General features: G+C 46.5%; 356 protein-coding genes across 356 annotated transcripts; 193 read left to right on the top strand and 163 right to left on the bottom strand.

Annotated features, from left to right (window-relative positions):
* Positions 1-67920: 67920 nt before the first annotated feature.
* On the top strand, positions 67921-68421 carry N7509_001085 (uncharacterized protein; the record flags this gene model as incomplete). Its single annotated transcript, XM_056625722.1, has 1 exon — positions 67921-68421. One exon carries the CDS (start codon positions 67921-67923, stop codon positions 68419-68421), a length of 501 nt encoding a protein of 166 aa, XP_056494304.1.
* A 2-nt stretch (positions 68422-68423) lies between these two features.
* N7509_001086 (uncharacterized protein) lies at positions 68424-68675 on the top strand (the record flags this gene model as incomplete). Its single annotated transcript, XM_056625723.1, has 1 exon — positions 68424-68675. One exon carries the CDS (start codon positions 68424-68426, stop codon positions 68673-68675), a length of 252 nt encoding a protein of 83 aa, XP_056494305.1.
* A 386-nt stretch (positions 68676-69061) lies between these two features.
* On the bottom strand, positions 69062-70638 carry N7509_001087 (uncharacterized protein; the record flags this gene model as incomplete). The annotated part of the gene is made up of 4 exons (XM_056625724.1): positions 69062-69326; positions 69533-70004; positions 70061-70309; positions 70410-70638. Coding segments are annotated over 4 exons (1215 nt in total), but the record flags the coding sequence as incomplete, so codon positions are not given.
* A 318-nt stretch (positions 70639-70956) lies between these two features.
* Positions 70957-72030, top strand: N7509_001088 (transcriptional regulator family: Centromere protein B DNA-binding region; the record flags this gene model as incomplete). Its single annotated transcript, XM_056625725.1, has 2 exons — positions 70957-71222; positions 71802-72030. 2 exons carry the CDS (start codon positions 70957-70959, stop codon positions 72028-72030), a joined length of 495 nt encoding a protein of 164 aa, XP_056494307.1.
* A 965-nt stretch (positions 72031-72995) lies between these two features.
* On the top strand, positions 72996-74293 carry N7509_001089 (Zn(II)2Cys6 transcription factor; the record flags this gene model as incomplete). Its single annotated transcript, XM_056625726.1, is given in 4 exon segments — positions 72996-73070; positions 73169-73272; positions 73330-73613; positions 73629-74293. 4 exon segments carry the CDS (start codon positions 72996-72998, stop codon positions 74291-74293), a joined length of 1128 nt encoding a protein of 375 aa, XP_056494308.1.
* Positions 74294-79525: 5232 nt separating this feature from the next.
* On the bottom strand, positions 79526-79803 carry N7509_001090 (uncharacterized protein; the record flags this gene model as incomplete). Its single annotated transcript, XM_056625727.1, is given in 2 exon segments — positions 79526-79765; positions 79780-79803. 2 exon segments carry the CDS (start codon positions 79801-79803, stop codon positions 79526-79528), a joined length of 264 nt encoding a protein of 87 aa, XP_056494309.1.
* A 3628-nt stretch (positions 79804-83431) lies between these two features.
* On the top strand, positions 83432-84532 carry N7509_001091 (SWIRM domain-containing protein; the record flags this gene model as incomplete). Its single annotated transcript, XM_056625728.1, has 1 exon — positions 83432-84532. One exon carries the CDS (start codon positions 83432-83434, stop codon positions 84530-84532), a length of 1101 nt encoding a protein of 366 aa, XP_056494310.1.
* A 1196-nt stretch (positions 84533-85728) lies between these two features.
* Positions 85729-87394, top strand: N7509_001092 (CDC50/LEM3 family protein; the record flags this gene model as incomplete). Its single annotated transcript, XM_056625729.1, has 6 exons — positions 85729-85828; positions 85941-85977; positions 86053-86149; positions 86276-87013; positions 87063-87226; positions 87301-87394. The coding sequence occupies 6 exons, from the start codon at positions 85729-85731 to the stop codon at positions 87392-87394; spliced, it is 1230 nt and encodes a 409-aa protein (XP_056494311.1).
* A 719-nt stretch (positions 87395-88113) lies between these two features.
* N7509_001093 (zinc metalloprotease) lies at positions 88114-89207 on the top strand (the record flags this gene model as incomplete). Its single annotated transcript, XM_056625730.1, has 3 exons — positions 88114-88140; positions 88212-88409; positions 88539-89207. 3 exons carry the CDS (start codon positions 88114-88116, stop codon positions 89205-89207), a joined length of 894 nt encoding a protein of 297 aa, XP_056494312.1.
* A 471-nt stretch (positions 89208-89678) lies between these two features.
* spt16 (chromatin-remodeling protein SPT16) lies at positions 89679-93062 on the bottom strand (the record flags this gene model as incomplete). The annotated part of the gene is made up of 6 exons (XM_056625731.1): positions 89679-90170; positions 90239-90837; positions 90900-92472; positions 92526-92647; positions 92710-92794; positions 92880-93062. The coding sequence occupies 6 exons, from the start codon at positions 93060-93062 to the stop codon at positions 89679-89681; spliced, it is 3054 nt and encodes a 1017-aa protein (XP_056494313.1).
* Positions 93063-93934: 872 nt separating this feature from the next.
* On the bottom strand, positions 93935-95049 carry rps1 (40S ribosomal protein eS1; the record flags this gene model as incomplete). Its single annotated transcript, XM_056625732.1, has 5 exons — positions 93935-94078; positions 94156-94657; positions 94760-94785; positions 94851-94935; positions 95036-95049. The coding sequence occupies 5 exons, from the start codon at positions 95047-95049 to the stop codon at positions 93935-93937; spliced, it is 771 nt and encodes a 256-aa protein (XP_056494314.1).
* Positions 95050-95709: 660 nt separating this feature from the next.
* N7509_001096 (transcription elongation factor 1 family protein) lies at positions 95710-96246 on the top strand (the record flags this gene model as incomplete). The annotated part of the gene is made up of 4 exons (XM_056625733.1): positions 95710-95712; positions 95772-95813; positions 95879-96017; positions 96086-96246. The coding sequence occupies 4 exons, from the start codon at positions 95710-95712 to the stop codon at positions 96244-96246; spliced, it is 345 nt and encodes a 114-aa protein (XP_056494315.1).
* A 396-nt stretch (positions 96247-96642) lies between these two features.
* N7509_001097 (uracil phosphoribosyltransferase) lies at positions 96643-97570 on the bottom strand (the record flags this gene model as incomplete). The annotated part of the gene is made up of 4 exons (XM_056625734.1): positions 96643-96694; positions 96755-96926; positions 96989-97347; positions 97416-97570. 4 exons carry the CDS (start codon positions 97568-97570, stop codon positions 96643-96645), a joined length of 738 nt encoding a protein of 245 aa, XP_056494316.1.
* A 586-nt stretch (positions 97571-98156) lies between these two features.
* N7509_001098 (WAPL family protein) lies at positions 98157-100783 on the top strand (the record flags this gene model as incomplete). The annotated part of the gene is made up of 3 exons (XM_056625735.1): positions 98157-100220; positions 100267-100452; positions 100508-100783. 3 exons carry the CDS (start codon positions 98157-98159, stop codon positions 100781-100783), a joined length of 2526 nt encoding a protein of 841 aa, XP_056494317.1.
* Positions 100784-101344: 561 nt separating this feature from the next.
* Positions 101345-102234, top strand: rhbA (Rheb family small GTPase rhbA; the record flags this gene model as incomplete). Its single annotated transcript, XM_056625736.1, has 4 exons — positions 101345-101399; positions 101580-101719; positions 101804-101932; positions 101995-102234. 4 exons carry the CDS (start codon positions 101345-101347, stop codon positions 102232-102234), a joined length of 564 nt encoding a protein of 187 aa, XP_056494318.1.
* A 663-nt stretch (positions 102235-102897) lies between these two features.
* Positions 102898-104598, top strand: N7509_001100 (serine--tRNA ligase SES1; the record flags this gene model as incomplete). Its single annotated transcript, XM_056625737.1, has 5 exons — positions 102898-103030; positions 103096-103166; positions 103238-103399; positions 103485-103906; positions 103965-104598. The coding sequence occupies 5 exons, from the start codon at positions 102898-102900 to the stop codon at positions 104596-104598; spliced, it is 1422 nt and encodes a 473-aa protein (XP_056494319.1).
* Positions 104599-105292: 694 nt separating this feature from the next.
* N7509_001101 (D-3-phosphoglycerate dehydrogenase) lies at positions 105293-106968 on the top strand (the record flags this gene model as incomplete). The annotated part of the gene is made up of 4 exons (XM_056625738.1): positions 105293-105588; positions 105696-106695; positions 106772-106853; positions 106940-106968. 4 exons carry the CDS (start codon positions 105293-105295, stop codon positions 106966-106968), a joined length of 1407 nt encoding a protein of 468 aa, XP_056494320.1.
* Positions 106969-108115: 1147 nt separating this feature from the next.
* Positions 108116-109501, bottom strand: N7509_001102 (putative MFS monosaccharide transporter; the record flags this gene model as incomplete). The annotated part of the gene is made up of 2 exons (XM_056625739.1): positions 108116-108543; positions 108622-109501. The coding sequence occupies 2 exons, from the start codon at positions 109499-109501 to the stop codon at positions 108116-108118; spliced, it is 1308 nt and encodes a 435-aa protein (XP_056494321.1).
* A 771-nt stretch (positions 109502-110272) lies between these two features.
* Positions 110273-113099, bottom strand: N7509_001103 (putative mitochondrial carrier protein; the record flags this gene model as incomplete). Its single annotated transcript, XM_056625740.1, has 4 exons — positions 110273-110766; positions 111728-112434; positions 112523-112862; positions 112973-113099. 4 exons carry the CDS (start codon positions 113097-113099, stop codon positions 110273-110275), a joined length of 1668 nt encoding a protein of 555 aa, XP_056494322.1.
* A 906-nt stretch (positions 113100-114005) lies between these two features.
* On the top strand, positions 114006-114840 carry N7509_001104 (nucleoside triphosphates FAP7; the record flags this gene model as incomplete). The annotated part of the gene is made up of 3 exons (XM_056625741.1): positions 114006-114188; positions 114367-114515; positions 114633-114840. 3 exons carry the CDS (start codon positions 114006-114008, stop codon positions 114838-114840), a joined length of 540 nt encoding a protein of 179 aa, XP_056494323.1.
* A 219-nt stretch (positions 114841-115059) lies between these two features.
* N7509_001105 (non-canonical purine NTP pyrophosphatase) lies at positions 115060-116393 on the bottom strand (the record flags this gene model as incomplete). The annotated part of the gene is made up of 7 exons (XM_056625742.1): positions 115060-115128; positions 115204-115265; positions 115351-115387; positions 115476-115620; positions 115719-115792; positions 115890-116208; positions 116344-116393. 7 exons carry the CDS (start codon positions 116391-116393, stop codon positions 115060-115062), a joined length of 756 nt encoding a protein of 251 aa, XP_056494324.1.
* Positions 116394-116466: 73 nt separating this feature from the next.
* Positions 116467-121575, bottom strand: N7509_001106 (type V myosin; the record flags this gene model as incomplete). Its single annotated transcript, XM_056625743.1, has 7 exons — positions 116467-116570; positions 116630-116844; positions 116900-116973; positions 117033-120900; positions 120966-121155; positions 121209-121341; positions 121441-121575. The coding sequence occupies 7 exons, from the start codon at positions 121573-121575 to the stop codon at positions 116467-116469; spliced, it is 4719 nt and encodes a 1572-aa protein (XP_056494325.1).
* A 799-nt stretch (positions 121576-122374) lies between these two features.
* nap1 (histone chaperone NAP1) lies at positions 122375-123961 on the bottom strand (the record flags this gene model as incomplete). Its single annotated transcript, XM_056625744.1, has 6 exons — positions 122375-122425; positions 122503-122709; positions 122753-122889; positions 122955-123677; positions 123753-123832; positions 123915-123961. The coding sequence occupies 6 exons, from the start codon at positions 123959-123961 to the stop codon at positions 122375-122377; spliced, it is 1245 nt and encodes a 414-aa protein (XP_056494326.1).
* Positions 123962-125135: 1174 nt separating this feature from the next.
* N7509_001108 (uncharacterized protein) lies at positions 125136-129971 on the top strand (the record flags this gene model as incomplete). Its single annotated transcript, XM_056625745.1, has 17 exons — positions 125136-125227; positions 125279-125318; positions 125384-125914; positions 125977-126318; positions 126371-126505; positions 126555-126621; positions 126678-126809; positions 126863-127779; positions 127833-128319; positions 128372-128454; positions 128507-128641; positions 128701-128933; positions 128986-129109; positions 129173-129218; positions 129272-129422; positions 129477-129625; positions 129676-129971. The coding sequence occupies 17 exons, from the start codon at positions 125136-125138 to the stop codon at positions 129969-129971; spliced, it is 3960 nt and encodes a 1319-aa protein (XP_056494327.1).
* A 295-nt stretch (positions 129972-130266) lies between these two features.
* On the bottom strand, positions 130267-130488 carry N7509_001109 (uncharacterized protein; the record flags this gene model as incomplete). Its single annotated transcript, XM_056625746.1, has 2 exons — positions 130267-130332; positions 130393-130488. The coding sequence occupies 2 exons, from the start codon at positions 130486-130488 to the stop codon at positions 130267-130269; spliced, it is 162 nt and encodes a 53-aa protein (XP_056494328.1).
* A 687-nt stretch (positions 130489-131175) lies between these two features.
* N7509_001110 (CDC2/CDK family serine/threonine-protein kinase) lies at positions 131176-133129 on the top strand (the record flags this gene model as incomplete). The annotated part of the gene is made up of 8 exons (XM_056625747.1): positions 131176-131285; positions 131337-131418; positions 131481-131577; positions 131638-131792; positions 131845-131872; positions 131926-132139; positions 132188-132382; positions 132442-133129. The coding sequence occupies 8 exons, from the start codon at positions 131176-131178 to the stop codon at positions 133127-133129; spliced, it is 1569 nt and encodes a 522-aa protein (XP_056494329.1).
* A 185-nt stretch (positions 133130-133314) lies between these two features.
* Positions 133315-133956, bottom strand: N7509_001111 (uncharacterized protein; the record flags this gene model as incomplete). Its single annotated transcript, XM_056625748.1, has 1 exon — positions 133315-133956. One exon carries the CDS (start codon positions 133954-133956, stop codon positions 133315-133317), a length of 642 nt encoding a protein of 213 aa, XP_056494330.1.
* Positions 133957-134645: 689 nt separating this feature from the next.
* N7509_001112 (alpha/beta-hydrolase) lies at positions 134646-135833 on the top strand (the record flags this gene model as incomplete). The annotated part of the gene is made up of 1 exon (XM_056625749.1): positions 134646-135833. The coding sequence occupies one exon, from the start codon at positions 134646-134648 to the stop codon at positions 135831-135833; it is 1188 nt and encodes a 395-aa protein (XP_056494331.1).
* A 573-nt stretch (positions 135834-136406) lies between these two features.
* Positions 136407-139811, top strand: N7509_001113 (uncharacterized protein; the record flags this gene model as incomplete). Its single annotated transcript, XM_056625750.1, is given in 3 exon segments — positions 136407-136524; positions 136761-138805; positions 138819-139811. The coding sequence occupies 3 exon segments, from the start codon at positions 136407-136409 to the stop codon at positions 139809-139811; spliced, it is 3156 nt and encodes a 1051-aa protein (XP_056494332.1).
* A 484-nt stretch (positions 139812-140295) lies between these two features.
* Positions 140296-141947, bottom strand: N7509_001114 (C78 family peptidase; the record flags this gene model as incomplete). The annotated part of the gene is made up of 5 exons (XM_056625751.1): positions 140296-140504; positions 140583-140737; positions 140792-140823; positions 140894-141349; positions 141438-141947. 5 exons carry the CDS (start codon positions 141945-141947, stop codon positions 140296-140298), a joined length of 1362 nt encoding a protein of 453 aa, XP_056494333.1.
* Positions 141948-143187: 1240 nt separating this feature from the next.
* N7509_001115 (aspartate kinase) lies at positions 143188-145106 on the top strand (the record flags this gene model as incomplete). The annotated part of the gene is made up of 5 exons (XM_056625752.1): positions 143188-143309; positions 143417-143497; positions 143645-143991; positions 144042-144890; positions 145009-145106. The coding sequence occupies 5 exons, from the start codon at positions 143188-143190 to the stop codon at positions 145104-145106; spliced, it is 1497 nt and encodes a 498-aa protein (XP_056494334.1).
* Positions 145107-147250: 2144 nt separating this feature from the next.
* Positions 147251-149369, top strand: N7509_001116 (forkhead box transcription factor; the record flags this gene model as incomplete). Its single annotated transcript, XM_056625753.1, has 2 exons — positions 147251-148306; positions 148362-149369. The coding sequence occupies 2 exons, from the start codon at positions 147251-147253 to the stop codon at positions 149367-149369; spliced, it is 2064 nt and encodes a 687-aa protein (XP_056494335.1).
* Positions 149370-150661: 1292 nt separating this feature from the next.
* Positions 150662-151488, bottom strand: N7509_001117 (BUD31 family protein; the record flags this gene model as incomplete). Its single annotated transcript, XM_056625754.1, has 3 exons — positions 150662-150805; positions 150921-151051; positions 151317-151488. 3 exons carry the CDS (start codon positions 151486-151488, stop codon positions 150662-150664), a joined length of 447 nt encoding a protein of 148 aa, XP_056494336.1.
* A 374-nt stretch (positions 151489-151862) lies between these two features.
* Positions 151863-152242, top strand: N7509_001118 (Tim10/DDP family zinc finger protein; the record flags this gene model as incomplete). Its single annotated transcript, XM_056625755.1, has 2 exons — positions 151863-151968; positions 152079-152242. The coding sequence occupies 2 exons, from the start codon at positions 151863-151865 to the stop codon at positions 152240-152242; spliced, it is 270 nt and encodes an 89-aa protein (XP_056494337.1).
* Positions 152243-153055: 813 nt separating this feature from the next.
* N7509_001119 (60S ribosomal protein uL23) lies at positions 153056-154057 on the bottom strand (the record flags this gene model as incomplete). The annotated part of the gene is made up of 4 exons (XM_056625756.1): positions 153056-153143; positions 153239-153525; positions 153638-153675; positions 154036-154057. 4 exons carry the CDS (start codon positions 154055-154057, stop codon positions 153056-153058), a joined length of 435 nt encoding a protein of 144 aa, XP_056494338.1.
* Positions 154058-154423: 366 nt separating this feature from the next.
* On the top strand, positions 154424-155302 carry N7509_001120 (25S rRNA (adenine2142-N1)-methyltransferase; the record flags this gene model as incomplete). The annotated part of the gene is made up of 1 exon (XM_056625757.1): positions 154424-155302. The coding sequence occupies one exon, from the start codon at positions 154424-154426 to the stop codon at positions 155300-155302; it is 879 nt and encodes a 292-aa protein (XP_056494339.1).
* Positions 155303-155393: 91 nt separating this feature from the next.
* Positions 155394-157558, bottom strand: N7509_001121 (putative transporter; the record flags this gene model as incomplete). Its single annotated transcript, XM_056625758.1, has 6 exons — positions 155394-155757; positions 155839-156005; positions 156071-156168; positions 156227-156355; positions 156414-157381; positions 157440-157558. The coding sequence occupies 6 exons, from the start codon at positions 157556-157558 to the stop codon at positions 155394-155396; spliced, it is 1845 nt and encodes a 614-aa protein (XP_056494340.1).
* A 998-nt stretch (positions 157559-158556) lies between these two features.
* N7509_001122 (translation termination factor eRF1) lies at positions 158557-160202 on the top strand (the record flags this gene model as incomplete). The annotated part of the gene is made up of 5 exons (XM_056625759.1): positions 158557-158686; positions 158783-158832; positions 158928-159299; positions 159376-160132; positions 160198-160202. The coding sequence occupies 5 exons, from the start codon at positions 158557-158559 to the stop codon at positions 160200-160202; spliced, it is 1314 nt and encodes a 437-aa protein (XP_056494341.1).
* A 1008-nt stretch (positions 160203-161210) lies between these two features.
* On the bottom strand, positions 161211-161914 carry N7509_001123 (uncharacterized protein; the record flags this gene model as incomplete). Its single annotated transcript, XM_056625760.1, has 2 exons — positions 161211-161777; positions 161885-161914. 2 exons carry the CDS (start codon positions 161912-161914, stop codon positions 161211-161213), a joined length of 597 nt encoding a protein of 198 aa, XP_056494342.1.
* A 320-nt stretch (positions 161915-162234) lies between these two features.
* Positions 162235-163376, bottom strand: N7509_001124 (prephenate dehydratase PHA2; the record flags this gene model as incomplete). The annotated part of the gene is made up of 2 exons (XM_056625761.1): positions 162235-163146; positions 163317-163376. The coding sequence occupies 2 exons, from the start codon at positions 163374-163376 to the stop codon at positions 162235-162237; spliced, it is 972 nt and encodes a 323-aa protein (XP_056494343.1).
* A 283-nt stretch (positions 163377-163659) lies between these two features.
* N7509_001125 (uncharacterized protein) lies at positions 163660-164919 on the top strand (the record flags this gene model as incomplete). Its single annotated transcript, XM_056625762.1, has 3 exons — positions 163660-164422; positions 164540-164666; positions 164718-164919. The coding sequence occupies 3 exons, from the start codon at positions 163660-163662 to the stop codon at positions 164917-164919; spliced, it is 1092 nt and encodes a 363-aa protein (XP_056494344.1).
* Positions 164920-165527: 608 nt separating this feature from the next.
* On the top strand, positions 165528-169012 carry N7509_001126 (rRNA pseudouridine synthase; the record flags this gene model as incomplete). The annotated part of the gene is made up of 8 exons (XM_056625763.1): positions 165528-165562; positions 165631-165809; positions 165871-165968; positions 166494-166925; positions 167287-167464; positions 167539-167695; positions 167797-168428; positions 168486-169012. The coding sequence occupies 8 exons, from the start codon at positions 165528-165530 to the stop codon at positions 169010-169012; spliced, it is 2238 nt and encodes a 745-aa protein (XP_056494345.1).
* A 3310-nt stretch (positions 169013-172322) lies between these two features.
* Positions 172323-173359, bottom strand: N7509_001127 (NmrA/HSCARG family protein; the record flags this gene model as incomplete). Its single annotated transcript, XM_056625764.1, has 3 exons — positions 172323-172651; positions 172712-173123; positions 173186-173359. The coding sequence occupies 3 exons, from the start codon at positions 173357-173359 to the stop codon at positions 172323-172325; spliced, it is 915 nt and encodes a 304-aa protein (XP_056494346.1).
* An 834-nt stretch (positions 173360-174193) lies between these two features.
* Positions 174194-176343, bottom strand: N7509_001128 (uncharacterized protein; the record flags this gene model as incomplete). The annotated part of the gene is made up of 2 exons (XM_056625765.1): positions 174194-175753; positions 175795-176343. 2 exons carry the CDS (start codon positions 176341-176343, stop codon positions 174194-174196), a joined length of 2109 nt encoding a protein of 702 aa, XP_056494347.1.
* A 337-nt stretch (positions 176344-176680) lies between these two features.
* N7509_001129 (uncharacterized protein) lies at positions 176681-177517 on the top strand (the record flags this gene model as incomplete). Its single annotated transcript, XM_056625766.1, has 3 exons — positions 176681-177116; positions 177164-177372; positions 177428-177517. 3 exons carry the CDS (start codon positions 176681-176683, stop codon positions 177515-177517), a joined length of 735 nt encoding a protein of 244 aa, XP_056494348.1.
* Positions 177518-178441: 924 nt separating this feature from the next.
* On the top strand, positions 178442-179350 carry N7509_001130 (uncharacterized protein; the record flags this gene model as incomplete). Its single annotated transcript, XM_056625767.1, has 1 exon — positions 178442-179350. One exon carries the CDS (start codon positions 178442-178444, stop codon positions 179348-179350), a length of 909 nt encoding a protein of 302 aa, XP_056494349.1.
* A 344-nt stretch (positions 179351-179694) lies between these two features.
* Positions 179695-180020, bottom strand: N7509_001131 (acetyltransferase; the record flags this gene model as incomplete). The annotated part of the gene is made up of 2 exons (XM_056625768.1): positions 179695-179808; positions 179892-180020. The coding sequence occupies 2 exons, from the start codon at positions 180018-180020 to the stop codon at positions 179695-179697; spliced, it is 243 nt and encodes an 80-aa protein (XP_056494350.1).
* Positions 180021-180719: 699 nt separating this feature from the next.
* Positions 180720-183161, top strand: N7509_001132 (uncharacterized protein; the record flags this gene model as incomplete). Its single annotated transcript, XM_056625769.1, has 4 exons — positions 180720-180916; positions 180941-182422; positions 182475-182695; positions 182761-183161. 4 exons carry the CDS (start codon positions 180720-180722, stop codon positions 183159-183161), a joined length of 2301 nt encoding a protein of 766 aa, XP_056494351.1.
* Positions 183162-183651: 490 nt separating this feature from the next.
* On the top strand, positions 183652-185371 carry N7509_001133 (cytochrome P450; the record flags this gene model as incomplete). Its single annotated transcript, XM_056625770.1, has 3 exons — positions 183652-183900; positions 183948-185141; positions 185354-185371. The coding sequence occupies 3 exons, from the start codon at positions 183652-183654 to the stop codon at positions 185369-185371; spliced, it is 1461 nt and encodes a 486-aa protein (XP_056494352.1).
* Positions 185372-186319: 948 nt separating this feature from the next.
* N7509_001134 (flavin-containing monooxygenase) lies at positions 186320-187887 on the bottom strand (the record flags this gene model as incomplete). The annotated part of the gene is made up of 5 exons (XM_056625771.1): positions 186320-186473; positions 186525-186978; positions 187156-187191; positions 187244-187645; positions 187701-187887. 5 exons carry the CDS (start codon positions 187885-187887, stop codon positions 186320-186322), a joined length of 1233 nt encoding a protein of 410 aa, XP_056494353.1.
* Positions 187888-188309: 422 nt separating this feature from the next.
* Positions 188310-189113, top strand: N7509_001135 (sterol desaturase family protein; the record flags this gene model as incomplete). The annotated part of the gene is made up of 1 exon (XM_056625772.1): positions 188310-189113. The coding sequence occupies one exon, from the start codon at positions 188310-188312 to the stop codon at positions 189111-189113; it is 804 nt and encodes a 267-aa protein (XP_056494354.1).
* Positions 189114-189620: 507 nt separating this feature from the next.
* On the bottom strand, positions 189621-190720 carry N7509_001136 (amidohydrolase family protein; the record flags this gene model as incomplete). Its single annotated transcript, XM_056625773.1, has 2 exons — positions 189621-190459; positions 190606-190720. 2 exons carry the CDS (start codon positions 190718-190720, stop codon positions 189621-189623), a joined length of 954 nt encoding a protein of 317 aa, XP_056494355.1.
* A 494-nt stretch (positions 190721-191214) lies between these two features.
* Positions 191215-191544, bottom strand: N7509_001137 (uncharacterized protein; the record flags this gene model as incomplete). Its single annotated transcript, XM_056625774.1, has 1 exon — positions 191215-191544. One exon carries the CDS (start codon positions 191542-191544, stop codon positions 191215-191217), a length of 330 nt encoding a protein of 109 aa, XP_056494356.1.
* Positions 191545-192949: 1405 nt separating this feature from the next.
* On the top strand, positions 192950-194231 carry N7509_001138 (short chain dehydrogenase/reductase family protein; the record flags this gene model as incomplete). The annotated part of the gene is made up of 5 exons (XM_056625775.1): positions 192950-193328; positions 193397-193501; positions 193552-193790; positions 193842-194069; positions 194109-194231. 5 exons carry the CDS (start codon positions 192950-192952, stop codon positions 194229-194231), a joined length of 1074 nt encoding a protein of 357 aa, XP_056494357.1.
* A 320-nt stretch (positions 194232-194551) lies between these two features.
* N7509_001139 (uncharacterized protein) lies at positions 194552-195202 on the bottom strand (the record flags this gene model as incomplete). The annotated part of the gene is made up of 1 exon (XM_056625776.1): positions 194552-195202. The coding sequence occupies one exon, from the start codon at positions 195200-195202 to the stop codon at positions 194552-194554; it is 651 nt and encodes a 216-aa protein (XP_056494358.1).
* A 2287-nt stretch (positions 195203-197489) lies between these two features.
* On the bottom strand, positions 197490-198257 carry N7509_001140 (uncharacterized protein; the record flags this gene model as incomplete). The annotated part of the gene is made up of 2 exons (XM_056625777.1): positions 197490-197549; positions 197607-198257. 2 exons carry the CDS (start codon positions 198255-198257, stop codon positions 197490-197492), a joined length of 711 nt encoding a protein of 236 aa, XP_056494359.1.
* A 2173-nt stretch (positions 198258-200430) lies between these two features.
* Positions 200431-201544, top strand: N7509_001141 (MARVEL domain-containing protein; the record flags this gene model as incomplete). Its single annotated transcript, XM_056625778.1, has 5 exons — positions 200431-200451; positions 200669-200929; positions 200997-201097; positions 201186-201317; positions 201391-201544. 5 exons carry the CDS (start codon positions 200431-200433, stop codon positions 201542-201544), a joined length of 669 nt encoding a protein of 222 aa, XP_056494360.1.
* A 471-nt stretch (positions 201545-202015) lies between these two features.
* N7509_001142 (uncharacterized protein) lies at positions 202016-204696 on the bottom strand (the record flags this gene model as incomplete). Its single annotated transcript, XM_056625779.1, has 5 exons — positions 202016-203032; positions 203096-203242; positions 203290-204054; positions 204237-204371; positions 204427-204696. The coding sequence occupies 5 exons, from the start codon at positions 204694-204696 to the stop codon at positions 202016-202018; spliced, it is 2334 nt and encodes a 777-aa protein (XP_056494361.1).
* A 2522-nt stretch (positions 204697-207218) lies between these two features.
* On the bottom strand, positions 207219-210401 carry N7509_001143 (uncharacterized protein; the record flags this gene model as incomplete). Its single annotated transcript, XM_056625780.1, has 1 exon — positions 207219-210401. The coding sequence occupies one exon, from the start codon at positions 210399-210401 to the stop codon at positions 207219-207221; it is 3183 nt and encodes a 1060-aa protein (XP_056494362.1).
* A 707-nt stretch (positions 210402-211108) lies between these two features.
* N7509_001144 (uncharacterized protein) lies at positions 211109-211951 on the top strand (the record flags this gene model as incomplete). Its single annotated transcript, XM_056625781.1, has 1 exon — positions 211109-211951. The coding sequence occupies one exon, from the start codon at positions 211109-211111 to the stop codon at positions 211949-211951; it is 843 nt and encodes a 280-aa protein (XP_056494363.1).
* Positions 211952-213427: 1476 nt separating this feature from the next.
* N7509_001145 (uncharacterized protein) lies at positions 213428-214486 on the bottom strand (the record flags this gene model as incomplete). Its single annotated transcript, XM_056625782.1, has 1 exon — positions 213428-214486. One exon carries the CDS (start codon positions 214484-214486, stop codon positions 213428-213430), a length of 1059 nt encoding a protein of 352 aa, XP_056494364.1.
* Positions 214487-217857: 3371 nt separating this feature from the next.
* egl2 (putative endoglucanase) lies at positions 217858-219300 on the bottom strand (the record flags this gene model as incomplete). The annotated part of the gene is made up of 5 exons (XM_056625783.1): positions 217858-218636; positions 218687-218784; positions 218839-218903; positions 218951-219162; positions 219213-219300. 5 exons carry the CDS (start codon positions 219298-219300, stop codon positions 217858-217860), a joined length of 1242 nt encoding a protein of 413 aa, XP_056494365.1.
* A 1820-nt stretch (positions 219301-221120) lies between these two features.
* On the bottom strand, positions 221121-221679 carry N7509_001147 (uncharacterized protein; the record flags this gene model as incomplete). The annotated part of the gene is made up of 2 exons (XM_056625784.1): positions 221121-221650; positions 221673-221679. The coding sequence occupies 2 exons, from the start codon at positions 221677-221679 to the stop codon at positions 221121-221123; spliced, it is 537 nt and encodes a 178-aa protein (XP_056494366.1).
* Positions 221680-223911: 2232 nt separating this feature from the next.
* On the top strand, positions 223912-224802 carry N7509_001148 (uncharacterized protein; the record flags this gene model as incomplete). Its single annotated transcript, XM_056625785.1, has 1 exon — positions 223912-224802. The coding sequence occupies one exon, from the start codon at positions 223912-223914 to the stop codon at positions 224800-224802; it is 891 nt and encodes a 296-aa protein (XP_056494367.1).
* A 1130-nt stretch (positions 224803-225932) lies between these two features.
* Positions 225933-227542, top strand: N7509_001149 (class I SAM-dependent methyltransferase; the record flags this gene model as incomplete). Its single annotated transcript, XM_056625786.1, has 11 exons — positions 225933-225962; positions 226020-226078; positions 226133-226189; positions 226253-226282; positions 226333-226374; positions 226428-226500; positions 226554-226594; positions 226651-226676; positions 226734-226920; positions 226974-227402; positions 227458-227542. 11 exons carry the CDS (start codon positions 225933-225935, stop codon positions 227540-227542), a joined length of 1059 nt encoding a protein of 352 aa, XP_056494368.1.
* Positions 227543-229078: 1536 nt separating this feature from the next.
* On the top strand, positions 229079-230996 carry N7509_001150 (carbohydrate binding domain-containing protein; the record flags this gene model as incomplete). The annotated part of the gene is made up of 3 exons (XM_056625787.1): positions 229079-229085; positions 229136-229340; positions 229394-230996. The coding sequence occupies 3 exons, from the start codon at positions 229079-229081 to the stop codon at positions 230994-230996; spliced, it is 1815 nt and encodes a 604-aa protein (XP_056494369.1).
* A 3403-nt stretch (positions 230997-234399) lies between these two features.
* On the bottom strand, positions 234400-235747 carry N7509_001151 (E1 ubiquitin-activating protein AOS1; the record flags this gene model as incomplete). Its single annotated transcript, XM_056625788.1, has 4 exons — positions 234400-235290; positions 235351-235543; positions 235603-235660; positions 235711-235747. 4 exons carry the CDS (start codon positions 235745-235747, stop codon positions 234400-234402), a joined length of 1179 nt encoding a protein of 392 aa, XP_056494370.1.
* A 309-nt stretch (positions 235748-236056) lies between these two features.
* N7509_001152 (uncharacterized protein) lies at positions 236057-238139 on the top strand (the record flags this gene model as incomplete). Its single annotated transcript, XM_056625789.1, has 5 exons — positions 236057-236059; positions 236130-237172; positions 237234-237414; positions 237492-237937; positions 238016-238139. The coding sequence occupies 5 exons, from the start codon at positions 236057-236059 to the stop codon at positions 238137-238139; spliced, it is 1797 nt and encodes a 598-aa protein (XP_056494371.1).
* Positions 238140-239434: 1295 nt separating this feature from the next.
* On the bottom strand, positions 239435-244107 carry N7509_001153 (ABC transporter ATP-binding protein; the record flags this gene model as incomplete). The annotated part of the gene is made up of 12 exons (XM_056625790.1): positions 239435-239461; positions 239514-240486; positions 240540-241069; positions 241120-241292; positions 241343-241919; positions 241978-242584; positions 242639-243054; positions 243292-243346; positions 243406-243521; positions 243575-243655; positions 243703-243911; positions 244059-244107. 12 exons carry the CDS (start codon positions 244105-244107, stop codon positions 239435-239437), a joined length of 3813 nt encoding a protein of 1270 aa, XP_056494372.1.
* A 263-nt stretch (positions 244108-244370) lies between these two features.
* Positions 244371-247225, top strand: N7509_001154 (uncharacterized protein; the record flags this gene model as incomplete). Its single annotated transcript, XM_056625791.1, has 2 exons — positions 244371-245418; positions 245463-247225. The coding sequence occupies 2 exons, from the start codon at positions 244371-244373 to the stop codon at positions 247223-247225; spliced, it is 2811 nt and encodes a 936-aa protein (XP_056494373.1).
* A 94-nt stretch (positions 247226-247319) lies between these two features.
* Positions 247320-256983, top strand: N7509_001155 (uncharacterized protein; the record flags this gene model as incomplete). The annotated part of the gene is made up of 6 exons (XM_056625792.1): positions 247320-247796; positions 247841-248444; positions 248549-249340; positions 249420-250192; positions 250258-250773; positions 250822-256983. 6 exons carry the CDS (start codon positions 247320-247322, stop codon positions 256981-256983), a joined length of 9324 nt encoding a protein of 3107 aa, XP_056494374.1.
* Positions 256984-257636: 653 nt separating this feature from the next.
* On the bottom strand, positions 257637-259422 carry N7509_001156 (Ytp1 family protein; the record flags this gene model as incomplete). Its single annotated transcript, XM_056625793.1, has 6 exons — positions 257637-257920; positions 257989-258118; positions 258182-258326; positions 258419-259023; positions 259119-259196; positions 259312-259422. The coding sequence occupies 6 exons, from the start codon at positions 259420-259422 to the stop codon at positions 257637-257639; spliced, it is 1353 nt and encodes a 450-aa protein (XP_056494375.1).
* Positions 259423-259864: 442 nt separating this feature from the next.
* N7509_001157 (SWI5/SAE3 family protein) lies at positions 259865-260366 on the top strand (the record flags this gene model as incomplete). The annotated part of the gene is made up of 3 exons (XM_056625794.1): positions 259865-259951; positions 260013-260098; positions 260207-260366. The coding sequence occupies 3 exons, from the start codon at positions 259865-259867 to the stop codon at positions 260364-260366; spliced, it is 333 nt and encodes a 110-aa protein (XP_056494376.1).
* A 973-nt stretch (positions 260367-261339) lies between these two features.
* On the top strand, positions 261340-262677 carry N7509_001158 (uncharacterized protein; the record flags this gene model as incomplete). The annotated part of the gene is made up of 3 exons (XM_056625795.1): positions 261340-261586; positions 261652-261837; positions 261983-262677. 3 exons carry the CDS (start codon positions 261340-261342, stop codon positions 262675-262677), a joined length of 1128 nt encoding a protein of 375 aa, XP_056494377.1.
* Positions 262678-263233: 556 nt separating this feature from the next.
* On the bottom strand, positions 263234-267368 carry mdr1 (ABC multidrug transporter Mdr1; the record flags this gene model as incomplete). Its single annotated transcript, XM_056625796.1, has 2 exons — positions 263234-263591; positions 263653-267368. 2 exons carry the CDS (start codon positions 267366-267368, stop codon positions 263234-263236), a joined length of 4074 nt encoding a protein of 1357 aa, XP_056494378.1.
* A 1801-nt stretch (positions 267369-269169) lies between these two features.
* Positions 269170-269788, top strand: N7509_001160 (60S ribosomal protein eL39; the record flags this gene model as incomplete). Its single annotated transcript, XM_056625797.1, has 3 exons — positions 269170-269175; positions 269310-269410; positions 269740-269788. 3 exons carry the CDS (start codon positions 269170-269172, stop codon positions 269786-269788), a joined length of 156 nt encoding a protein of 51 aa, XP_056494379.1.
* A 1420-nt stretch (positions 269789-271208) lies between these two features.
* Positions 271209-273261, bottom strand: smp3 (glycosylphosphatidylinositol-alpha 1,2 mannosyltransferase smp3; the record flags this gene model as incomplete). Its single annotated transcript, XM_056625798.1, has 5 exons — positions 271209-271679; positions 271723-272230; positions 272293-272420; positions 272530-272912; positions 273147-273261. The coding sequence occupies 5 exons, from the start codon at positions 273259-273261 to the stop codon at positions 271209-271211; spliced, it is 1605 nt and encodes a 534-aa protein (XP_056494380.1).
* A 479-nt stretch (positions 273262-273740) lies between these two features.
* On the bottom strand, positions 273741-274498 carry N7509_001162 (uncharacterized protein; the record flags this gene model as incomplete). Its single annotated transcript, XM_056625799.1, has 3 exons — positions 273741-274027; positions 274106-274259; positions 274430-274498. The coding sequence occupies 3 exons, from the start codon at positions 274496-274498 to the stop codon at positions 273741-273743; spliced, it is 510 nt and encodes a 169-aa protein (XP_056494381.1).
* A 692-nt stretch (positions 274499-275190) lies between these two features.
* Positions 275191-275993, top strand: skpA (SCF ubiquitin ligase subunit skpA; the record flags this gene model as incomplete). Its single annotated transcript, XM_056625800.1, has 3 exons — positions 275191-275245; positions 275302-275419; positions 275528-275993. 3 exons carry the CDS (start codon positions 275191-275193, stop codon positions 275991-275993), a joined length of 639 nt encoding a protein of 212 aa, XP_056494382.1.
* Positions 275994-277726: 1733 nt separating this feature from the next.
* Positions 277727-279403, bottom strand: N7509_001164 (putative UV excision repair protein (RadW); the record flags this gene model as incomplete). Its single annotated transcript, XM_056625801.1, has 7 exons — positions 277727-277843; positions 277918-278394; positions 278474-278836; positions 278906-278985; positions 279092-279167; positions 279275-279322; positions 279386-279403. 7 exons carry the CDS (start codon positions 279401-279403, stop codon positions 277727-277729), a joined length of 1179 nt encoding a protein of 392 aa, XP_056494383.1.
* Positions 279404-279996: 593 nt separating this feature from the next.
* N7509_001165 (uncharacterized protein) lies at positions 279997-280416 on the top strand (the record flags this gene model as incomplete). The annotated part of the gene is made up of 2 exons (XM_056625802.1): positions 279997-280096; positions 280232-280416. 2 exons carry the CDS (start codon positions 279997-279999, stop codon positions 280414-280416), a joined length of 285 nt encoding a protein of 94 aa, XP_056494384.1.
* A 539-nt stretch (positions 280417-280955) lies between these two features.
* N7509_001166 (uncharacterized protein) lies at positions 280956-282251 on the top strand (the record flags this gene model as incomplete). Its single annotated transcript, XM_056625803.1, has 1 exon — positions 280956-282251. One exon carries the CDS (start codon positions 280956-280958, stop codon positions 282249-282251), a length of 1296 nt encoding a protein of 431 aa, XP_056494385.1.
* A 1702-nt stretch (positions 282252-283953) lies between these two features.
* N7509_001167 (uncharacterized protein) lies at positions 283954-284971 on the top strand (the record flags this gene model as incomplete). The annotated part of the gene is made up of 2 exons (XM_056625804.1): positions 283954-283984; positions 284046-284971. 2 exons carry the CDS (start codon positions 283954-283956, stop codon positions 284969-284971), a joined length of 957 nt encoding a protein of 318 aa, XP_056494386.1.
* Positions 284972-285004: 33 nt separating this feature from the next.
* On the top strand, positions 285005-286858 carry N7509_001168 (uncharacterized protein; the record flags this gene model as incomplete). Its single annotated transcript, XM_056625805.1, has 2 exons — positions 285005-285634; positions 285707-286858. 2 exons carry the CDS (start codon positions 285005-285007, stop codon positions 286856-286858), a joined length of 1782 nt encoding a protein of 593 aa, XP_056494387.1.
* A 660-nt stretch (positions 286859-287518) lies between these two features.
* On the top strand, positions 287519-287790 carry N7509_001169 (uncharacterized protein; the record flags this gene model as incomplete). The annotated part of the gene is made up of 2 exons (XM_056625806.1): positions 287519-287618; positions 287657-287790. 2 exons carry the CDS (start codon positions 287519-287521, stop codon positions 287788-287790), a joined length of 234 nt encoding a protein of 77 aa, XP_056494388.1.
* A 105-nt stretch (positions 287791-287895) lies between these two features.
* Positions 287896-289178, top strand: N7509_001170 (translation initiation factor 6; the record flags this gene model as incomplete). The annotated part of the gene is made up of 4 exons (XM_056625807.1): positions 287896-287930; positions 288124-288195; positions 288464-288739; positions 288818-289178. The coding sequence occupies 4 exons, from the start codon at positions 287896-287898 to the stop codon at positions 289176-289178; spliced, it is 744 nt and encodes a 247-aa protein (XP_056494389.1).
* A 1152-nt stretch (positions 289179-290330) lies between these two features.
* N7509_001171 (uncharacterized protein) lies at positions 290331-290642 on the bottom strand (the record flags this gene model as incomplete). The annotated part of the gene is made up of 1 exon (XM_056625808.1): positions 290331-290642. The coding sequence occupies one exon, from the start codon at positions 290640-290642 to the stop codon at positions 290331-290333; it is 312 nt and encodes a 103-aa protein (XP_056494390.1).
* A 1192-nt stretch (positions 290643-291834) lies between these two features.
* Positions 291835-292173, bottom strand: N7509_001172 (uncharacterized protein; the record flags this gene model as incomplete). The annotated part of the gene is made up of 1 exon (XM_056625809.1): positions 291835-292173. One exon carries the CDS (start codon positions 292171-292173, stop codon positions 291835-291837), a length of 339 nt encoding a protein of 112 aa, XP_056494391.1.
* Positions 292174-293903: 1730 nt separating this feature from the next.
* udpA (UDP-N-acetylglucosamine 1-carboxyvinyltransferase family protein) lies at positions 293904-295190 on the bottom strand (the record flags this gene model as incomplete). Its single annotated transcript, XM_056625810.1, has 1 exon — positions 293904-295190. One exon carries the CDS (start codon positions 295188-295190, stop codon positions 293904-293906), a length of 1287 nt encoding a protein of 428 aa, XP_056494392.1.
* Positions 295191-295636: 446 nt separating this feature from the next.
* N7509_001174 (putative UDP-N-acetylmuramate dehydrogenase) lies at positions 295637-296671 on the top strand (the record flags this gene model as incomplete). Its single annotated transcript, XM_056625811.1, has 1 exon — positions 295637-296671. One exon carries the CDS (start codon positions 295637-295639, stop codon positions 296669-296671), a length of 1035 nt encoding a protein of 344 aa, XP_056494393.1.
* A 235-nt stretch (positions 296672-296906) lies between these two features.
* Positions 296907-299367, top strand: N7509_001175 (UDP-N-acetylmuramate--L-alanine ligase; the record flags this gene model as incomplete). Its single annotated transcript, XM_056625812.1, has 2 exons — positions 296907-298287; positions 299240-299367. The coding sequence occupies 2 exons, from the start codon at positions 296907-296909 to the stop codon at positions 299365-299367; spliced, it is 1509 nt and encodes a 502-aa protein (XP_056494394.1).
* A 1583-nt stretch (positions 299368-300950) lies between these two features.
* N7509_001176 (uncharacterized protein) lies at positions 300951-305688 on the top strand (the record flags this gene model as incomplete). Its single annotated transcript, XM_056625813.1, has 5 exons — positions 300951-301069; positions 301288-301349; positions 301402-301524; positions 301579-303441; positions 304190-305688. The coding sequence occupies 5 exons, from the start codon at positions 300951-300953 to the stop codon at positions 305686-305688; spliced, it is 3666 nt and encodes a 1221-aa protein (XP_056494395.1).
* Positions 305689-306940: 1252 nt separating this feature from the next.
* Positions 306941-310127, bottom strand: set2 (SET and WW domain protein; the record flags this gene model as incomplete). The annotated part of the gene is made up of 3 exons (XM_056625814.1): positions 306941-307639; positions 307744-309494; positions 309644-310127. 3 exons carry the CDS (start codon positions 310125-310127, stop codon positions 306941-306943), a joined length of 2934 nt encoding a protein of 977 aa, XP_056494396.1.
* Positions 310128-312007: 1880 nt separating this feature from the next.
* Positions 312008-313617, top strand: N7509_001178 (putative AT DNA binding protein; the record flags this gene model as incomplete). The annotated part of the gene is made up of 3 exons (XM_056625815.1): positions 312008-312049; positions 312133-312247; positions 312308-313617. The coding sequence occupies 3 exons, from the start codon at positions 312008-312010 to the stop codon at positions 313615-313617; spliced, it is 1467 nt and encodes a 488-aa protein (XP_056494397.1).
* Positions 313618-317375: 3758 nt separating this feature from the next.
* Positions 317376-320112, bottom strand: N7509_001179 (serine/threonine-protein kinase; the record flags this gene model as incomplete). Its single annotated transcript, XM_056625816.1, has 6 exons — positions 317376-318572; positions 318622-318759; positions 318815-319609; positions 319677-319826; positions 319877-319946; positions 320021-320112. 6 exons carry the CDS (start codon positions 320110-320112, stop codon positions 317376-317378), a joined length of 2442 nt encoding a protein of 813 aa, XP_056494398.1.
* A 366-nt stretch (positions 320113-320478) lies between these two features.
* Positions 320479-321222, top strand: N7509_001180 (TRAPP subunit BET5; the record flags this gene model as incomplete). The annotated part of the gene is made up of 5 exons (XM_056625817.1): positions 320479-320515; positions 320568-320784; positions 320830-320975; positions 321051-321139; positions 321202-321222. The coding sequence occupies 5 exons, from the start codon at positions 320479-320481 to the stop codon at positions 321220-321222; spliced, it is 510 nt and encodes a 169-aa protein (XP_056494399.1).
* Positions 321223-321445: 223 nt separating this feature from the next.
* N7509_001181 (uncharacterized protein) lies at positions 321446-321700 on the bottom strand (the record flags this gene model as incomplete). Its single annotated transcript, XM_056625818.1, has 1 exon — positions 321446-321700. The coding sequence occupies one exon, from the start codon at positions 321698-321700 to the stop codon at positions 321446-321448; it is 255 nt and encodes an 84-aa protein (XP_056494400.1).
* Positions 321701-327166: 5466 nt separating this feature from the next.
* Positions 327167-328865, top strand: N7509_001182 (serine/threonine protein kinase SAT4; the record flags this gene model as incomplete). The annotated part of the gene is made up of 3 exons (XM_056625819.1): positions 327167-327614; positions 327652-328670; positions 328734-328865. 3 exons carry the CDS (start codon positions 327167-327169, stop codon positions 328863-328865), a joined length of 1599 nt encoding a protein of 532 aa, XP_056494401.1.
* A 3483-nt stretch (positions 328866-332348) lies between these two features.
* Positions 332349-333690, top strand: N7509_001183 (amphiphysin-like protein RVS161; the record flags this gene model as incomplete). The annotated part of the gene is made up of 6 exons (XM_056625820.1): positions 332349-332361; positions 332555-332605; positions 332703-332748; positions 332863-332936; positions 332994-333141; positions 333237-333690. 6 exons carry the CDS (start codon positions 332349-332351, stop codon positions 333688-333690), a joined length of 786 nt encoding a protein of 261 aa, XP_056494402.1.
* Positions 333691-334128: 438 nt separating this feature from the next.
* Positions 334129-335022, bottom strand: N7509_001184 (aminoacyl-tRNA hydrolase; the record flags this gene model as incomplete). The annotated part of the gene is made up of 1 exon (XM_056625821.1): positions 334129-335022. One exon carries the CDS (start codon positions 335020-335022, stop codon positions 334129-334131), a length of 894 nt encoding a protein of 297 aa, XP_056494403.1.
* Positions 335023-336630: 1608 nt separating this feature from the next.
* Positions 336631-337815, top strand: N7509_001185 (class I SAM-dependent methyltransferase; the record flags this gene model as incomplete). The annotated part of the gene is made up of 1 exon (XM_056625822.1): positions 336631-337815. The coding sequence occupies one exon, from the start codon at positions 336631-336633 to the stop codon at positions 337813-337815; it is 1185 nt and encodes a 394-aa protein (XP_056494404.1).
* Positions 337816-338240: 425 nt separating this feature from the next.
* On the bottom strand, positions 338241-339527 carry N7509_001186 (rRNA-binding ribosome biosynthesis protein RPF1; the record flags this gene model as incomplete). Its single annotated transcript, XM_056625823.1, has 1 exon — positions 338241-339527. One exon carries the CDS (start codon positions 339525-339527, stop codon positions 338241-338243), a length of 1287 nt encoding a protein of 428 aa, XP_056494405.1.
* A 281-nt stretch (positions 339528-339808) lies between these two features.
* Positions 339809-346808, top strand: N7509_001187 (glycine--tRNA ligase; the record flags this gene model as incomplete). Its single annotated transcript, XM_056625824.1, has 4 exons — positions 339809-341539; positions 341605-341979; positions 344842-346077; positions 346119-346808. The coding sequence occupies 4 exons, from the start codon at positions 339809-339811 to the stop codon at positions 346806-346808; spliced, it is 4032 nt and encodes a 1343-aa protein (XP_056494406.1).
* A 2001-nt stretch (positions 346809-348809) lies between these two features.
* N7509_001188 (uncharacterized protein) lies at positions 348810-349572 on the top strand (the record flags this gene model as incomplete). The annotated part of the gene is made up of 2 exons (XM_056625825.1): positions 348810-348813; positions 349007-349572. 2 exons carry the CDS (start codon positions 348810-348812, stop codon positions 349570-349572), a joined length of 570 nt encoding a protein of 189 aa, XP_056494407.1.
* A 981-nt stretch (positions 349573-350553) lies between these two features.
* N7509_001189 (uncharacterized protein) lies at positions 350554-352913 on the bottom strand (the record flags this gene model as incomplete). Its single annotated transcript, XM_056625826.1, has 3 exons — positions 350554-351648; positions 352091-352707; positions 352769-352913. The coding sequence occupies 3 exons, from the start codon at positions 352911-352913 to the stop codon at positions 350554-350556; spliced, it is 1857 nt and encodes a 618-aa protein (XP_056494408.1).
* A 1937-nt stretch (positions 352914-354850) lies between these two features.
* Positions 354851-357477, bottom strand: N7509_001190 (serine/threonine protein kinase CLA4; the record flags this gene model as incomplete). Its single annotated transcript, XM_056625827.1, has 3 exons — positions 354851-356208; positions 356255-357393; positions 357455-357477. 3 exons carry the CDS (start codon positions 357475-357477, stop codon positions 354851-354853), a joined length of 2520 nt encoding a protein of 839 aa, XP_056494409.1.
* A 611-nt stretch (positions 357478-358088) lies between these two features.
* Positions 358089-359545, bottom strand: N7509_001191 (NADH kinase POS5; the record flags this gene model as incomplete). Its single annotated transcript, XM_056625828.1, has 3 exons — positions 358089-359166; positions 359241-359352; positions 359413-359545. 3 exons carry the CDS (start codon positions 359543-359545, stop codon positions 358089-358091), a joined length of 1323 nt encoding a protein of 440 aa, XP_056494410.1.
* A 339-nt stretch (positions 359546-359884) lies between these two features.
* On the bottom strand, positions 359885-360166 carry N7509_001192 (uncharacterized protein; the record flags this gene model as incomplete). The annotated part of the gene is made up of 1 exon (XM_056625829.1): positions 359885-360166. The coding sequence occupies one exon, from the start codon at positions 360164-360166 to the stop codon at positions 359885-359887; it is 282 nt and encodes a 93-aa protein (XP_056494411.1).
* A 1-nt stretch (position 360167) lies between these two features.
* Positions 360168-361489, top strand: N7509_001193 (lysophospholipid acyltransferase family protein; the record flags this gene model as incomplete). Its single annotated transcript, XM_056625830.1, has 2 exons — positions 360168-361036; positions 361111-361489. 2 exons carry the CDS (start codon positions 360168-360170, stop codon positions 361487-361489), a joined length of 1248 nt encoding a protein of 415 aa, XP_056494412.1.
* A 2453-nt stretch (positions 361490-363942) lies between these two features.
* Positions 363943-365154, bottom strand: N7509_001194 (uncharacterized protein; the record flags this gene model as incomplete). The annotated part of the gene is made up of 5 exons (XM_056625831.1): positions 363943-364102; positions 364169-364289; positions 364357-364533; positions 364643-365038; positions 365094-365154. 5 exons carry the CDS (start codon positions 365152-365154, stop codon positions 363943-363945), a joined length of 915 nt encoding a protein of 304 aa, XP_056494413.1.
* Positions 365155-365684: 530 nt separating this feature from the next.
* Positions 365685-367241, bottom strand: N7509_001195 (uncharacterized protein; the record flags this gene model as incomplete). Its single annotated transcript, XM_056625832.1, has 1 exon — positions 365685-367241. One exon carries the CDS (start codon positions 367239-367241, stop codon positions 365685-365687), a length of 1557 nt encoding a protein of 518 aa, XP_056494414.1.
* Positions 367242-369399: 2158 nt separating this feature from the next.
* Positions 369400-370188, top strand: N7509_001196 (uncharacterized protein; the record flags this gene model as incomplete). The annotated part of the gene is made up of 1 exon (XM_056625833.1): positions 369400-370188. The coding sequence occupies one exon, from the start codon at positions 369400-369402 to the stop codon at positions 370186-370188; it is 789 nt and encodes a 262-aa protein (XP_056494415.1).
* Positions 370189-370635: 447 nt separating this feature from the next.
* On the top strand, positions 370636-374326 carry N7509_001197 (putative RNA polymerase II transcription elongation factor (Ctr9); the record flags this gene model as incomplete). Its single annotated transcript, XM_056625834.1, has 3 exons — positions 370636-371490; positions 371562-373230; positions 373278-374326. The coding sequence occupies 3 exons, from the start codon at positions 370636-370638 to the stop codon at positions 374324-374326; spliced, it is 3573 nt and encodes a 1190-aa protein (XP_056494416.1).
* A 4041-nt stretch (positions 374327-378367) lies between these two features.
* N7509_001198 (uncharacterized protein) lies at positions 378368-379510 on the top strand (the record flags this gene model as incomplete). Its single annotated transcript, XM_056625835.1, has 1 exon — positions 378368-379510. One exon carries the CDS (start codon positions 378368-378370, stop codon positions 379508-379510), a length of 1143 nt encoding a protein of 380 aa, XP_056494417.1.
* A 4634-nt stretch (positions 379511-384144) lies between these two features.
* On the top strand, positions 384145-386638 carry N7509_001199 (uncharacterized protein; the record flags this gene model as incomplete). Its single annotated transcript, XM_056625836.1, is given in 4 exon segments — positions 384145-384610; positions 384782-385052; positions 385100-386162; positions 386180-386638. The coding sequence occupies 4 exon segments, from the start codon at positions 384145-384147 to the stop codon at positions 386636-386638; spliced, it is 2259 nt and encodes a 752-aa protein (XP_056494418.1).
* A 736-nt stretch (positions 386639-387374) lies between these two features.
* N7509_001200 (uncharacterized protein) lies at positions 387375-388760 on the bottom strand (the record flags this gene model as incomplete). The annotated part of the gene is made up of 3 exons (XM_056625837.1): positions 387375-387657; positions 387780-388142; positions 388213-388760. 3 exons carry the CDS (start codon positions 388758-388760, stop codon positions 387375-387377), a joined length of 1194 nt encoding a protein of 397 aa, XP_056494419.1.
* Positions 388761-389840: 1080 nt separating this feature from the next.
* N7509_001201 (uncharacterized protein) lies at positions 389841-390449 on the top strand (the record flags this gene model as incomplete). Its single annotated transcript, XM_056625838.1, has 1 exon — positions 389841-390449. The coding sequence occupies one exon, from the start codon at positions 389841-389843 to the stop codon at positions 390447-390449; it is 609 nt and encodes a 202-aa protein (XP_056494420.1).
* Positions 390450-390709: 260 nt separating this feature from the next.
* N7509_001202 (MARVEL domain-containing protein) lies at positions 390710-391450 on the bottom strand (the record flags this gene model as incomplete). Its single annotated transcript, XM_056625839.1, has 1 exon — positions 390710-391450. The coding sequence occupies one exon, from the start codon at positions 391448-391450 to the stop codon at positions 390710-390712; it is 741 nt and encodes a 246-aa protein (XP_056494421.1).
* A 452-nt stretch (positions 391451-391902) lies between these two features.
* On the bottom strand, positions 391903-393679 carry N7509_001203 (flavin-containing monooxygenase; the record flags this gene model as incomplete). Its single annotated transcript, XM_056625840.1, has 4 exons — positions 391903-392910; positions 392966-393136; positions 393208-393365; positions 393427-393679. The coding sequence occupies 4 exons, from the start codon at positions 393677-393679 to the stop codon at positions 391903-391905; spliced, it is 1590 nt and encodes a 529-aa protein (XP_056494422.1).
* An 872-nt stretch (positions 393680-394551) lies between these two features.
* Positions 394552-395928, top strand: N7509_001204 (epoxide hydrolase family protein; the record flags this gene model as incomplete). The annotated part of the gene is made up of 4 exons (XM_056625841.1): positions 394552-394788; positions 394848-395173; positions 395197-395707; positions 395770-395928. 4 exons carry the CDS (start codon positions 394552-394554, stop codon positions 395926-395928), a joined length of 1233 nt encoding a protein of 410 aa, XP_056494423.1.
* A 2952-nt stretch (positions 395929-398880) lies between these two features.
* Positions 398881-399201, bottom strand: N7509_001205 (uncharacterized protein; the record flags this gene model as incomplete). Its single annotated transcript, XM_056625842.1, has 1 exon — positions 398881-399201. The coding sequence occupies one exon, from the start codon at positions 399199-399201 to the stop codon at positions 398881-398883; it is 321 nt and encodes a 106-aa protein (XP_056494424.1).
* Positions 399202-400012: 811 nt separating this feature from the next.
* Positions 400013-401845, bottom strand: N7509_001206 (uncharacterized protein; the record flags this gene model as incomplete). Its single annotated transcript, XM_056625843.1, has 6 exons — positions 400013-400285; positions 400366-400698; positions 400757-401020; positions 401106-401361; positions 401423-401597; positions 401767-401845. The coding sequence occupies 6 exons, from the start codon at positions 401843-401845 to the stop codon at positions 400013-400015; spliced, it is 1380 nt and encodes a 459-aa protein (XP_056494425.1).
* A 544-nt stretch (positions 401846-402389) lies between these two features.
* Positions 402390-404305, bottom strand: N7509_001207 (MID1 family protein; the record flags this gene model as incomplete). The annotated part of the gene is made up of 2 exons (XM_056625844.1): positions 402390-403060; positions 403123-404305. 2 exons carry the CDS (start codon positions 404303-404305, stop codon positions 402390-402392), a joined length of 1854 nt encoding a protein of 617 aa, XP_056494426.1.
* Positions 404306-405086: 781 nt separating this feature from the next.
* On the bottom strand, positions 405087-405719 carry N7509_001208 (uncharacterized protein; the record flags this gene model as incomplete). Its single annotated transcript, XM_056625845.1, has 2 exons — positions 405087-405358; positions 405437-405719. 2 exons carry the CDS (start codon positions 405717-405719, stop codon positions 405087-405089), a joined length of 555 nt encoding a protein of 184 aa, XP_056494427.1.
* Positions 405720-407574: 1855 nt separating this feature from the next.
* Positions 407575-409569, top strand: N7509_001209 (pantothenate transporter; the record flags this gene model as incomplete). The annotated part of the gene is made up of 6 exons (XM_056625846.1): positions 407575-408036; positions 408096-408176; positions 408224-408467; positions 408662-408890; positions 408949-409173; positions 409236-409569. 6 exons carry the CDS (start codon positions 407575-407577, stop codon positions 409567-409569), a joined length of 1575 nt encoding a protein of 524 aa, XP_056494428.1.
* Positions 409570-410929: 1360 nt separating this feature from the next.
* Positions 410930-411676, bottom strand: N7509_001210 (putative NlpC/P60-like cell-wall peptidase; the record flags this gene model as incomplete). The annotated part of the gene is made up of 1 exon (XM_056625847.1): positions 410930-411676. The coding sequence occupies one exon, from the start codon at positions 411674-411676 to the stop codon at positions 410930-410932; it is 747 nt and encodes a 248-aa protein (XP_056494429.1).
* Positions 411677-413014: 1338 nt separating this feature from the next.
* On the bottom strand, positions 413015-413806 carry N7509_001211 (uncharacterized protein; the record flags this gene model as incomplete). Its single annotated transcript, XM_056625848.1, has 3 exons — positions 413015-413174; positions 413225-413507; positions 413566-413806. 3 exons carry the CDS (start codon positions 413804-413806, stop codon positions 413015-413017), a joined length of 684 nt encoding a protein of 227 aa, XP_056494430.1.
* Positions 413807-414134: 328 nt separating this feature from the next.
* Positions 414135-414356, bottom strand: N7509_001212 (uncharacterized protein; the record flags this gene model as incomplete). Its single annotated transcript, XM_056625849.1, is given in 2 exon segments — positions 414135-414259; positions 414275-414356. The coding sequence occupies 2 exon segments, from the start codon at positions 414354-414356 to the stop codon at positions 414135-414137; spliced, it is 207 nt and encodes a 68-aa protein (XP_056494431.1).
* An 835-nt stretch (positions 414357-415191) lies between these two features.
* Positions 415192-416232, top strand: N7509_001213 (uncharacterized protein; the record flags this gene model as incomplete). Its single annotated transcript, XM_056625850.1, has 1 exon — positions 415192-416232. The coding sequence occupies one exon, from the start codon at positions 415192-415194 to the stop codon at positions 416230-416232; it is 1041 nt and encodes a 346-aa protein (XP_056494432.1).
* A 115-nt stretch (positions 416233-416347) lies between these two features.
* On the bottom strand, positions 416348-417288 carry N7509_001214 (SDR family NAD(P)-dependent oxidoreductase; the record flags this gene model as incomplete). The annotated part of the gene is made up of 3 exons (XM_056625851.1): positions 416348-416608; positions 416673-416923; positions 416991-417288. The coding sequence occupies 3 exons, from the start codon at positions 417286-417288 to the stop codon at positions 416348-416350; spliced, it is 810 nt and encodes a 269-aa protein (XP_056494433.1).
* Positions 417289-417998: 710 nt separating this feature from the next.
* N7509_001215 (glutathione S-transferase family protein) lies at positions 417999-418679 on the top strand (the record flags this gene model as incomplete). Its single annotated transcript, XM_056625852.1, has 1 exon — positions 417999-418679. The coding sequence occupies one exon, from the start codon at positions 417999-418001 to the stop codon at positions 418677-418679; it is 681 nt and encodes a 226-aa protein (XP_056494434.1).
* A 434-nt stretch (positions 418680-419113) lies between these two features.
* N7509_001216 (M20 family metallopeptidase) lies at positions 419114-420523 on the bottom strand (the record flags this gene model as incomplete). Its single annotated transcript, XM_056625853.1, has 1 exon — positions 419114-420523. One exon carries the CDS (start codon positions 420521-420523, stop codon positions 419114-419116), a length of 1410 nt encoding a protein of 469 aa, XP_056494435.1.
* A 556-nt stretch (positions 420524-421079) lies between these two features.
* On the bottom strand, positions 421080-423071 carry N7509_001217 (magnesium transporter CorA family protein; the record flags this gene model as incomplete). Its single annotated transcript, XM_056625854.1, has 1 exon — positions 421080-423071. The coding sequence occupies one exon, from the start codon at positions 423069-423071 to the stop codon at positions 421080-421082; it is 1992 nt and encodes a 663-aa protein (XP_056494436.1).
* A 1490-nt stretch (positions 423072-424561) lies between these two features.
* N7509_001218 (homoserine kinase) lies at positions 424562-425806 on the top strand (the record flags this gene model as incomplete). The annotated part of the gene is made up of 3 exons (XM_056625855.1): positions 424562-424982; positions 425095-425393; positions 425462-425806. 3 exons carry the CDS (start codon positions 424562-424564, stop codon positions 425804-425806), a joined length of 1065 nt encoding a protein of 354 aa, XP_056494437.1.
* An 811-nt stretch (positions 425807-426617) lies between these two features.
* On the top strand, positions 426618-427186 carry N7509_001219 (signal peptidase complex subunit 1; the record flags this gene model as incomplete). The annotated part of the gene is made up of 3 exons (XM_056625856.1): positions 426618-426665; positions 426764-426823; positions 426974-427186. The coding sequence occupies 3 exons, from the start codon at positions 426618-426620 to the stop codon at positions 427184-427186; spliced, it is 321 nt and encodes a 106-aa protein (XP_056494438.1).
* A 595-nt stretch (positions 427187-427781) lies between these two features.
* Positions 427782-428361, bottom strand: N7509_001220 (SCF ubiquitin ligase complex subunit HRT1; the record flags this gene model as incomplete). The annotated part of the gene is made up of 4 exons (XM_056625857.1): positions 427782-427880; positions 427947-428017; positions 428116-428194; positions 428260-428361. The coding sequence occupies 4 exons, from the start codon at positions 428359-428361 to the stop codon at positions 427782-427784; spliced, it is 351 nt and encodes a 116-aa protein (XP_056494439.1).
* Positions 428362-429059: 698 nt separating this feature from the next.
* Positions 429060-430496, top strand: N7509_001221 (uncharacterized protein; the record flags this gene model as incomplete). The annotated part of the gene is made up of 1 exon (XM_056625858.1): positions 429060-430496. One exon carries the CDS (start codon positions 429060-429062, stop codon positions 430494-430496), a length of 1437 nt encoding a protein of 478 aa, XP_056494440.1.
* Positions 430497-430986: 490 nt separating this feature from the next.
* On the bottom strand, positions 430987-431383 carry N7509_001222 (uncharacterized protein; the record flags this gene model as incomplete). Its single annotated transcript, XM_056625859.1, has 2 exons — positions 430987-431200; positions 431265-431383. 2 exons carry the CDS (start codon positions 431381-431383, stop codon positions 430987-430989), a joined length of 333 nt encoding a protein of 110 aa, XP_056494441.1.
* A 2030-nt stretch (positions 431384-433413) lies between these two features.
* Positions 433414-435154, top strand: N7509_001223 (SMI1/KNR4 family protein; the record flags this gene model as incomplete). The annotated part of the gene is made up of 2 exons (XM_056625860.1): positions 433414-433424; positions 433540-435154. 2 exons carry the CDS (start codon positions 433414-433416, stop codon positions 435152-435154), a joined length of 1626 nt encoding a protein of 541 aa, XP_056494442.1.
* A 2590-nt stretch (positions 435155-437744) lies between these two features.
* N7509_001224 (ankyrin repeat domain-containing protein) lies at positions 437745-441174 on the bottom strand (the record flags this gene model as incomplete). The annotated part of the gene is made up of 5 exons (XM_056625861.1): positions 437745-439164; positions 439219-439614; positions 439691-440063; positions 440157-440575; positions 440630-441174. 5 exons carry the CDS (start codon positions 441172-441174, stop codon positions 437745-437747), a joined length of 3153 nt encoding a protein of 1050 aa, XP_056494443.1.
* Positions 441175-443398: 2224 nt separating this feature from the next.
* On the bottom strand, positions 443399-443734 carry N7509_001225 (uncharacterized protein; the record flags this gene model as incomplete). The annotated part of the gene is made up of 1 exon (XM_056625862.1): positions 443399-443734. One exon carries the CDS (start codon positions 443732-443734, stop codon positions 443399-443401), a length of 336 nt encoding a protein of 111 aa, XP_056494444.1.
* A 1280-nt stretch (positions 443735-445014) lies between these two features.
* N7509_001226 (uncharacterized protein) lies at positions 445015-445363 on the bottom strand (the record flags this gene model as incomplete). The annotated part of the gene is made up of 2 exons (XM_056625863.1): positions 445015-445192; positions 445233-445363. The coding sequence occupies 2 exons, from the start codon at positions 445361-445363 to the stop codon at positions 445015-445017; spliced, it is 309 nt and encodes a 102-aa protein (XP_056494445.1).
* A 1403-nt stretch (positions 445364-446766) lies between these two features.
* Positions 446767-447447, bottom strand: N7509_001227 (thioredoxin domain-containing protein; the record flags this gene model as incomplete). Its single annotated transcript, XM_056625864.1, has 1 exon — positions 446767-447447. The coding sequence occupies one exon, from the start codon at positions 447445-447447 to the stop codon at positions 446767-446769; it is 681 nt and encodes a 226-aa protein (XP_056494446.1).
* A 656-nt stretch (positions 447448-448103) lies between these two features.
* On the top strand, positions 448104-449422 carry gmtA (GDP-mannose transporter; the record flags this gene model as incomplete). Its single annotated transcript, XM_056625865.1, has 4 exons — positions 448104-448346; positions 448403-448490; positions 448553-448924; positions 448980-449422. 4 exons carry the CDS (start codon positions 448104-448106, stop codon positions 449420-449422), a joined length of 1146 nt encoding a protein of 381 aa, XP_056494447.1.
* Positions 449423-450573: 1151 nt separating this feature from the next.
* N7509_001229 (25S rRNA (uracil2634-N3)-methyltransferase) lies at positions 450574-452197 on the top strand (the record flags this gene model as incomplete). The annotated part of the gene is made up of 2 exons (XM_056625866.1): positions 450574-450847; positions 451095-452197. The coding sequence occupies 2 exons, from the start codon at positions 450574-450576 to the stop codon at positions 452195-452197; spliced, it is 1377 nt and encodes a 458-aa protein (XP_056494448.1).
* A 167-nt stretch (positions 452198-452364) lies between these two features.
* Positions 452365-453765, bottom strand: N7509_001230 (FYV10 family protein; the record flags this gene model as incomplete). Its single annotated transcript, XM_056625867.1, has 3 exons — positions 452365-452796; positions 452850-453644; positions 453712-453765. The coding sequence occupies 3 exons, from the start codon at positions 453763-453765 to the stop codon at positions 452365-452367; spliced, it is 1281 nt and encodes a 426-aa protein (XP_056494449.1).
* An 854-nt stretch (positions 453766-454619) lies between these two features.
* On the top strand, positions 454620-455731 carry N7509_001231 (uncharacterized protein; the record flags this gene model as incomplete). Its single annotated transcript, XM_056625868.1, has 4 exons — positions 454620-454656; positions 454719-454885; positions 454917-455155; positions 455254-455731. 4 exons carry the CDS (start codon positions 454620-454622, stop codon positions 455729-455731), a joined length of 921 nt encoding a protein of 306 aa, XP_056494450.1.
* A 3102-nt stretch (positions 455732-458833) lies between these two features.
* On the top strand, positions 458834-459247 carry N7509_001232 (uncharacterized protein; the record flags this gene model as incomplete). The annotated part of the gene is made up of 1 exon (XM_056625869.1): positions 458834-459247. One exon carries the CDS (start codon positions 458834-458836, stop codon positions 459245-459247), a length of 414 nt encoding a protein of 137 aa, XP_056494451.1.
* Positions 459248-459702: 455 nt separating this feature from the next.
* On the top strand, positions 459703-461905 carry N7509_001233 (ATP-binding protein; the record flags this gene model as incomplete). The annotated part of the gene is made up of 3 exons (XM_056625870.1): positions 459703-460773; positions 460824-461007; positions 461067-461905. 3 exons carry the CDS (start codon positions 459703-459705, stop codon positions 461903-461905), a joined length of 2094 nt encoding a protein of 697 aa, XP_056494452.1.
* Positions 461906-462082: 177 nt separating this feature from the next.
* N7509_001234 (uncharacterized protein) lies at positions 462083-462881 on the bottom strand (the record flags this gene model as incomplete). The annotated part of the gene is made up of 2 exons (XM_056625871.1): positions 462083-462802; positions 462825-462881. 2 exons carry the CDS (start codon positions 462879-462881, stop codon positions 462083-462085), a joined length of 777 nt encoding a protein of 258 aa, XP_056494453.1.
* A 939-nt stretch (positions 462882-463820) lies between these two features.
* N7509_001235 (cytochrome P450) lies at positions 463821-465606 on the bottom strand (the record flags this gene model as incomplete). The annotated part of the gene is made up of 4 exons (XM_056625872.1): positions 463821-464812; positions 464879-465131; positions 465223-465395; positions 465474-465606. The coding sequence occupies 4 exons, from the start codon at positions 465604-465606 to the stop codon at positions 463821-463823; spliced, it is 1551 nt and encodes a 516-aa protein (XP_056494454.1).
* A 968-nt stretch (positions 465607-466574) lies between these two features.
* On the top strand, positions 466575-469490 carry N7509_001236 (ankyrin repeat domain-containing protein; the record flags this gene model as incomplete). The annotated part of the gene is made up of 1 exon (XM_056625873.1): positions 466575-469490. One exon carries the CDS (start codon positions 466575-466577, stop codon positions 469488-469490), a length of 2916 nt encoding a protein of 971 aa, XP_056494455.1.
* A 1121-nt stretch (positions 469491-470611) lies between these two features.
* On the bottom strand, positions 470612-472478 carry N7509_001237 (uncharacterized protein; the record flags this gene model as incomplete). Its single annotated transcript, XM_056625874.1, has 8 exons — positions 470612-470631; positions 470694-470867; positions 470925-471007; positions 471062-471348; positions 471568-471836; positions 471896-472004; positions 472066-472248; positions 472305-472478. The coding sequence occupies 8 exons, from the start codon at positions 472476-472478 to the stop codon at positions 470612-470614; spliced, it is 1299 nt and encodes a 432-aa protein (XP_056494456.1).
* Positions 472479-472896: 418 nt separating this feature from the next.
* On the top strand, positions 472897-473805 carry N7509_001238 (uncharacterized protein; the record flags this gene model as incomplete). The annotated part of the gene is made up of 1 exon (XM_056625875.1): positions 472897-473805. The coding sequence occupies one exon, from the start codon at positions 472897-472899 to the stop codon at positions 473803-473805; it is 909 nt and encodes a 302-aa protein (XP_056494457.1).
* Positions 473806-474619: 814 nt separating this feature from the next.
* Positions 474620-476098, top strand: N7509_001239 (fungal specific transcription factor domain-containing protein; the record flags this gene model as incomplete). Its single annotated transcript, XM_056625876.1, has 1 exon — positions 474620-476098. The coding sequence occupies one exon, from the start codon at positions 474620-474622 to the stop codon at positions 476096-476098; it is 1479 nt and encodes a 492-aa protein (XP_056494458.1).
* Positions 476099-476290: 192 nt separating this feature from the next.
* N7509_001240 (uncharacterized protein) lies at positions 476291-476665 on the top strand (the record flags this gene model as incomplete). Its single annotated transcript, XM_056625877.1, has 1 exon — positions 476291-476665. One exon carries the CDS (start codon positions 476291-476293, stop codon positions 476663-476665), a length of 375 nt encoding a protein of 124 aa, XP_056494459.1.
* Positions 476666-477140: 475 nt separating this feature from the next.
* N7509_001241 (DUF4387 domain-containing protein) lies at positions 477141-478382 on the top strand (the record flags this gene model as incomplete). Its single annotated transcript, XM_056625878.1, has 1 exon — positions 477141-478382. One exon carries the CDS (start codon positions 477141-477143, stop codon positions 478380-478382), a length of 1242 nt encoding a protein of 413 aa, XP_056494460.1.
* Positions 478383-478556: 174 nt separating this feature from the next.
* On the bottom strand, positions 478557-479195 carry N7509_001242 (uncharacterized protein; the record flags this gene model as incomplete). Its single annotated transcript, XM_056625879.1, has 1 exon — positions 478557-479195. One exon carries the CDS (start codon positions 479193-479195, stop codon positions 478557-478559), a length of 639 nt encoding a protein of 212 aa, XP_056494461.1.
* Positions 479196-479894: 699 nt separating this feature from the next.
* On the bottom strand, positions 479895-480277 carry N7509_001243 (CVNH domain-containing protein; the record flags this gene model as incomplete). Its single annotated transcript, XM_056625880.1, has 2 exons — positions 479895-480086; positions 480140-480277. 2 exons carry the CDS (start codon positions 480275-480277, stop codon positions 479895-479897), a joined length of 330 nt encoding a protein of 109 aa, XP_056494462.1.
* Positions 480278-481757: 1480 nt separating this feature from the next.
* On the bottom strand, positions 481758-484600 carry N7509_001244 (uncharacterized protein; the record flags this gene model as incomplete). The annotated part of the gene is given in 6 exon segments (XM_056625881.1): positions 481758-482080; positions 482157-482472; positions 482490-482568; positions 482690-483668; positions 483727-483987; positions 484042-484600. Coding segments are annotated over 6 exon segments (2517 nt in total), but the record flags the coding sequence as incomplete, so codon positions are not given.
* Positions 484601-485058: 458 nt separating this feature from the next.
* Positions 485059-486157, bottom strand: N7509_001245 (polysaccharide deacetylase family protein; the record flags this gene model as incomplete). Its single annotated transcript, XM_056625882.1, has 4 exons — positions 485059-485182; positions 485235-485639; positions 485700-485976; positions 486052-486157. 4 exons carry the CDS (start codon positions 486155-486157, stop codon positions 485059-485061), a joined length of 912 nt encoding a protein of 303 aa, XP_056494464.1.
* Positions 486158-489650: 3493 nt separating this feature from the next.
* Positions 489651-490457, bottom strand: N7509_001246 (Pfs NACHT and ankyrin domain protein; the record flags this gene model as incomplete). Its single annotated transcript, XM_056625883.1, has 4 exons — positions 489651-489735; positions 489876-489949; positions 490128-490293; positions 490324-490457. Coding segments are annotated over 4 exons (459 nt in total), but the record flags the coding sequence as incomplete, so codon positions are not given.
* Positions 490458-493974: 3517 nt separating this feature from the next.
* On the top strand, positions 493975-495095 carry N7509_001247 (uncharacterized protein; the record flags this gene model as incomplete). Its single annotated transcript, XM_056625884.1, has 2 exons — positions 493975-494663; positions 494720-495095. 2 exons carry the CDS (start codon positions 493975-493977, stop codon positions 495093-495095), a joined length of 1065 nt encoding a protein of 354 aa, XP_056494466.1.
* Positions 495096-495674: 579 nt separating this feature from the next.
* N7509_001248 (uncharacterized protein) lies at positions 495675-496456 on the bottom strand (the record flags this gene model as incomplete). The annotated part of the gene is made up of 3 exons (XM_056625885.1): positions 495675-496067; positions 496126-496224; positions 496301-496456. The coding sequence occupies 3 exons, from the start codon at positions 496454-496456 to the stop codon at positions 495675-495677; spliced, it is 648 nt and encodes a 215-aa protein (XP_056494467.1).
* A 1525-nt stretch (positions 496457-497981) lies between these two features.
* Positions 497982-499163, bottom strand: N7509_001249 (uncharacterized protein; the record flags this gene model as incomplete). The annotated part of the gene is made up of 1 exon (XM_056625886.1): positions 497982-499163. One exon carries the CDS (start codon positions 499161-499163, stop codon positions 497982-497984), a length of 1182 nt encoding a protein of 393 aa, XP_056494468.1.
* A 783-nt stretch (positions 499164-499946) lies between these two features.
* Positions 499947-501403, top strand: N7509_001250 (uncharacterized protein; the record flags this gene model as incomplete). The annotated part of the gene is made up of 3 exons (XM_056625887.1): positions 499947-500150; positions 500218-500254; positions 500316-501403. The coding sequence occupies 3 exons, from the start codon at positions 499947-499949 to the stop codon at positions 501401-501403; spliced, it is 1329 nt and encodes a 442-aa protein (XP_056494469.1).
* A 2229-nt stretch (positions 501404-503632) lies between these two features.
* On the top strand, positions 503633-504953 carry N7509_001251 (uncharacterized protein; the record flags this gene model as incomplete). The annotated part of the gene is made up of 4 exons (XM_056625888.1): positions 503633-503836; positions 503894-503998; positions 504050-504426; positions 504476-504953. The coding sequence occupies 4 exons, from the start codon at positions 503633-503635 to the stop codon at positions 504951-504953; spliced, it is 1164 nt and encodes a 387-aa protein (XP_056494470.1).
* A 152-nt stretch (positions 504954-505105) lies between these two features.
* Positions 505106-508241, bottom strand: N7509_001252 (glycoside hydrolase family 115 protein; the record flags this gene model as incomplete). The annotated part of the gene is made up of 6 exons (XM_056625889.1): positions 505106-506088; positions 506141-506756; positions 506852-506917; positions 506968-507317; positions 507355-507731; positions 507802-508241. 6 exons carry the CDS (start codon positions 508239-508241, stop codon positions 505106-505108), a joined length of 2832 nt encoding a protein of 943 aa, XP_056494471.1.
* Positions 508242-508793: 552 nt separating this feature from the next.
* On the top strand, positions 508794-510556 carry N7509_001253 (uncharacterized protein; the record flags this gene model as incomplete). Its single annotated transcript, XM_056625890.1, has 6 exons — positions 508794-509093; positions 509155-509208; positions 509257-509480; positions 509535-509785; positions 509888-510270; positions 510326-510556. 6 exons carry the CDS (start codon positions 508794-508796, stop codon positions 510554-510556), a joined length of 1443 nt encoding a protein of 480 aa, XP_056494472.1.
* Positions 510557-512412: 1856 nt separating this feature from the next.
* Positions 512413-512964, bottom strand: N7509_001254 (uncharacterized protein; the record flags this gene model as incomplete). The annotated part of the gene is made up of 2 exons (XM_056625891.1): positions 512413-512653; positions 512750-512964. 2 exons carry the CDS (start codon positions 512962-512964, stop codon positions 512413-512415), a joined length of 456 nt encoding a protein of 151 aa, XP_056494473.1.
* Positions 512965-513843: 879 nt separating this feature from the next.
* On the bottom strand, positions 513844-514554 carry N7509_001255 (GNAT family N-acetyltransferase; the record flags this gene model as incomplete). The annotated part of the gene is made up of 1 exon (XM_056625892.1): positions 513844-514554. The coding sequence occupies one exon, from the start codon at positions 514552-514554 to the stop codon at positions 513844-513846; it is 711 nt and encodes a 236-aa protein (XP_056494474.1).
* A 319-nt stretch (positions 514555-514873) lies between these two features.
* Positions 514874-517044, bottom strand: N7509_001256 (GMC family oxidoreductase; the record flags this gene model as incomplete). The annotated part of the gene is made up of 3 exons (XM_056625893.1): positions 514874-516413; positions 516480-516917; positions 516989-517044. 3 exons carry the CDS (start codon positions 517042-517044, stop codon positions 514874-514876), a joined length of 2034 nt encoding a protein of 677 aa, XP_056494475.1.
* A 1253-nt stretch (positions 517045-518297) lies between these two features.
* Positions 518298-519997, bottom strand: N7509_001257 (CFEM domain-containing protein; the record flags this gene model as incomplete). The annotated part of the gene is made up of 8 exons (XM_056625894.1): positions 518298-518602; positions 518657-518724; positions 518780-519162; positions 519214-519281; positions 519338-519374; positions 519440-519624; positions 519672-519807; positions 519872-519997. The coding sequence occupies 8 exons, from the start codon at positions 519995-519997 to the stop codon at positions 518298-518300; spliced, it is 1308 nt and encodes a 435-aa protein (XP_056494476.1).
* Positions 519998-521440: 1443 nt separating this feature from the next.
* Positions 521441-523111, top strand: N7509_001258 (peroxidase family protein; the record flags this gene model as incomplete). The annotated part of the gene is made up of 7 exons (XM_056625895.1): positions 521441-521639; positions 521693-521811; positions 521867-521897; positions 521956-522105; positions 522164-522484; positions 522548-522722; positions 522781-523111. 7 exons carry the CDS (start codon positions 521441-521443, stop codon positions 523109-523111), a joined length of 1326 nt encoding a protein of 441 aa, XP_056494477.1.
* Positions 523112-524012: 901 nt separating this feature from the next.
* N7509_001259 (Amidase) lies at positions 524013-525720 on the bottom strand (the record flags this gene model as incomplete). Its single annotated transcript, XM_056625896.1, has 3 exons — positions 524013-524468; positions 524535-525532; positions 525588-525720. 3 exons carry the CDS (start codon positions 525718-525720, stop codon positions 524013-524015), a joined length of 1587 nt encoding a protein of 528 aa, XP_056494478.1.
* Positions 525721-526308: 588 nt separating this feature from the next.
* On the bottom strand, positions 526309-527971 carry N7509_001260 (uncharacterized protein; the record flags this gene model as incomplete). The annotated part of the gene is given in 6 exon segments (XM_056625897.1): positions 526309-526640; positions 526714-526829; positions 526884-526973; positions 527028-527521; positions 527581-527801; positions 527812-527971. The coding sequence occupies 6 exon segments, from the start codon at positions 527969-527971 to the stop codon at positions 526309-526311; spliced, it is 1413 nt and encodes a 470-aa protein (XP_056494479.1).
* Positions 527972-528345: 374 nt separating this feature from the next.
* Positions 528346-528750, top strand: N7509_001261 (uncharacterized protein; the record flags this gene model as incomplete). Its single annotated transcript, XM_056625898.1, has 2 exons — positions 528346-528618; positions 528670-528750. 2 exons carry the CDS (start codon positions 528346-528348, stop codon positions 528748-528750), a joined length of 354 nt encoding a protein of 117 aa, XP_056494480.1.
* A 349-nt stretch (positions 528751-529099) lies between these two features.
* On the bottom strand, positions 529100-530781 carry N7509_001262 (cytochrome P450; the record flags this gene model as incomplete). Its single annotated transcript, XM_056625899.1, has 4 exons — positions 529100-529154; positions 529294-529559; positions 529635-530088; positions 530195-530781. 4 exons carry the CDS (start codon positions 530779-530781, stop codon positions 529100-529102), a joined length of 1362 nt encoding a protein of 453 aa, XP_056494481.1.
* Positions 530782-532236: 1455 nt separating this feature from the next.
* Positions 532237-532815, bottom strand: N7509_001263 (cupin domain-containing protein; the record flags this gene model as incomplete). The annotated part of the gene is made up of 1 exon (XM_056625900.1): positions 532237-532815. The coding sequence occupies one exon, from the start codon at positions 532813-532815 to the stop codon at positions 532237-532239; it is 579 nt and encodes a 192-aa protein (XP_056494482.1).
* Positions 532816-533393: 578 nt separating this feature from the next.
* On the bottom strand, positions 533394-535162 carry N7509_001264 (CocE/NonD family hydrolase; the record flags this gene model as incomplete). The annotated part of the gene is made up of 2 exons (XM_056625901.1): positions 533394-534494; positions 534557-535162. The coding sequence occupies 2 exons, from the start codon at positions 535160-535162 to the stop codon at positions 533394-533396; spliced, it is 1707 nt and encodes a 568-aa protein (XP_056494483.1).
* A 355-nt stretch (positions 535163-535517) lies between these two features.
* N7509_001265 (putative salicylate hydroxylase) lies at positions 535518-537863 on the top strand (the record flags this gene model as incomplete). Its single annotated transcript, XM_056625902.1, has 5 exons — positions 535518-535625; positions 535721-535846; positions 535904-535978; positions 536033-536870; positions 536920-537863. 5 exons carry the CDS (start codon positions 535518-535520, stop codon positions 537861-537863), a joined length of 2091 nt encoding a protein of 696 aa, XP_056494484.1.
* Positions 537864-538879: 1016 nt separating this feature from the next.
* ddiA (putative DNA damage-inducible v-SNARE binding protein Ddi1) lies at positions 538880-541097 on the top strand (the record flags this gene model as incomplete). Its single annotated transcript, XM_056625903.1, is given in 4 exon segments — positions 538880-538914; positions 539569-540203; positions 540374-540525; positions 540537-541097. The coding sequence occupies 4 exon segments, from the start codon at positions 538880-538882 to the stop codon at positions 541095-541097; spliced, it is 1383 nt and encodes a 460-aa protein (XP_056494485.1).
* A 378-nt stretch (positions 541098-541475) lies between these two features.
* N7509_001267 (EXPERA domain-containing protein) lies at positions 541476-542197 on the bottom strand (the record flags this gene model as incomplete). The annotated part of the gene is made up of 2 exons (XM_056625904.1): positions 541476-541570; positions 541663-542197. The coding sequence occupies 2 exons, from the start codon at positions 542195-542197 to the stop codon at positions 541476-541478; spliced, it is 630 nt and encodes a 209-aa protein (XP_056494486.1).
* A 1749-nt stretch (positions 542198-543946) lies between these two features.
* On the top strand, positions 543947-545148 carry N7509_001268 (TauD/TfdA dioxygenase family protein; the record flags this gene model as incomplete). The annotated part of the gene is made up of 2 exons (XM_056625905.1): positions 543947-544967; positions 545033-545148. 2 exons carry the CDS (start codon positions 543947-543949, stop codon positions 545146-545148), a joined length of 1137 nt encoding a protein of 378 aa, XP_056494487.1.
* A 673-nt stretch (positions 545149-545821) lies between these two features.
* N7509_001269 (uncharacterized protein) lies at positions 545822-546205 on the top strand (the record flags this gene model as incomplete). Its single annotated transcript, XM_056625906.1, has 1 exon — positions 545822-546205. The coding sequence occupies one exon, from the start codon at positions 545822-545824 to the stop codon at positions 546203-546205; it is 384 nt and encodes a 127-aa protein (XP_056494488.1).
* Positions 546206-551077: 4872 nt separating this feature from the next.
* Positions 551078-551652, top strand: N7509_001270 (uncharacterized protein; the record flags this gene model as incomplete). The annotated part of the gene is made up of 2 exons (XM_056625907.1): positions 551078-551131; positions 551251-551652. The coding sequence occupies 2 exons, from the start codon at positions 551078-551080 to the stop codon at positions 551650-551652; spliced, it is 456 nt and encodes a 151-aa protein (XP_056494489.1).
* Positions 551653-551819: 167 nt separating this feature from the next.
* On the bottom strand, positions 551820-552708 carry N7509_001271 (uncharacterized protein; the record flags this gene model as incomplete). The annotated part of the gene is made up of 4 exons (XM_056625908.1): positions 551820-552119; positions 552188-552366; positions 552427-552541; positions 552604-552708. 4 exons carry the CDS (start codon positions 552706-552708, stop codon positions 551820-551822), a joined length of 699 nt encoding a protein of 232 aa, XP_056494490.1.
* Positions 552709-552962: 254 nt separating this feature from the next.
* On the top strand, positions 552963-553787 carry N7509_001272 (5-formyltetrahydrofolate cyclo-ligase; the record flags this gene model as incomplete). The annotated part of the gene is made up of 3 exons (XM_056625909.1): positions 552963-553050; positions 553125-553553; positions 553672-553787. 3 exons carry the CDS (start codon positions 552963-552965, stop codon positions 553785-553787), a joined length of 633 nt encoding a protein of 210 aa, XP_056494491.1.
* Positions 553788-553841: 54 nt separating this feature from the next.
* On the bottom strand, positions 553842-554283 carry N7509_001273 (small nuclear ribonucleoprotein E; the record flags this gene model as incomplete). Its single annotated transcript, XM_056625910.1, has 3 exons — positions 553842-553891; positions 553990-554080; positions 554161-554283. The coding sequence occupies 3 exons, from the start codon at positions 554281-554283 to the stop codon at positions 553842-553844; spliced, it is 264 nt and encodes an 87-aa protein (XP_056494492.1).
* Positions 554284-554664: 381 nt separating this feature from the next.
* On the top strand, positions 554665-557862 carry N7509_001274 (mRNA transport regulator MTR10; the record flags this gene model as incomplete). The annotated part of the gene is made up of 5 exons (XM_056625911.1): positions 554665-554790; positions 554865-554957; positions 555053-557123; positions 557181-557711; positions 557774-557862. 5 exons carry the CDS (start codon positions 554665-554667, stop codon positions 557860-557862), a joined length of 2910 nt encoding a protein of 969 aa, XP_056494493.1.
* Positions 557863-559185: 1323 nt separating this feature from the next.
* N7509_001275 (uncharacterized protein) lies at positions 559186-559780 on the bottom strand (the record flags this gene model as incomplete). The annotated part of the gene is made up of 2 exons (XM_056625912.1): positions 559186-559296; positions 559367-559780. 2 exons carry the CDS (start codon positions 559778-559780, stop codon positions 559186-559188), a joined length of 525 nt encoding a protein of 174 aa, XP_056494494.1.
* Positions 559781-561025: 1245 nt separating this feature from the next.
* Positions 561026-563514, top strand: N7509_001276 (putative C2H2 finger domain protein; the record flags this gene model as incomplete). Its single annotated transcript, XM_056625913.1, has 2 exons — positions 561026-561191; positions 561257-563514. The coding sequence occupies 2 exons, from the start codon at positions 561026-561028 to the stop codon at positions 563512-563514; spliced, it is 2424 nt and encodes an 807-aa protein (XP_056494495.1).
* A 473-nt stretch (positions 563515-563987) lies between these two features.
* Positions 563988-564665, top strand: N7509_001277 (uncharacterized protein; the record flags this gene model as incomplete). Its single annotated transcript, XM_056625914.1, has 3 exons — positions 563988-564159; positions 564259-564399; positions 564547-564665. 3 exons carry the CDS (start codon positions 563988-563990, stop codon positions 564663-564665), a joined length of 432 nt encoding a protein of 143 aa, XP_056494496.1.
* A 467-nt stretch (positions 564666-565132) lies between these two features.
* N7509_001278 (uncharacterized protein) lies at positions 565133-565684 on the bottom strand (the record flags this gene model as incomplete). Its single annotated transcript, XM_056625915.1, has 1 exon — positions 565133-565684. The coding sequence occupies one exon, from the start codon at positions 565682-565684 to the stop codon at positions 565133-565135; it is 552 nt and encodes a 183-aa protein (XP_056494497.1).
* Positions 565685-566327: 643 nt separating this feature from the next.
* Positions 566328-567927, bottom strand: N7509_001279 (CFEM domain-containing protein; the record flags this gene model as incomplete). Its single annotated transcript, XM_056625916.1, has 8 exons — positions 566328-566650; positions 566713-566780; positions 566839-567221; positions 567275-567342; positions 567402-567438; positions 567489-567661; positions 567725-567860; positions 567913-567927. The coding sequence occupies 8 exons, from the start codon at positions 567925-567927 to the stop codon at positions 566328-566330; spliced, it is 1203 nt and encodes a 400-aa protein (XP_056494498.1).
* Positions 567928-569140: 1213 nt separating this feature from the next.
* N7509_001280 (cytochrome P450) lies at positions 569141-571085 on the top strand (the record flags this gene model as incomplete). Its single annotated transcript, XM_056625917.1, has 8 exons — positions 569141-569372; positions 569428-569519; positions 569596-569629; positions 569692-569890; positions 569941-570327; positions 570385-570796; positions 570849-570884; positions 570939-571085. The coding sequence occupies 8 exons, from the start codon at positions 569141-569143 to the stop codon at positions 571083-571085; spliced, it is 1539 nt and encodes a 512-aa protein (XP_056494499.1).
* Positions 571086-572548: 1463 nt separating this feature from the next.
* N7509_001281 (uncharacterized protein) lies at positions 572549-572986 on the top strand (the record flags this gene model as incomplete). The annotated part of the gene is made up of 1 exon (XM_056625918.1): positions 572549-572986. The coding sequence occupies one exon, from the start codon at positions 572549-572551 to the stop codon at positions 572984-572986; it is 438 nt and encodes a 145-aa protein (XP_056494500.1).
* A 1630-nt stretch (positions 572987-574616) lies between these two features.
* Positions 574617-574955, top strand: N7509_001282 (uncharacterized protein; the record flags this gene model as incomplete). Its single annotated transcript, XM_056625919.1, has 1 exon — positions 574617-574955. One exon carries the CDS (start codon positions 574617-574619, stop codon positions 574953-574955), a length of 339 nt encoding a protein of 112 aa, XP_056494501.1.
* Positions 574956-575338: 383 nt separating this feature from the next.
* Positions 575339-576514, bottom strand: N7509_001283 (nuclear transport factor 2 family protein; the record flags this gene model as incomplete). The annotated part of the gene is made up of 1 exon (XM_056625920.1): positions 575339-576514. One exon carries the CDS (start codon positions 576512-576514, stop codon positions 575339-575341), a length of 1176 nt encoding a protein of 391 aa, XP_056494502.1.
* Positions 576515-577140: 626 nt separating this feature from the next.
* N7509_001284 (amino acid transporter) lies at positions 577141-579434 on the bottom strand (the record flags this gene model as incomplete). Its single annotated transcript, XM_056625921.1, has 9 exons — positions 577141-577450; positions 577512-577767; positions 577835-578146; positions 578210-578303; positions 578359-578621; positions 578675-578770; positions 578828-578999; positions 579061-579128; positions 579182-579434. 9 exons carry the CDS (start codon positions 579432-579434, stop codon positions 577141-577143), a joined length of 1824 nt encoding a protein of 607 aa, XP_056494503.1.
* A 1538-nt stretch (positions 579435-580972) lies between these two features.
* On the bottom strand, positions 580973-582912 carry N7509_001285 (allantoate permease family MFS transporter; the record flags this gene model as incomplete). Its single annotated transcript, XM_056625922.1, has 7 exons — positions 580973-581024; positions 581098-581278; positions 581336-581684; positions 581769-582188; positions 582254-582459; positions 582518-582613; positions 582669-582912. The coding sequence occupies 7 exons, from the start codon at positions 582910-582912 to the stop codon at positions 580973-580975; spliced, it is 1548 nt and encodes a 515-aa protein (XP_056494504.1).
* A 1374-nt stretch (positions 582913-584286) lies between these two features.
* N7509_001286 (uncharacterized protein) lies at positions 584287-586347 on the bottom strand (the record flags this gene model as incomplete). The annotated part of the gene is made up of 8 exons (XM_056625923.1): positions 584287-584505; positions 584552-584851; positions 584900-585541; positions 585593-585692; positions 585741-585806; positions 585858-585975; positions 586090-586246; positions 586300-586347. The coding sequence occupies 8 exons, from the start codon at positions 586345-586347 to the stop codon at positions 584287-584289; spliced, it is 1650 nt and encodes a 549-aa protein (XP_056494505.1).
* A 253-nt stretch (positions 586348-586600) lies between these two features.
* Positions 586601-588628, top strand: N7509_001287 (uncharacterized protein; the record flags this gene model as incomplete). The annotated part of the gene is made up of 9 exons (XM_056625924.1): positions 586601-586852; positions 586910-586954; positions 587019-587306; positions 587360-587753; positions 587819-587930; positions 587988-588296; positions 588352-588430; positions 588483-588503; positions 588551-588628. The coding sequence occupies 9 exons, from the start codon at positions 586601-586603 to the stop codon at positions 588626-588628; spliced, it is 1578 nt and encodes a 525-aa protein (XP_056494506.1).
* A 224-nt stretch (positions 588629-588852) lies between these two features.
* On the bottom strand, positions 588853-591748 carry N7509_001288 (ankyrin repeat domain-containing protein; the record flags this gene model as incomplete). Its single annotated transcript, XM_056625925.1, has 6 exons — positions 588853-589379; positions 589527-590285; positions 590338-590605; positions 590707-591126; positions 591176-591257; positions 591321-591748. The coding sequence occupies 6 exons, from the start codon at positions 591746-591748 to the stop codon at positions 588853-588855; spliced, it is 2484 nt and encodes an 827-aa protein (XP_056494507.1).
* A 530-nt stretch (positions 591749-592278) lies between these two features.
* N7509_001289 (M3 family metallopeptidase) lies at positions 592279-594520 on the bottom strand (the record flags this gene model as incomplete). Its single annotated transcript, XM_056625926.1, has 3 exons — positions 592279-592471; positions 592558-593150; positions 593198-594520. 3 exons carry the CDS (start codon positions 594518-594520, stop codon positions 592279-592281), a joined length of 2109 nt encoding a protein of 702 aa, XP_056494508.1.
* Positions 594521-595067: 547 nt separating this feature from the next.
* On the bottom strand, positions 595068-596509 carry N7509_001290 (stearoyl-CoA 9-desaturase sdeA; the record flags this gene model as incomplete). Its single annotated transcript, XM_056625927.1, has 2 exons — positions 595068-596197; positions 596272-596509. The coding sequence occupies 2 exons, from the start codon at positions 596507-596509 to the stop codon at positions 595068-595070; spliced, it is 1368 nt and encodes a 455-aa protein (XP_056494509.1).
* A 1932-nt stretch (positions 596510-598441) lies between these two features.
* Positions 598442-599866, top strand: N7509_001291 (uncharacterized protein; the record flags this gene model as incomplete). The annotated part of the gene is made up of 1 exon (XM_056625928.1): positions 598442-599866. One exon carries the CDS (start codon positions 598442-598444, stop codon positions 599864-599866), a length of 1425 nt encoding a protein of 474 aa, XP_056494510.1.
* A 1998-nt stretch (positions 599867-601864) lies between these two features.
* On the top strand, positions 601865-602695 carry N7509_001292 (uncharacterized protein; the record flags this gene model as incomplete). Its single annotated transcript, XM_056625929.1, has 1 exon — positions 601865-602695. One exon carries the CDS (start codon positions 601865-601867, stop codon positions 602693-602695), a length of 831 nt encoding a protein of 276 aa, XP_056494511.1.
* Positions 602696-602960: 265 nt separating this feature from the next.
* Positions 602961-604065, bottom strand: N7509_001293 (uncharacterized protein; the record flags this gene model as incomplete). The annotated part of the gene is made up of 3 exons (XM_056625930.1): positions 602961-603289; positions 603355-603893; positions 603950-604065. 3 exons carry the CDS (start codon positions 604063-604065, stop codon positions 602961-602963), a joined length of 984 nt encoding a protein of 327 aa, XP_056494512.1.
* A 483-nt stretch (positions 604066-604548) lies between these two features.
* N7509_001294 (uncharacterized protein) lies at positions 604549-606356 on the bottom strand (the record flags this gene model as incomplete). The annotated part of the gene is made up of 7 exons (XM_056625931.1): positions 604549-604672; positions 604732-605193; positions 605249-605615; positions 605667-605784; positions 605842-605970; positions 606016-606055; positions 606127-606356. 7 exons carry the CDS (start codon positions 606354-606356, stop codon positions 604549-604551), a joined length of 1470 nt encoding a protein of 489 aa, XP_056494513.1.
* A 730-nt stretch (positions 606357-607086) lies between these two features.
* N7509_001295 (alkyl/aryl-sulfatase) lies at positions 607087-608673 on the top strand (the record flags this gene model as incomplete). Its single annotated transcript, XM_056625932.1, has 1 exon — positions 607087-608673. The coding sequence occupies one exon, from the start codon at positions 607087-607089 to the stop codon at positions 608671-608673; it is 1587 nt and encodes a 528-aa protein (XP_056494514.1).
* A 1209-nt stretch (positions 608674-609882) lies between these two features.
* N7509_001296 (fungal specific transcription factor domain-containing protein) lies at positions 609883-611259 on the top strand (the record flags this gene model as incomplete). The annotated part of the gene is made up of 3 exons (XM_056625933.1): positions 609883-610326; positions 610374-610580; positions 610687-611259. The coding sequence occupies 3 exons, from the start codon at positions 609883-609885 to the stop codon at positions 611257-611259; spliced, it is 1224 nt and encodes a 407-aa protein (XP_056494515.1).
* A 615-nt stretch (positions 611260-611874) lies between these two features.
* N7509_001297 (uncharacterized protein) lies at positions 611875-613152 on the top strand (the record flags this gene model as incomplete). The annotated part of the gene is made up of 1 exon (XM_056625934.1): positions 611875-613152. One exon carries the CDS (start codon positions 611875-611877, stop codon positions 613150-613152), a length of 1278 nt encoding a protein of 425 aa, XP_056494516.1.
* Positions 613153-614925: 1773 nt separating this feature from the next.
* On the top strand, positions 614926-615888 carry N7509_001298 (uncharacterized protein; the record flags this gene model as incomplete). Its single annotated transcript, XM_056625935.1, has 3 exons — positions 614926-615110; positions 615209-615418; positions 615480-615888. The coding sequence occupies 3 exons, from the start codon at positions 614926-614928 to the stop codon at positions 615886-615888; spliced, it is 804 nt and encodes a 267-aa protein (XP_056494517.1).
* A 744-nt stretch (positions 615889-616632) lies between these two features.
* On the top strand, positions 616633-617031 carry N7509_001299 (uncharacterized protein; the record flags this gene model as incomplete). Its single annotated transcript, XM_056625936.1, has 1 exon — positions 616633-617031. One exon carries the CDS (start codon positions 616633-616635, stop codon positions 617029-617031), a length of 399 nt encoding a protein of 132 aa, XP_056494518.1.
* A 1824-nt stretch (positions 617032-618855) lies between these two features.
* On the top strand, positions 618856-620794 carry N7509_001300 (nucleobase:cation symporter-2 family protein; the record flags this gene model as incomplete). The annotated part of the gene is made up of 4 exons (XM_056625937.1): positions 618856-618947; positions 619022-619188; positions 619262-619441; positions 619503-620794. The coding sequence occupies 4 exons, from the start codon at positions 618856-618858 to the stop codon at positions 620792-620794; spliced, it is 1731 nt and encodes a 576-aa protein (XP_056494519.1).
* Positions 620795-620941: 147 nt separating this feature from the next.
* N7509_001301 (uncharacterized protein) lies at positions 620942-621470 on the bottom strand (the record flags this gene model as incomplete). The annotated part of the gene is made up of 2 exons (XM_056625938.1): positions 620942-621246; positions 621371-621470. 2 exons carry the CDS (start codon positions 621468-621470, stop codon positions 620942-620944), a joined length of 405 nt encoding a protein of 134 aa, XP_056494520.1.
* Positions 621471-622236: 766 nt separating this feature from the next.
* Positions 622237-624823, bottom strand: N7509_001302 (pyridoxal phosphate-dependent transferase; the record flags this gene model as incomplete). The annotated part of the gene is made up of 6 exons (XM_056625939.1): positions 622237-622415; positions 622478-622717; positions 622778-622808; positions 623430-623476; positions 623540-623645; positions 623711-624823. 6 exons carry the CDS (start codon positions 624821-624823, stop codon positions 622237-622239), a joined length of 1716 nt encoding a protein of 571 aa, XP_056494521.1.
* Positions 624824-627339: 2516 nt separating this feature from the next.
* On the bottom strand, positions 627340-628665 carry N7509_001303 (MOSC domain protein; the record flags this gene model as incomplete). The annotated part of the gene is made up of 1 exon (XM_056625940.1): positions 627340-628665. The coding sequence occupies one exon, from the start codon at positions 628663-628665 to the stop codon at positions 627340-627342; it is 1326 nt and encodes a 441-aa protein (XP_056494522.1).
* Positions 628666-629101: 436 nt separating this feature from the next.
* Positions 629102-630342, top strand: N7509_001304 (uncharacterized protein; the record flags this gene model as incomplete). Its single annotated transcript, XM_056625941.1, has 4 exons — positions 629102-629202; positions 629291-629343; positions 629405-629997; positions 630064-630342. The coding sequence occupies 4 exons, from the start codon at positions 629102-629104 to the stop codon at positions 630340-630342; spliced, it is 1026 nt and encodes a 341-aa protein (XP_056494523.1).
* A 128-nt stretch (positions 630343-630470) lies between these two features.
* N7509_001305 (uncharacterized protein) lies at positions 630471-631478 on the bottom strand (the record flags this gene model as incomplete). Its single annotated transcript, XM_056625942.1, has 1 exon — positions 630471-631478. One exon carries the CDS (start codon positions 631476-631478, stop codon positions 630471-630473), a length of 1008 nt encoding a protein of 335 aa, XP_056494524.1.
* A 914-nt stretch (positions 631479-632392) lies between these two features.
* Positions 632393-633509, bottom strand: pre8 (proteasome core particle subunit alpha 2; the record flags this gene model as incomplete). Its single annotated transcript, XM_056625943.1, has 3 exons — positions 632393-632522; positions 632574-633159; positions 633218-633509. 3 exons carry the CDS (start codon positions 633507-633509, stop codon positions 632393-632395), a joined length of 1008 nt encoding a protein of 335 aa, XP_056494525.1.
* Positions 633510-634153: 644 nt separating this feature from the next.
* Positions 634154-636727, top strand: N7509_001307 (E3 ubiquitin-protein ligase MARCH; the record flags this gene model as incomplete). The annotated part of the gene is made up of 5 exons (XM_056625944.1): positions 634154-634897; positions 634955-635071; positions 635797-636157; positions 636201-636426; positions 636538-636727. The coding sequence occupies 5 exons, from the start codon at positions 634154-634156 to the stop codon at positions 636725-636727; spliced, it is 1638 nt and encodes a 545-aa protein (XP_056494526.1).
* A 1184-nt stretch (positions 636728-637911) lies between these two features.
* Positions 637912-638199, top strand: N7509_001308 (uncharacterized protein; the record flags this gene model as incomplete). Its single annotated transcript, XM_056625945.1, has 1 exon — positions 637912-638199. The coding sequence occupies one exon, from the start codon at positions 637912-637914 to the stop codon at positions 638197-638199; it is 288 nt and encodes a 95-aa protein (XP_056494527.1).
* Positions 638200-638653: 454 nt separating this feature from the next.
* N7509_001309 (uncharacterized protein) lies at positions 638654-639173 on the top strand (the record flags this gene model as incomplete). Its single annotated transcript, XM_056625946.1, has 2 exons — positions 638654-638673; positions 638753-639173. The coding sequence occupies 2 exons, from the start codon at positions 638654-638656 to the stop codon at positions 639171-639173; spliced, it is 441 nt and encodes a 146-aa protein (XP_056494528.1).
* Positions 639174-639513: 340 nt separating this feature from the next.
* N7509_001310 (ATP binding/alanine-tRNA ligase) lies at positions 639514-640332 on the bottom strand (the record flags this gene model as incomplete). The annotated part of the gene is made up of 1 exon (XM_056625947.1): positions 639514-640332. One exon carries the CDS (start codon positions 640330-640332, stop codon positions 639514-639516), a length of 819 nt encoding a protein of 272 aa, XP_056494529.1.
* Positions 640333-641745: 1413 nt separating this feature from the next.
* Positions 641746-642195, top strand: N7509_001311 (nuclear transport factor 2 family protein; the record flags this gene model as incomplete). The annotated part of the gene is made up of 1 exon (XM_056625948.1): positions 641746-642195. The coding sequence occupies one exon, from the start codon at positions 641746-641748 to the stop codon at positions 642193-642195; it is 450 nt and encodes a 149-aa protein (XP_056494530.1).
* A 1444-nt stretch (positions 642196-643639) lies between these two features.
* On the top strand, positions 643640-644229 carry N7509_001312 (uncharacterized protein; the record flags this gene model as incomplete). Its single annotated transcript, XM_056625949.1, has 3 exons — positions 643640-643828; positions 643902-643986; positions 644048-644229. The coding sequence occupies 3 exons, from the start codon at positions 643640-643642 to the stop codon at positions 644227-644229; spliced, it is 456 nt and encodes a 151-aa protein (XP_056494531.1).
* A 668-nt stretch (positions 644230-644897) lies between these two features.
* N7509_001313 (SDR family oxidoreductase) lies at positions 644898-646312 on the top strand (the record flags this gene model as incomplete). Its single annotated transcript, XM_056625950.1, has 4 exons — positions 644898-645195; positions 645249-645376; positions 645435-645611; positions 645662-646312. 4 exons carry the CDS (start codon positions 644898-644900, stop codon positions 646310-646312), a joined length of 1254 nt encoding a protein of 417 aa, XP_056494532.1.
* A 117-nt stretch (positions 646313-646429) lies between these two features.
* N7509_001314 (Major facilitator superfamily domain general substrate transporter) lies at positions 646430-648495 on the bottom strand (the record flags this gene model as incomplete). The annotated part of the gene is made up of 5 exons (XM_056625951.1): positions 646430-647095; positions 647166-647213; positions 647263-647490; positions 647520-648019; positions 648090-648495. The coding sequence occupies 5 exons, from the start codon at positions 648493-648495 to the stop codon at positions 646430-646432; spliced, it is 1848 nt and encodes a 615-aa protein (XP_056494533.1).
* Positions 648496-651435: 2940 nt separating this feature from the next.
* On the top strand, positions 651436-651826 carry N7509_001315 (uncharacterized protein; the record flags this gene model as incomplete). The annotated part of the gene is made up of 2 exons (XM_056625952.1): positions 651436-651648; positions 651761-651826. The coding sequence occupies 2 exons, from the start codon at positions 651436-651438 to the stop codon at positions 651824-651826; spliced, it is 279 nt and encodes a 92-aa protein (XP_056494534.1).
* Positions 651827-653688: 1862 nt separating this feature from the next.
* On the top strand, positions 653689-654306 carry N7509_001316 (uncharacterized protein; the record flags this gene model as incomplete). The annotated part of the gene is made up of 1 exon (XM_056625953.1): positions 653689-654306. The coding sequence occupies one exon, from the start codon at positions 653689-653691 to the stop codon at positions 654304-654306; it is 618 nt and encodes a 205-aa protein (XP_056494535.1).
* Positions 654307-656598: 2292 nt separating this feature from the next.
* Positions 656599-657159, top strand: N7509_001317 (uncharacterized protein; the record flags this gene model as incomplete). The annotated part of the gene is made up of 1 exon (XM_056625954.1): positions 656599-657159. One exon carries the CDS (start codon positions 656599-656601, stop codon positions 657157-657159), a length of 561 nt encoding a protein of 186 aa, XP_056494536.1.
* Positions 657160-657402: 243 nt separating this feature from the next.
* On the top strand, positions 657403-658224 carry N7509_001318 (uncharacterized protein; the record flags this gene model as incomplete). The annotated part of the gene is made up of 1 exon (XM_056625955.1): positions 657403-658224. One exon carries the CDS (start codon positions 657403-657405, stop codon positions 658222-658224), a length of 822 nt encoding a protein of 273 aa, XP_056494537.1.
* Positions 658225-659174: 950 nt separating this feature from the next.
* N7509_001319 (MDR family MFS transporter) lies at positions 659175-660884 on the top strand (the record flags this gene model as incomplete). The annotated part of the gene is made up of 2 exons (XM_056625956.1): positions 659175-659498; positions 659553-660884. The coding sequence occupies 2 exons, from the start codon at positions 659175-659177 to the stop codon at positions 660882-660884; spliced, it is 1656 nt and encodes a 551-aa protein (XP_056494538.1).
* Positions 660885-661199: 315 nt separating this feature from the next.
* N7509_001320 (uncharacterized protein) lies at positions 661200-661622 on the bottom strand (the record flags this gene model as incomplete). Its single annotated transcript, XM_056625957.1, has 1 exon — positions 661200-661622. One exon carries the CDS (start codon positions 661620-661622, stop codon positions 661200-661202), a length of 423 nt encoding a protein of 140 aa, XP_056494539.1.
* A 1787-nt stretch (positions 661623-663409) lies between these two features.
* On the top strand, positions 663410-663933 carry N7509_001321 (uncharacterized protein; the record flags this gene model as incomplete). The annotated part of the gene is made up of 3 exons (XM_056625958.1): positions 663410-663429; positions 663484-663700; positions 663799-663933. 3 exons carry the CDS (start codon positions 663410-663412, stop codon positions 663931-663933), a joined length of 372 nt encoding a protein of 123 aa, XP_056494540.1.
* A 3129-nt stretch (positions 663934-667062) lies between these two features.
* Positions 667063-668540, top strand: N7509_001322 (DUF3716 domain-containing protein; the record flags this gene model as incomplete). Its single annotated transcript, XM_056625959.1, has 2 exons — positions 667063-667070; positions 667142-668540. 2 exons carry the CDS (start codon positions 667063-667065, stop codon positions 668538-668540), a joined length of 1407 nt encoding a protein of 468 aa, XP_056494541.1.
* Positions 668541-671691: 3151 nt separating this feature from the next.
* On the top strand, positions 671692-672742 carry N7509_001323 (ferritin-like domain-containing protein; the record flags this gene model as incomplete). Its single annotated transcript, XM_056625960.1, has 4 exons — positions 671692-671779; positions 671838-672023; positions 672073-672162; positions 672213-672742. The coding sequence occupies 4 exons, from the start codon at positions 671692-671694 to the stop codon at positions 672740-672742; spliced, it is 894 nt and encodes a 297-aa protein (XP_056494542.1).
* A 972-nt stretch (positions 672743-673714) lies between these two features.
* On the bottom strand, positions 673715-674016 carry N7509_001324 (uncharacterized protein; the record flags this gene model as incomplete). The annotated part of the gene is given in 2 exon segments (XM_056625961.1): positions 673715-673975; positions 673987-674016. The coding sequence occupies 2 exon segments, from the start codon at positions 674014-674016 to the stop codon at positions 673715-673717; spliced, it is 291 nt and encodes a 96-aa protein (XP_056494543.1).
* A 1033-nt stretch (positions 674017-675049) lies between these two features.
* Positions 675050-676598, bottom strand: N7509_001325 (alpha/beta hydrolase family protein; the record flags this gene model as incomplete). Its single annotated transcript, XM_056625962.1, has 7 exons — positions 675050-675128; positions 675185-675258; positions 675319-675451; positions 675505-676113; positions 676168-676298; positions 676365-676439; positions 676497-676598. The coding sequence occupies 7 exons, from the start codon at positions 676596-676598 to the stop codon at positions 675050-675052; spliced, it is 1203 nt and encodes a 400-aa protein (XP_056494544.1).
* Positions 676599-677316: 718 nt separating this feature from the next.
* On the top strand, positions 677317-678543 carry N7509_001326 (NmrA/HSCARG family protein; the record flags this gene model as incomplete). The annotated part of the gene is made up of 5 exons (XM_056625963.1): positions 677317-677490; positions 677554-677691; positions 677775-677826; positions 677891-678402; positions 678472-678543. The coding sequence occupies 5 exons, from the start codon at positions 677317-677319 to the stop codon at positions 678541-678543; spliced, it is 948 nt and encodes a 315-aa protein (XP_056494545.1).
* Positions 678544-679451: 908 nt separating this feature from the next.
* N7509_001327 (uncharacterized protein) lies at positions 679452-680267 on the top strand (the record flags this gene model as incomplete). The annotated part of the gene is made up of 1 exon (XM_056625964.1): positions 679452-680267. The coding sequence occupies one exon, from the start codon at positions 679452-679454 to the stop codon at positions 680265-680267; it is 816 nt and encodes a 271-aa protein (XP_056494546.1).
* Positions 680268-680742: 475 nt separating this feature from the next.
* On the top strand, positions 680743-681824 carry N7509_001328 (amidohydrolase family protein; the record flags this gene model as incomplete). The annotated part of the gene is made up of 2 exons (XM_056625965.1): positions 680743-681044; positions 681110-681824. The coding sequence occupies 2 exons, from the start codon at positions 680743-680745 to the stop codon at positions 681822-681824; spliced, it is 1017 nt and encodes a 338-aa protein (XP_056494547.1).
* Positions 681825-682022: 198 nt separating this feature from the next.
* On the bottom strand, positions 682023-682781 carry N7509_001329 (uncharacterized protein; the record flags this gene model as incomplete). The annotated part of the gene is made up of 1 exon (XM_056625966.1): positions 682023-682781. The coding sequence occupies one exon, from the start codon at positions 682779-682781 to the stop codon at positions 682023-682025; it is 759 nt and encodes a 252-aa protein (XP_056494548.1).
* Positions 682782-685061: 2280 nt separating this feature from the next.
* N7509_001330 (uncharacterized protein) lies at positions 685062-685457 on the top strand (the record flags this gene model as incomplete). Its single annotated transcript, XM_056625967.1, has 1 exon — positions 685062-685457. The coding sequence occupies one exon, from the start codon at positions 685062-685064 to the stop codon at positions 685455-685457; it is 396 nt and encodes a 131-aa protein (XP_056494549.1).
* Positions 685458-686395: 938 nt separating this feature from the next.
* On the top strand, positions 686396-687331 carry N7509_001331 (MIP transporter; the record flags this gene model as incomplete). Its single annotated transcript, XM_056625968.1, has 1 exon — positions 686396-687331. The coding sequence occupies one exon, from the start codon at positions 686396-686398 to the stop codon at positions 687329-687331; it is 936 nt and encodes a 311-aa protein (XP_056494550.1).
* Positions 687332-688000: 669 nt separating this feature from the next.
* On the top strand, positions 688001-688257 carry N7509_001332 (uncharacterized protein; the record flags this gene model as incomplete). The annotated part of the gene is made up of 2 exons (XM_056625969.1): positions 688001-688090; positions 688153-688257. 2 exons carry the CDS (start codon positions 688001-688003, stop codon positions 688255-688257), a joined length of 195 nt encoding a protein of 64 aa, XP_056494551.1.
* A 1047-nt stretch (positions 688258-689304) lies between these two features.
* On the bottom strand, positions 689305-689541 carry N7509_001333 (uncharacterized protein; the record flags this gene model as incomplete). Its single annotated transcript, XM_056625970.1, has 1 exon — positions 689305-689541. The coding sequence occupies one exon, from the start codon at positions 689539-689541 to the stop codon at positions 689305-689307; it is 237 nt and encodes a 78-aa protein (XP_056494552.1).
* A 755-nt stretch (positions 689542-690296) lies between these two features.
* N7509_001334 (uncharacterized protein) lies at positions 690297-691002 on the top strand (the record flags this gene model as incomplete). The annotated part of the gene is made up of 4 exons (XM_056625971.1): positions 690297-690305; positions 690378-690456; positions 690514-690682; positions 690759-691002. 4 exons carry the CDS (start codon positions 690297-690299, stop codon positions 691000-691002), a joined length of 501 nt encoding a protein of 166 aa, XP_056494553.1.
* A 3007-nt stretch (positions 691003-694009) lies between these two features.
* Positions 694010-694496, top strand: N7509_001335 (uncharacterized protein; the record flags this gene model as incomplete). The annotated part of the gene is made up of 2 exons (XM_056625972.1): positions 694010-694288; positions 694335-694496. 2 exons carry the CDS (start codon positions 694010-694012, stop codon positions 694494-694496), a joined length of 441 nt encoding a protein of 146 aa, XP_056494554.1.
* A 1153-nt stretch (positions 694497-695649) lies between these two features.
* On the top strand, positions 695650-696382 carry N7509_001336 (uncharacterized protein; the record flags this gene model as incomplete). Its single annotated transcript, XM_056625973.1, has 3 exons — positions 695650-695730; positions 695805-695883; positions 695946-696382. 3 exons carry the CDS (start codon positions 695650-695652, stop codon positions 696380-696382), a joined length of 597 nt encoding a protein of 198 aa, XP_056494555.1.
* A 782-nt stretch (positions 696383-697164) lies between these two features.
* N7509_001337 (uncharacterized protein) lies at positions 697165-697839 on the top strand (the record flags this gene model as incomplete). Its single annotated transcript, XM_056625974.1, has 1 exon — positions 697165-697839. The coding sequence occupies one exon, from the start codon at positions 697165-697167 to the stop codon at positions 697837-697839; it is 675 nt and encodes a 224-aa protein (XP_056494556.1).
* An 867-nt stretch (positions 697840-698706) lies between these two features.
* Positions 698707-699452, top strand: N7509_001338 (uncharacterized protein; the record flags this gene model as incomplete). Its single annotated transcript, XM_056625975.1, has 3 exons — positions 698707-698796; positions 698849-698921; positions 698971-699452. The coding sequence occupies 3 exons, from the start codon at positions 698707-698709 to the stop codon at positions 699450-699452; spliced, it is 645 nt and encodes a 214-aa protein (XP_056494557.1).
* Positions 699453-703336: 3884 nt separating this feature from the next.
* Positions 703337-703936, top strand: N7509_001339 (uncharacterized protein; the record flags this gene model as incomplete). Its single annotated transcript, XM_056625976.1, has 2 exons — positions 703337-703427; positions 703599-703936. The coding sequence occupies 2 exons, from the start codon at positions 703337-703339 to the stop codon at positions 703934-703936; spliced, it is 429 nt and encodes a 142-aa protein (XP_056494558.1).
* A 1902-nt stretch (positions 703937-705838) lies between these two features.
* N7509_001340 (uncharacterized protein) lies at positions 705839-706417 on the top strand (the record flags this gene model as incomplete). Its single annotated transcript, XM_056625977.1, has 1 exon — positions 705839-706417. One exon carries the CDS (start codon positions 705839-705841, stop codon positions 706415-706417), a length of 579 nt encoding a protein of 192 aa, XP_056494559.1.
* Positions 706418-706686: 269 nt separating this feature from the next.
* N7509_001341 (uncharacterized protein) lies at positions 706687-706938 on the top strand (the record flags this gene model as incomplete). Its single annotated transcript, XM_056625978.1, has 1 exon — positions 706687-706938. The coding sequence occupies one exon, from the start codon at positions 706687-706689 to the stop codon at positions 706936-706938; it is 252 nt and encodes an 83-aa protein (XP_056494560.1).
* A 909-nt stretch (positions 706939-707847) lies between these two features.
* Positions 707848-711031, top strand: N7509_001342 (uncharacterized protein; the record flags this gene model as incomplete). Its single annotated transcript, XM_056625979.1, has 2 exons — positions 707848-708015; positions 708083-711031. 2 exons carry the CDS (start codon positions 707848-707850, stop codon positions 711029-711031), a joined length of 3117 nt encoding a protein of 1038 aa, XP_056494561.1.
* Positions 711032-712631: 1600 nt separating this feature from the next.
* N7509_001343 (uncharacterized protein) lies at positions 712632-715256 on the bottom strand (the record flags this gene model as incomplete). Its single annotated transcript, XM_056625980.1, has 3 exons — positions 712632-714903; positions 714962-715112; positions 715181-715256. The coding sequence occupies 3 exons, from the start codon at positions 715254-715256 to the stop codon at positions 712632-712634; spliced, it is 2499 nt and encodes an 832-aa protein (XP_056494562.1).
* Positions 715257-716371: 1115 nt separating this feature from the next.
* Positions 716372-716658, bottom strand: N7509_001344 (uncharacterized protein; the record flags this gene model as incomplete). Its single annotated transcript, XM_056625981.1, has 2 exons — positions 716372-716486; positions 716558-716658. The coding sequence occupies 2 exons, from the start codon at positions 716656-716658 to the stop codon at positions 716372-716374; spliced, it is 216 nt and encodes a 71-aa protein (XP_056494563.1).
* Positions 716659-717577: 919 nt separating this feature from the next.
* Positions 717578-718118, bottom strand: N7509_001345 (uncharacterized protein; the record flags this gene model as incomplete). Its single annotated transcript, XM_056625982.1, has 3 exons — positions 717578-717603; positions 717661-717720; positions 717782-718118. The coding sequence occupies 3 exons, from the start codon at positions 718116-718118 to the stop codon at positions 717578-717580; spliced, it is 423 nt and encodes a 140-aa protein (XP_056494564.1).
* Positions 718119-718620: 502 nt separating this feature from the next.
* N7509_001346 (uncharacterized protein) lies at positions 718621-719041 on the top strand (the record flags this gene model as incomplete). The annotated part of the gene is made up of 2 exons (XM_056625983.1): positions 718621-718674; positions 718748-719041. 2 exons carry the CDS (start codon positions 718621-718623, stop codon positions 719039-719041), a joined length of 348 nt encoding a protein of 115 aa, XP_056494565.1.
* A 2596-nt stretch (positions 719042-721637) lies between these two features.
* N7509_001347 (uncharacterized protein) lies at positions 721638-721835 on the bottom strand (the record flags this gene model as incomplete). The annotated part of the gene is made up of 1 exon (XM_056625984.1): positions 721638-721835. One exon carries the CDS (start codon positions 721833-721835, stop codon positions 721638-721640), a length of 198 nt encoding a protein of 65 aa, XP_056494566.1.
* A 1561-nt stretch (positions 721836-723396) lies between these two features.
* Positions 723397-724546, top strand: N7509_001348 (uncharacterized protein; the record flags this gene model as incomplete). Its single annotated transcript, XM_056625985.1, has 4 exons — positions 723397-723433; positions 723508-723769; positions 723856-724293; positions 724354-724546. 4 exons carry the CDS (start codon positions 723397-723399, stop codon positions 724544-724546), a joined length of 930 nt encoding a protein of 309 aa, XP_056494567.1.
* A 760-nt stretch (positions 724547-725306) lies between these two features.
* N7509_001349 (bifunctional nucleoside/nucleotide kinase/histidine phosphatase family protein) lies at positions 725307-726941 on the top strand (the record flags this gene model as incomplete). Its single annotated transcript, XM_056625986.1, has 3 exons — positions 725307-725451; positions 725524-726116; positions 726189-726941. The coding sequence occupies 3 exons, from the start codon at positions 725307-725309 to the stop codon at positions 726939-726941; spliced, it is 1491 nt and encodes a 496-aa protein (XP_056494568.1).
* Positions 726942-727182: 241 nt separating this feature from the next.
* N7509_001350 (uncharacterized protein) lies at positions 727183-727599 on the top strand (the record flags this gene model as incomplete). The annotated part of the gene is made up of 1 exon (XM_056625987.1): positions 727183-727599. The coding sequence occupies one exon, from the start codon at positions 727183-727185 to the stop codon at positions 727597-727599; it is 417 nt and encodes a 138-aa protein (XP_056494569.1).
* Positions 727600-727907: 308 nt separating this feature from the next.
* On the top strand, positions 727908-730358 carry N7509_001351 (uncharacterized protein; the record flags this gene model as incomplete). The annotated part of the gene is made up of 5 exons (XM_056625988.1): positions 727908-728861; positions 728918-729195; positions 729269-729688; positions 729754-730188; positions 730247-730358. The coding sequence occupies 5 exons, from the start codon at positions 727908-727910 to the stop codon at positions 730356-730358; spliced, it is 2199 nt and encodes a 732-aa protein (XP_056494570.1).
* Positions 730359-730425: 67 nt separating this feature from the next.
* Positions 730426-730698, bottom strand: N7509_001352 (uncharacterized protein; the record flags this gene model as incomplete). The annotated part of the gene is made up of 1 exon (XM_056625989.1): positions 730426-730698. One exon carries the CDS (start codon positions 730696-730698, stop codon positions 730426-730428), a length of 273 nt encoding a protein of 90 aa, XP_056494571.1.
* A 289-nt stretch (positions 730699-730987) lies between these two features.
* N7509_001353 (uncharacterized protein) lies at positions 730988-733514 on the top strand (the record flags this gene model as incomplete). Its single annotated transcript, XM_056625990.1, is given in 3 exon segments — positions 730988-732248; positions 732314-733443; positions 733458-733514. The coding sequence occupies 3 exon segments, from the start codon at positions 730988-730990 to the stop codon at positions 733512-733514; spliced, it is 2448 nt and encodes an 815-aa protein (XP_056494572.1).
* A 1486-nt stretch (positions 733515-735000) lies between these two features.
* N7509_001354 (uncharacterized protein) lies at positions 735001-736121 on the top strand (the record flags this gene model as incomplete). The annotated part of the gene is made up of 3 exons (XM_056625991.1): positions 735001-735043; positions 735229-735420; positions 735541-736121. The coding sequence occupies 3 exons, from the start codon at positions 735001-735003 to the stop codon at positions 736119-736121; spliced, it is 816 nt and encodes a 271-aa protein (XP_056494573.1).
* A 3824-nt stretch (positions 736122-739945) lies between these two features.
* On the top strand, positions 739946-742481 carry N7509_001355 (uncharacterized protein; the record flags this gene model as incomplete). The annotated part of the gene is made up of 2 exons (XM_056625992.1): positions 739946-741334; positions 741381-742481. The coding sequence occupies 2 exons, from the start codon at positions 739946-739948 to the stop codon at positions 742479-742481; spliced, it is 2490 nt and encodes an 829-aa protein (XP_056494574.1).
* Positions 742482-742843: 362 nt separating this feature from the next.
* N7509_001356 (uncharacterized protein) lies at positions 742844-743580 on the bottom strand (the record flags this gene model as incomplete). The annotated part of the gene is made up of 2 exons (XM_056625993.1): positions 742844-743378; positions 743525-743580. 2 exons carry the CDS (start codon positions 743578-743580, stop codon positions 742844-742846), a joined length of 591 nt encoding a protein of 196 aa, XP_056494575.1.
* A 2577-nt stretch (positions 743581-746157) lies between these two features.
* On the top strand, positions 746158-746856 carry N7509_001357 (uncharacterized protein; the record flags this gene model as incomplete). The annotated part of the gene is made up of 2 exons (XM_056625994.1): positions 746158-746373; positions 746413-746856. The coding sequence occupies 2 exons, from the start codon at positions 746158-746160 to the stop codon at positions 746854-746856; spliced, it is 660 nt and encodes a 219-aa protein (XP_056494576.1).
* A 294-nt stretch (positions 746857-747150) lies between these two features.
* Positions 747151-748089, bottom strand: N7509_001358 (alternative oxidase; the record flags this gene model as incomplete). The annotated part of the gene is made up of 3 exons (XM_056625995.1): positions 747151-747631; positions 747680-747973; positions 748031-748089. The coding sequence occupies 3 exons, from the start codon at positions 748087-748089 to the stop codon at positions 747151-747153; spliced, it is 834 nt and encodes a 277-aa protein (XP_056494577.1).
* A 2402-nt stretch (positions 748090-750491) lies between these two features.
* On the top strand, positions 750492-751372 carry N7509_001359 (uncharacterized protein; the record flags this gene model as incomplete). Its single annotated transcript, XM_056625996.1, has 2 exons — positions 750492-750857; positions 750923-751372. The coding sequence occupies 2 exons, from the start codon at positions 750492-750494 to the stop codon at positions 751370-751372; spliced, it is 816 nt and encodes a 271-aa protein (XP_056494578.1).
* Positions 751373-752340: 968 nt separating this feature from the next.
* On the top strand, positions 752341-753868 carry N7509_001360 (putative MFS sugar transporter; the record flags this gene model as incomplete). Its single annotated transcript, XM_056625997.1, has 2 exons — positions 752341-753202; positions 753255-753868. The coding sequence occupies 2 exons, from the start codon at positions 752341-752343 to the stop codon at positions 753866-753868; spliced, it is 1476 nt and encodes a 491-aa protein (XP_056494579.1).
* A 1587-nt stretch (positions 753869-755455) lies between these two features.
* Positions 755456-757104, top strand: N7509_001361 (Zn(II)2Cys6 transcription factor domain-containing protein; the record flags this gene model as incomplete). Its single annotated transcript, XM_056625998.1, has 4 exons — positions 755456-755512; positions 755564-756058; positions 756124-756258; positions 756358-757104. 4 exons carry the CDS (start codon positions 755456-755458, stop codon positions 757102-757104), a joined length of 1434 nt encoding a protein of 477 aa, XP_056494580.1.
* A 222-nt stretch (positions 757105-757326) lies between these two features.
* N7509_001362 (MDR family MFS transporter) lies at positions 757327-759132 on the bottom strand (the record flags this gene model as incomplete). Its single annotated transcript, XM_056625999.1, has 4 exons — positions 757327-757971; positions 758023-758433; positions 758529-758894; positions 758950-759132. The coding sequence occupies 4 exons, from the start codon at positions 759130-759132 to the stop codon at positions 757327-757329; spliced, it is 1605 nt and encodes a 534-aa protein (XP_056494581.1).
* A 5124-nt stretch (positions 759133-764256) lies between these two features.
* On the top strand, positions 764257-765988 carry N7509_001363 (uncharacterized protein; the record flags this gene model as incomplete). Its single annotated transcript, XM_056626000.1, has 4 exons — positions 764257-765457; positions 765583-765631; positions 765684-765736; positions 765813-765988. 4 exons carry the CDS (start codon positions 764257-764259, stop codon positions 765986-765988), a joined length of 1479 nt encoding a protein of 492 aa, XP_056494582.1.
* Positions 765989-766604: 616 nt separating this feature from the next.
* N7509_001364 (sugar porter family MFS transporter) lies at positions 766605-768430 on the bottom strand (the record flags this gene model as incomplete). The annotated part of the gene is made up of 6 exons (XM_056626001.1): positions 766605-766997; positions 767047-767337; positions 767388-768101; positions 768166-768241; positions 768294-768345; positions 768406-768430. The coding sequence occupies 6 exons, from the start codon at positions 768428-768430 to the stop codon at positions 766605-766607; spliced, it is 1551 nt and encodes a 516-aa protein (XP_056494583.1).
* A 3482-nt stretch (positions 768431-771912) lies between these two features.
* Positions 771913-774557, top strand: N7509_001365 (beta-glucosidase; the record flags this gene model as incomplete). The annotated part of the gene is made up of 7 exons (XM_056626002.1): positions 771913-772036; positions 772106-772299; positions 772352-772404; positions 772458-772680; positions 772733-772982; positions 773036-773198; positions 773264-774557. The coding sequence occupies 7 exons, from the start codon at positions 771913-771915 to the stop codon at positions 774555-774557; spliced, it is 2301 nt and encodes a 766-aa protein (XP_056494584.1).
* Positions 774558-775007: 450 nt separating this feature from the next.
* On the bottom strand, positions 775008-777251 carry N7509_001366 (uncharacterized protein; the record flags this gene model as incomplete). The annotated part of the gene is made up of 4 exons (XM_056626003.1): positions 775008-776259; positions 776300-776356; positions 776413-776786; positions 776886-777251. The coding sequence occupies 4 exons, from the start codon at positions 777249-777251 to the stop codon at positions 775008-775010; spliced, it is 2049 nt and encodes a 682-aa protein (XP_056494585.1).
* A 1183-nt stretch (positions 777252-778434) lies between these two features.
* Positions 778435-780084, bottom strand: N7509_001367 (uncharacterized protein; the record flags this gene model as incomplete). Its single annotated transcript, XM_056626004.1, has 4 exons — positions 778435-778782; positions 778867-779226; positions 779285-779655; positions 779790-780084. The coding sequence occupies 4 exons, from the start codon at positions 780082-780084 to the stop codon at positions 778435-778437; spliced, it is 1374 nt and encodes a 457-aa protein (XP_056494586.1).
* Positions 780085-780834: 750 nt separating this feature from the next.
* N7509_001368 (glycoside hydrolase family 43 protein) lies at positions 780835-782570 on the top strand (the record flags this gene model as incomplete). The annotated part of the gene is made up of 4 exons (XM_056626005.1): positions 780835-781245; positions 781299-781755; positions 781807-781980; positions 782038-782570. Coding segments are annotated over 4 exons (1575 nt in total), but the record flags the coding sequence as incomplete, so codon positions are not given.
* Positions 782571-783151: 581 nt separating this feature from the next.
* Positions 783152-784056, top strand: N7509_001369 (DUF3425 domain-containing protein; the record flags this gene model as incomplete). The annotated part of the gene is made up of 2 exons (XM_056626006.1): positions 783152-783281; positions 783344-784056. 2 exons carry the CDS (start codon positions 783152-783154, stop codon positions 784054-784056), a joined length of 843 nt encoding a protein of 280 aa, XP_056494588.1.
* A 458-nt stretch (positions 784057-784514) lies between these two features.
* On the top strand, positions 784515-785904 carry N7509_001370 (SDR family oxidoreductase; the record flags this gene model as incomplete). The annotated part of the gene is made up of 2 exons (XM_056626007.1): positions 784515-785521; positions 785580-785904. The coding sequence occupies 2 exons, from the start codon at positions 784515-784517 to the stop codon at positions 785902-785904; spliced, it is 1332 nt and encodes a 443-aa protein (XP_056494589.1).
* A 96-nt stretch (positions 785905-786000) lies between these two features.
* On the bottom strand, positions 786001-787783 carry N7509_001371 (fungal specific transcription factor domain-containing protein; the record flags this gene model as incomplete). Its single annotated transcript, XM_056626008.1, has 2 exons — positions 786001-787596; positions 787778-787783. 2 exons carry the CDS (start codon positions 787781-787783, stop codon positions 786001-786003), a joined length of 1602 nt encoding a protein of 533 aa, XP_056494590.1.
* A 605-nt stretch (positions 787784-788388) lies between these two features.
* Positions 788389-789374, top strand: N7509_001372 (uncharacterized protein; the record flags this gene model as incomplete). Its single annotated transcript, XM_056626009.1, has 2 exons — positions 788389-788700; positions 788727-789374. The coding sequence occupies 2 exons, from the start codon at positions 788389-788391 to the stop codon at positions 789372-789374; spliced, it is 960 nt and encodes a 319-aa protein (XP_056494591.1).
* Positions 789375-789740: 366 nt separating this feature from the next.
* Positions 789741-791154, bottom strand: N7509_001373 (Ras-GEF domain-containing protein; the record flags this gene model as incomplete). The annotated part of the gene is made up of 3 exons (XM_056626010.1): positions 789741-789973; positions 790037-790253; positions 790312-791154. 3 exons carry the CDS (start codon positions 791152-791154, stop codon positions 789741-789743), a joined length of 1293 nt encoding a protein of 430 aa, XP_056494592.1.
* Positions 791155-791826: 672 nt separating this feature from the next.
* On the bottom strand, positions 791827-793876 carry N7509_001374 (Major facilitator superfamily domain general substrate transporter; the record flags this gene model as incomplete). The annotated part of the gene is made up of 4 exons (XM_056626011.1): positions 791827-792758; positions 792840-793182; positions 793239-793509; positions 793593-793876. The coding sequence occupies 4 exons, from the start codon at positions 793874-793876 to the stop codon at positions 791827-791829; spliced, it is 1830 nt and encodes a 609-aa protein (XP_056494593.1).
* A 2649-nt stretch (positions 793877-796525) lies between these two features.
* N7509_001375 (cutinase) lies at positions 796526-797215 on the bottom strand (the record flags this gene model as incomplete). The annotated part of the gene is made up of 3 exons (XM_056626012.1): positions 796526-796558; positions 796593-796672; positions 796765-797215. 3 exons carry the CDS (start codon positions 797213-797215, stop codon positions 796526-796528), a joined length of 564 nt encoding a protein of 187 aa, XP_056494594.1.
* Positions 797216-798108: 893 nt separating this feature from the next.
* Positions 798109-799937, bottom strand: N7509_001376 (uncharacterized protein; the record flags this gene model as incomplete). Its single annotated transcript, XM_056626013.1, has 2 exons — positions 798109-799067; positions 799139-799937. 2 exons carry the CDS (start codon positions 799935-799937, stop codon positions 798109-798111), a joined length of 1758 nt encoding a protein of 585 aa, XP_056494595.1.
* A 1430-nt stretch (positions 799938-801367) lies between these two features.
* Positions 801368-801765, top strand: N7509_001377 (uncharacterized protein; the record flags this gene model as incomplete). Its single annotated transcript, XM_056626014.1, has 2 exons — positions 801368-801554; positions 801626-801765. The coding sequence occupies 2 exons, from the start codon at positions 801368-801370 to the stop codon at positions 801763-801765; spliced, it is 327 nt and encodes a 108-aa protein (XP_056494596.1).
* A 497-nt stretch (positions 801766-802262) lies between these two features.
* N7509_001378 (uncharacterized protein) lies at positions 802263-802630 on the bottom strand (the record flags this gene model as incomplete). The annotated part of the gene is made up of 3 exons (XM_056626015.1): positions 802263-802323; positions 802404-802489; positions 802562-802630. The coding sequence occupies 3 exons, from the start codon at positions 802628-802630 to the stop codon at positions 802263-802265; spliced, it is 216 nt and encodes a 71-aa protein (XP_056494597.1).
* An 853-nt stretch (positions 802631-803483) lies between these two features.
* On the bottom strand, positions 803484-808172 carry N7509_001379 (putative C6 and C2H2 transcription factor RegA-like; the record flags this gene model as incomplete). The annotated part of the gene is made up of 7 exons (XM_056626016.1): positions 803484-803665; positions 803798-804558; positions 804632-805052; positions 805508-806418; positions 806477-806736; positions 806785-807940; positions 808006-808172. The coding sequence occupies 7 exons, from the start codon at positions 808170-808172 to the stop codon at positions 803484-803486; spliced, it is 3858 nt and encodes a 1285-aa protein (XP_056494598.1).
* Positions 808173-808745: 573 nt separating this feature from the next.
* N7509_001380 (DODA-type extradiol aromatic ring-opening family dioxygenase) lies at positions 808746-809742 on the top strand (the record flags this gene model as incomplete). The annotated part of the gene is made up of 3 exons (XM_056626017.1): positions 808746-808749; positions 808818-808951; positions 809020-809742. The coding sequence occupies 3 exons, from the start codon at positions 808746-808748 to the stop codon at positions 809740-809742; spliced, it is 861 nt and encodes a 286-aa protein (XP_056494599.1).
* Positions 809743-810196: 454 nt separating this feature from the next.
* N7509_001381 (RFX family transcription factor) lies at positions 810197-812898 on the bottom strand (the record flags this gene model as incomplete). The annotated part of the gene is made up of 2 exons (XM_056626018.1): positions 810197-810490; positions 810544-812898. The coding sequence occupies 2 exons, from the start codon at positions 812896-812898 to the stop codon at positions 810197-810199; spliced, it is 2649 nt and encodes an 882-aa protein (XP_056494600.1).
* A 1414-nt stretch (positions 812899-814312) lies between these two features.
* pldA (uncharacterized protein) lies at positions 814313-817270 on the top strand (the record flags this gene model as incomplete). The annotated part of the gene is made up of 5 exons (XM_056626019.1): positions 814313-814373; positions 814496-815049; positions 815123-816466; positions 816538-817083; positions 817256-817270. 5 exons carry the CDS (start codon positions 814313-814315, stop codon positions 817268-817270), a joined length of 2520 nt encoding a protein of 839 aa, XP_056494601.1.
* A 1908-nt stretch (positions 817271-819178) lies between these two features.
* Positions 819179-819522, top strand: N7509_001383 (uncharacterized protein; the record flags this gene model as incomplete). The annotated part of the gene is made up of 2 exons (XM_056626020.1): positions 819179-819301; positions 819391-819522. The coding sequence occupies 2 exons, from the start codon at positions 819179-819181 to the stop codon at positions 819520-819522; spliced, it is 255 nt and encodes an 84-aa protein (XP_056494602.1).
* Positions 819523-822743: 3221 nt separating this feature from the next.
* N7509_001384 (ribose phosphate diphosphokinase subunit PRS1) lies at positions 822744-824480 on the bottom strand (the record flags this gene model as incomplete). The annotated part of the gene is made up of 4 exons (XM_056626021.1): positions 822744-822774; positions 822827-823863; positions 824031-824151; positions 824212-824480. The coding sequence occupies 4 exons, from the start codon at positions 824478-824480 to the stop codon at positions 822744-822746; spliced, it is 1458 nt and encodes a 485-aa protein (XP_056494603.1).
* Positions 824481-824875: 395 nt separating this feature from the next.
* N7509_001385 (bifunctional precorrin-2 dehydrogenase/sirohydrochlorin ferrochelatase MET8) lies at positions 824876-825657 on the top strand (the record flags this gene model as incomplete). The annotated part of the gene is made up of 3 exons (XM_056626022.1): positions 824876-824899; positions 824935-824967; positions 825028-825657. 3 exons carry the CDS (start codon positions 824876-824878, stop codon positions 825655-825657), a joined length of 687 nt encoding a protein of 228 aa, XP_056494604.1.
* Positions 825658-826029: 372 nt separating this feature from the next.
* Positions 826030-832306, bottom strand: N7509_001386 (Arf family guanine nucleotide exchange factor SEC7; the record flags this gene model as incomplete). Its single annotated transcript, XM_056626023.1, has 5 exons — positions 826030-826360; positions 826438-827717; positions 827774-827835; positions 827910-830024; positions 830095-832306. 5 exons carry the CDS (start codon positions 832304-832306, stop codon positions 826030-826032), a joined length of 6000 nt encoding a protein of 1999 aa, XP_056494605.1.
* A 460-nt stretch (positions 832307-832766) lies between these two features.
* On the top strand, positions 832767-834462 carry N7509_001387 (putative pyruvate dehydrogenase complex, dihydrolipoamide acetyltransferase component; the record flags this gene model as incomplete). The annotated part of the gene is made up of 4 exons (XM_056626024.1): positions 832767-832870; positions 832936-832985; positions 833088-833311; positions 833401-834462. The coding sequence occupies 4 exons, from the start codon at positions 832767-832769 to the stop codon at positions 834460-834462; spliced, it is 1440 nt and encodes a 479-aa protein (XP_056494606.1).
* Positions 834463-835584: 1122 nt separating this feature from the next.
* On the bottom strand, positions 835585-837125 carry N7509_001388 (DUF1593 domain-containing protein; the record flags this gene model as incomplete). Its single annotated transcript, XM_056626025.1, has 2 exons — positions 835585-836261; positions 836312-837125. The coding sequence occupies 2 exons, from the start codon at positions 837123-837125 to the stop codon at positions 835585-835587; spliced, it is 1491 nt and encodes a 496-aa protein (XP_056494607.1).
* Positions 837126-837386: 261 nt separating this feature from the next.
* Positions 837387-837959, top strand: N7509_001389 (Mpv17/PMP22 family protein; the record flags this gene model as incomplete). The annotated part of the gene is made up of 1 exon (XM_056626026.1): positions 837387-837959. One exon carries the CDS (start codon positions 837387-837389, stop codon positions 837957-837959), a length of 573 nt encoding a protein of 190 aa, XP_056494608.1.
* Positions 837960-838314: 355 nt separating this feature from the next.
* Positions 838315-839988, top strand: N7509_001390 (high-affinity glucose transporter; the record flags this gene model as incomplete). The annotated part of the gene is made up of 2 exons (XM_056626027.1): positions 838315-838780; positions 838835-839988. The coding sequence occupies 2 exons, from the start codon at positions 838315-838317 to the stop codon at positions 839986-839988; spliced, it is 1620 nt and encodes a 539-aa protein (XP_056494609.1).
* Positions 839989-840110: 122 nt separating this feature from the next.
* Positions 840111-841667, bottom strand: N7509_001391 (uncharacterized protein; the record flags this gene model as incomplete). The annotated part of the gene is made up of 6 exons (XM_056626028.1): positions 840111-840572; positions 840641-840849; positions 840931-841072; positions 841140-841239; positions 841303-841430; positions 841488-841667. The coding sequence occupies 6 exons, from the start codon at positions 841665-841667 to the stop codon at positions 840111-840113; spliced, it is 1221 nt and encodes a 406-aa protein (XP_056494610.1).
* Positions 841668-841927: 260 nt separating this feature from the next.
* N7509_001392 (uncharacterized protein) lies at positions 841928-842234 on the top strand (the record flags this gene model as incomplete). The annotated part of the gene is made up of 2 exons (XM_056626029.1): positions 841928-842062; positions 842112-842234. The coding sequence occupies 2 exons, from the start codon at positions 841928-841930 to the stop codon at positions 842232-842234; spliced, it is 258 nt and encodes an 85-aa protein (XP_056494611.1).
* Positions 842235-843176: 942 nt separating this feature from the next.
* Positions 843177-844766, top strand: N7509_001393 (putative FAD-dependent oxygenase; the record flags this gene model as incomplete). The annotated part of the gene is made up of 2 exons (XM_056626030.1): positions 843177-843380; positions 843522-844766. The coding sequence occupies 2 exons, from the start codon at positions 843177-843179 to the stop codon at positions 844764-844766; spliced, it is 1449 nt and encodes a 482-aa protein (XP_056494612.1).
* Positions 844767-845768: 1002 nt separating this feature from the next.
* Positions 845769-847685, bottom strand: N7509_001394 (putative MFS peptide transporter; the record flags this gene model as incomplete). The annotated part of the gene is made up of 2 exons (XM_056626031.1): positions 845769-847591; positions 847682-847685. 2 exons carry the CDS (start codon positions 847683-847685, stop codon positions 845769-845771), a joined length of 1827 nt encoding a protein of 608 aa, XP_056494613.1.
* Positions 847686-848792: 1107 nt separating this feature from the next.
* N7509_001395 (uncharacterized protein) lies at positions 848793-849716 on the bottom strand (the record flags this gene model as incomplete). Its single annotated transcript, XM_056626032.1, has 1 exon — positions 848793-849716. One exon carries the CDS (start codon positions 849714-849716, stop codon positions 848793-848795), a length of 924 nt encoding a protein of 307 aa, XP_056494614.1.
* A 1060-nt stretch (positions 849717-850776) lies between these two features.
* Positions 850777-851522, top strand: N7509_001396 (uncharacterized protein; the record flags this gene model as incomplete). The annotated part of the gene is made up of 4 exons (XM_056626033.1): positions 850777-850827; positions 850922-850923; positions 850981-851394; positions 851489-851522. 4 exons carry the CDS (start codon positions 850777-850779, stop codon positions 851520-851522), a joined length of 501 nt encoding a protein of 166 aa, XP_056494615.1.
* Positions 851523-852038: 516 nt separating this feature from the next.
* On the top strand, positions 852039-852961 carry N7509_001397 (golgi SNAP receptor complex member 2 family protein; the record flags this gene model as incomplete). Its single annotated transcript, XM_056626034.1, has 4 exons — positions 852039-852041; positions 852102-852201; positions 852261-852442; positions 852533-852961. 4 exons carry the CDS (start codon positions 852039-852041, stop codon positions 852959-852961), a joined length of 714 nt encoding a protein of 237 aa, XP_056494616.1.
* Positions 852962-853358: 397 nt separating this feature from the next.
* On the top strand, positions 853359-854583 carry N7509_001398 (malate dehydrogenase; the record flags this gene model as incomplete). Its single annotated transcript, XM_056626035.1, has 4 exons — positions 853359-853424; positions 853480-853597; positions 853674-853918; positions 853990-854583. The coding sequence occupies 4 exons, from the start codon at positions 853359-853361 to the stop codon at positions 854581-854583; spliced, it is 1023 nt and encodes a 340-aa protein (XP_056494617.1).
* Positions 854584-855201: 618 nt separating this feature from the next.
* On the bottom strand, positions 855202-858147 carry N7509_001399 (ATP-binding protein; the record flags this gene model as incomplete). Its single annotated transcript, XM_056626036.1, has 3 exons — positions 855202-855360; positions 855444-857374; positions 857448-858147. The coding sequence occupies 3 exons, from the start codon at positions 858145-858147 to the stop codon at positions 855202-855204; spliced, it is 2790 nt and encodes a 929-aa protein (XP_056494618.1).
* A 1538-nt stretch (positions 858148-859685) lies between these two features.
* On the top strand, positions 859686-861292 carry N7509_001400 (MFS transporter; the record flags this gene model as incomplete). Its single annotated transcript, XM_056626037.1, has 3 exons — positions 859686-859931; positions 860030-860308; positions 860408-861292. The coding sequence occupies 3 exons, from the start codon at positions 859686-859688 to the stop codon at positions 861290-861292; spliced, it is 1410 nt and encodes a 469-aa protein (XP_056494619.1).
* Positions 861293-862786: 1494 nt separating this feature from the next.
* On the top strand, positions 862787-863341 carry N7509_001401 (uncharacterized protein; the record flags this gene model as incomplete). Its single annotated transcript, XM_056626038.1, has 2 exons — positions 862787-862920; positions 862981-863341. 2 exons carry the CDS (start codon positions 862787-862789, stop codon positions 863339-863341), a joined length of 495 nt encoding a protein of 164 aa, XP_056494620.1.
* A 2327-nt stretch (positions 863342-865668) lies between these two features.
* On the top strand, positions 865669-866271 carry N7509_001402 (uncharacterized protein; the record flags this gene model as incomplete). The annotated part of the gene is made up of 1 exon (XM_056626039.1): positions 865669-866271. One exon carries the CDS (start codon positions 865669-865671, stop codon positions 866269-866271), a length of 603 nt encoding a protein of 200 aa, XP_056494621.1.
* A 2032-nt stretch (positions 866272-868303) lies between these two features.
* N7509_001403 (uncharacterized protein) lies at positions 868304-868495 on the bottom strand (the record flags this gene model as incomplete). The annotated part of the gene is made up of 1 exon (XM_056626040.1): positions 868304-868495. The coding sequence occupies one exon, from the start codon at positions 868493-868495 to the stop codon at positions 868304-868306; it is 192 nt and encodes a 63-aa protein (XP_056494622.1).
* Positions 868496-869143: 648 nt separating this feature from the next.
* N7509_001404 (uncharacterized protein) lies at positions 869144-869620 on the bottom strand (the record flags this gene model as incomplete). The annotated part of the gene is made up of 1 exon (XM_056626041.1): positions 869144-869620. The coding sequence occupies one exon, from the start codon at positions 869618-869620 to the stop codon at positions 869144-869146; it is 477 nt and encodes a 158-aa protein (XP_056494623.1).
* A 1466-nt stretch (positions 869621-871086) lies between these two features.
* N7509_001405 (fungal specific transcription factor domain-containing protein) lies at positions 871087-872963 on the bottom strand (the record flags this gene model as incomplete). Its single annotated transcript, XM_056626042.1, has 3 exons — positions 871087-871783; positions 872070-872327; positions 872566-872963. 3 exons carry the CDS (start codon positions 872961-872963, stop codon positions 871087-871089), a joined length of 1353 nt encoding a protein of 450 aa, XP_056494624.1.
* A 1125-nt stretch (positions 872964-874088) lies between these two features.
* On the top strand, positions 874089-875074 carry N7509_001406 (uncharacterized protein; the record flags this gene model as incomplete). Its single annotated transcript, XM_056626043.1, has 3 exons — positions 874089-874393; positions 874504-874872; positions 874930-875074. The coding sequence occupies 3 exons, from the start codon at positions 874089-874091 to the stop codon at positions 875072-875074; spliced, it is 819 nt and encodes a 272-aa protein (XP_056494625.1).
* A 962-nt stretch (positions 875075-876036) lies between these two features.
* N7509_001407 (dihydrodipicolinate synthase family protein) lies at positions 876037-876984 on the top strand (the record flags this gene model as incomplete). Its single annotated transcript, XM_056626044.1, has 1 exon — positions 876037-876984. One exon carries the CDS (start codon positions 876037-876039, stop codon positions 876982-876984), a length of 948 nt encoding a protein of 315 aa, XP_056494626.1.
* A 260-nt stretch (positions 876985-877244) lies between these two features.
* On the bottom strand, positions 877245-878988 carry N7509_001408 (uncharacterized protein; the record flags this gene model as incomplete). The annotated part of the gene is made up of 4 exons (XM_056626045.1): positions 877245-877858; positions 877916-878352; positions 878411-878588; positions 878658-878988. The coding sequence occupies 4 exons, from the start codon at positions 878986-878988 to the stop codon at positions 877245-877247; spliced, it is 1560 nt and encodes a 519-aa protein (XP_056494627.1).
* Positions 878989-879763: 775 nt separating this feature from the next.
* Positions 879764-880978, top strand: N7509_001409 (glucarate dehydratase family protein; the record flags this gene model as incomplete). Its single annotated transcript, XM_056626046.1, has 1 exon — positions 879764-880978. The coding sequence occupies one exon, from the start codon at positions 879764-879766 to the stop codon at positions 880976-880978; it is 1215 nt and encodes a 404-aa protein (XP_056494628.1).
* A 514-nt stretch (positions 880979-881492) lies between these two features.
* N7509_001410 (CoA-acylating methylmalonate-semialdehyde dehydrogenase) lies at positions 881493-883121 on the top strand (the record flags this gene model as incomplete). The annotated part of the gene is made up of 2 exons (XM_056626047.1): positions 881493-882018; positions 882067-883121. 2 exons carry the CDS (start codon positions 881493-881495, stop codon positions 883119-883121), a joined length of 1581 nt encoding a protein of 526 aa, XP_056494629.1.
* Positions 883122-883941: 820 nt separating this feature from the next.
* Positions 883942-885414, bottom strand: N7509_001411 (URC4/urg3 family protein; the record flags this gene model as incomplete). The annotated part of the gene is made up of 3 exons (XM_056626048.1): positions 883942-884815; positions 884861-885207; positions 885262-885414. The coding sequence occupies 3 exons, from the start codon at positions 885412-885414 to the stop codon at positions 883942-883944; spliced, it is 1374 nt and encodes a 457-aa protein (XP_056494630.1).
* Positions 885415-886213: 799 nt separating this feature from the next.
* N7509_001412 (Aldehyde dehydrogenase C-terminal) lies at positions 886214-887871 on the top strand (the record flags this gene model as incomplete). The annotated part of the gene is made up of 3 exons (XM_056626049.1): positions 886214-886272; positions 886324-886365; positions 886422-887871. 3 exons carry the CDS (start codon positions 886214-886216, stop codon positions 887869-887871), a joined length of 1551 nt encoding a protein of 516 aa, XP_056494631.1.
* A 320-nt stretch (positions 887872-888191) lies between these two features.
* Positions 888192-889578, bottom strand: N7509_001413 (metallophosphoesterase family protein; the record flags this gene model as incomplete). The annotated part of the gene is given in 5 exon segments (XM_056626050.1): positions 888192-888546; positions 888601-888881; positions 888935-889119; positions 889130-889390; positions 889446-889578. 5 exon segments carry the CDS (start codon positions 889576-889578, stop codon positions 888192-888194), a joined length of 1215 nt encoding a protein of 404 aa, XP_056494632.1.
* A 1121-nt stretch (positions 889579-890699) lies between these two features.
* Positions 890700-892777, bottom strand: N7509_001414 (sodium:neurotransmitter symporter family protein; the record flags this gene model as incomplete). Its single annotated transcript, XM_056626051.1, has 2 exons — positions 890700-891104; positions 891155-892777. The coding sequence occupies 2 exons, from the start codon at positions 892775-892777 to the stop codon at positions 890700-890702; spliced, it is 2028 nt and encodes a 675-aa protein (XP_056494633.1).
* A 697-nt stretch (positions 892778-893474) lies between these two features.
* Positions 893475-893853, bottom strand: N7509_001415 (Homocysteine/cysteine synthase; the record flags this gene model as incomplete). Its single annotated transcript, XM_056626052.1, has 2 exons — positions 893475-893789; positions 893830-893853. 2 exons carry the CDS (start codon positions 893851-893853, stop codon positions 893475-893477), a joined length of 339 nt encoding a protein of 112 aa, XP_056494634.1.
* A 1157-nt stretch (positions 893854-895010) lies between these two features.
* Positions 895011-895940, top strand: N7509_001416 (putative L-cystine transporter; the record flags this gene model as incomplete). Its single annotated transcript, XM_056626053.1, has 2 exons — positions 895011-895521; positions 895590-895940. Exons 1-2 carry the CDS (start codon positions 895054-895056, stop codon positions 895938-895940), a joined length of 819 nt encoding a protein of 272 aa, XP_056494635.1. The 5' UTR covers positions 895011-895053.
* Positions 895941-898012: 2072 nt separating this feature from the next.
* N7509_001417 (adenosine deaminase family protein) lies at positions 898013-899200 on the top strand (the record flags this gene model as incomplete). The annotated part of the gene is made up of 2 exons (XM_056626054.1): positions 898013-898501; positions 898559-899200. 2 exons carry the CDS (start codon positions 898013-898015, stop codon positions 899198-899200), a joined length of 1131 nt encoding a protein of 376 aa, XP_056494636.1.
* Positions 899201-899406: 206 nt separating this feature from the next.
* N7509_001418 (uncharacterized protein) lies at positions 899407-900968 on the bottom strand (the record flags this gene model as incomplete). The annotated part of the gene is made up of 4 exons (XM_056626055.1): positions 899407-900040; positions 900093-900208; positions 900256-900542; positions 900593-900968. 4 exons carry the CDS (start codon positions 900966-900968, stop codon positions 899407-899409), a joined length of 1413 nt encoding a protein of 470 aa, XP_056494637.1.
* A 1229-nt stretch (positions 900969-902197) lies between these two features.
* Positions 902198-903866, top strand: N7509_001419 (ophD encodes a permease for phthalate transporter; the record flags this gene model as incomplete). Its single annotated transcript, XM_056626056.1, has 6 exons — positions 902198-902323; positions 902600-902941; positions 903082-903155; positions 903250-903457; positions 903515-903646; positions 903699-903866. Coding segments are annotated over 6 exons (1050 nt in total), but the record flags the coding sequence as incomplete, so codon positions are not given.
* Positions 903867-906186: 2320 nt separating this feature from the next.
* Positions 906187-907523, bottom strand: N7509_001420 (uncharacterized protein; the record flags this gene model as incomplete). The annotated part of the gene is made up of 5 exons (XM_056626057.1): positions 906187-906447; positions 906557-906800; positions 906975-907090; positions 907140-907399; positions 907466-907523. 5 exons carry the CDS (start codon positions 907521-907523, stop codon positions 906187-906189), a joined length of 939 nt encoding a protein of 312 aa, XP_056494639.1.
* A 799-nt stretch (positions 907524-908322) lies between these two features.
* Positions 908323-908967, bottom strand: N7509_001421 (peroxiredoxin-like family protein; the record flags this gene model as incomplete). Its single annotated transcript, XM_056626058.1, has 1 exon — positions 908323-908967. The coding sequence occupies one exon, from the start codon at positions 908965-908967 to the stop codon at positions 908323-908325; it is 645 nt and encodes a 214-aa protein (XP_056494640.1).
* An 869-nt stretch (positions 908968-909836) lies between these two features.
* Positions 909837-911051, top strand: N7509_001422 (CAZyme family GH35; the record flags this gene model as incomplete). The annotated part of the gene is made up of 4 exons (XM_056626059.1): positions 909837-909878; positions 909960-910490; positions 910574-910915; positions 910977-911051. 4 exons carry the CDS (start codon positions 909837-909839, stop codon positions 911049-911051), a joined length of 990 nt encoding a protein of 329 aa, XP_056494641.1.
* Positions 911052-914170: 3119 nt separating this feature from the next.
* Positions 914171-915969, top strand: N7509_001423 (uncharacterized protein; the record flags this gene model as incomplete). The annotated part of the gene is made up of 3 exons (XM_056626060.1): positions 914171-914275; positions 914333-914824; positions 914875-915969. The coding sequence occupies 3 exons, from the start codon at positions 914171-914173 to the stop codon at positions 915967-915969; spliced, it is 1692 nt and encodes a 563-aa protein (XP_056494642.1).
* Positions 915970-918293: 2324 nt separating this feature from the next.
* Positions 918294-920218, bottom strand: N7509_001424 (uncharacterized protein; the record flags this gene model as incomplete). Its single annotated transcript, XM_056626061.1, has 8 exons — positions 918294-918424; positions 918481-918883; positions 918936-919150; positions 919200-919447; positions 919503-919587; positions 919641-919822; positions 919877-919881; positions 919943-920218. The coding sequence occupies 8 exons, from the start codon at positions 920216-920218 to the stop codon at positions 918294-918296; spliced, it is 1545 nt and encodes a 514-aa protein (XP_056494643.1).
* A 1015-nt stretch (positions 920219-921233) lies between these two features.
* On the top strand, positions 921234-921965 carry N7509_001425 (uncharacterized protein; the record flags this gene model as incomplete). The annotated part of the gene is made up of 1 exon (XM_056626062.1): positions 921234-921965. The coding sequence occupies one exon, from the start codon at positions 921234-921236 to the stop codon at positions 921963-921965; it is 732 nt and encodes a 243-aa protein (XP_056494644.1).
* Positions 921966-922021: 56 nt separating this feature from the next.
* Positions 922022-922360, bottom strand: N7509_001426 (uncharacterized protein; the record flags this gene model as incomplete). Its single annotated transcript, XM_056626063.1, has 1 exon — positions 922022-922360. One exon carries the CDS (start codon positions 922358-922360, stop codon positions 922022-922024), a length of 339 nt encoding a protein of 112 aa, XP_056494645.1.
* A 2845-nt stretch (positions 922361-925205) lies between these two features.
* N7509_001427 (uncharacterized protein) lies at positions 925206-925976 on the top strand (the record flags this gene model as incomplete). Its single annotated transcript, XM_056626064.1, has 4 exons — positions 925206-925223; positions 925292-925457; positions 925545-925822; positions 925848-925976. 4 exons carry the CDS (start codon positions 925206-925208, stop codon positions 925974-925976), a joined length of 591 nt encoding a protein of 196 aa, XP_056494646.1.
* An 869-nt stretch (positions 925977-926845) lies between these two features.
* On the bottom strand, positions 926846-929623 carry N7509_001428 (uncharacterized protein; the record flags this gene model as incomplete). The annotated part of the gene is made up of 1 exon (XM_056626065.1): positions 926846-929623. One exon carries the CDS (start codon positions 929621-929623, stop codon positions 926846-926848), a length of 2778 nt encoding a protein of 925 aa, XP_056494647.1.
* An 814-nt stretch (positions 929624-930437) lies between these two features.
* N7509_001429 (Zn(II)2Cys6 transcription factor) lies at positions 930438-933194 on the top strand (the record flags this gene model as incomplete). Its single annotated transcript, XM_056626066.1, has 4 exons — positions 930438-930582; positions 930664-930771; positions 930843-931408; positions 931491-933194. 4 exons carry the CDS (start codon positions 930438-930440, stop codon positions 933192-933194), a joined length of 2523 nt encoding a protein of 840 aa, XP_056494648.1.
* A 134-nt stretch (positions 933195-933328) lies between these two features.
* On the bottom strand, positions 933329-934720 carry N7509_001430 (uncharacterized protein; the record flags this gene model as incomplete). The annotated part of the gene is made up of 1 exon (XM_056626067.1): positions 933329-934720. The coding sequence occupies one exon, from the start codon at positions 934718-934720 to the stop codon at positions 933329-933331; it is 1392 nt and encodes a 463-aa protein (XP_056494649.1).
* An 826-nt stretch (positions 934721-935546) lies between these two features.
* N7509_001431 (uncharacterized protein) lies at positions 935547-937517 on the top strand (the record flags this gene model as incomplete). The annotated part of the gene is made up of 4 exons (XM_056626068.1): positions 935547-935769; positions 935911-936679; positions 936738-937110; positions 937230-937517. 4 exons carry the CDS (start codon positions 935547-935549, stop codon positions 937515-937517), a joined length of 1653 nt encoding a protein of 550 aa, XP_056494650.1.
* Positions 937518-937844: 327 nt separating this feature from the next.
* On the top strand, positions 937845-940095 carry N7509_001432 (DUF2264 domain-containing protein; the record flags this gene model as incomplete). The annotated part of the gene is made up of 3 exons (XM_056626069.1): positions 937845-937898; positions 937957-938629; positions 938750-940095. 3 exons carry the CDS (start codon positions 937845-937847, stop codon positions 940093-940095), a joined length of 2073 nt encoding a protein of 690 aa, XP_056494651.1.
* A 1600-nt stretch (positions 940096-941695) lies between these two features.
* N7509_001433 (protein deglycase HchA) lies at positions 941696-942577 on the top strand (the record flags this gene model as incomplete). Its single annotated transcript, XM_056626070.1, has 1 exon — positions 941696-942577. The coding sequence occupies one exon, from the start codon at positions 941696-941698 to the stop codon at positions 942575-942577; it is 882 nt and encodes a 293-aa protein (XP_056494652.1).
* A 4157-nt stretch (positions 942578-946734) lies between these two features.
* N7509_001434 (ankyrin repeat domain-containing protein) lies at positions 946735-947832 on the top strand (the record flags this gene model as incomplete). The annotated part of the gene is made up of 1 exon (XM_056626071.1): positions 946735-947832. The coding sequence occupies one exon, from the start codon at positions 946735-946737 to the stop codon at positions 947830-947832; it is 1098 nt and encodes a 365-aa protein (XP_056494653.1).
* A 2045-nt stretch (positions 947833-949877) lies between these two features.
* Positions 949878-951458, bottom strand: N7509_001435 (fatty acyl-CoA reductase; the record flags this gene model as incomplete). Its single annotated transcript, XM_056626072.1, has 1 exon — positions 949878-951458. The coding sequence occupies one exon, from the start codon at positions 951456-951458 to the stop codon at positions 949878-949880; it is 1581 nt and encodes a 526-aa protein (XP_056494654.1).
* A 482-nt stretch (positions 951459-951940) lies between these two features.
* On the bottom strand, positions 951941-953055 carry N7509_001436 (sulfotransferase family protein; the record flags this gene model as incomplete). The annotated part of the gene is made up of 4 exons (XM_056626073.1): positions 951941-952463; positions 952529-952632; positions 952686-952861; positions 952929-953055. 4 exons carry the CDS (start codon positions 953053-953055, stop codon positions 951941-951943), a joined length of 930 nt encoding a protein of 309 aa, XP_056494655.1.
* Positions 953056-954749: 1694 nt separating this feature from the next.
* On the top strand, positions 954750-955803 carry N7509_001437 (sulfotransferase family protein; the record flags this gene model as incomplete). The annotated part of the gene is made up of 4 exons (XM_056626074.1): positions 954750-954869; positions 954922-955119; positions 955194-955297; positions 955350-955803. The coding sequence occupies 4 exons, from the start codon at positions 954750-954752 to the stop codon at positions 955801-955803; spliced, it is 876 nt and encodes a 291-aa protein (XP_056494656.1).
* Positions 955804-956672: 869 nt separating this feature from the next.
* Positions 956673-958373, top strand: N7509_001438 (uncharacterized protein; the record flags this gene model as incomplete). The annotated part of the gene is made up of 3 exons (XM_056626075.1): positions 956673-956807; positions 956872-957692; positions 957755-958373. The coding sequence occupies 3 exons, from the start codon at positions 956673-956675 to the stop codon at positions 958371-958373; spliced, it is 1575 nt and encodes a 524-aa protein (XP_056494657.1).
* An 879-nt stretch (positions 958374-959252) lies between these two features.
* On the top strand, positions 959253-960622 carry N7509_001439 (TauD/TfdA family dioxygenase; the record flags this gene model as incomplete). Its single annotated transcript, XM_056626076.1, has 5 exons — positions 959253-959401; positions 959476-959489; positions 959569-960046; positions 960104-960409; positions 960463-960622. 5 exons carry the CDS (start codon positions 959253-959255, stop codon positions 960620-960622), a joined length of 1107 nt encoding a protein of 368 aa, XP_056494658.1.
* Positions 960623-960974: 352 nt separating this feature from the next.
* On the bottom strand, positions 960975-962565 carry N7509_001440 (cytochrome P450; the record flags this gene model as incomplete). The annotated part of the gene is made up of 2 exons (XM_056626077.1): positions 960975-961393; positions 961446-962565. 2 exons carry the CDS (start codon positions 962563-962565, stop codon positions 960975-960977), a joined length of 1539 nt encoding a protein of 512 aa, XP_056494659.1.
* Between the last annotated feature and the right edge of the window lie 15850 nt (positions 962566-978415).

A 978415-nucleotide genomic window follows, 5' to 3' on the forward strand; every position in this document is an offset into this window, starting at 1 on the left:
TTTAATATTTATATATTATCTATATTTAATTATGTTATCTAGGAATATTATACTAGATTCTCTCTTAAAGGTATACCTAATATTTAACTACTATAGAATAATTATCCTAAACACTTCTTTTACTATTAAGTACTAGTTAATATACTCTATAAAAGAAAGACTAATAAAGTTTATCTAGTAATAGAATAATTCAACAACACAGCAAAAGTCCTAGAAGCGTTAATTCCTAGGTATATATAAAGAAGAAGCTCTAGAAGAGAATATTCCTAGGCTTAATAAGTAAAAGAATTATCTGTAGATTATATTATTAATTTAATGATAAATACTAGGATAGATATAGATTCTCTCTAGGAAGAACTATGATAGTAAACCCTACTGAATATAATTATACAGTAAGAAGAGCGTATAGAATAGCTAGAGATAGTATTAGTAAAGGCTATAAAGAAGAATGTATAAGAGAAGCTTAAAGATCTAGAGAAGAGATCTAATCCTTTAGCTAAAAACTATTCTTCTCTGTACTACTAATCTAGGCTAAGCCTTCTTAATAACCCTAAGTAAGACTTCTAGATCTACTACTATTAATAGGAAGTATAAATAACTAGCTAATATAGTAAATTATAATAGAGAATAAGCTAGTAGTTAATAATAATACTATTAGTTCTAAAACTAACTAGTTTATCTGTATATTTTTATAACTAGAGAAACTAATATAGAAGAACACTAGTATATATATAAAATACTACTAAGATACTAAACCCTAGAGAACCTATTAGAGTACTTAGAAGATATCTATAGTAATCTAAATACTAAAGTAAGAGCTACTTATTACCTATATTAGCTAAGATAGCCAGAAGAAACCTTATTCTTATAGTTCCTATTATAATCAGAGAAGAAGTTTACTAATATAGATACCCTATAATAGCTAGATAAAGTAAAGTAATAGATCTTATTAGAGGTATTATATAAGAATATAAGTAATTCGCTAATAAATTATAGTATTTCTACTACCTTTATAGACCTAATTAGCTATCTGTATAAAATTAGTACTAATATAGATATCCTAAATATAAATAAGCTATAATCTTACTAAACTATTAGAGTAAGTAATACTAATAAATAGACAAAACTCTAATAATCTCTGCTAGCTAAACTAATATATATATAAACTACTAATAGAATAGTACTAAAAGATAACTAAAAGAGCCTAATAGACTAATAGACTAATAAGGATAAAATCTAGGATTATTAGTAGAATAGAAAATACTACTAATATAGAAGAGCTAGTTACTATATTGCTAAATATCCTTATCTTCTTACTTTCTAGATAGAAGACTATTCTATTACTATAGGGTTAATAACGAAAGAAAATTATTCTACTACTAGATTAGAGAGAAAGCTAGAGTAAAATATCTATATAAAGAATGTAAAGCTAGTTATTAAAAAAATAATACTAGTAGTAATAAATATATATCTACTAGTAATAGTAAGTTAGAAAAAAAAATAGCTTCTATTCTTAGCTATAAGCAGAAGTAAAAGAGAGTTAAGAAATCAGATAAGAGTAAAGAACTACTGTTTATAGTTAATATTATAGTTAATAGAACTTAGTTTATAGAGATAATGATTAACTATAGCTGTCTTAGCTATATAATAATAAATATTATACTTATTAAGTCTCTTAATCTTCTATATATTAAGATATATATATAATAGCTAGATAGTGTTGTAGTAAATTTAAATTATCTATATTATCTACTTTAATATAGATATCTATAGATATTAGTAGAGTACTATATTTATATATATTATTAAGGATCAGATAGATAATATTATCCTAGGCCTACTTTAGATTAAGGATATAGATAGAATATATTTACCTAGAAAAGAGTATATAGATATCTATATAAAGCCTTATAGAAAGATACAATATTAGAATTAAAGAGATTACTTAATTAGACCTATAGATAAAAAGATATTAGAAGTAAAGTAACTATTAGTAAAAGATATTTAATATCTATTTAATAGGATTATAATACCAGATAGACTAGAAATTAGGAAGATTATATTAAATAATATTAAGAAGACTATCTTTTAGCTAAAAAGATTACTGTTAAAAAGAGACTCTCTTATTAGTATTAGAAGTAGCTTAATATTTTTAGCTAGTAACTAGTAAATATACTACTATCTTATTAACTAGAAATCAACTATAAGATACTGTTAAAATAAGATTAAAATAATATTAAGTAATTATTCCTATATAGACCTCTCTATAGTATAAATAAAGAGAAGCTACTCTATCTATAAAAGATACTAACCAAACTACTAGCAGTCACACACCGACCCAATTGACCGCCCGCTAATTAGGTCACCTATGATTAAACGATCTTTTATAATTAAACAATCCTTTTTGTATTTTATCGCTATTTTCTACTACTACTATAAAGGCCTAGGGTATCTAGGACCTACTATATATACCTTCTCGCCACTAGTAGTAATATATAAAGCCTTTTTTTTGGTCGGAACAGGTATATCCGGGGCCTCTGGGGCCTCCGAGCTCTCTGTATTTTTATTATCCTTTACAACAGTCTTCTCTTGCTTAGCAATATTATTAGTAATATAGTGTATAGCGTTGTATATTGTTAATAGGCTATATTTGCTAATCTATTGCCTTGATTTATGTATAATTTTAGAAGGTTTTAGTAATTAGGTTTGCAACGTATTATCTATAATACTAATAAGGTCTACCTCACCAATACAGGCCCTAGTATATTAATTAATTATAGTACAAAGCTTTAGTAAAATTACCTCTTTTTCAGTATCTAGAAGTTTATTAATTTTATCCGTTGATTAGCTTACTAAAAAACTATTTCGGAGAGATAATATAGGTAAATCTGAGCTAATTTGTACAGTAGGATCTATACTATTAAATATCTAAAGATTATAGTTATTATAACTAAGCTCTTCTATTACTAGCTTAATAACTAGCTCTAACTTACATAGAATAAGGCTATATATAGTAAATATATTATAAATAGTATATAGTACTATTGTTTCCTAGCGAATAGTCTTGATCTCTTAAAAAAAGAAGCTACTATTATATATATCTCTACCCTAGCTTACAACTAACTGTATTATTTTTAGCCTTAAAGTATTGCTTTAATATACAAAAGAGGCTTCTATTGAGTAGCTGAATTAGATTAGTAGTATAGAATAGGAAAACATAAGGAACAATATTATTAATCCTATATATTTCTAAGAATTCCTATATAAGATATAAATTATAGCTATTAAAAAATAATAATCTTCTGCTAGTTATATATAACTATATATACTGAATAAAGAAGTATAGCTAATCTATAGCTATTTTATTATTAGAAAAGCCTATAGGTAATATAGCAACCTGTAAAGCCTTTAGGAGAGTATTATTATTAATATACTAACGTTTAAAATAGTATTTACCTTTTGTAACAAAATATAGCAGTATTAACTAACTATCTGCTATAATATACTTAATTCTAGTTAAATACTACTATACTCCTTAGATACTAGAGATTAACGTTCTTTATACTTAGCAAGTACTTTTAAGGCCTTCCGTAGCCTAGAAGAAATCTAGTTTTATTAAGATTATAGATATACAAGGCTAGTATAGCAGTAATAAGAACCTTAATTTAATCAAAAAATACTTGTATAATACTAGTATTAAGGCTATTAAATCGATCACAACCTATTAGCTTCTGTTTAATCTAGAAAAAGTTATAATGTAATCCACGGCCGAGCTGCGCACACGGTCGGCCTGCGCACCCACCCCTATAATAAACTTTTTAACTAAAATATATCAACATAAACGCATTAATTCATCCTAAACTAGGGTTTTCTATATTGGTTAATCTTATATCCAGATACTCTATATCTACTGTAGGTAGGAGGAGCCCTTCTAGCTAGTTGAATTAGCTGCTAAGGTAGATTAATCTGTTTATATAATACTACCTTATTAGCTTCTACCGGCTGAATTAGCTGCTGAGCTAGCTGTAGGCCCTCTTTAATTGATATACCCTCCTTATAAGTAATCTGCCTAGTTGATTAAGTACGCTTTTAACGTTTCTTTTTATTCGCTACGTATAGATTAGAGTTCTCCTTTACTAGTAGTACAGTGTTATATAGCGCTATACAGTGGCCCTTAATAATCTGATTAAGTATAATCTTTAATTATATAGGTAGGCTGTATAATTACTGCTTTAATAGCTCTTTAAGTATAGAAGCTTACTTTTCTAGCTAAATCGCTGTTCTAGCTGTTTTTAGTATAGATTAGCTAGATCTACTAACGTAGTTCCCGGCCGATCTGGACACCCGGCCGTCCTGGACACCTACCCCCATGATAAAATATTAAAATAGGATATCGCAACCAAAACATATTAATTAATCCTAAACTAGCGATTTTTTATATTGATTAATCTTATATCTAATCTTCCCGTATCTACTATATATAGGCAGGGCCCTCTTACGTAGCTGATCCTGCTAAGTAGGTAAATTATCCTATATATACGATACTACCTTATTAGCTTCTATAGGCTTAATTAGCTGCTAAGCTAGATATAGGCCCTCTTCAACCGATAGACTCCCTTTGTAAGTAATCTGTCTAGTTAATTAAGTATACTTTTAACGTTTCTTTTTATTTACTATATATAGATCAGAGTTCTCCTTTACTAGTAGTACAGTATTATATAGCACTATACAGTAGCCCTTAATAATCTGATTAAGCATAATTTTAATAGTATAGGTAGGCTGTATAATCACTGCTTCAATAGCTTTTTAAGTATAGAAGCTTACTTTTCTAGCTAAATTACTGTTCTAGGCGTTTTTAGTATAAATTAGCTAGATCTACTGTTTAGTCTGCTGCTAGGTAGTATAGGTATTCAGATAGAGATATTAAGCATAGAAAGTACTCTTTCTGTATTAACTAGTACTATACTAGAAGCTATAAAGCTACTTTATACAATATTTAGCTAGAAAGCTTCTAGCCTTATATCAGGATAATCTGCTAGAAAAATTAAGCTTATTAATATAATTATAGTTAGTTTAGGCTAAATTACTTACAAATCAACCGTATATACGCTTTAAAACAGTAAAATACCCAATATTAAGCGGTTATAGTAGATATAATAAATACAAAGGTATACAGAGTAGTATAATATTATTCTCAGTATATATTTAATCAAACTAAGGCGTTAGATAGCTACTATATCCGTTAAGGATTAATAGCTAAAATTATCCTTGTATACGTAAAGTTGTATATAGAATAAATAGCTTTTATAACTAGCGTAAACTGATTTTATTAGTAGTCTAACCGTTATTCGATACCTTAATCTGCTAATCCTTAGGTAGATTTATTTTAAACTAACCAGCAATATAAATCTGGCCCTTAAATATAATATACAGTAGAAGTAAATACCTATCAGTATATATTATCTTAATTACAGTAACCTATTTATAATTTCCCGGTTATAATAGTAATACCCAACTATAGTAATTAGCTTATATAATAATCTTCTGTGCTGATATAAGGCCTATTATAAATCCGGTCTTATTGAAGTTATAGATATCCTCCGGTTAGATACTGTTCTCCTTAATTATATATTATACTATTAAAAACTACTCTAGTATTACTTTAGGATCCTTGTTAAGTATACGCTAGTAATTATATCGTCTAGAAAAATATAACCGAAGCTCTTTACGTCTTTAAACAAATAAAGATAGATAGTTTTTACTAATAGTTAATAAAAGAGTATTACTACATACAGCTAGTAGAATATTGACTATATTACATACAGTAGAGGGCCTAGGAGCTGCTCTATACATATCTATAGAGATAATCTATTCAGTAAGTAAATCCTCTTTGTTTTAGGTTAATTTATAGCCTAATAGACGTTTATCAACGTATAGCAGTTAACCGTAGGTATACATATATAGTATAGAGAGAGAAACTTAGTAGAGCTTTACAGCTGTACAAAGGGATTTAATACGGCTATCTTTAATATCGGAAAGAGCCAATAAGATCTTTCCCTTCTAATTTGCTAATTTCCGCAAGGATTCAGTACAAATTAGTAGCATAGTAGATAGTTAAATTAGGTAGGGTAGTAAGAAGTAGCAGTTTTAGATAGGGTGTCCAGGACAGCCGGGTGTCCAGATCAGCCAGGAACTACGTTATTTAGTCTGCTGCTTAGTAGTATAGGTATTCGGATAGAGATATTAAGCTTAGAAAGCACCCTTTCTGTATTAAATAGTACTATACTAGAAGCTATAAAGCTGTTTTATATAATATTTAGCTAGAAAGCTTCTAATTGTACACAAGGATAATCTACTAGAAAATCAAGCTTATCAATATAATTATAGCTAGTTCGGGCAAAGATAGAATTTAAAAGCTTAGATAGTTAGTAATTTTTTTTAAAGAATAACTTTAATAATTTAATTAATAAATAGTTAATTAAAAAGTTATTTTATTAATAGATAATTTCTTAGCTTATAAAGCTATAGTATATTCTATTAATAAAAGTTCTTAGCTATTATAAAATACTTTAATTATTTAGCTTTCTCTAAATTTAATAAGTTAATATTAGTTATTAGATTAAGGGATTATTTAGACTTAGAAAGCCTATTAGAAATAAAAATAGATTTAATTTATAGTATCTGAATTTAATTAAGGCTAAGATCTTATTAAATTAATAAATATTCTTAAAGTATTATAATAAATAATATAAACTTAGAAACTTAATATTTTAGCTTAATTTATTAGTAATTACTCTAAAAAAGTATTATATAATAATAGTTCTAATTAAGATTTAAATAATTAGCTAATTGTTAATAAAATCTTATCTAATCTTTTAATATTAAGACTCTAAATAGTTAATCTTATAAATACTAAGTACTTTCTTAATCCTAAGGATAAAATAGTCTAAGATAGAATTAAGATCTTAGATAATATAGTACTTAGTTAATTTAAGGAAGAGATAGATAATAATAATATAGCTTTATTATCTAATATACTGTTAGTATTAATAAATAATATTATTAAGGTATTAGAGATACTATATCTATATAAAGAGCAGTAGGAAGAAGGCTTAGTATAGATAATATCTAATCTATATAGATATAAAAGAGTAATATAGGCTAGGAAGTTAAATATATAAAAGCAGAGTAATATTAGGTTCTTTTTTAAATAAAATTTAGTATATAAACTAAAAATATATATTTAAAATACTATAAAGTAACACCTCCTTAGTACGATATAAATTAGCTATACACAGGGTATTATACTAAACAGGTTTTACAGTAGTGGTTAATTAGGTTAGTGTATAACTGCTATAGTATTAGATTAGATAAATTCTATAAATATTTTTAATACTTTCTAAGATAATAATACTATTTAGTAGCTTTATAATATACCTTATTGAATATAGAATTAGGATATATAGATAGCTTTATTTATAGAGTTAATATCTTAATAATTATCTAGATTATCTATAGAAATATTAAAAGTTTAATATTAAGCTATAGTATAGTAGTCTAAAAAAAGTCCTAAATATACTATTTATTTTTACTTATCTTTACTAATATCTTATTATTAGTCTTAGTCTAGTTATAGTATATAGAAAAAAATAAAAAATAAAATTTTAATATTAATAAGAATATAGAGATAATAATAGTCTAATTAATATTCTATATTATTAGTCTATTCTTATTTAACTATATAGTTAGTAAGGATTATAAGATTAATTATAGACTAGTATAGACCATAGTCTAGTATATAGAGAGAGAGTAAGGAAAATAAGGAGAATAAAGAGAATAGAAATAGAGTATAAATAATAGAAATATATTATTTTTATTCTTTAATATCTTAGCATATATTCTTATCTTTATCTCTACTTATATCTGTTCTACTATCTTTATTATCTTCTACTTACTTACTAACTATTTTTAGCCCTGGATTATAACTACTAGCTTATTTATTATCTTCAGTATATAGTTATTATTATTATTGTTGTTTTTATTTACACTACTATGAGGCTTAAAGCCTAATTCAGTAGCAGAATCTATAGTGTAGTAGAGCAGATACTACCTGATAATTATATATATAAAGTTCTTATTTCTAACACCCTCTATTCTCTTTATTATCTACTACTAACTATGGTTATCTATAAAACTAAATAAACCTTATTACTTACTTATTACCACTAATAAGCAGTAGATAATAGAAATAAAGACTTTCTATTTTAGAACTAATTACCCTCTATCCTAAACAGCTATAGTTTTAGTGAAGAACCCCCCTATAGCTAAGGCCAACTAGTGCTAAAGTAACTAGCTATACTAGCTAGTGATACTAATATATATAGAGAGATATACTACTAAAAGCTTATACTACTAATCTAGATTACTATAGCTATAGAGATTATATCGATTATTAGTAGAGCTCTAAATTAGCTAAGAAGCTAGATTTTTAGTATAAAGATTACTACTTTAGTAAATATCTATAGATATATAAGCCAGTAGGTCTAGTGACAATTAGTATAGCTATGTAGAATAGTAAAGGAGAGCTTAGTAAACTAAAAGTACTATAGTAGGATATAGTATATATAGTTTACTAACTCTTACTATAAAGATAGTAGATAGAATCCTAATTAGGGTTCTTCTCTAAGATCTTCTACTAATAGTAGAGGATAGAGAGGTATACTATTAGTATAATCTTTCTAGACTATACCTAGATAAGTACTATACTATCCATATACTTAGGAAAAGTATATAGATTAAAGATTCTCTTTATAGATTTAGGAAATACTTCTCTAGTTAGTATATTATAGTCTCTAGATTGCTATACAGCTATCTACTTCTCTAGAGAAAGCTCTTAGAGATAGATATACTAGAGACATATAGTTATAGAGATAGCTATTTAATTATAAGTAAAGATAATTAGGTAATTCTTAGAGAAGAAAAAATTATACCTATAATAGTTAGCTATAATCTTTAGTGTAAGAAAGATCCTATATATTTTAGATATATAGATAATATATTTAGTAAGAATACTAAGATACTTAGCCTAAGTTAACTACTAAAGATCTAATAGTATCTCTTAACTATAGTAGCTTTATTAAAGATAATTTAAATAAATAGTAGCTTTTACTACAGATAAACTATAAAGAGCTAGATCTATTTAAAATAATAATTTTTTATTATTAAAGTCTAGGTTAGTAGTCATATAATATTCTGAATACTATAGAGGAGAGATAATACTGTAAAACCTGTTTAGTATGATACCCTGTATATTAAACACTATATATACCGCTAACTAATAAATAGTATAATCAATAATATTTCTAAGATTAGGGTTTATAATCTAGAGATTGAAGTATACTACTATATATGATTTAAGATAAAGTTATATAGGTCTATATTAATAGTAGATACTAAAGATTATATATATAAAAGAAAGTAGTATATAGTAAGTATACTAAGCCTATTAGATATTTCTAGGATTATGTTAGTAAGATTTTAAATTATTGGTTTTTATCTCTTAAAAAATTAATTTAGTACTTCTAATAATTTGCATAGAATAAGTAAGATCTTATATTATTTCTAGTCTAGTTTATATGATAAAAATAAAATATTTTTAAAAGTATTTTTTAAAATTATCTAATAAGTAAAAACTTAAATTAGTATTTGTCTTTTTAAAAATTATTATAATGTCTCTAATAATTCTAGTACAGTAAATAGAGCCTAAAATAATTTATGAATTAGGTATATAATAAAATTATAATATTTTTAAAATATTTCAAATTAACTAATATAGTATAAATTTCCACTTTTAATATTTTAGGATTATATAACTAAGACCTTAGTAGTATAACTAATATTTCATTTTATAAGATTATTATTTAGTATTATTATTATTAATTTAATTTATACTACTATTAGGCTTAAGGCCTAATTTAGTAATAAAATCTATAGGGTAGTTAGATAATATCCTAAAATTATATACATAAAGTTTATATTTTGAAACGCTCTATTCTCTTTATTATCTACTAACTATAGTATTAATTAAAATAAACCTTATTAGTTATCTATTATCACTAATAAGTAATAGATAATAGGTTAAATAAAGACATTCTACTCTAGAACTAATTATCCTCTATATAGTAGTGGCCTGTACAGTCCCTTTCTCTGCTTTTGTGTAGAGGATAGACCACACCATGAAACAAATAAAACTGTAATACAAAATAATTATAATTCCACCTAGTTTATTAATTCTACTGGCTACTAATATACCTAAATTTGATAAAAACCACGAATCCTATATAATCAAGGCTTTAAGGTTTTTATACCAGTAAAAAACAGAACATGGTATATCCTGTATATAAATTTGATGTCTCTTATTAGGTACTTTATAGTTATTTTAAATTATGTTAAAAGGTACCTATATACTGTAGGCCTTCTAATAAGAGGCTTACAGAGCCTTAGGAGTATATACTAAGTAGCTAGGTTAACTATATACAGTATATTAATATACTATTAGCGCCTACTATTATTAAATACTTTGCTAATAATATACTAGTATATACTAAAAAAAAATAGTCCTTAGTAAAATATAGGTATATTACTTTATTTAAACTCTAGTAGCTAATAGACAACTTATGCTAGTAATATAAAAGGCTAAGGATAATAAGTATATGAGTACTGAGGATTATAGCGCCCTAGAGCAGTTCTACAATAATCTTAAAAGAACTATAGAGAATCTTCTACTATACTAGATATATGATTTTTATAAATATAGCTTTTGATCTAGTAAGAAGAAGAACTAAACTATTATTATTAGTATAGATTATTGTTCTAATCTGTCTAAGACAGAGTATTCAGAGACTATTATAGTAGTTAAATATATTACTGGTAATAGCTGGTTATTATCTCTATTCTATATTTTTAAAGAATCTACTTTCTAAGAGGATTAGTATAATAAGAGCAATAATCTACCCTAGGAGACCTAAACTAAGATGTCTACTAATAGCTATATTAATAATAATCTAGTACTAGAATAGCTTAAATATTTTTAGATATAAACTATATAATTAGATTGTTATAAACTAGAGAAAAAGTAACTATTATTATCTAATAGTTATAGCTCCTATTAAATAACTAAGTTTATATAAGAATATATTAACTATAGCATTATACTATTTAGTTTTATACCTTATTTAATATATAGTTGTTAACTATTAGATAATAAGCCTTTTCTTATTCTTAAGTAGTATTTTAAGAAGGTTAATACTAAGATTATCTTTTAGGAAGATAGGCCTATAGACAAATCAGAGTTCCTATATATTATTCCTAATATCTATTATAAAGCCTAAGATAGTCTTTAGGTTATTAAAGTACTTAGAAGATAAGCAACGTCTGGAAAAGAGCTAATAGTATCTGTATACACTATATATAGAATACTACTGTCTAATACTCTATCTTCTTCTAAAATTAGTTCCTTGTCTTCTCAAAGATATAGAAAGACGCTTTATAACTAAAGAAAGCTCTATAACTTACCTAGAGTTTTGTTAACGTACTGGTATAATATAAATAATATACTATACTATATAGAGGCTTAAGCTATATATAGTAAATTAGCTAATAGAGGGCTGCTAAATAGACTATAGCTAAAGTAGTAAATATATATATTCTATTATAATAAAAAAGTAAGTACTAAATTAAGCCTCTAATATAATCGGCCACTAAGCTATACAGGCCACCGAGCTGAGTACCGACCAAAAACAGATCTATAAATTAGTATTTAATTTATTTAACTACCTACTATACTACTAATGTATACCTAAAGCTCTAGAAATTTAACAGAGTAAGAGAGTAGGATCTTACTAACTATCTAGACTATTAAGAAAAAAGAAATTAGTACTATTTATAAAGCAGTATATTATTTTAGCGTACCTAAGTTAACTCTCTATATATATCTCTATAGTAGAATAGCTTAAAGTAAAATCTGTACTAATTATAATAAATTAACAGAAATTAAAGAGAAATCTCTTTAAAAATATATTTTTTTATTTAATAATTATAGAGTAGTACCCTAGCTCTCTACTATACAAAAAATAGCTAATCTTTTACATATAATATAGAACTACTTTAGTTTAAATAGTTAGTAAGAAATAGATCTTAAAATTTTATAAAAAGATACTTAGAGCTTCTAATCTAATTCTTAAGATACTATAATTATAAGTATATAAAGTATAAAGATCTAAAAACTATTAGTAAATAGTTTAATCTTATTTAAAAATTATCCTTTAATATAGTATTAATTCTAATAATATATATAACTTTAATAAGACTAGTTTTATAATAGGATTAATAGTAACTATAAAGATTATTATAAGAACTAAATACTATAGTTAGTAATTACTTTTACAATCTAGAGTTTATAAGTAGATAACTATAATTAAATATATAAATACTTCTAATTAGGCCTTATCTCTATATATAATTTTTAAAGATAAAGTCTTTATTAAATCTTATTTTAATAATCTTTTAGATAATTAGTAGCTTAAAATAAGTCTAAATAGCTAGATTTCTAATAAAATTAGACTTTAATAGCTTAAAAAACCTTTTTTTAAGCTACTAATTATCTAAAAGATTATTAAAATAAGATTTAATAAAGACTTTATCTTTAAAAATTATATTATTCTAATTTATATATCTATATATTTATTATATTTCTTATACTCTTTTAATATTAGCTATTTTATAGTATTAAAATACTTATATAGTTAGATAGTTAAAATAAAGATATAGAATAGAATAAATTATATTAATAAAATTAATTTTCTTAAAGCTTATTCTTCTATCTAAATTAAGGCTTTTAAATTAGAGACTATTTAAAATAGCTTTAGAATAGCTAGTTTAATACTTTTTTTATTAGATTAAGTACTTATAAATCTTAATATTTATCTTTAAACCCTAATATCTCTAGTAAGCTAGAGTAATAAATTAAACTATAATTTTACTCTAAAGATCTCTTTTACTAAGAAATAACTATATTAGTAAGCTTTATTTATTAAAGCTTTACTTTATATAGGATCTTAATATCTACTAAGCCTATTAGATTATATAATAAATTAGCTTATTAAAGACTACTAGCTTATATTATAAAGTACTATAATTTTAGTAAAGAAAAATAGTAAATTATATACTACTAATAAGAAGTAGAAGCAAAAGCAGACTTAATTAATAAGATAGATAACCTATAAAGAAGATCTCTTAGCTTAAGAGATTTATAATCTATATATAGAGCTATTTAAGATCTAAGTAGCCTATATTAATAGCTATTATAAATAGATTTTAGAGGGGTTATAACTATATATATAGGGCTAGTAAGAATATAGAATATATAGAAAGCTAGGGTATAGAAGAGAGATATATCTAGATAGATCTAATTAAGTAGTTTTACTAATTTAATAGTATTTTAGTAAGATAAGTATATTTAAATTATAAAGATAGGGGCTAGGTATATAGCTCGGTGGCTGATTACGTTATACTTTTTCTAAGTTTTTTAGTTAAATATTATTATAATAATATTAGAGTCTTAAGTAAGTTTTCTAAATACTAGTCTCTAGAGCTCTTAACAGTAAGTAATATTTACTTAGTAAGCTAGCTTACTATAATTAAAATAAGTATTTAGAAAAGTTTTAGTAGATAGATTAGATAAATTAGTTCTACTAATAGATATATAATTTAGATTATTATTATATTAAAAAAGGAAAAGATAAGGTTTACTACTAAAATAGCGAGAATTTAGATATAAGGTAGAGTTATTTTAATTTAAATTAGTTCTAAGACTATAAGGATCCTTTAAGAATAGATTTTTAGAACTTTTCTAATTTTATTTTTTACTATTAGACTAGTTTAGAAATGAGTTATTAAGTTATAGATATTTTAAGCTTAGATTTAAATTATTATTAAATATATTATATTTTTATACTTTTACTTTATTAAATTTCTGTTTACTTTATACTTTATCTATCTATTCTGCTTAAGTAGTAGATATTTTCTTTATATTTTATTAGATATATAGAGTTAACTACTACTATAGCTTTAAATATATAATAGTAAGCTTATTTATCGTAGAATATCTAAGATAGATAATACTCTAGATCTATAAGATAATAGTAAAAAATTATTAGCTTTTTATTAATTTATTAGTAAGAGTACTTTATCTTATTAAGAACTTCTTTAGTAAAGATTTTTTTATTATATATTAGATAAAGAATCTATTTCTTAAAGTACTTCTAGCTACTAAGATATTTATTATTATTATCCTTAAGATATCTCTCTTCTATAGTCTAATTATTTTTATAATTAAAATTAAGATACTTAACTTCTATAAGAATCTTTATCTTATTATCCTTATAAAACTTAGAATTACCTTAGAAAATATAACTAAGTTAAGAGAGCTAATTTTCTTATTTTTAGATAGTAAATATAATTTTAAACTTATTAACCTTAAAACTCTCTACTTTCTTATATTTCTTAGCTTTAGTTTATCTATAATTTATAGATAGACTATCTAACAAATTTTCTATATAAATTCTAGAGACTTAAGTAGTAAGCTTCTTAAGATATATATAAACTACTAAAAATTCTCTGAAGTATTTAATCTTATATATCTTCTTAAGACCTTCTCTATTAAATAGCTAGAGAAGAAGATATAGTAGATTTAGAATAAGTACTATTATAAGAGAATATAGGGATTTAATATATAGAGAATACTATCTTTAATCCTTAGATAGTTAATAAAGAAGAATTAGAATTATAATAATAGTTACTAAGTTATTAGACTAGAGATCTATAGCTAGATAAGAATATTAGATATTAGGGATTAGATTAGATAGTTAATATATAGACTAATTCTTAAAGAGATTAAAAATTCTAAATATTTATAGGATCTTAAATATACTAGGGTTTAGATAGAAATCAATATGTAGATAACTTAAAGGAGATTTAGCCTTAGATTAATATTGAATGCCTAAGATATTATATACTCTGAATCCTGCGACAAGATATAATAGTTATACTACTATAAACAAAGAACTATCTCTATCTCTTAAACTCCTATAGAGTAAACTTCCTTATCTATTTATACTAGATAGTATACTAGTAAGACAGGGTTAAATTACCTATATAACTTACTTTGACCTAGATATATATAGTTATAAGCAGAAGAAAATATTTATATATTTAATCTCTAACCAGACAGATAACCTTATTCTAGGAAAACTATAGAAAATAGATATAAAGCAGAAAAACTTAGTAAATTAAGAGTACATTAATATCTTTATAAAGAATTAGAACTAGAACTTAATACTAAAACTAAAGAAATCTAATAATTAGCCTAAAACAGATAAAATACTTATATCTATAAGAGGTAAGTATATAGAAATTTGTATAGGTCTATAAAGATACTATAGCTTACCCTTATCTATAAATTAGTAAGGCTTTAATGTTTAATATTAAAAAAGTACTTTAACCTAAAGAGCTAGTAGACCTAAAGATGAAACTTCCTTAATAGTATTAGCTATAGCTAGGTATATTTAGCTAATAATTAGTAAATATATAATCTCTAAACTATTTTAGAATTAACTACTAAATATAACTAAAACAGATAATAATAATAATAATAAGGTTCTCCTACTATATAGACTATTATACAGTATAAAGCAGAAGAAATTACTTATCCTATAGAAAACCCTTACTAAGTTACTAGACAAAAACTTTATTTATATTAGTTAATTCTCTACTACTTTACTAATACTTCTAGCCTATAAGCTAGATAGTAGAATATAGTTCTATATTAACCACTATAGTTTAATAGAAGCCTCTGTATTATTCTAGTAGTATATTAATTATATACTTTATAAATTTCTAGATAACTTTATTTCTATATATATTAATAATAGACTTTAAACAGCAATTAGTTAAAGATCTTAATTATATTATATAGGCTAATAAAGATCTCTATATTAATCCAAAGAAGATTAAAGTAATAAAGTTATAGAAAATACTAAAAATACTAAAAGAAGTCTAAAGTTTCTTAAAATTTGCTAATTTTTATAGACCATTTATACCTTAATTTACAGACTATATAATACTATTATCTAGATTAATAAAAAGAATAAAGTATTTAAATAGGATAATAATTATTAATAAGGCTTTAAGAAAGTAAAAGATCTCTTTATCTCTATACTAATTCTAGTATACTACTAGAAAGAAAATAAAATATTAGTAGAAATAGATATATCAAAATAGATAACTAGTATAGTATTATCTTAAGTATAAGATAATAGAATACTAGCTCTGTATATATACTTATCTTAAAAAATATTTTAGTAGAGATAAATTATAAGATCTATAATAAAGAGCTACTTACTATTATATAAGTACTAAAGAAATAAAGACTAGAACTTAAGATAGTTTTCTAATTTATTATTATTATAGACTATAAGAATCTATAATACTTTAATAGTTTAAGATAGTTATTGAAATAGTAAATATAGTAAATATATACTAATAGAGTTTAATTTTAAACTATAGTATTAACTTAGAAAGTAAGCTATAAGACTAGATATATTATCTAGAAGAGAATAAGATATATCTTAAGATAATAGTAATAAATATATCTTATACTAGTTTCATACTATATTTAGTAGTATTATAGTATATACTAGAAGAAGAACTACTAATAAGTTAGAACTAGAACTAGACCCTAAAGGTTTAGACTTTAAAATATTAGTATAAATATTAAAGATTATAAGATATAATAACTCTAGAATAATACCTCAAGGTCTAATAATATATATTAAGCTTTCTATATAGCTGTATTTAAGGAGTATTATTAATTATCTTCTAGAATAGATATAAAATTAAGTCTAACAGAATATAAACTAGATAAATAATAGTTACCATAATTTAGAGACTATTTATAGGTTCTAAATATAAAATCTCTATAAACTAAGATCCTACAATAAATATATAATATATATATTATAGAGTATCCTAGTTAAGAAACTACCTATTTAGTACTATTCTAGAGATAGTTCTAGTCTAGTATAGTAGTAGATATAAGATATTTTCTATAGAATTATAGTATTTATAGATAAAGTACTATCTAGTAAGAAATAAAGTATAGTTTACTAAAATCTCTACTAATTCTATAATAAATCTAGGCTAAATTATTAATAGGTGGACGAAAAGTATAATCTTAATTAGTATAAAGTTAATTACTACTAATAAACTCACTAATATATTTATAGTATATATAAAAATATACTATAGTCTACTAAAAGCTATTATAAGTAACTAAGAGATCTAATTTATAAGTAAATTCCAGAGTATTATCTATAAAAGACTATAGAGATAATTAATTATCTACTACTTTCTATCTATAATCTAATAAGTCTACTAAAGAGTAAACTAGAAGATTAGACCGATCTTAAGAGTATTTAACTATTTCTCTTAAGAGAACTAGATAAAGCTACTTCTAATAGCACTTATTTATAGAGAAGAGAATAAGGTCTTGCTTAACCTATAAAATATAAAGTCTGTATATCTATATAAGAAACTAGATTAGCTTTATATATAGTATATAGTAGTAGAGATCTCTATCTTATATACTGTATAACTAAATATTCTAATAGGTATTTACCTAATATTCTAGATAGAACTAATCTATTGTATATTAACGAACCTACTTCTATTATAATTTATAGATAATTTATCACTATCTCTACTGATTATTGATAGTAAACTAGAGTATTAGGTTACTAAGATTCTAGCTGTATATATAAAAAGAGTTAGATAGAGCTTAAGAAGAGAGGTTCTAGTTTATTAGACTAGATATACAGAGTATATATGGAAACTATTATTATTAATTAGACAGTATATAGTATTAGATATATTTAAAGAGTAGCACAGTAATATTTTAGCTATAAATTAACTACTTCTATCTAAGAAAACAGTATGAATTAGATATCTATATATCTCATCTGAGGAGAGGAGTACTATAGCAGATCAGGTCCTGATATTTAGCCTAGGCTTAGTGTGTACAATATAATCTATTAGTTTACTAGGATATTTACTATAGATCACCTCTTTTCCTTGATTTAGATAAACAGTATACAGACACTGCTTAATTAAATCAATTTGGCTGTAGCCCTTTACATTATTAGTAATATACTTATAAAATTATTAATAATTATTCTTAATTACTTAAAATATTCTTATTTTTTAGTTTTACGAAGATATTTACTAAAGTATTATATTAGCTATTTATTAAAGATTAACTAAGTATTAATTAGTATCTTGAACTCTAATTTATATATTATTAGGTTTCTTGATTAATATACTATAAGTATATATATTTAATTCTAAGGAAATAAATAGCTCTAATTTTATAGCTAAATTAGTTATATTAGTTATAGATAGTATAATAATAATACTAATAATAATATATACTACAGTAGTGATAATAATAATAGCTTTATTTATTATTATTATAGTATTTTATTATTTAGATATATCTATCTTATATAGAAATATTAAATAACTCTATATAGTTCTTAACTATATTATTAGAAAAATATTGTAAAGCTTAAAAGATTATAGAAGATAATAGATAAAATAGTCTATAGACTATATAGTTTTTAGATTTATTTTAGAAGAATATAATAATAATGATAATAATATAATAGATAATAGATCTATAGAATTAGTAGTAGTATAAAGTACAGAGATAGTTTTTATACTATTTAAATTATATTTATTTAATATCTTTCATTCTTTTTAATTTTAATTTTATTCTTAAAGAAGATACATATTATCTTACTAAGATTTCTATATTTGAAAAATATCTTTAGAGTAATCTAGAGAACTAGTATATATATTAAACTAAGAGTTATACTAACTAAGTATTAATTATATATATATCTATTCAATAAATCCTATAAAAGGTTATACTATAATATAGTATGTCTAATTAATAGAGAAAGAGAATTTTAATTAATTAGAGATCTTTTATATTATCTATTTTGTTTTAGTAAGTATATGAGCTTTTAAGATCTTTTAGTAAAGTATATATAAGAGAAAGTTTAATAATAATTTATATCTATTTATTATATATAGCTCTTAATCTTAATTAGTTTAATACTAGATTAATAGAGAAAAGCCTACTATTAATAGTATAGTACTCTCTCTAAAATAGCTATAAAAGGTGTATTTGGTTTAAGATATACTTCTATATAAGATTTAAGAAGTATAAGGATTATTCTATTAACTAAGGTAGATATATATAGCTATATACTAGGCCTTAGCTAATAGTACAGTAGCTAAAAAATATCTAAAAGGTAGTTTTAGGATTATAAGAGTCTAGCCTACTTTATCTATACCTAAGAATATTCTATATATAAAGAATATCTTATCTATATAGTTATAAAATATGATAATAGGCCCTAGCTATACCATTCTAGTCTAATAGGCTTATAGTAGCCTTATCTTTAGTAATGTCTCTAATAATCTAGATTAGAGTTTCTATACTTTAGAGAACTTTTCTAATCTTTCTATAGTCTAATCTACGTTTAAGCTCTTTGAGCTAGCTTAGCCTACTTACTGTATGCTCTCTAGGGCTAGGGTAATAGTTATTTATAGAAGAAGTATATATATATTACTAATAGTAATGCTAAAGAGAATCTTTATACTATTATTAATAATAGTATCTAATCTATAAATTTAGTAGAGTGCTACTACTATTCTTATATAGATTATTAATATCTTTCTTTTCTTAACTTCTCTATAGAAATCTATTATTTTAGCTACTCTTAGTAAAATAAATACTTAATACTATGACTAGAGTATCTATATAGATAGTAAATTAGAGGATAAGCTTAGTATAGAGCTTTCTCTATCTTCTCTACTATCTACATCTACTACTTACTAAAATATTTTAAATGAGACCTTAACTATTAATATTAGATCTTCTCTAGGTTCTATAGTCTAATATAAATAAATTATATAATACTATAATAATATTTTCTTCAGTAAGAAAGAGATATAAGATTTAGAGATTTTAGCTATTTAAGAGCTAATTATATATAATATAAAAATCTCTATATATTCTTTAGTATTTCATAGAGGCTCTATCTTAGAAGATAATAAGAGTAATTTATTAAGAAAAAAAAAGAAAGTAGAAATTAGAGCTTATATCTATAGTAAGATTACAGTAGTAGATAGAGATTTAGTATATAATATAGCTATAATCTATTCACTAATTAGATAGATATAGATATATAGATAGACTTTCTGAGTAAAATACTATAGGATAATTAGTACTAAGAATAAATAAATATATATATATATATATATATATATTATTATTATTATTATTATTATTATTATTATTATTTATACTACTATTAGGCTTAAGGCCTAGTTTAGTAGCAGAATCTATAGGATAGTAGAGCACATACTATCTAATAATTATATATATAAAGTTCTTATTTTGAAAATTCTCTATTCTCTTTGTTATCTACTACTAACTATAGTCTTCCGTATATATATTTAAATGAATCTTGTTACTTATATATTACTACTAATAAGTAGTGATAATAGATTAAATAAAGACTTTCTACTCTAGAACTAATTACCCTCTATATATAGCCTAAATAACTATAGTTTTAGTAAAGAATTCTTTATAAATAAAGCTAATTAGTACTAAAGCAAGGTATACTTAGTAATACCAATATATATATAAGAGAAGAAACAGACTATAATACTAGAACCTTAAACTGCTAATATAGATTATTAGTAGAGCTCTAAATTAGCTAAAAACTAGATATTTAATATAACAGTTATTATCTTAGTAAATATCCTAAAATATAAACTAATAGATCTAATTATAGTAGTAATTCTCTGAAATAATAAAGTAAAGTTTAATAAACTAGAAATACTATAATAAAATATAGTATAGTATTTATGTATTTTCACTATAAAAATAATAAATAAGATTCTAACTAAAACCTTTCTCTAGAGTCTTTTTTTATTAATAATAGAGCGTAGGGAGATATATTATTAGTATAATTATAGATTATATCTAGATAAATACTATATTATCTATATGCTTAAGAAGTATGTTACGCGTTGCTAACTGGTCGCGGTTAGTGGTTAGACAGTTGGTAAACGTACCTTATTCTTATCGAGTAGAACTGTAAATTGCTGAAAGACGGCTAGAATCGGCGTTGTTTAAGCACCACTCGGAATCCTTAAGTATTGACTCGCAATCGTACCGTTGCTGTACTAAGCCTTACACAGACTCGGATCCTATTGAGTAACTTCGAAGGATATGCCAGGTAGAGCGGTAAGTAGGTCAGTCCGAAGAGCTCCCCTACTTGTAGTATATTTATCATAAGAGATAAAACTGAATAAAGAATAATCCGAAGATCATACTGTAGTAACTTAGATTGATTGATCGCGAAGAACTAAATACATATGCGTAACGAGCGTCCTATATATCCTAGTCCTCTATAGTATGGTATATCAGAGGGTCTATCTAGTGGTATACTAGATCGTACCCTTCTAACTACCCGTTGGTATACCCTCTAGTATGCCCAGTGGTCACGTAATGTCTTTACCAAGTACTTACACTTTTGGCGTAATATAGGTGATGGTAGAAAGAACGCTTGTCGAGGCGTTTTTGCCTGAGTACTCTCAGCCCGTAGTTCTAGGGATGCTTTGAGTACCTATTCCCGTGCACATAACTTCTGGAGATAATGCATACCCCTTCGGTTTGGTTCGCTCTCGATGGCCTATCAGTAAGTTGCGGCCCCTCATATCGCAAGGTCCGTAACAATATAGATTAAAGATTCTCTTTATAGACTTTAGAAAGATTTCATAGACTAGTATTCTATATTCTCTAAAGTACTATCTAGCTATTTATATCTCTCTTTAGAGTAAGCTTTTAGAGATATATTTAAAATAGAGCTTTAAGGATTTCAATAATTAAAATACTAGTTTGTTTATTATTATAGAATTTTAGACATTTAAAAATCTAATAAATATAAATAATAATACTATAGTAGATTAGATAGTTAATAAGATTTATAATACTATAGATAAAGTATTATTTAGAGATATAGTAGAAATATATAGTTATAAAAATAATAATAACTATAGTAGTTAGCTATAAGCTTTAGTATAGGATAAATTCTATATAGTTTAGATATATAGATAATATGTTTAGTAAAAGTACTAAGATAATCAGTCTAGATACTAACTAATATTATTTTCGTAGTATTTACTCTAGTAGTAGAGCTACTATTATTAGTATATACTATAGTTATATTTAGTCTAACATAATTATTAAGAATTTATTAATGTTTCTTAACTATAGTAGCTTTATTAAAGATAATTTAGATAAATAATAGCTCTTACTATAGAGAAACTATATGAAACCAGATCTATTTAAGATAGTAATAAAGACTATTATTAAATTCTAACTTAGTAGTTATATATTATTCTAAATACTACAGAGAAAAGATAAATATTGAAGCTTATATATATAGAAAGATTATAGTGGTAGATAAGAGTTTAGTATATAGCTATAATCTATTCTTCAATTAGATAAATACAGATATATAGATAAATTTTCTTAATATAAGATAATTAGTACTAAAGATATATAGAGAAATATTTGTAGAACTAGAAGAAATATAGTCTAAAAATCTTAATAATTTAGTATAGAGTTTAGTATTAGATAAACTATAGAATAATAATTATACTATTCTTATTAGTCTTATACTTAGTAGTATTCTTAGCATACTATACTAAATATTTAGCATAGTAATTCTATATATTAGACTAATAATTAAGTAAATTATGGCTAGTAGAATTATATTATACTTATAGTGATAGATAATCTAAGTCTTATTTAATAAATAATTATTAAGATAAATACTAAAATATTTAACTATATGCTAAAGCATTATCTTAATAATACTATAGTATAGATAGATATAATTATCTACTTTAGTAGATATATATTATAGCCACTATATATAAAGAAAGCTATATTCATCTAGAATAAACTAAAAACTATAGCAAAATAATCATAGATCTCTTTATATAGTAATTTAAAATACTAAAAATTATAAAAATAGAGTTACCCTAGACTAAAATAAAGATATTATTAATATAGCTAGCTAATTATTATTATTTAGATATATCTTAACTTTGTTCTATAATGAGTAAAATATTTAATTAAAGATTATTAATTAAATTAGTATTATAGAATAGACAGAGAATTAGAGAAAAAGAAAAACTCTACAGAATATTAAAGCTTTTTATATTAGATTTTTCTATAGTAGTAGTTTAGTAAATTAATTAATAGGAAAGCTTATAATATAGCTAATAATTAATTTAGAAATATAGTATTTATAAAGATAGTAGAGAAACTATTAGCATATAATATTATTAAATATGCTAAAGATATTTCTTATTAGACTAATAATAATCTTATAGTTTTTATATTATTTCTTATATATTAACTTAGTAAATAGATATAGAGTATAATTATAAAAATAGCTAATATAGCTACTGATATAGATACATAGTAGTAGATTATAAATCTTGATTAGATAATTAAGATAAATAATAATTACTAATTTTAGAGCTTTACTAAGAGTAAAGAGAAGCTAAATAGGCTAATGCATCTTAGAAATAGTATAGTTAGGTTTCTTTAATTTCTAGAGTACTACTATAAAGAAATCATAGAAATACTAAAAAATAATAGCTAATAAAGATATATTTATTAATAAAAATAATAAGGTAAATAAAGACTAAAGATAGATAGATTATATATTTAAGAATAATATTAGATATATTATCTAGTCTAAGAATATTAAATAATAAGTTCTCTTTAATAAATACCTTATTAATAATTACTATAGGAATACTGATAGAAATAGAGTAGAGAGATTATTATTATTATTAGTATTTTTTTAATACTACTATTAGACTTAAGGCCTAATTTAGTAGTAAAATCTATAGAGTAGTAGAGATATTATCTAGTAATTATATATATAAGGTTTTTGTTTCTAAAACCCTCTATTCTGTTTATTATCTACTACTAACTATAGTCTTTAACTAAAATAAACCTTATTACTTACTTATTACTATTAATAAATAATAGATAATGGATCAAATAAAAGCTTTCTACTCCAAAACTAATTATCCTCTATATATAGCTTAAATAACTATACTTATAGTAAAGAATCTTATATAATCAAAGCTAACTAGTACTAAAGTAATATATAAGTAACTAGCCATACTAGTTAGTAATGCTAATATATATATATATAAAGATAGAAGCGAACTATAATACTAAAAGCTTACACTACTACTCTAGACTACCATAGCTAGAGTAACTATATAGATTATTCATAAAGCTCTAAATTAGCTAAGAAACTAGATCTTTAGTATAAAGATTATTTTTTTAGTAAATATCTTTAGGTATATAAGCTTGTAGACCTAGTTATAATAATAATTATCTAAAATAATAAAGTAAAGCTTAGTAAATTAAGAATATTATAATAAAATATAGTATACTATTTATTTATTTTTGATATAGAAATAATAGATAGAGTTCTAATTATAATCTTTCTCTAAAGTCTCTTTTTTACTAATTGTAAGGAATAGAAAAGTTTATTATTAGTATAATATTTTTAGGTTATATTTAGATAAGTACTATCCTATCTATATACTTCTTAAGTATATATAGATTAAAGATTTTCTTTATAAACTATAAGAAAATTTCTAGACTAATATCTTATAATCTTTAGAGTACTATATAGCTATTTATTTATCTAGAATAAGTTTGTAAATATATATTTAGTATAAGACTATAAAAATCTTAATATTAGATTATTAATGTTAGCTATATACTTTATTATGATATTAATCTATTTATTACTATAGATCTTTAGATATTTAAGAATTTAGTAGATATAAATTATAAAGGGCTGTAGTGACAACTTTTCAATCACGGCTAGGCCTATATGCTGTTTACAATAATCTTAAAGAAGAGTTATCTATATAGGCTTCTACCTTGGTTTCCTACAGGGACAAGGTCATATGCCACCACGTGATATCCTATTGGGCCTGGGCCTATTACATAAATAATAATAATAATATAGTAGATTAGATAATTAATAAGATTAGTAATATTATAGATAAAGTATTATCTAAAGATATAGTAGAGATATATAGTTATAAAGGTAATTATTAAGTTATTAATAAAGATAAGTAGATATTTCTTATAGAAAGAAAAATAGTAATTATAGTAGTTAGCTATAAGCTTTAGTATAAGATAGATAGATTCTATATAGTTTAAATATATAAATAATATATTTAGTAAGAATACTAAGATAATTCACCTAAGTACTAATTAATATTACTATAGTAATTCTAATTCTAATAATAGAGCTATAATTATTAATATATACTATAGCTGTATTTAGTCTAAAATAATTATATATCTAGAAGTATTCTTTAACTATAGTAGCTTTATTGGATATGATTTAGACAAATAGTAGCTTTTACTATAGAAAGACTATAAAGAGTTAAATCTATTTAAGATTATAGTAAAGATTATTATTAAATTCTAGCTTAGTAGTTATATACTATTCTAAATACTATAGAAAAAAGATAACAATAATAATCTATTAAAGAAATAGATATTAGAGCTTATATCTATAGTAAGAGTATAGTAGTAAATAAGAATCTAATATATAGCTATAATCTATTTCGTAATTAGATAGAGATAAATATATAGATTGACTTTCTTAATAAAGTACTATAGAATAATTAGTATTAGAAATATATACAGAAATATCTCTAGAATTATAAAGAATATGTTTTAGAAGATTTTAATAATCTAGTATATAGTTTAGTATTAGATAGACTATAGAATAATAATTATACTATTCTTACTAATCTTTTACTTAGTAAAGCTATTAGTATGTTATATTAAATACTCTTTAATAATCTAGAATAGTACAACTATAGTCTATATATACTATAGATATAGTATAGTAATCTTCTATACTATACTAATAATTAAATAGAGTATAGCTACTAGAGCTATATTATACTTATAGTAGTAGATAATCTAGATCTAACTTTATAGATAATTATTAAAATAAATATTAAGATATTTTACTATATTCTAGAATTTCACTTTAATAATATTAGAGTATAGATAGATAGTTATTTACTTTAGTAAATATATAGTAAATTTGCTATATATAGAGAAGACTATATTTATCTAGAGTAAATTAAAAACTATAGTAGGTAGTTCAATACTTATAAATCTCTTTATATAGTAGTTTACAATATTAATAATTATAAAAATAGAGTTACTCTAGACCAGAATAAAAATATTATTAATAAAGCTAATTATTATTATCTAAATATATCTAAATTTTATTCTACGATAACTAGAATAAATAAATAAATAAAGATTATTAATTAAATTAGTATTATAGAATAGATAGAGAATTAGAAAAAAAAGAAAAACTCTATAGAATATTATTGATACTTATTAATTATTACTATAGAAATACTAATAGAAATAGAGTAAAAAAAGACTATAAAGTCTATAGAGAATATATAGAGATTAGAGAATACAGAGAGAATAAGAATATCTAAAATATTAGTATTAGAATAGAGAAAAATAGCTTTAATAATTATAATAGTATATTTATAGGTATTAGGTACTAAAATAAGAATAAAGAAAAATCTATAGTTTGCCTTATAGATCTAATAGACTAGCTTCTAAAAGTTATTAAGATTAGTAGTAGTAGTTTTAGTATACTTCTACTATAATATTTTTATAGTTTTACTAAAATAGTCTAACTTATATTAGAGAATCTAATAAATCTTAAGATAATTAGAGTAATAAGTATAGATATATTACTTAGCTTAGTATATATATATATATATAAATAATAATAATAATATAGTCTAGCTTTAAATACTAAATAAAATTTTTAGTAGAGATATAACTATGAATAACTAATAGTAGAAAGATAATAATAATATCTACTAAAGATAAAGATAAATATTAATAATAATAATTACTGAAAATATCTTGTTCTAGCTTTTCTTATTAGTCTACTTCTACTAATAAATAGTTTTCTAAGATACTTAGTATTCTAAACTTAGAAAGTATTTAGTAGTCTATATTTTAGGATTATCATTTCTATATAAGATAACTTATATACTAGCCTACTAATAATATAGATTCTTAGATAAAATAAATAATACTTTGAATTAGATAATTTATTATCTATTTATTAAAGATAATTATTCCTTACTTTATTAAAAGCTTTAGACTATAATTCTTTAATATATTAATAATAATGTTAGTATTATTATTATAGTAGTTAGTATACTAAATCTTTAACTACTATAGATAATAAAGATTAAAATTACTAAAGATAGATAAAGTAGATATAGTATAGATAATTAGCTTTTAGATAACTAAAATCTCTAGATCTTATACTTCTTTTTTTTACTAAAGAGATATATCATTATAATATTATATACTTTATTTATATTAGACTATAGAATTTAGAAAATATCTAATATTAATACTTAGAGTCTAATTTAAGATACTTTAGAGAATAATATATATAGATAGTTAGATAGTAGATAAAGTAAAGATAGCTCTATACTAAAATTATTCTTTAATTTACTATCTATATAGATACTCTAATTATAGTATTAGATATTGTCTTTACTAAGAATAATTAGAGTAATAAATTTCTAGAGATTAAGAAAGAAAAAATAGTAGTAGTGTATATAAGAATAATAATAATAATCTAGTACTAAATTAATAGATTACATACTACTAGTAATAATAATATAAAGATTCTCTTTAATAATATATATACTTTCTCTATAAATAACTATTACTATAGTTCTAAAGAGTATAGAAATAGAAGTAGTTAACTAAGGTTATATAGTAGATAAACTAGATTAGCTTAAGGAATTCAGAGATAGATTAAACTATAGAAAAGTTAGAAAGTTCTCTAGAGCATAGATACTCTAATCTAGACTATTAGAAATACTACTAAAGATAGATCTACTATAGATCTATTAGACTAGAATAGGATATAGCTAGGGTTTATTATAGTTTTCTTTATATATAGGATATTCTTAGTTATAGATAAAATAGTTTAGATTATTCTTTTTCTATAATTAATATATAGATAATTACTAGAGTTAGAGTACTATATATAGTATATATAGAGAGGATAATAATAAAAATAATAAGTAATCCAGTTAGTAAAAATATAATTATTAAACTTATTTACTAAAATAACTATTTTAGACTAGTTTTTTTTCTATTTTTTAGTATAAACTAGCTATCTAATATAGATTATAGTAGATAAAATAAGAATATACTTTATAAGTTTAGTATAAAAGATATAGATATTCTTCTTTAGATTAAATATAGATAAAACCCTATACATAATTATTATATAGAATTGCTTTTAGAGATATGTATTTTATCTAAAGATTTAGTGCTAATTAGTAGTTTTTCTAATCTAGACTATCTTAAAAAGATAATCTATATTAATTAGCTAATTAATCTAGAACTAAATATTATTATTTAATAGTATTTAGACTATAAAGATAAATAGAGCTCTATTAATATTATTATTAATATTACTATTTTTATCTTTAATAATAAAAAAATCTTAGTATAAATAGTTTAGTTAGTATATTTAATAACTTTAGCCTTATTATTAGAGTATTGGAGAATATTTAGTATAATAAACCTAGTTATCTACACTACTAAAGGTTTTTCTAAAATATAAAAATAATAATACTAAAGCTTATAGTACTACTGTAAAACCTATTTAGTACAATACCCTTATACACAGCTAATTTATATTGTACTAAGGAGGTGTTACTTTATAGTATTTTAAATATATATTTTTAGTTTATATACTAAATTTTATTTAAAAAAAGACCTAATATTACTCTGCTTTTATATATTTAACTTTCTAGCCTATATTACCTTCTTATACCTATATAGATTAGATATTATCTATACTAAGCCTTCTTTCTGCTGCTCTTTATAGATATAGTATCTCTAATATCTTAATAGTATTATTTATTAATACTAATAGTATATTAGGTAATAAAGCTATATTATTATTATCTACCTCTTCCTTAAATTAACTAAGTACTATATTATCTAAGATCTTAATTCTATCTTAGACTATTTTATTCTTAGGATTAAGAAAGTACTTAGTATTTATAAGATTAACTATTTAGAGTCTTAATATTAAGAGATTAGATAAGATTTTATTAATAATTAGCTAATTATTTAAATCTTAATCAGAACTATTATTATATAATACTTTTTTAAAGTAATTACTAATAGATTAAGCTAAAATATTAAGTTTCTAAGTTTATATTACCTATTATAATACTTTAAGAATATTTATTAATTTAATAGGATCTTAGCCTTAATTAAATTTAGATACTATAAATTAAATCTATTTTTGTTTCTAATAGGCTTTCTAAGTCTAAATAATCCCTTTATCTAATAGCTAATATTAACTTATTAAATTTAGAGAAAGCTAAATAATTAAAGTATTTTATAATAGCTAAGAACTTTTATTAATAGAATATACTATAGCTTTATAAGCTAAGAAATTATCTATTAATAAAATAACTTTTTAATTAACTATTTATTAATTAAATTATTAAAGTTATTCTTTAAAAAAAATTACTAACTATCTAAGCTTTTAAATTCTATCTTTATTAAAGATTTAAGTTCTTAATATTAATTTTTATATAGATAAAAGTATAAGTCTTTTTTGCTATTCTAATAAACTAAGAATAGAGTTTTTTAGAGCTATCTATATTATAATAAAATAGAGCTAAAATTCTTACCTTTTATTATCCTTATCTAGGTAAAGATTTTATAGTAAGACTTTAATTAGAAACTTATTTCTAATAAAGAGCAGTTTGATTATAGTTAAAAATATCTTTTATATTATAAGTCTTTAAAAAATACTAAATTAGAATTATAGCTTCTACTATAGTTTCTAAAGTACTTCTAAGTTTACTAAATAATCAATAATCCTAAATATTTTCTTAGTTTTAAAAGATAGATAACTATCTATTACTAAAGATTAGAATTAGTTAATTAGTATATATTAGAAGCTTAGTCTAATAATCTTAAGCTTTTTCTTAGATAACTTTTTAAAATATTAGAATATTATCTTTAATAAGAGTAATCTAATAAATTAATACTACTTTAAGATTAGGCTACTTTATAGTACGTTACTGTTTTATATTAATAGTATAGTTAGAAGAATTAGTATCTAGATATTTATATTTTAATAATAGAATAGTAGATAAAGTAGATTATATAAGATAATAGTTATATTTCTTATTAAACTAATAAGCTAGTTATTATTATATAGCAGAGGGAAATTATTGATATTACTCTCTAAGAGTAGTCTTTTAGTAGTTTAAAATTACTTAATAAGGTATTCTAATTAGTTATATTAATTTATTATAGGCTTAGTAATATATTTAATAGTATAATATAGATAGAAGAGAAAAAAGAAGGCTATAATATACTATTTTATTAAGGTTTAGCAATATTTATATAGTAGATTTAATATTTAGCTGAAAATTTATCACACTAAGGGGGATATTGTACTAAGCCTATATCATACTAAAAAGGTTTTACAGTAATAGAATAACTTCTTTAACTAGATCTTAGGTATTATAGGATAATATTTATAATATTAATAGATAATAAAGAAGCTAAATAATTAGCTGAAAATCCTGAATTCTATAAGAGATCGAAGAATATTGATATAATATATTATTTTACTAGGAATACTATACAAAATAACCAAATAAAACTAGTACTAATACCCTCAGAAGATAATATTGCTAATATACTTACTAAAAATATAATAAAAAAATATATTTAAAAGTTATATACTAAAAATAATAACTAGTATTTAAAGCTAAACCTTATATATATATATATATATATATATATATAAAATTTAAGGGAGGATATAAAAATTATCCTATAATACCTAAGATCTAGATAAGGATATAACTAAGATAAGTTTACCTATTTGAGGATAAATTTACCTATTTAAGACAAATAATCCTAGGTCCCTAAAACTGCTTAGGATTATTAAAAGAAGACCTAAGGTCTCTGAAAAACTACCCTAGGTTTAGATAGTAAAAATAATAAGGTTCTATTATAAGAATATTATTAGATATATATAGGGCCTCCTTATCTCTTATAATCTAATATAATATAATGATTAGAATCCTCTATAATTAAGCAAAAAAGTCCTTAATCTTATTGATTACTTAGTAATTAACTATCTATAATAATTCCTTCTTTATCTATATTCCCCTAAGCCTAGTAAGACCTTATTAGTCTTATATAAAGAAAATCTGATAAATAATTAAATCTGATTCTCTAAGAGTCCTATAGGTATACCTATTCTATTTATACCTAAAAAGAATAGAGGAATATATCTCTATATTAATTATTAAGAGTTAAATAAAGTCTTTATTAAAAACTAATATTCTTTTTCCTTATCTTAGAGATTCTTAACTATCTTTCTGGAGCTAGATTTCTTAGTAAAATAGATATATAGGATATATACTATTAGATTTATATTTAAACAGAAGAAAGATAGAAGATAGCTTTCTGTATAAGATATAGTTATTTTAAATATATAGTTATACTCTTTAGCCTTACTAATATACTAGTAATATTTTATAGGTATTTAGGATAATTACTATTAGCTAGTTGTTATACGTACTAACTAGTCACAGTAAGTAGTTAGACCTCAGGTTAATAACTTACCAGCTGTTCTCTGTATTGTTAATTATATAGGATATCTATCACTTAGGATCTATAAGTATCAACTTATAATTATACTGTTACTGTACTAAGCCTTATACAGACTTAGATTCTGTTAAGTAACTTAAAGGATATACTAGGTAGTATACCGAATAGATTAGTCTAAAGAGCTTCCCTATCTATAGTATATTTACTATAAGAGATAAAACTAAATAAAGAATAATCTAAAGATATACTGTAGTAACTTAGATTAATTAATTATAAAGAACTAAATATATATATATAGGGAGTATCCTATATATATCCTAGTCCTTTATAGTATAGTATATTAGAGAGTATATCTAGCAGTATACTAGATTATACTGTTCTGTCTATCTGTTAGTATATCCTCTAGTATACCTAGTAATTACATACTTATCGTACAGTCTTTCTGTTCCTGTGTTAAATACTATTATACAAATCTCTATAGTTCTATTATTAATCTAAAAACTATAGTACTTTATATAATAGTCTAGTCCTTATAATACTTTCTGTTACGTATTATAATTTATCGTATAGATTACGCTGTTATAGGGTAGTATAATCTGTAGGAATTAACTAAATATAGAATGTTGCTTTTTGTACAGTAGTTAGGTTACTTATAGCTCTTCTACTTAACTAACCTAGTTATTCTATATTATATAGCTCTGGTAGGAAGGGTATAACTTCTTATAATATTTTATATATAATCTGCAGGCGGTTATAGTGATTATAGAATAGTTAGCTCTCAATAGCCTATTTATAGATTACAGCCCCTTATGTTGCAGGGTCTGTAATATTATCTCCCCCTCTTCTTAGTTCTCGTCCTTAAGAATCCCTTATAACTGCTTACCCTTCTTAGGTAAGTATTAGTCCCTCTGATTTTTAATTTTCTCTATTATAGTTTATTATACCTAAACCTGCTATTTAAAAGCCGAAATATAATGAGTATACTAATAATAATTATCTTACCCTTAGAATTAAACAGTCTGGTTACCCTACGTTATTCTCTTATAATTATTACCTTATCTATAGTAAGTACTGTATTATAAGTCCTTATATAAACAGTAAGAAGTATTCTATCTATACCTGTTAAGGCTAGGTATATAAATAAAGCTTCTATACTAATAAGGAGTAGGATAACATATAATAAGAGAAGTAAAAGATCTTAGCAGACCTTACTAAGGCCTAAAAATTATTTCTTTAATATTCCTAAAAAATAAATAAGGTAATAGTAAAGATCCTTTATCTATAAAAATATTAATAATTTCTTAAAGATTATAGTAGTCAGATATTAGATTATAACTCTTTAGTATTAGATTATCTTAATAAGGATAATCCTCTGTCTCTTACTAAACTCTCTAAGTTTAATTATTTAGCTAAATAGTAAAAGATTCGTTAGTTAGCTGCTATATTAGACTTAAGTCTGATAAGGATAGTAGCGTTAATAGATTAGATACTAGATACTTTCTAGGCTGTTCCGGACGTCTCTTCCCTAGATGGTATTTTTAGCTAGCCTTCTAGTAGAACTGTTAAACTAGCTAGCAGTAGTCTATTAGGTTCTCAGTAGGCTTCTATATATTTTCTAAGGTATTATATCTCTTCTACTTTACTAGGTAGTAAGATTTCCTATTAATATACTTTATATCTAGAACGTTTTTAACTTTATATTTATTTTTGGTTTCTTTCTCTATTTCTATATTTATAGTAAGTTTAGTATTTTTTAGTATAGTTTTAAATAATAAAATATAAAATATTATATATATATATATATATTATATTATCTAATAGCTTTAAGTAATAATTAATTAGTCCTGTTTTTTTTTCTATTTTAAATAGTCCTAGTTTTAAGTAGTTAAGTTTTAAGCTTAGTTGCTTAGTTTTAATATTCTAATATAGAAGGTATACCTTCTTTCTTTTTTTAAAGTCTAGTCCCTTCTAGTAGCCCTGGTTATAGTAGTGTTTTATCTGTAGATTAAAAAACTTAATATCTCTAGCTAACTAGAGATATAGTTATTTAAGTTCTAAGGCTAGAAGTTATAATACTTCTATGTCTGTCTATCTTCTGATAGTTTCTCTGATAATTAAGGGATTATATCTATAGTTTATAAAGAATAGAGTTTCTTTTGTTATTATATATATAGTATTATTATATATAAATTATACTAATAGTAACAGTCCTACCTAGTTATCTTGCTAGTAGTTTATATAGTATCTTTGGTATTATTCTAATATCTAGTTTATTTACTCTATCTGGCTATTTATTTATAGATAATAGGTAGTAGAGAGTCTATACTTAATACCTACTAAGTCTGTAAATAATTACTATATTTTACTTATAAAGAGCTTATCTCTGTCTAATATTATCTTCTAAGGTATTCTATAATTTATAAATATATATCTAAACAACAGAAATACTATAGTATTAGTGTTGATTATTTCTATTATTAGTATTATATAGAAATACTTTATTAGTTAATCTATAACTACTATAATTATATTATATCTGTCTAACTTAGGTAGTTTAGTAATAAAATTAATTATAATCTATTTCTATAGTTATATTAGTATTTCTAAGTTTTATAATTTACTGTATAGGATATACTGTAATAGCTTATTCTGCTAACAGATATTATATTACTTAATATATTTTCTAACCTTTCTGTATATACTTAGGATATAGTAGTTCCTTAATAGGTACTCTACTGTTTTCTTAACCCCTATATATCTATACGTAAGGTTGTTATAGTTTTATTATATTACTTTATTCTAAAGCTATTATAGGACATAGATTAATCTATAAATATAGATTAATCTGTTATTATTTTTATTATAGTCCCTATCTATCTCCTTTCCTATAATAGGGTTATTAATAAGACTTTCTTTTAGTCTTCTAATCTAATTATTATCTTAGATTTTACTAGTAGTAGCTAGAATCTAGTAATTATATATAAGGTAGCTGTCTTTACTTATTTTAAGTATAGCTAGAACAGCTTCCTTAACCCCTATTATATAGTTAGATCTTCTGCTAAGTATATCTGCCTAGCTATTAGCTATACCTAGGTAATATTTAATCCTATAATTATATCTTACTAAGGTTTCTACCTATTTTACTTACTGTCTTATTAATTCTTTAGTACTAGTAAAGAATATAAGGTTCTTATAGTCTAACTTTATAAGAAATTAGTAACTTACTCCTTCTAGGTATACTCTCTAGATCTTAAGTACTAATACTATAGCTAGTAATTCCTTATTATAGATATTATAGTTAATTTCTGTAGGTATTATTTTCCTAGACTAGAATATAACTAGTTAGGGTTTTCTACTATTCTCTAGTTAGGTAAGTTATACTCTAAATATATAATCTGATATATCAGTTTCTACTGTATATAGTTTAGTTAGATCTGCTAGTATAAGTATTATTTACTTAATGAATAACTTCTTAAGGGTATTAAATAAGTTTTCTGATTAGTTATTCTAGATCTACTTTTAGTCTTTCTTTATTAGTTTATAAAGGTTAACTATAACTTTTCAAAACCTATTAATTAAATATTAGTAGTAGTTATATAGCCCTAGGAACTATTAAACTTCCTTTATATTTTTAGACATTAGCTAATCTAGAATACTCCTAATTTTATCTTCTTATATACTAAATCCTTTATTACTGATTATATATCCTAGAAAATCTGTTTCCTTAATATAAAATTTATACTTCTTAAGTTTAAGTATAACTTTAGCTTTTCTAAGCTTCTGTAATACTTTCTTATTATACTAAACATAATCTTCTATAGTTTTAAAAAAAACTAAAATATTGTTAAGGTATACTATTATAAAGATATTAAGATATTCTTCTAATATACTAAAGATAAAATATTAAAATACTATAGGTATATTTATAAGTCTAAACAGTATAACTATATACTTATAATATCTATACTTTATTCTAAATACTATTTTCTACTTATTACCTTCCTTATTCTGAAGATAGTTATATATATTAGTAATATAATATTTAGTAAAGTAAATACTTTTCTAAATATAATTCTGTATTTCTTAGATAAGAGATAATAAATATCGGTCTTTAATAATAATCTTATTTAGATACTAATAGTCTATATAAAGTTAAAGACTTTTATCCTTCTTATTTATAAAAATAATTAGATATCCGGCTAATAATAATAATAATTTCTAGATATATTTCTTCTTAAGGTTTTCTTTAATGTATTCCTTTAAGGGTTCTGATTCTAATAGTAAGAGTATATAGATTAGTTTAAAGATTAGCTCCTTACCTTCCTTAATCCTAATCTTATAGTTGAACAGACTATACTCTAGAAGAATACTATCCTCTAGTACCTTAAATATATCCTAGTACTCCTAGTATTCTATAGATATCTGTATTTCTTTCTCTATTATATAGAGGGCTTATTATAATTTGTAGTATATTATAATATATTCTTTTAGTTTGTTGTCTGATATTTCTAGTCCTTATTCTATAGTTATAAGAATACTAATATCTATAATTCTTCCTAATACTCTATCTCTAGGCTATTTACTCTGTTTAGGGTTAACCTTATATAGGCTATCATAGGTATCTACTGTCCTAGGGCTAGGCTCTTTAATACTTAATAGTTCTCTTCCTATCTATATATCTTTTATTTATATATAATCATAATAGTTAAAATAGATTTTGTCTTTTCGCTAATTAATCCTTAGGCTATACTAGTATAACTAAGGAATACTAGGCACTATATTATATCCTCTTAGTTCTGTAATATTAAAGTATATAGATTCTAGGTAGTTACCGATAATTATATTGATTTCTTTAGTATAGTATATAATTCCTTTATTTAGCTTTTCTCTGTTAAGTCTAATAAGAAGAGTAGTAAATCTTTTCTTAATAGTCGGTACTCTTCTGCTTAAGATGTAGTCTGAGTCTATAAAGTTCTCTGCAGCTCCTGAGTTAATTATAATCTGTATACTAATTTTGTTTCCTCTATAAAAGATTCTAAGGTTATAATTAGGGTACTATATATATCTGATACAGACGTAATCTTCCCTGTAATACAGATATATTCCTTCTGTGCTAGTAACATACGGTACCGGTTTGTCGTTATCTGATTTATTAAAGAGGATCCTTTAAGGGTCTCTAGAGGCTATACTATCTGTTTTATAGACCTATTATAGTTCTTGTTTCTCTTGATAACTTATTTAGTAGCCCTCTGGTAGGGTTTCTGGGATTTCCTATATTTCTCCTCTAGCTAGGTTTATCTATAGCTGTAGATATTCCTCAACTGTCTTAGGAATTTTGTTATATTTTAGGGACTCTTAAGGCATTTCTGGGACTTCTATTGTTGGTCCCTGAGAGTCAATAGGTTCCTACGTATACTGGGTCTATCCTTGGCTCTCTACTGTATCTAGGTTAATCTGTAGATACTGTTCCTGTCTGTTGTACTCTTCGAGCTGGGAGTCGACTAAAGTGGGTTTAATTATACTTTTTCTGATTCGCTTTTTTTCGGGTAGGTCCGTTGCCCGTAGCATCGTTCTCGGGTGCCCTTTCTTGAGCAACCCCTTCTGAGAGGGTCGTCTTAGGTTGCCTACCCTCCTGGGTGGCGCAAAGTCGCTGTATCTGTTCCTTGGTCGTGCGTAGTTGCTACGGTTTCTTGTTGTCTCTCTTGCTGCGGCAATCTTTCGCTATATGGCCCGGTTTGCTATAGTTAAAGCAGAGTTAGTTGTCCTTGTGATGTTTCTGTTCTTCTATTAGTAGCCTTGCTGTGTTAAGCTCTATAGGTTAAGGTCTATAGGGATCGCTGTACGACTCCCTAGGCCTCGGTTGGTTTTCTTGTTGTCCTCTGTAGCGACGGAACCCCTGGCCTTGTGGTCCTTGACTAGACCTCTGACGTACTTTGTATCGCTGAAGCTTTCGTTTGTAGAGTCGGTTGTTAAACTTAACCATAATTTTGATTATTTTGCTTAACTTAGTAGGCTAATTAATCTGTATAAGTTCGTCCTTAATATCTTCCTTCAGACTATGTTCGAACAACCAGATATAGGTATTATTGTTGTAGTTAAGGTACGAGATAATCTGTTAGAATTTAGCAGTATAAATACTAGCTAAACTAGTTTATCTGATTCGTTTGAGGTGTCTTTCGGCAGTACATTGTATATTAATATCTCTAAATGTCTATTTAAGTTTCTTCTTAAATACCCTGTAGGAGGTAAAGATTTCTTTAGTGTTAGAACCTTAGTTACTTTGCTGTTTCTCGTTAAACTTACGAATATAGGGTTTAAACTAGTTAAATACCTGCCTACGCAGATAAGTTAATATATACAGGACTTTATCGGCTTCTCTAGTATAATAGATAATGTAAAGTTATATATCTATCTGTGTAAGGAATCCTTATAGCTTGGTTTACTTACCGCTAAAGAAGTCGGATTTTAGTAGTTTAACTATCGTAGGTCGAACCTGCTTAGTGGCTAGTTGCTTCTACAACTGGCTGATTATATCTATAAGCTGCTGGTTGGTCAGGGCGTTAGAAGAACTAGATCTTCTAACGTATAATATGCTGTTACTTAGTGCTATAATAACTGGTCTTTATAGTTTTGATTAATAGGATAATTAATATATTATATATACTGACTAGTTACTGTAAGTAGTTAGACCTTAGATTAATAACTTACTAGCTATTCTCTGTATTGTTAATTATATAGGATATCTATTACTTAGGATCCTTAAGTATTGACTTATAATCATACTGTTGCTATACTAAGCCTTATACAGACTTAGATTCTGTTAAGTAACTTAAAGGATACGTTAGGTAGTATACTAAATAGGTTAGTCTAAAGAGCTTCCCTATCTGTAGTATATTTATTATAAGAGATAAAACTAAATAAAGAATAATCTAAAGGTATACTGTAGTAACTTAGACTAATTAATTATAAAGAACTAAATATATATATATAGGGAGCGTCCTATATATATCCTAGTCCTTTATAGTATACTATATCAGAGGGTATATCTGATAGTATACTAGATTATACTGTTCTGTCTACCTATTAGTATACTCTCTAGTATACCTAGTAATTACGTACTTATTGTACGGTCTTCCTATTCCTATATTAAATACTATCGTACGAACCTCTATAGTTCTGTTAGTTAATCTAAAAACTATAGCGCTTTATACAATAGTCTAGTCCTTATAATACTTTCTGTTATATATTATACTGTTATAGGGTAGTATAATCTATAGGAATTAACTAAATATAGAATATTACTTTTTGTACGGTAGTTAGGTTACTTATAGCTCTTCTACTTAACTAATCTAGTTATTCTGTATTATATAGCTCTGGTAAAAAGGCTATAACTTCTTATAATATTTTATATATAATCTACAGACGGTTATAGTAATTATAGAATAGTTAGCTCTTAATAGCCTATTTATAGGTTGTAGCCCCTTATATTATAGGGTCTGTAATACTAGTACTACCCTTACCTTATTTAATAAGGTAAGATTTATATACTCTATTAGGCTATTAGGCTTCTTTATATAAGTAGGACTAGTATTATATAATACTATATTTTTTTATTATATATTTTTTTAGTTTATTAATATATCCTTTACTATTATTATCAGTATATAATTATTTTATATTTATACTAATTTAATTTTTTATTAAGGCTTTTATTCTTTTTAAAGCTATTATAGCTTAGCTTTTATTTTTTAATAATATAGTAAATAGATAACAGGTTTGCTTGTCTAGAAACATTATATAATATATATAGTTATTATATATTTTTAGTATTATAGGACTATCTATATTACTGTATATTCTTTCTTCTCTTTAATAGAGAGTAGTATTACTAGATCTTTTATTTAAATATCTTTTTACCTTAGATTTTAGGTATATATTATAGTTTTTAAGTAATACTACTAATAGTGATAGGTAAGTATTTAAGATATACTATAATACTAATTCTATAATCTCTGTCTACTAGGGTTAGCTAAAGATAAGGCTTAAGTCTTATCTTAGGTAATTTATTTATATACTTAACTATCTTTTAATAGATAATATTAACTATACTTCCTATATTAATTAAAGCTTTAATAATCTAGTTACTAATAACTGCTGTTGTATATATAAACCCTTATATATATTTCTAGTATAACTTTATAGAGGCCTTAATAATCTATATAGTTTAGAAATTAACTAAAGAACTAATAAGTAGAGAAACTAAAGTATTATAATTAGAATCTAATAATATAAAATAGGAATAAGCTCTCTTCTATAATTCCTAAACCTAGGTATTAATATATTAAGATAGATCTATAGTAGTAGTATTAATAGATACTTAGTTAATAACCTTAGTAAGCTTCTAACTTATAGTATCTATACTAATATCTTTTCTAATACTAGCTTAAATATAAGAAGTAGTACTAAGAAGTTTACTAATAGAGATTATAATACTAGTTTTCTAAACCTTCTGTAGTATTAGATTAGTAATTATAGACCTTTTCTTAGCTATAGCAGAATCCTATAGATCTCTAACCTAATATAGAATATTATTTAAAGATAGGTTTCCTACCAGAAAACCTTATAGTATTTATTCCTAAGAAGGTCTCTAGGTATTATCTAGTATAAGTATTAGTTTATCCTTATTAGCTTTCTTAATATACAGCTAAAAACAGCCTTACTAAGTATTTCTAGTATATATATATTTAGATATATACTATTTTCCCTTTCTTATATAACTATCCTAGATCTATTCTCTAATAATATTAACTAGATCTATCTAATATTTCTCTCTATATTCTTCCTTATCCTCTAATAGCTTTTTCTATACAGGCTTAGATCTAAGAAGAGATATAGTAATATATTAAACTAAAGCAGAATAATAGTTATAGCTAGAGATACTGTTAAGAGATATACCTAGGAACTATACTAGTACAGAGGGTATTAATTAGATATAATTACTTATAGATTTACTATAGGTTTTAGTTTACCTATATAGTATATTATTTAGAAATTAAGTTCTTTCTTAGAATATCTATTTACAGTCTTAGTTCTAGGTCCGGATTTACCTTAGTTCCTAGAGTTATTTAACTAGTTATCTTATTCTAGTAGATTATTCTCTTTACCTTAAAGTCCTAGATAGTATTATATTAATTAGAGATACTATTATATAGATCCCTATATATCTAGTATTCCCTAGGAGAACTAACCCCTATACTATTCGATAGTATCCCTCTGTTTTATTTATAGAAAGAATTATTCTGATAATCTGTTTAAGTATCTAGTTTTAATATAAGAACTTCTAACTTCTAAGCTATATTATTAATTACTTTCGATATATAGTCCTTCTGTTAATTATTAAGTATTATAATAGAGATAGCTTAAGTAACCAGAATATAAGAGGCTAAAGAACGCAGAGGTATAGCAGATAATTACTTTTTATTTTGTAAAGTATTTCTAGTATTCTTCTTTTTTATCTTCTGATAGATCTTAGCTTTAATATATAGGTTTATCTAAACCTATTTATATACCTTATTATAAGAGATCTTATTATAATAAGAACGTACCTTTATAGTATAATACTTTAGGATTCTAGCTTACTATTTCTCTAGAAGACCTTTAATTAATATATTAGCTTACTTACTACTACTTATATAACTGAGCTAGAATACCTCTATAGAGACCTTATAAAACTCGCTAAGATAGCGCCTAATCTTATTATTTAATAATTAATCTTCCTTAGTAAGCTTATTAAGATATTATTTATTATATCTTAACTGCTTATTGTCCTAGTTATAATATTAGTCTAGAAAGTCCTTACAGAATATTTTCTAATCTTATATTTTCTATAAAACCTATCCTTTAACCTAGATATACAGAGGTTTTTTATAGTACTAAGGAAGCAGATCTATAATTACCTTATAACAGATAAGACTACAGTAATAATAGGTATTCTCTAGCTTTCTTAGAAAATCAGATATATTAGTTTTGTTAAAAGTAAGGGCTTTCTAAGATCCTAGGACTAGTATTATACTATATATTATTTAATATATTAGCTAAGGAGGCAGAACTGTATAATACTAAGTAGACAGTATAGGGTCTTATAACAACATTATTAGTATAGAAGGGGGTAGAGAAGGTAGTCTTACAGCGGTTATAGAACTTATAGAACAGAAGAATTCCCTAATTATTAATCTAGAAGCTTCAGGAAGCAGTTTACAAAACTAAGTAAACTATTCTATAGCAGTAATAGGTATAGCTATATCGCTAGAAAGTTTATTATTATTTCTGCCGTTATTAATAGCTATAGTTTTAGAAGATTATTTTCCTATAGAAAAATAAGATACTAGAGAATAAGAATAATAAATAGATATAGTATCAGAGAATAAATTAGCCTAATAAGATAATTTCTAGGTAGAAACAGAAACAGATAAAGATATAGATAAAGAAGAGAATACTAAACAGGGAATAGAAGACTCTGTACTCCTTAGTAATAATAATACTGACGATGTAGTTAATAATAAATACTGTTCTGACTATAATCCTTTTTCTAATAAATAATATAACGTAAATAATAATAGAATATTATATAGTACCAAATACCAGATATAGCTAATACTAGAATATCTCTAAGCTGCTATCTTATATAATTTACTCAGTATATTATCTGTAAAAATCCTTCTAGTACTGTAGTATCTTCTGTATACTAATCAGTAAGTATTAATTATAAAAACTATCTATATTCTATAGATAGTAGTATTTCTATAGAACTTTCAGCCGATATTTTGAATATTTAATAGGCTAATCCTACCTAGGATCAGCCGCTCTTTACCCTTTATAATATATTCGAAACCTATTATATTCTCTTAGGGTTAAATATAGTACCTACTTCTTATAATATTATTATTCTTACTTTTAGCTACCCTTTTGTTAATTAAACCTTTCTAGAGACGCTATATATAAGATAGGAATACTTATAGGCTATCTGCGTTAGCAGACAGATTAATTATAAAGAGATAATACTACTATACTTACAGAGTATAAGGAGATAATAGCTAAGTATAACCCTATTCAGAATTAACAGAATAAATAACAGAAATAAATAACAGAACCTTTTATAAGCAGTATACTGATACTACAACCTTAGTAACCTCAGTAGAATATTTTTATAAGGAGGAACCTATATATTGAATTAATAATCTAGAACAAACGCTACTTATTCTCCTGAAATAAAGCAGGGGCCTTGTTGCTAAGGTTTCTGTTATATAACCCTAGGGCACCAATATTGAGAGCAGAAATCCCTATTACAATAATTAGTAATATAGGAATTATATATTCTTTAAATAATACTAGTCTATAACTATTTACTCTCTAGGATCTATATTAGCTATTAAAAGTATAATAACTCTTATTTATCTAGATAATACTTAGAGAGACTTATTTTTATACTTATTTTAATCTTAATACTATATTTACTATTCTTTACTGCTATTAAATAGGCTTAGTAAATACTATTAGCTAGCCTTACTTTTTCCTACTTATTCTATAGCTTTATTTATTAAAAAGTAGTACTAAGACAGAGAGATTAGGGTCTGTCTTATTAACCTTATATATATAGTTATATTAAACTAATATCTTTTTAAATAAGGTATAAAATTAATTTAATAGTCTTTTATCTATAATATTCTAGAGATAGGTTCTGTTCTCTTCTAGATAATATATCTAGTAGTACTATAAGCTTATCTAGCTAGTAGTAGAGGGTAAAATCAAATTCTGTTATTAGTTCTATCTATTATATCTATTATTTACTAAGATATTATACTTTATTAAAGTATTATAGGTTCTTATAGTCTATTATAAAAGTAAATTAAGGAACTATCTTTAGTTCTAGATACTACTTATATAGTACTTAGATAAAAGTAAATAATTCCTTATTATATATTTTATAGTTTACTTTAGCTAGTAATAACTTTTATAATATATAGGTATAGAAGGCTAATCTTCTGTCTTATTAATATTATAAGAGTACTATACCTATTGTTATAGAACAAAACAAACTCTGTAGATTATAGGAAACTAGCGTAGATATAACAGAAGAATTATAGCTAACTAACTTAGCTTAGGAAATAGGGATCACTATTATATAATAATCTTATATTATATAACCCTGAGGGATATAGGATTATAATTATTAGGGACTTAACGTTATATAATTACTAGGATAATATAATAAGTAGACATCGCTATAACCTATTTTAGGTTAAATATATTAACCTAAAACCTAACCTAACCCAAAACCTAGTAGGTTATAGATAGGTAACCTATTTCGACCTATTTTAACCTATTTTAGTATAATTCTTTTATAATTTTTTATAATTTTTATATACTGTATTTAAATACTAGTTCTATATCTTTTTTTTCTAGAAGGATTTAGATCTTAATATTTTATATATAGCTTTATTTAGTATAAGACTGGAAAGGTCTTACTAGGCTTAGGGGAATATAGATAAGAAGGAATTATTATAGATAGTTGATTACTGAGTAATCAATAAGATTAAGGACTTAGTTGCTTGATTGTAGAGGATTCTGATTGTTCTGTATATTTATCTAGGGGGGAGAAGGCCCTATATATAATCCTTAACGGTATAATTAAGCCCCGACAGTATAATTAAGCCCCGACGGTATAATTAGGCCCCGGTAGAGTAATTAAGCCCCGGCGGTATAATTAGGCTCTGACGGTATAATTAAGCCCCGACTAGTATACCGAAGATCCGGTGGTTTTTAGGGTTATTAGCCTTTAACTAGATCTTAGTTATATTCTTAACTAGATCCTAGTTGATCTGTAACTAGATCTTAGTTAATCTTTAACTAGATCTTAGATATTATAGGATAATATTCATATATAGCCTAAAAACAGATCTGATATAGACCGTATTTAAAATCTTAGTATATTTATCCTGTTTATACTAAAATAGGGACCTACTGGGTCCCTATGTAGGTTTTAGGTTAAGGGCCTCAACCTAAAACCTATTAATAGGTTATAGAACTAGATCTAAAACCTATTTTGGGCTAGGTTAGGTTAGGTTAGTTTATGGTTGATATAGGTTCTGGCAATGTCTAATCTCTACTTTCTTTTCTTACTATTTTATTATTCTTTATCTCTTTTTTATTAATTTAAATGTATTTCTATATACCCTTAAGTTTACTAAGTTATTTTAAGCTTATAAAATAGTTACTATAATCTAGTAACTATATAAATAGCTAGTAATTTAACTAAAGGATAGTTAAATAGTAAGGCAGAGAGAGAATCTAAGTTTTAATTCCTTACTTTATTTCTTAAGAAATCTATAGTCCTTTAATCCTTAAAACCTTTAAAAGCCCTTACTTACAGTATCTCCTTAAAGAAACTAGAAGAACTTAATTTCTTTAACTAATATAACTAATTACCCTTATTTTCTTTCTTCCTCTTCTTTCTCTAAAATACTATATAAACCTTTCTTTATTCTTAGTTTTGTTATAGGATTCTGAGTATATAATACCTTAGATACTTAACACTGATCTAAAGCTAAATCCTCTTTAAGTTATCTGTATATTAAGGCCTATCTGAACCCTAATATATTTAAGATCCTATAAGTATTTAGGATTCTTAATCTCTTTAAGAATTAGTCTGTATATTAACTATCTAATCTAATCTCTACTATCTAATATCCTTATCTAGTTATAGATCTCTAGCCTAATAACTTAGTAACTATTATAATTCTAATTCTTCTTTATTAACTATCTAAAGATTAAAGATAGTACCCTCTATATATTAAAACCCTATATTCTCTTATAATAGTACTTATTCTAAACCTACTATATCTCTAGCTATTTAATAGCCTAAAATTAAATTAATCCTAGATTAACCTAGAACCTTTATTAGATCTAAACTAGACTAGATATCTATCTATAAGACTACTAAATATATTATTAATATATTATTATTCTCTTCTCTATACAGAATATAGATCTAAGGAATTATAAGTAAACCTATAACTAAAAATATTATAGAACTTAATTAAGAGTCTTAAGAAAAAGAAGTATAAAATTAAGTATCTTAAGAATTTATAGTAGTTTATATATATTTTAAGAAACTTACTGCTTAAGTCTCTAAAATTTATATAGAAGACTTTTTAAATAGTTTACCTATAAATTATAGATAAATTAAAGCTAAGAAATATAAGAAATTAGAGAATTTTAAGATTAATAAGTTTAAAAGATTATTTAGTATTTTAAAGTAAGAGAATTAGCTCTTCTAACTTAGTTATATTTTTTAAGATAATTCTAGGGTTTATAAGGATAAAGAGATAAAAATTCTTATAGAAGTTAAGTATCTTAATTCTAATTATAAAAATAATTAGACTATAGAAAAAAAATATCTTAAGAATAATAATAATAAATATCTTAGTAACTAAAAGTATTTTAAAGAATAGACTCTTACTCTAATATATAATAAAAATATCTTTACTAAAGAAGTTAGTAATAAGATAAAGTACTATTACTAATAAATTAATAAAGAACTAAAGACTTTCTACTATTACCTTATAGATCTAGAGTACTATCTACCCTAGGTATCCTAAGATAAATAAGCTTACTATTATATATTAAAGCTATAGTAGTAGCTAACTCTATATATCTAATAATATATAAAGAATATATCTACTACTTATATAGAATAGATAGAAGAAGTATAGAGTATATAGAAATTTAATAAAGTAAAGATATAAAAGTTTAATCTATTTAATAATAATTTAAATTTAAGCTTAAAATATCTATAATTTAATAACTTATTTCTAAACTAGTCTAATAGTAAAGAATAAGATTAAAAAGGCTCTAAGTATTTATACTTAAGAAGCTTTTATAGTCCTAGATTAAATCTAAATTAAAATAACTTTAACTTAAATCTTTCTTATTTTAGAAATAGATCTTATCTATTTTCTTCTTAAAATAAAGATAATCTAATTATACTTCTGTTACTAGAACTAGTCTATCTAGCTTCTTTAATAAAATATTCTCTAATTCTTATTTTAATTATAATAAGCTAGATTACTAGATAAGTAAATATTATTTACTACTAAAAGCTCTAAAAGCTAGGATCTAAAAAATCTGCTTAAGATTCTAGTACTATTATAATAATACTTAGTTAAGAAGCTTAGAAAAAGTACTAGAGTTAAACTAACTTCTATAAGTTCTAACTTCTAGTCTTAAGTAGGAATAGTTATCTATCTCTATATTCTAATTTATATCTAAAATAATATTAAAATATATATATATATTAATATCTGTATAGAGATAGATCTTATTAGCTATAAATTTATCTAGAAATATTACTTTAATTAAGTAAAGTATAATACTCTTCTTTTAGAAGTAGTTAACTAATAAGATACCTCTATCTATAGTATATAGATTATTCTAATTATTATATATAACTTCTAAGGAACTAAATAAGAGTTCTTATATTCTTATATTATAGTTAATAGAGATCTCTGTCTATCTAGATCCTCTGTACTTTTATTAAATATAACTATTTAGAAAATATAATTTATATTAATCCTATAGTAAAAATAGTAGTAGTTTAAATATAAAAAAAATAATAGAGTAGTTAGAACCTTATTAGTTTATAAAAGTATATAAAAACTAAGTTTATATATTTATAGTTATTAAAATACCTAAAGAAATCTAGCTTTTTCTAGAAGAAGAAGAGAAATTAGCTATAAAGTAAAATTAAATTCTCCCTATTTTATTAGTATTTTAGAATATATTTAAGGTATAAAACTTTAAGATTATACTGCTATAGAAAGAAACTAATTATTTAATTAATCTTAAAGAAGATATATTACCTCTATATAGTCTAATCTATCTTCTTTTATAAGTAGAATTTATAGAGTTATAGAAGTATTTTAATAAAAATCTAGAGAATAGTTAAATCTAACTCTCTAAGAGTTCTATAGGTATATCTATTCTATTTATATCTAAGAAAGATAGAGAACTATATCTCTATATTAATTATTAAAGATTAAATAAAGTTTTTATTAAAAACTAATACTTTTTATCCCTTATCTTAGAGATTCTTAACTATCTTTCTAGGACTAGATTTCTTAGTAAAATAGAGATATAAGATATATACTATTAGATTTATATATAAGAAGAAGAAAAATAGAAGATAGCTTTCTGTATAAGATATAACTATTTTAAATATATAGTTATACTCTTTAGCCTTACTAATATATCTATAATATTTTAAAGTTATATCTATAATATACTCTATAGCCTCTTTAATACTATTTATATTATATATCTTAATAATATTCTTATCTTTTTAAAGATATATAAAGAGTATATAAAATATCTAAGTCTTATACTTAAAAGACTATAGAAGATATAACTATTTATTAAAGTATTAAAATATAGTTTCTATAAATTATAAGTTAAATTTCTTAGCTTTATTATTAGTTAAAATAATATCTTAATAGATCTAGAATAAGTTAGAGCTATTTAAGAATAAAAATAATTAATATTCTATAGAGATATTTAGATTTTTTTTAGATTCTATAACTTCTATTAAAGATTTATTAAAAATTACTTATTAATTATATTACTGTTTATAGAATTCCTTAAAGAAAGTAAGGATAGAAAAAAACTAAAAAATATTAAACTAAATAATAGAGAATTAAAGATATTTTAAAATCTTCTCTATACTTTCTTAACTATATTTCTTCTTTATTATTTTAATATAAAGAGATCTATTTAACTTAAAACTAATATATTAGATTTTAGGATAACTAGAATTCTCTTATAACTAGATAACAAAAAAATATAATACTCTATTATATTCTAGTCTAAGAAGTTTTTATCTATAGAATAAAATTATATAATACTAGATTAAGAGCTATTTATAATTATTTATTTCTTTAAATACTATTATTAATATTTTAAAGAGAGTTAGTACTAAATTAAAGTTCTAACTAATTATTATAATTTAAAGCTCTTTATAAACTAACTAAAGATTAATAGAAAATAGATATATAGTATTTCTTCTTTATCTCTTTTAATTTTATAATATATTACTACTTAGATATAATAAATTCTGTAGATAAATTATCTTATATTCTAAAAGAAGAAAAAGCTTTATCTATAGAAGAGATATTAGAGCTAATTTATAAAAGAATTATAGCTAAATTATTTATAAAGTTATAGTAGTTTACTATTAGTATAAGACTATCTAAAGAAAAAAGTAGAGAAAAGTAGAGATTAATAAATATAACTATATTAGCCTATAGAAGTCTATTACTATTTCTCTCTCTAACTATAAGTAGCTTATTTAGTAATCTAGAGTTAGAACTAAACTAGAACTAAAGTAATACTACTATCTCTATAGATTAGAAAGATTTAGAAGAAACTATAGATAAGTCTAGTAAAGCTAATTATTTAGATCTAAAGAATAATAAAGAAGTTTTCCTAAGTTAGAGCTATAATATAACTAAGTTTCTTCTAAGTTAGGGCTATAATATAATATATTATAAGGTTTTAAGTTATTCTTAATTTATATCTCTATAAATAAAGATCTACTTATAGATAAATTTCTAAGAAAACTAAAAAGATTAATTAAGAAGCTCTAAGAAAATAATAAAATAGTCTAAGAAAGAACTAATATAATTATTATAGATAATTTAAAAGAAAAATACTAAAGTATTAACTCTAAAGAACTATTATATTATATAAAATAACTCTATATTCTTATTAAAAAAAAATTAAGAAAAAAACTAATTAAACTTTACTATAATAAATAACTTATAGAATATTTTAGAAAAATCTATATAGAGAAGCTTTTAAAAAGAAAATTCTATTAGAAAAAGTTAGTAAAAGATATTTAAAAATATATTAAAATATATCTAATATACTAAAGAGTTAAAGTACTAAGATATTAACTTTATAGTAAACTCTAATCTCTTCTAATTCTTTAGAGACTATTTATAGAGCTAAGTATAGACTTTATAATAAGACTTCTAATTAGAATCTTTTAAAAAAAGAATATAATATAATTCTAGTAATTATCTATTAACTTATAAAATTCTCTTAATTTCTCTCTATATTAATAATAATATCTATAGAAAACCTTACTAAGCTCTTCTTTAATTAAATTAAACTAAAATATAGAAATCTAGAAGAGATTATTTCTAATTAAAGTCCTATCTTTATAAGTAAATTCTAATTATAACTCTACTACTATTTAAAGATTAAACTATAATTCTCTATAGTATTCTATCCTTAAACTAATAGCTAGATAGAAAGACTTAACTAAGTTTTAGAGAACTATATTAGGTATTTTATTAATAGAGAGTAATTAAATTAGATATAATTCCTTAAAATAGCTTAATTTATATATAATAATACTATTAATATATCTACTAATAAAATTCTCTTCTATATACTACTAGGATATAATTCTAACTTCTAAGTCTAAGCTCTAGAGAAAGTACTTAAGAAAGAAGCCCTAAGTACTAAAGAATAGGTAATTTATCTTTAAAATATTTATAAAAAAACTTTAAGAAGGCTTTAAATTATATAGAAAATATAATAGAAGTTATAAAATAAAAATTATAAACTAAAAGACTTGAAGATTAGAACTTCTATATCTCTTTTAATAAAGAATCTCTACTTTAAGACTAAAGAAAAGAAATTATCTCTCTAATAAATTAGATCTTTTTATATCCTTATAAAGATTAGTATACAGATATATTATATTATATTATCTAAGAAGTACTTAAGATTATATAATATTTTCTCTATCTCTCTTCTTACGCTATAGAATAGCTAAAATAAAGATAATTTATAGATACTAATACCTAAACTTAAGTATAAAGAGAAATAGAAAGTTAAAGAGATTTAAGATAAAAGAATCTTTAATAAAATTTTATACTATTATATTAAATAGACTAGCTAACTATTAGAATATAACTAATAGAAATCTATAGATTATTTAAAGAATATATAAGGTATAATAAATTTATTTAGAAGAAAAAAAAATAAAGAAAACTATATTATAAAGATAATAAAACCTCTAGAATACTACTAGAAAATACTATTAATTTAATAATAAATTATCTTATATACTATACTAATTATAAAAAGAAAGATAATAAAGAAAATATCTATAGGTCTAAGATTAATACTAGATAAGGCTATTTAAACCTTAGAAAGAGGAGAGATAAACCTAGAAGCTTACTAAGGTAAACTATATATATCTGTTAGAGCTTAAATATTAGTAGTAATTTAAACTATAGCTAGAGTTAAAGTAGCTTCTCTACTTCTCTATCTAGAGTAATATCTTATAGATAACTAGCTATAACCCTCTAGAAGAAAGATTAAATACTGTCTCTACTAAAGGCTAAAATCTATATTACTAATCTATAAGTATAGAAGATTATTAGAATAGTAAGAGGATAGAGCAGAAGATAAATTAGCTTTAGTATTTAGCTTTTTCTGTTATCTATTAACAAACTTAATATAACTTAATAAGGTCTAGTTTATATTTTTAGTATAAAAATAGAGCTTATACTTAGAGAGATAAATAGAGATTATTATATAGTAGAAAACTAGAAGATAATATAACCCTAATATAGCTATAGCTATACTTATAATACTCTAGATAGAAATAACAGCCCTAGGAACAGAAGTAGTAGTACTACTAGCTTTAACCTTATATATAGTTAAAGATAAGTCAGAGCTAGTATAAATTACTATAGATTCTATAAGGTATCTAAGCAGAGTTAGTATTAAATCAGACTTAAATTAAATCAGAAGAGATATAAATAAGACTTACTGTTATCCTTATATAGAGCACAGAAAACAGAATTAGTATAATTCTAGTTATACTAAATTTTAGAAACCTTATCCTTAGAAGAATAAAGGGCTGTCTCTACTATATACTTTATATAAGTAGTAAAGAAAGGATATATAAAGAGAGTATAAAGATAATAAGAGTTATTACTAGGTCTATTATCTCCTAGCGGCCTATTATTACTATTATCTCTATTACCTCTGTTATCTCTATTATCTCTATTATCTCTATTATCTCTATTATCTCTATTATCTCTATTATCTCTATTATCTCTATTATCTCTATTATCTCTATTATCTCTATTATCTCTATTATCTCTATTATCTCTATTATCTCTATTATCTCTATTATCTCTAATAGAAGCAGAAGCAGTATAATCCTTACTTTTTATATAATCTCTATCTTAATAAGCAGTATCCTTAGTACCTCTAGAAGGATCTATAACTATAATTAGAGTACCTATAGTACTAGTAGCAGTAGCAGTAGCTAATATAGCAAAAAGATAATAAATTAAGGATAAGAAAGAATAGATTACAGAAAATAAAGATAAGGGAAAAGTAAGGATTAAAAGAGCTACAGAAGAAAGCTTTTATTATAGAGGTAATAAAGAGAGTATATTACTTTATTTATATCTATATATAAATATACCTAAATTAGGATAAGCCTAGAAGCCTTTAACTAAGGTAATACTACTAAGTTTAGATTATTTAATCTAATTCTTATCTTTATTAATAGCCAGGCTGGTTATTACTCAGAGAAAAGGATAAATTATTATAGGATTCTGAGTATATAATACCTCAGATACTTAACGCTAATCTGAAGCTAAATTCTCTTTAAGTTATCTATATATTAAGGCCTATCTAAACCCTAGTATATTTAAGATCCTATAAGTATTTAGGATTCTTAATCTCTTTAAGAATCAGTCTGTATATTAACTATCTAATCTAATCTCTACTATCTAATATCCTTGTCTAGTTATAGGTCTCTAGCCTAATAACTTAGTAACTATTATAAGTTTAGATATAAGAGTACTATAAATATAACTAAAACTAAACTAGGTAGACTTATTTATACTACTTAAGCTATTATTAGAATAAAAGAACTAATACCTTAGGGTCTGATAATTAATAGAGAAAAGATCTATACTATTAATAGTATACTTAGACATCGCCATAACCCATTTTGGGTTGAACATGCCGACCCAAAACCCAACCCACTGGGTTTTGGGTTATAGTAGCTAGAACCCAACCCAACCCAAAACCCAGTGGGTTATAAATGGGTAACCCATTTCGACCCATTTGGACCCATTTTGGCATAATTTTTACATAATTTTTCATAATTTTTATGTTGTGTATTCAAATACTAATATTATATCTTTTTATATCTTTTTTTCTAGAAGGATTTAGATCTTAATATTTTATATATAGCTTTATATAATACTAATTATTTTATATTTAAAATATAGGATCTAAATATTAAGTATTAAAAAAGTTATTAAAAAAGTAAGACTTTTCGTAAAGATATATATATAATCTAGTAGGGTATACCACTATCTTTACTATAGAACTCTGTAATTTAATTTATTTTTTAATATACTTTTTTTAACCCTTATAACCTGTAATATATATATATTCAATATGAAATAATAATAATATTAAATAAAAAACCAAAAGTACCTATATATAAGGCCTAAAAACAGCTCTGATACATACAGTATTTGAAGGCTTGGCATATTTGTCCTGTTTACACCAAAATGGGGACCCACTGGGTCCCCATGTGGGTTTTGGGTTAAGGGCCTCAACCCAAAACCCATCACTGGGTTATAGAATTGGACCCAAAACCCATTTTGGGCTGGGTTGGGTTGGGTTGGGTCATGGTTGACATGGGTTCTGGCGATGTCTAAGTATACTTAATACCCTAAAGGCCTTAAGCCTAGAAGATAAATATAAACTAGCTCTAAATTATTATAGTAAACTATTTAAGATCTATAAGATAGTTAGAGAAGGTATCTATAGGTTATTTAACTACATTAGTTCTAAGTAGACATCGCCAGAACCCATGTCAACCATAACCCAACCCAACCCAACCCAGCCCAAAATGGGTTTTGGGTCTAATTCTATAACCTATTGATGGGTTTTAGGTTGAGACCCTTAACCTAAAACCCACATGGGGACCCAGTGGGTCCCTATTTTGGTGTAAACAGGATAAATATGCTAAGCTTTTAAATACAGTCTGTATAAGGTCTGTTTTTAGGCCTTATATATAGATACTTTTGGTTTTTTATTTAATAATATTATTATTCTATATTGAATATATATATATTACAGGTTAAAAGGGTTAAAAAAAGTATATTAAAAAATAAAATAAATTACAGAGTTCTATAGTAAAGATAGTGGTATACCCTACTAGATTATATATATATCTTTACAAAAAGTCTTACTTTTTTAATAACTTTTTTAATACTTAATATTTAGATTTAAAATTTTGAATATAAAATAATTAATATTATATAAAGCTATATATAAAATATTAAGATCTAAATCCTTCTAGAAAAAAAGATATAAAAAGATATAATATTAGTATTTGAATACACTACATAAAAATTATGTAAAAATTATGCCAAAATGGGTCCAAATAGGTCTAAATGGGTTACCTATTTATAACCCACTGGGTTTTGGGTTGGGTTAGGTTCTAGCTACTATAACCCAAAACCTAGTGGGTTGGGTTTTGGATCGGCATGTTCAACCCAAAATGGGTTATGGCGATGTCTAGTTCTAAGGAACTTTAGAAAGGATACTATAAGGACTAAACTAAGTTTTAACTATACTAGGAATATATTATTAAGCTATTATAGCAGAAGAAAAAGAATATAAGAATAATTAAAGAATACTGTTAGTATACTATATAAAGATAGGATAGCAGTAACTAAGATAGTTAAAATACTACAGAGTTCTTCTAATAGGTAAATAACTATATATTTTCGAAAAAGATTAGTAAGCTACTAAATGCTAAGTTAACCTATAGCAATATTAAACTATCTATTAATAACTATATTATTAAGTATTATATCTTTATAAAAGAGAGCAGAGACCTTAGGTTAAAATATATAGAACTAAGCAACCTAACCTGTATATTTAATTAGCTAATTCTGTTACTAATTATATAGAATCTCCTAGACTGTATAGGTCTGTAACTAGACTAAGATAGGATTATATATCTAAAAGGTTCTGAATATATATATATATATATAAGAAGAAGATAAAAAGCTCTTAATATAAGATAGCTTAACAAAAATTAGTTAAGCATAATAAAGAAGACTTAACAAATCTAGTTAAGGATCTGCTTAATAAAAATAGTTAAGCTTAATAAACTTAGCAAGGTTTATTAAAGTCCTTAACTATTGTTAAACAAGGCCTATATTCTAAGCTTCTGGAGTTCTGCCACAGGCCTATCTAGGCCTAGTCTATTTGGCTATACTGCCTATTAATAATATTCTGCCAGAGGCTTAATTAGGCCTAGTCTGGCCTAGCTTACCGCTTAGCCAGAGCAATATAAAAAGGGCCTCTACCCCCGGCAAACCTATCTTCTACAATATCTTCTTTTGATCTCTTTAATCTGACCTTTCGATTACTAAGCCTAAGGGTATACCTCTAATACTATTTCCTCTTTTGGCAATCACTGAAGCTATTCAAACATCCCCTAATGCTTGTTGTAGGACTTCACTGTCTTATAAAGGTAAAGAAGTTAATATTCTCTAAATTAAGCTATAAGCTAAAACCCTTTCTTCTTCTCCTAAGAAGAGTACTACCCTACTAGAAACCGATATTATATCTATATCTAAAGATTATAATATAGAAGAAGAAGATAGTATTTCTAGTAAGGAACTACCTATAGAGAACTAAATAGACCTAGATTAAAGCTTAGATATTTAGGATAGCCTTTCTAATCTAGAAATATCTCTACTAGCTTCTTTACTAGCTTCCCTATTATCCTTAGCTAAACTAGTTACAGATAAAAGTAATAATAAGGTTATTCTGCCTACTTTAGAATATATAAAATATAGATATTTACTATAATAATTAATATTAGATAGGGTACTTAAGGATAAGATCTTCTCTAAGTAAAAGGAGAGTTTAATAGCTCTCTAGGCTCTAGAAAGGTAACTTACTTAATCTAGAGGTATTAATACTAAGAATCTCTGTACTAAATATACTAAGACCTTAGTAGACACTCTATAAATATTAAGTATATCTAAGAACTATTAGTAATTAGTTACTTATATACTGCTATTATACTAGTATATTAGTAAATAGGACTAATTTATAAAGGATTACCCTAAATAGTTTTATTTCTAGCAGAAAAATAATCTTAGCTTCTATTAATTTTAACTAGAATAATATCCTCTACTTATTATAGACTCTATAGCTTATACTGAATAGCTATCTATAGAAACCTTACTTAATAGGATCTATATAGATACTTCTCTAGATATTTACTCTGCAGAGGATATATATAATAACAGCAGTATAATACTAACAGACCTTTTCTTATAGCTTAGTAAAGACCTTAATAGTAAATATTCTGATAGCTTATAGCCCTTAATCTATTAGAAATTTAGAATATACTACTACTACCTCAGCCCTATAACTAAGAAACTTAGCTAGCTTAGGGGGATATAGTATTCTAATATTTAATAGCTAATCTACCAAGACCTATTCTACTATATATCCTATATCTTCTTTTAACGTAACTATATATAGTAGTGGTGTGCCGTCCCCCTCTCCGCCTTCCGCGTAGAGGGTGGACCACAGCTACACACAAATAACAGTCAAATACAAAAAAATTGTAATTCTATCTATTTTGCAGGCTTACCGGCCACAAATATACCTTAAAATACTGAAAACCACGAATCCCGTATAATTAAGGCCTGCAAAGCCGCTTATTCTGTTAAAAAGCCAAATTTATTGTGTATTACACATGATTTTGATGTCTCCTATACGGTACTCTATGGCCGTATTAAAAAGGGTAGAATATTGCTTTCTAACCGTAAGCCTAATAATATAGCGCTTATAAAGGCTTAGGAGTAAGTATTAGAGGGCTAGATTAACTATATATAGGCTATTCTTATACTACTTACTCTTGCAATAGTAGAAGTATATATAAATACTCTAATTACCTACGCTTTAAAGCCTTAATTACTAGTTAGCAAAATATAGGTATATTGCTTTATACGACGGTTATTACCTAAGAGAAAACTTACCCCAGTATCTAAAAAAGCTAAGGATAATAAGCGTATTGCTGCTGAGGATACTAGAGCTCTTAAGCTATAGTATAACAACCTTATAAGAGTTACTAAAAACCTTCTATTATACTTAGTATATAACTTTGATAAATATAGCTTTTAACCTAGCAAGGGGTTACTTTCTAAGAGAATTAGTTCAACGAAAGTTATTAATTACTAGAGGGTACTATTACTGGTATATCTCCTAATAGCTAGATTAATGACGATCTAGTAATTCAATAGTTATATTATTTTTATAAAAAGACCTCTATATCTAATCAGTTATAAGAGGGTAAAAAGTAATTACTATTATTTAATAGCTATAGTTCTTATTAAACAGCTAAATTTATACAACAATACCTTGATTATAATATTATACTATTTAGGTTTTTAGCTTATTTAATACATATTTATTAACTACTAGATAGAAAGCCTTTTCTAGCCCTTAAACAGTATTTTAAAAAGGAGAATAATCTATTATCCTTTTAGGGATATTATCCTGCAGATAAATCAGAATTTCTACATATTATTACTAATATCCGCTGTAATACTTAGAGAAGCCCTCGAATCATTAAAGATAACTTCAAGGAGTGTAGTATATCTCTAATAGATAGTAGTATAATTATTAAGGCCCTAGAGAAGTAAATACCTAAGATAAATAACCTTAAGATACCTACATACGCTATATATAGGGAAAATACGCTACTACCAGAGTTCCTCTCTTCCTCTACTATTGAAGCATCACCTCCTAAAAGCATAGAAAACGTTAAAAAAATTTCGCAAAATATACTAATATCCCAGGGATTCAACTAAAGCACTAGCATAATCTGAACTGAATATTTTATTATACTAAGATTAACGCTAAGAGTATTATTATTGCTACTAAAACTGTGACTAAAATAGCTATTATACATACGCTATTACAACGCAAAAAAAGCAAGCGGTAGGTTAAGCTATTATTACAGGATAGTATACTCAGTGTTAAGGACGCTAATTACAGTATTGCTGTAAATAGGGTGAAAAGAGAGAAGACTGCCAAAACGAAATTTCGCAATGCCTACAAAAAGCAGTATAGTAGATCGCTACCTGCTTCTCCTCTGCAGGTAAATTTGCCTATAAGTAATGCAGAATTGTTAAATTTACCAGATAGTGCCCTTTTTACTACAGATCCTACGCTATTGTGTTGATAAATAGATAGAATTATAATTTTTTTGTATTTGACTGTTATTTGTGTGTGGCTGTGGTCCACCCTCTACACAGAAGGCGGAGAGGGGGACGGTACGCCACTACTAGTACTTAATTTCCTATCCCTACTATACTAAGAGTACCTAACCTAGAGAGAATCCTGTATTTTAGTATTTAGATATTAATATCTATAACTATCTTAATACTAGTAGAGAAGGAAACTTACTGTAGGGATCTATCTCTCTTACTAAAGAAGATAAGAGAAATTATACAGAGCTACTAAAGGGTATATATAAGATAGGGTACCTAAAGTCCTAGTAGACTAATATTCAGAAGTAGGGTAATATTCCAGGCAGTTTTATAGCCGGTATTAGAAGATCTATATAGATACCTACAGATAAAGAGAAGTATAGGATCTAATAGACGAAATAAATCTATAATATTAGTAACATTTGTCTTTCTCTTTCCTTACTTCTCTATAGTTTAACCGGTCCTGCTACAATAGTACACTATACCTACCTGCCCTGGTATACTACTATCTAGGATAACTATAAGATATTAGACTGTACAGAAGCTAATACCTAGTTATAAGATATTAGACTATACAGAAGCTAATTCCTAGTAAGAGCTGGCTAATATATATTATATAATAATACTGATATTAAAGATACTCTCTGGTTATCCTTCCTTATTAGACATCGCCCAGAACCCATTTCACAACCCATTTCTTGGCATGCCAAGGAATTTATAACCCATTCAAAACCCATTTTGTATAAAAATTACATAAAATTAGCATAAATTAGCCTAATTAGGAAAGTCTTGGCATTTTTATGCAAAAAACAGGTCAAAATGGGTTCAAATGGGTTCTTGGCATGGGTTTTGGGTTGAAGGTTCCAACCCAAAATGGGTTATGGCGATGTCTATTCCTTATGATATAGTACTATTTCTTTTCCTTTTACTGTAGGGGTATAATTCTGGACTATCTACTATAAAATCCTAAACTACCTATTTAGACAGTAACGATAGTACAAATATTACCCTATAATATCTAAGATCTAGTTAAAGATATAACTAAGATCTAGTTAAAGGCCTAATAACCCTAAAAAACACCGGATCTTCGGTAAACTAGATAACCGACCGGATCTTCGGTATACTAGATAACCGGCCGGATCTTCGGTATACTAGGTAGCCGGCCGGATAGCTAGATATCCGGTATAATAATTAATATCTTATTATCTAGATATTCTAAGATTAAATAGGGCCTTCTCCCCCTGATAATTATAAGACTGCAAAGGTCTTACTAGGCTTAGGGGAATATAGATAAAGGAGGAATTATTATAGATAGTTGATTACTAAGTAATCAATAAGATTAAGGACTTAGTTGCTTGATTATAGAGGATTCTGATTGATGTGTATTATTATTTCTAAAGGAAAGAAGGCCCTATTTAACCTTAGAATAGTTATACCGGATAGCTAGTATTCCAGCTATCCGGCCGGTTATCTAGCTATCTGGCCGGTTATCTAGTATACCGAATATCCGGTCAGATACTAAGTATACCGAAGATCTGGCCGGCTACCTAGTATACCGAAGATCCGGTGTTTTTTAGGGTTACTAAGCCTTTTAACTAAATCTTAGTTATATCTTTAACTAGATCTTAGTTATATCTGTATAATATTCATATCCCCCCTTAATCTATATATATATATATATATAAGGATTAGCTTTAAATATTAGTTATTATTTTTAGTATATAGCTTTCAAATATATTTTTGATTATATTTTTAGTATATAGCTTTCAAATATATTTTTGATTATATTTTTAGTAAGTATATCAGCAATATTATCTTTTGAGGGTATCGGTACTAGCTTTATTTAGTTATTTTATATAGCGTTCCTAGTAAAATAATATATTATATTAATATACTTTAATCTCTTATAGAATTCAGGATTTTCAGCTAATTTTTTAGCTCCTTCGTTGTCTATTAATATTATTAGTATAGTATTAGTATAACCTAAATTTAGATACTCATTTATATATATAAGTATATTATTCAGATATATTGCTTCTTTTATAGCTTCTTTTAATACTATATATTCAGCTTCGCAGCTTAATAAAGCTACTGTTTTTTAAAGCTAACTATTCTAGGATATAGGATTAGTTAGGCCTAGATCACTACCTAGGCTAAATATATAGCCAGTAGTAGATCTTCTATTATTAATATTATTTGCCTAGTCACTGTCACAATAACCTTTAATATATAGGTTATTACCTAAGCAGTTATATATTAGACCTTTATTATTATATTTTAGTATATAACACCATATATAGTGTATAGCCTTAAAATATTCTTTACTAGGATTTAACATAAACCTAGCACAATATAATACAGGAAAGGCTATATCAGGTCTTATTTTTAGGGCTAAATATAGCAGAGAGCCTATTTCTTTTTGATATTCTTTTATATCAGTATTACTAGCAGTAGTAGTATTTTTTATTAATTTTATTCCTGGTTCTCCAGGTATATCTTTTAGTTTATATATATTATTGTTATATATGTTAAATTTAGATAATAATTTATTAATATATTTTGTTTGATATATATATAGCTTTTTAGCCTTATAATCAATATATATATTATTACCTAAAAATATAGTAATTTGACCTATTTTATCTAATTCAATAGATTTATTTATATTGTTTTTTAAGGCTTTTATATAGGATAGGTCTTTATGCAATACTAGTATATCATCAATGTAATATATTAGTATATAATTATCCTTTTTATTTATATATATTCCTTTATTATATAGAAATACCTCAAAATCTAGTAATTCCAGTACTAATTTTAGGTATTGATACTATAGTCTAGGGGATTATTTTAACCCGTATAATACTTTATTAAGTTTTGCACATTTATTATTATATTTAGGATTATTATATAATCCTATTGGTAATATAGTATATATATCAGCATCTATATTAGCATAGCAGAAAGCGTTTTTAACGTCATATTGCCATATATATAGGCCTTTATTAACAGCTATTAGTAATAGCATATACTATAATTCTGTTCGGCATATTGTTGAAAAGGTTTCTAGGAAATCTATTCCTAATCTTTAATTAAAACCTTGTATAACCCATCTAGCTTTATATCTAATAGTATTATCACTATTAGTAATATAACTAGTATTATTAGCTGTTCTGTTTATAGTAGGTTTCATCTTAAAAACCTATCGGCCATTTATAGGGGTTATATTATTAGGTATATCAACAATATCCCAGGTCTTTTAGCTAACTAGGGCATTATTTTCAGCTATATAGGCCTTTTGCTAATATAGGCTATCAGGGCCTTCTAGGGCCTGTTTTAGTATATTAGGCTCCTTTATAGTAGTTGTAGTTAAAACAAAGTTTAATACACTACTATATATAGGCCTATATATAGCTTCTACTGCTGTATCAGACAGAGTATAGAGTATATTATTATTGTTATTATTATAGTATATATTATTTTTTATTGGTATTTGAACCTTAATTTTATGAGAGGGATCCTCTGCTATTTTTATATATTCTGTTGCTCTTGTATTCATCTTATATATTAAAGGTTTAGGGTTTAGGGTTTTCAGGGTAACCCTTTTATTATTGTTTAGATATATATTAGTTATATTATCCTTAATACTATTAAAATTATAGTATTGATTTTCTAGGATTATAATATCTCTTAATATTATTATAGTCCTTTTATTAGGTATATAAAGCTTATAGTGGCCATAATCAGTATAGCCTACTAATATAGCTTTTTCCTGCCTAGGTTCTAGCTTAGTTATTTGCTTATTAATAGTATAATAAGCAGTAGAACCCTATATTTTTAATTAATTATATATATCGATAGAGGGTTTTGTTTTATTATATAACTTATAGGGTATTTTAAACCCTAGAGCACTATATAGTATTCTATTATATAAATAGGTAGCTGCTAATAAGGCTTTACCCTATAGGTATTTAGGACAATTACTATTAGCCAGCATTGCCCTTATCTTATTTAATAAGGTAAGATTTATACACTCTATTAGGCCATTAGGCTCCTTTATATAAGCAGGACTAGTATTATGTATAATACCATATTTATTTGTTATATTTTTAATTAGTTTATTAATATATTCTTTACTATTATCAGTAAATAGTTGTTTTATATTTATACTAATTTGATTTTTTATTAAGGCTTTTATCCTTTTTAAAGCTGTTATTACTTAGTTTTTATTTTTTAATAATATAGTAAATAGATAGCGGGTTTGCTTATCTAGAAACGTTATATAATATATATAGTTATTATATGTTTTTAGTGTTATAGGACTACCTATATCACTATATAGTCTTTCTCCTCTTCTATAGAGTATAGTATTATTAGACCTTTTATTTATATATCTTTTTGCCTTAGATCTTAGGTATATATCACAGTTTTTAGCTATTTTATATAAGTATTTATCTGATATTTTTATATTTATAATATTACTTAGTATATATTTAAGAGCTTTAGGACCAATATAGCCTAATCTTCTATACCAGTTATTTATCTCTATATCTTTATTTTCTAGATATAGTAGCTTATTTTGATATTTTATATTATGTATCTTATTAGGATATAGTATATTAGTATTGGTTTTATATAGGGTATCTTTATATCCTTTTATTGTTGGTTTTTTATTATTATATATATATACACTATTTTCTTTAAAAATAGATATACCTTTTAGTCTATTAGTACTTAGTATATTAATACCTAATTCAGGTATATATAGCACATTATGCATTATATATATATAGTTTAGATTAGTCTGTATAATAACAGTTCCTTTATATTTTATTGGTATTTTTAGTACTTTTCCCCAGTTTACTGATTTATTTACTGCTTATTTATAACAAAAATAATTTAAATTTATAATAACAGAGACAGTAGCAGCAGTATCAATAACAAAATTACAAATAGGTCTAATCTAATAGGGCAGTTTGCCTAGATAACCTTTATTATTTATAAGTATATTTTTGTTATTTTTAGTATTAGGGGTATTATTAACACTTACATCATTATCAAGATCTAATAGAAGATTATCAATCTCCATATCGATATCCTAAATAGGTATAGTGTTAAAATTATCTGAATCAGACAGAATAGTATTAACAACAGCAACTTAATCGTTATTTTGTAGGTTTTTGTTTTTATTATTTTTATTGTTTTTGTTGTTTATATTGTTTGTAGTGTTTGTATCGTTTATATTAATTAATTTCCACCAATCTGGACGCTTATTAGGGTATAGGAAATAACAATCATTAACATTATAATTAGTTTTATAACAATTTTTGCAGAATTTGCCTTTATAAGGCTGTTTTTTCTATGGTTTTTTGGTGATTTTGTTTGTATTGTTTTTATTAAAAGAAGGAATTATTAATACTATTAATAGTATTATCTTCTTTACTACGTAATTTATCAATAAGTGATTTTATCAGTAAATCAATAGTATATACCTTAGGATCATTACGCAGAGATTACGTAATATTTTATATAAATCCTGAATAATCTTCGTCTAGACTATTCAAAATCTAGGCAATAACTACCTAATTAGGCAGTATAATCTCTTTAGATTTTAGGTCACTAATAAGCAGTTTTACCTTATTAAGGTATTACTCTATAGTGTCAAAATCTCCCAGAGTAGTATTAAAAAATTCTTTTAATACTAGGAATTCAGTAGTAAAACCCTTAGGATTAAATAATTCCTTTAGGGTATTCCAGGCCTGAATAGCACTAGTTTCATCCTTTATATATAATAAAGGATTATCGTCACACAATAGCTTAATAATAGCTAGTACCTTCCTGTTTTTTACAGGAGTTATAGTGGTTTTATCAGATATTGTTCCATTTAGGTCTAGGGTATCGAACCCTAAATCCTCTTTGACCAATAGAGCGTAGGCCCTAATTAACCATATAGTATAATTTTCGATACCTGAGAGCTTAGGCACCTTAATTTTTTAAAGATTTGCCATAGTATATAATATATATATATATATATATATATAGATATATATATATATCAATAGGTTTTGTATATTTTTTTTTGAGGTTTGTTAAGATTTCGGCCGAAATACAGGGGTATCTCAGATTTAATATTTTTAGACTTCAAAAGTTCCCAAATAGGAGATAAATAAAAAAGAGGGCAAAAAGTATATATAAAAAGGTGGTATAGCCAGATATAGATAATCCGGGCTCATAACCTATAAGACTGCAAAGGTCTTACTAGGCTTAGGGAATATAGATAAAGGAGGAATTATTATAGATAGTTGATTACTGAGTAATCAATAAGATTAAGGACTTAGTTGCTTGATTATAGAGGATTCTGATTAATGTATATTATTATTTCTAAAGGAAAGAAGGCCCTATTTAACCTTAGAATAGTTATACCGGATAGCTAGTATTCCAGCTATCCGGCCGGTTATCTAGCTATCCGGCCGGTTATCTAGTATACCGAATATCCGGTCGGATACTAAGTATACCGAAGATCTGGCCGGCTACCTAGTATACCGAAGATCCGGTGTTTTTTAGGGTTACTAAGCCTTTTAACTAAATCTTAGTTATATCTTTAACTAGATCTTAGTTATATGTTTAACTAGATCCTAGTTATATCTTTAACTGGATCTTAGTTATATCTGTATAATATTCATAATAATAATATACACACATATAACAATCAGAATCCTCAATAATCAAGCAACTAAGTCCTTAATCTTATTGATTACTCAGTAATCAACTATCTATAATAATTCCTTCTCTATCTATCTTCCCCTAAGCCTAGTAAGACCTTATTAGTCTTATAGATAGGATAGCCCTTCTGTATATACAGAATTAGATAAGCTTTTTAGAAAAGATCTAAAGGCGGTAAAGAACTTAATTAACAACTAGAGAACAGAGATCTGGTATAAATACCTATACTGCTTTAAGATAATAAAGTATCTTAAGAAACAGAAGTTTAGAAAGAATTCTTTCTTTAATTAAATTAATAAAGGGATACATATTAACTTATCTAAATATAGACTACTGCTAGAAGGGTCTATAACCACTATAGCTAAGAACTTAATACTATCTAGTATTTAGTAAACTACTCTAGAAGTAGAGGTAGGCTTATCCTATAGGGGCTAGGTACCTATTAATTAGCAATAGGGTCTAGAGAGCTTAACAGAGAAGCATTCAGAGTATAGTTATCCTATCTTACTAGTTTTATTTTAGTATTTTTATTTTATTTTATTTTATAATTAACTAAGGGACAGTTAATTTTTCAGGGAGAGTAGTATATAATAGGGATTTCTGCTCTTAATATTGGTACCCTAGGGTTATATAACAGAAACCTTAGCAATAAGGCCCCTACTTTATTTCAGAAGAATAAGTAGCGTTTGTTCTAGATTATTAATTTAATATATAGGTTCTCCTGTATAAAAATATTCTACTAAGGTTACTAAGATTATAGTATCGGTATACTACTTATAGAAGGTTCAGTTATTTATTCTATTGTTTATTCTGTTAATTCTTAATAGGGTTATACCTATTATCTCCTTACCCTCTATAAGTATAGTAGTATTGTCTCTTCGTAATCAACCTGTCTGCTAACGCAGACAGCCTATAAGCATTCCTATCTTATATTATCTAGAATAAGATACTATATATATAATACTATCTTAGAGATTCTTCTGGCCTGGAGTAGTAAAGAATATATACTATTTATAGAAGGACTATAGTCTAATAAGATACAAAGTATAGTTTACTAAAACTACTCCTAATTCTATAATAAATCTAGGCTAAATTATCTATAGATTTTATTATAGAGCTACCCCTAGTAAAGAAGGATAGCTCTATAAACATACTAATTATTACTAATTAACTTATAAAGAGTATAATATTAATTAGTATAAAGAGGTTATATTATAAGATATAGCAGATATATTTCTAATATACTTCTATATATATTATAGTTTACTAAGGATAATTATTAGTAACTAGAGGTTATAGTTTATAAGTAGATTCTAATAAACAATATATATAAAGCTAGTAATTTAGTACTAATTATCTACTATCTTCTACCTATAATCTAATAGAGTAATAGAATAAGTAAATTAAGAAGTAGAAAGGATTATAAGGATCTTTACTATCTATATATAGAATAACTAGAAGAGGCTATTACTAATAATTATAGTAGCTATTAATAATTAGAATCCCTTATTAATAAGACTATTCTCTTTCTTCTTTACTTATAGATATTATATTATCCCTCTTAGTATAGATAATAATAATATAATATAAACAGATAAGGTAACTCTACTTACTACTACAGATAAATTATTTATAAAATGAATATAAGAAGCTACTGACTAGGTATGATCTATAATTATAGTTATCTAAGAGATATAATAAGAGTAAGTAAACTAATCTTAATATACTGCCCTGACTTACTATTAGGCATTGCCAGAACCTATTTCACAACCTATTTCTTAGCATGCCAAGGAATTTATAACCTATTCAAAACCTATTTTGTATAAATATTATATTTTATCTTTCTTATTAGAAAGATAAAAATAAGAAAAATAATAATTAAAAAAATTATAAGAAAAAGCTTTATCTTAAAAGATATTAAAAAGATTATATTACTTGATTTATATTTATATCTAAATATACCAAAAATAAAATAGGCTAAAAGTTCTTAATTAAGATAATACTACTAAATTTAGATTATTTATTCTAATAGTAGTCTTTGTAATAGCTAAGTTAACTATCTCTAGAAAAAAAAGGATAAATTATCATAGAATTTAAGTATATAGTACTCTAGACTTCTAAGGTTAATTTGAGATAAATTTCTTTTAAAATATCTGTATATTAAGGCCTATCTAACCCCTAGTATATTTAAGATCCTATAAATATTCAAAATTCTTAATCTCTTTAAGAATTAGTCTGTATATTAACTATCTAATCTGATCTCTACTGTCAAATATCCTTATCTAGTTATAGGTCTCTAGCCTAATAACTTAGTAACTATTATAGTCTTATACTAATTATATAACCTAAATGATGACTAGCGGCCTATCTAGATTATAAAATAGGGTAGGGCCTTTTTTGGTAAATATGGTAATAAGCTATTAGTGGTGGAACGTATATATGTATCTCAGGAGAGTATATATATATATATATCAGTTACCCCACATCAGTGCTATATAACTAATGATATAATGTAAGTCCAGGGGTCCTAGGGCATCCTATAAGATGTAGCATCCTTCCCCTCAAGTGCTTAGGTAGAAGCAATATTTGGACCCAGAACATTCTACTCTTCCATATATCCTTGGTCCCGAGGTCTAATCCCCGACCTTCTACATATTAAGTTTTTCACCCAAAGAACAGCCCTATTGAGAACGACTCTTCTACTTGATTCATCTATCATTCCAGGCCTGTCTTAACAAAAGGCAATTTATTTTCATAACCCTCGCGCCTGTGGTTTCCCCGTTGGCTTTCATTATGGCATCAATAGCAGAACGTGCTCAGGAGATTTGGCCTGATCTTCCCAAAACTCCCATTACGCTGGGCGATTCCACTCGGGAGCTTTACAACCGGGCTATCAATGAACCAACATCCCTGACTGATGAAGAACGAAGAATTATCACCCGCCGCTCGACAGGCCCTGAAGAAGACCAGCTATGTCGAGATGCCTGCGGAATGACGTTCTCGGAATTGGCCAGAAAATGTATCGACCAGAAAGACAATGTTCAATACCAGGAAGCGGAAATACTCTTGACAGGACCCGCTCCTTTGCAGACTGCACATGGACTAAACTTCTCAGCACGCCTAGGTGAGGTCGACCGCGAACTATGGAGAAATGCATATAACGCTGCTTGGAGTGAAGATATGAAAACTGCCCGAGCATTGGCTCGGAAATTACGAAACCAGTCAAAGCCGATTACTCTGCAGCAAGAAAATCCTACAATTCTGACGATTGGAGGAACATTGCATACGCGATGAAAATGCCATGGCAAGAATACGTGATCAGTGACCCCGCAAATACAGTATTTGGATTTGTTTTCTTTGTCCCGAATGCCATCGGAAGCGAATGGCCACTATTCAAAGAGCAGATCGAAACCGCTACTCGCCATGGCTTGAACTGTTATCTCCCACCAACTAGAAAAGAAGATCTCCCCAAATTCACCCTTCATTGGATAGAGGACGATGCCGCAGATACGGAGAGCACTTTCGTCTCTAAAAGAGGGAACGGATAACTTCCAAAAGGTCTGCGCACGGACTGCTTTCTATATGTTGACGAAGAGTCACTGCGGTCGCATAGCCTGGAAAGACCATTCATTTGGCAAGGGGAACCAGAAAACGCTATTAGTAAAGAGTTAAGACCTCTTAAGGTAGATATCAAGCACATTGTGCCGTTGCTTTTCGCCCGCCTCGCACAAAGAGATCTGCCGGAAGAGCAGAGACGCAAACCCTACCGAAAACCATCTGATTTTGCAACGCTTCATCAGATCGCTCAGTACAAGGATCCTACAAACCAAAGGATAGATGGAATCTGGCCTGCACCCGCTAGAATTATGTGATTATTCAAAACGATTGTACATTTGTCTCCAATGACAAGGTTCAAGTCATTCGTCAGATAACATTATTTCCCAATGCAAACGTAGTAGTTCGGCCACAATCCACTGCAGTCGTTGCCCACAGCAGGGTTATAAGCGTAAAACTGATCCAGTGTTATGCCATTGCTAGTCGCTATATCATAGCACCCATCACCCGACTTGACTAGGTAAAAGTCCTTACATACAGAGGTGATAGAGAGATAGGAGTGAAACAGAAACAAAGAATAAAGAGGATGATGGTCTTTATGCCAGGTGATCGAAGAGGAGATTATATAACAGTAAATTAGGGTGCTAAACCCAAAGGGTTATAGTAATTCATTGGTCCGTCGTTTACATGAATAACATTGAGGGAATACCTCAAGGTTAAACAAGTAGGCATTGGCAATACAAGAGCAAGTTAACATAACTGACAAGCTTTAGAGGGAGTCTAGCACGAAAGATACACATTGCAAAAAACATTCACACGTGCGAGCCAGCATGGAGATCAATGTGCAGACGTTTGGCCAGTCCCAGACTCCATCTCTCCGAATCGGACAGTACAATATTGGTTCTCAACAGAGTAAACACGCAATAAAACTGCAAATTTGCCGCCCTTCAGAAGCGAATTTACCTCGCTTGGATGATTGAGATGGAATATCATTATGACAATCAACATAAGCCCGGCGTCGAAAAAATAGAGATAGAACTCATTAGTCATAAGCTCCTCAGTTGGGCCCTGGATATATTCTATAACGTGATAGATGCAACGAATTAAGACAATGCCACCTGCAGACAACACGGTGTATACGTGCTTCTTCCATGGCATGCTGGTAGACTGGGCTGTGGGACACTTGCGTAGGCGGACTGAGAAGGCAACCACACTGACAAGGAAAAAGCCAAAGAATAATATCTGCAAACCGAGGCCTATCTCGACAATGGCTTTACCAAGATTGGCACTACTTGCGCTTTGCTTTGCAAGAATAGATCCGCCTAATTATGGTGCAATTAGCTATGTAGCTGTCACAAAGGATCGAGGGTTTCAATACCAACGGCTTGGAATATGAATGAGAGCACATCTCCTCCGACAAAAATCTTTGTGAGATGCTTTTTCTTAATGATTGAATGCGCCTCTCCATCGACGAGTAATATAATGCGCGCAAGCTCCATATAGATCGAGGCGGCGAACAAGGCAGGTGCAAGAAGTATACCCATTGACTGAACAACAAAAACGGGGAATGACCAATCCGGTGTTTGACGAGAGTTAATTGTTCGGGCTGCGAATCCAAAAATTTCGACTAAAATAAATGTAAGCCAACTCTGTTCGTAGAGCTCTCGGGTTTTGAAAGGGGCAGTATCCAGTAAACTGGCAGTGTCAGATCGGATGGATTAACTCACATACACCCCCAATGATAAAGGGTATAAAGTATCGTGTCTTGGTTCGAACTGATTGATAGACATGAAAAAGAGTGGTGACAACAAACAGGAGTGTAAAAATGGCCGCGGCCGGGACGGATGGGTCATAGTGATAATACTGTTTTTGTGCCATACTGACACTGGGAAGAGAAAAGAGCTTGTAAAGGATATGGAGAAAATGTGTTGAAGAAATAATACTCTCAAAACATCTCTGGAGCCGGTATTTATAAGATAAGATGATGGATTATTCACTATATGCCCCTTTGGACACTCAGCGTATTCAGTATGTTCGCGTACTCATGCTTCAGCATCCTCGTTCACTAGACCCTTCCTGGAGTAGTGCGCGTACACCTTTCCTTTCTAGGAATAGAATGTTCCACTTCTTCCGTAGTTGTGGCAGATCGACCTTTCAGGGGAGCCCACCCATACCGCCTACGCGATATGGGTGGGCCACGGCCATGTGTAAATAACGGCCATGTGTAAACTTTTTCACAAATCTACTATTTTACGATATTTACCCTCTACCACGATGCCTAAATCCTCTAAAACTGATGAATCTCGCGTTTCCGAGGCCTGCAAAGCGGCCAATGCCCTCAAAAAGCCGAATATATCGCGCATTGCACGCGATTTCGGCGTTCCCTATCAAACCCTCTATCGACGCATCCGTAAGGGTAGAACGTTGATTTCAGGTCGAAAACCTACCAATATAGCCCTGACAGATAAACAGGAACAGGCCTTAGTAGGCTGGGTTCTGTTTATAGAGAGCGTAAATATACCTATTGCGCCTGCTATCTTGTAAGATGCAGCAAATACTATCTTTTTGCGTGCACAAAAGGATACAAAACCACTAAGCAAAATATAGGTATATCGCTTTATAAAACGTCATAAGAACCTTAAACCTATATCCCAAAAGCTAAAGGATGATAAGCATATCTCTGCTGAAGATGCTGGAGCTCTTGAGCAGTGGTATAACAGCCTAGCAAGGGTTACTAGGAACGTTCCTCCGCGCTTAGTATATAACTTTGATGAAATTAGCTTTCAACCTAGGAGGGGAAAGGCACAAACCATCATTAGTAGTACAGAGCGGCGTTCTAATATTGCTGAGACAGAGCATTCTGAGACTATAACAGCACTTAAATGTATTGCCGCTGATGGCTGGTCAATGGCTCCATTTTACATCTTTAAGGGCTAGGTTCCTTAGGAAGATTAGTATTATAGCAGTAAGGGTCTTCCAGAGGATACTATTACTGCTGTATCAACAAATAGCTAGATTAATGATAATCTAGCCCTTCAATGGCTTTATTACTTCTATAAAGTAACTGCGAATCGCTATAAAAAAGGCAAAAAGCAGATACTTCTATTTGATAGCTATAGATCTCATAAGACACATAAATTCATACAAACTACCCTTGATTATAACATTATACCCTTCTGCTTTTATGCTCATTCAACATATATTTGTCAACCGCTAGATAGAAAGCCATTTTTAGCACTGAAGCAGTATTTTAAGAAACAAAATAACTTGTATACCTTCTGGTCTGGTAAGGTTGCAAAGAAATCTGAATTTTTGCGTATCATCTCTAAGGTTCGGGCTACTGCATAGAAAAGCCCTCGCATTATTCATGATTCATTTAAAGATTATGGAATATTACCTACAAATAGTAATACAATAGTTAAGGACCTTGCGAACTAATTACCTAAGGTAGATAATCTAAATATAAGCAATTACGCTCTATATGGTGATACAACACCGCCACCTGGTATCGCTTCGTCTTCATCTGTACACAGTTCACCTCCTCCAACAATCAAAAGACAACAATTAAATCATGCAAAATACATAATACCTACTGCTACACCAAAGCAGCAACGCAATTTAGACCGGGTGTTACAACATACTCAGATTATGGCTGAGAGTGCTGATACCCTACGCGATACAATTACAAAGATAACAGCCGCACGCACGCCATTACAACGCAAATATAGCAAGCGACAGGTTAAACCTCTATCTCAAACTAGTATACTATCCATAAAGGACGCCAATCGCAGTATTGCTGAAAAGAAGGCCAAAAGAGAGAAGACCGCTGCTACAAAGCTCCGCAATCAATATAAGAAGAAATGGGGCCATTCGCCGCCACCGGAGCCTACATTGCCAGATTTATCTTCAAATGACGTGGAATTGGCAAATATACCGGATAGCGAGCTTTTTTGTATAGTTTCAAAGCCATTGCGTTGATAGATAGTGTGAATAGTTGCAAAATTTACACATGGCCGTTATTTACACATGGCCGTGGCCCACCCATATCGCGTAGGCGGTATGGGTGGGCTCCCCTGAAAGGTCGATCCGCCACAACTACTCTTGGCAGTCTGGCTAGTAATAGACTCCACTGGATTGTAGTCTAAGCCACACCGCCAAGACAATCCCTTCAATAATAGAAGGAGGCAGACACTCAATCTTAAATTTTCTGATCCCCAGACCAGTGAGAGGAGCAAAGTAAACTGCTAGTGCAATGGTCTATCTCGAAAAATTTTAATTCCTAATCATATCATATCCACTCGTTGAGAGCTAAAATGTCGAGCGGTGGGCGAAGAGCACATAAGAAGTCCCGCCATGGATGTGGCCAATGCAAGAAGAGAAGAATAAAGGTATGGGTGCTAGCAATGTGTTTTCTGTGCCTGGCATGCATAGACTCCGATTGACGATCCAGTAATGATTGACAGGAGTGCTACTGGTTATATTTTAGTGCGACGAGCGACCACCCCGTTGCAGCAATTGCAACAAGCGGCGAGTTGAATGTGATTATGAGCTACTAGGATACCCACTGGCCGTACCTGCAGCAAGCAAACTGTTCGTTACCTAATTGGCTAAATAAGACAACATCTCTGGCTAATGAACTGAGCACAGGCAGCGGGATAAACAAGTATCGTTGGATGGAAACTGCAGCAAGGATAATGGATCCTTAATCGTCTCGCCGTCTCTGTCGGATATGACTCTCAATCTCCGACACCTGGAACTGATGCATCACTATGTCACAAAGACCTCACTCACTCTCATCAATGTCGATGAAGATGGGGGTATGTGGCAGGAGGGCGTTCCCAACATGGCCATCTCTAACGACTTTCTGATGCATTCTATTCTGGCTTTATCTGCGCTTCACATCGTCCATCTCCGTGGCTTGGATGAATACGGTTGAAAGTATCTAGCTACCGCTCGATCTCATCATGCTCAAGCTTTTAGCTGCTTACACTCTGGAATAACAGAAATCACTCGGTCCAACTGTACGGCGGCTGTTGCATTTTCTGCCCTGCTTTTGATATTTTCTTGTGGTCTGGCACAGATTTCTCACGCGTTGCATCACTGTGATAATATTGATAGCCTCTTGACTGTCTTGGTTGCCTTTCGCAGTCACTCCAGGCTTTTTAATCCAGTGCAGCAGTGGATTGGCGGGAAACTCACAGGCGACTTCAATGCGCGTGGGGGTGATGTTCGCGTGGATCTCTACGAGGAATCCATTATAGAACCATTCCGCATGCTTGATCTGACCAACAAAGCCTCCGCTGACAACGAAGAAGATAAGGCCATATATCATCAAGCCATCCTGAGCCTCCAGGAATCTGCCCAGAGTGTGTCTGTATACCCCAGACTCCTGTGGCCTATTACGGTCTCCCCAGAGTTCATCGCTCTACTGCAAAAGAAACTGCAAAAGAAACGTCCAATGGCCTTGGTCATCTTGGCTTACGGGTGCGTGCTTGCCAAGTACGCACCCCTACCGCTGGTTTATGCACAACTGGGCTGCAAACGTTACGAATTCTATCGCGAAGCTGATCGATCCGGAGTGGATGTCAGCGCTAAGATGGCCGCTCGATGAGGTTGGCCTCATCTAAAAGAATGGCACCCCTGGCGACGAGTCCACTTTATCGAGAAAAATAACTAGTCACTAAAATCCAAGGAATCATACTTATTCCTTGACTTCCATAAGATGTAGCTAAGTACTAATTTTATTGTATTGACCTAGCCCCTTTATTATAATACTATCTTGCGAAAGAGTTTCGACTGGTTAAATGCTTATGGGAATTACACCTGCTGTCCACTATACTGCCCTGCGGGTGATTACCCTGGAGTATTGTGATAGTTGTGCCTATAATTTTAGGACGGGGCAGCAACACTTAATCAATGTTCATCCCTTTCTCGGGGGAATACATATGCCCTCAAGTGTTGAGAATCCCATACAACTCTCTCTTGTATCATAACTATTGCCATGGTTTCCTCCTATTTCTCCTCGGCTTTATTACATGTTCAATACTACACGATACTCGTTTGTCCCAAGCTCTCATATTAAATCTTCTTTCTATGTACTGTAGCTTGTCGGGAAACCTTTTAAAATAATATTGCACCATGCAAAATAAATTTGCTGAAAACACTTTTTATGACAGACGGAAATGCAAAATAATAATCCAAAACCTCGAACACAACGATGCACGCATAACATTGACACGCAAATCATCAGGGCTCTGCTATGCGCATGCCAAAGCCTCCTTATAAGTCTGCCCATCAATGTTCGTAAGAGCAGAGTAGTATCGGCCCCATTCTCACGTAAAACCCTAATTGCGTTAACCTCACATATGCAAAGGCGTCTCCCGAAGGCACAGATTTTAGGCGTTTATTGGCACGCCCTTGTCTAGCTGAATGAAAATGCCATCTACCCACCCTCTAGCGATAGCTAGATACAGACACGAGATAACATCCACCATCAAGGTGTTGGGATCAGCTCCACTTGCTGGAAGTATTTCCAGCTTGTTTGCTCCTATGAGCCATGTGGTAAATGTATTGGATATGCCTCTGGGTAACAACAGTCCAATACGGGAACATCCAGTAATGCTCCGTGGTCAAGTAGCACATACAGCAAGTCGATATATGTGCCATCCAAACATTTGTGTGTGAGTGTCCAATTTTGAGATAAAGTCAGCGACGGGGAGTCAAGATCTATCTTCAATGCAAAACTCACCGAATAGAGATTTCTCCCATTCACATCTGCGCCTGCTTCGAGCAATATCTTGGCCAATTTATGATTGTTTTTCTCTCAAGATTCCTGTAGAATGGTTTGGCCAGCACTATTCCGGGCATTGGGATTGGCGTGATACTGCCGTAGAGGCTTAACAATTTCGATATGGTCTCCGAAACAGCCCTGTGCATCGGAAAACGACCCATCCTTACCATCGGATGCCCCCAAGGCCCTCGCCCTGGAATTTGCTTAAACTGTATTGATAAATATTGACATTGGCCCCATGGCTGAGTAGAAATTTCGTCATCTGGAGATTGCCGAGCTCAGCCGTGATCGAGAGAGCAGTGCGCCCAGTCTGAGGATCTTGGATATTGACATCGACACTACCCAAAATAATCTCGACTGAAGCTTAATCATCATTACTCATTGACCCTAAAAGAAATCTGGCATATAGGGGATCCTTCACTTTTGCACGCCGCGGGGGCAAAGGCATTGTGCTTAGTTCAGGATGTGTGTTACGGGATAGCCTGGATATTGAAGAAATGCTGATCCGACATTTTCATCGAACCTTGAGGTCTGGTTTACTCAATTGATAAGCCGGTCCTTGCTTATGAAAGAGTGTATTTTGAATGTCAGAAGTCTTTATACTGTTAAAAAGCTGTCCTGAATTTTGAGGGAGAGGTCAACTCATACAACATCAGGGCTGCCATAGCATCCGAGAAGATCCCTTTAGTTGTTTGGAAGTGCGCCAACAAGGTATAAACCTCCTTTTTCATAAAATCCCACTTCGCAAGTCTCAGCTGGAAGTGCCTTGGAGGCTCTGGCTATCCGCAGCTTCTCCGAGCACTGGCAAAGAAACTCCAGAGTCTTGCAACTTCTTCTGGATTTTCTCACGAACTTATTTGCGACTCGTCATGGGAAGCAAGAATGTTTCTAAAAGCTCATCAATACCAGTGTATCGTTCCATAAGAAAGTGGACATCTGCTGATTTCAAAGGAGCTTGAAGTTCTATCACAAGCGACTGAAACATGCTGATATCACAGTCAAGAATCATAATCTCTCGGTGGTGCATCCCTCATCGCTGTGAAATGGCCATGAAGTACCAACTAAACCTCCAAGGAAGCTTCTGCGATTGCAATAACGGCGGAAACCGTCCCCAGAACTCCAGCCACGCCAGACATTATGCGTAGTCCTCGGCTTCGGGATGTTGATGGTATTAGTAGGATATATCCGCTTTCGCACCTTTGGATAGTTAGCTAGATCAAATGAGATCTAGCGAGTGGGCGCGAAGATGACACAGCTGGGCTCAGTCAAAATACGTAGCTGAGGGGATGGATCGTCATGGGAAATCTTCAGCCTCAGGGTCCCGGGCCCAAGTCTGACGAGTCATGTGAGCGCGCTAATGTACAAAAGTGGCCGACTAGCATGAGCAGCAATGATCCTGGGAAATGTATATATCGGGTTCAATTTCGGAGAATTAGGACAGTATATACTGCGTACAGATGTTAAAGTCTATGTCATAGTTCTTGCTCCCTCTTCTTCCTTCTCTAAGCCTATTACTTTCGTTGTATGCAGCTACACATTGCCTGCTTTGTATTCTTTGTATCTTGATCTTCGTCGTACCCGAGCTCCTCACAGTCTACCTACTCGCTATTTATCAATTTTCAACCAGTAACATTATGCTAGAATATATTTAAATGTATTTTTGCCCCAGGATTGAATTCGCAAGAGCTAGGGGAAGAGGCTAGGCCAATTATCCTTGAACCTGAGGCAGTGACTCTGGACCAGTCTTCGCAATTAAATCCGCGATGGTGTAGTTGGATGTCACGTTTGGCTGTAATATAAACATATAACCGAAAGGTCACCATCGATTCCAATTGTGGGACATGCATTTCAAATCCTCAGCTGACGATGTTTTTTGCTTCTTATTTTGATGCCTTAGGCACCAACCTCTCGAGAGTGCCTGAATCAATATACTATGTACCCATGTGTCTTTGCGTTAACTAGCCCAGTGCCTCAGCCCGGTCATCCTTACTATACGGTGTCTCTATGGCCTGGCCCTTGCAGTCCCAGTATGAGAGGGCTAATCGCGGCTATCCACGGCTCCGCTCCGCCGTGCGTCAGCGTATGAGGCAATCAAGACGAATTCTAGTTTATTTTTCCAATTCCAGGTGGCCAAGTTTCACATTTTGCCTGTGAGGATTTTGTGTGGGTGGGGATTAATTGAAATGCATTGAGTATTCCTTGGAAGGTTCAGCAATTGTGATGGTATGTATAAATGTGGAGTGCCTGGCGTTTCGAGCGGGTTGATGTCATCGGGCCCACTGATCAAGTCATTTCTGTAGTACAGCGCGTACTCGTATGTACGTACTACATATATACCGGAAAATTTCTGGCAATGCTTGGTGTTCTGTTTCCATTCTAGTGCTCACCCCCTCGCCGCTTTTACTCTCTGTGTAGAATTAAGTACGCCCCCAACCGGCCTGAGCTGATCAGTGATCATTATATAATCAAACTGGCCACTCACTAAGTCTGATTGAAGTACCCTGATTTGCTCAGTGAGTCTGCCCTAAGCACTATAATCTGATTACTAACCCTAACGTACTTAGTTAATCATAGGTTGCTTACTAAGTTTTCTAACTCAGATAGCCGGAGTAAGTAGGCTTACCAAAACATAATATACTTAGGCTTCAAATTCATCTCAATCTATCAAACACCTAAAGTCATCGTATTTAACTATAATATATTTCTTTAAGCTTCGTGACCGCAGTGCTGGGCAACTATAGTAAGGCTTAAAAGACATGCCAAGCGACGACCGGACAGCATTTTCTAGATAATTATTAAACTAGTATGCTTAGCATTATATAAGATTAAAATCTTAGCGGATCTCTTCATTCGTATATATTCCTCATAAATCAGCGTTAATTTAATCCTAAGATAACTAATAGTTTTATATTTTCTAGAAGATATTCAAAGCTATTAACTTATTACGGCCCTATAAATCTGTCTAACATCAATATTTCTCATAATTTATTCTCAGTGTCGCATATAAATTAAGTTATTTAAACTGCAGATAATCAAGGCACCACGAAGCCATCGCCTGACAAGCTACAGACTGACTTCCAAGACAGCTAACAGGCAGGCCTAGGTCTTTAAGAAATTTCAGAGATACCCATAGATTTAGTAGACCCATAAATTAGCTTGATCAAGGGTACAAGCTTCAATAAGCTCCCCACAACTTTAAGGTCCAAGTTAACTTTTAAACTAAAATCAGAGAATAATTTCTGCTATAGCATACTTTAAGTGCATACTTTACAGGCGAAAGACCTTCTTTTACTTCAGATAAAATAGTATATATTGGATAGCATGATTCCAAAATGCTTTCTGTCTCTTAATTCCGGATTGAATTGATGTTCTCCTCCTTCCTCAAGAATGTGATCGGGAAAGGAGAGTAAGCGTATAACAAGGAAGAAAGAATGGTTAATACATAGAGCAAATTCGTACTGAGCGACCGTCGCCCGTCTTTGTGGCTTCGTATGAAGGTGGTCATCCTGCTGGGCAACACTCACCCGGCCGAGACTGGCCGAATATGAAATAACGTCCCATATGGCTGAGAAGAGCTGGATTTTGGGCTTTTATTTTATCCATAAAACGCCGCACAGAGGAACCCCCGTAATATATGACGAAAAGAATTGCTCTGAATAATACTTCGAAATCAAACTTCCTTCAAACTTGAAGACATCGATACACATACCCCCATGGTGATTTCCGTTTATTGCTAATAAAAAGACCATCAGTCTTTGTGCTTTCGGTGGGCTCAATAAAAAAAAGAGAGACACCTGGGCCACCACACTCGGACCTTTTTGTATGGCCTCGCCGGGTTTTCTTGTCTTCCCCTTATTTTTCTCCAAGCATCACCAAACGCCTTCGTTTTGCCTCTTCCAGAAGATACAGCTGCAGTTGATACTCCTCATCACCTCCGCCGGCAGTTCCACGCTTGAGATGCGAGAAATCCTTCATATTTTGGTTCCCGAGCGTGTCAAGTCTTTGAATTTCAGTTTCACTATATCCCACCTGGCGGAGCTTTGCGCAGTTATATCACTGTTGACTTTCAAGAAGGGTGAGCATATTGTAGATGGCAACGTCATCCCAGCCCAACGCGTAGAGCTTGTCTTGCATAGTCTTCTGAGAAGCACTCAGGTTGGAAAGGTATTTGGCGATAACTTCTGCGGGTGTTACTTTCGCTTCTGTGCTAGCATCAGCTTCGGTAGCATTTTCGAGCTCTTCTTCAAACACGAATTTGAGGCTCTTCCCAGTATCGTCAAGTATCCAGATTCCCTCGGGGGTGGAACTGATTCGGTTTGTTCAGTAGTCATGATGGAAAATTGTATTGCGAGGGGACGGGAGTGGATAGTGAAAGGTGAGAGATAGTGATAGGTTAAAGAGGGTGATGAGGCGAGAACTTGCATGCAGGATGGGATGACTCAGCACACACTCCCAAGATTGTACAATGGAACTGTTGAGATCAACCCCTGGGCTTTGTTATAACTTATAAGTTTTGGTCTAAGAGAGAATCCCTGTTTGTGCTCTGTTGCACAGGAGAGACTCGAAACTCAACTCTCTATATGTCAGAATGTGCACATTTAAGGTTTGCGGCTCCAAAGGTTTGCGGCCCCACAAATTTTGGAGGCCTTTTCCATGGGTAGCAGTTACAGTAATAGTACTATTTTAGCTTTGTTGCTATTCTTTTACTGCTGTGGGTGATACAATGCCCTACCTACACTCTTAAATTGTGGACAATAGGTACCCTCACGCGCTGCGGGTATGTCGCAATCGACTTATGAATAGTTTCTTTTAGTTACTTCATAAATACTAGTAGTAACCATATCTTATCTATGACTTATATTATCAAAATATTGATAGCTGCTGGTAATAAATCCAAGTGGATTTCAAGTTGAATTTCTGTGTAGTTGAATAGCCACAAAGAGCAGCATATGACTCCGACCTAGCTACAGACACCATTTCGATCCCTATCAGAAGAGTTACAGTAATTTCCAGTTCGAGTACACTATAATTTGTTTGCTAAGCTATTTTTCAATCACAGGGTTAGCTTACTCACTCAATGGTTATGTGCACATTTTCCCCAATGCATCTGTCCGCCGATACAAAAATTACATCTTTGGGTATGTCCCTCCGAACAGTAATACTTAAGATGATTATCACTTTGCTTTTCAACCTCCAGGCTAGGAAATATCAGAAAGAGCAGGTAGAATTACGCCTTCATAAACAGTTCCTACTCCATTTGGCTGATCTGCGGTTTGCCTGTCCTGCAAATCATAAATGGAGTGTTTCTCAACGGACAACTCCTGGGATAGAGCGGCCTCAAGAGCACGGCGACATCGTAGAACATCTAATGCAATTATCAGAAATCTCTTGTTCTCTCATCTATTACAAAAATTCCAGCTGGAAGAATTACCAGGCTCTGCCTGAGGAAGGCCGGTGACGAATAGAGCACAAATTGAAAGAACATTTACTGTAGCTTGTGGAATCCGCATTTTGCTAAGTAATATTCAAACAACTTTAGATCTGAAATTTCCACTGGAGTTACCTAGGTGACTTGATAAGTCAAAAATGAGCTATTCAGAATCCTCTCTGCTGAACAATGGAATCGGGCCATCTTTTATAGACTAATCTCGGAAGCCACTTCACCTTGTCCGTCAGGGACCCAATATTCTTCTATTGCCTCGCTAGTTTATCGTTTGAAATGTGTTACAATGATCGGGATGCCGAGGTGTTTGTGATTTGTCACTGTGTAATGTCTGCCGTGACACATTTCTAGATGCTGCAGTAAGACTTGGAGGGGCGCAACCTTCAGATGTTTTGTAGTCTTGGTATCCGTTCTCTGGGTCGGCTGTAAAGCTAGGCAGAAGTCAGCCTTTCTTTCAATTAAGTTTCGGTAGTTTCAACCTACTCAAGCCAAAGATCAAGAGCTTCTTTGTGCAATTCTTTAGCTCCTAGAGGCTTCTTGTCCTTGTTTCGAACTTCGTCTTGTTCTTTGAAAACTCCGGGGGAAGATAACCATTCTTCTGCTGTTGGAGACGACGCCTTTCTTTGGCTATATTATCATGTCTAGCGGGAAAGGCCTGTCGGCCTATATTCAGATATCTGACTGGCTTGGGTTCTAACTGTTGAATTTTTTGTAGTGATTAGTTTTTGGTATAGATAATCTGGGGTGAAATGTAGAGTTCATAGGATGATGAAGAGGAAGCAAAGCTAACCTTTATATTCAACAGATTCCAAACCTGACGTCAGGCATAATAGATAAATTACTGGCTTTAGCCACGTTATCTATAAGAATAAAAAGATAAAGCAAACAAAAGAAATTCGTACAGCCCTATTTCTGGTACAGTGGGCAAAGAAGTTGTTTTTTTAAAACGGGGATATTTAGCTTACAGACATTAGTACACTAGTTATCACAGAATAGATAGCCTATTAGGCCATACTAATTTTAAAATAGCTAGAGCTATACTAGGGAACAAACGCTAATTAGATATAGATTATCAAGGGGTATATAGTCTCGAATGATCACTGAGCGATCAGTGTGCCTTAGTCATGTCTCACATGACTCGGTTGATTCGATCACTGAGCCTGAGCCCGAGCCCGTGCTGACATCTGCTCACTGAGCCTGAGCCTGAGCGCCCTCGTAAAAGCGGCGGCAGCCGAGAAAGGAAAGCCCCACTTGGCAGACAAAATCCAGTGTACTCATATATAGACACACATACCGTGCACATACTCGTACACAGTATTGAGACACATGAGTGATTTGATTCGTAAGTGGGTCTGGAGCAGAGTGGTCCAGAGTTGTTTCACATGAACTGATACGGTCGGAGAAAGTGTGCAGGAGCGGTCTCCTACTCTGGACTCTGATACAGGAATTGGCCTTGTCAGGATGATCAAGCCAGGGGTCATCTGAAAGGTGCAACGGATGCGATAGGATGATTTGGAGTGAGACGAGTGAGATTGGGCCCCAATGGCGCAGTTAGCCTCGGGAGCCGTGCACATCAGCTTGGCGGTTAGATAAGGAGTAACTAACTATACCACGTATACCACGTAGTATACCGCTACGTCATACTTAGTTACTATAGTAGTATAGAATAACTAGATACTGTTATACTACATAGCATACCTATACCAGTATCATCTCTCTCTCTCTCTCTCTCATCTAGATCTGCTCTACTCTGTAACATCCCATCAATTGATCATGCTCTCATGATCTATGATCTCAGACCACGATCGCCCCGATCACGCTACCCTCCCTGGAATACTTGGCCATTATTGGTGGGACTCCGCCTCTCGGGATCGCCTGGATAGACCGAAAGAGGCTTAGTGGAACACCCGGGCATCCACTCACGAACGAATGAGCGACGTGCCCGCATGAATGTTGTCATGTGGTTGTACTGTGTAGAAGGGTGAGTCTTATAACTTGATACAATATTACTGGTACCATGACTCTGACACGATTGACTCATCCTTAAATAGGCGCCAGTCTGTCAGCCCATTCTAGATTCCCCTCCCTTTTCCCTTTCCTCTCTTCTTCGTTCTCTCTCTCGGCTTTGACTCACTAACCCCGTCGCCACTGCCTGACAAATCCCCTGCCGCCCTCTTCCACTCTTCCACTCTTCCACTCTACTGCGCTGCCTATTCCATTGACTTCCTTTCATCTTTTAACCCCATCAATTCCCTTTTTCCCTCCCCTTCCCCCTCTCTCCCTCTTCCATCATCCCCCCCAATTCTTGCAACTCTTGCAATTCCTGCAATTATTGCACTTCTCCCATGTCCCAGATCCCAATTCTACCCAATTACCCAATTACCCAATTATTCCCCACATACACCCCCACCACCATCCTGGAAATGACCTTTGGGTCGCAATATCCAGGCAAACACCCAACAATGATGCATCGTCTACCAGTATCGAGCCTAATGTCTCCCCCCGAGTCAAAGCCAATGGAGACATTTCACTCTTCTTCCCCATCGCTCGATATTAAATTACCTCCCATCTCAGCTGATCGCAAGCGCACACAGTCCGAGATGGATCTCCCTTCGCCACCCGTCACGCCTTATACTGCCACCAAGAAGCGTGCCCGATCGCATACCGCCGATCAAATCGATCGTGATGTTGCTTCTGCTCGCGATCCTCTTCTCTTCCCTCCTCGTCATGACTCGGTCACAGGCGTGGAAGAGCAGGATCAGGAACAGGAACAGCCCCTCTTCGGTCCCATTGCACCCCCTGCAGCGGCTGCCTTGGTGGATCAACATATCATCTCGCATATGGCCAGGTTTGAGAACAAGAGGAATAAACCCACCAGAGAAGAATATCTCCTCGCTCTATCATGTGTCCCGGTCGTCTCAACTCACTACAATCGTAACCCGGCCGCCTGGGCCCGCGAGGAACGAGAGACGCTGGAACGCCAGTTGGTCTTGATGAATCGCACTCGCCCAGCCGACCTGGATGCCCGATTGAAGAAGATTGCCCCCGCTCCCGCGAAGAATCACAGATCGGATAAGCATCATCAAGTCGGGGGTGGTCTCACCCCAGCTCAACGGGCGCCCCGAACTCGAGTGCGCCGTACTCCCAAATCTACCCCCAAGCAGCAAGCCCTGGATTCATTTGACTTCCATTCTTCCCCTCTGCCAGCCAATGCCAAGCCACGTGCATCCATCGGTACCAACCGGGATGACACGGATTTCAATGCCCTGCAGGACTTCTCGCCTCCCATGGAGATCCTGGCGGGCAATACGAAAGCGCTCAAGGCTGACTGGAAGGGGCAAATGCTGGATTTGAGCAATGACCCGGACCGACATCTGCTCAGTCCCGCCGAGCTCAATCTAGCCTCCACCCTGAGATTGTCTTGTGCCACATACCTGTGTAGCAAGCGTCGCATCTTCGAGGCTCGTGTCCGCGCCTTGAGAGTAGGCAAGGAGTTTCGCAAAACAGATGCCCAGCAGGCCTGCAAAATTGACGTCAATAAAGCCAGCAAGTTATGGACCGCCTATGATCGGGTTGGTTGGTTCCGACCGGATCTTTTCCGTGAATATTTGAGATAGAGAACATCTCCATTCACATCGCCGAGGGATTTTGCAAATGACTGGCCTAGAGTGCCATCCTACCATCCCTCTCCCCCTCTCACCTCCCCCGTCGCTTGATGTATCGCGACACTTCCACCTTCCCACTCCCCTCCCCTTTCTCCGTCTCCGGATTCACCGCAAGAGATTTGGCATCTCGCCGACCAAAGAGTCCAACCCGGACCAGACCAGACAGACCATGGATGTTTCCAGATCCAGTAAACTGACCGTCCTTGCCTCTCGGACCGAACGATTATTAATTGTCATTGACTCCAGCCCTGATCTACTATTTACTTCTCCTCCCTCTGTGGAGTACTATCTTCCCATCCTCAACTATGGGAAGACAGGTTTATTCGCCTCGGATCACTTTGGGGTTTCGTCGCTCGATTCTCATTCTTTTTTCTCTCTCCTCCCCTCTCAACCTTTTTATCTTTTTATTCCTTTTTTTCGGCTACCATTTTGCCAATGATGCATTACGACACATTCCTTTTTTTTTGCTCATTCCCCCACTCGCCCCATGCTTGCTCGCATGCGTTGCGTTACGTTGCTCTGCTCTTGCCTTGCCTTGCTGCATGAATCTCCCCTTGGATATTGGATATTGGCTCAGGCGTTCTTGGATTTGTTGTGCCCACGCACATGTTTTGTTTTATCTTTGTATCCCCCATCTAGAATGGCCGGCTTGGGACAACCTGCGGTGTTTACGTGACTTTTTCTTACATTGATTGGTTCTTGCACGCCCTTTTGAAAGGGATTTTCTTTGGCACCAGTACTCGGGATGATATGATACCCTGACCAGATACGATTCGTTTGTTTGCAATGACATTATACATACATTAAGCAACCGCTCCAGTAGTTCAACAGTACAGTAATCCGACTAGTCAATATCACAACAACCACTTGTCATAACTACTAGTAGTTAATTCTACTCTATTCTAATTCCAATGAGGCTGTGTTCTAAAAATAAGCCTACGTCATCTAGTAGTACACTCTGTCTGTTGTAGGCTGTGGGGGCAACCCGATGTTTTGATTGGTCAAGCAACGTATCTCTCGTCCGCCCCGGCCGCCTTTTTCCTTGTCCTTTCGTACGTTCCGTTCCGCCTTCAAGTTCCCCATCGCCATCGCCAACGCCAACGCCATCGACATCGCATCGCATCGCTCCCACGCGTAACACCGTCGCCATGTCGCAGGAAGATGTGACTCGGCCCGAGTCGGTCGATGAAAATGAGCGCACCCGCGCTGCCGAAGCAGACAAGAAGCCCAAGTCCCGCAGACCAGCCAGTGCGCATCCACCCTGTCCCCCCATCCGCCTCCCTCCGCACCGTCGAGTGTTTTTTTGGAGCGAAATGATTCTCTCATGACTATTGTTGGATAAGACTGACAGACGCGTTAGATACTGCTTTCCGACAGCAGCGATTGAAGGCCTGGCAGTAAGCCCGTCACTTCCGGCTTATCCTGGATATCCTTCTTGGAAGAACCCCTGGATGTACTGACCCTCGATCTAGGCCGATCCTGACACCCAAAAGTGTTTTACCGTTATTCTTCATTGTCGGCGTTCTCTTCGCGCCCATCGGTGGTGTTCTGATCTGGGCCAGTTCCCAGGTATGCTATCCTATCCGACCCTCCCTCCCCAAAGCCCCATTTCGCCGCGCGCGCGTCACTCAACATCGTTCCCCGCCTCCTCCCGTTTCACCGCGCGTGTCGCTGACGTTTTATACCAAATCGTAGGTCCAAGAGCTCGTACTCGACTACACCGACTGCGGAGCCCAAGCACCCTCAACCTGGCAAAGTATCCCACACCAGGTATCCTACACCTTCAAAGCGAAGCCAAACACAACACCATCATGGAAAAAATCCGTCTCAAAAGAAAACGGCACAACAACCTGCTCGCTGATGTTCGAAATTCCCGAATCAATGGGCCCGCCCGTCTTCATGTACTACCGTCTCACAAACTTCTACCAAAACCACCGACGCTACGTGCAATCGCTCTCCCTGGACCAATTAAAGGGCACAGCTGTATCCAACTCCACCATCAAGAGCAGCACCTGTTCCCCGCTAGCCATTGACGACAAGACCCAGAAAGCAATTTACCCGTGTGGATTAATTGCAAACTCGATGTTCAACGATAGTATCTCGGAACCGAAGCTCCTCTCCGGAGACCAGTCTTCGACTGGTACTTATAATATGACGAAGAAGGGAATCGCTTGGTCGAGTGATAAGGAGTTATACAAGCAGACCAAATACAGCCAGTATGATGTCGTTGCGCCGCCGAATTGGGCCGATAAAAATTATGAGAAGGATGGTATTCCGAATTTACATGAGGATGAGGATTTCATGGTTTGGATGAGGACGGCGGGTTTACCTTCTTTTAGCAAGATGTCGCGCAGGAATGATGATACTGCTATGGAGAAGGGAACTTATCAGTTGGATATTACAGATCGTATGTTTGAAATGGAATGGTTGGGAGTAGGGTTCCTACTGAGTGATAATTTGCTAACGATAATGATGATTCTAGAATTCAATGTCACCGAGTACTCCGGCACGAAAGGCGATTCTTCTCTCGACGCGCACTGTTATGGGTGGGAAGAATCCTTTCATGGGAATTGCTTACGTTGTTGTGGGAGGAGTTTGTGTGCTTCTGGGGGCTTTGTTCACCATTGCTTATTTGGTTCGGCCTAGGTATGAATACCCCGAAGAAGAAGGAGACGACTTGACTCGACTCGACCCTCGTGCTAATTATATTGTCTCCATAGGAAACTGGGTGATCACACCTACTTAACCTGGGATACAACCAATCAACCCAGCACAGCAACGACCACCGGACGAGATGACCGAGGTGCACCCTAGACAATAAAAAAAAGCAGGATCGGACCGACCCAAACCAACAGACTAATCCGCAAAAAATCTTCCAAAAAAAAAAAAAGCAGAAGTCTTCTCATTTTCTATATCTTCTCTCTTGGCTCCCTCCCTGAGGTTTCCTCTTCCTCACCAGTATGCAAGCAAATGCAATTGGATCACTGTGAATAAATTAAGTGGACCATTCCCGTCCCGGATCGGATCAGGTGTTTATGTTTATTTCTACGTTTTAACAAGGAGTTTGCCTTTTCTATCTACATCTACTGTATCTATCCAACCAATCCAACATTGTCAAAACAACAAGCATTCTCCCCTTCCCCAAATGACCTCATCAAGACTGTCAAGGAATTCCCCAATTCGTCAATGATAGACACGTTCCCACCATCAACTCTTCTATTTCCCGCATCCCCCCTTGCCTACAGCATGCATTCCACACTGATGACGCCGCATTCCCCGGCCAAGCTCATGGCATCCATCGGAGCAGCCAGCTTTCTCGCTAGCCTGGCCTATCCTGGCACTAGCACCGTCGCAAGGTCCGGGTCATGGTCATATAGAGAATGCGTAGGGATGTCCGACTCGACCTCCATCTATTCTTCCGTGTGTGAGGGGGAAAAAATAATACCGACAACAACCCCGGGAAAAACGAAAGGATCACGACAACTTGAAGTTCACGATCCCGACCACGACAGGAGCCATCCAACACCAACAAAATGGTCCGACACTCATTTGCTCCCGTGGTTCTTCTCCTCACAGCCCTGAACCTACTCTTCCTGCAAACGCACAGCACCCCCCCCTAGCCACGCATCAGAAACGCGGTATCTGCGGCACCGAGCATCCTGATCCAGCCTTTCTAGACGCAGTGCATAATGTCCGAGTTGACGAGTCGAATTCAAACGCCACGGACTCTGAAGCTCGGGGTGGGCCTATTGAGATTGAGACTTGGTTTCATATTGTCAGTAGTAAGGCTGAGGCGGGTCAGGTTTCTGATGATATGATTAATAGTCAGGTTAGTTGGTTACTTTTGCTCTTGCTTTGCTCTCCTCCTTTTACCCTACCTGCTAGGGCTCGAGCAAGGGAGGACGAGGGTCGAAGAATTATGCAGCCAGTCAGTCAGTACTAACAAAGCCAAACCCAGCTCTCAATCCTCCAATCCTCATACCAAGACGCCGGCATCAGATACCGTCTCGCAGGAATAACCCGACACGTAAATGACGCCTGGGCCCACGACACCGACGACATCGGCATGAAAACCGCCCTACGAAAAGGGACCTACAAAACACTCAACGTATATTTCCAAACAAACCTCGAAGCCGCACCAGGCCAATCCGGCCGCACCACCTCATCATCATCCAGAGCCCAATCCGCCTCAGACGATCTCTCCGCCAGCGTCCTAGGCTTCTGCACCCTCCCCGACCCAAGCATAAAATCCAACAGCCCGCGAAGCGCCTACGTCAAAGACGGCTGCAACGTCCTAGCAAAAACAATGCCAGGTGGAGATCTGGACCTATACAATCGGGGCGGAACAGCGATTCATGAAATTGGACACTGGAATGGGCTTTTACATACGTTTCAGGGCGAGAGTTGTGATGAGTCGAATCCGGGGGATTATATTGATGATACGCCTCAGCAGTCTTCGCCTACGGGGGGGTGTCCGGCTAGAAGGGATAGTTGTCCTGATCTTCCTGGGGAGGATTTGGTTCATGATTTTATGGATTATTCTAGTGATGTTTGTTATGAGAGTTTTACGGGGGGTCAGGTTAGGAGGATGAGGAATATGTGGATCAATATGAGGGCGGGGAAATGAGGATGAGTGCTTGATATATTGGAACTCAAGTAAAGTGAAGTGATACTCGATACTCGATTGGGTAGAGGGTACTATACTCTACTCTACTTATGGAGCTGAGTGAGTTTCCTCCCTCGGTTGGTTTTTTTTTCTCTTTCTTTCTTGTTATAGAGTTAGGGCTGGGGTTATTATCTACATCTGCATCTACATTCTTACATTATGTGCTCAAGTGGCATATTTATAGTTCATTTTAAATCAAATCAAATCAAATCAGATAAATTCATAGAAAACACTCCTGGTTTTTTCCAAAAAAAAAAATACATAACTTGGTTAAAACCAAGTAAAGAAAGAAGCTTTCCCTTCCCTTCCTCTGCTTTCTGTCCTCCTGCAAAGGAATCAAGCCATCCAAAACAGTAAAGGAAAATGGACAGGTGTGTGTGAGAGAGAAACAACGAAATTGAATTAACCACCCCATTGCCATGAAGTACTACTTTACCGCTTGCGCTTCTTACCAGCACCCTCATCTTCCATAACAGTCTCCTTATCCGCACGCTTAGCCTTCTTCTCAAGTTCATCCCAGTCCTCGCCAGATTCCTCGCCGCTGAGCTCTTCCTCATCTTCACTAGCATCAGCGCTAGCATCATCATCATACCCCTCGCTATCCTCCTCGGAACTCGATTCACCCATCTCATCCTCGGACAATTCAAAGGCGGATTCTTCTTCGTCACCCGAGCCCTCGGAATCGGACTCAGCGGCCAAGAATGACCAACCTCCATCGGCGAAGAAACCGTATGGGTCGCTGACGACGGTCTTCATGATGGTCGACCAGTTCAGGTTCAGTGGTCCCTCGGTGTATGCGATGTCGACGGAGTCGAGCCAGTCCTTGACACCTTCCAGGGCTTCGACGGGGATGGTATTGATGTGCACTGGTGGGCGGTGGAAGTCCTTGAAGACAAAGACCATGTCGAAGTTTTTGAGACCGAACTAGAGAAAGAAAAATGTTAGCAAGAGTTTATAGTGAAATAGCGGGGGAAAGAAATCTGGAAACATACCTGCACACGCTCGAGATGGGCAATCTCAATCTCATTGAGAGTGATGACCATGAAAGGAGGCTCAGTGAGCTGAACAAGAGTATCCGTAGTAGGCTGAATAAGAACATTGGAGCGATTGGGCACACCAGTGAAACCAATTTCACGGAACGGAATATCAACATCAACGCCCTCATCCTTGCCGGAATCCGAGACCTTCTCAGTAAAGGCCTTGAACTCGCGGTTCAGGGCGGCCCTTCGGCGTCTCTCTTCCTGCTCAGCTTCGAATTCCTCCTCATCGCCGTAGCGGTTCTTGCGGCGGCGATTACCCGTCTCATCGAACTGCATCTCGGTAGCTTCGCGGTAGAACTGAACATCGCGCGTCTTTCGCTTTCCAATCATGATGGGTGTTTTGAGGTGCACGTGGATCACGACGATTAGTTCATGGTCACACGGCTGGAAGAAAAGATGCTTGATATTGCTGAAGAGCACATCGACATGCTCGTTGCGGAAAGGTGAGAGGTAGCGGAGACCGTTTTGGTGGATCTCGACTTCGCCGGGAACACGCTTTCCGTCCAGCGGGGGACGGAGGAAGACGTCGGGCAGCTTGACGGGACGGCGGTCTAGAAAGATAGGTTAGTAATTTGTGATATTGCGTGTGATTTTAAATATGAATGAAACTTACTTCTGATTTCAACAAGCTTGTCTTGCTCAACCACGTCCTCCATCTCTTTCTTTTCCTGCTCCCGTCGCAGAGCATTCTTTCGAAGCTCGGTGATGTCCTGTGCAACTTGCGCCATGCGATCATTGTGCTTGGACCGCAATGTTAGGTTGCGGACGAAATGGGCCGATGGATCTTCAAAAGGCTGGTCATCCTTTCGGCCAACACCTTGACCCGGCGAGAGGAAGTTGATACGCAAATAGGCGTATTCGCCCTCGTCACTCTTGCTAGCGTTCTTGATGGTGTTGATGTGGAACGGCACTGGTCTTCCCATAATTGGCACAATGACAGTCGAGGCTTTGTGGTCGACATAAATTGTGAGGTCCTTGACCTTAGCAGGCAGCTGGTTGTCACGCTTGTAAGACTCGAAGCGCTTGAACTTCTTCTGCGCCACACCATTGTCATCCCCGGTGGTGCCTGTAAATCGATCAAGACCCTCCTTGGTCTTCTTGGAAGCCAACTCTTTTTGATGCTCACGACGGCGGGCTTCGGCACCCTCGTTGCTCTGAGTGGGACGTTCGGCACGGAGCTTCGTGCGGGTGACGTTTCGGCTATTCAGGGTACTTGACTTTGGCTCCTTCTCCTTCTTGGGCTGCTCCGGCTCCTCTTCGTCTCCAAAGTAGAAGGAGACAGAGTCCATATCGACGCCGGCATCCTTGGTGAAAATGTGGGGGCCACTCTCTCCTACTCGGACTGTGTCGGTAATGACCATAGAGTAGGTTCCTTTGCCCTTAGATTCATCCTTCAGATCTGTGAACCCGATGCTGATACAGAGTGTCATTCCGTTCTTGAGAGGGCGGTTGTTCTTAGCGTTGAGAACCATGTTCGAGTCGCGCAACTCAATACCGATTCCGGAACCAACATTCTTTGTCAAGTGGTTCTCGAGCTCAGGCTTCTTTGACTTGACTAGGCTGAGCGCCTTGTTGTACAGATCCTTGGCCACAACCCCGTCACGGATCTCCTTCATCACAGCCTCGTGAACATTGAGCAGCAATGAGTAGTTTGCTTCTTGGGCCTTGCTCGGATCCACCAAATAGGTACGCCCGATGAGCGAGTTATAGGTTTTATAACGAATTCCGAAACTGGAAAGAATAATTCCAGGCTTGAGGTTGTTGCCATCGGATGTCGCTGTCAGCTTCAAGTCGTAGGAACCACCACTCTGGACCACAGGTCCATAAGCCCAGTCGATCTGCTCAGCATCGAACTCGGCCGGTAGACGCGCAAGCTTATTGAAGAACTTCGCATCGTCGATTTTCCCATCCACCTTTGCGGCAATAGCCTTGTGTGTCATTTGCTTTTCCTCATCGAGGAGACGAGACATTTCATCGACGAAGTACTCCGACATCAGTCCACTGCAGGCCCTGGAAGCATTGCGGATGGAAACCAGCTCTTCGGGGTCCTTGATGGCGAAGGCGGATGAAAGTGCGGGGGTGATATCGACTTCCTCCACATCCTTCTGGACATCCTTGAAAGCGTTTTTCCATTCATCGGCGAAGGGTCCGGTAGTCGTATCTTTCGGAAGAGTGCCTACTTTTTTCTGTTTCGGGTATTAGTAAAGATACACCTTCCAACTTTGGGCAAATGACATACTCCTGCTTCTTTGATGACACTCAGACACTTCTCGAATGCCTTTGTCTTTGTCTCAGGTTCCTTAGTAGTCACCAAGAGCTCGACGGGAATCTTGCCACCCTTCAACGGCTCCAAAAGCTCGGCTATATTCCCACCGCGTTAGTATCAATATTTTGGGAGGAAGAGCGAAATTGGCAGGGCGCACCTTTCTTTGCGGTAGTGACAACGTGTACGGCCTCGGTGGTGAAGACAAAGAGGGTAGCTGGAAATTCGTATCCGAGGAGCCAGAACTTTATTAACAAAGATAGTACGTTAGCAGGAAGAACATCAAGAGCGCCGGCCCACCAGAGAGGAGTGGATGAATAAATGACATACGTGCATAGCGTTGTTCTTCTGAAATGAGCTCTCATTCGAGTTGGTCTTTCCCATAAGTATGACGATTGAGTCGGCACCACCGAACAGGGTGTTTCCAGACCGCTTGTCAGCCTTCCATGACGCATAGAAGTTGGACAAGTGGTTGAAGAAAGTCTTCTTGTCAATCGCAACCTTGTCGGCCATGTTGGCGATCTGGTGCAAGGCAAAGCTTGCGGGAAGCTGCGAGGCTTGCGCGGTGGGTGAGGCGAGAGGCTAATCGGAGATTAGGATGGCATGCGATGGAGGATTCGGTTGCCGATGGGGGAGGAGGAGTGAGATGAGAGATGGGGGAGGTGAAAGGGAGAAGGTTGGATTTAGCCTGAGGAACGCGAAAAGCGCGTTTTTGGCGGAGTTGGACCCAGCAGCCCCCCGTGCTCAGTTTTGCCTCTTTGGGACTAGCGCAGCTCTCTGGTTCGCACGCTGTGCTCGACACTGACGTAGGTACACTGTGTGTATGTACTTGAGGCTGAGTGATGAAATTGTTTTTATTTTTTATTTTTTATTTTTGAGAACGAAACATCAACTATCCTTTGCACCTGATATATAAGATCGCCAGTGTTGAAGGTACTTTGGTGTTGCCCTAGTCCAGGAAGAGCAGGAAGAGCACACACATATATCAGGGCGCACCATATGTACTAGCTATGCTAAGCCATGTGGTTTACAATCATGTACCTGGGCAGACATATGTAATTCACTTTGTAGATAGCAGAGTGGACGGATGGTACTATGTGGATTGTCGTTCGAATTACAAAAATATGGATGGTTCCAAGCCATTGCTGGCTACACTACCGAGACTGACCACATGAGCGAGACTACGATGGCAGTGCAGATTTATCTTATGACGTTGATCCCGCCTAGAGAACCAGGTAAACTACCCCAGTTCCAGCCTGATGTAAAATGTGCCATACATGTCGTGAACTTTTTTGTTTTCCTAGTATCCTGAGAAGACAATAAATGCCATGATTGACCTAACTGACATCACGTAAAGAAACACCACCCCAATTGTGTCTCGCCATTTAAACGGTCTCCAGAACAGTCTCCTTGAACTCCCGCTCGACCTTCTGGCCCTTGTCATCAGTGGCCGACTCGCCGTGGAGGGACAGGAGGGCGCCCAGGTCGAACTTGGGCTGCTTGAGCAGCTTAACCTTGCGAATGTGGACCTGAAAGAAAGAAACAGAAAAATTAGTCGGCTGAACGGGACTGAAAAAACAAAACTTCCACCAGAGATAGAACATACATTCTGCAGGGGGTAGATGCCCTGGGTGGACTTCTCGATCTCACGGCCAATAACCTCGGGGATGAGCTTGTGGGTGAGCTGGGACAGGGTGCAGCTGGTGGCCTCGCGCTGGATGATCTCGGTCATCTTCTTGCGGATGGCCCGGATTTGAGAAGAGCGAGCGTAGGTGGTCTTCTTAATCTGGTTGGGGCGACGCTTGGTGAAGGCAATGGCGAACAGACGGATGAGGTAGTCGTCAGTGGTCTTCACGGTGACGTTGGCCTCGATGAGAGACTGCCACTTGCGGACGAGGGAGCGCAGCTTGTCGGTGGTGAAGTCCAGACCGTGGAAGTTGGTCAGGCAGTTCTTGCCCTGGATCTCGTCGACGCGGAGCTTGACCTTGCGGAAGGAGTGGTCCTCATCGTTCTGCAGGTCGGCGAGGGAGACCTCGAAGATACGGCCCTTGAGGGAGTCGTTGGCGTTCTTCAGACCGCTGGTGCGGTTGACAAGGGTCTTGCCGACACTTTGGTTTTCGTTAGCATCTGTTGTTCGTTGTAACGGATCGATTGTTCGATAGTCATCGATAGTCCAGGGAGAAGAAAAAAAATAGGGAGGGGTGTCCTACTCGCGGGTCTGGAAGGTGGAGGGGGCCTGGGTGAAATTGTTAGCATTTCCAAATTCGATTCGCAAGCGATTGAGAAATGCAGGGAACTCACCTTGACGGAGTACTCGTCCTTGCGGGTGAAGGGGTCGACAGTGCGCTTCTTGATACCCTTCTTACCCTTGCTAAGGCGCTTGTTCCTAAAGACCAGTGGGTTAGTCGATCAATTCGAGATGGCGACGAAGACGTGAAGACGAGGATAGGGCCAGCAGGGGGGATCGAAAGAGGTGGGCGACGTACTTTCCAACAGCCATTGCGAATCGGTCTATCTGTGTGTTAGTTGAAAGACAGACAAAGGTATCGCTCCACGGCGCTCAAAGGTTTCGAGATTCACGCTGCACGGCTAGGGAGGGTTTCCAATTTCCAACCCACAGAAAACTCGCTAAGCGAGGCCCTACTGCTGAGGTCAGCGGCACGTGACACACACTCGCAAATTTACCGTTCGGGAGGAGAACCAATCAGAGTGGGTTATTTTATGGGCGACTGGAGTATCACTGATATCACCGTCAATTTTGCTTTGCCTGAAGGTGCTGGGTTTTATTTTTGGAGTGCGGTGGTGTCTTTTAGCAAGCAGAGGGAGTTTCTATATGTAAATGAACTTATCTATATGGTAACCATCCTATATCTTCAGTTGAAAATTACAATACTATTTAAATAAATTGGTGATTGACTGATTTATTCTGTACAAGTATATACTTCTCAATCATAAAATTCCAATTCCATTGCCACAAGTACGAGTACTTACGACTTTTGGATCCTCCTGGCCACCTTAGTGCCTGAGTCTGAGTCTTGGCTGGACAACGGGGACGGCGCGGAAGAATGGATCTCCGATATCTCGTACTCCGCACCGGCGGCGCCAACCCCTCACAACTCCCAACTCTCCATCGCAAACACTCACTTTGTCATCCTAGAGCATGGTATGTCGCATGTCGCCGAGTCCATTCTACGCAGCTCATCCTAACTATCTCTCCTACAGGGAAAGCGCAAGTCGTCCAGTAAACCCCAAGGGCCGCGAAAGGTGCGACACAACCTCTACCCGTATCCGTTCCACTTTCCCCATCCATCCCAGCTAACAGAGACCAGCGGGAACCTCTTGCCACCACATTCGCTTGTCTCTTCTGCAACCATGAAAACTCGGTCGTTGTCAAGCTAGATAAGAAGCTGGGTCTTGGCGATCTATCCTGCAAAGTTTGCGGGCAGAAGTTCCAGACCGGCATCAACTGTAGGTGGAAATTGGAAATTGGAAGGGAATTCCCCAGCGACTATGCGCATTGACTCACAATCTGCTAGATCTATCCGCCGGAGTCGACGTTTATTCCGACTGGGTCGACGCGTGCGATGCCGTGGCCAAGGAAAGCGCCAACCAATACGATGGCGCTACGAGCTCGCAGCTGGCAAGCAGCAAACAGGGTGCGCCGGCACTAGCGGAGGCCGACGAAGACGAATACTGATCATATCGAGATATCATTTAAAAAGGGAGGGAGGGGGCGAATGGCGCATGGTTCTGGTACCGATTCGAGGAATGTTATTTCCGGCGCATCCATCAATTCGTTTCGATCTCAATCACTTTTGTCCACGGACGCGCTCTGCTTTCGAAACTGAAACGCAATCAACATTTTCTTTTTTTATCAACAATATATTGTACGGATTTACGTTTGGATTTGGACATCGGCAATTAAGTAATTTCTTGGAAGTAGTTGGAATTGAAGTGAAGGTGAACATCGTCAACGATGTTCCAAGCTATATGCTTGTGGTACCCATATATACTATATTTAGGCCTGAAGAGCCGGGCAGCGTATGCGTCAAGCCTCAACTTACAATGTCATTTCTGGATGAGAAGTTTGGCTCTACAGCGTGTAATAACGGTCACCGAAATCGCCAAGTCCAGGGACGATGTATCTGTGAGTTTCGTTAGTATCGTTAGATCTATAAAATAATTGGGTATGGCGGCGTGTATACTTCTTCTCATCCAGCCCTTGGTCAATGAACGCGGTGACGACCCTCAGCTTAGGAAATCGTTCCGCAAATTCAGCAACGCCAGAGGGGCTAGCAATCAAATTCAAGAACAGAATGCGATGCTCAGGAACTCCCCTCTCCTTCAGCACTTCCACCGCCAAGGTCGCGGATCCACCTTTGTATAGTGTCAGTAGGGCGGTCAGAAGGAAAGAGAGAGACCATTCAAATTGAACCTACCAGTGGCAAACATAGGGTCAAGGAGAAGAACCCATCGGTCAGCAATATCTTCAGGAAGCTTGTCATAGAAAAGCTTGGGCATGCATGTCTCCTCATCTCTTTGGATCAAGATCTTGCCGATCCGAACTGACCGGCAGCAGTCCCTCAGTCCTTGTTCCATGGCTTCTCCAGCTCTCATGATGGACACTCCGCAAATCTTTCCTTCGAACTTGACACCGAGGTAGTCCCGTCCAACTGGAGTTTGGATCGATTGCTCGACTACGGGCAGGTGGTTCAAGCCTTCTTCCACCAAGAGGCGAATAATGCGGTTGGAGTAGAAGATGAAGTCCGCACGGGCGGTACGCCCATCTCGGATCATACTATTGATTTTGTTAGAGATAGAGCATTCCAAGGAGATATTTTTGTCTTTTTAGAAAGGTATTCTCACGTCAAAAGAGCAATCAACTGAGGTGTTTGCGGGAGCACGTGGACATTATCGTAGGAAACCTCTTTAGAGACGGTTGCGGTGGGCTTCTCGCCATCAGGACGATAGACGGGACCAACACCCTGGGCAGGAGAAGGGACCTGTGCTTTGCTAGCCATGATGTTGAGTGAGTTGAGGTCTGTGAAAAGAAGTCAAAGAGCTATCACCCCGCCAGGTGAAATAGAAGAAGACCCTAAGGTAGCTGAAAGCGGGGAGGGTTTTTTCTCTTATCGCGTATCTCGTGGACCGAGTGACCTTCCCGTCGGACTCCGCACTTGCCCAATGCTTCTGCTCCTGCGCCTGCGCCTGCCGTCGCATTCGCATTCGACTCTTCTCCAACACCCGCATCCACGGGGGCTGCACTACCAGACAACTTTGATGCTTGCTCTTTCTCTCTTTGAACTCGGATCTCCCATCGAATCCTCTTCACCAGACAATTGAGTCTTCCGCGACGGGATCTCTCGAGTCCGAATTGCACAATAAATCCCGCACGGTCCCTCGACACTCCCCCCTCCCCATCTCCATCTACGCTTGAAACGAAATCGGCATGTCTGTGGCGCACACGATAGCTCTTCAAGCTCCTCTGATCGATCTTTCCGATCTGTGAATCTGCGAATCCTTTCAAAACCCCAATTGTTTTCTCGCGCCTCCCTTTGGGGCGCATGAAATGCGCCGTGTTTAGAGGTTTATTCTTGAAACGCGACAATGGATCCGTCGCGTCCCCGAAACCGCAAGCAGGTAACCTACGGCTCTTCGTCGAGACGGTCGATATCGAAGAATATATCTGGGCATGAATCAGCCCCGAGTCCAGCTCCCACAAGGAGAACTCTAGCCTCTCGTTCTTCTAAGACCGGGATATCCGGCAATGAGGATGCGAATGCGAATGCGAATGCCGACAAACGACCAAGAACCCCTGGGAAGACCAAAGCAGTCGCAGCCGCAGGATCGCAAAAGGCTACGGATGATCATGTTTACGATATTCCATCTTCTGACGACGAAAATGTCAATCTAATCCTACAGCGGAAGCGACGACGGGGTGGTCCGAAAGGCAGCATCAGCACACTCCAAATCTCGGATTTAATAGCCAGCGAAGACGATAAGCAAAATGGGGACAGCATGCTGGGTTCAAAAATAATGCAGAATCATACTCAAACTACTCCAGCCCGGGCGAGGGTAACCCTGCAAGATCGAAAAAGGGTCCAGGGACAGAAGCGGGACATTGAAACCCAGCAACCGAGTCCTAAAAAGCCCAAGACTCCGACTCGCTCGACGTTTGGCAGAAGCTCAAGACCTCAGAAATATGTCTCATCATCAGAAGACGAGTTACAGCAACCGGTGCCACAACCGGTGCCAGCCAAGGACAGTCCACAAAAAAAGGAGCCCGAACTTGAACCCAGTGCCAAGTCGCTCTCGCCTATATCTTCGCCCATATCTTCGCGACCACAAAAATACACACATACGACGATTGGAAACACAACACCGGGAAGGAGGAGGTTAGTCGATGCATTGGGAACAAGAGAAAGATCAATCGACCGGACATCATCGAATGGGTTTACCGACAGCCAACTATCTTCCCCCGTGGCCTCCCAAAGCCCAATTAGACCCAGGGACACTGGCGCTGAATCACTCAGCAATAGTCAACGTGAGCTTCTTGCACCAGAGCCCACCACCGCACCGTCCCCGCATTTCCTAGGTGGGAAAGTTACGTATGCTCGACAGCGTTCTTTCCTGGACGACCTCAATTTATCCGGCGATATCTCCGCTGGCATAGAAGGAGACGATCTGTTCAGCCCCAAAGGGTTGACCGAGGCTCTTCCCCGTGCTCGTCTATACGAAATAGAGGATGCCACGAATGATGACGGGGCTGTTCGAAGCATTCATGAGCTCAGGCAAGCCGGAGGAAATGCTCGCTACCGGAGTGCCATCGAGTCGATTTTTGAAGACATTGAAGATGCGCAGATCTCCGTATCAGGCCGATGCGGTGCGTTGGCTCAGATATGCGGCAAATTGCTAGACCCCAAACAGGCACGGCAATTTGCCGAGTGTGGATTTGACAAGAGAATTGTGGATTGTTTGTCCAGAGATTTGGATTTGGTCTCTGCTACACTTGCATTCTCTGCATTTGGTCTGAGTTCCGCTGGTCGATCTCTGCCATATATCATTGCAACCGCTGCGTGGCCAAAATTGTTGGAAACAGCGCCCATTCTCCTTTCCGTGCAGAAGGATGTTTCCGTCGTGGCATGCGCCCGAGAGAATAATTTGTCCAAAGTGACTCAAGGGATTGTACAAGACATTGCACCGAAAATTCAGTCGAAATTGTTTGCTGATGTCGACGACTCCGAATTTTCACCTCGTCTTTTGGCCCTCTTCTGCCTCAGAGTGACCATTTCCGCATTTCAAGAGAAGGGCGAAAGCCCATCAGGTCTTTCTACAGGCCTATTGAGACAATTGGTTGATATTTTGTTGTCTGAATGCTCTCATGGGAGCAAACAACCTATAGGAAAAGGAAGATCGCAGGTACTTGTTTTGGGGCTAGTTCTCCTAGAAACACATACGACTTCGAGCAGTCTTCTCCAGGACGAGTACTGCGATGCCTTGAAGTCACTTCCCGCGCTTCACAGCCTGCTACAGGTGCCAGGTGACTCGGATGAGGTCGGCCAGGAGCTTCAGAACCTCTACATCCGGGTGATTTTGAATGTGACGAATAGCAGCGCGGATCTGTGCGATCACTATGCAACATCGCCTATGATCGAAGCGCTGGCTGAAATCGTGATGTCCAAATTTAATGACCCTAGATGCGGACACTCTTTCCCAGTCAGAGGGAATCAGTTCCCTGGACACGGTGATTTTGACGCTGGGCGCTCTCATCAATTTGACCGAACAGAGTGAAAAGTCTCGCGCTATGTTCCTCAATACGTCTCGAGAATCTGCAGCTGAATCTGAATCAATTCTCGATCAACTCGTCCACCTGTTTCTAGAACATGTGGAATCAACTGCACAGGTATGTGGACTCCCTCTCTTTCTGACCCGGAGAACCCTATCTAACCAAATTCCAGGCCGATTCCGTTCCAGAAGTCCACCATAATGTAGCAGTGGGTTACCTTGCCGTTCTCCTTCTCTCTCTCTGTTTAGATCGTGGAGTGCGGCTTCAAGTCAAAGAAATCTTACAACCCAAGGATCTTTCAGTGGTGATGTCGACGGTGGACGAGTTCATGCAGTATCACCAAAAGATCGAGCAGGAGCTGCACCCCATGCAGAACGGCAACGAGACAGGTGGATTCCTCGGGCGGCTCCAAGACCTTGTTGGCCAAATACAGTTTATTGAGGGGTAATCATGCATGCGATGTTGCATGGTACCCCGGATGTAACTTTGTACATTTTTGTGTTTTGGTGGTTTTGGTTTTGGTATTATGGTAGTGGGACCCCCGGATTTTGCGGAGGCGGATGGGGATGGCGTTGGGGCAGGATCTTTTTTTTTTGTTTTCTTTTTGAATTTCCAATGATTGATACCCTTTGTGATGCATACCTATGTTCAATTACGGAAGAATGATATTTGAATTTACCAGTAAAGCCTAAGTTACCCTAAGATACCCCCTAGTATAAGGAGTACATCTCCGATACTTGGAATGTACATCTGTACTCTACTCTACATACAGTGCTCGTAACCAGGGCTGGACCCGATCGATCGATCGAAACTGTTTGCAGCGTTTGCACCCCATCCAAGCTCATGCTTTCCCAATCATTTGGAACTTTGCCACCCGTGAGCAACGCTGTTTCCACCTCCTCCAGCGACTTGTTCTTCCAGTCTTCAATTCATCGACTTCTTTGCCTCGTATTATCCCCGCCCATATCATCGCCCCTTTGTTCCCGCACCCGCAAAACCAACCGTCAAGATGCCAGCTGCGCCGAAACAGAGGAAGATCGCAATTGTCGGCAGTCGTTCCGTCGGTATGAACTCCCTTCGTCCAGAGTTACCAACCCTTTATTTTACTCTGCTTTGCTTTGCTCTACCCCCATTGGCGTGGTGCGGTGAGGTGAGGTGTGGTGTTGTGGCTTGGAGTGTTGTGTTGTGTTGTGTTATGTTGTATTGCCTGATCTGACATACTGACATTATTCGGCTCGGTGTAGGCAAATCCTCCCTCACAGTCCGTTTCGTGGAGCACCACTTCGTCGAAAGCTACTACCCCACAATTGAGAACACATTCAGCCGAATCATCAAATACAATGGGCAGGATTATGCGACTGAGATCGTCGATACCGCTGGACAGGTATGTCCTTACCCTTACTTCCCCTCCCGTGGGGCCCCTGCGTCGGTCTCGTCGCTGACCCATTATGATTATCGTTACGTGCAGGATGAGTATAGCATCCTGAACTCGAAGCATTTCATTGGTATTCATGGGTATATTATTGTGTACTCTGTTACTTCGCGGCAGTCATTTGAGATGGTGAAGACTATTCGGGATAAGATTTTGAATCATTTGGTGAGTTACCAGTGGGATGCTCCAGACAGCCAATGAATGTCGCTGACGATGACGATTTCCAGGGAGCGGACGAAGTACCCCTAGTGGTCGTTGGTAACAAGAGTGATCTGAAGACAGAGCTACGACAAGTTTCTCTCGAAGAGGGTCGCCAATTAGCAGAGGAGGTTAACTGTGCTTTCACTGAAGCCAGTGCTTTCCTTGATTTCAATGTTTCCAAGGCCTTTGAGCTGATGATTGGGGAGATTGAGAAGTCTCAGAATCCTGGGCAGCCGGCCGGTAACAACAAGTGTGCTGTGATGTGAGAGGTGCTGCCGCAATCGCTTGACATTATTACTTTTTTTCCGGTACGTTGCATTTGCTAATTCAGGGGAGATTGGATTCGATCCTGTCCCAGATAATCACAGTTTTGTCAGTGAGAATATTCCGTACTAATATACCTCTGGCATCTAGGAACTGTGTCGGTGAATGTATCGAATGCTCCGCTCCGCTCCGCTCCACTCCACTGAACTCCCGAGATCGAGTCGGGTAGCATCGCTCGCACTTTTCTACTTATTGCTCTCTTTTATTCGCTTCTTCTACTCTTCTTCTTCTCCTTCTTCTCTTCTTTTTTCTTGGCTTGATGGAACATTGGGATCGGTTGCATGAATCATGAGGTTGTTTTTGTCTGGCTAGGGATTCTGTATTTGGTACCGCAGCGTGCATAGAATAATGAAATAGGCCAAATGGCCCCTTCAATGGTCACCAACCCCTTTTCCTTTTTAGACGAACCTATCTTTGTTTCAAATGTGAAACCACGTCGCTAGTACGAGTTCTGTTAGTACTAGTACTGGTTGTATTGCTTTACTTCCCCGGCGGCTTAAGTAATGCCCCGCCGCGCACTTTTCCATTTTACCCCTCCACAACTGGACGTCTCCGGCCTTGACTCACCAGATCAGTTTTTGCACACGAGAAATTTGGTATTCGCCATGCTCGACCTTAACGATTTCATTACCGAGCGCGGTGGCGATCCTAAGAAGATCAAGGAGAGCCAGCGCCGACGTGGTGCGCCTGAGGAGGTAGTTGACGAAGTCATTGCGCTGTACGAGGAGGCTCGCAAGGGTATGCCATAACCCATGCACACTTCATTGACACCTATAACGAGGGTCAAGTCTAACATCAGACAGTTCGCTATGGAGTCACCCAAATCGGATCCCAAATGAACGCCCTTCTTAAGCAGATTGGCATGAAGAAGAAGGTAGACCCGCCCAACCTGTATATACCTCTCGTGCCACATCTGCAGCATACTCACCCATATCGCCCGAATAGAACAAGGAGGATGCCAGCGAATTGATTGCCGAGAAGACCACTCTGGATAAGAGTAAGAAGGAGGCTGAGGACAAGGCTATCGCCGTTGAGAACGAGCGCGACCGCAAGATCCGCACTATCGGAAACTACGTCCACGATTCCGTTCCCGTTAGCCAGACTGAGGTAAGAAATTCTTACCCTTGCAGATTTGCAGATTGTAAAAACATTGAGAACGGCCACGGCTAACCTAACCGCCGGCACACTCTAGGACGACAACCCAATCGTCAAGACCTGGAAGCCCGAAGACGCAGCCATGGACCGACCCGACTGCCTCTCCCACCACGAAGTCCTAACCCGTCTGGACGGCTACGACCCCGAGCGCGGCGTGAAGATCGTCGGACACCGTGGATACTGTCTGACCGGCTACGGACTCTTCCTGAACCTGGCCCTGGTCAACTATGGACTGGAGTTCCTGTTCAACAAGGGCTACACGCCCAACCAACCCCCGCAGTTCATGCTCAAGGATCTCATGGCCAAGACTGCCCAGCTGGAGCAGTTCGATGAGGAATTGTACAAGGTCACCGAGGGTGAGGATAGCTCTACGGATAAGTATCTCATTGCTACCTCCGAGCAACCGCTTTCTGCTCTGCACGACGGCGAGTGGTTGCAGGAGAAGGATCTGCCTATCAAGTAGGTTTCTCCATTCCAGCTCGAATGAGTGAATGATACTAACAGTTCCTCCCTTCAGGTACGCTGGTTACAGCACATGCTACCGCAAGGAAGCCGGTGCCCACGGCAAGGACGCATGGGGTATCTTCCGCGTCCACCAGTTCGAGAAGATCGAACAATTCGTCCTGACCAAGCCGGAAGACTCATGGAAGGCCTTCGACGACATGATGAACACCTCCGAGGAATTCTACAAGACCCTAGGTCTCCCATACCAAGTTGTCTCAATCGTCTCCGGCGCCCTGAACAACGCCGCGTCCAAGAAGTACGATCTGGAAGCGTGGTTCCCCTTCCAAAAGGAATACAAGGAGCTCGTCTCCTGCTCCAACTGCCTTGACTACCAGTCCCGAGCCCTGGAGATCCGATTCGGACAGAAGAAGGCTACGGATCTGAAGAAGACCTACGTGCACGCGCTGAACGCTACCCTGTGCGCCACTGAGCGTACTCTTTGCTGTGTTCTGGAGAACTACCAGAGGGAAGATGGTATTGAGGTTCCTGAGGTTCTGCGCAAGTATATTCCCGGACAGCCGGAGTTCTTGCCTTACACTAAGGAGTTGCCTAAGGATACTACCTCTGCGCGTGTTAAGGCTAAGCAGCAAGCGAAGGCTGGGGCTGCTGATGAGGCGGCTAAGAAGATGAAGGATCTTCAGGTTTAGAGAGGGGAGGAGAGGATTGCTTTGCTTCTTAAGTTTAAACCATACAATCAAAACGAGCGAACTGTTAAATACCATATAATGCGGAGCTAGGCAGCCGTAAAACAGTGAATTTCTGCGACAGTCCTAGATATCTACTATTCCATAACTATAACTATAGCTATAGCTATAACTATAATCATAACCATAACTATACTATACTATACTATAAGTATAGCAATGCTCTCCGCCGATCTCGCCCCACTCCGGCTTGCCGAGTTTTGGCGGTGAAGCATTGGCGTGCAAATTCCGACGGAACTTTTGGCAGAAAAAAAGCAAAAAAGCAAAAGCCGAAAAAAAAAGAAGTGCCCCGCGATGCCCCTCTCTATTTTACCCAAAGGTACTCGTGAGTCACACTGGTAGTTATAGAAGTGACTCAGTGGAAGGGTAAGCAAAAGGATAAATAGTGTGGAAAGGGAATAAAAAGTAACAAATACTCGTTAATTAAATTAAACCAAAAGTCAATTGACTCAAAGCCCGCTTGCGTGCTTTTTTTTTCTCTAATATTTTCTCTCGCCGATTCCGGAGATCTGACAGTTTGGGCTTATCTAATTCAACTGTGATTCATACAAGCACTTTGGAAGAGAAGAACATCACATCATTCTCTCCCCTCCTCTCTCCTCCCCCAATTCACCCTCAAGGTTTACACACACACACAATGACCTCCGCTCAAGACATTCGTCCTCGCCAGGACGAACTGGCCGCTCAGGCTCAGTACTTCTCGACCTCCCCCAATGCTTCCTTCCACTCCCCCTCCAGCCACGGCTCAGCACTCACCCGGACAATTCCCCTGCCCAATGCGAAGCACCTGAAGCCATTCGCCACTGAGGATATCAAGGTCCTCCTTCTGGAGAATGTCAACCAGACTGGCCGTGACATCCTGTCACAACAGGGATACCAGGTTGAATTCCTCAAGTCTTCGCTGCCTGAGGATCAGCTGATTGAGAAGATCCGGTATGTCCCATACTCATGCAATGCTTCCAGCGCATGCTGGAAGGGAGAGATTGAGACAGAGAGACCTCCCCAATGCAATCCAAATACACATACTAATCCAACTCCAGCGACGTCCACGTCATCGGCATCCGCTCCAAAACCAAGCTCTCCGCCCGCGTCCTCAAAGAAGCCAAAAACCTCATCGTAATCGGCTGCTTCTGCATCGGCACCAACCAAGTCGACCTCCAATACGCCGCCGACCACGGCATCGCAGTCTTCAACTCCCCCTTCAGCAACTCCCGCAGTGTCGCCGAACTAGTCATTGCCGAGATCATCGTCCTAGCCCGCCAACTCGGTGACCGCTCCAACGAAATGCACGCAGGAACCTGGAACAAAGTCAGCAACGGCTGCTGGGAGATTCGCGGCAAGACGCTCGGAATTATCGGATACGGACACATTGGCGCCCAACTTTCCGTTCTGGCAGAGTCAATGGGTCTATCCGTTATCTTCTACGATGTCGTTAACCTGATGGCGCTGGGTAGTGCCCGACAAGTCGATAGCATGGAAGCATTCCTTTCCGAAGCGGATTTCGTCTCCTGCCATGTCCCCGAACTCCCCGAAACAAAGGGCATGATTGGAGCCAAACAATTCGAACAAATGAAGAAGGGCTCTTATCTCATCAACGCCAGCCGTGGAACCGTCGTCGATATCCCGGCTCTCATTGACGCCATGCGCAGTGGAAAAATCGCCGGTGCCGCTCTCGACGTTTACCCCAACGAACCCGCCGGAAATGGCGATTACTTCAACAGCGAGCTTAACAGCTGGGGCGCTGATCTGCGCTCGTTGAAGAATCTCATTCTTTCCCCCCACATTGGCGGTTCTACTGAGGAGGCGCAGAGTGCTATTGGCGTTGAGGTCGCGCAGGCTCTTACTCGTTATGTTAATGAGGGTACGACTCTTGGTGCGGTCAATTTGCCTGAGGTTGCGCTTCGTTCTTTGACGATGGATGAGCCGGATCATGCGCGTGTTATCTATATTCATCAGAATATTCCTGGTGTGCTGCGTAAGGTCAATGAGATTATTGGCGATCACAATGTTGATAAGCAGATGACTGATAGCAGAGGTGATGTGAGTATACAAACTTCCCCGAACCGAGCGATCTCCCTCCCCGAAGAAATTCTCTAACGCAAATAAACTACCATAGGTCGCCTACCTGATGGCTGATATCAGCAACGTCAACACAACCCAAATTAAGGACCTATACACCAGCCTGGAGAGCCTTCCTTGTAAGTCGCCTAGCCTGGCCTGGGGCACCTCCGTTCTGTTCTATTCTTTCGAGCCTCAAAAAACACAAACTAACCATCACAAACAGCCCGCATCCAAACCCGCATCTTGTACTAGATATTTTTTGTCCGAGCAGCAATGCTCAACTTTTCTCTTTGTTCATGCTTTGTTCATGCTCTGCTGTAATCAACTACACTACAAACGTTGGAAACAAATCCCATTGATATGAAAATATTGAATGGTGGTTTTTCCATTTTCACGAAGTCCCGCATAGGATAGGATCACTTTCAACGAGGTCCTGGAATCAAAATCAAAATCAAAATCAAAAATGAAAAGCATATATTCTAAAAGTTAAGGAAGTGAAGATCCAAAAGAGTCATGTGAATTGGTTTAAGTAAAGTAAAGTAAAGTGCATTCTATATTATTCTATTTTTCGCGGAAGTGGAAGTAGAAGAGAAATAAACGCCAGTGTATGCCCGAGTATAGTATATATAGTCATTACTATACCGGTTACAGTGACGATTGTTGAAAATGGATCAAGTTCTTTATATATTCCAGAAGTCCGAGTCATAGTATGCAAAATATTCCACTTTGAAGCCCTCAAACCTATTCATCTGAAAAACTTGAACATCTAAGTCCCACTGCATCCATAGATAATTTGAAATAACAAATAAACCAACCAACCTTCCACACTGTATATCTAGATAGAAAATTCAACTTCGACCTGGAACCATGACCTTGAAGTATACAGCTCAACAGAAACCAGTATAAACAAACAGGAAGGGGAAAAGAAAACACCGCATCTCAGGACAGATAGGAGAGAATGGATAGGTAGATAGACAGAGAACCACAGAAGAAGAATAGAAATAGGATAGAATAAAATAGAATAAAATAAAGTACAATGCCAAGAAGAGTTGAACAATTGGATATACAGCGTTCGCAAGATAAAAATCATACAGATGAAGAATCAAACAAAAACTTCAAGTTGAATGCACCACTCCATTCTATTCCATTCCTTCCAAGGAGGAAAAAGGAAATAAACGGAACGGAACGGGCAGCCAATGCAAAATAAGAGAAGCCGAAAGCAGAGCAGAGTAGATAGGAATGGTGTGGGTATGGATCCAAGATGAGCAGGAAGATCCTAGGTATCAGATATGACGGGAAGTAAAAGAAGAAAAGAAAGAACAGCAATGTTCGTTCAATGGTTCGTCCAGGTCCACGCTCACAATAATGTCAATGTCCATGTCCATGTCCATGTCCATGTTCATCGATCATCCCCATCCTCCCCCTGCCCCAATTGTCTATACTGACTCTGACTAGCACTACTCCCACCCCTTAGACCTCTTAACCATCTTCGAAATCCAACCACCAAACCCTTCCCCCGACCCAAGCCCGGTGATGAACCAGCCTTGTTATTATTAAGCCCGGCCCCGGACCCAGACCCAGATCCAGACCCAGGCCCATCAAATGACGGAGGATCAATATCAAGACCAGGAATCGCACTCTCAGCGCCAAATTGGCCATACGGTCTTCGAATATCGAGAGATGGGACGGGCGATCCGGCGCTTGCGCCTAGAAGTGAGCCTCGCTCGCCTTCTGTTGCGGGAGTTGGCATTGCGGTTGTTGCGTCGCCGAATAGGACGTCCATGTCTTCTAGGCGGACGCCGCTTGTTTCGGGGTATAAGAAGTACACTTTTCGTCAGAGTTAGCAACAGAAAAAGCAAAAGCAAAGCGAAAGCCGGTTTGCGGTTATGGGAAGGGGGTTCCTACCGAGAACGAAACTGCAAGCGCAGAAAAATGCATGAACTAAATAGAGACGCCATTTAATAGCGCCCTGAAGAACGGGGGTGACTTCTCCAACAAGCCAGTTAAAAGCCCAATTACTGGCCGTACTCAGACTAGCTCCCTTAGCACGAATGCTGAGGGGCAGAATCTCCGGAGGGTAAAGCCAGGGAATTGGGCCCCATGAAGCGCCAAAGGCAGCATTGTAGATCATGACGAATATGACAGTCAGAACAGGCGTGGCGTCAATATTGAGGAAGATGAAGTATGAGATGCTGGAGAGTGAGATGACCATTGCCACTGCGCCGCAGAGTAGAATAGGTCGGCGACCCCAATTGTCGACTAGGTACCATGGTGGGATTGTGGAAAGGAGATAGGTAATGCCGTTGATGCCGGTCATTAGGATTGCTGAACGGCCAGTCCAGCCAGCGGACTCGAAGACAAGCGGGGCGTAGTAGGATATCACGTTTATTCCGTTCAATTGGGCCATTGCTTGTGCGGACATGGCGATTAAGACTCGTTTCCAGTAGCGGCGGAACATGTCGGCGTAGGAGCGCTCGCCTTCTTGTCGTTGGATTAGGACGTTCATTTTGATTTCTCGGTATTCTTGGCGTGCTTTGTCGTTGTGGATGTCTCCTTCGCCGTATAGGTTTGCAATTACTACCATGCCTTCCTCGTCGTGATCGAAATCTAAGAGCCATCTGGAGGGAATCAGCAAGGAAAACGAAACGCGGTTGGTTGGATGAGAGTTGGGCAGTTCCGATAACTCCAACATACCGAGGGGATTCGCAAATAACCAAGCTTCCAAAACCAAGCAGTGCGCCCATAACGCACTGAACAAGAAGCGGGATACGCCAGGAATAATCATTCTCGATAAAACTACAACCGTAGTCCACCCAAACACTAGTCGCATATCCGGCAATGTTTCCCGTGAATTCAATGCAGGCCAATTGGCCACGATTATGCGGGGGCTAAACGAACACGACGAAGTCAGTATACAAGCACAAGCACCGCCACGATGGGATAGAATGAAATGGATTCTCTCCATACCGAAATCTCAGACTGGTAGACCGGCACGATAGTCGACAGGGCACCAACGCCCAAACCAGCGATAATTCTCCCCACCATCATCATAGCCATACTCGTCGCAGCAGTTTGAATGGCACCACCGACAAAGAACACCATCGAGCCGTACAAGATGGTTCTCCTCCGGCCGATCAAATCCCCAACGCGCCCCACTAACAGGGAAGATATAAACGCTCCGATCTCGAGGATGGCGACTGCGGTTCCGATGGTGGCTGGGGAGGGCTGATCGAAGTAATCTCGGAAGTGCTTCCTCTGCATTACATTACAGTTAGTATTCGACATATACGGAAGGGTCGGGTCGCGTTGGAGTAGGGTAGGCCCGGGGTTTGCGCGTAGGGAGGGGACAAAATACGGACGTGATGATTCCACTCATAACACCTTGATCATAGCCGAATAGACTGCGGGGGTAGTCAGCACTGGTGAGCACAAGAGCAGGTGAATGCGGATCAGTGGTACATACAAGACGCCAAGGGATACGAAGACACTGGTGAAGTAGCTACAAGCTGGTCAGTTTATCCAACACCGCGACCGAGACGAGACCGAGGTCGAACACTCACAGTAACGGCTTCCCGACCAGGCCATGGATTGAGGCAGCTCGCCCGTTGCGGGGAGACATGATGGCGGCGAGAACCCGTTCAATACGGGAGATGCGTCGGGGTGGGGGATTCGGAATGGGGATCTTTTCAAGGTTGAAGTGGGAGTGGGAGGCGGAGGTTGAGTGGGGATGTTGTTGATCGTCGTCAAGCTGTGAATGTGAGGGAAAGTGGACCCGTTTCGGTTGGTTCCGACCACGATGACCCCAAACCAAAAGCTCACGATCCACGGACTTGCGAGGATCTAGCGGATCCTCGTGAGCCAGTTGCTCGGCGAGATCGCCGGTATCTGACCAGACGGAGAGATCGGATGATGAGCGACGACTGCCTTTTTCACTGGCGGTTTCTTCTAAGGCGGTAATGGAGGGGGAATTGGGGAGAGAGCGGAGGGGAATGGCGGGGATATTGGAGAAGGAATGTTGGCGGTATTGCAGGGCTAAACCCTCGGATGATCCTGAGAATCTCTGAATCCAAATCTGATCCGTTCCTCCTAAGCCGATCTCACCGAGGCAGGGGACAGAAACCCAAAAAGGTTGCCTTGCCACGACCTCCCTCTCTGGGGTAAGCTCAAGTTCCAACTAGGGAGCGCCACGCAGGCGGCAGGGTCACCACAAGGGAAAGGGGGCCCTAGAGAGAGTCACACAGCACGATCGACGTGGTATGACGGAGTGGAGTTCTGGTTGGATGTGATGACAGGGCTAAAGTGGATGGTGGTCAGGTGGACATGGACGAGCGGAGGTTGGGGTTGAGGTTGACAAATAGGGGGGCGATGAGTTGGAGGACCAAGATGAGAGGTGGGTGTGTAATGTACAGAGAAAGGATGTATTTAACAAGGTCCAGGTATATACGAGGAGAAGAAGGAGATGAAGAAGATGAAGGAGGAAAGAAGTTGAGGTTGAATTCAAGAGGCAGCCGCAGGGGGAAATACGGGGGGGGGCCACAGTTAGCCACTGCCCACTGTCAGATCCGGCGATCCACAAGGGGAATTGTGGGGAGATCCACTTGACAGCTAGAACAGTAGTGGTAGGACAGTAGTAGACTGGAGAATGTATTCTGTATTCTGAACCGGCGATATTATCTTTACTTCATAGAACGGGTGGTGCAATACTATACTACTCCATCTGCTACTCTGCCACATAACCAACTAATCCATTCCAAATATCTATAGGGTATCTTCAATGCAAACCACCAGGTCCAAAGTACTGTACAAATCCTCTATCCAAACAATACATAGCAAACACCCCCCCGCTAATTCAAGAGAATATCATACCCATCACTCCGAATATGCACCGCATCATCCAAACTCGCATACCGCCTCCTAACCAATTCAAAAATAATCAACCCAGCACTCGTACTAGGAACCTGCCGAATCGCCGTCGAAAAAAACCCCCGGAAAAGCCACCTCCGCCATCCACCCGCACGTGCAGCCTTCCGCGCACACCGTTTATACGTCTCCTGGTACGCGTGGTAATAGAGCCGCATCATCTGCCGCCTCGACGGGTCCAGACTAGCCTGATGATCCAAATACTCCAATCGGCCCAGATGCAGGTCCTGAATTACCCCGAGCGGGTGCTGAATGACCTGCTGTGCGACTGACGCCGTCACGCCGGCTAGTAAGAGGAATCCCGGTTCCAGTGCGTAGTGCGGTTTGATCACGGGGACACCCCGGTCACTGGCAGATCGGGATTCGGAATCGGAAAAGGGGATCCTTTCGATGTGTTCCGGGTGTAGGGCTCCGTAGTACCATGTTACGAATGAGTAGTAGGATTGTGACTTGACGTATTCGAATGTGGAAAAGAACACGGCGTAACCGAATGAGTCTCGTAAGAATGAGAGGCTCCATCCAGCGAATATTCCTCCGAGTCCGATTTGCTTGAGCTTGTGGTGGCCGTAGTGCCACATGCTTCGGTATTGGCCTTCTAGGAGGTCACTGGTTTGCATCCGGACTTGGAGGGCGTCTAGAGGTGCGGCGACGATCGATTGGATGGTGCCGGCTGTGAATCCGGCGGCGAAGGTTGAGGAGGGAGGGGCTGGAGGCCAAACGCGTTTGGCGCCTTGTCGGACAGGTTCGTGAAGGGATCCTAGGACTTGGAGATAGGATGTGTATAGGACGGCACCGACACTATTGACTCGGGCAAAGTGTTAGAATTTGCTGCCGGAAGAAACAAAAAGGAATACTACTATTTCCTGCTGTAAGATTTTGTACTCACCCTGCATTCGCCATCAAAGGAGGCAAAACTTGATTGGGAATAAACTGCCATCCATACGTTTTGACCGCATGAATCAACAACCCAGGTGTCGTCGTATGAATCGACCATTTACCATCCGCAACCCGCGGATTCACAGCCCGTGCAAGCGCCATATAATCCACTCTCGCCCGAAAGAAAGCCTTAATCGGAGCTCGGAAGTAAAAGGCGACAAACTGGGCGCTGAGGGCACGAACACCAGCCGCGGAGGCACCAGTAGCGGCATCATTGCGCGGTTTTCGTGGTTGTTTGCGAGGTATTGAGATCAAGTCATCTCCGAGGATGGGGAATAGTTCTGCTGGCCCTATACAGAGAGAGATAAAATCGAATTAGTGACCATATTATGTTTTTTGAGCATATAAAGCCGTGCCGACGTGGAGCGGAGAGGAGGGCGGAGATCAAGCTGAGCGGAACTTACTCTGCGTTTCCCGTCGATGGTGGTAGTGCTGGGATCAGAGTCGACAGCTTTACTAGTATCCTGCCATGAGCCCGTGCTGTGCGAGTCCGCAACTTGGGAGTTCTGCCCGTGCGGAAGGACCATTTGCTTCCTCGTCGAGAGACGGACTCGAAAAGCGAAGCCGAAGTCCCGACCCGATCGGGATTATATACGGTCACGTGGACTGGACAGCCTGACATGCATCAAGGCTATATAGAAACTATTTAGCTTGGGATATACTATAACATGAAAGGAATCAGGTTACGTACTTTTGATTCCTAGATATATAATAAGAGCTATATGTAGGATAAGTAAGTTAAGGTACAATAATTGTACTTAGGAATTTAGGCTATATAAGCACTTCTAGGATATACTCAGACCCTGAATCTGAGCTCTAGAATAGTCTAATCTTGATTCTGATTGGCTCTGTGGCTTAGGGGTAAAGCGTCTGCCTCCTAAAAGAAATTACCTGCTTGGGAAATTATTGGCAAGCAGAAGATCGGGCGTTCGATCCGCCCCAGAGTCGCTTTTGTTAAGTTGTTTTTTTTTCTTGATCTTTCACGGATCATTTTGAAAATGCCGTGGTTGACGGGATTCCGCCTTGGAATTGGGACCATCAAAACTGACCGCCCTGGGACTCGCGAAATCAAAATCCTATTGCATAAACATACAAAATCCCCTCGAGTTACTTATGGTGTAGATTTTTTTTTAAAATGTACAGGCAACATTTGAATAATGAATTATGCACTTTCAGTAACTTTAAGATGACTCCCCCCCCTTCGATCTCCATTCTAAGTCCATACTGCCACTTTACCTATAGTCGTACCTTACAGTCCTAGACCTTACATTAAGGCTTTGGCGTAGTCGATAAGATAACCAGGACAAACCTTAATCCGAGATAATATTTCGTCGCATCCGGGGAACATTAAACACCAAGCAAATACTCATTACCTTTTCTTTTCTTTCGATTTATTTTTTCTTTCGCCCCCACAGCAAACACACAATCGCAATATGCGCACCACCCCAAATGTCATCGTTACCGGCACCCCGGGCGTCGGCAAAACCGTTCACTGCGAGCAATTAGCGCAGGATATCGGCTTGAAGCACCTATCCGTCAACCAGGTTGCTAAGGAGCGCGATTGCTACGAGTCATATGATGAGGAGCGTAAGAGTTGGGTTGTTGATGAGGATAAGGTATGGCTTTTTGTCCCTTTCTCCCTTTGGCCATGGCCATGGTCAAGGTAGTCGTGTTGCGGCTTTTTTTTTCTTTGCTTTCTTCACCCCCACTTTGGTGGTGGCGGGGTTGCGATTCCTGTGAACGATTATAAAAGATTGAGGAAGGCAGTGGGCTAATGGTTATTTTCGGGAATAGCTACTCGATGCTATTGAAGATGAGGTGCTTCAGGGTGGTTACTTGATTGATTGGCACGCTTGCGACATGTTTCCCAAGTCCTGGATTGATCTTGTTGTTGTTATCCGCTGTCCCGATACAACTGTGCTCTATGATCGTCTTTCTTCTCGGTAATAATCCCCGTTCCTTTCCTTTCCTTTCCCTATCCTTCCATTGTTCTTTGTGCGCTGCGCTGCGTACGATCAGCATGTATGACGCAGCTTAGGCTAACCAACTTTCATTTACAGAGGCTACCACGAAGAAAAACTACAAGAGAACCTAGACGCCGAGATCTTTGGCGTTCTCCTCGAAGAAGCGCGTGAATCCTACGATGAAGAGATCGTGGTGGAACTGAATAGTGAGAAGGATGGCGATGTCGAGAGCAATTGCAGCCGTATCTCGGATTGGGTCGATTCTTGGAAGAAACAACATGCCGAGGGAGAGGAGGCGGAGTAATTGGGAGTTGAATGTGAATGCTACTGCATACATACATACACAATCGGTGCTTTGTATGGTGGAGTTTTAGTCCTTGGATTTTGATTTGGATCTTGTTTCTTCGTCTTCGTCTATGATCATCTTGATTTCGCTTTGGTCTTTCGATTGGTCTTTCTATATACCCATACCAATATCATACCAAATGCCCATACTCATACTCATCATAATCATGCTGTTCCCTTACTGCTGGCCCTCTGCCAACCACTTCTGGAACTTAACCAGAGCCTTGTACCGGTGCGAGATCTTGTTCTGCTTATGTTTTAGCATAACTTGTCTCGGAAGATTGGGGGGCCACCTTCAAGTTTTCTCTCTTTCTTCACTTACCTTGGCTTCCTTGTCCATCTCCGCATATGTCTGACCTTCATATTCGAAAATTGGGTCCCAGCCTTAAACTTTCGTTAGTAATACTAGATTTAAGAAAGACTAACATGCATCCATGCATTGAGGATGGGGAATGGGGGATGGACTCACCAAAGTTAGTCGGGCCACGAGGACGAACGATTTTGCCCTGTTTATACCGTTAGAACTTTGAAATCAAAATGACCCAAGAGGAATAGTCATAGTCATAGTCATAGTCATCTCATCTCAATACTCACAACAGTCCGACCTTGGAAAATAATAGGTTCCTCTCCAGGTCCGCGGCAGAAAGCAAAGGTGCAGACAGCCTCAGCACCACGGTCCTCAAAGCCATCGAGCATTTTGTTCAAACCTTCATGACCAAGGGATTCCATGAAAGATTTACTTTGCAGAACGGAAATATTAGTATCTAGTAACTCAACTCAACTCGAAGGTACAACAGCAAGAGCAAGAGCAAGACATAAACAACGAAATTAACTCACATATAAGGACCCGGCAAGCCCTTAAGAGCATGGAATTCCAAAGCAGTATCCTCAGTCAACGCAGGCCCATTGATCTAGACCAAAAGGAAACATGAGTCTAGTTTCTTTTCCTTTTCTTTTTCTTTCCCCAAATATAGATATTCAGGGCCAGGCAGGACAGGGGGTAATTACCGCTTCAGCAGCGCGCTTCGCCTTTTCTTTAGCGATTTCCTCGATCGTGCCTTGGATCTCAGGAACGTCCACTTCTTGGTTATCGACTTCGATCACGCTGCCGAGGATAGCGCGGACCTCGGTCAGCTTGTTCTTGTTGCCGGTGATGAAGTTGACCTTTGTTAGAGTCATGATGGGCTGTTGTGTTGAATGTGAAGGAAAGAGTAGGGTAGGGTTTGAGTTTGAGTTGCGGCGGGATGGGATGCTCCCCACTCCACTCCCACTCCGCCGCTTGATTTTGGCTCCCCCGCGACGTGGACACCGCTTGCCGGCTGCGCTACTACAATTTTAACCAAATCAAATACGAAATTTCAGTTTCAATTTCACAGAGAAAAGGTAGGAAAGAGAAAAAAAATCATAATTCGCATAAAAGGCGGAATCATATGCATCTCTATGTATCAATTGAAAATCAAACCGGTCCTGGTCCACCCCGGGTAAGGTCCTGGGTGTAGATAGTAAGGTCATGGTGAGATGTTCACAGGTCGTAATCCGTAGCTCACAAAGGAAAATCCAAATCCAACTCTAATGTACAACTAAATCACTCCTCCAACACCCCGTTCTCTATCTCCAGTTTCTCCTGTTGCGCCATAGCTTGGGCCGAGACAATCTCGGCCAATCGCTTCAATCGCGGGGTTTGGAGCCCTGTGTTAAAAATCGAGTCAGTAATCAGTTCGCAGTTGCGGGTGTTTGGGTCAACATACAGGATGGTGTGTAAGTCTCCAGAGCCGTGATGACTCTGGGCTCGGCGATCTCGTAAGGACCGCTATCCTCCATATCGACCGGAGTCAAGAGGAGCACATCACTCTTCTCTGTGACGCGGGAGGCGACGGCCTTCATGATCTCGCCGTTGATGGGCTGTTCGTAGTCTGCGACGAGGTACTGGTTCAGGAGCTTCTGGATTTGGTTGGGCGACAGCCTAGAAGATATTGTCAGTGCGATGCTCAAGATGGGGCGCGGTGGGGTATGCTTACATCCAGCAGATATCTTGAATGATCTCAATATCATTCAAGGTAGCTTTCTTCAGCTGAAGAAGCTTCGTTGCTTGCTGTTAGAATGGTTAGCATATGATTCTCGAACGTTATGAAGGTAGGGGGAGTGTCCTACCATCAAGTGCTCTAGCTGCAGCGTTCCCAAGGGCATGTCATGGCTCTTGCACCACTCCTCAATTCGGGTGATGTTGTAGTTGATTTGCAAGCCACGCTTCCATGACAAGAAGTTGCGGCGCATGAGTAAGTCGTTAAATGCGGTCACGCCAACCAGACGCAATAGCTCGGTCATGGTCTGTGTGACGATAGTGTCCTCCAGGTAAAACGCCTTCATCGCCCGGTAGACACCATTCAGCAGGCTGAGGAGGTTGTCCATGCTGTAGGCGGGGTTGCTGTTGGAGGGAAGCAATTTTCCAAGGAAACGGTTCGTTTCGCTCGTCACAAAGCCAGGGAGGGACTGCGACTCAATGATGGCCGGAACAATCATCTTGTACAGCTTCTTCTTCAACACCTTCATCCAGGTGTGATAGATGTTGAACTCCAAGCTCTCCAGATCGTGCTTAACGATCTCCAGCAGACGATCGTACTCATAGTTGTCGGTCTTCTGGGCTTCATACCAATCCTCGGCCAAGAAGACGAAAGACAGCATCTCGTGAACGTTCGAGAGCCAGAAGGCGCCGGGGTTGACCGCATCCTCTCCTTCGTGTTGCATGACCTCCTGTTGGATGGACTGCATCACATTGGCTAAGAAGCGCTCGGATTCCTTGACGAACCCGTTGTTCCACATCTCCGAGGTAACGAGGTTGATCAAGTAGGCAGGGAAGAGAACCTCCTTCTCTGTCGGGGGCGGGTTTGAGCTTGGGAGAGGGATCTTGAGGTTGCGGATCAAGCCCATTGCAACCTCCTCGTTGAGGTCTTCCTCCTCGGACAACAAGTTCTCGAGCTCTACCTCGACCGAGTCCAGACCAGGCGAGGTGGCGGCGGCATTGCGAGCAGCACCAGGACCGGTGACAGCCATCGAGACAGGTCGCGGGTTGTAAGCTCCACTGAACCGGTCCGAACCAACCTTCTCCGCGCCAGCGCTCCGCCTCTGCGGCTTGGGCTTCTTCGATGATACAAGGTTGATCAAACCGGCGGCAGGAGGAGGGACAGCAGTGCCATGTGCCGCATCGCCGTTGACGCCATTGACAGGCATCGTTCGCTTGGCAACATCCAACTCCTCTTCGAGCTGGGAAACACGGACACGGAGACCAGTTTTCTCCTCCTCGTGTTCCGCATTGACTAGCTTGAGGCTGTCCAGCTGCTCCTCAGCTGCGCGAAGGGCGGTGCTGGTTTTCTCCCACTCCACTTCGAGGCGCTTGATGTTGTCCAGGTTCTCGGCGTGGGTGGTCTGCAACTTAGCGATTTCCGTTTCCAACCGAACAATGTTGTGATCAGCCTGGTTCTTCTCTGACAGGAGGGTCTTCTTGTCAGCCTCGCCTGATTTACTTGCTGATCGGAATTCATTCAATTGCTTATCACGGATCTGTAGCTTCGAGACCAGCGAGTCATTTTGTGCGCTCAACAAGTCTTTCTGCTCCTTCAGGTCTGTGTTGCTTGAAAGCAACTTTCTGACTTGTTCACCCAGGTTGACGGTGATCAGCTTGAGATCGCGTGTATCTTCACGCATCTTCTTGTAATCCTTTCTGGCCTGTTTACCTCGCCAAAGGGACTGGGCAACAACAACCTTCTGGCGGTACTCTCGCCACGCCCGCAATTGGCGCCAAGAGCGGAAAGAACGCTGGATCACCTTAGCAGCATTGCCATTGATGGAGTCCATGATGTTGCGACGGCAGAGGAAACCCTTTGCAACAGCTTCGAACATGATAAAGTTCTTCCGGACCTGGTTGTACCATTTGCGGTCCTTGGAACCACGCCAGACCCTCTGGATATCGGTCGCAGCCTTGGTCCGGCGGATCTCCTGGGCCCGCTGTCTTGCGAGGAACCCACGAACCAAAGCCTGGGTGTAAAGGATCGATTCGCGAGCTTCGAGGTAGCGGCGGCGGTAGTACTTGCATCGCAGGTTCTTTTGGATCATAATCGCACACTCATTCAGTCGGGATGTGCGCAGGTTCTCCAGGAACGCCAGCATACCAGCTCGGAAGAAAATCTTGGTCAAACCCAACTGGTACTTGTCGTCCTTCTTGGAAGTGGCATCGCCCAGAGCCTTCTGCAAGATAGCATGGCACATGTCGCGGATCTCCGACGTCCATTGGGACGAATGGCAAAGCATGTAGTAGCGGATCGCGAACTCTTCATACGTCCAGCGAGTAGGGTAGCCAGCAGTACTAATTCTGACTGTTTCCAAAACACCACATGCTCTCAACTGACTCAAGACCATCGGGCCCTCGAACTTCCAGGCCTCCTTGGCCTCGTTGGGCTTGATACAGCGGATGTAGTGTACCTCGGTGGAGTTGATGGTACCCATGAGTTCAATCAAGGATGACTTGAAAATTCCTCCAAGTGTGGGTTTGCGGTTGACAGCAACGCCGATACGGCGGCCAGGGGCGGCTGCGACAGGTTTGGAGGGAGTAGAAGACGAGTCCTTCTCCCGAACCGAGGTAGCTGTCTCAATGATTTCCTTGATGAAATCATTCGCGGAGTTACGCAACACTGCCATGTGCTCATCCGGGACGGTATCACGGTTCTTCTCCAGGAAACCGTCGGATTCATAGGTCACGTCAACTGCATAATGGCAGACGGTGAACGCAGATTTACCAAATCGAGGCTTCTTGTAGAACTTCTCCTTGTCGGCTGCAAAGTTGTGGTGTAGCTTCGTGACAAACTGTTCATCAGATCCCATGGGAAGGCGGGATTCCTCGTCCAAAAGAGCCAAGATTCCAAGCTTGCCCTCGATCAAATTGATACAGGGTTGGTTGTCGGAGAAGTCAATAAAAGTCCAATCAATTTCTTCCCGAACATATTCCTCCTGTTCAAGTTTGAACACGTGCTGGTTAAACTCCTGCTGGAGCTTCTCGTTTGCATAGTTGATGCAGAACTGTTCGAACGAATTCTTGGCGAAGTGCTCAAAACCGTAGATATCCAAAACACCAATGAACGTCACCACCTTGTTGATAACCTCTTCAGTTGCGAGACCGCGGTTGATCTTGTCCACCAGCCAATCGAAGAGGCTCGAGTAGATGAACTTGGCAACGGAGTCTCTAACCACGATTGCCTGTTGCTGGGTAAGGTTGGAGGTAATCTTCTCACCACGGGTGATAAGTTGCTTCTTGACAATCCATTTCGCGAACTCATTGACATCAATGCCCAGCATTTCACAAGCTCGGACGAGAGAAGGCTCTGAAGCAGACAACTGAGAGTCGGTACGGGTCGCAGTGATCTTCACGTTACCTAGGTGCAAAAGGGCTGCCAGCACACGGAAGATCTCAGTTTGGTTCTCAGTCGGAACACCAATTGTGGCCAGGGATTTCCTAGTCGCATCAAACTCGGCCTTGTCATCGACACCGTCGATGATGGGAGTGCCACCCTGGTTGAGGTATTCGAACTCTTCCACGGGCAAGAGACCCAGCTCCTGCCTCTCCTCATCGGATGCACCAGCCACAAGCTGATAGAAAATGTGGTAGTTGCGCTCCTTCAGAGGCTGGAATACCAGTCTCGATCTCTCCAACAGGTAGGTTCTAATCTTCGCACCAATGATGTTCGTCTTATCATCAAACATAATCTCGATGTATTTACCGAATCGGGAGGAGTTGTCGTTACGGGTCGTCTTAGCGTTACCGAAGGCTTCCATGACCGGGTTGGTGGCCAGGATTTGCTCTTCTGTCGCACTGATCGCACCAGCTGAGCTGGAGCTGTATTTGCCAGGCTTCTCGGCAGACTCGCGAGTCGCAAAGTAACGCATGATGTATTTGGCGCTCACAGTTTTACCAGCACCGGATTCACCAGAGACCACGATCGTTTGGTTCTTTCCATCCCGGAGCATGTCCCTGCACAGTCACATGTAAGCCTAAGTAGTTCCAGTAGAAAGATTTCGAGGGTGGTGGTTCCTTACGCGAAAGCTTCTTCGGCGATTGCGAACAGATGGGGTGCCTGCGAGGCACGTTGCTTCCCGGCATAAACCTGCACCATTTGCGGTACATACAACGAATCCACTCTGGCGAATGGGTTCGTCGCAATCAGGACAATACCACTGTATGTGTAAATCTCCTTCTGTGCGTATCGGAGCTTGATGGCCTGGAGGACTGCGGGGGTGTCAGTTGGTGGTCCAAAGGCAACATTTTCCGACGAAACAAACCGGCTGGCTCATTCAGATGCGACAAGTTTGTAAGATCCTCGCTCGCTTCGAGCATCGCAGGATTCATGAGCGGGGGAAGGTTTGGATTGTTGTCGACCTGGAGTTCGGCCTGTGTTGTGTCCACTGTTTTCGTCTACTCCGTAACAAAAGACCAGTCAGCTCAATGTTCAACAACGCTCATGGTCAACGTCAAGAGCAGGGAAAAACCACTCTCGCGATGTTGATAACGCACCTCTCCGTTCTCCAGCTCGAAAATCAGCTGCACTTTATCTCCATCCACAAGTTTATCCTTGACCTCTGAGGCCAGCCAGCCCTCCGTGGGGTCAGGCTGCCAGGCCCTCGTTCCGACCTCGTAGATATGCGCCATGGCTTCCACGTCGAGTGGTGTTGGTGTCGGATGCAATCAAAACAAAAAGAGAGGGTGGAAGGTGGTGGGAGGTGGTTGGGGAAGATGCGAATAAGTCTAAAGTGAATTGGGGTGGGTATTGTATCGGGGAAACCGGGGGCGACCAAAAAGGGTAAATCAATCACGGAGAAGTCCAAAGACAAGGAGTCTCACGGGAACCCCTCATCGGCTCATTGTCCGATTAAATGAAATGAAACAAGGAAAAGAAGTAGACGTTAAGGTGATGGGGAGAGATGTAAAAATCACCCTTGACAGCTGGCCATTTAGCGAGTGGAAGCCCCTGAAGGGAGCTTCGGGACTAACTGGGGGTTGCCGCGCCACACCCCCACAGTGTCACCGCCTTAGACTAAACGCATGTACGGAGTACATGTGTATACATGGAGTACATAGAGTACACAGGTACGGAGTATGTGTATACACATGTACACTCCTTATACAAGTCTATTTGTATGCATAATATATGTAATTATTATCAGATAGTTCTACCGTGTTCATTCGAGATTCTAGAGCCCTACCGCGTTCTATCACCTGGCCAACCTGGTAGCTGCAGGTGGATTACTCACTGATTATGCCGATTGATTGAGAGATATTAGGTAGACAGGGAACAGATCACGCAGTGCAAGGGAGAAAAAGGCATCAGTGGGGAGAAAAAAAAGGAAACATAGCAATAACATCAATCACGAAGTCCATGAAGCATTCAGCATCAGTATCAGCATCAGCATCGAGCATCGCCGCGGGGCTGCTTTTCTTTTTGTCATTTCTAGTTTTGCTTGCACTCGGCCGCCTCCTTCTTGGGCTTGGAAGTGCCATCCTAGATATCAAACGTTAGCGGTGATCTCAAGAAGCGTCTGCTCGCCAGTCACCAGTCACCAGTCCAGTAATACATACCTCGTCATCTGAGTCGTCCTCCACGGAAGCGGATCCACGCTCGTCCTCATCATCTTCATCATCTTCATCATCATCCTCATCCTCATCATCCTCGTCATCGAACTCCTCGGGGTCCATGTCCTCGCCCAGCTCCTCGAATTGAAGAGCCTCTCCGGTGAACCAGTCAATGGCGCGGGGGATCAGCTTCTCCTTAATGTCCTCGCCCAGCTGGTAGTCCAGCTCGAGGCGCTCTTCGATGTCGCTGGCGGACGGACGCATCATCGTCCTCGTCGGTGGGGGGTTGAGGTGGGGAAAAGAAGTTGAAGAAAGATTCGGTGGGCACGCTGATCTTGACAACGCGGGTCTGCTTGGTGTCTGTGAGGTGGGGGAAATGGGTTAGCTTCAGTTCTGGAACATAGAAGAAGAGTTCCACCAGTCATATCAGGCAGAAGAAAGCACAAAGTTCAACATACTCTTGTTACGCTGCTTCTTGCTCTCAAGGCGGAGAGTCAGGTCCTTCTCCTCCTTCCAGTCAATCTTAGAGCCCTCGGCGTGGTCATAAATGAAGTCACCACCGTATCCGCTCTCATCCTTGTAGTAGTAGGTCTTGGTGATGGTCTTGTTGGTGAAGAACTCGTTCTCGGCGAACTCGAAGATCAAACGGAATCCGGGGCAGTCGAGGTACTCCATGCGAATGTCGGTGAGTTGCTTGAGAGCCTCCTCATCGCGGTCGGTGATCATCTCGGCGAGTGAGACCTGGTTCTTCATGGCAGACAACCAGAACTCGGGGATACCAGCAGCGGGGGACTCGGACTCATCCTCCTGCTCCTTCTTCTCGGTGTCCTTGGTCTCATCTTCCTCGTCCTCCTCCTCATCTTCCTTGCCCTCCTCGACTTCCTTCTCGGTAGGCTCGGCGCTACCGTTGATGATTGTGGAACGGCGCTCGTACAGGGGGGTGAACTTGGCGAAATACTTCTTCTCGAGCTCGAGGACCTCCTCTTGGAACTGAGCCTCAAGCTTAGAGTGCTCCTTTTGGATACCCTTCAGACCAGCGACACGGCGGCGGACAACAGGGGGGAGAGATTCGATGTAACCAGATGAACGGCCAACGAGTTGGCCCAGCTTACCCTGGATCATGGAGACCAGAGCTGGGTTACGGGCAAACAGGGACGCGGCAGCCGCGGTGTCCAGGGTCTCTGTAGAGACTAGCGGTCAGAACAACGACGCGGGGGTGAGCGGGGGAGGGGGTATATGTGAAGATAAACACTCACCTTCCTTGATGCTGGACACGCCGGGCTGTTGAGCGTGAGAGGAGATGGGGGCATTGTTAGCCGGTGTGTTTTGCGGGGTCCTATTTTTTTTTCTTCGGGTCAGTGTTTTCCTGAGATGATAAGCGGGTCGGAGGGGAAGGGTGTGATAAAGAAAATCCTTACGGTGCGACCGGGAAGTCCGCCTTCTTATTCCTGATGGGTTCAGACATAGTGAACGATGGTGAAGGGGAGGGGGAATGAGAGAGGGGGAGGAGAGAAAAGGGGAAAGGGGGGGGAGGTGGATGAGAGGGGAAGAGTTTGATACGCCCTTATGAGTCTGGAAGGGCAAAAGAGATCCTAATGTGGTGGGAATCCCCTTAGCGCCGGTGCCCGGAGGGGGCTTGGCGGGAACGCCTGGTTGAGTGCAAAACTCCTCCCAACAAGATTTACCATACACTATTTTACCCTTGACCTTACCCCCTCTTTTGATTATCAAGTCATTTACTTTTGATGACCACTTTCCTATTGACAAATAAATTCTAATCAATCTATATGTACCTTCATTTTTTAATTATGCTCGAGGCTACACGCCAACGCCACCCGGTCGTAGGCTAGCAGAGGGTCTGGTTCCATCGATTTGCACCAGTGGCCAAAATACTCGTCACCACGTTAAATTTAGAAACACCCGTCTAGAGAAGGTAGTATTCTTTGCATAGTCAGTTCAAAGTAGAATACGTAGGGAAATTGCTTAGGATATCTTGAGTCTTGATTGGATCGGGGTATAGATCCAATCGTTTTTAGCAGATGGAGACACTAAGCTATTTTAGAATATTGAGGACCTACATAGTAGAGGGTAGATCGTACGAAGATTGAATATATATATCTACCGTACGGTACCGTGACCCGTACTAGTACCAACTACCTAGGTACTATGAGGATGCGGAGGCAGCGAGTATTACTAAAATTGAGCAATCAACTATATACAATATGATTTAGAACAGTCTCGAAATTAGCACCAATAGCATCTAGTCACTACTCAATGATTACTACTTCTGATACCCCCAATCCTTGGCAGATCGATCGGCGTGTCTGACATCCTCCGCCTAGTTTCACCAGTCGGGGAGGGCCCTTCAGGCATGGGAAATCTGCCACTATCTCCACGTGACCGGCTATCAAGTGAGGTCGCCGATCGCCCCTCGCGACAAGTTCAGCGCTCCGCGGTAAGACTCCTCCCTATATTGCTTCTTCGCTATACTGGGTATCATGAGTTCAATGGAGGCTTCCTGTACCTAGTAATCACCTCCGCTCAACCCACTGTCAGGCCCTTGACCACCCCCGCCCGGTGGATCAAATCTTCCACCTCAAATTGAAGATCTGGGATCGAACCCCAGACCCTTCTTCACTATGGGCAGTCGACCGGATTTCCCCCCGGATCTCGGTCCCATGGATCTTTCCATGCGACGATCGAGTCTCCGGCGTGACTCGCTGCGCAGCAGGTATCTCATCCGCTCAGCTCCATTCTATAACCCTCACTAATCAACTCATAGCGTGAGTGTGATATCGGATGTGGAGATGGCTCGGAACGAGGTACGTTTAAGCTGTGGCCCCTAGCAATTGTTGAGCTCCATTGACCCGCGATTACGATGAAATAGGTGTTCGATGGTCCCATTTCGGAGAGCATCCCGTCTAGTGTCGTCTCTTTTATGCACCGTCGAAACCGCGCCGACTCGAACGTGAGCTTCACATATTTCCAGGACGAGGAAGATTTTGCCGAATGGTCCAACGAAGATGCAATCGACGAGGGTAGCGATATCGAAGAATCATCCATGCATGGTGTTGAAGAGCCCGATCTCGAGTCTCACCGAGGATCTTTCGTTTCCAAGAGATTGTCTCGGGACTCGGCTGAGCACCCGCTCCTGTCGCGTATCCTATCCGCGAGCTCATATGGTCGAGACCGACGCTCGGGCAGCAGACTTAACCAAAAAGTATATATCACATCGGAAGACTTGACAGCAGTCTTCGCGGGATTCTCCACCAGCAAGGCTGGCTTCGCTCTCTACATCGCTTTGTGTATACTGACTGGTGGTCTTGCGTACTTGTTGTTGCGCTGGTTCCCACGATGGCGGGTCAGGATGATTGGAAAGGCTACTCCCTTGGCAAAATGCGAGTGGATTGCAATTGAAGTACGGCATTATCAACACCTACCCTTTCATCGTCCGAGTTCACATCGACTGACATACAACAGGATCAATGGAACCAATTTACCGTTCATAGTATAGACAGCGAATCCTACGGACGTCCGCTATCCACGGTCTTCATGAATAACTCGGGCCTTGTTTACGATGAAGACCTTGACCCTACGATTGGGTCCCTGCGCTACGTGGATTATAGATATCTTCGATTCTTCTATCATCCTATCGAAGACAAATTCTCCTTGATCAATGGCTGGAAAGATCACTCCTGGACTAGTGCGAAGGCTATGCGAGGTGGCCTTGATGCGGATGAGCGTGACAGCAGGGAACAGATCTTTGGAAAGAACAACATCAATATCCAGCAGAAGAATATTCCACAGCTACTGATGGACGAGGTGAGCAGAATCCACCTCCAGAACCGGCGGGGATGCCTACTGACATCTATAGGCGTTTCATCCGTTCTATATGTTCCAGGTGGCTAGTCTACTCCTTTGGTCGATGGACGAGTACTACTATTATGCTGTCTGTATTTTCCTCATTTCCGTGTTCAGTATTGCAACTACTGTGTTGGAGACGAGATCGGTAAGTTTCAGCCTTCTCAGGTTTTGAACAGGATTTTAATCGTCTCCAGACCATGAAGCGACTAAGAGAGATATCTCTTTTTGAATGCGACCTTCGCGTGTTAAGAAACGGATTTTGTAAGTTACTCATCTGCCAGGCATTTTGCTATTAGCATATTTACTGACCCCCACAGGGCGCTCGGTGTCTTCCCAGGATCTCGTCCCCGGCGACGTCTTTGAATTTTCCGATCCTTCTCTCAGCTTGGTCCCGTGTGATTGCATTCTGCTATCCGGAGACACCATTGTGAACGAGAGCATGTTGACTGGTCTGTACACATATTGCGAATTATCTTCAAACAATATACTGATGCAGAGATAGGCGAATCCGTCCCCGTGTCCAAGGTCCCATTCACCGACGAAGCTCTCGGGTATCTGGACCTCAGCGCCCCCTCCGTGGACCCCCATATCGCCAAACACTTCCTTTTCAGCGGTACGAAAATTATCAGAGCCAGACGGCCGCAGAACGTGGACGATGATGAGGCCGTTGCGCTGGCTGTCGTTGCAAGGACTGGATTTGCGACTACAAAGGGCGCATTGGTTCGCTCGATGCTTTTCCCTAAGCCAGATGGCTTCAAGTTCTACCGCGATTCTTTCCGTTACATTGCCGTCATGGGGATCGTCGCCCTGGTCGGTTTCATTGCCTCGTTCATCAACTTTATCCGGCTCGGTCTTGCCTGGCACCTTATCGTTGTCCGAGCACTCGATCTGATTACTATCGTCGTCCCACCAGCTTTACCAGCGACTCTTACTATTGGCACGAATTTTGCACTCTCACGGCTGAAGAAGCAGAACATCTTTTGTATTAGTCCCCAGAAAGTCAACGTGGGCGGAAAGCTAGACATTGTCTGTTTTGACAAAACCGGAACCCTCACCGAAGACGGCTTGGATGTTCTGGGTGGAAGAATAGTCTGCGGCAGTCACAAATTCTCCGAGCTACTTTCCGAAACAACTGCTGGTGTTTTTCTCACCTCATCGTCTGAAAACTCAGAATATGATCTTGAGAAGCAGCAAAAGATGATTTACACCATGGCGACCTGCCATTCTCTAAGAGTTGTGGACGACGAACTGCTTGGTGACCCACTTGATGTCAAGATGTTCCAGTTTACTGGTTGGTCATACGAAGAGGGTGGCAGTAGCTCTTCAGAGCAGACCGGTGCCCATTTTGACACCATTAGCCCTTCTGTTGCGCGGCCGCCTTCGACCCACGTGGGCCAAATCCAGCCTCATGGACCGAATGTAAGTTCCCTATCAGATCAAGTCTGAGCTTTCATTAATTTATCCCATTGCAGATTCCCGTCGAGCTTGGAGTTCTGCGCAATTTCGAGTTCGCCTCTCATCTTCGCCGTGCCAGTGTTGTCGTTCGACAATTCGGAGATAACGGCGCGAATTTCTTTGTGAAGGGTGCCCCAGAGAGCATCCGGGACATATGTGTGCCCGAGTCTCTCCCATCCGATTACGATGAACTTTTGAACCATTACACCCACAAAGGTTATCGTGTTATTGCCTGCGCCACTAAATACGAGCGCAAACTGAGCTGGATGAAGGTTCAAAAGTTGTCTCGGGCTGATGTTGAGAGTAACCTTGAGTTTGTTGGATTCATTATTTTCGAGAATAAGCTTAAGCCTACGACTGCTCAAGTTATCTCGGAGTTGAACCAGGCTGGCATTCGCAATGCCATGTGCACGGGCGACAATATTCTAACTGCTATCAGCGTGGCCCGGGAGTGTAAGATGATCGGTGCGAATGAACAGTGTTTCATTCCGCATCTAATTGAAGGTGAGCTTTTGGAACTTGGACCATACCGAATTGTACTAATGGAAGTTGACAGATCCTGGCCTTGGTGACAAAACATCTGTAATCTGGGAGAGTGTCGACGACCCGGATGCTAGATTGGATCCTAGAACACTTTTGGTAGGATTTTCTTCTTTTGTTTTATAAAATGCCACTGCTAACCGATTACAAGCCTTTGGAAAATTCAAATTCAAATGATGTATCTATCCCCGGAAATGGGCTCCAACAACGCAAATATTGCCTCGCTGTGACTGGTGACGTATTCCGGTGGATGATCGATTACGGAAATGAAGATACACTGAGGAGGGTAAGTTTGGACTCTCGCGCCTTGCAGTATTACTTGCTAATTGTAAAACTTGTCTTTAGATCTTGGTCAGCGGGAAGGTTTTCGCTCGAATGTCGCCCGACGAGAAGCATGAACTTGTTGAAAAGCTCCAGTCAATTGACTACTGCTGTGGTTTCTGTGGAGATGGTGCCAATGACTGTGGTGCTTTGAAGGCCGCGGACGTGGGTATCTCGCTTTCGGACGCAGAAGCATCCGTTGCCGCCCCTTTTACTAGCCGGCAATTCGATATTTCCTGCGTGCCAAAGTTGATTCGGTATGTGAAAAACTTTCCAACGACTCGAAGACTAAACTAACCTTTTCAATAGGGAGGGCCGAGCTGCTCTGGTGACGAGCTTCTGTTGTTTCAAGTTCATGAGTCTTTATTCGGCTATTCAATTCTCATCCGTCAGCTTCCTTTATACCTCTGGTTCGAATCTTGGTGATTTCCAGGTATGTTGAGAATTGATACGACACTACATGACCAGGCAAAAAAAAGCTAACCAAATCATACAGTTTTTGTTTATTGATCTGGCTCTCATTATGCCGATAGCGATCTTTAGTAAGTGACACGGCGCCTCGCAAATCGGAATCATATTTACTAACTTCATCCAGTGGGCTGGACTGGGCCTTATCCAACTCTCTCACGGAAGAGACCGACTGCTGATCTGGTGTCACGAAAGGTCTTGACGCCTTTGCTTGGACAAATTTCCCTTGTGGTGTTGGCCCAGCTCATCGTCTTTGCAACCGTCCAGAGACAATCCTGGTATGTTAACCTCTCTTCACGGGTAATTAAGCGCGATTACTAACTATTGTATAGGTATCTACCTCCTCAGCTAGACTTGGAGAAAAGCAACATTGTGAATTCACAGAACACATCACTGTTCTTGTTTTCGTGTTTCCAGTACATTCTCACTAGCATTGTCATGAGTGTTGGCCCACCATTCCGCCAATCAATGACGATGAATGGTAAGCAAAACTCCCTCCCACCGAAGGAATACCTCGCTGACCTTTCATAGCCCCATACTTATGCACGATTATTATCGACGTTCTGATTGGCTGCTACATGCTCTTCCGCCCATCTGAGTGGGTAGCCGACGTGATGCAGCTGACCTATATGTCGGATGGATTCAGAGGCTGGTTGGTGGTCCTGGCACTCAGTATGTTCTTGATGGCTTGGTCCGCGGAGAGTATTGTCTTCCCTCGACTTGCCCGCATGCTCGGCCATATCCGCGCACGGGTGCAACCCGGCTTCCACAAGAAGCGCCGCCAGTACAAAGTCCTCCTGGAGGAGATGCGACTGTACAATCTCTAGATATACATGACAGCCTTGTATCTATTTAGATCTAAAATAGACCTCTGTTACAAAAAACCAAGAATATAGAAGAAGTTTTTCTGTTTTGCGCTCTGATACGATCGCATTGTTCATCTAGAAATGGTATAATACATTTCAACTTCCCTGCCCCGCTAATGGCGAGGGATTTCTCTCAAACGATAAAAAAACAAGTGGTATGGAGCACTCCGGCGACTCCGCGGTTGATTGGGGCTCAATTGCGTTGGGGCCGTCGGTCAAATTTCAGGGTCGGGCACACAGTCTTGATGAGAGTCGTCTAGTGGTCCCAAGGGTGCTTCCAGCCCATGAGGACAGCGCCGTCCTTCTTCGCGCGGTACATCAGCTAGAAAAGCGAGATCGGGTTAGCATATTTCTGAGTCGGAGAAGGAACAGTGAGTCGTACGAAGAACCACATGCTGGCGCCCAATGCCGTGGCAGTGAATCGATACAGCGGTCGGACCGGGTGGATGTGAATGGGGTGGGAGGATTTGCCAGCCATGACTGAGTTCAATTGTGTTTAGCGAGACCGTGTCGAACATTCAAGGGGTTGAATCGAGTAGCACTCACTGTCGGTGGCGATGATTGCTTCACGAGAGGCAGATGCTGTCGTCGGAATCGGAGGAGGACGGCGGGTTGAAGTTCAGAGGTTCGACCACGTGACCGGTGACGGCACGCCGCTTTTTCGAGGTTGCGGCCCTTGCCAGTCGCACGCTAACTCGAGGGCGTCTTGGGCGTTTTTCACTGCTTTCTCTTTGTATCAAAGATAATAGCACCCGTGTTTGATTTCCATTCACTACGAGAGTTCCCAGCCCCCCTTCAAAGCGGCCCTTGAGTGGTCTCCGCCTAGCTGAGCTCTCTCATAACCATAGGACGGCAATCGGCGATGCGAAATCCCGCCGCATGCTGTACTTCTTTCCCTCTTCAAGTTCCTCTTGACCCGTCACTCTTACTTTGATACTTGCTTCCTTCCTAAATATCTCGACCTCAACACTTGAGTCTCACGCGGAAGCTGAGACCGAATTCCTCCGACGCAAACCGCCGCCCTCCTTACCTTTCGCGTATCGGATACCTTTGAATGTCCATCGATAACACTCGAAGAAGGGAATACTCGGACTGAACTCCTACACCAAGCAACGAGCCGTGATACCCTACCCTCGACATTACAGAGGTGGACAGAGCCGACAAAATGGCCGCCAGATCGCTGGAGAGGGACAGCAATGGCCAGCCGCGATTCCCTGGTTGTGGCAGCATCCGTGACTTCGAATTCCTCGGCAAGCTTGGAGAAGGAACCTTTGGGTAGGTATCTGCGGTCATTTTGACTTCACATTAGCTTACCGATTTGTTCAGTGAGGTTTACAAAGCGCGAGCTAAGAAGGACAATTCGCTCGTTGCGCTCAAGAAGATCCTCATGCATCATGAGAAGGAAGGCGTGAGTTTCCATTCATCTGAACATTCGGTTCAAAGGCTAACCACTTCCACTCCCGTTTCAAGTTTCCCATCACTGCAATTCGAGAGATCAAGCTGCTGAAAGCTCTATCCCACAAGAATATCCTGCAACTCAATGAAATGGCTGTTGAACGGAGCAAAGGTGAGCATCATTAGATGCGTGCGTTATGGCTTGACCGAAGCTTTTTTGACACAATTTTAGGCGAGGGACGCAAAAAGCCTAGCATGTACATGGTTATGCCGTACATGGAGCACGATCTCTCTGGACTTTTGGAGAACCCAGCTGTTCAGTTCACGGAGCCCCAGATCAAATGCTACCTGATGCAGCTGCTTGAGGGTCTACGCTATCTGCACGCGGTATGATTTCCCGGCCTATACTCTGGAATATCAATGTCTGACTTCCTTGTAGAACAACATCCTGCACCGAGATATGAAAGGTGTGTAACTATCCAAATTGACATCCGCGGCTTGGCTAATATGACATGAATAGCTGCCAACCTACTCATTAGCAATGGGGGTATACTTCAAATAGCCGATTTTGGATTGGCTCGGCCATACGACGAGCCCCCTCCGCAACCTGGAAAGGGCGGCGGGGAGGCGAAGAGAGAATACACCGCACTAGTCGTCACAAGATGGTACCGACCCCCAGAACTGCTGCTTTCGCTGCGGCGGTACACAACCGCCATCGACCTGTGGGGAGTTGGGTAAGCAATTTTTCTCCATTCTGTATATTCTGTTGCTGATAAGAATAGCTGTGTCTTCGGTGAAATGTTCAAAGGAAAGCCGATCCTTTCTGGAAGCAGCGATCTCAACCAAGCCCAGCTGATTTTCAGCATGGTGGGAACTCCCAATGATGAGAACATGCCCGGCTGGCGCGACCTACCGGGCTGCGAGGGCGTGAAAAACTTCGGCAACAAACGCGGAAACCTCGCTGAGTCCTTCAAGGAGTATGCTGATGGTCCCTTTTCACTTCTAGTGAGTATATTTGATGGCTAACATCTATTAGACTCAACCCCGTTGCCATTTCGCTACTTGGCGAACTTCTCAAGCTCGACTGGAGAAAAAGAATCAACGCCATCGACGCTCTCAAACATCCTTACTTTACTACACCCCCTCTACCCTTACACCCCGGCGAAATCCCTACATTCGCCGACTCACACGAACTCGACCGCAAAAAGTTCAGAGAACAACGTGCCCCAGGGCCTCCAGCACCACCCGTTGGCTCTGCCGATCCCTCCTCCAATGGAGGTTGGGCCAGCTCTGGCTCTCGACCAAATTCACAGAACCCCCGGATCCCGGGTGCAGCCCGAGGAAGGCCCAATGGGCCCGGAGGAGGACCGGGCCAATACCGACGCGGCCCATTCCCACCCTCACAAAGAACGAACGGCCTTCCACCGCGCCCTCCCACTTCCTCCAATCGACCATATGAAGGAGGTGGACGGGAGGACCAGCGGCGGGACCGGGACCGGGACCGATTCAATAACCAAGGGCAAGGAGATCGTCCCGGGCAAGATACCCAACCAGTAATCTCGACTCCTATGTACCAAGCTATGGAAATCCCGCGGATCGTCCGCGAGATGGTAGCGAATATGGCGGCAATCGGCGTGATTATCGCCGAGAGCCGCCACGGCGGAGAAGTAGAAGTCCCAATTTTCGGGACTCGAGTCGATGATAGGCCGAGAGGCCAAATATGATGCTGGGCATGGTGCCCATAACGATGTACTTCTACGTAACCCTAGCAGGTCTTGGTCTTCCTATGTAGCGAAAATAATACCTGAAACTTTTAGAATTCGGATTTACTAGATAAAGTAGCACTTGCTATTCTACCACCATGAAAGAATAGCAAATAATTCTTGAATATCCCATAAAACCCCCCCTATCAAACCCCATTTCTCGCAATGTTCAAGCCGTTGACTGGCCCATTGAACTGAAACCCTTTGCCCGTATTGTTATTCTGTGACCCGCTTCCAGTGTTCACATGCATAGAACCCGACCCAGAATTGTGGAATTTATGAGAGACCCCAGGCAACGAGGAAGGTATCATATTGACCTGTCGCAATGCTTCCCCCAATTCTTCAATTTGCGAGCTAATCGCGTTGTCTTTCGCAAAGAGTGGACTCATTGCCAGTTCAATCGCATTTTGAAGGATATCTCTCATCACAATCTCCAATCCGATGCCTTGCGCAACTCTTGGATACTGCTGCACCGCATCGGAGCTTTCAATGACACCCTGGAAGATATCGTCCAGTCTCGTCACTTTCTTATTGCACTGTACTAAAATCCTACCAACTTCATGGGTAGATTGTTCATCCTGTGCAGACCATGTTTTAACGTGGCTTTTACAGGATGTAAGAACTGCTTGGACTAGTGGTATATGAACGGCTGTATTGCTGAAGACAGGAGGGAGATTTTTGGTGGGATTTTCATGAGTCTCTTCGGTCTTTGAAAGGGTGTGTATTGCATCACTGAGGGAGTTTCTTATTTGAGTGCGGTTGGGTGAAGGCATGGCTTCGGCAAGCATAATGGTAGTAGTATGATCTGCGGGATAGCTCCGGTAGAGAGGTTCAATTTGTAATGAAAAGTAGCTGAGTGTACCTTTTCAAAATATAGCACAGGAAAGTAAGACACCAGTCCGATGCGTAAGTCCTGGATGCACGGGGATTTTGTAGGTTCCTACCTAGCAGGATATTTGCTTTAATTAGCATACTTGAGCGAGATTTAGACGCCGATCTAAAATTACCAGCATTTCAGAAACACCCAGGCAAAACCAAGACCAAGACCCCCTGTCGTCAAAAGTACTATTATCTCGATTATCCCCACTTCAATTCAAGCCAATGAACCCCCTCTTTCTCTCTGTCCAGAAATGCCAGAATTTATCGTACCACCCCCACGACAGCTGTATTCTCAGGCCTGGATATAAATATAGCCTGACGATGATATATGAGACTTGAATTAAGTTGCATACTGTTTGAGTCGGTGTGATTTTGACGCTGGAAGAAAACGTACTGCTACTGCGATTTCGCCCCCAACCCAAGTTGAACTTAGCGCTGTGATTCAATTGCATATTTTGAAACGCATACTCCATAAATGTGCAGGCTATGAGCGTCGTTGGTTGAACGAAGTTCGTCTTGGGAGACTAAGATTCCCGCCTTCAGATACTTGTTGAGCTGAAATCCCGCCAACTTGATCTGACATGTCACGATTTATATGATGCAGAGATTTAAGTCTTTTACGAAGCAGATAAACCGACGCTCTACGACAGATACGGTCGAAAATTGCGAGATTTTACCTGATTCGTCAATGCAACCAGGAACCACCACGGTAATAGCGCAAGACAAACCATCTGAATCATCATTCCCAGATGGGGTTGAAATTTTATACAATGCTCCCCAGGCGGAACTTGATATTTGCTTTCTTCATGGATTGACTGGAGACCGGCGGAAGACATGGACGCCTCATGGACAGGAGGAGCCTTGGCCGAAAACATTGCTGCCGGCCTTTATCAGCAAAGCCCGAATTTTAACGTACGGGTATGACGCTTATGCATTGCGAAAATCTGTCGCTTCAAATAACCGAGTAATCGACCATGCTACGAACCTTTTGCATGACCTGACGACTGATAGGGCGTCTTGCAATGCCTCATCAAGACCTATAATATTCGTGGCTCATAGCCTCGGCGGCCTGGTGTGCAAGAAGGCACTTCTTCTATCTCGAAATAATCCTGAATCCCATCTCCAAGAGATTTTTGATTCCACAAAGGGCGTCATTTTTATGGGCACGCCCCATGATGGGTCTCGGATGGCTAATTGGACGAAGATACCCGCTGCAGCTCTGGGATTTGTGAAGTCTAGTAACAAATCATTGCTTGATGTTCTGGAAACCAAGAATCAACTTCTTGAATCTCTCCAGATTGAATTTCTGGAGATGGTACGGAATTTGCAAGGAAGCGGTCGAAGCTTTGAAGTGACTTGTTTTTTCGAAGAGCTTCCTTTGTCTACATTTGGAAAGGTAGTACCCAAAGAGTCGGCAGTTCTGTATGGATATAATTCAATCAGTATTCATGCAAACCACAGTGAAATGGTGAAATTTGAATCATCTGAAGCAACTGGGTTCAAAAGATTGCTGGGGGAGCTTCAGAGATGGAGCTCGCAACTGAGGTATGGTGCTAAAAAGTTTTATCGTCCGTCAGCATGCTTTCTAATTATCAAATGCAGTACTACGAATCTGTCTCCCTCTTCAAACTCTTCGTCTTTGCCGGAAGAAGATATATCCAAATTCACGTTTCGAAATTCTGGAGAAGGAACAATGAACGTTAACTCAGGCCCTGGTACTCAGAATAGTAACAGTGGTGCTGGGTATCAGTTTAACGGCACGGTTAACGGTCTTTCGCTATCCTAGCTAGGTTGCCTTTTAGAAACAACCAGATTTTGAATTTGACTATATAATCACTACCACTTTTTTGGATTCTTACCTGTAGCGCTGCAATCATCGATGCCTTCGACCAAACCTCTTTATCGCCGGTTAGTTATGCAAATCATGCAAATCATCCAAGTCATTAAATAGTTTGAATAGGCCTTCCTAATGGTTAAGTTTCATATTTTTTATTGATATCTAGAGTACGGAATAGCAGAATCAAATTAGGATCGGCAAGGCTAAAACAGGAGGGGGTGGTAAAAACTAGTAGTATGTACATCGTTTGCTAAAGTGGGGGGGGAGTTATGTACCAAGAATACTTCCATTACAAATGAGGCGCTAACTGTAACACCCTAGTAGGATGGATTCATGTACATATTATAGTCAACTCCACCCATTCCTCGTATCTCTGGTAGTCTCACTCGCCCTGGACTGAAATACTTTCACCCCGCGTCGTCGCAACTTCATTCACTGTCCACCCCACATTCAAATTCCACTTCATCAGTGATGGTACCTTGAATTAAACAAAAGGGTAGACAGTGCGTACTTCGAAACAAAATGAGTCAACTCGAAAGCCATCTTCTTGCCTCCAATGAAGGTCAAGGGTCACTATTCGCCAATACTGGCCCTGGTTCTCAGAACAACAACACTGGTGGCGGAACACAGCATAATACCGGTATATTACTACATTGGAGCATTAAATAGAATGGGATTATTAACAAAAGACAGTCAATCAATATTTCCTCCAACTTCAGCAAAGGGAAGGTGGGATTCCCTTGAGCAGATCGTAAACTGCAAGAAATCCTCATCGTTTTAATTAAGTGCTAACTTGTTATAGGCTTGGATGAATTGGACTTCAGTATGCGCCGCCTTGGTCGTGATTTTGCAGATTGGTTCTCATCAGATTTATAGGGATCCTCAACTCACTGACCTTCGATGGAATGAGGAGTCGACACGCAAACATCAGAAGAAGACATAAAAACACATGCCAGTGGGTACTGGGTTTGGAGAAATACCGATCATGGATGGCAAGTACTTCCGGTCTGCTATGGATCAAGGGAAAGCCAGGCACTGGGAAATCTACCTTGATGGTCTTTCTGCATGAGCAGTTAAGCTATTCACGTTCAGAGAGTCATGTCATTCACCTCAACTTTTTCTTCTATGCCAGGGGCAAATATTTACAACACACGCAGCTTGGAATGCTCAGATCATTGCTTTACCAAATCTTTAATCGTGATGAGAGCATACGCAAAACTGTTCGCGAGTTCTACAAACAGAATGTTGGGCTTGATGTTGGACCTGGACATGAATGGGAATTGTCCCAATCACAATTGGAAGAAGCATTCCAGAAAGCTGTTCTTGCTTCGGCTTCCGTAAATCAGGTGGTCATTTTTGTCGATGCGTTGGACGAAGCTGGAGCCACATCGGCTCTGGGGCTGGCAACTTACTTCCATGAACTGAATGCAAGTGCGGAGAAAGAAAATCTCAAGCTCAAAATTTGCATCTCATGCCGGCACTATCCAGTTCCGAGCTCTCGGCCTGCTGTGGAGATCACAGTCGAAAATCATAATCACGGAGATATCACCAATTACTTGCAAGACCATCTATCTACGAGCCCGGCCATTCGTGGTCAGCAGCTGGCAGATAAATTGATCGAACAAGCCGGAAACATGTTCCAATGGGCCTGCGTCATTTTGCCATTTGTTCAGCAAAAGCTTGCAGAGGGAGACTCGCCTGAAGTCGTTTTCAACTGGCTGAAAGAAGTTCCAACCCCGCGAGAAGATATGAATGACACTTATCAATACATTTTGGACCATGTTATAACGGACTGGAATTGGGCTCAATCCTTTCTACTTTTTCAGTGGGTGTATCTAGCCGAAAGACCTCTGACTCTGCTCGAAATTCGGTACGCCCTGACAGTTTCTAACGCACGGGCGACACATGCCAAAAAGGGATACAATGGCTTGGAATATGCCCTCGAAGCAGAGAATTTTGGCTCGAAAATCAAAGCTCTTTCTGGTGGCCTAGCTGAACTTGTATCCGTTGAAGACAACCGACAGATTATACAAGTCATTCATCAATCTGTCAACGACTTTTTGTGTGAAAAGGGACTGCCTTGGTTGGCTGCTCGTGTCAGAGGTAGACCCTTATTGGCCACCGGTGATGAGATTATTCTTGAATGCCAGGCAACACTCTATCGATCATGCTTGGACTATCTCACCATTGAGCTGTTAAAAGGATTGGAAGTACGCGAGTTTGAAGACGACAGGGCAGAACAACTGTGGATTGAAGAAGAGAAAGAGGAAGTCCTTCAAGGCCGACCATTTATCCACTACGCAGTCACCTATCTTTTCGTCCATGCTGGAAAAGCCCAGAGTTTGCGTACCAACAATCTAGAGGATGACCTGCGAGAGCTCGAACGCATATTTGACCTATGGTTCAGGATTTATTACACGATTGATACTTCCAGATGCCCCCCAAAGAATTCAAAGCTCGTTCACATAGCGGCCGCCGTCAACATGAACGATATAATAGAAGTTCTTCTCACTTCAAAGACAGAAAATGACGCAGAGACGGATTCTAATGGTAGCACTCTCATGCATATCGCAGCTCAATACGGCCATATGGAACTGGCAAGATCATTGCGATCGAGAGGCTTCAGCTGCATGGTAAAGAACAAGCGCGATGAGACACCACTGCTTTTGGCCATACAGTATGACAATTTGGAGATCGCTCGATGGCTTTTGGACGAAATAAAGGATTCGAAAGCAGCCAGCGAGATTGACATTGCATTACAAGAAGCCTCTTTTAAGCGTCAGCGGGACATGGTCTGGCTACTCAAAGCTACTGGTGCCAACGTCAATTTTCAGGGAGGTAAATATGGCTCTGCTCTCCAGGCTGCTGCATCTTCAGGGAGCGCCAATATTGTGAAGATCTTATTACTGGCTAAAGCCAACGTCAATGCAAAAGGGGGGCAAATTCAACACAGCTCTCCAGGCAGCTGCATTTTGCGCGGGCCCTGACGTTGTCAAAATTCTTCTGGATGCTGGTGCCAAGGTTGACTTATGTGGAGGGAAATACGGAACTGCGCTACAGGCGGCTGCACGGAATCGAGAGATTGAGAGCGTTAAGCTCCTATTACACTTTGGCGCCGATGTAAACCAACGGGGTGGTAAATATGAGACCGCTCTACAAGCCGCCGCAGCTTCGGGGAGTGACATTATTGTTAAGTGCTTAATAAACGCTCACGCCGACGTCAATTTAAAGGGAGGCAAATATGGGTCAGCTCTCCAGGCTGCCGCAGTTTGGGGGAACGTTGAAGTTTTGAGAATACTGCTGGAAGCTGATGCCGATGTTCATTCAGGTGGAAAGGATGAAGCCCCGGCTCTTCAAAATGCTGCGTCGATGGGCGATCTTGATTTGGTGAAGCTCCTACTGGAATTTGGCGCTGATGTCAACCAAAGAGGGGGGAAACACGAAACCGCTTTACAGGCTGTGGCATACGATGGTAACATCGCTGTTTTGAAGTGTCTCATAGAGGCCAAAGCTAATGTCAGGCTGAAAGGGGGCAAATATGGAACTGCTCTCCAGGCTGCCGCCTGTCGCGGGAATGCTGAATGTGTGACGATGATACTAAACGCTGATGAGATCGTCAATGTCAATGCCCATGGAGGTATGCATGGCAGTGCGTTACATGCCGCCGTTATGTGTGGGAGTTCTGATACCGCGAAGATCCTCATCGAGGCTGGAGCCAATGTTCATGCAAATGTTGGTCTTAAGACCACTCCGCTGGAAATTGCCTGTTTTAATAGAAGACCTGATATGATGCGAATCCTATTGGAAGCCGATTCTAATGTCAAAACAAATAGAGAGAGATATTCTCTAGCTCTCCATCTTGCTTTGGAGAAAGGGTTTGAAGAAGAGGCAAGGATATTGAAAAATGCTGGTGTATCTAGGTTCTAGGGACTGGAAACTTTAAACAATCATATAGTTTAGGTACAAATATTCAAAAATGACTTATTACAGTTGGCCAATTGTCCTAAGAGTATGTAGGAACCGGGTGGAGTCGCCCGAGAAGCGCAACTTCAATATTACTAGTATGATTACTAGTTACTGGATAGGAAGCAGGTCTGTCATATGGCATTGATAATTGTCTAGCAGCGTCGTAATGCAGGTCGCTATGTAAAATGATTTGGGATATGTAGATAAAGTAAGTAGATGAACCCTACCGCTTATGTGCTAGAACTCGCAATTATCATAGGGCCTCTAGCTTGCGCTATCCCCTAGATTGATGACTATGCAGAATGCATCCTGGCGAGATCTCGATGCAAATGAAGATCTGTTTTAATTTGCCGTAGGTTGAGGAGTAGGTAACCTATCGCGAACTCGATTAGCAACAGCCCTACCCCGTAGGTCAAAAAGGACAGATAAATATAAAGATAAACACTTACTTAAGAAGTTCAAAAATCTTATACTTCTGCAAATACCGAGTCTCCCTCCGATAAGCCTTCAACAACCGGGCAGGATGATCTGATTTCGCAGACGTCCCGATAAGCCGGCTCATTGCAGGCGATGTTTTGAACATAGGATCGAAGACGAGTAGATTGGCGGTGTTATCATCGCGAAGCTCGAATCCGATGATTGTCATTGAATGGCCTGGTCACCGTCGTATTAATTTAGTCTCGGACTCCGAGGAGAGCGGGTAGGTTAAGCGGGGAGGAGACATTCACTTACCTTGGTGCTGGAAGTATATTGGAGGTAGATCGGTCATGAAGACCTTCTTCTCATCGTCTAGGGAGCAATTTGATCGGAAGTAGGATGCAACATCTTGGTATAAGGCCATGTGTGCGCGCATATTGCTTGATTCGCTTAGACTGCTTGCGTCGCAGCTAAAGGGGAGGTTAGTCGTTGATCTGTCTTTTATTCATGGGGTCAAAACTTACGGGATACCAAGACTCATAAACAGTGCTTGTGCCTAAACACCACAGCATTAGCATTAGCATATTTCTGCCATTTAAGAAAAATAGCGTGTCCCCATTACTAACCTCCGGCGTCCCAATAAACTTCCTCGTCCCCTTAATACCTCCCGTCTCAGTCCGTCCCGAACTATTAAACCCCCAATCCCACGCGCGCTCAATCAGATCCTGCAATTCCAAAATCGAAGGCACACCGTCCGGGAAATTCTCATGACCAAGACTCTTCGACTTGGTAATATAAGAAACAAGCATTTGAATATTGCGGTATCCGCAAAATCCGCCTTCGCGCGTCATCTTGCACACATGTCGGACTTTGGGACTGCAGAGAAAGACGCGCTGGGAGGACTTATCTTGTTCGCAGAGTTTTGCTATGACGGGGACGAGGTTTTCGGTTTCGTTTTCGACGCTCGTGTGGCGGGATAGTTTGCCGTCGGTTGTGATTCGGGTTTGCTTTGAGGTGCGGCTGCCTTTTTCTAGCATTTTCTTGAGCCATGTGGGCATTTTTTTTTTCATGGGCGTGTGGGCCTAGTTCTGAGCGCTGGATTAATTGTTAATAAGACTATTATTGAAGAGAGAGAGAGAGAAAGGGTATATGGATGGTATAGTTACTTACCCCCAGCCGCTTAGCACCATCCGAACCCAATTTGCCGACGGGACTGCGACTTCGTCCTTGTGCTGGTTTCGAAGTGTTCGAGCGAGTAAAGTCTCGATCGGCGCCTCTTTTACTGCCTTTCTGGCTCACATGGAAGTCCCGGGAGTCGTTCAGATCTGACGATATATCGGGCTCGCTGGACAGTTCTGTATTAAAGGGACTCTGGACTGGCCCGGAGTCGTCCAGCGCAAGGCCTTCTGCGATATGTAAATCGAGATGGGTTGCCAGTTCGGCAGTTGTGATGGTCTCACCACATCCATGTGGACAGTCGACATATTTTTCCGTAGAATCTTCGTCCACCGGGAATGGAGACGGGGATGGGCTGGTGGTTTCGAATGCGGGTGTTTCGAAAGTGTGTGGTGGCGGGGCACCTCCTTCTGGGTGGCAGTATTCGATGTGCTGCTCCACGAAGGTCGCATCTTGGTCTGAGAAGGGGCAGAATGGACATGATGGGGTGATGTGATCGGCCATGGTGACTGGTTCTTAGGGTGTGCTGGGAGATTGGGCAGGAGAGATGAGATGGGGTGGCTTTATCTCCAAGCCACGTGCGAGATGATCCCGGGATACTACCAGAGCATAGAGCCAGTTGGCACCTTATTAGATGTATGCATACAGCAGGTCCTAGTCTCTTGGTGGTTTGGTTTCTCGAAATCTCAAAATATAGCGGTGCCTGGCGCAGACGTGGTTGCGGGTGAGACCCACTTAGAGGCAAGAATAGCCTCGCCTGATCTATAAGGTTGGTCTTACTTACAACTCAACCCCAATCAATCCCCATAGCTCTAGCAAAAGTGGCTATAACGAAAATTGGCAAATTTGGGTGAGATTATTGAAAATAGCTATTGAAAATATCCCTTTCCACGCCATATTCAATAATGCTAGCTGCAGCTAATGCTAGCAGTAATAATGATAGACAAGTACAACTGTCGGTACAATGGACTACTTGAGCCATGCTTATTCTGGTCAAAGCGCATGTTTCATTCCTTACTCGGACTGAATATCACATGCAAACCTGGGGTTAATCTACGATCCCATTGCTCCAGTAAGATACATTATATATCGAATTTGTCATCCAATCCCAAGTCGATAAGACAGCCTAGAACTACCCTACCTTACCCCGACCCTAAACTAACGATCGGGAATGAAGAGACTAAAATATAAGAAATTGAGCATATTCAAAACTATTGTATATTAAGAATCACCTTTGAGTTGGCTTGTTAAATCGCTCATATATACTAGCTGTATACTAGTATACTAGTACTATCGGGCATGAACGGAGGCGGCGCGATGCCTAATCCGGCGAGGAATGTATAGATCCATGGATGCGGAAGTGGCAACAGCCTGTAACTAATACAAATAAATATAGGTAGATGATAGTATATACTATATACACATGTATATATTCTATAGAAATAAATGTAAGTAAATAGATATAAACAATAAATCTATACAATACTGTATACACATAGTACTCTGCCTCTGCGTCATCGCGGGGCCAAGATGGCGTGATTGGCGGGGCATCTCCGACATCGCGTTCCTGGAGGGGAAGGCGGAAAAACTCAATTGACTGACTCACCTGAAAAATTATTCGGGTTCGGCCTGCTAATTCAAGGGCCGCTTGACTGGCCCACTCCTCCGCTTTCGCTGTCTTTCCTTTGCTTTTGCTCTTGCTCCTCTTCAATCATTTCGTTTCGCATTTCGTGGTTTTGTGGTTATGGCTTCCTTTCAAGCAGATCAGCCGGCTCCCGCCGCCTTGCATAGCAATTGGGTCGTTCAAAAGTTTGGCGGTACCAGTGTTGGCAAGTTCGCTTTGAATATTATCCAGCAGGTTGTCGAGTATGTTGATGTCCCTCGTTCCTGAATGACATGGCCATGGCCATGTCATGACTCGACCCCGTCATTCTCGCCAACATTCATACTAATATCTGATCCCCCGACTACAGACCCAGTCTCATCGACAACCGTGTTGCTGTCGTCTGCTCAGCCCGAAGCAGCTCTACCAAAGCCGAAGGCACCACAAACCGGTGAGTCATGGCTCTCTTGAAGCATGCCCCAAATCGAAACACCACCCCGACCCCTACACCCCTACGATATACGAACCCCTCTCAGAAGTCCCTTCAAAACCACTCGCAATCACCGACCAGACCCATTCTAACCTTCCCCACTCACAGGTTACTGCGGGCAGCCCGGGATGCGGAGAACTCCCACTCACGGCAATATGAAGTACTAGTCGAAGCCGTCCGCCTAGAACACACCGCAGTGGCCCAAGAACAGTTGAAATCAGTGGATCTAAAAGAGCAAGTGGTATCCGATATCAACGGCGAATGCGAACGAGTCCTCAAAGTCCTCGAAGCCGCCCAAACCCTCGGCGAAATCAGCGCACGATGCGTGGACAAAGTCATCAGCACAGGCGAGAAACTAAGCTGCCGCCTAATGGCCGCATTCTTGCAAGATCGCGGCGTCGATTCACAATACGTCGATCTATCCGACATAATCGACTTCCCCATCGGCGCCCACGGTCAGACCAGACATTTTATAATTCCCTCGCCGCAGCGCTGGGGAAAAAAGTCGCCGAGTGCGGTCACCGAGTCCCCGTCATCACTGGTTACTTCGGTACTATCCCGGGCGGACTTTTGGACCAGGTTGGACGGGGTTATACGGATTTATGCGCTGCGCTTGTGGCTGTTGGAACGCATGCCAAGGAACTTCAGGTTTGGAAGGAGGTTGATGGTATTTTCACGGCTGATCCGAGGAAAGTGCCCACGGCCCGACTTTTGCCTGCGATCACACCTTCCGAAGCGGCTGAGTTGACTTTCTACGGATCAGAAGTCATTCACCCATTTACCATGGAGCAGGTGATTCGTGCCCGGATCCCGATTCGCATTAAGAACGTCATGAACCCGCGAAACAAGGGGACGATTATTTTCCCCGATTCCCCGGCCGAACTGGTGCGTACACCTGGCCATGACCCGCGATTGTTCCGCACGCGCAGTCCGAGTCTGGCGCAGAAGCCGAAGCGGCCTACTGCCGTCACGATCAAGCATAAGATCTTGGTTATCAATGTTCACTCGAATAAGCGATCGCTATCGCATGGCTTTTTTGCTGGGATATTTTCCGTATTGGATAAGTGGCGTCTGTCAATTGATTTGATTTCGACGAGTGAGGTCCACGTGTCGATGGCATTGCACTCCGAGGCACCTCTGCTGAATGGTAATGGAAGGGATGAATACCAGGTTATTGATGATGATCTGAAGGGGGCCTTGAATGATCTGGGCAAATATGGAACGGTCGATATTATTCCTGAAATGGCCATTCTGAGTTTAGTCGGCAAGCAGATGAAGAATATGATCGGTGTGGCGGGGCGGATGTTCACTACTCTGGGCGAGAACAACGTGAACATTGAGATGATTTCGCAAGGTGAGTTTGATTGAGTCTGACTGAGTCGATGGTGGATCCCAACGTTGCCCCTCACGTTACCTTCATCCTTACCCCTGAATTGTCAAAGACTGACCTCTTTTTTCTTTCCCCCCTGCAGGTGCGAGTGAAATCAACATCTCCTGCGTCATCGAAGAGCGCGACGCCGACCGCGCTCTCAATATCATCCATACCAGCATGTTCACCTTCTTGGACTAGATGTCCATGGCGGGTGGGTTAACGAGTCATTGTCGTTTGAGATATCCCATGGGCCGGTTCAGCTTGTGCTTTTGCCATTTGTTTTTATTTTTAGAGAAAAGTTGGCGTGCATCTTCCTCGGAGGAGGCTCTCTGCCTTTCCCGTCTCCCCTCTCTCCGTTTCTCGGTAAAAAAAAGAAAGAGAGAGCAAGAGAGAAGAGAGAACAGAGACATCCGTGAGGTCATTCAGCATCGTGTTCTTTTCTTCTTTGCGATGCATGGATGTGGCGTTTTGTGGTTTCCTGCAGATAGAATTTCGGAAGATCCCTGTTTCATGATGAAGGGGGTGAGCTAAAGCCAGCCCTTTCTAATGGTATGGTTTAATGGAGGGGAATATAAGCTATACGCTGTATATTGGATATGAATGAATTATTTATTAGAAGTTTCCAATGATTGCATTTAATGACCGTGACTGTAAGGAAGGTTCTGCGTAGTGTTACGTGCATTAACCAAAGCAGGTACCAATGTACGCAATGCAGAATAAATGTAGGTACCAAAGGTACTTTGAATATGTACTCGTATAGGTACTTGGTACTTAGTCACATATGTAGTCGTGCTACTTACCCCAGCTAACTACGATTTACATGGATTAGGGTTAACTTTCAGCTACTGCAGTACACGCACGAAAGTGAACCCTCGAGGGCCCCGTCCCGTCCCATTGACTACGACTACTGACATCGAGACAGACAGTATGTACTGTATGATCTGAGTCAAGGGTCCTGCAGAAAGGAGATCCTCCGTCGATCATGGCCAATGGCTGGAGAGAGCAAGGGATGATCCGACGCGACGGCTGTCTCAGAGTTACATCCGCATTCCTGACGTGTACCAATAGGGAGGCGGGGACAGGGGAGGAAGGGGAATTAATTATTTAATTATTCAATTATAGAAAGAGGGAAGGGAAGCCAAGAGAATGGCATGATATTGGGTGAGGATGTACGGAGTAGGGTTAGGAGTAGTACTAGCCGATAGGTTGTGGAGGGTAGGGGGATCTCGTGGAGTCGAGTTGGGGCTGGACCGCTGGGAGATCGGATAGTCGTGCTAGTCGCAGATAACCTCGGATCCTCACACAAAGTATCTAGTACGCTACTGTGGGATATGATCTCAGGGTGGAGCAGATACTAGCAGCAGCATAGTGTATACTCGTACTAGCACATACTTTGTGTTGGTCCGATCCGCACATGCCAAGCAAGGAGCAATCCCTTCATACACCATGGAAACAGAGGTATTGTCATATAGTACAGTGTAATCTGGTATATAAGTGCCAAGACCCATACTAAATCGCGTGACGCGTCCGCGTGCATACCATACCATACCCGTATTGTCTCACGCTGGTACACCGTCATGGCCCTCACATCTTCTCTCCATCTACATGTAAAGTAAATGTAAAGTAAACCGGGTATACTCTGCTGTACTTCGTACTCCTACACTATCATCTCACCTCACTCCTCCTCCCCCCACCTCCCCCCCTCCCCGTCTTGAACTCTCATCTTGCGCGTTCAAAGGGATCTTAAGGAAAAAAGAGGGAAAGTACAGAAGACAAAAGGGACGCGACTTCCAGGCCTCCTTCACAATCTGCTTTGTGCTCTGCTGCCTTCCCTCCGCTACCCAATTCCCCTCTTCTTCCCCCAACGCACTTCACTTTCCACCCACTTCCATCTCGCTCTACTCGGCTTCTCTTACGAAGACCTCGAAAATAGAACAAATTGCATCCGTCTGAACAGAATTTCGGGGATTTCCCTTACTTTACAACATCTTCGCTCGTGGTGATTTCCACAAAAAATCGAGTTCTCCATCTTCATCCGCCGCTGATTCGACTGGCCCATATTGGACGTATCACCCGGTCCTAGCGCCTTTTGGCCCAACGCTTGCAATCACGACTAGTCTTGCTGCATGACGGCCTGAGGTTGCTGACTATCACATCCGTTCTGTCTCATCATTGGCTCGACGCGAATTCTCTTCACCTTCAATCACCCGTTGGACTCGGCGTTGCTGAACCCGCCTGCGCACGCCTTCCCCCATCACGCCGGCAATTGTTGATTTCGACGCGTCATATGGTCCCTATTGGTGACTGCTGACGATTCCGCATCGTTTCCTACCCTTTGGATTATGGGATCGACGCGTCCAGCGCTCGGCGCGCACAATTCCCCGGCGCTGGCCCCATCTGCACAGGAACCCATCAAATCGCAGCCCCGACTCCAACCCTCACCGCTACCACTGCAACCCATTGAAAACCCATTCCATCCGTCTGGCCCGCACAGGCCATCGCCGACAAAAGGCTTTCCTGTCCACGGCGCGCATCCGGGACGCAAACTCGGTTTTGTTCCCATCTCCGCTCCCGCTCCTCCCATGTTCACCACCGACTCCCCGGCCAAGAAACCGCCTTTCCCCATATACGCCCAGTCCTCTATGCCGCCGCAGTCGGCTCTCTTCACTACCTTTTCCAGTGTCAATCCCGAATCATCAAAGGAGAACGTACGCCCGGAAGATTCTCTCAATGGCAGCTTTGCCGACTTCCCTGAACCGTCCTATGATTCCAAGCTTCCCATGAAGCGCACACTGATGGACGCTGCCCCGCTCAAGGAACGCTCAGTCAAAAAGCAAAAGCGCGAAGACGCGCCGCTTCATCACCTCCCGGAACCTCATGAGATGCCGCCTATCGAGGACGACGGCACGAAGCCGCCGTACAGTTATGCGACTCTGATCGGCATGTCGATTCTGCGCGCGCCCAACCGCCGTCTAACTCTGGCCCAGATCTATAAATGGATTTCCGATACGTTTTCTTACTACAAGCACAGCGATCCGGGCTGGCAGAATAGCATTCGGCACAACCTCAGTCTGAACAAGGCATTCATCAAACAAGAACGACCGAAGGATGATCCGGGCAAGGGCAATTACTGGGTCATTGAGCCAGGGATGGAATTGCAATTCCTCAAGGACAAGCAAGTTCGTCGTGCCACGATGTCCAGCTTGCCCCTCCCCGCAGTACCCCAGAGAGATCTCGCCCCTCAACCCCAGAGTGCAAGTACGACGACGTGGATGGTACCACCACCTCCCGCGCGACAACTTCCACCACCACCAAAAGCCTCGCACAACGACGATCTTTCTTCTGATGCCACCTTGCCTGCGTCCGATCCCGCCTTGCAGGAGGATGCAAGTGACGAGGTTATTCATGCACCTCCACACCACACCGCCCCCCTGCGTTCATCCCCCCCCACAGGCCATTCGATCCTCTCCTCCCATCGCTCCTCCTCGGTTCTCTCGTCAAGGCACTCCTCCCACGCCAACTCATCAACCTGGCCCTACTCCTGCTCAACGTCCTCGCAAGCGCAAGTCCATCACCATGAACGACAGTGGCTACTTCTCCTCCCTTGAATCCTCGGCCATGCGTCCCAACAAGGCTGGCCACATCCTTACCTCTGATCTTGACATCGAGCCGCCTCGTATCAAGCGTGGTCGCGCGGAAGAAGAGATTGCTCGAATTCGCAGCTCGTCGCATGATGTTAGTCCTGGACAACCTCCTGCCCGGAAGGATGCCAGCGCCATCGTTGGATCTTCACCTCTGCGTGGAGGATACGTCAGCATGCTCCCTCCGCCATTAACACCCATAATCAAATTCAAGAAACCGGCGAAGCCCCCACCGTCGGTCTCTCCTAATACCAACCTTCGCAACCACCGACGCAAAATTCAGCAAATGGTCAACTCCCCGATTAAGCATCTGGGTCTTGCTGAAGATGACCTCCCTTGGAGCCCGGCCTTCAACCTCCATGACGAGAGCTATACTCCACATGACCACTTCCACACTACCTTTGATGTCTTCGCCGACGCCCACACACTGCATGTTTCCCCAGCTGCCTGTGGCTCACCGGAGAAACGCTCCGTCAAGCGACAGCGTACCGATAATAGCAATGCATTAACCGATATCACCTCGGTGAATGTCAACACCCGACTCGGCATGCCTCCCCTTGCGCGATCTAAATCAGCTATCTTCCCGGAATCACCTTCAAAGCTCCCGGAGACTGGACGACTGGGCGAAACAAGCCAAGACGACTTCTTCTCCTTCCACCTCTTTGACGAGAGCAATAACAGTCCCGATGAAGTTGACGGCGTCGATTTACTTCAGGGGTTTCAAAAAATCGGAGGTACTACAAAGGACGATTCGCTTAAACCGAAGGCTTTGTATTCGCGACCTCACCTCACTAGTCGCAGCAACACCTCCTTGTTCTGAGAAAAAGAAAATTCGTCTGTTCCGATTTGTTTTGCATTGATCATATCATGTTCTGTGTTGGACCCATGGGAACATGGGAAGGACATAACATACGCTGATACACGCTGATACTCCGCTCCGCTTTTTGACTTGACATGACATGACTTCGTCCTTTTTCCCCACACTGCACTGGCGCTATTCGAGATATTCTACTCCCCCACGGCTGTTCTTGTTCTTGTTCTTGTTTTTTTACTTCCTGCGATTGCCACACAAACACCCGCTTTTCTGCTTTTTTTTTCTTCTCTATTCCTGCGTTGGGTTTTGCGTTTGCGTTGAGGAGTTGGAATTGGATTGTCACCAGGTTTCTTTTTCGATTGGGCGGTACACATTCTTTTTATTTGGGAGTTCTTGGGAGCGTTGCACTGCAGTGCAGAGCACCGCGCCACACCGCGATTCGCTAGGGTGGTTCTGCATTCTCTCCGGTTTTTATCTCTCTATTTCCCCGCGCCGAGCCCGGGATGGCCTAGCCTGGCCTGGTCTGGTTACGACCTTAATGACGATGCTTAAGATGTACATGAGCAAAGCGATGCTTTCATGATTTGGGTTTGGGTTTGGTTGGGTTGGATTGTCATGGATTTATCTTTTTTTATCTTTTTTATTCTTTTTACTGGTATGGGTGCTATGGTTTGTTTTAGTTAGGGACTCGGATTGACTGGATGGGATGGAATGGGATGGATACATGGAGGCGCTATTGATTATGTAGCAATTTGAATTCATATGATGATTATTGAGTCTCTTTATTTCCAAGTGGATTGTCGTATTTGAGCTTGATTTAACTTGTAAATTTACTAGTACTTTGGATGTGGATCTGGGAGTCTTGTAGGCTCGGATATATACATGCTACTACTAGTAGTACTCATAGTACTTCTGTACCGAGCGCAATACTACTGGTACTAAGCGATGTGACTGACATGACTGCCAACCTTAAAAAGTTGTAGGGCTCTTCGTTGAAGGATTAGACTGGATGTACTATTGCTACTCCTAGTAGACCTCAGCGACACAACTCTTAAATGTAAAGGGTATCTTTCATATCTGATTAACCATCCAACCAAAGCCCCGAATACTAACAACTTGAATGAAAACAACATCGAATCGAATCGAACCCATGATAAACATCACATAACATAACTAGATGCAAGCAAAGCAACCCAAAACGCCCAAAGTCCATTCCAGTCCAGTGTATGATTTGTTTTTCTCCAGTAGGGCCGTGTAGTGCAAGCAGCCCATAAGAACCGAGTAGAGTAAGGTACTACCTAATCACTACTAGCACAACCACGACACCCACAGCTAACACACTGAATAGACTGATCTTCTTTCAATTGAGCCTTTGGTACGCGGCAGATGCAGGTTGCGTTGAAATTTGTTTCCTTTGATTGGACGCAGCGGAGGCAGCAGAGCTGAATTAAACAGAAAAGATTGAGTTAGCAATGAACCGAAACGAACGGGAACTGGAGGAACGGGACAAAAATAAGGTAGTATATGGATATTTCAAAGCAAAGGGATCAAACATACCTTTTCGTAACCCTGTTTCTTCCACTTTGCGATTAGATTCGCGTCGGCGTAGTTATTCTTTAACAACCAGTCGTAGAGTTGTTTGGAGATGGCTTCTTTTTCGTAGTATAGGTCATAGATATATCGGGAGCCTGGATGAGGAGGGAGTTATTGTTAGACATAGAATAGAATTAAATTAGGAATAGGATGGGCTGGAATGGAATGGGGTATTTGGAGTGGGGTGTATTCTCCAAAGACTGGGAGCTTGGGGACACCCTTCAGGCTGGGACAGAGGGGGGAGGAAAGGGAGCAAAGCAGAGTATGTGTGTGAAGGGCTCTCAAGGTAGGTGTATGTGCATGTCTCTGTATGTAGGCAGACTGGACTCGAGGCAACTCAAGGTTCGGGGCGATACATACGCTGATGACTGATCTGAAAAATAGGCCAGAGAACCTCATATTTCTTCTTTCCCTCGTGTGACGCGTTCTCTGCATCTTTCATCTTATTGCTGAACTCCAGTAGGGTATCTTCCAAGTCGTCGAAGCCAGCGGGTGGCGGTTTGCGATTGCGGGAGGTACGGATGGGAGGCATGACTGCGGCTGTGTTGGGTGGGTGGGATCGATTCTTTCGATGGGGCGCAAATAGCACTCTTATAAGCCTAAGCCTAAGCCTGTGCCTCAAACGAAAGACGAGGCGGTGGGAGAAAGAGCGAAGGACGAGGGGCAGATGATAGATATCAGAGACAGACAAGGTCGGGTAGGATAGCTGACTTTAATTTCTCGGAGATTCGCCCGCATCATTCTGCCACCTTCTACCGCCTACGATTTTGCGGGCGAAGCTTCGGTGCGGTCACAGCTGCAACTGCAACTGCAACTTGATTTAAACCACCAATTGAACATACCAACCTATCTCCATCTCTTTTTATCTCTCCCATTTACGCTCCGTTTCCCGCATATTATTTCAAAATGGATCCCCAGACTCAGATGGATATCTCCAACCTCAGCGAGGCCGACAAGAAGGATCTGAGCCAGATCCTGCAGAACGAGTCGCAGAAGACTACCATCCAGCAGTGTGAGTTGGCATAGGCATTCCTCTAGCTTGTCGCAAGATCGAGTCGTGTTGCCTCGAGAGAGAGAAAAGAGAGAAGAGTTCCGTCGCTAATTATTTACGTCTCTGTTTAGCCGTCCACCAACTCAGCGACATCTGCTTTAAGAAGTGCATTGCCGGCCGCCCTATTACCGACGGCGCTCTGTCTCGGAGCGAGGAGTCCTGCGCTGAGAACTGTGTTCAGCGATGGATGGATACTCAGACTTCTATCATTACCAAGTTGCAGAGCATGCGATAGATTGTCGATTTCCCTTTGCTGGATGTGATGTGATGTGATGTGATGTGGTTTAATTATGGATTGGATGATGCGGAATTGGATATGATGGGGCTTGATTTGAGCTTTCCGTCTGGTTCTTGTCTTCGGTCCCGACTTTGGAAAGAGGTTACTTGGTCAACACTATCACTGGGACCTTGAGGGTATAAATCTCGAGTTCCTTGGTGTTGGTGTTGGTGACTCTGACTCCTGGTCTGGACCGTCGCGTTTTGGAGTCTGGGGATGAGATGAGACTCTTCGACTTTATGTCGCTTGTATACTAGAGATAAATGAATGATCTCCCTTGTATAAATGCTTTGCTTTTAACTTTACTATTGTCTTCGACTCTTCTGTACATATGCGTAGAAATATGTAGATTCGGAGAAACCGGGGATCTTTGGGTGCTAATAAACGTATAGTGATACTCGGAATGGCTGGATCCTCTCGTGGACATTGATTATTGTGGCTAAGGCACTGAGATATTGATATGCGGTATGACACAGACAACCTATGCCTATGTCTCTGAGATGGCAGATATAACCACTGGCAGATCTGCCAGAGACACCAAGGGTAAGTAATAATACGGGAACAGTATAACAACTTGAAGCTACGGCCACATCTACAATCACATTTACGACGGATTTGATTCATTTGAATCGTGTCAAGAAATGTATCTTTTTTAGTCATTCAGCCCTTGATGCCGCTGAAACAGCCAAGGAAACTGGCTGGTATTGAGAATCACCCGCGGTGGAAAACAACTTTCGCCCAAACCCTAAGAAATCCATCTCCTTTCCTTTTTTAGACGATGGCCAGCTTGGTGGCGGCGATGTCGAGAGCATCGACATCGGGGGTCAAGCGGGCGAAAGCCTTCTTGGAGCCGTCGGGGCTGGAGAGAGATGAGATGTTAGCAATACGTTCTCTTATGTTATGGTTGTGGCGGGCGGAATTTCCGACCCCGTGTGTGAGTGGGGGGGCACATACCGGACCAGGGTGTTGACCTTGACGGTGTCAACGTCGTACAGCTTCTTAATAGCAGCCTTGATCTGGCGCTTGTTGGACTTGACATCGACGATGAAGACCAGGGTGTTGTTCTCCTCGATCTTCTTCATGGCGCTCTCAGTGTTGAGAGGGTACAGAATGATCTTCTGAGCGTCGAGCTGGGGCTGACGGGGGATGGAGACGCGGGGGTACTTGGGAGACCGCGAGAGCTGCAGGGTCTTGGGGCGGTGGAAGGTGGTCGAGGTGCGAACCTTGCGGGACTTGTGAAGCTGTTGGTTGGTGGTTAGTATTTTTTTTTCTTCTTGCTGGAGAAAGATCCCGGATTCGCCGATTTTGCGGGCAAGTCGGTAAATCGGGCCTTTTGGGGGAGATGGAACGTACGGAAGATCCCTTAACGACCGCCTTGGCGGCAGCGTTGGCTATAAGAATGCATGTTAGTATTCGTGTGGTCTGGATATGTGATGTGATTGATTTCTCCAAGGAAGAAATTGCGAATCATGCGATGTCAAAATGTGCCCTAGGATCCGGAAAAAAAAAAAGAAAGTGTCGAGACGTTGTAAATTTCGTTTGTATCGCTGATATTCGTTGAGAGCGAGTCGGTGCCAGTCTGCTGTTGTCGCTTTGATCGTTCTGTGCGGTGTTCGTTCTTCAAAGTGTGGAATTTTGAGATCCAACAATTTCAATTTCGATTTCCTCCTTTCCACCCAGAGCACATTTTCGCACAATTCGCAATTCAAAGGGAACAGTGTATAGAGTATTCGATTGCAAGCCAAACGTACCTGTCTTGCTGGTAGGGGCCATGGCTGTCGTCGTCCGCTTGTCGTGATGATTGTCGCTGTGTCGATTGTCGAACAATTTGGCGTGACTTCGCTAAGCGAAAAACCCTAGCACTGTGTGGGTCAGGTGATCTGTGGCTAAACCCGCCTTAGTCAGCTGTCATGGCTGACTCAGCACTTTATTGCGGCTGTTTTTTTTTGATGCCGCATCTAGCGGCCTGGAAATTGTCAAGATTGGGATTTATTTGTTTCGCCTTTGTTCGGGCTTGATTTATTTGCAGTAATTATTTTGCTGCGGCAACGACTTTCACCAACTCCAAGTCATGCTGATCCGCTTGATCCGCTGAACACAATTCTATCTACTTCCCGAAGTCTTGACTCTTAAGACATAATGGCTCCCAGCAAGCGATCCAAGAAACTGGGCTCGTTGTCAAGCACTCGACCTCCTACAATCAAATCACAACATGCGGCATTATCATCCAAAGCCACGAGAACTTTAATTCGATCTCACCACCAGCTCCTGAAAGCACGAGCCCAAGCCGAACGTTCAGGCGATGAAGCCCGCATAAGCAGCATCGACGCTCAAATCCAAGCTAACGGAGGTCTGGAAAGCTACCAGACCGCCAGCAAAATCGGCCAATCTCTCGAACGAGGCGGTGATTCCAGCAAACTTCTCCTAGATTGGATAAAGCCGCAACTAAACGAGTGGAATACAAGCCTCCCCAAACTCCGCGTTCTGGAAGTCGGGGCGTTGAGTACGAAGAATGTTATTTCTAGAACGCCTTCGTTGGAAGTTTCGCGCATTGATTTGAATTCTCAAGAGCCTGGTATTCTTAAACAGGATTTTATGGAGAGGCCTTTACCACCCGCCGATACTGATGGGAACGGGAACGGGGATGGGGAGCGCTTTCATTTGATTAGTTTATCATTGGTGCTAAACTATGTTCCGGACGCGACAGGACGTGGTGAAATGCTCAAGCGCTGCGTGAAGTTTCTGACTTCGAATTGTCCTATCTCGCTTCCGCCTACTCTCTTCCTTGTTCTGCCTGTCGCTTGCGTTGACAATTCACGTTATGTGACTGAAAAGCGCCTTCTCGAGATCCTGTCTAGTTTGGGATTCGAGCTCGCGCAGAGCAAGCGGACTTCCAAATTGATTTATCAGTTATGGAATCATACAGGTGCAAAGACACCGACGAAGTCCTTCAAGAAGGAAATGCTCAACCCTGGCCACACTCGGAACAACTTCTCTATTATTCTGAAAAAGGGATGAGATGAGAGAAAACGGCTTTATATTTCATCACCGAGAAGAAGAAGAAGAAGAAGAAGCATGAAAAAGCAAAGCGCCGGGGCGGGCCACTAGCCTAATTGCCAGAAATCAACTCGCGCGGCAAGAATGCCCAAACTGTCCCAACAGCCGCCAAAATCGTGGATGTGATCAACAAAAACCAATCGAAAATTCGCTCACGCCGACTGATCTCCTTACCGAAGATCTTCAAATAAAATGCAAGTGGGAATATGATGCAAATGGTAAAGCACAAGAACGATCCCAGGAACGCCATGATTCTGTCAAAGGACGGGAAAATAATGGACAACACGACAATAAGAGCGACGGTGAAAATGCGAACTGCAATCCGGAGGAATTTCTGGTCATTTTCTCCGGATTGTCCATGCCCTGGGACTTTCACGCCGCAGAGAACTTCAAAGGTTGCTACCAAAGGCCGAGCACTGGTGTCGTACTGTTAGCGGGGTGGTGTTTTCTGGGTGGTGTTTTCAAATTCAACTTCCGGATTGTCATGGTCAACTCACTTTAATGGCACTTTGGTGAGCGGAATAATGGCAATGAATATTATTATACAGATGGATACGGCTTTCGGGTACTCATCCAAGCCGAGGATGTTGGCGGTGACTTCGTCGTGGACACTATCTCCAAACATCAGCCATCCAATGATGGCCATGGAGCAGTCAAGGGAGAACTGGTTTTCCATTAGTCATGTGGTTCAAGTTTGAATGTGTATGCATCGATCTGTGTTATTCTTACTGTAAAGATATAAGTGGCCCACAGGCTCTTTCCATACTTTCGTGGATGGCGCATGTCACGGTAGATATTGGGAAAGACACCATGCCCACCCCAGGGAGCTAGAGAATAATTAGTCACTGGAAACTTGAAGCAGACCGACAGACCTTTGCAACATACACATAATTAGACCAAAGCTCAGAGGCAAAGTGGCCCAGTTCTCGGGGAAGAGAGTTGTTTTGGCGGGCTGGCGGAGGGAACCCGGAGAATCGGGTTTGATCAAACCATCAACGCAGATGAGGAGTACGACTAGGTAAATCTGGTTAGTTTTGAAAGCCTAGCTTGGATGGGTATCATTGCCACTCACTTGATGTGCAAGAAATGATGCCCAAAATGCTGGTCACACTGAGAAACCGCAGCGGCAGAAAGTTAAGTGGGATCAGAACAATACCACAAACAATCTTCCATTCCAGAATACTGAGACCAGGAATCAAGGCATACAAACTGTCCGCAAAAAGCACAGCTAAAGCAACACACGCGCCCAGTAATTCCAAACAGAAAAGAAAGCTAGTGAGCAAACGAGCCTGTTGACCAAAACTGATATACGCCAGATCCGCATACGTGACAAGAGTACGATCGACATCGAGACACTTGGCCAGAATCTTAGCCGTATAAGAGGTAGTCAGGGCAGAGTACACCAGAAAGAGTAGTCCCAGTAACCAGCCAGCTTGCTTCATCGCCAAGGGAAGACTCAGCAGCCCGATACCAATCAACACATTGACCGAGTTGAAAATCGTCTGAGGTACAGTCGACTGCCCGATCACGATATCCTCCTGCGTCCCATCATCGTGCTGAACATGCTTCAGAAGTAAAGGTTCCCGGTCCGGATCTCCCAGCCCATCACCGACCTGCTGCTCCTGGTGGAATTTTATTGCATTTCGTCGCGCGGACTCGCTCACCCGGGAAGAAATCGTGCCGTAAGAGGTAGCGAAGCTTCGGTCCAGAGAAGAAGCTAGGAGTCCCGCGCTGGGAACCCCTCTGTTCTGTCTGCCGGAATCATCGTCGTGGTCATTAGCGTCGTCAGAGTCTTCAGAGAGAAGAGGGCGCTCTATATCGGAATTCCGACCAATGGATGGGAAAGAGCTCCGGGGTGTATAGCCATAGTCATAATCCTGACCCGTCGCAATGGCAATATCATCGTCTGATTCTGCGTCGACGAAGGACGAGCGTCGTGGTAGTACCTCTGGGAAACAGGCGGCTCGCTGCCAAGAGCGGGCGAAATTGTCGATGCTGTTCGGGCCGCCGGCCTGGCGAATCCGTGAGAAGGAGGATGATCTGGATTTATCGTCAGGAGTCAAGACTTTTCATTTCATTTGCTCTAGCGGTGACTCACCTTCGTCGGCCCCAAGTTTCAGCCTCGGTTAGGGTGTCTCGATTGAGGTTACCGTAGTCGTAGGAGCTGGGGATCCTCAGTGGGCCGAAGGTAGCCTCGTCGTCGTTCCTGGCAGCCATTTGGTTTTTGCTAGACTACCCAGGAGACTGGCGGGTTCCGACTGAGGGGGGAGATAGGCGCCCTTTTATATGAGAAGCAGGGAGCGAAAAAGAGGAGAGGAGAGATAAGAGATGGAGACTAAGGTGAGTGGCACGGGGACAGAAGGGAAGCTTCCCTTGAAGTGCCCTGCTAGTCAACCTTGGGAAGTGTGGGGTGATAAGTTTGATAGCGTCAAAGGTTGCTGATAAGCGGCCAGACACGGGCACATTACTCATAGCTACACTGTGGAGGTTATTAACATGGTGAACTTAGGTTATTCTACTAGTATACTAGAAGTATGAATATGAAGATGTATACACATTTAGTGCACATCATCCACTGTGTCTAAATCCACTTTCAGGTACCTTAAGGTACAATAGGGTACCACTTTTCCATATCCTCGGCCCTATAAGACGACATCGGAGATTCGCCGCCCGAGAGAAAAAGAAAAAAAAGTAGTAAAATAAGAAAAATCAGAAAAAAACCAGACCCAACCAGGCTGAAACTGGGCTGCACTGCACGTCAATTCAAGCCGCAGTTGAGTGTAGCCACCGACGAATCTGCACGAGGTGGCGGGTATAAGTATAGGTACTTAGAGTTGTACTGTAAATTGCATACTTAAGGAAGTACCAGTACCACCACCCACCACCCCATCCACTGCTTACCTCAGCCCACTCACCCCTCGAACCCCACGGTGCCTGAGGATTTTTGCTGTCGGACTCTACGTCAGAAAAGGTGTAAAGGTATGTCTACTCCCCCCCTATCTCCCTTCCTTTACTCTCTGATACTCTTTGAGTGTTCCTATCCTCCTCCTTATATTCATCGACCAAGTCACTAATACCTTTGTTTCCTCTCCGCCCAGGTGTTAACCAAAAACCCAATCTTTGTCCGTTGTGGGTTTCTCGTTTTGTCGGGCGTTCACAGGAAAAGCCATTGATACTCGTTCGATCGATTGCGGATCACCTGCGCTTCGCCCAAGATGAGCTCCCAGCAGCAACAGCAGCAGGGAGAGGCGGAGAAGAACATTGAGATCTGGAAGGTCAAGAAGCTGATCAAGCGTCTTGAATCCGCTCGTGGTAATGGAACTTCCATGATTTCTCTCATTATCCGTACGTCCACCTCGCATACCCCTCCACACTCGACTCGCTCTTTTTTTTTAAATTGAAATATATCTTTACTCTCGGCACTGGCTAATTCAAATACAGCCCCCAAGTCTCAGGTCTCTCAAGCGGCACGAATGTTGGCTGAAGAATATGTACGTTGCCCCGCCATTCAGTCTTTCCTTTCATCTCCCCCTCTCCCTCTCCTCCCTCCAGGTTTCTCAGCGCTAATATATATGTGACACCATAGGGTACTGCTTCCAACATCAAGTCTCGTGTCAACCGTCTTTCCGTTCTGTCGGCCATTACCTCCACCCAGCAACGTCTCAAGTTGTACAACAAGGTTCCCCCCAATGGACTGGTCGTGTACTGTGGTGAAATTATCACCTCCGAGGGAAAGGAGCGCAAGATTAACATCGATTTCGAGCCCTTCAAGCCCATCAACACCTCCCTCTACCTTTGTGACAACAAGTTCCACACCGAGGCCCTGAGCGAGTTGCTTGAGTCCGACCAGAAATTCGGTTTCATCATCATGGACGGTAACGGTGCGCTATTCGGTACTCTGAGTGGAAACACCCGTGAGATTCTCCAGCGTCTGCAAGTCGATCTGCCCAAGAAGCACGTAAGTACCAACAATCGGCGTGACATGCGTCTTTTCCCACCCCACCCTACCCCATGCTCACTGTTTCTGCCTACAGGGCCGTGGTGGTCAATCCGCGCTGCGTTTCGCCCGTCTCCGTGAGGAAAAGCGTCACAACTATGTCCGCAAGATCGCCGAGTTGGCTGTTCAGAACTATATCACCAACGACAAGGTCAACGTCGCCGGTATCGTCCTGGCCGGTTCCGCCGATTTCAAGAACGACCTCAACCAGTCCGATCTGTTCGACGGACGTCTGGCAGCCAAGGTCATCAAGGTTGTCGATGTGTCATACGGTGGTGAGAACGGTTTCAACCAGGCCATCGAACTGGCCGCCGAGACCCTCAGCAACGTCAAGTTCATCCAGGAGAAGAAGCTGATTGGCGCCTACTTCGAGCAAATCAGTCAGGACACTGGCAAGGTCTGCTATGGTGTTGAAGATACCCTCAAGGCTATGGAGCTGGGTGCGGCTGAGATTCTCATCGTTTTCGAGAATCTGGACATTACCCGCTGGGTGCTGAAGGATGCCGCCGGTACAGAGACCGTTCTCCACACCAGCAAGCAGCAGGAGGAGAACCGCGAGCTTTTCCAGGACAAGGAGACTGGTCTGGAGATGGAGGTCGTGGACTCGAGCTCTTTCCTCGAGTGGCTGGCCGAGAACTACAAGGAATTCGGTGCCAACCTGGAGTTCGTTTCGGATCGATCCAGTGAAGGTAACCAGTTCGTGAAGGGCTTCGGTGGTATCGGTGCCATGCTCCGATACAAGGTCAACTTTGAACAGCTTGCTGATTATAGCGATGACGACGAGTTCTACGACGGTACGTTTTGAACAAACCAACTCCGGACATCCATCCGTTTGCTGACCACTCCATCCACCCCACAGATTGACGGTTTAGCAACCTCGCAGAGAGCGAGGATGAACGGCCAGAAGCTCCCGCGGCAAGCCTTCTGACGGCTCGCCGCGTCGGACATAAAGGCGGCTCCGAGAATGGAACCCAGGAATCCGTAAAGGAATCCATCGACAGGCCCGTTCCAAACTCTGGCATGCTGCTCAGAGGTGTGTTTTCCCCTCTTTCCTCCCTTTCTTTCTTCTCCCCTTCTGTCTTGAGCTATTCCTAACTGTTCCCAACAGGGTCATCCAAGCTCTAAGATATACGCACACTGAGTCTACCTCAGTGTCGAATGAACATGGAGGTGTAGTTTGCGAATTAAAAAGGTTGGATGCGATTCTCTGCAACATTTATGTCCACCCCTCCCACGACCTTTTCCACCCACTTGCCTTATTGAGCGAATCACCGCACGCAAAACTCATATCTTCGTGAGTTTTGCGTTTTGCGTGTTATTGCCCATACGAAAAATAGAGAAAAATGGGGCACGGGTGGTGGAAGTGGGAACTGGCTGTTTCTTTTTCCTTTTGCTCTCGGTCTCGGTCTCGATTTAGGGGCTTCACTTTTTTTTTCTTTGTCTCGTCTTTTGCATGTAAAGTGTGAAAAGAAAAGTAATAAGAAAATCTTTCTCCCAGATTGGACCATTGGCTTTTTTATGATTTTTCTTTTTGTTATGCGGATCGGATCGGAATTTCCATGCTTTATTTTGTGACCTTGTTCTCTTGTTATGGATTTTTCTGGGACTATTTGGACAGGGCTAGATTTGCTCTATCTATCTTCTTTCTTGGATTCTATAGCTCGGGACAGGAATTAAATTCAGCCTTTTTTTCATCTATGTTTTTACTAAATATGTATGCTCTTTGTAGTGAGTGGGTCTTGGACAACTGTAGCCAACTTGAACCTGGGACATTGGTTGGAACTTGAGCTTGATATGACATTACCCACGGGCTTCGTACGGGATTCTCTGAGTGCAACATAGTATGTCGATTATTCCGAGTCCTTCGAGAGACTACTCAGCAGGCATCCTACCATCCAAAATATCCACCATCTCTCTCAAAAATTCCAAAGTAACAGCAGTTTCATTCCCCTTCTCCAGTAAATACTCCGAACTTGAAGGCCCAGCCAACCACTCCACACTTCCCACATCAGGAGAAGCAACAATTCTCCAAGCGAGTAAGTAACCAGCAACATACCACGCGACCGCCTCTTGTTTATTAACAAATATAGGAGCGTGGTAGTCATTGCATCTTCTATCCCAGTATTGGTGAAAGCAATCGACCCAGTCGAGATACCGCTCCTTGACAGACTGGGGAAGGGACTTGGAGTCGGAGACAAACATCTCATCGGCGTCTAGGTAGGAAACTTCTTCTTCTTCTGTGATGTCTTCGTAGTTGCGCCAGAGGAAGTCTGTTCCGTGGTCGCATTCTATTCGGTAGTGTCTGGGTCGGGTGGTGGGTGGAAGTGAATTTAGGGTGGAAGGGGTGCTTATTTCGACTGAGTTACTGGTATCGTTTTCGGGATCATTTGTTATTTTTATTTTTAGGTCGAATATTGTTTCGATTTCTGGGGAGGTGCACTGGCAGCTTTGGTCGGGGTTTGTGTTGCTTAAGGTAGGTGTGCTTTGTTGAGGTTTATATTAGAGGATTTTATGTATTGTTGGGATTGGGGCTGGGAGATGAATACAGCCAGTGGCATTAGGATGTCGGAGGTCATGGCTGGATTGTGGTTTGGAGAGTAGGGAGGGAGAGAGGGGATTTACTGAAATTTTATACCAAACATGACATCTTATTGGGTTGACTCGCTTTCATAGTGACTCGCTTGCAAGATGGGCGTTTGATGCAGGGCTGGCTGACAGACGAGTGACTTTCGATGTAAGAAACACCTAGGTGAAAAGAGAGGACAGGGTGATATTCATACGACGAACAGAGAGTCAACTGGTATATAATAGTATCCACGGCCCATGCAAAAATTAGGTGAATTTAGGTATCGAAATATATGAACGAGTAACGAGTATAAATATAGACCACACCAAGCTAGATAATGCTCACGCCCAACTGATCTTTCCAAGTCCCCAAATCTCTACATGACTCAGTAACACCTCTGAGATCATTCAAAGCGTTCAACACAGCATCATTGTTCTCAGCACACGGTGTCCGACTACACTCGACAAAGAAAATATACTGCCAGGCCCGTTTCAAACTAGGTCTTGTGTTGATACTAGTCAGATTCAAGCCATGGGCCTTGAAAATGAGCAGTGCATTTGCCAGAGCTCCTGGTGAAGAGTGGTCGATCGAGAAGGAAACGAGAGTCTTGTGCGTAGCTTCGTGATGAAGCTGCGCATCTCCTCCATTAGGGACATTGGGCTGTTCAAATTCCAGCCCCGCCGTCCGGTCTGCGAGGATATTCCTTAGAATGAGGAAGCGGGTCGTATTATCCGCGCGATCTTCGATATTTTCTTCTAAAGCATCGACGCCGTGATACTCAGCCGCGAATCGACTCGCGATAGCACCGCCGCGCTCGTCGGTCCCGGGTTCCTCCTTGGACACGATCTCCGCTCCTTTAGATGTTGACGACACATCCTGTCGCTCGACTCCCTTGAAATATTTCGCGAGGAATTTGTCACATTGACCCCAGGCTTGCGGGTGTGTGTATAGCTTTGTGATTTTCCCATCGTAGCTCGGGAGTCCACCCGGATATGAGCCCTTGTGGACCAACAAGCAGTGGTGTACGGTTAAGTAGTATTCGCCGCATACTTTGACATCTTTATACAGGTCTGATCGGTCGGCGAGGAGGTCTAGGGTTTGTACGACGGAGCCATTGGTGGAGTTTTCGCAGGGGATCACGGCGTAATCGGCTTCTTGTTGTTGTACTGCGGCGAAGGCATCGGCGAAGCAAACGTGGGGGTGTAACTCGGCTGATGTTTTAGCAAAGGATTCGGCGGCAGCCTAGTCAGTATCAGTGTTAGCGTAGGGTTCACATAAGCATAGGCATAAGCATAAGCCAGCTATATGAGGATTATCAATAGATTGGCAATTGACTGGGGGGTGCAGCGCTAATATGCACATGTACTGGCGATGCGGGGGTGGGAAGGAGGAAAAGGGCAAAAAGAGCATACCTGATGAGAGAAAGAGGCCAGTGGGCCCAAAAAGGCCACCTTTAACTTTTGCAACGACATATTTGTGGAAGAAAAGAATCTGGAGAAGAATCGAGGAGGGATCTTGCACATAAACATGAATGCTTGCGTTGTCCGAGCGGTGTGGGTAACCTTTCATCCTTTCCTTTCCTTCAGTTTACTCATCTCATCTCATCTCTCATCTTCAATTCGCCCGCATTGAAACCTGAGGAACAAGGCCAATCAGAACTTCCGAGAAAGCTTAAAGCTAGGGCCATGCGCGTCATTTCTTTGCCTGTCGGAGTCTGCGGAATCAATTGACCCTCAATTTTCTGTTTTAATTCCGATGGGGTTGACTTTCTGGCGACCCTTGCTCGGGCGAGGTCCAGCATCAGCATTATCATTAGCACTGGCATCAGCACCAGCATACACACGTCGAGCTGCATACTCGACTACTCCACTCGCAGTCAGACTGCACGATGAGCTCACAACGCGAAAGCTCCCACTAACCTACGACTACCTACACCCTCAACCCTCCCATCTTCTCAACCTCACCCTCGCCGACCTACTAGCGCAATCGCAATCGCGATCAGATCCAAGCGAAACACAGACTCATGCACAGACAGTCCCAGTTCCGGTCCTCCCTTCAATCCAACGCCCCTCGCCGCTCCCGATCGCCCACCACTTGATCTATTTCCCGCCCCAGGTATCCCTGTCACAATTACTTCCCGACGGCACCGATATCCTCCATACCCCTGGCAATCCATTTAACCGACGGCTCTGGGCAGGTGGTAATATCCGATTTCCGCGGCCAGACCCCCTTCTCGACGGGAGTCGGGCTGTTTGTATCGAATCGATCCGCAATGTGACCGTCAAGGGACGCGAGGGGGAGGAGAAGGTGATTGTCACTATTGAACGACGGGTGGGCACAGTACCCGAGGACGAAGAGGAGGCGGAGAGTTGGCGGCGCATTTGGTCGGAAGATGAGACTTTGCCTGGGGAGTCGAGTCTTATTGAGAATCGAGATTTGATCTTTATGCGGGTTAAGAGTGCGGATGAGATTCGGGCGGACCGGGAGTCGTTTGGGAGGCCTGGTCGGATTGTCAAATGTGAGTTTTAATTAGTACATACATGAACGCCTCCATACCACTCCACTTCTCGGGAAATGGCAGATCTAGATCTGAGGCCAGGGGGAAAGAAATGAAATGACCCTAACGGAACTACAGCGCCATCTAATGCAACATTCCGCCATTCAATTCTCCCGACGAAAGCCCTCCTCTTCCGATTCTCGGCACTAACATTCAACGCGCACTCGATACATCTCGACAAGGACTATACGCAGAATCAAGAAGGGTATCGGAATTGTTTAGTGCATGGCCCGTTGACTCTAACCCTATTGCTCAGCGTGCTGCAGCGCCAACTTAAACAAGTTAACCTCCAAGTCAGCGATTTCGAATACAAGAATCTGGCGCCTCTTTTTGTAGAGGAAGAGTTGACTGTCTGTGGTAAGCCTAAGAATGAGAATGGGGCTTGGGATGTTTGGATTGAGGGTCCTGATGGTGGGTTGGCTGTGAGGGGGACGGCGAGGACGTGTGGGATAGCATGAGCTTAGGCTGTGGCTTGCTTGTGCTGAATGATGAATGATGAATGAATGAATGATTATTTTGAGTAGTAGCAAGTTGTACATATGCATTTATTGACAAATATGATCCAGAGTATTGTCGAAGGTTCTCTTTAACTTGAAGTTCTTGGGTTGGCCTTCTGCTGTTATACTACTACTAGCACTATATATAACTATCCATGGATCTACTACTCAGTAGGTACTATACTCTTTGTCTAGATCGATGGATAAATACTGCACACCATAGACAGCTAGACTAAATATACTAGTATACCTAGATACTAGTAGTTCTATTGCAAACTCTCCTTTCCCTACTTTATAACACTAGACAGTATGATACTGCCAGTATAAATACCACTGCCAGTCTACTCGCCCGCCAAGCTGCTAAGAGCCGCGTCTTGGCGGGGGCCGGAACCGGAAAAACTCGTACCGGGGGCGCACGGTACTTATTTTCCGCTCGCTTCTTTCAAGCTCTTCCCTTCCTTCCTTTCTTTTTCACCCCCATTCTTCCTGCTTCACTGCTTCGAATGTAATGACATGATTTGAACCCCTTCTAACCTTCCAGCTTCTCTTTCACTCACCTCTCATTCGAGATGGATGCTTTCTGGGCGGCACCTCCGGTGTCTCGGTATGTGGCATTGCCTTTGCTCATCCGCTCGATCCCGCAAAGACTTACGTGTCTTTTTCATCTTCCAGAACGCTCACGGCCTTGACTCTCGTTCAATCGGTTCTGGTCCATGGCCGCCTTCTCAGTGGATATTATGTTATCTTTCTGCCAAGGCTGCTGTGGAAGCTACCTCCCCAGATCTGGCGTCTAGTCTCACCGTTCATGCTAACCGGCGGCAATATCGCGTTCATCTTTGATCTCTATTTCAGTATGGTGCCTCGGTATCGCATTGGTGTCAATTGGCCCAACTGCTAACCCGGCCGACACAGTGTACTATTATGGCAGTTCTCTGGAAACCGCGTCGCCTCGATTTACCCAGCCAGAAGATTTCTTCACCTATCTGGTCTTTGTAGCCTCTGTGATCTTGGTAAGTGACTCGCTTGAACCGGGATTTATCTCGAGAGAGTCTTGTTTTCGTTTTCTGTTTTATTGCTTGCCTTTCCTTTTCATTCAAACACCTCGCATTATCTGCCCGCCCAGCCAAAAACTAGCTGAAGCGGTTCCTGGAAGCGAGGAAGATTACCCCTGCATCCCGTGCAGTACCGCATTCGCAAAATAAAAATGGTACTGCATGCGGTGTGGGATTGGTGGGACTACCTCGAGATAGCCGTCGTGATCCTATAAGTTCATGCCGGTTTTTTGGTGCCCTACATTCTACATATTCATCTATCTATTATTCATTCCCAATAACAATCATTCTATTCTTCTTCCAATCTCCCACCGCGGTAGCCCTTTGCAATGCAATTTCTATAACAGCATGCTGACCTTTCCCAGCTCACTTCAGGCTGTCTCCTCGGCAATGTGCTCTTCACTTCCGGTAAGCTTTTACACCTCTTGCAGCTCTCAAGCTGCCAGTTCTGGCCCTCTCGAAGCTCTCGAATACTAAGACCAGGATGCCTTAGCCCTCATCATGGCGATGGTCTACACCTACTCGCAGGATAACCGCGGCCGGAGAGCCACCTTCATCATCATTCCAATGCCTGTCGAGTATCTGCCCTTCGCGATGCTTGCGTTCACTTTGGTTATGCATGGCCTGCCCGCAGCATTAGCTGAGGGCATGGGTATTATCGCCGCTCACCTTTACGACTTCATCACGCGCCTCTATCCCACCTTCGGAGGTGGCCGTAACTGGATCAAACCCCCTGGCTTTGTGCGTCGATACTTCCGCGGTGTCACCTCAAACCCTACTGTTCGCCCGTATGGGACTGCTTTCCGTCAGCCTGCATCGCAGCCTGAGCCGTCGGCGGACGCGTCGTCGTCTTCGTCCTCTGGTGGTGGATGGGCCTGGCGTTCCAGCGGACCCCGGATGCTTGGAGCAGTCGGGGTGCTGGACGACGACTTGGCTGAAGTTGAGAGACGTGAGGGGATATGATTGCAGGGGAATGCGTGAAAGTGAATCAATTGCATGAATTGCATGAATTGCATTAATAGCATGTACTACACCCGTACTATCCCATAGGTGGCGAAGTCGCACCAATCCCTGTAAATTAGCTAGCACACAAAGTGCATCAACAATCAACAATATGCTTAAGCTAAGGGCAGTATATCAGATGTAATTATATAATTATAGTAAAAATCCGCAGTAATTAGTATACACTAGTGTATACAGTATGCTGGACGCTGTGTAAAGACTCTGCTTCTGATACCACGTGACCTACGGACGCTAACCCAATCTGGCGTTGGAGCTGGCGCACCGCAAAATTTGGTTTCTTCCCGAACAATTTTTTGGCCTCCAACGACAACCAACAACCACGATGGCCGCCGTCAATAACCAAGAGATGGACTACGCCATCAAGCCCGAGGCGGTTACGCCGACCGTCTCCACAGAAGATTGGCCTCTTCTGCTCAAGAATTACGAGAAGTGTGCGTCTTTTTCTTCTTTTCCGGGGTTCTTCTTGCCTTCGCGGGAGCCCATGGCTAATCTTTTCTCTGCGCAGTGCTCGTTCGCACCGGTCACTTCACCCCGATCCCTGCTGGTGCCTCCCCTCTTAAGCGTGATCTTAAGTCCTACATCAGCTCCGGTGTTATCAACCTGGACAAGCCCTCCAACCCCTCCAGTCACGAAGTCGTGGCTTGGATGAAGCGGATCCTCAGGTAAAATCCAACCTCCACACCCGAGTCTCCCCAACCCCAACCCCCAGAAGACTCGATATCAATTGTATTCAGCCGATTCTGACTCGCCTATTACCCTTTAGATCCGAGAAGACTGGTCACTCCGGTACCCTTGACCCCAAGGTCACTGGCTGTCTGATCGTCTGCATTGACCGTGCCACCCGTCTCGTTAAGTCCCAGCAGGGTGCCGGTAAGGAGTACGTTGCTGTCGTTCGCTTCCACGACAAGATTCCCGGTGGCGAGGCTCAGTTCCGCCGCGCTCTGGAGACCCTCACCGGTGCTCTCTTCCAGCGTCCTCCCCTGATCTCGGCCGTTAAGCGTCAGCTCCGTATCCGTACCGTCCACGAGAGCAACCTCTACGAGTTTGACAATGACCGCCACCTCGGTGTCTTCTGGGTCAGCTGTGAGGCTGGTACCTACATCCGTACCCTCTGTGTCCACCTGGGTCTTCTGCTCGGTGTTGGCGCTCACATGCAGGAGCTGCGTCGTGTTCGCTCCGGTGCCATGAACGAGGAGAGCGGTATGGTTACTCTGCACGATGTCATGGATGCCCAGTGGGTTTATGACAACCAGCGTGACGAGTCTTACCTCCGCCGCGTCATCAAGCCCCTGGAGTCTCTGCTCACCAGCTACAAGCGTATTGTCGTCAAGGACAGCGCTGTCAACGCTATCACCTACGGTGCTAAGCTGATGATTCCTGGTCTTCTCCGCCACGGTTCGTTACGTTCAATCTTTGCTTTCAAATGAACCCAATGCTAATTATTCTTCACAGAGGCCGGTATCGAGGTTGGTGAGGAGGTCGTCCTCATGACCACCAAGGGTGAGGCCATCGCCATTGGTATCTCCCAGATGTCCACCGTCGAGCTCACCACCTGCGACCACGGTGTCGTCGCCAAGGTCAAGCGCTGCATCATGGAGCGCGACCTGTACCCCCGCCGCTGGGGTCTGGGCCCCGTCGCCCTTGAGAAGAAGAAGCTCAAGTCCGCCGGCAAGCTGGACAAGTTCGGCCGTGCCAACGAGGAGACCCCCTCCAAGTGGAAGTCCGACTACAAGGACTACAACGCTCCCCTTGAGGACGGCGAGCAGCCCGTCGCTCACATTCCCGACACTCCCAAGGTCGAGGAGTCCAAGGCCGAGGAGTCTTCCCCTGCCGCTGACGACAGCGACAAGAAGAAGCGCAAGCACGACGGCGAGACTGCCGAGGAGAAGGCCGAGCGCAAGAAGAAGAAGAAGGAGAAGAAGGAGAAGAAGGAGCGCCGGAAGTCCAAGCAGGCCGAGGACAGCTCTGACAGCGAATAGAGAAGGCCAGGAAAGAGTGGACCTCACCCACGGCTGTGGTCTGTTTCCTGTACCATATTTTGATTTTTATCCGGAGTCTTTGGGTCAAAAGGGATTCTGTCGGTTTGAAGATTTTTCTTTACTTAGTTGTTGCTCGAATCAATGTGTTCTGTATACTCGAACTGTTCTTTTTTGGTCTTCTAAAGTTCTGGTCTGCTCAGCCAAAAGGCAATTGGAACTCGGCTTCTTCGTATACTAACAACTGCCGAGGGGATTCAACCTAAGAACTCACCAGTTACTCGTTATTCAACGCTAGTCATGAATAGTCAGCCTCTCGATTCTGTTGCCCGGACCAAAGACGTACAAATGTAGCTTGCCGCAGATGTCATTCCAAGAAGATCAAATGCAATGCACAGCGCGGGGCCCAATGTGCGGGATGCATATCGACCAATACGGACTGCGTGCGCACAGAATCACAGCGAGGGCGGTACTGATCCATCTGAAAATGACCATTAGATATAACTGGTAATATAAGGCTAATTTTCACACCATTAGGTACGTACGAAAGGGACCTCGGGCACGAAAAGCGAAGCCGGTGCATCCCTCTTAATCGAGGTTCAGTCTTGGTTATATGATCCTGTGAGACGGATAGTAGAATCCTCTTCCAATGGCACATATCAATCGACTATAAATGATTAAATAATAATCAATAATTGACTTGATAATACGGTAACTTTACGCGAGCTGCTCAGAACCATATTCGAAGTTACTAGAGCGTTATAAATGAATTATGATAAAGTACCTTGAACCGCCATCCTGCCCTTGAATTTGTGCGTTCAAGGGTTATTTGGCTTTAGTATATGCCAAAACGACATTCATAAACATGTAATTTGGTTTGATTTAGCTAATCTGAAATATTGAGTATGACCTTCCTTGCCTTTCTCTCTTCAAATACTTCGGGCCCCTTAGCAACGTCATCTATAGGAAACTCGTGCGATATATAGCTTTGCATCTTCTCTTGATTGGCTGTCAAGCATTGCAAAGAATCTTCGAACACTGTACGTGTTGGCACGCGTCCAAAATTGACACTGTGACATGTAATGGAGTTAGAACAAAAGAAAGGACTAGTAGGCACTGGTAAAACACCAACGTAATGTTGTTTTGATAGCATTCTAGGGCTGTGAAGGGCAGCTCACCTTGATGGAAGCCCACGGATGACAATATCCCACATGGTCGCAGTAAATCAAAGGCAGAACGCAATGCCGCTTTGTTTCCCACAACCTCGACAACTGCATCTACGCCTCGATTGTCGGTTTCCTACAATACTCGGGCTTTTGCATCGTCTCGTCCGAGAATAATCGGAATAACACCAAAAGTTGCGGCCTCCACCAAGCGGTCTTCAATACTATCGATTGCAAATACTTTCTTGATTCCCTCCGATCGAGCTGCCGCAATAGCGCAAATTCCCACCGGTCCGCAACCGAGAATGATAATAGTTGACTCCTGGAGTCTTTGAGTGGCATTGACATGGATCAAAGGATGACGATACCCCTCAATTTCTCTTTGCTCGACTGGGGGAAACTTGTGAGTTTAGAAGTTTACTGTGTCCGAAGCCCCTCAATAACTCGAAGGGCTCCATAATACCCCGTGGGAAATATATCGCACATCATGATTAGGAGACGACGATCTAGGTTAGCTGGAACATGTTGTAGGGTATCATCGGCGAAGGGGACGCGGACGTACTCGGCTTGACCTCCGTCGAGTAGTTGAGTACCAAAAGCCATGCCATTAATGCAACGGTTTGTTAGACCTTGACGACAAAACCAACATTTTAAACTTTTGAATACTTAGCGCTGATGATGCTAAATCGATTTTTCTGCATGCTTACCAGACTGCGGAGAAGAAAGACACAATCTCATCTCCCTGGTGAAACAGGGTGACTTCACTACCAGTCTCTTGGACAACGCCCACGAATTCGTGGCCCTTCATCGCCATTTATATCAGCATTTCTGCTCTCTGGAGCAGAAGAAACTAGTAGCTACCTGAAACGGAATAGACTGGCCAATTTATTCCATCTCAGGTAGCTACTAGTCGCTCAAGCCGGTGCGAGTCACGGAGGCACATACCATGATATGCCCAGTTTCAGTTTGTTGACGCCCTCGGTACATGTGAAGTTCGCTGAATGCCTATTAGCTACTAATGCCGTTGGACATGCTTGAAATTTTATACCTTCCACATATACCTGCCATTCTGACTCGAACTATGGCATCTGTAGCATCTTTGATTTGAGGCTTGGGCTTTTGTTCAACACCAATGTTGAACGGCCCGCGAAAAACAACGGCTTTCATAGACATGATTCAGAACGTAATAACCAATATGTTTTCAATCAAAACAATTTAATTTCTATACACTGCTCATGGTATCTCAAGCAATTTATAAGAATAGTGGTACCATTCGGCCTCTTCTCGAAGAGCTATGTTCCCGACGGGGCTGAATGCCAAGACACCGAGACACCGAGACGCCTTGGAGGTGTTGGTTCATGGGTCCCGACTATATAAATCCTGTTTTATTATTATTATTCTAGCTTGAGAAGCCTGATATTACTAGAATTACGACTAGTGCATTTATTTTCCCTATACAAAAAACTTAGCCTTGACTCTGAAAATTCCCCAACAAGGCTCAAGCCGCATCAATTAGACGACAAAATGGGTAAAGAGGAAGTATTTGGACCTGTATCAGTTGTCAAAACCTTCGACTCGGAAGAAAAGGTCATTGAATTGGCGAATGATACGGAATATGGGCAGCGATTTTCATACGGGACATCAATCGTGCCATGAGAGTCTCTGCAAAAATTGATTCGGGCGTCGTCGGTATAAATTGCGTCAGCATGGTATGCTATTCTCGTGGCAAATTTATGTTACCATCTCTAATAAGCACCAGATGAACATACAAGCTCCGTTCGGGGGTAAGAAGCAATCCGGAATCGGAAGAGAATTTGGGGAATATGTGAGTATTCCAGGCACTTAAACCTGTAAGGATCATGGGATACTAATCAATTTTTATCAGGCATTACGAGCATTTACTGAACCGAAGACTATTTTGATAAAGTGAGTTGTTTAATTTCTGAGATCGAAACACCCTAACATTTCCCAGCATGAGCACCTAAGATAATTCTATCCCCTAGGTAGGTGCTGAAACGTTTGTCAATTTTCGATTATTGGTAATGGACAAAGCATACTTGAGTGTGGAACATGGTTCATTGTGATGGAAGGGATAGAATTTCATCCAACGCTCTTGTTCAGACGTAATCCTCCATAGATGCGTGAATTACTTATTTCCAGACAGAAACATTCTTCTTAACAAATTCCTCCCAGGTAGTAGGCTTAGAATCAACGAGCTTCAGGGTAGGTTCAAGCGACTCGCCAAGATAGTAGCCAGGGTCCTCCACAAAGAGCTGATTCTCGAGGAACTCGGTAGCAACAGCGGTAGGCAAAGATGCCTTGTACTGCTCAGAGCTAATCTGGATAAAAACAGCCTTCTTGCCCGAAACCTTAGAAAATGTGTCCACAATCTCTTGAGGAGTGTAGTAGTCGGCAGCAGCTAGAACCTGCTTGTTCTTTAGCTGGTCTGCGTGCTTCAGCGCAACCTTCACAAAAAGACCTATAGTGACATTTAGCAGATTATTCTAACGATTTATGGCCATAATCGAGCATGTCTTACCAGTATCCTGGACAGCATCAAAGAGAGGAAACTTAGCCTCGTTACCAACAGGATAGAACAGCTGGTACGATCCATCCTCAGCACGCTTAAGCATCTGAATGAAGTTGCTCATATAGTATCCAGGGAGCACAAAACTGCAACCAACACCAGAAGCCCGAATGTACTTCTCAATATTGGCCTTGCTGTCAAAATGAGGCACATGGGATAGACGTCCCTTAGTCTGCTCTGTCACATTGTGGAGTGAAGAGAAGATAAGGTGGGAGACATCTAGAGCCTTAGAAACATCTGCAACATTCTTGCCCTGTGAGAATTCGATATCGGCATTCATAGTCTCCCAGTAGTTAGTGACCAGGAAGACAGTGTGGGATCCCTCAAGGGCAGCAGTCAGGGATTCAACAGAGTCCAGATCCGCCTAGTATACAGACCCGTTAGTTTATAGATTAATTTTCAATCGGTTAAATAATTCAATCTTACCGTAACAACCTCAACACCCTTCTTAGCGAGATCCTGAGCGGACTTTTTGGTGGTGTCGCGAGTAATACCGCGGATCTTGAATTCCTTAGAGAGCTCAGAATCGCTGAGGATGGCCTCAATGACGGAACCGCCCTGGTTGCCGGTAGCACCAAAGACAGTGATCAATTTGGACATGGTGGATATTTTTGATGGTAGGTGAGAAAGCAAGACAGATACTATGATAATCTTCGAAGAAGGGACAAAAGTGATATGAATAATGGGAGATAGTAACCAACAATAGATGAATCTTTTATAATACTGTTTGACATGGACAGAAAGGCAAATACGAGCTTGGGAAGCTATGGTGGAATTCAATGAATAAGCTTCGGGGTCATAGTGTAAGCGCTAAGACCGATCCGCCGTCGATTTCGTCACCCTGTCTGGTGATCGGGATTCAATGGTCGACCGAAGCCACATCCATTGCAAAGACACCGGCAGTGACTGATTAATTTCGGGCTGTAGCTGTGCAGCCCAGTGACCCACTGGCGTAACGGTCTATTAGTTGAATTTCGATCGGAGTAGTCATGATGTATCATGAATGTCATGAAAACTAGCCACCGAAGCCCGAGCCCCGAGCCGAGCCCCGAGCGGTGGGGATAATATTTCGGCTCATGTTTGGCTCCGTTCTGGAAATACTTAACACAAAAAGTACTACTACGGCGTTCCATAAGCGCAAGATGGTCGGTCGTTGTATTTGTACTCGTATAGCGGTATTTTGCAGTGGCATCGCAAGCCCAAGGCCTTGTTGACCGGCCTGGTCTCCGCCTACATAGTGGACTAGTAGCTACCTGAGATGGAATAAACTGGCCAATCTATTCCACCTCAGGTAGCTACTAGTTCGCCATTTCAAACCTTTGCAACACCAATCCTAATTATAGTTATACAACTACTGACCACCCTGCGCTTATGGAGCGCCGTATAACTAGCAGTGCCTGATAATTTAGAACTTATATTCACAGCCATAACTAACTATAGCCCCATAGTATTGACTACGTCCATAAAGATATCAAGGGATCCTAAATCTCCCTGGAATTCTTCCACAGAATTGGTCATATCCGGGGCCCTATCACCCATATCAGCTAAATTCAAGTTGTTTGGAATTGGCATAGGCTGCTGGGATCGAATTCTAGCAGCCCGATTCCGGAGACGTTCCAACGGTCGCATCATCAACCCAAGTCGATTGCCCATTGGTCCAGCCCATCGTTCATAAATCCGATCGACGGCCACCCATGCACGATCTGATAAAGGGGCGATCGGGCGCACGCATAGCTCTGACAGAAGAAATGCAAATGCCTGCCACTGTACATATCCCTGGAACAGCCAGGACCATTTCGTGGTATTTTCGTGGGCTTCAAGTAGCCAACCAAATTCAAGTACCTCGATCGCGGTGAGGATAAGGAGATCACATCTTTCGGGGAACAGATCTGGTTGGAATCCTTCGGCGCTCATCAGCGAGAAGTGCGACACAAGCCAGGAGCGTGCCAGAGCAACTCGGGCAATGGTCGCGGTTACCCAGTGAATCGCGATTTCAAGGTCACAGAATTTGAGGTATCGCTCGTCAAGGGTGGCCCGGGTCTTTTCTATTGCCTGGAGGCGGTTCTGAAATAACACGTTATGTCCATCATTATCAGCCCCGAGGCTGTTGAGTTGCATCAATTTACGATGCAATATGAGGATTTCACATCTGACCAAGGTCAATGACATATCTGTAAATCCAGTTCGTTCCGGTGGAGCCTCAACCATGTCAGGCGACAAATCATCATCATTGATATTCAATGGCAAAAGAGTATCGTAATCTCCTTCCCGGATCTGAGGGCTCGTGGCCTGAGAGTCGGATGATCGGACATCCAATAGGTATATATACCACCACAATCGTCGCCGCATCTCTGTTTCGAATGGACCTAGCCCGAAATGACTACTATCCCGATGCAGCCCCAGGCCCAGGGCAAGACGAGTTACCACAGCGATCATGGTCCAGACAAAGTGGGAATCCTGAGGACCACAGGCACAGCTCAAAAAAAGAACTGCTGCTTGTAACACAATTAACTTGCGGGTATGAAGGAATCCTGCCCGCACCAACGCCTGCTCGACTGCGAACCGGTATCGTTTGGTCAAGGTAGTGTGGTCTGTCCCTAGCTGTGCAAGACATAATTCTGGTGACATGCTGTAGATCGCAGCTAGATAGATTGCAAATACCAATGCCTCAGACCCCTTATCAAAATTCTTCGGATTTGTAGTCGCTGTTTGGAGCATCTCTTTCAACATAGGCTTATGTATGATCAGAATTATGGGTGCCACATTCTCTTCGAAGGTGTTGAAAAGAAGATGGCTGATAATTGGCGATGGATGAAAATTGTTGAGTGAATGAGCCACAGAATGGTAACCAAATATGAAGGGACTCGATATCTCAGACTGTGCTGCTGTGGGCATTGGTGTCGAGGAATCTTCCTCGGATAATGTCTGTGATTCCGGCGAAGCAAAAAGATCTCGAACTTCTTTAATCTTCAACCACAGCCTCAGTACTTTTTTCTATACTCTAAATGGCGATGATATGAAGGGGTAAAATATACCTGATCTGCAAGTTCCGTCAAAACTTGATGATTCACATAGCGGCTCGTTCCACTATTTCGATCCACAACAAGGCGTCCAAATTGATCCTCCAGTGTACTGGAAGTCGCCTTGGGTGAGACAGACCCTTTGCTCATCGCAATTCCATCGCTCTCAGCCTCTCTCTGCTGCTCAATTACCCCATCGCCCGGGCTATGCTTGGCTAGCCGTATGCGGCTGCCCTGCAGGCTGTCATCATTGTCCCGCCCTAGTGGGAAACCCGGAGAGGCCTCTTCAGCAGCATTTTTGCTACCGAGATTTTTGATTTGAGCTTCAAGATGGCTCAATCTGGAAACCAATTCATCCTCGTTCGACGGTCTTTTGGTTATTTTCCGAGGCTTACGGCCAGGCGGTGGATACGAGCACTCGACGCCTAAACGCACACAATTATCGCAAGGCCAGGACTTGCTACACCGTACCTTTCTGCGGTTGCAATCGTGGCAGCTCCGTTGGAGTAATGTAGATCCTCCACGTGGAAAATGTTTATTTGTACTGACCGAATCTTGAGCCATGCTGTGACGGAAGTTGAGGAATCCGAATGAGGGCAGAATTGTGCCTAATAGTCGCCTGAGGGGTATCAAATCGATGCCTTGAGCCTAAGGCTGACACAATGCATTTGTTTTTACAGTCACTTGAGTGACAACATAACATTAAGGATTATTGATAGTTATTATTTCGAATGATGGTGTTGAATCTGTAGATATAATTAGAGACAAGCAAGCGATTGGGAATGTGTCAAATAAGTAGTGATGACGTCATGTCACAGTAGAAAAATGATAAAAGGTCGACTTGTTTCCCCTGGCGGCAACAGCAATAGCAATTTTTTCTTTTTTCCCTTTTCACTTCAAAATGCCCAAGCCGATAGCAATCATCGCCGGTGTAGGGCCCGGAACAGGCAGCGCTGTTGCGCGGCGCTTTGCCCAATCTTACCCTGTTATTTTACTTGCTCGATCGCAAGGGTCCCTTGATCCGTTGATCAAAGAAATCACACAGAATGGAGGATCAGCTACAGGGTTTCCCACTGATGTGACAAGCGAGTCCTCGATGGAATCAACAATCGATCAAATCAAGGCCAAGTTCGGAAGTGATATCACAGTCGCCGCGGCAATCTACAATGTTGCCAGCAAGTTCCTAATGAAACCATTCTTGGATCAATCCCCGGATGAGTTCTTTGGGAGCCTGGAGCCTTCGAACAGGGGTGCATTCAATTTTGCCCATTCCACGCTCCCCTTGATGTTAAAGGGGGAGGGTAAGGGCCAGTACCCGCCCACGCTTATTTTTACTGGTATGAAGTCTTTGATTTAACAAGACATTTTGAACTAATGGTAGTAGGTGCCACGGCTGCACTCAAAGGTGGCTCAGGTCTTTCGGCATTTGCCATGAGCAAGTTTGGAACTCGCGCCTTGTCTCAATCTCTTGCGCGTGAATTTGGTCCCAAGGGGGTTCATGTTTCCCATGCCATCATCGACGGAATCATCAACACGGAAAAGACTAAAGGCTATGGCCAGGGTATCCCGGATTCTAAAATTGATCCCGAAGGAGTAAGTCAATGTAGATTCTCCATATGTCGTGAGTTGCTCTAACAATCAATAACAGATTGCGGAATCTTACTGGTTTTTGCACACCCAGCCTAGGAGTGCATTTACCCAGGAGATTGACCTCAGACCCTATGTAGAGAAGTGGTGAGGAAATGTTTGGGAAGTTCCTGAGCTTGATATATCTTGTGGTATATGGGATTTTTGAAATCAGTAGTACTGAATCATCTAAAATCTCATACATGAGCTTACAGTGGCGCCGCAAAAGTTTCCAACCCCTATTGCCGACTATTAATTATTTGCCGCCTTCTGATAGCAGACTAGTACTACCTAAGATGGAATATATTGGCTTATCTATTCCTTTTTACGTAGCTACTACTAGTTCACTATAGGAAGGCGAAGACTAGGAAGGTCAACCAAGGATTGGAAACTTTTACGGCGGCACTGTAGATATCCCAAAGGTATTTTTACACATATATCTCAGAGTTTCTAATAATTCTCCAAATATCCATCACCTTGATCATACCAAAAATATCGGCCTGGGAGTTGTTTTAACAAGCTGTTCGTTGAAAGTGTCAATAAAATTCTACGTTTTGGTGCAATTTGTTATCGGTAAGCAAATTTTAGAGCTAATAATCCGGAGGCCTCAAGTTAGAGAGCGGCATAGATTTTCGCTATTCACCCTCGTACAAAGATATATAAAAACCATAGGTAACTAAAGACATAATCAAAATTATTCAACGCTATTCGTACATAACACAAAAGGGCCAGTTATATTAATTTGGCAACTAGATTTTCGTGGAAAAAAGGGGGCTCGCCAACCCTTGCGAAGGGGGCAAATTATCTCGGGGTTCCGGGAGCGAGTTCAACCCCGAAATGACAAATTTGAAAAATCGACAATGCAGTGGATGATCAGTCATCCCAGAAGCCTTTTTTCTTTTCAACCAGCCGTGTCAAGTAATTCAGAATATATTTGAATCGGGAGTTTTCGATAAAATTTCAAATTTACACGAACGACGTTCTACTATTATCCTAGCATCCCTTTGTCACCCCACCATCGTCAGATACCCCACCAATGGCTTCAAAGTTCGTCGCTGTGGCTGGTGCCACAGGTGGCTTGGGTCAGCTAGTTGCAATGGAGCTAGTGAAGCGTGGCATGCCAGTCAAGGCCATCGTACGTCCTAACACTGACCCATTGCGCACCGAGAAGCTTCGCAATTCCGGCGTCACCATCGCCCCTGTCGGCCTCGATGCGATACCAGCCCTCACTGGCGAATTGTCCGGAGCGATTTGTGTTGTCTCCACCCTCCAAGGATTAGGAGATGTTATTCATACTGCCCAGGGAAAGCTCCTCGAAGCTTCCATGGCCGCCAAAGTGCCTCGATTCATTCCGTCAGATTTCTCGCTGGATTTCACCAAGACAAAGATCGGATCTAATCGCAACTTGGATCTGCGTCGCGAATTCCACAATGAATTGAAAAAGTCTGGCATCGCATGGACTAGTATCCTCAATGGTGGCTTTATGGATCTCCTGGTCGGTAACTCTCCTATGGTCAATCATAAGACCCACAAGGTTGCATATATCGGCTCGACAACGCAACCCCTCGATTTCACCACCATGGTCGACACAGCTGCGTATACAGCAGAAGTGGCTATTGATCCAAACCCCACACCCAATTTTCTTCGCATCGCCAGTCATACTGTCAATGTGAAAGATATCGCTCAAGCACAGAGCAATGTTGAGGGTGTGACATACAATCAATCGTGGATGGGCACAGTGGGCTCAACGGAGCTCATGATCCGCGTTATGAGGTTATTTGGTGGCGAGAATGATGTTTTCCCAGCCTGGCAGGGTATGCAGTATATGGTGAATATGTTCTCTGGTGCTGGAAAGCTTGACCCACTGGACAACAACAGATACCCTGATCTGACCTGGACTAAGGTCGAAGATTTCTTCCGGGAGCATAAGAATAAAAAATATTGAATACCGTTTGGTCTTGAAATCTGTTTATTGGCGAGGACTCACAAGCAGGCTAGGATATCTTCAGAATTTTGCTATTGTAATTAATATCCTGTTTCAATAGACTTTTATATTATTGATATATCTTGTATTCAAGTTCCAATATATGATTTCACTCCAATACATGCGAGCGGTATTTTCTGTGGTCTGAGACCGAAAACTAGCCACTGAAACATGTAGGAGCCGAAGTTGCCTGAGAAACGCAACTCCGACCATCGATCACCGATTCAAGAGAAACCGAGCGGTCGGAGGAGCAAATTATTGCCCACTGGCACCTACGGACTGCCATAATCGGCCATATCGCGCAATCAAATATCTGACTTCTCATTTGCGTTATCATCTGGGCTTGGGTTCATTGCTGACTCGATTCGTCTAATCACCGTAGCAGGATTCCCGGCAACAAAATGAAAAGCAGGGACATCCTAGCAAGCAACTTTGATCAGATCATCCACCGAGTCAGAGTTAATATGTAACTTACCTTTGAGACCACCTAACAAGCACCTACGGGACTCCCTCGTCCAACTCGCACACCACCCAGAATTGAGACACCAGCTCCAATCCAAACGTCATCCTCAATATAAATTTCCTTGCCCGCTTCTGGTCCCTTAAGCCCACGACGCTTCGCCGGATCCATGGGATGAATTGCACCATAAAGGCTGACATTGGGCCAAAAAAGAGCATTTTCACCAATAGTGATGAGGCATGTGTCCAAAACGAGGAGATTGAAATTAAGGAAGCTTCCTTTTCCCACTTTGCCGCCGTAAAAGTTTCTAATCCTTTGTTGACCTTCCTTGTCTTCGCCTTCCTATGGTGAACTAGTAGTAGCTACGTAAGAAGGAATAGATAAGCCAATATATTCCATCTTAGGTAGTACTAGTCTGCTATCAGAAGGCGGCAAATAATTAATAGTCGGCAATAGGGGTTGGAAACTTTTGCGGCGCCACTGTAAGCTCATGTATGAGATTTTAGATGATTCAGTACTACTGATTTCAAAAATCCCATATACCACAAGATATATCAAGCTCAGGAACTTCCCAAACATTTCCTCACCACTTCTCTACATAGGGTCTGAGGTCAATCTCCTGGGTAAATGCACTCCTAGGCTGGGTGTGCAAAATCCTCTAATGCAGTAGATGTCGGCTATAACTAGTGACTGTTATGTTGTCGGGATCGTCCCGACGGCCGGAAACATCCCGGATCCTACTGGCCGAGCCACATAAACATACCCGGAATGATATCCGTACCCAAGAAGGGCTAAATCTGGGATGCACCCGATATATTGCGATCATATCGGCCGTCTTTTCCGATATTACTCACCCTGCAGAAAGGTACGATGCAACAGGAACATTCCACACGGAGAGTTGTAGGAGCTCGTCGTCGCAAAATCGCCTTGGCTTGTGAACCTTGCCGTGAGCGCAAGTCTCGCTGCGACGGCGGCAAACCGGTATGTGCATCTTGTGACCGTCGGGGCTTTCCGATCGGTCGTTGTGTGTACAAAGCGGAAAATGCGCGGTCAGCAAGTAGCGATGAGTGAGCACCCCTTTGCGAAATCAGCCCAGGAGCTAATGATATCGGGATCAGATACATTCAGACTCTACACCAACGAATTCGCGAGCTGGAGGGAAACCCGGGCACGCAGGTATCAGTGCCTACCGCGGAATGCTCGAATAAACCGAGAAATATACCCGACTCCGAAAAAAATCCCGATCCCGATACCAGTGGCGGGGCCTTAGGACTGGGTGTCGCCCAAACAAGAATTGATGAAGCCCAGGTCTCGCCGGACTATCAGCAGATATCGTTGGACGCGAAAGATAAGGGAGAAGATACCAACACAGCCCATTCATCTTGTCCCTTTGAGTCCCCTAGCAATGTTACTGCGATGGGGGCCATGACAGGGGTTGATGATAACGAATATTTTCCAAATCAAAGTGCAGAGTACTTTGGAAGCTCGTCAACCGCCTCTTTGATGTCGCTTTTATCCCGAAACCATGAAAAACAGAGCCGCCATGCATGGGTATCACGGAGACAGGGTCCGCTTAACCCAACTTTGAATGGCCAAGACTTGAATCAAAGCTCCCTATCTGCCATGCAGCTGGAGGATTTGCTGCTTCCTCCCCGGGCACTGGCAGATCACTTACTAGTTTGTTTTTGGGATAGGGTTTATTGCCTTTATCCCTTTTTTGATCGCCGCAGCTTTCAAGATGCATATGAAAATCTTTGGATATCTCGCAACCATGGTGCTCATGAGCTCTCAAGTTTAAATATTGGGCTTGGGGATCGCGTCAACTCAGGATCAAAATCAGTTGTCTTTAGCTGCGCACTCAATGCGATCTTTGCCCTTGGCTGTCATTTTTCTGACATCCCCATTGAACAACGAGAGGCCGTCGCGCATCAATTTTTCCTTCGAGCCAAGCACCACATTGGTTTGGATATGATTGATATCCAATCAATTGGCGTAGTTCAGGCATTGTTGATTGTTGCATTGTTCTTGCAAAGTACAGGCTATCCCCACCGCTGTTGGAGTTCAATTGGAATGGCATGCCGTCTGGCGCTGGGCTTCGGGCTACATGAACCGCATATGTGGGAAGCCAAACATCCGTTGGAGCAGGAGATCCAGAGGAGGACCTGGTATGGCTGTGTAATGATGGACATGACCGTCAGTATGACATATGGGCGTCCTAGCATGACGACGCATATTACGAGTATTCCACTACCGGGGATATTCGACCTCGAATCCAGGAGGGAGACAGACGGACCAACACTCATAACCTTTTACAATTCCACAATTAGGCTTTACTCTATTCTCGATATTATTCTCTCCGATGTCTATAATGCTTGGAGGGGACGATCCAGTGAAACCACCGACAAGATAAAACAGGAAGGAGGGCTCGATATGATTATCAGGATCGAAGACAGATTACGTTCTTATAAGTCTAGCCTTCCAGACTGCCTAAACTGGAATCAACTTCCTGGGTCGACGGTACCATCTTCGCATCAGTCAATTATTGATCGACAGCGAAATGTACTTCACGCACGGTAGGCTCCCGTCATTCAATATTTATTCTCTTGCTCTCTGACCCTTAATTAGGTTTCTGTATCTCCACGTCCTGCTTTATCGGCCCATGCTCACCCATATGTGTTTTGGAGAACAATCAAATGAATCATCTAGTTATCTGTCAAGCTCAGTACACTCATTTGTGTCAGTCAAATGTGGGAACGAATGTATTCGGGCAGCTATTGATCTCGTTTCCCTCGTCTATGAGACCCATAAAATTCTCGAAACAGACACATGGTGGTATAATGGCTTTTGTTAGTCTTGGACACTGCATTTACGCAAGCTATATGTCCTGGTGCTAATACTAACCCGGAAATAGATACCTCTACCGCAGCAATGGTTTTGATCATGTCTCATACCTGTCGTGATCCTCACCATTTAGACATTGAAAAAACCACTATCGAAATTGCCTGGAAAAAGTCCGAGCGCATATTAAAGTACATGGCTTCATTTAGTATATCGGCTCAAAACACGCTTACTTGCCTCCAGGGCATACGAAATCGGGTTCTCAGAAAGTCGAATTCCGATCCAGGCCTGAGTCAAAACAACGACAAGGCTCCCCAGGACTCCTCCATAGAACTGGAACAACAAAATACAGGCCTGCTTGAAATTACGAGTGGAATCTTGAACAGCGATGACGGGACTCTATTAGAGGATTGGGGATTTCTTGGGCCTTTTGATCTTAGTGATTTTCAGGACTGGTTTCCACAGGTGGCATAAGGGGCGCCTTGCTAGAAAGTTTGCAACACTGTAATATTTATTTGCATCATAAAAAATCGGGAAACTACTTAACCGGGTTGAAAAATGGCTTCCTCTGTTCTATATCGCGAAGTGGGATTTCTTGTGTGTACGGCCTCAGGCACCAAGGCCGCCGTGTCGTCCTTATCGCTCTAGGTAGCTTCACTCTTTTTTTCTACCACCATTTCATCCCTTCACCAGCTCTAATTATGATCGATTGACGAGAATATCGCTTTATCCCGTAAGAGGCAGGAATTTTCATCTCCGGAGCATCCTTGTCGCTATTCTACATCGGCACCATTCCTGCATGATTTACGTGGTGTCCGGGATGTATCCGATGCGGAGAGCAGGGCGTCAAATGCCGCCGGGCGGAATTATCGAGGGTCCGCATCAAATCGGGATGTGTCCGGGTACAAAATGCAGTCTATTAAACTAACTGACTCAAAGTGAGAGAGTCAATCTATCCGCCACAATGCTTTCGGCCATATACGCTAGGATTGAATACTATGTCGCCTATTATCCTGGGACAGCACTACTGTTGACCATTGCTGTCTGCATATCAACTACATTCTTTGTTATCAGCGAAATATTCGTGCCAGTGGGCAAACGACGACCACCACCAGGGAAAGAATGGCGCTTGCCCCCAGGCCCAAAAGGAATCCCCATATTTGGAAGCCTGCTGGATCTCAGATCAGCGCGCGATGATCCCGACTTCAAGATGGTAAGTGCTGCAGTTCTATTTTGAGAAATTTTACTGACCCATTTTAGCATCAAGACCTCGCCCGCTACGGTGAGATGACTACGTTACATCTGGGATCTAAGACTTGGATTCTTCTCAACAGTCAGCGCGTCGTGAGTGAGATTATTGCCAAGCGAGGCTCTTTAACAAATGGCCGCTCGCCAATGCCAATTGCAAGTGGGATAGTCAGTCGCCATAGTCGATCATTGTTACTTCCACCTGACGGCTGGACTGAGAAGCGTCGTGTCATGCACTCCTTGCTCAGCGGCACTGCCCTGAAACAATACGCTGCCTGGCAAGAACTTGAGAGTACTCAGCTTCTGGCTGAATATCTGTTCCAACCTGAATCGTGGTATCGACATCACTATCGCTACGCGAATTCGGTGATCCATCGTATTGCGCTTGGTGAGCGATTGGTCAAAACAGGTAAAGAGCTTGCGGATCTTCAAGACGTGGTGACCCAGTTTGTCGGTAGCATCGGATCCAGCTTGATTGACTGGTTTCCAAAGCTAGACGCTCTTCCGAAATCTCTTCAATTATGGCGCGGATACTGGGAGAAGTTCGATCAGTGGAATAATGGGGTATATCGTTCATGGTGGGAGCCAGTTCGTAAGCAAATCGACGCAGGTATTGCACCACCGTCTTTCGTCCGGGATGTCCTTCTCCACGAAGAAACAAAGTTCACTGGTAATGATGAAGAGGCCATGTATGTGGCGATGCAGCTTATCGAGGCTGGTAGTGATACCACACGCGAGGCGTTGAACATTTTTGTGATGGCCGGTCTCTGCCACCCAAAGGTTTTTCAAAAAGCGCGTCAAGAGGTTGACAGTATTTGTGCGGCTGAAGGGGGCGCTTTAAGGCTTCCGATAATGACGGATATGGAGCAAATGCCCTATATTTGTGCACTGATCAAAGAAGTCCTGCGGTGGAGGCCAATTTTTCCCTTTACCCCGGATCATGTTCTTACGTCAGATATGGAATTTGAGGGTTATCACTTCCCAGCTGGCGTGGGATTCGTCATAAACGGTATCCCAGTCTGTAATGAATGTGAAGATCCGGGCAAGTTTAAGCCAGAAAGGTGGCTCGATGGGCACGAGACCGACATAGCACACGGACTGTGGCAGTTTGGAGGAGGGCGGCGTATTTGTGTTGGGTATCGTCTCGCGCAGAGAGGTCTTTTCCTTAATGTTGCCCGGCTGGTCATGTGCTTTGATTATGCACCGGTAAGCTCTCTATTCACGTCATGGTGTATCAGAAGCAACTGACAAGCGAGGCTGGTCCATATAATTCCCACCGTCTCAATCACCACCGCACCGATGAGCCATTCCCTGTCAAAGCTACTGTGAGAAGTGACGAGCACTCGAAGCTCATACGGGAAGAAGCAAGTCGGGAAGGAGTTTTAGAGTTAGCAAAGTCGCATAACTGAGGCTAACAGCTGTGGAATATGGTCTGAATCCGAGCCACACATCTTTTTGTCTCTTCGAAAAGGGTGAAATTCTTATAGTTATGTCGTTTCATAGTATGAAATTTCTTGCCGAGAAAAAGACACCTTGGAAATTTCTAGTCTGGAGCCGTAAGCCTCTGACGGCAATAGTAATAAGCCCATTCAACCTTCAAGTTCTTGCCAGGGGCCGTTATATCTTCGCACCATCCATCGACCAAGGGCTGATAAATATCAGTGTAAGAAGTATTCATGTCTTGAAGCGTTATCAACTAGGATGTGAGTTGACGGGCATACCTATAATCTAAACTGCCGACGCCCTGTACTGTTAGGTTTTATTACAACTTTGGAGAATACCACTATCTTATGGAGTCTTGGAATAATAGGCATTGCTAGCCAGAACTAGGACATTCAAGATTTCCTGTTTCAAGAACGATTATCTAAAATTTTCGTTTTTAAACAGATGCCGCCTGACAATACCTGAAAGAACGCCTGTTCAGTAGCTATCATTTAAACAAAATATTTATGAGAATTCTCAGTATCTTTGTAGCTTACAGGCTCATAGGTAGCCACATTTTAGATCTCCCTCACTGTCGCCATCGAAAGCAAAAACAATTGCTTATAGATTAGTCCACCGGGCTAGCTTGGCCAGAAGAAGAGACAAGACATGCGGGCTATGCGAATGAGCTATAATGGCAGCCCCAATAGCTAAAAAAGATATAATCAAGGTCCTACCAGCCCTAGGAGAAGCTGGCTTTTGAATTGGCTTCAGAAGTCAGTGAAAGCCTGGCTCTTCCAATGGGTAGGACTTACTTTGAATATCCAATCCGACCATACGGGGAAAAGACTGCGAAACCAATAATGGGCCTGACTCCAGGGATATGCCATTGCATTCCACTTTTTCTCGTTCAAATACCACTTCTACAAGTTAGCAGCAAGTCATTTCCCGGATTTGAGGCATCATACAGAAGCACACCCTGCATTCCAGACCATGTGGAGAAGGGCTTCTTGAACACGATGGACATACGCGTCTTCAGCTTCCTGCTTCAAATTTATCGAGGCTGCCTTGCCATCTAGAACAGGCTTCAGCACTCGAAGCGCATAGTTCACGGAACTAGCTCGGTTAGTAAATTTTGCCAGTAGATGTGTATTCATCGGGACATACTTTTCGGCTGCCATTAACGCAGATGTATGACCGGTTGCCGCATTTGGTCCTAGTAGCAGGAAGAAATTTGGAAAGCCACTCATAGCTGAACAATTATATGCCCCCGGACCATCATATCTGGCCCAGTGATCCGAAATGGTTCCCTCAAGACCGTGAATCTCTGTGTATGGTAGAAACTTGTTCGTCTGAAATCCTGTGGCAAGGACGATGACATCAGCCGGGTAAAATTTATCTGTCGTTCGAATGCCATCAGGTGTAATCTCGGTTATCTTCGTTTCTTCTAGAAACAATTTCTCATTGTGAAGTGATTCTAGATATCCACCATTAAAAATGCGACGCTTGCATCCCACATCAAAGTCGGGAATCAGCGTATCATGGTACTTGGCTGGAGCGGTCTCTCGCATATATTTTTCAACCTTTTGCCGGCGTTTGAGACGCAATTCAGCTGCTGCTTCTGTCATGGGAAATAGACGAAGGTCTCTTTCCGCGATTAGAAAAATATGTAAACGATGGAGTCGCATCGTGAGTGGGACATGACGGAAGATCCACTGTAAGATTCGGGGGTATGTGAAATTGGGGGCTGGAAATACCCAATGCTTGCTACGGACCAGCTGTGTTAAGCTTTTCGTACGATTCACGATAGCAGGCACAATCTGGGCAGCGGTACCTGTATACTATTAGTGTTTCTAGCACCAATAAAAAGAGCCAGGGATGCTTACATCCGTTTCCAATCACAATCACATTCTTGCCATCCAAATCAACGTTATGGTCCCATCTTGCAGAGTGAAATATACATCCTTTGAATGTTTCCGATCCAGGAATATCGCAGGGTTTTGGCTCCACTAGTTGACCTGTAGCTGCAAAAAGTATCTGGCACTCATGATGGGTCACCTCGCCGGTAACCACATTGCGAAGCTTCATCGTCCACCTGGAAATGTCCTCACACCAAAAGCATTCTTCCACCTCCGTGTTAAACGTCATTCTACCACGTAAGCCATAGTCTTCCACTACCTCATCATGGTAGGATTTGATCTCTTTGTACGAAGGCATGAGCTTGGTCCAACGGGAACTCAAAGCAAACGAGAAACTGTAAAGAGCACTAGGAACGTCGCAAGCACATCCTGAAGGGATCCGTTAGTCGTAATACACCTATGGCTAGAATCAAGCACGACTTACCAGGGTATGAACTGATATGCCAAGTTCCTCCGCAATCGGCATGACGTTCGAAAAAATGAATATCATCCATATCGTACCATCTCTTGAGCGTTGCCCCCAGAGCTATTGCACTGAGGCCAGTGCCGATACAGGCAATCTGGCTGTACGATGCGGAAACATAATTGTGAGTAAAGGCTTGAGGAGACATAGTCGGAATCAAGGGGTGGATCGAAAATTTTTCCATCAACATCTTTCCATTATATAGTTACTAAATGGAGCATTGCGGTTCTAGATTATACTTGCGGGGTAATAACTCGTGAGGTCAGAGGTTTGAAAGCGGGTCGATCTTATTGTATCCGGGACCGTTCCGGCAACGCTCGTGATGAATCTACTAGTAATCGTATGAGTATCGGAACCGTGCCGATGCCGCTGATTTTCATCCTATCTTCAAGTTAGTTGTCTGAGGACATCCGTTTCGGAATTCTTCTTCTCTAAACTTTGATATGTTTTTGAATGTTGCCAGCGTGCCCAACCTCAAGTTGCAAGAATGTTTTTCAGTTTCCAAACTCGAGATATCGCTCAAGATCAAAAATTCACATATATTTTACTTTTACTTCTTCTATCGACAAAATGGAATATATCGCAGAGACTGAAAAGCTGTGGGGATCTATTTGTGCTCGTTACAAGCCTGGCCATATCGAGATTGCCGGCGTAATTTCAAGTCAAATCATCGGCCTCATTATTCCAGCAACCGTTTACGTGCTTCTTGATGTATTTCTCCCGAGTTTCTCTCGGATGCATAAAATTCAAAGCGAACGTCGGCAACCTACATGGCCCCAGATTTGGCATTGCATGCAAGTATCAATGTTCAATCAACTATGGATCATCGGGCTACATGCTCTCGCTATTTATTGGATTGGCTTTGATCACAGCTTCATCTGGATGGACCCTCGCCTTCCATCTTTGAAGACATTGATAATAGACTTCCTTTTTGGGATGGCTGCAAGTGAGGTTATGTTTTACTACGTACATCGTGCCTTGCATCATCCTAGCATATACGTTTATATCCATAAGATGCACCACAAGTACACGGCACCAATCAGCTTTGCCGCGGAATATGCACATCCCATTGAACATTTTATCGCCAACGTTCTTCTTATTGTTCTGCCTTTGACTCTGAAGGGGACTCACTTTTTGTCGCTTATGGCCTTTTCTGTCTTCGAGTTTTACCAAGCTGCGGCCGACCATAGTGGCTACGATTTCTTCAAGCTACCGTCCGCATCAATCTATGATCTTCACCATGAGAAGTTTCGCGTCAACTACAGCACATTGGAAATTATGGATCGGATCCATGGCACCGATATTGTGGTTTGGGATCGTTCGAGTCAACAGGATGTCAGGAAGTTCAAAAACAAGGGCCAGAAAGAGGAATGAAATAGAAACACGATAGAAACACGATTTACCGGGCTTATGATAAAGTTATACATGCATTGGACAATGAATCTACCGGCTTGGTGGCAATTGTACGGCGGGCTCCGGAAAACACATCTTCAAAATGTTTATATACAGTGCAATATCTAATTCCTAGAGCTGGAAAGTTGACGTGCTGAACTTCTTCGAAACAATCTATTGGTACAACCCCAAGTGATATTAACTGATTCCGAAAAGTGAGGCAAAAAGTTCTGAATTGTCTATTTTTCATTTGTTTGAGAGTGAAGAGTGCTAGCGGGGCGATGGAGTAATCCCAAGTTTGTTTTCTTAGTTACAGAAAGGTTCCTGCTGTAGCGGACCTCATTATTTTAATTAGTCAGTAGTTACTGTGTACAAAGCCTTGATCCAAAATTTATCATGGGCTGTCTATTCAAGATGTAGCCAATTGCTTCACTTTGTATCTGCATCAAATAGCTAGTATATGGCTAGATGAAAAGCCTCATTAGGCGATTACAAAGTGGAGTCTCTCCTGCTTGCTAGCTGTGGGAACAGCTTGAGTGCATTCCCAAAATTGATCTTCTTCCTCAATTCCTCATCCATCTCATACGACTCAAGTTCCTCGAGAAATGCTGGGTAGGCAGGAATTGGGGCATATGGAAAGTCGCTCCCGTACAAAATGTGGTCGTGCGGAACCATCTTCAAGAGCATGTCCAAAACCTGCGGCGACGAGCTTAGAGCCAAGTCAAAGTGGAAACTGCGGAATGACTCCATTGCTTTTTCATAAGTTGTTCCCATACGATGCGATACCGCAAAGTCCGGTGCGCGTTTCATGGGCGTTGTCACGCGCGATATCAAATACGGTAGGGCTCCGCCTGCGTGTGACAATATGACTTTGCAGTTGGGAAACTTGAGGCGCGTGCCGTTGGTAATCATATCCATCGCTGTGCGGGTCGTTTCATGAGGATAGTCAATGGATGGCTGTGGCAACTTTGGGTTGACGGGCTTTGTATCGACCGGGTGGGTGGGATGAATGAACACGACGCAACTTCGCTTGTTGAGTTCGGCCCAGATGGGCTCCACGTCAGGATGGCCAAGATAGGTGTTAGAGGAGCCGTAGCGAGTAAACAGCGTTACCCCATCGGCATGAAGATAATCTAGGCCATGTGCAATCTCTTTGAGGGCATCTTCGGTGTCGAGGATATTGGGCAAGGATAAAAAGAAGGCAAAGCGTTCAGGCTCACGGTGCCGTAGATCAGCAGCATATTCATTCAATGCTCTTGCCAGTTCGGCTCGTTTGTGGCGGTCTGGAACAATACAGGCGCCCGGGGCCGAACAGAAAGCACAGCTGTCTGCACTCCAACATGTTTCATCAATAATCTGGAAGCCAAGGGGCTCCAACTGGGAGTCGGCCAGCCACTCGGGTCACCTCCTTGCTCCTCGACAGCTTTTATGGATTTAATGGGGAATCAAGATTCGAGGATTGTCAGGAACTTACCCTTGGCATAAAAGTCTGGCACAAAATGATGATGAGTGTCAATCTTGTTTACTGGAGGTTTATGACTCCAGCCGGTCGCCTTCTCTCGGAGCCAGTCAAGAGTATGTTCTGCCATTGTGCTGAATATACCAAACTTGCGAAAATAGAGAATGAGGAGAAATACGATGGGGACCGAAAAGACGACAAACATCGCAATGAGCACTTTCAAAGCCAGCTTGCCAACACTCCAGGCTTTTAATACCTGAGGATAAATGCCGATTATCCGAGAGGCTTCTAGGAAAGCAGTGCGTAATGCAGGCGGAGGGCCCGGTACGGAACCATCCCGGTGCAGTGTCCACAATCCCCACAGAAGCCTAGTTACCCCACACTAACATTGTTGGCAACAAGCCTTGTGCATGATTGGATTTACATAATTGGTATGCAGTGTTATTGAATGGCCGCGACCACTCCTGCCGGAAGAAATAAAAATCTCCTTCGTTACGGGTTATACGGTGAGGGCTTCAACTACGCACTGATCCTTGAGGAGTTTCAATTAGAGAGTAGGTTGGCAGATAAAAAAACATCTCAACTTTCATGAACCTATCAGTAAACTTGGAAATATATAGCAGATCATTCTTCAAAACATGATATGATGAAATCTGTGATAGCCTCCGTAGTTTCACTTGGACGCCTCCCAGCCGCAAAGCCCATCAATGGCCCATCGTGGGTCTCATTGGCCATATGAACTGTCACACCTCTCTCACTTGTCCTTTTCAGCATTTCACCCAAGTGTTGTATATGATCGCTGAAAACTTCTTCATTGCCTCCGGTTATGATAATACGCTCGACAGCCGCAAAGCCCTTCCACCAGGTCTCCGGTACATCCAAGGACATTCCCCACGCATTCCCGGAAGAAATCTCCTCTTGCCAGGGGAGTGTTCCACGAGATAGTTTCCCCATTTTGAAACATTCTTCTGGCTCAGAACATCGGCACTGAACCATCTCGAATAGGAGGGGGTCTTGAAGTTGAAAGAGGTCAAAGGAGATACAAGGAAACACCCTCTTATTGCACCCTGCAAATCAATCACAGTCTCTTTCATAAGGTCAGAGGGACGATGACGATGTAGATGCGCCATGAGACTTAGAGATAGGTGACCTCCTGCAGAATCACCTCCGAAAACAATCTGAGAGTCACCTTAATGAGAAATAGTCGACTAGTTTTGATTTTGAAGGGCAGCAAAACCCTACCTTGGATGGCGCATATCCTGAGTTTAGGAGATACCTAAGTGCGAAAATTCCCTGTGACATCTGCCTTGGATACGGGTTGGCAGGAATTAAATCTGAAAATTTAGCATCTTCCCCCTTTTTTTCTTCGTTTTGAATCACCGTACGAACCATATTCGAGAATACACACACTGAGTTCAATTCCATTGCTAGATGCCTCTTTTTTTATATGTGCCATCCAGTCCAGATGTCCCTTTGAAAGAGGCATCACATATCCGCCACCTATAAGGTCAGTGAGTCTCAGGCAAGACATGATCCGACATCGTACCGTGAAAAAAAAGCACGACATTGCTTGCACATTTTGGACCAACCCACAGCAATCGAGTTGAATTGTCAGCCACTAAAACATCAACTGCGGGAATGGCACCGTGAGATAAGATCCATGCATTATACGTGTCGATAGTGGATGGTAAAATGGCCTGTAGCTGTTGAGGGGAGTATTGGTCATGAGAGCCCCAGCAAATCCATTCCAGATGGATGCTCCCAGTGGTAAGTTTTTCAGCCAGGCCCGGACAGCGGCCCCTAAAATCCGGGACACTGCGCAAGGTAAAGTTCGAAATAAAAAGGTGATCAAGAATTGCAGCTTTGTAGAGACTGGTATTCTGCGCGACATTTTCCCACACTTCATGAAATATAGGATTTGATTAAATCCGGCTTGTCTGGGGAATAGGACTCTCTTCAAGGGGTTCTGGAAAGGGAAAATTGGGTGTCTGGACGGCAGTTATTCCGGATTACGAATAAGTGAAGTGCCGTGGTCGGGTGAATGCTAAGAGAATGCCTTTATAATATGTAGTATCACCCATTCGGCATGTGCTTCCGTGTACCTTGACTCAGCTGTAGCTGTCATTGAGGAAACCCCCTCGGTCTATACTAGCCGGATCCCTCCCGGCATCTCTTCGGAACGGTCGCGCGGCCATATTATTGGACGATATCGAGGCACGCCTACTTTTTCTCTCCATAGGCCTAAATTATGGATTCTTATTTTTGTGTATTTATACATGAATCAAACAGTAAAGGGTAATTCCCTCCCGCTTGCCTATACCCCCTCTTTTGATCTTATCTCCCAGCCCTAACCAAGACCATGAGCAACTCAAGTATTTTCCCCCGTGAGGGTCTTTACATCGACCCGATTATAGGGGGCCTACGAAAAACTCTCCTTCATCCGGTGGTAACGTCGATATTTCTCTATCTAGTGCAGACAGGCAGATTGAGCACCCTTATTCCATACGAAAGGCTGGTTCAATTGACTGCAGCGGCCAGCATCACCCTTTGGCTCAATGAATGGTTGAACGTCAAAAGTCGGAATAACTGGGTGATAGATGATACATGGGACTGGAAGAAGGAGGTGGTGGTGGTGACTGGCGGAAGCGGTGGAATTGGTGCGGGAATTTCTCAACGTCTTGCTGCTCTGGGGGCAAAGGTGATCGTGTTGGATATAATCCCTTTGACATTTGAGCCCGGTATTTAGATGACCCTGATTTCAGGAAAAGACATATGTAATTTAAGACTAACTAAAGCGGTCTTGAAGGAACAAAACGCATCATGTACCGCAAGTGTGATCTGAGTGACGAAATGGAAATTGCGAATGTTTGCAAAGAGATTAGAACGGAGGTGGGACATCCAACTGTCTTAGGTCAGTGAAAGCAAAATGACGCCCAAGTTCCGCGAGCTGAATAGTGATAGTGAATAATGCTGGCTTGTCACGCGGTCGAACTGTCGTCGAGGGGACGTATAGCGACAACATCATCACGCTGAAGACCAACTTACTAGCGCCATTTTTACTCTCGAAGGAATTTCTCCCGAACATGATTCAACGAAACCACGGACACGTTGTCAATATAGCTTCTATGAGCGCATATATACCACCTCCGGGGATTGCTGACTATGCGGCATCAAAAGCAGGGTTGATCGCGTTTCACGAGGTATGGCTCAAATCCCCCCTTTTTCAGTGTTCCTACATACTGAGTATGCAGTGCCTGGCCCAAGAGCTACAAGTGCTGAATGCACCAAAAGTTCGAACTTCTCTTGCAGTGCTGAGCTTCACAAAAACGCCGTTATTTAAGGGAGAGACGAATCAGTCCCGATTCCTGATGCCTCTTTTGCACGTTGAAACTGTAGTCGACGCCATCGTTGAAGCACTTGACAGTGGTCTAGGCAAAACTATTTTCCTTCCAGGCATATTTAGATTTTTTGCAGGCTTGGTGAGTTACTATATTCTCTAACAGAATATTCGTTAACAGAGCGTTCAGCGAGGAGCCCCAGATTGGTTCCAGAATTTGATCCGCGGAGGCACCAGGTCCCTGAATGTGGAGTTCAAAGGTCGACAGAAAATTGATCCAAATTCTGGAAGACTTGTTGGTTAAGAGCGTTCCGTTTCATATGTCATACCGTGCCCAGGTGTCAAAAAATGGTCCAATGCTTTTCCACAATATCATTACACAGAGCTTAAATGAATGGCAAGAGAAAAGGGAGCTCGATGTTTGCATAAATACTCGACTAAGCCACTACTTTCTCCGCATCGGCTTCCCCGCCTATTCAATATTCAGCTTCAAATGAAATTTGGACCCTAAACAGTGTCGTATATATAGGGAAAATGTGACGTCGGTGGACCGGGAATATTGTTATAAATAAAAGTGGTTGTCCACTCGTGAACATTGTAAGAATATAGTACAGCAATCTTGGCTTACAAACTCCGGGTTTTAATGCTCCAAGTCCTACTTTTAAAGCTCATTTTCGTCTTAATCCCCAAGCGCTGCCTTGACCATTTGTTCAAATTAAGCATGGTCTTCCGGGCTTCTTCGATCTCTTCTTCTCTGCGGGCCAATTCCCGCATAAGGTCCAAGCTTCTGGCTCGTTCCTCATCGAGGCTTGCAATTAGCATTTTCGAAGTTTCGGCCTCGTCATTCCAGGCATCTTGCAGTTGACTGATACGTAGATTCACCTGCTCGAGTTGCTTAGTGAGAATGTCGTTGTCCATGTTGGCTTCTATTAACCGACGGATAAGTAGTTGAATCCAATCCTCTTTGTCCTGTACATTTTTCTGCAAGGATTCTATCAGGGCGTCAAGGTTTTCTTGCGTCAGAGGTTTCTCGTCATTTCCAGGGTAGAATTTGCGGATTTCATCGACAGTTTTCTTGATATGGGCCAATGTCCTGTTTGTTGGCATGAACGGAAAGATTTTCTTTATCCATTCGGATAATACTGGGTTCACAGCGGCGAAACTAAGGGGGGGGCCGAGATGCCAGCCGAGTTCTGATGATTTGTCGCTTGTGGGTTGTATTGTAGGAGGTGTGGTAAGGTTTGTATACCATTCTGTCGAGTTCGAGCTGGCCATTTTGCCGCCCTTTTTGGCGGTAAATAACTCGTAGTATGGATTCTTTGTGCGGATCTCTGCTTGATTCTTGGGATTAAAAGATAGAAAATACTACAACTGTTAATTTTTTTTTCTACAATAGTGATTTCTTGGCGCGACGTCCAACGGTGCCCTTGGATTGGAAAGAGCTCCTTGTGCCAACCCCCTCTATAAGCACGGATCGCCACGCGACAGTGAACGGCAATGAAAACCCATTAAATTGAATAGAAATTCAAAGGAAATTACTTAATACGCGAAATATCGCACAAGTTATCCCGCCCATATTCTGGAGGTAGGGATCTGGCGATAGAGTAGGAAAGAGCGAAGTTATTCAGACATGGAAGGCGGGGCGCGTCTACATTTATACCAGGGCGCCAAGCCTCAGCATGCTCTTCTTTTCAGCATAACTCACATATTCATTTATTTTGAGCATCTCATTGGTGGTACCCGGTTATGAGATCAATTGTGCAGGCTGAATTCTGCCCCGACCCGCTTTTGGTCATTAAAATTGAAACTTTCCCTCTCGGTCACATCAATTACGATTTATTATGTAGGTATGTCACCACTACTTAAACTCGCTCCAGATATATCAATAGACCTTTATCTCCATCATATTTCTACAATCCTGACTTAAATCCCCATTTCCAAGGCTCCCGTCTGTCTGGCTGCACTCTCCGTTCTAGTGTTCAATTTCTCAGTATCGAACCTTTAAACAACAAAATATAGGCCTTGAAGCGGCGCTCTATCTCCTGGGTATCACAGCAAAATAATGATATCGTTTATCGGAAGTTTCTTCTCAAAAAGAAAAAAAAGCTCAATTCTTGATCTCCCCCCGGAGTTGATGCTAATCATTTTAGACTACCTCTCGGTTATCCAACAGGCTTGCCTGACTCTAAGCTGCAAAAAATTCTATCATCAATTTGAATATGTTCTAAAATCTCCTGATTTCCGATATCCTTATTCTGATGGCCTGGATTCCACTACTGATTACTTCACCCGGAAGCAACTTCTTATGAGGCTAGAGTCCAACGGCTGGACAGGGTGCAATTGGAAATACTGTGTTGCATGTATCAAACTACACCCACGGAGTGAATTCGAGCTCGAGGACTACGCCGAATGGCCGACTGGTAGACCACGCAAGGAACACTGCAAATGGCCAGGTATTATTGTACTCTGTCCATGCGTGAGGTTTACCCCGAAAAGAATAACACAACTCTTTCACGAACTGCGGGATTCAGGCTACTCGAACGGAATAAGCCCAGAAATTACAAAGCATCTCCCAAACTGGCACCGCTGTGAATACTTTAGTAGCTTATCGGACGAGCTAGTATATTCACTGGTGATATCAGTTTCTCTTGAGGAGAGCGGCGCTCTTGTGTTTCATTTCGAATACTCTGTCTCTTTCAAATGGCCCTACCTTGGCAAAAGAAGAATTATGCTTTGCCCCCACAGAGATGCCCTTCAACACTTAGGTGTACATATTCGTTCACTGCCTCAATTCTCATGCTGCGATACATGCGGCATAAAGCTTTCGATAAGCTTGTCAGAAGATTCGGGGAAATATCTGATTCAATACACAAGAAAGTTTGACAAATACCAGTATCAGATTCACGAAAGCTACTCTATGGACAAATTTTCAGACTATAGATGGGAAAGGTATCGTATAAGCCCCTACCAATCATGAAGAGCACGGACTCAAAAATATGCTAGATGGCCCGGGAGGCTATATCGATGGGAAAGATATTCAAATGTTTGACGTATTAGCTTTCCATTTATGCTCGCTAAAATCGAACACTTCGCTAAAAGTCGGGACCAGGTATGTTTGTCTATTAGCTAATACTAATATTCATGGCACTGGAATGCTTCATGGAAAGAAGTATCAATCGGGTCACCTCAATTATCCAGCACCTGACTGCTCGCTCGGATCTACTCAAAGCTGTCAGAGAACATTGTGTTGTTCAGATGTTTTACGTTAACTTGGCGTTGTGCCCACACTGCCTAGATAGTATCTTCGCTAATGTGAAAAGGTTACCGGTTCCAAAAATAAATCCCAAAATATAGGCACGTACTAGTTAATACCTAGGTATATTATGCTACCTGGATATTTACTCTTCAAAGGTGCCACCCCGCCCTCTCCACTTGATACTTTGATACCCGTACCAGTGTTCAGTTACTAAGATGCCCATGAGCGCAATTCGATATCCCTTCCTACCTTGCCCTCAGCATAATCCGCATGCAGTCATGGTCACGAATATCTATCTTAAGCTTACTAGATTACCCAACCTGTTTTAAACACCCAATCTGATAAGATCACAGCAATGGCAGCAGCCTGTTTCAATAGTGAGCTCATAGAAGTATGCAAATGGTCATGTGTATTTAGCCTTACCATTGACATGTCCGCCCCGGAAGTCACGGTGACCTCGAGAATAGGTTTATACCTGCGCCATCGAGAGTTCATAAAAGGTAAAATCTCGTTGCGCTGTATACTTTCCCGCACTACCGCCACCTTCCTATCTCCGTCCACAACATCATACAGTGCTAGGATGGTGCCATGTCTCTCGATATTCAACTCAACTCGTCTCTCTTCTTGTCCTTTCGCGTCCACGGCAGCTTGATTCTCGAACGATAGACTGAAGTCATCGAACCCCTGGGTAAAGGACCATTTTGGAGCAGCTCTCGCTATACTCGCATGATCGCTTCCGGGCAATGTAATGAACCAGGAATGCGTAAAAAGAGCTTTTCGGTGAAGTTCAAACAGGGGGAGCCCTGAAGAGTCACGAAATTCTCGACAAGCGCGATTGCCATACTTCCTGCCACTCACGGTGAACTTCACAGAACCGTCTTCATCGTCAATAATCTTGAATGAAACGGCTGACTGGGCGTCGCCTTGTGGTTTAAGAACCAGACGTGTTTCTGAGGTCGCGATATATTCTTTTCGGAAGGCAATCTGGCGATGCGGGGGCCGAAAAGCTTTGCGGGGGCGTTCCGGAGGTGGATTTGACAGTGGCTTCCTGGATTGCAGGTGAGAAGTGAACATTTTCTCGGAATTTGTATTTCTGGACGGTGGTCAAACTAGGGGAAGAATATATCGATATTGGTAGACAGCTCCCAGTAGTGTAACTATTGCGCGTCGCTTCATACGGTGGCGTTCTCGCGAGGAAAATGTGACACTGACCCCGGTGACCTTGTAGCATCATTGTGGGGGGCTTTAGCCGCGTGTTGTGTCGGGATTTGCATGGTATAACGTATACGGCAGGGATAGTCCAGTATCGGATTGGTAACGGATAGCCCTGTATGCGACGATCGCAACGACCGATTTTTATTTCAGAGCAAAGACCTAAACCGTTTAGTTCTCTGTCTCTACAATATAATCTTGATTTTATTGTATATACGCAGATTTTTAAATTTTATGGGAAACAAAAAGTCGTGTTTGAGGTGCTGTGCCCGATCGTCATTTGGCCCCTCAACTCATACTTTGCGGGCCACTGGGGGCGGGGCCAAGCTTAGTTTCTAAAATGAACGAAAGCTGAGTTGTATGAAGTCACCGGTTTTCTTTAGACAGCATCTCAATTATTACGAAGTAGTTTATGCTAATTTTCCATCTTTGATATCTTCATCTCGGACATCACATCTTGCACGCGGTCACAGATCTCCGGGTATTGCCATTTGGGAAGTCTCCAAAAGAAGAAGAAAAACACCCATCCAAAACCAAACATCTTGTTCCATGATTGACCCGTCCGTAGTTTTGTAGAGCCCTGCTGGTCCATCTTACTTCCCATTGCGCGTTGCGATCGTGAAGCCACCATCTCCAGAGCCCCTACTGCAAAGTTCAGACAAAACCACAATATTTCTCTGTACCAACTTGATCACCGAGCTGCCACAACACAACGCTATGCAAAATACCAGAAAAAGGGAATATAATAAGAATGTCAAGTATTTTGTCACCATGCGAACCAGGACGCAAGTCAAAGACCCTTTGCGAGAGAAAGGTGCCGTAGTTGGTATATGATCGAATTACAATTTGGTGCCAGAACTGACTCCAAAAGCGGCGGATACTCCAGCAGTTACTAGGAGAGCCAAAAGTTTCCGAGAATCTTCATTCTGTTCTTTGAGACCAGATGATCAAGATCGGACCAGGCGGTTGTAATGGCGATAGGATGCAAATCGTACAAAGGCGTTGCTGAGCTGGCCGTTAATGTTGTTAAGCTGCGCGTCTTGAAACAGCGGTCAAAGGCAGCAAAAATTATGAGCTAGGGATGATATGAACTTGAGGTTCAATTTGAAAGGCCTGTTCGCTAAATTTTGACTTTCGTTGTAAGCGCTTTGTTGAGTTTGTTGAGTTGTGGTGCCACTGCTGCCTCAGGCATTCAGGCAACCGTGGGGTGGCCTTTGGAGTTAGCTTCGCTCTCGCCTCCTCTCATCCGATCACCACCTATTATCGTGTCACTCTCCCATCCGTATCCATTTCCCTCTGGCGCCTTTTGTTCAAGAGCGGAACGCGATGATCAGCCCAAACTAGTGTACATGTTTCCGACTCTCCCGGTGAAACAACCGGTTGGTCGGAATCGCCTTTGCGACTTACCCGTACCAATGGAATCCGTGATTGAAAGGTGAGGTCAACGCTGTCCACGGAGCCAATCGCATATCGTAGCCATGTTCGAAAGTTGAAATAGTCATAAGAGCTAAGAGACGAAATGCACGTCAGTGAATCACCATGATTATGCTCATTGGTCTTATTGGTCGCGACGGTACCTTGGTACCTTGGTAACCAAATCCGCTAATAGATGTTTGGGTCGTGCAGATGATCAATCATGCGTTTACATTGGGTCGACGAGAGTCTAGCCAGGGCATAAGGTACAGTTGACGTTATCAATCAAATATGTGGACCTCTCCAAGAATGCTCCAGTTTTATAGTTATACGATACTTAGACATATAGCATCACGAATACTAGTCAGTTCTCCATGGTACTTGGTAATTCTACTCTTTAACGACTAAGAATTTGCAGCATCTTAGGACACTCAAAATCGGCTCAGTGATAATATTGTTTGGAGGGTCTGGTGAATTGCGTGGGTTTTAGTGATGCATCCCTTCCTCCCGTTTTAATCTGTATTACAGCGACTCTGTTCTAACGGGCTACGAAGATTATCTTTTTTCCGAATGATAGCCTCTGGCTTGCAAATTAAATTCAAAGTCGATTTTGAGGAGAATTATGTTTCTTTTCTTGCGCTCTGTAAGCTATCAAACCTATTTTAGATTTTAGTTAGCCAAAAACAAATCACCCAATATTTCCATTTACGGAAGCGATCGATCAGCCGACCTGCTATAACACTACGCCACATTGAGCTTGATCAACACAGATTGCACGAGAATTTCGGCTATCGGCGGCCTATCACCTGATAGCTGAAAAATTAGCAACAGTTCTACTATCTTGTCTCTCGGTTATATAGCTTCGCGGTAGCGTCATTGACTTCAAAGTCCTCATTTCGCAGCGTATATTGTCTAAGGCAATTGCTTGCTCGCAAAAACTAATCGTCCCAACTACGAAATTCAACACTCTCAATTATGGGGAATCACGCAGACGTTATTCGACCGTTTCTCTTTTTGGCGTTCGCCTGCTCCTATGGATCAGTGCAGTAATCACCTTGGGCCTTACTGCATGGGTTGCCGATCACCTGAAGGGCTACCGGGTCATTTTCACCCTTGTTATTGTGAGCATTTGAGCTTTTTTCGATATTTGCAATTGCTCGCATCCCTAGTACTAACTTGTTCGCGTAGTCGGTGCTCACTGCGGTTTTCTACATTCCATCTCTCTTCACCGCATTGATGCATCGCAACCGTGGTTATATGCTTCCATTGGACATAATCTTCTATGCCCTGTAAGTCAAATCATTCTCATTTATATCTTCAAAATTGCTGGAATAAGTTATTACCCTATTGAAGTACGCGAAGCTAATTCTCACATAGATGGCTATCAGCATTCATCTTCGTTGCGCAAACTGATGGCTCTGCGAATGGGGTCACATGCCACTACTATAGTTGGGACAGTGGTGCCTGCAGGAGAAGGAATTCTATTGAAGCGTTCACTTTCCTGTCATTGTGAGTTGACACGCTAAAATCAGCCTCCTTTCCCTTTCTATATGTGAGCACACATTCTAATTTCTTCTCAAAGCTTTTGGACGCTCTGTGCCTTGTGCTTGGAAATCGCCAATATTTATCTCGATGAGCCAGCAGTTACTACCCATCCCGAGAAGACCAACTTAACGGCTCATGGTGCCAACAATGGAACTGCTGCAGCAACGAATGGTGCGCACTCTCAAGTTTGATGGCAGCCGTTCCCGTCGCCTTTACGCGGGCTTTTGGGGCTATATGGCCGAGGAGTTAGTTCTTAGTTTGAAGTAGGAGTTCTGGTTTCGTGATTTTTCTTGCTTATTAGGTTCTACGTTGGAAAGGCTAATAGTATTGTTTGCTCTTCAGTGTTCTGCACAATATTTCCTTTCTAGTTTATGCTCTACCAGAATGTCATATCAACCAGATAGTTCCGATAGCTTCGATTGAACGTTTCCTCGCCTTATTAGGAGCACACTTCAGATATCCCGTTACCAGCTAAAATCTAGTCCTTATTTTCGCTATCTCTATTATATCTATTTGGAACATGTACCACATCTTGAAAAAAAAGGAAATGGTTACGCTGGAGATTTCAAAGACAGCGATGATCCATCCCATCATGAGATTTTTCATGTCTTCTCCTCACCCATCCAAACCCGAATCTTTTGCAAGGGTGTGGATTTGTAAGATTATATCTCCTTCAAAAATCCCACTTCAATCACCTTGTCCGTAGGCACCTGAAGATTAGCCATCTTATTTCGTGTATTATCCCTGATCCACAAGAACAAGTACAGCAATGTCTTCCTAACATATGAAGCTTCAGTTTTGATCTTCATCTCCTCCTTACCTATTATGTATAGAACTTTGTGTGCACACGCTTCCTCCAATCTGGCTAACTGATGATTCAATTGTTTACTACCATTTTCGCCATCGTCCGTCGCGGGGATGTTATCGGAGCGGTTCTCTGATGGGCGACCGTTGGAGCTCTCATTTGTGGCTGCCTCGATAGGCAATGACGGAGTCGGCTGTTGTTCAAGTTGTGACACCTCCGCTGTTGATAAATATCTCCGAATTTGATCAACAATGATGCTTGAAAGGTTGGGTGCAATGATCACGTCATTGTATCCATATCGAACAACAAGCCGATAGCAATTTGGGATAGAAAGACGAGAAACTGAATGTCGGCTCTCAGGGGCCACCGAAGGCATCTCAAGGGGTCGCAAGTGAAAGAATACAGTTACCTCCGGAATTGACGTAAGCTTGAGAACGAACTGGCTGAATACTATCGGGGTAGTCTCGCCAGCCTTATCAAAAAATATTCCAAGGCCGCGGCTTGAATTGATGGGAGTGTTGCCATATTGGTTACTGAGTCGCATCTGACCGTCCGATTCAGTTGTAACGAAGTGTGACGTAGGGAAGCGGTCCTCGGATTCAGCAAACCATTGCTGCTCTTTACCATATCGCCACAAAAGAAAGAGCATAGCAAGTAATGAGCTGAGCACGATAGTAAACCAGGCGCCTGAGGGGACTTTGGTGAGTGCTGAAGATAGATAGGTGCCATCCAAACATGCTATTATAAGCCACGGGAGAAAAACGAGATAGGGGCTAATTCGCCACACGAACATAGCTGCTAGAGAAACCATGCACGTGTCAAAGAACGTCACGAACATGACACAGACACCATATGCATTTCCCAGCGACGTCGTCTGCCGGGAGAGTGAGAATTTGAATATTATATGCATAGTGGGATGTCCAGTTCTGTAACTTACGTTATTATAGATTGATGCCACCAGGATCGTACCAATCATCAGCAGCCAGTTCGCGATTGGAACATAAAGTTGGCCATGGAAAGTGCGAGAAGTGTGGACGACTTTGATCTGAGGGAAGTACGAGAGTTTCATCACCTGTGCGAGCAGCTACTGGCACTATTAGATCATATCTCGCAGAATTATCCTTGACTTACTTGAAAGGTTGCCGTTATGATGGCTTGCGAGGCAACAATGGCAGCAAGAATTGCAATCACCAGGGACGGGTAGATTGTGCCGGGTGGCGCGGCATTGAAAAAAGGGTTCGAGTATGCATCAGGGTGGACACTGATATATGCTGCTTGCCCGATATATGCCAACAAAATGCATGGGAACGTGTAGCATAGCCAGCTTATCTGGATGGCCCTTCTGCTAAAAGCTCCAAGATCTGCGAACAGGGCCTCCACCCCAGTAAATGCTAGGAGAACACCGCCAAGCATTCTCCATCCCTTCTCACCACGACGGGCTAAGAAATCAAACGCAAGAGCGGGGTTGAACGCTTGAAAAACGCTTGCATCGTACCGGACGATGTTGTAGATCCCAAAAACCGCATTAAAACCGAGCCAGATAATGATGATTGGCGAGAATGCATAGGAAATCTTTGTTATTCCGAGCGGCTGAATGGAAAATAACAAAACCAGGATAGCATCAGTGACGCCAATCACGGTGCCTTTGGAGATATTAGGCTGTACGACTTTAATCCCTTGAACGGCTCCCAATACTGACTGTGCTGGGGTAAGCAGACCGTCAGAAAGAACCATGGTCACTGCCAATACCCCTATAACCTTCAATAGCCCTTTCGCAAATTTGCTAGTTTCGATACGATGTCGTACTCTTTGGCCGGCACGTTCAAGGTCGCCTGATAAGTATCGTTTCATCCGGACTAGTGAGGCCTCTCTCGGATCGCGGTGGGTGATATTCATCTAAAAGTAAGTCAGTTGCCATCCCTGATTATACGAGCCCCCAAAGGTGTACTTGCATAACGACTGAGAAGAGCGTACGTGCTGAATGTACCCCCTTCACCATCATTATCTGCGCGAAGGATAACCAGCACGTATTTCACCGTCACCATAATAAATAGGGTCCAGATAATTATCGACAGTACGCCCACGAGGTCCTGCCTTGATGGTGCCGAACTGAACGTTGATGAGTAGACATAGAGCGGACTTGTTCCGATGTCACCGTAGATGACGCCAATCGATTGATAAGACAGCCACAGAAGTACTCTGCCTTTGAAAATCTATTGAATGTGAGCTAGAATGTACCAAAATTTCCCTTTCCAGGGGTCTGCACACCTGCTTCTCTTTGAAGTCACCAGCTTGTTGCAATCTGGGGTTCTCGTCTGCTTCCTCTGGCACGGTCGATCTGCCACCAATCCGTTCAGGTAGCGTCGGTCGGGAACGAATATTGTATATGTTATCATCATTTTCGGCCACGTCGGATCGCGCGACAGACCGCGTGCGGGACATTGTAACCCCAGTAGCCGCGTTTCCGTCGTCTTGAGCCGTAGTCCGCCCCAATCCATCGCCCTGAGACACAGAATCTGCGATCCGAATTGTCGTCATATTGTCGCGAGAGGCCAACAGGAAGGGTGATGATTACACAAGGAGAAAGCCCCGATGGCTCTGGAAAATAATAGCGGAATGACGTATTATTAGTCTCCTCCATAACAGACGCACCATTTCTCGAGCTTAGCAGAATGAAGTCCTGACGTTGACAAACCGTGGTTGACAAAACTTTATAGTGACACCGTTCCTTAAATACCATTTCGGGAACTGTGAGAGGGTGAGCCAATGAACCCCCCGCACTCATCATGAACCGTCATTATAAGCGATCCCTATGATACCGAAAGCCCACGAATGAGCGTTTAAGCGGCGGGTACTGTTGTCAATGATATGCGAGGTGACCACCTGTGGCTGATCAGAACACCGTTATGGGCTTCGGTAGCGATCTAGCCCAGCGCCACAAAACCCTGGTCACAGAAAGAACGAAGTGACATGAAGCAAGTGAAAGCACACAAGCGCAATACCAGCCCCTTATTGTATGGCTCGAATGAGAGGGACCATCACCCTCCTATATTGGACAACTCATCAACACTGGCAGCCAACAATACAGACAGATCATTTGCTTTGATTAGTAGGGCGGCTTTCTGAAGCTTCGGTATATGGCATAAAGTGGTACATTGGTGTTGCAAAAGTTTAAAACAACCTGTTGACCGCCCTGATCTCTTCTTGCCAAGGGAAACAAGAAGCTACCTAAAATGGAATGGACTGGCCAATTTATTCCATTTCAGTAGCTACTAGTCTGCCGTTAGAAGGCGGTTGATAATGGTGGGCAATAAGAGGTTTCAAACTTTTGCAACGCCACTGTATCTACAAGCCCAATTTCAACCTTTCCGATAGGCTGGTTTTAGTAATAATAGCATCTACGAATATAATCGTGAGGATGCTCAGATACAGAGACCAAGATACGACGTAGCGATCAGGCAAATGTAGTAGTAGCGATTTGACGAAAACAATAGCTTGAGGAAGAAGGAAGCTGAGACGGAAGCTAGATACAAGTGTAGGCCACAACAACTCTAGGTCATTACAATAGTACAACAGTCCTGGTCCCCCAGCTCCGGGTTTCGTATGCCAAACTGTGTCTTAGAAACTCTCGCCTGCAGCTCCGAGTGCCGCTCTATAAGTACGAATCGCGACACAACAGAAAACGGTAATATAAACTCATTGAATTGAATAGAAATAAAAAATTAATGTTTCTATCAATCGAAAACCTAGGGGAGAAAAAACCAAAACCAAAACGTACAACAGCTTTTGTATGTCGGTGGTCACCTAGCGCCCACGATTTCATCCTAGGCGGCTCGCCGCTCTATCAGGCGCCTGTCCAGCAATTCATCTGGAGACCCAAAAGTGATTTGCAAAAGTCGCATTTGGGAGCCTCATCAGGAAAAAATTTAGCAGGGCGGTCAAGTGCACAAAGCGATAAGATGAAACTTTTCCCCTCTTTTCACAAGGTCATTACTTCGTCTAGCCACGTCTTTGGTTGACTCCACCATGAAGTCTATACAAAGCGATCATGTCTTAATCAATCTTGACGATAACAAGATAATAAGCCGCCAAGAATCATCACAAACAGAAACCGACTATAGAGTTGCAACCGTAGACAGCCCCATGTAACTAGTAGAGAGGAGTGGTCTCCCTACTACAATAGGAATTAGAAGGCACTGATTCTTGTTTAGAGGAACACTTCCTGTATGTGATTATATCTCTGCCCATTCTTTTCTCACGCAGGTCTTATTTTTTTGTGACTCAATTCCAGGTTCCTTATCGATGTACCTAGGCGAACCCCATACCCTATCGTGACACCAACCTGTCTACCAGCGCTTTGTACTTCCCTTCGCATTATGGCAGATCGCAATATCCCTAATATTCTTGACTTCTATGAGGTTGCCTGGACTGCTGTTCTTTCTATCGAGTGGGCCGCGGCAGATGAGATGCTTGTGGGCGAAATTACGGTACTAACTAAATATGCTACACGTCAAGCTGACGGGAGTCTCTGTACATGGAGCCGTATTTGGAAGCTCTGGATATTCGTAGGCGAGAGACCTTTATTCCCGATTCCATTGGCTCGTGAATATTGAGTAGTCTTTGCTTGAGTCTGAAAGAGATGCGAAAAGGTGGAAACTTGACAAGCTGATAGATGTACTGTCAATATTGTACTGGTGAGAGGTAATAGGAGATTTTTGCCGTGCCTGAACGGCAGATATGTAGACTCGAGCTCAAAGTACAGTTCTAGGATTTAGAAAACTCAATTCATCGAAATGTAGAATTTAGGTTCGGGGCAGGAGAAAACTACCTATTTGACCGTAATGTGAACATGTTCGGATACCGGTGGAGCTTTTCATAGAACTGCTAGCAACAAGATACAAGTCAAGGGGGAGGAAAAGTCCGTGTAGGGATCAATCGCATGGTTGTAATTGAAACGTGACCTAGTTCGTATGCACCTGAAGAGGATTTGGCATTTTCATTTCCCGGCCGTCCACTCCCGCCGTGTGCTAGGTGATGCTTTAAGTGCTCATAATATATTCTCAAGCACCATAATGGACGTACTGTGCCCAGTATAACGGCCGTTTTCGGTAGTCAACACTCGTCGAAACGGCCAAGACTGCTTTATGGAGTGCCATCGCGACAGTTCTGTCAGTGTACTCCAGAGCACCATTTCGATAAAGCTCAGTATAAAACGACCTCGCAACCTCAACACACACATTGTCATCAGATGGCCATAAAGTCCCAATGACGTGTCTGAAACCGGCAACCTGGAAACCACTCACAACATGCAGGGCCTCATCCATTAAACGTTCTGCCTTGCTCTCTGCTGTTGAACACGCAGAGAGATATGCAATCTCTCCACATGTAGAATGATTTTCGCAGAGTCTCAGAACACTAAGTACATCCTGCATTGGATTTGCAGTGGCAGTCTGCAGTATAAGGCCACTCTGAGAGGGATCAATTGGGTCTGAGATTCCGTGGCAGGCAAAATGGGCAATGTTACACCCCCGAATCCGGCGTATCACGCTTGCGGAGTCTGGTTGGTCGAGAACATCTAGTTGAATAGAATCACTCAGTGCTTCTAGAACAGCGAACTTTTCGGCCTTTACCCCAGGTAGGTTATTGGCACCTGGTGTGGTGGCCATGGTAACCATAAGTAGCTTTGAAGTGTCTTTTCTTGATGGGATAGAGATAGAAATCTGTTCTCTAGCATGTAGTAGTGCTTTTATTGAAAGTGTGTAAGAAGATAGAACGCGATTAAACGTTCTTTCAGTCGTCGGTTCATTGCAGGTTTCACATGCAGCATGAAAGGGGAAAGAGCTGGCAAGTCCGGTTCCAATCCACCAGACCCTTGGGAGATTTTCTGGGGATGGGTGAGAAAATTGGCTGATCTCACTCAAGACAGGCTTTACGCAATGATGCCAGAGCCAGGACAAAAAGCCGCAGTATGCTTTGTTCTTGAGCGCTGTTTCCCTCCGTGAAGAAGCTATCGTTAGGTTCTGATTGATCCATCCTTGTGCTTGGACTGTGCTGAATGTAGGAAGAGGAACTAATGAAATTCCAGAGGAACAGATAATGATAGCATCACTTCGTAACTCGGTAACATTTACCATGACTATGTTATCCTCATCAGCGGCATTTTGAATTTGCTCCGCAGTGGGGCCTTGTTGAAAGGAGATGTACCCTGGAAGGTGTCGTATCTCCTGTATGCATTTTTGGAGCTCCTCGATAGCTTTTGGTCGTCTTGTGGAGATAGGTTCATGCGTCTGCTTGGTTGTGGGGCTCTCAAGAGGAGTATTTACCTCAAGTTGGAGACTTTCGTATTGTGCACATAATGCGGGATGGACATCTTTAAGCTTAGCCGTGTCGCTCCGGTCATTCATAAGAAGGCTTAGAACAACACCACGTCCACTTTCTAACAATCGCAGGGCTTCAGAAAGAGGCTGCCCAATTTGAAGAGCAAGAGAGCAAGCTTGTGTTGCGATGCCAGAAAAATGAGAGGCAATATATTGTCGATCCTGAAAAGACAAAATGCTGTGGTGGGCGAGCTTTAGCAGTTCGATAGCTTCCACAGTTAGTGTATAGCCGGTAGAGTAATCCCCTTGCTTAATTAGAAGTTGAAGAGCTAAAGTTGCAGCGGTGATGCGTTCTAACGGGGGCGACGGTGCAGCCTCAAACGCTTGGTATGATACTTGGATTGCCTCCTCGAGATTTTCTATCTGCCCTGTCTGGTTATATCGATTTGCAAGCTTGAGCCCGAGGTTATATAACAGCGTCGCACGTTGAGGATGATTTTCAGGGGTGCTCTGGACTGCCTTGCGAGATAGATGGATCGCCTCTTTGAGGTTCTCTTTCTGTGATGTTTCCTCGAATCGCTTTTCAAGTATATTTGCAAGGTTATTCAACCACCGGCCATGGTCAGGGTGGTCATCAGGAGTTGCTTGAACTGCCTGTCTAGATAACTGGATAGCCTCTTCAAGGTCCTCTATCTGTCCTCTTTGTTTGAATCGAGATTCTAGTCTGCTTCCAAGATTATTTAATAGCCCTGCAAGAGTGAGATGACCATGAATAGCGGTCTTGCGAAACATGCGGATCGCCCTGCGATATAACTGGATAGCCTCTTCAAGGTCATCCACCTGAGCTGTTCGATCGTAACGAAGTCCAAGCTGGTTTCCAAGGCCATTTAAGATTATCACAAGGTTGACATGGTCTTCAGAGATAATCTCGACAGCCTGACGAGACAGTAGAATCGCCTCTTCAAGGTCGTCTAGCTGTCCCTTTTGTATATAGCGACTTTCTAGGCTGTTTCCAAGGCCATTGAATAACACCGCAAGATTTTGATAGTCATTGGTTGTGGTCTTGGTGATCTCAATTGCCTGACGGTAGAGTAGAATCGCCTCTTCTAGGTCTTCTAACCGTCCTACCCGTTTGTATCGACATCCGAGCTGGTGACTAAGGCTGTTCAAGAATTTCGCCAGAATAAGGTCTCTATGAAGTGTGGCGCTCACAGCCTGGCGAGACACCTGAATGGCCTCCTCAATGTCATCCATCCGTCCTGCTCGTTCATATCGACTAGTGAGCTTAGTCCCGAGGTTATGTAAGAGCTCTGGAAGCCGAGGATGATCATAAGTGGTTTGAATCACTTGGCGAGATAGCTGAATCGCTTCTTCAAGGTCTTCTGCCTGTCCTCTTTGTTCATATCGGTGTTCGAGCTTATTCCCAAGGCTATATAATAGCCATTCTGTCCCGGGGTGATCGGTAGGCGTGGCCTGAATCACCTGACGAGACACTCGAATCGCCTCTTCAAGGTCTTCTATCTGTCCTGTCTGATCATATCGAATTTCAAGCATGCTTTTAAGCCCACTTAAGAGCCATTTGAGATTAAGGTAGTTGCCAGAGGGGGTATTGGTCGCCTGCTGATAGACCTGGATTGCCTCTCCAAGGTCTTCTGCCTGTCCTCTCTGTTCATATAGGCGTCTGAGCTTATCCCCCAGGCTATTCAATAGCCATTTCATCTCGGGGTGGTTGTTAGGCGCGACCTGAATGGCCTGGCGAGACATTTGAATGGCCTCTTCAAGATCGTTCACCTGTCCTATTCGCTCATATCGACGTTCGAGATCGTTTCCGAGATTGTTTAACCACCCTATAAGTTGGGGGTCGTCTTTGGGAGTGGCTTGTACTGCTCGACGAGACACCTGTATCGCTTCTTCTAAGTCGGCCATCTGTATCTGTTCGTCCGTGTTGTCTTTGGAGCTTGGCTCGGAGATGGGTGCTCTCTGGAGTGTGGAATTATCGAGATTTATGTTTTGAGAAAAGGCTTGGAACTTGGAATGACTCTATTACAGCATAAATTTATCAGCCGCATAAAAATTCTGGCCTGAAGATGCAAAATTAGGATGATCATCGAGACCAGGTCGCTTCTCTAAGGTCGTTGGTACTTTTGTCGGCTTACTGGGTGCTCCCTGCGGTAGATTTAATCACATAAGCAGCTATCCCTCTACTATCCCTCTAGGCTTCCAATCAAAAGACACCACGTTATTTTACCCCTCTCAAATTATCTCTGCGCATATGAAACCAGTCAATGCGATAGACGGCAAATTTCCCATCGTCTGTCATCAGGATGTCCATTTAGCGTATGATTAACACCTATAAGTCTATTCGCAACTAATGACTTGGGAGAAAACTTATCATTATCATTGTCTTCATGATTTCTTGAGAGTAAATGTGTTACAGTATCTAATATTAATCCGCCCTAATTACCGAAGCTGAGAAAGTACCCGAGATCAGCCGCAAGGCCCATAGCGCGTTCGGTCCCTTGTAGACTAAACCCGATTCTGCCTTGTCGTAGCTATCTCCTCACATTCCATCTTGTGCCACGTAATTGCTTTCATCCTGTCCACTCCCCTCTCAGTATTTGATTTCCTTCAGAATGCGTGAGAGCGTTCTTCTCTCGGACTTCTTTCTACCACCATCCGCTATTAAGCTAGGACGTTTCGTCACCAATATCGATGAGCCTCAGCGAGATTACTACGATCCGAGACCAGGTCAATATTTCAACACTATCGAGAAAGTTGCAACCCAGTACGACGGCGTTGACTCTCTAAGAGCTCAACGTAATTTTGGCTCTGACCTTACCACGTTCTTCTCCTCCTCTGTGTCAAAGCGTACAAATGCTTCGATTCATATTACCACCAAGCAAATAAAGACATATTACTTGGACAACAATAACCAGTGGTTCCGGGATGCCGTGAAGTCGCAAGATGTCCAGAAGTGGATGGATCGTACTAGTGATGAGGGAGAGAACATATATCTTGTGGTTGGCTACCACACCGCATTGGATGCTAGAATCACCGAGCAATCACGGGAACAGAAGACTTTAGATGGAAAATTGGCTATCCCACTTTCGACTGCATTGGCAGTATCAGGAGTTGTTATGCCAATTGTTGGACCAGCCGATCCTGGACTAGCTGGCTCGAAGGGTTTCACAGAAGACTTGCAACGTCAATTTGTGGCTCAAGGCGAGCAAATCATCGCGGTCCAATATCGCAAGGTTTGTTTTCGATTTTTCTGCAGCAAACACGCTGACACAGCAACGCTATCTAAAGAGGCGAGATGGGAGAGATACGACCGCCCTCGGTACCTTCAGAGTGACATAGAAGACATGGTGGAGGTTACACTGGATGATGAACTGTCGCTGGAAAGTGACCATGACATGCACATAGCCGGATCGGAGGAAATTATCTTTTCGAACATTGGTGTTGACTCAGGATAGGGTTCACGGTCTTCTGATAATTTTTTTTTCAAATGCTATAGATTTTTTCCCAGCGTATGCAGTACGAATGGCAGTGGAGTATAAAAGGCTCCAACTTACCACGATATTGGGGACTTGCATCGTATTTGATTTCAAAACTCGTGACGTGCTTGGTTTCTCGGAATTCATTAACCGGAGACGCGAACATAAAAAGATTATTTTATTTTTTCGTATTTTCGTATTTTCGTATCATGTAATGCAGAAGAATTCAGTCGTTTATTTGCTCCCCCCCCCTCTTAACCCAAGTCTCTTAACAAGAAACGGTTCTCGACCATTATCTCCCAGGCAAAAAACCGACTATTAGCCAGACATACATCGAGGAAGCCAAATAGCAATCTATTTAAATGATACTATGCTGTGTCCAGGATCACAATGCTAGATGTAATCAACAATGAATTAGATATTCTCGTCGAAGTTAGGAAGCTCTTCGCAGCAATTGTAAGTGATTACGAAGTTCTGAATATTGGTGACGGAATACGTGATCAGTGGTGGATCAACATCTTAGGCCCACGATTGAAGGTCACCCTATGCATCCCTCCCGCAGTAGTTAGTCGCTGGTACAGAGTCTGTATTGCAGGACACTGGTTCAAGGGTTGTCAATTCTCAGCTTGTCGTATTAGGTTCTGTGCCTATTTCGCCGTAAGGATTTGAACTGCGTCGCTCAAGAGAACGTTCCCGATAACGGATCAGACAGTGGTGATGGCCACAAAGTATCGCATCATCAGCAAACCAGGTTATTTGAAGAACCCAAGAGAGCATTAATGTACGTGAAGGGTGAGGCGGTGTTACATGGCAGGAGGCACGAAGCGTGGCAGGTTTAGCCGAGTGGCCACGCCTTCCATGGGGGTTCAGGGGTGTTCGGGTGAAGGGCTGAAGGGCTGAAGGGACTGAAGTGGTAGGGCGGCAAGGGCACTAAACGAACCCAACGAAGAGAAACCAAAAATTATACAAAAAAGCCAAAACATACAACAGATATTGTACGTTGATGGTCACCTAGCGCCCACGAGTGTTCGACCTAGGTGGCTCGCCGCCCTAGCGGGCGCGCCTTCAGCCACTCAGGTGAAGGGCCGGAACTGACATGCAAAAGTCGCATTTGTAGATTCCTGCAGTGAAAGATTCAACGAGGAGCTAGAGCGCAGATGAGCGATAAAATGAAAGGCCTTCGCACTTGTTCACCGAGTCATCTTCAATTAGCTGCTGCTTTTGACCCCTCACTCGGTCGCTTCTTCACTGATCTCCACCATGGGGAACAAAAAAAGCGATTATCTCTTGATCGATCTTGACAACATTAACAACAGGGTAATAGCCTGTGCAGTACTACCGCGAACAGAAAGGGACTATAAGGAGGCATTGAATCTATCTGATAGGTGAGACAATTCCGATAAAGGTGTTCGATTGTATGAACTACATTACCTTTCCCGAAGCGTTTCTCGAAGTTCAATCTAATTTTACATCGTTTCTCTTGCTATTTTTCCTGCGTCTTCGTCGAACACGCCGCCTGCTTCCCGGCAGTGAAAGATTGTCGCCAACATCAGGTTTATGTTCGCTAACCGGCGAGTCTAACTCAGAGTCGGAGCTTTCATCGCTCTCTGAAATGTGTTGTGGGAGACAGCCCAGAACACGTGGCTCTTCCTGTCTAGGCATCTCACGCAATCCAGCCCAGCTCATAAAAATGTCTATGCTGGACGGAGTAGGGGGTTCCCAGTTTCCAATGCCATCAAGGAACCTCTCCTGTTCAGGCGGAAGGTTGAGCCACACTAACTCTTTATTCCCGTATGTTTTCCCTTCCACAATAAAGTCACCGACTTTCTCCGGGAATTTCAGAAACTCTGGAAGTACTGTGGGCTGATGGACAGGTATGATGACATGAAACTTCACAGATCGAAGCTTTTCGCCATTTCTTCTGGCTTCTCTTTCCTCTCGGGTTAATTCAGCTCTCGTGGCTAACAGGAAGATAAAGAGTGCATCGAGTTGATTTGTATATCCAACAAAACGGGGATCGAGGGGCCGTTCCCTTATAGATTTGCAAAATCTAGGCGTCCAAAAAGTGTCAGGGTGGTAGACAAAAAACCAATGACTTTTTCCGTCATCGAACTGCTTGTCGAGGCCTTCCCTGATAAAATCATAAATGTACTTTGGAACAACCTCCATCGCATTCAGTGTTGTTAAAACCCTTAATTCCTCGCTGATACCTTTGATGCGGTCCCCGATGAGGTTCATAGCTTCAATTCCTTGGTATACAGCCACGATAGCAATGCCAATGCCAGCTGTGGAAGCAATCATGCTGAACTTGGTGGCAAAAACAATGTTGTCGCAAACCGAATTCCCCATTATCTCCATTTTAGGGACATAACGGTTGATTGAGTCGGCCGTAAGACTAGCCTTCTGAGCAATGCCCATAAGTGTCTTGACAACTCTTGTGTCTAAGGCATACTCAGTGGCCCCGGACATCATACCGCTTTTCATTCTAGCAAAAAGCCCCTTATTCTTGGCCATGATTGAGACAGGTAATCGAGAGCACGGAATCAAATATATTTTTATTGAATGTAGCCCCGAATTCAGGTCAAAGACCAGTACAAGAATAGAGATGAAAAGCCCGGATGGGAATCTTGCGAGGCTTTTCAAACTGTTCTTTTAAGGAACACAAAAAAGAACTCTCGATTCGATTTCTGTTTTTTAGTGCGAGAAAGCTGCGAGGGAGAGAACTAACAGCATGACAATCCTTGAGGTATTAGTTCCCTTAAATATTTGTCAATCAGCACCATGTTGGAGGTAATTGGAGACAGTTCGCCAAGACATTCGGTCCCCCGCCGTACCCGATTCGCCCTGCATGGCTATAGGTAGATATGCATGGAACTTTAGCGTGGACCAATCAAGATTACATTTGAATTTTTAACAGAGCTGAGGCGTCGCCTCATAATTGATTGGACCTCGTGAAGCCTGGTTAATCCCATGACCTACCCAAAAGCGCTCACCGGTGCCTGTTACTGCTTGCCTGGACTTAGTGATAGGTGGGTGGTCGTCACGCACAGATAGGAAAACCACGTCAGTATGTGAAAATGAACAGTACCGACCTGGATGCCTCTATTATGAGCTTCTCTTAAGTTCCTAGCTTTTCTTGTCCCTTTTGAGCTTTTGAGATTTCACAAAAGGGGTCCAATTACTTGGAACTAGTCCAAGCTGGCTGTGGATTCATCTTCTCTCAAAACACCAAGTCCCAATTCCGCCCAGTCTCTCAGGTATGGTGGTGTATGCTCAATAAACATGCGGATTAAATGAGTAACGGAATGGAGATATGATCATGGTCCTAACATGTCTATGCCACAGGAAACCGGCTCCTTTCAAAGCACGACCCCAGAAGAAAGTTTTGAGATGTCAAACACACTTGTGCGGACCCATTTCCCACATTCAAACATAAGCAGCACGTCATCCTGTGATCCTCTGGAAACAAGGGACAGATTTTGCCCTTTCATTCCTTCGGCAGAACAATGGGGATCACTCAAGGAAGCTATACGTCGTATATACATTCACAATAATAGAAATAAGAATGATATGAGGAGTATCATGAGGCTAGTTTATCACTTTGAGCCAACGTCAGTCACGCTCTCTACATGGAGCACACGATGGCTAACATTCAAACTTGAAAAGACTGAAAGGCTACAACTCCAAATTACATCGTTGGAAACTTTTCAAGAATTCGAAAGATTCCCAAGATAAGTCAGAAGAATCGAGCAAAAGTACGCCACAGCGTCAAAGACACGACGTGAAAGCAGCAGAGAGAGTCTTCTATGCTCTCATCGATCACTCGATCCCAAATAACCCCGCGTCAGTGCGCAATCCGGAAATCTTTCAACGACAAGAATCGGTATTGTTCTCGGTGTATGATTATATCCTTGAAGCTTTCAATAAGGGTGGATACAAACCTAGCCTTCTTCATGATACAGAGGACACATCCTTTAGAACTTGGCAAAATCTCAGTGACAAGGCGTATGAAATGAGTGTTGCACTGAGAAAATCATCCATAGATGAGGCGGCTGAAGCTTTCGATTGGATTCTTCGCAATCTTGAGCCAATGGCAAAGTCCAACCATCCATCCATGATGATCAAGTTCTGGCGAGTCTGTTACTATCTTAAAGAAGTCGGAGGAATGATAAATAACTACGGTCATCTATACAACTTCATAGGATGGCTTCATGCACTTGCCGAAGCCGAACGTCCATCCAATACGTCAATAGTTCGACTTCTAGGGGCTCTGAAATGTATGGACGGAGACGCGCTATGGTATACATTGCGAATAGGCTACTTGAGATCAATTCATTGTTTTCAAACGGTCTTGAAATCGAGAAATGATCCGAGTGTCTTGTCAATGTGGGCAAATTACTCTAAACATTGGTGTGAAAGACCCGAGAAGTGTGATGCTATAATCGTCGAGTTTCAAAAAGCTCTTGCAGAGGCAGAATCACAGATACCGCCGAATGTCGAGCGTGAAATATTTGTACTGCACGGTTTTGCCTATTTCACATTTTATATCACTCAAGACCACTTCCTCAGCATGCCCCTATTGACAAGACTGCTGAATAAGACCACTCGATTCATACAGGAAAAAGAAGTGCTGACATGGCAATTCGAGACACAAGCTTTCTGCTTCGCTTCTAAGTCGATTGCGATACTGTTGAAAACAGACGCATCGGAATTGGCAGCAACGTACATGATGCGAGCAGTAGCAATGATGAGAAACGGTGACAGGGAATGTCGGGCTCGTGCCTGGGTATTGAATGATGAACTGATTAATTGGAACGCCGAAATGAATCCTATATAGAATGTTGGAGTCAAATCCCAACAGGAAGAGATGATGTGTTTCTACCCGAGTGTGTGCTATGAGCTGTATGGGATTTATATCTAATAGCTATCTAGGTGGTAATTGCGATTTTGTAAGTAAACACCTTCTCTGGTGCTCTTTTCTGTTATCTCGAGGCCACTATCTGTATTTTTTAGGAATATAATATGAGTTGAACCCCGGGTATCCTTGATAGCAAACACTGTTATTTTTGTCAGATGCTCTATGAATTGCGCGAGACTCTATATGGTACTCGCTACCACATATTATTATTTTTCAGTGTCGGCAAACCAGTGAGTACAACACATCTCCAAAAGAGAGCGAAAATGATTAAAACAGGGCCGCAGTGGTGGTGTTGGGAAGGGTGTAACGAACTGGTGTTGTTACCATTTGTGGATGCCTTGCGCCTGCGGCATCCACTTAGGCATCCACTGCCTACATGTACTTAGTTCCATCTCAGCTTCCTCCTTCTTCTTCTTCTTCTCCTCAAGCTATTATTTTCTTTCATTGCTTCGTATACTACGCTGTACGTTGATCTGTGAGCATCTGAGCATCCTCACAAAGGGCTAAGCTGACTGAAGGGTATTTTTGCCAACGAATCAAAAAATAGATAAATAAAGAAAAAATGGATGGACACGGACATACAACAGCAGGGATTCGCATGTGGTCACCCACCATACTACTAACCTGCCGGCGTGTGGCTTAAGTACGGCTGAGCGGACGGGAAGCCCTGTTCTCCACACCCTATGGTCGTATGTACCAGAAATCCCCTAATAGGGGGATAAATAGTACATTTGATCGATAATAAGCTATATTTACTGCCAAACTGATGGATGTGGAAGACAGTGTAAGAGAAGATGATCCATTCAGATGTCCCTCATGGGGAATATCTCCCACCTGGGAAAGATTCATCTATCCCATAAAAACAAAGCTTAGGATTAACAACTATGCTTCTACTTAGTATCTTTATTCATGTTCAATTTTCACGCACATGATTTGAAATCCTCGTTATATTCATGATACTTCTTGCTTAAAGACACTGTGAATAGTACGCATTTTGTACCTGGCAGGTATACGGGCTGGCACATGCCGTGGCCCCCGTCCAGCCAACGCCACCACACTGCGCCCAGTGAGAAACCGTTGCAGTAGCAGTAGATCCTGTGCTAGTGGTGGACTTGGTGGTGGATTTAGTGGTGGTGGTTGCAGTAGTGGTCGACGACGACGTAGAGCGTGTGGTAGTGGTAGAAGTGGTTGTAGAGCCGCCCGAACTGCCTGAGTTGGAGGGAAAGTAGGCAGACAAGAGGTTAAGGTAGTATGTATAAGCAGTTCCCGAGGGCGGCTCCATGGAGAAGATATAGGTACTCCACCATGGCCCTGCGGCCCACCATGATGCCCCTAGCCAGACGTCACTGTTCTCTTGCATGTAGCTCAGCATTCCGGTCACGGCACTCTGACAGACTGAGTTGGCACCACCGGCAAATTCGCCCAAGAATCCAAGTTTTCCATTGCTTTGCAGCCATTCTGTCGCCGACTGAACACGCTCCTGGCCAATTGTCGTGCTGACGCATGTGTCAGATGTGCCAGAACCGTCCGAGTCGAGATACTGGTGCATCTCGTAGACGATTTTGTTCTGGGGGTCCGTCAAGTTGACCAGGTTGCTATTAACTGATGTCCACGTCCAGGCACCACTCCACGAATTTCCTTCCACGAAAATATACTGCGAGGTGGCTCCGGCAGCACGGATGGCGTTAATGGCTGCCTGATTGAGATTCAGAACTACTGTTTGATCCTCCGTGTTGAATTCGTTGTCTGAAGATATTAGTAAGAGGAAGAAAACAAGTCCAATTGTGAAGGCTTACTCGTGTCAAAGATGACCTTGTCATTCGATGCAAACTCCGTTGCCACTGTAGTCCAAAACGCAGCAAAGTCACTCGTTGAGGTGATAATGTTGCCATAGCTAGTTCACCAGTAAGTAAAGGTTCAGGTAGAGAAGCGATGAATGCCAACTGACTATCGCCCGTAATTGTGTGGGTCAACAATAGCATACGCGCCGGTAGAGGTGATAAACTCCACCGTCTGGAAATAGATAAGTATAGATTGCATTGTAGAGAAGGACAACTTACACTCTTCAGGCCTTGCAGGTAAATCTCATTCGGAGTTGAGGTCAACGTATTGGGAACCAATCTCTCCATCAAGAATGGCACCCGAAAAATATTCATACCCGCATTGCGTAGGGTTTGAATAGCCGAAGTGTCCGGCCAAGTGTAGTCAGTTCCCAATACACCCGGAATATTCTGATTGCCAAACTCCGCGCAAGACTCGCTCGCGCCAAACCCTACGGAAAATGATCAGCTTTGCCTCGGTCTTGGTAGGTCCTATACATACAAACAAAGGACGATGCTCGCTTGGAGTTGCCTTGGGGCACTGCCAGAGCCAGGGCAGCGCTTGCTAAGAGGAACAGAGTGTATCTCATGCTTTTGAATGTCGAATTTTGATGTCTGGTAGCTCGGAAGTTATTGAACTCCATGAAGAGATTGTCCCAAGGCAATTTATATGCAGTGAAGAACCCATAATTCCGGGGCTATCGGCAATGGCCTTTTCCTCCGCGGTAATGCAGCCGCATCGCTCCTTTCCCCCAGGGGAAAGGCCTTCAACATCCGCGGTACTGCAGAGGATCTTATCCAGAACAAGGTTTCTGGATCGCCCACCTGGTCTGGTTAACTCATCGTGAAGAAGCCTCCGGGAATTAAGACCCCGTACTAAGACAGAATAGGCCGTGCAGATTGGCAATGGCTAGATTCGACACGGCATTGAGCACGGCATAGGAAGATCTGTCTAACGCTTGACATCGGAGATGAGTAGGCAAGTTAGGTCTTTCGAGCGGATTAGAAAAGAAGTTCAGATGTTGACGACGGGTAATATGGAGAGATTTCCGGACCAAAACAGGCAATCTGGCTTCAGTGGAAAGCTTATCATCGAGCTTGTCGAGAATCCCATTATTTAGTTTGTTGCAAGATGAGCGGGGCGCCAGTGTCACATCACTCCCCCCTATTCATGCGGGGAAGCCAGGTCAAAGCCAGGAGCGATCAGCATCTTGATCCGGCAAAATACCGGAACTTGTACGGTCTCGAAGGATTTGATTGTAGACCTCGGTAGATCTTTGATTATAAAAGAACTTGGGGGAGTTGAGTATTACCGCAGTTATGTTCGTCACATTTCTGCAAGATGCAGGGGAGCAACGCCAGGCGGAGGGCGCTCCGACTAGGCAAGCCCTAGTGCCTTTCCAATTTGTTTGTTTCCTGGGCATTCCAAGCACCCCGACCTAGAACGCAACCTGATTGAAAGTTGAAACGAAGAAACGGTGTTCATAGGGTTGCTTTCGGTATCGTCAGGCTGATTGCCGAATTCTGATTTGTCAGTCCAAAACAAGAGAGCAAGCACACCAAACGAACAAGCAAACACCCATTTATCGGTCTTTATCCTGTTCCTGCTCTCTAGCAGGACACGATCTCACCGGCGGCGTACTACCAAGACCTGATTTTCCTCGCCTTCTCTGGCCAGGACGGAGTGACGGTAGAAATTCCATGCACAGCTACCAGGTCCGGATTTCGAGGAATGAAAAGAAGATCCGAGTGCGAACCACGCCCGCGCATTGGAGCTGAAGGCAAGCGACAAGGAAATTATCCCAATAGACAGAAAAAAAAAATACAAAGAGGCAAAAACAACAAAAACATACAACAGCAGGGATTCGCATGTGGTCACCCACCATACTACTAACCTGCCGGCGTGTGGCTTAAGTACGGCTGAGCGGACGGGAAGCCCTGTTCTCCACACCCTATGGTCGTATGTATCAGATTGGCCACAATAAAGGCACATATAGTACATTTTATCAAGAATAGACTATATTTACTGCTGAACACCAAGATAACGAGGGCAATAATCAGGCTTTGAATTACATCATAGAACATTTGGGATAAAGATTTGCAATCTATTGTGTAGAAGACATGGTGGAACCGAAGGTCTTTTCTGTGGCGCGTCCTGTCTTGAGTAAATTCTCATCAAAATGCTAAAATGGCTCTGTCCTTCATTCATGCTTTCCAAATAATGTCAAGTTGATTCCATCCGCGCAAGGCATAAACAATGGTAAGGACCTAGCTCGTTACAAAGCACAGGGAAAGAAAGAACGAGAGCAAGCGGGCACGCAAGACAGGAATATTCAGATAGATTCCCAGGCAGAAGTCAAGATGACAAGGCAACAGATACGAGCTCTGTTAGACCCTCGTTCTCCTCTTTCTATAGCCGATACTTCATCATATCTCCATCTGAAACCCGTGTAATAATCGACCACTGGTTGAACGCTCTCTCGATCTCGCGCAGGGTCTCGGCGTCGAGCGAAGAAGCGAGGTCACCCACCATTCGTTGAATCCAATGTGTGAGACGAACACAGTAAATGATCCGGAAAGAGTGAATTCGGGCATCGGTAGGTATCCTTTCCAATTCGGACTTGTAGGGGCGTGATAATCGCTTCATGTGTTCAGCGTCGAAGGGGGAATTAGTATCGTCCACGCCATGACCCATCCGCTGTGTCATACGGTAACAGGTAATGACCCGGGGGGCGTTTAATAGGACACTTGGTGGTAAGTTGCGCATCTCCGATTCGTATGTTTTCAACGTTTCCTTGATCGGTTCGGCGGACATGCTCGATGGAGGAGCATTGGTGGGAGGTTCTGATATAATTAGCGCCTTTTTCACGTGCGTTCCACCTGGGAATTCCGAGCCCTCGCCTGAGATATCTGGTTTTCCCCCTTCTTGCTTGCAGCAAGCTGTGATGGTAGAGCGACTTACCTGCCATGTTAACTGTAGTAGTACCGAGGATAGAACAAATTTCGTTCCTGGTGTACGTGTTGATGGGAAGGTCGGGCGGTATGACACGGGTGGAAATGGAAGGAAAAGAGACAAACAAACAAAAAGGTACGGGCAGTTGTTGACCAGTTGCGGGTGAATGTCTGAAGGAAGGTGCCTGGGCAGGTGGCCTTGAGAACCGCATCCAGGGCAGGATAAATAACCTTAAGCTTGGAAGCGTTTGCTACTAGTATTTGCTAGAATGGTGCTATAATTTGCCTACCATCCATTTTCTATACAATTCAAGTTTCTTGCATTCCTGGCTATTTTACTCTTTTCTTGAGCCAGTGTCCGTTTCATACTATTATAATACCCTCATCTTCCATACGTTCCGGTATCCCTCCTGTAAGGAGGGATATATACATTCATTTCAACACGCTCTATCAAGAGCTTCTTTGTTCTTAAGCACATGCAATTATCTCTCTATATTATTATATACTATTCGTATATAGTGAATTTTATACTACTGCGGTTCTAGGCATGTTCCGAGTCCAACGCGTCTTCTGACCCACGCAGCTTCAAGCTTCCTACAAACATTCACCCTTCTCGCCATCCGATATTCCAGCTCCTTCGCCTGCAAGCGTCTTCATATTCAATTTCATGCTCATACTATTTGTCTTGAGGGTCATCACGCCTTTTTTCCATCTTCCTCCGGGGCCGCTTCTACCAATATCATCACTTTCCCCGTTTACCACCCCCTAGCAATTAGCAATTGGCCTGTTGTGTCGGCCGCCTTATCTGGAGTGTTCGGTATCTATATGCTATTGTTAACTTCATTTTGGGGGATTTATCCCTTGAATATCTCCAGGGCTATCATCTATTTGCCTGAACATTGTGAAACGCTTGATGCCGAAGCCGATATCGCCGCTGAAACCTTCAAATCCACGAGTAACCCTGACTTATGCATAAATTATGCATAAAGCGGCTCCAATATTACAATATTCTCCTTCAACTTAATCAAAATGTCCTCGCCTTCTGACAGAATTCGAGTTAATCCAGTTGACTTTCTGATTCCAGACCTTTTCTACTCAGATAGCTTTCTGCATTGAGCTTCAGGTTTACTTTCTTGTAGAGTTCCTCTTATGCAAACAGTCATCTATTCAACCTCATTCCCGAGCCATGTGTTCGTCCGAACTCCTCCTCGCCTTCTACCGATCGCGGATGAGGATATTCTATTTCCTGTGGGGGCATCAGCAGAGCCGCTGCCGGTCAGACCAGCTCCAAATGAAAAGTTGGAAGGACGCCCCACCTCGAAATACGGCCCCCACGTATCTTTGCGCATAATGTTGTATTGGGGTGTACAAGCTATTCCCAATATAGTAACTCAGAAATAGTTACAGTGGCGTTGCAAAGGTTTGAAACCCCATATTGCTCACCATGATTTACCGCCTACTAATGGGAAACTAGTAGCTACCTGAGATGGAATAGATAGGCCAATATATTCCATCTCAGGTAGCTACTAGTCCGCGACTAGAAGGCGGAGACAAGAACGGTCAACATGGGGTTTCAAACTTTTGCAACGCCACTGTAATGCTCGGCGCGTCTTGGGTGTGATTAAAAAACACGCTAAAAGCTTGGAACCTCCAATGTCACTGGTGACTAAGGGTACTTTTCTACAGCCAGTAGTTAATACTTGTGAGTCACAGGCGAGCCGCATATCCAAGCGAGGTGAATTCTTTAACAACACCATAGTAAACCTTCAAACTCGATAGTAGTTTCATACCGGGAAGTCCTAGTGATGACTGATATATTGAGGTGCAACTTGGAAAATATCGAGTTTACTAGTAGTATTCTATTTTTAAAGGGTTCGGTTCGGCTCGCTTGGATGTTCGCCGATATTCGCCAGGGCTGACTCCACAAATTAGAATTCTAGTAATATGTACTAGTATTGAACGGAAATTCAGGGCAAAATTCCAACACAAAATACCTAACGCGATTCAGTCAAAAACTGCGGACGCAGAGTTTTAGTTAATACTAGTACTGTTCCAAGATTAGACCCGTGGACTGTATTTTTTTTCTGGCAACGGGATTGTTGCCCATTTCTACCTAAGGGTGTAACTACTAGTATTATGCAGGACTAGTCTTCGTACTAGTGACCACTCCTGTTTAAATATGAATACGAAGTACTCCCCCCAGTTTTAGACCCTTGTGCACGTTTATTTCCTTACCTACGCTCGTTACCATGAAGATCACTCCTTTCTGGGCCTCGATCGCCCTATCAGCCCTACCGGTGGCTCTAGCAGCTACTGAATTCACAGCGACAACTGCTACGTCCACTACTACGTCTACTACCTCCGCGGCGGCAAGCTGTACAGCTTCCCTCATCACGGAGCTCTGTGACTATCCCTCACCTATCTTTGCCGTCGCCTCGAGCGGCAGGCCCCACTGCTGGGACTATTGTAATGCCCACCCTCCTTGCGACTTTGTTATCTTCAGGGCCGGGAACCCTTACCTAGGCACCGGTACCTGCTGGTTGTACCCGGGACAAACCTTCGATGAGAGCAAAGGTACTACGGATTGCTCCGTCCTATCCGTCTACGACAAGCCCGAGTGTCCTACCCCAACTACCACCACTGCTGGTGCATGCGCCGCCACCGAGACCCCCACTGCTGTTGCCTCGGTCTGCGGGTACCCAACCCCTGATGACAACTGCTTTTACACTTGCTCTGCTAGCTTGGGTGCAGTGGACTGCTTGAGTCAGTGTGTCGAGGCCGATTCTTGCAACTATGTCGTCTTTAATCCGCATAACGAAGACAATTCGCAGTATGCCTCGGGCAGTTGCTGGATGTACCCCAACGGCACATACAACGCTGCGGATGCGACCAAGTGCAGCGGCGATGCTGAGCAGTATGTGTATAAGAACCCGTGCCCCAAGCCGTCACCGTCTCTCTATTCAACATCTGGATTGAACAAACTCGCTAGTAGCCTTGTAATCCCAGGCAATACTACGAGCGCAACTACTAGTGCCGTTGCCGCCGCAACAACCACCAGCAAGAACTCTGCAGCTACCGGCCTCTCGCTCTCTGGCCCATTGGCTATCGGCGTGGCTTTGTTGATTGGACAGGCCCTTTAATGATATCCTTATACGGATTGGTTTTTCATTCAATGGAACAGTCTATGGGAAGCGATGTATTTTATTTTAATGGAATTTGTATGAATTCGACCTTGGTTATCTCTCGCCATTGTAGAGGAACTCTCAGGTTTCGTGGCGATCCCTTTCTATAAACACGTTGCTTCATAAACCTCTATACATTCCTCCAATCATGTTTATCTAGAATAAACAACTGTGGGGTGTGGAGAACAGGGCTTCCTGCTCGCTCAGCCATACTTAAGCCACAGCCTAGACTAAGTTACTTAGTTTTGATATTTCATTAGGGGAGGTACTCGTACAATTCCTCCCCCTTCTTAGGTGCCATGAGACAAAGGAGCGGTGTACAAGTTGATGCATTTACCCTGATCCTATGATCCTTTGGGACTTCAGCCTCAAACTGGCTACGTTTTCTATACGATCCCCATGTGGTGAGTGGCAATAGTGACTTTGCTTGAATGCCCCTTTATTCTTAAAGTCTTTTCGAGAATCAGTCCCTGTTACGAACCTACGATTTATAGTATTGATTCAATCAAGCCTCTTTCCTCTACTCCATATCATTCAATGTTCTTGCCTACTAATTAGCAGGTTTAGACTATTCTCAGTCTTATGGGTGATTCTTTTGAGGTTCTGGTGCCTCAGGCATCCAAGATCGCCTTCCCGGTGCTGCTTCGCGCTCTCTCCCTCCCTCTCCTCTTACATTTTTCCATTTTTATACACTCGCATATTATCGCCAGTTTCATGGCTCTGAGGTTATGTCTTCTCGACTCGGACTCGTAATTGACTCGACCCTTTTTTTATCTGGTGCGGGGGGACGGCACGGCCCAGAAGTGGGTACCAAGACTCCATCCCTGCAGACGTTGACAGCTCAGCCGTAGTGCGCTGCGGGTGAACAGCTTGGCCAGTCAATCAGCTGCCCGCTCCAGCCGTGCTCAGCCGTGCTCAGTGACCGCCAAGAGCACTACGAACTGCAGCTGCAGGTGAATTCCACGAGGGCTGTCAATTCTTCTTCCCCCTCACTCAGCATTCCTCAAGGGCCTCATCACTGCAGCGCCTTCCCTGTCATATCCCTGTCTCTTACTTGCTAACACGCTGCTTTCGCGTGGCTAGCAATAATGGCGAACATAAACGAGACCATTGTGCCTGTAAGTTGCTATGCACCCCACGGGGAGCGACTCTTGTTTTAACCCCATGGCCCACAGGACCCGAACTTGTATGAGTATGAAGCGGCCGGCTCGTACGATATCGATGACTGGCAGTCGTAGGTTCCGCAACATATTCTGGAGCTATATCGTTTTTAATGTGATAAACGCAGCGAGACTACCTCTATCGGCTCATCCATGTATCGGGGGCTGGAGGAGAATGGTCGGAAGTCAGTACCGCTCAGTAACTATGGGGCATACGCATAGGCGCAAACCACGCTAACAGGGTGCAGATATCAAACGCTGAAAGCGACCGAATCCTTGTAGGTAATCACGCTGGATATCGCGGATGAATTAGTACTGACATAAATAGTACGCCTTCGGATGAAAAGCAATTTGAGTCTTATGAAGCCGGGTATGTTTGAATCTTTGTCGCAGTAGATATCACATACTCATGGCTTCTAATAGCCATATCACGGCCCTTGTCATGGAGGCCGACCGTGAAAATCCGCTGTTTCGGGCTCCCATAAAGAACCCAAAGGTATGTTTGATGCCAAATCCGTGAGGGCTGGAAGTTTTATTAACATTGTTCAGCACATTCTGGATATTGGAACTGGTCGAGGCTCTTGGGCAGTGTAAGAGACCCTTTTTGCCCTCCGAGTTCGCCAGCCCACTCTAATTTTTTTATCAGCGATGTGGCCGATACGTTTCCCGATGGTGAGCTATCAACCATCCTGCCAATACATTGTGCTATGGCATAACTGACTAAAACAGCGACCGTCCGTGGTGTGGACCTTTTCCCACCTCCAATCGAGTGGCTGCCTCCGAACTGTATTCTAGAGGTCGACGATGTGTTGCAGGGCTGGACCTGGCAGGAACCCTTTGATCTAGTTCATCTCCGAATTCTCGAAGGCTCGTTCACCCCAGAGGAGCAGAAGAGGCTCTACGCGGAGATCTATAAGTTTGTTGCACGCTTTGTATCTGGTCATTTTTCCAGTGCTGACTATCGCACAGGAATATCCGCCCTGGAGGTTGGATCGAACAACTTGAATTAACTCCCCATTTCGTCTCGGACGACGGTAGTCTTCCTCCTGACAACATCCTCGCCGATTGGGGACAAACGCTTATAAATGCTGGTAACAAATCTGGCCGACCATTCAATCTTTTCGACACATGCCAAGACCACATCAAGGAAGCCGGATTTGTCGACCGGGAGATCTACCTCGCTAAGTGGCCTCTGGGTCCTTGGCCGCGAGATAAGCGGCTCAAGGAGGCCGGCACTGTCAACCACGAGCACTGGTCGATTGGAATGGAAGGCTACGGAATGTTTCTATTCACGAAGTTTGGAGACCCAGTCCCGTGGTCGAAGGAGGAGGTGCAGGTCTACACTGCCAAGTTGAGAAATGAGCTTAAAAACCCTCGTTTCCATATCTATCACGAAGCGTATGTGGTTCAATTATATTTTCTGGCTCGCATCCATTTGCTAACTGTTGCACAGTAAACGAGTCTGGGCTCGCAAGCCCTTCCCCGAAGAAGAGGCTGCAGCCGCGGCAGCGGTCAAGAAAGAGCCGAAGAGCCCGTAATTGAAGCGGGATAATGTCTATTATGCTCAATATCCTGGTATTTCACGGGAACGGGTAGGTTTTGAAGCGGAGAAAGTGTTCATATGCATGTTTGATATTTCCATCGCTCTATATCTACTATGCCGTGGACTCCGTATAGCAATTTTCGGCTTACTATGCAATCAAGGGTACAGTAATTTGAAGCTATGCTCTATGTTTAAATTTGGCGTATAAATTCTTTCTAGTTTAGCCAACCAGAATTATCGTAGCATCTTATATGAAAGTAGCATGGTCCGAAATATCTTGGACCGAGATAGAGCTAATCCCTGGTTGTCATGCAACTCGGAAAGGAGGCTGAGGCGCAAGCCCAGCCGAAACTCTCTCGTAACTTCAATTCCTCCGGACCCTCATTTCAATTATCACTATAACAGATCACACCGCTTATAATAGCAACAATAACGCTACTGCTCTCTTTGAGCCACTCTCGGGGGTTTATCGGATTATCCCCATGCAGCAGTTGAGTACCTAGGGTCACGGCTAGAATTGAGGATGATCGATTTCAAGATCTCGACTTGGCTTGCTTGGATATTTTGATGGAAAAAATAGGATCTTATGGACCAGGCGGTTCGGAATGAGCCGCGGCATGACAAGAATTCCTAGATACAGCATTCGTGCCATCTGCGCGTAGACATAACGTATTCGACATCTGCATATATTATGGTTACTTCGCGTACGACTAGGACATGTCTTGGCGAAGCTGGAATTTACTAGTAGTATCCTCGGATGCGGCTCCAAGACCGGGGATTATTTTAGCCAGCGTAAAATCCGAGGATTTTCCGAAAGACCACAAACACCTCTCAGACCAAGGGCATGGACTTGAGTCAGTCCACATCACTATACTAGTTCTTTGATAGCCTCAGCTACTCTTCCAGACAAATATTTCGACATGATCTCTCTCGTCCTCAGTTCGGAACACTATTATCGCCCCTCATTTGCCCGGTGATGTCCGGGGCAAATCCTTTTGTGTATGTACTTCGCCCGAAGCCCCGCAGCCGTTCAGGAACGCTCGTGCTAGCGCTGCACTTTGGACGAACTATCGATTTGCGGCTTAAAGCCCAGGGTCCGGGACCCTATCTAATTTGACTAATTTAGCCGTAATCTTTAAGCGAAGATCGATTTGCTTATGCGAGTGGACGGAACTCGCGGGGTGGCCATTCTTAGTTGTTCTTGGCCAAGAGTGGTAGCGCCGCTGACGATCTGCTGGAGGTAATTTTGGCCGACAGGTGGATCCCTAATCTTAAAGTCTCAGCCTCCATTTCGCGAACACCATACGATGGTAGCTACGAGAGATAGTATGAACATTTTATAAATTGCCGTAATGCTCTTCTGGGCTTCGAGGAAGTTTTTCGGTTGTGTGCTACTGTCGTTCTTTATTCCAGTTGTTACTGGGTCCACTCTTTCTACACCAACTTGACTCCGTACACTCATTCTATCGGACTTCATCGATCTTTCACTCTTTAAATTTACTTCAACTCACTTAATCATCTCATAATTCTAATGCAGTGTCAGTTGAACGATAACATTTGATTCTCATATGTACTAACTATACCTCAGTCAAACAGTTGATATGGCAGGCTGCCCTGCCTCTGCTGCTTGCCAGCTCGGCAACAGCCGAGAAAGATGTTACTTGCACTACCAATGAGGTTAATCTGATTCAAAATCCCTCTTTTGAATCAGGTAGCCTTTCCGGATGGAAATTAGTTGAGGATAACATGCATTTGGCCACTGGCCACAAGGCTGCTCATGGTGATTGCCATCTGTAAGACACTCTCTCACGGACGTATGAACATTTCTAATCGCGAAAAACTATAGTGAGCGGTCATCAAAGTCCAATGAACCTCTTTCTGGGGTTTATCAAGAGGTTTCAGGGTTGGTGAAGGGATCTACCTACACTGTCTCGGCTCAATGGCGAATCCAGAAACCGGTTGCTAATGGAAAGGCCGCTTGTGACCTTGCCTTCTATATGGTTGGTGGCAGATCGACATCCTACCTCGGAGGCTACGAAAACTTGCGGGCAACACCTGAAAACACTGCTTGGAAAACCGTCTCGGCGGAGTTTACCGCTAAGAGTACCAGTGAAACCCTATATGTTTACTTGTTTTGCCCAGTGGTGAAGCGTCACCAGGCAAAGGCCGATTTGGATAATATCAAACTACTGAGTGGAGAGAAGACAACCACATGCGTTACTGCGGTCACTTCACCAACATCTGCACCCGCGGTTTCCGTCCCAGCCCTGCCTTCAATTGACTCATCCTCGAGCAACCCAGTTATCCCTTCTCAAATTGCTTCCGTTCAGCCTTCTTCTGCGCCAATCACTGACTCCGGATCAATCACTTCCTCTCATCCCGCAAGCTCCATCTCTCACTCGAGCATTCCAACTTCGTCTTCTCTCACCCGAGTGACCATCTCCTCGCGCCCGCCTCCTTCTTCGCTCCCTCCTCCCTCTTCGCGCCCTACGCTTCGCCCCATTACATCAAGCTCCGTCCCGGTTGTCTCGTCGTCAGTTACTATTCCACATGAGACTGCCCCTACAACTGGCACACCAACCGGTCCATCCAATATCCCAACCTCCCTTCCTAGCAGCGTTCCTACGACGGGCTCTGGCAACGAAGGCTCTGGAAACGGAGGCTCTGGCAACGAAGGTTCTGGTAACGGAGGCTCTGGCAACGAAGGTTCTGGTAACGGAGGCTCTGGCAATGGAGGTTCTGGCAGCGAAGGCTCCGGCAACGAAGGCTCTGGCAACGAAGGCTCTGGCAACGGAGGCTCTGGCAACGGGGGCTCTGGCAATGAAGGTTCCGGTAATGGATCTGGGAATAACGGAGGCTCTGGCTCTGTCGGAGTGACTACTTCAGCACCCACAGCTCCCCAGCTCACAACTTCCACTGTTTTCACCACTCGTACTTCTACAATCACCGCCTGCGCTGCCACTGTGACCAACTGCCCTGCTCGAAGCACCTATGTGACCACTGAAACTATCCTCGTCTCGACCACCATCTGCCCCGTTGAAGCCAGTACTACCACCAACCCTGGCGGAGCTATCATCACCGGATCCCCTGCTGCTCCTGGAAATTCTGGTGGCCATCACTACACTACAGAGACTATTCTGTCCACTCGCACCATAACCGTGACCGCTTGCCCGTCCACCGTCACAAACTGCCCTGCCCGTGATAAGACTACCTCCATCGCTACCGAGACTGTCGTTGCTGGAACCACCGTGTACGAAGTTACCCCTACTGCTACCGGAGTGAGTGCAGGCCAAAACCCTGCTCCAGGTCAGGACAGCAATGGAAATGCTCCCGGGCCCAAGGTGACCGATATCGCAACTGCGAACCCTAATATTCCCCCTGTGTATGTCACCAGCACTAGAGTTGTGACCGTCCTGGCGTGCCCTGTCAAGAAAGATACCCTAGCTTAGATTAGAGATTAGCTCCTGTTTCCTTGGAGACTTTTCAATGTTGACTACACTTTCCGTTATGATCTTACGAATCTTTCTTTCTGTCGCATATTTAGAAGCATTCGGCTTCATTCTTGGGATAGACTGTCAAAAAAAAGAACGGGTTCTAAAAATTCTGCTATTTTCAATATTCGGATGACAGTTTCTTCTATGCTTGAGGCTAGAGTACCAATCCCTCGGCGAATATTATTTTTTTCGGTATACTTAGGTGGAATTCAAGTTGTACTAGTAATTGTTTTCAGCGTTCCAATGGAAATTTCTCTAGAACATAAGGCAATTTAGATCGCGTAGTTTTCAATAATAGATTACAATTATGTACCGATGATTCTCTGACAATAATTGCCACAGACGATATTTTTTCGGCGAGTCGGGAAAGACGTAAACTTGAAGGTTTTTATCCGACTGGGCGGGTCGGGTGTGGAATGTGTTCAAGTTGCTACTATATTCTTCACATCCAGCCATAGCGAAAACCTTAAACGAGCATCTTTGGCATTTTATACCTAGGTACTAATGCTCATTTTTTAGTCAGTGGAAGATAATTGAAATCTATGCCAGTGGATGACAGCATCATTCTCGCAAAGTTTTTGTTCATGATCTTCGAACTAAGCTTACCTAGCTAGTAGATTCCAATCGGATACCTTACCTCTAATAATATATATCACAGCCTGATCAGAGCATAATTTATTCAGAATAAATCACACTAAATACACAAGGCCTGGAGGGCTTAATCTTATATTGGGAAGAACTAGCACAATATCAATTACTTCCATACTGTAGTTATCAAATTAGGGCATACAACCGCATGAAGAAGAACCATGGTCAGAATCTTGACATAGTTCGTAAGGATGATAAGTTCAGGCCTCTAGTGCGCTATATTAGCTCTTCATTCCATGAATTGCCTCTATGGTCTAGTTGGCTATGACGTGGGTCTCATATCTTGTCATATGACGATTCTGGTAACAGAATTGCAATCCCGAGGTCTCCAGTTCGATCCTGGATGGGGGCATTCTCTTTTTGTTCTTGCTTTTGTTCTTGCTTTTGCTTTTGCTCTTGGTATAGATATCGATTGGAGCCGCCATAAAGCCATGATATACCGCTTGCCCTATGGGAAGTGCTGCCACCCAGCTTACTTGATCAATTGAACATGGCACTTACGCTAAGGTTCATGAATCACAACTTCTTTTTCCTTTTCTTTAAGCAAATTTTTCTTCTTACTCGAATTTTTTCCCCCAAATAAAACAAGCTATGCTAATTGAAACTGTCTGACTATAGAAGTAGCTTACTGGGAGATAAGGGTAAACCTTGGTTTGGTTGTTCGCTCTTCCAGGGTTGGCCATGCTTGCCTGGAAGAGGGTTTGCAATGGTTGCTTTTGCTTCCATTTTACTCTCAAAATCTGCCTTCCAATCATGATGGCAAAAACTTCAAGACTCTTCATCAACAAGCTCGCGTAGCTCAGTTGGTAGAGCGCGGCACTAGTAATGCCGAGGTCTTCAGTTCAAATCTGGACGTGAGCATTGTCTTTTTACACTTTCATGCTCCGAATTAGCTCGATTTTTGCTGCTTGGCGTATCTTGTATCCTCAAGGTCTTGCTGCATAAATATTGGAATTCTAGCTAGCGGCCATTAAATATTGGATTAAGAATACCTTCAGAATGTCAGGATTTCTGTTTTTACCCGTTCAGCTTTCCAACAATTAATACATGACTTTCCCATTACCCTCTCGCCCTAAATGAGTAATTTGCTGTCAGTTCAACGGCCGCTCAGCATTGAAATATGCTGTTCTGGTAAGTACCTTTAGTGCTACATCGTAATCCCTTGCCCTTGAGAAATTGCGATGTGTTCTGATTCGCTGTCATGTCCATGTCCATGTTCACTTTGTCACGGTCCGGTGGCAGACATGCAGAAAACATACGTCATCCATTCATGAAAGAGATATCCATGGCATCTATGGATTCCTCACCAGCCTTGGAATTTGATTGCCTAACAAGCCATGAGACACTCTATAAAAGACCAGGAAACCTTATATATCTTGTGGCCACAGAAAAGCGAAAGTACGATCTGAAACATCATGGTCCCAAGCCTATAAAATTAAAGTACTGGAGACGAACTGCATTATGTTGTGAATTCTATCCAGGTAGGTACCATATCGTCTACTCACGTACGCTTATTTCCTTCTGCGCTCCTTTCCTACAGCTCCTTTCCGAAGTACAGGAGATGATATTTAGTTACCTCTATCAAGAGGAGCAAATTGCTCTTACCAAATCGTCACGGAATCTTCATGCAATTGTAGAGCCATTGCTGTATCGAGATATTGGGTTTGGCTGGCGCCAACCACCCCTCTAACGCCTTCTGCAGCTAACTCGCACCATTAATGACCGTCCTGAGCTCACACACCAGGCCAAAGGCTTCAAAGTAGCTTGCAATGTCCCAATACTTGCTTAGGATCTTCAACTAGCTCATGGGCAAGATGGGCAAGATGGGCTCAGCTTTGCTCATCATTTTGAACATCCTTCCTTCCACCCTCAGCAACCTCGAGAGGGCCTCCGTCTTATTCGCGATTTTCCAAACCCCGAATACCTACACTGGTCATCTCACGGACAAGATCATTCCTTTCCTGCCGAGCACGATCCGATCCCTGCGTGCCTCCGCTAGCTATCGTACGGACAAGATCATCCATACCTTTCAAATACGGACCGCACTATTGGGAAGCGCCAGGTTTAAAAAGCTCCAGTATGTATACTGATTTTCATGAGCCTATTCAGAGGCTTTTAAGCAATACACTCCTGAGCGGGCCGAACCACTTCCGCCAAGTTCGTGGCCTAACTATCAACTGTATAATTCAAACCGAAACTAGGAACATCGGGAACCTCCTCAAGGAGATGATGTTCCTAAGAAGATCTTCATCTCGTTTCGGCATCTGATGGAAAAGGAGGATGGCCCAACAAAGAGGACATCATCACGGCACTGAGTGCCATAAAATCCACCCTTTGCAAATTCGACTTTGAATTTTCTTACTCTACATCAGAGTCTACTTTTTTTCTTCGTATGGGGACATGGGACCGAGCGATCATGATATTCCCCGCCGGTTTCTTCCAAAGCTTTGCTCTGAATGCCATACATATTAGTATTGGAGGCAACGCATCATCCAACATGGTCTCCCACATTCTCCAATACCTAAGGCATCCCATAGCCTATTACTTCCTAACTATCCGTGAACGAACCGTAGTTGTAGCCTCTTTACCGAAATGCATTCTTACTATCGTACAAGCATAAGACTTCCTCCTGTCTATGAGAAGCCTAACATAATGAAATTCGTCTAAGTCATTTCTAGATACCACATAACACCCATACAAAGTGATACTCCTATGAAATGGTCGTTGGTGGCGCAGGATCCACAGGAACAGCGTTGCTCACTGGCGGCACAGCAGCAAGCGACTGCATTCCCAACTCTGCAGGGAAGAAAGGATGAAGCGGGTAAATGGGGCCCTGGGATTTCTCTCCGTCAAAGAGCAGCATATTCTGAAGTGGCTGTTCTCTCGCCGACAGAACATTGATTACATCCTGCGCGAGCGAGCCGCCCAGGAACGCAGCCACGGGACTCAACTCGCAGCCCAGATTCTGGAGGAATGCGCGGAGGAAGGTCGAGTCTAGCGTGTTCAGATCTAATTTGAGTTCCTGGTGGACTTCTCGAGAGAGCTTTGTGAATAACTCTAGGTCTGCGTGCTGGAATGTTGGGCGACGGCCGCCGGAGAGCTTCTCGAATTCCCACAGAGCGCGGAGACAGCTGAGCAGAGGGGTGACTTGCTTGCGACGGCGAGGTAGGCGGGTAAAATCATCCGGTAGAGGGGATGTGTTGGCGAGGAGGAGTGGAGAGTAAGTCTCGCGCTTGGTGACGAGTTCGATAGTCTTGTCACCTTCTTTCTTGGTGGTGACCTTGACAATACTCCGAGTCGGCGTTTCCTGCTGTTGTGAAGGAACATTCGATTTGGCGCGCTCGATGACGAAATCGTGAGAGATTAAGTCGGCAAAAACGTAGCCGTAGAACCCATGTAGACCTGCTGCGTAGAAAGGGCGATTGGCCAGACGGCAAGCGGCGTTGATATTGTTGTTGGTTGCAAAGTCTAGCTCTGTCGCAATTGTCACATCAAACTGGGCGAAGAAATCGGGTTGTTTTGTTCGAACGTCATCGGTATCGATGTGCAGCTTCACGCGGGGATTCATGCGGTGGATTTGAGGACCGGCGATCTCGGCTCGCTGGAATGTAATTAGTATAGGGTAACGAGCGAACTGATGTATTCAATAAAAGAGCCGCACTTTTTTCCCCTCTGCTAGAATTCTCGGGTCCTTATGCGCTTCCTCCAGGAAGAATTGCGCATCCAGATCTGTTTCCGTGACAGGTTCATGGTCGAGAATGGTCAGAGAGCCGATGCCAGCAAGGACGAGGTTCTTGGCTACTTCGTTGGCTAGGGCTTTCACAGTAATCAGGAGAATATTTGCCGATCGGATCCTTTGTTCCTCGTATTAGTCTCACCCCCAGTTGTCACTGTATGGAAAAGGGAGGGTTACTTTTCCTGTGCCTGGACACCCCACAGGCGAATCTGTCGATCATAGAGCGCGATCTCGTCTAGCAGAGTCAGAGGATGGATTGTAAAAAGTAAGTACATTGGCACATACCAGCACTTATCTGCTGTCCGTTCTCCGTTTCAGCCATTGTGAGTTGGTAAATGAGCGAGTGAAGGGGGTGAAAGGTGAATTGAAGAAGGAAAGAAGCTCAAGCTCTCCCCACGATGATATAATGTCATCACGTGCACCCCCGATAACTAAACAGCAGGCAAGCACCGCATCTTCTCAACTGCCACCAACTTGAATCCTTGAATTTCCCTGCTGGCCCGTATGGGCTGCTGCCTTCTATTTGATTCCATGCCTTCTTGAAATTAGAGTGAAATACACCTGAGATTAGCCTCAGGTCTTATTTCTTATTCCCCCGTCCACGCTGTCCCCCGCCCAGTCAACCTCCAGGATGGTATGTTTCCACCGATACTCGGCCCAACGCTCCATATGCCCCGAGCAGCCAGTGGCTCATCGTTGAATAGTCAGGGAATTACGACTACCCACCTGCCTCTTCTCGCCGCTCATCTCGCCCCAGTGGTCCCGAACCGCCTATCCCCGAATCCCTCCCTCAACGTGTCCAACGAATCATCGACGCTCTCAGTGAGCGTAACGACGAACCAGAACTAGACTCGGACCAGAACAACTCGCATGGTGTCTTCCGAACTAGTCTGCATCAGATTCTCGATGATCTCGCTCCCGATCTTATTGCCCAGAGCATACATGAGGGTTTAGAGACCCCGCGCGAAAGTCATTCCACTCCACCACCCCGGCCTTCACGAGATAGTCTGCTCTACCTCCGAAATTTGATACACTCAGAGAGTAACAACTCGAATCCTGGCGATACCGATCGTGCATTGCAAACACTGAATCAGGAGATTGAAGAACATCGGCTCGATACAGTCCGCCAACTCACCCACGCCGAACAATCCCGGGCCACAGTCCAGCAACAGCTTCAGCAGTTAACATCAGACGTGACAAGCCCTTCTCGCAGACATACGCCCGGTAGAGGAATTTTGGATCGACTCCGCCCCGAGCGACCACCGTCAACTTTGAGTCCCGCTTCGTTAACCCAGGAACCCCGCTCAACGAACAGACTGATTAGACGCCGCTCGTTCAGGTCTGATTTCAGAGGGATTGATCCGAGCAATCTCACAGCACCAGTTCCTACACCGTCCCTCATGCCGCAGCCCGCGCACACAAACCGTGATGGCCGTGATGGCCGGGCGAGGTTGAAGCGACGAAAGTTGGACACCGACGACAACCGTGAGGGAATGAGGGGCTTTAACTACGGACAGTATGGCCAAGTAGTTCCCGGGGCACTGAAGATGGAACTTGCCAGTTGTGATGGGGGCATTTATGACCCGGACGGCGACTGTTCATTCCCGGAGAATATTCTCCGGAACGACAGTTCGGTCTACTGTACCAAGTCCGACCGCTGCAACCTGGTTCTACGACATCAAGGCGAGGCTCCCTTCTGCCTGAAGAAGCTTGTCATTAAAGCTCCTCGAAATGGATATGATTCCCCGTATGTTTTCGCAGAGCACGGATACCCGCCCTATGATGACTTCACCGCTGACACCATCTAGTATCCAAGAAGGCATGGTTTTCGTCTCGATGACATCGGACGAACTACTCGCCCGCACTGCCCAATACCAAATCCAATATTCAAGCGTCCACCGCCGCCAACGCCGCCGACGAATGCGTGCCTTGCCCTCCCAAGAGTACCTCAATTCGTTCCGCACACCCTTGCAATCTCTAGAACGCACCGTCCTAACGGGGCCTAATGCTCTCCCACCTCAAACAACGAAACACCAGAACCTCAAACCTCAATCCCACATTCCGAGTTTCGCATAACAACAGACTACCACGAGAACTCCGAAGACAGCGTCTTCCACGACCAAGATGACTCCAACGAGGACATCGCCGAACTACAACGACTGGAAAATGAAGAAGACCCCCTCTGCTCCGACACCGACGAGAGCGTCAGTGAAGACGACGACGAAGAAGAGGAAGAAGAGAGAACCGGCCTGACCGATAACAACCGCCGCCTCCGCGAACTATCGCGCCGCGCCGGCTTCATGCGACGAGGCTGGTCCGGGTCCGAACCGCGACGCCAAGGCCAACCTAGCCTCATCGACCCGATCCCGCCCCCGCCCGTTGGATCTGGATCTGCATCGGGATCTGGGCCTGGGCCTAGCGGGGCAGGCGGGGCCGAAGTAATGAAGCCTCATGCGCGATTCTTTATCGAGAGGGAGAAGAGTATGGTTAGCATCAAGTTTGATCCTCCTCCGTATGTGATTCGTCCAGTCCCCTCCCAGCGAAAGGCATGGCAGAACATCTAACTAACCTGTTCTGTATCAATACGTAGGTCCGGCCGCTTCATCCTAATCAAACTCTGGAGTCCACGCAACGCCGACAACATCGATATCCAAAGTATCATAGCGCACGGGTACGCTGGACCACGATTCTTTCCCAGCGGCGGGTTCCGCTAAGCTAAGCTAGGCCCAAGGCCAGGGCCAGGGCCAGGTTCTGGTTCCAAGGACTTGAACTTGAACTATTTTGCTCTTTACTATTTTCTCCTTGCTCTCTGCTTTTTCTTCTCTTGCTATTTGTTACCGTAAACGAATGGCCTGTTACCTTGCTCACCTCGGAGGTACTTGGCACTAGTTTATGACGGAATGTTACGACAGGAATGAAATCATGATCTGGAAAGGGGAATTGAATTAAGTTTCAAGGTTAATTCGGGAGTGCTGGTCTGTTCCTAATTTCAAGTTTTTCTTTGGTTTAGTTGGCGTTTACCTTTTTTGCCCTTGCCTAGAGGGAGGTAGAGCTCCTGGCAGTTTCGGCTAGGCGTTTGAGTTGATTAAAGTACTAATAGGTACCTACTAGGTAACTATTGATATACCCTCAATGTTGATCGGATTGATTGAAGTTGAAGAAGTTGAACCTTAAGAGGGCACAGCTAGTAGTATACTAGTAAGCTGCATACTTGGACTCGTTCACCTGGGCATTCGTAAAAAAGGTGACGGTAACACTGGCTCCTCGGGAATCGATCGCTCCCTGACTCGGAGCACTCTGAGTCACGGTTCTCTGTTTCACGCCCTTGTTGGATATCCTGGTCACTGAGCATCTCCCAATGAATCCTCACACTTCAAGGAATCAATCAACACCGATTCCATTGGGCATGACGAGTATTAGTCAATGCGCAAATCCTCGGATTGAAACTAATCCTGAAGCATGAGTAGTGCGTATGAAGGTGGAAGGACAACACCAGCAGTACAGGGAATCCAACATGAGTCTGGTGGGGCAAGTACAGCGTACTTTAGCGTCAACTAATATAGCGCAGGTTTTGGATGGTATTTGGGTGGCCCCGAAAACCCCAACCCATACAAAATGAATGGTATTAGTCGTATCCCAACCAGCCCCATGGGATAGGGTGCATCTATTTTCGTAGAAAGTCAAGATTGGTTGTTAAGACAATAAATCACAACTTGCGGGGAGAAGCCCCCTTTAATTCCCATACGCATCAAATGAATTATGGTATATGAACGCGATAAATGTGCCCACCCGGTGCGATTCCATCCTGGATCCATTTTGCAAGAATCACACCGGTCACATCGTACGGTGTCTCTTTCCCATTTTCTTCTTCATTGGACCTGGTCCTCTTACGTGCTCCCTTAAACTATCTCGGAAGATGAATGCTTTGATACTGCATATATAACTTGAACTCAGGCTAGGGCCTTCACCATGCTCCTGATCCATTCACCGTTTCGTACACTCACCTTACCTATTGGTCCAACGCCTGTGCTTGACACTGAAACCAAAGTTAGCCTTAACTGAAATCCACTGGGAACAGACCCACCTACCATTTCCCAATATGCTCCCCGATTTTGCAATAGCTCAGTATGAGTGCCTTTCTCCACAACCTTTGTGCCTTGACCGGCAGTCTCCTGGCCGAAAACAAAGATCGTATCTGCTTTTTGGATCGTCGCCAGTCTATGTGCCACGGCAATAATGGTCATATCTCGTTTGGCTGCCAGTCTTTCCATAGCCTCCCGGATGAGACTCTCAGATTGAGAGTCGAGACTAGATGTCGCCTCATCTAAAAGAAGAACACGTGGCTTAGAGATCAATGCTCGTGCGATGCAAATGCGTTGCTTCTGGCCTCCACTCAGTGCGGCTTGCGCGTTGACTCCGAGTTGCGTGGAGTAGCCTTCAGGGAGAGAAGTGATAAAGTCGTCGATCTCCGCATCTTGACAGGCCTGTACCATTTGGGACTCGGTGTTCTCATTCGTGTCGGCTAGACCGAGAAGAAGATTATCACGGATGCTGCCGTCGAATAGCTTGGGCTCCTGGCTGACGAGGGAGAGGACATTCCGGTAGGATGATAACTCGATGGAATGAATGTCGCGACCACCCAAGAGTACAGTCCCTTGCGTGGCATCGTAGAACCTTTCAATGAGAGAGATGATTGTCGATTTACCACAGCCGGATGGCCCGACAAAGGCAACAAATTGACCGCTTCGAATGTTCAGGTTTAGCCCAGTAAATGTGGGAACATCCCGAGAGGGATATTGAAATGAGACATCTTTGAATTGGATGTCTGCCCGCACTTTCTCTCGTATGGATGGTAGAGGTACAGCATGGCTGGATTGCACACAGCCGTTCGATTCAGACTTAAGGCTGAGAATTCGGTTTCCTGACGCTGTCGCTTGCGCGATATTTGGTCCAAAACTGAGAAATTGCCCTGCAGACTGACCTCCTTGAATGATGGCAACGTAGACGACGAAAAATGTCACCACATTGTATTCACGTGATGCAAGCAGTTGGCCACCGTACCTATGATTTTATGAGCCGGTTTCCGAAATTGAGATGGGATAAATGCGTCATACCAGAATGTGAGTGCCATGGAGCATAATTCGAAGCTATCGGCAAATGCAAACATCAGGGTCGCGTACCAAGCCTTTCGCATAGCCCGGCGTCTCTGCGTGGTGACCTGTTCGGAATATCTTTTGAGGATGAAATCCTCAATTGTCAGGGATGTCACAGTCCGGAACGCCCGAATAGCCTCGCTGGCAAACCGAGAACTCTCTGCATATACTTCTGCATTGATGGCCTCGAACTTCATCTCATAACGAATTCTTGCAAAGGCCCCTAGGAACATAAAAGGGGTACCGGCACAAAAGGCGACAGCCGCCAGCTTCGGACCAAACGAAAAAGAGATGGCAATACACCCTATCACACTGAATATAGAAACAAGGGGGAAAGCGCCACTAATGCCGAAGAGCTCCTGGAGCTGCTTAGGATCCGTAGATAGTCGGGATATTAGCGCCCCCGATGTGTTTTCATCCCGATCGAACCATGCCACCCGCTGGGCCATCATGTTGAGGAAGTACTCTTTGCGATAGGTGGATGCGACATTCTATGACTTTGTTAGCCGGGATTCGACTGCCTGGGGGTTACAGGACGTACGACGGAGATCGTGTTTGAGCCAACTCCTATGGTGAAGTAAAACGCTGCCATGGCCAGCGCAAGTATAAAGAACATGAGCGCCCAAAAATTTGCAGCATTCACCAGTTTCTGTCCCGAAAACTGAAATGTTTGAACAAGCTGTGCAAAGAGCCAACTTTGCAACGCGAAACCAGCTATCTTCGGATTAGCAACAGAGTCACTGACCGCAACTGGGGGATCTTACAAGCTGCACCAAGTACGCCCACGAGGGTCAAGAGGTACAATGGCCATTGAACGCGCTGTTGTTTGAGAATTCGCAGAAACCCATTTGAGGAGCCCTTATCTTGGCTCTGAAATTCATTATTGGACCTGCTACTATCATCGCTGCGGATGATAGTATCACTTGGATTGCCATCTGCTACCTGAGGCAGCTGCATGTCCTCTTCCTCATCAACCACGGACTCGGAGATTGTTTGGGACATCAGCTTCTGGGCATTCACAAGGCTCTGATACACTCCCCCTTTGGCTAACAGGTCTAGGTGAGATCCAGCTTCCACATTCAGTCCGTCTTTCATGACGATAATATGATCCGCCCGTCTGACAGTTGACAAGCGATGTGCAATAATAATTGTCGTTTGGTCTTTCGAAACACGGTCAAGCGCAGCCTGAACAATCCTCTCTCCATGAACATCAATTGAACTGGTCGCTTCATCGAGGATCAATATAGGAGGTCGTCGGACAACGCTACGAGCAATTGCTATACGCTGACGTTGTCCGCCACTCAACGTGATTCCTCCTTCACCGACCAATGTTGAATATCCCTTCAAAAACTGTCAGTATGCAACACCAATGTGTCATGGTGAAATTCCCGTTACGTACCAGAGGCAAATATTGAATGAAGTCATCTGCAAATGATTCTTTACAAGCCGTGGTGACAAGATCGACTTTTACCGCCTCTGACTCATTTTCCCGTTGGGAATCAAGCAAGCCAAAGGCGACGTTGTTGAAAATAGTATCGTTAAAGAGAACGGGTTCTTGCTGCACCAGGCCGATTTGGGATCTCCACCACTTGAGGTCTAAATCATTGATATTACTGCCGCCTACCCTGATCTCACCTTCAACAGCCTGTGCGTCTGTATGCGATGAATCAGACAGCTCATACCATCGCTCAATTAAGCCCACGATGGTACTTTTTCCCGAGCCCGAAGGTCCCACCAACGCAGTCGTTTTGCCTCGCTGGAAACAAGCATGGAAGTCTCGCAGTACCTTTGTATTTGGACGTGTTGGATAAGCAAAGGTAACCCCGTCGAAGGTGATATCCGTTCTGCTGGACACGTCTGGGTCTCTCAGTCCAGTTTGAACAGGCTTCTGGGAGTCAATGATGTCAAAGAACGGGCGGGACGCGCTGATGGCCTTGCCGATAATGATTATAGGAGATGCGATGCTTCCCAGAATAGTGACCACTAGGAGAACAGAAAAGAAAACCCTAGACCCGGTCAGATATATGATGATAAACAAGGGTCACGGCAGTTTCACACACGTGATAACGACGTTAATGCTTCCAATATGACCCTCACGGTACAGTTTTAGGCCAAACCAGAAGGCTAGGCCAAAGCTGACGTACATAGCGAAGAAGAGAAGACCCAGGTGAATGCCTGTAACTACAGACATGCGTGATCCCCTTCTCCTTGCTTCGTCAATCCATGCCGAATGCTTTGCGATTAAAGGGGCTTCTGCATTGAGTGAAAGCACTGTGCGGATAGAGGCAAAGACATCTGCTGCAATGGAAGCATGCTTCTGGTCAGCTTGGTCAACCCCATATTGTGCCTTTACAATGAAGGGAATAGTGAGGCTGAAGCCGAGTACCACGAATAGAATGGCGGAGCTAACGACCAAGGTGAGTGCCCAAGAATATCGGAACGCAATTGCATACGCTGATACCAGTAAGGCGAGAGACTGAAACAATAAAGCCAATTTATCAGACACACTATGCTGGATTTGATTGGATAAGGAAGTGATTGCGTGAGTGACTGAGCCCGAAGACACTTCATCCAATCTGCTGATGGGGAGAGAGAAAAGAGCCTGTAAATACTGCAGACGCAGAGCTGCGGAAGCCTGGAGACTAATAAGCCGGAAACAGACCTGTTATCTAGTGAGTATAATGTAGTATCTATGGGATATTTGAAAAAATACCATCGAAACGTAAGTCAGAGCAAACTTCCCAATGAAGAGATATACAATATAGAGGCTTCATGATGTCAGTTCAAGTTAATAGAGCCGCGAATATTGCCAGATAGCCCGACTAACCTGTTACGGTTAACACTTGCTTTGAATGTCTCCTCATTAAGGCTAGATCCCGGTGTGAAATATTGATTGAAATTGCCGACTTGATTGCCAAAGACGATGTTCATTAAGGGCAATGCCTTGAGAGTCAGCTAAAGTTCCTTCAATGAACCTTCACTCAGACTTCACATACCACTCCAGAGCCCATGGCACAGACGAGGCCAAGAACAATGGCCACAATGCCTCCATTTCGGGCACCGTAGGAAAGGATCCTCTAATTGGAGTCAGCATGAGCATCGCGAAGAGATACAGGAAATATACCAGGTAATTTCCGAGAGACGGGCCCTTATCGGGTTCTGCCTTTTCTGCTTCAACGTCGGCCTGGCCTGTCTCTATGGCTTCTGCTGGGTCAGTGTTTTCTGAGTGCTTCTCGTCTAACTCGGACCTGGGGAAGAAGACTCCATGATTGACACATGTGTATTCCCAGAAGATAACCTGAGTGAGGTATGAGAAGATGTCGGGCGATACGTCTTATTATTAAGGTGTCTCCTAGCGAATTACTTGCTATTACTGGATGATTTATGCATAAAAGGACTTCGGACTCAGTGTCTGACAACCGGGATTCTCTGATATCATGACTTGCCCGCTTGTAGGTGCCGATCCACATCTACCCGTACCAGCCGACGGTGAATGTAACCCTAACTCAGATCTGTCCAGATTAAACATTCGATGCAAAACATAACATTACGAGATGATGCCAACAATACACGTACTTTTGCTATGTTACATTGTTCTAGACCCTCTACCAATATGAGCGTGCAGCAGAATATCTATACCCAGGTAGTGGAGCATGGCTCATCAAAACCAAGTTATAAAAACAATGTGGCTTTCACATTGGTTTTCATTATTTTACACAATTTCCATGCACACAAGCGTCCAGCCATCTTTAATTTTCTGTGCCGTCCTAATAACCAATTCTTGACTGCAGCATGGGTGTCAGCGATGTAGAACCACAACTCGTTGTGGCAAACAAATCGCTTCCAATTTTTGCATCAAATGAAAATGGAAGGCCCATCAACATGGACTTCATGGAAAGAGACAATAGCTGGTCCACAAGCCACTACATGGATGACAAAGAACTTCTTCAAGAAATCGCGGAACAATCCCATTTCTCGCTAGATGACCTAGAAGATGTCTATCCCTGCACAGCTCTCCAGGAGGGAATGATGGCTATCACCAAAAAAGACCCAATGGCCTACACTGTTGAATACGAGTACCGCATGCCGTCGGAGATTGATACTTTACGCCTTCACGACGCGTGGGACTGCATCTACCAGGCCAATCCTATTTTGCGCACACGAATCATTCCCACCCGCCAGCAAGGGTGTGTGCAGGCAGTTGTCCGTGGTAGAATACCCTGGGAGGATCAAAAGCCTGGATCTTTTGATGCTATGAGTTGTGAATGGCGAACTGGAGCACCGTTGGTGAAATTCACCTTACTATCAGACGCCGATAATCACCAACACACTTTGACGATCCTAATTCACCACGCGCTCTGTGATGACTGGTCAATGGCGCTACTGTTGCAACAGGTGAATTCAGCATATCACGGGAAGGAAATCGTTTTTCACCCATTCAGGCCTTTGATTGACTATATCTCACAATCTCGACGTGAGGCAGAAGTCTTTTGGACTGCGGAATTCGAGGACGCGCATCAGTCGTCCATGAAAGGATTTCCAACACGGCCCGCAGCCGGATATGAGCCCCGGCCTACCGAATCACGGCAACACCGTCTGTCCAGTTGCACAGACAAAGGACAGAGGTTCACAATTAACTCAAAAGTGCGTTTGGCCTGGGCAATCCTACAATCACATTACACGGGATCCCCAGATAATGTTTTCGGGGCAATCGACGCTGGCAGAGGAACACAGGTTCAAGACATTGAGACCTTGAGCGGGCCAGCTTTGAACTGTCTTCCGGTCCGTGTCATATTGAACCCAGGCGAACGAATAGTCGACGCACTACATAAGGTTCAGAGTAAGTGGGCCGCAACAATCCCTGTCCAGCATATTGGATTGCAGAATCTCTCTCGCTTGGGACAAGGCCCGCGGCTGCATGTCAATTTCAGACGTTATTGGCCGTTGAGCCACGTGACAGACAGAGTATTCCAAGCCTCTTCGCCAACGGTCGAGAACTACAAAAAACATATGATACATACTCTCTTATCTTGCGATGCCGGCCATCTGCCGAGTCCATGTGTATCGAAGCATCCTTCGACCCGGCTGTCATCACCCCAAGTCAGACAGAACGCCTGTTGCAGCAATTTGCACATATCTACCAACAAGTAGAGAGCAGCCCGGCCATGACTCTCCGGGACATCAACACAATCAGTCTCCAGGACAAGTTTGACTTATGCCGTTGGAATCTACCAGTACCGTTGGCTGCATCACGGAGTGTGCTTCACCTAATACATGATCGTGTCTACCACAGCCCCCAGGATACAGCTGTTTGCAGCTGGGATGGGGAATTCACATATAAAGCACTCGACGACCTCTCTTCCGCTCTAGCGAAGCGGCTGTTCTCGCTAGGGATTAGGTCTGGTCATTTTGTGCCATTGTGCCTGGAAAAGTCGAAATGGATGACGGTGAGCATGTTGGCTGTCATGAAGGCAGGGGCTGCTTTTGCGTTGCTGGATCCGGCGTACCCAGTCCAACGCCTTCAAGAGATATATCGCCAGCTTCAAGCTAGTCTTATCATTATCTCGCCCGTAAATGAGCCGATTGTTTCCGAATTCACAGGAAGCCGTTTGATTATTGATGGCACGAGAATGGAGCCGTGGATGAGTGACACTAACGATGTTCTCCCTGAAGCCTTCATTGCTACTCCCCAAGATGCCATCTACGCCACCTTCACGTCAGGATCAACCGGCACACCAAAAGGAGTAGTCGTCACCCACGATGGATTTGCCTCGAGCGCTTTGGCTCATGGCGAACTGTATGGCCTCACTCCACAGTCGCGAGTCCTTCAATTTGCATCACCGGCATTCGATTCTTGCATTATCGAGCACCTCACTACATTGATCATGGGTGGCTGCGTGTGTATTCCCACCACGGCCGACTGCCAAAGCTCACTTGGGGACGCTGTAAGCCGATTTGATGTCAATGTTGCATGCCTGACACCAACTGTGACTCGGATTATATCACCGGAGTCTCTCTGTTGCCTCGAAACTCTGGTATTTGTTGGGGAGGCAGTCTTAGCTAGTGATGTGGCGCGCTGGGAGCCGTACGTCAATGTGCGCAACGCTTATGGGCCAGCAGAGTGTTCCGCGGTCTTCAGTGTTCAGCCCCACCTGCAAGTACATGACCCTTCCAATATTGGATTTCCCACGGGTGCTATCGGCTGGGTTGTCCATTCCGAAGATGATCAAGTTCTGATGCCAGTGGGATGCATCGGGGAATTGCTGATCGAAGGCCCAACGGTGGGACCGGGATACAGCCTAACCCCCGCAAGAACAGCAGCCGCCTTTGTTAATGCACCTTCCTGGCGTCGACAGTTCGGGATCTCAGGTGGAAAGGTGTATAAGAGCGGGGATTTGGTTCAGCATACAGGCGATGGCTCTTTCCGTTACATAGGGCGCAAGGACACGCAGGCCAAACTCCGGGGGCAACGGCTGGAAATGGCTGATATTGAGCATCATCTGCGCAATTCATTTCCTCCCTCCACTGATGTTGTGGCAGAGATATTGAGACCACAGGATATTTTGGTGGCCTTCATCCGCACCGATGAGCCCTTATCCACCGCTTGTGCTGAAAATGGACACGACATCTTCCTCCCCCCCCAGTGATCAATTCCGAATGGAATGCTTTGCCGCGCAGAATGAGCTAGCCAGTACCCTCCCGGCATTTATGATTCCAAGTCTGTTTTTGCCAGTCTCCCAGATGCCAGTGACTACTTCTGGAAAGACAAATCGTCGCGAACTGCAGAAATGCGCGGCTCTTCTATCTTGGGAAGACCTCCAAAGTTACCGTGGCAGCCCGTCGCAGTCTAGACGTTCTTCGAGCTCTCAGGAAGAGATTCTTCAACGGATATGGGCCCAAGCACTTAACCGTTCACCCGAGGAAATGGAGGTGACGGAAAGTTTCTTCCGATTGGGAGGAGATTCGGTCAGTGCCATGCAAGTGGCCGCCACCTGCAAATCTGCGGGTTTTATGGTGACCGTCAGAGATATATTTCGCTATCCAAGCATTGCGGAGTTAGCCGACAAGATGGGAACATCTAGCAATAGTTCTTACCTGTCTGCTTTGGCCGATGAGGATCCGATCGACACTTGGTTCAGCTTGTCCCCAATTCAACAGCTCTTTGTTCAGCATACACCCGAGGGACATAACAAGTTCACCCAGCAGTTCCTGTTAAAGGTTTCTAAACACCAACCAGAATCCAGGGTCTACCAGTCCATCAGGGGTACTGTCGACCGACATTCAATGCTGCGGGCATCATTTCGGCGGTTGCCGAATGGGCAGTGGAGCAAGCGATCCGCCCTAAAGGTACGGACAGCTTTTATTTCCGTACGCACTCTGTTCCCTCGATAGGGACTCATGGGCTCCGGGATATTCTCTCAGGAAGTCAACGAGCGTTAGATATTAAGCAAGGAACTGTGTTGGCCATTGATCTCATCACAACGCCGCATCAGCAGCTTCTGTCAATGATGGCCCACCATATGGTCATTGATCTGGTGTCCTGGCGAGTGATTTTGCAAGACCTAGATGAGCTGTTATCGACGGGAACGATCTCTGGGTTGAAATCGTTGTCGTTTCAGACTTGGTGTCTTTTGCAGCATGAGTACAGTCGTGAGGTTCTGGATCCCCGAAAATCTCTTCCAAGAGAGATCCCACCCCCAGCACAAAGCTACTGGGGAGGAGACGACTTGCTCAGTCACAATACGTGGGGGGGGAGGCACTACACGAAGCCATCTGCCTACCAGAGAATATTACGAGCGCAATTCTTGGTGCTTGTAATGATGCATTTCGCACGCAACCGGTCGAACTCATCCATACCTCTCTCGTGTATGCATTTTCGCAGACATTTAAAGATAGGCCCACGCCGACAATATTCAGTGAAGGTCATGGGCGAGAGCCGTGGGACCCTCAAATCGATGTTTCACGTACAGTGGGCTGGTTTACCACTTTGGCCCCTGTTTTTGTGAATGCAAAGAAGGACCAAGGAATTGCAGATCTACTCCAACGCCTCAAGGAGCGTCGCCGCTCTGTTCCTAGTAACGGCTGGGAGTACTTTACTTCGCGGTACCTTCACGAGGACGGGCCACGACATTTTAAGAACCACGAGCAGATGGAAATTATTCTCAATTACACAGGGCGGTTCCAACAGCTTGAAGGATCACAGGCACTCTTGAAACTGGCGACTCTCCCCGACCATGACCTTATTCCTGTTCCTCCAGATTTGCCACGCTTTGCTCTGATCGATGTGTCGGCAACCGTCATGGATAAATGCCTTCATATCTCATTCTGGTACAATCGACGCATGAAGCATCAAGAGAAATTACGCCAGTGGGTTCTGGGGTTCCAGAAGGCATTGGAATCCCTGCCCACAATTTTGAGACAGCACCAGCAGTTTACGATGTCTGATTTCCCTTTGTTACCAGTGACCACAGATGACCAGTTACAAAGTCTGGTGAGCCAGATAGCGGGCAAGTGTCGGTTTTCTCCGTCGGAAATTGAAGAAATTTATCCCTGCTCGCCCGTCCAAACTGGCATGTGGCTCAGTCAGATCAAAAACCCTGATATGTACTGGTCAAGCATGGAATGGTCGCTCCATCCAACGTGCGCCCCTATCGATCTAAATAAGGTGCGAGACGCATGGCAGCGGGTAGTCGATCGCTACACCATTCTGCGGACTACCTTTACAACTGGCCCGGGGACCAGAACTACCCCGTTCAAGTTGTGTTGCAATCAGTCGTCGCAGATGTGAAGACTATTTCTTCTGATGGAAGCATACACGCAAACCATAATCCTTTGACTCAGCAACACGACAGAAAGCAGCCATCTCATTGGCTTATCCTCAGGCCTCAGCCAGGGGAGAAGTTGTCTGTGAACTCAACATCCACCATATGCTCATAGATGGCTACACTCGCCGCCTGTTGATTTCAGACTTCCAGAAGGCCTACGATGGACAGCTTCAGACTGATCCAAGAGTTCAATACAGATCTTTCATCGCGTACTGTCAAGAGCAAGACGGGAAGGCATCGCAGGAGTACTGGAATCGGTATCTTGAGGATGTCAAACCATGCATCTTCCCTTCTTTGGTGTCAGCTGTTGATCAGCAATCTACTTTACTCTCAGTTCCATTAAACTTTGATTATGGTGATCGTATTCAATCAGTCTGCAATGGCCTTGGAATCACTGTTTTCAATCTCCTGCAGGTGGCGTGGGGCCTGGTCCTTCGTGCATACACCGGTTCGGATTGTGTCTGCTTTGCCTACCTGACGGCTGGTCGGGAGATTCCTCTTCAAGGTGCACAATGTATTGCTGGTCCTCTAATCAACCTTTTGGTGTGTCGCCTCTCCTTGAGCGATGAAGATGGAGTTGAGTCAGCTTTACGGAACAACCAGAGCTCCTACGCAAGTAGTCTGGATAACCAGATCTGCAGTTTGGTTGACGTGATACATTCCTTGAACCTATCAGGACAGGCATTGTTCAACACAGCCATGTCTCTGCAAAAGGCCAGTACAAATTGGGATCAAAATGGTAGCTCTGGGTCTCGACTGGAGTATCGTGGAGGACATGACGTAACCGAGGTATGCTCGAAACTGGCCAGGCCAGTTCATATAATATCGTTCAACTGAAGGCTAAAATTCGATAGTTTGACTTGACTGTTAATCTCTCGGTCAATGAGAAAAGTGTCATATCTGGTGATCTTACCTTCTGGTCACATGCACTATCGGAGGTGCAGGCAGAGCTAATTGGAGATGCATTCCAGCGTGTTATAGCGCAGTTACTCGATCCCAACATCATTTACCTGGGTCAATTGGATCTGGTCGGAGCCAAAAACTACCAATGCATGATGAATTTGAAGGGAAATATCCCAGAGGTGGGGACATCCTGCATTCATGATGTGATCCATGAACGGAGTTTGATCAATCCAGCTGCATCCGCTATCTGTGCTTGGGACGGCAGCTTCAACTACGGTGAGCTGGATTGTATATCATCAGAGATAGCCAGCCACCTCCAAGAGCAGGGTATAAGGCCAGAAATATTCGTGCCAGTGTGCAGTGAAAAGTCTCGCTGGGTTGTTGCCGCTGCACTTGCAGTTCTTAAGGCGGGTGGGGCTTTCATCCTCCTAGATCCGTCACATCCCCTTGAACGATTGCAAGATATGGTGCGTGGGGAATTTCAGTGTCCCTTAGTGTTAACTTCATCTCGCCAGAGACCGGTAGCAAAACATCTTGCCCATAAAGTCATTGTGCTTGATGGCGAGGAACAGGAAGTGTGGAAGCTCCATCAGGGTCAGGGCTTACATCTGAAGAAAGTGTCGCCCAACACACCGGCATATGCAACCTTCACATCGGGGTCTACTGGGAAGCCAAAAGCAAATATAATTGAGCATCAGTCATTCATGTCCGCACAAAAAGCCCACCATAAGATGCTAAATCTTGCGGAGGGCTCACGGGTGCTTCAGTTTGCTTCTCACGCCTTCGACGCAAGCATAGTCGAGATCCTCACCACGCTCATTGTCGGCGGATGTGTTTGTATTCCGCAGGACATTGACCGCCAGCAGAGACTAGCTGGATTTATTCAGGAATATCAAGTTGACTGGGCACTGTTGACACCGTCTGTGTCGCGAATGCTGGATCCTAAGGATGTCACATCTTTGAGAACCTTGGTTTTGGGTGGAGAGGGTATGAACAAAGAGGATGTGCGCCGATGGTCTTCGCAGTTGCAACTTATGAATGCCTATGGTCCATCGGAATGCTCGGTTATTGCCACGGTTCAATCTTCCCTTGAGGCACTCTATACAGATCCTGCAGATATTGGAATGCCGGCAGGAGGCGCCACTTGGGCGGTTTCCCCCCAAAATTCGGCCCAATTGACTGCCATTGGGGCTGTGGGAGAACTACTCATCGAGGGTCCCATTGTCGGTAGGGGGTACGCAAATCGGCCTGAGCAGACAAATGCTTCATTTATTGATGCACCCGCTTGGCTACAATCTTTCCGCTCTGGGCGACCTGGAAGGCTTTACCTAACGGGAGATCTCGTAAGGCTCCTGCCCAATGGATCAACTCGGTATATTGGAAGAAAGGACCGTCAAGTCAAAGTGAACGGGCAACGGATCGAACTAGCCGAGGTGGAACATCATGTCCAGCAATCCTTTTCAGGGAGCCCCGAGGTACTGGCCGAGGTGATCGCCCCAGAGCAATGTCAAACGACATATCTGGTAGCTGCAGTGAACATTTCGAACTCGTATCTTTCGACGGAATTTGACAGTGCGGTCGCAGATTCAAGGAAAATTCTGCAATCGGATATCCCTTCTTTCCTCATACCTGCAGCGTTCTTTCCTCTGCACAGGGTTCCGAGGATGCTAAGTGGTAAGGTGGATCGGCCCAAACTGCGTCAAGAGATGTCGCATGCAATGGAGAAACAATTAGAAGGAGTAACCCAAGCTACGGATCGTGTGTCCCAGGATGATTTAAGCCCGATTGAACACCAACTGCGGTGTCTCTGGTCAAAAGTACTTCGGCGTCCAGCAGAGACAATTGGCCCAGATGATCATTTCTTCCGCTTGGGCGGCGATTCGATTGCCGTTATGCGGTTAGCATCAAGCGGCGGACCAGTCGGGCTAGAAATAGCAGTTTCCAACATTTTCAAGCATCCTCGGCTGCGTGATCTTGCGCGTGTAGTTGCTTGTCACTCCTGTTGTGGATCCAGGTCCGCGGCAGATGCTGTGGCAGACGACATCGCTGCATTCAGCCTACTTCAGCCTCAGCAACGTTCCGAAGCCCAAGCTCAAGCATCTCTTCAATGCGGTATATTGCTGGATCAAATTGAAGACATCTATCCATGTACTCCCTTGCAGGCTGCCTTGGCTTCCGTCACAGAAGGACGCTCTGGTGCATACGTCGCATTCCACCGCTATCTACTACCTCCCAGCATTGATCTGGATCGGCTGCATCACGCCTTGGATAGGGTCCTGAAAACACACGCAATTCTACGCACCAGACTTATCTACACGAATGATCTTGGTTGTCTTCAGGTTGTCCTAAAAAGTGATGCGGTCGACTTCCCGCAAAACTCGTGCGATAACGCAATGGGTTTTGGAACAGCCTTGGCCCAGTTCAAGGTTTTCCCAGTGCAAGCGTCAGGTTCTGACATCAAAGAATATCATTTGATGTTAACAATGCATCATGCGGTGTATGACGCGTGGTCACTTGCACGGCTAGCGGAGGCTATAGATGAGGCCTATAGTGACCCTGCGTGTGAATTGCAGAAGCCGCCGCCTTTCCAGCTCTTCGTAAAACACGTTATCTCCCAATCCGAGATAGCACCCCAACGCTGGAATGCAGAGTTCCATGAGATATCTGTGGTACCGTTCCCCTCGTTGCCCTCTCCAACTTACCGGCCGCATGCGTTGGCCCACTCCCATTGTGAAGTACCCACTGGTCCTTTTTCCGAGCACTCTGTCACCAGGACCACGGCTACCTGGCTCGCCTGGGCTCTTGTTCAATCTCAGTACCAGAGCTCCGAGGATGTTGTATTTGGTATTGTCTCATCGGGACGTCGAGCACCAATACGAGGCATCGAAAACATGACTGGCCCGACAATTGCCACTTTACCTCTGAGAGTAACCCTTGACGGTAATAAAACGGTTACCGAGCTGCTGGAGAGCCTGCAGCAATGGTCTGTGGACATAACCGCGGTAGAGCAATTGGGTTTGCACCAAATCGCTAAGCTCAATCCGGAAACCGCTGAATGCTGCAGGTTTCAGACTTTGCTCATGGTAACGGGCCGAGAGGCAGAGGATGGATATCTGGAGAAAGGACTGATGCAACCTATTGAGACAACTTCGGGTCTCGGGGCATTCAGCTCCTACGCTTTACAGTTGACGTGCATCCTAAAGGCTGATAGTGTGATCATTGATGCCTCCTACGACGAGAATGTAGTTTCTGAATGGCATCTGAAAAACATCCTCGACCAATTCAGCCATACCCTCCAACAAGTCTACCAGAAGCCACGTTCTATGATTAGCAACATTCCCACGTTGAGTCCGTGTGCCATCGATCACCTGCGAAAGTGGGCATTACCCAATTGTCCCCCTAGTCCAAACACTGTCAGGGCGATGATAGAAAAGCATTCTGCGAGCCAGCCCCTAGCCCAGGCAGTTTGCTCCTGGGATGGGAACTTCTGTTACGATGAGATGCTTTACCTGGCCCGTAAGGTTGGTTCCTTGCTTGTTACCAATGGTATTGGATCAGAGTCCTTTGTCCCTATATACATGGAACGGTCCCGGTGGACTGTCATCGCTATGCTCGGTGTTCTCCACGCGCAGGCAGCATTTGTCCTTCTTGACACTGCCCATCCCGTGAATAGGATTCGGGATATTTGCAATGAATTTCAACCTTCGCTTATACTGAGTGCGGGGAACAATATGTCCACTGCTCAGTCACTAGCTCCCACGGTCATTTCAGTTGGAGAGGACGCTCTCCAATATCAGATGACAACACCGGACCTACCCAATATGCAAAACCCCTATCAAGCCCTATATGCTATCTTTACCTCAGGATCCACCGGAAAACCGAAAGGTGTGGTTGTTGAGAATGGGGCTTTCGTTACCATGTCGAATCGGTACGCCGAGCACTTGCGGATGAATACTACTTCTCGGGTCCTTCAGTTTTCATCCTATGCCTTTGATGTGAGCATGTTCGAAATGCTTGGTACTTTAATTATTGGAGGCTGTATCTGCATTTTATCCGGCTCTGAACGAAAGGAAGGTCCGACTGAGGCCGTGGTTAGAATGCAGCCATCTCATGCCATCTTCACACCGTCCCTTCTCCGAGTACTGGCCCCAGCCGATCTACCATCGGTTCATACTATCAGCCTTATTGGAGAGCCAGTCAATGCCAGCGATATACAGCAATGGTCAAATCAAGTACGCCTACTGAATAGCTACGGCCCCGCCGAATGCACTGTATTCTTCACTATTCAGACTGGCGTTGATGTGAGTTCCCCAGCCAACATCGGATTCCCAATTGCAGGAAATGCATGGCTTGTAAATCCGCGGGATCCTCATCTGCCAGTACCAATCGGTGCTGTAGGTGAGATTCTGCTGCAAGGATCTCTAGTCGGCCGAGGTTATCTTAACAATCCTGACCGAACGGCATCCGCGTTCCTTTCCTGCCCAAGCTGGCTCCAAGAGTTCTCAACGGGTGACCACAAGAGGGTATACCGCACAGGTGATTTGGCTCGGTATGAAGCCGATGGATCGTTGGTATTCATAGGTCGAAGGGACTCTCAGGTCAAACTGCGGGGCCAGCGGTTAGAGCTCGGCGATGTTGAGGAGAATATCCGCCATCATTGCCCTGGATTTTGGAAGAACGTTGTCACTGAAATCATCACACCAGCTGGACCGGGTCAGGTAGCATGTCTAATTGCGTTTGTTGTACCCAACAACCCTGACAATACCGAGGAACCATATTCTTCTTCCATGGATGTGCCGCTTCAACTGAACATAGCAATTCCACCTAACCATGCCGGTCATATTACTGATGCCAACATCCGGCTATGTGCTGCTATTCCGGACTACATGGTTCCATCTGCCTTTATCCCTCTTCGCCAAATGCCCGAGACCGTTGGTGGAAAGCTCGATCGACATCGACTCCGAGATGCTGGCGCCACAATGACATGGCAGCAGATCAAAAAGTTTGCTCCTAACACAACTCTGGTGAAGCAGCCCATGTCGTCTGACCTAGAGCGGATGATTCAAGACGTCTGGGCAGAGACTCTGACCATTGCACATGCCGAGATCGGGGCTGAAGACAGCTTCTTTCGACTAGGCGGAGATTCGATCTCTGCTCTCAAGGCCACTTCGCGAGCCGAGGCCAATGGCATTAAGCATACCGTTGGGGAGTTGTTCCGTTGGGAAACCATCCGACAAATGGCCCGTCAGTTGGCTACCAAGGCTGGTATATCATCTACCGTGTCGAAATCGCCTGTAAAGCCTCCGTTCTCACTCATCCATCCTGGTGAACATACTTCCATTGTTTCCTCATTCTTCGCCGAGGAGCACCCCTTCAGTGCGGACAACATCACCGATATTCTGCCTACTCTACCATACCAGGAGTTTTATATCCAACACTCGTCTCCCGTTGAATATGCGTACTTATTTCCAGTTGCTGTGGACTTCGATCGTCTTTGTCGCGCTTGCTATCAGGTTGTTTCCTGCTATAGCATACTGCGGACGGTATTTGTTAATCTGGATGATCGCATCTTCCAGGTGATTTTGCAAAGCCTAGAGCCCAGCTTTGAATTTGCAGAAGAAGAGGATCCCGAAGCATACATGACACACCTCTCCCGCCAGCGACCGACCCCAACCACCCAACTACTTTTCAGTCCAGTCCGTTTCAAGGTCATTACTAGTACCGTTCGGCGAGAATTTGTTTTTCTTATCAGTTTGTCTCACGCCCAATACGACCAGTCCTGTATTTCCATTCTCTGGCAGGCCATTGCCGCAGCCTACGCGGGACAAGAGGTCCCCAAGGCTACAGACTTTGCCAATGTGGTTCATCACCGCATCGGGCAACATCATACAGATGCCTTCACCTTCTGGAAGGAGTACTTGCACGACGCTTCTCCGGCCGCACTCGCCCCATTTGGCGTTCCCAAACCCTCACTTCCACCCGTCGAGCTAAAACACCCACCAACGGCAATGCGAGGTATTGACCGGCCCTATCTTCAACCAGAAGCTACCATGTCGACACTAGTCAAGTCGGCCCTGGCATGGGTAATCGCTCACGACTACACCAGCCAATTAGATCTTGTCTTCGGCCAGGTCGTCCATGGGCGTGGTGGCTTGCCTCCGGGAATCGGCAACATCTTCGGTCCTTGTATCAATACACTCCCAGTCAGGATTAAAATTGACACCTCATCGACGGTGGCGCAGTTTATGCGATATGTACAAACACAACAGATGGCTGTTTTTCAACACGACTCGATAACACTTCAAACTATTGCAAAACATTCCACTAGTTGGCCAGAAGACGTCCGATTCGGTCTTCGCGTCCATCACGAGAGTCCGCAGCCTAACAGTTCCTGGGAGCTTGGTGGAGTTGCTTCTTTGGCCAACGCCGGTTGGGGCAACGCGAAGACCATCCCAGGACAGATGGATGTGGTCTCCATGGAGCGGGACTCGGGCCTCGATTTGATCGTGACCGGGGCGGGGGATGTCCTGGGACAGCTGTTCATTGACCAATTGGCAGACAGCCTGACGGAGATGATCCAATTGTTCTCAAAATATCCAAATGCCCCTTTGACAAGTTTGAGGGATGGGGAAGCAATGCCCCAATCCTATCGCCAACCTACTCCTGTGTATAATTGATGATGTAACTTAGCGTGCTTGATATGTATTTGATATCACTATGTAATAAGGGACGGCTAAAATAGTATATTCTCTTAAGTAAAGATGTGCTATGTAGATGCGAGCTTAATCAACAATTTTGCTCACAAGCTCGGAGCCCATCTCTCCTAAATCGTCTAAAAGGCGTCGGAGGCGAGTGTCTTCTACCAAAGTTCTTATCCCGCATGAGGCAAAGTGAATTACCATGCTCCTAAGAGAGTTCCGTTCATCCGTATGTTGACTGTTACCTAGCGGACAGAAGGTTATTATATTATAGTATTGTAGTATAATATTTTCAAGTTCCCTTCTCTGCTCTGAGGTCTTCGTACTACTAGTACTAGTATGATGTCTATCGTGGCGCTCTAATAGATTCGAAAAATATGAAAATCTTCAAGTTTAGAAGTATATATGTTCACAAATTATTCAACAGCCCCAACGCCTAGAAAATGATGTAGTAATAGTAGCAGTAGTAGTATGGTAAGACGATCAATCAACCCACTCATGCCCCGCCCACACACGCCCATCAACTCACTCGCCACAAATTGTAGACGGAGAATAATAAAGACGGAGACAGCGACAGCGATAGATGAGAAAGGTGTCAAAGTCCCAAAAAAGTATTAAAAGCCAACCCCATTTTAACGTTCCTCCTTATCAACATCAACCTGATCATGTTTTCTCTTCGGAGCCACAGAAGAAGTCGGCTCATCCTCCTCATCACTAATAAGACCTTGCAACTCGAACCCCTCCGCGTCCTGGATACGCTGGGCTTCGGAGTTTGATCGTGCGCGGCCGTTCGTGTAGCCCCCGTTTGCGGTTGTGTATTTGCCGCGGCTCTGTGCTTCTGCTTCTTCGGGGTCGATGGCGTCTTCTTCTGTGGGCCAGGTGTGGACGGCGTAGATGTGGAGGAGGACGTTGACGACTGGGTTGGTTAGTTCATTGTACACATAGCAATACTATGGGCGAGGGTATGGGCAAGGGCAAACGTACAGAGGAATAGGATGAATGCGATGCTGTACAGAATCAGAATGTAGGAGACGTGAGTAATGCCCGCGTCGCTGAGGAGTTTCATTTGTTCCTCCGTGGCGCCGAGGAAGAGGAATCCGGAGGCGTAGAGCAGCTGTCGTCAGGTTAGATGAATCATTCGCACGATAACAGTTGGGCTGGGGAAAAGGGTACATACGAATGGAGTCAGGTATTGGAAGCTATTCGGCTCAGTACCGTTCATGCTCACAGCGCTCTGATCTCGCAAGACAAACGAGATCTCAATAATGCGGGTCAAACCAGCCGCCATGAGTGTATAGCCGAAAATAGAGTGGATCATGGTACTGATCATAAGAGACTGGGATGCGCCGACATAGCATAACCCGTCATGAGAATGACAATAGCCGGGATGAGATTGCGCTTAGGTCGACCGTACCGATTGCGACTAAGCCACATACCCAACAGACCCGCGCACCACCAAACAATTCCCATAGTGGTGTGCTGAAGATCGTTATGACCCCACTCCTCGCCCCAGCGATGCTCGGTGAAAGTATTAACGCAACCCCATGCCGCGATGATGAGCGAGTCGAAGAATTCTTGACTCCGACCTGTGCGGCGTAGCCAGAACTGGCCCACGAGAAGTAGGATCGTTAGACAGATTCCGTATCCAATGAATGCGCTGCCCATAATGAAGTGCGCTAGACATTGTCCCATATGGTCATCTTGGCAGAAGCCCAGCGCCGCAATACCGCCGAAGAGCATCTGGGCCCAGGAAATCACGGGCATGATCTTGCCCAGGATTCCGTGGGCTAAGACGAAGATCCAGCGGATGCGGGCTTGGCCGGCTTTCACGAGGTGGAGTTTTAGATAGACGCCTAGCACGACTTGCGCGACTAGGATTAGCATGAGCCAGTTTGCGAAGGAGGCGTGGGCGTTTTTTCCGAATTGGCGGCCGTGGTGCGCGTGGCCGAGGAAGTAGGCTAGGACGGCGATTATGGTTCCGACGATTTGGACGGGGACGTGCCAGCGGGAGCGAACGATCTGAGACAGCGGAGACGATTGGGTTAGTTGGATGGATCTGGAGGAGGGAGGTGGGCTGTTGCAAGCTGGAAGAAAAAGAAAAGGCAATAACATACACCCAGGACCATACCCAAGGGGAAGATAATGCCGAAAGCAAAGCCCATAAGAATCATATGAACCCATAGCGTGGAGTCCTAGAGAGGAAAAGGGTTGAGTGATTAGCATGGTTCGCGAGAAGTGTAGTGACTTAGGTGGTCTACCTCCTGCTTTGTAGAGCACAAGGCAGATAGATAGATGGTATGATCATACAATGGGCTCGAGCGAGATGGCCTCGCCATCGGGGACAGCCTCATGGCCGCCGTGGGCCAGGGCAGTCGCCGCGAATAAGACGACGAGGGACGTCGACCGAAGGAACGACATGATGTGGTGGAGGAGAAGGGGGTGAGTGAGTTGGAGAGTCCAACGTTGAAGTCGAGGGGGGGAAAAGCGGAAAGCGTGGGAGGGTCGCCCCAATCCGGAGGACCCGATTACGCGGAGGTCCACACGGTCAGTAGGAGTATAAACATACATAGTAGATTAGGGGTAAGGGGTTTTGATTAACTAAAATGAAGTATTCTCTGATTTTCTACCTTTTCTCCAATATTTACTCCTGATTTCTCCTATAACTACGGAGTATTTGCATAACAATTCTCCTAATTCTCCTTACGATCCACTTGGCAGACGCGGCCAGGCACGGCTGATTCAGCGGCGTGTCTGATTGGCCAGCCATGCCATGCACATACAAACAGTACAATACAATAGTATGTATACACTTCACTCTCTCTCTCTCTCACTTCACTCACCCTACTACTATGCCCCCAACATGGACCCGAAAGACACAGACATCGAGATGAAACTAACCACTCCAAGTCCAGAGGTGGCTCACGCCCACAAACAATCAGCCAAAATAGTAAGTCAAACCAAGCAGCACAGCACCAGCACCAGCACCAGCAATTACTAACAACCAACAGACCACCCTTCAGAAATCAGTCACAACCCTCCAATCTCAGATCGATTCAATTCAATCCGATCTAAACGAGATCATCCCAAAACTACAGTCCGTCTCTCTCCCCAATCCGTCAACCTACCAGCATACCAGATCCCATTGGCACCACATACATGCATGCATATATGAGCTGCCAATACTGACACTGAATCTCTACAGCAACGAGCCAGACAAAACAGTCAAGCAACACATTCACCTCCTACATTCTTACAATGAGATTAAGGACGTGGCGCAGGGATTGATGGGATTACTGGCCGAGAGTCGGGGGGAGAGAATTGGAGACGTGAGTAGGAGTTTTGGGATGTTGGACAAGGATTGATTCTTTACTCATGTGACTCAATGCATTTCGAGTAATGGTCAATGGTCAACGTGTGAGAGGTTCAGGTGTCAAGCGTTATATTATCTATGCGTGTGGATTGCGAATCTCTTTTTTACTGGAGTTTAAGGCTATGGTGTTATGGGTTTGATTTTATGGGGGAATGGGGGAATCGGGGAATCCGAGTGCAGGCATTCTAATTATTTAATATACTTTATCTCTACACCAGCTTTCTGATCAAGGTCACAGTCATAGCTATGGCGCTCTATAGATAGCCGCAGCCTGTGCATCAGGCCTGGTGGGGCAGTTATGCGGGCAGAAAAAGGGACCGCCTTTGAGGCTGTACAACACACCCATAATAACTTCAACTAGGAGTTTCTGCCTACATCGCCTCCTCTCTGCTCACCTCTCCAATCAGCACTATCCTTAGCTTTGCCTTCATTATGAACAAAGATAGTCTAAGGATAAATAGGCCAATTCAGGTTTTAAGCAGCTATACCCGTGGGTCACTATATACTTTTCGCCAAATACCTGAATCCAGAACCATGGGTGGCGCACGAACCATGGATATCTAGGCCGGGGAAAGGTAGTCACATGCGACATTCTGAATTCAGGTCATCTATTTGCTGGGTCTGGAATAATGTCGTCCCAATATGGTATTGAGCTTCGCGGAGACTTTGAAGCCACCCGCTCACCTCTCATGCTAGCATGTATTAGGACGACGTCATGAGAGAGGAAGATTGGATAGAATCAGCAAATTCCTAGTACTATTCCCTGTTTTATTATTCTGCATGACCGCACACATGTCGTCACTATAGTTACTACTGGTAGTAAGAGTGGAGATATTGCTTAGAATCATTAGTATGCAATTAGTGTGAGATCTACTATAAAACAGCTTGATTTATCCACCCCCGACTGACATACTAATTCACTACGATTAGCATCTCAAAACTACTGATCCAAACTTAAATCTACAATGTCGAACTTCGTTCACAAAGTCAAGGACGCCATAACTGACCACGACAAACCCGTAACTCGCAGTCAGACTCAGACGTCCGACGAACGCACCCACAACGCAGGAAACCCTTTCACATCCAACTACAACAATCGCCAGAACGCTCCCGCTCCCAGGATGGACAACCCTGTTAATACAGGCCCGGGTCGTAACGTTAACCGCCCGGATGATGGTACTGGTAGTCTTGCTCCCAATCTCAAGAGCCAGGGTACGTGTTCACAGACTTCGATTATATCACTTCGTTATCATATACTCAACCCATGGAATAAGCAGACAATGAGTACACAAACTATCCAACGAGTACCACAACAGAGAGCCAGCCCAGTTCCTACAATCGCAACCCTTCCTCCTCGATGCCTGGAGATACTTCCTCGAGTGCTAGTTCCGCCGACATAAACGCCGGTCCTCACAGCTCGAAGACTGCCAATAAACTGGACCCGCGCGTTGATAGTGATTTAGGTATGTTATTTTGATCCTCTCTCTGCCTACACATCACCTTGCTCTAGGACTTGTAGTAGCTGTGGACTTTTATATGAAGCAGCATAGCAAGTACGAAAGCAAAGCATTGAAACAACCCAGCTAACTCAAGTTACAACCACCCCAGACCACCGTGCTAATCCCAATCAAGCCCCAATCGGCACCCAGAGACCCACCGGCAACATGGGCAACATGCCAGCTCAACAGCAGCAAGGTTTTAACCAGGGCCGGGGCATGAATCAGGGCAACATGCCAGCTCAGCAGCAACAACAACAGCAACCTCTTACCCAAGGCCTGGGCCAAGGCCAAGGCATGGACAGCCATTCCTCAACCGAAGACAATTACAACAAATCCACCCAGGAACATCGTTCCCAGCAGCAGCCCGGCTTCGATCCCAACCTTGGCCAGCAGATGGGTGACCAAGAAGAAAACTTCAGCACCTCAACCCAGGAAAATAAGTCCCATAAAGCTACTAGCCATGTCGCTCCCTGCACAACAACAGCCGCGGGAGGGGCCGGTGCTGGCGACCCGATGGCTCAGAACTTGAACACTGCCAATACCGCTCAGCCTCTCGACAATTCCGGTTTTGGCGGTAATGCTGCAGCTGGTGGTAGTAGTAATATGAACATGGGCATGGGTGCGGGCATGGGTGCGCAGCAGGATCTTCAAGGAAAAGGACCAGCACAAGGATATGGACAGGGGCATGGACAAGGACAAGGACAAGGAGAGTATACGACTCCGCGCCAGAAGTATAATGCCGATGCCGATCGTCCGGTTCAGCAGCAGCAACATATGGCTCGGGATCAGCGTGGTGGGTATTAGTTTAGTTTAGTTTAGTTAGGTTCCAATTGGGTAATAGTAGGATTCCAAGGTTCCGTGTAACTAAATTGTCAACTTTCGTGATTTGTTGTTTGGGTATTGTTGATATTGCTATTGGCAAAGTTTCTGCTTTCTTTTTGCAACACTAGTACTCGTAACAGTATGAATGAATTATGGTTTCTGTTTAAAATGTATTTTCAATGCCTACTAGTACCAATATTGATCATGATGTTTTGAAATGATATTAAAATTAATTCGATATTTTCGACGCCGCCAGCTCCGTGCAGATCTATGAGAGGAGGACCCAGCTATCGTAGAGATGGGATAAGTGAGGAATGAGGGGTGAGAGGGTGTAATTAAGTACAAAGAGATGGAGATATGTAAAATGAAACAGATAACAAGAAATGAAAGGGGGCTGAGAGTCGGAGTCAGTCAAGTCTGGGTAAAGTAGCCCAATCAGACGAAACCAAAAGAGTCTCACAGAGCGCAAGAAGGGAATCAAAAGCGAAGCGAAAGCAACTCGGAAAGGAATTAGGAATTAGAAATCTTCTCAACAACCTCAATGAGTCTTCCCCAAACTCTGAAGATTAACCAACTCATAATACCTCCCCTTATTCCTCAACAATTCTGAATGCGTTCCACTCTCAACAATACGTCCCTGATCAAAGACATAAATAATATCCGCCTTCTGAATCGTACTAAGTCGATGCGCAACCGCAATCGTCGTCCGACCCTTCGCCGCCGCATCCAGCGCAGCCTGAACGACCTTCTCGGACTCGGAGTCCAGTGCTGAGGTCGCTTCGTCCAGCAGGAGAATTTTCGGGTTTCGGAGGAGTGCGCGGGCGATTGCTACGCGTTGCTTTTGACCTCCTGATAACATTCCGCCTTTGCTTCCGACTATTGTTGCGAAGCCGTCACTGAGGGGGTTGGTTAGATATTGCACTGCGCAGCGAGAGGATTTTGGGGGGGGGGACTCACGGAAGAGACATGATAAAGTCATAAATATTCGCATCCTTGCAAGCCTTAATGAGTAATTCCTCCTCAACATCATCAGCCTCAATACCAAGGAGAATGTTATCCTTGATAGAGCCCTGATAAAGCGTCGGTTCCTGCGAAACAAGCGCCAAATGTTCCCGGTAAGAATTAACATTAAGATCAGCGATGTTCTTTCCATCAACGAAAATGCCTCCGGAGAGCGCATCGTAGAATCGTTCCAATAGCGCAATAGTCGTACTCTTTCCACAACCACTTGGTCCAACAAGAGCAATATATTGACCAGGCGAAACAGTCAAATTCAGTCCCCGCAACACAGGTTGTTCCGGCCGAGTCGGGTATCTGAAATGAACATCGCGGAATTCAATCGTTCCATCGCATTTCGAAAGTGTCTCGCCTTCTTCGGACCATGTATCAATAACAGGTCTCCGGTCGAAGAGTTTTCGAAACTCGTACGCCGCATTCTTCGCTTTACCCATATCAGGCGAGAAACTGAATACCGTTCCAGCAGACTGAGCGCCGAAAAGAATTTCGCTGAAACAGACGAAGAATTGGAATGTTGTGTATTGGCCCTTCCCCAGCAATGAGCCGCCGTACCAGAAGCCCAGCGCGACACAGAAGAAGACCAATGCCTGGGAAGCGGCGTAGAGAAGGGAAGACTTGAAGATGGAAATTAGACTAGCGCGGCCCTGGGCGTCGAGTTGACCGTGGTAAATGGACCATACGTCCGATTCGCGCGTTAGCGATGCGACGGTTCGGATGGCGGATGTGGCTTCACAGGCGTAGCTGGCTGAACCTTCGTATGCTGTTTTTGAGCGTTGCTGGAATGCGGCCAACATGTAGAAGCGGTAGAAACCGCAGGCTAGTAGGACGGGGACGACGGAGATACAGACTAGGGCTAGTTTCCAGCCGAAGGAGAGGGAGATGACGATTGCGGCGATGAGGGTTGTGGAGGTCATTAGGATCGTTCCGAGAGTCGTTCCGCTGATACCGGATAGGTGTTTCGTTTCGGTTGAGAGGAAGGAAGTCAAGGCGCCGGTGGAATTCTCTTCTTTGTCAAAGAAATTGATGTCTTGGCGGAGCATGATGCGGAAGGCCTTTGAGCGGGCTTTGCAGATGAGGCGCTCGGAGCAGTATGCGAAGGCGACGCCGTGGATGGATAGAGTGATGAATTGCGCGATGCCGACGACGAAGAACATTAGAGACCAGAAGTTTGCTTCCTTGCGTAGTTCGGCGTATTCGCTTGGGCCCTTGGAAAGAGCGGTGATGGCTTTGGCGTAGAGGAAGGCTTGGGTTGGTTGACCGCCGCCACCGAGGATGGAGAAGAAAAGGCCGACGACGAGGAATTTCCATTCGGCTCTGTTGAAGGAGGCGATGAATTTGATCAAGGTCCACAGTGAGTATTTTCCTACACCCTCGGTGCCGGTTTTGGCGAGGACCATGCTGGATACGGATTTGCGGGTGTCGGCGCGTTGGATGGAGTTTTCGTTGGTGAGGGTTTTCGTCGGTTGCACTTCGTCCTTTGTCTTGCCGCTGGATGATGCGCTGGCGTAGGACTTGATGCGGGCGATTTCTTGTTTCTCGTAGGGTTCGTCAGAGTCTTCGTCTTCCTCCGCGTCGGCCAGTGCGTCGGCTTCTTTCTCTTCGTTGATGCGTTGCGCCTCGACGAGCTTGAAGTATGGGCCATCCAATTCCAGGAGGTCGTCGTGAGTTCCCTGCTCGACGATGGATCCATTGACGAAGACAACAATGTTATGCGCGGTCTTGATGGTAGACAAGCGGTGGGCAATGACGATGGTGGTGCGGCCTTCAGCAGCGCGGTCAAGAGCTGCTTGAACTACACCTTCAGACTTGGTATCCAGGGCGGAAGTCGCCTCGTCCAGCAGCAGGATCTTCGGGTCGGAAACAACAGCACGGGCAATAGCAATACGCTGTTTCTGACCACCAGAGAGCAAGAAACCGCGTTGACCAACATTAGTCTCATATCCCTCGGGCAGAGCCATGACGAAGTCGTGGGCATTAGCCATCTTCGCAGCATCTTCAATAAGGTTCTGAATCTTTTCCTCGGATTCATTCTCGAAACGAGTTCCAATGAGACCATGGCGAATGTTCTCGTAGATAGTCGTACCAAAGAGAATAGGCTCTTGGCTGACCAGCGAGATCTGCTGACGCAACCAACGCAAATTCAATTCTTGAATATCATGGCCGTCAAGATAGACATTACCGCCAACGGGGAGGTAGAAGCGCTCCACAAGGCCGACAATGGTACTCTTTCCCGAACCAGAGGGACCGACCAGCGCAGTGGTCTTACCGGCGGGGATCTTCAGAGAAACATCTTGCATGACAGTCACCTCAGGGCGGGAGGGGTAGATGTGCTTAACGTGGCGGAACTCAATATCACCATCGACGTGATCGAGAGTCGTTCCCTCATCGCTTGTAGGATCCAGAGGCGAGGTACGGTCAATAGTACCGAAGATCTTCGTCGCAGCCGCGACACCATTAGTGAAAGCTTGAGCGTTGGGAGCGACATTGCCCAAACTGAAAGAACCAATCAAGATGGCCATCAGAATAGTAAGAACCTGGCCGACATTCACGTCACCGGCAACGAGATAGCGCGATCCCATCCAGAAACCGAGACCGTAGTTGAGGAACATGATACCGAACATGGCGCCGACCATGACGCCAAGCGCCATTTGCAGGCGCGTACCCCAGCGTTCCGCAACGCGCAGGTGCACCTCGTACTGCTTGGCCAGTTTATCCTGAGTACCAAAAGCCGTCGCGTTGCGAATTGAACTGATGACTTCTTCCGCGACGGTACCGCCAGCACCGTAGCTTTCCAGCGAGAGTTTGCTATACTTGACGATGAAACGGGATCCTCCACCCATAACCATCACCAAGGCGATGATAGTCGAGGTACAGATACCCGCGAGACGAGCATATTTGATATAAGCCACGATAAAGGCCGTGACAAAGGTCGCGAGAGCGGTTAGGGTGAGGCCGACCTTTTCAGAGACACCGTCCTGGATGAGATTGGTATCAGCCGTGATGCGAGTAGTGACCTCGCCAGCGCCAAGCTTATCAAAGTAAGCGATATTCTGGCGCAAGATGGCCTCGAGGTAGTGTTCGCGGATTTTCTGGGTGATGTGTTCGCCGGTATAGATGAAACCGATAGTGCTGATGTAAACGGTGACGAACTCGGCGATACCGAGGTATACGAAATAAAGGACGTTCTTGGTGAGTTCGTGATAGAATTCATCATAAGTGTAATTGCCGATGCCGTTGTTGGCCAGACTAATCTGCTGGAAAGCAGTAGCCAATGCGCCGAAGAGGATGGTGAAGAGAGGCATGGCGGCACCGGCGACAATGGCGCAGAGACCGCTGACGAGTAGGATCAGTAGATCGTTGCGCGATGCATATCGGTACAGACCAAACCAGGAGACCGTCACTGGAGGCGCATGGAGTTGTAATTTGAGGATTTCTTGCTCATGTGGTGGGAGGTGGGCGAAGAGCGCATCCTCGTCATCTGCGGGGGCGGCAGAATCCTTGGAGCCATTTGAACCGTTTTTGGAGCCATTCTTTGAGGTGGAGGTGGTCGAAGCAGCATCTTCAAGTGGTTGTTTCTCCAAGTTGGTCGAGTCTGGTGGAATGACTTGACTGGGGACCTTTTCGACGGCGGCCACGCCCTCCTCTGGTTGTTGCATGGCAGCAACTAGTTATTTGCGAGGCCCACTATTTTTTTTCTCTGGTGGAGCTAGTAGCTAGTCCATTCAGGAGCCGAACACGAGGTTGGCAGGGCACGTTGGCAAGATGGTGGTGCAGGTTAGAGCGCAGTTGGAACAGATTGGCGCAGGGGTGTGTAAGGGGTCAGGGAATTCTGTGTGTCGGATTGATAGTAGACGGTGGTAGGTTGAAAAGAAGTTGAAGTTGGAGTGTGGCGCAAGGGAGAGAGTAGATATAAATGGAAGAAGAGAAGGAGCAGGAAGACTGAAAGAATGGAAGAAGAATGGGAGGGACTCGTAAATGGGCACGAGCTCGGGCTAGCAGAATATATAAAGATAAAGGATAGCAAAGAGTCTAGATTTTGCGTATTCAAAAGAAATGGGGGAATAACTCGTACGGAGTGCTAACTAGTGGTGGGTCCTCGGTGGGCCGGAGAGGCCACTCTCCGGTTTTGCATAATAATATTAGATTATTCCTTGTGTCTACACTAGGCTATTTGTAGGACTAGGATAAGGATATGTACCAGGGTTAGAATATGATTATAAGCGAATGGCATAGAACCCTCCTGTAAACTTGAACTGATAATATATTCCGTATACCCCGTAACATTTTATTGTGCCCGCAATATTACTACACTGTACGACCGTCTATCTCCTCCGCACAGTCCGACCGAATTTTCGTCCTGATCCGAGAATGAGAACTGCTTCATTCTTGGTCCTGCCTCTCGGGCCCACGCGTCCGCGCACCCGCGCGTCCGTGGAGTCATCTCAAGTCGCTGGGAGCCGCTGGAACTCGCCTCTTTCGGTATCCAGCGATGCCTGAATGCGGCTAGCAGGTCCGCGTTACTAGGACCATATAAGTATTATGTGGCCTGGAGTACCCCATATATCTAAGGCAGTCATATAAGAGACGTCGCTGTGTGTGTATAATGCTATCGCCTAGCTGTGTGCCAATGCTCAAGCCTAACCCTAACTCGGACCACCACCGTTTTATGTACGAATTAGGTATGCTTTGCTTTGCACTGCATCTACGGACCCGGAGTTCGGAGTCTGCACGAAATGTAGATATGCGAATACGCAGATCCTGCTGTTCCCAGGCAAACAGCTGTCCAAGACTTCCCCTTCCAATGAACCCACCTGACACAGCCGGCACAGATCGCTTTGATCTGGTTGTGATTGGTGGATCGAGCTGGTGGATCGCAGTGCTTGCCGAATGGAACATCAGAGATTCACCCCGTTGTCGTTTAGGATCGGGGATCGGGGGTCGGTGACTCAATCTCCGTCATCTGTCGTATCTGACTCGTGTTCGCGTTGACATTGACTCGGATCGGATTCCATCAGGTTTTGCCTCCCATGCTTGCATTCAGAAGGATTCAACCTGCATTGAGTCCGACTCCGACTCCGTCCTCGTAGCCTGTAGTATGCGGTGAAGGATCAGTTGCTTACAGTCTCCGTTGTGGGTGGCCTGAAGGCTAATCTACTCATCCTGGGTCAGATAGGAGTCATTTCCACCGGATAGATTGTGTTCCGGTCTCGCATTGTGAAGCATGTACGATATGTACATATGGAGGCTCCTCACGGTCACGGTCATTGTCACGTGGCAAGTACATACTGCCTCCCACCACCGCCCAGACCACATCCTGCTTACATCATCCACATGACATAACCAACAAGTCACCTGACGCACAAGCGAAGGGCTTGGCCAAGCCCTGCCGCACACAAATCATCCGCACTCGAGGAATCTTGCCCAACTCATCCAGCTCATCGCGTTCAAGCCTTCAAGATGCCGGTCAGTAAAACCACCCAGCTATACGACATGTCCTACCTGAACCCTTGATCTTTTCCTTCTCGCCACCGTCCCTTCGCCATCGCCTCGAATTTTTGACCGATCGATAACTAACCCTTTCTTTTTCGCACCAATAGAGCCACAAGACCTTCCGCACCAAGCAAAAGCTTGCTAAGGCTCAGCGCCAGAACCGCCCCATCCCTCAGTGGATTCGCCTGCGCACTGGCAACACCATCAGGTACGCGCGATCCTGTTTATTCGCTCAGCTCAGCTTCAGTTTTCGTTTCGTTCGAGTTCCGTTCCCGTTCCAAGTTCAAATGTCCCGGTGTCGAAAAACATACGACTATTCAGCGAGGAGGAAAGAAGAGAAAAAGAAGGAATACCGATCCCCGAATCATCGACAACAACTCTCCATTATCGCCTCCCACCATTTCGCCATAACAAACCCGCCATGACATGACCGAACAGAACGGAACGGACCAGAACAGAACAGACGAAATTGAAGCAAAGCAGAGCAGACATGAATATCCACACACCACCCCCAAGTCAAAACTAACAAAGTACCAGATACAACGCCAAGCGCCGTCACTGGCGTAAGTCCTGCCTGAACGTTTAAGTTCGGGTTACGACTTGGACCGGAGTGGATATACCCGACCACGCCTCAATCACGACACCGATACGATGCCCTGTACTCGATAACTTGTTTTGTTTTTCGAATTCGAGAATTCGACGTGTCGGCCCCTCAACCGCCATCAACTAAATTACACACTTGGATTGCGATAGTCTCGAACTACGTCCATGTGCAATTATCGGGTTCAATATTTTACAATGACAACCATGACCCAATCCGATACGACAATTGAAAGCGTCGCAGCAGTGCGGTGATGCTCACACCCCCCTGATGTTGATGTTGATGGATGGTTTCGGGTACCCGGCCGTCCGGTGAAATGGTTCCGGCGGGCGGGTTTTTTCTTATTACAAAAATGATGGAATCAATTGATGTCTCACTTTCTTGATGGCTTTGAATCTCTTTCGTACCGTATTGAACTGATTTGAACTGAGCTTCATAATCATTCTGCTCTACTTCATAATCATTCTGCTCTACTGCGTAGTTCCAACTTGAAGCTTCAGGGACTCGGATATTTAGATAGCCCCGGAGCTGCCTCGGTGCCAGTGCCTGTCAGTATCTAGAAGTAACTTGAAGGTGGATGGATTGGATCCGATCTTTTAGGTACTATGCTAGCCTGCTTGTCAAATGGTAGTACACTGGGCATACCCCGGGACCGGGTGAAGTGTAGTGGTAGACCGCATTTCCCCCCCCCCCCCTTGTATTCAAGTTCAAGTTCCAAATTGCCCAGGTGAACTTCAAGTTGAAATGGTCCGACTCCCGAGGTCGTAGGCATGAAGATCCATCTCTATTAATACGGCCCCGAAGGTCATATCGAATCTAGGCCGTGGCGGTAGTCGCGGGCGGATAGTATATATCGGTCATGGTCACGGACCGATACGCGTGAGCATTCTTAGCCGGTTCACCTGAACAGGTCATGCTTCTGGTCACTGGCACCGACAAACTACTACCTAGGTAGTACTAACTTGAAAATTAGAGTTATCATTTAGTGACTGAATCCAAGTTCATAACCCGATATATAATTATTTACACGCTGATCAAGTTTTCGCGTTCGGCCCACTCTACTACGGAGTAGCAAGATATATACAAAAACAAGAACCTAACTCAAACCTTACCCTCAACCTCAATAAAAGAGAAAATATTTCCAAGATCCACTGGCATCATCACCCAGAGCGGACCGGTAAATTGAATTAAATTACATCAGATGAGCCCTTGCAAGGAAAACCTGAAGGAACCGAATTAAAACAAGAATGTATGTATGTAATGCGATGGGATATCTTTCCAGTCCAGCCCAGCCACTCCATCCAGGAAGACAAGACAAGACAAGATCCGAGAATGTGCGAAAATGCAAGGCAAGGCAAGGCAAGGCAAGGCAAGGCAAGGCAAGGCAAGCAGAAAGAAAAGAATTTTATTTACACCTCCTTCTAACAGACCAAACACCCAACCCCCTCCTCCCAACAATCCTCGCAAGCGTATCTTTAACCCCGTCCTCACCGAAATCCATATCGTCAAGATTAAGGTGTTGACGGTATGACCAGAGGCGGTAGAGTTGGAGATTCGCGGCCCGTTCGGTTTCGGTCGAGTCTGGGATGTAGCTGTCGAGGAATGTGGCTGATATAGGCGCAACCAGATAAACCGGGGAAGAAGATCCACACGATGGGACTGATGAGTCGAGACGGGTTATCATTTCGGACCCTGGGATGCCCATTAAGTCGAATGTTGAGATTGAGATTGTTTTGTTTAGCGCTGTATCTGCGCTTGCGTATGAGCTTGCATCCGCATTTGCATGTATTTCTTCTTCCTCCGCGCCCAGAAGCCACAGCGGCGGGGAGTAAGTTTTCCACCAAAAGACCGTAGCATCGGGCGCAGATTTAATACCCTGCGCAGCGGTGTTAGTGTTTATGATATCGCGCATAGCTAACTGGGCCGGAACGATTCCGCCTTGGTGGTAAACACCCATTAGAAAGCCCATGGCTGCGTTGAAGATAATCCATGTTGCGAGGGAATAGGCGGTTGCGGTGCATGCGCACGCAGCTTAGGAGTAAAGGTACGCAGGGGAGGAGGAAGCGTGGCTCTTGGTGAGGGAAGATTGAGAGGATGAATGTTGCGCTGACGGCTGAGAGAGCGCGGGCGTTTCGCATTGCGAAGGGGACGATTGGTCGGCTGAAGAGGGAGAGGATCATGACTATGTATGCTGGGCCAAGGAGCTGGGTTAAGTTTGCGAGGAAGTGTTGGTGGTGTGGGTGGAGGCCATGGATTGCGAGGTTGCTCTTGTCGGTGTTGTAGAGGATGTTGTTTAGTGGTGTTATTATGGGGTCGCGGATGATGGAGAGGATGGATGCGGTGGGTCGGTAGAAGCTTGTGTCTATGTAGATTGCTGTCAAGGAGAAGAGGAGTCCGAAGCCGATAATTGCTGCTAGTGATGCGGGCCTGGGTGGTGTTAGAGTGGGATGGTGGGGGGTGGTGAGATGGATTTGGCGTGGAATACTGACTTGCGTTGGAAGTATGGCAGTAATTGGAGACCTGGGAATAGGAGGAAAGCTGGGAAAGTGATACGGTTGAAGACACCGACCACCGCGATGAAGGAGAAGACGGCGTAGGAGAAGTAGGAGGAGCGTTGCTGGAGTTGGTCAGTACGTATAACACGGCGCGGCCCAGCGCAGCCAAGCGCAACCCATCGCGCAGAGTAGCAACACTGGGATAGAATGTAGAGAGCAGACGGCACGAACCTTATTCTCGACGATGCGCCGAATCAGAACCAGCCCCCAGGCTACCAACAGAGTCTCGAGGGAGTTGGAGAAGGTGTGCGTCTGATATGTCCAGGTGACATATGATGAGGCAACCAGCACGACCGTCGCGCGCCGGTGACGCGGCGAAGGTACCAACTCATAGATCGCCCAGTCTTCCAGCACAAAACTGAGCAGGAACATTCCGGCGCGCAGCGCATAATAGACCAACTGTGGCGGAGGGCTCCCCGATCCGATCTCCGAGTAGAACCATTTGAGTAGGCTCATGGGCACCTCGTAAATGGGCCATAGCGGGAAGACGCTGCGGATGGGGAGGGAACTGGTGAATTCCCATGGTAACTGCGAGGGATATGCTAGGACGCGGCCTATAGAGGTGGAGCTGGGAGTTAGCGCGTTGCTTGAATCACATTGTGGTGGTTTGGTGTGTGGTGATGCGATTGCGATGGGATGCGCAGTGACGAAATGGGATGCGACGCGATGCGACCGCCGTGACAAGTAATCCTGCGCCTTTGCGCGTGTCGATTGGTGCGTTCAACGCGTCGCAGCGATGATTACATCAGGGGAAGGCGATGGTGGGGGGAGAGGGGGTGGAATCATACCTGCAAAGACCTCTGGACCCTGGAAATGCTCATGGGGTGGATGTAGCTTGGCGACAGGGCGAAGTAAACACGGATGAGCAGTAAGAGCAGGTAGGTTCGTCTCCACATGATTCATATGGACATGTCGAAGGGGAGTGAAATGGAGGAAGAGAAGGAGAAAGAGACGGGAGGAGATCAAGGTGAAAGGGAAAAGTAGTGAAAAGTGAGAAGGGAAAAGTTGACAAGTTGAAAATGTTGGACAAGGGGGGAAGTGGGAAGTGGATGTGGATGATATCAGCCGCACTTGATAGTTTACACCTCCCCCGTCCACTCCCTACTAGTAGTAGACCAGTAGTAGACCAGTATAAACCAGTATAAACCTGTAGGGACCAGTAGGAACCAGTAGCATACTCTAAGGTACTCTAATTATCAGTACAAATAATATAATTGTGACGGGGTACCTCGAGATAAAAATTAGCAATGTAGCTATTAGTATTTTGATTTAACCCAACGCATAAAGCCGTGAAGTTTCTCTGAACACGCAAAGGAGTAAGTTTTTTCCTAACGCTCAAAGGGGTGAAGTTCCTCCTAACGCGCAAAGCTGTGAAGCTCATCCTAACACTCAGGGTCGTCAGGTTCCTCCAGGCGCCGTGTCTCGATGGTCTTCATTCCTCCCCGCCATAGACGATCATAGAGATCATGTATATCCCGACAATCTGTCTCGTAGACATCATCAACCGTCATAACCCAGAGATAGAATTTATTTCCAGCTTGAAAGACTTGTGTCAATCCATCAATATGCTCCAAGATCGGTTTTCCTGGACCAAGACCATAAGTAGATGTGAGGTCTGGACCGATTCCAGTATCACCCCAGTCGATATGAATATCACGATCTGTCCATCCTGGAGGATTGTTGAAATTCTAAGATAATATTAGTATCAGGGACATGGGTTTTTTGGTAGATCTGGGGATCATCTAACTGTAGTGGTACTGGAACTTTTGGCGGGAGCTTCGGTGGGAGATATGGTGGGAGATTTGGCGAGGACTTTGGCAGGGGACTTTGCGGGGGGACTTTGCGAGTGACTTCTCGAGTGAGTCATTCATCGAACCCATTTTGTTCAGAGGGGCCAGGGACTAAGAAGATTTGAGTAAGATGGCCTTGGAGGATTCAATAATCTGCAATCCTCACTCGTGGGGTAAGACAAGGAGTGGTGTTAGTGATGTTAGTGATGTTAGTGGTGTTGGTGATGTTAGTGATGTTAGTGATGACTGGTGTAGGTTTGAGGAGCTACGTGATAAAACACGCTGAACACTTGGGAAAATAGAAAAATGTCTGAGATGAGAAGGGTGTTGAGTAGGGATTGAAGAGTCATTCTGATGCTGCGAGTATGAGTACATATAGGTCACGTGTGATTGGGTATAGCAGCCATAGTTTACTCTCAAGTAGTAGAGCTGTATATTCTACGAACTTTCAGCATTACTTATCTGATAAACGGTAGATTTGATTATTCTGTCATGAATATCAGTATAATGACATAGTAATAATCATTATAGTCATACCCTGAAACATAAATTGCTGTGTTCTAAGTAAAGTATTAGTAGTAACTACTACCACCCAGTACTAACTATGCCGTTCAAGTCACACCTTTAGAATAAAATGGAATCTTCCTAAGGTTCTATTCTTTGAATCTTTGTATCTTTGTAGAGTAACTCGAATATCGAATACCTGGACAAAGACTTCCGCCTAAAACAGCCTAACAGTTACCTAGTTCCAGTCACAGCCTGGTCCAACCGTGGGGGCCGCCCCTCAAAGAAGCCGCGGAGGACTAAAACAAAAGGCGCCCCTCCGTTTTCAACCTCCGACTTCCTCTTCCTCTTCTCTCTCTCTCAACTGCTCATCAACTCACCCAGCCTCAAACACCCCAAAGTCAGTTTCGCCCTCATATCTGCAGCTACCAGCGACCACCTACATCTCCCACCTATCACCATTCCGCAAATCTAACTCTCACTCCAGACGTCACTGAAACCCATCTCTCCGCCACACTCCACCATCACCACTTTCACAATGGCCACCCCCCAAATCACCCTCACCAGCTCCGATGGTGTCGATGTCACCGTCGGTACGTACAAAATCCCATCTCCCATTGATCGCGCCACCAACTAACCCCCTCTACAGAGCGCACCGTCGCTGAGCGATCCGTCCTGATCAAGAACATGCTCGAGGATCTCGGTGACTCCGGCGAGGCCATCCCCATTCCCAACGTAAGTTACTTACATGCCATCCAAAAGCTCCTGTCAACTCCGCGAAACAAAACTGGCACAGACCAAAGCACAACACAGCGCCCCAGCGCATATGAGACACGGTCGCAGAGCTAAGCTAACACCAATACCCCACCCCGCAGGTCAACGAGGCCGTCCTCCGCAAGGTCATCGAGTGGTGCGAGCACCACAAGAACGACCCCCCCCACCGCCGGTGACGAGGACGACAACCGCCGCAAGACCAGCGATATCGAAGAATGGGACCAGAAGTTCATGCAGGTTGACCAGGAGATGCTTTTCGAGATCATTCTGGTGAGTAACTCGGACGCTTGTTTGGTTGCTACCGCTACCGCGCCCGCGGCGAAAGTGAAAGCGAAAGCGAAAATCAACCCAACCCAACCATTCACTAACCATTTTTCTTCTTCTTCTCTTCAGGCTGCCAATTACCTCGATATCAAGGCTCTGCTGGACGTCGGCTGCAAGACTGTCGCTAATATGATCAAGGGCAAGTCTCCCGAGGAAATCCGCAAGACTTTCAACATTCAGAACGATTTCACTCCTGAGGAGGAGGATCAGATTCGCCGCGAGAACGAGTGGGCCGAGGAGTGAGTTTGACTTTTCCCTTTCTTTCATCCAGCACACGCTGTGAACCCTGCTAACGTCTCTTTCTCCCTCTTACAGCCGCTAAATCTTCCAAAACATTACGTTATGACCCTCATGTTTCGCTCAAATATCTTGGATCGAATCCCCGCCTCTTCCGGATTGGGCGCTAGCTAGGCCTGTGCTGGGCTGAGCTGGGCTACACTGTGCTATGCCATGCTGTATTATGCCGTGCTGTGGCCCGGTATGTGCGCCCTCTTTGTCTCAACGGAGTTCGGTTTCGGTTAGCGGTCGTTCTTTTCTTCTTCTTTTTCTTTAATTTCTTTTCATTCTTTGTTTTCCTTTGCTTGACTCCCTGCCAGATCGATGACTGGTCGGTCGTGGAAATCTGAAATAAATCTCTTGCTCTGTCTCCTCTTCTTCCCCCTTCCAACCCTCCCATCCCATCCCTTCTGCCGTGTGCTGTTTCTGGCTGTGGCTGTGCTATGCGTGCTATGCTTTACTGTACGTGTACAATATAGTAGATCATGATGGCTAGCTACTCATTTCTCCAATCATTGATAGATTCTTCCTTCCTTCTAGTTTAAGTTCTAGGTTTAGTTCCTCGACTCGGACATTCCTGATGTAAACTACAATGTCTATAGGTCCACTCGTAGCCACAGTCTCAGCCCTCCAGGACGAAACTCAAAACTAGCTCCGTCACGGTCTTCTTTGTTATAATCCTCTTGGCCTTTCTTTGTCAGTTTCAAGCAAGTTTGCTCGAGTCCCGGCGCTGGACCCCTGCATCGTTTTAAACAGTTCCATGGTTATCCAGTCCCAGTCTTTCTTGCTGGTCGCAGTACGTGCGAAAATATTAGTATCTAATATATGCTGCCCAGATTGAGGACTCGGTATAGGATCTGATAAAGGTTTGCGATAGTCGCAGTCGCGAGGCAGTCGCAGTTGCTAGTTAAATGCAGTTAGCTTCAGGCGGTCACTACTACTAGTATAGTTACTATTTTTAGGCCTATAATGAGGTCCAGTCCAACTTGAAGGGGGCTCTGGATACCATACTGAGGATCTTAAGCATAGGACAAACATATCATGATAAGAATCTGAATAACTACCCTACTGCTGCTGCTACTCCGTGTCCTACTAATGGTGGTAGTAGCCCGAGCACGATACAGCATGTGTACCTTGACTAACACCATCTAATCTAATCTAATCCATGGAGGAATTCATTCTGCGAAAACGTCCCATTTTGCCCATTAGAGGTTAAATACATGAAAGTCGTTTCTGGATCGGATCTGTTTCCTCACTGGTCTAGTCCAGATCAGATCAGATCGAATCAAATTCAGACCAGCCTAAACTAGACCAGACCAGACCAGACTAGACAAGATACAAGTCCAAGCCTAGCTAGCAAATGGATTCGAGTCGAGTCGAGTCGAGTCGAATCTATTCGATCCTCGGGCGAACCAAATAGAATAGAGGGGGATGAAGGGAAGGGAAAAGGAAAGGAAAAGAGGAAGGAAATGAGATTGGATAGAATAGGATAGGATAGGAGGATAGGAGGGAGGAGCGGAGCTCTGCCAAATATGGAAAATCAACAGGCATGCTTGGTATTCATCAGAACGTAAAAAGAGCAAAGGAAATGAGACGAGAGGTTGGAAGGAGAATCACGGGGTTCGATTCGATTCGGTGCGGTGCGGTGCGATGTGGTGCGGAACGATACGATACGATGCGACTCGATTTCGCTCAATCGCTTATTCTTCGTCCTCGTCGGGTTGGTCGAAGAGGAAGTTCGCTGCCAACTCTTCGTTCTTGTCACAGGCGAAGTAAGCCTGGATGACGGAGTCGCGGGGGAAACCGAGACGGCAGAGCTAGAATGGGCGGTCAGGTTAGTACATATAAACAGCGACAGAGCATTCTCTATCTCTCTTCCGACTCGACTTACCCTCTCAATGGCATCCCTCTCCTCCTCCGTAACGGAGATGGCTTGTGTACCCGGCGGCAGGGCCGCATCCTCCTCATCTCCCTCCTCACTCAATAGCTGGAGAAACTGTTCGGAGTTCTGACCAATGATCTGGGCAATCTGAGGGTTTCCGGCCGCAACTTGCTGCAGGATGGGCTCGAGCATGTGCGGCTGCTGCTGCACGAGTTGGCGCAGTTGCTGGAAATGGGGGTTTTGACGGAGGAAATCCAGGTTTGCAAGGGACTCGCCACCAGCTTGGCCTCCGGACCGAGCACCACCACGACCACTGCCATCGCCAGCCTGAGCCGCAGCCTCGAACATGTTGAAACCCTCGTCGCCACCCAGAGCGGCGGCGGCAGCAGCGTCTTCGGCAGAGGGGGCAGGGGCTGGAGCGGCGCTCTCCTCTTGTTGCTCTTGTTGACGTTGCTGTTGTTCCTGTTGGACTTCCTGGGGGATGCCCTAGAAAGAGAACGTTCGTATTAGCGGTTGTGTGAAAAGTGGGAGGTCAACGCTGCCGCAACTTGCTTGCAAGACTCACGTTCAAAAGATAATCGACAGCACGGTCAGGGTTGAAGAATGCGGCCCGCATGGCCCGATCGATATCGCTTCTGGCAAATCCCATTGCCTCCATTTGAGTGACGGCACCCTCGGCCGCAGAGCCCATAGTCAACGCGGAGGGATCATTGAAGGCGGGGCCACCCTGAGCACCGGCACCGGCACCGGCACCGGCACCAGCACCAGCACCAGCGCCGGCTGGCGAGGGAGTCGCAGGAACAGCAGGAGTCGAGCTAGCAGGTGCAGGAGCAGCGGGGGCGGGCGCAGCAGGGGTAGCAACGGGAGCTCTGGGAGCAGGAGTGGCGGGTGCCTGGGAGGCAGCGGAGGAGGCAGCGGGCTTGGGACCCTGTGGACAAAGACGAATTAGACCTGGAAGTAACGGGGCGAAGCTTGGGATAACTGAGAATCATCATACCTTTGAAGGCAAGCACACTAGGAAATCCTTCTCTTGGATGCTATACGATTCGACGGTCTTGTCATCCTGGAGGATCTTGCCTACAAGGTTGTCAGCTCCGGACTCATCAACAGCTCTACGTTGAAAGAGCTTTGCATCAATAGCCTGCCACGTAGACAGACGATGAACCATTTCGAAACGACATACCCGAATAAATAACCTTCATCCGCTCTGCTTCATATTCGCCTTTTTCTTGAGCGATCTTCTGCTTGACTTCGCGGACCTAGAAATATGGTCAGCACGGAGCTGGGATGAGCTGTGAGATTACAGCTGAAGACTGCACGGGTGCAATAGGCGAATCTCGTTGGCAAAAGGTATGGAAATACATACGGTCTCAGAGGGCTCGACCTCGATCACGAACTTCTCCTGCTTCAGGTCCTGTATGGAGGGGCAAGGTCAGCATGGGCAGATTAGATGGGGGAGGCAGAAAGAAAGACGGACCTTGAAGGTGAGCTTCATCTTGTCGGGAACTGGAGGGATGATGGAGGGAAAGGGGGAGAGTAGGAGAGGAAATATAGAGAAGAGGGCAGTTCCCGAAAAGTCAAGGTCAAGAGGGGCGCTGGAGAGTGACGACGATGGAGAAGCAGCCGAGATGCCTCAGGCGAGGAACTCACCGCCCACACAGGCACAGCAGAAGGGTTGACTACCACTTATATTAGAACATATTTGATAGCTGGCATCAATTCAGAGATTCATCTTTATTTAGACTGCAATTTTATAAATTATCTTCTTTCTTTGACATGCACGTTACCTGACTGACCTTTGCAGGTGTGGATATTGAGCCTCCAAGGTTACTTCTACTCTACTCCCTCCTACTCCTACTTCCATGAGGCGATCGTGCATATAATCCCTTACCGGATACCCCAGAACAAAAAAGACTTGATTGGCCAGCTCAGGCCACACAGGGTACTCCCTTGATCCTGGCAGGTACTTCGTATTCGGTCTGTGGATCCACGCAGGTCCTCGACAAAGTACGAGTACTCCGGGAGTGCACATATTACTCCGTACTCAGTACTCGGTATACTCGGTACTCTCCACCAGGACTTACCTGCATGAACCGTCGGGCCCGAGAAGAAGAAATAATCAATGCCAACAATCCAATTGACAAATACAAGTGGATCGGAGACCCCTCTGCAAGTGATGTCTCCAATGGTACGGATTACTCCGTAGATCCAGGTAGATCCACCGCATCTCCGCCTGGGGATAGTTGATACTCTCGCTGTTCATTCTTGTTGATACACCAGAGCCATCTGATGTGGAAATTAAAGAGATATAGACAAATCTCAGCTGAGCCCTACTACATCCCTGTTCCTGTCCCGAACCTACACCTACACTGGCAGATCCTGTTCCTTGCGGCACTGCAGATTCGACATATCACATCCGCATCGGATCGATCGCCACGCGATCCCGACAACCAGGAAGGCCAGATCAGTGGCTCGCTCAGTCCTCACAATGATCTGTCAATTAAATAGTTTCCTGACTAGCGGTCTGATGGACAGCGCTATGAGAGCCGGCGCTGGCCTGGGCTCAACTTCCCCGGTGCCAGAGTAGTTCTCCCCCGGTCCACCGCTGGAATCAGCAATTGATTGATCCGTGAATTCCATACGCATTGTTCGATCCAACCAATCTGACTTGACAATTGCAACTCACGGGTCTCCGGCTCTGCGGAATCTTCATCCAGCCGTCCCGTCCCTCCGCACTCTAACCAGCATGCCGGGTTGATGGGTCACTTTGATCTCTCATGTAAATTCGACATGTTGCTTGACCTGCATGGTCCGATATGCTTTGCGAGCTACGACCCGTCCCGTTGCACGCGAGAATTCTTTTTTAAATATGAAGCATTCCCCGGGGACTCTGCGTGGACTCGACACCCGCCTGGACACTTTCCTTCACCTGGGGGTTGTATCAGATTGGATCAGATCAAGTCATTCTTTACTTTTGATCTGATCATTCTTTCATTTCATCCTCTTCTATATCGTGACTTTGACCACATTCTTTTCTGTAGCCCATAATGTCTGCAATTCTGCAATATACCTTGGCAGGGGTATCTCTCCTCGCCGCCATGATTGTCACCATCCTCCACGGCCTCGCCTCTGCAGCCTTGCAGTCCGTACCCCACGCCCCAGCCGCAGGGCTTGCACCAGTTGCCCTGGGGGCCCTCACCTGTGCGGCATTAATCGGACTGAACGTGATATTACACAAAGACGTCCGAAGCGGCCAACAATGGCCAAAGTGGAAACAATTCGTCTTCTACTTCACCGGTGCATACCTCCTCATCGCCGCGGCGTCCATCACTGGCACAATGGCCAGAGACCAGCTTCGATCAACAGCAAATCAACAAGGGCTCTTCATCGCTCGCTCAGTCTTCTGGTCTTTCTCCGTCTTCACGCAGGGTCTATACTACGGCTACCTGATTGTGGCCCTAGTCCAAAAGAACCAAACAACTTCCACATGGCCACACCCATACTCCCAAGATATGAAGCTGGAGACATTCCCAGATAGCCCAGCCACCCTCACACCCCCGAGCCGAATCTGTGATCCAGAAGAATTCAAATTCGACACTCGTCGCTCCTCGCTACGAAAGTATCCTCGACGTTCGCACCGGTTCTCGGGAGGAACCCTCTGCCTACAGAAGTCGTTGACCAACACAACCACCACCACCTCGGATACAAATACATACAAAGACAACACAAGCACAAATAAAGAAACCCGCCCCAACTCCTTCGAAACAACCTCATCAATCTCAACAATCACCCCGCAAACACCAACAGAACCACCAACCCCAACCCTCCAACAAGACACACGCCCCCTCCTCCGCACCAGCATCCGGAGCATGCCCAGTCTACGACGTGAACAACACATCCACGCATCACTAAATAGTCTCGTCCGCCCTGCTCCTGCTCCTGCCCCAGTCTCAGTCTCACCAATGTCCCCATCATCATCAACAACATACCTCCACCCAGACTCACCACACACACCCAACTTCCCAACCGGCTCCTTTCCGGGCGAGTCAAACATCCACCCCCTCTTCCGAAGCAATAGTCCCTCGCCCTCACCGACGCCGGGACTCGGGACATCAGTCAAAGCATCGCCGTCTGCAGGCCAGACGATAACGAAGCAGACATTGACGAGGATGCGCTCTGCGCGGTCTTTGCGTGAGCGGGAGAGGATTCCGTCGCCTTTGCCTTCGCCGACGGGGTCGTCGTATTCGTTGGCGTTGTCGTTGTCGCCGGAGGAGGAGAGAGGAGGAGAGGGTTTTGGCTTTTATGGCGGGGAGGAGTGGGAGTGGGAGTGGGAGTGGAAGTAGGAGGGGTCGGGGACGGGATGAATTGAATGAATCGCCTTATGAGAAATAGTTTTAGTTATACTTTTGTGGATCTTTATATTTGTTTTGTTTTGTTGTGCTTGGTTTGATTTATGTTGATATGGATGCTGGGTTTGTATAAATGGGATGGATGATGTGATGGATGGACTGGGTTAATTGGTGTTAATATTGATATTGGTGTTGGTGTTGGTGTTGGTATTTGTGTTCTGGCGAGTGTAATTATGAATGATTATGACTGAATTGCATTAATATTGCCATCCTTGTATATATCCTCGGAGTCCTGGTTACTATTTTAATTGTTGTTTTAAGGGGATTCAGGGATCCTAGTACGAAGACTGATGTACCCTGTCCCTGGTCTACTAGATACTTCCATACTGTATTGTACATAGCCTCGTATTACTAGTATAATAGCCGATCATTATGACTTGACCAGTGTAATATGCGTGGACTGGTAATTGAACTACAGGGATCGGATAATATTCTATTTAATATAGAATATTTGAATATAATAGAATATTATTCTACAATTCCCTGCTGTGCTGCTCTATCTACAGTACTCTCTGCTTTGCTTATACTCCTGGCTCCACCTTGGCAGAATCGCAGCCGCGCGCCAGGTGTCCTGATCCGCGTTCGGCGAGGAAATCTCAAGCGGTGGATAGCTGGGGTATTATGTCGGGAGTGAGTATTCGAGTAATCCTAGGATAGATGTACTCATTTATTTTATTATCTTAATTATATCTCCATCACCCTACTCTACTGTATAGTGTTAACTGTTACTACTGTTAACACTCTCCGGAGGCTGGGCCGAGCCGCGCGGAAAAACGGCAATCCCTTCCTTTACACTTTCACTTTCACTCTCATCTTTTACGACCAGAACAGGACTCTCTCTATTCTACTCTCCCCTCCCTATACGGAGTAATCCTCCTTTAATTCCTCTTCTCTACTCCACTCCACCCACTCCCCTCTACTCTCCTCTCCTCCTTTATTTAATTCCCCATGTTCAGTCCCCCAATCCTGCTTCAGTAGATCCTTCTGCCCCTGGTAAGTTCGCGTTCTTCTTCTCTCTTCTTCTCCGCTCTATTCTACGCTCTGCCCTACTCTACTTCCTAAGGTTGTCCTCTCTTGTTAATTTACCCTGTTTTCCCCTGCTATTCTTTTTCATCTGTTCTCTCTGCCCACTCTCTCCCTCTGTGCCCGCGTGTCTTGAATCGCTTCATCGTATTCCTCCTACTCACCTAATCTACCCTGAAGCCTCTGGTCTTTTTATCCCCATCCCCATCCCATTCCTCTGCTCTGCTCTGCTACTTCTATTCCATTGCTTTTTTCCATTTCCATTCCATCTTCCTCATCTCTCTTCATCATTCTTCATTACCCCAAGGTTCTACCTTATCTTCACCCCCATCACCCATCATCGCATTCTCTTCTCTCCTCTTCCACTCTCCTTCGCCTATTTTACTCTTTATTTCCCATCTCATCCCACCCCATCCGTTTTCATCCGTCCCCCTTGGTACAATCGGGGCCGCCACAGCCTTTCTCCCTTCAATGCGGTACTTTGTGTTTTGACTTCAAAAGTCTGACGCTACTCCGCTACTCCCTGCTCCACTCCGTCCTTCTTTTGCTTCCGCCCTTACTGACTCCACCAGGGACGATGGTGGGAAGAAGAAAAAATCGTGTCACCGCGCGCATGGTCGCTCCCACCCCGACCCGTGGTCGCGGTATGTATAATCGATTCCATTAATCGCTGATTTAACTCGACAATTACTAAACTTTGCCCAGGTGGTCGAGGTAGTCGCGGTGGCCGCGCTAGAGGAGGCCGATGGGCAAATCACTGGGCTACCAGAACTGCCCCGGCGCGTGCAGCGCGCGCATCGTCGCCAGTAAATGACATTGACGATGAACATCATCTTGACAGCGATAGCGAGTTGGAAGACCCTCCTCGTTCGCGCATCGTCACTCTAAAGGTTGCCCCGCATCTCTTACGGTCTACCATAGATGGTCCTGGTCATGGCAGCCAAAGTCAAGAGGATCATCACCTCGAGCCATCCACCGCCCAATCGAGTACTCCTACCGGTTCGCAATCGCAGAACCCGGAGACTCCCTTGCGGCGGCGCTCCAAACGCGCACTCGCTGTCCCCGAATCATCTCGGACAACGAGACAATCAGCGCGCCAATCAGCTCCGGGTCGTCAATCGTCGCGACTCAAACCCGGCGAGTCATCATATGAGCACGAAACGCCTAGTAAAGCAGGCGAATCAGAGCCTAGCGAGCACGATGATGAAGATGATTTTGGCGACGACGCCTCGCCTCAAAAGGAGGAGTATGATGAGGACTTTAAACCGCAGCAACGTATCAAACTTCAAGTCTCTAACCCTACGGCGGAACATCTGCAACATCTGCATGATGCTGCATCTACCCGGCCATCGCCGGCAATCGCGGAGCGGGAAACACGCCTCGCGACGACAAAATTACAGGATAACGAATTGAATCTGCGTCCCGACTCGGCATATTCAACGTCCGCACCGACGTATTCGCAAGAAGCCGATAGCCCCAAGCAGGAGCTGCAGTCACAGTCGCTGCCCCAATCACGCGGCATGTCATCGCCCGGCCCTCGCGCAAGCGCAAATCAACCGAGACGAAAGATGAAAGCGCAGACGTCGAGTCCCGCGCCGTCTCGGAACCAGCAACCAAGAAACCGAAACTAGAAGACGACGAACAGCCAGCCGACGCCCTAGCAAATGGAACAGAGCTCGACTCTCAGCACGCCACCTCTTCACCCGACGAAGCCGCGGACCAAGATCCAGCCCCCGTCCCAGCTGCGCCCATTCGAGGGGGCCGGGGGACGCGGGGGTCGTGGAAGTCGCGGTGGTTATCGGGGCCGAGGCCGAGGCCGGGGTCGAGGACGCGGTAGTCGCGGCGGCGCAATAGGACCCATTCGATCGTCGACCGTTGTACGAGCTCGCGGACGTGGACGCGGTCGTGCGCGTGCATCTGCCGCAGCGAAGGGCCGCGGCGGCAAACGAATCGAAGACGAGATTTGGGATAGTGATAGTCGGCGACGTTCGCCTTCGCCAATCCCCGCGACGAAACCTATTAAGGATCGGCAGGAGGAACTGGCGCTCCTCTTTAAGAAAGTGGGACAGGCGCAGCAGGTTGCTCTTAGTGTTCTGGCTGATCATTCTATGGCTAAGATTGCCAGGGAGAAAAATGCTCATAAGGAGTGTCCCGAGTTTGGGCAGGTTCAGCGGGATTTGGCGGAGTATGAGCGTAAGGCTTTGACGAGGTTTCGAGATGATTATGATTTAAAGGTTGAGGCGGAGAATAAGGTTTATGCTGGGGAGGTTCATCTTATTGAGACGAGGGCGAATGTGGGTTTTCCTTTTCCCCTTTTCTGGGGATTTCTTTTGAAGGCAAGAATGGTATGCTGATCGTCATTATAGGAACAACTCGAGAATATCCAAGATGAAATGTTCCATGCTGCTCGAGGCAAATATATGGAATTGGTCCTGGGCCGTCGAGCCGCCGAGGACGATGAACATACCGAGGTAAGGAATCCACAAATAGCTACCCATCACATCTATCTACTCAACACAATCTCTAACTCATCACAGACCGACGGATCTGACCCCGACGCCGAGGAACCACACTACCTCTTCCGAATTGGAAAAGCCGGCACCCGCGAAGTCGAGCGCGGCTTCTTCGCCGAAGCCGTCCGAGAACCAGACGGCGCAGCCGCCTACGACCGCGGCCGCCGAACATGGGATGACTTTGTGCAAAAAGTCCGACTAGGCGAAGACTTGAATCCGCAAATGCAAGCCCTCGACTCGATCACAGACCCAACAGTCCAAGACCACGTCACGCGAACACTGACAAACCTCCTCCAAGCGGCACAAGTCGTCGCAGAAGGAGGAGGCCTCGACGGTGTCGCCGACTGGCCGCCAAAAGCCTTATCTATGCTTGCGGACACCGCGCTCTCGGAGCCAATTCCACCACACCTACCCCGAATGGATCCAAACATGTCACCGGCTAGCCGACATCTCATCCCAACATCTGGTGTCCCGCCTCCTCCAACTCTGGGTCACGGCCACACCCACGGTCCTGGTCCTGGTCAAGGACAAGGGCAGGGTCAAGGTCAAGGTCATCCCCACGGCCACCCCCATACCCACACCCACGGACCAACAGATCCACGCTCCTTCATCCTCCCCCGTCCAACACCAACACAACAACCGCGCCGTATCCTCCCCGCACGAGGCCAATTAGGTCTACCAGATCCATTCTCAATGAATGGTCCTCCTCAACTCCCCCCCCCCACCAGGCTCGAATTTCCAGCGTTTACCCCCGCTCCCGAATTACTTTCCCGGCCCTGGACCTGCGCCGGGATCAGCTCTGGGACCCGGGGGACCGGGAGGGCCAGGACAGGGACCAGGACCAGGACCAGGACCGGGACAGGGACCGGGGCAGCCTCCAGGACCGGGGATGTATTTCCCTTCGCCTCACCATTCTCCGCATGGAGCTCCGCCGCCACAGCCACCACGTCGCTACTAGGGACGTGTAGTGGCGTGAGGCGGGCGAGTGAAAAAGAAGGAAAATAATAACAAAACAAAACAAAAGTGTATCATCATAATCATACCATCACCATCATCACCATCACCTCCGTATGCTACGATATGCAGCTACCCTGATGTGTGGCCGTGGCAGTGGCACCGTGTGGTAGTGGCAGTGGCACCGGCAGCGGATGTACCATCAACATCAACATCAACATCAACGATTCGAAATCCCCGTGTACTTTATCCTTTGTCTTTGAGCGTGGCGTTTTACTTAACCCTATCTTACTTACCTTACTCCTTTTTTCTCCTCCTATTCCCCGAGGATCCTTGATTCTGTTCTGTTTTCTGATTTTGCTTTACATGACCACCCCCCCTATTCTATTTCTTGGACTTATTTCTTTTGTTTGGTCGAATAAAATCCAAATTCAATTCAATTCAAATTAAATTAAATGCAAATTTACTTGTCAATTTACTACCTCCCTTCCCCCGGTCTGTATCTGGATGCACATAGTACTAATTCTACTACTCCCGCTGCTGTCCACAAGCTAGCACAGCCTTCAAGTCACAGCCAGTCATACCTACACCTAGACTAGACTAGGCATACATACAGCTACTTACTAGTAATTCGCCCCTGCGCCACACACTAGTCATTGCCTTGCACTAGTTAATCCGTATTGCATTGCCCGAGTATGAATCACCGTCAACATGAGACAGGATGACTCAACACCCGCTGGTGCTAGTGCTGGTACCGGTACATACCCACACACCAAAACACTGCCCAAAATGTACCAAAATGTATGCATTAGTAAGTACCAGTACAAACCAATACCCGTACACCAACAGTAACCCCACCAAGCGGACCCGCCAAGAAAATGCGATTGCAGCTTTGCACTTTTTCACCTTTCGGTTTCTGTCTTCATAACGGAGCTGGTATCTCGCTTTACGTTTGCTTTGATCACTTCCTAAACTTCGCTTAGACAAGAAAGCCTTTTCTTTTTGTCTTTCGCATTTTCGCATTTTTTTGCCCGCCCTCCACCATTCTCACTCCGAATACCCCCGCAGATCCTTCACTACCACCCCTCATGGCTGTGCGCGCGCAATTCGAGAACTCCAACGAGTAAGATACCCACGCCGGCGGAAATGAAAGAGAAGGAGAAATCCAAGGCAGCTAGGCCAGGATGTCCAGTCCAGTCCAGTCCAGTCGTAGTGCTTGACTAGACTAGACTGAACAGGACTTGGTTCACACTTAGAGGTTACGAGACCAAATCAGACCAGAACATCGTGCTAATACTTTCTTTCTTTCTCCGCAGGGTTGGTGTTTTCGCCCGTCTGACGAACTCCTACGCTATCGTTGCTGTCGGTGCTTCGGAGAACTTTTACAGGTGCGTTTGTGTTGATATTGCTTGGATTGATGGGCGGGGTTGGGCGAAGTTGGCGGACTGGCTTGCACTCGACTGCACTGCATTGAACCCAAGACCCGGCCGGTAATGGGTAAGGGCGGGGTGGGATATGATGGATGGATGCAATACAATCCCAGTCGAACCAGACCGACCAACTCACCCGGTCCCAACTCAGCCCAACCCATTCCAATCAGAGCAAAGCAAAGCAGCAGAAAAGCAAAGCGAAACGCAAACTAACCACCTTCTCCAGTGTCTTCGAATCCGAACTCCAGGACGTAATCCCCATCTGCCACGCCACGATCGCAGGAACCCGAATCGTCGGCCGTTTAACCGTCGGAAACAAGAACGGTCTCCTCGTGCCCACAACCACCACAGACCAGGAACTGCAGCACCTCCGCAACACGCTTCCGGACGCTGTAAAAATCCAACGGATAGAAGAGCGTCTTTCTGCTCTTGGAAACGTCATTTGCTGTAATGATCATGTTGCCATTGTTCATCCGGATTTGGAGAGGGAGACTGAGGAGATGTAGGCCGCCCACTTCCCCCCAAAATACCCTTTTTCCCTTGAAGTGAAGTGTTGTCTAACTGTTTGCTTTTCGTGCAGCATCGCCGACGTCCTAGGCGTAGAAGTATTCCGCCAAACAGTCGCCGACAACGTCCTTACAGGCTCATACATGGCCCTCTCCAACCAAGGTGGAATCGTTCATCCGAAGACCTCTATCCGGGACCAAGATGAATTGTCCAGTCTCTTGCAGGTTCCCCTTGTCGCTGGTAGTGTGAATCGTGGCTCGCCAGTTGTTGGTGCGGGTATGGTTGTTAATGATTGGCTCGCTATTACGGGTCTTGATACTACGGCTACTGAATTGAGTGTTATTGAGTCTGTTTTCCGTCTCGGTGAGATGGCGCCTGGTGGTGCTGGTGCGGCCGGTCCTAATAAGGAGAGTATTGTTGAGAGTTTCTACTAAGCGGAGCTTTGCTTTGCTTGGTGGGATCTTTCCTGCTCTTGCCTGTTTCTTCACTCCTTTCGAGAGGCCCATGCCAAGATTGGCTTGGTCGGATGAAGGGGTGTGAAATGAGGTGATATAGGACGAGATTCTGGTTTTAGGCGATAAAATGGGGTCTGTGGTTTTTGATGATATTGGTATTGTTCTTTTTTTATTCACGATGGTGTGCATTTCTTGTTGTGGTTGGAAGTTGTCCTGTCGCAATTATGATTTATGACCGTGATCTGATGATTGTGCTCTGCTGTGCTTTATCTTTCGTATTGATGTTGTAGTTGTAGTTGTAGACGTAGGCGTAGATGGGACGCAGCGAGTGGGTGAAATGGGGAGAGATGCTATGCAGATGCAGCTGTACTACCTATGCAGATTCGCTGGAGATGCAGTCGCAACGTGACCCTATGCCAGTAGCAGATCTGGTTAAAATGCCCAGGCCCATGGTGCTGGGTTGTTGGAGTAGTGGTTCGGGAGTCTGCTAGTATACTTGGCCAAAGTTTAATCTAGTAACTACTAGTAGTTAGGACTTGCTTTGTGTATGCGGTCCGGACTACGAGTTCCGTTGCTAGTATCTCTAAATCAATGCATCCAAGAAAAGATTCATTAAATTAGCTCTGAAATGACCCCGAAATGCTGCTATTACCATATCAAACATGAAACTATTTATCCCCCAAGAAACCGTAACCATTTCCTCTGTACTATCTAGTGCGTATACTTCTAGGTACCATATTGTGCGCCCTGTACGCCACATGCCCGCTCTACGCAACATCATGCATACATAATCCCATTATCACACCCGAAGGAGAGAATAACACGAGTCGAAGAGTTACCCTGTTGCTCAACTCTTCTCCTTCTATTCCCGATGAACAGATCGCAGATGCTGTTTCAGATTATCCTTGCGGTTGAAAGTCCAATGGCACTTGTCGCAAGGGAAGGAACGCGGAGCAACATGTATGCTATTGTAATGGCGTTTTAGAGTTGCCTTGTTGGAGAATGGTTTGCGATGCTCGCAGGTTGGCCATGGGCATAGCAAGGGGGACTCGGAGGAGGTTTCACTTTGTAGATAGATGTGCATTAGTATGCGATTGGATTTACTATATTCTTGGTGTGGGAATATGCTGTTTACCTCAGGCTCCTGTTGCTCGGATATTTGCTACCACCATTGAATTTATAGAAATTGTCTGGATTGTTTTCTTCAACGACCGTCGGCAAGCTCAAGGTTGGAGGTGCGTTGCCCGGGTTCAAAGGTGTATCATCAGCTGGACCGTCTCGAGAAAGAAAGTCAAGTAAATGATCGGCGGTAAAAGCCTCCAGACCCTCGAATAAAGGGTCTAGCTCAGCAAATTCTGATATGCTGTCGGTGTTGGAAGCCATTCTATTGCTTGCTACCATGAAGGGTTCCTGAATTTGTCCCTGGATGCTTGCGAGATTCATGTTGTAGGAATGCCAAGACATGATGATAGTTGTATAGAGTCTCGGGGATCAGATAGATAACAATATGAAAGGATATTCTGCAAATAGAGATATAAAACTCGAAGTGAATTGGTAGCATGTAAAGTAAGAAAGAACAAACAATTTATGAAGCCTAGGGTCCAACAACCTCTCAACCCCTCTCAACCCCTTTCAGCCCTGAATGAAGAGTCTCTACTGTGTGTGTATGAAGATGCGCCATTTGTGCGTGACTCTGTGAGTTCTACGCACGAATGCCGCAACTACAGGTCTCTGACCGCTCGGTCATTAGTTAGGTCATGTTTAGAGGCCTGAGGCTCTCAGTCCTTATTCAGCCCCGCACACCCCATGTATTAGCTCGAGCTTCCACATAGCTTCACGAATACACCGATCACCCATTTCACCTTGTCCTTCTAGTCATGAGGTCACATACTATTTTGGGTGAAACTCGGGGGACACTAAGCCCTTTTAGTCGAGGTCTATCAGCGCGCACGCCGATTCGACCACCCCCCGCCGTGGTCTATACCTTCTGACAGAAGCTCACAACCATGGAAATGGTGATGTATGCGAGATGGATATAAATATATGAGAGAAAGGCAGCAAGGAAGGAACCGATTTAGGATGCCTAGGGCATCTATGGCTTAACTCCTTCTCCTCGCCAAGGCTTGTCTCGATCTGCTAAAACACATTTTTGGTGTGAACCTGTTTTGTTCATTCAAGCCCCTATGCAGCATACTCCAAATTTAACCATTTACCATACATAGAATTGATCCCCAAAGACCCAATTCCCTTGTTCTCGCCGCGCGTGAACCCACTATGCCAACCGCTGAAATCCCTCGGAGTCCTTGACGATGGTCAAGAAACCTCTAGCGTCAGACCAGATATCGAATTCTCAGATTTTCTTCCAATGAATATCGGATCTTAAGTGCTGATTTAGGTTGTCCTTTCGATTGAATAACATGGTACATCCACTATGAGGACATTTGAAAGACCGTGGAGCAAGATGCTGAGTATTGATATGGCGTTTCAAAACTCCCTTTCTGGAGAATGGTCCGGGACGTTTGCAGCTCGGCCAGCGGCATATAAAAGGAGACTCGGAAGGTATCGTTCTATGATGTTTATATTATGTATTAGTATATGATGGGCTATATTTATCATCGGCGTAGAAGTTTCCTGTTTACCTATCCTTGTTCTTTTTTTGATGATCGCCACGACTATTGAATGCTTGGCGATTGACTGAAGACTTTTCTCCAAGATCTGTTTGAAAGTTTTGAGGTGTGTTGCTCGAGCTAGAAGTAGTAGTAACGGGTGGCCAGTATCGACAGAGAAAGTCGAAGGTCTGCCAGTAGGCGGAGGTGAAGGGCCTCGGGTCCTCGAACAAAAGGCCCAACGCTGCACATTCCGAGTCGGATATGCCATTGATGTTTTGGGCCCTTCTGTTGCTTGGCTCCTCGAAGGTTCCTCGATTTTGTTCATGGGCGCTCAAAGGGTTCGTGTTGTCAAGATGCCAAGACATGGTACTTGTATGGAGTCTCGCGAGGATCGGATAAATATCAATATGAATAGCCCTGAATGTCCTATATCGAGAGAAAGAGGAAAACCTGAAGTAAATCCACGTTGTAATCGAACAGAGACGGAAAAGACAGAGAATTTATAGAAAGTCCAGGGCTCTAACTCACTCATTAAAACTTTCATGTTCCCGTATGTTGAAATTGATCACAATACTACTGCTACGGTCTGAGCCGCACTAGTCGGGGCCGCACTAGTCGTGAACATGGCTGAAATATCATCATTTTACACATCTAGAGTGATACGGTACTTCTGCGAGTCCGCATTAATATAGCCAATGAAGGCTGGGCATGGATTCAGGCGTGGTTTAGCCACCTCGCGTCCGTCCAATCCGCGTGCCGGTCGCTTCTGCGCGACCTGTCGAATTGACCGCTTCGCGTTTTGGTGACCTCTCCTTTCCTGTCGAAACGGCAAAACAACCACAAAATAACCGCTAAAATGCGTGACTAGGCTAAAATTACAGTTCAATACTGTGAAGCTAGTATATTTGATTGTGTGTAGTATCCTCCTCTTCGCCAATCCACGTGCCGCCCATCCTGCACGGCCGCCGATCCCACTGTGCTTCTCTGGCACTTCTCTGACACTTTCTTGACACTTTCTTGACACTTTCTTGACACTTTCTTGACACTTTCTTGACACTTTCTTGACACTTTCTTGACACTTTCTTGACACTTTCTTGACACTTTCTTGACACTTCCCCTTCTGTACTTAGAATACTCCTCCTATTTTGCGAACTATATGTAATTTGTCTTTTCCCACTGCTGCCACATTTAAGGTATTGTTAGTTATTAGTTCCTCAATATGTATAACAAATTTACTCAATAAATCTGCGAGCCTTTGCCCATCATGTGTAATGAAGACTCAAATATACATAAAAAGCCAGCGAGCAGACATGATACCTACACATAGCCAGTTCTTGGTACCCAAGGTTTTACTGTATCATACGACTAGGAATAACGTAATTTTGCTTCGCAGGACCCCAGGTGCCAGAAAATGGCACTAGTATTTGATGATCTATCATGGATTGGGATTTCACCCCCGATACGTTTGCTTCCAGGATCCTTTCAGCATTGAAAATACAGCTCTGCCTATCGGTTTGCCCGCCGTATTTGCAAGGGCCAGCCAATGAATGTCCTCATCCATGACGATACCTTGTTACTACTAGGAGCGAAGATTCGTCCCCATTACATTGTGCTCCTGGGTAAAATAGTTGCTTGGCGCTTACTCTGCTGCCTTGCGTGTGTTATGTGCCTCTTTGTTAAAAGGAGATTCCCCTCTCATATTGTGACCCCCTCTCATATTGTGACCCCCTCTCATATTGTGACCCCCTCTCATATTGTGACCCCCTCTCATATTGTGACCTCCTCTCACATTGTGATGCCCTCCCTTTTTGTGATCCTTCTCCTCTTCCCGGCCCCAACCCCTATATTTACACAGATAGACCTCCTGTAGAGTTGTGGGGGCCCTACAGTATCCGAGTCTCTCTCGAAATGTTTCATCTTCAATCATCCCACTTCTCCCATATGCTCCATCTAATAACCCCCCCCCCCCCCAACGCTTCTGCATTCCGTCCTAATTTCAAGTTTGCTATTGATCCAGACCACTGAGCATTGAGCTCAGTCAGCCCTACCCATGTGACTTAGTGGCTCCCGTAAAATAGCGGAAGGAAACATTCATTCATATTTCAATCTTCTTTGTTGAATCAAGTCCATGGACCCGGGTGATCTTTACCCCTACATTTTGCAACTTCCTTTCCATATCATGATACCCGCGATCGATGTATTCCACACCCCTGATAAAGGAAGTTCCTCTCGCAGCAATAGCGGCAACAACGAGACTAGCAGTCGCCCTCAAGTCAGAGCCAGAGACATCTGCACCAGACAGACTCGGTATGCCAGAAATTGTGGCAATCTGCCCACAGATTTCGATATTTGCACCCATGGCTCGGAGGCCTACGGCCTGACTGAACCGGTTCTCATAAACCGCCTCGGTAATTTCACTAATACCTTGTGCCAGGGAGAGTAGAACCATCATTTGCGGCTGCAGGTCTGTTGGAAAGCCGGGATATGGCCCAGTTTGGATGTCGGTGGGTGATGGCTTCTTGGTCTTGCATACAGTCACTGAATTTCCGGAGACATCGATGATAGCGCCAACAGCCCGAAGTTTCGTGATGAGTGCCGTATGATATTCAGTTTGACAGCCATGAACGGTAAGTGAATTCCCGGATATTGCTCCAAGGATCAAGAAGGTTCCTGCCTCGATCCGGTCTTCCATAACTTTGTACTGGTATGGAGATAGCGGGCGGCCATGGCCGAAAATAATGAGATGATCGCTCCCAGCCCCTTGGATCTGCGCACCCATCTTTATGAGACACAGGATCAAGTCGACGATGTCCGGTTCACGGGCTGCATTGTGTATGTGCGTGGTACCATGTGCCAAACAAGCTGCCATTATCAAGTTCATTGTCCCGGTTACGGACGGAGTCTGCAAATGTAAAGAAGTACCATGGAGCTGAGTGGCATGTGCTTCGAGATAGTCGTTGGTCAATTTGACACGAGCCCCTAAAGCTTCGAGTCCTCTAACGTGTTCCTCAATTGGGCGGTCACCAATCGTGCAACCCCCCGGTAGGCTCAACTTGGCATATCCATATCGTGCAACAAGAGGGCCTAGCAGCAGAATGGACGCTCGCAAACGGCCTGCCAGGCGATCCGGTACATGAAGAGATATTAATCTTGTCGTATCAATATGGAGATTTCCATCAAGACGTTTGATGCTCGCACCAAGATACTGGAGATTTCGAGCCATATTGTGGATATCAGATACCGGTGGAACTCCCTGCAAGGTACTATTTCCGCACGCGAGCACTGTCGCTGCCATCAGCGCTAGTCCGGCGTTCTTTGAGCCCGAGACGTGGATATCTCCAGCGACATCGTAGCCGCCCTGAATGACAATAGCGCCCGTCATTGCATGAAGCAGGGGTATGATCTGATTTCGACTGGAGTGTATCTTGGGTATGGATAGTGAAACAGCCCCTTTGGATGATATGACACCCTGATCTTGGCCTGATTTTGCCTGATACCTTAGATATCAATCTTCATATTGTTCCGTTCAGTTCACCCGTTTCCTTCCTCGAACCCTAGCGGTGTGCCGCTGGTTGTACGATACTACCCTAGATGCGGTGTAGCTTCATGGAGCCAAGATCTGTACTTCTGCCGTATCGACCAATCGCCGTACAGTCTGCGTCGTTGAAATCTCGACTATGTACTACATAAGGCAACAAGTGGGTCGATGGAGCGATGATCGCCAGATGCATCGAATTCCCCTCGATCGATTGTGCGTTCGCCAAAATTAAATCGCGTGGGGCAGCAGCTGCCCGCGACTGTCAAGCAAAATTGATCTTGCTGCACATCATGTCGCTTCTCTGTTGGGAAGAAGATGTAAATCTGCGGCAGTACAACACTTTCAATGTTGACTCAATTGCTCGTTATCTTGTACGGATCCGCAGTACAAACGACCTAAAAGATCTCCTGGCTTCACCCCAGTTCCGTGACCTTCGATATTTGGTGATCGGTGGTGGCAGTAATATTCTGTTTGCCGAAGCGACCTTTGACGGTGTCATACTGAAAAACGAGATTTACGGCATTGAAGTCGTATCCGAAAGTGAAAATAACGCAGTCCTCAGAGTTGGCGGGGGAGTGGAATGGATGTCACTGGTGACATATTGCATCGATCATGACCTCAGCGGGTTGGAGAATTTATCTTTGATACCTGGCACGGTCGGCGCAGCTCCAATACAGAACATTGGTGCTTATGGAGCTGAGATCAGCGATGTGACGTTAAGCGTGGAGGTGTGCAACCTGGAGACCGGTGAAATAAGAACCATGTCGAAAGATGAATGCGCCTTGAAATATCGCGACAGCATCTTCAAACATGCCTTGAAAAACGTTTTCATCTCTTCGGTCACCATCAGGGTATCGAAAGCACAGTTCCACTGTTTAAACACACAGTATTCCTCTGTTCAGGATGTTCTACAGCAACAAGGTGTTACGACACCCACGATACGATCGGTTAGTGGGGCAATCTGCCTGCTCCGTAGACGCAAACTGCCTGATCCAAAAATATTGGGGAATGCGGGAAGTTTCTTCAAGAATGCAACTTGTGATGCGTCGCTCTGCAAGACCACCATGAAGGCCCACCCAAAAATACCATTATTTCCTGGTCCAGATGGCTTCTATATTATACCGGCAGCATGGTTGATCGAGGATTGTGGCTGGAAAGGAAGGCAAATAGGGAAGGCAGGGGTCTCTGCTACCCATGCTCTAGTACTCGTGAACTATGGAGGAGCACAAGGCCGAGAGATATTGCTCCTGGCGGATTCAATTATAAAGGATGTTCAGACTAAATTAGGGTTTCAGTTGATTCCTGAAGTAAACATTATCAGATAGATACATATATCCACCATGAAAATCAGTTCGAATTGCGTAAGTTTTCATCAAATACTCCGTAGTCAGGTTCCACCCAAGCGTGAACTGACCAGTTGGCGATTCGATTGGCGAGAGATGTCGCAGAAGCGAGGTGCAGTCCACCTGGGCAACTGCGGGGCGATGTCCAACATCTCATCATCGCGATCTCTTTTCTCCCAACGCCACCCTGTTGTATACCTGGAGAAAAGAAGGCAAAATGAACTTCTTAAGCCTCAAAGAAAGGTTACTGAATGACCGGACACCTTCGATGCCCGGCTTCCCTCCCTCCATTGGTCTTATTCACTTTGTCTGTATCGGTGGGCATGGAATGTCAGGAATCGCTTTGATTCTCCACCAGCTGGGATACCAAGTGCAAGGTAGCGATATCAAAGAAAGTGATAACACACGAAGGCTCCGGGCTGCTGGTGTGACTGTGTTTATTGGCCATGACACCGCCTATGTGCGCTCTGCTAAACTGGTAGTTTCGTCAGGGCAAGCCTTGGCGATTAAATGGCGAACCAAAGAAAATATTGAGGTCGAAGCCGCCAGGGCAAATGCAATCCCAGTCATACACCGAGCCAAGATGCTGGCTGAAATCATGCGGAATAAGAAGGCAATTGCTATCGGAGGTAGTCATGGCAAAAGCACCACCACAAGCATGCTGGCGGCAATTATGCGGGCTGCTGATCTGGATCCCACGGTAATAACTGGCGCTACTATGAGTCTGTATGACAGCAACGCCTACCTTGGAACAGGGGAGTGGATAGTAGTTGAAGCGGACGAAAGTGATGGGTCTTTCCTGGAATTGCCTCATCTGGTGACGGTTGTGACGAACATTGACAGTGACCATATCAACTTTTGGAAGGAAGAAAGACACACCCGGGAGGCATTTTCCAAATTTGTTGATAATATGCCCTTTTTTGGACTTGGGGTTCTTTGTATCGACGACCCAGGCGTCAAACAAATCATGTCTTCGGTGCAGGATCAAAATATAGTGACGTACGGGCTATCCGAAGAGGCAGATGTCCGTGCAGAGGACCCTATATACTCACTCGATGGCTGTTCTTTCGTTATCTCCGTTCGTGACCGACAAAGAGAGTGCCGTACGACAATCGGCCGCATCACTGTGAATGCCCTTGGAGTGGCGAATGTTCAGAATGCACTCGCAGCGCTTGCAATTGGCATCGAGATTGGTATCGAAGTACCGATATTGAGTCAAGCACTGAGTACGTTTCCCGGTCTGCAGCAGCGGTTTGAGCGTATCGGGGTTATCAATGGAATCACCATCATCAATGACCATGCTGCTCATACTGCCGAAATTCGAGCAACATTGAATATGGCAAAGCAGGCCGGTGCCAAGAGGATTATTGCCGTTCATCAGTCGTGCAGCCGGGCTTCTATGGCAGAAGATTGGGTCACTGATGGGTACCCCAGTGCCTTTGAGGGCACATCACATATCATCATCGGTCGAGCCGAAGGGGTGGAGGAGATCCAGGCTGCACAGGGTCAGGATACCCTGGTTCAGTCGCTTCGCAACTTTGGGCACTCAGAAGTAACTTCAATGGATGACTCAACCCAGTTGCCTAACCTAGTGTCTCGTGTCGCGGAAGAAGGTGATTTCGTGGTTTGCATGGGTTATTTAGGGTCAGATGGGTGGTCAAGAAGTCTGATAGGGGAGATGAGAAAGCTGAAATCTGCCTGAGGTAGAATGATACAGTAGTTCTCAAAATTGGCTAGACCAACACGCACCCAATCACTCTGTTCTGGCCCCACCGCCAACTTATTGAGCAGGTTAGATTAAATTAAGGACAACGTGAAATGGCAGAGCGCTGGTTGATGAAGTCGGATTACCTAGGGGCAAAGTAGTCAAATAGCTACTTTAAAAGGTTGCTTTTTGGTCTCTTTAGGATTTGTGTTTATTCATCGGTAGTAAAATCATTTCTAAGATTCAGCCGGTCAGCGCTTGGGGTTGAGTTAGTCCGAAATTGTGACAAGCACTCGTGATTTAATCAAACTGATCTTGATTGTCCAACTTTCGCAGTTTATTTGACTGTAACATGAGTTTTTAGATGACATTCAGACCATTCATGGTGCTCGGCGGATGTGGTTTCATTTATATCAAGATTAACTTAACTAATTTGAACCACTAATCAGGACTCTACAGTATCGTTAATCTATTTACTCTATCTCGTTTCATTATTTGAGAAAAAAAAAGAACACAAGCCAGATCGTATGGTACTACTTCAGTTAGTTCATCTATCTCCTTTCAGAACCTCCTTCCATATGATCTACTAGCGGGCTATTGCGAAAGAAAGCCACTCCCAAAAAGCACAATTTCAAATCACCGTACCTAAATTCGATTCCAAAACATCCGATTCCCTTGTTCCCACCGCGTGCTATATACCAGTCATGCCAATCGCTGAAGTCCCTAAGAGTCCTTTAGCATGGCCAAGAGAACTCCAACGCCAGATAGCTAAAAACCCTGCTCAAATTTTCTTCCAGTGGGCATTGGATCGCAAGTGCTGATCTAGGTTGTCCTTTCGATTAAAGAACATGGTACATTCACTGTGAGGGCATTGGAAGGAACGTGGAGCGACATGTTGGGTATAGATGTGTCGCTTGAGACTTTTCATGAGGGAGAAGGGGCCGGGACGTTTGCAACTTGGCCAATTGCATAGCAATGGATGGGCATTTGTGCTGTAGTGGGTCATGGTTAGTATGTAATTTGTCAAATCTTCGAAATAAGGACGTGGTACTTACCTAACGTCACTCGAGCTATCTTGATTGCGGCTGGGTCCCCCGTAGTTGTGTATTTGGCTCTTCTGACTCGTACTTTGCAAATCCAAGGCTGTATTTTCCTGAGATGAGGAGGTAGAAAGAGTATTGTGACCAGTGTAATAATGGGAAGGAAGACTGAGTTCCTGGCTGGGAAGAAAGAACGACAGATCTCCAAAAATAGCATCTAGTTCATTGTATTCTGGAGCACTGTTGAGATTGTGGCTCATTTCAATTTCCTCGGCCCCAGATAGATCTTGGGATTGCTCTTGAAGACTAGAGTCTGCATTGTGCCAGTGCCAGTCCATAGTATAAAATCTGACTTGGAAAACAGTAGATAAACGTAGTCTGGCAATGGTATATAGAAATCTGAAAAGGAATTCGCAAGATGTTGGAGTGCACGAGAAATATTACTTATAATCTACAGAAGGGGGCAGGGTGAACTCACTAAATCGTGCAACTGACGAAATAGGCAATGCGAGCAGGCTGTCGAAAAATCATATCTGCCAGTTATCTGCATTAAATAAGCAATTAACGAGGAAAGGAATCCATGTTTATCGTTTCCAACACTTAGATGGGTATTTCGGTGCCTATTCTGGATATGGAAAATTGAGAATACGAATCATTTGGGCCCATTATTTCTAGACCTGCAAAAAATGTCCTGGGCCAATAATTGGAGAGAAAAATAAAGTACGTGTTCTCCTTGCGATTGAGCGTAGCTCACAGGAATGTATTCCAGTTTGTGTCGCGACAACTCTCGTGACAGTTTGCCTTGGCGTCTTTGGCCCCGCCTAAAACCATTATCAACCAATTGGAGGAAGTATGGCCACGTACTTTTTCTCTCGCCTGTTAAAAAAAGCCAAGGGTCAGAAAAAACCGGGGGTTTAACCCCCGGTCTGAAACCAACCCCCGGTTAGAAAAGGACTCCCAGTTAGAAAATGACTGGCAGTTAGAAAGAACCCGGGATAACTGACCTCAATCCAACCAAAAAATCATCAACCAATCAGCCGGGGATATTTTGCTCATAAGTTTTAGTTAAGTGCCTTCTGTCTTTTTGCGACAGCTTCATCAAATATTAATTCATATGATGAAAGGGAATTTCTTCCAGGTTCAACATAACGTCTTGTTTTATTTTCAATGGCTGCATCACTTATTTGCCCACCCAAGGCCGTAGTGAATCGAGCACGACTTTCTCCTTAGGGTTCCTTTTCCGCCAAGCACGTCCTGCAGACATCCCTGAAGTAATCTAGAGCTGCTATTGGGAGAAAACCATTTGCGGCACCCAGGCTCCGACAAAAGTTCTCAAACTCAGCCGCAATCACACCGACAGATCATGCGTGCGCAAATGAGATACATATAATTTCCATCATTTCCATCATTTCCATCATTTCCATCATTTCCATTCGCATGGTCCCCTTTCACATGCAGTTCTATCTATAGCGCGATCCAAAAACGACCTCTCGTTCTGATTAACCCGTGACCGACCATGAAGAACGAACGCTGGGAGGCCTATAAGCCTGAAATCAAGCGTCTGTATATAACAGAGGGAAAATCCAAGGAAAAGGTCATGAAAACCATGGAATTAACCCATGGATTCGTCGCTTCGTATGTCAAGTTGATCTTCAATAAATTCTGGATACCATTTTTTCTAACTCAAGATATAGAAAGTGGCAATACCAAGAGCAATTCCAAAAATGGAGATTTAAGAAAAATTACGGCGGAAAAAGGACCTGGATATATTATAGAGAAAGGTGCAAAAGAAGAAAAATTGAAAAGAAACCGGTCCCCGATCTGCTCATCAATAAAGTGCTCCAATCGCCTAGGAGCATTCAAATTGGGCTCCGCCGGAATGCATACGAGTCAAAGATACAAAGCCTCCAGTTAGGTAAATTTTTTGGAACCTTGAAAGAAATTGAATTTCTAATTATCTGAGACAGCATCTCTACCCTCGACACCCGAGGGAGTCATTGTATGCTCTCCTGCACCGCCTTGTGATCTGGGGCTTCAGTGGCCTGAAGACCTTCCTTGGTTCTCATTTTTACGCCAACTCTCGATTCTTGGTAAGAGTTCTGATCTTGTTGGGTGCTTTGATCTAACTGATATTGAATGGTAAGATGTCAAATTTGACTCAACGCCCTCTATTCAAAAGAGTTGGACACTCGGATCTATTGGATATGAAAGTGATCCATTTCGCACATCAATCCCTTTTGATTTGAGCTTAGCACTCGACCCTCTTCAAGGTCACGTTTATCGGGCCGTTGCGCCGTTGAGAACTATCATGCCAGTTGAAGAGCGTGAAGGACAGCACGAAGCCACGGCACAATCTCTACAGACCGCTTCCCCTTTCTCCGAACTTCCTGTTGCTCTCTATATGTTCTCGAACAACATACAACTTATCAGCTATTCCGACGAAAGATTTCCCCTCCCATTTCACACAAGACGGAGCGAGTTCCGGGTTCTGCGCGATATTCTGCAAGAATGCAAACTCGACGACGCAAAGAACATGAGAAATCTTCTCGCTTTCAAAGACCTGACAGCTGAAGTCATTGCTCACAAAATCTTCAGAGCCTCGATAGAGATACGTGACAAAGAGATGGTACGGATTATGCTAGAAGCCGGGATGTGTCCAAATACACCACTTCTCATTGACAACTTCCGTGGCACCGCCCTGCAGTATGTTTCTGGAATTTTTCCTCCCGAGACTGCATGTGATCTGGCCAACATATTGCTTTCACATGGGGCATCTACTGAGCCCATGAATGCTGAAGAAACACCCCTTACAAGAGCCATCGAATATAACAACACCGCATTATTTAAGCTGTTGGTCGCCCACGGAGCAATCCCTTCCTCACAGGCTCTTCGTATGGCGGCCAGCCGCAAAAGTTGGGTGAAAATCATTATTGATTATTTCGAGATGCTTTATAATGCTGGATTCGATCTTAGCAGCACCACTGTCGATGGGAAAACACTTCTTGGTATCTCGAAAGATGTCGTGCTCACCAAATGGCTTATTGACCACGGCTGTGATGTGAATGCCCCACAAATCTGCGAGTTACAAAACGACTCTTACGATTGGGTCAATCATATTACCAGTCCACTAGGAATTGCTGCAGCTGATGGAAAATTGGCGATTATGCAGGTCTTGTTGAAAGCTGGCGCAAATATCGATCTACCTCTTGGTCTGAGCGGATCTGTCTCTCCGTTGGTTCTGGCGGTGTACAGCAGCGATATAAAATCGACACAGTTTCTCCTTGATGCCGGGGCAGACGTAATATCTGCCGATCAGTTCAAAATGCTTCATGAAACCGTGAGAAAGACTCTTATACAAAGAGCCTGGCATAGACAAGACCTGTGTCTGGCTCTCCTACTCTCGGGTGCGTACGCTAGCCGTGGTGAAAGACTGAGTATACTTGATTTGCCCATGATTGAAGCAGTCAAAGCCAGTGATTCAGATATGGCCTCCTACCTGATTTCTCTTGGGGCACCAGTCAATCCCATTGTCATGGGATCTTCATTGAGTGCTATCGCATTGGCAATAATGAATGGAGCCATTGGGGTAATCTCGTTGTTGAAAGATTCAGGCGTCTCGATCAGTGACCTATTTGTACCTTCAGTAGGCGGTATCCGGACCGCTGAGTACTTGAAATCTGCAGGGTGGCTTCCCGAGATCTTGCGATTGAACGGGGCTCGAATTCTGGCCACAGCCATAGGTAGACACGACGAAACTCTCGCTTCATTCCTTATTGGACAAGGAGTTGGCCATGATGATTCTAATTCTATGGTGCCAACTCTCGATTTACCAGAGAAAGAGTTAAGGCCTATTGAATCTGCAATATACGAAGATGATATTTCACTGGCACAATTGCTCATTTCCCATGGCTCTCACGTCAACGAATCGGACATCAACATGATTGTTTCGAAAGCCGTGCAGAAAGATAGCAAATCTCCCTTTATGGATTTGCTAAGCATACTAGAAGGTCACCGATATGCTGTACCCACAGCTTTTGGGATCACTATACTGTCCGGCAATCATTATGTCTTTGATCGTCTTCTGGAACTTGGGTTTTCTTCACAAGGGCAGCCCACAGTACTCTTTGACTTAATGACAAGGCTGGTAATATCTCCCCGATTGGGAAGTTGGATCGCGAGGCACAGGGGCGTTCCATGGTGGAAGCAGAGAACCCCAATTTTTGGTGATGGTGTGAAACTGTTAAACCTTAATTCAGTGCTTGAGATAGCGGTTCTGAAAGGCAATCGTGACTTTCTGCTGGCCTTGCTAAAATTGAACTTATGGACACCTCAACAGAAGGGCCATGCATTATTGAAAAGCCTACAACCCATCAGAAAGGATATTTTCCTGGACATACTAGCTTCTGGAGCAGATGTCAATCAAACAATCCAGAGTTGCATGTACATGATCAAAACAAGAAGTATTCCGACCTGTCTACAGCGATTGTCTCAAGACCTCTGGTACAACCCCTGCTGCCAAAAGTGTCCGTCTCTCAATGCACTCGTGATGGCAATGTTTGGAGGCGATATCGAGGTTTCAATGCACCTCATTGACCTTGGGTGCAACGTTAATGCGGACCTTGGCGAGGGGGCATCACCATTATTATTTTCGACTTTTTGTGGAAACTCAGAGTTTACAAAACTTCTCTTACGAAGTGGCGCGATTGAGGCTCCTCTGGGGGGTGGCTCCGCTCTATTACATGCTGTCAGATCTAGAGACAAAGAGCTCGTGGAGCTTTTTTTTGGATCCTGAAACGCTGAGGAAAGTGGCCCCTCTTTACATCGGGCGACGTGGAGAACGAGTGCTGCTTGAAGCAATTAAGTCAAATGACCTGAAGCTTGTGAAAATGATTCTCGGAGCAGAAATTGGACTACATCATCGGCCTAGCCCAGATGAAGTTTTTTTACCTGATGATGCCCTCTCCCTGGCGGTCAATGAAAGTTCCTGTGAAATCATCTCCGAGCTTTTAACGATAACTGGTGCAGATGTCAATAGGCGATCAAATCAGTATGGAAGAGCCCTGCCAGTTGCCATTAGAAAAAAGAAGCATTCCCTCATTAAATTGCTAATTGAAAACGGTGCAAATGTCAATATTGAATCAGAACTGAACGAGAGGGCTTTGCAAGTTGCTGTCGATCAGAATGACTTTTTTCTCGTGAAGACTCTGGTCGAAAAAGGTGCAGATATCAATGCGCAATCAAACTTTCACGAGACGGTCCTACATCGCGCTCTTCTTCGTGAATATTCCTCGATTGCAGAATTATTGATTGAAAATGGTGCAGATGCCAACATACAATCGGACTTTTATGGGACAGCCTTCCATATTGCTGCTAATTTACGAAATTATTCTGTTGCAACGATTCTGATTGATAAGGGTGCAAATGTGAACATGCGATTCGATTCCGGTGGTGGGGTCTTGCATATGGCCGTTAAGGAGGAAGACCATCGGCTCGTAAAGTTTTTGATTGAGAACGGCGCAGATGTCAACTTGCAATCAGATTATGGCGAAACGGTCTTGCAGACTGCTGCTACCCAAATGGACTACCTTCTTGTGGAACTCTTGATTGAAAGTGGCGCGGATGTTGATATTCAATCAGATCGTGATGGAACACTCTTGCAGGATGCCATTCATCGACAAGATTATCACCTTGCAAAAATCTTGATCGAAGGCGGTGCATATCTCCATGATCCTCCTAATCCAGAATTTGGAAATTCACCTTTACAAATGGCTTCCGAACAAGGACACACTGATTTAGTGAGCCTCCTCCTTCAGAAAGGGGCTGATCCCAACCAAAGCCCTTTATATGATTCCGGGGCAACGGCATTGCAATTCGCCGCAATCAAGGGGTTCTCCGAAATTGTGCACAAGTTGATTGAGGCTGGAGCAGCTGTTGACGCACCGGGGTCTATACTCTATGGAAGAACGGCAATTGAAGGGGCAGCAGAATGGGGTCAAATCAACATATTGTATTTTCTTATCAAGCAGGGTTCATCTCCTACTGGCCCAAATCGACGGCAGTACCTCAGAGCTGTGAACCTGGCTGAGAAACAGGGACACTATCCCATAGTGAGATTCCTGAAAGACTGGATCAGATGGACGGACTCTGATGAGCGCAACTATGTATTGGAAGTTTTTGACGAGGAGGAAGCGAGGCTCATAGAGTACGACGAGGATGATGAAGATGAAGATTATGAAGGTTATGAAGGTCTCTAGGGAGAGAAATTGAGATTCAGACAAATTTATTGGAAAATTTAAAGTCGCGGGTGTGTCTTGATCAAAGTCTGTCTTGAATCTGGAAACTTCGAGTTTGTCGTCTGGGACAGCCATAGCATACATTATGCTTGCTTCTCTGATGAGGATAACCGAAGTTTCCGAACCATCCAATATAGTATATGCATTACTCCGGCCAAATTTGCGAGTAAGAAAGATTTGGAATTGGAGGCGGAGTTATTCAATGAGTGGAATGAAACTACCCATTGGCCTCATTGTAATATTCATCAATACGGTCCTCCTATCACGAACGGCGAAGTTGACACCTTGGAGAGAAAAGACCCACTGGAGAAGCCAATTCTTTTAAATCGTCTCCTGCAGCTTGCTTGAGTGAAGGCTTAGTAGAATGAGCAGTTCGCGGCGCTCTCTGCTTCAAAAAGGAAGTAGTGCGCTTGACTTCACTCTGAGCTAGCTTGTAATGTTTCGGCATCAGTAAAATCAGATCAAATCCACGATATCAAAGAATAGCAATCAAGATTTACTATTTACTGCACGACAAAACCCAGAAAGGCCCCCGATCCCCGAGTCCCTAATACAAGTCCACTATAAACCGCAATAAGCGAAGAAGCCAACCCCCATCACAAAAAAGCAACAATCCCAACAAAAAAGCAATTATAAAGATGACCCCAAAAACATCCCATTAAGAGAAACAAAGATTTGAAAAAGAAAAAAGAAAAGGATCCAACTCCATATTGACTATGATTGGGGTATTGCCAAATACATCCTGAAACTGAAACTAAACTGCAAAAAAGGGGCGTGATGATGGTGATAAGAAAGACAAAAAAAGAATTGAATATCGCCTCGCTGGCCCTGGCCCTGGTCCCCATCCAGGTCCGTCCCACCTTCACGCATCACCACCGCTATTCTTTTTTTTTCAAAAAACTGCCAGAAAAACTTGAAGTCAAGGGGAAGAAAATGCACTTAACACCCACTCCATGCCGAATCCACTCGAATCGTCCTCTCCGCTTTGCTTCGCGCCGCGTTGCATTGCACTGTATAGCATAGAATTGCGGAATCAACCAGTCAGTCCTCCTTATCCATCTTTCCACCGAAGTAAATCACCCATTTACTCAATTCGATGACATGGTAAGAGGGAGGAAAGATAAATAGAATAAATAAACCCCAAATTAAAAAGAAGAAAGGGAAAAAAGAATTCCAGAGAAAAGATAATAATGAGAAAATGAAAGTGGCAGTGCTATATCCCCTGCACCTGAACACCATTTTGTTGCTGCTGTTGCTGAACACCCTCCATCTCAACGGGATATTCATCAGGAGACTTCGAATGCTCGTCCTTAGGCGGTGGGGGCGGAGGTGGAGGTGGAGCGGATTCATCATCCTCGTCATCAAGTTTTGGCGTCTCATCGCCAAGATCGGCATCGGCGTCAGCATCAGCATCAGGGGGCGGAGGAGGGGGCGGCGGGGGTGTAGATTTCTGTCGTTTGGAAGGAGAAGCTGAGCCAGCATCTGCCGACGAACCATTGAGTAAATTCTCGGCATCGATTTCCTCGGGACGTTTGCGCTTCAGTGAGGCTGAGGCTGAGGCCGAGGCGTCGTCGTCCATTGGTGAGGTCGATGTTGTACCATCACCATCACCACCTGCTTCGTCGTCGGAGAGCTTGGTGACGTCCTCGTCTGCGTCTGCGGGTGTGGAATCTGCTTCTGTTTCTTTGTGTTGGATGGGGAGTGTTGTTGTTGTTGTTGATGCTGTTGTGTTGGCGGCGCTGGAGCTGCTGGATTTGGACCGTCGTTCCATGCGCTCTTTGTGTTTTTTGTAGGCTTTGTCGAAGTAGTCTTTGCAGAAGCTTTTGACTTTTTGTTGGTGCTTGTCACTGATTTTTGTGGGGTCGGTTACGCGGTTGGCTTTATAGTCGCTATTCACGAGTTTGGTGGCCGTCTAGAAGATTTGTTAGCTGTTATACAGGGTAGATATTCCAGGCCCCAAGCAAGCAGCTCTGGTACTAGCATTGGGGTCTTTTGGGTCTTGAGGGAAGAGCATACCTCTTTAGCAAAGCGTTTGAGATCGTCCTTTGGGATCTTATTTTTGTATTTATCGACGAATGGCTTGATGTGGGGGAATAGCTGAGAGAGTTGGTTAGCCATGGCCGGGGATGTTGGGGTGATTAGACGTACTGTGTTCTCGTATAGCTTTTTCTGCTTCTCTATAGAAAGCTTCCTCCATCCTTTATCCTCTCGCTTCTTCTCTTGATGGTCAGATGCCGGTTGCGGGGTGTCGGGGGTATCAATCTTGTGCTCGGAGGTTGGGGTCTTTTCTTGCGAATTGACAATCCCGTCGATAATGCTTTGCAAAGCCAAGTTCTTCTTCTGTGCTGTTGGTGCAGCAGGAGTCGCAGGAGCCGTCGGCTTCTGCCATGTAGGTTTGCCATCAGCTGTATAGTAGTAGAAGCGACCTGACTCGTCCTCTGCCTGGAACCATCCGTCTGGGAGCTGACGGTCCGGGAGCTGGCGCCGACGATTCGGTCGAGGCCGCTGGTTCTGTTGGTGTTGAATTCTCTCTCGTCGTGGTTGAGTCGGGCGTTGTCGGGCCTCGTATGAGGGTGAGGGTGATCGTGTGACAGAGCGTTGACGCTGCTCGCGACCGGATTCCCGGCGCTCGAATTGATTCACTGCTTTCTTGGCTTGCTCGTCCCGCTTCATACGCGGAATGCGGTAGCCTACCTTCAAGTCTGCCCAATCGGCCAATAAGACGATGGCTTTCTGCTCGACACGTTCGTCGCCGCAAGTGGTGAGAGGCTGTATATTCGTTTCGATCTTGGAGTCAATGATTTTGTTGCGAGTCATTCGTGGGAACTTGTCCAGGATGTCCAGGATTTGCAGCACGACATTGTGATCCTCTTTCCATTGCGCGAGTTGGGAGTTCAGAATCTGGTAACCATGCATCTTGACAACCCTGTTGGACACCCTCTCGTCCTCGCAACGCTGGATGCGGCCCAAAAGTTTGACGGCAATCCATTTCTCCTGGCATTGCATGAGAGCCGCCATGACCTTGGTGACGCCATCCTCCTGAAGGGACTTGGGTTGCACGCTGTCCACATACTCCTCGTCGTTCTCTTCGGTCTTCTTCTTCTTGGGCCTCCGGGCAACCACGGTATCCCAAGCGTCCTCCTCATCGATACCGAGGGCCTCAATTGTCGCATTCGAGAGCTTGGTGGCTTGTTCGGTCTGGGTACGGCCACCGATAAACCCGGTACAGTTCGGCTCGGCACAGTAGCAAGGCTGGGGATCGGCTCCATATCGATCGACGTTGTAGTTGAAGACCAACTCTTCGCCTGCTTCCACAACTCGCTCGGCAAAAATTCCCATTCGCAGTTTCTCACCCACCACCCACTTGTCGACATAGCAGTTGGGGTTACAAGAGTGGTTGCAGAACCGACCAAGGTTGCCACGTTTCGTTGCGTCCACGAATTCGCCCTTGTTGAGGGACATGAAGTAGAAATGTTTGATGCCCTCTTCATCATATTGTCTCATGCGGCGCCGGAATTGGGCCTCGCCCACGACTTCGCCGACATACTCGAAGATCAACTGGTGCGGTTCGAGTTTTGTCTCGGCGCGTAACCCGAAGCCCTTCTTTTCTGTCTTGATGACCGAGACCTGCGCATATTCTTTGTTCTGGAATCGTTGATTGCGGCAGTCGGCGCCACAGCCGCAGTCGCCCACGCATTCGATTTTGGTTGCTCGGTTGATGCAGTCGGAGTCGTCGCCACAGGCTTGATTCTGGCCGTGTTTCGCATCTGAGAAGAGAGTAATAAGTATGACGATCAACAGAACGTTGGAGATTGTACAGGGAGGTCCAACGGAGATCCAAGTCACATTCAACTCGGCAGAAGGGTTCAAAGTCCGTCGGATTCCTCTCACTTGCAGGTGCAGGGATCAAACTTACCCCGCTCCTCGGAGCAGTCACACTCCATTGCGTGTTCCGTGTAGCCCATGTATTTATTCGCGTACCAGCAGGCCTGGATCTGCTCGAAAGTCGCGAGGGCATCTTGAGTGCTGTCGGGTAAGTGATCGAAGAGCTGCGGTGGGCGCGACACAACCTTTTGCGAGGAGCTACGCGACAGCTTGGGAGGCTGGCCGGGCTCCTGTTTGAGGAGGATGTCGCCGCCGACCGTCTCCTCGTCGGAGGGGCTGGCCTTCATTTTCGGGTGTGCTTCTGGATTGAATTGATCGGAGGTTGCGGAGGTGAAGGCAGCAGGAGAGGCAGAGGCAGAAGCCGAAGCAGGAACCTTCATGTCGCCAGACGGCTCAAGTTTGACATTCATCGCATCTGGGGCGGAATTGGCGTTGCCATTCGCGGAGGGCGTGGAGATTGCCATCGCGTCGGGGGAGATGGACTTGCCATTTCTCAGGCCGTTGGGGGAGTCCATGATCTGTGCCTGGTCATGAGATTCGGACCCTTGGGCAGTCGTCACGACCTAGACGCGAAGTGATGGGAGATAGGGAGATTAATTTGATCCATCGAGGATTATCTCGCGCTCACCGCCTGCGGCGAGGAGGCAGCGGAGATGCACGATGAAGTAGAAAGTCGAGGCTAGGGGAGCTACCTCGGTGATAATTGAGAAATGGGTTGTTGGGAGTTGTTAGTTATAGTTTGCAATATTTTCTGCGGCATTGGTCTTGCAGATATGCTGTTGTAGATGTTGTAGGGTGTTGATGTTGCGAGATCTTCTAGTAGTCGGGGCAGCGAGATCGGAGATTGTCACGTGCAAGTATACGCTGGCAACAGTGATGCAGTATAACAAAAGCTGGTAGTAGTTATGGGTGGTTATTGGTAAGGTTGTTGGTAACTTGAATTAGCCAGTAGCTAGTAATTATTCATTAAGTCTATGTTTGTAGTAGTATACACATTGTAAATACAGTAGTAGTATTAGTATCGAGTATAGCACCGACACCACTAGCATGACCTGATACCTCGGCCTCGGAATGCACCCTCGCCCAATCATTTTATACAGCAATGTGCAAAGCATAATGACAATACAGCGAATCAGCGGCAGACTCCAACTTTTGCTCGTCACCAATCGATCTGATGTGCAGTTCAATGATTTGCATTTACCGTATTAGCGTGGGATATTTACTATCCATGGCTTGGATCCAGTACTCAGGTACCTACTCTATTCAAGGTTCTTGTTATACTATGTAGTACTCTGGGGGTTTCTATCAATTAATACTATAGGCGGAAGAAACCTATGATCTCATGGGATCTCAGGTAAAATGGAACTTACCACCTCCACTAGTGTAAGCCTGCCCGGGTTGAAGGTAAGTACCACTGGAAGTACCACTGGCGCCAACATGTACATTTATGTACATCATGCATGTATCCTTTTGACTTTGAGTGTAATTAAATATTCAAACTTGGAAGCACCTGGGCACCTGCTACCAACCATAAAGACTAACCGTTTCCTTTGTCCTCCTTTGTGCTCAGCTACTTGATACTACCACTTACACTTCCTCTACTTACCGCTAATATAGCGCGCACTAGTCACTTTAGTACCGCCAGGACAACGACAAAAAGTACATTCCCAAGTACCCAGACTCGTGTTTCACCCCGGCGGGGCAAACCATTAGTGGGTCAGTTTAAACCGCGATTTGAGAATTGGGCCCAACCATTCCTACCGGTGGGCTCCGCTTTTCACGCTGGCATCCTGCTGCAGACAGCATTGCAGTAGTGTCCTGTTTGCCCCTCTAGGTTTGGAGCTTTTGTTCTGGAAGATGAAACCCTTCTGCTTGCCCCCCTTTTCCCTTCTAAAGTCTCCTAGCCACTCCTTTTCCTGCAGCTGCCCTGTCCTGTGCGATTCCGAACCAATCCTTTCCTCGGCGGACTCTTTGCCTGCGTTCTTTTTCTGTTCTTGTCGACTTTTCTGTGGCTATCGTTTCTTCTTCACTTTCGTCCCTCGCTTGGTTCCGTTCTGATCTGCTTGCTCTGCACCGCACTGCTTTTCTGATCTGGCTCTGCTCTACTCAACTGAGCAGTGCATTCCATTGTGTTTCATTTCTCTTCTTCACTCTCGTTCGCTCATTCTTCTTAGCCTTTTATCACTGCTTGTCGCGTGGAAATGACTTAATTCCCGCCGTCTATTTTTTTTTTCTATTTTTCTATTTCTCATTTCTTGTTTCATTTCTTCCAAGGTTTCCTTTTTATGTCCGGATCTTTCCCTCGCTTTTCGCATTTGCGCATTGGCTTTCTTCTTCGCCGCTCTCGATTCATCACGTACCGGAGGCTGTTTGTTTTTCGTTCCCATGGTTGGATATGTCGAATCAACCCGAGAGGCCCTGGTCGGAGGACGAGAAGGTATTTTATTCCAGAGCACTGAGGCACAGGCTCTCTTAGACGGACTGTATACTCCGAGAATCTTGTAGCTAATACTTTCTCAGTATGCTCTACTCTCCGAGATTCTCAAGAAAGCCGGCATCCCATCCAGCTATCTCGTCCGCATTATCAATGAGTATCGCATCGAACCCAATTGGAATGATATTCCCCTCCCACATGGTAACAACCACTCAATTGCGCCAATCTTGGAATATGTCCACCATTGCTCACTTTAATCAGGTCGCTCGCTTAATTCCTGCAAAATGGCCCTATTCAATATGACCCAGCCTCATGCGCCCGGAGGTCCAGGAACAGGCTCGGGTCCAGCACCGAACCCATCGCCACTGGCATCAACATCAGCACCGGCCTCAGTATCAGCATCAACATCAGGATCAACCATTGGTGCAGCTTCAGTACCACCACCAGCCCCAACACCACCAATGAGCACCGCAACACCTCGCCCACTGTTACCTCACCAACCACCCCTCCACGACCCCCGCAAACGCCCTCTTGACTCTCATTCTCACTCACATTCTCACCCGCACCACTCCCACTCCCACCACCCAAAACCCCCACAGCCAACACCACGCTTAATCCAACCAAAACCACCCGCCAGCAACGCCTCCTACAGCAGCGAAAGTCCCGCCCCGCTCTCCCCACGCTGGTCAGCCATCGGACCAGGCGGCGAACCCCCGCGCAAACGCGGCCGCCCCAGCAAAGCAGAAACCGAACGCCGTCGCGCCGCCGCCCAAGCCCGCGGCGAAACGTACCCTCCCCCACGTCGCCCAATCAGTCGCGCCAGACCCGTCGATATCCATTTCAGTATCCCGCCTTCACCAACAAGTCCCGGCACCTCGGCTTTCCCTTCAGCTTCGGCTCCAGCTCCAGCTCCAGCTCCTGTGCCTGGGTCATCGTCCGCTGTCTCTGTTGCTATGGGCGGATATGGCCATACGCCATCATCCGCCCCACCACCGGGTCTAATGCCCGCCTCTGTACCCTACGATATGCAAGTATCGCGCGCAAGATCGGGCGTAGGAATGGGTGTTGGTGTTGGCGGTGGTGTTGGATCTAGCGTTGGTGTTGGTGTAGGTGTGGGGATAGGAGGCTCTTTATCCAGCCCCGTTCCCATCCATGGTTCACTTTCGGGTTCGACTTCTTCAGGTTCCGGCCCGCATGACCCGCGCCCTAACCGCGCTATGAGTTTACGCGAGTTACCCCGACCTTTGGAGATGACTTCCACTCATAATGCATTACCTTCGCCTCATGCTTTGCAACTTGGACCGCCGGATTCGTTTCGGCCGCGATTGAATAGTGCTGGGGAGAGGATGTTTGGGCCTGGACATGCTTTGTCGAGTCCTGGGCCTGGGTCTATTTCTGGGGGTCCTTCGGATCGCTTTTCGCCGGATAGAAGGGGGTCTGGTGCGAGTGTGAGTGTTAGTACTCCTGTTGCTGGGTTGAGAGATCGTGAGATTGGTTCTGGGTCTGGTCCTGGATCTGGTGCGGGCTATTCGGATTTGAGGAATAGTTCGACACCTGGTGAGCCGCGGTAATGGACCGATGGGTGGTAGTATTCATTCACTTGGTGGTGATAATGGTCGTCTTTTGCTGGGAGAGAATGATTACGACTCATGAACTAGACCGCTTCGCTTGATCTTCGTCTTCGTCTGCGCTTCCGTCTTTGTCTGAACCCAATTGGTTCATGTTCATGCGCTAACGCCAAAACAACAACGACATATACAGTTCGGCTTTTACATTTACTTCGTTCAGCATGCAACGCTTTTCTTTGACCCGTTCGGTCTGATTTTACTGACCTCACGCCTGTCTGCCTTTCAATGGTTGCTCTGCTCTGATTTGTTTGCTTTGCGCTGCAATGCGACACCTTTTCCTCGATTATGGCTACGACTCAGATATGAATGCACGTCTGCATCAGTCTACATTAGCTCTGTTTTACGGAGCTCATTCTATGAATGTTTTTCTATCATTCATATATTCTCGACTTCAACTTCGACTTCCGAGTTACCCCTCTTTGTCTTATTATTTCAGTCATTTCCAGCTGAGCTACTCGCCTCGCCAACACACGGGTTTCCTTCTTCAAATATTTCTTGAGAATTCTGCTTACTGATTTGGACATCCGTCCCACTCATCACCCAGCGTGACGCGATATGACACGCACTCATGAAACCGGCCCTTTACATTACCAATTTCAACTTCAATTACCGTCCACGCGGCCCACGACTGAACCGAACCGATCTGATCTGATCTGATCTCAACTGCACTTCTGGTTTCCTGTACATTTAATAAACACCTTTTCTTTCCCTTCTTTCCATTCTTCGATCCCTCATCTTATCTTCCTTCTTTCAATCCTTCCATACCTGCCAATGGCAAAGAAATGGTTCGGCAACGCTTCATGACTTGACTTGATTTATCTATTCACTTTTCGCTTGTCTGCTTTTACAAATCCTCTATCTTTCTGTTTCTGTCTTTGTTTTCCTGGATTCAATTCTTCCCAACTTACCAGCTACCCACTCACTCAACTTCGGACTTTACCTCGAATATCCCCAGTTTATTCAAGTCCTACGAGTCACGACTACATCCCACCGCGGGAAATTATTGATGCTGGCTATTGCCTTTTTTTACTCTTTACTCTCTCTTTTTATTTTTGCCTCGTTGTTGCTATGATATGTACGATTAGGATTTAATTTAATGTACAGAGTTTACAACGCTATCACACATGACAGAGTCGGAGGACTACTACTAGTTGTAGGACACAGACACAGCGCATCGTTAACTACTAGTAGTCGTATCTGGCACTAGTTAGTATTTTGCGTACTACTAGTAAGACATGAAGGTTCGCCGGGATAACTTCGGGGATTGGATAATCAGTGGCAACAATTACCGATAGATCGACAGGATCCTCTCGTATTCTACGGCACATCGATCCCGACATGCCGCCCGTCCACGGGTAATATCATCCAACTTGAACCTTGGAAGGATCAAATTTTCGAAGATCCTTCCGGAACCTTTCCGAATCACCCAAACACAGCAACTAACTCTATCGCCATAAACTCTTGTCCCCACTATACTGACTTCCCTCCCGGTATAGGAGCGCGGGAACGGGTCGCAGAGTGAGACTAGGCTGAGTATCTCACTCCGATCTTAGTCTAGATTGGGTAACTAGTCGCATTGATTAATTACTACGAGTACGAGGGTACGGAGTAGTAGTTACTGCTAGTGCTTCATGACTCGTGTTCCCCGGGCCAGCCGCAGGGTCCGCGCGCGTGATTTACTTGAAGTTGAATCCCAAATATAAGCAAGACAGGCTCAAACGCTGGTAGGACTCAAATACGAGTTTGGACTAATTAGCCTGAAACTGGGATTGTAGCCCCTAGTCTATAAATATCATGATAATATTCTTATTTGACACTGTTGCTAGTCGCTAGCTACTAACTACTAGCTTAACAAAGGTACCTTTGCCATTTACTCCAGGTACTCGAAGGACTACTATTAGTATTACTAGGAAGCGGACAAGTCCGTAACTACTAGTTATCTAGTACTAGGAATGTCTAGCTTAGCCCTAGCCAAAACCCAATTCCAATCCCAATTCCAATGCCAATTCCAATGCCAATTCCTCCGCTCCATCTTTCTGTTTGGAAAGACGTCATAATTGCCTAGCTTAAATATGAAAGCACACACAATGAATGCGAGTTATTAAAACCCAGCGTACTATAGTAGAACTCGCCTTTCCTTCTCCTACCAAGGCCTTTTTCCTCTCCAACTATCTCCTACTAGGAGAATTGATGTTTTCAAAACGTGAAAAGGACTATTTTGGAACAGTTACAAAGGTGAAACTGTTCTCACTGCTGAATTTCAACTAATATACTCGCCTCCATTTTCTCTCGCCTCCCACCATATTGACAGTGTTTCCTGTGAAGATCACGCAGCCTCCTGTGAACCTTTTCCTGTTTGAGGAATGCAGAAAAACGGCTACGCAAATTTACAGATGGACCACAAAATACCTCCCACTGCCGAAAGCCTTTGCGCGCGGGTCATTCCACAATTTTGCTTCTTTTTCTTTCTTAGGGATACTGGTTATACCTACCCTCTTGTAGGGTATTCTCTCCTTATTATTCCCATCAATTTGAGCTTTCGCTCAAGAATCATTAAACGGGGACGACTTCGCCGTATCCCTCCTTAGACATTTCGTAACTCTGCTCTACTATCTTCGCCAGTTGATATTCTCCCACCGGGCTAGACAGATGAGATGGTGAAGCAGGGTAGGGTATAGAGGTTGCAAGATGGCATGAACAATAAACTTGAATGAACATATTGTCACCTAAATTCGTCGGATGACCCTTTTTACTTTTTATTAGCCCAATAGAGAGTTCTTCAATACTAGTATCATCTTCTCTCACTCCCGACACTTGATACCTAGCGATACGAAACTCCTAATACATTACCGACTCAAATTGAGCCACAGAAACACGTCTGATTTGATGATACAAACTTGAATTGAACCTGGCTTTAAGCAAGGTATGCCCAGGATCTTCACTACTGGTATGTACATGTACTATTTGTATGGCTTACCCGGATTGAATACTACTAGTAGTAGTAGATGCCCACTGGCCCTTCGGCCATTGCAAGAACCACAGTGAGAATGAAGTATACAGCTTACTAGGAGTGACACCTACTGCTACCGTATACTACTACCAATACCCGTAAATCACAAAGCCACTAATCTATTCTTCTAGAGATAACCCGCACTATTCAAACTTGAATGAACCCTTGCCAGCACTTATATACGGTAAAGCTTAATCCAAAGCGGAGAAAAGCTTGGCATTTGAATCTTTGGTTCGGCGGGGACCTGGCTTGAGAACGGATATTGTTTAGTATCCAATAGGATGGTTCGCCTTTAGATTTGCCAGTTAGACTATAACCTAGGCTAGACTAAGCCCTGAGGACACCATGACTCGGATCGGACCTAAGGTAGTCTGCCCAAATAAGTACTCTTTGAGAAAACTTTCGGTATCAGAAGCGGTAAATAAAATTTGATATGGACAATGAAATGAAAAGATAAATGTAAGGCGACTCGAAGGCAAGGTATATGAACTTGAAAAGGAAATGGAAATGGAAATGGAAAGTAGGACACGACGTTTGGCGATGCGATGCGCTGCACTGCACTGCAATGCACGAACGGGTATGCATAGTAGTAACTACCATCCCCTCCCCTCCCCCTCCCCCTCCTCCCTCGCCTCTTCATCGCATCCAGGGTATGTATGTAAAACAATTCTGGAATCTCAGCCCAACTAAATCACTCTCCAGATTTATCCCGCGCCCTATTAAGAAGCCGCCTCAACTTAACCGAGGAGTCACCCGCCGGTGCATCTGTGTGAGTACCCATTGCCTCGAGGGCCGAGGGTTCAGGCTCGGGTATAGAAGCAGACGAATACGGATGCGATCCTCTTCTTTCCTGCTGGGCCTGGACCTGATTGTGCTCCGAAGTCTGCCTCTGCTCTTCACGCCCAGCTTGTTCTTTCTGCTGCTGAATCTGATTGCGAAGCATACTCACCGCAGCGCCGAATGCCGTCGACGGCCCGCGACTGGGCGAGCTGAATTTCTGCCCGACTTGTAGATTTAGGGTTTTGTCTTTCACGAACTTCATCACTTCGTCTTTACCTTCCACGCGGCGTGTTAGGTAGACCTTTGGGCCGGGAATTGCACCTTCATCGGTACCAGTGTCAGTTCCGTTACCGGCGCCAGCGCCAGCGCTGGTTTGGGTGGTTTCTGATCGGATGCGCTCTAGTTCTTTGCCATATGCCGTTTCGTAGATGTCGAAGTCTGCTGCGCCGGGGGATTCGCTGACGATTACAGGGTCGTCGACAGTTGGTAGGTCCATGTCTTCTGTGCTGTCGGGTTCTGCAAATATCGGGACTGGATCGCTGACGGGGAACTGTTCTTCTTGCGATGTGCCGGTGTATGTTGACGGCCCAATGGATAAATATGACCAGTTTTCTTCCAATGGGTCTCGGGCGTGTCCTCTTGTCCCCTCGATGCTGCGCTTTGTGGTTGCTGAGCTGGCTCTAGAGAGTGGAAGTTTTGGAGATTCAGATCGTTCATCCGCTCTCCCTGATCGACCGCTGCGTATAGAGCCAGAATCTCTCCGCTCCGGTTCGAAGACCCCGCTGGGCAGGCGACTACTCGCAGGACTGTGCTCTGGTCGGGAAGACATGCTAGCTGAGTCGCTGGCCCCGGGTCTGGGGCCGAAGTGATCTCGGCGCAAAGCAGACATGGGAGATCTGCCCAAGAATCTTCGGACGCCTGCGTTCAAGCCATGACTGCCGTGACCGTGCCCTTGGCCAAGTCCAACTTCTGGGAAGTCTTCACTCTCGTCCATTTCCATGGGCGGGGCAACGAATTGAGCATCGCCACCTAGAATACTTTGCATGGCTGGCCCTGCTGCTCCCTTGGCTGGGTCGACAAGCCGCTTGAAATTCTTGACTGCTTTCATCTGCCTGGAATTAGCGTCTGCTTGGAAAATTCCCTTCGCTTGTACTCACCACTGTCATAAGGCGGCCAAAGTTTCCTGTAATAGCCATGTTCATCTCCTCTTCGGTTGGGGGCTCGATCATCTGAGCAGTGTTTTCCTCCTTCGAGAGAAGAGGATTGGTCCCATTCAAGGTGACCCAGGGATGTGTCTGTACTCAACAAGTCGTGAGCATTTGCAATTATTCCAATTCTGGGGCTACTCACCCGTAAATCCCTCATTCTGATGCGTTTTGCGGGATCTTTCTGTAAGAGTCGAGCCATCAAATCCTTGAACTGCTCATCTTGTTCATCCTCACATACCACCTCGTCACTGCGAATACTCTCATACAGCTCGAAGATACTCTGCTGTTCAAATGGCAGGCGTCCATACCGAAGACAGTACAAAGTGACTCCCATGGACCAGATATCCGCTGCCTTGCCCGAGACATCGCCGTGTTTCACTACACACAGCTCTGGCGGGAGAAAGGCAGGTGATCCAGCAGACTTAGCCGTGAACATATCCGACTCCTTGGCAAACATTTCCGACACGCCGAAATCGACCACCTTGAGTACATCATCGCTAGTCACCAAGCAGTTATCGGGTTTGATATCTCGATGCACGATACCCTGCGCATGAAGATATTCAATACCCAGCATTAGATCGCGGAACCAACAGCGGCAATGCTCGTCATCGTACGGGTCAGCTCGCTCTTCCAACCCCACTTTCATGACGACGCCCTTCTTACACATTTCCATGACCATGTATAGCGAGTCCTCGGTCGGATCATCCAGCACCTCGATCAGCGAGACCAAGTTATTATGATTCAATTTCTTCATGATGGCAATCTCTTCCTTGATCAGGTAGAGCGGGTTCTTTGCATTCTCATTATCGTCCTCGGACGGATGACGATGGAGCGGCGAGTTAAATCCAGTGCCCGGGCGACGAGGTCCTCGAGGCCGTCGCAGAAGATGCGATTGTGCTCGTTTCCGCAGTCGAGACTTTGAAAATTCTTTCACGGCCTAGTGATAATTGTTAGATTTTACCCCATTCAGGTCATGTCCATTTCCGTGGGAAGTGAACTCGCACATATTCATTGCCAAATTGGTCCGCGGCGAGGTGAACAGCTCCGAAGGACCCCCGACCAATCTCTTGTCTGATTATATACTGATTGATACGATGCTCGGCGGTACCATCGTCCTGACTGGTGGTATATTCGGAGCGGGCGTCCAGTGTTTCCTAGCCGTATGGTCAGTCGGGATTCATGACGAACGGCAGAGGAATGCTACCTTCACCGGACGCCTTGCTCGGGGATTCCGTTGTCGATGTCGCTGAGGATTATCGAAGGAGCCAAATGAGCTGAAGGGTTGGGATAGTATGCGTCAGCCATGTCCATATCAATGGCATATGCCAAATAAAAGAGATAGTCTTACGCGACAGCGGGCCGCGGAAGGCCTGTACTCTCTAAAGAGTCGATCGAGGTGTTCTTTGAAACATCGGAGCGATTCTCGAGTGAGTCTTCCATTGGATGGGAGAGTCCCTTTGGGAATGCTGAATGGTGTGGGGTAGAGAGGGGAGGGGGAAAGAAGAAGGAGTGGGGGAGATCACCACACAGCGCAGCTGGGGCTGTCAGCCTTACGAGAAAAAAGAAATAGCTTCTTTTTTCCCCTTGCACGGACGATCCAATCTGCGCGCTGTCAGTTGCAGTTAGTTTCACAATTCACGTCTTTAGGCAGCGTTATTCTGGATTTAAGGTCCCTGCCTTTTTGGGGTGAGCGTTTATCGTTATCGCTCTCACCGCCTTCAGCTCCTGAATCAACAACATCGGGCTTCCCTGGTCGTTTCCCCAGGCGAGCCTCCTCTCTCACTACCACACCACCCCACTACCACAATGCCTGTTTATTCTTTTTACATCTTTGACCGCCATGGTATGTCGACCCTGTAATCTACTATTCCACCGTCTCCACTGACCCAATCTAGCGGAGTGCATCTACAAGCGTCGCTGGCTTCCTCGCCCAACCTCCATCGTGGGGAAATCCTCACGCGCCACGGACGCCCAAGCGGGTCCATCAGGACTAGGACAGACCGTCAATGCGAGTGACGATGATGCGAAATTAGTATTTGGCACAGTCTTCTCCTTGAGGAATATGGTGCGCAAATTGGGGGGTGAAGAGGACAAGTACGACTCAACTCGGTGGTCAGCAGGCCAAACATACCTTGACAATAAACTGACCGGTTCTAGCTTCGTGTCCTACTCCACTAGCCAGTATAAGCTTCACTACTACGAGACGCCGACAAATATCAAATTCGTCATGTTGACCGACTTGAAGAGTCCCAGCATGCGCATCGCCCTGCAACAGATCTATATCAACTTATTCGTGGAATACGGTATGTCCACGGTCGCATATTATAGCTTGCCTTTGCCTTTGCTCTGCTTCATCTCTAACATCATCACTTGTCTAGTTGTGAAAAATCCCCTCTCACCGATCGAACACCCGGGCGGCGTCGGCGTCAACAATGAGCTCTTCGAAGAGTCATTGGAACAGTTCGTGGTATGTGTTTTCTTCTAGTGCTGGCTCGCCCCTTTTTGTTGACTTGTTTTCTGATGTGGCAGCAGACTCGCGTTCTTGCGTGATACAACGATGTAACAAAGCAACCGAGCAAAAACCATATCCATCACTCAGCATTACAAATGCCCAGGCCCTTCCTACACCAGACCCACCATAGCTAGCCCAGATCGAACCGACTAGTACACCGCAACCCCAGCCCCAACCCCCCGACCAGTGGCGCCGGGGTACATGTATTTCGGCGCCTCCGGCCCCAGGACCCTCGATACCGCCTTTTCAACCGGCCGCCACTCACCGGTACCGGCGTCCCACGTGGCGTGAATGTTGGCTTGAGCTGGGGCGGTTTGATAAGCCGGCGCGAACCAATTCGGCAGTCTGCAGATTTCGCATGAATATCACTGCGGACCTCCAGACAAGGACCGGTCTTGGCAATGCGTTTTTGAGCGGGCGAAGTCGGATCAGGAGGATGGCGAACGAATTGACGCGGTTCTTGGGTGGCTGGCTATACTTGATACTGTGGAGATATCCCAGCGTACTGGCTGGCATTGTGTGGGTTTACTTATCAGCGGCCCGTCGGGTAGCCAGCGGCATGCAGTGTTTATCCCGAGGTCACGTCGATCTATTCATCTACCCCGTGCTCGCGGCCGTGCCCGTGCCCATGCCCGTGGGTAGTTATGATATCCCACATTGTCGAAAGAGCAGATGCTGGGTAACTTATATCTGGTACTAGCTAGTACAGTTCGAATTGCAAATCCGGGTACCACTGGCGTATAACCGAGTCTACATTATGTACATGCTCAATTGACTACAGTAGTTCCAAGGTTACACTTACACTTACCCTGACTCGACTCGTCTCCCTTACCTCGTAATGAACCTGCGTCAGCCAATCCATACCGATCACACGTTATACGCACAACCTGCAGAATGACCAATCACACCTGCAAGGCCGAACTTGAATCTTCAGATAAGGCGGGTTCATGCAGCAGGGCTGAACTCGGGAAGATGTTTGCTTTTTTGGCGGCACATGAGGTCTGCAACACCAATCTTCAGGTTGGTACTGTATAAGAAGTTCGCGGGTGCTCGAGATGTAATCAAAATCACACTCCAGGTTATGGTAGATATTAATAATAGTACGGGCTATGTTCTTTTGCTTCAGTCATCCTGAAGCTTAATCTGAGACGGTCAGCAGTTGGGGCTGTTCACCTACCCCATTAGGCATATGTCAATTTAGTAAGTCGAGTTAAGTACATGGTATGACTCGGAATAGAGTGCGGACTACCATCAAGCAAGGGCTCCTCTAACTGCAAGCTCTATTTCTAATACGAAATGGAAGCCCCTGCCTAGCGGGAGTCATTTCAAATCTTCACCCGCCTCTCAGCCCTAAGCATAGGGTGGGCATCAGCATCAGCCTCAGCCTCAACCTCAGCCTCGCAGCCTCGAATTAAATACTATGCAATACAATGCAAAAACGCAGCCTTGTACAAGACTCGAATTTCTGTAAAGCCCTAACATACTCATACATACAATACAGTCTCCAAAACAAAACATTTCAAGTTACCTCGCCATCGGTTCTCCGTGCAGTAGATTATCCATCCTATGGCCCTAACAAATCCCGCACACCCACAATCGTCAACAAAATGATTGTATAACATAACAGATATTGACAGCAGATCCTCAGCAAAAGCAAAAAAAAATATCTGCATATCTGACGTGTTGGCTGAAACTAAAGAAACTTGAAAGAAAAAAACAAGAGACACGAAGGCGACTTCAAGGTAAACTGATCGGATCCGAGTCCGCCACCCAAGCTCTCCACCGTGGATTCAATCCACGGTCGAAGCAAGAGCTGTGATTGATGAGCGCCAGGCACATTCTGGTCCGAGCTTCTGCACGCCGAGCTCAGCTCTTGGCAGTGCCAGTGCCACTGCTTATCTCGAGCTGGTGGCTCCATCTGTGTGACCTTGAGTTGAGGTTGTACTGTACCTCTACTAGAGCCAAGAGGATTTACGGATTTAGGTACATGAACAAAGGGCTGTTGGAGGTCTGCTCACTTCGAGGTCGTACTTCATACTCGTATACAAAGTAGATTCTTGAGTTGAGTATATGTCAACGTACTGTACCAAGAGAGAAAGAGAGTGTCTACTATCTAGTCTCCTACCAACCACAACAAGTAGGAACAATACTCCGTACAGTAGATCTACAGTAATCAGAAGATCAAATCCACCACACACTCACGCCAGACAGACAGTACTAGTTACCCCGTACCAGTACATGCAGTTTAGCTTCAGCTCGGACCAGCCTTACTTGAGCCCTCGTCTCGTGCATCCCACGCCACACCATACCACACCATGCCACGCCCTCTCACATCCCAGTCCCAGTCCCATTCCTACAAGTATTCCCGTGGAGACTCTAATCCGATGCAACCAAACAGCAAGTCCAAACTGGCGGTCAGCACAACTCTTCAGCCAAGGAAGCTTTTACTGATCTGCCGCCTGCGCGTGTCACCCGCGCTTGTGGGGCAGGAAGGAGAGGGAAGAGGAGAAGAGGGGAGAGCTTGAAGTTTAGGGGAGGGGTAGTTGCATATGATTATGCATCCAAGCTGTACGCTGCGCTGCACAGCTCAAGCTCCGGGCTAAAGTACTCCGTTGCCAAGAAGGAAGTTTTGGAGGCCATTGGGATCGGCATTAGTGTTGGCATGTAGATGCACAGTATGAGATTGTGATGGCGATGGTGATGGAGGTGAGGGTGGGTAATGGTTTGCCCGCATGAATCCAACATCGACATGTGGCACTCCCGCTTAATATTTGCGGAGTCGGGGGTGTCTAGAAGTGTTGTGATTGGTTCGATGAAAATGCCTCGTAGTGAGGTAGCCCCATACAGTACAGTGTACATTGTACGAGTGTACGAGTAGCCGGCGGGGAGCTGTAGTCGGTGGGATATTTGATTCCGATTAACCTTAGCGTTGGAACAAAGATAACCTTTAGGTGTATGAGTAGGGTTTTTTTGCAGTTGGTTTTGGTTTTGGTTTTGGTGGTAAGTTGAAGCCACACTATGAGTTTGTACGTACCTACTGTATTATAGTATTTCGATTTCGATTTCGATTTTCTAAGAGGTTGTTCTTGCTCTTGCTTCAAGTTTCTTTGCAATTTTACCGTCAGTTATTCATGGTATGGTACTATATAACCTATCTCCAATATACTACAGTATAATATTCCTTCTCTCCATCCCAACAGCGTTGTAAGTACAATGATTATTACGAGTAGTTCAAGTTACTCCGTACTAGGCACTGTACAGTACTATCGCATACACATGTCTCCCACGTCCCGATCAAACCGAGGTCAAACATCAAGCCAATGTTAGCCACACACGGCACCAGCACACTAGGGGCTGTGCTCGTCCCAAAAAGCAATAAGATTTGACGGATTTAACTTCTCGCTAGAATTCCGATATTCGCAATCTGAGTCGCAATCCGGGGTAGATCCCTTTTGGCATGGTCTGCCTAAGAGTAAGCATCTCATCTCCTATAGGGACGGAGCAGAGCGGGATCCGGGATGTGGGCGATATGGGACTGGCACTCAGCCTGCCAGCCCACAGTCCTCGAAGTAGGGTAAGTAAGTAATTGACTACATACTACTTGCCGAATGGGATTTTTTTTACGTCTCTCCTGTAAGTTAAGAAATAATACTCTGTCCGATGAGATGGGATTTATCGCGAGCTCATACTAATACTCATACTCAACTCATAGTAATACACTACGAGACCTAGCATGGCCCCACCGAGTATACCCGTAGTGTGTGCATTAGCCTGTGTCTAGCATCTAACTCTCCTCCGCACCGTAGTCCCAGTCCTACCTACTGTAGTCCGGTCCGGTCCTAGCTAGTCTCTTCTAAGTAGTTGGCCTCGTAGTCGTACAGTTTACAAAGAAAGACGGTGAGCTGTCGCGAATCATAAAGAAAGCGCAAAGAGGAGGGGGGTAGACATCTGCCGCTCGTGATGAACTGATAGGCCATAATTTATTCGCTCAGGCTTGATGCTGGAGGTCTGAGCTGAGCTGAGTCTGGAGATTCGCATTGTCATTGTCATTCTCCCTTCTGTCCGACGTTGAGTCGTGTGCTGTGTGCTGCTCTGTTCGCCAGAGAAATGCCAGTGGACGTCATCTCGAGTAGCTAGCTCGGATGACCCCATCGCACAGAGACCCCACGCCGGACCGGACTCCACGACCACCCAATGGGGTGATGTGCATGGTTGACTCCGTTCGATCGGCCGGCAGTGGTGAGAGGGAGTTGTGGAGGAGAGGGTAGGGAGGGGAGTGAGAGGACAGTGGGAGTGGACAATCCCGGGAAGTTAAGGCGATACGAAGGGCAACCGGATGGCGAGGGTAGGGCAAGCCAAAACTCAGTACGATCCAGGAGACACTGGATAGTATATGATAATTAATATGCTACTACCCAGGTATAAAGTACAGTACTCTAGCTACTCGTACTCTGGTGAAGATAATCTTCAGTAGATTACTACCGCACATAGTAACTACTGTGTGGAGCGGAGAGTTCCGCGATTTCCAACAATTAGTGAGGGGCATCGAGGGGCATCCCTCGGATGGTCCTCCCAACTCTTTCCCTTTACTGAACAAAGTAATGAGGCACGGTTAGCGGGGCCCGCGGGCCACGCACTGTCCCACGGGGAGGGACCATCGGGAGAAACCAGGAGTCCAGGACTGGTACCAGGACCAAGATGGGATACCCCTCAGGCGCCACAAGAGACCATCGCGTCGGCTCTCGGTCTGCGGGGCACACCGAATCAGAAGGGAAGTGAGCACAGCCTCGAGGGTGGCGGGAGTATATTCTTACCCATTCCCGTGAGAGAACGAGAAAAAGGCGAGTGCAGATAGCAGGATAGCTAATGGTGAGAATCGACGTCAGAGAGAGAAAAGCAGACCGGCTACGTGTCCCCGGACGTCATTGATCGTCCTGTAATTTCGGCGGGCGAATTGCTTGATTGTCGCGGACTCGGAAGAGGGAAGATCCAGCGCCGGATGAGATCCAGTTCAGGTCAGTTTAGGTCCAGTTCAGTGCCAGTTCCAGGGCTCCAACAGGCCTCCAATAAATCTCTCACTCCACTGGTATTGTACAGTATGGTATGGCCTGATCGGACAGGGAGTATACTATAGATAGTATTACTCTAAGGTATACTATTGTCTATGATAAAGTATAAACTACAGTATATATTAGGGTACTATTTAGGGTAAATATCGACTAGTCAGCATGAGAATGCCCTAGAAGGATTACTTTCATTACTTTCATTACTTTCCATTCAAGGATTTGCACTGCCGTCAATGTAACTGAATGCAAAGGGTATGTAAGCATACTGTACCGTAATACCAGTGTATTATTCCTTACAAATACGCACATTTTTTGCAGTAACCCTCTCCCCCCCAAAAGGCAAACCAAATCTAGTGTCTTCTCTGCCTGCTCCTTAATAATACATCCGTAATTATTCCCGTCAGTGTAGCGTAAGCCCCCAAGTGCTGCTGCTGTGGTATTTTGTCCCCTCGACATCGCCAATTTTACCCTCAACTTTTTCCTCTTCTCTCTTCTTTTCTCCCTTATTTATATTGTCCATTCCCCATTCCGGCGCGCTCCGTCTACTTGCTTCTCGTCATTTCTGTTCTTTTTTTTTGGAGCAACGTCTCTACCGTTCCAGCACCCTCGTCTTCTCCTAGCCTTTCGTCAGCAAGTCGTCTTTGTTGCCTGAGGCCATCCATCCACCACTTTTTTTTTCCCGCGCCACCTTTTCTCCTCCGAATTCTCAATCCTCCTCACCATATACGCTGTGTGAAGTCCTTGCAAGTTCTGTAGCTATTCAGCTTCTTGCGAGCTTTTCGCTCCTCGTCTCCCATTTTTACCCCGGGGGCGACGTGTGGTCTTTTGAACTTTCTCCTCTACTCTGCACTGCACTGACTGCACTGCACCCTCTCCTCCCCCCACACTTCCACCACATCTCTCCAATCTACCGCACATGACTCCGCTTTCGCCCTCACCTGCTCCGTCCGCACTCTCCTCCGCCGCAAACTCTCAACACTCGCATGACCCTCGGGATGGAGACCCTTCGGTAACACGCGCCCTCGCGGGCATGAACCTGTCCGCGCCGAACGGGGAGCTTCTCCCTGGAACGGCCTCCCCAGTGCCTCAACGGCCAAAGGTCGCCAATATGGCCACGCGCATTTCTCGAATGTTCATTCCTGGTTCAAAGCAAAACCCGATCAAAGAACACGATATCCACCGTGATTTATCCGACAGTAGCTTGGAGAGCGTCCAAGCCAATGCACACCCGCATATGCACCCCAACCAGACCAACGGCAAAGACAAGCCCTCCTCCACCAAAGAGAAATCTACTTCAAAGCCCTCCTCAAGAGCAAACTCCAGACCTCCTTCTCGAACTCCCTCCCGTCAAGCTTCATTAAAAAGTGAGCCGATCGACGGCCCTAAGAAGAAGCCCGGCAGTCACAAAGAAGCAAAAGATGGAGTCCCCCCCGCACAAGCGCTTCGAGGTTCTCCCTGAAGGCACTGGCACTCACTCCCACCATCTCCGCAGTGCCAGACGACAGGAGAAACTGACCGACCTCCTCCGGGACATGCTAGGCGGCGGTAGGAAAAAGGGCGACGACCAGGTCGACGAGACACAACTCTCTCTCATGTCAACCTGGATCGACCAGTTCAAGAATGAGCGTGACAAGCTCGCCCTCGACAAGAAGGGCGGTCCCAACGCCACCGCAACCTTGGTCGACAAATACGGCAAATGCCAGGAAATTGTCGGCCGCGGCGCCTTCGGCATCGTCCGAATCTCCCACAAAATCGACCCCGCAGATTCCAAATGCGAACAACTCTACGCCGTAAAAGAATTCCGACGCAGACCGCAAGAAACCGCAAAAAAGTACCAGAAACGCCTAACCTCCGAGTTCTGCATCTCCTCCTCCCTCCGCCACCCAAACGTCATCCACACTCTCGACCTCCTCCAAGACGCAAAGGGCGACTACTGCGAAGTAATGGAATACTGCGCCGGCGGCGATCTCTACACCCTCGTTCTCGCAGCGGGTAAACTCGAAGTCGCAGAAGCGGACTGTTTCTTCAAACAGCTCATGCGTGGCGTTGAATACATGCACGAGATGGGCGTTGCACACCGCGACCTCAAACCCGAGAATCTCCTCCTCACAACGCACGGCGCGCTGAAGATCACTGACTTTGGCAACGGCGAGTGCTTCCGCATGGCGTGGGAGAAAGAAGCGCACATGACGGCGGGTCTGTGTGGGTCAGCCCCTTACATTGCGCCGGAGGAATATACAGAGAAGGAATTTGATCCTCGGGCTGTGGATTTGTGGGCGACGGGCGTGATCTACATGGCTATGCGGACGGGCCGACATTTGTGGCGCGTCGCGAGGAAGGATGAGGATGAGTTTTATCAGAGGTATTTGCAAGGGCGAAAGCATGAGGATGGTTATGCGCCTATTGAGACGTTGCATCGGGTAAGTTGTGGTCCACCGCCATCAGTGTCAACGTCACAAGCAAATACTAACTCGTCTCACCAGGCCCGCTGTCGCAACGTGATATACTCAATCTTAGATCCTAACGCCTCCCGCCGAATCAATGCATCGCAAGTCCTCAAGTCTGAGTGGGTGCGACAAATCAAATTGTGCAAGGCTGGCGAGGAAGGATTATGATAAAAGCTGTAACGCGGGTTGTGGTCGTGGTTGTGGTCGTGTGATTTGCCAAGCAGGCCTTGAAGTGAAAGTGAAAGTGTCAGTATTGGTGTCGATGTCGATGTTCCCAGTACCCATCACACCCTGTCCCTGTCTACATATCTTATTGGCTTCATTCGGTCTGCCTCTGTCTATTCGGTTTTCATTCCACTTCACTCCACTCCACTCCCAGCAACACGGCATTGGTTTAGGCGGGAGGGCCATTTTGTATTGAATCAAATTCTCTCCCTTATACACAATCGGGCGGCTTTACCCCTGTTCTAGACACCGTTCAGGAGGCGCACTTGTTTTCAAGTTGTTCAAGTTTCCTTTTTTTTACGCTCAACATTCCATTCTTCTATTTATTCTCTCTCCCTCCGAGTTCAGAGTTCAACAGTCTCTCTCCTCTATTGTTTGAATGCAAGCGATGTCGAGGTTCATGTCTTTCAAGCTTTTTTTTTGGCCCTGCGTGTTTGGTTTGGTCGTTTACTCTTGTTTTTGTTTTTGTTTTTATGGTTTGTTCGGCGCCATTGTCATTGTTATTGTCATATCCATATCCATATCCTTTTTATGCCCGTCACTAGGGTACCCTAGTTTCGACGCCAACGTCATGTGTCACGTCAATGCAACGAAGAGTCATGCCTTCGCTTTTGTCCTGGCGCGGTGGTGCTATACATTCTCTTCTCTGCTCTGCTATCCGCTCTCTACTGGACGCATTTGCATTTGCATTTACATTCCTCACCCCGCCCTTACCTTACTTACCCGACACTACCGTTCCCCACCCCACCCATTCCATTCCGTTATACCTACTTACAACGACACGAGACGGCGGCACCACGGATGGCTATGGCTATGGCTGCGGATTTCTTTTGTATTTTTATGCGGGAGCGTGGGTGTAGGAGTTTGTTTTCTTTCCCTGCTCTTTCTTGCCTTTCATCTTCATCTGCACCAGCTACTCTCATTCATCACCCTTCCTTCTATGCCTCGGTATATATTTGTACATAGTTACTTACGACTGACGAATTCAATATGGTTTACTTCATTGCCAAAATGAAAATAACTTGAAAATAAATGGTTCTGTTCCAGTTGGAAGTTGTATACTACTACTAGCACACTCGCTGCCAAGAACATTACAAGTATTTCGCAAACCATCCAACTAGTAGTAATACTACTAGTAGTATGTAATCCAACAAATACCCCTCTCTCTCTCAACGTTGATTTCAAATCCACTCGAGTCCGAGTCCAACAGCCACCTCGGTCAGACTGGGCACCAGCCCGATGACATCAGCCACTGCCACTAACTAATCCACGTCCACATCCACATCCGCCCCCGATCCGATGTCATTATGGATTGCGCCGGGTCAGGCTGGCCCCCAACTGCTCCGAATCTCCTCCGCTTACGTTTAGCTTTAAGGCGCTGCAAGGTGATGTGATGTCGATCAACTAACTGGACTGGGCGCCCTTGGATCTTTTGCGTTCGGGGGTTTGTGGCTGAGTTGGGGCTAAAGCGTTCGTGTTTACTCGTGTTAGTTTCGGGGTTCGTGCAGTCTCCAGGAGGGTCGATGACGATGGATGGATGCCGGTGGACTGAGCGAGCTGTCACCGGGCTTGCAAGGGTAGCTTTGGAAGATCTGTAGATCTGAGTTTGGGGGGATAATCAAAACAAAAACAAACTCGGCGTACCGGGTTGTGTACTTGATGATGGTCTGGAATTATCAAGACAAATTCATTTTATGCGTGTCGGAATCCTGCTGGATATTGAATAGGGTCATCATTGAACTTGATTGAAGTTCCACTCTTTACGTTTTACTCTCCACAATAGACGGATACGGATATACCTACAGGGAAAGGGGAATTAATGAGTCAGTTCAAATTCAAGTTACTCGTAGTTACATAGTACGCCGTAACTATTAGTTAATAAGTACTCCGTAATCCACCTTGGCTAACTGTTCTTCTCCACTGTGAACTTACTTGGAGATGAGAGACTCGGAGACCTTCCTTATGGGCTCTGTATTTGCGCCGGTTCAAGTTTACTACAAGGGATAGTTATCTACTATACATACTAGCATCTGCATTTGCATCTGCGCCTGTACCGGTATCTATCCGTATGTGCGATCTGTAAGTTAATCTACCCCATACCTGCAGTACCTCAGCTATACGCCAACTATGCCATGTACTACTATTACTGCACCACCTCGGTAACTCTTAGTATACTAGTAGAATAAACTAAACCTATCCCCTACTTCCACTCAGTATCCTATCGGTAACTCGAAGTATTCTAATTTCTATGTATTCCATTCACCTGCAGCACCGGCATGGACTAAAAGCCTTGGCACATACCATCAAACACAGAAAAGTCATTAGGCACCTGCATTCCATTCCATTCCACTCCAGCCTCGGCGGAGGGGCTGACACCAACGGATCGGATCCACGATCTGATTGGACATACGCGACATTCTATTGGGCGCACATGGCCTGCCCTATGCCCTATCGCTACTGTCCCCATTTTTTCTATTCCTGATTTTTGGTAAAGGGTCTGCTGCTGCACTGCGCTGCAGTGACTGCACTGTTCTGCGTGGAGTATAGAGTATCCGAGCCGGGCGGAACGGTTCTGCACAAGTTCCGATCCCGAGTTTGCCGGCCGAGTCTAGTTTGGTTTAGTGGTGTTGTCTACCGATACTAGGTATAGTATAGTATAGTATGGTATACTAGTAGTATACTCTCCGCGCTTCACCCTATCTAGGGCAATGCAGTGTACGCAGTGCAGTGCAGTGTGAAGCAGCCCAGCCCAGCCCGGCCCAGCCTAGTCCAGTCCAGTCCATACCAGAAGTGAATCCACCAGCCACAATTCGGATGCCTAGGAGCGGAGTCGAGTGTCATTACCCGTAGGAGTACAGGAAATAAAAGTGCAAAAATGTCAAATGTAAAAATGTCAACTTGCAAAATGTAACACTGATAGTCTTGCCAGAATTGAATTACCATTACTAGTACGCAGAGTACATATCTTGCCCCTTTTTTGCAATACCAAGTATACAGAGTACAGAGTACAGAGTATACAGTATACAGTATACACTTGATACACCCTTCATGTATTATATCTAAATTTTCAGACTCACTCCATTAAATACGACCTCACTGACTCCAATCCAGTCCAATCGTCCAATACAATCTCACTGAGTCGTGTAAAATCTTCTCTTATAACAATGCAACCAGAAGTGACGTAGCCGCATCCGGAAATCGTAAAAGTGGCTGAGTCATCACTGCACCGCCACAGCCAAGCGTTAAGGCTGACTTGGCTGCGGCGGAGAGAAGTGAGAAGTGGCTACTGCCTTGCTTTGCTCTGTTCTACTCTACTCGTGCATACACGACCACAACCACACCCAGAGTCGATCCCATTGAAGACTCAATACCCCCTACTATACACAGCACACATCCCCCGAGACTGCATCGAAATAACCCGCCATAATGTCGTGGGCTGGTAAGTCCCTCTTTCTCCGGTTTCCTTTCCTTTCCTTTCCGCCTTTTGCTGCCTGAGCCCATTGCGGGCGCGGACCGAGACAGGTCGTGCAGACCGAGCTCGTGGCGTGGTCCGAGGAAACAAACGGCGCGCGATCTGATGCGGCACGATGCGATGCGATGCGATGCGATACAATGCTGATATACGCTTTTAGGCTTTAAGAAAAATGTCGGCCGCGCTACGACGCAGGTTATGATGAAGACTGGTGAGTTCCGGAATGTTACCCCGCAACTCCGGCTTGGTGGCTTGATGACTGGCTTGGGTTGAGGAATATATGTATATGCTAATCTTTCTGCGGGTAGGTCATGTTGAAAAGACAAGTGATCGCGATTATGAAATTGAAGAACGGTGCGCTTAATCCTGGTTGCTGCTGGCGGTGCCGCTGCTGCTGCTGCTGCTGCTGCCGCCGACACCGATACTGCAGATCTTGCGGACATGTCGAGGCTGATTGAATCGATGCAGACGATACCGGACTATGGAGGCTGCGGCCAATCGACTACAGAAAGAGGCAAAGGGATACCTGGATTCGCTACGAGGTAGGTATTTGGTTAAGTTGGTTTGAACACAGGCCGAGTTGACAGTTTTTTCTACAGCTATGACGGCGTCACAGATGCGCATTGCCGAGACGATTGATGCTTTTTACGGTGATGCGGGCACTAAGGATGGCGTTAGCCGAAGCTATAAGCAAGCGGTAGAGGATTTGGATGCGGAAACGATCAAGGCTTTGGATGGTCCATACCGGTAGGACTACCCTGCCCTGCACAACAGAATTGGAATGGACCAGACGGACCAGACCACACGCCAGTGAGCATACAACTAAACTAACACAACTACAGGGCAACCGTCTTAGACCCCATCTCCCGTTTCTGCGCCTACTTCCCCGACGTAAACGAATGCATCAAAAAGCGCAACCACAAACTTCTCGACTACGACGCCATGCGCGCCAAAGTCAAGCGCCTCGTCGAGAAACCCGACAAGGACGCGACAAAACTTCCTCGCACAGAGCGCGAAGCCGAAATCGCAAAGCAAGCATACGAACAACTCAACGAGCAACTCTTCAACGAACTGCCCCAACTCATCGATCTGCGCGTGCCATATCTGGATCCCAGTTTCGAGGCCCTGGTCAAGATTCAGCTGCGCTTTTGCGCAGAGGCGTATTCGCGTATGGCGCAGGTTCAGCAGTATCTTGATGCTGAGACGAGAGATCAGTATGCGCGTGGTGATTTGGATAATCGTGTTGAGGAGGTGTTGCAGGAGATTCGCGATTTGAGTATTGCGGGGACAGTCTAGTGTGGGTGCGCGACTTGCAGATGGCATGGATGGCATGGCCTGGTCTGGCATTGGCTGGGCTTATTTTCTTTTCTTCTTTTTCATTATTTCTAATTCTTCGCGCTGATTCCTCTGCTGTTTCGTTTCTGCATTCATGAAGACTACATGACTTTGTTTCTGGTTTCTTGGTTCATATCCCACAGCTTGTACACGATCGGGACTTGGCTCTTTCTCTCTGCCACGCTCAAAAGGAGTTCATTCATTCAGATGGGGTATCAATCAATCAACGAGCCTATCGTACAGCAATCACCATCACCCAGTCTAAAGTGGTAGTGGTGTCAAGCCTGAATCTATAATATGCCAATATACAATCCTACTACCAGTACCATACCACGCCCACTTCCTAAAAAGAAGCAATAGCATAGCTTGTAGTAGCATCTTCTCCTCTAGCCATCCATCTCACCCCTCAAAAACAGTCTCCTCCTCCAAAACACCAACAACATGCCCAGCCGCCTTCTTAACAGCCTCCATCTCCCTACCATCCATCTCCGTCAAAACATAATCCGCAACAGCATTCTTCCCCCGACTCTCCGGCCTCCCAATACCGACGCCAACCCTCAGAATCGACAAATCTCGCCGAGCACCACCTTTCCCCTTCCCGTTGCTGCCACCAGCAACCCCACTCTTAGAAGGATATAACCCCTTCCCCCTCAAACTCTCACAAACACTAATCAACCCCCGATGACCCCGTAGACTCGACGCCTCAGGTCCGCCGCGCTTCACGCGGATTTTGCCGAGTGGTTGTTCGAGTTCGTCGTGGAGGATTACCAGTGTAGCGGGCATGCCTCCACCAACGCCAGCAGAAGTAGGAGTGGTAGTATCTCCACCCAAAGGCAAAGCAACCCCAGACGAAGAAATCCACTGCGAACCCTGGCCTTGGCTTTTGCCCTGGTCAATTTTCTCAAACCACCTCTGCAACTGACGAACGAGTTTTGGACCAGATTCGTTCATGAATGACGGGCTGTACCATGTTGTGTATGAGGTGAAGGGGAGAGGAGCGGGCGTGGTGTTTAGGAGGGGTGTTAGGGCGTCGAGGAGGATGTGGCCTGCGCTATGGCGGGTTGTGCGGTAGGGTTTTTGGTTGCCTATTGAGGCTATGAAGAGGGCTCGGCGGGGGTTGGCCATGGTAATTGTAATGGGTACGGTTGTGATTGTGGTTGCGGTTTTGTCTGTTGGTGTGTTGGGGCTGGTGTGTGGCTCTGCTTCTGGTTTCTGTGGTTGTGGCAGAGATTGCGCTGGCGCTGGCGGTTGCGCTTCGGGGTGGGTTTTCGTTGGCGGTTGTTCTTTGGTCATTAATGAGCCTAGTGGTGGGTTGTAGTTTCTGGAATGGTCGCAGGCGCAGGCTTCGGCGCAATGTATGTTGATGTCAAGTGAATGTGAATGTTAATGCAAGGGAAATAATGCATCGGAGTCGGAGTTTGGATCAGGAACGGGAGATCGCCTCGTGACGGCCACTCGGAGTTACCGTTCATCATTGCCTATTTGGGATCGGGAACCGTTGTGTCGGGTCGGGATTAGTCATGCATTCAGGAGTGAACAGTTCAGAGTAGAGTATAGGGATGATAGAGTATAAGGGGTAGTAGTGGATATACTATAGAGAGTATATATGTGGTGTATTCCTCGGGATTGGTTTTAGTCTAAGAATATATAGTATGTACGGAGTACTCCGTACACTAGCATGGCATGACAGCCCGGTAGAGTGGGTAGATCCCGAAATGAATAATGCCTGCCATCGAACAAAGTACGTCCGGTCCCGGGCTGCTGGATGGTGGATGCCAGTGCGCTGTATGGGTTTGTGTATTAGTAGTACATACTCTGTAGTACTATCTGGTATATGCATGTTACTAGTACTAGTATACTTAGGCATACATGTAGCAGGGGAGTAATAGTCTATACACTGCCAGTTCATGGATAGTACTACTCCCTACTATAGTTTAATCTTCTACAAGGATACTATTACTAGTAGTATTATACTCTAGCACCTATCCTCCTATAACTAACACTATACTTTACTACTCCGTACTAGATACTATACTCTTGTACACGCCCCACCTGCCCAAGCTCTCGGACCCTCAGCCATGTCAACCCCCTGCTCCACCCCGGTTCTCCCATCCTGCCGGGTTCAACTTATATTCTCTATCATCCTGACTGTCGGGTTTCTTGCTTTTTTACTAACTAAGGTATTCCATCTTTTGCCTCTCGCTTCCTTGTTTGCCTCCGAGTCTCTGCTTTTTCCTATTTGATCTATCCTGCCAGTGCCACTTCCTTAGGGTTTACTTCGCCAGACCTGTTCTTCTCCCTCCCTCGGGTCCCACTCTTTTCCCGTCAAAAACTTTGCTTGCGCTCGGTTGCTTCATCTCACCTGAGCTGATCGGCTCCTTTTTCTCCTCATTTCTCCTCAATTGACCCGCCGCTCTCCCATACCCACTCTAAAACCTGCCATTTCAAAAGCCCAAAAAAAGCCCTGAGACCCGCGTAACCTGGTCTAGTCTAGTCTATCATCTACTAATCTCACCCTACCCGTTCAAGTTCAAGTTCTCGTTTACACTTATTTCTCTCCCACGTGTAACGAAGCGCCATCCCCTCCGAGTCCTCTCAAGCTCCGAGTTATTTTTCAACTTTTTGATTCGATTCTGGTCCTTGCGACTACTACCACTGCGACTGTGACTACTCCCACACATCGTCATGTCATGGAAGACACATATATCCAGCCAGCGGACCCCCGCGACTGCTCCGGACCAGAGGAAAGCTCCGACGGCGAAGCTTCAATGTGAGATAACCCCGCGCATACCATTATATCAACGAAGCCCGGGTGTAGAAACAAAAAAAGAAAAAACACCCCACTAACCCTGGAATTTATCACTCTACAGAAAATCCACCCGCTCCTGCTCCTCCTGTAACATGCTCGAACCCGTCCACGAAAATGGCCGCCGCTACTGCGACTCAACCTACTTCATGCCAAACGACGAAACAGAACTAACAAGACTAAACATCCTACATCAAATCTACCTAATCCTACTAGACGGACACCTAACAACCGCACCCTTCCGGAGCAATCCGCAATCATCGCCGCGAATTTTAGACATCGGCACCGGGCCAGGAGACTGGGCGATCGAAATGAGTGCTGAATTTCCCAATGCGGAAATTATCGCGTCGGATATTGGGATCTTTGATTCGGGATTGGGACAGCTTGAGCTGCCGAATGTGGACTTTCAACTTGCAGATGCGCAGTCTGAGTGGACGTACCATGAACCGTTTGATTTGGTGCATATGCGTGGTCTTTCGGGGGCTTTTGCGGATTGGGGTCGCATTTATCAGCAGGCTTTTGCGCATTTGAAGCCGGGGGGTTTTATTGAGGTTGCGGATGCGGATCCGGCGGGTGATACTATTTGTTTCTGTCGGGAGTCTGGCAATGGGGATGAGGTTGAGGTTGAGGTTGAGGGTATGCGGGATCTAGATTTGGACTCGGATGAGGACGACGACGACGACGACGATTCGGACTCAGAACCAGAACCAGAACCAGAACACGAGTCAAAGTCAGAATCACAGCCAACCCCAACCCCAACCCAAACAAACCTCCAAAAATACACCACCGCCCTCCGAACCGCCGCAAAAGAAGCAGGATACCCCCGAGACCTAGAACACCTCCGCAAAACAGCCCTCACAGCAGCGGGATTCGTCGACATCAAGGTCATAGAAAGAAATATCCCAATCGGTCTATGGCCAGCCGACATCGGCGAGAAAACGCTCGGCAAAATGACCCTAATCGCGCTGTTGGAAGGTCTGGAAGCGTACGCTTTACGACCGCTGACGGGGTCTGGGAAATGGAGTCTGGATGAGGCGCGGGCGCTTTGTGAATTGGTTAAGGAGGAGGTTCTTGCTGCTGAGGGGTTGAGGGTTAAAGTTAGAGTTGTGACGGGGAGGAAACCTGTTTCGTTTGCGCAGAAGAGGAAGGATGTTCTTGCGAGGGCTAGGGCCAGGGCGAGGTTTTTTAGGGAGAAGGGGACTGTGCCCGGGGATGGGGATGGGGATGGGGAGGGTGTCGATTGGGATTTTGGGGAGAAGGATCATCATGATCCATCGTGATTTGTGAGGTGAGGTGAAGTGTGGTGAGCTGGAGAACAGACATGGGTGGTGTTTTTGGCTTCATTTTTTGGTTCTTGTCTTGTATTATATGCATGCAGCTGGGTGCTTTGCCTGGCTGTCGAGCGTTTTGAAAAGCTGATATCCCATTTCTTTTATTTAATGCATTTGCACTGTGCATATTGAAGTTCATATTCCTACTAGATTGCTAACAGCGGGGAAAGAAGTTCAATACTTCTCTCCAGGCATTGCTGTTGGTAGTTGTAACTCGGATGGATAAGATATTCTCTACGGCAAGGCTCGAACTTGTAGACATGTCTATATTCATCAATAGGTAAGTACTAGTAATATGTGGATCCGATAATACATGTAACAGCTTTTAAGACTCCCAACCCCATGCAAGCAAAATGAAAAGAGAAAGAGAAAAACTAAAGCTGGAACTTGGTCCTCGACTTCTCCATTCCTCCCTTCCACTCCCACTCTTGGCCACTCGCCCGCTGAATCCCCTTATCAACACGGCGCAACTTCAACGTAAACCGCGGGCCCAGCTCTTGCAAACCCGTGCGAATCCCCTCCGCACCCTCCATCTCCTTGCCATTCGCATCAACAACCGCCTTCTCTGTATCCCGCTTCTCACGGAAGACATAACGATGCCGACGAACAAAGATGTAATCACGCTGATTGTGCAGCGTAACAACTTGCCGTCCCTCAAACTCCGGCTGCGGCGGGAACAGCTTCTTGAATAGATGCGCCGTGAGCATACCCAGCGGCGTACGGAAGTTGTTCAAAATGAGCTCGGGCCAGTGGTCCGTCGCCCGTCCGTGTCCCGGTAGCCTCTTGCCCTCAATCCAGTTGCTGATTGTGAAGTGGAAAGTCGGGCCGACGGGAAGGTGCACCATGGTCAAGCCACTGGGCTTCTTCTGGTCCTCGTTCAGCACGAGCAGGGTAGTGAAGTTTCGGTTCGAGGCGAACTTGGAGATCTCGCGGATAGAAAACTTATGCGAGTGTCGGTGCTCCGCACGGCGGATGTACACACTGTTCGGGAACAGGTCTGTCAAGATATCGGCCTGGTCGTGAAGTGTTGAGTGCAGACCGGTTGTGATGAGCACCTTGGGTGGCTTGTCCGACTCTGGCGAGAAGAGCGAGGGGAACTTTTCAGCCAGGGCTTCGGGCGCCAGGCTCAGGTTTGTACTGCGAGTTGATTGTGAAGGGCTGGTGGCTCGTTCCGTGGCTGTAGGGAGGGAGGAGTTTTTGCGTCCACGGCCGGAGTCTTCGTCTTCGTCGTCTTTTTCCTCGTCCTCTTCGTCGCTGGACGCCATCATACTGTCAATTGACTCGTTGTCGGATTCTGCTTCGTCACTATCGTCCTCGCCTTCTTCTAAGGGCCGGTTGAGCTCGTCGTCTTCTTCCTTCTTAGCCCTCTTGATGCGCTCCACGTCGACACTCCAGCCGAGTCCAGTTTCCTCGGTATCATTGTCGGGCTCGTCCCAGACTCGCTTTCGGTCAAGTGTCAAAGGAATATTGCGACGTAGACGTTCGTCCTTCAACTTGGGGTTCTTGGCTTCTTCCTTCTTGAATCCGTATCGGCGCTTGAGACCTTGCTCTGTCTTCTCTCTCTTCCGCTTGATGTGAAGGAATTTGCGACGCAATTTGTTGGCAGGCTTTTGATCATCTGTAGCCCCTGGTGGGGGTCTTCCCATGCCTTTGACACCCATTGTGGTGATTGCAATTGTAAATCGCAGAATGTAAATCGCAAAAGTGAGGTTCACTGCTGAGCGCGCGGCGAGAAATAAAAAAAATGGCGGAGCAACGTTAATCCGGATCGCAAGGCCAGTGTTGATCACCCGTGCGTTTTCAAGGGGAAATCTCGAGGTTGAAAAGGCGGAAGAACTATTTAAAAGCCTAAAACCAATCGGTCCACGTCCGTTTCATCTCTTGTATTAACCATTGACCCCTAGCTGCGTGCTGGTTTGTCGTGGTGTATGCGCCGGGGCTGATGAGTCAATTCCTCCCACGAATTCTCCCCCGCTCTCGTTCCCTTCAAGTTCTCACTCCCCCACTACCTTCAAGTTCCTCCTTCAGGCAATTCACCTGCTCGTCCGCCCTCCAGAAGAAAGCGAAAGCCCACCGGAACCCCAAGATGGCCACCGTCAGCACCAAGACCGGCCAGGAGGTCGACCGCCTCACCCTCGACTCCATGCTCCGTCGTCGCATGTTCTACACTCCCTCCTTCGAAATTTATGGTGGTGTCTCTGGTCTCTATGACTATGGCCCTCCCGGAACCGCCTTGATCGCCAACATGACCGACGTGTGGCGCAAGCACTTCGTGCTCGAGGAGGATATGCTCGAGGTCGATTGCACCATGCTCACCCCGCATGAGATTCTCAAGACCAGTGGCCATGTCGACAAGTTCGCCGATTGGATGTGCAAGGACCCCAAGACTGGCGAGATCTTCCGTGCCGATCACTTGGTGGAGGAGGTGCTGGAGAACCGCCTGAAGGGTGACAAGGAGGCCCGTGGCCATAAGGTCGAGGTCGACGCTGAGAAGGAGGCTAAGAAGAAGAAGAAGTCCAAGGCTGCCCAGGCTGTCAAGCTGGACGATGCTCTCGTCAAGGAGTACGAGGAGACTCTGGCTCAGATTGATAACTTCGATGGTCCTGATCTGGAGAACATTATTAAGAAGTACAACATTCGCAACCCCGCTACCGATGGCGAGGTCCAGCCCCCCGTCGCCTTCAACCTCATGTTCCAGACCTCTATCGGTCCCAGCAGCAACATGCCCGGCTACCTTCGTCCTGAGACTGCCCAGGGTCAGTTCCTGAACTTCCAGAAGCTGCTCGAATACAACCAGCAGGCTATGCCCTTCGCCTCGGCCTCGATTGGAAAGTCCTTCCGTAACGAGATCTCTCCCCGCGCTGGTCTGCTGCGTGTGCGTGAGTTCCTCATGGCTGAGATTGAGCACTACGTCGACCCTGAGGGTGGTAAGAAGCACCCCCGCTTCGTCGAGGTCAAGGACGTTGAGATGTCCCTGCTGGACCGCAACGTCCAGTTGTCTGGTAGCACCAAGACCACCACGATGACCATCGGCCAGGCCGTCGAGACCGGCCTCGTCGACAACGAGACTCTGGGTTACTTCCTGGCCCGTATCCAGCTTTTCCTGACCAAGATTGGTGTTGACCTGACCAAGCTGCGTTTCCGTCAGCACATGGCCAACGAGATGGCTCACTACGCCGCTGACTGCTGGGACGCTGAGCTTCAGACCAGCTACGGCTGGATTGAGTGTGTCGGCTGTGCTGACCGCAGCGCCTACGATTTGACTGTGCACAAGAACAAGACCGGTGCCCCGCTTGTGGTGCGCGAGACTCGCCCCGAACCCCTCCGCATTGAGGAGTACCAGATCGACCTTGAGAAGAAGAAGTTCGGTCCCCGCTTCAAGAAGGATGCCAAGACTGTCGAGAATGCTGTCGAGGCTCTGTCCCAGGACCTGCGCGAGAAGCTGTCTCTGGATCTGGAGAAGGAGGGCAAGATCGAGATCGATGTCGAGGGCGTTGGCTCCGGCAAGGTCGAGCTCGATAAGGAGTTGATCAAGATTGAGAAGCGTACCCGCGTTGAGAATGTCCGCGAGTACACTCCCAATGTTATCGAGCCCTCTTTCGGTATTGGCCGTATCATGTACAGCATGATCGAGCACGTCTACTGGTCCCGTGCTGGTGACGAGGCACGTGGTGTATGTTTCCCTTTCTCTCTCATATCCTCACTTCCTTTGTTTATCTGATTCTAACTATCTACTAGGTCCTTTCCTTCCCTCCCGCTATCGCCCCCACCAAGGTCCTACTGGTCCCCCTCTCGACCAACCCCGCCTTCAAGCCTCTGACCCTGAGCCTGACCACCAAGCTGCGCCGTCTCGGTGTCTCCACCCGCGTGGATGACTCTTCCGCCAGCATTGGCAAGCGTTACGCTCGTAACGATGAGTTGGGTACCCCCTTCGGTATCACCGTTGACTTCCAGTCTGTCAAGGACAATACCTTTACCCTGCGCGACCGTGACTCCACCAAGCAGGTCCGTGCCAGCGAGGACGATATCCTCCAGGCCATCAAGTCTCTCACTGATGGCGAGGAGTCCTGGGATGATATTGCCAAGCGTCTTCCTGAGTTCACTGGTCAGGAGGTTGAGTAGATTTATGAGTGGCATGGCGATGGAGAGAGTGAGCAGTGATGGGCATAGTCTTGTTGGGAATTTCTCATAGACTATTTGCGACTGTCTATTCAAAATAAAATATACACCCTTTTTTTTTCTGTTCAATGTTTCCCTTGGCCCTATGAACTTCATCGTTTGCGCCTGTTGTAGTACATTGCTGGACCTGTGGATTACTACTAGATCCGGTTGGTTTTCCTCTGTAACTATCTGCTAGAATAACCAACAGTCCTGATATGGTATTTGACTTAGGATTAAGCAATTACTTTACTGCCTTATTAGCAAGCTCTGGCTAAAAGAAAGATGTTTATTTGCCGGCAATAATTATCTTGTTGTCTAAATTTTGTATAAGTATAGTTTAGTACCAAAGTAGGCTAGCCCTTTGAATTTATCTGGTTGTCGGTAGTAATATTTGAAGAGCTCTGCACGCTTGAAGATTCTAGAAGTAGTTCTCGCTCCTCCAAAGCATCGGCACTGTGTACCTTTTCCGACGAGGGGCCAGAAAGCCAGAGTCCTGTAATCGCTGCAACTGCAGTCGTGACTCCCAGCACTAAAGTTGTAGCTCCCCAGCCATATTGGTGGTTAATAAGACCTCCAAGCATTGGTCCTAACGTAAATCCCAAAGTTTGGGCCATATGCTGAAGACTGCAAGCTCGACCAATAGCACCGCTTTCGCCAAATGCTCCTGGCGTCGAGGCTTCCAGTTCAAAGATTGCATTTTGCATTTCGGCCATCACGGCAGGGCAGACCGCGTTGAGAGAAATACCGACCAAAAGCAGCAAGATTATAAAGATAGCTTGATGCTCTGCGTATTGGATTTCACAAGGCGCAGACAGGCTAAGCATGGAGCTGCCAAGCCAAATCCAAGAAATACATTCATTCGTGCGCCAAATCGATCGGAAAGATAGCCTTGTCAGAGTACACAACTGTTAGTTCTGAATAATCGATACACGGAATGACTGGGAAAAAATTCCTGAAAAGGTACTCCAAGCAGGTTTTTGACAACTCAACCGAGCCTATTTCTGCCGGACTGTTTCCCATTCAGAAGATATTCGCGTCTGGATCAGGTCGCTCCGATCTCTACATTGATGACCCTACTTTTAATCTTTGTCTGGATCCCGAGAAGACCATTATTGATCCGTTCGATGTTATTGGGACAACATATGGGCTATTAATGGGTGAACACATGAGGCGTCTATGTCTTCAAGAAGGATTTAGGTAGATTTGAATTGGTACATTTTGTGTCGAACATTGCCTGTCATCTTATTCCGGTTTTCAATGCTTACATACATTCGTCATATACCATCTGGTGCAAGTGCTGAGTGAAATAAATTGGCCTCTTTCTTGAATCCCTCAAAAGATTTACTATATGTGTCTCATTCAGTTCAAAAAAAGCTCGTTTCTCAAACTCTCAACTTAGTGCAATATTCATGTCATGTCATAAACATCGAAGTCCATGTGTTATTGACGAGTACGATGACGTCTGCTCAATAAGTTACCCGCAATACGACATCCTTGGAACTTGCCATGTTTCGAGCTGTACTTGAATCTTTCGTGTTCGTTGATTCCAGTTTTTTGAAACGCATTACACCGCATCGTGTATGTACTCGTTGCCAAAACACATATTCTTGTGACTGATATTATGCAGAACTCGCAGATGTTCCTGCGCAGTATGATGCAGTTCGTGTAACACGGTCCTGCAGCCGTGCAGCTCATTGAAAAATTTTTCTTTCAAAATGAAATTCTATTGGTTATTTCTCACAAACTTTACGTAAAGTATTTGGTTAAGCTGCTTCGCAATATCCTTTCAATCTTGTTTCTCAGCGCATTGAGCTGAGCTGCAAGATCAGTTGACATGGGCCCGGCTGGATGCATCGATTTGAGCATATTTCTGATTCCTCCTGCAGTTCACTCACCTCGTTCCAGCTTGCATGAATCAGCTACGTGTCCTTGAAACTACTAGTTTATTATAAACCGGTAGTGGCCAGATGTCGTTTCTAGCGTAACTTCCTAGGTTCAATTGCAGTCGTCTGTCTGAATGATGGGTAGACTCAATTCGGCAGCAGGCCTCCTGGGTCACTGAAAAGGGGGTGTCCAAATCTATCTACATAATTGTTTATCGTTGTGGATTTCCTTCCTCGTTGCACAATAGCTTTCTATCTTAATTTCACATATAGTGGATTGCTCTGGCCAAGTAGGCCCCGCCCTGGCTGGCTCTCCGGTGTCCGGTATCCTGATTGACTGATTCTCTCAACGTTAACAGAGTATCATTTTCGTGTCTTTCCTTGGTTCATGGACTTACTTCCTGATGTAATCCTAGACGGACTTGGACTGGAATTCGCAGAATTCGACAAGGTCAGCCATATACAATATACAATCTGATCATCAATATTTCTTTGAATGATTTCAGTGGTATTTTTAGTATAATGCAACCTTGGAATTACTATATAATATATCAAATTCCAAGGTTTATATAGTACTGTAAACACTGCCAGTGCTAAGCGTGCGGCCCGCAGTTTACCTCCGCGGTATTACCCAATCCGGCCGCGCCAAGAATCCGGGGCAACTCGCCAGCTTCCGCCTCGGTTTCAAACTGTCCTCTTCCTCTCAGCGAGAGATACAACCTAACCAACATGGCGCCCAACATCTACGCCGCGAAAATCACACTCTCGTGTCCTCTCTTCGCCGCCGATTTCGACCCGCGCGACAATGGTCGTCTGTTTGTCGGCGGCGGGGGCGGCGAAGGTCGCAGCGGCGTCGGGAACAAGATCGTAAGTGGCGCGTTCTAGCTGAGCCTTGGCTATTCAATATTCTGACTCCAAGTCTTTGATATAGTCCCTCCTTGACACGTCGCGTCGATATGAGATCACCGAAGCCGTCGAACTAAACTTGTCGCGCGACGAAGACTCCGTGACGTCGCTGGCTGCGGCGCCGCAGAATGACGATGACGACCACTCCCTTATTGCCCTGGCTGGTATCAACAGCTCCCTCGCAGAGCAGAAGAAGAATAACAACCAGCATATGCGTGCATTCCGGTTCAAGGCACCACGGAAGGTACAGACAGACCAGGCCGTGACCAGCGCGGGCGCGGGCGGCCAGCAAACGATCGAGGGTAGCAAAGAGAAGGAGGAGAAGAAGAAGGTGGAAGTGATTCCTGGGTCATCAGAAGCAGTTTCTCGTGCGTCTATCTTCCGCACCAAGGGGCCTGGCTCAGATGATGCATACCAGCGTATCATGAGGCTGTCGCCGTGGAAGAAGCAGCCCGAGGGCGAGGACACAGACAAGAAGAGCAAAGACACCCGCATAGGAGCTATTGCAACTGGCATGGCCTCATCTGGCGAGATTGTTTTCTTCCGCGCGACTGGTTCTCCCAGCGAATCCGATGTGATTGGCCGTATTCGCCTTGGCTCCAACGAGGAAGCTGAGGATGTGGATTTCGCAGACCTCGAGCTTGACCCAGAGCAGAAGGATGCTCGGGGGAAATATCGCATGGCATACACCAACGGCGTGGACGTGATGGTTGGAGAGATCTCATCTTCCACCCGCTCCAACGCTGCCCCCAATGTCCGCAGTATCTACACAATTCCTCTGCCCAGCAGCGGTGCCAAAGCCATGCGGCCCAAGATCCGCTCATTACGCTTCATCTCGACAAACACAATCCTGCTCCTCCAAAATGCCCCCGACCGTGGCGGAAGCGAGCTGGTCCTCATCAGCGTCCCTAAAGACAAGAACCACATCTCAGCCGTCCTCCGCCGACGCAAACTGCCCCGAAGCGTGAAGATCGGCCTAGGCCTCGACGTCTGCCCACTCGGCACAAACCCAGTCGGCCAACAACAAACCATCGTCGCAGCCAGCGGAAGTGACAACTCAATCAACATCTGGACTCTAGAAAACGGCCCAAAGAGAGGATGGTCCCGATTCAGACCCTACACAACCCTCACCGAAGTCCACCCCTTCTCAATGACAAAACTCGTCTTCTCAACCTTCACCCCACCCGCACACCCCATAACGCCAGAAGTCCTCCCCCAAAGAGTCAAACTTGCCTCAATAAGCATGGGAAATACAGTCGTCGTTCACACACTACCCCTCTCCCCTTTCCCCCCATCCTCCAGAACAGCCCGCTACGTCCTCGTTCTCCCGGCCCCGCCGAATTCTGGGAACTCATGTATTTCACGACAATGTGTCTGATCTCTTTCCTCGCGATTATGACTGCTTTGTACGCCTACGCGGAGATTCGCGGCGGTGTTCCGCCTTTCCTTGGCTCGACGGAGTGGTTACCTGTATCATGGCAAAACTCCTTTGCAAACGAATACGTCCTCCCACCATTCGAGCAGCGCTCGTTTTTGGATAATTTCTTCATTTCTGATCCAAATGCCAATACAAAGGCGAAAACTCCCATCCCAACAGCACAAACCACACCTGAAGAAGAAACTCAACTCGAACACGAATTATCCAGTCTAAAAGATATCCTCGACCGAGTACACTCATCCGGCGCCGCACCAGCTGACATCGAATCTATCTCCTCGCACGAAGTCTCCGTCATCGTCCGCTGTACCGAGCACAATGATGCCGAGACGAGTATTCTCGTTGAAACGGCTTCATCCACGCATGCGGAGAAGGTTTCTAAGATGGAGGAGTTGCGCGCTTGGAAGGAATTGAGTGAGTCTGATCGGGATCTTTGGAAGAAGAAACTTACGGATGCGGGGAGGTGGACGGCGCATCAGGGGGAGAGTGTGTTGAAGGGTGTTTTGTTTGGGGAGGTTTGTGGTGGGGTTGGACGGGTTGCTAGGGATAGTTTATAGTTGAGCTAAAGTGGGTTGGATTGAGTTGTTAGGCCTTGGAAGGTTGATGTTTGATTTTTTTTTTTCTATATATGATTATGTATTTATTGATTTATTGAGGGCATACTACTGCAACTGCAGCAAAGAACTTGAAATAAATGAACAAGAAATTGGCTGAAATTAAGAATCTTGGAAGAACCTAAATCTTGGGAATTTCTCTAAGCTTTAGGATTTCTCCGAGGTAATCATGCACATCCAACTTGAAGCTTCCGCCCGCGATCCCGCGATCCCAGTGATACAAATGACCTAGGCCAACACAAGTAATGTATCAAAGAAATGTTAGAAAGTATAATCGAAATATACAAGGAATGTATCAAATTTAATTAATAATAATAGTAGGACTCAAAGAGGCCTATTGCAAACCATGGAAGATCAGAGAGCGCCATGCTTAGGGCAAGACATCCCTACTACATTCGAATATACTGTAGTCAAGTAACCAAATACTCTACCGATAATTTTTTTTCTGGGTATATATGTAAGGGAATATAAAATACTGCTTTACAAGAAAAGAAATGATGCCTCCGAATTTTTTTGGTTCGAAAAATAATCAAATTGGGGGTCTCCCCTCCGCGTGTGTTGAACCGACAACTTAGAGCGGCTCGTACTTTTTTTTGCGGCACTCTGAGCAGAGATCCGTATGTATTATGTTTTAGCCAAGCAATAAAATACATAGATTAAAATATAATCATGCCACGATCAAGAAGAAAAACCCCCTACAAAAGTCAATATAAGAATTCCGTTAAAAATGAGTTTGACACAATTCGGGAGGGTGAAAATCAGCCTCCCCGGACTTCCAGGCCAAGACGGAAAAAGAGCGCAAGACTAGAATACTGCAAAAAATGAGTTTGAGATACTCTGCTGGAGAATCAACCTCCCAGGCCAAGAAAAAATTAAGACAGAAGAAGAATACGGCAAAAAATGAGTGTTGAGACACTCCGCGGGGGGGTCGAACCCCCAACCTTCCGATGCTCTTGATCTTGGCCGAGGCCTTGAATTAAAAGTCGGACGCTCTAGCCTAGAGGGGCGGAAAGGAGGCGAAGGATGAGCCCAAGAACAGCGAAAGGGAGATGGGAGAGATAATTACCAATTGAGCTAGCGGAGTTGCATTCCACTCGGCCACAAGGCCTTGGTTGGAGAATGGCTGGCAGAACGGAACCATATCCCAAGAAAATTTATGCTGTTCTCGCTTTGCTCAGCCACTCATGGCCCTTGGGAGCTCTCTCCGCCTGCGGGAACGCTAATTTTTTGTTGTTCTGCTACCCGTTCAAAATTCCATCTACTTATCCGACTTCCCTTCCCGTCTTTGGCTTCTACATCTATATTAATTTTTTGGCGGGCAAAACTTCTCAACAAATCTAACTTGCAGGCCAATTCCATGCCTGTAGCTTATTATCTTATACGTTCAATAATCAGAGCGTATGGACTCGTACTTGTGTAGTAGAATACTCAATCTGTGGACATGCGCGCCCCGAACATCTTAGTCTTACTTTCTAACTTTCATTAAGGTATACTATACCAATTGGCTAATTTATTTTGATATGATCTTAGTCTTGTGTATTCTTCACGGGTTCTGAGCAGGTAGAGTAAGGTTTTGATGCCGTGAGGCTGGTTCAACTTGTAAAGTTGCTAGCCCTTCTGAGTTTCAAATTATATATATATGTAATACTTGTATTAACTGGCAGTATACTAGTATACATCTTTGAACCTAAACACAGTCCTGTGCAACCTGGTAGTACTAGTGATTGAACATACCCGTGGCAGATAATTATTCCTGCATATGCATCCAGGCTGAGGTCGTATCTCTTGCAAATCTCAAATCTGGCGTATGTAGTACTGGATTCTTGAGCCTGAAGATCCTGGCCATCCCCACCCCGAGCCCTGGAGATTAATCTGGGTATTTTGAGTCACTCATTTCTAAGCTATTTATCTTGATATCTAATTTTGTACTATCCTGCACTAGGTATGGGTATTTCCAGGAGCCCTTTCTGTGACCGCTCTTTTGATAATCTCAAGGTTGTCCCGAGTTCTATTTGAGTATTGGCAATAGTGAGGTCATACCTACTACCCTCTGACAACCCTCCTAGCAGAAGAATATCAGTACTAGTATTGCCTCTGATAGCTCTGATAACTCCTATCATTCTCTTAATCCAAAAACCAAGACTCTCATATCCTTCAACTTTATTCGACCCAATCACACAAGCGCCCACGCCTCAGAAGCACCTTTATCCAATACCCTCCGAATCAACATGACAGAAGAACAAGAATTCAAATCGACAAGGCAACCGACAGCCAAACCATTCGCAAAATCCTAGAAGCAGAATCAAAAAGCTACTTCGAAGACCTCGAAGAACAAGATATCTTCACTTTCAAATACTGCAACGGAAAAGCAACAGAGACCCAACAGGGCACACTCAAAGACACAGCCGAAGAAGTCTGGAACTCACTAAGACTACTCTGCGAGACGAATATCGAGGACCTTGACGTCCCTTATTTGGATACCAAGGAAAAACAGGAGATGCTGAAAACGGCTATGCGGGAAAGAGAGATCAATGTGGAATCTTTGGTGGGGTTTATTAGACTTGCTTGGCCGAAATATCTTGATTATAAGAAGAAATTTGAGAGGCAGGTTCAGCGGAAGGAGAGAAAGCGTCAGGAGCGTTTGAAGGAGGGAGAGAAGGAAAAGACTGCTTCGACTGCCTCGACTACTCAGGCTCTCGCGGTTTAGGATGGCCAGAGGGCGATTTGTGGGGAAGATGTAGGCGTGCTTAATCTATGTACTATGTCTAGTAAAGTCTTCTGCCAATTTTTCAGATCGACAACCTCAGATTGTGGCTTTCGATTTCTCTACTTGAAAGTCTTTGACATGCTTGTTCACAAACCTACTAGCATAACATTAGAGAAGAAAGTAATGTTTCGACTCACTAATGTGGAATAATATACCGCGTTTTTTATTATATTCTCCACATAGCCAAACAACTTGAAATATATGAATATAAACCGCGATCAAACACGACCGCCACGCACCTCGGAGGGCGCGCGGCCAAATTCCCTGCCTCCGCATACAGCACCTCCACCACCACCCCTTGTATCCGAGTCGCTTTGCGACCACTAGTACTGATTTTCCCCAGTCCTGATTACACAATTACCTCAAGGCATTTTGTAAGTCATACAAGGATGCTTAACTTGTGGCGTCTATGTAATGAGCCTACTCCGAGAGATTATTTACTTGAATGTAGCAGAACTCGCCTACGCCAGTGCCTAAATGTATAAGAAGATATGGATAGAGAAGCGAACGGTATCGATTGATTCTTAAAGGTACATTAGAAGAGGATACGCTAATTGCGGCCTGGTTTCCTGGGAAATGGAAAATCGGGAGGGGAGGTCACTGTAGACACATCCGAACTGGTAGGCATCCGTGCTGTCGAGAACATCGTGCCGCGCAGTAGCATTTCAGAGACTGGTGAAAACTGCTGGAAATAGAGAGATAGATGAAAGGTTGTTTGAGATTGTGTGGGTTGAGGTTAGGCCTCTGCTACACAGAGGCCCGTCGGAGGCCCGTCGGAAGCGGACAAAAGCAGCAGGAAATAGAGCGAAATGCCAACGATCAGTTGAGATTGTATGGGTTGACTTCTGGTAGATCCTGATTGGCATAGCTCTCGGAGTTGACAGGGGCGGTGGAATTCAACGAGCGGGTATCAGAAAAATCTCAAACGGAGTTTTCGAAGTCTTCAAGAAGCCTTTTCAAGTCTTTCGCACGCTCATAAATGGGTCGATGCAACTCAAAAACCACTTCATAGGCGGAAGGAATTCTCACCAAAAGTTTTCTCACGTCAATTCCTTCATTCTCGAAGTTTGTACACATATCGGTCAAGTTCGACTGACCAATATGGGGAATCTTGTCCACAGGATTGAGATATTGGTCCTTTTTGCCACAGCCATCTGGCTTTTGGCATGTTCTGCGAGGGATACAATATCGGGCAGGTTTACCCCTGGTGAAACGAGGAGTTGTATCCTCTTGGATGTGTCCGCATCCTTTGCACTTGACCTTGACAATGGGAGCAAGACCCTCGAGCTCTTCCGCTCCAGAACGGTAGAATACCTCATTGCGAGGCTTTCTGCCTCGGAAGTCTGGAGGGTTCTCTAAGTCTTTCTTCACGGCCCTTATACTGGGCTGGGTATCGTCCAACGGGGCAAGCTGAACCCTTCCTCGGCAGTGCGGAAGGCCACAGCCTCGACCCTCAAGTGTTCTGACGACATAATGTTTAGGAGACTTCCGAGCAAATTGCGGGAAGGCATCATCAAGGACAACAGAGTGACAGACAGAGTATTTGCGCTCCATTATCTGGCCGCATAGACCGGGTTGTATCAGGGCATCGACAGCGCCAGAGCGCCTCTGACTGTAAACATGACCGACCTTGACCTCCTCAGAGCTTCTAAGACCGCAAACTCGATGAACATATAGCGCTCCAACTGCCAGGGCCAAGTCTCCTAGGGCGCAATAGTCATAGGAACCAAAAGGGAGATTTTCTTCCCACCCATGCAGAAGCCGAAAGGCCTTCTCCAAGCCATCTCGATCTTTGATGGGTGATCTGGCTATCTTTAAGCCACCTTGGGCTTGAAGCCAGGTCATCACTTCCGGAGCGGGCTCGTCCCATTCAGCGGATGTGGTTTCGTCCAGCCACTCCACGCCATCACTCTCGGCCGAGGAATTGGCCGAGGTCGCCTCTTGAGCGTTTTTCAAGATCAAGGTCCAGCTTTCGATCAGCTGGCGCACTCTCGCCGAGTGATCGTACTGGCTGACCTGTGATGCCGGTTGTTAGTGACAAGCCATAGGGGAATAATCTATTCAGTCCTCTTGCCTGATCAGTTTCATCAAAGTGAGACGCGTCTGTAGCCTCCTTTTTCTCTAAGCACTTTGCCATCATAGTCCTATGAGCCTCCTCAAAATACTGGCTTTGTGTGGGTTTCGCTCGAGCACGTTTCTTCTCAGCAGCTTGCATTTCCACCAGAGGGTCTTCCAGAATGCCCTGAAGGTACTTTCGAAACTGCTTTTTTTCTTCCACTTTCTCCTTAGTACGCTTACCCTGCTCAGGAAAAGCCTCTTCTAGCTGCTTTCGGGCCTGACGAGAAAGCGATCTGGCCAGTTGATGTTGGGCCCTAGAGATACGAGGATAGACCCCTTCAGGATAATGACCGGCAGCATGTGAGCATTCCTAAAAGCGCTCTGGGATGGTTAAACCAACGATCTTGGCTGCAACTTCTAGAGAGCGATCTTGTTCAACCGTCCAGTTCTTTGCAACCCAAGGTCTGTGACAGAAGAACTGTGGATGCCGCAGCTTTATGACGAGGCGTTTGACCTTGTTATCGTTCATCTCAAGGTACAGCTGCACCTTGTCATAACGACCCCACAGGGGGAAGCGAACCAACCGGTAATTTCTTTCCATGACTCTCCAGACCTCGACTCCCCAGCAAAGCTCGATAACAGCCGCCATGTTGTCGCGCAGTACCTTGACAAAGTCTTCATGGGGCTTCCGGACCTCTTCTGTCCAGAAGTCAAGAAGGTTTTGCGAGGTATCGCGGCGAAAGATACAGTCAAACACGAGAGAATTCACAGAAGAAAACCCACATTGGTGCATCAGGTGAATCGTGGGGCTAGCCGGGTTGTCCATTACCTGGAGGTACGGATCGGGGACAAAGAAGGTCGGGTTTAACAACTGACAAGCAAGGTCTGAACCTAGTGATCCACTTGGAAGAACGAGAAATTCAGCGGATCGGTCCACTCCCAGTCTCGCCCAAGCATCGACTTCTTCTTGCTCGAATTCTTTGAAAGCCTCGTCAAGATTCCAAGTCTGCGGGTAACCTGGTGACTGTGGTAAGCGATGGTTCCTTCGGAGAAGCTTCAAGGATCTAGATGGACTTACTGCTTTTGGACTGCCATGCGGACTCAAGCTCGCGGATCAGTGGCATGTAGGTCTTGAAGACCACATCTTCCTTCAGAGGAGGGTCCTCAAGGTCAAGACCACCGAAGAAGTGAAACAGGGACGCGTTCCCGGTTGACAGCGACATCTTGCCAGACGAGGGCGAGGGCAAGTGCGAGGGAGCAAGACTCTGGAATGCGGTGCTGGGAGCTTCCAGGAAATGGTCAGGACTGTCAAAACCTGATAGTTTTAGTTGCAGGTCAGAGGAGGTCAGCGGGGGTTGGACAATAAAACTTACTACTCGCTCTGGCGAGATAGGCTGATATGGACCAAGGTACAAAGGTAGGGTTGGGATGCGAAGGTTAAGAAGAGCAGGGTCAAGATGATAAGGGTCAAGCAAGATGCGAAGGCTGGAGAAAGAATCGAGCCAAGTGTATCGCTTGGACAAGATGGAAACCGAATACGCGTGTAGTATTAGTGGTATTCGACAAAAGAGGGCGATGAGTATGGGTAAGGGTATGGGTATGGGAATGGGAGAAGGTGGTGGAGGAAGAAGAAGAGGAAAGACGAAAGACGAAAGAAGAAAGAGAAACAACGACAGTTTTATGCAGGTGGGTGCCTGGGAAGGAGCAGTGAATGAAGACCTCGAGGAAGGAGCGTTTGCTGTCTGATCCGATTCGGACTTGACGGGTATACACTGGTAGCTGCCTACTAGTAGGTGCTAGTATGGGACGACACATTAACTATACATCATCATGGTAGGCAATACTCGTAGTCAAACCGTGATCATATCATATTGAATTAAACTATAGTAGCCTACTAGTACTAGTACTAGACACAGGCATATAAAAACACAGAAGACTACCTAGAAATCGACTCAGAATCCCATACTTCAACTTCATCTTCAATTTTATAGACAATAGAAAAAAGCCCTCAATTCAACTGCTAGCTTTTGGTGCAACATATAGATTCATGGGATAGAATAGTATGGGATGATAGGTGCCATATAGTCAACGTAATCGTAAGAATCCATTGGACAAAAAAGCAAACAATGCAATAAAGACAAGAACACAACCAGGCATCGCAATGACGGAAGGAAAAGGAAAAGGAATAGGAACATGAAAATTACCATATATGGACGAGTCTTTGTGCATGTCTTGAGTCTGTGGGAACAATTTCCGAGTCCACTTCCCTTTTAAGTTCGAGGCATTGAGCCGACATCGAGTCTTCTCTCCATATCAACACCCGAGCTAGTCATGCCCACTTGCTAGACAGACTCCAGGGGTTGAAGAGAACTTGAACCCTGTATGTCGACACTGGTAAGTATAGTATAAATTTGGATGAGACTTGCATCCATCCGCTCCGCTCCGGTCCATAGGACTTGGACTCAAACTTTTGATGAAATCAACTTGCAATTTGAAGTTCGAAGTTGATTGATAAATTTGCATCGCACAGTCAACAAGCATTCAGCATTCAGCATTCAGTAGATAAGATTGATTGAAATTGAATTTTGATTCTGACATTGACATTGATATCGACTGGATTCTTTTGATTGGATTCGGGATAGGTAAGGTAAGGTAAAACCGTAACGTAAAACGGGACTTTGACTTTCAAATTCAAATTCATGTTCATGCTCATGATTATGGACCATAGCCCTTATGCAGGATTTGGATTCGGGCTCGGGTTCGGGATTCGTTCGTGAGGGGAAAGAGAAGAAAATAAAAATAAAATAGCATAAAGCAAAACACGAACAGACAGGACAGGACAGGCAGACAAGGCAAGATAAGGTGAAGCAGGCAAAGCAGACAGAGCGAAGCAAAGCAAGAAAGCAAAAATCTCTACCGGAGGCGCGTCAAATAAAAAAAACCCATATGTGTGCGTCGTTTGGGGCGGCCAGAATGTTCAGCTCCAATTTTGAATGGAATGGCGATGGCGATGACGATTGGAAAGAGGCTAAGTTCAAGTTCAGAGGATGGAAGAAGTGGGTGGTATGGTGTGGTATTTGGCTGAGGGAAACGGGGAAGAAGAAAAGAATCGCAGTCGCGGTAACGAGCACGACCACGATCCTGAAATCGGACGAATTAATTACTGGCCATTGGCCTTCTTCCACCTAAGAAGTTCAGCCAGACTGGCAAGGCTGCAACCAGTCTGCAAGAATTCGTGGGCGAGTAGTTCATCCGCAGTAGCACGGCTGCGAACATCAACACACAGACAAACGCTCAGGAAAGCCTTGAGCTCCTTGCTGAGTTTCTCCGGCTTCTTCAGACGAGGGGTTCCGTTTGTTGCGATTAGGTAGAGTGCCTTCAGAGGCTCTTCGTTCAGGTAAGGCGGTTCAGACTCGATCATCTCAATAGCCATGATACCCAGAGACCAGCAGTCGACCTTGGGGCCGTACTCCTTTTGCTTGACGACCTCTGGCGCCATCCAGTATGGTGTTCCGACCATTGTAGCGCGCTTGCTCTTGGATTCGGTGAGTTTAGCGCAGAATCCGAAGTCGGTGATTTTGACGTGGCCGACTCGGTCGAGGAGGACGTTGTCACTCTTGATGTCTCGGTGGATGATGTTCTGGCTGTGCAGGTGGGCCAGCCCCTTGCAAGTCTCAGAGCAGATGGTGGCGATTTGATGCTCGGAAATCACTTGGTTATTGTCGATTACGTCTGTCAATGCTCCACCTTCCATAAATTCCATCACTACCCAGAGCTCGTTGCTCGATTCTTGCAGGAATGAGTCTAGGAAGTTGACAATGTTGGCGTGTTGGCTGTCCTTCATGACGATGATCTCGTTCACGATCAGCTCCTTGCGCGGCTGGCTGCGTAGATCCATCTGCTTGATAGCGACTTGGCAGCGTGGGCCGTACTGTCTGTACAGCTCGTGAGCCACAGGTGATGGCGCATTCTCCTTAACCCGCGCCACGTAGACTGACCCGGAGGCACCCTGGCCAATCTTGCGCTGCTTGCTGTACGATTCGTTGGGGTTGTCCTTGGATACAACGGCTCGCAATCGATCCATCACTTCATTCTCTGTCATTGCCGACATGCGCACCTCCTTTTGTCGCGGCTCTGGCTTCTTAGAAAGAGCAGCCTCTGCTTGACGAACACCATCAGGAACGGCTTGTTTGTTAGAAGTCTGCTTGTTGGCAATGTTCAGCGGCTTCACGGCCTGGACTGGAGCGGGAAGACGAGTAGGAGGGGGCCCCTGAGCTTGCTGGCCCTTGCTACCACCGTTCTGAGGACGGTTGGCGGCCTGAGACCGAGGATCATTGGCGGGATAACGATTAGGCGAGCCCTGGTCTTCGCTGCGGGAGCCACCGGGTGTGCGGGGTGCACCTTGTCCATAGGGGCTCTGCGATGGAGGAGGAGGGGCGGGACGCTGTGCGGTGAGTTGGCGAGGATCTTGTCCTGGAGCTCGAGCACCAGCGCCAGGGGCCTGGGGGGGCAGGACGACTGGGCTGGTAGCGGCTGTTCATGGGGGAGGGCTCTCCACCATAACCTCCAAGCTCTTGCTTGGCCATTGGAGTCCGCGACTGGGGCAGGGAAGAGTTGTATGCTTCGTCATCCTTGCGGCGTTGTTCTTCCTCCACACGGCGACGCTCCTGGTCGGCCATCTCCTTCATACGCTCCAATTGTTGCTGCTGCTCCATAGCACGGTCTCCACCTTGTGATTGTCCAGGTGACGATGTGTTTGAGCGCATGGAGCTGTCCATTGAAGTTTTAGATTGACCGCTGTCGAGACGTTGCAGCGGGCCTGGTGGTGGAGGTCGAGGAGGAGCAATGGAACTGCCTACGTTGTTGCTGCCGAGGGGCTTAGGCTGTGAGCTAGTTGGTGCATTCATACCACCGTAGTACTGAGGGTTCTGTTCGCGCATCTTGATATCGGAGTAGAACTCGAGAACCTCGATGACCGCCTGGGGGTTCTTCTTGTAGTCCTCCTTGGTAATGGCCGAGGCCGTGAGAAGTTTCTCCCACTCTGGCGGTAATCCTACGAAGGCGCCGGTTTGCGGATCAAAGCCGACATGGACGCGGTGACTGAAGTTCGTTGGGTTACTCACACCACCCATTCCAGGGCAGCGCTCGTAGATTTTGTCGATCCACTCATAGATCTCATCATCGGATCTCACCTCGCAGGTGATGGTCTTGGTCGCAACATCTCGAGTGATCATTGCCGTCTTGGAGTTCGCATCCTTGGGGTTGGCCAGGCGGGTGATTTCAAAGGCCATTTTGGTATCTTCGGAACGAGAAACGGCGGTGACGGTGGTCAAGGGGAAGTTGGTGACAATCTTGCCGGACTCATTTTTCATAAATTCGATGCGAGATTCGCGCAAGATCAAGTACCGCTGGTTCCAGGTGGCTAAGAACTTGTCCTCCTTACACCGCACGAATCCCTCTTTGACGATTGCGACCCCACCCTGGCCTCCGGTCTGGCTCCGGGTCAAAGATGGGGTGCTGGTGTTGGGAAAGAGCGAAAGGTTGCCGGCGCTGGGGGTACTGGGCGAATTGAGGGACATTTGGTTGAAGGAGGTGGCCACATTGTTATTGGCGTTATTGGTGGGGAGAGTCAATTTTGGGCGATCAGTAGGGGGGCGGGGAGCCGGCCCCGGATTCATGAACTGATCCGGCGAGTACATGGGACTAAAGAGGTGAAAGAGGTGAGTATGAGGGGAATCTGCAGGGTGTGGGAGGCAGCACTCACTTTCCATTCTGATAGGAAGCCATTTTGGCGAGAGATATAGTCGTAAGGACAAGAAGCGAAGGGTGCGCCGAGACCTCCTGAGGCCCCTCGAGGCTAGACTAAACTGGGTCCGGTCAGTGTTTGTTCCAGGGATGGGATGGGGCCAAAGAGCAGCATACAGGGGAAATACCTAGGGTATCAAGAGCGGACCTCGCACTGCGAGGATAGCTCGAATGAAAAAAGCAACGCGATCGGGGAGGGTTGGGAGGATAACAAAAGATAGTGGGGGGGGAGGGAGAAAGGGAAGGGAAAGGGGTGATCAAGCAAAGTCAAGGGAAGCGGACCGCCAAGGCGTTCCGAGGGTCGAGCCAGGAACTGAACTTAGAGTAATTTACAGAAAACAAGGTGGGGCTGGGGTAGTAGAGTAGTAGAGTAGTGTATATTAATTGGAGTTATTGGAGTTGTGGATTACTATTTTATTTATTGTGGTGGTGATTATGGTGGTTATGACTATTGTACAGGTGCCTATTCACATAGACAGACAGGATGGTATACACTATGGTATACACTATGGTATACACAGTGTATACACTGTTGACTGTTGACCAGGGACTGTGGACTGTGGACTGTGGACTGTGGACTGTTGACCACTGAATTACTCCCCAAATGGATAGTTAAACTTCAACAACCCATTCAACCCTCCAACCCATCCCTCGTGCGCCTCCCCGCCCATACTTCTCCGCATCACACTCGGCACACCACCCTGCCATTCATTCTTACCATGCCTCATCTCCTCATTCCAAACTCGCACCTCCATACCAACCGCCATCCCTTGTCCAAGATTCACCCCATCAAGACTAACTTCCAACTCGCGCCCGCGATTCTTCTCACTCAACCGCAGCGTGATAGGCGTACTCAACGGTAAGACCAGGGGTCGAAAACTGAGACTGCGCGCACAGATCGGAGTCAAGAGGATCGACGGAACCAAGGGGTGCACAATACTGCCCCCACTACTGAGACTGTATGCTGTACTTCCGGTCGGGGTCGAGATGATAATTCCATCCACCACCGCCTCTGTTAGAAAGCGCCCGCCGACGAAAATGTCTACCACGGCTAGATGGGGTTCTTTGCCTCGGTGGATGAGTAGCTCGTTCATTACGTAGACCCCTTCGCCTTGGTCGGATTTGCCTCGGATGGGCGTGGTTTCTTCGCCGTCGCCGGTGAATAGGCCGACTTTGAGCCGGTTGCGCATTAGGATTGGTGCGCCCCGGGTACAGCCCATTGATTTTCCTCGGACGGAGGACCAGCCTGTTGGACCCATGTCTGATGATGAGCTGGGCGCCCCTGGTGTGGTTGTGGTTGTGGCTGTGGCTGCGGGGGGTTGGGGCTCTTCGAGAACTGGAGTACGGTCTCCTGCGCCAGCTCCGGACATGTAGACTTCTCGGAAGGCGCGCTTGAATTCGGAGAATTTCCATTCACTTAGGAAGCCGAGGGTGCCCATGCTGAAGGAGAGGACTGGGGGTACATTCGAGCAAGTAGCAAAGAGTGATGATGCGTGTAGGATGGTGCCATCTCCGCCGAGTGTGACGGTCAGGTCGACCTTGTCATGGAATGCTGTTGGTTTCTCGTCCAGCGAGGCGGAATAGACGGGGTAGGAGAGGGTTGAGTGGACTTCGGCGGCTGTTCTTGACTCGAGGACGACGGAGACGGAGGGATATGTTGAGGTGATGTGACTGGGGGGGAGGGAGTTAGCTGGAGCTGTAGAGGCTGTGTGTGTGTGTGTGTGTGTGTGTGTGTGTGAGCGTACTTGGCAAATTCGACCAGCGAGTCAGTCACTTCTGGCGCGCAGTTCTTGCGGACCAGCAGAATGTTTCGCGGAGCTGCTGGCCATTGGAGAGAAAGCAGTTCGCCCTGAGATTCTACCAGGAGTCAGCCTCGTCTTTGGGCAGCATCACCTATACCACAACCACCTGGCCTACCTTGGTATTTGGGAATCAGCCGCTGTGATAGGGAGGCAACATCGCGAATCTCGTGACGTGTTGCAGAGGAGGAGAAAGGTCGCAGGGTGAGGAATCGGCTGGGTTGGCCGGGGATGCGACGGAGGGAGTGCATGGTGGAGAGGAAGAGAAAGAGGACGAGAGGACGAGATGACCTCGGTCATGTGTCGCAGACTATACTTGTCACATCCATAAGCCTTGACAGCGACAGTGACAGCAAGCAGTAGCGAAAGTATGAGTATGAGTATGAGTAAGTGTAGGTTGAGGCTGTACGTAAATAACTAAAATCAGCCCCACTGCTCCAATTAATTAGCACTGCTGGTCAACTATTCCGCAAGTATTGCTCAGGTTAAGTTTGGCTGCGAACGGTTCACGAGACCACCCCCGCGTTCTTTGTTGGCTTCCTTCCTTAACTTCACCCTCTCACTCACTCCTCCCTTTATCATTATTATCATTACCTCCCACTATTTGAGCAGTCGTGAAGCTGTGGAGCTCCCCCAGCGAAGCTCTCATCAGCCGAGGCCGCACTTGTCGATCTCCCCATCCGCCGCATCCCGCGCACCTTCACTTTCACCTTCACCTTCACCTTGACCTCTTCTTCCCAGTACTGGTACTTGCTAGTGCTAGCTGGCCCTTCTTCATAGTCACTCTTCCTAAAAGACCACCCTCCAGCTTCCAACAGCTTGATCCCTCCTCCAAACCTACCCGGGGCCATTCCCCTCCCTCCACCATCCATCATGGATTCCGAGGTCCGCCAACGCAAGCCCACCGCCACATCCCCCACAGAACAAGACATCACCGAACTTCAAAAACACTCCAGCAAACCCGCCTCCGACCCACGCCTCAAACATGGCATCTCCATGCAAATCATCCGCTCCCTCCTACTGGCAGCCTGGTTCGAATGCTGCATCTTCGCCATCTTCGCAACCCAACTCATCGGCTGCCCACTATACATCCTCAACAAAGATTACTACTACACCTACATGGCCTACACAAAGCAATGTTTCGGACTAGCAATCACAGCCCTAACACAATGGGCCGCACCAACACTCTTCCGCGTCAGCGGCGACAAAAGCGTAAGAGGTCAACTCCACCTCTCAGATGACGGCCTACTACGCACTCAATTCCCAGAACGACTGGTCATGATCGCCAACCACCAGGTCTACACTGACTGGATATATTTGTGGTGGTTTGCCTATACGAATTCAATGCATGGGCGTTTATTTATTATCCTTAAGGAGTCACTCAAGTATATCCCCGTCGTGGGACAGGGAATGATGTTCTACGGATTCATCTTTATGGCGAGGAAATGGGTATCCGATAAACCGAGATTGGAGTATCGATTGCAGAAGTTGAAGTCTAAACATCAGGGTTCGCAGTCTGGTCAGCCGAATTTTGATCCGATGTGGTTGCTTATTTTTCCTGAGGGGACGAATCTTTCGAATAATACTAAGCGGAAGAGTGATGAGTTTGGCGCTAAGCAGGGTTATCCGTCCTTTAAGCATCAGATTTTGCCTAGGTCTACGGGCTTGTTCTTTTGTTTGCAGCAGTTGAAGGGGACGGTGGATTGGGTTTATGATAGTACTATTGCTTATGAAGGACCGCCGTATGTTGATCCCCTTCCTCTTTTCCTTTTTTCCTCACTGGAAAAAGGGTAAACTGATGCTAACTCCTTTACAGAAATGGAAGCTATCCCGATAAATACTTCACCCTCCGCTCAACATATCTCCAAGGAAGACCGCCAACCTCAGTGAACGTTCACTGGCGACGATTCGCCGTAGCAGACATCCCCCTCGAAGATCAGAAAGAGTTCGACGCTTGGCTCCGAGCACGATGGGCTGAGAAGGATGCGTTGATGGATCAGTATTTCGAGACTGGGAGATTTCCATCCGAGCTGGCTGGTACGATTGAGGCTAAGAATCCTACCGTCGAGCAGAAGGTGGCTCTTGAGGCTGGATTTGTAGAGTCTCATGTTCGCTTGCATCACTGGGTTGAACTTGGTTTGATCTTTATGGTGCTTGTTGGGGCGGCGTTGCTTTGTCGGGTTGTTCTTGGGTGAGTGGAACAGAGCAGTGCAGTGCGGTTTGGTTTGGTTTAGGGAATGGGTGGATTATTGATTATGGTTATTGAGCGTTGATGTTTGTTCTGGTTTGGATGGATGGATGGGATGAGATATGACGACAAGACCTAGAAATACTTTCATTAGATATGGCAATGCCATCACAGTGAATATAAATATGAATATAAACATCGACCAAGGTATCAAAGTTGATTATTGAGTATTACCCTGCCTTGTATTCCTCTCAGTACTATCCTCATTCATTTGTCTGTCCATATCCCCTCGAGTCTCTGAGTCCGAATGTCTCTCCCCATCCTGATGGCTCTCCGTATCCTTCCCCATAACTTTATCACCCGGCTTACTACTAGTAGTACTAGCCTCCGATTCAACCGGCGGCTGCTCACTCCCTCCCTCCAATTCCAGCCTCAATCTCTCATCTCCTTGCAACTCCGGCGCATGGCCCCGAGACTGCAATTCCGACGGCATCGGAGCCTGGCCAACCTTCGGATCCAACTCGGACGGTTCAGATCCAGAAAGCTCTTGAGATCAATCAGCGTCCTTATCCGAACTGATTTCAGAATTCTGGGTCCCATCTCTCCTCCTTCTCCTCAGGAAATAAAACAATCCCACCAACACAACGAACACAACCCCCAAACTAACACCAACCCCAATACCCGCCTTTACCCCTGTACTTAACCTCGATCCAGATTGATCACTAGAAGATGTCCGAGTCGTCGGTACAGCAACAGCAGTGCCAGCCAAAGGAGCAGTATTATACCCGCCCACGTAGGGATAAGCTATTACGGTCCGGTAAGACATGGTCCCGGTTTTAGCGGTTGTCGTCTGATGACTTCCGTTTGTAGTGACGGTCCATGAATCATTTTCCTTATATGCCCATGTGAAATCGTCGTATATGTTCACGCTTGATATACATGTTCCCCAAATTCCAGGTCTGGGGTCATTGTCTTGATTTAAGAGTTTGCCGTATCCACTGTATGCATGGAAATGAAATGAGCATGAAATCAGACAGAGAAAATGCTAGAGAAGATGAATCGGGCAGCTCATCTGGGACAGCAGTACGTATGAGTAGACGAACTCGAAAGAACTTCCGTCCTAGCTTCAGTCCAATTACCCGGACACCTGAAAGGTCCGAGATAATGCTGAGTTTTCGCATTGCTAGATGATGCGTATTGGGTAAATTCTGGCGGTAGACATTTCTCGCCTCCCTTTATTGATTCGCTCCATTCGGGCATGAATGCGGTTCGTACGAAGGATCTTGTTTTTTTGGCCGCCATGAAGAGCGTCGAACATTCTGGTGGTTCGATCCAGAGTGTTGTGAAGGGGTGGAAGGAGGTTGTTGAGTCTTTGTATGTGAATGGGGGGGATTGTTGGGATAGGTGCTGCGGTCATGATGATTTAATAACAACCCGAAGAGGTTGTTTGAACGGGAGTCTGGAGATATTCGTGTAGGGCTGTGAACTGAGTGCTAGTACGGAGTATGGTAGGATCTAATGGGAATCGTAGACTGATGTACGAGAACAAAGGGTGCCGGATCTTCTGCGGGCAAATCTGTCTGTGATCGGGGGTTCTTGGCAATTTCTTCATCTGGTTCACATTTTAAATGTTATTGCATTTTTACATAGCTGAAAATGTACATTTATTCCAGGTTTCAGCTCTGTGTGGTGGGCTGGAGTAGAGACTAACACCTTGGCAGGCGTCCCGTTCTGTTACATACTGTGGGGTTTGATGTGATTTGCACTCAGATCTCTCCCGGGAAATTATAGCGGTAGGGCAGTGACAAGCCAATTATAGATACTTATACATGTATGGATTCGATCGGACTCAGATCTATTTACCCTGTGGCTTGTTGTGATGTCATGCGGCTTCGTCTTCGAATTGGTCCCGCATATGGAAATGGCATTTAAACTCGTCTTTATTGCTCATCTAGGTAGAGATTTGATGTTGTTTTCCCCTCGCCACACCGTCGGAGAAAGCTGCGATGAAGGCCTATCTAAAAGGAAGAAAGAAATACTACTGTCATCGTGAGCAATGCACCACAGCTCATCCAAGGTATTGAAAATGCCAGGCGAGCCGCGCTCTCTGGAGTTGAGCTCTCTGTTGCGTCAGCGTTGGCGGAGCTCGTTGTTTCAGAACCCTGACTGGGCGAGTCTGATATGACGGTCTCACCGCTGGAGATAGCGTTCCCTGCACCTTCTGTGCTGGAAGGGGTGGCAGTCATCGTACTAGTTCCCTGGTTCGTCCCCTTATTCTCTTGTGGAAAGTCGTAGCCCAAACAGGAATTGGTATTTTCCCAGTCACTCGAATAATTTGACTGCGTCTCCCACAATAAGTAAAGCGTATCGTTGCAGGGAAGTCTTGGTGAATATGACAACCCGACTGATCCCAAATCTTTCATATCAGGTAGGTAAATACTGAATTGTGTTGCTCGTCAGCTAGGCAATCCCAGGATTCGGGACATGGCTCACAAACCTGCGTAGTTTTCCCCAGACGTAAAAATGTTGGGCTGTCTGTATAGTGGAGTAGAAAGCGAGGGGTGTGTCTGTATTCAGCGTCGTGCGTGCTGTAGTATTGCCCAGAGAGCCAAGGCTTAGACTAGACAATTTTTAGAATGAGACATTATCGACGGCTTGTCGGTATGGAACCCGGAAGATAACTTACCTTGATAAGCCGCCGTAGGCCTCAAATGACCCATTCAGCGTGTGGAGCTTTGGAGCGTTGAAATCAAGCGTGTCATTTGTGCTTTCGATATTGATCCGCAGGCCCTGCCTGGGAGAGTACACTGACGGTTGTCGGACTATGTATCCTACGACTTCCAGCTTGGGCACAGATACACTGAGAATTCATACATATCAGCAGGAATTTCATCTTCGGGGAGAAGATGCCAGACCTTTTTACCGTCCCTGCAACTTCGAAGTAGTCCGTTTTCTCGAGCAATGGTAGGTCGACGTCAATGTAGGGGAATGTTCTGTCAGGCCCATAGATGGAACAATCCTGGGAAGCGCAAAATTGAGTACCCAAAGTGACTGTTTTCAATGAGTCAAATTTTGTACTATGGCATGTATGAGAAGAAGTTCGAGTTAAAATAGGAATCCAAGGGGCTGGGCATCGTGTTATACCTTGTCCAACTCCCACGAATTGAAACATCATTAGCTTCGGCCAAAGAACTCAAGTCAATTGACCCATTAGCCGACATTTGTACGAGCTCGATATCACCCGTGCTTTCGAGCTTCGGTAAGTTAACATCGCCAATAAGACCGAGCAGGTGTATATGATCGATCTCGTTGAGATCGCGCAGCTCGAATAGGCCCAACCCTGCTGTACCATTCTCGACCGTGGAAATGTTTCCGTGAAAGTTAGTCACTTCGTTCAAGACGAAATCACCCTCATAGTCGGATTCAATAACTATGTGTCCGTTCAATGTAGTGCATCCCTCGAACGAATCTAGTTGCTCAGAATTGTGAACGTGAAGGGTTGTCGCGATGTCCTCATTCACGCTGGTGTCCGTTTTGCATTCCTTCGTCTCGGCACCTAGTTGAACTCAGTGGTTGCTTTTACAATCAATCAGTGAAGCAAAGAAGTATACCAAGACATGATGAGGACAAGCCTAGGGCGACTGCAAAACCAGCAACCGAATTCCTCATCATGTTTGCCGATCGTTAATGTCAAAAAATGAGAAGGTGAACGAGAAATCAAAATCAAGCCATTTGACGAATATCCCGAGGGGTCATTCTTCTTGGCGAGCTATAGTCATGCTCGGACCCTGTTCTCGAGATTATCCAATGCTGGCCCTGGGGGGCCTTTTCCAGAACAAATATGGGGCCGGAGTTCCCATTCGCCTAGTTTACGAGCTAGTTTCAGGTTCGCAGCCACCGTTCTCTTGGCTCTCGGCCGGAAGCATGCGGGCGGACAAGTTCAATTTGAGGCGAAAGAGCCTAGTTGTTATTCGAACCTGCAAAGAGCATAGATTCGTGGTGGATACCTCTATGCCCAGCTCGCTTAGAGGGTACAACATAATCCCCGTGGGGCAAGGACAAGTTACTTAATGTCACTGTCGAGCCCATTCCCAGGTCCCCCATATATTCAAGTTCTTATAACCTGAAAATTATTCTTCCAGCAACACATAAATGACATTAGAACTTAAATCCAATATTTGGATATTTTGTGCTGCTATGGATCATGGTCCTTCTCGAATAACCAAATCTATTTCCTGGCCGAGTCTCTCCAATTCCTTGATTCGTGGAGGTTTCGCGAAGAATTCGTTGATCAGGTTTGACGGAATGGTAGATTCTTCGGCAACGGAAGCGCCTGGCTGTAGAGGTTCTGTGAGTTTGTGCCAAGGTCCATCTATACCATAAGGCTTGCTCCAAAAAGTTACTGAATATTTTGTAGGCTGCTCCGGGTCTTCTGGTGACGGTGACGCTTGGTTTGAGACAGAAACTTGAAAGTGATGAATTCGTAGGTGCTCATGAGGAAGTATATTCTCCTGAGGGCCTCCATCGGGTAATTCAAGTTGGTTACTACTATTAGTACCTGCCTCCTCTATCTCCATAATGCGGGAGAAGATAATGAAATACTTCTCTGCATCTAGAAGCCACTCGCGACCGCATATTCTTCTAAATAAGTCGAGGCCCCAGCGACGAAGACGCGGCCATCGGCATTTCCAAGACAATGTATGGAGGCAGTATATAATAGCGAAATCCAAACTCAACGGCCTGAAGTTATTTCCAGGGCAGAAGCGATCTCGATCTGTGATGAGATTTTCGATAAGGGACAACGCTTCTTCAAAGTCTGCTCGTCCAGCATCCCATGCGCACTCGCTGTCAGCGAGATAGTTACGGACTCCGAAGCTGAGATCAAATTTGATGAGTCGTACGGCATTGATCGAAGGCCTCTGCCTTTTAACCCATGAAGAACCACGTCGAAGGGCTAAATCATCAAAATTTGCGTCCCATTGAGCGAAGGTTTTCTCAACGCTTTTTATGATCAGGGAGGCTTTTTCGTTATACTGGGGTCCCAGCGGACAATATTTGTCAAGCTTGTCGAAGCGCAAATTCGTCTGGGTGATCAAGTCCACCAGACCAACTCTAGCCTGTTGGACTGTATCAAATCGATCTCCTAGCGTGAGATCACCATGCACGTTGACAGGATTCATAAGAAGCCTAAGATTCTTGGCAGTGTCCCTATCCAGCACAATGGTGCGAAGTGATAAGAGAATCGGTCCGATTTCTGTCTCCATGAAGTGCGACCCAATCGATGTATCGTCTCGTCCCGATGATTGGTTCTGAGACTTCTTGTTTTCCATCCAGGATTGAAAGATTTGAATCCCGCTTGTGATATGAGACCTTGACATTGCCGCATTGCCACGTAAGTATTCCAGACATGCGAATAAAATACTGATCATAGCAACCAAAGAAACCGCATTCGGTTCTTTCATCGTTTTTTGTACAATTCCACGGATTGCTTTATTGTATAGCTGGATAGGGGAAGTTGAGCCAAGACTTTGCCCCTCCACTGGATTCAGGGTCTTCCCCTCATGGACGATGGCAATGGCAGCAAGGGTCTGACGGATGGCGGGTTCTTCAAGGCTAGCGTGGAGAACACTACTTTGAAAGAACGCGCCATCAAAAAATCCCGCTAACTGCGGTGCTGTCCTATGGAAAAAGTATTCCAAGGCTCGGGGTTCGATAGGCGAGTCGACTCGAGCTGCGGGCACCAGGGTCCGAGGCGTCATCACAATAGGCGTTTGTGGCTGGTATCCCTGGCATAAGCGACCGGAAAGTGAGCATCTGTTTTGTTCATGATTAATTCAACGCGGATCCCCTCGAAATTCGAATTGAGAATGTACCTAGCACACGCTGGTTTCCCTTCGTCGCATTTAACTCGTCGAGCCCTACACTGAATGAGTAATCCTTCTAGTTATGACACCTCGCGGTCGGTGCGGCGCGCTATAAACCTGGACTGACTTGCAGGTGATGCAACCTGTGCGCACTTTGCTACCACAGTTGCGCTTCACTTTGGAGACTGGTCGGTCTTGAGTTCGAGCCATTTGGGCCATTTGAGCTATTCAAGGGAGCCAGTCGGCATGAATATTCTAACAGAGTCATGCCACTAATAGGGGACGCGAGGTGAGTCGAGACCTTGAATTCCATTTGATGATTAAGAGGCGACTTGGCGAGTTGAAGGCGATTGGCTCAATTTGTGTTTGGTCTGTCGCATGCGGCCTTATGCTTTAAATAGGAATCCGCCCCGGCACTCTCCTCTGGGTTTAAACAAAGAATCGCTCACAGTGCCAGCATCCGGTCAGTTTCAGAGTAGGGAAAACTATCTGGCCCTTCAAATATTTGAAGCTTCCTGAGAGATTTGCCGGTTTACTGCGCTCGGTGCTGATTCCTTCTCTCCTTATTTGTACCCCGCGAAACGATACGAGAAATCGCCCGGCGTACCGCCGTGCAAGCCAAGCCAGCCTGAGTCAAGGATCTTATAAAGCGGGGGAGACCTTTGGCAGAAAAATTTCTTGCTAGCTATAGAATGATCTCAATTTTGCGCACCGCCTCCCGAGGTCTCTCTAGATACATATAATGTGCTTGGGAAAACTATTTATCCCAGCTGCTTTTAAATACGGGAAGCGATCCCGCGTCTAAAACTTGAACCCAGGTTGAGTTATATATGTGTGTCCATTGATTGGATCCCATACTATTTTAGCACGTAAAGTGGCGTTGTAAAAGTTGTGATCTACCGTTAGCAAAAGTACTAGTACTGTTTAACTCGAGTAGGTAGATGCCCAGGTGATTAGGTAAAAAAAAGCGATAACATATTCGCCAAGCGGAGACTGCTAGTATATAACCTATTAGGTACTAATAGAAGGGTTAGTGTATACAATTAGCATTGTGTATCGGTAATCTTCGGTGGTTTACAAAGCTTTTCCTTCTACGCAATAGGCAGGCGTGAATAGCAGTGTTCATCTACTAGTATCATGAATCATTATTCTATTCTATGCAAACTGAGCTCAGCTGCCTCGGAAATACCAAAAACTAGTACACTTCCACAAGACATGCTGCAAACAACCCAAGCACCAAATTACCCATAAAGAACAACCCCCCCACCCCCCTCCAAGCGTTCGGCAACCGAACTTATATCCATGCCATCCATAACCATCGTATCATCGGGACATACCTCCAAGTTAGGGTCCGGATAGGTCCGCCATGTAGAAATATACTCCAGCCTCGGAAACAAATTTAGCGCGATCAAGAACGACTGTGAGTAGACGATAGACCATTCGGGGCTTCTCTTGTGTTGGCTCGAAGGCCTGTGTGGGTAATTGAGGGCTCCACGAACTGCTCGAGCATCACGCGGTGACCCAGATGGTCATTGTAGGCGTGTACCTGTTGCCAGGAACTTTCGGGCATGGTGAGTTGGCGTTTGGAGTATCTCATTTGGACATGTGTGGGTATGAGGTGGCTGATTACGCGCTAGTGGTGGCTGACTGCCGTAGTAGTGGCCTGCCCTACTACTGTATCGGTGCTATGGCGATCTTGATCCTATAGCTACTACTATTTTAATATCAAGTCTGGCCCTGCCTCCCCAGTAACTTTAACTATAGAGTCTTTTATTCAATGATTAAATGATTATATAATACTTGTTTCACCGATTTGAAAATACCCGTTCTTCTGGTAGGTAACCTTGGAATCAAACAGCATTGATTGTCTCGGATCTGAATTCCGCAAGAGAAACATGGAAAGATCAAACCTGGATGCCGCATAATATTGAAATTTAAACCCTACTACTATATGAGATGGCAAAGTTGACATCCATAGGCACTGCCAGTCTTGGAATTATCTTGATACTTGACATCCACATCCATCCCCCTTGCTAATCAGGTGCTATTCAAAATGTCCAATTTACCTCAAAATGAGTCCGATGACTCTGATTTAGAGGGACTACCTCCATCCGTGAGACATTATGTCTATGAAGGACCAGATCAATTTTCTCGAATCTTTAGACTTGAAAATGATCGTTGCCTACGTTCAATGCCCAACGCGTTTGGAACTCGCATCAACCCCGATACGGCAACTGGGAGCCTACGTACCAAAGTAGAGGCAGAAACGGAGATCAACGAGTACTTTGTTCTTTCGATTGATCCAGGCACCTTCAAACGGGTTTTCATCAGTGACAGACTGGATATTCCTCACATTTCATCATCCGAATTCTGCGCACGGACAAGCCGTTTGGTGATCAAGATGCCGAACCCGGTACATAACCAAGTCGGAATCCGCCTTCATGATGCCATTAAGTTGGCTCTTGTACCTATGAGGCTTGACAATATGGTCTTTGACTGGGGAACTGTGAATCTTGACGTGGGCAATGACCGCAACAAACAAGCCGACTTCGGGTGGGGACCCCGGAGACGCCCTCCTAGGACTCCCAAGAGACCAACGGTAGTGCTTGAGGTCGGTCTCTCTGAGAGCCACCAGAGGCTCTTCCATGACATGGAGACTTGGCTGAACCCCCACAAGGGGAATGTCAGGATGGCACTCTCCATCAAAGCAGTGAGAAACCGACCCAAGTTCACGATCGAGAAATGGGTCTGGGACGCGACGAACCGCATACCCAGCAAAGTTCAGGGTATCGTCCTGGAGAGAAACGAGACTGGTCAAATAACCAGTCGCGGGGGGAACTGATGATCCCTTTCAGGGTCATATTCCTGAGAGAGCCTGAACATTCTCGGGAAAAGGACATCATCATCGACACCAGTGAACTGCAAGCCATTGCGGAAATCGCATGGGACATACAGTTCGAAGATGAAGATGGAGACTAGCCGGACAGACTACATCATCCTCCACACCGCCTGCCACCCTAGCCACAGCAACTACACCAGCCACACATCCAATTCTCAAATCGAACAGCACCGCGACCTCCGCCTCCGCCTCCCCGAGTCACTTTCGCGTCTTCCTCGACCTTGCGGTTTCTCCACCGTATCTGGTGCAAGCTCATCTCTATCACGGACTTTTGATGGAATAGCTCGATCATGAGTTGAAGCTGTTAACGATTCCTCATCAAGTCGCATCCCGACCTTTCACTTTACCTCCCTCTCTTTATCTCTCCCCCCCCCAGGCGCAGTCGCAACAATGGCGTCTCTCGAAAACGGCCATGCCAATGGCTTAAACGGCGATTCTATACCATCTACAAGCTCCCTACCTAACCTACGTTTCTCCGATATCCCCGATGCCATCGATATTCCCGCCTCCAGTTTCGACAGCGAAGTCGAAGTTAGTCTCCTCGACCTCCCCGAAGACCCAACCGAGCTCTGCACCCTCCTGGAAAACGAACGGGCGGCCAAGAATTTCTGGGTCATCATTGCATTGGCCTACGCCAAGCGAAAGCAGATCGACCATGCCATCGACATCCTGAACAAGGGTCTGGCCTCCGTCGCCCACGGCGCTACCAAAGAGAAACTAGGCCTTCTGGGCTGGATCTGCTGGCTGCTCATGCTGAAGAGTCGTCAGGCTCCTCGTGTCGCGCCAGAGGGAGAGCTTTACTCAGAAGCCAAAACCAAGGACCACTACCTGCAGCTGGCAACTTCCACTCTGAACGAGGCATCGCGTCTGAACCCTGCGTACCCTCCTCTCTTCCTAGCCCGCGGTGTCTTGTGTCTTCTCCGTGCCTCCTTATACCCTCCGCGTGCGGTTCGACCCGGTGCCATCGATACATCCGAGCGGGTCGAAGCCCTGCGGCAGGCGTTGAAATGCTTCGACGAGTCCTCCAAGGCCTTTGGCGGTCGTAACATTATGGCTATCCTAGGCCGTGCCCGCGCACTATACATGCTGGGAAGATACGCAGAGGCTCTTGAAGGCTATCAAAAGGTCCTGATGAAGGTACCTAATCTGACAGACCCTGATCCTCGTATCGGTCTGGGATGCTGTCTTTGGCAGCTGGGTTTCAAGGACCAAGCGAAGGTGGCATGGGAACGATCACTGGCTCTGGTAAGCTAGAACGCTGGCACTTGTCCCCCATTTCTTTGAAAAATATTGACTGACCGCGCATCACGCTATAGAACCCCGAGTCCAAGGTCGCGAACATCCTCCTCGCCGTTTACTACCTTTACGACAGCTCCCGCCGCTCTACTACCGACCCCATGTTCGGCTCCTTGTACAAAATGGCCATGACCCAATACACACAGAAGGCTTTCAAGCTGGATAAAGAATATCCCATGACCTGCGCCTCATTCGGAAGTTACTTCCTCCTCCGCAAACAATACCCGACCGTTGAGACACTCGCCCGCAAGGCGATCGAAAAGACGGATGTCATGCCCATTGCTAGTGACGGATGGTATCTGCTTGGCCGAAAGGCACACTATGAGGGCGATGGGGCACGCGCCACGGAGTACTACAACAAATCCGACCAGGCTCGTGGTGGTGGTGAAAAGGGCTTCTTGCCTGCTAAATTCGGTGCTGTGCAAATATCCGTCTCGAACAAGGACTTTGACGGTGCCAAGTTCCGCCTGGAGAAGATTGTCCAACAATCAAAGAACGCTGAGGCTATGATTCTGCTCGCGGCGCTGCACGCGGAAGATGTCTTTGCCTCACTAAAGGCCGGTCTCAAGGATGATAAGTCGAATGAGACGAAACGTGCTATCCATTTGCTGGAGTCTGTGCGCTCGATGTGGAAGGATGAGAAGCAAAAGCTGACTCCAGATGAATCTGTCCTGGTTTATCTGGCTCGTCTGTACGAGTCCACTTCTCCGGAAAAGTGCATGCAGTGCCTAGCCCAACTAGAGGAGCTGCAGATTTCTGGTATCCCCGAGAGTTCTCGGCCTGATATTGACGATCCGGAGGATCTGAAGGCTGCCCTCCGCGAGAGTCTTCCTCCGCAGCTGCTTAACAATATGGGTTGCTTCCTCTATCAAAACGAGAAGATTGCTTTGGCGCGTGGTATGTTCCAATCCGCACTCAATGCTTGCGTACACTCGCAAGAGAGAAAAGATGGTTCCGACAATGATGCCCTCGTCACAACTATCAGCTACAATCTTGGCCGCACATATGAGGCAGCAGACATGTGGGACGAAGCTAAGAAGGTCTACGATGGACTCCTCGAACGACACAGCGACTACACCGAAGCTAGTGCACGTTTGACCTATATCGCCCTCCGCCAAAGCCCAACCGAGGAAGGACCCAAGAAGATGTCCAAGCTCTACGAAGCCGACTCCTCAAATCTGGAAGTCCGATCCCTCTTCGGGTGGTATCTCAGCAAGTCCAAGAAGCGCGTGTCCAACCTGGCCGAGGACTCGGAACAGCGCCATCACAAGCACACCCTACAATACTACGACAAGCACGACCGCTACGCTCTAACCGGCATGGGCAACGTCCACCTCCTCGCTGCCCGCGATATGCGCCGCGACACCGAAGCCGACAAAGAAAAGCGCCGCAAGGTCTACCAGCGCGCAGTAGAGTTCTTCGACAAGGCCTTACAGCTTGATCCCAAGAACGCATATGCCGCACAGGGAATCGCCATTGCCCTAGTCGACGATAAGAAGAACTACAGCGCCGCCGTGTCATTCTTCTCCAAGATCCGAGACACACTCAAGGATCCGAGCGTCTACCTAAACCTGGGCCACGTCTATGCCGAACTGCGCCAATACTCGCGCTCAATCGAACACTACGAAGCAGCCCTCGCCAAGGACCGCGCCCGCGACGTGCAAATCCTAGCCTGTCTAGCCGAGTCTGGTGGCTTAAGGGCAAGCAAGAGATGAACCTCGTTGCAATGAAAACAGCCCTGGACTACGCCCTCCGCGCCCGGGATGTCTCTCCCGACCAACTCCACCTCCAATTCAACGTAGCCTTTGTGCAAAACCAAATCGCCTCCCTGGCATACAGTTTGCAACCCACGCAAAAGACGCTCCAAGATGTGCAGGAAGCTGCCGACGGATTGAAGGAAGCAATTGAGACCTTTGAGAAGATCTCGAAGGAGAAGAATCCTCCTTACCCAGCCCAAGCACTCGAGCAACGTGCAAATATGGGTCGCACGATTAGCAAGCAGCTTGACCGCGCGATGCAGAGCCAGAAGGAGTACGAGGAGAAGAATGCGGCGAAATTACAACAAGCGCGCGACGCGCGTGAAGCAGCTCAGGCGAAGCGTGAAGAGGAATTGCGCAAGGCTCAAGAAATTGAGATCGAGCGGAAGAGGAAAATTGCTGAGGAGCGCGCGCAGATGGCTGAGGAGACGCAGCGCAGCGCGGCGAGACGGGCGGAGGCTGATCGTGCGCGTGAAGAGGCGGAGCTTACGGATGGATCGCAGGGCGAGAGAGTCAAGAGGAAGAAGAAGACTGCGGCTAAGCGGAAGAAGAAGGGTGGCGATGACTTTATTGCTGATGATGAAGAGGGTCTTGGTGGTGGTGAGGATCAGGATCGCAGTGGTGCGGAGGGTGAGAGTGAGGGTGAAGCTGCGCCTAAGAAACGTCGTCGTCTTGAGCGGAGGTCTGGGGGTAAGGTTGCTGCTTCCAAGGCTTCTAGCAAGTACAAGAGTGATGAGCGGGTTGTTGACTCGGATGATTCGGATGAGGAGGCTGGTGGTGAGGCTGCGCCGGGTACACCTGGTGATGAGGATAAGGAAGATCTTTTCGGCGATGATGAGCAAATACAGGAGGATGTTGCGCCTCGTCGTCGGGGTAAAGCGCGTCATATTGCTGATGATGACGATGAGGATGAGGATGAGGAAGAAGGTCAACAGGCTCCTGCTAAAGCGATCGAGGACAATGATGACGATGACCTCTTCGGGGATGAGGAGAAGACTCAGACTCAGGATACGGAGATGCAGGACTGAGTTGAGTTGCGTTAAGTTGTCATTTGCCATATTACCTCCCACCTTTACTTCTTTTCTTCTTGTTCGTTCGGCGTCTGGGACATAGGCTTAGATTTTGCAATTGTTGCGGAAGCAGATTGTTTTTCAAAAAAATTAGTATTTCTAAGTTTCAAGTTCCCTTTGAATCCATTTGTGTAATTAGCCTTCTATAGTCATCAATTAAGTTTTCCTGTTTATCTGGATATACGAAATGTTTCGTCAGTGTGTTGTCCATTGGAAGGTATACTTGAAATCTCATATCTTCGGCGTGCTATTGCTAACTAGGGCTATGATACAAGTTAAGGTTGTCTGTGAAATAGTAGTTATATCTCACAACCTTCATATTAAAATCAGTACTAGTAGGGCTGCCAGTCATATGATCATTGCTAATCAAATTCCATCTGCAAGCAAATAGAACCCTGGTCTTTCATAGAACCATACGCATGTCCTTTGCTTTAGAAACCCCATGAGCCGATCGGTCATCTATCCAATTTTGCTAGTCAAGATCACATTCAGATCAACTGAACCCTCGATCTGACAAAAGTACCAAATCCTCCTCGCCGAAACAACCGCCCCCCTTCCCCCGGCCCGCGGCACGCAAAATAGATTAATAGCCCCTGGCCCCCAGGCTTCCACCCGTGCCATGCAAGTTGGTCCCGGACCCCAACTCACAAGACAAATTCGCCACGGGATATATGTATACTTAGGAAATGTACGGAGTAGATGGTACACTATCCCCATTTGTAAAAGATACCTCTCATACTCGTACCTTGGTAACAAAAGCCATCAGATACTAGCGTAAGCGCGGGATAAGTTATAAACCCGCAACACTCCGCGTTCCAGTATCGCGAGATCTGTCGGATCTGACCTCCAAGCCCTGAATGTTAATCTAAACAGACAGGAAGAGTGATATCGCCGAGGTATTTTCTAAAATTAACCGTGACACTCATACCCACCTGCCGAGGAAATGACATGACATGTCATGGCATGAGCTAACTACGAGTAGTTACTAGTAGTTGGCCCCAGTGCGGCGAGATCAGACCTCTTTTCCATAGTTAGCTTAGGTATAGCCATACCACAATAACGAGGGTCTAGAATCAATCTTCAATCTAATTAATTTCCGACCTGCACCACATCACACAATACTATAGTTACCACATCGCTTGTTCTCGCTCCGCCTTGCCTCGCACAAGACAATGAAGCTAAAAAAGAAAAAAAAAAATATCCGACACATGCATATTAGAGCCCGTTTATTTCACTCTGCTTTTTGTTTATTCTCCTATAGGCTATGTTCCTTTCCTCGCAACCCCATCCAAATCTCCACTCTAACTTGAACCACCTGCATTCGCCCCGCCCCCTCCTTGTCTAAGTAAAGTAAGCAGGCGAGGGGTAAAATTTCCATTGAGACTGAGTCACGATAAATTAGTAGTGGTACATGCGGATGTTCTGACCGAGAATGAATACTTGGCTGGATACACGTATGGTATCTGAATCTGCATCTGCATCTGCACCTGCGTCTGCCCCGATCGGCCCTAACGCTATGTACGATCCGTCCCGAGCTGAGCTGACCTTACATGGGGGCCTTGCATCTGCACGAGCGGGAAACCATGCAGCAACGGGCAGTTGGGGGCTGTATTTGCGGTAATTGGGGTATTTTACTGTTAGTTACTGTTGGTTATGTTTGAAATGGTAAGCGGTCACTCTACAGCGTGAGAATTCTTTTGTGCGATTATTTTTGGTGTGCGCATGCTGACCGATTCCTGACAAATGGTACATGTAAATTGATTGATTAATTCGCTTATTAGTACTAGTAGTTCAAGTTAGTATATAGCGCAAGTCTTCGAGAAAACCACCTGAGCGCAACATAAGCACTACTAAGTAAATTGTAGTTGGCTTCTCCTTATGCATACCTAGGTAGCAATTGATACTATATGCCGTCTTTATATGAGTAGCAGATACAAACTATATAGTACTTGGCTTGCCATAGAAGGAAAATAACATCAGGTAGAGGTATGAAGTTTGAGCGAGTCCTAATTAGGACCTAAAACTACTAGTATCAGGCTTGAAAATAGCTTCCCATTGGAGACTACTATGATTCGTAAAATCCAATAATGAATTCAGATTCAAATCTACAGACCGCCTCTGATTCTTGGTGTATTTCTTATTCCTTATTTCATTTTCGCTGTGTTGTTGCTGCATGTCCTATCCAAGAATGTGATGTGAATGTCTCACGTATGCACACCCACCACCAGCGAATCCCGAAGCAAGGAAGACTGAACACAGAGAAGAAAACCACTGTATCGAATGCTGAAAATAATTCCGCCTCTTGTACGTATAAGAAAAACAAACCATAGGCATGTTCCAGTATCAATGTTCCTGCCTCCTTCGTTACGTTACGTAGGGCTGAGTGAGGATGGATGATCGCCGCACGCGGAAAGAGTCCAAAGATCGTCACTCCAACAACCCAACACAGGCCAGACAAACGGGCCTTCGGTGAATGAGCACTTGATCTCAAGACTCGATGACATGATCCTGCAGAACTTAAGGAAAATGGCCGAATAAGAAAAATCTTCAAGCTTTGTTGAATATGTCCGAAGATGGGAGAGATCTACATTTAACAAGCTTTTCCGTCCAAGGAACCGCTGAAGACTTAAGCTGCCCTGTATGCGCTTGTGGGGCATTGAAAACATCGCATAGTGTAACCTCATTGATTTTTCACGCAGCTGGCGGATCGCTTCCAATTTTATTCAAGTTGAGATTGTTGGCGTTCACTTGGCGTGGTTGAGGCTTGGCCAGGTGGCGTTGAACTGAGGTTATCAAAATGGGGATTTATACTCCGTACTTTGCGCCTAGGAAGGAGAACAAGATAGAATATAGCCATCTTCACCACCAACTACTCCATGACAATACTTGACTCCCCAAATAACCCCCTATCACCCTCTGTTCCGAGTCTGCTCAGATTGATGGATGTTTCTAAAGCTACAACAATGGTATCCTAATCATAGTATTGTATCTTCTATAACTCCATGCAAAAGCCAGTGGCAACTGCACTGTAGTATACTCTAATTAGAACGGCATCGATTGAAATTTTCTGCCAATTATATTAGGCATAAGTCCCACCCTAAAAGCTGGCCGGTATAAGACCGCCGATCGGAACAAATTCAGTCAACGTCCCATCAGCATCCCGAGTCATACTCACTCAGGGCTGAAGTGAATGAATAAAAGATGATATCACCGACGGGATACGTCGTCAAACTACGACCCTGACCCCTGCCCATTATTGTTGCATATCATCAACAAACCCACACGCTCTTCCATGGACACTCGCTACTTTACTCTACAAACGCCTATAAACCGTTGAAACAGCTGGGCCGGCCAGGTTAGGTCTCCACACAATCTATTGATGTCCGGTTGCATCCCTGCGGCTCTAACCTTATCTATCATGTCATCGACCTAGAATGAAGCATCGCTCCGGAATACTTTTCCTGTGGGGCTAGATGCAGCTGGAGTCTCCATCTCTCTTCGTCTGGCGCGCGAGACTAAACATAGGGCTAGAGTTCAGTCAGGCCCGGAATAGGCGGATATGCCTTTCATTCGCTTTTCAATTCATTTGCTCCAATGACGTGCTGTGCTGGTGGAGCACATTAACGCTTCGATCATATCATGGCATAGCATAGCATGGTAGGATGGAAACGGAACCTACAACGTGAAAATGAGTAGGTGGCTGATGGAATGGACTTTGCTCGTTGGTACTTAAGGGCCTGACCCAAGGCCCTGGGGTACCTTTTCCTTTCTTGCTCTCTTTTCATCCAGGTCTGAACCTCCATCCTGTAAGTAAATAATTGCAATACTGGCTGCCATTGTGAGAAATCGTGCACTTCAATAAACGCACTTGCAGTCTTCCTCTCAGTTCTTCCACCATCGCCCAAGGCAGAAACCAGACGCAAAGGCAACAGTAGCATTGGAAAAAAGAACAAAGGCTAATCCTTACCAGTCTCGACTCCCCGCAAATCCACCCTCACAATGCGTTACGCATACACATTCCCTGCGGTTTTCGCGGCCGCAGTCATTGCCGCTCCTCTCGAGAACGCCAAGCGCAGCGATGACTTCAGTGATCTGATTGGTGATGTTGGAATTGGGGCTATTCTTGGTGGTAATGGCGATGCTACTGGTGTCAAGAACGCCAAGCGCGATGACGAGGCCCTGATTGGTCTGCTTGACGACGATGATTATGAAAACTACGAAGATGACGATCTGCTTGATAATCTTCTGAAGCGCGACGACGAGAGCCTGATTGGCAACGATGGATACGATAAGCATTTGCTTGACGTCAGTAATGTTGGTGTCCTGAAGCGCGACGACGAGGACCTGGTTGGTGGCGGTAGTGTTGCTGGTATCCTTAAACGCTCTGAGGACGGCCTCGCCGGTGATGTCGGTGTCGCTGCTGTTGCTGCCGGCGATGGTTCTGCTACTGGCGTGCAGAACGCTAAGCGCGATGATGAGCTTCTGGTTGGCCTCGTCGGCGGTGGCGGTACCAGTGGGGGTGGCAGTCTATTGAAGCGCGACGACAAGAGTCTGATTGGTGGTAATGGTGAAAGCAACGACTACAACAATAACCACCTGGCTGATGTTGGTGTTCTCGGCGTCCTAAAACGCTCTGATAGAGAATTCATTGGTAGCGATGGATACCACGATGATGGCGACCTGGCTGACCTTCTTGATGCCGGACTCGCAGAGCGCTCTGAGGAGGGCATTATTGGTGACGTTGGCGTTGGAGCCGTCGCTGGTGGTGATGGTGATGCCACTGGTGTCAAGAACGCTAAGCGTGAAGATGGGATTCTCTCGACTGATCTGGCCGGCGTCGTCAACATCCTGAAGCCTCGTTCTGAGGAGGGCCTTGCCGGTGATGTCGGTGTCGCGGCTGTTCTTGCTGGTGACGGTTCCGCTACTGGCCTGAAGAAGGATAAGCGTCAACTTGATGGAAGTATCCTTGGAGGTGTCGGCCTTGACCTTCGCGAAGGTGGTGATGATTCCACCGATGGCGCCAATATCAATGAAAAGCGCTCTGAAGACATTGGTGTTGATGGCTTGAATCTGGTCCCTGGTGGGGTGGCTGATTACGTCCAGAGCGGTACGCCTATTCTTGGTATTGCCAATCCTCGTTAAGATTGTGATGATAAAAGCCCTGGAGTTGGTTGGTTGTGTACATCTCAGGGAGATTTGTTATTCGGGGAGTTTGCCATGAATTTCTGGAGTCAAGTATTCTACCAGGATATGCGCCCCGAAATGCAGTGTGACGGGTTGAAAGGGAGTTCTTCTATTTCTCCCCCTTTTTCTCTCTGCTTTCTTATGTTTGATGCTTGGGCTCAATAGTTAATGTAATACGATAATCATAATTGATGGGGATTTCCCGTATAACTAAACTACCCACCGTCATCGTACGTGCCCAGGTGCTTACCATCTTACAAAGTAATTAAATACTGGACTGTATCTGAATAATGCCATACATGGTTCTATCCAGGGGTACAGCACGGAGCACAGCAAGAAAAATAAATTAATAGTTCACGAGATGAGCGTCCGATCTGCTCTGTATGTATACTCCGTACTTTACTTTACTCCCACATGACCGATTCCGACCCAACCATCGGTGTAGATCTCCCACCAGACCGGGTATGGGGAGCAGACTAGTCACTCATAGCAATGGGACCATTGTCGCTCCAGCTCCAGCGATTTTCAACTAGCGGCACTATGGCGGCCACCGCGGAACTCGGCCAGTCCTATTTTAGTGGGTTGCTCGTTGCCCGTTATTATTGCCCGTAATTATTGTCCGTCATTAATGCCCGCAATTATTGCCCGTTATTATTGCCTGTTGCCCTGTAAACTCCTTTTTCTCTTTACCACTGCGTATGTATGGCACCGTTTCCCTTTCCCTGATGCATAATGCACACAAGAGTGGATTTGTCGGATAAAAAAAGAATGGAGAAAAAAGACGCGCAGTTCGCGCATCGATAATTAAGCCCTAAGCTTCTTGACACAGGCTACCTGTGCGGAAAGGGGGATAGTTAGCTGTCAGTGTACGAGTACGGAGTAATTTAGCCTAGTCCACAGTTCCAGTCCCAGTCCCAGTCCCATTTCCAGTCCCACTGGGCCCAACGGTTCTAGGGTTGCACTCGTCACGCTGACAGTTGCCATTGAAGTGAACACCGAGCCTAAGACAACCTCGGGAGGCGTTACCGCGTACAGTAATCCGGAACTATCGTGTGTATGGACGGAGTAGTAGCAAAAAACAAAAAAAACAATGACGCCAGAATCCGAGCACGGAAGAAACGCCAAAAACAAACCATCATATCCGTAGGGATCAAAGCTCTGGGGCTCAGCAGATTACGCTGGTGCGATCGATGGGGCACATTGTGTGTCTGGGCCAGTGTTCTGAGGGCGATCGCAACCAGATGCGTGTGTAGGAATTGGAGAATGGTTCGGTTCGGTTGCGAGAGGGAGTGGTTCGAGCGGGTTTGGTAAATTAATTGAGACGGCGGTTGTGGGCGCGCGCCCGCGAGAGAGAGGGAGATTGAGTTCCCTTCCCTTCAGGGCTTTCCTCCTTCTGCTCCGCGTTGTAATTGGGAAATGGAGCTACGATTGTAATCTCCTGGTTGGATTGAATCCGATCCAACCTAATTTGATTCAATTCAATGGCTTGGATGGAGCTTGGATTGGAGCAGAAAGCCGCTTCGGCTTGGCGAACGGGGCGTAACTGCTAGAACCAACATCTCTTTCTGCGTTATGTTTGGTAGGCTAGGATCCCTAGACTAGATATGATATTCTTACTCCGTGCAGGGGGCGGAACGGAACAAGCTATCGAAGGAACATGGATTCATGCGTATTGCTCCCGCATGGGCCGTTTCGGTTCGCATTGGGGGCTGGATGGGATACTGCCCCTGATTATCAGGTACCAAACTGCGAAAAGATGCGCCGACGGGGAGGACTTCCCCCTGGGGGGCTGAAGGGGATTTACATATTTCCCCCTCCCTGATGGTTGAGATGGCTGTATCCATGGCTGTGGCTGTGGTTAACCCTGGGAATTCATTGCATTAAGGATGCGGAATCCGTCCGGGGCGGGCCATCATGCTTTGAGCGGCTGGCTGGATGGCTGCAACTTTGACTTGGCCCCCATGGGGGAGGGAGATTGGTTATTCCCGATAAAAGATAGGAGGGGCAATTTTTCCGAATCCTTTAGCTCAGTGGTTGCATCATCACAAGGAAGCTGCAGAATATATGGAGTTATACGGAGTACTCGTATACGCGATTCGAGTTCGAGTCAGGGAGCCCGGGGCTGGAAACTGGAGACTGGAGACTAGAGAGGTGAGGCTGGCAACTCACGACTCACTGCTTGCCTGCAGAGCAATCCACGGGCTGGCACCGACGGCATGTGGGCAAGACACGGCCGAGCATTTCTGGACCAGCCATGACGATGTGTAGTGGAGTTGTTACGGAGTTTCTCAAAAAAGTTCAGGTCTTTTGCGATCCAGAACTGCGATCGGCCAGTGTCCACTCCGGTTCACGCTTGCGGACTGGAGGATAGATCGTCAGGAGTCCACATTTTGAAGATTACGGTGGATATCGGAGTGATACCAAACGGGTGCGGGATTCATGTGAGGGGGCCCCCTCCGGGCTCCGGAGGGGCGGTTGGTTTGGGTTGGGCAGAGATGGGATGGGAAAGGATGTTGATCCCTCGTGTGTGTGTGTGCGCCAATCCTGGGAACCATGGTGTTTGTGCTATTTTTTCCCTTTCCTTTTGTGCTGATACAAAGGTGATAGAGTTTCCGATGAGACGCTGGCGTCTTCCGGCATGCATTGAGTTTGAAGATTTTCCTGTGATTTTTCTTTTTTCTTTCCATTGGAGTTCTTCGCCCTTGTTTTTGAAACTTAGCTGCAACTTACAGACGGATCCACCGCGGCTTTTCTGCTTCCTGCTGCAGGTCTTGCCTTGATGTTGGCCCGGCTGGTTCTGCATTTGCGGTGCTGTGGTGCGCTGCACTGTGGTGTTCTCGGGTGTCTGCCGTAGGGCTCCCCACTGTATCTTACTGATTAGATACCGAAGCTGGCAAGTAAAATCCATGGCCGCCCCCCCAACACCTCCAATAACACCTCCAATAACTCCCCAATAACCCCCAAGCCTTCCGGGAGGGGCGTCAAGTGAGGGGTCGTGCCCTAAACTCAAGGATGCACGATAGAGACGGGAGAGAGTGGCCCGGGGACCATGGAACAAGAACCCCAGCAGCAGGGGTAAAAAAAACACCAACCAGACCCAACCAAACCAAAATATGGGTAACCCCTGTTCCCTGTTCCTGCGAGCAAGAGCGAGACTCGTTCACGCAAACCTCCGTTACGGTGGATTCCGGTGGATGATTCCGGATGGTTCAACCGGAAGAAACTGGAGCAGGATGATCCGTACGGGGGAGCACAGGAAGACACGGCCGACTCCGCGCGAATCGAATCAGAAAAGGTTGGAGTTTTAATGGGCTTTGGACTTAGTGGTAGGGATCAACCAAAAAAAAGCGTCAAATTTGGCATGAGATACGGGTAGTATGTACTCCATATTGCCCTAGCAAAAGCCCGTCAGATCAAAATTAATACCTAGGCTCTATCTGATAGAGCCCAGGAACTGCCGAGCACATGTCCCATCGGATGGCTTAGTCTAACAGTCGCCTAGTCGATTAATTACAGTGCGATCCGCTCCACAAGATCGCAAAGCCCTACGCACCATTCCCAGAGTGGGAGGGGGTAAAATTGATTAATACCGACGAAAACCGTTGGAAGCCCGAGGCTGCGCTAGCGACGCGGGGAAATTCAAAATCGCATGCCTCAGGAGTTTTCCATCCTCGGGCGAATCGGGGAGATGCGAGGCGTGAGACCTGCACCTGCGCCTGCGCCTGCATGCGCATTCCATCCCTCGGAAGTATACGTGAGGGCGATGTGATGCGATGCGATGCGATGATGCGGTGTGACAGGGTGATATACAATCATGGAGAAGCAGAATAATGCAGATAACCATAATAAAATAGGTGAATGTTGCGAACCATGAACCATAAAGAGTAATGGAGACAGGAATTAAGAAATAAAAATATTAAAATAAAAACAAAAATAAAATAAAATAGATCCAATGGAGTTGAGGGTATGATACAGTACGGGCATGCTGATACCTTCCTGGAACAGTTAGGTCGGCTCCAACACGTTCAGAGCGCACTAGGACAATCCTTGGTTTCGGCTCCGTGTTGCTGGGACGAAGAGCAAATAATAGACAGCGTACTCGGGACAATAAGTGGACTTGAGGATAGATGCATACTACGAGTAGAATTGATAGATCTATGAAGATACTTCTATGTGGGAATCACCATCATAAACTTGAAGACAACACAAATAGCAAACAACAAATAGCAAACAATCAGTATTGATTGCGTAAATACCGAGCCCGAATCCCTAAAATAAACCAATCCATGGCTAAACATCTGTGCAACACCCCTGAGAGTCCACCGGTAATACGCGACCCGCAATGCATCTGCCATACACCACCAATACCATACATCCACCTACTTCAGTAGTACTAGTTCCAAGGTTACTAGTACCTACTGTATCCTCTTCTATTCTACTCCGTACTCTTCTAAATATGTCCTCACCCTCTAACATCTAACATCCAACCTCTAACCATCGTTTCGCGCTTATTCCCTTCCCCCCGACTACCATGAAACATCCCCAATCGCTATAGCTTCTTGCCTCATTATTTGGGGCGTTTCCGCTTCAAAATGTTTCCCCAAGCCTCGCCGGCTTGGGACGACGACGGTCACAGTGATCCTCCGTCAACTCGCTCCTCCAACGACCCTCCAGAGCATATGGCTCACGCCCGTTCTCGTTCTACGGCTCACACCCATTCTCCAAAGCGTTTATCAGTCTTCAGCGGCCGCTCCAGAAGCAACACTACCACCTCTACCTCTTCGCGTCTGTCCCCCGGTTCTTCCATGACTTCGGTCGATAGCTCTGTGCCCTCCCAGGACGAGCGTACTTCTTCTTCTCTGGGCATGCGCGAGAAGCCAGACCGCTCTTCTCGTTCATTTCTCGCTCGTGGGAGCCGCATTCTCCGCCGTCAAGGCAGTAAGATCAATATCGTCGCCACGCTGGACGAGGAAGACGAGATGGATAAGTCTCGAGGAGATGGAAATGGCAATGGAAATGGTGGTATGTTTGGCCGCCGCGCCAGACACCAGGAGAATCGTAAGTTTCTTGATGCTCAGCAATGATATTGACAACAACTTCCCTCGTGGCCCCTGGTTGGATGGTCCGTGACCCGTGACCCGGTGACTCGTGACTTGTTCACCTCGTGGCGGGAATGTTAATGTTTATGCAACCTCATCTCACCTCACCACTTACTAACTTGGACTCCAGAGGACCGCCTGAAAAGCATCATTTCCGACCCCTTCGATTTTCATCATCTCACCCATACCAGTCCCGCACAATTCCAATCCATCGACCAGACCCGCGAAAATGATCTCGTCACCGAATTCTCCGTCATTCGTGCCTCCCAGCGACCCGAGGCCGCCCTGAAAGGCATTCGCGCCGATGACATCAACTTCCAAAATCTTTCCGCCGATGATCTGCCATTGCGGGCATTTGGGACCGCAACCACCGTGGATGAGCCTATACCGAGCCCCCCCAGGTTCGCCTGTAGCCGGGGGTTCGAGCCCCAAGGGTCATGCTCGACAGGGATCTCGTGCCCACGAGAACTTCTCGCGCCCTGTGTCGAGATATCCTCGTTCTTGTCCCACTACCCCGCCGCCTCCAATGGCCCCCGAGGTTCCCGCTCGAGGGGGAGCCTGCGCCTCGGGCAATTGATGAGATCCTGGGACTGTCTTCGCAAAAGACATACCCTGAGTATATCGAATCGAACTCGGGGACGCAGCTCCGCTTCAGCCCTGACCCGGCTGAAACCATGACGATGCGAACCGGTACCTCCTCTATGAGCAGCCACAGCCATTACGATCTGGAAGATGTGCCAGAGGAAGAGGAAGCTACTCGCATGTGGGACAGCCCCCCAGCGAGCATTGGATATGGTCGTTCTCGTTCGACCTCTCAAGTTAGCCCGGGTACTATCGTGGAGCCCTCTGGTGTTCCCGTTCCCAAGGGACCTCCCAATGGCCTGTCTATCTTCGTGGCTGAAGAGCTCTCCAGGAAATTCTCCGAAGCGTTGGGCTCGCCAACCCTGCCACAGAACATGCCTAATACCTCGCCCAAGGAGGAAGCCGAATTTGACGCAACACCTCCGTCAGCTCACAGCGGTGTGCGCCAGTTTGCCTCCGAGGATGAGCTATACGATTCGTGGGATGCAGACATCGACTACTGCTACGAGCATGCGGCCGAGTCCACTTCCAACTTCGACTGGTCCCGCACTTCTCTGGATGAACAGCGACCCCAGATTGGAATTGCCTGTAGCGACGAGAGCTGGGGTCTTTCTGCGCCCAAGCCGCGACACCTGCAGCCCAGTCCGCTAAGCACCTCGACCCTCCCCACACCAGACCTGGACCCCAGTCCAGCTCACTCGGCAGTAGCTCACTCGGCAGCCACGCCATCTACCACAGATTACGAACGGGATTTTGTAGTGCGCAGCGCGGGGGACTACTTCCAACCTGTCAGTTCGTCGATCCTGCCATCTGCACTGGGCAAGCAGATCAACCAGGACACGCTGTACGAGGAGTATCTCACCACTGATGCCGAATCCGACCGGCATTACCCCTTCGTTGCGCAAGGCATGATGGCCGAGAACAATCCGGTCTCCCCCCGCAGCAGCTTTCCCCTATCAGCAAGTGTAACTCGCAAGAAAGCTTGATGCTCTCGCGCGCCGCTTCCATCGTCCGCAAACACCGCTCCTCTGTCTCAACGACGAGCGTCCCCGAGCTGATTTACAGCCTCTCCAACAGCCGTGAGCTTATGCCAACGGACCGTCTGACAGCCGCTGAGGCCCTGGCTGCAGGGTCAATCAGTCGCCCGCCTTCTTCCTCTCAACACCGCCAGACCAAGAGTCTCGAGACATCCTTCATGTTCCAGGGTGGTGGTAGCAGCACCAGCCTAGTCAGTGCAGACTCAGCCACCACCCCCTCTACTCTCATCCATGACCGCGCCAAGTCTGTCTCTGAAGTAGACCCGCATCACAAGGCTGAACCGCCTCTTCCTCCTCTCCCACCCATGAACCCTAACCGGAAGAAGTCCCGGAACCCTTCTTACTCTCTTTTCCCCACCGCTGCATAAGCGTCTCTCTACACACACCATGCCCATTTACTCACCCACTCACCCTGACACCCTTTTAACATCTGGTTTCGATATAAACCACCATCTCCTTGTCTGCAATATCTCTCTCACTGTCTCAATTTCCTCACCTGTTTCGTTTCAGGGAAGACGAAATATGTTTTGCATATGGGATCTTCTGGTGTCTTTCGCTCGGATAGAATTTCTTTTTTCTTGTTATCTCACCCTGTTACTGTTTTGTCATTTTCGATATGAGTTACGACCTGTTTCTTTTACCCCCACCTCTCTGTCTTCACTGTGTCTCCAGATGTTTATCTCTGTCTTTTATGTTTGCGTTTCTCTTTATTTGTTGGATCGGATCGGATCGGCCTGGCCTCTTTTGACATGTTCAATCGTTTCTCAATGCATTTCTCAGCGATTGGGTTGGTGTCTGGAGGGAACTATGGAAAATGAAAAAGTATAGGAATGGAATGTCGCTTGGATTGAATGGGTTCCGGTGGTTGCGTGGGTTTAAATCTAGTCTGGTTGGGACTGGATCGGATCGGATCGGACTGGTTTGAATCATTAGGAATCATTCGCTATATACTTTTTTTTTCTTGAACTCGTTTCTCTTTCTTTCAATGTAGATGTTATTTATTCGTTCTGCGTTGTGCTCCGCAAATATTCTCTGTATTTCAAGTCTGCGAGCATGCGAGTCTATCGACATAATATCATGATTTATCACCCTCCATGCTGATGTCTAAACTTGAATCTTCAGGTTCTTAATATCTTTCTCCAACCAACCCCTCCACCCCTCATCGTCCAGAATAAACCTAACCCGCGCCTCAAGCCACTCCGTATTTCCCCAAAATCCCCAAGACGCCTGGAATCGGCACCAGTCCACCAAAGCAGTCTCCCAATGCCGCACAAACAAATCCCAATCGTAAAACCCCGGGTCTTGTTCTTTGTCCCGCAACAACGACGCACGATATCGCTCTAGCAGGAACTTTTCCCAGCACACATATCCAAAGAATCCGGCAGATCTTGATAGTACCCGGACCGTGACCGTGACACTGGGTCTCCTCCACCCAAAAGCATATCCACCGGCACCGAACAAGTAAACAACTTCGCAAGATCACAAACACCAAGCCCAAGACCCACATACTGAAAATCGAAGAAGGCAACATCGTCACCAGACTCCGATGTGAAAAGATTCTCGGACTTCACGTCCCCGTGGATAAGTGACTCCATTGCCCGGCCTTGGGGTGTTAGACACAAAGCTGCTAACTCGGCCGTCGATGATGAGCTTGAGCCTGGTGATTTCGAAAAAGGTTCACAGAATGCCCCCGACCATTCAGAGGAATCGTCCTCGACCAGGGAAGCATATTCCGTCCGCCTTGTTGCAAGATAAGTGTACCCACCATTAAGCCATACATTCCCATTGGCATTTTCCTTTTCATTTTCCCCTTTCTGCACTGCCTTGGCTCGTCGAGCATACTCCTCCAATGGCGGAAGAATATAGCCATCTCTTTTATCCCCACCATCATCTCCACCCACAGACCGAAGTCCAAGCCCCCAAGACCGCGCATGAAAATAACCCAACCACTCCAACGACCCAAAAACCTGAGCCGAAGAAAGAACGCTCCTCTTTCTCCCCGGAAACGGGGTACGTGCTCCGTAAATCAGCCATGAGAATCGCCATACAGCCAGTAAGTTGATCAGGCTCCGAGCCCGACGTCGAGGCAAGACACTTCGCAACGCCTAACCCGTCCAGACCAGGAACGATATGGCGATAAAAGTACTGCTCGACTTCGTAACTGAACATTTTGCGCAGATGGCCTTCGTCGGCCTGTCCTGCAGTGGTAGAGCTTTTCGGTGGCGAGATAAGTTTGAGAATTAATTGAAATGTGTCTCCTGCCTTTGCTTTCGTGAATCCATTTCGCTTGCGATTTGAATTCGAATCCGAGCCGTAGCACAGTTCGTGTAAATGCGTTGCTGCCTCTTCACTGCCTGCTCGCGCGGTCACGGAGCATATCTGTCCGTATCCAGCCCAGAGTCTCTGGATTGTTTTGCAGGATATCAGTGAGCTGTCGTGTTGGGATAGAAGAATGCTGGCGACCCGGGCCGGGTCGGTGTGGGTTGTCATTCTCGTATACTGCGATTGTGATTGTTTGTGGTGGTGGGTTTTTTCTTTCTTTTCTTTAAACTGGATATCTTGTGTCGTGCGCGGAGAGAAGTCAATTCTCTATGCGTGATTCTTATAGTCGTTTTCTCTGCTTTTGATGTTTGTCCCGCGATGCCGAGGGTCACACGAGGATTGGATATATGATGAGGGATGCTGGGTGGGTCTGATGTGATAAAATGTGATGCTTCATACTGAGGAGGGAATCACGTGACAGTGGCTATGTTGGTGGAAAGTTGAAGAAGTTGGTGATTTGCGGGATTGATGAATGTGGATACCTAGGTATGGACTTGGATGTGGAAGGTTTAAGAGATGGGAGGAATAGGGTTCCTATCAAGATTTCTCCTGTGCCTCCAAGGTTTGGGGTAAATTATCATGAGGGGATGTCGACGAGTGCAGCTTTACGTATATGAATCTTCGAGTTTGGCCTCCAAATTGGTTACATCTACTAGGAGTATGATTCAACATGGGGTACAACTTCAATTTTATCTGTGGTAATGGTGAATGTGCCTGCCTTGATGGCTACTCACCTTTCTCGACTTTGTTGCTTGTGCATTGTTGTTGGCAATCCTGACTGGTGTCTTGATCCAAGTCTCCAAGCTACCACCCCCTGTGTTCTAAAAAAAATTGATTAATCTAGCCAAAAATATACTTTCTCTAAAGTTCTTTGCAAATTAAGCGCGAAAGTCTATCTATACAGAAATAACGAGATACTTGGTACGACGAGATGGTGTCGTCTGATGGGGCGGAAAAAGATAAAGTGGAACTCGGGGAGAACAGGAACGCCACCCGATCTCTTAACCGGCCCGACATCAATTTGAAAATGACTTGAATATTTCGCATCTACGCTCTCAAAATAATGCCTAGTGGTATGCCGGTTTCCAGGCCACTATAAAGAAGCACTGGTGGGGTTTCGATACATTGGTGGTCACCAACGGCAAAAGTTATACCCCGCTCATAGAATGCCGTCCTATTGCTTGGTGGCAATTCAGTCAAAACAATCAATCATTTGACCAGTCTTCGAACGATAACACTCAAGCCAGAATGAGTGGTGATAAATATCCTGTTGAAGGACAGAAACTGTCCCCTTCAAAGAGGGACATCCAACTATCTGCCGGCAGCAAGGCCGCTCCCGAGAAAGACGCAGTCGCTCGGGATGAATCAAATGCCAGAGAAGAACCAAATGCCACCGAAACATTGGCATCATCTTCTGGTACATCTTTGATCGATGCATTGTGGTCTCCATTTGGTTCGTTACTGAAAGGCACACCAGACCGGAACAAGAATCAAGAGTCTGGTTCTGACCAGGCATCGGATCAAGATGGGCAATTCCCAGAACAAAGTCAGAGCCCGGAAGCAACGCTTGGTGAGAATTTTGAAGGAGATACCATGGCAAAAAGTGCAGCCAGAACTGGCAACAAAAATGCGACAAAAACAGTTCCAGCTACAACCCCCACGGAGGAAAAGACAGCCCCACCGGAGGCATACTATGCGGCAAACGAAGTGCCGCTGTTCAAGAAACTCCAAAAGAAGCGATTATCAGGGACCCGCACAAAACAACTCCTCCGTGCTGCGTCGCGCGCTCATGACGATCCCCCCCCCGCCGGAGCTGGGAACATGCTGTGGAAGCTCCTGCGATCCGTGCGTGAATGATCTATGGAAAGAAGAGAGAGACGTCTGGAGAGAAAGGTGGGGCGATAGAGCAGTGGAGGGTGACGGGAAGAGGAAAGAACTAGAATGGTGATCTATTTCCACGCTTATAGAACTGATTTATGTGTTGGATTCAAGTTGGTTGTGGCGAGGATACCTTTAGAAATACATTGTACATAGCATGCAGCCAAAATAGAGCTGTCACATTGAATCATGATTGCGAACGGGCATAAACCGAAACCTGAAGAATCATCTTTTGCTTCTCACATCTTCACCGGACCCCGCTTTTCCCCCATGTCCAGCGAAACCTCAAACAACTTTGAATCTTTCTTGTCATCGTGACTCTCAGAAATCGTTCTCAAACCTTTCTTTTCATCCCGTGCATTCGAGACATCCGAAATTTTAATCTGGCTATCCTTTTCCCTCTTCTCTGAAACTGTTATTCCCGTTTCGATGTCTTCCTCGCGCAGTCTCTGGAGAGCTTGCTCCTGTTCCTGTTCATCCTTATCCGTTCGCCGCGTAACCTTGCGCGTCCGAATACACCACGCAACACCGAGAACAGTCGTCAAAAGCCACAAAAGCATATTGATCAAACCAATCCAAACCGCCGCACGCATTCGAGTAATTGATTGAGTAGCCTCGACGTATGGCTGCTGGATATCCGAGTCATGACGAATGTAAATATTGCCAAAGACACCCACTTGCGCCATCCAAAGAACGAACAACACGGTATCCCAAGTTACCCATGCAACATGGACAACCATGAAAAAGCAGTGCACGGCGCAAGTAATAGCAGAGAGAGCCACAACAAATTCGGCGTAAATCCATTCAGTTTGGCCATGTAAATGGTGTTTGCTTGCATGGGTCAGATCCACACCGTATAAAGCTGCGATGACGATGGCGAAGACGAATTGGAGGGTTCGTAAGGTGGCGCGACTGATTACACCGAAGGGGCCTCTGCGATGCCAGTATTGTTCGATTGCTTGGTATTTCCTATTGGCCATGATAGCGGCGAGGAGGGGTAGATGGAGGAATTTGGGAGCGGGCAGCAGAGTGGGAAACGGCCCTTTGATCGAAGACTGGAGTCGAGCTTATATTTAAGTGTTAGCTGTCGAAAGCCAAATATTTAAACATAGAATTTCGTTTTTAAGAATAGAAACAATGCCGGAGTTCCCCCGTTGAGGATCCATGTTTCTTGCTACGATTACGATGGAATTTCCCTTTTAGGGAATTTTTGGCGTATTCGTACCCAGGAAGTGAGTAGACGACCAATGAGCATGCCAGCCCCGTTAAAGGATCGGCATTTGTCGATGGACAACCATCCTCTGGTTCAACTTGAGAAAAAATCACTTGTGAATTGTCAATGTTCATGATTGAGCTGCACTAAAGGACAAAAATCTGTCTGCTGACCGACATGGCAGTCATCGTCTCACAACATGCCATGTCCCGCTTTATCTCAAAAAAAGCTTTCCAGTTGCGTAGAAATCCCTTCTGAAAACCGTAACCAAGTATCATAGCTGAGCTTGCCCCCATCCTGGGCAGCCATAGAGATATACCCTGTAAAGCCAACAGCAACGAGGCAGCCTAGGGCGAGATACCTCTTCGCTGATCTCTTCTCGCTTTTGCGTAAAGTGAAATCAGACCACCGCGGGAAAATAGTGCGGAGCCAATATTTGTACATTGGATCAGGATAGATGAAGGTATTCTTCTTGGTCACCGGGTCCATCCACCAGCTTTGGCAACCACTGTTAAAGACCAGGTGCTGCAGTTTCTCATGAACCCAGGAGAGGTCGCGCCTCTGTGCTTCAGACTTGACCATAATTGAGTCAGTGTTGCCTTTGAGTACAGGGCGCAACAATCGACAGGAGTAATTGATTTGACATTCAGAATGGAATATCACAGAATGCTGCCCGGTCGCGGTGTTGGGTCCATAGAGAATGAAAAAGTTAGGAAAGTCGGACACAACAGTTCCCTTGTAGGCCTCAGCTCCCCCCAACGCGTCCCACACATCGTGAAGGTCCTTACCATCGATACCTCTAATTTTCATGGGAAACAGCCATTTCTGCGTTTGAAACCCAGTGGCGTAGATAATCGCATCTGCTGGGATCCTTTCTGCCTCTCTGGTTTCCACATAGTCTGGGCCAATTTTGACAATAGCACCCTTGGTGAGCAGCATCTGTGGAGAATGCAGGCATTTCAGGTAGGTAGCAGTGTTGACTCGGCGTTTGCAACCAGGCTCGTAGTCCGGCTTGAGAATTTCTCGGTATTTAGCCGGTGCTTCCTCGTCGATGTATGAATAGGTAGCCTCCCTTATCTTTTGTCGCATAGCTGCACCATTGCTGTCCATGTAGAAGGAAAAGAAAGTGCTTTCAAGCTGCCAGGCCAAAATGAAGCGGTAAAGACGCGCGGCTAGCGGCAGGTACTTCAATGTGAACTTGAACGCTTCAGAGTATGTGGGATTTCCCTGTTTCATATTGGTTAGGAAAACGAAGGTAATCAACTCATCGAATATGACTTACTCGCTTTGTCCACCAGTGAGAGCTCCGAACATGTTGCGTCACTCTGCCTTTGGGCCCAACTGACTTCACAAGCTCGGGAACAAACTGCGTAGCTGACGCACCATTGCCCACGACAGTGATTTTCTTCCCGTTGGGTTTGAAGTTGTCATCCCACTCTGCGCTGTGGAACATCTCCCTCGGAAAGAATCGGCGCCCTCAATCGGGGGAATGGCTGGGCGATCTAAGGTTCCAATTGCACTAACGACAACAGGAGCCGTGCGCTTGAAGGTCTCGCCAGAGTTTGTGTTCTCAAAAGTTACGATCCACAGAGAGCGGGAGGCGTCCCATGTCATGTCAGTACATCTAGCATTGAAGCGACAGTGCGGCAGAATGTTGAATCTCTCAGCGACAGAAAAGAAATCTGATACCATGTTAGCGATATTTTTGATCTAGGTGTTCTCGGCGGTCGGGATTGTACTCACAAGCATGGAGCTCATCTCTACCCGGATACATGGTAGTCCAGTCATGCTTCAACGCAAAGCTGTAAGAGTAGAAGTGGCTCGGGATATCACACGCACAAGCGGGATAACGATTGTGCCACCAAGTCCCGCCGACATTGTCTGACTTTTCATAGATAGTGAAGTTACTGTGTCCTAGAAGGCGTTTCAGCTGCACTGCCATTCCAAGACCAGAAATGCCCCCTCCGATGATGATAACTTCTTTCGATCGATCCATAATACCGGATTTGGATATAACTTAAGCTCAAGAATAATTTCAATGAATAGTTGAATTGTTAGTATGCTCTCGCAGTTTTGTGAGCAAGATAAACGAGAGGTTTAAGTATTCTTCATATGTATGAAGTGAATACAGTACAGTGCGCTTAAACCTTCCACTTTCTCTCTATTCTAGTTTGTCTCCTCTCCCTTCGACTCCCCAATGTGGGGACCCCCGGATTGATTGTTTTCTCTGCTAAATAAACCAAATGACTTTGGCTCACATTCTGCGTTAGTTTACGGAGTAGATTTGCGCTCAATCTTGAATGTGGCGAAATTATGGACCCACATTGTCAATTAAGGTACGGCGCTTGCGCTTGCACTTGCACCACAACAGACTCACTGGCAGCCGACCCGCTTGTAAATTTGAAGTCATTCGAATTGATTCCTCATATAACAACCTTGGAAAGGACTCGGAGGCAGGGGTTATGAAAATCATGGAGATGCGATTGTTATAGGGCCCACCTCTAATCCGTCCCGAGGTCACATATATATTTAATTGTTGCTAAAACTATGGTTTCGAAAGTTTCAGATTGCCCTCACTTCTCTAAGACCTAATATACGACTGTGCAAGCGCAAGCGCCGCTGGAGAAAGCCACATGTGGATATAAAATAGTTCCGAATTCAATAAAAGAGGCAGGTATAGGGGGGAAATGACGACAAAGGATCAACCCATAGCCTGCGCCTAGAAGGGAATTGATTCAAAAGAGCTGGCCGACCATGTTGAAGCCAGCTATTGATTCAATCTTCTCTTTACTCAAAAGTCCTCAACACTTAAACGCCCTAGCTGCTCTGAAGTGTGACCCTTCGAACTTCTCCTCTTTCCTCTTCAGCATGGTACTCAAGTCGCCCATTCCACTGGACCAATTGAAATTCAATGTCCCCGTGCGCTATAAGCTGCACGTAGACCGAAAGCTACTGGATATCACGAGGAAGAAACTGGCGTTGTCGCGTTACCCCGAAGAGCAGTCGGACTTTGGCGAAAACAACTGGGCTCAAGGCGCTAATGTATCCCGCGTGAAACAGCTTGCGGAGCACTGGCAAAACAAGTACGACTGGGAGACACAGGAGGTAATAAGTAACCCGAACGGATATAAAATTTGTTCTGAAGCTAAAACGTGATTTGCCAGAATTTGCTCAACGATGCCTTTAATCACTTCATTGTGAAGCTTGATGTCCCTGGATATGGCTCCTTGGTGCTCCACTACACTCATACACGGGCACATAATGACAAAGGAATCCCCCTCTTATTTTCGCATGGCTGGCCAGGGTCATTCGTGGAGGCAATGCGGATCGTTGAGCCATTGAGCAAACCGAAAAATGCCGAAGATCAGGCGTTTCATGTTGTAGCCCCCTCAATTCCCGGGTTCGGCTTCTCCCCGGCACCAGTGAAGTCCGGCGTTGGACCGAATGTAGTCGCTCGCGCCTACAAGATCCTTATGACGGAGGTTTTAGGGTATCAAAAATTTGTTACTCAAGGGGGAGATTTTGGATCATTCATTACTCGTTCTATGGCTATCCAGTATCCGGAGGCAGTCAGAGCTCAGCATTTGAATATGTTCCTGTACCCCCACCAACCATTATCTCGGCACCTGTCGCATATTTACGCTGGTGCTTTTCTGCGTTCACATATTCGGCCTTCGAACATAAAGCCCTTCAGGTGCGAAGAAATTTCGAGCATGATCAAAGTGGTTACCTTGAACAACAAAAGACGAGGCCCCAGACTCTGGGCTTTGCTTTGGGTGATTCGCCGGTCGGTTTGCTGGCCTGGTTCGTGGAGAAGATCCATGACTGGGCCGATGTGCATGATGCATTTAGTGACGATGATATTATCACATTAGTCATGATGCACTGGATTCAGGGAGCGACTCCTGCTCTACGATTCTATAGAGAGGCGTTTGGCCGCGACATGCGCGAAGCTGAGAAGACGTTCGAGTCGTATGTTTCTGCTCCGACAGGCGTTAGCATGTATGCGAAGGAGCAGCTACATGTAAGAAAACAGTCCCTTTGTCTTTTTTTTCCTGGACAATTTTTTTTAAATTATTTCTGCAGTGCCCACGCGACTGGGCTAATCAGGTCGCCAATATCCAGTTTTGGCGTGAATATGAGAAGGGTGGTCACTTCTCATCCTTGGAGCGGCCAGATATTTTCGTGAAAGATGTTCGTGGTTTCTTTTCGTCCCAAACTGTTCTCAAGACATTGGCTTCCTAGCTCGGTGGCTGCTTAGTACAGGATTTACAGAAAACGAATGCCATTATCCTGGCAACTGCCCGAGATATGGATTTCAAATCTTGGGTAGAGATATCTCGGAAGGGGGAAGATCTTTGCCCATATTTGAAAAATTTGCATTCTGCATGAGTCAAATTATAATGATGAATTTGGTATCAATTCAATTTGACAGAAGTTTAGATGTTAGAACCATGAAAATGGTGATGCTTGTAAATGACTAGAGATATCTGAGCAAGGCAACAGGGAACACGATATTTGATGCCTCAGGGATAAAAGCCTCAACATGGTTTATCTGGTCAGTTAGTGCTGATAGCAGTTCTATCATTGAACACACTCTTACTGCGAGTCAAAAGGACATCTACAACAGAACCTCACGCTAAGACGTGAGGGCGGCACTGACTAATCGCGAGAAGCGCTTCCACTTTCCTAATCCGTACATGCGGGTTCCCCTCCGTGATTCTTCATCTTCCATTGACTCCTACCCTTCACCATCCGCAAGACCTCTTTTGACAATTAGTCCACGAAAAATATTGGATAATGCTATTTTTTCGCGGTGATGGCGATATCGTGGAAGCAAAAAGTCACTCTGTTCGAACGAGAACTAGATCCGGATGGTGAGGCCTATCCCTGCGAATTTATGATCAAGATATTGACATGGCTTCATAGTCTTCAGTGCCGTGGCCGGCGTCGAAAGTGTAAGCGTTTCTTGTTTTTCCTGATCATGCAGAGCGTAGCTGATGCATACTAGGCGATGGAAGGCACCCGCGATGCCGTGGCTGTGAAGTACGAGGCCTGACCTGTCTCTGGGGTCTCAAGGCCTCATTCCACCCGTCACGTAACACTAGTTTATCACACCGTGAAGCCAGTGTATTAAGCGGTGTTGAAGAAGGCAGAAGGCGAAGATCAAGCCTGGGCAGGCATCATCAGTTCATAGATGAGACGAAAGAGGTTGTTAATGAATATCGGACAGCTAGGCGTTGCTTAGACGGCCTCGAGCTTACAGACGAAGAGGGACACTCATCTCCCCATTTCTATCACTCATCCCCACCACTAGATACAGGAGACATAAGCATCGCGGACATATTCACCCAGTATAATCAGCGGGTTTCCGATGTTCCAGCAGACCTTCGGAGAACAGGCCATATCTCTCCCATTCTCGAGCCTCAACTTTCCAATCTAGCCTCGACATTCGCAGCTTCGGCGAGACAACCTAATGACCATCCGTTCTTAATTTCCCGAACCAACTCAAACTATCAAACTCCGCAGCCGGTGCCAGAACTTCCAGTCACCGCAAGGGAAAAAATACGACTTATCTCTGCCTATCTGCGAGGTACCGGTACATGGTGCGAGACAACAGATTCTCAGAAGCATTTTACGGTGAAAAGCGTGCATGAAATGATGAAATCACCGCCATTCGCCGCTGCTGCCATATCGCTCGCCTCGCGTCAACTGGATTATCTCCAGGGACAGTCAAGGCCCGTGACATTGGAGCTGTACCAATATACCATCCAGTATCTCCTCTGCCACAACCCTACACAAGCTGACGCTTGTATTTTGGCTACGTGCACCCTTCTTTGCGTATACGAAATGATGGCATCGCCAGTCGAAGAGTGGAGGCGGCACTTAAGAGGCTGCGCAGGGTTTCTTCGGAATAAAAAGTGGAATGGGTCAAGTGATGGTATTGTGAAGGCGAGCTTTTGGGCCTTCGCTCGAATTGGTGAGTGAAATTTCTACGAGTTTCTGGCGCCATTTAACGTTTGGTTTGTCACAGACACATGGGCTGCATTTAATAGTGGCAAAGCTACGTTGATACCGACTGAGTCCTGGGTAAACGACGATTGCATTACTTCAGTTTATGCAAAGGGAGATCTGGATGACTATTGCAATCTAGCAATTTTGATATTTGCAAAAATTGTGAATATTCTTTCTGCTGCCCAGGAGCTTAAGGGAGGGGCAAGAGCCGCTTCCTTGAACGCTTCTCTTTGTTCCCTCTGGGAAGAAATGCAAGAGTGGCGCCAGTTCCGACCAAGAGAAGTTTATCCGCTACTGAGAGATACTAATCCCTCGAAACCTTTCCCAGAAGTCTTGTACTCACAATCTTCTCCCAGTAAGCCTCAATTCTATTCGTGGCCATTCGCATCTAACCTTGTCATTTTAGACTGCGGGAATACATTTTATCACGCCGGCTGCATGCTGCTGCTGCAGGATGGCCTCGTCAAGTATGGGTCAAACTTCGAATACTCTTCAACTATGGGAGAGGACATTGTATGTTGAAACTGAATGTTCCGGCCTTCAATTTTCTTTTGATCTGACAAGCTCCTAGGGTGACGCAATTTGGCACGCCCGAGAATTGATCGGTATTTCTATTTCAAATCATTCCCAGTGAGTTGAAAAAGACTCCCCCCTGTCTATAATCTGAAACGACGGCCAAGCTAATATTTTGCGATGAAGTGCCAACTGGGTAAATCAACTTCAACCCTTATTCATCGCCGGAACAGTATTCGGAAATCCCTCAAATTTAGCCATTCGGAGATGTGAAACGTCTGTATCTCCGGATGGTGAGCCTCTTGATATAGAGAGTCTTGATTCCGATACATTTTGCACTGAAAAGATCGTACTATTGAGGCATCTTGCCAAAATTGAGAGTGAAACAGGGTGGAAAACGTCAGATCGGGCTGCTGAGTTAAGATTACTATGGGGCTTTGCATAATTCAAAGGTTGGCAGGCAGCTCGCGCACTTGATATGTACATAGTAGACCCCTCCACTTTGTTCAGTCATTTCAGGGCACTATCGCCCACTTGTGGACATCAATGATCCATTTTTAGCCACTCGCTCTGTTCTCATGACATCTCGGCACATTCGTCACGACCGCGTCGATAGTCACTCTCACCCCCAAAACCAAGCGCTTCAGTGCGTTTGAAGTAGGGCTCAAGTTAACCATCGTCGTCCTCGGAATCATCGTCCTCATAGAGTCCCTTAGGGCTCAGATCCCAAATAACCGCTATCATCCACGCAAGCCATGCAGGCGGCGGTGGCCATTTCCGCAAATACTCAATACGCTGTGACTCATCGAGGCTTCCTTTTTCTTCCCCCAACCAGTTGAAGAAAAATTCGAAATAGTCTTCGCCAGCACCCATACGCCAGCATATGCTGTATGGATCGGTGTCCTGGAACATGAAATAAGGAGGCGGAACTGCTCCATGTTGAGCGACCAGCTCCGCAATTTTATCCTCAGCGCGTGTCAAGTTGCCCATTATATATGCAACTATAATATATTTATCCGGGCGAGGGCCAAAGTAGAGATGCGATGATATAGCAGTTAGCTTTCTGATTCAACCGAATTTGGGTGACACGCGCTGCGGCACGTTGTGATTCTGAAATGGGCGAAATCAAGAGTTGCGCACATGAGACTGCAACAAGCAGACAGATCAGAAGTGTGGGGGAGACGGCGAATAGGAGCAATTCTTGGGAGTTAGACCATTCTAATAGCGTTCATATCAGCAAAAACTCTGACAGTGGGAGAGATAACAAAGGTTCGCGGTCAACTCACGCGAGGTAGCAAAACCCTTCACTCGTATCTGACCGGAATCCAGCCAAGCACCAATGGGAGAGGCTTGGCGGGGCAATGTAGTGTATGTCACTCGCTATGTTTTTGGCAGTCTCGGTGTTAACATCCCTGAATTATCGTCATTAGACGGTCTATGCTTTTGTATTTCGTTCTATCTTGAATACAAGTAAAATCCAAAGGCGACTCCTGCTGGTTTAGGATCGTTTCCAAGGTTCAAAAATTGTGCAATACGAGTCGTAAGAAAGTCTGCAAAGTATCAATTTCACGATTGAATTATATAAAGCATAATGTTAGCATCTATTATCAAGCATGCTACTGGCTACTAGTGTAGAAGAATGAATCTGAGGAATAAGATGGTGGAGACCTCCTCACAGCTCCCAGTTCCCGATCATTTTGATTAACAGGATAGTACTATAGTATATATTGTGATCCATGGATATCCCATTAAATACCAGACTGGTTGCTAGTACTCCTCCAAATCTCTGCATTGGTAGACATCAGTAGACATAACGGAAATGCAAGAGCTCCTTATCGGTCTTGTCCAAAAGAGCCGCATTTAAGTCCTCAATAGAATCACCAATATTCCCTTGATCCAAGCGATCACGGCGCCTATTTTCCCAGATAAGATAGAATCGCAGACCGATGGGAATACAAAATGTGATTCCGAAGCATATCAGCATTGCCAGAAAGCCTGAGGGGTATGAAGGAGCCTCGTCATCGAAGAATAAATGCGGGCCGATGATATTACCAGTGCAATATCCGATAAAGATCTAGTACTTGTATATCGTATTAGTGTATCTGAATCCGAGTCTCTTGATAGGAATTTTACAGAAGGGGGGATTATGCATACCATTGCATTCACGGTCGTCTTCTTGGTGAAGCCACCAATATTTCCCGTGGACATGGCTAGGGTCAGAGGAAAGTTCACAGAATAGGCATTTGCAAGACAATATCCGAAGAACCGAGCCCAGACATTATTAGGAGATATTTGTCGAGCCATTGCGGCTCCGACGATTGAAAGGCCCGCATTCCAGACCATCCACCATGTTCGGCTATTCTCGAACCAGGAACATCCTGCAGTGGAGAGGTAAACGAGGAGACCTTGGATCACGTATGTTATGATCTGAACAAGTAATGTGTTCAGGGTACTGAAGCCGAATCCTTCGATGATGATGGAGCCAAACTATTAATCTCATTATTAGTCCCCTGGAATGGCATGTACGTTCATCTCGACCTCTCACATTCGACACTCCGCCATTCGGAATAGAGCATGTTAGTTGAATAAGCACAAGAGCCCAGCACTTCAAATCCAGAAGAGCTTCTATAAATTGTTGAAGCTTGAACTCATTGCTTTTTATACCGGTCATATTCTCCTGGACTCGTCGGATGGCCTTGTACCTGTCTTCTTCGCTGAGAAAACGGGCATTTGTTGGGGTATCTGGAAGCCAGTAGAAAAGCACAAAAGACCAGACAATCGTGATTGCCCCAAAGATGAGAAAGACGGCCTAGCACAACCAGTCAGAGGAATGCCAATTTTCAAAAGAAAGTGCGAGTTCACAGGCCTGTCCCAATCGAACTATGCCTTCTTACCTTCCATGGAGCAATGCTTTCCACATGACCGATGCCGTACGCCAGAAGCCCACCAAAAATTCCAGCAATGGTGATCCCCTGAAACCAGATACCATGGCGAAACGGCTGTTCAGATCTCTTATACCACATAGAAACGACAATTCCCAGACCAGGCGCAATAGCAGCTTCAGTCGCACCCAAGAAGAATCGAACAGCAATGAGGCCCTTGTCATTGAATGCCGTCGCCATAAGCATTAGCACGACACCCCAGACAATACTAAGAAACATATCAGCAAATTGCTACCAAAGTAGAAAAGACAGATCAGTTTCGAGCTCACATGGACGTAGAAATCATCTTGCCAACAGGGAAGTGAACTAATAGCAGAGCGGCAACATATGATGCAGCCAGATAGCCAAAATAGTAAATGCTGCTCGCCCAGGAATAGTCCTCGCCCTGGAGATTGAGTTCATCCTGTAAGCCTAGAATAGCCGTGAAACTCATGGCGGATTTGTCTAGAAATTGAAACATATAAGATACAGCCATTATTGGCATAAGACTGCAGTGGACCTGTGGTCAGCGCTGGCCGTTGTAACAAGATACAAGCATGGTATTTTGATATGGCCTACTAGAGATCGATTCGACGTAAAAGTCTTTTGTCCTCTTCTGGAGTAAGAGGGATACCGACATCCCGCTGGGCAGGATCCTTGATGGGTTCGTCCTCAGTTTGTCCCTGGAGCTCAATAGAATGCTTATTGGCCATGATGAATGAATCTCTGGAATCAGCGAAGCCCAATAAGTTTAAATGGCGGCACCGGCACTAGGTTTGGGCTCAGCGTAGAATTTAGAAATCACCCAACGTGAGAGGCAATTTTGTCAACAAGTCAGACCAGAGGGTTAAAAAATTTAACCCAGTAAGCTTCACCTTTATACCCTTTTCCCCGCAATCAAGCACTTGACAAGACACGAGGGTAGCGTTACATGCCAAGCACCTAGCCTACAGTGCATATCCTATAGGAAGCTGGACGCCTTGTCAAAACGAACTGCCAAGTCCTTAGCAATGCCAATTCTACTTGCCAGGACCATGATAAAGATAAGGTAATGCTTGGCGCATAAAAGATCCGAGGACAATGGGAGTCATGCTAAAATCTTCAATTCGCTGCGCGAGGAGCTAATATGGATATGTATCAGAAAAAAAAAGAAGACAACTTGAAGAGTCCCAAATCCATGCATGACGTTCGAGGACTGATGGAGTTAATGCAGATCATGAAAAATCGGTCGTAAACTGTACAACTATGCGCTTCAAACTACCACAAAGCCCACCAAATTCCCCACATCGCAGTAAGCATATATATGCTACCCCAGACTCCAGCCCTTGAAGCCACACTCAGGTAATATGCGGCGCCCAGGTAGCTGCAAGTAACAAGACCGCTCGAATCGCGATATCCATAGGACTCATTCATATACTTTCCCTCCGGACACGCGAATCCCAGAGCCGCGGGACAATTTCGCACGAGATCATGGCAGATGTCCTGGCATGGAAGAACCTCTTTGTAAGGCCCAGGCTTGATCTTCTCGTCGATCAATGCATTGCGTGAGTTATTAGTTGCCTTGGACTTCCGGTAAGGGCTATCGGCTGGTAATGAAGTGCCATTGATGAAGGCTTGTCCAGCATTGCGAACCTTCAGGTATGAAGCGTCGTTGCTGAAGTCTTCGCACCGCGGGATAGTAACGCTACAAAGCCACTGTTTGTAGGACTTGGCGCATTTCTCACAATCCGTGGCCATGGAGAACATGGAATCCTGTGAGGTATTGCACTGAACCTGCTGAAGAGATTTTTCGAAGTTTCCCCAGTATTTGAAGGCGTAGTCGTCGTAGATATCTCTCAAGGCACTGACGTTCATGCTTGGACGAGATGGCACGGCGTAGGCGACCTCATCACAGAAGCTGAGGTTGAATAAGACGGCACAATTGTCATCTAAGTAGGTTAGTTTGACTATGAGGAAAAACAAAACCGCAGATATTGCGTGGGATACGAACCTATCTTGGTCGTGAAATTCATAGCGGTGTAAACCTGACCTCCGCCGCCGACGACTCCTGTGCCTGAATCGGTACCATTGCCATCCATAGCTAGGATTCCGTAGTAGGTAGAATTAGAAGAGAGGCCGTCGAGGTAGAATTGTTCCTTGGGAAAGTTTCCAAGACCCCGGTGTGTCATGCCAACCTCGGTCGAGTTGCTGATGCGGCCGACTTGTGAGAGGTCATTCAATGCACAGTATGAACTTTCCAACCCGACCAGTGCGGTATTATTAATGCTGTGGGCAAATAGGATAAACGGTGGCTTGATGTTCATCCACTGTTGATAATTCGTACTGCTTTTATTGGACTCTGTTAAATTGTTTGTCACTAGCAGTGCGGTAGACTGATCGGCATCGACGAAGAGTAGATTATTGTCCGCTTGAACCGAATGGAATAATTCGTCAACCGAGGCTGCGAGCTGGTAGGAGTACTTTCCAGACCATTTCGATGAGTTGGCTGCTGACACCGCAAGGTAGACGTCACTTTCTGTGTATAAGGTTGTATTAAGATAACCCCCGACCGCTGAGATGGGACCATCAGAATTATTTTTTCCCGGACCCGGCTCTGTCAGAGTGTCTGAAAGTGAGTACCAGAGCTGCAGCTGGGGGAATGATCCAGGGTCGGTTGTCCCATTTGACTCGGGTTTGCCGCACGTCGTGAGAGACAGGAAAATTGGATTTGTGTCACGCTTCCGAAGCTCTTGATGCTCTAGAATAGGGAATTCCTCGTAGCCTCGGGAGTTGATAAACGCGGGCAATCCTTTGCCCTTGTAGGATGATTTCATATTAACCACCGTCTTCGTGATGTAATAGTACTGAATCTCTCCAACCGATATCTCGACATTTTGGAGTTCATTGTTGCCCAGGGCTTTGGCATTGCTCGGGTATTTGCGTCTGAACAAGTCCAACTCCCCACTCTCAGCGGCATTGTCAAGAACCTCGAGTCCGTTGAAAGAACCCAATGCGCCCGGGAAGCCAGTTCCGTCGTCGATGGCTTGTTCGCCTAGGTTTGGCTGTGTCACCACCTCGGGGCCATGACTCTGAATGTCTGCGGCATTGGCGAGAGATGCACTAGAAAATGCAACAAGAAACACAGTGATTGTTGCAGTCAGACAGTGCTGCAAGAGTGTGGATTGGGGTCGCATGGAAGATCGGTATGGGCGGTCGCGACAAGGGTCATGGGGATGGGATCGGAGATGGTCGAAAGCGAGGATCAAGGACGGACAGTGGTATAACACACCAGCTGGAGACCTTTTCCTGAAGGGAGCAGAACCATCGACGGCATGTAGGCAGAGAGTTGTAGGGAGGTTAGAGGTGGAGGTGGAGATGAGAGGTGAGAGGTGGCTATCGCGGAAATTCAGCCTTATCAAATGTTGCTGCCTTGCTGCCTTGGCGGGACTCGTTGGCCTCTCCCACCTGCAACAACATAAACAACGCAAATAAAAAGATTTTGCCATAGAAAAAAGAAAAGGAAGCTGAGTGACGAGGCACAGATTCTCTAGTTGGAGGTTCTGAAAAAATATGAAGAAGAAAGATGAAGCGAAGAGATAAACCCCAATTGGGCGTCTCTTGGTATCCCGTAGATGGTTTCAGTCACCACTATTTATTTGATATATTGCATTATTTAGTAGGTGGCTTAGGTATACGATACTTTGGATTTAATAATGATGGTAGTATTCAAGTGGCTAGCAGTAGTAATAAAGTTTTATATATAATCCGGCTTGTTCCAAGGTTTATAACATGAATGCAAACCTTGGAAGAAGGCGACTAGGTAAGCTAGAGCCTAATACTAACACACACACACATGAGATCCTTGAGTCATGGCCCGAGAGGCAACAGGGCAACAAGGAAATACAGGTACATTCTGATAATAACTTCCCATGCACCCAAAGAGTAATATTTATTCGCTCTTCATTTAGTGGTGGGCTAGTACCCACCCTGGCCGATTGGTTCTTGATATGCGTCGCATTCATAGAATGTTGGATCCGACATTGCACTCCAGGATTCTTTTCCGTCATCAATAGCAGCGCCATTCACATAATCATCCATAGACCAGGACACGTGGTTTCCGAACTTATTATTGAAAAAGATCTCGTGGGAGGGGCCGGTCTCTTCGCTCGGCCAGATGTCGTAATACAGGTGGGCATTGCTATCCTCGCAGCCTGTGATGGCAATTCCCTTGTCACGTATTCCCTTGACTGACACGATTGATTCCCATATATTAGCGTCCTGCTGTGTGAGAACAAAAATAAAAAGACACTACAATATGAACTTACCAGTGGGCTCGCAGACGTTGGTTTCAGTGTTATATTTGGCCACTGTGGCCTTGCCACTGCAGTCAAACACATTGGTGATTGTCATGATGCACTTTTCAGAATCGGTATCGGCTCGCAATTTGATATGGCCAACATCCATTTCATTTTGTGCTGGCCAATTGGTAGGTTCAGCCGGCCCTGTATAGGTTGGGGATGTAGCTGTTGAAGATTTGCTTGGTACAGCGGCTCCTTCAACAGCTACAGCTGCAAGTAAAGGAAAAAACGAAATCTGTTGAAAATGCATAATGAGAAAGACTGTAACCTTGGAAGACAGGTTTGTGGAAACAAGCCAATGCCAGAATCCAGGGATATGACTCTCTTTTATAGTCAGAGAATGGTATCTAATTTTAATCATACAACAGATTTACCTACAGCCATGACCCATTATGGAGTCTGCCTGGGGGCTACGTAAGTAGATTCTTCAAACCCCCAAGGGTCGGCCCCGTCGATTGGGGCGGCCCCTGATTCGCAGCCACCTTCCCCCTTTGATCCGTTTATACAAGGTCTACAGTTAGCTGAGAACAATTTTGATATGTTAAGACGTACCTAGGTACATAATCATTTGCATAGAGTATTTTAGGGTATTTTGAAATTTGGATATACTACTCATGATACTGACATAATGATATAAAACCATTTGGCCCCTAAAATGTTTCTAAAAAAGGGTCCATTGTCGTGTGACAGCCCTCCAGGACTGGTAAATCGAGGTGGGGCCAAAAAAGCTTGGATCGTCATTCGCAGATGTATACCTTGTTAGGTAAAGCGCACATAGTACAGATGCATTCAATTTCTCCACATTACATACTTGTGCAAGCTCTGATAATACCTACTTTTGTTGAATAATTTATGTTTCTATTCATAAATGATCCCATAAGGTCATCTACGGGCGAGCGGTCACCTCCGCCCGAAATCGCGTTCCTCAAAGGATATAACCCTTCGACAAACTCTCAGTGGTGGTATATGTACCTGTGAAGGTATGGGGGTGATTCCCTCTTCCAATATGTGTAGAGGCCAAATGATTAACAGGCCCAAAAAAGAAAAAGATATCGTGGATGAAGACGTGGACACTTTGTAAAAAATAAGCGTTTGTCAACTTTAGGGACGGATGTGCCCAGACTAGATGAACCTGGCATCTTCATCACTACTAGTACCACCAGGTGAACGTAATGAGCGAGTTCTACTGTTTACATAATAGGGGGTACAGGCTCTTGCCTTGGTAGGCTGATTGTGATCTAGTTACCGTTCCGAGAATTTTCTAGGTCCTGTCCCACTAAGAGGTCCCGGATCTTCCTCCAGGGCTAACTTACCTTTAAATAAAAAATATTTGACGATATTCCTCTCTATCCACTCTGCATTGTGGTAACATTGAGCTTCATCTATTTCAATATCGTTGTGTGATTTCAGTAAGCAATATACTTATGATAGGTATTACCAGGTGGTGTCGGGTTGAAAATACCATGTTAGGAGCTGTATACTTCAGGGAAAGTAGGTAGGCTAAATGTAGGCCCCAGTGGAAGGAGGGGATGATAGTTGTACCACAAGTTACTAAAGATATGCCTCCGGTCGGAACGAACCAGCCATCCATGGATGTCTCTGAAGATATATATCTACCGCAGGAAAATGGCGTGCTCTTTCACCATTCATTCGCGTCTATGCACCATTGAGGAAATGCCGGGATGCACTCAACCCATCAAATAGCACGGTATCTTCCTATCTTTTAGTACGACCATTTATCCAAGTTTGATTCTTAATTTTAAGGTCTCGTTGAAAGACCGGACAAAATCACGCTTAGTCGCAAAATTCCAATCCCAACTGTCGACTATCCGCTTGAAAACAACGAATTAAAAAAAAGAAACTAACGATGAGGCGGATACTTTTTACCGGCAAAAAGATAAGAAAATGAGGGGTAGAATGCTAAGTCTCATAGATGAACGCCGGTCCACCACGCTAAAGAATGCTCCGTCCTTGCGCAATCAACATCGGCTATAACAAATAGTCGAGCAATAAGCGGCATGGGGCTATAAAGAAACCTGCTAACCCACCAAGGAATCACAATTTCGACTGGAAATTCTCAAGCTTTCTAAGTGAAATTCGTTGCTATGGCTTCTGACAATATCGAGAAGGAGTCGTCGCCCAGGGTGGTTGGTCTCATCAGCAAACACTCTCACACCTTGGAGAATGAGCACCCCTTTCCCTCGAATAATAATATACACTACGTCAGTCGCAAAGAAGATGGTTCCCTTAAGGAATATGACGAGGATATTATTCCTGGGTATGACGCCAATCTCATGCGTGCGCGGGCAAGTCTCAGTAGTGTCGAAGAGAAAAGGCTACTCCGCAGGATCGATTGGCATTTGATTCCACTTTTGGCTATTATTTATATGCTTAAAAGTGTAGACTTTACCAATGTATGTGAATCGGACCTTATTGGTAATCTTTTACTAACCCGGCTGGGACAGGTCTCTTATGCACGCACAATGGACAAAGGCACTCCTTATAACATCTTAACAGAACTCAAAATGACCTCGGACCAATACAATCTTGTCACAACTATGTACTATGTCTGTGACTTTGCACCAATAAGATAATATGCCCCATTTTTAACCATTCCTTTCTTTAGATACCCTATATCCTTGCAGAGGCACCTTCCAATCTTCTCATCAAAGGTGTAAGGCCATCGGTCTGGCAAGCTAGAATCATGGTGCGTAAGAATCCTGAGGCTCAAAACTCATCAGCTCATGAGAACAGATCTCCTGGGGAATAGTTTTGTGTTGTCATGCAGCTGTGACAAACAGACAAGGTCTATACGCTGTTCGGTTTTTTCTCGGACTCTTCGAAGCGGGGCTTTGGCCAGGAATACTAGTACAACTGTGCTACTGGTATCGCCCTGACGAAATTGCTCCTCGAATCGTTCTGGTCACCATCCTTGGAAATTTCAGCTCCGTTATAAGCGGCCTCCTTGCATTTGCTTTCAACGGTGTTGTTGCCGGTGGTTTGTCAGGATGGAAATGGTATGTTTTAAACCTATGCAAAAGAGAGAGATCAATCGCTAAAAGAGAGAGTGTTAAGGTTAATCCTGACCGAGGGAATATTCACGGTTTTGCTGGGAGCTTTTGTGTATTTCTTCTTGCCAGATTGTAAGGTATTCTTTTCAACCCTCAAACTCCCCAGCTGACTCTCAATCAGTTCCATCTACGTCTTCTTGGCTCTCCGAGAAAGAACAAGCATTTATACAAGCTCGCCTCCCAAGCAACTCACCCCGAGCTGCTGAGAAAAATTTCGACCTGGGAGAATTGATCAAGACTTTGAAAAATAAACGAATTTGGCTTTTCTTACTTTGCTGGGCCTTTTTTACAGTTGGCACTACTGGTCTCACCTTTTACCAGCCAACGGTGATTGCTCAACTTGGCTTCACGTGAGTTCAAACGATACTTATTATGCATCTTACTAACTAGCTGCTAACGCAATCTAAGATCAATCGGCCAAGCACAGCTGTTAAATATTCCATCGGCCATATTTGCAGTAATTCTTACCGTAGCGTTTGGTATCTTTGCAGATTCTGGTCGCATTCCTCAGCCGGCAATACCGTTGGCCTTTATGATTGTCATTGAGGCATGCTACGGCGTGCTTTATGCATACCCCAATAATGGGGGTGTTTATGCAGCTACAATTATAGCCGGAGGATTTTCCACTGCATGGTGAGACATCTCCAGATCTGAAAGTCGACTCGAATTGCCGTGTACTAAAATTAAATAAATAGGTATACAATGATGTGGCCCTGGCGAGTTCAATCAACCGAGGGGGCAACAGGATCTGCTTTTGCAATCGCATTTGCAAATAGCTACGGCCAGATTGGTGGCGCAGTAGGATCGCAACTATTCAATTCGAGATATGCCCCGCGATATACCACCTCCTTTGGAATTGCGATGGGTTTTGTCGGCATGGCGATCATTATGAATATCATTACTTGGGGCTATACATGGAGAATAGACGTGGATACGCGGAAGTTGAAGAGAGTGAGGCTCGCGGCGGCAAAGCAGAACCAAGCGGTTTTGGATGATGTCGATATCCATGCCGGGCAGAAAAGACAGTAAAAGAAGCAAGATCTTGATAATGGGAGTTGAAGGCAAGTTGCACTAATCCCAGCTATGGAGCAGTTTGAAGTGGTTTATTTGATACTTTGACGAGTTAAGTGTTAAAATACGGAGTAGAGTTGTCCTTTTATCTCAGGTGTCTACGGGTCTGATTGAAATTGAAGGTAAATATATGCTTTCTTCTAACCCCCCTTTCCATTGCGTTTATGTTTCCCCCCTCTTTTCTTGAAATTTTCAATCTTTGATCTTTGTTTTCTGCCTTTTCTTCCGTTTCCCTCAATTTCCTGCGGTTTTTCAACATGCGTGAGATGAGAAGGGGTTGGTGATGGCGGCTTGACCCCCAACCATCGGCTCCAACCGGGATTGTCACATCCATGAAGATTCAGACTCGCCTCCTCAACATCCGATTTAGCTTTGATCAAAAGGTTGTATCGTTCCTTGTAACCTGTTCCCGTGCTGGTTTAGGGTAGTCAGCCAAGCTGCAGGCTACATCAATAAAGCCTGATTGATTTTCTGAAGTCGAGAAGAATTCGTAATCCTAATTATCTGACACACAGACTCAAACTAGTGGCCTTTGCTATCACAGCTAAACTTAATTCGAGGCTGCAACAGCCAACAGGCGACTGGAATTTTGGCTCTAGCGTTGTATAATATCTTTCACGCCCGCATTCGATTTTCTTGCTGCCGGAACTGGAGCCTCTGCATAGTATGATAAATGTAAGCGCAATATGATTTAATATAATTTATATAATTTGCCGAGAGACACGAACATAGTGGAATATGTGTAAGATCAAAAGACTATCTTGGTTCAAAGGAACTATTTATAGCGGTGTTGACTGACTAAGCCTGTGCGACGTGAGGTGATGACGAAAGGAGCTGGGGATGATAGGTTTAGATTGATATGACAAAGGATGGAGGCTAATATAGGCTAGTTAACTGGAGCTGCCTAAGGTATCACAAACTCAACATGAGGTTCTGAGCTTACTGTTCCAAAGTTCATTGTCAAACCAAATCGTCCTAGTATTATGGATTCATAACAAGCCATACCGCGTAGTTGAATTAGAGAAAAAGACCCCTGAGATTGCTCAGCCGATCACAACACCTTTAAGTAATCATCTGATTTTATTGGACTATGTTCAGTACTAACTAAATAGCCAGTACACCAATTCCTCATCCTGACCAAACACGCTCTAGTTCACCATAGTACCTGACAGGCACTATATATAGTAGGTAGGAATTCGCCCCCGGCGTCTGAAGATACTACGGTTATCTCCGCCCAGGCGTGGACCACCACAGCCATCACAAGTACTATACATGTACAAAATAGCGGTTCCTTCCCTTCTCGACCACAAGCACCAACTTATTCCTTAACCTTATTGTAGCGGTAAGGCTTGGCCGTGTAACTGCCAACCTTCCAACCAACAGGGCGCTTGTACGCGACACAGCCGTAGGTACCGCGGCACTCAAGCGTATTGTACTCCTTCTTGGAACTGTCGGCCCATGACTTAAACAGAGTGACGTGGCCAGCAGCACCACCAGTACCGGAGCCAAGGGTGCCAACAAAATCACCAGGTTGGATGTCGTCCCAAGAGATAGCTTTCGCAATCTCCGGGAGACTGACAGTGCTGAGGCCTGGAGAAGAAGCATGGAGAGCCATACTAACAAAGCCCGAGCAGTCCGTGCGGTATTTGCGGCCATCAGGGTCCGGGTAATAGGCGCTCATAGAATATGGGACGTGGCGTGAGACCCAGTATTCACCGCGAGAGAGGATCTCTTTGCGGCTGATCTCGCCCTGATAGGATGAGCTGCCATCGCCAGAGCTGCCGCCGCCACAATCCTTCTCTACCATGCTATCCGAGCCAGTCTTCACATAGAAGTCGGAAACATAGCAGCCGTCAGAGGTCTTGTCCCAGATGGAGTTGCCTTGAATGTTTTCACCATAAGTCTGGCAGCTGATCTTGACATCGACACCCTTGTCGTATGTAGTGACAACAGCATCATTTGTCGAGGCACCTTTGCGACAATTCACATCGTCGGTAGTGATCTTGTATGCGTTGGCCATAGAGAAAGCCGCGGCTAGGGCCAGAGCCAAGTTGTTGAGCTGCATAATGGCGCACAGAGTCAATTATGTAAATTCTGCGTATTGGTGCTTCTTCGGTGGGAGTTGTTGTGTTTTGAGACCGTATTTCCTTTTGATTATCATAGGAGATGGTGGAGTTTTGACTGGATTGAAGCTTGTAACTAGAATATTGTGAATCAAGCAGGAATTGGATACTTACTTATACTTTGACTGATGTGCAAATCCTCACCACATGCTCATCGCCGAGGCAAATTTGTCTAAAATTAGTGCTAGCAACGATATTTACGAACGCCGAGAATTTGTTTTCACGCTAAAGAAGGTGCTGTGGACGATGGGAAAGAACGCATTTGAGTTGATTTCCCCATAATTTGAAAATTTATCCACGAAAAGCTCGTAATTAGACTTTCTCGATCTCGTTTTCTCATGATACGAGGAAGATGCTGAATATCGATCCTACCCTGGGGCCAAACCGCTTGAGTGAAATAATCGGAGTAAAGACGATGTGAGGTTCAAAAACTCCGGATACGCTGCTAAAAATAGTCCCGTTTCTATACGAGCCACATGGATGATCGGCAGGGTCTAATCAAAATCCGAGATTGCTTGGCAGGAGCACGAAAGATCGAAAAGCCACTGCAATCTTGAGAAATGAAACAAACATGATGTAATAAGTATTTGTCGGTGCCGCTAATAAAATTAATGTTTCTTCACTCGAGCTTCGCGCTAGACGAGTTGCATCGGCGATCGGCGGAGCTATACCACAAAAAGTGGCAACCCGCGAAGAAAATATGTCGGATGGAAGCTGTCCGGCGCAAGTTCGATTTCCGGAAGATCTGCTGTTCCTGAAAAATACTCTACTCCGTCTTTGCCCATGTAATGGCTAGCGGAACGCAGGGAACCGTCAGAATTCTACCAGCACCGATACTATCCTACTGCCCAGGTGTAGCATTTTTGAGAATAAAGCTCGTCGCTTGAAAAACATTCGTATAAAATCAGCCTTATACGTAAACTATCGCAAAAAGTCAGGTGAGGCTAATTCAAGTTGTTTTCTGAGCGATATTATAGTATATCCATCTCGTAACAATATCAAACGCCGCATAGTGCCTCAACGCGAACACATTGGGAGTTCCTCCTAACACCCAGTAAATCTCGTCCGTTTTGCATGGTCTTTCGATTGCAACGATCATGCATGTACGGCTAGAAATGTCTCCGGGGTAGGGTCTGAGACAATTAGAATTGTGCTCCAAGGTTGTGATATAAAGAAGGATGTCCTGTTGAACATAAATCACTGTTCCCCCAACGGCCACACTGAAAAAAGGAGATATATCCCAATCCCTAGCAAATACATAGCAAATGGACATTGGACCCCTAAAATTTCTTATACCCGACATCCTTAACGAATGTCTGATGCCAAGGACCCTGTGATATTACTTCAGAAAGCTGAAAATAAAATTTGGCGTGGGCATCTCCGCTAATTCCTCGGCCAACATTTGAGCCGTCGGCCTTTCTTTCATCTGCGTAGTAGAATCTATAATACTTTAGAACTTTTGCCCCTTCACGTAGATTATGTTAGCTTACTGATACCCCCGACCAACATAAGCTTCTGCTGCGACTTGGATAAAGTGAGCAGAGGCAGATTTTCCAACCCCCAGACTGAGGAATGGGGCAATGGCTGTAGTATTTAAGACGTTTCCGGTGTATATGAAAGTTTTCGATGCAGACTCCGGAAGTTGTTCAAATCCCGAAGCTGCATACTTCGCAGCTGCCAGGGCACTCGTTGTATTGATGACAAGGTCCCGATTGAAGTCGCTGACAGATATCGAAAGCGGATCTTCGGCATCAGTTATAGTCAAGGCAGCAGCTAAAATGGTATACTAGTGAGTTCCGTTCGACAGTTCAAGCCTCCAAAAAAGTCTCACCATTGTAAACAACAACGCTTGGAATACCGAGCGCTGCTTCGACCTTTGAGAAAATTTCAGGCACAGAGTCCGGATCCGACAAATCCGCTGCGATGTTGATTTGATTTTCATTATCTTGTCCAGTCACATTTCGAGACACAAGTGCAGTCTTGTAGCCATTGGTAGAGAATTCGTCAGCTACATGCTGCCCAACATTGGGCCCAGCACCAAGGATTAAAATAACTGGAGATACGTTTGACATGTTGGTCGTAATATAACGATTGAGTCTTCTGATTCTATTTCAAGGAGTGTGAAGCGTATCATACTATTTATCTTTATGCTAGTTACGCTGATTTATAATAAAAATGTCATCTGACAAATTCCCGGGGCGAACGGGGCCCGAAAGCGTAATAGGATTAGCTGGGGTAAGCACTAGAACATATGACTAATAACGCCTGCATATTCATCATCCATCACGACTTATTTTGCACTGGGAGGGGATTCTATAATATCCATGCGGTCTTAACGTAATTTATTGGGTGAGTGCGATCAATGCCTAGGCATAGAGTATATAAGAAGAGTATTGGCGGTCAAACTAGCTGCAGCACGGATCTTGCCATCAGAATCTTTGAAGCTGCAACGATCTGCATTCCAACCAATCTTTCGATCACACGAATAACCCAGCCATGGGAATTATCCTTGACAGTCGCACAAACTTCTCAGGGAGGACAATCTAGCTCAGCGAGGTACCTTATTATTGCGCCTTGCTCCTCAGTTAAATCGGCAAAATGACAGATGATGTAAAACGTCATCCAGTTTCACAACATTCGTCTTGTCGTATGAGGGCTAATACTGCATGTACTCTGCATCTCCTGTGGCCTGAAAAATGAGCCCGGGTTCATTCTCTCGCGCAACAAGGAGTGACGAATGGAGTGGCTCTTCTTGACACTGAACATCCTGCGCCAGAGACAGAATAAGTCTAGGAATTATCAGATGCAGTCCATTTCTGTGTGTCCTTTCTACGGCTGGAGGTGTATACATTGATCTCGCACACCTCCTGAAGCAAATAGTCGTTATTGGAGTCGTCGAATTTTCACGATCGCCAAATACAACGCCTGTTCAAAGAAGGGGCTCAATATTTTCGTGGAGATAAACCTGGCCTTCTCCTTTTCGTCCTTGCTTATTGCGGGGGTCTGAGCGGAGCCGCATGACACCAATTAGGGAAATACGTGCGAGGCCAACGCAAGACTCAGTGAACGTGTCTACATATAATCATGCTATATGCAAAAGGAAGCCTTGCAGCTTCATCCGTTCCAAGGTTATATTTATACTTATTTAGTCACACCTATTACCCCGGTTGAGATAGATGAGGCTGAATCCACTGACCGGCCCCTTGGAAACTAGCCGCAGCCGTCATAGTGCGCCAGGCAACCCAGTCTCCAAATTAACAGAGCATCCATGCTTATTAGGAGTTGCAGGCTGCTGCAGACTGGAAACACGGCAAAATCCAATGAAGGCACTCTCATTAGATGCCTTGTTCAAAGTGGTTATTGTTTCAGGATACACCGCCAAATCTGAATCATATAAAAGCCTCCCAAGTGACAGTCAAGCCTCATAGCTCACGGTGTCATATTTGTTTCACTAGAGATGTCCCCGACTTTAATCGATCTGCCATCTGAGATCCTTATCCTCATTATACAATATGTTCTACAAGATCCTCCGCTTCCGCCTGTAGAGCCATGCGAGACCAACCGAATCGTCTTCAAAGACATGAGAGGACAGGCATGGCAAGGCGGCTGTGGAAAGGTCTTCCACGAACAACGTTTTTTGCATGCGCTTTCCGGTCGCCTACCCTTGCTTTTGACGAATCGTCAACTTTCCATTATGACAAAGTGGGTCTGGGGGCGATTTGATAAGGACCACGTCCTAGACATCGCTCTTCGCGACGATCTAGACCTTTTCCCGACCTGGGTATGCATCCCGGCTAAAACAAATCGAATCAAGGTTCTAGCGGTAGACATTCGTCTAATGGGGCATGTCATTTCTCCAGACAAGGCCAGGAGACAGACCAGGGACGACGGATCGAGGGGATTTCATTGGAGCTTTTACAGACTTCTAGAAAGGTTCTTGTGTTATGGTGCTGCTGGTGAAATGAGAGATGCTGAGACTCAAGAGGACGACACAAGCCTTACATCTACTACTTCTTTATCGGAAACATACCCTGAGCCGACTTACGAGGATCGCGATGTCACTGTACAAACACTCGTCATCGATGTTACATCTGCGGCTACAGGGTTTCAATTCCCACCGGATGACCCTGACAATATATGGAACTTGCGGTGGTTTCATCAACATAGGGGCGAGATTTACGATGGACTGGATGGCTACGCAACACGACCTGAGTGGGTGGCAGGAACGCTTGCCAGGAAGCTTTCCCAGCTTCTTTCAATGACCTACCACACGGCTCAACATGGACAAATTATGTATGAAAGGGTCGGAAAAATTCATCTTCTTGTCAATGGTAAAGTGAGGTGGGAGTTCAATCTTTCAAAGAAGCTTCGTGAGTTGCACTTTGAAAATCCTAATGATACATTTGGGAATCTAGACACCCGTGATAGGATTGACTTTTTCCAACGGTGGAAGGAGGATACACTTCAACGACGACAGGATCTAGGACTTTCAGATTAGTTGAAGGAGGTACCAAACTGAGGAAGAATCAAATAATAAATCAGAAATAAAGGAAGGAAAGAAGCGTCACTAAATGCACAAAATTAAAGGTGGGCGCTCCAGCTTAGACCCCAAACTACATAGTCCCGGTAATTCCGCCGCTAACTGAAATAAACTGTGCAGTGATCCACCGGCTCTTTTCTGATACTAGCAGAAGCGTAGCATCGGCCAAGTCCTCCACTGACCCAAGGCGATTCGCAGCGCGCGTCTGTTCATACATAGCAAGCTGAAGCGCAGTTGGAGACCCATCGTCGGCCACCAGATACGATTTTGACATATCTGTTGGAATCGGCCCGGGTGCGAGTGTATTGACGGTGATCCCATGGCTCTTCCCAAGCTTTTCGGTATTTGTCAGATAATTGTCGAGCGTGGATGATAGGAAAGCACGAAAGAAAGCTTACCTCGCCAGCCCAAAAAGTTGTCAGAGCGTCCATTGCAGCTTTAGCCGCACCGTACACAGGAGGTGGGACCAAAAGTTTCGAAGCGATGGAGCCGATGTTCACGATGCGGCCGCCTGGAGGCATTCGACCTACACCAACAACAGCTTGTGTCATGTAAATCACGCCGAAGACGTTGACGGCGAATTCATATTCGAGCTGCTCTTTTTCGACGTCCAAGAGGGGTGTGTTTTGTGCAGCCGCTGCGTTGTTGACTGGAATAAATAGTTGATCAGTCTCGTCCAAATTCATGAAAAGAATATCACGCCGCCCATAACATACCCAGAATATCGATGTGATCGACGCCGAGTGCTTTCAGGATTTGCTCAACCATGGCCTTCGCAGAATCGTAATTTTCCACTCCTCCTTGCACGACGGTTGTCTTGGTGCCAAACTCTTCATTGATGTCAAGCGCTACCTTCTCAGCCCGCGCCTTTGAGCTTTCTGACACATAGTGAATTGCCACAGACGCCCCGTTCCTGGCCAAAGCTCTGGCAATGGCGGCACCGATGCCAGTCTCCCTGCCAGAACCTGTAACCAAGGCAGTCTTTCCTGCAAGTGAGAGTGTATCGGCCGGCATATTGAGAAAATTGGTAAATAAACCTATTGAAGCAAATGTTCACACAACTACTAGCACTAGTTTTGAGCTCAGAGTCGGACTGGCAAGAACCTTAGCTATGTTTCATAAAGATATAAACCTTGGAATATGACAGAGTTCACCTAGGCATATATATACCTGCTACTGGTAAAATTTATTTTTGATACAATAAAACAGGCGCTATTATAAATCATCAAGTTATGAAAGCTTGGAAAACAAAACTGTCCTATCTTTTAGCATTGAGGCCCCCGCTCCTGTTGATTATGAATGTCGCGCCCGGGCTCGATTGTCGCCGAATCCCGCATTGATGACCAACGACCAATGATGTGATACGTGCAAATCCTATTCCCCGCCCTGAGTTTATTTCTGTTTGCATCGTAGTTTGTGCTGTTTGAGTTGACTACTAAGGACCAATCAACGTTCCTTGTGAGGTCCAGTTGGTCTAACTGCATAGTAGTCCATTGTTTGTGTTGATAACCAAGTTCTAATCAACGCTGATAGAAATCAGAAGAGAATCAGCTCTTAAGATTACCAAGCTTTCGGTCTTCGCGGGTGCCGAAATGGATAATTAATGTTCTGATGTTTCCTACATTGGAGTATACCGTAGCATTTAAGCAGACCAAGCCTCGATGCCTGTAGTCTCTATATCGAACATTCTTTCTCCCGATCCATCAAGCATTCACATAATCGCCATGTCTCTCAAACCCCTCACTCTCTGGACCCTTCGGGGTCACGCTGGCACGCCTAACCCCTGGAAGGTTCTCATGATCCTGGAAGAGCTCCAGGTTCCCTACGAGCCTAAGCTGGTCGATACCACCGACCTAAAGAAGGAACCCTACGAATCTATCAATCCCAACGGTCGTGTTCCTGCCCTCGAAGACCCTAATAGCGGAATTACCATCTGGGAATCCGGTGCCATCCTTGAGTATCTAGTGGACACATACGACAAGCAACATACCATCAGTTTCACTGCCGGTTCAAAGGAGTACTACGAAAGCAAGCAGTGGCTACACTACCAGGTATCCGGCCAAGGACCATACTTCGGGCAGGCCACCTGGTTTACAATATACCACCCTGAGAAGGTACCCAGTGCAGTCGATCGCTATGTTAACGAGATCCGTCGTGTTTTGGGCGTGCTCAACCGATCGCTTCAGAACAAGGAGTACCTCGTTGGTGGAAAGTATAGCTATGTCGATGCTGCTTTTGTGCCGTGGTTTGAGGTGGCTGCGCTCTTCTGGTCGAGCGAAATGGATCTCGAGAAGAGTTTCCCACATGTTAATTCCTGGTTGAATCGTGTTAAGGCTCGCCCGGCTATTGCCAAGACCATTGAGGATAACTTGAAGGCGAAGGTTGCGGCTGCGGAAGGGAAATAATGCAATGTGTTATGTAATCTATGTAAAGAAGCAATATATTGCTAAATGACAGGGGTACTCCTGAAAATTGCCCAATATAAACTAATAGGATTGTGTCTCGGTGTTGTAGCTGAAGAAGTACTTCAAGAGTATAAGTAGCCGCACCAGTTTAGGGACATACTGTTTGTGAATTTCCTGTTTGATTCTTTTCTGTGATGTATTTTGGAACAGGTCGCATTTAGAAATGATGGTTTGTACTAGGAGAGAGCCCATGCTAAGGTATAATTTAAATCTGCCACGATCCAGGCCAACCTTGCAATTAACCACTCCGCTTTGAAAGATGATAATTGACATCAACCAAAGCTCCAAATCATTCCTCACAACATAAATAAACTCACCCAGTAACTAAGAGACCCGAATCCACCCGCCACCAATTCAAGTTCTCAACATTGAAATCACCGTGCCAAAGCCGCAGAAATGAGCCTCTTAAACCCCCGAACCGCCTCTTCAATCTCACCAACCGTAATCGCCTCATCCTCCGAATGAGCAACATGAATACTCCCCGGCCCATACAAATACCGACGAACCTTATGCCCCCCTTCCCCTTCTCCAATCTTCAAAGAAAAAGCATCAGTCCCATAATTAACAGTAATAACTTCAAAACCATCAACATCCGTATCAAAAAACTGCGGCAATGATCCCCCTTCAAAACTAAGCTCGATACCAGCACCAGCGTCATCTGAGCCATCCCCATTACCATAAGCCTTCAGCTGAGCGTTACCCGTCGCCTTCCCCTCCTCAACAGCCCTCTCAATAATCCCCCTCGTATCCTCCACCGAGCCCGCCGCAAGACGAATCTTAACGCCCGCCTCCGCAAACGCAGGAACAACATTCCCCGCAACACCACCAGTAAAAACGCCAATATTAAGCGTTGATTTGCCCAACTCGTCACTCCGTAATAATCCCCCTTCTTCCGGGGCCCGATCTTCAAGGCCATCCAATACGGACAGCACGGGCAGAAGTGAAGATATCGCACTCCTTCCAAGCCATGGATATCCCGAATGCGCGGCTTTTCCGGTAGCTGTGAGTTTGAATCCGAATGTGCCTTTGTGGCCGGATACGAGGTTTAAATCTGTTGGTTCGCCGAATATTATTGTTTTGAAAATTGGGGGCGTTGGGTTGAGGTCTGAGGATGAGAAGAACTTCATTCCTGCGCCGGTGTTTTCTTCGCCGACTGTTAATAAGAGGCCTAGTGAACCGGGGGCGGAGGTGGTGGGGTTCTGATTCTCCTTCAGAGTTTCGAGCAAGGCGAAGATTATTGCTGCGACGCTGGCTTTTGCGTCGACTGTGCCGCGGCCTGCGATTTGGAGGTCGGTTCTGTTGAATTTAAATGGGGATGTGGTTGTTGTCGGTGCGTGCAGGGAGTATGGGATATAAGGCGGTACAGTGTCGATATGACTAGTCAATAGAATATCGACGTGTCGTATTTCACCGGTGTAGGCGTATATATTGAATCGTTCATCTTGGCCTTCTGTGCCTGGAGAGACGATTTGTTTCTCCGTGGTGAAGTTGTGCGCAGAGAGGAAGTCTAGTATGAAGTCGCCGACTGATTTCTCGTTGTCGCTTATCGAGGGGATTTGGACGATGGATCGGTGGAAAGAGAGGAGTGGGGAGGATGAGATTATTGAGTTTAGATGCTCGTGTTCTTCGGTGGATGATTCATGTTCAAGTCTAAGGTCCTGGGGGGAAACTTGAACATCATGATGGTCTCCGAGTCCGAGTCCTGCTTGTATGGGCTGTTGGAGAGCTGATGACTGGACGGAGATACTGAGGATTGTGGGTATGAAGAGATATGATGTTCTCATGGTTGTCTAGACTTTTGAATTGGATTGTTGGTCAGGAAGATGGTATCTCAGGCAGGTGGTTGAAATTGTTGATAGTGCTTAAATGTGAAATAGCAGGGGGTCGGAGGTGAGGGGAAACGATCTGATCATCCCTCCCCGCAATGGCGTATACTCGATAGCGAAGGGTGCGAGGTAGGTCATCTCACATACCCAAGGGCTCAGATATAAACGAGACTATTCTTTGGACCAACTACTATAATTCCAAGAAGAAATTTGATGTGAGAGATTGTATTTCAAGTATACAAATGCTGCGCTACACTAAGCAAAACATAATAGCAACTCTCAAAAGACCAAACCCAACCACTAGCAAGGTACCATATATCAACACTCGCCCGAAGCAAAGAAAAAAAAATTCACAGAAGAATCGAAAGCCGAAAGGCAAAGTGGAGCTAAGCCAAACCAGTAGCGCAACAACGACCAGCGCAAGCACTAGCCAGCAAATAACAAAACAAAGAGACAAGAAAGGAAAGACAGCAAAGTGCAAACAGAAGCCAGCACAAAAGTCTGGGGACACCAATCAAACCAGTTTCTGCCACCTCGCCAAAGCAATACTAACAACAACAATAACTCCCATTACACCCAGGATACCAAAGAACCATTCCAACCCCTGATGGTGCATACCGGGGACTTCGACATTCATACCAAAGAGACCGCAAATCAAATTCATCGGAACAAGAATCGTCGCGATGAGAGTAACCTTGCTCAGAACCTTATTGACATGGTTACCAAGCACCAGATTCGTAACGTTAAGTTGAGCAAGGTAATTCGTATGCGAACGACTGAGCATCTTCTCAAAATGACTCAAGTTGGACATCATGGTAACCACGTGATCTTGAATATCACCCAGGTAAAGACCGATATCGCCACGCGGAGTGACGGAGTACTGCTCATTACAGCGCTTCGAGAATCCGCGGATAACGTCTGCTTTGCCGCCGAGCAGACGCATGAGTGACATGACCTTTTTGCGTAGACCGCCGATGCGCGGGAGGAAGGATTCGAAGTCGTCGACTCGGGCGATGAAAACGTGGTCTTCAATTGCTTCGGATTCAAGCTCGACGTCTCGAATTACCGGGCCGAAACTATCGACTATGTCGTCGATCATGGCGTAACAGATCCAGTCGCTTGATAGTGAGACGTAATCGCGGAGTTTTCCGATACGTTTGCGCACGTTTGAGGCGTGCGGGTTATCGACGAAGGAGAATGTTAATACACCGTCGCGGAAAACAACCATGTAGTAATTGACCGGCTCCATGAATTCCTCGCTGGTCTTGTCCATTTGGTAGAAGGTGCGGAAACAGACGAAGTAGTACTGCTTAAAGAGCTCGACCTTCTCACGGGCTTCCTGGGTCAAAATATCCTCGGTCGTCAAAGGGTGAATTGAGAAAGCACGAGAGATGGCTCCAAGCTCCTCCTCCGTGGGGTTGACTACGTCAAGCCACCACACACCTCCGTCGGGACCGAGCTGGAAAAGGTCCCGGAAGGTATCGCCTGGGAACACCAGATCTCCCAGTTCGGCGGCATGCACTGTACTCTGAGACTCGGATGAGAAGAATCCGAAGCGAGTGGGCTCGTTGATATTGGGCAGCGTTTCCACCAGTTCCTGCTCGTCTAGCACGGTGCTGATGCGCTTGAGCGCATTTTCGTCAACCTCGCAGGTGTCGGATGAATCGGTCGAGTCCGACTTCTGGAATTCCTCCACGCTGGCTCCCTTGGCACCTTGTCGGAGATCGTAGAAGATACGAGGCTTCTTGCTCTGCGAGCTCAGGCTGTGCTTGCGGCGATTGCCGGCGGCAGCTTTGCTCTTTTGGTTCAAAGCCACGAACTCCTCGAGTTCTTCGTAGTCGATCACGGGGATACGGCCGGGTTCGTCGTATGTGTGCACGGCGACATCGTCGCTGGAATCAAGTGGCACGTCACCAAGTTGAGGTCGAATGGCACTGGCATTGCTGAACGTAGGACGCCGCGGATGGGTACCACCTGAGACGGTCCGCTGCAGCATAGCCTCCAGGTCAGGCGGACCATGGCTGTCCAAGGTGTTTGCACGTTCACGACGGCGTGGATCGGCAAAGGCCTCCACAGAGTTGGGCGGGGAGGAAGACCGGGCGGACACGGACGAAGCTCGGGAAACATTGGCGAGATCCTTCTGAGTGCAGCTTATGCGACGGGGGGTGTGGAAATTGGCATTGGGGTCTACCGAGAAACGGCGGCCCATGCCGGCCATTTCATTGACGGTTCGCTCATCGTCGACGATGGCTTGTTCGAAGTCTCGGAAGACGGGGCCCGCGTCTCGGAGGGCATCTTGCGCTTGAAGGAAATCGGATCGGCCAGGGGTCATGGTCTCTCCCTTTGGGCCGAGATTGGCGGTATCCTGCCGAGTCAACGGTGGCTCCATCGGGGCCTCGATACGGGGGGTATCCATTTGGTGGTGGCGGTGATCATCGAGCTCCGGAACCGGGGTGCTGTACCGGGTGAGGTACAGCTCCTTTTCGGAATGGGGAGTGTCAGACATTTTGAAAGGGGGGAGAGGTTAGGATCGATTAAGCCGATTAAGCCGATTAAACCGATTTAGACCGATTAGAAAGCGCCAGACTAGCTGGAAGCAGACTTTTTTTTGTTTGGTTGTTTGGAGTTTTGATTTTGGAGTTGTCCCGCGGGAAATTTCTGGTGTAGAAGAAATGATATGGTCAAATGCTTACTGGCAGCAGCACGACATCTGCAGACGCAAGCCGGCAAAAGAGGGACGATTATGGTCGACGGCCCTCCATCCACGTATCAGACCCTTCACGAGGGTCTGAAGTTACCGACACACGTCTGGCTGCCACAGTTTTTGGGAGTGGGAGTAGGCACAGTTAGGGGGGTCTGGTGTCGCCCCCGCAGAAGACCCGGAACTTTGGGCCTGCAAGAGGGTTGGGGAGAGAGGACTGAGAGTAGCGAAGTCCCGCCAACTTGAATAGATGAGATGGAGGGGAGCGCGGTTGCTCCAGGGCTGCTGAGTTGGAGACCGAGGCGAGCTAGTCGCAGAGAGAAAAGGCCCGCAGAATCTTCACGGAGAAGAGTAGCAGGGAGATCTCGTAGGTTGGGAGAGGGGGGATTGTTACAGACAAGAATCACCACGGGGAATATCGTGGGGCAAAGTGTTTGTGTAAGAAGAAAGGAGGAAAATAAAGGAAGAGAAAAAGCGGCGGGTCCAGAAAGAGAAGAGAGGACGTTGTGGCGAGATGCGAAGTGGAAGACAGAAAAGGGACTAGCGTGTGATGCTTGCGGGTCCCGCACTTTTCCACTTTAATTTGATGATACAAGCAGTTAAGGGTTGAGGAGTAGTAAGGATACGAGTAAAATAAAGAATAGGTAATCAAGAGTAAAGCAATAAAGTAGAATATAATATAAGAAAATTAAATTGAATGCACTACGCAGATACTCTCCGGTATGTCCGCATATACTACAATGTATGTAGTATGCTGAGTATAAAAGTCTGCCGGCGTTCACCGGTCAAAGTTAAACTTACCTCAGGCATCAGCCATGAGGCATTTATTACCGAGTCGCGTCGGCAATTTTAGTTTTCAACAGGGACATGCTAGTCTGATTCTAATGCACTTCCTCTAATTTGTCGTTGACAGCGGCGGCAGCTCTCATGACCATGGCTATGACATCTGCCATACATCTGCCCTAAGGGCTAGTGACATGCATGTACAGACAGATCCCAGCCAAACTCAAAAAAAAATTTAAAAAAAATTAAAATTAAAATAATACTAATATTAATATTACCCAGGCTGGACTTAGGTATTAGAATGGAATAGATCAGATGTAATCCACTAGATCCAATCCAATACTCGTACCTCCACTATTCCCCGGTGTCGGAAGGAATTTTTTGGTGTGCGCCAAGATCTCCGAGATCCTCCCGCATCGAGTCATCCCACCTCAAGTTTCAAGTTGTGTCCTTCTCTGACTACTAGTACTTGGTAAGTTGGCAGTTGGTCCTCTCCTCTAGCCCAATCCACCATGTCATCCTTCGCCATTCGAGTCCCTTGCTCCTCCGCCAACATTGGCCCCGGCTTCGATGTCATCGGCCTGGCCCTCTCCCTCCATCTCGAACTGCGCGTCACCATTGATGACTCCAAACCCTCCTCCGAGTTGCCATTGAACTGCGCCATCACCTACGAGGACCAAAGCAAGAGCACCGAGTCCATCTCTCTTGACCCCGAGGTCAACCTCATCACCCGCGTCGCCCTCTATGTTCTGCGATGCCACAACCAGCGCGCCTTCCCTGTCGAGACCAAGGTTCACATCGTCAACCCCATCCCACTGAGTCGCGGTCTGGGATCGTCCGGTACGGCGGTTGTCGCCGGTGTCATGCTGGGCAATGAGGTCGGCAAGCTGGGTTTAAGCAAGGATCGTTTGCTAGACTACTGTTTGATGATTGGTACGTGATACGTCTGCCCCTCGTCCCCGCGGCGAACCTAAGCCGTCATGAAATTGCTCGAATATACCCACCCAATTGACCCCGTCTTGCATCAAACTAACGCATTCTGCAGAGCGACACCCCGATAACGTGGCCGCTTCGTTGTTCGGAGGTTTTGTGGGTACCTATCTGAACGAACTGAAGCCCGAGGATGTTGCCCGGAAAGAGATTCCTCTCAGTGAGGTCCTACCTTCTCCCGCCGGCGGCATCGACACTGGCATGAAGCCCCCCGAGCCCCCCCTGGGAATCGGTCACTACAGAAAGTTCGACTGGGCCCCCGAAATCAAGGCCATTGCCATTATTCCGGACTTTGTCGTGCCCACCGCCGATGCGCGTAACGTTCTCCCTCAGCAGTACAGCCGAGCCGATGTGGTATGCCAACCCCCCTCTCTCTTTCCCACATCCCACATATGACACCTACTCACCCTATACTCTGGCAGGTCTTCAACCTTCAACGCGCGGCCCTACTCCCCGCCGCCCTGGGAACATCCCCACCAGACCCTGAAATGATTTTCCTCGCCATGCAGGATAAAGTCCACCAGCCCTACCGCAAAGGCTTGATCCCCGGTCTGACCGAGGTTCTCCAATCAATGACACCCGCTACCCAGCCCGGTCTGCTGGGTATCTGTTTGTCTGGCGCTGGTCCAACCATCCTCGCCCTTGCGACGGATCGCTTCACCGAGATCGCTGACCGCATTATCGCACGGTTCGCTACCAACAATATTACCTGCCAATGGAAGCTGCTTGAGCCTGCGCAGGAGGGAACTACCGTGACCCCGGTTTAAGTCTGCATTTTGCTTTACATTTTCCTTGTTTGCTGCATTGCATTGCACTGCGCTGCGCTGCGCTACAACTGCGTCATTCTCGCCTCCCTCTTCCTCGTTTTCTCACGACTACTTCGAACGCCCGGGTGGACTGGACTGGACGGACCCCATGACGGGCACAACCTCTTAAGCGCACCAATCTCTTTCTCCCGGCCTGGTTTTTGTTCAGGATAGACTCGCATAGGGACTGTCATTGGATCCGGTTTCGTTCCGGCTTTCTTTGTTAGGAGGCCCGTGTCGGGGTTTTCTTCACCGCTGCTTTTTTCCTCCTACGGTACGTGGATGCACTGCAGTATGCATGCAGCTGAGACACGGGAGGTATAAATAATTTTGGGTCCGGGACTTGAAACGAACCCGGACTTGGAAGTAGTGCTCCATGTGGGAAGCACTTAGCATTGCATTGTGGTATTGGGAACTGTGGAGGGGAGGGAGTATAAAATAGTTAGAATATAGATGAATCATGAGCCATTACGTATACACTTACGTCTATCTTAAGATTTAGTATTAGCATAGTATTGGTATTAGTATGTGCAATATCAGTAAATCTGCACTCGACTTAATTATATCCTCAACCTAGTATGAACTAAATCACCGAAGTGGTCGTGGTGGTGGCAGTCCTCTACTCTACCAACTTGAGGGCGGAAGAAACAGGCAAATGACAACATTACGATAAGCTCTCCGCCCTTGCGATCCGCTCCGCCTCCAGTCCGCTAGGCCCAGCCTCGAACAGCTTGACGATCAACAAATCCAATCCAATCCAATCCCAAACACCATGGACGAAATCCTAGCCCCTCTACAAGATGCCTTTGAAGGCCAGATCGTGCGTTTCCAGCTCCGCTCACCCCGCCCAGCTCACCTCAACCGCCAACTTGATCAGCGGCGTCGCATCGCATCGCATCGCTAACTAACAAACAATAGGACTTCCACGGTCAACGTCTAGCAGAAATTCTTAGCACGGCTCTACTGGTTATTTTCGGAGTATGTTACCTCGTGACCTTTCACGGCCCTACCCTGACTATTCATTACTTCGCTTCCTTCGCCGCACTGCATTGCACGATTCCCTTCATCCCGTTCTATAATACTTGTCTGATAGCACCACGTACTAACTCGAATACTCGCCCCTCCTAGGCTATCAGCTTCATCGTCGGCTATATCTACAAAGACATCCACCTAACGCTATGGATCGGACTAGGCGGTACGATTTTCACGGGCTTCGTCGTTATCCCCGCTTGGCCTTGGTTTAATCGGAATCCAGAGAAGTGGTTGGCTTCCGGTGGGAGTGGGATTGGGAATTTGAAGGGTGGGCCGAGCGTTTTGGTTGATGGGGTTAAGGTTCATTGAGGGGGTATCATAGGATTGGGAATGAATGGACGGATGGTAGGGAGGGAGGGAGGGGGGGATATTGGATTGCATTATGTTGGAGAGTCCTATTCTGCCCTGGCCTGCTGTCTCAAGGGAGGAATATGGATGTGGATTGTTTTTACCTACACTGCACTGCACTACGGCATACAGCATACTACACTCTAAGGAGTAATGTTACTTTTCAAGAATTCATTTCTATCGGGCTTGCATTATCTCGTTGAATGTGAATGTCTCGCCTCGTAACTGAACTGAAGTAAAGTGAAGTCGGGACCCAAGTTAAGTCCCAGAACGCCTGTAAATCATATCCTTTGTCTCGTTGGACGGGGTGTAGCGATTGCACGTACTTGTGAATGGCCGGTCATCACCATAATGTAGGTAGGGTAGCGTAGGGTAGCGTAGGGTGGGTGGGTAGGTAAGAAGCAAAGCAAATAGGCAGCAGTCCAACCCGACAGCTAGCTAGCAGTCCTAGAAGCTCTAGAAGGAAAAGCCGAGCTTGATCCAAGCAGACCAGACTCGGCTGCTCGAGTGCCCTCCCCCCCCCTCGTCTCGAAAATAAGCCGCAGCGTCCAGCGCTTTACCGTCCGTATTTCTGGAACTCCCAGTCCCGGTTATCCAGTGGACAGACTTGGCGGGTCTTTAGCCATCTCGAGATACAGTGGAAGTGGAATGCGTGCTGCGATGGATGGGATTGTTAGATTAGAGCTGGTCTAGCAAGTGTTGAAGGGAGCATGGTACTCACATTGCAGATACCCCAGGCTACGGTGCACTCTTCTGTTGTTGATGAGCCTTGGTTGGCTTGGCATTCGATACCTGTTGCCGAGTTAGTTGTGGTTGGAAGAGGAGATAGAGATAGCTTCAGCTTCAGCTCAAGCTGAGCTCAAGCTCAAGCTGAGACCGGGTGCACGTACACAAGTCCATAATGTGGTTTCGGCAGATGGCGCAGTTGTCGACGACGATGTCCCAGGCCCAAAGAGCGACGGCATTCCACTGGGATGATGTTAGTCTCTGGATCTGCTCTGGCTCCTGCTGTGGCTCCTCGCGGGGAAGCTCACCTTCTTAACCTCGAACTTCTTCTTATCATTGTCAGAGCCCTTGGCAACGGCCTTGCCCTTGGAGGAGCTTGCGGCAGAATCCTTCATCTCCACGTCCGCCATGGTATCGGGTTTGTGATTTGGAGGTGTATCGGGTCGGGGGTGGTGTTCGTGGGAGTTGAGATTGAGGTTGAGGCTGAGGCTGAGGATGGGAATGGGCAGAGGTTCAGATTGGGTGGAGGACCCTCGGGGAGACTAGACAACCTTAGGAGGACAAGAGTGAGGGTAACGACGGCTGCCTGATGGGTAACCTTGGAGGCAGACAAGAGAGTACTGAGTGAATGTAATGTAATGTTTGTACTTGCTCCCCCACTTGTTAACCAGTCATTGCCTGCTTTGCTGGTGGCGGCCTTTCTTAGTCATTTCCCTCCCCGCCAAAGGGCTCCGTCACCTTCCTAAGACTCTCTCCTCTCCTCCTCCCTTCCACCTATCCCTCACCACCTCACTTCACTTCACTCCAACCCTTTATTCTCCCTCCCCATGTCTCGCCTTTCTTAATTCTCGCCCTTTAGAAGGCATTCTCTTTGTGCGCGTTCGTTTCGCAGTTCTCCACTTCGTGCATACTCGTACCCGCTTGTTTCTCGCCGTTTCCGGTGTTAGAATCTCTAATATTGTCGACAGCTGCTGAGCAGTGAATCTTGGACTGGTTTCCTTGATTTCTTGATCTGATCTCCTTGACTTGTCGCTTAAGCGCTGAATTTCTCTCTTCCTTTTCCTTCCCCTGTTCTATCGGCTGCCTATTTTTTAAGCCACCCGTCGCCATGTCGACCCAATCTCCTCACCCTCCTACGCCCAAGGGCCCTCGCAACGGCAATCCCAATCACCACAATAACAACAACACCAACCGAAGATCTTCCAAGAAAAATACAAACCCAAACACAAATACCACTCCCCATGCTCAGAAGGTTGCCATGTTAAACACTCCGCCCTCATCGCCTCCACGGAATATCAGCCCGGGTGTCGCGACCGATTCCTCGGCCAACATGCACTCCAAGAAGAAGCAGCCGCCGCGCTCCGTGAAGAAGATGCCCAACGGCAATCGCGCTTCACCTGCGCCCAATGGTGGGAATGGCCATCAACGTCAGGCATCTCAGGCAAGCAATACCCCCGCTAAAGATGCCGCCTACGCTGGCCCAACCTTCCACGCATCCCCCGCCCCGTCGGCTCTCCCCATGCCGAGCTTCTTTTCCAAATCCTATCCCGAATCTGAACTCCCAACCACCCTTGAGACCGATAGCGAAGAGAACGAGCCAGTCTCGGAGACCACTCCTTCGAAACCCCGCGCCGCTCGCCCCCAGCCGCAACAGCAATCGCAACCCCAGACTCAGTCACAGCCTGCGGCCCAGCACAAACCTTCGCCCATCGATTTCCTCTTTGAAGCTGCCAAACGAGCACGGAATCCCGACTCAAATTCACTCACTAGCCCGGAGGCGGCGGCCGCCCGCCTGCGTTCCCCGCAGACTGACTCCAAAGCTCTCCACGGCAACAGCAACAACGGTGGCGGCATTTTCGCCTTTGAAATGGGATCACCCGAGCGTTCGCAAATTGGCCCATCATTTGCCCCGTCCTACCAAGACCGAATGAATGCACTGCGCGCATCCAGTTCCCCCTCCCATACGCAGTCACAACCCTCATTGAACACCATGGAAGATCAACGCCGGCTCAAGACTGAGGAACTGAAACACCTGTTGCTCAACCCGAGACCACAGAAGCCACCATCGTCGGTCTCTCCTCCACACGAGAGACAGAGTCCCGGGCCCCGACCCCACACCACCGCCAATGTTCCTCATTACGCAACACCGATGCGAACCACCTCCGGCCCTCCATCCACCATGTCTCACGGCCCGTCGCAACCCCCACCGATGCCAGGCAACTACTCCTACGGACACCATCTGAATGGCTCCCAGCCAAACATCCGCAACACGAACTCGCCGCTTCGCCGTGAGCTTCCGCATAACTCAGCCGGCTCCTCGCCAGCTCCGTATGGGCATCACTACAATGCGCCGGCCCCACAGCGCGCAAACTACGTCTCGCCTCAGCCGCAGTACACCAATGCCGCATTCCCCATGCCTACACATTCACCTTCGCCTACCAAGTCCCTGGAGACGAAGCAGATGGAGGATGATCTCCGCCGTGTGTTGAAGATCGGTGGGCCTGGGATACCATCCGGTGGGATGCAGAGTCCTTTTGCGGCTTAAGTCGATCGCATCGTTCAATTTAAAGGGGAATGCGTTTTTTTTTCCTCCCCAGGAGCTAGGTCGCAATGGAACTCAACGTCCAATTTCGTCTCCCCATGCTTTTTTTTGCGTGGCGGCTTATGCTTGTGTTATCTATCTACCCCCGCTATCTACCGTTCTCTATCTGTGTTTGATCTTCGTATTACATGATTTTCTCTCCTTTCTGCTTTCGTTTCGCTTTCCATTTCCTTGCACCGTCTTCCTTCCTACCTATCTCTCATCGCCTCTTCACACACCTTAACCATACAATGATCAACGATCAACTTCTCCCGCGGCCCGCCCGCTTTCCTTCCATGTCTTATTATCCTTCACGATCGTCTTCGCGTTTTCAGCTGGTCTCGAGCACGCCCGGACTGGGTCCGAGTTCTGTTTTGTGACTTAGGTCTATCACGATGCCCGTCCTGCTTTCTAACTCCCCCTTTGTCTTCTCTTTTCTTTCTCATGAATTGAATCACCCGTTTATTGTTGTTACGTTCTCTATGAGGGTACTTGGTTTGGTGTTTCGCGATACCGGCAGGATTTCACTTCGGTTCGGTACATTGATGCGGTCTCTATCATGCGCTCTGTTGGGCGCTCTGCTGGTTTCAGGTCGTTCTTTTTGCATCGTTTGGAGTCGGTATGGTTCAGTCTTTCGGTCGGTTCGGTCGGTTCGGTTCGGTTCGGTTCTGGATTGGATTGGATTGGATTGGATGGGACTGGATTTGATTTGATATGATGATTTCCACGTACCTTTTGTGTCTGGTAGTTGGTTGTGATCGGGTCGGTTCAGTGATGGTTGTGGCCGTGGCTTTTATGTCATTTTCACTACCCTCGCTGGTTTCTGTCAAGGCTTCGTTCTTTTGTTTCATTCTGCTTCTGCTACGCTGGTGGAGTGACCTGGTTACTCGTCCATTCATTCTGATTATTTGTTGCGTCCTTCATCGGTTGAGTCGTATAGGGAAGGGAGACGAATGCTTTGCTCCGTTTTTCTTTCTATGTGCGCTCTGCTCGGATTCTCTCTCTCTCCTTCTCTCTTTTCCTACTAGTACTGGGCTTTGCCCGCAATACACTCTTTCACCTCGTCCGATAGGTATTATTGTGGCTCTACTACGAGTAGTACCAGTCGCATTTAGCTCACTTGTACCCCACCTATATATGTGTCTAGTAGTAGTGGAATTTAGGTGCTTTTAGACGGGACCTGCCAGTCGATCGTATTAGTACAGTAGTCAAATTCCAACCACCCAGGTCACGGTGCCTGAACTTGAAGCAACGAGGTTCCAGTTTCAGTTTCCCGGTGTGTCTTGATGGGACGGGTATATCCCAGGAGCAAGATCCATCGATAATGCCGTTGGAACCTAAAACCCACCACTAGTTAGTACGAGTAGTACATTTCCAACGTTTGCTAGTATTATTGTGAGCTATATCACTATACTCAATCCAATCTACGGATGGTTTATGTTCTAGGGGTTCTATTCAAGTTTCTATACCAGTAAGTATTAGCACTGCTATTAGCGACCGGCCATGCCTGGTATGGATACCATAGTAGAACCTTTAGTATGTAAGTATGCCAAGTACATCGAAGAGCCAGCCACACCGTTCGAATTCAAACTTTGTTTAACTGGGGCCCTGGAGGTGCACTAGCACTAGCCACTCCTCGTAGCCACTCAACGGTCGTCGGGCTCGAATGAAATGCGAAATCAGAAGTTAGATGGAGACACTGGGCTGGCTTGCCGATCTTAATTACACTTAGGCTAGTCAGGGTCTTGAGTATACATGTACCAGAGGAGAGGAGGGTATAAGCGAGTAGTAGTCTACTCTGTCTTCACAGATAACTATCGTATATAATAGCTTGTACTATGATAGTACGAGTACTCCATGAATGTATAGGAGTGGAGTGGAGTGTACCTGGAGTACACAACTACCGTGTGTAACTCCCAGTACACCCACCGGATGCAAGTGTGGACATGCATGGACTGGCAGTACGTAGCACCACCCCTTAATCTGGTCCGACGCCACTTGCATTCTCCACTTTTTGTCGCCTGGCCCTGGACTGGCCTTGCCCTTTTGCTAATTTTATCTCTTCAATCGGAGAAATCAATGGAACTTGAATGGAAACTGGGAACTTGGTCTGTTCCTTGAAGTTTGAGTTTCTCCTGGGATTTCCCGGTGGAATCGAGTCAAGCTTTTGTCCCTGTTTCCATTTTCCCAGTGTGTGTGGTTTATTGTCCCCTCTCCTACTTCGTACCGTACCTCAATGCCGACCGACACCCCGGAGATCCGATCCTCGTCGATCTTGTCTCGGTCTTGATGAAGTTTAATTCGGCAGAGTAGGCAGGACGCCACGGGCTGGTGGCTGAGGGCGGAGGTCTGCGGTCTGAGGTCATGACAGGCTGTCTTTGAGGGAGGATTGAGTGGCTGCTGGCTGCTGGCCGCTGGCTGGCTGCTCTTTGGCTGCATTGGGCTGTTGTGTAAACAGGTACCATGCGATGCGTCGAGTATGGCTGGCTGGCTCCGGAGTTCCCCCACCACAATTATAGAATCAAGAAAGTGAGAGCACGAGTATTCTCACTGTCTGTACTCTGTCGATAGTAGATAGACACCGGTATGCATACCGTCATGATCTGCATGCCCAAGCTGGATGCGGCCAGGGGGGGGGATGTAGTCACCAAATCACGGGGAAGTCTCCCAGTACTGGAGTGCCTGCTAGTAGTGTATGCTGTGACTGCGCAAAAAATATGCTCGGGCTCCTTCCTTTTGCTCTCCACTCCTCCTCACCCTCGACATCACTCTACTTCTACTTCTACTACTACCCTCACTTCTTACACTCACTCTCCTCCTACTCTTCACTTCGCCCTGTCATGATCCCTGCTCCCGCTGTTTAATTCTTTCTTCCGACACCATGGCGAATGCGTACGTCTCCCCGTCCCCGTCCCCGTCCTGTCCCTATCCCCCTCCGGCCACCATCACCACCACCTCATCTTCAGGATTCCCTCGCCTCCTATCCTCTGTCTAACATGTCTCTCAGTTTCGGTACGGCATGGCGCTCCTTTTGGCATACCATGACCTCCTATGACCGTCATGCCTCCCACGATTCCCCCTACCGCACTGGCCGACACGTCCCCCTCAGTCAAAGTCGCCATGAACCTCTCACATCCATTGCCACCAGCGCGCTCGAGTCTCGTCCCGACCTGTCGAGCCCGTACGATGATGATTCCTCCAAGGGAATCACAACCGTCCAAGCCAACGAACTAGACGGTTCCCCGACCGACGTAGACTCCCCAGCCCGCCCTTACTCCCCCGGCATGAGGTCATTCACATCGCAACAACGGAGATCAAACGACCAGGATGGCCCCGGCGAGATTCAAATGCAGAGTTTCCACGACGGTGCCCCTCCGCCTCCGCCCGTCGCTCACTCCTGGAGGAAGATCGAGCGCTGGCTCGAGCACAATTATGAAGAATTGCTGGATCAACTTGGCGAGGGATGCACCCAGAACGACATTAACGAATTAGAACACGAGCTGGACTGCTCCCTACCATTGGAAGTGCGTGAGTCTCTCATGCTTCACGATGGTCAAGAGCGCCCCGGTCTGCCCACGGGTCTCCTGTTCAGCTGCATGCTTCTGGATTGCGAGGAGATCGTGCAAGAGCGCACCAACTGGAAGACCGTCAACGAGGAATATCTCAGCTCAGCCCAAGTCCACAATGCCCCCATCTCGAGCTCCGCCGCCGGTCCCTCCTCCGCAGCCCAACAGCCGCCAACAATGTGGCGAAACGACCTCCTCGATCGCCAAGACTCACAACCCCCCGGCGCCGTGCAAAAGGCCTACGCCCACCCAGCCTGGATCCCCCTGGCCCGCGACTGGGGCGGCAACCACCTCGCCATCGACCTGGCGCCCGGACCTGCCGGAAAATGGGGCCAGGTCATCATTTTCGGCCGCGACTACGACTGTAAATATGTGGTCGCTCGATCCTGGGCTGCCTTCCTGGCCGTTTTCGCCGATGACCTCTGCAGCGGGAAGACGATTGTGGACGAGGAGACCAACGAGTTGAAATTGAAGGAATTCAAATCCCAAAACGTCGAACCCCCATACCTGGAGATCTTGCGCTGGAGGACCGATCAGAAGTACGGCCGTCGTCAACCGCGCCGCCGCGGTGGTCCAAATGGTCCCAACGGTCTCGGCGTAAATGCATCAGGAAAGGGCTCATCTTCCAAGGATTCACCATACGGTAGCCCGACACGCGCTGAAGAACGTGGTCGTTCCCCGCACCGTTTCCCGAACCGTGGCCCTGCGCAAAGTCCTAAGACCCCATTCGGCGTGTCGAGCCCGTTAGCCCGTGTTACAGAGACGGAGGAATCTTCTAGCCCTATCGCTACATCCGGCCCGACGATCTCAGAGGATCCTAAGGAAAATGGAAAGGACAAGCAAACACAGCAGCAAACGGAGGATTTGATGGAGGTGGCTACGCCGCAAATTTCCAATAAGGAGAATGAGGGATTCCCTGTCCCGGGCAAGGCGGCTGAGTCGAGCGCTAAGTCAGAGGGCGAGAAGGTGGAAAAGGAGGGCGAGAATGGTGAGGCTAGTTCATCGAGTGTTGCTGATTCGGAAGTTCTGGGGGAAATGAAGAATGTGGCTATTTAAAATGATCAGAAAGGAACAAAATGAAAACGTTCTCTTCTCTGCCACTTTTTTCTTCCCCAGCTCTTCCCCAGCTCTTCATCTCGAGATATCATGCACACTCAGACTCGGACCCTGCTCCCCTTTTCCCATCTTCTCTCTCTTCCTCTTCCCTCCACCTTCTCATATTCTATTCACCCCCTAGGACACTAAGGCGTCAATGACGATTTGGATCTATGTGACACTGTTCTTTCTTCTTCTTGCCTCTGCTTCAAGTTCCCTCTTCATCCCATTCCGTTCCCGTGTATAGAATTTTCCATTTCCATTTCCATTTTCATTTCCTGCTCCTACCCGTCCTCTTCGGCCTCTTGTCCTGTCCTGGTTTTGTGTTGTGTGACTAGCCTGGCATTGGCATTTGTTGTAACTCTAGGGAGCTCTTGTTTTCATCTTTTCGCTCCAAGTTTTTGACTGTTGTTGTCTTTGTGTTTTGGTTTGTGCTGGCTGGTTCGCTTACGGTCTACTTACTCTGTCTTCATCCCTGACTAGTCTCGTCTTGTCTGGTCCCGTCTCTGTTGCACACATTATTTGCCTGTAATTCTATCATGATGCAGTTTTAGTTTCGAGGTCTTCCTTTTATATTGGAGATTCAATTCATTCTGGTTTGGTGTGTTTTGGTTCTCATTAGGTTTTGGTGCTGGTTTATATTTTTGGTACGGTTTTATAGATTTGAAGGTTGTCTGGGCTGGGAGTTGGCCCCTTGAGGGGGTGTTTTAAGGGTAATGTAGTAGGCTTCTTATGGCTGGTGGTGAAGAAAGATCGGCGCGTGGCATCCATCCCATGCTAGATTTTGTTTATCTATATCCACTGGAATAGATTTCATAGATGTGATACTGGTAGCCTTGAAATAATTTCAGTCGATATAGATATATGACCTCTGCTGGATTGAATATAAGACTGTACTGGCCTGACAGCTGCCAGGTGTACTGCAACCACATGACGAGGCTGGGTGTTTTGGGTTTGGGGCTGGAAACGTGACATCAATGAGGATATTATATTCAAGTTCTAAAGATGACTGAAAGATACCTTGCCACCCGCCAGTAAGTCTAGAATACATGGCAATATAGTCGTCCCGACTACAGGTAGCTCTACGTAGGGGATTTCCTATGACGGGTGAGGCTTTCCCCTTTGAACTGCCACCTCTTAGTGCGGACGCTCAGACTCAGGCTCACTAAGTCTCAGTCCGGGCTCAGAGTCTGTAAGCTGTGTAAGTAAATCACGTAACAGGCGTTCAGAGTCAGTGATCGCTCACTGACTCACTCAGTAACTCTGACTAAAGGATCACTGCTTGCTCAGAGACCCTCTGAAGCTATCTATTGAGCACCCAGGCCAAGCTAAGGCTATACTAAAATAGGTACTCACACCATATTGCTTTTGGTATAGTAATTTTGGGTCTTTGTTTAGGGTGTGCTGGTAGTCCTAGCGTCTCGAGAGACACATACGAAGCTTATCATAATGTTTAATATTATTTGATGGCCAATTAACACTAACAGTAAGTAAAGGGTTTATTCATTATACAGTAACAAGAATATTAGCTATTTCTCCTATAGTAGCAGGCCAAGGCACGGCTCCACAAAAATTCATAGAGAAGATCCATTCAACAAGCGAATCCTCTTCGAGGTCAGTTAATTTACACAAATTTTGCGCATATATCGATGCATGCTGTTATCCCATTCACGTGAGTAGCTAGGGCTGTATAGGGTATTACATATAGCTTTGCTGCTGCATGAGTAGATTTGACGCGGCCATTTTTAATATCATTAAGGGCTAATAAGATCTTGCCTCCTTGATTGGCCGATTTCTGCCGAGATCCAGAGCGAACTGGCGGCATGGTAGGTGGTTGAAGTAGGTAGGTAGGTAGGAAGGTGCGATTTTGGATGGGGTGTACAGCTCGCGTGTGTACAGCCCGCTTGTGAATTACGTTAATGCCAGGCCGACTTTGATCAATAGCGTATTACCATGGCCCTCACCAAATACCGTCATGGAAGTCCTTTTTACCGCCAAAAAAAGCTTCTCAGCCTTCTCCTATCGGCCCTGGTTCATATGATTTATAGTACTATTGGCAGAGAGTCTGTATAGCCCCATAATGGTCCCAAGATGGAACACAAGAAATACTTCTTATTTGTGAACTCTCCAAAAGGTGTCTCTCTGCACGGTATGATTTTTCTGTAGTAGCGTCTTGTCTGGGGCTACACATGTCCGTATCCATTCTCAACGGGTGCCCATGATCGCGTAGATTTCACAGGGGAATAACCTACGATCTGTGCGTTTCGTTTCCCCACTACACTAAGTCGAAGGGGAATTCGCGGCCGTCCCAACCACGGTTGATGATTGCATAAGAGGAGCGCAATAGCGATAACCGCCTGAATTATGCATCTTGGCCAGTTATTTCTCGGTAATTGCATGATATCCCGATACAAACCGCTGCTCAGACTCAGCATTTTTCACCCATGGTTGTTACTTCGGGTAGCCACGCCCAGAATGTGCAAAAGCAAAAAGTGTGATGGTGCCTAAAGCTAAGTAATAGCGGCACACCGTGTGGAGGTCAGAGAACGAATTATTGAGTTTTATTAAAAGGCTCTGAGTCTATGGGACGATATTTCTCCACCGGGCTTGAAGTATTAGAGGGGGACTGCTTTGAAAACGATATCTCAGCGCCTCTTCTTTGGAGAATTTTGACAATCTCTTGATGGCCTCTCTGAGAGGCGATCTGGAGAGCGTTACCGTAGCGGCCACCCTGCGCGTTAACATCTGCTCCCTTATCCAAGAGCAGTTTGACAATCTGTTGATGGCCTTCTAATGAGGCCGCTTGGAGAGCGTTGCCGTAGTGACCGCCCGGCGCGTTGACGTCTGCTCCCTTGTCCAAGAGTAGTTTGACAGTCTCTTGACAGCCTTTTTCTAGAGCGGCATACAGAACATTGCCATAGCGACCACTGTGCGCGTTGATGTCCACACCTGTATCCAGAAGTAATATGATTATTTCTTGATAGCCTCTCTCTAAGGCGGCATACAGAGCGTTGCCGTAGTGGCCGCTCGGAGCGTTGACGTCGGCTCCCTTATCCAAGAGCAGTTTGACAATCTCTTGATGCCCTTCTAACGAGGCAGCCTGGAGAGCGTTGCCGAACTCACCACCCTGTGCGTTGACATCCGCTCCCTTGTCCAAGAGTAGTTCGGCGATCTCTTGATGCCCTTCTAACGAGGCAGCCTGGAGAGCGTTGCCGTAACGGCCGCCCTGTGCATTAACATCCGCTCCCTTACAAATAAGAACTCGTGTAGGCACTACGAGCCCACTCATGCAAGCATAGTAAAGCCTTGAACCCCTCGGAGGGCCAGGCTCATTGTCCCAACTCCTATCAGCCTGATATAAACGAGCCCATCGCTGGAATGTCGCTTCCTTTTCGAGGAAGCTGACTATCTCTCGTACTATTTCTTCAGAAGCAGGGGCTAAGGCAGCAAACCCTGTCCAGATTTCCGCGGCATATCTCGCCATCGGAAAATCCCGTTTTACCTCTCTGTAGGTACTATTGATCTCTGCGAGGTAGATTAAGCATGTCCTCACGATAGAAATACTAGCAGTCCTGATCCTGAAATGATCTTCCCCGAGAAGGAACTCTTTCACGGAAAAGTGGGCAAGATGTAGCTCTTTATCGGTGGCGTGAACGACTATCAAACCGGGACAGTAATCCAAAATATCAGTCTCGCAAAACAACCGCCGCTTGATATTAAACCCTTGCGACTCGTTTTCAATCTGCGTCGCTATAACCTCTTTAGCCTCGGCTACCTTGAGAGGTCGCTTGGAATGTACTAGGAATTGTAGGAGGCGTATCGCGTCACTTTCTAGCTCAGTAGGTATGCTTTTAACCATGCGCTCGTAGGTCTCATTAAGATTCCGAGGCAAAGATTCGAGAGCCTCCTCTATAGCTGCCTCGTGACGACACCGACCCAGACTATCCAGTTGACAGGACGCCCATCTAAACCTAATAAGGCGTTAGCAACATATTAGTGCTTCGATCTAAGTATTGATATCTCACATCCCGTCGGCCCCGTCGCCAACCTTTCTCCGGATCTCTTCGAGGAGATTTGGGGATAATGCTTTCTCTGTAAAATCACGTCGTTGGAAAAGTTGTGTTGTAACCCACAATTGGATGTCGGAGTTAATAGCCTGCTTATCAAGTGATAGGCAATTCTCCTCCCCTATTAAAAAGGGAATATGGCGTATAAACTCAGATTCGGGTCGACTGGTAAAAAGTAGCTGGACATGAATCAACTCTGGCCTAGATACTATATCTTTGATCCACTCGAGAACATCACCCCTTGTTTTCGATTCATCCAATGCGTCTAGAATGACACAAACCTTCCTCTGGGCTACGAGCATCTTGAAAACAATAGCCCAGAGCCCCCCTCGTCGTAGGTTGGTCATTACCATTCTGGTGTGCTTGAATTAAAGTATCAAGGTGAACTATAGAGTCAGCCCCACCTAGGTAAAGTTGGAAAGCAAGCGACCGTAGCATGCCATCTAAGGTCTGCTTTGTTATGTCGCTAAAGTCAAAGAAGAAGCTAAGGATAAGACCGTCGTTTTCCTTCACGAGATGATCAAGCACATTCGCACTAAGAACCGTCTTTCCACATCCTGCGAGCCCGTGCAGCCATAACTGTCGACGTGACCCCGAGTGCCACGACTGGAAGACGGAGTTTTTGAAGAGCCACGTGCCTGTCCCCTCGTGGCGCAGTGTTCTCGCCCGGTTGGCGTTTGTAGACGGATCAGGGGGACAAAGCCAGCGCTTGATCTTATCACTGTGAAGGACAGATCTGATGGAATCGGTAGTAGCCTTTGTGGCAACTGTCGTTTGCTGCACGCTATCGACCTGTTCTTGCACTGCTCGCAGTCAGGAAATATTCCAAGTTATAGTGATACCTGCTGGTACTTGCGAAACCGGCAGCTGGTATAGTCAGGAAGGTAGCTACTAACCGTTTTCTAATACGGCCTTCTCGGCATCAACAACGCTTGGCTGCACACATCCCAAAAGTTCCTTTGCATATGCAGCGGCAACGGTTGCAGCGTATTCTTGCCAGGAATCTTCTTCTTCCAAGTCCGCATAGTCACAAATTCCTCGGATAACAATACAGGGGAAGTCATTCATGAGCCCAGCTGCCTCCATCTCTAAGCATAGCAAGTGACCACCAAAGACCTTATCGAGAGAGTCTCGCGACTTGGCATCCTTGACCACTTTATTTCCGGACGCGATCAGGCCATGGTGCACCCTGACTTCTCTTCGGGTCCTTGTCACTTCTGTCTTCTCTGGTAAATACCCACTCTCCTTATTTACAGGACTAGTAGCCCACAGACCAAGAAGATATGCGACAATTATGATGATCGCCTGCCAGAACCTAGATAGGAAGTGGACTTCGCTCAGAGTCCGATGCACCCTCTCGGATACTAACAATGGGTCTTCCAAGCACTCACACCTGGTATATTTCGGCACCAGTCGCGGAAATTTCCTTTCCACATCATCGAGGTACTCATTTATCTTCGATCCGTACATCTCATACTTACTTTTCAGCAGATTCGATGCATTGATTAGTGCGTTCGGAGGTCTGTTTAGTGAGCCCGTATGGACAAAACGCCCACCCTCTTCCAGCTTCCCCATATCCCATTGTACCACCCCGTGATAGTCGGCAATAGGTTGGCTGACAACCACATCACCTAGACTGACCTTCGACGGAATTCCGCCGCCAACTCCTACCAGAAGCCCAAACCTTATCGATTGGAACGTATTTATCATCGAGGTCGCGACGGTCGCGGCAGTGTGGGTTCCCATATTAGGGAGGCAGGCTATGACGACGTTGTGGCCGCATATTGAGCCAAGGGCATATGTATTATGGTCATTGTGAGGGATCGGAAGAGCTTCGTGCTCTTCATCTAGCATGACTCTGGCTGCGGTTTGTTTTTTTCGGAAGGGCGCACACCCACCCGATGGTATAGGCATCGTGTCGGAGTCGTTTTTGGCATGGCGATGTTTGGGGTCTAGTTTTGTTTTGTGCTAGTATGGATTGCTCTGGCTGAGATAGGAGGGTCTCAGCCATATCGGATGAAAAATAACTCGACTACGCAGACTGTTCAGACGCGCAAGATTGTACTCAATATGTCAGTCAAGCACTCTCTCTTCCTGCATACCCAGAGGTCTTGGTCGATCTGGTCCAGAAGGAAGGTGTCACAAAGTGGATAGTTAATGGGTTAGGCAGACGTCAAGGAGTAGCTGTTTCTTGATGTGGTTCGTGACGAGACCCTCAGCTGGATTACAACGAGCTGAAAGAGGCGCATGTCCTCAGCCTCATAATCATGTGACTCCAGCGCACTAAGCCAGAAATTATCGGTGTCTCTCAACTCACCCACACCGCTCTTATGGTACAGTGAGTCTGCTCATCTTGTTTCTATGCAGTGTGGGGCTAGTGACATTCCCAGGAACATGTCGACCCAGTCCCACCAGTCAGATCGGTTAAAGGGATATTTATCAAATTGTATTTTGTTTTGTATTTTGCCATAGTTAATAGTGTAATTTTGGAACCCTAAGAAATACCGCTAAGAAATATGCCAAAAAACCATAAAATGAATGTAATTTGGGGGCCAAGTAGGTATTTGGGGCATGCCCATTGCACAGGTCTAGTAGGAGATGCGTGTTTATTCGCGAACCAAGAAACTAAATAGATTCAGATGCAGTAAGGTGCACTGGTAGGAGATAGGTTTCGATTTAGTCTATATGGGGAGGGGTAGTATTGACCTAATTAATATATCTTGTTCGGAGGAGAAAATAAGATATGCCCTCAACATAATTGTGAGGCTTGTTATATGCTCTTGCTTCTTGGGATCTGTGACTAGTAGAGGAGCAGGGGAAAGATGTCAAGGTAGTAATCAAATTTCAAGCTCCTGGGAGCAGCAAAGCGTCATGGCCCTATTGCCTGCTCATTGGTCACTGCAAGAAATCTTGCCCTGTCTCCGATCGGAAGAGTTGAAGGATTATTTTTCCTACGAATTATCTTCAGTTACGAGGAGGCTATTGTATTACTACTTACTACTTACTTGTTGACTGATTCGAACACCTGTAGATCTAATTGGAAGTTGTAGAAAATTGGCTCTCTATACTCTCTGGCCTTTGACCTCCGTAAGGAGTAGCATACTAAGACAAACTAGACGAATTGTTCCCAGGAGCTTGCAGACTTCAGCCATTCTAATAGGACTCACATATCGCACTAGCAAGCCTGTAACCTTAGCCCTAGAGGAGCACGGATACTCTTCCAAGATTACTACCTTAAATATAATACACCCTGACATAGAGTATTATCTTCTCCTAAGGTCTACCTATTAAGCGTGACCTACTAACCTTCAGAGCAAATAAGGTCAGGTCTTTGATGAAACTGAAAATCTTGGATCTTTCGTCACACTGGCCCATGAATATAAATTAGATATGAAGCTCTCAGGAAAAACGACAGACCTACCCGGGTCAGCCCTGAGAATAGACTTTCTAATGCGTTCACCGCATCAAGAGATGTCCCCATCCACCCAAGAACCTCCAGCCAATTCAAAGAATGTGTGAAGAGAAACCGCACTACCACATCGTTCTCGTGAAAGATCGCGCCAGATTCCGCAAGATGTGTCACTCAGTACAAACATGCATATTCAATTTCCGGAAGAAACGCATCTCTGTCTCGAGGATACTTTGCGCCGCGAGGCCGAAATTTTGAGTCGTCAGATTTGGGAATATCTCTCTTCAAAACCTTTTGAAGAAGAATTAAACAGCTTTTCAATGCATTCTCGCGGGCCTCTCTTTGATCCACATGGAATCTCTCATCTATGCATTCGCATGCATGTCCGTTTCTCTCATCCTCACACCTGCATTGCACCTTGCTCAGCATGAAGTCCCTGAAAGTGTGATGGTAGATATGGATCTTGTTGATACAGCCATTTGTATCATCTGGAATGCTCGAAATCGATCCCAAGTTGCTTAGTATGTCATGTTCGTCAAATTCTGTCTTATTGGTGATCAGTCTATAGAACGACTGGGGAGGAAGTTGGTCAAATAGCACTACCAGGCTGCCGAGATAATGTCGACGTATCAACTTGGTTCCTTCTCTCAAACGTTTCTGTGTATTGCTTTTGAAATCATGTTGAATGATGCTTTCCCCGATGATAATATCACCAAGGTGAATGTCTGCCTAGTCGGAATTCGTTGGAGTCACCCCACAGATCCCCAAGAGCAACACAAGATTCGCTCCAGGAAAGTTGGTGCGAAAGGTAGACACTACACTTGCGGCCTTTACCTTACCCATCCCCGGCATGTGGGCAAGGACAACTTTGTGCTTCCCGATCAGACCCAGAGTATATGAGTTCCAGTCAATCGGGAGTTGACTGCGTCGAGGTTCTTCTTCGTCTCCCTGGCTTTCTTCCAAGATCTCGTCAAATACCCCCCGAGCTGCCTGCGCCTCTAAGGGGAGCGCGGTAATAATCCCCACAGCGACATCCAAAAACTCATGTTGCTGTTGGCTTGACATGATTCGGAGGACAGCCAAGTGTATTTTGTATAGTCTATTGTTTGGGGAAGTGTAAGATATTGATGGCCCCGGGAGGAATCATGTCGATATGCCTACTCACCGGGGTACTGTGTTGCCCAGGTGATGAGGCTCATGCCTGGATGTGCGACTGGACGCCCGATCTCGATGTTCTTGCATACGGCCGAGATACCGCCACCTTACCAACCTCATTCTTTCCCCTCTCGCTATTTTGACGCTTATTGGTCCAGCGCATTTCTTGGCTCTGCAGCCAGGCACTATCCTTGTCACTATAAACATATTGGATTTGCTGAAGTAGGGTGTGTATGCACGATGGATACGAATCGCACATTTGAAACCTGCAGCACATTGCCTTTCATCACAGTTTAGGTCAAAAACACGCTTGCCTTACATGTAATTGTCTGGACATAACTAACCGCCCGAAACTCCGGCCAAATGCCCGTTTGCGTGTGTGCCTCAGGCCAGAGCGGGCTTTTGGTAACTATATCACCGTGTTTGCACAGGTTGGAGCACTTAGCTTCTTCAGAATTCTCACCTTTCACTATTGTATTTTGCTCTTGTAGGCAATAAATACACGTTCGCAAAAGGTTGCTCAGATACGAGTTCTATATTGTCCTGCCAACCAGACTTGCGGAATCTATCAAGCCAGTTTGCGCTCAAGAGTTTTGAAGAAACCTTTAGTCCATTCGGCTCGGATAGTTTGATGTGGTTTACGAATAGCGACTTGCTCGTATAATCAGTGACGTGAAGAACATATGGGGAGGCAACTTCCCGTAGAAGAAAATGACGAAAATACTCGTCATCAAGTTACATAGTCTTAGTGCATTTATAATTGGCGATGCGGGAAATATTCGAGTCACAACTACCGAACGCTCCGGTCGTACCTTCCATCTTTATAGTGGCCATTCAAGCTGATGCGCTTGCCTTTCACGGTCGTTCTTAAGAGAAAGGGCCTCCAGCCCCCCTGCTTCCTCTACAAATTCCCCTCTACATCAACACCAAGTATCCGCCATGGCTTTATTCTGCGTGTGAACATCGATCTATGAACTTCAGCCAAGCTGAGACCATATATCTCATTGTCAATTTTTACTCATGCAGGGGCAGGGAACTCGCCTCGAGGGTTCGTGGCAAAACAGCCAGCCCTAGAAGGGCTATCCAGAAATCCTCAATCCATGAAGTGGCCGAATATTCGAGCCAGCCTGAAACCATACGCAGAGACAGAATTCAGAGAATCCACTCCCAAAGGCCGAAATTTGATCCTTTTAGTTTCGCAAATCCAGCCTGTGGATATCATCTCGGATTTCCACTTTGGAGATGATGGCATTTCCTGAATCAGGAAAGCCCTGAGACATGGGTGGACTGATATAGATCTGCCGGATACAGGGGAAAGCATCCTCGAACTTAACATTGTGGGGCTGAAATGCATCAAAGAGGAAAGAACTGTTGCGGAAAATTTACAACCCGGTCTATTCCTACTCACCTACGGAGTGGCCATCGGCTCACAAATGTCATGTCAAGCTCATCGACCTTAGTCTGAATATTGCAAGACGAGAACTCGTAAAGGGGTGCCAGCAGATGTACAACGAGTTGAACGTAAGCAGAAACATTCATTTGGATGTTGGTTGCAATCTAACCCTGAACATTCCCAGCGAGCGATTTTCAAATTCCGTGAAGCTTGATCCAATTCATCGGGAGAGTTGAAGTTTATCGGACGAAATGTCCACTTTTTGAAGAATCCACTTCCGGGTCGGGGAATGCCGCAACGATCCTCATGATGGTAGACATCAAGAGCCGTAAAGACTGGAAAACCAACAAGAGACTCGATCGCCAAAATTCCGACTGACTTTTCTCTACCTATGGTCGCAGTTGAGATTGTCAAAGACAGAATCAATTTGCTCCAACGAGAAATTAGAGGCAGCAATCTGCTGGCATACGCCAGCATCGGTGAGATCTCGTGCCTCAAGCGGATCGGCCCAATTCACTCCGTCAAAGACGCAAGGTCGGCCAAACGAACCTCCAAAATGCTTATCCAACCAGAGACTCTTCCGCAACACAGGATCTGGAAGTCATGAGTCGCGAACTACTCAACGAACCACTCAACGGACCACCGGAGAACAAGAAGATTGTGCTCGATATTGGACGCCGAAAACCCCAAGTTTTCTCAATCTTTCATTTCCTTTGTGAGCCCACTGGTTCCTCGGGAGCTTATTCGTGCAATGGCAAATCATTCTCAGAGTTCATTTGAGCATGGATATATTTGTGGACACATGGATTACTCGAGTTAAGGCCAATAGACATGACGCAAACGAGCCACATTTTGACTCTGGCCCGCCTATACCGATTGGCATCCAGGACCCGGCTCTCGATACACGAAGACGAAGACTTGAAGCATCCGAGAACTTGGCCACAAGCCTGGATCTTCTACAGCAACACTATCCTAGGCCTTGGGCCTCAGTTCCAACATGCATTAAAGGTGTATGCTGACGATAGACAAACCCAGTACTTCCCCGGTGATCATGGACTACTCGGACGCGATGACTACCGTTGTGTCGTTACTGTCTAGATGAGTTAAATGAAAGGACAAGGCATGGCAGTCTATGAGGTGTTAAACGTTTCACACCCGTTGGGTTGATCTTTTTTCTTCTGGCTGTCAGCATGTACAGTTATTGTGGTACATCAAGTTTTCCGGTTATGCGATCTCTGGCATTTTCCAGGTCCTCGTTGCCGTCAAACAGAACATGCAGACAATCATGTCATGTCTTTTCACGCAGGATGCCTCGGGCTACTGTCTTCTTGCCGCGGTGGTTGAGTCTGTCCATTTTCATCTCATCATAAAATACACACTGTGGTATCATAAAGAAGTCCTCCCCAATCCTAGGTTTCAATCACCAGCCATGTATACCCTTGTCTATTTACCCTCTCATGAGCCTTTTTGACTGTTGGCCCATCATATCCCATGGTATATCATTTTCATGTACATGTCAGGCAGATCCACCGCCAATTAGACCAGTCCCTTATTCCCAATCATCATCGTCGTCATCCCCACGAATAATCCCACTGCGAATAGTCTTGTTCTTCTTCACTCTAGGCCCCCTCCTAACCTCCTCCCCTTCACTCCCACTCTCCTCATCCTCATCATTATCATCATCCGAGAACTTCGCCTGAAGAAGAACATCCTTGCCCAACAAGCGTTTCTCAAGAACCTTCACGCTAAAGCTCTCCCCAGCATCATTCCCCCGAGCACCAAGGCCTTCAAACCCAACAACACGCGTAACACCAACCCCATCCTTAAACCCAATCACACAAGGCAATACGCGAATTCCCAATTTCTCCGTCAAAAACGGCGTGCTCCGCACATCAACCCGCGCAAAGGAGACCTCATAGTGTCGCGCCGCAAGCTCCGATAACCGCTTATCCATTACCATGCACCGCGCGAAATCGTCGTGGGCAAAGTGCACGATACACCGCGTGCTGCGCGTTGTGAAGTCCAGTACGGCTTGGTCGCCTGAGATGGAGGGGTAGGTGGTTGTGGTGTTGGCTGTTGCGGCGTTCTTGGCGTCGCGGTTGGTCTTTTTCGAGGCGTATTCGGCATTTAGTTGTTGGATGCGGTGGTCACGGTAGCTTGTGTCTTCTTCGTGTTCCAGTGCGGCGAAGAGGGCTTCGTCGTCCGACTCGGTTGTAGCGTGGGCGGACATTTTGAGTGTGCCCTTGAGGGGTGGGGTTGAGGGTATGAGGGGTTTTGTGGATATAGGTGGGCTGTCGATTACTCAATTGGAGTCATTGATGGTAGGGGGACTCCTTGAATTGAGTTGTGGTGAAAGTGGGGGGTAGTTGTAGTGGTGATGTTGGTGAAAGTGGGCTGGATACTGTCTGCGGTGCGGCGTATACTCGAGCTCGGGTCACCGTTTATCACGGGGTGATTTCCCGTTTGGACAATATTCGGCAATTGATGTGGGGATAAAGTAGGTAATTGGATAATTCTGAGTCTATTCAACACTTAAACTGTTTTTAATCTTTTTTTCCATAATAATCAAACTAGTTATACCAGTATCCAAGTGTACTGGAGTAAATTAAAATTAGAATGTAATTTCATGTAATTATAGGGCTGACTCAGCCCCCTATCTGCTGACATAATCTCCAAAAGTTCCTCTCGCGGCGTTTCTCTTGCGCGTCGTGAACTTCGATACTTCCAGCCTGTCCAGTTTGTTCCAACTTTCCACTGTCGCTCGCTTTGTCTGCGCACGTCGACGTCTTCTCTCGACTCTCGACTCTCGACTCTTGACTTCCGGTCTTCGGTTTCCGACTTCTCATCCCTCCCTTCCCGTTCACTCGCCCACCCGAACCCTCCGCCATGGCTGACGATAAGAAGACCGACGACTACACTGTCGAGATGGACAAGCTTGACAAGGGAAACAAGGAGTTCGAGGCGGCTCCGTCGCCTCTGCCCCGTGTTTCCCATCCCAGTCCGGTCGCAGGCCACCCTGCCTTGCCTGTTCTGGCCTACTGTGGTGCCTCCATTCTGATGACCGTCATGAACAAGTATGTCTTGTCGGGTCTGGACTTCAACCTCAACTTCCTTCTGCTCATGGTTCAGGTACGTTTGTTGTCAAAGAAGGCCCGTCGGCGATTACTCAATACTAACATACCCAGTCGCTTGTCTGCATTACTGCCATCCAAACATGCAAGTCCATGGGTCTCATCACCTATCGTGACTTCAACACCGATGAGGCGAAGAAGTGTAAGCCCCCTCTGATCCACCAAGGGTTGCCGTTTGTATCTAACATATTATTCTCTTGTTAGGGTTCCCCATCACTCTTCTTTTGATCGGCATGATCTACACCGGCTCCAAGGCCCTCCAGTTCCTCTCCATCCCCGTTTACACCATCTTCAAGAACCTGACCATCATCCTGATTGCTTATGGCGAGGTCCTTTGGTTCGGTGGTTCGGTTACTGCGTTGACTCTCTTCTCCTTCGGCCTGATGGTGTTCAGCTCCCTCATCGCCGCCTGGGCTGATATCAAGCACGCCGTTGAGAGCAGCGGCGACACCTCCAGCGCTGTCTCCACCCTCAATGCCGGTTATCTGTGGATGTTGATCAACTGCCTGTGCACCTCGTCCTATGTTCTGGGCATGCGCAAGCGTATTAAGCTTACCAACTTCAAGGACTTTGACAGTATGTCCCCTACTTGTTCCTTTTTCTTCGCCCCCAACCCACTAACCCATCTTAGCCATGTTCTACAACAACCTGCTTTCTATCCCCGTCCTGCTCGTCGCCACCCTCCTCCTCGAGGACTGGTCGTCTGCCAACCTGGCCCGCAACTTCCCCGAGGCCAACCGTAACGGTATTATGGTCGCCATGATCCTGTCCGGTGCCTCTACTGTCTTCATTTCCTACGCCTCCGCCTGGTGCGTGCGCGTTACCTCGTCCACCACCTACTCCATGGTCGGCGCTCTGAACAAGCTCCCTATTGCTCTGTCTGGTCTCATTTTCTTCGACGCCCCATGCACTTTCCCCAGTGTCTCCGCCATCTGCGTCGGCTTTGTTTCCGGTATCGTCTATGCCGTGGCCAAGATCAAGCAGAACGCCAAGCCCAAGATTGGTATTCTCCCCACCTCCAACCCTCTGGTCAGCGCCAGTAGCCAGAGCATGCGCGACTCCCTGCGCTCCTAAAATACTCCACCTTGATCTCAATTCTTAAAAAGGCGGGAAAGAAACTTAGCCAACCTTCCCCTCCAACCCTACCCCCTTCCAATCTGGTTTTACCCATTGGAAAGGCAGGGCAAACCAATCCCCTTCATCTGTCATGATGCGACGCGGGGGAGCATTTATTGCATTTGTATGACTCACGTTTCATTGCAGCCCGTCGATGCACTCTGCAATTCGATACTGTATCCTTTTTTCCGTTGTCTCTTTCTCTTTCCGGTGTTGGTGGCTTCTACTTTCTTGTCTTCCTTCATCTGGGGAAAGGGTTCTCCATCTTGGTTTGCAGTATGATATAGTAATTTTTCTACCTCTGTTCTCTTTTTTCTCTTCCTCTTCCCCCTCATGCGGGCATAGCCTGGTTTTCCCCCTCTCATGTTCGATGTATATAGGTCTGCTTGGAGTAAAGCAATAGAGTGTGCTTTTGAGATATGTTCATGTCTTTAATTCATAGGCATCTAATATAAGGTTTTGTGTTTTAACTTGAGGTTTTCCTTGTGTCCTGCAAGTTTTTGGCTATCTTCAACTTGAAGTTTGTAGAGAGAGCTGGTCAACTGGGTAGTTGTAAATAGATTTACTCGACCCTTCTATAGAGGTCTTCGCTAATTCCACAACCCCCCCCCCCCCCCCTCTTTACCATATATTAGTAGTGCTATCACTTTTTCGATTCTATCCATTATGTTCCTTTGGATTAATTGATCTTGTACATATAATTTCCAAGTTAGTTCTTGGTGGTTTCCGCTTGCGGAACCGATTGGACCGGATTTGTCTCCGCTGAGGCTGATCTATCAACGGTGATATTCGCAGTAAAACCATTCTACCACAGATTCTCTCTTCAATCATGAGTGTTCTGGAAATATTCTACAGCAGATTCCTGTTAATAAATCCAAGAAATCAAACCTGTATACCAATTCCTTAGTGTTTCACTCTGCCAGCCAATCGGTGTAGCTATCGATAGACAACCACTTTTCCCGTCCGGAACTTTGATTGGCCGACATTATTTTCAACCTCAACCTCAACTCTCACAATACTCAGCCTAACACCCACCAACAACCAAATCTATACATCAAATACGCTATACTACATATAAAACCACAACCGCCGTCAAGACAAACATCGCCATGCCCCGCAAGAAGCAGAAGGGCCCTCCTCCTCGTGCCAATCGTCCTGGTGGCCCTAAACAGGGTCAAGCTCAGGGCCAGGGCGCTGGAGCAGGAAAAGGAAAAGGCGCGCCCGCATCTGTCCAGCAGAAGGGTGGAAAACAGAATTCTGCTCCAGGGCCTGGGGCTGGAAATGGAGGTGGAAGTGGACCGCAGAAGTTGCAGGGCTCGCAGCAGAATCAGAGGCCCATTGTGCCGTTTTTAAGGGGAGATCGGATTTTGTTGATTGGTGAGGGTACGTGATTGCTTTTCTTTTTGTTGGCTTTTCTTTGGACTTGGGAGCTTCTTTTCCGCGTTTATGGTTTGGCTTTTTGTTTGAATTTGCTTGGTTGGTTTGGAAAATCTCAATTCTTTCCATTGGATACTGAGTAAATGTCGATCGAATTCTCCAAGGGCCTTTTGTATTTGATTAGAAATGGCACTCACCTTGGCAGGAAAAGGGGAAACAAAAAAAGTCATCTCATACTAATTATCAACTACAGGTGATTTCTCATTCGCCCGATCTCTGGCAAAGCAATACAAATGTCGCAAACTCTGCGCAACATGCTACGATTCCAAGGAAACACTCTACACCAAATACCCACAAGCGGATTCACATATCCAAGAAATCCTCTCATCATCAAAATCCACGTCCACTGAAACAGAGGACAAAGAGAAGCAAGAGGGAGCAGGAGAATCATCGCATCAACCCTCCTCCCACCCCGGTCCAAAGGTCCTCTTCTCCATAGACGCGCGCAAACTCGGCACCCAAGGCGGCGGAGGCAAAGAGATAAAAACAGGTTTCACCCGCCGCGAGCGCAAAACACCCGCCTGGAAACTCCACCAGCAACAACATCAGCAGCAGCAGAAGGAAGAGCAGCAAGAAGCTGCACGACAAGATGCTCAGAATGGCGGTCAAGCATATGCTGCTAGGATGAAGATGCAACCGCACCCGAGTACTCCGACGACGCCGGTAGCAAATAGCGGGCCTTGGGATGTGATTTGTTTCAATTTTCCGCATGTGGGTGGTTTGTCGACGGATGTTAATCGGCAAGTTAGAGCGAATCAGGAAATGCTTGTTTCGTTTTTTAAGGCTTGTGTTCCTCTTTTATCGACGGCGCCGGAACAGGCTGGTTCGGATGATGAGTGGGAGTCTGGCGATGAGGAGGATGATGAGGAGTTTTCTGATGATGATGATGATGAGAACGATGCTGGCGAGGGTGCAGGTGCAGGTGCAGGTGCAGATGTCCAGACTACCGGCAAAACAACCCGGACAGGACCAGGTCAAATTCTCGTCTCGCTTTTTGAAGCCGAGCCGTATACGCTTTGGAATATTAAGGATCTGGCGCGGCATGCGGGGTTGCAGGTTGTCACTAGTTTCCGATTTCCTTGGTCTTCGTATGAGGGTTATTCGCATGCGCGGACTTTAGGGGAGGTTGAGGGGAAAGATGGCCAGCGAGGTGGATGGCGTGGGGAGGATCGGAACGCGAGGATGTATGTTTTTGAAGTGAAGAAGGAGGTTCCTAAGGGTGGGAAGAAGAAGAAGGAAACTACCAAGGGCGGAAAGACGAAGAGGCCGAGAGATGACTCGAGTGATAGCGAGTAATTGGGTTTAAACCCTAGCGCTGGAGTGGTTTTATCTTCTGCATATTTATCAGTGGTTTTGAGAGAAGCAGCTAGTAGATATCAAGAATAAGTAGTATTGATATTGAAATGTTCGGATCCCGCCCGAATGAGATTGATTGAGTTTGCATTCGTTATACCCCTGTCCCTTCACAATATATACACTTTCTTCATGTCGCTTTCTAGGAAAACCTCGCCCGTTGTTGGATCCTTCACTTTCCCGTCTTCGACAGAGCCTACCTGTCTGCTGATATCCAGCAAACGAGACTTGCTGTACACTCGGCCGTTCGGCAACACGATCGAGTCACCTTCAACGTAACTCTTGGAATGATGCGCGTATGGCATCTTACGTGCAAGGTCGTTCAACTCTGTCGAGCATATTGGGCAAACGGAGGTAGCTGTGGATGCTGAGTTGGAGCTCGATGAGGCGTAGGCAGAGTGGCAAAGAGGTGTCTTCAACGCAGACAGTCCGGCGGATAAAGCAATATGCAACAATGGCTGTGATGGCAAGGAAAGCAGTTCATGGTGAGTCTTTATGAAGAGGTCAGACAGATACTTCCAACGGTCTGTTGAAAACAGGGTCTGCTAAACGTTAGTCCTTGTATGCCCCCGATTCTTCGGAACAAATGACAGACCTTATACGGCTCTGCTCGGGTATCTGGGGTGATAACAAGCATTCCTGCTGCTCGCATAATTTCTTTATTCTGTGTCTCTTGGTTTGTGATCAAATATCTTTTTGCATGAGCAATGGCCTCGATTTTCTTTGTTTGATCACGCGACCGGACCAGCTCGATGTATTGCTGCAGGCGCAGTTCGAATTCCAGATTATGCTGCACCAAACCAATCAGTATGCCCGGGCCAATCTCCTTAAGTGTGGTGGTTTTCCATACCTGACTCTTCTTCAGCGCGGCTTTGTTCTCACCGCACCACTGTAGCGCCTCTTTGGTCTCCCCTTGGCGTAGACACTCGACAATCCGCTGGCACTGTGTAAAAACACCCAAATCGACTAGATCTTCAATATCCCGCTCTTGCGCTAATTGCTTCGCACTCTCCGAATATCCCGACCGCAGCATATGATCCACGAGTAACCGATCTAGTCTTACCCGAGACCACTGATCATACTTGACATCCGCCAAGCTCGGAATCTTATGCAGGGCCTCTAGATGCTGAATACGCTTGCGCGATTGGTTCTGTATCCTCTTTTCTTCTTCCTGTAAGCTCTGCATTTTCCGTTTCAGGCCCTGCATGCGGGAGAGCATCGCATCGAGGGCGGCAAGTGTCTGGTCCGGCGTTTGGGTGTTGGATAGGGAGGCGTTGGCCGCTTCTTTAAGGGCTGGGATGACATATTCTTTCTCTCGTTCGACGGATCTTTGAACGGACTTGAAGTTTCTTCGTGCTAGGTCGTTGGGGAGGCGGAGGAGTGGTTGGTCCTATTCAGAGAGTGTAGTTAGCTTCCGATTCCGGTTTCGGCGCTCTTTTCGAAATGCTGCCACCCACCAAGATGATATGACTCTCTGGATTGAGCTTGATGGAAGTTAGCTCTGCTGCCATGCTGGTTCTGGGCGAGACTGCCTCTGTATCTGCCTTGTATGGTGTTCTTGATTCAAGTGAGGAGAAGTTGCGGTGATGACGGAGGGAATGCGGAGAGTGGAGATCGGAGCACGGAGCACCTCTTGGGTCACGAGATCGTCATGCAATCAGCAGCTAATGAGGTGATGGAAATGCAGAACGCGTGGAAAATAATTACTGTTTACTAAGAAGCATTATAACCGTAGATTAAATATTTTGTAATTTATTTCGTTGGCTTCTGTCACTGCCCAGGTGGCTTATGGAAATAACCCTGTAGATAACTACGGAGAATATGCTACAAGGTATAAAATAGCAGTATAACTAAGTATAACTACTAATAAAGGGCCTATATAATATAAGACTACACTGCTTACAGAAGCAGATAATCAGACTTCCCCTTCTCTCCTTCTATCCCTGGCTGTCCTCTCTATACTCCTACTATTCCCCAGTAGCCTAGACCTAGTTCACCGACAGCTCCCCTCGTGGGCCCCAGCGGGCTCTAGGCCGTGCTTTCTTTTGACATCAGCCCTGTGAAAATGATCAGCAATTTTCAAACAGGCCGACCCTCAACATCAAATCCGAGTTTGTGTTTATTTGCACCTCCGAGTCTTATATCAACCACACTGCTGCTTCTACGTGAGTTCCCGACGCGTTGCTGAGTCAGGCTGACGAATCATAAGCGAGCCGATGAGGGCCAACTCACCGGGACGCGTAGAACAGGCCCCTATCTTCTCGTTTCTTCTTTGCTAGATTGACCACTACCTTACGGATATTTTCTTCATAAAGCAGAGTGCAGTCGATTGGGTTGGAGGGTATCTATTATATCCGTCAGAAACATGGGACACGACGTGCCTCCAGCCGGCGGTTTGAAAGGTATGGACACACGAAAATTGCACCGAAACTTCGCAATATCGTTTCCTTATACCGCTTGTTAGTTTGGACCACTCTTATCACAAATACTGCGTATTTGTCTGGTCTTTTGACCCTAGACTATTCTCTCAAGAAAGTTGGCTCAAAGTATCCACTCGTCGTGCTTTATACGGACTCATTTCCTGCGGATGGACATAAAGCTCTTGACGCAAGAGGAATACTGAAACGACATGTACCTTATCTTCTCTCCAACATCTACAAAGGATTACGCAAACGATGTCCGCTTCTACGACTGCTGGAGCAAGCTTACGCCATTTTCACTCATTGAATATGATCGCATTGTCCAGCTTGATAGTGATATGCTGGTCCTGCAAAATATGGATGAGCTGATGGAGATTCCTTTGGATGGAGCAGATATGAAGGGAATGGGTGATCGTGTGTTTGCTGCTAGCCACGCATGTGTCTGCAATCCGCTTCATAAGCCTCATTATCCTACTGATTGGTAAGCCTGGTGATGGTGGTGCTGGTATTTATTGAATCATAAATACCTTTCTATTCCTGAATTATTTGTGGAGATGCTAATTCGATATTTGGGGACAGGGTTCCGGCCAATTGTGCCTACACTACTCAGCATGACAGCCCAGATATTGCGCAAACAGCTGGACCTTCAGCTACCGCAGGCCTAGGAATACCAAATGGTGGCCTCCAGGTGGTGAACCCTTCACAGGCAATTTATGACAAAATTGTTGAACAGCTTGCGTCTGAGTCTGCAACATCCGGATATGATTTCGCTGACCAGTCACTTCTTGGTGATATTTTCTATGGCCGATGGGTTGCGCTGCCGTATATATACAACGCGCTTAAGACACTACGCTGGAAAGGAGTTCATGATTCTATATGGCGCGACAATAGTGTGAAAAACGTGCATTATATATTAAGCCCGAAGCCGTGGGATGAATGGGCTAACGGGCAGATACATGAGGGAGAGAGCCAAGATCCTTCCCATGCTTGGTGGATATCATTGAATTCGGAGAGATTAGCAGAGGAAGAACAGGGAGGTCTTGCGGATGGCTTTTGAGCTACTAGTAATTTCACAAACTCCAAATCTTCGCTTTACTGTGCCTCGTATAGCTTGGTGGGAGTCTAATAAGGCCTCGAGATCAGAGGTCTTGCGCTGCCATTCCACCACAGGAGCTGGGAGCTTTTGAATGGTATTACAGCTAGTAGATACATTTATACTCTTATCCCGACCGGTATTGGGACCAGTAGCTCGAGCATGAGGGGGAGGCATCGTATACCTTTCTTGGGGAGTGGCATTCAGATATACCGGTGGGGTGGTAAAGTCAAGAAGAATAATTAGACCACACGCTCGTCCGATGTGAAAAGTTATGCCGGGGAGGGGAAATTGGCTGGCTTTGCCTCGAGGTGATGTTTGTGTTTCCACTCAAACTGTTGAGCCTGGGCCTGGCTCGCTGGTGTGCTGTCTGTATTAGGATTTGTCTCTGTCGGTTTCGGAGGATATCTCGTATTTGATCATCGGTATATGACTGTGACTGAGGTCCAAGCTTTTGGCGAGCCAAGTGGATATCCTGGGCGGTGATAGGTCGCATGGGTGGAAATGCCTGGGGCTGCAATGCGTGTGAGTGCGATGATGGCGTTGACGGACTGGGTTGCGACTGCCCACTAGACATGCGACTAGTACCGGCAGAAATGGATACGTTACTCCGGCCATAAGCGAATTGAGCGCTAGATCTCGGGGGTCGCCTTTTAGGGTCGTCAGGGAAGAATTGAGCAGCCATATCTTGTGGCATTGGGCCGCCGTTCAGATTCATAGTCCCAGGAGATTCGCGACCGGGAGGTTGGAAATCGGCAAGGATGGTATTAGTACTAGTAGATATAGCTCGGGGAGCAGATATCGTGTTCCGCTCTTGGGGAGTGCCTGATTGAGGCTGAGGTATGTGTAAATGCGGTGGCGTAAATTTATCCCGTGGACTGAGGTCGGGTCCTATTCGCGCTGTTATCGTGCTTTGGCGTGTTTGACTGTTCATTTGACCGAGTTCATGTTGCATCCGGTTATACTTTCTCTCATGTCTCTCATGCTCAAGTATTAGAGCCACCAGCCTTCGTCGCGTCTGTGTAGCTTCGCAAGACCGGTCTTCCGATATCGTTTTTGAAGTCCTTGTGGCGGGCTGAGGCTTTTTGACCTTGTCACGCAAAGCGCGAAATGATCTTTTGGGCGTAGCCATCTTGTAATTCTGCGATCAAAAGGCATGGCATTGTCTCAATAGTCTGACCAAATGAAGTAGTAGCCGGGTTGGAAGGGACAGACCGTCGCTGCTTAGCTATTCACAACCCGATGATCGTGTGACCAAGAAGGTGTGGTAGGGGAGGTAGGCACACCGACTTGATGATAGTTGAGCGCGTAATGGAGAAGTAGGAAGCGAAGTAGTCTCAGATCCGGAAATTCCTACCCAGCCGCCTTCTGGATCGTTGATATTGTGAGGTAGTCGGTGGGTGACGTTTGTGTGAAGGGACGATTGGCTGCAACTTGGGCATTCGGCCCCTGCGAGTCAAGTGCTGGGCAGAAGGTACAAGAGATCACGTTAGTCAATAAGCGACTGGCGGTGTGGTCTCTCCTCATTTTAGATGCCCAATGGAGAACGCTATTGAAGCGCCCGGGTTGCCGAGCACCCCGCTCGAGGCTCAGCGCAAATCAATTTCAGAAAATGACTCTCCAAACGTTTGCTGATGCTCGCAAGCCTTTCGGCACGTCTGTACAATGTCTTTTACTTCTCACCATTATTGTGTCGCAGTCCTGTGTGCGCTTCGCGTTGAGCTTCTTGCAGTACGAGCTCTATTTGACGAAGAGCACCAACCGTTGAAAACTGCCAAAGAAGATACAAACCATTATTCACTGGGACGAATGGGTGGGAAGTTTGTCGTGGCGACATGTCTTCCATCCGGGGAGTATGGCACTAATGCAGCAAGTGCGATAATGCTCAATCTACAACGAAGCTTTCCACGAGTCGAATACTGTTTGTTAGTGGGAATTGGCGGAGGCGTGCCCTCCCCCACAAACGACGTTCGCCTCGGTGATGTCGTTGTTAGCCATCCGGATGGTGCCGTTCCAGCTGTTGTGCAATACGACATGGGGAAGATGCTGGAAAATGAGGTGTTCAACATTACAGGAATACTCCGATCACCACCCCGACTGCTTATGACCGCAATCGCCAGTCTTCGATCACGACCAAACGAAGAAGCCAACTCACTTCAATATTATATAGAGAAAATTGGAAGAGGAAGGCCTGCGTATCAATTCCCAGGTCGAAACAAGGACATCCTATTTGCGACAAATGCCCCCCACCAGACAGCTGACGATGACTGCCGTTCTTGTCATGGTGATATTGTCAACAGACCCGACCGCCCTTCGGATGAACCAAAGATTTTCTATGGACCAATTGGATCCGGAAATAAACTTATCAAAAGCGCCAGATATAGAGACTACTTACGGGAAACGCATAAGATCATGTGCTTTGAGATGGAAGCAGCTGGTGTGATGAACTTGGTTCCATGCTTAGTGATACGAGGTATTTGTGACTATGCAGACTCCCATAAGAACAAGGTCTGGCAGGAATATGCAGCAGCAACAGCGGCAGCTTATGCGATGCTCTTACTTTGCACAACGAGAAACTACAAGGAAGCGAATGGCAGCCCCTTCATGTCGTTTGAGGCCAGGCCGATTTATGAAAACGAGAACAGGCTGGAAGATCTCACCAGACCTACCGAAGAAGGGGCGCCTAGCCGTTCTACTCAAGCAGCTCACATTGATGAGAGTCCAGAACTATGCCACAGTATCTACGGTCGTATTCCCAAGCGTTCTCCTGCAGCCTCTTGCAGGAGGTTCGATCTTGAATATCATCCTGACCAAACCCTGCAGAAGGTCTCTTCATTCGCAAAACGAGATCCATCATGGAATCCATGGCCAAAAGATAAATATTCTCTCCGACTGTTCGACAGCATCAGCGGCTGGATCACTGATCCAAACTGTAAATTGCTTACGGTTGGAGGAGCACTCGCTCGCTCGATTTCGGAGCTTCCCACACCCGCAAATTTCGCCTGTCATGTAATACAGTTTCTGAGAAGCCAGACGGTGTCTCCAATCATCTGGCTATTTTCCAGCATGGATGACAGGCATAATCCCGAAAGAGCCTTCATGAGTCTTATTTCACAGGCTCTAGATCTGTACAGCGATATACCCAGAGAAGAATTGTCTATTAATGAAACGCAGCGAGAAGAAGCAACCGAAGAGCAACTTTGTATGATCTTTGCTCGCATTTTACCTTTCCTTCATGGATGCTTTATTGTGATCGAGATGAAAGATGCAGCCCTAGCAGGACGTCTAGAAGATGTCTTCCATCGAACTTTCGAAAATCCCGGCGCGAACTTCAAAGCAATGATAGTTAGTTACAATATGCGCCAGAAGGACTACCGTCATGAGAAAGTACGGCATGCCATTATGCCGGCAATAAAGCTGCGAGGTTCACAGCCTAACTGGGATGGCCGTTGGAACTCATTAAAAGCACAATTTACCTAGGGAAACGGACTTCAGGACTTCCCGTATATTCAGCTTAAGACAACGACAGCGTTCAACCATGCGGTCAAAGTCGAAATACTATCAAAATCTTGATATTTGATGAGTCTAGATGCCCGCGTTCTTTCATCATTTTTTGAAACAATTTGTCCCGCCCATCCTATATCTATTGAACCCAATTTAATCTATCGATCGAAAGCTGCGTACCGATTAAACTCTATCAGTATAGGACTACATCTTGACTTTGCAGATCACGCTTGTCATAGCCCAAAGGCGCGTGGGAGAAGGTGCGTGGGAGAAGAATATTATTGGCTGCCTCGCACACCCCCTGCATGCGACGATAGCCCCCACCAGCCCAGCTTCGCTCCAAATCTCGAATCTTGTTCTTCGTTCTTCCTCTAGACACAACAGCCACAAAGTAACTCTAGATTACCACCTAACCCCTTTTGCCATATAAAATGATAGCTTCGAGGAAGCGCAAAGAGCTGTCCGCCGACGACTGCGACAAAGACAACTCGCGCAACTGGAACGCTAAAAAACAAGCCCCATCATTCCCCGCTCTACCTTTCCAGACGTGCACAATCTACCGCGTCCACTGCGAAGGATTAGGCGAGCACGAAAACCATGAGAATGTGTCATATTTCGAAGACCAACCTCGACTGTTTACTGGGGACAGCAAAGCAAGCGCTCTCCGCGGCAGGGAAAGAATTGCCGATCTCTCAGACTTCGTCGAATCCCGTTCGGAAATCGGTCTTATCCTGTATCGGGACTACTCCTGCGAAAGCTATCATAAATTGATAGAGCCCTATTTTCGAGCGCTCGAGAAACCAGATGTTGTCAGCAGGTCCATGCGACCTTACTTTTATCGACTGGACGAGGATGGGATTGCTGGACACTCTGATGAAGAAGCAATGCTTGTTGTGTCGGAAGAAATCAAAGCTGCGCTTATGAAACTGACGGGTCTTGACTATGACACCATTTCTGATCTCGAAGACGCGACAGAAATGCGAGAGTTGGTCACGCAGATTTATCACCATCGTGGCATTCGCGAGGGTTCTCACTTTGCAGAGAGATTGGGGGAGCATCTAGAATTTGCTATTGGTTTAGTCAGTTTTATGCAAGAGACCTTTTCCGACGAATATGAAGAGGCCGATGCTCTCTTCGATGCGGGAATGGTGAACGAGTTCCATCTCCCTAAGCTACTCGGACCCGATACTGTTCTCGTCACCCAAGAACAGGGTCATTATCATGCTTATACCTTAGAGAATTTTCAAGCACTCAATAAGAGAGTGTTATGTTGGGCATGGAAGTTCAACGGTAGATTCTGGAAATACCGAAGTACCATCTATGTCAAGTGGCCAAGTACGCTGCGCGAGATTGCCATATCCGAGTTATCGATTTACCCCATTAGGTATGCAACGCCAAATATCCAGGACCTTCTCAAACAGAGAGGATGTCAGTTATGGTCAGTGCGTCATGGCAAATACGTTTCCTATTCTCCTAACGGGACACCGAGTGGTATACAGAGTGTAAGCACCAGAGGCTAATTACAACTATATCCACTAATTTGTTTTTCCAGATACAGCCGCGATACATGGTAGATATGGCTACTTACCGTGAGCTGCATGATGACAAGGATTCAACCGATGATCGGGAGTACCTGTCGGAGGAACTGATGGAAAGCGAGAATCCCCCAGGGGGAGATTTTCTTCTGCTCCTACCTGCGAGCGTCCATGGCTTTGGATTCCAGGACAAAAAGTGGAGTAAGAATTCCACTGGAATTAAACGATGAAAGGATATCCAATGCTAATTTTGGGAATAGGACTTCTATCTGTTTCCCAAATCAGACCCATCAAATGGAATGAACAAGCATTCGAGCACTTAGTGCTTAATATGACGAAGAAAAAGCTGATACGTGCTCTTGTCAAGAAGCATGATTCTACAAATGAATCAAAAGACGTCATTGAGGGGAAAGGAAACGGCCTGATATTTCTCTTACATGGTGGCCCTGGTACTGGAAAGACACTTACGGCAGAGTCTGTGGCAGAGGTTACACATCGCCCTCTTTATCGAGTAACCTGCGGAGACGTGGGTACAAATGCAGAAGATGTCGAAGAATACCTTGAGTCTGTACTCCACTTAGGCAAAATATGGCGATGCGTCGTACTTCTCGACGAAGCGGATGTATTCCTGGAGGAGCGCACACATCAGGATCTGCAGAGAAATGCACTGGTTTCGGTTTTTCTGCGTGTGATAGAGTATTACGATGGAGTTTTGGTTCTGACATCGAATCGAATTGGAACTTTCGATGAGGCCTTCAAGTCGCGCGTACAGTTGATCGTTCATTATCCCAGGCTTGGAAAAGAGGAAAGGCGACGTGTTTGGCTCAAATTTATTACTAACCTACGTGATCATACGGTCAATGCGAACGTGGACGAACTGAAAGAATTCACCGGGGAGCTGAGTAACCATGAACTGAATGGGCGAGAAATCAGAAATGCAGTCCAAACGGCAACTCTTCTAGCTGAAGACGAAGAGGAGCAGCTCCAATATGAACATTTAAAAAAGGTCATAGCGGTTTCGGAGGAGTTCAAGCAGTATTTACGAGATAGATTTGGCCATGACGATGAGGAGCTTGTGCAACATCGCGGAACTCGATAAGGAATTTTGAGAATATGAATGAGGAGCCTAGGATGTCGTTCCTTGTTGATAATTACTTCTGATCGAACTTTTGATGATCCATTGTTGGTAGAGCTTATTATATCGTCGTCTAAGAGTGCTATCTTCCATGCTTGACATCAGGTCTCCACCGCGTTTGCTCTTTGCATGTTGTTGGCCTTAATCTTGGGGTGCCTGTTGGGATGGACCTTTCATGACTCCCTGGCCTTGATTTTGTCTGTTAGGGTCCTTTGCTTGAACACTGATAATCTGGGCAAAGTGCAGCCTCTGAAGTGTTAAAAGATGGTTTGGGTTAATTCCAGTCGAGGCTTGTGAGTTTGATGAAACCCATTGCTTTAGCTGGCCCCAGGTTGTGATGTTCTTCGGAACCTTCGAATTATTGGTGAGAAGGGACTGTGGGAAAGTCGCCTGATCCATTTGTGTAGTTTGCTCTGGGGTCATCTCGATGAAATTGTTTTGTTGCTGCTGCATCTGAATTCTAGCCATCTCACCGTGTTGAGCCCGTTGTATGTGCCATGGGACCTGCAGGTGACCAGGTTGGCTCGCTTGCTGTTGAAAATTACCGGCCCTTTGACCAGAGTCGTTTTCATGCTGTATATTGCCAGCTAGAGCCGCACGACGAGTTAGTTTCTCCTGGAGAATCGTGCGCTGTTTTTCGTTATGCGTCTTTCTTTGAGCGAATTTGGCCCGAGGTCTTTCGACTTTCTTCTCGTGTTTTCGTTTTTCAACTCGAAGGGCGATGAGTTTGCGACTTGCATGAGTTTTCTCACACGAAATGTCGTCCGAAATTGTCTTCTTCAAGTTTGTAAGAAGCGGCGGTTTTTTTTCGTCGCGGCGCGCGAGAAAAATTGTCTGTCTTGACGTATCCGCGGAGGTATCCTAAGACAGATACCAAACAGACCTTAGCCAATCTTCGACAGACCTTAGCTTTCTCGATTAGATACGAGGTACAAACCATTATATGTATGTTTCACCGTTCGGAGTATGACGACTATGGTTCGACAGAAGCGCGACAGTGGTAATGGGCTTTCGCGGGCGACGCGGCTCTGCGAGGCCTCAGGTTGAGTGACTATAGCTTTGGCACTAGTATGAGCTACAGGCTCTTGGTTCAGATAGCTGACAGTGACGAATGCTCTAATTTGGAGCTTCATATAGAAAAGCAAACTTACTGTGCGGATGAGGCGTCGTTGGATCTGGGTCCCTTTGGGTGGTACCCCGCAGTATGTTTGCATACCTCCTCGAGGACTTCGCACCTGGCAATGTGTGGATACTGGATAGATGGTACGAGCCAAGTCTAACCTGCCAAGGCAGATAGGTGCAAGATGAGACTGGAATGCCGTCAAATGTCTGTTGGCGGAAGCCAGATGCTTATAGATTAGTCGTGGGAATGTGACGAGAGCCCGCGAAAGTGACAGTCATCAGATTCCCCTGAGAAGTTTAGGCATATGTCAACATGATACTAGATAGCGGTGTGATAACGCAGGTAGCGCTGGCAATTTTGTGCCGGCAAAACCTGGTAATTAGCTAATCCCTGTACACTAAAACCTACCAATGGAAAATCTATATCTGCAAGGCAATCTTACAAAAAGTCGGGATCTCTAGAGTCTCGAAAGTGAGAGAGTATTGAAGGATGGGTGAGAGGTACGCAGTCCCCGCAGCAGGTTGTACGAGACTCGAGCGTGCGCACGTCAAGTTCAATCACTTAGCTTTAGAGAAGCGGGGTTGAACGGCCCTGGTTCGGAGCCAGAGGGCCCACAACCCGAGAATGGAATTATAAGGAAGAGGCGCAAAGAATAACAGGGTAGGTAATATTCCGAGAGACAGAAGTAGGGAAAAAGGTCAGGGCCATAGGGGCCTGAGGCTACACAGAAATCGTATAAATGTGAACTCGAATAACTCATGTTCGACGGGATAGCTTCACTTCGATGCCAGTTTGTCGCACGAAAAAGCTATTGTGGGTCGACCATTCCTTAGTTGGATCGACAAAACTTATATCATAGCGCGAAATAAGGGTAGCGAGAACCTTATACACCTCAACAAGACCCAGGTGCTTGCCGATACAGATACGGCTACCGCCTCCAAATGCTAAGTCCGTATTGTTCATGAGGCGAAGGCGTTGCTGGAATTCTTCTTCAGTCTCCAGTTTCTCGTCGCGAAGCCATCGCTCAGGGCGGAATATCTCAGCATCCTCGCCAAATACTGACTCATTACGCCCGATAACGTAAGGATTGATTCCAACCACGCAACCGGCCGGCACATGGCGTCCATCGGGGAGATTAAGACCTCCATTTGGTACATATCGTTCAAGAATCATGGCAACGCCGGGATGGCACCTCAATGCCTCACGGACAACAGCATTCAAGTATGGAAAGTTTCTGGAATCCTTGTAGGATGTCGCCGAAGATGGCGAATTAGAATCGTGGACAGGAATTTCCTCTCGGAGGCGCTGCCAGACACCTGGTTGTTTTAACGAGTAGTATAACGCCGCATTAAGGGTGATAGCCGTGGTGTCCGCTCCAGCAATCATAATGACCATTAACCAAGAGATAATCAGCGTATCATCAACAACGTCTGGGAAGTTGCCCTTTGCCTCAATAAACTTGTCTAGGAAGTCCGGCTTCTCTGTGTCATGATAGCTGGAATCACTGCCCTGGAGACGGTCCACCAGATGTTGGATCGAGATATTGGTGATGGTACCGAAAGAGGGTGGCCCAAGCTTATAAATTGGGTTTTTGTCAAGTAGATGATCAAGTATTGGCATCTGTCCGACTAGGGTGAAATAATCCATAGCAATATTAGCCGTACCGAGCGTGCCGTCAAAGTCGTAGCCTTTTTCTAGGTATCCGATCGGTTGACTAAATGTAGCTTGGCCAACGACGTCCCAAGTATCTGCAGGCGTTTAGTTTCAACAAACCGTGACCTAATCATATAATTAGATATTCCGAGGCGACTCACAGTAAGTAATCCATTCTCCAAGGTCACATATTTGAGAAGAATTTGGTCCATCCACAAACTTTTCGTCTAGGCGTTGGCAAAAGTACTGAATTATGTTGTCGATGTGAGGTTCAAGCGTGAGAATTCCATTCAGAGAGAAGTACTTGGAGACGGGTCGTTTTTGTGCCGAATGGACTTCTGGCTTGCACTCGCTGAATAGATTGTAGATAATCTTGCCATTATTCACTGCACTGCTACCGTGGTAAAACTCCGTCTAGAAGGAGCGAAACATTAGCTCTCTCTCTCTCTCTCATAAAGGACATTTAGAGTAACTGATCCGCAAAAGTAAGATGTTAGGTACTTACCTTGAGATAATTCTCCTTGGTGTTGTAAATGGTCTTGACCAACCCAGGAATATCCAAGTCTATGATGTTGGGCGCTATCCGCACCACAGGACCGTACTTTTTATGTAACTTCTGGATCACCAAATGATAGTTTCCCCGCCGGACATGATACATTCGCCATAGGTTGGTCCATCCTAGAGGAATTCAGGTGTCAGATATAAATACGAATGGCTTCAAGAGATATTTATTCAAGCAAGTCCAGACTAGCTTACCGGCAAGAAATGGGCCAGGAAACTGGCGAAGGGGGGATAAAAGGTAAGGTACCAAATACCACAGGGGTAGAATCGCCAGAGAAAAATATACAAGGCCTGTTTGAATCTGTCCTGTGAAACTGAGATGTAACATTCTTGTGAGATTTCAAGCTTGTCGTCGTGGATCATTCAAACAGTTATTGGTGAATTTTTGATTTACTAGAATAGCAGCAACTGAATGCCAGCTATTACCTAGGTATATGTAGGCGCCTTCGGCGGGGTCGAAATTCGTACATGGCTGGGAAATTCTGCTGTCGCTTACGGCGTTGTCGATCTGGTCCCAAGTTTTACCTTAGATGCATCTCAAGTTACACAAGCTACCAAACCTCGAGATGTGGCTGCCCCTTCTGCCTTCTGCATGGCCTAGATTTGTCACGGACCCCAGTATTTTAGGGGGCAACGGTTACCCGGGCCAATGATGGGGAGTGTAAAAGGAGTGTAAGCGAGGCGACGGGGCCAGGAAGAACGATGTGGTTCCCCCGCGAGGGTACCCACCAGTTGACACCTGACATGTCGACTGCATGGGCCTTGATCGTCGGAATTCTCGTGCCCATCACGACCACTGTCACTGTCACACAAAGTCAAGTCCAATGAGGTCAGTAGGACCCTTACTGAGCAGTTACACCCTCCGCTAAAGTTCTTTCTACACGCTATCACTCCCCAATACGCATGCTCAGTAGTCGAACATGTAACTAGCAGTGTGATGACGCAACTCGTACTAGCAATGCCAGTGGGCAGTCTGTACTGGCAACACCTGGTAATTACTACTAGGTGATCCCTGCCATTTTCCAATATATATATCCAGTCAAACTCGTAAATAGTGTTTGAGTTGGTGAAGGTTTGGAATTCTGAATACGAGCACGTACCCAAGTAGTAAGATGGGACCTCCTCTGTAAGCTGCAAGGGCCCGGCCCGGTGCTTAGACTGCAACCGTGAGCGCATGTCCCCGCTTCTAGCTCAGCTTCCCCAGCACGGCCCTTGGAATTCATTTAATCTGAATCAAAGACCCATATTTATTGACTATAGACTGGATCCCCGCGCTTTGGAAGGATCGTCGGAAGAATGAACTTTGGAGACCACAATGCAGCGTTACAAGTTGGAGTCAACTACGGATCCATTACGACAGCCCACGCGCCCAAAAGCTTGAACAACGCTGACGATCGCTCTCATCGCGAAAGGGCGCTTGACTCCCTGAGATTCGAGCAGATTGATGCGCGAAAAAAAGATATAAAAAAGGCTAGTAAAGAAACTTGTACATGGCTTCTAGGTCACCAGGGCTATGAAGCGTGGCTTGACCCGGAGAAACTCTCTGAACACCATGGGATTTTATGGATCAGTGGGAAGCCCGGTGCCGGGAAGTCCACTATCATGAAATTCGCATACTTGGATATGAAAGACCGATTCAAAACCAGTCAGGAGAGAACTGTCATCGCTTCCTTCTTCTTCAACGCACGCGGTGAAGACCTGGAGAAATCAGTCTGTGGACTATATCGATCCCTGCTCATTCAAATACTGCAAGGGTTTCCGGATATTCGGAAGGTCCTAGATAATGAAGAGCTTATTTCTCCATCCCGAGATCGCGATATTGGCTGTCCTCCTCTCAACGCGCTGAAGGAATTACTCTCTAGCGCTATGTCTTTTCTTGGTCAACGCTCATTAACCTGTTTCATTGACGCACTGGACGAGTGTGATGAAAGTGATATAGTTGAAATGGTTGAACATTTCGAAGATCTGGCAGAGCAAGCCTACCACCAAAATAGCACATTTCGAATTTGCTATTCAAGTCGCCATTACCCTCACATCAACATCGGCCATGGTATACGATTTACACTAGAGCACCAAATGGGCCATATCAGGGACTTAGAGGTGTATGTGTCAGACCGGTTGAAAATCGGCAATAGTGAACTCTGTCGTGAACTCAAGCAGAAGCTCCTGGAAAAGGCTGATGGTGTCTTTTTATGGGTTGTACTAGTTGTCGAGATTCTGAATAAAGAATGCCGACGTGGTGGGTTTAATCTGAGAAGGAGACTTGAAGAAATGCCGACCAACCTGAGTCACCTGTTCAAAGATATCCTACTTCGGGACACTGAAAATCCGGAAGAGCTCCTGCTTTGTATTCTATGGATTCTTTACTCAAAGCGCCCTTTACGCCCCAATGAGTTCTATCATGCTTTATGGTCCGGCTTGGCCATGAGAAAGCATGATTTGGTTGATGAAAAGCTTCCTGATATACTGTCACGAGCTTCGACTCTCGCGGAAAACACTTCTATGTCTTCCGAGGAGCTTGACAAAGTTTCTATATATGTTACAAGTTCATCGAAAGGTCTGGCTGAGGTTTCATCCACCCATAGGCTAACGCCTGCTAGCCCTCGTACCCCAATTGGACACTCCCGATTCAGCCCGGGGCGAAACGACGTCAGAGTCCAGTTCATTCACGAGTCTGTTCGAGACTATCTTCTCAAAGATAAAGGACTCGAGGATTTGTGGCCTAGCGTGATTTTAGGAGAGGAGGGCAGAGCCCATGATATGCTCAAAAAGTGCTGCAGATTTTACATGGACCACGTGGAAGGCACTGAAGATCGCAGTGAGATCGAATTACTGCGAAGCTTTGGACCAGGCAACCTGCGCGGCCAGTTCCCTTTGCCTTCGCCCAAGCTTGCCAGTCGAAAGGACAGAGAAACAATGACTTTCACAGAGAGGTACGCATTTCTAGACTATGCGACTGATTACATCCTGTTTCACGCGGAGGCCGCAGCACCATCGGTTCCTCAAGATGACTTTTTATCTCTTTTCCCTTTATCTTACTGGATAAGAGTAAGAAGTTTCTACCAGACTAGATCTGTTTTGCAAAGGACTCAGCCTACCTATCCATTGGATACTCTCTTCCATGTTTTTGCCAGGAATGGACTTCCAAATCTCACCCGAACTAGGCGCAAAAGAGATCAAAATGTTCATGTTCTAGGGGGCGACCAAAATAATACTTACCCATTTTTCGTGGCCTTGGCGTATGGCTACAAAGACACGGCAGTTGCTCTTCTGAATCTTCCTGACTGTATATATAAAGGGGCGGATATTCTAGAGGGATTTTCACACGGTCAGGCATACCGGGACGAGAGACCATTCAAGGACAGAACACCTCTTTCATGGGCCGCCGAAGTAGGTAGATTGGAGATCGTCAAGCTTCTGCTTGTGGAAAACTCAATACCTGTCAATCCAGCCAAGAAAGGACAGAAATCAGCACTCGCACGGGCAGTCGAAAATGGCCACAAGAACGTGTCAGCACTTCTCCTAGAGAACGGCGCAAATGTCAAACATTCGGAGCCACTCTTAAAGGCCATTGAGATCGGCCGCGAGGATATTGTGAGTCTTCTTCTAGAAAGCGGAGCAGACATTAACCGTTGGGATCCACTCTCAAGGGCTTCTGAGCTCGGCCACGAGGGTATTGTGAGGCTTCTTCTGAAGAAAGGAGTAGATGTTCACCACGGATCCCCAGTAAAGAGCGCTGTTCGAGGGGGCCACGCGGCTATTGTCAAGCTTCTCCTTGAAAACAACGCAGATGCCAACAAGTCATCCCCTCTAGAATGTGCTTGCCAGCTCGGTCTTGCGACCATCGTGGGCCTTTTGATCGAAAATGGAGCCAATGTCAATAATGTAGCTCCTCTACGAATTGCTTCTAGAAGAGGTCACCATGCGATCATGAGGATTCTTATTCAGAAGGGCGCAGATGTTAATCAAGGAGGCCTATTGGCAGATGCTTCTAAAATAGGCTGCAAGACTACCGTCGAGATTCTTCTTAGCAATGGAGCTAATGTCAACGCTCAAGATGAACAAGGCAATACGGCACTACACCAAGCAGCTTATAGACACGACCATGCTCTCGCGAAGCTTTTAGTTGCACATGGGGCAAACTTTGATCAGGAAGATAGGTCTGGTACAACACCGCATGACGTGATGTACTTGACTACCCGGCGTGATTAATTTGAACCTCGATTCAATGGAGTCTGAGACTGATAGTAGTTGAGTTTCAATGTTGAGAGCAATCATAAAAGCTTCCGAGTAGTTAATATTCAGACTCAACGAACAAATACTATATAACCGGCTAAATATTCTGGAGCCTCTAATCCTGCGCCCCGTCATAAACCTTGGAAATCTTTAAAATGTGTACTAGACTGGACCTCGGGGGTTGTCTTAATCCAGCAGGGCGGTCTCTGCGTCAGCTAATTGTTCTGAAAGACCTTCACCCGGTTCTCGGGCTCACTGTGTTCTATTGCACTCTCACCATCCTCGCCGATAGGACTGGACATGGAGTATTCTTGATTGAATGTACTATATAGTCCCCTCATCAGGGATGTTTTGTACATACGACCATAGGGTGTGGAGAACAGGGCTTCCCGTCCGCTCAGCCGTACTTAAGCCACACGCCGGCAGGTTAGTAGTATGGTGGGTGACCACATGCGAATCCCTGCTGTTGTATGTTTTGTTTTTGTTTATCTAATCATTTTCAAATAGCTACTGCTAATATTTTTAAGCATAGAAATATGCTATAGTGCTTGATAAATGAGCCAGGTTTTACGGTCGGACCTAATCGGGTTTTGCCACAGTCTTCTAATAGTACTAGTATTGGTTTTGATCCGCTTCAAGTTCGTGTTGGTTCATCTAGTATTGATGGTACATACAACTCGAGACAGCCAGGGCATTAATGCATGTTGAGAAATGCCAAATTTGTTCCTGTCGGCATTCTCTCTAGCGCTGCCAGTGGAGGCTTTTAATGTCTTGCCGCCCGGTAGCCAGGTGCAACTACCTAGCTAGGTTCTATCTAGTATCAACTTGACCTCCAGCCCTCTCAGGCTGGGTTAAGTTTGGGAACGTCTACCCACCTAGGTAGGTACTGTCAGGAGCCCGAGGATGTTCACCTCCAGAGGTGGCAGGTGAAAAATTTCACTACTGCAGACGGATTACTGTTTACTATCCATTCAAGGTTTAGTCGAAGTAGAATGAACTATTTTCGCATTTGAGGTCTTTTATAATCTTTCCCCTGTCGGCAGTGACCCAGTCACCAAATTGGAACCCGAGGATCATACTGCGGTTTTGACTTTTAACTATGTTGTATAAAAGAAATCTGTGGGTAAGAGCTCAGCAAATCGGCCTATCAAGAGTAAAAGTCGATGCCATTGGACTTACCCGGATGCTTGTCACCCAGCTCTTCTAGGCCCTTTTGTCGCTGAGAGCAAGCGTACTCCTCAAACTGCTCGGAAGCCTTCGTTTTATTCGCGGCGCCGAAATACCATCGTAGACCCAACGAAAGCACAAGGGAAATGCAAGACAGTCCAAGGGCGGACGCATTTCCTTTCCGGTCTGTTGATAGGGGGGATTTCAGCTCGAATCATTGAAGAACTGCAAAGATTTACTTACAGTATGGCGGGTCGCTGTAGGCCTGTGTTCCGCAGATCGCGAAGATTTGGGAGAATATGTTGGTGAAGGCTAGTGAAGATCCCCTATTCAATCTTGAATTAGCAGTAATTGTTTATTCCGGCTCGATATAAGTTTACCTTCGTGTATAGCCGATAAAGCTCATGGCCGCCCAGGAAAGTTGGAGAACCACACTCGGGTATACTGAGAAGGCAACAAGGCAGGTTGCCCCAAATCTGGCTTTATCATTCTCTAACCCGAGGAGTAATGAGTAGCCCACAATCGCTCCGCAGGTTGATGCTGCCATTGTTAGACCTCGAGCGTTCGTTCGGTCAGCTACCTTGGCCCAGAACAATACGCCGACACAAGCGCAGGCGTATACTATGACCGAAAACAGTTGAGTATTCATCGAGGTGTATCCAAAGCCCTAGGGAATTGTGAGATATTAATACAACCTTGGTAGAAGATCGGACCAGGGCACCTGAATAATTGCGGGAAGAAAGTTGGAAATCGACCCGACGCAGAAATGGCCACAGCAAGCAATGCCGAGCAAGAGCCAGAAATGTAGACTGAGTAGCACCAATGGAACCTTTCTTATTTCAAGTCTCGCCTCAGAGGTGTTATGCGCGCGACGGCTGCGTCTTACTACCAAGGCTTTTTCCTCTGCCGTAAAGCCGAATCGTAGGGTTTCGGGGCTGTTGGGAAGTAGAAATAACACGAAGAATGCCGCCACGCAAGGCATAAGTCCTTCGATTAGAAATATCCAGCGCCAAGCTCTCCAGCCACGAGTTCCATCCATATCCTTGTCGATGCCGTAGGCTATCAAGCCGTTGAAAGCACCCGCCAGCGTGCTCATGGAATAGAAGATAGCTCCACGCGTGGCAAGCTCGTCATATTGATACCAGAATGACAGATCTAAATATTGGAAGGATCAGTACGCTGGTTGCCACGATAGTAATGTATGAGGAACCGACAGAATACTCCTCCCTGGACGAATGCTTCAGCTGCTCCGATAAGAAAGCGCAAGGCAAAGAGCTCGCCTTTGTTTTGGATGGCGACTGTAGACGCAGTGATTGCACCCCACTGATTTCAATGGTAATTAGACAATGATGTTAGTCGTGCGAGAGAAGATTTGTACTCTTACGATGATCATGGCTCCTGAAAATTGTCTCGCCGACCCAATCTGCTTGATCAATAGCGTGCCCGGCAGCTGAAAAACGATATAGGCCACGAGTAGTACAGTTGCCGCATTCGAATAGTCTCGAGGAGAGAGTTTCAATTCATCTGAGAGACCTGCAACTTTGGCGTTGGCGAGATCTGATCTTCCCTGCAATTTGCGACCGGATCAGTATACAGTAGTGTATAAAACCATGACATGCGTACCATTTGCGCGAAGAAGTAAACAATCGATATAATAGGTAGAATAAAAAGGTCCAGTTTCCATTTCACTCTAGAAAGTAGCCTCGGGGATATGCCGTCATCGGATTGTAGCTCATCGTGAGAAAACGCGACTTGGATCTCGTCGGCATTTTTGGCGTCGGTGCTGTTCGCTGGCATCCTGCGCTAAATTTTTTTTCCTTCTTCGTGAAGCTATGTTCTTTCAATGGTGTGGTTGGAATTGCGTGTCGGAATTTCCATACTTATAAGAAGCGATAGTGGATTCGAAGTACATTTTGTGGACTCAGATGCCTGGTAACTAGCAGCGCCCAAGTCTGGGGTAAAGACCCACAATACACAAGCGAAAGTCGGCAAAGGAAGCGAAGAGAAACCGATTCGTCAAACATGAACTCTGCCTCGGCAGATCGACGCTTGTTTGAAGATTCGCACCGGAGTTAGCGCGTGGGCATAATTTCGGCAAGCGAAGCGAACTCCGCTTCATCACCCCGAAAGTACATATTCCGCCAAACCTCTACTGACGATCGTGGCAGTGCCCCTGAATTAAAACCTTCAAAGTGGCCTAAGTATTTATGCCAAAATGGATAGACCATTGTCGACAACCGATGTCCCGAAGAAATTCCTTAAGGCCTGTTTGATGGTGGGTCATGTTCCGCTGAGAGCCTTGGCCTGCGATCCACGCGTTTCCTACGCGCTTTACATACCTCCGACCCGATACGATGCCGATCCCAGCCCGACCAAGCTCCCCTTGCTCGTCTGGGTTCATGGTACAGGCAGAAAATGGAACACGCTTTACGAAGATGAAATGGTGTCTTTTGCCGATCGGATGCCCTGTGCGATCCTCACCCCGCTGTTTCCTGCTGGTCTTGATGGTCCGAATGATTTGGATTCGTACAAAATGTTGCACTCATCCTCGCTTCGGTCCGATCAGGCACTACTGGAGATCCTTGATGAAGTTGCAGCTCGCTGGCCCGGGATTCGAACAGACAGAACTTTCGTTATGGGTTTCTCTGGTGGTGGCCAATTCGCCCACAGATTTCTTTACCTCTACCCTGAACGCCTAGCTGGTCTCAGCGTGGGAGCACCGGGGAGAGTAACCGCGTTGAATCTTTCGAAGAATTGGCCAGAAGGTGTAGCCAACACGAAGAAATTGTTCAATTTAGACGTGGCTCCTGACAACATTCGCAAAGTCCCGATTCAGTTGGTGGTTGGCTCGGAAGACAATAAGGTCCACGGGGGCGAAGCATTCTGGAGTTGGTTAGAGAACTTTCGAAAGGAAGAAATAGAGAAGCAACCGGAGACCGCACGGCTATCTCGTATGGAGAATGGGCGGTTGCAAATTTTGGAAGAGCTTCATAAATCATGGAAAACTTATGGAATCGATAGCCAACTGGACATAGTTCCAGGCATCGCACATGAAGCAGTCAAGGCGCGTCCTTATATGTTACGTTTTATTGAGCCATTGATGCAAGCCGAGATTAGAAAATAAACTATAAAATGTGGAAAGTTGCAAAAATTGCAAAATATACCATGTAAGAACTTGAACTACAGTCTATGTAAAAAGTGTAGAGAAACGTGGTTGCCGTCGCCGTCGTCGTCGTCGCCGGTGCCAAGACCGGCCCACCATCGTCGTTTGGTGATCCGCATTCCTCTCTCTTCAACAATCACCCGCCAGCTACACAGCAACCCAAGCCTCTGATCTGGAGCTCCAAGAGCCACCCGTATAACAATGAGCGTGAGTACCCGAGCACAAGGTAGAGGGAATGCGCCCTCTAAGCGTACGTCGATGGCGTGTACGGCGTGTCGGCAAGTCAAGGTGCGCTTTCCATGGCCCCACACTGGTTGGATACAACAAGCTTACCTTCACTGTGCCTAGCTGAGGTGCGATGCCATGCATTGCTTTCCGGCGCCTTGTACGAGATGTACGAAGCAGAAAATCAATTGCAAGTTTGATCCTAAGTTCAAACGGCAGCCTGTTCGGGGGTAGAAATTACCGATCTTTTTTGTGTCTACATTTCGCTGATCATCCCATGGCAGGTCACTAGAGAAGGTTTCGAAGGAAAACGAGAGGCTGCGAAGTCTGGTGAATGATGCGGAAACAACACCTTCCCATTCACCTACAGATGTGGCCTTGGCGGCAGGTTCTACAGATAATGAGACCTCAAAGATTCAACGGGAAGCCTCGGTCATCGAAAAAATGAACTTGCAGTTACCCACAACGAGGGAAATCGAAGGTGTTCGCCTTGACGAAGGTACAATCCTGTCACTCTTTGAGCAGTAAGTTCCGGCTCCTGAATGACAATATGTCCATGATATGGAACATTGACGCTTTCCTAAGTTTCGCCGCTCACTATCTGCATCATCTGCCCATTCTCGACCTCACAGAGTCGATTGACTCAATATGGAGTGACAATCGGCTTCTATTTTGGACAATTGTCATAACATCAGCAAGCAAGCACCCCCGATATTCGAGCTACTTTGGACCCCTTCAGGTACCAGTCAAACACCTCCTCTCGGAATATTTAGTCAGTTCTATCCGCTGTATATATACAGTCCAGGCTCTGTTGATTTTATGTCTTTGGCCGTTCCCGGTCGCCAAGCAGCAGGATGACCCAAGCTGGGAGTACATTGGATTGGCTATTGCTGCCAATTTGAAACTGACATCCGTTGATTCCCAAACAAACTGGCCCGGTTCAAATCACTTGTTGATCGTCGAGAGCGTGCGACAAAAGACCTGGCTGGGTTGTTTTGCAGTGAGCACCGAGTACGCTTCCCACACTCGATTGCATTTTGCCGATCACATGCTGATCATCCTTAGACTTTCTGCAGCTCTTGCTCTACAACCTCCGATGGGAATGGTTTCGCAGAGTATGCCCAAAATTAGGCATGCAGTTCAATCTAGCTTGCCCAACGAGTTCTTAACCCTTCTAGATATCCAGGAATTTACGACCAGGGCAGCCACACTCCTTAACAATCCGTCCGCAACCTCAGCCCAAAGATCTTTAATCGAGCTACTGGAAAGGGATCTAGCTTCAATAGAAGCTCGCATGCCAGATCAAATCCACTCAAAGATTAAGCTCGGATGTCTCGCGGCTCGCCTTCGTTTATATTCTCTACCTCTACTATCCCAAATGTCATTGGATGGGCAAAACCGGAAGACCAGCAGCATATCAAAGGCCATCTGGCATATGGGGTTCCACACGGCAATCGAAATCGCGAACATTTTTGGCCACTCATCGAATGCAAGTGCAAATATGTCGGCAAGTTCTACAGAACCAATCGACGTGTTCTTTCCAAAGTATTACTTCCAAATATTGATCATGGCCGGCATGTATTTGATTAACGTTCTGGCTATTGATAAAGAAATGTCTGCGGAAGACAAAAGTTTAGCACGGAATCACATCAAGAAGGTCTACGAAACACTTGTGAGCTGGTCGCGGGAACCCAGAGATGAAGCGGGACGCGTTGCGAGAGTGATTGACCTGCTCTCTCGCCACGTTCAAGGATCCGATTTGTCGTCGGAGATACAGCCAACCGCCAATGCAACGCCTCCGACAAGCATGATCACCAGTGGAATGTGGATGGCGGGTCGGTTACGCAGCAAGCTTTTCTCTCCCTTCTCGCAAGCTACAGAAGCCTGGGCACCCGAGCTGTCGGAGTTTCCGACTGACCTTGAACCAAACTTGTTTGAGGATGATCTAATAGAATGGAATACGTGGCTAGGAAATCTGGATAGCATACTCGCAGACCCCGCAGCAATGTCGGATTTCGGAGCTGATTAGCTGCCCCAAGAGCGAATTCGGCTGATGGAGCGAATTTCGCTTACCGGGCCGAAGTTTCGGCTACATTTTTCCCAGCAGCATTTCTATAAGTATGAATCATGCACGAGGGAACAAAAAGCGAAAAATAGCGAACGACTAACTCACCAAGAAACTAGTTTCGAAATTTACCGCGCATTCGACGTTCGCGACCGCATGTCCTTGAATCTCGACCAGATGGCAATACGTGAGCCACTATGCCACATTGTCACACCCATCGGCATGCTGGGTTACGGCTTCAGCACCTCAGATCTGGAGAATGGTCTTGAGATAGCTTTGCGATCTGGCTCCCCGACCGCGATTATTCTCGATTCTGGTTCAACTGATTCAGGTCCTGCAAAGTTGGCCTTAGGTTCAATGACCTGCCCACGATCAGTCTACCAACGAGACTTGCGGCAGCTGATTTGCGCCGTCAAGAAATACCGTGTTCCGCTGCTTATAAGCTCTGCAGGTGGAGATGGGAGTGATGCGCATGTCAAGGAGTTTCTTGATATTATCCGGGAGATTCTGGATGCGCCCGATCAAGGGTGAGAACTATTCTATCTGCTCTCGAGTATGGAAGGGAATCCGTGCTTCACGCTTTTGCTTCATCTACCTAACTTCTCGATTTCTAAAGGGTTGCTAGATCTTTGAAAACACTCGCAATCTACAGCGGAGCTCGGCATGAACTACTACTCGAAAAGCTGGCAGCCGGAAAAATCACTGGGTGCGGGAAATGTGTCCCTAAATTAACCGAACAAGACATCATGCAATCGCCCTGCATTGTCGGACAGATTGGACCCGAGCCATTCGTGCAAGCCATGAAAGCCCACCCTGACTTCGACATCCTCATCGCGGGAAGAGCATATGACCCGAGCCCCTACGTCGCATTCTGCGCCTTCAATGCACTCCGTGAGTCGACCGGCGATTTGTATAGTCTGAACCCAATAGTACTTGGTGGATTTACACATATGGGAAAGCTCATGGAATGTGGGGGAGCATGCGCTACCCAAAAAGTGCGAGCTCAATGGTCACTGTGTACGCTGATGGGTCCTTTGACATTCGACCGCTGGCCGCAGAATCGCGATGTACCCCTACCAGTGTGGCAGCGCATGCTCTGTACGAGAAGTCTAGACCTGATATATTGCATGGACCTGGGGGATATCTTGATCTCAACACCGCCACGTACACATCGCTTTCTGATGGTATCAGTGTGCGAACTTTCGGCTCCGAATTTGTTTGGTCCAAGAGCCAAGGCCTTCCCTATACAATCAAATTCGAAGCGGCGAGGGTGGTTGGTTACCGAGGAATTTTCATGGGTTCTTTCTGTGACCCCATTCTCATCCGGCAGTTACCCTCGCTACTTGACCGTGCAAAGGCCTACGTCAAACAGAAGCATGCGCATACTCGGGAAAAGTGGGAGGTTGATTTCCACGTGTACGGTTTTGATCTCGACGGGAACGAAAGGACCTCAACAGGAGATGTTTTTATTGTCGGAGAGGCACTTGCTGAGACCCAAGCTCTAGCAAATAGCGTTACATCATCCGCCCGTGTCGCTTGTGTCCATGCACCGTACGAAGGGCAGAAAGCAAACAGCGGAAATTTCGGCATGGGAATAGGTGGGAAGCTGGAGGTCGAGATGGGAGCTTGCGCCGAGTTCTCGATATATCACTTGGTAGAGATGGAGGAAGGGGAGGAAGGGGAGGAAGAGGCGACAACGGTCGGTCAGGACGCCGCTGGCCAGCGAGGGCAGAGCAATGCATTGAAGCGCCTCACACGATGGGAAATGCTTCTTTTAGGTACTGGTCCCCGAATTGATCGTCAAAAGTCTCTCCACCCAGCGAGCGACGACGCTTGTGGTGCGAATCATATTCATCCTACTACTACCGATTCTTCAAATCCCAAGCCACTCGTGCCGATGGCAGGTACATTTAGTCTCGGAGAGATCGCCAAAGTAGTTCGCTCCAAGAACGCCGGACCGTTCGAAATTACCCTAGACGTTATGTTCGATAATGCGGCAGTCTATGAGCAGATTAAAGAGACCGGGGTCCTCACACCAGCGAAGATCGCAGAGCTCTACGATATCTCTGTTGATAGCATTGTGTGGTGTGGCTTTTTTGATCAAGCGCTTGCATTCAAAGCGACCATTCCCAGAAGCAGAAATGGGAAGCCGAATGCTTCAGGGGGATTCATGGAGAATGACGTCCATGGGTCTCAGAACCATCTGCCTTTGTTTAACCTCGCCATTAATCTACGTAGGCAAGCCTAAGTTAATCTTCTTTCTGTCGACTTTGATCCTAATGCGTTTGCTTTGTTCTCGACCATGTAAGTAGCAATTCAGATTAGAAGACCGAGTGAATTGCTTTTAGCGCGGCATTTATTGGACTAGTGGGCAATTGACTAATGAAATACACACATCAGTTCATAGACCTGGTAAAGTACATCATGTACGTCGACTCCCACCCAAAAATCCCATTTCTTCATCCACTTGAGGGCCTTTCCCATTCGTCTTGTTGGTGGCTGGTCCCTCACCTTGATCATCTTCTGCATCCGTCGCGTTGGTGTTGACGGCAGGTTTGATCCCAGAAGCAAACGTATCCGGTTGGTTGCCTTCAATTAGTTGCTCGGCAGAAGCATATCTCTGAAAAGTCTCTTCTAGTAAAGGACCGATTCCGTTCTCGGGGACGCGGCTTTTATCATATCTCAACAATACTGATGTATCTTGGATGAAGTCCAGAACTTTGGAAATTTCCATCATGCCTCCCCTAAGCCGCTGTGGTAGGCCTCTCCCCTTGAGAAGGGCCAGAAGTCCAGCGCACGACGTGTTGATAGCTCCAAGGACTGTTATTGCCACCATGTGGTCAGCAGCCGAGGGTCCCAGTGCTGTAATGACTGCGCCAATAATCACTTGCACCATTGTGAGGAGATTGAAAGCAAAGGCGCTAATCCTATATTGCAGTTTCAGATGCTTTTTTTCTTGGACCAGCTTTTTTCGTAAGTTGGATGTCGCGGCCATGTATGCTTGGTAGACATGCTGGTCTTCCTCGGAGGTTTGTGATGAAGACTGATGAGGCTCAGACATGGCACCTATCAGGAGTCAGATTTTGGTCTTGAAAACAAGAGAACTTAGGAATAATTTGTAGGTATCTGCGCGAGTCCTCCCCGCCCATCGTTTCCAAGGCTTTTATCCTCGGTGGTATGGGAAGCACCCGGTAAGGTTCGGCCCATACCTTGGGACATCCTGAAATGGAACCGGTCTCTGCGCTTTTGTTGTTCTAGACTTGCCCAAACTACATAGGCAATTAAGCTTACATGTACCGGACTCTCTGGGTAGATCCTGAAGTCTTAAGTATTGCCTGAATAGCGGAGCTGGTGAATGAGCCGTTTCTGAACTGTACATTCGAGTATTCCTTTCCTTACAAAAATTTCAGTGACATGTGTCGCTTTCCCCAGTAAGATCTTTCGCCTTGGTCCGCTAGACTACTAGTGTGGAAAGAAATTCACATGAAATTTTCAGTGTGACTAACACTTCGTTTAGAAATTGAATCAATACTGATTCACATTATTATTGTACTTGCTTGGAGGGCAGTAGATTATTAAGTCAATTTTCACTATCGAACCTGCAATAAATGAAGCAAAATCGAAACTTTTTCAATAGACTGAAGAATAAAATTGGAACTAGTTTGATATTGATCTCGTATGCTTGTGCCCATAAACCTCGAAATCAAGGTCTGCGTATTGTTAGTTGTCCAGGTAGAAGGGAAAATATTTGAAAAGGCACTCACCGATACTGTAGATTGCCCCCAGAGTTATAGATATGCTCGGCTAGATTCACATCTCTCGCAGCATAATCATTCCCGAAATCTCCACGAAGCTGAGCGCGTAGCACAGGCACACTCTGCTGGCCTTCAATACCAAAACGCACATCCAATGCTCTCTCGGTAAAATCATGCCCACCCCATTTGAAAAAGCCCTGGTGTTGTGTTAGTATTAGATCTTATATGTGGGCTCATGAAAAGCGCCTACATGTTCGTCTCCAAGGACATCATCCAAACGTATTTCGCTTCTTCTGTAGGCCCATGGGTCCTGATTGAATCTGCATTCGCCATATAGGTAGGTATCCGCACCATCAGAGCGAATGCCAAGATTTTGTGTTCCGTTCATGTTGAAGGGTCCGTGACTTGAAATGGGTTATTGTAAAAGTTGAAAGGTCAAGGTATTGGATAAAAGTGAGTTGGAATGAATATTTGGTGGCCTTCTTCGATGAATATACCCGGACTTTATACCTTAATTGATGGCAGAGTTCCAACTTTGAATTCCGAGTCACTTTCTAATCTTTACTGGTAGTGATTCAACACTCAACCTTAATTTTGGACATATGGAACGCTTTTGGCCGTTCTCGCACTTTCATACATACCAGCTAAGATAATAACAAGGGTTAACTTGTGTATTTGATTTGAGCCGGCCAAATCTGAAGTCAGGGCCTGGTAGTCTAGAACTTCTCTGGATCGATCGAGTTGCAGGCTGCCGGGTATGTGCCACAAATCACCTGGGCACCCATTCAATTTTTCAAATCTTCCAACCCAAATGATGGCGTGAACTTCTAGACAAATCAATCTAGACATCTAGGTGCCGCCTTCGATTTATGTGATAGTGTTCCCGAGTCTCGGCCAGCCCCGAGCCATACATTCCTCTTTAGGATGAACCACTCATGAAGTCACGGGTCAGCAGACACTACATGGCGCAGGGTGTTATCCGTTTGCATCGGGTCTAATCAGGAATGCCAAGAAATTACGACTGGCGCAAAAGACTGTCGAATGAGTTCTTATGTCTTGATGATGCGAGTGGCTAGCTAGTTTTGTTTTGGTCTGTGCTGATGTCATGAGTCCGGGAATCCGGAAAGACAGTTCGTATACATTGTCTCGGTCGTGCTTTTGGCAAGCAGCTCCGGGCTGAATTGAGCCATGATAATTATGGGGGAAGTTGGGATAGACATTGAAAGAAAATATCAAAAATAATTGCAGAGGGCAGTGAGCGGAATGCTACCGACAGCGCCGGAACCGAAACGAAAAGATGGGTTAGGAACCGAAGCAACCTTAATATCGCTTCTGATGGAAATGGGGTATTTTAAAACGTTGTACATCTCTTGGGAGGTTTGGAGATATTTTAATATACTGGGAAAGCCGAGTACTGGGCAAGATTTATTATCGCTCAATTGACTTATTACCGTTTGACCATATCTGACGGGCAAGCCGCGCAGTGCATCATACCATGGTAACTTGAAGACAATTCAATTTTGAACTCGAGAATAAAATATCCATTATTTAAAAATACTCGAATGTATGTGTGTCTAACACTCGAAAATATGCGTTTTAGGCCTTCGATTTACCATTACTTAGCTGTGATGGATGTCTTGTTCAAAATACTACCAACCTGCAGGGCTTTCTCCATGTCTTCCCCACCCGACTCCAAAATACGGGATTAGGCTGAACAAGTACTCTACAGGCATATTTAAAATACTCGTACATCAAATTCAAAGACTAAAGAAGTTGAGGAAGTATATCAGCAGGATCCTTCGAAAGTACTTGAATATCTTCAGCACTTCTTAGCCTAAGTAGGCAGGAGATAGTTGATCAATTGCCCTTCAATAGTTGGATGCCTGAGAAGAATGGTTTATGATAGCCCACTCAATAGACATTTCAGGCATCCTGATTGCAAAGCCCTCCGATGGCCCTTCGTTAAGCTTAGCTGCCATAATCCCGGCGTACAATGATAAGCTCTGGCCAAGGATATTTATAAAATGCCACTGGGTATTGTTTTGAAAGAAACGAGACCAAATCGCAAGAACCCCTAGCCCTAACTCCCCAGGGCCGCTGTGTCGCGTTATTGGTGATTCTTCGAAATCTATTGAGTCATATGCTTCCTCAACTACCAGTGATGTCCAGCGTAGGACACGTATTTCCTTCGCTAAAATAGGTAATTTGAATAGTGTCACAAGTTTACGTCACGAGTAGTATGAGTGAGCACTGGAAATGGAACTTACCATTTAGATTGGGCTCTCTAGTGACCGCCAGTTGGAATAGCCACTTGCTGAGTAGTACCAAGCACTCAAAGCTTGACAACGCGTGGCGAACGCTCCAGAAAAATGCTTGGCTCCGAGCTACGTAGTCCAGACCCAGGCGAACTGGAATGCTGAAAGAATGTATAGCGTATATAAGCGCAGGGATGATACTTCCGCTGTTTCTCAGGGTGGGGATCTGCCTAGTGCCTCGGCGATAATAGATGGATCTCGTGTTTCCAGCTGTCTGAAAGGACCCAGATTCAAGTTGAGACGCGAGTAAGCTAAGCAAAGCATCGAGCTCGATGTGAATGGCACCGGGCCATTTTCGTTGGCGGGATCAATATTGGACTCCGGGGCTTGTTGCCACATTGTGGTCCAAGAGCGTAAAGCGTGCCTATGATGATATGTTAGAGGGTCTTGCAGTTAGTTGAGAAATTCTGAAAAGTGAACTCCTCAAGAGATACAATCACTAAGAAAGCTTTGGGAGAAAAAAGCCACGAGGGGAAGTCACTTACTCGAGCCTGTTTGACTCGACCTCCGGAAATTCCGTGCAGTCATCACCAATATCTAGTCCTAATTCACGAATAATGTGGATGCGTTGAATCAAGCCATGGAGAAGATAATAGTTTCCTAATGGAGAGGGCACGGGGCTGAGAACTGGTGCAGAAGCCGAATCCTGCAACAAACGAGACAAAGCATCTTGGTAGAAAAGCTGATCCGTACCAGCGATTTCGTAGGCTTCCAACCAGTCCTTCGCATTCAAAGCATTCCACAATCTCGTCTGGCATGGTAAACGCAGTTTGACCTCATGATTTCGAATGGGAGGATAATTGTTGTAAGCAATGCTATACATGTCAACAAACGAAAAGGCGGCCAATTTGGTTCGCCGAATGGATTCATTCTTCACCCAACGCAGCCAGTCCGTGTGGTCAGTGATCGAAGGTTGGTTGATTTCTTGTAGACCCGATCGCCGTAGAATTCCTACCAGCAGGCTCCGAAGGTGCAACGCTTCTTTGAGCATCGTAGTGTCTTGCCAAGTCCCAACACCCATTAGGATGAGCAGGCAGCGTATGACATTCAACTCATCATCCACGCTGATCACGTCGCTAGGTGCATCAGTGGAACCTTTTCCGATCGACGAAAAGGCCCCAGCCACATCATGCAAATGATGTTTCTGTGACATAATAGCTTTGGCAGCTGTGAAGAACTTCCTTGAATTTTGATGCTCAAACCGATATTGTGCCCCTGCAGACATTATGGCCAAAACTAACTCCAGAGGATGATCGGCGAGTCGAAATGTCGGCAAGTGGATGAACAGTAAGTGAGAATGAAATCCTTCGAAGAACGCAGCCAGATACCGGGACAACGTGTGCCTGGAGGGAATTATAAAGCCGGGTGTGATGGCCCGGTGTTCCTCCAGCGAGCCTTGGATTTGTTCGCGTTGAGCCTCATCTACCCAGAGAAATCCGTCCTGCTCATGGAATTGGCGGGAAGCTGGAAATTTTGACAGGTGAGCTACAACTGTGTGTATGGTAAAAAAGGAGGAACATACCCATGTCCTGATATGAGTGGAGGCTTTGCTCCTTTTTCGGGACACTCGGAAGCCAGTGTTGAAAAGGAGAATCGTCGCCCTCCTTCAAATTTGTTTCGAGGTTTGTCACCAGATCGCTGTTATTTCTTTCGCCCGAGGTTAAGTCACTGGCGATTTCCATGCTAGATGAGCTCCACTCTCCGGGAAATCCTAAAAGCCACAAAAAGTTGGCAAATTCATCGAAAGGATAAAATTCCTCCCGGGACGGGTCTGATATTTCATCTGGCGAGAGTTAGATATTGACCTATTGCAGACAGGTCCCTATCGCTAACTGACGTAGAGCATGGATTTCAGATTGCAGATCATTGTCATTTGTTCTGCCCCGGAGAGGGCTATTTTCAGTTTCCGGGGTGATTAATGTTGAGATTGGCGTGTGGCCGAATATTTGGCGTGGTGAAATGGCGTCTACAGCAGGAGCTTCTATGTCATTGATTTCTTGTGAGGCCTGTAAATGGGAAGGCGAGTAGAATACGAAAATATCTCGTGTTCCGGTAGCATTGCGTCGGATAGACGAAGAATTAGGGCCGAGCGATCGCTGTGCGATTTCAAAATCTTCTAGCAAAGGTGGGCTTGGATGGTGCAGTTTGACATGGCGTGAGAGCAGATCACGGCGGGTGAAGCTTGAGCCGCAGTCACAGCCGTACGGTTTTTCTTGCGTATCTAGTTCCAACGTCAGGTCCTGAGTGAGTAATAGCGCCTGTGGCCGGTCAAGAGGGAGCAGCCTTACGAGTGCGTCGATGGCGATCAAGATGCTCCTTTCTTCTGAACGAACGGCCACACTGTTCGCAGCAGTTCGCTTTCCTTCGTGGCGGCATAGCTTACACACCCTCCACCTCTCCAATCACACATGAAAAAAGATATTCCAAGCCAAGGCGTGACAACCAAATTCAGCCCCTGGGGGGGTTGTGTGGTGGGATGTGATGTAGGCTGTAGAGGAGTTGGAGGCGAAAGAGTTGGAGGCATATTGCCGAAAGCAGAAGCTATACAGTGGTCAATGAGTCAGCTAGATCCGGTCTGCTTCCCCAGTTACCCCACAGATGACTATCCGGTGGATTCTGGGCTCTTTTTTATACCAATCTGCCATGCAGCCTATTTTGATCTTGATTTGGCGGGTAAAATTGCCGCTCGGCTACATGCCACGTCTAAATGCTCACCTAGACATGTGGCGTTTTCGGGCTTGTATATCCGGCTACGATAAACCACAAAAAACATCGCAAAAACTTCCTAGAATGCTGTAAAAGAATCAAATAGGTAGCGCGTACATCGTATGCATATTGAAAACTTGGATATCTACTATTTGGCGGTTCTAGGAAGAGCCGCCCCCGGAGGAGGACGATTTTTAGCCTTGAAGTCATCACAAATTTCCTCCATCGTCACAAACTCAACTCCGTCGTGGGATTTGAAATAATCGATCAGCCTTGGGAATTATTAGTCTCCATAGTCTGGCTAAGAAGGGGGGTGGAATTCACCTCTCGTGCATGAGAATAACCTGAGGCCGGCCTGAAACATCAGGGTGGATAGAGATCGGGAAAATAAATTCATCATATTCCCGGTAGAAATAATCAAACTGGTCGCGCCAGAGGTCCTCAACGTCGCGTGGGTTCACGAACCCGTGGCTATTGGCCGCTGCCTTGATAAACATCATGGGGGGAAGATCATCCAGGTACCAATTGCCCGGAATCTCCACTAATCCAGTGGTTTGGCCCATGACCATTGGCTTCATCCACTCCTCGGCATTTTTGGAATAGTCGATTTTTGTCCATGAGTCTCCAGTGCGGAGATAGTATGCTTGGCAATCATGGTGGCTCAAGCTATGGTCATATTCAATATTGTGATCGAGCAGAAGTTGGGCGCCTTCCGTGCTTGTTTCCCACCTAATTGAGGCCGAGTCAGTTTACGGATTTCTTGCCCGGGATTGGAGGGGAAATATGTACCATGGTGCGACACTTCCGCGTGGCGGTTTGCCCGCAAAGTTTGTGATAAGCTTGTAAGTCTTTTTCAGAACGTCTCGCTGTTGTTCAATGGTCATGTCTGCTGGGTTCTCGTGCGTATAACCATGTAAACCGATCTCATGACCGGCGTCTCGCACTGCGGCCATCTCCTCGGGGAACGACTCGAGTGTATGCCCGGGAATGAACCAAGTCGATTTGATGTCGTATTTGGCAAATAATTTGAGCATTCTTTCTGTTCCTATAGTGGCAGCCCACACTCCTAGACAGAAGAAAAAAGGACAGGTAAGAAATCACCCTCTTTGTGAATGCTTGGGGGGGATTATCAAGTTCTTACCTCGACTGATATCGTTGGCGGAATCTTCCCCGCCATAGGAACCGAGCCAGCCGGCGACTGCATCAACGTCGACGCCGTAGCTGATCAGAACGCGCTTTTTACCCATTCTGCGTGATGAAACCAAAGATCCCGAGCTGAGAATAGAGAGAAGAAAAAATAAGTCTTCTGTGTGCTAAAAAGGAGGAATAAGGCGAACCAGATGCAACCTTTAAGTAGAGGAGAATCACATCCACCCGGCGGTAATGGAGATGCTGTGATAAGATACTCCAATTTTGGTTCTCAGAGATGAGGCGAGGACCAACTATCAGCAGCTAGAGAGAGCCACGCACGTTCCCTTCCTTTTTCCTGGGGTACACCAATGGCCCCGCTTTGTTGGGGTAGTTACCTTCTTCGGTCCTCTCCAAGTCGGGTGTCTTATCGGAGAGATCGGTAAATTCACCCTGAAATCAACACATCGATTTGATACAGACATAATAGCTTTAAGAAGGTGACTTGCGTCCTATCTACGGCCGGTTAGGATTTCAAATATACCATAGCGCCTTAAGGAAACGCGCCCGTATTTTATTCTCTTCAAATTGTACTATATAGTCCCCTAATTAGCGACGTCTTGTACATACGACCATAGGGTGTGGAGAACAGGGCTTCCCGTCCGCTCAGCCGTACTTAAGCCACACGCCGGCAGGTTAGTAGTATGGTGGGTGACCACATGCGAATCCCTGCTGTTGTATGTCCGTGTTAACCAATTTTTTTGATTCGTTGGGTTTAGTGCTCTTGCCGCTTTACCCTTCAGGCTCTTCAGTCCTTCACCTGAACCCCCTGAAGACCCCTGTACGTATGACGTGGACCCTCGGTTAAACCTGCCGTGTATTTTGTCACCACTCATACCCCTGCCATGTTGCCTTCCTCCGGTCTACACCTGACAGTTGGACTAGCCGTGACTCACTGCTCACCTATACTGCTCCGCGGTGTGGGTGAGCAGTAAGTCGCGGCTAGATACATTATTGTTTATTACCATCACGACTGCATGGTCCGGGTTTGGCTACCTTATATCGAAATACGCAGTGAAGCTCTATTGAGCAACAGATGAATAGGTAGTAAATAATGTGGTCGTTCTTCCTCACTCCTTTCCTACTTCCGCTCAGTCTTATGGATTAATACGTTCTGCAAACGCCAGAATCGATATGTTATGTTGCATCTCTACTCCAATTAAAGATAGGATTTGAAATATCTGATCCCAGATCATTGTCAAGGTCCCCTCTTCTTCCTCTATACATTCCTGTTAGATTAGTAGTCATTTTGTGGCAACAGTGTATTCTGACGAAATCTGTTATGGCTTAGTATTAGGCGTTGTAGACATTATTCTGAGGGCTTAGTTTGCCTGTAGGTTAATATAAAGCAACTAGGGTTTCCTATTTCAGCGAATTTACAGAAGTAGCTAATGTATGAGAATGCTTAAGCCCTAGCACCTGTCAATACTCTACTAGGTAAGTCTGCAGTAAATTGTGAGCATTGGGATTTCGATCTGACCGACAAATCTCTGAGTGGAAGGAAAATTGGCCAGAATAGTCCCGGCCCAACTCGAGTCTTTCAGTCTCTATCAACTGCACCTAGAAGTCCTCAGGCTCCTTCCACCAGTCTTGGTTAATATATTAAAGCACAAAAATACTGATAAGACGCTCTGAAGGGACCTAAGATGGACATTGCGCCAGGATAATGGTTATCAACTCTGATTTATCAAACTAGAATACTAATTTACTGATAGAATCAATTTTTCTGTCAGTATATAAGAGTCACAGGTAAGAAGTGAAGGATATTCATAGACAAGTTATAGGTGATGTTTTCTTCTATATCCATGGAGGATTCCCATATAATTTAATTAAATAGAATCTGCGACCCAAATCTAGTAGTGTTTACAGAATTTCATGAATATAATAAGCTAAACATAAAGTAATGAGAGTGATAAACTCTGCAGATAACAATATGATGGTAAATGGACAGTATTATAAAGGCCAGTATCTGAATTATTTGAGTTTGATCATGTAACGATATAGGCTACTAGACTACATACTAGATCTGATTAAAAGAGGTTACGACAGCTTATTTATTGATGGTAATAGCGTAGGAGTTTACCTCTACCGAGCTTGGGCCCTTTCGTCTGTTCTTCCTTCGCTCTAGACTCAGAATCTCGTATTGAATGCACATTATTCTTTATGACTTGGCCACTATGATTAGAGATCAGAAGATTCAGATTTCATAATCTGAAGTCTCTTTACTGGATTTCCCGCATTTTCTGGAGTGTAGAGCAGGATCGCTTTAAAGACGATGTAATGGTGCCCCTTTGTTGAAGGAGTTTAATAATCTCTGAATAGCCTTTAAGTAAGGCAGCTTAGAGAGCAGTGCCATACTTGCCACTCTGCGTATTGATGTCTGCTCCTTAATCTAAGAGTAGTCTGACAATCTCTAGATAGCCTCTGAATAAGGCAGCTTAGAGAGTATTACTATATCGGCCGCCCTATGCATTGACATCTGCTCCGTAATCTAAGAGTAGTCTAATAATCTCTTAGTAGCCTTTAAGTAAGGCAGCTTAGAGAGCAGTACTATACTCGCCACCCTGCGTATTAATATCTGCTCCGTAATCTAAAAGTAGTTTAAAAATCTCTAGATAGCCTCTGAATAAGGTAACCTAGAGAGAATTTTTATAGAAACTACCCTGTACATTAATGTCTGTACCCTGATCTAAGAGTAGTTTAACAATCTCTTAATAGCCTCTGTAAGAGGTAGTCTGAAGGGTATTACTATAGCTACTGTCCTATACATTAATGTCTGCTCCCTGATCTAAGAGTAGTTTGATAATTTCTTAATAGCTATTTAATAAGACGGCCTAGAGAGCATTGCTAAGCTGGCCACCCTATACATTAATGTCTGCTCCCTAATCTAAGAGTAGTCTAATAATCTCTTAATAGCCTTTAAGTAAGGCAGCTTAGAGAGTATTGCTAAACTCACTGCCCTATATATTAATGTCTGCTCCCTTACTAATAAGATCTTGTATAGACGCTATAAGTCTAATAAAGTAAGTATAATAGAGCTTGGATCTGCGTAGAGGACTAGGATTATAGTCCTAGATCCTATCAGGCTGATATAAACGAGCCTACTGTTGAAATTTCTTTTCTAGGAATATAACTGTTATTAGGGCTATATTTTTAAATTCCTGAGCTAATACAGTATAGTCTGTCTATAGCTCCGCTGTATATCTTACTATTAGAAAATCGTCCTTAATCCTATTGTTGTTATAGTTGATATCTGTAAGATAAGTACAGTACGTCTTTATAATAGAAGTACTAGTCGTAATTTCGAAATAATCTTAACTTAGTAGGTACTCTTTAACAGAAAAGTAGGTAAGATATAGCTCTTTATCAGAAGTATTAATAAATATTATTAAGCCTAGACAGTAATCTAAAACATCGGTTTTACAGAACAGTCGATATTTAATATCAAACCCTTATAACTTCTTTTTAATCTGCGTTACTATTACATCTTTAGCCTTAGCTAGCTTAAGAGATCTTCTTAAGTATATAAGGAACTATAAGAGGCATATTACGTTATTCTTTTCCTCCGCCGGTATACTTACAATTATACGCTGGTATATCTCGTTTAGATCTAGCAGTAACAATATAAGGGCCTTCTCTATAGCTACTTTATAACGATATTATACTAGGCTGTTTAGTTAACAAAAAGTCTATCTAAACCTAAGCAAAGCATTAGTAATCTACCTATATATTGATAAAAGAAGTAATATCTTACATCCTATCTGCTACGTCCCTAACTTTACTTTAGATCCCTTTAAGAAGATCTTAAGATTAGGACTTCTCTGTAAATTTACACCGTTAAGTAAGTTATACTATAACCTAAGATCAGATATTAGAGTTGACTGTCTGCTTATCAAAAGGCAGGTAATTTTGCTCTTCTATTAGAGAGGGAATACGTTACTAAAACTTAGACTTAGGTCGACTGGTATAAAGCAGCTGTATATAGACTAGCTCTAGCCTAGATGCTAGGTCCTCGATCTACAGAAGGACCTTGTTCCTTGTCGTTGATTTATCTAATACGTCTAGGATAATAAATACCTTCTTCTGGGCTATGAGTATCTTAAAAACAGTATCTGATAGCTCCTTTATTATACATTGATTAATGCTATTCTGGTATACTTTAAACAAAGAATTAAGGTAAAAGGTAGAGCTAATTCTACCTTAATAAAGTTAGAAAGTAAGTAACCGTAGTATATAATCTAATGTCTGCTTTCTGGTATCGCTAAAGTTAAAGAAGAAGCTAAGAATAAGGGTATTATTTTTATTCGTAAGGTAATCAAGTATAGCTACACTAAGAACGGTTTTACTATATCTAGTAAGCCTATAGAGCTATATATATTAATATAATCCTGAGTACTATAATTAGAAGACAGAATTTTTCAAAAGCTATATACCTGTCCCTTTATAGCGAAGTTTCCTTATATAGTTAGTGTTTATAGATAGATCTAGGGGACTAAGCCAGCGTCTGATCTTATTAGTTTGTTGGTCAGTCCTAATAGAATTAGTTGTAGCTTTTATCGCTGCTGCTGTCTGCTGTACGCTATTAATCTATTCTTAAACTATTTATAGTTGGGATATATACTAATTATATATTGTAAGATGGGAATGCTCGTAGGCAGTCTGCGTTGGCAGACGGGTCGATTGCGAAGAAACAACACCACCACACTCGCAGAGTGCAAGGAGACGATAGGCAAGCGTAACGCTATAGAGAATCAACAGAACGAACACCAGAGCGAATAACAGAACCTTTTATAAGCAGTATACCGATACCGCAACCTCAGCAGCCTTAGTAGAACATTTTATAATAGAAGGGGGAACATGCATGTTGAATTAATAATCTAGAAGGAAACTATTTATCCTCCTTGAACTAAACAGCAGCCTTGTTGCTAAGGCCCTAATTATATAACTCTGAGATACTGATATTGAGAGCAGGAATCCCTACTATATACTACCCTCCCTAGAAGATTAGCCGTCCCTTGGCCAAAGCAAAGAAATAAAGTATTAAGCCTATAAGCTTATAAGGTTGTTAGGCTACAAGGTATCTAGGCTATAAGGTATCCTTTTTCTGCAGGGAACCGATCCCCTATCCTACTAATCAACAGATAAAATAATTAAGATAATAAAACCCGAAATAGACCCTTATAGCCGTTATATAGTTATATCTTAGGGTAGCCGATATATCTCCTTTACAAAGTATAAAATACCAGGCTAAGTATAATATCGAGATTATAATATATTACTATCGGGAACTAATTAAATAGCAGAAACTAAAGGAACAGAGAGAGAAGATATTAAAGATAATTATCTCTCTAAAGATAATATAGCCTTAGCTTCTTTCTTCTCTATCTTTCTATATATATTAACCTCGATATATAGGTTTGTCTAGATCTGCTTATATACCTTATTATAAGAGATTTTATTGTAGCAAGAACGTACCCTCTTAGCGTAATGCTTTAGAATCTTTACTTACTATTTCTTAAGAAGATCTTTAATCAACAGATCGGCTTATTTACTATTACTTAAATAACTAAGCAGAAATACCTCTGTAGAGACCTTATAAAATTCGCTAAGATAGCGCCTAATCTTATTATTTAACGATTAATCTTCCTTAGTAAGTTTGTTAAGGTACTGCTTATTATATCTTAATTATTCGTTATCCTAGTTATAGTAATAATCTAGGGAGTCCTTATAAAACGTTTACTAATCTCTTTCTTTCTAGGCCTTATAACTTTTAACCTATCTGTATATAGCTTATAAGTAATACTATAGAAGTAGATCTATAATAATTATATAATAAATAATTTTACTTCGCTAGTATATATCCTCTAGCTTTTCCTCTAGCTTCTTTAGAAATTCGGATATATTAGCCTTATTAAAGGTAGGAGTATCTAGTATATTAGGTATAGGTATTAGACTTATTATAGGTATCGGTATTAGCAGTAGAGAAGAAGAGTAAGATATTATATACTGTAGCGTATATAGGGGTTGCGGTAGATATTTATTTTAAAGTAGAGACTTAGATATTAGTTTTATATACTACGGTAGTTTATCCTAAGTAATACTAGATCTAGAAGAAGGTAATAGAAGTAGTAGTTTATATTTATTAATATTAGACAGTATAGGATCTTATAACAGTATTATCGGCAGAGCGTAATGGTTACTAAGTTGTCAGGCTAGAGACCTATAACTAGGCAAGGATATTGGATAGTAGAGATGAGATTAGACAGTTAATATACAGACTAATTCTTAAAGAGATTAAGAATCCTGAATACTTATAGAATCTTAAATATATTAGGGTTTAGGTAGGCCCCGATACATAGGTAACTTAAAGAGAATTTGGCTTTAGATCGGCGTTGAGTGTCGGAGGTGTTGTATACTCAGAATCCCGTGACAGGATAATATAGGGTTATGACGGTACTGATACTACCCCGATCCATATTCGAATCGGAATAGATCTCCGGACTCTTTGTTATATTAAACAGGCAATTGCCACTCGATTCTTTGAAGGTTCTTCAAGAATCAGTTTCATTGTCTACTATGTATTACAGCTTTCAATCTCTATCAATCACCTGGTCAACTGGTCTCTAGCCAGCTCCTTAGTACCATTACATTTTTTCTGGTAAATAATAGTAGTAGGAATAACTAGTAGTAGATAGAAGTATCGACGAATTATTATAGGCTGGACAAGATTCCTAAGATTAGGTCGGTATATAAACTTCTGTAAGTTGTTGAGAAGGTTGATTAATCTGGATCTTATGTTTTTCTCCTGTAGTTATCTATTAGATATTAGTAACTCGATTCTGCTGATTAAGAATTTTAAATTTTAATTAATTCTATATTTCCTCTGCCGAGAAATTTTACTCGTTCTTTTTACTGTATTATCGGCCTTGCAAACAACTAGCGGTGGTAGACTATATATTAGGTATATTTCCGAGACCGGAGTCTAAATTTCGTGAGAACTTTGTCTATTTTAAGGCCGCTTTTACTTTTTCTTGTTTGTCATGTTAAATTTGTTAGAGAAGTGGACGAAGTGCTCCACAGACTAGTTAGATTACGCCCTCCGACTGGGCTGACGAGATGCTGAAATACCCACTTGCTTTTAGCCTCTTCATGTCGACCGAGGCAACTACACTGGCTACTAATAGCACTCCGCATCGATTTAGCTAGCAATATATGAATTGAACTTGAATACGAAAATGACAATAGTCAGTCTCGTGTATCAAGAACCATCAAAGATGATCCAGAATACTGATTTAGATAAGGAAGGTGCATTTTTTCCCAATTTTAATATAAGTAAAAGACTATATTTCAGTACTTGTCACATCTCCTCTGATACAGCCTCATTGTATGAGTCCGCGGCACCGGTCAGTCCTTATGATTGTAACTCATGCTTCTCGCAGATTCGAGATACTCAAGAATATCCTATCAAGCTGAGATGTTAGGTCCTTGAATATGAGATAAAACCACCAATACCCTTTCCCACTGATTCACATAGTGTTATTACTCAGTATTCGAAGTTAAAGCTGGTCAAAGCACTTTCCATAGGCGGTGGCTCAGCCCTGGAGTAATAATTTGCATAAAATTTCCGTAAATTACGGGGTTTCGCGTCCACGGACAGCATACATATAATTTATACTAGCGTATGTTGAGCCCCACCAAGACACTAAAATAGCGTACAAAACAGGTATTGAACTAGTATTGCCCAGGTGTAATTTACAAATATTCTTGAAATATGGATGACTATAAAGACCCTTGCATCCCCGCAGTCACGCCTTTCAAGAGATTGAGAGACGGAATTTTTTAACCGAATCTCAACACAAGTCAATTTACCTCGATTATGTCAAAAACACTGGAAGAGTTCGCTCAATTAGAGCCCCTCTGGGACAAAGCAATCCAATCCCCATCGGAAATCTCGCTAGAGGAAAAACACCGGATGATGGAATGGCCGCCCCTAGAGGAGATGCAAACCAACGCCAATAAATTCCTGGGAATCTCGCTTGAAGATTTGCTGCAAAAGGCCGTGTCACATGCTGAATCCCTGACATACCCGGAGTGTCGTCTCGTTCGTGATCAGTTCCGTATTAAGAAAATGAGTGCAATGGGTGACGAATGGAATCGGTCCCAATGGTCGCGAAAGCGTCCTGATCTCTTTGCCAAACGAAAACAAGCCCAGGAGGCTATTTTGACAGCAGATGAGCTCCAGGCGGTTCAAGCTGTGGATGAGATATTTTACCGAAAACAAAGTGAGGAATTCGAGGCAAGAGAAGCAGAGCGACAGAAAAAGCCACCACAAAATATGCCGCAAGAGTGGGTCAAAAAGATCATCGATCGAGAAGGCGATAAGAGCTGGGGTTGTGTTTTCTATCATCAGAAGTCAATTGCTGGATGGGATGAGTTTATGGAAATTTTTAACGCCGTCCTTGAGATGCCTCATTTTATCCCAGGATATGAGGAGATACACGATCACAAATTCGCTCAATTTCTTCCATTTGAGACAGAAGAGAGTAAACTCACCCTTTTGCAGCAGTAAGTGTCGATATTATCTACTATGAAATTGTGAGCATTATTAATATAAGGCTTAGGGACTTTCGGAATCGCCGTGAGAGAGATGACCTAAAGCCCGGTGTTCTCAAAAACGTCCTGTTTTTGATAACAGATGAGGCACGACTATCTTGTGGTACAGCTGGGGAATGCTCGGAGATTTTCTGGGGATATTTATTGGCAATTGATCCCGACTGGCCCCTGTCGGAGGTTGATGAAGATGGTTACGAGGGCCGACTCAAAATCCACATAAACTTCATTTTCTACCGGTTCTACGAGTTCATGTCTATGGGTTTTTCGCTCAAGGATCTCTGGCTGGATTTTCAATATGTCAAGTCTAACAACTTGTATCCGGGTGTTGACATGAACTCTTGGGGCCTTACACATCTTGATAAGCCTAAATGGCCATTCAATTGATGACTTGCGGTATGGGTATGGGTCTGAAGGTGTGTACATAATACAATATCTCGGCATGAGATTGATTTTCTACGGCCACGTATATCATTTCCTTTCTTCCCAAGTAGTAGACTACACGTTATTTAATGAAATTCCTTGAATGCCCATTGCACTCATTTGCCTTAAGTTTTCGCATATAGCCCGAGACCTTCAGCTTAGAACCTTTACTTCAAAGTGCCTTTCGTAGCCATACGAGGTTTGATTACATGTGTCACAATGGGTAGCCTTCTTATCTTGTAAAGTGCATCTGACCATTAGTGAAGAATGTTTCGATTCCATGCCTATCGGCATCGATGCGGTACTCGTAATTCAGAGCATTGTCTTCAACTTTCTAGTATGTATTATCTCGTAAAATAATTCGCACATTGTGACGCAAGGGCAAGTTATCTTTGGTGCAATTTGAACCGATACTACTAGTACATCATTGATAATGGCATTTCAAACAAGACCCTCTCAAGTACAGTGAGCTGAGAAATCGAGCTCAGCATACCGCAAATCTGATGTCCCTTCCGTCCAGATGTCAGCCCAAAAGCGAAAGAACTAGGATCCGGTACCGCCCATATAAATAAAGGCCGAGGCATCGAAAACAGCTCTTATTCTTACTTGCTCCCTGAGCTGTTCGAGCTGAGTAATGTAGGTTGTTGCTATATTGTGTGCATTTGAGCCCGAGGCAGCTGCATTCTGCACCTGTCGCCATGTGACCAACAGCTCATCAATACGCGTATTAACCCAAGTTGAGACCCATTGAGCCATACGTGACATGAAATTCTGCATGAAGTTTCTCCACAGCCTAGGGGCGTTGAAGTCTCTTTGTCCGTACACTTTGTTGACGGCCGTTTGGAATATACCGAATTCGTACTGAACGCCACCATGTGTGGTAAGAAGGTGGCGATTAACAAACTCAGCGTTCAAGTACTCGAACACAGAAATAACCTTGATTTGAGGTTTTTGGTTAGCAAATAAACACATAAAGTCATGAGACTCGACATACCATTCGTAATTCATTGATTGCAATGTCTCCCATGTCCTCATCCGGGAGTCTAAGGGATCTCCAAACATCATCCCCAATAGGTTGAGATCCAGCGAAGAGCTAGCATAAGTTAGGAATGATCTTTTCCATAAAACGGCAGGAAGAAAAATTGAACTGATCGATAGATATAACATACCCTTCCTTTCATCGAATTCAAATGAGTTTCCGTGTTAACTAATGGCATGGGGTTGACCGTTGAGCCAAGCTTGTTGAAGATTGAAGATCCGACTAATAGGCGTTCCACTGGTAGGTACTGAAGGTTGACCACCGGCCCATTTTGAATAGTCCTCATTGAGCAGTTGTGCAATACTCCATGGCATAAGTTTGTTCGTAGTTTTATATTCCGGCAAGCCATGTAAAGCCGGGAGAGTTCCCGTAACCATAAACTCAATTGATCGAGGAATCAATTCCCCTATTCTTAAAGAGGTAAAGTAATAGAGTAGTATTACAGTACTTAGCTAGACCTAGGATTAATCTACAGGATAGCGATAATATTTAAGTAAATCTTAATACTAGAGTTATATTATTACTATTATCAGATTATTTAGGGAAAATAAATTCTTTTTTATCTCTGCGGTAGACAGGTAAGGCCTTAAGTTGCTACTTATATACTGCTATAGAGTTAGTTAAAATCTGCCTTTCGGTTTAAGGTAGTTCAGACCTCTTTAAGTATAGCAGAATACTCTGTAGTAAAGATAAATTCTCTGAATTTCTGTATTCCTGCCTAGAAGTCTTAACAGAACCTCTGCAGCGTCTCTAAAGTAGGCTTCTCTTTGATATAACTGTATTTGTTTAGGGCTATCTAGAGTAAGAACCCTTAACTTATTTGAAGGTTCGGCGGATTTTAAGATATTAGGTATAACTTAATAAAACTAGATCGTTAGCTAGAAACAGAGCCGCTAAGGAACAGATACCTTATATATTAAATAGATTTAAGGTCTCCTTGTAGTCTCTTTCTGTTTGCAGTAGTACCGTACGGGCTATCTTCTTGCTGTTGATACTGTTAAGATCGATTAAGAGATACTTATTCTTTTTGTTCCTTATAGTAGAGAGTAGCAAAGAGTCGACTGAGTAAGGGATTAATAGCGGCAGCTAGGTAAAGAGATAAAGAGGGCCTAGTGAAGAGGAGCGAAAACCGTTCATTTTATCTCCCGTCTGCACTCTAGTACCTTGTTAAATCTTTCCCTGCTGGAATTTATAAAGGCGACTTTTGTATGTCAGTTCCGGCCCTTCAGGTGAAGGGCTGAAGGGGCGCCCCGCTAGAGCGGCGGGCCGCCTAGGACAAAATCGTGGGCGCTAGGTAACCACCGACATACAATATCTGTTGTATGTTTTCTTTTCCTCTTTTTTTGTCTGAACGAGCCTTTTGTGCTTACACAAAATACATGTTACTGTACTGGTTTCCTCGATTTAGCTAATGTAAGGGCTTGTGTCATCCCACTCACTCCGCTACCCAGCATACTATCTGCTGGTGCCAATATCATTCAATATTCGTTGTCTGTAAAGTGAAAAATGCAGACTGGGTATTACCATGACTCTATTAGCATATCTTGAGCCAGAATACTCTTCAATAGATAGGTACAGAAACCAGCAATTTCAGCGTGCGACACCGAATCTTGTGAAAAGAGGATCATTAAGCAGCCGATCTAAACAGCTCTCTTCAACGCCCACTAGAATCTCTATACCACCGTCTGGTAAAACAGGGAAGATAACCTGGAGTCCATTGATGCAACCAACATGAGGTGTCCTGATGGCGTCAATTGATCCCAATATGGGTCCCCAGATCAGGTCATATATTTTGAAATTGATCCAAGAGGTCAAAATGCAATTATTCCAGGGACATCCAAAAATGCAGTCGGAACCAGCCTATCGACATCCTCAACTTTCTCCACAAGACTCACCATATCATCGCTAAACTGATCATCTGCCCGAAGAACAGCTTTGCGGATCTGTACCGCAAGATCGGCAATATTCGGAGTGCTCAGCATGTTACGAATAGGTGCCGACACTGCGACATACTCAAGGAAGCATCCCAGTGTCTCTGGATGTATTTGGGGACTTGTTCGCAGTCTTCCATCAATGGCAATATTGAATAGAGAGACAGGGTCTCCTTCCAGAGATTCCAATGGTGACTGTACCGCCATCACAGTGCGCCAGAGTAGCGCGGAAAGAGCATCATTGGTAGATATCCATTTTTGGTCCGATGGCTCAGTGGCATTGCTTGGAGAGGCCTCTGCCTTAAGAGCTTCCAATGATTCCGGGGAGAAATAGAAAACCTGGCCCCGATGATTCGGTGACACCATTTTAGGTGGCGCTCCAGGTGGCGTGAATGGGAGAAGAGTCCATTCTGGATGATCTTCAATATCTCCCTTGTTGCGACCCGAAGATTTCATCACTGATTCTCGATCTTTGCAGATAGCATCCGCAAGCTCGACAGGTTGAGGTATATCAAGTCCCTGGGCACGACGGCATTCCTCTGCCCAAACCTTAGTCCAGGTATGAAAGGACGTGCCATCGCCTGCCATATGCAAAATGCACCACGAAAGTATCAAGCCCCCTTGAATGAAGTTGGCCTGAATCAAAGATATGGGGAGATGTTCCCCAGGTGAAGGCCACACAGATCTTGGGCAAAATATATCGGCATCGAAAGAAGCGACGGGAAAAGACTTCGACTTCAATTCCGCATACGTAGGCTGATAAGAGCTGCGTAAATCCTTGACAACTATGCGTGTGCCGCTACCCTTTTGCATTAACTGGAATTTCATTACTCCTTTCTGCGTTGTATCGGTATCTGGAACGGCCTCGCAAGCAACTTCTGGTATTCTCTGGGAAAGAGCGTCATATCCGACCTGAAGGACTCTTGCAACTTCATCGACGTCGTAGTTGGCTTCTAGATGGAAAGGAAAAACATAACGCAGGTAACCTTTGGGTCCAATCCGCTCCAGTTGAGTCAGCTGGAAGACTTCCCGTGTATCATAAATGGTTTCGATGGAACCCATATTGATTGAATTGATTTGTTGCAATGGAGTAGGGAGAGAGTGGAATTGAAATAGAATTGAGCAGTTCTCTGGCCCCAGGACTTCCAGGGGGACTTCAGCCATTATCTGGTCTTCGGGTTGTCAGCCCCACGGTGGAGCCCTATTCTCGGGATTTGGCTATTATGGTACAAATATTATAGTAATAATCTTTCGGCAATAGTACTACGAGTACGGAGTACGAGTACATCTTGTACCATTTCTCCAATTATTTATGCAGCAGATTCTAGCCATACTAGGTTTATTCTCCGGTACGGAGTAATTTCAAAGGGATTCTTGAATTGGCTTCTAGCAAGACACGAAAGGAAGCGCTAATTATGTCTCCAAGAAGATCGCTGCGTTACCTTTGGGGCTATTTTTCGGCCATAGAAGTTAATGGCGGCCCTCGGTAGTCAACCGTTGTGTCAGGGCGCCCCTGGCGGCTTGGCGTGCATTAGTTCGCTTCCTTTGTGGTGGGGCAATCAGGATCTTCATGTCTTTATGGCCCATTCAAAAGTGATCGTTTCGAACTTGCATGATCCTTCACAGCATTCGGCACGCAGCATGTTAGTTTGCGGATTTTGGCCACGAGTGGGCTGGCCCGCTTACCCCCTTATCTGACGGCTGTCAAAAAAATGTAATTAAGATCGGCCTGAACTCCGGCGAGCACTTTTATTTTAAACTAGAGTTAACGACATGGCTTTCCGCTAAAACTCTTATTGACTTCATCGTATACCCTTTTGCGCTTGCGGGCAAGCCGATATTGTGATGGCAGTCGACCCAGCAATTCTTGCCGTTTTCGGGCCGGTCCCCGCGGGCGTTGACCTTACGGAAAGTCATGTTTCCGTAAACAATGGAGCTGTCATTGCAATGCTCTGTTTATCTGCGGTCGCTGTTATTCTACGCTTTGTAGCTCGGGTGACCCTTCGGAATGCACTCATGGCTGATGACTGGGCAATCATAGTAGCGCTGGTGAGTTATCTCTTCAACCTTTTCTAGCGTATTTGTTCACTGCGAATTGACCTTGGAATTTCAAAAGGCCTGCATAGGTGCTACGACTGGTCTAAGTGTCGCAGGTAAGAGAACGATTTCTTTCAACTTCATTCCTTATTCTTTGATTAAAACTTTTGAATCTAGGGAGCGGTACCGGTTCTGGACGACATATCTGGGCCGTCAGCTTGGAGGAACTCATGCAATTATACAAAGTAAGCTTAGCCATCTGCCATCGATGGAGATTTTCCTGTGAAAGTGTTGATTTTAATGTTACCATCGACCTGATTCAGCTACTTTTCTCGTATACCTTCCTCTACGCCTCCTCGTGCACTTGGACCAGGATATCCATCCTCTTTTTCTACAGACGTATCTTTTCACCCCTGGAGATTTACTTAAAAATGGCATTGGCAGTTGCTGGATTTCTCACAATTTCATATCCAATTGTCATTTGGGTCACTATGAGCACGGCCTGTAAGCCTGTCTCCCATTTCTGGACACAGTTCAGTGGCACGGAGGGGAAATGTATCGACGTGAACAAATTTTTCCTTGCCCTGGGGATTATCAATATGATAAATGATATTATCATTCTGGTAATTCCATTTCCGCGAATCATCCAACTGCAAATGAGTACAAGGAAGAAGATTGCCATTTGTGCAATTATGGCTGTTGGGATCTTGTTAGTTCCATTCCTCGTTTCCTGTCTGTGCCTTCGAAATACGAAGCTAACAAATTCTCAAAGCGCCTGTGTTGCCAGTATAGTGCGGATTTACTATCTCCATGTGTTTTCAAACTCTATTGATGTCACTTGGCTTATGGGTCCCGTATTCATCTGGTCTACAATCGAGCCATCAGTTGCAATGGTTTGTGCTTGCCTGCCTCATCTTGCTCCACTCGCTCGGCTTGCTCGACAAACGATATTCACCAGCCTTCATTCGCACAAATCAAAGACTGGAGACTCGGGGAGGCCACCCCACTCTCTCGCCAGATCAGGCCAAGAACCTCAAAGGAAGATCATTTTTGGCAGCAGCGGAGTGAAATTTGACTATGGACTGGCTCAAATGAAGAGAGATGCTAATGACGATGAAATTGGGCTCACTAATTATGTGACCTCTAACCCTAATCATACCAAGAATTCCTCTGTTGAATCTGTTTTGGAGGACTATCATCGTGACCATACAATCACAGTCCAGTCTAGTTTTGCCCAGGCAACAACGTCAAGACCACCTTCTTGAAGGAGGCATTCGTCTCGAGGTCAATGACTAGTACGCAGAAAAATCTTTTAATTTTATCGCCTTTGCCTTTTTACTAGGCAATACTCCCTGTAAAAATCATAAAATCCATATCATGATGTTGAGTCCAGCTCTGTACTATCGAGTCATTCAGGGATATATACCCCGGTATTCAATCTCCACCTGTGGGCACCTACGCAGGGCTTGGAAAAAATGGATGTCATTTTTTTTTTTTATCTTTTGCATTCAAATACTTCATGATGGGACTTTATAAGCTGCACTAGTACTAGTATAAGATCCTCAAACTTGAAAACTTGAAGGATACCTAGGCATTTTCAAGTTCTTGGAAGGACTGTAACACCCCGGAACAGACTCTACTTCCAAGGTTCCTGTTTGGGTTTAGCGCTCTTTCTCCGGGCCGCAGCCTCGCAGCCTACGTACTCGTATCTGCGAGACCTCACCACCCATTTTCCAAGGCTCATTTCTTCCCCACACTTAGTATCGCGCACTCAATGCACTTATTCTTGACAAATAGTCCTCTATTACAAGGACCAGAGTATAAATTATCTTTTTTTTTTTTTTTTTTTTTTTTTCATATTTTCATCCGACGGGTGTTAACAGGCGTTGATACCTCGGCATTAATACCTCAGGCATCAAGCTGTCATCTTTTGGCTGGATTTGTTGCCTTAGCACCCAGGCATTAATTAGGCATTCATCTAACTATATCTAGTTGCCGTGTGATCTTGTCTCGTCTCACCTTTCTCATGGAGTTTCTCGACCAGCTTCAGACCACATTTATTACTCAATTTGGGGGCATTCATACATTGATCAGCTCACTCTAAGGCCACCTCGACATGGTTCGTCAGGACCAGCAAGTGCAAGCCAAACCACTCAAACCGTACGCTCAACCTCTCGTTCTATCTCAACCTCGAGGCATTTTTGGGCCCGAAACTATCGACTCCAGGCCCTGAAAAGCTCACTGGCATAAGTGTGAGGTTCAACTCATGGAATGCTGCCATGCGTATTAAACTTGCCATCGAGAGGCACTGGTATTGGGGATATATACTAGTAATCCCGAGAAACCAAGAGTGTACTATACTACTGGGATTCGGAGATTTTATCTGAAAAGTTATCCTCGTAATCAATGAAGGGTATGTACACAGTGAGGCGGTGCAAGCGTGCGTCATGTTGAAGGTCTCTGGCCCATCAGTGGGTCGTCCACTGGCAGCCAAAGAACTGTGTGGATTTGCCAAGGTTCAAGTTATAGTATGTACTCGTCATTAACTGATCCGTGTGCAGAAACAATGGGGATCACCTCCGTAACACCGACATAATTAATTTATTGGGTTGATAGTACGACCAGTTCATGAGTGATCCGAGCGGGTCCATATGCCTATCGGAACATTTGATAGTTATATTCACGCTGCGAAAGGGATTCGCATTCCGAACAAGATCCAAAGGAAGGTATGAGTGAGTAATGAACCAGATCCTGATAAATTTGCGATTTATCAAATTCTTGTCCATTAACTCAATTTTATCGATTTCTCGTTGTTCTGCTGTTCTTTCTTTCTGTTTCAAATGGCGGCAAAAAGACGAGCCTTCATGATGTGATTCTTCTCAATATTCATTTTCCATTTCTAGCCTAGCGGAATATGATGTTTCTTCACAGGTCATATACAGAAATTAATTGCTACTATGTGACATAATCCTCTGCAGATCGCAAAGCCAAAGCTAACCGTACTAGGAATGTGGCCGGGCCCCCGAAATCCACAACGACCCGCCCAGCAGAAATCTGACAAAGGAAACAACGACCTGGAACAGCGAGAGCCTAAATTTGGAATATAATCATGATGTCCGATAGCTTACTCCTTGAATCCTTCCCGATGACGCCCCCTCATCTTGTCAACTTCATGGCCCCCGTGCTGTCGATGTAGCCAATGAAAAAGGAAAAATGTATCCTTTTCGCCCCGGCCCCCAACCTCCAGCAACACGGCTGTAACTGTTTCGCCCCGTGCCATGGATTACTTGCAGAAAATGGGGCTGCAGGATCGCTTTATGATTAAAACGGTGTAGGATTGCGATGATTTCGGCCGTCCCGGGGCCCAAGAACTGAGGCAGACTTTCTGTGTCGCTTGCACGATCCTTCGGCCTTGGGCCATATATTATCGATTGCCCGAACCAAAATCTATCTTTCTGACACCCCGGAAAGGGAAGTGGCCATACAGACCTGGCATGAAAGACCTAACTGTTGAGGATGTCCTAGGCCCGCCGCCGGTCGGCATGGACCTATCCGAGGACCGAGCTCCCAAAGATAATGCAGTTGTTATTGCTCTCTGTGTGTTCGCGGTGGTCAGTGTAGCTCTGAGGTTCATTGCCAGATTAAGGGGACCCAGGCCTCGACCTGAGCTGGATGACTGGTTGATTGCGGTTGCTCTTGTTAGTCCTTTTTCTCCCGACCATGAACTGATTAGCTGACTGAACTCTCTAAAACAGATTCCCCTAATGACTCTTCTCGCTGCATCAGTTCTTGCATCAAAATGGGGAATGGGAAAACACATCTGGGCGGCAAGTATGCAAAAAATAGTGGAAATGAAAAGAGTAGGATATACCTCCGAACAACTCATACCTATACTGACCTGTTCCACGTAGCTCTTATTTGCTTGGATATTCGTTTATATTTTCGAACTCTTCATTATCAAAACCTCGATCTTGATGTTTTACCGACGAATATTTGGAATGAACTGGATGATCTGGACATGTCTCATTCTTTCGGTACTCTGGCTTCTTGGAAGTATGATCGCACTCCTCGTTTGCCCAGACCCGATCCCTTATTTCTGGAACGAGTCCGTTGATCCTACTGCTGGAAGGTTTCGATACAACTTCCATAATTACTATATCGGGAATGCAGCAGGCAATGTAGCCAGCGACGTGCTGATCCTACTCGTCCCATTCCCAATCGTCTGGCGACTGAAGATGCGGGTCACCCAGAAGATAATGGTATCCAGCGTTCTTCTACTGGGTATCTTGTAAGTTTGGAGCCAAGCCTTGTCGAGAGATAACTGCTAATATCTACAGTGTCTGTGTAGCCAGCGCGGTGCGCCTGCACTTTGTCATGTATCTCAACTCACCGGATCTTACCTGGGCTATGAGCGACGTGTACGTCTGGTCTGACGTGGAGCCTTGTCTTGGTATAATCTGCGCCAGCCTCCCGGCCGTGCAGCCGCTTGTTCGATCGGTGATGAAAATGGAAAGTTTGCTTTGCTTGCGCCAACGATTCCATGCCGGCAAGCCACAGTCTCATAGCCGGATGAGCAGTAGCCACAGGCTCCAGAAGCGAAGCAGCAATAGCAGCAACACAAGCAGTCACCTAACCCATTTGGATAGTTGCGACGGGAAAGGAGAGCTGAGCTTCCGCCCGGACGATGACGAGGCCAGGCTGACAACTGTCGTCACTCATATTGAATCCGAGCCCAAGGAAAGGGCGAACTTGGAGGAGCTGTTAGGTCCAGGTTTCATTCGAGTGCGACATGATGTCGAGATTAGTGTGGCCTAGTATCGAAACCGAATTGATTGAATAGCTATTTGCATGCTGTGGGTGTTTTATCCATTGAATCTTAATCAAGTACGACTTTGGAGATTGAAAAACCCCCGCCTGGTTCCACGAGCTGCCCCTTGAGATGCTTCTGAATCTAAGGGTTTCGCACCCTAGAGGTTTTCATGCTGCAATTCAATTAGGAAACTGGGCGGTGGCCCTAAATAACTTTCCCGGACTCCCCCAAGATCCAGGACGACTTTCTCCAAAAGAAGGTTTGGGTGATTAAGCCGCAGGCGAAGGACGTGGTCCCCAGTCTCCAGATTACGAATATTGTGGTTCCTTCGCCAGACACAATCCATGACAGAGTCTAGCCAGCCCTCAGCCGGTAGTTTATTTGGTACACGGGAATCCGAGAGAAGATAATGTGATGTAGTTTGTTGATCGTCGATGGCAATATCGTAAGACATTCGGTGTGCTGGGTCGATCTCAAGAGTCAAGTTGAAATAAAGGGTAATGGTGACTTGCGTGGAATGCGAAAAGGTATAAATAGGATATTCAAGGAATGGAATATTTCCGCTTATCGAATTTGAATTGCAAATTGTGACAGCTCCATCATTTGATCGGCCAAGCTCTGGGTGATGCTGGTATGGGTCCTTGGTTCCCAGCCCCGCAGCAGGAATGGAGATGCAGCCATCTGATTCGACGAAGCCAGAGAAGCATTCTGGGACCCGCCGACCGTAGATGGGAAGATGAACATGTTCAAAGTCACCTTCTTTAGAGGAAACGCTGATCAGGACCTCCTCATCAAACTCGGTCGGTACTTTCTCCCAATCAATTGCAATTGTGATGCGTGAATCGTCCCCATTGGGGTGAATATCTCCATCACTCCGTGAAAGATGAATCCAAGAGTGCGGCACTGAGCAGCTCCAGTGAATTGTTTTCGTGCCCCGAGTGAATATGTCGAACCACCTTTTTGTGGGTCCATATCGGCTCATCGAGGAGAGAGTTAGACCCGGGACAAGATCGCGTCGGCTAGGGTGCGTACGTTCGCTTTCCTCGTTGATTCGCCCAGGTCGAACACCTTCGTGCCCCTCCACAGCTACTCCCATCTGACCAACAATGATGTTGCTATTTTGACCACGCTGGACGTAGGCTAAACCGAAGATAGCATCCCTGAGATGGAGCGTGCCAAGTGTCGCCGTAACCCATGTGCGCTTGGCACATCATATGATTCCATTTTCCATCCAGAAGGGAATGGAATTCTTGGGATAGCTTGAAATCTGCATCAAAAAGATCCAGGGCTTGTCGCAAAAGTTTGTTGGCTGTGTTGCGTCGTTGGCGGGCGTGAAGCTGGTTACGGGCTTGGACAACACGAAGCTGGGTGAATATGAAGCTGGATTTGACAGGATGAACCACGAGCTCCCAAATTGCTGCCTTTTGTTCTGCTGAAGCGGTCTCGTAAAGACGCTCCGAGGCTAAAGCTAGCGCTTGCCATCGTACCACAATGTTGTCAGCTTCATTATAGTGAAGCAAAGAGAATGTTTCTGGGTCGATGTGCTCGTGTTTGCGGAGGCGAACAAGACGATCGTACTCGTGCCAAATAGGGACAATGGCCTTGCTCAAACCTCCATCGAAGCAATCTGTAGCAAAATTGTCTAAGAATTGAGGGATATTTTCGCGACACACGGAGTTGATGTTCCAAGCCATCGACATTGCGAATGTCAGCGGCACTTCGATCGGCTTTATGTCGCCGATGTTGAACACCCATATTTTTCGAGCATTGCGATGATGAGCCTGGTTAAGTTGATGATATATTTTCCCCTGTTATACAGGTCGTCAGCAAATGCTAACTACTAGTTTGTGGTAAGTGCCCAAGGGGTTCCCCAACACGGTCACGGTGCCTCAAATAAACATACCAGTGAGTTTGAATTAATCCACTTATAGCTTCGAGGCGCACCAACGTACTCAAAATGATAATATATCTGTTTTAAATGTAAGCAAAGTCCATGGGGCTCAAGAAATTATTACTTACACCTGCACCCCCAGCTCTTGACTTCTCGGATCCAGAAGGAAGACGGCGTAGAGTCCCAAAGTTGTCGTCGGCGAACAAGAGTGTCACATCATCAGGGACCACGAATTCACCCGCTTGATATAAGTCTTGGACTTCTTTGTATAAAGCGAGTACCTGAGGAACAGCATCTTCCCTGCCATGTACCTCCTTGAATAGTGCTCGCTGCTGTTCGAGCACATCTCGGACCACGGCACCAGGGTCTTTTGTAACCATGCCCTTATCGTATTCCCCTCGAATTCCCATTGTGAAATATGATTCCAGACCCTTTGCGCGTGTAACACCTTTGCGAAAAAAACCCGATGATTTCCTCCCTGTGAGTTGTCCAATTCCACGTCCCATCCGAATGACCCTCTTCGAACCACTCTGTTGTAGCTCGCTGCATCGGCTCGTGATGGGAAGTTGAGACACATATGCCATATTCGTCTGCAAGGTGCTGATTTTTTGGATCATCGAGAAAGAAGACTGCTCCTGGATTTGGGTACCCAGGCCACATGGCGGGCCACATGAAGTTCGCCTTTAGCCGAAGCAGCAGCTCGTAGACATTCTTGTAGAAATCCGAGTTGTACTCTCCGAATTTTTCCAATACCCATGCAGTCAGCGCTGGAGCCTCATCATTGATAAATATGCCACGGTATTGAATGCTTGGCTCGCCGTGGGTGGTTTGAATAGGAAGGGCGAAGATCTCGCGGTGAAACTTCGGGGGAACATCTGCCCACCAATACCATCTTTATCGATATTCGCAGTTAGCAATTGTTGATGGATTGTGAAGTGTGATATTTCTTCTTCATAACTCACGGGGAAACCCCGATTTGGCTTGATAGTGTGTATGCGCCAAAAATGGCACCTCGCTTGTCGCTTCCAGCAATCACCAGTGACCTTTCACAACCAGGAAAGGGGTTCTCGACGACTGCGGTGGTGAAGGACTCCCATTTCCCACGAATTGAACCGTTATTTATTCTTCCCGACCGTTCGAGCTCCTTGAGAATCCAACATGAATCAATCGAGCCGATAATAATCGCGTTTGAGCCTGTCAGCTCCAGAAAGCCGGCCTGGCCCTCGTCCACGACTTGAAAGGGATTGGCATCGCCCTTGGTGACTCGACCGAAGTCCTCAGCGAGCGCCCGAGCTGCATGGTGGACTCCCTTGAAATCATTGGAGCTTGTGATTATTGTCGCTCCAACGAGGCCAAAAAGCTCAGACGAGCTGTCAAAAGTGACCAACTGTTCCTCAAACATAATAACTATGATGTCAACAAGCGACAAGCACCAGCTGGTGATGATGGCTGGTGATTCTGCTTCTGCTCACCAGGACCCCGCGTATCCCCGCGCAAACACCATTATTCCGAGCGGCCGACTAGCTAATCCTCCCGCTGCGGCTAGCAGGAGCTAGGCGTGGGATGATGCGTCTCTCGGTTCTTGCTCGCCCGAGCAGACCCCATAGTGGATCCAAACCCCGGGATCTCGCGGCCATATCGTTTGCCGGTCCATCAATCAGCGGTCCTCTAGTGTTGCCGATGTCGCCCAATAGCCTTCCCTTGCCTGATTTCCTACTCGCTAAACCGGCCATATGGTCTCAAAACACCGACGCTATACCCGGTACATATCGCTGGGCGTGGGGGTGAATCCCCATGGGGGATGGAATGATGAAGTCCCGAGCCACGGAGATTGCCGATCCATCCCCGCATTCCCAGGAAGCCAAACTGCATATTTTCTGGGGGAATATAGGGGCTTGTCGCTCTCCCCTTTGACGAAGTCTCCACGAGAAGATTTTTGGTTCATCCTGTTACCATGCCGGACAAAATAAATAACCAGGAAATCGAAAATGCCGCGGGTGTCGGCATCCATGATGAAGCGCCCGACAAGAACCTCACGAACTACAACTTGGTCGATAGGGAGGTTGCCAAGTACGCCACCGATGGAGCTATCGAGATTGACGAAGCCACAAATAAGCGCCTGAAGAAAATGATCGATAAGCGGATTTTAGTGGTGATGATGATTACATACCTGATCCAAACGATCGATAAGGGGGCACTCGCCTTTGCGTCGATTATGGGAATCAAAGAAGACGCACATTTACAGGGGAATCAGGTTGGTTCATCAAAAATTAGACCAAGGTAATTATTGCAACCGAGTGGCTGACAGTCAGCAGTATCAATGGTTGACGACCATCGTCTACCTGGCGATCCTCTGTGTCGAGTTTCCGGTAAGCCTGCCAATATGAATACGATGGCCAAATACTTATGGAAATTAGGAAAACTGGATCATCCAGCGGGTACCAATTGCCAAATGGCTGTCCTTGAATATTTTCTTGTGGGGTATATGTATCGCGTTGATCTCAGCCATGCGGAGTTTCACTGGCCTAATCATCTTGCGTGCTTTCATGGGTGCCTTTGAAGCAGCATGCCAGCCAACATTTGTGATTTTAAGTTCCACATGGTACAAGCGTGAAGAGCAAGGTAGCGTCATTAACCTCTGGTATGTGAAATATTCTAGTGGAAATCTGAAGTACCCGATCGCTGATAATCTTAGGTTCATGATGAACGGAATCCAGAACATCATTGGTGGTCTTTTAGCCTTTGCATTTTCCTTTGTCCCCTCGAACTCGCCAGTGAAGTCATGGGAGGGTCTTTTTATGACTTATGGAATTATTACAGTTATTTGGGCGACTTTTGTCTTTTTCTGGATGCCCGATTCCCCCATGCGCGCCAAATGTTGGTCGGAAGAGGATAAACAATTGATGGTTGAGCGAGTACGACAGAATCAGACCGGTCTCCAGAACCGTATTTTCCGAAAAGGAACAAGTTTGGGATGCACTTAAAGACCCTCAGCGTATGTAATCTACCAAACTTCTCTTTTGACAGAACTGTGCTAACTATATTTAGTTTATGCTTTCGCTGTTATTCAAATGGTCACTGCCATGCCCAGTGGGGGCATTGGAGCCTACGTCAATATTATCATCAACTCGTTCGGATTTAGTACCTGGGAGAGCCAGCTTCTGACTATGGTCGTCGGTGCTGTTGTCGCAATTGCCATGATTACATCGGCATATCTTGATCGCCGCTTCGGAAACACGATCATCATCATGATATTCTCTGTGATACCGTCGATTATTGGTGTGTCCATTCTGATCGGGGTTCCATTTTCACCTGATAAACGAGTTGGCATGCTCATCGCATACTGGCTCTTCTACTCGTTCTTTGCTGTATCCTCCCTTTCTTTGGCCCTTCTTTCTCGAAATGTGGCCGGTCAGACCAAGAAGTCTTTCGTCATTGCTTCGAACTTTGTCTTCTGGGCGGCGGGGAAACTCAATTGGACCACAGGTCTTCCGTGACAAAGATGCCCCGCGGTATTACCTTGCGTTCTCTATTCTCCTAGGATGCTTTGGAGTTATGATAATCACCCTATGCCTATTGCGAGTCTGGTACTCTATGCAGAATCGGAAGCGCGATGCTAAGATTGCCTCTGGGGAGGTGGTTCCCGACATTACCTTTACGCATGGATTTGAGGATATCACCGATCGGGAAAACCCGCACTTCAGATACTCTTACTAAATCCCAACGCTCTATTTGATTTTCTAGATTCAACAATAAGCAGCGTTTAGAATGGAATATATTGGACCTGGGTATTGAAAAGAAAAATCCAATAAATAGCTATTTGTACCACATCAACCCAGAAAGCGACAATATCCGCTTTTTGTTTTTCTGTGTTCCCTACTACCTAAGGCTGTTATCGTCATGCCCTTGCAAGTTCGAAAACAATTTGGTTATTAATAGCTACTAGTTATTATTACGAGCTCTTCTGGCGCCCAGCCGGAGGTAATGTCAACCTTGGACTCGGAAGTTCTCAGGGGCCGCGACCACGATTGACTCCAAGGCTACTAGTGCGACACAAATACCAGCAATATAAAAAAGCCCAATTATGCGACGGATGGCGGAGACTTTCATTGAATACTTCAAACTTCCTGACCCAATTCCACCGGGAACTATATTCATCGTCTTATGTGAGTTGTCACAGTGTTTGGAAGTCTATCTGCGAATGGGGCTTTTTGGAAATATTATTTGCCGACGTTAAGGGGAATTTGAAGACAAAATTCACGCTGAAGCATATGGCATTCGGGATATTGTTTGCGACGGTGACGCCCAAGCGCCAGAAAATAGTCTTCACAGACAAACTCACAATTTGGCATGGTTTATATTTTTAATCCGAGCAGCTGGCTCCGTAGTAGCCGCTTGGCATCGTACATGCATGCTGATTTTGCTTACACTTTGAAAGTCAGCGTAGGTTGAACTTCTTTCCTCACTTAAGTAGCGATCTTACAAAGTGCGGTGGCAAACACCGCTGAACTTGCCAATGTCCACCACTAAAAGAATAACATGCCTGCGTTCGAGTCAAACAATGCTGAAAATAGACCGAGTGGTTAGACCGTGCTGTTTCCACATAACCAAAATTTGTATGTCAGTTACGGTTTCCCTCATACCCCGTGATAGATCTTTTGACCACTAGCAATTTCCTCTGGCTCTATGATTGTTTCTATTGGAGAAGCATTGAGAGTGACCAGAAAAAGATGAAATGTGACCCAGGTGGCAAACTTCATGGTCTAGTTGGGATACTCTGTAACGTAAATATTTTCGATATCACAGCATAGAAAGACCCAATGCTTGGAGAAGTATATTGCCACCCGTGAACTGAGGTCAATTCAGCATTTATATTTTAGCGTTGATTCTATGTGGGTATGAGTCTGGAGAGCTCGTGATAGAAACCTGGAGAATGTAGCCTTCAAACCGAATTTTTGTGAAATATCTCCTAACGGGGACTTTAAAGCCCCGGGCCTTTTGCTCCCGAGCAAGCGGAAACATCGAGAAGGTTCTTATCTGTTGAATTTCCCGTGGAACCAGGAAAAGTCATATTCTTTTTGATTTATGCCTCAAGAACGGTCTCACATGCTTTCTCATATCATAGATCATTCCAGTGCGGTAGATTGGAGCTCATTTCCGCTGCCTGCGCGAGTTCCCGGGGTGGGTTGCGATAAATGCGATAAATAAAAAGACTTTGAGTCACGTTTTACCTCTGACTGGTTCATAACTAAACGGAACCCTCTATGTAAGATAGTAGTCCAATCAATCAATGCCTTGTTAAGGAAGTAAAATGGGGGAAAATAACTGAATATCATCGTGGCGCTGAGAAAAGGAAATCCTTACATCGCAAATAATACCGATTATAAAGAATGTAGATTCTATGATGGAGACATGGTATCTTGCATTGTTGGCCACCGGCGAGCAAAATATTGACATGAAATTCATAGGTACTTACGTCTAGTGAGAAGCAAATTCTAATAGAGGCCCAAAGAATAGTCGTATAAATAATGATTGAGAACACGTAATTTGCTCACAGGTCAGTAATTGGATATCTAAGCAAGAACGATAGGAAGGTCATAGACTCCGGCCCACTTGCACACCTTCGACGGGTATTCGGCTCCGGTATTCTCGCATTTCCACTTGTCACCGTTGATCTCGCCGGGAGCGAATGCCTTGGAGTTGACAACAGAGACATTCAACTTAATATCCTCAATGTCGTAAAGAGACGGGAAGTTGACTTGGTAGTTAGGGTTCGAGCAATTAAACTTGTAATCTCCAGACATGCCGCCAGACCTACAGGAACATTAGTATCCGAGTTTATGTTGGAAAGAATCATCCCTGCGGGCAAGATAGTAATTTGGAACAGGTAGACTAAAGCTGCCAACATACCAGGCAGAAGAGCAAGATGTGTCCACATTGTTGTTTGGATCATTCAAATCAAAATTGACGATGCGATACGCTGGTAGTGATTGGTCGTAAAGGCTTGCAGTCAGTTTAGTGAGCTGGAAGGCCTTCAGGTCGCGCTCAATGTTGGACTCGGAGGGAGCAGCAATGGCGGCGCCATTAAGAGCGAGAAAGGTGGCAGTGATGCTTGAGGTCTTCATTTCGGGCTTTTTTGGTGACTGAGACAGAATATTAGAGAGTTTCGTGGAGATTGCTTTCGTAGATATGGATATAAATTGTCTTTGAAAGGTTGGTGGATTGAAGTAATTATTCGGTCACGTATCCATGTCCCTTTTATATCCCAAAACCTTGGAACATGTCTATTCTCATCTGAGACTCTAACACATGATTACTACTACTTTGCAATGGCCCAGCTAGAGGTCATAAAGCCAAGAAGACCTTGTCACCTGTAATTCCATGGTGCCGAAATGAACAAGCCAATAGTTGTCAAGGAAAGATAGCTGACTTGAGACAAACTGCGAAAGCTTGGCCGGTCGCCTTACGGAATCACTGGATAGCTCTGTAAATAAATTCAATATGATTGGTGGGTATTTTGAGGATAATCCTAGATCGTCGATCTATCACTGTCTATTTCAAATTCAAGGTCTGAGTCGAGTCCATAATGGTTGGGCCGTTTACGAGGTGTTTCACATTTCTCTCAGGCGTCCAGCTGTACACTTCCTGGCCTGATTCTTAGGCCCTCCCATGGCAGCCTGAATAATCCTCCTTATTCCTCTTCTTTATTCATTTCGCCCGCCTGGTTCAAGCAAGAGGTATTCACATACTAATCTGCTTCGTAGGTTTCATCGTCCTTTCCATACTGACATCAAAGTTCCAGCCAACAACAACTCATCCACTCTTAGACCGATGGAGGGAAGGGATCGGATTCGCTAACCCTGCTATCCCTTGCTTCTTTACATTCTTTTGGGCGATACATGCTCGGCACCTCGGCGTCCCGATAAATGAGGCCATGTACTTGGGTCCTGAGACCTTCATTATCTCGGCGGAGTTCGAGTTGAATTGGTTTTTGTGAACTGAAATTATTTTACAATTAATTCCCACTCGATCTCACTCGGCTCTTTCCAATAGTCCGTCCCACTGTGCACAAACCCAAGCTTTTGCAAAAGTTTGGCACTGCGCTCGTTGTCTCGCTCTGTTTCGGCAATGAATCTCTTCACGCCCCTCTTTTCAATAGCCCAGTGCATGATTGCCTCGGCGGCTTCTTTCGCTAGTCCACCTCCCCAAAACTTGGGGGAAACACCATACCGGATTTCCACCATTTCCTGCCATGGTGGGAGGGCCGGGTCTCCTGCCTCTCGAGGCGGAAGGGATGTGGTTGACGCGTCGCGAATACCGGCGTAGCCAACCCACTCAATTCTACCAAGGTTCTCGAAATTTGAGCCAGCAAGAATATCGAAGTTTTCTTTGTCAATTATCGAAATTCGAGATGGGTTTTGATCGGATTGAACTGTCTCACGCAAGCCCACCGCAAAGTCGCCAATTGCATATCTCCGCCAAGACCGACCGATATCGCGCGTCTCAATTACGCCGCGTGTTTCATCATCGGTCCAATTTCTTACGGGAAAGTGAGTCCCAAATCCCATTTCACAAAAGCTTGCATCTGCGTGTAGTGCGGCATAAAGTTGGCGGTAAGGTTTTAGTGACACCGCAATCGGCGTGGGTAATATGATTAGCCTGGGCGTCGTAATGGCGAAGGGCTGAATAACATCATTTGAGTTTGGAGAAGCCATTTCAGGAATATTGCTGTATGTGTTTTTTTCTTCCTTTGGCTAGCAAAAGGGTAGGATGGCGTAGATTTTAAGGAAGACGTGATGAGATTGGCTCCAGAAATCTCAGGCGGTCGGGGTCCATAAGCGGATTAGTGCAAATTTTCCATGGGGAGCTCTTCCACCTGGAAGGGTGTGTGACGTTATAAAATATTTCAAGTTTTGCGCAGCATTTTACTATTGAGCCCTAGTCCATGAAGGTATAGTTTGCAAAGATTATGTGGAGAAAAAATATATTATGACAAGAATATAAACTTGAAGAAAAGAAAGCTAAATTGCAATCTTATGAAGCATCGGCGATGATCACCTCGGCTGCCTTTTCACTGATCATGTAAATCGGGAGAGCAACATAGTAACCCGGAATTTTGGGGAAGACAGAGGCATCGACAACGCGCAGGCCATCAACTCCTCGGACACGGAAATCGGAATCAAGCACAGCCTGGGAGTCTCCATCTTCTCCGATCGCAGCAGTGCAGCAGGCATGATGCCCCCAGGCCTCTCGCCGGATAAAGTCCTTCATATCAGCCTCAGAAGTGACATTAGGGCCGGGCCAGACTTCATCGAATCCGCCATCGAGAGGAATTAAGTCATCGAAGATTGTGCGGGAAAACTCCATGGCTTCGTAGACTGCTTGTACATCCTTTTCATCGGCGTCATTAGCGGTCACGCCCGTATCAAATGAGTTGAAATTAATGATAGGCATGTCACGAGGATCAGTCGATCTGAGTTCGACTGTGCCGGCATTATTGCGGCTGCGAGCTTTAAGGGTAATCCAGGTCCAATGCTGAGCATCTTTCAGACCTTCGTAAGAGTAGTTTGGGTAATAACCCGGGAAGTTCACGGGAGCTCCCGAGACCAAAAGATCAGGTTCATCGTCGGCGACAGAAGATTTGCGGATGATGGCAATGGCAATCCCGTTGGTGGTATATGTTCCTTTGAATAGAGGGTCGTTTTCCCACTGTTCCAGACAAGGGTCCGGCATGGTATACATGAATGTGCACTTAGAAGTAAGAACAAAATCGGTGGGCGACTTTCCAACGACGCCAGTCTCGTATCTGTCCTGCATGTTGGAGCCAACACCGGGGAGGTCCACAAGTGTTTTGATGCCGAATTTCGATAATTCTGCCCGTGGGCCAATACCACTCAGCTTCAACAACTGTGGGGTATTGAAAGAGCCAGCGGAGAGAATGACTTCGCGTTTGGCAATGACGGTACCTGGCTTGCCATTGGAACCAGTCGGAGAGGCGCGAGGGTCTGCACGGTAAAGACTTTGTCCAAGAAGATAATCGACACCGACTGCTCGCGGCTTGGCCCCATCGGTGTCAAATCGGACATTGGTAACCAATGTATTTAACTGAATGTCAAGATGATATTTGCGGGAGCCATCATCATTAACAGCATTGACGGTTGTCATCAAAAATTCCCGTGGGCCTGTTCGCTTGTACTCAGGGACGTCAACAGCCAGAGGAACTTGATAAGGGCCTGTGTCATAGTCACGGGTTGGGGAGGGGTTGTTCAGGTCGCGAAGCAGGACACCGGCAAGTCCAGTAACCGTGGTAATCAGCTTGCCCAGCAAGGACTGACCGGCAGCAGTCGCGCCAGCGAGAATTAGAGAAAGAAGTTTCTGATCTTCAATCACAAGTCGCAAATCAGTAAGACTTGTTGTGAGCCATCCGTCAAATCCGTGTCCCACCAGGCTGCTCGGGAGATATCGGTTACGCTCGAGTCTTGTGAAGTATTGTCGCATATTTGATGCAGACCAAGAGTCGTTGCCGGTGAGAGTTGCCAGTTGCTCCCAGTCATTTTCATACGGATAAATTGTTCTAGAAAATCTCAATTAGTATCAAGTATGTCGTGACCGTTACTATCAGATTAATTTCAAGACTTACATCATCGCATTATGAGCAGCGCAGCCGCCCAGAGTGCCAGCTCGAGGGTACAAGATTCCCAGGGGGTCTGATCCCGTGGGCGGATTAGGACCGACATGAAGATCCCCGGAGGGAGTTCTATAAGTCATTTTGGAGTCTTCCTCCTGGCGTGTCAAATTCGAATAGTGATTGACAAAGTAGTCCCACCTCATCGGTTCATATTCTGTTGACTGGAGCTGCAAAGCAGGGACCATTTGCCTGGTGGCGTTTCCTTGATCATCCCCTGCATCCAGAAGAAGAACCTTAAATCCGGCAATGGCTAATCTTGCTGCAAGAGGACCGCCGCCCGGGCCCGATCCAACGACAACATAGTCATATTCAGAGGTGGCTCCGTCACCCGCCGTTTGGTTTGTTGATCGTCTCTGGCTGTCATGATATTGGTGGTTCGGCCTATGAGTACTATTCTTGTGTATTAGCCCTGCTTTCCGATACAATGGTAGTCGAATTGAGTTTCTCATCAAAGAACATACGAGGCCTGGACAGCCGACAGGGCTGATAAGAGCCCTAAGGCTAGAGAGAGACGCATGGCCGGCAACAAAGAAAGAAAAAAAGAAAATGGCAAAAGGTATGACGAAAATGAAGTAAAGAATGAATCGCAGTGAGAGGCAAAATGGAAATGGCAGGGGAATTAGGCTTATATTACTTTATTTTAAAGCCGTGACACTTCTCCCACGGGGGTTTCAACGGTTTTCCCACATCCTTCGGTATTTGCAGTATTGATCGGCATTCTAATTATGCTTGACATTATCTCCTCAATGTCTAATGATCCAGGAGAGAGGATGGCTCCGTAAGGTACTGCAAAAGAGTCTTAGTGTCTCTACAACCGGCCAACTGGGCTCAAATTCCCGGCTCTATCGCACTGACCTATGGAGCAGTTTTGCAAGCGTCGGGAGAATAGACGACAAGTTACGGAATACAGGCGACGAAACTCCGGGCCGTCATGTCAATTGTCATTTAGGGGGCTTCAATTGGGATAGAAATCCCCATTGTCACGAGCATGCCATGATGATTTGACTACACTAAGGCCATTTGACATCCGTTTAACGCTGATCACTCAGGTTCTGGCGCCACTAAATTAACAGTGGGCCTAGCTTGTCCATATTATACATACTTTCCACGTTGTTGATCAAGCTCCTTTTAAGGACGTTGTTGAAAAGTCGGGTCTCCTCCTTTAGGTATAGCTGTTGAATATTAGTGCCATGGAGGCCCTTGTGCTTTGGAAGGATTTTCTGAGTTGAGACAGGTGGATACGGAGGGTGGGGCATTTGGCCGGTTGTTTACCACGTTCATCCCCAGCCAAGAGGCCCTTGCCATGCAAAGTGGTGGATACCTAAGCCGTGGGCTGAGACGGGACCCGTATTCCGGTGCGTTGAGGCCCATTGGGTTACTATATTCAGTCGGGGCAAGAAAGTACCTTTCCGAGCCAGGGGACGCGGGTGCGACTAATCCTTTTCGCCTGGCCCCTCCCTTTCTAGAAGACCTACCACTAAATATGGGATGTTTTATTTCTTTTTCTTTCCAAAGTAAAAGGGAATCAAAAATTTTTATTTTTCATAGTATTTTGTCATTGCCGATTTGACATGACCCAGAGAGTCCTTTCATGATTTGTTTGAGAAAAGAAATGGTATATCAATAAGTGGGATTACCACCAATATTGACTGAAATGGCGGACTTGAGAATATAGACAAGTTGAAAGAGATTAAAAGAAAGGGGATGCAATATTGAAGCATAAACATGCTCATTTTCGTCCGAAAGAACATAAAGTATGCTCGCCAATAATCAGACATGACGATCTAGATGTAGATTAGCTTGACTGGAATTTTCCATATCATCCAGTGGGTAGAAGTTTCGAGAGTCACTTTTGCTTTGGACATGAAAACTGTTCTGAACATGAATTGAATTTTCAAACCGAGAACCGTTTCCTCGAGAATGAGAATTCATGCCGTATGACTTGGTGTGTTCAGTATCTCCGAAAAGCTTCGGAGAAACACGCCGCAGTAAAGAGCGAATTGCGGGGAGACAGGCACAAATGACACCAACATCGCATTCAATCGTGCTCCAATAACCGATAGCCACATAATCCCCTGTTCCTCATCAGTATATGTTTGAAAATTGGGAGGATAAATTCCGATACTTACAAGTTAGGTTCTCGGTCGAGGCAAAATGAATGAGGGAGTTGAGGCGAAGGATGCTGACGAGTGTAACGCTGGGATTGAGATTTAGCATTTGCATGAGAGATTGATGGGCTCAGAATCACGTACAAGATACCAAGGCTAAACATGCACATAACAAAAACCTTTTTTCGCAAGGAAAGGTTAAGGTTCCAGAGTTGCCGCAGCGGCAGAACCATGACAATCACATCGAAAAGCATGTTGATTGCCGCCGCCGCCCAGCCCTGTGCATTGATATGGTTGCACTTGTAATCACCTTCGCCGTCCCAGTGAAGCCATGCGCCAGGTAGTGGGCTGCACTGAAATACTGAAATCAACACAAAGGCAATCAAGTAACAGACATTAAGTCCAATGACAACATAGGTCACATTCCTGAATTGCCGTTCAGGAAAAATGCGAAGATAAAAGCAACAGATCGAGATTTTCGTCAGGGGTAATATGCTGAGATAGATCAACTCATCCCAGAAATAAAGCTGTACTTGATCAGAACAACTCTGACTTTAAATATAGCCTGGAAAACTCACGTAAAGAATGTGGGTGATATTATCAAAAGGGAGTGTCCACATATCCCTGCCAAGGCCAGTGTCTGCCACTTTAGAAAGGTTAGCAAACAAATCATCACGACAAGTGAATAAACCAAAATCTTACAAACAGCTGAAAGTGCCGAGAGTGGGATGACGAGCGCCTGGAGATAGTAAGCCAAGATGTCGCATAAATATAAACACTAATGGTAGTGGAGTTAAGGCGCACCATTGTTAGAGCCATAGTCCAGTCATCCCAGCCAAAGGTACCACCACAGCATCTCAAACGGGCAACCATGCGAAGTATAAAAGCAACAAGAGCAATGATGCCACCTGCGACTCCAGCATAAGAAACAACTTTCGTTCGATCTCGTATGGGAGCGTCGCATGCCATGGTAGTGACATTTTTGGTAGCTTAAACATCAGCATCTTTGTCTTAAAATGACCAGTTAATTACTCACTCAAGGATTGCCGAATGGTGCAGCTAGCGACGACACAACTTTCTAGAGCCTCGGTGTATTTAACGTCCGTACACAGACATTTTTGATCGGTAGGTGCACATGAGGCTTCAGATAAAGAAGATTTCATGCACAGCAGCTTTTAAATGTCAGCTCCTCAAGTAACAACAGGGCTCAAGATCGTAAAGATGAATCCTTCTTACCGCACACGGTGGTAGACTGGCCATCAACTGCGCCGCGCTGGACGCGCTGGATGCGCTGGACGCGCTGGCAATCACAGTGACGGGCAGGATAGCCACAGCCAGGAGAATACCACCTAGAAAACGCATTTTAATGCTGAGGAGATAATATTCATTTGTGAAACAAGGCTGATGCGGAAAGCACGGCTTTGAAAAGGTAAGAACACTGAGGAAAGGAGACTAATCTTGCCTACGGTCACCCCTTAGTCAGAACAGGGGGTCTACGGAGTACTGAAGAAAACATTTATTCAGAGTCTTTACTAGTTCAAAAATTATGGCAAAATAGCCTGCAGCGATTTTCAACTGGAGATTAGTTCTCCGATCTTGCAGGCTAGGCGCATTCGAGCCATCTGCACGGGATTTCTTAGTGGTTTATCTCTGTCGATCGTTTCAAATTGCAGCAGAAATTATGGACTCGCAGTCTACAGCTGCGAGTCTAGGTGTTCAAATGGACGCACAGACAGCCTCACCGATGTCAACAAGTTACTAGGCTAAAATTCCGCTCGGTAGTTGGTTCATGAATCAATTACGATCTGCACTTCACAGATTGTATTCTTTCTGGTCCCTGTTCAGTTTCATGTGCCATGGAGTTTGCGGACATGTGCCGCTCCCAAATTACAAAAGAGGCAAAACATAAACCTAGTCGCGGCTCCACGAGTAAGCCAAAACTTTAATGAGCCGCGATCTGCACTCGGGATTTTTGACATTGCACTCCACTTTGAAAAAGGTACTTCCCGGGATACGAGACCCCCTACTCCGTACTGCGTAGTCGATCCCACCAAGCGCCACCAAGCTGGAACAAACCCAATAATTATACCAAGGCCGTTGGGCTCGAACCTTGAATCTCCGCTTACTTCTCCACAGACTGGGGTTTCAGATACCCTCCTTCCTCTCCGAGGCATGATCGCTTTGACAATGGCTCTTGTACCTTCTCTTCTCCAAAGGTCGAAAAGAGAGGATGATCAGCGCTGTCATACCGTTGATGTGCCGGCAAGGGTACCCTAGGGTAGTCCCGGAGTTCCCCCGGCTGGATCTAACTGTCAAAAAAAGGGGCTCATTATCCAGATTGGCAGGGGAGACAATTCACCTACAAGAATGAATTTAATTTTTATATCTTGCATCGCAATTGCCGTTTGACTCTTGCAGCCCTGGAGCACGATCCCCGCGAGGAAATTTCTTTAGCGCGAGATTTGATATTTTTCAGCCTAGAGAAGCAATTTGTTGCCGGCGTTGAGTGGGGCACCTTTTTACGCGAAATACCTGTAACGCGTGTGCATTATCTATTCCCATATGGATTGCTGGGGATTATGCATAATTTGGCCATGTGTTGGTTAGCATGTGGAAGAACATGTTCTTGAAGTCCATTCAGGGGTCGGCAATTAATAACCCGATGTTTAATTTACAGCCGGGCAAACTGTGATTTCGTATCTAAGCGGCTATTCCGCATTTTCTGGAATAATCCCCTATCACAACCTTTTCGCCGCAACCCCTTCTTAGTTGTGTTGAGAAACTGAGCAAGTGGGTATATTCATCATGAGGATTTTTACTCCTGGGCAGTTGCTTTGGCAATCATCACTCATTGCTGCTGTGTCCGGTTTTCCGGACCTTCATGGTGGTTCTGCCTCTCATCAAGGACTGCATAAGAAGTGTCCTTTTGCGGACATTCCGGAAAATGCAGCAATCAAACATGACAAGAGGTTCTTGTTCGATTCCATGAAGTCTCCCATCGACAGTAAGTGTGAGAAAAACCGGCAGCACGATCATACTTATAACTTGTGAAATTAGTTACTGGTGACCATGAGTTTCAACCGCCTAACTTTGAGAACGGCGACCAGCGTGGGCCATGCCCCGGGCTAAATGCGCTTGCAAACCATGCCTACATCCCTAGAAGTGGAGTAGTTTCAGTAAGTTTGATCCTTCTCAGCTGAGTGGGTTCATCCTTTGCTAAGTGCATTGAAGTTCGGAAATGTGATCACGGCAATCAATGAAGGTAAATGCGAAACCTTATGCGCGTGATAATTCAGCTGAAACTGACCTCAAATTGACAGTGTACGGCATGGGTGTTGATCTAGCTACTATTCTCGCGATCATGGGCACCGTTTGGACTGGAGACCCACTATCGCTGGATCCTAGCTTTTCAATTGGCGGTCGCGATACTGGAGTCAACAATTTGCTAAACAATCTTGGGGGCCTTCTCGGTATGCGTTGATTGAAATGGGACCTCTTGACAATGAAGCTTACCAAAATTATCTCTAGGTGATCCTCAAGGCTTGATTGGCTCTCACAACTTCATCGAAGCCGACTCCTCTAATACACGAGATGATCTTTATGTCACCGGCAACAGCCATACCCTCAATATGGACAAGTTTATGACCTGGTACAACATGTCTACAGACGGTACCTTCGACATGGATCTCATGGGGGAGCGTGCAAAGAATCGCTTCCATGAGACAATCCAGACAAACCCAAACTTTTACTACGGTCCCGTTACAGGACTTATTGCCCGGAACGCAGGTTACCTCTTCTCAGCCCGAATGTTCCGCAATCATTCCCGTGAAAATCCAGAAGGAGTTCTGAGTAAGTACATTCTTTCCGAGTTTGACCGTTCGGTGTCTTTGAAAGCTTCTAACTGTGCTCTAGCCAAGAGTCATGTCCGGAACTTCTATGCGATCTATGGCGAGGAGGGCAATTTTACATACCGTGAGGGGTGGGAGCGGATTCCTGAGAACTGGTACAAAACACCTATTGATTATGGTCTTGTTCAACTCAACCTGGACACAATCGCATGGATCGCCAAATACCCCGAACTTGGAAGGTAAAACACCCACTGAAGGCTTTTTATCCAGGCCGAAACTAATTTTGGCATTTTACAGCATTGGCGGCAATTTGGGCAAGGTCAACAGCTTTGCTGGTGTTGATCTTTCAGATTTGACTGGTGGTGTATTCAACCTGGCTAATCTCTTAGAGGGCAACAACTTGCTGTGCTTCGTTTTTGAAGTGTTGAAGTTTGCTAGCCCAAATGCACTGTCTGGGCTGTACAAGACGCTGGCAGAACCACTGGAGTTTGTCACCAATGTAGTTGCTGAGCCGTTGCTAAACTTGACATGCCCAGCATTCAAGGATCTTCAGATGGGTGGTAAGCCACTCTGGGAAGCACTTAAAGATGATTTTCCAGGTGCCATGAAGGGCGATGGCGCTTTCTAAGTATGGTATTATTGCTTTCGGGTACCTCCAGCTGCGAATAAAACATGTGAAACATTTCGCTTACAACCTGCCATATAGTACTATTTACAAATGAGTTTCTTTTACAAAAAAATACATAATACATATAATGGTTCAAGTTCTGAACTCTCCTTGATAGCCACCTCGGGAAATACAGCCCTGGAGATAAAGTGCTGTCAGGTTACTATTAAGATATCCATCTTCATGAATTCTAGTCGCAACAAGGTTACTCACACTAGTAGTATAGATATGAGGGGAGCTGCGACTATAATTCACAAGGGCCCGCCACAATGAGATTATGCTGGTGAGGCCCAAAAGGGCCCGGGTATAATAGACACCTGCCAGTGGACATCTCATAGCGGATCACTGGAGGAAGATGGAACCTTGGAACTTGAAAGACTCTTCCACGATATAGAACTTGAAAGCGATTCGGAGCTGATTCAAGTTGTAGGTAACTTGAAGCAGGATCTAGTACCTAGGTAGTAGTAGGTAGTAGTAGCTATTAGGATGAGTGTCGTGAATAAATATATTTGTGATGAAGCCCTTCGGCCCCGAGGCCTTGGTAGAGGCCAGTTAGTAGCCGGCGAAACAGTATACTGCTGACAGTGAAAGCGACGCGTCAAAGCGCGCAAAACCCAGTGTAGGCGTAGATCTGAACATTCAGATGAAAAAGGAGGATTAATAACCGAGAATGAATGGCATGGACGAGTAGTAATGTTCAAGTGTGATGTCGCACACTCCGAGCCTTAGACATTCAGGCATCAAGGCCGCCGTATCATCCATCCAGCTTCACTCTAGGGTCTTCTCTCCTCCGAGTCACATGTCACCATATTTTCATCCTTTTCATCCATCCATCATCCACTAGGCAAATCATTCTCCCAGTTCAAGGTCCCCTCATTTGAATCTCTATTTTCGACATCACTAAATCGTCCTCGACGGATTGTTCCCATGCGTATGCGGCTCGCAAGATCGTCAATTCATCGTGCCACTTGCCCACAATTTGCATGCTAGCTGGCAACATAATTTTCGGATCCTCCTGCGAAGGGACAAATCCTATTGGCACTGCAAGTGCTGGATGCCCCGTAGCATTGAAGGCACATGTGTTGTCTATCAATCCCTGTGCCGCTCCAAGTTGAGCAATTGGTGCTGCGTCTGGACTAGGCAGTTGGCTTGCGCATGATAGGGTGGTGGGCATCACTATCACATCAACAGAAGAGAATGCCTCGTCATATTTGTCCTTCAGCTTGCGCAATATGTTGACAGTCTTTGGATAAACGGTTGAGTGATGTTTCCAGGCAAACTCGCCACTGAGAAGACCCTCTTTACACATCACACTCATCTGAATGAATTTTAGTGATGACCGACTAAAACGGATTCGGCATTACTCTCCAGATGCAGAACTTACTTTGCTCACGGCTTCAGGTGTATAAGGGAGGCCTTTCTTTTCAAAGAGGTCCGTCAACATCACCTGTCGTCGACCTGTTGCCTGGCCCATCATTCCCATATGATTTCCCATCTTGCTGAGTATACTATACAATTTTTGCGCATCCGAGTGCAGAGGGATGCTAATATCCTGTACCTTAGCTCCTGATTTCTCAAAGGTATTAACAGCATCTCTGAACTTCGACAAAACATCCGGATTTATCTTGTTCGGCATGCCTTCTTTCAACACCCCGATTCGCAGGCCTTGGAGAGCAAAATCCCCCTGTTTCAGCAAATTTGAATAACGAGGAACGTCTCCTGGAGGCTGAATTCCAGGCCCCGACCGATCATCCAAACCATCTGCCCCAGCAATAGCTTCCAACAAGAGCGCAGTATCGAAAACCGTATTTGCGATCGGCCCAGCATAATCCAAGCTAGCATCATTGCTCGCGATACCAGTATACGGCACTAGCCCTGTTGTCGGCTTAAATCCATACAGTCCTGTCAACGCAGCTGGAATCCGTATACTACCGCCTTGATCGCATCCAATGCCCAAGTCTGCTGCGCCGCTTGCCACAATGGCTGCTGTGCCTGAACTGCTGCCACCGACTGAATATCCCCGCGCATATGGATTGTGCACTGGCCCTGTCGCAGCGGTCGCGCTGACTGCCCCACGCGATAAATTCTCACACACGGCTTTGCCAGTGATTACCCCGCCAGCATCGATGATGCGCGATACGACGGTTGCGTCGGTATGTGGGACCCAGTCGCGAAATGTGTCTGTGCCGAGTAAACATGGCACGCCCGCGACGCAGATATTATCTTTCAAACAGACTGTTTTTCCATTTAAAATTTGAGAAGTTGGAGAATCGGATGAAAGCTCGAATCGCCAGGCCCATGCTCCCAGAGGGTTGTCTTCTTGTTTTGGGAAGTGGATATTCTGCCGGGGATTCTTGGTCGTGTCGGGTTCAGGCTGGTAGTCTGATGAGTTAACTGTCAGTCAAATGCGAGAATGCGGAGGAGACTTCGGTCTGACCTTCCATCGCTTCGATAGATTCTATTGTTTCCTCTGTGCGTAGCAGAAAAGCTTCATAGTCTGCTATCTCATCCTCGGGAATATCCATGGATAGCTTTTGTGCTAGCGAGAGCATTTCTGCCTGGGTCGCCATGATTAGAGCTGAAGGGTGGCCCTTTGGTATATTTCAAATTATCTCAGGACTTTTCTTGCTTGAATTTCGTGCTCCGTTGCTTCTTTTATACAGGATCTTCGTGGAGATTCGGTACCGGCCGATAGTTAAGTGGGAACCGTGGAATTGTTTTTGGTTATATACCCCCGCACCAATCTGCGAATTCGGCTGGGGCAACGATGCTCCGAGTCGGCTCAGATGTTGACTCGCCGATGACTCCAACTTTGGGGTAAGGCGGGGTCTGCGGGAATCAAATTACCAAGCTTACTCGCGCAAATTACCGATACAAAAAACATAATGACAGAAGCCTACCTATTTAGGTCATAGAACAGATAATACTAGCGAATCAAATGAAAAGATAAAATTGAACAAAGCTGTTGAAGGTAGTAGCCATCGAAACAAGAACCGAAGCTATCTACCAAAGGACTAGTACAACCGACGAAACAAGAAATGTGAGATAACCCAGCGGTATGCAGAAAAATTCATAAATTTGGAATAATACAAACCTACTAATGCAAACTAAATCCCTAAAAACAGCAAGATCAGAGAGAACAGTCAAAAATTGGCAGCTCATCCCCTCGTCCGCACATAAACCCAAGTATAATATCCCAAAGTCCCAACCACACCAATGAGCGACATGAATGTGAGCGATACTCCAGTAATGATACCCTGCTCAAAATAGCCAATCTTGAAACCGGCCCTTTGCTTCGTCGAAGGAAGTGGGGAAATAGCTTCGCGCCAAAGGGCATCTGATTTGAGCGTGGCATTGTTTTCTAGAATCGTTCTGGTGGTGTATGCGCTGACTGGAGCGTTTATTAGTTGTGGGCGTGGTTTTTGGAAGGAGGTCGGTGAATAGCGTGTTTGGGGACTGTAGGGTGTGCCGCGTGGGAGGGCAGGGCCGACTTAAATTGTTTGTCAGTATGATATTTCTTCTAGCATTTGGAGGGAGATTGTTGGAGGGGCTATGAAACGCACTTAGCATGTGGCTGGGAACGTGATTGACCCAAGAGATATCAGCATCAATAAATTGTGTAAGATATTTTGCTGAAGCTGGGGCTGCGAAGGCATAGGTTGCTGCGAGCGTTTCTGATCTGTTTCGTGTTAGTATAGTTTTCGATCTGCTTTCTTTCAAGGTAGAAACATACGCATTGATGTCGATGGCATCATCGAGACTGGTCACAGGGTGCACCAGTAAAACTTTCTCACCGACCTTCTTCTTGAGCAAGGGTGATTTCCTGGTTGGTCAGCTTTTTAGATATTTCTATCCCAGTACCACATTTATCTCTTACCGATCTTGAACCTCAACCACGCCCCAATTACTACCAGACACAAGAATCCGTGCAGTGCGCTCTTTGTGAATAGAGTCTAAGAGCCCCGATCGTCGCGGTGGTGATTGCTGCTGTCTAGCCTCGCCGTTTTCACCTGCAAGGTAGCGGGAGGCATGTTGGATGACAGCCTCGACGAATGGCTTCATGGCAAACTCGTTCACAAGAACCACATCCGGAGCGTACGCCGAACGTCCACCGAATGCAAACCGCGCAGCCACCAATGCTTCGGCAGCTTCGTTGATTTTGGCAGTGCGGTCAACAACAGCCACCGTTCTGGATAATGCGGGGGAAATCATCCCATTCGGCGCATCGGATGGGATCTGTGCAACAAGCAAGGCTTTGTTCACGAATGACGAATCCGGTCTCTGCGAGACAATTGTAAAGGTGTCGTGATCAAGCGCATCTGGAAGGAGCTTTCGTAAAAGACCAGGAAGAGTCATTGTAGTTTGCGGTAACTTTTAAAGTAAGTATTCAGCCCATTAAGATAGTATTGATGTCGATCTGGTCAACTCACCTCCAGTACGATACAATTTCCGGCCGCCAGCGCGGCTGTCAAAGCCGAAATCACCGAATAAAAAAGTGTATGCGTCGTCGGGGTGATGTACACAATACCCACTCCACGGGAGGCATCGGCGCTATCCTTTCCATTCTTGATGCGATATTCAGCTTCAAGATCCTTGCTCAGACTGAGTGAGACATAATGCGCCCGCAGCTCTTGCAAGGCCAGGACGACCTCTGCGCGCACCTCCTGGCGCGTATGACCCGAGTCTCAGGCGAATAGCATCTTGGATCTCAGCGATATTTTCAACCAATGTAGATTGTAGACGATGGAACTGTGATTGACGATACCGCGTGTTTGCTGCGCGGCCGTCGATGTTGCCGGCGACGATGCGCGGAAGGTCCATGTTGGAATAAGCTGGAAATGCAAAGTAGAACAGAATGGAAAATTAAAACGAGGAAGAAAAAAAGAAAAGGGATTTCAATAAAGAGAGAAACTGAAGCTAAAGAAGAGGATCCAATTTACCCCGATACTTTAGCTCCGCCCGCAGCCATCGCCTCGGAGCTCTCATCCTCATCCAACTTCCATTCGGGATGTGGGGGGAGAAAGGGGGCGCGTGGGGGGATTACGCTACAATCAGCTTTAATGATCTGTCAGCGGAGACAATAGTTACCCCGGGGTGCGACGGATAATAATTTTACATCAGGTCTTCTCTAGGAGACCCCTACTTTCGCAAGTTCATCCGTTCTCACAATACCTTCTGCTTTGAGTCTATTCATCATGTCGACGACAACCACCACCACAACCACTGCAAGCACGCTCGCCGTCTTGGCCGATTATGAAGTGCATCATAGCGGATCTCACCAGCCTGACCAACAAACCGAGACAGTAATTTCCTCTCAACCGGCCGACTGGCCAACAGATCACCGTCGCGTCCCTGCATATCGTCCTGTGCAACCGAATCTGAGCTATACCGAACGTCCAGCGGGAAACGGCCACCCTGCGGAATATGCTTTCATTCAAATCATGCTCCACGGCGTCTGGCTGAATGCGGTAAGCAATGTTCTTGTCCGAAGTCAGAGGTTTACATTCTGATTGAGATAGTCTGTCGCGCGACTCTGGCGCTTTACTGGGGGGAGAATGAACGATAAAATATTCCATTACGATGTGGGGCGGGAGTGGTAGACAGCCAACAAGCGGGGTGCTACTTGTTGAATGGAGTTCAATTTATTATTTGTTTTGTCTCGGGTTACATGCGAAGTCATCTGTATCTTTCAAGTTTTCTTATTCCTTATTTTTTTATATTATTTCAGCCTTTTTTACAATATCATTTCAATGGATTCATTTCGTCTACAGTATTTCCGAAAAACGGTGTCACCACCTGCACTCTTTCATCTTACCAAGAAACACTTAACTACTCCTGGATGTCGCCGTATCAGTCTCATTGGTTTTGGTGGTGTATCGTAAATTACCGGGTTATTAGAATAGCGGGGAGTCTGTTATAACCTGTCAGATCTAGGAGATGTTGGTCTAATTACGCTGGTGAAGAGTCTAAGGCATTCTCCCAACGGATAAACCCCTTTGATTCACTTGTGATGAATTAGCAACTGAGGCTGTACGATGTGCCATGAGTGGCTATCAGCAGCTCATATATTTCCTTCTCTCTTCTTTAATATACATAGCAACGGCATTTTCTCCCACAAAAGAAAAGACCGTTGCTTCTCCCACCCTTTGCTCTCTGTACAAAGCTCAATGTCAAAGTTCCACAGCATGCGCGCCAGAATCATACGCATCTCAGCATTTGCCAGGTTTCGCCCGATGCAGTTGCGAGGGCCAATCGAGAACGGCTGAAGTACGTCGCGGTTGTCGTTGTAAAAGGGCGACGAGGCATCTTCTTTGGCGAGCGGTAACCAGCGCTCTGGGAGAAATTCTTCGGGGCGGTGGAAGTTGAGGGGGGAACGGTACGCAGCGGATTGGTGAACAGATACTTTTGTCTGGTTTTATGGAACACGTCAGGTTAGTGTTCGATTCTTCTTGTTTCTTCATGAACAAAGTAGCGGGAAGCATACTCCAGGAGGGATCTTGTATCCTGAGATATTAATTGAATCTGGGGGTATTGTTATGCGTTCGAGTCCCCCCGGCGCGGGCGGGTAAATTCGCAGGGCCTCATTTAGGCAGGCAAGCATGTATGGTAGCTGAGAGGTCGTCTGAAAGGTTATGTCTGAATCGGACGTTATGGAGGAGCGCACCTCGTCGGAGACCTTGCGAAGGGCGTCGGGCGTTCGCAGCAGCCAGTAGGTGACCCCCGACAGCAGGGTGGCGGTGGTTTCACTGCCGGCGATGATCAAGATATTGGCGTTAGCTTCCATCTCTTTGTCGGTGAGCTCCTTTTCTTTGTCGCCACGATAGCGCAACATGCTGTCCATGAAGTCGACGGGGCCGCGATGGAGGGTGCTTCGGAGGCGCTTCCGGACGGTAAGATTGCTATATTCGATCTGTCGCTCGCGGTTCTCCATAAGTGACCTTGGGACAAGGAAGAGTGATAGCGCATGAAAAAGGAGAGAGGAAGGCATCGCGCAGCTTGACAAAAGCCATGCCTCGGACTGCCTGGAAGATGGTTGCCACCCACGGGTGGTATTCAAGCGAGTCCAGCCCTCCAAATGGTTCCCCGAAGGCGAGGTCTCCGATAAGGTCAAATGTAGTCAGGTTGTACCACTTGACTATGTTGACTACCGGATTGGGCGATGCAGCGATCTCCTCCAACCGCTGGATCAGCTTATCCACGTAGCCGCGGAGAATTGGCTCCTGGACCTGCAAGCCCTTGGCAGAGAAGGCGTGCGACAGGGCTCGGCGGAAGCGGCTGTGGTCAGCATTGTTGGCGCTGATGATGTCTGACGGATTACTTGTTGAGTGGAGAACTTTAGGGAGTTGCCGCTCGCCGTGACCATGTGTGTAGATGTCCCTCCATGCTTGAGCAGTGATGAAGGAGACTTCCTCAGGACCAAATCGGACAGCCTCGCCGTATTTATTGTGGAAAGATCGAAGGTCAATATCCAGCCGTCCTCTAACCAGGGAGACATAGCGAAAGATGGGAAAAGCAATCCACAGATTGGGTCCAGGTAGATCGCGAAGTGGGTGAAAGTACAATCTCCGAGTGAGCGACAGGCAGGGCCAGAGGAGACAGAAGACTACTGATATCGCGAGCACATAGAACATGGCGATGGTGGCCTCGAGTTTGGGCTGTCGGGTTTTGAGCGAGCAAGACACAAGACCCGCTGGACAGGGTAGAGTATCGAATTTAAATAACAACAGGCGAGACCCCCAGTTTAGGGTCGCTAAATCGGCAAGTTTTACGATCGGATCCGCGGCAAAAAGGTATTCTCTTTTTACCATCGGCTCCGCTGCGTCAGTTCTAGGCCTGTCATGTGCTAAAATCAGAGGTCCAGCATTCGGAGAGAATATGTCGGCATTCGATCGGTGCCACGCCCTATGGCATCGGTGCGCCAGGCTCGTGGCTATTATACCCGCTATTAACAAACTGTTTTAGTACAAGGTCTATTTCACCAGTATATGGCGTTTTAATTAATATTATCCTTATTTGGTTGCGATTATATATACTAGTATTTTAAATGGATGGCTAGATGTGGAATAGTTATACGATTTCCAAGTGTGCATAGCACGTTGAATAGACACGTTGTGTAGTATAAAACGCGCAACGCATTTTACCAGAAAGGCCACCCCGTCACTATCGCCACAATAATGCCCTTGCGGTTGGTGAATCGCCAAACTCATGGTCTATATAATCTCTGCTATATGCACGATCCCATAGAAGTGCTGATTTCGAAAGCCGAAACTGGGATCCAATTCCCACCAGCCTGGTACATCACAAATGCAGCCACAAGTCGAGAAGGCACCGAAGCAGCCATTATGTCGCTATTTCGTTGAGAGGCCGAAATCAGATAGTATGTTCCCAAAGCAAAGGAAGTTAGACTGTGAAATTGGTGCTATTAGGAATAAAATACTAATACGACCTAATTTAGAGACATACCCAATACACCGAACCACGCTGTTGGGAGCTCCTCTGAGCGAAGAGTCTGGAAGATTTGCTACGGAGGGATAGAGGATGGTGTAGAAAGCATTCCCTAACAGGAAAACACCTTGGGCAGCGAACACCGCTCTTGAAGCACCACCCCTACGCAGACCGATGTTGCTTAGAGTCATGGTTCTAACTATTATTTCCAGTGACAATGAAATTGATATGGGGACCTTCTTATCCGCGATTCATCACGCTGATGCCCTTCGGTTCCGATGCGTGGCGGCTCCGGCGCTTGGCTCTGGATGGTCGGATCCGCAGCTGGAAGTGTTTAGATCGTGCACATCTCTGCAGAATGTTTGAGCACGAATACGTATTTACCGTACATTCATGAATCATGTGGTATGTAATTTGGCTTTGTACGGAAATGTAACCACAAAAAAGCGGAAAATTGATATCCCGACTGTTATACTAATAAGGGCTGAGAAACAATTCAAGAGTGTAGGTGGTGACACTATTTTTCGGAAATACTGTATGAGAAAAAATACAAACATAGTATTTAGTCCCTCTATTTGAGAGAAGCAATAACCTTAGGATAATCCAGATGCCACTCCTCGACAGCAAAATCCAAACTTAAATCAAGTACTAGCCCTAACACCAATACCATCAACAACCTCCCCAAGGTCCAACCCACCAATCTTCATCGGCTGCGCCGGCGAAAGAACATACAACATCCTCCCCCACTGAGGAACTCTCTCCCCATCAACAACGATATCAGGCGTAACATTTCTCCAAGCATGATTAGTGCCCCTCTGCACAGCAACATCACCACGCTTAAGCAGTCTCGTCTCGCCAGAATCCAGCACAAGCTCAACCTCCCCCTCCAACACGACGCCATAGTCTAACGAGACGGTCCGGTGCATCGGGCTCAGGGCTCCGGGCGGCATGTCCACGATTCGACACACGTTGCCGGTGGAAATTGTAATTCCCGGAGGAGTTGTTAGGTAGGTGTTGTATTCGCTGATGTCGGTGTTTTTGTCTAGTTGGGCGGGGAAGTGGGAGGATGTGTAGGCTAGACTGAAGTCTGCGCCGTCGGCGATTGATTGTACTGGCATTTTTTCTGAGAGGTCTTTTGAGAAGATTGCTTTGCCGGTTTCATCGTGGGTTGTGATGAAGCGGTTTAGTGGGCGGACGTTTTTGGGGGTGCGGTTTGTCATGGTGTCGGTGGATTCAAGTTCAAGTTGTGGCTCAGGTGCTTTGGTGTAAGCGAGGGTCAGGCTTGATGGTATTAAAAGTGGTGATAACTTCAATGCCCAGGTGATGAGAGGGTTTACATCTCTACTCGTTGTACATCTATATCCTTGACCCCTCATCTCGGGACCACTTTCGACCACATCGGGTACTATGGAGTCATGGGTGTCGGAGATAGGAAGCCCGGATCTTCAAACCTCGGAGTTATCATGCAGGGTCGCATAATTATGGAGCACCGCGCCGAGCTTTGTGGGGTCGAGCCGAGTGGACAAGGGTGACTTTTACGCGTTTGCTTTCTACCAGTCCCAGTAGCAGGGGTAGGGGTAGTTTTCGTGGTACGGAGTACAACTTGCCAAACTCAAGTTCAAGTTCAACTTTTTTTTATAGACAGTACCACTTTTATTAAATCTGAAAACCGGCCAAAGCGATAGAATACGATAGACTAGCACAATCTTAAACAAAAAATACCAAAATCCGTTGAATCTATGAACTCGTTTCTATAGCTAACATCTCCCCTAGGGTACATCTCCCCCCCCCCCTCCCCTCACGAAATAATAGGAAGAGTAACATGATTCTCCCCAATCCCAAAATGAACATGATTCATCCCATCAAACCGCTCAACCGACCGATCAACCACGGAATTATGCAAAAAGATACCCGACCCCTGCGTATCACCACTAGAAACCTCCAAAACAATCCGTCCCCCTTTCTCAACAACAACATTCGTAGGCCAAACCTCCACATCAACCGGATAAACCTCGCCCGGCAAAACAGGCAAAACATCACTAGAACAATAATCGCGGTGTGGCAAATATTCCCGATGGCGGGCATGTTTCTCATTCACCCTCCTCATACTCACGCGTAACCAACCCTTGCAAAGAGGTACGGGGTCACCAGCTGTGCCGGTATAAAAGACTTCCTTTCCAGCTGGTGAAATGTGGCGCAGTGTCACGAAGAGATCTAGATCTTGCGGTGTGGTGGAGCCGGGGTTTGCACTCATTGATACGTTAAGGTGTGTGACGATGTGGCCTGTGATTTCAGTTTCTTTTTCGAAAGGTGCGGTCTTGAATTGGATGAGAGAGGGATTCTCGATCGTGCCCAGAGCCGCGTAGGAGATTTTGGTGCTCTTTTTCTCGATTGATGCGTGGGTGCTCAGCTCGTTGGTTGATGTTAGGTAGAATTTCGTATACTGGGTTCTCGCAATTGGCCACTCGTGCTCGATGCGTCGGGGGAATGTCTTCTCTGCTTCTGCGTTGTTGAATCCTACATCCCCTTTGCGGAGGAGGATGTCGACTTTGGGTGCTTTGCCTGTTGACCAGCCGGCGCGGTCGTCGTCTTTCAAGAATGCGTCGAGGAAACTGCGTTGGATCTCGACTTCTTCTGAGTAGTAGAAGGGGAGATCGTGGCGGCCGGCGATGAAGCGGAGGTATTTTAGTTCCGAGCCTGCTTGTGTCCATCCTTCGACGTTACCGCGGAGGTGGAGGAGGATTCCGCCCCAATTTGCGACTGATAGAAGCGGGACTTGGATATCCGACATGCTATACTCCTTAGAGGCATAGTACAGATCGTCGCGGAATTTGTTCTCCGCGTTATCGATCGTCTGGTCTTGACGGTTTTGAATGAGTTCTTCTTCAGACAGATCGCCCTCGATTGTATCGGGGCCCCAGTTTCGCGCTGCTCGGCGGGGAGTCCGTACTGGTTACTCACGACCTGGCGATCCCACCAGAACTTGATGAATGAGTTGGCCAGGATTCCACCGTGTCGGCATCGATCGCGGTAATAGTCCGACATGCCTTCCCAGGGAATGATACAAGAGAGTCCTTTCGGTTGTCGCGCTGCAACACGCCATTGGCTACCGGCGTAGTAACTGATTCCCAGTAGACCGACCTTTCCAGAAGACCAAGGCTGCTCGGCAGCCCATTCCACCACGTCAAAGAAGGCTTCGCTCGTGCCTCGGGACATGGTGTCGAGCTTGCCGACCGACTGTCCGGTACCACGCTCATCGGCACGCACGACTGCATAGCCCTGGCTGGTCCAGTACTTTGGGTCGGGGGTTTCCCAGGACGAATGCTCGGAGCGTTGCTCGGGGTTGACCTCGCTGTAGCTCTGGGGGTGGAAGTCCTTGTAAGGGATATCCTTTCCATAAGGTCCATATGTTACTAGGACGGGGACCTTTTCTGAGCCCTTGGGACGGTAGACATTAACGCGGACGAGGCCTGATTCGTCTTTCAGGGAAATTGAAACATTCTGCTCGTAGATGTAGGGCAAGGACGATTCGTCGCGGGTGGTGATATCTTTGATTTCGTTCGGCATTTTGTGTACCTATTGAATTTGAAAAATTAAGCAAATAGGAGAAGAGATGAATTGATCGAGAAAAATATCCTGTCTCATATACAAAAAAAAAGATGAACTTATGGACATACGTACCTGCTCGCCCCCGCTCGGGGACGTCTGCGACTCCCCGCATGTGGAGCCGAAATGGCATCCGAAGCATCTCCAGACATTATAGCGACCGCGAACCCGAAGGATAGAGAGGGGGGAGAGGGGCACGCGGAACGACGGAAAAGTAGAAGAGGTCAAGGGTGAAATATTCATGCATAAATAATCTTTTTTCTCCTCCGGTGTGGGCAAGCGTCAAATTCCTCCCACCTAGTACGAGTAGATCGAAATGGCCGAACGAACCGAAAACTCTGGACTGCGCGTGCTAATTGTCGGTGCTGGCATCGGTGGGTTGACAGCGGCGGTTGCGCTGCGACAGCAAGGACATAATGTCGAGGTTTGTTGTTTTAATTTCTTACAGATGCCAGTGGTTGCCATTGGTGCAGGTGCAATAAGTATATGTAGCTACGCGATACTGATTGCATATCTCAGATCTTCGAGCGTTCCCGCTTTGCCAATGAAATTGGTGCTGCGATTCACCTTTGCCCGAACGCCAATGGTGTTCTCCTTCGACTGGGCATTGATGCTTTAAAATTCGGCGGAGTAGAGACTGAGCTGGTAAGCCAAGTCATCCTTGCTGGAAGAAGGGACCCCACGTTGACCACTGGTATATAGCTTCGTGAATATACCCCAGCTGGCGAGGCGGTCCACATCACAAATGTGAAACAGCAAGCGGGTTTCTGGAGACACGTAGGTCCATCAATTATTTATTCCTTCGCTCAGATCTAAACTGACGCTGTGCAGAGCTGGCTTCTAGTTCATCGCGCACAATTCCATGAAGGCCTTAAAGCAGCAGCCCAGGCCCCAGGCCCAGGCAATCCAGCTATCCTACACACCGCAAGCAAAGTCATTGATGTTGACCCACACAAAGCAACAGTCACCCTTGAAAATGGCGAGGTGCACACGGGAGACGTGGTCATCGGAGCAGATGGTGTACACTCACTCACAAGAACCAAGCTGACCCAGGCAAAGGGCATTAAGCCGGCTAGCTCGGGCAAGAATGCGTTCCGGTTCTTGATGACTCGTCAGCAGGCGCTTGATGACCCCGAGACAAACAGTATTGCACGAGACATGGGCGCAGTTGACATGTGGGATGGAGCGGATCGACGTGTTGTCATTTATCCATGTGCGAACAACGAGCTGCTCAACTTTGTCTGTATTCACCCAGACTCCTTGACGGCGATTGAGACCGGCGGTGATGAGTATAATCAGCAGATTAGTAAGAAAGCTCTTCTGGAGGTGTACAAGGATTTCAGCCCACAAGTTCTGCGTTTGTTGGAGAAGGCGGATCCAGCTACGCTGAAGTTGTGGCCACTGCTGGATATGCCCACCTTACCTGAGTGGGTGGAAGATCGATTGGCCGGCATAGGTGATGCGGTTCATCCTTTCTTGCCATATCGTGCATCAGGCGGTGCGATGGCCATTGAAGATGCGGTGTCGCTGAGTGTGATGTTGCCTCGTGGTATCGCGGCTGCCGATGTGCCCGAAAGACTGAAGGTTTACCAAAAAGCTCGCCACGAACGTGTGACCACCATCCAAGAAATGACGCGCCAGTCGGTCAATTTGTTACCCGTCGATAAAAGTAAGTATTCCATCATTTCCCATCTAGATGATATCTGCTGACTCAATAGCCATCGTGATGGTCGGCTACATTAACGGGCATGACGAATTTGATCATTCCGCCCAGGTCTTGCGCAAGTATCTCTGGTCTAAGAACCCACATATGTATTGGCGCCAGCCAATCGTCTTTGGCCCCATGCCTGGCCCTCGACAGGACTGGTATGGCAATGACCGCGCGACTAAATCCTTGGAGGCAACCTTCCAGACAGCCTCGATCAAATTCAAGACCAGTCGCACGCTTCTACAAAATCTCTTCCCGAATGACCGGTACAGCTTCATCACGCCCAGCACAGTTGCACGTGCGAGTTTCTCGCAGACTACACTGAATGGCATGGACTGGCTGGGTGGTGGTGGATACCGACACATCGGACTGTATATTCATGGTGTGCAGTACAAGAAGGAGAATGGCGAGGTGCTCAAGGGGACGTATATGCCTATTCTATTCGAGAGTCTGGCAGATCCCATCGTGTCGGGTCGTGAGGAGCTCGGCATGCCGAAGCTATACACAGCGATTGATATCCACGAGCGGAATAGCTCCTATCGTCTGCAAACCAGCTGGCAGGGTGCTGTTTGGGGCCACTTCGAGCTTGAGGATCTGCAAGACCAGGATACGGGTGCGGACAAAGGTACGATTGGAGGGGAAGACGATGACGGGATCTTGGTATATCGGTATATGCCTAAGGTTGGCCGAGACACCAAGGGTGAGGCGGCAGAGGAATATCCAGTCTTTGTTCCGCATGCGCAGGAGTCCAAAGTCGTGCCATCCAAGGTCACCCGGGTGCGCCGGAGCAAGAGCGCCAAGGTGAACATCGATGGGCTAAATTGGGATGCACTGCCCACGCTGCACCATGTTGTGTCTCGACTTGCGGAGATCCCTATCGATGAGGTGATTGAAGCGAAAATCACCGAGGGGTTGGGGGTGCCGGATGTGTCGAGCGCACAGCGCATTGAGTAGTTTTGTTGTAGCAGTGCATAATTCACTATGATAGAAGATGTATTTCACTTATTCCGATGGGACATGCCTCGCGTTAATGCCATTGTTAGTGTTAGTGTCAGCGTTAGTGTTAGCATTCAATAAGACCATCCATCCCTGCGTGATGGTATGTCAAAATGCTTGGTTCTCGTCCTTTTGTAAGCTATAACTCTTGGCATAGCCGTTTCTTCTGACGCTTCTCCTCAATAGGGTCAACTAGTGCTTTCCGAAAACGAGGTCATGGCTACATTGGGTGAACTGCAGCACAACCATGTTGGCATTTCAGCAGGTGGATGCTTTCGGTCTACGCCAGCAAAGCAGTTGAATAAGCGGAGTACTTGAGTCCGACCTAGGTGTGGGCATCGACGTCCGCATGAGGCAGCAGGGATGGACTGTAGGGACTCGCTCGACTCGCATGTGAATAACAATCTCATGTGCCGTACGAGTCTCCAGTAATAGCCTCCGTCTGAGTGTATGATGAGATTGGTTTGTCCAGGAAAATTCAGCCGCATCCCCCCGCATGTAGTCGGCGATGGGCCGATGATCGAGGGGTATCTCAGCCACGCAGCCACGCCGCCACGCAGTCATCCCGCCACGAGGGACCGTTGTGAGGCTGTCGACGCATCTCGTCGATCCGTGCGGGAAAGGCCGTAGATGATCCGATCCACACGGTCAGCATTGAGCGATGAATGGGCCCATTCAAGAGGGGGGCAGTGGTGTGTAGGCTCAGTGCGGGGTGTTATTGCCAGCTATCAGTGGTCACCCCTCCCGATAGTCCTCGTTGATCATCTGTGCTGCGGAGCTGTTGCGAGTGCAAGCGAGTACGGAGTACATATCAAGTGGGTATCAAGTAAACTAGTTAGTATCCAAGAAACCGGTTGAAGTGGCCAGCCAGGCATAGGCAGCAAGTCAGACAATCCTGAGCTCTATTCAGAGTGGGGAATTGGATTCTCCTGTGGCGTATGAAAGTTGTTCATTGTGTGTGTGCACTCGTACAAATGACCGAGGGGGTCATCTTGGTGGTTGCACTAGTGTGATAAGCCGGCGAACCTTGGTGAAACCGGAGGATCCACGGCTGCCTTGGGGGCTGCAGGTGAGTCTAGAACTAGTAATCTCGGGATAGTAGTGTAGGTAGTGTAGGGTAGTGGTTGGTGCTAGTGTAGGAACGAGGTGGGTAGGAGAGATGGAAAAGAGAAGAAGAAGAGGAAGAGGAAGTCATATGTTGAGTTGTTGTTGACGGAAGTCACGAAGTGGAGGAAGTAGGAAGTAGGAAGTAGGAAGTAGGAAGTAGGAAGTAGGAAGTAAGGAAGGTGCGGGTGGCAGTTTGGGGTTGGGGTTATCCGCACCTTCCTTGCTTGGGGTCTTCCTTCTTCCATCGCCTTCACTTTGTTACTCTCGTCGCTCTTTCTTATTAAGCACACATCTTCCTCGCATCCTCTCATCCTCTCATCCTCCCTCCTACACTTACCCTCCTTGATATATCTCCCCCCACCCCCCTCCCCCCCTCTCCCTCCTTCTTCCCCTCGGTTGATCTCTTCCCCTCCATTCCACCACTCCTCCCCGCACCGAGAGGGATACCAACAATACACACCATGTACGTCCCCGAGCCTCATAGCTACCAGCTATCAGCTATGAGCTACCAGCTACCACCTTCCACTCCATTCACAGCTTGCTAACCTCTACCCAGGCGGATCACCGTAAGCGTTATCCGCCCTGAGCAGGCCGACTCCGACATCATCACCCTGGAAGTCGGAGGTGACATGTCCATCGAGCTTCTCAAAGCCATCGTCGAAAGCGAAACCGCCATTCCCCCCGAAGCTCAACAACTCGTCTATAACAACCAGCTCCTTCAAAGCCCCTCGCAAACCCTCGACTCCATCGGCATCGGCGAGGGCGATATGCTCGGCGTCCACGTCACCCTCCGCGGCGCAGGTCCCAGTGCGGGTCGCCCTTCTCAGCCTCCCACAGCTCCCTCCGCCGGTCCCGGTTCCTCCATGGCCCCGCGCCAGGCACCACCGCGACCCGGCATGCCTGACCCGGAGACCATCCGACTCCATATCCTCGGTGACCCACGTGTGCGCGAAGCGGTCCGAAGACAGAACCCAGACCTCGCCGCCGCCGCAGATAACGCGGCGCGTTTCCGGGAGGTCCTTCTCTCGCAGCAGCAAAATGAGGCTCGACAAGAGGCAGAGAAAGAGGCGAGGATTGCAATGTTGAACTCAGATCCATTCAATCCAGAAAATCAGCGAGAGATTGAGGAAATTATTCGCCAGAACGCTGTGACGGAGAACTTGCATAATGCCATGGAGCACCACCCAGAATGTATGTCATCCAATCTCTATCTAACCCTCAAACTCCCCTCCCCCGACCCTTATTGCGTTATCTACCTCTGCACTACGACCCACGGGATATCCCGGGATCGGCAAGATCCAAGATTATGCCGTGCTATGCCATGCCGCCACGCGATGCAAAAGCTAACAAAACAACTGCAGCATTCGGCCGTGTCACAATGCTCTACATCCCCGTCGAAGTCAACGGCCACCGTCTCAACGCATTCGTCGACTCCGGCGCCCAGGTCACAATCATGTCCCCGAATGCGCAGTCGCTTGCAACATCATGCGCCTCGTCGACCGCCGCTACGGCGGTATCGCCAAGGGCGTAGGAACCGCCCCGATCCTGGGCCGAGTACACTCGGCTCAGATCAAGATCGGGGAGATGTTCCTGCCATGCTCCTTCACCGTCATGGAGGGTAAGCAGATCGACTTGTTACTTGGATTGGACATGTTGCGCCGCCACCAAGCCTGTATCGATCTCCAGCGTGGCGCCCTTATCATCCAAGACCAGGCCGTCCCGTTCCTCGGCGAGGGCGATATCCCCAAGCACCTCACGGAAGAATTCGAAGACGAACCGACGGTCAAGGGTTCCGATGGCGCAGAAGTCGGCGCTCGCACGGGTGCGGTGACCCATCAGGCGGGTCGTGAGGGTGGAGGCGCTTCTGCGTCTGCGTCTGCATCTGCATCTACGTCTACGCCTGCACCTGCAGCTGCGTCATCATCTGCTCCTGCGCCACGGATCAATATCCGGCCTGCGGCATCACGCTGGCCGGCAGACTCGATTGCGAAGATTACCGAGTTGGGATTCACGCGGGAGGAGGCTATGCGTGCGCTGGACGCCGCAAATGGGGACTTAGATGGCGCCATTGGATTTCTAATCTGATGTGATGCAGCGCAGCGCAGCGTTGCGTCTCGGATCGGATCTAATTCTTATCTCTAGTCCGATTCTCATGGTATAATATGTTACCCCTGAGGTATAGATCAGGCTTGAGCTAGGCAGACTGGGCTGAGCTGAGCTGGACTCGGCTCGGCTGGACTAGGCATTGCTTTTATTGGCGTGGGTGGATGAATTGTGATTTAGCGGGATTTCATTGGCCATTGCACGCAACGTGTACGATAGGTGTGTGTCTAGGGTATCTAACCGATTCATATTTGCTTCTATGCGTTTCCTGGCGTGGCTTTTTGTGGAATGGATGTAGCTGTAGAGGTACGTAGTGGTACATTATTAGATTAGATGAGATATCAATTGTGAGATATCCCATCACTCCCGCTTAAGCTGTGTCTGGGCTTTAGCCTTGGAGTTAGGCATTAGTTGAGCCCGTAACCGAAGAATCGAATCAATGGCCATATACGCGCCTATTTGACCCGGCGCCGGTTAGCAATAATCCAATCCAATCTCGAGACAGTGCAATGTGCTGCAGTGTGGTGTGGTGTGAGCTTCAACATACCCAATGCCACATAGGGCCCATAGAGAGCCGTAATATTCTGTTTCTCGACCGTACTCCTATCCTCCCACGCCCAGACTTCAACGAGACAAGTAAGCGAGGTGATAAATGCCTGGACACCGAATATGAGGATGTGGACTGGGATGAGGGGGTGTTCTGTCGCAGATGAGATATGGTTAGCGAACTCTGAAGACTTGGTTTGGTTTGGCAATGCTTCAATGCTTGGAAGCTTCGCCGAGCCTCGCTGCGCTGCGCTCAGCTCAGCTCGACTACACTCACCCTTCAACAACCCCCACACAGCCCACAAACTAGCCGGGACATGGTACAACACCTCCATCCAGATAAATGCGCTGAACCATGCTGGTGTCGGGGATTCGAAGAATTTGTCGCGGTAGGTGTTTACGTAGAAGGTTCGTAGGGTTGTTGAGAGGGAGGTTACGGCCCAGGTTGGTTGGAGTGGGGCGGTGTCGATTAGGTAGATTATTGGGAGGTGAGTTGTGAAAAATATTAGGTATGCGATGTCTGTTTTGCGGAGCATTGTGGTGGTAGTGGTGGTGTGTGGTGTGGTGGGGGAATGGTGTTGGAGTTGGAGTGAGTGAGTGAGATGTGAACTTTTGCGAATGTTAGTGGGGAGCGGTCAGGTGGGCGGGGCGGCGATCGGTGGTATGTTTGCTTTTTCGAATCGATAGCTTATTTTAGTGGATCGATAGTACTACCTGGACAGAGGAGGAGGAGGAGGAGGAGTAGGAGTACAGAGTATGAGTACTCCGTATACTACGGAGTAGTTAGTATCTACATACTCACAGTACATAGTATGCATACGTAGTATAGTAATTAGTATACTAGTAGTATGCCTCTATGTACCGGGATACCCATTTTGGGGAACCAGCGGAGAACGGGCCGGACCTTGGCCAGAACCACGGTTGGTCTCTACAACAGCTACACACTTTGGGTATACTTCAACACTTCAACTACCTCCTAGGGTACCCACTGGCAGTATGGATATCATTGAGTACCTTGGGGATAACCTATACACCCACGGAGAGGTATTCCATACACACCTCGCATCCTAATCCCCCAATTACATCATACGACGCACTCCTATCGGCTCCCTCTGCAACCGAGTTCGTACAACGCAGCATCGAGGATCAGGGCAGACCGCATCTTTGACGTCGCTCCAATGATGATCTCTCCACAATCTGGCATTGGCAGAGCCCTGCCGTGGGCACTTTAGGAACAAACTTCCCGGGTCCATCCCGGCTTCGTCCCGACTCCATCGTATCCACTTCAGGAGAGACCGTTTCTTCCTCTTCCTCTTCCCTCGTCTTCTTTTCTTGGCTCCGCGTACCAGCACAAGGGTTAGTCTAGGAACTAGGAACTCGGTCCGATTCGTTGGCCCACTCTTCGATCACGGCAGATAATGCAATTACCATTCCACCCGCCTTATGCCCGCATGTCTCTTCCCAGTTCATTCGGAATCCATGCGCGGGATTCCGCTCGCCTACAATAGAGCGGTGTGTGTCGCAACCCTTGTGGCAACCCACTATCGAGCCTATAGAGTGTATCCAAGGGGGTGCCCCAGGGTGGAGGGGGACAAAAAAAACACTATCACCGCCACCAATCGCCAATCACTCTTCACGCCCTTCTTCCCCCTCCCCCCTCTTACCCCTGAAATTGGGCAAATTTGCGATGCGGGATGTGGTCAATTGGGTGGAAATTAGCGCATCGGCCGGGAAGAATGGATCATGTACTCGTTCGTACTCCGTAAACTACAAATGAATTGCCCACCGATGATGCAGCTCCTGTCCACAATTCGACTCCTTCACTCCACTCCACCGGACAACGGACAACGGAACACGCCGGGATGTCAGTGGTGTTAATCGCCTTGATCTGATTTTTAGAGCACGTTTTTTTTTGGGAGGGGCCACCCCCGCTGACCGCTCCTCTCCGACCGAACGCCCCCTAGTGGTCCCAATGCTCCCAATGCTCCACCCCTGTCCAGAAGGTATCTATCCTCTTCGTCGGTGACCACTCGGAGATGAAAGGGCACGAGCTAGTGTTTGAAGGATGCAGCTAGAACCTTGGAGCTTCGATATCGGGCCTTGTCCTTACGCTATCTGACGCGATCTCCATTAGCTTGTCCCTCTACTCTATATAAGACGAACTGGTGTCGGATCAGATAACTTTCGTCTCCATCTTTTTTTTTTGCTTTTTCTACTCCACTACAGCTATACACCACAGCTTGCATGCCCTTAGCCGCAACCTTGGTTGGAACGAAATAGCAAAAATGCCCTCCTCAACAGCCCCCCTCATCCGTGCCTCCAACAAAGCAAATGCACACAAACCTGAAATCCCAATCAGTTACGACATTAACATCCCCTACGTCGACGTCGAAAAACAATCCAAAATCAAAACCCCATACCCTCAATACCTCCCCACCTGGGATCCAATCTGGTTCGACCCCCTCCCACCATTCGAATACAACGACCCAGCCCTGCGTGCAGCAAAACACAAACCAAACCTCCTCCCTGCAAGCAACACAGGCATAAAATTAAACCATATCCAACCAAACATCGGCACAGTCGTCGAAGGAATCCAACTAAACTCCCTATCCGACAAAGCAAAAGATGAACTCGCCCTCCTCATCTCAGAGCGCAAAGTCCTCGCCTTCCCAGACCAGGATTTAATCGATGACGGTCCGGACGCTCAGGAATCTTTCATGCGCTACTTCGGTAAACCGAACTACCAGCCCGTTTCGGGGACTATTCGCAATCACCCTGCTTTTCATGTCATTCATCGCGATGGAAACCGCGAGGAAATCGCTCGCTTCCTTGAAGCTCGCACTACGACAACACTCTGGCATCAGGATGTTAGTTACGAGATTCAGCCTCCCGGTTATGTGATGCTGGGTCTTCTTCAGGGACCAGATGTTGGCGGTGACACTGTCTTCAGCGCAACGGATATGGCGTATAAACGACTCAGTCCGACATTGAGGGGTTTTCTGGATACGTTGAAGGCAGTGCATTCTTCTGCGAAAATGATTAATCATACGAAATTAACTGGTGGTCTTGTGCGGAAGGATGCCGTTGATAGTGTTCATCCGCTTGTTAGGGTTCACCCTGTTACTGGGGAGAAGTGTTTGTTCCTGAATCAGGAATTTATTACGAAGATTCCTGGTCTTAAGGAGCCCGAGACGAAGTGGATGTTGGATTTCCTTATGAATCATATTATTACCGGTCATGATTTTCAGGCTAGGGTTAGATGGCAGCCGAGGACTATTGTTATGTTTGATAATCGGTCGACGACTCGTGAGTTTTTCCCCCCTTCCCGGTTTCTTGGTTGTATCTGTGTACTGACTTTGCTGCCTTTCCAGATTCCGCTATTGTGGATTACTTGGATGATGAGTACGGTGCCAAGGCGCGTCATATCTTCCGCCTTATTGCGCTGGGCGAGAAGCCGATTCCGGTTTATGACGAGTTTGACGAGTGAAGGATCTGAAAAGTGTTCCAATTCTTCTGGGTCTGCGTTATTTCAAGTTGATAGACGGGTTTTTCTTTGGTGTCTGGGTTAGAATGCGTGCTATATAGTTTCGGTTATACTTAATTTATTCCAAGGTTCCCTCTCTCTCCATCCTTCAAAATATCCACATCATTTTTATCAGATGGCCCACTTCAGCCAAGCTGCTGCATTCAATTTCTGAAATCCTTGGCTTGGCAACAAGTGGATTCAATTGATACCTGGGAATTTGGACTTTGATTCGCGTCGGTTTGCTTTAATCAGGAATGATCGGCGTGAGAACTTGGGCTGAACTTGCGACTTTCCAAGAAGAATAGGATCTATGCCGGTGTTCCGCACGGCGTGCTATTACTACTACTAGTAGTACTATGATGCCCAGGTGTCCAAGGTATTCTGTACCTATTAGCATGGATGGTACTAGTATCCATCTCGACTGCATCTATTACTACTATTTCGTATCTAGTCTCTAGAAACTTGAACTGCATCGTACTACTACTCTAGCACTCGTAGCCTACAACAAACTAAACTTGAAGAAACTCGAACTCAAACTGAATGGATATACACTGTCATATTACCATGTGAAAATCTTTTTAAGCTCTAAGCTGACAACTTGAAAGCCCAGGGAAAAGCAAAAGGGTGAATCGCAATGCCTATTACCATCCAACAACGCCCGGCCCGGGCACTAGAATACAAACATATCATGCACAACGGGACCACCAACAACCAAACCATACATAAAAAAAGAAAGGCAGTATCGTCAAAAATCCATTTCCTACAACCGTCTCAGTCCAGTCAGTCCAGTCCAGTCCAGTCCAGCGCAGACCAGTTCAGTCCAGTTCAGTCTATCACCACCTGTGATGGGACAAGCAAGACAAACCCACCGCATGGCATCGGCTTCGGCTTCGGCATCGGCTCGCTTCTCATCACCCAACCCAGCGTGCAATCCCTCCAGCACAAAACCCCTGCATCACTAGCGTGGGGGGCCAAGCCATATGGACACAAACACCAGACCAAGGCGACTCAAAATTGAAAGTCAAAGTGCAAGTAATCTGCAAGCTTAGACCGGCACCTAGGCAACCCACTAGACCAATCTAGGCTAGCCCTAAGCCAAAAGATCCGAAATGGCCGCCCGTAACTTCTCACATAACTCCCGAACCTCGGCAGCATTATGAGGAGACTGTTGCATGAGCAATAAAGTTTCCGAAACACGTTCAGCCGCAGCCTCGGATCCAAACACCATTCCGCCCAATTGGGCACTATCGTTAAACCATCCTTGCAACAGGTACACCAAATCGGCCGCGATGTATCGGCGATTAGCGCCTTGGAAGGGCGCTTCGTCTGTGTAGTACATTGCTTCTAGCACGGCGTAGAGGGATTCGAATGCTACGCCTAGATCGAGGAACAGGTCGATTACCCAGTGTGTGCTGGGTGAGTTGGCAAATGAGGTGGATGTGGATGTGGAGGAAGAAGAAGTGGCGCCGCGTTGGTGTTCGAGAGAGTAGCGTTCTAGAATTGGGAGTAGTTCGCGGACTGGGAAGACAGTTTCGGACATTCGGAGACGGGAGCCTAGACTGCGGATTTTTTCAATTATCGCTTCGTAGGGCTGCGGTGAGCCTGCTTGTTGGGTGCTGGCGTGGAGGTCTTGGATTAGGTGTTGCCAGGTGGCTTTGATGTCGGCTGCGTTGCGGTAGTCCGCTAGGTAGAAGATCTGCAGGCAGATGTCATAGTAACTAGCGGAGTCGGCGTATTGGTTGAAGAGCTAGTTTAATGGGGCGGATGGTTAGTGACTGAACTACCGAGACAAAGACACGCACGAGCGGGTGGGTGTGTTGCTTACCGTACTAATATCCATCACCGGGCCGTCCACGTCCTTAAGGACTTCCGCTTTACGATCGCCCGCAATCCGAGTGTCATCCTTTAGTCTTTGCAAAAGATCGTCTTGAATATTGGCCACGTCAATTAGGTTTCCGATCTCCTGCAGCAGACGCTGTCGAGACTGGCGTCCGACATCGGGGGTAAAGGTTGATGCATTAGCTCGGGCGCGGCCGAGGTACTCGATCCGCTTGCTCAATGGCAAATTGAACGCACTCTGAGCCAATTGGAATTGAACCTTGGCTGCCTCGAAGAACCGTTGTGACTGGGCGTAGTAGCGCCACAATAGATCAGCATGGGCGATGTCGTCAGTAGACTTGCGCTCGAGATATGTCACCACGAACGCAGATTGGGTCTGCAGCAAACGGTCGCTCCAGCCCTGTTCTAAATACCAGTCGTACAGGCTGGTCAAGAAGACTTCGTCTTGAGAGCCAGAAATCACGCCATAAGCCTCGTTCTTCCGCTTGGCGATCTGGGTTAGTTGGCCGTCGATGAAGCCGGGATCATTGGCGGTGAGCGTGTCAACGGCTACCATCACCTTCGACACGAGGTCGTAACATTGCTTGCGGAAGTAGAAGTGCTCCTGCGGGGGTCCTGTGGGGATGTGAGCGGGTGTACGCCGAAGGCTCTGGGGGGCATAGGCACCTGTGCGGGACGGCCGTCCATGATCCAAGAGAGCGCGAGGTTGGCTTTATCGGAGACACCGGCGACGTTGAGACATAGTTGGATTGCACCTGTTTGCGTTAGAGTTAGCATTAACATGGCCACACCAATGATCTTGGATGCCGAATGTAAGCTCACCAGCAAAGAATTCATTATTGATATAGATATCGACGGCCGAAACCAAATAGTCCATGGGAAGGTTTTCGGCCACCTCCAGGAAAAGCTTGAGACTCTCATTCAAGAGGTTCCGGCCCAAGTCCGAGTTGGCTCCAGCTTCTGACGCACGCTTGAGCAGCTCTTGCGCCTTGAAAATCACCACGTCCTCGGTGCTGCAGAAGCTGCCACAGCGACGTCGAAGCGCATCTGCAATGGTCTCAACGTTGGAACCCTTGGCGATGTTGCGGTTCACAATGCCCTTGACCAGCTCCTTGGCGATCTCGTGACCCTTGCCGGTGCTGAACAGCTCCTCGAAGGTGAGTTTCAGAAATCGATCCTTCGACTCGGCCGGAAGTGTGGCAACGATCTCGTCAACGTGCTCATCGAAAAGAACTTGGACAAAGGAAAGGCCTTCTATAGTGTGTGAGACCAGCTGCACAAGCGAGTGAACGGCACGATGCTCGGCCTGCAGCTCAACCACCGCGGCCTTGGACTCTGCCCGAGCAAGTGCATCAGGCCCGCTAAGACCCTCAATGAAGCTGCGGTTGACCTTGAAGAATTCCTGCAGCGATGAGAGGCTTTGCTGGACAGTCTGAAGCTTGGCATTTGGCACAGAGGCGGAGACTGTGGCAGCGCCGTTCGAAGCTTTGCCAACCGTTGCAATCTCCTTCTTCCATATCGACCGGAGGAGACGCGAGATGTAGAGAGCGATACCCTGGTGGCGGGGCGAAGGTGTCACGTCATCGATAGTGAGAGCAGTGTTGTCGCTAATATCCTGGTTGGGTGTGGGCTTGCCACCGAATCCGACAAAGATCTTGCGGGCAAATTCCAGCACGTCCGGATCACTGATTGTCGTCAAACGCTGGTCGGATGAAATCTCCATACCCTGTCCACAGGCAACTGCTAGAGCCGTCGCAAGAGTCTCCGCTCGACCGAATCCGAGACTGAATTGCTTCAGAACCTCGTCCAAACCGTCATGGCTGAGGCTGCCGCTACGTGCGAGCGAGGCAAAGATATCCACCGGGCGTCGTCGGCGGATGACATAAATTCCAGTATTCGTTAAGATCGCAACCTCGGCAGCAGGGTAGTCAAACTGGACGGCCATCTCATTACCGAATCCACCGGCTGTAGCTGGAAGAGGCGCCGAGCAAAGTCCAATATCCTCAGCCCTGCCACCGAGACTCATCCAGATAGCCGACTCGGGTGCTTGAGCTGCAGTCGAGCTCTCGTGAGGCCGGGCGAGTCGGCCAGAATCGGGAGAGGAGATAAACAATGTGTCCTCCTTTTGTGTAGCATCCTTGCAGGTGAAGCAGAAGAAATAACCGGGGGGGAATCTCGTCGCCATGCGAGTGGGTGTGAGCGATTGAATTGCTCCACGAGTAGCGGGGGTCTGGATTCGGTTACCATTGGCATCTCTAGAAATCGTCGTTATATCCACTGGCGGGGTCTTGATATGCTGCGCCTGCATGCTGGTCGGGGCATTGGTTCCAGTTGGTTCATTCCAGGAGTACGCACTAGTGGCACTGAGGAAAATGCGGTACCCAGTAGCCGTAGTCGCAACCAAATGATATCGAGACGCCTCCGCTGCAGGGACCGGGCTGATAGCGACGATCTTCACCTTCTGATTCAGGGTTTCGTGGGATGCGATTGTATGTCCGATATTGGCGTAAATATCAGACGCTTTCTTAGTGATAGCCAGCTTCAAGGTACCATCGGATTTCATGTGAAGCACGCGAATTGTCGATTCCGAAGAGAGTGTGTACAGCAATTTCCGGCCTTCATCCACAACCATCTGCTCCATGTGCTCGTGAGAAACGATTTGCGCTAGGTTGGACAAGCTTGCCGATGGAGCGAAAGCCGATAATCGGGAGACTGTGCGGTTGACCTTTGCGCAGCGACTCTGGAACCAGCGCTCCTCTTGTTGGTAGGTGAGTTCGTACACGTGGTTGTCGGAGGTGCCTCCAAAGAAAATACGACCATCCGAGTCCGACGAAGTGATAACGTTGACATCCATGCCGCGAATGGAGACTGCCATCTTCGTCTCGAAGAGGGAAACCGTAGATGCTCCGCTTGGTGTCTTCTCACAGCTCATACCCAGCAAAATCATCTCAGCAGTCGTGGATACCACCAGCAGGTGAGTAACTCCTGGTAAGAAAACTCCCGGACGCGGTTTAACCAGCTTGACCGCATTGATGCTGTTCGGTTGTTCCTCAAAGCCTACCAGGGAAGGGTTCGGGTGTGTGAAATCCCAAAGGTAGAGCGCGTGGTCGATAGCCACCCACGCGTGGTTGATCTCGGCGAACAGCCCCATGCTTGTCGAGACCTGGGCGCGATTGTATTGATCGAAGATCATATCGGGGATGTTGTATGTTTTTACTTTCTGGAAGGGGGCCCATGATTGGGTGACAGGGATATCATAATCGGACGAGAATCCCTCTGTTTCACGTTAGCTGGGATACATTGGAGGGCAGAGAAAAGGTCCCACTTACGCGACAGATAGCTGTCCAAGTCAGGATACCGAGCTTCTTGGGCCAATGTATTGTTGATCGTGTGCGCCCCGCGCTCTTCAACGGTCAAGGCCCGATTGGATATCTGGGTGACGGCCGGAGCCATCCTGGGCAACGGGATCTGAGTCTGGGCCTGGGCCTGGGCCTGAGCATAGGCAGGGCCCTGGGCAGGAACCGGTCGAGATTGCGGAGCAGTAGGTACATTTTGAGTCGGAGCTGGAGTCTGCAGGAAAGCTCCAGGAAGGGGTCTCTGGGGTGTCCCCGGAGGGAGGTTCATTCGCAGGTTCGGATACGACATGATACAGCTAGAGAGCTGAGCAGGGAGGAGGGAGAGCTCCCCGCTAATGGTAGGAAGAGAAAAGAGGAAGCTTCCTAAGGAAAGAATCAAAGCTTCCTCCAGTTCGGATGGTGAGGTGGAAGGTGTTGGTGGAGGAGGTGGAGGAGTGAAGGAGGATTGCGGCGGAGGGTGAGGCAGTTGCAGTTGCAGTTCTGCAGTCTTTTGCGAAAAGCGCGAATCAACAATTGGAGGTGCACGGACCACCCGAGGATGTTCCGCCTTCACCTTCATTTAATTCAGCAGTTACATTTACATTTACATTTACATTTACTCCCTACACAAACACAATTGTTAGTCATTAGTGATTGGTGCACCTATAACAATGTCTTTTTACCTTGCTCGTCTATCTGCGCAACCCCTGCGCTCCATGCGCTTTGTGCGCTGGAACTCCACGGCCAGTCCGGCCACTCCGCCGCTGATGGTTACCCTGCGAACGGATCTGAAGACTGCCATGCGAGCCAAGGACACTTCCAGGTGAGACTTCCTTGTATATCTGTGTTGAGAGAAAAGGACTTTTCTAATTCATCACTTCTCGTCCAGACTCAATGTCCTCCGCGCCGTCATCTCCGAATACAACAACAGCCAAAAGACCTCTTCCCGATCCAAACAGACATCCAATTACTCTCACTCCTTCAAAAACGCGCCAACGCATCCAAAGAAGCCGCTCAAGAATTCGCCGCAGCTGAGAGACCCGATCTGAAGGAGAAGGAGGACGCGCAGGTCGCTGTTCTGGAGGAGTATGCCAGCCAGGTTGAGACCTTGTCCGCGGAGGAAATGCAAGCCATTGTGACCAAGGAAATTGCTGCCATTAAGGAAGCTGGAACCAAGTTGAACAAAGGATTGATCCTGAAGGCTCTCTTTGCACCCAATGGTCCTCTGGATGGCAAGCCTGTCAACCGCAATGAAGTTGCCAAGCTGGTCAATGAGGCCGTTTCCGCTTAAGATTTGAACTGGGTGGATTGGATTGCGATGTACAATAGTGTACCATAGTGTACCATAGTCTTATTATTAAATAGATATCCCCTCTCAATACTACGTTTGTGTGGCTAGTTTAATCAGAAAAATGCGATTAATGCTGGATATTATGAATATTCAAGTTAAATAGATGCTCAAGAGAAGAAGAAAGCGGCACCACCAAGCGAGGTCGCCAACACGCCAAACCACCACCAGCGATCCGGATTAATCAATTCCTCCTTGATCACGAGGTGAAGATCGGGGCTGGATAGATCTCGCTTCTTGCTCTTACTCTTTTCCTTGCTATCTGCTGTCGGCATGGGGTTGAGGGTGTTGGTGGGCAGCATCTTCGGAGGTCGATATGCCAGGAACATAGGATGCACGATAGTGCCAGTAGACCGGATCAGGTCGAGTCGAGGGACTTGATGATACGCATCGAGAGAGACGGAGAAGGACTGTGTTTTGTGAAATGTGTTAGTAGGATTATTCTCTCTACTGGATTGGTAATGGTGTTTCAAATTACCTTGAATGATTCGGTGTTGTTGTATCGAGTATAGCTCGCGGTGTTTTTCACGCAGGGCTCGGAGAGTAACTGTCGACCATCGCTGGCAATCGGATGGAGTATCATGGAACCATCGGCTGAAACAGAATAGCTTCCATGTTGGAATTGCATGATGCCTGAGGGACAGGATGGATCGGTGGCTGGGAGTGTTCAAGTTAGCAGTGAAGTAGATAGCAGTGTATATACTACTCAGTACTCACGATTCGCGACGGCGCGGTAGAAAGCCTGTTCATAGTGACCTTTGCCGTCAAAAGAGTAGGAAATGCCGGTCAAATTAGGCTCGAGAAATTTGTCGTTAATCGGATCGTAGAAGCCCTGTGTTGTGTCAGGAGTGCTTTTTGCTTTGTGCTTGACTGTTGTGGTTGTAAATGTCATACCGGACCAGTAATGACTTGCTTCGATTTGGTTGTCCACGTCCCCACCAAATCCTCCGCATTCAACGCCGCCGCCGTACAAACTAGAAGCGCCCACAGGAAAATCATTGTCGTTATCTCGTCCGTTTGATTCACGAAGAAGAGAAGAGACACATTTCACTGGGAGTATCCATCATCCATCCCTTCTTCACGGGATCAACAAGGACCAAGGGCAAGGGACACACTCCAGCATACCACACCCTAGGGTAGTCCCACTCTTATCAATTATCGAGAGGAATCTGCCCTAAACCAGAGAGAGTAATCTCCTCCCCCTCCCTTCCCTTTCCCGCGGCAATTGGATCATACAGTACATCATCTGGAACATGGCTCTCCAAACAGCAAAGCGGGATCTGCGCAAGCGCATGCGCGGGGTCTTTGAGAATCTCTCATCGGCTTCCATTATCCAGCAATGTGAGTCTTTTCGCTCGGGGGCGTGGCAGTTAGAGTCATATCATATTTCTGGACTCACTCACACTTCGTCACAGCCGTCTCCGCCACAACCAGGTTTCTATCCCTGGCCGAGTATCAAAATGCAAAGAGTATAGCCGTTTATCTGTCCATGCCGGCCGGTGAACTATCAACCCGCAATATCGTTCAAGATGCTTTACAAAACGGGAAGAACGTATACATCCCATACATCCACAAAGTCGACCAACTGTCGATCATGGATATGCTAGCTCTAAACTCCATGGCTGAATTTGAATCTCTCCAGCCCGACAAATGGGGTATTCCCTCACTACAGTCTACACAAGTACCCGGTCGCCGCAATTGTTTCGAGGCCACCGGATTAGATCTCATTGTCATGCCGGGTATGGCCTTTGATCACGGATTCCGTCGATTGGGTCATGGGAAAGGGTATTATGATCATTTTCTAACACGGTATTCTAAATGGAGCAACAAGATGCCATTCCTCGGTAAGAGATGACCCTCCAAACAACTCAATGCCATGACGAACCCCCGACTTTTTGTGTCCCCCGCGAAAGAAGAAGTGAAGCTTAAAACTTGAGAAACTGATAACTGAAACTCCGCTAGTTGCCCTGTCTCTCCAGGAGCAGTTGCTCGCCGAGGATATTCCCGTCGTGGATCATGACTGGTTGATCGATGCGGTCGTGGTGGGTGATGGGCGGTATCTGGACCGCAGGTCGTAATCAAGCAAGTGGTACGGATACTCGTAAGGGAAGTGAGGTGCTGGGTTGATGGTATCAAACGGCCTGGATCAGCGACACGTTGTCACCCTTGAGCAGGATTTGGCCTGGAAGTGGAAAATATTAGCATGATTCAATTAATTATTGCAGTAGCAGTAGCAGTTAAAGCTGTAATCTGCAATCTGCGAACTGATGGTGTGCATACCAAGCGGCCTCCGCTTCTCCTCCTCCGTCTTTGTAGCCTGGCGCACCTCGACCGCCTCGTCGATGACGAGGTTCATAAACTCATCGAAACCCTAGATAATGCGCATTAGTCATGGTGCTCAATGCAGATACTTGGAAGCTCCTTCTTATCACCAGGTCCAGGTGCACATACCCGAATCTTGCCCTCAATGCGGAAGGCCAACTGCTCATACAGCCAGATTGAAACTGTGTTGCGCTTCTGGAGGAGACTGAAAATAAAATGGATAGGCGCCAAAAGCGTCTTGCGGGGGGGCATGATTGCGAGTGAAGAGAGAAATGAACGCAGTCAAGTCAAGTCGCAGTCGCGTAGGCAAGTCCGACTTGAGAGGGCGACACCGTAAAACTCAGGGCACGTGATTGTTTTCACAGTGTAGCACTTGATTGGCTGTGATGCCTCGCCGCCTTGGGTGTTTATGCCTGGATTTCCAGGCCCTCAGGCATCAAGGTTACACATCACGGGCACCACCAAACATCCCACCTTCCTCTCTCTCTTTGCGATTTGATTCTCCTTCGACCACCCTTTCACCTCTCCCTTCTTTTCTTTTTTTTCTAAGGTCTGGGCTTACAATTATCACTGACTGTCTGATATACGCCCACGCCCCTCCTTTTCCTCCCTCCTCCCCCCCTTCCCTCCATCATGGCCGACAAGGAAAGTGGGCAGGCATTTGCCCCGGTCCTAGCGGCCGTCGCGACTATGCAAGGGAATGTGCCTAGGTCCGAGAAGACCCAAGCCCACGAATTCCTAGAGAAGTTCCAGAAATCGGTATGTCCAATCTCAAAGTCAATCATTCAACCATCATATCTTCCCCCCTCAATGCTAACCTTAACGCGTCGCAGATCGAGGCCTGGCAAACAACCCACTCTCTATTACAGTCGCCCGATGTTCCCGTCGAAGCTAAGTTGTTCGCCGCAACGACATTGAAAGGAAAGGTGAGACAAGTGAACGGAAGAAAAGAACCGGGGACAAAAACTATGACATTGTCGATAAAGACCCTAGCTATGCGCGGGGCTAACTCAGAACCTAGATCGTCTTTGACCTCGACCAACTTCCCCCCGATGCCGTCGTTGCCCTCCGAGATTCCGTCCTCAACCTACTGGTGGCTTTTGCTTCCGGCCCACGCCCAATTCAGACTCAGCTATGTGTATGTTTGGCAAGCTTGGCGATCCAGATGCTCGCATGGAAGGATGTCCTGGCAACTGTGGGCGCAGCATTGGGCAACAGTGCGGGGGACTGTGTGTTGGAGTTTTTGAAGATTCTGCCGGAAGAAGTGACCGAGGGTCGCAAGATCAATCTCAGCGAGGATGATCTCATTCAAAGGACTAAGGAATTACTGGAAGATAATGCCGAACAGGTGATGCAGTTGTTGATCGGGTATTCCCAGTCTTCGCCAACGGCCGCCACAAACCCGCGTCTGCTCGATTGCATCACTTCATGGCTGCGCGAGATCCCTGCTTCCCAGGTTGTCGAGTCGCCTCTCATGGATGTCATTTTGAAAGCATTGGATAATGACGTGTCTTTCGATGCTGGCGTCGACTGCATGTGCACTCTCTACCGTGACACCCGCGATGTCAACGAATCGCTTCCCGTAATTCAGGCCCTGTACCCCCGCCTCATGGCCCTGCGACCGAAGATTGCTGAGAATGCCGAGGCGGAGGATCTCGAGGCGTTCAAGGGTATCACGAGGATGTTTGCTGAGGCTGGTGAAGCTTGGGCGGTTCTTATTGCGCGCCTTCCGGGCGAGTTCCGCGGCTTGGTCGAGGCGGTTCTGGAGTGCGCTGCGCGTGATTGGGAGCGCGATGCTATTTCTTTGACCTTTATCTTTTGGTATGAGTTGAAGCAGTACATCACGCTTGAGCGTTATCCCGAAGCCAGAGTCAGCCTACAAGATATCTTCTCCCAGCTGGTGGACATCATGGTGAAGCATCTCGAGTTCCCCAAGCCAGAGGATGATGAAACCGATCTATTTGCCGGTGATCGTGAGCAAGAAGAAAAGTTCCGCCAGTTCCGTCATCAAATGGGGGATGTTCTGAAGGACTGCTGTGCCGTCGTTGGCGTGCCCGACTGCCTGGGCAAGATCTACCAGCTCATTCAAGAATGGGTGGCCAATTATGCTTCGCAAGCCAGCGACAACCACGTTCCTCATTGGCAGGCGCTGGAAGCACCACTTTTTGGCCTGCGGGCTATGGGCCGTATGGTGGATCCCGAGGAAAACACCGTGTTGGGCCAGCTGGTTCCCTTGATCGTGCAGATTCCCAACCAGGAGAAGATCCGATTCCAGGCTATCATGGCCCTTGCTCGTTACACCGAGTGGACAGCATTGCACCCCGAGACCCTTGAGGCTCAGCTCAACTACGTTATATCCGGATTCAACCACACTTCGCCCGAGGTCATCCAGGCCTCGGCACTGGCATTCAAGTTCCTGGGCACAGATTGCCAAAAGCTTCTTGGTGGCCACATCAACCAGCTCCACACATTCTTCGAGTCGGTGCTGGACAAGCTCAAGCCTACCAGTCAAGAAGAGGTTACCGAGGGCGTCGCTGCCGTCGTCTCCGTCCAGCCTCGCGAGAAGATCTATGAGTCGTTCAAGATGTTCTGTGACCCAATTATGGCTCGGATCATGAACCTTGCCAACAATGCACAGGATGAAGAAGGCCAACGTGCGGTTGCGGATCACTTGCAGCTGATCACTATCTTTGTGCAGGTGGTGACGCCAATCTGTGCCCCCGGTGAGGAGAACCCTGCCGTGAAGTACTGCGGCGAAATCCTCCCCATCATGACTACGATCGTTATGAACTTTACCTCCTCTACCCCTATTTTGGAACGCGTTTGCCGATGCTGGCGCTACATGGTTATCTCTTACCGCACCGCCATGATTCCGCTATTGCCTACTCTTGCCCAAAGTATCGCCGGTGGCTTTGAGGCGTCTCGCGAGGGATGCTTCTTGTGGGCCACCGATGCCGTGGTGCGCGAGTTCTCTGATGGTGCCGAGTTTGTAGACCCAGCAACAAGCAATGCTGTCTACCAGTTCTACGAGCAACAAGCGGTTGCCTTCCTCCGAATTATGAACGACCTGCCACCAGAGAATCTTCCTGACGGTAAGCTTACCCCCCATGTCTCTTCCTGATAGACATAAGCTAACCTATCCCCGCTAGTTATTGAGGATTTCTTCCGACTGTCCTCCGACGCCGTCCGCTACTACCCCAAAATGTATATTGGCTCAAGTCTTGCCGTGCCCACCTTCTCCGCGGCTCTCAGTGCCCTCACTCTCCAGCAGACGGACCCTCTTATCGCCACACTTCACTATTACCGGGACCTCTTCGGCTTCGCCTTTGAGAAGCCAATGGTTTCTGGATTCACCAGCCCCGAGGGTGAACCCTACCAAACTCCACCAGAGGTTATGGAGGCCGTCAAAAATCTCGTTCTCTCCCACGGCGAGCTGCTCTCTCAGCGCGTTCTGACAGGCATGATGTTCACATTCCCTGGCGACTGTTTCCCCGATGCGTCAGGCATCATGATGACCATGTTCCAACTCCTCCCTCAAGAGACAGGTGCCTGGTTACAGACTACACTGCAGATGTTGCCACCTGGTTCCATGAAGGGAGGTGAAGCCGAGCGCCTGCTTAAGAGTATCGCCGATAAAGTGCAATCTGGCGAGACCCGCAAGATCCGCGTTCTCCTTCAGGGTGAGTTTCTTTGTCCCTCGCTCACGTATAGGAAGGATATATGTTTAACTAACATTCTTTAGACTTCACCAACTCCTACCGCCGCCGCAATGTTGCACCCCGTGACGGACTGGGCCGTCTCGAGGCAACCCGCTTCCGATTCAGCGGATGAGGATGAACCCTCTGTATATTTTTCTTCTCTTCTTCCTTTCTCCTCCTTTGTGTTTTAGGGAGTCGTTTCGCCTCGTCGCATCCCGTCACGTCTCGTCTTGTCTCGTCTCGCCCGGGGACAAAACCAAAAAAAGGAACCCACCCCCCCTTCCTCCGAGCATTTGCACATCAGGTGTTATGTTATTCCCACTTTCCTCTTTCTCTAACGCGCCATGTATGTATGATGGCAACGAATTCCGGTGGTCTAGTGATGATGATTTATGATCCGACGCCGACGCGCAGTACCCAGCCGGCTGTTGGCTGCCAGTGAGATCGATTGGATTGGATTGGTCATGACTGGATTGGGTCCGGTCTGATCTGACCTGATCTGATCGGGTTTCATCAAGCTCGGGACTAGTCTGGTCTGGTCTGGTCTGGCTCGGCGCGACTTCCCAGGTGCGGGATATCTCGAGAATCGAATCCAATCCCTATTATTGTCTAGTCACGCACTACGCACCGTGATGATAGGTAGAGAATATTATGACGTGAATCGTCAATGTTTATGTGAATATTTCTGTGGGCTTGTTTGACTGCCTTCATAATACTAGTAGGCAATTTAAACCGGTGAATGTATCTGGTAGATCCAAGTTGGCCACGGCTTGACGTGGCTGAAGGTTTGATATACAGTTGTCCAGGTCATTCCCCCGCTCTAACAAAAACTACTACACTTAACATCCAATATCGAAATCACGCTTCGTAAATCGTCCAAGTATACCAAATACCATCTATACAAAACCAAGAATTCCAACTGGCATATATACAACCCCTCCACCTCAAACAAAGACAAACGCACTCCTCTTCTGGATACTCAAATCCCTCAAAAAACAGGCATAATCACACGGTCCTGATAATCAATATTCCCCTCCAAACTCTCAATCCTCTCCCCACACGTCCCAAAAACCCGATCCCAAATCCTAGTCTGTTTCCCATAATTCATACTCTTCCTCCACCCCTTCCGATGATGCAAATCATGATCCTCAATAACAAGATCCATCCCAAACCACCTCAAAACCTCCGCACAAGGATTCGGAACCGTAGCATGAATCCGTAGCCCGCTATGTCCCGCAACTTCCGCAAACAGTACATATAATTGACAAACATGCCATTCGTAGAAGCCCATCGGGAAGCGTAGGCCGTATTTCATTGTTAGCCAGGCTAGTAGTGGGATGCCCGCGATGTCGAAGAATTCTTGGATCGAGTCGGCGTAGATGGTTAAGAGGGGGGTTTGGATGTTTGGTTAGATGGTGCGTTCGGTGGTATTTCCATAATGGTGAGATGTCGTGCATTAGTCGGTGATACCAGTAGAACCAGAAGTCGACTGCAATGCTGTATAGTGATATTTCGAAGAAAAGTCGGACTGGATGTTGAAGGAGTGATAGGAGGGGATTTGAAAGATCTTCCGTGCCCGTATTGTTATATGTGAGCCAAGTCGTAAAAACGGGTCTCAGGAACCCGGCCAAAAATACTGATAAGAGCGTTTTGCCAACCCCCACGTCTGGAACCCCATCACGGGCGTGTTTATCACCATCAAGATACCCGTATTGATGCCCCAATTCGCGCATCGAGCGTAATTGGCGGAATGCGAAGAATCGAGATGCTTGGTAGTAGAATATAAATGCTATTATTGGGTGGAACGGGGTATTGGTGAAGTGTAGCCAGAGTTGGTGTATGGCTAGTGGGATGCTGGCGTGGATTAGGATCCAGCGGTGTGATTGCCAGTCTGGGAGATGGGGGAGTTTGTCGGTTTTTGCGTGGACGGGGATCGGGCGGGTTAGGTCTTCGTGGAAGACGTTGGCGTGGTTGAGGATTTTGTGGGGGATGCCCCATTGGGTTTTGTCTGTTCGCCAGGTTGATTTCATTGAGTCTTTTGGGTTGCTCATTTTGGCGGTTGTGGTGGGTTGGTACCCTGTGGCCAGCCTGGATGTATACTAGTAGTATAGTGGAAGGCAAAGGCACTAGCCCGTGGGGTAGAGGTAGAGGGGTCATCTTTATACTAAGTATTAACTAAACTCTGTTCTGAATATGAAAATTGGGGTCTGGCACGCTGACGTGGGTCAGAGAGACCTCGGTTCATGTGTATGGGAGTGGCTCGTTTTTGAGGTTCTTCAGGCTGATGGTCGACAGGGCTGACAGTGATCCTATTGGTCATTCGCAGAGGTTACTGTTTATGAATTAGACCGAGATCTCAATTTGGGGATGATCTACTCTGTTCATGCCGAATCTGCGGATCGTTGAGCATGCAAGTAACCTTAAGTGGGCAGTAGATCTGACATTAGAGGTCAGCAATGATAGTAGTAGCATCCTAATCCCCAGGTGGACTTTATATAGACATTTTAAGTACCAGTTACTGGGTCGCTAGGAGTCTATCGATACTCGTACAAGTATTCCTGCAAATGTCAGCTCTTCTTATAGTAAAGATCGACGTTGCAGCCCTTATTTGCCTGATTATTCAGGTGTCTACATGCACTGCTAAGGTTGTGACTGGCAGATGCCAGATGTGTTGAATATGGGTAGGTATTTACTCGTAGAAAAGATGAAATCTAAGTTTAGTATTATTTAGATAGTTTCTAGTATTGAAGTCTTGATCTTTCAAGTTGGCCGTATCAGTAATTTGCAGTATTATACTAGTATAATCTTGGAAGTGCCCATGGTCTTACTATATATATCTAGGTATGCGCTGTCCAGTGCTATCCTCGTATCACTGACAGCCACTGGCACTGGCATACGCCTGCCAGTGGGCAACTTGTATACACTGAGATCATTATTAGTAGTGTCTTAAATAATCCCAATAGTAACTGAATATACTAAATACCACAATACTACTAGTATCCCCTATTCCCCATCTAATAATAATACCAAGCATACTACTGTCTCCCCAGACTCGGCAACCCCACCTGCGCGTCTCCGCACTCCCCGGAGAACTTTGTTCCTCGCGCTCACACCTCACTCCTCCACCTCCATTTCACCTTCACCTTCACATCCAGCACTCACGTCTCAACTTCCAAGGCAGTTAGTGCTGGTCAGAAAATATATACAGGGATCCACTGTCGGCTGTCTTCCACTCTCCCGACTCTACTCTCCTCCCATCACTGTCCTGATCACCGGGCATCCGGCTATGGCACCCAATGGTGCTGTCCACAGTTAACCCAGACCTCATGGAGGACGATCAACCCTCCAAGCGGCGCCGTCGCAGCCGTCGCGCCCCCTCAGATCGCAAGTTTGAGTGCACTCATGAAGGCTGTGGCAAGAGTTACTCGCGCGCCGAACATCTCTACCGGCACCAGCTCAACCGTACGTTCGCAAAGCTCCCTCCTCTCCGCCTCCGCCTCTCCCCTCTTCACTGCTGACCATCCCAGACACACCCAAGCAGATCTTCCGCTGCGATTTCCCCAACTGCTATCGCTCTTTCGTCCGACAAGACCTCTGCGTTCGTCATCGCGAGCGCCACACCACCCGCGGCTCCCAACTGCAAAAGCGCGACTCCTTCGCCGATTCCCACGATGAGCCTTCCAAAGCCCTCATCTCGACCTCCTCCCCCTCCTCCCCCTCAATGACCCCCGCAGATTACTCTTTCATGACCGAGCCACCCACCACAACCTCCAAATCCCCGCCAACATCCACCTCCTACCCGCTCTCCACGGGCATCGATACAACCGGCATCCCGGTCTCGGGATACACAGATTTCCCCGGCGTCATCAGCCAGCCAGACACAATGCTCGAATTTGAGTCCATGTCAAACTCATACCCGATCTTCGGCGGCGAGACCTACAACCGCTCACCTTTCGCCATGGCAGATGACTTCGCAGCGTGGCTATTCAGTGAACCAATGGCGCCGCTCGGCTACGGCATGATGCCCTTCGTTCAAAACCAGCACCAAAACCAATTCTACGTCAACGAACCCAACTACAATAATTTCTGCACCGTCATCCCACAGCATCCAATGAGCGTGACGTCGATTTTAGACTCCAATTCATTACCCGCCATCATCTCCGAGGAAAAACGGCAGGAATTACTCCACCTCATGGCAACCCGCTTCAACGAAGCAGCCTACTCCGCCGACACAAAGCGCAAAGACGCCCTAATGGACGGTGACCTCAACAGCGACCGACACGTCCTCAGCCTACGAATGATGCAAGCCTACATCGGATCATACTGGTACCACTTCCACGCGCAAATGCCAATCCTGCACCAGCCAACCTTCGCCGCGGACCGTACGCCCAATTTACTCTTACTAGTGGTTATGGCGATCGGGGCTGCGTCGTTAGATAAGAACCACGGCCAAGCGACGACAGAAACGGCGGCTGAATTGGCAAGTTTCATCGCGTGGCATTTACGATGGGAAATATTTATGGATGCGGATTTCCGTCCTCCCGCGAGACTTTGGGTCTTTCAAGCCCTTCTTTTATTGGAGGTTTTTGAAAAGACGTTCTCGACGCGCGCTCTTCATGAACGTGCGCATATTCACCATGATACTACGCTTACGCTTATGAGACGTGGTAGTTCGCTTATCGGTCGTGCTTCGTTTGATTCGCCAGATACGAAGGAGGAAGATGAATCGTGGGCTCATTGGATTAAAGCCGAGGCCACGCGACGAGTGGCTTTTGCTGCATTTGTCCTCGACTCAACCCATGCGACTATGTTCGGACATTCGGCTAAAATGGTTGCGCATGAGTTGAGACTTCCACTTCCTTGTGACGAGGCACTTTGGGCCGCGACTAGTGCTGCGGAGGTCGCTAGGGTTCAATCTAGTTTACAGTCTCATGGTGTGAGGCCGGTTATGTTTCTTGATGGACTTAAGCGGACGTTGAATGGTCAACCTGTGCGGACGAATTCGTTCGGCCGGATTATTCTCATGGCTGGACTTTTGAGTGTGAGCTGGCATTTGAATCAGAGAGATTTACAGGTTAGTTCGCTAGGCGTCGGACAGACACTCGGTGGCCGAGACAAATGGCGAACATCACTTCTACGAGCCTTTGATAATTGGCGTCGGGATTTCGACGAGGCGCTTGGTCCGTCGACTTCGACTGAATCCGAGACTCGGGATGTGTTGCATGGTCTTGCGCATATGGGGTCTCATGTGGATATTGTTGATCTTCAGATCTTTGCCGGCGCGGGTCGATTAATGGGTCGATCTATTACGGCGCGCGATTATAGCACTGCTCGTGAGAAGACGGAGCGTTGGGCTACGAAGGCTTCAGCCCGTGATGCTACCTTTTACGCATTGAAGTTCCTACACGCTTGTTTCTCGGTGTCGAGTCCCGATCCCGCGCTACGGTCGGCGGAGTATAATGCTCGGGACGATTATTTACTTAATCGGCCGTGGGTGATGTATTTTGCTGCGTTGGTGGTGTGGACGTATGGGTTTGCGTTGGATGGGCCATTACGTCCGCCGCCGGTGTTGGTGACTCCGCTTGATTGTCGGGATGATATGCAGACTTTCTTGGCGAGGTTTGGGTCTGTTCGAGAACCGAATGATTTGGAGGGGATGGAGGGGAGGAATCGGTGTTTGGGACTGTTGATGATTCTGCGGGATTCGTTTTCGAGGCCGCGGTGGGAATTGCTGGGGGAGGCGGCGGCGCTGCTGGACAGCTGCATTGCGAAGTTGAGGTCTTAGTATATATGAATGAGTATAGTAATTAAATAAGTACCCTAGTTTTACTGTGATTATCTATAGATTATCTATAGTATCCCATCTACGCTAGTCTGGCTGGCTGTGGGCTGCATTGTATACGCTAGTTGTTGCCCGCGCAACGGGCGATCGTCTTCCTCTCGCCCAAATCCACCATCCACACCACTCTCATCCTCACTCATTCACCCCAATCCCCCATTCCAATCTCCAATTCGACAGCAGCTTACCTTACTCCCGAATTTACCGTTACATTCATCCCATCATGGTGAGTGCCAGTGTTGACGCATTGCCTCTTCGGCTGACTTTCCCCGCCCCCAACACCAACTGAACCAGTTAACCTTCATCCCTGGATTGCCCTTCCTTTGCCCCTCGCACCACAACACAACACAACCTTCACCTCTACTCCTACCCTCAACTCTACTCTACTCACACACACACACACACACCTGCATCACATCATGGCTAACAGAAACGAGGCCTCCACAAACTACAAAGAGGCTTTCTCCCTCTTCGACCGCCGCGGTACCGGTCTCGTCGCTAAGGACCTCCTCGGTGACCTCCTGCGCGCTTGCGGCCAGAATCCCACTAAGGCTGAGATTGGCGATTTGGAAGAATCTATCGGTGGTGACTGTACGTTTTGCTCTATCAGCACTGCCCTGCCCTGCCCTGCAATGCAACGCGAACGAGACGGCGAACGGAACCATTACTAACGTGTTATTCTACTCACAGTCGACTTCGACTCCTTCCTGAAAGTCCTCAACCGACCCGGCGGCTTCCGTGATCCCGGCGAACCGGAGGAATACTGTGAGGGTTTCAAGGTGTTTGATAAGGAGTTGACTGGTGAGATTGGTCAGGGACAGTTGAAATATAGTGAGTTACACGTGTCTGAAAGCGGGCTGCGCTGCGCTGCACTGCGCTTCGCTGTTATGGGGATGCAGAAGCAAAGCACCGCGAAGCAAAGCAAATCAAAGCAGTCTATGAAGAATCTCTAAACTAACACCTATTTCTTCCCCCCAGTCCTGACAAACCTCGGCGAACCCCTCACCGAAGCGGAATTCGAGGAACTGGCCAAGGCTACGAATATGGGCGAGAAGGTCCAGTATGAGGATCTTGTTAAGACTATTCTGGCTAACTAGGCTGGCTGGCTGCACTAGCCTAGCCTAGTCATGCGAGTTTTACCGTCTGATCTGATCGATACCCTGACTTTGCCTTGCGCCGCGCCGCGCCGCGCCGTGCTGCACTCCGCCTCGCCTCGCCTCGCTCCGCTCCGCTCCGCTGCGCTGCACTCTTCTCTTCTCTGTGCCTACGCTTTTACCACACCACATTGTTTCCCTTTACTGTTCCTTTACTATTTCCCTTTCACGAGTTACGCATGGATATGGATTGTTTTCTTTTTGGGCGTCTCTCTGATCATGAACATTTTCGATCTGCCCCGGTTGTTTTGATCTGGTCTTGTCTTATCCTGTATTGATAAATGCCAATGCGCTGTGATGCGATGCGATTCGAATAAGATCGGATTTTTATTACTAGATTCTCGGGTATATCTACCTATATCCTGTATCCCGAGCCATACTCGTAGTACCCTAGGTATAGCCATGTATATCTACTCCCCCCAAACCCTCCACTCCATCTCCCCAACACCCCCACTCTTCTCCCCCATCTCCCCCGTCTCAACAACAGCTCCAGGCAAAATATAAACAGCCGGCGGCCTCTCCTCCTCCGCGTTCTCCGCTTCACCTTCACCTTCGTCTCCTTCAATCTCCACCTTCGCCTTGCTGGCTGTATCCCGGCCCCAATGCACTTTATCAAGATAATACCCCACAACAACCCGACACCGTCCACATCGTAATAGGATACGTTTCTCAATTCCGTCTTCGCGGCGTATTAGTGTTGCGCGGCGGTCGGGGATTGTTGTTGAGAGGAGGACGGTTGTGTGTTTCGTTGTTGTGGAGGGATCGGTTTCTTGGGGGACGTCTTGGGAGAGTTTTGATTCTAGGGGCAGGATTATGGCTTTGTCTTTGCTTTCGCCTGTTCGGCGGGGGAGGGTGTTTAGGGTGCGTGTTGTTGCTAGTAAGAGGTGGTTGCAGAAGCGGCAGTGTTGGGTGAGGATTTTGTGGCGGGGGATGTCGGTGGTGGTGGTGGGTGAGTCGGACATTGTGGTGGGTAGATTGGATTTAGAGGTAGGGCGAGTGATATGGGATGGAAGGGAATATATTCCAGGTTTGAGAGGGTTCAATGTCGAGCTCGTTGGTGGTGTTGGAGCTTGTTGAGGTTGAGATTGAGGTTTGAGCTTCGAGCTTTGCGCTTGGGTGTGGTGTTGCGCTGTGGAGGCGGAGGCGGAGTGGTGAGGATGGGATGGGCCGAGCCTGGGGATTCAGGTTTATTCGTCTGTGGTATTGCGCAGGAGCCGAATAGCGTCCTGCTTGTTGCAAGTGAGGAATTGGGGTGGAGGTGAGTTAAAGATTTGGTGATTGGTGGGGAGTTTAGGGTTGAGAGCGGTGACTCCGAGTCTTTTTACATTTTACATGCGATATCATTTCGTCTACTACAGGTATTCTTTTCTTCAAGGATCCATATGTGATATTCCTAGGAAATTACAAAACTTACATCGCTCAAAGAGAGACTAGTCATTTCTACACATACAATGTCCACTTCTTATGAAGAATCATCCGATCAAAGACCCATGGTATCTCCGGCCAACCTGATGCGTCAAAAATCATTCTGTACTCATGGGTCTCTACTAGTAAATAGCAATTATTCCATTTATTTTCTTCATTCATATTAAAGCCCAATTGATATTAAATCGCAGAGCTCCGCTCATTCTTTTTCAAGTATGTGTCAACATTCACCAGCTCCACCAAATCGGAATCTTGACGAGATAGAGGCTCCTGACTAGAGGATGCCTTGATATTCCCCCCAATTGAGAGAATTTTGGGGCAGGTAGGACGCTGTAGCCCCTGATTTCCATCAGAGATTTCTGATTCGACCTGATGCGAGTTTTGAATGCCAAAACAGGTATAGAGGAAGCGATTAAACAACCGGCGAATTGCCGGCATGCTGACACAGATAACTGCTGTGTAGCTTTCGATGAGTGACCAATATGCAACTGGTACATAATCATCTGTGGCCATACATCAGCAAGTTTGATCATCTTAATCTCCAGCCTTGAAGGATATCTCATACAGGTTGCATTGGTTGTATGGGCAAATGTCACCACTGACTTGAGGCGAATGATGCTTACAATGGTGATGCTGAAATTGTCCAAATTTTGTCAGTAGTCAATTCGCCCAGCTGGTAAAGTTGACTCACAAAAATCCCGTGCAAAACATAAGCATGACTAAAAGCTTCTTCATTGGCCTAAGGTTCAGCTTCATGATCTCATGGAGAGGTAAGGCCATGACTGTCACATCGAGAACGATATTGATCACTGCGCACGCAATCCCAAAGCTATTGAAATCGAGACAATTACCCGTGGTCTCACCTGTCCAGGAGGTCCAAATGTAAGACACAGGTAAACAGTTGAAACAAACTCCGAAGAAAAAGGCGAAGAGAAAAGCGACCACTATTCCCATCACGATGTATATCGCATTTCGAAGGCCGAAATTCGGGAAAATATTGAGATAGAGATTGAGGAAGGCCATCTTGATAGAGGTAATGGCGCCAACATAGAGCATCTCGACAATCCAATTGTACTAGAGATAATTGTGAGTTTTCGTAAGAAGTGTTAGATGCTACGTGGACGGACCTTCAGGATAAGGGTAATATTTGAGAAAGATATTGTCCAGATATCTCGTCCGTAACCGGCATCAATCACTTGATTCGAAAAATTAGTACCTGGAAGTAATGTTCATCGACAACTGCGGAATACTCACTGAAAAATTCCAGTATACCCATCCCACAACTAAAAAGCTACGAGAGTCAACAGAAGCCATCATGATTGCTTGCGGATAAGTTCTTACTAGTCCAAATATCACAAAAATGTCTTCTAGACCAAAATGTTTGCGGAACTCTAGACTTCGAATAATGGTTGCAACAATTGCTAACCCCCCAAACACCGAATTTGTGATGGTGATGACATTGGCCTTGTTGCGGATTGGGCTATGGCACATGGTACTCGTAGTGTTTGCCGTAGCTTAGTTGATAGATCAGCAAAGTTGATCATGTTTTCCCGGTCCTAAAATGAGTGGTATCATACTTAGACTATCCTTGACGGTGCAGGTCATTTGCACACAAGCTGTCAAATTGGCTTGCAGCGAGGCATCTGCGCAGATACAAGTGGTATTGGTCAAAGTGCAGAGCGAATCTTCGATTCCAATAGCCATGCACTCTAGCTAAAGTAGAATATTAGCACAATTCAAAGCCAGGGACTAGAATTAATCTCACTGCGCAGGATGGCATATCTGATGCTTTAGCTATTGCTGCCCAAAGCAGCACGATGGGAACAATTGTCCCCTTTCTGTGGCATCGCATGTTTATTGTCGCTAGATGTAAGTAGTCATCGCCGTAAGGAAGAGAAGAGAAATCTGCCCACTACTGGTACATATTCGTGCGGGCAACACCCATGGATCCACGGACGACGCCAGGATCACGTACTAATCAATCATGCATTTTGGTCTTTTGGCCCCATCTTAGCCTGACAGGGATATGTCCGCCCTAATATTGTTGTCTCGGTCATTCTTTGCGCCTTGGATGAACCTTCAAGCTATGTACTCGACCAAAACACTCATACATATCGATTATACGATTTGGATTTCACAAGACTGTTCCTTATCAAGTTTTGGGCGTATGAAGCGTGCCATTTTTGCCGTTTATTTCCATGAAATTTCGCAAGACTCGCCACTCAAGACACTAGCCCCCACTAAGTAGGGGCCGACTCAGCCAAGCGTTCCTGGCCTCTCAGTAAAAGCGAACCGGCTAAATTAATGCAGAAGAACCATGTAGCCCAGCCTAAATGGTGTGTTTCAGGGGTCAGACTTAACCTGTCATGGCGTTTTATCTTGATACTAGTACTCCGTACCCGGGGGGGGGATAGCTGAGTCTATATGTGGCCCCCGTCCCACTACAGGGCACCCATACCGGAAGCACACGTACACAGCCTCAAACTTTGTTCGCACATCGATCCTTAGCCACGAGGTTTTCTTCCCAGAAACGGCAATAAATGGCTATTTCCAATTGGGTATCAAAAATAGGCAGCGATCTGTATATGGTGTCAGTATAAGAGATAAAAGGACAAGAGAGGTCAACAGGCATCACGCTCAAGATCTGGTTGCAGAGAGTGTGGTAATGTGGCACTACGTGTAAAAGGGCAATGTTGGGATACTCTAATTAATTCTGGTTACTGAAATATTACAGCGGATAGCCAATAACAACGCGCTATTACGTATACACTAGTAATCGCGCTAATTGTGCTTCCTGGGGCCGGATGAGGGGATAACGATACTCGCTTGGATACAAAGGATGATCCAATTCAATCAGAGCCAATAGATTACTACGAATGCGCACATCGAGTGTGGGCCCACTTATAAAAGATACTCGTACTCGGGTCAAACCTGACATGGGTTGAAAACTCTCTGTCCTCCAGTCTATTATCTACCAGTTGTTCGGATTCACGATGGGAAATTTCGAAATATTCGACTGGAAACTAACATTCTACGACCTGCTGTATGGCCTCGGCCTTTTGCTTGTTACCTATTGGACTGGATGGATTGTTTATACGCGGGTGTTCCACCCACTCGCCCGATTTCCAGGTCCATTCTGGGCCTCTGTGTCACGAGCCTGGATCGTGCGCTCCATGATTCGCGGCAATCCCCACGAAACCCAAAGGTTGCTGCATGCACGGTATGGTACGATATTATCTACCTAATTCAAGCTTGTGCTCTTTTAAGCGTTGTTTACCAGGCCATGTTGTGCGAATTGCCCCAAATGAGCTTTCGATAAGCGACCCCGAGGCCATCAAAATCATTTATGGGGTGAATTCAGGCTTTATAAAGGTCAGCGAATAAGAAGAGAAAAGAGGAGAAAAGAAATGCCGTTGGATTCAAGAAAGGAAACTGACTTTTTCGGTAGAGCGATTTCTATCTGGCTTTTCGCGCACCCTATAGTGAGATATTTCTTCAGGAGTATGAGAATTGTTGACCAGAACTAAGATAACTTGCTCAATAGCCCGATATCCAGATCATTTTACATCAACAGATGAAAAAGTCCATGCTCAGCGGCGCCGCATCGTGAATGGTGTGTATACTATGCAGAGCATTCTTCAGTCAGAGCCCTACGTCAATAAATGCACGGAAGTTTTACTACAGCAACTTGAAGATGTTGTAGACGCCAAAGCTTCCATTGACCTGCTCGAGTGGACACGAATGTTAGAAATACTATTAAGTTTATTATTATCGATATCTAACAGCAGAGTAGGTACGCTTACGATGTTATTGGCGAGCTTTACTTTAGCAAAATGTTCGGTCTAATGAAAGCAAGAGGCGACCATCTTGGGATAATGAAGTCCACTGATACAATGATCCCCGCCATGGCAATCTCAGCTGTCATGCCATCATACCTCCGATCCTTTTTCATGTTTGTTGGGGTGTTATTTGCCGAGACCCGCAAGGCCCTGTCTGCCTTGAATGACCTAGCGACCGCAGCGGACTCTGCTGTTCAGAGTCATGTTCAAGCCTCGAGCTCTGATGACAGTGTGATTCGCCGTACTGACATTATATCGAAAGTATTTAACATTCATCGAGATCAAGGTGAGAAGGTTGATTTCCAGATCGATGATGTGAAGCTTGAGGCCTTCGGAGGATAGTGAGTTTGATTTATACCCGGAGCAAGAATCGAGAATTGGAACTAAAAGCTTTTTAGTTTTGCTGGGAGCGATACAACAGCAATTCACCTGTCCACGACTTTATACTATATCTTGAAGAACCCGGGAGTCTACGCAGCCCTCAACAACGAGATTGCTCAGGCCACACAGCGTGGCGAATTGAGCTTTCCGCATATATCGTACCACGAAGCGAGCAAACTGCCTTATTTGAGCGCGTGTATTAAGGAGGGCGCTCGTTTCCATCCTAGTGTGGCACTTACAATGCCTCGAAAAGTACCATCAAATGGTCGCAGTATTTCGGGGCAGTGGATTCCTGGCGGAGTCCGTGTGGGAATTAATCCGACTGTCGTGCAACTTGACAAAACAGTCTTTGGAGACGATGCGGAGGAATACAACCCGGATCGATGGCTGAAGCCAGATGCTGATAAGATGAATAAATACATTCTCCAGGTAAGTTAGTCCAACTAAAGCTTAAAGCGTGTGTTGACCGTCTTGGTTACAGTTTGGAGCTGGGTCAAGAATGTGCATGGGAAAGAATGTAAGTGCAATTACTCTGCCATAAAGTCAAGGCTCCATGTTGACCGTTGATCAGATATCGCTGTGCGAACTTTATAAGGTCATCCCAGAGCTGCTTCGTTCGTACCGCCTTGAATTATCAAGCCCAGAGAAGGATCTAGAGACCAGCGGGTTTTGGTTCTACAAGCCAGAGCCCATGTACATCCGCGTCTATCGAAAGTAGTGAAGATGGCATGTTAAATCGTCTGGGAAAACCAACTGACCACTCTGACTTAGGGGGGCCAATTTCTTACACTCATCGGCTCGTGATTCTCAATTGTTGATCCCAATTTTATTTATGATCCGCACGCACATGTGGAACCATGTTATAGCACGTCCCTACAGTCATGACTGCATCTCTTCACTTTTGTGAGAAGCTCAATAAGCTATATGCTCAGCCGCCAGGGAAGCATCCTTATTAGGCAAATAGTATGGACAGTCTTGGGTACCCATTTGGAATCTCCACCATGGGAGATAATCTCAAATTCGTAGAATTTACTAATAGCAAGGCCTCTTGTAATAGTAATAAGTAATGTTCTTTCACGTCAGCTAAATTTCATCCCCTACGCTTGTCATTTAAGATAAGTTATTTTATGTGTTGTACTAGAACTATAGAATAATGGCGATTTGAGATCAAGATCAAGCTAGTAAATAGATCAATGTATATACTAGATACTGGAACCTTTAGAAGAATGGGTTGCGATTAAAGGTCCCGACGTCATCAAGTTGACTCTAACAAAAAGGAATGATGAAGAGACTTCTATACGCTCAGACACTTAGCTCCAGTGCGATTTACCCCCTTCCCCTATTTACACAGCCGACCAAAGTCCCTGAAGCTATTATGCCTCTATAGAGAACTACAACGGCACTGGAGCATAACTATTACGTCCTCCGTGCTTTGTGCAGAGTTCTGCTGGCGGAATTTTTCACGCGTAGGCTCAATATTGCGTCTACCCGGCTTGGAAAGTCCTACAGTCTTACCGGCATATTACTTCGAGCAAAACTTCCGATCGACGGTCGGGATTGTTGATAATCACGCTACCTAACCATATTCAGTCAATGGTCGCCGGCCTTTACTAGTGTTGTAGCAATTTATCCCAAGGTTGCTTTCACCCCAGGGCTGATGTTTAATTTTCTTGTTTCGAGCTTGTATAATATTTAGTTCAATGCCCCGTGGCGCTTCCTGATCCTAACCGAGCAGTTAGAAACAGAGACAGAACTTGAAACTTTTTAACAATACTTATTGTTGGTACTGATAATGAGAAAGCCGAGAGCAATAACCTTATAATAAGCGGCAATTCCGGCCGCAATTTCCTTATCTCGGAACGACGCTTGGGATTTCCGAGTAGGGCGTGCAAAGGGGTCTTTGCTTAGATCTCGCGTGGCTTATGTCCCACCCCCGATAAGCTCCCCCGCAAGTGCCCCCAACTTGGAGGCCCTCATCCCCGGAACACGCCGTCAGCTCGCTTCCCCGCACAGACGCCACACGTTGCATCGCTTGCCCAAGCGCTGGAAATCGCCAGGCCATAGAACGTAAGATTTCTCTTAGCTTGCTCATCATTCTGCTAGGTTAGTGGTGCTAATGTCTTCACAAACGACTAGTGCGAGCTTCTTGCCGGCAGGCAGGACCGGTCATGCTTGTGTGCAATGCCGACAGAGGTGCGTGTCCTTAATGCAGGAACAGCTTTATCGTTCGCTCATATCTTCCATAGGAAGCAAAAATGTGGAGGCTTCACCTATGGAATCAAGTGTCGACCATGCACCACTCGCAAAGTCAAATGTAGCTTCGATGAAGAGGTCAAGGACCCACGACACTACCCATATCTCCGTCTACGATCGTCTAAGTCACCCCCTATTCGACGAGAAGGAACCTTTGCGCGGAATGAGACTGAAGATACCGGCATGATGGCCCGGACATCGTTGTCCCTGAGCCCCCTGCAAAGTGACCCCATATCCACATCATTACCAACGGCGGTTGTCAATGAGACGGCTTCCTCAAATGATGACGGTCTGCTGCAACAAGTGGAAATGTTGAAATCACGGCAAGTGTTCCTTGTGACGATCTTCGATCATATTGCTAATTGATATTCTAGTCTCGCTGAGCTAGAGAAACGCTTTACTAATACCCAACACGACCGTTCTGACAGCATGAACACCCCGCGGTCTCTTGCTGCCGCATCACTTCGAAGGCCCTCGGAACCTTCTCAACCACAAGGATTTTATCGGTCGCCTCCTTCAAATTACATCAACGTGGGATCTTTCTCAAATTCGGATACCCACAGCTTGTGTAGTCCGCAAGCTCCCGCTACCACCGATGGACCCTTGAAAACTCTCAATAACTTCCAAGAGGAAGAAACTGTTGAGGTCGAAACGCATGATCCTATCACGAGATCGAACATAACGGAAGGAGAGGCATATGTATTGCTGAGACTGCAGGTATCCCAATCATTCTGGCTACAAAGAATGAGGCTTACCGTGACAGTTATTTCTCGAGCTGTCATCCAAATGCGCCATTCCTCGATATCGGCTTCGATTCGGATGTTGAAAGACTACGTTCTGACAGTACGCTGCTTTTCCTTACCATACTATCCATCGGCGCGCGCTTCTGGAGTGCCTCGTCTAAGTATTAAGTTTTCCACGGCGAGTATAAGCTTTGACTAATGCAGTGCAGGTCCGCATGCTGGTTACATCCCCGATATGCCGACATAGTTCGACTTCTTGATGCGGAGCTGATGCGAGTCACATTGCGACCCCGACCGGATGATCAGAAACTAGAGACCGTTCAAGCACTTCTACTCTGCGCACACTGGATGCCATTCGATGTCTCCGACACGGGGAAACGATTCAGATCTAGGTTTTCCGAAATGGGTGCATGGCAATGTCTGGGGTTAGCCATTAGATGGGCCACGTCTCTTGCCCTGGAGCGAAGCTGCTATTTGAGCTTTCAGCAACCACAGACCGCAACCCGGTTAGACGTACGGCGCTTTCGGACAATGTTATATCTTGTCGAGAGTGATCATTAGTAAGGAACTCGGCAGATGAATTTTGTACTTTGCTAATTTCTCTCTAGTCTCGCATTATCTGCCCGAAGACCATCCTACCTCAATCCCACTCCGCTGAAAGAAGTGCTCGAGAATTTCCTCCGTGCCGAATTTGTCCAGACCACAGACATCCGGCTAGCATCGCTATTCAAAGTAGCCTGTGGTGCCCACTCCACTGGGTGCCGACCATCGACCATCGAAAGTGTTGAGGCGTTTGACAAAGATGTGGAATTAATCGAGCGACAATTCCTGTCGAGCCTAGGGAACAGATCAATAGACGCTCTCAGTCAACATTTTCCGTTCACCTCGCTTCGATGGTATCGGCTTTCATACGTTTGTGCATTCCTTGACGCTACCGATATAACTCAACGAACAGGGGAAGCCTTGACTTGGGCAATTGATTGGGCTAGTCAGATTCTATTTCACCTCTCAAGACCCCGATATACGAGGGCTGATAGTGGCACACCGGAAAATATTCAGCTGGAGCCTGATTCGAGTGTCATTGACGTGATGTCTTTTGCGATTGATCATTATTTCGTGGTAATTGCCTACGCCTCCTTCGTGCTGGTCAACAGTTGGCTTAGTAACTTGATGGACTGTGAGTGACTCCCTAAATGCGAACGGTAAAGAATAATGACTGATAGACCTACGCAGTCAACCTCCGACCACATATCATGCGAACGGATGGTGCTCTTAGCGAAACAGCTTCGACATCTCTCCTCTTCCGCCTTGTTGATGTCGCAGCTCGTACCCTGGAAGCGGCCAGTCCTTCCGAAGGCCATCTGGCCCGCCGATATGTCCCTCTGCTTCGGGGAATGGCGGGTATAATCTCCTCCAGCGAAACGCAGATCCACAGTTCCAATTGTGATAATATGAGCATGGCGACGGGCACCCTGGATCCATCCGAACAATTGCAAAGCAATTTGGGAGGAGACTTGTGGGAAATGTGGCAACAAGCGGGGCTAGAACCAGTTATCTGGCCGGGGCCCCTGGATGGTGTTTACAACGCATGATAATGGGAATGTACGAATAGTTTGAACCTTCTGTATAGCATATCGGCGGTGCTGGCCGCCAGATTCTTCCATATAGGGCAAATAGATATCGGTGTGGGGACTATGGAATGCGGGGAAGCGGTCATAGTCCGATATCTCCGAGTCGTATCGGGGAAGCCGATGGGCTATCACTGGGGCCCACGAGGTGTTTGGCTCGGTTCCTAAAAACACGGCCACTGGAGAATAGAATACAGAGACGAAGATAAGGAGCCTGCTCAAAGGCGAATACGTCATCACAGAATTGAGAGGAGGTCAATGAATATCTGGCCTATCTATACATAGGTAACCATCTAAATCGAGGACAATAACCCTGGCAATAAAAATTTGGTACATAGTACAACCTCTTACTTTCTTCCAGCCTCAACCATCTCACCAAGCTTGAGCTGCGTCAGAATTGAGAGCTCATCATACACGTTCCACTCATCAACGATCTTTCCGTTGCGATAGTGATAATGAGTCATGCCCATGACCTGCAAACGCCGTCCAGTAGGCTTTCCGAGCTCACTAAGGATACCGAATCCCAGATGGTGACCCTCCATTATCCAACGTACGGCAACCTTGACGCCTCCCTCTTCGCACGGGGTGGATAAAATATGCTGAGGCATATAGGCCGCATCGGGGATAGAGCCAACAAGGCCAAGGTGCTGGTGCAAGACAGCCGCAGGACCGTACAGCTCACTCATCTTGGGGCCGTGATACTGCGTATTTGGAGCATAGACCTTCTCGATACGTCCAAACATGCGGCAGTTGAATACATCATGTAACCACTCCAAAGTCTCCTTTTCAATCTCATTGTTGGCGATCGAAGTGTCGCATTTTGTTTCCGGAGGCTGCTGTCCAAGGATACGGCGATTCTCGCCAATATCGATGTTCTCGAGACCCTTGTCGAAGAGGGCCTTCGCAGCGTCATATGCGAAAGTGTGCGGGTCGAGTCCGAGTTGCTTGATGATTGCCATGTTATCGGCCACAACCCACTCGCGGTAGATCTTGTTGCGATAAATCATGCAGTCTGCAATGGTGCGCGAGACAAATGTCTTGCCGGTTGCGGGGCCAAAGTGACCGTACTGAGTGTGTCGACCGGCTCCAGTGACCAGGTGGGAGGTGTAGAATCCTTCCTTGTCGTCGCCATTCCAGAGGACTTGTGTTGCCATGCCGCGGCGCTCGGGCAGGGAGACTAGTCGTTGAATGGTATCGCGAACGACGGACTCGCGATCATAAACTGTGCCCATCGTTCCATACAGCACGCAGTTGTGAGTATAGTGAGTGTAGATAAGACCGATATCTCGCTCGTCCCAAATGCGATGCGTGCAACGGACGATGTAGTCGACGATATCGGTGTAGATGTCGTCGAAGCCTTCCATGGAATGGGCGCGTGCTCGCTTGGTGGGTGCAAGATCGGGATAGTCATGACGCTCTACTTGGAGAGCGGAAGAGGTTTCCTTGGATTGCTTGGATTGAGAATCTTGATGGAAGCCATTGTTAAGGGCAGACTCGCCCTCTGCGATGGTGGATGGAGCCATGGTGATAGTATAGAGTCGTGTTGGATGTGAGGGAGATCGTATTTTGGAAGCAAGATCCGGTGCCTCTTTATGATCATCAAGACGAAACGAGGCATTTTGCGAATGTGGGGTAAATATTGATCGTCTGATAGTGTAGGGCGTGTTTATTCAATGCAACTCTGGTACATCGGGTTCGCCGTCGGTGATATCGGCGACGCCCGGGAAACCCGAAGGCTTGAGCGCGTCGCACTAGTCTTTGATCAGAATGTCTACCTATGTGTTAGATTGAAGGATGACATACCGATCATTATTTGTGAACTTTTATCGGGCAAAAGCTATGGCCCGAAAAATTAAATCATGCCCTCAGGGCCGGGCATAATAACTACCCAGTAGCAACTATTAACTATGGATTCCTTGTTTGGACATCGATTTAAAAAAGATATAACCTTTCGAATCTGAAACCCCATAGTGGATTATGTATCAGTAGCAGATCCCAGACAATGCAAAGGTACAAATTTTGAATCCGAATTCGTATTAATGTGATTGAAAACTGCATAATCTCGTTCGAACATGAGTTATATGAAGCCGTTTCATACTGAGATCATTCCTTGCCGAGTCGTTCCTTACCAAATTATTTCCGCAGTATACTACACATGAGAAGTATCCCTGGTGTTAAGAGAGTCATTCTTTGTGCCATATGCGAACGAGGCACTATCATCTGAGGATGTCTCGGCACTCTTGAACTGAACTTGAATCTCCTCTTCTATAGGCGCAACAGCACGGCCAGCTGCATCATGCGTAGCATCCCATTCGGCAAGTTTCTCGTTGGGAACCTTTCTGAGCTGATTGCTTTGAGCTCCATCATCCAAATGGATGAGTTCCTGTCGCAATTTGTAGCCCTGCCATTTCGGAAGTAAGAAGGCCCACAACCAGTAATAAGCGCCACATGCAAGAAGACTATATTGTCTTATTAGCAAAGAAGATCTCAATAGTTCGCGCCAAATTTTTGTCGATTGACTTACATTCCGATGCCGACCACGGCATATGTTGCATACCAAAAGCTGACATCTCCAGCATACTGACCTCCCGACGGGGATACCAGGGCATGACTAGAAGGTATAACTGAACGAGAATATTGAAAAATATAACAATATTCCAGGCTTTGAACTCGGGCTCAGGAAGATTTGCCTTCTTTCGGCGCCAGCGCACAACGTAGATACCAAGAGCCATTGCCAGGTTAAAGACAGCATCGGGAATGGTGCGTAAATCATTGACTAGTATAAAGTTAGTTTTGTCCGGGCGCATGATTGGGTTTGAAGACGTATTGCAGCCAAAACATACCGAATGTGAAAGCGTCTCCAGCAGGGACTGCTAGAATCATCAGTGCAGTCAAAGACCAAATGACAGCATATGGGCCTAGGGTAGTGCCGAAGGGCTTAGTTGAAACCCAAAACCAAGTCCAAGGTAGAACGCCCTGCCGGCCACATTCTCTCAGCCGCCGAGAGAGGCCAATTATCACAGCGATCATATTGCCGAATGAGGCCAGGGCGATGAGGAAGTTGAGGCCACGAACTGCGCCACTATCACCAAACACCTTTGAAAAGAACAAGCTAGCAGTCGTCAAATCAGAGTTTTCTAGCTCTTCCTTCGGGACTAATAAACCAATTTTCGATTAGTGACACGAGCTAAGTGAAGAAAGGACAGCCTAGCACTTACCAGCAGCAAAGAATGCGATATTTGCAAACATGTACAGAACATAAACTGTTGTAAGAGCAGCCGTTGCGTATCTCTTGAGAGACCTGACGGGATTCTTTTAATCATGTTAGCTCTTACTAAAAAGTCTCAAGACCTCCTAGTGATCATACCTTGACTTCATTTGCAACATTGAAGGCATTGTTGTACCCACCATATGAAAAGATGATTCGATACAAGGCGGTGGTAAAGCCATACGCTGTAGCTGTAGAGCTCCCTGAAAACGGATCTTGAAAATTTGCTGTTGGGTTCTCAACCCTGGTATTTCCTCCCAAGACAACAAAACCGGTGACGATGATGAAGAGGATGGTGCAAATTTTGACAATTCCGACCGCATTCGAGAACCAGTAGGCGTATTTTGTGTTGAAAACCAGTGCTAATCCATGTTAGTACGCGGGTCAGCGAATTTAAAGAATGAGAGAAACACACTCAAGGTAGCAAGGCTGTAGCAGGCTAATGCCGTGCCTTTGATCTGCCAATTAGTGCCGGTGTGTCCGGAAATGGCGATTAGATACTTGGCCATTACTATTAGAATTACTAATTAGTGACAGGACTCAGGCCGGTAAAAACAGATCGTCTTACCTGTGGCATTGGCACTTCCGAATGAAAGGATGACACTTTGGACCGCAAAGGTAGTCGGGAAGAGCCATCTTGGTATTGGGTACGCTTGTTCCAGGAATACAACTTCCGACCCGGATCGACTAGGAAAGTACGCTGTAAATTCGAGATAGACGGCCCCCAAGGTCAAGCAGAGCTAGTAAAAGAAACGGAATCTTCTTAGTCGGCGCTCCTTTCGGTTGATGTATGAAACGTACCAGATAACCCAAAGTCCACCAAATCAGACTGACACCGATTGAGCCTGTTCCGGACAGGATCGATGATGCTGGGTCATGTTAGTCGACATGGGGGCAGATGGAATGTTTGTGTCACACGAACGTGTTGAATAGATACCAGCGCCAATCATCATTGTGATATTCAGCAATGTGATTGTCACTGGGCCGACAGAGTACCCCAGCGGTGACTGGCTTTCGATTGGAGCACCAGAAGCGTCTTGATATGTGGGCGGCGCATTGTTGCCTCCTCTTTCGCTGATATACTGGCCTGCAGTGGTTGAGACATGCTCAACTTGCCCTCCAGTCACATTTCCATCCCCCGATGGCCGTTTACTAAAAGGTTGTCGCCAGGCCATCGCAGTTAAGGATCATGAGACCGTGCAAAGTAGCGTAGTCCAGTCAAGCCGAGGCTATGTGTGACTAGCAATTGGCAAAGACGGAGGGATTAGGCAAATTGGAATCTTCCAAGGCTCCAAGGCTGGAAGAGTTGTCAGTCCCACTAGTAAATAGAATCAAAGATGGTCGCACCATAACCTGGGAACTAAGGTTGTATATCACTTTGCAGGCACCGAAGAGATTATATTGCCGACTTGCCGCATGTCCATTTATGCATTCCTTCCGATCGTAGTTCAATCGCGTTTTTCTAATTTGATTCGTTTTCTTGGCATTATTACATATTTATCATCTCATTCAGTACATACGCCTTGCCCAAATTTAAAACGGAGGTTTTCTAACGAACAACCATTCCATCATTGGAGGGGCTGATGGTACAACCACGACATTGGAATGAGCGGGACCGATTGGCCAGGCTCATAATCAAAGTCACGTAGGGAGTAACTACGGATAAATAGGAAATAGGTTCTGTCGTCTAGAGCTGTGTCTAAAAATCGCGCTGAGAGAAAAGCCGTTGTGAAGTTCTTTCGCTACAAATGTGGAGGCGATGGCGCAATGCTGGATTGCTCATTGCTAAGTCAGGTTCTTGAGAGGGCACAATGATTTTTAAACACGTCCACCCCGACAAGACTTTCTACCCGAGCTAGATCCTGTGATTGTATTGCCTTGAATGATATGTGTTATACTATTGGTGCATATGAGCTACAGATGTGCGTAAAACCAAGAAGGGGAAGATAAAAGCTGCTCTGCATTTGAAACTTGTGACAAAGGTACATGCGCCAAGTGGGCTAGGCGTCAAAAATGTCATTTGTAGCAATAATGGTGTATTATTGGTGATAACTTGCGCTCACCCTTCTGCGGAGGATTTTGGACTCTTTTATTATGCCAGTGGTCGCTCGGAAATGCCCAGACGACGATTAAACTTTATAAAGCGAAACAGTTCGCCGATCTGATTCTCTTGGACCTTGAGATCTAATGTGAACCAGGTTTCCATTTTTCAAAATCCTACATTCCTTATCCCGGGAAGGAATTCCCCTCCTTACATAGGTAAAACAATAGCAACAGCTACCTGATTAAGGCCCATTTGGCTCTCCGAAATATCCGACCATGAGGAGAAAATGTCTCGTGTGATTTATGCCATCAGCAAGTGTGATGAGTGACGGGTCGGGGTGGGAGAGCATCGAATCAGTCTACCAAGTATCCGTTGGTGTAGTCTTCTGCTAGGTGATGATTTGAACATGTAGTATTGAATAAAAATCCGGCTGGTTCGCGGTAATATCACGTCATTTCCAGCTGCTGGACTTTTACCTCAATAGGGGTTGATGGTACGTAAGAACTTGAACCTTGGCGTAGTTTCAGACATCGTTTCAAGAAATGGACATGGTATATACACAAGTGGTTCCACTGAATCGAAGAGATATCGCACAAAGCCCTTTCAACGTGGCAGAGTATTGGGGCAATAGAGTCTAGCTCATTGCTTAGAGTGTTGGGAGTTGATGGTTTACAACGTGTAGACGAAATCGTGATTTTCAATATCAGTAAGATCGAGGAATCTGTAGAATTGAATTAGTGCTCCGAAGAGGGTAACTTGAAAAAGCACTGGACGATGGAAACTCATGGACTTACTCCTGATTCTCCAGTCTCACATAGCCGGGCGCGGATCTGATGTTAGCCTTGCGGCGGTTCTCCCTCTGATACCACCACCAGATAAATAGCAAAAGAAACAGACAAACACCCCAGCATGCGATGATGGTAATCTCTGCCGAAACGTAGCGGGGGGCATCCTGGGGTCGGAACGTGAGCGGGCCTGCCAAGGTTAGAATAAACGCCACGAACTTGGAATCACAAGAAAATGTGAGCATACCGATGATATTGCCGACGCAGTAGCCAATGAGATATAGCGCCGCGACTGTGGTCTTCTTGGTATAGCCAGCGACATTGGATGAGATCAATGACAACAGGGCTACGAAAGAAGTAGGGAAGGCCTGTGTAAGATAGTATCCGACCAGACGACCAACATTATTCTCAATCGGAAGAGCAACAATAAGAATGATTCCCAAGGTCGCGGTGAAAAGGCCACCAAGACTAGTAAGAATTCGCTGGCCAGTCTTATCGCCAATGTAACCGTTCAGGAGCAGTGCCACAATTTCCACTGCACCAGCAGGTGTTCCATAGAGCAAACTCTCTACTTTGGTATACCCGAAGCTTGTGATCTAAGAAGAAAGAGCTAATTGTTAGTCATACCGGAAGAAATCGAAGATCAAGCACAGGACATGCTGGTGATACAGAAGACATACCAGTTGGCTAAAAAAGTTAGTAATTCCGCCATTCGGAATATCCGCAATCAGGGCGAAAAAGAAGAAAGCCCAGGTCATGGGGTCCAAAAGAGCCTCTTTAACCTGATACCACTTGAAGTGTTTGTTACCAATACCTTGTTGGTTGATTCGCACACGGGCAACCGCCAGAATACGATCCTCCTTTGACAACCAACGTGCATTGAGCTGACTGTCTGGAACGATCCAGAGGAACAGTAAGCCCAGGGAGATGGTAAGACATCCGGTAAACAAGAAAACAATTTTCCAAGGTTCGATCGAGGTGCCATGCTTTGCGGCTCCAACAGCGATTCCGTAGGCGACAAGACCTCCCAAAATTTGACCCCAGCCGTTGAAGCTGTACCATAGGTTCACTCGCCTGCCCTGCTCATTGCGGGTATACCACTGTGATGCTTTAGTACTGAGAAGTTCCCGGTTTAATAGCAGGTAGGTATAAAGGGGTTATGTACCTGAGATGTCAAAAGCGCAAATCCTGGTGTCACTGCTGCTTCAAATACACCTAGGAAGAAACGAATGGCAACGGCGCCAGGGAAGTTTTTCGTGGCGGCAAAGCAGCTGAGAATGGCTCCCCATATCACGATGCAAGAGCCAGAATATTTTCCAAGTGGTAAGCGTTGCAGCAACCGACTCGTAGGATACTCCCATGCAAGATATCCTGACCTTATATCAGCAAAGGCAAGTCACCACAGGTATTCGAACTGGGGAATTCTCACCAAAATAGAATAGACTGCCGAGCCAGGAGTACTGATCTCCAACTAGTCCTAGGTCCTCCTTTATACCCATGATGCTGGCATATGACAAAGTGGTTTCTGTTCACCACATTAGCTGTGGAGATCATATGCACGGGCCAACTGCGTCACTCACTATCGAGGAAATTCATCCCGTAGACACAGCACATCACAGGCATGATGTGCCAGTCAATTTTTCGTAATAAACGACGGTTTGTTGCCTCATCAAGCTCAATTGCTTCGCCTTGCATGTGTTCAAAGACCTTCATGGCCTCATCCGCATCATTGGCATGTTTGACGAGCGTAGGGTCAACATTCTTCATGGATAGCTCGATGTCCATACCAGTGGAATCGGCTCGAGTATCGTCTTCCCTCGCCATATTGAAGTTGCACAGCAAGTTCAAGTTGCTTTAGGAAAGGAAAGTTGAACTTAAAGGGAGAGGATTGAATTCTTGCTGGGAAAATATCATGGAAAATAATTGGAAGGGGTCCAGATATATTACCCCAGATCTCGGGTGTGTGCAAGGATTAACATCAAGCTAACTCAAGCCTGAGGGGGGGTTGCGCGAAAAGGACATGCGGTGAAACTAACTCAGAACCTCGGATGAGGGGGCAAATCTCATACCATATCATATCGCGGGGTGGTCCACTAGCATCACAAGATCGCTGGTGGAGCCGTGCTTCATTGGATGTACCGTAGGTCCATGTTAGTTTGCTCGTAGGATCGAGCCGATGGGGCATCGTTTGCAGCGTAAACTCGATATGATATCCAATTAAAAGCAAGATTTTCCATGGAAAAAGATTAGAACGTTTGATCGGGAATTGTGTGGCCAATTCGAGGACTGGGATAATTTAGGCTCGGTCGCATGGTGGTTATCAAATTGTCATGGAGTCGGCGACCACGGGTCAATTAGGCTTGTTTCCCCGCCACATCTACCGAGGGCCCCCACCCTGCTCATCTTAACCTGAAAATCCCCCTTTTCTATGAGTCATATAATCATCTAATTCGATCTTATCGCAGTGATTGATACGTTCACTTTATCAATTGAGAAACCAGACCCTGGGACTCTTGACTGGACGAGATATCGTTATGAAATGAACAGATAAGGCTTAATGCCAATATTCTTGTGCGAAGCTTCTCCGGAATGTTTCCGAAGGACTAGGTTTTGATTGGTACGAAATACCGAGAGGCTGATTTTGGGAACTGAGTGTCCTGGGGTTCCCGAGGCATAACTATATTTGCTCCAATAAGCAACTGTTCGTCCCAAACAGACGTGGAAGGAATGCGGGGAAGGGGGCTTTCGTTGGCTTGCCAAGATACTAGTTGAGCATCTCCACAGCTTGGCTTCGGCTTACTCTACTTCAGGGCTGACAGCCGCGGTGTAAATCACACCAGGTCAAAACTAGCTTCCCACGTAACTTTGGATTCACCGCGGGAAACTTCGTTGCGGGATGAGATCCACCAGGGTACATCTTTGCCTGAAATCGATGAATGCTTTAAATGAAAACCAAGGATTCGATATTCTAATATTCGTTCTTTATTTTGGCTAAACCTGTCGTATTGAACTCGATTGTAAAGTACCCTGCGAATGAGAAAGTTGCAGTAATATAGCGATAATGAATTTACCACCTGGGCAATATTCCAGTATATCAAACTTATCCGGCACAGACAAAGTCCAAAATGGAAGATTAACTACTCCGTAGTGGATCAAATGTTCCGTCTGGTCAGCTAGTACATCTGTCTGTTCCTCATTTCAATAGGGAGGAAACACATCAGGAACGATGAGAGCCAAATCCCCCCCCGCTCCAAGCCAAAGAACACCAGACCTTCCCTCGGCGATGTACTTCTGACCAGCAAACGGAGCAACGATTCCGGCAACCCGACCAAGACAAGACAGCATGCCACTCGCACTAGCCCGATACGAGGTGTCGAACATTTCTGGCGCCGAGGCGTAAAGTACGGCATTGAAATACTTTGATTGGTTAGCCTGCAGACGGGATGATGCGGTGGGAACTTACACTTTGCATGATGTACTCTAACGCGTTTAGACCGACGTAACCAGGGGTGTCTTTGACCTGAGTGTACATTGCCATTGAGACACCTTGAAGGGCAGCAGATATCACAAGCGACCATTTGCGACCGATAAGGGGGAGTTGAACGGAAAACAAGGCTAGGACGGCTCCGATCACACCGGGAAGGTAAATGTAGACATATTCCCGGTATGTTTCAGTCACATTGCTCGCACCGCTGTCGACATTATTGTTTAGCAAAACAATTGGAAGAAAGTAGCCGGCCAAGTTGAAGGACCAATAATTTCCCTGCTAGACGTTAGAAAATGAAATAATTTTTCAGGAAGGATAACCGACCATGTAGGCAAGTGCGAGAAGGATGAAAGTGAAACACTCAAGCTTCTTCATGAACAACCCGCGAAGGAACCCGAGGCTCTTGACCATGCCCATAACAACACCCTTTGCATCGTTGGAAGTGGTTTGTTCATTCGAATCTATGCCTGTCTCGCGGTCAATCCGCATGAAGTCATCCACTGTCAATGTGGGCCTCGGGGCCCCATTAAATTTGGCAATCTTGTCAAGCACATCGATAGCGTCCTGCTCGCGACCTTTGCCGACGAGAAACTTTGGCGATTCGTAAAATCTGAAGAAGAGAAATCGCGCGCCAAATAGAGCGAATGTCATAGCCCCGATCACGATCACCTCGTATCTCCAACCCATATTGCTAGAGACAGTGCAACATGCCTCGCCGGGGCTGACAGCATTGCACGCGGGAAGACCCACGTCGCATCGATATTTCGCAGCGGTACCATAGGCTATAGCGGACGCCACAACCACTCCGATCGGTTGCCACATTCCAAGTAAGAAAACCAGATATCGGCGATTCTGCGGGAGAAATTCAAGGGCAATTGTCGCGTCGATAGGGATGTTACCACCGAGGCCGATGCAGCAGAGAAAGTAGATACCGCAGATAGCGCCGTAGTTAAACTTGCTTGCAGCCTGAAGGGGTGAGAAAGGGATGATTCATTGAGTTTGAGAGAAATGACATACCAAAAGCATTCCAAAAACAGATGTAATGAGACATGAAAGGTTGAACGCCCATTTGCGACCGATGATATCGGTGATGATTCCAAATCCGAGAGCGCCGATTCTATGCCCTGTCAACTGAATTGTACACATTCTGGAGAGGATTACTTACGCTAGACCAACATTGGAACAAGTGAATATGAGACCTTGCTGTCCAGCTGGAACACCCATCTCTTGACTGCAAGTGGATGTGAGTGATAGTGTTTTTCAGAGAAGCAATCCAACCTACAAAATTGCAGTAGCCAGCAACCCAACACCCTGCGCCCAGGCCAAGTCGACAAAATAGCCAAATCCACAGAGGAACCAAATACATTTTTGGTATTTTCCGAAGCCGAACTTGTCAATCTCTCTGATTTTGTCAGCATGTTTCGGACTCTATCGTAAGGCATCATTGTGATGACTGACGCGTTGATCAAGGCAGCCTTTCGTTCAAAAAGGAGTGAGTTCCTGAACAGCAGTACCTGTTATCACATCGCCCATGTAGACATTATTACTCTCTGGAGGCCCGTTTTCCTTATCGGAATGGTTGTCCTGCTCAAGGGTGTTTTTCTCTGAAACATGATCTGAAGTAGACATGATGAAGATGGATGCTTTTTTCCAGAAGTCTGGACACAGCAGCTGTCAAATATTGTCAGATATCTCAATTTCAACTCAATTATCTCATTTCCTACTATAAAGAGGGTATCAGTGTCTACTGAGGGGGTCGCGGGGCCCCTCATCGCGACCGATGAGACCTTTCGGCAAACCCTATCTTCATCGGCTTCGCCGAAATTATCGCGTGGCCATTCAGTTAGATCTGCTGTGGAGCCATGGCGTTAACAGCGGTAATGGCGGGATCAAAACGCGTTCGAGTGCTTGATAGATGCAGGAACAATATTGCTTTGTTGTTTGATCTTACTTTTTACTTGGTCAGCGTCGCCACTTCCTTCATCGTGAGACGACCACAAAGAGTATCGCCCCAATTGCAGCGACATGACGAAAACACCGCAATACCAAGAGGCACCACTTTGGGAGAGTATTGCTCGTGATAAAAAAGCGAGTCGCGATGCGAAAATCCCGCTAGGTTGGAAATTGAAACCAGATCAAGTTCCGGACGACCAGCTCAATGTCACCAATGTTCCCTACGAGTGTGGAATTTTGACACCCAAAGAGCTGGAGATCACGAACTCGAGTGCTAGAAGTCTTATTGACAGGATTCTGAGTCGCGAGTATACAGCATATGAGGTTCGTCCCGAACAAAAGTGACATTTGTCCATTCGAACAAACGCTGATTCACCAAAGGTTACACTTGCCTTCTGCAAACGCGCCGCGATCGCGCAACAACTTGTATGATCATTTACCAAATATTTTAGCTTCCCTGTGGAATGGATTTGAACCTAATAACAAGCAGGTAAACTGCCTCTCGGAAATTTTCTTCGAGAACGCGCTCGAGGCAGCCAAGTCCCTGGATGCAGAATATGAAGAATCGGGAATCGCACGCGGTCCACTTCACGGACTCCCCATCTCGCTCAAGGATTGTTTTCAAGTCGAAGGAACAGATGCAGCGATCGGTTATACTGCGCTGGTGAATCATTTAACCTCAAAAGAAGATGAATCAGAAATCACGAAGATAATGCGACAAAGTGGGGCCATCCTCTTTTGCAAGACAAATGTGCCAACTGCGCTGATGTCTGGAGAGGTGAGTTGTGTCGAAAGTTGAAAGGAGATGCCGACAGAGAACTGACATACCAGACATTCAATGCAATCTACGGCTACACCTCGAACCCCTACAATCGCAACCTTTCTAGCGGAGGCTCATCCGGCGGCGAAAGCGCTTTATTGGCACTTCGCGGGTCTCCTTTGGGCATTGGAACTGACGTGGGAGGATCTGTTCGCATACCGGCTTCTTTCTGTGGTCTTTACTCCCTAAAACCATCCTTCGGTCGATTTCCAACGTCTGGAATCCGAGATAGTCTCAACGGCCAAGAAGCGGTGCGCAACGCAGTTGGACCTATGGGACATTCCTTGGAAGACATTGAGATGTGGTGCAAGACAGTGGTAAATAGTCAGCCGCATCTACATGCAGATCCGGATTGCTTGCCTATTCCGTGGCGACAACCTGAGATACCCAAGAGGCTTTGTTTTGGTGAGTTCATCATGCTTGAAAGACGTCCGGCAAGAAAAGCCAATAATTAAATTCTGACCTTCCAGGGCTTCTATTCGATGATGGTATTGTGAAGCCACTGCCTCCCGTTACAAGGGCATTACTAAGGGCAAAGACGGCCCTAGAAGCTGCCGGACATGCAGTCATTGAATTTCACATGTGAGGCTCCATAGTTGTGGCACGACAAAAGCCAATTCAGTAGCTGACATCAATCAGTGACGAGCCACTGTTTCTGGATTCTCTCAAGTTTGCTCTTTACCGCTCAGCTGCTGCAAATAGTTTGCATGGAGTCTTGGAAAAGACAGGAGAGCCATGGCCGCAAGGCTATGAAATTCTTGGAAATATGGCTAATGATGAAACTTACCCGAAGGCAACTGTTTCTGACCTGTGGAAAGCACAGGCCAAGAGGACTGAATATTCGAAACAGATATTGCAAAAATGGGCAGCCACAAAGAATTCAACCGAGACAGAGAGAGAGATTGATGCGCTAATTATGCCATGCTCACCGTGGCCAGCATCTTCAAGGTATCAAACACAGAATGTTCAGCCCTTTTGCAGGATATATGACTAACAACCACAGACATGGATTCATATATGATAACTATACCAGCCTCTGGAATGTTCTTGATTACTGCGCAACTACCGTACCGGTAACCCACGTATGTTTGGAAAGTGATAGAGCCTCGAGCTTGAAATCTCGGAACAAACTAGAAGGCGATGTCTGGCAAGATTGTATGTTTTCCTAATATCTTGAGTTTGCCTAAAGCTCACAAATGCAGATACACCAGAAGACATGGCTACCTGCCCAGTTTCCATTCAGGTGGTTGGGCAGCGGCTGCACGAGGAATATTTACTAGGAGTTACCAAGTCATTGCAACTTTGCTTAGAAATATCAAATACAAAATAGTCCTCCATATTAAAGGAATCATTTATCGATGATATTAAAGCGGAACTGTAAGAAATTATACTTTTCTCCATCTGCGGTACAACTTAAAGTATTATTAAAAGAACACATAGGGTAAACATGATTCTACGATCTTGTCCTGATTTCCAGATTTTAGGACGGAGATCGGTGGCCGTATCAAGAGCTGTCAGAGTCGTCCTCGACCACCCTTACTTGGTCACAAATATATTGCACAACGAGGGGTATCTCAACATCATCCATCTCCAGAGAAACACCAAGCTTCCCCACTTCTTCGTGATGCCCTGGATCGAAAGGGTCGCGGTGTGAAATGAATCTTATCATCCGTTCATACCAAACCCCCTGCAGGAAATCCATCAAAGGAAGCCCGTAGGCATCAAACTTAGATTCAAATTCCGCCACAAGGCCCTCCAAGCATTCTGCTTGCTCCTTTTGCTCCTCCATGATATCAAAAAGCTCACATTCCTCTCTGGCACGTAGCCAGGGATCTAAATAGCCGAGCTCGGTGCAGCAGCTATGGCTCAGCCCTAGTCCGTCAAATGTAAGACTCCTGATAATTGAGCGGCAGGCCTGGGAACTTGACTGATTGTATTCGATGAGGACCTGAAGAAAATTGCGAAAGGCCGCCGCCTCGCGAGTGATATCTTTGGTTCGCCCATAGTAAAGATCAATTTCAAGGCGGATAGCTACGGACAATGTAGTACATCCACCAACAGAACACGGACAGGAACAGGCATCCTTGAGTGATGTGGATAATAGATGATCCGCGATTTGGTGGAAAGGGGTTGGATCAAAATGGTCACCGTCACAAAATCTAAAAAATATTCGCCTACCCATCTCCGAAGATAGTAGATGAGTCACTGTCGTATTTGATCTAGGAAGCCTTTCGAACGGATTCGCGCCTTTGGAAATAAGCCAGTCAATCACTTCTGGCTTGCCACCATGAGAGCAGTAGAGCTCTAGTGGCGTACAGCCTCGTGGAGGTCGTTGAGTTACATCGGTAAATCCAAGCTCATATGCTTTCTTCAAGATATCCAACGGCGCTGTCAGAACATGAAGACATTCGCCCTCAACCGCCCTCAGGGAATGGCCCACATCAATTCCCTTCCTCATCAAGGCAGCGCAAATTCGATAAGCCTGCGCGTCGGGAAGACCAGTTTCTCCTTTCCTGATATCGGAGAGCTCAGAGGGATGGAATCGTGCGTTCGCTATCTCCAATAGACTACTCCGCCGTTTGGCAAGTTCGTGCAGAAAGACAACTTTCAGTTTATCCGATCCAGTCATGAAAGTGTCACTGGCCGAAAAGGTGTATCCCGCTTCGAGTAAAATTTTGCATGGGTCGATATATTTGTCAATTTCGTGATCTTCATCGGTGATCCCATTGAATCCGCAATAGTACTGTATAGGTAATTTTGTGTTTGATCCTTCTTCCAGCAGCAGTCTTACTCCCGCTGGCCAACCCATTGCCGACTGAAGCAAAGAAACTCCGTGGATATCGTTGTCTGGCAATCCTATTTTTGATTTGATGATTTTTCGCAAATCTTCATATGACTCTCGAAGGACTGCTATATATGCAGCTGGAAGGTCGATGCCTACGGTATGAGTTAGCAGGATGCTGGGGGAATAGCCTGATTAGCTTCATACAATCCTCATCCCTTCGTAGAATCTCTTGCATGTTTCTTTTTGCGGTCCATGAATCCGGGGGCCGGTTTATTGGACCCTCCATTTCTATGATATGCCGGGTGAACATGAACTCCTCTTCGGTCCAAAGATATGCGTTACATAAAGCTCGAGACAGTGAAAGGGGACTGTCATATTCAAGGGTAGCGCCGCAGCTGAGCATGTATTTGATGAATTTACAGACAGCCGGGAAGTTCTCACGATAAAAGATAAAACCAAAACAAAGTGGGGCCTTATATATGTAGTTGTAAGTGCTGTATTTCTTGTCGGGGAGCCCTGGAGGGAGGGGTTGCCTACATATATCAGGGGAAGAGTAATAGTATATGATCTCACTATGTCAGTAGGGGCAGCATTCCCTGCCGAAAAGGCATATTGAGATTGCTGGATGAAATATTCAATGCGTCTCCAAACGTTCACTCTAGGTTCTCCGTTCGGTGAAAACCTGGATCCAAACATCGTGCCTGACCAGCTCTTGTCCTCAACAACAGCGGAAACTTTCAGCGATGGAGCTATTGAAAATGCACCGGATCCAGAAGAAAGAGAGAAAGTCCCAGTAACAAGGAACCCCAGCCAAGTACTGCGATATGTATAGCGCTTTTTCACTTGTTTGGCATGAAGCTTCCGCTGGGCCGGAGGAAGTGGTCCTAGCCAACTCTGGTCGCTAAGCTGATCACAAAATTGTTTGACTCGGGAAGGTGGTTGTTGGAGGACACTTTGAAGAGATGAGTTTGTGAGGGCAAGCTGGAGCGTTTTCTAGAAGCGAGTCAGCAGACAACTCTTGTTGGAGAATCAACACCCGTACCATTTCCTCTAGGAGTTGATCTTGTTTAACATCGAAGCTATCCTGCTTCAACTCAAATCTGTGTATATTTCGCGCCGTAGAGCTTTTTCCCCACCGCTTAGTTCAGAATCATATCAAAGTAGGCAAGGAAGTGATGCGAGCTTACATGGTCAATGCCGTCCGTAGAGTCGCCTGCATACCATCCAGGCAATCCCCGATTTCGAAGAGCGCTTCTTTTTTCAACGGATAGATGACCCTTTTCAAAGTAGATCTAGCCTTGTTCTGTAAACTCTCGGTTACAACAGGCTTGTATTGTTCGATCTTCGTACGCAGCTTCTCCACGTTCGCCTTAAGACCAAACGCCTGGGCCTCGAGGTCATCTGCAAAATCAGGTGAATTATCCCTCGTCTCTTCGATCAGTTCGCGTAATTGTTTCAGCGATGAGCGAATATTCGCAGCTTTGCTGGCAAGATTTTGAATGTCATCGTTTTGACCCCGCACGGCTTGAGTATAGCTGACAATTTTACTGCAAACCTGCAGACCGAGAGAAATGACCCCGACAGCGCTGCCGGCGACTGAGAAGGGGTCGGACATTGCGTAAATATTTGTGTGTCAAGCACTGTAAGGAGAGAAGATAGCAAAGAGAGTCTGTGGGAAGGCAGGGGCTCGGGAGCTCTGAAGCTCAACCTTGAGGAGGCTGTGCATGGGGCTGAAATGCATGCGTTGGCATAGGCAGACCTCAGATTCAAAAGCAAACGCAGCTACATATGTTCAAGAATTCGTCGTTTGGCTTTCTTGATTGGTCGCCCCATCCTTGTACAGTAGTAGTTTGTCCTGCTAAGCGCCCAGTAGGCACACCATATTCCCGGGCACTTGCCAAGGTTCAAATTGGATGAAGCCTTGGAGAACATCAATTTTAGCGCTTGAAAGTCGGTCTTGGATGTTTATAGATATCTGGCCGCAACGGAAGACGCAAAGATTTCCTAACGAACGACTATTTTTTACTAGTATGTACCATGAACCAAGAACTACACAATGCAATGGATTGAAATATCTATACTAATCTAACCCAGCAACAAGGAAAGACATCGCCAGGCAAAGCATGTAGTCAGTATAATGCTGCACTAAGCAAGACCAAGCTCCTTATAGAAAGCAGTAGTCTCAGGCTCACGACCCAAGAACTGCGTCAGGGTGGTCATTTCATCCTGCGAACCGCCCTTCTCAAGGACTTGGTATCTGTACCGACGGCCGGCGGCCTTGTTCATCGGATCATCTTTGAAAATAGTGTAGAACATGTCTGTTGAGTAGACTTGGGAACTGTTTGAGTAGAGTATGGTGGTTAGTAACTTTGAAATTATTTTGTTTTATTTGTTGAGAGGAACCCGGGGAACTGGGGAACTTACCTCAGATAACCGTAGTAACCGGCATCATAACCACCAATCAAATGGCCAAATGTAGCTTCGCCGTGACCCCACTCGTCACCAGCGCCCAGAGCCTCAGGACCATCCATTTGGGTGATTTCCTTGCGGAGGCGGTTATATGTTGCTGAAACGGGGAGGGCCTCGATAGCGGCATGGCTGGCTGGTTCATGGACGCTCATGTCGAAAATTCCAAAGTGCAGTTGACGAAGGTTGAAAAGCGCGTCGTTGACGTGCTTGGTACGGATGAGGTTGTTAATGACTTCATCCGGGATCTGAGCAGCCGGGGCCGGGGCCGAAGCGTCCTTTCCTGCGCGGCCTTGGGCCTCTTGCCAGCCCTTAAGGTAATCTGGTGAAAGGGTTGCGTAGTGGGTGCTCAAGGCGCGGAGTTGGGATGGTGTCCAGCACCAGTTCTCTAGCATTTGTGATGGGGCTTCGACGAAGTCGCGGACTGTGTTTGTGCCGTGGAAGCGGGAGTAGATTGTCTTTGAGACGAGGTCGTGGATTCCGTGGCCCAGTTCGTGGAAGAGGGTTACTACTTCGTCGTGTTTTAGGAGGGAGGGTTTCTTGGGTGTAGGCTTGGTGAAGTTGCAGACTAGGGCTGTGGCGGGGAAGCGGCGGTTACCGCTGGCGTCGATGAAGCCGGGTTGCAGGTTGAAGTTGGCGGCGTGGCCGTACTTGCCTTCGCGGGGAAGAGGTCTAGGTAGAGATATCCGACGAATCCACTGCCTTCGCCTTCGTCGTTCCAAACGCTGAAGACTTGGACATCCTCGTGCCAGACGATGTCATCTCCTTTGCCCGTGGGTGCAAGAGCTGCGCGGTCCTCGCCGACAATCTCGACGAACTCAAGCCCGAAGAGCTCCTCGAAGATCTTCAGCATGCCCTGTATGGTGGTTTGCAGAGGGAAGTACTCGGCAATAAGCTGCTGGTCCAACGAGAAGTCGCGCTCCAGCATCAATCGGTCGTAGAAGCGGTGGTCCCAGAGGTAATATTGTCCATCAGACTTAGGGTCCAGGCTCTTCTTCAGTTCCATGAGTGTGTTGATCTCGGACTTTCCACCGGCTGTCAGGCGGGAGCGCAGGTCACCAAGGAACTTGTTGACTGTCTCGGGTGTCTTGGCCATCTTGTCTTCAATACGGAAGGCGGCGTGGCTGGGGTAGCCGAGCAGACGGGCAGCCTCGTCGCGGAGAACAATAGCTTCGCGGAACAGAGGCACGTTCTGGTTACACTTGTTCTCATTTGCAACCATCACCTGCTTACGGATCTCGGAGTTCTTGGCGTACTTCATGGTAGGGAAGAGATCGGGGTACTTGAAAGTGAGCCAGACCTTGCCCTCGTTCTCGCCTTCGCCCTTCTTAAGCCCGGAGAGGACATCTTCGGGAACACCATCCAATTGCTCGAGGGTGAACCAGATACCGCCATTCTCCTCGTTCAGGTTCTTCTGGAACTCGATGCTCAATTGACTGAGGCGTTTCTTGATCTCCTTAAATCGGGCACGCTCAGGACCGTCGGGAAGACCCAGACCGTTGCGAATGAAGTCTTTGTGTTCTTTCTCGAGAAGACGGCGGGACTCGGGCTCCAAAGGCTCGTTCTTGTTCAGCGCTTCGGCGACGAGCTTGAAAATGTCCTCGCGCATGGCGGATTCGATGAAGAACTCATCCATGAGCTCCTCGGCCTTAGATGAGGCGTCCCGCAACTTCTGGTCCACTGATACGGCTTGGTAGAAGCCTAAGATGTGTGCTTCCAATGCCATGACGTTCTCATCTTGGGACAGAGGGCCAAGGACGTTGGCGAAGGTGGCATTAGTAGCTTGAACGGAGCCGACGACCTGGTCCTGGACGCCGCGAGAGGTCTTGATGATGCGCTCTGCGTCGGCAACAACAGATTGAGGGGTAGCTGTGAAGGTGGGCGGGGCCTGCGGTGGACGCCGAAGGTGAGCGGGGGCCATGGTGGAGGTGGTCAGGTATCGGGGATAGCTATAGTTGTTTATTCGGAGGTGGCCCAGCACTGATGAGAGGCGGGTGGGGAGACGGAGGAAGGGCGCCACGATGACGGCGACGAGGAGGATAAGAAGGTGGTGGCGAGCGGTGAAGGCAATGATGGCGGGGATGGATGAAGAAGTGTGAGTGGCTGTGAGAGATATGCAAGATGGAGAATGGAGGAGGTCCAACCAACGTGAGACGAAGCCGATGGAAGGCGATGCGGGTCAGGTGATGCCCCGCATGTTGCACGAGCACAGCAGAACAGCAGAGCAGCATGGATATCCATGTATCTATGGATTACCGAGACTAGGGGAACTACAGAGTATGTATGGTCTACGATAGTGAAGATTGCATGATAAATAATGGTCGTTTCTAGTTCATGGCAAATTATCTATGTGAGAGCGCTTTTCGAAAAAGACAGACAAAAATAATCAAGGAAAAATAACTCCGTGAAACACCGTCCAGCCACTCGGATGCAAAGCAAAATAAATCATCGACATAATAAGCACACACTCAAGCGGCATCCGCAGTGGAGACGGGCTCGGGGATCTTGGTAACCTGGGCACCAGCCCGGATGATACGCTGTCCACTCTCATCACGAACGTACTCGGTGTTCTCCTTGTGAGAACGCTTCCAGATCTCAACTTCACAGCCACCGCGGATCACACCCACACGCATGGTAGAGAGTAGGTTGTGGGCGGCGTTGGAGTGGTAGTAGATACCACCGTTGAACATGGCGGTGGCATCCTTGCCAATACCGGAGTTGATCATGGCCTTGCCACCGGGGTGATCCTTGATGAAGTCGGTCACGTCATGGACAACACCAGCGATGGCAACCAAGCCACGGCCGTTCTTGGCTTGCTCGACATAGTCGTCCCACTCCAGGACGGGAAGCTGCTCGAGAGGGGTACCCCAGTCCAGCTTGGAGCGCTTCTGGTCGATCTTCTTCTGGAGCTGCTGGATACGGCCCTTCTCGATCTCGTTGGCACGGAACTGCTTGAGGTCGTAGGCGAGGCCGAGCTGCTTCCAGGACCAGATGGTCCACTTGGTGGGGTCATACTGGTGCCACTCGATGGCGTTGCGGTAGTCGGAGGGGAACTCGTGGTGGAAGTTGTGGTATCCCTCACCCAGGGTAACCAGGGCAGTGATAACATGGTCACGGGGAGAGTTGCGGTCGTCGAAGGGCTGGTCACCGAGCCAGTGAGCGAGAGAGTTGACGCAGAAGGTAGCCTGTTGGACGAAGAAGATGCGAAGGATACCGGCGTAGACGAAACCACCGAGCCAGTCACCCCAGCCGAGACCGGCCACGAGCATGGGGAAGAGAAGTCCCATGCCGAAGACGACCTTGAGGTAGTGACGGTGCTGCCAAATAACGACGGGGTCCTCATTCAGATCAGAGATATCGGTACGGCCAATGCGCTTGGGGTTCTGCTTCATGACCATCCAGCCGAGGTGAGAGTACCAGAAACCCTTGCGAACGGAGTAAGGGTCCTTCTCGGTGTCGGTGTAACGGTGGTGAGCACGGTGGCCACGAGCCCACCAGCGAATGGAGCCCTCAACGGCACCGCCGCCGACCAGGGCGAGCCAGATGCGAAGGGGGAGAGTGGCGGAGTAGGAGCAGTGAGCCCAGAGACGGTGATATCCTGTGGAATATAAGTTAGTATTAAATCCTTCCATGATGGATGAGCTAGCTAGCTCAATGTGAATCATTGCTTACCTGCTGTGATACCCAGACCGGTGAAGAAGTAGTACACGACGGCCCAGACGGCAGTCTTCAGGTACAGGGGAGTCCAGAAAGCCTGGACACAGCCCATGGCAGGAATACCAAGAATGAGGTAGACATTGAGCCAGTTGACATGCTTGTACCAGTTGTTGCGAGTCAACGGAGTATCGGCGATGTGCACCTTCTTGGTGTCAGGAGCCCGAGGGCGAGAGGACTCAGCCTTGGTCGACATGATGTCTCTGTGATTCACTTTTCTCTTTCCCTCAGTGATGAAGAAGAAAGATGGAAAGGACGGGAGGGAAAAAAGAGAAGTATGAGAAGGGAGTGGCGTGGGCCAGGGCCGGGCGATGGCTTTTTTTATATGGGGGGCCCACTTAGGACCAACGTTGGGGGGAGAGGAAGGGTTTGATCGCCAACGGATTATGGGGAAGCTTGGTGCAGGACGAATCAACACAAATGCAAAGGGAGAAAAAGGGAGAAACAGGAATCACAAGATCCCTCGGCAGAGAAACGGAAGAAGTCGAGCGGCCGATCAAGAAAGAAAACGAAGGAGAAGAAAAGGAAAAAGGGCAATGGACGAATGAGCGTGAGTGTTGCAGCGTGTCTGGCCGGTTCCTGAGGTGGCGTGCCTTCCTTTCTCGTTGAGGCGCCCCAACACTTTTCGCTTAGTCACTATCATACCACATCACCACAACATAGCATAACACATTGCAGCGTGGACAGTATTGACATGGTGCCATGTACATCATGACATGGACCAATTGTAGGATTGGATTAATATCCGCCCAACATTTCTACACTTTACAGAGTATAGAGTACACCCTAATGCTGAAGCTGCTCTGAGGTGGTCCTGCATGAACTGCACGTGACTGGCATTGCGGCTTATCATTCTTATCATGGCTCCGCAAACGGATGGGATGGGACCAAGGGATACATCCAGTACTCTAGATGTGAATACAGAAGAGATATGTTTTCTCAGATATTGACTATGTACTCTGTCTACCCTCTACTCCATGTTCTACACACCCAACTTAGTTCTTCCACCGTCGGCCACTTCCCGCTATGTCCCATCCCTTCTCACTTCCGCCCCTGGGTCACAGCCCTATGGTGGCAAACAAGACGAAAATACCAAACTCAACATCCCTAACCCTTCCGATCGGGGTGATTCCCAGCGTCATGATGGACAGTGTAGCAAAGGCCATGACCTGAATGCTTCAATGAATGAGGTCATCTCAAAATCATCAGCCATCCCCATGCTGATCGCATGTGCAAGAGACACCCCATCCACAAGATTGTAGTTACTCAAGACGAAGTAGGACTAGTTCACTGGAAATGTTGGGGTTCGGCCGCGGGTCTGCCGAGGCTGATCTAGGCCTAGTCACGTGTGTGCAAGTCACGTTGTGGGTCACGTTCTCCCCAGTCACGTTGTTTGTGATCACGTGATGTTTATGCCAAGAGCTGCGATAAGCTGCTGAGGTAAGCCGGGAGGTGGGGCGAACCACCGAACCGACCAAGATCAACTCTCTATTGACTTCGCCAGTATACACCCCATCACCCCACACCGATCTCTGCCCCATCTGTACAACATGGTCTTGACTCTATCCTTCTGGACCATGTTGTTGCTCAGTTAACAAATCACCTTCTCTCCGGATCGCTCCCGACATTTCCGGTTACTTCACTCTCACTGCTGTGGCTCCCTCACACCGCTTCGGTGCGGAGAAAGTAGCCGCCTTCAGTTTTCAGCCTCTTGCTAGCTAGAGAGACCTATCAACCATATCGGCTATCCCGAAATTCAATCAGGGCTCATATTGTCACATTGTCAACCTCTTGGAGACCCAGCTACTGGAGTCGTCAAATATCTGCATCCCGGAATCATTCTGCTCTTATTTACTCGCATATCTTCCAGCGTTTCGATTTCCAAGCGTTAATTGACTGGTCTCGTTCCTCGCATCTCATCTCAGCAACCGCATCTTCCTGGTTATTCTACATCCCTGCATTCTTGCGTATCTTATCGTCTTGCTTTTTTTGTTATGGCCGTGATTGCATCCACGACCTCTGCCGTCCGAAGATATATACTCCATGGTCCGACCAAATCCTCCATCGCAAGTAAAATCACAAACCTGAAGGCTCCAGATAGTCTCGATATCCCCTGGGAATGACAATCATGTCCTCCCAGAGGCCCGCGGATATATTCCGCACCCTCCCAGTGGAGCTCATGATCGAAATTCTGCAGTATATCGATGATTTCTATAGCGTCGTGAGCCTGACCAAAGCCTCACCACACGCCGAATCTGTATGCGCGACATACGCCCTCCCAATCCTAAATCGCCTCACGAAGTGGCACTCTCTTTTCCACTGCCCATACAGCTACCGCAGTCAATGCGTCCCAATGCCTATTCGTGGAATATTCCGCTGCCTCGCTCTCATGCTGAGTGAACCACCATCCAATATCGAATCTGTGAAGCGCCATTTTCAATACACGCAAGACTGCCCCTGGAGCGTGGTCCCAATTCCACTCTGCCCGAAGAGAGCTGCCAAAGTAGCATTTGAACTTATTCGCATCGCTGGTCGTATTCAGCGTCTTGCATGCATGTGTCTTCTCACCATGGTCGGCAGCCTGCACTGTGCAGTTTCCAGTTCCAAACTTCTCGGTCCGGATCGTGCGACACAATTTATCCCCTTCAGCTGGGTCGAAGAATACAGAGTCTATCAAGCACTCTGGAATCTGCAGCTTTATTCCACATACCTCCATTATACGCAGGAGAAATGGGGCTGGTCAACTCAGGAGGCTCAGGCGTTGAGTATTGAGATCCCTTGGCAGTTCAAATCAAAGGGTCAGTTGGATGAAGAGATTCCCTCCGTGACGACTGTTCTCATCCAGTTGGGCCTTATACCGAAACGAATAGCCCACCTGCCCTTATTCGACTTTGATGATATGGAGGAAACATTGGACCACGGTGGATATCCGTCATCATGTGCATGGTCACCACCGCCTGTCTCCGAACTAGAATATTTTCTGGGTGGATATGACTTCTGGGGCCAAAGCGTCGAGCAAGCTCTAATACGAGTATCAAAATCTGCAATCCGATGGGAATTTATGACCGACCGTTCTCCGATGCCCAATCGCCTGTTACACCCGGCGGTAACTTTCCGGATGGATGGACCCGAGCGACCTCTATTCCAAGGAATGGGCCTATTCATCTGGGACGAATGGCGTATGTGCGCAGTTGGTCTTATTTGCCCTCGTCCCTCCCAAAGGGAATCGGGCCTTCCGCGTGGACCGGATGGAAAACCGATTGATCTAACGCCGTTTTTGGAAGACTTCTATTCATGGAACGAAAAGGTCATTTACGAACGCTGGTGGTCTTTGCTAGGGCAGTATCCGGATTTGTTGGATTTTGTCCCGCGAGACTCTTCAAAAGATCATTCATTTCCTTGCAAGAATTGGATGTCTAATCGAGAGCAGCGGCTCGCTGCTAGTCCCAGCGAAAGTCGAGGTTTGATCCCTTTATTTATCACTCGATTGGCAGAGTCATCGGGCTATGAAGATGAGACCTACGACTCGGACGACAACTTTCATGACATCTAGACGCGCCCTTCTGGAAATAGTTATTTAATCCATCATCGGTATGAGATTGGCTTGTCGTTTAGTTGTTCAAGTTGATATTGGAAAGCCTCTAAAGTTAGTAGACTGCGTCACCGTAGGCTTCACACGCTGTACTACCGAGGTAGCTCTCACCGGATTGCCTTCAAGGTCGGTATTTATTAGCTGCTCCAGTCTATACTAAGGCTGGTATTCCAGTAAATTCATAAGAACTAGTAGCTACCAGAAGCAAATGCAGTACCCAAGGGAGCCCTGGAGTGAATGCCGGTACCATGAGCTGGTGCCAACAAAGGAGAAGCAACGCGCAATTCCACAACTGTGAGACATCGTATAATGACCTCAAGCCTAGACCGCCGCCATGCCACTGACGCTTTTCATGAGGAATTTAATTAATTCAATTGTTTACTATAATTCCTTTGATACAGTGGTTGCCTAATTTATTCTTAGCTACAGGTCCACATTGGCGTTTCTCTAAGGCGTCACAACAAAGCTCCAAGTTCTATATACTCATAATATCAAGTGACCTTTCGGCTGCCTGCATGCCCAATAGCCTCAATTCGACCATTTCATTGTCCTCAACTCCCTTTCTTTACTCATATCTATCGGTCTGCCCTTTGTCCAGCTGTCCTCGTCGATGACCCCCAAAGTGAGATATCAAAAAGAATGTCCAGTGGACTCGTCGTTTTGTTTAACAACGAAACTTCGTGATTAATTCTTCGAATAGGTCTCATTGTCTGTTTGAGATGCTTTGTTCTCAATGATTAAGGATACAGCTTCTCGGGGGCCGTCGAAAAAACTATAAAAGAACGGCGTTTCCCTCTATAAACTCGGAACCAGCACCCACTTATTATCATATCAACGAGCAGTAGAACCCACCCATTTGTTATTATATACTACTAGTAGTACTGCTATTTATCTATAAATTGGCCACTATGTCGTCTTCACGTCACACGATCGCGGCTCAGCCTCTCATCCACGACCTCGAGGAGTCTATCCTGGACCTCTGCGTCGATAGGATACGACCCAGCTTTCTAGCAGCTGGGTACGGAATCGACCCATTTGCCCACCGTAACACGCATTCCGTGTTATACTTACTAACCGCAGATGGAAACTCAATAGAGCTGAACATGGGCTCCCCTTCCGCGCTTACCGACATGGGAAGGCTGGTGATCCGTCATCGAAACTTTAGAAGGCATCGCTATTGCTATAAGTATTGGAACCTGGTTCCCCGGCCAGGTCTGACTGTTCGTGATATTATTTGGTTTATTCAAGAAGAACGACGACATATTTACCAGTTTCATCCCAGCGGTCTTGGTTGCCGACACTGGGTGCGAACGGTGATTAGCGACCTTCGAGAACATGGCTTTTTTTATATGACCCAGACTCGCTGTCTGCGCAGATTTATGAATGATATGGGGTACTCATATCCTCATGGGCTGTCTCGGAAGAGATCCCCTATTGCCAGAGGGAGGTTTCTGTAAAAGGAGGACTCGGATTTATGGGAGGAGATGTTAGACTTTTAGGCAGGCACCTAGTCTTGGATCTCGGTTGGGGCTGTGAGGAAGTTTTATTATTTAGTCTCTGCTCCTAGAATATACGTCATTTGGAATCACAGTACCTTTTGCTACGAATACGTGGTTTCTCCTGGTTTCTAGTAGAGACAGCTTTCGTCCAAGTATCAATTCATCACGAACCTGACGTAATATAGAAACATATGCCGCTTGATGCACATACTAGTAGCTACTGAGTACGAGATCAAAAACTAAAGTTTGTAGACTGTTTTAGTAGCGAAGACCTTGAATGAAATTAGGGTTTGCCAATTGGTGACTCGGCCCTGAAGAAGTCGATTCAGTAGTCAGCTATCTCAATGTCATCTTGACGTATCGACTAACATTCAAGGTCGTCTAATTTATCTTGTGTAAATCACTACGTCTTGCAAACAGCATGTTACTTGTATGGTGAAGTTATCCTACGATTTTTAAAATGCCAAACAGCCTCATTCCAACCCATCTCTTGTGTCTGCCTGGGGATAGAACACCTGAAGAGGATCTTTTGGAGAAAAAGGGAGATATCCAGTTGATTCAAAGGTACAGATGGAATCTTCACCACAATGGCAAAAGTACTTGGAACACAGACCGGGTCGATTTGGCAGGACTCCTTAAGGTAGAGCTTGCATTACGGGAGAACGATCAGCGTCACGTGGCGCTCACGGGAAAGCTCGATGCGAGAAGGCGATACGAGATTAATGTAAAACTAAAGTTTGCTGAGGAAATTACTGAGGTGCAATCAATCGAATCAGAGATCAAAAAGCTTATAAGGGATTATTGGGACTTAGAACGACGTTGGTGGCAGATTAGATCTTCGTTCCCCAGGACTCCACTAAGCAGAGGTGTGGACTTATGGCGATCAAATCCTATGTGGTATTTGCACCAGGACCTCCGGGAAGACTGTGCCGGCCGAGGTGGATGCTGCGAGCAAGATTGTGGATGCTGTCCCAAGCGTAGAGAAAGACCCGGACGAAATCTGGCTGCCGGCCACTGCACTGTTGAATGTTCTTGTTGCGAGAAAGTACGAGGGTTTGAGCTTGATGCAGAGCAGAAGAGGATGTATCGAAAGGCTTTCGGTCTTGGAAGCGATTGGATTACAAAATCGGCTTACGCGACAAAGATGATCCAGGTTTCGACTTTAGGACTAACAGCTGGAGATGCAGTTGTCGACCCATTTGACAAGATTTCAGACGTTACTGATGATCGGGCCCACCTCCCTCTTCCATGCTGGAGAATGTTGGGGCATATTGGGCTTAATCCTGTATGATATAACTTGCCATATCTGAGATGGCTCGTTTCGTTCGCTTTCCCTCTTTCCATTCACTAGTTTCGTGTTTGCTCCTCTTCGTCGCTTAACTTCGAACATAAACCAAGTGATGCTACCTTTGCGCTAGAAAAGTTTGGATACGAGTTTAGTAATTGAGTGACGGAAATGTCCCTCCATGTGTTGATTAGTGCCAGAATTCGTGTCCTTCATTCAGATGCCATCGAACAGTCCTCACTAGACCTTCATCGAAGTATGTTCTCTGCTTTCACCCAAGTGCTTCTAGCTTAGAACCATCGGCCCAGTACATACTGTCATTGTATGGGCGATCCTCAAGATGTTCAACCCAAGATGACAGTTGATCTGTTGTATTTTGACTGGCAAAATGTCGGTAGATCTTCTCTGCTACCTGCATAACTTGTAAATGAGTGCTGGAAGAGATATTATACGTCTCGTCGTCGGAGCCCTTGTGGAATATCGTATCCAGCGCCTCCGCCACATCAGGTGCAAAAATAAACGCGCGAGCATTCCGGCCATCACCTTGTATTGGCATTTTGCTGCCCTTTTCTTGTAGGATGATAAACTTCGGAATCAGCTCTTTAGACCAGTAGATCATTTTAGTCAGCTATCATTATTACCGTAACGTGACGGAACTAGCATACTTTCAGGGTATTGATAGGGCCCGAAAACATTGTTGCATCTTGTGACAATAATTGGCATCTGAAAAGATTTGCGATAACTGTGAATGATCATCTCTGCCGCCGCTTTGGTCGCGGCATATGGATTGGTGGGTTTCAGAGGGTGCTCCTCCATGAATGGAAATAAGGTAGTGTCATTGGGGCCATAGACCTCATCGGTGGAGACGTACACAAACCTTTGAATTGAACCATATTTACGGCATGTCTCAAGCAGGCAATGCGTGCCGAGAATATTGATCGCCGTGAAAGCGAGCGGATCATTGAAGGAGTGATCGACACGGGACTCCGCAGCTAAATGAATGATCGCGTCGACATGGTAATCGTTCAGAACACTCTCAACATGCTGTCGGTCGCAAATGTCTCCTTTGATGAAATGGAAATTCGGCAGATGCTCAATCGCAGAGAAATTCTTCAAAGAGGAGCAATATTCCAGATTGTCAAGGCAAATAATCTCATATGCGTTCCTGTAAGTCTTGAGCATGTGCCGAATAAACCACCCACCACTATTAACGATCAGGTTGTCTCAAATTCCAATGCCAAGCGAAGTAATTATTCTCACATAAAGCCTGCCCCTCCTGTTACCAATATAGTTTTAATTGCAGCCTTGACGTTATTGGCATTATAGATGCCATGGTCCTGGTCACTAGTATGGCCGTTTTCAGCAGATTGGGGCATTGCGGGACTGATATCAAGATGAAAAACACTCTCCGATACAAAATAGCGATATGTCTGCTTCGTGCCAATTTTGGACTTTGTAGAATCATATTAAGACCACTCTCCAAATTACGAGCCATGCTGGTTCAGCTAGGACTAAAAACCCCCCCGTGTGAAACTCTCACAATACCTGTTCGTTATTGAATCGATTAGTTGGTCGGCATGGGATCTTACCCTTGAAAGCGCACAAAACCCTCATCTATATGATAAGTATTGAGAAAAAGACGTATAGGACGCAAAGGAAATGGATGTGTAGGACAATTATCAAGCCCTAAAGTGGTCATTTTCGCAGATTTCTAGTAGCAGATCTCGTAACGTCACGCGTTTATACGGCAGTCTATTCCAGCCTATTGATCCCCCATCCCCAGTAGTATGGCTATTAGCACTTCTAAGGTTCCTGACCTGGATAGCTTGCACTAGAATTTCTTTGATATTATTGGCTATCTAAAGCATGTAGTGAAAGCCATCTAGCCCCTCGATGATAATCTCCCCACGAGCAGCCCGGTTGTTCGCCTTGTGGAAGCGGATCATCATTGCAACCGAAATTCCTATAGTCAATGCACAGCACCTATCGAGGAAGATTGTCAGCGAAAATGCGACACAAATGAAAGAAGAAAAGAAACGCACACTAGACAGGCATAAAAGCCTGGCATATAGAGAGGTGCGTCTTGAGAGCGGAAAATCAGCGATCCTGCGATACCGCCGACGCCTCCCGCTCCTATGATGCTGGCACTACAGAATGTCTGCTTCCATTTTCCACGGATGTTATTGGTCTGCCACGTAATTATAGCGGGCAGATTTGATTGCGTTCCTCCCGCTATTAGAAAAATCCCAAAATATTGAACCCAGGGGCTTTTCACCCAAGCTAGAACGCAGATTCCCACTGCAGCCTGAAAGCCGTTGTAGATTATTATCAGACCTCGCAACTTGGTTTTGCCGCCAAGCCATGCCTGGAAACACATTTGAAGACATGCGAATATGTAGGGTGGGGTGTTCAAGGCTTGAGACTCAATGAGACTGAACCCCAATTGTCCCTGTAGGATGATTGGCATAAAGAATGAAATTGCATATATCACTGTACTCATGCATCTTGAATGTATGTTAGCAGTATAAAATCTGGCGTTGAAGGTGACCAGCTTCTTACAGATAGCTGAGCTCAAAGCCCCAAATGTTGATATCCAGAGCGGGCCTGAGAAACTTTCTGAACTCAAACGAGTCATCCTCGTAGCTATCATTTCGCTGATGGCCAATACTTTCGATCACAATGTGCGCCTCTCTCTCTGTGAGAAACCTCCACGCATCTTGGCCATCCGCGGGCATATTCACTAATAATGTGAATCCTATAAAAGAGATAGCACAAGTTAACAAACCTTCCATGATCAATATCCATCGCCACGCGTTGAGCCCCTCAATGCCTTTCATTTGTGAGAATGCGCATGCAAGTAGCCCCGAGAAGGCAGCGCCGAGTAAGCTGATAGTATAGAATGAGGAATATCTTGTCTGAATATCGGCTAGAAAATTCGATTAGTATCTAGCCACAGAAGCGCAAAAGAGTGTTTTACCTCGGGTATACCACTGGGAAATTGTATAGACAGCACCAGGAAACAGCCCTGCCTCAAATGCACCGAGGAGCAACCGAAGAGCGACCATCACTCGCCAGTCTTGAACAAAACCAAAGCACTAACTCGGAGGTCAATAACGCTTTAATTGCATACATTTGGAGCGGTGCGTAGATACCATCATAACTATACCCCATAGAAGGGTAATCGTTGGAAGAAAGATACGTGGTCCGAATTTGCGCACGACAATCGTCGCAGGCATTTGAAAAATGACATAGGTAATAAAAAAGACGAGAAGAATAAGAGACTATACTGTCAGTGCTGCATATCTTAGCTATATCAGCGTACTCACATAGCGCTCGCCCTTGCTCAAATCTAGATCCTTGGACATGCTTCAATGAAACGCTGAATTAGAGTCGAGATATGAAGACATTTGAGTATGCAGCACAGGGTAATTTCTTACCCGGAGATTGCAGCATTTCCCATATTAGCCCTATCCAAGAAGCTGGCGGCCATCATGAGACCAAGAGGAAAGACAATACGGAAATCGATCTTGCGTATTATCTTTCGTCGTTCGACACGAGAGTAACCTTCAACGCTGCCAACTTCTTCTGGGTCGTTGGAAGAGCCTTCCATCCCAACAAATTTCGTGTCGTCATATTTGGTTGTAGAACAAGTCTCAGAGCGAGCCATGCTAGAAGAAAGATTTCGGGTTCGTTTTGTAAGAATGTCTTTCTCGGAATAACCAAGTTTCGCGAGGGCAACCAAGCTGGATGTTTATAACAAGAACGAGGATGTCTTGGATAATGGAAGAATGATGAATGGCATAATTTGAATATCCAATCACATTTCATACCGTCTGCTGGTCAAACTTCGGTAGGAAACTGTCTGGGGAAGGTTCGGTACACGATGCGGGGTACCGAAGGCTCGGCAATGCCGAAAGGCCTTGGACCGAACCATGAGCCGAACCCTGAATCCTGTACCTAGTCCAGTATTCTCGGTTCAAAAGGCATATGAGATCCGCCCCTACATATTCTAGTGAAATATATAGGTTAACCTTCATGCTCCAAGATTGAAGGCATTTTCAGAGCATTTGCGTTTCAGGTTACTCGATATCCAATCATATTCGATCACCCCTCCTTGCCAGAATGGCCCCTGCCGACAATAAAAATTCCGCTTCTTTTTCGGACAGAGAAGACTTTGAAAATGCCTCCGAGGATTCATTGATTCTCTGAAGCCTTGCACTATCCGCGCTGGGGACGGAAATGTCGTATGGGATAATGACCAATATTCATTCCTCGAGGACAAGTGCCCTGGGACGGTCAATCCAAGTCTCTGGCGACAGGCTCAGCTTTGCTACAAACAGGGGCTCTTCGAGGTTGCTCGAGGCATCTATCAAGTCAGGGGCTTTGATCTTTCAAACATGACCGTGGTAGAGGGCCAGCAAGGAGTCATTGTGATCGACCCCCTCATCTCGGCTGAATGTGCCGCAGCAGCTCTAGCATTATATCGGCAACATCGTGGAAACCGAAAGGTCACTGGCCTCATCTATTCACATTCACATGTGGATCATTTTGGGGGTGCAGCGGGTGTGCTTCCATCTTACGGCCTCGCCAACGAATCGTCTACTACTGAGCCCGTATCCATTCCAATCCTTGCCCCCGAGCACTTCATGGATGAGGCCATCAGCGAAAACATATTCGCGGGACCAGCAATGCGTCGGCGTGCAGCATTTATGTTCGGCAATCGCCTGGTTAAGGGTTCCCAAGGCCAGGTTAGCTCCGGGCTCGGCCTGACCAGTTCCAGTGGCACCACTGGGCTTATCCCGCCAAATGTGGATATCAAACTAACAGGCGAAGAGCATGTTTTGGATGGAGTGAGAATCATCTTTCAAATGGTTCCGGGCACAGAGGCACCGGCAGAGATCAATCTCTATTTCCCAGAACAACGGGCCCTCTGTATCTCAGAATGCGCTACTCATTGTATGCACAATATAGGCACCCTCAGGGGTGCTCAAGTACGGGATGCAAAGGCGTGGTCTAAATACCTCGATGAATCATTGGCACTTTTTGGAAATAAGTCCGATGTTTTGTTCGCTAGCCATCACTGGCCAACCTGGGGCCAGGAGAAGCTCATACAGCTCATATCGGAGCAGCGTGATCTATACGCCTACCTCCATGACCAGACATGCCGGATGATGAATCTTGGGCTCACAGGATCCCAAATTGCAGAAAGGCTACAATTGCCTACGTCCCTTCAGAAGGCCTGGCATATCAAAGGCTATTATGGCTCCCTTAGCCACAATGTGAAAGCCATATATCAGCGGTACATGACCTGGTTCGACGGCAATGCTGCTCATCTATGGCAGCATCCACCAGAAAATGAAGCAAAGCGATATGTTGACTGTATGGGGGGCGTGGAAAGTGTTGTTGGAAAGGCCCTAGCGTATCGTGACGACGGCGATCTCCGCTTTGCGGCTACTTTACTTGACCACGCGCTTTTTACGGAGCCTACGCCCGCGGTAAGAGAAGCATCGGCCTCGGTATTCGAGAGGCTAGGCTACGGGGCAGAGAATGCCATATGGCGCAATTTCTATCTTACCCGCGCTCAAGACATCCGCAACAAGGTCGAATTCCATATTTCGAAACCCGCAGAAGTGCAACCAATAAATCCATTCCTCTCCGTGGCTGACTGGCTGGATTGTATCTCTATTCAATTGGATGGGAGTCGGGTAAATGGCGAGAACATCACGATTGACATCCTGATGCCTGATGAGAAATGTCGCTGGACATTGTCCTTGAGCAATGGCGCTTTAACTTATCGGGAAAAGCCAATTGAACAGGATTCTCAGCAACCAGCAGATTTAATCCTAAATTTGACTAAAGGCCAGCTAGCTGAGGTCCTTCAGGGTGATCTTCAGGTGATTGAACAAGCCGAGGGGGACCTGAGCGTCTTATCCAAACTTCTAGGGTTCCTGTCCATTGTGATCAGAGGACGACCAATGTTATAGAAGGATATGGATCATTTGGTGCTCATCTGGTCAATTATACGAGCAGGGAAATCGATCATCATAGATTTTAGGTCACCTTGGACAATTGGAAAATCAGTTTTAAATAGGTCTCTCCTTCAGAACCGCTATCTTATAGTTGGACTGATGTGAATGATAATATTCAATGCGCCTTAGGTCTCCAATTTCCAGGAATGCTCTCTACAGTTAGATACCTCGCGGATTTCGTATTGTATCTGAAACATACTGTCTCTAGTTATCTATCGTAAATTCTCTCTTGTACCCCAAAACTTCCTATTTCGCCCATTTAATGCTTGTTCTAGTTAGTGCATACGTGGTGCTTGCTGTTGTTGCTGCTTGTTCACTATATTCTACTGGTCTGCTTGCCAGATTGACATCGTGCTGTTCCCATTTTAGCAGATAGATTCACCATGTAAACCATGATCTAGTTAATTCCCCAACCGTCTTGACCGAATTAGATTCCGCAAAATCGATTGTGGTGGGGTAATTCATATTCGCCAAGACATACACTTTACGTAACCCATCGTTTCCCCACAGTTTGCTCGCATGCCCCCTGCCAACATATGCCAACAACTTGCATGACCTGCAGATAGTTACATATGGCAGATTTATATTTCTCTAGCTGATCGCATCATGCCCTCTTCGAATGGTCCAAGTAAAAGGGCCCGCGAAAGGGCAAAAATTGTCTGTCTCCACTGTCACGCACGGAAGGAATGTCTCCCACACCTCCTGGCATGTGGCGAAACTAACAGCCTGACAGGTACGATGTGATCTCCAAGAACAAGAAGGTGATGCTTGCAGCCATTGCAAAAGACGTGGCCAAGAATGCAAGTAAGAGCTTGTGGCCATGATACCATTGGCAATATGTGTTGAAGCTCAATTCTTTCTAGGCAGCACGGTAGTTGGGATGGTCGAATGACACGTTCCCGGACTTTGCAATCACAGACAGCAAGCCCTATCACAGTAGCGTCATATTCCAATGACGGTTCCACTGAATCTTTATACCCTGGCCAGTCTAGTCAGACTCAAGATAGCCATCATCAAACGATCCGACAGCAGCCCGACCAGCCAGGCTATATAGGAGAGCAATCTCTGATGTCTTCTTCTTCATCGGTTTCTGTACCGGCAATGTTGGATTCGGGTTCCTTTTCGCAACACATCCATGGTGAGATACTTAAAATCACCAACGCGATGTCTCTCCCATCTCAGTCAAAATTCCAGGTCTTCACAGAAACATATTTTATGCATCTTTACCACATGGCACCTGTCATTGATCGGGCAGATTTGGCTGTAGAACAACCATCTGATTTACTGATATTGGCAATTTCTTTAATCGGATCCCAGCTGCGATACCCTAGGGACCAACCCCCAACACTTTTGAGCGAGTCGTATTACCTCAAGATCAAGACTCTCCTTTATGCAAAACACGAACACGATAAACTTGCTATTCTGAAAACGCTTTGCATCTTATGCTTCTGGGTTATAACACCACCTGTAGTGGTGAGCCTTGATTCCTCCTACCACTGGCTCGGCGTAGCCGTCCGACTTGCATATCAAATGGGTCTTCATCGAGAATCGAGTTATCTAAAATTATCCAACCCGGGAGCCGCCCGGCGATTGGTGTGGTTCATTTTCGTAAGTTCCGTTTCAACAATAACGAAATCTTCTAACTTGACTTTTAGTGCGCAGACAAACTGCAGGCGGCGGCATTTGGACGTCCTATCTTCATATCATCTCAGAGCATAAACTTGCGCCCGTTAGAGCTTGAAGATTTTGAATCTCCAGATGCTAAAGCGGAGACGTTTATCCAATTCACGAACCTAAATAAACTCCTCGAGAAGATTGTGGAGTTTCAGGACCGCAGGCCGAGGCATCTCATGAACAAGTGCGTACCATCCATTCCAGAGGCCTTAGGATATAATATGCCAAATGAACTATGTGTTCCCCCGGTTTAGCGTTACGATTGCAATCTGCTAATTGAAAGAACATAAGCAGGGATTATGGATTCTCAACTCTTTGAAACAATGGGTTGCGACCCTTCCAAGTAACTTGAACCTTCACAATGATTCTGGTCGCAGAGAATATTGTCGAGGTATCGCAGAATTACATATCCACTACTTCACTTGCATCATCCTATTCATTCATTTATACGGACATGTCATTAACCCATCCATGATGACCGATACATCTCTAGTTGCATCATCGTGTATGGCGCGTTTGTACGATGAAATTGATGACCATGATGAGATTAACTACCTCACGCCAGTCCATAATTGGTCTCTGATGGTGGGGTGTATCCCGCAAATTCACAGACTCGGAGACATTGGATTACTTTCCGAAGAACATGACTTGTGCAATACGGAGCTAGAGATCTTCGTCACTGCACTTAGATGCATGCGTCTGAAATGGCCACCTGCAAATAACATATTATCGACTCTCGACCGCCTCCGGACATCTAAATTTCATCCAATGCTACCCGAGGATCAATCAAAAGTCGCCCGGCCGCTGGTGGTTCTGGAGGGCTTGTTCCCTTTCCCAAGGACATGTGTCCCAGAATGGAAATGGTGAATCTGGATTCAGTCGAACAAAGCGATGAAGATCAAGGCGGGATGATGCCTATAGTTGATGGATCTATGGACTGGATATTCGACGAATTCAATCTTGATTATTTGGATATTCCATTTCTCGGCTGAATGTCATGGTTAAACGATGCGCGAGTGATCAAAGTGCCCTTTTTACAACATCTTCGCATTTAGAATGGCACCGGGGGGAACACGATGTAAATCACACCAAAAACAATTACAATTACAAGAATCTATCAGTTATTAGTAAGTGAAAAAAATAGCCAACCAACCGTATCGAACTTCGGTCCAGTGGGGCGGTCAATTAGTTAGTCAATATGTGACTGCTATGTAAGATTAATTTGACATTGTTTCACCTTTTGTGTTTGGGGGCTAAATCAACCTCCGTCAACCTGGGCCAATCAATCGCCCACAAGCACCAGGACGATTGAATGCACAATTATCGATCGACAGTGCTGACTGTTTTGGCCCCATTTCGTCAGTCAATACGCCGATCGTTGCCCTTTCATGAGCCCATCAATCTCTCGCAGTAAATTGCTCACGAAAATCCTTGCTGACCAGAACCCAATCCACATCGGCAAATACCAAGAAAATCACTAATATGAATTCGCAAAGCATTTCCAACAAGAACGATTTGCGCTTAGATATTGCGGCCCCATCAAGCTGGCAATACAGTCCCGGCGACACAATCATCGGGAACGTCGTGCGACAATCGCCCCTCGTGTCTCCAGAGGCCACAGTCAAGATATGGCTAACGGGGATAATGAGAGTTAGAATCTTGCGCGATCTCGGCACCGGAACCAACGACCGCTGGGGAGAAAAAGACGCCTATGTTGATAAATGGACTCTGATTAACCCGACGGAACAAGTCATTTTCAATGGACCTCTGCATCATCCTGAAAATACTGAAGAGCCGGTCGCCTGGTCCTTTTCCGCATCCATTCCCAGCAAACCCAAAGCATGTATTACACAAGGCCATCTGCCCCAGGCGACCTTCCTCCCTTTTGATAAGGACCATGAGGCGTTTCATGTCTTGCCCGGATCGCTACGTACAACATGTGATGGCTACTCATCAAAGTCAGAGGCCCTGGTTGAATATAGGCTTCATGCTGTGCTGAATTATGAGCGGGGTGGCTCTAGACGGGTCGAGTATGCGACCGTGCCCATCACACTAAGACATGCCCCAGGGACCATCGACCAGAAACGAAGCTCGAATGGAGGTCTTTCATCCCCTACAAAAGTGCAAAATCATCGCCTGATACCGGGTATGGAGGACACGGAGTTGTCATTTCGACAGAAGACTAGGAAACTATTTGGGTCATCGAAGGCCCCCCAGTTTTGGTTTGAAATTGTTATGAAATCGCCGCCAGTCGTCCAATTCGACAACCCAGCACCATTGCCGATCATCTTGAGTATGGAAACTCTCAAGGGGGAGGGCCGAACAAGCAGCAGCATTGAAGAAATCCCACAGCGGATCCAGATAAATTATGTTAAGATTCGGATCCAGAGTTGGACGACAGTTATTGCTTCGGGAAATCTCACCAGCAGAGCTCATACAGACCGGCAAAGCTTTGACGTGGACTTTCACTCCGAAGATCTGTTTAAGAGCCTTGAAAGTCCTTTGGTGATTTATTCCTCCGGGAAAGCAAATGAGCCTATCGATATTGGGAATATGTTTCAGCTCGTTCTACGGAGGGACGGTCTGTATACAAATGGAAAGAGATGCTCATGGACGCTCACGCCCACTCTTTTCCCCGATCTTCTTACTTTTGCTATCAAACACACCCACCAGGTTGAGTATAGGATCAACCTCACAGTTGCGGGAGAGACACTTGAGGTGAAAGTGTTTGCACCGTTGAAGATTATAGAAGCTGCTTAAAGTCAATGTACTAATGTACTTTCTATTTTTCATCATGATAGCGTCGCGTTAGCAGCATGAACAATGCCTTTGTTTAGATGATTGATATAATCAAAACAACTTGAATTTCCACTGATGTCTCATTCCCCATACAATGACAATGACGATGCGTTTAGCGGTAGAAAAACCGGCTCAGTTTTTATATTACACCCACTGCTACCATTCGGACTTTAACTTGCTAGGTGGTAACGATGTGGCTGCAGTGCTCCAAATAGGCATCAAGCGATATTGTGGGTCTCTTCACGTCGTGATGCAACCCTGCCGGGGTTCCTAGTTTCATGCGACTCTATGGGGCCAAGGAGGCTTAGTAGTGAAGAAGCAGCGATGTGATGGGGCAAAAAGTGCTTGACAGTTGATATGAGGATAGTTTGAGAGGGCGTGCCTGAAATTCATGATATGATTGGGTGAGTCCAAAAGTGTCAGATTAGGCGAAAGGATCAAATGGTGCGACATGGCGTTTGCGGCTGGAGGCTTATTTACATACATCGTCATAGAAAGTGCGGACCAAATTTGAAAGGATCGCCCGTGTAGGGTGGTCAATCAAGAACTCATCGTCCATTTTCCTGCCTCGTGGCTCGGAGATTTGAGGCAAAAGAACAATAGTAACACCCCAGTCCAAGATGCAGCGCAATCAACTTAAGCAGATGCATGATGGTTTACAAATGTTCGCACTGTTAAAATATGGAAGGACGCCTGCTTTCAGATTAGAACCATCCCTTGCAGATCGACGAGTTCAATTCAAAGCCAACAAGGCTTTGGCAAATTCGGAAAGGATAATTTACGATCGGCTGCAGTTCGAGTAGGATCAGGTCAGATTGACTCCGTGTGATCCTATGGCCCCCTACTGAATCAATGCCGACACCTATTCATCTGATATCAAGTTGAAGCGGTTCAATGGTACATTTCAGTAGTGGATCTCATGGAGAGTAAAATCAACTGCAATGGCGTATTTTTACCTGGGCATTTATTTCGCCCGAGGCGTTATTGCGGGACCAGGGGCTCCTGTTATATTTGGAGTGAAAGAAAGATACAAATACATCTGGAGCTATCATGGCTTGTCTATTGTGCACGTGTTGATGTTAAGGTTCAAGGGGAGATCAAACGACTAATAATACCATAGATCTGGACACACGCATTCGTTGAAGGATCAGATGGCGTTCGAAATTCAGGGGCCGACATATGAAGAAAGCCTTGCCATAGCTTTGATCACCATATTCCTGGGCAGATGAAGAAAGGGACCGTATTGGTATTTCCAAGCTATCTTACCTTGGTAATCATTTGCACTAAAAATCCCGAATAGGCATGCAGTTCTATGACCTAGAGCTTGAGGCTCAACATCTGAGAAAGAGAACGAAGGTCATTCAACCGTAGGAACATGACCGGATAACTTATGAATAATGCTTTTTTGGACTTCAAAATGCTCTATGTGATCTCTTCAAGATGTAGAATGATCACGGCACTTTTCTTCGCTGGGTTAGAATGTGCGGTATTGGAAACACGGGTGTTTATTATTCGGTCTCGAATGCTGCTTACTGGGGGCCAAAAAAGATCAGCTTCCTTCCTGGAAGGGGCTAAATGTTGCATATCAAATCTCGAACGAAGAGGATCGCCCTTCACAAGCCACTTTAGTTCCTCGTAGCCTTGCGATGTAAAACTAGTATAAATAACGAGTTCGCACACACAGAATGCACATCAATAACTAGATTCTCCTTATTCCAGGCCATTTCAATCAACATGGCTCTCATCGGACGAGAATTCCTCGTTGGTAGGACTTTAAGCAGCGTCATTTCTAGTACGGCAACTCCGACGGTGACAACTGCCCCGGCAATTACTGCATGCAGTCTCGTTAACCAAGACGCCACTACGTTCAATGACCCGCTGGGGTCAGTGGTATCTCTCTCATCAACTATCGCCTGCGCGTAAGTTCGAGGCCCACGAGCGTGCTCAGAAACACGATTTCCTTTCTTTCTTTTTTTTTTCAGACCAAGATAGCCTCTGACACTTTTTATGTTGACAGCTGCAATGACGATTGGACGGCCGGCGTGGGAACCACTGTCGGAGACGATAAAAGCATTACATACACATGCCAAGTGGGAACCTCTACCACCATTGCGGTCAGCACCGCAGCACCCAGTGCCTCGCCAATTCCCTCACAATGTGCAAATGGTGCCAATCCTGATGAGTCCTGTTTCAATGCATTGGACCTCCCTGACTTTATCATGAACTGGTAAGCACCCGGGTGAATGAGAATATAACTAAACACAGATAGATTGCTAATCAGATCTCAGGTGGAAAGACAACGAAGCCAACTGTGGGAATTACGATGGATTCGCCGATTGCTGGTACGCGAAGATGACGCCGTACTCGCCATCTAAATGCGATCAGCTGAACACCGACCCTGCCTGCACTCAGCCATTATGGAAGGACTTCACGGGCTTCAATGATGTACAGAACTTCTACGTGACATGGTGTATCTGGAACACTCAGGGATTCTTCCTTGACATGTACAATGCCGTCGGCAACGCGGCTCAGCCAGTTTCTAATGCCATCGGAAGCATTGTCAGTCACTTCCTTGCGTGGATTAAGGCTCTAATAGTAGGCCACGGACTGATTATAAGCAGGTTACAGCCCTTGACCCTCCAAACGACTCTACCAGCCCATGGGAATATGTTTTCATGGCACTCACATTCGGATTGAGCTTGTACGTTTCCCTTTTTATACTCCTCAGAATCGACGTTAACTATCAGTCATCGCTTCAGGTATTCTGAAGGCAGTGTTCTTGTGAAGGCATTTTTACGATCTGTTCCTCAAACTTCTACTGTGCTTCATAATACCCTGTTCCCTGCGGGTGACGTTAGTGGAGATGTCACTGCGTGGGCAGATGTCGCGGACGAACTCGGCAAGTTCACAACCAAATGGCAGAAATCGATCGGAACCGGTCTTCCACTAGTTCAGAATAATATTTCTGTTTTCATTCCCATGTGAGTTAAAATGCCTACTTGTGATCTTCAATATATGCTCTGGGCATATGATCGGGCTAAACATCTCGCTGACAATCGGCCCATTGGCATTGATTTAGGCTTCAAAATACGCCCTTGTCTGGCATTCGCCCATCCCTCGATGATCTAACTTCCACTATCCAGCAGTCAGTTGGTGGTTATGTTGCATCTGCTTGCTTGAATGAGTTGAATTGGGTTGTGACCCGCGCTGAAAAGATCGATGTCCGCAGCCTCCAGAACGCCGGCAATTTACAATGTCAGTTTCAACCATGATATCGCATGGGACAATGCCAAGTGGCTTGACCAATGTGTATATAAGAATCATTTACTAACCTTTGTAACAGGGGATACCGGCTGCGATTCCGATTATGATGGAAACGGTATTTGTGACAGCTATTTCTACGACGGAACAGATACATACAGTATTACGGACCCCCAAAACATGGCAACCGACCAGGATAAAATCATGCAGAAACTTATCGGTGGTGAAAGCCCTCTCACGACCGGAAAAATTCTATTTACTTCGGGGTTGCAATGCACGCAGACCTGCGGCTCAAATGGTGGTTGTGCTCCATCCCTGGATTCAAATGACCCTTCTTCCGCCAGCTGCATCAGCACTGCTCGTGTCTGTACCTGGACTTGGGATGAGTACGGACCTTTCCAACCAGGCTGCGCCAACTTGCCAAGTGGTGATGCCGTCCTGCCTCGCTTTGGCGTGGATCCATGTGTGGGCCACGACGAGAGCACCTCTGTACCTTGGTCCTACCTCGGGGGCGGTATCGTGGACAACAACGCCCCTGGGTGGTGGGCAGACCAAGTTGTCTGCCACACGAAATATTGAGCGACTCTTTGATTTCCTTCACACGATACGCGTTCTGTGATTTCGCGGGGTGGTGATGACTGCATCACATTTGTCCTTCGTCTCTCCGGTGATTGCGATCCACATGTCTCACTATGAACTTTGATCTTATGCTTTTTTTTTCATTTGTGGGGCTCTAGCATAAGGAGCCTCATGGTTAATTTGTTTATATAATTAGACGGATTCTTTCCCTTCGTTTATAAAGAATCGATTCGTTTCAATGTTGGCTTGGCCTTCGTTCCAGTGGATGTGGCCGATTGGCCTTTTCGAAGATTTCCCTGACCATACACGTCCGCTGGCATTACCCACTCAATTTAGTAGTAGGGGCCTTGAGATGCATTATAGAGGTTCTTGAAATAGTACTTCTATTTTGGATATTTCATGACCCACAGAGAGCATGAAACATTGGAACGCGGGGAATTGCCAACGCTACTAGTATTTTTTAAAATTTCGAAAACCAGCGGAGCCCTCTGACGCTGATTGATTAGTATATATTCCTTTCTCAGCACCATCTATTAATAGTCACAGTCCAACTTGGGATCTTTACCGGTCGCATGACTATTACTAGTAGTAGTCGGATCTTTGTAAAACTTCGCGTTATTCTCAATGGCAACGTAGAATGATCTAGATTATTCTGCATCATCCTTGTCCCAACCCGCTTCCCAACTTGAAATTCAATTCAATTCTTTTATTCCGAATCTTGCAATCTCATGCTACGTTCTCTATAATACTGCGATCCGTGACACGGAACAAAAACGATTGCTGATGCACCTCTGGATGCTCACAGTTTCGAACTTCAAGAAGGAAGAATTAGGCGAGAGAGACTATTAGCAGGATTGAATTAAATCACTCACTTTAAGAGTCGATATCCTTGTGATTTCGTATCTCAGGCCCTCTCAAAGGACCTTCGCAAGACGAAGACGAGCATCTCCAGGGCCGCAATGACACTCCGCCCAGAGAAAGATGATAAGCCATCGGCGCCTTCCACTGCTTCACGGGGGCCTCCGCCTCTATATAAGCGATCCCCTCGTTTGAAAGATAACCCCCAGATATGCACGATAGCCGATATCAAATGAACCTTGGGAATCTAATCGATCCGCGTGGCGGTAAATGCGGGACCCCCGGTGGAAATCGGGATTATCTGGGGACGAGCGAACCAGAATTGATCTTATTATTTCGAAGGCGTGTTCTGGCCCACTAGTTTGAATAAGCCCCCTGATCCGTATGGTCAATTAGGTGTTGAAATCATGTGTTATGCCATGTGGCGTCTATGTATAAAGTACGGAGTACATGCGACGGGTAGGACATTCCTTATCTTGCCCACTCGGAATCTGAAATGGCACTAAAATCCTTTAGGTTATTTCTCCATCTTATAATTGGCTGTCAGTTAGGCCCGCCGCCCCGCGCAGATAAGCTGGAGGCTACCAATGCGCTTCGAGCAGCGCTTCGAGCAGAGCTCCGTGAGCAGGAGTCAGCGCGATTCAACAGGGGCATATCCCAGCATTCCCATGGACAAACGGAACAAACATGTCCGGTTATGCGATGCTCTTGCTAATAGCAATTTCGCCCCCGGTGCTGCACCGATCGAGTAATGTGATCTTATCACGCCGAGAACGCCCTTCTCCACATTCCTGCTTTAGACTTTGCCAGGTCGGGTGAACTTTCGTTTATTTTTTTCCCTCTCTTTCTTTCGGACTTCGCTTCGCTTCGCGACTTCCTAGGATTGTTCGTCTTCATATATAGCGAGGGCAAATCCGCCTGCTCTGGTTTGGATCCAGATCAAGAACTCCCTCACTTCATTACAAGATGGATGGACCTGACCAGATCGGACCTGATCGCTCGCCGAAACGGACTGTCGCCGATAAGGCAAGACGTCTCGTGAAGACTTTTACCACGAGGTAGCTATACCCTCAAAACTGGCAGTGACCTTCTGGTTTAGCCGTGAGCTCTGCTAATGATACGTTTCGCATAGAGAGGGCCTCCTCGGCGATTATGACTATGCCTACCTTTTTACCCCGCGAATTCCCTTTACCAAGCAAGTGCGCAAATCGGCCCCATTTTTCGGCCTCGACGATCGCGTGCCGGTGGTACTAGCCTTCATTCTGGGGTTACAACATGCGCTTGCAATGTTGGCTGGTGGTGAGTTATGCTCAGTGGCGTCGAATTGACCTTGGCCCAAGCAAATAAGGCGAACAAAGCTGATTGTCGGTAGTTATTTCGCCCCCGATTATGTTGGGCGGCTCAAGTGGCGTTAATTTCGGAGACGACCTGTACCAATACCTCGTATCAACTTCGTTGGTTGTCTCGGGCCTTCTGTCTGCAGTGCAGATGACTCGCTTCCACGTTTATGGGACAAAATACTACATCGGCACGGGCCTGCTGTCGGTCGTCGGTACGACTCCAAGCGCCGCAATCGAGACTAAATGTGCATAAAAAAGGCTAATCATGTATAGGAACCTCCTTCTCCACTATTACCGTCGCTCAGGGCGCCTTTAAGCAAATGTATGCTTCTGGATACTGTCCCACCGACGCGGATGGCAACAAACTGGCATGTCCTCAAGGCTACGGAGCTCTCCTCGGCACGTCTTGCCTTTGTGCGCTACTCGAGATTGGCCTCTCTTTCATGAGCAGTCGGATTCTCGCTAAGGTATTCCCTCCGCTGGTTACTGGGCCTACAGTCCTGTTGATCGGTGCCTCGCTCATCAAATCTGCCATGCAAGATTGGGGCGGTGGCGCGGGGTGTGGCCCTTCACCACGGGCCATGTGTCCCAGTGCTGATGCACCTCATGCGCTGATGTGGGGAAGTCCTGAGTTTATCGGACTGGGCTTCCTGGTCTTCGCTACGATCATCATTTGTGAGCGCTTTGGCCCACCCATCCTCAAGAGTTGCTCTGTTGTCGTCGGTCTGCTGGTCGGATCAATTGTGGCAGCTGCTTGCAATTACTTCGAGGACTCGGGAATTACCGCTGCGCCCATTGTATCTTTCGCATGGGTACACACATTCCCACTTACCATATACCCACCTCTCATCCTGCCGCTTCTCGCGCTGTATATTGTCATCATGATGGAGTCCATTGGTGATATCACGGCGACTTGCGATGTCTCGCGTCTTGAGGTGGAGGGTGCTACATTTGACTCTCGTATCCAGGGTGGTGTTCTGGGAAACGGAATAACATGTTTACTGGCTGGTCTGATGACAATCAGTCCCATGTCTGTCTTTGCCCAGAACAATGGTGTCATCGCTCTTACAAAGTGCGCGAACCGAACTGCTGGGTTCTGCTGTTGCTTCTTCCTGGTTGTTATGGGAGTCTTCTCTAAGTTCGCTGCTGCGCTGGTCTCGATCCCGAAGGCTGTTCTTGGTGGAATGACTGCGTTCTTGTTCAGTTCCGTCGCCATCTCGGGTATTAGAATCATTTCAACCATTGACTTCACCCGTCGCAATCGATTCATCATCACTGCCAGCTTCTCCCTGGGAATGGGAATCACGCTTGTCCCTGAATGGTGGACTTACTTCTTCTCCTACGAAGGCGATAACCATGCTCTGGAGGGTCTCCTTAACGCCGTCAACCTAGTCATGGAAAATGGATTTGCCGTCACTGCTATTCTGGGTGTTATTCTTAATTTGATTATCCCGGAGGAGCCGGATGATCATGACGCTGAGGTTATCACCGCTAACGAGTCTGAACATGCCCAGGTTGAGCCTGGGCCTTCGCATGGCACTACAAAGACGGAGAGTGGCCTCTAATTTGATACTCATGTTACTTTACTGCTGAATGATCCGGATCATTCAATGCACTTATAATTCAACGCGACGATGCGCTCATTTGATCTACTATTTCTACATTATTTCCATCCCTGCTTCTCTGCTTCATTGATAGTCATTGGAAACATCCTAGTTCGTATCCTCAACGGCCTCTTCCAGGGTTGAAACAAAATCACGCTTGTCGCTCGAGCTACATCGGGCGTAACGGTTGTCACATAGGATGCAGCAACGCTTGGTGGGCCACTGTGGAGCACCAGCAGTATCACCACGCTTGACGGTTCCAAACAAAGCTTCTTGCTCGGTCTCGACAGCTTCGCGCTTTCCGTTCTCACTGGCGCCACATCGGGCATAGGGGTTGTCGCAATTAATGCAGCAGCGCTTGGCGGTCTTGAATAGAGCTTCGTACTCAGTTTCAACGGCTTGACGCTTCTCGACTGATGTAGAGCCGCATCGATTATTGTTGTCACAGAGGATGCAGCATCTCTTGGTTGCAATCTAAACAATGAAAAGAGATTAGCATGGATTGCTCGCTTAGCCTAGGCCACATATCTTGAATACAAACCTCATTCGTGAAGTTCACAGATGAAGACACCACAGGGCTAGCGGTGCTGGATAATGCGAAGACCGAGCAGAGGATTGCGATGGCAGAGAAATGCATAATAAATCGGGTCTGGGATGTCAGGTAAGGTTCGGAACAGGATGATGATTCCGTATTTATGGATGCGTCTTGATCAGGTTATATCCTCGACAGCAATATCAAAAGCACATTCTACTGGATCCACCTGTTTCAAAGATTGACAACTGCCAAGACGTTCTATCACACAGACATTTCCCGGTATGGAAAGGGTCCCGCTGTCACGCAGATTCCAGCCAAGATTCCGAGGATTAGTTGGTGAAATTCGCTCCTGAAAAATGCATGTTTGAAATTGGGTCAGCTGCAATGTCGTTTTTAGTACAACGGAAATCTCAAACATGAACGAGTCAATGTGATCAAGTGTCATCGGAATTCGGCTCACCGATTATCAATCAGATAAAGGAAATTGTCTACCTAAAGATCGGCGTCAGTCTCCACTCCATAACCCGTTAAGAGTTCTTAGTGCTTTTCCTCCGAGACATCTTTGTCATTGTCGTACACAATTAGCGGCAAGACCGCTGCGGAGCTTTCATATATGTTTTCTTCAAGATCCCGACATTCTGGACCTCGCTTTGTTTGGACACTTGTGACGATCCACACGGCGGAATAAACCGGATATCAACAGACGCGGAATCAGGCCACCCCTCAACTTCATGTTGCAACAGAGCCGGGAGAATTCATGATAAGCCACAATATTTGAGGATCTGAGTTGAGATTTGTTTCATATTAGCACACATTGTACATCGAGCGGATATTCGACACCTCTTCGTCATATAGTGCCCTGCCTCAGTTATTCTAGCTTTAAGAACGGATCCTCCAGTAGTTGACGAGCAGTCGCTCGTTCTTCTGGATCCCAGGTGAGCATCTTCTTCGCAAATGCTATTAGTTTATTTCTATCCTTTTCGTCCACCAAAGGTAACGTGTCCTCGATCCTCCGATCTGGAATTAGGTCTTCGTGAAGGAATTTCCCTATCACAAAGAGGTTAGTCAAGGCAGAATATGTCAAGGTTAGGGGGAATACCAGTAGATACCATTTACATCAAAGAATGGACCTCCAAACATCTCAAATGCGTTCTCAGATAGCTCACCACCATTCAATCTGATCTTATATGGCCACTGATACATAAGTGCCGAATGCGATTCCTCGATGAACTCGGGTGAAGGCATCCCGAGCAAGGCAATCATTTCTGCTAAATGTGCTTTTGCGGTAGGTTTACCCTCCGAATCCTGAGCTTGTTGGAAAAGCTCTGTTCCTGAGCCATATCCCAAATCTGGCCAAAGTTAGAAAATCGAGTGCCTCTCGCCAGAGTCTGCGTTGTATATGAGCGTACCAAAGTTCCCAGATTCCAGATTTCCGCGTTCCTATTCCAAGGGAATCCAAGCGTGACTTCGGGTGCACGGTATTGATTTGGTTGGATTAGGAAGAAAGATACCTCGTCCCGTCTCTCCGTGGAGTTGCATAGCCGAGCCAAAATCCACGATCCGAGGTATCATGCCCCTCCATGAATCTTTCAGCGGTCCATAAGCATTGCTGCGGTAGAATACATGTTTTCCATTGGCGTCTATTTTGTATTTCGCTGGCTCACTGATATGCCGGTTCATAAATTCGGCGAGCACTGATTCGTCTTCGAAAGGCATTAATATATTCTCTAAAAAGAATGACTGGGGTTATCGTCTCCAGTGTTGTTTTTGGCTCTTTCATCTGAAAGGAGTTTAAAACGGTTTGTTCGTTTGGAAAGTCATGATCAATTGTTCAAAATAATCCCGCCCTATCTATGACTAACTTTGGAAGTCAGGGTATCAACAAGTTGAAATAAACAACCCCCCCCCCCCAAATAGCACGATCTGAATGAACAGTATAGCCTCTAGATGAATGAAAAACTTTATGCAAGAAACCTCCATTTGGATCCAATTCAACAATCCGATTCCCTTCACATTCGAAGTCAGTATATCTCCAAACCCGATTTAAGAAACCGTTCGAACCACATCATCGATCGCCATTGCAACATAACGAACATTAGTCTCGTTCACTAAATCAGTGTCAGCAAAGCCATCCTAGAGAGCCGTATTTGGAGTATTAGATGAACACTTACAACCAGAAATAGAAATCCGCCCAGACTTGAGCATATAAACATGATGCCGTTCCCGGATAGCAAAAACCTGAGTCTCCGATAGCCCAACATATGTAAACATGCCAATCTAAACACATCAGCCACAGTCCCTCAAATCAAACGAGCATAGAGTTAACCTTGGAAGATACTCACCTGTTTAACAACATGCCCCCAATCCCCGGGCGTTCCCAAAGCAACCAACTCCTCAAACAAAGCCTTCCTCATGGACAGAATTCTCGTACTCATCGTATCCAAATCCTCAACCCACCTCGCACGGAGCTCCTTATTCCCCAACACCCTCCGCACAATCTCAGCCCCACCCCTCGGAGCCATAGAATACTCCCCGCGAACGAGATGGCACAGCATCGCGAGAATGTCATCCGAAACGCCCTGAGCAGCAGATGATGAAGAAACAACATGCAAAGCACCAACCCTCTGCCCATAAAGGCCAAAGTTCTTCGAAAAGCTCTGCGCGACAACGAACTCAATACCACCCTCTTCGAAAAATCGTCGTATCGCCCATCCATCTTTACCGACGTTTCCGGACGCAAAGCCCTGATACGCCAGATCGAAGAATGGAATTAGGCCCTTTTCCTTGCAGACATCCAGAATACCCTCCCATTGTTCGCGACTTGGGTCTGCACCGGTAGGGTTGTGCGCACAGGCGTGTAGGACTAGGATGTCGTTTTTGGAACTGGAGGTGCGAAGCGTTTGGAGTGTTTCTTCGTAGTTGAATTCTCCTGTACTGCTGTTGTAGTATGGATATTCTTTTCTAGGAACACCGGCTAGGTCCCAGATCGTGTGGTGATTTGCCCATGTTGGTGCCGGGATCCAGACATTTCCTGGAGAGATATTTCGGGTGAGGAATTCCGCGCCGAGTCGGTTTGCCCCTGTTCCTGAGACGGTTTGGATTGATGTTACCCTGTCCAGGCCACTCTGCGTTGTATCAGCGCAGGGCTGTACAGAGTTAAAGTCAAAGACCAGATCCGCTGCTAATCGGAGGAATTCTCGATCTCCTTGTATGCTCAGGTATTCATGTCGACTGATATCTTGCGCGTTGTAGATTGCCTTTTCGGCATCCTCAACGACGCGCAGAGGCCATGGGTCGCCTTTGTTTGTGCGGTAGACGCCGATTCCCAGGTTTACTTTTTTCGGGTAGGTGTCTTTGATGTAGGAGGCGTTTACGGCGAATGGTTCGTCCGTTGGGATTTGGGGGAGGTTGGTGAAGTGGGAGGGTGATTGGGGTGGTTCGGAAATTGAGCCCATCTTGATTGACCAGATGGACGGTGGTTGGGTGGTGAAGTGAGACGTGATGAGGTATTTTCCAAAAAATTGATTTGATTTTTTCTTTTACTTTTGTCGGATTTTCTATCTGAGAAAAAATCTCCTGCCGGCCTTTTTTATAGATGACGGCTACTTAGAAATACCCGGTCGCAGCCGTGGTCAGCCGTGGAGTGCCGCGCAATCAAGGAGGAAGGCCTTGCGTTGACTTTCCCATACATTAGCCACAACCCTAGCTCAGGCCACATCATTGAGAGCGTCATAGAAGCCTAAATCCTCCCTCCGATAAGGAATCATTGAAAGGCTTGAGAAATCTTGGTCATAATATAGATCGTTTCGCAGGCTGACTCGTGAGTGGTCCCCGTGGGCCAGCAAGATGTTCTTGACACGATTATCAGCAGGGATGAAGTGTCCCTAATTTCAGAACATTGCATTCTGAATAGCTTTCATTTCGGTGTAACTCTTGGATTGTCATTGAGGTGTATCGGGCTGGATCGTCTCCTCGAGCGGCTGCTGGATCTTCACGGCAATGGTGTTCGGACTAATGTGCAAACCAGGAATGTCGGTAGATACGACAAATCCAAATTCTGGCGACAGAACGTGGCGAGTTGCTTCATGGGCAGAAGCGGCAACTTAAAGGTCAACTTGAATTGATTCAATACCAGAATAATGAGAGTTTCAATCCATCCTCGGTGTTCACGGATGCAAATCAGACACTTGAGCTCTGAATTGTTCGTTCCGTCTAAATTTGCCAACCACCAGGTTTCCATTTATCCATATGTCTGCCGCGATTCGACTTCCACTTCGTACCCTCTTAGTCACCGAGTCATTATACTTAGTTCGAGGGTCTCAGATAACAGAGTCGCACACATCTCGGACAAGCCTTCCTGTTAGTCCAAACTCACTCCAAGTCGTATCGAGATCAGTCTTGTCGTTAAGCCGAACTTGATGAGTGATTCCAGTTTGTTAGAGAACTTCCCAATCGACCGTTGCGTGTGACAGACGGTTCGAATAAATCGATGGGTTTGATCTTCCAGCATACTGACTTAAAATCTAGACACGCTCGAGCGAGCTACAACTCAGCGGGTTCCATGTTTCGCGGAATGGATGAATCAATGGTTGAAAGAAAGATAAGTGGGTTGAGAGACATGGTGAAGTAGCCTGCGGCTAGATTCATTAAGCTGTTGACAGACGCCATGGTCAAGGAGACGCGTTTCTTCATTTTCATAGAGCCTCCAAGGCTCTGCGAATAACTATAATGGGCCTTCCGTTCTAGGGGACTCTGCTTGTGCTTGCTGAATCTTTGCGGCTTCTGTGAAGTTGGAAGAATCCGTTTTTTTGAGCAATATTTGCACCTATAGGGCGAGTTAGCCTATTTCCTATGTACCCGACAGAATTGGATCCCACCTTAACTCGTTCGTAGCATTACTTGGCAGATGTCAAGTAGTAGCATGTCGGAAGGCTCGCAGCTCGGGCAGGCGAATAGTGCAGTCCCAAATCGACATAATTCGGGAATTTCCCTGTGCATGAAGACGTGTCCAACCCGGCGTAGGTATGACGTCTATATCACCCATTCCGGACCGGATGTATGCGAGATGGGGATGGACATAGAAATGAGAGACGGCGCTGATAGTGAGTATACCAGCGAGGACGGGACGGAGAGTAAATACGGAACTTGTCCGCGAGAAGCTGGACGAAGCTGTCGCCCATTCACGCCCACAATATACGGATCCTACTGGCAAGGACAGTGGAGGAATTGTTTGGCGATCGATCACCATGGATAGTTGTGATTGTGTAAAGTTCAAGTTCAAGTCCGCAGAGAGTTTAAGGTATAAATAAATAAATAAATCATGGAATGTAAACAAACCCGGTTCTCCACTTGTGGGATGCACCTTCCCCAGAGTCAGTCTTTTTTGCGTTGGAAAGAGCAGGAGAGCAGGAAGGAGCCATGCACACGTCAACTCATCGTCACCTGGGCAGTGCTTGCTACCTTCCTCTGCGACAATTAGATACTGATACTACTAGTACTTGTAGTACATGCACCGAGTGGTGGGAGCGGACTGGATGATGTATGGTGATTATGGAGGGTGATGATTGGGGGAAAAGCCCTGAGAGGAATAGCTACTACTTAATACTACTTCTAATAGTATCAAAGGACAAATGCAACATGAAAGCTACAAAGCCGTAAAGCAGCATGGGCTGACAAAGCCGCAGCAGACCTGAGGCCCTACCTTAGGGCCTCAGTAGCACTCTTTGGGTGGTGTTTTGGTGTTTGGGTCCCTCGGCGATAGTCCCGCCTGAATTGCGTAGATGCAGGCCGCCAGCGAGCACTTCTCAACTTTTCCTAGCTAGTAATTAGCTCTTCATGGATACACGCGCTCGTCAATATGTAGTACGACACCAGCAATTCAAGTTATCTTAAGTTGAGACATTGATATCATAATTGTGATAGTACAAGTTTGATCGAAATAGCGGAGAAATTCTATAATACATTTTGACTTTTATACACCTTCCATCGGACCTCCACACACCCCCTCACACCCCCTCAACCTTCTCCCGGGAGCCAACATCTTAATATACCGATGAGCCCCCGTCTCCAAAACACCCACCTCATCACCAACTCTAATCACAAACTCCGGCAACGCTGGAACAAGCTGCATACCAAGACAAGCATTCGTTCGATCACCATCATCAATCCTCCGATAACCCTTAAGCGTCTTATCCGGCTCAACCGAATGCCTCAATCCAGTATCCGGATCAACATTCGGCAATCGACACCGCACAGTCCGACAAGCAGCATGAATTTCCACGCCCGCGATATCGAGTCTTTTCCAATGATCTTCGGCAAAAGCCTCAGGACCCTGAATAATGATATTAGCGCGGAAGCGCGAGATGCTTAGATTTGGGATTGCGTAGGCGCATCGTCTCGCGACGTCGTGGTGACTGGACATGTTTAGTAAATGGATTGGGTAGGCGTCTGCAAAGGCGGTGGTTGGTTGGAAACCTATTTCTTCGGCTCGGGGTGCGTTGCGGTAGATTTGGCGGGTGTGCGTTGTGCTTGAGCGGAAGAGGGTTAGTGGACTGGTTGCTGGTTCGAAGCCGAGGTATTTGTGTAATGTTGCCGGGAGATGGATGCCGTAGTCGTGGGCTAGTGGTTTATCTTTCCAGATTTTGACAGGTGTTAGGGGGTAGTTCATGCCGCTGCTACTGTCCTCTGGTGGGTGGAGGGGCACGCGGAATGTACGTCGGGTAGAGAGAACTCCGGTAGACATTGCGATTCTCATGAATAGACCGGCTGGACCTGCCAGTGCGATGCGTGGGTAAGAGATGAGCATCACACCTTGCGATTTCACCTCTGGAAGGGAGGGATCGTAGTCTGGCGCCGAGGGGCATGGAATCCAGATCTCCGGATGAATGAGAGCCATTCGTTGGAAGCCCGCGTTTCGGAGAGTGCGGGTGTTCCATCCCTCAGGGCCATTTTCAGCGAGAACGAATTGGCGGTCGAATTTGAGGCCGGTTGGTACGACATCGGATTGGGAGAGTTCGATGCCTCCGCATGATTTGAGCGGATAGGTGAAAAGGGCTTTCACGCGCCAGGAGGGTTGGCCGCCCTCTCTCTGGGTCCTTGGGACTCCCTGGCTGTATTTGGGGTCGAATTCATCGTGGAGATTGCTCTCGCCTTCTGCTAGGCCGAGTCGGCGACATCCTCGAGGGGGACTCGGCCGAGGGCGTAGCAGTAGCCACAGTGGGAGGGAGCAGAGCAGGAGGAGCAGCGGTGAAAGGAGAGTGAGGGAGAGTGAATTGTCCTCCATGACTTCCCCCGACATCTCCTCGATCAGATCAAATCAGATCAGATTACAGGAAAGAGTCCATCTGATGTAAAAAGCTCGGACTTGGTCAGGGCGATCTCTGCAAGGCTCGCGGACCCACAACGCCCTTTTTTCCCCGACAACCGCCTTGTGGAAGTGTGGGACTGGACAGGAACAGGACAGGAACAGGAACAGGAACAGGAAGGAGAATCCATGAATTGAATATGCGAAAGAGACCGGACGGTTGATGTTGATGTTTGAAGATGAGTCTCAATCAGGACTTTCTCGGCTTGGACCAAGACACACGTGAGTTCCTTCCTCACACCTCCTCTTCCACTCCATCAACACTTCCACTCACATCCCACAGAACCAGTCGTCTCCATCTCTGCATTGCAGTCTCTCAATGCATCAGCAACAACTGCTTCCCCGATTTCTACCGGATTAACACGTCTCGATGAGGCTTTGGCCCTGGATGACTCGAATTGCGGGGGGGATCCTGCGCGGCAAAGTCACCGAGATATTTGGCCCACCAGGCGCGGGCAAGACTTCTCTCGCGTGAGTATTTCATCGCAATGAACAAACCCATTCAATTCCATCCTATTACATTTCAATCCACCTCAATGAATTGAACTAACATCCCCAGACTAAATGTAGCATCTCACGCCCTCCGCGACGGCGGCAAAGTCGTCTGGATCGGTACATTTCCATCCATCAGAACAACACTGATACTGATACTAATACTCACATCGCATAACAGACACGGGCCCACCCCTGCCCACCCCCCGTCTAACCTCAATCCCAGAAGAAGATCTACAAAAGATAATCTACTTCCGAGCCCCAACACTCCCCCATCTCCTCGCCCTACTAATGCGACCCCCAACCAACTTCCCACCAGAAGGAACAACCCTCATCGTGATAGACTCGGTCTCCTCACATTTCCCAGTTTATTTCCCCAACGCAGCAGACCTAAAAGAACAACTGTCAACGGGCAAATTATCCGATAAAGCCCAGCTGCAGTGGTTGCTGAATCGGAAATGGAACGTTGCTAGTGATCTCGCGACGCATTTATTCCGCCTCGCAACGTCAAGGCATACCAGCAGCAATGCCAATGCCAATGCCAACGGCATAGCTATCCTTGCCATTAATCAGGCACATACGAAAATTAAGAATCAGCCTCGTGCAACTCTTCACCCGATTCTTTCCGGCGGTGCGTGGGAACCGACCATCCATACGAGATTGGTGGTTTATCGCGATTTACCGGATGCCAGGTTCGTGGAGATTACCAAGAAGGCTGGGAGGACTTTGACGGTTCGGGTTCCGGAGATGATTGTTTCTTTTTCGGTTGGTGAGGTATGTGCAGTGCGAGTGAGTGAGGCTGTCTTTTTGCGTTTTCTTACTGACATCGTTATGTGCCAGGGTGGAGTGGATGAGATTGGTCCTGAAGAGGAGGTCCTGCGACAATCGCAATCGCCTATTCTTCCTCGGGTTGAGATTGATACGCCAAGTCGGAAGCGGAAGGCTGAAGATGAGATTGCTGATAGTCAGGATGAGGATTCTGAGGCGGAGTTTCAGTGGGATGAGTTGTTGGATGAGGGGGAGGGGGAGGGGGAAGCTGAGCATAAGGACCAGGGCCAGGTGCAAGACCAGGTGCAAGACCAGGTGCAAGAGGATGAAGATACTGCCTCCCAAGCATGATCATGAGCAGAAACACATTACTACTCGATACGAGCCACGCAGCTGAACCTTCAAGATATACTAGTCATTCCATATATTTTGTTTCTGATAACTCATCTCATGGCACACTATGATGATGTCGTCCCGACTCAGCAAACCCTTTCCCTTCCCCCAACAACCCTCGCAAGATCCGGCGCAGCAAGAAAGTCCTTCGCCTCAGACACACACTGCGCTTCACCATCCACCTGCCTCTCGCCCCCAACACCACCACCAGAGCCATTCTCATTCTCATGCTCATGCTCAGTCTGCCTCGTAAACGAACAAAGCGGGAAAGTATCCGCAATAGCAATTGAAACCGGATGTCTAGACCCCTGAATCAAATCAACCAATTTCCCCAAAACAGCAAATTCCAGCTTCAACTTAAGCGAGTAAATAAACCCCTTCAGCGTGATCTGCACCGCGTACAAATTCGCATACTCAAGACTAAGCAGTAACAAATCCATCGCCATAATTGCACAATTTATCCCGATGAGTTGGTACATAATTGACCGACTATCCGGACGAGTTGCCGCGTCTGCACCGAGACGAAGTAATTTCACCGTTTCAATCACGTACAGTGTTGATAGGAGACCCTCTTGCATTGTGAAGCCGGTTAATTGGACTTTCTCCATTATATTGTACCCGTTTACCCAGGACATTTTGTCGACGTGGACTATATTTGCGCCATAGGTTAGGACGGTCGTGGGCACGTGGAGGAGGAAGAAATTCGCCACGATGAGCCACCATATTCGTCGGAGGAGTCTCTCGTCACGGAGGACGAGATGAAGGCGTGAATATAGAACCACAGATTGTCCGGTTACCATTGTCCACCAGCCGATTGTGAGGACGGTGACGGAGAGGACTGAGTCGGCGCGGGTGAAGAATTTCATGAGAAATCCGATTGAGTAGGGGACTACGCCTAGTGTGCCGGATATGAGAAGGGACCAGAAGTAGAGACCGCGCCAGCGTCGGAAGGTTGACGGGACGAGGACGACTAGTTCGGCGATGTTGTACCAGGATAGGCCGATGAAGGTTACTAGGGTCATTTGGAGCATGTCGCCTTCTGAGGCTAGGGCGCCGGATATTCCGTTCATGAGGTTTTTCGCTGTGTCGGTCATGATTGTGGTGATGGGAGTCTGGGTGTGTGGTGTGGTTTGGGGTAGCTCGTTGAGCTGGTCATCCCGTTTGGTAGAGGTACATTGCTTGTGAGATGTGGTAGTGATGTGATGGTATGATGGGAGGAGGAATAGATGAAGAAGAACAAATCAAGTGAAAGTGAAAGGGCGAGGGGTGAAGAGGGCAGTAGAAAAAGAAAAGAGCGGCGCAGTGGTGGAAGAGAGAGAGAGTTGTAGTACAGACTGGCCGCCAGCAAGAAAGATGCAACGCAACGAAACGCGGCAGGCCAGCGCAAGGCTTGCCTTGCAATCGAGTCACGGTCTAAGCACTGCGATCACGTTCATTAGGACTGAACTGGACCGGGCTGGGCTTGTTTGCTCGGTTCGCTGTGTGTTCAATTTCTTCTTCGCCCTCATTGGTATGCATTGGGGCCAAAACCCGGGGTAGCGTGTAGATCCGACGCCATTTTAATAGCGCGGGAGTGGTACCATTGGACCAAAATAGCGCGAACTCCAAGGGGGACGAGGTGAAACAGGAAAGTCCCAGCCGAGATGTCTAGCGTTAAGACTAGGCTTGGTGAACCAGGGAGTCGGGTTGGTGAGAAGGATGAGTAGGATGAGGTGGGTGAGGTGGTGCAGCGACAAGATGAAAGATAAAGGGAGGTGGTGAAGGTGAAGGTGAAAGGAAGTGGCAGAAGCAGCTGAGCGTGGAAGTAACACGCTGCCACCCGCGGTGGTCAGCCATACAATGAAGTGTGCTGTGAAGTGGTGCAGTGCAATACTAGTAAAAGGGGTGTTTGAGACGTCGTTTGGTTTCAAGTTGTCTATTTGACTACGGTAAAGTAAGTTTGGTGCTGGGTCTGAGTACTCCGTACACCGTTGGGTTGCAGTAGGTCATTCGGTCTAGTCATCTTGTCCTAGTCTTCTCTCATAGATTGGTCAGGTAGTCCTCGATTTGCTCCTTGGTCAACTTTCGGAACCTCGGGGCCTGCGAATCCTCCACTCCTTCGTAGCCCAGCAAGTGATCTGCCGGTGGGCCAACAATACCTAGAAACTGTTAGTACTCTGTTTCTCGCATCCCAATTGCATCCCACTCACCAATCTCTATTGTGTCCCCATTCATCTCTCCCCTCAATGGTCTCCTTAAGCGTCAAAAGCGCAATATGGATCGCATCTTCCAGCTCCAGACCCTCCGTGTAGCGCTTCTCCAAGAAGGTCTTGGCACTGGTCGCGTGTTTGCCAATGGCAGTCGCCTTCCACGGGTAATAGCTGCCGCTAGGATCAACCTGGTACAGACTCGGGCCGCCCTTCAAGATACCGCCCGTCTTGCCAGAAGGCTTCTCCTTGTCGTCGGACTCAACTTCAGGCTCGACGCCCTCGTCCCAGCCCGCAACGAGCAGACTGACTCCGTACGGCCGCACACCTCCGGACTGGGTAGCCTCCTGCACGACTCGCGCCACGTCCTGCACCAGTATACGTGTGGGCGGGTACTCGTTGTACACCCGCTTGTAACCTGTGTGCGAGACCTTGCGCGCCTTGTCGACGAGAACCCGGTAGTCGGGGCCCATGCCGGCGTACACCATCCCGATGTCTGGGGTGATCAGGGAGATCTTGGAGAGGGAAGGCGGGTCGATGAGGGGGGAGGAGGATTTCTTTTCGGTGGCGAGGACGATGCCGTTGGTTGCTGGGTAAGTTGGTTAGTGGGTGATGGGGGCGAGGGAGTGGTGTAGATAGATAGATACCTTTGATGCCCAGGGCGGTGACACCCTGGTTAACGGCGTTCAAGGCATATTCTGGTGAGGTTCCAAGGTTAGCGATGGCGATCTCCTGGCGAGAGGTTCGGGATGACAATGGAGATAGATGGGTTGGGTGTCGGTGGTCGGTGGTTGGGAGCTGTCTTACCGATTTGCACCAGCTTTCCGCTGTTGATGGGTTAGCGGGCGGAGACAGGAATGGATGGAGGGGGGTGGGGATGGTGCAAGGGCCGTACCTGGGGGAAAAGGTTGTCAGGGAGAATGAATATCGGTCCGCCATGATGTGCAATTGAAGTCAAGACAATACCAGGGAGAGGAGGGAAGAGGGAGATGGGGGGAGAAGGGAGCTGTAGGCGTAGGCAGAACGGGTGACGTTAGCTCGCGGAGCTCAGAGCAGTCAGGTAACGTGACCAGTATCTACGAGTATAGCATGTGCGTACTATTACAATTAGTACACTCTACAGTATTCTGATTCAGGGGTTATTAGTATGTCAGATTGATTCGTTTTTTTGGGAATAGATGGGTTTTAACATATTCTGAAAGCCGGGTTTGAATTATTGGAACTTTCAAGAATGGATCCAACTGGTGCGAAATGGATATATAAACGGAAGCTACTCTAGTTAAATGCCCGGTAGTGTAAATTTTGTCAGCAGTTATGTTTACTTCCACCTCATCTAACACCTCATTCATGCTACTAATTACTCAAATATACCAACAATTAATTCAGATCAAACAGAAAAATACTAGTATTTTGTTTTTGTAAACACTTTTATTGTTCGTTCATCCATTCATGCTGGAGCTCATCCACCCCACGTGACTAGGCGGTCAAGGTCGGCTGTCCACTTGTCTTTTCTTTCTTCTCACTTCTTCCTCTTCCTCTCTTTGTCTCCAGGGCTAACATTCTCACTATGCTCGCTGCCCTCCATGCAGTCCAGCTATGAGTCGGAGAAGCCGGATGCTGCTGGTCAGCATCACCCACAGCACCACCCTCAACCAGAGCCAGAGCCGAAGCCAGAGCCAGAGCCAGAGCACCAACAGAGCTATCCTCCCCGCGTCTGCCGCATCTGCCTAGAGACTGTTTTGCCAACCTTGCAACCGTCCGAGTTTTTACAAAAGCCTCGCGTCGTATATCTCTCCGAGGACCCGGAACTAGGTCGCCTGCTCCGCCCATGCAAATGCAAAGGCTCCTCGCGTTATGTCCACGAGGGCTGTCTGCAAACATGGCGTCACGCTGACCCCCGGTATGGTCGTCGCAATTTCTGGCAGTGTCCCACCTGCGGCTTTCAGTACCGCTTGGAACGATTGACCTGGGCTCGATGGATCAGTAGTACAAGCACGCAGATCTTCCTGACCATAACCATCTTGTTTTTGACCGTTTTCATCCTTGGTTTTGTTGCTGACCCCATCATTGATTTCTACCTCGGCCCCCTGGATGATATTCCCCTGGACGTTGACATTGACTTTGACGACGAGAATGCCTCATGGCTGGAACATATCGTCAAAGGGATGGCCTCTTTGGGTCTACTCTCATTCATTCGGGTCGCTTTCACCATGTCGCCTTGGTGGGGTGCCCGCAGCATTGCCGGCGGTCGTTCTACCAATGGTCGAGATCGGGTGCGCTCGTTGAACTGGCTTTTCGTTGTGATGGGAATCGTCAGCTTCTTATGGGTATGCAGTGATGCTTGCTAGCTCTGCCCTGGAGTCATTCTTGCTAACATTTTGCAGGCTGTCTACAAAGGTGTTCGATCATGGACCAAGCGGTCTCTTGAACGCGCCGGCGAACGTGTCATGGATGTGCCTCTCCCCGATGACGAGGAAGAAGAACCTGGCCCAATGCCCAATGTAAAATCCGATCCAAATCCAAACCCAGGACCAGAACCAGAACGAGAACCAGAATCTCAACCTCCTCCCTCGCCATTCCACGCCGCAATGGCGCATGAGGCTACTGCCACCTCTTCATTTGTATCAGATCGCACTACTTTAAGTTGCCGTGCTCCTTTTCAATGACACGTCGATTAGTCACTGTGCGAAGATCGACCCTGATCTTCTTAACTCGTGATGCTGTCTGAGAAACAGTGGGTTGACGCCGGGGACGTCTTGTTCCTTGTCGACCCCTGTTTTATACACCAGACTGACATCGCGGGGAAGGCGGGCCCCATTCCTCGATTCATCAGCTACGTTGGGCCTTAATCGGCTTTTAATATTTTTTATATTCTTCACGCAGCTGAGATGTGTTGGACTGGCACATATCTATTATCCACTATTACAATTTAGCATGTTCACCCCTGCGGTGCTTTCCAATTCATTAAATTTATACTCCTATTTTATCCACTTCTTCTCTTCTCCTTTGTTTTCCCCCAGCAAAACTCTCCGCACAATTTTCTTCTTTCCACCCTTTCCAGTTCTTTTCTCTTGGTTTCTTGATCCCACATCTTGACTCTAAACCTTAATCGAGGTGGCCGATCCTCTGCCGTTATCTCTCTTTGCCCTGACCGAGAGTAGCTAAGCTTTGACTCGGACAGCGACTCATCGACCGAGTGGCCCAGCCTGTCTGCTACTACCCCTAGCCAGAGGTCCACCTGGACCCCGACGCAAGCGCCAGCAGCGATGGCCTGGTACTAGCGAGCAGCAGCATCGCCAACCTTCCCCGCGGGCCATTCCGGACTGCCGCTCAAGCGAAGGAGCCCTTCCCTATTTTCAAGGAGGAAGACATCGAGGCTCATACCGCGATGGAACAATCGTTGCAGGCAGCTTTTGCGGCGGCTGCCCGAGCAGAAACTCGACGAAGCATCGTGGAGCTGGTCATTCAGGCTCCGGCTGTCCTGGATGATACTAAGGGCGAGATCCTGAATGCTATGGAAGGCCTGTCAACCCCTCCATCTCACTCACCAAACCCGGAAGTGCTTCATGGCGCTGGCAAATTTGGTCGTTTGTCTCGACTACGCTTTTTTCCCCCTCCCCCCCGATAGAGCCGTGACCATCGAGCTGGACGCCGTTGAGATCATATACGTTATGCTCCCGTACATGGAGAGAATGGCGATCCGAGTTCAAGATCTGGTCGAAGCAACAGACTGGGTCGGTGCAATCCACGCCACTATTGTCGAGGTCGCAGAGATGGACACCGTCCTCGCGTCCATTGACCAAGAGGAGCCGTTCGACCTCATGAAATACCAGATGATGGCGAACGTTGTAGAGAAGTATGTTCCTCACTTCCCAACATCCCCCTGTCAGTAATCCTGAGTTATTCATTAATCCGTAACTGCAACCCTGGCAAACCGCGCCGTGCCAAACAATACCTCATCGCCAAGTACAGAGTTGTTCGACGTGTTCATCTTGGAGCCATTCTCTCACGCTGAGAAGCTCGCCAGACCCGGTATGACTAGGGAAGTTCGTGCACTCGTCTTCGACCACGTCGATTCCATCCGGAAAACGATGCAGGGCACCAAATTCACCTACGCCCTCTACCATGAGAAGCTGGTGACTCTCAAGGAAATGTAGTACTTCCCCTCTATCGATATGCCGACTGGCATGGAACTCGATATTGAAGTTGAGTTCGCCCAGTTCTGTGACCGGCCCCGAGTGCCCAGCCAGGTATAGGCATGCTGGCAAGATCGAAATGGTAGGGCGTGGAATCTTCTGGAAGAGAGTGGATGGGCCAGCGATCGACAATACCGATGTGGAGTTCAAGCACTTTGAGGACTGGATCTGAGTACCCAGGAATTCTGCTGGCTGAGTTCACGGAGATCTTTGACGTCTGGACTCACGAGCCACCCATTTTGGGCAGAGGACGCTTCGATAGCTGGGTGCGCCTCCCATGTGGATTTCAACATGCTCATCGTGCTTCTTTGGGCGAGTCTCTTATACCCCACGCAGGAATTCTGTCATTTCTTTATCAGGAGCAACGCCTGGACACGACAAAAGATCAAGGGAGACCCTGCGATCCCTCCTACGTCGACTTTGACTCCTTTCAACACAGCTTTGGTTCTCAAGCGTGCTGCAGGCGCATACTTGCCAGGCCCTATACTGTTGCCGCTTGTGCTATATCTGTCATCTTCCAGGTGTCAGAGTACTACCAAGACTTGAAGATGTTGCTTTTTACCCAGCAACCTTCTCTACGCTTTGCTATCTTACACCTTTCTCGGTTTTTATATTCCCTGATTTCGTCATTGAATATTACCTTCGAAATGATCATTCGTGACAACTTTCAGAGCAGCCACGAGTGCTGAAACGCGCCGAAACATCCTCGAGCTAGTGATTCAGTCACCGACGGCCCTGGATGTTGCCAAAGACGAGATAAAGTAGCATATTTCTAATATTCACTAAATATTAATCAGTTTCCAAGATTGGCATGTCGACCCCTATAATGCCTTCCATTTGACTTAATTTATATTTCTTCCTTTTTTTGTCTTCTCTACTTTAGTCTCGTTTGCTATTTTCATAATGCCTTCTCCACGCGCTATCTTATTCCTTCTTGCTTGTTTTACTTTCTCTCCTTTCTATCTTCACGCTTTTCTCCTACCCTCACACGTCAAGTTTTTACCTTTATGATTTTCTCCTACCTTCATGTTCTTCTAACTTGACACTTTTCTGCTACCTTTACGCTTTTCTACCTACCTGCTTTGATGCTATCCTACTACCGTTTTATCTAAATTGCTGAACACCAGCAGCCTTCGCTTCATGCGATGATCCGGGAGCAACTTACGCTCAACCCAGAGAGCGAGCCTGCGAGCCCTCGTTCCTCAATGCAAAGCAACTACCCACGCATGTCTGCAGTCAGCTTCTACCTCCCCGATGTCCACACCGCTCCAAATTCGAGCAATACGAGCATCGGTCGTGATGATATCATCCCAGTGACCAGCAACAGCCCAAACTCAAGCAATACAAGTATTGGAAGCGATGACCTTATCCTAGCGGCCAGAAACAGCAACGTCGCGCGCAGTCCAACCCGCAAATTAGCCGAAGAGAAATAACCATTCCCGGACTTCGATCAGGAAGATAGGAGCAACGCCCATACCGTTCGAGAGCGAGCATACCAGGAGGCGTTCTCAGCTTTAGCACGTGCACAAATTCGCGAGAAGGACGTCGAGCCGGCTATTCAGGGTACCACTCGTTCTAAGTGCCGGCAAGAAAGAGGCAGTGAACAGCATGAAGTTTCTTCTCGCAAACCCTGAAGTAATGCCGTCGATTCGGAAGCGTCCTTACATTGATCAACATGATTATTGAACTGAGTAACGTCTTCTTTCCCATAATGGAAGCCCGGAGAACCCAGTTCTTGCGAAGCGGATCATGGAAGCTGTGCATGTATATCTCCACAAGATCGGGAACTGCCTCCAAAACCCGGTCGAAGTTACTGACCAGGTAAACCACGTGCTTGCCGCTATCGTCAAGCAGGAGGGCGGGTGCGGTGTAGAGGGATACGTCGCAATGTGCAATCTCACCAGAAGGTATGGTCTATACTCATTACTCTCCCTTCCTCACTTTCTCCTATCCGTGACCCGTGGTCCATTTGCTAATCCCTCCCAGTCAACTCCCCAAGCCGGTTCCTGACGAACAGTGCCTACTGGGTGGTCTCAGCGAGCTATCTGAAATCTGGATCCATGAGCCATTCCTCCAGGCAGAGAACGCTCTAGAAGCGGGCTTGGAAAGCTGGGTTCTTGCCCATGTCTCCGTTCAGATGGATAGCCTTCGGGACACCCTGAGAAGAACGAGCCTCGTCTACGGTATCTACCACCAGAAGCTCATTTACTTGAAAAATGTACTTCCCGTTCGCGGCCATGCCGAAAAGACTCGATGTGGACGCCAATATCGAATTAAATTATCCCGACGCCTGACTTTGAGGGGTGATGGTTCCGGGGAAAATCCGAAAATCCCAAAAGGGTGGGTAGATGAGGCTGACGATGCCGCAATATTTCGATTTACGCAGATACCCCTCGATTTATCTTAGTTTCTTTCACTTTCGCAATTTCTTGTGGTCAGTATCTTGGCGTAGATATCTTTGGTTAAGCCGTTTCTGATACTTTCAAGAACTCATGATTTACAAAAGAGATACCCTTTGATACGATTTGAATTCACGTCACTACTAAGACTCATTGAAATCAGTAGCTTGCTACAACTATCCTCGGCTGAGTTCTTTTTCATGGGTTCCCTTGCATACTAGTATGTAGCATGCAGACTTAAATAAGATATTCAAGATACCTTGCTTTCTAATCTACGGCACAATGGAGCCCAGTCGCGACATCCTTTAAATTCTATACTTTGTTTAATCAAGAATACCTCAAAACAGACTATTCTACTGTATAAGACACCCTGCTTGTCCCCTTGGAACGCGATATTTTCTTCACCACAATTTTACCCACTTGGCTGCAATCCCGAACATGCGTTCCACCACAGGGATAGCTTCCCAGACCTTCCATCTCAACAACTCTACCCATAACCTCCCCCTCCGGCAACTCGAACGCTTCGGTAACACCGTAGCACTTCTCTCGCAAATCTTCCATCGACCACCAGTGAATCTTGACCGGGCTGGCCGATCGGACAAACTCGTCCGTCTTTGCTTGAATGGCATCTTTATGCTTTCCCTCAATTGTTCCTTCGAACACGACACTGGCAGAGTCGGGGTAATGTGACGCTTTCGACTCCTTCAGCGGAGGCAGAATGCCATCCCGGCACAGGGCATGGATAGCCAGACTCATTACATGACCTGCAGTATGAAGGCGAGAGTGCAGGTTGCGAATTTCAGAATCGACGCTCTGTTGAACTTCCTTGCCCGCAACAAACCCGGTGGCCCCGGGAGGAATGAAACGGCCTAGGTGGAGGATTTGACTACCCTGTGCTGGCTGACGAACTGACTTGACTTCGAAAACAGAACCTTCCTTCGTAGCTGCATCGGACTTCATGGTTCCGATATCTGCGGGCTGGCCACCGCCTTGAACGTAGAAGATGGTGGAATCTGTGATAACGGCATGCTCTATTTCAGAAGAGTCTTTCGCAAGAGCCTGGTCCGGTTCCTGGAGTTCTGGCAATGGGACAATTGAAAGAATCTTGGAGTGATGAATAAGCTTTTCTCCATCATGTTGATAGATGAGTTTTGTTGGTTCAGCCATCTAATGTTTGGTCAGATATGGGTATGAAAATGTCGGAGAGGGGAAGGATAACTGGAAAATTGTCGACGTACTGTGCTCGGGATGCGGTGACCTTTCCCGAGATTCCGCTGATGACTGTATAATGCTTGAGAGAAGTCGAATTGGAGCCGTGATCGTCAAATGTGCAATTGAGGGACTCGGTGCATTTTATTTTTGAGATAGAGGTTGGAAATCCTAATCTTAAATTGTGGGCATGGCAAGGCTATGTACCTCCGAGTCGTGGTCCGAGCTTTAGGCTAAAGTAATGCGCCCTTTGCTTGACATTTACTATATAACCCCACTGGAGGCTCGCCCGGGCGTTTAAATTCTGATATTTGTGGAAAGAAAATGCGAGAATGTGTTACAAATCGACCAAAGAAAAGAGCTGTTTATTTAACAATTTCAAACAATTTTGCAAGCTATGTAATCGAGAGAATCTCAAGGTAAAAAAAGGTAAAAAAATATGAAGAGATGATTTCGGAAATAGCATTCCCGCTCTATTCCCGCTGTCCTGTCGTACTCTAAAATACGCCAAGACCAGATGATACTCTCGAGGAGAAATAGAGTATACAATAACAGCTCCAATTTCTAATCATAAAAGAATTACCATTTGAGATACTTTTGGAATTCCGCCTTCATTTTGGCTCACTATATACATTGGCGAATTTCCCAATCGATTTCTCTTGTTGGGAATTTGTACACCTTGATCCTTTGCCTTGAAACTACTGGTGATGCGCCTTTAGCACACTAATGCTCTCAAACAACAGAAAAAAAGGAAAGTTTGTAAAAGAAGTTCAAGTCAAATTGACTTGCGTAACTGAAATTCAAAATAGAAGTGAGCATTGACCAACTTGAATGAGGAGGCAGAAAGTACCCGACTAATAACAGTAACATTTTAGAAATGAGGGAAACCAGTTCTGTTAATCTTGGGATCCAATATCGCTTTTTGATTGTGCAGGGAAGTCGGCATACATATACAGTTAACGGCTAATTAAGCCTAACAGTCTTGACACTCGTAGTGTGCCAAGACAGACTAATATGAATATAGCTAGCCCTCGGAAGAACATTCGTTTGTATCATCAGCCGTCTGTTACCTACCTTACCAAACGGTCGCCGGCCTGAAATCGAGTAACTTCTGTATGCTCGGACACTTTGGGTTCGGGCCCGGGTGAATTTATAAGCTTTCTGACGCAAACATACACCGTAGAGTTCGCGGATGCCGAAGAGCGAGGGTGTCGCCGAATTGATAATTCAGTTATCTGTGTTTTAGAGACGACTTGATATTTTATTTTAATCAAGAATCTCCGTTACATGGCTCGTTGACTGCATCATCTACAAATTCAATACACTGCAACAAATTCTATTCATTACCAGTATCTCTTTCCAAGAATTACCATGGCATCCAATGGCAAATACACGCCCCGGCAAATCCTAAATGCGTTCTACTCAGCAGAGCGTGAATACATGTCATCCACGCCAGATACACGTGACTTCACCGGCATCGCAGCCACCCTAGCCCCCGAATTCCGATTGGAGCAAACGCCCGCTCTACCATATGCCGGCCTCTACATCGGACCAGATGGAATGCAAGATTGGGCCCGCCGCATGGCCGATCATTTCGAAGTAGTCGATGTGCAAAATCTAGAAATCTTCGAGAACCCTGGATCGGACCGGATCGTGGTACTGTCAAACGTACATTTTAAAGTGCGGGAGACTGGCGAGGAACTAGATTTTCCGTTCTGCCAGGCTGTTACTGTTGACCTCGAGCGTGGTGTTATGGTTGAAATGAGGCCGTTCTACTGGGATGTTGCGGCTGTAAACAAGGCCCTTGGGCATACTGAGTGAGGGTGTTCTCGCGAAGATGTTTGCAGGCTGATATCATTGAACGGACAAGACACGGAGATTTGTTTGAGAGACAAGCCAGTCAAAGCACCAAACGCGGGATTATGAATGGGACATTTCGAGAGCAATGTATGATGGTTACCATTTTATAAAGCATCACGGAAGACTCAAGCTTAGGGCTCATCACGTTTAAGCGTAAAGTCACAGGGATGTGTCTTTCATAGAGAAAGGAAAAACATATGATGCGCAAAGATAGGAATTTGCTCCATCTCTCAAACAAGCTGCATGGAATTCAACCAAAAGTTTGAAGACAGAGGAAATGAAATGAGTCTTTGAGAAATGTTCCTGTGATGCTATAATGTCTCTCTGTTCCGGTGGCCTCTGAGTGTCTTCGTGCTTCTATGCTTTCTTGTCTTGTAGCCTTGGGCTGTCCGTTCTGCTATCTCAGATGGGCTCCGTGGCTGTATGTCTATCATCGAATATAATCGTTATGTCTCTGACATGAGCCTCTGGCATCAGTCTTAGCTCCTTCATTGCTTTAGCAATAATCCAAGTTTCACTACACCCCATAGGGAATACACCCCATAGGGCTCATACTGGAATAGTTTGTTGGTGTGGCACTGATCCCACGGCGATATTCCTGTCCTCATTAGGCTTTGAAAGACAGCCGGCTTTTAGAATCAGTCTTCTCAGCCGCAGGAATATTCGATCAGGTGTCGAGATGAGTTCATGACGGTGGGTACTATACGAACTAAAGCTATGCAGGGTGACCTCATGACTGACATCTGACTCTTGGCATGGATTACTCGATCAGGGGAATTTGTCCCACAACTATGAGAATACAATTTTATTGGAGCCTTCCGGCGGAAAGAGAGAGCTAAGGGTCCGGCGGGGTACTGGTACATCATTCTTCATCACCTTCAAGCGCGGTACCTATGCATCAATGTCTTGGATGGCACTGTGAGCCAAGTCCGGAGCGGGGAAACCGGCTGAACCCTCTATCCTGAACTGATGAATTCCTTGATTATGGCAGATTATCCACACCGCTGAAGTCATGCTTACCACATACGGAGAACCATCAACAAAGGCTCCCGCAGTTATTCAGAAATTGGTGTGATTGTGGGGTGAATGTAACGCTACCCGATGCGATCGATGCTTTTGATGCGGAGAACCTGCAGTGGCGTTAATGCGTATGTCTCACCTACCACTCGAGTTGATTGGCCGCGGGACGGAGCTCTAGGCGGTGGCCTGACAATTCAAGACAGAATAGGTGCCATGTCTTAGATCAAAGGCCTCGTATATGTACTCCATTAGCATGGACTGAATAATTGGTAATAGTTGTGGCCCGAGCATGAGAACTATTTGAAGACCGCCCAACCCTCTCTTTTTGGGAGGGAACCAGATAATTTAAACCTTCTATTGCAAAGCGAAAAGCAAAATATCAACTATGAAGACCTCTTTAATCGCACTAGGTGCCCTCCTTGGGCTTGCCTCGGCTCAGAATGCTGTTGTAAACAACCACTGTGCTACCACGGTATACATTCAGTCATTCCCTTACGATGGCAGCGCCCCCGGTCCTCTTACCACCGTCGCCAAGGGTGGAACCTTCTCCGAGAAGTTTAGAAAGTCTGGCTCGGTACGTTATTCGGCTCTTTTTTCTCGATAACATACTTCATATATGGTAAACTGACTGGAAATGAAATGTATAGACGGTCAAGATCGCCAAAACAAAGACACTAACTAGCCCCCTCTTCTTTGGCTATTCGTTCTCATCCAACCCGGACTATGCCTACTGTGAGTAAACCAAATGTATCTGCCAGCAAGGAATATTTTGTTAACTGTGTCGTCGCTAAAGATGAATTGAGCACGGAATGGGGTAATCCCTTCGCCGCGAATCCTAACTCGCTTAGCCCCGGAGACGGCTGTGAGCTCTTCGACTGTGCAGCTAATGATCCCGGCTGCTACAGTACCCCTGCTCATAAGAAGGTCTATGGGTGCCCCCAGCCCGTCACTCTGACTGCGGACTTGTGCCAGTAGAATGTCGCCTTTGCCTGCCAGTGGGCATCAATTTCAAGTTGGAATGTCCACGGGTGGAAGGGCAATGATGTATATATTTTCTTTTTCTTGACATTATTTCGACTTGTCGTTGTTTGTCTCAAGGATAGCTACTTTGAAAACGACACAGAAATTTCAAGGTTTTTGGCAGAGTTACCAGTAATCAAAGAAGTCTTTTGAAAATATGATCTAGATATTGTACGTTGTTGCCTAGTTCTGTGCCTCAGTAATTGCATGTTATGATCCATGCAGCCCTCCTATTACTGGATCGTTACGAATTTGCCAAGGTGCATGAATGGTGGGCGATTGAAGCCTTCGAAAATTCAGTCTACTTCAGAATTGGCTTCAACAAACATTAGTGAAATATGCATAAATTATGCATAATGCATATATTATGCTTACAATATAAATATTTTGACTTCAACTGCTATTTGGTTCTCGATATTCACTGGCAGTTGACCCACCTCCCGGCTTAATCTGGAGACCGAGTGGATTCCTAAGTGAATGGCTCATGATGAGTCATGACGTGTTACCTGTCTTAATTCGTTCAATTATGTTGTGTATTTAACATTTGGCATTGCTTATAAACTACATCAACTACTCCTTTTTGTTGATTGACTATATCCATCACATCCTAGGACACCGCGAAAATGACTGAACAGTCGAACCACGCCATTGTCTATGGTGCGTCGGGATTAGTGGGTTGGTCTATAGTAGACCAACTTTTGAAGCAGTATCCCGAATCTGGTACATTTTCCAAGATCACAGCGATCACAAACCGACCGCTCGATATATCGAGATCATACTGGCCCGAGACCGATGCGACAGGTCCAAAATTGGAACTCGTGTCAGGTGTTGATCTACGCCACGCCGATGGACCGACATTTGCCGAGTCACTGAAAGACAAATTGGAAGACATTGCAAGTGTTACGCATGTGTACTATTTAGGTCAGTCCTCCTCCATGAAGCTCACTTGCCGTGCATTGACTCACAGATGTTAGTGTTCACGGCAATCGCCGATGACATTGAAGAGGTCGATACCAATCTACGCATGATGCGAAATGTCATCCACGCCCATGAAAGATTCAGTCCAAACCTTCGGTTTGTGGCCTTCCCGGGCGGAACACGGGTATGAATGCAGAAATTGACGGCCAATTCCTTTTTCATTTGCTGATTTGGCTCTCCAGGGATATGGAATTTATGTGCCCGGTGGGACGTTCACCCCGCCTCTTCAAGAAGACATGGTTTCAAACCTTCCACCCGATTATGCCGCGACAGTTGTGTACCCGGCATACAGAAAACTTCTCAATGAAGCTAGTGAAGGAAAAAGCTGGACATGGTGCGAAGTTTGCCCAGATGCAATTGTATGTGTCCTCCAAGCCAACTCCCCGACACCGCTAACTCACTCCTGAAGATCGGATTTACCCCCAACGGGTCTCAATTCAGCCTAGCACTGCACTGGGCGCAGTATCTCTCTCTGTACGCTTTTAATCATGGCAAGGGCCCAAATGCACCATCAGCTCAAGATGCCATCGTGAAGATCCCTTTCCCTGGCAATGCTGCGGGCGCGAATTCCCTTTTCACGCCTGCCTCCAGCCAAACAATCGCGCGATTTTTGGTTTATGCTTCATTGAACCCGGACACATGTGGACAGGGTAATCTCTTCAATATTGCCGATCATCAGAAGCCATGCACGTATGGCGAGCTTTGGCCGAAACTCGCGGAATGGTTTGGACTAGAAGGTGTCGGACCTGCCGATGAATCGGAATCGAACTTGAATACTCTCAAGGTCGGCGAGCTTCCTGATTCAACCGCCTCGCTTCCGCCCGGAGAATACATCTCAAGCCACAAGGAAATATTCTTGCGACACGGTTGCGAGAATGCGGTGACCGCTGGAGTGGGAGCCGGTCACCGCCAGCTGGACAGCGTGGGTTACTGGCTGACCTTCGATCGACAAATGAGTCTGGAGAAGATTCGAAAGACTGGCTTCGAAGGGGACAAGGACCCCGTTGGTGCCTGGATTGAGAGTTTTGAGATGTTCCGGAAAGCTGGATTGATTCTCTAATTTGAAAAAAATAAAGATTTCCATTTCGTTGAAGCATCGCATTGATATCTACATTTCCGCTAATTCAATAGTTGTAGTTCTTCGATATGTAGTAGAGCGCAGCAAACAATTCCTCCATCATGCATTATATCCCACATCCTGTGTTGGTGCAGCATCCTCCCGCTCATATAGAATCTCCGGGCGCACATCCTTTCGAAGCAAATACCTTTTAAAAAAGTAACGAATCTGACGGAGTCCATACTGTGCATGGAAACGCGTCGGTACACTAAACACTTGATCCAGCTCTTCCAGTGTCTTGTTCTTAGTTTCCGGCATGAAGAGCAGAACGAGCCACCATCCGACGATGCACCACCCGGCATACCATGCGAACCCACCCTGAGCCGTGAAGGCATTTCGCAAGGATGGCCAGGTCACTCCCAATACAAAGTTGAAGAACCATGTTGTCGCGGTCGCGAGAGCCATTCCGTATGATCGCACGTACAGTGGGTAAGCCTCCGCGGAATATGTGAAAGGGACTGGGCCCTCTCCGGGGGAGTATACAACACCAAAGAGGTATGTGCCCAGGGCGATGCAGCCTGTCCGAGCAGCGTGACTGGTTTCTGGTATCCAAAAACTGAAACCGGTGAAGAACATTGCTAGTGCCATGAGAGGGAACGTTGTGAGTAGGAGATTTCGTCGACCGAAAGTGTCGATTGTGTAGACAGCTGGTATAGCGAAGAGCCAGTTAATCACACCCCATCCGAAAGATGCTGCAAGCGCGGCAGCAGGGGAGAAATTTGCTTCCTAAATGCTGTTAGTTGCCAATTTTGCCCAATATTGCAGACCACATATTTGCGACCGGAAGGGTGCTCACCAAAAATATCTCAGATGAGTAGTATGCGATAACATTGACACCGCAAAACTGGAAAGTTAGTATGCGGATTCAGTTCATGAGAGAGAGGAGCTTTTACCTGTTGCATGAACATGACGATTTCGGATGCCAGCATAGCCCTACGATTTCGTGGAACAGTGATGAGCTCCAACAGTTTATGTTGTCCAAGCTTCATACTGTTCTCGGCTTCCAGCAGGGTATGCATGTAGTACAAATCACGAGCCGCTTGAATCCTATGGTGACGCAGGGTACATATCGACTCATACGCGCGGTAGTATTGCTTTTTGCTCATATACCAACGCGGGGACTCGGGCAAGCGAAGACGAAACAGCACACGACCAGTGCCGGGAACATTGCTGAGGCCATCATGAGACGCCAGTTCATTCCCACTATGCCGACGGGGTCCGCGACCTTGTAGAATATTAGATCCGCGGCATATCCGAGCATAATACCGAACGCTGTCCACATCTGCCACTGCATCACCAATGCACCACGGATGGCGGGAGGCGCAGTCTCTGCAGCATAGATCGGAACTGTCGCCGACTTTGGGCCTATACCGAAGCCAAGTGCAAAGCGGGCGACAAACATGGACCACCAAGTATTCACGAATCCTTGCCAGAGACACGCTATCGCGCTGAAGCAACATGTGATGAATATTGTACCCCGTCGACCGAACCAGTGGTTGAATGGAACTGTGAGCCAGCATCCAACGAATGCGCAGCAAAGGTAAGGTGCGGCATTGACCAAACCCACCAACCATGTGTCTCTCCGAGCTTCTGTGGCGATACCGAACTGGTGTTTATACCAGATTTGTGCTCCGTTGACGACCGTTTCGTCTATAGACACCGTGAATTAGCAAATAGCTCTGGAGATCATCATTGGTCTCGAGAAAGAAATAGAGCTTACCCATTCCCTGAACAGCTGCAGAAAGCGAGCAGAGGGCAATAACAGCATACATCTTCCATGGTTGCGACCACCGATGTGTGAACTCATGTCGCAAAACATCCTTTTCTTGCGGTGTCAGCCCGGCGACATTTTCAAATCGTTCGGGCGATTGAGCGAGTACAGCGCCCAGCTCAAAGGCCCTGATATCGGTCTCATCGCCCATCTCGTGCATCATCGCAAAAGCACGACCCTGCTTGCGGAGCTCCGAATGACTGTATCCAGCAAGGGGATTCGAGAGCTTAGCGTTAAGATTGCGTCGCGCGCGCTCGGCTGCTGTGCCGAGGGTCCGCTGGGGCACGAACTTCTCGCGGGGCGTTTCGTCGATATTCTCATCTTGCTCGACCATACCGCCGCCTTGCTTGAACATGATGACAGACCGCGGTGGGATTCAAGAGAGCGGTATAGAGTGAACATGGACCCGGAGGATATACGCAGACGTCAAAGGAAGATGTGAAGGAACGAACAGTGGGAGACCGTCTGACTGCCTTGGCATATTGGGGAGGTGCCATAGTCATGGTGGGTCGAGATTGTCAAAGAAGTGGGCATTTCGGGCATGATGCTTGGGTGGCCGGGTTTAAACTGGGGCCAAATTCGAGGTTCAGGGTGATTGGCAGACTAGTGGTCGCGGGGCGAAAAGACCGGGATGCATAACTGAATAAGAGGTCACTGAATGATCGACTGTTCGTATTGCTGGATGGGGCGAGGGATGATGGGCTGGCAGTGCAGGATGATGCGTCGGATATGTAAGACGCAGGGCGCAAAGAGAAAATGCTGACCGACTTGGCCGAATGCTAGTAAAGTAGGTGCATTTTCTTACACATTGTGATGGATATCATCAAGATAAATGTGGAGTCCGGGGTCCTGTGGGGTAGCATTTACTCGACGGAGTTAATGTGAAATGGAACTAGTCAACGTTAGCTGGCGTGAAAAGTCTTGCGTGAGGAAAGATCTAACCGGAGAGATACTGATTGTAGAAATGAGTTACCTGAGCCAAGACCGTGAGATGGGGGCTAAAGTAAGATTTGTGTTGAGTAAATGAAGGAGTTAGCAACAGCGCGTGATGATCTTCGTTCTTCAGGGCTGCTTTAATGCCGCCATGCTATGCGCTATCCTCGCGAAATGAATTCTAACTTGAACTGTATCTATTCTTCCTTTGCGATCGGGGGCAAAGAAATTTCTCATTCGTACTGATTTCTTGGCTGGAGGTGGATATGCTTACTCCGTACTCCGGGGCTGTTAGCAAATAAACTCGGAAAGCACGTAACGAGTTATCGGCCGTCTATTAGCTAGTGCGTCTAAATGAACGGTTCGATGCCATGACGGACTCAGTCATTCCTAGCAAAATTTGGGAGTAGAATTGAGGGAATGAATCTAGCGAGCTGCTTCAAACTTTAATCAAGAGCAGCCGGGATTGTGGAACTACCGGACAACTCTGACCGACCCGGCGATGAACATGGGAATGTTTAAGAGATGCTGCGGGGATGGATTGCCCATTTCTATTATGCTGCGCCGACCATAAAATGCTGGCCGGATTGATTTGACACCATCATTAGTAATAAAACCCCAGAATCATGATACTGTTGATTGACGCACCATGGCTAGATAACTGGGAGAGGGAAAGGGCCTTAACTAACGGGGATGCGACTTTTGATGCCTCAGGCACTAAAGGCTCAACAAGAACCAAAGCTCCATACTTCAGCGAAGGTTTTTCATTATTTACAGATCCTTCAAAATTGACCTAGATCACCGGGGAACTATGGATGAAATTTTTGAGTGCATGTTGCCGTTCTAAAGATGACCTCGAGAGATGCAGGAATGATGGGAGATTATCACCAAGCGCAGTAGAAACTAAAGGAATTGGACGAGATGAAGAATTTCATCGGGACAGATGCCTTTGGCTGGGTTTAAAATGGAGATTAGCTTGAACGACAGATGACTGTCATCCAGAGCATTAGGTATGATTTGATGGACCCTTTAAACATTCCAAGGTTCAAGCACTGAGATGGAAGAGACTGCGATCGTTTCTCAGTTTGCTTTCGATCCCAGTGATCATTTAGAACCTGAAACGATATTAAAACTTTTTTAATTTCAGACAAAGAAGGCAACTCCGAACTTTGGAAATCGAAGATGTCCGGATGTGGTATTTCTGGTTTTGTTGGGGATGTGAAGCATGTTAATTCTGAACGCCACCCGCGTACCGTCCAAGGTTGGCACCAGACCTTGTTTTATTTTGATCAATCCGAAATCTACTAGAAGAAAAGTCTTGTGGTGGGCTAGAAATATCATTTTTCTTCCAACATACTGAATTAATGAATTTATAGAGCCCCCCCCAAATTGACACAATCAGACCTCCTGAGCTTGAACGACTTCCCACGGATCGTAGAGCGTTAATATTCGGTACAGGAGGCATTGTGATCATTGAGGAAAGGGGTTCGGAACGCACGGGGTATACGGGAATGACTTGATTAGCTTCCGCACATTGATTTCTAGCATCTTAAGCCTCAGTCAACCTTATTAGTCCAACCGTCATTGATAAAATCAAAGTCAACCCCTATAGGATGGGTACGATCCGATGGCGGAATTCCTACCGGGGCGAAAGGCTGCTGTTAGTATATCCAGCCAATTGCTGGGGACTTGCGCCCGGGCGGAGGCCAACCAAACTCAAAATACATGTCCATCTTCAACTCTAAGTAGTCTCAAACGCCCAAAGTTAATTCAATAAACTTGACTTTTATTGTTTACACAAGTATTTGAGGACCAGAGAATGATAATAAACACTCAAGCTCAATGGCAAAGATCAGAGTCCAGAGACCGTGCACAAATTCGGCCAATTTGGGCCCGCCAAACCGAAGTGTGGTTGATCCACCCCACCTCTCACGCGGACATTCTAAAGATGAAATTGAGTTTCAAATCAACGGCATCTGCCTAAGAATTGAATTGTGAAGGCAGGAACTCCGCGGAGAGTTCTAGGTCTACTCGCGGCTGTGCCCGCCGATCTAGATCTATTGAAATCCAGGAAGCCGTTTGCAGGAATGGCGGTTTTTCCTTCAAGGGTCAACCACGTCATTCTGTGAGACCACAACTCAACCTTGTTGGGTTTAGAAGTCCAGAGCAAGAAAGGTTCAGATGGGATTATTTTTCAAATGGACTCGATGCTATTTTCTGTCTTGGAATGAGTATTTAAACCAATTGTATATCCACCCAAGACCAAGAACAGAAATACACTCTGTTGGCTATTACACTTCTGGTTAGCCGAGACCTCCAGTTACTATCATATATCTCTTGAGATTTTATTTCCCGAACGACCATGAGGCTATACTTCACTTCATTGACTGCATTGGCCGTTCTTGTCACTGCTGCTGTTGCTAAAAGCACCACTTGTGAGAACGACGAGATTGTTGTTTGTAAAGGCAATGGCAACGCTGGTCTTTTGTCCTTGGGAAACATTGCCCCGGGACTCCTCGGCGATAATTGCTCAAGCGGACCTGTTTACTGCTGCTCCCAGGATGATGTTGAACAGGTAAATTGCCAGTGAAATCATATATCTCGAGATACTGATGAGAACTCTACAGATTGGTTTGATCAACCTCAATCTCAACGTGCAGTGCAGTCTCAATAGACTTCTTTAAAAGGTCCAACCAATTACTGCAAGTTTTATCATGCCGATTACTTTGGAAAGATCCGACTCCACTCCTTGAACCTTTGTTCTTAATTAATCTCTAAAATAATATTATTCACTGCGAGTGAACAGCCCAAAATAATTGATCCCAATGGATAGTACACTACTTGTGAAGGGCTGTAGCGACAACTGTTCAATTGGGGCTAGGCCTGCATGCTGTTTACAATAATCTTAAAGAAGAGTATCTATGTGAGCCTCTACCTGGTTTTCCTGCAGGAAAAGGTCACGTGACACGACGTGATATCTCCACGGGCCTGGGCCCGTTACACTACTAGTAGCAGACGCTGGCCATTAGCTGCGCCAAATGCGCGTGGTATTCACCGGTGGGCGTCGCCCATGTATAAATGCGGGCCGGTAGGATGGACTTATTCAGAAGGAACGTTGGATACAGAAGGAGCAAAATGACACCCATGGTGGGGGGGGTTAAATGGGTCACACACGTATAAAGAGCCGTCAGGTAAAAAAAGCTCAAAGAAATTCGCTCGGGTAGAGGGAACTACCTTGACCGTACCGGAGGGCAGCCTCGCGGTCGGCAGGGCAGATCAGGTGCCCAATAAGCCAGTGGAAGGAATTTCGCGGGCCTTTGTAACAGAAGATAATGTCTGGTGGGACTTGAGAGAAAGAAGAGACCAGACGGCTTCCAAGAAATTTAATTCACAAACATCATTGAGCAACCTGTGCTAATCCTTCCAAATTCCGAGGGTCTAGATCCGAGATTTGATACCTTGCGCTGACTGTCAGGCTTTCCAGAGCTTGAATGGTACGTGGTTCCAACTTCCAAGGACAGTTTCGAATATATTAAATTTTACGAACGATAAACAAAGATTCCTTGAGAGACTAGACGCATTTTCTTACGGCATCACATCACCTCGTCGCTAGAAAAAATATTAGCATTTTCCATCTGGTTATCTGGAGAGCTGGAGAGGATTTTGAACAATAAGTGAGCAAATCCAAGTGAAGTTGAGTCGGACGGATAACAGTTCTTTCTGCCGATACATGGCCCTAAGCATCCAGCAGAATTACAAGATCAAAACCGTATTGTATTGACCAGGGATGATAACACGCATTACCGTACAGAACACTGGTGTAAATGGGCACGTATTTTGTGGAGAAACTGGATCGCGAGGCAAACATCGCGGCTATCACATCACACGGCTAGCGGCCTCTTGGCATTAAGGCACAGTGACCCCTTACCACTACTCCGTACGGAGTACTCCATAACACAATCACAGATTCGTGGTGGCTGGTCAGCCTTGCCCTAAAATCTGCGAGTTAATCACACCGTAGATCCCAGTTTTCCAACTCTGAATACACCAACGTGACTGGACGACTTTTAGCTTCAGAGTCGAAACGGTCTATGTATGCGCCTATCTCTTGGCCACCGCTTGCTCAGAATCTCGATTTGACCCTCCTTCTAAAGCTTGCTTGCATCGAATATGATTTTTTGATGTTTTTCTTTTGGTAAAGAAGGCCCATTGTCGCTGCTATCTCCCCAATTGATTATATCTTAAACTTAACTTTGGATGCGGCTAGTTCGGGCAAATTGTAACAGGAAGATGGGAATTCGGGTTGAGAAAAAGAATGGAGGCTAGTCGCGATAGGAATTTCAGTTATTTGCGTGCCGCGAAGTACGAGAAGCCTGTAATTAATGTGGCTTATCGCATTCGTACGTTCCTGGGGGAAATCGTACGTGTCTATCCGTCGTTTCAATGATGACCTCAAAGTGAACAGGGATTACAAAATATTATTTGTTTTGTTTAGGGGGTCAATTTTTTGTCCTTAAATTTCCCTAGGGGCACGGCTCGACATAGTTGTTCACCAGGTCAAATACCTTTTCTTTGTTCAAGATTGCTCTCCGTCGTTCCCAATACAACTATCCTAATGGATTCACACTGCAGTCGAGAACCAAAAGTCGAAACGGAAATCGAATCTGCTGGAACGAACACCGCAGCCCAATCCTGGACACCAGAATGCCATCCAACCATGTATCATCAATCTGACTGGGACCTGGTGACACGCCCAAAAGTCACATCTCTTCAAGACATCGAGGACGAGTTTGCCAAAATCATGAAATGGTCGATAAGTCAGCTTAATGTCGTGGAAGCTAACAAAAGCTTTCTTCTTCACAACCCCGAACAGAATACCTTTGGAAGTATGATCAACACGTCTATCGGTAATTCCACTGGAAAGCCAAATGGCCCTACTGCGGTCAGTCAGGGCGGCAGCAATACTTCGCGTCCTCCGAATTGGATAGAAACCATCCTGGCGTTCAAGGCAGGTGTATTCAAGAAACTGCCGGATAGAAAGCTGCCCAGCTACTACGAGGGGAAAATGTATCCCTACAAAGTCACGATTACAAGGGCCGAGTATAATGCGATCGAAACAGTGCAAAACTGCGAGTTCCCCAGTCGGGATGACTGGGAAAGAGAGATCAAGGAAACCCAGGCGAGGCTCGACGATATCGTCAGATACCGAACACGATGTGAGACAGATTTGTGAATCTTCGTTACAAGAAAGGTGCTGACCACGAAAGACCTCTGTCACTTTTTTGATCTTGAGCACGCAATGTTGCAGAGATTAGAATGCATGAAGTCTCTGTGCCGCCGAGAAATTGGTGAGCTGGAAGGCAAACAAAATGCAGACCCTATCGTCATCGACGATGTTCTTTGTGAGTCTCCTGCTCCAGATAGCTCCAAAACAAATAACTCAACAAACAGAACGGCGGCTCATTGAGTTCTAGCAATCAAGGATTCATGCGATGAGGAGGATTCAGCAGATGAACAAGACAACCGCACCTCACATTCTCAACAACTTTCCCTGGAAAATGAACTATCAGATTTCTCGATCTCAGATTTGACAAAAGGTTTGTAGGCGGCCCATATGCTGGATTCCAGTATCCCAGCTACAACCGAAGCTTATTTAAAATACCAGTTATGAGATCGAGTATTCTCAAGGATGAGGTGAACAGTGTCCATGTTTCGCAGCCTTCAACGTCCAAAGTTGACAGAACACCCGCCAAGTCGATCAAAGTAAGATTCGGTGGGAAACGGTCAGAGAGAGAGCGCAAGGAAGGATTTAGGTTCATTGATTATTACAGACGAAAAGGATGGTCATTTGCGCAAATTGTCCCTGAGTATGAAAAAAAGTTCAACTATCGCCGTGGGTATCAGACTTTGGCTAAGTGGTGGGACGAAGAGAAGGACATCCAAGCAGGAACTTCGCGCCCAGGGTACGTTGTTCTTAAGATTTCGCCATTGCGGATGAGCGAGATTCTACAGTGGACCTCACCTACCTGATCGAATTGGTAACTGCAACATGGAGTCACTAGTATAGTATGTATATAAGTGCTCTGACGGATAATGGATGGCTGGTCTTGTTTGGGCAGAACGTTCCCAAAAGTGTTCCACTTGATTAATAATCTATTAGAAGGCCACTCAATGAAGTATGATATGCATAGGAGTGTACTACATAAGAACCCAAAATATAATAACTGGCCCTGTGGGTAGAATGGGGGGTCTACAGGCGTAGGACACGACATGTGCGTACTAGTACGGCCTTTACCAGCGGAAACTTTGGAAAGGATGCCTTTGTCCTTCAAAATAATAGCAGTGCCATGCTGGCAAGGGATCGCCTGGGATGCCGGGCTCTATCGTGGGGTCCATGGCCAGAATACTGACGTCTTATTTATTTTGCTCTAGCGATAAAGTTTCTGAGCGTGTATGAAATAGTAGACGCATGAAGATATTGATGGGCAGTTGTTGATAGATGGATGGTGGTCAGAATGATAGAGCAGAAGGCAAGGCAGCCGGCGACTACGAGTATTGCTTAGTCGTGCGGGCCTCAGCGATAATGGTGTAAATTCCCAACTAGATTGAGGCTCGGGTGTAAGACTGCCCGGGTGGGTTGGGAAGTTAGTCTCAGGTGCCAATATCACAGTGGAACCATAAAAAGTCCCTTTGGCTCCCGCATGACCTGGTGGAAAAACTAAGTTGAAGGCAACTATGGGATACTGGTTGTTGGTTAACTAGTGATGGACAGATAGAATGTGATATATCCATCTACCTTCGTAATATCATCTAGAGTATCACCTTGGTGATCAAGTGGGCTAGCTGATCCCTGTGTACTCGTATGTACTTTTGCCCTGGGCGTTGGATACATCATTCTTCTCCCCATGGCCAACAAACATTCCGACTTTTGATCCCTGCTAGTACCTCTTGGCGACCAGGCTCAGTCATTTTGGACCGCAATACGGGGCAGGAGGAGATTTCCTCGGGTCTAGAATTTTCCTCCGGTGAGCCTCGTGACGTGTTCGTAGGATTATTGGCCCCCGGTCAGCGCCACTGCAAAATTAGCGCCGGCAACGCGCCGGCCCGCGTATTTACATGGCAAGCCACGAGGCAAACCATACGGGTAAAGACAATACGAATGGATTCAGATGATGGACAGATAGCAAAACATGACATACCGTACTAATTTCCCTGCTCGCATCGTATTTTGTTCCCCTGATTCCTCTAGGGTATATGCAGGATAATAGGAGACCCTGGTCATTGCATACTAGCTTCTCTGATTGGCCAGTCTTGAGAAAGAGGTAAAGAAAAGGTGAAAGAAAAACGAGGTTGATTACCTGAGTGTAATTCAGAGTCATCATATGCAATTTACAGGGACTCTCCCGGCCCCCAGGTCATAGTCTATTCCCTAGTGACTTCAAAGCGACCTGGCAGTCTCGTTATAGTTCTGCTTCTCCTCTCGTCCACCCAACACCTGAGGAGGGTACTCCCAAACGTTCGACCCATGGATTTTGAAAGCGACGAAGATGCGGCTCCAAGGCCATTTATCGGCCCTTTCGGGGGTCAGCAAGACTGGGTGACTAGAGGCGAACTCCTAGAACAACCCAAGGATATATGGAACCAACCCGACTTACTCCTTGATTTCGCGAACAAGTTTCACGACCACATTCGTTCCAAGAAATGCTTTTCTCTCCTGGATCACAGTCGACAAACAGACATCATGGTGACAAACGATATTCTAAGCCGCTATACAACAAAGGCCGCGCCTACAGTTATCTCAGTTAAGGAGCAGACACAGGGTAACTCTCCGCCAGATTGGTCGCGAGCCCTGAGAGCATTTCAGAATAGCCGCTTGCATGCAAATGTCAATGATGACACTTCCTGTCATTACAGAGGCTTTCTCGGACCGTTCGAGGTGGGGATCTTCGAAAATGAGGTTAGAGCCTTCCGACTATTTTCGAACAAGCGATTGCCATCTGGGGATGATTGGCTTTTTGAGCAGCAATGTCGAAGAGCTACGAAAGTAGATATCGACGCTGCTCTACTTCATGCTACCGAAGGTTAGAACTTCCCGCCCCGGAGTTTGATTGTCTCAAGCGACTGACCCCCTAGCACCCGGCAGAATTCAGGAAGTTAGGGTACAGTGTAAAGCTTCTGAAAGAGCTATCATTACAAGCTGAGGAAGGCATGACTGCGTTTGAAGATGAGCGGGGTCGGAGTATTCACTTGGGCAAGGTTGAGGAAGAGAGCCAGGATATGATCATACTTCAGGCATCGCAAGCCGCCGAGGTCCTGGATGAGGGAAACCATGGTCAGTAGTAACCCACCACTGGTGAAATATTACGAAATACCAGTGTCTGCGGATTTGATTATGTATCGGTATAGCTTACGAATTTTCAAAGACACCCCAAGTATCTTGAACGATTCAATCGTACCCGAGAAAGCGATGCAGGACTTCATTGAACATTCTGAGGGAGATGCGATGTTGATAAGCGATGATGATTCGTATCAGGGGGGTACCATAGATGAGCCTGAGAACATTCTGGCGTCGGCAAGCAGTGTCGGACTGTCCGAGAATAGTGCTCTTCGAGAATCTTCGGACTTTATGATCTGGATAAGTGACGATGGGTCACAGCACGAAGATAATTCACCAGAGGATCAGATTGATCCTATCAAACAGGAGGATACCCCCTTCCTAAATGCTCAATCAACAGAAGCTTCAATCGAGCCTTTGACCGTTCCATTGACAAGTATAGACGAGACGACAGCCAGCCATACGCAGTCCCGCAGCCCTACTGGTAATCGCGTCGATCAAGTTGGCTTATTTGTTTGTTGTGAATTTATGGCAAGACATCGCCAAGGATTCGGTGGCGAAGAGGGCAGCTTGTACAGGAAAGGCAAGGCTTATGACAAAATGAAAAGACGCCCACAGGAGCGTCTACATGCGTTTAAATTTGTCGAGCGGCTTCTGTTACAGGGAGTCCAATTCGAAAGTATGGAAGAAGTGTATCATACGCGATTTGGGAAGCACCGCACTGCTAGGTCACTGAAGAGATACCAGACTGACCAGCGCAGTAGACTAAAAACAAAGGGTCTTCTGGTACGGAAAACTGTCTCATTCCCACTTTGAAATAAATCACAAGGAGACGGTATTGATCTAACTCGACAACTGCAGGAAGCTACAGTAAGGAATGTCTGGTCAATGGGCCATCCTACTCCCTGCCTCGGACCAGCAGGGGGAGCCTCTACTGGACCTACAAGCCCCTTTGCCCTCGAAAAGAACAACATCCTCTATGAGACTGAGTACGAGAAGCACTGCACGGGGATATCAACCATCCGAGTCCGGGTTACCGCCGATACCAGCATGGAACAATCAAAATTCGGTAGCAGTAGCGGATACAGAGCTCCCTGGAACCGGGTAGCAATGCGAAACAATGGGGCGTACAGATTACTAGTAACAGCATTGTGATCTGTAATTTATCTTGGCGGCTTGTGGCAAGGCGGTTATGGCATTTCTGGGTTCAGTTGAAAGTAATAAGAAATGATGGAGAATGTTATCAATGACGCTTTATCATACATCCTTTCTGGATTTAGCCATTGGTTTTCGAACTTAGTGGCTGGTGGCAGTGTAAATTTTCGCGATCCTGAATCTCCTGCGATCGTACCTCCAAGGACCACAACCTATCGTAGGATCCGATAAAAAAACCTGATACTGTCAAAAATACCACGGATGACTCGCATATTGCCTGAGACCTGAGGCCCCGACATTATCGGGTTGCGAGTTAAGATAGACCTAGCTGTGAATTCAATTACACTCTTGATTCGTAGTTGATGGCATCGGGATATATAGTAATATTGGAAATATTCCATCCCAATACATTATTACAGCGAGACGACAGTTTATTATGCTTCGCGAGCAATCATGAGTCATGGTGATTGTTATCTGGCGCTAATCCCAAAGCGGGTTCTTTTTTAGTATAGATCACCTAGGGTACTCCGTTTGAGTATATATACTACTAGATTCATTTCGCCATTTTCATCTTGCGAGTTTAATCCTATTGTCATCGAAAAGAACAAAATATGACCGAGAAAAGTCCAATCGTGGACGTACAGGCCCCAGAGGCGACCAGTGTGTCGACTGGCGACAGCGACAGCCACTCTCAAGCAGACGATGCGAACAAGTATGAGTTGACTGGAATTCCCCTAATTGTGGTCATCGCCGGACTTGGTCTTTCGATATTTCTCCTCTCACTGGACTCCTCCATCATCGCCACGGCTATTCCCATGATCACTTCCCAATTCAACAGCACCAGTGATATCGGCTGGTATGGAAGTGCATACTCCTTCGCGATGTGCGCTTGCCAACCTATCGCAGGTAAACTATTTGCGAGCTTCGCAATGAAGGTGAGATTTTCAGGAGCTTCCGGTAGGAGAGAAAATCCTCATTGACAAATTTAGGGCATGTTCCTCGGATGTCTTGCCGTCTTCGAGCTCGGTTCATTGCTATGCGCCCTTGCTGTTAATAGTCCCATGCTCATCGTTGGACGCGCAATTGCTGGAGTGGGAGCGGCAGGATGCTTCACGGGGGCATTTTGTATTGTCGCTGTTTCAATCCCGCTGGTAAAGCGGCCATTCTATATTGGGGTTCTTCAATCGACATTTGGCATCGCCACCATCATTGGACCAATCTTAGGCGGTGCGTTCACAGAGCATGTAACATGGCGATGGTGTTTTTGGATCAACCTCCCGATCGGCGCTGTTACAATTGTTGCATTGGTCTTCTTTTTCAGACCACCTCCGCGCGACATGACGAACTCCGCGTCCGTTCGGGACCGACTGGAAAACATGGACTGGCTGGGCGCTTTTCTCTTCGCCCCAGCCACGATCATGATATTTTTGGCTCTCCAATGGGGAGGCACCGAGCACGCTTGGAAGAGTGCTACCATCATTGGTCTCTTCGTTGGAGGCGCAGGCGTTGGATTCATCTTCGCTCTCTGGCAAATGCGACGGGGTGACAATGCCATGATCCCACCTCGTCTGATCACGGAGCGAACCATGTTCTTCTCTTGCCTTGGCGAATTCTTCGCCATGGGTGCCGTGTATACCTCAATCTACTACCTCCCAGAATGGTTCCAGGTGATCAAAAACGCCTCACCCACAAAATCCGGACTCATGTACCTCCCCTTGGCGCTGTCAGATGTCCTCTCCGCAACATTGACAGGCGCTTCACTCAAGTATCTGGGATACCCAAATCCCTACATGCTCCTCGGAACAGCTCTGATGAGCATAGCAACTGGGCTTTTCTCTACCTTCTCCGAAAACACCCCACACCAGCAGTGGATCCCATTCCAAGTCCTCCAAGGTCTCGGTGTCGGAATGACACTCTCAATGCCCTATGTTGCGACACAAACAGTTCTCAAGCCTGAGGATATTCCTGTCGGCACCTCGTTGCTCCAATGCTTTCAGTTCTTTGGGGCTTCCGTGAACCTCGCTATCGCGGAGGCTATTTTCGAGAACAAACTTGTCTCACGGCTTGATAGTTGGGGATTTGAAGGGCACGAGATAGAGAATATTCTCAGTGCCGGCTCGGCAGATGCGAGGCGCGTGGTTTCTGCGGCGCATCTCCCAGGCGTGTTAGATGCGTACAACTATGCGATCACCAGCACGTTTTACCTGGCGACCAGTGTTGCCGCTGTTGCGTTTCTCCTTTCACTTGGGATTCGATGGAGGAGTGTCAAGCCAAAGCCCCAGGCTGCTTCTGATGCGGAGGCTGGATCATCGCCTCAGTAGGATTGAGTTGGTGCTGATTGGTTAGAGTAAAAAAAAATCGAGGAAGAAGGATTCTGCAATGCGAGCTGTGAAGGTTTGGAGGTTTTGAAGGCTATGATGCTTGGTAGCGGGAAATAAAATGTGAAGTTTCCGGAATTGTCATGCATTGCTAGCGAATTTTTGATACCAAATATGAAAGCCTTTCTCATCGTACACTGATGTTTGGATCTTTGTGTCCTTGAAGGAGGTACCGGCTCATCGGGCGTGATATCCCTTGTTCCGCTTGTTGCTTCGCCGAAAACTCAACGGGCTATTTCGGTCTGCCAAAAGGAACACTTAACGTTTTGCTGCAGCTTTGTCGGTTTTCCGAATCCATTTTTTGGCTTTGCGCTCGTAGCCAGATGCACGAAGAGTTCGGAGAAAAGCTCTGTCGGGGATGGATTTGCCGCTCTCAAGGCGCATATCGTTGTAGGACATAAAGGGGTCACGCTGAATACACTGCAGAATAGCGCGCATGTCTATTGCTGATAATTTCGGAGACCTGCACTCCTGTAAGGCTGCCTGATCGACCCCTCGAGGGCTTTGCATCTTAATGGTGTATCGGACGGTTGATTCTGAAATTCCATGGCGGCGAGCAATAACAGTGGGTGACCGCCCTCCCATGTACTCGCCGAAAATTAGACGACGCAGATAAGGAATTAACTCCTTACGACGTGTGACCCTGCCATTTGATGATTGTGATGGCGTTGATGGTGGCATTGTCGCGTAGTTGAAAAGGGGGGATTCCGAGGTGCGCGTAGCAGCGATGTAAAGACCCGCAAATACGTCAGCGCAGGAACTGTAACTGAGCCACCAGACGGCTGGACAAGGCGTGGTCCAATTTGTTTGGGACTTCGGGGGCTGCTTTTTTCCGGGTTATTCCACACATATCTTTGCAATCATCTCTTTCATATCCCAAACAAACTGGCCATGGCGACGTGAGTGGCCGGTTTGAGGCGTGCACCTGAGCCCTCCACATGGGCCGGACTCCTCCTTCCAGGGAGCTAGCTTGAGCTGATGGGTTCAGATTCATCGTCGCATATGCCCACCATCGTCGCCGAGTGATTGCATGCCCTCGAGGCACAGGCACGTACAGCACTGCAGGCTTGGGAATTTGTTGAGGGCGGCAGGAGCAGGAGAGCGCCGACGGGGCTTATTTCGAAACGGACCTTCAAGTATATCGATGTAGCAAGGCCGGGCTGGCTTCTTCTAATCTCACTACATACTATCTACTATCCCATTAAACTTTAAAAGAGAAAAATAAGTGTTGTTCGAGTGAGTTTCATTTCGCTATCGGACTTGTCGATACTATATATCGTTCCCGGCGGGAAGCTGCATGACAGGATGAGAAGGAATGCAAAATCCGGAAGGGGAAAACGCTTTTGTCATCACCTGGCAACCCGTGATTTCAACTATGTCGACCTATTTCTGTTGTTGGGTCTCGAGTCTTTCATCTCTTGTGAGATCTAAAGACCGGCTACCCGAGGTCCTCCCCCTAGGACCAAGCCAATCGCTATTCAGCAACGTTCGCTCAATATGCAACTCCGGAGCGCCGGCCGGCTCAACAATAGGGATTTTCGACGATCACGCCGCCCGTGCTCTTGAAGTCTGTTTTCGCTTCGTCTCTTGTTCCTTTGCAATTGGCTGGGGCGGGTGCAATCTTGGTCGATTCCTCGTGGAGGCTGACTTTGGCATCAGAAGGGGGTTTTAGGTAATTGAAATGAAGGATGGAGGTGTCAATGCACATCCCGGGGCCAACTTTTGGGGCTGCTTTGATTGGTAGATCTATGCACGGAAGACCTTTCCTTGCCCAATCTTCGTGTGTCTTGTTTCCTTGTTGTTCAAAGGAGGACCCGGGGCGCCTCGGGAATTGGGAAGTGGCACTGGCGGTTATTACCGTCGATTCGCGTGATTTTCAATAGAAACAATTGAAACAAGAGACACCGGGGGCACTTTCAATGGAGAGTCGTAGGCCTATTCCTTCGATTAGTATATCTTTCAGATGGATGGTTGAGAATGGAAATGTACACCAAATCATGAGGCCGCTGGCGCCAATAGGGTTTCGATAGTTGCATTACGCAATGAAATGATTTGGTTCCAGGCATGCGTATTGGAGTAGGATGTTAGAGTAGGATGTTAGGGTAGGATGTTAGAGAGTTTGAGGAGATTGAAAAGTGAGAAGTGAAGTGAATGTCAACATGGGATCCCGTGACACCGTTTGTTGTTGTTGTTGTCGAGGAAGGCACCACTCACTGGTATTGGAGATACAGAAAATACACTGTATCCCGGTGGAACATCGCACAGAACAGGTATTCTGGATACCGTTTTCCATTCCATCAGCCATAAATTCACTACTTTCTCCTCCCCTCCGCTTCTCTCTTCCTTCTCTCTTCCCATAAAATTTCTACCCACGATGCCGGTGGGATCAATCGCAGTGTACCGAAAAAACCGAATGTTTCAACACGGCTCGAAGTGGCTGTTCAGGTCAGGGCTATCTCAGTGCCCCAATGACAAGGGAAGACTTAAAGTGAGTTATATCGTCTCTCTAGCATGGGAAATCACTCATCATATCCATTTAAAGTGATATCCACTCTTTCGGGATTACTCGCGACAAGAGACACCTGAGGGAACAATCGGCTGCAGAGCAAGTTTTGACAGGCTTGGGTCCCGAGGAGGTGCTTTCTACCAGCATATGGGGCCCTGGTCGAGGTTTCGAGATTTGCTATGAATCCCTCCTCTTGGTTGGGCAGCCTCGAATTAAGAGTACCACAGTTCACCGAATTCAAACACAGAAAATCGTAAGTTTGATGGTCCTTTTTCAAGAAAACTCACTGACCGTGTCTATTTACAGTGATACTATCAAATTGCGAAAGACACTTGAGACTTCGAGACAAAGTCCTTGGAATCCAAGAAGAACATCAAGCAGGAGGCCCAGCGAGATCTCCGAGACAAAAAGACCAAGGCAGAGAGGAGGCAACTCAGCCCTTTCAAAATTGTTTTATGTGATCGCCCCTACGTCTTCCATAGGTGAAAAGGACCTTGAATGATACGGGAATGATTCTAATAATTAATTTTCCATGTTTTCCCCCCTCCACTATCGAGCTAACTGTTTATGGATCTTCTGCGGATCAATGCAAAGGCCAGACCTCCTATGGCACTACGATTAATATATCTCGTTGCTGTATGGTATCGATGTAAATGTAATACTTGATATACTGGTCGCTTGTGTGTGGTCTCAATACCGAACGCGTATTCCAAGTACCCCACCTTCCCAACCCACGGCCCTCAAACTCATCCGAGTCTTCTCTCGCTCCATTCTTCTCCCAATCCTCTCATCTCATGATCACCGTACTTGTGATAAGATCATATCGGTCCAGTCTTCGAATTAGTCCTACACAGTGGACATACGACTCCGAACACGATCAACAACAGACCAAAGGAGAGGATGCCATCATTCGTTCGCAAAATGCTGGAGGAAAGGCAAGGCAGGTCGGCAAGACCACTCTACTCGAGGCTCACATTTTGATGGAGAATATGCAGCTCTTCTTGCGGGACTTTTGATGGAACTTTGCGATTTGCTTTTAATCTCGAAAGCACAGATTGGGGCAGAATGGTGAGGAAACCCACGCCGAGATGAAGGTAGGTCAATTCCGCAAGATTGGAGCTTTCGTCGAGGCTAATTCGTTTCTCCTAAGTCTGAGTGTCTGGGACCTTACGTCAAATCAAGATTATCCGTTCTGTGACCCAACTTCGGCACCGAGTGGGCCAAGCATGTCCATCACGACAATTTTTAACCAAATTCAACCATGTTTTCACGTACGCCATTGAGGTCTATTAGTACCAATAGGGGATATAGCCATAAAATATCTCCATATTCCAGAGGTCAGATCTGTAGTTTACCAAAGATTGGCACGGCACACGCTAGAATTGCCATCTATTGAATGTTTCAACATCAGCTGTTCAGTATGCCCTACAACAAGAAGCTACACGAATTGAAGGTAATACACTGTTACGACCTGGCCGACCGCCTATATTTCAGAAACTGATAGAGTTTCTATTTTCGACATCATTGCGTGATCCCTTTGTTGGTTATGATAATATTTACGCTCAAAGTAGATTCAATGTTTGCAACAAAACTTCTTCATCGAATGCTGTTGAAAATAAAAACTCTATTATTTTCTGATAATATAGGTGGTTGGCCAGATCGTGACAGTGTGTTGCCTTCAATTCGTGTAGCTTCTTGTTGTAGGGTATACTAAACGGTTGATGTTGAATAACCAGAACTCTAATCTCCCGGGTACATTACACTGGGCACGATATCGCAAAACTACCGGAAAATCCAGTCCACATTCACGAATTTTCGGCAGGGCTCACCCTATTTGGATCGAGATGGCACTCACAGAATACTTCATGAATCTACTGATATTACTCTCTAGTACATACGACCATAGGGTGTGGAGAACAGGGCTTCCCGTCCGCTCAGCCGTACTTAAGCCACACGCCGGCAGGTTAGTAGTATGGTGGGTGACCACATGCGAATCCCTGCTGTTGTATGTTTTTGTTTTCATTCGTTGGGGTTTTGGTTGCTCCCTTGCTATCCAATCTCTTCAGGCCTTTTACCCGAACCCCTGAAACACTCGAGGTCGTTACCCCGTCCTCTCGAGGAAAATTACAATGAGACTTGGTACAGTCTTGCGGCTTCAACTCGTTCTCGAACGACACATTGTGGCGGATGATCGTGGAGGACCGACACCCATTACCTATCGAAATAGGTTGAGTACCCATTTGAAGGTTCATTTCTGGCATTGACCTCTATTTTCTGAGGATGAAGGCGTTCCGGGAGTTGATGAATAGTCGACTTGGCTTCGATCTGGCATTGTGAATATTGGTGTTGATGCAGGTGGCCTTCGAAGACCTTTGCTGTGTTCGCTTTCAGTCCTCGAAAGGCGCATTGCGAGGGGATGGGGGTGCCACTTCCTGCGGTGGCATGGTGGAGTAAACCGCAGCTGGATGTAAGTCGGGTCTACTTCCGGGGATTTATGCCCACATTTTAACAATTCGAGAATAAGTCACCATCCAAGTCCAATGAACAGATTACCCGCGAGCGATGGCACCGAACTTTCCTTTCCAACCCAGAACGCCTTGCCGACTCCCCTTGCGGCACAGCTGAGGAGCCTGCCCATATACTCGAGGCGCTGATTTGCACCCCCAGCTTGGTCGAATCGCCAAGAACAATGGCAAGAGCAAAGAAAATCCCATGACACAAACCACGAGTCGATCCTCGGATCCCATAGCGCATAGCCCAGAACTTCCCGATTCATATTCGCCTACGTGATAATTTGTGATCGAACAACCACTTCCATTGCGCGGCGGCGAGAGAAACTGCGCAGCCCTTATTTTAGCCCATGCTCCCAAGCTCCCGCATGCACCGAATCACCGTTGTCATTCTATATGAGCCGTGGTACAATCCATTAGGCTAAGGCAATTATGCAATCGCACAGGCTTCAGACTGAAATCGGTGTAGGCCCACAACATAGAGATACTTGTCGATATGCTCCAGTTATCTGCTCGTCGTTTCCGGATTTTAAAGCTCAATGATACAGTTCATCCGAATTACATTCCTTCTGTTGATGTGCGTGTTTTGATCATCATGATCCTTCACCATGGATCCCATCTATTGAAAGCTCAGGCTGAAGGCTGAAGGCTGCCATTCTCATCTGTCTATATTATAAGCTATTGTTGTATTTCTAGTAGGTGGCATGCTAGTCAACAACCTGTCAAAACAAATAGGGAAGCCGCGAACTGCAGTGAATGGCAACTGTTGGCGGGTATATCTGCCACTCTCACTTCCATCTCGACCGTCTTCATCTTAACAACTCGCAGCTTCCACTACTTCCATCTTGGCCTACTCCAGACGTCAACTACCTCTGGAATATCACTTTTCATAGACCTTTTGCCTCGTCCTTCAGGGCACCTTGGAGTGAGGGGATTCTACAACTGCCATAATCGAGAGCTTCACCTACAACGAAAGGATCTTTTTCGTCACGTCTCTGCCAACCCGAGCAGCGTCAACTCTGCTTGGGAACAAGCAATTTCTCTATTGATTCCGTCCGGAACTCGTTATTTGAGGACTGTTTGTTGATAGATCAACGCCCGCACCATGGGAGAGTAAGATCCTCTCATCTCCTTCTCCTTCCCACTCATGCCATCCTGAGCGCGGTTACTGACAATTTTCACAGCCTTGAACCAGATCTTCCATTTCCGATCCCGATCATTATCTCAGACGAGGGCGTTTATCCTCCATCTGACGATGGCTGGGCTCGCCTGGTGGAACGCCTGCCATGGCAAATTGCAAGAGCCGAGGGTTCAATCGCGAGCAACCTCCTTCGGTATCTCAACCCTTTGCCTGTTCTCCGAGAGCTAGTCTGGAGAAACTACCAGGATACCGATCCCAGACGCATGTACGATGGTTTTGGCCGCTCCATCCGGAGTATTGAGGCTGCCCGGATGCAGATATCGGGGGTTCTGGCAGATAATCCATGTGGCAGTTGTGCACGGGGAAATGGGATGTTTAGTCGATGTGTGGTGATTGTTGGATGCAACGGATTGAAACATTGCGCGAACTGTCATCTCAGTGGGCACTCGCGTCACTGCGTTTTCCCAAAGCTAGGAGTCGACCCTGGGGGAAGATCTAGCTCGAACTCACCCCCGTCGGCGAATCGAGCAGGCCCCAGCCCGCCTCTGAATACTTCTCATCCTATGACACCTTCACCAAGGAATCGGGTCGCTTTACATCCCCTGCCAGCTAGGCCTAGCCTTAGCCCACTACTACAAGGGTCTCGGGGAAGCAGCAATTCTTCTTCGAATTCGTCTAGCCCTGGCCCTAGCCCACTCGTACCATCGCCTCGGCCAAGCGTCAATTTCTCGTGGAACTCTTCTAGGTCTACCCCTAGCCCACTCGTGCCAGTGCCTCGCGCTAGTGTCAACTCCTCGCGGAGCTCTTCTACGTCTAGCTCTTGCCCACTCGTACCAGTCCCTCGGGCAAGCGTCAATTCCTCGTCGAATTCTTCTAGCCATTACCCTCGAGCTGGTTCCTCAGTATCGGGCAGATATCGTCCCCGATGCGCACCTACTGATCGTGGTTCCAAACACGGTAGTCCTGACGAGGCCCATGTCAGCGACTCTGCTGGTATTCAAGATAATATGCGAGGGCAGGGCTCTCTACCTCCTCGCCCTCCTTCCTCGACAACAGCGGCTAACACTACGGCGCAAAGGATGAGCCCATCCCTCCCTCCCCGACCTGTCCAGCATGGCTCGCCTCTGGGCAATGAGGAAAATTTGAGCGATAATCGAAGCAATGATGATGTTCCTCGACCTCCACCTCACGGCCTTCAATCGAACCAAAATGTCGAAAGGCACCGACCTCCATTTCCATACTCTCATCTCACTCCCCTTTCGGAAATGCAGCGGCGCGTAACTCAGGTTGAAACCCGACTTCATGGAATGGGCTCAGCACATATCAATCTGCACGAAGGAGTGGACATTCCACTGCTGAATGAAAGGATGGCATTGAACCAGGAACTTGCCCTCCTTAGGACCCTTTTGCGTCAGCGGTCGCAAGGTCAACAGCGCAGTTGAGTCTACTCGATTAGGCAGGTTGAAGGCCTGTACATGTCCCTTGGCCATCAGCCGGTTTCGGCTTTCTGGCATCACCAAGCTGCCTACGAGGAGGATGATTTCGGGCTTTATTCTTCTTGTCGTTGAAACGACCCATTTCGGGTTATCTTGATGCGGTGGAGCTGAAAGGGCGGCCCTTCTGCAAGATCGTACAATCTACAAACAAGTAGTAGTTTCAATGTTGAATTCAATTCCAATTCTTTAGTGAGACTTCCTAGTACAATCTATGACCCCATTGAGGAAGTCATTATGGAAAAGTTTTTCTCCAGTGGTCTTCTTTCTATGGGTAATCATGATCGCCACTCATTTAGTACTAGTATGATGGGTCCATTTGATGCAGGACTATATACACTTGAACGCTACAATTGTAACTAGTACATTTATATATACTTACAACGAGAAGCAAAATCAAAAAATAATCGGAATAATGATATTGATCCGTCCAAATCGTCCCGTTTTGAGTACAATACTATTGACTTGAGCCTGGGGCAGGGACGGCCATCGCAAATCCTACCTGAGTAACTTCCACAACCTCCACCACCCACAACTTTCCAGTCAATTCCCAGTTGGTGAGAAGTCACCTTACAAACGTAAGATCCTTTCCCTACGCATGGCACCTTCGCAATATGTTTAGTGGGGTCACTGACGATATCAATAGTCCCTACACTGATGGATTTCTTCTGATCCCGCCAATAATTTGGGGACAGGGAGTTCATCTCCCCCGGCCCTCGACGGCTGGGCCCGACTAGTAGCCCGCCTGCCATGGCCCAGAGCAACAGATAGGCACTCGAACGTCTATCCGATGCAGCTCGCTAATCTTCTTGTTGTTCGCGAGCTGGTCTGGAAAAATAACCCGGATGGTATTACTCCTGACACCATGTTCCAAAGAATTGGACAATCCATCCGGGCAATAGAAAGTGTTCAGATGCTGATCTCAGGTGCTATTGTCGTCAACCCTTGAATTGAATGCGCAGATGACCGTGGAGCATACAGCCAATGCGTGGTGATCATTGGTTACAACGGAATTAGCCAGTGTGCAGGCTGCCACCTTAGCGGCCAGCGATGCAATTCCGAGATCCTCGCACCCGCTCTACTGTATGCGCCCACTTTTCGCGAATACACTCAGGTCCACTTTGAGAATGAGTTATCCCGTTTCGAAGAGGATTTTGTTGACCAGGGCTTTCAACTTGCCTCACGACCAGACATGGAACAACGGGCAACGCAGGTCCAAAGCCTGCCTGAAGTCTTTCGGCCTGTTTCGGGCTATGGCTTGGACATAGATAAAGTATTTGTATTTGCATAACAGTACAGGAAAACATGAATAAGGAAAAACCCATGCCAAGGGAGATAAATAAGAACAGCAGACATTGTACAGTGATATTTTAAATCAGATTTACCTCGATACTCTCTTTGCTTATCTTATGGTGCCTTACTTCTCCCTATCGTGCTAGGATTACATTACCCTATGTAGCCTTGATGAGTTATGAATAACTACTGTTAGTAGTACGTATACGCTTCTCCTCTTCCTGTAAGTGCCGTGTTGCTTCTTGGTCTGTCTCCAAAATCAGCCTATCTGTAATTGTTTACTCGATGAACGAGGCCTGATTAGCTGCATCCGCGCATTATACTGTATTGCGTTTCATCATTCTATGAGTTACTGTTAGATACTGTAAATTACGGGGGGTTCTTCTTAATTGACTCTATCTGTGCTATCTGAATACATTAAGTCTGAATGATTCACTTCTGCTCACATGCACTCTCAGTGACACCCGGCGTAGAGTACCGCAATAAAGAGAATCAACGCGATTAAGAATAGGAATAAAGTGATGCTTCACTATATAATCGCCGTTTCCGCCTTTATTTGGTAGGTTGATTCGCGGTTCACAACTCTACGCTATCTGAATTAAAACTTGTTCTTCAGTTACGAGCCTCCCTTTCAGATTCCCTTTCCAAGAGGTTGTCGCGATTTTTTTCTCCTTGAAAAATTTCACCCGTTAGCATTCTTCACGTAGCAATTGTTCGTGCTCTTTTGAAGGACATTCTTCACAAAATGGGGAGTGTGATACGCTTGGGAATTCGATAGAATAGATGAGCCAGTAATGATGATCTAACATGAAGAAGTCTCTGGCACCAGGCGTTGCTGAACAAATCTCAAAGGGTCTAATGTCGGACTAGTCTACTCTTTTGTGATTTCGGGAGTTTCGACGATTTCACGCAGGAGGAAACAAAGGAATTCAAGTCCATCTTGCCATTCGCATTGTTGCAAATGTCTGGGGAGTATTTCTAACGCTCTAGGTGCAACCCTTTATATTTCCTTCATGCTTTCCTTGCAAAGCAGGTCCGTTCAGCCGCAACCCTCAGCCCAGGTGTAACCAATGTCCTAAAATGGTTGTTGCACACGCTGGAGTGCGCCGCCGCCCCACATTACAACCTGCGTATAGCATCAGAGTTGATTGGCGGCTGATTGTTCCACCCGGCTTAATAAACCAAGTGGAATCTGCAGCCAACATTTGAAACAAGCTCAGCCATCCATCTAATCACTGGCCCTGCTCTCATGCATAAGCCTCGGCATAAATGATTGTCTAAGGGGCACCTTTTTTCAACGCGCCACTTTCTCATCATCCCTTGGAGAATAGAATTTTCGCGTAAGGACGATTCAATATTGCTTTTACATTCCGATTGAAAAAGCATGGAGGCCCACAACAATGTAAAATGTCAAATTCCAAAGCGTCGGACTCGCTCTCGGTCTCGCTTACTCCCCAAAATATGATCTGTCGTTCGTGGTGTTATGTTTCTCAGCGGCCTAACGATTTCCACCAGCTGTTTTCTAGGTCTGGGGCCAATTACAATATTCTGGCCCTAGAATATATCCCTACCACGTATGAAAACGCCCAAATTCCGAAAAAGAATAAAAAGAGAAATCAATTACTAGCTAGCAAAGAAATAGCAGGGTCCGAGCCCAATACAACAATTTAACAACACGAGGAGCTCGATTCCCTCTGATATAAATACTCTTGTTCTCCGGCCTCGGGAAACAAGTAGACCTTACTGTTCCAGGATCAACGAAACAATCCATTTACTTAATTTGCCAAAGGCTTTACATTCTCACACAATGAAGGTCACAAACATTGTCCTTACCGGAGCGATACTTGCTACGGCCCAGGCTGGCCCGGTTGCGACCCGCGCAGCTATCAACGATGGTATGGCTTCTTCACTGACTTGATACCTGAAGTGATTTAATAAATTTAAATCATTTAGCCGATATTCTCAACTATGCCTTGACGCTCGAGCACCTTGAGGCCACCTTTTATGAGGAGGGTCTCAAGAACTACACCCGGGAAGATTTCGTAAAGGCTGGATTCAAAGATCCATTCTACGAAAATTTGCAGGAAGTCGCTTTGGACGAGAAGACACACGTAGCCTTCCTCACGAAGGCTCTCACCGGTGAGTATCAAACGAAACGTAATGACCGACACCTACTGATTCATCCAAGCTGCCGGCGCTTCTCCCGTTAAACGTTGCAGCTACTCGTTCCCTTCTTACGATGTGGAGTCGTTCATTGCCCTTGCTAGCATCCTCGAAGGTACTATTCTCACTGATAATTAAACGATATCTGCTAACGACGTTTACTAGGTGTTGGTGTGAGTGCCTATCTCGGTGCTGCCGCGTCTATTGCCAACAAGGACTACCTTACGGCCGCTGGTAGCATTCTGACCGTTGAGTCCCGCCACAGCGCTTACCTACGCGCCTCCCTCAGTGAAGTTCCCTTCCCCCAGCCTTTCGACGACCCTCTCGACTTCGATGAGGTGTACACCCTTGCGTCGCCCTTCATTACCTCATGTCCTGCCAGCAATGGAAAGCTTCCTGTGAAGTCATTCCCTTCGCTGACATTGACCTCAACCCAAACTGTCGTCAGTGGCTCCAAGGTTCACTTGGTGGCTGGCAGCGGCTTCGACGACTCCAACCCGAGCAATCTCTACGCTGCCTTCATTACTGTTACTGGACCTATCTGGGCTCCCCTCAAATTCAAGGGAGAAAAGACGTTCACTTTGACTATCCCTGAGGGTATTGCGGGCCAGAGCTACGTTGTCATCACCAAGGGCAAGAAGCAGGTAACCGATGACAACATCGTTGCTGGCCCCGCCATTATCGAGGTAATTTAGATGCGCCCCCTTGAGCTTTCTCCCCTTCATATTATCGGAAGACTGACATTGCCTTGTTGGTAGATAGGTTCTAAAAGTAGCACCAAATGAGCCTAGCGAGAGTTTTGCAGATAGTGTGAGCGATTTGGTCGATAATTTCTTCTCACTTTAAACCAGCCCCATGAGTCATCTTCAGTACACGAAGGGGCCGTTTATCGAAATGACTGAGAAGATAAATGCTCTCGATGTCTGCTTGCCTGGCGTCGCCCTATTTTAGTTAATTGTGCTATTCTGATGCGAAAGGCGGAGATTTAATTCGGGTTTCGGTGGTGATTTTGGTATTGACGTGGTCTTGTTTCTTGTTTTTGTTTTTAATTTTATTTCTTCGCTACAGAATAACTTGTCTCCCTTCATCTAGAACGTTTGTCACAGTTGTGGATCTATGTAATTGAAAATCCGGATTTGCTATCCTTGATACTAGTTAGCGCACCGTATTTTGCATGTGCATAGGGGAGGGAGAATAAACAGACTGTTACACGGGAGAGGACACGCCATTGGTTGACGAGAATAAGTCTGGCTACAGAGGACGTTTCATTCCTACGTGATGCAGCTGAAAGCGGGGCTGTTGCTTGGAAGGCTGATTTGTCCTCCACCCTGTTGCTATTGTGCAATATCGTCGAGGTCACGCAGCCGACCATCGTGTAATGGAGTTTCCTGGACAGCTCAGTACCTGCTGTCTCGTATGTCGGAAGCGGAAAGACCGCAGAGCCATGTCGCTACACCATCTCACGCTATCCCAGCGTGACGGGGCCAAGCGAGCAAAGAGCCGAGTGTAATGGCTCTTAATCCTGAAGCTTGGAGCCAACATTTAAATATTTTAAAAAGGGAAACTTGAGTCAATAATATAATCGTCAAATATGGAATGTAGGCTTACAAATTCAGCGTTGCCGATAGAACACGCGCGGCCTGACGATTGTCGAAAGTTACATATTTTCATAAGGCCCTGTTCATTTGGTACACCCTGTACGCTATAGCATAATCACGCTGAGATGCCAGTCGGTCAGGATGCTCCTTGCTAAGAGTTCTCTCTCGCAGAGCAACTATATGCTCGAGGAGCTCCAAAGCGCGATCGGTCTGGCCCCCCGCTTGACACACTCTCGCAAGCATGTGCTGAGATGCCAGTCGATCGGGGTGGTCTTCACGTAATGCATACTTCTCAATAGCGACAGCCTGCTCGAGAAGTTTTACTGCGTGCTGGAGCTGACCTGCCGCTTGATACGCTCGCGCAAGTTCATTCTGAGATGCCAGTCGATGAAAGTGCTGCTCCCTCAGAGATCGATTTCAGACCGAACCACATATTCTAAAAGCTCCACTGCTCGCTCTATTTGTCCATCCATTTGATATGCCCGTGTAAGTTCAAATTGGACAAGCAGTTGGTTGAGTACATACTCAAAGCACGATTGATGGAGAGGAGGGTCGTGAATCGCGATTGGAAAGGCCCGTAGGTACCATGGCATGCGAAACTGGAAACTTCCACAACTTGATGAGATCTCTAGACTGCTACGACACCACAACGAAGCCATGATTCCACCCTCAATACACCCGACCCGCACTACCAGTATATAACTACTTTCCCGCGCGTCGTGATCGATATCATGAGCCCGATTATCGATTCTTTGCTCCACCATGGCCGAGTGAGATCTCTCCCCCCTGTCCTGTACCTCTGTGCAATACCCACTTGACTGCGCCGTTACTGACGATATTTGATAATAGTCCATTCGATATTGCATTGCATCGTCTACCACCGATCATCTCAGGACAGCAGCTTGATCTCCCCTGGCCCACGATAGATGTGCCCGTTAGTTGCACTCTTGTCATGGCCCGGGCCAGCATTATATTCGCGAGATCTGCAAAGGCCATCAGCATCCAACCGACAACGTGGAATATGGACAGCAGAGAGTGCGCATTGCGCTGCGCCAAGAGCTCTTGTTCCTTCAGGAGCAACTCGGAGAGCAATCTCCGCGGCGCAATGCCGCCTAGGTATCCATCTGTATCCAACTTCTGGTCTTCATCCTCCTTTCTCTTTATATCTCTTGAGACTTATTCTTTTTCTTCCTTTCCTGTGTTCTCTTGCTTACAATACGGAGCGCTTTTGCGCTACGAATGTGACGCTTGATCCGACAGTTCAAGGCAGCTATTTGTATTCTTAAAATAATATTCATTCTTATCGCATGAGCAAAATTACAATGCGGGATATTGGAGTGGTTGGAACATCAGAAATGATACATATCTCCATGAAAAATGACGAGATTCAAGTCTGTTTCTCGACTACTTAAACTGGTCAAGCCAGTCGTACACGTAGCTTTCCGCACCTGGGTTTCCAATATGATATGCACCCTCGATGAATCTAGAGCCAATAATCAGTTATAGTGAGACCGTAGCTCCGCAAAGAATCATTCTAACCTGACATCCTTAACTCTTCCGTGCTGGAATGGAATTATCGAGTCTTCGATAGGAAAGATCTCATCTTTCGTTCCCTTTTCATCGATCGGTGAGAAATATGGCTACCTCACACTGCATTGCGATGTATCACTTACATTGATGAGGAACAGGCGAGAGCATGGCTTGTCAAAAATGCCGCTCTCTAGAAGTGAGAATCTTGCTTGTGCGTCTTCACTATACGCTTCGACAGAATCATATCCGAACTTGTGCGCCAGGGCTTCGGCGAGGCTACTTTCGTGTCAGAAGTGAGTCTCGGAACGGCGAAAATATTTCTGACTCACGCATAAGGGTATTCCATTTTATCCTGTGCTTTGATCCACTCCTTGTCAAACATTCGGTGGCAGCCGCCTCCCTGGCTAACGACCGCCACCAAGCGATCGGCGTGAGTATGGGCCATACGCATACCATAATATCCTCCAGTGCTCATGGACCTAGCGCAGATCTTCGTTGGGTCGAACATCTCCTGTGCCTCAACCCAATCCAAAACACTTGACCACTGTCTGTCGGGACTGACAGGGTCCTGTCTCGAAGCAGGCGAGTCGCCTGTCCCAGGAATTTCAACACTTACAACGGCAAATCCTCGCCGAATATGTTCATCAATTCGGCTTGTAAAATCTGTACGATAAGCATCAAGGCCACAAACAAAGAGTACCACGGGAACAGGTGATGACTTGGAGGCGTGCCCTGGGATGCGCACGTAAGCCCGGATTGTGTCGCCGTCCCCGTCCGACGCTGAAGCGTAGGAGTGGGGTATGATAAATTCTAAATTCGGAGGCGTAAGGTATTTGCCGCCTTTGACATACGTTTCTTTTCCTCGTTCCCAGGCTTCGAGTGTTTTGGGTGATCGGATAACCGGGAAGCGGGCAATTCGATATAGAGCGGCGGCACGTCTGGTAAAGTGTTAGCTTGGTACAGGTGATACCGGGATACCGACTCCTCTTTACAGATAGAGAGCTGAAGCCAGAGCTGTATCTTGATTAGCCTCTGCTTTGGATGCCGTGGCTTCCAGCTCCTCGGCGACAGGAAAAAATGCCGAAGCATAGGTATCTGGATCATATGGCTCTGTCATGTTCATCTAAATCACACGAGTTGGCATATTTGTTGCTATTTGGATTAAATATAGGGCCTTGAATGTACGTACCTCAATAAGCGTATCGAACACCTTGTCAAAATCACGAACGTCACCATCGGGAAAGGGGTAAATTCCCATTGCACACTAATCCAGGTATTCATTAACGAATGACCTCTACCACGCTCTTCGAAAAGCACATACTGGAGCTCTCCATTTGCCTTCCCACAAAGCTTGAATTGAAGCATGGTGAGGCGCCACTTTCTCAAAGCTCTCTTGGGCCCAGAATCGCGAGGTAGCCGCCATGTTGGTGAAATTTGTGGGTCTTCTGAGTGTTCAATTTCAAATTCTCGACGAGAAAGGGAGTTTGATGCTCTGAAATTCCTTCTTGGCAGGGTTTTGAATGAATTATATACTGCCATGGTTGCTGATGCACAGGGCTCACTTCTACATGGTAGCAATATTCTTGGCCAGATAAACTTTCGGAGCTACCCCGTGGTGGGGCTGGATAAGCGCCCGCATATTCAACAGCTCTACATGGAGTAATCTCACCGGAGCATTCCCACAACATTATTACATGGTGAGAACCTAATTCCTCGTGATTGCGTCCACTAAGATTCAAGTTCACACCACAGGATATGAGACATATGCAGTCAGATCTCGGAATGGGAAGAACGAGGGGAACTGGAAACGGGAATGAACTACTAGCCTGATGTGGAATGAGAATTAAAGGTACCAGCGCTTCAACACAGCATAAATCAAGCAGCGGCGGGAAGAATCAATATATTTGACTTTAGTTTAAGCTTCACGATTTGGAATTATCCCATGCAGCTTATTCTTACTAGCAGGACCCCGTTCTGAATCGGGACTACAATTTGTCATGCTGCAGCTTGAGCTTTGGTGGTATTCTTGGCGGCTATTACGATAAGCAGAAGTTATTGCATTTATACTTTGCTGTCTTCCTTCATTGCTTCTCAGTTTTCATCTTCCCGGTTCCAAGCTCCCAATTTTGAAAATTGTAAATATGTCCAAGCCTATCATCGTCGTTTTCGGGGCCACTGGAAAGCAAGGTGGCTCTGTCGTCAGCAGTCTCTTGGCGGATAACACAGCTAGCAAATTCAATGTTAGAGCTATTACCAGAGACGTCACGAAGCCCAGCGCTAAAGCCCTGGCTTTGAAGGGCGCGCAAGTTGTTGCGGTAAGTCTCCTTTGGTATAATATTCGTTTCAGAAGCCAACTGATTCCGAGTTTTCTATGAAAGGCGGATTTGAGTGATAATGAATCCGTCAAAAAGGCATTGAAGGGTGCTTACGGAGTATATGCGGTTACCAATTATTGGGACCACCACAGTGCCGACCTTGAATTCGCTCAAGGAAAGGGCATCGCCGATGCTTGCAAGGTGAGAGACTTTACTCGGAAACTGATTTTTTACTTCTCGATTTCTTGAAATAATGCATTTTCTGACTTGACAATGGAAATTAGGAAGAAGGTATCCAACACTTGGTATGGAGCAGCCTTCTAGATGTCACGAAGCGTATGTAGTATTTGTCTCCCTTCATTCTCATGAATGTTGTCTACTAAATCTGTCCTTGGACCAGTGTCCGGCGGTGTGCTTTCCCAAGTCCATCACTTCGACAGCAAAGCAAAGGTCGAAGCATACATCCGCAGCGAAGGAATTCCTGCGACGTTCATGCTTCCAGGCTTCTACATGTCAAACATTGCCGGAGGCAATTTGCGGAAAACGCCAGAAGGTATATGGAAACTTGCGCTTCCAATTCCAGGCGATAGTCCGATACCACTATTTGCGTCCGAATATGATACAGGGAAGTTCGTCAAGAGCATACTTCTCAAGCGAGATGAGACTCTGGGCAAGCGGATCTATGCTGCTACGAAGTACTATACGCCTCTCGAAATTTTGGCCACATTTAAGAACGAGTATCCCAACGCTGGCAAGGATGCCGCTTTTGCAGAGCTGCCACATGCAGTATTTAAGAGCATTCTCGCTGGTGCAGGGATGCCTGCGATTGCTCAGGAGGAATTGCTGGAAAATATGCGTCTAATGCCAGAGTTTGGATACTACGGTGGCGAGGCACTGGATTCAAGTGTTGAGGTAGGTCTACCGCTTTTCTACGTCGAAACCTTTCATAAATAATCAGGATTACGCTGACAATACTTTCAGATTGTTGATGAGCCCCTCACTACATGGAGTGCCTACATGGGTAAGGCACAAGCCTTTGCTGATCTGGATTAAGGGACATAGGATAATCAAGGTTCTTCTTGCTGCAGATCACGGAATCCATCTATTGAATATTTCCTGCCGTATGACCTCGTAGACCAAAAGTCAGATCTTCATCAGATAGGCAGAGTATAAGAGTGACTCCAATAATGAAATCACCTTCACCTCGGGGTAGACTGAAAACAGATATTTCGTCGTGGAGCCCGCCAAGAATCGACCATATTCCTCAGATTAACTCGCTTTCGAATAACGGAACACGTCGTCCTCGCTGCAGATCACCAGTAATCATGGCACTCTAGAACCTGTGTGATCGACATAGTTACTCATGTTTCCAGATCTTATCAAGATTCCAGTCGATCATTCAACCTACTCCAATTTTGGATTGATCTCCATGGAGGATCTATCATTAACCACGAACCCAATATGAAGTACCAATACCACCACCACTCGGCCACCTTCCGAGGCGAAACCAAATCCAATCCCCGCCGAATAAGGTAGCAGGCACCACGCAGGGGACTTGTTCCCAAATCAACGATCCGGGGAAATCGAGCACGAGGCTGGGGTAATTTCCAGTACCATTCCCCGCAAAGGCTAATTCCTGGCTGTGGCCATGGCTATTGGACGGGCGCCCCAGTGACGTGGAATACTCGGGCGGTGGCGGGCGATCTTGCCTCCACCGAGACCAGCTATCCCAACAAACGACTCCAATTCCTTTTAATTAGCCTTTCTACAACTACTTTAGGATTGACGCGAAAACGACCCAACTCTAACGTACTCCTATTTTCCCCGTCTCGCCATCCCCTATATACAGAAGGGGATGTCGCCCCCAGCGCCCCCGTGAGCGAACGAAACGACAACGCCATGCCCCCAGCTCTTGCCCATCTCACCGGCCTCACCTGTGTACCTTGGATGTCTTGCTCATCATGGTAGCAGTTGAGGAAGACGCGCCGTCGTTCTTTACGCCTGGCAGCGGGAACATCGCGCTCGGAATCGCTATCGTAGTCTTCATGACTATCGCCCTGTATAACGCGCTCGAGTTATCCGTCCTCATCCCTCTCAGCTTCCGTCGCTATCGCAGCCTCTATTTCTGGTCCCTCATAACCTCTGCCTCCATCGGTGTGATACCCGCGACGATCGGTCCGACACTTCAGTTCTTCAGTCTTTCTCCACTATGGCTGTCTATGTTTTTGTCGAATTTGGGGTTTGTCATGATGGTCCCAAATCAGTCGGTCGTTCTCTACTCGCGGCTTCACCTCGTGTCGCAAAATATACGCGTACTCAGAGCGGTGCGCTGGCTTATTTTTGCAAGCCTGTTTATTGTCATCCCGACCATCACGATGAATGTCGGCGACGCTTACCTCCCAAAAAGCAAACACTGGGCAAATGGATTCCAAGTGATCGAGCGGCTCCAAGTTACGTGGTTTGCCGTTCAAGAAACGACAATATCCAGTATATACATCTATGACACTATCCGAATGATGAAACTCAGTCCCGAAACCGATAAACGGCGCAACAAGATACTATACGAACTATTGGCGGTAAATGTGACGGCCATCCTGATGGATGTGACACTTGTTGTCCTTGAGTACGTTGGATTTTATTTCACGCAAGTTATTTTCAAGGCTACTGTGTATAGCATCAAACTGAAACTTGAGTTTGCCGTGTTGGGAATGCTGGTGTCCATTGTCCATTCGCGTGGATCGTGGCAGGCAGACTGTGACACTTCGAATTTCTCATGATCAAAAGAACCGAAAGAATAAAAACAGATATAAACCAATGTATATATAAATTAACAATATTAATCATCATTATAATGAAAACAATTAATTACTCAGCCCTTAGCAATACAGTGATCCTCTTCCTCTTCCTCTTCCGCCGCCGTCGGATCGGGCACGCGGCTCGGCACTTTTCATCCGCCCCGCATTCCTCGCTTTTTTGCGGGGGAAAGCGGACCGCGCGTCGGAAGTGAACCGATTATTCGGAAGAGCTGTCGTTGTAACACGGTAGCTGCAAGTGAATGCTAGCAGTCGGAGCTGGGTTGTACTTCATTTCTAATACTACTAATAGTATTAGTAGTAGTGTTGGTCCAACTTGAAGTGCCGTGTTCCGAACGTGCGGGGCTACCCCGCGAAGCCTGGTTATATATCCAACTCACCTTCCATCCCAGCTCATAACTTTCACAACCTCCCTCTCTCACAATAACAAAAAATCACGATGTTAGGAAAGATCGCACTCGAAGAAGCTTTCGCGCTGCCGCGCTTCAAGGAGAAGACGAGATGGTGGGCTGGCCTGTTCGCCACTGACGTCGACAAGCACGTCGCAGAGATCAACGACGTCGACTCCATTCGACTGAACTTCGCCGAAAAGCACGGTGTCGGTCTGCAAATTCTCTCATACACTGCGCCCGGCGTGCAGGATATTTGGGACCCCAAGGATGCACATGCTCTGGCTGTTGAAATTAATGACTATATTGCCGAGCGCGTCAAGGCGCACCCAGATCGTTTCGCCGCATTCGCGTAAGAATTCCATACTTCCAAAAGTCGAAGCTGCGACGAGAATTCCAGGGCTAACAACACCACAGTACACTTTCCATGCACGACCCCGAAGAAGCTGCCGCAGAGCTCCGCCGCTGTGTGACGAAGTACGGTTTCCTCGGCGCCTTGGTCAACGATACACAAAGAGCCGGTGCCGATGGCGATGACATGATCTTCTACGATAACGAAAAATGGGATGTCTTCTGGTCAACATGCGAGGAACTTGATGTCCCCCTATACCTTCACCCGCGAAACCCGACCGGCACAATTTACGATAAGCTCTGGGCCGACCGCAAGTGGCTCGTTGGACCTCCTCTTTCCTTCGCACAGGGTGTCTCGCTGCATGCGCTGGGTATGGTGACAAACGGTGTCTTTGATCGTCACCCCAAGCTTCAGATTATTCTCGGCCACTTAGGCGAGCACATCCCGTTCGATATGTGGCGAATCAATCACTGGTTTGAGGATCGGAAGAAGCTGCTTGGTCTGGCGGAGACTTGCAAGAAGACTATTCGCGAGTACTTTGCTCAGAATTTGTGGATTACTACCTCCGGTCACTTCTCGACCACCACGCTTAACTTCTGTATGGCGGAGGTTGGCTCTGATCGTATTCTCTTCAGCATTGATTATCCCTTTGAGACGTTCGAGGATGGCTGTGATTGGTTTGATAATGCGGAGTTGAATGAGACCGATCGGTATAAGATTGGGCGGGAGAATGCGAAGAAGCTGTTCAAGCTTGGTGCTTATAAGGATAGCACTGCTTAAATGTATTGATAGTACCAATTAGAAACTTCGATTGAATCGATTTGACAAAGTATCCCATAAATCCTGTGCAATAACTGCGTGATGGTATCAACATCGACGAGGAAACCACGGTAAGTAATGTCCATCTACCGACCTGCCGCATTTCCATCAACGGTGTAGCTCAGTCCCAACATTTTGAATCATAGCAATGCCAGTGGATTAAATCTTCATTGAAGAAGAGAAGCTCATTTTCTTCCCAGTGCGTGCCGGGAACCGCGGAAAAAGCACATCATGGACCCGCCAGCCCTCCCTTCCCTTGACTGCCCCATGCTCATTCCAAAACTCATCCTCCAAATCTGAAACAAGAACATTAAGTCTTGCATCTAGATGACGAAGCCGCCTTGCAAAGTCATTCGAAACGGGCACGAAATTCTTTATAACTGCCTGTTCGTCATCCTCTGTTGGAGTCCGAAATCCCACCTGCAGCTCCCGCAGTACTTGATACAACGCATTCACACTGGCTATCTCCCTCACATATGCCTCAACCAGTTCAATCACCGATTCTAGCGATGCGATAGACAGTCCTTCGAAGAGCTTTAGACTCGATAGGCCTTCCTTGGACAGAGCTGTCCACAGAGGGTCTATCACACGGGTTTCCGCCCCAGTTTTCCTTCTCGGTCGCTTATTTCCGTGATCGTCGCTGGCCTCTTGTTCGGTCTTGTCGACATAGGAGGACATCCCCGCGCCATAAAAAAGCTCACTTAGTCGAAAGGCGTGACTTCGTCCGTCTTTGTCATGGACTTGATAAATGCCAAGCCAGACCACCTGATAAAGGGAGAGTATCTTCTCTTCTAATTTCTTCTCCTCGGTGATTGTTTCGTTAGAATTTGGTGGGTCGTTCTTCAGACTCGCTGGGGAGTCAATACTATCCCTCGGCCGCGTGTTGGGCTCCTGCTTGCTGATGCGAAAGCTAAACATTTCCACAACTTTTCTTCAAGAAGGATTCGAGAGAAGAGAGTCTTCGGAAGTTGAAATAAAATCCTAAGCAGGATGGGCAAAACGATGGTCAACCTGTCAATTAATAGGCAGCGAGGAGACATTGTCGGCTTTTCCCCTTAGAACTAGTCTTGCTGCTCTTGGCATAAGCCGCATAACTTACTACTAGGCAACCCATTAACGACCAAGGTTTCAGTTTTACTGGTCACCAATCGGGGAAAGTGTTAGCACAACGTAACCGTTTGCCTTGGGTTTAGCGTACTTTACTATGCCTTAGTTTTAATAATCGGGGCCTGACATTGTTGCCTATTTGGCCTATTCGGGACTAGTGCGGCTCTCGTGGATGACCTGCGAGGCTACACCCTTGCGTCTCTTTTTGCTTTTCCTCAGACTTTCTTCATGCTGACCTTTTGAACGCGCATGTTGAGATTGTATGGCTGCTATTGGTGAAAGCCTGGAGAAAGTCCCCGATAGTAGCATGGTGGCCCCGATTTGACAGATATATTCCTCGCATATCTGGTCAGGTATAGAGAAGTACAAATAGCGCTGTCTATTACATAGAGTATCAAACAAAGGGAAATTCAAAAATCAAAGTGAGGTGTTTCTATATTGAGAAGCATATCAAACAAATAAGATAGAGGATGACAAATTAAAGGAAAGAACCTTGAAAGGGAAGCAACCCAATGAAAATAGATGGACGACTGAATGACATGGCCAAAGACATGGCCCAAAGACATGACAGACGAAATAACCAAAAGCATCGCGGATAGCATTGGGGCATTCGCAGGTGACCCCCCCGGCCAATCTGGTACAAGCGAGGGATATAACTAGCCCAGGATGCTTTTCTAAGGATCCTCAAAGATCCAAAGGCCCTCAAGGAACGTGTTAAATATTCGGATTCCGTTAGTCAATCTATTCCCGCCCCTGTCCACCCTGAATTCCCTGCTGCCGCAATAGATGACCTCGAAGCGTCTTTCATTTTTCACCTCAACACTCGCTGGGACGACCATAAATTCCGGATGTGCACTGACATGGACAGTGTCAGCGCTAGCCTAGGTGGACAAATGCACGTGTAATCAACACCGGGCAGTTCTCATATACTAAGTCTCTGAAGTCGGTCTGGGCCTGGCAGATCTCACTCAAAGCCTCTGGGATTTGATGTCGACAATCTGGAACTCCTGCAGGACGGTTCTGGCCCTGGCTCATGATTCCAATAATGCTGAACCATGAGAGCCTAACCTCCTCTAGTATGCGGAGCTAGCCCATGACGCTCATGTGTAGATATGTTAGATCTAGGTATCCTATCATCCATCACCATATTTGGGTCCTCCATTTTGCTGCGTTGAGCAAATGATAGATCGCAAATTTCACAGGCTAAGTCCAGTATTTGATTTTTGAAAATCTTTCCACGGCCTGAAACCACGCAGGTACAAGCTAAAATCTGAAATTCAGTGCTAGTATATAAAAGTGCATAACTAGGGGACTGAAGGGAATTATCCGGAAAGATTTCAGCGGCCAACCTGGAAACGTCAAGTTGATCAGAGAACAAGTCCATCGGCGATTTAACGAAAGACATTGCACAATGATCGAGAATAGTATAAACTAGCAGCTCAGGCATCACGAAGGACAACTTGCGAGTATGATTATCGTGTTGCGTTTCTCGGTCGTTGGGTTTTTAAGATTGCCCAAGGACTTTCAGATTTGGCCCAAGATATCTGGAATCTGGGCGCGACTATTTACAAGGGTTATCATTCATCGTACCCAGCTCATGACTGAGTAGAAAAGAGCGAATACTATATCATACTACTAGTAGCAGGGAAATCCGGAGGACTTGATCTAACTGAAAACTCGACAAATCTCGCAAGAACTTGAGAAGGACCGGTTTCCTCTGTACGCGGCTTTTTTCCAAGTGAATGTCTTCTTCTCCGTTCTCATTTCTCCTTTCTCCGTATCCTTAACACATTACCACGGCGACTGTGACAATAATAATAAAAAATCCCTTAACAGCGAGTACTTCTCAAACCAGCAGGGCCCCGACCTTTTGGCAAGCTATTTCTGTGGATGCCCATTCCGAGGCAATGAAGGCGAAAAGTCTTGCCCTTGGCAGGCGCACTCGTGCGCTTTCTGCACCTACGCCAATGATATCGGTGAGTGGGATCTCTCGAGTCATCATAATGCGGTTTAATCTAAGCTAGCTAACCTTGTGCCCAGAATGCACTGGACAGTCCTTTCAACACGCCTGTCGGAATTCCGGGTTCCCCCATGGAGTCTAATTCCAACATCCGTCCCTCTGTGTCCATACCTGGCCAAATCAACATCCACGGCGAATTTAAGGCTGATTTGGAGGTCGCGGTGAAGGAGGAAGTCGCCAAAGAAATGGAGATTATGACAATCCAACTGGCGACCGAAATGATGGCGAGATCAGGACGCCTACCGTCTGCCGACACCCCCCAGTTCGGCTCACTGACATCACGGGTGGAATTGCTCGAGCTGCGCATCGAGCAGCTAGAAACTCGTGTTTCCATCACCATGCAGAATATCTCAACCCTGGCAAATGACCTATGGCACTTATCACGCAGAGTCTGGAATTGTGCCTGGGCATGGAGGATCCCGGCTTGTAGAGTGCATCCGATCACCTACCCTATCTCTCTAACCTAGTACCTATTCACTTCGTCCCGCATCGAAAAAGTCTTGTTTTAATCATTTTTTCTTTGTCTGGTTTCAATTTTTCTGGTCGGTCTGCGTCTGGTTCTTGTTATCGCTGCCTTCCGCTTCTTTTTTTCTTCTTCATTTTCTATCTTTATTTCTCTGCGATTCTGTCGTTTTCTTTCAATGGAGATATCTATGGGACTGTGGCTGTAGTTAATTGTGATGGCCGCATAAGAGCGGCCCTTTCGTCAATGGTTGCTTCCTAGACATATCAATACAGACGGAATATGCGAGCATGTGCCAATTCCCCAAAGATTCTGGAAATAACGCGCGCCAATCCATGGATTCCGACCCCGGCAGGTACCTGGTAAGACAAGCTTGCATGCGAAAAATTCAAAGTGTGCGCTCATCGCTGAACTCAAGCTATAACTCAAGCTATACTGGTATTTGAAAACATTCAGAATGACACCGTTATCCCCGATCGCATACTGGGGATATTGACACCCGAGCATTTCTGTTCAGCCACTGAATGATCTCAAATAATACTGCAATGCTGTAACGCAATCTCCAATTTATACTAGACTCGGTTAAAAATTGTCCTGCTGAACTTTCGAATTAGGACACGAGGCAATCGATCGGGAATTTGTGAGTCGGCAACGGAGCAACGGTAGGCCACGGAGGACGCTTTCGGCCGGATCGCTCGGTCGCCCGGGAATTACATCAGGAAGATTGATTCCTAGAAAACTAAACTAAATTGGACCTAGCGAAGCCTTAGTGTACCCTTTTCTCTTCTAGAATATCTTACACGCTAACTTTATCTCTGAGCTTAGCGCTTACGCTCAAATACTCCAACCTCCCCCTTGCGCGCGCTGAAACGAAAATTTTCGGCTCTCCTCAACTTGTGCAGGAGAGAGTCCTGCTCGAGAGAAGAGAATCCAAGACCTAATATGTCACCATCCTTCGCCCCGGAGCAGCATGGAACCTGCTCCATGAATATTGACGATAATATTGAGAGGTCGGGGCTGAAGCCAACCATTCGGCCTTTTGCCGGCCGGATCGGTGGCAATCAGGGATTAGTGCTGGACCCCAGCGATGCCAGCAATGCGGAATTACTGAAGCGCATGCCCGATGCGGCACCGCTGATGAGCTTGAAGCAGTCATTCAGCCTGGCAGCCTTTTCCGATATCGATCTTTGGAAGTTCGGTGCAGTCGAATGCGTAGGTAAGCTTTCTGGTCAGCATCGAGATTGTTCTACCGCGGCTTCGGAATGGCAGAAGAAACGCGGGCTTATTCACAATCTAGGGACGATGATGCTCGTTTTCATGACTTCATGGCTATCTGCACACTCGCCTATCCCAACAACGACCCTCCCTGCATCCAGCGACGCCGCTGGTATTTATTCTACAGCCACCTTCCTAGGACCTTTGGTTGGGGGTATTACCAACTGGCTATTTCTGACTCTTTTTATCTTCTCCTTTTCCTCGGTCAGTGGCGCTCATCTGAACCCGCTGATCACCATGGCCACCTTTTTTGCTCGACTTATTTCGATTCCTCGGATGGTTCTTTATCTTGCCGGACAAATTCTGGGTGGCACATTGGCTGGTCTCATGCTTCGAACGTCGTTCGGCTCGCGAAACTTTGTCGTTGGTGGGTGTGATATCGACACCTCCCTTGTTCCGACTGGAGAAGCTTTTGTATTGGAATTCATTTGCTGTTTGACGCTTTTGTTTCTTTCTTTCGGCGTAGGATTGGACCCCCGACAGTCCAAAGTCTATGGTACGGCTCTTTCACCGTGGCTAGTAGGACTGTCTTTGGGTGTTGTCAGCTGGGCGTCAGCATTCACACGAGTGGGGTATGGAGGAGCTTGTAAGATGTGTCTTTGATAACGATATCCCGTCGTTTGTGCGGAGCTTGTGCTAACTTCATATTAGCGTTAAATCCTGCAAGATGTTTTGGTGTCTATGTTGGCTCGCATTTTCCCGGATACCATTGGATCCATTGGGTAAACTTTCCAGAATGCTTCTGCCCGTTTCTTTATTGATTCAGAAAATACTGACGTGATTGTCGGTCTAGGTTGGTCCCATAACTGCATCAATAGGCCATGGATTAATGTACTATCTTGTTCCTCCGTGGGCAGTGAGTGACTTGCATTGATGACCAAAGGCCAAACTTGCAAGAAACCCCTCAATCCGGGACCTTGGACGCCTCGTCAACTATTATGATATATTTTTTCATATGATATTATCTTGACATAATTTGTCAGCTACCTAGGTATAAAGTAGACCATATTCCACGCAATTGAAATTTAGGTACATGACCAGGTGCCCGGGTGGTCCAACTTGAACCTGGGAAGAGTTCCAAGTTTGAGAGAACAACTTCAAGGAAGCAGCTGCCTAGGCTTCCTCCAAGCCCGGGCAAATGACTCCTTCCCCCCCCCCCTTCTCCCTTTTTTCTTCCCCATTCAACTGGAGCACATCTACTACTAGTCCTTCCAAAAGTTATTCAAGCTTCGACATGCGTAACTTGAAAATTTAGTCGATTGACTGTTTGAAATGGCGGAGCATACTGAAGGTTCGCAAACAGCACGCGCCGGTCATCCTACTCATCGCCGCAGCACATCTACACCGGCGACACTGACATCAGTAAGTACTATATCTCGGCTTATCTCGCATCGAAGCTTCTATCAATCTAAGAATCCTTCCAGTTCTCCAGCGACCGAAATTTGAACCCCGCAGTCGGGTGGCCGCGGCGAGTTACTGGTGAGCCAGTCCACGGCAACCTAGCGCCTAATACGAAAGACAAATACTGAAATAGTTTTGAAGTCCGAATAACTACACGACGGATCTAGTCCTACGGGTACGAGGAGCCAGTCTGCGGATTGTGGAGGCAGCAGTTCCGGGCACCAGCTTCCCCGAGTGAAGTTCCTTCTTTTTCTTTTCCTCTTCACCACACCACAGCGATGTTTCGACTCGGAATCCGCAGCCATATATTACCCTCGGGGTTTGAGTGCTTACTAGATTTACTGGCTACTGCGATGGATACAGGCACCGGTGACTCGAAGGCATGACGCACCGCTTCTGTTGGGCGTCCCGGACCACGTCTGCTCCGGCAGCTATGGCATGGGTAAGTGGGATCTGGCTATCAGGCATTTTCCTGTACCTGTCGTCATTATTTCGATACGGCTAACTGTGATTAAAGGACTCTTCCCATCTCCACTTCCATCAGGAACTCAGCTCGAAGCCTTGGGGAATGGGTGAAATCGCCAGCCACACACTTCTCTCCTGCAAATTTCAAATCCTCCAAAACATTCCTTGTTTTTGCAATCCGACATGAGTCAGCAGTCTCCCAATCGGGGAGTCGCCGTATCTGGCGGACGGCCCCGGAGCAGACTTGGTATGCACGAGTGGATCTACTGTTCCATTTCTCCCACCCATCTCTTCAATATTCATACAAAGCTAACTAGTCTCGAAGAGCTCTCGGAACCTGCGTTTGGTCGGAAACCCCGACTACCAGCCGATTGACTGGAAGCAACTCCAATCCTAAGCCAAGAACTACAGATTGATGCATTCAAACGAACAGGTAGCAAAGTACTTCCCGCCGACAGCCAACGTGAGTGCGAGCAGCGAGATTGGACAATGCGACGAAGTTTCCCCCCGTGATTCCATACCAGACCAGCTTGACCCGGGCTGAGTTAAATGCCCATTTGGAGGCCATGGGCCCCAGAAGAGTGGACATTATGGCAATCAATCTAGCCTGTGAGATGCTAGAGAGGTCAAATGGTCGGCCGTTTAAAAGTAACCCCACCTCGGGGCTGTTGTGTCGCGAGGTGGGGCTTTGGAAGCACGGACAGACCACCTCAAAAGTTAGCCTGGCTGTTGTCGTCTAACGCGTTCCCAATGGAGCTCAGAACGTGTGAAGCCTGGGGTTGACCGCCTGGACTTCGGGAAGGGGGCGTCTGGAACGATGGCAGGGCTGTTTGGAACCCATGTGAAGCATCGTCGTTCTCTTCATAGTTGTTCTCCTCCTCCTCGGTGCTGTAAATTGTCCCTCTTTTCCTTTGGGTCTTGTATTTTCCTTCTCGTTCTCCGCTCATTTTCCTGTTTCTCCATATTCTTTCTTATACCCTATCTTGCTTATTGTTTTGCCCCCTTCTCCTTTTTACTTAAAAAGGGGCATTTCATCGCTGTGTTGTTCAAGGCTAGTATGCTTCATAATCCCTTGTTTTTGGGCATCTGGCCCTAGTAACTAATCCACGAGTGGAAACCCTTATCTGGTAAATATACTCGTGACCAATATGAAGAATCCCGAAATGCGCCCTCATCCTACCATGTCGGACATACTCAAAAAGCCCAACAGTACCTACAAAAGGGCATTGCAGCCGGTGTTTTGGAATCGCGAAAAGCCGCATGAGTCTGCTTTGAAGCCCGAATCAACTTGTCGTGGAAAAGAGCTGGACGCAAAGAAATCTGTTTGAAGAACTATAAGATACCTATCATACAGTGAAGAATATGACACAATGGAATAGAGCGCCGAAAGATAATTATATATACTATATATGATGCCATCGATTGATTTATCTCCAAGGGAAAAACTAGAGAAAGACCCCTTTTTGGAAGGCACATTTCAGCCTAGTGGGGTTTACTAGGTGAATGTTTTTTTTTCTCGTTTTTCTTCCTCTGCCAGTTCCTCCTCGCTTAACATCATTATCACGACTAAATCATTGAATCTTGTCGCAGAATCCAAGAATCAACATTTCTCTAGTCAAGGATGTCAGGGGAGCGTGCCAGTGGGGGGTGCGAAGCCAGGCGGCCGCTATCACTGAAAGCTCGCCAGAGCATACCAGCACCGATGCCATCGGTAAGTGGAATCCGTCGGCCAGGTGCCCTCGTCGTCCCCCTTGGGTCCCTATCATTCTAAGTAAGCCTAAAGCCTACTACCCCGGACGTCGATTTCAGCGCCCAACCCGGATCCTCGCGCCCTGATGGAGCTCCAAGTCAACCCGCTCAAGGTAAGTGACCCTAGCCCTACCTATCCAAATATACATTGATCTAAGATATATGAACAGGAAACAGCCTGGCCGCAAGTTCAGAGGCCTTTTACACGCCCGAGGGCCCGGAGAGAAACATGGAGACTGACGAGCCTGATGCCGAAAGTTCCGACAGCTCGGCCGCCGGCGTAAAGGCCTTCATTCAAGCAGAAGTCGAACGAGCAGTCGGAGAGGAATTCAGCCACATGTACGCGATGATAATGAGTCTCAACTCGTGGGCAGCCCCCCTACGGAATTTCCGGGCACAATCCCAACGAGAAAAGAGCCCTGGTCCAGATCCAGGCACTCATCAATACCGTTGCCACCCAGCAACGCCGTATCGACGCGGTAGACGCGGTGGTTCACAGGTCAGGTTCTTCCCCTATTCCTCGGGGCATGTCCACTGCCTCCGCCCCTATTCCTCGGAGCATGTCCACTGCCTCCGAGGCAGTGGGACAGTGGGTGTTGGCCTACGTGAGATCTCGTATGGACCGTCGTGATTCTCAGGTGAACCTCCAGCTTCAATAGCTTGATAATAGACTGCCCGCACTGGAAGATTGCATCACTAATCGTGACGGGGCCCTCGCAAACAAAGCGCAGCAGGTCTCCGACATCTCGACACCCACCAAACATTCACCTTGAATACGTTCAGCCCCATGGGGTGCAGAGATATGCCTACACCCGGGACTGGTGTCTAGTGTGTTTGCCTTGTTTTTCTCCTTTCCTTTCCTTCTCCGGCTTTAGCATTTTGCCGTACCTTGACTTCGGTTACCGCGATGGTCCATTTCCGCCTCGAGCAGTTCCATTTCAGGACCTTTCCGCAAATAGAACGACTAGACGACCGCGTGGACCTGGTAGAGCATCGGCTGGGGGCAATGGCCCAAGGGCTCACCAACCTTTGGCAAAGCGTGTGTAACGTCGCAGCAAGTATCTCCGGGTTCCGGAGAGGGATTCAGCCTGCCCAATGAAGGGTCTTGAGCCGCATCAACTCATCGGGGGTGGTTTCCCTCTGTTGTTTGTCCTGTTCTGTTTCCTTTTGCTCTAAGATGTTTGTTTTCTTGTTTTTCGTGACCTTTATCCTTTATCAATTGATCATTGTGTTGCTGGCCGAAAGTATGAAGTTCGTATTTCGGCGCAGGTAGCTTCTGAAACATACTTCATTTGTTGCAAAGCGTTTCCTCTCTCTCGGTCTGTCTTTTTTTCTGTATGTTTTTTTTCTCACTCAGTCTGTGTCTTTCTGTGTGTCTCTGTTTCTGTTTCAGTCGCTGTCTCTATGCATCTATGTCTGTGTTTGTAGTCAAAGGTCTGACTATTACCTCTCTAGCCTCACACAAGGCTTTACAAATGAAGTTACGCAGACTGATTGGCATCTTTAATTTTGGCAGGGCCGTGTTGGGTCACCAATGAAAGCTGGTTTTTTGATTTTTTTACTTCAATTTCTTTATCTGTTTTCACGGCGTACGTTTCATATTATTTCTGTCCTGTCTATAGATGGATTGGCATGGATGCATTTATACTCTACGCGGACGCAGATATAACGTTCAAGTTGTATATATTAGTACTGAGCAATGGGACTCTAGACAACAACTTGAAGTTACTACCCTACCAATAATCAGTGGCCAATAGACCTATTATGTATGAAATGAAATTTCCATCATTGTTCGTAAAAGTTTAATTAGATACTGAGTATATTATATGTTATATGTATGGATCCTAGCTTCGCTTTATCTTCTTTCTTCTTTTTATCAAAATTCACTGCCGACCTTTCATGTATCTCTACTTTCGTATTTTAACAATATACAACCTTAACATCGACCTTTGTTTTCAGAAGATAATAGTAGAACCATGGAGCATCGAGAGTCTTCCGGGAGCCTCTTCACTATATATCTTTCTAGCCTAAAAAGATACTAATCTTTTCCTAATCATGATTAGGATGGAAGATAATACTAATAGGTTCTAGCACTGGTAGTAACTTGAAAGAGAGATTAAGATTTTACTGTTCCAAACTTGCAGTTACAATCTACCGTTACTACATACACAACGAAAATACTTCATCAAGAGCAAGCTCGAGTTAATATACATTGAATAGAGCCCCGGTACCTCGGATAATGCAGTCAGGCAATCTGACCTGGCATATGTGCGGTCTGTATGGACCGCCGCGAAGCTCAGACTCAAACCCAGGTTCAAGCACAGGAAGCTAGACCCGTCAATAAGGGCGGACAGATCGCGGACCCTGCCTCCGCTGTCCCCAGACCCACCACGGCTTGTTCATAAATACCTTCTTGTTGAGAGGCCGATGGCTCTCACTGTGCTCATTCAGCCCACATACCGCCCATGTGAGTACATAGAGCCTCAGTTATTCTATCTTCATGTATCAATTCTTCACATCTTCACGTCCTCCTAGTCATCTCCTAGTCATCGCTTCTATGCCCACGGGGAGGACAATCCCGTCTTTCTCCAGCAATGGTGTTTGATAGCCTTGTTTCATTTTGCATTTTTAGTTTTTTGTCGGTACCTTTGTTTGTTATTTGGGCTATGCCCGGGCCCACACCCCAGAATTCATAATTGCTCTAGTAGTAGAACTTGTTTATCATCTACGTGTTCCCTTTGATTAAATCCATGAATCCACGTGGATATCCCATCGTGGTCGATCGTAGATCCAAACAGTAGAAGGGCACTATAGGCCATATCAATTTAATCATCGGGAGTAAGAGAAGAAAAGCACACCGTGCAAACCCAAGACTTCAATTCGGATTATTTAAGTACTCTGATTATTCTCTTGCTCCTTCTCTATACCTCGTGTGCCCAAAACCAGTGAACGTCAAGTTCTTGGCCGGTCATGTTAATATGCCAAGAGACCACTGGCAGAAACCATCACTATATATACTATGCTGCGATACTATGACTGCATCCGCCACGGACTGTCAGTGGGGAAGGAAAACACAGCTGAAGCCTTTTCCCTTGTGAACTGGAATGTGTCCTCCCTATTCCCCTTCATCGCCCATTACCACCACATTGCTCTATTTTGACTGAATTTAATTATACATCCAATTCGGGCAGACAACTGAAATGCCTTCAATCTTGTATGCCAAACCCGAGCGAGCCGTATGGGGATTTCCAGGCGCAAAGTGCCGTACGGCGACTGTCCCAGCGCCATGTTCCCCACTTGTGCGGTGGCAAATCTTGGATAGGATTTACCGACGGGGGATTTATATAAATCTGAGAACGAGTAAAGCGTTTGACAAGCAATGGGCCCAATGACCATGACCATGCGGAACCCCATCGCCGAAACAGAACGACTACACTTGTTAATGTTGGGGCCTTTAGGCCTCAGGCACCAAGGTTGCCTCCCACCGGTCTGATAGTTAGTAGTAGCTTCCCACTTCACCACTCGTCTAATACACACACTTTTCCTCCTATTTTCTCTCGCTAACTACAATTAGACGATTCATCACTACGCCTATTATCAGTAAGCAAATTGATTCCCAATACAAAACTTTGAAGTAACATATTTTATAGAACAAGCCTAGCCAGCATGGCTAGCAGCGGCAGCCAGCATTTCCTGGCAGACCCATTCGTTACGCCAACAGGAAATCCACACCCGAGCATCCAACGAGAGGTTCCCACCCTGTTCGGTGCGGCCGAGAAGACTACTGAGGCACGCATTCGAGTCCTCGAGGCGCAGGTGCTGACTCTCCAAGCAGAAAACGTGGCCCTGCAACGCCGCATTCGTGTACAGGAGGAGATAACGAATGCTCAGAGCGCTTCCCCCGTTCATCGTGACCCCAGTCAACCCCGAAGAGACGCTCAAGAGGTCTATTTTTGCGTATGTCAACAACAGGGTGGACCGTCTACAACAGCGTGTCCATGCGCGGATGAACCGCAGAGACGCTCTCGTCGATGCCCAGGTTGGGCAGTTGGCCTTTCATGTCGCCCATATTGTTCAGGGCTTGAACAATTTGGCGCACTTCGTCGCTAATTTCGTCTGTGGGCTTCCAGGTCCTGCCGCCGACAGCGCATGAACCCCCTCGGAAATCCTACCTACATGTCTTGAGGTACTTGGTGGGGGGGGCATTCTCTGGTTTCGGGGTTCCAAACCTCCTCCTTTTCCGTCTCTTGTCGCCTGTCTCTGCCTATCTCCGCCCACCTTTGCGTATCTTTGTCTGTTTGTTTACGGCTTTCTTTTCTGTCTTGTTCTGTACTATTCTGCCTTGCTGTGCCTCGCTGTGCCTTGTTCTGCCTTGTTCTGTCTGACCCGCTCTGTCTGTCTTGCTCTGTCCTAATCTGTCCTGTTTTCAATATTTCTGACGAGCTTTTTCTAAACAATCAATCACAGTAATCTATAAAGCCCTACCAACAGGGATTTTTTATCATTTGTGTCCTATCTTTATCTTTTGTAGCATAGCCGTGTACGAGGTAAAATCACGCGTCGATATACGCAGTAGATATCATCATGCAATAGAGCACTGGAAAATAAACTGATTTGCTAATGGTCAGTAGCCAATAAACGCATTGCTTGTTAAGTAGTAGGAATTCCGTTGCCGTTCGTTGAAATGTATAGGTTGAGTCATCAGGCGCTTTATGTTTGGTTCGGACTAGCTTTGGCTTGTCCTCTTTTTAAATTCACCACCAAAATTTCACGTATCTCTATCTTCACATTCCCACGATCCACTACAGCTGCAGCAACTTTGGCTTTGAAACAGAATAATTTTTAAAACCGCGGAGCATCGGAACCTTTCCAGCACGTCCCCACGATAGAGCTGTATAGACTCAATATGACGAAAGCACAAATTTCTTTCCGCCTGGGACTCGGACCTGAAGTTGAGATATAGTCGACAGACTCCAAGGGACTGGAGGTAAGTAGCATCGACAGGGTAGATTAACTAGGTATATAGCTGCCATGCGGCGCGAAATTCCATGCTATGAACCGGAGGCGCAAGGTATAATCATGCACGACTATATCGTTTACAATACTGGTACTACGTACTGACACTAGTAACTGAAGGGATGGTACGAGCATCGTGGAATGTGCGGCTCCTGCTGGTGGCTGCCACCTTCCAGTGAATGGCTGCTCCAACCTCTTTCTCTCGTTCTCCCAGGCTTGTTAACCTATCACTTTCTCACTACGAATTATTCGATCTGCACGACCAAAGCTCGCAGAACCCAACGCGGACTATGGATACTGGAGATCCACCGCAAGTCAGCGCCGCCTCTGAAGGAGCTGGGAACATGCCTCCTCCAGCCAGAATTCGATCTGTGAGTGGAGTTTTGGGATCTGGCGCCTCATAGCTCCAACCGTGAAATTGATATGAAGCTAAATACGCATAAAGGGCCTGGTAGAGGATGAAGATAATGGTGAAATCAACCTCCGGTACGGCGCCAATTCTCTAATTCCCGGACCTGTTGGCGGTATGAGATCTCTACCCTACTGTATACACGAAAGGTGTATACTAATTGATTGACGATAACAGGTCCTGCGAATGCCCCTAGCCCGGCTCAGCACATACTGCTCGGTCCTTTCCAGACTCCCGCCGATCAGCATCATGACCCTCCCTTTGGGCTTTCGCCACGAGAGGTCAACGAAAGAGATGCGGAAGCCAAAAGCGTCGCTTTCATTTTGTACCGTTGCCATTCAGCAACGCAGAATGGATGCCCTAGAAGCCAGAACTTATCCCTCAGTCGGTTCCCTCCTCTCTCGCGGCATGCCAATATCCTCCGAATATTCCCTCTACCTGCTCGTATTCGCCGTCGTCAATTATCGGCCTTTGGAGACCTGCCGGAGTTCTGGCTTGGGGCTGAGTTCTGTGGGGCGTGGTCTCGAATTGATCTGCAGAACCGAAACTTGGATCCTGTATGGCTTTCGGATAGATCGTTAACCTCCCAGGCTAGGAAGAATCAGAATGTGTAGCAGTGACAGCGCCAACAATACCACATATTTCCTGGGTTTGCCCTGACGACCATGAGTTCCAAGAGGACGATTTCGACACAATCAGAATAATCGGCAGATCAATCAGCGGATCAATCGTCGGAGCTATCCTACCTACTATGGTCGATGCCCCGTTATGCCCTGAAATGTTCAAGGGTGCGCTAGAAAACTTCCTTTGGTTTCTTCTGTTATTGTTATTTTTTCTATTTTCCCCAGTGTTTTCCTCGCCACTTTCAACCCTACTAGTAACGATCTGTTTTTGTGTTTTGTGCGCATGGCCTGGGGTTGATCATGACCTCCAACAATTCATGACAACCCCACGAATAGGGAGTTTTACTTCAAAGCATGCCGATAGGTGATATCAGTTATACTGAAATCTTTCTTTTATTCCATGCAACCGGCAGAAGTGCTTTTTGAAACATGACGCAATATTCATGGATTCTACTGTTATACACACCTTGGAGAGCAAGAACAATGAGGAAGTACCCGTGCATACATAATTATCACGCAACGGGTTTATTCTTTATGGAATGCTATATTTTTACATAGCAGAATTATATGCTACGAGGTAACAAATGTTCAAGGGCCTAGGGAAGGAAGGCACGCCCCAGAGCGAGGTTTCCCTACGTGAATGTGTTTTATTTCTCTCTCGCGGCACTACTGGATTCACCTTTTATGCAAACAATCGAAGTATTCTACTGACGATGTTGATCAAAATTCCCGACTAGGACCCAAACCCATTTCTTTCTGCGTGTCAACTTACTATGGATAAGCCACTAGAGAACGATCCGGCCGCCCAAGCGGGAGTTGGCGTCCGGCCCCGGGGGATGTCTGCCCCGCCGCGCCTGGAAAACCCGGTGAGTGGAATTTACCAACAGAGAATTTATATCGAGCTAACAAGGCGTCAAGACTTATACTCCGAAGGAAGATGCGGGTTTTCGGGGCATAGGCGGAACCACAGGCTCAGCCAACTTGGTTCCCGACCCTTTCCTGACTACTCCAACTGGGAATCTCCACCCAAACTGCAAACGAAAGGCCCCGACTCTCTTTGGAAGGGGGAGACGACAAATGAGGCCCGGATTCGGATTCTCGAGGCGCACGTCCTGGATCTCATCGAAGAGAACCGGACCGTTCAACGACACCTCCGTGCACAGGAGCAGACGACCAATACCTCTTGCACTTCCCCAGTTCCTCGCAGCTCTACCAGCAACTCCGATGAGGCAGTCAAGAGGTCAATCATGGCCTACGTCAATAATCGTCTTGATCACGTACAACAGAGTTTCTGTGCACGGATGGATCGACGAGATTATTACGTGAATGCCCAGATCGGCCAGCTTGCATTCTACGTTCGCAATATTGTGCAAGGGCTGGACAATCTCAGCCAGTACGTAGCCAACTTGGTGCGGGACGTTCAGCGTTCCGTTACAGACACTGCATGAATGCTGCAGCTGACTCTCTCTCCCCCTGTGTGTATGTGTATGTGTGTGTGGCCCTGTCTCATTTTCTGTCTCTCTCTGTGTGCAGGCGCTGCCTCTTCCTCTCTCTTCTTCTGTTTCTGCTTCTGGAGCTGCCTCTGTTTCTGTCTATAGGCTTGAGCAGTAAGTCATGATCCCAATGATCAGGGCTTTTTCCATTTGTGTCCTGACTGTAGAGAAACTAGGATAATCGTATACTTAATGCCACTCGCCAATTAGTACGTAGTACATGGAATAGTCAATGGCGCTCCAGACAACAAGCTACTAATGGTCTGTAGCCAATGAAACTCATTATTTGCTAAGTTGCAGCTTCACCGCCGTTTGTTAAATTGTATATCTTTGAAGGCAATCACGTATTTCATACTTAGATCCTATCTTTTCTATGTCTTCTTTTCCTCCTTGATCAAATTACACCACTATCTCTTCTTATATGATCGCCACTGTTATCTTTAAACTTGAAGTCTAACAATACCTGCTATATCAGTATAAATAGTAACTTCAGCTTTTTCAAAAAAGGAGTTTGACAACTTAGTGACTTTCCGTGATAGAAATCGAATACTATGATAAGAAGTCTACCTAGAGTTGCCAGATAAGATATATACTATCAGTACTATCTGACGCTGTGAGGGAATTAATGTTCACGGGGGCTAAGGAAGGAAGGCACGACCCGGATTAAGGCTTTCCTGTATGTCCAAGTGAATGTGTCGTTATTTTTCTCTCTCAGCGCTACTAGATTCACGTTTTCTCTGAACAACCAAAGAAGTGAAGTATCTCATGGACGACATTTACAACAGCCCGACCAAAGCACCGCATTCCTGCCACCTCTAAGCTATGGAAGAGCCCCCAGCAAACCTTCCTGCCTTCCAGGTTGGGCTTGGTGCCTGTCTCCGCAGCGTGTCTGCACCGCCCCGACTCGGAATGGTGAGTGGCATGTATTGGCCGAGAATTTAGATCGAGCTAACAAGACATAAAGAATGAGAGGAAGAATTATCCGAAGGACATTGCGGGGTTCCACGGTGGTGACAAAACCACAAAGCCTGCTTGCAGTAAGTAAGTCGAAGCCCAATATCGAACTTTAAAGGAACATAACTCAAGAAGCACGCCCAGCCAACAGGGCTGGTGACCCTTTCGTCACTCCTACGGACAATCCCCACCCAAATCGTCAGCGAAGGGTTCCAACTTTATTTGGCAAGGGAGAGAAAACGAACGAGGCCCGAATTCGGATCCTCGAGGCCCACGTACTGGCCCTTATAGAGGAGAACCAGACCCTACAGCGGCGCCTTTCTATACAGGAGGAGGTAACAAATACCTGTGGCTCTTCTCCAGTTACTTGTGGCCGAACCAGTACCTCCGATGAGGCTATTAAGAGATCGATTCTGGCGTACGTAAACAACCGTATTGATCGTCTACAAAACAGGATCTTTGTACGGATGGAGCGCCGAGACGGTCTTGTCTATGCTCAGATCAGCCAACTGGCGTTTCACGTCGCCGTTATCGGACAGGGGCTGAATAACCTTGCGCGATATGTCGCCAACTTCGCCCGCAGCGTCGTGCATTCAATTGCACAGACGGCGTAAACGCTGTCAGAGTTAAGGGACGTGGAGAAAGGGCCGCCTGTGTCTTCAACGAGATTTTCTCTTGTTGGGCTCTTTTTATTTCAGCTTTTAGAGCCTTTCTCCTCTCTTCTTCACCTCCTCCTTCTCCCCTCTCTCTTATGTACTCTCTCCTCTCTTCCCTACCTTCTCTCTCTCTCCCCCTTATCTCTCCTCTTCTCTTTCTCTCCCTCTCTTTCTCTCCCTCTCTATCTCTACCTCTGCCTCTGCCTCTGTCTCTGTCTCTTTCTCTGCCTAGGTCTCTGCCTCGGTCTCTTCGTCTACATGTGCTTATGCCTGTGCTTATGCCTGTGCTTATGCCTATCCTTCTGCTTCTGCTTCTCCTTCTCAGTGTGTCTATAGGCTCGACTGACAATTAATCCATGATCCCCACCAGTAGGGCTTTTTTCCATTTGTATCCTTGCTGTAGAGAAAATAGAATAATTGTATACTTAATGACACTCGCCAATATAGTAATATATGGAATAAGCAATGGCCCTCCGGACAATAAGCTACTAATTGTTCGTAGCCAATGAAACTCATTGTTTGCTACCTAGGTAAGTGGCAGCTTGGCCGCTGTGAGTTAAATTGTATATATTTGAAGGTAATCACACCTTTCATATTTAGATCCTACCTTTGCCATGAAGTCTAACAATAATTGCTCTATATCGTTATTTATAGTACCTTCAGCCTTTTCAAAAAAGAGCTTGAAAACTTGGTGAATGTCCGTGATGGAAATCGAATGCTACGAAAAGAAGTCTAACTAGAATTGCAAGATGAGATCCTCTAAATCTGTATATTACTACTGCCTTCCTACGCGGCGAGGCAATTCATGTTTACGGGGGCTAAGGAAAGCACGACCCAAGCCCGATGCTTTCCTACGTGGATAGTATATTTTGCTTACTCCGAGCCTTCTTCCTCTCTTAACATCACCAGATCCGCGATTCATCAAGCCCGATCTTCACAACGCATCGAATTCAAACAAAACTTGCAAACTAAACGATCTGTTGGGCCACTCATGGCTGGGCCCCCGGAATGCATTCCGGCGGGACGGGCCGCACGCATATCGGCCAAGGGCTCGCAAATATGACCGCCTATGTTGTGGATTTCGTAAATAAGATGTGGAATCAACCAGGCAGCGCATGAGGTCCTCAAATGTGCCTCACCCTGGTTTCATTTCCGACCCTCTTGCGTGCTTCTGCGGTTTCCTTCCCTTTGAAAGTTTCTCTGTATTTCTAGGGTGTCTTTACTTGTTTGTTGTACTTTTTCCAAGGGGCTGAGCCCCAGTGATTGATTATTCCCACCAGTAGGGCCTTTTTTCAATTCAGTTCCTACCCTAGATCGATTGACATAGATATTTCCTTGGAGCTTTGAGAATGCTTACGCAATGTAGCGGGCAGCTGCCTGTAAAATACGACCAGCCATCGGGTGATAGTAGCCCTGAAGTATGGAGATGAGGATCAAGGGATAGAAGAAGAAGCGAAGGCGTCGGATTATATAATATCTGCAAGTAGGATGGTCTTATCTGCCCCTTTCGAAGAATCGACTGTCCCTAGTCAGACGCCAAAAGACCAACGAAACTGAAATTGAAATAATTTTGCAGTGAAGGCGAATGGCAACTGAAGCGATATTAGGGTGGCCTCGTTAAGGAGTCAACATTGGGTGTCTGAGGCCGGTAATGGTTTGGTCAACTGGGTGCAAGATGTTGTCAAATATTGGTATTGTAAATGGTGCAAGCTTGCAGAAGTATACTGTGAAACGTCCTATCGTAGGATGGTTTGGAAAGAACTCAATCATTCATCAATATGGCGTGGAGGGATGCACGAAGTACTACGATCTGGATATGCTGGTGGAATAGAATGGAATAGGGTCAAAACTCCAACAAGCAAAGTCTAGATTTTTTGAGTAATGTATTGGAAGAACAAGAGTGCGAGAGTACTAGTATGATGTGTAGATTCAAGCTATTCCTATCTTTCGTGAATATACTATCTGCCAGCAATACGAATGGCCGGAAGCCTGGCCCAGTATGCTAAACATGGCCAATCGAAAATACCTGCCTCGTATAGTAGTTATTGACCGCTTCTCCTCATTGTAGTAGTACTAGCTCATACAACTTGAAAGTGGCACCTGGCATTGATACTTATTGTAATGGGGATTTCCGCTCTCAACATCAGGTGACAGAAGCCTTAGTAACAAGGCTTCTGCTTTGTTTCAGGAGAATAAGTAGCGTTCGTTCTAGATTATCAATTCAACATGCATGTTCCCCCTTATGAAAATGTTCTACTGAGGCTGCTGAGGTTGCGGTATCGATATACTGCGTATGAAAGGTTCTGTTACTGCTCGTTCTGTTGATTCTCTATAGCGTCACGTTTGCCTATCGTCTCCTTGCACTCTGCGAGTGTGGTGGTGTTGTCTCTTCGCGATCGACCCGTCTGCCAACGCAGACAGCCTACGAGCATTCCCATCTTACATTATGTATTAGAATACACTCTCATCTAATAATCGAAAAGGGAATATCGAGCAAACCTGCATATTTCGCGAAAGCTGTGATTCCCTTTGTTATCTACTAGTTACCTGCTGCCATAAGTAGCCTTTAAATTCTTTTTTTTCTGTTCCCTGCTTCTTTCCTTATTGTGCAACATCATTCGTCTACAAGCTCGGTACTTTGTAATTGATCTTGCAAGCAAAGCCCACTTGCAAACTTGAATAGTATGTTTAATATAATCAAGCGCACGAAATTAGCCGGTCAGCTGAGAACACACTAAAAATATAATAATTTATTGCTGCCTATACGGAGCCAGAGTATCCATGGATATCATTGCGATATTTCGAGGGGATAGGCTAGTGCCTGGTTCAGACGCCAGGCACCGTCCAGGTGGGACTTGAATATCTCTATTGAATAGCTCTTTCTTCCTTCACGCTGTCCTATTCTGCCAATCACCCTTGGGGCCATCGACACTTGAATCACCTTATCGATTAATTCGTTTGAAAATTCGACTCTTTATTCCTGTGTCAAGACCAGAATCCAAGAATGGCCCAGGGCCATACCCAATCCCTAGAGCAACAAGAAACACTTTTATATACCATAATATAGTCCAAGATGTTGCACCAGGTGAAATTTCTAAGGACCACTGTCCGGGGGAAAGTACTGCCCATGTGGGCAGGAGGACTCATCTCCAGTGAATGTCTCTTGCCCTCTTCTTTTCCTTTCTCTACCATACCAGATCGACATTCGAATCCCCCAATAGTTATCCTGAACACAAGACATTCTCAATCACCTTCTAACGTCCGAGCGTAGCGTTTCTTTAAACAAGGGAGCCACAGCTCTGCCCGGCCGGCGCGCTGTTTCAGCTGCTCCTCAAATGGAGTCGGTTAGTGAACTCATTCTTCGTGAGAATCTACATCAAGTTAACCATAGTTCAAGAGCTCGGAGACCCTTATACCCGACAAGCAAGTGGATTCCATTCACGGAGATGGGGAAAGACCTGTCGGTGGTAAGTAACGTAAACCCTAATTCTAAAACAATTGGTAGTAAACTTGATAATACGAGAACTATGAATAAAGATTTTTGATTTTCAAATCTTCATTCCTGTGTCAGGACCAGAATCCAAGAATGGCGAAGGGCCATACCACAACCCTAGTGTACCAAGAAATACTTCTATATAGTATAATACACTGTAATAAGTGTATGTTTCAAGGAACACTCTCGTGGGAAGGTACTGCCTATCTGGACAAGAGGACTCATCCCAAGTGAATGTCCCTTGCCCTCTTCTCCTCTTTTCCTTTCACTACCACACCAACTCAACATCCAAAAACCCCAATTGATGTCATGAACGCAAGGAATTTTCATTCGCCTTACAACAACCAATATGTCTGAGTGTGGTGTTGCTTTGAAGGAGAGAGCTGCCAATCTCCCCGGCAGGCGCGTGGTTTCTGCTCCTCCGCAAATGCGGTCGGTCAGTGGACTCATACCTTCCCTCCCAAAAATCTATATCAAGCTAACTAGGCCTCAAGAGCGTGCAAACTTATGGCCTCGAAGACGAAATCGACTCTACTACCAGGGATGGGGCAAGTCCTGTTGACAGTAAGCAACGCATAGCCTAATACGCAAATCATATACTAATCTTTCAGATCAAACAGGCCCGGCAACTCCTGTCGGCGGCGCCCAGCGCATGCTGGGTAGCCCTTTTGTCACTCCCATCCGCCAGGATACCGTTCTGACTCACGGGCCATTCAGTCCAGACGAGACCCTAGCAGAGGCTCAGGAGCGGATCCGAGTTCTTGAGTACTGCTGCGTCGGCCTCCAATGCCAGGTCGAGCAGATGCAATATCAGCTGCAAGAACAGGGATCCCGACTGACTGTCATCGAGCAACAAGTTCCCAGCCTCGCTGCCACTCTGTCGAATGTTGTTTGGCAGGTCGGCAATTACATGGCGAACGTCTGGAGTCCTTCTTTCAATTCGGCCTAAATGCCTTGATGCAGTGCGGAGAGTAGTTACGTTCCCTCTGTATCTCTCGGACTGCGGTTCTCCTTTTTCCCTTCTTCTTTCCCTCCTTTCTTTTCCTTTTTCTTTTCCTCTTTTTTTCCCTTTTCTGTTTCTACCTTTTCTTTCTTAATTCTCAATGCAATTGCGGGCTATTCCCGGGGGGTTAGCCCCAGAAACTCATGGTCTCCTTTGTAGGCACTCTTTACTATCTGTGTGCTTAATTAAGACGAACTCATATAGATTTTCCCTTGAAGATATTCCTAAAGCCTCTGGCGCCTAAGGGGACGTATGTCGAGCCTCTTCTGGCGAGGCTGCTGTGCCCATTAAAGACAGGCTCCCCGACATGGTTGTTAAATGCTATTTGTGGCTCCTCCCTTTCTCTCTGTCAGTTGATCATACTATCCATACACTAGTTTAGTCTGTATGGCTATCAAGCCAACCAATTCATGGTGGCGCGGTCGTTGCGATTACTTGCCATCTCTGTGCATGTTGCCAATTAATGAAACTAGATATTCATTGGGGAGGGATCAGGATAGAATAAGGGAGCTCACAAATGATTAGTGGAAGAACGCTTCCTTTAGGAACTACTGGTATTGACACACTTGAATCGCACAAACATTATCAGAAGGCTACTTTTCATGATAGCATGAGAGATTAAAGCGTACCCTGCTGGTATTTGGGAGCCAACGACATATGCTTTCTTCCAGGAATAGAAGCTTTGAAAGCTTATAGGTGAGGTTGCTCTGATAACGGTGGTGAAGCTCAAACTACGTGAAGTGACGGCCAAATAACGTGTGGTAATAATCAGATGAAACTAATACACGTACTAGATAATCGGGATGACATCTATTCCAGTTCGTTGAATGAGACAATCTCCTTCAGGTAGTATATTACGGCACGCAATCTCCAACATTCAGATTCTGGCTCCTTTCATGCCCAGGTGTCTACTAAATATTTCTTGTTTCACTTTATTTGGTTGTCTTTGTCTGTCTCTCTTTTATCAATTGTCACTACTAATAGTGGCGTCCAACACCTTTTCATGTACCTTCATTTCCATGCTTCGACACTGGCGATCTATACAACTACTAGTACTCCCTTCTATGAAATGAAATTTATATTAGTGGAGCGATAAAAGCTGCCCAAATCGTACGATTATCTCCACTTACCAAGCATCTGCCCATGTGGATGGGCGAAGTTGTTTCTGGAACGAACTGCGGTAGGACTCCCGCGAGATATTAAACGCCCACCTGTGTCTAGTACAAAATAGCCGAAAAGGCGCCCAGGCGCTTCTTCCTATCGCAGGCCTACTACGTGTGTAACTGGATAGCTACTAGTAGTAAGCAACCACCAAGCAGCTCTCAAAAGTTATTGAAGTCTGATGGGTATTTCTATCCAATAACCCTGTGAAACGCACTTGCGAAGTGTTAGATCATGATCTCCGGAATTATATATTGAGCATGATGCGGCAAACGAACCTTGAGCGGCCCCAAATAAGACTTATATGATATACCAGACTGTAGTGTACTATACTGATGGTTCGAGGGATGGTCCTGGGGCAGGTCCCTCCTGGTGGGAGTTGGATATTTCTCAGTGAATACCTCTTGCTCGGTTTTCTTCTTTCTTAACCACACCTTCAACTCTAGAAGAACCACATCAGCTACGCATTCCAAAAGACAGATCTTGACGTGTTTGCTACAACAAGAGTCCGAAAATGGCCGACGGCCACGAATCTCTCCAGCTAGCAGGAGCCGCAGGCGCAGGCCGCGGCAGACCGAGGGCCAAGCCTGCCCCCGGTCGTATGGAACGAGTGGTCGTGAGTATTAACGATCTGCCGAGTCAGGACTGTATCAAGCTAACTAGGCTTCAAGCCCGCCAACAATGACCATGGCGACGAAGAAGTCGAGTCCTTCTTGGGAGGGAAGGTGTTTCTACCTGAGGGTAAGCAATCCGAGTCCCAATTCGAAAGCTATAGGATATACGGCTAATTCCTTGGATGGAGCAGACCCGTTTATTCCCCCAGCCCGACCTCCACGCCACAGGATTGACCACGACTTCGATGCTTGGAAGAGCATGAGAAAGAGGGAAACATGGGAGCAGGCGGAGATTCGGGCTATGAAGCGAACCATCGCCAACCTCCACAGACGGGTGAGCTTGATAGAAGACATGGCCGGCCGACCTGGTCCCTCTCCCGTGCATAGGGAGCGGGATACTGCCTCCGAACAGGCAATTCGAAACAGCCTGGCTGGCCACCTCACCCAACGCATCGACAGTGCGATCACCGGCATATATCGTCACCTAGATAGGCGGGATGCCCACATTGCATTCCAACTTCAGCACCAAGGGACACGAATCGGCGTTGCAGAATACAGGATTACCAAATTGGCTGGCAGCGTGTCAAACCTGATCCAGCAGGCTGGAGGATACTTCGCCGATGTCTGGCGAACTACCGGCGGCGTTGAATGAAGACCTTATCCTTGTGCTGTTGGTATCCATATGAATATGCAGCATCCGTGTCTCCGCGGGCGACGTGTACGGTAACCTTCTTTCAAGGTTCTGTTCTTTATTATTTGTCTCTCTTCTGTGGTTGATTACCTGTTTTCCTCATTATTGTACATTTCGCGGGCTAAGCCCGCGGGGCTTTGCCCCGGTAATTCATGATTGCCCGTCAGTAGGGCTTTTTCTAATCTGCGCGCCTAATCAAGATAAATAAATATAGATGTTGGATGAATGTCATGGAGAGCATGCTCAGCCGGTCTGGTCCTTTCCCCGCCCATGGAGACCGCAACTCCCCCTGGCCGCCCACATCGGCCAGCGCATGGACCGGCGTGACGCTGCTGTTGCATCGCTATTTCAGCAGCAGGGGGACGCGAGTCGCCATTGTCGAGTATAACCTTGCCAACCTGGCTGCGTGGGTGTCGAATATCGCCCAACAGATCGGGGGCTACTTTACAGATGCGTGGAGAGCCCCCGAAGGGGCTGAATAAGGGGCTTCGACCTTCATAGGGGTGGTAATATGTTGCATCTGCACCTGCGAGGCTGCGGTGTTTGCTGCCGTTTTTTTTTTCTTGCTTTGCTGTGTTTCCATTTTTCTTCGATGTGAACTTCTTCTCTAACCTTTCTCTGTTTTGCGGGCTATGTCCGAGGGGGTTCGCCCCGGTAATACATAGTAGCCCATAAATAGGGCTTTTTCTCATCTGCTTGCCTAATTGAGGTAGATCAATGTAGATGTGTACTCCGGTATTTGTAGATATAGACAGTAGATATCGGCAGTAGACATAGGCACCCTGGGGCAGTAGATATAGATAACTATAGATATAGATATTAGTCATCCCACGCTGGCCATACTGTAATTCACTGCCAATCGAGGAAGGCACGACCCTCGTCCCAATGGGGAATTCAATTCGGGCAACTACGACGGCACGTGGCTCTGCCTCTTTGCTTTCCAGTGAATGCTTCCTCCTTCACCTTCTCCTTCTCTTCCCCCATCTCTCACCACCTCAATTTTACTTCGCCGAAGTGGGTAGACTTGCAATCCAAACGCAGTTCATTGCTGGCAACATCTGGCGACGCATTTCCTGTTACCATTACGCTTTCTCGGATCTCGAAAGTGGTTGCCCAACTTCCAACTTTCATCCCTCTCGCCATCACTGCACTAGGATCTCGACTCACTGTTATCGAGCAACAGGTTCCCAGCCTCGCTGCTTGTCAGAAAGTTGAAGAGCTACCTCTGGAATTCCCAGTGATATTCATATGCTCAACGCATAACCCAGTACTAATCTGACAACCTCTGGGAGCAAGTTCTTTCACTTCCATCACAGTTCTGGGATCGGCGATTTGTAGGCCTGGGACTACACCAGATCGACAAACCCGCACGGCCTCCGCTTACCAAGATAATGACCGAAGGTTATTCTTTTTCGGAGGAACAGGGACATGGTGAATGCAGGATCGCTTCGGGAAGCTTACTGGAAGGAACCTTATGTCAAAATGCGGCAACGTCGGAGCTTTTCGACCTGGCTAAGAAGGTATCTTCCACCCCTTCGTTCGAACCGCCGCTGGCATCGGTGAGTGAGATCTGTCCACTGGTCACCCCTCCATATCTACAATCACATCAAGCTAACTGATTTGAAGTTCTCGAGTGACGCCTATTCGAATGCTGGAGCGGGAACTATCAATCCAGAAATCGATTTACCTGGCAGCTCTCAGCGGATGCAGGGTAGCCCTTTCGTCACACCGATTGGAAATGCTCATCCAAACATCCAACAACAGGTTCCAACTCTGTTCGGCGAGGCTGATAAGACTAGCGAGGCACGCATTCGTGTCCTCGAGGAGCACGTCCTAGCCCTCCAAGCAGAAAACGTGGACCTCTACCGCCGGATGAGCTTAATGGAAAGCATGTCGAGTCGAGCGGGAGCTTCCCCTGTCCATGGGGACCGCAATTCTGCCTCCGGGGAGACAGTGAGGAACCATGTGGCTAACCATAGTAATCCCCCCATCGAAAACGCCATCTCCGGGGTCTACCGTCGCATGGATCGGCGCCACTCTGATGTTAATCCTCAGGTCGGCCATCGTGATCCTCCATTTAAATCCAAATCCGAGAAACAAGGTACGAAACTTGAATCCTCACCCAAAGGCCATGTGCTGATATGTGAGAAAGAACATAAGTATCCTTTCATCGTGAATGGTGCTACCAAGCGCGAAGTGGACATGGCTGACAGACTCGCTGGCAAGCTGAGAGAAGTTGTTAAACTCGAGAAGGATGCAGCTTCCAGTCATCTCCAAGACCAGAAGGATGCGGGCATGAAAGATATTTTTCCGCGCGAGGCATCTTTTGAGCAAAATACTCCTGATTGTGGTGGCAAGATGGTCCCCGTGGTCAAGGTACCGGTTTCGGAAGGGAGCAGAGAAATTCCTGTTGTTGGTAAGAAACTTGAACCCTGCTACGAAAACTATGAACTAACGGATTTATTGAATGGGACAGGCGCGGCGACCCAAATCGAAGACTCGGAGCGGATCGGACGCGAAATTAGAAAGGAGGTTGGGACACAGCTGGGAGGGATATTTAACCTGGAAGTTCGAAATATTGTCGAGGTTGAGCTGGCTGGAAGATTCAAAAATTTGGCCGCAGACATTTCAAATACTAGCATTAGCTTCATGGCTACTGGTGGCAATTTCCCCGCCAGCTCAAACGAGAGCGAGAAAGCTGGCAATGATTTGGTCAGCCTGGCACTCCAGAGTATGGTCACCAATACCATGTCGAAGCTCTTCGACAGCCAGGAAGAACGTCTAGAGGTGATTAAGAATCGTCTCAATTACCATGAAGATCTGCTCGAGTATGCCAATGACTGCACCGATTATTCCGAGCAGGCAGATGATCCTGATACATCGCGAGACCAGTTCACCCGAAGTCGCATCGAATCTCCCAAAAGTGACGAAATATCTCTAGGTTCAAGTGTTCAACCTGGTGAGGATATCCCATTTCAGACCCCCATTTGCCAGAACATCATTCAAAGCTACGGTCCGTTTGGCGAGCCCAAGGCGGATTTCATTCAGCATGCCATTGAACATGACTTCGATTCAGTCAAGTGCGTGGACCAGAAGGAGACTTGTGAACCCGATTCCAGTGCCCATACCTTTGACTATGACTTTGACCGAATCACCAGTGGCGAGACCCATGAACGGGCCGAGATTTGGGGTCTGCACTGCACGGTCGATTACTCGCCGTTGTTGAGCATCACATTGCCAACCTCGCAGCCAGCCTGTATGGATGCCTTGGAAGCCGTGATCTACAGCTCCGGATCTTGCCCCGTTCCTCTCGGGCCCTCTGCTACTTCTCCTGGAATATCGAAAACACTTCCAGCACCCCCCATCAATTCCCAAATTTCAGGGCTGGAAACCGACGTCGGGTCGATTGAATCCCAACTCGATGGAGGTCTAACGACCGGGCGACAGGGCGATACTTTGAACAGTTATGTTCTGGAGTCTCTCACATCAGGCAACAAAGCTGGGGGTTTTCATGGCCCTCAAGCGCAGCCTCTACTTACTGTTCCAATCTCCCGCCATAGTCCTAGGAATTTGACTGGCACTGTCATCGTGACAAACACGGCCATAGATGCCTCTTCGGGAGAATTGGAAGAGCGTTCCTCGTCATTGGTGAAGAATCAAATCCTTGACGCCATGCAGGAAAAGCTACACTCAATGGCAGCCATGAGTTCCCAAATCTCGGAGCTGGAGTCCCGCCGTGAATCTCTTGAAAAGTATGGGCATCCTGCTGGATCCGACTTTCAACCGGGCCATGCTTCTACCTATCAGATTGACCCTACCACCTATCTCGAAGCCGATGATCAAGAACTTCCTTCGCCCCTAGTAAAGGAAGGAATTCACGAAGCGATCCAGAAAGAACTGCACGAAGTGCGTGGCCAAATCCATCTTCTCAACTCCCGCATCGACCTGCTCGAATCCGGCCCTCAGTCTGACCCTGCCTCTACACGTGCCCATTTTGAAGCCCCTACCGCCTCTGAGGAAGCAGCAAAGGAACTTCCAGCGCCAGTCACTGGTGATCCAACTTCACGTCCAAAATCTCCCGATCCTGTGACAAATGACAACAGTTGGGCCGACGAGATCAAGGCTTTTCTCCAAGCCGAAGTCGAGAAAGCAGTGGGACTGGAATTCCGTCAGATGCACGCGATGATCATGACGCAAATCAATTCTCGTATCGAGCTGTTGAAATCTGACCGTCAATCCGGACCTGTACCTACCCGCGCCCGTCCTAAACTCCCTGCTTCTTACTCACGGATTCCACCGACCCCCATGAATTTCCGGATGGTAGCACCTCCATCTCTCTCCGAGAATCCGGAACTTCTCGAACGTCACTTTCAGCTAGAGCTTCATGAACTTATCAGCACTCAGGTGGCCTGTTTTGAGACTCGCATGTCGTCGAGGATGGATCGTCTCGAATATCGCATGTCTAGTATCTCCTTGAGTCTCTCCAACCTCTGGCAGAATGTATGGAATCTCGGCGCCAGCATGGGCGGCTGGAATACCTGGGCTTTGGGGATGGGCATGTGGAATCCTGTGTGAAGCTTTGCATGAAGACTTTCAAATCTCGTGGGGCGTGGGAATGAGCCCAATTTGCCGGTCCCTGTCCTGGTGCTGTCCGCCTTGGATACCATTGTTGTGAGTTTTTCACCAGTGATATTTGGCTCTTGGTCATCCAAGCCCAAAGGTAGACTCGCCGGCTTGGGGATGGGTGTTGTGGCTCTGTGTGTCATTTATGCGTTTCCTCCATGGCTCCCGACTTGTTCTTTTTATCCTGTCATTTACTTTCATGGGGATTTAGTCCTAGTAATCTATCATGCCCCCCCCCCCCAAGGAGGGCTCTTATTTTCCATTCGCGTGCTTTTTGGATTACTCGATGTAAATATCATACCAATGGCATTTGTAATACCCGGACCTGTGAATTACGGGATACGGTTAGTTTTGTCGTTCCCGGCCTAGCGCCCCAATGCACCGTCCTGTTATCTCCCCCGCTGTCGCGTCAACATAAAAGACCCCGACCTACCCTCTCATGCTCTCCTCTCCTTCTTTTCCCTCTCCGCCACCCCTCTATCGTACGCTCATCGCCGCCCACTTTCTTACACCCGGGCTTTCACCGACTGCTGCGTCTTCGCTGTCAGCCTGACCCACTGTCTCTGTTGTTTTACTGGAGATACCGCTCGATCCAACGCCTAGCTCGTTTTCATCCTCATCCTGTAATGGAGCTGTCGTCTAGGACCAGAGTCAGATTTTGCCTGTATATGCTGAAGACGGCATCATTTTATTCCATACTTTCAAAGGTTCAACTGATGCCACGTTCTTCGAATCGGTTATTAAGCGGCTTCTGCGGCACCTTGGGAGGTATTCGGAGCCAAAATCCTTGCTTACTATGGAAAACACATTTTTCAAGCTTGGTCAGTATACTAAGAGAATCCTAGTCAAGGGTTTCATAGCTTCCTTCGGCGGTGCGTATATGAAGTTAGTGTAAAATAGGACAATGCCGAAGGCTATTTCCGACATTTAGGTATAACAATAGAGAAGATTTGATTGGCTGTCGTACGTAAGAGCTTCGTGTCTGCGAAATACCCGTTTCACGTTTAAAGAATGTGAAAGTTCGGTTGGTTCGTGTTGTGTCTTTTCAATTAGTATTACTCTGTATTTGGTGGAAGATCCTGTTTCTTGTCGTGGTTCTGATAGTTGTTTTTTGTTAGTCACTGTATCCCGGGATACTGGCAGGCGAAGATACTACACTCGGATTCGAAATTGGCTTTCACGCATTAAACAAATGGTTTTTTTTTCGGGAACTCTATCAAAATGTGCTAGTCCTAATACTTTTACGTCAAGAGTAATCCCTAATTTCGAGAAATCGCGTGGTAAGGTACTTACAAAGCCCACAGGATATTGGACGTAAAATACTGGTATTATGAAATAAATGACGTTCATCAACGAGTTTCCTAGAGGGGCCGACCTAAACTGGGTTCGATGAGATTCTGCTACGACGTTGGTTTCATGTACTTGTGTAGTCGTCCGTCGAAAGCTATCGGTTTGTTGCAGAAGTGGAAATGATTGTATCTAGATAATAGATTCAGCAGCAAAATGTTCAGAAATAGATGTCTGTTAGATAATGAAGAATTAATTTCACAGGTTATGCATCAATATTCAGCACTTCGGCTTCCCATCTCAGCAACGTTTCGGAATTTGACACAGTATGAGGATGATTAAGTCCAATGGTGCGTTTCTGTATGGCTAGGCAATCTTTTAGCAAATTTTTGGCGTCCGCAGTTTTGCCGGAAGCTTTCCAAGTAAGAGCAAGATTGACCATGCTCATCACTGTGTCTGGATGGTCCTGGCCGAGCTTCGTCTTGAAAGCCTCTGTCACCTGCATCTCGAGCTGCTCGGCCTCCCCCCACCGGCCCTGGTTCCTATATGTGGATGCCAGGTTATCCAAGTTCGTCAGCGTAGTGGGATGGTCCTCGCCTAGTTTCGCCTTGAGAGTCGTTACCACCTGCACAAAGAGCTTCTCGGCGTCCTCCCACCGGCACTGGCAATAAAATGTTGACGCCAGATTGCCTATGCTCATTAGTGTGTCAGGATGGTCCTGGCCGAGCTTTATCTTGCGAGTTTCCATCACCTGCACAAAGAGCTTCTCCGTATCCTCCAATCGGCCCTGGTTGCAATATGTCGACGCTAGGTTGTCCATGCTTGTCAACGTAGAGGGATGGTCCTCCCCGAGCTTCGCCTGATTCGCTTTCACCACCTGCACCCCAAGCTCCTCGGCCTCCCCCCACCGGCCCTGGCTCCTATATGTGGATGCCAGGTTATCCATGCTGGTGAGTGTAGAGGGATGGTCCTCCCCTAGTTTCGCCTTGAGAGTCTTTACCACCTGCACAAAGAGCTTCTCGGCCTCCTCCCACCGGCTCTGGAAATGAAATATTGACGCCAGGTTGTTCATGCTCTCTAACGTGTCAGGGTGATCCTCGCCGAGCTTCACCTTTACAGTTTCCATCACCCGCACTTGGAGTTTCTCAGCCTCCTCCCACCGCCCTTCGTGCAAGTATGCCATCGCTAACATCTCGGTGCTGCTTAGAGATTCTTCATCTTCTTCACCCTTTATTTTCACCCTCTGTTTCCTTGAATTTAATGCCATTTCCCTTGCGTCTGCAATATTCCCGCTTTCGGTCGCATACCATGCGCCGTTATAAAGCAGTGTAGCCCATTTTCGAAGGGACTCTTGGGATTCTGGTCGTTGCGACAGAGCCGATTTAACATGTGGAAAAAGCGATTGACACCTTTCCCAGTTTTTATATTCACCACTAGGAAACTCTTGGCATAGCATGCTAATGAAATGTTCCTTCCAGCGCTCCATTTGCCCTTGAGTGGCGAGCCATCCGCGTGCAGTTAGTTGCACTAGCCGATGCATATTGAATATAGTGCTATCTTCATTAATAGAAATCAATGAATAGTCTCTGAGAGTTGCGATATCGTCCTCAAAATCATGATCGAGGTCGGATTCAGACGAGCTATCCGTATCCCCCTCACTGGAGCCGTTCGCAAGCCCTGCTGAAGAAGTCAAAGCATTATTGATTCTTTCCATTTTGAAAGCTCGCAGAAGCGTCTCGGGGATTCCCTGTCGGTCGAAAAAGCTCATCAGAGAGAGTAAGTCTGCCGCAGACTGTCTTATTTGTCGGATATGGTCGAAAGATATTTGCCACGTGAGTATAATAGAGTTCTTTGCCTCCCAGTCTCGATCTAGGCGACCTGTCTCGTAATTAAGAAGCTTGATCGCTTCACGATCACTCTTCCGAATTTTTTCTAGGTATTGTGAGATTGAGAAACGGGGTGAACGATGGATAACGTAGCTAGAAGCTTGGACGATCGCGAGTGGCATGAACTCAAGTTCCTCTACTAGCTGTATCATATCCGCACTCTCCGTCTGTATACCTAGTTTGTTCCTAAGTAGAACTAGCGCTTCTTCCATGTTCATTGGTTGGACATTGATAAGATTCTTCTTATGGCCAGCGATGTCTAACGCTACTCCTTTGTTCCGACTTGTTATGATGATGGAGCCATTCAAGCTTTTGAGAAGGTACCGTAGTGGCGGTTGTGTAAAGGCACAGCCCTGGGCGTTTGCTTGAGTCCCCGTACCAGTCGGTAGAGGGTTACGAAGTAGCTCGTCATTATCTAGATTATCCAGGACGAGGATCCATTTCCCGATATTTTCGTTTTGCAGCCAGTTCCCGACGAGTTGGAATATATTAGCGTTGTGGTCCTGGCGCCCGGGAATCTTGGCTCGGTCGGCAAGGTCGCGCAGACTTTCCTCGCAGCGGGCCGCGTTACTCGCATGGACCCAGAAGACCCAGGTGTTGGTCGATTGCTGTTGAACTCGGTGGCAGTATTCGATGGCAAGTCGTGTTTTTCTGTTGTATAGTTAGCCTTGAACGGACCGCCCTTGGACTTGGACCGGTGTTGCCTCACCCCACGCCACCGAGACCAACTAGAACTATTCTGGATCCCAGGATCGCAGCTTTTTCGTGGATTTGGTCAAGGAGTGCATCGCGACTGACAAAGTCTGGGTCGTGAGGAAACGGGACGGTCGACAGAGGCTGTGGGCGCAGTTCCTGGCGGTCTTCGAAAGGGTGAAGCCGCTGTTAGTCAACGTGACCCAGACCAAAATTAAGGACCATGGAAACTCACCCGAAAAATATATCGGCCCCTGATTGATCCCCACCTGGAACCCCGAATTTGCGTTGCCGAACGATATAGAGGTCATAGTTCAAGATCTCATTTACACAATGGTGGGGTTCTTGGGCAGAGAAAGGAGTAACGAGCTATCGTCAGCCCCACTAACTATCAGGTGATCTCATTAGCTGCAGATAGAAGTAACGAAATTAATCGTAAATGCCATGCTTTAACAATCTTAGGCTCACCATCTTCTGCTATCAACAGGCGTCGAGACAACCTGGTCAGACCCATATTAAGGTATAGGGTAAACCTCACCAGTGGGATTCGAGCGCTTTAGGGTAACTATGACAGCCACGGTGATAGTTATCCTAGGTAACAATCTTTCAGCAGATGAAATGACCGTTTTTTTTTTTTGTCTTAGACAGTTCGTAGTCATCTGCTTAGGCCTTATCAGATCCCGGGCCCTCTTGGAAGCGATGTCTGATAAGAGCATTGAGAAGTTCAAAATCGTATTCAGAATGGACAGGAAATTTTAAGGCCGAGGGCGTCCTCTACCACAAGAGGTGATTGGAAGAACGTCTACCTTTCGTCTATCGGAGCCAAAGAATTTTTTGTTTCCAGCATAATATAGTACGTTCATTAGGTCATAACACCGTCCATAATACCTCCGATTAGCCTCAGCGACAGACGAAAGTGAATGATAGAATTAAACACTTCTTACCACACTCTTGTAACCATATCACTCAAAGGTTTCCAAGACGCTTTAAGCTCCCCGTTTACCATCTGGAAAACCTTTTCGGTCATTTAATTCACCTTTAGTACCATCAAAAGCTGAGTAGAGCCGCTGTCACTGATTTGTTGTAGAAGCCGTCGAGTATCTTCGAGTCGTCTTTAGATATCTTGCTAGCCTGCTTTACCCTTATCAGATATGATATCTTCTTCTCCAACCTATACTCAGCTAGGAGCAGGTTAATTATGCTTTTTGCCTGATTAGTTTTTATAGTTTATTTTAGCTCTATATATAATTAAAACCTACACGATAGCCTTATAGTTTTCTAAGCTCGCGTAGTGTAGCGCAGTATTCTCACGTTCGCCTTGCGCATTTACATCAGCTCCGTTATCAAGAAGAACCTGAGTGGTAGTCTTCCAGCCTCTTCTGGAAGCCTCTGCCAACAATACTCCTTGACTGACATCTGCGCCATTCTAAATGAGAATCTTCATTATCGCGTGGTGACCATTTCTACCAGCGGCTCGTAACGGGGCTTTATCCATTATATTGGCTCTATTGTCGATCAAAAGCCTCGTCATAGCCTGATTACTGAGCTAAAAAGCAACACTTAATGGGCGTGACCTATTGGCATGAACTCCTTTCTTCAGAAGAAGCCTCACAATATCCTCGTGGCCGAGGTCAGAAGCCCTTTATAGCGGGTATCAACGGTTGATGTCCGCTTTTCTTTGTAGAAGAAGTCGTATAATATCCTCGTGGCCATTTCTAACGGCCTCTAAGCGTAGCTCCCCATATTTAACGTTCGCGCCAGGTTGACATCTGCCCAACCTTACGAGGGGAAATCCAATGACTGTCACCCTCTCAGGCCTTGCCTTCGCACTACTCAGATGCAGTTGTCTGAGTTGATAGTTTTATTCGCGAAAGGACTATCTGGGTATCTCATTGTTATATTATACCTGTCTGCCTTTGCAAGTGAAACTTAGCTCGTGCCATCCAAGAAAGATTCAAAAATTGTGAAGTATGAATTCCTTATGCCTGTAGAAATCGTAAACTCATTGCGGCCCGACTTGAAAAACAAAAACAAAAGAAGAAGTCAAAGACCTACTATACAATTAAACATGAGTGGTAGGGAAGCGAACTTTGCTTGCAGTCAGTAAATCAAAGGTCTTAGAAATAAGGCAAAGGTTACAATAATCCAACAAATATCATCAAGATTGTCCAGCAAGGGCTGCTATTAGTTGAATTTTTCAAGTTGAACGATAGCGCAGGCCTATTTGACTTGATTTCTGCTGTTTCACTGCCACGCTTACAAGAGCGTAAAGTCAATAATTATTGGCTTAAGGGTTCGCAGTTGATACGCTTTCTGAAAGTTCATAGGGCGGTAATATAGCATGTAGAATCCGTCAGACTATTTTGCTCTATAGGAGATATCAAGGCGGTCATTGCTGCTCAAAATCTATACGCTCATTATGGGAAACTGTCTTAGAGACGGGGAATACTGGTAAGATAGAAAGTCTGGCTATCGTACGTCCATATTAAATACAAGATAAAGTTCTTCTTTCGCCATTGAAAATTCTTATGTTACCAGTAAAATCTAATTACTCCCTCCCATCACACCTCGCGTTAGCCCTTGCTTGTTGACAGAAACACAGATAGATCCATTGTGCATTATTGCGATCTATCTAGGATCTCCCAGCAACTAGATCCTCTAAGAGGGGGTTAGCAAGCCTGTCGCTCTAGGTAGGTATATGTAGGATTTGCTTACCAATAGACTTAACGCTATCCTGCAGGTTTTCTACAAGACCTTTCAGTTCTGCGTGGCCCCCTGCCTTTTGCACCGTGTCGTCCACAATTTTTTTTCAATTGCTCCACGTCTTCTGAAAGACCGCAATCAGATTCCTGTTGGCGTTTGCGGTATTCACTACCGGCGGCGCGTCTGCTCTCCTCCCCTTCAGAGCTCACGAAGTTTTGGCCCAGGTTCGCAACCGCATCGCGGGCATTCGTGATATACTCGGTCGTGGCGGCTGGGTTGTCCAGAGATCTCTCTTGAGGTGTGAGAACTTTAACGATGGCAGCAAGTGATTCTGCGACCTCATTCTGGAGGGGCTTTATCTGAGAAATCAGGGTTTCACAGGATGGATTGTCGGTAGGTTGTGGCGCGGGTAGGGAGAATCCGAGTAGGAAGAGCGAACTGGAGACGGCGAGAATTGGTAGGAAACGCATATCGAATGATTCGGAGTATGATAGTAAGAGGTTGGTGATGAGGAGAGGAGTGAATTGTAAGGAGTAAAGGACATCAATCTGGGCTGGCAACCCCTGTAATATATACTAATTTTTCAACGCCTGCCCAGGTAGAAAAGGGTTCCTTACGGGATATTCCTGAGGTCTTTACCCTTTTGAATTCAGGATTTGCGGTGTGATGGCTCAAACTATTAAATCCTATCCTTAATGATATCAATGTATTAGGAAGGGATCGCTGCAAATCATAATGAATATTGTGTCACTAAACATGCCATGGCGGACCCCTACCCGCTTAAGATCTGGTGGAGTCTCTCTTCTGCCACGCACACCGATCAGGGCTGGGATCTGATGCACATGCGCATCACGAATCCTTCTCCTGTACTAATCAATACCAGCTACTCATTCTATGGCTAAGGGATCAAGTTATACGATATGGTTCTCGGGTATTCAGCTGCCAACCCCAGGAGGGATGTTCACAATAACCATGGTTGAAGCCCCCCCACAAGTGCGGTGTTGGAGAGCCTGTGGCTCCCGCTTAGTCAGACCCGCACACCAACTAACTAACTAACTAACTGGTTAACTAGTTAAGTTAACTAACGTACACTACCTAGCCACTAGTTAGTGGAGGATCGCAGAAGCCAGAAAGATTGAGGAACTGGACCTACAATCAACTTGCCAGAGTGATGACTTGGTCGCAGGGCAGTTTCGAATTTTACATGTCTTCAACATTTCGATCATCCATGCCTCCGAACACTGAAGCCGCAGCGGCAATGGTATCGACCTACTTCAAGGGCTACAATCAGGCGAAGGCTCAAAACCCCCCCGATGAATGGAGAGAGATGACTTCCGTGAGGAGCCTGGGACCATGTTGGGCACACACAAGAGATGTTGAACGGGAACCCTGAGCACCCTTCCGGGAAAGTATTCCCAAGCCCATATCGTGCTCTCAGGACCCAGCAATGGGATACATAAGCGTCCCATGGTTCACTGTTTAGCAACCGCTTCCTCGTTTTCACTTCGGACTTGAGGGTTCGCATGTCAACCTGTGGATGGTAGGCCTTCGACCTCTTTTACTTACCCGTTTGTCTCCTAATATCAACAAGCCTTTTTGGCATTTTCGACATCGTGAGCATCTGTTTACTCTTTCTTAATTGTCCTCTCTCGGGACTCTAATTCGTGATTTCTGGTGTTGGCACAAGGGGAGAATCATCTTCCATAGCATTTAATTTACCCCGCCTCTCTACTCTTAATCCCTGATTTTTAAATAAAGGGTGACCAACAATTAGATTGACCTAGTACGTAGCAAATGATAACACGTAAATAATTTGTTAAGAGCTTAACTTTCCTGAGTTGAATTGTTATTGTTGTCGTTATTGTTTGTGGCGGCGATATCAACAACACTCCCCTCTCTCCTACCGTCTACACTCTCTCTTTCTCCCACACCACAACACACCCCTCGAACCCCCTCGAGAAAAGCCTGCGCATTATCATTTTCAGTCGGGACACCTTTCATACCTTCCAGCCTTCGGTCGAAAATATACCATGCATTCACCAAATCACTCCTCATACGAGTGGATGTCATCCGAGTAATATATCGCGGTCAGTCGCCCTTGAACATCTTCGTCTCACCGCGATCACTCCGAGTCCCTCGGCAATTGATCTACTATTGCACCACCGAGGCTAATCCAAGAGCATATACCCAGACCATCTGTTTGATAAGCAGAATCGATGAATACGGGGAAAACACAACACGAGCGCGTCACGGCCCTTCTGACGGACGAAAATGAGAACTCAAAACATCGCATCTCGCGTCCCTTGGTTCTACTACGCACATGCTCACTCGCTTCTCAGGGATCTCAGAGTGTGTCTCCAGAGGACAAATCTTTCAAACCTGGGGGTCTCTATGCGGATGTGCATTTTCTTCACGTCCTGCTTTTCAGTAAGTGCACCCTTCTGGACCTTCGGACGCCTGTATTCTAATAATCGTGACCACCAGAACCAACATCAGGACCTACATCTTCCTCGCTGTGTCAGGAAGGCATTTTTCTGCTCTGGCTCCTGATTCCGGCACCTTGGTTGTCGAAATCCATACATTTTGGCATGGAAACGGTCCTTGCGGTGCAGAAATATATTCCAACAATATCGCATCAGCGAATGCACCAATTCACGAGGCATGCGGTTTACTTCTGCTTCCTTCTTATGGCTTCCGATGGGAATATACTAATAACTTGAACCTGAGACATCTCCGACGAAACACCTCTCCCTCACCGTGAGCCGTGGATGGAATATCCCACCATCCGCCGCGAAGCCTCCAGATCCGACAAGCTTTCTTCATCATTCGCAGCCTACTAGGCCCAACATAGAGCCGCCATCATCCCGATCTACCGGGACAAGAAATGAGAGGCTTGATGCCAACTTCCCACGTTTCGGACACCCGGAGGACCTGGCGAATTCGAATGGAGGATCATACATAGGGTTTACCAATAAAGGGGGCAGAATGGGGTGATCTGCATGTCACGACTTGGGATGGACCATCGCAATATATGGTCAGCCTTCCGCCGTCTCTATTAAAATGGCCAACAATGAAACCAGGCATTTCCCGACATGGCAGGCGAATATGGGATCTATTGAGCATTACTCCTTGATGCTGGCGTCGGTGTCCTGAGGCTGCTACAAACAATCCCTACTGCACTCTCCGCTCCATTGGTATGGTCATCAGCCTCGTGGCTATGCTGTCCCCGACATTCCAATCCAAGGTGGTACCCAGATTTGCTCAAAGCCAGGCCCATTCTCTACAGTCAGACCGTCCTGGTCGAACCGATGGTCGCTACGGTTGATAGGGCCAGGCTTGAGAATTGCTCTCACGGACACATGATTTATTCAAGTCAGTATTTTACCATGGTCCAGAATCATTCCTGCCGCTTGAATGGAATTCTCTAACGGCGAACCAGAATACAACGCGCAATAGTGGAAGAAACAATCCACAGTAGTGAATAGCAGACCTCTTCTTCCCGCAAGATGGCAGACGCACAAGCCAACCGCACGCAAATAAATCATCATCTTGCTCGGCTTGCAGTTGAAGAGTACACATTCAAGCCCAAACTCGAGATTTGTGAATATACTATTCAACAAACCTTGGAAGCAAATAGCATTCACGACATACATTCATGATGATCTGCTTATCATGCAGCGTACAATGTCAGCCGGTCGACTGGGAATGCAAGAAATAATTCTATCTGCTACTAGTATACTACTACTAGTATGTGAGTGTATAGTCCAAGGATTTGGCCTTCTACTACGTTCTTGAATCCCACATTTGAGGCCTTCGTCATATCAGCCGCCATTGTTGCTAGCACAGACGCTGGACTTGGCCAATGGGCAGGAGAAACCCGCATCCAGACTTCCAAGAACGCCTTCTGCTTTGATGTCCCCGGAACCCCAGTTCAACCTCGGGTTTGAGTTTTCGACTTGATGGCTTTGATTTGGGATCATGTGCGCCTTTTAAGACTTCCTTTTATCATTGTGCTCTGTGTAGCCATGGCCAAGGTTGCTATCCCTACCTATTGAGAAAGACCACTCGACGGATATCTCGCTGAGAATCGTTTCCGGGACCACAAAAGCAAGCTTATACAGGAACATTCCTGGTGAGACATTTTTGGGATCCTCCACGGGTTCACCCTCCTCGCCATTCATGGGCATTCCAATTTCCCCAGGACTCTTACTTTTCTACTTCCCTTGCGTTGAGATATCCAATTTCCCACTAATCTCAGTGTGCACACCCAAAAGCAGCAAATTTCGTCCATGAAATATTGTCATCCGTGATTGTTCGTTGCTATTCTTATGTGCAGAGATACATATCCTTGCGAGCTTCGAAGGAGGAGATTCTTGAGAATCTTCCGCAAATGAAATCGAATAGCAGGACTCCTGCGCAAGAAATCAGACTCACAAGCCACCCGGGAGGAAAATACCACATCCACCCTCCTAGACGATTTTACCAAGACAACACATCAATGATCATGCATGCTATCGAATGACCTCGTTCGCAATTACGAAGTTCAACATGAAGATTCCCCATCTCGTCTTCACTCGGAGGCTGTCCGACAGTCGCTGCCATTGTTGCTAGCACAATCGCTGGAGGTCGACGAGAGCGAAAGTGCAGCTTCGATTTCGACTCTTTAGGATCTCCGAGAGCTCACTGCGGCAATGGACGAGGCACTGCGAAATTTCCACTTCATGGGGATGAGGGCATTAGAAAATTGGAGCATTTGGCCGGGATTTGGATTCCCGATGGCATAGTTAGGGTCGGTCAGGCCCCGGCCTAGTACTAGCATGGATGGTTCTGATTTATTCGCGGTGGATGTTTACAAAAGGAGATGTACGATATTACAGATGGGATAATACACCCAAGCAGACTTATGCACGAAATTTTTATTTTCATTATGATTTATCATCATTATTATCATTATGCGTATCTAGCGGGTGTATGCAGCAGGAGTGGCAGAGAAGAAACCTGTGAATCTTGTAAATGTTAGCGCGATGCTATCACTTGGCATGAATGAAACAAAAAGAAGTAAAGGAGTTCAATCAGATAGCATTTTGACAAATTTTATCAACAAAGAAGTTCAGAACAGGTCTGTGTGAAATTGCTTTTTCATCATAAGAGCGGGAGGTGGGTGCGATGCGGCGTGGCGTGGCGTGGTGGGCGGGAAAAGAAAATGCAAAGAGAGAAAAAGAAGAAAGGTTTGGAACATACCGAGTTAGTACGAGCAGCTGGAAGAATCAAAGAAATTTGTCTCGTCAAGATCCAGCTGCAAATGGATGTTTTGGACAGCAATGCGAAACTGCATCAAGTTTGCATTGTGTCGGTGCTGGCTGGGATGGCCATTGACGACGGAGACCCGGTTGGAACAAATCCAGGACCCGGGACCTTCCGACCGTCGAAAACCTTGCCAATGGCAAAATCCCGAGGGAATTGTGTTGCAGAGATGAAGGTGAAAAGAAGAAAAGAGAAAATTGCGGCGGAGCAACAGAAATTAAATAGGCGGTGGTGGATCCAGTTTGCAGTGTTTGCACAAAAAAAAAAAGATGGACGAGCGAGACTGGCGGCGTTGGCGGGGGGTCAAGTCGATTCCCGTGGGTTTTTTGCTGGAAACAAAAAGTGAAACTGAAGAACACGTCAATAATATTCCAATAATATTTCCAGTGAGTCGAAGTCGTGGTGTGTATGTCTTGTTCACCAATTAACCATTAACCATTGCAGATGGCCGAGACCGAGATCCCCAACCCGAGCGAGCAATGTGCGTACCTCCACGATCAAAACAAGTTGTGCTGTCCAGCAGATAGGACCAATGCTGACCTGATTATTTCACAGCGCCTAGCTCGCCTTTGCAGAATGTTCGTACGAATGGTCGTGCCTTTGAGTCGGCCAACTGGCGCATGAAGGGTGAAGGTGGTGCCAGCAGCAACCCCACGTCGCCCTCCCCTCGCGCCAGCACTTCTCGCCCATCTTTCGGTCAACGAGGACAGACCCCTCAGGCGATCACCGATGGTCGCCGTTTATACGTGGGAAATATGCCGTACACGGCGAAGGCAGAGGATGTGGAGGCGTTGTTCACGGCGGCCGAGTTTTCCATGTATGTTTGTGCGGGGAGCATGATCATGATCATTGCTCCTCCCCTTCGAACTGGGTTGAATGTCGCTGACCAATGTTGATATTTAGTGAGCGTGTCGACATCGCGGTTGACCCTTTCACCGGCCGGAACCCCTCGTACTGCTTTGTGGATGTGGGGAGTAAAGAGGAGGCGGCTCGCGCGATGACGGAGTTGGATGGCAAGGAATTGCTGGGACGGATGGTGAGGATCAAGCCTGGAGTGCAACGGTCTGCGGCAAACCCGGGGTCATCTTCACCTTCACCTTCACGTTCGACTTCGAGTGGAATGGGAATGGGAATGTCTGGGGTACCATCCCCCAGCATGGACCGTTGGCGTCGCCCTGATCAAAGCGCCACCACTGCCAGCACCAGCTCCAACTCCAGCCCCAGCATTTCCAAGACACAAGGCGATTCCAGCCGGAGGGTATATGTGGGTGGGTTACCACGAGTGGCGGATCAGGAGGAGTTGCAGAGCAAAGTGACGGTCTTCTTCCAGGGATACGAGGTGTAAGTACTGCGGGACAAAGGGGACAGAGACAAAGGAAAGATACTGACAGTGGATTGTAGGCAAGAAGTGAGCAAGCTGTTTGCACCACACCTGGCCAAGAGATTCGAGCCCGGTGAGCACAACTACCTCTTTGTGGAGCTGGCGAGTGTGGAGGAGGCACAGAGGGCGATGGACTCTCTTAATGGAGCTGATGGACCGTGGGGAGGGCCATTGCGAGTGCAGCGGGCTCGGGGGGAGCAGGTGAAGGCATAGTATAGAAATGTATAGATAGATTGTATAGACTGAATAGATGTATAGAATCGCCAGAGTATCGTATCGAGAGTATCAAGTTCGGCAGGGTATAACTATCAACAAGTAAACCTGTGAAGAAGTCAAGTGATGACGTTAGTGGATCCGCTCACCGCATTCTTCCAACTTCAACTTCAACTTTACTTTGACTTCTTCTTGTATTTTCTAAGACTTCTCCCATTCGCTCTCTCTTGTCTTTGTTCCTTATTTCCTATTTCTATTTTCCTTTCACTCTCCGGGCTTGGCTGATTGCTGATTTGCTGCCCTCCCCCACTGTGCTGCACTTTGGTTGTCTTCCTATTCTTCCCGACTCTCCCCATTTCCTCCATTTCCACTTCCACCACCCTCGCCATGTCGACAGGCAGTATTATTCGGAGTCAGGAGCAGCACAAGGTGTTTGTCGCAAGCGTGAGTTCTCTTCTTCTCTCTCCTCTTTTCCCTCTGATATCTTCCTATTCTTCCCCTGCCCCAATGAGGGGTATCGCGGGGTTGCCCCCCCTCTCACCTCGGTCCGTTTCCCGCGGGGAGAAGAGTGTGAATGGCCAGCTTGATGAGCCAATTTGCTAGCTGCAATCACTTCCGTCGATCCGACCTTAGTTTCAACATCCTTGTTCCGCCTGCAGAAAGTGATCCTTTGATCCTTTACTTGGACTCCGCCGCACATCAACATCATCCCATCCCACCTTTATTCCCACCTTTATGCCCACTTATTTCCACCTTCACCATGCCCTCCACTACTGCAGATCATATTACCACTCCCAGTCACTCATCTTCATTCAACTTACGATCTGTCCAGTCCGATGAATCCAGAATATGCGTTGTGATGGTCGGCTTGCCGGCCCGAGGCAAGAGTCTGATCGCCGGCAAAGGTATGTTCAAACCGGAATAGCCAATCAGGCCATATATCAATGTGAATCATTGCTAATCCCCATCCCTTCTAGCTATGCGATACCTCGCCTGGGTCGGAATCCCCGCAAAGGTCTTCAACGTCGGTACCTATCGTCGCAGCAACACCCCACAACCTCAGGCCACCTTCTTTGACCCTCACAATGAAGAAGGAGAGCGCATGCGCCGAGCCGCCGCCGAATCGGCCGTCTCCGATATGATCAACTGGTTCCACGACGATGAGTCAAAGGGCGTCGTCGCCATCCTCGACGCAACCAACTCAACCAAGGAGCGTCGCAAGTGGATCTTCGAAAAGTGTCGCGATGCTGATATCGAAACCCTCTTCGTGGAGTCGATCTGTGACGATGAAGATCTCATCATGAACAATATCCTCGAAGTCAAGACCGATTCTCCGGATTATAAGGGGCAGGACCCTGAGCTGGCGGCGCTGGACTTCCGCAAACGTATCCGCAATTATGAGAAGGCTTATGAGACTATCGATGACAATGAGAAGCAGTACACTTATGTGAAGCTGATCAATGTTGGTTCTACTGTTATCATTAACCAGATCAAGGATTATTTGTCCAGTCGTCTTGTCTATTATATTCAGAACCTCCACATCAAGCCTCGATCTATCTGGCTATCACGAGTGAGTTGACCCACCACCATTCCATTCAGCATACAAATATATCAAAATCTAATCTAACCACCCACCTACCAGCACGGCGAATCCGAATACAACCTCACTGGTAAAATCGGCGGCGACTCCAACATCTCCGAGCGAGGCGAAGCCTACGCACGCGCCTTACCCTCCCTCCTCCGCAAATCCGGCGTCCCCCCAAACACAAAGATCGTAATCTGGACCTCGACGCTAAAACGCACAATCCAAACAGCCCGCCACCTAAAAGCGGAAACGGGGTTCGAAAAACTAGAATGGAAAGCCTTGGACGAACTCGACTCTGGAGTCTGCGACAGTCTAACTTACGAAGAGATCGCCGACAAGTACCCGGAAGATTTCAAGGCCCGCGATGACGATAAATACAACTACCGCTATCGTGGCGGTGAGTCGTATCGGGATGTCGTTATTCGTCTTGAACCTATTATCATGGAACTGGAGCGCAGTGAGAACGTCATTATCGTTACCCATCAGGCTGTGCTTAGGTGCATTTATTCTTATTTCTTGAATGTTCCTCAAGAAAAGAGTCCCTGGATGGAGGTTCCGCTGCATACCTTGATCAAGTTGACCCCCCGCGCTTATGGCACGGAGGAGAAGCGCTTCAAGGCGGATATTCCGGCCGTTTCGACTTGGAGGGGAAGGGGACTTCTGCGAAGCATCAGGAGTTTCCCGCTGAGGGGAAGGAGAATGAGAAGAGTGCTTGATGGGTTGGTTGCATTTGTTGGCGTTGGTGTTGTTGGGTTGAATGGGTTTATTGGTGGTTCATCGATACCAAAATATTGTAATTTTGAGCTGTGAGCTGGAGCTGCGAGGCTTGAATGTACATTTGCAGCAATGATCGTGCATATCCTTACTAGAGATGTGATGTAGATGTAGATCTATATTGTTCTATGTATTCTAGCAGTTACTCGCTGTAGAGAGTAGATTTCTGCCTCAGGCATGCTGACTAACAAGACGTCACCTCTCCAACCACCACAACATCTCCAACTCCCCAGCCAACCAAGCTCAAACAGCTCCCAACAGCTCTCAGCGCGGCGAGATGTTATCCGCCTTCACCGCGCGAGCCCTGGTGGACCTCAAACCCCGCGATCGCTCCCGAATAGACTCAGTCCTCGCCTACGGCGATAGAATCCTCGCCGGCCTAAACAACGGCACTCTCCGCATCTACCGCGTCACAGATACCCTGAACGAGGAAAACCCAGACGGCAATGACAATGAACCCGCCGGCGGCAGTGGTTCCGCCGAAGGTGGCAGCAAGACCGAACTACTGCGTGAACTGGACAAATTCGCCCGGTACAAGGTCGAACAATTAGCCCTGGTCAAGGAAGCGAAGGTGCTAGTCAGTTTGAGCGGTGGAGTCGTCAGTCTACACGATTCGCAGGATTATGGACTTTTGCACACGCTGGTTCAGGCGAAGGGGGGCTTCTGTTTTTGCTATTACTTCCAACGTTGTTAATGATCCCGATACGAATGTTCCGGCCATTGTGTCTAGATTGGTCGTTGCTGTTAAGAGGAAGATTCTTATGTGGGTTTGGAGGGATATGGAGCTTGAAGAGGAGGGTCCTGTTAGTGAGTTGAGTCTTGCTGCGGCTGTTAAGACTTTGGAATGGGTTTCTGCGACGAAGATTGTTGTTGGGCTTTCGTCGGGTTTTGTTATGGTTGATGTTGTGCGTGGTGTTGTCGAGGAGTTATCTGGCGGTCCCGGGAATATGGAGGAGTCTTCTTCGACGACGGGGGAGATTTACTGGTGTTGGTGCGGCGAGTATGAGTTATATTGGTATGGGTGGGATGGTGCCGAGACCTTTGGCGACGAGGTTGAGGGAGGGCCAGATTCTGCTGGCTAAGGATATCAATACTCATTTTATTGATTTGGAGGGTCACTCGCTTGGGAGGAGGCAGATTCCTTGGTCTCATGCACCTGTTGATGTCGGGTATTCTTATCCGTTCCTGCTTGCGTTGCATGATTCTTCGAAGGGTGTGCTTGAGGTGCGCAATCCTGAGACGCTCTCGCTGCTTCAGTCTATTCCGCTGCCTGCGGCTAGTATTTTGCATATCCCGCAGCCGAATATTAGTCTTGCGCATGCGGGGAAGGGGTTTCTTGTTGCGAGTGATCGCACTATTTGGCGTATGGAGGCGCTGAGTTATGATACCCAGATTGATGCGCTGGTTGAAAAGGGGTATCTTGATGAGGCTATTAGTCTCCTTGGTATGCTTGAGGATGCTCTGGTCAAGGATAAGGCTGGGAGACTTCGCTTAGCGCAGTTGGAAAAAGCCCAGAGTCTTTTCGCTTTGCATAAGTTCCGCCATGCTTTGGATCTCTTCACGGAGGTTGCTGCCCCGCCGGAGACTGTTATACGCCTCTATCCGAAGTTGATTGCTGGTGACCTCTCTGCAGTTCCAGCCCAAGAGCCCGAGGAGGCTGCCGCCAATGCCAATGCCGATGGGTCAGATACAAAGCCCGCCGGTTCAGATGGTTCGTCTGAGCTTCCGGCTGGACAGTCCATGTATGCAACCTCGGTGCTGTCTCTCCTTCGCAGGACCGAAGAAGGCAGTGATACGAGTAGCATTCGGGGCGAAGACAAGGATAAAGAGAAGGACAAGGATAAGGAGCTTAAGATGGCTGTCCGCGAGTTGCAGGGATATCTGGCAGATGTCCGACGGCGCTTCCAGCGTTTCCTCGGGCCCGATGGGGCTCTTAAGCTCCCTGCCCTGCGGAGGGTACCGACGAGGCCAGCGCGTCTGTTCTGAAATTGCTCGACTTTCCCTCGCAAGAGGAGTTCCTGGATACCATCCGTGACAAGGCTCGACTCGTCGACACCACCTTGTTCCGGGCTCATATGTACGCTACGCCATCGCTGGCAGGGTCTCTCTTCCGAATTGCCAATTTCTGCGACCCGGAGGTCGTGATGGAGCGATTGGAAGAAACGGGTCGGTATAATGACTTGATTGATTTTCTCTATGGGAAAAAGCTGCATCGGCAGGCTTTGGAGTTGCTGCGTCGATTCGGACAGGAAGAGTCCGGTCTGCTCAGTGGTCCGATGCGGACTGTTGGGTATCTTCAAAATCTACCCCCTGATCAAATAGATTTGGTTCTCGAGTTTGCCGATTGGCCTGTTCGCACCCAGCCTGAGCTGGGGATGGAGATTTTTTTTGGCTGAAACTGAGAATGCCGAGACGCTGCCTCGACAGGATGTACTCTCGTTTCTCGAGGGTATCGATGCGCAACTTGCTATTCGGTATCTCGAGCATGTCATTCAGGAATGGAATGACCTGACCCCGGACCTGCATCAGCGCTTGGTGGTATTGTACCTTGACCAGATCACAGCGCACAAGGGCGAAGACGGGGATACGGAATACAGCTCCAAATTCCTGGCCATGCTCAAAGACAGTGAGCAGTATTCTCCCGCAAAGACCTTGGACCGACTGGACCGCGACGACCCCAATTTCTACGAGGCCCGGGCTATCCTATTCAGTAAGATGGGGCAGCACCGCCAGGTACTGGAAATCTACGTGTTCAAGCTGAAAGACCACGAAAAGGCAGAAGAGTGAGTATTTGTTCATCATTCCCTTCGTCCTGACTATTCGGCCTTCCCCCAACTAACACCTCTAGATACTGCAATCACGTCCACCTCTCCGAAGAACAAGACCAAGAAGACACCATCTACCTCACCCTCCTATCTCTCTACCTCACACCACCCCACAGTCACGAAGTCCAGAATGGACCCGCTCTCGCCATCCTCGCCAAACACGGTTCCCGACTCCCCGCCGACGCCGCACTAAGCCTGATCCCGGCGGAGCTGGAAGTGCGCGAACTGGAATTCTACTTCAAGGGTCGTATGCGCGCGGCCAATTCGGTGTTCAATGAGGCTCGCATCGTGGCTCAGCTTCGTAAGACGCGGGATATGCAGATTCAGGCACAGCTTGCTCTTGGTGATGGGGTTCGTGGTGGTGGGACGCGGGCTCGACATGTCACGGTCACGGAGGAACGGATTTGTGGGGTTTGTCATAAGCGGTTGGGTGGGAGTGTGATTAATGTGTTTCCTGAGTATGTTCCTTTCCCCTACCCACTGCGCCATGGAACAGAGCAGTGCAGCCCAGTGCAGTCCAGTGCATCCAGTGCTAACCAATCTTCCCTCCCAGCAATACCGTCGTACACCTCGGCTGTGCGAATCGAGTTTCCAGCGTTCGGGGGTAGGTGGTCTGTGGTCTTTGTGATTTGGTTGGTTTGGTTCCGTCTCTTCTTTTTGATACCCAGTAGTCTAGCATTCTATTCTCCACATGTTCAAGCATCCTCTTCAACCAGCTCTTCTCCGTAGTAGTCCTCCTCCTTGGCTTCCTTCTCGGAGACAGTGCCTTGGGCCTTCTTGTCTTCTTCCATTCGTGCTGTCAGGTAGACATTGATTTCGTCTTGGAGTTTAGGGACTAGCGATTGCAAGGTTGTGAGGTGGGTGGTTTTGCTGGCGAGGGATCCGTCGGTGGAGGGGAATTCGTGGGAGATGGTTTTTGGTTGTGAATCTGGGGATGTGTAGACAGCGTGGAGGGTGGAGGAGGACATTGTGCAGGATTATACAGATATGTGATATGCAGAGAAGTGTAGAGTGTAGTTGTAGTTGTAAGAGTGAAGCTGAAGTTGAAGAAAGAAAAGTTGAAGTTGGCGGGGAAGGCAGATCGGCATGACTAACCCGAAGGAGGCAGCGTGTTTTCCTCAACTTCCACTTGACATACACTCACACTCCAACACTCCATCTACAGATCTACATCTACTCTTCTCTACTCTGGAATCCCAGGGACCTACGGTATCTACCGGCTCACTGGTCCCTGGCCCCTGGCCCACCCCCGACACCATGAATCGTCCTCCACTCCACCACCAACACTCTCATCACCGCCCTCCCTCCGATGATGATGACGACTCCGAAGACGAATTGCGACGTCCCGGCTCCTCCGGCAGTGATGCCTCGTCCAATGTGACCACCGTCTCCGCCACTCCTATCACTCCCATAGATCGTCAACCGGGCGCCGGCTACTTCTCCCCAAACCCGCGAACGAGCTCAGCCACTTCATCGCCTCAACACCAACAACACCAACACACTGCACGACCAATGCCAGACGCCTCACGTCGGCCGTCTGGCCGGGGCCCCTCCTTGGAAATGCAGCGACATCGTTCAAGACATCATTCTCAGGGCTTCTTTGAACCCTCCCTCCCCACTGCCTCCTCCGAGCAGATCCCGCAGGTCTCGGCGTCGAGGATCGCCGCCCAGGCAGCCATGCAACAGCAGATGTTACAGCAGCAGCAGCAGTTACAAATATCACAACAACAACCAAGGCGCCCACAACATCCTGTCTCCCCGATGGAAGATAGTGGCTCACGACGGAGTGTTAGTGCCTCTCCGCCGCTGATTCCTCCTCCACTGCGAATCAACCAACCCTCGCCGTCGCTTCCGCCGCCGACAGCAGGCAACGTCGCAACAACCGCCGCCAACGTCGTCTTCCCTCGCGCGGGCTCCCAACCCCCCGAACCCCAACCCGAGAAACAAAAAAAGAAGAAGCTCTTCTCCAAACCAAAACATATCGGCATCAGCAGAGATAAAGATGTCTTCAAGGATCGCGGCCTGCCTTCGCCGAGCAAGCTGCCCAGCTTGTCGCGTATGGTCAGCTCCTCCAACACCAGTATGGCCGATCTCCCTTCCAACAACTCCTCCATGTACAATCTCTCCAATGCCTCAGTCAGCACGGTTGTCCCTGCGGATCGCCCGCCCGCCCCACCAGAGAAGGATAAGGACAAGGAAAAGGAAAAGGACAAACATAAGCACCATTTCTTGTCGCGGCAGAAGCTCAAGTTGAAGGAGCGCGGTGACGATCACTTTAACCTGCCTCTCTCTTCTGCGTCGAGTAATTCTCGACCGACCGACCCCAATGCTCCCCAATCACTTTACTCATTTACCAACCCGGCCTCACCGGCGCCGGGGGCTACATTCAGCAAGTCAGTCAGCGGCTTAGATCTGCTGCACGGTGGTCGAGCGAAAAAGAAGGAAAAAGAAGCGATCCTCGAAAACGAACAAATGGAATGGCTGGCCAATTCCAATAGTGCGACGGGCCCCGTCGCAGGTCCTTCTTCCCTCAACAGCACCACCGGACCCCTTGGGGAAGCCATGCTGCGCGAGACACTGCAGGGCTTTGGCCTGAACAACATGTCCCCGAAGACGCATGGGAGTTCCTCAAGGCAAAACTCATGGTCATCTTTGACGGTGAGGATGTGCGCATCGCCATTGAAGATCTCAACAAGCTGGTTATCGTCCACCTGCAGCGCTGCGTGCACAAACGCACACCCACAACCATCATCGCCGACCTCCAAGATCTTCTCGAAACCGGCTTCGCCAACCTCAATGCCAGCTCGCTCATCGGTATTCCCGATGAAAAGGTCGTTCCGCACCTCGTGCAAATATGGCTCCTCTTCTTCGGCACCATCCTCCCATTCATCCAGGCCGCTTTCCTCCCCCTGGACCATGAATTCAAGGGCATCGGCTCCATCATGTCCGGTCGCGAGGCTCATGAGTTCTGGGGCGACCTCCCCGCAGGAGGAAGTCTTGATGTACGCAATCTCGTCCTCATCGCCTTCCGCGATCGCATCATTCTCAACCGCTACGATGCTCTCAAGGCTACATTCTCCCGCCTCAGTCTCGACAGTATCAATGCGGGGTTTCCAACGCTCAGCGTAACGGCCAAGACAACTGGTACCGGACACGGCGGTCGGCCCGGAACAGCCGCTTCCCTAGACGCAGGATTTGGAAGTTTCAATTCCCAATCTTCGACGCTGCTCAGTACTGTCGCGGATAGTTACTCTTCCGACTCGCCGAGTGCGCTGGCAGCGGCGAATCTCCCCCGTCCATCGAGTAGTGATTCCCGCAGTCGCGCTGCTTCAAATACTTCGTCTAACCCGGACCCGGGTGTTTTCTCGGCTATTTCTCCGCCTTCGATCAGGCCTACGGTTATGCATCGTGCTAACTCGGCGGATTCTTCACACGTTATTACGGAGACTGTTGGTCGGATGCTCCAATGTGTTAGTGTGTTGGCCAGTGTTCAGACCGACGATGCGGCGCAGGAGAAGATTGAAATCCTCGGTAAAACTCTCAAGCATAATTGGCTTGGTCGGGGACGGACAGGGAGGGATCGACGAGGTTTTGTCGGGGCGAAGATTCGGCCTGTTATGGTTGGGGTTGGTGCTGGGACGCCGGTGCTGGATGATAATGAGTCCCTTACGACGGCGGGGATTAGTGTGGGTGCTAGTACCAGTACGACGAGTGTGAGTGGTTCCAGGACGAGAGGGGATTCGTCTTCTTCGGATTGGAGTCAGGGCCTTGGGGGGAAGTATGAGGAGTGCTGGGAGGAGGGAGTTGAGTGTTCTTTAGGGTGGTTGGTATGCTGTGCTGTGCTATATCTCGGGTTAGATTTTTATGATTTATGATGGAGTTGGTTGGACTGGATGGATGGGTCTCCATGAATTGGATTTAGTGAATCAAATGATATCTTGTTTTCTATATCTCTGTGTCTCTGTTTATGTTAGTTTGTCCTGCTTGTCCTGATGTAGTGACTGCCTCAGTGAATGCTATATCAGTGGGCAGTAGGCAGCCACCTCGTACCTCAATACTTCCTCTTCCTCCTCCTCCTCTTCTTTCTCCCTCTTCATCTACTTCTTCTTCTTCCTCTTCCTCTTCCTACTTCCTCATCTATCACCTTCCTATTTCCAACTCTCACAACACCCCCCCTCTCATACTCATCACTCGCTCAACCCGCTGGCATCACAACTTCGCAGAACTAAACTAACAGTCTGCAATAGTGACCTCCATCCTCCTGCTCCTCTCTCTGCATCCGTTCTCTCTGAGATTCGGAATTTTCTACTACCTCCATCCTTTTCTCTCCAGCTGTTCTCGCTGAGATTTGGCCATTTTACTACGCTCCTCCCTCTACCACTCCGCCGCTTTTTCTCTCCGACATTGGACCACTCATGCCCTCGGCCGTGCATCCTCAGCGCTCACAAACCCGTCTTACTATCTGCTCCAGTGAGTTCATCGTTCTCCCCTCCTTCTCTGCGGATATAACAGCGACAAAACGAGTGATGGGATATGGTGTCAATTTCTTCGAGTTAAGGTGAGCAACCCCTATCTATACCACAATCACACTTCCTTCCAAGTATACTTGTAATATACTAGTATACATACTTCCCAATTACACCCCATCTTCACCCCGTGTCATAGTAACTGGGAGAATTGAGGATTGGAGGGTCATTTTCCAATCTCAAGATGCTTCTCTCATGGTTGCGCGGGTACAAGAATACTTACTAGTACTCTGTTCATATTGGAGGTTGGCTATTGTGCCTTTTCTCTACGCTACGCAGAGGACATTTTTTTGTTGGCTAGCTGGTTGGTCTTTTGTGCTGCGTTGTGCATGGGAGTTCAAGTCCGATTGTCCAAGGTCTTCCTGTTGATGCAGTTCCCATCTAACGCCACGGCAAATGCTGCCTTGCTCTTATAATACCCCATGGCAAAATTTATACTCGAAATTCAAGAATCTCAAGTTATATCTCCCTATATTGTTAGTGTATGAATTTAGTTTGATATCGATGCCCTTCTCTATTCCCTCGGGAATTTAATATCTGGCTTCCCTAGAGGTATACGTTACTTTCTATTTTGATTATCAGTGAATGATGAATAATTTGGAATGAACGTCCCTCGCACTTTCGATTCAACCCACCAACAAGTATTCACTTCCTACACCCCGCGAGTGCAGCCTACAGCAACTTATCTTCCTCCCGCTCAACTCCCTTCTCAATCACCGTGACCACTTCACTTCACTCCCAATCATGGATGCCTTCGAGAGAACCATCGCTGCCCTGCAGTTACCGGGTCTCAGGCAGGTGGCCTCGGCTGATTTCCGAATATTTGCTAACACCCCGGTCCAAAGAGCCCTCGCGCCTATCCGCTGCCTCTCGCGATGAGTCCATTGCTGCTCTTCAATCAGCCATACCAGGCACGTTGCTAGAAACTACCCTCCACTCATCTCGTCTCATATCTGACCCTCCCCGTTCCAGATCTTGAACCTATTACATTCAAATACTCTCATGATAGCTCCAACGATCCCTCCCTCGCTCACGACGCTGGTAAACCCGAAGATATTCACGGTGGTGGTGAGGGAAATCTCCGGGACTTCATTTGGAACTCGCATTCATGCATTCCAAGTCGATCTGAGGATGTGGAGTCAACCGATTCGTTAACACCCATTGGTACGTCTATCACAAATAGGCCGCTGGGTTACCCTAAATTCTACCGTCAGTGGTGACTAACTCGACTATTCAACACAGCACGATCCCACAACTTCATACCCCTTGATTTCCCGACCATAGACCACATTGTCGTTGTCCTTCGAGATGATGTGGACGCCCGCCGTTTACCCCGAGTCCCGCCTCCGGAATTCCGCGTCATGTACGTTCCAGACCCCCGAGTCTCGTTTGTGATGGTCTTCTCGGAGGCGGAGTTCCAGCTATGGAAGTTGACGCCTGACTTCCCCACACTCTACCCGTATGAATCCTCCGGGACCGACTTCAGCGGAGAGAGGGAGGACCTGAAGAAGGCGGAGGATGAAAGGAAAAAGCAGGATGTTCTGAACGCTTTTGATGTTAAGGATACACCTACCAGCCTTCCTGATCTCGACATACCTGTGAATACTCCCCTTCAAACTGCGACTCAGCGCGCCTTTGAGATTTTTCGACGAATTACTTTGCAGCAAGTTTTGCGACAAACGGGATTCGAAGATGGAATTGGAAATGGAAATGAGAATGGACTTGTTCAAGATCATACGGGCGATAAGATCAAGGGTGCTGCGCGCGACAGTATCACTACAGAGGGCGATACAAACGCAAACAATCCTGTCGGTGAAGAGAGTGCGAGTGCTGCTGATCTTCCCCTTTGTCAATGGCAGGTCTGAATCCTGGCGGAAAGGCTGTCTTCGAGCCATCTGCTTACCCGAAGAGCAAGGTTGTGAGACGGTTCATTTTCAAGCGGCTTGTGAACGAGACTCGTCGGAGTCGCAGAGTGGAAAGAGAAATGAAATAGGGATCGCTGAGATGATTTTGATCTATGTGCATCTACTGCAATGCTCGCACGCCATTTATGTCCAAGTCAGCTATGACGACTTTCTTCCTGATCTGTTAGCAGGTACCGTGGCCATCTAGTAATGTTGTCTCATGTTTTTCAGTTCTGTTGTGGCGAAACTTAGGTTCAATTCAATACTATCCTTTAATTATATTTCCCAAGTATTCAGTTTATTTCAATCTTTTATCCGACGGACTCGTAGTTCCAGTTCCCAAGGTCTGGGCATGTTGACTCGTGACCTTGGTATCACCTGATTCCCGAAACCCTGGAAAGTGCAGAAAAATATACTTCACTTATCACTGATCGAATAATTCGTCATTTTCGTTCTATAATTAAATGACTTGGTACTAGTAGTTTGTCTCATTATGCAAATGATTTCCTACTTACTCGCCGACGATCTGGTAGAGTTTATTCTTGGGGGTGGATTCCAAGGTCGATTATTCGGCAATTTGAATCCACTGCAACCTTCAGGTTGGAGACTAAAAGAATTAATTGAAGATTGATCAGATTTCATCTGCTAGTATAAAAGTGATATTCAACCTAGTAAACTTCCAAGATTGTACGAGGTCCATGGACTCGGTGGATTTGACCAGAACTTGAAGTCATTTGAAAATATATATCATAGTGTGTACCATAGGATAGCACCTGCACCTTCTTCCCGAACAATTTCAGGGACTGGACCGCCGGGCGTGACTCGGAGCGAAATCACCAGCCATTTACCACCAACACTACTGGTATGTCCTGGTTAAAACGATTTACCGCCGCATACTTGCTATGTCTTCAAATCTGCCATCTATACTCCGCTCTCGACTCATCCAAGCTCACCAAGCCTCGCCCCGTTCGACCTCACGATTCACTTCGGCCCCACATTCCGACCCACCGAGAAAAGCAACACCATCGCGCAAGGAAGAAATTTCAAGTGATCGACGACGGAATCTTCTACGAAATACAATCTGTTGGGGATATCCTACGGAGCAGTGTACAGATCTGTCGATAATTGAAGAATGGCGGGAGCTAGGTTAGTTCTGGTGCAAGGCCGATACGATGTGGTTCTCGCAGCATATCGGGCATTGGCCGAGACTCCGATTCCCCTGCAGCGTGATGGGCCATGTTTTGTTTTTCTTCGCGTTTTACAAGGGGGGAACCGCGCGACTTGCAATGCACGATTGTTTGCTATTGCTATTAATATTGATATTGTCCACTCCTTTTCTAAATAATTGCCTCGCGCAAGGAGAGCCCAGGGGTTTGAGGTAGAAAATTATCGCGCCTCGTTTTACGCCCCCACCGGACTGGGTTGGGCTGTTGAGCACTGGCAATTTAGCTCCGGAGTAGCCAAACAAAACGTTGGCGGTGGCTGAAAATAAGGGTGCGACAATATGAGACGAACTGGTTCGAGTTGGTTTTGAGGGGCTTGCTTGGCTGAGACTTTTGCAGAGCCTCTGTCGCACATGAGCGCCTGGTCCGACCAGAGAAAAATCGGATTTGCATCGTTTGTACTACAGACGCCGTACTCCAGACTTCGTATCTCGTACCTGGATCTTCTTATCGTGTTAGGGACAAGCAATGGGTCGACCTGGCCTGGAATCCCCCCCCCTTTTCTTGTTTTTATTTGAGCCTACCAATGGCCCAGCTAGGCATGTGGAGACCGCCTTGGTGGATGCGAGATTGAGAGAAATCAGCCGTCATGCACCTCATCTGGGTCTGTCGGTGACAGGCCTTAGGTCGGACGATAGCTCATGCCGGGCGAGAGCTCATGTTGGACATTGGATTTGATTTGGCGGGAAGCTGCGGTCTAGACATGCAGGCCAAGAAGGATCTTGGGGGCGAAAATTCGATCGTTTAGATCTTAGTGCTACCTTCGGCTACGGATGGGCTGGCTATGAGGTGCGTTGCGATGCGACATACGAGTATGACGAACGTTGAAAGGCAAAAGGCCAAGGATCACGAGCCGATTCGATTATATTGAGGGTATGTGCTATGCTCATGGCGAAATTAACAGTGCGATGATGGGGCCTTTCTTCAATATAAGGTCGTTTCAACGATCGACGAGAACGTTGGTCCGGACGAAGCAGCTACTAGAGCAGCTCGTGATAAGGAGAAAGGAGATGCACGATGGAGTGATGGCTCGTGCACGCTGAAAATCCTGTCGGCGTCACTTGACAAGATCATTAATTCCGCACCTCGCCTAGTGTGAGAAGATGTCAGCGGCGGTTGATTTTTCTCGTTTACAGTTTACAGTCTAGCCTCGTGGAAGGTAAGACATCGCGAGCGAGAATCGCGAAATGATGACTCGGAGTGGCTTGGTTTTCCGTCATGACGCCATTTCATCGCGGTAGCAGAGAGAAGGGAAATAAGGATGGACATGTCTTGTTAAGCCTGCACGGCCGGGGAATATCCAGAGCCAATGAGAATCATCGCACCTCACGGGAACAATCACTGATTCAGCATTGCAAAGAAAAAAAGGTCTTCAAACGGCTCAGTTTAGCAGCGCCACTCGCGGAGGCGGAGTCTGAGCTGTCGCCGATCAATTTGGGCTCCATTACATGGACTCCGGGGATTTTCGAAATTAAATTAAAAAATCATGTGGAAGAGGAGAAGAGCGAGGCTCAATTTCCCGAGCCATTGTAAGGACGAGTATTGCATCAGGGACTGTTCCTGGCTTCCAAGCTCTCAGTCAGCTCGTTCCTCTGGAACTCAAGCAGTGCCTCCCAGTCATGAAGTGTTCCTGGGGAAAGGATCAGCACGAGTTACATTAGCCCGTATAATGGGCGTATTCATTCGCCAATCATTGCGCAGAATTATCAATTATTCCCCACAAATCTTGGTGGTCCGGGGTAGGACACCTTTCCTATTTGAGCTCTTCGACCGAACCCCTCATTTTGATCCATTTTGATTGCCAGGTTCTGCTCAAGTTTTGGTGGAGTCAATCCCCGCCTTTGTTGGTGATTTGACCTCGTTTAGGGTTAGGCGAAAGCCCACATCGCGGTCGGAACCCCATGGGCAGCCGGCTTGGAAGGCCAATTTAATCAATTCTCGACCGAACCAGGAGCATGTGAACGGTTTTTGCTGTGGGCGTTCGCCGTAGTTGACGGCCCTGACCCTGCAGACAAGCCTCGGGTCCCATCGTCAAGGGTCTCAATGCGCCTCCAAGCCCCTCACCACCCCTAGTGAGGCGATAAAGAACAAAGGAAAAGAAAAGCACAGGTCTGCGATGGGCACGGTCTCAATGAGCACGACAGACGGCGCCGGCCAGCCGTGATGTCAGGCATGGAGCCGGCATCAAGCACTAGCGATGTGATCGGAGCGACATTTACCCCATCACATGGTAGTATGGAAGCCGGTCTGCTTTCTCTGCCTCGGTGATGATCCACTTGCCCCGGTTCTCCGTCTCCATCTCATCCACCGAGGCCGCCAAAGCCTAGTGCGATGACCAGTGGAAGATTGTTTCCTAAAATGAGGTCCCTCGAGGTCGATCATCGGGGATGTCCAAAAAAATAAAGACCTGGCTCGACCCTAATTATATCCCCCCCCTTTTCTTGTCTCCAGGCTTTTCCTCCATCTCGCGCGGCTCCTTTTTAATCCCCTGCCGACCCGAGACGAAGGCCCTGTTGAGCGGAATTCACGACAAGTTTACGACAAGCCCGCCCAATCGTCAATATGCGTTTCATTCCCGTCATTGCGACGGCGCTGCTCGCCATCTCCAATGTCACTGGAGCCTCACCTGCAGCATCCAGCGGCGCTGCGGAGACCTCCGTGGCTGCTGCTGCCGATACTGCTAACACGAACAATGCGAATAGCGCCAACAGCAACGACGCTGCTAAGACTGCCGTGGTAAACGCCCCGCAAGCCGCTGCTACTACTCAGGCTGCGACCCAAAACACCAACAATTCGGAGGAGAATGATGGTGCCTCATCGGCTGATACAGCGAAAGCCAACTCGGCTGCCAACACGGCCAATGCAAACACGGCCAACTCTGGCAACATCATTGACACCCTCCTGGGCAACACCGCGACGGCCAAGGCTGATACCGCGACGACTGCCCCCAAGGCCAGCAACACCGCCAACGAGGACAACACCGCCTCGGCTCAGGAGACTGCTTCCTCCACTGGTTCCTCTACCAAGTCTGGATCCTCCAGCAGCACCTCCAGCTCCACCAATGGCATCGAGTCCCTTCTCAGTGGTCTCACTGGAAGCGGTGGTGCTCTCTCTGGACTCACCTCCCTGGGCGATGATCTCGAGGGCCTCCTGAAGGGCATTTCTGGTCTGCTCAACCCTAACCTGTTGTCTGAGATTGAGGATACCTTCAAGTATCTCTCGACCTCATTGGCTCCCCCTGTTGACAACAACATCCGGGTTCTTCTGTCCAATGACAACACCCAGGCCCTGGGCACGCTGATCGGTAACGCCGGCAAGCTGCTGAACGACAAGAACACCGCGACTCTGTCCAGCATTCTTAGCAAGGCCGACAACCTGCTGTCTGATAACAACCTCAACAACCTGCAGAAGCTGCTCAACAACATCGACAAGGTCAACGACCTGGTCGTCAATGCCGACAGCCTGCTCAGCAAGCAGAACGTCAACAACATCGAGGGTCTTCTCAGCAAGGCCTCCAAGCTTCTCACCGACAGCACTGTCAATGCTCTGGAGACTCTTCTCAAGGGTGTTGTCGACATTCTGCCTCAGCTCAAGAGCTTCCTGACCCCCGCCACTTTCAGCAAGCTGAACACTCTGCTGACCAACGGTGGCAAGTTGCTTACCGAGGATTTCATCAACAAGACCAACTCTCTCATCGATGCTGCTTCGGACCTTCTTACCCCGGCTACCAGCAAGGCCCTCAAGGATCTCCTGAACCAAGTCACCCCTCTGCTGCCATCGATCAAGAAGCTCTTGACCACCGAGACCCTGAACGAGATCCAAAACCTGCTCTCCAGCGGAAACAAGCTGCTTACGGATGCTTTCATCAAGAAGACCAACTCTCTTATCGATGCCGCTTCCGATCTGCTCACTCCTGCGACCAGCAAGGCCCTCAAGGATCTTCTCAACCAGGTCACTCCTCTGCTCCCCCGAGCTCAAGAAGCTCTTGACCACTCAGACCCTGAACGAGATCACGAACCTTCTGTCTCACGGAAACAAGCTGCTTACCGACGCTTTCATCAACAAGACCAACTCCCTCATCGATGCTGCTTCGGACCTTCTTACTCCGGCTACCAGCAAGGCTCTCAAGGATCTTCTCAACCAGGTCACTCCTCTGCTGCCCGAGCTGAAGAAGCTGCTTACCCAGCAGACTCTGGACGAGTTGCAGTCGCTGTTGACACATGGCAACAGCCTGCTCACCGACGACTTCGTCAAGGAAACCAAGAGTTTGATTGCTGGTGCCTCTGGCCTCCTGACCAAGAAGACCACCGATGCTCTCACCACTCTGCTCGATGCCATTGTGCCGCTGGTCCCGACACTGAAGGGCTTCCTGACCAAGGAGACCTTCAACGAGTTGAGTACTCTGCTGGGCAACGGCAACGACCTGCTGACTGCCAGCTTCGTCAACGAGACCAAGTCTCTGGTTGGAAACGCCGACGAGCTTCTGACCCCCGACCTGGTCTCCGGTCTCAAGGAGATCCTCGGCGAGGTCACCCCTCTGCTGCCAGAGATCAAGAAGCTTCTCAAGCCTTCTACTATCTCGGCTATCAGCAGCTTGTTGATGAACGCCAACGACCTCCTCGACGCTACCTTCGTCAACGAGACCCGCCACCTGATCGACGGCGCCGACGACTTGCTCTCGCCATACGTCCTCGGTGGTCTCCACGAGCTGCTTAACGGTCTCGTTCCCGTCGTCCCCACTATTAAGAAGGACTTCCTGAACGAGACTACCCTCCACAACCTGACCTACCTCCTGGGTAACGGCACTACCCTCCTGACCCCGACGTTCGTCGCTGACACCAGCGACCTCATCACCGAGGCCGGAGAGTTGCTCACCCCCGAGATGGTCAAGAGCCTGAAGGGTCTCCTGGGTAACCTTGAGGACTCCATGCCAGAGATCCAGAGCCTGCTGAAGCCCGAGAGCATCAAGAAGATTGAGACTCTCCTGGGTAACGGCGCTGATCTCCTGAGCAAGTCGTTCGTCAAGAATACCACTGACATCATTTCCGATGTTTCAGAATTCCTTCCTCTGATTGAGGGTCTTCTGAACTCGCTGTAGTGGTGTTAGACGTTTCTTTTTTGTTTAAATGACCATCATGTGCATCCCGATGATTGGAAATTCGATATGAACTAATGCGCCTAATGATATCGTTATATTTAACGTCATTACTTATATTTATACAACGTTACTCGATGCTTTTTGCTCACGTAGATCGTATTCCGTATCATGACCTTGGAGTCGTTTTGAAAATTAATTGTATGCCTACTCTGAGTCTGTAGTAATGTGGTACTAGTAATGGGGCTAGATAAATTCAATTGATTTTAGGCTCGGGAGTTAACTTTAATCCCACCCCGTCGAAGATCTCGGATGAACCTAATCTCGCCGACCTTGTTGATAGACTTGATTGTACTCTCCAGTGTCTAAAAGGCATCTTCGAACTCCTTCTCCGCGACACTAAGCATGTATTTCACCTTATCCATCAAATCCATGTATTTTCTGAACGCCTGAAGCATCTCTTCCAATGCGCTCTCTCCAGCATGCACCATGTTCTTGACTTTATCAGAGAACGCATTGGCTGTTTCCCCCTTATCGCAGAGCCGACTTGCGATTTTCTCAATGGGTTCCATTGCATCCCGTAGTCGATTGTATGTGTCTTCGAGTTGGTGAAATTTGGCGGTCACTTCCTCGATGAGGGAAGTTACTTCGCACATGTACACAATGTGGACTGAAAGGTCACTTGCAACCTGTAGTGGGTCCACATCGTCCCGGAAGAGGCGGTTCTTGCCTTGGGGCTTCCATGATTCTGGAACACTCTTGCTTGTACTTTTCTGGCGAGTAGCTTTTTCGATTCGATCACTGGGGCCCTGATTTTGGCTCTTCCCACGGGGGAACGGGGTGGACCCTTTGGGTCGGCCGAATTTTGGGCGTGGAGACATGAGGAAATGAGGTTCGAGGCTAAATTAGTCGTCAGTATGTTTAAGACCTTATGTTCTTCTGGATTAGAGACGTTTTCTCTCAGTTTGTTGATGGAATAGTTGAGACTTGGAGTTGTTGGTGTGGTGGTGCGAAGCGGATGGAGATGGAAGGAAGGAAAGATGAACCATGCGGCCACCTTCAAGTTTTGAAATATGGTCTCGGGGGTGGCATTGGTCTTCATTTTGTGAATGCCATTTTTCCCAACAGCCCAATGCTCTCATAGTACTCCCGAGACGCCGCTTCCTTCCCGCTACAACAATGCATCTCAGTAGATACTGTTTTCGGCATGGCATTTATAAAGAGAGGTTAATTAATTAAAGTACCAGTACTTCAAAAAGTAAAGCAACATGCCAGGAAGCAAAAAAAAGTTGTGTGCCGCAAAGCAATCATGATCATGGGAGAAAGCAGAACACGGAACGCGTAGCATGGTGGGCCTGTATGCCAGAGGCGCCCACACCCAAACACTTTAAGAGATTATATATGTATACGAAATAAAGATGAGCAAGATGATCATGAATCTATTATGTATAGGTAGGATAGACAACTAGATATAGCAGTGTGGACTGACTAAGCCTATCATACTAGGCTTAAGGGCCGTGCTCCTAGAAATGTATTGCACAACTGTCAAGCAATCAGCTAACTTGAATGACTCATTTATTAAAATATAACTGTTTGCTTGAGCATGCATTATTGCCTTTAAAGTTTTGTTCGTGCACACTGGCACTTGGTGCACCATAGACCCTTCGTTAGAAACAAACACTTAACAACAAAAGAAAAACTTGAAAAAGCAGTGTTGAGCTAAATTTTGCGAATTTCAACGAATCAGTCATGCGGCTCTCTATGCATTAGAATTTGTTGAATATTTGTTCATCTATGGTGTTTCGGACTACTTTGAGCTTGGAACAACCTGATCATAGATTTGATTACGACGCAGTCATACACCGGCATCATCTGATACAGTACATGGGAGACCAGACAATCATTCCCCCGTGCATTTTTCACACACAATAACAGTTGCCCCGAAGATTAGAGAGTTCAACCCCTATCCATGTCGGCCCAGTGTACCTCGATGCACACCCATATTGTACAACCGGAAGAAAAGAAAAACCCTAGGTTCCACCCATCGAAGTCGAACAGAATCGGGAGCAGCGACTGGCGTAGAGTCACATCTGCAAAGCAACTCCTTTCGGCCTTTTCAGGATTGTTGCCTCTCCGGGGGACCAAATAGTATCTCATAGAGTCGAACCTCAACACGATCGCGCTCTGAAGGGTTAGACCAATCCAGAGGCTCCTCGAAGATCATGTTGGCGACCAAGATCGATATCGAAAACGTCACTTCCTCCATAGTAACTGGCCTAGGGAGGCGGAGAGATCCCTCTCGAGAATTTACCTGTAGCTGCCAAAGACCTTGTTAGGATCGAACACACGAAATGACCTCGATGCTTAGGTGCACACCTGTTGGTACAATTCAAGGAGATGATTGGTGATGAGGTCGCTTCGGGCTCTCATCTCGGCAATCTGCGAATTGGATCAGAAACGGGTTCAAATGACTACACTGTATTTGTCTTACCGGAATACAGGGAACACTCCCATGCGTGGCTCCATTTGTATGACTGTGTACTCTCTGGTTGTTGGACATCTTGACAGAAAAGCGATTGGTTGTGGGGTGGGACTGGGACGGGAGGCTGTGATGAAATGGGACAAGTCGAATTCAACAGATTGCCGAAAGTACACTAAGATAGGGAGTTTTGGAGATTGTTAGGGGTAAGAGGACGGGAATAAGAGGATGGGAGTGGGCAGTCCGAGTGAGCGGAGAAGCCAGCGAAGCACCTGGGCAAGTGCTATTCACTACGGTTTGTACTGGTAGAACCCAGTACCAGTAGTACTACTAGTAGTAACTAGTGGCCAGTCTGCCCGGCACACCATCCTACTAGGTATTCCTGAGAAAATAATTTATTTATACCGAGCCTTGGAAGATAGTTTACTGCCAGTCGCTGAGGCTATCCAAAAATTATATACCAGTGCGTGGTTCTCGGGACTGAATAAACATACAAGGCTTGGGGCCTCTACTCTTAGAGATGTATCGCATATCGTATATCTCTGAAGAATCTTCTTGATCACAAAGACTCATTGATTAAAATCTATGATTGAGCATGCATTTTTGGATTTGATTCTCGCACGCTTGCCGCACCATGGGGCCTTTGGAAACAAACACTCAACAGCAAAGAGTTGAGGTACTTTTTCGTTAATTCGAATCAATATGTAACATGATTGAAGATTGGCATTGTTGATTTGTCTTCATGCACAGTGTCTGTGATTACTTTAAGCTTGTAGCAAATCCTATGTTTGATGCCTGGGCATCTAGGCGGCCATGTGTTTGTTGTAGTTGCCGCAAATCCACTTCCCGCTTCGACCAGGTCATCTTCTTTCAACTCTTTCACCTCCAAAGTCCTGTTTTCGTTGAGTACTACGATATCCCACTTGCAACATCAATCGTGTATGGACTCTTTTCAGAGTACTAGGCATCCTCCTTCGGAGACTTGAGACTGAATTCAGCACTCTTCCTGTCGCACTTTTTATGGGTTAGCTTCACGCGAGAGACGACAGTTGACCTCAGTTGACCCTTCTGGCAGTTTCCTTCCAAAGATTCGTGTACGCCTGCACGGTATCAGTCACGGTGTGCACTCGACTTCGGGCGTGGTAGAGGACTCTTCATACCTTGCCTTTTCATCCCGTTTCCATCGTGTCATTGTTCAGAATGGAGCATCCCAGCCCTCGCCCATTTGATGCGATGTTAGAAGCCACTGATTATTCCCCGCTCGATTCATGTCAAGGCATGATCAGCTCCCTCGAAACCCAAATCAAAACCATTCGCCGAGAACAGCAAGTTCAAGCCAATGTTATCCAACAGGCCAATAACACTAATCGAGAGCTGCAATTACAACTCAATATGCTCCAACTTCAACTCGACGCTGTGAACCGAGAGTAGCAAGTCCAAACTGAACTGCTCCAGACACACCTTAAATTTCTCGCTGAGGCTCAGTGCCCCAGACCGGTGCTTCCGGCTCCCGAGAAGTTCACTGGCACAATTGTCAAGTTCAATACATGGGTGGCTGCTATACGGGCGAAACTCAGAATTGATGCGGAGGCCATCGGGGATGCCCAAGCACAATTCTACTATGTCTATCTGAACCTGGGTAGCCGCGTCCAAGCGGTAGTCCTCCCGCAGATTGAGTATGCTGAAACCTCCGGCAACCACGACTACAATGCCATCATTCATCAGCTCGCCAATCTTTTCGAAATCTCGAACAACGGTCACGAAGCGGAAGATGGTCGTTCCTCATATCGAACTAAAGTACGAGATCTAGCGGCTACTACGCAAACACGAAATCCACTGGCAACGGCAATGTGCATGGCAATACTCGTGATCGGATGGATAATGGTGTTGTGGGGATGAGGTATGATGGGCACCGAGACAGAATCTTTTCGTGTGGAGGGGCGATATCAAGAACCATGTGCTTTGATACTTAGGGATCTAATCAAACATTTGTATCTGGTCGCCGTCTTCCAGATTCTACTTCTTTTTTCTTCCTTCTCCATGCGTGATATTTTCACCGTACCTGGGCCCATGACAGACCTATCCCTAGCCGCCAATTTGAACGTAAGAAAGGAAATTATTGATTCTATTTTGATCATTCTAACTAGTCTAACAGATGGCAGCCAAAGCATTCTATACCTATGTCTCCATTGCTCAATCCTTCACTCGACCATTTTGCTGGAGCTGTGGCAAGCCGATCTCAATCTTGGGTTTGGCTGCGAAGGGATTCGGGTCGGTTTGGTTCAAGTTACCAAGTGTATGGTTGACATCACGATGGTTTGCCTCATCGGCTCGGACATAAAGCAGCAGAGACCGCATGCAACGATTATTCTCCGGCATTTGCCAATACTTGATTGCCATCTCTGGTGCTTCGAGTTTCTCCCACAGAGGAAGATGTCCGTCGTCGAAATCTTTGATTGCCTTCGAGTAAGTTATAACGGCCTCTTCCTCGAGATATCCCACAAATCGGTGGCAGATCTGTGGTGAAATCAGGTATGCGAGGGAGAAACCACTGAAGAATACCCATTGGGCACCGAGGACCATACAGCGCATCGTCCACGTAGGCTCGGCTAATTTGAGGAACGTGAGAAGATGCATGCGTTCATTGTAGGCTTCCTCGAGGAGTGTTTCGATCCTGCAGTCTGTTAGAAAGGTTTTGCTGGGAGAGGAGAGCTTTTCTTACCAACCATGGTCCCGCCTCATCATCCGAATAGACTTGAGATGCCGGAGCATGCCTGCTACCATTCCCGGAACACCCGCCACGCTCTCCAGGAAAATAAATCTTGTGAGCCACTTTTGTTCTGTCATCGTACGAGTCTTCGGGACGGATATGCTGATCGGCGAATATGTTCCATATCCCGTGACAAAGTCCATGCCCCAGCGAAGGACCTTGACAGTACTCAGGGCAACCCTATCTTGCCAGCTAGATGCCTTGCGATGGGCGGTTTGAACATCGAGGATTTGTTTCTTTGTGTATCTATGATAAGGGGATGAGTTAGAATAGGGGATGATCACGGAAGTATTGTTGACTTACATTGGATGCGTCCATGAGGACTTCTGAGCGAGATGTGTCGAAGTAGAGTGTTGCCGCATCGCCAGGGTGAGGGATGTCGGTATGGCCGGGTTTTTACATCTTGATAAATGATTGCGTTGAGTTCTTACTGATAGAACTAGCGGTCGCATAGTTTGATTCATGTTTGAACAGTATTGTGGTATTTGGTGTTTTTTTCCTGGCAAGGACCCGCGGGTGTGTCAAGGGATTTGATTTAAGATGAAGCCGATCGAGACTTCAGCAGGTCTTTTTTATTTAATTGAGAGATTTCAACAATGCGATCGGAAAGAGTGATTCTTATACTACAGAAGTACTGCCTCCTACAACGCAGAATGTAGACTGTTCCTCAAAGATGTGTCATAGTATCGTTGAGAATGGCTGTTCTATGATGTGCACTGTAGCTCCCGTAATCGCCTCAACAAAACAATGGGGTGCGATAATTGCGCGTTTCTTGGAACTTTAATCCCCCGATTTGATCCGAAAAATCAGTAAGATGCACAGCAGATCTCGACGAATCTTATCTGAATTCGAGGGCCCAGGTCGGGAGATCGGTGTGGTTCAGAACTGAAAGCCGAGGTTTAAATGGCGACTTTCGTCGGACAATTTTGCGTGATGGTAGATTGAGTCATACAACCAAAATACTTAGTATTTTCCTGCCCCGGAAGCAAACGATTCATAAATCTGACTGAATATCGTAGCACATATAACATATGTGTACATAGAATGCAAATTTGGACGAATTAAAGTTGTGGGCAATATAAAGTAATGCCCATGTCTTCTAGTAATTCGGGGCAGATTAAATTCTGGCGTCACCTAGGCATATGACTTCCCACGCCGGTCGGTTCACTTGCTCACCGAGAGCTCCTGTGGCTGTCAGGTTATGGCCATTATGCATCGGACGATCTCGGAGTACTATGGGAATAAACCCATCGCCGCCCATTAGCCGTCCCTATTTTGTGATCTGGGTTGACAGACCTGGGAATGGCCTCGCAAGCCCACGGCCATAAGGATATAACCGTGGTAGAAATACGACGAATTGAGAGAAGATAGATAGGATGTGGTAAGAAGCGTATATCAGTGGCCATTTGGGCCATCGATCCTCAAAATTGGCTAGAGCCGACGCTTTTTCTTCCTGCCCTGATATTTTGGCAATGTCAAACAGCCGCTCGGGAGACTTCCATCGGAAGACACCGGGTAATTCATCCCAGAAAAGGGACAATCAGCAGTATAGAAATAATCAGATTGAGTAAGCCAGAGATTTACCAGCGTATTCGGCAAAAGAAAAATAAATAATGAACAGTAGACTTTGAATCAGTATACTCGCTCACGTTTATACAAGATATCAAAGCCGCTCCTTTGCAACAATGGGAGTATGAATATCTCACCCTCCATAGTTCGTATATTATGACTTAGAGCTGTCAGGTAACTCGTATCTGTGGCTAGCTGGCTTCTCCTAAAGGAGACGAGGGGCATCCGTGGGGTATGCGCCTCTATCAATGCCGGTGAAGGCGTCTCTGCCAGTGCGACTTCATCATTCTTCCGGCCCCGTTGTCGAATGACAAATGCGAGCAGTCCAAGAATCGCAATAGCACCCACTGAAACCCCAACACGCACACCTGCTTTCCTCCCGGTTGAAAGGCCCGGAGAAGGATCTGACTCAGACAATGATTTCGGTGTCGTGGTTGAGGTTGTAGTCGAACTTGAAGTCAAACTTGAAGTTGAGGTAAACTCGGTCGTTGTGCTGGCTGTCGAGACGCATGCAGGATTGACTGTAGGGGTAGCGGCATAGATGTTGGTGGTAGGGACAATCACTTCGTCCAGTTCTAACATCCATCGCGGCGCCAGTGATATGTTTAATGCTATGTCCAGTTAGCCAGCCCCCGCTGCGGAACACATCATGTTACCAGGCGGTACTCCATACAAACAGGCAATGATGATAGTATCGTACCAGACTTGGCACGGGTGCATGCAAATGGTTTGTGCCCAGTTCAGCGTGCAATATGACTCAGGGGGAAGTTGCAGTGAGATACGTCATTCTTGCCATGGTCTCGGTCGGCAGGAAAAGTCGCTTAAGTGAATTTTTGGTTAATGGGGGAGGTGTATAGAAAGAGGGAGTATCCAGCTCCTCGGGATTTGGTAGTAATGGCTCCGTACGGTACTTCGGCGACGAGGGTATGAATCGTATGATTAGCCCAACCATGTTATGGCTGATCGCACGTGGTGTCAGAGCTGCAGGAGACTCAAGCTGAAAATATCACGGATTGACCAATAGCGAGGGTACTCCACAATAAATTGAATGCAAGGGTCAGAAAATCGGAAGACTAGGAAGGCTGCTCACTACACGCCTTCAACTCTTCTCGAATTGAATGGTCGTGAGTATTATGATCTTAATTATTCAGCATCGGTTACCAGCGGAATCAGAGTTTATTATACACAGCATGACATGCCCAGCTCCCCAAAATGTCTGTCTCTTCTTCTGATCAACAATCAACTCTCGACCGAGGCTCGTGCAGTCCTTGACCGCGGAAAGCTCGACTATGTTGTTGACATTGCTGTCAAGAACGAGTTAGACCTTTTTCTGACTTGGCAGTCTGTGCCACCTCTTGAAACCCATATATCGACCCTCTATTCAAACGTGCGACTTTTCGGCCCCATCATCGACAGTCGTACGATCGGTAGACAACTTGGCGACGGTGGCTGGACAGGGTTTCATTGGTCCTTCTTTGCGGCGCTGGAAAGGTTTCTTCGTTACGGGCCCGTCAGGGAAAAGCCGCACCAACGGGAGGAGGGGCCTCCAGGATTAGGCATTGTAAAGCCTTGGAGAAATTTGAGGATCGGAGCATGCTCATTGATACGCTCGTGATTGACTTCCAGTCGGCAGACCTGGAACTTACCTTCCCCCCGAATAATGTCACATTCAAACATTGGATGCACCGTCACAACGGCTTTGATCGATTTCCCAGCAGATACTCGGGGGAGATCTCAGAGACATTGTCATCATACAAGCCGCGCCCGGAGTGGCTCTGTGAATACCTTCACCAGAGGGTAATTGGTCTTCTGAGCATGGGATATCATGTCTCATCTTTCGGGATGCCTCTATATGACCATATTGGAACTATCCAGATGCTTGTTGATGGACGGCTGCAATTTGAAATCGACCTTTCCAGTCACTTAGCTGGTCGCCGTTTCACCGATGCAGGTAGTATGATGGGCCATCTAAATCACGAGGACAGGGAAACGGGATTTTGGAAATGGAAAACGGAAACCTTGCTTAGAAGAGAGGCTCAAGGCTTCCCTGTGGTACGGCCATCGGAGGACGAGTGAAGGGATGAACTAAGCCAGTGAGAGCCAGCCTGTTAAGGCCAGGTATGGAAAGCTTCCCAAGTAGAGAAAGTACCTGCGACATTCTTTAGTGATATCGGGTCACTGGGTAAGACGAGTATCGCTAGTAATTATGCCGGAGATGGGCTTCTCATTTCTAGACAAAATAAACAGGCTTCCGAGTATATTACGACCAGTTCAATATGACTTACCTGCTTGTTCAGAAGCTCCGCACTCTGAACCACCCACCAAGTGTGAGTTGGCCAGCATCCTTGAATCATATGCGTACCTATGGATGAACGTTTTGTAATATTTCGAAGAACTGTCGGGTCGGAGTATTATTTTGAACTCATACATGCAAGATGCATGGACCCTTCTTAATAAGCTGGAGATAAAAAACAGGGTGGATGGTGGTTGGTCCAAGGTGTAACAATAACCGACCGTGCGTATCTTTAGTTGGGTGTACATACAGCACTATGTATATACTTCCAGTGTTGGTAAACTGCGACCGTACTAACTATACATTGATATCGCCTTGAACTTGAAGTTTTCCCGCCCAAATCTCGAACCGGTACAACTCACGATATAATAGTGCTTATTGATGTGAGTCGCGTCAATCAAGAATTACCGCCTTCGATAGGGTCCAGAATCTCACCTGCGGTAAATCCTTCCTGTTTCGTTATCTTTGGGTCCTCCACTTTGCTGCGGGTTGGGTGGAGCTGTGGACAACATCTATCAGCCCGTGGGGTGTGGGATGGAGGGGAAAATGATTAGGCGATGAAAAAATTGTTCAATCCCACCACATTCACTTTTTTCTTCTCTTGTTCTATTTCACCTAAGGAACTTCATCCTCGAATCCCGCATCCGATTTGGTTTTCTGGCTCTCTCATCTATTTTTCACAACTTAATTCACAGAACCGCGACTTAGAAAACTTTTCTCGAAAGGCTTGGCACCATTCGCAGCCCTAAAAATGGGGGCTATCCCTTACTTGCAAAAGCCGCCTCCATATATCCTGGCGTGCATGCTCTCTTCGGCCAATGGACTTCTTTTCGGAATGGATACTGGTGTGATCGGCCCAGTGACTGATATGAAAGATTTCAAGTCTCAGTTCGGCGGTAGTCAAAATGCGACAATTCACGGTCTTATCGTCTCGTCCATTCTGATTCCCGCGGCCCTGTCTTCCTTTTTCGCCGGGTATGTTGCCGATAAACTCGGTCGCCCGAAAGGAATCAGCATTGGTGTTTTCATCTTTGGTGTCGGTGCAGCCATCGAAGCTGCAGCCACATCGCTGGGCATGTTTATAGGTGGCCGTGTGATTGAGGGACTGGGGGAGGGGCTGTTTCTTGGTAACTTGGTTGTCTACATTTGTGAGATCTCACCAACTAGCACTAGGGGCCCATTGACGACCGGTCCCCAGTTGCTTATCACTTTGGGCCTTGTCGTGGGATATTTCACTTGTTATGGAACATCAAATATCGCATCATCGCTCTCATGGAGAACTCCGTGGATCATTCTTGCATCTCTGTCTATGATTCTATCGGCCTGTTCTCTCATGTTTCTCCCGCCATCTCCTCGATGGCTAACTCTTCATGGTCATCAGGACGAAGCAGATGCGGCGTGGGATATGCTTGGTGTTTCTCATGCGGAGCGTGAGAAGGTCGAACTTCAAGTTGCAGTGGAAGAAGTTCCAGCTGATAACGATGAACCGGAAAATAAGAAAACTCACAAATTATTCGAAATCTTCCAGAAAGATGTCCGGGGTCGGACTGCTCTTGCAGTATTCCTAATGGGTGTTCAGCAGCTCAGCGGTATTGATGGCGTCTTATATGTAGGTTGGAAGGCTTCGTCTGTCTACTATTGCATTCATACTAACTTCAGGCTTAGTACGCCCTCTCCTCTTCCAGCAGGCTGGTCTTGAATCTTCAGAGGCAAGCTTTCTTGCGTCTGGTGTCTCGGCCCTGGTCATCTTCGCCGTCACTATTCCTGGTCTGATCTACTGTGACAAATGGGGACGGCGACACAGTATCATCTATGGTGGCTTTGGACTTGCTCTCATCATGTTTCTGATTGGTGGTCTATACGCCGGGAATGCTGTCCATGCCAGCTTTGGTGCAGGACGTTGGGTCGTTATTGTCTGCATCTACATCTTCGCAGTCATCTATTCCTTGACTTGGGCGGTTTCGGTCAAGGTCTACAGCGCTGAGATACAGCCTCAGCGAACCCGGGCGTCTGCTACAACACTGGCTCATTCAAGCAACTGGATATTTAATTTCTTGGTCGCATTGGTCACTCCTGTCCTGCTATCCAAGAGTAATTGTGGTGCCTACTTCTTGTTCGGAGGATGCTCCGTTATTGGCGCTGCTGTGGCTGCTATATTTATGATCGAAACTAAGGGCCGATCTTTCAATGAGATCGAGAAGGAATTCAAACACCGAGCACCAGGCAGGAATGGTATCTTCAGTGCCCTTCGACGAAGAAGCGAAAAGCAGGATCTGTGAGGGGGCGGGGGGCTTGACTTGCCATTCAACGCACACTTACGATTGGAAATGAATAGATGACCATAGGTTAGAACTCAGGGAAAATTGCTGGAATAAATAGATTATAGATTGAACTTAATTGAGACAGGTTCTACCTTGTTATTCAATAATATCAGAGCTTATATACATGCTACTCTCTTGTGATGCTGGTTTGGTTCCCTGTATTTTGTTTTCAAGCCGAATACGCAAAATCAGTTGTGCAAATACGCTTACTGGTGATAACAAAAAACCTTGGAAAAAACTATTTTATCGCAACAATAATAATACAAAAATAGCTCTTGGTGCGACCAAAGACTGGCCTTGCAGAAAATCAAAATAAATATCACAAACTCCCTAGCTCCTCCATAATGCAAAAGCTTAACGCAAGCGCGAACTCGGGTCCGGGCATCATTTATGCCCCTAGAACCTTACCAAATATTTTCCCGGCTGCTTCAGTCATCCCTTTGTTGAGATTCATCGCCGTAATTCCGGAGACGAACACCAATTCAATGAAGTATGGGTCTCCTTGAATGACTTCCAGTGTCTTTTCGCCTGATTTTCCTTTGCCAAAAGTAGCAACCCGCCTGTCAGAACCATCCCGTAGTTCCATCTTATTCAAAGAAAACAAGTCTGGCTTCCATTTCATATGACCCATCGTTGGGTGGTCGAATTTGCATTCCCCAGATCCCGATTGGCTCAGGCGCATCTCTAGAGGCTGACCACGGAGCGTTAAGTGGCATGTAGAATGTAATGATTTCGGAAATTTTCCATCTCCGATGATGTCAAAAGGACCGACTCCCCATCCAGAAAAAACCACGACATTAGGTTTTGTCTCCTTGGATGTCGCGATTGAAAATATCGGTGGGGCTTCGATAGGATATCCTGCCGGGTGGACTAAAGTTCTACTTGGATCCCACGGGGCAGGTCGAATGATAAAAGAAATTAAGCTTGCCATGACAGGAGAGAAATTGGGAAAATAAGGCCAATGTATCGTATGTGTGAGTGCAAAATATTGGTTGCACCTGCTAAGCTCAGCGCTTTTGAATCCTACCGGCAAGGTTTTTATCTGACAGAGAGATGTCTCATTTGGGAGACGATCGTCACATGTGTGACTGCGCCATGCTTGGCTTTATTTTTAAAGCCTGAAACCTGAGGCTTTGAGTTTCCCAGAAGAGAAGCATGTTGCGCCGGGGTGGGGTGATGCATTGAAATCTGGGAGGATCCCATTGGTTGCCTGTACGAGGACTCCATTAGCGTTTCGTGATTGGGAGGAGGTTTGGGGCCGTTTTCTCCTGCCAAGCTTCAGCTCTCCCAACTTCACCTGTCAGCCAGCTATTTTTCTTCAGCTAGACTTGGCTTCTACGTTGTCAAATCTGCCTCATAATGTCTATTCATATTTCGTTACTGTCACATTTATCTCCTTTAAGATCTCCGAGGGCGCTTCTGATACGTCTTAAAAGATTATAGTCTGCAAAGCCGCCACTGCTGATCACAATTGTTTCCTTTTCTTGCAGTTATTCCGTTTCGCGTAAAACCCTGCGCCCTGGATACTGAAGATTCCAAGAAAAAATGCCTGGTGTTCCATCTAGTAAGGGATGCGACGCCTGCCGCAAGATCAAGAAAAAGGTGACATAATATCTATCGGCTCTTGGAAGCCCAAGCTGATGCACAGACCAGTGCGACGAGCTTCAACCTTGCTCTCGATGTCGTCGGCTGCAGATAAACTGTATCGGCAGTGGCAAGCAGCGATTTAAGTTCAAGCATGCCGATTCCAAATCAGCGACTGGCCACACAGCCCTCGGGAAACGTCGGGCCGTTGTACCTTCAGCCAGATCCGCAGCCAGTTTCAGAATCGCGATGCAGGTTCCCGAGAACGAGTTGGCTTCCTCTCTCATTGGAACGCTTAATATAACCGATATTCGATACGCCTTGGAGTATTACGGCTACTTCTTGAAAGATATACCGAGGCGTCTGGGGAGCAGTTCAGCCCTTGACGCCGCCGTCAAAGCACTGGTCACTGCGTACCCATATTTCCACGATAGAGACTTCCCTCCAGAAGCGCTAATGTACTATGGACGATCCCTGCGTTCCCTGCGAGATACCCTGGATGATCCAACTGAAGCGCGATCGGTCAATACGCTCTGTGCGGTTTACCTCATCACTATCTGCCAGGTATATTGAAACCCCAAGATCGTTCATCCCTCCTGGGGCATGATCAATGCTAACTTAGCTTACAGAGCTGGCTTGGAAAATATGATGATCAACTGGCTAGCCATGGGGAAGCCATCGCTCATCTATTGAAAATGTCAGATTTCACTCAAATAAAAAGCAATTTTGAGCGAGACATCATAATTACTTTGACGGTACCAGTGGTATGTAGAAGCACGGGCGTTTCAAGAATATCATATATGATATTCCTTCTTTCTTCGCTCTCAATGTGGCCAAGCTGGCACTCTGGCTAACTGACACAGATAATCGAGGCTATTGTCAATCCACGAATTAAGATGGAACCGAAATTCTTTCAACTGGTTTCCAACCTTAATGACAGTGCGCCGGTATCACCTGCACGCAACGAGATACCCAGGTCTTCTACGAAACTTCCCACGATAGCTAAATTCCCAGAGTGGATCCGAAATCTCACCCCGGGCGACCTTCCTGATATTGCGGCGGCATATCTGCGGATTCGAAACGACTCCCAGAGAATGCGTGAATACCTAGATAACTGGCCCGCTACTGGCTTTACAGTTACGTCTTCATTTTTAGTGATGCAGCGCTCGCGGTATCAAGCAGGATATGCTACCTTGATTACCTTGGGTCTGATGCTAAATACGCTCCTCCGTGTATTCCATCCTGGCAATCCCGTGTTGTCTGCTGAAGCAGCTTTCTTCTGCGATGAGATTGTGCTAGAGGCTGAGCTTGCCTCTTGTTATCGACCACTTGGTGCTGCTTATATCGCATTGTGTCTCGTCGTTGCTTGGGCTGCGGCAGAGGACATACATCAGTTGGATCGCATTGACTCCATTCTAGCCGACTACCAATCTGACTTCAAGGAAATTAGCTGGAAAGATCGTGCTATCTGGCTGAGAAAACAGTTTGGCAGGTATCTAAACATGGCGGGAACTGAAACGACTGATCTCGGCCCTCTAGACGGCTCTCGAAAGCTTGCAGCCAATATTTCTGACAGTAGCTCAAGCCCAGAGACATGTTGCGTTATGTAAGGACTTGCTAAAATATTTGATTTCAAGTTACAAATCAGGGGCTGTGTCGCATGTGTGCTCTTATTATTTACATTTCACAAAAGGAAAACGCGGTGTTTGAAATTCATCGATTGTAATTATGAGACTGATAATTATTCACAATAAAGATAGCTGATGTTTGAAGAGGCTGGTCACGTCTCAACACCAATCCAGTTCACAAAGCTGTTAGATTGAATGATTGTTTCAGTCTTGAGACTTATTTGGCTGGCGTTTCATGGATTTCCATTCAACCAACAATGCTCCGAAGAATGATAGGCCTGCTGTGGCTACGCAAACATAAAATGTCTCCGTTACAGCGAGATTGTACGCGTAGAGAACAGAAGGAAGAGCCTCCTTTGGGAGCCGGTGTGACAAATTTGCTGCTCCCGATCGGATGACGGAAATGGGGTTGACCATGGGGGCATTTTCAATGAGACCTGCTACTAGCCGGTTCTGAAAAACATTTTGAGCAATCGAGATAAACATTGCACCGCTCAGGCTTTGTGAGAAAGTGATGATCGCAATCCCTATGGGTATGTCATGCAATGGCAAGACCGTCTGCAAAGCATTGATGCATTGTTGGAATCCTACTCCAGCTCCGATGCCGATGATAATCTGGTAGCCGATCCATTTTTCGTGCGAAGTCTGAACTTGGAATGTTGTACATAGTCCCGACCCGATTGTGAGAAGCGCGCTCCCGAGAAACATGAGAGGTGTATAATACCCAATGAGATTGACCAGCAATCCTCCGATCGCCGAACATACTATCATCGAAACCACCATGGGAAGGTTGTTGATTCCAGACTCTGACGCTGATTCTCCTTCGATTGCTTGGAACCAAATCGGAAGCTGGGTAGGTTAGGCTTTTGTTCAACTAAGGGTGTTGGCACGATAACTCACATAGTACCCAAATACAAAGAAAGAGCCTCCTAAGAACATTGCGTGGATGACAGCGCCAAGAACATTGCGATCCTTCAGCAGACGAGGCGGAACCGTGGCTTCTTCTTGCTTCCAGAATTGAATCACACACCATACGGAGCCAAATACACCGAATATCACAATGAGAACAATGATTCGGGGATCTGCCCATTCGTACTTTGTCCCTCCCCATTGCATGGCGAGCAAAATCGATATGATAGCCGGTATGAAAACAAGAATCCCCCACGGGTCCATTCTTTTGACTTTGTTTATTTTTCCAGGCTCGAGCTTTTTTTTGGGTATTTTTTTGAGTCTTTGAAAAACAGTATTATGAATATTCCCGTGAGTACTCCAAAGGGGAGATTGATATAGAAGCACCATCGCCAACTGACCCTGTCAGTAAGTAGTCCGCCAAGTCTGTCGAGATGTTAGTTAAAAGAAATTAGGTGATTTTTTACCTGATGGTTTTCTCACAATGGACCAGTTACGGTCGCAATACCGCTGGTGCTTCCAATAATTCCAAAATATAGAGCACGGCGATGCAAAGGTAGGGTATTGGCGAGGACAAGGAGAGCACCTGGAGAAAGTCCACCTGATCCGACTCCCGCAATAGCTCTCCCAAGGATCAGCCCTTTTGATGTTGGTGTCACTGCACATATCAAAGACCCCAACTCAAACAATCCAAGAGCGATTATATATGTCCATTTCGTAGAATAGTAGGTGTATATCTTGCCGAAGGGGAGAGTTACCGCACAAGTTGTCAACAGATAGGCGCTCGCATACCAGGCAAGGTCCTCGAGAGAATTAAACTCTTCTGTTATTTTGGGGATCGCGGTCGACAGGATTGTATTGTCCTATATTCGTTATATATCAGCTTCCGTAATCAGTGTAACCTGGGAGCAAGCTTACCAGGGCGATGCAAAATGATTGAAAGCATAAACCCAGGATAATAGGCGCCAGCTTGGCTGGTGACGGGTATTCGCCTTTCTGGTCATCAAGAACATCATCGCTTCCAGACTCTTTCAGCGGAATATCATCTCGAGACTCCATAAAGCCATCCTGGCAACCTTTCATTTCCGATCTGGCTGCCATTAACCACCTGCAAGATTTCCCAGTCTCCGATTAGACTGAAAACCCTTGTTGTCAAGATAATCGGCACATCCGGAGGCAATCTTCGCGAAGTGTGTTGTGGAGAGTAAAAGGCTAAGTTTAGCCACGGACGTAGATGTCCTTTTCCATCTAGCTATAATGCAACCTTAAAGTCAACTGCAACCATACGTTAACAAGGGGTGGTGTTCTGTTTGATCAACATCGTACGTGTTAAATCTCCTAAGCATTCCTTTGTTGATTCTGTGGCATGCGAAGTTTTTATGGACTAGGGATCCCGCTCTAGCACGACTGGTTGCCTTTGATATTTCATTCGTAATGCTTTTGTTCGTCACCAACATAATAATTATCTAAAATAGCTGATCAGTTTCCTGGGCACATAGCCCATGATTTTGTGCTCTCCAGGGTCTATCAGTTGAGATTGGTCGCGATGCACTTTTGCCGAGATGACATCCCTTCATTCCACCGGGTCCCGGCTCGCTAATTTCCAAGTGATTTATGTCCTCGCCTAAATTTAATCAAGGTCTGTTGCGGAGAATTTATTTCCGAATTACCCCGTAAATGCAGCTAGTGTCAAGTCATATGCTGATTTTGAATAATACTTACATCATTGCCAGTGTTCCTGTAATATAGTTAACCTTTGACTTTTCGCCCTTACAAAAGTCTTAGAATTATAAGGTTTTCTCTTTCATGCAATATCGATGAGCTGCATGGTCTTGATTTTGTTAGAACTCAGCACTCACCAAGAACTATGAGCTACGAGGCGAAATTGATAACCGAAGAAACTTGCCGTCTTGACCATCAGCCTCTACCGTAGCGCTCAGTTTCTAGAGATTAAAATAACGAAACGACAGCTCAGCCGTTTCGATATGAGGTGATCTCGACCATTGACTGTGTTACCCTGCATCATGCAACATAGCAGTAACCAAATATTGTGACCCAGCCTTGATTGTTTACTTTATGACAATTCAATTTGTGCAAGGGAGATGAAAATACAGTCGAGAACATCGTCGCGGAGGGAAACCAGCAACCTTTCCTTAGAGAAATTATTGTATTTTTAATCGTTCGACCACTATCCAAGATTCCCCTGAGTTGTGCGAGCATCTTGGTGAAGCTTGCCGCCACCTTTTCGCGAAATGTGTCGCCCTATATTAAAGTTTATCTGATCGAGTCGGGTCTTACAGTTATCGAAACAGTTATTCCGTTAACGGCTCGCGGTACTTGTAGCCGTTAGAGTTTGTGTTACCAAAATTCGCCAGCTTTACTACAAGAGGAAGGGAAGCAAAGGGGCGAGTCTATAGAGTTTGGATTTGAGTGCTCAGACAGAGCGATCACAAAGGGGTCCCGACGACATGGATGAGCGTGGTGCTTTGGAATTTTGCTTGAGAATTCTCGGTCAAGGTTCGCGGATGCGCATCTCCGGCTGGCCGACATCTTGTGATCTTGACCGACCCACCTGGGCAACCTTTGGAAGAGTTCCCTGATTACTGGTAACTGCCAGGTAGTACTTATGTGTCGGAATCCTGCTTTGAATGGAGTAGCTAGCCATTAATAGTTATCATTTGATGAAGATGGATATTCACGAGCAACCTTCAGGTTGCGGAAGGCCTTTTTCTTGCCTGCTATGACTCGAACCTTCCAAGTAACTTGAAATCCTGAGGTCCAAATGTATATTCCAAGGTTTTTGATGGCCACTTGGGAAGTGATCAAGTTCAAGTTCCTGGGAGTTACTTAGTAGTAGCTACTACCATCTGCCGGGCTGCCATAACCCTAGTACTACCTACTAGAACCTTGGAAGATAATATATATCGTACTAGTAGCTCTGGAGTACTACTAGTAAACCTCTACTACTACTCGTCTAAGACTGTATCCGAGTCCGAAATCATCGAAACGTTACCCAGAGCCCTGGTTGGAATTGCTAATACAATTTAGTAGGACATGAATTATCACTCACTATGATAAAATCCTGGCGAATGGGTCTGACTTTGCAATCTTAGCCTATAGGAATTCATAATCGCTGACACTGACAGAAATTCACGACTTCATCCACTATCTATCTGCTGCGGTGCCCCACTTCTGACGCCTGGTCTGAACAATATCAAGTCAAATTTCAGAGTCAAACTTAAGTAGCTCGATCCATTTTGGCGAGCAGTGCGACCAGTGTTCTAGAAACGTGATCCTTCAAGCGGTGAACTTCTGGGGAAGTCCGAAGTGGAGCGTTCTGCGCCCGTACGCCCTTGCAGAAGGCCATGCTCAACGCCACATAGCCCCGAATTTGTGGGGGCGGGCCCCATATCATATTGTACTGCAGCCTGACACAGCATGACGAGTATAATCTCATCCGAGTATCAGGAAAAAAAAAATCGTCCCGCTTTGAGGAGCCTGGCTCCAGAAGGGGGCGTTGTGCAGGCGCATAACGCCCTGTCGATCTGCGAATGACCGAGCCTCATCTTCTAGAAGAGAAGGGCTGCGAGATTAGGCTACCTGCAACCAATAGAATCTTCATCGGGGTTGGAAATGCATGACCGGAGGCAAAAAATGTACGGTGTACCGCAGTAGGGCACCCTGCGACCTCACCGTCGATGCAAGGGGTAGTCCCCATCACATCCGACTTCCCGAGAAATCAGGAAACACATGGACCAACGTGTGGCCCCGCGACGTCGCAAAGAACATATAATAAGTAAGATCTACAAGGTGCGCATATGGTTGCGTATCCAAAAATATCTTTGGATAAAGAATCGATCTAAACGTACTCCATATGTGTGTTTACAGCTGTGGTAACAGTATACTAGTACTATGCACCAGAGACTGTAGGATCTGCGAAACCTGGGCTTTGTACTTCTTTATATGGGGTAGATAATGCGTGTAAGGCATTCATTAACTTGAATCAATAATATAGTTTCTATTCCTGCGAGAGCGAAATGAGGCCTCTGATGGGGGGGGGGGGCGATTCTGCGCAGGTAACACGCAGTCTTGACCCTTGCGACACCGCACAGACCAAAGCGGCCTGGGGGTTTGTTTTCAATGATCCGCACGCCATGGCTTGACCAGTAAACCTTCGCACGGAGTCGCGATTTTTGAACCATGCTGAGTGACCTCAGTGGCTGGCGGAAGGCGCCTCGTGGATTGCCGCAGACTTTGGCCCAGAGATCAGACGACGTGGAGAATGTCTATTCTAGTATATCGCGCTAAAGAGGGGGAAGGAAATTGGGATGTTAGAGATTAGTCAATAATACATGGCGTGCATTGAGCTACAGTAGTACGGACTCGTATGCGTGTAAAAAGCAAGTGAAACCAGCTGAGGTCGGGCGCGACGCGGGATAGGAGAAGTGGGAATTGTGTGGCATGGGACTTTCTCGGAACTGCCTTCTTGAGTAAGTCGCTTTGTTCATCCCCCAGGATTCGGTCGCAACCGTAGCGGGGAGACGACACAGACGAAAGTGAGCCAGTCACCACTGAGGGGCGTCGTCGGATACATTCGGCTTTTTAGCGAATGCTAGCGCGGTGTATTTTCAGGAGAACACAGGCTACGTTGCCCCAGCGGGCAGTCCTTGCCTACACATTTGTTTCTCTTTGACGATAGGGTGGCAGTTGCAATGTATGAAGTTTCTTGGCTGAAGTCTAGCCTCATCATGCTTGATGCGATGCGCCCTGACCCACGAATGGTACGATGAGGGGGCTGAACGCCACCGCCCACCAGGCGGATGGAAGCAGGTTTGAGAGCCGACGGGATCCTCGGTAGCTATCCGTTGCCATGGTTGTGTGTCCAAATTCAAAGGTTCAATCCATATCATGATCTCAGGACAGGGGTAACTTGAACTGGGCCAAGACAAGAGGTCGAGAGAAGCCTTCTCTGGGCAGGTAGGTCAGCGGCTTGTCGAGGGCTTGTTTTGTAGACAAGACCACTTAAGAGATGCGAAGCTCATTGAGGCGTTCTAGGCGCCAAGGCGCCATTTTGCGTTTGGGTCGTCTCGGGTTCACGACTTCATCCGGTGGGCGTAACGGAACTGAATCCGTAGACCTGCAGGGTATTGGGTATTACTACTCTCGAGGACTAGAGATTAAAGGAACTCGGTGCATCTAACCTCGGGAATTATTTGATTCGTGGAGGGCGATCTGAGCTACGCAGGCTCTTTTACAAGCGGCTGGATCTCGGCTGGGCCCCTTATTTTTGTTTTGCGTAGACCGTATTCTTTGCTTAAGCTGTAGTTGCAGCAATAGACTCAGTAGCTGGAACAAAATCACAACAATCTATATTCCTTACCAGCGGTATTTCCTACATCAAAATGACTCGTGTGCCCGATTCTGGGGTGACTATTTCCCCCCAGGGCTCCCAGATCGTAGACCCAGTTTTCTTTTTTGGCTTTTCCTTCTTTGTCTCCCGGAGGCGTGGAGGAGACTACCAACGGGAGAAGCTCCACTCCGCCTCATGATGCTCAAAGCTGAGAGGCCAAAATGATCGGCGGGGGCGTTGCTTCGTCTGGAGATGCGGAAGGAAAGCCTTGAACCGTGCTAACCGTACCTGGAGAACCCGGAAACCACCGCCCGCTGCCCGGCATCACGATCTCCTATTGGTGGTTCGGTCTTTCGCGTAGCCTGGAAGACCACACGAGAGATGAATCGGGATACTGGGGGCCGTTGACACGCTCGCCCGAAAGTGTCTGTGCAAACCTGGAGTTGACCTTGGGGTATGAGCCAACCATGGCCCACACTCCCGTGGAATATGGAGAATCAGTGATGGAAGTGGACCCTGCTCAGGGCGTCTTTTTCGAATCATGCTCTGCCGCTAACAAGAAAAGGAACTCCTGACCAGACCAACAAAGCAACCCGAGTTCTGGGGCGCACTCACGGCCCCCGAATGGTTAGATGGATGTGGATGTGCAGCGGGCTTTTAAAACCGACCAGGCCCCGGTCTCGTTGATCATTTCTTGTCTTTTTCTCTTGGATGTTTGCTGTGGTCTGATTCTATAAGGAAATCTCCTTCCCTTTCCTTCTTTGCCTTCTATACCCGACTGGATCGGCTCGACAGGGGAACAGCACTAGAACAAAGAATAAAGTAAAAGGCCCTCGCAGCTCCGAGGTAAACAACCGAGCGACTGCTACCTCAACATGCCGACCAAACGCTTTCTCGGCCTCAATGGCACCCAGCTTCAGGTCGCTATCGGCGTCCTGGCTGGTATGGATTTCCTGCTTTTCGGTTACGACCAAGGCGTGACTGGTGGCCTTCTTACCCTCGACTCTTTCAGAAAATACTTCCCAACAATTGATACTACAGCAGCGCATACTGAGGGTTGGTCATCTGCGGCTAAATCCAATCAGTCAACTCGCCAGGGTATCACCGTTGCCGCGTACAACTTGGGATGTTTCGCCGGTTCTATTCCCACTATCTGGATTGGTAACATGCTGGGTCGCCGCAAGGCTATCTTCCTCGGTTCTTTCATTATGTGCATCGGAGCTATTCTGCAATGTACTTCCTACGAGCTCGCCCAGCTGGTCGTTGGTCGTCTTGTCACTGGTTTCGGAAACGGCATCAACACATCTACAGTCCCCACCTGGCAATCTGAATGCTGCAAGTCCCATCGACGAGGTCAACTGGTCATGATTGAGGGTGCTATGATCACTTGTGGTATCACCATCAGTTATTGGATTGATTTCGGTTTACTGTTCGCCGATCCCAGTGAGGTTGCTTGGCGTTTCCCGCTCGCTTTCCAGATCTTCTTCGCTGCCATCATCTTGGTTTTCGTCATGTTCCTCCCAGAGTCTCCCCGTTGGCTTATTTTGAAGGGTCGTGAGGATGAGGCCCGCGAGGTTTTGTCGTGCTTGATGGGCGATGAGACCGACGAAGTCTTCATTGACACTGAATTTATCGCTATTAAAGCTACCGTCCTGGAGATGGCCAAGGGCTCATTCCGCGATATGTTTACTATGGGCCCTGATCGACACTTCCATCGTACCATGCTTGCCTACGTCAACCAGATGTTCCAGCAGATCTCCGGTATCAACTTGATCACATACTATATTCCTACCATTATTGAGGAACAAATTGGTCTGAGCGGTATTAACTCGCGTCTTATTGCTGCTTGCAACGGTACTGAGTACTTTGCTGCCTCCTGGGTCGCCGTGTTCACCATCGAAAAATTTGGTCGTCGTTCGCTCATGCTCTTCGGCGCTGTTGGCATGTCGGTTTCTATGGCTGTCCTGGCCATCAGTGATTCAATCTCCTCTACGAACAAGGGCAATTCTACAGGTGTCGCTGCCGGTATCGCCCAGACGGTGTTCCTGTTTGTTTTCAACACTTTCTTCGCTATTGGTTGGTTGGGAATGACCTGGCTGTACCCGCGGAGATTGTTCCTCTGAAGATTCGTGCTCCCGCCAATGCTCTTTCAACTTCATCCAACTGGATCTGGAATTTCATGGTCGTCATGATCACACCAGTTGCTTTCAGTACCATTGGCTACAAGACCTATGTCATCTTCGCTGTTATGTAAGTCCTTGTATTCTACCATGGCACACTCGATCTTTACTAATGTTTCTAGTAACGCCGCAATTGTGCCTGTTGTGTACTTCTTCTTCCCGGAGACTACCATGCGTTTCCCTAGAGGAGATGGATCGTATTTTCCGCAAGACGTCTAATGTTTTCGACGTCGTTCATGTTGCCCGTACAGAACCACACATGTACGGCCCCAACGGTGAACTTCTTCGCACTCTGGACGATGTCGAGGATGATGCAGTCCGTCGCGCCAGTGTTATCTCCAACCCGAACAAGAATGTTGCCAGGGCTCACCGTGAACACGCCGAGAAGGATAGCGACGACAATACCGCAACTAGCGAGGAGAAATAGACTTTGTTCAATTTCGTGGCGCTGTCATACATAATGGAGGGCCAAAGAAGAGTTGTGCCGAGAAATATCTTGCGATGCGCACGAAGGAAATTGGCATACCGCGATGATCCTCACGACTCACCATGTGCCGGGCGCGAAGGAATACCCTTATTTTCATTTTGTACCTTATTACCTTCGAGATCAGTCTTCAATACCCATACCAGACTGAAGTTTCATAATTAACTTGATCCCCTTGACCTAAAATCCCGAGTTGCAAATTCTGAGTATCTAGGCCAGGCTTCGGTAGACTGTATTTATTCCTTCAACCAAGCTAAGCAATCACACTAAGCAATTGACTTGTCGACGAATGGAACGCTCCAATGATAACAAAGCCCACAGCGGATATGCCCGGTCCTGCATGTGCATTTTTAGTTCGCAGTAGTGATTCGTCAATTAAAGTTCTGGAAGTACTGGCAAGTGCTGAATATGAACAAGGTTCCTACCATGAGATATCATGGCTATGATCAAAATATCCTACAGGGTGAATTATGCGTATGTTGATGAATGTTCATTCTCATACCTCGTTCTGTTTATGAAAGACTCTAAATAGTCATAGATAGTTCAAACGTTAAGTGATTCAGACCACCTCCTCATGGGTGGCACCTTCAGAATCCTTGCCGACCTTCTCGTTGGCTTGCTTGTGCTTTTCGACTTCTTCGCCGAATCTGTTCTCGATTTGATTGGTGCGCCACGGCATAACATTGGAGTCGAAAATCGCATCAATCTCCTCCAGTGAGCGACCAGCCGTCTCCGGATACATGAAAAAGACATGGAAAGTCATAACACAACAAAATACTCCAAAAATGATGTATGTTTTCCACTGGATATTGTGGAATGCCGGTGCGACAAAGTAAGCCAGTGCAAAGTTGAAGATCCAATTTGCCGAGGCAGATAGACCAACGCCCTTAGCACGGTACTTGAGTGGGAAAACTTCGGCAGCGTAGATCCATGCGACCGGCGCCTGTTGCATCTGGTTAATATAATGAAGAGTTTTTGGAGGTTTCAAAAGCTGTGCATACCCAAGTAAAGCCGTAGATACCAGTGAAGATATAGGAAAAGGCAATAACAGCCATTCCAGAGCCGCCTTTGATGGACCATGTCAAGTTAGAGTTTCCATTGACGTTAGATACCGGGTGACCCCTGCTAGCCATAACACCTGCAATCACGAAGTGAACAACCATGCAAGTCACCGCGCCAGTCAGGAGCAAAGGTCGTCGACCAACTCGATCGATGTATGGGAGCATGACGCCGGTAGTAACCAGGAAGATAACATATTGAATAGCCGAAGACCAGAGGGTAGTATTTCCAGTCTACTCATGTTAGTTGAGAATCTCGGATAGACACAATAAGGGTGACTTACCATTCCAGCCATCTCAAAGATGTATACAACGTAGTACATTGCAACATTGCCTCCGAGTAGCTGCTGCCACATTTGCACACTCATTCCGCACATGGTCCGCTTCCAGATACGCGGTCCGAATAGAGCAAGGAAAGAGATGTCCTTTGCTTGGTGCGCAATTCTCGCGGCCTCTTGAACCTCTTCGAACTCAACCTGCACCACAGGGTCATTCCGGTCACCATTGCCATGAATCAAAGCCAAGGTCTCAAGGGCTTCCTCCCAGCGTTCCTTGCCGGCCAGCCAGCGAGGAGATTCGGGGAAGAAGAATAGTGCGATGAATAGAATCAGACCGGGGACAGCTTGGATGCCCCAGCAGATTCGGAAAGCAGCTGGGCCCGCCACACCTATCGAGCAACCGTATGCAATTAGGTACATGATCAAAATACCCCATTCAATCGCCCATTGTTGAATACCGACAATGCGACCACGAATCTTTGCCGGGGCTAGTTCGGATAGGTAAACACAGGTCTGCGAGGAAGTGACTCCCACTGCCAGACCACTAACAACACGACCGGCGACAAGATGTGTAACGTTCTGTGCACTGCATTGTACCATAGCTCCAACGATCCAGACGAGGGAGGCGACCATTAGTGCGCCGCGACGGCCAAGGTAGTCGGATAACCAGCCGGCTGCGATAGAGCCGACGAATGAACCGGCGGACATGGAAGCAGTGATCTATTTATCATTATGAGTTTAGCTTAGTACGCTGAGGTATCATGAAAGTTGAAGGGTAACATACTCCACCTTGAAGATTGGAATCGGGGTTCCCAAAGAATTCGGTATATGTGTCAATTCCAATCCAGGCACTCATCGAGCTGTACCGAGTCAATTATGTCCAACCCTGAGTGAATTGAAACATCGACTTACCTCACATCGAAGCCGAAGAGAGCTCCGCCGATGGTGCCGAACGCGGCGAGGACTAATCAGAAGTTAGAGCCGGTCCCTGGCGTTGAATGAACGAGAAATGGATGAAAAATACCGTAGATATTCGTGATTCGATACATCTTGGCAGCGAGCCTCGAAATAGGTTGGTCTTTCGAACTTCCATGCGGCCAAGGGTAGCTTTATAAGTCAACATTATCCGTTCTACCGGTCAATGCACAGTTCGGGAAGGGCTTGGAAAACAAGTCTAGCGACGCCAACAAACGGTTGTGGCGGAATGGGCGTCGCACCACTCCTGAGCCGGGACATGGCTTATCACGGAAGGGATCGACCGGGGGAAATGTGGGAAATGTGGAGGAATGGCCTGGAGGAGGATTCTGGGGCAGAATTTGGGGAAGCGGGCGGCGTCATTGGCGGAGCACCCCGGTCTCCTCGACATCCCCCCAGCCAGTCGGAGGAATTGAGAGGGCTTTCGGCTTCGGTTGAAGCCGCTTTTTTAACCGAAGGTGAGATGCATTTAGCCGCCGAGTCGGTTGAGACAGGTTTAAGTTTCACTCCATCTTTGCCGAGATTCTTCCAAGAGTCAAGAGTCTGAGTTTTGATTGCCGGTCGCTGGTCGCTGGGAAGAAGAACGGGAATACCATCTGCATATGATGATATCACCACTATAACCCTCCACGCAACCTCCACGCACAGCTGTGCCATTTTGCCTCCTACTGGGTTCGAGTTGGTATTGAAGATGGAAAGATTGTCAGGGACCACCGATCGGCATGCCGACGTCATGGCCACCGACAATAGCCCTGTTATTCTACCGGCATGTCACTTCGGAATCGTGTTCGGGATATGGATAAAATAGCAACGCAAATTGGATTAGCTCACTCCGTACTCCGTGGATGTGGTGATCAATCGGCCATCCCGCCCGAGACATTGCGTTCATCCCACCGGAAACACATGAGACAATCTGCTGATCTTGGTTGGCAATAGCCAATATGAAAGTTGCCTGTATTTAAAGCTTTGGGGCTACTATGCACAGAGCGACTGGCTTGCCGGGGCTGTTTCACATCCAAAGAACTTGAAGTGAAGCAAGCGCGGCTAATAGGATCGGATGGGGAAATCGAACATACGATGCCCAGCGAAGAATTATCCGAGCAATCCTGCTAAATAGTCTTTATGGCCTTGGAATCTGCCAAAAGACACAGGATCTTGAGTGGCTCAAAACTGCAGCTATAGCGCGACAGAAGCTCAAACCGATGGAATGATGTTGCATGTGTGAGTTATGTGATGGCTAGCTATCGAAGAGGAAAACAATTTAGGCAAATGATCTCAACTGTGCCTCCGCATGTGGGCCTCAGCACAATGATTTCAGGCAACATCAGTTGTGAATTTGAGTTGTTTCTCGCCCTACTGAGATGGACGAGCCGCTGCGGGCCGTTTCTGTCTTATTGAATTCCCAAGGCTTGATCATTTTTTTTCGAATAGTTCATCGAACTCAGCAGCCGATCGTCTTAAGTTATGAAGGTTAACCAAGCTACTCGAATCTAAAGCCCGGATATACATTTACATCACCATGATTTTTAAGGACTCGCTCATATCCTCTGGAATCAGCAGCCACATGCCGACAACGAACGAAGGTCCGACGCCAAAGTAGAACCAGCCCGTTTTGAAGCTCCACCATGTATGGAATGAGCACATTCATCACGAACCTGGCAACACAAGCCACCGCTCCCGCGAGGCCAGCAGTATAAGGTTGGAGTCTCTGAGATGAGACCTCTCCGATATATCCCTAGCCAGTACACACTTGGCGGTAAAACCAATAGTATCTAGCATTATGTCGCGATCAAATTAGCGACCACCATGCTAAATAGTATCGAGGGGAGGGGATACTTACTCCAGAAACAAGCAAATATAATACTAGTAAATGCTAGTATGGATTGACGCTTTGACCTGACGACAAACCGCGATAACACTGATAGCCATAGTACAGGACTAGGTAATCAGCATATGGTCGTCCCTGAGCACGCGAGTAGTCTCCTTCCTACCTGATCAGCAGGAATGATTATTACAACCACAGTCGCGATCTCAATTGAGTTGGTGATAACTTTAATCTTGAAGGGGTCCTCCAATCTAGCCTATTGAAAGAAGTATGTTCCAAATGTTCCGAATGGACTCAGGCCAATCAAGTGCTGACTGAGGTTCCAACAGGAGATGACAGTGCACAGACCGATTTATTGCTATTTTAGAGAAAGCTGTCCTGCAAAACCTAGCTCTGATTTTTGCTTTGAGGTTGAAGTTCCTCCTTCCATTCTTGTTTGTGAAGGTTGCCCTGTGAACCTTTCCAGTAGCTTCCTAATCCCGATAAGTTTGGGTGGAACTTCACATATTCTCGTTGCGAAACATCCCCTACCAAATACTGGTAGATTCTCGCCCTTATCGGCAAAATGGAATTCCTTATGGAACGTGCAAATTTCTAGCAACCACGCATACCAAAATATTTCCGCTTCCTGCCTATAGTCCGCCGTACCCACCGGATCTCCCCCCATTAGACTCACATCATAAAACCCGCATAGTGAAAAGTTCGACCAGGACTAAAATGTGGGACATTGAATAACTATGTGTCTAATCTCATACCCTCCCCATCTCAGCAGCAGTTATTTGGCCAGGGGGAAATACCATATCGCAATATCTTTCACCAGCTCTAACTACTTGTCCAACTAGACAGTTTTCGAGCTTGAGCAAGCGGCCCGGTTTTCAGGGGTAAGCCATGCGGGTGTGGCGGTGCCTGAAAAAAGCTTCCAATCTTCAAATTCCTTCAAGCTAGCAGATTACTACATTGTTCAATTGTAGGAGGTATATGCGATCGCTGAAGAAGAAATAATCAATAATAATGAAAATATGGCCCCACATCCATGGATGTTGCGGGGAAGCGGGGGAAACAGCCCCGTTTTATAGTTAGTATGACAGAGCTAAGCAAAGAATCAAATCTTGATACTACCCCAGAAACATCCGTGCTTCACAGATCGACCTATTCCCCTACCCGATTCTTTTAGATTGCGACTCCTCACTGGTACTCTACTATGTTACGTATCGTGAGAACTGACCACGATGATCGAATCGCATCAGATCGGGCACCGAGATTCCCCTTACTGATAGAATCTAGCTCTGGAATGTGGACGACCTGAACGCGCTGTTCTGGATCGCGTCTGCTCTTCCCACGCGATCGTACCACTGTTATTCATTTTTTCTTCAGTCCTTCTTTTGCAGGTTATGAGGACTTCCCCACAACTTTGGTACTTTGGATATGGCTTGACTTGAAGATACATCGCGCCTGTACCTCACCTCCTCTCCTCTCCTCTTCCCCGCCCCTCGGTTGTCCGCAGCCGACCTTTCATATAATATCTGAACTACTATCGCGTCGGTCTAGTGTTGTCCGAGGATGAACTAGGAAAGTCTAAACCTTACACAAAGCGTGCCATTTTCGTCTCGGATTTACCGTCTGAATTCTCCGAGCCGCGCTTGTCTATAAATTGGCAGATACCTCCTAGTGATGAGCCGACCTCAAGCCCATTCAAGTCAAGTCTAGCTGGCCATTATACCCAGACGAAATATGGGGCTCAAGACCTACTCCCTGGGTCTATCGCTCGCCCTTTTGTTGAGCTGTTCGGCTCACGCTGAGAACATCACGAGTGATACCCATTTCTACGGACAGTCTCCACCTGTTTATCCTTCGCGTATGTCGTGTTCTCCTTCCTGTCTTAATTTATCACGATTGTACTGACCCTTGAATACCTTGAATATAGCCGAGGGAACAGGCTCTGGTAACTGGGAAGCTTCCTACCAGAAAGCCAAGGAGTTCGTCGGCAAACTATCTGCTGAGGAGAAGGTTAATCTGACTGCCGGTGTCTTTGTCAATAATGGATGCTCGGGGAATATTGCGCCAATTGAACGCCTCGGCTTTCCTGGTTTCTGCGTTTCTGATGCAGGGAATGGACTGGTGGGTTTATTTGCTTTGCGTTCGCTTTGCTTCATGTCACTGACGGTACTAGAGAGGAACCGACTACGTGAACAGCTGGCCGAGTGGACTCCATGTCGGAGCTAGGTAAGATTAATTACTCTGGTAATATTTACTTATCTCGCTAACGTGTTGATTAGCTGGAACAAAGACCTCGCAAAGAAACGTGGCGCACACATGGGCGCTGAGTTTCGCAGAAAAGGCGTGAACTTACTCCTAGGTCCTGTGGTCGGTCCACTGGGTCGCATTGCTGAGGGCGGCCGCAATTGGGAAGGATTCTCCGATGACCCGTATCTTACTGGTGGTTTGGTCTATGATACTATCCAAGGTATCCAGTCAGCGGGAGTTGGGGCTTCGACCAAGGTATTTGATCACCGATCGGGGTCGTCTCGAGTATAATCTGACTATTTTACAGCATTATATTGGGAATGAGCAAGAGACAAATCGGAACCCGGGGTCGAATGAACAGGGAGAGTATACGGAGGCAGTGTCGTCGAATATCGATGATAAGACTATGCATGAGCTTTACCTCTGGCCATTCCAAGACGCCGTGCTAGCTGGAAGTGCTTCCATCATGTGCTCTTATCAACGGGTCAACAACTCGTACGGTTGCCAGAATAGCAAGACGCTCAATGGGCTTTTGAAGACTGAGCTAGGCTTCCAAGGTGAGCTCCAGTGAACCACTGCCCTTTCTATTCATCGTGGCTAATATAATCAGGGTACGTTGTTACCGATTGGGGTGCTCAGCATGCTGGTATTGCTGGAGCCAATGCTGGCTTGGATATGGTCATGCCCGCATCACAGACGTGGGGTGATAACCTCACGATCGCAATCAAGAATGGTTCTATGGAAGCATCTAGGCTGGATGACATGGCCACTCGGTAAGCCATAAGATAGATCTTGCCTGAACCTGATGTGAAAATAGCCTAACTAGTCATGTTTCTAGTATTATTGCGACCTGGTACCAACTCAACCAAGTCGAAGGCATCCAAAACCCGGGCATCGGAATGCCATCAGATATCACCGCACCACACAAGCAGGTGATCGGAAAATCCCCAGACTCAAAGCCAATCCTTCTCCAAGGAGCTATCGAAGGACATGTTCTAGTCAAGAACAACGACAACGTCCTCCCTCTGAAATCCCCTAAGATGGTTTCAGTATTCGGATACGACGCTGCGAGCTCCGATTTTCTCGAAGTCTCGCTCGCACAACAACACGACAGCCCTCCGTATCAAAACAGCACCCTCTATGTCGCCGGTGGCTCTGGTGCTAACTCCGCAGCATACATCGACGCGCCAATCGACGCGATCCAGCGCCAGGCTTATGAAGATGACACTTCCGTCATGTACAACTTCTACGATCAGAATCCCGATGTGGACCCCACTTCTGATGTCTGCATTGTTCTTATCAATAATTATGCGACTGAGGGCTTTGATCGTCCCGGACTGAGCGACGAGTACAGCGATATGCTCATCACGAACGTGGCAAGTAAATGCGCAAACACGGTGGTTGTCATTCATAATGCTGGCATTCGCGTCGTTGATAATTGGATCGAGAATGACAATGTCACTGCTGTCATTTTTGCCCATCTTCCCGGCCAAGATACGGGTCGTGCTCTGGTGGATATTCTTTACGGTCGCGCTAATCCTTCCGGTCGTCTTCCTTATACTGTCGCTAAGAAGGCCTCCGACTATGGTGAACTTCTCTCGCCCGCGCAGCCGGAGGGTGATTATTGGCTTTTCCCTCAGGCGGATTTTACTGAGGGTCAGTTTATTGATTATCGGGCCTTTGATAAGAAGGGCATCTCTCCACGCTTCGAGTTTGGATACGGATTGTCTTACACGAATTTCAAATACTCTGGTCTGCAGACCAAGAAGTCGGGTAAATCCACTTCAAAGTATCCTCCATCTGCAGATATTGTCGAAGGCGGAAATCCGCATTTGTGGGACGACTTGATGACTGTTACTGCTAAGGTGCAAAATGTTGGTGGTGTGGATGGTGATGAGGTTGCCCAGCTTTATCTTGGAATTCCTGGGGGTCCTGTCCGCCAACTTCGTGGCTTTGAGAAGGTCTCTATCGCCAGTGGGGAGAGCGAGTCTGTTACTTTCTCGCTAACGAGGAGGGATTTGAGTAGTTGGGATGTCAATGCTCAGCAATGGGCTTTGCAGGACGGAAAGTATAATATTTATGTTGGTCGATCCAGTCGTGATCTGCCTTTGAGTGCCTCTTTCTCCATCTAATATCAGCGAAACAGGCAGAAGATGTCCTTTTTATCATTCTTATGCCCTTTGTCGTGGGTACAGCTTGCCTAGCATTAATAATATTCTGATCTTGGATGTTGCTACGTATTTCCATCTTCCGACTGGACAAGACCATCTCTTAATACTCAAGGGTGAGAATTCTGTAGAACATTGTGTCCTTACGCGGCACCAGAAACTGGGTAAAAGCACAATGGAGCAGAAGAGTCGGAAGAATTGTTGTTGCGTGTGAGTGAATAAATCGAGAGATTTTTCCTATTCAAGCTGGACTATTTTCTACGTCTGAGTAATCCAAATTGAAAGTGATATGGTATCAAATATCGTTCTATGAGATCTATGTCATCTCTAGTCTAGCCATTCAAACATGTACAAGAAATTTGGGGGAAAAAATACACCATCGGGAATCGAAAAACATGAAAGAAAAAAAAACGCTTAGAGCTTGCTCTTTCCAGGCTGGTTCTTGAGAACATTCTCATTCCAAGGGTAGGGGTCGAACGTCAGGTCGTTAACGGGGTTCTCTTGGCTGGCACGGTGGAAGAGGTCCTCGTAAACCTTGCCGTCAGATCGGCCCAGACTGCTGTCGAGTTGCCAGTCGGGGATGGCCCAGGCATCAACAAGACGGATGGCGTGGGGACGGATCTCGTCGAGCAGCTTCATGACGGCAACGGTGCGGGTGAGGGTGATCTGGCGCACAGTGACGGCACCGGAGGAGAAGAACTCAGCGGCTTCGCGCTCGAGAGTGTGAAGGGCGTAGAGGCGGAAGAGAGAGTGCATGATGGTCTTGGAGTCGGAGTCGATGGCCTGCGACAGGTTGGGAGAGGAGACAGCCTCGTAGAAGTTCCTCACAACCAGGTACTGGGAGTGAGCGGTGGAAAGACGCCAGAAATCGACCAGCAGGCTGTTCCACGAGCGCTTCTCAGCATCGCGGTGCTTCAGAGCCTCAAAGGTGAGGTGGGCAGTGCGCCAAGCGAAGGCCTCCACGATATCAGCATCATTCTCGAGGATATCGAAAGAGGCACCCTTCTCGCGGCGGTCAAGGTAGTTGCGGAGGATGCGGGAAGTGTCGTTATCAGCAGACTTGCCGGAAAGAACGGCGCGAGCAGACTTGAGCAGGTAACGGGCGACCTGCTGGGTGAGCATGTAGTTGTCACCCTCCCAGGTCAGAGTAGGAAGGTAGTCAGCGTAATATGAGCCGATACCGCTGTAGCTGCTGTAACCGTGACCACCACAGGCACGGCGGCAGACCTCAAGACCTTCACCAGCGGTGGTACTGGCAAGCGCCTTCAGACCGCAGGAAGTAGCGTGCAGATCAGCCAGAAGGTCGGCACCAGCGCGGAGCTCCTCGGGGCCAGCGCCACGCGAATCCTGGCCAGGGGAAGCGGCAGCCTTCATGCGCTGCTGGTTCTCTTGATACAGACGCATCATACCGCGACCGGTAAAGTGAAGGGCGTACATGGAGGCCAAAAGCGGCAGAAGACGGACCTGCACCATCTTGTAGTTGAGAACCTGGTTCTCTCCGGCGTTGACGTCCGCATCGCGGTCCTGGAACTGTCTACGCACAGCGGCGTAACGAGTAGCAATGGTCACACCGCGAGCCAGGACACCACCGGACTGCAGGACAATGTTGGATCGCACCCAGGTGAGAGTGCCGTAGACGAGGGTAGGGGAGGGCAGGGCGGATGTACTTGTTGGTCTCCTTGTCGATGCGGGAGAAACGGGCCAACATGTTAATGTGGGGGATCTCGACGTTGTTGAAGAGAAGGAAGCCGTTGTCCATAGTGCTGGGAAATGGTTAGCCGTTGCTGGTGAATGATTTTGCCTTGTGCTGGGCACTTACTTGTAGCCAAACTTGGGACCAATGTCGCCAACGTAGACATTCTCCAGAGGCTGGTGAGTCTCCAGGTCACGGACCTGCACCACGAAAGGATGAGGACCGAAGTTCTTTCCGCCAATGAATAGCTGGGCCATCACAACGGCATGGTTGGCAGTGCGACCGAGGGACCCGATCCACCACTTGGAAGCAGTGAGGGTAGGGGAGTGAATTGTGAAAGTCTTCTTGTCGGGGTTCCAGGTGGCGGTGGTCTCGAGACCACGGACGTTGGAGCCGTGACCAAGTTCGGTTTGGGCGTAGCAACCAATGATCTCGTATTTGGCGGCACGCTCGAGGAAGAGCTTGTGTTGTTCGGGGCTACCTTGTTCACGGAGAGTGACCTAAAATTGGCAATGGCCGGTTAGCATCGGTTCATCCGTTCATGGGAAACCTGGAGCATTGTAGGCTCGCTCGTGAAGAATATGGATCACAAATCATACCAGGAACATGCTGGCGTGCAGGCCATAGGGAGTAGGTTCACCAATTAGCTCATTGGCAGCGTGGAGCTCCTCCATGGACCATTGGTGCTTCTCAGCCAGCTGTTGCAGGCGCTTGGCCTTGGCCAGCGACCGTTGAAGACGCTCGACACGACCGAGAGTGTGGTTCTGGGACTTGTCAAAGACCTTCTCGGGCTGGAGGAGCTTCACCAGCTGATCTTGACGCTGCAGGAACTCCTTTGTGTGTAGCAATTCGGAAAGCTTGTCGACATTGATATTGGATTGGGCGCGCTCTTGCGCGAGCAGCTCGGAACCCTGAGGGCCCGCGGGGGTGAGGGCCTTGACCCAGTCAGGAGGAGGAGAAGGCATTGTGAAGATGTGGAGGGGAGGGAGGGAAGGAGGGGGAAGAAGTGGAGGAAGATGGGGAAGAAGAAGGAGAAAAAGGGAGAAGAGGTTCAAGATATGAAGTGAAGGTGGCTAAGGAGGAAGCCCATGGGGAAGCGCGGAGTGAACGTTTCTAGGCCGAGGGAGTCCCAAAAGGGAAAGTGCCGAGGCTGTCCCAATCGGGTAAAGCGCCGAATAAGACCGAGAGAAGAGTAGAGTATACTTGTTGATACTTGTAATAAATACTATAGGGAATAGAATGCTATATTATGGTACAATAAATTGTAGTACTCTGGAAGTACAGAGTACCCCATACTCCATACTTATCCCCATCTCATCCCTATCTCATCTCCCCAGCTTGCGGGGTGTCGGCTGGGGCAGTCCCGGGGTCACCCAACCCGAAGTCGGCTCTCCCGGCTTAACTAGGTTTAGCGTCACTCCCGCCGATTTAGTTAAACAGACTTGTTTAGAGTAAGCGATCATCACTTGACTAGGCCACCTAGTCGCCTGGCCGGCTGATTCTCCGGCGAAGACCGAACCATTCCACCAAGTCGAGGGGTCAGCCATTTGACCTCGGTTCAGCCCCGGTTGTACTCCATACAGTCTAACCGGTCAGGGTGGCCCTACAAACAAACAGAATACCCCAAATGCTTACATTCTTGCCTCTAATATACTATGCAGTAGTATGCAGTAGCATACTACTGACTGCCGGCTGTCTAAAAGATGTGCCGAACACCTAAACTCTGTCCTCGGGGCAAGCCGAATGGCCGGGGAGTGCTTAGAAGGTAAGAACAGTGCTAGACATAGAGATAACACCTTCGCAATGATATTTCCTATCAATTCCGCTAATTCAAACCCCCCGCAAAGCCCGCTCAAAACAAGCAAAACTTTTCAAGGAGACCCGCCATCGGAGAACAGCGGCTCGGGAGACTCAAGTACTTTCGGATCAGATAAGCTGATCGGGTCCCGACTATCACATGTTCACATGTCAGCGCTGCTCTGCTTGTGAAAACACACAAAAAGAATATTATGAACGTGTCAAATGGTCAATTCGGAGCACCAAATATGTCATAATTTCATTCGAATCGCCCCTTTAACGCTCGTGAACAAATGCCACATGATGCATTTTAAGGGGCATCGCATTATCGCCGCATTATTCCGACCTTACTCACTCATTCCGCTGTTCTTTCGATACCCGCGGTAGTCCCAACCACATGAGGAAAATAGCTCCGGATAGAGCTATGATGAATGGCTGTAACACTTGTACGCCCTTTGCCTGCGCCAGCGCACCTACTGCAAAGGGCAGAATGGCAGCTCCGGACCCTCCGAATGCCGCTGCAAATCCTATCGAACTGACATGCAAGTGTCGGGGTAATAGTTTGGCGATCATCACCACGACACCGGGGAATAGGGGGCCTAGGAAGAAGCCCTGGAGTGAAACTGCGACCGCTGATGCATAGAATTGTGGCACGAGCCAAAGGATGAGCCCGAAGGCGATGGATAGCAGGATATATGCCTACGATGGCATATCGTTAGCTTGGACTGTTGCATATTCGTTTCGATACTTGAGAGGAACAAGGAAAGCAAGGGGGAAACGCACTGCAATCGCCAACTTCTCTCCCACTCGCGGGGTCACAAAACCCAACAGAATCCTCCCGACCGTGATACCTAACCAGAACCCAGTCGCCGTCATTCCACTGGCAAAAGCACCGCCGTTTCGCACACGAATCATGAAGGTGACAATCCATCCACCCAACGCAACCTCCACACCCACATATCCGAGCAAGAACAACGCGCACAACCAGGTGACTCGTGCAGAGGGGCGCGTGAAGAGCGCTGTCTTCAATCCACCTTTTTTGCTATCACCCCCAGTATCAGCTCTCGCTTGTCGGAAGATCGCGCCTGTTGCTTTCCAGAAGCAGGTACCGCAAACGATTAGCTCGATGGCTGCGCAGCCGACCTAATGAAGACAAATCCAGTGAGTGAAATTCCAGAGGTTGGTTGATAGAGCGGCTTACCATAACATAGTAGAAGTAATACCAGGGCATATCAGCGTGCACAATCATCGACGTGGCAATTAACGGGCTCAGCACAGCTCCGACTCCATATAAACCGTGCAGCAAGCCCAGTAACTCATTTGAATGGGCCATGTTTCCGATCCAGGCGTTCCATGCTGCGTCTTCCAAGCCGTTGCCGAACCCGGCGAAGATGAAGGAGATCACGAGGACTGGGTATGGAGGATGGACGCAGTTGACAATGTAGGCGAGTAGGTGACATCCTGGTCCGATCAACGCAGGGCCGCGCTGTCCAAGCGACGTGTGGATTCGATTGTTGAGGAACGCTGCAAGAACATATCCGACCAGCGGAGACAGAAATACGAGAGACACAACTGTGTAGGAGAGGTGGTAATATGATTCAAGCTAGGCTTGTTAGCATGGCATTCAAGTTCTCAAAGTAAGAATCCGAGGTTTTGGTCTTACATATGGGATCAAAGCCTGCGACAAAGAAGATTAGCAAACATACTAGTATAAGCGAAATCCCACTTGAACAGATTGTTTCGAGATTCCAAAACATTCTCTCGAAATGTCCCACTTACACCGTATGCCGCATCATTCGCGCCCATCACCAGGAAGCTCCAGAAAGTAGCAAACGAGCGATATGCATTGATCCGAGGCTGATTCCACTTCTCCAGCGCCGCAAATCCATCGTGGGATGTTTCTGACGAATCTATTCTTGAGCACTCACTCGGAGGCAATGTCTGGAGAGTAATTGTGTTGGCATCGTGCGACTGTTCCTGCACAACACATGTGGAGGCCATGATTTAATGTGACTTGGGTGGACTTGGCTAGTTACCCCGCAAACAGTAGCATCGGAGAATAAATCGAAATGTTAGTACGACCACCTGCAAGGGGAGGATTTTGAATCCAAATCCAAATCTGCGAGCTTGGTAGAGATAAATCGTGCGACCACGACTGAATCTCAAATTATACCAGCTAAGCTTGCTGTAGCTGGCTAGACCATTTTACCTCCGCTGATTTGAGCATTGATTTCACTGGTTGGCAGGTTCTTTCTTGCCACCGCATCATCCTGAGGGGTTTCCTTGGCGGAGCGTCGCCCGCTTTTCCGCTTGCGGTAACTCTCCGATGCGCTCACCTACTCTTTTAGGGTAAAGAGAGCGCAGATCCAGATTCAGCGATGAAAAGTGGAATAATCTACGGGGAATAGTGTACGAATGTGGGATCCTGCCACATCATTAGTGGGGATGGTTGACTTCAATGGCCTTTTTTGTTCTACGGACTGGGATTGGCTCCCAGCTAGAGTAACTAAGAGCCTATACCCATAGCCTCGCATAGAGATAGCATAAATCGAAGCGGAGTGTAGCTTTAAATGTCATTTTTTTGAAAAGTACAGCTAGCTTAGTAGTACTCGTATATGGTAAATCCATAAGTGCCAACTTCTCGTGTTCTTTACCATAGCTATTATTTATCCACCAATAAGCTTCAAAGAGGCTCATTGCCTCCGCATTTAAATCCATTGATAGATACCCTTTCACCCACGATGGCCCAGAAAGATCAAAATGAGCTTCACCAACCCCATAATTCCAGGCTTTAACCCCGATCCCTCCATTGTTCGGGTTGATCGCGACTTTTTCTTGGTGACCTCAACGTTTGAATACTTTCCCGGTGCCCCTATTTATCATAGCCGGGATCTGATAAAATGGAAGCTTATTGGTCACGCATTAACAAGACCGAGCCAACTTCAAATTCACACTCCAGAGCCTGGAGGTGGCGTGTGGGCTACTACAATTCGATATCATAACGGCGTGTTCTACGTCGTTACGGCTAGCTTCCACCGGTATCGTCCCCAGGATGATGACCGGGTCTGGCCGCAGGGATTTTATGTCGAAACAAGTAACATATGGGATGATACCACTTGGTCGGATCCTGTTTACTTTGATCAAGTTGGATTTGATCAAGACGTGAGTGTTCCCAAGTTCAATGGCGGAATTGACATGGCTAAAACGTAATGTAGCTTTTTTGGGATGACGATGAGACCGTATACCTTTCATCTACCTATCGCAAGCTACAGCCGACTCCTGGAGCTAAACTCAAGGATTTCGCCATTCACATCTGCACCGTTGATCTGGAAACTGGACACTCAACATCTGAGCCCAAACTAATTCGCGAGTCTTCTTCTGGAGTTGCAGAAGGCTCCCATATTTTCAAGCGCGGCCAATACTGGTATCTTTTCACGGCCGAGGGTGGCACTGAGAGCGGACATTGTGAATGGGTCAGTCGCAGTGAAAATGGCCCACTTGGTCCTTGGGTGTTGGGGCCCAATAATCCTCTCTGGCGGAATGGGTTGGACGACGAAGTACAAAACACAGGACATGCAGATCTAGTCGAAGATGCAAAAGGCAATTGGTGGGCAGTGCTGCTTGGTGTTCGACCTGTGCGAAAAGAGGGTGAATGGGAAGATTCTGTCCTTGGTATGTCGACTCCCTAAACCATTGCGATAACTTGTTTACCAAACGTAATAGGTCGAGAATCATTCCTCGTTCCAGTGTCATGGGAAAACGACTGGCCGGTCATAAATGGAGGAAATAAGATTACGCTTCAATCAGCCGGTCCGGGTCTCTATCATCACGACATACCCGTAGAATGGAAAGATGACTTCTCCGGCCCAAATATGCAATTGGGATGGTACAGGAAGAGTGAGTAAAATTTTTCATTCAGCACTGGCAGGATATTTTCTGATCACTTGCATCTAGACACCCCGTTCACATCCGACTTCTCGTTGAGCGAGCGACCTAATCATCTTCGGCTTTATGGCGGGCCATATAATCTCTTTGTTCCGGCTTGTCCAACATTATTTCTGCGCAAGCAGACCCATCTTGTCTGCACCTGGCAGACAAAACTATCATTCAGCCCAAGCTCAGAGGACACAGAGGCAGGCACTGTTCTTTGGTGGAATTATTTCACGTATACCAGTCTAGGAATTCGCAAGCAAGGCGAAAAGCGAATTATCCGGTTTCAGTCATCCGAGGGAAAGATAGCGGAAGAGGAGATAGACTTGGACTTGGAAGTGTTATTAACTATTGAGTCTGGTAGCGAGTATCGTTTTGGATATCGTCAGCAGGAGCTTGCCGAGCCAAGATGGATTGGGACTATCTCTAACAAAGCAGCGACGAAAGCACCTCCCATTGGTGCTTCTTTCACTGGGATGATGTTTGGGTTATATTCCTTTGGTGAGCGCCAGAGAGTCTTGACCCCTGCGGATTTTGAATATGCGCAAATTTCATAGCTGCGGTCTTTTAGAGTTTTTCAGTATTCTGTGGGAAGAATCTCTGGGCTGGACTGTTTCTGTGTGATTCAAGTTGCTTGATATAGATCCATAAATGGACTAGTATTAGTACCTCTAGTCATCACTAGTATCTACTAGGTATTCCAAACAAGTTTCTGATATGTACAATTATCGATGAAGATTACCTAGTAGTTATATATATTAGTTACTACCAGCAGTGCATTTTGGGTCTCGGCAAAACCTCGGAATTTCAAGTTAAAAAGAATTTTCAGACCTTCGCAAGGGAGCTAAAAGTTTAGTTTGCATAATTGCTCTATTACTATCCAAGCCCTGACGGCATACAGAACTGAAAGTAAATATGAATGACGCAGACAAACTAGGTAGTACCCCCAATTACTCGGGATCCTCCCGAGATTAACCCCGAGATCCCTGAATACCAGCAGACCCGCTTCGACACAGCCCTGATTGGCAGCGGTGTGTTTCTCTGGCGTCACCAGGCCCGCCGAAATCCAGTCGGTCGCTTCAACCTTTGCTTCTTCATCTCACTTGCTGGACGCCTTAAAGAAGTGCTGATCGCGACAATGTCTATTTCCCCACAATTAACAAAATCAAGCCCAATCGACGATGACAAGGCCGAAGACGACTGGTCAGGACTAACCGACCCGGCAGAACGCCGCAGACGACAAAATCGAATTAATCAGCGTGCCCGCCGTGCGTGTAAACCCAATTGAGAGCGCGAGTTCCAACGAGCTAACAATGTGCCCATGCTATAGGGAGACGACAACGATCCGAGGCGAATAAAGACATCCACCCGAAAAGCGTAGTCGCCTCCGTCCCTGCATCCTCTGCGACCGCACTTGTCCGCTCAAAAGAGAGCAGCGCCCTAGAAAATGGCGATCGCTGCTTCAATAACGGGTTTCTACGCGCCCTGATGAATACATTCACCAGTACGGCCTACGAAAGCTATATGACAGGCTCACCAACCTCGGATCACCTCTTGACCCTCACCAAAGTCAACGTTTTTCGTGCATTCGGGAATAATCTTCGCCTGGCTGGAGGCTGCTTGGACAATATGGAGGATGACTCGATCTCCCACTTCAATACGGAGGCACCGAGAAATGCCAAACTAGTGGAAGATAGCATGCCGCTTAGCTTACGACCGACGCGAGTCCAAAAAACCATACCACATCACCCTTGGTTGGACTTCTTTCCTCTGCCTAAAATGCGCGACAACATGATCCAAGCGGGCGATGAATGGGACGATGAGCAACTTTGTGTTGATATAATGGGATTTTGGAATATAGGTTCTGCAGAGAACTCTGGTCTGATCGTCTGGGGCGAACCGTGGGATATCAATAATTGGGAGGTGACCGAAGCGTTTCTCAAGAAATGGGCTTGGATTGTCCGAGGGTGCCCAGAGTTGATGATATCCACGAATAAATGGCGGGCGAAGCGAGGGGAGAAGCTCATATTCCGCTATATCTAAGAATATTAGGATAGACGAGTGAATGAATGAATGAATTAACGAGCATTGCGCAACTAGGATGGAGGGATTTCCTGTGTAACCCTTCATAGCAACTGCTGTCCCAAACCTGGTGGAATTATAATACACTCATAATTATCTCGGAAGCCCTGAGAAATGGATTTCTCTCACGTTTGTGGGAACCCTTGGAATATGGTATGTTGTGTTTGAGTGCCGAGTGTTAACTAGCAGCTGAGTTTCGCTACCGAGTAGGCTTCGGTTCTTGCACGATGCGCTGCTCGGTCCCGAGCAAGAGGGGCTACGTAATAATGAACCCCTCCAATTTCATGCTCTGGGCTTGGCCAGATTGCTAATATAAATAGGCCCTCATATGCTCGTCTATATCTGATTATGATAAATTCATATATACCTGCTTTCTACCAGTCTATCATATTGGAACCTTCCCCGTAACATCTGCCAACATGGGTTCAGAACTTTATCCCGTCCAACAAAAGGGCATTTTCCATAATCTACCAACTTTTGACCCATCTATTACAGGATTGACTGCGATCGTGACGGGTGCCAACGGCATCTCTGGCTTTCACACCCTTCGTGTATTACTTGAAAGTCCGGAACGATGGTCGAAGGTCTATGCATTATCTCGTCGACCTCCACCTGAAGAAATGCTCAATCTACTGTCCGAATCCGAGCGCTCGAGGTTACAGCATGTCGCTATAGACTTCCTTGAAGACCCATCCAAAATCGCACGAGTCTTGAGTTCGTTCAGCGTCACGGCAGACTACGTTTTCTTCTATTCCTATCTACAGCCGAAGCCTGATCCAGGCGCGGCTGTTTGGTCAAATGCCGAAGAGCTAGTCAAAGTCAATAGCGCTCTTCTCAATAACTTTCTTGGGGCTTTGAAAATAGGAAAGCTCACACCAAAGCGAATTCTTCTCCAAACTGGTGCGAAACACTATGGGGTACAGATCGGCCGAATTCGCACGCCGGCGATTGAGTCTGATCCGAATCTGTCGCACCTGGAGCCGAATTTCTATTACCCCCAGGAAGAGGCACTGTTTGCTTACTGCAAAGAGCAGAATACTTCATGGAATGTCATCCGACCGGCCTGGGTTCTTGGAGCGGTTACAAATGCCCAAATGAACGCGTTGTTACCGATCGCAATCTACTCCGCCGTTCAAGCCCAGAAAGGCGAACCTATAGCATTCCCGAGCGACTTCGAGACATGGCAATACGAAGCACATCATTCGACAGCTCTTTTAACTGGATATCTTTCTGAATGGGCCGTACTGGAAGACAAGACCAAAAATGAAGCTTTCAATTCTCAAGACACCGGCTCTGTCACCTTCGATAGACTTTACGAAGAGCTGACTCGCTGGTTTGGCGTGAAAAATGGCATTATCCGACCGGAGGAAGATCTTGCTAAATTTGAAGAGTCAATCGGAAAGGCTGGAGCAGATACCCCCATAGGGTGAGTTTCCTGACCTCCTAATTCTCTCATCCATTTCTGTTAACCCGGCGGACTATAGGTATGGCCCACCCCTCGTTCATCGAACTAGCTTCAAACTTGTGGATTGGGCTTCTAGGCCCGAAAATAAACAAGCGTGGCTAGATTTACAGAAAGAATCTGGTGGTGCTCTCACCTTTAACCCTTTCGATGACATCGATGAGAATTTCGCATTTGGCGACCAAGCATTCAGAAAGGTTCCAAGCTTGTCGATGAACAAGGCCAGGTTACTGGGATGGACTGGTTTTGTGGATACTATTGAGTCATTGCACCATATCTATTCTGAAATGGGTGATTTGGGTATGCTACCACGATTGGAAGTTGAGAAACCCAAGCCGCTCATTTAGAGTGACAATTGGCCTTGCAGCGAAGCTTTGTTTGAATGACGTGGGAGAAGGTATAATTGATTCAAGTGACATAGTCAATATTCTTTTGGAAACATTTCAAGGCATCCTTCTATTCCGCGGCCCTTCACTTGACCAGTCACTCGTCCCGAGTCCAATATCAATATCCGGCATGCAGTAATTCGTCATGATATCGAACCAGTCGAGATTGGGCTCCTCGGGAATATTAAATGTAGAATAGGCCATATGCTGCGATTGGAAGTCTTTGATTATCGCCTCACCATGGTTAAGCAGATTTTTGCAAAGCCTATAGACTGCTTCGCCCTGTGTAAAATATGGGACAAGCTTCTTGGCTGGGGCGAGCAGTCTTTTCAGTTGCCCATGTGCCGAAATGGACTTCATTATGGAGCCTTCCCCAATGCCCATTTTGATTTCTCGAGAGAACTGGATGGCAGCTCCCATCAAAGCTGTCGTGCTGCCTTGATGACACTGTCGAATTGTGTCCTGCATAGCCATAGCCTCGAAGGTGGTAAGGATACTTGATGCCTCCTCAGAACAAAGTTTGAATGCGTGTAATTGTTGACTTGTCCGATGAAAACTCAATGCAACCAAGCTGTAAGTTAGCCGGAGTTGAGAAGACCAGAAGTCATGACAAAGAGGCATTTTCAGCGCAATTGCGGCCAAACTTTTCTCAATTTTGGTAGCATTCAGTTCAGTATTCTGGGCTCTCGGCGCACGAGCATGAACAACTTCCAATGCAGCTATGGAAATTTCAGACAAAAGACAACAGAAATCACGATTGACGAGCTTATCCCGAGAGTCATCCATGTTGCTGAAATCCTCGTCCTCAAGGGGCCCAACGTCGAAGTCTTCTTGGCGAATCATACACGGTCTTCCATGTTCAAGTGCTAGGAGGACCTCACTATGCAAAAGCATCCACCAAACCTTTTTATATTTTCTGTGATACCCCTTGCGCTGAGATGGTACATAGCGGAGTGATGCTCTTCTATGTAGGGACATGCCGAAAGCAGTACGAACAGCGTCGCCAGTCCAATTGTAGGCATTACTAGCGACGTTATCCGAGTTTTCGACATGCGAAGAGAGAAGAATTGCAGCTTGGATGAGGTCAACCCGATCATTCTCGTGTTTCAGCTCAAAAAGAGTTCTAGCTTTTCGGAAAAGAACGGCAGTTATGCTTCCACGCGAAGTCGCGACTTGAGGATGGTCACATATGCGAGCTGCTGCGAGGAGAACAGCTTGGAATACCAGTAACGGCGGGGGGTTTTCCGGGTCCGCATATTGTCGACGAAAGTCGGCCTCGTCGACTATTGGGCATCCAGGATGGATATCACTGAAGTAGGTATCAATCAAAGCATCTCGAACCGACGGTGCAGGGAGACTGCTCAAGTCATTCAGAGCCTCAGAAGATAAGTAGTGATGGCCTGATAATTCGGGGTGTGGTTTCCACGGAAGCTCGTCACGAATCGCCGGGAAGGGGTATGAGATGTAGTTATTGTCAGGGGACTCATAATCTCGAACAAGATGATACAAGTTGGAAATGTCAGTACCGATGTACACATTTCGAACGGTTCCGCTTTCTTCAAATCCTTCCCACCTGGAGGTTAGAACTCCAGTCTCAAAGAATTTTGATAAATTTCCGGCGCGGAAGTGAGAAAAGAGCCCGGAATTGGAGTCCTGGCTTGTAGTAGCAGGTTGATTGTTTTTGTGATCCGCTTCATTGGCGTGGGATCTCTTTGCTCCATAGACTTGACGTTTCCTTGATCGTCTCTGTTGGTTCTGGGCTGGATGGGGTCTCAAAGGAGGTGAATTGGTGTTCAGATAAAAAAACCGACTTGTTGTCAAGGTGAATATTTACCTGCATTCGACTGCATATCGCTCGCATGAGCTGCATCCACGTCCTTCAGAAGCGTCACATTTGACTTTACGTTTTCGACAATTCAAACAAGACGTATTGAGGCTTCGTCGAAAAATCCCCGGAGCTTCATTGTGTTGCTTAGGTAGGCCGACTTTCCCTCCACTGTCTGCAACCCCCATAACGCTAGAACTTAAGTAAAAGTTGTGGATCTAGACAGAGACGAAGCCAACTTGAAAGAAAACTATCCTTGGAAGCTCTATATATGAGCGATGGCCAGCATTATTAATCATTCGATCCCCGCAACAATCAGGTCACGTGGAAAACAGTGTTCATTCAAGTTAATTATTGTTATTCTGTTATTCTTGGTGTTGAGCTTTGTTGATCTATCGAAAAAATTATTCAATTGAATATCGACAGTTCAGTTCTTTTAGGTGCCCGATGTCGGCTCTTCGTCTGAGGTTGTCAGACTTTAAATCAACTGCAAAGCAAAGACTTCCGTATTTCTCCGATTCTAACCGTGATAATGACTTGCGAGCAGATCGCAAGTCACTGATAACAATCACTTAACACAGACTCTCTTCACTCAACATTGACCCATCAACACAACTACAATGACGCCCCTCGCGACGGGTGTTCGTACCTTGTCAACATCTACGCATCCTCGCACCCTCCTTCTAACATTCGACGCGTTCGGTACCCTTTTCTATCCGAACCCGACTGTCCCAGAACAATACGCGACCGTCGCCCATGAATTTGGCCTCCCTCGAGATGCCGTCACCCCGCAGAAAGTAAAAGAAGCCTTCAAGGATGTCTACCCGGCCCACGCCAAACGCTGGCCAAATTATGGCCGCGCCGATGTACTCCGCGGGAAATATGGCGGGCCAAAACAATGGTGGGGGAAGTCATACGAGAGAGTTTCACGCGTGTTTTGGCGTCGGATAGTAGCCAGTCACTCGAGTTTCCTTCGGGTATGGTGGACGTGTTGCTTGATAGGTTCGCCAGTGACGAAGGTTACGCGCTCTACGAAGATGTTATCCCTTTTTTCACGCGCATGCGTGAGCTGAGGAGCTTTCCGACCCATCGATTTGACCGTATTGTGCTGGGTATAGTGTCTAATTCGGATGACCGCGTTCCTGCTGTGCTGAAGGCGCTGGGACTGCGGGTAGGAGATTTACGAGCAGACCAAGATCTCTCGAGTATGGAGCTTCCGGGATTTGAGCATCGGGATGGACCTGGATCCGGCAAGTCGCATCCTTCTGATCAGCCAGATGTCGATCTTGACCTTGTCATTACCAGCTACGAGGCTGGGGAGGGGAAGCCAAACCGACTGATCTTCGATGTCGCGAAACGCCAAGCTCGTTTATTACCAAGTAATCATATGTCAAGCCAACCACCGGCTGCGAAGAGAAATAAAGATGATAACTGGGTTTGTATACATGTGGGCGACGAATATGAGAAAGACTATCGGGCGGCAATAGATGCTGGATGGGAGAGTTTTCTGATTCCTCGAAGCGATAGCAACGTTCCTCCCTCCGCGAAAACTATCAACTCCTTGATGGATTTGATTGATGAGCTCGAGCTCCACCCAAAATTCTAATAAGATTATAATCTGGCAATAACGATATCACATAGCCTCGGCGTTTATCAAGTCATTCCCTTCGCCATGAATTAAGACATCTATCTGTTTTTGATATCACTTGCGAAACAAAATAAATAAATGAAGTGCTAGATTGGGTATTTTGCACCCAATTCATAGTCGTAGAAGTGTACAGTAGAAAGGGAGAATTTTGGCGAACTGGGTATATCAAATGAGATCGTAAAAAAATATGGGGTATCAAAAGGTTCGTAAAGGAAGTCAATCACTGGTCCATGACCATGCAGGCAACGACCATGGAAGTTGTATTACCTCCAGTCGCTGTATAGCGATCTCGAAGCCTGCTCTCATCTCCCCGACCCCTTGGCTCTAACTCGCAGCTTTTTGGCCACAGCTCGTGCAACTCAACAGCTGACTGTAGTTCAGTTGCAAGGTATTCTTGCAACTCGGGACAGGCTGCAAACAGTACGGTGCTTCTTTGAAACGCTGAACATCCTGAATAGTCGACGCTAGCATTGTGTATTTGTGGACATTAATCAGTCCTTCCGGGGTCAAGCCTGGGTTTCCGTCTTCGATGAAGGTCAAGTCTTTTAGGAAAAGGCCTAGTCAATACAAACTATATTAGCAACTTGGAAGCTGATAAATAAAGTGACAATCGTACGAACCGAGGAATGGTATGCAAGGTGGTACTGCAGCTCTGATAGTCTCGCGGTATGCGTTGTAATTCTGCGTGCTAGATATCATGGCCTGCATGGGTGATAATGTGTTGCAGCTTCGTTCGGTGACCATTGCCCATGTTCGACTTAGCCGGTAGATTGGAGCACTTTCCAAACCGGATAGAATACTGATAACCGTTGAGTAGTTCTGGAGATCATGGCAAGCCTGTATAAATTGAGCTTAGCATATTCATTTTCTAGTGGTAATTTACGTGCAGACCCACGCTTGCCACATTTATGAAGTGCCCGATGACTTGGGTTCGCTTTTTGAGTTCCGACTCCCCAATTATGAGAGCAACCACCCAGTTAGACACTTGATTTGAATATTGGATCGAGGCCCTGATATGCGGAGCTGGCCCTGGACCTCCGGAAGTGTCTTTCTTTTGCCATGACTTGTTCAACAATTCGCTCCGTTGTATTTTAGCAAACATTGATGATTCCATAATAGTCAACTGCCGCGCTATCTCCTTAGGGTCGATTTTGAGAAATTGTAGTTTATTCAGTTTCTTTGGAAGAATTGGTTTTGGTGCACTTGATAAAGAAGGTTGGATTGTCTTTATGTTGACGACGCCCTCGAGTCGACACTGGATAATTGAAAGGAGCTGACGGGCCGCAACTGCTTCGGAAGCATCATTGATTCGATACACAAACGCCTTAATTTCAAGCAAATCCTGTTTGGCGGTGGCATCACAGCGACTTGAATCACCCCAGAAACTCTCAAGCCATTGCTTGAAAATGTTTATCACTCGTAGTCGCACCAAGGGCTTTATCTGATTTGACCATTCGGCAGCTTGAGTCGGATTCAAATCTGGTGGCGTACCATCAAATCGATCAATGAGAAGCCGAATAAGCTCATATGTTGATATGAAATATTTGTAGGTCGTGAGGAATGTGCGGTTAAACGAGGCGTCCAGTTTGTCATGGCGGGTGAGATGGTCCACTAAAGCCGCTAGATTTCCGGCCTTAACGATTTCGACACCTCCGCCGTCATCACAGACAATCGGTTTCGAAAATTCAGAATGATATGAGATAGAGCAACTTCTCAACTTTTTGTCCAGCGAGTCCATGGTGTAAATAGTGCCCTGCAATATTTCAACCGTTGGGTATCGGCTGTCCAACTTGTTTGGCTTCATTCGTTCGACCAGTCTGTGCTTTTCATCATACGACACGGGCCACCAGGGGTGTCTAAGCTTCAATGGCCCAGAAGAAAGCTTGCTACGAAAGGAAAAGGGGAAAAAAGGAAAAAGGAAAAAGGTCTGGACCGAACACCTGCAGTGGGCTTTTAAACATGCAGTAATGTGTCAAGATAGGAAGAAACACAAGGAACCTTTCTTTCGGTAGTGGGGTCTTCCGCGTAAGACCAGCTTCCAACTGTTAGTCCGTGCACACAGCCAGCCTGGAAGAAAAGTACCTGCCTTATGCTGCTACTTGCTAGGCGCTTGGAGCGGTATCCGATCTCGGCTTTTTGACCCCACTCCCATGTGGCTTTGAATGGTTCACGAGACTAAATTGAAATCTAGACGCCAGGGCCAACTCTTATGGGAAGGAGCTAAGGCCTCCACTTTTCTCGTTAGTTTCAACCCAAAGGAGCTTTTGACCCTAATCATACGTCACTGGTGCACGGTTCAGTTAAACGGGCTGGGAGGTGATCTACAGTAAAGAAGGTGGGACTGGAGGAGCCGAAGGAAAGTATCGTCAAATTCGTGAAATTTAATTGCTCTATATACTAATATCGCCTACTATAAGACCGTTCCCCTAACCTGAACCTTTCTCTTTATATCAATATCCTTGATGAGTATTGTCCAAGGGATTGCTAAAATCATGATGCCACATCCGACAGCAAGGAGTCTGAGCTCAGAGTAGGCATATGCCTTTTGAATCGCAAGCCTGGTGGGAGTTCCAACTGTGTAACTGGTCTGTGTCACGAGATCTTCATAGATATTGTTCAGGTTCGGCATTGCCGACTCGGGAAGATATCGCAGAAGAGCTTTCATAAATGTATTTTGCCATATAACGGTGCTTATGGTGAGCCCGGTGGAATCACCAATTGTACCCACGACGTTTAACAAGGCTAGAGCAGTTGCAACATGCTGATGACCAACTGCGGCTAGGATGGCGAGCTGTTCCACCAGAATGAAGATGGAGCCACCGATAGCAAGCAAAATTTGGCACATCACTTGATATCCAACGCTCATGTTTGGGTGGCGGAAATGAATGAGCAGACCTTGCGCAAGTATGTAGAGGGGGATCGCGATATAAAGACACCACTTAAATCGGCCAGTTGCGCGAATTGCCCAACCAAGGAACAATAGGAGAACACCGGAAATCACATCGAAGATATTGTTAACCATGTTGGCAGTAGATATTGTCAGGTCATTATTGACCTGTAGCCAAGATGTGAGGTAGTAGCTCCAACAGTAATTCGACAATTGGTAGGTGGCATCCAAGAGGACCGCGCCAACAATGGTACGATCAGTGAGCAATCTCCACTCGAGAAGCGGTACAGGCGCAAGCCACCTCTCCCAGGTTGCAAAGAAAAAGAGCATCGAGAAGCCGACAACAAGCATAGCAATGATGTAGCCCGAAGCCCAGCCCTCGGGTGCGTAGTCTGCGATATCGAAAGGGAGTTCGAACAAAATAAGACCAGCAGTGAATACCACAATGCCAAAGACTGAAACTCAAAGTTAGTAAATAATATTTCTGCTGCGATTTATGATAGTTGTGACTGGGGAATCGAGTCCACGGTACTCACGGTCAAACTGGACAGTCCAATGCCGGATACTCTCAAAAAAGGTTCGACCGCTAGGTCTTTTAATCCGATATCCTTCTTTCTGAGCCTTATGCAGATTGTATTTCAGCATTATGTATAGAGGTGCAGCGAAAAAGGGGGTGATTATTGCCCAAGCACCAAATCCCCAGCGCCAGGAAATGTTGTAGTAGAAAATGTCCGCGACCTTTGGCCCCGCGAATGCGGTAATAATATAAGGGGAAGAGGTAAAAGCGTAGGCAAAGGCCCGATTTCTCAAACTTGACGCATCTGCCGTAATAACATCGATAGCATACTCAGACCCGTAGAAACCGACATAATAGAACGCCTATAATCGCAATTGTAAGTTATAGTCGCTGTTCGATCAAGTCACCTCGGACTTACATTGGCGGCGCAGTATATCTCAAAGGAGTCGCATACTGCCATAAGAACCAATCCGATGGTTAAGCAGATGATCGTCAAGAGAAATCCCTCTGCGCGACCCCATACATCCATCATTTTTGCCATGGGGAGGTAGGTTGAAGCCGCAAAGGCATCACCTATAGCAGTAGGCACCGCTGTGAGTGAATGGGCCTTGAATGAACTTGTCACGTAAGGATTCAAGCTGACAGAAATTGTGGCTTGGAAGGCGTTAACGAAGTAAAGAAACCAAATACTATTGAGTTCATGGTATTAGTGCCCACAATTAAAAAAACAGGAACTACAGGACGAGAACTAATTGGCAAAAAAAAAACTCACTTGACAAAAATGAGGATCAATGTAGTCTTCGACCAAGTCATGGTCACGGCCTCGACATCTTGAACACCATGTTGGACGGTTTCAGCTGGCTGGTCATCCCATGATCCCGAGCCGCTGTAACTTCTGGACCAATGGACGCTATCATCTAAGGAGCCCTTTTCTTGTCTTCGATTTTCTCTGACTATTCGTTGCTCAATAGTCTCTTCGTCGATAGAATCGCCATCACCGGATGCCAGATGTTGGAAGACCGTTCGAGCCCTTCGAACCAAGGGACGGATACCCATGACGGCCGAGTATGGAAAAAAGCCAAGACGATGGAGCAATTTCGTGGCGAGGTGTGCTAGATAATAAAGCCAAGAGGGAAAATGTGATCATTTACCCATCAAGGACACAAGTCCCAAGCACCGAAGTCGGACCGGAGACACTAGCACGCGCGGACTGCGGCAGGGGCTTTTTCGACACCCTGCGTGGTGATTTGATAGGATCCCTCTCTAGCGAGTCGGCCAAGCTCCACCGGGGGCAAAAGCCCGCAGATGCCCGGCTCAGCTCACCAGCATCAAGAGGTTTGATTGCTCGATTCCAAGCCCCTCGTGCATGGTGGGTTTGGCCTAAAGACGCACTAAGGACCACTTTTCTCGGGTGACTGGTGGCATGATTGGATATAACGGGCCGTGCCAAGACAAAGTTATCAATCAGATAATCTTCTCAATCAATCTCATACCGAAATTTTCGGCAAACGCGGGAACCTCGCCGTTTCATACTCGTCTGCGTAGAAGGGTGCGTTCGCCGCAAGTAGATGGTGATTTCCACGATCACGGTGGGTAATAAATCTGGGGGCTGAACTTGGGCCGGCAGGAAATCTGGATTCAGATTTAATTATCACATGAAAAAACCCATGTCTCCATTGAACAGAAAATGAGGATGAAGATGAAGAATTGAGTGCAACCATATATCTAGCACGTTTTCATTCATGCGAAAATTCTGTGCAATTTAGTAATATCATCACAATGAAAGATCAAGTTTCCCGAGGATTTAACGGCAAAATTTCGAGCGGCAGAGACTCGTATCTCATCGCCGAGAATATTCCGAAACTGTCGTCTTGGCAGGACGAGAGGCATAATGTTTCCAGGTGGACTTTGTATCTCAGTTGATGAGTACTATAAATGCTTCATCCGAGTCCCTTCTGTCCCACAAAAATAGCCATTTTAGTGATTAAGTCATTTAGAGAGAAACTGAGCCCAGGTTAGATCTGAAAGGAAAGGCATATCGCCTAGATCCATGGATAATATTATGATATTTTCATTCCGTATTGCCTACTAACTTTATCGCAGGCAGTTCTTTTGCTGTACAAGTCATTGCCGCACTGTTTTAAACTCGTGAAACATGTAGTCAGGGCCACAGGGCGAGGTTTGGGACTTGCTAGTACTAGGCTGCCGCCTTCGTAGTATCTACAAGGTTCGGGACGGATCTAGTGGGTTCAATTTGCTGCCCAAGTGTTACTAGCTGTACAGCACGGATCCTCCAGGATCCCTCTGCAATATACAAATTGAAACCTCAGTTCACCCAAAACTTTCGAGAAAGAGAAAGAGCTATGTACATGGTTAGTTAAGCCCACCTGGGCAGGTATAACCTTGGAAGGTCAATAACACCAATACATAACTATCTTATGACCGGCCATGTAAATGTATTGCCCACCTGGGCAGGCTCTCCGAGGTGGTGAACACACGGCGACAGTGTCCTGGGCCGAATTGGTCGGCTTACATTTGGCTGCAGACTCCGAGTCTTCGGAAGCTTCCATCCACATAGCCTTTGTTAATTTTCCCGAGGTCGTGAGCACATTATCGGCGCTTAGAATCATTGGAAATATTGCGTTCTTTCGGGCTCCTCATTGGTGTCCATTTTGAAAGGCCTAAGGCCCAAAATGCAGGGTTTCTGCTCTTCTTTTCTCAGCATCTTAGCATATATACCGGGTCTTGTTTACGATTTTGATGCTCTCAGATCCAGCTCTATCTCTACTCCAGAAGCAACCAATATCAGCCACCGCGCACAATACACGGTACGGGGTCTCTATTAATGGTGAGTCGAGCTTCCATGCATGTTTCCATTAGCTGTCTACTTCCCGTCAGGGCAGATTCATTATACAACCGCAGCTCTCACTCTTCACAACACGGTACTCTTGTTGCTAGAAGACATACTTTACCCTTATCATTTATTTCTCCGGGTGCACTAGTGGCACATCCTAGAGATATCCACTCACGATGCCATGAAGAGTTGGCAAAGGTATCGGCGAGGAGAACTCATTCCCTAGGGCTCTTTTCTTTCTTTTGCCTTTACATGTCGCGTCTCGGGACATGGACACAAAAAGCAAGAGACGGGTAAATATATGGTCTTCATGGATTCTATCATTGCTAAATACCATGTTTTTAATATCGCACGTCAAGCAAGTTTAAATTTAGGATTTTCAGGATTAATTTACCTTTCCCATACCGTTAGTGGGCCTTTTGTACTTGTGGTCTAACTTACGCAGCCGTAACAGCCTTGGCATTAACAGGTTTCTAAGGTTCTGGTCAGATATGTGATATTTCATTCCCGTATGTTGATAAAGTAAACACATAATCCCTTGAAAGTTTCCTGCTGAAACGTGTCTATATTGTTAGAAGTCTTTTAGGTACATATAAGAAAATATTGACTCGCATCTAACTCCGCCAGTACAAATTTAACAGCTGTAGGCCTTGTCGCGCTTCGTCTTACCGGGCTATTGCCGAAACTATTTGTCCGTCAATCCACCAAGAAGCCAGATCATCGAATGTTTGAGTGTACTGTAGGTGAACCGTTGTATTATTTCCGCTGGCGCAGTATGGATCCCCGGCATTACAGTACGAGTGTATCCTGCTAGCCCATGCATTACACGCATCTGCCGGTCGAGAGAATATCTACAGCCCATGGTCAGTCCCAAGTCCTCTCGCCTATAAAGCCTTGTATTTGTCGCACTGGACTTACCCCATTTTCCTTCGCAGTTCCCTGGTTCCAAGACTCCCCTGCAGTATGACCAGGATCGCCGTATCCAACGACTGCCGCAACTATGTTTTTGGTAGGTTTAATTAGACAGGGATTCCTTTAATGAAGCAGCGACTGCATATCATAGACTCAACGCGACCGTAGCTCGACTTACTTTTCTTGCCCTGCGACTCGGTAATCGTAGGAGTTCCGATGCCCCCTTTCAAGATGCTTCCTGAGCCGCATAAGGCATCTAGCATAATTTGAGCCCCTTGGGAGTAGCCTATCAGAACGAGGGTGGAATCGGGGCACGAGCTCGTATAGCGCGCGAACTGATCCGTAACCGCCTTGATTCCGATCGAAACATCTGCGATGTAGACTGGGAAGGCTAAAGCTGGATAATCGATAGCTTCCTGTGTAGCCCCCGGATTTCCCTGAAGGACAAGGTCGGCTAGAGAGCCAATAGATCCATCACCCGGGCTTTCGCTCGTTCCACGGGCAACGAATAAATGAACTGGGGCGCAAGTAGTAGTTGCTTGTTTGCTGCTATCAGATGCAGGAGCTGCGGTGACAAAACTAGCCGACAAGAAACCAAGAGAGATGAAGAATCTCAGGAGCAAGACCATCTTTTTTTTTAGATATGACGTTGATACTGTGTGTACTGGATGAGACAAGTTCAAATTTTGCTATGCGACACGGACATTATTCGACTTTAAACCCCTTCCTTGATCTGGCCGTGGGCCTTGTCTTATCCAAGTATGTACGGCCCCTCCCGGGCAATACATAGACAGACTTTTACCTAGCTCAGGCCCTGGGGGGCTTTGGAACACGTCAGTTTGGCTAGCAAACGTATGGTAATTATGGGGCCGAAAAGGCTTAGTTATCGCTTATGGAGACATTTTTCTCTAACCAAACCCAATAAAAACTAGTACTACCCTGCAGTAGCAACGCACTATTGATATTTATAGAGTATTCGTTCTGCCGATCTTGAAAATAGTATACATGTATGTTACCCCTGGCGCTCTCGGTGGCCCATCATTAAGTTTCGGCCACTTAACTAGGCGTGGTTTTGTAAGGCTTGTAAACTTTTCGATACAGTTATGAGATGCCCACTGCCCTAGAAGGTAGTAACCCTTTCAGCCCCCAGGGCCGTTGCACCTTGCCTTTTCATTGACCCACCCACCGGAGCCTCATACATATCTGGCCGAAAAGTGCGAGTAGACCGATCGCCAAGACCTTAGCGCGGCCGCGTTAAATTTAGAATGGTCTGGCTAGGTCTCTCGTCCTTAATCGTGAGTGACTCTCGCACTTGGCATCCAATTTAAGCTGGCGTAATAACTCGGGAAATCGCATATTTCTGGCCAATTATGTAGTCTTCAATTTCTCGGATATTGAGAAATAACCGTACAGTGCCTTGAAAGATTATCGTTTCAGCGATATAGAACACCATCCCTTTAGCCAGCGATGAACAATTGAAAGCTACTAATAGCCCATGGTTATAGGTCGCAAAAACACGAAATCAAGTAACATGCTCCTTCTCCTCCTCTTTTGGAATCCGCACCCAGAACAACGTAATACAACCAGCGACAACCTCACATGCGAGAGCAAACCACCAGATCGCTCTCAATCCTTCTAGACCAATATCGCCAGATGGCCCACGGTCAACTCCCGTCCCAACCGCATCGGCGACAGCCGTCATGACGGCAGAACTCAGATTCTGCATGGTGACGAGAAGACTGCCGGCACTCCCTTGGTATGAGCGTGGCACGTTGCTTGTGATATAGATCGAAGCGGCCGCGAATGAAAGATCCGGACCAAATGTCACTAACGCGATTCCCGGGAGCGATAGTGCCCAGTAGGTTGTTCCTGATGTTTGCGGTAGGAAAAATACCGGTCCCAGGGCAAATGCGAACATCGCCGTGAGATAGATGAAGTGGCCAGGAACTATGTGAAGAGTCTTACTGACTAGCCACGTGGCTAGGACTCCTACTATCGCATTTGGAAGGAGATATAATGCGACCGTGAGCGGCTCGTGATTCTGGATGCGTAGCCAGAACTGGACCGCGTAGAATTGCCAGGCTCCGGAGAAGGCGCCATAGCCGAGAAAGTATGCCACCATGAGAGGAGTAAAGCCCTTTGTTTTCCATAGGCTATTAGGGATCAGTGGTCGTGAAACCCAACGTTCCACAAAAAAGAAAGCGATCAACAGCAGAATCCCGACCACCACGAGGGCATATGTGTATGGGCTCCATTGTACAACGGATCCTTGTGTCAGGCCAAATAAAAGGCAGATGCAGCCGGTCACTGCAAATCCAGCGCCTATGAAGTCAAAGTCTCGAATTGTCGGTGCATCCGTGCCGGCTATGTCAGCCACGGGACGAAGTGGAGGGATTGTGGTGTAAGCCGCGACAAGGCAGATTCCAGAAAGGATGGCGTTTGAGCCAAAAATCCAGTATAGGTAAGACTTCAACGCTCCGCCTGGATACCACCGAGCCAAAATCCAAAGGGTGCAGTGGCTGACATAGCAGAGAATACCTGGTTCTTGCGACGGCCTGGCTTATAGACTCGGCCGAGGATACTCATTGAGCCGGAGACTAAAACTCCAATGGCAAGTCCCTGCATAGCTCTGACGATATAGAATAGAATCGCCTTTTCGGTGGCGAACACACCGACAATATTCCAAACGAGAAGCCACGCAAATGCGCAGACCATGATCATTCTCGGTGGCGCCAAGTCACTCAGTGAGCCTGATATCACGACAGAGAGGGAGAGTGGCGTAGTATATGCACCCAATAACCAGGGAAGTTCACTATTGCTGATGCCCAGAGAGCGCTTGAATTCTTCTTGATTTACCGTGATATCGCCGAGTAGAAAGGAGAATAGCATCAGGCCAGCAGAGCACACAAACACGAAAATGACTTCGGCTGTGAAGCTACCAATCTCAGGAGGAATCCCTTGGTATTTGGCCTCGCTTGGAGAGCCAGCCTCCTCAGCGAGATCGGGCATTCTTCTCGGCGACGCGTGTCTGAAAGAGCGGCGAGTGCTGCGCTCGCTTCGCCGTGAAGGCACGGCATCCAATTCTAGGTGGCCGTCGTGATGATGACTTAAAGAGCTGGCTAGGTTCTCAAGTGCTTCTCCCATGTGCGAACCCCGGCGAGTCCGGGTCGTGGGAACTTTGTGCAGGTCGGTAACATCTTGTGAATCAGGAAGATCATCGAGTTCGTCAGAATTTCTTCTGGTGCTATCTGCCGTCGTGGACAGCGACATTGTGGAGGTTGCTGTCGATCCCATTTCATAAACGGTGTGGGTGGTGCCTTTCGCACCATCGCCCACGGGTGTCGGTGTCATTATGAAAGCACTTATGGCGGTGACACTGAGCTGGTGGAAAACTTCAGATCAAAAGAGAGAAATCGCGGGGGGCAAACACATACATATGATGCTCCAAATGCCTCCGGCTAAATGGTAGAAAAAGTGGATCCGGACGTCACATCGAAGAGTTTTCCACCTTTGCGGATAACATTCTCCGAAAGGTACATGCGATGTGCTGTCGATGAGTGGAGAGCTTATCTATCATTTGTTCCGATTATTTTTCTTGCCAGTGAATCTGGTGGCGATTGAATCCTTGCTATGCATTACTACATAGTAATTAATAGTGGACATCCACTGGCCATGGCCAGGGGAGCCAGTAGAACTGGAGGGGCAGATTTTTTAGTGGCCTCATAGCGTTCAAGTTTATATCTGCCGATTCAAAGAATTCAGAAAGTACACTGCGGCAATTTTGATCTGCGCGTCTTATCCTGTTTCTAGTCTCTACAAATAGCGACCGTCTGTTTCGATTCACCTCGTGGTGAGCTGATTTGTGGGTAAAAGCGGACTCTATTTTGTGCTGTAAAGCGTATCCTACATTGCATCTTGAGTGAAAAATAGTCGGCCTGGATGAAAAAAAGGACCGAATTAATTTCTTATGAACCTGCACTTAAGAAAGATGTCAACAATGTGGGAAGTGGGTGTGAGATATTTTTTTATAAAAGAGGCCCGAACCGCGCCCGATCCCCTTGATGAACTCAGCGAATCATATTCGCCTGGAAGTTTTACGGTGTAGATAGACAAACGATTTAACGAGATGATTTTAGTGACGTCACCACAACCATCCGAGGGATATCTTGCTATTTCCAATCAAGTCACCATATACATCGCAATGTAGACCGTTAAGGTTTCCAGAATGAATCAATAGCTAGCTTTAAGTATGGAGGTATAAAAGAGGAGGCAACAATGGGAATGTTGGTGTGTGAGAGATGAGATCGAGACTAATATAGTAGAATCGATAACTATCACTGAAAAACATACAAAGAAGGCAGCCTGAGTGGTTTGGAATGAAGAGATAGTCGAAATAATTGAATAACTTGGTGATTTAGATTGCCTAGTAGTGTTCAGGTAATAATATAAGAATGTTTTTCTGCTCATATCCCTAGCTCAAGCCCAATCCAGAGTGTTTCTTGGCTATCACCATCCTGACGCACGGCCCTCGTTACGAAATTCACCTAAACTCGAAAATTTTACCGGTCGGGGATTTGTCCTAGCCTTAGACAGTTTCATTTATGCCATAAAGCCTACTACTACTAATAGTATTTAAATGGTCACGAGCTCACCAGACTAATTAGGTCAAATGATGTCATGTGGTTGAACCATATAATACGATTTCGTCACCATCAACTCTACTTCCCCAGCAAAGAAAACTTCCGCTAAGATTGTCCCCTAAGATAATCAATTATACCACCATGTCTGACTTCTTTCGCCGAGCATCTGACGCGTTTCACAATCGCCAGCGTCAAGACTCGACCGGCTCCACAGGCGCACCAACCTCTCCAGACGCAGCAAAGTCTCCTGAAGAACCACTCAACGAGCGAAGCGGGTCTGTTCAGTCGGAATCCCATGTTAACGAAGCCTTTGCTGGGACTGCAACTAGTATCTGCCCCATTTCCTTTTATTTTCTGGGCTCTTCACGGAGTCGGACGCGTGCTAATAAACTTGGCTAGCTGATACCGCCCAGCCTACTACGAAAAAGCATTATCCTTGGGGGTGGAAACGCCACCAGGAAAATGCGCCCGAGAAGAGAAAGCCATCTGTCAGTGATGAGGTGAAAAAGGATGATGTTGACTGGGTTATTGGAACCTAATGCGATGATCGCGCTTATTTCGATCTTTGAAGTGCGTCAAATTGCCGATAGCAGTACAACAATCGATTAAAATGGCAAATTGAAAGTTTAGTAAGCTTTGGCTTACAGTGATGGAAATATTTATGGAAATATTGAATTTGCAAAGATCAAATTGAATCTCGAATTTTTTCCATGTTTGATCATAAAATATGATTTCAATATGAACGTAACGAATATCACATGCACCCTTGTATAGAGGTACCTATGAGAGCTGAGTATTGGCTTATACCTCAAGCCTCCTCGACGGTGCTATCAAAGCACAAAACACTCTTTGATTCGTTGCTGACTTTCTGATCCGAAGTATCCCATTCACTGAACTTGCAGATATCGTCCTCCACCGAGTACAAGATTGGTTCATTGCAAGATTCATCCCTTGGCCAGGATCAGTACAGACTCTCTTCTTTATTTTTGGATGGCTTGACTTGTCTCAAGCTTGATTGAAAAGGGGGTAAAAAGACTCACTTGTAGAAGTTGCACACTACATCTTCGGGAACCTTGACAGCGGTCACTTTGCCCTTTCTGTTAATTGAAATTGTGTGGTTAATGTTCAAGTTCTATCAAGTAAACGGGCATTTAGCTTTCGCGTTGGTTCCACATACAATGTCTCCGGCACAACAGTGCATTCGTTGTTAGGCTTGATCTTGGCTGATTCTCCTGTGCAAGGCTCTTGTGAAAAAATCGTGGCCTTGGTTAGAGCGAGTTAGTCGCTTCGAGATAATTTACAACTGGACTTGAAATGTGTTTTGTATAGAGATACCTTTTTCGCTGCCAGAGCAGGGGCCAAGCAGGAAGCGATGGCAAGTGCAAAGAAAGTGTACGACACCATTGTATACTGTATGAGTGGATATTGGAAAGCAGTTGATCGATATAGAGAAGCGAGGTGAAATGGACATTCAAAGGCAGGGTAAGTGGTTTCTGGAAGCCGGGGGATACGTCGCCTTCTTAAAAGATCCATGCAGAGCATTGCTGGAAAACGTGACCCTGATGCAGATCCAATTCATTCAGGCATAATATTGTTTCTGTGGCCCACTATGTGCAAGTCCTATGGTTTTGGGCGTCTGTGCATGTTGACCTTAACTTATTCTTTCCGTCCGTGTACATAGTTGCCAACGTGTACGCTTCCCGCGGAGACTTTGAACGAATAATATACGCTGAATGGTTTTCTCATTCTATCAACAACATCAGGAACTGGTTCCAAATGCAAATTTATCGAGGCCGTTCACTCTAGTAAATATGGGTCATCTATAGCTAGATGAACGCATGACGACCCCTTGTAACGCTCACCGAAAGATTGGTCCTTACTGTCGACACTGCGATGCAGATATTCAGCTTTCAGCTGAGCCATGCTTTTGCTCGAGTGTATCCACATGAGCTGGTAGGTTCAATTTAATTGGTACGGACTAGTAACAGTTAGCGAGAATTGTGCATACCGACTCGATGGTACGATTTAACTCGTGTAACATCCAAAGCAAGGCGCGACATTCCAAGCTACTAGTACCTATTTCCACGCACAGCGCAGAGAAGTTCTTTGGTTTCAAGTTTCTGCACAAGCAAACATAATCTCAAATAAGCTACTCTAGTATTCTCTGATAACTTCGAAGAACTCTTTAAATCCATTCATTCCCTTTTCTATATACTCACCCCTACTAACACAACCGCAAATCCAAGCTAAATGTGATCTATCCAATCCACTCAAAATGATCACCAAGGTACTTATTCGCCCTTGCATCTCCCGATCTCGCATGTCCCTCGAAATTCTCCGCCCGCGCCGACCGACCACACAGACGGCCCAGCTCGCCGCTTTCCTTGTCGTTGGTGACTTCTTGGTATGTCACAGTGCGCAGGAATTTTCCAACCCATACTGTGATAAGAGGGAGTATTAGTATTATAGTCATTGGCTTATTTGAAACTTTCTGGCATCCTGAGGATGCTCCACCACGCTATGTGGGACTGGGCTGGGCAGGAATGGATGGATGGATGGCTGGGTACTTACAACCACCGGTATATCTCGCCGCACCACGAGTAGGAAGAACATGATTAGTCCCAATACACTTATCACCATAAGAAACACAAGTATTCTGGCCAAGGAAGAGAGCGCCATAATTGGACATTTTAACCAATGCCTCACGGGGATTCTGCGTCAGAATCTGAACATGCTCGTACGCGTATTCGTCGGCGAGTTTATACGCCTCGTCTAGATCGGACACGATATTGACCTCGCCCAATTTGTCCCACGATACACCGGCTATATCAGCCGTGGGCAGAATCTTGAGTAGTCGGTCCACTTCCGAAATGGTCTTTTCGCCCACGGCAGTTGAATTGGTTATTAATACCGCCGGTGAGTCTGGGCCGTGCTCGGCTTGGGATAGAAGGTCTGTTGCGACGATGAATGGGTCTGCGTGCTCATCTGCTACGATGAGAATCTCTGTTGGCCCGGCCGGCAGGTCGATGCCGATTTCTTCTCCGAAGAGTTGGCGCTTTGCTTCGGCTACGAAGGCGTTGCCTGGTCCGGCTATGAAGTTTACTTTCTTCATGCTCGGTGTGCCGATGGCCATTGCGGCTACGGCTTGGACTCCGCCTAGGATGTAGATGTCGTCTGCGCCGGCGAGGTGCATGGCTGCGACGGTGTTGGCGGGGATTTTACCCGCGATGGGGGGTGTGCAGGCTGTTACGTGTGGACAGCCGGCTACTTTTGCTGTTAGGATTGTCATGTGTGCGGATGCGAGGAGGGGATAGCGGCCGCCGGGGATGTATCTATGCAAGAAAATGGTTAGTGGTGTTAGTTTGAGGGTTTACTTTGTTGTTAGGCTTTGTAGATTGTACTCACGCGCCAACAGAATTGATGGGGACATTTTTCTGTCCCAGGTGGACGCCCGGACGAATCTCTAGTTCAAACTCCTTGATGGAATCTTTTTGGGCTCGCGCAAAGGTACGAACGTTCTCTTGCACCTGTTTGATATCATCGATGATCTGTTTCGGAACACTGGCGATGATGTCCTGGATCTCTTCTTGGGATAGCTTGAAGCTGGCTGGACTCCATTTGTCGAATTTCTCCGAATACTGTCTCACGGCTGCATCTCCATTCGCACGAATGTCGTTGATCACACCCCGCACGATTGCGGGGGTGTCGATTGTCGGTGCAGGACCTACGCCGGACGTGTTGGGCTGTTTCAGCTTGATGACCATGGTGGCGTTGGATGTGAGGAGGATGTTTGTTGAGCTGTTTTGGTTCAATGGAGAGTATGTAGCTGCTATATATGAACTATGAACCACTATTGATTGACCTTGTCCAACTTCATGTTTACTACTGCTACTTCGGACTCGGCGCCGATTCCGATTCCCCGCAATCGTGGCCCGCATGAGCCCCGGGGGCAGCTCGGAATGTGGAGATCAGCGAAAAGTGGCTGCCGAGGGGGCAAAAGTTAAGCAAAAGCTTAGAAATCACTATTCGTGGACTGGTCAGACTGGTTCAGCCCTCAAGTGGTTGTTCCCTCGTTCTATGGGATAGTCGGGTGTCATCTCAAGAATCTAGAAGCTACTAGCAGATGCCGAGAATTGGAATTGAAATTGAAATTGTTCATAATTTCATGTCTTGGGTATCATTGATTATCATAATTACATTATTTAGTATACAAAGCAGCCCCGAGATCTCCTATCAACTGTGCAAGACTCTGCACTAAAGGTGGCGCTCGCTCAGGCATACCAGGTCGGAGCACTGACTGTACTAGTTGCATCGTCGTCCCGGGGTCTACAAGGTATAGGGGCCCACTTGCACTCTGCAAGGCTGGGAAGCCACATCCCAGAGTGACGAATTTCGACACATCGGGGACTTCATCCGCGTCGAGGAATACAGTTGGCCCTTGGGAGAGAGGGGGGCTCTCAATTGATCGGGAGTCCCTGGCTTTGGAAACAACCCCGTATGACCAGAATGCCAGGCTTGCGTAGTAGACTCCAATAGCAAGAAAGCCGGTTATCGAGCCTGGGGCCATCTGACGCGCCGCGCGGAGAGTTTGGCCGGCGTGCCAAATGGCACGACGCGAGTCGGGACTAGTGATCCACTCCAGAGCGGATTGGTAGACTCGCCGTGCTTCTTGCTTGTCCTCTTTGCCGGCAAAGAGCTGGAGTTCTTCCAAGGACATGTGCAGGAGCATCGAGACTACCTCACAGACCAGGATGATCTCCGGTCGGCACTTGATACGAAGCTCAGAGCACACCAGGCGGAAATGTTGAAGCGACTGTTCCAGTTCTTGTTGTCGCGAGTTGGTAACGAGGGCATGCCAATGTTTAGAGTTGCTGCCCGAAATGAACTTTAGTCGGTGGTATTCGTTGACCAAGGCGGAGAGTCCGTGGAGAAGGACAAGCGCGGACATTTGTGTGTCGATGCGATCCTGGAATACTGATAGCTGCGAAATGTCACGCAAAAGGTCGATGAGGGAGGGCATGCGCTCGGGGGTGGCATTGCAGAGGAGTTCTTTCCATTCCACGGCCGACTTTGCTTCCCATATTTGACGGGCTGTTGGTAGCGGGAGATCCATGTCGGCGTATGAAATGATCGGGTTGACGTTGAGAGTCGCCGCAGACTGGGCGTCGTGGACAAAGACATGATAAACAAGTCTGTGCGGTCATATTAGCATGAAATGAATACTGGTATGAATATATGGCGACAGCATACCTCTTGAACGACTCCTGTTCAATCCATGCATGCCACTTTTGCTCGAGGACCTCCCCTTCGTCCTCGGGCAGAGGTATGATACTGGTGTACATTGAACGGCGGAATCGCAGGGATCGACGAAGCATGGTTATAAGAGGCTGCGAGAAACTCTCGGCAATCTCTGTCTTTCGCCGATTGCCACTCCAAATGCCAGTGTCAATGGTTAGAGCGTATGTTTGTGAAGCCCGCAGATCGCGTGTCGTGCTGTTGTCGTTTTCGTACTAATTCGTCAGAGTAGTCTAAACAAGGGATATTGAAGCGACACTCACTTTAGTAGGCATGTATAGCCGAACTATCTCGACGAGGGCGTATCCCAGTTTCCGGATAGTCGGAATTGGCGAATGGACCGCCGCAGAGGAGGCCATCGCGGCGAGAATACTTGCATGTTCGCTGTTCGGTCGAAAGGTCGGGGCATGGATGAAAGAAACAACACTCCTGGCCTGGCGCTCAAAGAATTGTTGGATCAGGCCATCCAGCAACTCAGTGCTGGGGAATGACTTCATAATGCGGGTCAAGTTCGCTTCTCGGCTGATCTCCAAAACAAGGCCAAAGATGAGGTCCCGGCTACTGGAGGAAAGCCGGTCACACAGAATCTGCTGATCTGGTGTGGCAATTGCCTCGGGGCTGTTGATATTCTGCGGAATCGATAGACTCTCATGATCGACACCAGCCTTGTCCCCTTGGCCGGGTTTCCATGCGGAGAGAGAGGAACGATTATAGGCTTCGGTGCCAATGCCGATCCCACTGTCCGCGTCAAAGGAATCTTGTTGATGATTTTCGTGCATGTTCGGGAAGATACTGCCCGAATTATACATGTCAATGAGGCCAAAGTCGCCATCAGTCAGATTGAAGTCGAAGGGCGGGTATTCCAGGGCACCATAGTGGGTGAACTCGGGGATCAGACTGGATGGTTCAAAGGGATCGTTGTAGCGGTTTAGCGAGGAGACCAAAGAGTCAGGGATGAAGCTAGGGAAAAAAGTGCCATCGACGCTGAAAATTCCACTCTCCTGATCGGTCGGCGAGACGGCCGGTTGCTGGTACTGCGGGGACTGGTCGGTGTATTCGACCAACTCGGACGCTGGCATTTCCGGGGAGAGTAATGGGAGAATGGCGGTCGTGGCTGAGACTGCAGCGGCAACTGTTGACAATTCATCCATGGGAGTTGGCATCGACTCAAAGGCGACTGAATGGGCCGAGTTTGGCTCTGGGGAGGAATCTTGGGTGACCTCCTGCCAGTCACAATGCAGATTGCGTTCACGGCAGCGGCGGCAAGGCTTCTCCTCGTCACATTTCAGTTTGGAAGAAGCACAGGTTTTGCAAGCCTGAGATACACGGCTTTGTTTGGAAATTGGCGAGGACCAATTGCGTTTCCGCTTGCGATCCCGGTCCGAGGCGTGGCCAGTAGCATGGCGTTTTAGGAGGTCACTGGGTTGGCCAGGTGAGTCAAGAGCCGAACAGATGTGGGACAGAAGCAGAGAAGCAGATCTTACGGACGGGCAAAGCCCTTGTCGCAGACTTCGCAGACATAGGGCTTCTCGCGAGTGTGGGAACGAACGTGGCGGATGAGATGATCAGGACGGTTATAATGGCGCCTGCAGAAACCGCATTGGAAGTAGCCACCATCCTTCGACTTTGTAGGTGAGGCACTAGCATCCATGGTGTAGACGATACATGGGGGAGGTGGGGAGAAGAGAAGGTGAATGTGAAAAGGAGGGGAGAAGAGGAGAGGAGGAGAAAAGGACCCTCGAGGAAAGGAAGAATCTGGGGAAGCAGAACCAGGACCAGGGAAGGCGCGGTTGATTGGTTGGTTCATCGCCTAATCGGGGATAGCCGGTGGGTCCTTCCCCATATTTGATCTCCGCTGACTCATCATTCTCAACTACAATCAGAGTAAGAAGTATAGGAAGTATAGGAAGTAATGTGTATAGTTTACTAGAGTGGTACTATCTAGACTAGTATATCAATCACGATAGCATCTTCCCTCTAATCAATGTTACTAGGACACCCCTCCCCATCCGGAATCTCCTATATTTCCTTCTCCTCGGGATGTGGGGGATGACATCCGAGTGGAGGTCCACCTACTTTGCCATTGCTATAATACTACTCCCTGCTATTTCAATATTCTCTATTTTATTCCACTGGTCGTGGTGGTGATATTATTCCATTGAATTCAATATCTTCTTCTTCCTCTTATCTCTTTGTACCACTATACCACCATCCAACCTCCATCATGGGTACTTCCACTCTTATACTCTACTCCGAAACCCTAACTCTACAACACCAACACTAACACTAATCCCAGCATCCCTCACCCCTGTCCACTTCTTCTCCCACGGCTCAACCATGATGCTAGGCGAAGAATCCGAAAGCGCAGATTACTGGAAAAAATGCGGTGACGAAGCCCTAGCCCGCAACATCCAGGGCGTAATCATCATGGTACTTCCCTCCCCTCTCCTCACCACCACTGCCAAATACAAGTACTAACACACATGGTGTCTACTCAGGGCGCACACTGGGACGCCCTAAACGACTCAATCCAACTATCCACAAACCCCACCCCCGGCAAAAGCCCAGTAGCCTACGTCAACCCCGAAAAATACATCAACTACACCCTAACCCCCGACCTCCCAACAACAAACCGCTGCATCACCCTCCTCAAGAACGAAGGCTTCAACGTCACGGGAAATCCAACCTTCGACTGGATCCACGACGTCTACCTAATCCTAATCCGAATGTTCCCATCCGGCTGTCCACCAACGACGCTAATCTCCGCAAACGCACGCTACGACCCACACTTCCACATGAAAATGGGCGCGACGTTGCGACCGCTTCGAAAAGAGAATTTCCTTATCATTGGTACCGGTGGTGCGGTGCATAATCTTTATCGAAATCGGTGGGCGCCCATGTTGAAGTTTAGAGATAATTTCGCCATGGAGACGCCGCCGGAGGATTGGGCGTTGGAATTTCGTCAGGCCGTTGAGGATGTTATTACTAAGACTAGTGGGGTACAGTTGCGTAGGGCTATGACGAGGTTGATGAAACATCCGCGTTTTCGAGATGCGCATGCTACGGATGATCATTTTATGGCGGCGCTTTTTGTGGCGGGGGCGGCTGGGGATGAGGAGGATGCTGATGCTGAGGGGGTTCTGGGGGCGGAGAGTTGGGAGTTGACCAATATGTGTAATTCGCAGTTTACTTTTGGGAAGTGGAAGGAGATTGCTGTATAGAAAGGGGATGGGATGGGGATTGTATACCGAGATACCCTTACTCTACTGTTGCTAAGCTCCAATGAAGCAGTTGGGAAGAAATAGAAAGCTATCGGGTGGCTTGCACTCCATTCATAGCGTATATACACCGCTCCAGTCATAAGAACCAGAGAGAAAGCGAGAACCAATCCAAGGTTCACGCCGATTAAATGCTGTAATGATCAGGGAAGAATTGCATAATTGCATCCTCAACGACTTCCCATGCTCGTGTCTCGTCGCATCGTGCAGAACAATTCTCAATACAATCGTCCAACGCCATTCACCACACTGCACAAAAGAAAGAACAAAGGAAATGAGAAAGGAAAAAAAGAAAAAGAAAAAAAAAGAGAAAAGAGAAACAACAATGATTCACCCAATGGATATCCAACTCCGACCCAAGCATTAAGAACAATGTCACAAGTCACAAGTCACAATTCTAGATCACGACTACATCACCCTCTGCATCGGCGGGATCAGACGCCATCATATCGTTGTATTTGCCCACCGCGATCATCATGGGATCATCTTCCAGATCAATCGCGCTGTCATCATTGTTTGGGAGAACCAGCTCTTTCTCGGGGACGTGCTTAACATCCGGTTCAGTGTTGGGGGTATCAGCCGAGCCCTCATGGCTCACGGATTGCCGCGGGTGATTTTTGGGATCAAAAGAAGTCTGACTGGGGTTCTGCTTCATGCCCGCCATCCCCGCGGGTTCTCCAAAAACCGCATTCTGAAGGGAGTTTGGGGTGCTGGTCATAAACCCGCCTTCTCCGCTTGCCACACCATCATCTCGTGGAAGAAAACTTTGGTCATCCACCACGCACTGAAGCTGGCCGCCCCGCCGAGAGTCAGACGGTGCAGAATGCTGTCCCACAGAGCATCGACCTTTTGAATGATGCATCCTGCTCGGTGGTTGGCAAAGGCAGCGGGGAGGTTGAGAATGAAGGAGACCCAGTTGTCGGGGAAGTTGTAATCTTCGCCCGTAGCAGTGTCCACGGGGAAGAGGTGAGCCTCAATATCAGCAGGTTGGTCAGGTTGCTGGAAGTATGGCAGGCCAGCAGACTGATTGCTATCTGTAACGGGGGTGAGCAGCGCCCGCACATCATGCTTCAGGATCTGCTCCGCGGCCTTCGATGCACAGCTCGGTATGTCGGCCCTGGTGATCATCTCGGTCGGGTGAACCAATGTCTTGAAATCATACCACATCTGGTTACGGTTATCCGGGTGGCACAGCCAGGCGGCAGCCGCATTGGCGGCTTGATTGACATCCAGCATGTGTTTGAGGAGGTTGCAGAAGATGTGAGCGGGAATGAGACGGGCCACCGACACATGCGTCGGTTGAGCCTTGAAGGTCTCGGTAATGTGGCCACAGAGGCGTTTTGAGATGGATCCAAAGGCATCCATGACAACCTTGGGAACCACTTGAGTGGTGAGAGGAGCGACGAAAGCAATCATTTTTTGATACATCAACCAATCGCACTCCTTAATCCAGGGAGCCATATTAGGGTGAGTCAACAATTTTTGTACAGGAACAGTTAAAGTCCCGTGAAAGGCAGAGAAATATTTCAAAAGATTACGCTCTTTGCAAAATCGGAAGCTGTCAATGACGGAGATGCAGTGTGATCGATAGAGAGCCGCCAACGCGTCGGCAACCTTGAGATCGGTGTTGTGAGGGAGGTAGGGACGAATGTCAGGGAGGATCAGAGAGTCATTATCCATCGAGGGGCTCTCGTCGTTGGGAAATTGCAGCATCTGGTGAATCATCTTCCCCGCTTGCTGTGCGACATTCTCCGTGGTGATGGCAGCATCGGCACCGACATTATGTTGACCTTCACATCCGCAGCCGGTGACCGGGGTATTGTTGGAGAATCGCGGCGGGAACGAGGTGGTGGGAGAAGGGAAGACGGCGGAGTCTGCAGTGGGCGGTGGGATGCTTACTCCAAAGCGTCCATTGGAATGCGCTGATGGGGCTGGAGAGGCTTCGTCAAATCGGCGCGAACGCATCGCGCTATTCGGTCGGTCCGGCATGCCCACGGGGAGGTGTGGGTTGGGGGCAACCTGCTGGGGCATATGCTTGACTTGCTTCTCCTCAATGACAGAGAGGTCGACATAGTGATACTTGGACTCGCCACGGACGCCCAATCGACGCGTCTGCACATTGGGGAATATGATTCGAACCAATTTTCCAAAGGAGGCGGGGTTCAGAACAGACACTCGCTCGGTGCCACAGTTCTCTGCATAGCAGCAGTAGACGCGATCCCGACGCACGGAACCATTACTCTTGCGGCAATTTTCGCGCAGCCAGATCATGGCGAATACCTGCTTCACCTTCTCTGCTTTGCCTCCAGCGCCTTCATGCTTCATGACCTCGGCGGCCATCTGCTTCAATGTGTATCCTTCGTATTGACGGAGCAGCTTCCGCAGCTCATTATCGTTTGCCAGCGTGGAGCTGGACCCGCGTTTCTTTTTTCCACCGGCCTCTGAGGCCTCCTGCTCTTCCAATGTTGTATCGGGGAGGTGGTTCTCGATACCGCTGTCATAGATGGGTTGATATTGCGGAACAGGGACTGTGGGCAGGCCATTGTGGCTCAGGCTGTGGGGAAGGCCGTGGTGAGAGAGGTTGTGACTGTGCATGGCGTGACCTGCAAATTCCTCCGCCTGCGAGGCCACTGAATGATCGCGGTGGTGGGCATGCTCCAGGGACGCGCCATTGGTCTGTTGGTGGATCAGCTGGTGACCAAACCGCATGATCATATCTTCGGGGTTATTGGCAAAGACGTGCTGGGCGCCGCCGACCTGGGAGGGCATAAACTGGGGGAAGGCATCGAGTTGGTCCTGTGTTTGCTGGGTGGTACTAGAATGGATGCTGGCGGTGGAACCACGAGAACGAGGGCGACGGCCAGCCCGGGAGAGGGTCTCGGAGCGACCGCGAAGGTGATCGGCCGTGCCTGGGCGACTAAGCGGACCCATATGTTGGGTGGTCTGGGAGACGACGCTACCTTGCGACGGGGCGCGGACTGGAGGGGAGAGACATGAATGAGATGAGATCGGAAGGGACGAGATGAGACGGATGGGGGCAGGAAGAGGAAGAGGGAGAGGAAGAGGGTAAGGGATCGACTCACCTAATTCGGGAGGCATTATACAGAGCAAGTGTCCGTGGTTGGATTAGGTTGGACAAAGTGGAGGTCCGTCACCAGGGAGATGGACCGGTGCGAGACCTGGTCACGGTGAGGAAGCGGGCGGGCGACGATGAGCATTCGTGGGTGAATGGGACGAGGGTGTGATTGAGAGCAGTGGTCGTGAGAGGAATGGTCGACAAGATATCGGACTGGCAGACGAGAAACCAGGACCTGGAGGAGAGGCAAAAGCGCCAACAAACCGCGTGAAGAGAACTTGAGACTTGCGAGGGAGGGAGGTAAACAGAGACGAGTGCCGTCGACCTGCCAACGTTGTTGTGGTCACGTGAATTAGTCAGCATGCCACGACAGCACAGCATACACACAGCATGCCACGGAGTATACAGCCAGAGAGTACTCGAGAGAAGACTGGATAATAGAAGTATCCCAGAGTATATCAGGGATAACTCTAACTCTTTTCCCTCATTTACTCTGGATACTATATCCAAGTATCCTGCCCAGGTGTATAGTATACACTGTTGTGAACTCACGTGACTGTAATACATCACCATCCCATCGGAGTCTCGGCATGCCGAGATTCCGAGATTCCACTTGTTGTAAACAAAGTACAATAATAAACACCTTGAATAGATATACTCTAAATACATTCACTACAATAATATCACCATACAGCTACTAGCGGTACACTGCCTATACTACACCATACCACACTACAGTATACTCGAGTGCCTCCTACGTCATCCCCGCAGGACGATCGAACGAGAAAACCTGCTTATGTGAAGTTGAACTATGCGAATTGAGCTTGGTAGAAGTGGTGGTATTTTCTTACCTACCTAGGTAGCAAATAATATTCTTATTTACAGTCAGTGCTAGTAGTAGATTCCAGCTTGGAGGTCCAGTTCAAGTTACATTGGCATTGCCCATGTGCTGGGCAGTGGATGTATATATCTAGCACTAGTTAGTTACTATACACCTACTAACTACGTAATATGTACCCAGTGAATCTGTCGAACGATGCAGCTTCTCATCGGCCCATTTATCAATCAATTGAGTGGAGATATGGATCCAGTATTATTTATTATTTATTATTTATTATTTCTATTCTACTCTACTCTTAAAATATTACTACTGTAGTGCTACCTGATATCAGCCAGTGTATACCAGTGCCACACGGTACAAGTGGACCCAACCACCTCGATTCCCTTTAATCTCCGATATCCAGGCACAATCCTCCGGGTCCGCGATGATCGCGATTTCAAAACTCTGCCAAGACGCCCCATAAGGCTGTGATGTCAGGGCTGATGCACCTGGTAGGGAGTAGTGTGAGACAACTGGCAATATAATACTACTTGCATCTGCTGGTGCTTCCCCTCTTCCCCACATCCCCTCCCCTCCACCTCTTCAAACTTTCCGACATGCACAAGTTCAAGGAAAAGGTCGAGAGTCGATTCGAGTCGATGGAGGAGTCTTTCAAAGGTGCATCCTGACCCACTGTTACTACTGCCACTGTTACTGCCTCTACCTCTGACACCACTGGCATACCAATATCACCCCACCTCCTCCTTACTCCCCTCTAACATCACCACAACTTGATCCAGACCACTCCCTCCACGACACCAAAGCCCAAGCTACCCACCTCAAACACAAAGTCGGCAAGTTCTTCAACATCATCAACCCCAATCACCGCCACGATGAAGCCCACGAACAAGCCACCGACCGCAAACGTTCCGCCATCGCCGAATCCCACCGCTTCGGCTCCTTCGCTCCCATCCACGACGGAAACCGCATCAAATGGTACGTCGACGCCCTCGACTACCTCTGGGCCGTCTCCGAGGCCCTGGAAAAGGCCACTGAGACCATCTACATCGCCGACTGGTGGCTCTCCCCGGAATTATTCCTCCGCCGCCCTCCAGTACAACACCAGGAATGGCGTCTCGACCATGTCCTCAAGCGTCGCGCCGAGGCTGGCGTGCAGATCTACGTGATCGTCTATAAAGAGGTCAATCAGGCTCTCACTTGTAACTCTGCACACACGAAGCATGCCTTGCGCAATCTCTGCCCTGAGGGTACCCCGGGTCATGGTAATATTCACGTCCTGCGACACCCGGATCATAACGTTTTCGAGAATGCCGCTGATATGACTCTCTACTGGGTAATTACCTCCCTTCACTATACACGCAAGTAACAGATTACTTTTGAACTCATGCTAACTCCCACCCACCCAGGCCCACCACGAGAAATTCATCGTCATCGACTACTCCGTCGCCTTCATCGGCGGAATCGACCTCTGCTTCGGCCGTTGGGATTCAAACCAGCACCCACTCGCCGACGTCCACCCAGCCGGTCTGCGCGACGACATCTTCCCCGGCCAAGACTTCAATAACAACCGTATCATGGATTTCCAAAGTGTGCAGGACTGGCAGAGCAACGAGCTTAGCAAAGCTGATTACGGTCGCATGCCGTGGCACGACGTCGCCATGGGTCTGGTCGGTGATTGTGTCTACGATATCGCCGAGCACTTCGTTTTGCGCTGGAACTTTATCAAGCGCGATAAATACAAGCGCAGTGATGATGTTGATTGGATGTTGATGGAAGGTCGGACCGGTGAAGATGAGGATATCATCGCCGTTCAACGTCCGAAATACCCCTGCGGTGAATATATTCAGCATCCGCTGTCTCCGCTCTCTACAAAGCCCCGTGGTCAGGTGGGTACGGTGCGGGCACAGATTGTTAGAAGTAGTGATGATTGGAGTAGTGGCATTTTGAACGAGCATAGTATTCAGAATGCTTATTGTGAGACTATTCGCAATGCCCAGCATTTGGTTTACATTGAGAACCAGTTCTTCATCACGGCTACCGGTGAAGAGCAGCATCCGATTTACAATCAGATTGGCCGCGCTATTGTCGATGCTTGCGTTCGTGCGGGCAAGGAGGGCCGCAAGTTCCGTGTCGTCATTGTTATTCCTGCTATCCCGGGCTTTGCGGGTGACCTGCGTGACAATGCGGCGACGGGGACGAGGGCGATCATGGATTATCAGTATAAGTCTATCTGTCGTGGGGAGAACTCCATCATGGGACAGATTAAGAAGGCCGGTGTTGATCCTACTCAGCAAATCTTCGTCTTTGCTCTGCGTGCTTATGACCGTATCAACAAGACCCCCGCCCTGATCGATCTGGAGAACAAGGCCGACGTGACTTACCAAGATATCCAGCGCGGTATCGCCGAGTCGATCATGAGTGAGAGTGTGCACCCGTCTGTCGGCAACGACGGCGACAAAAACGAGAAGAGCTACGATGATGATGCCAAGGCCAAGGAAGAGAAAGTGCGGAAGCTCGAGGCTTTCGAGCAGCAGGTTGAACAAACCAAGGCGAATGAAGGCGATGCTAGTCGCGACTCCGTGGCTCATTGCACCATGCTGAATGGTGGCAAGATGTCCGAGGAGTACTGGGAGGGCGATCCGGAAGCTGAGAAGGACAATATTGTTCAGGAGGAGCTGTATGTGCACGGTAAGGTGTGCATTGTCGATGACCGAATTGTCATCTGTGGCAGTGCCAATATCAATGATCGGGTATGTTCTTTCTTCAGCTGGATACAGCTACCGCGATCCCTGCCGCTGCTTTACTAACCTTTATCAAATAGTCTCAACTCGGCTCCCACGACAGCGAACTAGCCATCGTCATGGAAGACCAAGAGTTCATCGACAGCCAGATGGACGGAAAGCCCTACAAGGCAGCTAGACACGCTGCGACGCTTCGCCGCCACCTCTGGCGCGAACATCTGGGACTCCTCTCCGCGCAAGACTACGACGCCAGCCAGGCGCCCAACGCGCGCAGCCCCGACGTCTGCCTTAACGAGGACGAAACGGGGCCTGAGGATGCGTTCGTGATGGATCCGCTTGGCGACGAGGTCTGGAACACCTGGACGGAGCAGGCTAGCGTCAACACCGAGACGTATCGGATGCTATTCCGCGCTGACCCCGATGACCATATCAAGACCTTCGATGACTACGATGCTTTTGTCCCGCGTGGGGCGAGACAGGGCCATTTGTTCGATCCGTATATGCCGGCTGCTGAGGTGAGGAAGAAGTTGGATCGGATTAAGGGTCATTTGGTTTGGTTGCCGTTGGATTTCTTGTGTGATGCTGAGATGGCGGAGCCTGGGCTGGCTGTTAATCAGATTACGGAGGTGAGTTGGTGCGAGTGATTGTGGTTGCGATCGCGATCGCGATCGCGATGACATTTGCAATTGCAAATATTCCCCTCAAAACAACACAACACAACACAATACAACCCACCCCACTCCTTCGCTTGTGGGGTGGGGTGGTGGGTGGACTGAATGGTGCTAACAAGTTCGGCAGAGCATCTACACATAGCGAAGCGAACAAATCCGAGATTCAGAGCGATCGGCACGGCGATCGAATTGAATTGAATCGATCCTCGGTGAATATTGGCTGGGATGTTAACTTACCAGTACTGTTGTTCAGTTATACCAGAGGCCGGTTTAGTCTAGTCCCCAGTGTGGTGACCGGGAACTAGGGAACTAGGAGTATGTACGTGGAGGTGGTTAACCAGCTTCCGAATTTGTATCTAGCTTCCTCATTTCTTCTTCTTTTCTTTTTTTATGCTCCCGATCTGATCGTGTTCCTTTGTCTCTGGAGTAGATCTCGCATCTTGTGGAAGAACCTACACCATGGCGCCACTACCCTACAGTAGATTAGGAGTACAGTGCATATGTACCGGGGGTATCCGACTAGGCCGATCCCTCGCTCAGCCTCAATGATTTTTTCTTTTTCCTTTTTTTTTTTTTTTCTTCTTCCTTCTGTTATGACTAACTTCGCGCTACTGTAGCTAGGAGTCCCAGCAATTTTACTCCCCAGGACACTCGGGACAGGAGTATCTCCACTCCACTCACCGCTGGTCCTTGCGTGGTGGAGCCAGAATAGAGTTAGCGGATCCAAGCCCCTGGAAATCCTTATTACCGTGGAATTGGGATTGGGATTGGCAGTGGCAATGGTACGAAGCAGTAGTGGTAGTGATAGGTAAAAGGTAAAAGGTACCTTGGTAAAAGTTACTCGTATCATTATAGGGTAGGGATATGCATCCCGGCTATGTTTCATTGGGGGCATATTTGCCCAACCGTTTTTATTATTTGATACTGCCATTATTGGCCCTCTGCCTCGCTACAACATACTCGTACACTGTTCCTTCAGGGCTTATCCCCCGGCCTCCCCCCGGCCTCCCCCCTATCCCATCCACCCGATGTATCATTCCTTTCGTATTGTGGTTGCCGCCGGACAACTGTTCCGGCCTCCCCAATTGGAGTGGCGCTTGCGTTGTCTTGGCGAGCGAGGGTTCCCCTGTCTAAGAGAAAGAAAGTAAGAGGACAGTGCAGTGCAGTGCAGTGTGATGCGGCGCAGTCCATTTTAGTCCACTGGCAGTCATGGAATGTAGTGAAGGAAGGGAAACAATGGCATTCTGTTGTACAAGGAGTTCCCTGCACCAAGCTGCAGATTTGGAATATTTGTATGTATCTACATCCACATCCACATTTACATTTGCATTATTTGGGATTGTTGTGGCAGTTGGACTCGGGGTTATGATTGGTTGTAGCATTTCTGGTGGTGTGGTGTGAACAGATCTACCTGACTGGATTACTGGATCACTGGCGGAAAGCTGAAACGAAATGAAACGAAGTAGAATAAAATCAAGGATAATTAATATTGATCTGAACTTTTATCTGAATTGAAATGAATCGACCCGAAGCGAAGCGAACCAACTTTGTTCAATGCCCTAGCGAAAACCCAGCCCAGTTGGATTCGATCTAAAACCCGACACCGACAGAACAGAACAGAAAATAAAACAAATCCCTGATGGGAGTAACTCCGTCCAATGCAAACACACAAACACTTTTAACTCTGATCGACTCCGATGCGAACTTGAACGCAGAATTCTAAATCATGGCGCTAGACGCAGACGCGAGGAAATGAATGATGGGATGGGTGGATGAGGTGGCTGGATGGAAGTGGTAGTGGATGGATGAGATAAGATGGCGTAGCTGCGCAGGGCAATCCGAGTCGCTGCGAGGGTGCATAGTGGGTATTATGCCGGTACATACATATACCCTTGCTGGAGTGGAGGCCAGTGCGTCTATTGAGGTTCGTTAGTCACCGCACAGAGAAAGCCGCGGAGAGAGAGGGAAGGGAAGGGAAAGGTATGCTTACAGCTATGCTGCTGCTGCTAGTAGACTAGGCTTTCGCATTGTGGCAGGCGTTGCAGCGACAATGGCCACAGATCTTGCACCGCCAGATAGCAACGAAGGGGCCCGAGTTGCAGTCGGAGCAGCGCCAGGTCAAGATGTTGCCATTGGTGGCTTGCACAATGGCGAAGACATGGCCGGAGCACTGGTTTGCCATGATCAATACTAGTATAGTATGATTTTTGACTTCGGGAGTTGTAGTGTAGTGTAGTATAGTAGTTTAACTGATTATGTTAGCCCGGCTCGCTGGTTCGAAAGTCCCGAGAGGCTGTCACCTACCGAACTAGGAGAACGATCACGGCCCGAGGAGTGGACGGCGCAGATCCGGAGAAGAATACCAAGAGCTGGGTTCGGAAGTGGAAGGGATAGTATAAGAACAAGTTCAAGTATCACGGTAGGAGGTTGGTGAGAATGTGAAGGTGATCGCGACGTTGATGGTAATTGTAATGGTAGGGAAGGAGGGATGAAGTTGAAAGAGGAAGTCCGCCAGACATTATATACCCATCAACATTGACATCGACGCTATATATCGATCGAATCGATGCCAGAACTAGACCGACCAGACCAGATACCTCTCAACAGAACAGACAATCGCTGCAAAATGCCGATGACGCACCTACCCGACTGTTCAGGGAGTGCAGAGTGCAGAGAAGTGCAGGACAGGGAAGGGTGAAGGAAAAAGGAAAGAGAAAAGAAAAGAAAAGAAAAGAAAAGAAAAGAAAAGAAAAGGAGATGGAATGCGATGCGATGCGATGGGTTGGGATAGGATGATGCAAGAAAATGGAAAATAAAATAGAAATAAAAATAAAAAGAATAGAGTTGTACTGTAGGAGGTTGAATAAAGACAAGGGTCAAGAAGGGGAGCTGTCTATTGTACGATCTACGCATCTCGCATGGCAATTTACGCGAAGGCGATCCCAGGTAGTTTGCGCAGGAAGATCGCGATCGCAGACATCGGGGCATTACAATTGGGTACTGTCGATTTCCTCAGGACAGGTACTTGTCTGAATTCGGGGGGAAAGTCGCTAGGGGAAGTAAATTTGAAATTGAATTTCCATTTTGTGCGATCGTCTGGTAGACTCGTGTTTGCAAAAGAACGAAAGACGGGGCAGACGCGGCCCAGCGGACAGGTTCGACAGGAGTGTTAAGTGGATCTGTAGTGGGGGGGGACAGTCGACAGGTCGAGAATAGAAGTTATGAGCTACGCAATTAGGAAGAAACTAAAAACAAACTAAAAAACAAACAATTACGGAGACCATTGGGTTGGGGAATGTATTTTATTGACCGGGGGTGTCCGTTCGCGGGTTCTAACTCCCACTTAGGGCTTGGATTGTCAGTGCTGGCAATAAATACTTGTGGTAGGAGACACAATTTGGCGAACTGCTGCTCCCTCCTGGGAATATCCCAGATAAGCGTCGATCGATCGCGGGCATATGCATCCCAGCAGACCGGGTTGGGACCCGATTCCCTTCAGAGAAACTTCCTTAGTGCGAAAACTAGAAACTAGGGGCTTTGGGAAAGGTACGTACTTTGGACAATGGTAGGTACCTTGGTACTTTGGCTCGCGATAGATCAACTGCTCCACATGGTTTGGCTTTACTTCCTCGGATTAATGTCTTAGTGTGAGGTACGGGGCACGGAGTCACGGAATACGGAGCGTACTTATCTATTATTCTATTTTAGAGACATCTGCATCCCTGTCGATCGGAAGTGCCGACTTGGCGAGGCGTTAGAGAGTAAATGTTACATGTATACTTCTTCGGTACTTCGTGAGGTACCTTTTTGAGGTCTAGCCACGAGAGAATGGACTAGAACAGAGCTGGAGCTGGAACCTGAACTTGGACCACTTAGACCATTTAGAATATTATTTAAATCAACTTCAAGTACCATACCTACAAGTACTACCACTACATACATCCGATTGGCCGAGAGAATTTGAATTGTTTCTTCTCCAGACTCCACCTCCCCTCCCCACCCGGTTCCCTCCATCACATCCACGGCCCTTTTCTGGCTTGTGACTGGCCTAGCCGAGCACACTTAGGCCACGGTAGCAGATCCAGGTCGAGGTCGAGATCGAGGCACTGCGGCTTGGCAGAACAAGGCCACCTACCTGCTGCCATTTGCGATGATGACTGCGATCATGATGCAATGACCGTTTTCGCCTCCGGTGTAACGGGATGCATACTACATACATAGTTGGGATCTACGCAAACTTAATATATTTACAATATATTGTTTGTACCCTACGTACTATACAAACATGTACTAGTAGACCCGTCGCACCGAAGTCGTCGAAGTAAAGAAGCGGTATGCTAAAACAGGGTTGGAACTGGGACACCCGCTCCGACGTCGTACAAACGACGTCGCACAATGCATTCCGAGATAAGAAGACAAGTAAAAACAAAAAACAAAAAGTTAAAAATTAATTCCCTTTATTTGAAGAACCCGGGTACCTACGAGAATCTCCCGACAACCGGTATACCTAGAACCCCGGCGCATTTGAAACCGGTCCAGCCACCCATTCGAGCCGCTCAGCGAAGAACCAATACATTTGACCCGTCGTGCTTTCGATATCCGTGTGAAACAGACCGCTATTGTATATCGGGATTGATCGCGTGCGCTGAGATGGGCGAGATCGGAGGCAAACCATGTCAAACTGCTGATGATATCCACCTCACCTCACCTCATCTCAGCTAGGGTTGTGGCCAGATGGCTTCTTCAGCTGTCCGCGCAGCTCTGCAACTCTACTCTGCAGAATTGAATCCACTGATGTCAGACCGCAAGAACTACCGTGAACTTCCCTCTGACTGCTGGACGGCGGGCCGCAGCCTTTTGACGGGCATGATGTCAAACATGAGCTCACCGTTGTACCGCATTGGGTCATGCTGATGGGCTTGTGCTTGTTATGGCTTGTTGACCATGATCATAGGGTCGTAGGGAGGCGTGATATCGGGATCACACGGGAGGTACGGAGGTCAATTGATGGGAGTGAAGAAAATGCGGTGGAAGGAATTGCCACTGAATTGATAAATCGACTAGTTTGCTAGCAATCACTACGAAGACCCGACCAAGTCCAAGTTCAGCTCAGTTGAGGTCGGGTCAAGTCTTCCCAACCATTCATTCCAGTCGAGACTTGAGACTGAGACTGGTAGACGGGATGTTCGAGATGTTCTCTTGCACCGATTCCACGGCCAAAGGCATGGGACGAACCCACAGAAGCCGGTGCCTTCATAACTCGTCGAGTCGGTCGCCCGCCAGCTCCTAGGAAATACCAAGGTAGATCCCAAAAACTGGAAGACGGGCCGACTCGGTATTTTTTTCTGCCAACGCTCCGTTAAGAATACCTCGTGGGTCACGAGATACTCCTGCAGAACCCAGAGTGGACTGCATCGTTGGTGAGGGGAGGGGGATGGGGAGGGAAAAGAGGAAGATAAATAAAATGGAAAGGGAAAAAAAGGAGGAAGAAAAAAGCTACAATGTAGAAGGATTTAACGTCTTCATAGGTATCATATCATGTAGAAAATGCAGATATCGGAGTCTGCCAACGCCGCCCATGGGATATTCGTCACAGCCATCATCAACACATCTCATCAGTCGTTAAGGTGGAAGAGAGCCGAGACACTAGAAAATCAGTCAGAATGGTTCACTGCCACATGTGAAACGAGGTACTCACCTTTCACCATAGTGGTGTCGTCGGATACTCTCCGCAAGGAGGGTCGACACATCGATAACAATCAACTTCTTCGACCGGCGGACCAACGCCGGCGAGATCGGGAAGGTATTTGTAACGACGATATGGTCGATGGAGGGACACGCCTCCATCTGGTCGATCGATTCCGCCGTGAATAGGCCGTGGGTGGCAATGCAGTAAACCTTGCTGGCACCACCGCGCTTCACGACTGTCTCAGCGGCAGCGATCCACGAGCCGCTCTTGTCGATCATGTCATCCACAATGAAGACTGGGCGGTCACGAACCTCACCAACCAGGGTGATGGTTCGCTCGTGGTCGGCTCCGGGAACACTGGCTTCATCGTCCGACTCGGCGGCATCGAAGGAGCCACCAAGAGCGTGATCGGGGTGGACCGAGGAGGAACTATTGGAGATCATGGAGCTAACCATGGCATCTGGAACGACCTCGGTATCCACGTTACCGCTAGGAGTGGCGCCGGGGGTGGTCCCCCCGGACTGGGACTCCGACCCAGGGCGATAATCATCGTCGACGAGCTGGCCTTGTACCAGGCGACCGGTGATAACATCACGCACTCGCACATCGGTGTAATCGTGTGCAGCCTCTAACTCGGATGGTCTCCGAGCCGCTGAGGGTGTCTCTGGGCGCAGTAGCGTGGAGGGAGAAGTAAAGACGTCAGTCTCTTCGGGAATCGGTGGGGTGGCCTGTGCACTGTGCAGATGCAGGTCAAACTGTTGCTGATCGCGGGGGAGCCGATCATCCTCGACCGCATCAAAGAAGACGGTGCTATCCGACATGGTATTGACGGGAACCTTGGGCCGCCTGCGGTCGGTGGTCACAATACCAAAATTGAGCTTGAGGGTGTCGGCCAGCGAGGTAACGCGTTTGGTGCCACCGGCGTTCTTGCTGACGACGACGGCATCGCGCCAGCCGGCCACGTTCATGCGAATCCAGCGGGCGATGAAAGGTTCCGCAAAGAGGTTGTCGACGGGCTTTCCGAAGAAACCTTGCATCTGGGATGCCTGTAGGCAAAGGAGAAAAACACCGGTCAACGATGAGTTCAAAAATGCAAAAATTGCAAAAATCCAACAAAATCACTCAATTCACTCCATTGACCCCATCACATCACTTCATCCAATCGGGGAAAAGCAGGTAAAGCAGGTAACGAGGAACGGGGACGTAGACGTACGTGCAGGTCCATGGTGATGACATGGTCGACGCCGGCGATGGAGAGCAAGTTGGCCAACATGCGAGCGGTGATGGCACCGCGGTGGCTCTTCTTCTTGGATTGACGGGAGTAAAGGAAGTATCTCATCATGGGGTCAGCACATCATACAGGGAGACAAGACATGATGGAAGACAGAGCATACGGCATGACCGCAGTGATCGACTTTGCGGAACCACCCTTGCAAGCGGAGATCATGATGAGAAGCTCCATGACGCTGTCATTGATCTTGCAACTGCCACTCTGAACGATATAAACATCCTGGTTCCGGACGGAGGTGCCGATATTGACGCTGGTCTCGCCATTGGCAAATTTGCCCAGATCGGCTTTGGCGGGGGAAGTACCCAGGCGCTCACAGATAGTATCTGCGAGGCCTGGATGCGACGTGCCGGAGAAGATTTGCACGCCGCGCATCTCGAAAGATGGTTGGAGGGAGGGAGAGGAGAGGAGGAGGGGAGAAAAGAAAGAAGAGTTTGGGGGAAGAAGAAGAAAGAGAAGAGAAGAGGAGAAGGCGGAGGAAGAAAAAGAAAAGAAAAGAAAAAAAAGCAGGTGCCACAAAGTGCTCAAGAGGCAGGTGCGCCCCGCCGTAGCCCCACGTTCGTTCCTTCCCTCGCAGCAATCATCAATCGCACCTTCCTCAGTAGCCCCAGCCAGATACAGTCGCGCCTTCCTCAGATTCAATTCAATTCAATCTGCCCCTTCCTTCCTCTCTGCTCCTCTTCAACTACACCTCTACACCTCTACCTCTCTCCCTCCTTCTACTTCTATCTCTACTTCTACTCCTACTTCTACCTCCCCTCTATCTCTCCATGTCCTTCCCCCCCCAGTCCAAGGCGGCGGCTCACTGATCGTCGCTTGGCAAATCAAGTCCAAGCATGTACTAGTCGTCGGCGGCGGCGAGGTAAGCTACCTACCCTATATACACCCTGATATAGAATACCACTAACACAAATATCTTCAGGTCGCAGCAGGCCGAATCCTCCACGCCCTCAACGCCGACGCAAGAGTAACAGTCGTCAGTCCAACCTCCGGTCTAAACCCAGAAGTATCCTACCGCATCGCCGAAAACCAAGTCACCCACATCGATCGCACCTTTGAACCATCCGACCTCGACAATGCCGACATGGTCCTCTGCGCAATTGATGATCCCGAAGCCTCAACCCAAGTTTGGAAACTGTGCAAGGAGCGGCGCATTCCTGCTAATATCGCCGACGTGCCTCCCGAATGTGACTTTTATTTTGGCAGTATTCATCGCGATGGGCCGCTTCAGGTTATGGTTAGTACGAATGGGAATGGGCCGAGATTGGCGGCGATTGTGAGGAGGAAAATTGCCGATGCCTTGCCGGAGAATATGGGGGCGGCCATTGAGAACGTGGGCTCGCTGAGGAAGATGTTGAGGGCTGTGGCGCCGGATGCGAAGGAGGGGGCCAAGAGGATGAAGTGGATGTCTGCCGTTTGTGAGGAGTGGGAGCTGGATGATTTGGTGAAGATGACGGAGGAGGATATGGTGGCATTGTTGACGCATTATGCCGCGGGGGATGTGCCGCCTTTGGAACAGGTGCGCTTGGAGAGGATGAAAATTAATGAATAGATTAATGATGAAGAGATGAATAGAATACATAGTATAGAATGGAACAGTGATACCCGAATGAATATGGTGCATACAATTCCTCCACATGGATCATATTACCACAACTACTAGCAGTACATCTCTTGGAGGCTGAACGTAGACTGATTCTTATCAATACAGCTATGCATCTCTATTGAACCAAATAGATGCTAATCAATGGAGACTTCACATACACTCAAACGCCAGAATCACCCGTAAATCACAATGCCGGGCGAAAGGTAGTATATCGCAGAAAAAAAAAACAAGGACAGACAAAAAGGAACAGAATAAACGAAACAAAAGGTAGAAGACATTGGTCAATGCTAGAGTGTAGCCAGTCCACTAGTGGCCAACTCATTGAGATTCCCGACGCATCTTTTGTGACACCGAACTCCGCGGACTGATCGGCGCATCTAGCGGGTTCGGCGGCGCAACTCCGAGTCGGACCTCGCCGATTCGCCGTAACAACCCTTGGAGGGAAACGCGAATCTCCGGGCTCAGATCCCGACTCAGGAGCTCCACCGCGATTGGGTAGAACGTTTCAATGTACTTGTCGAAGTCCTCCTGCGGGAAACTGTGGTACCCGTCGATCACATCGACGACAACTGGTCGCCAGGCAATGATGTTGCGGTTTTGGGTCTCTTCATCCAGGCGGACGAAGCTGCGGATAATATCGGCGCAGAGCCTGTCAAAATATTAGTACATGATTGGGAAAAGGGAAGAATGTGCTATTGCCGGTGGTAGGTGATGGGGAAAACTCACGGGATTAGCGCAGCCTCGGTCTCCGCGCGACTGCTTTGGCGTTCTGCTCGCTCATCGTGATACATCCGGAAGAGAATATGCACGTAGGTCGCGGCACTACCGCTCTCCTGCTTCAACAAATTCGGTGGCTGCTTCATGAAGCCTTGACGCCAGAGTTGCATGCGTAGGTCCTTATCCTCGTTGAACTTCTTGGCAAATTGGTAACTCTTCTTTAGCAAGCCCATCAGTCGAAGTAGCTCCGGGCTTGGGATCTGTGCGTAGACCGTATCGTTGGAGAACAGCTCGTGCACCGTTTCGATCATCAGTAGTTGCAGAACGCAGTTGGTGATGATCCGGTTGAAGAAGCGCCGACGCGCCGCCGTTACAGAAGCGGGCTGTTGCGAAGAATCAGTTGCGGGACGGTAGTCTTCGAGTTCGGCGCGGGCTTCGCTTTGGACAGGGGGATCGCCGGTTTCTTGGAGAGATGCCGTGCTCTGCGATCCATTGGGCTGCATGGCATCGGGCAGGTCCTCTGAAGGCGCCGAGGCATCGGATGTTTGGTTGGTGAGGTCCCCATTGATGCTAGATGTTTCGGTGATCTTCGACATGGAGGCTGCGGCAGTGAACAAATCATACGCCGTGGTCTTGCTGAATAGCTCAACAAACGCCCCGACGATTTGAGACCAGTGCTCCTCGCGGAACTTGGCCACATTCTGCAGAATCAGCTGCTGCAAGCAGTTACTGCCGATGCGCGCGATCGTGTCGTTCTCCTGGCAGATGCACAGGGTCAACAACTCGAGGAATCGACTCAGCATGTACTCCAGTGCATCAAAGTAGTGCGTGAAGAGAGTGATCATGTTCCGCAGGGCCTGGATCATGGTGGTAGACAGCCAGACTGAAAGATCCTCATGATTGGGAACCTTGGACATTTCTGACTTGGATTGCAGGACCACAAAGATCGGGCAGAGAAGCTGGCGCCATAGAACATCCCAGAAGTCGCGTGGGAAATCTCCGCCGTGGCGGATCAGCGTATCAAAGAGGTAGGTCAAGGCCCGGGATCGGACCTCGAGATCATCACCAGTCATCAGCACATCCTGGAATGCAATCAGGATGGGATACCAGAATTGCTCCTCCTTCGACTGGCGGGTGAGTTGCTTGGCAAGGTTGGTACCCTCCTCCTGAAAGTTCCGGGCATCATCGCCACGGTGCGAGAGCGGACACTCTGGAGTTCGCAGCATCTTGGTGACAGTCGACTTAAGTGTTTCAATGGCTTGCAGCGACTTTTTCTGGAACTTGGAGTTCTTGGAAAATTCGGTCAAGCACACAATGAGATCGGGAACGCGCCCTGGGTGATTACAATTCCGAAGCGGGTATTATAGATTTGGGTGACATGGTCGAAGGCCATGTTCACAATTCCCTCTATGCGGTTGTTAGCAATTGCGCCCTACAAAGAAAAAAAAAAATTGAAGCGAGGGTACAAAAAAGGGACATACCATAAGGTTCTCTAGCTGCCACGGTGAAAACACCAAACATGGTCTTCCATCCAGAGCGGATGTTGTCGCCACGGGCCTGGATCATCTGAATCAAGCACCGCAGAATCATATCCTTGACAGCAGCAGTGGTACTGTTTGCCATGACATGCTCAAACGGCTTCAAAAAGTCCTTCTGGAACTTGAAACCGGGCAACTCGCCAATCTCCATAAAACGCATCGACAATTGTCGCAGTGAGTCCAAAGCGAAGAACACAACAGTTGTGTTAGAATGACAGCCAACTTGATTAAAGTGCTGACCCAGCACCTCCCAGATCTTGGACCATTCAATCCTAACACGAGTCATGTTGTAGTAACTGATCTCGACCAACTTCTGCAAACTGTATGTCCGGGGGGAGTCGCTGTGTCCGGAAGACTGGATCTCTTGCCAGCTCACCTCGCTCAGAGCACGGACAAAGTCGATAATTGCCTCATGGGATAAGTTTGCGGTATTGGTGAAGATACGATCCACGCCGCGAACCATGTCCGCTGATCGGCTCTCCTGGGCAATTTCCATGCGGAAAGCTGTAGGCCCACCAACAGAGCGCGGACGAGGTCGGCGTGTGCTCTGCATAGACTTGCGAGAGGCGGAATCAGAGGTTGGAGCCCGTGAAACATCAGGCAGTGAGCCCTCATCGACACCATCGCTCAACAATTGCAAACGATCCAGCTGACTGACGCAGGTAAGAATCTCGCGCCATGAGCTGCGGAGGTGATTGCCCTCGGTGTAGGCGACGTCAAGGAGTGCCTTCAAGGCTTCGACATTCTTGGCCATCATCTCGCGAACATTTCCAAGGTTGGTGAATTTGGCCAGAGCCGTGACGAACGCTACCCGCGGGGTTTCCAGATCAAAAGCACAACTGATCCTGATAGCCAGCTTCAGGCCCTCCATGCAAAGACGAATTACTTCGATGTTTTGGGTATCTTGCATCGGGGCCGAAAGACCAGACAAAAAGGACATCCAGGTAACATTGAACATTGAGCCAACGTGGCGTTCTGATGTGGCAGGAATGAAACGGGAGAGTGCATCCTTGACAGCAGTCTTGCGCTGAGCCCGGATGAGAGAGCGATACAGTTGCTCCGTCTTGTTGGCCATTTCCTCGGAAGCCTGTGCATACTTCTCGCCCTGGATATCTCGTCCTACGGTGGCAAACACCTGACCTGCACGAGTGGCTAGACCAGCAGGGGCGGTGGTTTGTATACCGACATTGGCCGCATGTTCTCGTTCTGTGTCGAGGACAATCTCGTTACTGGCAATCTCGTCGTAGATTCCAATAAGGTATTCGGGCTGCAAATCTTGGTTGTCATCAATGCCTCGGTTGTTCTTGATGAAGTCCTCCTTGCTCATCCGCGGGCCCTTCATCTTCGAACTATGCAGATCCGTGTTCAGCAAGATCACGGAGTACGATAGCACATATGCGGTATCGGCATTGGCGAATGAATTAGGGTTTTGGGTGGTATAGCGCTCAGCGAATTTCAACATGAAACGATCGATCTTTTGAGCTTCGCCAGGGAGACGGAAGTGTTGCAGGAATCCTCGTAGAGAGTCGACAAAGCGGCGCTTAGTGAATTCCATCTGGTCAACAAACGCATGCATGATGGCGATATTTTCGGCATCACCTTCACCGAGGTACTCTCCCAGCATGGCTTTATCGAGACGGTCATTGCGCAGCAGGAAAGTAGCAATGTCCTCCGGCGAATCCGAGCGAATGAAACCCTCCGAGAGCATCAGCTTGATTCCGCGCTTGGCTTTGAAGTTGAATTGCTTAATAGCGTTCATCATGGCAATCTTACGCTGCTTCACCTTTTCGATCTGGTTAGGATCGTCCTCGGGCAAGGGGGTAGACCGTCCGGTGCCCGGTTCGACCGTCTCTGGACGCGGAGAAAAGAGGACATTGGTATCCAGAGATTCACGAGAGTTGTCCATAGACTTGGAGGGCGCTGCTGTCTGTGGGCTTTGTTCTTCCGGACGCTGAGCGGCCCAGTTATCCAGGGAGCGTAGCATCTCCACAAGACCCTCCAGGGCTTGGTGCTTTAGGACATAATCGGATGGGATGGTGGGAATAGGGGGGTTGAGGGCTCGGCATGATGTTTGCCGAAGTAAGAGATGGAGGTAAAGTTCCCCGCTGGTGCCATTCTACTCCAACACTAGACATCTTGACGTGGTGATCCTGGAAAGCCTGCTGTTGTGGGGCCGAGGTGACAACCGGCACGCTGCAGTATCGGGATAGCTGCTCGACAAGGTTCTGGAAGATGTTCTCGAGAGCGGTACGGTCACAATCGTAGTTTAGATAGATCTCGACAAGGGCTCGGGCATCACTTCCAAGTCGTTCTAAGATTTCCATGAAGTATTGCTTTTGGAAAGCTGGAGCGGCCTTCCTTTCCAGAATGGCCAAGTAGATCTCCTTCAGAAACACTTCTAGCTCCTTTTTCATCATGACTCGCATGTGCTTGATCATCAACCAGAAAATCTCACAGCAGACCTTGAAGACGTGGGGTACCGAGCTGGCACCGTTACGACTCAGGCTCAGGCAGAGATGAGGGCGAACCGCCTGGAGTAGAGTCATGGCATCTGGGTTAGTCGAGCTGTTCTTGATGGCTGCGAGGGGAGAAGTGAAGGTGTTGGTGTGGTTGTTGATGAGATAGTGGACGAGGTGCAAAGAGAGTAGCTTAGACCGCATGTTTTGTGACTTGATGTCTTGTTGCTGATCGTGGCTCAGAACCTTGTGGCTCAGCTTGCACAAAGCACGGAAGACCAGGAATGCGTCCTTGACGTAAATCTCATCCACCTCATCCTCGGCGGAGCTATCGTCGTCCCTCTCTTCAGGAATTCCGGACAACGAGCGAGTGTTGGAACGCTTGGCCCGTGTGACCATTGTCGGCGCATTGTCATTGACCGAGGTGACTTCCTTGGGCGACTCGAAGCTCTGCAGGGTGAGCTTCTCGCCGGGCTCCTTGGTGACTGGTTGATCTGTGACCGACTGGTCTGCCACGGAGACAGACACAGATGCGGTTTCGGACAATTGGCCCTGGTCGCTCGCCGGCGCGTCCAGGCTGTTGGAGGCAGTCTTCTCGACCTCGCGGGTCCGTAGTTCCTTCAGGTCGAGGCGGATGCGAACACGGTCGAACACGGTACTGACCATCTGAGTCAGCGAACCTTGAGCGATCTGCTGGTTCTGTGTGGATTTGGAGTAGATGAAAATGTTATATATTTGGCGGACGGCTTTGAGGAGACCAGCTCCGTGAACCACGATCTTGTCGTTCAGTACCGCCGCCAGGAGTGATTTGATGATCTGTTGCTGGATCTCATTTGGAGTGGCCTCGTTCTCAAAGCAATCGCAGATCGCATCGATGGCGCGCTCGATCAGGGGAGGTTGTTCCGGGGTGGACTCGTTTTCGGACTCGGCGGAGGGGAAGGCGAAATAGGAGTAGGTGATCAGCTTGCCGATACAGTCGAGTGCGGTGACCTGCAAGGGGACACTGAGGGTCTTGCTAGCCATGTGCAATGGACGGAAGATCAGTTCCGGGTCAATTGGTTGCTGGCCTTCCTGCCTGACATTGGCCAGGGCCACCTGCACGGCGTCCTCGAGCTCCTTGCTCTTCCGAGCCTCCCGCGAGGCACCAATGGCATCCAGGGCTGTGATAATGAAGACGGCCGAGCTGACAGTGCCACCTTTGGAGGTCATGAAGGTATGTGTGGTCGAGCGAGAGTCCGATCGCAATCGAGTTTCCACGGGGGGCGCGTTGTCTTCGGGGACGGGTTCTTGAATTTCTGGCATTGGCTCCGTCTTGAGCTCGGGGAAGTTGGTGGATTCGGTGGCATCGGGGGCATCTTCAGTATCCTTGGGGGGTACGTCTGGTTTGTCTTGATCGTCATTGTCTTGTTCCTGTTGCTCGATCTGGACCTGCTCCTCCACAACGTTGGTGCCTGAATGGTCGTCATCACCATTCTTTTGTTTGTTTTCCTCCTCCGGGTGGTCCTGAAAGGATTCGAGGGGTTCTTGAGGTTGATTGGATTCCTCGATGGGGTTGGATAACTGGGTCTCATCCGGTGAAGTCGGATTGTCGTCCGTTACCCCGGGGGTCATTTGAGGCTCGGTGTTGCTCTCCACTGGGGTCTTCTCATCGGGGGAGTCGGAGGTGTGAGGGAGATTAATTTGAGTGTTTGGCTCGGAGCCGGGGTCGACGTCCGCCATGGTCGCGGGCGGGGTGAATTGACTCAGAACATGCGAAGGCAAGGAGAGGTCAGAGGGGGTTGTGGGGGGGAGAAGTGGTGGAAGTAGCGTACAACGTGGAATTACTTTGGGGCATCCCGAAGCATCGCCGATGTATGCGGTATCTGTCCTGATGTAAGCGGTCATGTGACAGACACCTGAGGACACCTGAAGACACCTGACAAAGTCAGGTGGCTGTCAGGTGACTAGGAACATAACATCACGTGACTGGGTCTCCCCATATCACTTACGTGCTACCACCATGTCACCTGACCCCAGTCACCTGATGAAGTCAGGTGCCTGTCAGGTGACCCGGACGGGGCCGCTCACCGAACCCCCTTAAGGAGCCAAGGCGGTAAGGTTCGCTCCTGCCGCAAAGCCAAAAGCGCAAAAGGGAGGAATCGGAGCAAAAACCACCTTACATAAGGAAAACTGGCAGCTCAACAGAAAAGTTCACCAAGACAAGCCCGACTTCTTCCCCCCAACTCCTCCATCTCCGGCCCCTCCACATCTCCCCCTGCGCCGGCATCTCTCTCTCTTTTGCGTGATCGCATTGAGGGTTCTTTATATTCCCTTTTCTTCCATTCTTACTCCTCCACCGCTCAATATGGTTGCTGCCGCCGTCCGGATGCGCACCCCGGCCATGATGGCTCGAGGTGCTGCCTCGATGCGCCGCCCTCAGGTCTCCTACAAGTTCCAGGAAGTCATCCAGTACGCGCTCTAATCCCCTCTCTACACCTAAATCAATCCATTGCTAACCATTATCCTTCGCGCAGGAACCAATTGCCCAGCATCTCCGCGCTTTCCCGCTACTATGCTTCTAAGAGTACGCACCCCCCCCAACAAACCGATTTTCGATATCCGAGCTCCTCTCCCTACAACAGCGACAATGAGGACCATTCTTTCTAACTCGCATTCTCATCTACAGCTTTCCCTTCGCACACCATCATCAGCATGCCCGCGCTGTCCCCTACAATGACCGCGGGAAACATCGGTGTTTGGCAGAAGAAGGCCGGTGACGGCCTCCAGCCCGGTGATGTTCTCGTCGAGATTGAGACCGATAAGGCGCAGATGGACTTTGAGTTCCAAGATGAGGGTGTCCTCGCCAAGGTCCTGAAGGATTCCGGTGAGAAGGATATCGCCGTCGGTTCGGTAAGAATTTTCCCGAGCTTCCCCGCGGACTTGTGAATCTCCGCAACCCTCTTCCTCTGCTAACAATGCTCTTTTTTCGCGACTTATAGCCCATTGCCGTTTTGGTTGAGGAGGGCACTGATGTCGCCGCTTTCGAGGAGTTCACCCTGGCTGATGCCGGTGGTGACAAGGCTGCCCCTGCCGCCGAGAAGAAGGAGGAGCCCAAGAGCGCTGAGCCTACCCCGGCCCCGGCCGCGGAGCCCGCCGCTATCGAGCCCGAGACTTCGGGTGACAAGCTCCAGCCTAGCTTGGACCGTGAGGCTTCCATCAGCCCTGCTGCCAAGGCCCTCGCTCTCGAGAAGGGTGTCCCCGTCAAGGCTCTGAAGGGTACCGGTCGTGGTGGTCAGATCACCAAGGAGGATGTCGAGAAGTACCAGGGCTCCGCTGGCCCTGCTGCCGCCACCTACGAGGACGTCCCCGCCTCCTCCATGCGCAAGGTCATCGCCAACCGCCTCAAGCAGTCCATGGCCGAGAACCCCCACTACTTCGTCTCCACCACCCTCTCGGTCAGCAAGCTTCTCAAGCTCCGCCAGGCTCTGAACGCCTCCGCTGAGGGCAAGTACAAGCTCTCCGTCAACGACTTCCTGGTCAAGGCCTGCGCCGCCGCCCTGCTGAAGGTGCCCCAGGTCAACTCCAGCTGGATTGAGGTCGACGGCCAGACTGTCATCCGCCAGCACAAGACCGCCGACATCAGTGTCGCCGTCTCCACTCCTACCGGCCTGATCACTCCCGTCGTCCGGAACGTCCAGGGTCTCGGTCTGTCCGGCATCTCCAACCAGGTCCGTGACCTTGGCAAGCGTGCTCGTGACAACAAGCTCAAGCCCGAGGAGTACCAGGGTGGTACTTTCACCATCAGCAACATGGGCATGAACGCCGCCGTTGAGCGCTTCACTGCTGTTATCAACCCCCCTCAGGCCGGTATCCTGGCGGTCGGCACCATCCGCAAGGTTGCCGTCCCCGTTGAGACTGAGGAGGGTACCGTCACTGAGTGGGACGACCAGATCATTGTCACTGGTAGCTTCGACCACAAGGTTGTGGACGGTGCCGTCGGTGGTGAGTGGATCAAGGAGCTGAAGAAGGTGGTGGAGAACCCGCTGGAGCTGCTGCTGTAGAGTAGAGCTCTGGAGTGCCGACTACACCTGTAATCTGTATTAAAACGTTTTCTCCTTAGACCAGCATAGGTCCTTTTTGTCTGATTTAGCAACGCCAATCCATTTTGAGATAGACATGTTTGCATGTGTGCGAAGATGAGAAGGCAGGAGATGAGTAGGCAGTACTAGATACTGTAGTGTAGAGAGCTGATCTTGATTCTTCAGTTCCAGTCTGGAGTAGATCTGAGTTGTAGATCTAAGGGTCCACTAATTGTGGATGGCACTGACATGCATGTGATGACCCTGGGGATGGATTGCGGGGAAGCTTAGAAGCTTGAAAGCTTGGAGATCATGCGAATCTCTCTTCTTTAATAAATTTCGTGAAATTCAGTTCCAATTACGTCCTTCTATCGGAATTCTAGTGGGCCCGGGCCCCAGAGGTTACGATTCTATGCCGAGGCCGGTAAAACGGTTTCCCGACTTGCATATGGCACCCGCAAGGGGATGTCAACCGGCAGAAGGTAAAATGCACAACTCAATTCTCCCAGAAAAGGCCATATGTCATCAAAGAGGATTCTAGGAATCTAATATTTCATTTTAATAGGCATATTTACTACCTTTTCCTTGATATCCCAGGGCTTGCGTGAGAGTGGTTATGCAGAGACCCAATCACATGTTAATGAACAAAACGGATCACGAGAGCTGGTATGATAAGGTAGATAATTTCCAAGGCCCGCAGACTGGGAGGGCTAGATTAATTTACAAATTGCCTTTGGTCCAGGGCTGGGATCAGCTGCTCCGGTTTTTTACGAACCATCAAGTTGAAAAATTGAAACATATATCTACGAGTAGTACTAATCGTAGTAGTAGTTCTATATAATTTCAAGTTCAAGTTGTGGAGGACTCGGATGATGATTGTTAGATGTTAGATTCCAAGGTTTTCATAAGAGGTTCAAATACTAAGCATTTCATACTGGGCGTAGAGTACTTTGGGAAGCGTGGCCGAAATACCGTGACTATAGCAGTGACATTGGTGCTTGGATGGGTGGACCAAATGCTACTGCATAGGTACTAGTGCCTACTCGTAGGTATTACTAGCATCTATTTGCAGACACAATTAACCCTGTTTAAAGCTATTTTAATTCACAATTCGTCATGGCCAGAGTCCCTTTTTTCCAGCGCAATGTTCCCTTTGATGGTTAATATTATGCGCCTATAAGCGACAATATCTCCATCTGATACCTCTAGAATAATGTGCAAGTGCTTGTCGTCGGATGGATGGACTCCTCTTCCCGGCTGTCGCACAGCCTCGGCGTTGGGGATCTCGACAGAAAGCCTAGAGGTATCAGTTGCGTCCATCTTCAAAACGAGTACATCCCGCTTTGGGGTGTTGAGGTTTGAGCTTGGCTCCAAATATTGCCACCACTTGAAGGAGAGGTCATCGCCATCCTGGTCACAAGAAGCAGTTGCATCCAAGATAATCTTTTCACCAGGCATGACTGTATATTCCAAAATATCTCGGCTGGAGCTACCATTCACGACAGCAATAGGGGAATGATTTGCTCCTTCAAACTTGGATTTGATAGTCCACTGCATTCTCGCCTTGAAATCATTCTGGAATGCATTGCGCCATCTCCAAATCGTGACATGGGGACCCATCATTATGCTTCCTGAATCACTGACAATGGTATCGATGCTATCAGCAAAATGCCCTTCACCCCACGCCACTGGCCCATATCGACCTCCCCAGGAGCCCCATTCCGGGTGTTCAGGATCCGATAGTCCTCTCGGGATCAAGTAGAGCAGGGATGGTGAGTCACCTTATAACAATTAGTAGTTGAGGCAAAACTGATTTGGTTTTGTATCTCACCCTCGATAATAAACTCCGTGTCGGGATATCGTGCTCCCAAAGGACCCACAGATTGGATATGGTTTTTGATCCACGATTTCGAAATGACTTCTTTATTTCCACCGCTGGGAAAGTGATAGTAATCATCGCCTGAGATTCCTCCCCAGGCAGCGTTTGCATATCGGTTGAAGTCATGCACACTCGCAATATAGAACAGATTGGGCCAGTTTCTTCGAATCCAAGGCCCACTGTTATCCTGATCGGAGATCGAGTAGACACGCAATTTTGCGACAAATTTCTCCGTTTCTTCAGCTGATCGTGTCGCATTGACATACCACAGTGCCTGGGCGAGAGTGTTGGCACCACCCCACACGGGAATCCACAATGGTTCCTCTGACCTATCCACCGCCGTGACGAGAAGATCTGACCCTTCGCTGTTCTGGTTCTCGCCCACCCCATTCATCCCGTATTTCGTTGAGCCTGACTTGACCAGGTTGAGCAAATAATCAGGCTCTGGCCAACCTGACGCATGCTTCCTGAGATTCTCGACACACTCGGCGTAACCGCCCACGATATCGCGCATTTGATCTGGACGAGTTGAGTCATTGAGCCACCAACTTGTAGTGGCCACCAGACCATCGATTTGGAACTCATTCGCGTATACAAGTAATCGAACTAGTGACTGTGCATCATCAGGCTCATTTGCAATGTCACTCAATAGGAAAAGACGCCGCTGTGGTGATTCTTTTAGCTGGCACTCTGAGAGAGCAGAGGAGTTGGACACAATGGCCCAAAAGGCAGCAAGCAATGGGATTAACCTTCGGAGGCTAGCCATGACGAGATAGGTGGAATAAGTTGTTTCTGTTCACTATTATTTTGAATGAACAGCGGACTCACTTCACCTTCACTAAATAGGCGAGAGCTTGGGCTTCGTCGATGGATCAGGTAAGGGTGGCTCAGGATACCTGATTGGGACGTGGGGGCAACAAACAAGCCGATGCTAACTGACTGACCGCTATAAGACTTGAATCTACTAGCAAAATACACTGATCACTATAGAACAGGGAAAATATCAATTTTTACATCTCATGCCGGCATGCCCTCCCTCGTGGTTGTCACTATCCAATCGGCCATCCTCAAAGCAGGCGCCAATATCACGGCTCAGACTCTATCACAATGGGGAACAGAAGCACCAGCCGAAATGGACTGGGCTCGAGTAGTTGAATTCGCTGTATTTGGCTTGGTCTCTGCGCCCTTGGTCTCCCTTTGGCAAAGTGTTTTGGAGGAAACTTTCCCAACTCAGAATGGCGTTGTTGGGCCAACCCCCGAACCAAACCCCCACGCTCAATCTTCTACTCGAAAGTCCGACGAACAATATCGGGTCAACTGGTGCAATGTTCTTGTGAAACTTTTGTTGGACCAAACCATTGGATTATGCTTCACAAACGTCGTATTCATCACTTGCACCACTGGGGCCAGACTCCAAAGCACAAGCCTCCTGGTTCGCGAAATTGAAGCGAGAATAGTCGGAATTATGAAGGCTGGGTGGAGGATTTGGCCTCTCGTTGCCCTTTTCAATTTCCTATGCGTTCCCTTGCAATGGAGAGTGGCCGTGGCATCTATTATTGGATTTGGCTGGAATATCATCCTCAGTTTCCTGTCGAAGTAAACAGAGAAAAAAGGGGTTGACGCAATGTCACAACTGGGATTTACTGCTGATCTTTACATCGATCCCATAGCCAAGGTCTTCGTCAGCTGTCTACAACTCGACTAGCATTGCGAACAATATCTTGGCAACGGAGTTCAATTAGCAGTTTGTGGCTCGCGTTTCCTTTTTTGCTCGTCGCTCTATGCTTCCCCGCTTTTTGGAAGATGGACCTTGGAAATTCATCCACTCGATGCTTCTTCCCCATGGGGTCAGAAAATCTATATAAGCCTACTCGTACTTTAATAGGTCTATAATATGGTATTATATATTCCTTTTATTCTAGTTGTGATCTCGCCCCTGCAGCGATAATTTCATTATGTTGGCCACTCTCAAGGTAACGTCTTTGTACCAAGACCTAAATTGGCGGCTGGTCCTCATCGGTTTCACAGCGTCACTGGGAGCCATGGGATTTGGCTTTGACAATGGTTGGTGGGGCGGTGCTTTAGGCCTATCCGAATTCCAGCACAAGTATGGAGCCTATGATTCGGATCTTGATCAATGGGCAATTCCCTCTGACAAGACTTCCGTTGGAACTGGAACCGGATCTGCTGGCATTATTCTTGGTTGCATCCTAGCTCCAATAATAACTTCACGGTTCGGTCGTAAGATGGGCTTTATGGCCTTGTCGTGCCTGATGATCGTGGGTATTATATTGGAAGCCAGTGCTATTGCCTCCTTTTGGCAGCTAGCCGTTGGGAGAATCATTGTTTACTCTGGCATTGGGTTGGCTTCGAACGTTGTTCCGACATACTTATCCGAATGTTCACCCCAGCGTGTTCGAGGTTAGTACTCATGCCTATGAATTTTTCAATGAGGGCGATTATCTAACGGTATAGGTGCCTTTCTTTCGCTCTATTCATTTTTCACATCATTTGGCGTTTTCATGGCAACCCTCGTTGTCTACCTATGCCGGAACAGAAGTGATAACTCTCAGTATCTGTATGGAGGCTTCTCATATTCCCAGTCAATTTTTATTTGCAAGCTGACCAAGTCATCAACTCGAAGGATTGTAATCTGCTGCCAATTGTTCGTCCCTGTAGGATATCTACTTGCCTTTCCGTTTCTTCCTGAGTCGCCCCGATACCTTGTCTACCGTGGAAAATTTGACGAGGCAGAAGAGGTCATGAAAAAGCTGTACAACCATCCGGAAACCATTACGCAAGAAATCGAAATGCTCCGTGTTCAAATTGAAGAACAACGAGAGCTCCATAAAGCGACGACGGTCTTGGACTGTTTCAAAGGAACCAATCTGCGTCGAACCATTGCAGCGATGGGAGTTCAAATTATTCAGCAAGCACAAGGTGTCTCATTTATTCAAAATTTTATTGTGACATTTATGCAACAAATGGGATTCCCTGATCCCCTTAAAACCAACGTTCTCGTTACGGGCTGCTCATTTGTGTGTCATATTATTACTTTCGTTACCTTTGACAAACTCGGTCGTCGCAATTCTCTCTTTCTTGGCTCTGTGGGTCTCGCTGCCACAATGCTGGGTACAGGAGGAGCCATTGAATCTAGCCCTACGGTCGCAGATCTTTCCTCGCAAGCAAAGAATGCCTGTGCAGCTTTGTTGATCCTTTGGTACTGCATTTACGGCTTTACGTGGGGTCCCGGATGCTGGATTGTCACTGGCGAGATTGGAACAGGTCAGCTTCGTGAACGTACCGTGTTCCTTGCGTCCATGGGCAGCTTCCTAACATCAGTCCCTATCAACTTCGTCAATCCGTACGTACAGAGTGCTATTGGTGGGAGAGTCACTTTCATTTACGGTGCATTTTCTGTCGTCTCGCTGTTATTTGTATGGATCTGTGTGCCGGAGACCAGCCGAAGATCGCTGGAAGAGTTGGATGAGATGTTTCAAAACAAAGTCCCCACCTGGCAATTCGATAAATACGTGTGCTCCGGAATTGGTGCTGAGATCACGAAGTTGGAGCATGGTGAGCTTTCTGAGCAGAAAGTTGTTAAGGTGGAGGTTTCGACAAGAGATTGAATTGTTCTCTAGATAGTTGGTGCCACACAGTAGCTGAGATCAGGTATCAGCTTAAATAATTGGGTATAAGGCAAATTGGAATTCAAAATCGTAAAAGTCTATATTTTTATTATAAGTCACCGCTACCATACTTCCCGAACACTTCGCGCTCCATCACTCGTCCGACTAACAGACTCATTCGTAACATCAACCTGATTCGAGACCATGATGCCGCTCGAAGAAGGAGTCCCGTTATCGGTTGACTGGATATGTGTAACATTGTGACGGATATTCTGCATCTTGATCTCATCCTCCATCATCCGTTCCTCACTCTCAGTGAATGTCATCCCAATTGTGATAGGATCCATGTCTGAACGGCCCTTGCGGCTAGCAAAGTTTCCACGACCGCTGATAGTATGCAACCCGCCGGAGGCGGAGGGTGTCTTGTAATTTGTCTTATGAGACGATCCAAACTTGCTGCCGAACACCCTTGTAAGCCATGTGCGGAATAGGTGGAAGACCATTGGAAGGTTGGTTGTAATGACTGCGACGAAGGTTTCGCGGGTACCCCATTCGTTGGCAACAGTAGCACCGTTCTCGGGATCCTAGTAGGTAAAAATCATGTCAGCTGGGTATCCATGGGTTTAATCGATTCCTAATGGGTGGAACTAACCACTAGTAGGAAGACACTCTTGAGTGTTGCACAGACGAGAATGAAAATACCGGCGCTTAGGACGATAGTTGTCGCAATCTTTTTGATGACCTTTAGGCTGGATTTCCAGAGCATAGGAATCGGGATGAAGATCAGGTATGGGTCTGTGAGGAGGTTCGCGGCAAAGGTCACGGCGATGACGGGTTTGGAAATTGCTGGCTGGCACACATCTGGATAGAGAAATCAAAGTAAGAATGATGGTATGATCTATAAATCTCAAGGTCTGAGATAAGCGGGGGGACAAGACTGACTGCCGGGGTCAGGATTAATCTGCCAGTTTTTGTGAAATGGTCTGCATGATGCAAGAATCGCGACCATGCTGGCGATGAAGCTCGCCGTAATGAGGGCAAGGCCGACGTATATGGGAATCTGGTATCGACGGCCGAGTCCTTCCTGTAATATAATTTTTTAGCCATCGATTCAGATCCGAGTCCTTAATTAACATCGTCGAAATACATACCATAAGGCGAAGATAGAATGCCAGCATTGATAACTTCAAAGAGTTGATCAATGCTACATATGTACTCCATCCTGCGATTTGGATCTTGGAACCAGTCACTCTAGTTGGAATATTAGTTCATGGCCCTCATTGCATATTTATTGTCTTTTCAATGGGAGCATACCTGGCGGAATATTCCGAGCTGCTCGGTGATAGCGCAGTCCGCTGCGCATCTGTCATGCTATTATTTGCGAGGCCGTTGGCTACTGCACCGACATTATATGCCAGAGCCGTCTGTGCTGTATAGAATATCTGTATCATAGTATCAGTAGGCGCACGCAGCTACCAGTAGTATTGAACAGTACACACAATTCCAATCCATATCAAATAGTCATCCAGTCGCAGATTTCTCAAGCCCACAGCTCTAATTCGGGAATATGTTCTGAGGATCGTAAAAGCGACACCAATTCCGTATAAAGTCCATAGTTCAATATTTGTCTTCCTTGCAGCATCAGCGGCGGCATCCCGCACCCATAAAGCAAAGACCATGATCTGCACGTTAAGTTTGGTGGAGTAGGATCAGCGTGAGAGGATGGCTGTGAGGAAGTTTATCGATAGTAGAGAATGCACTGCTTGTTTTCCCTCTCCTTCGTATTGTTTCTACCATCCGGGAGATTTTTGAGCGTTCAATGATCGTGATTTTCTAGAAAAGCGATTAAAAGCATGTGCAAAAAGTATAAGGTCAGACTGTTGAATAAAGAATAATATCCTTGCCCTAAAATTCGGGCCTGGGGGGCCACCAACACCACATGGTTGGAACCTGTGGTTCTCACATTCCAAGAACTTTAATCAGCGATTTGAACACTACGTACCCATTTTTCAGCTACCCGAAGGATGCAATCGGACTAACCGACAAAGCAGCTCAGCGCGAGAATGCCTCTCTGGTAAGTGGGTACGCCCCACACCTCCTTGATCATGTAGTATTATGTCCAGGTGTTCCAAGGTCTCGCCTTCGGCGCCGGTTTTATGGACACTCCACATGGTAATCTCCATATATTAATTGACCGAAACCTGCGGCCGAAGACTGGAACCACATATCGTGATCAATTAAGTTAGAAAATGAGTTCGTTTCAGTGAAACCTGATCGTGATCCACCAACAGAATTAGATTGGCTGAATTGTTGTAGAACCCCATCTGTGCTCGGCAATCCGAAATCAGCTTCTATGTACATCAATCGTATGTAAAATAGTGCGTTCTTAGTCTTTCATCACGTTTTCCATGTACTACTCCCTACAGAGAGTACTATGTATAGATTACAAAATTCATAATTGAACTAACTACAGTAGTAACTCAGTACACCAAGAGAAGTCTGGGAGGCTTCCCCTTAATGATGATTTAAATTCACAGCAACGGATCTCGGAAGTGCACGGATCATTAGTGTTAACTACTGCTATTGCGAATAGAGTAGATTTAATTCCCAACCTGCTGGATCAGATTATAGTACCGGCATCCGGAGAGGCGGCACTATAATCTGAGCCCTCTCAAAAACGATGCAACTACAGGGATTCGAGTGCGCCTCAGTAGCTCCCTAATAGGGTGGATCGTCCAAGCTCTGCATTCCTAATGGATGAATATTCATAATTAGAGGGGGCTGTGGTTCCCAAGGGCCTCTCGGCGCCCAAATCGCTCCGAATCGCCCCACATACTTGGGGTCCAAAACCGCCCGAGTTGTATCTCTGGGTCGGATCTCGGACCATGATGCAGACGCGGTCGGCGCTCAGGTGGAGATCTTGAATAAATTGTACTGAGAGTGGTGTTTTTCATAGGGTTAGTTACTCCGATGCGCTCAAGGTCTGCACACTAGAAATTTTAGTTGTTTCGGACCTTGCACCTCAATGGGGTTTGGAGCAGCCTACTAGTCGTTTTCTCTTCGAACGTTGGAAGATACGCAAGGGGTGACCCCACCTTGGCAGTCTTGGGTTCCCTTTTTTTCTTTTGTCGTTCATATATTTGATTTTCTGGAGAGCTGGACAATCTCTCTGGTTAAGCATTGGAAAAATGTTCTCCCTCAGGTTGATCACTGCCATTGCTGCTTTGGCTTCCACTGTGGTGGGTAGCTCTGTGCAGGGAAAATGCCCTACCGGTGATGTTGACATGAAGGCCTTTGCCAAAAGCCTTTCCCGCACTGCCGAAGTCTATTACCCTGGTTCCAGTGGCTTCGAAAATGTCACCACCCGCTGGTCTGTTCTCGAGGAACCCAAGGTAAATGTGGTTGTCGTCCTGGGACAGAGAATGACGTTGCTGAGACTGTAAGTTCCCATATTCAACCTCCCTGTCCAATCTTTCTTTGATGGAGAGTGATTTGGACAACATGATCGTACACTAACTTTGATTTCAATCAAGGTTAAATATGCCAACAAGAAGAACGTCCCATTTCTCGCCTACAATGGGGTCCACGGGGCCCTTGTTTCCTTGGGTAAAATGGATCACGGAATTGGCATCTCTCTTAGCAAGTTGCGAAGTGTCAAGGTTAACGACGATGGCAAGACTGCCACAATTGGAGGTGGAGTCATGTCCAAGCAGATCACCGATGACTTGTGGGCAGCTGGAAAGCAGACCGTTACTGGAACCTGCGAGTGTGTCAGCTATCTGGGGCCTGCACTTGGTGGTGGACATGGCTGGCTCCAGGGCCACCACGGACTTGTCGCTGATCAGTTTGTCTCGATGAATGTTGTACTTGCTGATGGCACTTTGACCACCATCGATGCCGACTCTGAGCTGTGGTGGGCAATGAAGGGCGCAGGTCACAACTTTGGCATTGTTACCTCAGTCACCTCTAAGATCTACGATATCGAGCATACTGACTGGGCCATCGAGACCATCACTTTCAGTGGCGACAAAGTCGAGGCTGTTTACCAAGCTGCCAATGACTATCTCGTCAAAGACGGCACCCAGCCCGCCGGCGTCATCAACTGGTCTTACTGGATGAACGATGGCTCTGACCCCAACAGCCCTGTTATCGTCTTTTATATCATCCAGGAAGGAGTCAAGGCTGTCGAGTCCACTTACACCAAGGCATTCCACGATATCGGACCTATCTCTATCAATCCTCAATCAGGAACATATAAGGACCTCGCCAACTGGACCAGCATCGCCGTCGACTCCCCTCCATGCCAGAAACTCGGCTTCGCCAACCCTCGCTTTCCCATCTATCTGGAACAATACAACGTTCCCGCCCAGAAGAAGGCCTGGGATATCTACGCTCCCGCCGTTAGCGGCTCTTCTCCCTTCAACAACTCCATCTTCATGTTCGAGGGGTACTCCGCCGAGGGCGTCCACGCCATCGCTGCTGACTCCACTGCGTTCGCTTTCCGCTCGGAAAACATCCTTGCCGCCCCAATGATCAACTACGCCCCTGCCGGTGAGGCCCTGGAGCGTAAGGCTGCCGATCTTGGCAACCAGCTTCGCAACATCCTCTCTGCGGCGACCGGTCGCGATGACTTCCGCGCCTACATCAACTATGCCTATGGCTCGGAGACATCGCAGCAGATCTACGGTAGCGAACACTGGCGTCAAGAGCGCCTGCGTGGACTCAAGCACAAGTATGACCCCCGAGGTAAGTTGAGCTTCTATGCTCCTATCGAGTAAGCGCATGGGATTGGGTTCGATAGGAGTACGCATTTACTACTAGCTGTTTAGTATGTTGTGCCTTTTACCTAGGCAATACCCATGGATTTACATCAGACCACATGCCCAAGCCTCCACCTGTTGGGGCCACTGGCAGTTGGTATGATTACAAGCACATATGTATGTAAATATAATGTATATAAGAAATGCAGAAATATTCGCTTTCATCTTTTTCAAATTTCCCCTAAATTTAAAAGCGGACGTAGATACTCACGGGCCCCGGAAGATGCGGCGGAGATAAGACCTTATAACTCATAAAAGTTCGTAAACTACTACACTTGACTACGCGACCTGGGCAAGTACTACTAGTACTAATATCATTTAGCCCTGAGCAATCGAGAAATTGGGTACCATATACCGAGAATTGTGTAAAAGGCCCTAAGCCCTAAAGCATGTGGAAATAGCCTGCAGATGGAACGAATGAGGGTTAGTTATAGCAATTCTTGGCTTCTATCGAACATGAGAACCATTAGGAATTCAAAATTGATCAATGGGAATCAAGTTTTTGTGAGTGATTCTGTTCTTCGCGGAAAAAAAATGTCCAGGTCCTGTCGCCATCAATATTCTTTTCTGTGCCCCAACCCGCCTTATTAGGTATCTCTGCAATTGCATGATAGCCACGATCCAATAGGTCTGCGCATATAGAAGAACGGATAGCCGCTCTGGCGCTTATGCTCAAATACTGGTGTTCTCGAGACTTTAATTATTTCGTCGGTATTTCTTTCTGTCCCTGCAGACTGTCAGTGCCTGAATTGTCTATCACCCTATCGCTATACTACCACAATTTAGGGTTCCGATTTCAGCTACTTGATAACTACATACGCCGAGGAAAAATAGATGGCACTTGTTTTAGTTGAGCTCTAAATTGTTATTGTTATTGTTATTTTCATTGTTGAAGCTGCAATTGAAGATATCCTGATATAGTTGTCTGATATCAATGAGTTACATCTGTAATCTAAACCCTCAGCGCAGCCTTCTGCCCCTGCTCCTGTTCATCTTCCTCATCAAGTTCATCCCCGCGTTGAATGTTTCATGATTCAAATGTTTGAACCTGAACCAGAAGATTATAGACTGGACCGCTAGAGCCACTGCAGGGGCACCCCAGAGCCATAAGAGGTATGGATCTTTCGTAACTGGAATAAGGATCTCTCCAAGGGCGCTACTCAAAGCATTCATGAAAAGGAAGACAGCCACGACCAGACTCTTCATGCTCTTCGGTGACCGTGCATAGGCAACCTCATATGCAGTCACAGCCGCGAAACACTCACTTAGTGCAGCAAGGACAGTAGTAGCAAGCTGCCACCAAATACTGATCGGTGCCACCTCATCGCAGGTGGAGGCTTGATATCCACAAGGTGAGAGCTCGTAAACCTTCCACTGCGTCAACGTTCCTGCAAGACCGGAAAGTGTGGCTAGGAAGAAGCCAAAGGTGATTCGAGTTATCGGGCCTGGGGTCATCTTGTAGCGGCGTAGAGTTGGGTATATCACGAATGTTAAAAGAGGAATTGTGACAATGATTGTCAAGGCGTTGAAGTTGTTTAAGATGTCGTTGGGAGCTCCATTTGTTACCATCGATCCGCCTTGGTTTGACTGGACAGAGCCGAGGCCTCCGTCGTTCATATACCAAATTGGAAAGTAGATGAAAATATCGCATGCTTGAAGAGTTGTCGCGACCTTTGCAACAGTCTTGTCTGTCCAAGGTACGCTGATACCTTGACTTTCAAGCTTAGAAGGCTTTGCGGAATCCCAAAAGTCCTTTCGCCAGATTTTGAATTTGCTGCCGCGAAGTGCCCTTGCGGTGATTTTGAATGCTTCGGTGAGCTCTTTCCCTCCACTAGGAGGCTCTTTGTGCAATCTCTTATAGACCACCAACAGTAGAATTGGCAGCAGAAAGTAGATGACGGCGGATAATAGAAAGGACAGCCAATATCCAACATATTTCTCTGCATATGTTGTGGCGAGCATATAGAAAGCACCGATATTCACGAAACCGTAGAACAGAAGCATAATCCTGTTTGTAGTTGCTTCCGGGTCAACAATTACCCTTTCTCCAGACTTGAGAGTCCGTACGAAAGGCTTTTTGTTTTTGTTCTGATCCAAAATGAGGGGAGATACATTGGGCTTGAATATACCAGCTCCGAACGCTAGGATCAAAAGACCGAGGATGAATGGCGGAGCAGCGTTTGACTGTCCTTTCTGTAGAACTGATGGGATAACACCGACCAGTTGAATGATATGAGCTATACCACATAGGACGACTCCGACGAAGATAGCTTTGTAACGTCCAACATAAACATCCGCCCACCATCCACCGAAGATGGGAATCACATAGGCCAAGAAGACAAATAGCAGAGTCAAGCCACTACTGGCTTGCAAGCCCATACCTAGGGCACCTGCAGTCTTCTGTGTTCCTCGTGGAGGAGCCCCAGCACCATTTCCCCCTAGAAAATAGCTTTTAGTAAAGAGGTCTTGGTATCTATGGCGTAGCACAGACTGGGGATCGTAGAGATTGTAAATACCTTCTGGAAGCGGGTACTCGATAAAGTTGGCGTACACGGTTTTAGCGCCATAATAAGACGCTCGCTCTGCAAACTCAACGAGACAAAGCGAGAAAGATACCCATGGCAGGTTATCGGCAACCTTACGTAGGGTTTCGTTTTCTTCCTCCGTTGGAAGAGGCTTTTCGGTGTCTGAGTCTATTTCCTGCGCTGCCGTCTGCACTTTTTCTGACTGCTTGGAAATAATATCGGTGGTCACTGCGCCGTTTGACTCGTCCGCGTGTGGCGCTGCTAGAAATTAAGAATGATCCCGCGCGTTAGCGGACTTGTTTACCCGCGGAGTCTCCACCCAAAGGGTTGGCGATAGTGAGTACATACCCATCATGAGTTAAAAGGGCGCGAAACGACAACACTTCGGAAATTTTTGAAGCAAAATCTCGACCCGCCGGCCAGCTATTATAGCTGCCGTCGCTGTCAAGCAAATCCCAAGCGCAGATGTCGCAATACTCAAAAGCTTGTGTTTTTCCGCCGAGAAGTAAGTGGAGAACGGCCATTGGGCCTAAACTGGCCATATTTTAATCACGCTATCGGCGCCATGATCACGATCATTCAACAATGCAACACTGCATTGACGCGTTCTGACTTTGTTCTCTCCGAACGAGGTTCCTGCTGGCATGTATGTTAGCTAACACCCGAAGAGATCGTTTCCGGTCGGACTTTTCGCTATTCGCGCAGCTCACTATGGCTCTTTCCTCTCATTTTTATCAGAAAGGCGTGCCGAGCAAAAGGCCTTCTGCTACTGGCTCCGCGGAGGAGCGAGAGAAATGCAAGTGATGGTCAGATAAGAGAGGGGAAGAGAGCGAGGCTATTTGGAGATAGAACGGTGGCGTGGCGATCTTGCTGCCTGAGGCCATGGGGGAGTCTCAACATTTCTGATATGAAACACGCTATGGGGTTGACATCTAGATTTATACTTTTTTATTGTCCAGGAGTGGGGAAACAAAAATCAACCGCGCCATAAAACAGCCCTGTGCCTAGGTCCTAGAGCAATTACCTTCAAGTCCCGGGCGAGCTTTTCTTGCAAAAGGGGTTTCGAGTGTCCGAGGAAATTAATACATGACGCTTTACTAAATTAATACATGACGCTTTACTACTACGTACGCCCATATACAGCATTAAAACCAAATTGATTAGAAAGCAGTTTCAAGTCGGCTGTTTGGATAGCCTTGAGGCAGACTGGGATGATCTCAAGTTTGCTCGCATCACAACAACTTGAATTACTACTAGTACTATTAGTAGTCAACGCGCATCCCCACTACGACGAGGACGGTTTGGATCCAAAGTGCCTCTGAGCAGTTCTGATATCTGTTGTTCCACCCATTCCATAGCCCCGGCAATACCAGCCGCCGCAATTGTTGAACTATCCGCTATTCCGGTTCTGGGGTAGGGGCCCGGGTTGGCATACGAGTGTAAACACTCTCGCCTTCACTCAGGTTGTCGAAGTCCTCCTCATCCATTGTATCGAAGGCAACCCCTTGGTCGTTTTCGTTTGGGTCATCGTCATCATGTCCATTCTCGTCTGGCTCATCTCCCCCTGTCCATTCTCAGCCTGCGCTGCTGCGAGATTCCTTAAAGTCTCCAGAAGACCGGGACTTAACACCCTCTCGAAAAAGGCGAGCTGCCTTTCCCTAAGTGGAGGGGAGTCAACCGCATATTTGGCATAGTATGCCTCCCATTCATCCGAGACCCTGAATTCCAACGTCACCGACCGCTCCTCGTCGTCAAGACCCTCATAAACTAGCCTCCAGAGATCAGGCTCGACGACAATAATATACCAACGCTGAGCCCAATTATAGTAATCGCCCTGAAATGCAACCTCAAGCTGTTCACAGCTCCAGTTCTGAAAAGATGGCGCAGCGAATTCTGATCTAAATTCCTTGCGCAATTTGGGAAGATTCTTCCTGAGAATAAATTGTCTACAATCGACAACTATTTTCTTCAGCGCCTTTCTTCGTCGAATGGTAGCCATCAGAGCCCTTGCAAATGCAGCAAGTGTGATTTCGACGGGGGAATCAGGACCCCCTACGGCATCCTCTCGAGGTTTCAACTTTTTCCACGTTTCATCCTGTCCCGTTGGCCAAAGAACCAGTTCCTCGATGTTATGAAGCCCAAACTTGTCAAAGGGATAATCAGGAAGGTAAAACAGCCAATTATGTTCCCCTCGGGACGTGTGATCCATGTGATAGCAGAAAGTGACGGATTTGATGGCCGAGAGCATATCGGGGTTCAGATTGGGATAATAACCGGCGAAATCCAAGTCACCGCCGCAATCCACAGGCCACGAGACACATGAGATTGCCAAAAATTTGGCTTCTTGGTAGATCTGTCGGCATGTGCGGAGTGGCCTGAGCATATTGGAGGGGAGTGACCCCCACATATTTGGATGCTCATCTTCGTTTGGAGTGAAAGCATAGCGATAAATTTGAAAGCGAAGCTCATGGGGAAGAGTCAGAAGAGGGCTGGCGAAGGCGGATTGTTTGGTCAGGTTGGCCATTGTGGTTCAAATGGTGATTGATTTCAGAGGAACACTATGGGATGTGTGCGATGGAGGGAATCCTCGCTATATCTACCTATCTCATGACAAACGGTGTGCACTTGGCAGCAGAAAGCAATGGAACTTGAAGCAAACATGCAATGCAGGCAAGCGTACTCGTAACCCTAGTCCTGCATATATGAAACATGAAACATGAAGTGTGAGCTGGCAATGCAGCTAACCCTGAGGCCATCACCATTGCGGAGTTAAGTAATTCCGTAGTTCCGGGATGCCAAGAATAACGCTACAGTGTGTACATACGAGTAGTGAATCTGACAGTGCAGATTGGCCGTGTGTAATACCCAGTCGTATGGAAAGACTGTTGATGTTTTGCTTGAAGTAGAAATAGAAATAGAAATAGCTTAAATATGCCAAATATCGACCACTAATATTGGGTTATCCTACTCCTAGTAATAGTTCACTACTAGCCACTTGCAGGTAACTTTGGTAGAGCACGTCAGTGGCGGATTAGTCATTCCCCGTCAACTGCTCAACACAGCAGAGCTGGTACTCAATTGGGGTATACCTGGGCTGAAAGTAAATAAATATACTATTACTATACTGGATGGTAATTAACTGACTCTCTTCTTTTTATAAACCCTAAAACCCTAAAGATACTAAACTACAACTGTACGAATATCGCCAGTTCTACTGGAGTACTACTGTATGCATGTGCTAGTCCCCACATGACGTGATGTCATGCGACTTCCAAGGTTCACCAGTTCACCTGCTTCTTCTGCTGCTGCTATAAAACCATTTCTCCCTCTTCCACCCCTGCTGATCCTTAAAGTCACACTCCACTTCGAGTTCTCTCTCTCTCTACCCTTTTACCTCCCTCCAATCTACCCTTCTCACTTCCACCCATTCCACCCCTTCCATCATGTCCTACGCCGACGCCGCTTCCAAGGGCCCCAAGCAAGCCCCCGAGGATGTAAGTCAAATCAGACCACCCAGCCCACCCAGCTCAGTTCTTTCGAGCTCATTTAAGCTCCCTCATCGCGAACACCAAGCTAACACTGTACTAGGCGTAAGTGACCACACTATCCTGTGTCCACACACCCAACTTATACTGACCATCCCACAGCCGCGCCCCCAATGTAGGCGGTATCTACAAAGATGAATCCGAAAGCACCGCCTCCCTGATCGATGTCGACTCCCCCCACGTCCAAGCCGTCGACCCAGACTTCCTCAAGCAGGACGTGCAAACCACCACCCAAGCCGAGCGCCTGGAGCGCGAGGCCGAAGAGAAGGAGCGCGAGCGCGCCCGTGAAGATTCCCGCAAGAAGGCCAAGGCTCGCAAGGCCCAGAGCAGTGGTCTCTCGGCCAATGCCGGTAACCCGGTCTATATTGGTAATGCCCTGGTGATGACTCTAGTCGGTGCGGGTCTTGGTTTCGGCGCTTATCGCAAGCATGTTGCTGGTAAGCTCTCGTGGGAGCTTGTTGGGTTGGTGTCTGGAGCCGTGGGTGCTTTTGGTGTGGCGGATTACTATGTTAGCAAGTGAGTTAATCCTTTTCCCCAGAGTTTTCGCGAATTGGGTTGCTGGACTGGTCCATGTCCATGATGCGAACTATGTGTGCTAACCCCTTCGCAGGTGGTTCCTCCAGAACAAGTACCCCCCCAAATAGGTGGACGAATTTCTCTTGCTTGATCTTTTGTTTGATATACCATCTCTGCTCTTCCTGCGGGTGCGGGCTGTTTAACTGGGTGTATTCCGTGCAATGGATGCCATGCAGTACCAGTACCAATGCCAATTATATTACCAATACGAATATCACTACTTTAATAGAGATCTGAATTGATGAACCGGGGATATAGAATAGTACTAGCGTACTTAAGCAGTACTCCGTACATGCAGATGCATAACTTCCCCGTAACTATTGATTTAAGTATGTACGAGGACGCTCTTGTCTATGCAGGCTACAAGGTGCATGACGTAGGAAGGCGGTGAGCTGTGTTTGGGCCAGTTTTCCTTTTGGCTTTGCGTGAACCAACAACATCCAACTGGAATAACAATCAAGTCATTGCAGACAATCACTGCTTAAGTGAACGGGTGGATCAGATACGCGCCGAACTGCTCTCTCTACTGGCCTCGATAATCCAGCACTCCCCCCTCCCCTCCAACTCTCATTCCCACCACCAACATGGTATGACCCCCATCCCCATTCACGACCGCGCATTCGAGTCGCATTCGCTAACACCCCCAGAATTCCCTCTTCAACTCCGCCCTGAAACAATCCTCCGCGATCCGTCGGGATCTGGACACCTTCTCCCAGTCCCCGGCCACCTCCTCCCCCGCCTTGCAAGGTGTGTCCCTGAGCTCGCTGTTGACCAGCTACTACTACTGCAATACTGACCGATCGCAGGCCAAATTGCCGCCTCGTTGGCCTCGTTGAATCGGACCGTGGACGACTACTCTGCCCTCTCGAAGAAAGAATTAATTCCGGAGAAACAGCAAAAGGCCTTTGACCGGGTGAAGAATTTCCGCGATGAGCTGGGCGATTACCGTAGTCAATTTGATAAATTGAGGAGGGAGAGGGAAGAAGCTGTAATTTATCCTTGACCCTGGCCCCTCCAAGTTGGCTGACACAGTGACTCGTGATTTGTGACTCCTGCTAATCTCCTTCTCTACCTACAGCAATCCGTTCACAAGAGTAACGAGCTCTTCGGCCGCCGACCACACCATACTGCGACGCCCGAGAATCCATACGATCAACCCTCTCAGCCCAGCGGATATGGGTCACAAGGTCTCGGTTTTGGGGGTGGTCCTCAGGATGCGCAACGCGAGGCGCATGCGCTGCGCGAACACTCCTTCTTTGCCAATACACACACCCAGCTGGATGATTTCTTGGATCGAGGAAGGGCGGTGTTGACTGATTTGGGCGAACAAAGAGAGATTCTGAAGGGGACACAACGCCGGTTGTATAGTGTGGCTAATACGTTGGGGGTGAGTGGTGACACGATTCGGATGGTTGAGCGGCGGGCGAAACAGGACAAGTGGATATTCTGGGGAGGAGTGGTTGTGTTTTTCTTGTTTTGCTGGTTGGTCTTGCACTTTTTGCGGTGAGAATGGGCAGAGGAAGGGGGATGTGTATTCAGAATCGGTTCATAGCGAGGCGTTTGCATATATTGTACTCGGTATATTGTTACTATTTGTATAGGGTCGCCTCCACCACGATGTAGATACTAGTAACTATTAAACCCCAACCCCTTATTTTATAAACCCTAAAACCCTAACGTGTTTTGCAAGCCAACCCTAATGCAATTGAATAATTCTATTAATCCTATGAATTCCCTGTATGGATATACACATGCACAGCACCGACTGCATCGGCCGAGCTCGGGACGGCGGAAGTGCAGGGTGGACCCGCTTTACACGCCAAAGCTTTTCTCCCTTCCTCTTCCTCTTTCTCTCTCCGGCTTCTCTTCTTCTCCTCCCCATCTCCCCCCAGACTATCTTCATCATGTTTGCTGCTCGTCGATCCTTCTCCCTCTTTCAGAAGCGCGCCTTCTCCGCTTCTGCCGCTCAGGTATTCCATTGTCCTCTTTCTTATTCTCAGCTCCCTGCTAACTAAACAATCACAGGCCTCCAAGGTCGCCGTTCTCGGCGCTGGCGGTGGTATTGGCCAGCCTCTCTCCCTGCTGCTGAAGCTCAACCCCCGTGTCTCTGACCTCGCCCTCTACGATATCCGTGGTGGACCCGGTATGCATATGCTCCTTGCGAGGCTCTACTGCTGCTACTCCCGCGCAATTGCTAACCTGTACTCTCTTCTCCCCAGGTGTCGCCGCTGATCTCAGCCACATCAACACCAACAGCGTCGTCACCGGCTACAACCCCGATGAGGCTGGCCTCGCTTCCTGCCTGAAGGATGCCGAGATTGTCCTCATCCCCGCTGGTGTCCCCCGCAAGCCCGGTATGACCCGTGACGATCTGTTCAACACCAACGCCTCCATTGTCCGTGACCTGGCCAAGGCTGCTGCCAAGTCCGCCCCTAACGCCAACATCCTGGTCATCGCCAACCCGGTATGCTTCTGCTATCCAGCAATCGAGATCTGCTTTACTTCCGAGAATTCCTGCTAACACTGTTGCATTAGGTCAACTCCACCGTCCCCATCGTCTCCGAGGTCTTCAAGGCCGCCGGTGTCTACAACCCCAAGCGCCTCTTCGGTGTCACCACCCTGGACGTCGTTCGTGCCTCGCGCTTCATCTCCGAGGTCCAGTCCACCGACCCCGCCGCCGAGAAGGTCACCGTCGTCGGTGGTCACTCCGGTGTCACCATCGTTCCCCTTCTGTCCCAGTCCAACCACGCCTCCATCTCCGGTGAGACCCGCGACGCTCTCGTCAACCGCATCCAGTTCGGTGGTGACGAGGTCGTCAAGGCCAAGGATGGTGCTGGCTCTGCTACCCTCTCCATGGCTATGGCCGGTGCCCGCTTCGCTGAGTCTCTGCTCCGCGCTGCTCAGGGTGAGAAGGGTGTTGTTGAGCCTACCTTCGTTGAGTCTCCTCTCTTCAAGGACCAGGGTGTCAACTTCTTCGCTTCCAAGGTTGAGCTTGGCCCCAACGGTGTTGAGAAGATCCACGAGGTCGGCCCCGTCAACGAGTATGAGCAGAAGCTTGTTGATGCTTGCCTCGTTGACCTGAAGAAGAACATCCAGAAGGGTGTTGACTTCGTCAAGGCTAACCCTTAAATTATGTATAACATGGTCTAGTCGGGCTGGGCGGCTGGATTAGGCTTGTGTGGCCTAGTCTGGTCGATCTGGTCTTAATTCTCCTATGTACGATCGAGCGTGAATCTGATTGATCTTTCGATCTACCATTCAATTCCCTACTTATGACTATAGAGTAGATTAGTAGTAAATAATTTGCTGTAGCAAGTAGATAAATGCAGATGCAGTCGTAGATTCGTTACTACTAGTAGCTACCATGACCTAATGGCGTGAACTTGAACCTATCATATCTCAGATCCGAGTCTTTCGATGCCCCGAACTTTCGCAAGTTTCCAATCTCCTGAATGCCCGAAAACCCATGTCCATGCATGACCTGCAATCTTCCTCGTGTTCAACTCCAAGAAGCAAGGATTGGAATGAAAGGAAATTCTCCGCAATGATATGAGAGAGATGAGAGAAGTGAGAGGGATGAGATCAGATCAGATCAGATCAGATTAAATCGGGGAAAATAAGGGAAATGAGTAAGCAAATAAGGAATAAGGAATAAGGAAATGATTGAAATGAAATCAAATAGAGGAGAGAGAGATAGAGAGAGGAGAGATATTCATCCATATACCTAGTCACCAATTGAGGGTTTCTTTAGGTATAGCTACGCATCGCATCCAGGTACCCCGTTCCACCACGTAAATCTTGGTCGAAAGTCTCGGCGACTTCTAGCACACGCTTGATGTGATCCATTGATAAGGGGGAGCTCTCATTTACCGCCAGAGCCTGCGCGGTGCGAACGGAGTTTTTAATCTGGTCCATATGTTAGCATCGGATATATAACCACCACCACCACCACCACCGCCACCACTACTACTGCTAATACTCAAACTCACCTGTCGCCCATTCAACGTATGCCGAGATAACATATCATAATTCTCCTCAGTAAATGTCGCCACCTTCACCCCCTCAATCGCACGCACTCGTTCCAGGAACATCTTCCAGATACTCCGTTTCGCCTTGGAAGTGAGATCGCCATACCGCAGGGCGACGTGGATGCGGGACTGGAACGCATCGTCAAACGTTTCCACCCGGTTTGTGGTGAGGAAGAGGATACCCTGGAAATATTCCAGGAGTCGGAGGAAGATGCTAACCAGCGCATTACGGTGGATGTCGTGGATGGTGCGCTTTTCGAGGAATATGTCCGCTTCATCGAGGAGGAGGACTGCGCCCCAGGAATGTGCTATGTCGAGGATCTTGTTCAGTTCTGCTTCCAGCGTACGTGAGTCGGTACCCAGTTCACCGGCGCTGACCATGTATAGTGGTCGCCGGAGGAGTTCGGCGATTCCTTCGGCTGTGAGGGTCTTGCCGGTTCCTGGGGGTCCGTGGAGGACGGCGACGAGGCCTTTTCCTTTGCCTTGGATTACGTCGTCGATGTTCTCGGCTGCGTGGAAGGTGTGTGATTCTACGAGCGCTTTCACGATGGATTTTTGGTTGTTTGGTAGGACGAGTGAGTCGAAGGCGTCCACGTTCCATTCGATGTCACTGATTCCAGAGATGGTGAATTCGAGCCAGAGCTTTTCGCTGAAGGCGAAGCCTAGTACGACGGGGCTGGCGATGAGGAGCTCTTCTTCGGTGAATTCGCGTTCTTGGGAAGGAGAGGTGGCGTCGCCTTCAATTCGATCCATCTTCTCCTTGGTGATCTCTTGCCCGTTCTCGTCGACTTCGACTTCTACGACGCGTGGGTTGCCGTCATCTCCCTCGATCACTTTGTATACTGTTCGTGGGGTATCTGAGCAGCCACCATTGTCTGAATCCGATTCTGAGCCTCCGCAGCAGCAGCCGCCTCCATCGCTGCCGTCTTCTTCAACATCGCTCATGCCTGCTTCGGATGGATCGAGGAGATCGGGGTCCTTGGGGCGGACGGTGCTGATGGGGTAGTTGGGGTTGATTCGACGATGGATGGCCGGGTCGATCATCACGCGACCGTTGATATTGACTTTGACCACGAAGGATCGCTTCTTCTTGTAAAACGCCATGCCCTTGTGGAATCGGTAATTCATGCCGCGGAGTGCGACAAATCGTTTCCCGCGTTCAATCAGTCGGCCACGCAAAGCCTCGGAGTCTCGGTGATACTGCAGGGGATAGCAGGCGAGACTGGTGATCTTGCGGGCTCCCTTGAAGGACTCAACTTCGGCGGACATGGTGCCAAAGCCAAAGTCTTTACCATCATATTCGAGATAGCGACCCTCGACGCTGTACCACTGACCCTTCATGAAGGAGGATTCCTTGATGGCGTACTCCATTTTGAAGGCGCGGGGCTCATCGGAATTGCCGTAGGTTGGGCAGTAGGCGATGGTGTTGGGTTTGTACAGCGCCCAGAGCAAGTCGAAGGTGATGGTGTTGACCTCGAGCAGTGGGTAGAGGGTCTTTTTGATGTCGGCGTAGTCGGTGTCGAGGTATTTGATCAGGACCTTCAGATGAGCCGCCTTGTTGGCAGCAGCTTTGCGGGCCTTTTTCTTCTTCTCCCGACGGGATTGTTTGCGAAGATCCTTCATGCACTGACGAGTCTCCTCGAGGTAGAGGAAGAGCATGTTGGGATCGACGACCGCGGTCTCCTGGACCAAACTGACGCCTTTGACACCGTCCATGACTTTGGCGAGGGCATCACGCAGGTATTTGCTCTTGATATCGACGACGGTATCAAGGTATTTGTTTTCCCAGTTAAACTTGCGGCGAACGGTGAAGATGTATTGATCCCACTCGTTCGCATCGGGGTCGTCGACAGTTTCGGTGAGTTTGTACTTGTGGATGGTGGTATCCCATACTGGAAGTGTAGGGTTAGCTTAGGCTCGGACCGAGAAACAGTTGACCGGAGCAGTAAATAAAGAGATGCTTACGTTGATCCACACGCTTAAATGCCACTTTAGAGGCAGGTTTCTTCCTCTTGGAGCGTTTCTCACGGCGACCATCACCCAGGGGATCACCCAGACCCAAATCATCGTTGGTTTGATCTCGGAGCTTCTTGGCCTGGCGTTTCAGCTTCAACCGAGTGACCAGTTTCCGCAGAGCCTTTTCGTCGAGCGACTCATCCGATTCGTTGGCGGAATCATCCTCGGATTCCGAGTCTAGTGTAGACTCCGAGTCAGAATCAGAAGAGACCACTTTGCGAGATTGGCGCGAGCGATTCTTCTTCTTCTTTCGCCTCTTATCCTTGAGAGCTTGTTTGGCACGAGCCTTGGTGCGCATTCGATTGCGCTTACGGCGGTCGAGCTCGTCGGATTCGCTGGAGTCGGATTCGGAGTCGGCGTCCCCGGAGTCTGAAGAGTCGGAATTATCGGAGGAAGAAGAGGAGGAATCATCAGAGGACTCGGTCTCATCATCATCGTCGCGTGCGGACTTCTTTTTGGAGCGCTTCTTTCGCTTATCTTTTTGTTTCAGTTTTTGTTTCTGGTCGGGGTGATCGGGATGTTTCTTGCAGGATTTAGCGCCCTCTGGAGAAGTATTGGTGGTAGTAGTTGTGGCTGGATCCTTGACTGAGACATCCTGAGCCGGGACCGTATGGTCGGATGGTTCGACCTGGTCGATGGGCTCAGTCATGGTGGAGATGAGATTGGAGGTGGAGGTGGAGGTGGAGGTGGAGGAGAGTGGAGGAGGGGAAGTGGAGCAGAGCTGGAGCTGTGGTGGAGATGTAGCTATAGCTATAGCTATACTACTCTGTAAACAAAGACAGACACGCAGACAAAGACAAAGACAAGGACAAAGTGGAAGTGGAATGGAAGTGGAAGAAAAAGAGAAAGAAAAAGGAAAGAAAAAAATAACCAAAGACAAAAGACAAAAAGAAAGAGGATTTTAATCGGGTTCGTGCTTAGGCAGCCAGTCCAATCAGGCTGACCCACGCAGGCTCCGATGCGTTGGCTCTGCCTCACCAGGAACGCCCAATAATATCGCCAGCGTAGTGTAGTGGAAGTAGGTATACTGCATGCAGTACTGTGCTGTGGCAGTACAGCTGGAGCAGCAGCAGCAGCAGGCAGCAGGCAGGCAGAGGCAGCAGAGCTGCTTCTGCTGATTGAGATGCGGCTGTTGCAGTGAGTGTACTATAGTATACTACTAGTATACTACTAGTATAGTATAGTATAGCAGTATGATACTATAGTGACCAGTGTAGTCAGAGTGTACTACTGCATACTTCTGTTCCAAGGTTGAATCGATGGGGAACCACGGTTAACTCGGTCCAGGGGTACTGGTATAGTCACGTTACTAGGAGGAATAGTAGTAGTGTACGAAGTGTGAGGCTGAGTATACATCAACTAGAGCACTGCTGACTAGTGCTAGACTCTTCAGTATGACTCATCAGTGGATCAAATCTACCAATAGAATAATACTAGTAAGACTGACAAGAGGAGCCTGGAGTATACTACCTAGTAGTATGCAAGTATAGCAACTTGAATACCAGCCTGGTGTGAGGATGCTCAAATGCTCACAGAGATCAACGTACGGCGTAGCATACGAAAAAAAAAGGAAACAGTAGCTTTTCGACGAAAGTAATAGCTTGAGGAGAAGAAGAAGGAGGAAGCTGAGATAGAACTAAGTACATGTTAGGCGTGGATGCCTAAGTGGATGCCATCTACGTCAGGCATCCGCGAATGGTAACTAACAACCCCAGTGCGTTACACCTGGAGTGCGCACCGTAAATTTGTAACAGCCAGAATAGATCACTACTATACACTAGTACTATCTATTCGATCTGGATCACTCATATCATAGACTACTACTGCTACTACTGCTGCTACTGCTACTATATTCTACATCCTATTTCAGTACCTACAAATAAATACATAATCTCTCATGTTCAACTGGTATCTATTCTTGCATCAACAGATGTATCCGCAGTACGTCACGGTGGCAGTTGGTGATGGGATACTACATTGAATGAGCCTCACTCCACCCCACCAGCGTTGGAATCCACTCAGTCACTTTTCCGGAAGCCTGAATCAAGACTTGTTCCCGCGACCGGCTTCCAAGTGGGGCCGCTAAGGGCGTTCGCTCAATTCTCCGACATTCAACATTCAACCACTTAACCACTCAAGCATACATGGCTCTCCCAATCTCCACTTTCTTTTCTTCGGCTTCAAAAAATGCCACCCTCTATAGAAAGTGCCGAGAAGCACCTAGAGTCAACCCCGTGTCATCCCCAGACCCCGGCCCTCGGCAATCTCCCGGAGGATCCCCACACGCCCACCACGACGCCCACCCAGGGCAGATGGGCTCGTCTGATTCATGCTCTTGCATGGACTCCGCCATGGTGTCGCTGGGATGAACAGAGTCCGCCTAAATTTGGACTCCCCTTGAACTTTCTCTTTGCTTTTGCTGGCACATTCACGGTAGGGAATAAGAAAATGCATACTTCCTCTCTTCCACACGATATATTCCAAGGTCATGTTGAATATGACATGGCTGACACAGACAAAACCTACAATAGGTCGCCAATCTATACTATTCACATCCGATTCTGGATGAACTGGCTCAATTCTTCGACGTTTCACAAGAAAGAGCCTCCCTCATCCCCACCTGTAGCCAGGCCGGATATGCCATAGGTATCATTTTCCTGTGCCCGCTGGGTGACATAGTGCGGAGAAGACATTTCATGGTCTGGTTGACCTTCATTACGACTACCTTGTGGATTGGCCTGTGCATCACCAGTTCCTTCAATGTGTTTCTCTGCCTGAACTTTTTGACCTCGGTCACCACCGTCACTCCGGTAAGTGGACTCGGACTCCCGAGCAAAGCCAGGATTTACGATGACCGGTTTCCTCCATCAAGAAACTCAAAGCACTCGAAACTGAACTGCCCCCTCTAGCAAATCATGCTTCCACTCGTCGGAGACCTCGTCCCTCCTGCGCGACGCGCAACTGCCCTTTCAATTGTATCGTCCGGCCTCGTCCTTGGCCTTCTCTTCGCAAGACTCTTATCCGGAATCATCGCCGCCTACTCTTCATGGCGGAATATATACTGGCTAGCACTTGGTCTTCAATACCTTATCGTTCTACTAATTTGGACGTTCATGCCGGACTACCCCCCTGTCAACACGAACGTCTCATACCTCAAGATCCTGGTGACTATCGCAACCTACTTCGTGTCATCCCCAGTTCTAATCCAAGCCACTCTCATGGGGTTCTTCCTCTCCGCCACTTTCACCAGCTTCTGGACAACGTTGACCTTCCTGTTGTCCGGAACTCCGTACTACTTCTCGACCGTCCAAATCAGTTTATTTTCCCTGGCGGGCCTAACCCCGATGATCCTGGGCCCTTTTTACTCGCGATTTGTCATCGATAAATATGCACAGCATTTTTCCATTCTCATCACCCTCACGATGATGGTCACTGGCATCTGCATTGGTGCATACACCGGTACATTCTTCGTCGCAGGCCCGGTCCTTCAAGCCGCCTTTCAGGATTTCGGCTTGCAGATGACGCAGATTGCCAATCGCACGGCAATCTTCCGCGTGGCGCCCAAGGCGCGTAGTCGGGTTAATACCGCATACATGATCGGCGCCTTTTGTGGCCAATTGATGGGCACGGCGGTGGGGAACCGCGTTTATAGTGAAAGGGGTTGGATTTTGACAGGATCGGTTAATATCGTCTTTGTTGGTGTCGCGTATCTGATTTTGTTAGCTCGTGGCCCCATGGAGACGGGGTGGGTGGGATGGACTGGAGGATTTCCGGTTCGGAGGGTGGAATCGTAGTCTTGGTTTCGCTCGGGTGATGAAAAGTCATTTATCAAACATTCTTTGACGAGGATGACGGCCCACCTTGATACTTTTGAAATGAGGCATCGTGGCTGGGGAAAGTGACTGGCCAACCGGACATGGTGGCGGTCTAAGCCTGTAAGCGAATCCGCCGATCAGGAGCCATTGCAGAGTCATTCTGAATTCTTTCACTTGCAAGACAAATCAAGCTTTGGCCTGGGGGAGCATAATCAAGTTTTCGTCCAGCTTTGAAGACTGGCTGAATATAATGGGGTTGGCTGATGCACCTGGCCGATGTGTCTGGCATCTTTTCATCCACGTTGGACGTAAGCTGAGACAAGTCCTACTTTATTTCAATGGAACAGAGTGCCGAATGGCAATACTGTCATTACTCTATTGTTAGATGAACTATTTCCAGTTCAAACAACAGCAATGGCTGAATATTTGCCAGAGCACCAGAGACTTTGAGAGCTGGCATCAGCCACCAAGGGCACGTACGTCCGACCTTGCTATGCGATAGGCTTGTTCGGTTGCAGAGTGAAAACATGATGACTACCGCATTCAAATGGGAGTATTTCAGCCCATATTTCCGCCAATCCCTAAAGTCGCAACCCTTCTAGTGCCATAGAAGGCCCGACCGACGGACGATTAAAAGCTCAGTGTGATGGTCAACCGTGGATGGACGGTTCTAAATCAAGCTGCCAGCATGCTGGATGGCTTACACGTGGGTCTTGCCTTCTATCACCGTGAATTCTTCGGTCTGGCCATCTCTCTCGATATATCCAAATTTTGCAGCCCGCGGAGTACAGCGTTTGCGACCGGGCTCTTTTCATTCAAACTGGCTTACGAGTTCCGGCATTTCCTGGGAAAGGCCCAGATCTAGCTGGTTGGCATAAAATGAAGAATAATCAAATCATAGGTTCAAAAATATGAGTGACGCCACTATACCAGGCTATTATCATCAATCCTGGGCGCAACGGAGGTAATGCTTCATAAAATTTGCGAAACCATTACTCCGTACTCCGTACCCAAAGAACTGTTCAGGGGCTGCCGATCTTACCCGCGAGGTACCGTGAGATTGCAGAGAATCATTGACAGAGATGGCAAGTGGATCCTTCACTTCCCTGAAGGTCCACATCTGACAGGAATGCAACTCTTCCCACGAGGGATCTGAACATCTACAATTTCCAAAACAGGGAACTGGGATAGTATCCACTCAGCTTCATCTCTTCGAGCACTGATGAGACTCAACGCGATCAGTCCAGAGGCTATGTTTCAAGCCTTCAACAGAGAACGCCTAATGCAAGCTTTGTAAAGGTTAAAAATAGGAAATGCGGGCGCTGAAAACTTTCCTTGTCGGCTTTTTCCGTGTTCACGGTCCTCGATGTTTCAGATGGCAAAATGCTTATAAACCCATTTAATTTCTCCCCAGGCCAAGAGTATCACGACTTTAATCTACATCCTAAGCTTTAGCCAAGACTATCTACCGACATGGCTCTTTCTGCATGCAATGCTGTGCTGAATCCGTCTTTTGAGACAGGACTTCTGGCTCCGTGGTTTCCATCGGCCGTCAATGTGGCCAAGGTCAGCAATGCAACAAGCGCTTACGACGGGGACTACTACCTGTAAGATCGCATCGTGCATGCTTATATCGGAAAGCTTCATATTGACCTTGTCAAATCCAGGAATCTCCAGACTGCGTATGGCAACCGTGGCAACACAGTCTCCCAGCACCTCAAGCACCTGAAGCCTCAGACAGAGTACGATTTTAGTGTCCAACTTCAAGTCCTCTCGGGTGGAGTGGAGTTCTGCTCCGTGTACGTTTATATGGGACATAACGCTACAACCGGCAAGGTTGCGTCGGCAGATATTTCCACCTTTGGAGAATGGCAGGCTCTTACCGGAACTTACAAGCCGAAGAGACACGAGGGAACTCTGAGCATTGTTGCGGCTTGTGACTCGGAGGACTCCTCCGTCACTGGAAATGTCTTGATTGATGCGGTTAGCTTCACTGGAACTGGTCATTGCAAATCCACTTCGAATTGAGCGCCATAGATATTTATTGATTATTTCCCCTTCAGTTTGTGATTTCTTGTATATAGTCGCCATATAGAAGATCTTTTTCTAAAGAACATCGATATATCGAGATCCTGATCCCTATAAAGCTTTGAAAACACCTGGGCACCTATTCAGAAAAAATAACCTTGGAACTACTTGTGCTAACTGCTACTACTCCATCAACCTTTCTGAGACGGGACCTTGAACTTGAAATAAACATACTGCCTATGCGCAGTGTACCTTGAAATGAGGTCTCGGGAGAACAATCCAAACTCCGACACATTCAAACTACCTCCGGCCCTTCAGTGCTCCCATAAAAACCACTCCCTTATCGAAAAAAGAACGCCAACTCCATTCATAACAACGTGGGCTAGAGAAATTGTAGCACTTAGTAGGTTGGTCTGTACCCCGAGTTCCCGTTGGACCCTGAAGTGTCATTTGCATAGGCTGGGTAGGAGGGAGGGCCTTGTGATAGTTGTGATTGGGCTTTTATCACCGGGTGAGGCTTCGGCGCAGGACCCGCAGGTTCGCCGTCACTGTTCTTCTTCAATAGGAATGAAAGAGCAAGACACATGATGGTGGTTTTGATTTCAACTTAATCAGGAAGAACTTTCAGGTGGGGAATCTGCTATGATGCTGTTAATATACCAACAGACGAGTAGAGGGCTTCCAGGTCATACCGATGCCAGATGTTGGAGTATATGGCTGGCTGGCTATAGATAGAACCCAAATGTCTTTCACCGCGAGTGGGACTTTGAGATAGGCTTTCGACAAATTAAACTGCTTGACAGATGGGTAACGGCGATGAAAAGAAAGTGAAGTGGTATGGGTTGGTTCTAAGCCGTTTATAATTGAGGACTGTGATGAAATAGCCCCATTAAATGCCCTAGAAAGTATCCAGCGTGAGAAAATCGGCGTACCGGTATTCTCAAGCTGACCGAGAATGGGAACGGCTTAGCCACAGACAAATGGGGTATTAGTTGCGTAACATGGCGTGTTATCTCGGAGAAGAGGCCTAAAGACTGCGCTGATTGGTCCTCGGAAATTAAAAGCCTCAAAATATTTGCAGGCTATGTTAAATTTCGTGCAAGAAAAGCCCTCGAGATAGTAGATCTTCATTGAATGGTTCTTTATTTGGTACACTGCTAATTATTTTAAGGCTGTGAGAGACCACTTTGACGACAGCTTCCAAATCTCACCTGAAATACGCCTTGAAAGAGCGAAGATCGGCGTCTTGGCAACAAAATATTCCTATGTTAGTTTAGTGCCTGCTTGAAGATCGCCAGAGCTGCGGAGTAGTGGGATGCGATGGCGAATTTCAATTGTTCTCGAATGATTTAGAGTAAAACAATATTGAAAAGAAATATTGCCAAGACAGTGAGCAAAATGGGGGATTGTCAAAAGTCATATCGAAATGTCCACAATAATGAGGCCTTGGCAATATTTTTATCCCACCTGCGTATGACCTTATATTTCGAGATTTCCGCGTTCCGCATTTTGATGACGAACTACTTGGACTTTGTTCGCGTCTAAAGAACTCACATAAATAACGACATGAATCACCCTCAAATACTCGCGTTCATGTCTACACTTATCCAACCCACCAGATAAAACTTTCAGAAACAATCTCTCGGATGCACCCCGGACCCCTATTAAGGCTCTTCATCCCTGCTCTGACAATTCACGATGGGAGAGGGACAAGTTGGTAAAACATCCAAGTGTCATACATTGTACTGCAGTATAATAACGTTATTCAGTGCTCGGCAGCCTTTACGTCTATGCTCCCAATACGGTGGCTCCGATTATTTTTGCAGTCCTATTCGGAATCTCAGCGATTGGACATAATTGGCAATGCTGGTGAGCAAATTATTCAGCGTGAAGCAATTCGAGCTAGAAAAGTTGACAATCACCAGGCGCAATAACTCATGGAAGCTAACTGGTCTGCATGCATGTTGCGCCATATTGTTGACAGTTGGGTACGCCTTAAGAGAGTATGGTGCCTTCAATTACATGTTCGAGGATAAAGAATCTTCACAAATGACTCTTGGAATTTACATCGCAAGTCAGGTCTTCATCTATATCTGCCCGTGAGTTTCGTTACACCTGATCTTTTTTATACAATTTCGAACCTACCGATCCATCGCTGGTTCTTGTGTATTTCCAAGGTTTTTGACTGACAGGGCTCGTTTTGCTTCACCAATAGACCGCTTCTAGAACTTGGAAACTATCACATCCTCAGCCGAACCTTCTTCTACGTGCCCTTTGTATCACCAATTGCCCCGAACAGAGTTCTCACTATTTTCGGGCCTGTTATGATGATAGTGGAAACATTGAATTCCCTCGGAATTGCTTTCACTTCCAATCCGACAAGCAGTCAGGCTCAAGCAGGAAAGATATTGGTCCTGGCCGCGATCGGTATTCAAATCTGTCTGATTGTCACTTTCTTCTGTTTCGCCGGAATTTTCCATTGGCGGTGCAGTAAGAACGGGATTCGGACAAAAGCTCTCCCAACTCTTCCGATCATCATGTACGTGAGCATGTTTTTGATCTTGATTCGTTCTGTCTATCGGATGGTGGACCATGCAGGAAATTCGGCCGTAGACATTAATGACTTGAACGCGCTCCGGTCGCTCAGTCCTCTCGTGCGCTATGAGTGGTATTTCTTTGTTTTTGAGGGTGCGACTATGTTGGCAAATTCACTGTTGTGGAATGTGTGGCATGCCAGTCGTTATCTTCCCCAATCCAAGAACATTTTTATGGCAGAGGATGGTATTACTGAAATTATGTGGGGGGAAGAGACGACAGGCGATCGACCAACCCTCGCAAAGACGGTACATGGGGGGGATGGCGATTCTCACCCTGGGGGTCTGGACCCAAATATTCCCCCTGAAGAAGCAGACCAAAAGTCCTCTCCGTGAGGGCTCTGACTGCCATGTTTGATACCATGCGAATGCGACCTTATTTGCACAGGAGTGTTTTCTTCGCGTCATTGTGGGTGGTTGCTATTTTTGAGCCGCTCCAACAAGCGCTTCACGATCATCCCAGATTACTACTACTATTTGGAAGACTTTTTGAAATGCCCGTGCGCAATCATACCAAATCCCATGGCCTGTCGCCGATCCTATCAATTCCAGGGTGCAGGGCAGACGAATCGGGACTTGATTGACGCAGAGTTGGGGCCAAAACAGCGCGCAATTTCGCGCAAACACGAGCCGACGCGAAAAACACGCAGAATTTGTCAGCCTTCTGGCCTAGGATAACTCATGAATGACCCCCCACATCGGACGAGCCATTCTTCCGCGTCAGTGGGGGCCACAAGTTTACCTCAAATAAGCGGAACTTCAAGTTCATGATGTCAATGCAGTGTCTTGGGAAATAAAAACCCAACTTATGTATGTGTACCTTGCCCCTTCGGACGCTGTTTTGTAGGCCTGAACTGCCGCATCATCCGTATCTTTTCGAGAGTTACCATCTCCCAAGGCCCTCGGGCGGCATAAGTTTGAACTAGCCGTATCTCTTTCAAGGTACAAATCAGGGCGTGGCGCATCTGTTGTCGAGGACTGACATCCTACTAGTACATTGATTGCAGGCCGTTCACGGATTTGCCAAATATCGAGTCGCGCAGATGGTGGAAGCTCGGAAGCACCATTGTTGGGAATGTCTCCAGCGTCGCTTGGTCTGTGACTTCCAGGTGCCCGGCTGTAAGCGATGTGCAGGATCTGGGGTCGATTGCCCAGGATATGGAGAGACACCACCCATACGAGTGAAATGGGTCGCCCCCGGGAAAGTCAAATCTCGACAACGCAACGGACAACGCAACGGATCCTCGAATCGCCAGAAGAACAGTAGAGCTAGCTCAGGCAGCGTCAGCACGGGGATATCAAAGGGTGGCCTCGAGTCTTCTGAGGCCGAATCAGGGCCCTCTGATGAGTCGCAGGGCTTGGCAGTCCCTCGCTTTCATCTTAAAACAGATCATCATGCACTTTTAGATTCTGTACAATACTGTATGTCAATATCACTTCGCGATTTACCTAGGCAGTCAAAGGCTCACCTCCAAAACAGTCAACTCATGCATGTACCCTCAACTAGCCTCAGCTTTACGACTAGGCACGAATACCAATATATACCAACTTTCACCGAAAGTATTTCAACTCGGTCTGACTAGGCCTGCTCATCTTCAATTAGGTTTAATATGCGTGACTGTCAGTCATCGAATAAATCAGACCAGACATGATCCCAGTTCCAAGGCCCTGGAGAAGACCTTCTACCGCTATCGAGGCTTGATGATTCGTTCCTTGAATGAAGACATTAATGTCCCTAATATGAGAAACGGGGATGTTGTCCTGGCTGGTATTCTGACACTCCTACTGGCTGATGTAAGTCTTCACGGTCCAAATTGATAACATGGTCTCGTTGTGCTAAAGATAGACGATTATAAAAGGCCCAGCATGGGATTTCGCAACATTGGCGACATCACATTGAAGGAGTCCGAAGATTTATCATTTTGCGCGGCGGCATGCACAACTTAAGCATGTCGCCTGGGGTTTTACCGATTCTTTTATCATTTGTTCAGTAAGTGAACTGACACTTGACAAATGCCAGAGCAGCCCATCCTAACGACTCGGTAGTTGCACTGTACTTGCTGATACCTCATCCCCCGCATCTGATATGCTTGTCGAGGGGTTAGACCCCACGCAATTGTATTCTATCGTGCAGCGATATGGAGATAATGGATATGCCTTCCAGACTTGCCCCACACCACTATTTGCCGATATCATCAAGATCAATTACATTCGGAATCAGATGTCAAGGCCAGAAAAAAAAAAACCAGTGTAACCTTCAGAGCGATGCTCGCGAAGTCCTGCGCCGCGTATATGACTTTTCGCCAGCAGCATGGACCGAATCAAACGAGTTCCTTACAAATGAAAGCGACTTGATAGTGACCGCCTATCAAAGTGCGGTTGCTCTATATTGCATGTCCTCATTATCAAGCATTGGAGCCTTACCACCGGATCCGCTATTGAAAATAATTGCGACATAGAGAGACGAATTCTCCACGGGCTGCTGGAGAAGGGACTGGACCAGAGATCCTATGGCTATCTGTTCTGGCCTCTTATGGTCCTTGGGGTACATGCAGTACATGGTGATTATTCATTGCGTTCGTTTGTCCGAGACAAAATGATATCTATGAGCGCTATCTCTGGCACATATGCCCCTCTCTCAGCAAAGGAAGCCCTGGAAGATTTCTGGGGATCCGGTAGGGAAAAGTGGGATGATTGCTTTAAAAAGCCTCATATTTTCACAACAGTGCTTACGGTCAATCGAGGTCAGTTGCCAAGGCACCCATATTGAGGATTATTAGACCTACTCTAGTCAAATATTTTGACAATCACGTATTGACTTAAGCTCTCGTTAAAATTGACTTTTGAGCTCTCGTCAGCTACCCACATCTAGGGCCACGGAAATTATAGAATCATGAATATTAGAATCCGACGAAGTCTCGAGTACCATGATCCAGATTATCATTAAAGCATGGGCATTTATAACGAGAAATATTCTAAGGTCATCCGGTTGACTTGTAGCTATAACTCGAAGGACCAAAACTTGTAAAGTGATAGCCATGCCCCAGGGCTCGGAATGTTGTCAAACTTTGACTTAGTTTGAAAAGGCCACCACCAAAGGATATCTTGTATTCGTTCTTGCACTGATGCAGCTATTTACTCAACATCTCGATAACGCTTGTTCGATAGTTATAGATAGCCAAACATGAAGGTGAAAACATTATATGATCTAGCAGGTGCCAGAGCAGAGAGTCAGGGTAACATCGGAATTTGCACCGCAGACTTTGGTTTGACTGGCGCCGCTCGTGGCAACGCCCTTGGGCCAGCAGATCTTCGGGCAGTTCAGTGAAGTTTTGACACCGATAGCGTGGCCGGAAAACGGGTCACCGAAGACGTCGGAAAGATCATACCAGACGTTCTGGCCATCCAAGGTATAAGCAAAGTTTGTCTGAGGGCTGCCGTTGTAAAGTCCATTTTGAACCGTGGTGAGCTTGATAGCAATGCCTCCAGAGGCAGGGTCATGGTGCAGGACCTCGGAATAGGTGCCACCTGCTTTGATTGTTTGCGCAGGGCCAACTGAGCCTCCAACGGACCAAAGGTAGACGGGGAAGCCGCATTTGTTCACAACCTTAGCATTCCCAACAGCACTAGCAAGAGGCGCCAAAGTGGCCACAGCAGCAACAATAGCAGCAGTATGGAAGTGCATTTTGAAATTCTAGATTGGTTGTAGAAGTACCGCGTGAGATAGATGATGATGAATGGAATTGAGAGTAGGATGCCGACGTTAGAGTAGTAGTGATGGACAGTCCTTATATAGATTTTTCCTTCCTACTACCCGGATAGTGGCGGGTTGTAGACACTCCATTGACTTGTCCATTTCCATATAACTGGTTTCAAACTGCGTGCATCTTTCTGGTAATATCTGAGACATTACAGCAAATAGAAATGTTCCAAGAACCTATATCGTATGTCTTAGTATGAGAGAGCTCGTATAGCATGATCGTCGAATGGAGAAATGGGCAGTACACCGGAGAGACTGAAAGCCCGACGAGGTCAAGATTCTGTGGCGTGAGCGCAGGCCAAGCCCGCACACCGCGATGCACTGAGTTGTCTCAGATGTGCTCGGACATAGATTTTATCTCCCTATGATAGGTGAACTGAGCAATGAGAAACATGCAGGGCAGGAAAATGCTGTCATTTTATCGTAAGCCGTAGACCCTGATTGCCTCACCATACCAGAGTTCGCGGGGAACCTTCTGAGACATTGTTACATCCCCGAATTAATAATAGGGCTGCTCAGTTCAAACCTGGAGAGGTCTAGCAAGTGTCGTTCTAATCACTCGTAGCTCATCGTCAAAAATATCCTCAAAAGATTCTATTGGCGGTGTCTCAATCACCCCACTGCCAGAGAAGACAGGCGGATGACCAGTGTATACGAGACCGGGGCCATTAGCCCACAAGCGGACTGAAAGAGTTGAACCTTGATTTTGCCAAGAAATGGGATCCGCGAGTTGCTAGAAAGAAAGAAGAGTCTTCAAAATTTCCTTTTGGTGGATCCATTTGGTGTGGAATCTTGATTCGGAAACTTCCCAACAGGATCGAGCATGTCTTCACTACGTGGGTTTCTTCAGGTCGGGCAATGGGCTGTAGATGCAACCCCGCGAAGATGCCAGTGTACATACTGTGGCGGCTGATGCCGCTAGCCCTTTGAGTACCTCGGCTAGGACTAGCTTATTCGCCTGGTCAGTGCTGAGGATGAATAGGAAGCCCATCGAAGTTGGACCTGTGCTCAGTTCTATATTTCCTGTGGCTTTATTATTTAGTTTTGTTGCAAGATGGGCAAGCCTCCCATGTCAAGTTCGAAATAGCCGACAACTATTGCAGAGGAGGTTCATAAAGCGAAGAATGTCGGGCTCTCCAAGGACCATCTTTTGATTACAGGAGAATGGACTCGCTTTTAAGACACCCGTGCTGTCGGACATAAGTTGAAGGCTGACACACGTTTGGCATCTAGCTATGGAAAGAATGGCAGAGAATGTGCGATGTTTCTAAGCGTTTGAATTAAATCACCAACCAGAGTAATGCTGAATGGCCAGCAGCAATCCTAGATATCGGTGACTCTAAAAGCTGGAAACATGATTAAGAGTGTTACTGAGTATATTTGCTAGAAATTCATTGATCGTAGCTGATGAAACCGTCCATATTTCCTAACCCAGACGAAAGCAAAGAGGTGAACTGTTCCCACCCTGAGTAATTAGGAAATTGAAGGGCAGGGATGTTACCATCTAGATCTATCGCGAGATCTTGACCAAACTCTGTTAAGTTAAATGAAGCAGCGGGGCTTTGTCCTGTTGAATTAAACTGGCACTGAAACAGATTTCCGGCCTCCTGGTCATCTATTGAAGAGGTCAACGTGTCGTTTAGGTGTGCATGCTTCATTTGACGCATGGCCTCGACACGAAGTTCCTCGAGTACTAAACAATAGCGCTCCGATAGTGACCCCTTCTCAGCAATTGCTGCAATATGGGATTGGCATCGAGAGGCAGCCGAGAAGTATTTGACGTAGAACTCCGACGGTGACGCACATTGTTGTATCACATGAATATAGAGCATAATGGTAGCATTGAAAGCAAAATAGGCCGTGATCTGAATTTCAATTAGCGGAGCACTTTGAAACACGTGCCACTGCAAACAAACCCAAAATGCTCGGAAGAGTTGTCGGCTTTCCGTAATTTCGCTGATTGTATTGACTGTATTCATTGCAGCGTCAACGCACTCTTTCAGATTTTTCCCCGTTTGAGCGTCCTCCTGCATAGCATTATCTCTGCCATTTTGCGAGAGTCGTGCAAGGGTACTCAATACGAATGGTCTGTGAGTGAGAATTATTGCATGCCAATAGGTAAGATTGAGAACATTTCTTTGTCGCTGGAAGATCGAAATTAGAAAAGAAGTGCTATAGATGTCAACGTCTAAGAAGCGGCTCAGCTCGGAGTGCCATTGATAAAGGTCTTTTGAGATCTGTTCGACAGCACTTGCTCGGTCTGAGGCAGACACAGGTTTGACCGAGTAGAGACTAGTCAATATTCTGCTAATAATCTGCGCAAGTCTAACCTGTGAGTGAAGTGATGTAGGACTTTGGATAGAATCGCCCTTACTTCATATGTGCAATTGCAGCCAGCATTGCTGATGGGCCTTTGTTATGATTTGCAAAATTATCGGTGCCCTCGTTCATCAGATCCTCATCCTCGACACATGCTGGAAGCTCGCTGTCGATGTCATTATCGTGGAATGTGCGAGGTCTTCCTAGTGCCGCACTCAGGTAGGCATCTAATGTGTAGGCACACCAAAAGGTCCGCCGACGACATTCTGATTCGACACGACCTAGCCCAGTCACAGCATCGGGAGGCCGATTTCTATTAAGTCCAATAGCAAGTGCAAGGTGGGAGACAGTTCCAAATAGGCTCCAACAGTGATTAATGCGAGATTGAGTGAGAAGGTAACAGCATTGAGTCAGTCTAGCTTGCACACTGGCCAGGCGTATGGAACCCTTTTCTCTGGATAAATGATGATCTGCTGCTAAAAAGTATCGTGTACTTCTGAGGCTCAGAATGATGATCCGATTATCGAATTCCGATGATTATAAGGACCTACCTCAAATCCGGCGGACCGGGTCGGTCGTTGTCTGGCATGTATACTCTTGCCTGGGCAAAGACCATAAAGAGCAAGGCAATCTTTGCGGACGCGTTTTGCGTATCTTCCATTATACCGAGTGTATCATAAAACTCATCAAAATAGGACTGAAGAGTAGGCCTGTGCAAGAACCGATAAGTAGGCATTGCAAAATCAAAATAACGATCCACAAGGCGCTGAGCGTCCGCTCTCGGCAGCATCATACAGAAGGATGGGTCAGATTCCGGAACCTGTAGAGGTGCATCACCGAATGTAAATATGCTGCTTGCCTTCGAGATTGAAATAGCCTGTCGAAGACGATTTTGGATCCTCAGAAGGAAAGATACACCTGACGCAGGACCGATATATTGGCCCTGCATCTCCGGCTGATGTGGTTCTGGAGAATGCCGGGGAAATTCGTTTGCCACTGGTAAATTTTCTTGGCTTTGCAAAAACCCGGAATCGCTTGTAGATAGTTCTGTTCTTGGGAGGATAATAGGGTAGCTCTGAGTCGAAGACGAGGAGTTCGTGCTGGCTGCAAGTTGGCCCGTTGAGAGAACAGTGCTGTCACCAGGATCATAACCGAACGTAGGGATGATTGAAGGTAGCCGACCGCGGCAATATGCCGTAGCAAAAGTACATTTGTCTTTTGCGCGAACACAGAATGCACATGGCTGTGTGCCATTGCACTTGATCTTTCGCCTGGGAGTACATCTCATCAGCTTGCCTGGAAGTTATCCACGAAGACCCTCACCTTTTGCATCTGTCACAAGCCCTAGTTACCCTGACTCTTTCTTTATTTCGACTCCGTTTCTTGGGAGCCGGAGGTCCTTGTTTTGCAAGACTTGGCGGTAGCTCTCGACGGGGGACTGAAGCCATCAATCCGGTAATGTAAGTTGTGGATCGTGCGGCGCATGTGCAGACGGAAAAGTCAGAGTGGGAAACGGAAGTTGAGAAGCAGTTGAGGAGAATCTGCAGGGAAGCGCGAGTTTCTCGTTCCGGGGTCGATGGTGGAGATGCGGGGAGAAGGCCGACGTAGTCATTTTTCCGTGCCAAGAAGAAATCGAGGAGGCATGAGTGGGATTGGTACTCGTATACTTTCTGATATCCAGTAGATACATAATACATACTGATGAGATAGTGTGGATCTCGATAGAGACGGGATTTCGCATATCAGGGAATTTTATTATTCCTTACATTACATTTCTCCCAGTTGTGCTACGAGTAACTAGTAAGTTTTAGTATGTTACTGGATTATAAACACACGGAAAAGGCCCCATGGTGGAGACTTGAATACAGCCGGTGAATCTTAATGCTTGGATTTTCCGCAGCTTTCTGCCATGAAACTACCTTTATCGCGCCCTGGCTGTAATACATAAAAAAATGTTATCCAGATTTGGAAATCATTATGATCTTTTCAATTTGAACCCTGGCTGTCGTGCTAACTATTGTTTTTGCCCACACGCCCTCACATTATCTCTATTCCTTCGTGAATACTAGTCATCATGGCCACTTCAGTCTCCAAACGCCTTCACGGAAAAACTATATTAATAACTGGAGCTTCTTCTGGAATTGGCCGCTCTACCGCATTCGAATTTGCTCGCAACTCTCCTAAAGAGCTAAAGCTGATATTGACTGCTCGACGGATCGACTGTCTCCGTGAGATAGCCGCTGAAATTGTCAAGGAGATCGGCGCTGGCATCAAAGTATTACCTGTTCAGCTTGATGTTAGCAATCCAGATGACGTGCGTACTTTGGTAGGAAGGCTACCTGCCGAGTTCAAGGAGGTCGATGTTTTGGTCAACAATGCGTTAGTTTTACCCCAAAAGAAAACGAAATCGAGAATTAGTAATATTTGATAGTCGGGTCCTGGCGAAAATTAATTGCTCGAGTGCTGACACGATATATTGTCTCCCGCAGAGGTCTCGTGAGAGGTGTGGCAAAGGCACCGGAAATTTTGGAGGAAGACATTAACGTGATGTTCGCGACAAATGTGAATGGTTTAATCAATATGACGCAGGCTATTTTACCTAGCATGTTGAAGCGAAACAATGGCACTGGAGCCGGTGACATTATAAATATCGGCTCTATTGCAGGTCGCGAACCTTATGTTGGTGGGGGAATATACTGCGCGACCAAAGCTGCTGTCCGTTCGTTTACCGAAAGCATGCGCAAGGAGCTTGTTTCGACTCGCATTCGCGTCATTTGCATAGATCCTGGTCAAGTCGAAACAGATTTCTCTGTGGTGCGATTCTACGGCGACAAGGAAAAGGCGAACGCTGTTTATACGCAAGTCCTTCTAACCACCAGGAAAAAAACCATATTCTTATGCTAACTGCTTTGTAGAGGCTGTGAGCCCTTGACACCGGAGGATATTGCGGAGACTATCGTGTTTGCCAGTGGGAGAAGAGAAAACGTCGTGATGGCTGATACTCTAATTTTCCCAAACCATCAAGCAAGTGCAACTATTATGCACCGTAATTTTACTTAGTGGTACTCGAGCATTAGTCATTTAACCGGAATGTCTCAAACCCTGGAACACGAATCACACATGAACTCTAAATTAATATAGAGAATCGCCTCAGCCAGTGCAAAATTGACACTTCCTTCTCGAAAAGTGATATCTACCACTACTATAATAAATAAGCTGCTAAGGCCCCCAGAAGTAGCAACCTAGGTCCTCCCGAGGTCCGAATTCTACGCACTACTAGTTAACCAGTACTAGTAGAACTACTATAATACTAGTTAGCAGCCCTGGAGCCTCCCCAGGTGAGTAGTAGAAGTGTGTGCACAGGTGTTTACAACTGGCAAGTTTACTACTAATATAGTAGGCATACTAATCCCGTGGTCAGAAGCACTCCCAGTGGCAGTGACTCTCGCAATGTGTGTCACCTGGGCAGTGAGCACCTTGAGCCCCTCAAAGGTGGCAAATAACTTACTAGTACATCAACTTGAATTCCATACCGAGGTACCTACTTGAACTTGAACCTAGGAAGAGCGTTAGAGTACCCCTTAAGCACCATCAAGTAAATAGCATACGAATGGCATATCCGTCGGAAATGCACCAAGCATATCCGCCAAGAGGCACCGGTGAAGCGGGGAGAAGAGCGACTGCGAGCTATTGTTTGTTGTGCCCACTCCTTGTCTTTACAGAGTTTCCACGATAATCAGGTCCTATGAAGTTGATTTCTATCTTTTGCTTTTTCTATCCCATTTAGAGTTTCACGTAGCTGGAAATAAGCTAGAGAACGAAGGCGATCAGCAAATGGAAGGTGATGCGCCGCGAAGAAAAGTGACGTGGATGGACGGATGCGTAGAACCCGTCCCGGACGGATAAATACCTGTGAGAGCTCCATAGGAAACTGACTTAAGTAAGTTGAACATTCCATCGAATGGTCATTCACAATATTTTCTTAGAAGTGAAACTTGAAGACAATACCCCCTCCTGATACCATGTCTCGTGCCAAAGTTCCACCCAGCGGAGTCTGGGCTCCAACAATCACTTTCTTTGACCATAGTACCGACAGCATCGATACAATATCTCAAGCCAAATATTACAAATACCTATCAAAATCTGGACTTGCTGGATTGGTGGTGTTGGGGACAAATTCCGAAACATTTTTGTTGACACGCGAGGAACGCAAAACATTGCTCACGGTCGCGCGAGAAGCATGTGGACCTGCATACCCGATTATGGCTGGTGTTGGTGGCCACTCTACCAAGCAGGTTCTCGAATTCATCAGCGACGCAGCAGATGCAGGCGCCAATTATGTCCTCCTTCTGCCTCCGGCTTATTTCGGAAAACAGACGACACCGGCAGTCATTAACAGCTTTTTTGATGATGTCGCCGAGACTAGCCCTTTGCCAATTGTTATATATAATTTTCCGGCGGTCTGCAATGGAATTGATCTGGACTCTGCGACAATTGCAAGACTGGCAAAGAAGCATGAAAATATCGTTGGCGTGAAGTTGACATGTGGCGCGGTTGCAAAGATTACTCGACTTGCAGCCGAGTTTCCCCCAGACAGGTTCGCGACATTTGGTGGGCAGTCGGACTTTTTGATTGGGGGACTGGCTGCTGGATCTGCGGGAACTATCGCCGGTTTTGCGAATGTCTTCCCCAAGACTATAGCCAACATCTACAGCTTATATCAACAAGGAAAACTGAGAGAGGCCATGGAGCTGCATAAACAGGCAGCGCTCGCGGAGCAGCCATGCAAGACTGGAATTGCGTCTGTCAAGTATGCTGCTGCGCTAAACACAGCGGTCGCTGCGGGGATTGAAGGGGCGTTGGAAAAACTGAAGCCACGCCGTCCCTACGTGGAGCCCTCCGAGGCAGAGAAGCAAGCTATAGAGTCACAGACGGCAAACCTAGTAGCGATTGAAGCGAGCCTTAAGTAGTGAATTTCCTTTTGATCATTAATTCAGTGCCAAGTGTAGAGACACGAAATTTAACTTCAAAAAAAAGGAAGGCAAAGAAAGGCAAGATCCCGAACATGCGTTCAAACCCGGTAGGCGTTGTTAAACTTGCGTATACGTGGGCTACTTTCAAGTAAAACAAAAGAACCATTTTTCAATGCTTAAGTGAAGCCCGGACGGTTGGGATGAGTAAATGACCTCCACCTAGTATGTTATTGAAACTCAGCAGACTAGTAAACTATCTACAAAGTGTACTTGAAGAGGGGAGACCTATCTCCCAGGTCGAACAACTCTTCTTCCGTATATTTGGCTCGTGCATCGTCGATGAGCTTAGCCTTTCGTGAATTGCCCACCTTGTAGCTCCACTCAAGGAGTAGAACAACGAATATGCCAACACCAGCTAGCGCGAGACTGAGACCAAAGCCAGTTTGGTACTTGGGTTTCTCCTTCTCCATGTACATGAAGCTGCCTAATATACCTCCGATATTGCCGACGCAATTCATAAGAGCGATTCCGATAGCCCGACGCGAAGATGGAGCGATATTGTTCGAGTTCCAAGACGCGGCTGCAGATTGGATAGGATAAATTCCAACGACGGCCAGAACAACAGCAAAGTAGGCGACACCCTTTTTTTCTTGCAGGGCCCCGTCGAGCGAAAATATGACCGAGTAAGCAATCACGCAGATGAGCATAGGAACGGCTACAAACGGCATTCGCCAGTAAAAGCGATCGGAGAGACGGGCAAATACAATGGCAGATATTGCAGCAGCGACATAAGGGGGCGCAGAGGTGAGCTGAGCATTAGTATCGCTAAATCCCATTGCCTTGGTGATTGTCGGAAGCGTGAACTTGGTGCCTATGGATAAATAAGTCAGTCAGAAGCAAGCATATACGTCATCTTGGGCTATTTTACCATATGATAGTGCTGATTGGCAGAATAGAGAATAGGCCTGCACATATACTCTCCAATTCGTGAGAACAATCTTCAGGTCTCTCATTTTGAAAGAGGTTTCCTCGACACTGGTTCCGCCTTGCTTGATGAACATCGAAAGTTCGAGGTACCGGATCTCATCGGGAGATAGCCAGCGTGAAGAGAACGACGGTGTATCGATCAGAAGAAAAAAGCATGCGACCCCTAGAATCACACTTGCGAGGCCCTCCAAAATAAAGATCCATCTCCAACCCTCAAGACCGCCCACTCCATCCATCTGAGCAATGGCAGCAGCCAAGAGGCCGGAAAAGGCGCCAGAAAGTGCACTAGCACAGTAAAAGTAGGATATACGCAGGGCTAATTCCTTAGGCATATACCAATAAGAGCAAAGATAGATAGCACCGGGAAAGAAACCGGCCCTGTTAAATAGTACGTTAGAAACCGAAGCAAGGAGGGCATGATGGATATCCGACTCACTCGAAAACACCGAGCAAGACTCGAGTAACCATGAGACCTGCAAAGCTTTTCACTAGACCAGTACAGGTCATGACAATCCCCCATGAAAGGACAAGAATTCCAAGATAGGTAGAGGGACGTTTGAACTTCTTCAACAGGATGTTACTGGGTACCTCCAGTAGGACATAGGGAATGAAGACTATGGATTCGAGAGTTAGTAGCCTGCTTGAATATTTGCGGTAAAATTTGAAAGGGAATCAGTCCTCACATATAGAAAGAACTGTGTTATACTGAACACCACTCATGCCCAAATCCTCAACCATTCCTTCAATCTTGGCATTGCCAATATTGGCACGATCGATGTGACTTATTAGGTATAGCACTGCTAGCATAGGTACTAGCCGCATATCGACTTTGTGAAAGACTTTCTTCCGCTTTTCCTCGGAATAGCTGGAGAAGAAATCAGCATCCTCCGGGGTGAGACTAACGACACGAAAATTTCCAATCTCAGTGACATGGGCGGCTTTTGGAAGGGCTTCGATGTGAGATGGCCGATCCGCAATTTCGACATCGTCCTTAGTGATGGAATGAGAAGTCATCTTAACTCCCTGAAAGTGAAGCAATGGATAGCACTACGTGATACACCCTCAGGGGGAGAAAGAATACACTGTAGAGATGGATAGCTCCTGATAGAACCATCTGTCTTCTCTTGGGGGCGGGGGATATATACCAAAAGATCATCTCGGATATCTCTCCTTGGCGGCCGCATACTAACATACTGGTATCTCCTGATCATTAACTGAAATTTGCCATGAACTGACCTTGGCAATCGGTACGACCCCAGTACCCCGGCCTTGGCAACCACGTTTGTAACGGGTCACTGGCTTCAAAATGCGGGGGCTGGCAGGCAAGCTTATCCAGAATCGAAGGCGAGATGCGAAGATCTATTCTTTTCCGGCATATGCGCCCTTTGGCTCATCCCGGGTCTTCGTGATACGGATAATCAACCAATCGCAGCCCTGTACGTGCGGCTGACATTCCCCATGAGTGCGGATAACTCTACACGGACCACCTGGGCACTAGGTGGAAGCTGGAGCTTTGGAGAAATCTGCGGGGTACAAGAAAGTCAATTATTTTATCCGATCCACCGAAGAAGTTTCTCCGGAGTGTTTGCCGGAAATCTGGGAAAAGCTGTTGGTTAGCTTGCGCTTTTATGCTGGCTTCAATGCTCTGCCAGGATAAATTGAACAGTTATCAGACTGACGATTCTAGGGAACCTGAGTATTCAATCGATTTCGGATAAAGGAGACAAGCAAGATGCCTCGAGGCTCAACAATAAGAAAGATCACCATCACGCCAGTGGCTTTTCACGACATGCCTCTGCTGAATAGTGTTGGTGTTCACGAACCCTTTGCCCTGCGTAGCATTATGGAGATCGTGACAGACGACAGCTACGGGCTTGGGGAATCCTATGGCGACTCGGCTCACTTGAAACGTCTGAAAGATGCAGCACATGATATGGAGGGTGTATCCGTGTACAATACGAATTTAATCTATAAGATATGTGAAAACTCTCTAGAAGGTGACAACGCGACCGGTGGAGATGGTATGGCGGGTATGGTCACAACGGCATCTGTAACCGACAAAGTCTTCTCACCCTTTGAGGTTGCGTGTCTAGACATACAAGGAAAGATCGCAGGACTTCCTGTGTGTGAGATTCTTGGTGGTCGTGTGAGAGATAACGTGCAATACTCCGCATATCTCTTCTACAAATGGGGCAGTCATCCTGGTCAACCAGAGGATATATATGGAGAAGCCTTGGATTCGACAGGAATCGTGCGACAAGCGCAGAAAATCATCACAAAATATGGGTTCAAAGCCATCAAGTTGAAAGGTGGCGTGTTTCCGCCAGCAGAGGAAGTTAAAGCCGTCAAGGCACTTCATACTGCGTTCCCAGAAATGCCGCTACGACTAGACCCTAATGCCGCATGGACTGTCGAAACATCGAAATGGGTCGCTAGTCAGTTGGAAGGTATCGTTGAGTATCTTGAGGATCCTGCCCCAGAAATCGAGGGAATGGCAGCGGTCGCAAAACAGGCTTCGATGCCCCTGGCAACGAATATGGCGGTTGTTGCTTTTTCACATCTCCCTCCTTCGGTCGCGCAAGATGCCGTTCAGGTCATTCTCTCTGATCATCATTTCTGGGGTGGGCTTCGAAAGTCCCAAACCCTGGCCGCCATTTGCAGTACATGGAAGATGGGACTTTCCATGCATTCCAACAGTCACTTGGGTATATCACTCGCTGCCATGACTCATTTGGCCGCTGCCACTCCAAATCTGGACTATGCTTGCGATACACATTGGCCATGGAAACGCGATGAAGAAGACGTCATTGTCGAGGGTGCCCTGAAATGGCGCGATGGAGGTGTCGCTGTTCCAACTGCGCCTGGACTGGGAATCGAAATCGACAGAGAAAAGCTCGAACGTCTTCATCAACAGTACCTTGAATGCGGCATGACTAAGAGAGATGACACTACTTATATGAGAAATTTTCGACCGGAGTTCTCACCACATATACCTAGATGGTGAGTCGAGGTAGATGGTCGAATGTACATAGCAGTTGCGAGTTTAGACAGATGCCAAAGTTAGAATGCATGACGATGTATCCCAAATTTATTCCAACTGTGCTTTGTGTCGCTTTATAAAACAGACCGGGAAGCGTTCAAGGCTTCCGTTTTAATACACAGTAGTTACGTATGGTAAGGGGAATATGCAGATGCAGATGCAGTACAGATGTAAGTGCAGATGCAGATGCTGGTGCCCAAGCGTGTTACGGTGCGGAGTTGGGTGACTATACAGCTTACTACCCCGCTCTTAGTGAATCGAGGGTAACCTACTCCATATCCAGGTTCAAGCTAGACCCCCAGGAAATTGTTGGGGAGCTCTCTTTTCCCCGCAATCCACTGTTCTCTGTGCCGTGGAAAGTTTGGTGTGCAAATGAAATTTATCATCACCAAGCAGCGACGAAACCAAGATTACATTCTTATCCTTTCATTTCAACGTTCCTGATATTCAAAGAAATAAGCATCGGTTCCATCCAAGAATGACTCAACACTCAACACAGGCGAGTGTACTAGGTACTTCGTCGAGCTCCTTCCCAAGCTCTCACGCGAAAATTGCCAACCCCAAGGATACGCCCTACTTTGTCGACAATGAGTTCAGACTCTCAGCGACGACAGAATTCATCGACGTGCATGACCCTGCTACCAATGAGCTTGTTTCGAAAGTTCCCAAGATGACCGAATCAGAACTAGAGGAAGTGCTCCAGGCCGCAGGATCAGCTTTTCCAGCGTGGAAGGGAATGTCCACAATTGCCAGACAGCAAATCATGTTCCGCTTTGTTAGTCTCATTCGGGAGCACTGGGACCGCCTTGCCGCGGTGATAACATTGGAGCAAGGGAAAACTTTGGCAGACTCCAAAGGAGATGTCTTGCGAGGCTTGCAGGTGGCGGAGGCCGCATGCGCTGGACCTGAATACATGAAAGGAGAAGTCTTAGAAGTTGCCAAGGATATGGAGACCAGGACTTATCGCGAGCCACTGGGTGTTGTTAGTGTCATCTGTCCATTTAGTAAGTTTTTACCTGACAGGCTTTGATATACGAAGACTGATGAATCAGACTTTCCTGCTATGATTCCACTTTGGTGCATTCCGATTGCGACTATAACAGGCAATACGGTTGTTCTCAAACCGTCAGAGCGAGCGCCCGGAGCAGCTATGATTCTGATGGAATTAGCAGAGAAGGCTGGCTTTCCAAATGGAGTGATCAATGTTGTTCATGGGGCACATGACACCGTCAACTATCTGCTCGATGCTCCTTCAATTAAGGCCATCAGCTTTGTGGGGAGCAACCAAGCCGGGGAATACATATTTGAAAAAGGAAGTGCCAGTGGCAAGAGAGTGCAGGCAAACCTCGGAGCGAAGAACCACGCTGTTGTTTTACCCGATTCGGATAAAGACTCGACCTTGGAGGCTATTACGGCTGCAGCATTTGGTGCGGCTGGCCAACGCTGTATGGCACTATCGGCACTGATTCTTGTTGGTGAAACTAAACACTGGCTTCAAGAACTAGTTGAGCGAGCCAAGGGCCTCCGTGTGGATGGAGGATTTGAGCCCGATGCCGATCTTGGTCCGGTCGTAACACCGCAAAGTAAGCTCAGAATAAACAAGCTTGTGGCAAGTGCCGAGAGCGAAGGGGCTACAATCCTCCTGGACGGGCGAGGATTTCAACACAAAAAATATGCTAACGGGAATTGGGTCGCTCCAACAATAATTTGTGATGTCAATCCCACCATGCAGTGCTACAAAGAAGAAATTTTCGGGCCGGTGCTTGTCTGTCTTCAGGCAAACTCGCTCGACGATGCTATTTGTCTGATAAATGCAAATCCCTATGGGAATGGCACGGCGATATTCACGTCTTCGGGGGTCTCTGCAGAGAGGTTTCGGAAGAACATAGAGGCTGGCCAAGTCGGTGTCAATGTTCCCATTCCAGTCCCTCTCCCGATGTTTTCATTTACTGGGAATAAACGAAGTGTTGCTGGTGGTGGTGCCAATACATTCTATGGTAAGCCCGGTGTCAGTTTCTATACGCAATTGAAGACTGTAACATCAAAGTGGGCTGGGCGAGACAGCCAACCTGGAAAAATGGCTCTTTCCATGCCTACAAATAGCTGAATATCTGTCAACTCATCACATCGGAGAGAATTAATGTAGCAGGAATATATTCTAAGTTGTCAAATCCTGACATTTGATGATTTTTTGTCCCAAAGCCCTCCAGTTTTAGGCGATTCTGGGGCCGCTTGTGCATCGACTTAATTAAAATTATTTTGCTCGACATCTGGGTTTAGGGTATGAAACCCCGATCCACGATATGGGCTGGAGATTTGAGTTACCTCAATGTTGACAGATGGACATTATTCCGGAAAATGATCAAGTCAATCAAGACAAGGAGCCACTTAAGCGGATTGTAATGACTGAAAGATCGTCTGCGTTTCAAGAACAAGACGTAGCTTTAAATCCGAGATACAGTGATTTGACTACCCATATATCTTTTTGTAATTCCGGTTCAAGATTCTCTAAACCCTGGTGGTTAATCCACAATACGATACCGCTTCAAACCTTCCATGTTGGAAGGTACTAGTTACTATTAGTACTACTAAGGCAAAATAATGTATTCTTGACCGGACCCAGTTTCTAGCCAAGGATGATGTGACCGGAGTATTGATCAAAGCATGTCGATCTCCTGGGACACCCGCTGACAACTTGGTTACAAAAGTACCGGAACTCTTTACGATAATCTTGATAATCTTGCTTTCATTGTGTAGTAATATTTCTAGATACGGTCGAATGTCCCAGAACCAAGAAAATCGGACGGATTTATGCCGTTGGAAGAAAATTAACAACCAGCGTGGGCGCACCCGACGAAAAGAATTCCATGCAATGACACTAAGTACGCGACAAAGAAGATCTTTTTGATAGATACTAGGTCGGTGTCCTAGAATAAAGTCCCATCGCCCTGGATCACAATTGGACTTGATTTAGTTTCAGGGCGATACTTTGCTGCCAGCTCTCTGCCCCCCTTCCAAGTTCCAGCTTCAAGCATTTGTGCCATGCTAATTCGAACACCTTGTAGTGCAAAACGATCGGCGATAAGTTTGTGAAGAGTGTCGAGCAAAGCAACAGTCATCGAACGCCACTCCACAATCACGTCACTGGTCGCATCGAAGCTCGGGGTTTCCTGCCCAGAATTTCTCTGCCCTTCCTTCAAGACATTCCCCTTCAGCTTCAATACACCTAGGTCGACAAACAAACCACCATTACGGTATTCCGGAAGTCCGGTTCCCTGATCAATGTTGTCCCAGCCTAATCCCAAAACCCGTATGAAAGGAACCGATAGAGAATAGGCAAGCCATTGTGTCAGTTTGTGGAAAGGCTGGATATTCAAGGCGCCATCTTGAGTTTGCTGATCAGAATTAAGTCTCTTTAGCGTTTGAAGAGGCCATGCATCTCCGATAGGCACGCCTGAAACATGGGTTCGGTTTTTGGGCCAGGCAGGGAGAAGGGTCTTTTGTAGCACCGACCACAAAACTTCGTAGTTGAGATTTCCTCCATCCTTTCGATTTGCCAACAAGTAATCTAAGTCAAATGATGAATATACAGAGCTACTACTGTCGAGGAGGTGAAAGCCTACCCACGATATTTCCAGGTCGCCCTTATCCCCGAAGATCTCAGGCAGATTCAACAGTGAATGTCCGACGCTTTGCAGAAGACTGACACGAGAAATGTCGCTGATTATCTCATTGTTAGCGGTTATTTGAAAGTGCTTTCTGAACTCTGCAATATCAAGTGAAACGAGACCGTGGCCTATGCTAAACTTGTCAGCCTTTTCAATGTCTAAGTAGAAGACTTCTCACTTGCCGTCGACTGCTTCGTTCTTGTTCCCGCCTCCCTCACCGGCACCACCATCCGAGAATGTACCAGCCTTGAACATATATAAAGCTGCGACTGCGATGCCCTCACTCCTTCCATATTCATTCCCGGTGTCAGGCTCAGTGAATTTCCAGAAATCACCGGCCCCGGCATCGAGAAGCACAGCAACAAAGAATAGATCGATAAGGCGTCGAGTGATTTCTGTCTCGTCATGACCAGCTGATTGCCATCCCTTGATGAGTTTGTCCACTCGCGGAACGCCTCCAATGTCGAAGTGCTGCCATCGGCCATGGGGAGGAATCTCTTGGAATCGATTGGGACCAAAGTCTCTCTAGATATTCTTGGTCAGATCACGCCAGGCGCAATTACCCAACTCAGCACGCACGTTGATGATACCCGCCACAAAATCTGCCACGCCAGGCATCAAGTCCGGATAATATGAGAAGTGTGTCAGATTGTCCTGGGTGGCAGCTTCCAAAACAAGATGAGCTCTTTCGCGAACGGCCTTTAGCCCTTTAAGATACTCGATTTCCGCCATATTTTCTTTGGCCCTGAACACTTGCTTGGCGGCTAGAAAGCGATATTAGATCTCGATGGGAGGACGCTTTGCTAGCTAATGAGAGCATGTATAAGTGGAATAACTCTGGAATTATGAGAGACGAAATATATAGCTACCCTGTCTCACACAGGGCTGTTGTCGCAGTGTTCCAGCGGTCGCCCCCGCCCAGCGGGGTTGCATCGCCTGCTCCCGCAGAAGAGGCGGGGGTTTCTCAGACCAAACTGCCAAGCGTAAATCGTATCAGTACCGTATTACACATTGAAAGATAGATCGATACGCTCTAGCCGGTTTCGTGTCTGGCTTGGGCTCTCAGCCAAGCATTCTGGGTAAGACAGGTCAGCCACGGTGTAGCTTATCGGGTCCATCAAGCCACCAGCCATGATGGCGAGGAGGGGTTCAGTACGATAACCATTTACTATCATGTTTTCGGATTCAAAATTGTTAGTCAAGTAGACAGGAATGACTAATTCATAGATTAGACCGATCCCACTGGCTTGATAACCGCCTGAGGGGTGGCCCCACTCCTACCGGATTGGACCGGAAACCGCCCTTGACCATACTCTGGGTTTTTCTTTACCGCTACCCACGAAGGCCGCAGGGCGAGGTGGACTTATTTAGGATCGACCACATGATTCCTAGGCCCGACTGAACCTTTTGATCATGAAATTACTGGAACTATTTTGATTCAACCTCCAATATATCAGAAGCATCTGTAATCCCGTCGACTTGAAGATTCAAGACTTTCAGGCTTACTACAAGACTCAAAAGGAACATCAAAATGTCGGCTGTTTATTACCTGTGGGTCGCTGGTAAATGCCAACCCGGGAAAGAGGACCTGTATGTCTTCTAGTGTTTCAAAAGTGCAACAGAGCTCTAACCTTGATCAAGAATCCCTATCGAGAATCCTGCTACCGGAGAGATCTTTGCGAAGTTAGAATCCCTTTCCCTCGTGCCTCTCCAAAAGAGCTTTCTCTCACAATTGGCAGATGTCATGCAGCATCCGAGGAAGATGTCGATAATGCGGTCCAGATTGCGCACTCGGCATACAAATCTGGCATATGGTCACGGGCATCTCGTCACAAACGAGCGGAAGTACTTGAAAATTGTGCTGGCTGTCTTGAAGAAGCATTGCCAGAATTGATCGATTTTGAGGTGAAACAAACCGGTCGCGTAGTACGTGAGATGAAAGCCCAGGTTCCGTCGCTTGTGCGATGGTTTCAATACTATGCCTCGTTACTACGGGTGGAAGAGCGTTCCGTTCTTCCAACTACTGGCAAGCTTCACAACTTCACTGAAAGACTACCCCTGGGTGTTGTGGTGCAGATCACCTCATTCAATCACCCTCTACTGATTGCAGTGAAGAAACTAGCACCTGCTCTAGCAGCTGGGAATAGTGTAATAACCAAGCCGAGTGAGCTCACTCCCCTGACTACTCTCCTTTTAGGCAGAATCCTTCAACGGGCAGGGATTCCAGATGGAGTTTTCACAGTTCTGCCTGGGTTTGGATCAAAAACCGGGAGATTCCTGGTTTCGCACCCATTGGTGCGTAAGGTGGATGTGACTGGAAGCACCGATGCGGGGAAAGCGATCGGAGCACTGGTGGGAGGCAATCTGTGTCGATATACAGCCGAGCTGGGAGGCAAGGCACCGCTTTTACTCTTCCATGACGCAGATATCGATGTCGCAGTCAATGGAGTTGCATTTGGAAGCTATATTGCTAGCGGACAAACATGTGTGGCAAGCACAAGAATCCTTGTTGATAACAGAATTCTGGACCAAGTGTTACAGAAATTGAAGACAAAGGTCGAGAGCATTACTGCTCAAATAGGGTCTCCTACAAATATCGACTCAGTGATGGGCCCTCTTATATCTGAAAAACAAATGATCAAAGTACAAGAATTGGTTGATGATGCTGTTGAGAATGGAGCTGCGATCCCTCTCGCTGGGGGCAAACGTCTAGTCGGAAGAAGCTCGCTAGATGGATCCAATCTTTCGAAGGGATATTTCTTCGAACCCACTGTCCTAGTGCCAGGAAGAAAGGATTTAACTACAGCATCTATTTGGCGCCGTGAAGCATTCGGTCCTGTTATTGTTGTGCTTGGCTTTGACACGGAAGAGCAGGCCGTTTATTTAGCGAACGATACAGACTTTGGCCTCGGGGCAGGTATCTGGACCAAAGACCTTTCGCGAGCTTTTCGAATATCCGAAATGATCGAGGCCGGAATCGTCTGGGTCAATACTCATCATCGAAATGACCCCAGTAGCCCGTGGGGAGGTGCAAAGTCAGCCAGTGGAGTTGGCAGTGAAAATGGAGTCGATGCTTACCATGATTACACTTCCACCAAGAGCACAATTATAAACTTCGCTCGGCCTGAGGAATCGTTGGATATGGATGACTGGTTTGGAAAATCCGCCAAAAATGTCCGGTACGGGTAGATAATCCGGAAACCTCAAGGAGACCGGTCAATGACTATAAGCTACTAGCTGCCATGGCAATGGTACTGCTTGTGGCAAATTAGTATCTTTGGGGGTATTGATGACGAGTAAATTGTCCGGAATTTTGCACATTGGAACAAGTCGCCCCCGAGTCCCCTTCATAGCAAATGAATGATACCCCTAAGTTTACCATTTCCACTTACGCAGAGAAAATTCTATGACCGAGGGAAGAAAATAATAAGCTTGGGTTAATCCCCGCATCGAATCCGACCGTACAGAACGGGTCTCTATGTGTCTCCAATCTAGCACCCTTGATAAATCTACCGTCGCCACAAAGTCAACACCCAAAAAGAGGCCCAAATGTAGAAAAACAGATATGGAGCTTCATAAGGAGAAGAGGCCCCGGAAAACTGGATTCGTTTGTCCGAGAACGTAATGCCATATTTGTCTTTACCATAGGTGGCATTTAATGTTACCGGGGCTGAGATGGAACCATCTTCTAACCGAATCCAAGTTCGAACCTGGCTTTCCAAATCAGTCCGATTTATGAGTATTTGTCGTGCACCACGAGCCACATTACTGTACCCCCCATAGCCTGTATGTCGGCCATAGCACATGTTCAAGCCCGTGCCGGTGATATTCTGATCGATAGTGTTATTGTCCCATTTAAAGCACCTTGAAAAATTAGTGAAATGCGGAATTTTAATGAACGTCTAAAGCAATATTTACCAATCGTTCTCGTGGTCATGTCCACTAAAGGTTGCCAGCAAGCCAGTGGTATTAAGAAGAGCGTTCATGAAACTGGAGTCTTGGCCGGTATATTCGGTATCGCCAGAACCTTGCGATACAACCGTCTCTCCATTGATCCCAGGTGTCCGTTTCCTACTGACACCCTTGGCCTGGTATTCGAACATCGCATGAGCGGGGATGTGGTAGAATGCAAGGGATGGAATTGGACAACCAAATTCGGATGTTAGATTGGCGTTTTTCTGAACAAACCATTCCACCACCTTGGAATATATTAGTCTTCCAGTGTAAATTTCATTGAGAAGAATAGTCTTACTGATTCATCAACCCAGTCTTCTCGCACGCCGGGTGTCATGCTGGAATCCCGATTGGTTGCGTTACGCCCACCACGAGAATCGAAGAACCACAGAAGAAGTGCAGGAGGGCCACTAAGGTCATCGTGGGGGGTAAACCATGAGGTAATAATTTGTGATTCCAGCCTGGGTTCCCGAAATATCGCTTCTTGTCAAACTTGTTGGATATTGTTTTTCTTGATCGAAAATGTCCTTTGATGGATCCAAGTTGTCTTGGCAGTCGTGATTCCCGTAGGTTGAAGCCCAAGCCTGGTTTATTTCGACCAAAGGTGATACGACTTCATGAATGTAATCACTGGAGCCCGAGCCTTGAATGGCATCCCCCGATATAAGGTCCCCATTAAGAACTACTAGTTGAGCTTCCTCATCGGAGAGAATGGATCGCATGACTTGCTTTGTCATGGCATCGTCAGTAGCATCTGGATCGACTTTAGCATACTCTCGACGAATGCTCAGGAACGATTCAATACTTACTTTCAGCAAAGTGCAAGTCCTCGAAGATGGAGATTTGAAATGTACCATTCTCGGAGAATTGGAGTGATCGGCTGTCGAGTTGGCGTATAGATGGGCGTCTCATACTATACTGGGATGAAGCTATAGCTGCCATTCCGGGGTGAAAGACAATTTCCAGGGACGTGCATGGGCGACCGCTGTCATTTGTAGCGCAGCGGTACCCCTCAACTTTCTCCCACCCCATCCCTGACAGTTCGCTCCATTGCAGTCACTCACGTCATGAAATCCGCTCGCCTAGCCCTTACAAATTGCTGAGTGGACTGAATGGACGAAAACGGGTAAACCGATTCACGCCAAGAGCCATTGCCAAGCCAGTCGGTCATCGACTTTTGGAGATACCGGAGATAATCTACCCGATGATGACCGTCCGGTTCCCGCGATCGCCGTCGGACCGAAATTTAAGAAACCTAACTTCGCTGCGATCCTGCTTCAATTATTGGGTCAATTGGCACGGGTTTGAATGGGTGGTCATCATTCCCAATTGTTTCATTACTCCGCTGTCCTTGCCGCGATCTCCGGGGCTCGACTGTCGCACCAAAAGGTTGGCAAGTTGGTATCCGATCTTGGCAGCTACGTAGCTCTGGTACTTATGCATGTGGCTTTGCGTGGCGAGACAAACGCGGCATTTGAAAAAAGAGAGGTTCCCCGATGATATCCCAAAAGGGTGTGGCTGAGCTCAACGCCAGGGAATAAAGCAGGCACAAAGGGGATGACACTTGCAAATTACAAAAAATCACGTTTCTGGCTTTTCTCAATCTTTGGATCATACGAAATTCGGAAATGAAATCACATAATGACGAATACCATATAATTATCTCTAAAGTAGGGCAGTTGAAAAGAAATTTCAAACCAGCCGAAATGTGGCTGGCAACAAAGTACAGGGCAAGGAGGGGAAGAGAAGATGTAAGGGGAAGAGGAGAAGGGAAGCTGCAGGTGATCGACAATGAGGAAATTGGAGGGGTGGGAATATCAAAAATGGAGAGCTGCATGCAATGGGAGAACCTTACTCCGGAAAGGTTTCGTCTCGCAGCTTTGCATCCCATGATGATAACCTTTTGAACTTACCTTTTTATAAAGGGCTTATTTGATACTAAAATACAGAGATTTGGGTTCAGAACATCCATCTCCGACTAATTATTTGAGACTAAATCTGTGTCAAGGTTTCCCGTAAGGCTAGCTGCATTTTCTAGGGCTTGCGAGCCGCAGTCGGAATCCCTAACTCTTAAACATATCGGGGCTTTGGATCAGTGTATGGTTTGCTGATATTGCGTTGTCCAATCCAAGCGTATCGAGATCGAGCGGATCGCCTAATTGTTTGGCCTGCTGCGGGATGGTTTCTTCGGTGCCCTCGGCTCTTCGGTGACGGGGAACAAAGATGTTGTAATACCGGGGTAAAATAACACCGAGCAGAATTAAAAGTAGACACAGGTGTGCTAAAATAAACCCAGCAATCATCATCGGATCATATCGAAGAGTGTAGAATTCTGGATATGCGAAGCTGAAGACAATGGCCAAAATAGGCGCACTGGCATATCGCAGTAGAGGGGGCCAGAAACGAGGGATATTCCAGTTGCCATTTCCGCCAACCACGTCATTTAGATCACGCCTCAATTGATTTCCCTGCATGCGTTAGCTCACCTGAGATAGAAGTGGTGAGCAGTGGGGCATACCGAATATAAGGCCAAATACCAGAGTCGACTGATTATAGAGTTTCGACCCCAGAAACCGGGAGCTTTGATGCTCGGCGTCGTGGATACGAGAACCGAAAGAATAGAACAAACAATATAGAATCCAAATCCCGCACCAGCTCCAGCTGATGGATTTGAGATGCCGTGTGCAACAGCGACACCGATGATCTGGGCACCAAAATATCCAGTGTTGTAGGTAACAAAGGCTATGAGCCCTGTTTGATCAACAACATCGCGCCAGCGGTAAGCTGTAGTTGCACCGACAAGCTCTGACCAGACAACAAATATCAAAGCAACATTGTTGATCCATCGATCAATCCCATCTAGTAGATAGAATCCAAATTCGGTACAATACGGTAAGCACATAAGAAATGAAACCACAGTGAGTACAGTCACAATCGTCGGTCGCGAATGTTTCATTCCCGCGTCGACGGCCAGTGTAGCTGCAGCATCTAGCATCACGAATGCCGAGCTAAAACCAAGTACCACCAGAGTGAAAAATAGAAGAATAGCCCACCAGTTAGAGCCAGGCATGTGGAGAACAGCCTCTGGTAGCGTCAAAAAACCCACGACAAACGCGCCGAGTCTTTCCCCATCCTCAGGCCACCGCTGAAGATAGCCCACGACCCCAAACACTGCAAAAGCAGCGAAATTTTCGAAGAGAACATTGCTTCCACAGATCAAGATGGCATCCATGACAGCGTTAGAGTGCTTAGAGTTGTACGAAGCATAGGACGTGAAATAACCAAAACCGATGCCCGTGGAAAAAAACACCTGCCCAACAGCAGTTTGCCAGACAGTCCCCGACGCCAATTGGTCGCTTCTCCATGTTGCCCAGAGAAGCCGAATTCCTTCGCGCGCATTATCTAGTGAGCAGGAGCGAGCGACAATGATGATAGTTGTGACGATTGGCAGGCCCATCGTCCAGTAGACAACTCGGCCCGTTAGGCCAACTCCGCGAAAAATGGAAACCCAGATCAAAAACCATATGAAGGCGCTCCAGCCGACAGTCTCCCCGATGAGCGACACACCTGGATAGACAGTATAGTTTGAAACTGCCCTATTCCCTGCCGTTAAGCTTCCCAGAACGGGGTCAACATTTGAAACCACATCACCCATGTAGAATTCTTCAATTCTGCCTTCCCATGGAAGAGGACTGCGAAATGAGTTGCGGAAATAATTCATGATCCAGGCAAGATTCACCGTGAAGTACTGTACGACGATGAAACTGACCAAAATCGGACCAAGGCCGACACCCTTCAGCCGGTGGTTTATATTGTTAAATGCGATTACCGTGCCCCCACGATATGCCTGCCCAATTGAAATTTCGAGGATTAGAGCAGGAATGGCGACAACAAACACCGCGAGTAGATACGGGATAAACCACTGCAGGCCATAATTGTTGTAAACGACCGAAGGGTATCTTAGTAAGTTGCCCTGGCCTGCACAACCTCCCATCGCAGCAAGAAGGAATGCTGCCCGGGAGGGCCACTGGTCACGGCCATCTTCGGACTTTTGTGGAGGAAGGGCAATCAAGCCGACAATTTTCTTTGCATATGGGCGGATCCAAAGAATCAACCTCTTCGTATAATGGGCCAAAACCATGCTGCTGTTGGCGAGAGTGGATTTCGAACAGCTCCTGGGAGTCTTCTTTCATGCAAGGTTGAATGGGTGATTCGGACTAAACAAGTCACGGTGGAGGAAGAGCTTCCAATAACCCAATTTACCATTTCCGAAGAGAGCTGCCGCTTTTGAATAATTCAGGACCAGTGCCAAGCAGCCTTCGGACCATCCTATCTTGTTTCGCCATCCATTCTGGCCCATGCCAAGAGGCCCAAGGCAAAGTTGTGATCCTGCGTCCTTAGTATTGCGCTTTGGGTATTTAATCGCCACGCCAAGAGCCTTGGAATAATCCTACCGCAGTTCTGGGCTTGAAATGCAGTTATTTGAAAAGTAGAAACCCCGTCAACTGCCAAGAGTGCGGCTCTTGGTATTCCATGGCGCTGATTGCGACAGCGCTACGCACGGAGACTTTACGGATGAACTTGTTCCACAAGGCTGAGAGGGAGGGGTCTGTAGCTCTCATTCTCACTCCGTGGCCACTGGATAAGCTTGATATGTTCCAAGGCCCTAAATTCCCGCTGTGGGTATTTTTAGCATGCTGATGACACGGGTGGTCTTCGTTCACTAGACACCGAACCCAAGCGACTTGTAGCTGTTGCACGATCCACGCCGCCAATGCCTCGGTGTTGCTTGCATAACGGTCGCATCTAACAGCCAGAGATTCAAGCCCAATATTAAGCTACTGGGCCGCTTGAGGACACATAGTACTGCCGATGTGTCGGAGGACCTCCAATTGGCAGCGCATGGCGAAGGCGCGCGAGCCAAACATTTTCCACAAACTGACCTCGCCACCGCCATCTTCAGCGCCGTCGGCGTGAAATTGAGGGAACTTGTCAGCATGAGAGCCCAGGTTAAACGTACTACCGTCGACAATGACGCCTCCCAGGGTTGTTCCATGGCCTCCGATCCATCTCGTGGCGGAGTGCAGGACAATGTCGACTCCGTAGTCGATAGGTCGAGAGCAATAGCCAGCACAACCGAACGTATTGTCAGACTGGGATTTCTATTAGCATTTGGAAAATATAAAGACACACCAGGGCCAGGTATGGATAATCCATGTAATTCCATTGGCATGAGCAATCTCAGCTATGGCTTCAAAATCTGGGACGGTGTACTTCGGATTGCAAATGCTCTCCACGAAAAGGAACTTGGTCTTTTCGTCAATCAAATTCCGGAAGTCTTCTGGATTATTGAAGTAACAAAATGACATTCAATCCCCAATTGCGGCGCGAGAACCCTGAATTGGTGGTACGTTCTCCCGTGGACCGTTGATGTGGCGACAAAGTTGTCTCCGACGCAAGCCAATGCCATCAGGTCATCGAGACAGCGGCGGTTTCCGATGCAACAACACAAGCGGCCACTCCACCTTCCAGTGCTGTCATACGGTTTTGGAACACACTCACTGTAGGCTAAGATAAATGCGAGAAGATTTGTCAGCCAGCTGCATTCCATGCATTTCATCGTCGAGGCCGACATTACTTGTCCTTACATTGGTTGTGCGGCTGTACATGAGCCAAACTCGCTGATATTCAAGAGACGCACTCCAAGGCTCCATGCTCGGCATTATTGGAAGCAAACGCAGCGGTGGTGTAAATCGGCACTGCGCAGCTATTCAATGGATCGGGAAAGGCCCTATGGCGTACCATGTCGGAATTTGGTTTCACCCAAGGGTTGCTGCATCAGACAGGCCCAGCATGGAGTTGAAGAGTTTCAAACCGCTGAGATCCAGGTTTTCCCAACATGATGAATAATTGAAAGATGAGAATCTGTGGTCGGTGGATCGACAGCTTGTTAATTCAAGCTATACAACTTCAATTGCAATGGCCCGTACGGGGAAGTGTCGTCTAGGGAGTACCATGATAAGTGGCTTCTCAGGCAGATCAGCCGCAAGAGCGATCTAGAAATCATGACTGTGCAGATCAACCTCAGGCAAGGATATTCTAGATGACGAGTTCAGGCCCCTCGTCTAGCGCTAACAAGCGAACATCCGCAACGTGGGGGCTGGGGTATACTGAGCTCCACTTATTCCGAACTCCGGGTCTATTCCGAAGGTAGCAATGCGCGTGATTCCCCTTCTCTTCCAACTTGCGGCGTTTGTATTGAGACATCCAATTGCTAAGGTTATTAGTTAGCCCGCACCCGACTAATTTGTAGCTAATCTTTCCTTCACTTACATCTTCCCGACGGTCAAACAATTCAGCACTTCTTATCGCAGTTCTATTATTCCGCTACCTTTGATTTTCACCACTTCGTCAGCAATGTTGAATGACACATGGACACATGCAATATCCCAAACTCTGGGCTGGACTTATTTCGTCCTGTGGTCGCTATCCTTCTATCCGCAAGTCCTGCACAATCATCGCCGCCGGTCAACGGACGGGTTCTCTGTCGACTTTGCGGTACTGAACATCCTCGGTTTGACCGCATACACTATCTTCAATGCGTGCTTTCTCTTTTCGCCGGTTGTGCGGGCCCAGTATGGTCAAAGGCATCCCGAGGGCGCCAAACCGACCGTCCAATGGAACGATTTCCTCTACGCCCTACATGGTGCCCTGGTATGTTGTTTGATTGGCAGCCACTTCCTCTGTGCGAGCTTCTGGAAGTTTCGATCGAAAATAAAACGAGTGAGTACATTGGCTCTCGTGATAATTGGGGGCTGTATAGGGGTGGTGGCCTTGGCCATCCTGTACGTTTGGGTTTCGGCGTCGTGGAAATGGATTGACGTGGTAAGCAGGCATCCCGCCAATGAAATCACTAATTAGTTCGATGTGCGCTGACCCTCATGCTACAAAAGGTATACGTGGTTGGCATGATCAAAGTTTTCCTAACAGCCGTCAAGTACACCCCTCAGGCCGTAATGAACTATTTACGCCAGTCCACGGCAGGGTTTTCCATTTTCGCAGTCCTGCTCGATCTGACAGGCGCTTTGCTGTCGTTGATACAGCTGGTACTGGACTCTTCCTTGCAGGCGGACTGGTCGGGAACCACTGGAAATGTCGCCAAACTTTCACTGGGAAATATAACCCTCGTATTTGATCTCATCTTTATCTTCCAGCACTTTGTGTTGTATCGGGAACAACCGGCAGAGAGGAAGCCAGGACCCTCAGAGCATGATCCTCTCCTCTATGGTAGTAATGAGCCATAGATATCCATAAAGGCATGGGCATATGGCTCAAAGTTTCTTTCTTCATCTGCAATATGTACATAAAAGACCAATGGTACAACTTGTAGTCGAGATGCGTTCCCTTGTGAAGCTGGAGAACTGGGAAGAACGAGAAATAGAAATTTATCTGTATATAAGGCATCGCAAAATGGCCTTCCCTCCATGACTTGACTCTCGTGAATTTGTAATCTACCTTGCCGATGTGTGGGGGGGGGGTTCACGAGCATGGATAGTGCATTCATAATTTAGAGTCGGGTTGTAAACTGCCAAATATGAGCCAGTAATGATTCGAGATACCCGGCTATTTTTTGGGATTGTCAACAATTCGATAATAATCATTCGCAAAAGAATATTTACCTTGCCAGCATGTACATCGCCTCCCCCAGGGGACAAGAGGAGGCCCTTAGATACCTCAAAGGTCTGTCACCACCCGATTTTGCTGAGCTTCTCTACATTACAGATTTCTATTATAAAATCTGTACCCGATAGAGTACTACGGTTGTAACGAACTGGAGTTGTTACCATTCGCGGATGCCTGACGTAGATGGCATCCACTTAGGCATCCACGCCTACATGTACTTAGTTCTATCTCAGCTTCCTCCTTCTTCTTCTCCTCAAGCTATTACTTTCGTTGAACAGCTACTGTTTCCTTTGCTTCGTATGCTACGCCGTACGTTGATCTCTGTGAGCATCTGAGCATCCTCACAACGGTTACCCTTCCTCTCAGCCTAGCCCCCTTACGATATTTCTGCATCCGGGCCGTCGTTACATAGCTGCCAACTTATCTTACTATACTACTTATCTAAAGAATTTTCTCTTCTGTACTCTCTCTCTCTACTCTACAGATATTCCCTCTATATATCCCTCTAAGGCTATTATCTACTAGCTCTAGCTTCTAGATAGTATCTTATAGATATTCCTTCCCTTTATTTCTCTAAGGCTACTATCTACTAGCTCTAGACTACTGAGTAGTACTTTAGAAGAAATTTCTCTCTCTTTATTAAATCTTCTTATATTTACTCTCTCTTATTATATATCTCTACTTTATCTGTATCATAATTCTGTATCTGTTATTTTTAAGGAATACTCTTTTACTATATTAGAATTAATAACTAGCTTTCTCTATATATAATTTGTATAGCGAAAATTACTTATAGGTTAGAGTATAATGCTTTTGCTAACTAGCCAATAGGGCTATATATTTAGCTTAAGTGGCACTTGCTTTCTAAGAAGTGCTTTAACTGTATTTAGTTAAGAGTAGCCTTAGTTTAGCACGTCTGTATGCCCCCGGGGGGAGGCCTCAGATGGGGGTTAGTACTCCTTAGACATCGCCATAACCCATTTTGGGTTGAACATGCCGACCCAAAACCCATCAATGGGTTATAGAATTGGACCCAAAACCCATTTTGGGCTGGGTTGGGTTGGGTTGGGTCATGGTTGACATGGGTTCTGGCGATGTCTAGTACTCCTACCCGCCGGACGTTAAATAACACCACCACCACATACGTATCGCCGACTAATACCACTCTGATAGCTCGATCTGAATTAAAGAGTTCCATGATGGTCTGTATGAAAAGAATGACCGGGTAGGGTCCATTTTCGATTGTTAATAGAAAGAACGAGGGGCGTAAATCGGTTGAAAAATTCACTAAAAGAAATACGAGGGGTCAAAGCAACATTGAGGCACGTTGCCTCAGATGACCCCACACTCTGTGGAGAACTGAAATTTTGACCCGTTTAGGAATAACGGCAGGGAACACTTATTCTCCCCTCGGAAAGGCGACGCCAAATCCAGGTGATTTCCATCGAAACTGAGATTTTGACTACATTAGGCATCGTCAAAAGGAAATAAGTGTACATAGCCCTTGACTACTCCAGGCCGCTAATAATACGTCTCATAGTTCCCACCCCAAGGGGAATTATGGACACATTCATGTGAACTATTTAAACGGAGTCCCTCGCACATCTAGAATTCCCACCACAGTTTACAATTTAAAACCGTTCAAGACCAGCACGACCACTAAGAAATCCCAACTCCGATCAATAAATTTACTATGGGTATCCACGACGCGCTTCCCAGGAACCTCCGTAGGAAGCTCAGAGAAGACTTTCTGGCTGCCAATGACGAGTTTGTGCGCGACATTCCCAAAGTCGAGCTGCATGTGCATATAGAAGGGACTCTGACTCCAGAGCTGAGATGGAAGCTGGCGCAGAGAAACGGCCTCAAGGTCAAATTTGGCAAGAGTCCAGAAATACACAGTATGGAGGAGCTGAGATATGCCATGAACAGCGCTGAACCCAAGACTGAAGATGAGGAGCGTGAATTCTTTTTCGAGTCATACTACGGAGCTTTTGACACGTTAAAAACCAAACAGGACTACTTCGACCTGGCAATGAACTACTTCGAGCATGTTGCAACCATGAATGTTCGGTATTGCGAGGTCTTCTTTGACCCCCAGGGGCATACAAGCCGAGGTATCGCCTGGGATGTTATGATGGGAGGCTTCCAGGAGGCTCAGACAAAAGCCAAGAGTGAGCTCAACGTAAGTAATGCACTCTCATAGACTGAAAGAAGATTCAAAACATGACGAAATAATTAGGTCCGTTCTTCATGGATCATGTGTTTACTACGCGATCTGCCCACCGAGGACGCAATGGATCATTACAAGGCAGCGCTGCCATATCGCAACATGATCACCGGCATTGGACTTGATTCAAACGAATACCATCGACCTCCTTTACTGTTTCAGGAGGTGTTCTCACTGGCTCGACGGGATGGCTTCCGGATCACGATGCATTGCGATGTGGGGCAGGACAATACCCACGAGCACATCCGACAAGTCGCTTCCGCGATTGGCGGAAATGGGGCTGATAGAATCGATCATGGCCTCAACGCAGCGGATAAACCTGAGCTGGTGGATCTGATCCTGAAGCGAGACATAGGCATGACCATCTGCCCATGGGCATATATGCGATATCAGACCTACGCCGAGCTCGGACCGAAGATGCGCCTTCTTTTCGACGCAGGGATCAGAATCACCGTCAACAGTGACGACCCGGCTTTTATGGACGACGCTTGGATTCTGCACAATTTGTTACTCACAAAACACTTTGGATTTACCGACAAGGAAATCGCAATGTTATCCCGAAACGCGGTCACAGTCTCCTGGGCAACACAGCCGACTAAGGAGGGGATTCTTCAGGAAATCGATGATGTCTATAAACGCTTCTATCCAGGTTGAAGGGACAGGCAATCCGCGTCTGCTAATCTTCCATTCTCAAGTTCTTGAGCTTCAAGCAAAACCTTCTCATGGGGTTTAGAGTGTGACCAAACGCGGGATATAAAGCCATATCCATCATTATCTTCTTTCACAAATTGATATTTTATGATCCGGACCTTGTCTAAGTCGGAGTATTTGTCGACATGTCATATTTTGATCATCTGTGACTAAAACAGTAACGTCTGCGAATCAAGAATCTGCGTATCACCGGTCTGCCAAACCTGTTCTAATACATTTATTGCAAGCTTTGGATTGCAACATCCAAGTGTCGCAAAATGGCTTGCGAATTCTTCTCGCAACTGTTGTTTCCGTTCATGAGATCCCTGATTTAGACATAAACCTGCTTGAAACAACGGCCATGACGTTGAGAACTTCCGATTCTTCTCTGAGGATAGTCTTTCCGCCCGCCGAAAGACATCTTCTAGTAAATATGAAGTATCGAATGTTTCCTCCGATAGCTGGAATAAGCGAACGAGATAGAGTAAGACCCCACGTCTCCAGATCTCGATCATGTCTCCTCGTTGGTCAGACAGGATATCAGATCCATTCCACGTCTTAGCAGCATTTCCAAGGACGATGGCTTTTCTCAAGGTTTCATCGGATGGTATTCGTGAAGAGATATGCAGCTTATGCAATACTGTTATGTCTGCAATGTACTCGAATAGATCAATAGGGCAGTCAAAAACGTCGAATCCCCATTTGCGACCGGATGGGGTTTTGAACTTGTTCAAGGCGGCTTTGATATGCTCAGGCTTCAAGTGCGGCATTCGAGACGATGTCGTCGCACCCATGATATCTAGCCTAACAAAATGTAAGCCTTTCATAGAGTGCAGCTACGGAGAAAAGACGTTACCATGCAAGACGTTGTTCGAAAAAGCCTCGGTCAGTTCCATCCGAACCATGCCGCTTCACAATATCACTTGCTGCATTCAAGTGTGTTCCGAATTCCAGGCAGTCCCCAGAGCAGAGCTGTCATATCTGTCAGAGTAGCCTTGAAGAGATATCTGAGCACGTACATCGAGCTGGGCAAGCAACACCATACAAGCAATACTAGAAACGTCCGTTTCCTCGATTTCGTTTCTCAGTTGCTGTCTGAGCGCCTTTGTGGCCTCCAGCCGCAAGTGGAGACTCTGCATTCTCAACTTGCTGTCTTCAAGTCTGTTGCCAATATGGCAAGACGCCGTCGCCGCCACGGCATACCGAATGCAGAGGACATTCTTGGTCATTGGTAGTATATGCTGCGTGTAGGGAGTTTGCGCAGGGCCATTGCCCAGATAGAAGGCTGTGCTTATTTCGCGCGCGTCTACAAATCATGAGTGATAGCCAAATTTCTCTATGAAGAATTCTCCCTACAATATTTGACCAAGACCGGCACACTATCGGGAGGAAGTAAGGCGGTGGTCATTGTCCATGTAGGTCGTCGGCACGGTAAGGCAACAATGTGGAAATTGGTCCCATCATCGCTTGGGGTGGAATTGGCTGAGTGGTGGTACTGATCGGCGTACGACAGGACCCTGGCGGCGTTCAGCCGCTGTGGCAGCGCACGTCTGACGTTGGAGTCGTCATTTTTCGAAAGTAAGCTGACTGAGGCCTGCTCCTTTCGCGGGGTGGGGTCATCAGTAGCGGACTGGTATGTCCGACCGGCCATGCTACCCCTGGCTGCCAGGCCGACCCAACGTAGAGCGTAACCCTCGCATTCTACGCCGCGCCGATGGCAGCTCATGCACATGGGCAGGGTTCGATCGCACTTTCGCCCTCTCCGACGACATGTCTTGCAGGCAATACCGAATTGGGGCTTTGAAGTCATTAGCCCGAAAGAAGTAATCGTTCCAGTTTCGGTGGATGGATGTGTTGCAGCAACGATGAAAAGATGAGCCGATGTGGACTGGCGATTGGTAAAAAAAATGAGAGATTCGGGCCACCTTGGGTAGAGACTTGCATGAATCGGAGGGGGGGAGAGTTAGCTACAGTACTCCGTACTCCACTCTCAACTGTCAGCACTGTGCGGAAGACCGAGCGCTAATCAAACGGGGTGGGGTTGGGGAGCAGGCGACAGGCTAGTCCGGAACAAGGTAAAGTTTCAGTTCTTCCATACTGGAACATAGCATGTGCCATTGTCCAAGCCCATAACGACGCCCTATCCTCATTCACTATTGTCAATTGGTATCGATACTCGTAGTCCATTCCAATTGTTGGACACCTGATTGGCCCATGGTGCGTGCTCCCGCAACCTCTGATCCGTGGCACCATCCCTGGCCGCATCTAAACCCCATCAAAAATCCCTCAGCTGTTTACAGGGCAATATAGACCTTTTTCCGAACGGGGGAGGTTTAAGTTGAGACTCGGACAAACTTGATAAAATAGAAAGCTTCTAAGAAGTAATCTTCTATTAGACTTTAAGCGCCTGGCACTGTAGGAATGACTCAGAATCTACACTAGGGCCTAACCTTGGATAGATTGTTTGGTACATACTAGTACTGCAACTAATAAAAGAGTTACAATGAGATATAAATTTCTCTTGTCTCGCTCCTTCGACCTTATTTATGTTTATTTCCAAGGTTGTAATTGTAAAAAATCTTTAGGATAACCTGAGCAATTAGTAGTTATAAAGTGATTAATTTTATTTGTAGTTTATATTTAGTCTCTATGCCCCGAGAGCCGCCTTTACCCTTATATATATCTAGAAATACGTATCTAGTGAAAGATGGAAAACTCTCACTGGCAGTCTGCACAAGCAGACTGGTCGATCGCAGAGCACAACACCACAACACTAGTAGCATGATGAAATATTCGCAATCAATGGCAATTGCCAAACAAAATTTGTGACAGTACTAAGATCTATTTAACAACACGTTTGTCTAATTGCCGCAAAATTTGTTTTTCAAATTCTTTCCCACTCACATCTTCGCAAAATTATCTAAATGCATTCAACCGAGGCAGAGAAACCCTCCTATAGTAGAAGAGTCCGGGTCCAATGCAGACAATGAGGCTCTTCAGGAAGCAGTTCCTATCACGGGGCAGCACTACGGCTCAGTGGAGCCACACGTTTTTTCAAGCTTAATCCGCGCCCAGTACTGGAAGTCTGTGTATGAAAACGTGAAGTATGAAGGCAGGCATAGGTTTGATCCATCATTCCAATGATCTGCCAGGACTGAAGTATCTTTGAAAAGGAAAGTAATTAAATATTCCCAATCCATTCCTTTACAGTTCCCTGCTTGCCCATATCTACATGACCTTACATTTTGTGTATTGAAAAGTTAATGTTGCCTTTGCCCAATATTGTTCACCATTATTTTCTACTGGCCCAATGGGCTTGACTATTTGTACTCTCTCTGATTTTTAGTAAATCCTTTTTCTTAGCTAGACCGACGTGTTATGGTTTGGGTTTGGATCATGTTTTCTTCTATGGATTTGATTAGACGAAACATCAACAGAGCTGTTTCTGACAACCTCCTAAATGACCCGAGCATCAATACCAATGATTACAACACAGGGCAGATCATTTTTTTGGTTTCATTTCTCGCGGCTGAGCTTCCAGGAGGCCTTATCAGCAAAAGGATAGGACCTTTCCGCTACACCCTCGCCATCATTGTCCTCTTTGGTGGGCTCTGCATGATACAAGCAGGAATGAAAAGCCGATGGAGCTTTTGGCTTTTGCGGGCTTTGCTAGGGATAACACAAGGAGGGTTTATCCCTGAGATGGTATGATTGCCACAAGCGATACCAACTACCTCAATTTTAACACGGCTATAATTTAAGACCTTTATTTATCCTATTTTTACAAAGGCAACGAGCTTCCCATTCGATTGAGTTTCTTTTATTCTGTCATTCCATTGACACAGACTTATGGGAGTTTGCTTGCCGGAGGCTTTCTCAATATGCGAGGAATCTGTGGATGGGCAGGATGGCAATGGCTGTGAGGATAGATAAATGTTCATGTTCGAGTCAAAGCTAAAATTTGCTAGGTTTTTGCTAGAAGGACTTCTGTGACTTATTGTTGGCGCCATCAGCTTCTTCGTCATGCCACCTTCCATCACTGAACCTGCCCTGGCTTTTAGAAGACCCGATCGGTCTAACAGCTGGTGGACAGAGGAAGATGAGAAAGTGCTAGTTAATAGACTGCTTCGAGATGATCCCACCAAAGGTGATTTGAATAATCGCACAGCGGTGACGATGAAGGGCCTTTGGGAGGCTATCACTGATAAAGATTTACTTCCCGTCTATATCTTAAGTAGCCTTTATAGTTTACACATCGAACTGACATAAACGTGACAGCTGGGCGTCTTCGTTTGGATTCCATTCCAACCGACGGCTAATTATCTCTCCCTGACACTCCGCAACCTTGGCTACACAGTTTTTGAGTCAAACGTCTTGGCGATTCCCAGCTATATAATATTTGCTATCAATGTAAGATTGTTGCAGTTCTCGCTGGCTGGTTGATGAATTAACAAAACGACAGACAGTTCCTTTGGGCTGGTTCTCTGAGAGGATCAACGAACGATTTCTTATTTCTGCGTTGAGCAATATCGGGATGCTACCTTACTTTATCAGCTTGATTGCCATAAAGGGCGATGGGTACCCTTGGATTCGCTATACGTTATTGACCGGCATCAATGGGCTACCCTAAACTCACTCCATTCTTGTTGGCTGGATATCACGTAATGCGAAATCCGTGGGACGGCGCGCAGTTTCGACTGCAGTATATGACATGTCGTACCAGGTCGGGTCAATCATTGCAGCCAACATTTACCGTGATGACGATAAACCCCTCTGTGAGTGAATTTGAGAACCTTACACAAAATTCAAACCAACGTACTCGAAACTGACGAGCTGCGTTGCGATTACACCGCCAACAAAGCCCTTGTTGTGCTTTGTTGTGTCAATATCATGCTCTTTGTACTTGCCAAGATTTACTATATCTTGTGAAATAGTGCTATAAAGAAAAGGTGTACAGATACATCAGACTCCGAGAACCCGCAGTTCGCTGAGCTAGGCTTCACTCATTAGGTGCGGTCCACCGGTATCAGTGGTTTCGGCAGGCAATTGACTCGGTTTCGTGTTCTCACGTTCTTCAGTGAGCCCTCGTTGCTCATGGCTATCCTTGGCCCTCAATGGCGTTGTGATAATGTGCCTTATGGGCTATGCTCCTGGGTCCTAACTCAGTTCTTCAGGACTAGGTAGCTTTTTTTTTCTCCATTTCTTCTTCTTCCTTTGCTACAGCTTTTCTGAATCCAATGGGCAAATCGTGGCAGGTGTACACAACACCACAACTCCTGAGATGGAAAAGAAATGTTATCATGATTAGGAGGCCTGCGTCCGCCAGATTCCAAAACTATTTCTTAGAGAGCCTCACATCGGTGGATACTTCCCCGCTCAAGGTGGGGCAAAAGTGCGAATTTCCGGCGCTAGCGGATTTCCGATACAGCCTCTTAAGGTGATGGAGCTAAAGAACTTTACAACGTACAGTAGCCGCGGCTCTTCTCTCTACGTAATTATCACATCTGTATGAACGTAAATTTACAGGATAACGTTATTCTTTGCGTTTTTGTGTACAGTCATTCTCGAAATCGCCTTGACCGATGCACACTCAATCACTCTCTTCTGGACCCGCTGCCAAGGCCTTGGCGCAGATCATAAATTAGGTCAGCCGCAGTAAGTTGAGGGCCACTGTAAAATGATGGTTGTAGCGTACTGTAAAATGCTAATAAATTTACGTAATCTGTAAGACAATTGGGTAGAATCGTATAGATGATGATAATATTCAAGATTTAAAAGTAAATCTTGGTAACTAATAGTGCGGATACACCTCTAATAGAGATCACTGATACTATAGATAATCAGCGAACCGGACTTCGTTGAGACCTTGGAATGATTTATTCAGTGGAAAAAATGACTTTACAGTCTTACTTTACTCTAAGATACCTGGCCATCTATAACGGCCTACTGGGCAGGGCTGGCAGTATATGGCGGCAATAATTGTTTCAAAATGCAGCGACTCAACTCCGGTACCTAGCTTCGGCCAAACTTAATACAAGATGAAAGCTCTGCTCCATTCACCAATCATACAGTCGTTCTCGAATTCGCCTTGACCGGTACACACTCACACTCTCTCTTCTAGTCCCACCGCCAAGACCTTAGTGTAGATCCGTCATTGCCCTAGCCACACTTAGTTGAGGGACGTTGTAAAATGCACTTGGTACGATACGGTATCTAGCGAAGTAATAATACACTCGTCTCAGAGAATCCCGTCGACTTCCATGGAATTCCGCAGTGGGTCTGCAAATCATGCGTGGAGGGCGCCACGCACTTGGTTCCTAGACAATCTATCAGATAACTAGAGCTTTATGATATTGCTTGTGTAGTATAGAGCTGTATAAATTCCCATCTTCTCCCAGACGCTTCTTTTGAGAAGAGATAAGAAAATAGAGGAGGGAGATGGAATCGAAATGAATTGCATCTATATACAAAACCCGATAAAGGAAACCCGTCCTAATACATGTCCTATGGCAAGTGTGTTACCATAGACCTTGAAACAGGAGGACCGAGACCCAACAGGAAGCCAGAGAACCTTCTCGTCATTCAATTTTATCCACTGATCCTGCTCAACAGAGATATCTACATTCGCATGAGGCGGTTGAGGTGTATGAATGTCGCCCATGAACTGGATGTCAAGTAGTATGGTAGGTGACCACATGCGAATCCCTGCTGTTGTATGTATTTGAATTTTCTGTGATTTTATGCTTGTTTTTAAGCCTATCTTTTACTTTCGTCTAAAGTTTTTGCTCCAATCTTATCGACCCTTTTTTTTGGTGAGTTTCCTGCTTTTCTTGGCTCTTGGACCGCAGTCCGCAGAGATTGAAAAGGAACAATTTTGAAAATAGAGGCATGCAAACAACTTTACATTTCTGGTCCTTCTGCCAAGGATTTATGGATATGCCGAAATTAGCTCAGTAGGTCCTTTGGGGTGAAACAAAGGGATTCAGGTCTACCGCGAGATCTTCTGAAAATGGCGACATCAAGACATCGATCCAGATAATATCTCTTGCAATCTCAATGACTTCAGGTGGAGTCAGTTTGTTCATTGCAAGCATTTCCCTTTTCATCTCCTGGACATAGACATCTTTGCCGTCATGGTATCGCAGTAAGGCAAGAGTGACAAGAGCCCAAACTTTCAGCTCAAAATATTTTTTCCCAAGTATCTCGACATGCTGAGTGAAGAACTTAGCAAGCCTAGTATGTAGTGATTCTTGCTCGCTTGGAGGAAACGCAAATGATTTTTTTTAGTTTCGACATGAGCAAAAGACAGGCAAGCCGAACCACTTCTCTCGCGACAAGATCTTCTGAGTCAGACATATTCATGAAATCACTTGGGAGTCTTGGCATTGAAAGTAAAAAGTGAATGCAGGGGCCGATCAACCGGATTGCATCGACATCTTTCTTCCAAAATGATGCACTGCGGCTGTTCATGTTGATGACATCCGCAATTGAGGAGACCATAATCAATGCTTGACCAGCTGGAAGGAATACAGGGGACATGGGCTGGATAAGTAAGGCTTGTAACCTGGGGGGCGGGTTGTCTCGCAGATCTATGGGATATGCCAACAAGTTGTCGTGGAAGCTCAAATCGCGGATTCGAGTCAAAGACCATAGAGCCAGCTAAGTCGTACCTTTGCGAAGATTAATCAGGATTGATAAGAAGTGGTTCCCAAGGAATGTCAAATTTCAAAGCACTCACAGCAGTATTAGAAGGGTCATCTGATCTCCGAGATCGGCGAATCCACCACGAGCTTTCGCTATGAGACCCAAGCCATCCATGTGCATACTCCAACTATCCCAATCATAGCTTCTTATCTATCAAAAGAGTCAGTCAGGAGCTCACCATCGATAAAGTAGCACATACAGCGAGACAGATATGCGCCAATATGTTGGCGATGACCCCTTTGCTGGTACTCTCCGTGGAGTTGTTAAGGCGGTGTCTTAATTTCCTTGTTGAAACCCCAAAGTGACTCAAAGCCTCCGAACATTTCACTCTGTCATTGCCACTAATCTGATTTAAAGCATGAGCTGCGTTGCCGAGAGTCACATGGAATGCCCCAGAGTCGCATAGTGCTATCTCAATCCAAATGGTCTTGAGTGGCTGATAGCCTGGAGCTGTTACGACTAATTCAGAGTTAGTGTTGGTGGATTTGGTGAGCCAGAACGACTGCGGAAGCTAGGAACGCTTACGGAAGTGCATAAGTTCGAGGGTGCGAGTATCAGCCTCAATAGGGAACTGAGCAACCATAGTTAGGTTGTAGCTGGGTGAAATGCTGCTTATATTTGTGCCGTGATGTTGAGAAATTTCATAGTCACTTGACTCTGAAGAGGATGTTCGAGTGGCTCGCCAAGAGCTTTCTTTGGGTCGTGGGCGTCTGCGTCGTTGGCCGATATCCTTCATAACGTGACGACGGATCTCCGTTCGTACCTTATGCTGTCGATTCAAGTCATCTGGATGAGATAGATTTATAAACTTGAGATCTTGAGCTGGCGAATGTTTGACGCCTGTCAGCTTTCTTGCTATCATTTGTTGTCCTTGCTGAGGACGGGTGGTGATGTGGGCATCCAATATCGGTGTCTCGGTGACACCGGCGTTCCACTTCTAAGTTATCCATATGCACCTGCAGTGACAAGATCAAGCGGCCGGTCCGAATGAGCTATCAAAGTCGCGTGCTGACTGACATTCAGTGTTGTCGGAGGATTCTCGGCGATAGGAGATATTGTAAATCCGCCAGGATTAGTCATGGCACGAGAATCAACGCTCGCGTCAGCCACCAGGCAACTTCTCTACAGAGCAATATACGAAGAGTCAACGAATATGGTTATTCTAGACGACGTGAGGCTAACAACAATTGAATACAAAGTGCGACATTTGCTCTTCTTCTTGAGGTTAACAAAGCGCTATGGCTCGACGCTCCGCCAGATTGCCAGGATCTCGACACCAAATTAACGAGAACCATCCCAATATATCACTCCGCCGCAGACATTTCCATGCCAAAAACAGGTCGCAAACCGAGCATGAAGACACTTCGCATCAAATTCCAATATCAAATCTGGTCAATCCACTGGAGAGCAGTGTCAGGTTCCAAACGGTATCGGTATTCAGGATTCACAAAGGTATTGCGAACGATTCCCTTTTGATCGACAAGGAACGTTGCAGGTACAGGAACCTCCAGGTCATCATTGCCGTACCGCTGCTTCCAATCCACACCAAACTTGTCGAAAACAGTTCGCATAGAGTCTGGCTGAGCGAACAACAGACCGAGCTGCCTCGCCAGCTGATTGCCAACGTCGGAGAGCACAGGGAACTTCAGCGATAATTTCTCGGACGTGGACAAAGATTGGTCAGGTAGCTCCGGAGACACAGCAACGAACGTAACGCCTTTCTGGTGGAACTCGTCCAAATGGGCTTGAATCGCACGCAGTTCGAGGTTGCAGAACGGACACCACTCACCCCTGTAGAAAGATACCAGGATGGCGCCTTTGGCAAGGAGATCGTTCAGTGACACTTTGTTACCGGTCGCATCGGTCAACTGAAATTGTGGAAAGGCGCTCCCCGGCTGGATTGCTCTAGCAGGGTCGTAGACACTTTTGAAGTTGTTAACCGCGTCGTTGATGACGGAGGACACTTCCTTCGGGGCGGTTTCAAGAAACTGCTCATAGACAGTCGAAAGTTCTTTGTTTAGGGACATCTTGATAGTCAGGCCTTTGGCGGCCAAGGTACGAGATGAGATAAAACGGAGGGATAAAGAGTTGGTGGGTTTTTGGTGATATAATGAGTGTGGTGAGTGATTTTATCAGAAGGGAAATCCACATATTTATATTATCAATTGGCTACACATCCATGCCCAGGATCTGGTAAGCCAAATTCCGTATGATTAATTTGAAAGCCGAAGTCAGAAATGGCGCAATTTCAGAGACTCAGCCAGACCCTTGCGATAATCCAGGCAACGAGAAGGCTGATGTAAATTGGCTCACGATGGGGTATTTGTTGATGGGGATGCAAGCAATGTGAGCCTAAGTTCCTGATTAGGAAACCAGTGAGTAGTTCAGCCTAACCGTATTCGGATGTCGGTCCCCCTTTGGTTAAAAGCTTAGCGCATTTTGGAGTTCAGACTTGCCAAATTGGGCGGGTTCTTCTCTGGCTCCACATGCCGGAAGGGGATAAGCGCCTCCGATTGATCAAGAGTCAAGTGATACAGTATCGATATTCGCGAGGTTTTTCCGTGGATAATTGATCTAGATCATTCTATTCTTATCAAGTGACCGGGTATGAACAGACTGATTATGAATCAAGAATATAATATTGCTACAGCGTAGGAATGTTGAATCACGCATTGTTCAGCCTCAAGCACCTGAGAGCTGGGAGTATATAAGATAGCCTTGGTGAGAGCTTGGGGTCTCCATCGCACCGATCACAAGACCACTGCACCAAACAAAACAAAATTGGATCATTTCTTTTCGTTAAATTCACTTCGTCATCTTCATCATCTTCATCATCTCCGTCAGATTCACTCATAATCGCTCTCGCACTTCGGAACAAAAATCCTTTTGCTCCACGATGTCGCGCCTTATCGTTATTCTCGGCATTACCGGTGTGCAAGTGAGTTTCGAATGTTGATCTTTGGATATACCTCATTGGTTCGAGGCTCAATTTCCAGCTTGACTGACACCGAAGCTGCAGGGAAGCTCTGTTGCCGACGCGTACCTTTCGAGTCCAGGTTGGAAGATCCGCGGTGTGACGCGCAACGTTGTCTCCGATAGTGCAAAGATATGGGAAACGAAAGGGGTTGAGATGGTCAAGGGTAATCTGGACGATGTGGAGTCCTTGAAACAAGCCTTCGTGGGAGCCGACATCATCTTCGGCGTTACCGACTTCTGGACAATTTTCAAGGATCCAGAAAGCCTCAAAAAGAAGAAGCCCAGCCAAACCCTCGTGGAATATTGCTACGATGTTGAGCTCCAGCAGGGAAAGAATATTGCCGATGCCGTGGCCACTGTTCCTAACCTCACCCGATATATCTTCAGCTCAATGGCCCATGCTAAGAATTCCAGCAACGGCAAGTTCGCTGAGCTATATCACATGGACTCCAAAGCAGACGCTGCTATCTATGCACAGAGCATCCCGGCCCTGGCTGGAAAACTCTCGCAGATTCAGTCGCCGATTTATTTCCAGCTCCCTTGGGCATGGGGACTTCCTACAACACCGCAAAAGGTATAAAGAAATGACTCGTTACGACTGGTGCTTCTCTGAATCGCACTCCCTGGCATATTTGGAGGTATTGACTTGTTTCACAGGCAGTCGATGGAAGCTGGAGAATGGCAGGAATTGGCCCCAGCAACAAGGGCATCCCGTTCGGACACGTTCGCAAAGATTTCGGTCCTTGCGTCAAGGCAGTTGCTGAGTCCGAGCCTAATACCAACTTGTTTGCTGTTGGGGAATACTTGTCGTGGTCTGATTATCTTCGAATCTTTTGCGAAGCTCAAGGCTTCAAGTCTGGTGGCTATGAAGAGCTTTCCTACGACAAATTCTGCGAATTGCTCCCCGGAGGTCTTGGTCACGAATTCGCTCACAACGTACTATTTTCCCATGAATTTGGGTACGAAGGTAGTGACCCTGCCGTTGTGGGACCAGAGAAGGTATTTGTATCCTGCTAGTTATGTTGTTGTCACTCTGAGCGATCATTGACATCTTTCATAGTTTGGTCTGAAAATGACTTCGTTCAGCGAATATTGCCAAGAGACTGATTTCGGGGCACTGAAAGGTGAAATATGAGGCGGATCTGCGATCTTCAATATTCGCTGAAGATGGCTTTTGTGGTACCTTGCATTCTTTAAGCTAAGAATTTCGTTGCTATTGAATATCCATTTATTTGGTCGATATAACTCCATCTCATCTGCTCTCAGTACATACGACTATAGGGCGAGAACAGGGCTTCCCGTCCGCTCAGCCGTACTTAAGGCCGCACATCTCCGTGAAGTACTCTGGATTTTTGTCCTCATCAATCCCCACCAGGTCTAGCCCATCATCCAAGGCTACCCCGCATGCCTTTCTCACATCAGCTTTCAATGCCTCTTCACTTAAACGTGATTGCTGCCAGGCGCTATATTCCCTCACGGCAACATCGAGAAGGTGAGAAATATGAAGGTCAGGGAGTTCTGTTGAGGAAATAGCGGCGTTGTCTGGACACGAGGACGTAGATGACCCGGCTGCCTGTAGGGTCTGGGCCGAAAGGACGTTTGTGAAACTGATGGGAGGGCAGCTTGATACGGATGTAGTGCGACTATAAGGCCTCGGCCATTCAAGCCGTTGCCTCTCCGCCCTTTATATTTGTTCCCGAATCATGCCTGGCGCATCTTCATGTGACTGTAAAAGTCCACCACTTTGCACGTACCTGACTAGATTCTCCAGCTAATCCTGGTAAAGCTTATAGTGCTTTTTCCAATATGGATCCTGACAGCAGTGCGGGCCTAGATCACAAGATCCAGGACAGCGCATTAAAGTGTATATCGTTTTCCAGGCGGGAGGTTCGCCAGTAACTTCTTCCTCGGCGCGGAGCTGTTGTTCTCGCTCTTCAAGCATATGCTAAGTCGCAGATAAAGTTCCACGTTTATTAGTTGTATGGCGACTGGCAGTTAAACCTTAGGAGTTCTCTATATAGTTGAATAAGATAACAAGTCTCAGTTTCTTGCCAGCAAGAAAAAGATCTCCACAATCCAAGAGCTGTTTCTCTATCGCGGACCAATCAATGCCCATCCCTTCAAATCTCAGGGACAAGCTTCTCTACCGCGTGGCCGATATGACAACAGAGGTGTCATCCGATCCGAGTTTCCGCTGTGGGTACTTTCGAGTAAGTAGCTCCTTTAGCTTCGGCTGAAAAAAGAGTCGCCAATAAAAGCGAGGGGCTAGAGCCAAATCTTGTTCTGTATCTTTCGCCACCGTTCTGTTATTGAGAGTGACCTTCCACTCAATCAGGTTAGTGAATACAGGCTGGTGGATCCTTATCATACGCCAGACCTTCCTCCTAGTGACCAAATTGGAGCAAGAGAAGGCTATTCGTTTGCGCAGCAGTTTGTTGCTGAGAGACGTAATTAATAGGGAGGCAGCGTCGATTTTCGTACAGCTTGTATTAGAAGGAGAGGCCGGAGAACGATCGAAGTTGCCAGGTATTGGTGAATATTGCGATGCATCGTTCCATAGGTCAAACGGTTCACTTTGTTCAAAATCGTAATCATCATAGCTAATGAACGGACTGGGCCTTATTTTCATGGCCCAACTGTAGCGACAGACCTATGGTTAGTGATCATTAGTTTGAGGCCTACGCCATCGGCTGCCGAAAAGGCTGTTGTTGGCCCGCAAACAACAGAACCTGTCGGTGACAGGTTTCTGCCGATAAAATCAGTCGTTTGAATGAATGATTCCTAAACCAAAAAGACACCTCACAGGAGTGACAACTGGCAAAGAGGATACATGCCAGGTGTCCTGAGAGGAAAGTCGGGGGCTCCTTTGGGGGGAGGAGGGGGGGCAGCAGATCAACAATAGGCCTAGCTGGCTCTCTTTGACTGAGAAAGATTCACCCTGGGGTTTCCATGGAAGTGGACGGGATTCTCTGAGCCGACTGTATCATTACAGTACTTCGCTAGATACCGTATCGTACCAAATGCATTTTACAACGTCCCTCAACTAAGTGTGGCTAGGGCAATGACGGATCTACACTAAGGTCTTGGCGGTGGGGTTAGAAGAGAGAGTGTGAGTGTGTACCGGTCAAGGCGATTTCGAGAACGACTGTACGAGAATCTCCGAAACTAAAGATCTCATCCTTCTCAGTAGACCTTCAAAGTCTTTTACCGGTGAAATGGGGGGCTGTTTCGATGAGTGGTCCGATAGGACATTGCAGCTTTACTGCGGACGTTGTTGGGAAACCAGAGGAGGGGAAATTTTACCAATAAGGCGTTTGTAGTTGATTCTTCCTATAAAGGGAAGGGAAGGAGAATCTAGAGGGGATAAGTTGGATCAGGGTTATATGTAACGGTATTCTGTTGAGATCTGAGGGCTCAGGCTCCGGGGCTGAGTCATCCCGTCAACATACATGTGTTAGTATATAGCCCTCTAGTTCCTCCTCCATAGCACACATCACATCCATCATCCATCCAGTCCCTCTGTATCCAGCAAATACTTGGCATAATTTCCGGATCACCAAGAGCTAATCGTTCCTAGGAAAGGGATGCAGGATCAGGTCACGTGACGGAAGGACGGAATCAGCCTCTGATGCGCCGTCTCACTCTATACTTCGTACAGTAGCTGTCGCGACAGAAAAATGTGTCAAAATGTGCCATTAGACCAAAAGGTGCGCACACACAGATTGGCCTCAGTACGGTGGTATTTTTGCCTCGACAGTAGCAGTCTTAGGCCAAGGATGTACCCCGCAGTCCGTGCCCAACCATGTCCCCAAGTTCGGAGTTGATCCTCAATTCGGCGTAGGCTTCCTCTCGTTCATCGATTTCGTTGGACAGCGTTCTTTAACTCTCCTAGCCACCAAGCCCCGATGCAAGCGAGCCCTCGAAACAAGACCCGTTGGATCATTCGGATCTCTGCCTTTGACATCATCGGCCTAGCCCCATGCTCATACGCCAATAATTGACCACTTCTTTTTATAGTAGTAGTCCTCACATTGTGCTATTAGCGTGAGTTCGCCGAACCTCGCTCGGTCTATTTGGCTCTGCTCAGCCTCGGTGCCTGTGTAGCCTTTACAATGAAGACTGAGTGTAGCCGAAGCAAGCTGACGGTGTGCCTGAACTCACTCCCGCTCGGTTTTAATATAAGACCCGACGCTGGAGAACGAGTGAGAGGTTTGTTTCTTGCTTTTCAGTCTTTGTACATCTTTCTCTGGTAAGATGGTTGCTAGTTTGCCGTTGCTGTCGCTGGTTTCAGCTTGTTTGGCTGCTTCTTTGCCGGTGGTTGACTTGGGCTATGAGCGCCACAAGGCTATTTCGTTTAATGTAAGATTGATTTCTTTTCTCTTTTTCCTTTTGATACATATCTGACTGGGATCACAGAGTTCCCACGGCCTCTATAATTTCAGCAATATCCGCTACGCCGCTCCTCCGACTGGTGACTTGAGATTTCGGGAACCTGTGCTCCCAGCGTGGAACCGAGATCAAATCCAGAATGGATCTGTTGGCAGGATCTGTCCTCAATCAATACCAATGTGGGAGACCATCGAGCAAACTTTCCTGTTAAGTTACTTGTACAACAAGACTTTCACACTCTCCACCAACATCTCGTCCTATTCGTACGAACCAGCCGCCCAAGACCCACGTACCACCGAGGACTGCCTTTTCCTCGATGTAGTCGTTCCGAAGAAGGTCTTTGATCGCACAATGAAGAGGAAAGCCTCGCATTTGGGGAAAGGCCTGGCGCCCGTAGTGGTATGGATCTATGGTGGAGGATATGTGGCGGGCGAAAAGAGTAGCTCGGATCCCACTGGGTTGATCCGGCGGAGCATGCTCTCAGGTGATGGAATCGTATATGTTGCCTTGAACTACCGGGTGAGTTGAATAATGTTTTCTCGCGGTTGCCCGAAGCTTACCTATTCTAGCTGGGCGCATTTGGCTGGCTTGGTGGTGATAATATCAAGTCTAATGGCACTGCCAATGCAGCATTACACGACCAGCGCTTCGCCCTTAACTGGGTCTACAAGAACATACACCTATTTGGTGGCGATGCGACCCGAGTCACGGTCATGGGAGAATCAGCTGGAGGCGGATCCATACTTCACCAAATCACAGCGTACGGAGGCACCCGAGGGCCATCCCCATTCAGACAGGCCATCGTGCAGAGCCCCGGCTGGGTACCAGTCATCAGCGAGGGGCAGCAAGAGAGTACGCTTCAGCAGTTCCTAGGGATCTTGAACGTCAGCACCATTGAAGAAGCCCGCAAGCTACCATCAGCTAGGTTGATTGCCGCCAATGCTTACCAAGTATCAACCAAATCCGAGTGGGGACAGTTCACATACGGCCCTACTGTAGACGGGAAATTTGTTCCTGCTTTGCCAGGCCAGCTCTTACTTAGCGGTGACTTTGACCACAATATCAACATGATGGTTGGTCACAACGCCGATGAAGGACTCATATTTACCTCCCCGGATAGCCTGAACAGTAGCGGCCTGATGTCTCAGTTATCGAAACTATCGCCGAACACCCCGAAGAACGTATCAGAATTCATCACGGACGTTCTCTACCCGGCGGTGTATAACGGCTCCTACGGGTATACCGACTCAGTGCAGCGCACCGCACTGGCTATCTCCGATCTCATCTTTCAATGTAACATCGACTACATCAACCGTGCGTTCTTGAATCAGACGTATTCGTATCAATTCAGTATCCCACCCGCACTGCATGGCCAGGATGTCCCGTACACGTTCTACAACAATGGGTCGTCTAGTGCCTCTTCTGAAAGTTCCTCTTTATCCTCGATTGCTAATGTCACAGTGGCGTTGGCCATGCAGGACTTTTTCGCAAGCTTTGTTCAGCATGGCGTGCCCAATTCCCACTTGGCGCCGGCGTTCAAGATGTATAGCAAGCAGGGTCTGCTTATGAATCTTGATAAGAATACCATCCAGGAGGTGCAGGCTCCGATGAACAATGCGCGCTGTCGGTTCTGGCAAACTGCGCCCTATTATGTCCCGTCATGAGCTGTACACATGTTTGTTTTGCGTTGCAGGTCTATTATAACTATATAGCCGATCATAAACGTACCCACAGGCGAGCTACGCAGCCCGGAACATCATATCAAATGCGATAAACTGTCACTATCTCAACAACTACAACAAGTTTAATGCACTCAAGACTAAAATTAATAATTATTTCAATTTAAGTTAGTCTGTTATTAAAATGATGACAATGGCTTCGGTTATTCACTTCTTTCTTTACTTGTCATTTGGAATAGTAAATTCAATGTGTTTATCCCCTGGTAAGACCAACCTAGCTTACCCCTGTTAAACAACTCGGATTTCAACCCACAAATAGAAACCTACATTCTTTCAATGTTAAACTCAATTATTATTCGCCCAAATGTTAGTTTTAGCGTCTAGACACGGCTCTGGGGATATCGTATATTATACGCCGCTCGAGAGATTACACAGAACCTACAGGAACCTACAAGGACAGTGTGCGAAGGCAGTAAGTATCGTATCGCCCGATTTCCACGGGAGATGATAAAAATGGGTGTTATGTCTCGGAAAGGCGTCGTATCAAGTTCAAAGTTCACTGAGTGTTCGGAGGAATATGAGGATGCCCAGATACTCACAGATCAACGAATAAATAGCGTAGTAGATGAAGTAATAAAGTAGTAGCGTTTTGACGAAAGTAATAGCTTAAAGAAGAAGTAGGGGGAAGATTAAATAACTTGGTATATATAAATATAGGTGCCTGGTAGATATTAGCTATATTAGGCATATATAAATAGTAATAACCCTAGTTTATTATAGCTTTTTACTACTATATAGTTAGGTAGACTAAAGTAGGTCTTTTAGGATAGATAGGTATAACATCTGGTAATATAGCTTTTTCTAAGGTATAATATTTTTTCCTTAGTTTTACTATATTGTAGTATAGTAATTCAATACTGCTAATCTATAAATTCTGTTTAAGATAATATAAAAAAGATTTATGTACGAGATATTCTCTTCTGCTGTGAATATAAATGAGGTATTGGATAAATTTGTGCCCAGGATATCTATGCACTAGGAGAGAATTGTAATGCGAGGTTGTCGGAAATTATGAATCAATATTCTACTTTAATCTTATTGTGGCTGATGGCGTACAGCTGTATGGAGAGTATACCCTTGAAGAGTATTGGGCTGCGAAGCACATAGACAGAGATGTAAAAGGACTGGTAATATACTATAAACTGAGATAATGATAAAGGTTATAATAGAGGATGTGATGGAGCTTCTGATTATATTTTTTATTGTGTTTGATGGTGTTGAATGTAAGAGCTCTCTCTTTAGATAATGTTGATGTTGTTGAGGTCAGTAGGTAACCTCTGCAGTTAAGTATTACAGTGGCTATATTGGGCTCTATCTTTACTGATGGGAAATATAGAGGGGAAAATATATGGCTTCTACTGTATAGATGTTAATACTAGGGCAGGAGCGAGGTTAAGAGGGTAAATACTTCTCTTTCTGCCAACGCCTCATAGGTGGTACAGTAATTAGCTCCCACTGCCGGCCTGAATCTGGAGGGGAATTTGGACTACTGGCTATGCATTACTATCTCTGGGTTATACAGCTGAGGTCACAGAGGGGTGGGTGGGTGCACAAGTTCGGACTGGCAGTGACGGAGTCGAACTCGGGGTACAATCATTTTTTTTGGCTTTTTTTTTTCGTTTTCTTCTGGGTAGAAGTATTTAACTGGGTAATTTCTTCCAATTCATTTTTCCAAAAAGTCATTTTTCAATGGTGGTTTGTTGATTATTGCTATATCGTGTTGTGATGCTTGGGGTGGGTTGATGTTGAAGCCTCCTAAGTCAAGACCACAGATGCATAGCCCCACTTCTTTCCGTTACGACAAGGTTGATTGTTTGAAACCACCTACCTGCTAGCTCGAATTTATTTTATTTTCTCAAAAAAAAAACCCCAAATCCTATTTAACTGAAGCCAATGTGGGTTAGTATTCCCTCACAGCGATATCCGCCAATTCAGCCTCAATGGATTCGGCAACCATCACGCAAATTTCGGTATGGTCGTGGTCGTGCCCCGCACAACCGCACCAGGTCGGACCGCACAACCATAGCGGATTCACTTTTAGTCTCCCCATTGGGGATTAACACAGAACACCACAAGAGGGTATGAATCCATTGTCCCAACAGTCTGGTGAGACTGTCACCCGGTGCGAGCTCACTGGGAGATTATGAAACCATGAAGCGATATTCGTTGCCTATATACATTTCAAGGTACATAATATTTATACATGCGTCTCATATTTCCAAAGATAGATTCCACCGTCGAACTGGATTTTAAAATCCACCCTTGCCAGGAAGGCTACTTCCATGCAAAGCAGCACATCCCTTCTCGAACTCAGCTGGGTCCAGGAAATTCGCAAGGGTTCCATTCTTGTATCCCAGGCCGACAAGAGTTCTCTTTGGTTCTGTAAAAGGTCAGATAATCAGATCAAAGCACATACTTTTCGCAAATAATTCTTACTGGACGGATCAAATGCAGGCCAGCCAATGTTCTCCAATCCGTGGCGGGGGTCACTGGCGAAAGCCACCCAGACAGCACCCATGTACCGAGAGTACTCGTCTTGTGCCTCGCTGTTCGGGATTCCAGTCACCTCTTCGCCACTTCCAAAAAGCATGGGAATATCACTTCCGTGATAGGCCCCGCTGCCAGAGTAAAGGCGCTGACTGTCCCAGTCACCGAAATAGCGAGATTGCCAGGCGGGAACGGCATAGGCCATGCGATCTTCCACTGCATTCTTGCTTGCGCAAGTGAATCCTGCTAGATTGAATCTGTCCCATGCAGAATCACTCAGGGAAATATTATTGGCGAACGCACTGATATGGTAGAATCCGGGCTCGTAGTCATTGCTATTTGCCAGATAAGGCTGGGAGGGGTGAGTTGGGAGCATCCATTTACGGATCTGTGTGAAGACTCACGATGGAAGCGAACTCGCCACTGCGAGATCGGCTTGGGTAGTCGCTGAAAACAGTGATGTTGTCGACAGTCGGGTGGAAGACAGGCTGGGGAAGAGCAGGCGACGGCGCGAATGGTACCTTAGCAGTAGCCTTCACTACTTCTTCCCACGATTTTTTGCGCAAGCACTTAACAACTTCGTTAGATTCGCTGTCAGCGTTACCACAGTCCAGAGTCTCTGCGACGTGGTAAAAATAGCTGGCAGTCTGGCTGGGAGTATTGGGCACGAAGCTCAGAGCTGTTCCGGAAGTGAGAGATCAGGCCAGCAACAAGGGGCTTGGCCTTCCAGGCGTAGGAGTAGTAGTCGACCGAAGCACCGCCTGCGGACTGACCAAATATGGTGATACGATCAGGATCTCCACCAAAACCAGCAATATTCTGGTGCACCCATTCAACAGCCATGCGCTGATCGAGAAGGGCCACATTTTGAGGAAGACCCGGTGCTCCGGAAAAGCCGAAGATGTTGAGTCGATAGCTGGTATAGGTTAGAAAGTGTGAGTGAATCAATGACTGGAAATTTATAAACGAACTTGAAAGTCACGACGACCACATCTTGATGGTCGGCTAATCCTTGTCCATCATAGTATGCACTGTGGGCACCGCCAATCGTGAAACCTGAATACTATGTTAGGAATATACCCCTCGGGGAGAAAACTGTGGAAACTCACGTCCACCGTGGATGAACATCAAGACTGGCTTGCGGTCCGACACGGTAGGTCTTGTCCAGATGTTCATATACAAACAATCCTCGTCCTGCTCGTTACCGGTCGTGAAATCCCTCATGATCTGCTTGGCCTGTGGGGTAAATCCAGGGTAGTCCGGAGGTTGTGCGCTATTCGCAGGGCAGTCCCTATGCACCAATTAGATTCTGAACCCTCTGATAGGGGCTCAATATTGTACATACAGGCTCTGGATTTGGTATCGGTCAGTCACATTGCAGCAAATGTTAGTTGATGATCTGATCACGTACATAGGAATCTGCTCGGATTATAGCGCCATTGGATTCGTAGGCCACCGGGGCGGCAAATCGAAGGTCTCCCACAGGCGCGGCAGCATAGGGAATGCCCAAATATTCAGAGACTCCAAGCTTGCGCTGAGCAGCGTGACCGGCGATTGAGCCGCTTGTTGTCTTGACCGTGGCCCCAATGTGCTTGTCAGGATGATCAGAGCACCTCTGAGACCAAACAGCAGGGAGACATGTCGCTAGTAAAGCGACTGAGCCAATTGGCTTCCAGAATTGCACCATTGTTGGGTTTTGACGCGCTGCAGAAGCCCAGAAAGAACCCCTTCCGGAGACACTGACAGGTTATAACGGCGCTTATGCGGAATTCACCTCACGTCCCGCCTGAAACAGGGAGAAGCGGGCTGCTGTTTATTCCACCACAGTTGTTCCGGCCGGCAAACGGGTTGCCGATCGCTATTTTATTTGAACAGGGTTTCGAGTCCACCGCGAACGCCATGATATGCATGTTCGTCGACGGTGGCTTGGCGGAGAGATCAAAGCTGGTCGTCTTGCTGTAACCTGGTGGCTTTTGGAAGCAATTGTATTCAAAGGATTCAAAGCGGGGTATGACTTCCTCCACTTTGATCGGAATTCATTGGTCCAAGGCCGGAATTGGCGTCTGCTCCGTAGTGAAAGGATCTTGATTGCAAGTTACACAGCGGCCCCACCCGGATATGTCTGGCTCCACGTTGCATTTTTCGCCAATGTTTATGGCCCCCGAATGTTTACGGCCCCCTGGCAGGAGGGTATGTACTAAAAATAGAAAATAAAGACCTTCAGAACCATGATACTCAATGTAATATGGTGTAACCATGTTTAGTGATTGCATAAAAATACTGGAAAGAAGAAGAGAACTTGAAGTTCTTCTGCCGGGGATTCCGCGCTCCGGCGTCAAATAATGTAACTATTGAACAGGCCATATCAAATGTGGGTTTGCAGTGGGGCCGAATTTAGTATTGTAATCTAGATCCTTCAATGCTGGAGCCCCGACGGACTATGCGATCTTATGTAATAACATAGAAATTATGTAGTATTTAATATGTCTGCGCCGACTTTCCCCCTAGGCTGTTCAGAAATGGGCAGGGCTAAGGTTGTATCGAACCTCAGCAGAACAACTTGAGTTTCTGCAGAGCATACCAAATGGGTCTTCCAATATTACGTCCCCTTCCTTGCACCACACCCAGTTAAATATATCAAAGCTTCCGGCCAGTGCATTTCGGCAGCAATTGTGCATCGTCAATCTTCAAGTTGGACTGTCATGTCCTATGAAATCGGACTGGCCACCCCCGACACGCCAAATCGGGGCTTTCCGCTATGGCTTTGTAGCGTACTGATGGTCATTCTGGCAGGAATATTCGTCCTGTTAAGATTGGCCATTCGTTTTCACCGTGGTCGATTGGGCTGGGATGACTGGACGATTCTCACATCTCTAATATGTTCGGTTTTGCTCACCATCACTGAGTGCTCAGGTATGATCGGTCAATTAGACACTAGACAACCTCTATACATCGGACTCTCAACTAACATTGCATTATCTCCAGCCGTTCACAATGGTTATGGTAAGCATGCTTCGGACCTCAGCCACGCCGAACAAATAAGAGCATTGAAATGGTTTTTCGGTGCACAAGTCGTGTATAAAATCGTCATCACCGTTAACAAAGTCTCTTTCTTCTGCCTCTACCTTCGTATCTTCACAATGCCAACCTTCCGCCGCATCTGTTTCATCGGGATCGGCGTCGTCACATCGTGGGGTCTCGCCTACGTCCTTGTCACCATATTTCAATGCAAACCGATAGCTTCGTTCTGGGACAAAGGGATCAAAAGCCCAAAATGCTTAGACAACGAGGCAATGTGGATGTCATACTCGGTGATCAACATTATCTTCGACTTGATAATTCTCACACTTCCAGTTAAACCAATCAGGCAGCTGCGATTACCAAAGGCGAAGAAGATCGGATTGTTGGTTATCTTCGCAATGGGCACATTGTAAGTCCCCTACTTACAAGTATTTATCCTTTTAAATTATCGGACTCACAAAGGCATTTACTATACAGTGTCTGCGTAACCACCATTATCCGAACCACTACACTTGTCAGTTCCGCCGCCGACAAAGATTCCACCAGTACGATCACTACCTAGAAGGCCTTCCTCTTCCCAAGCCACAAACTGATAGACACAGGTGGACCAATTCCCGCAACTATTTGGAGCGTGATTGAAGCCAATACCGGAATCATTTGCACTTGCCTGCCTGTGTTCAAGCACCCGTTGCAAATGTTCTTCCCAAACCTCTTCTTTTCGCAGCACCACACAGATCCATACAGTCGTAGCGCACCGCGCCGGACTCCACTTGCGAGCAGCTCCCAGCGCAATTTGCACGATGCCCATGATGAAATTTCTCAGGATAATCCGGTAAAGGGCTTCGAGATGTTGACACCGAGAAGTCAGGAAGATGTTGCGAAAAGTAGGATTACGATGGTTACAGATTTTAAAATAACTTATGGAAAGGACCAAACATCTATTGCTTCGGCGATGCCGACTGGGGTGAGGGAGTTCCAGTAATTTCTTCATATAATCACACTGCTGAATAAAGATTAGGGCTTTAAATTATAATGCTATACTACTAGACAGTTTTTTTAAATCAAGCAATGACAGGTAATATTAATAAATTCCGTGGAGTGAATCGCCATATTGGAAAATGCTACGCTAGGCTATGAGTAAGGAAGCGAACTTTTTTGCCGGTGCGTTCTTGATGGTCTGAGTCGTTCCGTAAAGAGCGATAGATACCTTCGATCCACCGTCAGCGACTTGCAAGACTACAGCCGCCGTGCCAATATTCATGATGTTGAAAATGTAGATAAATTCTCCGGTGAAATTATTGTTGGAGCTTCCAGGTTACAGATTGTGAACTGACCTGCACGCAAATAAGGGGTTGACACGATCGCCCGGGTTTTGGGGCTGAAAAGAAAAAGGGAAACAATGATCCCTATCCCACGGGGGTGAGGAGAATGCTATGCATTCGCTTTTAGGGTTTCCGCCTCAGTATGGCCCCACCGCTCCTATTTTCCTATGCATTCGCTTTTCCGTTGCGATGCAGCCGTTCGCGTATCCTGGGGTCTAGACGCTCCCGACTGGGGCGATTCGTTCTCTAATGGCCCGTTGACGACTGCCTTTACTTTCCCCGTTTTCCAAGCCGTCGAAGGGGAATCCTGGTACGGCTGAAGTTGAGCGTCATCTTTTGATGGCATACGACCGGGGTGAGATCTGCATTGAGTAGGGTTTTTAGGGTACTACTTTTATTACCATTGCTGAAATACGATGTATTATTTTTGTTTCTTGTATAGTAGGTATGTCTTACTAAACCAGATTTTCAGGGGTCATAGTTTCTAGACTAGAAAACCATATTACTCGGTCTTAGACTGACTGTGAGCGTGAGTCCCTAATGCTATAGTATTTATTTACTAATTGATACTAGTTTAGTTTGACTTGTCCTAGTAGTATGAAGTACTGAGTACTATTTATATATTTCCAGAACGTCCAGGACTGCGTATCCACATAGCCAGGCTTTACGCAAGACCTGCAGGAGCTTATATTCCCCCTCCATATACAGTACCCTATTCCTAGCTACTGTAGTATTCTCCCGGGAATGGTTGACCATTCCACGCTTTTCGTCCGTGTGCTCTATAGTAAAGTGCCTGGTGGACTGTAGCGACCTGGTCTGCCATTACGCAAATTTGACCGTGTACTTCAGCCAATTGTTACGCGATGTTGCCTCGCGTTCCTACTGCTCTCTTTACCAGAGACGTCACTGAAAGACAACTAATTCTAGCTTAGCTGGAAAGTTATATAGCTATAGAGATCTTACCTTGTCCTTTTTTTTCCCTTGGAACTTGATAAAGCTAGAATCAATACCTATCTTTATAGAAATAGTTTATCATATTTATTCTATAGGTATTTTGCCTTAGGCCTCTAGTTTGTCAGAAGCTTTTAAGACTTATGTTCCTACTTCAGTACCTTTAGGTCTTAGAATAATCTAGACCAACTTACTTTAGGCAGTAGCTAGGGATTTATCTTCCTAGTGGTCTTCTGCTAAAGTAAGCTGTAATGGTTACTAAGTTGTCAGGCTAGAGACCTGTGATAGGCAAGGATATTGGACGGTAGAGATCAGATTGGACAGTTGACACACAGACTGATTCTTGAAGAGATCAAGAATCCTGAATACTTGTGGGATCTTTAAATACACCAGTGCTCAGATGGATATTGATATGCAAGCGGCTGAAAGGGGATTCGCCCATGAAAGGGGATTCGCCCATGAAAGGGGATTCGCCCATGAATTGGCCTCGAGAATCAGGGGTATCGCTAGACCTTGCCAAAGCCCGGGCCGGGCTTCTATAGGGGCCCGCAGCCCACAACAAGCGGCCCGTAGGCCTCAGTTTTAGGCCTGGGGCTATAGGCCCCTAAAAAGCCTATGGGCCTATAACCTGCCTATTTAGGAAAGAATCCTATACAAAACTTATCAAAAATTCAATCAGTCTTATAAATTTCTTACAGGTGTATTAGAGTGTTTTTATTTTATATATATTTATAAGGATTTAGCTCTAGTACTCAGTCTAAGTATTCTATATACTATATAATTTGAAAGAATATAAGTTCAGTACAGTACGATTTTAAACTACTCCTAATATTCTATGATGAACTAATAGTAAAAGGATTGGAATGTTGAAGATTGAAAGGGGAATCAAGGTTTATAAAAAGATCGATGTGTGGGAGTTGCTCCACGGATAATAGGGAAGTGGAGCTTCAGTCAACACATGGAACCATGAGCTCATGTATATGTAGGTACTATGGATATGTATCTTCCTATATCGGTTAACGTTAATTGTTCATTCCAGTTGTCTCAGTGACAATATGTTTTCCGACTGAAAACCGACTATCGCTCTCGAAGCCCGAAGCGCACTCGTTCATACCAACGTCTGTGGATACGAAATTCCATTTATGCGGAAGAATCATCTTGCTCTGCTGTATCTACCATATGTCTCAGTGCCCTTCATTCATAACAAGGCGGTCACGGCTTTGGTCTCTAATTTAATCAACCTGTATACATGCCTTATTTTCGGCGTAATTGAGAGCGAATAGATGGGGTGGCGTGCGGTTGATGGGATGAGCCCATTCCTGGGCGAGCGGGGTTTTGTCGGCTCTCGGGCTGTCTCATACGGGCTTCGGTGGAGCCACGATGCAGAAAGGAATAACTGTAAGTAAAGGATTCCGCTCAGGCCTCTTCTTATATCGTCCCCAAGAGCGTATCGTTGACTTTCATAGGGTGTCTATTCGGGAATTGTCTCCAGCGGTAATGGAGACTCTTCCGATGAGCTCAACATCAGCTCGACCTTCCATCGAGGTATCGAGGAGAGTGACTCCAATGGTGTCGTTCATTTCCAATCTACCTTCCCTGGTAATTACACTAGCCGCGCCACTCACATCCATGGTATGACACGGCCACGGCCTTTTTTACCATATCCGCGGCCCTCCATTATCAGATGCGTTTGAGACCATTCGCTTACTGTGATTTTAGTTCTTACCCACCCGGCCAATGAGACTGAAGTTCTTGCGAACGGAACAATATCTGGCCTGTATACATCGCACTCGTCGCATGTTGGCCAGTTTTTCTTCGACCAGGATCTGATTTCTGCCATCGAGAAGATTTCACCGTACACTACCAACACACAAGACCTGACCACTAACGCCCACGACTCGATCCTTGCCGAGGAAGCCGATGCCATTCAGACATTATGGAGTATGTCTATCTGGGCGATGAGGTCTCTGACGGAATCTTTGCTTGGATCTCTGTTGGTATCGACCCAACCAAGGATAGCAGCGTTACCCCCGCAGCCTATACACTGAGCAGGGCGGTCCTGAGAACGAGAGCTCTGGTGGCATGGGCGGTGGCGGTGGTGGTAACGGATGCTCTCCCCCTGGTGCCTCCACTACCCGCGTTTTCGCTTGAGAGAGACTGTGTATGCTTCGCTTTGAACTATATTATGCTAGGAGGCTATGGGTATAATAGTGTGGTACCAGAAAAAACCTGACTCGGCTGTTTTCCCTATCTTACAATAACCACATTGTGGATTTATCTACGAACAGAAAAGACGTCGGTAATCAATGTTCTTGAAAAGCAATTTAATAATGCAATTGAGAAACTGAGCCGAGTACATGTTTTGAAGTGTATTTTTCATAGACAGCCTTACTATGGGGCTCACCGCAACTTTTACTCACATGTTGCTCTAGAATTTTGGGGACCGTGGCTAAATTGATGCACCAGAGAGGTCTCCTCCAGCAATTCCGATGTGTTGAACTCAGGAAGATGACGAACCGACAGGCCTCGCGACCATGGACCTAGGTGTGGAAGGCGATGGGTATTAGTCAATGACGACAAAGGATGTTGTGAAACGAGAAACTCAGCCAGAGTCGACGGCCATGCCAACCAACTGGCCAGCACAACAACACTATCAACTAAAATTGAGGCAGGGAGGATGCAAAAATCAGGATGGGAGAGTAAGAGAGATAAGGTGTTGAAATATGGAGGGTGCACTCCATGGCATTCATTTTTATTAATCTCATATGTTTACGGTTCGGGGTGGGGTTCGAAAGTGTTTATGGGCTGATTTCCACACTCCTTTCAAACCAGACTCTGTTTTATTTTTGGAATATCAAATGATTCCAGCTGTTCTTGCTTCAGTCGGATGAAGCGCCTGCATATTCATACGAAACTAGTTAGACTGCAACAGGTTAATTGAGAATTGATTGATTGATTGATTGATATCGGTGTGATACAAAGTCTTATTACTCTTGTATATACACTAGCAGAGTTTATGATTAATAGTCATCAAGCGAATCCGAAATATATGCCAGATTTTCAATAACAGCCAAACCATACTGCGCGGCATCGTTAGTTGCGAGCCATGCGGCCTCATCGACGGACACCAAAACAGCACTCCCATTCACATGCGTAGTGTTCCATGCAGCATCCTGTGCAAGTCCATCGCTTGCATAGAAGTCTTTCCAAGCTCGAAGTGCAAGAGTTGTATTCTGCATCTCATGTGCCGCATATGCTGCCAGTCGGGAGTGCGCTTGGTATAAGCTTTGGCTACCAAAGCTTACCCCGTAACGGGCCTTTTGCTCCGCCGCTGTGGCATGATAGTAGTAGCAGTAGTCCAACCAGACTTCGCGGAACCCTTCTGGTATATCATCGGCGAAATATGCGATAACCTCGGAAACAACCTCGGGAAGACCAAAGACAGCGGATAAATGAGAGACAGACACGTTTCCAAGATTGTCCGGGTCAGCAGGTGGAGGTCCTAACGTCCAAGTTACCGGGTCGTAAAGACCTGACCCGGTCACGAAGCCGTTGGTCAAGTTTGCGATTCCCAAGATTGTGTTGGTCAACTTTGTCCTAGCCTCTTCCCATCTCGAACCACGCCGCTCCCACTCAATCAACCACCCTGCAGCGAGACTCGACCAGTCCGTTCCAAGACTAAAAGCAACTGTCGAATTGGGGCTAGGTGTCCAGCCATCGGTACGAACCTTCCTACTCGGATCAAGCGTCCCATACGTCTTATCCGTGTCAAGCAACTCCTCCAGCAACTCCCCAATGCGCTCGTCCCCACCCGAGAGATAGAAAAAGTACTTTCGATACTGAGGTTGAGAGATACGTGCCTGTTTGGCGCTATCACCCCAATGTTGCACACCGTGACGCGTGCCCAGCCCTTTCCAGTCGCCGATGTGGTACACATCTACTTCACCTGTGTGTCGTGTAAGGGCCTCGGCAAACCGGTATGCATCTTCGTGGCCAGTGCGAAGGAAGTAGAGCCAGAAGAAGAGGTCTGGTGAAAGCTCCGAGTTGTCCCAGGCGTAACCGCCAACGTCGTACCGCCAGGTATGTCGGTCAGTGTCGTATGTGTGCATGAAATCGCCGTAATCCAAGAAGCCATACCAGCGCCGCTGCTCAATTTGTGTTCGGTAATATTCAAAGATAAAATCGAGTCGATCTTCCAGGGTACTTGCAGCATCGCTAACGCCTTCGGGGAGGGACCAGTATCCTCCGAGAGCTTGGGTTTCCTGGATATATTTCGACTCTGGTACCAACACGGGAGGATTGTTTATGTACGAAGAAAGTGAGGCGAGCCTGTCACTTGTCGGTGTTTCATCAAACGCAAACAAGTATATCTCGCTCGTTCGTGCGATTCCATAGGGGGTGTTGAAGGTGGGTTCATAGTCCTCGTAGGTGATCTCGAGAGCATCCAATTGATCTTCATATCCGTCCTCGTTCAGGCCGTCATGGAAGGGCCGAAGGTCCAATGGATCGGCAGCAGGGCTGTATAGCCAAAGAGTGACTTCCCCTGTGTTGGAGGCAGCGTTTGAAATGTCAAAGCCAGACGGAGAACGTTTCCAAAAGTCCCGCAAACCAAGGGCGAGGCCTCCTTTCGTAGCACCTCCCAGGTAGGCCAGACCTTCAGCACGTGTTCCGCTGGGGATTTTGATCCACGACTGGCCAGGCTTTGTCCGTTTTTTGAAGCTGAATCCGTCAGCCGTCAGTTGATTCAGGCTATAGTCTGTCCACGTGGGAATCCATTTGAGCCGGTTGGTAACCCGGCTGTCCCAACTTGATGTGTTTGCCAACTTGCGACCTTCATACTGAGCAGTTCTCACTTCTTCGCCAGGATCTCTTCGAAGTCCGGTGATTCCCTGAACAGCCTCATTGAAAATTCCGCCATCTACGCCAGCAAATCTGACGTGTCGATCATAGTACTCCTCGCCTTCTAATGGGACATCGAATCGAATACCGAGTCCCGCAATGAAGTCCTTATCGGATTCTCCATCAAAAACGATGCTATGCATAACTTTCACAGAGGCAGAGTTGGAATAGAGATAGAATCTAATGACAAACTGGAGCCATGGATCGTGATCAGGGCCGTCAGTCACCTCGTGATTTCCACGAACAGTGACGAGGGTCCGACTCGAGCCCTGATTCACAGATACCTCGTCAATGATGCTGTGGAAGTTGGAATATTGGATGGACGAGTTTGATCGGCTCTCAAAACCGTCGGGCACCGAATCCTGAGACTGAAGGACAAGTCTTCCATTTTCGCCGACCGTCTTGCCGCTCTTGTTCTTGATGGCACTGACTAGGATGTTCCCTTTCTTGGGAAACGAGACGGTAATCTCACCCGTGTTGACACGAACAACATCAGACCTATCAGTCACGATGATGGAGCTGTTCTTTATACCAGATTTCCCAGACGAGGCAGAACGAATGGTGCAGCCAGACGTTGCAGTGACAGTGTAGTTGTCGTGGGTTGAGTTAGATTCTGCGATAGCGTGGCCCGTCCATTTCAGCGAACCATCGGCCCAATAGCCGGTAGCCCAAGACTGCAATTGTTGTCTATCTTCGGAATTGCCAGCGATGGTGAACCTGGTGTTCCCGGGTTGATACTTCCCCTGCGGCCATGGCAAACCAAAGGTTACACCGGCATGATACGATGGCTGGCCGCCGAGCCAATGGACAGTCGCAGATGACGTGGTGCAGTTGGAAGCTGAAACCTGAGATTCAAGAAGCCCAACCAAAAATAGGATGCCGATGCCAAGTTTCGACATGGTGTGTTATCAGGCGAATGTAATGACTGACGTATTATCATATTTGGAGAGGCGGGCAGCGCCTCTTAAATGCCTCCTGACGCAACTGGAAAGAACTATGAGGACGAGAAAAAGAATCTTGGCAGTTTCAGTAGAGACAAGAGGAAATTACACCTTGGCATGAAGTACGTGGTGAGTTGAGCGACCATGACCGGGATGGTTCCAAAGTGGTCATGATTGGTGGTAAGATTTTACCGAAGGAAGTGGCTTCGGGGTCACATTGGCCTAACAATTGTTATAGCTCCTAAGACCCTTGTCATTCTCCCGCTTCAATTGCGAGATGCTTTCGGGAACATCGGGGCAAGGAAAGCGGAAGCGGGGAAGATAACTTCGGAAATATATTGTTCTGCTTGTTTTGGTCTTGGCCGAAAGAGGTTATTTCTCTGGGACTTGGCTAGGAAGGTGCGGGTGTCCGCCTTTGGCATGCGGAAGTAGCATCTTGCTCTCCAGGGCTGCTGTATCTACATAGTACCATATGTCGCAGAGCCCTACATCTATGAACAAGGGATAAGGGGGTCATGGTTTTGGTTTCTCATTTAATCAATCTCTCCACATTTCTTATTCTCGGCGTAATTGAGAGCGAATAGATGGGGTGGCGGGCGGTAAACCCCGCTCGCCCAGGAATGGGCGAGCGGGGTTTTGTCGGCTCTCGGGGTGTCTCATACGGTCTTTGGGGGAACCACAATGCAAAGGATCAAGTATTCCCTCAAATTTTATGCACCCCAGATTTAATCTCACGTACCCAAAGCTGGTACGAGAATATCCGTTTAGCAGAATGTCAGCATCTGTGACCAAGCATACCCACCATGATAAGGAAAGCAGCAAGCTGCCAGAGCTCTCGGTTGCCTGTAGTAACTGTCGCTACCGCAAACTGCGCTGCTCTAGGGAGACACCCGCATGTCAACACTGCCGCAAAACTGGTTAGCTAGTACATTCATATTTCCTCTGTCTTCTACGACAGGATCACTTCGTACAATGTCGCTAATTCGACCCCGGTATAGGGAGCGACTGCGTATACGAACCCAAACGGTCCAAGCCGGGGATTAAACTTGGGGCTATTGAAAATTTACACCGACGGCTAGGTATGACAATGAAGAGTGCTTCTGCTGGTGAACCTATAGTTAGGTCCACTCGGTATGCTTGTTAGGATTGCAGACGAGGCTCATATGTCCACCCCTAGATCGCCTGGAAGATTTTGTTCTCGATCGACTCGGAGACGATTCGCCAGGAGAGTCCAACCGACAAACACAGCCGAGTGCAGATGAATCTACGGCAAGTTTTTGTCTGCCTGCACTGGCACGGGAACCTCAGAGATTCAGCGACAAGTCGGTAACCAGGGCCGCTGATCGCCCAGCTAAACGACAACGGGTGGACAACCTCATCGGTCCTTCTCAGTCTTCGCTGCCCCATGTCGATCGCCTTTCAGTATTTTCTTTTCTCAATCCGAACACAATTGAAGATGTTTTGCAGACATACTTCGAGCATGTACACCCTTGGATCCCTCTCATACACGAAACCAGCTTGCGTCGGCGTCTTCTCGACACAAAATATAGATTAAAGCTTGACGTCTTGATGCGAGCCATGATATTAGTATCCGGGAGATATATACAGCGCCATGAGTCCGTATCCGACATCTCCCTGGCTAATCTGACTACAGAGCAGGCCAGGAGTCTGATTGTTTCGACTGCCATGGATTGCTTAAGCGTTGAAAATCTCCAGGCACTCGTAATTTGTGTGCTTAATGATGTGAGATCTTTCTATCCCAGTCATATATACTTACTACGAGATACTACACATTCTGAATCATGTCAACTAATTCAGCCTCCAGATTGGAAACGGGTGGGGGCAAAAGGCATGGTCCCTAGTCGGATCACTGACTCGGACTGTCGAATATTTGAAACTGACAGTTGAAGACGAGGAGTGCGGAGGCCGTACGTCGATTTCAAGGCCGTTTATATCTATCCCCCCTCCGGAGAGCTGGGTCGAGGCAGAGGAGCGACGCCGTGTGTTCTGGAACGTGTTCAACATTGACCGGTTTTGCTCCGTGACAATGGGCTGGCACACAAGCCTCACCTCAGATGATGTGCACCGTCGCCTTCCTTGCGATGGGGTCTATTGGAGAAGAGATAAACCCAATGTTACAGCTTTTTTTGGCATCTGGGACAAGTCAGCAGGGCGGATGGGGAACCCCATCGCCTTTCCTCCGGCCCATTACGTGTCTCCGCAAGGTACGGGGACCATTGAGGCCCCTGAACCGAGTCCCAACAACGTCAGCGGCCCTGGTTTATCACCGGAAGATCCTGGGATGGAGGCTGTTGGGGCTTTCGCCTACCGCATCGAAGCAACCGAGTCGCTGAGCCGCGTTACGACTTACTTCCTACAGCAAAAGGTCGACATGCACCGTCCAGAGAACGTCACCAGCTGGCTTACACGGTTCAAGGAACTCGACCTGCGCCTTGTGCATTGGAAGATGCTCCTTCCAAAGAAGTGGAACGCTGCCAACCCTACCTACACTACTGTCGGGCCCCACGACACGGCCTATCAGAACGGCACACCTAGTAGCAGTGGAGAAGCGACGGGACTTGAGGGCAATGCCAAACGCCAAACATTAGTGATGGATCCAAATCTCACACTGGCACACATCACCCATAATGCTTCCATGATTCTCTTACATCAACCTATCGCGTTTCCACCCCACGACTGGACTTTCCGCAGCCGCCTGCCCAGCAGTTGCTCTGCAGCGACCTGTCAGCAGGCGGCTGTCGAAATTGCCACTATCACTGAACAATACCTTAAAGTGTCTTCAGCAATGTCCCCCGTCTGTCCCCAATTCTCATTCTGCGTCTATGTGGCAGCCCGACTCCTTCTAGCCTATGGGACCTACTACGGCGGAGAGAGAACTGCTCTCTATTCCAAATCGGATGCCTATGATGGTAGGTTTTGGACGCTAGTGCAAAGTCTAGATAAGATGTCGCGTCGATGGAACGGAAATGTGCTGGTGCCAGAGACCACGACTTTGACCGAGGATCTGGCGGCAAAATACGCCTTGAAACTGAGAGAGATGAACGATATGTGCATGCAGGGCTTGGGCTACAGTATAAATGTCTTGGATTACACGCAAGATATCGACCATTGCAGCAGTAAGACCGACCCTATTGGAGGAGATCCAGTTCCTGTGTCAACTCAAAATGGCTCGACTCAACTGCCATATCAACAACTGCAGGCACAGCCAGCGCACAACTTTCAAGGCAGTGGAAGGCCCGCAGAGAGCCATCCAAACGTGGACCTCATCAATGCGGCACCGGCCATGGCGTTACCTTGGCGTTCATCCCCATTACAGCTCCCCAGAAATCTTAACGACCACCACCCGACAATGTACGGGAAAGAAACGTACTCTCCAGGGAAAGAACAAGCGCCCTGCGACCTGAATGCTATTTCACAGGTGCTGATGAGCCATCAATTTATGGATTTGGACCGTATCATCAGTTTCGACAAAGGAATGTTCAGTGCGAATCTAGACCGTTCTTGGTAAAGGGTCAATTATACCACACAGAGGCTGTAAAAGTTAAAAAGTATATGTCTCCGTGTACCCTGGGCCGGTCCTATGGGTTATGTGGAAGTCTAATATCTAAATATATGCCTGTTTCTTAGCAATACTGCAAGTTTCTACACTAAACCCATGCGCATCAGCTCGTTTCCAAATCTCACCAAGTAGTAATCACCATACACCAGGCCGTGGTTCGCATAACGCCTCTTCGCATTCTCATTGTTGTTAGCCGTCCCATGCTTGAGGATCGCATCGAACCGCTTTCCCTGCACAAGATCTTCCACAGCCAGACCCTCTTTAGACTCTTCGCCAGAGACAGGATGAAACCGTGCAGTTTCCCTCGCCAGTGAATAGTCCAGAGTGCCTCTAATCAAATCCACGGCTGCGTCAAAAAACCTCGCTGCAAGCATCTTCTCTCCCTCCGCAATCAGCGCCTGCGACAGCACGAGCAACCCATTCGCAGCGATGGCTGCCGCGCTGGAATCCCGCACGACCTCCTCGCCCTCACTCTCCGATGGAGCATCAAAGTCCCATGGTGGGGAAGTATACTGCGATTTTCCACCTCCACGATCCCGCGCAACAGGGTGCGTCTTCAACCTATGGAGAAAATACTCTGCCGTTCCGCACGCCACATTCAGAAATTCCATATCCCCGGTCCATGAGTACGTCTGTGCATACCCTAGTATTGCCCACGCCTGACCGCGAGCCCAGGTGGACCCGTCCCCGTACCCCTGCGCTGTCATACGACGTTTGATGGCGCCAGTCTTTGGGTCGATACATGTGACGTGGTTGGTAGAGTATAGCTGGCCATTGTACCTTCCGAACGTGGGTTGTGGAAGAGGGGGCTCCGGACGCAGGTGGGTGCGTATCAAAGTGCGGGCATGGGCGACGGCCATCTCCGCGAGTCGCCTGGAGGAACTATGGGCGGCGGCATAGAAGAGTAGGTCAAGATTGCACAGAGAATCGATGATTACGATAAGATTGGTATTCATATCCGTGATCCGCTCGTTCTTCCTGATCAAAAGATCCCAGCTGCGGATAGCCTTTGCGGAGGCAACGTATCTCGTTGCCAGGCTGTTGGCCGCACGGACAATAGATTCCAGGCTGCGAGAGTTGCCAAAGAGCTCCCAATCCTTGCGCAGAGCAGGCATGACAATGAAGCCTATGTCGTGTGTGTCCGTCCTGCTAGCCATGCCGTGCAACGGCTCCGACCATTTTTCACACATGGCGCGGAGCTGGTCTCGTCTCTCCTGTGGCGATGAACCGAGGAAGCATACAGCGGACTGGGGATAGCGTACTGTTCGTTCAAGCAGCTCGTACAAGGTCCCGGGGAAGAAGCCACATGTCCAGAAGTCTGCCTCTCGGAGATGGTAGAGGCTTGGCTTCTCGCCATGCTGAGGAACCTGGGGCACGTATTCGGGAAATACGCGAGGGAACTTCATCGCACATTCCTCGGGTGTCGCTCCAGCGCTAGGGAGAGACTCAAATGCGACCCGCCAGACCTTCGCCATAATGTTCTCGACAAAGAGCTCTGCAAGATGCTTCCTTAAGTTTGAGGAATCCACATCAAGATTGGGGGCTTCGGTGATTTCACTGACAGCAGTGACCTTATTGGATAAGGTTGCGTGAGGTGAAGGTGTGGATATTGAGAATAACGCCTTGGAAGCCTCTTGAGGGGGGCATCAACCCATGGGGGTTTGTGATTGTTGCTGTAGCAGGCATCGTTGCGCAGTCTGATTCTGAGAAAGGAACTTTGGGAGTAACTCTTGCCAACGACATTTAAATAGAAATGCCGCTGGCGCGTCGATGCCAGTGCTAACTCCAAGGGTTTTATGAAATCCACAAATGTGATTGTCGGTCCCGCCGCTGTACATTAACCGACGTTCGATAGCCTTAGGTAAAACTCAATGCTCCACGCTGTGCTTGTACCTTGTCATTCCCAACGCCAATCATCCGACAAATGTCACTAAGGCGGCACGACTGCGTCCCTTCTGTGGCGTTGTTCTGAAGCCCTAGGCCCATTTTGCGGGGTAAAATCCTCCGGCATATAGCTGGATCGCCCGAAGTCCGCGGCTTTTCCCCCGAGCCACTAAGCAGCAAGGACCCCACCTGTGTGTTCCTGCACAACTTACACTGCGATTGGACGTCTCTTTCAGCCATGAAATTGTCTTTAAACTTCAAAGTCGTATCATTTTCCTTTACCCCGAACGCTGGCGTCTATATAGACGCTGTAGCGTTCAGGCCGAGGTCTAGCAGTGACCCAGTTTTCTCTGACCACAGTTATTCCTTCCTTTGGACCTGAAAATAACCTCAGAAAGAATACGAGTCCAGCAAAAAATGGCCAGTGGAAACAGGGTGGCCCGGCCGCCTACCGCCGACGAGCCTTCCGACACAGCAAAAGCCCCCGTCGTGAGCTCCTCGACCAATCGACCAGCAGCTCCCTCGCTGTGGAAGGCATGGAAATATATCTTCGATTGGTACCCAAGCCACTATTCAGATGAGGAGCGCAAGCTTTTGCGCAAGCTGGACTGCTTCATTATGCCGCTGTGCTGTCTGATGTGTGGGTATTCCTCTTTTAACCACCCCCGAACAAAGCGGGCCATGAAAGTGAATGCAGGCATTCAGCGAATGAACTATCATCCATCTTCGGATAGAAGACCTATGAGAGAAGATAACCATATACTAACGTTGACGTATCTAGTTTTCATCAAATGGCTTGATCAAGGCAACATCAATAACGCGTATGTTTCGGGCATGAAGGAGGAGCTTCACCTGAGTGGGAACCAGTATTCCTTGTTTGGGACATTCTATAATATAGGATATCTCCTCTTTGAGATCCCATCCATGATGCTGATCTCGCGGCCGAGCCTATCCCGCTACTATCCGCCGACCATGGAGCTTCTCTGGGGAATTGTGACATTTTGCCAGGCACGCCTGCGCAACGAGCACGATATCTTTGGCATCCGGTTTCTAATGGGTGTGCTCGAGACCCCGGCGGCCTCGGGCAGCATCTACATTCTGACCTCATGGTACCGCGCCGATGAGGTTTTCAAAAGAGCCGGAGTGTGGTACGTGAGTAGCAATGTCGGCTCAATGTTTCGGAGGATATCTGCAAGCTGCCGCGTACACCAATCTGAATGGTGTTTTGGGTATGGACGGCTGGCGCTGGTTGTTCATCATAGTGAGCATTCTATGGCTCCCTTTTCTGACTACAGAATAGTGATAAGAAACTTACGTGTTGCCACACAGGACGGTATTATTAGCATTCCAATTGCAATTGCCGGGTTCTTCCTTTTCCCCGGCATACCGCAAAGCCCCCGAGTCTGGTGGCTCACCGAGCGGGAGCAGCAACTTGCGCGCGCCCGAATGGGCGATGATGGCGTCAAGGAGAGCAGGAAGATAGGAAAGCGCATGCTCAAGCGCGTGTTTACGCACTGGCATTTCTACATCGCTATCACCACTTACATCTGGTAAGTCCCTAAGCGTAGTGTTTTGCAGAGCTGAACTGACTCTTGAGATAATCTCAAGCTTTCAGTGTACTACCTATGTTGGCGGTCAAATGGCCCTGTGGCTAAAACACGAGGCTGAACAACACGGCACTTACACCATCCCGGAGATCAACACAATCCCAACTGGTGTTCAGGGAGTCGCTGTAGTGACCGGCATCCTTTTTACCTCTCTTTGCATGGTCTACCCGATCTGGACTACCTTTACGTTCACAGCCGCAGTTCTTCTCTTTTGCAATGTCGTTCTTCTTGTATGGGACATTCCCGTCGGGCTTCATTTTACGGCCTACTATCTTTTGGGAATGACCTCTTGCATTACTCCAATCCTATTTCCTTGGGTTAACATGATCATGAAAGACGATGCCGAAGCTAGAGCCTTCACAACGGGAGCGATGGTGAGTTTAGAGTTTTCTTTTTTGTTTTGTTTGTTTGCTCTTCCTTTTCCTTGGGCCATCAGATTTCTCCGGAGTTAGCAGAGTTAGCACTAATCTCAGTTTGTTCTCGTAATTAACAGATGACCTGCGGGTGGATCTTCTTTTCCTTCTATCCAATCACGGCCTTCCCCGTTCTCGAGGCACCTAAGTGGCGCAAGGGCTTTACCGTCAACACCGTTTTGACTGTCGCTTACTGGTGCCTGTTTATGTTGGGACAGTACCTGTGGACGCGAGAGCTGAAGCGACGCCAAAGCCAGGAGGTTGTCGATGGAGACATGGTTGAGACAGAGAAGGAGGCCAAACTAGGCTCGTCAAGCAACCATATTGAAACCACAGCCAGGGATGAGATCAAGGTTGAGAGTGTGTGAACAGAGGAAGTAAATTAATTTAATGTGGCAAGGTCGAAATATTTGGCTTGAACGGTTGATTAGTATTCTAGTAAACTTTTATCCTCAATCGTCATCAATTCTTGGAGTACCTTTAATTCGTCTTTTGGAGCCGCGAAAATTGAGAGTAGGACATGAAGAATATAATCACCCGAAATGCATAAATTGTCCCGAGGACCGAGAGCAGACTTGGCACCAAATGGACTATAAGTGCCCCGAGACCCCATGTCTTGAAACCTCAAATTTCCCTACGAATATCCAACTCTCAATCTAGCCCCGCACTTGGAAGACTAGGCAGAACTACAACCCATGGCCGCACTCCCAGGCTTCACGAACAACCCATTTCGGACCCGCTCTGACCTTGTACGGGCTAGCGCCGCCCTGCTAAAGCCACTGGAGCAGCGCAAGTCCCCCCCAAAAGGCCTTTATCAAACTCTCCACAGCCACGGCGGCAGGGTTTGATGAGGTCTCCGCCCAACTCGAGGGCTTTGCACGGCCGCTCTGGGCTATCGCGAGCCTCCTTGCTCCCGCAACTAATACAGATAGTCTTGGCATTGACGTGGACTCATGGGTCTGCGGCTTACGAGCTGGCACAAACCCAGAGTCTTCTGAATACTGGGGTGATCTGGGCGACTTCGACCAGCGCATGGTGGAAATGGAGAGCATCTCGTATGCGCTGCTGATGGCCCCTGTACCATTTTTGTCCGGGATGGACGCGATGGCCCGGGAAAATCTAGAAAGGTGGCTGCGCCAAATAAATGGACGGACAATGCCGGAGAATAACTGGCGCTGGTTTCGCGTGTTGGTCAATCTGGCGCTGGGGTCCCAGGGCGAGGACGTTGTGGCCCAGGACTTGAAAATGCTGGACTCGTTCGATCTTGGTGAGGGATGGAGTAGCGATGGGCTCTGGGGTAATAAGACGAAACAGGCCGATTATTACTCGGGAAGTTTTGCAATCCAGTTTGCACGGATGCTATATGTGAGGTGTATGGAGGATAGGGGCTTGAATTCCGAAGACCAGAGTAGAGTTGAGAGGTACAAGCTGGAGGCACGACAGTTTGCGTTGGGGTTTTGGAGGTATTTTGATGTGGATGGTATGTTGGCCTATAAAACATTCTCATCTCTCCACTATCTAGATACTTGCCTCCGAATTCTCTATACCTGAATCCGAGACATATAATTTTGGAACATAGTACTGACTTAGCGACTTCTAGGGAGTGCTATCCCATTTGGGCGGAGCCTGACGTACCGGTTCGCATTCGCGGCATTCTGGTCCGCAATCGCCATCGCCGGGGTACAGCTTGACGCACCACTCAACAACATCGGCGTGGTCAAAGGTCTCCTCCTCCGCCATCTACGCTGGTGGAGTAGGCAGCCTGGCATCTTCAACACTGATGGCACAATCAATATCGGCTATACCTATCCAAACATGTTCCTTAGCGAGAACTACAATTCACCGCAGTCCGTATACTGGTGTTTGAAATCATTCACTATCCTTTGTCTACCTGAGAGCCATTCTTTCTGGACAGCAAAAGAATTACCGCATCCACTTGCTGCCCGCCTTTTGCCCGCCCAGCCGCTCCTCGATGAAGTCAAACTCCTCTGGCCACCCCGACATATTCTATGCAGCGGACGCAGCCATCACTTTCTGCTCTCATCGGGCCAAGGAACCACAAAGGCCCACCGCGCTAGAGAGGCAAAGTACGGTAAGATGGCGTATTCATCCTTCTTTGGATTCAGCGTTCCCAGTGGCAGACTGCTAGAGCAGATGGCTCCGGACAGCACACTGACTGTCAGCCTCGATGACGGCGACGCATGGATTATGCGTGAAAATCCGTTCAATGTACGGGATCGGCAGATCTCTATCCTTACTTCCGAAGCGGCTGCTGGGATGGGAACGGCAGCGAGAACCGTGCCGGCTCTTGTTAGTACCTGGAGACCCAAGAAGGCAATTGACTTCGAGGTCCAAACTACCCTAATTCCTGCGTTAGAACTGTGGTCAGGATGGCACTTCCGTATACACAAGGTGAAGTGGTCACCGGCAGCCATCGTACCTGGGTCCATCAGGTTAGTTGACGCAGGCTTTGCGGCTTCTGGTGCGGCAAGATCGGGCCTGTTGTGTCCAGAGATAGATTTGGAGAGGCTGTTGGATCAGGATACTGCTGTGGTGGAAGCATGGGGGAAAGACGAACAGAGGTGCTTGATCTTCTCGGATGGTAGCGCCAGTGGTGTTGTCAATCTACAAAGGGATTTGATGCTTGCGCCGCAGTCAGGAGGTTGCAGGCTTGCGACCGAAAGTCTGGCATTACTGCTGCGAGCAGATGCAAATACTAATTTAATCATGCAAAGGACCTTGATACCTGCGGTTCGGCACACACTGGTCGCGGAGGCCGAGAGCAAATCTCCGGCGGAGATGTGGTTAGCGACGGGAGTATTCGCAGTTTCGAAGACATCGGGAATTGATGTGATGGAGAGCCAGAAATTGTGGTTAAAAAGACCAAGAATCCAGGTGATAACAAAGCCAGGGGAAGAAGATCAGATCCGAGTTATCCTTTACTGAGATTGGCTGCTTCTTGTTTTGTTAAAAAAAAATGATTCACGCTTGACCAATAACTAATGAAGGGCCGCTATAAAAAGTCTCTTCCTGTATCGAATGATCTATAACGTACTTCGATAAACCCCTTTAGTGACGCATCCGAAAGCAATCGATAGTTGATGGATACACGCATTCGGTTGTCCTTCCATCTTCAGGCTCAAAGGCTGGTCTCCTTTGATGGCTCCCTATGAATCACCAATTAGTTACCGGAATAAAGTAATTACTTCTTTCGAGCGAAGATGTTTGAAAGGGAGCGGTTGATCTATATGGAAAGATGCAGCTATTCATAGTCGCAGCAGCTCATCCCTAGACCTGTGCAATGGGCCACCTATGGGCCGAAATTTTGCAAGCCGCCCATGGGCATGCCCCAAATTACATTAATTTTATGATTTCCTGAGCATATATCTTAGTGGTATTTTTTAGCGTTCTAAAATTACCTTAATTATGGAGAATTACAGAATAAAATACAATTGAATAAATATATATCTAAGCTGAATATATATATTTATATATCTATAAGGTAGTCTATTTATTTGTATATTATACCTAATAATCTTAATCTTAGTAATCCTAGATATTTTACTACTTTCTTTTAGAAACAGATATATCTAAGGCTAATATAAATTCTCTATATTTTTATTAATATTTCACTAATTTATTTTAGAGGTAGATTTTAGATTATAGAGAGTACAAATTTGACTTAATATTGTCTCGGTATTATCACTAGATTAGTTAGATCAGTGAATAGCCTACCGTTCGTAGTTATACTTCGGATAATCCGTTACAAACGAGCAAACACAATTTTTGTCTAACTCAAATTTATTGTTTGTACTGATAAGCCAGCCGCTGAAAGTGGGGCTCTGAAATACAAACGGCAATATTCTTTAGAAAACGTCATTACTGCTTATTAAACTTTTAATCCGTAGATAGGATAGGACCTTAGAGAAGACGATTAGAGTTTGGATTATTAACTCTAACGGAGTTTAGCGTACGGTCGCTTTTTGTCAAGTTCTCGCTTGTTTCGGGAGGACTTAAGCTCGATGCTTACAGCCACACCTATAACTTACATGGAGAGAGTTAGCATAATGATTTCTTTACTTAGAATTGTCTTCGTCTCTAAAAAAATGAGATACTTTCTTTTTTTTAATTTCCAATAGAAGCGACCAGGCGAATGTGAGTGGTACAGTTGCTGGGGTAATGTATTGTAAGAACTGTCTTGCTACTATTCCTTATTTTGCGATACGGCTAGTTAAGCCTAGAGCGTATCACTCCCCAAATCCAGGAATGAGACCCCGGTTAACAAGGTTTATTGGCAAGAGAGTGCCACATTTTGCAACAAAGAACTTGATGTGGGGGAATTCAATGTTGGAACTCGTAGATAAATTTGGATCTGACGAAGTATGCCGGTCATAGTCCATATCATTGACGACACTATGGTAAGACAGAGACCGCATCCGGGCAGCAATTCGACTATATAAACTTGGTCTAGTCTTACCCGGATCACACATCAATCATTGATTACCAACTAAGAAAGATAACATTTGGTTCTATCTTTACAGCTATCATGTCTGCCACCACGGATCGCACCCCTGTACGGGACCAAGCTGAAAGCGATGCCTGGTTCCCATCCCCTTACTCGCTCACCCAGTACACGTCTTCTAAGACCGACTTTGACGGAGCTGATTACCCTAATCCTTACAAAGGTGGCAAATGGAAAGTCCTTCTCATTGGATCGCAAGAGCGTTATCTCGAAATGGCCGGTGGCGAGTTTTTCTCCACTGGTAACCATCCAGTAGAGATGCTATTGCCCATGTATCACCTCGACGCTGCAGGCTTCGACATCGATATTGCGACTCTCTCTGGTGACCCCGTGAAGTTTGAAATGTGGGCCTTCCCGCAGGAGGACAAAGCGGTCAAGGAAATATACGAGAAATACAAGACCAAAATTCGCAAGCCCCTCAATCTTCATGACGTGTGGGGCAAAGGCTTTACCCAACAAACGCCTTATCTCGCTGTATTCGTTCCCGGTGGTCACGGCGTGTTGAACGGCGTCCCTTTCTCAGCAACAGTTGGCAAAGTTCTTCGCTGGGCACATGATAACCAGCGTTTCCTCATTACGCTGTGTCATGGCCCGGTATGTATGCTTGCCGCCGACATCGACAAGCCTGAGGGTAGCAAATTTATTTACGATGGTTACAAAATTGATGTTTTCCCGGACTCGTTAGATCAAGGGGCCAATGTTGATATCGGTTACATACCTGGGAAGATGGCGTGGTATGTTGGCGAACGGCTCCGCAAGCTCGGTGTCACACCTCTCAACAGAAGCATCAGCGGTGAGACCCACCGGGATCGGCTAGTCCTTACCGGGGATTCTCCGCTGGCATCCAACAATCTAGGGAAGCTAGCTGCCGAGACTCTGCTCAAGGAGGTTTCTCGGTATTCGTGATTGTGATTATTTCAACCATATATCCTTCTAAGTTAAATTTTGAATGAGGAAACTAGGGTACGAAAATGTGAAAAAGTTGAAGCAGAACGATATACTACTCAGGCCCTTGAGCAGGTGATTTACGCGGCTTGGTCTTCTTCGAGTTTCGCTTAAGTCTTTATTCTCTTGGCATTGTGGTTGTCGTCTCTTCAGGTATGGTAGTCGAGGAGAAGATAATATCAATTTAAACCAAATTAGTTGCTCTTAATTTAATAAACGATCCGGATTTCTCATTTTAACCTTGGTCCGGAATAAGTGCTACCAAGGCTTGTTTGCCCAGATTCGTAGGGTGATGTCTGACGCTTAAATCACCACTACTGTTGCGCTTATTGTGAATCTCAGCCTGGTGTAAATACCCCTTTACTCATTCTCCGTTCTCACGCTTCACGCTTCAAAATGGCAAAAAGCGACATCACGAGAGTAATAAGGTGATAAGCGGCACCATCGGCAGATTGATCGATAATTATTCTATCCCATGATCAATCCGATACCGATATTGTTTTGCTATCAAGCATCGTCAATTCATAGTTGATATTGAAGAAGAATTATCAGAAAGTAAGCTATCGTACAATATCTGTCCGAAAGTAAGATATCAAAACTGCCAAGATCTGGTGCCGAATAAAGATGGCTCAATATATGCAATTCTAGAAGGATTTTTGTTGTTTCTAGCTTGTAATTTCCAGTGGTCAGAGGGTTCTGAAGTTCGGAATGCGTTGATGGCAGCTTCATGTACTTTAAGCATTTACAAGACAGTCGAAATTATTATAAGCCAGAGAGTGGAATAAAGAGCCCAGAGAAATATATACACAGGACTGATTAAGCCTCCGACTTTTATATGTCACGAAAAAGTATGTTCAACTTCACCCGCAACCAGGTCGCCATCCCTACATATTTAAATACTATTTAATACCTCACATACAGTAGTACTACGGTATTGAGGGCTTAGATTAGTATTCATAGAGTATTTGCCTACTAACGGGTGCCTAGTAGGTGATAAAATAAGCAAGGCAGGAACGCGTAGATACATATATATCTCCACCACCGTGACCATCAGTATATTTTCCTCCTTCTTCAAGTCCTTGTTTACCCTTGGCCTTTTGGCAACACAACGCAACGCGTTTTACCCTTGGCCTTTTGTCCTACAATATGCTGTAATAGCAATGAATAACCTCACTAACCTACAGCACTAACCTACAGTCTTTCACTATTGCAATTGCAACGCGTTTTAGCCTGGCTTTTTGGCCTACAATATGCTGCAATAGCAATAAATAACCTCACTAACCTACAGCGCTAACCTACAGCACTAACCTACAGCCTTTCACTATTGTAATTGCAATGCGTTTTGGCCTTGGCCCTTTGGTATCGCAACGCGTTGTGGCCCTGGTGTTTTGGCCCTAGTGTTTTGGTCCAGTAGTAGTAAGTAGTACAAGTAGCTGAGTAGTACTATATTATTAATACTTCTACACCTACAGAATACCCTAAATACCTCCTAAGTAGGCAAATACCGTATTTGACAAAATGCTTGGAAAAACTCCGCATGTTAGTGAATACCGTATTATAGCTGAATACCGCATTTATAGCGTATGTATAAGGTATTGAAATATCCCCTGGGGGCGGGATGGAACTCCGAAGCCCAAATTTCCGGCAACACCGCTGCCTGTGAATGGCAAGCTGAGCGCAAACTAAAGAAAACGTGTTCCAAATCCAATGTTGACGGGCTATCGCTTTTGGGTAATCTCTAATTAAATGTTACTTGGAGTTATTTAGCTGTTGCGGATTCCTTGGATTAAACATGTATTTCAGAATGTTCAGCGGTTGAATGACCCGCAGGAAGCTTTCATTAAATCGAGGATCTCAAACTGATATACAGTCAAACTGATTTAAAGGGTCGTCCAACAGAAATTAACAACATTCAGCCCCGATCTGAACTGTGGTTCTCATCCAGATTCTAGATAGAGATCCTGCGAAGCTTTTGGGCAAACTTTTGAAAATCACTATACTCTTGATCAAAGTCTTGGGAACATATCATCATGTGGTCAGAGAGATTGAAAAATGAGCCACTTTGTATCTCTTTCGAGATACTTGGTTCATTACGCTTGCCAGGATGGTGATTGGGACCTTTACTTCGAGTAGCAACCTGGGAAGAACTCATCAATATCGGAAATATCATAACTGGAACAAGCTGTTGAGCTGCGGCCCGCGTCATTGGAACGAGAAGGAGGAATATCGATTGATTGCTTCACTTTCTCTCCGTATTACCCGCTGCCAGTCTCGGAATTATGGGCACATACTGGCGCAGTAGTTTATTTGCTCTCCCAGGGCAAAGCTACATTTAAATCGAAGGCTGTAGGCTTGTCACATTGGTGCATGTGAATACTGAATTCGCAATCCGCCCGGGACCGTTGCAGCCAATATTGGTGTGGGCCCTAAAGCCCCAACCCTTTTGGGATAGGACCGTCCTAGACTTAGATAAGGTCTGCTTCCGTTATTTTGAGCGTCTGTTAGGTCTATTGTTTATCTACAATAGCTATAACCGTAAAGTACCTATTGTAGATACTAGATTTAAATAATCGCTAATATTTCACAGACTATAGCTAAACATAATCCGTACGTTTTAGTTGTCCCCCTAGGCTAATAAGATTAGTATGTTTCTTATAGCAATGGTTCCAGACGGTACAGGGCTGCCGAGCTACATAACTACAGTGTTCCTCTGGGTATTAATAGCCATTATAGACCGGTAATCCATCAATAGGTCAAGCATATAGAGATAGGATACAGAACGGCTCGATGTCAGGATTCCAGGGGCAGGAATAGACGTTGATTGCTTCTGTACAAATAGCTGTTCTCTGTACGCTGGATCGGGCAGATAGATAGCGGGTATATTTGCTAGCTAGGTAACTGAATATATAACTAGGGGCTACAGCCTACCAGCAGGTTTTACAGATCTAGATCCGGTAGGTTGAATTATAGTAGAAGAGCTCTATAAGAGTATCCATAATGAAAAGTGTTGGTAGGAGGCTAGAGGGGGGAAAAAGCCTAAGATATGTAGGGTTTGTACGGTAAGTAGAAACACAGTTGAGAACAGAATTCCAGTTGAGATCAGTACTCTGCTACATATATATCAATCTTTCTTATATAAGGACAGTATCGAAGCCCCTGAATATAATAGCTCTGATCGCTCTGGCCTAAAGATATCGAAGCCTCTGAATCTGATAGCTCCGATTACTTTGGCCCACGGACTGGGGTGTCCGGGAGCACGCACAACAGGCCAATCAGCGGGCGAAGAACAACATTGAGCCCTGAATGCATCGCGGACTAGGGTGTAGGGGAGACTTCATTTGCTGATACATTTGTTAATTAAAATATGTATGAGTCTAGCGATTCGAAAACTTGCTTATGTCATTTCGTATTGCGGTTATTATTTATCTAGAAGACTCTTATTATTGGCCCTCTTAGATTCAGACTCATCTCCGCTTCATCCAAAATACTTGAACGCTGCTTTTCGCTTCTGAATTCCATTCTTCCCTGATTTTCGTTTCGGGGCCGATGCGTGCAACGCGCGCTTCTTCAAGTTACGAACAGATATTTAATAATGGAGGAAGCCATATCCGGATAAGAATATTGTGTGATTAGGGTTTAAAAGAGTATGTCTCTGTTCTCCGACATGGAAGGCGATAACGGTCGCTACTGTAGAAGAATTTTTATATAGCAACAGATATAGTTCGCTCACGACGAAAGGAACGGTGGAAAAATAGCCCCAAACCATCTTTCCGAAGCGACTACTGTAGAATTAGTTGCAGTGGCTTTTGTCATTGGTAGGTTGTATATGATTCCACAGAGTGATTGCCGATAATGTGCCGGTGCTTTTTGAAATGATAATTGTTAAATTAATTTAAAATCGATAGAGTGGCAAGTTGAAATGATTGGTCCTGAACTTCAAATAACTAATATTTGTTTCTATGAAAATAACGAATTGCAGAGAATATAAAGAGAAGGAACTGGCGTTCTGCACAAGAAAGAGTAACTTCGCGGTCATCAAGTGTATGATGTCATTCGATCCCTTTCCGAACTCAAGAAATTAGTTCCGCTTATGTACCCTTGACCACCAGTCCTTTTAAATGTCTGACCAGAATGATGAGCATCCCCAGAAAAACAATATGGGTCACCGTTCTAGGATCCCATTCGAGATAATACTCTATATAGTCGGCTATTCTGGTGTCGGCGAACAGTTCTTGCTCTTCAAAGCACTACCAGATCTTGCCCAACTATGCACATATCGACAAACAAGGATAAAAGAAAAGCCCAATGACGACACCATTTCTCACATTCTCGCAAGAGAGGGTGAATATCTTTTGCTGTACCAGCTCTTCATCCGAGACCAATCATTGGCAGAAATACCAAATGCTGCTGGAGACACACCTTTGTTTTTAGCTGCAAAGTGCGGACATGTTCCGATTGTCAAAATGCTATTTAGCGATCGACTGGCTCAAAGGACAAATTTTCACGGAGAGACTGCCTTGTCTATTGCTGCAGAGCACAATCGAGTGAAAGTCGTCGATTTTCTTATTGCCCAAAAGAATGTGAATTTGAATGCCTGCGATTTCGCTCAAGATACTCCACTTGCGGTGGCTGTGAAGCACGGAAACACAGAGGTGGTTAAGAAGCTCCTGAAATGTCCGAACTGTGAAATGAATCTCAAAAACAGGGCTGGTGACTCACCGCTGTCACTTGTAGCTCAATCAGGGGTGGGGACTCTGTGTGATCTCTTGCTTCGAAGACAAGAGACAGACCCAAACTCCCCAGACAACCGACATAGAACACCACTTGACCTTGCAGCTCGATTTGGACATGACAGCGTCGTCGTGGTACTGCTCAAGAGATCCGATATTAACGTCAATTCCCGTGACGATTGTGGCGACACTCCTTTATCTGTGGCTATTATATACGGACATAGAAGAGTCGCAGTTCATCTTCTGGAAAGCCAGAAAGTCTTAATCAATACGGTCAATCATTTCAATTCAACCCCTCTACACTACGCTGCCGCAAAAGTTCAAGGGTCTCTAGTGGATATTTTGATTAAGCGAGATGCGTCACTGGCGCGCTTTATGAACAATGCTGGGGGGACACCTGTATCGCTTGCTCGAAAGTCTGGAAGCAAAAGGATTACTGAAAAGTTGATCGAAGTGACTGAAATTTACATCCAAGAAAGCTCATGAGGGATTTTGTTGCTGCTCGACGTGCCTTGGCAATTATTTGGTTCATGCACATCTCCATTCCTATTTATTTCTAGCAAATCTAAGTACAAGACTTTCAACAATTATATCGATTACTGATGCAATCAAATATTCTTACTCGTAATGTAAAGTTTGCACCCCCTTGAATGGAATTAGCATAATATTTTCCTTGCCAGCTTTCAAAATGGTTTCTAGGTTACCGCCAAGCTAGTAAAACAAAATAAAACACCTGCCAAGCTAGTAATGTTGTGCTCCAGTACCCAGGTCAAAATATTTATTTCTTACTCCGTGCACTATGGGGAACTCCTCCAACCAGAATTAAGCGCCAACAACCGGGAATTTCCTTATTAAAGGAAGATGATGGTTTCTGATGTTGTGTATTCCATGCAAAGGAAAATTTCAATTCATTTTGCAATTATTTTAGGCCCAATGCAACTCTTGGTCATGGAATCCTCAAAACAGTTTTTAAATAACAACAAGGAATGGAGTGAGTCATCATTCAATCCCTCCGAAACAGGAAAGTCTTGGCAAAATTATGCAATCGATGTCCTATGAGGTTTGAAACACAACAAAGTCACGTAGGACCGCACCGCGGTGCGGTTCTCGCATTTTGGAGCCGCAGAGCCGGAGGTTTTGTTGCGAGGTTCCAGACCTTGGAACCGAAACCGCATGGTCTAGTAGTCTGCAGTGCTAGCTAACTCAGCTCTCGCCGTTCTCTCCTGTGACTACTGCTCCACTTATAAGACCTAGATAGGATCCCAATCTATTCATGCGATCATTCTTATAGAACAGCTACTGTTTCCTTTGCTTCGTATGCTACGCCGTACGTTGATCTCTGTGAGCATCTGAGCATCCTCACACCTTCCTTAATTTACCTATGTACACAGTTGAAGCACTCCGTACATACAACATGGTCCATGAATAGGTATTTTCCAGTGAGAGAAAGAATTAGACAATTCTTTGAAATTCATGAAGCTTTTTTGAGAAAAGCTCCTATAGTTGTCAGGTTCTCGAGAGCGAAAACGAGTATAGTTAAAAGGTATATCCAAGTAAGAATATAAACTTGATTTCGAAGAACCAGATATATTTGTTAAAAGAATGTCCATATATAACTAGCCCTTACTCCGATCACTAACATGATGTGTCAGTTCATAGGGTCTGTTCTCGTCAAATCATTAATCTACATACAAGCTTTCACTTATAAACCATGTATCCCTTTTGAAAACCCCCCCAAATTCTCTCAGTAAGTCCCCAACCCAAACCTCATTTCCCTCGCTTATAATATCTAAGAAATCCCCGAATTTGACTGCGAGCTTTCTACGCATGACGGTTACCTAACCTGCGCGTTCTGCGACAGTGATAATGTTATCTTAGTGGCGATGCTACCGGAGGAAAAGTTACCTTCTATCCAGGATGCAGTCAAAGCAAATATCACGTACTCCAACGATGCGATAATTGGAGATGACACGTCTCTGTGTGGAACAATCAAGGGTGACAAGATGGTAATCGAGTTAGATTGCAAGTTTACGATCACCGCAACCTTGTCTTCTGCTCCCGGTGGTTTGACCTTCAGTGGTAAATGTGAGTGGAGATTATAAGCAAGGAATGGGACATTGGATAAATACGACAGTGGAACCGAGGACTGGAAACCTTTCAGATGATACATACAAGAGTTCTGTCGTATACTAAATATGTGCAAGATACTGCTTCTCACTCGAGATTGTCATCTTCTACTTGCTTGTTAGTTTCCATTGACGGCACAATGGCATTATCAGCCAAATCACTTTGGCCGAGTTCAATCTTATAAATTAAGCCATTGCGGGGAGCGATGGCAAGAGTATAGTTAATACGGGTATTAGCACTGGATGCTCTTAGAGGAAATCCTGTATTCACTACTATTCAACAATGTACCCACATACAAGTAGTATAGCAGAGCTCCATTTTACAATGAAAAAGCAGCGACCCCAGGAATAGTAAGATCATTGCAAAGGTAGACAGTGGCAAGGTGATATTACGATACCATAAGCTCATGAAAAACATGCCAATAAATCAGGCAATCTCCAAGCATGACTGTCTACTTGACTCAAACGCCACACACAAGCTACCCCAAGGGTTCCAACAAGAACAGCAAAAGGACTCATTCGAAAACTCATGGCAGCCTGTAGAAGTTGACTCGATGATGTGAGTTGACGAATAGGCTTGGAAAGTTTGAGGGGTTTCGTGTCAGAAGCTGGGTCTCGGAGAAGGTGCTTGCGAATGCCATGAAGTGTGGTCTCAAGATACTGCTCAGGTTCGAAATCGTCCGGCAGGTGCGTAGAAGGGCGAAAATTGAACGAATGATGGGTGAAATAAGGAAAATCACGATTGAGACTTGCTAGACCAGCCCGAATGCGGACTAGTCTTCGTCGCATTCTATCATTTTGCGAAAGAGTGTAGAATACAGATGCCAGGAAGAGTGGGAGTTTTTGATAGATAGTATCGTAGATGTGAAATTGAATACCGCGAGGGCCAAGGTAGTGAACTTTTGGTGAGCGAAATGAGGCGGCTCTGTGTTGCAGAAAGTGTTTGATCGAGTTGGTACAGACCATGCTGATTGGGAGGCCGTTGCACAGTGATGCAGTGGCATACTTGATTTGTACAGCGGACGGGGCCGTTTCTTGGAACGTCACGCCAAGCAGTCGGTTGGCTACCTCGTCGACGGGAACGATGTCCAGGATGGTCTGAGAGTCGGCATCTATCACACCAAGGAGTCCATTTCCATATGCAGCAAGGAATCCCGCGAATGCACTGAGACTGTCGATCCATCCAGGGAAGGGTAGACGCCAGCTCGCCGAAATGATACTTGGTCGTACAATGGTCAATGGAACAGAGCCTCTGTTGGCGACTAGCATGTGCTCTGCGATGCATTTGGATAGAGTGTAGGTATTTGGATGCTTGGTCTGATTCAGCAGCTCAGTTTCAGATGTTTTTCCATCCAAGATATCTCGATACACTTCAGATGGTTCGTAAGGAAGAGGTGTGAGAGTCTCGCGGATTGGACCGAGACGATGGGGAGTCACATATGCAGTAGAAGTGCTGACAAGATGTTGGAAATGAGTGCACTTGCGAGCAAATTCCAGAATGTTCAGTACAGTTGAGACATTTGCTGCCGCTGCCTCTGCTAGTGCTCGGTCGAATTTCACACAGCCCGCGCAGTGGATGATATGTGTGATCTCCGTTTGGATCCTTTCAGATATTGAATCAAGAATGCCCAAGTCAGAATCCACCAGATCACCCGTCACCACCTCTACCATGTTGTCCCAGGCCTCCAGTAATAGAGAGAAACATGCCGATGGGACAACTGTCTCTCGGAATCTTCGCTCACCGTCGATGCCATTTCTCCCTCGTACCAAAACAATGATTTTGGTGCAATTTAACTTCTTGTGCTGACGCACAAGATGCTCTAGCACGACTTTCCCAAGAAATCCGGTAACACCAGTTACCAGAACGCAGTTGGGTATAGTCATGATTTCCAGTCGATCCTGTGGACTCAAATCATTAGCAAAGAGCCAGCCTTCTATATTGCGTAAAAATCCTTGGATATTGCGTATACGTTCAAAATGATTCATGTTGTTTGACGGATTGTACTTAAGGGTTGCAGATCTTGTAGATCTATCCCCTGCATAAGTTCCACTTCCAATACGCAATACGAACCCTTGACATTACCACATATTGCAAACACCCGAGACGTACCTAAATATTTGGTCACACGTATTTAAGCAGTCACGCCGCATGAGGCTGGTCTTCTTTCTGATACGTCTTCCGCCAGCGGTGTGTCCACGGGGTACTCCGTAGCTGAGGTTGCATTGTACCCAAAGGATTGTCTTAAACTGAGGCCAGAGTATTAGCTCCTCTATGGTTTGCAGATCCTTCCTTGTATTAGTTATCTTGCATGACTTGTTTCCGTAATCTTGAGCATGTCTGTCATGGATCGCGATCGCATGATGGCCTATTTTTGATTATATTTACAGAGAATGAATATGTGCATGAGAATCTGATTTTGATTGTTGATAAGTACGATCTAGGGGTCGGAAACTGAACACTGAAATTTTCATGGGTTGGACATAGCAGCAAGAACCAGTTTCCATTGATCCACCAACGACCATACCACAGAGAGTAACCGTGGGCCAATAATTTCATCTCCACACATGGACGATAATACGAGCAAGATAAACGAACCCGAAGACAGAAGATAGAATGACTGAATCAAATACTCTCGAGCATTGTACAAGAGTGCTTTGTTGAATTTCTGTTGCATGACTTTCATCTCATTTTCATGGGGCATTGAGATGGAAGGAATCGGTTGATCAAGGAATTTGCACAATGGTTCCCACCCTTCTTTGAGTTGGTAGATCAAGAGATTATCCGAAGGCACGAGCGATTTGATCTTTTCCTGGTGTTCAAAGAACACCCGTCGAGCATTAAGCTCAAAGCTGCCCTCGAAAAGCTCATTCCATGCCTTGGCAAATGTTGGCCTTACCATGCGCACGCGGGTTCGAAGAATTGCATCTACCACATTGAACACGTGGAAAAATGGGGATGTAATCAAAGAGTTGATAGTACTTTTTGCGGACCTGTCATCTGTTAGTATAGCTGTGGAAGTGGTTATGGGCTGGTCGTTCTCGAGCAAGATACTCACTTATGCCATGCGTCCACATCGCGGGTAGTAATAATGACCTTCGCCTCGGGGTAAGCTTTGATTAGCTCTTCAGCAAAGCAAATAGCAGGAATGTCTGTAACGGCCTAATCATCATATTAATCAACGATACGCCCAATGCATAAGTAGGTTAACTGACCTGGCAATGACCCAGAAGTTGGTCAAACTCTTTGCGCCCCCAGGGTTTCCCTTTACCATCAAACTTGGCACGCAAAGCCTGCATCCATAACTCACAGTCTCGGGAGTTGGAAAATATGGCATCATTAGCGTGACAAGTATGGGAATACCCCATAGTTTTCAGTGCTTTTGTCAACGCTATCAGCCATAAAAAAAGACAGTTAGACTATGTGATTTCTTTTAAAATGGGGAGGAATCTTCATACACAACGTGCCAGTACGACAGAGACCAAGAGCCAATACCCTCATTGGCACTTCGCGTGAACAGTAACGACGGTCAATATCCGTCATCACCATGTTTCCATCCGGAAACCGGAGAACCTGTGAAGGCATGGCTATGACAAGCAGCTAGACTCTTGAAGAGACTTTCACAAGTAGGAGCGATGCTTTCAGTGCTTTTAACCTTGCAGCTTTGCGTCGATTCGACTTGGTCATTTCGAGTGATGTATATATTTATGTACGTATGAGTGACCAGAGAGGCGTATTGGATGTAATGAGAAACCCTTACCACCAGCCGTGTACTACTACTGCTGAAATTTTTGAATACACGTTCCTTGCATGCCAAGAGCTGCAGTACGAAAGGTGCACGACGATTCGAAGTTACATTACATTTGCAACCCTAACCATTGCTTTTGCAGATTATTATCTCCACAAAAAAAAGCACAAGCAATATGAAGTGGGTGCCGATAGTATCAAACATTGGAAAGAGGCATATACTAACTTGCGCACTTCAATGTCAGAGTAACCTGTATATATCTAGCCACCAGTTGTATGTCTTGCAAAAAATGATCGGCAATGGCTGTAGGTATATGGAGTAGATAAGGTACATAAATTGGTATGTACGGAGTACTATTGTAAAGTAGAACTTGGAGAATACTGCCTCTTTATTGATTTGCCTGCATGAAAGCCACAGAAGCTGAAGTTTACACTTTTCAGTGTACGGTAATCCTATACTTTCCCTTATATCCTTGAATTAAAGTTTTCTTTAGATACAAAGAATTGACTGACAATCAAAAACTTCAAAAGCAGCCGAGTTCCAATGAACATACGGAGTATCAACAACGTTCAGGTTTGTCTTAGTTCTAAGGAGGCGTAAAATGCTTCCAAAAGCACATGACTGGGGATAGGTTTCGCGAATTCTGTATGTTATTCTCTCTGCTGCCGCATATTACCGCAAATAGGCATAGTAGATTGCATATCTGATCAGTCAAAATGAACGTATCTTGCCTGAAACGTGCAGGGGATAGATATAGGGGCTTTGGCGCGTCAGCTACGTCAACTTGCGAGACCGGTATTACTTCGTAAATCGTACATCGTGGCCTTTGTCTAATATTCCACGGCACCCGAGATCGATCCCTTGCGGGGCTGCAGCCAAGATACCACCTACGCAGATGAGATTTAACGTTGAGTTTATGTTCCTTTCGATCGGCATTCTGATACAATCCAGAATTCGATCGAGGTTGAACCTTCTCAGGCGATCCCGCCAGCGGATCTTCATACTCGCTTTCTTTGATCTACGGCTTGGTACTAGAGCTATGTGCGAATCAAGCCTTGTATTTTATCGGTATCGACTTCTTCTTCCCATTACGCAAGCAAATGTTCTTCGCAGTCTTTTTCGGTACACTATAGTGCTAGTAGTATGGAGAAGAAGAAGCATCGTTTATTTTGGTTTTTATTTTCATTTCCGAGGGGAAAAAGCAAAAGCAAAAGCAAAACGCTGATATGGACACTAGTGTGCCTTGCATGAGATCTATCCCAACGAGTCACCGCCACTATTTTCTAGTGCAATCAAGCGCCAAAAGGTAAAAATTGGCTTGAAATCATGCCGAGTCGCTTTTAAGGCCACGTTTGAGCATCAACAAAGTGAAATGTTAAGAAAATCGTATGCACTCTTAAAGCGGTAGTTTCGTCTTAACAAAACTGCTCGTTCAGCTCCTTCCCAGCTATATTGACAACGATATCTGGTATCTCGTCGCTAAGGCTTGGGGTTTCTTTTCGATTTGTTTGTACTTTCAGTTTTCGCAAAGATGGGTTTCTTTATCAATGCTTTTCTACGAAACAAGAATTCGACCGATATTGATCGTCGATACTGTACTCGGGAGGTGCCTATGAAGGTTATCATGCTTGGATTCCCACGTACGGGCACGGTTTGTGAGTTCACACTTCTCGAAAATACTTTATAATTGTATTTTACCGCAGCTGACCAATGCGGCGATTGTAGCATTGACAACTGCACTGAAGCTGCTCGGTTTCAACAACGCTTATCATGGCCGAGATGCATTGACCTTCAATCCTCGTGACTGTGAGCTTTGGTGGAAAGCGCTAAGGGCGAAGTATGATGGAAAAGGAAAAGAGTTTGGTCGCAAGGAATTCGACCAGCTTCTGGGTCATTGCCAGGTAAATAAAACCATATGCGGTGCGAAAATGGCACTTTTTGAAAAAAGGTGAAGTTCTGGACTGACGCTCGCTAGGCCGTTTCTGATATCCCTGCGATTTGTTTTGCCGAAGAGCTTATCGCAGCATACCCAAAGGCCAAAGTCATTTTGACAGTGAGAGACGTGGACGAGTGGCAAGAGTAAGCAAAGTCGGACCATTAGCTAAAGACCTTAGAATAACAAAGCTTATAGGTCTGTGAGAAAGTCAATCATGAAGCAGGTCAATGACCCATTCGGAATTCCAATGGTTATTCTGGATCATCTCCTCCAAATGCCGTGGCGGTGGGTTCGACCAGTATTCCTCAAGTCCAGAAATGTGCTCTGGGGCGATGACTTCGAAAAGAACGGGAAAAAAGCCTTTGAGGCCCACTACAAGAAGATCCAAGCCATGGTGCCCCCAGAAAGACTGCTTCTTTACCACGCCAAAGAAGGGTGGGAGCCTCTATGCAAGTTCCTCGAAGTCCCAGTTCCTGAAAGGCCAATGTTAAATGTGAACGACTCCAAAATGTTCAACCAAGGATTCATGGCAAAGAAGGTGTACCACCTCACCCAGTACCTTTGGAGGATTATTGAGATTTCTGCGTTTGCGTCACTTGTCATGTTTCTTTGGGTATTCTCCCAAGGTGGACCTCTTCCTTGGCATTGAGGGATTGATAGGGAACACATTGATATTATCGATCTATTAGTCAGTTCTTATCTAGTTAGCTTGAAGACTACGATATTCACGTTCCAAATTTATGGCTCAATTGCAGAAACATTGGAAGCTAGGATTTGCATCTCGTTGAACATGTATCATTTTCAATTTCAGATTCCACGCCATAGTGGATTAGTTTGGTTACTAGCCTCATGTTTGCCTTCACAGTTTAGCACGGTAAAGTCAAGATGCCCTAGGCTCTTAAACGCTAATGATCAATTCAGCAAGGGGTAATCTTTCAACTCTTGCACATCAAAGAAATAATAATGAAGACCCCTTCTGGTACGCTTTCCAGGCGAGGCAAGTGGACTTTCTCTGACCTCAAACTGCCTGAGAATCTTTTTAAAAATAGCAATACGATATGGACTTCACGCATTACCCATGGGCCAAAGTAGCGGTGTGTTTTTGATTTTCAAAGCACATTTCGTCAAGATACGTATGTGCCCCTGCAGCATCCACCAATATTGTCTTACTCAACTATTGCCAACACCTAAAGCATCTTCCAATAATCAACGCATACATATTTTGAGGCTGGCTGAACCAAAATATTTAACTTTGTATTGAAAGGAATCGACACTACATGTAGGGATACGCTAACAGAATGCTACCTTGTACATCATGATCATGGTATTTTACTTCAAGTCCATGTAAGTTCAAAGATATTTACGAATGAGTAAGCGGTATGATCTTTATCTCATACGAGAATGTCTTAGTCTCTCGCAATTATTTAGCCGGGGATCATTCTATCATATTTTTCTGATGACCATCTGCGTTATAGTTACCGACAGTGAGAAGTCATTCGTCCTCTCAGTTGAAACAAGATGGTGTTGGAGTTAATGGGCGTTGAAGCCTCATCCCTCCATATTATCGCTTTCTTCTTTGTGCTATACGTGGTGTATAAGCGGGCAATTTACTCTAGGTTCATAAGTCCACTTCGCTATCTGCCAAAGCCCAAGGTATGGGAATAAAATCTGAGTTGCTTCTTCATGTCAGGATCTCTAAATGCTAATTGGTATACAGACTGGACTTTTCCCCTTTTCAGGAATTTCCCGCTTGGCCCAAGAACCAGTGACGAATATTTATCTTCGACATGCCAAAGAGATACCAAACGATGGTATTATTTGCGTCAAAGGGCCTTTAGGATCGGAAGAATTGCTTCTAACCAGCGGGGATGCAGTTGCTGAGGTCCTTGTAAAAAGCCCCTTTGACTACGAAAGGGACGGAATCATCCGGCACGTCCTCGGGGGCTCGGATGGGGTGTTGTTCTTTGGTGACGAAACCCATAAACAAGAGCGAAAACTTGGTTTGCAGCACCTGGGCGCTAGACGGGTCAAGAGTCTTTACTCAATGTTTTGGGAGAAATCGCTCAAGGTAGCCAACCTTATTGCACTGCGACAGGCTCACTCCGGCGTGGCAGATTCTGAGTCATCAATCAGCGATGCAGATTTGACGTACTGGTTCTCTCGATTCGCCTTAGACAATGTTATAATCTCGGTCTTCGGCGCTGATTTAAATATACTTGGGGATCCAAAAAATGAGATGGCGAGTTTGTTTGACCAACTCTTTGTCCCAGGATCTCGAATGCGAATATTTTTCGCGTTGATGGCCACATTGCCGCGGTGGATGGTTGCATGCTTGCCTTTGAGTGCGATACAAACCCCTCTAGAGGCCATTGAAAAGCTTAGGCAAATGTGCAGACAGATAGTGGCCGATAAGCAAGACCAGCTTCGGAATATGGACGACAAAAGCAAGCCAGAAGATTTGCTCGCTAGTCTTACCCAATGGGAAAAGTTTTCTTCTGCCGAGCTCGCCATTCAAGTCTTCATGTATATTCTGGTCGGGTAAGTCTTCCCTTGGTTATATGGTTAACATAGGGTCCCCTTGTTGACAGCTTTGCATTTAGACATGCAACAGTGTCGTCTACTGCCACATGGACGATATATCTTCTTGCCAAACACCCAGAATTGCAACGAAGACTACGGAATGAGATAAACACTCACGTTCATTCGAGTGTCCCCCAAGATATATCAGAGGAAGATCTCGCAAATCTGATGGAGAATGTTCCACTTCTTGATGCAATTTGCAATGAGGCCCTTCGCTTATATCCTGCTCTTCATATAACCAAACGCATTTCGACCAAATTCAAACACATACTGGGTAATGAAATTCCAAAGGGAACGCCGGTCATTTTGTCCGCATGGGTAATCAATCGATCCCCTCACTTGTGGGGACCAAACTCCGAAGAGTTTCACCCGGAACGCTGGATCAACGATAAGACTGGAAGCTTCAATCAACGTGGTGGTGCAGTACAAGATTATTGCATGCTTTCTTTCGGGCAGGGTGTTAAGGGCTGTGTTGGACAGGAATATGCTCGCATGGAGTTGAAAGCCTTGGTTGCGGCTTTTGTCTATGCCTTGCACATCGAACTGCGAGAGCCGGTTGGCCCTGTGTTTCCAACAGAAATCCCCCCCTCAAGGCCTTTGCGCGACATGAAGTTCAATTTGAGCAAAGTTGAGCACTGAATCAATCGTAAAATGGGGACTGTACTTTCCATTTGCAGATAAACGAGATATGAAAAAGAGCGATTTGGTATGTCAAACACTACACTTTGATCTCCGTGCATACCGATTACTAGATTTGAGTATAGGGAACAAGCACCCGCTATAATAATGTTGAAGCGTTGGAGTGTCTTACTAGGACTGCATTTATCTCACACATCATGTCAAACTAGTTAGCTGTCAGATTTCCCAAGAGCCAGAATGCTCAGAAATGCTCTTTGAGGCCAAAATGCAGCAGTTAGGGTGAAATCAAAGTCAAAATCAAAACCAAAGATGAGAGAAAGGTTCTAGTGCCAGGGGGGAGGAAAGGGTGATACCCAGTGTGATTCGATTGCGTCAAAAAATACCGTACACAGTATACCTTACTCCACGCATGTAGCCGATGAGAGGCTGTCTTGTGTGGTATCGACGCCAAGCACAGCTAGCGCATTTAAAACAAAAATTCAATCTCATAGAAACTCCAGAACTCGGCATATTGTACCAGTATATGACACCCAGACCGAAGTAAGGTGTAATAAACTCCTTATTCTATCTTTGAAAGCTTCGCAGTGGTGACCACTTTACGCTTTTTCGTACCGGATTGGCGATATGATGTAGAGCATACAGCTCCCTTGCATGGCTGGCCCATTTCAAAGATCATCCATGGATCGTTTCCCCTTCAGGCAATGTTGAATGGCAGCCCTGGAGATTTCCACTGGTCGTGCAGAGAGTTGCCGTCTTTGCCGAGGGTCGAAAGCCAACTTGAGATCGAAGACTCTGTACAAGAGACGAGAAAACACCCCGCAGATCTTGTCCAAAATTCTTACAACCACAAAGATTTCACTTCATCCCCAAAGTCCCAACATGACGGTCACAGTTCCACAGATCCAGCCAACAGACTTAGATTACACACCCATTCGACAAAAATGGTTGGACCGAACAGAGCGACGATTCAGAACTGAAAAGCTGAGCACGGAGTTGCCCGAAGGCTTCCCCCCAAAGCTTGATTCTGGGTTGGTATGGGATGGCCAAAAGTTGCCAGAAATCTATGACTGGACATACCATCTGACCTATGATGATTTGGAAGAGATAAAGCAAGCTGTAGCCTATTTCCATGGCGAGTTTTCACCGTTAACAGGATTTTGACACTGTATCTTTGCCCTTTCTAACGACACTCTAGGCCTCAATAAACCTCTTGGCCACATTGACCCTGATACTTTCCCTCTACCGAATCTCCATGACACGCTACGAGGGGTTTCAAACGAGGTACACAATGGTCATGGGTTCAAGGTGGTCCGGGGTATTCCCGTCGATGAGTACTCGCGAGAGGATAACATCATTATCTACGCTGGGATTTCTTCTCATGTCGCATTGAACCGTGGCCGTCAAATAATTTCTAGACCATCTGAAATGGTACTCACCCACGTCAAAGATCTTATGAGCCCCTCGGAAAAGTCAAAAATTGGTGTTGCCACGTATACTTCTGACCAGCTTATCTTTCATACCGACGTTGGAGATATCATATCGCTGCTCTGTCTTAGTACAGCTGCCGAGGGGGGATGCAGCCAGCTGGCCAGTAGCTGGCATATCTACAATGAGCTAGCAGCCACGCGACCCGACTTGATCAAGACAATGGCAGAGGATTGGCCCCATGATACGTGAGCAGATCTATGGAGCATGAGATGGGGAATAGACTATGTATTAACGTCATAAAGATTCGGCGGTACACCAGAGGGTTATGTGATGCGACCAATCCTTCACCATCAACCCGCAACCGATTCAACACCCGAAAGAGTCGTCATTCATTGCATACGCCGCGAATTCAGCGGAGCACTTGCAACACCAAGATCGAAAACCATTCCGCTGTTGACCGAGGCACAAGCAGAGGCATTGGATGCAATTCATTTCTTGGCTGAGAAATACCAACTTCGTCTCAACTTCCAAAAAGGCGATATTCAATACGTGAACAACTTTAGCATCCTTCATTCCCGAGAGTCGTTCAAAGATACACCAGATCAGAAGTAATTTCATAATCTACCCGAAAACGCCAACCAATGTATGCTAATTGGAACAGGCGCCATCTCATAAGACTCTGGCTCCGTGACCCTCAACATGCGTGGGATATTCCAGGGCCATTAAAGAGACGGATCGGGAGAGTGTACAACAATCTGAACAAAGACACGCAGGAGTTTCCCTTGGAGGCCAAAGTCGAGAGCTGTAAGCCTCGCAGTTAGTTAGATCAGATTCCATGTCTGGGCTTCTGAACAAAGATCGTGTTCTCTTGTGGTAAAGAAGCGCTATTTAGATTCTCAATGTCAATGGGATGAATATACTTGGGAGTAAGGAGCTCAAAGTGGAAACCCTAGGATTCTCCACGAGAGGCATTTTCAAATCGCACACAGAGCCAGGAGAGTGAGCTTACAGGATCACTGTAGCTGGGAGATCATGGACTTTCTCCAGGAAGCGTTGAGAAAAATTCGTTTACTGTGCTTCGAAAGAAACAATGACCAGTTGGATGTATGCCTAAATCTATTGGGGAACTTGTATGATGATGAGAGCATATCAAATTGACAAAGTGTCTGCTAATCATACTTGTTGCAGGCTGACTTTACAGCCATTCTCTGAGCAGAGAGTAAACGTCAGATTTTCCCTCCAAGAATTAGAATCTCGGCTTTCGAGAATCGGAAATTGTTGTGCCAGACGGACTGTGACATAAGCGGCCTCAGTGAGGGCATATTGTTGACCCACACAAATCCGCGGTCCACCATTGAAGGGCAGATATTCCCAGCCAGTGCGCAACTTCTCCCACCGCTCCGGGCGATAGACGTGAGCGTCTGGACCATAAAAGTCTTCGCGGCGGTGCATTGAGTATAGGTTATACCTGACTGTCGTGCCCTTGGGTACGAAGACTGGCGATTGACCATCTTTCCCACCTCCGACGGGGAGTACAGTATCTGTGACGGCAAACCGGGCATTGACTGGAACAACTGGATGAAGCCGGAGCGCTGAAAGAAAGTCAGCATTGAAAGATCCCACGCATGAAATAACGGAGCTTACACTCATTCATGCAGTATTTCAGGTATGTCAGATTCCGCAACTGGTCGTACGTTGGGGCGCAACCTTCTAACATAGAAATCTCTACTCCTAGTTTAGTCCAGACCTCTGGAGTCTTTGCTAGCATGAAGAACATATTGCTTAGCAAAGAGGCGGTTGTATCTCGTCCTGCTAACAGCACGTTCATCAATTCATCACGAATTCGAATCCGGTCGCCTGTTTTCTGTGCCAATTTATACAGGAACAGGTATTTTGGCATTGAGATAGTGGGATTTTTCTCTGGACATGCTTCATTGTCAAGTTCCTGGCGATATCTCAATGCTTGGTCTACAAAGTCCTCGACCAATTCTTGGCAGCGCCGGTTTGCATCATGCGCCTTGCGATCACGATAGAAAATCTTCAGAGGTCCCATGCGACCACGCATGGCGATAGCATCCTGGGCGTAATTGAACGCGCTTCCAAAGTCCCAACTTGTCTGATCGCCGGCATCATGTCCGTATCTTCTCAGAGTATGAGTACTGTGACCAAAAAGAAAATCTGTCGCAGAGTCCATGGTATAGCAGAAAAACAGGTCCTGTAGATCAACGGTGCTACCATCGGTAGGAATCAACTTAAACAGATCCCTCATGAGTTCTTCAAAGGTTTCAAGATGGGTGACGCGGTCTTTGCTAAAAGACGATCGAACCATCGAGCGTGATTGCGCCCAGTGTTCACCGTCCGCAGTGAATATTCCATGGCCAAGCAAGGGTCCAAATGTTTGGATTCGGTTTCCAAGGCCATAATCTTTGAAGCGAAGAGACAGAACGGTCTTGATATTTTGCGGCTCCCGTGTTGTTATTATGGTGTTGGTGAGATTTTGAGCTTTGAAGGTGTTTCCGTAAGTGTCGAATCGATTTAATCCCAACTCAAGAACTTTGTGTTGTTTTGCAGCGGCGATAGTTTCCAGAATTATGTTCAATCCAAATGATTTGCTGGGGATGCTATATGGCGGCATGCACTGATTCTCCCACGCGAAGCGGTTCTGTTTCCATTTTCGACGAACAAAAACAACAGCATACCAGATGAAGACAATGAGACCTCCCAGGATTGCTGGGGAGTGTTTGAGGGTGTCATGTGAGCTCATATTGATCTAATTCCATTAAAAGGTAATGGAATCGTGCTTGGAAGAAATAAGCATGAGGCTGGTTGGTCAAGGGATGAATGAAGAATGCGAACATTGTCATAATGAAGAGTAATGTTAAATTCGACACACATCATATTATTATCCGACCTATGACCAAATACTACGCTGATCGGACTATGAGGCCACCTAGTATGGAACTGCATGATAATGCAGTAGAGACTAGCCTTGGAGGACGAACTTGGAAAATCTGGGCCTCAAGGGATGTGACGAGATGGATGGGAACATGTGTTTGTTATTCTAAAGTACGCAGTAGTTACTGTCGATCTCTGGGTATATACGAAGTATGGAGTAAGACAATAATAACTGGCAGGTTACTCCGTACCCCATAAGAACTCGGGAAGCCCTCAACAGCTCAGGTGGTCAAAGAGGAACTAGCCCTATAACTAGGTATGCAGTGTGTTTCAAATCGGTAATATGAGCGGTCTCATTTCACAGGCTTTACGCAAGGGAGCCCTGCAGCTGGTAATAACATGCCGGCTAGTGGAGTCATTCTTCACCGCAATGCCAATCGATACCAATATACCATACCTTACTCCGTACGTAATTACATTCTCTATTTGCCGCCAGTGATCGGTATCGGGCTCTATTTAGGTGCATACACGTATATAATCCTATAAGACGGGCTCCACCGTCCCCGCGGGGCCTTCACTATGGCGATCGGCACCCCCCTGCCCCGCCGCGACCGCCGCCGCTCCTCCGTCCCACGTCCATCAGGGATCGGGACGGATGGTACCGTTCGGTTCGTCTCGTTGCGCGCTACCGGACAGTAGGTATGACATCTGGGTAGCCCCGCTGGACGATCTGAAAACCCCCGTATACCCGTCGGGATCGGGTCTCTTGACTAGTGATGCCAGGTGCACTGACCGCAGTATCAATAGTATCACTGTCAAAGATATTCTATAGATACAAGAGAGAGAGCCTACAAGATATACCTAAAGCTCGATTTATAGCGATAATATCTTCGGTTATTTAGTCCCCGCCGGCGTACTGAATTCGACTCTGTATGTAGACCAGAATTATAGTGATATATATCTCCATATATCTGCCGTCCGTCCCCTGTTCGGCCCGATTTTCTCCTCTCTAGGATTAAAACTACCGACGGTAAAGGGTAATCAGACTCTCTCAATATTAATCTAATACTACTAAACTATTACAATCCCTCTCTAGGACTGAGGGAAGAGTATAATACTGATACAGTCCCTATCGGATTATTTATATAGAGAAGGGTACCCCCCGCTAACTAGAGGATCTCCATACTCCACGTAATCTATATAGCTTACCTACGACTGTATACCCCTGTAGAGCTCTGTCCTCGCCGGCGGTAGCGGCCGGCGATAACCCGGACCAGTTATAAGATACTATTCGCCCGACGGCTGCCGCCGGCTACAATACAGACCAACCAGGGTATATACTGTCTATTATCTATCCTTAGCAGACTCTAGTCTCTAGGCATAGAGGAAAAAGCAAAAAAAAAAGAAAAAAAGAAAAGGGAGTAAGTTACAGCCGTAAGCCTGTATATTAGGGGTTAGTTCCCTAATCCTGTTAATCTAAAGGTATTTTCCTCTCGCTTTATCTATACTATAACAGTACTACCCCTGTACTATTACCATCCGGAGTACAATACGATCCTCTGCTAGGCATACGAGATTATAGTCCCAGGCCGTATAGCGCAGCGTTATCTCCGGGAAATACATTATATACAAGAGGCCTACAACCGCCGCCTATAACTCCATACCGTACCTAGGGGTATTCTTCCCCGGCCTAATCATACCGACTTTCCGCCACTCCCCTATAGCAGCGATATAATTCTACAGCTCCCGGTATATCAGATCTGGTGTTATAGGACCTATAGGATATATCTCAGCAGCAGCACCCGACAGGTCCGGAAGCACCACTACCAAAACCATCCTACAGTCTGCAGACCAGAACTATATTAGGTCTATACCCAGCACTGGTTCGCTAACAGCCGGTACTGCCGCTACTAGATTATAGAGGTCTCTAGTGTACAGCCATAGGACCCTCCTACCTTATAACTAACCTCTACCACCGCTATTCTATCGATTCTACAGACAACCTGGCTTACTAGAAGCAGGACTGAGTTACCTCTTCTACTACCTACCAACGTACAGCCACAGGACTCTCCTACCTTACAACCAACCTCTACTAACGCTACCCTGTTAATCCTATAGACAACCTAGCTTACTAGAAGAAGAACTAAGTCATTTCTTTTACTATCTGCCAACGAAGGACTAAACAGTGATAAAGATAGACCTAGGGTACCGATACAAGCCGATAGAGATATCCTACAAAATAACCAGACAGTATAAGAAGAACTACAGAAAGAAGAGGTTAGCGAGACTACAGCTGAAGGGTTTATCACTGCTGATCTTAACAGACAGAATAGTCCTCTACTACTACTATCGCTACTCCTAGACCTACAGTCACCGAAGCTACAGGACAGGGGCCCTAGAGCTATACTACTTAGCTAGCCAGACTAATTATTTACAATAGCCCTAAGATCTAGTATTAGCAGGGATACCCTACCCGGCCTATCTGGTTGTCTACAACCTATATCGCCCAGTTCGCCCCTACCGTCAACTATACCTATAGAGAGTTTTATATCGACCTTCCCTATTTCTACTACTCCGAGCTAGATATAGACTACCCTTATACAAGAGCACTAGGTACTCTAGGAGGAACAGAATCAGCTCCGGCCAGCTACTAGTCTAGGGGTATCTACTACTGCACCAGCTACTATAGAGAACTCGCTCTTTATCTTTAACGCCCAGCACCAGTAATAGGATAATACTACTCTATAGTTACAGTTTACTGAATAGCCCCGATACTTTTACTAGCGCTCGCTGCTTAGTCTAGCCCGTACGGCAGGCTCTCCCTATACCTTATAAGTCCTGCCTGTACTACAGGAGCAATAAGGCGGTAGATCTCTATCTCCTTGTCTAGATAAGTAAGATAAGCAGCAACAGAAGCACGTCCGGCACAACCAGATTCTTACCATTATCGTCCACGTAATAGACTAGGTTTTGGATCGTAGCCGGGAGACGTTAGCGCAGACCTATATATCTGTCTAGGAGATCTTTGGCTGCCGGATCCCCCACTAACAAACGCGGAGACGGCCTAAATATAGTCGGGCCATGCCCCGGGGGGGGGGCACATAGTTAAGAAAGTCTTGGCAAGGGGGGGGGGGGCATGAATTTAAGGTTTAAATCTTGCCCCCCCCCCCTAAGTACCTTAAATCTTAGTATTTTCCGATCGGGTCTTGAAGATCTTTTAATAAAATAGTTGAAATTATCTGGCTATCAAAAAATATTAGTAGATTTTAGGCTAGAAGGGGCTAACCCTAAGGGGGGGTAGTTTGTATAGAAGATTTTTTGATGGGGGATGCCAAGGCCTGGCCCTGCGGGTATACTATACCCTTTTCGGCTACTCCCCTCAGCCCTTAGGGTTTAGCCTTAGTAATCTGGCACTCTAGGGTTTATAGGGTCTCAGAGTAAGATAGCTTATAACTAGATAAGTAGGTAAGCTATTCGAATAGGGCTTTTTGTATTAGCTCGATAGGAGATATAGCTATAGGCCTATTATATAGAGATTATATAAGTAATCTCTATATAGGCAGTATAAGCCTAAGTAGGTTCTTTAGAATGTTCTATAAGATAACTAATCAATTTTACTCTAGTATAGTAGCGGTAGTCTTGGTTGGTTAACCAGTTAATAGACCAGTTAATTAACCAGTTGATAGGCCAGATAGTAGGCTAGAAGGTAGGCTATAAGGTAGGTAAGCAGCCAGCTTATAATGATTACTAAGTTGTCAGGCTAGAGACCTGTAACTAGGTAAGGGTATCAGATAGTAGAGATCAGATTGGATAGTTGATATACAGACTAATTCTTGAAGAGATTAAGAATTCTGAATAATTATAGGATCTTAAATATACTAGGGTTTGAGTAGATCTCGATATACAGGTGGCTCGAAGGGGATTCAAGTGCAGATTGATATTGAACGTCTAGGGTGCTGTATAATTCTAAATCCTATAATATAGTACCTAAGGTAGGCTATCTAGTAGAGCTGTAGCAACAACTGTTTAATTAGGGCTAGGCCTATATGCTGTTTACAATAATCTTAGAGAAGGAGAGTTGTTTATATCTGTCTACCTTGGTTTCCTGCAGGAAAAAGGTTATATACTATTATGTAATATCAACTAGGCCCTGGCCTATTATACTAGGGGATCTACCTAGATCGATACACTATCTAGGTAATATAGTATCTTAGCTTATATAATTCAGTAGTAGGCTAGGTAGTAGGTTAGAAGGTAGGATAGCTAGTTGATAGGCTAGTTGATAGGCCAGTTGATAGGCCAGTTGATAGGCTATAAGGTAGGTAAGCAGCCAGGTAGGCAGGTAGATACGCTAGTATTAGGATATAATCTACTACTAGGCGACTACTAGGCTACTGTATATCATTAAGAACAGATTAGGCTAATTACCTGTACCTAAATTGATCTACTACCTACTACATAAATCTATCTACTCACTATAGCCATGGAGATCTCTGTAGCTGCTAGCAAAGCAGTAGAAGACCCAGGCTGCACCTACTATCTCAGTATCCAATTTCCAAAGAGGCTCTTGGAAGGTCTCAGGCTCCCATACCTTAGGCAACCAATCCTTACTAAAATAAGGTATACCTAAGCTTGGCTGCTTAGTGAACGATAGATGGCAGGCGGTCCAAAAGCATAGTAGTAGCCTAGAGGCTAGGCATGATCTACCCTCATCAGTAAGCAGAGGGCCCTTACAGAGCCTAGTAGGTAGATAGCACCTAAAGCAGCAGCTATCTGCCTGAGGGTTGAGGCTATCCTCTAGCTGCTGTATATACTGCTGAATATCCACTCTTTGGTAAAGAGGACAAACAGTAAGTGCATGCCTAAGGTCTGGCTTAGACCCTCGAGGTTCCCTTCCTATATATATAGTAGATTAGTAAGATAGATAGATAGATAGATAGATAGATAGATAGATAGATAGGTAGATAGATAGGTAGTAGGGTAGTAGGGTAGTAGGGTAGTAGGGTAGTAGGGTAGTAGGGTAGTAGGGTAGAGGCTTACCTAGCCATGCGATAAAGCAGATAAGACACTGCTCGTTCATCCAGAAATGAATAGCCCTTGGTAGTAGCTCACCACCCTTCCAATTCTGCCGATGGGTTTGGTATACCCTATCTACTACTGCCGATTGAGTAGCTAGACGATCAGCACAGAGATCACACTGCGCCCAGGCAGGGTCACATGATTCTAGGGCCTCTGAATCGAAAACCCTAGAGATTATCCGCCGGCGGCAGATCTGTTCTAGTAGATAGCTTTGGAAGTAGGCTTTCTCTGCTATCTGAGGCACTGAGCTAGCCTGAGGCTGCTGTAGCTGGTAAGATTGTACTAGGCAGTAGGACCACGCTAGACTATCAGGTAATCTACCAGCTCTACCAGATTCCTGTATAAAATTAGTCATCTCATAGGTACTAGGTAGGAAGTGGATGACAAGATTAACATCAGGAAAATCGTAGCCAGCCCCTACTCCACTAGTAGCTAATAGGATAGGGGTTCCTGCCCTAAAGCTTCCTAGCTGGCTTAGCTTATCCTTATCAGATAGCCCAGAGTGGAATCTAGCTGCCTGAGGCTGTAAGGAATCAAATAGCCCATCAACTAGCTTCTTGGTGCGGCAGAAGACCACTACCTTTGCAGTAGCCCTAGAGCCAAAGGGGCTATTAGTAGCCTCAAAATCCTTAATAAACTGGCTAATATAGCTAGGGTATCTAGCCTCATCTAGCCTAGATGGTAGGATTTGGACCCTATAGGCCATCTGTGTCAAGAGTAGGCTAGCCCTAAGGGTATAGGGCTGATTACCTAGCTGAAGCATATCAATCAGCTCAGTCTGCAGATGGTTTGGTAGAGTAGCTGAAGCAAAGACCATTGGAACCCTAAGGGCTAGGGCATGCTAGGCACGCTTTATAATTGGCCGATAGCTCTGGGATAGAGGAATCAGGTGACATTCATCCCAAATCAGCCTAGCTAGTCTTCGTTGGGTAATTAGAGTACTAGCTAGATCTAGGAACCTTGGGTGAATCACATGCTTAATTTGGACTAGGAGGATCCTACACCCACTAGGCAGAGAGTATAGTGAAGGTGACCAAGCAGTAGGCCCTAGGCCTAAGGTATCTGCCTTCCCTAATAGATCTAGCTTTAAAGAGATCAGTGGGATAACAATGATAGTAACCTGGTTCGCAAAGAGACTAGCCCCAAATAGGAACAGTGTAGTCTTCCCTGCAGCAGTAGGTAGGATCAAGAAGAGATAGGGTATCTGCTTCATCATCAGATAGAAAGCCTCTTGTTGCTCAGAGCTTCGGAAGGTAGCCTGCCGATTACTAAGGAACTCCTGAAGTAGCTGGGTCAGAAGGCCTATATCTACCTGGCTACTAGCTATCAAGGGTGAATAGCTAAGCTGGCGGATTACCTGGCTACCATCAAGGTTATATATATTGTCAGATGATTGGATTGGCTGCCTAGTAGCTGCCTGAGGTACCCTATATAGGCTCATAAATTCATTAAATTGACCAATGGAGACCCTATCAGTAGGGCGGTCAATACCAGGGCAGGCAGGATAGTAGAATTCAACCACTGGACGGTCTAGTGGTAGCTTGAGAGCTATAGGGGCCTTAGGCTTCTGAGACAGGATAGGGTCTACTTCTGCCTTAGGAACCAGGTGTAACTGGTTATAGAAGAGAGACCCTAGGACTAGCTGATCAGGTGCTACACTAAGATAGGTATGCCACTGCTGGCTAAAGCTAATTAGGGCAGATTGGATATCTGCCCTGACGCCCTGAAAGCTAGTCAGGGTTCTGCCATAGATAGCCAGGCCTGTAGCCCTACTATGATTCATCTGATCTGCCCCTAGGCCCTCATAGTCAATCTCATCAATAGTAGGATCTTCTAGGGTATCTGATAGGCCTAGGCCATGCCTAATAAACCCTTGTGCCAGATGACGCCAGATTCTAACATTGATTCGCTGAGTAAGTAAATCACTAGTCAGAGTCTTTAGTGTATAAGATAGAACTTTGGATGAGAAAGGCCTAGCGGTTCGATAGTCCCAGAAGAGTAGAAAGTGAGCCTTAGGCAGCTGGTTTTCAAGAGAGATTAGTAGGGCTTCTTCAAACGGTCTTATATAGGCTAGATAGGCTAGTATAAGATAGGATACCGCTTGTGGTAAAGCCCTAACTGCATTCTTCTCCTGGCCAGTTCGTGAAAAGGTCTTTGAATAGGCTAGCCGGACTAGGAATATATGATTCACAGGGTCTAGGAAGAGATTCCTAGGGGTCTTGGGGGTATTTTGCCAGATTATCTGACTAATCTCAGTACCTCTGGCCGGTGCACCACTAGTTATATGACATAGGGTAAGAAGCATCTTTAACCACCTACTACTAGTCTCTAGATAGGAGAGGGCCCTAGATCTAGAGAGTTCGATAGTAGGCCTCTGGCTATTATCTATAGCCTGAATTACCCAGTTTGGCTGAGCAAGGGCCTTCTGTAGAAGAAAATCATGTGCTCCTTGGCTAAGATAGACAGAAAGGACTGACCAGTTAGCAGTGGGATTATTGATATCCTCAAAGCTAGAAGCCTTTTGAAGATCAAGCGTCGGCAGGATCTAAATATATGTATCGGTTAGTAGGTTAATATAGGGTATTGAGAGAGATATATATATTGATAGCTCACCTCTTTAAAATTAGCAAATTCTAGGAATAGCTCATTTGATAGGCCTAGGGCTAGCTGACTGAGTGATTTGGCTACTAGAACCCTGAGGTCCTGCTGAGAGATGGTTATATGACCATAACGAAGGGTATTCGGCCCTATTAGGCTAATCTTCCCTAGAGAGGTAGAAGCCTTCATAACAGCAAAGGCCAGCCCTCTTAGGATAAGCACATGACCAAGGGGGGGATTCTGATTGGGCAGTAAAGTATTGGCGCATCCAGTCTTGGATAAAAAGGGCCATCGAACCATCTGATTCACTAGCTGTAGCGAATTTGATGGTATGTAGCCAATATAGGACAGTCAACTGGTGAGTTTTGATAATCGCTGAATAGGAGTGGCTAATCTGCTCTAAGGGTTTAAAGCAGTCCTGTGAGTAGTCTCGGCTATAGCAAGCCAGGAAGGCATATAGGGGTATAGCTCTCTGATTAGTTATATGACACTCAATCAGCTGGAAGATAAGCTTAACAACTAAGCCTACCCCCTTCTGTACTAGAGGGTTATTGAATGTTGCGTGAGGTAGCTCTGGAAGAGTCTCATCTTCTGAATCAGTATCTGAATCTGAATTATTGATTGGCGATAGAGGGGTAGATGCTTGGTCAGGTGACGGTAGGCTAGATAGAAAGGTATCTAGATCCTCTAGGGCTTCTCGCTGGCTAGGGTGTAGGGTATATAGCCTCAGATAGCTAGTCAGGCTAGTTAGGCTATCACCCTCTTGGTATTGATAGGTTTGCAGCAGGAAGTTTAGAAATGCCTGAAAAATCTGGCAGTATTTCTGCATCGATGCCTTACTTTGTAGTGAGCGTAGTGGGCGAAGAGATGCCTGGTTAGTAGGATCCTGACTAAAGCAGTTTAATGCACTAAGTGACTGGATCGAAGTAGACTGAATCAGTATATCACCCTGGCTCAGTAGGCAGTAGAGGATCGCCGATAGCCAGATCATATGATCAGGATTCTCTAGAGCAAAGAGTATCTCTAGGTCTGCAGCATCTCTCCCACTAAGATAGATTGGATATTGGCTATCAGAGAAGAAGCCTCTAGCCTCATAGGGCTCGCCAGTAGCCTGAATAACACGTGACTGTTTTAGAGATTGGCGGAGGGCCTGGAATGTCTCTAGGAAGGTAGCTGAAAGAGATGGTTGCAGGTGAGATTGATCTAGCCTAAATATAGTCGGGCCCAACAGGGGGGGGGGTGGTCCGCATTAACAAGGCTTGGCAAGGGGGGGGGTGTTGGCATTTAAGGTTTGAACCCAACACCCCCCCCTAAGTACCTTAAATTTTAGTATTTTGTGATCGGGTCTTCAAGATCTTTTAATAAAATAGGTGAAATTATCTTTCTATCAAAAAATATTTGTAGATTTCTATGTAGAAGAGGCTAACCCTAAGGGGGGGTAGTTTGTATAGGAGATTTTTTGATGGGGGATGCTAAGGCTAGGTCCTGCGGGTAAGCTATACCACTTTCAGCCACTTCCCTCAGGCCCTAGGGTTTAGCCTTAGTAATCTGGCACTCTAGGGTTTATAGGGTCTAGAGTAAGATAGCTTATAACTAGGTAACTAGATAAGCTATTCAAATAGGGCTTTTTATATTAGCTTGATAGTAGATCTAGCTATAGGCCTAGTATATAGAGATTATATAAGCAATCTCTATATAGGCAGTATAAGCCTAAGTAGGTTCTTTAGAATGTTCTATAAGATAACTAATCAATTTTACTCTAGTATAGTAGCGGTAGTCTTGGTTGGTTAACCAGTTAATAGACCAGTTAATTAACCAGTTGATAGGCCAGATAGTAGGCTAGAACGTAGGCTATAAGGTAGGTAAGCAGCCAGCTTGTAATGATTACTAAGTTGTCAGGCTAGAGACCTGTAACTAGGCAAGGGTATCAGATGGTAGAGATCAGATTAGACAGTTAATATTCAGACTGATTCCTGAAGAGATCAAGAATTCTGAATAATTATAGGATCTTAAATATACTAGGGTTTGGGTAGATCTCGATATATAGGTGGCTCGAAGAGGATTCAAGTACGGATTGACATCGAACGCCTGGGGTGCTGTATACTTCCAAATCCTATAATATAGTACCTAAGGTAGGCTACCTAGTATAAAGAGCTGTAGCAACAACTGTTCTATTAGGGCTAGGCCTGTATACTGTTTACAATAATCTTAGAGAAGAATGAGTTGTTTATATCTGTCTACCTTGGTTTCCTGCAGGAAAAAGGTTATATACTATCACGTAATATCAACTAGGCCCTGGCCCGTTATACCTAGGGGGGTCTACCTAGATCGATACACTATCTCGGTAATATAGTATCTTAGCTTATATAATTCAGTAGTAGGCTAGGTAGTAGGTTAGAAGGTAGGATGGCTAGTTGATAGGTTAGTTAATAGGCCAGTTGATAGGCCAGTTGATAGGCCAGTTGATAGGCCAGTTAATAGGTAAGCAGCCAGGTAGGCAGGTAGATACGCTAGTATTAGGCTATAATCTACTACTAGGCTACTACTAGGCTACTACTAAGCTACTACTAAGCTATTCCTACCAGGCTAATACTACTACGCTATTACATATTATTAAGAACAGATCAGGCTAATTAACTGCACCTAAATTGATCTACTACCTACTACATAAATCTAACTACTCACTATAGCCATGGAGATCTCCGTAGCTGCTAGCAAAGCAGTAGAAGACCCAGGCTGCACCTACCATCTCAGTATCCAATTTCCAAAGAGGGTCTTGGAAGGTCTCAGGCTCCCATACCTTAGGCAACCAATCCATACTAAAATAAGGTATACCTAAGCTTGGCTGCTTAGTAAACGATAGATGGCAGACGGTCCAAAACGATAGGAGTAGCCTAGGGGCCAGACACGATTTACCCTTATTGGTAAGCAGAGGGCCCTTACAGAGCTTAGTAGGTAGATAGCACCTAAAGCAGCAACTATCTACCTGAGGATTCAGGCTATCATCTAGCTGCTGGATCCACTGTTGAATATCAGGCCTTTGGTAAACAGGACAGGTAGTTAGTAGATGCCTAAGGTCTGGCTTGGACCCTCGAGGCTCTCTTCCTATATAATAGATTAGTATTATCAATAGATAGATAGACAGATAGATAGATAGGTAGTAGGGTAGTAGGGTAGTAGGCTTACCTAGCCACGCGATGAAGCAGACCAGACACTGCTCGTTCATCCAGAAATAAATAGCCCTTGGTAGTAGCTCACCACCCTTCCAATTCTGCCGATGGGTCTGATATACCCTATCTACTACTGCTGATTGGGTAGCTAGACGGTCAGCGCAGAGATCACACTGCGCCCAGGCAGGGTCGCATGATTCTAGGGCTTCTGAATCGAAAACCCTAGAGATTACCCGCCGGCGGCAGATCTGTTCTAGCAGATAGCTTTAGAAGTAGGCCTTCTCTGCTGTCTGAGGTACTGAGCTAGCCTGAGGCTGCTGTAGCTGGTAGGATTGTACTAGGCAGTAGGACCACGCTAGACTATCAGGTGATCTACCAGCTCTACCAGATTCCTGTATAAAATTAGTCATCTCATAGGCACCAGGTAGGAAGTGGATAACAAGATTAACATCAGGAAAATCGTAGCCAGCCCCTACTCCACTAGTAGCTAATAGGATAGGGGTTCCTGCCCTAAAGCTTCCTAGCTGGCTTAGCTTATCCTCATCAGATAGCCCAGAGTGGAATCTAGCTGCCTGAGGCTGTAAGGAATCAAATAGCCCATCAACCAGCTTTTTGGTACGGCAGAAGACCACTACCTTTGCAGTAGCCCTAGGGCCAAAGGGACCATTGGTAGCCTCAAATTTCTTAACAAACTGGCTAATATAGCTAGGATATCTAGCCTCATCTAGCCTAGTAGGTAGGGTTTGGACCCTATAGGCCATCTGTGTCAAGAGTAGGCTAGCCCTAAGGGTATAGGGCTGATTACCTAGCTGAAGCATATCAATCAGCTCAGTCTGCAGATGGCTTGGTAGAGTAGCTGAAGCAAAGACCATAGGAACCCTAAGGGCTAGAGCATGCCAGGCACGCTTCATAATTGGCCGATAGCTCTGGGATAGAGGAATTAGGTGACATTCATCCCAAATTAGCCTAGCTAGTCTTCTTTGGGCAATTAGAGTACTAGCTAGATCTAGGAACCTTGGGTGAATCACATGTTCAACTTGGACTAGGAGGATCCTACACCCACTAGGCAGAGAGTATAGGGAAGGCGACCAAGCAGTAGGCCCTAGGCCTAAGGTATCTGCCTTCCCTAATAGATCTAGCTTCAAAGAGATCAGTGGGATAACTATAATAGTGACCTGGTTCACAAAGAGACTAGCCCCAAATAGGAACAGTGTAGTCTTCCCTGCAGCAGTAGGTAGGATCAAGAAGAGATAGGGTATCTGCTTCATCATCAGATAAAAAGCCTCTTGCTGCTTAGAGCTTCGGAAGGTAGCCTGCCGATCACTAAGAAACTCCTGAAGTAGCTGGGTTAGAAGGCCTATATCTACCTGGCTACTAGCTATCAAGGGTGAATAGCTAAGCTGGCGGATTACCTGGCTACTATCAAGAGTATATATATAATCAGACGATTGGATTGGCTGTTCAGTAGCTGCCTGAGGTACTCTATATAGGCTCATGAATTCATTGAATTGACCAATCGAGACCCTATCAGTAGGGCGGTCAATACCAGGGCGGGCAGGATAGTAGAATTCAACTACTGGGCGGTCAAGTGGTAGCTTGAGAGCTATAGGGGCCTTAGGCTCCTGAGACAGAATAAGGTCTACTTCTGCCTTAGGGATTAGGCGTAGGCGGTTATAGAAGAGAGACCCTAGGACTAGCTGATCAGGTGCTATACCAAGATAGGTATGCCACTGCTGGCTAAAGCTAATTAGGGCAGATTGGATATCTGCCCTGACGCCCTGGAAGCTAGTCAGGGTTCTGCCATAGATAGCTAGGCCTGTAGCCCTACTATGATTCATCTGATCTGCCCCTAGGCCCTCATAGTCAATCTTATCAATAGTAGGATCATCTAGGGTATCTGATAGGCCTAGGCCATGCCTAATAAACCCCTGTGCCAGATGACGCCAGATTCTGATATTGATTCGCCGAGTAAGCAAATCACTAGTCAGAGTCTTTAGCGTATGAGATAGGACTTTGGATGAGAAGGGCCTAGCGGTTCGATAGTCCCAGAAGAGTAGAAAGTGAGCCTTAGGCAGCTGGTTTTCAAGAGAGATTAGTAGGGCTTCTTCAAACGGTCTTATATAGGCTAGATAGGCTAGGATAAGATAGGATACCGCTTGTGGTAAAGCCCTAACTGCATCCTTTTCCTGGCCAGTTCGGGAGAAGGTCTTTGAATAGGCTAGCCGGACTAGGAATATATGATTCACAGGGTCTAGGAAGAGATTCCTAGGGGTCTCAGGGGTATTTCGCCAGATTATCTGACTAATCTCAGTACCTCTAGCCGGTGCACCACTAGTTATATGACATAGGAGAGAAGTACCTTTAACCACCTACTACTAGTCTCTAGATAGGAGAGGGCCCTAGATCTAGAGAGTTCGATAGTAGGCCTCTGGCTATTATCTATAGCCTGAATTACCCAGTTTGGCTGTGCAAGGGCCTTCTGTAGAAGAAAATCATATGCTTCCTGGCTAGAATAGACAGAAAGGACTGACCAGTTAGCAGTAGGATTATTGATATCCTCAAAGCTAGAAGCCTTTTGAAGATCAAGTGTCGGCAGGATCTAAATATATATATAGGTTAGTAGGTTGATATAGGGTATTGAGGGAGATATATATAGAGATAGCTTACCTCTTTAAAATTAGCAAATTCTAGGAATAGCTCATTTGATAGGCCTAGGGCTAGCTGACTGAGCGATTTGGCTACTAGAACCCTAAGGTCCTGCTGAGAGATGGTTATATGACCATAACGAAGGGTGTTCGGCCCTATTAGGCTAATCTTCCCCAGAGAGGTAGAAGCCTTCATAACAGCAAAGGCCAGCCCTCTTAGGACAAGCACATGACCAAGGGGAGATTCTGATTGGGCAGTAAAGTACTGGCGCATCCAGTCTCGGATAAAAAGGGCCATTGAACTATCTAATTCACTAGCAGTAGCGAATTTGATGGTATGTAGCCAATATAGGACAGTCAGCTGGTGGGATTTGATAATAGCTGAATAGGAGTGGCTAATCTGCTCTAAGGGTTTAAAGCAGTCCCGTGAGTAGTCCCGGCTATAGCAAGCCAGGAAGGCATATAGGGGTATAGCCATCTGGTTAGTTATATAGCACTCTATTAGCTGGAAGATAAGCCTGACAACTAAACCTACCCCCTTTTGGACTAAGGGGTTATCAAATATTGCCTGAGGTAGCTCTGGAAGAGTCTCATCTTCTGAATCAGTATCTAAATCTGAATTATCGATAGGTGATAGAGAGGTAGATGCCTGGTCAGGTGACGGTAGGCTAGATAGAAAGGTATCTAGATCCTCTAGGGCTTCTCGCTGGCTAGGGTATAGGGTATATAGCCTCAGATAGCTAGTCAGGCTAGTTAGGCTATTATCCTCTTGGTAGCGGTAGGTTCGTAGCAGAAAGTTGATAAATGCCTGAAAGATGTGGCAGTACTTCTGCATTGATGCCTTGCTTTGTAGCGAGCGTAGTGGGTGAAGAGATGCCTGGTTGGTAGGATCCTGACTAAAGCAGTTTAATGCACTAAGTGACTGAATCGAAGTAGACCGAATTAGTGTATCACCCTGGCTCAGTAGGCGGTAGAGGATAGCGGATAGCCAGGTCATATGATCAGGATTCTCCAGAGTAAAGAGCACCTCTAGGTCAGCGGCATCTCTCCCACTAAGATAGATTGGGTACTGGCTATCAGAGAAGAAGCCTCTAGCCTCATAGGGCTCGCTAGTAGCCTGAATAACACGTGACTGCTTCAGCGATTGGCGGAGAGTATGGAATGTCTCTAGGAAGGTAGTTAAAAGAGATGGTTGTAGGTGCGATTGATCTACCCTTAGACGCTGGCTTGTAGTAGCTATTGATAGCTCTCTTGAGCGCTTTCGGGTAGGCTGGGTAGGTAGCAAGCAAGATTGATCTACTACAGTAAATAGATAGGCTGGTGGGTGTAGTGCTTGGACTAGGCAGGGAGTTATCTCTAGGTCCTGTGCGTAGTAACCACGGATTGAGTGAGCGTGGAAGATATGATCTCGCATGGTACGCTGACTCAGACGAATCAGGTTGCATTGATTACATTGTAATCCAGGCTGAGGGGGCTTCAGGGTCGGAATCGGAGCCACTGGCTGGTCGGAAGTAATTATATGATGGGCTGTGGCTAGACTTGCTAGATGTAGGGTATCTAGATCGGATTGGTTGAGGGCGGTCTCGTGGTGTAGTTTGGTGATATGATGTAGAATCTTGGTGTTATGTAAGGCTGACTGGTGGGTGGAACAGATAACCAGGCCATACTGTTGATTGTAGGCTAGGTAGGGGGGGAAGAACAGACGACATGGTGATAGACAGTTGCAGTAATATATATTGCAGATTCGTTATTGCAGATTGGTGGATTGTGGGGTATCAAATTATGGCTGGTCAGCAGGCGATATATATATTGTATCAGTATAGGGTTTTGCAGATCGGTGCAGGTCTCTATTAGAGATCAGGCTTACTAATCTTCGGGGGCTGGGGCTTATGGATCTGCGGGGGCTGGGGCTTCACGATCTACAGGGGCTCGATAGATCGAATGGATCCAGGCCAACTAATCTTTAGGGGTTTGATTATTCTATTGGTGATAATCAACCGCTATGATCGATTACTGAGTCAGGAGTATAGTATATCGGTATCTTTAGGAGGGTGTTGTGTTTCGCGGAGCGGCAACCGCTACGGACGCAGTGGGTTTAGGATTCAGGATTTAGTATTTAGGGTTTAGGATTCAGGATTTAGGATTTTAGGATTTAGTATTTAGTATTTAGGATTTAGCATTTAGGATTTAGGGTTTAGGATTTAGTAATTTTAGGGTTTAGCAATAC

This window comes from Penicillium cosmopolitanum (genome assembly GCF_028827165.1).
Source record: "Penicillium cosmopolitanum strain IBT 29677 chromosome Unknown utg000003l:1.0-3747932.0:1.0-3751027.0, whole genome shotgun sequence".
In the NCBI taxonomy this organism is placed as follows: Eukaryota; Fungi; Ascomycota; class Eurotiomycetes; order Eurotiales; family Aspergillaceae; genus Penicillium; species Penicillium cosmopolitanum.